The 1129131-nt window shown below is 39.4% G+C and overlaps 11 protein-coding genes and 2 long non-coding RNA genes across 24 annotated transcripts; 7 read left to right on the top strand and 6 right to left on the bottom strand.

Moving 5' to 3' along the window:
* Nucleotides 1–1121: 1121 nt before the first annotated feature.
* LOC130909953 (uncharacterized) lies at nt 1122–15863 on the bottom strand. Its single transcript, XR_009061811.1, has 3 exons — nt 15671–15863; nt 1750–1881; nt 1122–1689 (listed from the first exon to the last, which is right to left on the bottom strand). It is a non-coding gene; the product is annotated as an uncharacterized LOC130909953 (long non-coding RNA).
* LOC130909951 (uncharacterized) lies at nt 14171–44245 on the top strand. Of its 3 annotated transcripts, none has more exons than XM_057826911.1 (8): nt 14171–14234; nt 15785–15921; nt 23741–23792; nt 31936–32066; nt 33868–33987; nt 34070–34097; nt 34421–34474; nt 42124–44245. In XM_057826911.1, exons 2-8 carry the CDS (start codon nt 15886–15888, stop codon nt 42333–42335), a joined length of 633 nt encoding a protein of 210 aa, XP_057682894.1. In that variant the 5' UTR covers nt 14171–14234; nt 15785–15885; the 3' UTR covers nt 42336–44245. The 3 variants fall into 3 exon arrangements, with proteins under 3 accessions (XP_057682894.1, XP_057682893.1, XP_057682895.1); XM_057826910.1 differs by having other exon boundaries at nt 14179–14325; XM_057826912.1 differs by lacking the exons at nt 14171–14234; nt 15785–15921 and adding an exon at nt 21453–21939.
* Nucleotides 44246–205053: 160808 nt separating this feature from the next.
* mettl9 (methyltransferase 9, His-X-His N1-histidine) lies at nt 205054–212404 on the top strand. Of its 2 annotated transcripts, XM_057825304.1 has the most exons (6): nt 205054–205276; nt 205358–205519; nt 207373–207563; nt 207643–207852; nt 209143–209327; nt 211794–212404. In XM_057825304.1, exons 2-6 carry the CDS (start codon nt 205421–205423, stop codon nt 212021–212023), a joined length of 915 nt encoding a protein of 304 aa, XP_057681287.1. In that variant the 5' UTR covers nt 205054–205276; nt 205358–205420; the 3' UTR covers nt 212024–212404. The 2 variants fall into 2 exon arrangements, with proteins under 2 accessions (XP_057681287.1, XP_057681286.1); XM_057825303.1 differs by having other exon boundaries at nt 205054–205519.
* Nucleotides 212405–226192: 13788 nt separating this feature from the next.
* kdelr2b (KDEL endoplasmic reticulum protein retention receptor 2b) lies at nt 226193–233894 on the top strand. The gene is made up of 5 exons (XM_057825185.1): nt 226193–226482; nt 229410–229510; nt 229614–229772; nt 230741–230993; nt 232854–233894. The coding sequence occupies exons 1-5, from the start codon at nt 226392–226394 to the stop codon at nt 232886–232888; spliced, it is 639 nt and encodes a 212-aa protein (XP_057681168.1). The 5' UTR covers nt 226193–226391; the 3' UTR covers nt 232889–233894.
* A 1672-nt stretch (nt 233895–235566) lies between these two features.
* On the top strand, nt 235567–248110 carry LOC130909134 (zinc finger protein ZFP2-like). 3 transcript variants are annotated; one of them, XR_009061697.1, is made up of 6 exons: nt 235567–235970; nt 236058–236260; nt 239351–239461; nt 239524–239647; nt 243536–245988; nt 247710–248110. XR_009061697.1 is itself a non-coding variant. In XM_057825242.1 (5 exons), the coding sequence occupies exons 1-5, from the start codon at nt 235961–235963 to the stop codon at nt 245311–245313; spliced, it is 2226 nt and encodes a 741-aa protein (XP_057681225.1). In that variant the 5' UTR covers nt 235567–235960; the 3' UTR covers nt 245314–248110. The 3 variants fall into 3 exon arrangements, 2 of the variants coding, with proteins under 2 accessions (XP_057681225.1, XP_057681227.1); XM_057825242.1 differs by having other exon boundaries at nt 243536–248110; XM_057825244.1 differs by lacking the exon at nt 235567–235970 and having other exon boundaries at nt 236116–236260; nt 239355–239461; nt 243536–248110.
* A 1798-nt stretch (nt 248111–249908) lies between these two features.
* LOC130909104 (zinc finger protein 271-like) lies at nt 249909–262782 on the top strand. Its single transcript, XM_057825183.1, has 7 exons — nt 249909–250143; nt 250663–250865; nt 255920–256033; nt 258355–258450; nt 258669–258779; nt 260113–260236; nt 260482–262782. Exons 1-7 carry the CDS (start codon nt 250116–250118, stop codon nt 262482–262484), a joined length of 2679 nt encoding a protein of 892 aa, XP_057681166.1. The 5' UTR covers nt 249909–250115; the 3' UTR covers nt 262485–262782.
* Nucleotides 262783–264331: 1549 nt separating this feature from the next.
* Nucleotides 264332–279544, top strand: wdr45b (WD repeat domain 45B). The gene is made up of 10 exons (XM_057826894.1): nt 264332–264727; nt 265604–265678; nt 271552–271653; nt 271783–271870; nt 271946–272040; nt 272107–272297; nt 272385–272470; nt 275744–275845; nt 276762–276883; nt 277779–279544. The coding sequence occupies exons 1-10, from the start codon at nt 264661–264663 to the stop codon at nt 277883–277885; spliced, it is 1035 nt and encodes a 344-aa protein (XP_057682877.1). The 5' UTR covers nt 264332–264660; the 3' UTR covers nt 277886–279544.
* A 9151-nt stretch (nt 279545–288695) lies between these two features.
* foxk2a (forkhead box K2a) lies at nt 288696–310140 on the bottom strand. Its single transcript, XM_057827064.1, has 9 exons — nt 309673–310140; nt 305934–306128; nt 302365–302506; nt 301989–302135; nt 300226–300419; nt 299949–300151; nt 296460–296717; nt 296178–296372; nt 288696–291700 (listed from the first exon to the last, which is right to left on the bottom strand). Exons 1-9 carry the CDS (start codon nt 309966–309968, stop codon nt 291465–291467), a joined length of 1866 nt encoding a protein of 621 aa, XP_057683047.1. The 5' UTR covers nt 309969–310140; the 3' UTR covers nt 288696–291464.
* A 17294-nt stretch (nt 310141–327434) lies between these two features.
* On the bottom strand, nt 327435–343149 carry LOC130909854 (transmembrane protein 238-like). Its single transcript, XM_057826768.1, has 2 exons — nt 342512–343149; nt 327435–327691 (listed from the first exon to the last, which is right to left on the bottom strand). Exons 1-2 carry the CDS (start codon nt 343037–343039, stop codon nt 327677–327679), a joined length of 543 nt encoding a protein of 180 aa, XP_057682751.1. The 5' UTR covers nt 343040–343149; the 3' UTR covers nt 327435–327676.
* Nucleotides 343150–352215: 9066 nt separating this feature from the next.
* On the bottom strand, nt 352216–647406 carry LOC130909221 (uncharacterized). Its single transcript, XR_009061715.1, has 5 exons — nt 647294–647406; nt 538326–538487; nt 402573–402700; nt 394055–394184; nt 352216–352501 (listed from the first exon to the last, which is right to left on the bottom strand). It is a non-coding gene; the product is annotated as an uncharacterized LOC130909221 (long non-coding RNA).
* LOC130909220 (protein shisa-6) lies at nt 484840–640264 on the top strand. Of its 6 annotated transcripts, XM_057825425.1 has the most exons (10): nt 484840–484931; nt 485141–485982; nt 490749–490909; nt 523037–523135; nt 583635–583673; nt 611437–611499; nt 614507–614527; nt 627194–627346; nt 630850–630953; nt 635091–640264. In XM_057825425.1, exons 2-10 carry the CDS (start codon nt 485456–485458, stop codon nt 635943–635945), a joined length of 2022 nt encoding a protein of 673 aa, XP_057681408.1. In that variant the 5' UTR covers nt 484840–484931; nt 485141–485455; the 3' UTR covers nt 635946–640264. The 6 variants fall into 6 exon arrangements, with proteins under 6 accessions (XP_057681408.1, XP_057681410.1, XP_057681411.1 ...); XM_057825427.1 differs by lacking the exon at nt 614507–614527; XM_057825428.1 differs by lacking the exon at nt 583635–583673.
* A 13912-nt stretch (nt 647407–661318) lies between the features above and the next one.
* LOC130909395 (dynein axonemal heavy chain 9-like) lies at nt 661319–900032 on the bottom strand. Of its 2 annotated transcripts, XM_057825789.1 has the most exons (56): nt 899903–900032; nt 899606–899765; nt 896098–896253; nt 893789–893921; nt 893436–893713; nt 893005–893135; nt 890963–891089; nt 881500–881652; nt 879150–879275; nt 868530–868769; nt 867269–867429; nt 858167–858323; nt 853742–853846; nt 844009–844166; nt 841959–842097; nt 837213–837500; nt 832264–832474; nt 832042–832169; nt 831611–831719; nt 826973–827120; nt 824789–824963; nt 824253–824426; nt 822731–822938; nt 821983–822148; nt 819664–819766; nt 815898–816137; nt 808716–808877; nt 806034–806230; nt 803261–803423; nt 799959–800082; nt 797849–797991; nt 794919–795080; nt 794611–794844; nt 778423–778503; nt 774882–775061; nt 774178–774408; nt 771521–771715; nt 768308–768427; nt 758837–759072; nt 756143–756265; nt 754493–754697; nt 735541–735705; nt 733615–733755; nt 729330–729500; nt 729090–729212; nt 724704–724897; nt 719259–719407; nt 714609–714736; nt 697813–698040; nt 691690–691881; nt 689557–689748; nt 680390–680560; nt 675953–676135; nt 670149–670402; nt 669927–670062; nt 661319–661792 (listed from the first exon to the last, which is right to left on the bottom strand). In XM_057825789.1, the coding sequence occupies exons 1-56, from the start codon at nt 900019–900021 to the stop codon at nt 661565–661567; spliced, it is 9504 nt and encodes a 3167-aa protein (XP_057681772.1). In that variant the 5' UTR covers nt 900022–900032; the 3' UTR covers nt 661319–661564. The 2 variants fall into 2 exon arrangements, with proteins under 2 accessions (XP_057681772.1, XP_057681773.1); XM_057825790.1 differs by lacking the exons at nt 754493–754697; nt 756143–756265; nt 758837–759072; ... (36 more) ...; nt 899606–899765; nt 899903–900032 and adding an exon at nt 746099–746159.
* A 2201-nt stretch (nt 900033–902233) lies between these two features.
* dnah9 (dynein, axonemal, heavy chain 9) lies at nt 902234–940593 on the bottom strand. The gene is made up of 22 exons (XM_057825529.1): nt 940453–940593; nt 940315–940370; nt 933462–933658; nt 933233–933382; nt 930809–930939; nt 930400–930611; nt 928369–928602; nt 928096–928263; nt 927647–927763; nt 927435–927582; nt 924754–924868; nt 924360–924428; nt 917223–917349; nt 916999–917145; nt 916692–916800; nt 912194–912435; nt 911893–912028; nt 909435–909631; nt 907577–907827; nt 907332–907493; nt 902541–902763; nt 902234–902404 (listed from the first exon to the last, which is right to left on the bottom strand). The coding sequence occupies exons 3-22, from the start codon at nt 933557–933559 to the stop codon at nt 902234–902236; spliced, it is 3207 nt and encodes a 1068-aa protein (XP_057681512.1). The 5' UTR covers nt 933560–933658; nt 940315–940370; nt 940453–940593.
* Between the last annotated feature and the right edge of the window lie 188538 nt (nt 940594–1129131).

Consider the following 1129131-nt stretch of genomic DNA (forward strand, 5'->3'; position numbering starts at 1 on the left):
ATTATTATTATTCCGATTTTGATTTATAATTTATTTGTTTTGCTATGTGTAATTGCCATTTGTAATAGTACCAGCAGTATTTTTTAAGGATTTAGTGAAGGTTTTTGGGCTGTGGAACGAATTAATGGAATTATAATGTATTTCTATGGGAAAATCCTGCTCGACATACGACCATTTCGACTTACAAACAAGGTCCTGGAACGGATTAACTTCGTATGTAGAGGTACCACTGTACTACTATTATATATAGTATTTTTTTTAAAAGAATTGTTTTGAATAATGTTGGAAAGGCAAAGTCAGTGTTCTGAATGTTTTCTTTCCATTCTTTTGCACTAGTAAATGCTATCAGCATTTAACCTCATTGTTTATTTGTGATTAATTATTGTTATTTACATGATTATTTGTACTTTATTAAAGAGTTTAAGTGCCCCAAAATGATTTTGTGAATAAGCGTCAACAAAAATGTCATTGCTAAATTAGTAAAAAAAAATAAAATTTATTAGTCGACTAATCGTAAAACTAAGTCGGCTCACTAAACAGGAGCAAATTTGTCGTTTAGGATAGCCCTAGTGTACCGGAAGATATTTCCTCCCACCCTTCTCACCTTTTTAACCCCTCACCCAAGAAGAGGGCCCCTGGATATGTTCGCCTTAGTCCGCCACTGCTACCATGTATTAGGCTGAGGGTGCCAATACTTTTGTCCGGCCCATTTTTGAAGTTAGTGAGAGACTGCATTTGAACATTAGTTTTCTGATATGTAAGATGACATTTCATTAATGCAAGTATACCTTGAGGAACTACCTTTACAACAGAATTATATTCTTTAAGCTTTAAGATTTCTTTCATATGTATAAACATTACCCTTACTATCAAACATATGAGGTATAGATTATACCCCTATCTATCCAACCTTCATTGTAAAGTGTTTTGCACCAAATATTTCTATTGTTCCAAATGATTTCTTTATGCGGTGAAAAGTGACAAGCACTATTAGTATGTGTTTGGGTCGACATATAGTCACGTCAGCAGAGAGCGCCGAAACCCATAAAATCATTCGCACCCAAACGCCAGCAGAGGGCGACCAAACACATGCAAATAACAAGTGGACGTGACAACCAATGTTGCTATTATCCGATATGATTTTAAAATACTTTTATTGGACAACTATAATGAAAATAATTGTATTTTGGCCGGTACATTGGCTGCAATGCATATCAAAAATTATTCAGGAAAACGGTTTGGCCTTCAGACGACTTCACCTGTGTGATGCAAATGTGAAGTTTTACCTGAAATAGTAAAAAAAATAAATAAATAAAAATGCATTTGTTTGCTGATATGAGGTCAAAACCCGTATACTCTCTTGTTCTTGAACGGGCTCCATTTTGCAGTGGCTCGGCGGACTGCAATTGTACTTCAAAAGTTGTTTTGATACGATACATCAGGTGCGCATCCTTCCGCACTCGGAGAGTTTGACAGCTCACTTGACGACGCGATGTAGAGGACCCTTGTAGAAAGGGTTGCGACACACGTCGATCTCGCCGCGGTGTTGTCACGTCATTCAGAATATTTCCAAACACGCAGCGCTGTCATGTTCTTTAATTGATGTCCACATGTCTTACGCATTTGACACCAACTCTTGGCTCTCTCCTTGGACTCTGACTTCCGCTCTTCCACCATAGCTTTCAAAACCTAAACATACAAGGGAAGACATTTTAAAACTGAAGACATGGTGTATATTTTCATTCATACCTGTTTGGTAGGAAGAACATAGCTAGGGTTCAAAGCAGCAATGAGATCCCGGAACCCAATGTTCTCCACAACAGAGCAGGGCTGGGAACCCTTGATGACCATCTCAACCAAACCATCCTCTGCACCACTGAACTAATTGAAAAAAATATATATATTAAATGATGTTGGAAATACAAACCGTGGACCTCAACGGCCTATATATGTACCTAAATTCTTTGAATTAGGGCTGCAGCTATCGAATATTTTAGTAATCGAGTATTTAACTGAAAATTCCATCAATTAATCGGATTAAATATTTTTTTAGGTAATGAGCAACTATAATTTTACATGAAAAAATAAGACATTTCACCTAATGAACCATTTTTAAACGTAAATCTCATCTAAAAATGTCATTATGCTTACACACACATCACTTAAAAGCAGTGTTGGGCACGTTACTTTAAAAAAGTAATTAGTTATAGTTACTCACTACTTCTTCCAAAAAGTAACTGAGTTAGTAACTGAATTACTCTATACTGTTTCCGTTACTTTAAAAAGTTGTTGTATGTTAAAGAATTTGAAATTTTTTTAGCAGTATTTGAGTCAGTTGAATAGAGAAGAACAGACAGGTAGTTGTGTTATAGAACCTTGTAATATTTATTGCACCTCACCAGCAACAGATTTATCCTACACTTGAAGTGCAACAAAAATAAACAGATTTGAATTGCTTTACCACAGATGTTGACAAAAGCTTTGCCCCGGGACATAAATTACACTTTACATGCACGTTCTTTCCTTCAATTTCGACCAACTTGAAATAGTGTTTATATCTCCTAAGTAGGGCTGTCCCAAACAACTAATTGTCTCCCGATTAGTCAGCCGACTATTTTTACGATTAGTCGACTAATCTAATGATTTAAAATAATAATTTTTGGGGGGGTTTTGTTTACTAATTTAGCAATGAAATTTTTGTTGACGCTTATCAATTCACAAAAAACATATTGGAACACTTAAATTATTTATTAAAGTACAAATAAACACGTAAATAACAATAATAAATCCCAAATAAATTATTATCTAGTGTAGCATCCCGATTGAAAAGGTGGTCTCTTAAACTGATGGTTTACAACTTTTATTCCATCCTTGATGTAATCACACTGTAAAAGCTACGGTGCACACAAATAAAACAACACAATTAGAAATTAACAAAAACTTTTCACCTTTTTCCTTTTAAACCTTATTTATATATATCAATGAATTGCCTTTACCTTAATTTATTACCTTATCATTGACAATCTCTCCCTTGAGTGCAATCACTGTATATACTGTATATATTTATGACCTTTTAACCTTATATAATTTTCTATACCATAAAATAAACCATAACATGAAATAAACCTTTCAGTTAGCATTAAGGACAATACTAATTGCACTTATAGAGTCTACCCACGCACCACGTGTTCGCTGTAGGGTTCCGCCCACTTGTCCGTCATTTTGACTCTGTATTTGCATTGTTTTCAATTGATGGCGCAATTTAAAATGCATTTCATGGAAGACCCGGTGCTTTCTGATGCCGCAAACTCACTGGATCTGTTGCATAAAAGGCGTTATGAGGAAAAGCTTCGTTCTATACAGTCGCCAGATCCATATTTGATGCCCAAATCGATGTTTTTCGACCCACTGTCTTCGCCCTGTCTGCCTGACATCTGCTACGCTGATATTTAAAATGATCTTGTCCACACAAAATCAGCCTATTCTCACGAAAAACTTCAAGAGCTTGGACGCTTATAAATACTTCGTTGCTGGTTGGGTGAAACAGGTCCTCGTTTGGCAGGAGTCTATCTTGTGCTTGGAAAGGTGAGTTACGAAATTTTCAATTCGAATTATTTTGTTATTGCTAACATCCACTGTCAAGTCTAATGTATTTCGTTTGTCAATGGAGTTAAGGCTTTTAATGTTTATATGGTTTAGCGATAGCACGCACTACATACATACGTGTATGTTGTCGGCGATTAGCCTAGCAATGATCTTAATTGTGGTTATTTGTCAGCCCCGTAGACGAGGCCAGTTTCCCTCACTTGGTACCAGCTATATTATTCAAAAAATAACGATGGCGGAAGATAGGGAAGTCACAAACATCTTGAATTTGAAACTATGTCGTACTACGTCGTATGTTGTCGGCGATTAGCCTAGCAATGATCTTAATTGTGGTTATTTGTCAGCCCCGTAGACGAGGCCAGTTTCTTTTACTTGGTACCAGCTAAATATTATTCAAAAAATAACGATGGTGGAAGATAGGGAAGTCACAAACATCTTGAATTTGAAACTATGTCGTACTACGTCGTATGTTGTCGGCGATTAGCCTAGCAATGATCTTAATTGTGGTTGTCAGGCCAAAACCCTCTAAATCAGCGGTCTCAAACCGACTCCACAAAGGGCCGCAGTGGGTCCTGGTTTTTGTTCCAACAGATCCAGCACAAACAGTTCAACCAATGAGGTTTCTACTAACATAAGCAGCACCTGATTGCAATCAACTGATTACACTTGTAAGAAACCAGATTGGTGAAAAGGTATTTGTCTCGTTTGGTTGGAATGAAATCCAGTACCCCCTGCGGCCCTTTGAGGACCGGTTTGAGACCTGTGCTCTAAATATATATTAAATGCATCTTACCGGATATAAAATGACTACTACATAGTCTGTGGTGATTTTTTGGTGTCCAATTTTCACGTCGAATTGCAGCCGTCCATTTCGCTCTTCTATTTGGATCCCTCGGAATACGGTAAAATTTCAAGTCTCTCCTTCCATCTTCTCTGTTAGTGCAACCAACAGCCACACACGCCTTCACCATTTTGATTATTAATGTTAAGGAGCAGAAAAACACGCCGTAAATAGGAGAAATGTACGTAGCCGTAATAGGTTAACACTATGTTTTGACGGACAAGTGGGCGGAACCCTACAGCGAACACGTGGTGCGTGGGTAGACTCTATAGGCCCATTGTCAATGAAACATTATTATTCAGTAAGGCGACAGCACCCTCTGGTGTACAAAAAATGAAAAAAAAAAAAAAAAATTACAAACTGGGTGACGGCATTTGAGGTGTTTATTCACGGCCGACGTGCAGCCAAGCTTGGCATTGAAGAGACAGGACAGAAGAGTGTACCCTCCGTTGTTTCTTTGAAATAAGTCAATGTTTTGGACACTCTGGTGCGCTTTTTTTGGCTTTGTGCCGCTTTCCCCGCTTGCATACAGAGCATCCGACATTCTGAACTTTCCACGCATATATTTTTTTTAACCCTTCATTAACCGTCGACGGGATGTTGTGCTCGTCGACGGATTTACTTCATCGATGACGTCGACTATGTCGACTAGTCGGGACAGCTCTACTCCTAAGGCTGGGCGATATGGCCTTAAGTACGTATCACGATAAATTGAGCAGATTTACCTCGATATCGATAAATGACGATAAATTCGCCCAAGCGGACTGTTATATAATTTGAAAATTTGAATCAATGCATGGACTACAAATTAACCGTTTCTCGTTAACTTTTGATCTAAAATACTCCTAAATCGGCAAAATCTTGACTTGAATCTATCTTCAAAACAGTTTTATAACTTTCACCTGTCGAAAGTAGACAGACGGGAAATTATGGAATAACGGGAGCAATTTTAACAACTTTAAACAGTTGATTCGCAAAATTAAATGAATTTAATGCCATTTAAAGCTGCTGATACAGAATGGGGACTTGAGTATTTTATTTACTGTTTTAAAATGTTAACTTGATACTGAAATAGTAGTTGATTTAAACCTGAGAGGCTTTTTATACAATTTTTGTAACTAATGCACGAAACATTAAAAGCATCTAATAGCTTGGGGGGTTTGTGGGATTTTCCACTGAGGTTGCTTCTGTGTTTTGCTTTTTTAAAATGCCTCTTAGCTCTTTGGCTAGTGTAGTGACTGACTACTGAAATTCACACACAGTAGTAAAAAAAGTTACTTGGCAAAGTAACTGGTGTTACCTTTCATGTTTTTTTTTCATAAAAAAACAAAACAAAAACATAGTAACCTTTGCTATGTTTGGAGGTCATTTAATGTTGTGAATCAACCGTTAATAAGTTCATAAAATTGCTCCCGTTTTTGCATTAGATTCCTTCTATCTACTTTCGACATGTGAAAATTTTAAAACTGTTTCATCCTTTAAAGATACTCAAGTCAAGATTTTGCCGATTTAGGAGTATTTTAGATAAAAAGTTACTTAGGTTAGCTAGGAAGGTTCACTACAAAAGAGCCTTTCTGAGAAGTTTACTGCTCTAAAATGGCGGCTGTTTACTAACGCTTCCGAGTCTGTCATTTCGCATGTAGTTCTATATGCATGAGATATCTAGGCGTAGATTGTTGGCTGTCGGCTACAGTCAGGAAATATTGAAGCGGCCTAGCATCGCGTTTGCTACACCGTCACAACACTCTTCCCTCTCTGTGTCTCTGACTTTTCTCGCGTCATTCAACCAACGTATTAACGCACATTGTGTCGTTGCCGAAACGGTAACAAAATCCGAACAGAGGAAAAAAAACGTAATGCACGAAAAACGTACAGGTTTTGAACGTAACGTATGGTGTTCACATTCAAAAATCAGTGCTCACTTGTACAAATTACGCCGAGATCGTAAGACTTGACAGGTATGAATTATAGTGGACCGTTACAGTTAGGTAGTAGCACTCTGTAGCACGGGACGTTCAGTGGTCAGGGCGAAGCTATGTGCTTTAGCGAAATCATCTTCGATGGCTTTGCGTGCCGTTTCATAAATGTCACTGATTACGTTGTTGGAGAAATATGTCCGCGAGGGAACAATGTAACGAGGGTCAAGCCTTGCAAATAAGTTAACGAAGCCCGCCGTGTGTTTTCACTGGTGTCATTTTTGGGGTAGTCCTGCTCTGAGAAAGTGATATCTGTGGGTGATGCCGGCTGAGGTGCCGGAGTCATGTTATAAGTGTTGCCATTAGCATAGGGAACAAGCGCTGAGCAATGCTTGCATATTTTTTTTTTCTTCAATATTTTCTCTCCTTCCACATTGTAGTCCACGGGGAAACCGAAATGGTGCCACACCGCCGATTTGAAAGAAGCTGGTGCTTCTCCAAAATTCGGTCTCTCCACTCCTCCGCTCGCCATAGCTTTTTGTTTTCTTTCTTGTTTAACTTTCACTTCGCTCGTAAGCTAGAGAGGGTGTTACTCGGCTTCTATTACACAGGTACTTGACAGCGATCGGACATTTACTTGCGGGGCGGGAATTTCTCCACAGCTGTGCTTCACGTCACACACAGCTCGACCAATTCATTCCACAAGCGTTCGGAATAAATTAATTGCAAAACCAAAAAGGCGTGGTTCATAAAGGCGTATTCATCCGTACAGGGCGAACTGTACGGTTCGTTTTTGAACCGCAAACCGTTGCACCCCTATTTTAATTACAGGGGTTTCAGCTCATTTCAATTTATTTTATTTAAATGGGCTATTATTTATTTAACTATGTGTTTATATTTTACAAATGTGATGTAGTCTTCATTAATATTGTATATTTTATGTTGTACAACTTTAGTTCCTACTTGTTTTGTTGTGGTAGGAGGGTTTTGTATTGAACACGGGGCCGTGTTGGTTATTATTATAGCAGAGAAGACAGCAGTAAATCAACAAAGACAAGTCAACTGTGCCCCGATCTACCACTCAAGAGATCTGATGGACTCAAAATTGGGTTACTATTGCATATTAGTTTGAAAATCGACCGGATCGACCATATTTTTACACGAGTGCCTTCCGGTCTGCCCAATCCTAGCTTGTAGTATTGACGCAGGAGGGCCGCGTCTTGCGTCAAACAATAAACTCTGCCGTTCTTTTCGCGTGCGGCGTGTTGAGCCGCTTCTGGGATGTGTCTAGCACGTGGCCGCACTGCGACTGGTGTGCATTGGCTGATTGACTTTAACGCCATGTTGTCGCGCTGTTGACGTTTCTGGGTTATACCGTCCTACCATGTTGGTCCTCATTATAATAGAGAAGACAGAGTAAATATAATCTACACAAAGAAACTGTAACCCGATCAACTCACAGCCTCGAAAAGTAAGGGTTACATTTAGTGCTGCAACGATTAATCGATTAAGTCGAGTATTCGATTAGAAAAAAAGATTCAAATTAGATTTTGCTGATTGGAGTATTCGTTTGATTATTGTAATGGTTTATTTTGAAAGTGTTTGCATTCAGTTTTATTGATTTGAGTGGATACGCTGCCCTCAAGTCTGCTTCATTTTACATGGGTGAATCCAGCTGCTCCATGTTAAGACCAACATAAGCTAAGTTTTTGTTTGAGCTAATGTTTTTTAATGCTTTCATAATTTAGCTTCTGAGTACATTTAGCCGTTTTTTGTGGGAACATGTGTCTGAACCATTTAAGACCATTGGTAAAAAAAAAAAAAGTTAGCATTTTATAGCATTTAAGCTAGCGGACTTTTGCCATGTAAGTTAGCCAAATGTTCTTTTGTTAAACATAGATCCTTATTTAATTATTTTTTATACCGTTTAAGGCTCAGCTCAGGTATTTTTCATGTTCCTTATCCGATTACTCGATTATTCGACAAACTAGTTTATCGATTAATCGACTACTAAAATAATCGATAGCTGCACCCCTCGTTACATTACGTCAGAAACTCGTTCGGTACGCCTCCGTTCCAAACTGAGCACCCCGTACCGAAACGGTTCAATACAAATACATGTACCATTACACCCATAATAATAAGTCATTTTTACTTTTTAGAGTAATAATTTGGAAGTGTTCCGTAATAGGTGTGTGACAATGTATTATAAGGGTGATATATCACGAGAGTTTGTAGCCCAAAAAGTTATCTATATGCTCCCACCAAGAACTGATATATGGTTTTAAAAAGGTTGCAGTTTAAAGGTTGCTACTAGGGGCTGCGGCTATAGACCCCACTCACATGACGTCACAACCACGCCTCCGCGCCATATTGTCCGTCAGCTCGTCGTTTTTACGCATTACCACTACGTGAATTCCTCCTATTATGGTGTGTTTTTCTGCTTGCTAACATTAATAATCAAAATGGTGAAGGCGTGTGTGGCGGTTGGTTGCAGTAACAGGGAAGATAGAGACTTGAAGTTCTATCGTATTCCGAGAGACCCGGAGAGGAGAGAGAGATGGACTGCTGCAATTCGACGAGAAAACTAGGCACCAAACGATCACCACAGATTATGTAGTAGTCATTTTATATCTGGTAAGATGCATTTAATATATATTTAGAGGGTTTTGGGCTGACAACCACAATTAAGATCCTTGCGAGGCTAATCGCCGACAACATAGTTTCAAATTCAAGATGCTTATTTCTTCCACAATCATTATTTTTCGAATAATATTTAGCTGGTAACAAGTGAAAGAAGCTGGCCTCGTCTACGGATCATCAGTTAAACAGGGATGTCCAAACTTTTTGCAAAGGGGGCCAGATTTGGTGTGGTAAAAATGTGGGGGGCTACCTTGGCTGATTTACCTAGAACAATATATATAAACAAATTTTAGCAAGCCCTTCTTTGTGTCACATTTGCTTTATTATTATAATTTTTTAAATTCATAATTTCAACAATCTCGCCTTTGTGGCGTTCTCTTTTGACACACGGGCTCTTGCGAAATACTGCTGCTGTGAAATTAAACTAGCATCAAGTTGCTTTAATTTCTCGCTGCGTATCTTCCCGGTAATGTTGTCGTACATGTTAGCATGTCTTGTTTGGTAATATCGCGTCACATCGAACTCTTTGAAAACAAAGACTGTCTCTTTGCAAATGAGGCAGTCACAGTTGTTGCGTATTTTATTGAAGAAATAGTCCAATATCCACCTATCCTTGAAGCGTCTGCCATCGCAGTCAACTTTTTTTTTTTTTATTGATTGTCGCCATTTTAGAACATTGGAAGTAAAGGGTCACATGGGGTAATGTTGCTTAGAGTGCTGCTCTTACAGTTTTTCAAAGTTTCGTGAGATTAGGCCGAGTTTCTGTGGACAAGATAAGCCTGAGTTATACTCCCGCGGTGCAGTGACGGCGCAGCGACTACGGCGTCATTCGACATTCGATAGTTCTGCGGTGAGGGAACGCGTTGCTCTGTAATTCACCGCCAAGCCACTAGAGGGATGTGGCGTTATGTTTGTACGGTTTTGGGGCATGCTTGTTGACTTCCGCTAGTCGGAGAAAAAATAAACAATGCAAGATGGAACTAGAGATGTCCCGATTGATCGGAAGGATCTCGTCATTTTCAAAGTATCGGAATCGGCAAAAAAATATCGGCCAAGCCTTTTTTAAATATATATATATTTTAATTAAATCGTTTTCTAATTGTATTTAACGTTACAGACATAATATGTTACCACTCATCCAGAGTCTTTAGGTTAGGCTTAACATAGGGTTATCAAAAATATCCCGGTGACGGCGGCAATTACTTAATTGAATAATGTGTCACCTTAAAATATTACGGCGTAGGGTCGTAACTCGGTTCTTCCTTGACAGCGTAGGTCTGACGCGGAAATATAACTCTGCCTATAGTTGTAGATATCAGGGTAGCAGATGTCAGGCAGTGAGGGCAAAGACAGCGGGTCGAAAAATATCGATTTAGGCATCAAATATGGATCTGGCGAATGGATAGACTGAAGCTTTTCCACATAACGCCTTTTATGCAACGCATCAAATGAGTTTACAGGGTCTGAAAGCACCAGGGCTTCCATGAATTGCACTATAAATTGCACGCCAAATTGAAACCATTGAGAATACGGATAAACAATGACTGACAATATGGCGGCCGGATACAGTGACACATCATTGTGTGACGTTGGTGAGTGGGGTCTATAGTCTGGGGCCCAGCCCATTAACGGCCTCTTGAGCAAGTACAAAATCAATCGACAAATCAGATTCGTTTATTTGCGTGACGTGTTCTTGACGAGCAACGTCACTCTTCCGCGTCGGAAGTCGTCTCCACAACAACACAGATGGCGAACAGGAGAGCCGAAAATATGTTCCAATCCACGGTAAAATCAGTTTTTAAATGACCAAAAACCCATCGACACATGTCATTGACAACAGTCTGTCTCGCGCTAGCCATGTTGAATAAACTCCGCTCTCCTCGTATGGAGGCAGACGGACATCCGGGCATTTAAACGTCACCAGCCACAACAAAGCGTCGCCATATTGACAATGGAGTAAAAGACCAGTCACTTATAATCGAAACGCATTGAACTTTCGTCTTATTTGCCGTCTTTTTTCCGTCGGAATGGCTAAAAGTTGCTGTGTTGCGGGTTGTTACACAAGGAAGAGTTCGGAGCCGCATTTGAAGTTCTTCATTCTTCCACGTGAGAAAAAAAGGAGTAACAAATGGCTGAGCGCAATTAATCGAGGAACAGTAAAAGAAGACGGTTCCGTGGACTATTATCGCCTGTGGCTGTGGGAGCCTAAATCCGAGCACATTTATGTTGGCAGCCGACATTTTATTACTGGTGAGTTTAATCGATTATATTTTGCCCTAATTACCTGCTACGATTCAATAGACTAGGCAGTGGTTATTTTTACCTTAACCGGCAACTCGCAAAGCGTTTTTTTCTCTTTTGCCGTGAACTGCTCTGATTAGTCAATCGGTATATTATTGGCCTGGTGGGAATTGTTTTTTTTTTTTTTTTTTTTTTGCCGTGATGTGTTGACGGCTAAATAAAGCTTGGAGGCGAATTTCCGGTTACAGCAGAAATAATCACTTCGTATATACTACCAATTTTCTCAGTTCCACACAGTACATATTCCACGTAAATGATAAAGGTCAACTTACTGGGTGACTTTATGAGGTAGTTGTAGATGTTTCCGAACTCCACTGCAGGCCATTCCTTTGTTTATCCAGCTATCAGCTGCGGCTTTGTACCCTAATAAACGCTAATTTTATTGCATCGCCTCCTCGCGTCTGTCGGCAGTGACTCGTGATAATAGTAAGCCACGTTTAAGACGTTTTTAGGAAAAAAGACACAAAACACATCTGAAATATATGAATTTCAGACGTCTGTCTATGGAATGTTAGGGGGGGATGCATAGCGATGCCAGGGGTGGTGCGTGTGACCTCGGGGAACATGTTTTTTTTTTTTTTTTGCCGTACTAGAATAAAGTGTACTTGCACATCCACTCAGTTGGTGGCAGTGGCGCTCTCATTTTCAAAGTGCGCACAGTATTTTTGAAGTAAGCAAGAGCACACGGAAGAGATCATGAAGAGCTGGAGAGCTGTGCGCCGTTTTCAAAAGCCGTTTTCCTGCCGGTGTACAGGTGTAGGTGCACTATCCTATTCCCCTCGCTATCCACTCGCTCTCGCTATATGATTGGCCGAAGAGTCGAAATGGCTCTCCCGTGAAATGCCTGTTTAAAAATGTTCCCTTTGTTACTTCTTGCGTTCGCTTAAAAGTGCCCATTTAAAAAAAGGAAAAGGGACGGATGATACTACACACAGAGCGTATCATCAACAATGTTAAAGTTGTATAATCATATAGCGAGAATAAGGAACTTCACTGACAAGCGCAGGGCCCCGCGAGTGGATAGTGAGGGGAATGGGATAGTGCACCTACACCTGACTCACGCAGCGACCCACTGTCTTCTCCGGTTCTCACGTGACTGCCCGAGAAGTGCCATTTTCGGCTTGGGATCGTCACGACGACCGCCCTCACCTACGGTTCTCCCTCGGCCGCCGAGAATGCGCTTTTTTTCGGGCCGTTTGCCTTTTGGCTTTGACATTTAATACAGTGGTAGACGAGGAAAGACCACTGTTTACTGTATCTAAAAATGATTATAGCGGACAGGCCACTTAAAGACATTAGACCCCAATCTCATTGATAAGCCACTTGGTTGTTTTTCAGCGAAAACGTGCCGAATATTGCCAACAATCGTCCCGCTTTGTCAGTGTTATATCAGTAAACCAGTGAGCACTGTTAGCATGCTCGGTGCAATATAACCCCACATCATTGCAAACTGGAGGTGACACTGGGAGCAGCGAAAATAAAAACTGTCCTTCTGTCCAATTACACTTTTTTTCCTTCTTCTTTTTCTATTCAGTTTTGTTTTTTCGGTCAATTTTTTTGGGCATATTGTCCTCAAGAGTTATTGTTTCTAATCAATTTGAATTTGTTATTATTTACCGATTTTATTTTTCAGTATCAAATGGTCAAAAATGTACCTTGAGTGTATTTTTACAGTTTGGATGTGACTTTAAAAAAATTTTTTTTTTTAAAATTCAGGCAAATTGATGCGCGTTGTCTTTTCTGTTACAAACAAATGTTAATAAACAGGGGTGCACATAAGTGGTCCGCATGCGCGCATGCGGACTGGACGTAGACAAATGCGCTCGCCCTCAACGTCTTCCATACGCTTTTGCGTACCGATGGCTGACCACTGTATTTGCAGCGGACACGAGAAAATCACTTCTCAAAATGTCAAAGAGGCAGGCCCCACTGAGTACCGGTAATTATTTCCATGTTCCCCCACCCCCGTCAAAAGACAGACAGACGACAGAGACGTCACCGGAGCTACCGAAAAAAAGGACTTTTGCTGAAAAGTGGCTGCAGGAGGTACCATGGCTAGAAGCAAATGATGCTCGCACGGAAATGTGGTACAAAATTTGCCGTGAGAATTCCAATGTCGCTAATAAGAGCAGCGCGTTTTATGTAGTAGGGTCAAAGAATTTCAGCCATCCAAACTTTGAAAAGCACGAAAAAAACAGAGCATGTGGCACTTAAGCAAACTATCGATGTCAGACAGCACCCCATTCGCCCTGCACAGCGCCATGCACTGACACACGTGTTTTTGCTCGCATTTCACAAAGCTTAACATGCATGTTCAATGAGATCTTATGAGGAGGAGGGCATCCCACTTTTACAAAGGCTTGGAGTTAATGTGGGAGCCGCATAATGCCCTTTATTTTGAATTAGTGCTTATATGTTTATTTCTTTACATTTCACTTCGAAGTAATGGCAATTTTGTTGTGCCAGTTGATGTTAATCGAGCATTAATTGTTAATATTATTATTTAAAGGTAATTGGCTCTTAGTAAAGCTTGTCATAATTTTATCGCATCAGGCGGGTCGGCTCTCAAGCTCAACGAGGACCAAGTCACATCTCCAGGTCCTCCTCCTGAGAACCTGGGCAAAAAAATTATGTGCACCCCTGTTAATAAAGTTATACTTTATCAGTTGATCTGTTATTTTCCCTAATAGAAAAAAAGGATACAATGTGAGGCAGAGGCCTATTTATAATAGTAATATTATAGACAAATGATACTATTTACAGTGACGGCAGAGTTTGGGGCGGTGCGAAACATTTATGTCTTCCTAGGGGGGGCGTAACAGAAAATAATTGAGAAGCACTGGCGTATACCCTTCACAAAATGGCGACACGTTGCTAGGAGGGCCGCTGTCTGTGTTGGGTTGGAAAAGGAAGTAACCTTCTCAAATGTAAGGAGCCCCTCAGCCTGCACTGCATTCCGGCAACTACATACTTCAACACGCGACTCTCACTTGTGAATAATCTTCAGAAGAAACGCCTGTATGTAACACCTTTTGTAATTTGTATCATATTTTATTGTGCATTTTCACGTGTGGTTAGACACTTGGGACAAGTTTGTGTTTTCTCAACGACGTGCGAAAGCTAACGGACATATACTCAATCGTTTCTGTGCATTGTTATCGCTGTATTAGCTGCTAATTATAAACGCAGATTTGTTTTGCCGTTATTGAAGATGACGCTGATTTCATTTGCCATTTATTTTAGTTCATTCAACTGTTCATGACATCGCCACAAGCAGAGTCCGTAAAACAAATCGCACGTCCAGTGAGGTCAAATCCGAAGCCCAACTAGCTTCATGTCGTGTCGTAATTATGGTAAATAAATACTTGTCCAGTCGAAAATTGCACGTGAACGCTTTCCCGAAAGTCGTGTTTTCTAAAGGCGACCTGGGATTTTATTATAATACCAGAGTTTCTAAAATGAATGGAATATTTAAACTGGCGGTGACACGTTTTTCTTTTTTCTTAAAGACTTACCGTTAATTGTATTCATTTTTTAGGCCAGCATAAAAAGGTAGTGTACACATTTAAAAAAAAAAAAAAATTCAAACGAATACTTTTTAAACAGAATTTAATGACAAAGAATGGAAGCGCAGCCGCAACAAGCAAACGCACATATCACGGTCCCATTGCTAATTTCAAATCCTTCAACATAAACACATTGAGACAATCTTGCCACCTATACATCAGATATGCATCACGATCCTATGATGTTAAAGAAACGTCGAATCAACAGGTTAAAACACAGCGACGGCACACGAACTGATGCAATGTTGCTAACTGCCTGAAAAAACATGCTTATGATGCGGACTCGTATTTGCGTTGTTACATCTTTGTATTTGTGTTTTTGTTGTTGTAGATGAATAAGTCAAAAGCAGTTTTAACCCACTCAATCAACCAAAATAAAGTCAGTGTCTGTCATGTTTTGAACGATGTTTTGATCATAGAAAATCCCCCATTGGACGCAGCGGCGCTATCTTTTGGGGTAATAAAAGGAGCGTCTCTTGCGATTGCAATGTCGCAGTTGGCTTTCTAACTTTACATGTAGAGATTTATATGTGCCGTGACGATACGTTGTTGCTTTGAGTACTCCACAAAAAGACGCAGGATTTAAAAATGTTCCATTTTCCGGAATATTACTTGGGGAACATTTCGGCTGGGTATGTTCATCTCTATAATGGCGAGTTTGTCTGCGTGGCTGTCAGAAGCACCAGCGCCGCCCTGCAGCCATCTTGAGTTCACAAGAGTCGCACCACAAAACACCCAGGCAGAATAACCGGCCCCAAAGCCAAAAAAAAAATACGAGCGGCGAACCCTTCACTTACTTTTTGTCATTCACTTGGATGTAGTGATGTTCCAATTATAATGCACGATGTGAGACTTTTCGACGTTTCTAGAAAGCAGATTGTACTGTATACTCTCCTTCCTGCGTCCCGCAGTCCACAGTGACGTCTCCGCCCAGCTTCTTTGCTTCCAACGACCAATCAGAACAAGTCCCCAGACCCGTTCGCACTCCACTCAACGGTTCCTTCTGTGGTGAATGCGGAGAGACGTGACCAGGGGCGGATTTATGGAGGTAGATTTGTGTCTTTATTATTCAATCAAAAAAAAGTTGCTTCAATCAAATAAAAAGTTGCTTCAATCAAAATATATATTTTCAATCGAAGAAAAAGTCACTTCAATCAAAAAAAAAAAGTGTTTGAATGCAAAAATAAATTTAAAACTCCAAAAAATATATTTGAAAACTATTTTTCTTTGATTGAATTTTTTTTTTCATTTAAGTCAAGTTTTTTTTAGTGATGCACGATAATGCATTTTTCAGCCGATACCGATAACCGATAATTTCCTCCTCGTTCCAACCGATAGCCGATAATGTCAAGCCGATAATTTTATTAAAAGATTTATGTAAAATTTTAAAGTATACACAAGAGAAAATATTACTGTGCAAAAATATTACTGCGCTTTTTTTCCCAACATCAAATGTGAACAAGTAGTAAATTGCAACATCTAAATACAGACCGATTGTCTGACATTGTGTAATGGTAAACTTTTGGCAACAATTACTTCAGAGTAAATACATAAGTTTCACAAAAATGGCTTTAAAAGTAAGCCGTTCCTAACGTATAACATTACTACACAGCAAAAACACAACTCCATAAAACTAGTTAGATTCCCTTGTTTTCAGTTGAAATCTATTGGAAATGAGTGAAATTAACTGCCAGCACTTCAAGTATATTTCACTCAGATTTCTTGAAGAAAAATAGCCAGCTGAAAATAAGCTTAACAGCCTTATTTTAAGCAATAAATTATTATACATAATCCTAAAAAAAAAAAAAAACTTGTCAGAAATGTTCTTTATTCAAGAATATGTATGGTTCAAAACATTATTTGAAAGCAGTTTTTTCTTGATTTAGGTGAAAAATGATATTTTTTAGATGTTTGGGCTTAAGAACAAATGACAATATTTAGTTCAAGTAAGTGGAATAATCTGGCGCATTCATCTCTTAACTAGTCTTCAACACTCAAACAAGCTGGGGAAAATTATTTGACTAGATTTAAGAAGAATGATCTGATTAAGACATCATAAATTTAAAGTGTACTGAATGCATTACTGACTGGATGACTTCTTTGTGTGGTTTGGTGCATATTACAATTATCAACTAACCACTGTGCCGTCATGAAAAACATGCTTTTTTGACATCACTTGTGTAAATGTCCGTGGTAAAACTGATGTGATCGGCATGTCTTTCACGAAGAATCGTGGTCGTATAAACTGCATTATTTTTTCATCCAGGGGTTTGGCTATCGGGTCATTTCGGGAATTTCCTCCCGCCTGTGCCCTTCAGTCCGCCCGGCTGCCAAATTAGCACCCGCGCCAGGCCTCTGTCTTGAACCGGATTGGCGGCGGCAGCTAAGTTCGTACCGGATATCCGCCCGTCCCGGCCGGCTCGTGCTTGGCTCTGCTCTGCCCGCCGAGGGCAAGGCGGCGGCCTGCGTGACCGGACCGGCGGGCTCCGTCGGAAGACAGCTACTTGTCGACTATCGGTCTCATGAGGTGTTTAGCCATAGATGGGAGTTTACCACCCGCTTTGGGCTGCATTCCCAAACAACCAGACTCCGGGAGGACCGCAGTGTCTCTGTATCATCACAAGCCCCGTAGCTTCCTTTTATAGTTTATTTGTTTTTACAATAGCTTTAGTATAAGCTCCTCGGTGGCAAGGCTCCGGGGGTAGATGAGATCCGCCCGGAGTTCCTGAAGGCTCTGGATGTTGTTGGGGTGTCGTGGCTGACACGTCTCTACAACATCGCGTGGACATCGGGGACAGTGCCTCTGGATTGGCAGACCGGGGTGGTGGTCCCCCTTTTTAAGAAGGGGGACCGGAGGGTGTGTTCCAATTATAGAGGGATCACACTCCTCAGCCTCCCTGGTAAAGTCTATTCAGGGGTGCTGGAGAGGAGAGTACGCCGAGAAGTCGAATCTCGAATTCAGGAGGAGCAGTGTGGTTTTCGTCCCGGCCGTGGAACAGTGGACCAGCTCTACACCCTCGGCAGGGTCCTCGAGGGTGCATGGGAGTTCGCCCGATCAGTCTACATGTGTTTTGTGGATCTGGAGAAGGCGTTCGACCGTGTGCCTCGGGGAGTCCTGTGGGGGGGTGCTCCGGGAGTACGGGGTACCGAGCCCCTTGGTAAGGGCTGTTCGGTCCCTGTACGACCGGTGTCAGAGTTTGGTCCGCATTGCCGGCAGTAAGTCGAATTCGTTCCCAGTGAGGGTTGGACTCCGCCCTTTGTCACCGATTTTGTTCATACTTTTTATGGACAGAATTTCTAGGCGCAGCCGAAGCGTTGAGGGGGTCCGGTTTGGTGACCTCAGCATTGAATCTCTGCTTTTTGCAGATGATTTAGTGCTGTTGGCTTCATCAAGCCGTGACCTCCAACTCTCACTGGAGCGGTTCGCAGCTGAGTGTGAAGCGGTTGGGATGAAGATCAGCACCTCCAAATCCGAGACCATGGTCCTTAGTCGGAAAAGGGTGGAGTGCCCTCCCCGGGTCGGGGATGAGATCCTGCCCCAAGTGGAGGAGTTCAAGTATCTTGGGGTCTCGTTCACGAGTGACGGTAGGAGGGAGCGTGAAATCGACAGGCGAATCGGTGCGGCGTCTGCAGTAATGCGGACTCTGCACCGGTCCGTAGTGGTGAAGAAGGAGCTGAGCCGAAAGGCAAAGCTCTCGATTTACCAGTCGATCTACGTTCCTACCCTAACCTATGGTCACGAGCTTTGGGTCGTGACCGAAAGAACAAGATCCCGGATACAAGCGGCCGAAATGAGTTTCCTCCGCAGGGTGTCCGGGCTCTCCCTTAGAGATAGGGTGAGAAGCTCGGTCATCTGGGAGGGACTCGGCGTCGAGCCGCTACTCCTCCGCGTAGAGAGGAGCCAGCTGAGGTGGCTCGGGCATCTGGTTCGGATGCCTCCCGGACGCCTCCCTGGAGAGGTGTTCCGGGCATGTCCCACCGGCGGGAGGCCCGGGGACGACCCAGGACACGCTGGAGAGACTATGTCTCTCGGCTGGCCTGGGAACGCCTTGGGATCCCGCCGGAGGAGCTGGTTGAAGTGGCTGGGGAGAGGGAAGTCTGGGCTTCCCTGTTAAAGCTGCTGCCCCCGTGACCCAACCCCGGAACGAGCGGAAGATAATGGATGGATGGATGGATGGATAGTATTCGCGCTAGCAGCAGCCTCGTATTCGTTTAAAAAATCATTGCGATGCAGTTTTAAATGGCTGCTGGGTTAGTGCTAGTGGTGTTCAATGAGGACGCTTTCTTTACGCCTCGTGGAACTGTTTTGTAGATGGCGAGAGCGTCGTTTATTTCATTTCACACACGGAAAAGGAACGCACGCTAGTGAGAGCGCCTCAACACTGATTTGTAACACTGCCTCCTCTATGACGCCGTACTCCTCAACCCCTCCTCCCACAGGGGCTTCAGAGAGGGGAGGGGAGGGGTTGAGCAGGCGGCGGTGGAGAAAACGCACATTTGGAGGCTAAATCAAGTACAGTGGTACCTCTACATACGAATTTAATTCGTTCCAGGACCTTGTTTGTAAGTCGAAATGGTCGTATGTCGAGCAGGATTTTCCCATAGGAATACATTATAATTCCATTAATTCGTTCCAAAGCCTAAAAACATATACTAAATTCTTAATAAATACTGCTGGCACTGTTACAAATGGCAATTAAACATAGAAAAACAAATAAGTTATAAATAAATAATTCAGAATAATATAATAATAAGAAGAATAATTAATAATTATTCCTATAAATAATGTAACGAATCGGATTCTAATATGGCGGACACTTTTTACTGTCCCTGAACGCACCGCGAAGTGAGATAGGTCGGTGCGGTAGAGATAATACTTTCGTTTTCTTGAGAGCCGTCAACTGCTTAAAGAGCATACGACACCAGAAAAAAAGTCTTAAATGGCATTATTATGTGAATTAGAATCATATTTTGAGACGATTCGACCATATACAACAATTTAGCAAAGCGCAGATGACGAGAAATTAGTCTTTTAATCTGCCGGTTAGCCACGCCTACAATTATAGGGCTTTAGCGTCCCCAACAGGTGGATGACGTCAGCGGTAGACTAGGCTCATCGGTTTTACTATTCAGCCCATTGAGGGGGAATTGTTCAGAACGAGGAAAACGAGACGAAGAGAGCTGCAAAATGTCATTGTTTCAGTCTCTCTACTCCCAATATTTTTACAGGATATTCTTTTTATCCAAGTATTTTCCCCAATAGCTATATAAATGGCTTGAGAAGGACCAGTCAGCGAGGGGGAACTATTCACAATGAGGAAAACGCGATGAAGAGAGCGGCAAAATGTCATTGTTTCTGTCTCTTTACTTCAATATTTTTACAGGATATTCTTTTTATCCAAGTATTTTTCCCCAATAGCTATATAAATGGCTTGAGAAGGACCAGTCAGCCCGTCGAGGGGGAACTATTCACAATGAGGAAAACGCGACGAAGAGAGCGGCAAAATGTCATTGTTTCTGTCTCTTTACTTCAATATTTTTACAGGATATTCTTTTTACCCAAGTACTTTCCCCAATTGCTAAATAAATGGCATGGTCATGACAAATAACAATCTTGTGCTAAATGGAATATCAAATAATAAAAATCCATTTATTCAAGACGACATGGCAAAATTACTCCATAATGGTCAAAACAGTCGACTTTACCTTTACTGTCACACCTGCCGAACGATATTTTATGACACCTAAATCGGACATATGCCATTTCCCTTCCCCGGCTTCGGAGAATGTAAACAGACCAGAAGGCGTGACAGCTAGCCGACATGCTAACCCGAACCGAGGGATGTTTCAAAGTCTTCGAAGTGGAAAATCACACATAACTAGCCTGGATTATTTGACATGACGACCCGGTTGTCGAGTTTCTTTGCGGATCGGCAAACCGCCCGGCGGAGAGCAATTTACAGTTCGTTCCCTGGAGGAGGGTGGCTGGAATTGTTGTGTAGCTAACGTGCTAACTGCTAATGAGCGTGAGGATAGCTTTTTACATGCCTATCAATGATCAAACGTAAGTAGTCCTTTATTTAAAGGAATTTTATAGTGTTTACTTTGTAATCACTGTATTCGTATTTGACATAATACAAAACAAGATGTTTACTCACTTCCTTGTAAGTCCAATGGTCCCACAGTAAATATCCACGGTGAATGGGAACCTTTTGAAACTCCAAAAAGGCGCATACGCCTCTCCCGCATACAGAATGATTTTTCTGCAGCCGTTTGGCTGGCGTGATGCAAAAAATAAAAGTATTAATCCGCAAAATCAGCTGAATCCTTCGTCCTCATACACAACAGTACACTGTAGCGTGAAGAGGACGTCTTCTACCGTACACGTCACAGCGCCCTCCTCCTCAATGCGAGACCGAAGCCGGAAATCACTCATTTTCCTGGCGCGGGATTCAAAAAACTAAATAAATATAGCGATCGCTTCCACACACATCCAAGCGGTCCATATCATTCAGGAGCGTAAAATACCGCGTGTATTATGAAATAAACATGCTTTTTCGTGTCACAAGCACTTTAAGACAATGGGCGTTTTGTGTTGGATAAGTTCTTAAATTAATGATAAAAACGTGACGAAGCTGGCGATTTCCTTGGCAATGTTACCACAATGATAATTTTCACCTTAACGTATAAATAGTGGCGAACGGTGGTCGGAAGAGGACCACGGAGCTGTATTGTTGAGCCAGTTTCAGGCTTTTTACTGTCCCTGAACGCACCGCGAAGTGAGATAGGTCGGTGCGGTAGAGATAATACTTTCGTTTTCTTGAGAGCAGTCAACTGCTTAAGACAATGGGCGTTTTGTGTTGGATAAGTTCTTAAATAAATGATAAAAACGTGACGAAGCTGGCGATTTCCTTGGCAATGTTACCACAATGATAATTTTCACCTTAACTTATAAATAGTGGCGAACGGTGGTCGGAAGAGGACCACGGAGCTGTATTGTTGAGCCAGTTCAGGGACACGCACCCCAAGCTCATATTTTTCTATAACTTGCATCTTCATTTCAAAGGTAAGCATCACTTTTTTCCTTGTTTCTCCAACTGTATCAACTTTTTTTGAAAACTGTGTTGATTTCTCACACAAGAAAATCCACCGTGCGTTCGTTTGCAGTGCTGTCATGTCGTCGTATTTCGAGCAACTCGTCGGATGTAGAAACAAATGGCGGCTCAAATTTTACGTCGGATGTCGAAAAGATCGTGTGTCGAAGTGATCGTATGTAGAGGTACCACTGTATATAATTATCGGATTGCATTATCGGTTGATTTTTTTTTTTTTTTATCTGTGTGACGTCATAATTGCCATTATCGGCTGATAATTATCGGTAATCGTTATTATCGTGTATCTTTAATTGAAACATTTTTGATTGAAGTCATGTAATTTTGCGTTTGGACCACATTTTGGCTAGGACATTTGTGTCTTTATTATGCAATCAAAAAATAAGTTGCTTCAAACAAAAAAAAATATATTTTCAAAAGAAAAATCACTTCAATCAAATTTTTTAAAAAATTCAATCGTAGAAAAAAAGGTTTGAATGTGAAAAAATATGAGACTCAGAAATTTGCATTTGAACACTTTATTTTTTATTCAAACTGTTTTCTTTGATTGAAGCAATCCTTTTTGTGTTTGAGCCATATTAGGGGTAGGACATTTTTGTCTAAATCATTCAATCGCAATAAAAGTTGCTTTAATCCAAAAACTATTTTTAATCAAAGAAAAAAAAATCATTTGAAAAAATATTTGTTTGAAAATATTTTTTAAATTTGTAATATAAATATATATATATATATATATATATATATATATATATATATATTTTTTTTTTAAATTGAAGTGTCAATTTTTTTGAAAAGCAAAAAGTTTTAAACTTTTTTTTTTTTAATTTTTTTTTTTTTAGTCCTTCCAAAAAGATTTGCATATTGTGATAAAGTTCATTATTTTCTGTAATGTACTGATAAACATTAGACTTTCATGTAGACTTTAATTTTTTGACATCGCTTCGAATGGGCGGACATATTTTTTTCCAGGCTCAGGGAGCTTGGTGGGGTCACAGTGCATCATTCTCTGTTGCCCGGTAAAACTGCACTGCCCCCTAGGGCTTGGCATGAATACTACATCATTTTCATGCGGAATTGCGACATTGTTCAAATGGAGACCCAAATGCAAATGCAAATTTGGAATTGTTCGTATTCTCAGAGTCACCATGTAAACGGCCCCTCAGTTTGACTTGAAGGTAGTTCGTTAGCGTGCCCTATTAGAAATGAAAAAGCTAAATTGATAAAATTAACTTACCGATGCAATCTTTAAGTCAGGGAACATTTTTTTTGCTAATTCTCAGAAGTGATCAGCAATAGTTGCAAGCTAATTGTGTTTGGCAACAAATTGGCAGTATAAAATCTCCGCTTTTGTCACTTTTCATTCTGCAGACTTCATCTTCACGACCAGTGTTGTTAATCTTACTTTGGTAATTAATTAATTACTTTTTTAATCACTTCTCCCAGAAAGTAATTGAGTTAGTAACTCATTTACCTGAATGTAAGAGTAATTAATTACTTGGCATCAATATCATTATCACTTTAATTTCATTAAACCCATTCACATTGTTATACACTAGGTAGCGAAATTAGAATAGATACAAATACATACATACGACATAACCGCGCCTCTTACCCAGAAATAATACCAAAAAAAAAAAATGACGAACCATTCCTTCCTTTTATCCGGCTCAATTTTTTCCATTTTATGATTTCGGAAATGCTTGTACTATGGAATAAATAATATACTTTGTACTATAATTTGTAATATATTTTCAGTTTAACATGGTCCAAGGACAAGAGATGGCACTTATGATGACCATTCTATGCGGTGAGTGATTTTCCAATTCAATCTCCGCCAAGGCAGCTTCATTCTTTGCATGCCCTTTCACTTGCTATGTGTGTCATAAAAAAAAAACAAAAACATAATAATAATAATAATAATGTTTTGTGGGCTTTGACTTGCATTGTACTAATCACACTCGTTTTCGACTTACCTTTCCTCTGCTTTCTCCTCGGTCACCAGGCACCCCACATGGTGCCTCACAGGCAAGTATAACAATTGCTAGCATCACTATGTTCTTAGGTAGCATTGACGTTTAATAATGTATTTTTTGTAGGTCTGTCAAACGATTAAAATTTTTAATCGAGTTAATTACAGCTTTAAAATTAATTAATCGTAATTAATCGCAATTCAAACCATCTATAAAATATGCCATACTTTTCTGTAAATTATTGTTGGAATGAAAAGATAAGACAGACGGATATATACATTCAACATACGGTACATACAGTGCCTTGCAAAAGTATTCGGCCCCCTTGAATCTTGCAACCTTTCGCCACATTTCAGGCTTCAAACATAAAGATATGAAATGTAATTTTTTTGTCAAGAATCAACAACAAGTGGGACACAATCGTGAAGTGGAACAACATTTATTGGATAATTTAAACTTTTTTAACAAATAAAAAACTGAAAAGTGAGGCGTGCAATATTATTCGGCCCCTTTACTTTCAGTACAGCAAACTCACTCCAGAAGTTCAGTGAGGATCTCTGAATGATCCAATGTTGTCCTAAATGACCGATGATGATAAATATAATCCACCTGTGTGTAATCAAGTCTCCGTATAAATGCACCTGCTCTGTGATAGTCTCAGGGTTCTGTTTAAAGTGCAGAGAGCATTATGAAAATCAAGGAACACACCAGGCAGGTCTGAGATACTGTTGTGGAGAAGTTTAAAGCCGGATTTGGATACAAAAAGATTTCCCAAGCTTGAAACATCTCAAGGAGCACTGTGCAAGCCATCATATTGAAATGGAAGGAGCATCAGAGCACTGCAAATCTACCAAGACCCGGCCGTCCTTCTAAACTTTCTTCTCAAACAAGGAGAAAACTGATCAGAGATGCAGCCAAGAGGCCCATGATCACTCTGGATGAACTGCAGAGATCTACAGCTGAGGTGGGAGAGTCTGTCCATAGGACAACAATCAGTCCGTACACTGCACAAATCTGGCCTTTATGGAAGAGTGGCAAGAAGAAAGCCATTTCTCAAAAATATCCATAAAAAGTCTCGTTTAAAGTTTGCCACAAGCCCCCTGGGAGACACACCAAACATGTGGAAGAAGGTGCTCTGGTCAGATGAAACCAAAATTGAACTTTTTGGCCACAATGCAAAACGATATGTTTGGCGTAAAAGCAACACAGCTCATCACCCTGAACACACCATCCCCACTGTCAAACATGGTGGTGGCAGCATCATGGTTTGGGCCTGCTTTTCTTCAGCAGGGACAGGGAAGATGGTTAAAATTGACAGGAAGATGGATGCAGCCAAATACAGGAACATTCTGGAAGAAAACCTGTTGGTATCTGCACAAGACCTGAGACTGGGACGGAGATTTATCTTCCAACAGGACAATGATCCAAAACATAAAGCCAAATCTACAATGGAATGGTTGAAAAATAAACGTATCCAGGTGTTAGAATGGCCAAGTCAAAGTCCAGACCTGAATCCAATGGAGAATCTGTGGAAAGAGCTGAAGACTGCTGTTCACAAACACTCTCCATCCAACCTCACTGAGCTCGAGCTGTTTTGCAAGGAAGAATGGGCAAGAATGTCAGTCTGTCGATGTGCAAAACTGATAGAAACATACCCCAAGCGACTTGCAGCTGTAATTGGAGCAAAAGGTGGCGCTACAAAGTATTAACGCAAGGGGGCCGAATAATATTGCATGCCCCACTTTTCAGTTTTTTATTTGTTAAAAAAGTTTAAATTATCCAATAAATTTTGTTCCACTTCACGATTGTGTCCCACTTGTTGTTGATTCTTGACAAAAAATTAAAATTTTATATCTTTATGTTTGAAGCCTGAAATGTGGCGAAAGGTTGCAGGGTTCAAGGGGGCCGAATACTTTTGCAAGGCACTGTAAGTACTGTATTTGTTTCTTATAACAATAAATCAACAAGATGGCATTAACATTATTGTCACACTTAGACAAGATGAGCGGACTCAGATGCAGAATTCAGTCTTTTAATAACTTAAAATGGTCAAAGGCAAGTACAAACTGAGGGCGCTCCAGTAGGAGGAAATAACGGGCTATGAAACAAAAATAATAAAAACGAGAAACAAGAGAGCCAGGCAAAATGCACTGGAGTAGAATATTATAACAAAGGACTTGGCACTAGGCATAAAAGAACACAACTGTAGAATACTATGAATTAACTCACAATGTAGAATATCTTGGACTATGAATGCAGGCTGTAGTGACGACGAAGGACGAAGACACTTTGGCACAAGACTAGGGAGTGACAAACAATTTAAGCACATGAGGAATGGGGCACAGGTGGGAACAATAGCTAATCATAATCAGAGACAGGTGAGACAGCAGGAAGGGTGAGTGGTGGAAACAGGAGGTTGAGCCTTCAAAATAAAGCAGGAAGAGAAAACAATACCAAGACATGACAACCCACACCCAGGTGTGACAGAACCCCCCCCTCTAGGACCGGATCCCAGACGGACCAGGCATCTCAGGATGGTCCCTGTGAAAGTCTGCGATGAGGCTCGGGTCAAGGATGAAGCGGGAGGGCACCCATTGTCTCTCTTCAGGGCCGTATCCCACCCAATCAACGAGATACTGGCGACCCCGGCCCCTGGACCGGACCGCCAACAGCCGCTTGACCTTGTAAGCAGGACCACCGTCAATCTCCATCGGGGGTGGCGGGGGCGGAGTTGGCAGCACGGCACTCTCCACCACGGGTTTCACCTGGCTCACGTGGAACGTGGGGTGGATCCGAAGGGTGCGAGGAAGGCGCAGTCGGACGGCCGCTGGTCCCACCACCTTGGAGATGGGGAACGGTCCAACAAAGCGGGGTGCTAATTTCTTTGATGAGGCTCGAAGAGGGAGGTCCCGGGCGTTGAGCCAGACCCGCTGCCCTGGCTGGTAGGCAGGCGCCGGGCGACGTCGACGGTCCGCCATTCTTTTCATCCTGTCCCCCTGTCTGGCAAGGACCAGACGGGCAGCCTCCCAGATGCGCCTGCAGCGGCGGACCAAGGCGTGGGCGGAGGGAACGGAGACCTCAGGCTCCAGGGTGGTGAAAACTGGAGGGTCATAGCCAAACACGCATTTGAACGGCGACATACCCGTAGCTGAGGTGGGCAGCGTATTATGGGCGAACTCGACCCAGACCAGGTGGTTGCTCCATGTCGATTGGTTCTGGGACACCAGGCACCGGAGGCCGGTTTCCAACTGCTGGTTCAGGCGCTCGGTCTGGCCATTGGATTCCGGATGATACCCAGAGGTGAGGCTGGGTTTGGCTCCGATCAGTTTGCAGAAAGCCCCCCAGAACCGGGACACGAACTGGGGCCCCCGGTCTGAAACAATGTCTTTGGGGAATCCGTGGACCCGAAACACTTGCCGCATCATGATCTCAGCAGTATCTTTGGCGGAGGGCAGGGCAGGCAGAGCGATAAAGCGGGCCATCTTCGAGAATCTGTCGATGACTGTGAGAATGGTGTTGTTGCCTTGTGAGACCGGCAGTCCTGTGACGAAGTCCATGGAAATTTCTGCCCAAGGCCTGGAGGGGATAGGCAGAGGCTGTAGCAGACCCATGCGTGGGCGGTTTGAGTTCTTGTTCTGGGCGCAGACCGAGCACGCCTTAATGTACTCCCGGACCTCCGGCTCCATGCCCGGCCACCAGAACCTCCGGCAGATGGCGTGCATTGTCCGCCGAACTCCCGGATGGCAGGAAAGCTGCGAGGAGTGAGCCCATTGAAACACCCGGGGGCGTAAGTCGATCGGGACAAACAAACGGTTTTCTGGACACCCCCGTGGTGAAGGGCCCCCCCCATTAGCTAGCTTAACCTCCTTTTCTATTGGCCAAGTCACCGCCCCTACCACACAGTTCAGAGGTAGGATGCGTTCAGGCTCCTTGGCCACAGGCTCAGGGTCGTAGAGGCGAGAGAGGGCATCAGCCTTCTTGTTTTGGGACCCCGGCCTGTAAGAGATGGAAAATGAAAAGCGGTTAAAGAAGAGCGCCCACCTGGCCTGACGAGCATTTAGTCTCTTCGCAGTCTTGAGGTATTCCAAGTTCCTGTGGTCTGTCCAGACCAGAAAAGGGTGCTCCGCCCCCTCCAACCAGTGACGCCACTCCTCTAAAGCGGTCTTCACTGCCAGTAACTCTCGGTCTCCCACGTCATAGTTCCGCTCAGCTTTGGAGAGTTTCCTCGAAAGAAAGGCGCAGGGATGAATCTTTCCGTCCTGTTCAGAGCGCTGTGAGAGGATGGCCCCAACGCCTTCATTGGAAGCGTCAACCTCCACCACAAACTGGCGGCGTGGATCAGGCATGTTTAGTATTGGTGCTGTGGTGAAACGGGTCTTTAGGCTCTGGAAGGCGGCCTCTGTCTCAGGGGCCCACGAGAACCGCACCTGTGGAGAAGTGAGAGCATGGAGGGGAGCCGCTATTGCGCTGAAGCCTCGAATAAACCGCCTGTAGAAGTTAGCAAATCCCAGGAATTGCTGGACCTTCTTGCGGCTATTGGGTGTTGGCCAGTTAACAACAGCGCTGACTTTAGCCGGATCCATCTGAACCTTACCAGGGGCTACGATAAAACCCAGGAAGGAGATGGTGTCGGCGTGGAATTGGCTTTTCTCTGCCTTAACATACAGTTGGTTGTCTAAGAGTCTTTCTAGTACTGTGGCTACATGCTGCTGGTGAGTGGCTAGGTCAGGTGAATAGATCAAAATATCATCTAAATAAACAAATACAAAGCAGTCTAAAAATTCACGTAGGACGTCATTAATCAATGCCTGAAAGAAAGCAGGGGCGTTGGTAAGACCAAACGGCATCACGAGGTATTCATAATGGCCATCTGGAGTGTTAAATGCCGTCTTCCACTCGTCCCCCTCCCGTATCCTAACTAGGTGGTAAGCATTCCTTAAGTCAAGCTTTGTGAACACCTTAGCTTGTTGCAACTGATCGAAAACTGATGACATTAATGGGAGTGGATAACGGTTCTTAATAGTTATATCGTTTAGCTGGCGATAATCAATACATGGACGCAGGCCTCCATCCTTCTTCCCCACGAAGAAAAACCCTGCCCCAGCAGCAGAGGACGAAGGGCGGATTAACCCTGACTTTAACGAGGACTGGATGTAGGCCTTCATGGCTTGTCTCTCGGGACCAGAGATCGAGTAGAGCCGTCCCCTGGGGATAGTGGACCCGGGGACGAGGTTGATGGCGCAATCATAAGGTCTGTGAGGAGGTAATGACATGGCACTGGTCTTGCAGAAGACCTGGCTTAGGTGGTGGTAACAAGCGGGGACTGCGCTCAGGTCGATCTCCGGTCCTGAGGAGGTAGAAAGAGACATGTTATTAACAGCAACCTTCTTAGCCCCCGAACTACACCGCCCCCCACAGTTCCTTGCACAGTCACTACCCCAACCCACAATTGTCCCTGTTTTCCATTCTATTTGCGGGCCATGTTTACACAACCAGGAGAACCCTAGCACCACAGTCTGAGTTGATGTTGAGAAAAGGTGGAAGCTCATAGTCTCGGTGTGTCCTTGTACCCCAACCTCCACTGGTTCAGTAGTATGAGTTATTGTAAATAGCCTGGTGCCATCAAGGGACCTGGCCACCAGAGGTCGCTCAAGACGAAGAGCCTGCAGTCCCAAGAGTTTACACACACCCCAAGGCATCAGGCTTTCATCCGCTCCTGAGTCTATGAGGGCCCGGAATGTGTGGGTCCTGGCCCTGTGCGTTACTTGGATCTCAGTGGTCGAGCGGGGTGTATTCTCTGGAATACGTCGTGGTTCACCTGGTTGGTTGGGGCGACAGGGACAGGCAGCTACAAGGTGTCCTGAGGCCCCACAGTAGAAGCACCTTCTCTCCAGTTGGCGACACTTGCGCTCCTCTTTGGAAAGACCGGTTGGCCCTAGCTGTATGGGCTCGACGTCTACAAGTCTTGGTACGGCATGATGCAGAGAAGGGTGACGCTTCTCTTGATGCTCGGATGTCCTGGGGGGGGGCTTCTCGGATGGGTTTGGTCGGACCCTCTGGAGCTCCTGCAGCCGATGGTCTGTCCGAATGGCTAAAGCAATGAGGGAGTCGAGGTCGCCCGGTAGGTCCAGGGGAATGAGTTGCTCCCGGATAGGAACGGAAAGCCCCTTCAGAAAGGTGTCATAGAGCGCCATGTGTCCCCAGCCGCTTCCTGCGGCCAGGGTGCGGAACTGGATGGCATAGTCATTGACGGAGTGGGTGCCTTGCAGCAAGTTTCCCAGTTCCCGCGCTCGAGCCCGTTCGGTGCAGACAGGGTCGAACGTCCTGATTAGGGCTTCTCTGAAAGCAGTGAGTGAGTAACAAATTGGAGAGTCGCGCTCCCACTCAGCCATCGCCCATGCCCTAGCTCGGCCAGTCATATGAGTGATCATATACGCGATTCTCGCTCGGTCAGAGCTGAACTCGCCCGGACAACAGTCAAAATGTAGTGTACAATCAGTAATGAATATTTTACTGGTACCAGCTTCTCCAGAGAAACACTCCGGTGGCGCCAACCGAGGCCCTCCCCCAGAGTGAGTGGAAAATGCTTGTGAGGGGACAGCAGTTGCCGCAGGAGGTGAAGTGACGGGCTGAAGCCTACCCGCCAGGTCGGTCAGTTGAGCTGTGAGCTGGATCAACTGGGTGGCCATGGCCGTCTGGAACTGCTCCTGACGGTCGAGTCTGTTGTCGTGGCCCTGGAGCGAAGCGCAAAGCCTGGCGAATTCCGCTGAGTCCATTATGGCCAAAGTGTACTGTCACACTTAGACAAGATGAGCGGACTCAGATGCAGAATTCAGTCTTTTAATAACTTAAAATGGTCAAAGGCAAGTACAAACTGAGGGCGCTCCAGTAGGAGGAAATAACGGGCTATGAAACAAAAATAATAAAAACGAGAAACAAGAGAGCCAGGCAAAATGCACTGGAGTAGAATATTATAACAAAGGACTTGGCACTAGGCATAAAAGAACACAACTGTAGAATACTATGAATTAACTCACAATGTAGAATATCTTGGACTATGAATGCAGGCTGTAGTGACGACGAAGGACGAAGACACTTTGGCACAAGACTAGGGAGTGACAAACAATTTAAGCACATGAGGAATGGGGCACAGGTGGGAACAATAGCTAATCATAATCAGAGACAGGTGAGACAGCAGGAAGGGTGAGTGGTGGAAACAGGAGGTTGAGCCTTCAAAATAAAGCAGGAAGAGAAAACAATACCAAGACATGACAACCCACACCCAGGTGTGACAATTATTAACATTCTCTTAAAGCGATCCATGGATAGAAAAACTTCTAGTTCTTAAAAGATAAATGTTAGTACAAGTTATAGAAATTTTATATTAAAACCCCACTTAATGTTTTCGTTTTATTAAAATTTGTAAAATTTTCAATTCAAAAATAAACTAGTAGCTCGCCATTGTTGATGTTAATACACCATGCTCACTCCCCAAATCCATAAAATCATTTTGACCCAAGCACTAGCAGTGGGCGCCAAACAACAAAAAACAAGTAAGAAGCGTACATTATACTGCTGTCATTTTAATCTGAGCGGGGCATGTGCGTTAATTGCGTCAAATATTTTAACGGGATTAATTAATAAAAATTAATTACCGCCCGTTAACGTGATAATTTTGACAGCCCTAATTTTTTGTTGTTTGTTCCTCTTCTGTCTGCTTCCTTTCTCTCTGCCCCCCCCCCCCCCCGATACCATTCCTTTTCGCTGCTTTCCCCTAAAAAATAAAACATCATGAACAACTACAATGGGAGTAAATCAAACTCTCATGTGGCACATTAAAACTGTTCAGACCATAAGAACATTCCAATTTTCTGTGTCTAAGCAGCTGAACAGGACACGTTAAGAAAAAAACTATGTGTTGAAAAAAATAAAATATATGTTTCTTCTCAAGTCTAATGACCACATTGTCGTTCCTGCTAGCGCTTTTTGCACCATTACACTCTGTGGAGAATCCTTCCTGTACCGTCACACAGCATCATGACAAGACCGTGTGCGAAATTGTCGGGGACACCAATCCACAGAGTGCTTCATACAGTTGGTGTGACAGCAAGGTAGGATACGCGAAAAATGTACTGTTTTGCTTGTTAAGGTAATTCTTTCTTTTACAGATATATTATAGCTTTACATTACGTACAGTGGGGCAAATAAGTATTTAGTCAACTACTAATTGTGCAACTTCTCCCTCTTGAAAATATTAGAGAGGCCTGTAATTGTCAACATGGCTAAACCTCAACCATGAGAGACAGAATGTGGAGAAAAAAAACAGAAAATCACATTGTTTGATTTTTAAATAACTTATTTGCAAATCACGGTGAAAAATAAGTATTTGGTCAATACCAAAATTTCATCTCAATACTTTGTTATGTACCCTTTGTTGGCAATAACAGAGGCCAAACGTTTTCTGTAACTCTTCACAAGCTTTTCACTCTGTTGCTGGTATTTTGGCCCATTCCTCCATGCAGATCTCCTCTAGAGCAGTGATGTTTTGGTGCTGTCGTTGGGCAACATGGACTTTCAACTTCCTCCGCAGATTTTCTATGGGGTTGAGATCTGGAGAGTGGCTAGGCCACTCCAGGACCTTGAAATGCTTCTTACGAAGCCACTCCTTTGTTGCCCTGGCTGTGTGTTTGGGATCATTGTCATGCTGAAAGACCCAGCCACGTCTCATCTTCAATGCCTTTGCTGATGGAAGGAGATTTTCACTCAAAATCTCTCGATACATGGCCCCATTCATTCTTTCCTTTACACGGATCAGTCGTCCTGGTCCCTTTGCAGAAAAACAGCCCCAAAGCATGATGTTTCCACCCTCATGCTTCACAGTGGGTTTGGTGTTCTTCCGATGCAATTCAGTATTCTTTCTCCTCCAAACACGAGAACCTGTCTTTCTACCAAAAAGTTCTATTTTGGTTTCATCTGACCATAACACATTCTCCAAGTCCTCTTCTGGATCATCCAAATGCTCTCTAGCAAAGCGCAGACGGGCCTGGACGTGTACTTTCTTCAGCAGGGGGACATGTCTGGCTGTGCAGGATTTGAGAACCTGGCGGCGCACTGTTACTGATAGTAGCCTTTGTTACTGTGGTCCCAGCTCTCTGTAAGTCATTCACTATGTCCCCTTCGTGTGGTTCTGGGATTTTTGCTCAACGTTCTTGTTATCATTTTGACGCCAGGGGGTGAGATCTTACATGGAGCCCCAGATCGAGGGAGATTATCAGTGGTCTTGTATGTCTTCCATTTTCTAATGATTGCTCCCACAGTTGATTTCTTTACACCAAGCGTTTTACCTATTGCAGATTCAGTCATCCCAGCCTGGTGCAGGTCTACAATTTTGTCTCTGGTGTCCTTCGACAGCTCTTTGGTCTTGGCCATAGTGGAGTTTGGAGTGTGACTGACTGAGGTTGTGGACAGGTGTCTTTTATACCGATAATGAGTTAAAACAGGTGCCTTTAGTACAGGTAACGAGTGGAGCCTCGTTAGAAGAAGTTAGACCTCTTTGACAGCCAGAAATCTTGCTTGTTTGTAGGTGACCAAATACTTATTTTCCACTCTAATTTGGAAATAAATTCTTTAAAAATCAAACAATGTGATCCCCCCCCCCACATTCTGTCTCTCGTGGTTGAGGTTTACTCATGTTGACAAATACAGGCCTCATCTTTTCAAGTAGGAGAACTTGCACAATTGGTGGTTGACTAAATACTTATTTGCCCCACTGTATGGCCACCTAAGTCATGTTTCCATTGGCAAAAATAAGACATCCAAATGGTTTGGACGGAAACCATTGAGTTACAGGAGAAGTGATGGTCCAAGTAGAAAAAGACAAATAGCTAACGATTGGTTTCCTGTGCTCGTTAGAACAATGTCTTAGCGGATCACAAACAGAGCAACGAGTTGGTCCTGCAGTCCAACGGGACTCATCTTGTCATGAGAAGTTGTGTGGAAGGGATCTATCGTTGGATAGATTGCTATAAACAGGTGAGAAACGCCATGTCTACTTCAGTGGTGCTGTGCCACACTGTTGCCTGATATCTAAAATGCTCTTTTTAATTGTCTTCAGGAAAAGGAATGCATTGTCCATTGTAACAGTAAGTCTCATTTTGTTATTGTTGTTTAATTCCCCTACTTGCACAAAACACTATCTAGGATGATTTTTTAACTAATGTGCAATTGGATGACATTATAATGAGGGTTAGTACAAAGGGTGTACTGTAACTTTGACCAATGTGATTATTTTTGACTGCTATTACAAAATTCTACCACATTGTCGATGGCCGCTTTGTATTATTGAGTGGGTAACAACCCACTCGTCCCTCCAGAAATTGCGCCTAAGCTTACGAGTGTCTTTCAGAAATATGGCATTAGAATGCTTGATCATGGGCCGAGCTCATGTTCTTTTATCCTCCCACAGTTAACTGCACTGAAAGTCCTGTAGATCCTGTGACTGAAGTTCATCCGTCCGGAGGTAAGAGCCAACCAATTGCATTGACGACACAATTAACTCTTTACTCATTCACTCCCAGCCAATGTTCCCTCTAAGCTGCGCGCGTGCGCAATTGCGCACTGCTGGCATCTACTCTGCGCACAAGAAATTCAATGCTGCGCACCAAAAAAAAAAAAAAAAAAAAAAAAAATCAACAGAAACGTATGTTGTAACTCGTTGAGTGACAGGTGTCCAGCAAATGATACGATAAGGTTCACTTACGCTATGCAGCCAATCATAGCAGTGACATTGCTTGTGTATTGGCCAGCCTACACGCGCAGTGTAGGTTAGCAAGCTGACAACAGTGCGTGAGTGCGGCGGAGTTGAGAGACGTAAAGCCCAACCCCTTATAATGGCGAAACGAACGGGCAGCGACACATCCACTCACCAAGCCAAAGTAAAAAAGAAATGTGGTTCACATAAGAAGGAGTGGCTGTCGGAGCATGCGCAAATAGACGAACAAGCGGTGAAACTGAAGCCAAAGTACCAAGTGAGTTTTCAGAGGGAAAAATTTGGACTGAATGGAAGTTGGACTACCTCAAGCGTCATATTCAGCAGAAAAGTCATTTGAAAGCTGTTGAAAATTACAAAGACTCAAGATGCGACAGGGGATTAGTACATTATTGCGGGAGAATGCAAAAGACCGACAGAAGAGAAACGAGCTGTCCCACAAAACAAAATCTGACCCAGAGCAAGTTGAAGTTCTCATTGACAATATTTTACTTGCCATCGAAATGAATGCGTCAATGGTGTCAGTTCAACAAATCCGCAATCACATGGCAAAAGTATGTGAGTATACCAGAAAGCTGGCGAAGTAAAAACTATGCCTTTGAATTTGTAAACTCAATCAATGATATAGTGGAGAACGAGACTATGTGCAGTGTTAAAAATGCACCCTGGCATACACTGATAGTAGATGAGAGCACTGACATATCAGTTACACCAAATGAAAGTCCTATATATTAAGACGTGAAAAATAAGGTACAATTTAAGTCAGATTGGTGTGTATTCCAGTGACATTTATTAAGATATTTTAATTATGGATATTAATCATTAAATGCTCTTACTAATAAATAATTTACGGGCAGTAGAAATGCTAATAGGCGTGATACTTAGAGCTGGGAATCTTTGGGCACCTAACGATTCGATTACGATTCAGTGGCTCCGATTCGATTATAAAACGATAATTGATGCAACCCCCTCATTTTATTTATTTATTTATTTATTTAAAAATGTTATGTACATTAGTTCCAAAATTGTTCAAAAATACTCTCAGGCTAAACCAAACTACTATTTCAGTATCAAGTTAACATATAGCAGTAAACAAATATACAAAAATAACAGTAAATGAAAAACTCCAGTCCCCATTCTGTATCAGCAGCTTTAAACTACATTCAATTAATTTAATGTTGTGAATCAACCGTTAAAGTTGTTAAAATTGCTCCGGTTATTCCATAATTTTCCTTTTGCCTACTTTCGACATGTGAAAGTTTTAAAACTATTTTAAAGATAGATTCAAGTCAATATTTTACCGATTTAGGAGTATTTTAGATAAAAAGTTAATTAGGTTTGCTTGGAAGGTTCGCTACAACAGCCTTGCAGGGAAGTGTACTGCTTTAAGATGGCGGCCGTTAATAACGCATGCATCTAGCTTTTTGTAGGTGTGCTGCTCACGCTACCGAATCTATATTGTATCTAGTCCTATATAAATGATATCTACCGTAACATGTGGATGTGCTTTTCGGCAGCCGTCAGGTATGTTGTTGTGGTTTTTTTTAATCTCGAGGCATGAGTTGAGCTCGAGCCGTGAGTTGAGCATTGGCATTACCCGAGGGGCCGGGTAATGAGAAGCATGATGTTTAAATACTCTCGTTCCGTTCCTCATTGACCGCGCGGCGCGCTGAGTGTGTTGTACTTCCGCTTTACTTGGCATATTTTAATAATCGGAATTTGGATGTTTGTGAATCGTTCTCGAATCTTCCACGGCCGAATCGCGAATAATCTAAGAATCGGAAATTTTGCACACCTCTAGTGATACTGGTGTGTGGCCGCTATGTACCGTATTTTTCGGACTATAAATCGCAGTTTTTTTCTTAGTTTGGCAGAGGTTGCGTCTTATTTTCTGGAGCGACTTATATGTGAACTTATTCACTCATTATTATATCATTGTTGCCAGTTAGCATGTTCTTTATGCGATAGTTATCTGAATAACTCTAAATAGCTATGTTACATTGACATACCAGGCATGTTCTCAGTTCGTTGTTTATGAGTCATGTAATGTTATCATACCGTACACTTATTCAGCCTGTTGTTCTCTATTGTATTTTTATTCTAAATTGCCTTTCAAAATGACATGTCTGTTCTTGGTGGTGGATTATACCAAATAAATTTCCCCCCAAAATGCAACTTGTACGCCGGTGCGACATATGTTTTTACATTTTCATTGCGCATTTTTTGGCTGGTGTGACTTATAGTCCAAAAAATACGGTGCACATCTGATGTTGCTCACCGTGGGCCGCAGTGTGCTCAGGGAGATTGTGTGTTTGCTCAGACACATGAAAAATTAGAGGGAACATTGCTCCCAGCCATTTTCACCGGTGTAACCCCCTTTGCTCCTGGTCGCTTTACTGGATTTTGACTGATTTTGCAAGGCCCACAGAAAATTCTGTTCTGTTGCTATGTAAACATTGAACCCACCAAAAGAAAGATTAGACTCTCTTCTTTCAGCAAAAAAAAAAAAGTTGGTTCATATCTTTTTTCATTCTTTAGAAATCAGCATTAGAAAATAGCTTAATTTGAGCAATTTTCCAATTTCTGATGAAAGCTTACATTTCAAACAGAACTTTGACTTTAGCACAGCTATTTTTTGCTTTAGTTACATCCCAAACATCTGAATAATGTTTTCCTTTTACAAAATGAGATAAACAACAAGACAGATAGAGCTTTTGATAGCAAAGTAACAATTTATTTACACATAACTAACTGAAAGATGACGCTGTTCTGGCCGCGACAGCCCGTTAAATTTTTCCCTCATTACCGCCTGTCTCATAAAGATGAATTTTTTTGAGTCTCTGCGGGCTATGCTCGCGAGCGGCACGGACTCAAAGGCATCGTCCGCTGCACTAGTGGTCCCGGTGTTCTGCTGAAATCTGCTACATCGGTGAAACGTCCTACATTAGTCGAATTTGACACCCAAAGTACTACAGTGCGCTCTAAACTTGTTTTGTTTAGATGCATACAGGAATAACGTACTAAAAAAATGCCTGCCGAAAATACTTAAATGTAGTTATATCAAATAAGGACAGTTTAAATACGCTACGTGACTAATGTGGTCAACTGCTTCAAAACTAACACAAAAAACACAACGGTTAAAAGTATGAAAGGGTAATTCATGCAAAAAGTATGTTTGAGGCAGTGAAAAGGTTCTAAATAACTAAATAAAAACCAAAACAGTGAGTACCTGCCGCTTCTAACCGATGTGTGGATGCTTGCAAGCGCGCTGAGCATTGTGTAGGACGTTGCGCCGCGTAGTAAGGAATGGCCGAACACCGGTCGTCCAGCGCCTGGCATCCCGGGCGTCCTACCGGTTGCTCTGCTCGGTTGTCCGCCGCCTGGCATCCATTCGGTCGTCTTCTGCTGGCACCTCGGCCGTGCGGCTTGGCCGTTCGTAGCTGTTGAATCGGGTTGCGGGTCTTACCAAATGCGCTACTGCCCCCCAGTGGCCAGTTTTAGTTTCTTTAAAATGGATTTTCAGCTTTTTGCTTTGGAGCTAAATTGAATCAGAACCCACAGATGTCTCTTTTGAAAAAAAAATGTAAAAGACGTATAAACACGTCTTTGGGACACTGAAACAATTAAAAATAGAACGTATTTACACGTTTTTGGGAGCAAATGAGTTAATAAGAGCTGTCATTGTCGATTTTTTTTTTTTTTTTTTAAATGGCTCATTCTATCAATTGATAAAATTATAATTAAAATGATAAAATCCTGATTAATTATTTTTAATAAAGTCTAACACAACTTAAAATGGCTATAAAAGTCAGATTTTACACTACATGCACAAAAATCACCAAATGTAAAGATAACCAACTATATTTTTAGGCTCAATAGCAATATTTAACATATACGTTTTTGACCAAAAGAGCAACTTATTATTATTTATTTAATTTACTGTAACTTTTCAACAGCTAATAAATCACTCAATTTAACATCAGAGACTTAATACTTGAGGAAAACACGCAGAATCAATTATAGATAATATGTAAATAGATTATTAATGAATTATTGATACAATCACAACTTATCATAGAATAGAATAGCCCTTTATAATCATTATACACGATATACTGTTAGCGAATGTGGCTAGCAGCCGCCTGGCGTGAACTGAGCTTTTCTGGCGAAAATTCTTGTGAATAAATGCTTAAATCCTTGAATTCTTCACAGATATGGACGTAAAACAGTCTCGATTACAGGTTAAAAGCAAAGAAACCGTGTAGTTAGCGTTTATTTGACGTAAATATGTCGAAGTACAACGCTACTCTGTTAGCAAATGAGACAAGCGGCCGCCTGACGTAAACAGAGCTTTTCTGGTGAAAATTCTTGTGAATTAATGCTTCAATCGCCAAATTCGTCATGGATATGGACGTAAAACGGTCTCGATTCTTGGTTAAAAGCAAAAAAAAAAAAAAACGTGCAGTTGAGTTTATTTTAAATAAATATGGCGAACCATGATGCCAATGCAGTAGTAGCTGATTTCTCCCATTGATTTTTTTAAAAGATGCGATCGGGTCCGATTACGTCATTTTCAAAGTATCGGAATCGGGGGGAAAAAATATCGGACCTGCCCTTTTTTAATATATATATACATTTTTTAAATTAAATCGTTTTCTAATTGTATTTAACGTTACAGACAAAGTGTCTTACACTCATCCAGAGTAGTTTTGGCTTAAAGTAGGGCTACCAAATTTATTGCGTTAATGGTAATTTATTTTTTTTAATTAATCGCGTTAAATAATATTAGCGTGCGCTGCACGACCCACTCACGCATTGTCGCATTCAAGCTATTAAAGCGCCGTTTTACCTATATATATATAGAGCAAAAAGGAAGCGTATGATGGTTAGAGAGAATTTTGACAGTCTGTGGAGCCTATTTATATTTGGCCAAAGCCTAACAATCCCCCTCTCAGCACTTAGAAATGAAGTGGGAGGCAATGTAGGGAAGAAGGGTTGTAGTCGATCATTTTCTCAACACCCTGTATTGTTTCCCAAAGCAGAGAAGATATATCCAATGGTGCCACTACGCTGAGTCATGGTTGCACTTCCCATGATGCATTTGGGCAGATGTAAATGGCTACAGTATCATTTACTGAAAGCGCAACAAATACACTAGATGGCAATATTTAGTCACAATATACAAAGTCACATTTATCCTTAAAGAATTACAAGTCTTTCTATCCGTAGATCCCTCTCACAGAAAGAATGTTAATAATGTAAATGCCATCTTGAGGATTTATTGTCATAATAAACAAACACAGTACTTATGTATGTTGAATGTATATATTCGTCCGAGTTTTATTCATTTTTTTCTTAATGCATTGCCAAAATGTATATGATCGGGAAAAATTATCGGGAATGATTGGAATTGAATCGGGAGCAAAAAAAAAAGCAATCGGATCGGGAAATATCGGGATCGGCAGATACTCAAACTAAAACGATCGGGATCGGATCGGGAGCAAAAAAACATGATCGGAACAACCCTAATTTTTTTCACAATGTTTAAAAATGCATGCATGGTACGAAAAATTCAATAATTACCTTGAATCCTCGAACAAATGACTCTGAGACAATTCTTCCTGCTTGTATGCGGTACAGCTTTCGTACTTTTTCAAAAACCCAAGCATAATCCGGCTTGGACATGAGCGTGTGCTGTCTTCGAATGACTATTACTAAATGAAGCTCAGCCCCCTATGGTAAGGCGTAGGGATGGGAATCGAAATACGATTTGAATTCCGAACCGGTTCCTTGTGTTTCGAGGCCTCGACATCACAATGAAAAAGCCTGAACGATCCCTTTAACGATTCCTAAAGACGCATATTGCTATTATTGCATATTATGCTGTTATTCAACCACCACTTGAAGAGTGAAACTAAAAATAGAAATGAAACAAATCAATTTCGTCCCCAATAAGAAACAAGTTTGCATCAACGTAAATCAGAGATGATTAGCTGCTAATACAGTGATAACAAAACGGTTAGCATGCGTTCGCTAGCATTAGCACATCGTTCAAACCACTACACAACTGGAATTAAGTGTCCGATCGCGAGTGGAAACGCACAACAACAACACAAAAGATGATACATACAGGTGTTGCCTCTGTAGATATTTTACAAACATTAAAAAAGAACGTAGGCTCGTAGCAGTGTTTCCCCTCTCTCACTAACTCGCTCACTCGCTTGGATGCGGCATTTCTTCTTCGGGTGTAAGCGCGCTCTTCTTCACGTGAGAGCGTTCTTCTTCGCGTGAGGAAGCGCAAGGGCGCCCCCACTTGAGCATGAAAGCGCCATAAAAACTAAAAGGCACGCATTTCAATATACTGGTAAATAATACACTTTAAAAGGGGTCCCCAAACTACGGCCCGCAGGCGGATACGGCCTGCCCCCACATTTGGTCCGGCCCCTGAACAATACCAGAGAGCATTTTAATATATTTTTTTTTCTCAATAGTGTTATTTATTTTCTGGCCTTTTTCTGTGAAGAACTCAGAAAGGGTTATTTGGTTATTTTCTATTTGATTAATAGTGTTATTATTATTTATTATTATCATATTATATTATTTTTATTGTATTTACTTTTGTTCCGTGAAGAATCCAGAAAGGGTTATTTCATTGCGGCTTTCTGAAAAACAACATTTTTTTTACATTTCGGCACTCCTGCAATCGTCACACTTTTTCTGTGTTCTGTTCAAACTGACCCTGGCCCCTCACCAGTTAAAAGTTATGTGGCCCTCACAGGAAAAAGTCTGGGGACCCCTGCTTTAACACATTATGCCAACGGCAGAACAACGACCTATATGCCAATATATACCAATATTTTTTATTTCTATTTGTAAAATGTTACACATTCTTGTGCATTTGCCACTTATTGCCGCAGTTAATATTGAGGCTTTGGGCATCTTTTGACCTCGTGTGTTTGTAAGGTTGTGACTTCTGATTAAACAAACTCGATGCCAATCAAAACATTTGTTCTTCTTTTCCCCCAAATTAGAATCAATAAGAGAATCGATAAAGAATCGAATCGTTAAGCAATATCGATAATGGAATCGTAAAAATCCTATCAATTCCCATCCCTAGTAAGGTGTGACGCAAAAAATGACAATCTGTCAGTTCAATAGAGTTTTGAAGTCTATGACCCGACTTAGCCATGTCCTCCCTTTAACTGTGTCTGCTCCTTGGAAACACTCAGATTATACTAATTTGTAAATGGACGATTTGGAGTGTCGTGAAAAGCTACTGTGTTATTAAAACAACAAAACAAAAAGAAAAATGGGAACATATTCCCCAAAGTGAAATGCAGTTTGCTGTACAATCTTGTTTCTGAAAGAAATTAATTCTCAATCTGATGTTTTCTTGACAGGAGAAATTGCTGGGATTGTCATCGGAGTCCTGTTGGGTTTGGGGGTTCTTGCTGGTCTGCTGGTCCTTGTTCACCACTTCTGCAACTCCCGTTCTAAAAAGTGCACCAGAAACGGACGTGCCTCAAGTGTCCGTGAGGAAAAGTTAAATTTGAAAGACTTAAATGTGATTGAATCAGGCCGGGACATAGAACAACAGAAAGCGTGTGGGTAAAAGGAGGGAAGGTCAGGCTCTGAACTGGGTCAGGTCTGTACAGTACGAGTGTTTTGCTCACGTATAAACAAAAATATAATTTGGTGCGAGAAGTCCAAGCACGGATTTTACCAATTTTGTATTTTAATCCTATAAAATATAGCAGTCTTAAATAGTTGAATATAAGGGGGGGTCAGCAACCTTTTTGGTGTGGAGTGCCACTTTCAAATTTTCTTGTCAATCAGTGTGCCACACCAAGATTAATGACGCACATCCGAACTTTTATATCCAACAGAGCTGTAATCTTACTCCAGACAAAACATGGACATACATTGAAATCAAATAACTACCATTCTTATTACTTGAGTGTAACAGTAATAACAGCTTTACAGCAGCATCTTTTGTAAACATATTACACCCCCCCCCCACACACACACACACACAACACACACCAGCAGGAAAAGAAACAAGTGTGATTCTCATGGCAGGTCTCCTACACAGTACAGAGAGGGCTGTTTTAACTAGGGCTGTCCCAAACGACTAATTTTCTCCCGATTAGTCAGCCGACTATTTTTACGATGAGTCGACTAATCTAATAATTAATTTTTTTATTTTTAATTTAGCAATGAAATTTTTGTTGACGCTTATCAATTCACAAAAAAACATATTGGAACACTTAAATTATTTATTAAAATACAAATAAACACGTAAATAACAATAATAAATCACAAATAAACAATGATTTCAAATGCTGATAGAATTAACTAGTGTAGCATCCCGATTGAAAAGATGGTCTCTTAAACTGATGGCTTACAACTTTTATTCCATCCTTGATGTAATCACACTGTAAGAGCTACGGTGCACACAAATAAAACAACACAATTAGAAATGAACAAAAACTTTTCACCTTTTTCCTTTTAAACCTTATTTATATATCAATGAATTGCCTATATGACTTGCCTTTAGCTTAATTTATTACCTTATCATTGACGATCTCTCCCTTGAGTGCAATCACTGTATATACTGTATATATTTATGACCTTTTAACCTTATATAATTTTCTATACCATAAAATAAACCATAACATGAAATAAACCTTTCAGTTAGCATTAAGAACAATACTAATAGCACTTATAGGCCCATTGTCAATGAAACATCATTATTTAGTAAGGCGACAGTACCCTCTGGTGTACAAAAAATGAAAAAACAAGTTTACAACGGGGTGACGGCGCTTGAGGTGTTTATTCACGGCCGACGTGCAGTCAAGCTTGGCATTGAAGAGACAGGACAGAAGAGTGTACCCTCCTTTGTTTCTTTGAAATAAGTCAATGTTCTGGACACTTTGGTGTGCTTTTTTTTGGCTTTTTGCCGCTTTCCCCGCTTGCATACAGAGCATCCGACATTCTGAACTTTCCACGCATATATTTTTTTAACCCTACATTAACGTCGACGGGTTGTTGTGCTCGTCGACGGATTTACGTCATCGATGACGTCGACTAGTCGGGACAGCTCTAGTTTTAACCTTCAAAGTCAGAACAGGCAACTCTTACATTTTTTCCTATTCACAAGCAACTTAAAATAGTGAATTCTATGCACGATTTTAGATTTTATATTACAAATATGAAATATGCCTACCTTAATGTGATTCCTGGCCCTGTTTTCCATGAATGTTCATGTGTTGTCTCGTAGTGGCGGTTGACACTAGTTGTGACACACACAATGCACAGACAGAGCTAGCGGAAGTAACCAGCCAACCCGTTGTTACCGGCATCCCCAAGGCGCCGCTGTCCCCCACAATATGACCGGGTTACTAGTTAAGCGTAGAAAAAGTGGGCATCGGTGTTGAGAGAGTTGCGCGGAGAGAGCCGTGAAAGTGGCTGTGTCCCCGGCTGGTTTTTGTTTTGTTAATAAAAGTCTCCAGCAAAAAGCCATCCAATGCATCACTGTGTTTTATACGCATCGCCGCCTCTCCGAAGTAAGGACCGGACGAATGGACGACGAGCCACGTTAATCGCCGGTCCACTCCACACTACGGTGAGGAGTTGAAAGCACCACAATTACCAAAAAAGTGCAGATTGGTAACACAGTGTACTTCCGCCAGCTCTCTGATTGGTTGGCTTCAATTCAATTGTATTTGTATAGCCCTATATCACAACAAGATTTGTCTCAAAGGGCTTTGCAGAGGCAATATGATACACAGTCAAATACAGTAGATGAATTAAATAAAGTTCTTGTCCAAGTCCTTGGCATCCCTCATCCTTAGACACTCCAAGTCGGCAAGGCAAAACTCCAAAAACCCTTTGGGTGAGAATGAGAAACCTTGGGGAGAACCACAGTCAGGAGAGATCCACTCCCAGGACGGATGGACAAGATGCACCAGGACTGCTAATAGGAATTAGCAGACGGAGTTACAGTTTATAGAAATGCAATGGGGAGGGGGGTGGGCAATGAGGACGTCCATCCAGCCAGGGGTCCGGATAGTCAGGAGGCTGCGGCTGAAAAATAGCCCCTCCCCTAGTTAAACAACTCTGTCAGCACCTACAGGACAATAGTTTATTTGAACATTTCCAGTCTGGCTTTCGAGCTCATCATAGCACCGAAACTGCATTAGTCAAAGTAACAAACGACATATTACTAGCCGCTGACGATGGATTAGTCTCGATCCTGATTCTGTTGGACCTGAGTACAGCCTTTGACACAGTCGACCATAATATCTTATTGCAGAGGCTAGAATGGGACATCGGCATTAGAGGAGCAGCCCTCTGCTGGTTTAAATCCTATTTATCTAATAGGTACCAGTTTGTCAATGTAAACCAGCAATCACCGTATTCCAGAGTCAGTTATGGTGTGCCGCAAGGGTCAGTCCTTGGGCCCATCTTGTTTACGGTGTATATGCTTCCTTTAGGCAAGGCAAGGCAAGGCAAATTTATTTATATAGCACAATTCAACACAAGGGAATTCAAAGTGCTTTAAATCACATGAAGATCATAAAAATCACATTTAAATCAATACAACGTAAAAACCAGAATCAAAATAGGAAATAAAATTATACATAAATATCGCATTTAATCACAAATAGAATAGAAATAAATAAATAAAAATAAAACAACTAAATAATAAGGGCAATATCATCAGAAAACATAGCATTAACTTTCATTGTTACGCTGACGACACACAACTGTATTTATCGATTAAACCTGAGCAGATCAGGCAAGTGGAGAAAGTAAGCATCTGCGTCCGAGATATAAATACCTGGATGAGCACTAATTATCTTCTACTTAACCCTGAAAAGATAGAAGTCCTTATAATAGGCCCAAAAAGTGTGAGAGACTCTTTAACTTCCCAGATAGTCACTCTGGACAATGTAAGTGTAGCCTCCAGCACCACAGTTAAAAACCTCGGAGTTCTATTTGACCCAGACTTGTCATTTAAAGCTCATATTAAACAAACCTGCAGAGCAGCCTTTTTTCACCTACGCAACATAGCCAAAATTAGAAACATTTTGTCTAAAAACGATGCAGAAAAATTAATTCATGCGTTCGTTACATCTAGATTGGATTACTGTAACTCCCTACTTGCAGCTTGTCCTAAAAGTTCTCTTAAAGGTCTTCAGCTAGCTTTTTTTTTGGTTGAGCAATAAAGACACAAATCTACCTCCATATGGGAGGGGCGCTCCCGTAAAGCCCCTAAGTAACAGGGTGCGCAACTGTATATGTCTTAATTTCAGGTAAAATGGCGTTTTTTTGTTTTTTTTGCCATGCGCTCGCTTGTCACTGGTTAACCCTTCGCGTGCCAGTGCTGACACACATGTCATAGGTTGCCGACCGCTGGTATAGACCCCAATCACCGTCACACAATCACGTGATTGCTGTATTGTGCTGCCATATTGTCCGTCATTGTGTGTCCGTATTGTCGATGAGCGTAGTTTCTAAAGGTAGATTCACTTGCAAATTATGGAAGCCCCAGTGCTTTCAGACGCTGTAAACTCATTGGATGAGTTGTATAAAAGCCGTTATTTGGAAAAGCTTCAGTCGATCCAGTCGCCAGATCCATATTTGAAGCCCAAACCGATGTTTCCTCCAGTCCGGTCCGGTCCCCTGCGTCAGAGCTCGTCCTGAGACCACAAAATTTCCAATCATACTCCAGTTTGTCACGATGAGGAGTCGGGTACCCAAAATCGGCACCGGCCCGAATATTAACCGACATTTGGTCAGCTGAGCGTCACCGTTGTCACGATTGTAAAATGAAACTGGATCGACAACGGGCCAGTGCATGCCGAAAAATAGCTGCCCCGCGTGAAATGTCCCCCCTGACGGGAGCGCTTATTTATAACGCTTTATTGACGTGAAAACCAGAGGTTGTGCCAGACTTTTTCGTTGTCTGTCATTTTGACTGACAGGGTGATAGAAATCTGGTCATAATCTATTTTTACCCGTCACTTAAATTTTTTAAATGATAATAATGACGTATTGAATAGTATTTAGTTTTCATTCATTTTTAATTAATATTCTGTCCGAACAAGCTTAACAGAGAATCCACACCGTGCCATCACACATCAAGCTGGTGAATATGTCACTTTTTCTCCGCAGTGACAAAAACAGCTGACTGTGGCCCCAGTAGGTAGGCTACATATGGAACAATGAAATTAACAGTTCCCCTGCTTTGGCCTGAACGCAGTCTCACACCTTCCTCCTGGTGCGTGCATCCTCGGACAAATCCATTACTCATATTCGCTTTTTAACATATGTCGCAAAACATTTTTCTATCCTCCCTCCTCAGCCAGGAGAACTCCTGCTCTCGCTGAACTCTGTACCCCCTCCTGACCTCCTTGCTGCAGCTTGCTCGCTCAGTAGTTGCCGAGGGCTGATTGCTTGTTTGTCCTTCATCCTCCACTGCATCAGTCCCTCTTTTATCAACACCATCGTCGTTTTGGGGCTTTTTGAAGAAACTTCGGACACTTAGTTGCCTTGACATTTTTCCAAGTAAGGCCAACGACGTCATGCATCAAGAGAGACAATAGCTAATTAATATGCTCACTCGCCACGCTGTGGTCTGGGGTGTGAATTGCAACCTGTCAAAATGACAGATGGACTTCAGTTTTTTCCGTCACTGCTTTAAAAAAAACGGTCAACGACCGAAAATATTCGGTTAACGCGACCCCTGGTGAAAACATCAAATGTTTTCATAATTGATTTACAACTGTAAGATCAGTTTTAAATAATTAAATTACACAATATATTAGTACTGTATTTTCGTAACAAATCGTAAACTGGGCCACATAACCATCTTTGAACAGAAATGTATTAGGCAACAGGTTTCCACGACCATATCCCAATGACAATAACACAGGTATGACATTTATTAGTTCAAGCAGAGTAAAATAATACATATTCACGGTTAGAGGTGTGCAAAATTTCCAATTCTTAGATTATTCGCGATTCGGCCGTGGAAGATTCGAGAACGATTCACAAACATCCAAATTCCGATTATTAAAATATGCGAAGTAAAGCGGAAGTACACAACACTCAGCGCGCCGCGCGGTCTTCGGGACGAAACGGAGCGAGAGTAGCTAAACATCATGCTTCCCATTACCCGGCCCCTCGGGTAATGCCAATGCTCAACTCACGGCTCTAGATCAACTCATGCAACAAGATAAAAAAACACAACAACATACCTGACTGCTGCCGAAAAGCTGCTTCAAAGTACATCCATATAATGTTACGGTGGATATCATTTATATAGGACTAGATGCAACTAGATTTGGTAGTGTTAGCAGCACATCTACAAAAAGCTAGATGCGAGCGTTATAAACGGCCGCCATCTTAAAGCAGTACACTTCCCTGCAAGGCTGTTGTAGCGAACCTTCCAAGCAAACCTAATTAACTTTTTATCTAAAATACTCCTAAATCTTTAAAATAGTTTTAAAACTTTCACATGTCGAAAGTAGACAAAAGGGAAATTATGGAATAACGGGAGCAATTTTAACAAATTTAACGGTTGATTCACAACATTAAATTAATTGAATGTAGTTTAAAGCTGCTGATACAGAATGGGGAGTGGAGTTTTTTATTTACTGTTATTTTTGTATATTTGTTTACTGCTATATGTTAACTTGATACTGAAATAGTAGTGTGGTTTAGCCTGAGAGTATTTTTGAACAATTTTGGAACTAATGTACAAAACATTAAAAAAAAAAAAAAAAAGGAGGGGGGTGCATCAATAATCGTTTTATAATCGAATCGGACCCTCTGAATCGTAATCGAATCGTTAGGTGCCCAAAGATTCCCAGCTCTATTCAAGGTACAAGAAAGTTGTTTCCGTGTGGGCGCTCCCGTCAGGGGGTACATTTTACGCAGGGCGGCTATTTTTCGGCACAACACCTGTTGTTGCGCTCACCCTCTTGCTGCGCGACCGTGGCGACGAGCTTCGTAGTCTCCTGATGATGTCTGCGATCGTGTTGGCATTGTATTGATGTTTTCGCCGCTGTCTAACGGCTGTCGACACAAATGCATCATGGACAGAGATAAACAAACCGTGCTGCTTTAGAGATTTGCCCTTTTAACAATGGGCACACAGCAACTACTAAAATGACCGTTTATCTTGTCTGTTACTGCAACCAACCGCCACACATGCCTTCACCATTTTGATTAATCAATGTTAACGATTGTCAGGAAGGTTTTTGGGTTCGTTTACGAGGCGGTGATTCCTTAGGCAAGCAGAAAAACACGCAGTAATAGGAGGAACGTACGTAGCGGTAAAATGTAAACACGATGAGCTGACGGACAATATGGCGGCACCAGTCGGGGGGGCGGAGTTGTGACGTCACGTGATTGGAGTCTATAGGGTTTATGCGGGTCATGAAAAAGCATCAAAAGTCATTAAATGGTGTCAAGTAGTTGTTTCTCCAACATATGCTTCTCATATGTTGATATATAATTTAATTTTATTAGTCGTCAGAATGGTCCTAAAAATGTGATTGTGTTGAGCCTTACCAAATTTTGTTTGTTTTATACGCTGCTTGTCACGCTTTTGGGAGCACTGCAGTTGGTGCCTTTTAAAAGTGTGTCGCTAGGAAACCCAGTGTTGTTTACTGTAGTTCACTTTTTAAATAGAGTGCCTTGCAAAAGTATTCGACCCCCTTGAATCTTGCAACCTTTCGCCACATTTCAGGCTTCAAACATAAAGATATGAAATTTAATTTTTTTGTCAAGAATCAACAACAAGTGGGACACAATCGTGAAGTGGAACAACATTTATTGGATAATTTCAACTTTTTTAACAAATAAAAAACTGAAAAGTGGGGCGTGCAATATTATTCGGCCCCTTTACTTTCAGTGCAGCAAACTCACTCCAGAAGTTCAGTGAGGATCTCTGAATGATCCAATGTTGTCCTAAATAACCGATGTCCGATGATGATAAATAGAATCCACCTGTGTGTAATCAAGTCTCCGTATAAATGCACCTGCTCTGTGATAGTCTCAGGGTTCTGTTTAAAGTGCAGAGAGCATTATGAAAACCAAGGAACACACCAGGCAGGTCCGAGATACTGTTGTGGAGAAGTTTAAAGCCGGATTTGGATACAAAAAGATTTCCCAAGCTTTAAACATCTCAAGGAGAATTGTGCAAGCCATAATATTGAAATGGAAGGAGCATCAGACCACTGCAAATCTACCAAGACCCGGCTGTCCTTCCAAACTTTCTTCTCAAACAAGGAGAAAACTGATCAGAGATGCAGCCAAGAGGCCCATGATCACTCTGGATGAACTGCAGAGATCTACAGCTGAGGTGGGAGAGTCTGTCCATAGGACAACAATCAGTCGTACACTGTACAAATCTGGCCTTTATGGAAGAGTGGCAAGAAGAAAGCCATTTCTCAAAGATATCCATAAAAAGTCTCCTTTAAAGTTTGCCACAAGCCACCTGGGAGACACACCAAACATGTGGAAGAAGGTGCTCTGGTCAGATGAAACCAAAATTGAACTTTTTGGCCACAATGCAAAACGATATGTTTGGCGTAAAAGCAACACAGCTCATCACCCTGAACACACCATCCCCACTGTCAAACATGGTGGTGGCAGCATCATGGTTTGGGTCTGCTTTTCATCAGCAGGGACAGGGAAGATGGTTAAAATTGACGGGAAGATGGATGCAGCCAAATACAGGAACATTCTGGGAGAAAACCTGTTGGTATCTGCACAAGACCTGAGACTGGGACGGAGATTTATCTTCCAACAGGACAATGATCCAAAACATAAAGTCAAATCTACAATGGAATGGTTCAAAAATAAATGTATCCAAGTGTTAGAATGGCCAAGTCAAAGTCCAGACCTGAATCCAATGGAGAATCTGTGGAAAGAGCTGAAGACTGCTGTTCACAAACACTCTCCATCCAACCTCACTGAGCTGGAGCTGTTTTGCAAGGAAGAATGGGCAAGAATGTCAGTCTCTCGATGTGCAAAAACTGATAGAAACATACCCCAAGCGACTTGCAGCTGTAATTTGAGCAAAACGTGGCGCTACAAAGTATTACCGCAAGGGGGCCGAATAATATTGCACGCCCCACTTTTCAGTTTTTTATTTGTTAAAAAAGTTTCAATTATCCAATAAATTTTGTTCCACTTCACGATTGTGTCCCACTTGTTGTTGATTCTTGACAAAAATTAAAATTTTATATCTTTGTTTGAAGCCTGAAATGTGGCGAAAGGTTGCAAGGTTCAAGGGGGCCGAATACTTTTGCAAGGCACTGTATGTTATTTTATTATTATTTTTAACCTGTGCTGTTGTGTTTTGGATGTGTTGTGAATAAACTCCCAACTATCTACTGTATATCACTCAAGCTTTATTATTGGAACAGTGTTATCGAAAATGTATAAGTTACGCAGCTGTCTATCTACACCCCGACTCTCAAGGGCGAAGCTGTCCTTCGGAAGGTACGATGTATTTAATTTAACTGGTAAAGCGCTGCCTGGCCGCCCACCTACGCTTCGTGAAATGATGTGTTTTTTTTAATGATCATATGACCGTTGTTTTTACCAGTTAAAGTTTATACAGTACGGCAAGTCTCATAAGCTCTGCCACATCAGCGCATCATTACACTGTACTGTTTAAGAAAAGCTATCTTGTATTCTTGGTTCATTATTCATGTGTGGTTTTATGATTCGGGGCGGTGGAACTTACAGTGCTGGCCCAAAGTATTGGCAGAAAAGGGCACCTGACAAGCCAGAAGATGAGCCTACAACCTCGATGACCCACGAACTGCGAAGGAGTGGATTCGTGACCAGTTTGTGAATAAACCGAGTGATTCGAGCATGTCTGTGCAACAGGAGGATCAGCTTGTAGAGATTGCAAATGATGGCGACCTTAAAGGGGATGTAGTGCCCTGGGAAAATTTTAATATTCCATCATTTATCCATAAACGCATGCCTTTTGTATTCATATCATGCCACTTCGTGTAATTACAAGAAAATGAGAGAAATTTGGCTCGATTGTCAAGCTAAAACGACCAGCGCCCGAGATCTGGCAGATTGTGTACGTGACGTCACGACAAGTGAAGAGAGTCCCACCGGCCACTAGGGGGGCAGCGCCTGTCTGCATCAATAGAATTCCTTCTAGTGAGGGGAGAATTAGGGGTGTTTTGAGCTGTTTATGCTCATGATGCATTGTGTTCGTCCTGCACATATTCCAGGTTCCCTCATGAAGAAACACCCCTCGTTGTCAATAAGAGAATTCAGAATTGACAGTGAGGGGTGTTTCTTCAAGAAAAAGGCTCAGTGCTTTAATACTGAATGGCGGCAATGATGGCAGACAATTTCGTTTGTAGTTTCAGCGACGAATCCGACGTAGAAGGATGTAACGAATGTTCAACTAATGGTGACGAGGAGGGTTACGAAGCTTTAATCGGCGTTTTAGGTTACCAATTTGAGCCCAAACCAACGCCAATGCAGCGTAATGAAACGGTCATTGAGGGGAGCAATGACACTGATGAAACATCGGCAGCAGATCGTGTGGGAAACACCAATGATTTTTTTTGCATTTCTTTTTGTGAAGCTGATACACCGTGACTGCAAAATAAAGGAATGTATAGAATAATTATCATTTATTGCGCTATCATAGCTTTTCGCTCTGCCAACAGACACAAATATGAATGGGATCAGAGGATTTGTTCTATATATTTTACGAACGATAATGTATACATGTGTCCAGTCCTGTATCCAATGCGTGACATTTTTTTAATTATAAAAGAGTACTCACTCTGGCCATTTCGAGCTTGGCTGCTCCTCTCCTTTCCTTAGCCTTAGCCTCCTTTGCTAGTCATCATCCTCTTTCTTGATATCTCGGGGCATTTAGGTCGCTGCGCGTGTATGGTCGGCACCGCATCTCCTTTGAGCAGCAATCTTTTAGCAAAATCCGATTTCACTTGTCCATAGTTCTAAAAGCTTTCAGGTGGAAAATGCGCACCACAGAAAAGCGTGCCGGAGGCTGTGACTAGAAAATTAGCCCTCTTTGCACGGACGAACTTTACCCATCGTCTGCGTAGTCCAGCTTTTTTTTTCGCGTTCGGGAACTCATGGATATTATAATCCGATAAATAACTATTTGTACACCACATAGCACAGCAGTTTTGAACCATTTTTGAGATGTTTTCGTCAAACAAACCCCAACGCTACTCTCTCGTCGTTAAAAAACAATGGCACCTGGCTCCGCCTCGACTGTCAATCACTTGTCGTCACGTCTCCGCCCCATTCGGCTGTTTCCGGAACACTTTCGGGAATGTTCGTCATTTTCGATCTATTTTCGATAATTGCTCATTAATGTGATTGATTTTTTTGTTAACTTTATCAATATTTGTTATCTTGGCAAATAACGGTTCTATTGATGTCTCACACCCCCTTTGCCGCTACATCCCCTTTAAACGTACATTTGAGACAACTCTACCGAGGTTCTGGATTAAAGTCATTCCGGAATATCCTGGCATCGCTATCAGAGCATTGAAAACCTTGCTACAATTTCCAACATCATATCTTGGTGAAGCGGGCTTCTTAATTAATGCATAACGATAAGCCGAAGTCGTTAATGGTGAGAGAGCGGTGTGCAGTTGTTGTATGCAGCTAACATGGCAGGATGTATCTGAGGAGAACTTTTCTACATGTCCTTCCATGATCAAACCTAAGTCAATATTTCTTTCTTTAAAGAAAGTTTGTAGTGTTTACTTTGGAATCGCTGCATTTGCGGCCATGTTTAACGGTACACGCATGCGCAGAACCGCATCAGTGCAATTTTTGATGTGTTGCAAAATTTGTCAGAACACTGGTCCGTGAAAAAATAAAAGACCGAAATAACACCGGTCCATGGTGCAAAAAAGGTTGGGGACCCCTGTCTTAAATCATTCACAGAGGTATTTAAGAAATGTATTTTAATAGTTTGTGTATATGCATTAATGATGCCTTCTGCCTGATTTAATTGGATATTGATTTGGCTGGTGTCACTGTTTTTTCCTTTCTTAATTAGTATTTTAAGAGTTTATAGTTTTTATTTACGAAGTTAATGGGATTGTGCAATTCATAGGGTTTGTGAGGCTGGCGTTTGCTGTGATGTTAACCAAAGTGACTTTTAGTGTTGCAGTGTTCTTTTAAGCAGGCCACTGATTATTAAAATGGTTTGTTTTTAAATTACATATGGCTGTGCCGGCTACGTCACAGTCACGTGATAGAGACAGGAAGTAACAGGGAAAGGGTGATATGAGCGGACCGGTGTTCTGCCAAAATATCCTACATCGGCGAAACGTTCTACATTAGTCGAATTTGACACCTAAAGTACTACCGTGCGCTCTAAACTTGTTTTGTTTAGATGCATACAGGAATAAGGTACTATAACAATGCCTGCAGAAAATACTTAAATGTAGTTATATCAAATAAGGACGGTTTAAACACGCTACGTGACTAATGTGGTCAACAGCTTCAAAGCTAACACAAAAAAACACAATGGTTAAAAGTATGAGAGGGTAATACATGCAAAAAGTATCTTTGAGACTGTGAAAAGGTTCTAAATAACTAAATAAAAACAAAAATAGTGAGTAATCGCCGCCTCTAACCGATGTGCGCATGCGTGTGAATGCATGCGCAAGCGCCCTGAGCATTGTGTAGACGTTTCGCCGCGTAGTAAGGAATGGCCGAACACCGGTCTCCCTCCGACCGTACTTCATTATTAGGCTCGAGCGTATGACGTGGCACTCGCGAGGTTTCCGCCGCTATCGCCATTGTGGAAGATAAACTGAGGCATTTCAACACAGGTCGCTCTTTAAAAATGGTTGGAAATAATTGTGCGGTAAAGAATTGCAACAACCGATCGAATAGAAAGGAGAATGTACAGCTCGACGGAACACCATTGAGTTTCTTCCGGATCCCTACATGGAGAAAAGGCGAGGAAAAGCTCATATCTGAACTTACCAAACGTCGAAGAATGGCATGGGTGGCCTCGATCAGAAGGAAGGGCATAACGTTTGATTTTCCAGTTACACACTGAGTTTGCTCTATGCACTTCCACTCCGGTAAGTTAATTTCGTTTGTTTACGCAAATTTCAGTAACTTTACGCCCTAAGTCGGCCTGTTGTTAGCTATTGCTACAGCTAAACAACTAGCATGCATACATGTGCATTGTCTTCATAAGACATAATTCATGTCGTTGCTAAATGAAAAAGCTGTAATATTTTGACGTGAGAGAGTGGCAAAGAATTTGTACACAGGCTACATTTTATGCAGCAAAATATTTGTACATCCGTGGTCACAGACTAATGTACAGGCATGCAAACTTGCCACCTTTCGGCGAAATTTCGCCGTTTTGAAATCAAAATGGGTCATTCTTCTGAATCACGTAGATCCGAGGAGAAAAAAAATACAGGGGGGGGGGGGGGTTGTCTGTCAACGAGCGAGTGAAACCGTTAACTTCAAAACCGTAGTCCATGCTCAAAACTACACTCTTGTCCGGGGTCCCCATCTGCCGGGCCGCGTACCGGTTCCGGTGCACATTTACCACCGGGCCGCACAAAAATAATAATTTAAAAACGACCGCATTCTGGCCGAATCAACCCAGTGCCCCTGCTTAACACACCAATTTCCCTGTCTACTCTAGATATAATACTACGGGATAGATTAGAATGTCGTCATAGAAATCCATTGATTGGACTGCTTGCAGTACATCTTGTTTGTGTATATAATATATCTATGTGCGCTTGTCCACGATAATAACGTATTACTAGGCCGCGGGCGGGCACAGCACATTTGTTCCTGGAAATAATTAGCCCCTACACGAGCGAAGATGACTGGAAAACAGAAGTCTTTGGAGATATTTTTACGGCAAAAAGGGCACCTGACGAGCCTACAACCTCGAAGACCCACGAACGGCGAAGGAGTGGATTCGTGACCCGTTTGTGAATAAACCAAGTGATTCGAGCATGTCTGTGCAACAGGAGGATCAACTTGTAGATATCGCAAATGACGGCGACCTTATTAAACGTACATTTGAGACAACAACTTTACCGAGGTTCTGGATTAAAGTCATTCCGGAATATCATGACATCGCTACGAGAGCATTGAAAACATTGCTGCAATTTCCAACATCGTATCTTTGTGAAGCGGGCTTCTTAATTTATGCTTAACGACAAGGCGAAGTCGTTAATGGTGAGAGCGGTGTGCAGTTTTTGTGTGCAGCTAACATGGCAGAATGTATCTGTGGAGAACTTTTCTATAAGTCCTTCCATGATCAAACGTAAGTTAATATTCCTTTCTTCCAAGAAAGTTTGTGTAGTGTTTACTTCGCTGCATTTGCGCATTTTGCGGCTATGGTTAACGTTAATCGCATGCGCAGAACCACATCGTTGCAATTTTTGATGGGTTGCAAAATTTGTCAGCACACCGGTCCATGGAAAAAAAGACCCAAATAACACCGGTCCGTGGTGCAAAAAAGGTTGGGGACCCCTGCTCTAGTCCGATGACCTAGACCTATCACCGCCACTCTCTTCTCGTGACAACAAACGACTGACAATAGTGAGAGACGGGAGTACAGCTGTTCTCTGCTTAATGCAAATGGGACATACAGTATATTTTATAATTTAGATTTGGTTTAATTTGTTACTTAATGTGTCTTATATGTTCTGATTTCAGGATGAGAGATTTAGACTTGTATATGTTAAATTATTATGTATTGTGTTTAATTCGAGATGTCTCTGGTTGCACTATGAAATGCACTTTTCCGCGCATGCCGTGTGTCCATGTTACTTTGTCACCTTTTTCACCCCTAACCAGTTTGCATGCCTGAATGTAAACACACATTGCCTACCTTTGCTAGAAAGATGGTGTTGCCGTTTGCTATGGTCATAAAGTGAAGATCCTGCACCCATCCGCAGCAAAACTGTTCATAGCTTTGTAGCGATTTGTAGTTTCGGAATTGCTGATGAGTGTAGTAACATATACCAAACACTAAATACAGCATGATGTCCATTTCGCGTAGTGGTGGAAGCTTGTCGACATCTTTATTCCATTTGTGTTCGGCTTGCTCGTGAGGGTCAACATTGTTCACATCCTTAAAATTGCTCACATATCTGTCCTTCGCCGTGGTAACAAGTTTGTCTCTGTATCGAACTGGCAAGTATTCCTTACTTTTTTCCATCTTTGTTTTTTTTTTTTTTTTTTTTTTAACACAATTATACAAATTTACAAACAAAAACGGGCTCACATATGTGCAACATTCCAACAAAGAACCATAAACAACACTCTCCATAATGATACACCACTTCCTAAACCATGTCAGTATTCATACACACACACACCCACACACACCCACACATTTAATCACAGGGCTTTACAAAGAAATATTAACTTCCTCAAACAAAGATATTAAATTGACAGCTTTTTGCTGATTGATCAACTTAAGAGATCTATACCATAAAAGAAACTCATTCATCCAATGATTAAAACAAGGTTTTGTTTTAAAGTACCTGCATTTGTGAATGAAAAATTTACCAAGAAGTACAATCACATTAATAACAGAAACCAAATCTTTATTTTTGCCAGACAGACCAAATTTAATAGACTCCACTGTCCACGTTGATAGATCTTTCCATCTTTGGTTGCCGCTAAGTTTAAATGTCACGTGATGCTTCCGCGGTGGTTGCGTTGTCGCAAATCTCGCATGATCCCGTGCTGCTGTGACGTAAACGCTCATACTCTGCAGCGTGATTAACACCACCGGTGAATGGGAAGAAATTTTAAGGTATATTTTATGATAAATCTTCAATTCTTTCGTTATTTCGACGCCTGAGTAATAGGTTGTATTGAGACTGCAAAAAGTGTTTAGAAAAAGAATTTTGATTCTCTCAAGTAGAGCTACATGAATTCTGCTTTAAAATATATACACGGTTTCCAGTCATTGTTTTAATAATTAGCATTTTTGTGGCCGAATTTTTTTTTTTTACTGTTGCATAGTGATATTATTTCTCTCTTTTCTCTGTGGGTGAACTTGTAAAATCACAAGGGGAGCAAATACTTCTGTTTCTCACTGTAAATATGTAACGGGTACATGACTGACCGCAGTCCAGGACTCGTTTTAACGAGTGGAGGGTGGCTTGACCGCAGTCCATGTGGAGCGTGGAAACCTCCCTGCCGATTCCTTCATGTAAGGACGCTATCGGCTGTGCCTTTAGCTCGAGCTTATTGGTGCAGTGGTTACCGATCTCTAATCTTGGCAACGCCGTTACCGTTACTGAGGATTTAAAGGCAGAAAGCAATGCCAAAAAGAGGCAAAGGATGACGACATTTGTGACGTCATTGCAAACGCGATATAGCTTTTTACCACCTCCCAATAATACTTCACATGACCATTCCACATTTCACCGCTAGGGGGCTGGATTTTTAAGACAAGATAATGTTGAAAGTAGATAAAGTTGTTGATAAGACTTGTTACAAGAGGGCTGCACAGCACGTTGATTAAACGTTTAAAGTGCGTATGACACCAAAACGCATGTTTATTTCATATTTCATGCGGAGTTTCATGCTCCTGAATGATATGGACCGCTTGGATGTGTGTGGAAGGGATCGTTTTATATATTCAATTTTTGAATCCCGTGCCATGAAAATGAGTGACTTACAGCTTCAGTCTCAGGTTTAGGACAAATGCGAATGTGACGTCACCCAGTTCAGCGTCTCACAATTAGGGCTGCAGCTATCGAATATTTTAGTAATCGAGTAATCAACTGAAAATTCTATCGATTAATTGAGTAATCGGATTAAACAAATATATTTTTAGGTGAAGAGCAATTGTAAATATACATGAGAAAACAAGACATTTCATCTAATCTTGAACCATTTTCAGTCAATCAATGTCTTTATTTTCGATGTATATTTTTGAAAACAGCCAACAATTGCATCTCAGATGTAACTAGAACAAAAAAAAAGACTAATTCACTGCTTTCACTCAAAAAAACTTTCGATATTAAAAAAAAAAGAATATATATATATATATATATATATATATATATATATATATATATATATATATATATACAGTCAGGGGCGGACTGGGACTAAAAAGCAGCCCTGGACTTTGACTCAGCCCAGCCCACAAGAATCGCTGTACAAAGAACCTCTAGGGGGGTCCGGGGGCATACCCCCCCGGGAGATTTTTAAAAAATATTTTATTGTAAAATGCATCAATTTTGTTCACTTTGAGAGAAAAATGAAGAAAATGTGTCTAGACTGTGACTGTCTGACTTGGGGCGCTCAAAGTACTGCAAGGTTGAACTGGAGTTGGATTCATCTTTCTGCCCTAGCTCTATAATCAACCTGAACAAACAAAATAATTTATTTTTGAAAGCACGTTTTATGTATTCAATTGATTACAATAACACCTATCCCCTGTGTCTATAAAATGACTTCATTGTTTATGCCATAATTAATCTTGCGACACAAATACTAAATTGAAAATACAATTGCCAATATACCTAGCAATTAACCCTCTTCATTCCATCTCAGCCCGGTGGCAACTAGAAAGTCCGCCAAAGGCAAGGCAAGGCAAATTTATTTATATAGCACAATTCAACACAAGGCAATTCAAAGTGCCAAAACTCTTATCGCTCTAACCTGCCCTTTCGTGGGCCTCAACAAGTCTTTCAGCCAGGCGCATTGCTGCCATCTGTCGGATTGGATGCGAACTGTAGATAATCACAGAATATAGACCCTACCCACGTGACGTCACAACTCCGCCGTCCTGACTGGTGCCGCCCAATTGTCCGTCAACACATCGTGTTTACCTGTTACGGCTACGTACATTCCTCCTATTTACGGCGTGTTTTTCTGCTCGTTAACATTAATAATCAAAATGGTGAAGGCGTGTTTGGCGGTCGGTTGCAATAACAGAGAAGATAGACGGAGAGACTTGAAGTTCTACCGGATTCCGAGAGACCCGGAGAGGAGAGAGCGAGATGGGCTGCTGCAATTCGACGAGAAAACTGGGCTCCAAACGATTACCACAGATTATGTAGTAGTCATTTTATATCTGGTAAGATGCATTTAATATATATTTAGAGGGTTTTGGGCTGACAACCACAACTAGAAACTGCAATTTCGGGAGAAATTACACACCTTGGTCTTTCCTCTGTGGAGATACAGATCTTAGCCCCACTCAGGTCTATCAATAGAATGGATCATAATGCCAGTCATTGGCAAAAAACAAAGTAAAAGCCGTTAGAAATGAATGGGAGAATTGGATGTCCATGGACGTCAATGGCGGCACCTTTCATAATTGTTAATGGAATCGGGGAAGTTTGGGGGACACGTCCTAATGATATCTAGTCATTTTCTGTTGATTTGGGAAAAAAAAAAAAATTCCCATTGAAAATGAATGGGAAAAATTTTGGACGTCCATGGACGTCAATGGTATCAACTTACATAAGCGTCAATGGAATCCGAGTACATTGGCATCAATAAAATGAACAAACATGAAGAAATGCCATTGGAAATGAATGGGAAGTTTGGACGTCCATGGACGTCAATGGCATCACCCTCCATAAGGGGCAATGCAATCGGGGACATTTGGGGGACACGTCCTAATGATATCTAGTCATTTTCTGTTGATTTGGGGAAAAAAAAAAAATTCCCATTGAAAATGAATGGGAAAAATTTTGGACGTCCATGGACGTCAATGGTATCACCTTACATAAGCGTCAATGGAATCCAAGTACATTGGCATCAATAGAATGAACAAACATGAAGAAATGCCATTGGAAATTAATGGGAAGTTTGGACGTCCGTGGACGTCAATGGCATCACCCTCCATAAGCAGCAATGCAATCGGGCACATTTGGGGGAAACATCCTATTGATATCTAGTCATTTTCTGTTGATTTGGGGGGGAAAAAAAATTCCCATTGAAAATGAATGGGAAAAATTTTGGACGTCCATGGACGTCAATGGTATCAACTTACATAAGCGTCAATGGAATCCAAGTACATTGGCATCAATAAAATGAACAAACATGAAGAAATGCCATTGGAAATGAATGGGAAGTTTGGACGTCCATGAACGTCAATGGCATCACCCTCCATAAGCGGCAATGCAATCGGGGACATTTGGGGGACACGTCCTAATGATATCTAGTCATTTTCTGTTGAATTGGGGAAAAAAAAAAATTCCCATTGAAAATGAATGGGAAAAATTTTGGACGTCCATGGACGTCAATGGTATCAACTTACATAAGCGTCAATGGAATCCAAGTACATTGGCATCAATAGAATGAACGAACATGAAGAAATGCCTTTGGAAATGAATGGGAAGTTTGGACGTCCATGGACGTCAATGGCATCACCCCCCATAAGCGGCAATACAATCGGGGACATTTGGGGGACACGTCCTAATGATATCTAGTCATTTTCTGTTGATTTGGGGAAAAAAAAAAATTCCCATTGAAAATGAATGGGAAAAATTTTGGACGTCCATGGACGTCAATGGTATCAACTTACATAAGCGTCAATGGAATCCAAGTACATTGGCATCAATAGAATGAACAAACATGAAGAAATGCCATTGGAAATGAATGGGAAGTTTGGACGTCCATGGACGTCAATGGCATCACCCCCCATAAGCGGCAATGCAATCGGGGACATTTGGGGGACACGTCCTAATGATATCTAGTCATTTTCTGTTGATTTGGGGAAAAAAAAAATTTCCCATTGAAAATGAATGGGAAAAATTTTGGACGTCCATGGACGTCAATGGTATCAACTTACATAAGCGTCAATGGAATCCAAGTACATTGGCATCAATAGAATGAACAAACATGAAGAAATGCCATTGGAAATGAATGGGAAGTTTAGACGTCCCTGGACGTCAATGGCATCACCCTCCATAAGCAGCAATGCAATCGGGGACATTTGGGGGACAGGTCCTATTGATATCTAGTCATTTTCTGTTGATTTGGGGGAAAAAAAAAATTTCCCATTGAAAATGAATGGGTAAAATTTTGGACGTCCATGGACGTCAATGGCAGCACCCCCCATAAGCGTCAATGGAATTGGGGACGTTTGGGATATACGTCCTATTGATATCTGGTCATTTTCTGTTGATTTGGAGAAATTTAGTTTTTTCCCCATTGAAAATGAATGGGAAAAATTTTGGACGTCCATGTAAGTCAATGGCGGCACCCTTCATAAGCGTCAATGGAATTGGGGAAGTTTGGGGGACACGTCCTATTGATATCTGGTCATTTTCTGTTGATTTGGGGAAATTTTGTTTTTTCCCCATTGAAAATGAATGGGAAAAATTTTGGACGTCCATGGCCGTCAATGGCATCGACATTCATATAGTCAATTGAATCCAAGTACATTGGCATCAGTAGATTCGACATGCATGGCCGTCAATGGCATCAATGCAATGTAAATTCCATTGGAAATCCCATTGGAAGTGAATGGGACTTTTCCCATTCGAAATGAATGGGATAGTTTTTGGCAAATTTCCGAGGAAGCGTAATTTTTTTCCAAATTCTGTATACAACTTTTATGCCCCTCACCGTCCCGGAATTTTTGATGCCCAAATTATGTGATTTGGTCAAAAATTGTAGGACTAGATACATTTTGAAACTTTTTTTTTTTTCACGGAAAATTGCCGTTTACGGACGAACGGAAAAATTTTCGGGGCCATTTGTAAAGTTTCCTGTGTCACGCGAAAATTCCGGTCGTGCCGATACTTGAACGGTGCCGATCGGTCTAACGGTTCGGGCTGTGAAGCGCGCGTTTTTTTTCCATTCAAAATGAATAGGAAAGTTTTTGGCAAATTTCCGGGGAACCGTAAATTTTTGCCAAATTCTGTATACAACTTTTATGCCCCTCACCGTCCCGGAATTTTTGATGCCCAAATTATGTGATTTGGTCAAAAATTGTAGGACTAGATACATTTTGAAACTTTTTTTATTTTTCGGAAAATTGCCGTTTACGGGCGAACGGAAAATTTTTCGTGGCGGTTTGAAAAATTCCCATCGTCACACGAAAAATCCGGTCGTGCCGATACTTGAACGGTGCCGATCGGTGCTACGGTTTGGGCTGTGCGTTGGCTCAAAAAAACGCGGAGAATAAGATGAATAATAATAATAACTAGAAACTGCAATTTCGGGAGAAATTACACACCTTGGTCTTTCCTCTGTGGAGGTACAAATCTTAGCCCCACTCAGGTCTATCAATAGAATGGACCATAATGCCAGTCATTGGCACTAAACAAAGTTAAAGCCATTAGAAAAGATTGGGAGAATTGGACGTCCATGGCCGTCAATGGCATCACCCTCCATAAGCGGCAATCCAATCAGGGACATTTGGGGGACACGTCCTAATGATATTTAGTCATTTTCTGTTGATTTGGGAAAAAAAAAAAAAAAATCCCATTGAAAATGAATGGGAAAAATTTTGGACGTCCATGGACGTCAATGGTATCAACTTACATAAGCGTCAATGGAATCCAAGTACATTGGCATCAATAGAATGAACAAACATGAAGAAATGCCATTGGAATTAATGGGAAGTTTGGACGTCCATGAACGTCAATGGCATCACCCTCCATAAGCGGCAATGCAATCGGGGACATTTGGGGGACACGTCCTAATGATATCTAGTCATTTTCAGTTGATTTGGGGAAAAAAAAAAAATTCCCATTGAATATGAATGGGAAAAATTTTGGACGTCCATGGACGTCAATGGTATCAACTGACATAAGCGTCAATGGAATCCAAGTACATTGGCATCAATAAAATGAACAAACATGAAGAAATGCCATTGGAAATGAATGGGAAGTTTGGACGTCCATGAACGTCAATGGCATCACCCTCCATAAGCGGCAATGCAATCGGGGACATTTGGGGGACACGTCCTAATGATATCTAGTCATTTTCTGTTGATTTGGGAAAAAAAAAAAAAATCCCATTGAAAATGAATGGGAAAAATTTTTGACGTCCATGGACGTCAATGGTATCAACTTACATAAGCGTCAATGGAATCCAAGTACATTGGCATCAATAGAATGAACAAACATGAAGAAATGCCTTTGGAAATGAATGGGAAGTTTGGACGTCCATGGACGTCAATGGCATCACCCCCCATAAGCGGCAATGCAATCGGGGACATTTGGGGGACACGTCCTAATGATATCTAGTCATTTTCTGTTGATTTGGGGAAAAAAAAAATTTCCCATTGAAAATGAATGGGAAAAATTTTGGACGTCCATGGACGTCAATGGTATCAACTTACATAAGCGTCAATGGAATCCAAGTACATTGGCATCAATAGAATGAACAAACATGAAGAAATGCCATTGGAAATTAATGGGAAGTTTGGACGTCCGTGGACGTCAATGGCATCACCCTCCATAAGCAGCAATGCAATCGGGCACATTTTGGGGGAAACGTCCTATTGATATCTAGTCATTTTCTGTTGATTTGGGGGAAAAAAAAAATTTCCCATTGAAAATGAATGGGAAAAATTTTGGACGTCCATGGACGTCAATGGTGTCAACTTACTTAAGCGTCAATGGAATCCAAGTACATTGGCATCAAAAGAATGAACAAACATGAAGAAATGCCATTGGAAATGAATGGGAAGTTTGGACGTCCCTGGACGTCAATGGCATCACCCTCCATAAGCAGCAATGCAATCGGGGACATTTGGGGGACACGTCCTATTGATATCTAGTCATTTTCTGTTGATATGGGGAAAAAAAAAATTTCCCATTGAAAATGAATGGGAAAAATTTTGGACGTCCATGGACGTCAATGGCAGCACCCTCCATAAGCGTCAATGGAGTTGGGGACGTTTGGGATATACGTCCTATTGATATCTGGTCATTTTCTGTTGATTTGGAGAAATTTAGTTTTTTCCCCATTGAAAATGAATGGGAAAATTTTTGGACGTCCATGGAAGTCAATGGTGGCACCCTTCATAAGCGTCAATGGAATTGGGGAAGTTTGGGGGACACGTCCTATTGATATCTGGTCATTTTCTGTTGATTTGGGGAAATTTTGTTTTTTCCCCATTGAAAATGAATGGGAAAAATTTTGGACGTCCATGGCCGTCAATGGCATCGACATCCATATAGTCAATTGAATCCAAGTACATTGGCATCAGTAGATTCGACATGCATGGCCGTCAATGGCATCAATGCAATGTAAATTCCATTGGAAATCCCATTGGAAGTGAATGGGAACTTTTCCCATTCGAAATGAATGGGATAGTTTTTGGCAAATTTCCGAGGAAGCGTAATTTTTTTCCAAATTCTGTATACAACTTTTATGCCCCTCACCGTCCCGGAATTTTTGATGCCCAAATTATGTGATTTGGTCAAAAATTGTAGGACTAGATACATTTTGAAACTTTTTTTTTTTTCACGGAAAATTGCCGTTTACGGACGAACGGAAAATTTTTCGGGGCCATTTGTAAAGTTTCCTGTGTCACGCGAAAATTCCGGTCGTGCCGATACTTGAACGGTGCCGATCGGTCTAACGGTTCGGGCTGTGAAGCGCGCGTTTTTTTTCCATTCAAAATGAATAGGAAAGTTTTTGGCAAATTTCCGGGGAACCGTAAATTTTTGCCAAATTCTGTATACAACTTTTATGCCCCTCACCGTCCCGGAATTTTTGATGCCCAAATTATGTGATTTGGTCAAAAATTGTAGGACTAGATACATTTTGAAACTTTTTTTATTTTTCGGAAAATTGCCGTTTACGGGCGAACGGAAAATTTTTCGTGGCGGTTTGAAAAATTCCCATCGTCACGCGAAAATTCCGGTCGTGCCGATACTTGAACTGTGCCGATCGGTGCTACGGTTTGGGCTGTGCGTTGGCTCAAAAAAACGCGGAGAATAAGATGAATAAATAATAAGTACAACTAGAAACTGCAATTTCGGGAGAAATTACACACCTTGGTCTTTCCTCTGTGGAGATACAGATCTTAGCCCCACTCAGGTCTATCAATAGAATGGATCATAATGCCAGTCATTGGCAAAAAAACAAAGTAAAAGCCGTTAGAAATGAATGGGAGAATTGGACGTCCATGGACGTCAATGGCGGCACCTTTCATAATTGTTAATGGAATCGGGGAAGTTTGGGGGACACGTCCTAATGATATCTAGTCATTTTCTATTGATTTGGGAAAAAAAAAAAAATTCCCATTGAAAATGAATGGGAAAAATTTTGGACGTCCATGGACGTCAATGGTATCAACTTACATAAGCGTCAATGGAATCCAAGTACATTGGCATCAATATAATGAACAAACATGAAGAAATGCCTTTGGAAATGATTGGGAAGTTTGGACGTCCATGGACGTCAATGGCATCACCCCCCATAAGCGGCAATGCAATCGGGGACATTTGGGGGACACGTCCTAATGATATCTAGTCATTTTCTGTTGATTTGGGAAAAAAAAAAAATTTCCCATTGAAAATGAATGGGAAAAATTTTGGACGTCCATGGACGTCAATGGTATCAACTTACATAAGCGTCAATGGAATCCAAGTACATTGGCATCAATAAAATGAACAAACATGAAGAAATGCCATTGGAAATTAATGGGAAGTTTGGACGTCCCTGGACGTCAATGGCATCACCCTCCATAAGCGGCAATGCAATCGGGCACATTTGGGGGAAACGTCCTATTGATATCTAGTCATTTTCTGTTGATTTGGGGAAAAAAAAAAAATTCCCATTGAAAATGAATGGGAAAAATTTTGGACGTCCATGGACGTCAATGGTATCAACTTACATAAGCGTCAATGGAATCCAAGTACATTGGCATCAATAGAATGAACAAACATGAAGAAATGCCATTGGAATAAATGGGAAGTTTGGACGTCCCTGGACGTCAATGGCATCACCCTCCATAAGCAGCAATGCAATCGGGGATATTTGTGGGACACGTCCTATTGATATCTAGTCATTTTCTGTTGATTTGGGGAAAAAAAAAAAAATTCCCATTGAAAATGAATGGGTAAAATTTTGGACGTCCATGGACGTCAATGGTATCAACTTACATAAGCGTCAATGGAATCCAAGTACATTGGCATCAATAGAATGAACAAACATGAAGAAATGCCATTGGAATAAATGGGAAGTTTGGACGTCCCTGGACGTCAATGGCATCACCCTCCATAAGCAGCAATGCAATCAGGGATATTTGGGGGACACGTCCTATTGATATCTAGTCATTTTCTGTTGATTTGGGGGAAAAAAAAAATTCCCATTGAAAATGAATGGGTAAAATTTTGGACGTCCATGGACGTCAATGGCAGCACCCCCCATAAGCGTCAATGGAGTTTGGGACGTTTGGGGTATACGTCCTATTGATATCTGGTCATTTTCTGTTGATTTGGAGAAATTTAGTTTTTTCCCCATTGAAAATGAATGGGAAAAATTTTGGACGTCCATGTAAGTCAATGGCGGCACCCTTCATAAGCGTCAATGGAATTGGGGAAGTTTGGGGGACACGTCCTATTGATATCTGGCCATTTTCTGTTGATTTGGGGTAATTTTGTTTTTTCCCCATTGAAAATGAATGGGAAAAATTTTGGACGTCCATGGCAGTCAATGGCATCGACATCCATATAATCAATTGAATCCAAGTACATTGGCATCAGTAGATTCGACATGCATGGCCGTCAATGGCATCAATGCAATGTAAATTCCATTGGAAATCCCATTGGAAGTGAATGGGACTTTTCCCATTCGAAATGAATGGGATAGTTTTTGGCAAATTTCCGAGGAAGCGTAATTTTTTTCCAAATTCTGTATACAACTTTTATGCCCCTCACCGTCCCGGAATTTTTGATGCCCAAATTATGTGATTTGGTCAAAAATTGTAGGACTAGATACATTTTGAAACTTTTTTTTTTTTCACGGAAAATTGCCGTTTACGGACGAACGGAAAATTTTTCGGGGCCATTTGTAAAGTTTCCTGTGTCACGCGAAAATTCCGGTCGTGCCGATACTTGAACGGTGCCGATCGGTCTAACGGTTCGGGCTGTGAAGCGCGCGTTTTTTTTCCATTCAAAATGAATAGGAAAGTTTTTGGCAAATTTCCGGGGAACCGTAAATTTTTGCCAAATTCTGTATACAACTTTTATGCCCCTCACCGTCCCGGAATTTTTGATGCCCAAATTATGTGATTTGGTCAAAAATTGTAGGACTAGATACATTTTGAAACTTTTTTTATTTTTCGGAAAATTGCCGTTTACGGGCGAACGGAAAATTTTTCGTGGCGGTTTGAAAAATTCCCATCGTCACGCGAAAATTCCGGTCGTGCCGATACTTGAACTGTGCCGATCGGTGCTACGGTTTGGGCTGTGCGTTGGCTCAAAAAAACGCGGAGAATAAGATGAATAAATAATAAGTACAATAAAGTTGCACAATAACAATACCTTGTTCTTTCTTTCAGAAAGACCAAGGTAATAAAGTTGCACAATAACAATACCTTGTTCTTTCTTTCAGAAAGACCAAGGTAACTAGAAACTGCAATTTCGGGAGAAATTACACCTTGGTCTTTCCTCTGTGGAGATACAAATCTTAGCCCCACTCAGGTCTATCAATAGAATGGACCATAATGCCAGTCAATGGCACTAAACAAAGTAAAAGCCATTAGAAAAGATTGGGAGAATTGGACGTCCATGTCCGTTAATGGCAGCACCCTCCATAAGCGTCAATGTAATTGGGGAAGTTTGGGGGACACGTCCTATTGATATGTAGTCATTTTCTTTTGATTTTGGGAAAAAAAAAAAAATCCCATTGAAAATGAATGGGAAAAAATTTGGACGTCCATAGACGTCAATGGCAGCACCCCCCATAAGCGTCAATGGAAGCAGGGAAGTTTGGGGGACATGTCCTATTGATATCTGGTCATTTTCTGTTGATTTGGTGAAATTTTGTTTTTTCCCCATTGAAAATGAATGGGAAAATTTTTGGACGTCCATGGCCGTCAATGGCATCGACATCCATATAGTCAATAGGATCCAAGTACATTGGCATCAGTAGATTCGACATGCATGGCCGTCAATGGCATCAATGCAATGTAAATTCCATTGAAAGTGAATGGGAACTTTTCCCATTAGAAATGAATGGGAGAGTTTTTGGCAAATTTCTGGGGAACCGTAAGTTTTTTCCAAATTCTGTATACAACTTTTATGCCCCTCACCGTCCCGGAATTTTTGATACCCAAATTATGTGATTTGGTCAAAAATTGTAGGACTAGATACATTTTTAAACTTTTTTTTTTTTTCGGAAAATTGCCGTTTACGGGCGAACGGAAAATTTTTCGTGGCGTTTTGAAAAATTCCCATCGTCACGCGAAAATTCCGGTCATGCCGATACTTGAACGGTGCCGATCGGGGCTACGGTTTAGGCTGTGCGTTGGCTCAAAAAAACGCGGAGAATAAGATGAATAAATAATAATAATAACTAGAAACTGCAATTTCGGGAGAAATTACACACCTTGGTCTTTCCTCTGTGGAGATACAGATCTTAGCCCCACTCAGGTCTATCAATAGAATGGATCATAATGCCAGTCATTGGCACTAAACATAGTTAAAGCCATTAGAAAAGATTGGGAGAATTGGACGTCCATGTCCGTCAATGGCAGCACCCTCCATAATTGTTAATGGAATCGGGGAAGTTTGGGGGACACGTCCTATTGATATCTAGTCATTTTCTGTTGATTTGGGAAAAAAAAAAAATTCCCATTGAAAATGAATGGGAAAAATTTTGGACGTCCATGGACGTCAATGGTATCAACTTACATAAGCGTCAATGGAATCCAAGTACATTGGCATCAATAAAATGAACAAACATGAAGAAATGCCATTGGAAATGAATGGGAAGTTTGGACGTCCATGAACGTCAATGGCATCACCCTCCATAAGCGGCAATGCAATCGGGGACATTTGGGGGACACGTCCTAATGATATCTAGTCATTTTCTGTTGATTTGGGGAAAAAAAAAAAAATCCCATTGAAAATGAATGGGAAAAATTTTGGACGTCCATGGACGTCAATGGTATAAACTTACATAAGCGTCAATGGAATCCAAGTACATTGGCATCAAAAGAATGAACAAACATGAAGAAATGCCATTGGAAATGAATGGGAAGTTTGGACGTCCCTGGACGTCAATGGCATCACCCTCCATAAGCAGCAATGCAATCGGGGACATTTGGGGGACAGGTCCTATTGATATCTAGTAATTTTCTGTTGATTTTGGGAAAAAAAAAAATTTCCCATTGAAAATGAATGGGTAAAATTTTGGACGTCCATGGACGTCAATGGCAGCACCCCCCATAAGCGTCAATGGAATTGGGGACGTTTGGGATATACGTCCTATTGATATCTGGTCATTTTCTGTTGATTTGGAGAAATTTAGTTTTTTCCCCATTGAAAATGAATGGGAAAAATTTTTGACGTCCATGTAAGTCAATGGCGGCACCCTTCATAAGCGTCAATGGAATTGGGGAAGTTTGGGGGACACGTCCTATTGATATCTGGTCATTTTCTGTTGATTTGGGGTAATTTTGTTTTTTCCCCATTGAAAATGAATGGGAAAAATTTTGGACGTCCATGGCAGACAATGGCATCGACATCCATATAGTCAATTGAATCCAAGTACATTGGCATCAGTAGATTCGACATGCATGGCTTTCAATGGCATCAATGCAATGTAAATTCCATTGGAAATCCCATTGGAAGTGAATGGGACTTTTCCCATTCGAAATGAATGGGATAGTTTTTGGCAAATTTCCAAGGAAGCGTAATTTTTTTCCAAATTCTGTATACAACTTTTATGCCCCTCACCGTCCCGGAATTTTTGATGCCCAAATTATGTGATTTGGTCAAAAATTGTAGGACTAGATACATTTTGAAACTTTTTTTTTTTTCACGGAAAATTGCCGTTTACGGACGAACGGAAAAATTTTCGGGGCCATTTGTAAAGTTTCCTGTGTCACGCGAAAATTCCGGTCGTGCCGATACTTGAACGGTGCCGATCGGTCTAACGGTTCGGGCTGTGAAGCGCGCGTTTTTTTTCCATTCAAAATGAATAGGAAAGTTTTTGGCAAATTTCCGGGGAACCGTAAATTTTTGCCAAATTCTGTATACAACTTTTATGCCCCTCACCGTCCCGGAATTTTTGATGCCCAAATTATGTGATTTGGTCAAAAATTGTAGGACTAGATACATTTTGAAACTTTTTTTATTTTTCGGAAAATTGCCGTTTACGGGCGAACGGAAAATTTTTCGTGGCGGTTTGAAAAATTCCCATCGTCACGCGAAAAATCCGGTCGTGCCGATACTTCAACGGTGCCGATCGGTGCTACGGTTTGGGCTGTGCGTTGGCTCAAAAAAACGCGGAGAATTATTGAATAATAATAATAACTAGAAACTGCAATTTCGGGAGAAATTACACACCTTGGTCTTTCCTCTGTGGAGATACAAATCTTAGCCCCACTCAGGTCTATCAATTGAATGGACCATAATGCCAGTCATTGGCACTAAACAAAGTTAAAGCCATTAGAAAAGATTGAGAGAATTGGACGTCCATGTCCGTCAATGGCAGCACCCTCCATAATTGTTAATGGAATCGGGGAAGTTTGGGGGACACGTCCTATTGATATCTAGTCATTTTCTGTTGATTTGGGAAAAAAAAAAATTTCCCATTGAAAATGAATGGGAAAAATTTTGGACGTCCATGGACGTCAATGGTATCACCTTACATAAGCGTCAATGGAATCCAAGTACATTGGCATCAATAAAATGAACAAACATGAAGAAATGCCATTGGAAATGAATGGGAAGTTTGGACGTCCATGAACGTCAATGGCATCACCCTCCATAAGCGGCAATGCAATTGGGGACATTTGGGGGACACGTCCTAATGATATCTAGTCATTTTCTGTTGATTTGGGGAAAAAAAAAAATTTCCCATTGAATATGAATGGGAAAAATTTTGGACGTCCAGGGACGTCAATGGTATCAACTTACATAAGCGTCAATGGAATCCAAGTACATTGGCATCAATAGAATGAACAAACATGAAGAAATGCCATTGGAAATGAATGGGAAGTTTGGATGTCCGTGGACGTCAATGGCATCACCCTCCATAAGCAGCAATACAATCGGGGACATTTGGGGTACACGTCCTATTGATATCTGGTCATTTTTTGTTGATTTGGGGAAAAAAAAAAAATTCCCATTGAAAATGAATGGGAAAAATTTTGGACGTCCATGGACGTCAATGGTATCAACTTACATAAGCGTCAATGGATACCAAGTACATTGGCATCAATAGAATGAACAAACATGAAGAAATGCCATTAGAAATTAATGGGAAGTTTGGACGTCCATGGACGTCAATGGCATCACCCTCCATAAGCAGCAATACAATCGGGGACATTTGGGGGACACGTCCTATTGATATCTAGTCATTTTCTGTTGATTTGGGGAAAAAAAAAAATTTCCCATTGAAAATGAATGGGTAAAATTTTGGACGTCCATGGACGTCAATGGCAGCACCCCCCATAAGCGTCAATGGAGTTGGGGACGTTTGGGGTATACGTCCTATTGATATCTGGTCATTTTCTGTTGATTTGGAGAAATGTAGTTTTTTCCCCATTGAAAATGAATGGGAAAAATTTTGGACGTCCATGTAAGTCAATGGCGGCACTCTTCATAAGCGTCAATGGAATTGGGGAAGTTTGGGGGACACGTCCTATTGATATCTGGTCATTTTCTGTTGATTTGGGGTAATTTTGTTTTTTCCCCATTGAAAATGAATGGGAAAAATTTTGGACGTCCATGGACGTCAATGGTATCAACTTACATAAGCGTCAATGGAATCCAAGTACATTAGCATCAAAAGAATGAACAAACATGAAGAAATGCCATTGGTAATGAATGGGAAGTTTGGACGTCCCTGGACGTCAATGGCATCACCCTCCATAAGCAGCAATGCAATCGGGGACATTTGGGGGACAGGTCCTATTGATATCTAGTCATTTTCTGTTGATTTGGGGAAAAAAAAAAAATTCCCATTGAAAATGAATGGGTAAAATTTTGGACGTCCATGGACGTCAATGGCAGCACCCCCCATAAGCGTCAATATAATTGGGGACGTTTGGGATATACGTCCTATTGATATCTGGTCATTTTCTGTTGATTTGGAGAAATTTAGTTTTTTCCCCATTGAAAATGAATGGGAAAAATTTTGGACGTCCATGGAAGTCAATGGCGGCACCCTTCATAAGCGTCAATGGAATTGGGGAAGTTTGGGGGACACGTCCTATTGATATCTGGTCATTTTCTGTTGATTTGGGGTAATTTTGTTTTTTCCCCATTGAAAATGAATGGGAAAAATTTTGGACGTCCATGGCAGTCAATGGCATCGACATCTATATAGTCAATTGAATCCAAGTACATTGGCATCAGTAGATTCGACATGCATGGCCGTCAATGGCATCAATGCAATGTAAATTCCATTGGAAATCCCATTGGAAGTGAATGGGACTTTTCCCATTCGAAATGAATGGGATAGTTTTTGGCAAATTTCCGAGGAAGCGTAATTTTTTTCAAAATTCTGTATACAACTTTTATGCCCCTCACCGTCCCGGAATTTTTGATGCCCAAATTATGTGATTTGGTCAAAAATTGTAGGACTAGATACATTTTGAAACTTTTTTTTTTTTCACGGAAAATTGCCGTTTACGGACGAACGGAAAATTTTTCGGGGCCATTTGTAAAGTTTCCTGTGTCACGCGAAAATTCCGGTCGTGCCGATACTTGAACGGTGCCGATCGGTCTAACGGTTCGGGCTGTGAAGCGCGCGTTTTTTTTCCATTCAAAATGAATAGGAAAGTTTTTGGCAAATTTCCGGGGAACCGTAAATTTTTGCCAAATTCTGTATACAACTTTTATGCCCCTCACCGTCCCGGAATTTTTGATGCCCAAATTATGTGATTTGGTCAAAAATTGTAGGACTAGATACATTTTGAAACTTTTTTTATTTTTCGGAAAATTGCCGTTTACGGGCGAACGGAAAATTTTTCGTGGCGGTTTGAAAAATTCCCATCGTCACGCGAAAATTCCGGTCGTGCCGATACTTGAACTGTGCCGATCGGTGCTACGGTTTGGGCTGTGCGTTGGCTCAAAAAAACGCGGAGAATAAGATGAATAAATAATAAGTACAATAAAGTTGCACAATAACAATACCTTGTTCTTTCTTTCAGAAAGACCAAGGTAATAATAACTAGAAACTGCAATTTCGGGAGAAATTACACACCTTGGTCTTTCCTCTGTGGAGATACAGATCTTAGCCCCACTCAGGTCTATCAATAGAATGGATCATAATGCCAGTCATTGGCACTAAACATAGTTAAAGCCATTAGAAAAGATTGGGAGAATTGGACGTCCATGTCCGTCAATGGCAGCACCCTCCATAATTGTTAATGGAATTGGGGAAGTTTGGGGGACACGTCCTATTGATATCTAGTCATTTTCTGTTGATTTGGGAAAAAAAAAAAATTCCCATTGAAAATGAATGGGAAAAATTTTGGAAATCCATGGACGTCAATGGTATCAACTTACATAAGCGTCAATGGAATCCAAGTACATTGGCATCAATAAAATGAACAAACATGAAGAAATGCCATTGGAAATGAATGGGAAGTTTGGACGTCCATGAACGTCAATGGCATCACCCTCCATAAGCGGCAATGCAATCGGGGACATTTGGGGGACACGTCCTAATGATATCTAGTCATTTTCTGTTGATTTGGGGAAAAAAAAAAAAATCCCATTGAAAATGAATGGGAAAAATTTTGGACGTCCATGGACGTCAATGGTATCAACTTACATAAGCGTGAATGGAATCCAAGTACATTGGCATCAATAGAATGAACAAACATGAAGAAATGCCTTTGGAAATGAATGGGAAGTTTGGACGTCCATGGACGTCAATGGCATCACCCCCCATAAGCGGCAATGCAATCGGGGACATTTGGGGGACACGTCCTAATGATATCTAGTCATTTTCTGTTGATTTGGGGAAAAAAAAAAAAATTCCCATTGAAAATGAATGGGAAAAATTTTGGACGTCCATGGACGTCAATGGTATCAACTTACATAAGCGTCAATGGAATCCAAGTACATTGGCATCAATAGAATGAACAAACATGAAGAAATGCCATTGGAAATTAATGGGAAGTTTGGACGTCCGTGGACGTCAATGGCATCACCCTCCATAAGCAGCAATGCAATCGGGCACATTTGGGGGAAACGTCCTATTGATATCTAGTCATTTTCTGTTGATTTGGGGAAAAAAAAAAAATTCCCATTGAAAATGAATGGGAAAAATTTTGGACGTCCATGGACGTCAATGGTATAAACTTACATAAGCGTCAATGGAATCCAAGTACATTGGCATCAAAAGAATGAACAAACATGAAGAAATGCCATTGGTATTTAATGGGAAGTTTGGACGTCCATGGACGTCAATGGCATCACCCCCCATAAGCGGCAATGCAATCGGGGACATTTGGGGGACACGTCCTAATGATATCTAGTCATTTTCTGTTGATTTGGGGAAAAAAAAAAAATTCCCATTGAAAATGAATGGGAAAAATTTTGGACGTCCATGGACGTCAATGGTATCAACTTACATAAGCGTCAATGGAATCCAAGTACATTGGCATCAATAGAATGAACAAACATGAAGAAATGCCATTGGAAATGAATGGGAAGTTTGGACGTCCGTGGACGTCAATGGCATCACCCTCCATAAGCAGCAATGCAATCGGGCACATTTGGGGGAAACGTCCTATTGATATCTAGTCATTTTCTGTTGATTTGGGGAAAAAAAAAAAATTCCCATTGAAAATGAATGGGAAAAATTTTGGACGTCCATGGACGTCAATGGTATAAACTTACATAAGCGTCAATGGAATCCAAGTACATTGGCATCAAAAGAATGAACAAACATGAAGAAATGCCATTGGAAATGAATGGGAAGTTTGGACGTCCCTGGACGTCAATGGCATCACCCTCCATAAGCAGCAATTCAATCGGGGACATTTGGGGGACAGGTCCTATTGATATGTAGTCATTTTCTGTTGATTTGGGGAAAAAAAAAAAATTCCCATTGAAAATGAATGGGTAAAATTTTGGACGTCCATGGACGTCAATGGCAGCACCCCCCATAAGCGTCAATGGAATTGGGGACGTTTGGGATATACGTCCTATTGATATCTGGTCATTTTCTGTTGATTTGGAGAAATTTAGTTTTTTCCCCATTGAAAATGAATGGGAAAAATTTTGGACGTCCATGTAAGTCAATGGCGGCACCCTTCATAAGCGTCAATGGAATTGGGGAAGTTTGGGGGACACGTCCTATTGATATCTGGTCATTTTCTGTTGATTTGGGGTAATTTTGTTTTTTCCCCATTGAAAATGAATGGGAAAAATTTTGGACGTCCATGGCAGTCAATGGCATCGACATCCATATAATCAATTGAATCCAAGTACATTGGCATCAGTAGATTCGACATGCATGGCCGTCAATGGCATCAATGCAATGTAAATTCCATTGGAAATCCCACTGGAAGTGAATGGGACTTTTCCCATTCGAAATGAATGGGATAGTTTTTGGCAAATTTCCGAGGAAGCGTAATTTTTTTCCAAATTCTGTATACAACTTTTATGCCCCTCACCGTCCCGGAATTTTTGATGCCCAAATTATGTGATTTGGTCAAAAATTGTAGGACTAGATACATTTTGAAACTTTTTTTTTTTTCACGGAAAATTGCCGTTTACGGACGAACGGAAAATTTTTCGGGGCCATTTGTAAAGTTTCCTGTGTCACGCGAAAATTCCGGTCGTGCCGATACTTGAACGGTGCCGATCGGTCTAACGGTTCGGGCTGTGAAGCGCGCGTTTTTTTTCCATTCAAAATGAATAGGAAAGTTTTTGGCAAATTTCCGGGGAACCGTAAATTTTTGCCAAATTCTGTATACAACTTTTATGCCCCTCACCGTCCCGGAATTTTTGATGCCCAAATTATGTGATTTGGTCAAAAATTGTAGGACTAGATACATTTTGAAACTTTTTTTATTTTTCGGAAAATTGCCGTTTACGGGCGAACGGAAAATTTTTCGTGGCGGTTTGAAAAATTCCCATCGTCACGCGAAAATTCCGGTCGTGCCGATACTTGAACTGTGCCGATCGGTGCTACGGTTTGGGCTGTGCGTTGGCTCAAAAAAACGCGGAGAATAAGATGAATAAACTAGAAACTGCAATTTCGGGAGAAATTACACCTTGGTCTTTCCTCTGTGGAGATACAAATCTTAGCCCCACTCAGGTCTATCAATAGAATGGACCATAATGCCAGTCAATGGCACTAAACAAAGTAAAAGCCATTAGAAAAGATTGGGAGAATTGGACGTCCATGGCCGTCAATGGCATCACCCTCCATAAGCGGCAATCCAATCAGGGACATTTGGGGGACACGTCCTAATGATATCTAGTCATTTTCTGTTGATTTGGGGAAAAAAAAAAAATTCCCATTGAAAATGAATGGGAAAAATTTTGGACGTCCATGGACGTCAATGGTATCAATTTACATAAGCGTCAATGGAATCCAAGTACATTGGCATCAATAGAATGAACAAACATGAAGAAATGCCATTGGAAATGAATGGGAAGTTTGGACGTCCGTGGCCGTCAATGGCATCACCCTCCATAAGAGGCAATGCAATCGGGGACATTTGGGGGACACGTCCTATTGATATCTAGTCATTTTCTGTTGATTTGGGGAAAAAAAAAAAATTCCCATTGAAAATGAATGGGAAAAATTTTGGACGTCCATGGACGTCAATGGTATCAACTTAGATAAGCGTCAATGGAATCCAAGTACATTGGCATCAATAGAATGAACAAACATGAAGAAATGCCATTGGGATTTAATGGGAAGTTTGGACGTCCATGAACGTCAATGGCATCACCCTCCATAAGCGGCAATGCAATCGGGGACATTTGGGGGACACGTCCTAATGATATCTAGTCATTTTCTGTTGATTTGGGGAAAAAAAAAAAATTTCCCATTGAAAATGAATGGGAAAAATTTTGGACGTCTATGGACGTCAATGGTATCAACTTACATAAGCGTCAATGGAATCTAAGTACATTGGCATCAATAGAATGAACAAACATGAAAAAATGCCATTGGAATAAATGGGAAGTTTGGACGTCCCTGGACGTCAATGGCATCACCCTCCATAAGCAGCAATGCAATTGGGGACATTTGGGGGACACGTCCTATTGATATCTAGTCATTTTCTGTTGATTTGGGGAAAAAAAAAAATTTCCCATTGAAAATGAATGGGTAAAATTTTGGACGTCCATGGACGTCAATGGCAGCACCCCCCATAAGCGTCAATGGAGTTGGGGACGTTTGGGGTATACGTCCTATTGATATCTGGTCATTTTCTGTTGATTTAGAAAATGTAGTTTTTTCCCCATTGAAAATGAATGGGAAAAATTTTGGACGTCCATGTAAGTCAATGGCGGCACCCTTCATAAGCGTCAATGGAATTGGGGAAGTTTGGGGGACACGTCCTATTGATATCTGGTCATTTTCTGTTGATTTGGGGTAATTTTGTTTTTTCCCCATTGAAAATGAATGGGAAAAATTTTGGACGTCCATGGCCGTCAATGGCATCGACATCCATACAGTCAATTGAATCCAAGTACATTGGCATCAGTAGATTCGACATGCATGGCCGTCAATGGCATCAATGCAATGTAAATTCCATTGGAAATCCCATTGGAAGTGAATGGGACTTTTCCCATTTGAAATGAATGGGATAGTTTTTGGCAAATTTCCAAGGAAGCGTAATTTTTTTCCAAATTCTGTATACAACTTTTATGCCCCTCACCGTCCCGGAATTTTTGATGCCCAAATTATGTGATTTGGTCAAAAATTGTAGGACTAGATACATTTTGAAACTTTTTTTTTTTTTCACGGAAAATTGCCGTTTACGGACGAACGGAAAAATTTTCGGGGCCATTTGTAAAGTTTCCTGTGTCACGCGAAAATTCCGGTCGTGCCGATACTTGAACGGTGCCGATCGGTCTAACGGTTCGGGCTGTGAAGCGCGCGTTTTTTTTCCATTCAAAATGAATAGGAAAGTTTTTGGCAAATTTCCAGGGAACCGTAAATTTTTGCCAAATTCTGTATACAACTTTTATGCCCCTCACCGTCCCGGAATTTTTGATGCCCAAATTATGTGATTTGGTCAAAAATTGTAGGACTAGATACATTTTGAAACTTTTTTTATTTTTCGGAAAATTGCCGTTTACGGGCGAACGGAAAATTTTTCGTGGCGGTTTGAAAAATTCCCATCGTCACGCGAGAATTCCGGTCGTGCCGATACTTCAACGGTGCCGATCGGTGCTACGGTTTGGGCTGTGCGTTGGCTCAAAAAAACGCGGAGAATAAGATGAATAATAACTAGAAACTGCAATTTCGGGAGAAATTACACACCTTGGTCTTTCCTCTGTGGAGATACAAATCTTAGCCCCACTCAGGTCTATCAATAGAATGGACCATAATGCCAGTCATTGGCACTAAACAAAGTTAAAGGCATTAGAAAAGATTGGGAGAATTGGACGTCCATGTCCGTCAATGGCAGCACCCTCCATAATTGTTAATGGAATCGGGGAAGTTTGGGGGACACGTCCTATTGATATCTAGTCATTTTCTGTTGATTTGGGGAAAAAAAAAATTTCCCATTGAAAATGAATGGGAAAAATTTTGGACGTCCATGGACGTCAATGGTATCAACTTACATAAGCGTCAATGGAATCCAAGTACATTGGCATCAATAAAATGAACAAACATGAAGAAATGCCATTGGAAATGAATGGGAAGTTTGGACGTCCATGAACGTCAATGGCATCACCCCCCATAAGCGGCAATGCAATCGGGGACATTTGGGGGACACGTCCTAATGATATCTAGTCATTTTCTGTTGATTTGGGGAAAAAAAAAAAATTCCCATTGAAAATGAATGGGAAAAATTTTGGACGTCCATGGACGTCAATGGTATCAACTTACATAAGCGTCAATGGAATCCAAGTACATAGGCATCAATAGAATGAACAAACATGAAGAAATGCCTTTGGAAATTAATGGGAAGTTTGGACGTCCGTGGACGTCAATGGCATCACCCTCCATAAGCAGCAATGCAATCGGGCACATTTGGGGGAAACGTCCTATTGATATCTAGTCATTTTCTGTTGATTTGGGGGAAAAAAAAAAAATTCCCATTGAAAATGAATGGGAAAAATTTTGGACGTCCATGGACGTCAATGGTATCAACTTACATAAGCGTCAATGGAATCCAAGTACATTGGCATCAAAAGAATGAACAAACATGAAGAAATGCCATTGGAAATTAATGGGAAGTTTGGACGTCCCTGGACGTCAATGGCATCACCCTCCATAAGCAGCAATGCAATCGGGGACATTTGGGGGACAGGTCCTATTGATATCTAGTCATTTTCTGTTGATTTGGGGAAAAAAAAAAATTTCCCATTGAAAATGAATGGGTAAAATTTTGGACGTCCATGGACGTCAATGGCAGCACCCCCCATAAGCGTTAATGGAATTGGGGACGTTTGGGATATACGTCCTATTGATATCTGGTCATTTTCTGTTGATTTGGAGAAATGTAGTTTTTTCCCCATTGAAAATGAATGGGAAAAATTTTGGACGTCCATGTAAGTCAATGGCGGCACCCTTCATAAGCGTCAATGGAATTGGGGAAGTTTGGGGGACACGTCCTATTGATATCTGGTCATTTTCTGTTGATTTGGGGAAATTTTGTTTTTTTCCCATTGAAAATGAACGGGAAAATTTTTGGACGTCCATGGACGTCAATGGCATCGACATCCATATAGTCAATTGAATCCAAGTACATTGGCATCAGTAGATTCGACATGCATGGCCGTCAATGGCATCAATGCAATGTAAATTCCATTGGAAATCCCATTGGAAGTGAATGGGAACTTTTCCCATTCGAAATGAATGGGATAGTTTTTGGCAAATTTCCGAGGAAGCGTAATTTTTTTCCAAATTCTGTATACAACTTTTATGCCCCTCACCGTCCCGGAATTTTTGATGCCCAAATTATGTGATTTGGTCAAAAATTGTAGGACTAGATACATTTTGAAACTTTTTTTTTTTTCACGGAAAATTGCCGTTTACGGACGAACGGAAAAATTTTCGGGGCCATTTGTAAAGTTTCCTGTGTCACGCGAAAATTCCGGTCGTGCCGATACTTGAACGGTGCCGATCGGTCTAACGGTTCGGGCTGTGAAGCGCGCGTTTTTTTTCCATTCAAAATGAATAGGAAAGTTTTTGGCAAATTTCCGGGGAACCGTAAATTTTTGCCAAATTCTGTATACAACTTTTATGCCCCTCACCGTCCCGGAATTTTTGATGCCCAAATTATGTGATTTGGTCAAAAATTGTAGGACTAGATACATTTTGAAACTTTTTTTATTTTTCGGAAAATTGCCGTTTACGGGCGAACGGAAAATTTTTCGTGGCGGTTTGAAAAATTCCCATCGTCACGCGAAAATTCCGGTCGTGCCGATACTTGAACTGTGCCGATCGGTGCTACGGTTTGGGCTGTGCGTTGGCTCAAAAAAACGCGGAGAATAAGATGAATAAATAATAAGTACAACTAGAAACTGCAATTTCGGGAGAAATTACACACCTTGGTCTTTCCTCTGTGGAGATACAAATCTTAGCCCCACTCAGGTCTATCAATAGAATGGACCATAATGCCAGTCATTGGCACTAAACAAAGTTAAAGCCATTAGAAAAGATTGGGAGAATTGGACGTCCATGTCCGTCAATGGCAGCACCCTCCATAATTGTTAATGGAATCGGGGAAGTTTGGGGGACACGTCCTATTGATATGTAGTCATTTTCTGTTGATTTGGGAAAAAAAAAAAAATTCCCATTGAAAATGAATGGGAAAAATTTTGGACGTCCATGGACGTCAATGGTATCAACTTACATAAGCGTCAATGGAATCCAAGTACATTGGCATCAATAAAATGAACAAACATGAAGAAATGCCATTGGAAATGAATGGGAAGTTTGGACGTCCATGAACGTCAATGGCATCACCCTCCATAAGCGGCAATGCAATCGGGGACATTTGGGGGACACGTCCTAATGATATCTAGTCATTTTCTGTTGATTTGGGAAAAAAAAAAAAATCCCATTGAAAATGAATGGGAAAAATTTTGGACGTCCATGGACGTCAATGGTATCAACTTACATAAGCGTCAATGGAATCCAAGTACATTGGCATCAATAGAATGAACAAACATGAAGAAATGCCTTTGGAAATGAATGGGAAGTTTGGACGTCCATGGACGTCAATGGCATCACACCCCATAAGCGGCAATGCAATCGGGGACATTTGGGGGACACGTCCTAATGATATCTAGTCATTTTCTGTTGATTTGGGGAAAAAAAAAAAATTCCCATTGAAAATGAATGGGAAAAATTTTGGACGTCCATGGACGTCAATGGTATCAACTTACATAACCGTCAATGGAATCCAAGTACATTGGCATCAAAAGAATGAACAAACATGAAGAAATGCCATTGGAAATGAATGGGAAGTTTGGACGTCCCTGGACGTCAATGGCATCACCCCCCATAAGCGGCAATGCAATCGGGGACATTTGGGGGACACGTCCTAATGATATCTAGTCATTTTCTGTTGATTTGAGGAAAAAAAAAAATTTCCCATTGAAAATGAATGGGAAAAATTTTGGACGTCCATGGACGTCAATGGTATCAACTTACATAAGCGTCAATGGAATCCAAGTACATTGGCATCAATAGAATGAACAAACATGAAGAAATGCCTTTGGAAATGAATGGGAAGTTTGGACGTCCATGGACGTCAATGGCATCACCCCCCATAAGCGGCAATGCAATCGGGGACATTTGGGGGACACGTCCTAATGATATCTAGTCATTTTCTGTTGATTTGAGGAAAAAAAAAAATTTCCCATTGAAAATGAATGGGAAAAATTTTGGACGTCCATGGACGTCAATGGTATCAACTTACATAAGCGTCAATGGAATCCAAGTACATTGGCATCAATAGAATGAACAAACATGAAGAAATGCCATTGGGATTTAATGGGAAGTTTGGACGTCCATGAAAGTCAATGGCATCACCCTCCATAAGCGGCAATGCAATCGGGGACATTTGGGGGACACGTCCTAATGATATCTAGTCATTTTCTGTTGATTTGGGAAAAAAAAAAAAAATTCCCATTGAAAATGAATGGGAAAAATTTTGGACGTCCATGGACGTCAATGGTATCAACTTACATAACCGTCAATGGAATCCAAGTACATTGGCATCAATAGAATGAACAAACATGAAGAAATGCCATTGGAAAAGAATGGGAAGTTTGGACGTCCATGGACGTCAATGGCATCACCCTCCATAAGCGGTAATGCAATCGGGGACATTTGGGGGACAGGTCCTAATGATATCTAGTCATTTTCTGTTGATTTGGGGAAAAAAAAAAATTTCCCATTGAAAATAAATGGGTAAAATTTTGGACGTCCATGGACGTCAATGGCAGCACCCCCCATAAGCGTCAATGGAATTGGGGACGTTTGGGATATACGTCCTATTGATATCTGGTCATTTTCTGTTGATTTGGAGAAATTTAGTTTTTTCCCCATTGAAAATGAATGGGAAAAATTTTGGACGTCCATGTAAGTCAATGGCGGCACCCTTCATAAGCGTCAATGGAATTGGGGAAGTTTGGGGGACACGTCCTATTGATATCTGGTCATTTTCTGTTGATTTGGGGTAATTTTGTTTTTTCCCCATTGAAAATGAATGGGAAAAATTTTGGACGTCCATGGCAGTCAATGGCATCGACATCTATATAGTCAATTGAATCCAAGTACATTGGCATCAGTAGATTCGACATGCATGGCTGTCAATGGCATCAATGCAATGTAAATTCCGTTGGAAATCCCATTGGAAGTGAATGGGAACTTTTCCCATTCGAAATGAATGGGATAGTTTTTGGCAAATTTCCGAGGAAGCGTAATTTTTTTTCCAAATTCTGTATACAACTTTTATGCCCCTCACCGTCCCGGAATTTTTGATGCCCAAATTATTTGATTTGGTCAAAAATTGTAGGACTAGATACATTTTGAAACTTTTTTTTTTTTCACGGAAAATTGCCGTTTACGGACGAACGGAAAAATTTTCGGGGCCATTTGTAAAGTTTCCTGTGTCACGCGAAAATTCCGGTCGTGCCGATACTTGAACGGTGCCGATCGGTCTAACGGTTCGGGCTGTGAAGCGCGCGTTTTTTTTCCATTCAAAATGAATAGGAAAGTTTTTGGCAAATTTCCGGGGAACCGTAAATTTTTGCCAAATTCTGTATACAACTTTTATGCCCCTCACCGTCCCGGAATTTTTGATGCCCAAATTATGTGATTTGGTCAAAAATTGTAGGACTAGATACATTTTGAAACTTTTTTTATTTTTCGGAAAATTGCCGTTTACGGGCGAACGGAAAATTTTTCGTGGCGGTTTGAAAAATTCCCATCGTCACGCGAAAATTCCGGTCGTGCCGATACTTGAACTGTGCCGATCGGTGCTACGGTTTGGGCTGTGCGTTGGCTCAAAAAAACGCGGAGAATAAGATGAATAAATAATAAGTACAATAAAGTTGCACAACTAGAAACTGCAATTTCGGGAGAAATTACACACCTTGGTCTTTCCTCTGTGGAGATACAAATCTTAGCCCCACTCAGGTCTATCAATAGAATGGACCATAATGCCAGTCAATGGCACTAAACAAAGTAAAAGCCATTAGAAAAGATTGGGAGAATTGGACGTCCATGGCCGTCAATGGCATCACCCTCCATAAGCGGCAATCCAATCAGGGACATTTGGGGGACACGTCCTAATGATATTTAGTCATTTTCTGTTGATTTGGGAAAAAAAAAAAAAATTCCCATTGAAAATGAATGGGAAAAATTTTGGACGTCCATGGACGTCAATGGTATCAACTTACATAAGCGTCAATGGAATCCAAGTACATTGGCATCAATAGAATGAACAAACATGAAGAAATGCCATTGGAATTAATGGGAAGTTTGGACGTCCATGAACGTCAATGGCATCACCCTCCATAAGCGGCAATGCAATCGGGGACATTTGGGGGACACGTCCTAATGATATCTAGTCATTTTCTGTTGATTTGGGGAAAAAAAAAAAATTCCCATTGAATATGAATGGGAAAAATTTTGGACGTCCATGGACGTCAATGGTATCAACTGACATAAGCGTCAATGGAATCCAAGTACATTGGCATCAATAAAATGAACAAACATGAAGAAATGCCATTGGAAATGAATGGGAAGTTTGGACGTCCATGAACGTCAATGGCATCACCCTCCATAAGCGGCAATGCAATCGGGGACATTTGGGGGACACGTCCTAATGATATCTAGTCATTTTCTGTTGATTTGGGAAAAAAAAAAAAAATCCCATTGAAAATGAATGGGAAAAATTTTTGACGTCCATGGACGTCAATGGTATCAACTTACATAAGCGTCAATGGAATCCAAGTACATTGGCATCAATAGAATGAACAAACATGAAGAAATGCCTTTGGAAATGAATGGGAAGTTTGGACGTCCATGGACGTCAATGGCATCACCCCCCATAAGCGGCAATGCAATCGGGGACATTTGGGGGACACGTCCTAATGATATCTAGTCATTTTCTGTTGATTTGGGGAAAAAAAAAATTTCCCATTGAAAATGAATGGGAAAAATTTTGGACGTCCATGGACGTCAATGGTATCAACTTACATAAGCGTCAATGGAATCCAAGTACATTGGCATCAATAGAATGAACAAACATGAAGAAATGCCATTGGAAATTAATGGGAAGTTTGGACGTCCGTGGACGTCAATGGCATCACCCTCCATAAGCAGCAATGCAATCGGGCACATTTTGGGGGAAACGTCCTATTGATATCTAGTCATTTTCTGTTGATTTGGGGGAAAAAAAAAATTTCCCATTGAAAATGAATGGGAAAAATTTTGGACGTCCATGGACGTCAATGGTGTCAACTTACTTAAGCGTCAATGGAATCCAAGTACATTGGCATCAAAAGAATGAACAAACATGAAGAAATGCCATTGGAAATGAATGGGAAGTTTGGACGTCCCTGGACGTCAATGGCATCACCCTCCATAAGCAGCAATGCAATCGGGGACATTTGGGGGACACGTCCTATTGATATCTAGTCATTTTCTGTTGATATGGGGAAAAAAAAAAATTTCCCATTGAAAATGAATGGGAAAAATTTTGGACGTCCATGGACGTCAATGGCAGCACCCTCCATAAGCGTCAATGGAGTTGGGGACGTTTGGGATATACGTCCTATTGATATCTGGTCATTTTCTGTTGATTTGGAGAAATTTAGTTTTTTCCCCATTGAAAATGAATGGGAAAATTTTTGGACGTCCATGGAAGTCAATGGTGGCACCCTTCATAAGCGTCAATGGAATTGGGGAAGTTTGGGGGACACGTCCTATTGATATCTGGTCATTTTCTGTTGATTTGGGGAAATTTTGTTTTTTCCCCATTGAAAATGAATGGGAAAAATTTTGGACGTCCATGGCCGTCAATGGCATCGACATCCATATAGTCAATTGAATCCAAGTACATTGGCATCAGTAGATTCGACATGCATGGCCGTCAATGGCATCAATGCAATGTAAATTCCATTGGAAATCCCATTGGAAGTGAATGGGAACTTTTCCCATTCGAAATGAATGGGATAGTTTTTGGCAAATTTCCGAGGAAGCGTAATTTTTTTCCAAATTCTGTATACAACTTTTATGCCCCTCACCGTCCCGGAATTTTTGATGGCCAAATTATGTGATTTGGTCAAAAATTGTAGGACTAGATACATTTTGAAAGTTTTTTTTTTTTCACGGAAAATTGCCGTTTACGGACGAACGGAAAAATTTTCGGGGCCATTTGTAAAGTTTCCTGTGTCACGCTAAAATTCCGGTCGTGCCGATACTTGAACGGTGCCGATCGGTCTAACGGTTCGGGCTGTGAAGCGCGCGTTTTTTTTCCATTCAAAATGAATAGGAAAGTTTTTGGCAAATTTCCGGGGAACCGTAAATTTTTGCCAAATTCTGTATACAACTTTTATGCCCCTCACCGTCCCGGAATTTTTGATGCCCAAATTATGTGATTTGGTCAAAAATTGTAGGACTAGATACATTTTGAAACTTTTTTTGTTTTTCGGAAAATTGCCGTTTACGGGCGAACGGAAAATTTTTCGTGGCGGTTTGAAAAATTCCCATCGTCACGCGAAAATTCCGGTCGTGCCGATACTTGAACTGTGCCGATCGGTGCTACGGTTTGGGCTGTGCGTTGGCTCAAAAAAACGCGGAGAATAAGATGAATAAATAATAAGTACAACTAGAAACTGCAATTTCGGGAGAAATTACACACCTTGGTCTTTCCTCTGTGGAGATACAAATCTTAGCCCCACTCAGGTCTATTAATAGAATGGACCATAATGCAAGTACATTGGCATCAATAAAATGAACAAACATGAAGAAATGCCATTGGAAATGAATGGGAAGTTTGGACGTCCATGAACGTCAATGGCATCACCCTCCATAAGCGGCAATGCAATCGGGGACATTTGGGGGACACGTCCTAATGATATCTAGTCATTTTCTGTTGATTTGGGGGAAAAAAAAAAAATCCCATTGAAAATGAATGGGAAAAATTTTGGACGTCCATGGACGTCAATGGTATCAACTTACATAAGCGTCAATGGAATCCAAGTACATTGGCATCAATAGAATGAACAAACATGAAGAAATGGCTTTGGAAATGATTGGGAAGTTTGGACGTCCATGGACGTCAATGGCATCACCCCCCATAAGCGGTAATGCAATCGGGGACATTTGGGGGACACGTCCTAATGATATCTAGTCATTTTCTGTTGATTTGGGGGGAAAAAAAAATTTCCCATTGAAAATGAATGGGAAAAATTTTGGACGTCCATGGACGTCAATGGTATCAACTTACATAAGGGTCAATGGAATCCAAGTACATTGGCATCAATAGAATGAACAAACATGAAGAAATGCCTTTGGAAATGAATGGGAAGTTTGGACGTCCATGGACGTCAATGGCATCACCCCCCATAAGCGGCAATGCAATCGGGGACACGTCCTAATGATATCTAGTAATTTTCTGTTGATTTGGGGGAAAAAAAAAATTTCCCATTGAAAATGAATGGGAAAAATTTTGGACGTCCATGGACGTCAATGGTATCAACTTACATAAGCGTCAATGGAATCCAAGTACATTGGCATCAATAGAATGAACAAACATGAAGAAATGCCATTGGAAATTAATGGGAAGTTTGGACGTCCATGGACGTCAATGGCATCACCCCCCATAAGCGGCAATGCAATCGGGGACATTTGGGGGACACGTCCTAATGATATCTAGTCATTTTCTGTTGATTTGGGGAAAAAAAAAAATTTCCCATTGAAAATGAATGGGAAAAATTTTGGACGTCCATGGACGTCAATGGTATCAACTTACATAAGCGTCAATGGAATCCAAGTACATTGGCATCAATAGAATGAACAAACATGAAGAAATGCCATTGGAAATTAATGTGAAGTTTGGACGTCCGTGGACGTCAATGGCATCACCCTCCATAAGCAGCAATGCAATCGGGGACATTTGGGGGACACGTCCTAATGATATCTAGTCATTTTCTGTTGATTTGGGGAAAAAAAAAAATTTCCCATTGAAAATGAATGGGAAAAATTTTGGACGTCCATGGACGTCAATGGTATCAACTTACATAACCGTCAATGGAATCCAAGTACATTGGCATCAAAAGAATGAACAAACATGAAGAAATGCCATTGGAAATGAATGGGAAGTTTGGACGTCCCTGGACGTCAATGGCATCACCCTCCATAAGCAGCAATGCAATCGGGGACATTTGGGGGACAGGTCCTATTGATATCTAGTCATTTTCTGTTGATTTGGGGAAAAAAAAAAAATTCCCATTGAAAATGAATGGGTAAAATTTTGGACGTCCATGGACGTCAATGGCAGCACCCCCCATAAGCGTGAATGGAATTGGGGACGTTTGGGATATACGTCCTATTGATATCTGGTCATTTTCTGTTGATTTGGAGAAATTTAGTTTTTTCCCCATTGAAAATGAATGGGAAAAATTTTGGACGTCCATGTAAGTCAATGGCGGCACCCTTCATAAGCGTCAATGGAATTGGGGAAGTTTGGGGGACACGTCCTATTGATATCTGGTCATTTTCTGTTGATTTGGGGTAATTTTGTTTTTTCCCCATTGAAAATGAATGGGAAAAATTTTGGACGTCCATGGCAGTCAATGGCATCGACATCTATATAGTCAATTGAATCCAAGTACATTGGCATCAGTAGATTCGACATGCATGGCCGTCATTGGCATCAATGCAATGTAAATTCCATTGGAAATCCCATTGGAAGTGAATGGGACTTTTCCCATTCGAAATGAATGGGATAGTTTTTGGCAAATTTCCGAGGAAGCGTAATTTTTTTCCAAATTCTGTATACAACTTTTATGCCCCTCACTGTCCCGGAATTTTTGATGCCCAAATTATGTGATTTGGTCAAAAATTGTAGGACTAGATACATTTTGAAACTTTTTTTTTTTTCACGGAAAATTGCCGTTTACGGACGAACGGGAAAATTTTCGGGGCCATTTGTAAAGTTTCCTGTGTCACGCGAAAATTCCGGTCGTGCCGATACTTGAACGGTGCCGATCGGTCTAACGGTTCGGGCTGTGAAGCGCGCGTTTTTTTTCCATTCAAAATGAATAGGAAAGTTTTTGGCAAATTTCCGGGGAACCGTAAATTTTTGCCAAATTCTGTATACAACTTTTATGCCCCTCACCGTCCCGGAATTTTTGATGCCCAAATTATGTGATTTGGTCAAAAATTGTAGGACTAGATACATTTTGAAACTTTTTTTATTTTTCGGAAAATTGCCGTTTACGGGCGAACGGAAAATTTTTCGTGGCGGTTTGAAAAATTCCCATCGTCACGCGAAAAATCCGGTCGTGCCGATACTTCAACGGTGCCGATCGGTGCTACGGTTTGGGCTGTGCGTTGGCTCAAAAAAACGCGGAGAATTATTGAATAATAATAATAACTAGAAACTGCAATTTCGGGAGAAATTACACACCTTGGTCTTTCCTCTGTGGAGATACAGATCTTAGCCCCACTCAGGTCTATCAATAGAATGGATCATAATGCCAGTCATTGGCACTAAACATAGTTAAAGCCATTAGAAAAGATTGGGAGAATTGGACGTCCATGTCCGTCAATGGCAGCACCCTCCATAATTGTTAATGGAATCGGGGAAGTTTGGGGGACACGTCCTATTGATATCTAGTCATTTTCTGTTGATTTGGGAAAAAAAAAAAAATTCCCATTGAAAATGAATGGGAAAAATTTTGGACGTCCATGGACGTCAATGGTATCAACTTACATAAGCGTCAATGGAATCCAAGTACATTGGCATCAATAAAATGAGCAAACATGAAGAAATGCCATTGGAAATGAATGGGAAGTTTGGACGTCCATGAACGTCAATGGCATCACCCTCCATAAGCGGCAATGCAATCGGGGACATTTGGGGGACACGTCCTAATGATATCTAGTCATTTTCTGTTGATTTGGGGAAAAAAAAAAAAATCCCATTGAAAATGAATGGGAAAAATTTTGGACGTCCATGGACGTCAATGGTATCAACTTACATAAGCGTGAATGGAATCCAAGTACATTGGCATCAATAGAATGAACAAACATGAAGAAATGCCTTTGGAAATGAATGGGAAGTTTGGACGTCCATGGACGTCAATGGCATCACCCCCCATAAGCGGCAATGCAATCGGGGACATTTGGGGGACACGTCCTAATGATATCTAGTCATTTTCTGTTGATTTGGGGAAAAAAAAAAAATTTCCCATTGAAAATGAATGGGAAAAATTTTGGACGTCCATGGACGTCAATGGTATCAACTTACATAAGCGTCAATGGAATCCAAGTACATTGGCATCAATAGAATGAACAAACATGAAGAAATGCCATTGGAAATGAATGGGAAGTTTGGACGTCCGTGGACGTCAATGGCATCACCCTCCATAAGCAGCAATGCAATCGGGCACATTTTGGGGAAACGTCCTATTGATATCTAGTCATTTTCTGTTGATTTGGGGAAAAAAAAAAATTCCCATTGAAAATGAATGGGAAAAATTTTGGACGTCCATGGACGTCAATGGTATAAACTTACATAAGCGTCAATGGAATCCAAGTACATTGGCATCAAAAGAATGAACAAACATGAAGAAATGCCATTGGTATTTAATGGGAAGTTTGGACGTCCATGGACGTCAATGGCATCACCCTCCATAAGCAGCAATGCAATCGGGCACATTTGGGGGACACGTCCTAATGATATCTAGTCATTTTCTGTTGATTTGGGGAAAAAAAAAAAAATTCCCATTGAAAATGAATGGGAAAAATTTTGGACGTCCATGGACGTCAATGGTATCAACTTACATAAGCGTCAATGGAATCCAAGTACATTGGCATCAATAGAATGAACAAACATGAAGAAATGCCATTGGAAATGAATGGGAAGTTTGGACGTCCGTGGACGTCAATGGCATCACCCTCCATAAGCAGCAATGCAATCGGGCACATTTGGGGGAAACGTCCTATTGATATCTAGTCATTTTCTGTTGATTTGGGGAAAAAAAAAAAATTCCCATTGAAAATGAATGGGAAAAATTTTGGACGTCCATGGACGTCAATGGTATAAACTTACATAAGCGTCAATGGAATCCAAGTACATTGGCATCAAAAGAATGAACAAACATGAAGAAATGCCATTGGAAATGAATGGGAAGTTTGGACGTCCCTGGACGTCAATGGCATCACCCTCCATAAGCAGCAATGCAATCGGGGACATTTGGGGGACAGGTCCTATTGATATCTAGTCATTTTCTGTTGATTTGGGGAAAAAAAAAAAATTCCCATTGAAAATGAATGGGTAAAATTTTGGACGTCCATGGACGTCAATGGCAGCACCCCCCATAAGCGTCAATGGAATTGGGGACGTTTGGGATATACGTCCTATTGATATCTGGTCATTTTCTGTTGATTTGGAGAAATTTAGTTTTTTCCCCATTGAAAATGAATGGGAAAAATTTTGGACGTCCATGTAAGTCAATGGCGGCACCCTTCATAAGCGTCAATGGAATTGGGGAAGTTTGGGGGACACGTCCTATTGATATCTGGTCATTTTCTGTTGATTTGGGGTAATTTTGTTTTTTCCCCATTGAAAATGAATGGGAAAAATTTTGGACGTCCATGGCAGACAATGGCATCGACATCCATATAGTCAATTGAATCCAAGTACATTGGCATCAGTAGATTCGACATGCATGGCCGTCAATGGCATCAATGCAATGTAAATTCCATTGGAAATCCCATTGGAAGTGAATGGGACTTTTCCCATTCGAAATGAATGGGATAGTTTTTGGCAAATTTCAGAGGAAGCGTAATTTTTTTCCAAATTCTGTATACAACTTTTATGCCCCTCACCGTCCCGGAATTTTTGATGCCCAAATTATGTGATTTGGTCAAAAATTGTAGGACTAGATACATTTTGAAACTTTTTTTTTTTTCACGGAAAATTGCCGTTTACGGACGAACGGAAAAATTTTCGGGGCCATTTGTAAAGTTTCCTGTGTCACGCGAAAATTCCGGTCGTGCCGATACTTGAACGGTGCCGATCGGTCTAACGGTTCGGGCTGTGAAGCGCGCGTTTTTTTTCCATTCAAAATGAATAGGAAAGTTTTTGGCAAATTTCCGGGGAACCGTAAATTTTTGCCAAATTCTGTATACAACTTTTATGCCCCTCACCGTCCCGGAATTTTTGATGCCCAAATTACGTGATTTGGTCAAAAATTGTAGGACTAGATACATTTTGAAACTTTTTTTATTTTTCGGAAAATTGCCGTTTACGGGCGAACGGAAAATTTTTCGTGGCGGTTTGAAAAATTCCCATCGTCACGCGAAAAATCCGGTCGTGCCGATACTTCAACGGTGCCGATCGGTGCTACGGTTTGGGCTGTGCGTTGGCTCAAAAAAACGCGGAGAATTATTGAATAATAATAATAAAAAACAAGCAAACGTCAAAAGTGCACAATGCGCCGTCCGACGTCCAACGAGCGGATGGTGATGACGTCCAACAAGCAAACGGCGCCGACGTCCAACGTGCGAATGGCGCCGACGTCAAAAGAGTGGACAACGCCGACGTCCAACGAGCGGACGTCACCGACGTCCAAAGTTTTGACGCTGCCGACGTCCAACGTGCAGACGGCGCCGACGTCCAATGAGCGGACGGCGCCAACATCATAAGAGCGGACTGCGTCGACGTCCCACATGCGGACGGCACCGACGTCGCCGACGTCAAAAGAGCGGATGAAGCCCACGTCCAACGATCAGACGACGCTGACGTCCAACGAGCGGATGGTGACGACGTCCAACTAGCAAATGTCGCCGACGTCCAACGTGCGAACGGCGCCGACGTCAAAAGTTTCCGTTGACGTCCATCGAGCAGACGGGGCCGACTTCATCATCAATCAATCAATCAAAAAATGTGGACATTCATGGACGTCAATGGTATCAACCTACATTGGCGTCAATGGAATCCAAGTACATTGGCATCAAAAGAATGACATAACATGATAAAACGCCATTAAAAAAGAATGGGAAATTTGGACGTCCATGGCCATCAATGGCATCACCCTCCATAAGCGTAAATGGAATTCGGGAAGTTTGGGGTTTACGTCCTATTGATATCTGGTCATTTTCTGTTGATTAGGGGAAATTGTATTTTTTCCCCATTGAAAATGAATGGGTAAAATTTTGGACGTCCATGGACGTCAATGGCAGCACCCCCCATAAGCGTCAATGGAGTTGGGGACGTCTGGGGTATACGTCCTATTGATATCTGGTCATTTTCTGTTGATTTGGAGAAATTTAGTTTTTTCCCATTGAAAATGAATGGGAAAAATTTTGGACGTCCATGTAAGTCAATGGCGGCACCCTTCATAAGCGTCAATGGAATTGGGGAAGTTTGGGGGACACGTCCTATTGATATCTGGTCATTTTCTGTTGATTTGGGGTAATTTTGTTTTTTCCCCATTGAAAATGAATGGGAAAAATTTTGGACGTCCATGGCAGTCAATGGCATTGACATCAATATAGTCAATTGAATCCAAGTACATTGGCATCAGTAGATTCGACATGCATGTCCGTCAATGGCATCAATGCAATGTAAATTCCATGGGAAATCCCATTGGAAGTGAATGGGACTTTTCCCATTAAGTGAATGGGAACTTTTCCCATTCGAAATGAATGGGATAGTTTTTGGCAAATTTCCGAGGAAGCGTAATTTTTTTCCAAATTCTGTATACAACTTTTATGCCCCTCACCGTCCCGGAATTTTTGATGCCCAAATTATGTGATTTGGTCAAAAATTGTAGGACTAGATACATTTTGAAACTTTTTTTTTTTTCACGGAAAATTGCCGTTTACGGACGAACGGAAAATTTTTCGGGGCCATTTGTAAAGTTTCCTGTGTCACGCGAAAATTCCGGTCGTGCCGATACTTGAACGGTGCCGATCGGTCTAACGGTTCGGGCTGTGAAGCGCGCGTTTTTTTTCCATTCAAAATGAATAGGAAAGTTTTTGGCAAATTTCCGGGGAACCGTAAATTTTTGCCAAATTCTGTATACAACTTTTATGCCCCTCACCGTCCCGGAATTTTTGATGCCCAAATTATGTGATTTGGTCAAAAATTGTAGGACTAGATACATTTTGAAACTTTTTTTATTTTTCGGAAAATTGCCGTTTACGGGCGAACGGAAAATTTTTCGTGGCGGTTTGAAAAATTCCCATCGTCACGCGAAAATTCCGGTCGTGCCGATACTTGAACTGTGCCGATCGGTGCTACGGTTTGGGCTGTGCGTTGGCTCAAAAAAACGCGGAGAATAAGATGAATAAAAACTAGAAACTGCAATTTCGGGAGAAATTACACACCTTGGTCTTTCCTCTGTGGAGACACAGATCTTAGCCCCACTCAGGTCTATCAATAGAATGGATCATAATGCCAGTCATTGGCAAAAAACAAAGTAAAAGCCGTTAGAAATGAATGGGAGAATTGGACGTCCATGGACGTCAATGGCGGCACCTTTCATAATTGTTAATGGAATCGGGGAAGTTTGGGGGACACGTCCTAATGATATCTAGTCATTTTCTGTTGATTTGGGGAAAAAAAAAAAATTCCCATTGAAAATGAATGGGAAAAATTTTGGACGTCCATGGACGTCAATGGTATCAACTTACATAAGCGTCAATGGAATCCAAGTACATTGGCATCAATAAAATGAACAAACATGAAGAAATGCCATTGGAAATGAATGGGAAGTTTAGACGTCCATGAACGTCAATGGCATCACCCTCCATAAGCGGCAATGCAATCGGGGACATTTGGGGGAAACGTCCTAATGATATCTAGTCATTTTCTGTTGATTTGGGAAAAAAAAAAAAAATCCCATTGAAAATGAATGGGAAAAATTTTGGACGTCCATGGACGTCAATGGTATCAACTTACATAAGCGTCAATGGAATCCAAGTACATTGGCATCAATAAAATGAACAAACATGAAGAAATGGCTTTGGAAATGATTGGGAAGTTTGGACGTCCATGGACGTCAATGGCATCACCCCCTATAAGCGGTAATGCAATCGGGGACATTTGGGGGACACGTCCTAATGATATCTAGTCATTTTCTGTTGATTTGGGGAAAAAAAAAAATTCCCATTGAAAATGAATGGGAAAAATTTTGGACGTCCATGGACGTCAATGGTATCAACTTACATAACCGTCAATGGAATCCAAGTACATTGGCATCAAAAGAATGAACAAACATGAAGAAATGCCATTGGAAATGAATGGGAAGTTTGGACGTCCCTGGACGTCAATGGCATCACCCTCCATAAGTAGCAATGCAATCGGGGACATTTGGGGGACAGGTCCTATTGATATCTAGTCATTTTCTGTTGATTTGGGGAAAAAAAAAAATTTCCCATTGAAAATGAATGGGAAAAATTTTGGACGTCCATGGACGTCAATGGTATCAACTTACATAAGCGTCAATGGAATCCAAGTACATTGGCATCAATAAAATGAACAAACATGAAGAAATGCCATTGGAAATGAATGGGAAGTTTAGACGTCCATGAACGTCAATGGCATCACCCTCCATAAGCGGCAATGCAATCGGGGACATTTGGGGGAAACGTCCTAATGATATCTAGTCATTTTCTGTTGATTTGGGAAAAAAAAAAAAAAATCCCATTGAAAATGAATGGGAAAAATTTTGGACGTCCATGGACGTCAATGGTATCAACTTACATAAGCGTCAATGGAATCCAAGTACATTGGCATCAATAAAATGAACAAACATGAAGAAATGGCTTTGGAAATGATTGGGAAGTTTGGACGTCCATGGACGTCAATGGCATCACCCCCCATAAGCGGTAATGCAATCGGGGACATTTGGGGGACACGTCCTATTGATATCTAGTCATTTTCTGTTGATTTGGGGAAAAAAAAAAAATCCCATTGAAAATGAATGGGAAAAATTTTGGACGTCCATGGACGTCAATGGTATCAACTTACATAACCGTCAATGGAATCCAAGTACATTGGCATCAAAAGAATGAACAAACATGAAGAAATGCCATTGGAAATGAATGGGAAGTTTGGACGTCCCTGGACGTCAATGGCATCACCCTCCATAAGTAGCAATGCAATCGGGGACATTTGGGGGACAGGTCCTATTGATATCTAGTCATTTTCTGTTGATTTGGGGAAAAAAAAAATTTCCCATTGAAAATGAATGGGTAAAATTTTGGACGTCCATGGACGTCAATGGCAGCACCCCCCATAAGCGTCAATGGAATTGGGGACGTTTGGGATATACGTCCTATTGATATCTGGTCATTTTCTGTTGATTTGGAGAAATGTAGTTTTTTCCCCATTGAAAATGAATGGGAAAAATTTTGGACGTCCATGTAAGTCAATGGCGGCACCCTTCATAAGCGTCAATGGAATTGGGGAAGTTTGGGGGACACGTCCTATTGATATCTGGTCATTTTCTGTTGATTTGGGGTAATTTTGTTTTTTCCCCATTGAAAATGAATGGGAAAAATTTTGGACGTCCATGGCAGTCAATGGCATCGACATCTATATAATCAGTTGAATCCAAGTACATTGGCATCAGTAGATTTGACATGCATGGCCGTCAATGGCATCAATGCAATGTAAATTCCATTGGAAATCCCATTGGAAGTGAATGGGAACTTTTCCCATTCGAAATGAATGGGATAGTTTTTGGCAAATTTCTGAGGAAGCGTAATTTTTTTCCAAATTCTGTATACAACTTTTATGCCCCTCACCGTCCCGGAATTTTTGATGCCCAAATTATGTGATTTGGTCAAAAATTGTAGGACTAGATACATTTTGAAACTTTTTTTTTTTTCACGGAAAATTGCCGTTTACGGACGAACGGAAAATTTTTCGGGGCCATTTGTAAAGTTTCCTGTGTCACGCGAAAATTCCGGTCGTGCCGATACTTGAACGGTGCCGATCGGTCTAACGGTTCGGGCTGTGAAGCGCGCGTTTTTTTTCCATTCAAAATGAATAGGAAAGTTTTTGGCAAATTTCCGGGGAACCGTAAATTTTTGCCAAATTCTGTATACAACTTTTATGCCCCTCACCGTCCCGGAATTTTTGATGCCCAAATTATGTGATTTGGTCAAAAATTGTAGGACTAGATACATTTTGAAACTTTTTTTATTTTTCGGAAAATTGCCGTTTACGGGCGAACGGAAAATTTTTCGTGGCGGTTTGAAAAATTCCCATCGTCACGCGAAAATTCCGGTCGTGCCGATACTTGAACTGTGCCGATCGGTGCTACGGTTTGGGCTGTGCGTTGGCTCAAAAAAACGCGGAGAATAAGATGAATAAATAATAAGTACAACTAGAAACTGCAATTTCGGGAGAAATTACAAACCTTGGTCTTTCCTCTGTGGAGATACAAATCTAAGCCCCACTCAGGTCTATCAATAGAATGGACCATAATGCCAGTCATTGGCACTAAACAAAGTTAAAGCCATTAGAAAAGATTGGGAGAATTGGACGTCCATGTCCGTCAATGGCAGCACCCTCCATAATTGTTAATGGAATCGGGGAAGTTTGGGGGACATGTCCTATTGATATCTAGTCATTTTCTGTTGATTTGGGAAAAAAAAAAAATTCCCATTGAAAATGAATGGGAAAAATTTTGGACGTCCATGGACGTCAATGGTATCAACTTACATAAGCGTCAATGGAATCCAAGTACATTGGCATCAATAAAATGAACAAACATGAAGAAATGCCATTGGAAATGAATGGGAAGTTTGGACGTCCATGAACGTCAATGGCATCACCCTCCATAAGCGGTAATGCAATCGGGGACATTTGGGGGACACGTCTTAATGATATCTAGTCATTTTCTGTTGATTTGGGAAAAAAAAAAAAAATCCCATTGAATATCAATGGGAAAAATTTTGGACGTCCATGGACGTCAATGGTATCAACTTACATAAGCGTCAATGGAATCCAAGTACATTGGCATCAATAGAATGAACAAACATGAAGAAATGCCTTTGGAAATGAATGGGAAGTTTGGACGTCCATGGACGTCAATGGCATCACCCCCCATAAGCGGCAATGCAATCGGGGACATTTGGGGGACACGTCCTAATGATATCTAGTCATTTTCTGTTGATTTGGGGGAGAAAAAAAAAATTCCCATTGAAAATGAATGGGAAAAATTTTGGACGTCCATGGACGTCAATGGTATCAACTTACATAAGCGTCAATGGAATCCAAGTACATTGGCATCAATAGAATGAACAAACATGAAGAAATGCCATTGGAAATTAATGGGAAGTTTGGACGTCCGTGGACGTCAATGGCATCACCCTCCATAAGCAGCAATGCAATCGGGCACATTTGGGGGAAACGTCCTATTGATATCTAGTCATTTTCTGTTGATTTGGGGGGAAAAAAAAAAATTCCCATTGAAAATGAATGGGAAAAATTTTGGACGTCCATGGACGTCAATGGTATCAACTTACATAAGCGTCAATGGAATCCAAGTACATTGGCATCAAAAGAATGAACAAACATGAAGAAATGCCATTGGAAATGAATGGGAAGTTTGGACGTCCCTGGACGTCAATGGCATCACCCTCCATAAGCAGCAATGCAATCGGGGACATTTGGGGGACAGGTCCTATTGATATCTAGTCATTTTCTGTTGATTTGGGGAAAAAAAAAAATTTCCCATTGAAAATGAATGGGTAAAATTTTGGACGTCCATGGACGTCAATGGCAGCACCCCCCATAAGCGTCAATCGAATTGGGGACGTTTGGGATATACGTCCTATTGATATCTGGTCATTTTCTGTTGATTTGGAGAAATTTAGTTTTTTCCCCATTGAAAATGAATGGGAAAAATTTTGGACGTCCATGTAAGTCAATGGCGGCACCCTTCATAAGCGTCAATGGAATTGGGGAAGTTTGGGGGACACGTCCTATTGATATCTGGTCATTTTCTGTTGATTTGGGGTAATTTTGTTTTTTCCCCATTGAAAATGAATGGGAAAAATTTTGGACGTCCATGGCAGTCAATGGCATCGACATCTATATAGTCAGTTGAATCCAAGTACATTGGCATCAGTAGATTCGACATGCATGGCCGTCAATGGCATCAATGCAATGTAAATTCCATTGGAAATCCCATTGGAAGTGAATGGGACTTTTCCCATTCGAAATGAATGGGATAGTTTTTGGCAAATTTCCGAGGAAGCGTAATTTTTTTCCAAATTCTGTATACAACTTTTATGCCCCTCACCGTCCCGGAATTTTTGATGCCCAAATTATTTGATTTGGTCAAAAATTGTAGGACTAGATACATTTTGAAAGTATTTTTTTTTTCACGGAAAATTGCCGTTTACGGACGAACGGAAAAATTTTCGGGGCCATTTGTAAAGTTTCCTGTGTCACGCGAAAATTCCGGTCGTGCCGATACTTGAACGGTGCCGATCGGTCTAACGGTTCGGGCTGTGAAGCGCGCGTTTTTTTTCCATTCAAAATGAATAGGAAAGTTTTTGGCAAATTTCCGGGGAACCGTAAATTTTTGCCAAATTCTGTATACAACTTTTATGCCCCTCACCGTCCCGGAATTTTTGATGCCCAAATTATGTGATTTGGTCAAAAATTGTAGGACTAGATACATTTTGAAACTTTTTTTGTTTTTCGGAAAATTGCCGTTTACGGGCGAACGGAAAATTTTTCGTGGCGGTTTGAAAAATTCCCATCGTCACGCGAAAATTCCGGTCGTGCCGATACTTGAACTGTGCCGATCGGTGCTACGGTTTGGGCTGTGCGTTGGCTCAAAAAAACGCGGAGAATAAGATGAATAAATAATAAGTACAATAAAGTTGCACAACAACATAACCTTGTTCTTTCCTTCAGAAAGACCAAGGTAATAAAGTTGCACAATAACAATACCTTGTTCTTTCTTTCAGAAAGACCAAGGTAATAACAATACCTTGTTCTTTCTTTCAGAAAGACCAAGGTAATAAAGTTGCACAATAACAATACCTTGTTCTTTCTTTCAGAAAGACCAAGGTAATAAGTACAATAAAGTTGTAGAATATCATTACCTTGTTCTTTCCTTTGGAAAGACCAAGGTAATAATAAGTACAATAAAGTTGCACAATAACAATACCTTGTTCTTTCTTTCAGAAAGACCAAGGTAATAATAATAAGTACAATAAAGTTGTAGAATATCATTACCTTGTTCTTTCCTTTGGAAAGACCAAGGTAACTAGAAACTGCAATTTCGGGAGAAATTACACCTTGGTCTTTCCTCTGTGGAGATACAAATCTTAGCCCCACTCAGGTCTATCAATAGAATGGACCATAATGCCAGTCAATGGCACTAAACAAAGTAAAAGCCATTAGAAAAGATTGGGAGAATTGGACGTCCATGTCCGTTAATGGCAGCACCCTCCATAAGCGTCAATGTAATTGGGGAAGTTTGGGGGACACGTCCTATTGATATGTAGTCATTTTCTTTTGATTTTGGGAAAAAAAAAAAAATCCCATTGAAAATGAATGGGAAAAAATTTGGACGTCCATAGACGTCAATGGCAGCACCCCCCATAAGCGTCAATGGAAGCAGGGAAGTTTGGGGGACATGTCCTATTGATATCTGGTCATTTTCTGTTGATTTGGTGAAATTTTGTTTTTTCCCCATTGAAAATGAATGGGAAAATTTTTGGACGTCCATGGCCGTCAATGGCATCGACATCCATATAGTCAATAGGATCCAAGTACATTGGCATCAGTAGATTCGACATGCATGGCCGTCAATGGCATCAATGCAATGTAAATTCCATTGAAAGTGAATGGGAACTTTTCCCATTAGAAATGAATGGGAGAGTTTTTGGCAAATTTCTGGGGAACCGTAAGTTTTTTCCAAATTCTGTATACAACTTTTATGCCCCTCACCGTCCCGGAATTTTTGATACCCAAATTATGTGATTTGGTCAAAAATTGTAGGACTAGATACATTTTTAAACTTTTTTTTTTTTTCGGAAAATTGCCGTTTACGGGCGAACGGAAAATTTTTCGTGGCGTTTTGAAAAATTCCCATCGTCACGCGAAAATTCCGGTCATGCCGATACTTGAACGGTGCCGATCGGGGCTACGGTTTAGGCTGTGCGTTGGCTCAAAAAAACGCGGAGAATAAGATGAATAAATAATAATAATAATAATAATAAGTACAATAAAGTTGTAGAATATCATTACCTTGTTCTTTCCTTTGGAAAGACCAAGGTAACTAGAAACTGCAATTTCGGGAGAAATTACACCTTGGTCTTTCCTCTGTGGAGATACAAATCTTAGCCCCACTCAGGTCTATCAATAGAATGGACCATAATGCCAGTCAATGGCACTAAACAAAGTAAAAGCTATTAGAAAAGATTGGGAGAGTTGGACGTCCATGGCCGTCAATGGCAGCACCCTCCATAAGCATCATTGTAATTGGGGACATTTGGGGTACACGTCCTATTGATATCTGGTCATTTTTTGTTGATTTGGGCAAAAAAAAAAAATTCCCATTGAAAATGAATGGGAAAAATTTTGGACGTCCATGGACGTCAATGGTATCAACTTACATAAGCGTCAATGGATACCAAGTACATTGGCATCAATAGAATGAACAAACATGAAGAAATGCCATTAGAAATTAATGGGAAGTTTGGACGTCCATGGACGTCAATGGCATCACCCTCCATAAGCAGCAATACAATCGGGGACATTTGGGGGACACGTCCTATTGATATCTGGTCATTTTTTGTTGATTTGGGGAAAAAAAAAAAATTCCCATTGAAAATGAATGGGTAAAATTTTGGACGTCCATGGACGTCAATGGCAGCACCCCCCATAAGCGTGAATGGAATTGGGGACGTTTGGGATATACGTCCTATTGATATCTGGTCATTTTCTGTTGATTTGGAGAAATTTAGTTTTTTCCCCATTGAAAATGAATGGGAAAAATTTTGGACGTCCATGTAAGTCAATGGCGGCACCCTTCATAAGCGTCAATGGAATTGGGGAAGTTTGGGGGACACGTCCTATTGATATCTGGTCATTTTCTGTTGATTTGGGGTAATTTTGTTTTTTCCCCATTGAAAATGAATGGGAAAAATTTTGGACGTCCATGGCAGTCAATGGCATCGACATCTATATAGTCAATTGAATCCAAGTACATTGGCATCAGTAGATTCGACATGCATGGCCGTCATTGGCATCAATGCAATGTAAATTCCATTGGAAATCCCATTGGAAGTGAATGGGACTTTTCCCATTCGAAATGAATGGGATAGTTTTTGGCAAATTTCCGAGGAAGCGTAATTTTTTTCCAAATTCTGTATACAACTTTTATGCCCCTCACTGTCCCGGAATTTTTGATGCCCAAATTATGTGATTTGGTCAAAAATTGTAGGACTAGATACATTTTGAAACTTTTTTTTTTTTCACGGAAAATTGCCGTTTACGGACGAACGGGAAAATTTTCGGGGCCATTTGTAAAGTTTCCTGTGTCACGCGAAAATTCCGGTCGTGCCGATACTTGAACGGTGCCGATCGGTCTAACGGTTCGGGCTGTGAAGCGCGCGTTTTTTTTCCATTCAAAATGAATAGGAAAGTTTTTGGCAAATTTCCGGGGAACCGTAAATTTTTGCCAAATTCTGTATACAACTTTTATGCCCCTCACCGTCCCGGAATTTTTGATGCCCAAATTATGTGATTTGGTCAAAAATTGTAGGACTAGATACATTTTGAAACTTTTTTTATTTTTCGGAAAATTGCCGTTTACGGGCGAACGGAAAATTTTTCGTGGCGGTTTGAAAAATTCCCATCGTCACGCGAAAAATCCGGTCGTGCCGATACTTCAACGGTGCCGATCGGTGCTACGGTTTGGGCTGTGCGTTGGCTCAAAAAAACGCGGAGAATTATTGAATAATAATAATAACTAGAAACTGCAATTTCGGGAGAAATTACACACCTTGGTCTTTCCTCTGTGGAGATACAGATCTTAGCCCCACTCAGGTCTATCAATAGAATGGATCATAATGCCAGTCATTGGCACTAAACATAGTTAAAGCCATTAGAAAAGATTGGGAGAATTGGACGTCCATGTCCGTCAATGGCAGCACCCTCCATAATTGTTAATGGAATCGGGGAAGTTTGGGGGACACGTCCTATTGATATCTAGTCATTTTCTGTTGATTTGGGAAAAAAAAAAAAATTCCCATTGAAAATGAATGGGAAAAATTTTGGACGTCCATGGACGTCAATGGTATCAACTTACATAAGCGTCAATGGAATCCAAGTACATTGGCATCAATAAAATGAGCAAACATGAAGAAATGCCATTGGAAATGAATGGGAAGTTTGGACGTCCATGAACGTCAATGGCATCACCCTCCATAAGCGGCAATGCAATCGGGGACATTTGGGGGACACGTCCTAATGATATCTAGTCATTTTCTGTTGATTTGGGGAAAAAAAAAAAAATCCCATTGAAAATGAATGGGAAAAATTTTGGACGTCCATGGACGTCAATGGTATCAACTTACATAAGCGTGAATGGAATCCAAGTACATTGGCATCAATAGAATGAACAAACATGAAGAAATGCCTTTGGAAATGAATGGGAAGTTTGGACGTCCATGGACGTCAATGGCATCACCCCCCATAAGCGGCAATGCAATCGGGGACATTTGGGGGACACGTCCTAATGATATCTAGTCATTTTCTGTTGATTTGGGGAAAAAAAAAAAATTTCCCATTGAAAATGAATGGGAAAAATTTTGGACGTCCATGGACGTCAATGGTATCAACTTACATAAGCGTCAATGGAATCCAAGTACATTGGCATCAATAGAATGAACAAACATGAAGAAATGCCATTGGAAATGAATGGGAAGTTTGGACGTCCGTGGACGTCAATGGCATCACCCTCCATAAGCAGCAATGCAATCGGGCACATTTTGGGGAAACGTCCTATTGATATCTAGTCATTTTCTGTTGATTTGGGGAAAAAAAAAAATTCCCATTGAAAATGAATGGGAAAAATTTTGGACGTCCATGGACGTCAATGGTATAAACTTACATAAGCGTCAATGGAATCCAAGTACATTGGCATCAAAAGAATGAACAAACATGAAGAAATGCCATTGGTATTTAATGGGAAGTTTGGACGTCCATGGACGTCAATGGCATCACCCTCCATAAGCAGCAATGCAATCGGGCACATTTGGGGGACACGTCCTAATGATATCTAGTCATTTTCTGTTGATTTGGGGAAAAAAAAAAAAATTCCCATTGAAAATGAATGGGAAAAATTTTGGACGTCCATGGACGTCAATGGTATCAACTTACATAAGCGTCAATGGAATCCAAGTACATTGGCATCAATAGAATGAACAAACATGAAGAAATGCCATTGGAAATGAATGGGAAGTTTGGACGTCCGTGGACGTCAATGGCATCACCCTCCATAAGCAGCAATGCAATCGGGCACATTTGGGGGAAACGTCCTATTGATATCTAGTCATTTTCTGTTGATTTGGGGAAAAAAAAAAAATTCCCATTGAAAATGAATGGGAAAAATTTTGGACGTCCATGGACGTCAATGGTATAAACTTACATAAGCGTCAATGGAATCCAAGTACATTGGCATCAAAAGAATGAACAAACATGAAGAAATGCCATTGGAAATGAATGGGAAGTTTGGACGTCCCTGGACGTCAATGGCATCACCCTCCATAAGCAGCAATGCAATCGGGGACATTTGGGGGACAGGTCCTATTGATATCTAGTCATTTTCTGTTGATTTGGGGAAAAAAAAAAAATTCCCATTGAAAATGAATGGGTAAAATTTTGGACGTCCATGGACGTCAATGGCAGCACCCCCCATAAGCGTCAATGGAATTGGGGACGTTTGGGATATACGTCCTATTGATATCTGGTCATTTTCTGTTGATTTGGAGAAATTTAGTTTTTTCCCCATTGAAAATGAATGGGAAAAATTTTGGACGTCCATGTAAGTCAATGGCGGCACCCTTCATAAGCGTCAATGGAATTGGGGAAGTTTGGGGGACACGTCCTATTGATATCTGGTCATTTTCTGTTGATTTGGGGTAATTTTGTTTTTTCCCCATTGAAAATGAATGGGAAAAATTTTGGACGTCCATGGCAGACAATGGCATCGACATCCATATAGTCAATTGAATCCAAGTACATTGGCATCAGTAGATTCGACATGCATGGCCGTCAATGGCATCAATGCAATGTAAATTCCATTGGAAATCCCATTGGAAGTGAATGGGACTTTTCCCATTCGAAATGAATGGGATAGTTTTTGGCAAATTTCAGAGGAAGCGTAATTTTTTTCCAAATTCTGTATACAACTTTTATGCCCCTCACCGTCCCGGAATTTTTGATGCCCAAATTATGTGATTTGGTCAAAAATTGTAGGACTAGATACATTTTGAAACTTTTTTTTTTTTTCACGGAAAATTGCCGTTTACGGACGAACGGAAAAATTTTCGGGGCCATTTGTAAAGTTTCCTGTGTCACGCGAAAATTCCGGTCGTGCCGATACTTGAACGGTGCCGATCGGTCTAACGGTTCGGGCTGTGAAGCGCGCGTTTTTTTTCCATTCAAAATGAATAGGAAAGTTTTTGGCAAATTTCCGGGGAACCGTAAATTTTTGCCAAATTCTGTATACAACTTTTATGCCCCTCACCGTCCCGGAATTTTTGATGCCCAAATTACGTGATTTGGTCAAAAATTGTAGGACTAGATACATTTTGAAACTTTTTTTATTTTTCGGAAAATTGCCGTTTACGGGCGAACGGAAAATTTTTCGTGGCGGTTTGAAAAATTCCCATCGTCACGCGAAAAATCCGGTCGTGCCGATACTTCAACGGTGCCGATCGGTGCTACGGTTTGGGCTGTGCGTTGGCTCAAAAAAACGCGGAGAATTATTGAATAATAATAATAAAAAACAAGCAAACGTCAAAAGTGCACAATGCGCCGTCCGACGTCCAACGAGCGGATGGTGATGACGTCCAACAAGCAAACGGCGCCGACGTCCAACGTGCGAATGGCGCCGACGTCAAAAGAGTGGACAACGCCGACGTCCAACGAGCGGACGTCACCGACGTCCAAAGTTTTGACGCTGCCGACGTCCAACGTGCAGACGGCGCCGACGTCCAATGAGCGGACGGCGCCAACATCATAAGAGCGGACTGCGTCGACGTCCCACATGCGGACGGCACCGACGTCGCCGACGTCAAAAGAGCGGATGAAGCCCACGTCCAACGATCAGACGACGCTGACGTCCAACGAGCGGATGGTGACGACGTCCAACTAGCAAATGTCGCCGACGTCCAACGTGCGAACGGCGCCGACGTCAAAAGTTTCCGTTGACGTCCATCGAGCAGACGGGGCCGACTTCATCATCAATCAATCAATCAAAAAATGTGGACATTCATGGACGTCAATGGTATCAACCTACATTGGCGTCAATGGAATCCAAGTACATTGGCATCAAAAGAATGACATAACATGATAAAACGCCATTAAAAAAGAATGGGAAATTTGGACGTCCATGGCCATCAATGGCATCACCCTCCATAAGCGTAAATGGAATTCGGGAAGTTTGGGGTTTACGTCCTATTGATATCTGGTCATTTTCTGTTGATTAGGGGAAATTGTATTTTTTCCCCATTGAAAATGAATGGGTAAAATTTTGGACGTCCATGGACGTCAATGGCAGCACCCCCCATAAGCGTCAATGGAGTTGGGGACGTCTGGGGTATACGTCCTATTGATATCTGGTCATTTTCTGTTGATTTGGAGAAATTTAGTTTTTTCCCATTGAAAATGAATGGGAAAAATTTTGGACGTCCATGTAAGTCAATGGCGGCACCCTTCATAAGCGTCAATGGAATTGGGGAAGTTTGGGGGACACGTCCTATTGATATCTGGTCATTTTCTGTTGATTTGGGGTAATTTTGTTTTTTCCCCATTGAAAATGAATGGGAAAAATTTTGGACGTCCATGGCAGTCAATGGCATTGACATCAATATAGTCAATTGAATCCAAGTACATTGGCATCAGTAGATTCGACATGCATGTCCGTCAATGGCATCAATGCAATGTAAATTCCATGGGAAATCCCATTGGAAGTGAATGGGACTTTTCCCATTAAGTGAATGGGAACTTTTCCCATTCGAAATGAATGGGATAGTTTTTGGCAAATTTCCGAGGAAGCGTAATTTTTTTCCAAATTCTGTATACAACTTTTATGCCCCTCACCGTCCCGGAATTTTTGATGCCCAAATTATGTGATTTGGTCAAAAATTGTAGGACTAGATACATTTTGAAACTTTTTTTTTTTTCACGGAAAATTGCCGTTTACGGACGAACGGAAAATTTTTCGGGGCCATTTGTAAAGTTTCCTGTGTCACGCGAAAATTCCGGTCGTGCCGATACTTGAACGGTGCCGATCGGTCTAACGGTTCGGGCTGTGAAGCGCGCGTTTTTTTTCCATTCAAAATGAATAGGAAAGTTTTTGGCAAATTTCCGGGGAACCGTAAATTTTTGCCAAATTCTGTATACAACTTTTATGCCCCTCACCGTCCCGGAATTTTTGATGCCCAAATTATGTGATTTGGTCAAAAATTGTAGGACTAGATACATTTTGAAACTTTTTTTATTTTTCGGAAAATTGCCGTTTACGGGCGAACGGAAAATTTTTCGTGGCGGTTTGAAAAATTCCCATCGTCACGCGAAAATTCCGGTCGTGCCGATACTTGAACTGTGCCGATCGGTGCTACGGTTTGGGCTGTGCGTTGGCTCAAAAAAACGCGGAGAATAAGATGAATAAAAACTAGAAACTGCAATTTCGGGAGAAATTACACACCTTGGTCTTTCCTCTGTGGAGACACAGATCTTAGCCCCACTCAGGTCTATCAATAGAATGGATCATAATGCCAGTCATTGGCAAAAAACAAAGTAAAAGCCGTTAGAAATGAATGGGAGAATTGGACGTCCATGGACGTCAATGGCGGCACCTTTCATAATTGTTAATGGAATCGGGGAAGTTTGGGGGACACGTCCTAATGATATCTAGTCATTTTCTGTTGATTTGGGGAAAAAAAAAAAATTCCCATTGAAAATGAATGGGAAAAATTTTGGACGTCCATGGACGTCAATGGTATCAACTTACATAAGCGTCAATGGAATCCAAGTACATTGGCATCAATAAAATGAACAAACATGAAGAAATGCCATTGGAAATGAATGGGAAGTTTAGACGTCCATGAACGTCAATGGCATCACCCTCCATAAGCGGCAATGCAATCGGGGACATTTGGGGGAAACGTCCTAATGATATCTAGTCATTTTCTGTTGATTTGGGAAAAAAAAAAAAAATCCCATTGAAAATGAATGGGAAAAATTTTGGACGTCCATGGACGTCAATGGTATCAACTTACATAAGCGTCAATGGAATCCAAGTACATTGGCATCAATAAAATGAACAAACATGAAGAAATGGCTTTGGAAATGATTGGGAAGTTTGGACGTCCATGGACGTCAATGGCATCACCCCCTATAAGCGGTAATGCAATCGGGGACATTTGGGGGACACGTCCTAATGATATCTAGTCATTTTCTGTTGATTTGGGGAAAAAAAAAAATTCCCATTGAAAATGAATGGGAAAAATTTTGGACGTCCATGGACGTCAATGGTATCAACTTACATAACCGTCAATGGAATCCAAGTACATTGGCATCAAAAGAATGAACAAACATGAAGAAATGCCATTGGAAATGAATGGGAAGTTTGGACGTCCCTGGACGTCAATGGCATCACCCTCCATAAGTAGCAATGCAATCGGGGACATTTGGGGGACAGGTCCTATTGATATCTAGTCATTTTCTGTTGATTTGGGGAAAAAAAAAAATTTCCCATTGAAAATGAATGGGAAAAATTTTGGACGTCCATGGACGTCAATGGTATCAACTTACATAAGCGTCAATGGAATCCAAGTACATTGGCATCAATAAAATGAACAAACATGAAGAAATGCCATTGGAAATGAATGGGAAGTTTAGACGTCCATGAACGTCAATGGCATCACCCTCCATAAGCGGCAATGCAATCGGGGACATTTGGGGGAAACGTCCTAATGATATCTAGTCATTTTCTGTTGATTTGGGAAAAAAAAAAAAAAATCCCATTGAAAATGAATGGGAAAAATTTTGGACGTCCATGGACGTCAATGGTATCAACTTACATAAGCGTCAATGGAATCCAAGTACATTGGCATCAATAAAATGAACAAACATGAAGAAATGGCTTTGGAAATGATTGGGAAGTTTGGACGTCCATGGACGTCAATGGCATCACCCCCCATAAGCGGTAATGCAATCGGGGACATTTGGGGGACACGTCCTATTGATATCTAGTCATTTTCTGTTGATTTGGGGAAAAAAAAAAAATCCCATTGAAAATGAATGGGAAAAATTTTGGACGTCCATGGACGTCAATGGTATCAACTTACATAACCGTCAATGGAATCCAAGTACATTGGCATCAAAAGAATGAACAAACATGAAGAAATGCCATTGGAAATGAATGGGAAGTTTGGACGTCCCTGGACGTCAATGGCATCACCCTCCATAAGTAGCAATGCAATCGGGGACATTTGGGGGACAGGTCCTATTGATATCTAGTCATTTTCTGTTGATTTGGGGAAAAAAAAAATTTCCCATTGAAAATGAATGGGTAAAATTTTGGACGTCCATGGACGTCAATGGCAGCACCCCCCATAAGCGTCAATGGAATTGGGGACGTTTGGGATATACGTCCTATTGATATCTGGTCATTTTCTGTTGATTTGGAGAAATGTAGTTTTTTCCCCATTGAAAATGAATGGGAAAAATTTTGGACGTCCATGTAAGTCAATGGCGGCACCCTTCATAAGCGTCAATGGAATTGGGGAAGTTTGGGGGACACGTCCTATTGATATCTGGTCATTTTCTGTTGATTTGGGGTAATTTTGTTTTTTCCCCATTGAAAATGAATGGGAAAAATTTTGGACGTCCATGGCAGTCAATGGCATCGACATCTATATAATCAGTTGAATCCAAGTACATTGGCATCAGTAGATTTGACATGCATGGCCGTCAATGGCATCAATGCAATGTAAATTCCATTGGAAATCCCATTGGAAGTGAATGGGAACTTTTCCCATTCGAAATGAATGGGATAGTTTTTGGCAAATTTCTGAGGAAGCGTAATTTTTTTCCAAATTCTGTATACAACTTTTATGCCCCTCACCGTCCCGGAATTTTTGATGCCCAAATTATGTGATTTGGTCAAAAATTGTAGGACTAGATACATTTTGAAACTTTTTTTTTTTTCACGGAAAATTGCCGTTTACGGACGAACGGAAAATTTTTCGGGGCCATTTGTAAAGTTTCCTGTGTCACGCGAAAATTCCGGTCGTGCCGATACTTGAACGGTGCCGATCGGTCTAACGGTTCGGGCTGTGAAGCGCGCGTTTTTTTTCCATTCAAAATGAATAGGAAAGTTTTTGGCAAATTTCCGGGGAACCGTAAATTTTTGCCAAATTCTGTATACAACTTTTATGCCCCTCACCGTCCCGGAATTTTTGATGCCCAAATTATGTGATTTGGTCAAAAATTGTAGGACTAGATACATTTTGAAACTTTTTTTATTTTTCGGAAAATTGCCGTTTACGGGCGAACGGAAAATTTTTCGTGGCGGTTTGAAAAATTCCCATCGTCACGCGAAAATTCCGGTCGTGCCGATACTTGAACTGTGCCGATCGGTGCTACGGTTTGGGCTGTGCGTTGGCTCAAAAAAACGCGGAGAATAAGATGAATAAATAATAAGTACAACTAGAAACTGCAATTTCGGGAGAAATTACAAACCTTGGTCTTTCCTCTGTGGAGATACAAATCTAAGCCCCACTCAGGTCTATCAATAGAATGGACCATAATGCCAGTCATTGGCACTAAACAAAGTTAAAGCCATTAGAAAAGATTGGGAGAATTGGACGTCCATGTCCGTCAATGGCAGCACCCTCCATAATTGTTAATGGAATCGGGGAAGTTTGGGGGACATGTCCTATTGATATCTAGTCATTTTCTGTTGATTTGGGAAAAAAAAAAAATTCCCATTGAAAATGAATGGGAAAAATTTTGGACGTCCATGGACGTCAATGGTATCAACTTACATAAGCGTCAATGGAATCCAAGTACATTGGCATCAATAAAATGAACAAACATGAAGAAATGCCATTGGAAATGAATGGGAAGTTTGGACGTCCATGAACGTCAATGGCATCACCCTCCATAAGCGGTAATGCAATCGGGGACATTTGGGGGACACGTCTTAATGATATCTAGTCATTTTCTGTTGATTTGGGAAAAAAAAAAAAAATCCCATTGAATATCAATGGGAAAAATTTTGGACGTCCATGGACGTCAATGGTATCAACTTACATAAGCGTCAATGGAATCCAAGTACATTGGCATCAATAGAATGAACAAACATGAAGAAATGCCTTTGGAAATGAATGGGAAGTTTGGACGTCCATGGACGTCAATGGCATCACCCCCCATAAGCGGCAATGCAATCGGGGACATTTGGGGGACACGTCCTAATGATATCTAGTCATTTTCTGTTGATTTGGGGGAGAAAAAAAAAATTCCCATTGAAAATGAATGGGAAAAATTTTGGACGTCCATGGACGTCAATGGTATCAACTTACATAAGCGTCAATGGAATCCAAGTACATTGGCATCAATAGAATGAACAAACATGAAGAAATGCCATTGGAAATTAATGGGAAGTTTGGACGTCCGTGGACGTCAATGGCATCACCCTCCATAAGCAGCAATGCAATCGGGCACATTTGGGGGAAACGTCCTATTGATATCTAGTCATTTTCTGTTGATTTGGGGGGAAAAAAAAAAATTCCCATTGAAAATGAATGGGAAAAATTTTGGACGTCCATGGACGTCAATGGTATCAACTTACATAAGCGTCAATGGAATCCAAGTACATTGGCATCAAAAGAATGAACAAACATGAAGAAATGCCATTGGAAATGAATGGGAAGTTTGGACGTCCCTGGACGTCAATGGCATCACCCTCCATAAGCAGCAATGCAATCGGGGACATTTGGGGGACAGGTCCTATTGATATCTAGTCATTTTCTGTTGATTTGGGGAAAAAAAAAAATTTCCCATTGAAAATGAATGGGTAAAATTTTGGACGTCCATGGACGTCAATGGCAGCACCCCCCATAAGCGTCAATCGAATTGGGGACGTTTGGGATATACGTCCTATTGATATCTGGTCATTTTCTGTTGATTTGGAGAAATTTAGTTTTTTCCCCATTGAAAATGAATGGGAAAAATTTTGGACGTCCATGTAAGTCAATGGCGGCACCCTTCATAAGCGTCAATGGAATTGGGGAAGTTTGGGGGACACGTCCTATTGATATCTGGTCATTTTCTGTTGATTTGGGGTAATTTTGTTTTTTCCCCATTGAAAATGAATGGGAAAAATTTTGGACGTCCATGGCAGTCAATGGCATCGACATCTATATAGTCAGTTGAATCCAAGTACATTGGCATCAGTAGATTCGACATGCATGGCCGTCAATGGCATCAATGCAATGTAAATTCCATTGGAAATCCCATTGGAAGTGAATGGGACTTTTCCCATTCGAAATGAATGGGATAGTTTTTGGCAAATTTCCGAGGAAGCGTAATTTTTTTCCAAATTCTGTATACAACTTTTATGCCCCTCACCGTCCCGGAATTTTTGATGCCCAAATTATTTGATTTGGTCAAAAATTGTAGGACTAGATACATTTTGAAAGTATTTTTTTTTTCACGGAAAATTGCCGTTTACGGACGAACGGAAAAATTTTCGGGGCCATTTGTAAAGTTTCCTGTGTCACGCGAAAATTCCGGTCGTGCCGATACTTGAACGGTGCCGATCGGTCTAACGGTTCGGGCTGTGAAGCGCGCGTTTTTTTTCCATTCAAAATGAATAGGAAAGTTTTTGGCAAATTTCCGGGGAACCGTAAATTTTTGCCAAATTCTGTATACAACTTTTATGCCCCTCACCGTCCCGGAATTTTTGATGCCCAAATTATGTGATTTGGTCAAAAATTGTAGGACTAGATACATTTTGAAACTTTTTTTGTTTTTCGGAAAATTGCCGTTTACGGGCGAACGGAAAATTTTTCGTGGCGGTTTGAAAAATTCCCATCGTCACGCGAAAATTCCGGTCGTGCCGATACTTGAACTGTGCCGATCGGTGCTACGGTTTGGGCTGTGCGTTGGCTCAAAAAAACGCGGAGAATAAGATGAATAAATAATAAGTACAATAAAGTTGCACAACAACATAACCTTGTTCTTTCCTTCAGAAAGACCAAGGTAATAAAGTTGCACAATAACAATACCTTGTTCTTTCTTTCAGAAAGACCAAGGTAATAAAGTTGCACAATAACAATACCTTGTTCTTTCTTTCAGAAAGACCAAGGTAATAAGTACAATAAAGTTGTAGAATATCATTACCTTGTTCTTTCCTTTGGAAAGACCAAGGTAATAATAAGTACAATAAAGTTGCACAATAACAATACCTTGTTCTTTCTTTCAGAAAGACCAAGGTAATAATAATAAGTACAATAAAGTTGTAGAATATCATTACCTTGTTCTTTCCTTTGGAAAGACCAAGGTAACTAGAAACTGCAATTTCGGGAGAAATTACACCTTGGTCTTTCCTCTGTGGAGATACAAATCTTAGCCCCACTCAGGTCTATCAATAGAATGGACCATAATGCCAGTCAATGGCACTAAACAAAGTAAAAGCCATTAGAAAAGATTGGGAGAATTGGACGTCCATGTCCGTTAATGGCAGCACCCTCCATAAGCGTCAATGTAATTGGGGAAGTTTGGGGGACACGTCCTATTGATATGTAGTCATTTTCTTTTGATTTTGGGAAAAAAAAAAAAATCCCATTGAAAATGAATGGGAAAAAATTTGGACGTCCATAGACGTCAATGGCAGCACCCCCCATAAGCGTCAATGGAAGCAGGGAAGTTTGGGGGACATGTCCTATTGATATCTGGTCATTTTCTGTTGATTTGGTGAAATTTTGTTTTTTCCCCATTGAAAATGAATGGGAAAATTTTTGGACGTCCATGGCCGTCAATGGCATCGACATCCATATAGTCAATAGGATCCAAGTACATTGGCATCAGTAGATTCGACATGCATGGCCGTCAATGGCATCAATGCAATGTAAATTCCATTGAAAGTGAATGGGAACTTTTCCCATTAGAAATGAATGGGAGAGTTTTTGGCAAATTTCTGGGGAACCGTAAGTTTTTTCCAAATTCTGTATACAACTTTTATGCCCCTCACCGTCCCGGAATTTTTGATACCCAAATTATGTGATTTGGTCAAAAATTGTAGGACTAGATACATTTTTAAACTTTTTTTTTTTTTCGGAAAATTGCCGTTTACGGGCGAACGGAAAATTTTTCGTGGCGTTTTGAAAAATTCCCATCGTCACGCGAAAATTCCGGTCATGCCGATACTTGAACGGTGCCGATCGGGGCTACGGTTTAGGCTGTGCGTTGGCTCAAAAAAACGCGGAGAATAAGATGAATAAATAATAATAATAATAATAATAAGTACAATAAAGTTGTAGAATATCATTACCTTGTTCTTTCCTTTGGAAAGACCAAGGTAACTAGAAACTGCAATTTCGGGAGAAATTACACCTTGGTCTTTCCTCTGTGGAGATACAAATCTTAGCCCCACTCAGGTCTATCAATAGAATGGACCATAATGCCAGTCAATGGCACTAAACAAAGTAAAAGCTATTAGAAAAGATTGGGAGAGTTGGACGTCCATGGCCGTCAATGGCAGCACCCTCCATAAGCATCATTGTAATTGGGGACATTTGGGGTACACGTCCTATTGATATCTGGTCATTTTTTGTTGATTTGGGCAAAAAAAAAAAATTCCCATTGAAAATGAATGGGAAAAATTTTGGACGTCCATGGACGTCAATGGTATCAACTTACATAAGCGTCAATGGATACCAAGTACATTGGCATCAATAGAATGAACAAACATGAAGAAATGCCATTAGAAATTAATGGGAAGTTTGGACGTCCATGGACGTCAATGGCATCACCCTCCATAAGCAGCAATACAATCGGGGACATTTGGGGGACACGTCCTATTGATATCTGGTCATTTTTTGTTGATTTGGGGAAAAAAAAAAAATTCCCATTGAAAATGAATGGGAAAAATTTTGGACGTCCATGGACGTCAATTGTATCAACTTACATAAGCGTCAATGGATACCAAGTACATTGGCATCAATAGAATGAACAAACATGAAGAAATGCCATTAGAAATTAATGGGAAGTTTGGACGTCCATAGACGTCAATGGCATCACCCTCCATAAGCAGCAATACAATCGGGGACATTTGGGGTACACGTCCTATTGATATATGGTCATTTTTTGTTGATTTGGGCAAAAAAAAAAAATTCCCATTGAAAATGAATGGGAAAAATTTTGGACGTCCATGGACGTCAATGGTATCAACTTACATAAGCGTCAATGGATACCAAGTACATTGGCATCAATAGAATGAACAAACATGAAGAAATGCCATTAGAAAAGATTGGGAGAGTTGGACGTCCATGGCCGTCAATGGCAGCACCCTCCATAAGCATCATTGTAATTGGGGACATTTGGGGTACATGTCCTATTGATATCTGGTCATTTTTTGTTGATTTGGGCAAAAAAAAAAAATTCCCATTGAAAATGAATGGGAAAAATTTTGGACGTCCATGGACGTCAATGGTATCAACTTACATAAGCGTCAATGGATACCAAGTACATTGGCATCAATAGAATGAACAAACATGAAGAAATGCCATTAGAAATTAATGGGAAGTTTGGACGTCCATGGACGTCAATGGCATCACCCTCCATAAGCAGCAATACAATCGGGGACATTTGGGGGACACGTCCTATTGATATCTGGTCATTTTTTGTTGATTTGGGGAAAAAAAAAAAATTCCCATTGAAAATGAATGGGAAAAATTTTGGACGTCCATGGACGTCAATTGTATCAACTTACATAAGCGTCAATGGATACCAAGTACATTGGCATCAATAGAATGAACAAACATGAAGAAATGCCATTAGAAATTAATGGGAAGTTTGGACGTCCATAGACCTCAATGGCATCACCCTCCATAAGCAGCAATACAATCGGGGACATTTGGGGTACACGTCCTATTGATATATGGTCATTTTTTGTTGATTTGGGCAAAAAAAAAAAATTCCCATTGAAAATGAATGGGAAAAATTTTGGACGTCCATGGACGTCAATGGTATCAACTTACATAAGCGTCAATGGATACCAAGTACATTGGCATCAATAGAATGAACAAACATGAAGAAATGCCATTAGAAATTAATGGGAAGTTTGGACGTCCATGGACGTCAATGGCATCACCCTCCATAAGCAGCAATACAATCGGGGACATTTGGGGTACACGTCCTATTGATATCTGGTCATTTTTTGTTGATTTGGGGAAAAAAAAAAAATTCCCATTGAAAATGAATGGGAAAAATTTTGGACGTCCATGGACGTCAATGGTATCAACTTACATAAGCGTCAATGGATACCAAGTACATTGGCATCAATAGAATGAACAAACATGAAGAAATGCCATTAGAAATTAATGGGAAGTTTGGACGTCCATGGACGTCAATGGCATCACCCTCCATAAGCAGCAATACAATCGGGGACATTTGGGGGACACGTCCTATTGATATCTAGTCATTTTCTGTTGATTTGGGGAAAAAAAAAAAATTCCCATTGAAAATGAATGGGAAAAATTTTGGACGTCCATGGACGTCAATGGTATCAACTTACATAAGCGTCAATGGATACCAAGTACATTGGCATCAATAGAATGAACAAACATGAAGAAATGCCATTAGAAATTAATGGGAAGTTTGGACGTCCATGGACGTCAATGGCATCACCCTCCATAAGCAGCAATACAATCGGGGACATTTGGGGGACACGTCCTATTGATATTTAGTCATTTTCTTTTGATTTGGGAGAAGAAAAAAAATTTCCCATTGAAAATGAATGGGAAAAATTTTGGACGTCCATGGACGTCAATGGTGTCAACTTACATAAGCGTCAATGGAATCCAAGTACATTGGCATCAATAGAATGAACAAACATGAAGAAATGCCATTGGAAATGTATGGGAAGTTTGGACGTCCCTGGACGTCAATGGCATCACCCTCCATAAGCAGCAATGCAATCGGGGACATTTGGGGGACACGTCCTATTGATATCTAGTCATTTTCTGTTGATTTGGGGGAGAAAAAAAAAATTTCCCATTGAAAATGAATGGGAAAATTTTTGGACGTCCATGGATGTCAATGGCAGCACCCCCCATAAGCGTCAATGGAGTTGGGGACGTTTGGGGTATACGTCCTATTGATATCTGGTCATTTTCTGTCGATTTGGAGAAATTTAGTTTTTTCCCCATTGAAAATGAATGGGAAAAATTTTGGACGTCCATGGATGTCAATGGCAGCACCCCCCATAAGCGTCAATGGAGTTGGGGACGTTTGGGGTATACGTCCTATTGATATCTGGTCATTTTCTGTCGATTTGGAGAAATTTAGTTTTTTCCCCATTGAAAATGAATGGGGAAAATTTTGGACGTCCATGGAAGTCAATGGCAGCACCCCCCATAAGCGTCAATGGAATTGGGGAAGTTTGGGGGACACGTCCTATTGATATCTGGCCATTTTCTGTTTATTTGGGGAAATTTTGTTTTTTCCCCATTGAAAATGAATGGGAAAAATTTTGGACGTCCGTGGCAGTCAATGGCATCGACATCCATATAGTCAATTGAATCCAAGTACATTGGCATCAGTAGATTCGACATGCATGGCCGTCAATGGCATCAATGCAATGTAAATTCTATGGAAATCCCATTGGAAGTGAATGGGACTTTTCCCATTCGAAATGAATGGGATAGTTTTTGGCAAATTTCCGAGGAAGCGTAATTTTTTTCCAAATTCTGTATACAACTTTTATGCCCCTCACCGTCCCGGAATTTTTGATGCCCAAATTATGTGATTTGGTCAAAAATTGTAGGACTAGATACATTTTGAAACTTTTTTTTTTTTCATGGAAAATTGCCGTTTACGGACGAACGGAAAAATTTTCGGGGCCATTTGTAAAGTTTCCTGTGTCACGCGAAAATTCCGGTCGTGCCGATACTTGAACGGTGCCGATCGGTCTAACGGTTCGGGCTGTGAAGCGCGCGTTTTTTTTCCATTCAAAATGAATAGGAAAGTTTTTGGCAAATTTCCGGGGAACCGTAAATTTTTGCCAAATTCTGTATACAACTTTTATGCCCCTCAACGTCCCGGAATTTTTGATGCCCAAATTATGTGATTTGGTCAAAAATTGTAGGACTAGATACATTTTGAAACTTTTTTTATTTTTCGGAAAATTGCCGTTTACGGGCGAACGGAAAATTTTTCGTGGCGGTTTGAAAAATTCCCATCGTCACGCGAAAAATCCGGTCGTGCCGATACTTCAACGGTGCCGATCGGTGCTACGGTTTGGGCTGTGCGTTGGCTCAAAAAAACGCGGAGAATTATTGAATAATAATAATAATAACTAGAAACTGCAATTTCGGGAGAAATTACACACCTTGGTCTTTCCTCTGTGGAGATACAGATCTTAGCCCCACTCAGGTCTATCAATAGAATGGACCATAATGCCAGTCAATGGCACTAAACAAAGTAAAAGCCATTAGAAAAGATTGGGAGAATTGGACGTCCATGGCCGTCAATGGCATCACCCTCCATAAGCGGCAATCCAATCGGGGACATTTGGGGGACACGTCCTATTGATATCTAGTCATTTTCTGTTGATTTGGGGAAAAAAAAAAAATTCCCATTGAAAATGAATGGGAAAAATTTTGGACGTCCATGGACGTCAATGGTATCAACTTACATAAGCGTCAATGGAATCCAAGTACATTGGCATCAATAGAATGAACAAACATGAAGAAATGCCATTGGAAATGAATGGGAAGTTTGGACGTCCGTGGCCGTCAATGGCATCACCCTCCATAAGAGGCAATGCAATCGGGGACATTTGGGGGACACGTCCTATTGATATCTAGTCATTTTCTGTTGATTTGGGGAAAAAAAAAAAATTCCCATTGAAAATGAATGGGAAAAATTTTGGACGTCCATGGACGTCAATGGTATCAACTTACATAAGCGTCAATGGAATCCAAGTACATTGGCATCAATAGAATGAACAAACATGAAGAAATGCCATTGGGATTTAATGGGAAGTTTGGACGTCCATGAACGTCAATGGCATCACCCTCCATAAGCGGCAATGCAATCGGGGACATTTGGGGGACACGTCCTAATGATATCTAGTCATTTTCTGTTGATTTGGGGAAAAAAAAAAATTTCCCATTGAAAATGAATGGGAAAAATTTTGGACGTCTATGGACGTCAATGGTATCAACTTACATAAGCGTCAATGGAATCTAAGTACATTGGCATCAATAGAATGAACAAACATGAAGAAATGCCATTGGAATAAATGGGAAGTTTGGACGTCCCTGGACGTCAATGGCATCACCCTCCATAAGCAGTAATGCAATTGGGGACATTTGGGGGACACGTCCTATTGATATCTAGTCATTTTCTGTTGATTTGGGGAAAAAAAAAAATTCCCATTGAAAATGAATGGGTAAAATTTTGGACGTCCATGGACGTCAATGGCATTACCCTCCATAAGCGGCAATGCAATCGGGGACATTTGGGGGACACGTCCTAATGATATCTAGTCATTTTCTGTTGATTTGGGGAAAAAAAAAAAATTCCCATTGAAAATGAATGGGTAAAATTTTGGACGTCCATGGACGTCATTGGCATCACCCTCCATAAGCGTAAATGGAATTGGGGAAGTTTGGGGGACACGTCCTATTGATATCTGGTCATTTTCTGTTGATTTGGGGAAATGTAGTTTTTTCCCCATTGAAAATGAATGGGAAAAATTTTGGACGTCCATGGCCGTCAATGGCATCGACATCCATATAGCCAATTGAATCCAAGTACATTGGCATCAATAGATTCGACATGCATGGCCGTCAATGGCATCAATGCAATGTAAATTCCATTGAAATCCCATTGAAGTGAATGGGAACTTTTCCCATTAGAAATGAATGGGAGAGTTTTTGGCAAATTTCCGGGGAACCGTAAATTTTTTCCAAATTCTGTATACAACTTTTATGCCCCTCACCGTCCCGGAATTTTTGATACCCAAATTATGTGATTTGGTCAAAAATTGTAGGACTAGATACATTTTTAAACTTTTTTTTTTTTTCGGAAAATTGCCGTTTACGGGCGAACGGAAAATTTTTCGTGGCGTTTTGAAAAATTCCCATCGTCACGCGATAATTCCGGTCATGCCGATACTTGAACGGTGCCGATCGGGGCTACGGTTTGGGCTGTGCGTTGGCTCAAAAAAACGCGGAGAATAAGATGAATAAATAATAATAATAACTAGAAACTGCAATTTCGGGAGAAATTACACACCTTGGTCTTTCCTCTGTGGAGATACAGATCTTAGCCCCACTCAGGTCTATCAATAGAATGGACCATAATGCCAGTCAATGGCACTAAACAAAGTAAAAGCCATTAGAAAAGATTGGGAGAATTGGACGTCCATGTCCGTTAATGGCAGCACCCTCCATAAGCGTCAATGTAATTGGGGAAGTTTGGGGGACACGTCCTATTGATATGTAGTCATTTTCTTTTGATTTTGGGAAAAAAAAAAAAATCCCATTGAAAATGAATGGGAAAAAATTTGGACGTCCATAGACGTCAATGGCAGCACCCCCCATAAGCGTCAATGGAAGCAGGGAAGTTTGGGGGACATGTCCTATTGATATCTGGTCATTTTCTGTTGATTTGGTGAAATTTTGTTTTTTCCCCATTGAAAATGAATGGGAAAATTTTTGGACGTCCATGGCCGTCAATGGCATCGACATCCATATAGTCAATAGGATCCAAGTACATTGGCATCAGTAGATTCGACATGCATGGCCGTCAATGGCATCAATGCAATGTAAATTCCATTGAAAGTGAATGGGAACTTTTCCCATTAGAAATGAATGGGAGAGTTTTTGGCAAATTTCTGGGGAACCGTAAGTTTTTTCCAAATTCTGTATACAACTTTTATGCCCCTCACCGTCCCGGAATTTTTGATACCCAAATTATGTGATTTGGTCAAAAATTGTAGGACTAGATACATTTTTAAACTTTTTTTTTTTTTCGGAAAATTGCCGTTTACGGGCGAACGGAAAATTTTTCGTGGCGTTTTGAAAAATTCCCATCGTCACGCGAAAATTCCGGTCATGCCGATACTTGAACGGTGCCGATCGGGGCTACGGTTTAGGCTGTGCGTTGGCTCAAAAAAACGCGGAGAATAAGATGAATAAATAATAATAATAATAATAATAAGTACAATAAAGTTGTAGAATATCATTACCTTGTTCTTTCCTTTGGAAAGACCAAGGTAACTAGAAACTGCAATTTCGGGAGAAATTACACCTTGGTCTTTCCTCTGTGGAGATACAAATCTTAGCCCCACTCAGGTCTATCAATAGAATGGACCATAATGCCAGTCAATGGCACTAAACAAAGTAAAAGCTATTAGAAAAGATTGGGAGAGTTGGACGTCCATGGCCGTCAATGGCAGCACCCTCCATAAGCATCATTGTAATTGGGGACATTTGGGGTACACGTCCTATTGATATCTGGTCATTTTTTGTTGATTTGGGCAAAAAAAAAAAATTCCCATTGAAAATGAATGGGAAAAATTTTGGACGTCCATGGACGTCAATGGTATCAACTTACATAAGCGTCAATGGATACCAAGTACATTGGCATCAATAGAATGAACAAACATGAAGAAATGCCATTAGAAATTAATGGGAAGTTTGGACGTCCATGGACGTCAATGGCATCACCCTCCATAAGCAGCAATACAATCGGGGACATTTGGGGGACACGTCCTATTGATATCTGGTCATTTTTTGTTGATTTGGGGAAAAAAAAAAAATTCCCATTGAAAATGAATGGGAAAAATTTTGGACGTCCATGGACGTCAATTGTATCAACTTACATAAGCGTCAATGGATACCAAGTACATTGGCATCAATAGAATGAACAAACATGAAGAAATGCCATTAGAAATTAATGGGAAGTTTGGACGTCCATAGACGTCAATGGCATCACCCTCCATAAGCAGCAATACAATCGGGGACATTTGGGGTACACGTCCTATTGATATATGGTCATTTTTTGTTGATTTGGGCAAAAAAAAAAAATTCCCATTGAAAATGAATGGGAAAAATTTTGGACGTCCATGGACGTCAATGGTATCAACTTACATAAGCGTCAATGGATACCAAGTACATTGGCATCAATAGAATGAACAAACATGAAGAAATGCCATTAGAAAAGATTGGGAGAGTTGGACGTCCATGGCCGTCAATGGCAGCACCCTCCATAAGCATCATTGTAATTGGGGACATTTGGGGTACATGTCCTATTGATATCTGGTCATTTTTTGTTGATTTGGGCAAAAAAAAAAAATTCCCATTGAAAATGAATGGGAAAAATTTTGGACGTCCATGGACGTCAATGGTATCAACTTACATAAGCGTCAATGGATACCAAGTACATTGGCATCAATAGAATGAACAAACATGAAGAAATGCCATTAGAAATTAATGGGAAGTTTGGACGTCCATGGACGTCAATGGCATCACCCTCCATAAGCAGCAATACAATCGGGGACATTTGGGGGACACGTCCTATTGATATCTGGTCATTTTTTGTTGATTTGGGGAAAAAAAAAAAATTCCCATTGAAAATGAATGGGAAAAATTTTGGACGTCCATGGACGTCAATTGTATCAACTTACATAAGCGTCAATGGATACCAAGTACATTGGCATCAATAGAATGAACAAACATGAAGAAATGCCATTAGAAATTAATGGGAAGTTTGGACGTCCATAGACCTCAATGGCATCACCCTCCATAAGCAGCAATACAATCGGGGACATTTGGGGTACACGTCCTATTGATATATGGTCATTTTTTGTTGATTTGGGCAAAAAAAAAAAATTCCCATTGAAAATGAATGGGAAAAATTTTGGACGTCCATGGACGTCAATGGTATCAACTTACATAAGCGTCAATGGATACCAAGTACATTGGCATCAATAGAATGAACAAACATGAAGAAATGCCATTAGAAATTAATGGGAAGTTTGGACGTCCATGGACGTCAATGGCATCACCCTCCATAAGCAGCAATACAATCGGGGACATTTGGGGTACACGTCCTATTGATATCTGGTCATTTTTTGTTGATTTGGGGAAAAAAAAAAAATTCCCATTGAAAATGAATGGGAAAAATTTTGGACGTCCATGGACGTCAATGGTATCAACTTACATAAGCGTCAATGGATACCAAGTACATTGGCATCAATAGAATGAACAAACATGAAGAAATGCCATTAGAAATTAATGGGAAGTTTGGACGTCCATGGACGTCAATGGCATCACCCTCCATAAGCAGCAATACAATCGGGGACATTTGGGGGACACGTCCTATTGATATCTAGTCATTTTCTGTTGATTTGGGGAAAAAAAAAAAATTCCCATTGAAAATGAATGGGAAAAATTTTGGACGTCCATGGACGTCAATGGTATCAACTTACATAAGCGTCAATGGATACCAAGTACATTGGCATCAATAGAATGAACAAACATGAAGAAATGCCATTAGAAATTAATGGGAAGTTTGGACGTCCATGGACGTCAATGGCATCACCCTCCATAAGCAGCAATACAATCGGGGACATTTGGGGGACACGTCCTATTGATATTTAGTCATTTTCTTTTGATTTGGGAGAAGAAAAAAAATTTCCCATTGAAAATGAATGGGAAAAATTTTGGACGTCCATGGACGTCAATGGTGTCAACTTACATAAGCGTCAATGGAATCCAAGTACATTGGCATCAATAGAATGAACAAACATGAAGAAATGCCATTGGAAATGTATGGGAAGTTTGGACGTCCCTGGACGTCAATGGCATCACCCTCCATAAGCAGCAATGCAATCGGGGACATTTGGGGGACACGTCCTATTGATATCTAGTCATTTTCTGTTGATTTGGGGGAGAAAAAAAAAATTTCCCATTGAAAATGAATGGGAAAATTTTTGGACGTCCATGGATGTCAATGGCAGCACCCCCCATAAGCGTCAATGGAGTTGGGGACGTTTGGGGTATACGTCCTATTGATATCTGGTCATTTTCTGTCGATTTGGAGAAATTTAGTTTTTTCCCCATTGAAAATGAATGGGAAAAATTTTGGACGTCCATGGATGTCAATGGCAGCACCCCCCATAAGCGTCAATGGAGTTGGGGACGTTTGGGGTATACGTCCTATTGATATCTGGTCATTTTCTGTCGATTTGGAGAAATTTAGTTTTTTCCCCATTGAAAATGAATGGGGAAAATTTTGGACGTCCATGGAAGTCAATGGCAGCACCCCCCATAAGCGTCAATGGAATTGGGGAAGTTTGGGGGACACGTCCTATTGATATCTGGCCATTTTCTGTTTATTTGGGGAAATTTTGTTTTTTCCCCATTGAAAATGAATGGGAAAAATTTTGGACGTCCGTGGCAGTCAATGGCATCGACATCCATATAGTCAATTGAATCCAAGTACATTGGCATCAGTAGATTCGACATGCATGGCCGTCAATGGCATCAATGCAATGTAAATTCTATGGAAATCCCATTGGAAGTGAATGGGACTTTTCCCATTCGAAATGAATGGGATAGTTTTTGGCAAATTTCCGAGGAAGCGTAATTTTTTTCCAAATTCTGTATACAACTTTTATGCCCCTCACCGTCCCGGAATTTTTGATGCCCAAATTATGTGATTTGGTCAAAAATTGTAGGACTAGATACATTTTGAAACTTTTTTTTTTTTCATGGAAAATTGCCGTTTACGGACGAACGGAAAAATTTTCGGGGCCATTTGTAAAGTTTCCTGTGTCACGCGAAAATTCCGGTCGTGCCGATACTTGAACGGTGCCGATCGGTCTAACGGTTCGGGCTGTGAAGCGCGCGTTTTTTTTCCATTCAAAATGAATAGGAAAGTTTTTGGCAAATTTCCGGGGAACCGTAAATTTTTGCCAAATTCTGTATACAACTTTTATGCCCCTCAACGTCCCGGAATTTTTGATGCCCAAATTATGTGATTTGGTCAAAAATTGTAGGACTAGATACATTTTGAAACTTTTTTTATTTTTCGGAAAATTGCCGTTTACGGGCGAACGGAAAATTTTTCGTGGCGGTTTGAAAAATTCCCATCGTCACGCGAAAAATCCGGTCGTGCCGATACTTCAACGGTGCCGATCGGTGCTACGGTTTGGGCTGTGCGTTGGCTCAAAAAAACGCGGAGAATTATTGAATAATAATAATAATAACTAGAAACTGCAATTTCGGGAGAAATTACACACCTTGGTCTTTCCTCTGTGGAGATACAGATCTTAGCCCCACTCAGGTCTATCAATAGAATGGACCATAATGCCAGTCAATGGCACTAAACAAAGTAAAAGCCATTAGAAAAGATTGGGAGAATTGGACGTCCATGGCCGTCAATGGCATCACCCTCCATAAGCGGCAATCCAATCGGGGACATTTGGGGGACACGTCCTATTGATATCTAGTCATTTTCTGTTGATTTGGGGAAAGAAAAAAAAATTCCCATTGAAAATGAATGGGAAAAATTTTGGACGTCCATGGACGTCAATGGTATCAACTTACATAAGCGTCAATGGAATCCAAGTACATTGGCATCAATAGAATGAACAAACATGAAGAAATGCCATTGGAAATGAATGGGAAGTTTGGACGTCCGTGGCCGTCAATGGCATCACCCTCCATAAGAGGCAATGCAATCGGGGACATTTGGGGGACACGTCCTATTGATATCTAGTCATTTTCTGTTGATTTGGGGAAAAAAAAAAAATTCCCATTGAAAATGAATGGGAAAAATTTTGGACGTCCATGGACGTCAATGGTATCAACTTACATAAGCGTCAATGGAATCCAAGTACATTGGCATCAATAGAATGAACAAACATGAAGAAATGCCATTGGGATTTAATGGGAAGTTTGGACGTCCATGAACGTCAATGGCATCACCCTCCATAAGCGGCAATGCAATCGGGGACATTTGGGGGACACGTCCTAATGATATCTAGTCATTTTCTGTTGATTTGGGGAAAAAAAAAAATTTCCCATTGAAAATGAATGGGAAAAATTTTGGACGTCTATGGACGTCAATGGTATCAACTTACATAAGCGTCAATGGAATCTAAGTACATTGGCATCAATAGAATGAACAAACATGAAGAAATGCCATTGGAATAAATGGGAAGTTTGGACGTCCCTGGACGTCAATGGCATCACCCTCCATAAGCAGTAATGCAATTGGGGACATTTGGGGGACACGTCCTATTGATATCTAGTCATTTTCTGTTGATTTGGGGAAAAAAAAAAATTCCCATTGAAAATGAATGGGTAAAATTTTGGACGTCCATGGACGTCAATGGCATTACCCTCCATAAGCGGCAATGCAATCGGGGACATTTGGGGGACACGTCCTAATGATATCTAGTCATTTTCTGTTGATTTGGGGAAAAAAAAAAAATTCCCATTGAAAATGAATGGGTAAAATTTTGGACGTCCATGGACGTCATTGGCATCACCCTCCATAAGCGTAAATGGAATTGGGGAAGTTTGGGGGACACGTCCTATTGATATCTGGTCATTTTCTGTTGATTTGGGGAAATGTAGTTTTTTCCCCATTGAAAATGAATGGGAAAAATTTTGGACGTCCATGGCCGTCAATGGCATCGACATCCATATAGCCAATTGAATCCAAGTACATTGGCATCAATAGATTCGACATGCATGGCCGTCAATGGCATCAATGCAATGTAAATTCCATTGAAATCCCATTGAAGTGAATGGGAACTTTTCCCATTAGAAATGAATGGGAGAGTTTTTGGCAAATTTCCGGGGAACCGTAAATTTTTTCCAAATTCTGTATACAACTTTTATGCCCCTCACCGTCCCGGAATTTTTGATACCCAAATTATGTGATTTGGTCAAAAATTGTAGGACTAGATACATTTTTAAACTTTTTTTTTTTTTCGGAAAATTGCCGTTTACGGGCGAACGGAAAATTTTTCGTGGCGTTTTGAAAAATTCCCATCGTCACGCGATAATTCCGGTCATGCCGATACTTGAACGGTGCCGATCGGGGCTACGGTTTGGGCTGTGCGTTGGCTCAAAAAAACGCGGAGAATAAGATGAATAAATAATAATAATAACTAGAAACTGCAATTTCGGGAGAAATTACACACCTTGGTCTTTCCTCTGTGGAGACACAGATCTTAGCCCCACTCAGGTCTATCAATAGAATGGATCATAATGCCAGTCATTGGCAAAAAACAAAGTAAAAGCCGTTAGAAATGAATGGGAGAATTGGACGTCCATGGACGTCAATGGCGGCACCTTTCATAATTGTTAATGGAATCGGGGAAGTTTGGGGGACACGTCCTAATGATATCTAGTCATTTTCTGTTGATTTGGGGGAAAAAAAAAAATTCCCATTGAAAATGAATGGGAAAAATTTTGGACGTCCATGGAAGTCAATGGTATCAACTTACATAAGCGTCAATGGAATCCAAGTACATTGGCATCAATAAAATGAACAAACATGAAGAAATGCCATTGGAAATGAATGGGAAGTTTAGACGTCCATGAACGTCAATGGCATCACCCTACATAAGCGGCAATGCAATCGGGGACATTTGGGGGAAACGTCCTAATGATATCTAGTCATTTTCTGTTGATTTGGGAAAAAAAAAAAAAAATCCCATTGAAAATGAATGGGAAAAATTTTGGACGTCCATGGACGTCAATGGTATCAACTTACATAAGCGTCAATGGAATCCAAGTACATTGGCATCAATAAAATGAACAAACATGAAGAAATGGCTTTGGAAATGATTGGGAAGTTTGGACGTCCATGGACGTCAATGGCATCACCCCCCATAAGCGGTAATGCAATCGGGGACATTTGGGGGACACGTCCTAATGATATCTAGTCATTTTCTGTTGATTTGGGAAAAAAAAAAAAAAATCCCATTGAAAATGAATGGGAAAAATTTTGGACGTCCATGGACGTCAATGGTATCAACTTACATAAGCGTCAATGGAATCCAAGTACATTGGCATCAATAAAATGAACAAACATGAAGAAATGGCTTTGGAAATGATTGGGAAGTTTGGACGTCCATGGACGTCAATGGCATCACCCCCCATAAGCGGTAATGCAATCGGGGACATTTGGGGGACACGTCCTAATGATATCTAGTCATTTTCTGTTGATTTGGGGAAAAAAAAAAAATTCCCATTGAAAATGAATGGGAAAAATTTTGGACGTCCATGGACGTCAATGGTATCAACTTACATAACCGTCAATGGAATCCAAGTACATTGGCATCAAAAGAATGAACAAACATGAAGAAATGCCATTGGAAATGAATGGGAAGTTTGGACGTCCCTGGACGTCAATGGCATCACCCTCCATAAGTAGCAATGCAATCGGGGACATTTGGGGGACAGGTCCTATTGATATCTAGTCATTTTCTGTTGATTTGGGGAAAAAAAAAAATTTCCCATTGAAAATGAATGGGAAAAATTTTGGACGTCCATGGACGTCAATGGTATCAACTTACATAAGCGTCAATGGAATCCAAGTACATTGGCATCAATAAAATGAACAAACATGAAGAAATGCCATTGGAAATGAATGGGAAGTTTAGACGTCCATGAACGTCAATGGCATCACCCTCCATAAGCGGCAATGCAATCGGGGACATTTGGGGGAAACGTCCTAATGATATCTAGTCATTTTCTGTTGATTTGGGAAAAAAAAAAAAAAATCCCATTGAAAATGAATGGGAAAAATTTTGGACGTCCATGGACGTCAATGGTATCAACTTACATAAGCGTCAATGGAATCCAAGTACATTGGCATCAATAAAATGAACAAACATGAAGAAATGGCTTTGGAAATGATTGGGAAGTTTGGACGTCCATGGACGTCAATGGCATCACCCCCCATAAGCGGTAATGCAATCGGGGACATTTGGGGGACACGTCCTAATGATATCTAGTCATTTTCTGTTGATTTGGGGAAAAAAAAAAAATTCCCATTGAAAATGAATGGGAAAAATTTTGGACGTCCATGGACGTCAATGGTATCAACTTACATAACCGTCAATGGAATCCAAGTACATTGGCATCAAAAGAATGAACAAACATGAAGAAATGCCATTGGAAATAAATGGGAAGTTTGGACGTCCCTGGACGTCAATGGCATCACCCTCCATAAGTAGCAATGCAATCGGGGACATTTGGGGGACAGGTCCTATTGATATCTAGTCATTTTCTGTTGATTTGGGGAAAAAAAAAAATTTCCCATTGAAAATGAATGGGTAAAATTTTGGACGTCCATGGACGTCAATGGCAGCACCCCCCATAAGCGTCAATGGAATTGGGGACGTTTGGGATATACGTCCTATTGATATCTGGTCATTTTCTGTTGATTTGGAGAAATTTAGTTTTTTCCCCATTGAAAATGAATGGGAAAAATTTTGGACGTCCATGTAAGTCAATGGCGGCACCCTTCATAAGCGTCAATGGAATTGGGGAAGTTTGGGGGACACGTCCTATTGATATCTGGTCATTTTCTGTTGATTTGGGGTAATTTTGTTTTTTCCCCATTGAAAATGAATGGGAAAAATTTTGGACGTCCATGGCAGTCAATGGCATCGACATCTATATAGTCAGTTGAATCCAAGTACATTGGCATCAGTAGATTCGACATGCATGGCCGTCAATGGCATCAATGCAATGTAAATTCCATTGGAAATCCCATTGGAAGTGAATGGGACTTTTCCCATTCGAAATGAATGGGATAGTTTTTGGCAAATTTCCGAGGAAGCGTAATTTTTTTCCAAATTCTGTATACAACTTTTATGCCCCTCACCGTCCCGGAATTTTTGATGCCCAAATTATGTGATTTGGTCAAAAATTGTAGGACTAGATACATTTTGAAACTTTTTTTTTTTTCACGGAAAATTGCCGTTTACGGACGAACGGAAAAATTTTCGGGGCCATTTGTAAAGTTTCCTGTGTCACGCGAAAATTCCGGTCGTGCCGATACTTGAACGGTGCCGATCGGTCTAACGGTTCGGGCTGTGAAGCGCGCGTTTTTTTTCCATTCAAAATGAATAGGAAAGTTTTTGGCAAATTTCCGGGGAACCGTAAATTTTTGCCAAATTCTGTATACAACTTTTATGCCCCTCACCGTCCCGGAATTTTTGATGCCCAAATTATGTGATTTGGTCAAAAATTGTAGGACTAGATACATTTTTAAACTTTTTTTATTTTTCGGAAAATTGCCGTTTACGGGCGAACGGAAAATTTTTCGTGGCGGTTTGAAAAATTCCCATCGTCACGCGAAAATTCCGGTCGTGCCGATACTTGAACTGTGCCGATCGGTGCTACGGTTTGGGCTGTGCGTTGGCTCAAAAAAACGCGGAGAATAAGATGAATAAATAATAAGTACAATAAAGTTGCACAATAACAATACCTTGTTCTTTCTTTCAGAAAGACCAAGGTAACTAGAAACTGCAATTTCGGGAGAAATTACACACCTTGGTCTTTCCTCTGTGGAGATACAGATCTTAGCCCCACTCAGGTCTATCAATAGAATGGATCATAATGCCAGTCATTGGCAAAAAACAAAGTAAAAGCCGTTAGAAATGAATGGGAGAATTGGACGTCCATGGACGTCAATGGCGGCACCTTTCATAATTGTTAATGGAATTGGGGAAGTTTGGGGGACACGTCCTAATGATATCTAGTCATTTTCTGTTGATTTGGGGAAAAAAAAAAATTTCCCATTGAAAATGAATGGGAAAAATTTTGGACGTCCATGGACGTCAATGGTATCAACTTACATAAGCGTCAATGGAATCCAAGTACATTGGCATCAATAGAATGAACAAACATGAAGAAATGGCTTTGGAAATGATTGGGAAGTTTGGACGTCCATGGACGTCAATGGCATCACCCCCCATAAGCGGTAATGCAATCGGGGACATTTGGGGGAAACGTCGTATTGATATCTAGTCATTTTCTGTTGATTTGGGGAAAAAAAAAAAATTCCCATTGAAAATGAATGGGAAAAATTTTGGACGTCCATGGACGTCAATGGTATCAACTTACATAAGCGTCAATGGAATCCAAGTACATTGGCATCAAAAGAATGAACAAACGTGAAGAAATGCCATTGGAAATGAATGGGAAGTTTGGACGTCCCTGGACGTCAATGGCATCACCCTCCATAAGCAGCAATGCAATCGGGGACATTTGGGGGACAGGTCCTATTGATATCTAGTCATTTTCTGTTGATTTGGGGAAAAAAAAAAAAATTCCCATTGAAAATGAATGGGTAAAATTTTGGACGTCCATGGACGTCAATGGCAGCACCCCCCATAAGCGTCAATGGAATTAGGGACGTTTGGGATATACGTCCTATTGATATCTGGTCATTTTCTGTTGATTTGGAGAAATTTAGTTTTTTCCTCATTGAAAATGAATGGGAAAAATTTTGGACGTCCATGTAAGTCAATGGCGGCACCCCTCATAAGCGTCAATGGAATTGGGGAAGTTTGGGGGACACGTCCTATTGATATCTGGTCATTTTCTGTTGATTTGGGGTAATTTTGTTTTTTCCCCATTGAAAATGAATGGGAAAAATTTTGGACGTCCATGGCAGTCAATGGCATCGACATCTATATAGTCAATTGAATCCAAGTACATTGGCATCAGTAGATTCGACATGCATGGCCGTCAATGGCATCAATGCAATGTAAATTCCATTGGAAATCCCATTGGAAGTGAATGGGACTTTTCCCATTCGAAATGAATGGGATAGTTTTTGGCAAATTTCCGAGGAAGCGTAATTTTTTTCCAAATTCTGTATACAACTTTTATGCCCCTCACCGTCCCGGAATTTTTGATGCCCAAATTATTTGATTTGGTCAAAAATTGTAGGACTAGATACATTTTGAAACTTTTTTTTTTTCACGGAAAATTGCCGTTTACGGACGAACGGAAAAATTTTCGGGGCCATTTGTAAAGTTTCCTGTGTCACGCGAAAATTCCGGTCGTGCCGATACTTGAACGGTGCCGATCGGTCTAACGGTTCGGGCTGTGAAGCGCGCGTTTTTTTTCCATTCAAAATGAATAGGAAAGTTTTTGGCAAATTTCCGGGGAACCGTAAATTTTTGCCAAATTCTGTATACAACTTTTATGCCCCTCACCGTCCCGGAATTTTTGATGCCCAAATTATGTGATTTGGTCAAAAATTGTAGGACTAGATACATTTTGAAACTTTTTTTATTTTTCGGAAAATTGCCGTTTACGGGCGAACGGAAAATTTTTCGTGGCGGTTTGAAAAATTCCCATCGTCACGCGAAAAATCCGGTCGTGCCGATACTTCAACGGTGCCGATCGGTGCTACGGTTTGGGCTGTGCGTTGGCTCAAAAAAACGCGGAGAATTATTGAATAATAATAATAACTAGAAACTGCAATTTCGGGAGAAATTACACACCTTGGTCTTTCCTCTGTGGAGATACAAATCTTAGCCCCACTCAGGTCTATCAATAGAATGGACCATAATGCCAGTCAATGGCACTAAACAAAGTAAAAGCCATTAGAAAAGATTGGGAGAATTGGACGTCCATGGCCGTCAATGGCATCACCCTCCATAAGCGGCAATCCAATCAGGGACATTTGGGGGACACGTCCTAATGATATTTAGTCATTTTCTGTTGATTTGGGAAAAAAAAAAAAAATTCCCATTGAAAATGAATGGGAAAAATTTTGGACGTCCATGGACGTCAATGGTATCAACTTACATAAGCGTCAATGGAATCCAAGTACATTGGCATCAATAGAATGAACAAACATGAAGAAATGCCATTGGAATTAATGGGAAGTTTGGACGTCCATGAACGTCAATGGCATCACCCTCCATAAGCGGCAATGCAATCGGGGACATTTGGGGGACACGTCCTAATGATATCTAGTCATTTTCTGTTGATTTGGGGAAAAAAAAAAAATTCCCATTGAATATGAATGGGAAAAATTTTGGACGTCCATGGACGTCAATGGTATCAACTGACATAAGCGTCAATGGAATCCAAGTACATTGGCATCAATAAAATGAACAAACATGAAGAAATGCCATTGGAAATGAATGGGAAGTTTGGACGTCCATGAACGTCAATGGCATCACCCTCCATAAGCGGCAATGCAATCGGGGACATTTGGGGGACACGTCCTAATGATATCTAGTCATTTTCTGTTGATTTGGGAAAAAAAAAAAAAATCCCATTGAAAATGAATGGGAAAAATTTTTGACGTCCATGGACGTCAATGGTATCAACTTACATAAGCGTCAATGGAATCCAAGTACATTGGCATCAATAGAATGAACAAACATGAAGAAATGCCTTTGGAAATGAATGGGAAGTTTGGACGTCCATGGACGTCAATGGCATCACCCCCCATAAGCGGCAATGCAATCGGGGACATTTGGGGGACACGTCCTAATGATATCTAGTCATTTTCTGTTGATTTGGGGAAAAAAAAAATTTCCCATTGAAAATGAATGGGAAAAATTTTGGACGTCCATGGACGTCAATGGTATCAACTTACATAAGCGTCAATGGAATCCAAGTACATTGGCATCAATAGAATGAACAAACATGAAGAAATGCCATTGGAAATTAATGGGAAGTTTGGACGTCCGTGGACGTCAATGGCATCACCCTCCATAAGCAGCAATGCAATCGGGCACATTTTGGGGGAAACGTCCTATTGATATCTAGTCATTTTCTGTTGATTTGGGGGAAAAAAAAAATTTCCCATTGAAAATGAATGGGAAAAATTTTGGACGTCCATGGACGTCAATGGTGTCAACTTACTTAAGCGTCAATGGAATCCAAGTACATTGGCATCAAAAGAATGAACAAACATGAAGAAATGCCATTGGAAATGAATGGGAAGTTTGGACGTCCCTGGACGTCAATGGCATCACCCTCCATAAGCAGCAATGCAATCGGGGACATTTGGGGGACACGTCCTATTGATATCTAGTCATTTTCTGTTGATATGGGGAAAAAAAAAAATTTCCCATTGAAAATGAATGGGAAAAATTTTGGACGTCCATGGACGTCAATGGCAGCACCCTCCATAAGCGTCAATGGAGTTGGGGACGTTTGGGATATACGTCCTATTGATATCTGGTCATTTTCTGTTGATTTGGAGAAATTTAGTTTTTTCCCCATTGAAAATGAATGGGAAAATTTTTGGACGTCCATGGAAGTCAATGGTGGCACCCTTCATAAGCGTCAATGGAATTGGGGAAGTTTGGGGGACACGTCCTATTGATATCTGGTCATTTTCTGTTGATTTGGGGAAATTTTGTTTTTTCCCCATTGAAAATGAATGGGAAAAATTTTGGACGTCCATGGCCGTCAATGGCATCGACATCCATATAGTCAATTGAATCCAAGTACATTGGCATCAGTAGATTCGACATGCATGGCCGTCAATGGCATCAATGCAATGTAAATTCCATTGGAAATCCCATTGGAAGTGAATGGGAACTTTTCCCATTCGAAATGAATGGGATAGTTTTTGGCAAATTTCCGAGGAAGCGTAATTTTTTTCCAAATTCTGTATACAACTTTTATGCCCCTCACCGTCCCGGAATTTTTGATGGCCAAATTATGTGATTTGGTCAAAAATTGTAGGACTAGATACATTTTGAAAGTTTTTTTTTTTTCACGGAAAATTGCCGTTTACGGACGAACGGAAAAATTTTCGGGGCCATTTGTAAAGTTTCCTGTGTCACGCTAAAATTCCGGTCGTGCCGATACTTGAACGGTGCCGATCGGTCTAACGGTTCGGGCTGTGAAGCGCGCGTTTTTTTTCCATTCAAAATGAATAGGAAAGTTTTTGGCAAATTTCCGGGGAACCGTAAATTTTTGCCAAATTCTGTATACAACTTTTATGCCCCTCACCGTCCCGGAATTTTTGATGCCCAAATTATGTGATTTGGTCAAAAATTGTAGGACTAGATACATTTTGAAACTTTTTTTGTTTTTCGGAAAATTGCCGTTTACGGGCGAACGGAAAATTTTTCGTGGCGGTTTGAAAAATTCCCATCGTCACGCGAAAATTCCGGTCGTGCCGATACTTGAACTGTGCCGATCGGTGCTACGGTTTGGGCTGTGCGTTGGCTCAAAAAAACGCGGAGAATAAGATGAATAAATAATAAGTACAACTAGAAACTGCAATTTCGGGAGAAATTACACACCTTGGTCTTTCCTCTGTGGAGATACAGATCTTAGCCCCACTCAGGTCTATCAATAGAATGGACCATAATGCCAGTCAATGGCACTAAACAAAGTAAAAGCCATGAGAAAAGATTGGGAGAATTGGACGTCCATGTCCGTCAATGGCAGCACCCTCCATAATTGTTAATGGAATCGGGGAAGTTTGGGGGACACGTTCTATTGATATCTAGTCATTTTCTGTTGATTTGGGAAAAAAAAAAAAATTTCCCATTGAAAATGAATGGGAAAAATTTTGGACGTCCATGGACGTCAATGGTATCAACTTACATAAGCGTCAATGGAATCCAAGTACATTGGCATCAATAAAATGAACAAACATGAAGAAATGCCATTGGAAATGAATGGGAAGTTTGGACGTCCATGAACGTCAATGGCATCACCCTCCATAAGCGGCAATGCAATCGGGGACATTTGGGGGACACGTCCTAATGATATCTAGTCATTTTCTGTTGATTTGGGAAAAAAAAAAAAATCCCATTGAAAATGAATGGGAAAAATTTTGGACGTCCATGGACGTCAATGGTATCAACTTACATAAGCGTCAATGGAATCCAAGTACATTGGCATCAATAGAATGAACAAACATGAAGAAATGCCTTTGGAAATGAATGGGAAGTTTGGACGTCCATGGACGTCAATGGCATCACCCCCCATAAGCGGCAATGCAATCGGGGACATTTGGGGGACACGTCCTAATGATATCTAGTCATTTTCTGTTGATTTGGGGAAAAAAAAAAATTTCCCATTGAAAATGAATGGGAAAAATTTTGGACGTCCATGGACGTCAATGGTATCAACTTACATAAGCGTCAATGGAATCCAAGTACATTGGCATCAATAGAATGAACAAACATGAAGAAATGCCATTGGAAATGAATGGGAAGTTTGGACGTCCCTGGACGTCAATGGCATCACCCTCCATAAGCAGCAATGCAATCGGGGACATTTGGGGGACAGGTCCTATTGATATCTAGTCATTTTCTGTTGATTTGGGGAAAAAAAAAAATTTCCCATTGAAAATGAATGGGTAAAATTTTGGACGTCCATGGACGTCAATGGCAGCACCCCCCATAAGCGTCAATGGAATTGGGGACGTTTGGGATATACGTCCTATTGATATCTGGTCATTTTCTGTTGATTTGGAGAAATGTAGTTTTTTCCCCATTGAAAATGAATGGGAAAAATTTTGGACGTCCATGTAAGTCAATGGCGGCACCCTTCATAAGCGTCAATGGAATTGGGGAAGTTTGGGGGACACGTCCTATTGATATCTGGTCATTTTCTGTTGATTTGGGGAAATTTTGTTTTTTCCCCATTGAAAATGAATGGGAAAAATTTTGGACGTCCATGGCCGTCAATGGCATCGACATTCATATAGTCAATTGAATCCAAGTACATTGGCATCAGTAGATTCGACATGCATGGCCGTCAATGGCATCAATGCAATGTAAATTCCATTGGAAATCCCATTGGAAGTGAATGGGACTTTTCCCATTCGAAATGAATGGGATAGTTTTTGGCAAATTTCCGAGGAAGCGTAATTTTTTTCCAAATTCTGTATACAACTTTTATGCCCCTCACCGTCCCGGAATTTTTGATGCCCAAATTATGTGATTTGGTCAAAAATTGTAGGACTAGATACATTTTGAAACTTTTTTTTTTTTCACGGAAAATTGCCGTTTACGGACGAACGGAAAAATTTTCGGGGCCATTTGTAAAGTTTCCTGTGTCACGCGAAAATTCCGGTCGTGCCGATACTTGAACGGTGCCGATCGGTCTAACGGTTCGGGCTGTGAAGCGCGCGTTTTTTTTCCATTCAAAATGAATAGGAAAGTTTTTGGCAAATTTCCGGGGAACCGTAAATTTTTGCCAAATTCTGTATACAACTTTTATGCCCCTCACCGTCCCGGAATTTTTGATGCCCAAATTATGTGATTTGGTCAAAAATTGTAGGACTAGATACATTTTGAAACTTTTTTTGTTTTTCGGAAAATTGCCGTTTACGGGCGAACGGAAAATTTTTCGTGGCGGTTTGAAAAATTCCCATCGTCACGCGAAAATTCCGGTCGTGCCGATACTTGAACTGTGCCGATCGGTGCTACGGTTTGGGCTGTGCGTTGGCTCAAAAAAACGCGGAGAATAAGATGAATAAATAATAAGTACAACTAGAAACTGCAATTTCGGGAGAAATTACACACCTTGGTCTTTCCTCTGTGGAGACACAGATCTTAGCCCCACTCAGGTCTATCAATAGAATGGATCATAATGCCAGTCATTGGCAAAAAACAAAGTAAAAGCCGTTAGAAATGAATGGGAGAATTGGACGTCCATGGACGTCAATGGCGGCACCTTTCATAATTGTTAATGGAATCGGGGAAGTTTGGGGGACACGTCCTAATGATATCTAGTCATTTTCTGTTGATTTGGGGAAAAAAAAAAATTCCCATTGAAAATGAATGGGAAAAATTTTGGACGTCCATGGACGTCAATGGTATCAACTTACATAAGCGTCAATGGAATCCAAGTACATTGGCATCAATAAAATGAACAAACATGAAGAAATGCCATTGGAAATGAATGGGAAGTTTAGACGTCCATGAACGTCAATGGCATCACCCTCCATAAGCGGCAATGCAATCGGGGACATTTGGGGGAAACGTCCTAATGATATCTAGTCATTTTCTGTTAATTTGGGAAAAAAAAAAAAAAATCCCATTGAAAATGAATGGGAAAAATTTTGGACGTCCATGGACGTCAATGGTATCAACTTACATAAGCGTCAATGGAATCCAAGTACATTGGCATCAATAAAATGAACAAACATGAAGAAATGGCTTTGGAAATGATTGGGAAGTTTGGACGTCCATGGACGTCAATGGCATCACCCCCCATAAGCGGTAATGCAATCGGGGACATTTGGGGGACACGTCCTAATGATATCTAGTCATTTTCTGTTGATTTGGGAAAAAAAAAAAAAATCCCATTGAAAATGAATGGGAAAAATTTTGGACGTCCATGGACGTCAATGGTATCAACTTACATAAGCGTCAATGGAATCCAAGTACATTGGCATCAATAAAATGAACAAACATGAAGAAATGCCATTGGAAATGAATGGGAAGTTTAGACGTCCATGAACGTCAATGGCATCACCCTCCATAAGCGGCAATGCAATCGGGGACATTTGGGGGAAACGTCCTAATGATATCTAGTCATTTTCTGTTGATTTGGGGAAAAAAAAAAAATTCCCATTGAAAATGAATGGGAAAAATTTTGGACGTCCATGGACGTCAATGGTATCAACTTACATAACCGTCAATGGAATCCAAGTACATTGGCATCAAAAGAATGAACAAACATGAAGAAATGCCATTGGAAATGAATGGGAAGTTTGGACGTCCCTGGACGTCAATGGCATCACCCTCCATAAGTAGCAATGCAATCGGGGACATTTGGGGGACAGGTCCTATTGATATCTAGTCATTTTCTGTTGATTTGGGGAAAAAAAAAAATTTCCCATTGAAAATGAATGGGTAAAATTTTGGACGTCCATGGACGTCAATGGCAGCACCCCCCATAAGCGTCAATGGAATTGGGGACGTTTGGGATATACGTCCTATTGATATCTGGTCATTTTCTGTTGATTTGGAGAAATGTAGTTTTTTCGCCATTGAAAATGAATGGGAAAAATTTTGGACGTCCATGTAAGTCAATGGCGGCACCCTTCATAAGCGTCAATGGAATTGGGGAAGTTTGGGGGACACGTCCTATTGATATCTGGTCATTTTCTGTTGATTTGGGGTAATTTTGTTTTTTCCCCATTGAAAATGAATGGGAAAAATTTTGGACGTCCATGGCAGTCAATGGCATCGACATCTATATAGTCAGTTGAATCCAAGTACATTGGCATCAGTAGATTCGACATGCATGGCCGTCAATGGCATCAATGCAATGTAAATTCCATTGGAAATCCCATTGGAAGTGAATGGGACTTTTCCCATTCGAAATGAATGGGATAGTTTTTGGCAAATTTCCGAGGAAGCGTAATTTTTTTCCAAATTCTGTATACAACTTTTATGCCCCTCACCGTCCCGGAATTTTTGATGCCCAAATTATGTGATTTGGTCAAAAATTGTAGGACTAGATACATTTTGAAACTTTTTTTTTTTTCACGGAAAATTGCCGTTTACGGACGAACGGAAAAATTTTCGGGGCCATTTGTAAAGTTTCCTGTGTCACGCGAAAATTCCGGTCGTGCCGATACTTGAACGGTGCCGATCGGTCTAACGGTTCGGGCTGTGAAGCGCGCGTTTTTTTTCCATTCAAAATGAATAGGAAAGTTTTTGGCAAATTTCCGGGGAACCGTAAATTTTTGCCAAATTCTGTATACAACTTTTATGCCCCTCACCGTCCCGGAATTTTTGATGCCCAAATTATGTGATTTGGTCAAAAATTGTAGGACTAGATACATTTTGAAACTTTTTTTATTTTTCGGAAAATTGCCGTTTACGGGCGAACGGAAAATTTTTCGTGGCGGTTTGAAAAATTCCCATCGTCACGCGAAAATTCCGGTCGTGCCGATACTTGAACTGTGCCGATCGGTGCTACGGTTTGGGCTGTGCGTTGGCTCAAAAAAACGCGGAGAATAAGATGAATAAATAATAAGTACAATAAAGTTGCACAACTAGAAACTGCAATTTCGGGAGAAATTACACACCTTGGTCTTTCCTCTGTGGAGATACAGATCTTAGCCCCACTCAGGTCTATCAATAGAATGGATGATAATGCCAGTCATTGGCACAAAACAAAAAGCCATTAGAAATGAACTGGAGAATTGGACGTCCATGGACGTCAATGGCGGCACCCTTCATAATTGTTAATGCAATCGGAGACATTTGGGGGACACGTCCTATTGATATCTAGTCATTTTCTGTTGATTTGTGGAAAAAAAAAAAATTCCCATTGAAAATGAATGGGAAAAATTTTGGACGTCCATGGACGTCAATGGTATCAACTTACATAAGCGTCAATGGAATCCAAGTGCATTGGCATCAATAGAATGAACAAACATGAAGAAATGCCATTGGAAATTAATGGGAAGTTTGGACGTCCATGGACGTCAATGGCATCACCCTCCATAAGCGGCAATGCAATCGGGGACATTTGGGGGACATGTCCTATTGATATCTAGTCATTTTCTGTTGATTTGGGGAAAAAAAAAAAATTCCCATTGAAAATGAATGGGAAAAATTTTGGACGTCCATGGACGTCAATGGTATCAACTTACATAAGCGTCAATGGAATCCAAGTACATTGGCATCAATAGAATGAACAAACATGAAGAAATGCCATTGGAAATGAATGGGAAGTTTGGACGTCCGTGGACGTCAATGGCATCACCCTCCATAAGCAGCAATGCAATCGGGCACATTTGGGGGAAACGTCCTATTGATATCTAGTCATTTTCTGTTGATTTGGGAAAAAAAAAAAAAATTCCCATTGAAAAGGAATGGGAAAAATTTTGGACGTCCATGGACGTCAATGGTATCAACTTACATAAGCGTCAATGGAATCCAAGTACATTGGCATCAATAGAATGAACAAACATGAAGAAATGCCATTGGGATTTAATGGGAAGTTTGGACGTCCCTGGACGTCAATGGCATCACCCTCCATAAGCAGCAATGCAATTGGGGACATTTGGGGGACACGTCCTATTGATATCTAGTCATTTTCTGTTGATTTGGGGAAAAAAAAAAATTTCCCATTGAAAATGAATGGGTAAAATTTTGGACGTCCATGGACGTCAATGGCAGCACCCCCCATAAGCGTCAATGGAGTTGGGGACGTTTGGGGTATACGTCCTATTGATATCTGGTCATTTTCTGTTGATTTGGAGAAATGTAGTTTTTTCCCCATTGAAAATGAATGGGAAAAATTTTGGACGTCCATGTAAGTCAATGGCGGCACTCTTCATAAGCGTCAATGGAATTGGGGAAGTTTGGGGGACACGTCCTATTGATATCTGGTCATTTTCTGTTGATTTGGGGTAATTTTGTTTTTTCCCCATTGAAAATGAATGGGAAAAATTTTGGACGTCCATGGCAGTCAATGGCATCGACATCCATATAATCAATTGAATCCAAGTACATTGGCATCAGTAGATTTGACATGCATGGCCGTCAATGGCATCAATGCAATGTAAATTCCATTGGAAATCCCATTGGAAGTGAATGGGACTTTTCCCATTCGAAATGAATGGGATAGTTTTTGGCAAATTTCCGAGGAAGCGTAATTTTTTTCCAAATTCTGTATACAACTTTTATGCCCCTCACCGTCCCGGAATTTTTGATGCCCAAATTATGTGATTTGGTCAAAAATTGGAGGACTAGATACATTTTGAAACTTTTTTTTTTTTCACGGAAAATTGCCGTTTACGGACGAACGGAAAATTTTTCGGGGCCATTTGTAAAGTTTCCTGTGTCACGCGAAAATTCCGGTCGTGCCGATACTTGAACGGTGCCGATCGGTCTAACGGTTCGGGCTGTGAAGCGCGCGTTTTTTTTCCATTCAAAATGAATAGGAAAGTTTTTGGCAAATTTCCGGGGAACCGTAAATTTTTGCCAAATTCTGTATACAACTTTTATGCCCCTCACCGTCCCGGAATTTTTGATGCCCAAATTATGTGATTTGGTCAAAAATTGTAGGACTAGATACATTTTGAAACTTTTTTTATTTTTCGGAAAATTGCCGTTTACGGGCGAACGGAAAATTTTTCGTGGCGGTTTGAAAAATTCCCATCGTCACGCGAAAATTCCGGTCGTGCCGATACTTGAACTGTGCCGATCGGTGCTACGGTTTGGGCTGTGCGTTGGCTCAAAAAAACGCGGAGAATAAGATGAATAAATAATAAGTACAATAAAGTTGCACAATAACAATACCTTGTTCTTTCTTTCAGAAAGACCAAGGTAATTACACACCTTGGTCTTTCCTCTGTGGAGATACAAATCTTAGCCCCACTCAGGTCTATCAATAGAATGGACCATAATGCCAGTCATTGGCACTAAACAAAGTTAAAGGCATTAGAAAAGATTGGGAGAATTGGACGTCCATGTCCGTCAATGGCAGCACCCTCCATAATTGTTAATGGAATCGGGGAAGTTTGGGGGACACGTCCTATTGATATCTAGTCATTTTCTGTTGATTTGGGGAAAAAAAAAAAATTTCCCATTGAAAATGAATGGGAAAAATTTTGGACGTCCATGGACGTCAATGGTATCAACTTACATAAGCGTCAATGGAATCCAAGTACATTGGCATCAAAAGAATGAACAAACATGAAGAAATGCCATTGGAAATGAATGGGAAGTTTGGACGTCCATGGACGTCAATGGCATCACCCCCCATAAGCGGCAATGCAATCGGGGACATTTGGGGGACACGTCCTAATGATATCTAGTCATTTTCTGTTGATTTGGGGAAAAAAAAAAAATTCCCATTGAAAATGAATGGGAAAAATTTTGGACGTCCATGGACGTCAATGGTATCAACTTACATAAGCGTCAATGGAATCCAAGTACATTGGCATCAATAGAATGAACAAACATGAAGAAATGCCATTGGAAATTAATGGGAAGTTTGGACGTCCGTGGACGTCAATGGCATCACCCTCCATAAGCAGCAATGCAATCGGGGACATTTGGGGGACACGTCCTAATGATATCTAGTCATTTTCTGTTGATTTGGGGAAAAAAAAAAATTTCCCATTGAAAATGAATGGGAAAAATTTTGGACGTCCATGGACGTCAATGGTATCAACTTACATAACCGTCAATGGAATCCAAGTACATTGGCATCAAAAGAATGAACAAACATGAAGAAATGCCATTGGAAATGAATGGGAAGTTTGGACGTCCCTGGACGTCAATGGCATCACCCTCCATAAGCAGCAATGCAATCGGGGACATTTGGGGGACAGGTCCTATTGATATCTAGTCATTTTCTGTTGATTTGGGGAAAAAAAAAAATTCCCATTGAAAATGAATGGGTAAAATTTTGGACGTCCATGGACGTCAATGGCAGCACCCCCCATAAGCGTCAATGGAATTGGGGACGTTTGGGATATACGTCCTATTGATATCTGGTCATTTTCTGTTGATTTGGAGAAATTTTGTTTTTTCCCCATTGAAAATGAATGGGAAAAATTTTGGACGTCCATGTAAGTCAATGGCGGCACCCTTCATAAGCGTCAATGGAATTGGGGAAGTTTGGGGGACACGTCCTATTGATATCTGGTCATTTTCTGTTGATTTGGGGTAATTTTGTTTTTTCCCCATTGAAAATGAATGGGAAAATTTTTGGACGTCCATGGCAGTCAATGGCATCGACATCTATATAGTCAGTTGAATCCAAGTACATTGGCATCAGTAGATTCGACATGCATGGCCGTCAATGGCATCAATGCAATGTAAATTCCATTGGAAATCCCATTGGAAGTGAATGGGACTTTTCCCATTCGAAATGAATGGGATAGTTTTTGGCAAATTTCCGAGGAAGCGTAATTTTTTTCCAAATTCTGTATACAACTTTTATGCCCCTCACCGTCCCGGAATTTTTGATGCCCAAATTATTTGATTTGGTCAAAAATTGTAGGACTAGATACATTTTGAAACTTTTTTTTTTTTCACGGAAAATTGCCGTTTACGGACGAACGGAAAAATTTTCGGGGCCATTTGTAAAGTTTCCTGTGTCACGCGAAAATTCCGGTCGTGCCGATACTTGAACGGTGCCGATCGGTCTAACGGTTCAGGCTGTGAAGCGCGCGTTTTTTTTCCATTCAAAATGAATAGGAAAGTTTTTGGCAAATTTCCGGGGAACCGTAAATTTTTGCCAAATTCTGTATACAACTTTTATGCCCCTCACCGTCCCGGAATTTTTGATGCCCAAATTATGTGATTTGGTCAAAAATTGTAGGACTAGATACATTTTGAAACTTTTTTAATTTTTCGGAAAATTGCCGTTTACGGGCGAACGGAAAATTTTTCGTGGCGGTTTGAAAAATTCCCATCGTCACGCGAAAATTCCGGTCGTGCCGATACTTGAACTGTGCCGATCGGTGCTACGGTTTGGGCTGTGCGTTGGCTCAAAAAAACGCGGAGAATAAGATGAATAAATAATAAGTACAATAAAGTTGCACAATAACAATACCTTGTTCTTTCTTTCAGAAAGACCAAGGTAATAACAATACCTTGTTCTTTCTTTCAGAAAGACCAAGGTAATAAAGTTGCACAATAACAATACCTTGTTCTTTCTTTCAGAAAGACCAAGGTAATAAAGTTGCACAACAACATAACCTTGTTCTTTCCTTCAGAAAGACCAAGGTAATAAAAAATAAAGTTGCAGAATAACAATACCTTGTTCTTTCTTTCAGAAAGACCAAGGTAATAAGTATAATAAAGTTGCACAACAGCATTACCTTGTTCTTTCCCTTGGAAAGACCAAGGTAATAATAAAAAGTACAATAAAGTTGTACAACAACATAACCTTGTTCTTTCCCTTGGAAAGACCAAGGTAATGAATGGGACATTTGGACGTCCATGGACATCAATGGCATCACCCTCCATAAGCGGCAATGCAATCGGGGACATTTGGGGGACACGGCCTAATGATATCTAGTCATTTTCTGTTGATTTGGGGAAAAAAAAAAAATTCCCATTGAAAATGAATGGGAAAAATTTTGGACGTCCATGGACGTCAATGGTATCAACTTATAGAGGCGTCAATGGAATCCAAGTACATTGGCATCAAGAGAATGAAAAAACATAATTTATAGCCATTAGAAATGAATGGGACATTTGGACGTCCATGGCCGTCAATGGCGGTACCCGCCATAAGCTTCAATGGAATTGGGGAAGTTTGGGGGACACGTCCTATTGATATCTGGTCATATTTTATTGATTTGGGGAAAAAAAAAAAATTCCCATTGAAAATGAATGGGAAAAATTTTGGACGTCCATGGACGTCAATGGTATCAACTTACATAAGCGTCAATAGAATCCAAGTACATTGGCATCAATAGAATGAACAAACATGAAGAAATGCCATTGGAAAAATGAATGGGAAGTTTGGACGTCCATGGACGTCAATGGCATCACCCTCCATAAGCGGCAATGCAATCGGGGACATTTGGGGGACACGTCCTAATGATATCTAGTCATTTTCTGTTGATTTGGGGAAAAAAAAAAATTCCCATTGAAAATGAATGGGAAAAATTTTGGACGTCCATGGACGTCAATGGTATCAACTTACATAAGCGTCAATTGAATCCAAGTACATTGGCATCAATAGAATGAACAAACATGAAGAAATGCCATTGGAAATGAATGGGAAGTTTGGACGTCCATGAACGTCAATGGCATCACCCTCCATAAGCGTAAATGGAATTGGGGAAGTTTGGGGGACACGTCCTATTGACATCTAGTCATTTTCTGTTGATTTGGGGAAATTTAGTTTTTTCCCCATTGAAAATGAATGGGAAAAATTTTGGACGTCCATGGACGTCAATGGCAGCACCCCCCATAAGCGTCAATGGAGTTGGGGACGTTTGGGGTATACGTCCTATTAATATCTGGTCATTTTCTGTTGATTTGGGGAAATTTAGTTTTTTCCCCATTGAAAATGAATGGGAAAAATTTTGGACGTCCATGGCCGTCAATGGCAGAACCCCCTATAAGCGTCAATGGAGTTGGGGACGTTTGGGGGACACGTCCTATTGATATCTGGTCATTTTCTGTTGATTTGGGGAAATGTAGTTTTTTCCCCATTGAAAATGAATGGGAAAAATTTTGGACGTCCATGGCCGTCATTGGCATCGACATCCATATAGTCAATTGAATCCAAGTACATTGGCATCAATAGATTCGACATTTATGGCCGTCAATGGCATCAATGATGTAAATTCCAATGGAAATCCCATTGGAAGTGAATGGGAAATTTTCCCATTAGAAATGAATGGGATAGTTTTTGGCAAATATCCGGGGAACCGTAATTTTTTTCCAAATTCTGTATACAATCTTTATGCCCCCCACCGTCCCGGAATTTTTGATGTCCAATTTATGTGATTTGGTCAAAAATTGTAGGACAAGTAGCGTTTTGAAACTTTTGTTTTTTTTACGGAAAATTGCCGTTTACGGGCAAACGGAAAATTTTTCGGGGCCGTTTGAAAAAGACCCTGCGTCGCACGAAAATTCCGGTCATGCCAAAACTTGAACGATGGCGATCGGTGCTATGGTTCGGGCTGTGAAGCGCACGTTTTTTTTCCATTCAAAATGAATAGGAAAGTTTTTGGCAAATTTCCGGGGAACCGTAAATTTTTGTCAAATTCTGTATACAACTTTTATGCCCCTCACCGTCCCGGAATTTTTGATACCCAAATTATGTGATTTGGTCAAAAATTGTAGGACAAGTAGCGTTTTGAAACTTTTTTTTTTTTTCGGAAATTTGCCGTTTACGGGCGAACGGAAAATTTTTCGGGGCCGTTTGAAAAATTCCCATCGTCGCGCGAAAATTCCGGTCGTGCCGATACTTGAACGGTGCCGATCGGTGCTACGGTTCGGGCTGCGCGGCGCGCCGAAAAAAACGTCAACAATTATTGAATAATAATAATAACTAGAAACTGCAATTTCGGGAGAAATTACACACCTTGGTCTTTCCTCTGTGGAGACACAGATCTTAGCCCCACTCAGGTCTATCAATAGAATGGATCATAATGCCAGTCATTGGCAAAAAACAAAGTAAAAGCCGTTAGAAATGAATGGGAGAATTGGACGTCCATGGACGTCAATGGCGGCACCTTTCATAATTGTTAATGGAATCGGGGAAGTTTGGGGGACACGTCCTAATGATATCTAGTCATTTTCTGTTGATTTGGGGAAAAAAAAAAAATTCCCATTGAAAATGAATGGGAAAAATTTTGGACGTCCATGGACGTCAATGGTATCAACTTACATAAGCGTCAATGGAATCCAAGTACATTGGCATCAATAAAATGAACAAACATGAAGAAATGCCATTGGAAATGAATGGGAAGTTTAGACGTCCATGAACGTCAATGGCATCACCCTCCATAAGCGGCAATGCAATCGGGGACATTTGGGGGAAACGTCCTAATGATATCTAGTCATTTTCTGTTGATTTGGGAAAAAAAAAAAAAAATCCCATTGAAAATGAATGGGAAAAATTTTGGACGTCCATGGACGTCAATGGTATCAACTTACATAAGCGTCAATGGAATCCAAGTACATTGGCATCAATAAAATGAACAAACATGAAGAAATGGCTTTGGAAATGATTGGGAAGTTTGGACGTCCATGGACGTCAATGGCATCACCCCCCATAAGCGGTAATGCAATCGGGGACATTTGGGGGACACGTCCTAATGATATCTAGTCATTTTCTGTTGATTTGGGGAAAAAAAAAAATTCCCATTGAAAATGAATGGGAAAAATTTTGGACGTCCATGGACGTCAATGGTATCAACTTACATAAGCGTCAATGGAATCCAAGTACATTGGCATCAATAAAATGAACAAACATGAAGAAATGGCTTTGGAAATGATTGGGAAGTTTGGACGTCCATGGACGTCAATGGCATCACCCCCCATAAGCGGTAATGCAATCGGGGACATTTGGGGGACACGTCCTAATGATATCTAGTCATTTTCTGTTGATTTGGGGAAAAAAAAAAATTCCCATTGAAAATGAATGGGAAAAATTTTGGACGTCCATGGACGTCAATGGTATCAACTTACATAATCGTCAATGGAATCCAAGTACATTGGCATCAAAAGAATGAACAAACATGAAGAAATGCCATTGGAAATGAATGGGAAGTTTGGACGTCCCTGGACGTCAATGGCATCACCCTCCATAAGTAGCAATGCAATCGGGGACATTTGGGGGACAGGTCCTATTGATATCTAGTCATTTTCTGTTGATTTGGGGAAAAAAAAAAATTTCCCATTGAAAATGAATGGGAAAAATTTTGGACGTCCATGGACGTCAATGGTATCAACTTACATAAGCGTCAATGGAATCCAAGTACATTGGCATCAATAAAATTAACAAACATGAAGAAATGCCATTGGAAATGAATGGGAAGTTTAGACGTCCATGAACGTCAATGGCATCACCCTCCATAAGCGGCAATGCAATCGGGGACATTTGGGGGAAACGTCCTAATGATATCTAGTCATTTTCTGTTGATTTGGGAAAAAAAAAAAAAATCCCATTGAAAATGAATGGGAAAAATTTTGGACGTCCATGGACGTCAATGGTATCAACTTACATAAGCGTCAATGGAATCCAAGTACATTGGCATCAATAAAATGAACAAACATGAAGAAATGGCTTTGGAAATGATTGGGAAGTTTGGACGTCCATGGACGTCAATGGCATCACCCCCCATAAGCGGTAATGCAATTGGGGACATTTGGGGGACACGTCCTAATGATATCTAGTCATTTTCTGTTGATTTGGGGAAAAAAAAAAAATTCCCATTGAAAATGAATGGGAAAAATTTTGGACGTCCATGGACGTCAATGGTATCAACTTACATAAGCGTCAATGGAATCCAAGTACATTGGCATCAATAGAATGAACAAACATGAAGAAATGCCATTGGAAATGAATGGGAAGTTTAGACGTCCCTGGACGTCAATGGCATCACCCTCCATAAGCAGCAATGCAATCGGGGACATTTGGGGGACAGGTCCTATTGATATCTAGTCATTTTCTGTTGATTTGGGGAAAAAAAAAAATTTCCCATTGAAAATGAATGGGTAAAATTTTGGACGTCCATGGACGTCAATGGCAGCACCCCCCATAAGCGTCAATGGAATTGGGGACGTTTGGGATATACGTCCTATTGATATCTGGTCATTTTCTGTTGATTTGGAGAAATTTAGTTTTTTCCCCATTGAAAATGAATGGGAAAAATTTTGGACGTCCATGTAAGTCAATGGCGGCACCCTTCATAAGCGTCAATGGAATTGGGGAAGTTTGGGGGACACGTCCTATTGATATCTGGTCATTTTCTGTTGATTTGGGGAAATTTTGTTTTTTCCCCATTGAAAATGAATGGGAAAAATTTTGGACGTCCATGGCCGTCAATGGCATCGACATTCATATAGTCAATTGAATCCAAGTACATTGGCATCAGTAGATTCGACATGCATGGCCGTCAATGGCATCAATGCAATGTAAATTCCATTGGAAATCCCATTGGAAGTGAATGGGACTTTTCCCATTCGAAATGAATGGGATAGTTTTTGGCAAATTTCCGAGGAAGCGTAATTTTTTTCCAAATTCTGTATACAACTTTTATGCCCCTCACCGTCCCGGAATTTTTGATGCCCAAATTATGTGATTTGGTCAAAAATTGTAGGACTAGATACATTTTGAAACTTTTTTTTTTTTCACGGAAAATTGCCGTTTACGGACGAACGGAAAAATTTTCGGGGCCATTTGTAAAGTTTCCTGTGTCACGCGAAAATTCCGGTCGTGCCGATACTTGAACGGTGCCGATCGGTCTAACGGTTCGGGCTGTGAAGCGCGCGTTTTTTTTCCATTCAAAATGAATAGGAAAGTTTTTGGCAAATTTCCGGGGAACCGTAAATTTTTGCCAAATTCTGTATACAACTTTTATGCCCCTCACCGTCCCGGAATTTTTGATGCCCAAATTATGTGATTTGGTCAAAAATTGTAGGACTAGATACATTTTTAAACTTTTTTTATTTTTCGGAAAATTGCCGTTTACGGGCGAACGGAAAATTTTTCGTGGCGGTTTGAAAAATTCCCATCGTCACACGAAAAATCCGGTCGTGCCGATACTTGAACGGTGCCGATCGGTGCTACGGTTTGGGCTGTGCGTTGGCTCAAAAAAACGCGGAGAATAAGATGAATAAATAATAAGTACAACTAGAAACTGCAATTTCGGGAGAAATTACACACCTTGGTCTTTCCTCTGTGGAGATACAGATCTTAGCCCCACTCAGGTCTATCAATAGAATGGACCATAATGCCAGTCAATGGCACTAAACAAAGTAAAAGCCATTAGAAAAGATTGGGAGAATTGGACGTCCATGGCCGTCAATGGCATCACCCTCCATAAGCGGCAATCCAATCAGGGACATTTGGGGGACACGTCCTAATGATATCTAGTCATTTTCTGTTGATTTGGTGAAAAAAAAAAAAATTCCCATTGAAAATGAATGGGAAAAATTTTGGACGTCCATGGACGTCAATGGTATCAATTTACATAAGCGTCAATGGAATCCAAGTACATTGGCATCAATAGAGTGAACAAACATGAAGAAATGCCATTGGAAATGAATGGGAAGTTTGGACGTCCGTGGCCGTCAATGGCATCACCCTCCATAAGAGGCAATGCAATCGGGGACATTTGGGGGACACGTCCTATTGATATCTAGTCATTTTCTGTTGATTTGGGGGAAAAAAAAAAATTCCCATTGAAAATGAATGGGAAAATTTTTGGACGTCCATGGACGTCAATGGTATCAACTTACATAAGCGTCAATGGAATCCAAGTACATTGGCATCAATAGAATGAACAAACATGAAGAAATGCCATTGGGATTTAATGGGAAGTTTGGACGTCCATGAACGTCAATGGCATCACCCTCCATAAGCAGCAATGCAATCGGGGACATTTGGGGGACACGTCCTAATGATATCTAGTAATTTTCTGTTGATTTGGGGAAAAAAAAAAATTTCCCATTGAAAATGAATGGGAAAAATTTTGGACGTCTATGGACGTCAATGGTATCAACTTACATAAGCGTCAATGGAATCCAAGTACATTGGCATCAATAGAATGAACAAACATGAAGAAATGCCATTGGGATTTAATGGGAAGTTTGGACGTCCATGAACGTCAATGGCATCACCCTCCATAAGCGGCAATGCAATCGGGGACATTTGGGGGACACGTCCTAATGATATCTAGTCATTTTCTGTTGATTTGGGGAAAAAAAAAATTTCCCATTGAAAATGAATGGGAAAATTTTTGGACGTCCATGGACGTCAATGGCAGCACCCCCCATAATTGCAATGGAGTTGGGGACGTTTGGGGGACACGTCCTATTGATATCTGGTCATTTTCTGTTGATTTGGGGAAATTTAGTTTTTTCCCCATTGAAAATGAATGGGTAAAATTTTGGACGTCCATGGACGTCAATGGCAGCACCCCCCATAAGCGTCAATGGAGTTGGGGACGTCTGGGGTATACGTCCTATTGATATCTGGTCATTTTCTGTTGATTTGGAGAAATTTAGTTTTTTCCCATTGAAAATGAATGGGAAAAATTTTGGACGTCCATGTAAGTCAATGGCGGCACCCTTCATAAGCGTCAATGGAATTGGGGAAGTTTGGGGGACACGTCCTATTGATATCTGGTCATTTTCTGTTGATTTGGGGTAATTTTGTTTTTTCCCCATTGAAAATGAATGGGAAAAATTTTGGACGTCCATGGCAGTCAATGGCATTGACATCAATATAGTCAATTGAATCCAAGTACATTGGCATCAGTAGATTCGACATGCATGTCCGTCAATGGCATCAATGCAATGTAAATTCCATGGGAAATCCCATTGGAAGTGAATGGGACTTTTCCCATTAAGTGAATGGGAACTTTTCCCATTCGAAATGAATGGGATAGTTTTTGGCAAATTTCCGAGGAAGCGTAATTTTTTTCCAAATTCTGTATACAACTTTTATGCCCCTCACCGTCCCGGAATTTTTGATGCCCAAATTATGTGATTTGGTCAAAAATTGTAGGACTAGATACATTTTGAAACTTTTTTTTTTTTCACGGAAAATTGCCGTTTACGGACGAACGGAAAATTTTTCGGGGCCATTTGTAAAGTTTCCTGTGTCACGCGAAAATTCCGGTCGTGCCGATACTTGAACGGTGCCGATCGGTCTAACGGTTCGGGCTGTGAAGCGCGCGTTTTTTTTCCATTCAAAATGAATAGGAAAGTTTTTGGCAAATTTCCGGGGAACCGTAAATTTTTGCCAAATTCTGTATACAACTTTTATGCCCCTCACCGTCCCGGAATTTTTGATGCCCAAATTATGTGATTTGGTCAAAAATTGTAGGACTAGATACATTTTGAAACTTTTTTTATTTTTCGGAAAATTGCCGTTTACGGGCGAACGGAAAATTTTTCGTGGCGGTTTGAAAAATTCCCATCGTCACGCGAAAATTCCGGTCGTGCCGATACTTGAACTGTGCCGATCGGTGCTACGGTTTGGGCTGTGCGTTGGCTCAAAAAAACGCGGAGAATAAGATGAATAAATAATAAGTACAACTAGAAACTGCAATTTCGGGAGAAATTACACACCTTGGTCTTTCCTCTGTGGAGATACAGATCTTAGCCCCACTCAGGTCTATCAATAGAATGGATCATAATGCCAGTCATTGGCACTAAACATAGTTAAAGCCATTAGAAAAGATTGGGAGAATTGGACGTCCATGTCCGTCAATGGCAGCACCCTCCATAATTGTTAATGGAATCGGGGAAGTTTGGGGGACACGTCCTATTGATATCTAGTCATTTTCTGTTGATTTGGGAAAAAAAAAAAATTCCCATTGAAAATGAATGGGAAAAATTTTGGACGTCCATGGACGTCAATGGTATCAACTTACATAAGCGTCAATGGAATCCAAGTACATTGGCATCAATAAAATGAACAAACATGAAGAAATGCCATTGGAAATGAATGGGAAGTTTGGACGTCCATGAACGTCAATGGCATCACCCTCCATAAGCGGCAATGCAATCGGGGACATTTGGGGGACACGTCCTAATGATATCTAGTCATTTTCTGTTGATTTGGGGAAAAAAAAAAAAATCCCATTGAAAATGAATGGGAAAAATTTTGGACGTCCATGGACGTCAATGGTATAAACTTACATAAGCGTCAATGGAATCCAAGTACATTGGCATCAAAAGAATGAACAAACATGAAGAAATGCCATTGGAAATGAATGGGAAGTTTGGACGTCCCTGGACGTCAATGGCATCACCCTCCATAAGCAGCAATGCAATCGGGGACATTTGGGGGACAGGTCCTATTGATATCTAGTAATTTTCTGTTGATTTTGGGAAAAAAAAAAATTTCCCATTGAAAATGAATGGGTAAAATTTTGGACGTCCATGGACGTCAATGGCAGCACCCCCCATAAGCGTCAATGGAATTGGGGACGTTTGGGATATACGTCCTATTGATATCTGGTCATTTTCTGTTGATTTGGAGAAATTTAGTTTTTTCCCCATTGAAAATGAATGGGAAAAATTTTTGACGTCCATGTAAGTCAATGGCGGCACCCTTCATAAGCGTCAATGGAATTGGGGAAGTTTGGGGGACACGTCCTATTGATATCTGGTCATTTTCTGTTGATTTGGGGTAATTTTGTTTTTTCCCCATTGAAAATGAATGGGAAAAATTTTGGACGTCCATGGCAGACAATGGCATCGACATCCATATAGTCAATTGAATCCAAGTACATTGGCATCAGTAGATTCGACATGCATGGCTTTCAATGGCATCAATGCAATGTAAATTCCATTGGAAATCCCATTGGAAGTGAATGGGACTTTTCCCATTCGAAATGAATGGGATAGTTTTTGGCAAATTTCCAAGGAAGCGTAATTTTTTTCCAAATTCTGTATACAACTTTTATGCCCCTCACCGTCCCGGAATTTTTGATGCCCAAATTATGTGATTTGGTCAAAAATTGTAGGACTAGATACATTTTGAAACTTTTTTTTTTTTCACGGAAAATTGCCGTTTACGGACGAACGGAAAAATTTTCGGGGCCATTTGTAAAGTTTCCTGTGTCACGCGAAAATTCCGGTCGTGCCGATACTTGAACGGTGCCGATCGGTCTAACGGTTCGGGCTGTGAAGCGCGCGTTTTTTTTCCATTCAAAATGAATAGGAAAGTTTTTGGCAAATTTCCGGGGAACCGTAAATTTTTGCCAAATTCTGTATACAACTTTTATGCCCCTCACCGTCCCGGAATTTTTGATGCCCAAATTATGTGATTTGGTCAAAAATTGTAGGACTAGATACATTTTGAAACTTTTTTTATTTTTCGGAAAATTGCCGTTTACGGGCGAACGGAAAATTTTTCGTGGCGGTTTGAAAAATTCCCATCGTCACGCGAAAAATCCGGTCGTGCCGATACTTCAACGGTGCCGATCGGTGCTACGGTTTGGGCTGTGCGTTGGCTCAAAAAAACGCGGAGAATTATTGAATAATAATAATAATAATAATAATAACTAGAAACTGCAATTTCGGGAGAAATTACACACCTTGGTCTTTCCTCTGTGGAGACACAGATCTTAGCCCCACTCAGGTCTATCAATAGAATGGATCATAATGCCAGTCATTGGCAAAAAACAAAGTAAAAGCCGTTAGAAATGAATGGGAGAATTGGACGTCCATGGACGTCAATGGCGGCACCTTTCATAATTGTTAATGGAATCGGGGAAGTTTGGGGGACACGTCCTAATGATATCTAGTCATTTTCTGTTGATTTGGGGGAAAAAAAAAAATTCCCATTGAAAATGAATGGGAAAAATTTTGGACGTCCATGGAAGTCAATGGTATCAACTTACATAAGCGTCAATGGAATCCAAGTACATTGGCATCAATAAAATGAACAAACATGAAGAAATGCCATTGGAAATGAATGGGAAGTTTAGACGTCCATGAACGTCAATGGCATCACCCTCCATAAGCGGCAATGCAATCGGGGACATTTGGGGGAAACGTCCTAATGATATCTAGTCATTTTCTGTTGATTTGGGAAAAAAAAAAAAAAAATCCCATTGAAAATGAATGGGAAAAATTTTGGACGTCCATGGACGTCAATGGTATCAACTTACATAAGCGTCAATGGAATCCAAGTACATTGGCATCAATAAAATGAACAAACATGAAGAAATGCCATTGGAAATGAATGGGAAGTTTGGACGTCCATGAACGTCAATGGCATCACCCTCCATTAGCGGCAATCCAAGTACATTGGCATCAATAGAATGAACAAACATGAAGAAATGCCATTGGAAATGAATGGGAAGTTTAGACGTCCCTGGACGTCAATGGCATCACCCTCCATGAGCAGCAATGCAATCGGGGACATTTGGGGGACAGGTCCTATTGATATCTAGTCATTTTCTGTTGATTTGGGGGAAAAAAAAAAATTTCCCATTGAAAATGAATGGGTAAAATTTTGGACGTCCATGGACGTCAATGGTATCAATTTACATAAGCGTCAATGGAATCCAAGTACATTGGCATCAAAAGAATGAACAAACATGAAGAAATGCCATTGGAAATGAATGGGAAGTTTGGACGTCCCTGGACGTCAATGGCATCACCCTCCATAAGCAGCAATGCAATCGGGGACATTTGGGGGACAGGTCCTATTGATATCTAGTTATTTTATGTTGATTTGGGGAAAAAAAAAAATTTCCCATTGAAAATGAATGGGTAAAATTTTGGACGTCCATGGACGTCAATGGCAGCACCCCCCATAAGCGTCAATGGAGTTGGGGACGTTTGGGGTATACGTCCTATTGATATCTGGTCATTTTCTGTTGATTTGGAGAAATGTAGTTTTTTCCCCATTGAAAATGAATGGGAAAAATTTTGGACGTCCATGTAAGTCAATGGCGGCACTCTTCATAAGCGTCAATGGAATTGGGGAAGTTTGGGGGACACGTCCTATTGATATCTGGTCATTTTCTGTTGATTTGGGGTAATTTTGTTTTTTCCCCATTGAAAATGAATGGGAAAAATTTTGGACGTCCATGGCAGTCAATGGCATCGACATCCATATAATCAATTGAATCCAAGTACATTGGCATCAGTAGATTTGACATGCATGGCCGTCAATGGCATCAATGCAATGTAAATTCCATTGGAAATCCCATTGGAAGTGAATGGGACTTTTCCCATTCGAAATGAATGGGATAGTTTTTGGCAAATTTCCGAGGAAGCGTAATTTTTTTCCAAATTCTGTATACAACTTTTATGCCCCTCACCGTCCCGGAATTTTTGATGCCCAAATTATGTGATTTGGTCAAAAATTGTAGGACTAGATACATTTTGAAACTTTTTTTTTTTTCACGGAAAATTGCCGTTTACGGACGAACGGAAAATTTTTCGGGGCCATTTGTAAAGTTTCCTGTGTCACGCGAAAATTCCGGTCGTGCCGATACTTGAACGGTGCCGATCGGTCTAACGGTTCGGGCTGTGAAGCGCGCGTTTTTTTTCCATTCAAAATGAATAGGAAAGTTTTTGGCAAATTTCCGGGGAACCGTAAATTTTTGCCAAATTCTGTATACAACTTTTATGCCCCTCACCGTCCCGGAATTTTTGATGCCCAAATTATGTGATTTGGTCAAAAATTGTAGGACTAGATACATTTTGAAACTTTTTTTATTTTTCGGAAAATTGCCGTTTACGGGCGAACGGAAAATTTTTCGTGGCGGTTTGAAAAATTCCCATCGTCACGCGAAAATTCCGGTCGTGCCGATACTTGAACTGTGCCGATCGGTGCTACGGTTTGGGCTGTGCGTTGGCTCAAAAAAACGCGGAGAATAAGATGAATAAATAATAAGTACAACTAGAAACTGCAATTTCGGGAGAAATTACACACCTTGGTCTTTCCTCTGTGGAGATACAAATCTTAGCCCCACTCAGGTCTATCAATAGAATGGACCATAATGCCAGTCATTAGCACTGAACAAAGTTAAAGGCATTAGAAAAGATTGGGAGAATTGGACGTCCATGTCCGTCAATGGCAGCACCCTCCATAATTGTTAATGGAATCGGGGAAGTTTGGGGGACACGTCCTATTGATATCTAGTCATTTTCTGTTGATTTGGGAAAAAAAAAAAAATTCCCATTGAAAATGAATGGGAAAAATTTTGGACGTCCATGGACGTCAATGGTATCAACTTACATAAGCGTCAATGGAATCCAAGTACATTGGCATCAATAAAATGAACAAACATGAAGAAATGCCATTGGAAATGAATGGGAAGTTTGGACGTCCATGAACGTCAATGGCATCACCCTCCATAAGCGGCAATGCAATCGGGGACATTTGGGGGACACGTCCTAATGATATCTAGTCATTTTCTGTTGATTTGGGAAAAAAAAAAAAAATCCCATTGAAAATGAATGGGAAAAATTTTGGACGTCCATGGACGTCAATGGTATCAACTTACATAAGCGTCAATGGAATCCAAGTACATTGGCATCAATAGAATGAACAAACATGAAGAAATGCCTTTGGAAATGAATGGGAAGTTTGGACGTCCATGGACGTCAATGGCATCACCCCCCATAAGCGGCAATGCAATCGGGGACATTTGGGGGACACGTCCTAATGATATCTAGTCATTTTCTGTTGATTTGGGGAAAAAAAAAAATTTCCCATTGAAAATGAATGGGAAAAATTTTGGACGTCCATGGACGTCAATGGCATCACCCTCCATGAGCAGCAATACAATCGGGGACATTTGTGGGACACGTCCTATTGATATTTAGTCATTTTCTGTTGATTTGGGAGAAGAAAAAAAATTTCCCATTGAAAATGAATGGGAAAAATTTTCGACGTCCATAGACGTCAATGGTTTCAACTTACATAAGCGTCAATGGAATCCAAGTACATTGGCATCAATAGAATGAACAAACATGAAGAAATGCCATTGGAATTAATGGGAAGTTTGGACGTCCGTGGACGTCAATGGCATCACCCTCCATAAGCAGCAATGCAATCGGGGACATTTGGGGGACACGTCCTATTGATATCTAGTCATTTTCTGTTGATTTGGGGAAAAAAAAAAAATTCCCATTGAAAATGAATGGGAAAAATTTTGGACGTCCATGGACGTCAATGGTATCAACTTACATAAGCGTCAATGGAATCCAAGTACATTGGCATCAATAGAATGAACAAACATGAAGAAATGCCATTGGAAATGAATGGGAAGTTTGGACGTCCCTGGACGTCAATGGCATGACCCTCCATAAGCAGCAATGCAATCGGGGACATTTGGGGGACACGTCCTATTGATATCTAGTCATTTTCTGTTGATTTGGGGAAAAAAAAAAAAATCCCATTGAAAATGAATGGGAAAAATTTTGGACGTCCATGGACGTCAATGGCAGCACCCTCCATAAGCGTCAATGGAGTTGGGGACGTTTGGGGTATACGTCCTATTGATATCTGGTCATTTTCTGTTGATTTGGAGAAATTTAGTTTTTTCCCCATTGAAAATGAATGGGGAAAATTTTGGACGTCCATGGAAGTCAATGGCGGCACCCTTCATAAGCGTCAATGGAATTGGGGAAGTTTGGGGGACACGTCCTATTGATATCTGGTCATTTTCTGTTGATTTGGGGAAATTTTGTTTTTTCCCCATTGAAAATGAATGGGAAAAATTTTGGACGTCCATGGCCGTCAATGGCATCGACATCCATATAGTCAATAGAATCCAAGTACATTGGCATCAGTAGATTCGACATGCATGGCCGTCAATGGCATCAATGCAATGTAAATTCCATTGAAATCCCATTGAAATGAATGGGAAATTTTCCCATTAGAAATGAATGGGATAGTTTTTGGCAAATTACCGGGGAACCGTAAATTTTTACCAAATTCTGTATACAACTTTTATGCCCCTCACCGTCCCGGAATTTTTGATACCCAAATTATGTGATTTGGTCAAAAATTGTAGGACTAGATACATTTTGAAAAAAAAAAAAAAATCTGGAAAATTGCCGTTTGCGGGAAAACGGAAAATTTTTCGGGGCCCTTTTTAAAAAAGCCATCGTCGCGCAAAAATTCCGGACGTTTCGATATCCGAACGGTGCCGATCGGTGCAGCGGTTCGGGCTGTGCGGCGCGCCGAAAAAACGCGGAGAATAAGATGAATAATAACTAGAAACTGCAATTTCGGGAGAAATTACACACCTTGGTCTTTCCTCTGTGGAGACACAGATCTTAGCCCCACTCAGGTCTATCAATAGAATGGATCATAATGCCAGTCATTGGCAAAAAACAAAGTAAAAGCCGTTAGAAATGAATGGGAGAATTGGACGTCCATGGACGTCAATGGCGGCACCTTTCATAATTGTTAATGGAATCGGGGAAGTTTGGGGGACACGTCCTAATGATATCTAGTCATTTTCTGTTGATTTGGGGGAAAAAAAAAAATTCCCATTGAAAATGAATGGGAAAAATTTTGGACGTCCATGGAAGTCAATGGTATCAACTTACATAAGCGTCAATGGAATCCAAGTACATTGGCATCAATAAAATGAACAAACATGAAGAAATGCCATTGGAAATGAATGGGAAGTTTAGACGTCCATGAACGTCAATGGCATCACCCTACATAAGCGGCAATGCAATCGGGGACATTTGGGGGAAACGTCCTAATGATATCTAGTCATTTTCTGTTGATTTGGGAAAAAAAAAAAAAAATCCCATTGAAAATGAATGGGAAAAATTTTGGACGTCCATGGACGTCAATGGTATCAACTTACATAAGCGTCAATGGAATCCAAGTACATTGGCATCAATAAAATGAACAAACATGAAGAAATGGCTTTGGAAATGATTGGGAAGTTTGGACGTCCATGGACGTCAATGGCATCACCCCCCATAAGCGGTAATGCAATCGGGGACATTTGGGGGACACGTCCTAATGATATCTAGTCATTTTCTGTTGATTTGGGAAAAAAAAAAAAAAATCCCATTGAAAATGAATGGGAAAAATTTTGGACGTCCATGGACGTCAATGGTATCAACTTACATAAGCGTCAATGGAATCCAAGTACATTGGCATCAATAAAATGAACAAACATGAAGAAATGGCTTTGGAAATGATTGGGAAGTTTGGACGTCCATGGACGTCAATGGCATCACCCCCCATAAGCGGTAATGCAATCGGGGACATTTGGGGGACACGTCCTAATGATATCTAGTCATTTTCTGTTGATTTGGGGAAAAAAAAAAAATTCCCATTGAAAATGAATGGGAAAAATTTTGGACGTCCATGGACGTCAATGGTATCAACTTACATAACCGTCAATGGAATCCAAGTACATTGGCATCAAAAGAATGAACAAACATGAAGAAATGCCATTGGAAATGAATGGGAAGTTTGGACGTCCCTGGACGTCAATGGCATCACCCTCCATAAGTAGCAATGCAATCGGGGACATTTGGGGGACAGGTCCTATTGATATCTAGTCATTTTCTGTTGATTTGGGGAAAAAAAAAAATTTCCCATTGAAAATGAATGGGAAAAATTTTGGACGTCCATGGACGTCAATGGTATCAACTTACATAAGCGTCAATGGAATCCAAGTACATTGGCATCAATAAAATGAACAAACATGAAGAAATGCCATTGGAAATGAATGGGAAGTTTAGACGTCCATGAACGTCAATGGCATCACCCTCCATAAGCGGCAATGCAATCGGGGACATTTGGGGGAAACGTCCTAATGATATCTAGTCATTTTCTGTTGATTTGGGAAAAAAAAAAAAAAATCCCATTGAAAATGAATGGGAAAAATTTTGGACGTCCATGGACGTCAATGGTATCAACTTACATAAGCGTCAATGGAATCCAAGTACATTGGCATCAATAAAATGAACAAACATGAAGAAATGGCTTTGGAAATGATTGGGAAGTTTGGACGTCCATGGACGTCAATGGCATCACCCCCCATAAGCGGTAATGCAATCGGGGACATTTGGGGGACACGTCCTAATGATATCTAGTCATTTTCTGTTGATTTGGGGAAAAAAAAAAAATTCCCATTGAAAATGAATGGGAAAAATTTTGGACGTCCATGGACGTCAATGGTATCAACTTACATAACCGTCAATGGAATCCAAGTACATTGGCATCAAAAGAATGAACAAACATGAAGAAATGCCATTGGAAATAAATGGGAAGTTTGGACGTCCCTGGACGTCAATGGCATCACCCTCCATAAGTAGCAATGCAATCGGGGACATTTGGGGGACAGGTCCTATTGATATCTAGTCATTTTCTGTTGATTTGGGGAAAAAAAAAAATTTCCCATTGAAAATGAATGGGTAAAATTTTGGACGTCCATGGACGTCAATGGCAGCACCCCCCATAAGCGTCAATGGAATTGGGGACGTTTGGGATATACGTCCTATTGATATCTGGTCATTTTCTGTTGATTTGGAGAAATTTAGTTTTTTCCCCATTGAAAATGAATGGGAAAAATTTTGGACGTCCATGTAAGTCAATGGCGGCACCCTTCATAAGCGTCAATGGAATTGGGGAAGTTTGGGGGACACGTCCTATTGATATCTGGTCATTTTCTGTTGATTTGGGGTAATTTTGTTTTTTCCCCATTGAAAATGAATGGGAAAAATTTTGGACGTCCATGGCAGTCAATGGCATCGACATCTATATAGTCAGTTGAATCCAAGTACATTGGCATCAGTAGATTCGACATGCATGGCCGTCAATGGCATCAATGCAATGTAAATTCCATTGGAAATCCCATTGGAAGTGAATGGGACTTTTCCCATTCGAAATGAATGGGATAGTTTTTGGCAAATTTCCGAGGAAGCGTAATTTTTTTCCAAATTCTGTATACAACTTTTATGCCCCTCACCGTCCCGGAATTTTTGATGCCCAAATTATGTGATTTGGTCAAAAATTGTAGGACTAGATACATTTTGAAACTTTTTTTTTTTTCACGGAAAATTGCCGTTTACGGACGAACGGAAAAATTTTCGGGGCCATTTGTAAAGTTTCCTGTGTCACGCGAAAATTCCGGTCGTGCCGATACTTGAACGGTGCCGATCGGTCTAACGGTTCGGGCTGTGAAGCGCGCGTTTTTTTTCCATTCAAAATGAATAGGAAAGTTTTTGGCAAATTTCCGGGGAACCGTAAATTTTTGCCAAATTCTGTATACAACTTTTATGCCCCTCACCGTCCCGGAATTTTTGATGCCCAAATTATGTGATTTGGTCAAAAATTGTAGGACTAGATACATTTTTAAACTTTTTTTATTTTTCGGAAAATTGCCGTTTACGGGCGAACGGAAAATTTTTCGTGGCGGTTTGAAAAATTCCCATCGTCACGCGAAAATTCCGGTCGTGCCGATACTTGAACTGTGCCGATCGGTGCTACGGTTTGGGCTGTGCGTTGGCTCAAAAAAACGCGGAGAATAAGATGAATAAATAATAAGTACAATAAAGTTGCACAATAACAATACCTTGTTCTTTCTTTCAGAAAGACCAAGGTAATAATAATAAAAACTAGAAACTGCAATTTCGGGAGAAATTACACACCTTGGTCTTTCCTCTGTGGAGATACAAATCTTAGCCCCACTCAGGTCTATCAATAGAATGGACCATAATGCCAGTCATTGGCACTAAACAAAGTTAAAGGCATTAGAAAAGATTGGGAGAATTGGACGTCCATGTCCGTCAATGGCAGCACCCTCCATAATTGTTAATGGAATCGGGGAAGTTTGGGGGACACGTCCTATTGATATCTAGTCATTTTCTGTTGATTTGGGGAAAAAAAAAAAAATTCCCATTGAAAATGAATGGGAAAAATTTTGGACGTCCATGGACGTCAATGGTATCAACTTACATAAGCGTCAATGGAATCCAAGTACATTGGCATCAATAAAATGAACAAACATGAAGAAATGCCATTGGAAATGAATGGGAAGTTTGGACGTCCATGAACGTCAATGGCATCACCCTCCATAAGCGGCAATGCAATCGGGGACATTTGGGGGACACGTCCTAATGATATCTAGTCATTTTCTGTTGATTTGGGAAAAAAAAAAAAATCCCATTGAAAATGAATGGGAAAAATTTTGGACGTCCATGGACGTCAATGGTATCAACTTACATAAGCGTCAATGGAATCCAAGTACATTGGCATCAATAGAATGAACAAACATGAAGAAATGCCTTTGGAAATGAATGGGAAGTTTGGACGTCCATGGACGTCAATGGCATCACCCCCCATAAGCGGCAATGCAATCGGGGACATTTGGGGGACACGTCCTAATGATATCTAGTCATTTTCTGTTGATTTGGGGAAAAAAAAAAAATTCCCATTGAAAATGAATGGGAAAAATTTTGGACGTCCATGGACGTCAATGGTATCAACTTACATAAGCGTCAATGGAATCCAAGTACATTGGCATCAAAAGAATGAACAAACATGAAGAAATGCCATTGGAAATGAATGGGAAGTTTGGACGTCCCTGGACGTCAATGGCATCACCCTCCATAAGCAGCAATGCAATCGGGGACATTTGGGGGACAGGTCCTATTGATATCTAGTCATTTTCTGTTGATTTGGGGAAAAAAAAAAATTCCCATTGAAAATGAATGGGTAAAATTTTGGACGTCCATGGACGTCAATGGCAGCACCCCCCATAAGCGTCAATGGAATTGGGGACGTTTGGGATATACGTCCTATTGATATCTGGTCATTTTCTGTTGATTTGGAGAAATTTTGTTTTTTCCCCATTGAAAATGAATGGGAAAAATTTTGGACGTCCATGTAAGTCAATGGCGGCACCCTTCATAAGCGTCAATGGAATTGGGGAAGTTTGGGGGACACGTCCTATTGATATCTGGTCATTTTCTGTTGATTTGGGGTAATTTTGTTTTTTCCCCATTGAAAATGAATGGGAAAATTTTTGGACGTCCATGGCAGTCAATGGCATCGACATCTATATAGTCAGTTGAATCCAAGTACATTGGCATCAGTAGATTCGACATGCATGGCCGTCAATGGCATCAATGCAATGTAAATTCCATTGGAAATCCCATTGGAAGTGAATGGGACTTTTCCCATTCGAAATGAATGGGATAGTTTTTGGCAAATTTCCGAGGAAGCGTAATTTTTTTCCAAATTCTGTATACAACTTTTATGCCCCTCACCGTCCCGGAATTTTTGATGCCCAAATTATTTGATTTGGTCAAAAATTGTAGGACTAGATACATTTTGAAACTTTTTTTTTTTTCACGGAAAATTGCCGTTTACGGACGAACGGAAAAATTTTCGGGGCCATTTGTAAAGTTTCCTGTGTCACGCGAAAATTCCGGTCGTGCCGATACTTGAACGGTGCCGATCGGTCTAACGGTTCAGGCTGTGAAGCGCGCGTTTTTTTTCCATTCAAAATGAATAGGAAAGTTTTTGGCAAATTTCCGGGGAACCGTAAATTTTTGCCAAATTCTGTATACAACTTTTATGCCCCTCACCGTCCCGGAATTTTTGATGCCCAAATTATGTGATTTGGTCAAAAATTGTAGGACTAGATACATTTTGAAACTTTTTTAATTTTTCGGAAAATTGCCGTTTACGGGCGAACGGAAAATTTTTCGTGGCGGTTTGAAAAATTCCCATCGTCACACGAAAAATCCGGTCGTGCCGATACTTGAACGGTGCCGATCGGTGCTACGGTTTGGGCTGTGCGTTGGCTCAAAAAAACGCGGAGAATAAGATGAATAATAATAATAACTAGAAACTGCAATTTCGGGAGAAATTACACACCTTGGTCTTTCCTCTGTGGTGATACAGATCTTAGCCCCACTCAGGTCTATCAATAGAATGGATCATAATGCCAGTCATTGGCACAAAACAAAGTAAAAGCCATTAGAAATGAATGGGAGAATTGGACGTCCATGGACGTCAATGGCGGCACCTTTCATAATTGTTAATGGAATCGGGGAAGTTTGGGGGACACGTCCTAATGATATCTAGTCATTTTCTGTTGATTTGGGGAAAAAAAAAAATTACCATTGAAAATGAATGGGAAAAATTTTGGACGTCCATGGACGTCAATGGTATCAACTTACATAAGCGTCAATGGAATCCAAGTACATTGGCATCAATAGAATGAACAAACATGAAGAAATGCCTTTGGAAATGAATGGGAAGTTTGGACGTCCATGGACGTCAATGGCATCACCCCCCATAAGCGGCAATGCAATCGGGGACATTTGGGGGACACGTCCTAATGATATCTAGTCATTTTCTGTTGATTTGGGGAAAAAAAAAAATTTCCCATTGAAAATGAATGGGAAAAATTTTGGACGTCCATGGACGTCAATGGTATCAACTTACATAACCGTCAATGGAATCCAAGTACATTGGCATCAAAAGAATGAACAAACATGAAGAAATGCCATTGGAAATGAATGGGAAGTTTGGACGTCCCTGGACGTCAATGGCATCACCCTCCATAAGCAGCAATGCAATCGGGGACATTTGGGGGACAGGTCCTATTGATATCTAGTCATTTTCTGTTGATTTGGGAAAAAAAAAAAATTTCCCATTGAAAATGAATGGGAAAAATTTTGGACGTCCATGGACGTCAATGGTATCAACTTACATAAGCGTCAATGGAATCCAAGTACATTGGCATCAATAAAATGAACAAACATGAAGAAATGCCATTGGAAATTAATGGGAAGTTTGGACGTCCGTGGACGTCAATGGCATCACCCTCCATAAGCGGCAATGCAATCGGGCACATTTGGGGGAAACGTCCTATTGATATCTAGTCATTTTCTGTTGATTTGGGGAAAAAAAAAAAATTCCCATTGAAAATGAATGGGAAAAATTTTGGACGTCCATGGACGTCAATGGTATCAACTTACATAAGCGTCAATGGAATGCAAGTACATTGGCATCAATAGAATGAACAAACATGAAGAAATGCCATTGGAATAAATGGGAAGTTTGGACGTCCCTGGACGTCAATGGCATCACCCTCCATAAGCAGCAATGCAATCGGGGATATTTGTGGGACACGTCCTATTGATATCTAGTCATTTTCTGTTGATTTTGGGAAAAAAAAAAAAATTCCCATTGAAAATGAATGGGTAAAATTTTGGACGTCCATGGACGTCAATGGTATCAACTTACATAAGCGTCAATGGAATCCAAGTACATTGGCATCAATAGAATGAACAAACATGAAGAAATGCCATTGGAATAAATGGGAAGTTTGGACGTCCCTGGACGTCAATGGCATCACCCTCCATAAGCAGCAATGCAATCGGGGATATTTGGGGGACACGTCCTATTGATATCTAGTCATTTTCTGTTGATTTGGGGAAAAAAAAAAAATTCCCATTGAAAATGAATGGGTAAAATTTTGGACGTCCATGGACGTCAATGGCAGCACCCCCCATAAGCGTCAATGGAGTTGGGGACGTTTGGGGTATACGTCCTATTGATATCTGGTCATTTTCTGTTGATTTGGAGAAATTTATTTTTTTCCCCATTGAAAATGAATGGGAAAAATTTTGGACGTCCATGTAAGTCAATGGCGGCACCCTTCATAAGCGTCAATGGAATTGGGGAAGTTTGGGGGACACGTCCTATTGATATCTGGCCATTTTCTGTTGATTTGGGGTAATTTTGTTTTTTCCCCATTGAAAATGAATGGGAAAAATTTTGGACGTCCATGGCAGTCAATGGCATCGACATCCATATAATCAATTGAATCCAAGTACATTGGCATCAGTAGATTCGACATGCATGGCCGTCAATGGCATCAATGCAATGTAAATTCCATTGGAAATCCCATTGGAAGTGAATGGGAACTTTTCCCATTCGAAATGAATGGGATAGTTTTTGGCAAATTTCCGAGGAAGCGTAATTTTTTTCCAAATTCTGTATACAACTTTTATGCCCCTCACCGTCCCGGAATTTTTGATGCCCAAATTATGTGATTTGGTCAAAAATTGTAGGACTAGATACATTTTGAAACTTTTTTTTTTTTCACGGAAAATTGCCGTTTACGGACGAACGGAAAATTTTTCGGGGCCATTTGTAAAGTTTCCTGTGTCACGCGAAAATTCCGGTCGTGCCGATACTTGAACGGTGCCGATCGGTCTAACGGTTCGGGCTGTGAAGCGCGCGTTTTTTTTCCATTCAAAATGAATAGGAAAGTTTTTGGCAAATTTCCGGGAAACCGTAAATTTTTGCCAAATTCTGTATACAACTTTTATGCCCCTCACCGTCCCGGAATTTTTGATGCCCAAATTATGTGATTTGGTCAAAAATTGTAGGACTAGATACATTTTGAAACTTTTTTTATTTTTCGGAAAATTGCCGTTTACGGGCGAACGGAAAATTTTTCGTGGCGGTTTGAAAAATTCCCATCGTCACGCGAAAATTCCGGTCGTGCCGATACTTGAACTGTGCCGATCGGTGCTACGGTTTGGGCTGTGCGTTGGCTCAAAAAAACGCGGAGAATAAGATGAATAAATAATAAGTACAATAAAGTTGCACAATAACAATACCTTGTTCTTTCTTTCAGAAAGACCAAGGTAACTAGAAACTGCAATTTCGGGAGAAACTAGAAACTGCAATTTCGGGAGAAATTACACCTTGGTCTTTCCTCTGTGGAGATACAAATCTTAGCCCCACTCAGGTCTATCAATAGAATGGACCATAATGCCAGTCAATGGCACTAAACAAAGTAAAAGCTATTAGAAAAGATTGGGAGAGTTGGACGTCCATGGCCGTCAATGGCAGCACCCTCCATAAGCATCATTGTAATTGGGGACATTTGGGGTACACGTCCTATTGATATCTGGTCATTTTTTGTTGATTTGGGCAAAAAAAAAAAATTCCCATTGAAAATGAATGGGAAAAATTTTGGACGTCCATGGACGTCAATGGTATCAACTTACATAAGCGTCAATGGATACCAAGTACATTGGCATCAATAGAATGAACAAACATGAAGAAATGCCATTAGAAATTAATGGGAAGTTTGGACGTCCATGGACGTCAATGGCATCACCCTCCATAAGCAGCAATACAATCGGGGACATTTGGGGGACACGTCCTATTGATATCTGGTCATTTTTTGTTGATTTGGGGAAAAAAAAAAAATTCCCATTGAAAATGAATGGGAAAAATTTTGGACGTCCATGGACGTCAATTGTATCAACTTACATAAGCGTCAATGGATACCAAGTACATTGGCATCAATAGAATGAACAAACATGAAGAAATGCCATTAGAAATTAATGGGAAGTTTGGACGTCCATAGACGTCAATGGCATCACCCTCCATAAGCAGCAATACAATCGGGGACATTTGGGGTACACGTCCTATTGATATATGGTCATTTTTTGTTGATTTGGGCAAAAAAAAAAAATTCCCATTGAAAATGAATGGGAAAAATTTTGGACGTCCATGGACGTCAATGGTATCAACTTACATAAGCGTCAATGGATACCAAGTACATTGGCATCAATAGAATGAACAAACATGAAGAAATGCCATTAGAAAAGATTGGGAGAGTTGGACGTCCATGGCCGTCAATGGCAGCACCCTCCATAAGCATCATTGTAATTGGGGACATTTGGGGTACATGTCCTATTGATATCTGGTCATTTTTTGTTGATTTGGGCAAAAAAAAAAAATTCCCATTGAAAATGAATGGGAAAAATTTTGGACGTCCATGGACGTCAATGGTATCAACTTACATAAGCGTCAATGGATACCAAGTACATTGGCATCAATAGAATGAACAAACATGAAGAAATGCCATTAGAAATTAATGGGAAGTTTGGACGTCCATGGACGTCAATGGCATCACCCTCCATAAGCAGCAATACAATCGGGGACATTTGGGGGACACGTCCTATTGATATCTGGTCATTTTTTGTTGATTTGGGGAAAAAAAAAAAATTCCCATTGAAAATGAATGGGAAAAATTTTGGACGTCCATGGACGTCAATTGTATCAACTTACATAAGCGTCAATGGATACCAAGTACATTGGCATCAATAGAATGAACAAACATGAAGAAATGCCATTAGAAATTAATGGGAAGTTTGGACGTCCATAGACCTCAATGGCATCACCCTCCATAAGCAGCAATACAATCGGGGACATTTGGGGTACACGTCCTATTGATATATGGTCATTTTTTGTTGATTTGGGCAAAAAAAAAAAATTCCCATTGAAAATGAATGGGAAAAATTTTGGACGTCCATGGACGTCAATGGTATCAACTTACATAAGCGTCAATGGATACCAAGTACATTGGCATCAATAGAATGAACAAACATGAAGAAATGCCATTAGAAATTAATGGGAAGTTTGGACGTCCATGGACGTCAATGGCATCACCCTCCATAAGCAGCAATACAATCGGGGACATTTGGGGTACACGTCCTATTGATATCTGGTCATTTTTTGTTGATTTGGGGAAAAAAAAAAAATTCCCATTGAAAATGAATGGGAAAAATTTTGGACGTCCATGGACGTCAATGGTATCAACTTACATAAGCGTCAATGGATACCAAGTACATTGGCATCAATAGAATGAACAAACATGAAGAAATGCCATTAGAAATTAATGGGAAGTTTGGACGTCCATGGACGTCAATGGCATCACCCTCCATAAGCAGCAATACAATCGGGGACATTTGGGGGACACGTCCTATTGATATTTAGTCATTTTCTTTTGATTTGGGAGAAGAAAAAAAATTTCCCATTGAAAATGAATGGGAAAAATTTTGGACGTCCATGGACGTCAATGGTGTCAACTTACATAAGCGTCAATGGAATCCAAGTACATTGGCATCAATAGAATGAACAAACATGAAGAAATGCCATTGGAAATGTATGGGAAGTTTGGACGTCCCTGGACGTCAATGGCATCACCCTCCATAAGCAGCAATGCAATCGGGGACATTTGGGGGACACGTCCTATTGATATCTAGTCATTTTCTGTTGATTTGGGGGAAAAAAAAAAATTTCCCATTGAAAATGAATGGGAAAATTTTTGGACGTCCATGGATGTCAATGGCAGCACCCCCCATAAGCGTCAATGGAGTTGGGGACGTTTGGGGTATACGTCCTATTGATATCTGGTCATTTTCTGTCGATTTGGAGAAATTTAGTTTTTTCCCCATTGAAAATGAATGGGAAAAATTTTGGACGTCCATGGATGTCAATGGCAGCACCCCCCATAAGCGTCAATGGAGTTGGGGACGTTTGGGGTATACGTCCTATTGATATCTGGTCATTTTCTGTCGATTTGGAGAAATTTAGTTTTTTCCCCATTGAAAATGAATGGGGAAAATTTTGGACGTCCATGGAAGTCAATGGCAGCACCCCCCATAAGCGTCAATGGAATTGGGGAAGTTTGGGGGACACGTCCTATTGATATCTGGCCATTTTCTGTTTATTTGGGGAAATTTTGTTTTTTCCCCATTGAAAATGAATGGGAAAAATTTTGGACGTCCGTGGCAGTCAATGGCATCGACATCCATATAGTCAATTGAATCCAAGTACATTGGCATCAGTAGATTCGACATGCATGGCCGTCAATGGCATCAATGCAATGTAAATTCTATGGAAATCCCATTGGAAGTGAATGGGACTTTTCCCATTCGAAATGAATGGGATAGTTTTTGGCAAATTTCCGAGGAAGCGTAATTTTTTTCCAAATTCTGTATACAACTTTTATGCCCCTCACCGTCCCGGAATTTTTGATGCCCAAATTATGTGATTTGGTCAAAAATTGTAGGACTAGATACATTTTGAAACTTTTTTTTTTTTCATGGAAAATTGCCGTTTACGGACGAACGGAAAAATTTTCGGGGCCATTTGTAAAGTTTCCTGTGTCACGCGAAAATTCCGGTCGTGCCGATACTTGAACGGTGCCGATCGGTCTAACGGTTCGGGCTGTGAAGCGCGCGTTTTTTTTCCATTCAAAATGAATAGGAAAGTTTTTGGCAAATTTCGGGGGAACCGTAAATTTTTGCCAAATTCTGTATACAACTTTTATGCCCCTCAACGTCCCGGAATTTTTGATGCCCAAATTATGTGATTTGGTCAAAAATTGTAGGACTAGATACATTTTGAAACTTTTTTTATTTTTCGGAAAATTGCCGTTTACGGGCGAACGGAAAATTTTTCGTGGCGGTTTGAAAAATTCCCATCGTCACGCGAAAAATCCGGTCGTGCCGATACTTCAACGGTGCCGATCGGTGCTACGGTTTGGGCTGTGCGTTGGCTCAAAAAAACGCGGAGAATTATTGAATAATAATAATAATAATAACTAGAAACTGCAATTTCGGGAGAAATTACACACCTTGGTCTTTCCTCTGTGGAGATACAGATCTTAGCCCCACTCAGGTCTATCAATAGAATGGATGATAATGCCAGTCATTGGCACAAAACAAAAAGCCATTAGAAATGAACTGGAGAATTGGACGTCCATGGACGTCAATGGCGGCACCCTTCATAATTGTTAATGCAATCGGAGACATTTGGGGGACACGTCCTATTGATATCTAGTCATTTTCTGTTGATTTGTGGAAAAAAAAAAAATTCCCATTGAAAATGAATGGGAAAAATTTTGGACGTCCATGGACGTCAATGGTATCAACTTACATAAGCGTCAATGGAATCCAAGTGCATTGGCATCAATAGAATGAACAAACATGAAGAAATGCCATTGGAAATTAATGGGAAGTTTGGACGTCCATGGACGTCAATGGCATCACCCTCCATAAGCGGCAATGCAATCGGGGACATTTGGGGGACATGTCCTATTGATATCTAGTCATTTTCTGTTGATTTGGGGAAAAAAAAAAAATTCCCATTGAAAATGAATGGGAAAAATTTTGGACGTCCATGGACGTCAATGGTATCAACTTACATAAGCGTCAATGGAATCCAAGTACATTGGCATCAATAGAATGAACAAACATGAAGAAATGCCATTGGAAATGAATGGGAAGTTTGGACGTCCGTGGACGTCAATGGCATCACCCTCCATAAGCAGCAATGCAATCGGGCACATTTGGGGGAAACGTCCTATTGATATCTAGTCATTTTCTGTTGATTTGGGAAAAAAAAAAAAAATTCCCATTGAAAAGGAATGGGAAAAATTTTGGACGTCCATGGACGTCAATGGTATCAACTTACATAAGCGTCAATGGAATCCAAGTACATTGGCATCAATAGAATGAACAAACATGAAGAAATGCCATTGGGATTTAATGGGAAGTTTGGACGTCCCTGGACGTCAATGGCATCACCCTCCATAAGCAGCAATGCAATTGGGGACATTTGGGGGACACGTCCTATTGATATCTAGTCATTTTCTGTTGATTTGGGGAAAAAAAAAAATTTCCCATTGAAAATGAATGGGTAAAATTTTGGACGTCCATGGACGTCAATGGCAGCACCCCCCATAAGCGTCAATGGAGTTGGGGACGTTTGGGGTATACGTCCTATTGATATCTGGTCATTTTCTGTTGATTTGGAGAAATGTAGTTTTTTCCCCATTGAAAATGAATGGGAAAAATTTTGGACGTCCATGTAAGTCAATGGCGGCACTCTTCATAAGCGTCAATGGAATTGGGGAAGTTTGGGGGACACGTCCTATTGATATCTGGTCATTTTCTGTTGATTTGGGGTAATTTTGTTTTTTCCCCATTGAAAATGAATGGGAAAAATTTTGGACGTCCATGGCAGTCAATGGCATCGACATCCATATAATCAATTGAATCCAAGTACATTGGCATCAGTAGATTTGACATGCATGGCCGTCAATGGCATCAATGCAATGTAAATTCCATTGGAAATCCCATTGGAAGTGAATGGGACTTTTCCCATTCGAAATGAATGGGATAGTTTTTGGCAAATTTCCGAGGAAGCGTAATTTTTTTCCAAATTCTGTATACAACTTTTATGCCCCTCACCGTCCCGGAATTTTTGATGCCCAAATTATGTGATTTGGTCAAAAATTGGAGGACTAGATACATTTTGAAACTTTTTTTTTTTTCACGGAAAATTGCCGTTTACGGACGAACGGAAAATTTTTCGGGGCCATTTGTAAAGTTTCCTGTGTCACGCGAAAATTCCGGTCGTGCCGATACTTGAACGGTGCCGATCGGTCTAACGGTTCGGGCTGTGAAGCGCGCGTTTTTTTTCCATTCAAAATGAATAGGAAAGTTTTTGGCAAATTTCCGGGGAACCGTAAATTTTTGCCAAATTCTGTATACAACTTTTATGCCCCTCACCGTCCCGGAATTTTTGATGCCCAAATTATGTGATTTGGTCAAAAATTGTAGGACTAGATACATTTTGAAACTTTTTTTATTTTTCGGAAAATTGCCGTTTACGGGCGAACGGAAAATTTTTCGTGGCGGTTTGAAAAATTCCCATCGTCACGCGAAAATTCCGGTCGTGCCGATACTTGAACTGTGCCGATCGGTGCTACGGTTTGGGCTGTGCGTTGGCTCAAAAAAACGCGGAGAATAAGATGAATAAATAATAAGTACAATAAAGTTGCACAATAACAATACCTTGTTCTTTCTTTCAGAAAGACCAAGGTAATTACACACCTTGGTCTTTCCTCTGTGGAGATACAAATCTTAGCCCCACTCAGGTCTATCAATAGAATGGACCATAATGCCAGTCATTGGCACTAAACAAAGTTAAAGGCATTAGAAAAGATTGGGAGAATTGGACGTCCATGTCCGTCAATGGCAGCACCCTCCATAATTGTTAATGGAATCGGGGAAGTTTGGGGGACACGTCCTATTGATATCTAGTCATTTTCTGTTGATTTGGGGAAAAAAAAAAAATTTCCCATTGAAAATGAATGGGAAAAATTTTGGACGTCCATGGACGTCAATGGTATCAACTTACATAAGCGTCAATGGAATCCAAGTACATTGGCATCAAAAGAATGAACAAACATGAAGAAATGCCATTGGAAATGAATGGGAAGTTTGGACGTCCATGGACGTCAATGGCATCACCCCCCATAAGCGGCAATGCAATCGGGGACATTTGGGGGACACGTCCTAATGATATCTAGTCATTTTCTGTTGATTTGGGGAAAAAAAAAAAATTCCCATTGAAAATGAATGGGAAAAATTTTGGACGTCCATGGACGTCAATGGTATCAACTTACATAAGCGTCAATGGAATCCAAGTACATTGGCATCAATAGAATGAACAAACATGAAGAAATGCCATTGGAAATTAATGGGAAGTTTGGACGTCCGTGGACGTCAATGGCATCACCCTCCATAAGCAGCAATGCAATCGGGGACATTTGGGGGACACGTCCTAATGATATCTAGTCATTTTCTGTTGATTTGGGGAAAAAAAAAAATTTCCCATTGAAAATGAATGGGAAAAATTTTGGACGTCCATGGACGTCAATGGTATCAACTTACATAACCGTCAATGGAATCCAAGTACATTGGCATCAAAAGAATGAACAAACATGAAGAAATGCCATTGGAAATGAATGGGAAGTTTGGACGTCCCTGGACGTCAATGGCATCACCCTCCATAAGCAGCAATGCAATCGGGGACATTTGGGGGACAGGTCCTATTGATATCTAGTCATTTTCTGTTGATTTGGGGAAAAAAAAAAATTCCCATTGAAAATGAATGGGTAAAATTTTGGACGTCCATGGACGTCAATGGCAGCACCCCCCATAAGCGTCAATGGAATTGGGGACGTTTGGGATATACGTCCTATTGATATCTGGTCATTTTCTGTTGATTTGGAGAAATTTTGTTTTTTCCCCATTGAAAATGAATGGGAAAAATTTTGGACGTCCATGTAAGTCAATGGCGGCACCCTTCATAAGCGTCAATGGAATTGGGGAAGTTTGGGGGACACGTCCTATTGATATCTGGTCATTTTCTGTTGATTTGGGGTAATTTTGTTTTTTCCCCATTGAAAATGAATGGGAAAATTTTTGGACGTCCATGGCAGTCAATGGCATCGACATCTATATAGTCAGTTGAATCCAAGTACATTGGCATCAGTAGATTCGACATGCATGGCCGTCAATGGCATCAATGCAATGTAAATTCCATTGGAAATCCCATTGGAAGTGAATGGGACTTTTCCCATTCGAAATGAATGGGATAGTTTTTGGCAAATTTCCGAGGAAGCGTAATTTTTTTCCAAATTCTGTATACAACTTTTATGCCCCTCACCGTCCCGGAATTTTTGATGCCCAAATTATTTGATTTGGTCAAAAATTGTAGGACTAGATACATTTTGAAACTTTTTTTTTTTTCACGGAAAATTGCCGTTTACGGACGAACGGAAAAATTTTCGGGGCCATTTGTAAAGTTTCCTGTGTCACGCGAAAATTCCGGTCGTGCCGATACTTGAACGGTGCCGATCGGTCTAACGGTTCAGGCTGTGAAGCGCGCGTTTTTTTTCCATTCAAAATGAATAGGAAAGTTTTTGGCAAATTTCCGGGGAACCGTAAATTTTTGCCAAATTCTGTATACAACTTTTATGCCCCTCACCGTCCCGGAATTTTTGATGCCCAAATTATGTGATTTGGTCAAAAATTGTAGGACTAGATACATTTTGAAACTTTTTTAATTTTTCGGAAAATTGCCGTTTACGGGCGAACGGAAAATTTTTCGTGGCGGTTTGAAAAATTCCCATCGTCACGCGAAAATTCCGGTCGTGCCGATACTTGAACTGTGCCGATCGGTGCTACGGTTTGGGCTGTGCGTTGGCTCAAAAAAACGCGGAGAATAAGATGAATAAATAATAAGTACAATAAAGTTGCACAATAACAATACCTTGTTCTTTCTTTCAGAAAGACCAAGGTAATAAAGTTGCACAATAACAATACCTTGTTCTTTCTTTCAGAAAGACCAAGGTAACTAGAAACTGCAATTTCGGGAGAAATTACACACCTTGGTCTTTCCTCTGTGGAGATACAGATCTTAGCCCCACTCAGGTCTATCAATAGAATGGATCATAATAACAGTCATTGGCACAAAACAAAGTAAAAGCCATTAGAAATGAATGGGAGAATTGGACGTCCATGGACGTCAATGGCATCACCCTCCATAAGCGGCAATGCAATCGGGGACATTTGGGGGACACTTCCTAATGATATCTAGTCATTTTCTGTTGATTTGGGGAAAAAAAAAAAATTCCCATTGAAAATGAATGGGAAAAATTTTGGACGTCCATGGACGTCAATGGTATCAACTTAAATAAGCGTCAATGGAATCCAAGTACATTGGCATCAATAGAATGAACAAACATGAAGAAATGCCTTTGGAAATGAATGGGAAGTTTGGACGTCCATGGACGTCAATGGCATCACCCCCCATAAGCGGCAATGCAATCGGGGACATTTGGGGGACACGTCCTAATGATATCTAGTCATTTTCTGTTGATTTGGGGAAAAAAAAAAAATTCCCATTGAAAATGAATGGGAAAAATTTTGGACGTCCATGGACGTCAATGGTATCAACTTACATAAGCGTCAATGGAATCCAATTACATTGGCATCAATAGAATGAACAAACATGAAGAAATGCCATTGGGATTTAATGGGAAGTTTGGACGTCCATGGACGTCAATGGCATCACCCTCCATAAGCGGCAATGCAATCGGGGACATTTGGGGACACGTCCTAATGATATCTAGTCATTTTCTGTTGATTTGGGGAAAAAAAAAAAATTTCCCATTGAAAATGAATGGGAAAAATTTTGGACGTCTATGGACGTCAATGGTATCAACTTACATAAGCGTCAATGGAATCCAAGTACATTGGCATCAATAGAATGAACAAACATGAAGAAATGCCATTGGAAATGAATGGGAAGTTTGGACGTCCCTGGACGTCAATGGCATCACCCTCCATAAGCAGCAATGCAATCGGGGACATTTGGGGGCCACGTCCTAGTGATATCTAGTCATTTTCTGTTGATTTGGGGAAAAAAAAAAATTTCCCATTGAAAATGAATGGGAAAAATTTTGGACGTCCATGGACGTCAATGGCAGCACCCCCCATAAGCGTCAATGGAGTTGGAGACGTTTGGGGTATACGTCCTATTGATATCTGGTCATTTTCTGTTGATTTGGAGAAATTTAGTTTTTTCCCCATTGAAAATGATTGGGAAAAATTTTGGACGTCCATGGAAGTCAATGGCGGCACCCCCCATAAGCGTCAATGGAGTTGGAGACGTTTGGGGGACACGTCCTATTGATATCTGGTCATTTTCTGTTGATTTGGGGAAATTTTGTTTTTTCCCCATTGAAAATGAATGGGAAAAATTTTGGACGTCCATGGCCGTCAATGGCATCGACATCCATATAGTCAATAGAATCCAAGTACATTGGCATCAATAGATTTGACATGCATGGCCGTCAATGGCATCAATGATGTAAATTCCATTGAAATCCCATTGTAAGTGAATGGGAACTTTTCCCATTAGAAATGAATGGGAGAGTTTTTGGCCAATTTCCGGGGAACCGTAAAGTTTTGCCAAATTCTGTATACAACTTTTATGCCCCTCACCGTCCCGGAATTTTTGATACCCAAATTATGTGATTTGGTCAAAAATTGTAGGACTAGATACATTTTGAAACTTTTTTTTTTTTCCGGAAAATTGCCGTTTACGGGCGAAGGGAAAATTTTTCGGGTCCGTTTGAAAAATTCCCATCGTTGCGCGAAAATTCCGGTCGTGCCGATATTTGAACGGTGCCGATCGGTCAAACGGTTCGGGCTGTGCAGCGTGCGTTTTTTTTTCATTCAAAATGAATAGGAAAGTTTTTGGCAAATTTCCGGGGAACCGTAAATTTTTGCCAAATTCTGTATACAACTTTTATGCCCCTCACCGTCCCGGAATTTTTGATACCCAAATTACGTGATTTGGTCAAAAATTGTAGGACTAGATACATTTTTAAAGTTTTTTTTTTTTTCGGAAAATTGCCGTTTACGGGCGAACGGAAAATTTTTCGGGGCCGTTTGAAAAATTCCCATCGTCGCGCGAAAATTCCGGTCGTGCCGATACTTGAACGGTACCGATCGGAGGTACGGTTCGGGCTGTGCGACGCGCCGAAAAAAACGTCAACAATTATTGAATAATAAATAATAACTAGAAACTGCAATTTCGGGAGAAATTACACCTTGGTCTTTCCTCTGTGGAGATACAAATCTTAGCCCCACTCAGGTCTATCAATAGAATGGACCATAATGCCAGTCAATGGCACTAAACAAAGTAAAAGCCATTAGAAAAGATTGGGAGAATTGGACGTCCATGTCCGTTAATGGCAGCACCCTCCATAAGCGTCAATGTAATTGGGGAAGTTTGGGGGACACGTCCTATTGATATGTAGTCATTTTCTTTTGATTTTGGGAAAAAAAAAAAAATCCCATTGAAAATGAATGGGAAAAAATTTGGACGTCCATAGACGTCAATGGCAGCACCCCCCATAAGCGTCAATGGAAGCAGGGAAGTTTGGGGGACATGTCCTATTGATATCTGGTCATTTTCTGTTGATTTGGTGAAATTTTGTTTTTTCCCCATTGAAAATGAATGGGAAAATTTTTGGACGTCCATGGCCGTCAATGGCATCGACATCCATATAGTCAATAGGATCCAAGTACATTGGCATCAGTAGATTCGACATGCATGGCCGTCAATGGCATCAATGCAATGTAAATTCCATTGAAAGTGAATGGGAACTTTTCCCATTAGAAATGAATGGGAGAGTTTTTGGCAAATTTCTGGGGAACCGTAAGTTTTTTCCAAATTCTGTATACAACTTTTATGCCCCTCACCGTCCCGGAATTTTTGATACCCAAATTATGTGATTTGGTCAAAAATTGTAGGACTAGATACATTTTTAAACTTTTTTTTTTTTTCGGAAAATTGCCGTTTACGGGCGAACGGAAAATTTTTCGTGGCGTTTTGAAAAATTCCCATCGTCACGCGAAAATTCCGGTCATGCCGATACTTGAACGGTGCCGATCGGGGCTACGGTTTAGGCTGTGCGTTGGCTCAAAAAAACGCGGAGAATAAGATGAATAAATAATAATAATAATAACTAGAAACTGCAATTTCGGGAGAAATTACACCTTGGTCTTTCCTCTGTGGAGATACAAATCTTAGCCCCACTCAGGTCTATCAATAGAATGGACCATAATGCCAGTCAATGGCACTAAACAAAGTAAAAGCCATTAGAAAAGATTGGGAGAATTGGACGTCCATGGCCGTCAATGGCGGCACCCTTCATAAGCGTCAATGGAATTGGAGAAGTTTGGGGGACACGTCCTATTGATATCTGGTCATTTTTTGTTGATTTGGGGAAAAAAAAAAATTCCCATTGAAAATGAATGGGAAAAATTTTGGACGTCCATGGACGTCAATGGTATCAACTTACATAAGCGTCAATGGAATCCAAGTACATTGGCATCAATAGAATGAACAAACATGAAGAAATGCCATTGGAAATGAATGGGAAGTTTGGACGTCCATGGACGTCAATGGCATCACCCTCCATAAGCGCCAATCCAATCGGGGACATTTGGGGGACACGTCCTATTGATATCTGGTCATTTTTTGTTGATTTGGGGAAAAAAAAAAAATTCCCATTGAAAATGAATGGGAAAAATTTTGGACGTCCATGGACGTCAATGGTATCAACTTACATAAGCGTCAATGGAATCCAAGTACATTGGCATCAATAGAATGAACAAACATGAAGAAATGCCATTGGAAATGAATGGGAAGTTTGGACGTCCATGAACGTTAATGGCATCACCCTCCATAAGCAGCAATGCAATCGGGGACATTTGGGGGACACGTCCTAATGATGTCTAGTCATTTTCTGTTGATTTGGTGGAAAAAAAAATTCCCATTGAAAATGAATGGAAAAATTTTGGACGTCCATGGACGTCAATGGTATCAACTTACATAAGCGTCAATGGAATCCAAGTACATTGGCATCAATAGAATGAACAAACATGAAGAAATGCCATTGGAAATTAATGGGAAGTTTGGACGTCCGTGGACGTCAATGGCATCACCCTCCATAAGCAGCTATGCAATCGGGGACATTTGCGGGACACGTCCTAATGATATCTAGTCATTTTCTGTTGATTTGGGGAAAAAAAAAAAATTCCCATTGAAAATGAATGGGAAAAATTTTGGACGTCCATGGAAGTCAATGGCAGCACCCCCCATAAGCGTCAATAGGGTTGGGGACGTTTGGGGTATACGTCCTATTAATATCTGGTCATTTTCTGTTGATTTGGGGAAATTTAGTTTTTTCCCCATTGAAAATGAATGGGAAAAATTTTGGACGTCTATGGACGTCAATGGCGGCACCCTTCATAAGCGTCAATGGAATTGGGGAAGTTTGGGGGACACATCCTATTGATATCTGGTCATTTTCTGTTGATTTGGGGAAATTTAGTTTTTTCCCCATTGAAAATGAATGGGAAAAATTTTGGACGTCCATGGCCGTCAATGGCATCGACATCCATATAGTCAATAGAATCCAAGTACATTGGCATCAGTATATTCGACATGCATGGCCGTCAATGGCATCAGTGCAATGTAAATTCCATTGAAATCCCATTGAAAGTGAATGGGGATTTTTCCCATTAGAAATGAATGGGATAGTTTTTGGCAAATATCCGGGGAACCGTAAATTTTTTCCAAATTCTGTATACAATCTTTATGCCCCTCACCGTCCCGGAATTTTTGATGTCCAAATTATGTGATTTGGTCAAAAATTGTAGGACAAGTAGCGTTTTGAAAAAGTTGTAAAAAATCGGAAAATCGCCGTTTACGGGCGAACGAAAAATTTTTCGGGGTCGTTTGAAAAATTCCCATCGTCGCGCGAAAATTCCGGTCGTGTCGATACTTGAACGGTGCCGATCGGTGGTACGGTTCGGGCTGCGCGGCGCGCCGAAAAAACGCGGAGAAACCATTGCATAATAATAATAATAAAGTTGTAGAATAACATAACCTTGTTCTTTCCTTCAGAAAGACCAAGGTAACTAGAAACTGCAATTTCGGGAGAAATTACACCTTGGTCTTTCCACTGTGGAGATACAAATCTTAGCCCCACTCAGGTCTATCAATAGAATGGACCATAATGCCAGTCAATGGCACTAAACAAAGTAAAAGCCATTAGAAAAGATTGGGAGAATTGGACGTCCATGTCCGTTAATGGCAGCACCCTCCATAAGCGTCAATGTAATTGGGGAAGTTTGGGGGACACGTCCTATTGATATGTAGTCATTTTCTTTTGATTTTGGGAAAAAAAAAAAAATCCCATTGAAAATGAATGGGAAAAAATTTGGACGTCCATAGACGTCAATGGCAGCACCCCCCATAAGCGTCAATGGAAGCAGGGAAGTTTGGGGGACATGTCCTATTGATATCTGGTCATTTTCTGTTGATTTGGTGAAATTTTGTTTTTTCCCCATTGAAAATGAATGGGAAAATTTTTGGACGTCCATGGCCGTCAATGGCATCGACATCCATATAGTCAATAGGATCCAAGTACACTGGCATCAGTAGATTCGACATGCATGGCCGTCAATGGCATCAATGCAATGTAAATTCCATTGAAAGTGAATGGGAACTTTTCCCATTAGAAATGAATGGGAGAGTTTTTGGCAAATTTCTGGGGAACCGTAAGTTTTTTCCAAATTCTGTATACAACTTTTATGCCCCTCACCGTCCCGGAATTTTTGATACCCAAATTATGTGATTTGGTCAAAAATTGTAGGACTAGATACATTTTTAAACTTTTTTTTTTTTTCGGAAAATTGCCGTTTACGGGCGAACGGAAAATTTTTCGTGGCGTTTTGAAAAATTCCCATCGTCACGCGAAAATTCCGGTCATGCCGATACTTGAACGGTGCCGATCGGGGCTACGGTTTAGGCTGTGCGTTGGCTCAAAAAAACGCGGAGAATAAGATGAATAAATAACTAGAAACTGCAATTTCGGGAGAAATTACACACCTTGGTCTTTCCTCTGTGGAGATACAGATCTTAGCCCCACTCAGGTGTATCAATAGAATGGATGATAATGCCAGTCATTGGCAAAAAACAAAGTAAAAGCCGTTAGAAATGAATGGGAGAATTGGACGCCCATGGACGTCAATGGCGGCACCTTTCATAATTGTTAATGGAATCGGGGAAGTTTGGGGGACACGTCCTATTGATATCATGTCATTTTCTGTTGATTTGGGGAAAAAAAAATTCCCATTGAAAATGAATAGGAAAAAATTTGGACGTCCATGGACGTCAATGGTATCAAATTACATAGGCGTCAATGGAATCCAAGTACATTGGCATCAATAGAATGAACAAACATGAAGAAATGCCTTTGGAAATGAATGGGAAGTTTGGACGTCCATGGACGTCAATGGCATCACCCCCCATAAGCGGCAATGCAATCGGGGACATTTGGGGGACACGTCCTAATGATATCTAGTCATTTTCTGTTGATTTGGGGAAAAAAAAAAAATTCCCATTGAAAATGAATGGGAAAAATTTTGGACGTCCATGGACGTCAATGGTATCAACTTACATAAGCGTCAATGGAATCCAAGTACATTGGCATCAATAGAATGAACAAACATGAAGAAATGCCATTGGAAATTAATGGGAAGTTTGGACGTCCGTGGACGTCAATGGCATCACCCTCCATAAGCAGCAATGCAATCGGGCACATTTGGGGGAAACGTCCTATTGATATCTAGTCATTTTCTGTTGATTTGGGGAAAAAAAAAAAAATTCCCATTGAAAATGAATGGGAAAAATTTTGGACGTCCATGGACGTCAATGGTATCAATTTACATAAGCGTCAATGGAATCCAAGTACATTGGCATCAATAGAATGAACAAACATGAAGAAATGCCATTGGAAATTAATGGGAAGTTTGGACGTCCGTGGACGTCAATGGCATCACCCTCCATAAGCAGCAATGCAATCGGGGACATTTGGGGGACAGGTCCTATTGATATCTAGTCATTTTCTGTTGATTTGAGGAAAAAAAAAAAATTCCCATTGAAAATGAATGGGTAAAATTTTGGACGTCCATGGATGTCAATGGCAGCACCCCCCATAAGCGTCAATGGAATTGGGGACGTTTGGGATATACGTCCTATTGATATCTGGTCATTTTCTGTTGATTTGGAGAAATTTAGTTTTTTCCCCATTGAAAATGAATGGGAAAAATTTTGGACGTCCATGTAAGTCAATGGCGGCACCCTTCATAAGCGTCAATGGAATTGGGGAAGTTTGGGGGACACGTCCTATTGATATCTGGTCATTTTCTGTTGATTTGGGGTAATTTTGTTTTTTCCCCCATTGAAAATGAATGGGAAAAATTTTGGACGTCCATGGCAGTCAATGGCATCGACATCCATATAGTCAATTGAATCCAAGTACATTGGCATCAGTAGATTCGACATGCATGGCCGTCAATGGCATCAATGCAATGTAAATTCCATTGGAAATCCCATTGGAAGTGAATGGGACTTTTCCCATTCGAAATGAATGGGATAGTTTTTGGCAAATTTCCGAGGAAGCGTAATTTTTTTCCAAATTCTGTATACAACTTTTATGCCCCTCACCGTCCCGGAATTTTTGATGCCCAAATTGTGTGATTTGGTCAAAAATTGTAGGACTAGATACATTTTGAAACTTTTTTTTTTTCCCGGAAAATTGCCGTTTACGGGCGAAGGGAAACATTTTCGGGTCCGTTTGAAAAATTCCCATTGTTGCGCGAAAATTCCGGTCGTGCCGATATTTGAACGGTGCCGATCGGTCAAACGGTTCGGGCTGTGCAGCGTGCGTTTTTTTTTCATTCAAAATGAATAGGAAAGTTTTTGGCAAATTTCCGGGGAACCGTAAATTTTTGCCAAATTCTGTATACAACTTTTATGCCCCTCATCGTCCCGGAATTTTTGATACCCAAATTATGTGATTTGGTCAAAAATTGTAGGACTAGATACATTTTTTAACTTTTTATTTTTTTCGGAAAATTGCCATTTACGGGCGAACGGAAAATTTTTCGGGGGATTTTGAAAAAGTCCCTGCGTCGCGCGAAAAATCCGGTCGTGTCAATACTTGAATGGTGCCGATTGGTGGTACGGTTCGGGCTGCGCGGCGCGCCGAAAAAACGCGGAGAATAATTTGATGATATAATAATAATAACTAGAAACTGCAATTTCGGGAGAAATTACACACCTTGGTCTTTCCTCTGTGGAGATACAAATCTTAGCCCCACTCAGGTCTATCAATAGAATGGACCATAATGCCAGTCATTGGCACTAAACAAAGTTAAAGCCATTAGAAAAGATTGGGAGAATTGGACGTCCATGTCCGTCAATGGCAGCACCCTCCATAATTGTTAATGGAATCGGGGAAGTTTGGGGGACACGTCCTATTGATATCTAGTCATTTTCTGTTGATTTGGGGAAAAAAAAAATTTTCCCATTGAAAATGAATGGGAAAAATTTTGGACGTCCATGGACGTCAATGGTATCAACTTACATAAGCGTCAATGGAATCCAAGTACATTGGCATCAATAAAATGAACAAACATGAAGAAATGCCATTGGAAATGAATGGGAAGTTTGGACGTCCATGAACGTCAATGGCATCACCCTCCATAAGCGGCAATGCAATCGGGGACATTTGGGGGACACGTCCTAATGATATCTAGTCATTTTCTGTTGATTTGGGGAAAAAAAAAAAAATCCCATTGAAAATGAATGGGAAAAATTTTGGACGTCCATGGACGTCAATGGTATCAACTTACATAAGCGTCAATGGAATCCAAGTACATTGGCATCAATAGAATGAACAAACATGAAGAAATGCCTTTGGAAATGAATGGGAAGTTTGGACGTCCATGGACGTCAATGGCATCACCCCCCATAAGCGGCAATGCAATCGGGGACATTTGGGGGACACGTCCTAATGATATCTAGTCATTTTCTGTTGATTTGGGGAAAAAAAAAAATTTCCCATTGAAAATGAATGGGAAAAATTTTGGACGTCCATGGACGTCAATGGTATCAACTTACATAAGCGTCAATGGAATCCAAGTACATTGGCATCAAAAGAATGAACAAACATGAAGAAATGCCATTGAAAATGAATGGGAAGTTTGGACGTCCCTGGACGTCAATGGCATCACCCTCCATAAGCAGCAATGCAATCGGGGACATTTGGGGGACAGGTCCTATTGATATCTAGTCATTTTTTGTTGATTTGGGGAAAAAAAAAAAATTCCCATTGAAAATGAATGGGAAAATTTTTGGACGTCCATGGACGTCAATGGCAGCACCCCCCATAAGCGTCAATGGAGTTGGGGACGTTTGAGGTATACGTCCTATTGATATCTGGTCATTTTCTGTTGATTTGGAGAAATTTAGTTTTTTCCCCATTGAAAATGAATGGGAAAAATTTTGGACGTCCATGGAAGTCAATGGCAGCACCCCCCATAAGCGTCAATGGAGTTGGGGACGTTTGGGGGACACGTCCTATTGATATCTGGCCATTTTCTGTTGATTTGGGGAAATTTTGTTTTTTCCCCTTTGAAAATGAATGGGAAAAATTTTGGACGTCCATGGCCGTCAATGGCATCGACATCCATATAGTCAATTGAATCCAAGTACATTGGCATCAGTAGATTCGACATGCATGGCCGTCAATGGCATCAATGCAATGTAAATTCCATTGGAAATCCCATTGGAAGTGAATGGGAACTTTTCCCATTCGAAATGAATGGGATAGTTTTTGGCAAATTTCCGAGGAAGCGTAATTTTTTTCCAAATTCTGTATACAACTTTTATGCCCCTCACCGTCCCGGAATTTTTGATGGCCAAATTATGTGATTTGGTCAAAAATTGTAGGACTAGATACATTTTGAAACTTTTTTTTTTTTCACGGAAAATTGCCGTTTACGGACGAACGGAAAAATTTTCGGGGCCATTTGTAAAGTTTCCTGTGTCACGCGAAAATTCCGGTCGTGCCGATACTTGAACGGTGCCGATCGGTCTCACGGTTCGGGCTGTGAAGCGCGCGTTTTTTTTCCATTCAAAATGAATAGGAAAGTTTTTGGCAAATTTCCGGGGAACCGTAAATTTTTGCCAAATTCTGTATACAACTTTTATGCCCCTCAATGTCCCGGAATTTTTGATGACCAAATTATGCGATTTGGTCAAAAATTGTAGGACTAGATACATTTTGAAACTTTTTTTTTTTTCCGGAAAATTGCCGTTTACGGGCGAACGGAAAATTTTTCGGGGCCGTTTGAAAAATTCCCATCGTCGCGCGAAAATTCCGGTCGTGCCGATACTTGAACGGTACCGATCGGAGGTACGGTTCGGGCTGCACGGCGCGCCGAAAAAAACGTCAACAATTATTGAATAATAATAATAAAGAAATAAAAAATAAAGAAGTACAATAAAGTTGTACAACAACATAACCTTGTTCTTTCCCTTGGAAAGACCAAGGTAATAATAATAATTATTATAATAATAAAGTTGCACAATAACAATACCTTGTTCTTTCCCTTGGAAAGACCAAGGTAATAATAAGAACAACTAGAAACTGCAATTTCGGGAGAAATTACACCTTGGTCTTTCCTCTGTGGAGATACAAATCTTAGCCCCACTCAGGTCTATCAATAGAATGGACCATAATGCCAGTCAATGGCACTAAACAAAGTAAAAGCCGTTAGAAATGAATGGGAGAATTGGACGTCCATGGACGTCAATGGCGGCACCTTTCATAATTGTTAATGGAATCGGGGAAGTTTGGGGGACACGTCCTAATGATATCTAGTCATTTTCTGTTGATTTGGGGAAAAAAAAAAAATTCCCATTGAAAATGAATGGGAAAAATTTTGGACGTCCATGGACGTCAATGGTATCAACTTACATAAGCGTCAATGGAATCCAAGTACATTGGCATCAATAAAATGAACAAACATGAAGAAATGCCATTGGAAATGAATGGGAAGTTTAGACGTCCATGAACGTCAATGGCATCACCCTCCATAAGCGGCAATGCAATCGGGGACATTTGGGGGAAACGTCCTAATGATATCTAGTCATTTTCTGTTGATTTGGGAAAAAAAAAAAAAAATCCCATTGAAAATGAATGGGAAAAATTTTGGACGTCCATGGACGTCAATGGTATCAACTTACATAAGCGTCAATGGAATCCAAGTACATTGGCATCAATAAAATGAACAAACATGAAGAAATGGCTTTGGAAATGATTGGGAAGTTTGGACGTCCATGGACGTCAATGGCATCACCCCCCATAAGCGGTAATGCAATTGGGGACATTTGGGGGACACGTCCTAATGATATCTAGTCATTTTCTGTTGATTTGGGGAAAAAAAAAAAATTCCCATTGAAAATGAATGGGAAAAATTTTGGACGTCCATGGACGTCAATGGTATCAACTTACATAACCGTCAATGGAATCCAAGTACATTGGCATCAAAAGAATGAACAAACATGAAGAAATGCCATTGGAAATGAATGGGAAGTTTGGACGTCCCTGGACGTCAATGGCATCACCCTCCATAAGTAGCAAAGCAATCGGGGACATTTGGGGGACAGGTCCTATTGATATCTAGTCATTTTCTGTTGATTTGGGGAAAAAAAAAATTTTCCCATTGAAAATGAATGGGTAAAATTTTGGACGTCCATGGACGTCAATGGCAGCACCCCCCATAAGCGTCAATGGAATTGGGGACGTTTGGGATATACGTCCTATTGATATCTGGTCATTTTCTGTTGATTTGGAGAAATTTAGTTTTTTCCCCATTGAAAATGAATGGGAAAAATTTTGGACGTCCATGTAAGTCAATGGCGGCACCCTTCATAAGCGTCAATGGAATTGGGGAAGTTTGGGGGACACGTCCTATTGATATCTGGTCATTTTCTGTTGATTTGGGGTAATTTTGTTTTTTCCCCATTGAAAATGAATGGGAAAAATTTTGGACGTCCATGGCAGTCAATGGCATCGACATCTATATAGTCAGTTGAATCCAAGTACATTGGCATCAGTAGATTCGACATGCATGGCCGTCAATGGCATCAATGCAATGTAAATTCCATTGGAAATCCCATTGGAAGTGAATGGGACTTTTCCCATTCGAAATGAATGGGATAGTTTTTGGCAAATTTCTGAGGAAGCGTAATTTTTTTCCAAATTCTGTATACAACTTTTATGCCCCTCACCGTCCCGGAATTTTTGATGCCCAAATTATTTGATTTGATCAAAAATTGTAGGACTAGATACATTTTGAAACTTTTTTTTTTTTCACGGAAAATTGCCGTTTACGGACGAACGGAAAAATTTTCGGGGCCATTTGTAAAGTTTCCTGTGTCACGCAAAAATTCCGGTCGTGCCGATACTTGAACGGTGCCGATCGGTCTAACGGTTCGGGCTGTGAAGCGCGCGATTTTTTTCCATTCAAAATGAATAGGAAAGTTTTTGGCAAATTTCCGGGGAACCGTATATTTTTGCCAAATTCTGTATACAACTTTTATGCCCCTCACCGTCCCGGAATTTTTGATGCCCAAATTATGTGATTTGGTCAAAAATTGTAGGACTAGATACATTTTGAAACTTTTTTTATTTTTCGGAAAATTGCCGTTTACGGGCGAACGGAAAATTTTTCGTGGCGGTTTGAAAAATTCCCATCGTCACGCGAAAATTCCGGTCGTGCCGATACTTGAACTGTGCCGATCGGTGCTACGGTTTGGGCTGTGCGTTGGCTCAAAAAAACGCGGAGAATAAGATGAATAAATAATAAGTACAATAAAGTTGCACAATAACAATACCTTGTTCTTTCTTTCAGAAAGACCAAGGTAATAAAGTTGCACAATAACAATACCTTGTTCTTTCCCTTGGAAAGACCAAGGTAATTAAGATCATTGCTAGGCTAATCGCCGACAACATACACGTATGTATGTTGTGAGAGTGCTATCGCTAAACCATATAAACATTAAAAGCCCTAGCTCCATTGACAAATGACATGAAATACATTAGACTTGACAGTGGATGTTAGCAAGAACAAAAGATTTTGAATTGAAAATTTCGTAACTCACCTTTCCAAGCACAAGATAGATTCCTGCCGAATTTTCGTGGACGAGGACCTGTTTCACCCAACCAGCAACAAAGTATTTATAAGCCTCCAAGCTCTTGAAGTTTTTCAAATTTTCGTGAGAATAGGCTGATTTTGTGTGGACAAGATAGTTGTACATACAGTGCCTTGCAAATGTATTCGGCCCCCTTGAACCTTGCAACCTTTCGCCACATTTCAGGCTTCAAACATAAAGATATAAAATTTTGATTTTTTTGTCAAGAATCAACAACAAGTGGGACACAATCGTGAAGTGGAACAAAATTTATTGGATAATTTAAGCTTTTTTTACAAATAAAAAACTGAAAAGTGGGGCGTGCAATATTATTCGGCCCCCTTGCGTTAATACTTTGTAGCGCCACCTTTTGCTTCAATTACAGCTGCAAGTCGCTTGGGGTATGTTTCTATCAGTTTTGCACATCGAGAGACTGACATTCTTGCCCATTCTTCCTTGCAAAACAGCTCGAGCTCAATGAGGTTGGATGGAGAGTGTTTGTGAACAGTAGTCTTCAGCTCTTTCCACAGATTCTCGATTGGATTCAGGTCTGGACTTTGACTTGGCCATTCCAACACCTGGATACGTTTATTTTTGAACCATTCCATTGTAGATTTGGCTTTATGTTTTGGATCATTGTCCTGTTGGAAGATATATCTCCGTCCCAGTCTCAGGTCTTGTGCAGATACCAACAGGTTTTCTTCCAGAATGTTCCTGTATTTGGCTGGATCCATCTTCCCGTCAATTTTAACCATCTTCCCTGTCCCTGCTGAAGAAAAGCAGGCCCAATCCATGATGCAGCCACCACCATGTTTGACAGTGGGGATGGTGTGTTCAGGGTGATGAGCTGTGATGCTTTTACGCCAAACATATCGTTTTGCATTGTGGCCAAAAAGTTCAATTTTGGTTTCATCTGACCAGAGCACCTTCTTCCGCATGTTTGGTGTGTCTCCCAGGTGGCTTGTGGCAAACTTTAAACGAGACTTTTTATGGATATCTTTGAGAAATAGCTTTCTTCTTGCCACTCTTCCATAAAGGCCAGATTTGTGCAGTGTATGACTGATTGTTGTCCAATGGACAGACTCTCCCACCTCAGCTGTAGATCTCTGCAGTTCATCCAGAGTGATCATGGGCCTCTTGGCTGCATCTCTGATCAGTTTTCTCCTTGTTTGAGAAGAAAGTTTGGAAGGACGGCCGGGTCTTGGTAGATTTGCAGTGGTCTGATGCTCCTTCCATTTCAATATGATGGCTTGCACAGTGCTCCTTGAGATGTTTAAAGTTTGGGAAATCTTTTTGTATCCAAATCCGGCTTTAAACTTCTCCACAACAGTATCTCGGACCTGCCTGGTGTGTTCCTTGGTTTTCATAATGCTCTCTGCACTTTAAACAGAACCCTGAGACTATCACAGAGCAGGTGCATTTATACGGAGACTTGATTACACACAGGTGGATTCTATTTATCATCATCGGTCATTTAGGACAACATTGGATCATTCAGAGATCCTCACTGAACTTCTGGAGTGAGTTTGCTGCACTGAAAGTAAAGGGGCCGAATAATATTGCACGCCCCACTTTTCAGTGTTTTATTTGTTAAAAAAGTTTAAATTATCCAATAAATGTTGTTCCACTTCACGATTGTGTCCCACTTGTTGTTGATTCTTGACAAAAAAAAATAAATTTCATATCTTTATGTTTGAAGCCTGAAATGTGGCGAAAGGTTGCAAGATTCAAGGGGGCCGAATAAGTAATCGATAGCTGCAGCCCTATTTCGAATGAACGAACCAGTTTAAATGGATTGGGCGTCGAGGATATTTTAAACACTGACACCTTTATAAAACGATATCTCGATTCTTGGCAGGAGCATATCGATAATCTTTTGGGATACAAATTATCATGATATATCACCATTTCGATATTTTGTCCCACCCCTATCGAAAATCGTACCAAACCGTGGCTTAACTGTATCATTGCATCCCTAATACATAGTATATCTGAACAGTAGACAGCTCGACTGCATCTAAGTAGTTGAAAGCAAGCTGTAATAAGCTTAATAAATCGACTTAACTGTTTTTTACTATTAGGCCAAAGTGGTATGCATGTTTTTGTTTGTATTTTACATTTGTGTGTATTTTCATTTATTCCATTGTACATCATTTCATTGTGTCACCAGTTCTACAGTGTGTCTGTGGTTCAAAAGTAAAACTACAGTAAACATCAGTGCGACAACAACTCGTCTCCATTTGTGAACAAGCCGGCATACGAGTAACGATCAACGACTAAAGATGCCGCTGATGATGATTATGTTGATGATTCTTAGCAGTGAGTGATGTTCCAATACCGTCCCCGCCGAGGCAGCTTCATTCATTGCGATGCTCTCGCTTCCACTTGCTACGTGTCCAATAAAAACATATGTTGAATAGGCTTTGACTTTATGTCTCTGTACGTTATACTAATCACACTTCTTTTCAACTTGTCTCAACTTTCTTTTTGTCCACCCTGAAAACCTTCCTGTTCGCTGCTTTCTCCCAATAAATAAAACATCATGAACTACCACAGTGGGAGTATATCAAACTCTCATGTGGCACATTAAAACTGTTCAGACCATAGGGACAAATCAGATTCCCATTTTCTGTGTCGAAGCAGCTGAACAGGACCGGTTAAGAAAAAAACTTGTATGTTAAAAAACATTTCATTACGATCACTAAATACAGTGGGGGAAATAAGTATTTTGTCAACCACTAATTGTGCAAGTTCTCCCACTTGAAAATATTAGGCCTGTGATTGTCAACATGGGTAAACCTCAACCATGAGAGACAGAATGTGGAAAAAAAAAAAAAAACAGAAAATCACATTGTTTGATATTTAAATAATTTATTTGCAAATCACGGTGGAAAATAGGTATTTGGTCAGTACCAAATGTTCATCTCAATACTTTGTTATGTACTACAGATGTCCGATCGATCGGGTCCGATCACGTCATTTTCAAAGTATCGGAATCGGCAAAAAAATATCGGACATGCCTTTTTTTTAATATATATATATATTTTTTTAATTGAATCATTTTCTAATTGTATTTAACGTGAGACATAATGTGTTACACTCATCCAGAGTACTTTTGGCTTGAAGTAGCGCTATCAAATTTATTGCGTTAATGGCAGTATTTTTTTTTTAAATTAATCACGTTAAATAATTAACGCATGCGCTGCATGACCCACTCACGCATTGTCGCGTTCAGTCTATAAAGACGCCGTTTTACCTATAGATAGCACTAAAAGGCAGCGTATAATGAGTAGAGAGAATTTTGACAGCCTTTGGAGCCATTTTTTATGTGGCTAAGGCCTTACAATACCTCTCTCAGCAATTAAAATTAACGTGGGAGGTAATGTGGGGAAGAAAGGTAGTAGTTGATCATTTTCTTAACACCCTATGTTATTTCCTAACGCAGAGAAGATATATCAATTGGTGCCCCTACGCACAGTCATGGTTGCACTTCCCATCATGCAATTTGGGCAGAAGTTAAATGGCTACAGTATCATTTACTGAAAGCTCAACAAATACACTAGATGGCAATATTTAGTCACAATATACAGAGTCACATTTATCCTTTAAGAATTACTTTCTATCTGTGGATCCCTCTCACAGAAAGAATGTTAATAATGTAAATGCCATCTTGAGGATTTATTGTGAAGAGTTCCAGAAAACGTTTGGCCTCCATTATTGCCAACAAAGGGTACATAACAAAGTATTGAGATGAACTTTTGGTATTGACCAAATACTTATTTTCCACCATGATTTGCAAATAAATTATTTAATAATCAAACAATGTGATTTTTCTGCCCCCCCCCCCCCCCCCCCCGCCACACACACACAAATTTTTTAGGTTTACCCATGTTGACAATTACAGGCCTCTGTAATATTTTCAAGTGGGAGAACTTGCACAATTAGTGGTTGACTACTTATTTGCCCCACTGTACATGTGTTCTCAAGTCTAATTACCACATTGTCGTTCCTGCCAGTGCTTTTCGCACCAGTCCGCCTAGAGGAGAATCTTTCCTGCATCGTCACACAACATCATGACAAGACAGTGTGCGAAATTGTCGGTGACACCAAACCACTTAGCGCTCCATACGATTGGGCCGATGGCACGGTAAGATACGTCAAAAATGTACTCATTTTCTTATTAAGGTCATTCTTTATCTTACAGATGAATTATAGTTTTATATTACGTATGACCATTTAAGTCATTTGTTTCCATTGCCAACGATAAGACATCCAAATGGTTTGGACGCCTATGAAAACCAATGAGTTTCAGGAGAAGTGGTGGTCCAAGTAGAAAAGGACAAATTGCTAATGATTGGTTTTCTGTGCTCGTTAGGACACGGTCCTCGCGAATCACCAACAGAGCAACGAGTTGGTCCTGCAGTCCAACGGAACTCATCTTGTAATGAAAAATTGCGTGGAAGGGATCTACCGCAGGATAGATTGCTATAAACAGGTGAGAAACGCCACGTCTACTTCAGTGATGCTGTGCCACACTGTTGCCTGATGTCTAAAATGCTCTTTTTCATTGTCTTCAGGAAAAGGACTGCGTTGTCCATTGTAACGGTAAGTCTCATTTTTTCATTCTTGTTTAATTCCCCCACTTGCACAAAACACTATCTGTGATATTTCAACTAATGTGCAATTGAATGACTTTATGATAGGGGTTACTACAAAGGGCGTACTGTAACCTTGACCAATGTGACTATTTTTGGCTACTGTATTACGGAAATCTACCACATTGTCGTGTTTATAATACCTAATAATAATAATAATTTGACATAGTTACAGTGCTGGCCAAAAGTATTGTCACCCCTGCAATTCTGTCAGCAAATGCTCAATTTCTCCCAGAAATTGATTGCAATTACAAATGCTTTGTTAGTAATATCTTCATTTATTTTGCTTGCAATGAAAAAGCACAAAAGAGAATGGAATAAAATTTAAATCATTATCATTTTACACAAAACTCCAAAAATGGGCCCGACTTAATTATTAGCACCATTTGAAAAATCGTGTGATGCTTCTCTAATTTGTGTAATTAACACCACCTATTACCTACCTGTGGCGCATAACAGGTGGTCGCAATAACTAAATCACACTTGCAGCCAGTTAAAATGGATTAAAGTTGACTCAACCTTTGTCGTGTCCTTGTGTGTACCACATTGAGCATGGCGAAAAGAAAGAAGACCAAAGAACTGTTTGGGGACTTGAGAAGCAAAATTGTGAGGAAGCATGGGCAATCTCAAGGCTACAAGTCCATCTCCAAAGACCTGAATGTTCCTGCGTCCACCCTGCACAGTGTCATCAATAAGTGTAAAGCCCATGGCACTGTGGCTAACTTCCCTAGATGTAGGCGGAAAAGAAAAATTGACGAGAGATTTCAACAAAAGATTGTGCGAATGGTGGATTAAGAACCTCGACTAACATCCAAACAAGTTCATGCTGTCCTGCAGTCTGAGGGTACAACAGTGTCAACCTGTACTGTCCGTCGGCGTCTGAATGAAAAAAGACTCTATGGTAGGATACCCAGGAAGACCCCACTTCTGACCCAGAGACATAAAAAAGCCAGGCTGGAGTTTGCCAAAACTTACCTGAGAAAGCCAAAAACGTTTTGGAAGAATGTTCTCTGGTTAGATGAGACAAAAGTAGACCTTTTTGGGAAAGGCATAAACATAGGGTTTACAAGGAAAAAAGGCCTTCAAAGAAAAGAACACGGTCCCCACAGTCAAACATGGTGGAGGTTCCTTGATATTTTGGGGTTGCTTTGCGGCCTCTGGCACTGGACTGCTTGACCGTGTGCATGGCATTATGTAGTCTGAAGAGTACCAACACATTTTTCAGCATAATGTAGGGCCCAGTGTGAGAAAGCTGGGTCTCCCTCAGAGGTCATGCACTTCAACACTTCAAAAAGTACTGGAAAATGCTATGAGAGAAAGCACTGGAGACTTCAAAACTGGCCAGCAATGAGTCCAGACCTGAATCCCATATAACACCTGTGGAGAGTTCTGAAAAGGGTAGTTTGGAGAAGGCACCCTTCAAATCTCAGAGACCTGAAGCAGTGGGCCAAAGAAGAATGGTCTAAAATTCCAGCAGAGCATTGTAAGAAACTCACTGATGGATACCCGAAGCGGTTGTTCGCGATTATTTTGTGTCAAGGTTGTGCTACCAAGTATTAGGCAGAGGGTGCCAATACTTTTGTCCGGCCCATTTTTGGAGTTTTGTGTTAAATGATAATGATTTAATTTTTTTTCATTCTCTTTTGTTGTTTTTTCCATTGCAAGCAAAATAAATTACGATATTACTACCAAAGCATTTGGAATTGCAATCATTCTCTGGGAGAAATTGAGCATTATCTGACAGAATTGCAGGGGTGCCAATACTTTTGGCTAGAATGCTCAAGTCATTTTCAAAGTATCGGAATCGGCAAAAAAATATCGGCCATGCCTTTTTTCTAATATATATTTTTTTTATTAAATCGTTTTCTAATTGCATTTAACGTTAAATACATAATATGTTACACTTATCCAGAGTCTTTAGTATAGGTTTGAGGTAGGGTTATCAAATTTATCCCAATAACGGCGGTAATTACTTTTTTAAAAAATGTATCACATTTAAATATTTAACGCAATTAATGCATGCGCTGCACGACCCACTCGCGCATTGTCACGCTTCAACTATAATGGCGCCGTGTGCCTATAAAAGAGCTAAAAGGCAGAGTAAATTGAGTAGAGTGAATTTTGGCAGCCTTAGGAACCTTACTTTAATTAGCGAAAGTCTTACAATCCCTCTCCCAACGAATCAGATATATCATGGGAAGAAATGTGGGGAAGCAAAGTAGCAATTGATCTTTTTCTTCACACCTTAAATTATATCCCATCGCAGATAAGATATATGAATTGGTAGCACTACGCACAGTCGTGGTTTCACTTCTCATGGTTCCACTTCCCATCATGCATTGGGCATGGCCTTCAGTATCATTTACTGAAAGCTCAACAAATACACTAGATGGCAATATTTAGTCACAATAGACAAAGTCACAAGTCTTTCTATCCGTGGATCCCTCTCACAGAAAGAATGTTAATAATGTAAATGCCATCTTGAGGATTTATTGTCATAATAAACAAATAGAGTACTTATGTACTGTATGTTGAATGTATATATTCGTCCGAGTTTCATTCATTTTTTTTCTTAATGCATTGCCAAAATGTATATGATCGGGAAAAATTATCGGGAATGATTGGAATTGAATCGGGAGCAAAAAAAGCAATCGGATCGGGAAATATCGGGATCGGCAGATACTCAAACTAAAACAATCGGGATCGGATCGGGAGCAAAAAAACATGATCGGAACAACCCTACTTTTGGTCAGCAGTGTATGTGGTGGCTAGTTTGGATTATTGAGTGGGTTGCAACCCACTCGTCCCTCCAGAAATTGCGCCTAAGGTTACAACTGTCTTTCAGAAATATGGCGTTAGAATGCTTGATCATGGGCCGAGCTCATGTTCTGACCTTTGTTTTTTATCTTCCCACAGTCAACTGCACTATAATTCCTTCAGGTCCTGTGACTGTAGTTCCTCTATCCGGAGGTAAGAACCAGCCAATTGCATTGACGACACAATTAACTCTTAACTCATTCACTCCCAGCCCATTTCACCGGAGCAAGGCCCTTCGCTCCCGGCCGTTTTACTGGATTTTGACTGATTTTGCAAGGCTCACAGAAAATTCTGTTCTATTGCTATATAAACATGGAACCCACCAAAAGAAAGATTAGACTCTTTCAGCAGGAAAAAAAAGTTAGTTCATATATTTCTCCATTCTTTAGAAATCAGCATTAGAAAATAGCTTAGTTGGAGCAAATATCCAATTTCAGATGAAAAAACGGAGAAATTGAGCTTTTTGTAAACGCATACATTTTAAACATAACTTTAACACAGCTATTTTTTGCTTTAGTTACATCCCAAACATCTGAATAATGTTTTCGTTTTACAAAATAACATAAACAACAAGACAAACACAGCTTTTGATCGCAAAGTAACAATTTATTTACACATAACTAACTGAGAGATGACGCTGTTGTGGCTGCGACAGCCGGGGTAAACTTTTCCCTCATCGCCGCCTGTCTCATAAAGATAGATTTTTTTGAGTCTCTCCGGGCTCTGCTTCTGAAGGTGATACATTTTCAATTTTATGTTTTCCTGACAGGGCAAATTACTGGGATTGTCATCGGAGTCGTACTGGTGTTGGTGGTTATGCTGCTGGGCCTTGTTTGCCGTTTCTTCAACCCCTGTTCTAAAAGTGCACAAGAAACGGAAGTGCTTTCAGTGTCAGTGAAGGAAGAGTTGAAAAATTTGAATGTGATAGAATCAGGCCCAGACATCAAACAGACAGCGTGTGGGTAAAAGTGCGTTCAAAATCGCCTCAGCAGTACCATTTTTGCAAATCTTCACTCCATACATTGAAGAAAATAATTATTTGAACACGCTGCTATTTTGCAAGTTCTCCCACTTAGAAATCATGGAGGGGTCTGAAATTTTCATTATAGGTGTATGTCCACTGTGAGAGAGATAATGTAAAAAGAAAAATCCAGAAATCACAATGGATGAGTTTTAACATTAACACAACAGGTATTTGAACACACCTGAGAAAACGAATGTTAATATTCGTTACAGTATCCTTTGTTTGTAATTACAGAGGTCAAACGATTCCTGTAGTTTTTCACCAGGTTTGCACAGAGTGCAGGAGGGATCTTGGCCACAAATCAGTCAGGTTTCAGGGCTGTCGCTGAGAAACACTGAGTTGGAGCTCCCTTTCAAGGTTTTCTATTGGGTTTAGGTCTGGAGACCGGCTAGGCCATGCTCGAACCCTGTAATGCTTCTTACAGAGCCACTCCTTGGATTTCCTGGCTGTGTGCTTCGGGTGATTGTCATGTTGGAAGACTCGGGCACAACCCATCTTTAATGCTCTAACTGAAGGAAGGAGGTCCATCTCGCATTGCTGCACACAGACTGTTAATTTCTTATCCGCTCTAAAATGCGAATTCATATTTAATTAATAAACAAATACAATATTTTTTGGACAAAACATTTAACTTCTGCATTTTACACACTACTAGCATTCACTCGCTGTCCGCTCGCCATTACGAACACATCTGTAGTCATAATCTTACTTAACGATTAACATATTTCTGAACTATATTAACACACATTACACATCACAATCATCCAAAAATAAAGCAATCCGCTAATCTACAGTCAAATCATATTCTTTTTCTCACCTGAAACAAGAAGAAAATACTAGTTTCAACAACCGTCTCGCATTGCTGCAAAGACTGCTCATTTCTTTTTCGCTCTAAAATGCGAACATTTCTTGCCCATGCATGCCAAGAAGCGAACGCTGTCCCCTGCTGGTTTAAAACCGTAAGTACAACAGTCTTATCAGGCTGAAACTTGTTGAAATAAGACGAAACATTTTAAACATTGGGTGAATCAATCTGTGGACACAATAACTATTTTAATATTATTTAATTATTATTTATTATTTAATTGAATTAAGTTATTGTTATTTATATAAGTAATTTAAAAGAATTCTGAGACTTTTTGTTCTTTAAAAGTGTTGAAATTACATAAAATGCACATTACTTGTATTCTTAGTTTTAAACATATTGTATGGCTCTCACAGAATTGCATTTAAAAATATGTTGTGTTCATGGCTCTCAATCAAAAAGGTTCCCGACCCCTAGCCTAGCCGGTCTCCAGACCTAAACCCAATAGAAAACCTTTAAATGGAGCTCCAACTCCGTGTTTCTCAGTGACAGCCCTGAAACCTGACTGATCGGTGGGCCAAGATCCCCCCTGCACTCTGTGCAGGAAACGTTTGACCTCTGAAATTACAAACAAAGGCTACTGTAACGAATATTAACATTCGTTTTCTCAGGTGTTCAAATACTTATTTGCAGCTTTATCACACAAATTGTTTTAAAAAATCATACATTGTGATTTCTGGATTTTTTTTCTTTTTAGATTATTTCTCTCATAGTGGATATGCACCTACGATGAAAATTTCAGACCCCTCCATGATTTTTAAGTAAGAGAACTTGCAAAATTAAAAGGGACAGTACCTCGACCAAAGAGATAAGTGGCATTTTTTATTGTAATTGTTCCGTCAACTCTTTGATCAAAACGTAGTAGAGGCAGGGGAAAGCCTTTCCCCACATATTCTTGGAAAGCACCATACCAGTATTCCTTCATTCTAAGAATAGGACGCTATTTTCGAGTGTATTTTTGTTTATTATAAAAGAAATGAACCACTATATGGTCACAATATAGAAAGTTGGTCGTCGTGGATTTGTTCTCAAGATGGTTCTGTCGCCCACGGGACTTTGCCTTTTTCTTTTCCGCCTTGCTGCAAATGCATAGAAATGGTCAACAATAAAAAATCTGTCAACACAAGCCACCAAGTCTCCTCGGTTCCTTCGAGAAGGCATCCCAGAAAACAGTGTTACAATGGTGCCGTGACCCGGATCGGCAGCGAAGGTTTCACGCAGGTCCGTTGTGGAGCGTGGAAACCTCCCTGCCGATTCCTTCATGTAAGGACGCTAACGGCTGCGCCGTCGGCTCGAGCTTTATTGGCGCAGTGGTTACCGTCCTTGCCTGCCGAGTGGAAGCGTCGTGGCGCGCGGGTTTGCGTCCCGGCCTGGTCAGAGGTGGGAGCGGAATGCGGGGCGGCGCTGACACACCGGTTACACATGTCTCTTCAGAGCTTAATACAGGATGCGCACTTTTGTTTCTGAATACGTGACGGTTCTGTTTTTCAAGGGATGGGATTGTTTGGCAACTCTTGACATGGATGTTGAATTAGTTTAAAGTGGCATTAAAAATCATTAAATGAGATTTGCTGATACCTGTAGAAACAATGCAGTAAATTAGGCTCTATTATTATGAACCAACAACGTTAAGCTATTCAATTGGAAAAAATCCAGTGTGAACATGCACTTTGCACGTGATCACTTCCCAGTCTTATTTCTGTCATTGGCCTTTGAAATAGAATTGGCTAGATTGTGGCTTCATTTATAAACGCTTATTGAGCTGATGCGTACTGCGCAGACATGATGATAACATCCAAGTCTGAGCTGAAAACAAATGTATGTATGTTGCAATTTGTCGCAACAGCACTTTTTCTTGTTTGTTACTGTGAACCAAACAAAAATGTGCACTTAGAAGTAGAACAAAATAAAAATCGATTTGTTTTCTTGGTCAATTATTCTTCATGTGTGGTTTAATGATTTGGAACTTACTACGGTAGTTTTGTTGTTTTGTTTCATGTCATGTCATATCCATTTGATGGACTTCAAAATGATACACTTGACTTGAAGTTTGTCACTGCAAAATGTAGTTCACAGAATGAACTTGAACAAATTCTTTAAGCTGATATTTGTGACACCAAAAACTGAATTTCTATCCATCCATCCATTATATACTACTTAATCCAGGGTCAGGTCACGGGGGCAGCAGCGTTTGCAGGGAAGCCCAGACTCACCCTAGGCACTTCATCCAGCAGCTCCTCCGGCAATATCTCAAGGCGTTCCCAAGCCAGCCGAAAGACATGGTCTATCAAGCGTCCCCAGGGCCTCCCGCCGGCGGGACCTTCCCTGATAACCCTTCAGAGAAGCATCCAGGAGGCATCTGGACCACCTCACCTGGCTCCTCTCAACGAGGAGGAGTAGTGCCTCGACCCTTAGTCCCTCCCGGATGACCAAGCTTCTCACCTTATCTCTAAGTGAGAGCCTGGACACCCTGCGGGATCTTGTTCTTTCGGTCACAGCTCGTTACCATAGGCGATGGTAGGAACGTAGATCGTAAATCGAAAACTTCGCCTTTTGGCTCAGCTCTTTCACCACCACAACGGACAGGTACAGAGTTTTCATCACTGCAGTCGCTGCACCGATCCTGCTTTTGACCTCTCGTTCCCTCCCACTCTCACTCATGAACAAGACCCCAAGATACTTAAACTCCTCCACTTGGGGCAGGATCTCATTCCTGACCTGGACAGGGAACACCACCCTTTTCCGACTTAGGACCATGGTCTCTGATTTGGAGGTGCTGATCTTCATCCCGACCGCTTCACACTCTGCTGTGAACTGCTCTAGTGAGACTTGGAGATCACAGCTTGATTAAGCCAACAGCACCACATCATCTGCAAAAACCAGAGATGCAATGCTGAGGCTAGCAAACCAGACCCTCTCACTGCTTCGGCGGCGCCTAGAAATTCCGTCCATAAAAGTTATGAACAGAATCGGTGACAAAGGGCAACCTTGGCTAAGTCCAACCCTCACTGGGAACGAATTTGACTTACTGCCGGCAATGCGGACTGAACTCTGGCACTGGTCGTACAGGGACCGAACAGCCCTAAGCAGGGGGCTCGGTACCTCGTACTCCCGAAGCACCCCGCGGGACTTCCTGAGGGACACGGTCAAACGCCTTCTTCAAATCCACAAAACACATGGAGACCGGTTGGGCGAACTCCCATTCACCCTCGAGGACCCTGCCGAGGGTGTAGTAGAGCTGGTCCACAGTTCCACGGCCGAGACGAAATCAACACTGCTCCTCCTGAATCAGAGATTCGACTTCCTGACAGACCCTCCTCTCTAGCACCCCTAAATAGACTTTACCAGGGAGCCTGAAGAGTTCGGTCCCTCTAAACTCACCATCCGGCCCCCCTTCTTAAAAAGGGACCACCACCCTGGTCTGCCAATCCAGAGGCACTGTCCTCGATGTCCATGTTGTAGAGGCGTGTCACAGAAACTGAACTTCTCAACAATATGAAATGCTAAACTTGAAATACTTGAATAGCTTACATATAAAACTATCTGAATAACATATCGGAATCACTGTTTTGGAGAACAACACATAGTCAACTAGAAACTGCAATCAATAATGCAATAAGAAATGCAGGCGATCAATGTTTCTCAAATATAATAAAATCGGAAAAGTAACACTTGAATAGTTTACGGTAGAAAATGTGCTTAACTCAAATTTTTACAGACCACATTTTAATGTCATAGACTTTTGCTAATTGCTACCGCTTCAGGGGGAAGGGAGACACTATAAGATGTAACATTTTATTCACCTGAGTGTCTGCCTTTACCTGAGGAATCATTGGACAGTTTTGTCGTGGCTGATACTGAAGTTTCCTCTTCTGTGAGGCCCGCTACATGTGTTATGGACCCAATTTCAACCATCCATCTTGTTTCAAGGGACTTCTACGGTGGGATGTATTGTACATACGGTAAGTGATTTTTACCACTAAAATACTCTTGACTCGCTGAAGTCTTGACAGGTTTACAAACACTTTTTAACAAACAGTATTCACGTGACTACCCAGATAGCAGACCGATGTTGAAAAGATGTTGGATCAACATTACACTGTCGATCTTATATCGTTGAATCAACGTCACTTTTCCACCCTCAATTAAATTAATGTTTTTTCAACGTTGAAATCCTTACAAAATCTAAAAGTCATTTCGATTGTTACTAATATTGGAACAACGTTAAATCAATCCTATGTTTTCGACCAAAATGCCCACTCATCCATAATTCAATGACTTTTCAATCATATTTCCCGGTCAATCCTAAATCAACTATTTGTCAACATTAGTTCATCAACTATCAAAAAAACAATGTTAACCAACCATGGCCTAACATACCATAGAACGACGTTGTTTCAACGTCAATTGACGTCGAAAATTTCGATGTTAACCATACTGATGATTTTGATGTAAAATCAACGTTTATTCAATGTCAGTCGGCTATCTGGCTATGGATCATGCTGGAGGTTGGGAAATAAAGTTAGAATTATATTTCACACAATTAATGTATTCCATCGCTGACATTTATTAAAAACACTCTGTTTGAAAATTGGTTGATAACTGAGCAATTTATAGCCATTTCAAATTCAATGCTCCATTAACTAATGTTATATTTGGCGAAAGGCTCTGACGCAAAATGGCCGACAGGTGACGGCGCTCGTCATTTGCTTATGCCAGGCGAAATGCATCTTATGCAAAAACGAAGTATTTTTAATTTATACATATATATATTTTTTTAACAATGAAAGTCTAACTTAATTAGGAAAAATGTTTTAGTGTTGAAGACTGGTGTTTAATACAATGACTGTAAAACGTTTATCGAAGTTTTATGTTAGCTTTCGTGACCCGGACACGGTTAGCAGTTACACCGGAAGTCTAAAGGCGCGGAAATTTTTGTGTTTTCTTTGTGGGTAGGGAACTCTCACAATGGGTTAAAATGTTGGCTAATAGTCTGCATTTTGTGTGTGTTTTAAATCCACCCCACCCTTCTCGTTTGTTTGCCTTGGAAACGTGTTGATTCACAATTGGTTACTGCTTTTTAATCCGTTTTTTCCCCCCCTCACAATTTTAACAGCGTCTCGCTGCTCTCCGGTCGAGTGAGTTCGCGTCTTCCAGGCGGTGTCAATGGTCAAGTGTCACGGTGCTCACGGTTATTGTCCATTATGTGTCATCTACAGCTGAGGACATTGATTTTTGTGGCCTGGGTGCTGGGCTACGTCGTCTTTCTGCACTCCATAAGGATGATATGGAGTGCTAAGTACGCGCGAGGTCCTCTGGCACGCTCACTTTTGGGAAATCTGGTGAGCGAAGGTGAAGAAACAGTAATGGAAACGCAAGAGGTATGAAGGCACGAGCATAAAATATGGTATGGAACTGGAGAGACTAGAGTACAAGCGGCTAAATATTGAAAGTTAGGTTAATTTTTTAAAAGTATTAAAGCATTGGATGCCATTGACGGCCGTAGACGTCAAATCCATTTTGACTGGGAGGCTAGCAGTGAAACGTGGTTACTCAATCGAATAGAATAGAAACCTTTTATTGTCATTAAACAGAGTACAATAAGGCTAATATAAAACACAGGTTACAGGATACACAGATTGGGAATAATGTAAATTAGTGTCTAGCAGGAAGTGGCGAGGTAGTACTATAATTTCTGGACTATAAAGCGCACCTGATTATAAACCGCACTGGCCAAATCTCACAAAATTTTAGAAATCCACATATATGGCGTACCCGACTATAAGCTGCAAGTGACCATATTTTAGCATTGGATATTATAGATGTTACACAGAAATATTTGATTGCTCAAAAACATATTTACTAACCAGATAAACACGCATCAACATGACCAACTCGTGTTGTCTGAATGCTTAAAAACAAAACTAACTTTATAAAATCGCTGTAGTTCAACAAATTGTTAGTTTCGGGGCTCCAGATTGGCTAAGCTCGCGCCTGTCAATGGTGGTTGAAATCAACTCCATCGACTACTTAAACCCCAGCTAACTCGAAAATTAAACCTTATGTGAGTAATTCTGATCTTCTCCTTTAAATGAAATCATCGGAAAGTCAATTACATGCGATGACATTCTTCTGTTGTCATTCTTATGTTGAAGCAGCAAAGGGAGAAAAATTTGTAAAAAGGAACCGATACATTTCTTTTACAGAAACTTGGTTACTTTGATAATAAAGTAATCAGTAAAGTAACTAGATTACTTTTTTTTTTAGGTGTAATCAGTAATTAAATTACTTTTTCAAGTAATCTGTGACAACACTGAATGTAACAGTGCAAATATTGCAAATGCAGTACCCAGATTGAGACGCTATCTCGCTAACCCTAGTAGCTCACAGCCAACATGTCCGCGGTTTGGAAAATGCTTCCAAACCGCGGACATGTTGTGTGAGCCACTACTGTTATCGAGATAGCGTCAGCAAGCGTGTTGCTTCCCGCCGTGTTTTAATTACGTCATCCCAATAGGACTAAGGTTCTTTACACTATTCGGCAGAAAACTTTCGGTGTTCAAAACCGAAACCCGATAATACATTTTTAGCTATTTTAGGTCAAATTCTCGGTCAAATTTCTACTGAGAACATAATACTTTGCGAGTTGCATGTGACAATGTTATGGCATTAGCAATGCGATGACATTGACATTGTCCGTGGTGTGCAGTGTTTAATCTTTTCAGTGCAAACTTAGTCTGTTTGCTTTGGGTGGTATGCCCCATTTCCAACCTTCCTAGGTGAAATGGATTGGATGTCTGTCAATGTCAATGGGAATGAATGAGTTAATGGCTACAACCAGAAATTCATCCAGAGATATAAGGATATTTCAATATGTATGTATTCACACTACTAAAACGAACTTTGCAGTCAAGAAAATCAAAATCAACATAGCTCAATTTATCACACAGGATTATTTGTTCTAGAAGTTTATTTATGTAAAACAAAATACAGTACTGAAATTCTGGTTTCCTACATTGATTTCAACATGTCTGCTTTTGGCCCCTTTATAGTTTATCCAGAGGCATTGTTTAAGTGACTGGCTCCATCTAGTGTTAAAGATGAGAAGTGCAACAGTATGTAGGCTGTATTTGTGCGGGCCCCTTTTCATTGATATTATTTACATAATTTGCCGCGGGATAATAAAAGTTTGTATACCACTGTCTTCCTTGTTTTTCCTACCTTACCTTCCCAGTGGTACAAGTGCTGCCCTGACCTGCTCGGAGAGTCTCTGCGACCTCTGTTCATTCAGAGTCATCTCGATTCAGGCACCAAAGCCTTCCTCAAGCAAAGCGTTGAGAAGTCCACCTGGTTGTTTACACAACTCTATCATTCTTTTGTATCAAGTGTCCTCACACCTCTTGTTTCACGCACCTCCATCAATGGGTGAGTGCGGTTTTACAAACATTGCAATAACTATTTTCACGTGAGGCACACTTTTCTAACTGAGTACCCTTATGCTTAGGTTTTTGGGACGCGGATCTATGTTTGTGTTTTCCGCGGAGCAATTCCAGAAACTTCTCAAAGTCGGACCTGATTGGAAAGCAGAGAAACTTCTGGACCTCGGAGCCGGTGATGGTGCTGTAACAGAAATTATGAGAGGCCATTTCAGAGAGATATTTGCCACTGAAGTCTCACCACCCATGAAATGGCATCTCCAAAGGAGAAATTTCAAGTAAGGATTGCAATGTTCCTATGATATTCCCGACTTGCTTTTCTGTGAACACTCACTGGGCTGTATTTTCACTGCCTTCTGAAATGCACTAAAATGCTAAAAGCTAATGGCACAGTCCTGTTTAATAGCCGTACATCTATGCATATTCAACACTGATAATCTCATAATTTTTGTTGAGACCATGAATGTAATTTGTCTCGATAAATGAGTTTAACGCGTTAATGTAGAAATATGAGCCAATGTTGCCAATGGTCAACAATGAAAGTAGAGATGTCCCGATCCCGATCGATCGGGTCCGATCACGTGATTTTCGAAGTATCGGAATCGGCAAAAAAAATATCGGACATGCCTTTTTTTAATGTATATATATTATTTAATTAAATCGTTTTTCAATTGTATTTAACTTTACAGACATAATATGTTACACTCATCCAGAGTCTTTAGTTTAGGCTTAAGGTAGGGTTATCAAATTTATCCCGTTAACGGCGGTAATTAATTTTTTTTTTTTTTTTAATTATCACGTTAAAATATTTAACGCAATTAACGCATGCGCTGCACGACCCACTCACGCATTGTTGCGTTCAAACTGTAATGGCGCCGTTTTACCTATATATAGAGCTAAAAGGCAGCGTTAAATGAGTAGAGTGAATTTTAGCAGCCTTTGGAGCCTTTTTTTAATTGGCTAAAGCCTTACACTCCCTCTCCCTATGATTAGAAATGTCATGGGAAGTAATGTCGAGAAGAAAGGTATTAATCTTTTACTTAACACTCTGTGTTATTTCCCAACGCAGAGAAAATATATCAATTGGTACCACTACGCACAGTCATGGTTGCACTTCCCATCATGCATTTGGGCAGTTAAATGGCTACAGTATCATTTACTGAAAGCTCAACAAATACACTAGATGGCAATATTTAGTCACAATATACAAAGTCACATTTATCCTTTAGGAATTACAAGTCTTTCTCCCCGTGGATCCCTCTCACACAATGTTAATAATGTAAATGCCATCTTGAGGATTTATTGTCATAATAAACAAATACAGTACTTATGTACTGTATGTTGAATGTATATATTCGTCAGAGTTTTATTCATTTTTTTCTTAATGCATTGCCAAAATGTATATGATTGGGAAAAATTATCGGAATTGAATCGGGAGCAAAAAAAAGCAATCGGATCGGGAAATATCGGGATCGGCAGATACTCAAACTAAAATGATCGGGAGCAAAAAAACATGATCGGAACAACCCTAAATATAAGGGTAACCCCTACGTCTCTTTGACTTTAAGATTGATGGGGATCGACGAGTGGCAGCGGAGCGGCCTCCAATATGATGTCATAAGTTGTCTTAACCTACTGGACCGCTGCGAAGATCCTCTCCTCCTCCTCGGAGACATCAAGCGATCGCTTGTTCCCCACACTGGGCGCCTCATTCTGGCTGCTGTTCTTCCTTTCCAGCCCTACGTAGAAGTCGGTCAGTTTCCAGTTTATTATTATCCTAACTAGAAATGGACTCTTCCAAAAATATACTTGGTTTATATGTTGATTTCTAAAAAACTATTTCATATAGGGTTGAAGGCAGCTATCGATTATTTAAGTACTAGATTAATCTATTGAGTCATTAGTTCAATTAATCAAAAAAGTAATAAAATAACAAACATTTAATATGTTGCAGAATAAAAACTCATGCAGCCACAGTTTATTAGTTATTTTAATTCAGCAAATGACAATTTTTTTGGAGTTCTTTATATGACTTCACTTTTTTCCACATTTCGAATTTTTTGTAAAGCTGTACAAACACATGAGCAAAATGACACTTTTGCCAATAAAACATTTAACAAAACCATTTTAGTTTAAATGTATAATTTGTCGATATAGGTCTTTTTGATCTACTAAATTTACATGACTTGCATACCAAAAGTTTTCTAGCTTAAATGTTACTAAGTGCTAACTTAAGTATTTATTTACAAACCTCTTAACAAATTGTTCAGTCACATATCTTCACACACACACAAAAAAAAAAACACAAAACAATAGGCGTTTAAATGTCTAATTTGTCAAAATGTGTAAATTTGGTTGATCAAATTAACCTAACTTGCATAGCAAAAGTTCACTAGCTTAAAGGCTATTAAATGCTAACTTATGTGTTTATTTACAATCCTCTTAATAAATCGCTCGGACACATATTTCCACACACACACAAAAAAAACACTTAACACAAAACAATTGGCGTTTAAATGTCTAATTTGTCGAAATATGTAAATTTAGTAGCTCGAATTAACTAACTTGCATAGCAAAAGTTCGCTAGCTTAAACGCTATTAAATGCTAACTTATTTATATGTTTACAATATTGTTCACAAATTGTTCAGGCACACATATCCACAAAAGAAAAACACTTAACACAAAACTATTTCAGTTTAAATGTCTAATTCGTCGAAATACGTAAATTTTGTAGATGCAAATTAACCTAGTTTGCATAGCAAATGTCCACTAGCTTAAATGCTATTAAATGATAACTTATGTATTTATTTAAAATATTCTTAACAAATTGTTCAGTCACATAGTTTCACAAAAAAAAAGTTAACACAAAACAATTGGCGTTTAAATGTCTAATTTCTCAAAATTTTTAAACTTAGTCGATCGAGCTAACCTAACTTGACTAGCAAAAGTTAGCTAGCTTGAATGCTATTAAATGCTAACTTATGTGTTTATTTACAATCCTCTTAATAAATCGCTTGGACACATATTTCCACACACACAAAAAAAAAACACTTAACACAAAACAATTGGCGTTTAAATGTCTAATTTGTCGAAATATGTAAATTTAGTAGCTCGAATTAACCTAACTTGCATAGCAAAAGTTCGCTAGCTTAAACGCTATTAAATGCTAACTTATTTATATGTTTACAATATTGTTCACAAATTGTTCAGGCACACATATCCACAAAAGAAAAACACTTAACACAAAACTATTTCAGTTTAAATTTCTAATTCGTCGAAATACGTAAATTTTGTAGATCAAATTAACCTAGCTTGCATAGCAAATGTCCACTAGCCTAAATGCTATTAAATGATAACTTATGTATTTATTTAAAATATTCTTAACAAATTATTCAGTCACATAGTTTCACAAAAAAAAAACTTAACACAAAACAATTGGCGTTTAAATGTCTAATTTCTCAAAATTTTTAAACTTAGTCGATCGAGCTAACCTAACTTGACTAGCAAAAGTTAGCTAGCTTGAATGCTATTAAATGCAAACTTATGTATTTATTTACAATCCTCTTAACAAATCGTTCAGACACATATTTCCACACACACACAAAAAAAAAACACAAAACAATTGGCTTTTGAATGTCTAATTTTTCCAAATTTGTAAATTTAGTCAATCGAACTAACCTAACTTGCATAGCAAAGTTCACTAGCTTAAATGCTATTAAATGCTAACTTATTTATATGTTTACAATATGCTTCACAAATTGTTCAGATGCATATTTCCGCCAAAAAAAAAAAAAACACAAAACAAATGGAGTTTGAATGTCTACTTTGTCGAAACGTGTAAATTAACCTAACTTGCATAGCAAAAGCCCTCTAGCTTAAGTGCTATTAAATGCTAACGTTTATTTATTATTTACAATCCTCTTAACAAATTGTTCAGACACATATTTCCACCAAAAACTGCTAAATGCACCTCTATACTAAATTACGAATGCATATTTGCTCAAACAAAAACATTGTATTGGCATTAATATGGAACATCTTTACAGCCATGTTTGACGTGTTATTCACTACTGCCACCAGAGGGGAGTGTATCTCCCCCAAATCAATGAACCAAAATTCAACACTTTGAAAACAAAGTATTACAACGCATTTAACACAATATGCCTAAAAACAATTATTACAAAAATTTTGACCGTTTTTGTGTTACTTCTTGATTAGGTGGGAGATGGCAGCGTCCGCAAGAACACCTAAAAGTACAAGGCAAAACATGGGAGGAGCAAGTAACTCACCTGTCACAAGATGTCTTTCAAAAGTCAGGATTCGAGGTAGAATTGTTGACCCGCTTGCCATATCTCTGTGAAGGGGACATGTACAAAGATTACTACGTTCTCGACGATGCAGTTTTTGTTCTGAAGGCCTCAAATATAACTCAAGAGTTCAGACAATGAAGAACACCGCGTGGTGTTGGAGTGCACCAGTTTTGCCAAAATGAACTTTGAAAGGGTCGGGAAGTCAATAAAAGGACGGACATGTTTTTTTATCATCAAAAAAAGGTGCAAAGCTCAGGTTTTATGTCTAACAAATATTTTTTTAACAGTGATACCTCTTCATTTTCCAAAAGGTCACTTTATTTACAGCGAAGAAAATATCGCAATACTGTATTAGACGTGTTATTGTACAAGAAGTATTACGTAAATGATTTCTCTTTCCATGCCAATTTGAAAAATCATGTTCTAAATGCATATTTATCTACATAATTCCAATGATTTTGCATTGAGTGATAGTTTAAGGGTCTCACAAGTGAAAACGTCGATTTTTTTTTTTTTTTTTAATCAAAGATGATTTTTTTAAAGCCACACTATATGCTGTCTAGTGGAAATAAATGACTGTATGGTTTTAAAGATGAATCAAAATTGGAATTAAACTTACAAATGTGCCATAATTGCGTCTTTCAGTCCAAAATGAATCCACAAAATGAGAAACCCTGTGATTTGATCAACTGTTGTAAAAGGGGAACTACCCTCAAGATGTATCGAGCTTGAAATGTTTATAGACTCATGCTTCATCATCAACTTATATCATAAACTCTGTCCATCTTTGGGTCTTTTCAACATTTTACAGTGCTCTCCATAATGATTGGCACCCTTGAAAAAGATGTATTTTTTAGCTTCTAATATTAGATTGCCTCCCCGGTAAAGTCTATTCAGGGGTGCTGGAGAGGAGGGTCCGTCGGGAAGTCGAATCTCGGATTCAGGAGGAGCAGTGTGGTTTTCGTCCCGGCCGTGGAACAGTGGACCAGCTCTACACCCTCGGCAGGGTGCTTGATGGTGCATGGGAGTTCGCCCAACCAGTCTACATGTGTTTTGTGAATCTGGAGAAAGCGTTCCCCGTGTGCCTCAGGGTGTCCTGTAAGGATGCAACAATACTTACATTGAACCGTTCGATACACCCTCTTCAATTCAATACGCAAAAACATTCGATTCAAATGAAAAACTCCCAAAATGTATTTTCCGAATTTATTTTTGCCGTCTCTCTCGCTAAAATGTCTGGCGCAGCTTTGCCTTGAAAAAAAAAAAACTGCCGCAAGCAGCCTTGCATGGGAGTTCGCCCAACCAGTCTACATGTGTTTTGTGGATTTGGTGAAGGCGTTCGACCGTGTGCCTAGGGGAGTCCTGTGGAGGGTTCTCCGGGAGTACGGGGTACCGAGCCCCTTGCTAAGGGCTGTTCGCTCCCTGTACGACCGGTGTCAGAGTCTGGTCCGCATTGCCGGCAATAAGTCGAATTTAAAACATCATTATTTATTTTGTTTCAGTGCTCCTTAAGGCAGGTTGTTCTTTTGTGTGTTCTGATGTGAGTCATTAAAATAATGTTATTTAAAAGTATTTGAGTTTATTTTTGAATATGCTGCTGTTCCTCTCCTTGTCAGAGAGGCGCGTATAGTGAGCACAAAATCCCACACAGAAATATATTTAATAAACCTTTCCAGCGTTATTTCGTTGTGTAAATGCATTTTTAATTATAATAAAAATATGTAGAGTATTTAAACATTAAGAAAACTTGTGTTTTTTTTCTGCCAACTCGAAGAAATTGAAATGTCTATTGCATTTTGCCGTGGAAATGACGCATGAACTATCCACCTGATAGAACAGACACACAAATATAAACGATATAAAGGTTTATTGAATATGCATCTTACAGTCTTGTTTATCTGGGAGAATTTGTTACAAAAGACAGGTTTTAATATATCATTATGCACATAGGCATCGTCCCAGTTGTGATCACAAGAAACGCAACCACGCATTGCATCCCCGCATTTGCTCCTCCTGCTGAGTCCTCACAAATAAAACGGGCTCGGGCCTACAAATGAAACGTACATTTTCCGGGGGGGGGGGGGGGGGGGGGGGTTCGGGTTCGAGCCTACAAATAAAACGTAAAATTTCGGACTCTCGGCCTTTAATAGACCCTACCCACCGACGTCACAAAATCACGTGCTCGCTGTATGGTTCCGCCCCCTTGTCCGTCATTTTGTGTCTGTATTATCAATGGTCTCAATTGATCGAGCAATTTATAATGCATTTCATGGAAGACCCGGTGCTTTCGGATGCCGTAAACTCACTTGATGCGTTGCATAAAAGGCGTTATGTGGAAAAGCGTCAGTTTATCCATTCGCCAGATCCATATTTGATGCCTAAATCGATGTTTTTCGACCCGCGGTCTCCGCCGTATTTGCCTGACATCTGCTAGCTACCCTGAACTGTACAACTATCTTGTCCACACAAAATCAGCCTATTCTCACGAAAGTTTGAAAAACTTTAAGAGCTTGGAGGCTTATAAATACTTCGTTGCTGGTTGGGTGAAACAGGTCCTCGTCCACGAAAATTCGGCAGGAATCTATCTTGTGCTTGGAAAGGTGAGTTACGAAATTTTCAATTCAAAATCTTTTGTTATTGCTAACATCCACTGTCAAGTCTAATGTAGTTCATGTCGTTTGTCAATGGAGTTAGGGCTTTTAATGTTTATATGGTTTAGCGATAGCACTCTCACTACATACATACGTGTATGTTGTCGGTGATTAGCCTAGCAATGATCTTAATTGTGGTTGTCAGCCCAAAACCCTCTAAATATATATTAAATGCATCTTACCAGATATAAAATGACTACTACATAATCTGTGGTAATCATTTGGAGCCCAGTTTTCTCGTCGAATTGCAGCAGCCCATCTCGCTCTCTTCTCTCCGGGTCTCTTGGAATCCGGTAGAACTTCAAGTCTCTCCGTCTTCTCCGTCTATCTTCTCTGTTATTGCAACTGACCGCCACACACGCCTTCACCATTTTGATTATTAATGTTAACGAGCAGAAAAACACGTCGTAAATAGGAGGAATGTACGTAGCCGTAACAGGGAAACATGATGTGTTGACGGACAATTGGGCGGCACCAGTCAGGAGGAAGGAGTTGTGACGTCACGTGGGTAGGGTCTATACACGGGGGCCGGGTCGGGTCGGGCTGGATTTTTTAAACCCGAACTAAGCTCTAATCGAGAGAGCAGAGATAGGACAAACATAACAATGGCCGAAGCGGGGAAAGTGGGAGCGATAAAGATTATTGATGCACCTAACACATTGAAAGCAGACATCTGGAGACATTTTGGCTTCTACGAGGTTGGTGGGAAACTTGACCAGAGTTATGCGGTGTGTAAAAAATGAAACATGAGAATAATAATACAAATGGGGAAACCAAATCCGTTGCATCACCGGAATTGCGCAGGGAAGATTTTTGAACGTACTTATTATTTTAAAATGCGCTGAATCGATTCGGCTTGTTGCCCGCATCGAATCGAATTGTCAGTGCCTCGCATCGGGATTGCATCGCCGCATCGATTATTCTTGACACCCTTAGTGTCTATAATGTGCGTCACAATGCGACGTCACGGTCTAAAAATTGCATTCGTACGGTACGCTATTCGTTCATGACCCACATTGACTATGCAAAGGTTATCATGGCTATGATCCCACAAGGAGGACTCTTTGAAACATGATGAACAAAAAAATAGCCAGCAGGTTACGGAAGACAATTAGACAAAGGATACTGTTAACTGGAACCATGTTCTATTGTCTGATGAGACAATAATGTTTTGTCTGACTTTGTTTACTTCGATTTGTGGGATTGCATGGGAAGACAGCAATGAGAGAGGATGTATCCGCATGTCGATGGAAATTAAATCGGTTGTTGTCACCTACGTCATCACCACCACCTGACCCGCCATCTTTCGTGTATCCCAGTGACCAGGACTACATCCCCCGAAGTCGCGTTTGTTTTGTTGACATTTTTGCGAGTAAGCAGTCACGCGAATGTCACATTAAAATGGAAAAAAAGAACAAGACTCCCTATGTGGAGAAGTTTGAGAAAGTAGCAAGAGATCGGTATTTGTCAGTTATGACGCCAGTTATGGTGCCACTGCCGTGGTCTGGAGACCAAAGATGACATGGTTGCGTGTGATGAGAACTGCTCCATTATGTGGTACCATTTGACCTGTGTTGGTATACAGCATGACACAGCTAAAGACGTGTTGGTTCTGCTGTGCTCATCTTAAATTATTGGTAATTGGTAGTTTGTGATGTTTTAACTGACAATTTGGCAACATTAAAAGACGGAGCTGGAAAAAACTTGCCCTTACAACAGAACTAATCTGTTTTTCAAAGTTGAACCTGCAATCGAATATCACTCCGAAATTTTTAACATGTGTTTTAAAAAAGGGAGCCAGAGTGCCTGGGTTGGGCTCAAGGGCATTTAACATAGAAGGTGTGCCAAAATTAATATATTCAGTTTTGCTTTCGTTAAGATGTAAAAAGTTTTGCGCTAGCCACTGCTTCACATCAGATATGCACTCCATCAATTTAGTGACAGCAGTTTGTTCATTGGGTCTCAGGGGCAAATACAGCTGCAGGTCATCAGCATAAAAATGAAAAGATATTATGTTTTTTTATAACTGATCCTAAAGGTAAAAGATAAAGTGCAAAGAGAACAGGCCCTAAAATAGAGACTTGTGGCACCCCACAAGACAGAGAAGTTTGTGAGGAGGAAAATTCCCCAATCATTACCGAGAAGGTCCTATGTTCCAGGTACGATTTAAACCACTGTAGAGCATTACCACGGATACCTATAAAGTGTTCTAAACGAGATACAAGGACTGTGTGGTCGACTGTATCAAATGATCACTGAATCAAATGTGTTGAAATGGTTCAGTGTTATGAAGCATTTGCCACAAATCAGTGTGGTGAGTCACGACACTGCTTCACCACTTTCTGTATCACTAAAGCAAATGTGTTGAAATGGTTCAGTGCTACGAGGCGTTTGACACAATTCAGTTTGATGACATCTGTTGGACAAAAATATATTGAACTTTCATATAACCAAGTGTCATCTGAGCAACTATATATGTGGGTCGTATGGTGGTTACATCAGACCTGTTAAGTTTCACGATTTGGTCGGGAGACTCCCGATTTTGACCCCAATGCTCACGCCTCACGATTAGAAAGCCAAATCTCCCGATTTTCCCAAAATGTCAATTTTTTTTTTTTTTAACGTTTTTGTTTGTCACTGTTTTGTAATGATACCATTCGGCCCGATTCGGAAAGTGACCAACAATGAATAGCCTGGCCGTCTCCGACTTCCCTGCCCTCCCTCCCCTTCAGAGATGGAAGAGCACAACCAAACATCTGACAGGGAGGGAAGAGGCGAAGCACCACCGACTTCCCAAGATGCTGGCACTAATAAACCCGCTTTTAGACTGGTTCAAGTCTTTATTTTGGAAGGAAGAGATGGAGCTGACCCCGGTCGGCCTCCAGTATTCGGGAAAAACGACGTTCGTCAACGTAATTGCCGTAAGTCTTACCTGCCAGCGATAGCTAACTAGCCTAATGCTAATAGCATTAGAGCTAATGATGGGAGAACGATGATGAGGAAGAAGTCGCTGCTTTACTCTGTGTTTTCGTGGATCAAACATCATGGAATATTAAACCACTGCGGTCCTACCCCCACAATATATGAATTTAAGTGAGAAAGCGTATCGTTACTTACTTGAAGTTTAATCATTTAGATTCGCTATTATGCTAAAGCTAAAGTGTATACTATACACTTTATTACATTATATCATTATTACTGTGCTGAAACAAAAAATATAAAGTTTCAATTCTAGGTTACAATTCAATTAAAAAACTGCCATGACAAAGATACTTTTAAAAACAAATATGATTAATTTTCTAAATGATGTAATTAATGTTGCTGATTTAGTCTGACGAAACCCTAATTGGAGTGATGGTTGATGAGATGAAGCGGCTGCTGAGGAAGCTGATGTCCAAATTTGTGCAAATGGATGTGATCAGGAAAGCTGAGGATATCCTAGATGTTGATTACAGGAACTAGGAGAACTGGCATGACACAGGCAACATAGCAGTATCACATGATGCCAGACAATACATGGAGCAAGTTGAAGACTATCTCTGATGCCACCAAAAAGAGGTTCTTTGACAGTGTAGTTAATTTTTACACAAGTGTTGTGACCAAAATGAACTTGAAAAAAAATGGTTGCATTTTGTCTCAGCGATTGTCGCGCGCATGCGCGTCATCGGGGTTGGCAAACAGAAATCTCCCTCTTTGCAATTTCTACAACTTAACAGGTATGTTACATACTTTGCCTAGTGTGCAAGCAGTAGTGGGTTCGACCCCTAGCATGAAATTTATTCTTTATTCTTCCCCAGATTAATTGAAAATAATAATAACAAAAACAAAAAAAGCTGTTTTGTTACTTTTAAATGAAAAACGGAAATGCTTGTGGAATAGGGAACTCTTGATGGTAGGTGTATAGAATGCTAGTGACACTGGGATGGGCATTTGGGTGTTTCACACATTTTTATTTAAAAACAAAATCATCTCAGCATCATTTGGTTTCAGCCGGTTCCTCTTTTTGCTAATGACCTCTCCAGCTTTTGAGAATATTCTCAGATGGCACGAACAAATATACAAACTGGCAGATAGACAAACACAAAAACTGACAGACACAAAAACAGACTGACAGACACAAAAAGTAACTTGTGTGCGTGCGTGTGTGTCCGTATTATATAAATCAGTGTATAGTGTGTCAATGAATGCCTATACTACGTGCATTTGCAAATTAATCTAATGTGTAATCTGATCTAATTTCACTTTACTCTCCCTCGTTCTCCATATGACGTAATGCGCGCAAAAGCTCTCCTCACAACCAACAACATTTTAAGGGATATATCCCTTTTTTTTTTATAAGCATTGGGAGTTTGACTGAACCAAATTGACTGACTCGACCCCTCGCTACCTGAGTGACATGTCCACGGTCACGGCCGACACGCGTGTGACATCACAACGCTTTGCTTCCGCGGCCAGGTGTTTCTCCACTGAATGTAGCGAGACATCAGTACAACCTATCGGAATACTTGTTGCCGCGAGCGCTCGACACTTGTCGGGCGTCTGCTTCGAGCGTGACGTCACGAGCTGTTCCACCGGTTCCAGCGAGACATCGGGACGACTGATTCGTGATACTTCTGCCACGAGCGCTCGACACTTGTCTCGAGCGTAACATCACTAATATCTACCATAACATGCGGGTGTAGTTTGAAGGCTATCGGCTACAACATGTATAATTGGAGCTACCTAGCATCGCGTTTGCTCGGCTTCGCAACTTTATTGCCTCCTCCCCTCTCCTGCTCTGCTCTTTCGGTTGGGTGAGTCCGTCTCCCTCAGACTTTTCGACCAATATAATAACGCATAGTAACGCATGCCTTTCCGTCCTCAGTAACGGTAACGGCGTTGCCAAGATGAGAAAAGTAATTAATTAGATTACCCACTACTGCAAAAAATAACGCCGTTATATTGTAACGCCGTTATTAACAACACTGGCTGCGAGGAACCGGTGTTCGGCCATTCCATACTACGCAGCGAAACGTCTACACAATGCTCAGCGCGCTTGCCCATGCATTCACACGCATGCGCACATCGGTTGGAAGCGGCGAGTACTCACTATTTTTGTTTTTATTTAGTTATTTAGAACCTTATCACAGCCTCAAAGATACTTTTTGCATGTATTACCCTCTCATACTTTTAACCATTGTGTTTTTTTGTGTTAGCTTTGAAGCAGTTGACCACATTAGTCACGTAGCGTGTTTAAACCGTCCTTATTTGATATAACTACATTTAAGTATTTTCTGCAGGCATTTTTTTAGTACCTTATTCCTGTATGCATCTAAACAAAACAAGTTTAGAGCGCACGGTAGTACTTTAGGTGTCAAATTCGACGAATGTAGGACGTTTCGCCGATGTAGAATATTTTGGCAGAACACCGGGGCGGAAGTGCCGCCATCTTTGGCGGGTACCTCGGGCCGCAGGGCTCTCGAGGCGGGCACCCTGGGCGCCTTTGAAGTCGATTTGTACGACGGTTCATAAAGTCTGAGAAGGTGCGCCTTGAGCCCCGTGTACTTGCCCACCTTCGGCGGATAGAACACGAAGCGCTGAGCTCTAACCGCCGTCGAGTACCCAAGTGCGGCCACCACGTGGTAGAAGCGCATGTTGTCGTCGGAAACACCACGGAGGACGAACTGCTCCTCCGCGTTAGCGAACCACGCGGCCGCAGAAGACTCGGTAAACATCGGTAGCTCGAGAAAGCTAATAGCCGCCATTGCAAAAAGTGTTCAAAAATGCCTCTGAGACTTCAGCAAGGCTCGTCGGGGTCACCAGTGAAGCGGTCTGCAATGTTTATAGAGTCGTTCGCTCAATGGCGTACCGCAAGCAACACGTCACTTCCGCTCATTAATATTCATGGAATTAGCTACGGTTGCTATGCAAGGACAAGCTACCGTTTGTCCCTAATAGGAAATGAATGGAAATCGTGTACGAAGGAGACGTTTACAGCGCTAACCCTACAAATTCTCTCCGAAAATGATGTGCCTGGTGCCAAATTGACTGGCATAGATGTGGAAGAACATAAAAATATTCAGTTAAAGAGATGGCTTTCGTGTCGAAGGCTGAAAAAGACGAAAAAAACGAGCCGACCTAAGCGTAGCTTTAGCTTTTTTTTATCGACGCGACTGACAATGACATTCTCCGGTTTCAACAAGCTATCCTTTACCATCAGCCCTGTCTTTCTTATATATCCTCTGGTTGTCCTACGTCTCTTACCATTCTTGGGGGTAATTTAGTTAGCTTTGTGTAGTGGTCGCAAATGCTACTCAGTGACAGCCAACGAACACTTTTAATTTTTTCATACTTCTCCCTTACTTAAGTTGTTTTTTTATATATATAACAGAAACGGTAACAGTGGCAGTCAAATACCATTGTAATTCTTTTCAGGTCATTCGTTGTCAGACAGAAGCAGTACGGCACAACGTTACGCAAAAAAAATAAGTTAAAAATATAAAAATGGCTTACCTCTTTGTCCTCTGAAAGACCATGCCAACCCAACATAATGTTTTCTGCATATGAAACGTGAATGGATTCGCCGAGCTGGTGTTAAAGTCCGCGCAAGTTGATATGGTCTTCACATTTTTTCCTCCCTAGTTTTTGGTTCCGGAAACGTATGAAGAAAACATCCTTCATGTGTCGTGATGTCTAGAGTCGTTTCTACAAGTTCCAAAAAAGCAATGCGTGATCGGCATGTTCGTTTTTGAAAGAGTACCGGAGAAAAAAAGCACTTTTTACGTTGGGTCTATGCGAGGGTGGGTCTATAATGTCCCACTTCGGCTTTACTTCCGCTTTACGATGCGACGTCACGGTCTAAAAATAGCTTGCGTGTGGTACGCCATTGCGTGCCCACTTGTGCATAATCAAATGTCTCAAGTGGGATTGCTGCAGAGGCTGTCCTTCATCCTCCACTGCATCAGTCCCTCTTTTTTCACCTCTTTTATCAATACCATCGTCGTTTTGGGGCTTTTTTAAGGAACTTCGGACACTCAGTTGCCTTGACATTTTTCCGAGTAAGGCCAACGACGTCATGCATCAAGAGAGACAATAGCTAATTAAATTGCTCACTCGCCGCCCTGTGGTCTGGGGTGTGAATTGCAACCTGTCAAAATGACAGATGGACTTCAGTTTTTTCCGTCACCGTTTTAAAAAACCAGTCAACGATGGAAAATATTCAGTTAACGCGACCCCTGGTGTGTGTACCTATCTGAACCAAACATCAACAGAATGAACAATCCATTAGTGTACTGGGAGGCACAAAAGAACACCTACCCACATTTATATAAACTGGCACTCACATCTATCTGCACCCCAGCTTTATCTGTGCCTTATGAAAGAATATTTTCTAAAGCTGGTGAAATATTGTCCAAAAAAAAGAAACCGTTTAAAGCCAGCCACTGTGGGAAAGCTATTATTCAGGCATGCAAACTTGCCACCTTTCGGCGAAATTTTGCCGTTTTGAAATCAAAATGGGTCATTTTTCTGAATTAAGTAGATCCGAGGAGAAAAAAATGGGGCGATGGGGGGGGGGGGGTCTGTCAACGAGCGAGTGAAACCGTTAACTTCAAAACCGTAGTCCATGCTCAAAACTACACTCTAGTCCAAGGGTCCCCATCTGCCGGGCCGCGGACCGGTTCCGGTGCGCATTTGCCACCAGGCCGCACAGAAATAATAATCTAATAACGACCGCATTCTGGCCGAACTAACTCTGTGCCCCTGCTTAACACACCAATATCCCTGTCTACTCTAGATATAATACTACGGAATAGATTAAAATGTCACAGAAATCCATTGATTGGACAGCAGGCAGTACATCTTGTTTGTGTATATAATATATCTATGTGCGCTTGTCCTCGATAATAACGTATTACTAGGCCGCGGGCGCAGCACATTTGTTCCCGGAAATAATTAGCCCCCACACGAGCGAAGATAACTGGAAAACGGACGTCTTTGGAGATATTTTTACGACGAAAAGGATATTTTTACGGCGAAAAGGACACCTGACGAGCCTACAGCCTCGAAGACCCACGAACTGCGAAGAAGTGGATTCGTGACCCGTTTGTGAATAAACAGAGAGATCGCAAATGACGGCGACCTTATTAAACGTACATTTGAGACAACAACTCTACCGAGGTTCTGGATTAAAGTCATTCTGGAATATCCTGACATCGCGACAAGAGCTTTGAAAACCTTGCTACAATGTCCAACATCGTATCTTTGTGAAGCGGGCTTCTTAATCAATGTTTAATGACAAGGCGAAGTTGTTAATGGTGAGCGCGGTGTGCAGCTGTTGTGTGCAGCTTACATGGCAGGATGAATCTGAGGAGAACTTTTCTACAAGTCCTTCCATGATCAAACGTAAGTTAGTATTCCTTTCTTTCAAGAAAGTTTGTAGTGTTTACTTTGGAATCGCTGCATTTGCGCATTTTACAGGTATGTTTAACGTTACGCGCATGCGCATAACCACGTCGTTGCAATTTTTGATGGGGTTCAAAATTTGTCAGAACACCGGTCCGTGAAAAAAAGACCCAAATAACACCGGTCCGTGGTGCAAAAAAGGTTGGGGACCCCTGCTCTTGTCCGATGACCCAGACCTATCACCGCCACTCTCTTCTGGTGACAACAAATGACTGACAAAAGTGAGAGACGGGAATACAGTTGTTCTCTGCTTAATGCAAATGGGACATACTGTATATTTTATAATTTAGATTTTGTATAATTTGCTACTTAATGTGTCTTATATGTTCTGATTTCAGGCTGAGAGATTTAGACTTGTATATGTTAAATTATTATGTACTGTGTTTAATTCGAGATGTCTCTGATTGCACTATGAAATGCACTTTTCCGCTCATGCCGTGTGTCCATGTTACTTTGTCACCTTTTTCACCCCTAACCAGTTTGCATGCCTGATTATTTCTCAACAAAAATAAATAACAAATTATCCTTACCACTTGTTGTATTTTGTTCACATACTAAATTACTAACATAAACTCATTCATATCTTTGTCATAATCAAATAACCATTGAATTCTTAACAATGTTGACCTCTTGGGCTTCTAGACCACTTGATGGCGCCATAGAGTAAATGAAGCACCATGAAGCTTTGCTACATGTGCAAACCAATTGGCTGCAAAGCTTCATTGCTTCATGAGGCTTCATTTGGCCATCACTACGTATCCACTCCTTTTTGCATTCGTTTCTATAATGGGACCTAGAATGGCAGTCTTTCACACAACACGAGTGTACCATTTTCAATGATTACCACGCAGAATGGATGTCTAGCAAAGGATCACGTCGCGGGCTTGTTGTTGTTGTGCAATACACGAAAACCCACAATGCATTGCGCTAGAAACGTCACGGGACAAGAACCGATACGCCGAGTTTTGGCTGAAAGACAACTTATTCTCCGTCAATTACTCCTTCGAATGCAACCTTATGCTGCAACCACCTCAACAGAGATGGATATCTTGCATATAGACCCTACTCACGTGACGTCACAGCCACGCCCCCGCGCCATGTTGTCTTTATACTCGTCATGTTAATGCATTAGCGCGTCGTAAATCAAATCAAATCAAATTTATTTATATAGTCCTCCAATTATGGCGTGTTTTTCTGCTCGTTAACATTAATAATCAAAATGGTGAAGTCGTGGGTGGCGGTCGGTTGCAAAAACAGAGAAGATAGATGGAGAGACTTGAAGTTTTACCGTATTCCGAGAGACCCGGAGAGGAGAGCGAGATTGACTGCTGCAATTCGACGAGAAAACTGGGCTCCAAATGACTACCACAGATTATGTAGTAGTCATTTTATATCTGGTAAGATGCATTTAATATATATTTAGAGGGTTTTGGGCTGACAACCACAATTAAGATCATTGCTAGGCTAATCGCCAACAACATACACTCAGACGTTGTGAGTGAACTACCTGAAAATATATAATTATAAGGGGACAATAAGACAGTTGTCATACAATTAGTTTACAATTTTACTATTGAGGTCAAAAGCCAAAAAATAAATTCAACTAGGGACAATCTGGAGGAGTGCTATCGCACTTCATATTTATTACATATTATATATGTATGTAGTGAGGCTGATTTTGTGTGGACAAGATAGTTGTAAATATCAGGGTAGCAGATGTCAGGCAAAGACGGCGAAGACAGCGGGTGGAAAAACATCGGTCTATAGACCCTACTCACCTACGTCACAAAATGACGTGTCGCTGTATCCGGCCGCCATATTGTCCGTATTTTTTAGACCTATTCTCATTGTTTTCAATTAGTCGTGCAAGTTATAGAGCAATTTATGGAAGCCCCGGTGTTATCTGACGCTGTAAACTCATTGGATGCGTTGCATAAATGGCATTATGTGGAAAAGCTTCAGTTTATCCATTCGCCAGATCCATATTTGATGCCTAAATCGATGTTTTTCCACCCGCTGTCTTCGCCGTCTTTGCCTGACATCTGCTAGCTACCCTGATATTTACAACTATCATGTCCACACAAAATCAGCCTATTCTCACGAAAGTTTGAAAAACTTTAAGAGCTTGAAGGCTTATAAATACTTCGTTGCTGGTTGGGTGAAACAGGTCCTCGTCCACGAAAATTCGGCAGGAATCTATCTTGTGCTCGGGAAGGTGAGTTACGAAATTTTCAATTCAAAATCTTTTGTTCTTGCTAACATCCACTGTCGAGTCTAATTTATTTCATGTCATTTGTCAATGGAGCTAGGGCTTTTAATGTTTATATGGTTTAGAGATAGCACTCTCACTACATACATATATAATATGTAATAAATATGAAGTGCGATAGCACTACTCCATATTGTCCCGAGTTGAATTTATTTTTTGGCTTTTGACCTCAATAGTGAAATTGTAAATTAATTGTATGACAACTGTCTTATTATCCCCTTATAATTATATATTTTCAGGTAGTTCATTCACAACGTCTGAGTGTATGTTGTCGGCGATTAGCCTAGCAATGATCTTAATTGCGGTTGTCAGCCCAAAACCCTCTAAATATATATTAAATGCATCTTACCAGATATAAAATGACTATTACACAATCTGTGGTAGTCGTTTGGAGCCCAGTTTTCTCGTCGAATTGCAGCAGTCAATCTCGCTCTCCTCTCCGGGTCTCTCGGAATACGGTAAAACTTCGTCTCTCCGTCTATCGTCTCAGTTTTTGCAACCGACCGCCACCCACGACTTCACCATTTTGATTATTAATGTTAACGAGCAGAAAAACACGCCATAATAGGAGAAAATTACGAAGCGCTAATGCATTAACATGACGAGTATACGGACAACATGGCGCGGGGGCGTGGCTGTGACGTCACGTGAGTAGGGTCTATAGTCAAGCATGGATTTATTTGAGGAAGCTGTCCAACGAAGTAATCATGAACACTGAATGCAAACATGTTGTGTGAGATGGAGACGACGATTTCGAAAAAATGGGGACACAGAATATATTCGTTTTTTGCTTTATTTTCACTTAGCGTGTGCTTAGCTGCTTACACCGCGAAATTCCGAGTTTATTTGCACACAAACGCAACGCTGCTCGTCATAAAATATGTTAATTACGAATGCTGCGCTTCTGATTGGCTACGCTCGGAAGCGGATACGTTGTTCTATTGGCTGTTGTAGTCTCGCTCACTTCCCCGAGCCACGTCGCGCAATACTCGCCATTTTCCTCGATTTTTAGCGAGCAAGAATCCAATAATCGTCGTTGTTTTTAACCAAAAACGACTAGATCACTTATTTTTCGTCATCATAGCCGCATTTAGATATTCTCAGGGTCTCGATTCTCGCCAAGTCTGCTGGAGCTGTCTGAAACATGAATATTTTCAGGCTAACCGGCGACCTGTCCCACCTAGCAGCTATCATCATCCTGCTGCTAAAAATATGGAAAACCCGCTCCTGTGCCGGTGAGTCGTCGCATACTTTAATTCAGTAGTCTTTAGCATCTAAAATTGTGCCGCTAGCAATGTCATTTGGACTTACGCTATGCGACTACGTATAGTTTTAGAACATCACACATGTAGCTTTCCAGCTAGTTTTAGCTAGCCTGCTAATGTCGCTTGTCACAGGTGTGTCGTGTAAAGTAAATAATTGAAACATGTTTTAACAGCGGAAATGATACTCTATTACCCGCAGTTTAAATATGTTATACGATGCTTAACTTTTGGCTGTTTATTAACTATCCCTGTTTGAAGTCTTGATTGATTAGTCGGATACTACACAAGGCACTATTTCATGTATTCGCTTCCGTTTCAGCAAGACAAGCAGACAAACATGTCAGTCTGTACTCTGTCATACTGAATACTATACAAATAAAGTCTACAATATTTAGTATTCTATCATAATACGCCCAACACACGATTTGTATCACAAAATATTTAGTAGTTTGACTTGTCGTTCTTTGTAGCGCTGTAATCATACACTGGTCCAGTAGCGGAACAAATATGAACAAGGCCCAGGTGCGATGGTAATAACGTCCCCCCACCCCCACCCGTGGATCAGACGCAAATTTCTATAAGAATGATGTAAATAGTTCGTGCTACGTTTGTGTATATTTTTGCTACTATCATTTTTGAGAGATTAATTTCGAGTGATGGCATCACGCATCCCCCATTTATTGCAAAATGCACCCGAAATGGTGCCATTCGTTTATGCTACGTTTGTGCTGCTGTTGTTTTATAGATATTGAGACATTAATTTCGAGTGATGATGTCAATCACAGCCCCTCCGTCACAGCTGACTGAGCGTCCAAACTCTCTAAATAATAGGGGTGTCCCAACAACTAGCGCAAACCCAGCACAAACAAGGGGCACCCCTTCTGGTCCCATTTTGCAGTAAATGGGGGGCCTTGAGATATTAATTTCGAGTGATCACGTGCCCCCCCCCTCCATTTACTGGAAAATGTACCCCAATGCGTGCCACTTGTTTGTGCTACATACAGTGGGGAAGAACAAGTATTGGATACACTGCCAATAGGAAAACCCATTAGCAGTGTATCCAATACTTGTTCTCCCCACTGTATGTGCTAGTTGCTGGGACACCCCTCTGTTATTGAGAGAGTTGGTACGCTTCGTCAGTCGCTACATAGGTGCCGCAATTGACGTCATCATTCGAAATTAAAATCTCCATATCTATAAAAGGATAGCAGCAGAAATGAAAATTTTTACTGCACAAACATAGACTTCATAATGTACTGACTGGACATTGCATGTGGGGCCGACAAATAGGGGGCCTGCATTGTTTGCGAGGTCGTCAAAGATGACCAAGTGGAATCGCAGACAAATAGCTTTTTTCGTTGAAAATTCTCGTGAATAAATGCTTAAATCCCTGAATTCTTTATAAATGTGGACGTAAAAAAGTCTCGATTCTTGGTTAAAAGCAAAAAGAAACGTGCAGTTAGCATTTATTTTACGTAAATATGTCAAAGTACAATGCTAGTCTGTTAGTGAATGTAGCTAGCGGCCGCCTTATGTAAACAGAGGGTTTCCGGTGAAAATTCTTGTGAATAAATGCTTAAATCCCCGAATTCTTTATAGATGTGGACGTAAAAAAGTCTCGATTCTTGGTTAAAAGCAAAAAGAAACGTGCAGTTAGCATTTATTTTACGTAAATATGTCAAAGTACAATGCTAGTCTGTTAGTGAATGTAGTTAGCGGCCGCCTTATGTAAACAGAGGTTTTCCGGTGAAAATTCTTGTGAATAAATGCTTAAATCCCCGAATTCTTTATAGATGTGGACTTAAAAAAGTCTCGATTCTTGGTTAAAAGCAAAAAGAAACGTGCAGTTAGCATTTATTTTATGTAAATATGTCAAAGTACAATGCTAGTCTGTTTGTGAGTGTAGCTAGCGGCAATCTTATGTCAACTGAGCTTTTCCGGTAAAAATTCTTGTGAATAAATGCTTAAATCCCTGAATTCTTGATAGATGTGGATGCAAAACAGTCTCGATTCTTGGTTAAAAGCAAAAAAAAAAAAAAACATGGTAAATATTGCGCACTATGATGCCTATGCACTAGCGGCTAATTTCTCCCATTGATTTTTTTTTTTTCCACAATGTTTCAAAATGCATGCATGGTACGAAAAATAATTATAAATTTGAATCCTCGAACAAATGACTCCTGCGACAATCCTTCCTGTTTGTATGCGGTACAGCTTTCGTACTTTTTCAACAGAAATCCGCCGTTAGATTGCTGCGTGCGTGTTTTTGAATAGCTCCTCTTGATGTGGGCGGCCCCCTACCTGAAGGCGAGGCGCAGTGCATTACCGATCTGACCCGTCAGTACCATTTTGAAGTCTATTGCACAAACCAGTACAAGCAATCGACACCATTTTTAATAAAAATGGGGGCTGGTTGACATCATATTGACCAATAAAAGAATTGTTAATATCTAAAAAATGATAGCAACACAAATGAATTTTTTTTCAGCACAAACGAAAGACATAATTTTAATATATATTTGTGTTTGACGTGGGGCCAGCTTCACAGGTTTCCCTCGCCCATCCACGCCCACTTTACGCCCATAAACCGGGTCCCTTAAAGGCCCAGATGCAGTCGCCCCCCCCCCCCCCTAAGTTCCAGCCTTGCTTTAGTCGTTTTAGCTGCCAAAGGAGTTGACGCGTTACTGTGAACTTTAACTGAGAAAATAAGTCCATTTTGAGTGTGATCCCCCCAAAAAAATCAAGATAATTTATACAGAATCTAAATTGGCTAATTTGTTACTTGTTGCTGATCACAGAAATCAAAGGTTTTATGACATCACTTGTTGATGCAAAAGAGTTGCAAAAAACAAACGTGCCATGTTTTTGAATGGAACTCGTTTGGCGTCTCCTCTCAGGAATCTCCGGAAAGAGTCAGGTCCTGTTTGCGTTGGTTTTCACCACTCGCTACTTGGACCTGCTTACATCCTTCATCTCCCTGTACAACACAACCATGAAGGTGAGACTAGTCGCTCACTTTCATGTAATATTTGTCTTCTCTAGCAGTTTTTCTTTCCAACAGAGAATTGACTAGATAAGTATGTTTCCCCATTTCCTTTCAGATCATTTACATCGGATGCGCATATGCCACTGTGTACCTCATCTACCTGAAGTTTAAAGCGACTTACGACGGAAACCACGATACGTTCCGGGTGGAGTTTCTCGTCATCCCCGTCGGTGGACTCGCGTTTTTGGTCAATCACGACTTCTCGCCCTTGGAGGTCAGACATTTTGTTTGCATGTTTGACCTTTACTATCAACTAGGGGTGCACGATATCCATTTTTTGAAACCGATATCGATAACTTCCTGCTCCTCAAAGCCGATACCGATATCGATAACCGATAATAAATATATATTTTTTTAAATGTACAACCTGAGTTTTTGAACACTTGGAGGTTTAAAAAAAAAAAAAAAAAAAAAAAAACGTGGTGAAGTCAACATAGATTTGCCTTTGATCTCATTAGATTTTTCATAATGACATGAACAAAACAGTGCGTTTGACTTCTGCACTGCCTGACAGCCAGCTAAAAATGAATGCACTTCCATAAACCACATGGCTTGGTCTTTTCTTGCTTTTATGGGAAGACACTCATCTTAATAATGTGAAAGTACAACAGAATAATACACATATTCAATACTCAATTACAAAAAACTGCAAAATACACTTATATACACAACTATTATATGTATAACATAGCACACTAGCTTGAGCTACTAAAGCATTGGCTGGCTTCTATAACACAACAACTTATTAAGCTCTGTACATATGACCCTTCACCACAGAAGTAAACATATGGTGCACATCCATATGTTATGGTAAACATAAAATACTTACATACTTCTGAGCCGGAAACGTAACAGAAAGCATTCACGATTGTCAATGCGACCGCTAGACACTGCAATGTATATGTGAATGAGCTTGTAATGTGAACAAAACTGTGACAAAAAAGATGCAATGAATTATTCTGACCAGCAGGTGGGAGCAATGCCCCGCAAATGGTCAACTGCTTTCCTATACTAGTGTCTAAACTCACTGTAAACTGTAAAGCCAGCACAATACATATTATCGGTCCTGTTAATAATGTTATTGGATTTATCGGGATGATGTCATAATTCCTATTATCGGACCAATAATTATCGTGCACCAGTACTATCAACATGGGTTCCTTTTTTTTCGTCCTGTACCAGATCCTGTGGACGTTCTCTATTTACTTGGAGTCGGTGGCCATCCTGCCACAGCTCTTCATGATCAGCAAGACTGGCGAGGCGGAGACCATCACCACGCACTACTTGTTCTTCTTGGGGCTCTACAGAGCATTGTACCTTATCAACTGGATATGGAGGTTCTACTTTGAAGGGTTCTTCGACATGATTGCCATTGTCGCAGGGGTGGTGCAAACCATCCTCTACTGCGATTTCTTCTACTTGTATGTAACAAAAGGTGAGTCCTGGTGGTTTTTTTTTCCTTTCTTGTACAACTGTAAAAAGTTTAAGGACCACTATTGGGTTACACGTAATGGTTTTCCAATGCAATTTTTTGGCATGTGACTGCTCCATAGACTTCCAAACTAGGGGTGTGACAAAATATCGTAATGGTGATCTATCGTGAAAATAAAAATAGGGGTGCACGATACCCATTTTTTGAAACCGATACTGATATCCCATATTCAGTACACAATATACAACAAACAAACAAACAAAGCATTGGCTGGCTTCTATAACACAACTTATGAAGTTCTGTAGAGATGACCCTTCACCACAGAAGTAAACATATATTGCACATCCATATGTTATAGTAAACATAAAATACTTACATATATTTCCGAGGTGGAAACGTAACAGAAAGCATTCACGACTGTCAATGCTCCCGCTAGACACCGCAATGTGTAAGTGATTGAACCAAACTACTGTAACAAAAAATAGATGCAGTGAATCATTCTGACCAGCAGGTGGGAGAGTTGGCCCGCAAATGGTCAACTGATTTCCCAAACTAGAAACTGTAAAGCCAGAACGGTACATATTATCGGTCCTATTATAAATGTTAGTGGATTTATCAGGATGACGTCATAATTCCTATTATCGGACCAATAATTATCGTGCACCAGTAGTATATCAACTAAAATTGTGAATGCATTGCAATAATCAATGTCAAAGTAAAGAGCTATTTCAAGAAACTGCACAAAAATCAATCAAAAATAATTATTTATTGCAACACTAGGGAACTTTTCGACTTTTATGAAATATTTTAATAACAGTTGTCATATGTCGACTGACAACTAGTTGGATAACACCTCTGTTATGGCCTGAGGGGAGGGGGCCTGTAACCGGCACTATTAACTTTGAGGAGGGTGGCAGGAACACTGCCACACACAAAAAAAAAATACAAATGTGCGGACTGCCTTATGGCATAACATCACTTCCCCCTTTCCCCTATATGTTATAAAGACGCTTTTGCGCGAAATCTGTAAAGATGGCAGAGCAACAAAAGAAATAGTTTTGTCTGAGCAGTCAAAAAAAGGAAAAAGGGAGGCTACCACGATAAAAGGACACTCAAGAATAAACACTGGCCTGGCTTTCTCTCGCTAGCGGGTAAAAATGGTGAAAAGTCACCCTGAAACTCGCACGGAGGTCGTGGAGGTGTTTGACAAGGATAAAGTGCTCCTTTTTCGGGTAAGAAAAGATTGTAAAAAAGGTGAAAATTCCGACGGAGGTTCTGGAGGTTTGTAACGGGCTCTGGGTAATCTTAACGTGGGTAAGAATGGTGAAAAGTACCAATGAAAATGTTCCGATAGGTCCTCTTTTTGAAATATCCCCCGTGAGACTGAAGATATAAAAAAGGGTAAGAGGCTGGTTGGGGCTGCCAATAAGCTCGTGGGATAAGGTCACTCTTATTGGTGGACTTGTCCGTCGATCATAATTGGGAAGGTTGCAATGGTACACAGCCAATTAGCTAACAGAATAAAGCGACTGTTATTGGCGTTCTCGTTTGTTGAAGCTACAATGGTGCTCATTGGTGCTCTGATGTGTCAATCTCGCAGCAGGAACCAATCACACGCCTTGTGCGAGTGCCCGTTGGTATGTACAAAGCACTCTTGTTTGCCTTGCTGTGAAATGATCTCTTGCGCTTCAAAATGAAACAAGTATTTTTTCATTTTTATTTTTTGATGAACGCTTTTTAAAACCCCACGACACACTAAATACGTGAAACGTGAAGTCGCGAGGGATCACTAATCGTGGTTTAGAACATTGCACATTCATACATAACATGAGTTTTCACATGACTTTTTCTGTTTCGTTGTAGTTCTCAAAGGAAAGAAGCTGAGTTTGCCTGCTTAAGTGCCAAAGAGGAGCATTTTAGCAGACTCAAAGTAAGGGACTGGCCGGGACGAGGAGTCGCACGGACACCTTTCACCTACCCTCGTCCCCTCCACCATCACTCCCCAACTTCCTCCCGCCAGAGTAAGATGCTTGAGACAGAAAGCAAGTAGGAGTGGCTGTGCATCGTTTTCTGACCAGCATCTGAACATCCGCAGAAGCTAGTCCCTTCTTATTGGGTATCTGTTTGACGCATCTTACATTTTTTTAAATTACTTTGTATAAAGGAAGGAAAAAAATGTGGGAAATATTTTCTACATAAAGTTTTCTGAAGAAATATGAGAATTTGTTGCATTGAAAACCGTGGTTGTGGAATATTTTGAGATGTACATTCTAAATAAATACACATTACTTTCAGTTTTATTTTGGAAAGATTATCATGCATTGTATGAATTTAGTGGCGGGGGGGAGTTTTAATGGTAAATAGTTTTTGTATTTTGAAGATGATGGGATCTTTACTTTTACAGTAATGAAAATTACTGTTAACGCATGATTGGACTATAGGAAAATATTAATGAGCTTTCAGAGTTGATTTTATTACAATGTAATACAAGATTATTAAGTCACATTTGTAATTTTTACATTATTATGGGCATTATGCATATTATGCCACAATGGTGACTAGATTTCTGAACAGACGTGCAACAAAGTCAAACACGCAAATGAACATTTTGAAGGCTAAGTTGCGTCCACAACACTAATAATTTGTAAGACACTCCATCATACAAGTCTTTTAAGATTTCTGGTGGTTGGAGATGATTTTGTTCATCTTGTTTCTAATGAACAAGAGTCATAATCGTTCAACTGTTTTGTACAATTGTAACTTTCTGTGCATTCTGCTTTGCTGAATCCTCTGTAGTTATCTTTTTTTTTTTTTAATCTTCATGCAGGCAATTCAAAACTGAAAATTTCAGAGCTTTTTCTACATGTTGCCAATGCCACCACAAATAAAGACTAAAATGGCTGATTGCGTGATGGTTAATATTACAAAGTGAACTGCTCAATAGCTACATTTACAAGCAGCAAGAATATACATTGCGCGTAGTTTATTTTTTAGTTAATACGTTTATAGACAAATTCAATAAGTCGATTCAATGAATTGTATTTTTCCCACTCATACCAAGAGTGGTTTTGGAATTTAGAAGGAAACTGGAGTAACCGGAGTGAAAGCCCACGCAAGCGCAGGAGAACATGCAAACGCCACATGTGAAGGTCAGAGCCTGGGTTTGAACTGTGAGGTGGACGTGCTAACGTGAGGCAATTTTCATGGTTGACTGAAGACTGGTCAGAAAAATTGAAATGAGTCAAACACATTGAAAATGGCTTCAGGCTAGCCTAGGTTAAAGAAGGAAAAAAAAAAACAATACAATAATACATTATAAATTTTATTTGAAGGCACCTTTCTGGCACTGAAGGTCACTGCACAATCAAAAACATTTAAGCAGATGTAAGGTTTTAAAAAAATGATGGAAAATAAAAGTATAGAACCTTCAGGACAAAAATTAAAATGCTAAACAGATGTGAAAAAAAAAATAGCGCAAAACAGAAATACAAAGATTATTGTGGCTAGGCAAGTCTGAATAAGAGTTTTGAGTATGGACTGTAAAAGAGATATAAATACCCTGGGCAAGATCTAGAACTGCTGTAAATAAGTGAAATGTTTATAAAAAATATATACTGTATATATATATAAGGGCTGTCAAAATTATCGCGTTAACGGGCGGTATTTTTTAAAAAAATTAATCACGGTAAAATATTTGACGCAATTAACGCACATGCCCCGCTCACATTAAAATGACAGCAGTTTAATGTCCGCTTGTTACTTGTTTTTTTGTTGTTTGGCGCCCTCTGCTGGGGCTTGGGTCCAAATGATTTTATGGGTTTGGGGAGTGAGCATGGTGTAATGACATCAATGATGAGCTACTAGTTTATTTTTTGATTGAAAATTTTACAAATTTTAATAAAACGAAAAAAATTAAGAGGGGTTTTAATATAAAATTTCTATAACTTGTACTAACATTTATCTTTTAAGAACTACAAGTTTTGCTATCCATGGATCGCTTCAAGAGAATGTTAATAATGTTAATGCCATCTTGTTGATTTATTGTTATAGTAAACAAATACAGTACTTATGTACCGTATGTTGAATGTATATATCCGTCTTGTGTCTTATCTTTTCATTCCAACAATAATTTACAGAGAAATATGGCATATTTTATAGATGGTTTGAATTGCGATACAATATGATTAATTTTTAAGCTGTAATTAACTCCATTAAAAATTTGAATCGTTTGACAGCCCTTATATATATATATATATATATATATATATATATATATATATATATATATATATATATATATATATATGCAATTTAATAAAAATGTTTGGCTAATGGCACTGACACAAAATGGCCGATAAGTGATAACGGCCACCCCAATTCACTGACTGCACTATTACGCATCTGGTTCTCCTAATATGTGGTATCGTTGGAATCTTGTTTAAAAGTGCCTGACTGGAGTGAATGGAGTGGGCTCGACTTTTATAGTCAATGTGCTTGCTCAAAAGAGCAAATGTAATGCCTTTAAGTTTTATTTTATTCTTGTCTTGCAAATAATGAATTTTACAGCGCTGTAATTTTAATTTTTCATGACCTACGAATCCAGGCCTTTCCGCTCACAGGACGTTTGAAAGTTGTAGTCTGAAAGTTTTTGAATATGAATGAACGAATCATTTCGTAAAACGTGCCCGTACAGCGTGACCTGCAACTAGGGCGTTACGTCATCAGTATGCGCTGAACAACGGAAGGACCCACGAGCGATAACTTTCTTGACTGTAAACAAAATCATTTTGAGTATCGTCGGAAAATCACCGCTCAATTAGCGAACGCTAACATGTTTTAAAATAAGTGAACGATATTTGAACTGATGTAGACTGACGTAGTTTTAAACTCCAACGACGTGTGAAAAGACAAGTTGATTTCTCAAAAAGTGGCTACATTCGATTTACCCACTGGATTTGAAAGGCAATCAAATGAATACAGGTACATGCATTCCAAATATATAGGAACAACGAGAGTATTGTTATTTGATGCTGAATGAACCTACTTTATTATTACTTTTTTATTTAGGTGTCCAACTTCCTCTTTCGTCCCTGCGCCTGCTGGTATCACCAGTTCAGCTTGTCTCTGCGGCAATCTGGCAGACAATTGAGCAACGAGTTGAGGCTGATTATGGGATGGTCGAGGAGTTTGTTTCTGTGGTTACAGACACCGTGCCAGAGCTGCTTACCAACTCTCAGCGAACCCAACTCCTCCTGGGCCTTAGAACGCGGGTGAGGTGATCACCCAAAACCTAACCCTAACTCATTATGTTGTTTTTAAGCCGTTATTTTTAATAAATAATTTCTGCTATTGCAAAATAACTGCTATTGGTTCTAATCAGGCTCCTTTAGAATGAAAAACGAATCTCTTTGCATTCGGATTCGACTATTGTTGACAAGCTGACATCACATTGAATTGACAATTAATGCAATTTTCAGCCTTTAAGCCGCTACTTTTTTCACTCATTTTGAATCCTGCGGCTTATTCGTTGATTTATTTGGGTTGATAGGTAACACATTATTTGACAGCGGCGTCATTAAACTGCCATGAGACCGTCATAATGACATGACAGTATCATGAGCGTGAATGAATATGACCGATGTCAATACGTGTCATCCTGCAAATGATGTCACTAACTCCATTTATGTTCAGCTTGACTCTTTTACATCCATTCAAAAGTGAGATAATTTGCTGGATGACACAAAATGATATGTCATAAGCATTTATTAATGCTCATGGCAGTATCATGTCATAATTATAATGGTCTAATGACAGTCTTATTGCGCCACTGTCAACTAAATTGTTACCAAATACAGTGACTAGCAATTGATGAAACAACTGGAACAGTAACTGAAGAAATGATTAGCACAGAACATGAATTTTGATTGTTATTTGCATTTGTAGCGCTGCAATGCATGCTAGGAGGCATGTTGGATGACAACAGTGTTGACAGCAAGTGGCAGCAAATGTTGACTGTCTCCTCCAAGGCAACATTGATGGCCAAATGAAGCTTCTTGAAGCGATGGAGTTTTTCAGGCAGTTGGTTGAAAGCTTCATGGTGCTTCATTTGGTCTTATGACAGTATGTGTCGGCCGGCAAATTATGTCACTAACTCCATTTATGTCCAGCTCGGATCTTTTACATCCATTCAAAAGTGAGATAATTTGCTGGATGACACAACTTGATATGTCATAAGTAGGGTTGTTCCGATCATATTTTTTTGCTCCCGATCCGATCCCGATCATTCTAGTTTGAGTATCCGCCGATCCCGATATTTCCCGATCCGATTGCTTTCGACATACAGTACATAAGTACTGTATTTGTTTATTTTGACAATAAATCCTCAAGATGACATTTACATTATTAACCTTCTTTCTGTGAGAGGGATCCACGGATAGAAAGACTTGTGACTTTGTATATTGTGACTAAATATTGCCATCTAGTGTATTTGTTGAGCTTTCAGTAAATGATACTGCAGCCATGCCCCAATGCATGATTGGAAGTGGAACCATGATGGGAAGTGGAACCATGACTGTGCGTAGTGCTAGCAATTCATATATCTTCTCTGCGTTGGGAAATAAAACAAGGTGTTAAGAAAAAGATCAAATGCGACCTTGCTTCCCCACATTGCCTCCCTTGATATTTTTAATTGTAGGGAGAGGAATTGTAAGGCTTTAGCCAATTAAAATAAGCCTCCAAAGGCTGCCAAAATTCACTCTACTTATTTTACGCTGCCTTTTCTCTCTCTATATAGGTAAAATGGCTCCATTACAGATTGAGCGTGATAATGCGTGAGTGGGTAGTGCAACGCATGCATTAATTGCGTTAAAGTTTTTAACGTGATACATTTAAAATAACTTATTACCGCCGTAATAGGGATAAATTTGGTAACTCTACCTTAAGCCTAAACTAAAGACTCTGGATGAGTGTAACATATTATGTCTGTAACGTTAAATACAATTAGAAAACGATTAATTAAAAAATATTCTGTATATATATTAAAAAAAGGCATGGCCGATATTTTTTTGCTGATTCTGATACTTTGAAAATGACAGGATCGGACATCTCTAGTCATAAGCATTTATTAATGCTCATGGCAGTGTCATGTCATAATTATGATGGTCTAATGACAGTCTTATTGCGCCACTGTCAAGTAAATTGTTACCAAATACTATAACTAGCAAGTGATGAAACAACTGGAACAGTAACTGAAGAAATAATTAGCACAGAACATGAATTTTGATTATTTACTTTTGGAGCGCTGCAATGCATGCTAGGACATGTTGGTCGACAAGAGTGTTGATAGCAGGTGGCAGCAGAGATTGACTGTCTCCCTGAAGGAAGCAGTGATGGCCAAATGAAGCTTCTTGAAGCAATGAAGGTTTTTAGCCAATTGGTTGAAAGCTTCATGGTGGTTCATTTGGTCTTATGACTGTCAAATAAAGTGTTGCCGGTTAATATCTTTTGGTGTAAATATCCCATAATACAGTGAGAACTAGGGGTGCAAGATATCCATTTTTTGAAACCGATATCGATAAATTCCTGTTCCTCAAAGCCGATACAGATACAATAAGCGATAATTATATATATACTTTTTAAATGAATATTCATCTGAATTTTTGAACACCTGTAGGTCAAAAATACGAGTGGTGGATTTGAATATTGTGCTTTGTCAGCAGATAAAACATTCGGTGCAACAGGAAAAGGAGACTTTTGTGGTCTTGGTCCATGAAACAACTTTCTTAACCTGGCAGTTATAGGACAGCAAAACTATCAATAACCACGAGGCCTCTCAAGAACTTGTAAACATAACACTAGAAAATGCAAACATTTGCTAATTGCCATAGTAATGTATATCACTTAGTGATGGAAAAATACGGCCTCTACAACAGTAACAAAACTTTGCATACTGGCAAAACAGGAGTGGAAACAAACGCACACATCCCAATCCACCGACACCGTGCCAAAATTAATATTAATAGGCCCGATAATATATATTGTTATTGGATTTATTGGGATGACGTTATAATTCCTAATAGCGGACCGATAATTATCGTGCACCTCGAGTGAGAACAGCTGCAGCTTATATTTCAGTTCGGCTTATCTATAAACAAATGCCGTTTTTGTGTCAAATTTGGTGGGTGGCGGCTTATTGTCAGGTGTGCCTTAGAGTCTGAAAATTACGATAAATACAAAAATCTGGGTTATTTTTCCAAGTGGTTCTCTTTTTTTCTTGCAAGTCTAGACGTGTGAAAAAAAAAATTCTATTGCATTTTAAAATAGCTCTTAGAAACTGAACATGCTGTAATCGGTGTCTCCAGAAAGGTTGTCCCAATGAGTCCCGCCCGTCATACAACGAGGCTCTCAAGTCCCTCATGGAGATATTGCTGTCCAGACTGGAGGGATTTCTTCCTGGGCAAACCTTCAAACAGGTACATACGAGAAAACGTTTCAATCTTTCAAATAAATTGCTCACAAAACTGTTTTCATTTAGGTCGCCTCCACTTGTGATGAGGTGTCCTCTGCTCTGGGAGAATGCTTGAAGTCCATGCACGGCTATGATGAGCTCAAAACCGTGCTTCATTATCATAAGAACCAAAGCCAACATAAACACATAAGTAAGTTTTTTCCGGCTACTTTAGAGTGTAAAAATAATAACTGCAATTAATCCACTGCATTTTTTCTCCTATTATAAATTTTCAATTTCTTTTGCCAATTGATTGGCAGCAGTGTTGTTTTTGGCAGCCCTTTTAATTTTATTGTTAATGTAAATAATTAAAGGTTTCCAACAATTTCAAATAAACATAGACAGATGAGCACATACAGTGCTAGCCAAAAGTATTGGCACCCCGACAATTCTTGTCAGATAATGCTCAATTTCTCCCAGAAAATGATTGCAATTACAAATGCTTTGGTAGTAATATCTTCATTTATTTTGTTGGCAATGGATAAAAAAAAAAAAAAACACAAAAGAGAATGAAAAAAAAATGTAATCATTATCATTTTACACAAAACTCCAAAAATGGACCGGACAAAAGTATTGGCACCCTCAGTCTAGTAGACAAAATAACTGCGAACAACCGCTTCTGGTATTCATCAATGAGTTTCTGACAATGCTCTGCTGGAATTTTAGACCATTCCTCTTTGGCCATCTGCTTCAGGTCTCTGAGATTTGAAGGATGCCTTCTCCAAACTGCCATTTTCATATCTCTACAAGTATTCTATGGGATTCAGGTCTGGACTCATTGCTGGCCACTTTAGATATCTCCAGTGCTTTCTCTCAAACAATTTTCTAGTGCTTTTTGAAGAGTGTTGTGGGTCATTGTCCTGCTGGAAGACCCTTGACTTCTGAGTGAGACCCAGCTTTCTCACACTGGACCCTAAATTATACTGCAAAAGTTGTTGGTAGTCTTCAGACCTCATAATGCCACGCACACGCTCAAGCAGTCCAGTGCCAGAGGCAGCAAAGCAACCCCAAAACATCAGGGAACCTCCACCATGATTGACTGTGGGCAACGTGTTCTTTTCTCTGAAGCCCATGTTTTTTCCCCCCTGTAAAATCTATGTTGACGCCTTTTCCCAAAAAGCTCTACTTTTGTCTCAACTGACCAGAGAACATTCTTCCGAAATGTTTTTGGCTTTCTCTCTTTTTTATGTCTCCGGGTCAGAAGTAGGGTCTCCCTGGATATCCTACCATAGAGTCCCTTTTGATTTTGACGACGACGGATAGTATGGGTTTACACTGTTGTACACTCGGACTGCGGGACGGCTTGAACTTGTTTGGATGTAAGTCGAGGTTCTTTATCCGCCATCTGTACAATCTTTCGTTGAAATCGCTCTTCAATTTTTCTTTTCTGTCCACATCTAGAGAGGTTAGCCACAGGGCCATAGGCTTGATGACATTGCGCACGGCATTTCTAATTGCAGTCATTCTCTGGGAGAAATTGAGCATTATCTGACAGAATTGCAGGGGTGCCAATACTTTTAGCCAGCAGTGTACAGTGGGACAAATAAGTATTTAGTCAGCCACTAATTGCACAAGTTCTCCTAATTGAAAAGATTAAGAGGCCTGTAATTGTCAACATGGGTTAACCTCAACCATGAGTGACAGAATGGGGAAAACAAACCAGAAAATCACATTGTTGATTTTTAAAGAATTTATTTCCAAATTAGAGTTGAAAATAAGTATTTGGTCACCTACAAACAAGCAAGATTTCTGGATGTCAAAGAGGTCTAACTTCTTCTAACGAGGCGCCACTCGTTACCTGTATTAATGGCACCTGTTTTAACTCATTATCGGTAAAAAAGACACCTGTCCACAACCTCAGTCAGTCACACTCCAAACTCCACTATGGCCAAGACCAAAATGCTGTTTAAGGACACCAGAGACAAAATTGTAGACCTGCACCAGGCTGGGAAGACTGAATCTGCAATAGGTAAAACACTTGGTGTAAAGAAATCAACAGTGGGAGCAATAATTAGAAAATGGAAGACATACAAGACCACTGATAATCTCCCTCGATCTGGGGCTCCATGCAAGATCTCACCTCGTGGCGTCAAAATGATAACAAGAACGGTGAGCAAAAATCCCAGAACCACACGGGGGGATGTAGTGAATGACCTACAGAGAGCTGGGACCACAGTAACAAAGGGTAAGTAACACAATGCGCCCCCAGGTACTCAAATCCTGCACTGCCAGACGTGTCCCCCTGGTAAAGAAAGTACACGTCCAGGTCCGTCTGTGATTTGCTATAGAGCATTTGGATGATCCAGAAGAGGACTAGGAGAATGTGTTATGGTCAGATGAAACCAAAATAAAACTTTTTGGTAGAAACACAGGTTCTCATGTTTGGAGGAGAATTGCATCGGAAGAACACCATACCCACTGTGAAACATGGGGGTGGAAACATCATGCTTTGGGGCTGTTTTTCTGTAAAGGGACCAGGACGACTGATCTGTGTAAAGCAGACATTCCCAAAGTGCGGCCCGGGGGCCAAATGCGGCCCCTGGTCAAATTTCATCCGGCCCCCAGCCTCTGTCATGAGATCAATAATGTCTGGCTCGCACACAGATTTATTAAATTGGTCAGCAGTACTGCTTACACATTAAATGCTTCTCCTCATTTACCCACTAAACGGCAGCAGCCCTCTAAGCAACATTACCCCGTGTGACCCTTGACTTCCAATTTTCTAAAATGGCAACAACAAAAAACAAAGTTGACTGCGACGGCCGACGCTTCAAGGATAGGTGGATATTGGACTATTTCTTCACTAAAATACGCAACAACTGTGTCTGCCTCATTTGCAAAGAGACAGTCGCTGTTTTCAAAGAGTTCAATGTGAGGCGAGACACGCTGACATGTACGACAAGATTACAGGGAAGATACGCAGCGAGAAATTGAAGCAACTTGAAGCTAGTTTAATTCCACAGCAGCAGTATTTCGCAAGATCCCGAGAGTCGAAAGAGAACGTCACAAAGGCTAGTTGCGAGATTGTTAAAATTATGAATAAAAATAAATAAATAAATAAAGCAAATGTGACACACAGAATGGCCTGCTAAAACTTGCTTAAATATATTGTTCTACGTAAAGGACGTCAGCCAAGGTCGGCCCCCCACATTTTTACCACACCAAATCTGGCCCCCTTTGCAAAAAGTTTGGACACCCCTGGTGTAAAGGAAAGAATGAATGGGGCCATGTATGGAGAGATTTTGAGTGAAAATCTCCTTCCATCAGCAAGGGCATTGAGGATGACACGTGGCTGGGTCTTTCAGCATGACAATGATGATCCCAAACACAGAGCCAGGGCAACAAAGGAGTGGCTTCGTAAGAAGCATTTCAAGGTCCTGGAGTGGCCTAGCCAGTCTCCAGATCTCAACCCCAAAGAAAATCTGTGGAGGGAGTTGAAAGTCTGTGTTGCCCAACGACAGCCCCAAAACATCGCTGCTCTAGAGGAGATCTGCATGGAGGAATGGGCAAAAATACCAGCAACATTTTGTGAAAAGCTTGTGAAGAGTTACAGAAAACGTTTGGCCTCCGTTATTGCCAACAAAGGGTACATAACAAAGTATTGAGATGAAATTTTGGTATTGACCAAATACTTATTTTCCACCATGATTTGCAAATAAATTCTTTAAAAATCAAACAATGTGATTTTCAGTTTTTTTTCCCCACATTCTGTCTCTCATGGTTGAGGTTTACCCATGTTGACAATTACAGGCCTCTCTAATATTTCAAAGTGGGAGAACTTGCACAATTAGTGGTTGACTAAATACTTATTTGCCCCACTGTATGTCTGGATTTGAAGCCTGATTGAAACTTGTCAAAGATGGCGTTAGCCCCTAAGAAGATTTGTAACTGAATAAAAACAATTTATTCCAAGACTTTGGAAAGAAAAGGCAAGTGGAAGACTGGTCTAAAATTGGACTATTTCAAGATTAGGTTCTACTTATTTAACTCTGAGCCACATGTTTTTGTAAAATGTTGTATTTTTTTTTTTGCTTCACAGATATTCCTTCAGATGATATCTCTGCTCCCGAGCGTGCCGCAGTTAAAGATCATTGCTTTCAGGAGACCACGACATTCACAGCTTCTCCAAATGAAGAATCTATATCAGACACTGCAGATCAGCTCGGGAGAGAGAGTGACGAATCTTACGAAACTGACGAATGGGATTCAGAAGAAACCACGGACAAGGAAGACAACACTGACGTCCCTGGTCCTAAAATGGATAGCTGCGCTCAAGGAAAAACACTTGACGGATGCTCACCATCTCGACCTGTTCGTTCAAACCGAGGTCTTAAAATGAAAATGATTTTGATGGAAGAAAAAAAAGGACTTAACGGTGAAGAAAATCGCCCAGTGGAAAAAAACCCTCCCAGTCAAATACAAGCGCCGATAACGAGTACTCCCGATTCTTCAGATAACAAAGACGACGGAGGCGAATGCTCGTCTTGGTCTTTCTACACGGATGATGACTCTCTGAGTCTCAGTTCATGGTCAAGGAACTCTACCCTCTCGGATGACGACGTACCCGAAGTCACACGTGACAGCTCATCTCCGATCTCCTTACACGAGGACACTTCTGACATAGAAACATATAAAGCTATCCCCATAAAGAAGGTCCCTCGCCGAAGCGGTCCTTCCAAAAAACCCCGTAAAACCAAATGCTTCATCTGTAACGAGCAAGTGAGCACCAACTTAGACCACCATATTAAAACAATCCACTTCCCAAACGGTGACTACACCTGCCACAAATGCAACACCAGGTATAAAAGTCTCGCATCTCTCAGGACGCATTTAGTCAAAACATGCTACGACCAAGCTCAGCAGCAGTTAGCGCTTTACAAGTGCGACCTCTGCGAAAAGGGCTTCAGGTACAAGGTATCGCTAGACGCCCACAAACAGACTCACAACGAACTCTACTGCAGCGTATGCCGGAAGGTCTTAAAAGATGCGGCAACTCTTGAAAGACACAAAGCTTCCCACACCCAAACCGGCTTTCACTGCACCCGTTGCGAGGAAACCTTCCCTGGTTTTAAACCCTTGCGCAGCCATTACAACCACTTCCACAATCTTAGCAAACCCTTTCAGTGCAAATGTTGCTCCAACACGTACTCCAAACTGGAGTATTTAATCCGACACGAATGGAGGAGCAGCGGTCATTTACCGTTCCAATGCAATATTTGCAGTATGAGATTTAAAAACGACAGCACTCTGGTTTCGCACCAAAGGGTTCACACGAAGGAGAAACCCTACCTCTGCGGAGATTGCGGCAAAACCTTCTCCCAAAGAACCAATTTTCTACGCCACTACCGTTTCCTCCACGGCGATTCTAAAAACGAAAAGAAATACTTCTGCACGGTTTGTCAGTCGTCCTTTAAAGCGAAAGGAGCGCTTACGAAGCACCATAAAAAGAAACACCTCAAGGAACTCGTCCGCCATCTCTGTCCGTATTGCGGGAAGACGTTTTCCGCCTCAGCTATCGCTAGGCATAAATTGTTACACACCGGAGAAAGGCCTTTGAAATGCAGCGTTCCCGGTTGTGACAAATCTTTCTTGTCAGCTCCCGAGAAGAAAAGACATGTTCTCATGCACCACTCCACCGAACGACCCTTCAAATGCGATACCTGCGGAAAGGGCTTCATCACCGTCGGTTTTCGGAATGCGCATAGTAAAGTACATTTGGGCAAGAGGCCGTTTCAGTGCTACATCTGCTTCAAGGCTTTCCCAAAGCTCTACAATTTGATTAGGCACAAACAGCTCGTACATGCAATTTCAAACTAGAAAATTAGCCAGACTTTTGGAGGCGGCACGGTGGCTGAGTGGTTAGTACGTCTGCCTCACAGTTCTGAGATGAAGGGTTCAATCCCAGGCTTCGGCCTTCCTGTGTGGAGTGTTTTCTCCGGGAACTCTGTTTTTCCTCCCACATCCCAAAAACACGCATAGTAGGCTAATTCATCCTTCTGCTGTGAATTGGAATGAGTTTATCCCTTGTAGGCAGGGCCGGCCCAGCCTATAGACCCTACTCACCTACGTCACAAAATGGGCGTGTCGCTGTTTCCGGCCGCCATATTGTACCTCTTTTTCAGACCTATTCTCATTGTTTTCAATTAGTCGAGCAAGTTATAGAGCAATTCATGGAAGCCCCGGTGTTATCTGACGCTGTAAACTCATTGGATCCGTTGCATAAAAGGCGTTACGTGGAAAAGCTTCAGTTTATCCATTCGCCAGATCCGTATTTGATGCCTAAATCGATGTTTTTCGACCCGCTGGCTTCGCCGTCTTTGCCTGACATCTGCTATCCTGATATTTACAACTATCTTGTCCACACAAAATCAGCCTATTCTCACGAAACTTTGAAAAACTTTAAGAGCTTGGAGGCTTATAAATGCTACGTTGCTGGTTGGGTGAAACAGGTCCTCGTACACGAAAATTCGGCTGGAATCTTGTGCTCGGAAGGTGAGTTACGAAATTTTCAATTCAAAATCTTTTGTTCTTGCTAACATCCACTGTCAAGTCTAATGTATTTCATGTCATTTGTCAATGGAGCTAGGGCTTTTAATGTTTATATGGTTTAGCGATAGCACTCTCACTACATACATACGTGTATGTTGTCGGCGATTAGCCTAGCAGTGATCTTAATTGTGGTTGTCAGCCCAAAACCCTCTAAATATATATTAAATGCATCTTACCAGATATAAAATGACTACTACATAATCTGTGGTAGTCGTTTGGAGCCCAGTTTTCTCGTCGAATTGCAGCAGTCAATCTCGGTCTCCTCTTCGGCTCTCTCGGAATACGGTAAAAATTCAAGTCTCTCCGTCTATCTTCTCTGTTTTTGCAACCGACCGCCACACACGACTTCACCATTTTGATTATTAATGTTAACGAGCAGAAAAACACGCCATAATAGGAGGAATTTACGAAGCGCTAATGCATTAACATGACTAGTATCCGGACAACATGGCGCGGGGGCGTGGCTGTGACGTCACGTGAGTAGGGTCTATAGACCCTACCCACCGACGTCACAAAATCACGTGCTCGCTGTATGGTTCTGCCCCCTTGTCCGTCATTTTGTGTCTGTATTATCAATGGTCTCAATTGATCGAGCAATTTATAATGCATTTCATGGAAGACCCGGTGCTTTCGGATGCCGTAAACTCAATTAATGCGTTGCATAAAAGGCGTTATGTGGAAAAGCTTCAGTTTACCCATTCGCCAGATCCATATTTGATGCCTAAATCGATGTTTTTCGACCTGCTGTCTCCGCCGTATTTGCCTGACATCTGCTAGCTACCCTGATATGTACAACTATCTTGTCCACACAAAATCAGCCTATTACACGAAAGTTTGAAATACTTTAAGAGCTTGGAGGCTTATAAATACTTCGTTGTTGGTTGGGTAAACAGGTCCTCGTCCACGAAAATTCGGCAGGAATCTATCTTGTGCTTGGAAAGGTGAGTTACGAAATTTTCAATTCAAAATCTTTTGTTATTGCTAACATCCACTGTCAAGTCTAATGTATTTCATGTCGTTTGTCAATGGAGTTAGGGCTTTTAATGTTTATATGGTTTAGCGATAGCACTCTCACTACATACATACGTGTATGTTGTCTGCGATTAGCCTAGCAATGATCTTAATTGTGGTTGTCAGCCCAAAACCCTCTAAATATATATTAAATGCATCTTACCAGATATAAAATGACTACTACATAATCTGTGGTAATCGTTTGGAGCCCAGTTTTCTCGTCGAATTGCAGCAGCCCATCTCGCTCTCTTCTCTCCGGGTCTCTCGGAATCCGGTAGAACTTCAAGTCTCTCCGTCTATCCTCTCTGTTATTGCAACCGACCGCCACACACGCCTTCACCATTTTGATTATTAATGTTAACGAGCAGAAAAACACGTCGTAAATAGGAGGAATGTACGTAGCCGTAACAGGTAAACTTGATGTGTTGACGGACAATTGGGCGGCACCAGTCAGGAGGAAGGAGTTGTGACGTCACGTGGGTAGGGTCTATACAAGCTTAACACCATCTACCACGTTAATTATCACCTTTACAATACATTGTAACACCCCTACCTTGTATAATTTAGCTAAATATGAGTATACTGTTGGTATGGACATGCTGTAGTCTATCTCTGGGCTACACTAACGAAGTTGTAAAATTCTCCTTTCTTAGCAGTTAAATGCCACACCGCCGGACAAACCATTTGTCTCTTACATCATGACTGTGGACCCACTGTACTTTTGACGTCATGTGGCAATAAAGCTTTCTATTCAACTCAAGCAACGCCTGTTGTCTGCTTTAATAAGTCCATTACTTTACACCAGGGGTCCCCAAACTTTTTCATGTGAGGGCCACATAACTTTTCCCTTCTCTGATAAGGGTCCGGGGTCAGTTTGTAACAGAAAACAATTGCAGGAGTGCCTAAATATACAAATTTATTGTTTTTCAGAAAGCCACAATCAAAAAACCCTTTCTGGATTCTTCACGGAACAAAAGTAAATAAAATAATATAATGATAAAACTATTAATTAAATAGATAATAACCCAACAACCCTCTCTGGGTTATTCACAGAAAAAGCCAGGAAATAACACAAGTAAAAAAGAAAATTGTTCTGGGGGCCGGAACAAATGTGGAGGCGGGCCGTATCCGGCCCGCAGGGTGTAGTTTGGGGACCCCTGCTTTACACTATCGGAAGTCACTGAAAAATATACAGTATTTTTGGCATAGTTATTTCTAATGGAAAACAAAACAAAATCAACTGGAAGAAGTGACACAAAATCGGCAGAAGATATTCATTATAGTATATTGCCAGCCATGTACAACAATAGACGTCCCAATCGATTTAAATTAGGAGGACTTGTTGTGAATGTTCATATTTCAGTGCCATTGACGGCGCTAGATGTCCATTCCATTTTGACTGTTCATCTGCCTTCTCCCAGTCAAAGTGGATTGGACATCTGGCGCCGTTCGTGGCACTGAAACACGAGTTAATGAAGTGACCCAAATCCTCCCTGATTAATAGGAAGTGACCCAGAAATGCCCTAAAATTAACTGGAAGTCACCCATAATTTACAGGATGTGTCCCGTAATGACCCTAAAATCATGAAGTGACCCAAAGTTAACTCATTGCCAGCCACGTACAACAATAGACATCCAATTAACTTAAACTGGGAGGACTGTCAGGGAATGTTCATGTTTCAGAGCCATTTTGACCGGATTTGCCCTCTCCCAATCGAAGTGGATTGGACGTCCATCGCCGTCAATGGCACTGAAACATGAGTCAACAGTGAAGTGACCCAAAAACCACATCCAGATTAATAGGAAGTGACCTGTGGAGCACAGCACTCACTTTTTACGGAAATTTCATTTACTAGTTATTTGATGATAATAAATGCAATTATTATATTACAGTGATCTCTCGCTACTTCGCGCTTCAAACTTCACGCCCTTAGTCCATCACTGATTTTTTCCAATTTAAAAAAAAAAAAAAGTAGTTTATTTAAAAATGATCATATACTGTATATGCATACATGTACAAATCATTGTTTTTTTTATATATATATTTCTCACTTGTGTTATAATTGTTACATTTGCAGTGTTTAAAAACCATTTATCAAAAGATACATAAATGTTTTTTTTTTTTTTTAAATATACTTTGGGGGAAAACATATCTTATATGTATCGCTTTTAAATGCTTTTGAATCTGAATAAATACATTGAACATTCAAACAAACAAAAAAAGTAAATAAGTTCCGCCTCTACTTCACGGATTTTTGATTTTCGCGGTGGCGGGCGGTCCCCATTAACCGCGAAAAACGAGGGGTCACTATTATTTATAAACTACAGTGGGGAGAACAAGTATTTGATACACTGCCAATGGGAAAACCTATTGGCAGTGTATCAAATACTTGTTCTCCCCACTGTATATATTATATTATATTATATTATATTATATTATTTATTATATTATATATAAAGATATAATGCTGCCTTCAAATGTTCTGGGAAAGATGACCCTTACCACTTTCTAATTGGTAGTTACAAGTGCGTCGTGTTCATGTGCTTTAGTTGACGTAGCAAAAACAAAAACAAACAAAAAAACATTCTAGACACGGATTTCCTTTGGGTTTTTTGCGTGGTCAAACAGTTTCAGAAAAAAACGGTATTCCAGTACAAAATACGCCTTTCGAATCGATAAGTGGTATTTACTATAATCGCGACATCACTTGAAGGCAGCATAAAGCCGTATTTCCTTGTATATCGGGCGTTTGTGTATATAAAGCAAGTAAATGAATATTTTATGTAAATACGCTCTGTGTGACATTGCTCAACATATGTTTTATTTAATCTGTATCAATATTTGACAACACAGTTTGAACAGGATGTGGAACTGTTAGTTCAAACTAATTTGCAGTCGGACTGTTATTCCAGGTGGAACGCTAAAATAGACGCTGACGCACTAGGCTCGATTTCCTTCGGTCTTTTAAATGTCCGCGACCGAAAAGTTATCGTGGCGATAAAATTTCGGCGCACACATGCACATTCCTTCGACAATGGTGTAATGTGAATAAATAAGGATGGATGAAAGTTCCTCCGAGCAACCCGGTGAGTTGAAAACTGGCAAGATTAGTTTAGCTAGGCCGCAACACATCGGCGGGCGGGAATAGCATTGCTAATTCACATTAGTTAGCACTTAACTGCTAAAAAAGCTTTATTTGCCGCACGGAAACAGTCTAAATCACTTTTCATACATGACATGCGGCTAACTTTAAGGGTCGTTTGTTTCAAATTACATAGTTATCCTTTTAATTTAGACGTAATCTTCCGCTATGTTAGCACGAAGTTGCTAAAATTAGCATCAGATTTAGATCGCTTCCAAGTAGCGTGTTTACGTCGTTCAAATTTTAGAATGGAGGATTATTAGCTACCGCTAAATGAGCATTTACGCAACAATAGTTCGGCATACTTGTTTAATTGAATCGGTATTGACTTGTGGTGTTTCCTAAGTGATGAATAGGTCGAATTAAGTACATTTGAGTAGGTTTTTGCGCTAGCGACATGAACACACTTCCTCTCAAATGTGTCAGAATTGTTGTGACAATGTTTAATTCTTGCTACGCTCAGGTCCATCACTCCCCTTCCCCACTCTGCGGTTCCTGGTTCCGCCGATTCGTCTGGTGTCTGCGGCCATCTGGCAGACGATAGACCACAAACAAGTATCGGATTATGGGATGCTTGAGGAGTTTGTGTTTTCGGTCACTGAAGTTGTGCCTCAACTCCTTTCAACTAGGCAACGGGCAGAACTCATTTTAGGTTTAAGAGCACGGGTAAGAAAAATCTCTGGTCTTCACGTTGTAATGCTTCGTCATCTATTGAAAAGTGTGTGTTACATAAGAAGTGTGGGTTATGCTGTACTAGGGCTGCAGCTAGAGCTGGGAATCTTTGGGCACCTAACGATTCGATTATGATTATGATTCAGAGGCTCCGATTCGATCACAAAACGATTATTGATGCACCCCCCTCCTTTTATTTTTATTTTATTATTTTTTTTAATTAAATGTTTTATACATTAGTTCCAAAATTGTTCAAAAATACTCTCAGGCTAAACCAAACTACTATTTCAGTATCAAGTTAACATATAGCAGTAAACAAATATACAAAAATAACAGTAAATAAAAAAACTCCAGTCCCCATTCTGTATCAGCAGCTTTAAACTGCATTAAATTAATTTAATGTTGTGAATCAACCGGTAAAATTGCTCCCGTTATTCCATAATTTCCCTTTTGTCTACTTTCGACATGTGAAAGTTTTAAAACTATTTTAAAGATAGATTCAAGTCGATAGTTTACCGATTTAGGAGTATTTTAGATAAAAAGTTAATTAGGTTCGCTTGGAAGGTTTGCTACAACAGCCTTGCAGGGAAGTGTACTGCTTTAAGATGGCGGCCGTTTACTAACGCCTGCACCTAGCTTTTTGTAGATGTGCTGCTAACGCTACCGAATCTAGAATGCATCTAGTCCTATATAAATGATATCTACCGTAACATTATGTGGATGTACTTTGTAGCAGCTTTTCGGCAGCAGTCAGGTATGTTGTTGTGTTTTTTAAAAATTTTTTTATCTCGTGGCATGAGTTGAGCTACAGCCGTGAGTTGAGCATTAGCATTACCCGAGGGGCCAGGTAATGAGAAGCATGATGTTTAGCTAGTCTCGCTTCGTTCCTCATTGCGTCCCGAAGACCGCGCGGCACGCTGAGTGTGTTGTACTTCCGCTTTACTTGGCATATTTCAATAATCAGAATTTGGATGTTTGTGAATCCTTCTCGAATCTTCCACGGCTGAATCGCGATTAATCTAAGAATCGGAAATTTTGCACACCTCTAGCTGCAGCTATCGAATATTTTAGCAATCGAGTAATCGACTGAAAATTCTATCGATTAATCGAGTAATTGGATAAAACATATTTTTTTTAGGTAAAGAGCAATTATAAATATAACTGAGAAAAGAAGACATTTAATGTAATATTGAACCATTTTCAGTCAATCAATGTCTTTATTTTCAATGTGCATTGTTGAAAACAGCCAACAATTGCATGTCAAATGTGACTAAAAAAAAGACTAGTTCACTGCTTTCACTCCAAAAACATTTAGATCTTATAAAAAATATATATACATTTTAGGGCTGTCCCAAACGACTAATTTTCTCCCGATTAGTCAGCCGACTAATTTTACGATTAGTCGACTAATCTAATAATTTTTTTTTTTTTAACTAATTTAGCAATGAAATTTTTGTTGACGCTTATCAATTCACAAAAAACGTATTGGAACACTCAAATTATTTATTAAAGTACAAATAAACACGTAAATAACAATAATAAATCACAAATAAACTGAGTTCAAATGCTGATAGAATTAACTAGTGTAGCCTCCCGATTGAAAAGATGGTCTCTTAAACTGATGGTTTACAACTTTTATTCCATCCTTGATGTAAACACACTGTAAGAGCTACGGTGCACACAAATAAAGCAACATAATTAGAAATTAACAAAAACTTTTCACCTTTTTCCTTTTAAACCTTATTTATATATCAAGTTTGGACACCCCTTGGTCTAAACTGTAAGTCTTTATAGGATTTTGAGTTTTTGCAGTGTTCAAAATAAATGCTGTGCTGTATTGGAGCACAATAGGCACCTGTGCTACTTGGTGTTTTATCCAGCAATGACTACTGAGCTAAAATTGACAGTTAGCATTATTATGTTTTTATTTTACACCCTAATCACTCTACAGCGCTGTTTTCACAGATTAAATAAAGCCTGTACGTAAGACACGTTAGCCACGCATTGACAGTGGTCTTAATAGAAACCTAGCCCGCCACAGGGCTAACATTACGTGAGCGAGTGACAGTAACGTTAATCTTATTTATGAGCGCTCAGAAGTGTACTGCTTTAAGATGGCGGCTGTTTCATTAACGCCGCCGACTCGGTCATTTCGCATCTAGTTCTACGTACATGTGATATCTATGACACGGATCAGACGCTACCTGCTAGGCTGCTACCACCGTGGCAATATGCAGCTGTAGTTTTTAAGCAACGTCGGCGCAGTTTGTAACGGCTGCCGGCTGCAGTAAGGTATTTTTTTATTGCTTCTTCCTCTACGCACGTGACGTCAGCGCGTTGTCCCGCATTAAAAGTAGTCCGGGCAAAACGTGATGCTTAGAGCTGGCAAAATGAAACGATTCCTCGGGGAGAATAAAATTACTCGGATCAGTTTTTAAACTCGAGTTACTCGAGTTGCTCGAGTATTCGTTTCAGCTCTATGCTGTACTGTAGTTGTTTTTTAAGTAGTAGTAGTATTAAAAAAAAAGTGATTTCAACTGTGTTTTAGAGCTGCACGGTTTTGCTAAATACAATTTTTCTAACAAATTTTGCTCTTCAATTAGCTGTTGCTACATGTTGTACAGTGCTACCTCTACATACAACGTCAATTCGTTCCAGGACCTTGTTTGTAAGTCGAAATGGTCATATGTCAAGCAGGATTTTCCCATAAGAATACATTATAATTTCATTGGTATGTTCAAGGTATCCAGCCTTGTGCACTATTATTATTGCCTTTTAATGAAGTACCACAAGTGATTGTAAATTGTTGGGATATGTATTGCCCGAAACCTTCACACAGTAGCTGAGGTATGGCATTACTAATGAAGAGAAAAATATGGCGTGCTTTTATAATTTAAAAAAGGTTTAGTATTGTTCAGTAGTCCAACAATTTTTGCCAGTTTTATTTTTACATTCCTCCAGTTTTACACCTAAAAATTTAGTCTGTCATTCGTTCAATTTCGCTATTATCTATGTTTGGAATTGATTATTTCGACAAATATGACATTATTTACTACTTTTCACCGTATTAATCAACACAAGCACAACCTTTTGTATTATCAAAGTTGCCATTATGTCACTCAAAGTAAATGAAAGCCACAATTTGCAAATAAAGACTTCGCAGCAGACATTTTGTCAATGCCAGTGTTCTGCCAAAATGTGCTACACCGGCGAAACGTGCTACAAGCGGCGAATTTGACACCCAAAGTACTACCATGCACTTTCAGCTTTTTTTGTTTAGATGCATATAGGAAAAATGTTATAATATCAAACACGCTACGTGACTAATATCAACACTCTCATTTAAGGCTAATAAAAGAAAACAATACTTAACAGTATGAGAGGGAAACACATGCAAAAAGTATTTTGAGGCAATGAAAAAGTAATAAAAGACTTACTAATAAAAATAGTAAGTGCTCGCCGCTTTTAACTGGCGTTGTGTAGACATTTCGCTGCGTAGCACCGGTGCTAGTTTAGCTAATCAAATGTGTCTGAAATTTCCTGCCCTTTCTCGTTGCCATTAATAATAGAGGTCGACCGATATGGGATTTTCAAATGCTGATACCGATCTCTAAAAAAAAAAAAAAATTGTGGATTGCCGATACCCAAAGCCGATTTTGTAAGCCAACCTTTGAGGCCGATTTACTTTTTCTTTTAAAGCACGTAGATTATGAAAGGCAGTTTTAAAAAAATTGCATCAACAGTAGGGTTGCAGCTATCGATTATTTTAGAAGTCGATTAACCTATCAGTTCGAATAATTGAGCAATCGGGTGAGGAACATTTTATGCGTGGCAGAATCAAATTTTAGAAGATGTAAAACAAAGGTTTGCTAAGATTGCACTTTCAGAAGAGCATTAAATGCAAATGCAGAATAAAATTCCCCGAGTGTTTCTTCAAACTATGCTTAATTGCACATAAAAATAAATAAATGAAGATAAAAGCACAACAAAAGAACAATTGGCTAACTTGCGTCGCAAACGTCTTCTAGCTTAAATGCTATAAAATGCGATTTAAAAAATTTTTTTTTACAATGCTCTTAACAAATTGGGCAAACACATATTACTACAAAAAATGGCTAAATATACCTATAAACTAAATTACAAATGCATTAAAGAAACATAACTCAAACAAAAACATACATTATGTTGGTCTTAACAGGGCGCAGCTGGATTCAGCCGTGAGATATGTCATATTCACTGTTGCCACTAGAGGGCAGTGTATCCACCCAAATCAATAAAACTAAATTCAAACCAAACCGTGAACACCAATCTAATTAAACGAATACTTGAAGCAGCAAAATTGAATTTAAGTTTTTTTCTAATTGAATTACTCAAGAACACCAAAAAAAAAAAACGTGCAGTTAGCATTTATTTGACTTAAATATTGCGAACTATTTTTCTAGTCTGTGGGCAAATTAGCGTCCGCCATATGTAAACAAAGACCTTTTTCCGTTGAAAATTCTTGTGAATAAACGCTTAAATCGCTGAATTCTTTATAGATATGGACGTAAAACAGTCTCAATTCTTTGTTAAAAGCAAAAAACCGGGCAGTTAGCAGGTATTTTGCTTAAATATTGCGAAGAACAATGCTAATGCTGTAGCGGCTAATTTCTCCCATTGGTTTTAAAATGCATGCATGCATGGTGAGAAAAATATAATATTTACCTTGAATCCTTGACCAAATCACTCCTGAGACAATCTTTCCTGTTTGTATGCAGTACAGCTTTCGTACTTTTTCAACCTAAATCCGGCGTTATATTGCTGCATGTGACTGACTGCTAATAAATGAAGCAGGGTGTGGGATGGCCCTCATCGGGAAGGCGTGACGCACTGAATGGCGAATGTGTCACGTCAAAATTTTATTAAGTCTGTGGCTGGATGATACAATATATATACAGTATATTTTTTTTGTGTGTACGTAAAGACTTTATTTTATTAACTGTATTTTACATGAATGCTCTTAATACTAAACCTTGTCTTTGAATATTGTTTTCTTGTCCTGACTGCAGCTCATTCTGGAGCTTTTCCGCTCTGAGGAGACAGCCAACATAGAGACCATTCAGCCGCACCTTGACCGTATGCAAAATCTTCAAGCACTGTGGAAAATAGAGCAAAGTGATGTGGTAAACATATTTGAAACTTTCCTTGCTTTATCACTAGGGGTGTGACAATACAGTACCTGACAAAAGTCTTGTCGCTCGTATACACATGGACCTGAAGTGTCCCTTTAATATATTTTTAATCAATATTTTCTTACAAGGAATTTTAAACCCAACAGGTTTTGGAATAACATTTCAGTGCCAAACAAAACTGTTGAAAAGTGTTTTGATGTTTATAGCTTGGTAAAGCCCTTTGAGTCAATTTTTGCAAAGACATAAGTCTTGTTGTCTTGTCAAATGATGCACACAATCCCAGATTAGAGCTTCACCTGTTACCAATAATGGATCAATTCACTCTCAGGTGTCTATTAAAAGAACCCCAGTGCACTAGACTGCCACATCCACTGCAACCTGACCTCTGAAAAGATGCCTAAGATTCCTCCTGAGACCAAAGTGTTAATTATCAAGAGCCTGAAACCAGATCCCCTGCAGATGTGGCAGACAGCTTCAATGTGTTTTGGTGTCAGGTACAGAGGATAAAAAAATTATATGAATAGACTGGAGACGTTTTTGACAAGCCCAGGTCAGGCAGACCCCGCAAGACAACTGCTTGGGAGGACTGGTTGTTGGCTAGAAAATCCAAAGCCAGACCTTTTTCCACTGCAGTAGAGCTCCACGAGACCTGGTCACCTGAAGTCCCTGTGTCAACCAGAGCAGTCTGTCGAATTCTGTCTAGAAATGGCCTCCATGGTCGAATCAGTGCCCAGAAACCAGCATTGAACAAAAGACAATAAAAAAAAAACGTGTGGCATTTGCCAAGGCCCACAGCCTGTCAAAAGGATGGACGCTGGAAAAGTACCAAAAGGTGGATTTTTCAGATGAATCTTCCATTGAATTACACCACAGTCGCCACAAATATTGCAGGAGACCTACTGGAGCCCGCATGGATCTGAGATTCACTCAGAAAACAGTGAAGTTTGGTGGTGGCAAAATCACGGTCTGGGGTTACATCCAGTATGGGGGTGTGCGAGAGATCTGCAGGGTGGAAGGCAACATAAATAGTCTGAAATATCAACAAATCTTAGCTGCCTCTTACATTCCTAACCATAAAAAGAGATAAAATCTGCTGCAGGATGGTGCTCCATCGCATACTTCAATCTCTATCTCAAAGTTCCTCAAGGCAAAGAAGACAAAGATCCTCCAGGACTGGCCAGCCCAGTCACCAGACATAAACATCATTGAGCATGTCTGGGGTAGGATAAAAGAGGAAGCATGAAAGACGAAACCCAAGAATGTTGATAAACTCTGGGAGGCATGCAAGACTGCTTTCTTTGATGTTCCTGATGACTTCATCAATAAATTGTATGAATCCTTGCCGAACCGCATGGATGCAGTTCTTCAAGCCCATGGGAGTCATACAAAATATTACAAATTGATCTCACAGCAACACTACTTAATTCGCTTATGTTATGTAAGATATTTTTGTATTTGAAGTTCATTTTTTGTTCAATTTTCAGGCGTTTCTTTCTTCAGTGAAACAAATATATTTTTGTACATTCAACATCATTTGGGAGGATCTTAGCTTTCATAGGAGCCATTTCTGAAACCAACTGAATAATTAAAAGTCAGGTTATTTGCAATTGTTTCTACAAAATGGATAAGCAACAAGACTTTAGTCAGGGACTGTATATTGGAAAGGTGGTATATCGCGATGCTTTGTAGCCTGTAAGTTGTCAATGTACTCCACCAAGAGTTGATATATCGTCTTAAAAAGATGTCAATGGTTAAAAAAAGAAAACAAAACAAGTTACTACCAAAATCTTCCACTAGACTAGTGTCAGTTAACTCATTGGCTGCCATTGACGCCCAGTCCATTTAGACTGGGAGGGCCGAATGAACTTTTGAGTTTGAGTCACTGCTATTCATTCCCATATGTGCCCCAAAAATCTTACTGTATGTGACCCTGAAATTCCCCAAAATCAATAGAGAGTGACTGAAAATCAACAGCAAATGAGCTGAAATGCTCCAAAATGAACTCATTGGCTGCCACTGACAGACATAGACCTCCAATCTGTTTGACGGATTGGGCGTCTACTAGTGATAAACTCACAGCAGAAGGATGAAAATAGCTTGTTTTTCTGTTTATTACTCGTAGAATGTTTTTCTGACCCGTGTATCGACAATATCGACATATCGTGAGATCATCGTTATCGTCCCATCCCTAGTTTTATCATCCACTAGCCCTTTAAAGAGAGACATGTTATGCTTGTGTACCCACCCCACCAATTGATTTTGTCAATTCAACCACTGAAGCTTTGTCTATTTTGACCCCTTTTGTCTTGTAGACTGGGAATGCAGAAGCAGACATTTCAGAGTCTCATTTTATGATCCTTGTACGAAATCTGTTGAGAAATTCAGAGGAGAGAAAAACCTTTTTTCAAGTAAGTTAGTTTTCTTTATTTTAAATAAAAATATGCTGTTGGTGATGACTGCTAGTTCAACGTCTTTGGCTTTAAATAAATAAACAATGGAAGTTTGTTGGTACTCAACAGCAATAAGATATTTTAAATTAAGCATATTTCGCTTATTTTACTATTTCATTAGATTGTTTGCCTTTCTTGGCCATCTCAGAAGTTAATTGTGAATTTTCTTTGTGCAGGATGTTTTTCCGGGAGACTTTGGTCCCACATATGACAAAGCAATCAAGACATTGATGTGGCTGTTTCTGTCCAGGCTCGAAAAGCTTTTTCCAAGTCAGTCTCTCCAACAGGTAGGTCACACACTAGGTTCAACGTTTTTTGCTCTGAACAAATCGTTCAAACACGTATTCTCACAAAAGAACAGCTAAAATACCTATAAACTAAACTTCAAATGCACATAAAACCAAAACATATTGGCTCACACAAAAACTGACCTTATGTTGGTCTTAACAGGTAGCAGCTGGATTTAGCCATGTTCAGTAGGTTAATTCATATTCACCATTGCCACTAGAGGGCAGTCTATCCACTCAAATTAATAAAACTAAATGCAGCACTTTCAAAACAAACCATTGCAACTAGGCTTGTTCAGATAATTTTTTTTGCTCCCGATCCAATCCCGATCGTTTTAGTTTGAGTATCTGCCGATCCCGATATTTCCCGATCCGATTGCTTTTTTTTTTTTTTTTGCTCCCGATTCAATTCCAATCATTCCCGATAATTTTTCCCGATCATATACATTTTGGCAATGCATTAAGAAAAAAATAAATAAAACTCGGCCGAATATATACATTCAACAAACAGTACATAAGTACTGTATTTGTTAATTATGACAATAAATCCTCAAGATGGCATTTACATTATTAATTCTTTCGTGAGAGGGATCCACGGATAGAAAGACTTGTGACTTTGTATATTGTGACTAAATAATGCCATCTAGTGTATTTGTTGAGCTTTCAGTAAATGATACTGCAGCCATTCCCCAATGCATGATGGGAAGTGGAACCATGATGGGAAGTGGAACCATGACTGTGCGTAGTACTAGCAATTCATATATCTTCTCTGAGTTGTGAAATAAAATATCAGTATCATTTTCCTGAAAGCTCAACAAATACACTAGATGGCAATATTTAGTCACAATATACAAAGTCACAAGTCTTTCTATCCGTGGATCCCTCTCACACAAAGAATGTTAATAATGTAAATGCCATCTTGAGGATTTATTGTCATAATAAACAAATACAGTACTTATGTACTGTATGTTGAATGTATATATTCGTCCGAGTTTTATTCATTTTTTTCTTAATTCATTGCCAAAATATATATGGTCGGGAACAATTATCGGGAATGATTGGATTTGAACCGGGAGCAAAAAAAAAAGCAATCGGATCGGGAAATATCGGGATAGGCAGATACTCAAACGAAAACGATTGGGATCGGATCGGGAGCAAAAAACCATGATTGGAACAACCCTAATCATTACAGCAGATAGCCATCATTGGCCTTTAACACATTGGCTGCCATTGACGTAACTAACTATTCAATCCATTTGAACTGGAAGCACTGTTAATTGCAATCAATGATTTGATTTCGAAACACAAACGACCATTTTTCTTTCCTCTACAGATCGCCTCATTGCTAAGTGATTCCTCTACAGTTCTCAAAGATTGTATGGAGTCTTTCACCCAATCTGAGGGACTCAAAACTGCATTGGACACTCACAAAGACCTCGGCCAACTGGAGGATGTTGGTAAGCATATAAGAAAAATCAGGCATGAAAATCTCTCACCTTTCGGCGAAATTCGCCTTTTAAAAGTCAAAAAGGGTGATCTACGTGAATTGTGTAGATCCGAGGAGAAAATTTTCAAGGGGGGGTTGGTGGTTCCCTCATTTTCGATTTCGGTCCAGAATTTTCATTCTGTTGCATCCTTACTAATTATACCTCTAGTATTCCCTTGTCCCTGAATTTTAATTTTACCTTCTTCCTTTTTCCAGAACCTTGTGAGGTCGATAGCGCCATTTTGTCTGCACTTTGCCTCCCTCCCGGGGAACAAGAAGTCGTCGTCAATGAGCAAGCTGGAACGAATACAGAGAATGTCGTGGTTTATACAGACTGCACAGAGATGGAAGTCGAGTCTGGCAACAAAATGCCATTGTCCGAGACAAACGAGGAAAAACCGTGGTCGGGACCTGGTGAAGAAGAAAAGCCAGATGATGGTAATGCTCCGGAAAGCACGGCTGTGGATAATTGTGAAGTAGAACACCATGACAGCCTATCCGAAACTCTAATCATTGGGGAGGACGGAAAAGTGACGGTGCTCGACAGCTTGGTAAAGACACCGACCAGACGCGGGAGGAAAAAGAAGCGTCTTGACGACGAAGATTTTCAAATGCCGGCAAGCGCCGAGGATCCAGACTTCGAGTTGCTGAAAAGACCGGTGCGAAAGAATCGCGGCCTCAAAATGAAGCGACTCCTTTCGCAATGGAGAAAATCTGGACGGTCACCGTCCACCGGCAGTGCTAACAATAGTGAAAAACCATTTCCGGGCTCCCTCGACTTGGAAAAAAGCGACGACTTAGACGATAGAACGTGCAACGTGTGCGGCAAGGTGGTGAGCCACGTCAAATTCATGGAGCGCCACATGAGTCAACATACGGAAGAACTGACTTACTCTTGCACAGTGTGTCAAAGAAGTTTCAAGAATTTACACTTCTTACAGAAACATAAGTGCCAAAGCGAGACGGAAACCCCGAAGGACGACGCGGAAACAGCCGGAGACGAGGACGATAAGTCATCCATTCTAATCCCGGAGCCGGGCAACGAAGTCGTGTCGCAAGACAGTACCGCGGACGACCCCGATTACTCGCCCGCGGGAGAGAAGAAGTCCTCCAAAGAATCAGGACAGAAAAGCCCAGAGGACAGTAAAAATATCTTGGACGGACCGTTCTATTGTCCCCACTGCAGCGTGGAGTTCAAGTGCAAGCAGACGTTTCGCTTTCATTTAAGAAACATCTGTTACAACGAGCAACAGGTGGATCCGGATCAACCCGAAGACATCAGGCATTGCTTCCGGTGCAACGAATGCGACAAGGCTTTCAAGTATAAATCCACCTTGGATTCCCACAAACAAACGCACAACCCGCTCTACTGCGAGGTCTGTATGAAATTGGTGCGCGACTCCGACGCGTTGGCCATGCATAAAGAATCGCACACGCCGTTCCAGTGCAACCAGTGCGACGACAACTTCCCCGTCTTCAAGGCGCTGCACAAGCACTACATCGACGTCCACAATCCCGCCGAGCCGTTCACCTGCACCTACTGCCAGACGACGTTTGCCAGTCTGAAGCGCTTCATCCGACACGAGTGGAAACACACCGGCTACCAACCGTTTCAGTGTCCCCACTGCAAGAAGAGATTCCGATCGTATTCCGACCTGGTGGAACACCAGAAGAAACACACCAAGGCGTATCCGTTCCTCTGCTGGGAGTGCGGGAAGAAATTCCGACACGGAATCACTCTGACGAGGCACGTCGAACGCGTGCATCAGTCCGGCGACCCTCAGAGCGAAAAAGCTTTGCCGTCGTTTAACTGCGGCCAGTGCGGGAAGAACTTCTCGTCGAGACGCTGTCTCCTGAAACACGATAACTTCCATCACAAAGGCATGCGCTTCCCTTGCGAGCATTGCGGAAAGGGTTTCTTCGGGAAAGACGCGCTGGTTAGGCATACGTTGATCCATACGGGCGAAAGGCCGTTCAAATGCGACGACTGCGACAAGTCTTTCCGATCTTCGGCCGAACTGAAAATCCATCGCAGATACCACACGGGGGAAAGGCCGTTTAAATGCGGCATCTGCGAAAAGGGTTTCGTCCAGTCCTGTTTTCTCACGCTACACATGCGAACCCATACTGGGGAGAGACCGTATGTTTGCGCTGTCTGTAACAAAGCGTTTTCCAGTTTACACGGCCTGAAAAGGCATCGCAGGCTCGTCCACGCATAATCCACTCGGATGTGGATTCTACTTTATTAAAAAGAAAACAGTGGTAATGTAAGACTTTGTGGCTTGAAATACGTTGCTTATGAATATTTGAGAAACTACGACAAACGTGGGGTTGAGGTTAGGAAAGAATAATAATGAGCTGTTCTGTGGTTTTCTCAGCATCAACTATAAAAGTGTAAATTGCCCCAATATTGTGACTGTATTTTTTACAGAAATGTTTGCTGTAGTTCTACATAAGGTTAGTATGTACAAATGAGATAACAAGAACTTGTCTGGGAATAAATTCATTTTTCTTCAACTATTTGGCATTTCAGTTGGTTTTTGACTTGGAAATGGATGAATTTTGACACTAAGATGCAAGTATTTGATTAGCATTTATAAATAAATGTTTCTTAGCGCAGTGGTCCCCAACCTTTTTTGCACCACGGACTGGCAATGTGTGGTAGAAAATGACAGTAAATATAAAATAAGACGTCGAGGCTGGAAACGAAATTTAAAGTGCTTGGATAATGTCCCTCGTCATACACTGGATCAACATTTTTTTAACAGCGGCCTCTCCTAAGACTTGTCGGCAAATATCCGTGGTCGCAAGCATAATGAGTTCTCCAATCGTGAAAATATGGTTCGCCATGAGGTATAATGCTCTCGGTGCATTCGCTTTTTTTCCTTGTTTACTAGCTTTTATCCACATATAATGCAGAATGGAATTGGTTGTAGGGTCCTCTTCTGGCTCAGCAGGTGGCCTTTTCCCTGTAAAAAAGCTGTCCAAAGACGTCGCCACCCGCAACACACGGCCAACAGCAGCTAAAGTTACTGTTTACATTGACTGGCGCTGGGCTGCTATAGGTTTGCAAACACCCTAGTACCGTATTGGCCCGAATATAAGACTGCTCTGATCATAAGACGACCCCCCCTTTCTTTAAGACTCAAGTTTGAAAAAAGACTTCTATTCGGGCCAATACAGCAATTGCCGCCAACCACTAGATGGCGAGCTATACAAATCTTTACTCGGATTGTTCTATTCCATTCTAGAGAAGACAGGGATATTGATGTGTTAAGAGCCAAAGGCCAGATTGAAGTCAATTATTTCTCTGCGACCCAGTAGCGAATGCGACATGGACCGTTACCGATCCGCGGCCCGGTGGTTGGGGACCACTGTTAGAGTGCTATGAAGATTTTACATGGCGCAGCAAAACGACAGGTTTGACATTAAAAGAAAATATTTACATATGTACAGTATAATATTTTAATCTTTTTTTTCATCGTATCAATTAGCTGCAATTTCAGTCTGATAATTTTTCACAATGGGGGGGATAAACGCAAAATACTACAGTATTTTCTTTTTTAAACTTGGAGTGAAAGCTTGTTTTCACCGGCACAGACCAGGATGTAGTCAAGTTCCCGGATGCGGATATGCTGCCTTCAAATGCTCTGGGAAAGATGAAACATTACCACTTGCTATTTACAAGCGTTTCACTTTCATGTGCTCTTGTTGTCGTAGCAAAAAATATAAAAACCACGGACTTAATTATGGTTTGTTGCGTAAGCAAAACTTTTAGACCTCTACTACGAGAAGACTGCATCACCATTCAAACGGCAGTTTTTGTAACATTTTAGCAAACACTTGGTTAAGAATTTTCTTTTATTCATGTGTACACGTTATTGTGCTGGCGTAAAAAACGTGAAAATTGACGATAAATGTTTTTGAAGTTATAGTTTAACATTTAAAACTTATTTAACACGATAAAATCTGTTCTCGAGTAGAAAATACGACTTGAGGGGGCGTTCACGTGCAATTTTCCACTCGATAGTTGTTATTTACCACATTTACGACACCGCATGAAGGCAGCATTAGCATTTCACCTACTAAAACATTTTGTCGTTGAATCGCATAGCTTTATTTGTTCGTTAACTGAAACCAACTTATAAACGTCATTGAATTTGTTTTTGCAACAATATTTTCTACATTTATCATAACATAAAAACAAAATTCACCTTCGAGTACTGACATGTCTCGGTTCACAGGAACCAGCGTCTTTTGACGGATCCATCCTTCCTTTCTTTTCCAGCCAACTCTGAAGGAATGATGACGTTAGCCAAAACTAGCCGAGCAGCATTTGTGTGATCATTTTCATTGATAACACAATTTGGAATTCGGTATTTCGCTCGGAAAAAAATGAACACACTGCTGTCTAAACCTCAAGGGAACGGACTCCTTTACGCTGGATTCAACCAGGACCATGGTAAGTAGTGACACTGGCTTGTTGTTTTCCCTTCCTCTCCTCAATATAAACACGGGCACAGCCATGAATGCTAAGCTAACAGTGCTAACGCACCGTCTACGGGGAAAAATGGCAATTACTTGATACGAAAGAGAGAAAATCATTTTTTCTAACGTAGAATAAAAACATCTTGACAGTTGTCACTTGCGAAAACCTTTACGTGTAGCAACTGTTTTATCGTAGTTAGCCACTGCTAGCTTCTGTTAGCCACCACTTACGTTGTTACTGAACATTTTTTCGACGTCCTTACATCAACATTTTGAGTTCATATGTGTTGACGTACTTGACTGAGGTCTTTAAATAACCGTGCCAGTCACAAATATTAGTCCAATGAAGCTGCATCACAGTTGGATGACTTCCAACGAACATTCTGTTAAAACTATGTTGTGAAACATGCACGACATTATAATACAACAATCCAATATTATGGACGGTACAAGTCTAAACAGTACTTTTTTCAGAAAGCTATATGGAGGGTGCAATACGACAGGAAATATTTCTAGCCATATACACTTCATTTCACATATCATAGCCTGTATGTGTTTGTCAATTATTTACAACATTTTGTAGCTGTACTATTATTTTGTTGAAGCCTTTGTCTTTTTTTTTTTTTTTTTAAATAAATAAATGTGTTGATCCTCAAATTTTGTCTTAAAAAAAAAACATTGGTTAATAGTTTTACGTGACCACTGTCGGTTTTTCTTTCATCAATAAGAGTGAAACAACATACTTGCTCGTTTGTGTATATCAGTGCAGTTTGCTGTGGTAGTCTGAAAAGTTTGCTTTGAAAAAAATCTTTGACTCTTTGACCCCTTTGTTAAATGTGTGTCACTGCAGGGTGCTTTGCCTGTGGAATGGAGAACGGATTTCGGGTTTACAACACCGATCCGCTTAAAGAGAAGGAGAAACAAGGTAAAAATACATACAAAGTAGCATAGTTAAAGTTTTGTATAGAGCTGCAGCTATCGATTATTTAAGTGATCGATTAATCAACTACTGTAATATTCGGACTAGGGCTGTCAAACGATTAAAATTTTTCATCGAGTTAATTACAGCTTAAAAATGAATTATTCGTAATTAATCACAATTCAAACCATCTATAAAATATGCCATATTTTTCTGTAAATTATTGTTGGAATGGAAAGATAAGACACAAGATGGACATATACATTCAACATACGGTACATAAGTACTTTATTTGTTTATTATAACAATAAATCAACACGATGGCAATAACATTAACATTCTGTTAAGTGATCCATGGTTAGAAAGACTTGTAGATCTTAAAAGATAAATGTTAGTACAAGTTATAGGAATTTTATATTAAAATTCCTCTTAATGTTTTCGTTTTAGTAAAATTTGTAAAATTTTCAATCAAAAAATAAACTAGTAGCCCGTCATTGTTGATGTCAATAATTACACAATGCTCATGGGTGCTGAAGCACATAAAATCAGTCGCACCCAAGCGCCAGCAGAGGGCGACAAAACTCCAAAAAACACAAGTAACAGGTGGACATTGCACTATACTGTCATTTTAATCTGCTTGAGCGGGGCATGTGCGCCGATTGCGTCAAATATTTTAACGTGATTAATTTAAAAAATTAATTACCGCCCGTTAACGCGATAATTTTGACAGCCCTAATTCGGAATATAAGCCGTTACTTTTTCCCCCCTCATTTTGAATCCTGCGGCTTATTTGTTGATTTATTTGGGTAATTGGTAACACTATCTTTGACAGCGGATGGGCATTAATGACATTATGAATTATTAGGGTTGCACGATATCCATTTTTTAAAATCCGATATCCATAACTTCCTGCTCCTCAAGGCCGATACCGATACGATAACCGATAATATATATATAATATTTCAATGTATATTCACCTCAGTTTTTGAACACCTGTAGGTCAAGTACTTGTGGTGGATTCAGCATAGATTTGCCTTTGACCTAACCAGAATTTTCATGATGACATGAACATTATGATAATGAACAAAACAAAGACAAGAACAGTTTTGACTTCAAATAAAGTGCCCATATTAATTTTTTTAACTAAATATAATTTGAGTCAATTACAATCAATCTTTCAGTATCATTGACGATATGTTCCCCTGAACAATGAGTACTGATCTAAAACAAACATAAACCCAACAGGTATTGTGCTTGTCAGCAGATAAAACATTTGGTGCAACAGGAGAGGAGACTTTGGTCATCTTGGTCCATTAAACAACTTTCGTAACCTGGAAATTATAGAACAGCAAGCCTATCAATAACCAAAAGGCCTCTCAACAACTTGTCAACATACACTGTAAAATGCAAACAATTGCCATAGTAGGGTTTATAACTGTGAAGGAAAATTACGGCCTCTAGAACAGTAACAAAACTTTGCATACTGGCAAAACAGGAGTGGAAACAAACGCACACATCCCAATCAGACACCGTAATAGGCCCGATGACATATTGTTATCCGATTTATTGGGATGACGTCACAATTCCTATTGAACCGATAATTATCGGACCGATAATTATGTCACTTAATCCATTTTTTTCTGGCGCGGATCTTTACATCCATTCAAAAGTGAGATAATTTGCCTGATGACACAAAATGATATCTGTCATAAGCATTCATTAATGCTCATGGCAGTCTCATGTCATAATTATGATGGTCTTATGACAGTCGTATGGTCCCACTGTCAAATAAAGTGTTAGCAAATACCATAACTAGCAATTAATGAAACAACTGGAACAGTAACTGAAGAAATAATTAGCACAGAACATAAATTTTGATTGTTATTTACATCTGTAGCGCTGCAATGCATGCTAGGAGGCATGTTGGATGACAACAGTGTTGACAGCAGGTGGTAGCAGAGGTTGACCGTCTCCCCCAAAGGAGCAATGTTCGCCTAATGAAGCTTCTTGAAGCAATGAAGATTTGCAGCCAATTGGTTCAAAGCTTCATGGGGGTTCATTTAGTCTTATGACAGTCTTAAGATGCTGTCAAATAAAGTGTTACCCGTTAATATATTTGGTTTAAAAATCCCATAACACGGTGACGACAGCTGCAGCTTATAGAGCGGTGCCGCATATCTATGAACAAATGGCCTTTACATGTCAAATTTGGTGGGTCGCGGCTTATAGTCAGGTGCGCCTTATAGTACAAAAATTACATTAGTTAGTTCGAATAATCGGATTAGGAACTTTTAATGGGTTGCAGAATACATTTTAGGTGATGTAAAACAAAGGCTTGTTAAGATTACAATTTCAAAAGAGCATTAAATTAATGCGAAAACAAAGTAAAATTTCAGAGTGTTTCTTTAAACGATGCAAGATTGCGCTTTTATTTAAAAATAAAATATCAGAGCTTAGCCTCAAACGCTATTTAAAAAAAACAACAACAAAAAAACAAATGAGGATCAAGTACGACAGAAGAACAATTTGCGAACTTCCATAGCAAAAGTCCGCGAGATCAAATGCTATAAAATAGAACGTTAAATAGGACGTTTTTTTTTTTTTTAACACAGTGTTTTGAACAAATCGTTTAAATACATATTCCCACAAATAGCTGCTAAATATATCCATAAATTTCGAATACATAAAACAAAAGCATATTAGTTCAAATCAAAACATACCTTATGTTGGTCTTAACACGGAGCAGCAGGATTCAGCCTTGAGATGAGTTACGTCATATTCACTGTTGCCACTAGAGGGCAATGTATCCTCCCAAATCAATAAAACTAAATGCAACACTTTCAAAACAAACCATTACAACACGTCTAATTCAACGAATCCTTGATGCAGAAAAATTAGATCAGAAGCTTTTTTCTAATGGAATTACTCAAGATAACCGATTAATCGTTGCAGCACTAGTTTTGTAGAATTAAGTACATCTTATTTATCAAAAAAAAAAAAAAGAAGTGAGTTGAAATAAAGTTACGAGATCGTCTCTTTGTAATAGACAAAAAGCTGTAATATAAAGTTGACATAATTGTTTTAAAATTCTATTCCTAACATCTCTGATTATATTTTGTAATTGTGAGATATGAGAAAAAGAAGCCTTCCATTTTGGATTTTGGTTTTAAATTCATATTTTTCTGTGAAATTATCTTTATCATTAAAAAAAAATCCCATTTGCCCCTGTGTGGCAATCAAAAATGATTGATACGATGCATAATTAACAAAAAAAAAAAAAAAAAATTAGGGCTGTCAAAATTATCGCGTTAACGGGCGGTAATAAATCTTTTTAATTAATCACGTTAAAATATTTGACGCAATTAACGCACATGCCCCGCTCAAACAAATTAAAATGATAGCACAGTGAAATGTGTACTTGTTGTGTTTTTCGGAGTTTTGTCGCCCTCTGCTGGCGCTTGGGTGCGACTGATTTTATAGGCTTCAGCACCCATGAGCATTGTGTAATTATTGACATCAATAATGGTGGGCTACTAGTTTATTTTTTGATTGAAAATTTTACAAATATTATTAAAACGAAAACATTAAGAGGGGTTTTAATATAAAATTTCTATAACTTGTGCTAACTTTTACCTTTTAAGAACTACAAGTCTTTCTATCAATGGATTGCTTTAACAGAATTTTAATAATGGTAATGCCATCTTGTTGTTTTATTATTATAATAAACAAATACAGTACTTATCTTGTGTCTTATCTTTCCATTCCAACATTAATTTACAGAAAAATATGGCATATTTTATAGATGGTTTGAATTGCGATTAATTACGATTAATTAATTTTTAAGCTGTAATTAACTCGATTAAAAATTTTAATCGTTTGACACCCCCAATATATATATATACATATAATATATGATATATATATATATATATATATATATAGTAGGGCTGTCAAAATTATCGCGTTAACGGGCGGTAATTAATTATTTTCATTAATTACGTTCAAATATTTGACGCAATTAACGCACATGCCCCGCTCAAACAGATTAAAATGACAGCAGAGTGTCATGTCCACCTGTTACTTGTGTTTTTTTGTCTCACTCTGCTGGCGCTTGGGTGCGACTGATTTTATGCACCATGAGCATTGTGTAATTATTGACATCAACAATGGCGAGCTACATTTTTTAATTTTTTTTTTGATTGAAAATTTTACAAATTTTATTAAAACGAAAACATTAAGAGGGGTTTTAATATAAAATTTCTATAACTTGTACTAACATTTATCTTTTAAGAACTAAAAGTCTTTCTATCCATGGATCGCTTTAACAGAATGTTAATGTTAATGCCATCTTGTTGATTTATTGTTATAATAAACAAATACAGTACTTATGTACAGTCTGTTGAATGTATATATATCTGTCTTGTGTCTTATCTTTCCATTCCAACAATAATTTACAGAAAATATGGCATATTTTATAGATGGTTTGAATTGCAATTAATTATGATTAATTAATTTTTAAGCTGTGATTAACTCAATTGAAAATTATAATCGTTTGACAGCCATAGACAGACATATATATATATATATATATATATATATATATATATATATATATATATATATATATATATATATATATATAGGAACTTTTTTGAGTGATTAAGTGAATCCAATCAATCCATCGATGTTGGAGAGGGAAGACAGGAATGAATTTTAAAAAATGATTAATTCACAGATTATCACATGTTTATTTATTTTAATAGAAATTTTTGCAGTAAAATGTTGGTCCATGTTAAAGTGCTGATGCTCAGCTTCATGGAAATCCTTTCGGATGCATTTTGAATTGGTTTGCACATATGCAGGGAAAGAGGAACTGTCCCCTCAAGTAGGGCTAAATATTACTCAGCAGCTTGACCCTTTCCAGAGTTACTCATAAATGTCAATTTGGCTGTAGGCGAGAAGCTTTTTCATGCTGACAACAGAGGTCTGTGTCTCTGTGTGTGGGGAAGGCATATTATTAACATTATTTCTATTCCCTATATATCAGAGGTCCGGAACATGTGTCTTGTGAACCATATCTGGCTCTTTTGATGAGTGCATCTGGCTCTCTGTCAACCCGTAATTTTAAATGTAGAACTGGCCGGCTCGCTTGTCATGAACCATGTCGTGGTCCATTCACACACGTTTCAGGGACCTTCAAACGTACGTGTCAAAAACATGCGTTAATTCAGTGCCCGTTGGTGGTCTTCCCGTTGAGATGGGCCTTAGTACAGAGCTCGTCTCATGCGTTAAGTCTCTGCTCAGCCAACTCAATGCCGAGCGAACTGAAGTATATCAAAAATGCGTAGGGGGAAATTACACCACGAAAGTGAACTGCATGGTTTTCAAGTCACAGAGGCGTGCAATCAGTTTCACTTTCATGACTTTATCGCCTGTTAAAATTGTCGCCAATTCCAGGTAAGCGAGACTCACGAAATGGCTGCCCTAAGAGGCTCCGCCCGTTTCAGCCACTGTTAATAACAAGTTCCCTGGTTGCGATTTCCACTTCCAGGAAATATACACAGCGCCACACCATGTTCCTATTTCTTATTTTCCAAGTGGTGATTGTGCAACTGAGCAACGATTGTAACATCCAAAGTAACAATGTCAGGCTTACGTTGTTGTTTGTTGAAGATTTATTTCAAGTACAACTCGGCGGCTGCTTGTAAAAGCCGAGTGTTCCCTCACTCTCGTTCCCACATGATACGTTCAAATGCGCTGACCCAAATTTTTTAAAAATATCTTCATCATTCGTTTTCCTTGGAAAGAATTTTGCTAATTCTACCCTAGTGTTGAAAGTCTTGAGGTTGATATTGCCACACATTTCTTGACACTGTCAGAGTTCTTGGAGGGCGGTGTCGGCCACGTGGAGATGCTCTTTAGGTGTAACTACTTGGCTCTCGTGGGGGGAGGAAAGAAACCCAAGTATCCAACTAATAAAGGTATGCTTTTGAAACATCGCAGGACCTTCTAAAATGAGATGTGTCTTGCGTTCTAGATTCATGGTTTGTTAAAAGGTGAACGTTTTATCAAATTTAAAGCGTTTTTCCTTTGGTTGGTTTTGGCTCTAGTAATGATCTGGGATGACCTGAAGAAGAAGACGGTCATTGAGATCGAGTTCTCCACAGAGGTCAAAGCAGTGAAACTTCGGCGTGACAGGTATTACCTCATCGCCCCCCCCAAAAAAACCAATCAATGTGCAGACGCTTTCATTGTTTTCCCCTTTCTGGTCAGAATTGTGGTGGTCCTGGACTCCATGATCAAAGTGTTCACCTTTACCCATAACCCCCATCAGCTGCATGTGTTCGAAACCTGCTACAACCCCAAAGGTTGGTCTCCGCTCTTTCAATGAATGAACCCACAGAACATTGATTCTCTTATTTCTCTTTCTTCAGGTTTGTGTGTACTGTGTCCCAATAGCAACAACTCCCTTCTGGCCTTCCCTGGGACTCACTCAGGCCATGTCCAGATTGTGGATCTCGCAAATACAGAAAAGCCCCCAGTGGATATCCCTGCCCACGAGGGGGCGCTGTGCTGCATCGCTTTGAACCTTCAAGGGACCAGGATAGCAACTGCATCAGAGAAAGTAGGCCAACATTCCATATGACCAAAAGTTATTTCAGGACTATTTCACTGCTGGAAACGTAACCTACCGTGTTTTGTACGTACACAGGGGACACTTATCCGAATTTTCGACACATCGGCAGGTCAGCTTATACAGGAGCTGAGACGAGGATCTCAGACGGCCAACATTTACTGGTGAGATTTTCAGTGATATCACATCAACATTATAGTAGTGCTAACTTGTTTGAAAGTACTTTATCTCTGCAAAAATCAGTATGAGAGCAGAAATTCAGCTTTCTCTGACTTCAGAAACCATTGATTTTAAAGTGATTGTTGAGCTATCTGGAAAAACAGCACTTGTTTCAAACACTAGCCAACAAAAAAATGGGAGTAATTGACATTACGTCATACCATTGTCCGGGCTTGCAGATAGGAGTGTATCCCTCTGTGAAACTCCATTGAGTTTATATGGACCACCAGAAAAAAAACATTCCATTTCGAAAGGTATAATGAAGATTAATATTCTTAAGACAAGGGAATCTGTTGTCTTGCTTAATGTATACGTATTTTGAACTATAATGAAAAAGAATGTCCCGATTTGATCAATCGTAAATTGGGCTGATCGCGCCATTTTTCAGCAGATCTGAATCAGGTGAAAAGGATCGGATTTTTAATTTTAAAAAAATACCGTAATTTTCAGACTATTTGCCGCACCTGACTATAAGCTGGCGCCCACCAAATTTGAAACGAAAATGGGCATTCGTTCATAGATAAGCCGAAGTGGACTAAAAGCCGTAGCTGTCCTCACTGTATTGTGCGATATTTACACCAAAAGATATTAACCGGTAACGCTACATTGACAGCGGCATCATAACCCTGTCATAAGACCAAATGAACCTCTATGATGCTTTGAACCAATTGGCTACAAAGGTTTGAACTAGGGCTGTCAAAATTGTCGCGTTAACGGGCGGTAATTATTTTTTTAAATTAATCACGTTAAAATATTTGACGCAATTAAAGCACATGCCCCGCTCAAACAGATTAAAATGACAGCAAAGTGCAATGTCCACTTGTTACTTGCGTTTTTTGGAGTTTTGTCCCCCTCTGTTGGCACTTGGGTGTGACTGGTTTTATGGGCTTAAGCACCCATGAGCATTGTGTAATTATTGACATCAACAATGGCGGGCTACTAGTTTATTTTTTGATTGAAAATTTTACAAATTTTATTAAAACAAAAACATTAAGAGGGGTTTTAATATAAAATTTCTATAACTTGTACTAACATTTATCTTTTAAGAACTACAAGTCTTTCTATCCATGGATCGCTTTAACAGAATGTTAATAATTTTAATGCCATTTTGTTGATTTATTGTTTAGGGCTGCAACTATCGAATATTTTAGTAGTTGGTTAATTGATGGACTAGTTAGTTCGAATAATCGAGTAATCGGATAAGGAACATGAAAAATTAAAATACCTGAACTGAGCCTCAAACAGTATAAATTAAAAAAAATGAGGATCCGTGTGAAACAAAAGAACAATCTTCTGACTGACATAGAAAAAGTCCACGAGCTTAAATGCTATAAAATGCTAACCCTTTTTACAATGCTCTAAAAAATGGTTCAGACACATATTCCCACAAAAAAAACTGCTAATTACACCTATAAACTAAATTATGAATGCATGAAAAAACATTAGCTCAAACAAAAACTTAGCTTACGTTGGTCTAAACAGGGAGCAGTTGGATTCAGCCATGTGAAAAGAGGCAGACTAGAGGGCAGTGTATCCACCATAATCAATAAAACTAAGTGAAAACACTTTCAAAATAAACCATTACGACGCCACTTTAATTAAACGAATACTTGAGGCAACAAAATTTAATTTGAATATTTTTTTCTAATCGAATACTCGAGTTAATCGATTAATCGTTGCAGCACTATTAATGTTATAATGAACAAATACAGTACTTATGTACCGTATGTTGAATGTATATATCGATCTTGTGTCTTATCTTTCCATTCTAACAATAATTTACAGAAAAATATGTCATATTTTATAGATGGTTGAAATTGCGATGAATTACGATTAATTAATTTTCAAGCTGTAATTAACTCGATTAAAAATTTTAATCGTTTGACAGCCCTAGTTTGAACCAATTGGCTGCAAAGCTTCATTGCTTCAAGAAGCTTCATTTGGCCATCACTGCTCCCTTAGGTTGACTGTCTAATCAACCTCTGCTGCCACCTGCTGTCAATACTGTTGTCGTCCAATATGCCTCCTAGCATGCATTGCAGCGCTACAGATGTAAATAACGATCAAAATTCATAATCTGTGCTAATTATTTCTTCAGTTACTATTCCAGTTATTTCATTAATTAACCCAAATAAATCAACAAATAAGCTGCACTGGACTATAAGCCACAGGATTCAAAATGAGGCATATCGGTTTATAGTCCAAAAATTATGGCTTTTTTTTTTTTTTTTTTTTAGCAAATCTGTCAATCATGGTTAAACTTGCACAAGTGTGCTGTGGCAACTCACTAAGTGAGGGGCTGTTCTCTGCACCGTGAGTGGACTCACTTAATGAAGCATTTAATAAAGATAAGCATTTTTCTATGTTATTGTGATTCAAAAATAATTTACATTATGATGGTGGGACAGTAACATGACTCGGACTCAGGTGCAAAAACATGCAATCCAGACATCCCTAATAATGAACATTTCTAGATCAGTTGGAAATGAAAGCTAAGTGAAGCTAATAATGCTAACAACCTACCTGTGTGTAAAGCCTAACTTTGTTATGTATTTCCTTTTAACATCAGTAAACCTCATCACGAGGCTCACATGAGTCTGTGACTCAAATAATAGGTCTAATATATAAAAGGTTCAAAGCCAGTGACAGTAATGTATACAGTATAACGTGTACACACACATTTAAGCTAAAATGATAACACAAAAAATACTTTGTTACTGTTATTTTGGATGATTCTATCACTATTCTGTTATTCTCCTATTCTATCATTGTTCTAAAATAATAACAAAAATAAGGCAGACAGCAACATCACTAGCATTGATTTATAGGATAAATTCCCAGGTGAATTTTAAGATCATTTCCGAATGGTAAATGGCCTTTTATTAATTTCTAATTTAAATGACTTTTGTTGGATTATAGAGCAGCGCACACAATCACCATTGAAGAAATGCTGAAAATACACTGCTATAGCTAACTTTTAGAGTTAACTATACAGTATGTTTTAGTGGTTATTTGTCCAGGAGGTTGGTGTGTCATTTTCAGACAAAGTTGGCATTCAGCAAGGTCAGTTACTCTTTGGTGGAAAAAAACATCAACTGCAAAGTATACATTTTAATCCCCTCTAAATGACATGTTTACTATATTCACCTGGCAAGAAATTTTCCCCTTCTTTTTATTAGACTTCCAACCTTTCTCCTTTTTTTCAAATCCTTTTCTAGCATCAATTTCAACCAAGACGCATCCCTCATATGCGTTTCAAGTGACCATGGCACAGTACACATCTTTGCGGCCGAAGACGCGAAGAGGAATAGGCAATCGAGGTTTGTTAATTCTAAATGTTCTTTTGGTTCAGTCTGTTTTAGGGCAGTGATCGATTAATTGATGGATAAATCTATTGATTTAGTTAGAGTAATTGGATTAGGAACATTTAATGCCTTGCCGAATAAATTTTAGGCGATTAAAACGAAAGAAACAAGTGTTTATGCTTGTAATAATATTTATTTTAGCTTGCTAAGATTGCCCTTTCAAAAGTGCATTAAATGCGAATACAAAAAAAACCTGAGTGTTTCTTCAAACTATGCACTTTCATTTCACGAGAGCAATTTAAAACTAAACGAAAATTCCTGATCTTGTCCTCAAACGGTATAAAAAATACCACAAAAGAACATTTGGCTAACTTGCATAGCAAAAGTCCACTAGCTTAAATGCTATAAAATGCTAACTTTTTTTTTTTTTCTTTCAACAAATCGTTCAAACACATATTCCCACAAAAAAAGTTATAAATATACTTCTAAACTAAATAACGAATGCATAAAGAAATATATTAGCTTAAACAAAAACGTCCAACCTTATGCTGCCCTTTACAGAGGAGCAGTTGGATTCAGCCGTTAGATGAGTTGTCGTATTCACCGTTGCCGCTAGAGGGCAGTGTATCCACCCAAATAAAAAAACTAAACGCGACATTACATTGCCACTTCAATTCAACAAATCCTCGAAGCGGCAAAATTTGATTCAAAGCTTTTTTTCTGATTGGTTAATCATTGCAGTACTAGTCGGTTTTACTAACAAAAAAAGTCAGACCTATTGTCATTTGTTTTTGACAACGTGATCGACTGATATTTGTAACACACTTGAAGTTCTCACTCAGTGGCAGTGAATGTAAGATTGTCTCTGTATAGAAATGGCTTGATAGTCATTCTGTGACATTTTTCACAGTGTGTGCCTTTCTCTTTACAGTTTGGCCTCCGCCAGCTTTCTTCCCAAATACTTCAGCTCCATGTGGAGCTTTTCCAAGTTCCAGTTGCCCTCGAGCTCCCCGTGTTTGTGTGCCTTCGGAACGGAGCCCAACGCTGTCATAGGTGAGAGCAATTGAACACAGTTTCTAATTATTAATTTCGTGATTATACTTCCCAGACATGTTATAATTGGATTGGGCCGATAGCAAGGGTTTCCCCTAGGATTTTTTGAAGTTGTGGTGAGCTGCATCAGAGTCGGACATACAGTGTATCACAAAAGTTAGTACACCCCTCACATTTCTGCAGATATTTAAGTATATCTTTTCATTTGACAACACTGACAAAATGACACGTTGACACAATGAAAAGTAGTCTGTCTGTGTGCAGCTTACATAATAGAGTTCATTTATTTTCCCCTCAAAATAACTCAAAATATAGCAATTGATATCTAAACCCCTGGCAACAAAAGTGAGTACAGCCCTTAGAAACTACGTGCATCCCTACATGTCCAAATTGAGTATTGCTTGTCATTTTCCCTTCAAAATGTCATAATCGTTACATGAGTGTTGTCAGCATTTCTGCAGAGATTGAAGAGGTGGGGGGTCAGCCTGTTAGTGCTCAGACCATACGCTGCACTCTACATCACATTGGTGTGCATGGCTGTCACCCCAGGAGGAAGCCTCTTCTGAAGACGGTATACTAGAAAGCCCACAAACAGTTTGCTGAAGACATGTTAACAAATCACATGGATTACTGGAACCATGTCCTATGGTCTGATGAGACGGGTGGGCTTTCTTATGTACTGTCTTCAGAAGAGGCTTCCTCCTGGGGTGACAGCCATGCACACCAATTTTCAAAATAAAGCGTATAAAGGAACAATTTGTATTTGACGTGCTATTTCATACGATTTCTGGCAAATAGATTGACCTATAACCTACTATAGCAGCACAAACGAATGACATATTTTTCGATAGATTGGCCAACTTCAGAGGTTTCTTTGTCTTGTTTCTGTTTGTAGCTATTTGCGCTGATGGCAGCTACTACAAGTTCCTGTACAACCAGAAAGGGGAGTGTTCCAGAGATGTCTACGCCCAGTTCCTGGAGATGACAGATGACAAAATATGACCCTTGAAGGCACCATTACCCAGCCCAGTTTAATTTTTATAACATTTTTTTTCATATCTTTCATTTTTGTCATTATACAGAAGGGACAAGCCGTCCCTCTGCTGCACTTCTCTTGAAAGACTGAAAAGCTGAAAGAGCATCCTAGTTGTCTCTCGGTTGTCAAGGCGACATGGACGCCAGACATGATGGAAGAGGTATTTTGGGCATCAGGTCCTTTTAAAGATGTCTTCCGATGACTTTCCAACGAATGGCTATTTTTTAAAGCGCATACATGATGGTGATTTTTGTCAATTGACACCTAATACTAGGGAGTGCCTCCGAGTGACTCGTCGTGCCACGTGACATGACTGCAAATGTATCACCACGCGTGTTTGTGTGTGTTTGCTCGCTAAGCAGGGTCACAAAGAGCTTACTGCTGGGCTGTTCATCATTTAAAATTGCATCCCCACTCTGTGGACACAAGACTGAATATGAGCGTAATCATGTTTGCCTCGAGCTTTTTTTGTTTTTGGTTTTGTTTTATAAATTGTGCAATATTTTTTCCATTTTGGAGGTAATACAAGTTTTGCTATAGCCATAGCGCAGTCATTAATGCAAAAAAGCAGCAGCAGGGCTGAGAACGAAAAGTGGTATATGGTATGCGGCATTATTTTTTGCCATGTGGCTTTTTTTTTTTTTACGTGTAGCATTTTTTTTTTGGTATGTGGCCAATGGGATCTTGGTTTTTTTGGGGTATATGGCATTTTTGCAGGCCATGCATGTCCATGCCATTGCCGGGTATGCACGTCCAAATTTTGTCAAATGGCAAAATCAATTTTGCAACATGGCAAAAAAAAGCCAGATGGGAAAATCCATTTTGCAACATGGCAAAAAAATTTCACATGGCAAAATCCATTTTGCTACATGGCAAAAAAAAATGCCACATGCAAAATCTATTTTGTCACATGGCAAAAAAAAATGCCAAATGGCAAAATTATTTTGCAACATGGCACAAAAATGCCAGATGGCAAAATCCATTTTGCAACATGGCAAAAAAAATACCAAATGGGAAAATCCATTTTGCAACATGGCAAATAAAAAATGCCAGATGGCAAAATCCATTTTGCCGCATGGCAAAAAGTGCCACATGGCAAAATCCATTTTTCCACATGGCAAATACCACTTTTGGTTCTCGCCCTCTCTCAAAAATAAGCGTAAAGTTCCCCTGAAAGCTCTTCCTTCTATTTCAATTTTACATTTATATGAGTAAATTGTATTTTGTCAGAAGTCAAGGCAAAAACTGTTACAGGAAATGTTTACTCATAATCTGCTTGTTTGCCCTCTGTAATGTCCATGCATACGTTTTTCTAACGCATATTTAAGAGTTGTTTTTGATGACACTTGTTACGTGTCAGTACTTCCACCGGCCTAATTTGCAGAAATCTGCTTGAAGAGTTGTTTCGTTTGTATTGTATAGCTTTCCACGAGGTCCTTGACAGCAATTTCACCAAAACATTTCACTTGTGTTTCTTCACCAGATTGTATACTTGCACTGGGTTCCACCTCTCTATCACTGAACATTGAAGGGACGCTTTGCTTACAGTATGAAATTCAGTTCGATTGTAAAAAAAAAAGACGAAATCTGCATTTACATTTGGTTATTAAACAGAACAGCTTTTACACTTGAGTCTCATGTTCTTTGTTTTTGCCATGTGGTATATAGGCCATCTTCACTTGAGTTGACTGGTTGTGTGACTCATCACGTACACCTATATATTTTTGCGTAAAAAACGAGATGTATAGAAAGGCTTCGTGTAAAAAAACGACCATATAAACAAAGGGTTTTGTTGCATAAAGATTGACGATGTAAAGTGTGGCTTTTTTGCGTAAAAACGATGATGTATAGTAAGTCTTTGTGTAAAAAAAAAACTACCATATTTACAAAAGGCTTTTTTTCCCGTAAAAAAACGACCATGTAAAGTAAGGCGTTTTTGTGTAAACATTGATGATGTAAAGTAAGGCTTTTTGCGTAAAAAATGAAGATGTAAAGTAAGGCTTTGTGTAAAAAAACGACAATATAAAGTTTTGCGTAAAAATTTACGCTGTTAAATCTGGCTTTTTTGCGCTGAAATTGACAATGTAAAGTAAGGCGTTTTTGTGTAAACATTGACGCTTTCTTGCGTAAAAAATGAAGATGTATAGTCAGGCTTTGTGTAAAAAAAAAAAAAAAGTAAAGTAAGGCTTTTTTTTGCCTGAAAATTGACGATGTAAAGGCGTTTTTGTGTAAAAAAAACAACTAAGATGTATAGAAAGGCTGTGTAAAAAACAACCATATAAAGTGTCTTTTGCGTATAAATTGACCATGTAAATTGACAATGTAGTGGAAGACTTTTTCGCGTAAAAACGAAGATGCATCGTAAGGATTGTGTAAAAAACAACCATGTATAATCAGGCTTTTTTGCATAAAAATTAACAAAGTATGGCTTTTTTAGCGTAAAAACCGAAGATGTAAAGGGTAAAGCTTTGTGTAAAAAAGCGACCATATAAACAATTTTTTTTTTTTTTTTAAATTGAAAATTTGACGTCTGGCTTTTTGCGTAAAAATCGGTAATGTAAAGTAAGGGTTTGTATGTAAAAAATTACCATGTAAAGTAAGGCTTTTTTGCGTAAAAAATGAGATGTATAGAAAGGCTTTGTGTAAAAAAACGACCATATAAGCAAAGGGTTTTTTACATAAAGATTGACGATGTAAAGTCTGGCTTTTTTTGCGTAAAAAATGAAGGCTTTTTTTTTGCGTGAAAATTGACAGTCTGGCTTTTTTGCGTAAAAAACAATGTATGGTAAGGCTTTGTGTAAAAAAAACTACCATATGTACAAAAGGCTTTTTTCCATAAAAAATGAACATGTAAAGTAAGGCGTTTTTTGTGTAAACATTGACGATGTAATTTTTTTTGCGTAAAAATGAAGATGTATAGTAAGGCTTTGTGTAAAAAACGACCATATAAACAAAGGGTTTTTGCGTAAAGGTTGACGATGTAAGGCTTTTTTTCGCGTAAAAAACAAAGATGTAAAGTAAGGCTTTGTGTAAATAAAACACTACCATATATACAAAAGGCTTTTTTCCATAAAAAACGACCATGTAAAGTAAGGCGTTTTTTGTGTAAACATTGACGATGTAAATTATTATTTTTTTTGCGTAAAAATGAAGATGTATTGTAAGGCTTTGTGTAAAAAACGACCATATAAACAAAGGGTTTTTGCGTAAAAATTGACGATGTAAAGTCTGGCTATTTTGCGTATAAAAAGTTTTTTTCTTGCGTAAAAATTGCCAATGTAAAGTAAGGTTTTTTTTCGCGTTAAAAACAAATATGTAAAATAAGGCTTTGTGTAAAAAACAAGAGTGTAAAGTTTTTTTGCGTAAAAATTGACGATGTTCAATCTGGCTTTTTTGCGCTGAAATTGACGATGTAAAGTAAGGCGTTTTTGTGTAAACATTGGCGATGTAAAGTAAGGCTTTCTTGCGTAAAAAATGAAGATGTATAGTCAGGCTTTGTGAAAAAAAAAACATGTTTTTTTGCGTAAAAATTGACGATGTAAAGGCCTTTTTGTGTAAAAAACAACAACTAAGATGTATAGAAAGGCTGTGTGAAAAACGACCATATAAAGTGTTTTTTGCGTATAAATTGACAATGTAGTGTCAGTCTTTTTTCGCGTAAAAACGAAGATGCAGCGTAAGGATTGTGTAAAAAATGCCGATAGAAAGGCTTTTTTCCGTAAAAAACAACCAAGTATAATAAGGCTTTTTTGCATAAAAATTGACAAAGAATGGCTTTTTTAGCGTTAAAAACAAAGACGTATATAGTAAAGCTTTGTGTAAAAAAACGACCATATAAACAAAGTATTTTTTGCGTAAAAATTGAAAATGTGAAATCTGGCTTTTTTTGGGTAGAAAATGATGTAAAGCCTGTCTTTTTGCGTATAAATTGATGTTGTAAAGTAAGGCGTTTTTATGTAAAAAAAATACAATGTAAAGTAAGGCTTTTTGCGTAAAAAATGAGATGTATAGAAAGGCTTTGTGTATAAAAACGACCATATAAGCAAAGGGTTTTTTACATAAAGATTGACGATGTAAAGTCTGGCTTTTTTTGCGTGAAAATTGACAAAGTCTGGCTTTTTTGCGTAAAAAACGATGATGTATAGTAAGGCTTTGTGTAAAAAAAACACTACCATATGTACAAAAGGCTTTTTTCCATTAAAAATGACCATGTAAAGTAAGGCGTTTTTTGTGTAAACATTGACGATGTAAAGTAAGTTTTTTTTTTGCGTAAAAAAAACAGCGTAAAGTTTTCGCGTAAACATTGACGATGTAAAGTAAGGCTTTCTTGCGTAAAAAATGATGTATAGTCAGGCTTTGTGTAAAAAAAAAAAACTTGTAAAGTAAGGCTTTTTTTGCGTGAAAATTGACAATGTAAAGGCCTTTTTGTGTAAAAAAAAAACCCAACTAAGATGTATAGAAAGGCTGTGTAAAAAACGACCATATAAAGTGTCTTTTGCGTATAAATTGACCATGTAAATTCACAATGTAGTGGAAGGCTTTTTCGCGTAAAAACGAAGATGCATCGAAAGGATTGTGTAAAAAATGGCTATAGAAAGGCTTTTTTTCCGTTAAAAAAAACCATGTATAATCAGGCTTTTTTGCATAAAAATTGACAAAGTATGGCTTTTTTAGCGTAAAAAACGAAGACGTATATAGTAAAGCTTTGTGTAAAAAAGCGACCATATAAACATTTTCTTTTTTTGCGTAAAAATTGAAAATGTGACGTCTAGCTTTTTTTGGGTAGAAAATGATGTAAAGCCTGGCTTTTTGCGTAAAAATCGGCAATGTAAAGTAAGGGTTTTTTATGTAAAAAATTACAATGTAAAGTAAGGCCTTTTTTGCGTAAAAAATGAGATGTATAGAAAGGCTTTGTGTAAAAAAACGACCATATAAGCAAAGGGTTTTTTACATAAAGATTGATGATGTAAAGTCTGGGTTTTTTGCGTAAAAAAAGAAGGCTTTTTTTTTTGCGTGAAAATTGACAAAGTCTGCCTTTTTTGCGTAAAAAACGATGACGTATAGTAAGGCTTTGTGTAAAAAAACACTACCATACGTACAAAAGGCTTTTTTCCATAAAAAACAAACATGTAAAGTAAGGCGTTTTTTGTGTAAACATTGACGATGTAAAGTAAGTTTTTTTTGCGTAAAAATGAAGATGTATAGTAAGGCTTTGTGTAAAAAACGACCATATAAACAAAGGGTTTTTGCGTAAAGGTCGACGATGTAAAGTAAGGCTTTTTTTCGCGTAAAAAAACTAAGATGTAAAGTAAGGCTTTGTGTAAATAAAACACTACCATATATACAAAAGGCTTTTTTCCATAAAAAACGACCATGTAAAGTAAGGCGTTTTTTGTGTAAACATTGACGATGTAAAGTAAGGCTTTCTTGCGTAAAAATGAAGATGTATAGTCAGGCTTTGTGTAAAAAAACGACCATATAAACAGTTTTTTTTTGCATATAAATTGACCATGTAAATTGACAATGTAGTGTAAGGCTTTTTCGCGTAAAACGAAGATGCAGCGTAAGGATTTGTGTAAAAAATGACTATAGAAAGGCTTTTTCCCCGTAAAAAACAACCATGTATAATAAGGATTTTTTTGCATAAAGATTGACGAAAAAAAATATGTATAGTAAGGCTTTGTGTAAAAAACACCATATGTACAGAAGGCTTTTTTCCGTAAAAAACGACCATGTAAAGTAAGGCGTTTTTTGCGTAAAGATTGACGATGTAAAGCAAGGCTTTTTTAGCGTAAAAAACAAAGATGTAAAGTAAGGCTTTGTGTAAAAAAAACGAAAGTTTTTTTGCGTAAAAAATTGACGATGTTACATCTGGCTTTTTTGTGTGCAGAAATTGACGATGTAGTGTAAGACTTTTTTGCGTAAAAACGAAGATTCAGTGTAAGGATTTGTGTAAAACATAACTATAGAAAGGCTTTTTTTTCCATAAAAAAACATGTATAGTCAGGCTTTTTGGTGTAAAAATTGATGATGTAAAGTAAGGCTTTTTTTTCGTAAAAAATGAAGATGAATAGTAAGGCTTTTTGTAAAAAACGACCATATAAACAAAGGTTTTTTGCATATAGATTGACGATGTAAAGCCTGCCTTTTTGTGTAAAAAATGATGTTAAGTAAGACTTTTCTGGTGTGAAAATTGACAATGTAAAGTAAAAAGAAAAACTACCATATGTATAAAAGGCTTTTTTTCCTGTAAAAAAAAGACCATGTAAAGTAAGGCTTTTTTGCGTAAAAACAAAGATGTATAGTAAGGCTTTGTGTAAAAAAACAACCATGCAAAGTACGATTTTTTGCGTAAAAATCGACGTTGTAAAGTAAGGCTTTTTTCGTAAAAAATGATGTATGGTAAGGCTTTGTGTAAAAAACGACCATATAAACAAAGGTTTTTTGCATATAGATTGACAATGTAAAGCCTGCCTTTTTGCGTAAAAAATGATGTTATGTAAGACTTTTCTGGTGTGAAAATTGACAATGTAAAGTAAAAAGAAAAACTACCATATGTATAAAAGGCTTTTTTTCCCTGTAAAAAAAACGACCATGTAAAGTAAGGCTTTTTTTGCGTAAAAACAAAGATGTATAGTAAGGCTTTGTGCAAAAAAACAACCACGCAAAGTACGATTTTTTGCGTAAAAAACAAAGATGTATAGTAAGGCTTTTTGGTGTAAAAATTGACGATGTAAAGTAAGGCTTTTTTTTTTCGTAAAAAATGATGTATAGTAAGGCTTTGTGTAAAAAACGACCATATAAACAAAGGGTTTTTGCGTAAAGATTGACGATGTAAAGCCTGCCTTTTTGCGTAAAAAATGATGTTAAGTAAGATTTTTTTGGTGTGAAAATTGACAATGCAAAAAGTCTGAAAAAAACTATAAAAGGCTTAAAAAAACGACCATGTAAAGTAATTTTTTTTTTGCGTAAAAACAAAGATGTATAGTAAGGCTTTTTTGTAAAAAAAAAAAAAAAAACCAACAACCATGTAAAGTACGACTTTTTTGCGTAGAAATTGATGTTGTAAAGTCTTTTTGCATAAAAAACAAAGATGTATAGTAAGACTTTTTGGTGTAAAAATTTACGATATAAAGTAAGGCTTTTTTTCGTAAAAAATGATGTATAGTAAGGTTTTGTTAAAAAAACGACCATATAAACAAAGGTTTTTTGCGTAAAGATTGACGATGTAAAGCCTGTCTTTTTGCGTAAAAAATGATGTTAAGTAAGACTTTTTGGGTGTGAAAAGTCACAATGTAAAGTCTAAAAAAAACTACCATATGTATAAAAGGCTTTTTTTCCTGTAAAAAAAAAACGACCATGTAAAGTAAGTTTTTTTTGCGATGTATACTAAGGCTTTGTGTAAAAAAACAACAACAACCATGTAAAGTACGACTTTTTTTGCGTAAAAATTGACGATGTAAAGTAAGGCTTTTTAATGTAATAAATGACATTGTAAAAGAAAATGACAGTGTAAAGGAAGGCTTGTATTTAAAAATTGATTATGTAAAGTAAGGCTTTTTTGCTTAAAAGCGATGTATAGAAAGGCTTTGTGTAAAAAACGACCATATAAACAAAGCGTTTTTTGTGTAGAAAATTATGCAAAGCCTGGCTTTTTGCGTAAAAATTGACGATATAAAAGACTTTGTTCAAATTGTTGTTGTTTGAATTGTTTAAACATTGATGTTGTAAAGGACGGTTTTTGTGTACAAATTGACGATGTAAAGTGAGGCTTTTTTGCGTAAAAAAACCCAAAGATGTAAAGTAAGGCTTTGTGTAAAAAAACGACAATATAAAATTTTTGTGTAAAAATTGACAATGTTAAATCTGGCTTTTTTGCGCAAAAATTGACAATGTAAAGTAAGGTGTTTTGTGTAAACATTGTCGATGTAAAGTAAGGCTTTTTTGCGTAAAAACAAAGATGTATAGTAAGGCTTTGTGTAAAAAAAAAAAAAAAAAAATGTAAAGAAAGACTTTTTTGTGTAAAAATTGACAATGTAAAATCTGGCTTTTTTTGCGTAAAAAAACGAAGATGTCTAATAAGGCTTTGTGTAAAAAAAAAAAAATAGAAAAAAAAACCGACCATAGAAACAAAGGTTTTTTTTGTGTGTGTAAAAATTGACCATGTAAACCATGTGACGATGTTGTGTAAGGCTTCTTTTTGCGTAAAAATAAAAAAAAACACCATATAAACAAAGGATTTTTGCATAAAGATTGACAATGTAAAGTCTGGCTTTTTTGCGTAAAAAATGAAGTTAGGTTTTTTTGCGTAAAAATGGACAATGGTAAGGCTTTTTTTCGTGTAAAAAACAAAGATGTAAAGCAAGGCTTTTTTGCGTAAAAATCTAAGATGTAAAGTAAGGCTTGTGTAAAAAACAATATAAAGTTTTTTTGCTTAAAAATTGACAACGTAAAGGCTGTCTTTTTTTGCGTAAAATTTGACAATTTAAAGTAAGGCTTTTTTGTGTGAAAATTGTCAATGTAAAGCAAGGTTTTTTTTGCGTAAAAAACAAAGATGTATAGTAAGGCTTTGTGTAAAAAAAAAAAAAAATCGACCCATAAAATACTTTTTCCGTAATAAACAACCATGTAAAGTAAGTTTTTTTTTGCGTAAAAAGCAAAGATGTAAAGTAAGGGTTGTCTAAAAAACGACAATATTAGTATTATATTATAGTTTTTCTGCGTAAAAATGTATAATGGTAAATCTGGCTTCTTTGCGTGAAAATTGATATTGTAAAGTAAGGCGTAATTGTGTAAAAAGTGATGACGTAAAGTAAGGCTTTTTGCGTAAAAAACAAAGATGTATAGTAAGGCTTTGTTTAATAAAAATGACCAAATAAGCAAAGGTTTTTTTTTGCATAAAAATTAAAGATGTAAAGTCTGGATTTTTTTGTTGTTGAAATTGACAATTAAAGTCTGGCTTTTTTGGTTTAAAAATTGATGATGTAAAACAAGGCTTTTTGCGCAAAAAACGAAGATCTATATATAGTAAGGCTTTCTGTTAATATAGTGGTAGTATTCTGTTATAGTAAGTTTTTTGCGTATTTGCGTAAAATTGACGATGTAAAGGTTTATTTTGCGTTAATTTACGATGTAAAGTAGGCTTCTTTGCGTAAAATTTGACGATTTAAAGTAAGGCATTTTCTGTGTGAAAAGTGAAGCAAGGCTTTTTTGGCGTAAAAAACAGATGTATAGTAAAGCTTCATGTAAAAAAAAAAAAATCGACCATGTATATATATATTTATAAAAAAAAGTTTTTTTGCTTAAAAATTTACTAAGTTAAATCTGGCTTCTTTGCGTGAAAATTGATGATGTAAAGTAAGGCTTTTTTGGCGTAAAAATAGACAATGTAAAGTAAGGCTTTTTTGCGTCAAAAACGAAGATGTATAGTAAGGCTTTTTCAGTAAAAATGATAACGTAGAGTAAGGCTTTTCTTCTGTAAAAAAACGACCATGTAAAGTAAGGCTTTTTTTCCCGCAACAAAAGCGACCAAGTATAGTAAGGCGCTTTACGTGTAAAAAACGATGTATATAGTAAGGCTTTTTTTCTGTGAAAAAGGACCATGTATAGTAAAAATTTACGACATAAAAAAAGGCTTTTTTGGCGTAGAATAAACAAAGGCTTTGTGTAAAAAAACGACCATATATAGACAGGATTTTGTCTCACTAAAAAACGACCAGCAAAGCAAGCCTTTTTTTTCACGAGAAAAACGACCAGTCAGGCTTTTTATGCATAAAAAACAATGTATAGTAAGACTTTTTTTCCGTCAAAAAAGACCATGTGTAGTAAGGCTTTTCTTCCGCAACAAAAATGACCAAGTATAATGCGGCTTTTTATGCGTAATAAATGATGATGTATGGTGAGGCTTTTTTGCGTATAAAACAATCATGTAAAGCAAGGCTTTTTTTTTTCCACGATAAAAACTACCAGTTAGGCATGCATAAAAAACAATGTATAGTAAGGCTTTTTTTCCGTAAAAAAAAGACCATGTATAGTAAGGCTTTTCTTCCGCAACAAAAATGACCAAGTATAATGCGGCTTTTTATGCATAATAAATGACGATGTATGGTAAGGCTTTTTTGCGTAAAAATTGACAATGTAAAGTAAGGCTTTTTGGCGTAAAAATAGACAATGTAAAGTATGGCTTTTTTGCATCAAAAACGAAGATGTATAATAAGGCTTTTTTTGGGCGTAAAAAACAGACTGAAAGTAAGGCTTTTTTTGCAACAACAACAAAAAAAAAGATCAAATATAGAAAGGCTTTTTTCCATTAAAAACGACAATCAACATCAGCGACAACGTAGGGCTTTGTGTAAAAAACATTAAAAAATTAATTTAAATAAAAAAATTAAAAAAAAGGAAACGTGTAAGGATTTTTCCCCCGTATACCATATAAAGTAAAGCTTTTTTTTTCGTAAAAACATGGCCATGTAAAGTCTGGCTTTTTCACCGCGACAAAATTGAGCATGTAAAGTAAGGCTTTTTTTCCCATAAAAATGAGCATCAGCCTTCGCGTTGTGACCCAGGAATTAAACGGCTGATTCCACACACACCGCGTCCCGGATAAGTTATATACTAGGACGTGGCTTGGTTAATGTCAGTGTCCTTTCCATGTCAGTCGACCCGGGAAATTGCTTTCAGACACCAGGTCTACCTGGGATTTAACCAGAGTTATCCATATGTCTGAAAGGGGCTTAAATTGAATGTTTAATCCCACTTCAAACATCTACACCAGTCAATGAAAACCAAGGAGTTGAATTTTGGCGCATTTCACACCATTTGCTGCTGATTTTCAGTCACTTCCTGTTGATTTGGAGGCATTTCTGGGTCACAGAACAGGAAGTGACCCGGGAAAGAGTAGGCAGCGACTCAAATTTAATCGGAAGTGACCTGCAAATGCCCTAAAATAAACAGGAAAAATGATATAGGAGAATATAAACAACCTTTTGGAATACAAAGTACTGTATTGGCCCGAATATAAGACAGCCCTGATTATAAGACGACCCCCCCTTTTTCAAGAATCAAGTTTGAAAAAAAAGACTTTTTGAACACCAAATTATTTTTATACAGAAAATACAGTACATCTGAAACAAACATTGCAATAAAATAATGCCAACTGGTTAAACTTGAGAGAAGCTGAGATCTGTCATTACTAGGGGTGTCAAACGATTAAAATTTTTTAATCGAGTTAATTACAGCTTAAAAATTAATTAATCGCAATTCAAACTATCTATAAAATATGCCATATTTTTCTGTAAATTATTGTTGGAATGGAAAGACAAGGCGGATATATACATACAACATACTGTACATAAGTACTGTATTTGTTTATTGTAACAATAAATCCACAAATGGCATTAACATTCTTTCTGTTAAAGTGACCCAAGGATAGAAAGACTTGTAGTTCTTAAAACGATAAATGTTATAGTTACAAGTTGTAGTAATTTTATATTAAAACCCCTCTTCATGTTTTCGTTTTAATAAAATTTGTAAAATTTTCAATCAAAAGTAGAGTTAATGTAATAAGAATAAAAATAACAATAATAAGAACAGAGTGACCAAAGTCTGAGTAAGTTTTACGTGCATTTTGCATAGCTATTTTGATATGGAATGCCAGTTCATTTTGCATTGTTGTTTAACTGTGAGAATAGGGTCTCATTACTATAGACTGAAGTGCTTTTCTTTTTGTGAACATTATTTTTTTTGAGAGGGATAGGAATATTATTTTTGTTGTGCTTTCACTAAACGATACTTATGTTTGTTGTGAAGGAGAAGCTTATGCCAATAAACGGCGCGGTCCAAAGAACGCCTGTGTCCACTCGCCTTTATAATATATATATCTCTGTACATATCTTACCCAAAATACAACAAGAGAGACATAATTGCCACTAAAAGAAAGAAAACGTACCGAAATATGTGGGGAGCACAAATAGCAATTTGCATTGCATTGTGCATACAGCATAAACATCTCACAACTACTAATTCTCCCACATTTAGAAGAAATAACATTAGTATGGAACGGCGCTGCCCCCAAGCGGCCGGTGGCATTCTCTTCACTCTTAATGTCCATAAACGGCCTCATTGTAATCTGTTGAAGGCAATGTGCGAGCTGGTCATTCAGTGCATGCGTTAATTGCGTCAAATATTTTAACATGATTAATTAAAAAATAATTAACGTCCGTTAACACGATAATTTTGACAGCCCTAGTCATTACAGAACATTACTCCTCAAGTTCAGCATTCGCTTAATTGATATCTGGCGCCATCTAGCGTCAGGAATGGGCATAATGTCTAGACCCCGAATATAAGACGACTCCCACTTTTTCAGTCTTATTTCAATGCAAAAAACACCATCTTATATTCGGGCCAATACGTTATATCACAGTTTCGATAGTTTGTCACAACTCTAATTGTGAATGAAGTTTTTTTTTTTTTTTTAACTCAAAGAAATAAACGCAGGAGACAGTGTTTTAAATAAATTCTTATATATATATATATATATATATTTATATATAAAAAGCATTTACCCACTGAAGCAAAACAAAACACCTATCACTTCTTTCCTCGTGTAACAGAGAATACAAAATGATTCGACACGTTTAGTTAACAGAACAGCATTAGGAAAACAAAGGAGACTTGCCACAACCTCAACACAAAAAAGATTAAAAAAAACAAAACAAAAAAAACGATCAATCGAACGCAAGAGAAATACACAACTAAAAATAGGGGTAAGTGCAGCACTGCGGAATCGATAAGCATAGATTCAGTCTAAACGTTCTTCAGTTCCATATTCAGATAATCAGTACAATATATCTCTAGATCTGTTAACATGCAATATGGTCAAATACGCACGGGAATATCATTATTTTAATCATCTCATTGGACATTTGTAAAATATGAAAAAAGGTCTGTCCATGTACAGTGGTGGAAAAACAAAATTCATTTCCATGAATGAGCAGTAGAGAATCCACTCTATTAGTGTTTTCTTTAAAAACAAACAAAAAAGACTACATTCATTTCACTGAACAAAGTTCACATACAAAAACAAACAAAAATCAAAATATCAGTTGATATATTAAATGTTCATGAAGACCCCGTTTATAGTTTTTCAATCTGAATTCATCCTTGGAGAAATGACGAGCTCCAAAGACACATTTGCACAATGGAATACTGCATATAGATCTACTCACAACTGGGTCGAGGGAAGCTAGCTGCCGAAGATGGGAACGTCCACACGTACGCGCGCTTCCCTTGGTGGGCGATATTTGATGGCGCCACACACGTAAGTGCTGAGAATGATGACTGGAGGTTATTGGTTTCGTCCCTAATGAGTCTGGAATTTGAGTTCCGCAATGAAACAATGCTGGGATTTTTAATTCCGCGACATTGGAACATTCTCTTTTTTGTAATCTTTTTTTTTTGGCACTTTGCCGAACCAGTAAAGGTGAAGAGGTCAAAGTGTGGACGGCGTGAGGCTCAAGGATGCATATGGTTGGGAAGGAGGGGCTACTGGTTGCTCACCGCTTCTCTAACCTCCGCTTCTCCGGCGCTATCGGCACTGGCGGAACCGTTGCTGTTGCTGCCGTTCGCAGCCACAGCCGCCGCCTCGTCGTCGTCGCCATCCTGCGTCTTTCCCCGCTTGGACGCGGGGGCCTCCTGAAGATCCCCGTTCTGTCTTTTAGTGGGCAGGGACGCAGAGGCTGAAGCGTGGGTGGCCAGAAGGTGGAGAGGGTTTGCTACTGCTGTAGAAGAGAAAAAAAAATATAGCCATTAATTTGGAATGGTAAACCATTTAAAGTAGGGCTGTTCCGATCATGTTTTTTTGCTCCCGATCGTTTTAGTTTGAGTATCTGCCGATCCCGATATTTCCCGATCCGACTGCTTTTTTTTTGTGCTCCCGATTCAATTCCAATCATTCCCGATAATTTTTCCCGATCATATACATTTTGGCAATGCATTAAGAAAAAAACGAATAAACTCGGACGAATATGTACATTCAACTAGAGGTGTGCGAAATTTCCGATTCTTAGATTATTCGCGATTCGGCCGTGGAAGATTCGAGAACGATTCACAAACATCCAAATTCCGATTATTGAAATATGTCAAGTAAAGCGGAAGTAAAACACACTCAGCGTGCAGCGCGGTCTTCGGGAAGCAATTACCCGGCCCCTCGGGTAATGCCAATGCTCAACTCACGGCTCTAGCTCAACTCATGCCGTGAGATAAAAAAATAAAATAAAATAAACAACATACCTGACTGCTGCCGAAAGCTGCTACAAAGTACGTCCACAATACATAATGTTATGGTAGATATCATATTTATATAAGACTAGATGTAGAATAGACTCGATGGCGATAGCAGCAAATGTTGAGAAAGCCAGATGCGGTGTTAGTAAATGGCCGCCATCTTAGAGCAGCAGACTTCCCTGCAAGGCTGTTGTAGCGAACCTTCCAAGCGAACCTAATTAACTTTTTATCTAAAATACTCCTAAATCGGTAAAATATTGACTAGAATCTATCTTTAAAATAGTTTTAAAACTTTCACATGTCGAAAGTAGACAAAAAGGAAACTATGGAATAACAGGAGCAATTTTAACAACTTTAACGGTTGATTCACAACATTAAATTAATTGAATGTAGTGTAAAGCTGCTGATACAGAATGGGCATTTGAGTATATTATTTATGTTTTTAACTGTTAACTTGATACTGAAATAGTTGTTTATTTAAGCCCGTGAGGCTTTTTTTTGTTTGTTTGTTTTTTTACAGTTTTTGTAACTAATGTACAAAACATTAGCAGCTAATGGGGGGGGGGTGTCATCAATAATCGATTTATAATTGAACCGTAGCCTCTGAATCGTAATCGTATCGTTAGGTGACCAAAGATTCCCACCTCTACATTCAACATACAGTACATAAGTACTGTATTTGTTTATTATGACAATAAATCCTCAAGATGGCATTTACATTATTAACATTCTTTCTGTGAGAGGGATCCACAGATAGAAAGACTTGTAATTCTTAAAGGAGAAAAGTGACTTTGTATATTGTGACTAAATATTGCCATCTAGTGTATTTGTTGAGCTTTCAGTAAATGATACTGTAGCCATTTAACTTCTGCCCAAATGCATGGTGGGAAGTGCAACCATGACTGTGCGTAGTGGTACCAATTGATATATCTTCTCTGCGTTGGGAAATAACATAGGGTGTGAAGAAAAACATCAATAACTACCTTTCTTCCCAATATTGCTTCCCACGATATTTCTAATTTTAGGGAGAGGGTTTGTAAGGCTTTAGCCAATTAAAAAAAGGCTCCAAAGGCTACCAAAATTCACTCTACTCATTTTACGCTGCCTTTTAGCTCCATATAAAGGTAAAACAGCGCCCTTACAGATTGAACGCGACAATGCGTGAATAGGTCGTGCAGCGCATGCGTTAATTGCGATAAATATTTTAACGTGATTAATTTTTTAAAAAACTAACGGGATAAATTTGATAACCCTACCTTAAGCCTAAACTAAGACTCTGGATGAGTGTAACATATTATGTCAGTAACGTTAAATACAATTAGAAAACGATTTGATTAAAAAATATTTATATATATTTAAAAAAGGCATGTCCGATATTTTTTAGCCGATTCCGATACTTTGAAAATGACGTGATCGGACCCCTAATTTAAAGGGATCCTCTATTTTTAAGACAAGTAAATCTTAAAAGATAAATGTTACTATGAGTTATAATAATTTGATATCAAAACCCCTCTTAATGTTTTTGTTTTAATAAAGTTTGTAAAATTATTTTAAGTGATAGGTCGCCATTCTTGTTACGTCGCAGTGCGTGACGTCACCGGGCCCGTTGCCGAAATTCCAGCGTGTTACTCGTAAGCTTTCCCAACATGTCGTCAGTTCTACCCTTCCTATTTGAACCAGATCTGAAAAAGTGAAGAGCAGGACAGCACTGTCAGTCGTTCACAAGACTAGCTTCAGGGAAAAATGTGTGCAGCAAATACCTGATAAGACAAAAGTTGGGCAAAAGTCTCAATGACAACAGAGCGAGAGAGTGTATGCGGTTGGGAACTCCGGTTGGGAGCGAGAGTGTATGCTGTTGAGAACTCCGGTTTTATTAGCAGATATTCAAGGTAAGCATATTGCTTTTTCAAACTTATCCCAATATAATTATGTAGATTGTTAGCATCCAGAGCTGTCGTGTGCTTTACAAACAGTACAGGCAAAAGAGCACACCTTTTGTAATCCATGTCTTGTACATTGTAACGCATGGTACGTAGGATACGTGTATAAAAGTACCAAAAAGGGGAGAAGCTTACACTTAAGCACATTTATTCACAAAAAATAAGTCCACCTTGACCACTCTTCACTCGGGAGCTCAGCAATACGCAAACACGCGTTCCCTGACGAACTCCAACACTGCTGTAAGGTCCACGTCAGAGTCACTGTCGTCACTGTAGCGTGCCATAGTGCTTTAATTATTTAGTATGATTTGTGGAAAACTCCCACGAAGAATAGTCAACAAAAAAGATAGCAATAGTAATCCAAATCCGTGTTTTTTACTCACTCGAAGATCCAGGAATTAGACCGATCCCATGGCAATGTTGCAGCCGCGATCAGGCAGTCGATTCCATAAAATAGACTGATCCGAAAAGCCGCTGTGGGACCGACGAATCAAAAAAATGGACAGATCCGAAACCAATATTGCAGACGTGGTGGGACCGTGGGATCCAGAAAATAGACGGATCCCTTACTTGACTGAGGATCCAGGGAAAATGTTCGGGCGCCAGTTGTAACGCATGGTGGGTAGGATACATGCATACTGGGACCAAAAAGGGGGAGAAGCTTCCACTTATGCACATTCATTCACTAAAAATAATAATTCCACCTTGACCACTCACTTCACTTCCCCTGTTTCCATTTGACCGGAAATTGCATCCAAAAGAAGCACATTGTGGCATTTTACTTCGCGAGTTTAGACAGCAATAAGCAATTGTTGAACACGCTACACATTTGGAAAGCTCCCAATGACGTCATCACTGCGAGCCCGCAAACCATGGCGCCAACTAACGGTCAAAATATGTAGTAAATATTATAAAATATTGCCATTGATTTAACATTTTATGTGTTTCTAACAATATGTTTTAGTACCAGAGAACAATTGTGGTTTATTAGAGCCTACATGTATTTAAGTTAGAGGATCACTTTAAGATAGCTTTGTCATTAGTTTTGTTTTTGGCAGCCCTTTTAATTTTTGTCTTACTCTTTTGGACGATAATACTTGTTAATAGGGATGTAACGGTACACAAAAATCTCGGTTCGGTACGTACCTCGGTTTTGAGGTCACGTTTCGGTTCATTTTCGGTACAGTAAGAAAAAATGCAAAATATAAATGTGCTAGTTGTTTATTACACAGTTTTGTGCTTTCAACAATAGGAACAGTAGCCTATACAAAGCTAGAATTCTGCTCAAAAAGTAGCAGCTATTTAAAGTAGGGCTGTCAAACGATTAAAATTTTTCATTGAGTTAATTACAGGTTAAAAATTAATTAATCGTAATTCAAACTATCTATAAAATATGCCATATTTTTCTGTAAATTATTGTTGGAATGGAAAGTTAAGACACAAGATGGATATATACATTCAACATACGGTACATAAGTACTGTATTCGTTTATTATAACAATAAATCAACAAGATGGCATTAACATAATTAACATTCTGTTAAAGCGATCCATGGATAGAAAGACTTCTTAAAAGATAAATGTTAGTACAAGTTATAGAAATTTTACATTAAAACCCCTCCTAATGTTTTCGTTTAAATAAAATTTGTAAAATTTTAAATAAAAAAATAAACTAGTAGCTCGCCATTGTTGATGTCAATAATTACACAATGCTCATGTGGTGCTGAAACCCATAAAATTATTCGCACCCAAGCGCCAGCAGAGGGCGACAAAACACAAAAAAAACAAGTAACACGTGGACATTACACTGTGCAGTCATTTTAATCTGTTTGAGCGGGGCATGTGCGTTAAATGTGTCAAATATTTTAACGTGATTAAGAAAAAAAATTAATTACCGCCCGTTAACGCGATAATTTTGACAGCCTTAGTTTTAATGTTTTTTAATGACCTACATTAACCCTGTAACCAAGTTTGAAAAAAATACTGTTCACGTATACACAAAGAATTGTCGCACTTCGGGTTGGGGAGCGTACCTGTTCCAGTAGAACTAATGGGGACCAAGTGAGTCCCATTCTGTGTGATAGCCTTAATGGGAAGCTGGTGCTGACCGAGCGGAGCCTGTTGCATGATGGTTACAGTAGTCAGCGGAGCGGCCTGAGAGCTCTGGATGATGCGACCGACTCCCCCTATAGACGAGCTCGTGATGGATGGGAGCGGCTCTACTTTAACTATTCACAAGAGAGATACGACATCATCATGCTAATCATAGATAAATATATAGCCTTTACATCAAACAGGACCGAGTCTAGGCAGACCTTTGATCTCTTGATGCTCTCCCCCTCCATTCTCCTGAGAGTCCGGCTTGAGCGTAGCAGCGGGCTGCGTGCCGACGGTCGTCATGGTGACGGCGGAAATCTGGTGGACGACCTGCACCGCCTGCATGACGGGCGCCGGGCTAACTGTTGTCGTCACTATGGCCGGCGTGGCCACGGTGTAGGTCACAGGCTTGACGGTCGTCTGAGGCACCTGGCGTTGCACCGCAATCAATACGGGCTGGTTGCCGAGTGGAGAACCTGTTGGCCATTTCGTTAAATGAGCAATATTGTTCACCGTAGTCAGTAAAGGAAATTGTGAGCCGTTTCAGTCAGTGTTGTTTTCGTCGGTGATGACGATAACGAAAATATTTAGTTTATGAACAATTTTTTTTGTGACGATGACTAGCTAAAAACGAGTCTTGGAAACTGAAAAGATAAAGTAATGGATCCCAGGTTTCGTCTGACAAGACAAGAACGAGATGAAAATTCACCATAGTTTCAGTCATAAGTTCACTATGTGTGACATTTTCTTATCATATGTGTAGTTAGCACACATCGCAGCAGTGTTTGGTCGTATCACGCATGTGACATGCTGCGCTGCCCTCCTCCACCCCAAACACACTCTTAGGTGGCTCCTTTTGTGAAACACATGTGTCAGGTGCAGCTTGGTAAGTTTTGTTTTCTTATCTTATCTTGGCTAGATAAGCAGGGTTTCCCCTACAGATAAAAGATGGTGGCGCACTGCCACACCAAAATAAAAGCCGCCACGCCTTGCAAAAAGAGATGTTTTTTTGTTTTTTTTAAGGCCATTTCAAACTAGCAGCAGCCTAGTGTGAAGGGTTCATTGGGTCCTATTCATTGTGTACTGTAATGTCTAACTAAGCGCGGCCCCCTTAAGAGACGATCGGACTGGGGAGCTGTGACGTAGAAGGAAGCGAGAAGGAGAACAGGCGAGATAGCATGAGATAGCAGTCTCATGTCGCGTTGTTATTTTGTTATTGTTTTTCTTTATTATTGTTGCCACAGTAAAGTGGGTAAGCCAATACCTACTCCTCTCCTTCTTACCCCCATTCAGGGCATTACAATATTTTGGATCGGACTTTTCGGCGAAAGTGAGCGATGGACGGCTGTCTTGTTTGAATGAAATTGCGCCGAGAGGCAGGGCCCAAAATAGAGCCTTGCTCTACTTTCAGAGCGCCGCCGCGCTAGCACCAACAATGTATTCAATAGCAGAGAGGCAGGCGTACTTAAATATGTGCTATCAGGCTGTTTCGGAAGACGGAAAGAAGCAATCACGGCTGACGAAACCTTGATAAATGCTTTTTTCCCCAAGTTTCGCGAGCTCTGGGACACTTGAAAAATGACTCTCTAAGCTAACTGGTCCCTCGATGTGCGTATGTGTGGAAATGTAGTTCACGGACCACAACAAAAAAAAAACTATTCACCTTCTCATCCAAACTAGTAAAACTCATTACGTGGCAATTAGAATTTCCCCCGACTCCTTGAAATGGGTCCATTACAAGGGCGTGGGTTTGGTCTCAATATTGGTAGGGACGATATAACAGCATAACTTGCATGTACACTTTTTGCTGGGGACGGGACATTAATAAGACCAAACAGATTGGGTGAACGGGGGTCACCAATATAAACCTAACCTAAAAGGCCTCCTGACTGTCCGGACCCCTGGCTGGATGGACATCCTCGTTGCTACCCCCGTCTCATCTGGCTACATGGACCTCTTCTTGTTCCTTTTCTCCACTGCATCTTTACGGACTGAAACTTCGCCTGTTAATTCCCATTAGCAGTCCTGGGACTTCCTGTCTATCCGTCCTGGCAGTGGATCTCTCCTGACTGTGGTACTCCCCAAGGTTTCTCATTTTCTCCCGAAGACTCTGGAGTTTTTGGAGTTTTTCCTTGCCGACATGGAGGGTCTAAAGATGGGGGATACCCAGGACTTGAACTTTATTTATTTATCTTTGTTACTTCATTTGCCGTTTCTGATTATGTATCATATTGCCTCTGCAAGGCCCTTTGAGACAACCTTGTTGTGATCCAGGGCTATACAAATAAATTGAATTAATTGATAGGCTAAATTATCAAGGCATAAATAAATCTGTATCGACTTGTACTAACTTTCACCCTGCAAATTTATAACGTCATAATATGATAATTTTTCTTGAATCTAGTCAAATAATTTTCTCCATATTGTTTTGAATAATAAAGACTAGTTAACAGAATAATGGGTCAGATTATTTAGTTTAGGTAAATATTACCATTTATTCTTATTTTAAGGCCATACATCTAATGGTAGGGCATTTTTCACCAAAATCAAGGGAAAAAATGCTTTCAAATAATGTTTTGAACAATATCAATTCTTGAATTAAGAACATTTGTGACAATTTTTCTTCTAAAGATTAAATATACTCACTTTTTGCTTAAAATAAGTGTGTTAAGAAAAATAGCTATATGAAAATAATCTTATTTCAAGAAATCTAAGCGAGTAAAATTGACTTGAAGCACTGGCAGATAATTTCACTTATTTCTAGTAGATTTACACTGAAAACAAGGAAATTAACTACTCATTAGCATATTTTATAGATGGTTTGAATTGCGATTAATTACGATTAATTAATTTTTAAGCTGTAATTAACTCGATTAAAAATTTTAATCGTTTGACAGCCCTAAAATAAATAAATAACATTTCTTGCTCAGTGGCGACCTTCACGTCGGGGAGTTCCGGCAAGAAATTCTAGCCACTTTGACCCCTGAGTATGATGCAAATAAGGTTGCTTAAAAGTTGGTGGGGACATTTTGAGCATCCTGAAAAGTTGCGAGTCTTATGTCCCTAATGTCCCTATGAAAACCTACGCCATTGTTTCATTAACAGAAGGACTATAATGGTTATGGTAATGTAGTACGTATTAGGGCCAATTAAAAGGAAAAAGAAGGACTACGAGATGTAAGTCGTACTATTGCTACGAGAAAAAAAGTCTGATTATTATGTAGGGTAATGTAGCTGTAATCGGCTACACATTTTACGTACATGTAACTGAGAGCTACGAGTCTATGACTGGCTAATGAAATATTTCAAATAGATCTTTGATATGGTTCTTCTTGGGGGGAAAAAAAAAAAGAAAAAAAAAATCTCATGTGTGTATGATGCAATTTCGCTGTGGCACAACATGGTGAGGCTGTTCAACTCAGATACAGCCCACTACCACAGCTTCAAAAATCCTAGGGGAAACCCTGATAAGCTATATTGCTTTAGCCTTTAAAAGGTCTGTGCTAAGTTATCATCACACACTAAATGTAACTTGTAGCATTAGCATAGCATAGCTTCCAGGTTAGCATTAGCATTTAACGTTGGATTTCAAATATGTTTACAGTTTTGGAAATGTCATTGAAAGCCCAGTTGAAAATAAAAACAAGGTACGTATCAGTTTTCAATGGAATGGCTCACATTTTTCTATGATTGTGTGTTTGAAATACCAGAGGAGTTCTGTGCAAAGCGAGCCTCTTGAATGACAGCAAGTTTGGACTGGACGGTGGCAGTTGGGGTCGGGGCTGGTGGCGGGGTTTGCTCGTGTTCCATGGGCACTGGGGACCCCTCTCTTGAGAGGCTATCTGGGGTCTGTACGCCACTAGAATGAGCCGACAGTGCCCCTGTGTGATTGGGAGAAGCGGGAGCACTCCTGGAAAAGACAAGATAGTAAACCATTTCGATTGATCAATGTGTTCAACCACAAGGTTAAGATCGGTAGCGTACCTCGAAGACAGTGGTCCTACTGGGGTCCTGAAACAAGGCACCCCCCTAGGCCTGCGTTTCCTAAAGGCTTGTTCGATGAGTTTGCCTTCGGAAGCCGGGTCGATCCTCCAGAACGATCCTTTCCCGGGTTCCTCCTGAGAGCGCGCTACCTTGATGAAGTACCGGTTCAGGGACAGGTTGTGGCGGATGGAGTTCTAGAAGCATGCGGTCACACACAAATTAAAAACAGGTTCATCAATATAATGATGTGGGATATAGGGTGTGCTCACAATAGGTGATACAAGGCTCACGATAACGATTATCTCACGATATGGCGATATTGTCGATACATGCGTCAGGAAATTATCCTATGATATTTTAGAGTACAACTACCGTAATTTCCCGAATTTAAGGCGCACCCGTATATACTGCGCACCCCAAATTTACTTGTAAAATCTATGGAAAACTATTGTACCCGTTTATAACGCGTACCCTAATTTTAGCACCAATAAATAGAAGAATAGAAGAAAACAGAGCTTGTGTACAGATACAGAAATGTCATTTTGCTGACTGGTGAAACACAGCACAAGCATAGCACATTGGTAGTTCAAAACATTACCATAAACTGACAATATTTACGGTAATAATATGATTTGACAGCTTCTCCAACTTACCAGAATCTAGGAGAAAAAAAAACAGAAGTGACTTTTCTTTTAAAGGCTGCTGTATAACTGTATAACTAGCTCTTTTCATCATGATGAATAAATGTTTCTTCCATGGATTGACACGGTAAAATGAAAGTGAGAACGTAAGTCGGAAATCCGAGAGAGCTCATCGCTGCCGACACGACAGTAACAATAGGAACTATTGTTATTTGGGTTTGAGTTTCCCGACGGACAGATATAGTTGACGGACACAGGAAGTCTGTGTTGTTACGTTTGTTATGGTCCGAGTTGCGGAGCTGCAATCAACGTTGACTCAAATGAGTTCAAGAAACTAAATTCTGTGCTTTATGAAGAGGGAAAAAAGCAGAATTTAACACAGACGAAATCATTCGCCGATCAGAGTGAAGTATTACTGAAACAAAATGGTGATGTCACGTACCGTAATGGTCGGCAACGGATCGCCGCATACGTTTCTTCAACACAACGTGGTCGTGTCAATTAAAAAAAATTGGCTTATATATATATGTGTGTCTCCATCCATGTACACATTTTACAAGCTGATTTTGGGGGAAAAAAAGTGTGCGTATTATATATTCGTGCGTATATATAAATATTCGGGAAATTACGGTAATAAACAGAAAAACAAGCTCCTTCTGCTGTGAATTGGAATGAGTTTAACACGAGTAGACGTCCAATCCATTTGAAGTGGACGACTTTCCCTTTGTTTCACATCACCTGAACTTTATTCTGCAAACCAATAAATGTTCCTAATCCAATTACTCAATTTTTCGAACTAACTAGTTGCTAGATTAATCGACTACTAAAATAATCGATAGCTGCAGTCCTAATCAAGTATAAAATTGAATACTTTGGAGAATTTGCTTTCTTATAAAGTCATGCTATACTCCTTTATGCATCAATTTCTTTTATTGTAAACAAAGAATTCGCAAATGATTTACTCGAAAAAAAAAAAAATTACAAAATGCCTTCTTTTCATAGTTGGTAGCTCTTTTTCAAAATCGGTCACTAGCTGATAAAGTGTATTCAACCCTGTAATCATTTAATTTGTGAGCTGAATGAGAAACAAAACACTGCAAATAAAGTGAGCATGGCACTGACCTGCCAGCCTTTATCAGCTGTTCTGTAGTAAGGGTAATTCTTTGTGATGTGGGTGTATATTCCATTCAGTGTCAGTTGTTTATCTGGGGCCATGGTGATGGCTTGGACAATCAGTTGTGCGTACGAGTACGGAGGTTTGGAATCATCCTGTAGAGAATAACAGTGACAAGTGTTGTTGAGACCATTTTACAAGCTAAAAAAAATGTTTGTACACACACGATACACATTCAAAAGTTCACTCGAGGTCTGTATTCCAAAGTCTACTCATACAAGTGTTGGGCAATTTTTACACTTCAATGAGTAACCATGGATGTTTTGAGGACAGGAAAATGTTCCTCAAAGTTTACAGTAAAAAAAAAAACAAAAAACAACTCACCTTTGGGCTGTCTTCACCTGATGCTTCCTTGTCATTTTCTGAGTGAGAGTTATCCGCTATAAGGTCCGAGGCCAGAACCCGGCCACTTCTATAACTGGACAGTCCTGCCCCTCTTGGACTGGATGGGCAGGAGTTTGCAGCACTATAAAAATTAGAGACAGACCGATTATCAGCCAGGCTGATTATCTGCACCGATATTTGGAAATTTAACATATATTGGTAACTGCCTTTTTTTAAAAATCCAACCGGCCGGAAAAAAAAAAAAAAAAAAAATCCTTATAAAACTGGGTTATTTCGGCTAGAATTCAGCCGCGCCTCTCTCTCCTGCACTAGTATTCAGCCAGTTCTCTGACTGGTTTAAATGGTAAATAGAGTTACACTTGTATTGCGCTTTTCCAACTTTTTAAGGCCCTCAAAGGGCTTCACACTCTATCCTCATCTACCTACTGGTGACCCAGCACCAGGAGCAACGTGAGGTTTAGTATCTTGCTGAAGGATACTCAGACGAGGTCATCAGGGCGGAGAATCGGACCAACAACCTCTGGGTTGAGGAAGGACTACTCTAACATTGAATTACACCACCCCTTTTATTGGTTATTTTTTTCAATTTGTGTCATTCAATAAACATGCTTTAGGCATTTAAACGGAGTTCAGTGTTTACATTATTCTTTTTTTTTTAACGTCAATTTTTACACTTTTACTGCAAATGAATATCGGCTCCAAAAATCGATTAGAGGCCCTTCTAACTACTAATAATCAGTATCGGTCTTGGAAAACCAATTTCGGTTGGTCGCTAATAAAAATGGAAAAAAATGTTAGTCCATGTTTTTTTCTGCAAGGGCATCTGACTGAGTGCCGGCCCTCAGCATAGGCGATTTAGGCGGTTGCGTAGGGCGCCATCTAGTGGAGGGTGCGCCAAGTTGCTTTAGAGGGAAAAAATATACTCATCCTACGCTTCCTGAACATTTTCTAACATATTAAGTATACACTTCAAGATGCTAAATATTCATTCATTCATCTTCCGAGCCGGGTATATAAAAATTATATCATTTTCAAAATTACTGTAATTTCCGGACTATAAGCCGCTACTTTTTTCTTCATTCTGAATCCTGCCGCTTATAGTCCATTACGGCTTATTTGTTGATTTATTTGGGTTAATAGGTAACACTTTATTTAAGAGCAGGGTCATAAGACTGCCATAAGACCGTCATAACTATGACATGACACTATCATGGGCATTACTGAATGCTTATTACAGATGTCATTAAGTGTTATCTGGCAAATTATGTCACTAACTCCATCTATGTCCAGCTTGGATCTTTTACATCCATTCAAAAGTGAGATAATTTGCCGGATAACACTAAATGACATGTGTTATAAGCATTTATTAATACTCATGACCGTGTCATGTCATAATTATGATTGTTTAATGGCAGTCTTATGGGGCCACTGTCTAATTAAGTGTTACCAAATACAATAACTAGCAATTAAAGAAACAACTTGAACAGTAACTGAAGAAATATTTAGCACAGAACATGAATTTTGATTGTTATTCACATCTGTGGCGCTGCACTGCATGCTAGGAGGCATGTTGGACAACAACAGCGTAGACAGCAGGAACAGCAGAGGTTGACTGTCTCCCCAAAGGGAGCAGTGATGGCCAAATGACGCTTCTTGAAGCAATGAAGCTTTGCAGCCATTTGGTTTAAAACTTCATGGTGGTTCATTTGGTCTTACGACAGTCGTATGATGCCGCTGTCAAATAGTGTTACCAGTTAATATCTTTTGGTGTAAATATCCCATAATATAGTGAGGACAGCAGCGGCTTAGTCCAGTGCGGCTTATCTATGAACAAATGCCGTTTTCGTGCCAAATTTCGTGGGTCGCACCTTATAGTGCGAAAATTACGGTACTTCTGCATTGAATCAGTGACCGTGAGTCAGATCATGACCTGGCGCCCTAAAACTCTTATTTTGTTCCTCTTGTGCGCTTGTTCACAGTCAAAGGTGTGGGGAGGGGTTGAGCATCGTTTAACTGTGTTAGCAGCTACCGCTATTGATAAATGACTGTCTCACTTCAGTTACCGTCAATACATTTAAGACTTTTAGTATGAAAATGTCCAAGCCCTCAGGTGCTGCTTTAAGAAAATGACGAAAGGTGTTGGAGGAAAAATGGAAAATTTATTGTCATAAATAAAAGCGAAACATGAAAATAGCGCTCGCTAGCTTTGCAGATAGCTTTAACAGACTCACCCACTACTACATCAATGCAAGTTAAGTGCAGTGTTTATCCCCCTCACTTCCACCTAAAGCACTTATGTAAGTGTGGGTTTTCCCACACAGGCTCTGGCTATTATTAAAAATAAACACCATACGGCGGGAATATTAGGCAAAGCGCACTTTAAATTGGACTTTCATGTAGTGAGCGGAACCTTTAATTTCTCATTTCAGGTGAACCAGAAACAGTAAACCACAAAGAGGTACACCCTTGCTGTGAAAATACATGTTTGAAAAAAAAATATTGTTATTTTTGGGGAGGCTCCTACCTACACTTTGGCCAAGAACTCCTAGTCACCCAGGGCCGGCCCTGGACTGACTAAAGCAGTGCTTCTCAATTATTTTCTGTCACAACCTCCCCCCAGAAAGACGTAAAAGTTTCGCGCCCCCCACACAACTCTCTGCCGCCACTGTAAATTGTATCAGTTGCCTATAAATTATTAATATAAGTATACCTCTGCATAATATTGTGTCCTTTTTAATATTAAAGAAAAAATATATACAGTAGCTCAACTTACAATATAGAAAAGACTTAAAGTGCAAAACTTTGCATTAAATAAAAAAAAAAAAAAAAAAAAAGTCACATCCAATCTGTAAAAATACATTCACGGTACCATTTAATAGTGAACAATAAATTTTAATAACATCAATCAATAAATAATAATACATTCAAATAACCATTTAACCGTAAAAACAAATTAATCGAACAAAAAAAAAAAAAAAACAGTATCATTGGACAGTGGGACAGTTTTTATTTTTGCTGTTTTGCACTGAGTACCTTGGTATGCCACCTTATATGATGCTAACAGTGCTCGCTGGTTTACTGATGTAACACTGCGAAACAAAGCGGGACGATTGTTGGAAATATTCGGCACGTCTTAGCTGAAAAAAAAATCAAGTGGCTCATCAATGTGAGTGGGTTCTAATGTTTATAAGTGACATCTTATTTGATATGGCTTCCTGCTGTCCATTACAAACATTTTTAGACACAGACTGGTCTTTTCTCGTCTCCCACTGTATTAAAACTCAAAGCCAAATGCTACATACGCTTAGTCATATTTCCTAGTCTTAGTTGGTCACATCTCCAGTGCTCTTTGCTGTGTGCTCTTGTTGTGTTCCAAAATACTGCACACACAAAATGATACATTATTCTAGTACTGCAAAAGTAAGTTCCCCGAGGTCACATGCGCCACCCCTGACAATGCTCCGCGCCCCCCTAGGGGGGCCCGCCCCACTATTTGAGAAGTACTGGACTAAGGCAATGACATCATCAACACTATGACTTTGACTCACCTTATGGTGCCTGTAGGTGAAGGCAGTGGGCTCATAAGGTGGGCAATATTGTCCGGAATGTTGATGGTAAGAGGGGAAATTTGGGGTTGTACGGACTTTATCGGCATTTCGGGCGCGTTCCTCTGCTCCTTTTTGTCGTTTAAAAGTGCAGTGAATGTGATTTTTATGCTTGTGCTGGGGAATCGGAAGCAACATCTGAAAAGAAATGCAAAAATGTATTCAATCACAAGCTTTCCATTGTTACGAGAACCGACACTTTGGTACAAAGTCAATACCAAGATTCTGAAACTGTGACGGTACTGCTTTTTCTGCAATACCCATATCGTCGTTCTAAAATGTCGGTACTAAAATGCACAATAATACAACGGGCTGCTGCCCACAACCCACACCAGCTCTCAGCTCCCGCTTCCGTATACGTTACTTCACATGCCCCGAGCCCCTCTTAAAGGAGACGCGAATATTTACAGACATTACAATAGGCTATCGTTCATTGTCATTCTGTAAAAAAATATTTTGAAGGCCGTATATGCACACTTTTGCACAGTTCGTTATTGTTTTTTTAAAGCCTACGTGCACTTTGTTTTATTTTATTGTGTAAGACTTGAATGTTACATGCCACTAGTTAAGCACAGTATTTTTTTTTACACTTGACAGCATCATGCTGCAACTGGTCTGTAAAAACAGTATTTTTTTTTACACTTGAATGCTGCATGACTGATGCACAATATTTTGTTGTATTGTTTAATACACAAAAGCAACCCTACAGTACATGCAGAGTTTTGTATATTCTATTGTTAGATACTTTAAAGCAACATTAGGTAACTTTTCAGTTTTGGTCGATTTTAGCGACGCCGGTGGATAAAAGCGGTAGTGTTTTGCCTTAAGGAAGATTGCATTTCCCATGAGGACCAACACGCACCAGCAAAGTGTCATGAAATCATGATCTCCCTGTCGCCTGTAGATGGATTAAATGATATTTCCGTTTCCAGCGGTTGTGTGAAGGATGAATAGTTATAAGTAAATGAATCCAGTTGTGAGTATACAATAGCATATGACAGTTAGCAACCGTGTGGCTTAGTGTGGCTATCCACCCCCACCCCACCCGACTTGTCAGCGCTGACGAGTTCGGTTGGGGGGGGGGGGGGGGCGTCACGCCAGCAAGTGACAACCAGAACAATGTTGATTCTTCAGTACCTTTTTATCCTGGTAGCCTTGTTTTTCCTCCTCGGACAAAACTTTTTGTATCTTTTATTGCTCTGCCATCTTTGCAGAATTAGAGCAAAAGCGTTCGCATTGACTTGCCTTCCGTCTTAATAATGAATAGGGAAAGGAGGAAGTGACTTATTCCGTAAAGCAGTCAGCACATTAGTAGTTTTTTTTTGTGTGTGGTAGGGTTCTTGCCACCAGGGCTGTCAAAAGGAAAAAATATATACTTGAAATATTTAATATGTTAAATTTTTTATGTATATATCAAGTAGAACAGAAAATTTAGACAATGATTTGAATAAAAAAGAAATACAGTGGTACCTCTACATACGAATTTAATTCGTTCCAGGACCTTGTTTGTAAGTCGAAAAGGTCGTATGTCGAGCAGGATTTTCCCATAGGAATACATTATAATTCCATTAATTCGTTCCAAAGCCTAAAAACACACTAAATTCTTAATAAATACTGCTGGCACTGTTACAAATGGCAATTAAACATAGAAAAACAAATAAGTTATAAATAAATAATTCAGAGTAATATAATAATAAGAAGAATAATTAATAATTATTCCTGTAAATAATGTAACGAATCGGATTCTAATATGGCGGACACTTTTTACTGTCCCTGAACGCACCGCGAAGCTGACGTCTCAGTGAGATAGGTCGGTGCGGTAGAGATAATACTTTCGTTTTCTTGAGAGCAGTCAACTGCTTAAGACAATGGGCGTTTTGTGTTGGATAAGTTCTTAAATAAATGATAAAAACGTGACGAAGCTGGCGATTTCCTTGGCAATGTTACCACAATGATAATTGTCACCTTAACTTATAAATAGTGGCGAACGGTGGTCGGAAGAGGACCACGGAGCTGTATTGTTGAGCCAGTTCAGGGACGCGCACCCCAAGCTCATATTTTTCTATAACTTGCATCTTCATTTCAAAGGTAAGCATCACTTTTTTCCTTGTTTCTCCAACTGTATCAACTTTTTTTGAAAACTGTGTTGATTTCTCACACAAGAAAATCCACCGTGCGTTCGTTTGCAGTGCTGTCATGTCGTCGTATTTCGAGCAACTCGTCGGATGTAGAAACAAATGGCGGCTCAAATTTTACGTCGGATGTCGAAAAGATCGTGTGTCGAAGTGATCGTATGTAGAGGTACCACTGTATGTCAATGTAAAGTAAAATAAATTAAGGGTCATTCAGGGGCCCCCATGGTCCTGAGGCCCGGGACAACATACCCAGTTGCCCCCCAAACCCCCTCCCCCCTGTCGATGGGCTTGCTTGCCACCCTCCTCAAAGTTAATTAGTCCCAGTGAAAGCGATACAGACCCCCTCAAGATATAAAAGAGGTGTCATTCAACTAGTTGTCAGTCGACGCATCACAAATGTTATGAAAATATTTTATAACGGTTGAAAACTTACCTAGTGTTGCTTTAATGCACATTATTCTAATACTTTAAAGCTGGATGCCATTTTCTCTATAAAAGCAAACAGTATAGTTTACTTGGATTTATAGTTTTTTTTTTACACTTTGGTATCGAGAATCATTGAATTTCAATGGTTTCGGCATCGACTACTGAATTGCTGGTATCGTGACATACCTAATCAATACTACATAAAATGACTGACATGTTCCATATTTATTATTATTCATCTTTTACTTGAGGTCTGAGAGTGTTGTTGCCATAGAATTCAGTAAACAAAACAATAATAGGGAAGTTTGCACAGATTGTTTTGGGCTAAACCAAAGGCGCGGAACACACAGGGAAAACAAGAGACGTTTATTTAATCTGACGGTCAAATCATAAACAGTTTAATTACGAATTTTAATTAATTTATGAAAGACTGATCTAGCCTACAAAATGTGTAAAAATGGTTAACGTAAAATATGACAAACTCAAATCGCCATTTTGTCAGGTTACACGCGGTGGCAACTTGAATACACGATTGTTTTGGCAACACGTGAATGTAGCTTACTAGCTTCGTGTGCTAGCATGTAGACTACGTCATCCCGTAGAAAATTCCCTCACTTTTACTCAAATTCCAAATTAATCTCTATCTAATGACAATTTCATTAGAATTCGAATACAAGCGAATTGCAAAACACCCCGCTTTCAATTCGGCGTACACAAAAACAGTGAATTTCACGAAAATAAATCACATTTACGTCAAATTGTGCCATAAACAATGAAATTAAGGTAAATTATCACTCAAGTGTGCAAATTCCTGGGAGAAATGTGTCAATCTGCTTGCTTTTGGGGTGAAAATACACACGCCGAATTGTACAAAACTGAAAAACGCCTTAAATAATGAAATAAATGACGCTTTTCGTGCGTTATTGGATTGTTTACACATGCAAACATAAATTCCATTAGCATATCCTCATGGAGGTTTGGTGTGACGTTACCGCAATACAAACCCCGAGCGTTCCTTGACACAACACGTGCAACACCGCTGCCGGACAACAAAACAACAACACAGGAGAACGTAACGCGGAATGTATAAAGGTTAAAACACGGAAATTCAATATTCTTACATTCGTGGAAGCTGCAGAGGTGGAGCCCCCCTTCTCTGGAACACCCCATCCACAAACACCCCATTTTTTCCCAGGCATCGGAGATAGAATTCCCCCGTGCCTGTACCATCTTCGCTCGCTGTAAAAATCTCGAGGTGCCTCCTGGAAATGAAGCTGGAATGTCCCATGCTGACGTCCACGGAGCCCTGCGAGGAGTTCCGGCCAATGGTCACCGACCTTTTCTTCATCAAATACTCGAATTCTCGGCCCTCCAGCCGGGCTATAGCCGACCCCGACATCCCGCTTACCACCGCCATCTTTTGAGTTATCTGGTGGGTATTTTGATTTAATGTTAAAGGGGAAAATGTTCAAGGATATGCAGGAAGGTGAGGAGGTTACTTGACTTCGGGGGGTAAAGAATGGGCCCAATTTTACAATGTTCAGATAGCAAGGAACGTGCCAGACCGTGGTTACGGCGGCTCCGACCCACCGCCGCGAAGAAGAGGGAGGGGGGAAGAAGCTCGTGGTCCAATCAAAATCGGACAAACGGACGGAAGTGATGTGACAGACGTATTGATTAACCAATGACACGCGACGTTGGGGCGGCGTAGTTGTAGTGTTTACCAATTGCAACCACAATAAAAATAGCCATAGCAATACGCGGTTGGTTGCGCCGGAGACTGACACGCAGATGAATGGAAGGGTGGAAGACTCGGCACTGTAGTATAATGGAAGGGATTGTATATTGCTATATCCTTTGTGTTGTCTCGAGATTGCGTGCTTTACAGTAAAACCATAACCGTTCCTAACCGGTAAATCCATTCCAAAGTATTATTTAGAAAAAAAAAAAAAAAAAGATTAACGTCATTCATTTGGCCAGAGTATAGATCAGTGGTTTAAAGCAACCCACGGATAGAAAGCATTGTACCGTAATTTTCGGACTATAAGCCGCTACTTGACAATTCATCAGCATTAACAACTGCACGTCCCCTGCTGTTTCCGGACAACAAGGTGTCCCCCAGGGTTCAGTTCTTGGCCCCTCCTCTTCATTCTTCACATCCACCCCCTTGGTCAGATCATCCGTAAATTTGGACTGCAATTTCACTACTACGCCGATGACATCCAAATATATTTCTCCACAAAAACCATTTCACACAGCACCAAATCTACACTTCACAACTGGCTCAGCGATTAAATCCTGGATGCAAGTAAACTATCTTCAACTCAACAGTAACAAATCGGACATAATCATCATCAACCGTGCAGCTCACATTAAAGACAGTCAATTTTCCTGTACCATCGGCAACTGCAACCTCCCTCTCTCAACACACTTCCGCAACCTAGGTATCATTTTCGACAATAAACTAAGATTCGACCAGCACGTCAACCACATTACCAGAACTGCCTTCTTCCACCTCAAGAACATAGCCCACCTTTGCCCCTCCCTCACCTACTCTGCTGCAGAAACCCTCATACATGCATTCGTCACCTCCAGACTCGATTTTTGCATTACTGCAGTTGTCTACAAATGGAGAGGGTTTGGCACGGTTGCTTCTCTCCCAATGATTGGGCGTCCACCGAAAATGACGCCAAGAGTTCAATGCAGAATACTCAGAGGTAAAAAAAGAACCCAAGAGCGTCTGCTAAAAACTTACAGAAATCACTGGTACAGTCCACTGTGCACACATCAACAATATATAAAACTATGGCCAAGAATGGTGTTCATGGGAGGACTAAAAAAACATTGCTGCTCATTTAATGTTCCCAAAAAGGCACTTGGACACCCCACAGAAGTTTCGGCAAAAATCAACACCTCATTCCCACCGCGAAGCATGGTGGAGGGAGCATTATAATTTGGGGCTGTTTTGCTACCTCAGGGCCTGGATAACATGCAATCATTAATGGAAGAATGAATTCAACAGTTTATCAGGATGTTTTGCAGGAAAACCTGTCAGACAGTTAAAGCTAAAAAGAGGATGGATGCTGCAAAAAGACAATGAGCCAAACTTGAACCCCATTGTGATGCTGTGGCATGACCTAAAGAAAGCGATTCATGCCACACATCCCAGGAATCTGACTGAACTAAAGCAGTTTTGTGGAGAATGGGCCAAGATTAGTCCTGATCGATTTGCCAGACTGATCTGCAGCTACAGGAAGCGTCTGGTCGAAGTTATTGCTGCCAAAGGGGCAAATATTAAATGTGATGGTTCACTAACTTATTTTTCCCCCTTCTGTCATTGTTTGCATACTATCCTCATTAAAATATGAAAACCAATAAATGTTTGGGTGGTTTTAGTTAAAGCAGAAACTGTTTTATCATCTGTGTGATTTTGACAAAGATCAGATCATATTTGATGGTGATTTTATGCAGAAATGTGAGAAATTCCAAAAGGCTAAGATACTTTTTCATAACACTGTATGTAGTATCAGCAGAGTGACCTCAAACATAAATATTTAAAATACATTCCAATTTTCTTTCATTGTTTCAAGGAAACACTAAAATGTCAAGAACATTGCTCATAATCTTTCTCTGTCCTTTACTCTGATTCGAGCTACACTATGCAAGTCTTCGCTCACCACATCCACAAATATCCTCTTTGGTCTTCCTCTTTGCCTCCTACCAAGCAGCTCCATTTTCAACATCCTTTTATTGCTGTATATAGTGTCTCTTCTTTGCACATGTCTACATTATCTCAATTCCTGTTAACAGTATTTCCTAAAACAGTATTTTTCTCCCTAATCGACCTTCCCCTTCAAGTGAATGAGTCACTCTGTGCCTTTGCTCAAGAGCACTTCATCCCAGTGTTGGAATGTATCGAAGTAAAAGTAATTTATTCCTGTACTTAAGTACATTTTTGTGTATCTGTACTTTACTTGAGTACAAATAAAAAGAGGTACTTTTTACTTTTACTGCACTACATTTTACAGAAGGTATGTGTACTTTTTATTCCACTACTTTTCAAATTGTTGCCTGTGTGTTACACGTTACTTTTGTTTGTTTTCTTTTTTATTCCCATTGTAAATTGATAGTTTTGTTTGCATGCTTCCGGCGTAATCGATAAGCCCCGTGCAACTATACTGTAACTGAGCACAAGATGCAGCAACACGAGTATAAGGCGGAAAACACTCAGGTGACTTGAAGTTCCGCTCCAAGTCCTCCAATTTGGCCAAATTTCAAAATTGTCCTATATGCATGCGTGATACATCATTGGAAGACTTAAAATCTCAATTTTTTGTGGGAACAAAAATTTTGAACAGGAGGGCATTAAAAAAAAAAAAATTAAACCGCGAAACCATAATTAAAGACATTGGCGGAGTTTGACTGTTGGGGCAAGGGGGCACAACATGTTGATGACCTCAAAATGCAGTGTCAGCAATAAAATTAACTTACAAGAATATTTATAATGATAAGTTGACAATGAGCGTTGTTTCCCATCATTCTTGAGGGGAATTCTAAATCAGGCTGCTTAGGCCATACTTTTCACCAAGATCGTCATCCATTGAATTTGGTACGCGCGCCAGTGTCGTGCCAATGTAGTTACCCCAGTCAAAAATGGTATCCCCCGGTCGGAGCCATATGGGGGTAAATTTGTGTCTTTATTATTCAATCAAAAAAAGTTGCTTCAATTTAAAAAAAAAAAATTGCTTCAATTAAAATATTTTCAACCCAAAAAGTCACTTCAATTAAAAAAAAAACTCAAAAACGCAAAAAAAAAAATGCACGTGAAAGCTATTTTTCTTTGATTAATTTAAAATTTTTTTTTTTTGATGATTGAAGTCGTTTTTTTTTTTTGTTTGAAGCAACTTTTTGATTGAAATAATGTTGTGTTTGGGTCACATTTTGGCTTGGACATTTTTCTCTATTATTCAATCAAAAAATAAGTTGTTTCAAAAAAATATAGATTTTCAAGAAGAAAAGTCACTTCAATCAAAAAAACGAAAAATTTCAGTCATAGAAAAAAGTTTTTGAATGCGAAAAAATATTTGGGATTGAAAAATTTGCATTTGAACACTTAATTTTTCATTGAAAAAGTTTTCTTTGATTGAAGCAATCCTTTTTGTGTTTGGGCCATATTATGATTAGGACATTTGTGTCTAAATCATTAGAACCCATAAAATCAGTCGCACCCAAGCGCCAGCAGAATGCGACAATACACCAAAAAACACAAGTAACAAGAGGGTATGACACTGTGCTGTCATTTTAATCTGTTTGAGCGGGGCATGTGCGTTAATTGCATCAAATATTTTAACGTGATTAATTAAAAAAGTTCCCGCCCGTTAACGCGATAATTTTGACAGCCTTAATATATATATATATATATATATATATACCCTCTTGTTACTTGTGTTTTTTGGTGTATTGTCGCATTCTGCTGGTGCTTGGGTGCGATTGATATTATGGGTTCTAATGATTTAGACACAAATGTCCTAATCATAATATATATATATATATATATATATATATTAGGGCTGTCAAACGATTAAAATTTTTAATCGAGTTAATTACAGCTTAAAAATTAATTAATCGTAATTAATCGCAATTAATCGCAATTCAAACCATCTATAAAATATGCCATATTTTTCTGTAAATTATATATTTTCTGTAAAATAAATTGTTGGAATGGAAAGATAAGACACAAGATGGATATATACAATACATTCAACATACGGTACATAAGGACTGTAGTGGGCATTTCACTCGACTGTCATTTAAATCTGTCTATGCTGTCCTCACTCCGAAGCGTCTACTTTTTCCAAAGCTAGACAGCTAGTGAACGACGCCTTAATAATCAGACTTCTTCCTTTTTCATCTGATTTATTAATAAAATAGCCTCAAACCATTGTCCTCTTTAGACCGTCATAAAACTACCAAAAAAAAGTACACAAGCATTGCATTAGCAACAACGTTAGCTTAGCACGCTATACAGGTTCACTAAACATAAACGAAAAGCGTCTCATACAAAAAATAGAGCATTTCACTTACTAACATAATACGTACATTCTTTACAACAACCATACTTACGGACAAATCTTGTCCAAGGATCATATAAGCACAACATTATCAGCCCGAGACGTCGTGCAGCCATATGAACTGGCAAGAAAAAAAATAAACCATGTCGCAAAGCGACCACAAGAGTTCGCTGTTGTGCTGCAGCACAAAAAGCCTTGCTGTAAAACTTACCAAAAGGCAGAATACTGTCTGAGCGGGACATGTGCGTTAATTGCGTCAAATATTTTAACGTGATTAATTAAAAAAAATAATTACCGCGCGTTAACGCGACAATTTTGACAGCCCTTATATATATATATATATATATATATATATATATATATATATATATATATATATATATATAAGAAAGTCAATTACATGCAATGACACTTTTCGGTCACCGGAGGGGGGGCCTGGCCCCCCCTTAAAATCCGCGTATGATTTAAGAAACCATGATTTTAACGAGATATTATCGCATACTTACCTTGTTTCGATCCAAAAACTCCATGTAGCATTTATAATCGGGTGTCGAGACACAGCTGTGAATGGACACAGCCGGATTTTTGCGGGATTTTTTGGTTGAAACAGGTTAATATAACAAGGGTCGCAATGCAGAAATCGCAGACATCAAGGAGTGGTCGAGATTTTCTTTTTCATATATTTACCCATTTAAATGTTTAAAAAAAAATTTTTTTTCTTTGTTTGGATCGATTATTTATCATCTAAAGTATCGGGGAAAATGCGACAGTAACAAAAAAAAAAAAAAAAACAACAATTAAGCCATAGTTACGAGGTAGATATACATTACTTATTTACAGGCACCATTTTTTCCCTTGTGACGTAATTTGTTTAAAAGTTTAAAATATGCGAGTGAATAACTTTTTAGAGTCATTTAAAAAAAATTTTTCATTGTAAAATAAATACAATTAAGCGATTGTTATGAGGAGGATATCCGTGACCTATTTACAAACACTGTTTTGTTTTTTTTCGTATATGACGTAATTTGTTTAAAATATGCGAGTGATTTTTTTTTTTTAAACTACATATTGGACGTCAATTAATGGTTTTAAGCTAAAAACAACATACATTTCGAATAAAAAATATAATTACTTAGCTTCTTTTTATGACTGGGTTGAAACAAGCGGTTGCGCGATGTCTGTAAACGCGGGTTGTCAGGGTAAAACGGACAAATTAAAAATAGTTTGGGGGCTTAATGCGCCATGAAACTGCTGTGGCAGCATATAAACATATTGGTCTATCAAACACAACAGTTATTTTGGCTTTAAATACAGTAGTTTATTTAAAGAGGGGTGCAAAAGCAGAAACTGCTTTTTCAGTTTTGTTGTCACGGAAACGTGGGCAGGCAGGTGGTGTGGACCCAAATGCAGGGAAACAAAAACACAGCAAGGCAGGTGGCGGTGAACTCAAAAAACATTTTAATAATAACTAACAAAAAACACAAAGTACAACCAAAAGGACTGGGGATCAAAAAGGCAATGCTCAAACAAAACTTACTTAAACGGAGGGACTGGCACACAAGGGATGGACAGGACTTGACATCGACATTGACAATGATGCAAAAAGGAGTGAAAAGAAACTGGAGCTTCTTTGCACACGCAGACAAGGGGTAACGAGAAAACGAGGAACAAGTGGGTGACACAGGAGGATGCAGGTTGGAGGTTACACTAGGAGCAGATACAACAGGTGAAATCAATGGGCAATCACAGGGACACACTAGGAGGGAACCAAAACGAAACCTAACATTTGTGTTTTCCACCAAAAGCAAGCTCAGGCAGGTGAACAAGACATTGACCAATAAAAACCAGCACACTCTTGTACAGTAGGGGGCAGTATGCACCTGATAGTTGCTTGCAATCCGCCATTAAGCTACGTTTTGGGAGTTTTTGACCTTGTTAAGCTTCTATTTACAGTGCAGTCAATTTGTGCAGTTTTTTTCCATTCTGAATAGTTTTAAATAAAACTCAGCAGTCAATTAATTTTCCGGTTCTTTCTTTGAATATTGACTCAGATCTCTGCATGTATATGTACGTATGTTACATTTTTGCTACAGGAGACATTACTGTCAATGTTTACTTGTAAAGTAAATTTCAAAGCAAGTTACTTTTGTACTTTTACTTGAGCATTTTTTCTTAGATACCTGTACTTTTCCTTAAGTATTTTTTTGCACGGTCTGTATTTGTACTTTTACTTAAAAAAAACAAAAAAAAAAAAAAAACAGGTACTTTCTCCACCACTGCTTCATCCCAAATCAGCAAAGGAAAGAGCTGACAGCTCTTCTAATGTAAACTACCCCTAAAGGCGAATTATTTTGTTTAGAAGAAATTAATTTCTCTTTAAATATCAGATCATAGATGCTACATACAGGGCGATTAAAAAAGAATGTCCTAAAATCATCATTTGATATGTCAAAAAGGAAAATACCGGTATTAAAATTAGTAATTGTATTGGACGTATTACAGCAAGAAACAATTTGAATCAAATAAGATATATCTACATTAGTTTTAGGAAGCTTATATAATCACAATCATCAAATGGGGCATGCTTAGACATTTTAATATTTGTAATAATATACAAGAACATATTTTGCGGGATTAATCCTACAGTATTATATTAGTATGTGGGTATTGAACCATCACTATGGCAGGAGTGAAATATTATGGCAGCGCTGCCCCCTGCTGTTTTTATTTGGTCGTGCAATAACAATGTTTGTGATAGTCACTTGACCGCAGTTTTTTGTGTGCCTTTTTATTAGACTATCTTTATGCCATTGCCTAATTTTAAGAAAAATGCCCCAATAACAAAGAGGAAATATACATACAGTACATTACAGTTTATTTTTAATGCACTTGTATCCAAAATAATTTGTTTTTGAAATACTCTTGGAATTAGTTAAGACAATACCACTGCTCTGGTTCATGAACAATATACTGCATATACATAGGGACATCAATAAAAAGTAAAAAGTTGAGTCAAGTGAGGGATGCAGGGTGCTGGAGACTATTCTAGCTGACGAAAAGCAGGACGCAGGGTACACCCAGTGAAGTGTTTACCAGCCAATCAAAGGGCAAACAAGCATACACATTTACATCAACAGGCAATTTAGAGCATTCAATTAATCTACCATGTATATTTCTTGGATTTGGGAGGAAACCGAAGTACTTAGACAAAACCAAGCAGGCACGACGAGAACATCCAAACTCCACATAGGAAGTTCCGGAGCCTGGTTTTGAACCCTTGATCTCAGATGTGTGAGGCGACTTATAACCAGCAATGGATGGATACAGTGGATTGTCGATAATTTACTTCCAAAGTTGCTATACTGAACATTAGGAGTGGCAATCTGAGAGTACCTCACGATACGATTTGCGATCTAACGATATGGCGAGAAAACAATTATCGATAGATGGATCAGGAAATCATTCTAGGATATTCTACAAAATGAATACAACAAAAAGCAAGCTCTTTTCATCCTTTTGCTGTGAATAGGAATGAGTTTATCACAAGTAGACATCCAATCTGTTTGAAATTGGAGGGTGGCAACGAATGAATATCTGTTCACTCACTGCCATCCCTCCCACTTCAACTGGAGTGGACGTCTATGGCTGTCCATGGCAGCCAATGCAAGGCAATGAGTTATTTCTTGGGGCATTTCATGTAATTTCCTGTTGATTTTCAGTCACACCAAAATCTTCCAATAGAATTGTGTCTACGTTAGCTCACTGGCTGCCATTGACGGCGCTTGACATCCAATTTATTTTGACTGGATTGGACGTCTATCGCCGTCAATGGCACTGAAACCTTTTTGACATATTGTCACACTCTGACTTAAAATGTACTCATTTAAACTGAAGCTAGGTTCAGACCATAGGCGGATTTTAAGGGGGGGCCAGGCCTCCCCTGGTGGCCTAAAAGTGTCATTACATGTAATTGCCTTTCCTATATGTACAGATATATAAATGCTGTAAAGCAATAAAACTGCAACAAAAATGAATTAAATGAACAAAAACACATTTTTATAACGAGTCGAAATTATTTTTCGAGCACCTTAGTCATTTGCTTTGCATATAATAATAATAATAATAATTCAAAAAAAAAAAAATATATATATATATATGTATATATTAGAGAAAAAAAATTTTAAATGTTTTTTTTCTTTGATTAGAATTTTTTTTTTGATTGAACTTTTTTGGGGTTTGAATGATTTAGACACAAATGTCCTAATCACATAATATTATATCAAATATTTTTTCGCATTCAAAAACCTTTTTCTATGATTGAAATTTTTGTTTTGATTGAAGAGATTTTTCTTTTGAAAATCTATATATTTTTGAAGCAACTTATTTTTTGATTGAATAATAGAGAAAAATGTCCTAGCCAAAATGTGGCCCAAACACAAATCAACATTACTTCAATCGAAAAGTTGCTTCAAAAAAAAAAAAAAAAAAAAAAAAAAAAAGAATCAAGGAAAAATAGCTTTCAAATGCATTTTTTGGGAGTTTCAAATTTATTTTTGGATTCAAACACATTTTTTTTGATTGAAGAGACTTTTTTTGGTTGAAAATATATATTTTGATTGAAGCAACTATTTTTTTTTAATTGAAACAACTTTTTTGATTGAATAATAAAGACACAAATCTACCTCCATATGGCTCCGCCAAGGGAATAAAATTTATGACTGGGGTAACTACATTGGCACGACACCGGCGGCCGAACCAAATTCAATGGATGACGATCTTGGCTAAAAGTATTGCTTAAGCAGCCTGATTTAGAATTCCCCTCAAGAACGATGGGAAACAAAAAAAACGCTCATTGTCAACTTATTATTTAAAGTATTCTTGTAAATTAATTTTATTGCTGACACTGCGTTTTGGGGTCATCAACATGTTGTGCCCCCCCTACCCCAAAAGTCAAACTCTTGCGAGCGGGCTTACACTCATAAGGGACTCGCACGATTACTGATTTCTAGATCACAGAGCTGATTTGTGTACAATCCACCCATCCCAATCACTTAGCTTATAGACTCCCCCACACCCCTTCCCTTCTTTCCCTGGTCAACAGGCCTCCCACATTGTGTTAACCGGAAATAAATCTAGCTGACGATAGCACCAACATATTCATAGTTAGTGTAGGCGTTCACTGTATTTCTTGTTGTTTGCGTTTCTTTACTTTCTTGTGTTTTTCTTTTCTTCTGTTCTCCCATAACCCCTTCCTGTTCGCTGCTTTGTCATTATAAATGAGATATGTTGAATGATCACAATGGGAGTATGTCATACTCTCAATGTGAAACATTAAAACTATTCAGACCAACCAGACACTTAGACTTCCATTCGCCGTATCAAACAGCTAAAAAGGACATGTTTGAATTAAAAAAAAAAAAAAAAAAAAAAGCAACGGACAGTGCGTTCATGCTTGAAGCATTACATATAAACTTTAAATTAGGGCTGTCAAACGATTAAGATTAAAATTATAGTTTAATTAAATTTAAAAATTAATTAATCATTATTAATCGCAATTCAAACCATCTATAAAATATGCCATATTTTTCTGTAAATTATTGTTGGAACTTGGAAAAAAAAAAAAAAAAAAAGCAACGGACAGTGCGTTCATGCTTGAAGCATTACATATAAACTTTAAATTAGGGCTGTCAAACGATTAAGATTAAAATGATAGCTTAATTAAATTTAAAAATTAATTAATCATAATTAATCGCAATTCAAACCATCTATAAAATATGCCATATTTTTCTGTAAATTATTGTTGGAACTTGGAATGGAAAGATAAGACACAAGACGGATATATACATTCAACATACGGTACATAAGTACTATATTTGTTTATTATAACAATAAATCAACAAGATGGCATTAACATTATTAACATTCTCTTAAATCGATCCATGGATAGAGAGACTTGTAGTTCTTAAAAGATAAATGTTAGTACAAGTTATAGAAAGTTTATATTAAAACCCCTCTTAATGTTTTCGTTTTATTAAAATTTGTCAAATTTTCAAATCAAAAAATAAACTAGTAGCTCGCCATTGTTGATGTCAATAATTACACCATGCTCACTCATGGTACTAACCCATAAAATCAGTTGGACCCAAACACCAGCAGAGGGCGCCAAACACCAAAAAACAAGTAACAAGCGGACATTACACTGTACTGTCATTTTAGTCTGTTTGAGCGGGGAATGTGCGTTAATTGCGTCAAATATTTTAACGTAATTAAAAACAATTAATTACCGCCTGTTAATGCGATAATTTTTACAGCCCTACTTTAAATATAAGACTAAATGGGGATTATTTATGTCTGTTAGTTGTGTCCTCTTTCGGAAAATCAAAATATGATCACTGTAGAATGACATGCAGCCAGCATGTGGTCATTTGTTTTGATGCTTCCGCGCATGGGTAATGCTTGGACGGGCTCGATAGGCAAAGGCAGTCTGAATGGGCACGCCAAAAAAACATGACAAAAAAATCGGAATTGTGCATTAAGACCTGCGGTCTGATTCTGAACCAAGTCTAATAGAACTGAAAACATCACAGCATTAATGGAGAATTCTTCAGTTCTACTGACCTTTTACTTCACTGTTACAGTGTGGTGAATTTTGTCACAAAAATGTCAAACAATTCAGAGGGGGGGGGGGGGGGGGGGTGTTACTGTACTAACATGCCATCTCGAATTCAATCATTGTCTCCATTGTCACTATGGTGTCAAGTCAAACAGTATCATGTTCAGTTGACCCAGATGGGTGTGTTTGCGTGTGTGTGGACAGTAGGCTGGAATGACAACATGAGGTGTGAGGCGGAAATTTAAACCCATGGAGAGCGCACGGCAATGAGTTTCTGACACCTCTGACACCCATGTCTATTTATTCACCCTTGTGATGTTGAGTTCTATGAATTAATAATGTACATTTGACATGATTCCAAATGGCATGAGGCATTATGAACTATCATATTAGTTTACGTAGCCCCCTGCCAAAATTGTGTTGAAGTTGTCCGATATTATCAAGTGGCCGATAAAAGCATTTTAAAATTATATCGGATAATATCGACATCGGCTTTTCATTATTGGTTTTGGCCAAATAATGTAGAAGCCTTCTGCCTTTGTACATGGGCTGGTCACAGCTTAGCATAGCAGTTATGCTTATTGACCTGTAGATGTCTCCAAACGAAGGTGCTTGGGATTTGTTATGTGAGAAGACATGGTGCAAAAATTAAATGAACAATAAATGATTGAAAAATAATGAATATGTTAAGTCCATGACCGCATATTGCTTTGAGATCAGTCGAATATATGTTTAAAAGTCGTTATTGGACAACTCTAGTTGTAGCTGTTTGCTACAGTAGTATGAAAAAGTATCTGAACTTTTTGGAATTTCTCACATTTCTGCAAAAAAATCACCACCAAATGTGATCTGATCTTTGCCAAAATCACACAGACATAAACACAGTGTCTGCTTTAACGAAAACCACCCAAACTTTTATAGGTTTTCATATTTTAAAGAGGATAGCATGCAAACAATGACAGAAGGGGGAAAATAAGTAAGAGAACCCTCTGCCTAAGGAGACTTGGGCCATGTCCACACGTAGCAGGCTTTTTTTTTTTTTTTTAAACGAGGATTCTGCCCTAATACGTCGGGGGAAAATAATTGCGTCCACACGTGCACGTTTGTGTAGAAAAAAAAAAAAAAAAAAAAACTTCCACAGCCAACCGCTTTCATTCATTTTTAAGTACATTCAAAACAATAAAATAATTGTCCAAAATACCAATTATTCAATAAGAAGCACAGCAAGACTTTGTAAAAAAAAAAAAAATGGAAGCAAAAAAGCGCCTATTTAATATACTCCAAATGTAAAAATTGGTCTCGTGTGACGTGAGGACAAAATTTGCCTCAGCCAGTGACGTAAATCTTCGGTTATCAGTGTCCACATGATGGAGCCACAAACGCAGAATTCGCAAATCTTCACCTTCTCCGTCGTTTTTAAGAACCGTGGTTTAAATCTGCGTGCACGTGTGGATGATAGGTCAAACCGTAGAAAAATACCTTCTTTTTGCCAAATACCCTGCTACGTGTGGACATGGCCTTAAATAGCAATTGAAACCAATTTTTACCAAACATTTCAAGTCAAGAGTGTGCCCAATGACTGATGAGTGGTTTAAAGCTTCCCTGCCCACTATAAAAAACACACCTGTTAAGAATTGTCTTGATGAGAAGCATTGTCTAATGTGCTTCACGGCTCGGTCAAAACAGCTGTCTGAAGACCTGCGATCAAGGATTGTTGATTTGTATAAAGCAGGGAAAGAATACAAAACCATCATTAAAAGTCTGCATGTTCATCAATCAACAGTCAGAGAAATTGTCGACAAATTTAGAGTTTGGCAATGTTGCTTTTCTCCCAAGGAGTGGCCGTCCACCAAAGATGACGCCAAGAGTTCAGCGCAGAATACTCAGAGATGTAAAAAAGAACCCTAGTGTGTCTGCTAAACTGGCACAGTTCAATATCTCTGTGCACACGTCAATTATATGTAAAACTATCGCAAAGAAGGGTGTTCATGGGAAGACTCCACGTAGGAAGCCATTGCTGTCTAAAAAAATGTTGTTGCTCGTTTAATGTTCGCAAAAAGGCAATTGGACACTCCACAGAAGTTTTGACAAAATATATTGTGGATTGATGACACCAAAGTTGAATTGTTTGGAAGTAACACACAACGTCATATGTGGAGGAAAAATGGAACAGCTCATCAACGTCAACACCTCATCCCCACCGTGAAACATGGTGGAGGGAACATCATGATTTGGGGCTGTTTTGCTACCTCAGGGCCTGGACAACTTGCAATCATTAATGGAAGAATTAATTCAAAGGTTTATAAGGATTATTTGCAGGAAAACCTGAGGTTGTCTGTCAGACAGGTGAAGCTAAAAAGAGGATGGATGGTGCAACACGACAATTTTCTAAAATGAAGAAGTAAATCAACTTCAGAAGATGTTTCAGAAGAACAAAATACATGTTCTGGTGTGGCCAAGTCAAAGTCCAGACTGGAACCCCATTGAGATGCTGTGGCATGACCTAAAGACAGTGATTCATGCCAGACATCACATGATTGTGACTGAACTACAGCAGTTTTATAGAGAATAATGGGCCAGGATTAGCCCTGATCAATGTGCCATACTGATCTGCACCTACATGAAGCATCTGCTTGAAGATATTGCTGGCAAAGGGGGGGCCACAAAATATTAAATGTGATGGTTCACATACTTACCCCCCCCTTCTGTCATTGTTTGCATACTATCCTCATTGAAATTTGAAAACCTATAAATGTTCGGGTGGTTTCAGTTAAAGCAGACTGTTTTTTTTTCCATCTGTGTGATTTTGACAAAGATTAGATCACATTTGATGGTGATTTTATGCAGAAATGTGAGAAATTCCAAAAGGTTCAGATACTTTTTCATATCACTGTATCTAGTGAAAGCTCCTATATTGGGTGGTATTGTTACTGTTAATCTAAAAGATTACATCAGTTTAAATATAAACCATACTGTCAACAGGGCGTGTGCACTTGGAAACCAGCTGTCCCACATATTTCTTGGAAAAACTGTACTTGAGTAAGGTGCTCCACAAACTATTAATAGAAAAAAATAGTCTTAAACCTTGGACTTTGTATTTTATGTCTTTATGATTACCGATAGCGTTCATCCCCTTCCAGACATCAATTCAGACTAGCATTCCCCGCCCGAGTAACAAATAAACCCTGTTGAACTGGTTTCTAATGAATGGGTTAAGCGACCACTGCTCAGATTTCACAACATAAAAACAAATCTAGCTTGAAATCAATAGAAACAGACTAAACTGCTTTAACTGAAGATTGAATGAGATTCGGCAAAAAAAGATGGCACATAAATGAGAGTCATTCGCATTATCATGACAAGGCAGTTTGAACTGTTATGTCGAAGGTTGTTTTTATTTGAAGACCGCTTTGGTTTCACTTTCAAGCCACATATGAGAAGACGGCTAGCAGGAAAAATGGCAGGTCGCTGCCAAAATAAGGGTGTAATTCAGTCAAGTGGACTATGTTTTGTACATAAACAAAGTTGACACTTTTCCAGTTGACCTTTACTACTCCTGGATATAGTGCCAAGTGAAAACCGAAGAAAGTATTTGCCTTTCTCTGAGTGCTACTCACTAAACTCAATTGACAGTTATGGCTGAATGCATTTTATTAATTTTTTGTGCTTGCTTTAATGATGGTGCTCTTTTTAAAACATTTTTTTGTCCTTTCTCAAATCAATTAGCCCTTAAAGGCCGACGATCACGCCGGCGTGATCTGAAGACGCAGCTTCTTTATTAAAGAAGAAAAAAAAAAAAAAAGCAAAAATTGGCTCAAAGCTTTAAGGGTTAATATTAGGGCTGTCAAACGATTAAAATTTGTAATCGAGTTAATTACAGCTTAAAAATTAATTAATCTTAATTAATCGCAATTCAAACCATCTATAAAATATGCCATATTTTTCTGTACATTATATATATATTCTGTAAAATAATTTGTTGGAATGGAAAGATAAGACACAAGATGGATATATACATTCAACATACGGTACATAAGGACTGTAGTGGGCATTTCACTCTACTGTCATTTAAATCTGTCTATGCTGTCCTCACTCCGAAGCGTCTACTTTTTCCAAAGCTAGACAGCTAGTGAACGACGCTTTAATAATAAGACTTCTTCCTTTTTCATCTGATTTATTCATAAAATGGCCTCAAACCACTGTCCTCTTTAGACTGTAGTGAAACTACAAAAAACAGTACACAAGCATTGCATTAGCAACAACGTTAGCTTAGCGCGCGATACAGGTTCACTAAACATAAACAAAAAGCGTCTCATACAAAAAATATAACATTTCGCTTACTAACATAATATGTACATTCTTTACAACAATCATACTTACGGACAAATCTTGTCCAAGGATCATATAAGCACAACATTACAACGTAGGTGTCAGCCCGAGACGTCGTGCAGCCATATTGAACTGGCAAGAAAGCAATAAACCATGTCGCGAAGCGACCACAAGAGTTCGCTGTTAGACAGCACAAAAAAACCTTGCTGTAAAACTTACCAAAAGGCAGAATACTGTCTGAGCGGGACATGTGCGTTAATTGCGTCAAATATTTTAACGTGATTAATTTAAAAAATTAATTACCGCGCGTTAACGCGATAATTTTGACAGCCCTAGTTAATATGGTAGTTTTTTTTGTCACATATACTCCCACTACTATTCATTTAAAACAGTGGTGTCCAAACTTTTTGCAAAGGGGGCCAGATTTGGTGTCGTAAAAATGTGGGGGGCCGACCTTGGCTAACGTTTTTTACGTAGAACAATTAGGGCTGTCAAAATTATTGCGTCAACGGGAGTTAATTACATTTTTTAAAATTAATCACATTAAAATATTTGACGCATTTAACGCATATGCCCCGCTCAAACAGTAACACACTTGTTACTTGTGTTATTTTGGTGTTTTTCCGCCCTCTGCTGGCGCTTGGGTGCGACTGATTTTATGGGTTTCAGGCTTCAGCACCATAATTATTATCGACATCAACAATGGCGAGCTACTAGTTTATTTTTTGATTGAAAATTTTACAAACTTTATTAAAACGAAAACATTAAGAGGGGTTTTAAAATAAAATTTCTATAACTTGTACTAACATTTATCTTTTAAGAACTACAAGTCTTTCTATCCATGGATCGCTTTAGGAGAATGTTAATAATGTTAATGCCATCTTGTTGATTTGTTAAAATGAACAAATACAGGACTTATGTAGAGTATGTTGAATATATATATCCGTCTTGTGTCTTATCTTTCCATTCCAACAATAATTTACAGAAAAATATGGCATATTTTAGAGATGGTTTGAATTGCGATTAATTACGATTAATTAAATTTTAAGCTGTGATTAACTAGATTAAAAATTTTAATCGTTTGACAGCCCTAAGAACAATATATTTAAGCAAATTTTAGCAAGCCATTCTGTGTGTCACATTTGCTTTTTTTTTTTTTTTTTTTAAATCAATAATTTCAACAATCTCACAACTTGCCTTTGTGGCGTTCTCTTTCGACTCTCGGGCTCTTGCGAAATACTACTGTGAAATAAACTAGCTTCAAGTTGCTTAAATTTCTCACAACGTACTGTATCTTCCCTGTAATCTTGTCGCACATGTCAGCGTGTGTTGTTTGGTAATATCGCCTCACATTGAACTCTTTAAAAACAGTGACTGTCTCTTTGCAAATGAGGCGGACACAGTTGTTGCGTATTTTAGTGAAGAAATAGTCCAATTTCCACCTATCCTTGAAGCGTCGGCCGTCACAGTCAACTTTATTTTCTTGTTGAATGTCGTCATTTTAGAAAATTGGGAGTAAAGGGTCACATGGGGTAAATTTTGCTTAGAGTGCTGCTGCCTTTTAGTGGGTAAATGATGAGTAGCATTTAGTGTGTAAGCTACTTCATATGCTGGTAGCAGTACTGCTGACCAATTTATTAAGTCTGTGTGCGGGCCAGACGTTATTGATTTTAGGACAGATGCTGGGGGCCGGATGAAATTTGACCACGGGCCGCATTTGGCCCCCGGGCCGGACTTTGGACATTTAAAACATTTACCACAAAAATATTTTAAAAAATCATTTTGTGTTCGACAAACTAGATAAGAACACTGTTTCTTCAAAAATGCATTCGTCATCTAACACAAATTTGCAAACACAACAACGAGTATGTACAACTGGTACCAGCTTTATTCCTTGAAAAATATTTTTTTCTCTCCATAAATCATCACATAAAAAATATGAATTTGCTATTTACATATTAAAAGATGTTCTCCTGTGTGCAGTCTTCCTTCCTTGAAGGCTTGTCCCTGATTGAGAAAGCTTAAAAAAATAAATAAAAGTCACACTAGTTTTTTTTACTTCAAGGTTTTCAATCTTTTGACGGCTTTTGAAAAGCAGCACCTATTCATCCTTCAAGGAAATCCGACCTGTGAAGAAAGAAAAGCAGTATCGTCAGTGGCTACCATACAGCTAAAAATTATCACAACAAAAAGACAAAGACGTCATACCCAAACACCAACAATTGTGAAGCTTTTGAAGAATTTTTATGATTACATCATTGAGTGAATCATCACCGAAAACATTTTTTCACCTTCTAAGATCAGCATTTATTTGCTGAAGTGTAAAATAAGATGTTTGCTTGGCAAGCTGGTGCCACCACATTGCAATGGTTTAATGTATCCTTCAACTGTCTCTCCACATACTGCATTACCAGTAAAGCAATGTAGGTGGCGATTATTTCAATGATTGATTAGTCTATTTTTTTTTTTATCAATGCTGGTGCAGAAAATGCACGTAAAAATACATTTCAATTATTACATCTCAGAAAATTTGCAAAAATGTGTATGATTTTCCAGATTTGAAACAGATGTGTGTAAACTAGGGCTGTCAAACGATTAAAATTTTTAATCGAGTTAATTACAGCTTAAAAATTAATTAATCGTAATTAATCGCAATTAATCGCAATTCAAACCATCTATAAAATATGCCATATTTTTCTGTAAATTATATATATATTCTGTAAAATAAATTGTTGGAATGGAAAGATAAGACACAAGATGGATATATACATTCAACATACGGTACATAAGGACTGTAGTGGGCATTTCACTCTACTGTCATTTAAATCTGTCTATGCTGTCCTCACTCCGAAGCGTCTACTTTTTCCAAAGCTAGACAGCTAGTGAACGACGCCTTAATAATCAGACTTCTTCCTTTTTCATCTGATTTATTAATAAAATAGCCTCAAACCATTGTCCTCTTTAGACTGTCATAAAACTACAAAAAAAAAAAAAAAAAGTACACAAGCATTGCATTGGTAACAACGTTAGCTTAGCACGCTATACAGGTTCACTAAACATAAACAAAAAGCGTCTCATACAAAAAATAGACTTACTAACATAATATGTACATTCTATACAACAACCATACTTACGGACAAATCTTGTCCAAGGATCATATAAGCACAACATTACAACGTAGGCGTCAGCCCGAGACGTCGTGCTGCCATATTGAACTGGCAAGAAAAAAATAAACCATGTCGCAAAGCGACCACAAGAGTTCGCTGTTAGACAGCGCAAAAAGCCTTGCTGTAAAACTTACCAAAAGGCAGAATACTGTCTGAGCGGGACATGTGCGTTAATTACGTCAAATATTTTAACGTGATTAATTTAAAAAATTAATTACCGCGCGTTAACGCGATAATTTTGACAGCCCTAGTGTAAACGTCTAATTTTTACAAAAAGCAAATGCAGTAGTTCATGTTTTCATTTCATGTTTGTCAATGTCCAATTTTGAAAAAAAAAAACAAAGCAAATCTGAGAGCTTTCGAGAGTTAAACAATTTTATATAAGGCTCTTTAAAATAAACTGCTGTATTTTAAGCCAAAATAACTGTTGTGTTTGATAGAGCAATATGTCTATATGCTGCCATAGCAGATTCATGGTGCACTAAGCCTCAGAAATATTTTTAGTTTGTCCGTTTTACCCTGAAAGCCCCCGTTTACAGACATTGCGCAACCGCTTTTGTTTCAACCGGGCCATAAAAAGAAGGTAAGTAATTATATTTATTATTCATAACGCCTACAATTTTTAGCTTAGAATCATTAATTGATGTCTAAATTTTAGTTTAAAAAAAAAAACGACTTAAAAAAATTATTCATTCGCATTTTTTGAACTTTAAAACGAATCACATTACAATGAAAAATTTGGCGTCTGTAAAAAGAGTCACGGATATCTACCTCATAACTATCGCTTAATTGTATTTTTTTGTTACTGTCGCTTTTCCCCCTATATGTTAGATGATAAAAGGGTAACTATATGAAAAAGAAAATCTCAACCACTCCTTGGTGTCTGTGATTTCTGCATCGCGACCCTTGTTATATGACCATGTTTCACCCATAAAGTTAATAAAAAATCCGGTTGTGGCCATTCACAGCTGTCTTGACACTCGGTGATACATGCTACATGAAGTTTTTGGATCGAAACAAGGTAAGTACGCGATAATACTGCGTTAAAATCGTGGCGTCTTTAATTCTGCTCTCGTGTGCTCTCGCCTCCAATTAGGGTTTTGCAGTTTAAAAAAATTTTTTTTTTAAATGCCTTCTTGTTCAAAATTTTTGTACCCCCAGAAAATTGAGATTTTAAGCTTTCCAATGATTTATCACACATGCATTTCGGACAATTTTTAAAGTTGGCCAAAATTGAGGGCCTCGCAGCGGAACTTCAAGTCGCCTGAGTGTTTTCCGCCATAAACATTGTCTTGTTCTCGAGTATACTTTTAATAACGAGACATATACACACTAAGGGTGTGACAAAATATCAAAATGGTGTAATGACATGATTAGACATGTGCCCATTACTGGTTTACCGTATGTAAAGGTCAAGGTTTCAAAACCGCAAAAAAATTTCCGTCACAAGAGTCCCCAAGGTATTAGCTATTTTTTGTGTCGCAAAAATGCATGGAGAAATCCCTCGCTTGCAGCTGCAAGGCTCAACACTCCCCCACCGGTTGTTGCTCAGTGTCAGTGAGTCAGCTGTGCTACACGATTGCTGGAGGTGGTGAAACTCCTGTACTTTTTCCCCCCATTAAAGAAAACGAAATCGCTGGTATGGGAATACTTCGGTTACAGAAAAGTTACAGACGGCCGCGGCTTAGATGAGGAGGGCCAACAAACATGTTTGCAGAGGGTGGCTGCCGAGGAGGCAATACCTCCAATATGATTTTGCATTTGTACAAAATTAAAGGTTAGTAAACACTCGGCATGTGCTGGTTACCGGTTTCAAGGTTTACCGTGGTATGAAAACATCACGGTTTCAAAAACACAAAAAAAATCTGTCATACCTTAGTACGGTATTAGCTATTTTTTATATCCAAAAAATACAGCAAGAAATCCGTGGCTTGGAGCAGCAACGCTCACCCCTCCCACTGCGGTTGTTGCTCTGTCCTGTGTCTTTCGGTGACACTACTCGGTTGCTGTGCTTACAGTGGACACAATGGCTGAAGGTGGTGAAACTACACCTGAGCTTTCCCCCCCTCAAAAAAGACAAAGCCGCTAGTAAGGGAGTACTTCAGCTAGCAAAGACACAGACATCCGCGACTTAGAGGAGAAAGGACAGCAGGACCTCCAACATGATTTTGCATTTACATGACCATCATCCGTCACTTAAAACAAAATTTAAGGTAAGTAAACGCTGTTGTGAACGTTTCCCACCAGCTACGAGAGTTCACTCCAGCGTGTTTAGTGTGTTTAATGATGGTAAAACAAATACTTTAACGTAAGCTTGTTAACGAGGCAGATAACGCGGCTAGTTAGCACGCCAAGACGGCTAACTAGTTTCCTCTCTACCATTAGCCTACTTTTGTAAAGACCTTATGTGTTGAGAGAGGGTGTGTGTGTATGTGTGTGTATATATTGTGTAAATAATGATACAAGTCATACACACACGCTTTGTCTTTCACTTATTTTCTATGTAGAACTGCGCTTTCATTTTGCTCGCATCGTTATCTTCGGTTTTATGTTTCCGGGCGGGTCTATAGTTGGCTCTTACAGGCAGTGCAGAAGTGAATATGTGTACGTGAATGCATTGAATGTGAGCATATCTGATCGGAGCCCGTCTGGTGGTCAACATATTCGAGTCAACCGGTCAATAGTAGAATTCTTCTACAACGAAAATAGCTTAGTTGTCGATTAATTAATGCCTACATAATGTAATTAACAGGCCGAGGGGTAACAGAATAAGTGACAAGTATACAGTATCTTTCAGTTCAATTCAGGTTAGGTTTCACCAGCTGCATGTCATCTCGGGCTCGACTTCTGCAGTAGTGTAATGTTAAAAAAAACTTGATAATCTATTGTCACAGCTATATTTGGTTAAGGCCTCCTGCAGGTTAAATCTTGTGGACAAAGCGAGATTGTGGCCCAAAGCAAGCTAATCAAGCTTGCTTACTCTGTGTGACGGACGACTAGGGCAGCTCTTTTGGCACTAAAGGATGTACAGTTTATGCAGAGTGACACTCACGGGCTTACACCTTAATCCTCTAAAGTCACAGATACTGACAATGAACTTCATGGTGAAGTAGGAGACCTTGTGTTCGGCAATTAGAATGTGGAAAGCGACAAAGACGAGCATATCAAGTACTGAAAATGATTAAAATTGATATAGTGGCAGAAGGAGATGACACGTATGTGATTTTATTAGGTGTGTGATAGGGTTGTTCCGATCATGTTTTTTTTGCAAACGATCTGATCCCGATCATTTTAGTTTGAGTATCTCCCAATCCCGAGATTTCCTGATCCGATTGCTTTTTTTTGCTCCCGATTCAATTCCAATCATTCCCGATAATTTTTCCCGATCATATACATTTTGGCAATGCATTAAGAAAAAAACCCAAAAAAACTGACGAATATATACATTCAACATACTGTATTTGTTTATCATGACAATAAATCCTCAAGATGGCATTTACATTATTAACATTCTTTCTGTGAGAGGTATCCACGGATAGAAAGACTTGTGACTTTGTATATTGTGACTAAATTTTGCCATCGAGTGTATTTGTTGAGCTTTCAGTAAATGATACTGTAGTCATGCCCAAATGCTTGATGGGAAGTGGAACCATGACTGTGCGTAGTGCTACCAATTGATATATCTTCTCTGCGTTGGGAAACAACATAAGGTGTTAAGAAAGATCAATTGCTACCTTGCTTCCCCACATTGCTTCCCATTATATTTCTAATCGTAGGGAGAGGGATTGTAAGGCTTTAGCCAATTAAAAAAAGCCTCCAAAGGCTGCCAAAATTCACTCTACTCATATTAAGCTGCCATTTATCTCTCTATATAAGTAAAATGGCGCCATTACAGATTGAGCGCGACAATGCGTGAGTGGGTCGTGCAGCGCATGCATCAATTGCGTTAAATATTTTAACGTGAAAAATTTTTAAAAAAGAAAAAAAAATACCGCCTTTATCGGGATAAATTTGATTACCCTACCTTAAGCCTAAACTAAAGACTGGATGAGTGTAACATATTATGTCTGTAACGTTAAATCAAATTAGATTAAAAAAAAAAAAAATATATATATATATATATATATATTTAAAAAAGGCATGGCAGATATTTTTTTGCCGATTCCGATACTTTGAAAATGACATGATCGGACTCGATCTCTAGTGTGTGACAATATATCGAAAAGGTGATATATCGCCAAACCTAACCCTAACCTTCGCCATACTAACCCAAAAAGTTATTGATATGCTCCCACCAAGATTCAATATATTGTTTTAAAAAAGGTGTCACTGTTGTGTGACTCAGCAATTCAGCACTAAATTGTTCCTCGTTTTTGCTTCGTCATGTTTTCAGCATTTATCTTCAAATATTTTCCATGTATTTGAAAAGAAAACACCCTCTCCACATCCGCCTACTTACGATGTTGCATCAGGGGCAAGTCAGGGTTCATTATCTTCATAGTTTGCATAGTCACAACGGCTCAAGATCAACCCTTCTAACTCGAGTTGTCCGATAATGGACTTTTTAACAGATATCTCGATTGTGTCCAACTCAAAGTGCACAAGTGCAATAAATGCATTTAAAACTGAATTAAAGCACCTGAGCTTAGCCTCAAACGGTATAAAAAAAAAAATAAGCAAATGAGGATCCAAGTACAACAAAACAACCATTGGCGAACTTGCATAGCAAAAGTCTGCTAGCTTAAATGCTATAATATACTAACATCAATCGTCAAATCTTTCAAACACATATTCCCACAAGAACTGCTAAATATACTTTAAATAATGAATGCATAAATAAACACATTAGCTCAAACTAAAACATACCTTATGTTGGTCATAACAGGGAGTTGCTGGATTCAACCGTTAGATGAGTTATGGGATATGAGTTGAGAAAGAATGTTGATGATATGAGTCATACACACATGCTTTTTGTGGAAAATAATTCAATTATTTTTGTTCTGATGTTAATAATGTTGAGCTGTAGCTGTGGGTTTCAGCTCACCTAAAGGACTGTATTTATTTTGATTTTATTTAGAATTAGGGCTGTCAAAATTATCGCGTTAACGGGCTGTAATTATTTTTTTCTAATTAATCACGTTAAAATATTTGACGCAATTAACGCATATGCCCCGCTCAGACAGATTTAAATGACAGTACAGTGAAATGCCCACTTGTTAATTGTGTTTTATGGAGTTTTGCCGTCCTCTGCTGGCGCTTGGGTGTGACTGATTTTATCGGCTTCAGCACCCATGACCATTGTGTAAGAAATTATTGACATCAACGATGGCGGGCTACTAGTTTTTTTTTGTTGTTGTTGAAAATTTTACAAATTTTATTAAAACGAAAACATTAAGAGGGGTTTTAATATAAAATTTCTATAACTTGTACTAACATTTATCTTTTAAGAACTACAAGTCTTTCTATCCATGGATCGGTTTAACAGAATGTTAATAATGTTAATGCCATCTTGTTATAATAAACAAATACAGTCCTTATGTGCCGTATGTTTAATGTACATATCCATCTTGTCTTATCTTTCCTAACATCCTAACATTTCCATTCCAACAATAATTTACAGAAAAATATGGCATATTTTATAGATGGTTTGAATTGCGATTAATTGAGATTAATTACGATTAATTAATTTTTAAGCTGTAATTAACTCGATTAAAAATTTTAATCGTTTGACAGCCCTATTTAGAATATTATGGTATTTCTTTATTTTAACTTTACATCATACTTACAGTGGGGCAAATAAGTATTTAGTCAACCACCAATTGTGCAAGTTCTCCTACTTGAAAAGATTAGAGAGGCCTGTAATTGTCAACATGAGTAAACCTCAACCATGAGAGACAGAATGTGAAAAAAAAAAAACAACAGAAAATCACATTGTTTGATTTTTAAAGAATTGATTTCCAAATTAGAGTGGAAAATAAGTATTTGGTCACCTACAAACAGGCAAGATTTCTGGCTGTCAAAGAGGTCTAACTTCTTCTAACGAGGTCTAACGAGGCTCCACTCGTCACCTGTATTAATGCCACCTGTTTTAACTCATTATCGGTATAAAAGACACCTGTCCAAAACCTGTCACACTCCAAACTCCACTATGGCCAAGACCAAAGAGCTGTCGAAGGACACCAGAGACAAAATTCTAGACCTGCACCAGGCTGGGAAGACTGAATCTGCAATAGCTAAAACGCTTAGTGTAAAGAAATCAACTGTGGGAGCAATTATTAGAAAATGGAAGACATACAAGACCACTGATAATATCCCTCGATCTGGTGCTCCATGCAAGATCTCACCGCGTGGCGTCAAAATGATAACAAGAACAGTGAGCAAAAATCCAGGAACCACACGGGGGGACCTAGTGAATGACCTACAGAGAGCTGGGACCACAGTAACAAAGGCTACTATCAGTAACACAATCCGCCGCCAGGGACTCAAATCCTGCACTGCCAGACGTGTCCCCGAAGTCAGTCCACGTCTGCGATTCGCTAGAGAGCATTTGGATGATCCAGAAGAGGAATGTGAGAATGTGTTATGGTCAGATGAAACCATAATAGAACTTTTTGGTAGAAACACAGGTTCTCGTTTTTGGAGGAGAAAGAATACTGAATTGCATCCGAAGAACACCATACCCACTGTGAAGCATGGGGGTGGAAACATCATGCTTTGGGGCTGTTTTTCTGCAATGGAACCAGGACGACTGATCTGTGTAAAGGAAAGAATGAATGGGGCCATGCATCGAGAGATTTTGAGTGAAAATCTCCTTCCCTCAGCAAGGGCATTGAAGATGAGACGTGGCTGGGTCTTTTAGCATGACAATGATCCCAAACACACAGCCAGGGCAACAAAGGAGTGGCTTCGTAAGAAGCATTTCAAGGTCCTGGAGTGGCCTAGCCAGTCCCAAGATCTCAACCCTAAAGAAAATCTATGGAGGGAGTTAAAAGTCCGCGTTACCCAACGACAGCCCCAAAACATCACTGCTCTAGAGGAGATTTGCATGGAGGAATGGGCCAAAATACCAGCAACAGTGTGTGAAAAGCTTGTGAAGAGTTACAGAAAACGTTTGGCCTCCGTTATTGCCAACATAGGGTACATAACAAAGTATTGAGATGAACTTTAGGTATTGAGCAAATACTTATTTTCCTCCATGATTTGCAAATAAATTCTTTAAAAATCAAACAATTTGATTTTCTGGGTTTTTTCCACATTCTGTCTCGAATGGTTGAGGTTTACCCATATTGACAATTACAGTCCTCTCTAATATTTCAAGTGGGAGAACTTGCACAATTAGTGGTTGACTAAATACTTATTTGCCCCACTGTATGTTCCAATTTGTTGATATGTTTCGAAAAATAAAAATCCTGTTTGAAAGTGTTTTTTTAAAATCCAGATATCTCAAAGTAACACATTTTAGAGCTGTAATTGCAACACCATGAAACCGTGATATTTTGGCTAAAGGTTATCATACTATTAGAATCTCATACTGGTACATGCCTGGTCTGATGGGGGGCCAACTTCACCTGTCTTGTGGAAAACCTTTCACGACGGCCACTCTGTCCTGTAAATGAGGCAATCTTTGTGCGGAGAGATTTTATATGATAATAGGTAATGCCTCAAACCTCCTCGTCTGTTTAGAAATGGCTTTAGCAAGATTTCAGGGTGCAGTGTTTGTTACTCTCACTGCACCGTTTCCCACAGTACATATCTCACCATCATAAGAACTTGGCTAAGGCACATTTAAATTTACTAACTGGAACTAGTGTGTGGTGTGAATGTGCGTCAGGCATACTTATGAGAAAGGAGACCTTATGTATCTTCTTTCCTGTCCCCTTTACCATCCATTCCCATTCAGTGGATCAATAAAAAAAACACTGAGCTCCATTAAAATGTAATTGTGCCTTTTGGGCCGAAGCCTTTCAGGCTTTCCACCTGATTACAAGTTGGCTGAAATAAAACAAAACAGTGACGATGAGCAGAATCTGTGCGGTTCATTTGTTGCTATACTTTGAAAGTGGCTTTCCGGGATCTTTTCATATGTGCAGATGCGAGAAAATACTGTGTAATATGGCAGTTAGCAAGAGGTATATTGGGCATCTACCAACCTCTAAAAGGTTAGAAGTAGGGCTGGTGATAAAAGCATTCAGAAAAATGATTTTTTGGACAATATCAACATTGGTTTTCATCATCGGTTTTGGTACAATATGTTTATTGAACTGCTGTCATTCCCACGTAGTGCCTGCCTGTGTTTCTGGTGTTTTGATGCTCTGTGTTGGCGCTTAGGTTTAATAGTTTAAAAAATGTCCAGCTCGGTCTGCAATGATAAATCGATTAAGTCAAGTAATTCGATTAGAAAAAAAGCTTCGAATCAAATTTTGCTGCTTTGAGGATTCGTTTAATTGGTGACGTACTGTTTTGTTTTGAAAGTGTTGCATTTAGTTTTATTGCTTTGGATGGATACACTGCCCTCTATTGGCTACAGTGAATATGTCATAACTCATCTAACGGTTGAATCCAGCAGCTCCCTGTTAAGACCAACATAAGGTATGTTTTTGTTTGAGCTAATGTGTTTATGTATGCATTCGTTATTTAGTTTAGAAGTATATTTAGCAGTTTTTTCGTGGGAATGTGTTTGAATGATTTGTGAAGAGCTTTGTAAAAAAAAAAAAAAAAAAAAAAAAAAAAAAAAAGATTAATCAATTTACTCGAGTAATTCGATAAGTAAAAAAGCTTCGGATCAAATTTTTGTGCTTCGAGGATTTGTTTAATTAGTGGCGTAATGGTTTGTTTTGAAAGTGTTGCACTTAGTTTTATTGATTTGGATAGATACAGTGCCATCTATTGGCTACAGTGAATATGCCATAACTCATCTAACGGTTGAATCCAGCAGCTCTCTGTTAAGACAAACATGAGGTATGTTTTTGTTTGAGCTAATTTTTTTATGCATTCATTATTTAGTTTAAAGTATATTTAGCAGTTTTTTGTGGGAATATGTGTTTGAACGATTTGACGATTGACATTAACATATTACAGCATTTAAGCTAGCAGACTTTTGCTCTGCAAGTTAGCCAGTGGTTCTTTTGTTGTACTTGGATCCTCATTTGTCTATTTCTTTATACCGTTTGAAGCTAAGCTCAGGTAATTCAGTTTTAAAAGCACTTATTCCACTTATGCACTTTGAGTTGGACAATATCGCGATATCTGTTAAAAAGTCATTATCAGACAACTCGAGTTAGAAGGGTTGATCTTGAGCCGTTGTGACTATGCAGACTATGAAGATAATCAACCCTGACTTGCCCCTGATGCAACATCGTAAGTAGGCGGACGTGGAGAGGGTGTTTTCTTTTCAAATACATGGAAAATTCACAATTCTTAATCAAAATAGGGGGGCTGGTTGACCTCAGATTGACCTATATAAGAATTTTAAATATCTTAAACGATAACAGCACAAACGTAGCACAAATGATTGACATAATTTTTCTATAAATTTGCGTCTGATGGGGGGCTAACATCAAGAAGGTGACAGGTGAACAAAAACAGAACCTTACTGTTTACCACCCCGAGGGGACACCCCCACCCCATAGGGCTTTTTTATCAAAATTGTGATTGTATCCTTCAAAGAACACCTTCACTTCCAAGGAAAAAAACTTAATGAATGGACTTCAAGTAAACAGTTTTTAAATTTTAGGGGTCATATGAAGTGAACAGTATGAAAGCAGTACCTTTGAAGGTACTAATTTGTGCCAGCCTAGAATGGTATAATCATGACATAATTATTCATGATATTATTGTAACACACCAATGACAGTGAATTTTATGGCTAAGGGTAAAATGACGACTGTTTTCCAGAGGCCATGGACTGCATTGCAAGTGTCATTTAATGGCTGACAATAAAGTGAGTTGTTTCATGATTATGAGTAGTCAGAAGCAGATTAAATTGGTGGCAGTCAACAACTAACTGCACGGAAATCAGGCCAATATTTAGAATACGTGACTCATAATTAAAATGGTTTTCAGTCTTCAACAGGTCTACATTTTAAGTAGGTCAGACATGTTTTTATAGGTACAGTGGTATGAAAAAGTATCAGAACATTTTGGAATTTCTCAAATTTCTGATCTTTGTAAAAAATCGCACAGATGAAAAAACAGTCTCCTTTAACTAAAACATATATAGGTTTTCATATTATATTAAGGATAGTATGCAAACAATGACTGAAGGGGGAAAATAAGTAAGTGAACCATCACATTTATTATTTTGTGCCCCCCCTTGGCAGCAATAACTTCAACCAGACGCTTCATGTAGCTGCAAATCAATCTGGCATATCGATCAGGACTAATCTTGGCCCATTCTTCTCGACAAAACTGCTGTAGTTCAGTCAGATTCCTGGGATGTCTGGCATGAATCGATCTTTAGGTCATGCCATATCATCTCAATGGGGTTCAAGTCTGGACTTTGACTTGGCCACCCCAGAACATGTATTTTGTTCTGAAACCATTCTGAAGTTGATTTACTTCTGTGTTTTGGATCATTTTCTTGCTGCAGCATCCATCCTCTTTTTAGCTTCAACGGTCTGACGGATGGCTTCAGGTTTTCCTGCAAAAAATCCTGATTAACTTTTAAATTCATTCTCCCATTAATGATTGCAAGTTGTCCAGGCCCTGAGGAAGCAAAACAGTCCCAAATCACGATCCCTCCCTCCACCATGCTTCACAGTGGGGATGAGGTTGGTGAGCTGTTCCATTTTTCCTCCACACATGACGTTGTGTGTTACTCCCAAACAATTCAACTTTGGTTTCATCAGCCCACAAAATATTTTGCCAAAACTTGTGTGGAGTGTCCAAGTGCCTTTTTGCGAACATTAAACTCGCAATGTTTTTTGTGGACAGCAGTGGTTTCCTACGTGGAGTCTTACCATGAACACCATTCTTGGCCATAGTTTTACATGTAATTGATGTGTGCACAGAGATATTGGACTGTGCCAGTGATTTCTGTAAATCTTTAGCAGAAACACTAGGCTTTTTTACATCTCTGAGTATTCTGCGCTGAACTTTTGGCCTCATCTTTGGTGGACGGCTACTCCTTGGGAGAGAAGCAACAGTGTCAAACTCTCTCCATTTGTAGACAACTTCTCTGACTGTCGATTGATGAACATCCAGACCTTTAGGGATGGTTTTGTATCCTTTCCCAGCTTTATACAAATGAACTATTCTTGAAAGCAGGTCTTCAGACAGCTCTTTTGATCGAGCCATGATCCACATCAAACAATGCTTCTCATCAAGACAATTCTTACCAGGTGTTGTTTTATAGTTGGCAGGGCAGCTTTAAACCACTCATCAGTGATTGGGCACACACCTGACTTAAATTGTTTGGTAAAAATAAGTTTCAATTGCTCTTTAAGTCTACTTAGGCAGAGGGTTGACTTACTTATTTTTCCCCCTTCTGTCATTCTTTGCATGCTATCCTCATTAAAATATGAAAACCGATAAATGTTTGGTTGGTTTTAGTTAAAGCAGACACTGTTTTGATATCTGTGTGATTTTGACAAAGATCAGATCACATTTGATGGTGATTTATGCAGAAATATGAGAAATTCCAACAGGTTCTGATACTTTTTCATACCACTGTATGTCTGAACTTTTTGGAAAAAATGTCAATGGATGAAGTTTCACTAATGACTCTAAACAAAAGAATGTTTAGGGATGCAAAAGAAGAGGTGGTTAGTTGAACACCTTAGCCACCATTGGATTTATATTGCGTCAACTTTCAGGCTTGTTAGGTTACGAGACATTACTGGCTAGATACATAACATTTTATTCCATTTTTGCAGGATTGGTTTGCACTGGTGAATAGGGTTGGAAACCTCTGGGTAGTTTACGATACGATTTGTCATACAAGCCTCACGATAAGGATCTCACGATATGGCGATATAACAGTTATCGATACATGGGTCAGGAAATCATTTTACAAAACAACTAAGAAACAGAAAACAGGTGACCTGTAAATGCCCACAACACATGCTTTGGTTTCATTGCCATTGCCATACACGAGCACCTTAGAGAGTCATTTGCTTTGCATATAATTTTTATATTATATATATTAGAGAAAAAAATATTTAAAAAAAATTTTTTTTTTTCTTTGAGTGAAAATATATATTTTTTTGATTGAAGCAACTTTTTGGGGGATTGAATGATTTAGACACAAATGTCCTTATCATAATATAGCCCAAACACAAAGAGGATTGCTTCAATCAAAATAAAAAATTTGGTGTTCAAATGCAAATTTTTCAATCTCAAATATTTTTTCACATTCAAAAACTTTTTTCTATGATTGAATTTTTTTTTTTTTTTTTTTGATTGAAGTGAAATTTGAAATTTTCTTTTTGAAAATCTATATATTTTTTAAAACAACTTATTTTTTTGGATTGAGTAATAAAGAGAAAAATGTCTTAGTCAAAATGTGGCCCAAACACAAATCAATCAAAAAAAAAAAATAAAATAAAAAACTTGACTTCAACCCCCCCCCCCCCCCCAAAAAAAAAAAAAAAAAAAAAAAAAAAAAAAATCATAATAATTGAAGCGACTTTTTTTTTGGTTGAAAATATATATTTTGATTGAAGCAACTTTTTTTGATTGAATAATACAGACACAAATCTACCTCCATATGGTTCCACCCAGGGGATATAATTTTTGACTGGGGTAACTACATTGGCACGACACCGGCAGGTTTACCAAATTCAATGGATGATTTAGAATTCCCCTCAAGAATGATGGGAAACAAAAAACATTCATTGTCAACTTATTATTTTAAATATTCTTGTAAGTTAATTTTATTGCTGACACTGCGTTTTGGGGGTCATCAACATGTTGTGCCCCCCCCCCCGCCCCAAAAATCAAACTCCGCCTTGTAGTACTTGTACTTGTAATGTTTGACTTATAATTAGGGCTGTCAAAATTATCGCGTTAATGAGCGGTAATTAATTTTTAAAAATTAATCCCGTTAAAATATTTGACGCAATTAACGCACAAATGCCCCGTTCAAACAGATTAAAATGAGAGCACAGTGAAAGGTGTACTTGTTGTGTTTTTCGGAGTTTTGCCGCCCTCTGCTGGCGCTTGGGTGTGACTGATTTTATAGGCTTCAGCACCCATGAGCATTGTGTAAGTAATTATTGACATCAACAAAAGTGGGCTACTAGTTTATTTTTTGATTGAAAATTTTACAAATTTTATTAAAACGAAAACATGAAGAGGGGTTTTTAATATAAAATTTCTATAACTTGTACTAACATTTATCTTTTAAGAACTACAAGTCTTTCTATCCATGGATCGCTTTAACAGAATGTTAATAATGGTAATGCCATCTTGTTGATTTATTGTTATAATAAAGAAATACAGTACTTATTTACCGTATGTTGAATGTATATATCCATCGTGTCTTATCTTTCCATTCCAACAATAATTTACAGAAAAATATGGCATATATTATAGATGGTTTGAATTGCGATTAATTAATTCTTAAGCTGTAATTAACTCGATTAAAAATTTTAATCGTTTGACACCCCTACTTATAATACTAAACTGCTTTTTAACCTAGTTGGGGAAGAGAGACTGGATGAGAGCAGTCGTTGACAGCAGCTTCTGCGTGTTTAATGGATGTATGTATTTGATAAACGGCATTACAGTAACTATACTGCTGGAGGAGGAAAAAAAAATACATAATAAACTTTATACATACCTTCTCCAAGTAGAGCGACTTCTCGGATTTGTTCTCTGCAACGTGCAGATTCAGATCTGAGCTCTTCACTTCCCCCAACTCCACGTTTTTCCCATTTTGGTTGCACTCAGCCCATCCATCAAAACCCTTGTTGTCGTGACCTGCTGTCAAATCCCAAGTAATCCGAGTGGGGACATCACGAGGCGCGGTTCCGTTCATCTCTTTGGCTAAATTCTTCTTCTCCAGAGACTTCATGGCGCTTCTGGAGAACCTTTCAGACAACTTTCTCGCCCATTGCGTCAAACTGATGTCCAGAGAGTTTCTCCTGTGATCATATAGTCGGACGTTTCCAGAATACCACAAAGCCCACCACACCAAACTTAGGAAAATGACAATGGAACCCGTGTAGATAAGAAAATCTCCGTAGAAGCGACCGTCCACTTTGAGATTGCCAAAAATCCCCACCAGAAGTACAACTAGACCAGCGACATCAAAAAGAATGGCGAGGAAGAACACAACGGCGCATTTGCCAACACGGCTGGCAGCCATGACGGCAGAGGGCCAGATGCGAGGCCTGCCGACTGTTTCACTTGTTCTTCTGGAGACACATGTGGGCGACTTTTCACCTGCTCCGTGTTCGGCTCACCTGTGAGCAAGCCCCACCTTTTTACGTCACTATAAGCAGTGGGCTCGTTGACCCTTTGGCTGTGTTGCGTTCAGGGACATTGCGTGAGCAACACAAATGGTCAAGTACTTAAAACGGTACTGCTCTTTTACCGTGTAGGATTGCAACGTGCAATTTGACAACTCCCAGTGTTATATATTTCTATTTCTCTCTTTGAAATTGCAACAACAAAAAACTGATAATAAACTTATATGATTTTACAGTGTCACAGAGCAATGTGTATACAGTGATCCCTCGTTTTTCGAGGTTAATGGGGGCCCGGTGTTGTGCCGAAAAATAGCGCCCCGCGTGAAATGTCCCCCCCGACGGAAGCGCCCACACGTCACTCGTACAAACAGCTTTTTCTTACCAATCGATGGACACGGAAACGACTTTCTTTTACCGCGAATATGTATTATTTTACTCTGCTTGAACTAAGAAATATTGTATTGTGAATATGTATTGTTTTACTCTGCTTGAACTAATGAATCTTGTACTGTGATATGGTCGTGAAAACCTGTAGACTGATACATTTCTGTTCAAAGATGGTTATGTGGCCCAGTCCACGATTTTTTACCAAAATACATTACTAGTATTTTGTGTAATTTATTTATTTAAAACGGATTTTACAGTCGTAAATCCATTACTGTAATGCGTCCATTAAAACATTTGACGTTTTCACCTCAATAAAGCCTCATAAATAAGCTCTTCCGACAGGGGGTCATTTCACGCGGGGCGGGGGGGGGGGGGCGCATTTTTCGGCACAACACCGGAAAGTGTCACGATCAGTGAAAAACCGCGAAGCAGAGCGCCACCCCCTGCCAAAAAACATTTTGTGTGTGTGTGTCTTTGTTCAATGTATTTATTCAGCTTTAGCATTGGATAAGACATGTTTTTTTTACTTTTACCCCAAAGTCTATATATATATATATATATATATATATATATATATATATATATATATATATATATATATATATATTAATAATGTTTATGTATATGGCAGAAAACACAGACAAGCAGCAGAAAGCAGTTTCTGCTCTTGCAGCCCTCTTTAAAATAAACTGCCGTATTTTAAGCCAAAAGAACTGTTGTGTTTGATAGAACCATATGTCTATCTGCTGCCATATCAGTTTCATGGCATATCATGCCCTGGACTATTTTTAGTTTGTCCGTTTTACCCTAGAAAACCCCGTTTACAGACGTCGCGTAACCGCTTGTGTTTCAACCTATCCATAAAAAGAAGGTAAGTAAATACATTTATTATTCGAAATGTCTATCATTTTTAGCTTAAAACCATTAATTGATGTCCAATATGTAGTTTTTAAAAAAATACTTAAAAAAAAAAAAATCACTCGCATATTTTAAACAAATTACATCATAACGAAAAAAAAAAAAAAAAAAACAGTGTCTGTGAATAACATTAAAATATTTACCGCATGCGCTGCACTACCCACTCACGCATTGTCATGTTCAATCTATAATGGCACCGTTTTATGTATACATAGAGTTAAAAGGCAGTGTAAAATGAGTAGAATGAATTTTGGCAGCCTTGGAAGCCTTTTTTTAATTGGCTAAAGCCTTACAATCCCTCTCTCAACAATTAGAAATATCGTGGGAAGCAATGTGTGGAAGAAAGATAGAAGTTGATCTTTTTCTTAACACCCTATGTTATTTCCCAACGCAGAGAAGATATATCAATTGTTACCACTACGCACAGTCATGGTTGCACTTCCCATCATGCATTTGGGCAGAAGTTAAATGGCTGCAGTATCATTTACTGAAAGCTCAACAAATACACTAGATGGCAATATTCAGTCACAATATACAAAGTCACAAGTCTTTGCTGTGGATCCCTCACAGAAAGAATTTAATAATGTAAATGCCATCTTGAGGATTTATTGTTATAATAAACAAATACAGTACTTATGTACTGTATGTTGAATGTATATATATTCGTCCGAGTTTTATTCATTTTTTTCTTAATGCACTGCCAAAATGTATATGATCGGGAAAAATTATCGGGAATGATTGGAATTGAATCGGGAGCAAAAAAAAGCAATCGGATCTGGAAAGATCGGGATCGGCAGATACTCAAACTAAAACGATCGGGATCGGATAGGGAGCAAAAAACATGATTGATCGGAACAACCCTAGTAATAGTTGTAAAGTAAAGTAAAAAAAAAAAAAAACAAAGAATGAAATGAACAAGAATCCTTCAAAGTATTTCATACTGCGTTCCGGACAAACTCCGCCTATGTTTCGGGGAAGGGGATTGATTTTTTTTGCATGAAGAGGGTCTGGGTGGGCAAGTGTAGGGTGGAAAAATAAAGAATACATTTTCTACGAGCACCCCCTACCCCGTCGAAGTCTGGGGTTTGTGAAAGTGTGGATCGTCAAGGCCCCCGTGAAAGTGGAATAGCCCCCCCCCCCCCCCCCCATCAGACGATTATCTTGAAGGGTCAGTGAAACTGTGGATTGTCTCGAGGGGCCCGGGGAAAATTTTCCACTAGCACCCCACGTCGGAAGGTCCACTCCAGGGGGTCGTCAATACTCATGACACCCAGGCCATGTTCATATTTGTTCCGCCACTGGGTTAGGGTTTGGAGAGGACCCACATAGGCATTATCGGTAAACTGAGCCAATTTACAACTTAAAAAAAGAGAATAAATAAGATTTTTAACGACACTGTTTTTAAAATAAAATAAAACTTTTTTGTGCAATGTGTAACCAAACATTGAAGTCAATTCAAATGTCATTCTTGACTGTCTAGCACGTATAGCAAATCGGGATTTTGCGTGCGAGTCTGAACTCTACTCCTAGCCAACCTTTTACAAAAGGAAAGGAGTTATTTCCTACTGATAAATAACGATACTTGACGGCAGGAATAAGAAACTCAAGAATAAAAATAACAATAATGTTGCTTAAGAAAAGACCAGTCAAATTCATTTTGAAAAATGCTAGTGCTGTCTTTTTTTACTATTCCAAAGAAGCCTTTCCATGACCTGATGACATTTTCCACAAAGGTTTGGGAAGCTACTAAAAGGTTATGAGATTCAACTCTCGGAAGAGGCCTTATGTCTTCCAGTTGAAATGGGAACGCCTCATTATCACGCAGAAAGTGCTGGACCAAAGGACTAGAGAGAGGAAAGTGCCTCCGCGACCTGGTTTCTAGGCAGTGTTGTTATTAACGGCGTTAGAGTATAACGGCATTACTAACGGTGTGATTTTTTTCTGTGGTGAGTAATCTAATTAATTTCTTTTCTCATCCTAGCAATGCCGAGATGGAGACAAGAGAGCCCAACGGGAGTGGGGAGGAGGGAAGGGAAACACGATGCTAGGTGGCTCCAATAATACTAATACTTTTAGCCAAGAATCGAGACCCTTTAAGTCCATATCTATCAAGAATTCAGGGATCTAAGCATTTATTCACAAGAATTTTCAACGGAAAAAGCTTTTTACATATGGCAGCCGCTAATTTCCTTACTGACTAGCCTCATAGTTCGCAATATTTACGTAAAATCAATGCTAACGGAACTGTTTTTTTTTTGCTTTTAACCAAGAATCGAGACTCCTTCATGTCCATATCAATCACGATTTCAGGGATTTAAGCATTTATTCATAAGAATTTTCACCGGAAAAGCTCTGTTTACATTTGGTGGCCGGCACGTTGACTGACAGACTAGCGTCGTACTTTGACATATTTACGTAAAATAAATGCTAACTGCACTTTTTTGTTGTTGTTGCTTTCAACCAAGAATTGAGACTGGTTTACGTCCATACCTATAAAGAATTCAGGGATTTAAGCATTAATTCATAAGAATTTTCACCAGAAAAGCTGTTTACATATGGCGGCTGGCACATTGACTGACAGACTAGCATCGTACTTCGACATATTTACGTAAAATAAATGCTGACTGTACGTTTTTTTTCTTTGCTTTTAACCAAGGAATCGAGACTGTTTCAGGTCCATATCTGTAAAGAATTCAGGGATTTAAGCATTTATTCACAAGAATTTTCAACAAAAAAAGCTCTTTGTCTGTGATTCCACTCGGTCAGCTTTGACGGCCATGCCAACAATGCAGGCCCCCTTACAATCGGCCCCGCACCCCGTGTCCCTTCAATATCATTATGAAGTATATGGTTTTAAGTAGAGATGTCCCGATCGATCGATCGATCGGGTCCGATCACGTCATTTTCAAAGTATCGGAATCGGCAAAAAATATCGGCCATGCCTTTTTTAAATATATATACTGTATATTTTTTAATTAAATCGTTTTTTAATTGTATTTAACGTTACAAACATAATATGTTACACTCATCCAGTCTTTAGTTTAGGCTTAAGGTAGGGTTATCAAATTTATCCCGATAATGGCGGTAATTAATTTTTAAAAAAATGTATCACGTTAAAATATTTAACGCAATTAACACATCCACTGCACGACCCACTCACGCATTGTCGCACTCAATCTGTAATGGCTGTTTTACCTATATAGAGAGATAAAAGGCAGTGTATAATGAGTAGAGTGAATTTTGGCAGCCTTTGGAGCCTTTTTTTAATTGCCTAAAGCCTTACAATCCCTCTCCCTACGATTAGAAATATCATGGGAAGCAATTTGGGGAAGCAAGGTATCAATTGAGCTTTTTCTTAACACCTTATGTTATTTCCCAACGCAGAGAAGATATATCAATTGGTAGCACTACGCACAGTCATGGTTCCACTTCCCATCATGCACTTGAGCATGGCTACAGTATCATTTACTGAAAGCTCAACAAATACACTAGATGGCAATATTTAGTCACAATATACAAAGTCACAAGTCTTTCTATCCGTGGATCCCTCTCACAGAAAGAATGTTAATAATGTAAATGCCATCTTGAGGATTTATTGTTATAATAAACAAATACAGTACTTATGTACTGTATGTTGAATGTATATATTCATCCGAGTTGTATTCATTTTTGCATTGCCAAAATGTATATGATCGGGAAAAATTATCGGGAATGTTTGGAATTGAATCAGGAGCAAAAAAAAAAAAAAAAAAACCAATCGGATCGGGAAATATCTGGATCGGCAGATACTCAAACTAAAACGATCGGGATCGGATCGGGAGCAAAAAAAGATGATCGGAACAACCCTAGTTTTAAGTATTAAGTATTGGGCCAAAAAAGGAAAGGTCAAAGATAAGCAGCCAACTTAGCACAATGTCACTTACAGCTACAAATCAAGTCAGAAACCTTGGCGTAATTATTGACTCAGACCTAAAATTTGATAGCCATCTAAAGTCCGTCACTAAATCCGCTTATTACCACCTAAAAAATATAACCAGAATTAAGGGGCTTCTGACTCAACAAGACATGGAAAAACTTATGCATGCATTCATTTTCAGCAGATTAGACTACTGCAACGGTATATTTACAGGTCTTGATAAAAAATCAATCAGGAAGCTGCAGCTAGTACAGAATGCTGCAGCCAGAGTCCTCACAAATACAAGGAAGCTGGACCACATTACACCGGTTTTGAAATCGCTACACTGGCTTCCAGTGAGTCAAAGGATAGACTATAAAATACTACTGCTCGTCTACAAAACACTTAATGGCCTTGGACCAAAATACATGCTTGACTTGTTAGATTCCTATGAGACATCTAGACCCCTAAGGTCGTCTGGAACGAGTCTTCTGCATGTTCCAAGAACAAGAACCAAGCAGGGTGAGGCAGCATTTAGTTATTATGCTCCTCACCTCTGGAACAAGTTACCCGAACGTCTGAAGTATGCTCAAACTGTTAGCTCCTTTAAATCAGGGCTAAAAACGCTTTTGTTTAGTACTGCATATCCATAACTGTCTAAATATTTCAATCTACAGGCCTTATATTCCTCTTGTGCTTATCTCCATTGCTGATTTCACTGATTATTAGTAGTAGTAGTTTTTGCTTTATTCTTATTTTTGTTTTATTTTTATTTATTTATTTTTATTCTGTGATTAAAATGCGATCTTTTGTCTTGGTTTTTACGTTGTGTTGATTTAAATGTGATTTTTATGGTCTTCATGTGATGTAAAGCACTTTGAATTGCCTTGTGTTGAACTGTGCTATATAAATAAATTTGCCTTGCCTATTAAAATATAGCCCCCCCACCCTTTGGTCGGTTGTCTGAAGCACCCCCTCCACACACACAGCCTGTCGAACAATCCACTCGGAGGTTCCGTTTATGCTCATCGAACTTGGGCCCTGTTTACATTTGTTCCATCCCTGGTTGTGGCTGTATGTTTTTGCATTACTGTATTACTAAGTAAAGTTCTCTTAAACTCAAAAAGCCATTCAGACCTCAATAAGTCAGAAAATATAACAGCAAGTGAGTCATCTTCATGCTGATAATTCAAGTCCAATTTATGAACCATAAATGGCCTTGTGAATTGCTCTCCATAAATATCTCTAAGTGGCCTTTTGCTTGTGCACTTCTTTGTTATTCAGCGTCTGGAAACCCACCCCAATGTTACTCTCAAGTATCTGGTGTCCAGAAACTGGGATGTGTGAACCGAGACAGAAAACAATGCCGCGATTGACCAGCTTTTTCAAGAAAAATTGAAGCTAATGATACTGAGAGTAGTATAACCGCCGACAAACAATGTCGCCCTTTTGGTGCTAATGGAGTTCGCTCCTATTTGTGTAAAATAACAAATTAGTATAGTGACAAATGACAAATGTTAATTAGGATGTGACAAAACCTTGCAGAGGTACTGTAATTAACATCTGAGCAAAAATGTCTCAGTTCTCCACAAAAGTCACAGGATTATCCTTTTCTCGCTCAGTTGATTTAAAAAAATTTTTTTTTAGATTGTAATATATACAGTGGTATGAAAAAGTATCTGAACCCTTTGGAATTTCTCTCATTTCTGCATTAAATAACCATCAAATGTGATCTGAGCTTTGTTAAAATCACACAGATGAAAAAACAGTGTCTCCTTTCACTGAAACCATCCAAACATTTATAGGTTTTCATATTTTAATGAGGATAGTATGCAAACAATGACAGAAAGGGGAAAAATAAGTACAGTAAGTGAACCATCACATTTAATATTTTGTGGCCCCCGTTTGGCAGCAATACCTTCAACCAGACACTCCCTGTAGCTGCAGATCAGTTTGGCACATCGATCAGGACTAATCTTGGCCCATTCTTTACAAAACTGCTGTATTTCAGGGATGTCTGGCATGAATCGCTGTTTTTAGGTCATGCCACAGCATCGCAAAGGGGTTCACGTCTGGACTTTGACTTGGCCACTCCAGAACGTGTATTTTGTCCTTCTGAAACCATTCTGAAGTTGATTTACTTGTTTTTTTTGGATGATTGTCTTGTTGCAGCATCCATCCTCTTTTTAGCTTCAACTGTCTGACAGACGGCCTCAGGTTTTCCTGCAAAACATCCTGGTAAACTTTTCAATTCATTCTTCCATTAATGATTGCAAGTTGTCCAAGCCCTGAGGCAGCAAAACAGCCCCAAATCATGATGCTCCCTCCACCATGCTTCACGGTGGGGATGAGGTGTTGATGTTGGTGAGCTGCTCCATTTTTTCCTCCACACATGACGTTGTTACTCCCAAACAATTCAACTTTGGTTTCATCAGTCCACAAAATATTTTGCCAAAACTTCTGTGGAGTGTCCAAGTGCCTTTTTGCGAACATTAAACAAGCAACAATGATTTTTTTTTTTTTTTTTTTTTTAGACAGCAGTGGCTTACTCCATGGAGTCCTGCCATGGTCACTATTCTTGGCCATAATTTTACTTATAGTTGACGTGTGCACAGAGATATTGGACTGCTAATTATTTCTGTCAGTCTTCAGCTGACACTCTAGGGTTCATTTTTTACCTCTTTGAGTATTCTGCGCTGAACTCTTTGGGTCACCTTTAGTGGACCGCCACTCCTTGGGAGAAAAGCAACAGTGCCAAACTCTCTCCATTTGTAGACAACTTCTCTGACTGTCGAACATCGATAAACATCAAGAAGTTTAGAGATGGTTTTGTATCCTTTCCCAGCTTTATACAAATCAACAATCCTTGATCACAGGTCTTCAGACAGCTCTTTTGACCGAGCATCAGACAATGCTTCTCATCAAGACAATTCTTACCAGGTGTGTGTTTTATAGTGGACAGGGCAGCTTTAAACCACTCATCAGTGATTGAGCACACACTTGAATTGGTTTCAATTGCTCTTTAAGTCCCTTCTGTCTTTGTTTGCATGCTATCCTCATTAAAATATGAATAGCTATAAATGTTTGGGTGGTTTTAGTTAAAGGAGATATTGTTTTTTCATCTGTGTGATTTTGATTAAGCTCAGATCACATTTGATGGTGATTTTGTGCAGAAATGTGAAAAATTTCAAAAGGTTACCACTGTACAATGTAGATTCTACATGAAGACTCATCAACCTTCCAGTTACTCTCAGGCTTGAGTTCTAACTCCTTCCCAACTGTAGCAAAGTTGGCATGCCTCTTCCACTTATTTGGAAAGAACAATTATTTTATTTAATCTAGTAATCTAATCCTACACCGTACAGTTTCATGCCTTATAAAGCTCTGCAATTAAGTGCCATTTCAACCCGTGCACAGTGATTTTCTTCAGCGATGTCCTTGATGGCTGAAATGGATTTTTGTGCAAACTGAAGAGAATTCAGATCTCAAAAAATAAACAAAAGCCCTACTTTAACTAAATGGTGTTATACTTGAACCCAATCGTTGCTCAGTCTCTGCAACAAAGGAATGAATCACACATGATTTGAATAAAAAATACCAGTGCACAGTACATATAATTTTGACGTACTTCTCATTTCATTGCTAGAGGGCGCTAGTTCTCTTTGAAACACCAGATAGGGGTTGTGTTCATGAAACTGGACTATAAAACCACCTTTAGATGTTTGGATTCCTTATTAGAATTACAATCAACTCAAGACAAATAAAAGAAGAAAAATGTTTTATTTAGACAGCCACTACAACATACACACAACTATGGAAAAAAGTAAATCTAGTGCAAAAAAAGGGCCATTCAGGGTTTAGCTTGCAACAACAAACCATTTGATGATGGATTGCAGTGGATAATGTTGTAATTCTGCAATAATAAGCTGCAGCGCACAGATTTTTATCTGAATGACCTTCTACAGACAGATGCGGTGCAGTGTAAAAAATATGATCTGCTACTTGCTATAAAGTACGCATAAGTTGAAAGAAACTTCACGCTGTTTGTACATGCAGAAACTTCATGAGGCTGATTTATTAAAATCCTAAAGGGTAAGCCGTTGTCTGTCTGCGGGTGTCAGCCGGGGTGCATACAGTGACGGGTGTCCCCTTGCCACTCCTGCAGGCACACAATAAAACATTGGGTTTCACTCACGTTCGTTCATTAAATAAACAATAAACAACAATCAAATCAGGACTGCTTTCAAAAACAACAACAAAAAATTAGGGCTGTCAAAATTATCGCGTTAACGTGCGGTAATGAATTTTTTAAATTAATCACATTAAATTATGTGATGCAATTAACGCACATGCCCCGCTCAAACAGATTAAAATGACAGCACAGTGCAATGTTACTTGTTACTTGTGTTTTTTGGGGTTTTGGCGTCCTCTGCTGGCGCTTGGGTGCGACTGATTTTATGGGTTTAAGCACCCATGAGCATTGTGTAATTATTGACATCAACAATGGCGGGCTACTAGTTTATTTTTAACAAATTTTATTAAAATGAAAACATTAAAAGGGGTTTAAATATAACATTTCTATAACTTGTACTAACATTTATCTTTTAAGAACTACAAGTCTTTCTATCCATGGATCGCTTTAACAGAATGTTAATAATGTTAATGCCATCTTGTTGATTTATTGTTATAATAAACAAATACAGTACTTATGTACCGTATGTTGAATGTATATATCCATCTTGTGTCTTATCTTTCCATTCCAACAATAATTTACAGAAAAATATAGCATATTTTATAGATGGTTTGAATTGCGATTATTTATGATGATTACGATTAATTACGATTCATCAATTTTTAATTAACTCGATTAAAAATTTTAATCGTTTGACAGCCCTACAAAAAATCCAACAATTGCGTTCGTAAATCAGTTACCTGAATGTAAGAGTAATTAGTTACTTGGCAAAGTAACTGGTAACTTTTCATGTTTTTTTTTTTTTTTTTTTTTAAAAATAAAAAAAAAAACAAAAAAACAACATAGGTCATACTATCTGTCATCCAAAGGGTTTTCGGGACAATTGGCCCTAGCCCAATACTTTACCCTAAACCATAGACTTCATAACACGAACCCAAGCAATGCCAGGCCATATTTCTAGTTCGATATAAAGCAGCAGCGTGGTCCTGAAGGTGCAGCGCTACTTTTGAGAGACCTGGTCACTATTGCATTGTGGGATCACAAGGAACATGCTTGTCTCCAGGGATTTTACAGCAGCGCAGAATCAATCAAAAAAGGTATGGTGCATGGCTCACCAACACTTAATCTTTGCCAGAAAGCAGCACAATTGGCGAGTTGAGCTATCTTGAACAGCTTCTGCAAGCATAGGAGCTAGAACTGTGTAAAATAATTGAGAGCTGCGAGGTAATTGAGGACATAGATCAATAATATCTAGGGGGTTGTTCTCATTATCGAGATACCCAGACACTTCCGAAAGTTATTGCTCAATGATGATAAATCTGAAGAGAAACGCGGCGAGAGAAGCGAGGAGAGAAAGGGAGTAATGAGATCTAAAAATTCGACAAACGAGACCCCCTGTCTATCTCATCACAAACTCATATCAAACCTCTCAGTGTGGCAGGTGGTTTAGCCGCTTCGCATTTCAAAAATGTCAGATCTCTACGCTTAGAAATGGGGATCTTTCCGGGGGAGCCTGACGGCTTCCCGTACCCTGATTTCCCCGAGGATTGGCATTCTCGACACGCATGGGTGTCTATGAGTGTTTAAACAGTCAACCCCCGCCCGAATCGCCCATCCGGCTTCACAAACTGCACCCATCTCCCTATTACGGCCTCTTCAATCCGCCCACGCTTCATTTCAGTTCCCATTGCCTGTTAGTGATGTATAAAGGGACCCGCGGAACTTCTAAAAGTGTTTAAAGAACTTGTTGGATAAGTCATTTCATTAAATGTTTACCCTGTCTTATCCACAAGTAGGCGGGCGGAGGGGGGTGATGAATGCCGAGTTTCAATTCTGAAATGCCACCTGGGGCAAAAACAGAAGCGCTGCAGTTCCTCTGATTGAGTATATTTTAAAGGAACACCTTTTCCGATCCTTGAGGGTCCGTGCACGGAGAAACGCAACTGCAGCAAAGCCGCACTCTCTCACACATTTATTTTCCAAGTTGTTTTTGGACCATCAGTTATCTAAAAACTTGCCTCAACTCAAATTCTAGCCAGTGTAAGAAAAATATGTTTATTACAGGGTATCCCAGGAGTTTCCATTACTATAAAAGAAGATATGGTTTTTCATGCGAAACCATTGTCATTTGAAAATGTGCTGTTCCGGTACATTGTTTTGAAAAACAAACAACAAAATATTGCAATTCATGCATTTCCTAAAAAGAGAAGTTGACTAGCAAATCCTACGTTAATGGTTACGTTTCCGTTTCCCTTCGTAATTCACAAAATCGAAATTTTGCAATGCAATAGAAACGGGTGAATACAAAACCAAAAACCAAAAAAACTAAAGAGTAAAACAAAAGACAACCCCCCACAAAAACCAACAAAAAACAAAAACCAGAAACCACCCAAAAACCAAAACAAAACCAAAACCAAAAACAAAAAAAACAAAACCCAAAAACAAAAAACTACAACATCAAAATACAAAAAAGAAAACGAACCAAGAAACAAAAACAAAAACAAAAAATAAAAAACAAACAACTAAAAACTAAAACCACAGACAACCCTCCCCAGAAAAAAACCACCAAAAAACCAAAAACCAACCAAAAACGAAACCAAAACCAAAAACCAAAACAAAAACCGAAAACAAAACAAAAAACCCAAAAACAAAACAAAAACGAAAACCAAACCAAAACAAAACAAACCAAAAAAAAAAAAACCAAACAAAATAAACCAAAAATGAAAACCAAACCAAAACACAAAACAAAACAAACCAAAAAAAAAGGAAAAAAAAAACCCTAAAACAAACCAAAAACGAAAACCAAACCAAGAAACAAAACAAAACAAACCAAAAAAACATAAACCAAAACCAAAACAAAACAAAAGAAAAAAATAGAAAACGAACCAAGAAACAAAACCAAAAAATAAAAAAACCAAACTACTAAAAACTAAAACCAAAGACAACCCTCCCCAAAAAAACCCAAAACCAGAAACCAACCCAAAACAAAAACAAAAAAAAAAAAAAAAAAAAAAACAAAAACGAAAACCAAACCAAAAAAAATAAAGAAAACCCCCCCAAAACAAATCATAAACGAAAACCAAACCAAGTAACAAAACATACCAAAAAAACAACCCCTCCCAAAAAAGGTACAAAAACGAAAACCAAACCAAACAACAACACAAAACAAAAACAAAAACCCAACAACAAAACAAACAAACAAAAAACAAACCAAAATAAAACGATACAAAAAAACCCAAAAGCAAACCAACCAAAAATCAAAATCATACAATGTAACGAAACAAAAACCGAAAAAAAAAAATCCTAAAAACCAAAAATGAAAACCAAACTAAAAACCAAACCAAAAAAAACAAAAACCCAAAAATAAAAAAATACCAAAAACAAAGAAACAAAAACACAACTCCCTCCCCCCAAAACAAAACCCCCAAAACCAAAACGTCACCAAAACATCATATCAAATAACATAACCAAAATAAAACACACACTCATATAGGTCTTTCACGTTTTGATATTAAAAGCACTATGCTATGCCACAACAAGCGAGTTTAAAATAATATTAGACCAAATTTTGGACACGAATCCATCCAAAAAAAGTGACACAAAAAGCTTAACAATTAAATCATTACAATAATTAGTCTTCCTTTCTAAGCCTCCTTGCCCCGCCAACACACAAAAAAAAATATCCAAACAGATGATGATGCCAGACCCAGAATGAGCAGCAGATTTTTGCAGTATGCTAGCATGCTATCGATAACCTTTCCTCTTCTCTTTTTGCCATGTGACCATATTGTCAACATATACGAGGTAGCACCATACTAGAAAGCTAGCATGATCGTCAATTCTGGTTGTGATGTCACTAGAACATTAGAACATAAATGAACATGTTAAAGAAAAGAAGTGCATTGAACGCCAATTAAACTTCAACAGATGACTCGGCTATCTTGTTCACCTTGTGTCAGAAATCCTTCCAAAATAAGAATAGGAAATGACTCTTGTACTGTATAATTAATATATTATATTTTTAGGACAGTGAAATAGGAGAAGAAACTGTCAGTGGTTAAAAGTGGTGTTGAATAAATTAGTCTTTGGAGCGTGTTTGAAAGTGACGATGGCGGAGCTCATTAAAGATAGGGAGGGTCCCGCTTATGGAGGTCTTTGGAGGTCACGATGATCATTTTCAAGTCAATTCACTGAGGGAAAAGGCAGTCGTGGAGGACTGGGGTAATGTCATCACAAGTCGGGACGGCTGAGTAAACACAGAAGAAGAACTCATTACTTTTTTTCTGCATGTGAAAATCTGGATAAAATAAATCAAAAATCTATTGCCAGTTTTTTTTTTTTTTTTTTTACACTTGCATCAAGGTTTTAATCATTAAATGCAACTCATTACTTATGGGGAAAACAGACAATTTGGTGCAGTGCTTTTCAAAATAAGGGACGTTCAGTGCTTTTCAAAATAAGGGACGTTCTCGCCAATAAAGGCAGGGGCGGATCTAGAAAAATATTGCTGGGGAAAAAAAAAAAAAGGAATTTCATTTTTTTAACAATCATTTTTGGGTTGTCAAACGAGAGTGTCCACGTCACATGAGACTTCCTGTCGTTTTGGTGGATGAATGGGCATAGACTTCAAAATGATATTGCCGGGATCAGAATCGACCTTCACTGCGCCACGCTTTCAAGTAGAGGGCCATCCCAAAATCCGCTTCAGTTATTCGCAATTGGTTGCAGTGACAGATGCAGCGATCCAACGCCGGGTTTATGTTGAAAAAGTACGAAAGCTGTACCGCATCCAAGCAGGAAGGATTGTCTCAGGAGTGATTTGTTAAGGGATTCAAGGTAATTATTATATTTTTCGTTTTTTCACAACAATTTTCAACGTAAAAAGCTCTTTGTTGTAAGGCTGTCGCCACATTGTCTAACAGACTAGCATCATTCTTTTAAAATATTTACGCAAAATAAATCCTAACTGCTAAATGCTAATTTTTTTTTTTTTTTTGCCTTTGACCAAAATCGAGACTGTTTTACGTCCATATCTATAAAGAATTCAGGGATTTAAGCATTTATTCACAGGAATTTTCACCGGAAAAGCTCTGTTTACATTTGGTGGCCGCCACATTGACTGAGAGACTAGCATCGTACTTCGACATATTTACGTAAAATAAATGCTAACTGCCTGTTTTTTTTGTTTAAAAATTTTTTTTTATAATAACCAAGAATCGAGACTGTTTTATGTACATTTCTACGAAGAATTCAGGGATTTAAGCATTTATTCACAAGAATTTTCACCTGAAAAGCTGTTTATATAAGACGGCCACCACATTGATTCAAAAGCATCGTACTTCGACATATTTGCGTAAAATAAATGCTAACTGCATGTTTTTTTTGCTTTTAATCAAGAATCGAGACTGTTTTACGTCCATATCTATAAAGAATTCAGGGATTTAAGCATTTTCTCACAAGAAATTTCACCGGAAAAGCTGTTTACATTTGGTGGCTGCCACACTGACTGAGAGACTAGCGTCGTACTTCGATATATTTACGTAATATAAATGCTAACTGCACATTTTTTTTCGCTTTTAACCAAGAATCGAGACTGTTTCACATCCATATCGATAAAGAATTCAGGGATTTAAGCATTTTCTCACAAGAAATTTCACCGGAAAAGCTGTTTACATTTGGTGGCTGCCACACTGACTGAGAGACTAGCGTCGTACTTCGATATATTTACGTAATATAAATGCTAACTGCACATTTGTTTTCGCTTTTAATCAAGAATCGAGACTGTTTCACATCCATATCTATAAAGAATTCAGGGATTTAAGCATTTTCTCACAAGAAATTTCACCGGAAAAGCTGTTTACATATGGAGGCCGCCACATTGGCTAACAGACTAGCATCGTACTTCGACATATTTACGTAAAATAAATAATAACAGTAAGTTTTTTTTGTTGTTGTTGTGCTTTTAACCAATAATCGAGACTGTTTTACGTCCATATCTATAAAGAATTCAGGGATTTAAGCATTTATTCACAAGAATTTTCACCGAAAAAGCTCTGTTTACATATGGAGGCTGCCACATTGGCTAACAGACTTGCATCGTACTTCGACATATATACGTTAAATAAATGCTAACTGCACATTTTTTTTTTGGGGCTTTTAACCAAGAATCTAGACTGTTTTATGTCCATATCTATAAAGCATTCAGGGATTTAAGCATTTACTCACAAGAATTTTCAACGGAAAAACTCTTTACATGTGGCCGCCACCACATTGACTAACAGACTAGCATCGTACGTCGACATATTTACGTAAAATGAATAATAACAGCGCGTTTTTTTTTTTTTTTTTTTGCTTTTAACCAATAATCGAGACTGTTTTACATCCATATCTATAAAGAATTCTGGGATTTAAGTATTTATTCACAAGAATTTTCAACGAAAAAGCTCTTTGTGATTCCACTAGGTCAGTTTTGTTGGCCATGCAAACAATGCAGGCCGTCTGTTAATCGACCCACGCCCCGTGTCCTGTCAATATCATTATGAAGTCTATGGAATGGGGAACATGGGAGAAACCGTTTTGGCTGGGCGGCGCGCCGAAGAAGCTATTGTAAAACAAAAGAAAGAAATATTATACATGGTAGCTTTTGCATTACATGCATAGCTCCCATCAATTATTATAAGGGTTCTCGCTGACACCACTACTTAATTGATGGCAGTAAAAGAGCTTTTGCTTTTTCATTGTTGGCAAGCCTGTTTTTAAGGGTGGCAGTTGCCACCCTGGAGGAGCCGCCCCTGAATATAGGCGTTTACGTATGAATGAAAATGTGTAATTATACCTACAGAAGTCAAGTTAAATATTAGGGAGGCCAAAATTACCTGAAACTTTAAAAAGTTGAGTTTATATGGTCACTTTGCAGGGACTCCATTTCCAACAGTGCAGAACCATCACATTTAATAGCAAAATGGAACCCAAATCACCTCGTACCTTCATTACAAAGGCTACTGGTTTTCTTGGAGCAAGAATCTGGGCTTTGTATTAAAGTGCAAGGTCTGCTCCAACGTTCACGCTCACCAGAGGCAATACACTAACTTTGACAGCTCAGACGGCTGGCTGGGTATGTTCTTTCAAATTATGTCTACATACTTCTCCTATAGGATTTGTGGCTTCACTGGATCAAGTGAAAAGTTTATAAAGCAACGTTCTTTGGCCTCAACAAAAGTTGATCGTCTGATCTCAGATTATGTGAGGACAGGATTAAAAGCATTTAAGTGTTCTCAATAGTGAAGTCCCAAAATCAATTGGCAGACTATTAATAATACTGTTTATAATCTGGAGTGTTTCCCAACTTTAATACTAGTACTGTAGTATCAAATTCTATGAAACTCGCAACAGCCATTTTAAAATAATTTCATCAAAATTTATTTGACAGTTGGTTCATAAGACAGCGATAATTATTACATGACACTGTCATGAGCATTAATGAATGCTTATGACAGATGTCATAAAGTGTCATCCGGAAAATTCAGTCACTGTTGGTGTCATTGTCGTGACAACTTTTTATATGAATTATATCACTTTTGATGCAAATATGACAATGTTTCCATCAAGGTAACGTGATAAACAAATGATATCACTTTTGATGCTAAGTTGACATAGTTTGAGATATCTTTGTCATGACCAGAGGTCGGTAGAGTAACCAAAAATTTGACTCAATTAAGAGTAGCATTAGCATACTTCAAAATAATATTACTTAAGTAAAAGTAGTCAGACAAAAAAATGTACTCAAGTACAAGTAAAAAAAAGTATTTGGTGAAAAGAATAGCCAAGGAATGAGTAACACTGTGAGTAACTGATTATGATGTTTGATTTTTTTTTCTAAGTACAAAGTTATCTCTATAAACTGTTATTATTATACTGTGCTATAACATATTACATGAAGACATGAAGCCCAAAAAATACTAAGGAGCCCCTGAACGACACTGACAGAAATTAAATAAATTTAAGCAATCTGGTGCGCACCAGAAACTATCTGGTAAACATTAGCATTATATAGCATTTAAGCTAGCGGACTTTTGCTATGCAAGTTAGCCAATTGTTGTAAATATTAGCAATATAGGCCTAAAGGATTTAAGCTAGCAGACTTTTGCTATGCAAGTTAGCCAATTTTTGTAAACATTAGCATTATATAGCATTTAAGCTGGCGGACTTTTGCTAGGCAAGTTAGCCAATTGCAACAATTGGCTAACTTAAATAGCAAAAGCAAAAACTAAAAATGTTTTTGTCTGTAAAATTAAAAAAAAAAAAAAAAAAAATCTACTCCCAAAATAAATGAAAGTTTCAAACTATTATGAATTAAGATTGACAGACCAGCACATATTGTAGCGTCTACATAGCCTGCAATGCCAATTAGGTGATAATACACACTAAGTAGGAAAAACGTACATTATTTTCAATTAATTATACCCGCCTAGATGCCACAAACTGTAAGTAAAAAAGTTGTTCGAGAGTTTAAAAGGACACTCGTCGTTAGCATTAGCCTAATGCTAATGCTACGAGTTACATTTAGTGTGTGATAATCGCTCAGCACAGACCTTTAAAGGCTAAAGCAAAATTGCATATTCTTTCTGGCCAAGAAAACAAATCTTACTGTGTGTGCAAGCCTGCATGGCGACTGGAGAAGACACACTGTTGAGTCGGGAAGGGGGGGCTCGTTATAATCTCGACATCGTCATGAAAAAAGTGACGAAATATTTTCGTTGTCGTCATCGTTGACGAAACACTGGTTTCTACAGTACTGTATGCCGTCGATGGAATTACTCTTCACATTCCACATGTCCAGCATAGCTAGTAATGTTGTTAACAAATCTACCATCGAAGTTCAATATTAACACAACATCCTCCAAACATGACATTGGATTTTTATTGTTTTAATTGTGTTCACAATATAGCAGCTTGCCAAGTTGCAAGCAAAAACGAATCGTGCCCAAATTCAACCTTGGTGAAGGTCCGTTGTTTCCCCGAGTACTATATTTTAGCTTTGATTCTTCGCATGAGGGCTTCTCTCTTGTCCTGAGAGATCTGCTCTCCAATTACAGTTTTGGCTCTTATAGCTGTAGTACGTGCTCCACTTGAACACAGCTGAAGAATCAGACTGGGAGTGTATAGTGAATGCCTATGAAAGCGCTCCCCTTCAAATGCCATTTTCCTTTCTGAGTGGATATTGTCTTCACTCTGGTCATTAAAATCAGACAGTGTGTGAAGGGGAGGGATTAAATGAGGAATGGATGGATGGATGGATGGAGGCACATGGGAGATGGCTGGAAAGAGACTTGTGTCTTATGGCCAAACTGTCCTCTGCAAGGTCGTCACAGTGATTGACTTGTTTGTGAGGCGAACAGGATTGTAGGAAATGGGAATGAACGCTATCCAGGCTACGTTTCTGTTGCCATTTGGTCCATAACAAATGTACCCATACCAAAGGGACAGTGAATTGAACATCCCCAGAATCCTATGATTGAGTAGGCGAGTTCTATTGTTTTTATTAAGGCTGCCAAAATTATCGCGTTAACGGGCGGTAATTAATTTTTTGAATTAATCACGTTAAAATATTTGACGCATTTAACGCACATGCCCCGATCAAACAGATTAAAATGACAGCGCAGTGTCATGTCCACCTGTTACTTGTGTTTTTTGGTGTTTTGTCGCCCTCTGCTGGCGCTTGGGTGCGACTAATTTTATGGGATTCAGCACCATGAGCATCGTGTAATTATTGACATCAACAATGGCGAGCTACTAGTTTATTTTTTGATTGAAAATTTTACAAATTTTATTAAAACGAAAACATTAAGAGGGGCTTGAATATAAAATTTCTACAACTTGCACTAACATTTATCTTTGAAGGGAAAAGGTACCGTTCTCGCACACACCATATAATTGTTTGCATTAGTATAACACATTCATTTAACTATAGTTTAGGCAGACTTCACTCAGTGGCCTTAAACACAGTAAAGTGAATCACCTTATCGGCGCTCAAAAATGGTACCGTTTCTCGTAGGCACCGTTTGCATTACTCGAACACACATAATATAATCAATCAGGGAATAGTATCATTTCTCATATTCACTGTAGGACGGCACTACTGTAACACACCTAATGTAAAATAAATAGCACACCATCGTTTAAAGAAACAGAATAGATACACAATGCCATCTTATCACAGAACCCAGCGTGTGCGTCACGAGCAAGATTGTCGCACCAACTCTGGCAATCAGTTCTCCCGACAAACGAACAAAGACCAGCGCGCTTTGTCCTAAAACAAGTAGTGCCAGCCCGGATAACAAAGTTGATAGCTGGTGCTTGTGACGCCAAGACCAGCGTCGGTCGCTGTGGCAACCACATACCATTCACGCACGAACCTAAACAGTCCGAAACCGGCCAGAGAGGGAAGATCCCAAAGCAACGCCTGGACACACCTTCGGCCAGCCCACGGACTTAAAAAACACTGGACAGAGATAAGACAGATTTTTGGAAACATGTAGCCTTGTTTTGGATCCAGAATTGTCCCTCCGTCGTCTGTTTTTGCCTTGTTTTTGACCATTGTCGACGAATAAATTGTCAACCTGCTTTCGGCGAGTCTTTTTCAAACTTTTGGAACATGGAGTCAGTACAAAGGGTTAATATCAGAGATGAACGTGCAAAGTTCTGCCTTCCCGGTTGGCGCACGCGAGGCAGCATCGGCCGAGCGGCACTTGTTTTGGCTGTCGCTGTTTCCGTGCGGCTTGACTGGGGAGGCGAATTTCAACATCTTTTAAGAACTACAAGTCTTTCTATCCATGGATCGCTTTAACAAAATGTTAATAATGATAATGGCATCTTGTGGATTTATTGTTATAATAAACAAGTACAGTATGTTGAATGTTTATGTCCGTCTTGTTCTTATCTTTCCATTCCTACAATAATTTACAGAAAAATATGGCATAATTTATATATGGTTTGAATTGAGATTAATTTTTAAACTGTGATTAACTCGATTAAAAATTTTAATAGTTTGACAGCCCTATTTTTTATGTTTCATTTCCTTTAAGGTGTGCAACGTAGGATTTGCACTTAAATTGGTCATGAAATGATCATAACATTTCAATAGACATTAAAGAAACGTGTTTTTTGGAAATATTTCCAAAGCAGCTATCAGAGGTTAAGCAGAGATTTTCACATTTTAAAAGGTGATTTGCCCATCGTAAATTTCTTTCTGTTGGATGCCCAAGATTTGGACTCTACAGTGGTATGATAAAGTATCTGAACCTTTCGGAATTTCTCACATATCTGCATTGAATCACCATCAAATGTGATCTGATCTTTGTAAAAATCACACAGATGAAAAAGCAGTGTCTGCTTTAACTAAAACCACCCAAACATTTTTAGGTTGTAATATTTTAATGAGGATAGTATGCAAATAATGACAGAAGGGGGAAAAAAAATAAATAAGTGAACAATCACATTTAATATTTTGTGGCCCCCCCTTTGGCAGCAATATCTTTAACCAGATGCTTCCTGTAGCTGCAGATCAGTCTGGCACATCGATCAGGACTAATTCCTCTCTACAAAACTGGTGTAGTTCAGTCAGATTGCGGGGATGTCTGGCATGAATCACTGTCTTTAGGTCATGCCATAGAATCTCAATGGGGTTCAAGTCTGGTCTTTGACTTGGCCACTCCAGAATGTGTATTTTGTTTTAATGAAACCATTCTGAAGTTGATTTACTTCTGTGTTTTGGATCGTTGTCTTGTTGCAGCATCGATTCGCTTTTTAGCTTCAACTGTCTGACAGACGGCCTCAGGTTTTCCTGCAAAACACCCTGACAAACTTTTTGATACTTCCATTAGTGATTCCAAGTTGTCCAAGCCCTCAGGTAGCAAAACAACCCAAATCATGATACTTCCTCCACCACGCTTCACGGTGGGGATGAGGTGTTGATGTTGGTGAGCTGTTCCATTTTTCCTCCACACATGACATTGGTAGTGTGTTAGTCCCAAACAATTCAACTCTGGAACCGGTCTTCTGCATGTTCCAAGAACAAGAACCAAGCAGGGTGAGGCAGCATTTAGTTATTATGCTCCTCACCTCTGGAACAAGTTACCTGAACGTCTGAAGTATGCTCAAACTGTTAGCTCTTTTAAATCAGGGCTAAAAACGCTTTTGTTTAGCACTGCATATCTATAACTGTCTATATATTTCAATCTACCTGCTTTCTATTCCTCTTGTTTTTATCTCCATTGCTGGTTTCAATTATTATTATTTGTAGTAGTTTTTGTTTTATTTTTATTTTATTTATTTATTTTTATTCTGTGATTAAATGCGATCTTTTGTCTTCGTTTCTACGTTGTGTTGATTTAAATGTGATTTTTATGATCTTCATGTGATGTAAAGCACTTTGAATTGCCTTGTGTTGAATTGTGCTATATAAATAAATTTGCCTTGCCTTGCCTTGCCTTTTGTTTCATCGGTCCACAAAATATTTTGCCAAAACCTCTGTGGACAGTCCAAGTGCCTTTTTGCGAATATTAAACGGGCAACAATGTTTTTTTTTCCAGACAGCAGTGGCTTCCTCCGTGGAGTCCTCCCACGAACACCATTCTTGGCCATAGTTTTTCATATAGTTGATGTGTGCACAGAGATATTGGGCTGTGCTAATGATTTCTGTCAGTCTTTAGCAGACACTCCATGGTTCTTTTTTTATCTCTCTGAGTATTCTGTGCTGAACTCTTTGCGTCACCTTTAGTGGACCACCACTCTTTGGGAGAGAAGCAACAGTGCCAAACTCTCTCCATTTGTAGACAACTTCTCTGTTAATTGATGAACATCCACGCTTTTAGAGATGGTTTTGTATCCTTTCCCAGCTTTATACAAATCAACAATCCTTGATCGCAAGACTTCAGACAGCTCTTTTGACCGAGCCATGATGCACATCAGACAATGCTTCTCATCAAGACATTTCTTACTAGGTGTGTGTTTTATAGTGGGCAGGGCAGCTTTAAACCACTCATCAGTGATTAGGCACACACCTCACTTAACTTAAATACTTGCAACATGAAGCAATGATCACAGAATCCCATAATTTGAAAAATAAGGTCCTAATGAAACCTTTTTTTCAAATTTGTAAAAAAAAAAAGTCAAAATGAATAAGCGTAATAAGCACTCTGATATCTATAACCCTTGCTCAATCCTGTTTGGTTTTCTCATGGAACCTGCAGATGCATGTGTTGACTTGCATTCATCATTTTTTTTGTCAAAAAGAATTGTCAAAATTCTGAATTGGTCTCAAAATCATGAAATTTTAAAGGTATCAATGTGATACGTTTGGGAATAGAGGGTTAAATTGTTTGGTAAAAAACGTGTTTCAATTGCTCTTTAAGTCTCCTTAAGCTGAGGGTTTACTTACTTATTTCCCCTCTTCCAGGAGTGGACTGGTAATCTGTAGCTTCTGGAGGATCACAGAACGGCCGGTGCTCTGGACGGCCGGCGGCCGCTATACATACATCACTGTTTTTATCCCCGCTATCCTCTATGATTCTGTAGAGTTCACATTCAATCCGACAGGTGGCAGCAATGCGCCTGGCTTTTAACTGAAAGTTCCCCAGACAAGCGCAGGGCAAGTAAGTAGGGATGAAGAGAGCTACTTGCTCGGTATATTGGCAATTGTTATCCACCAGGTATCTACATTTGAAATGAAATAAATGGCAATTAAAGGGTTAGTGCCAGCTAATCCATGTCCCCATTTGCAATCGTGTCAAGTGACAGTATGCTAGTCTTACTGTCCCTCTCCTAAGAAAAAATATTTTAGCTGTAAAACAACGTATGCACACGCAGCAGCAATATTAATTCAGAAGAAATATAGTCTCCTGCCTTTTCTGGTTCTACATAGAGATCCTGAGAGTGTTCTGTTCATTTCTCAGCGAGTATTCAACTTAAAATGTATAATTACAGCCTCTTTTAATTGTGATTTATCATAAATCATACAATTTCTTTGTGCTTCAGGCAGTCTCCTGCCTTCTTTGGTTCTACATTAAGACCTGGACTGTGCTGTTAATTTCTCAGAGTATTCAAGTTAAAATAATGCAAATAAATTAAAAAAAAAAAAAAAAAAAAAAAAAAAATGTAATGTGTAGTTCTTCATAGCCGCTTCAAAGTGCACGAAATTGATGCATTTTACAATAAAATGCAATAAAAAAAAAAGTCCGCCCCTGCCCTCTTCTGTCATTATTTACATGCTATCCTCATTAAAATATGAAAACCTATAAATGTTTAGGTTGTTTTAGTTCAAGCAGGCACTGTTTTTTCATCTGTGTGATTTTGACAAAGATCAGATCACATTTGATGATGATTTTATGCAGAAATGTGAGAGATTCCAAAAGGTTCAGATCCTTTTTCACACCACTGTATTTCTCACGGTATTAATGTGCAGCCATTGAGGTATGTTTTTGATAGCCAATATCTCCATTGATTTACTTTATAGCATTATTGTACGCTCTTCGTCATGATCGTATTTTCGGGAGGGATCACTGTATTTTGATTTAGTTGCATTTCCCTTTTAGGCCATCAATTTGTTATATATTTTTTTCGCCGCCAAAGTTTTTGTCGCCATTGTAGGCTAGGAACACCACTGCGAGTTCTGCAGTCTGCACAACATTTGCAATACACATGACTGACACCTTTACGACTGGGGTGTAACTATATTGCCTATCATGTCATCATTTGCCATTAAAATCGGGCGAAACACGTTCTCATCACTTACATTGCCAATTTTTCTTCATCCAATGTGCTAACTGATGTTTCGGCTGCGTAACAGAGACTGGTCAATGGAGAATAATTGATATCCCGTAATTAATGAGACATGACCATCTGACAATTTTTCCCCCCAAGTGACATGCTCCGACGTTTCCTGTAGGGCACTCATTTGGAAAATGAAATGGATCTTTACATATGGGACAATGACCTGATTTATCGCGCACATTTTAGCAACACATTGTGCTTACTGCATCAGAATGGAAATCCAAGTCGCCACTATTCATTTGTGTTTCCCATTAGTAATCCAACTGGGGACGCTCGCTCCTTCCATTGACGTAGATGATCATTTCTTAATCACATTAAACCTTTCAACGCAAGCTATTGTTTGTTAGAAATTGTCCAGAAACATGGTCTTGGAGGACAAAGGAATGACACTATGAGTCAAATCTGATGAAGGGGGATTCAACAGTTAACTGGGTTATGTCCATCTTAAGCATCCAAATGTTACAGGCATTTTCATCAATCATGGGCTGTTACTTCATACAGAGAATGGGCAGTAACTGAGGGGCCATTTACATGGTGGCTCTCCGAGAAGACGAAAAATTTCATGTTTGCATTTATATGGGCCCGTCTCCATTCGAACAATGTTGCAATTCCGCATGAAAACGAGGTAGTATTCATGCCAGGCCCTAGAGGGCAGTGCAGATTTACAATGCGACAGCGAATGATGAACTTTGACCCCACCAAAGTTCCTCAGCCTGGAAAAAAATATGCCCGCCCACTCGAAGCGATGGTATTTTTCTATTGTTCAAAAAGGCACAAAAATGGAAACATTTAACATACTTAATTTAAAAATATTATTAAAACTAGAGATGTCCCGATCATCGATCGGGTCCGATCACGTCATTTTTAAAGTATCGGAATTGGCAAAAAAATATCGGACATGCCTTTTTCAACATATATATATATATATATATATATATATATATATATATATGTTTTTTTTTTTTTTTTTTAAATTAAATCGTTTTCTAATTGTATTTAACCTTACAGACAAAATGTCTTGCACTCATCCAGAGTCTTTAGTTTTGGCTTAAAGTGGGGCTGTCAAATTTATCGCGTTAACGGCGGTAATAACATTAAAATATTTAACGCAATTTACGCACGCGCTGCACTACCCACTCACGCATTGTCGCGTTCAATCTATATTGGCACAGTATTACGAATACATAGAACTAAAAGGCAACATAAAATGAGTAGAGAGAATTTTGGCAGCCTTTGAAGCCTTTTTAATTTGGCCAAAGCCTTACAATCCCTCTCTCAACGATCAGAAATATCGTGGGAAGCAATGTGGTGAAGAAAGGTAGGAGTTGATCTTTTTCTTTACTATTTCATCTCCCAACGCTGAGAAGATATATCAATTGGTACCATTACGCACAGTCATGGTTGCACTTCCCATCATGCATTTGGGCAGACGTTAAATGGCTGAATTATCATTTACTGAAAGCTCATAAAAATCCACTAAATGGCAATATTTAGTCACAATATACAAAGTCACATTTGTCCTTTAAGAATTACAAGTCTTTCTATCCGTGGATCCCTCTCACAGAAAGAATGTTAATAATATAAATGCCATCTTGAGGGTTTATTGTCATAATAAACAAATACAGTACTTAGGTACTGTATGTTGAATGTATATATTCGTCCGAGTTTTATTCATTTTTTTCTTAATGCATTGCCAAAATGTATAAAATCGGGAAAAATTATCGAGAATGATTGGAATTAAATCGGGAGCAAAAAAAAAAAAGCAATCGGATCGGGTAATATCGGGATCGGCAGATACTCAAACTAAAACGATCGGATCAGGAGCAAAACAACATGATCGAAACAACCCTAATTAAAACAGTAAATTAAAGCCGACATTCCGCCATATTTGCTGTTTTTAATGTTTAGTAGCACCGCTGCGCACGCCCAATGTGACTTGTACAAGTGCTGACGTTATCGGCGCGGTGTCGCGCCACGGGAGCTTTTAATATACATGCGGAGATAGCACCCCTTTATCCCCCGCAATCGAATTCTTCCACTTTGGAGGCAGGATTCAGAATTTTTTGTCTTCGCTGACACCATATGTACGCGAGGCAACTCAACAGTCATTGTGTCTTCATGTCGCAGAGTCGCCATGTAAACTGCCCCTGAGCATGCATAGTACGGAATCACTTTGGGATGAGAAAAGGCCTTAAACCTAGTAGAGGATTGAGATTTGGATTGTCCAGGTCTTTAAGTCAATCTATTTGGACATCCCTGTTTCTGCACTGAGCTAACTTTCCCAAAGAGTTGACATGTAGACAAACAGATAACCAGAGTGAACCTCTCCAGCTATTAAACATCTGTGAAGTAACTTCACAGATGTTTATCTCCTTCACTGAAGTGGGAACTGCATCTTAAGATACGGAGGGTTCTCATTTCCTACCCCATTCACAAAGCTGCCTGAAGATTCTATTTCGTCATCTATTCTTGTATTAGTTGTTATTATTTTGTTTCTTTTTCTATAGCAGACTGAGAGAGCGGGTTTCCACTAATCCATCATACCCAGTGCTTAATTTGTAAATCATAAGGTGCCGGAATGCAAAGTACATATGACAGCGTAGGGATGACGAGACGGGCACAGGTCCTGGAACATACGCAGAAAATGGTACTGAAAACAACACGCAAATGTCCACTTGCCATGCTATGGGACTTACAAGCCTCAATTTCAGATAATATCCATGGTATAAATGTTATGACATCAATTTACATATATTTAGGCTATACTCTGCACAGCATGGGCAATTGCCCACATAACCACAGGTGGGACTCTCGCGCTCCATTAATATTCAACTAATTAATATTAATAGTAGTAGTCGTATATATTGGATCGGGATCGCAATATTTGGTCTTGGTATTACTTGGTATCGGATCGAATCCAAAATCACTGGTATCGCCCATCACTACTGTCCATGTTCATTCGAAATAGTTGGAAACCTTTTTTTGTTTTTGGAGTAAAATTTTTAAATTTTACAGATGAAAACATTTTTAGAAAAGGTCGACTAAAACTAGACGAAATTATATTCAATTATATATTAAAATAAGACACTTTCAGATGTTCCACAGCCTGTATGTAATTGTGAACCATGATTGTCTTGTATGTACTCTACACTATATACCAGTATTGTTGAAAAGTGAGCCTGTTCTGAATTGACCTCTGAATAAATAATGGCAAAATGAAAAAGGCGAAATGAACTGAAAAAAATCCTCATATCTACTGTAAATTGAATTAGTCATGTTTGTTTAAAAAAATTGCCACACTGCAGTCAAAACATGTACGGATAAAAAAATATTAAATTATTGTTCATATTTATAAACACAATATTTATCATGTGAATGAAATGGATTAAAGAAAATTCTCGCTGGGTTGGACGAGCCACATATATAACATTTTTTCCCCCTCTTCATTCTACAGACCGATGAGACCATTTTTATGTCCTTATATTACATTCATTTATTCTCTTTACTGCTTATATTCATGAGGGTCACGGGTTCCTATATTACACAATTGTTGAATTATAGCATCCCATTTTCAACTTTATTCTACTTATACCTTCACAAAGCGTCGCAATAAATGATACCTTGCCTTCACAGCAGCAGAAAACAAACTGCAGTACTAACTAATCATATACAATCATGTGAAAAAAAATTAGGACACCCCATTTAATATTCAGTTCTTCATTAAGAAATGTTAACAATTGAATGTCTGATCTTGTTTTTCTTTATCACTGGAAAAGAAAGTGATTTAATTGCAGGTAAACAACAAAAATTAACATTTTTTTACTCATTAACACTAAAAGTCCCAGAGAATTCTGGTACTCCTAATAGTCCCAAGCAATGCCCGATATGGCTTACCCCCTGGGAAAATCCAGAGGTGGCCAAAATGACCCAAATGCTTTTGAATTGGCAAGTCGTTGTCCGACAGACAAAAAAAAAAAAAAACGTTCATATGGAAATGCATCTACTAGAAATACATTGTGCTGGTATGCGGCCCAAACGGAAGGGAACACACCACGGTTGAATTATTCATGTGATAGTTTGCGTCAGTTCAAGTCAGGCTACATATTTATTCATTTACATGTATTTATGGAGTTTGACACTTTTTACAGTTTTTAACTCACTTCTCCTACACTACACAAAAAAACAGAAAAAAAATGCCCCAGATATATACATTGTTTTGAAATATAGCGTTTTAGAACTGCAATTTGAGTGAAAAGCAGGAATTGTGTTTATAGTTTAGAAGGGCTGAATCAGGGGCATGGAGCATGAATTGCGGTCATTGTGTCTGAAGTTAGTCCAAGAAAAATGTGTGAAAACTTTGAGGAAAACAGTAACAGGCTGAGTTTATGTTGTGGGAAGGGGAATATATTAGGAGAATATTAGGAGTATTTGTCTTGGGAAATGCCAAGTTGGCCTCTGCTGGGTTTTCTAGTGTTAAACCAAATATATCGACAAAAATGCACATTCTAACTGAGGAAAAAGTTAGGACACCCTTCTACCTAACAGCTAGTGTTACCCCCTTAACTTCAGTGAGACGCTTTTGTAGCCATCTACCAGTCTTTGACATCAATATGAAGAAAATTTGCCCCACTCCTCAACGCAGAATACCTTCAACAGTGACTGACTGTTGAAGCGAGAGAGAACACAGTGGTGAGATCAAAGGAGCTGTCTGAGGCCTTCAGAAAGAGGATTGTAGACGCTTATGAGTCTGGTAAGGGATTTCAAAAGATCTTAAAAGAATATACAATCAGCCATTCCACTGTGCGGAAAATAGTCTACCTGTGGAGGACATTCAAAACAACTGGCAACATGCCCAGGTCTGGCCGTCCAAGCAAGTTCACCTCGAGAGCAGACCGCAAGATGCTAAAAGAAGTCTCTAAAAACCCTAAAATGTCATCACAGGACCTACAGCAGGTCCTTGCTACTGTTGATGTGAAAGTGCATGCCTGTACAATCAGAAACAGACTTAAAAGGTTTAACCTTTATAGGAGGTGTGCAAGGCAGAAGCCTTTGCTCTCCAAGAAGAACATGAGAGCCAGACTAAAGTTTGCCATAGTGAATGGAGACAAAGACCAGGACTTCTGGAATAATGTCCTTTGGACAAATGAATCTAAAATTGAAATTTTTGGACACCAGAACAGAGGACATGTTTGGCGTAAACCCAATACAGCATTCCAGGAAAAGAACCTCATACTAACTGTGAAGCACAGAGGTAGAAGTGTCATGGTTTGGGGATGCTTTGCTACAGCAGGACCTGTTCAGCTCACTATCATAGAATCCACCATGAATTATATCGTGTATCAGAGAGTGCTTAAGGAACATGTGAGATCATCTGGGAAAAAAATTAAAGCTGAAGCGAAACTGGACCCTGCAACATGACAATGACCCAAAAAATACCAGTAAATCCACCAAAGACTGGCTGAAAAGAAATGGAGAGTCTTGGAATGGCCGAGTCAAAGCCCAGATCTTAACCCAACTGAGATGCTGCGGGGTGACTTGAGAGGGGCTGTAAATGCAAGAAAGCCTTCAAACATCTAACAGCTGAAAGTATTCTGCGTTGAGGAGTAGGGCAAACTTTCTTCAGACCGATGTCAAAGACTGGTAGATGGCTACAAAAAGCATCTCACTGGTTATTTCAGCCAAAGGGGGTAAGACTAGCTATTAGGTAGTAGGGTGTCCTAACTTTTTCCTCAGAATATGCATTTTTGTTGATATATTTAATTTAATGAGTAAAACTATTAATTTTTGTTGTTTACCAGCTATTAAATCACTTTTTTTTCCAGAGATAAAGAAAAACAAGCTCAGACATTGATATGTATAACATTTCTCAATAAAGAACTGACTATTTAATGGGGGTGTCCTAATTTTTTCCCATGACTGTACATGAACTAAAATGGCAATATACACAGTTCAGGCGATAAAAATTCAGATTTGTTTGGCCCTTAAGTGGTACAATTTGAAGGAACAAGGAAAAAACAAAACAAAACAGCCACTCTGAGTCACCTCTGTCTGGCCGGCTCTGACATTTTATTGGGTAGTCATCTTTTCCTCATTCCGACTCGAGAAGGAACTGTGACACTCCAAATGCTTACTTCCTCTTATTTCATCATTGTTTTACTCACCTGGAAGATTAAGGTCTTTCAAGTGTCTGGCAGTGTTTAAGAATCACACAGTTGCCTCAGACTCTGAAGAAAGGTTTGTGAAGTGCTTCCCATTCGGATGAAACAGCTCAAATCTCATGAGACTTTGGACTTTACAGTTTATAATTATTTAAATTCGTGTCTTACATTAACTGCATGAATGAGACTGGCTCACCAAAGGTGGTTACTACAACACTTCTCAGTAGTATGGTTCAACATTAAAGAGCTTTTTAGTAGAAAAGCTACTTTTGTGATCACAAAGCGATAGCGCGGTAGCGTTGACAGAAGCTACATTTCCCCAGACAGTTCTAAACCTTAAACGCATCTCTTCCGTCTGACGTAACATGCGCTAACAGTCTGCTGATGACTGCCCTAGACGGTTCTCATTGAAAGAAAGGGAGAGGAAGAGCCATTTCTGCAATCCGCGAGGGTCGTATCTTAAATTGATGCTACATGCCGAATTCACAAAGAACATCTATTCTTCATCGTGTTTGTTTACTGTGTGATTCCAAAAAGAAGCTCCAAGACTCTAAGCACAAATTTAAAGACACATTCCTTTATACCGCTTGTCCTCTTAACAGTTGCGGGGTTGCTGGAGCCTATTTGTTTTTATTTTGAGGTTTCGAAAAACAACAAAATGGAACGTGCATAACATGCCCCTTATCTGGGCATGTCTTTGATTTTCTTTATTATCTCGGTTTTGTTTTTGAAGTCTGCAAATAGGTGTTCTGATTAGGGCTGTCAAACGATTAAAATTTTTAATCGAGTTAATTACAGCTTAAAAATTAATTAATCGTAATTAATCGCAATTAAAACCATCTATAAAATATGCCATATTTTTCTGTATATTATTGTTGGAATGGAAAGATAAGACACAAGATGGATATATACATTCAACATACGGTACATAAGGACTGTATTTGTTTACAATAAATCAACAAGATGGCAATAACATTATTAACATTCTGTTAAAGTGATCCATGGATAGAAAGACTCGAGTTCTTAAAGATGAATATTAGTACAAGTTATAGGAATTTTATATTAAAACCCCTCTTAATGTTTTCGTTTTAATAAAATTTGTAAAATTGTCAATCAAAAAATAAACCAGTAGCCCGCCATTGTTGATGTCAATAACTACTTACACAATGGTAATGGATGGATGCTGAAGCCTATAAAAGCAGTCGCACACAAGCGCCAGCAGAGGGCGGAAAAACTCCATAAAACACAATGAACAAGTTGGCCTTTCACTATACTGACATTTAAATCTGTCTGAGCGGGGCTAGTGCGTTAATTGCGTCAAATATTTTAACATGATTAATTTAAAAAATTAATTACCGCCCGTTAACGCGATAATTTTGACAGCCCTAGTTCTGATATGTTGGTGAATTTCTCCATGTACTCACTATCTGTATACGGTAGGGATGTTCCGATCATGTTTTTTTGCTCCCGATCCAATCCCGATCGTTTTAGTTTGAGTATCTGCCGATCCCGATATTTCCTGATCCGATTGCTTTTTTTTTTTGTGCTCCCGATTCAATTCCAATCATTCCCGATAATTTTTCCCGATCATATACATTTTGGCAATGCAATACGAAAAAAATGAATAAAACTCGGACGAATATATACATTCAACATACAGTACATAGGTACTGTATTTGTTTATTATGACAATAAATCCTCAAGATGGCATTTACATTATTAACATTCTTTTTGTGAGAGGGATCCACGGATAGAAAGACTTGAGACTTTGTATATTGTGACTAAATATTGCCATCTAGTGTATTTGTTGAGCTTTCAGTAAATGATACTGTAGCCATGCCCAAATGCATGATGGGAAGTGGGACCATGACTGTGCGTAGTGTTACCAATTGATATATCTTCTCTGCGTTGGGAAATAATTTACGGTGTTAAGAAAAAGATCAAATGCTACCATGCTTCCCCACATTGCTTCCCATGATATTTCTAATCGCAGGGAGAGGGATTGTAAGGCTTTAGCCAATTAAAAAAAGGCTCCAAAGGCTGCCAAAATTCACTCTACTCATTTTACGCTGCCTTTTATCTCTCTATATAAGTAAGACGGCGCCATTACAGATTGGGCGCGACAATGCGTGAGTGGGTCGTGCAACGCATGCAGTAATTGTGTTAAATATATTAACGTGATACATTTTTTTAAAAATTACTCACCGCCGTTATCGGGATAAATTTGATAACCCTACCTTAAGCCTAAACTAAAGACTCTGGATGAGTGTAACATATTATGTCTGTAACGTTAAATTCAATTAGAAAAAAAAATAAATAAATAAAATAAAAAAAGGCATGGCCGATATTTTTTTGCCGATTCCGATACTTTGAAAATGACGTGATCGGGATGCGGATCGATCGGGACATCTCTAGTGTACGGTTTTCCACGATTTGTTATCTCCCAGGTTGCAACAAAACATGCAGCAGTAGTGGAGTTTGGCAATGCAATCCACTTCTTAAATCTATTTTTATGCTCCTCTAAGTCCTTCAGAAGTAATGGAATCGCACTTTTTCTCTCACTCCCAACTCGGTACTCGGCTGACGGTTTGTTTACAATAGCCACCTGCTTGGCATTCCGCCCTGCTGAAAGAAACGTGTGTCGTAGGCTATAACGCAAATCTTCGTTGACAAAAATGTTGAGATTTAATATTTATTCTACACATTTTTACAGAATAGGAAAACGTTAAGAATGTTTGTGTCATTTTTGTCGTCCTACAGAAACCATATCAAAACAAAAAATATATTTCCATCAACCATTTTCCATTTTCAAACATTTGTGAAAATGCTCCCTGGAGCCACTAGGGGGCGCTAAAGATGCGACTCTCAAAACACGAGTTGCCGACCCCCGCCCTAAACTATAGTACAGTATCATACTACCACTATCAAACTTGAAAGTCGTTTTCATATTTTTTGGAGCCAAGAAATGACCTCAAAATTATGAATTTAGTATGATATCAAGTCAATGCAAATATTTTTTCCGCTAAGAGGGGTCGCCATCATATTGGAAATCAACCAGTCCCCATGCATTGTGTTGAACGAAACCATTTATTGAAAAAAAATGAATTCATATTTTCAGAAGCAGTCCAGAAAGAAATGGGACAAAAATATTTTATTGAGATGTAACTGATATTATTTACCACATGTACATGTATACCATTCACATAATCCTTACTCCCTACATTATAATTTGCTCAACACCGATCAAAGGTATTCCCAAACCAAATGAGTTACTGACAACTGTGTTGTCTTTTTACGGCCAAGAGATGCGGCACTCTGTGTTTTTTCTCTACTTTTCCATGCCCACAGGCACTAATAAACCCAAGACATGTTTTCTTGGCTCAAACCCCTACCTTCTCAGTCCCTTCTCTCGTACACACGCCATATCATTATCTTCACAAGCCACAAAAATGCAATCTTGCCTCCTGCCTTCTGTCAGTCTGTTACATCAGACATTACTACTTCAACTGAATGCATAATAGCATGAAAACCTCTTCACTCTTGATTGTGTTGCAAAGTCTTCCTTTGCCTGACAAATGAAATTGGGGTTGAATGAGGTTTACATAAATATTAGGGAGGAAAAAAAAACGTTATGGTAATGTGTGGTATTAGTATCAAATCGTATAGTATAGTATAGTATAGTATAGTATAGTATAGTATAGTATAGTATAGTATAGTATAGTATAGTATAGTATAGTATAGTATAACACAGCATAGTATAGGACAGTATAGTATTGTATAACAGTATAATATAAGATAGTACTGTATAGTATAACATAGCAAAGTATAACATTGTATAACTTATACAGTGGGGCAAGTAAGTATTTAGTCAACCACTAATTGTGCAAGTTCTCCCACTTGAAAAGATTAGAGAGGGCTGTAATTGTCAACATGGGTAAACCTCAACCATGAGAGACAGAATGTGAAAAAAAAACAACAAAATCACATCGTTTGATTTTTGAAGAATTTATTTGCAAATCATGGTGGAAATTAAGTATTTGGTCAATACCAAAAGTTCATCTCAATACCTTGTTATGTTCCCTTTGTTGGCAATAACGGAGGCCAAACGTTTTCTATAACTCTTCACAAGCTTTTCACACACTGTTGCTAGTATTTTGGCCCATTCCTCCATGCGGATCTCCTCTAGAGCAGTGATGTTTTGGGGCAACACGGACTTTCAACTCCCTCCACAGATTTTCTATGGGGTTGAGATCTGGAGACTGGCTAGGCCACTCCAGGACCTTGAAATGCTTCTTACGAAGCCACTGCTTTGTTGCCCTGGCTGTGTGTTTGGGATCATTGTCATGCCGAAAGACCCAGCCACGTCTCATCTTCAATGCCCTTGCTGATGGAAGGAGATTTTCACTAAAAATCTCTTGATACATGGCCCCATTCATTCTTTCCTTTACACTGATCAGTCGTCCTGGTCCCTTTGCAGAAAAACAGCCCCAAAGCATGATGTTTCCACCCCCATGCTTCACAGTGGGTATGGTGTTCTTTGGATGCAATTCAGTATTCTTTCTCCTCCAAACACGAGAACCTGTGTTTCTACCAAAAAGTTTTATTTTGGTTCCATAACACATTCTCCCAGTCCTCTTCTGGATCATCCAAATGCTCTCTAGCGAACCGCAGATGGGCCTGGACATGTACTTTCTTCAGTAGGGGGACACGTCTGGCAGTGCAGGATTTGAGTCCCTGGCGGCGCACTGTGTTACTGAAAGTAGCCTTTGTTACTGTGGGCCCAGCTCTCTGTAGGTCATTCACTAGGTCCCCCCGTGTGGTTCTGGGATTTTTGCTCACCGTTCTTGTTATCATTTTGACGCCACCGGGTGAGATCTTGCATGGAGCCCCAGATCGAGGGAGATTATAAGTGGTCTTGTCTTCCATTTTCTAATAATCGCTCCCACAGTTGATTTCTTTCTCAAGCGTTTTACCTCTTGCAGATTCAGTCTTCCCAGCCTGGTGCAGGTCTACAATTTTGTCTCTGGTGTCCTTCGAAAGCTCTTTGGTCTTGGCCATAGTGGAGTTTGGAGTGTGACTGACTGAGTTGTGGACAGGTGTCTTTTATACCGATAGAGTTAAAACAAGTGCCATTAATACAAGTAACGAGTGGAGCCTCGTTAGACCTTGTTAGAAGAAGTTAGACCTCTTTGACAGCCAGAAATCTTGCTTGTTTGTAGGTGACCAAATACTTATTTTCCACTCTAATTTGGAAATAATTTCTTTAAAAATCAAACAAGGTGATTTTCTGTGTATTTTAACACATTCTGTCTCTCAGGATTGAGGTTTACCCATGTTGACAATTACAGGCCTCTCTAATCTTTTCAAGTGGGAGAACTTGCACAATTGGTGGTTGACTAAATACTTATTTGCCCCACTGTACATGCAGGTTATGCTGTTATATGGTCCCTACCAATGTTGAGACCAAACCTACGCCTTTGGTATATTGTAAATTATACAGTATAGTATAGCATAGTATAGCATTGTATAACACAGTTTAACATCATGTCGTATGGTATCTTATACATACATTAACAGTAAACCATTCTGAACTAGTGAAAGGATTTCCAGGTTTGTTTTCTGGCTTCACCCCAAGAAAACTATTGATTTTAGATGCCTTTGTCTACTGCTGAGATTTTTGCGGCGCTTGTGTGCATCTGCTTTGCTCTCTTGGGATCAGGTAAGACAAGATAGAGAAAAGCTTCACACATGGTGGTCTGGGTGATAGTGCTCAGACGTTGAAGACTTTGGCATTTTTCATCTCAGTTTAAAACACTTCTGAGTTGCTCACCTGCTCACTTGGACCGCAAACAACACTAGATGGCGGTGTTTACTTCTTATAAGAAGCGTCTCATAGATATAAAGCTCTATAATTCAGATATTGATGTTTCCAAGCAATAAAACATCCACACCCCATTAAATAAAAGCAAACATTCTTCTTTGAAATTCCGGTAACATTTGAGTCTGAAGGCATATTGCATTTCATATAGATTGTTTGTTTCCCCTCCATTTGACACACGCTGCCAAGCCGTTTTGTTATTTTCTAGGAAAGTAAATATACCTGTCATGTTATTCCAATGACAAAACCAATGCTTTGTCATTGTTTACAACAATGTTGCTAGTGCTAGTTTTGAAATCATGTTCAAAACTGCAGTCATCAGATGCATCTGAAATTATTGATCGTGATTTGTGAAAGGAACGTTATCTAATAGCTTATAGATTCATTACACAGAGTGAAATACTTATATTTCTTGTCATTTTGATGATAACGGCTGCCAAATACTAATGAAAATCTAAAATCCAGGATCTCAGATAATTAGAATATCAAATCAGACCAATTAAAAAAGGATGTTTTGAGCACCCTTGACATGTGTCTGAAGAGTATGGTCATTTATATGCACTCAGTATTTTGTTAGGGGTCCTTTTGCATTAATTACTGCATCAGTGCATTGTGGCATGGAAGAGATCAACCTGTGGTACCGCGTGGGTGTCATTGAAGCCCAGGTTGCATTATTAGCTGCCTCCAGGTCATCTAATCAGAATTGTTGTGTTTAGTGTCTCTCATCCTCCTAAAATAGCTCACAGATTTTCTATGGGGTTCAGGTCAGAGGAGTTTACTAGCCAATGGAGCACAGCAACCACAAAACTGGCCACCAAGGTCAGCCGGCTTTTGCCAAGCACTGATGGAAAATAAAATTGGCATCTCCCTGCAGCTTTTGAGCAGTGGGAAGCATAGAGTGCTCGAGAAATCATAGTACTGTAGATGACTGCACTGAATGTAACGTTCAGAAAACACAGTGGAGCAAAACTAACAGATGATATATCACCCATCATCACTGACTGTAGAAACGTGGCAAAGTGGATTTTTATTTACACTGCTGGCCAAAAGTATTGGCACCCCTGCAATTCTGTCAGATAATGTTCAATTTCTTCCAGAAAATAATTGCATTTACAAATACCTTGGTAGTAATATCGTCATTGATTTTGCTTCCAGAAAATGATTGCAATTACAAATGCTTTGGTAGTACTATCTTCATTCATTTTGCTTGCAATGAAAAAACACAAAAGAGAATGAAAAAAACACATTATCATTTTACACAAAACTCCAAAAATGGGCTGGACAAAAGTATTGGCAGCCTCAGCCTAATACTTGGTAGCACAAACTTTAGACAAAATAACTGCGAATAAACGCTTCAGTTATCCATCACTGAGTTTCTTACAATACTCTGCTGGAATTTTAGACCATTCTTCTTTGGCCAACTGCTCCAGGTCTTTGAGATTTGAAAGGTGCCGTCTCCAAACTACCATTTTCAGATCTCTCCACATGTGTTCTTTGGAATTCAAGTCTGGACTCATTGCTGGCCACTTTAGAAGTCTTACTAGTGCTTTTTGAAGTGTGCTCTGGGTCATTGTCCGTCTGGAAGACCCATGACCTTTGAGGGAGATCCAGCTTTCTCACACTAGGCCCTACATTAAGCTGGAAAATTTGTTGGTAGTCGTCCGACTTCATAATGCCATGCACACGGTCAAGTAGTCCAGTGCCAGAGGTAGCAAAGCAACCCCAAAACATCAGGGAACCTCTGCCATGTTTGACCGTGGGGACCGTGTTCTTTTCCTTGAAGGCCTTGTTATTTTTCTTGTAAACTCGATGTTGATGCCTTTTCCCAAAAAGCTCTACTTTTGTTTCATCTGACCAGAGAACATTCTTCCAAAACGTTTTTGGCTTCCTAAATTAGGTAAGTTTTGGCAAACCCCAGCCTGGCTTTTTTATGTCTCTGGGGTCAGAATTGGGGTCTTCTTGGGTATCCTACCATAGAGTCCCTTTTAATTCAGACGCCAACAGATAGTACGGGTTGACACTGTTGTACCCTTGGACTGCGGGGCATCTTGAACTTGTTTGGATGTTAGTTGAGGTTCTTCATCCACCATCCGCACAATCTTTCGTTGAAATTCCTCACCAGTTTTTCTTTTCCGTACACATCTAGGGAGGTAAGCCACAGTGCCATGGGCTTTACACTTATTGGTGAGACTGCGCACGGTCGACACAGGAACATTCAGGTCTTTGGATATGGACTTGTAGCTTTCAGACTGCCCATGTTTCCTCACAATTTTGCTTCTCAAGTCCTCAGACAGTTGTTTGGCCTTCATTCATTTCTCCATGCTCAATGTGGTACACACAAGGACAGAGGACAGAGGTTGAGTCAACTTTAATCCATTTTAACTGGCTGCAAGTGTGATTTAGTTACTGCCACCACATGTTATGTGCCACAGGTGCTGTTGATTACACAAAATTAGAGAAGCATCACATGATTTTTGAAAGGGTGCCAATACTTTTGTCCAGTCCATTTTTGGAGTTTTGTGTAATTTTTTTTCATTCTCTTTTGTGGTTTTTCATTGCAAACAAAATAAATGAAGATATTACTACCAAAGCATTTCTAATTGTAATCATTTTCTGGGAGAATTTGAGCATTATCTGTCAGAACTGCAGGGGTGCCAATACTTTTGGCCAACACTGTATGTAAAAAGTTTTCCATGAGTTTAAGACGACACTCACCACGCTAAATGCTAATGCTAACGCGAACATTATGCTAATGCTACGCTAACGCTACAAGTTAAGTAGTGTGTGGCACAGCACAGACCTTTTAAAGACTAAATGAACATGACATATCTAGCCGAGATAAGAACACAAAACTTAACAAGTAGCACCTGATACATGTGTTTCATATTAGGAGCCTGGAGTGAGCACAACCTTACTCACCGGCCGGTGATCAAGCGTGTGTGTGGGTTGGAGGCATGGCGCAGCACGTCACATGAGTGACACGACCAAACACTGCTATGATGCATGCTAATTATACATATGGTAAGAAAATGTCACACATTGTGAACTTATGACTGAAACTATGGCGAATTTTCATCTCGTTCTCATCTAATCAGATGACAACTGGCATCCATCTCATTATGTTTTAGTCTCCCAAGACATGTTTTTTGCTTGTCATCGTCATATCAGTTATGAAAAAAAAAATTGTTCGTTGATGAAAACAACACTGCTTACAACCCAGGTCCTGGAACGAATTAAAATTGTATGTACAGTTACCAATGTGTTGTATAAACTACGTGAAGGCTGCACCACTGAGTCCAGTTCTGTTTCTCCTTAGGCTACGTAAAGTGCTCTGTGCCCAATTCTCACCGACAAATATCCCCTTTAAGCATGCGGACATGCCTTTAGAAATGTTTAGAATGCTAGATTTTACTTTTCAACTACATTTGAAAGATTGACTATCCTATTAGTAAATGTCTGCCCCTATTGACTTCAATTAAAGTCAATGGAATAAGTTGAATGAGATGCAATGGGCACGATGAATGTGGTTCTGATGTGTGTGTGTTTGTGTATGACAGGTGGGTTGACATGAGTCCTGGGGAGACCTCATTACACTCTACCTCTCTCCCCGTTTGAGACATGGACCCTCGCCTTTTTGCAATGTCCTTGACACCCCTGTCACTGCTGTCACTGAACACACATACAGACTCTTTGAGAGAGTGTATAATAAATTAATCGATAGCACAGGGTGGAAAAAAAAAGACATATGTCACAATGTCCTCCTCTGGGCCTGGTTGGAAATTTTAACATTTTGTTGCTTCAAATGAATGATTTCTGTTCTTTTCTTTTGACTGTAACAGCACTGAGTTACTGTATTTTCACACGGCACCAGGGTTTAACCCTTTATTGCCAAACGTATCACATTTGATACACTTAGAATTTCATGATTTTGAGACTAATTCAGAATTTTGCAATATCTTTCCTCAAAAAAAAAATAAAATAAAAAAAATAATGGATGCAAGTCAACTCATGCACCTGCAGGTTTAATGAGAAAAAAAAAAACAGGATTTAGCAAGGGTTATAGATATTAGAGCGCTTATTACACATATTATTTTCTTTTTCTTTTTTACAAATTTGAAAAAAGGTCTCATTAAGACCTTATTTTTCAAATTTTGTGATTCTCTGACAATTGCTTCATATTGCAGGCATTAAAGGGTTCATTTGTGTCGGATCTTGCCGGAACAAGATCCGGCACCTCTTGATTTTGGCCACTCTTTGTTCCGGGACTCATTTGGGCAGATCTGGCACCTCTCATGTATAGAAAATAATAATAATATAAAAACGTTTTTAAAAAATGTTTTGTAATAGCCCAAAATGGGGGAAAAGAAGGAGAGGAGTCGTTGATGGCTTCTCCACTTTATAGTGGCAAAAATAAGAAAACAATAAACAAAATAACAGCGGATTGCCGCCACATTAATGCCGCTAACTTTTGCTTCTCGCCCGTCTCCCCCTTGCTTCCTACTACCTCACAGCTCTCCAGTCCAAGCGTCTCTTTAAGGGACCGTGCATAGTTACGGACATTACAGTATTAAATAAAATAATAATACGCATACATTAATTTACGGAAGAAAGCCCAAGAATTGCATGTTGTTTATAAAAATTTTACGTCGTTTGATTGTTGATGCACTGAAAAGCTGGCCCAACAAATCACACCTCTGACATAAAAAAACCAAAACCAAAAAAAAAAAACAGTTGCATTTACTGTCTTTTTTCAAAAAGAAGGAAGATGGTTCAAAACGAGTCAAAAAAGCAACAAACGCGATGAGGGCAGCTGCAGCGATCATGCTAACGTGTGGAACACCGGGTGCATCAGGAGGCTAGCGCAACAGCAGCTAGCCAGGTTCACGGACAGCCAGCCAAGCCGGGGAAGGAGGCTGCTACGGTGGCAGCACCATGTCAGGTTCAGCGCCACCCGGCGTGGGGGCCAGCCACAGCGCCAGCAGTCAGCCAGGTGGACCACCAACAGCTGGAGCAACAGGCCAGTACCCTTATGGGAAATTTGGGTTTGGGCTGCACAATTTGTAAGGTGGTGGGAACTTTGGGGACAGAGAAGGGTTGAAACTCACAAACGAATGGGTTTATGATATTCAGTGTAATCTCTGATTTTTTAATATTATTATTTATTTTAATGTTTTACAAGTTAGACTGTACATTACTGTAAGTCCCACCTGTGGTTATGTGGGCAATTGCCTGTGCTGCGCAGAGTATAGTCTAAATAATTGTAAATTGTTGTCGTATCATTTATACCATGGATATTATCTGAAATTGAGGCTTGTAAGTCCCACAGCATGGCAAGTGGTCATTTACGTGGGGTTTTCAGCACCATTTTCTGCGTATGTTCCGGGACCTGTGCCCGTGATGGAGGAATTATTATGTGATGCCTTAACATTAGCACATTGTGCCTTTGTGATGTATGACTGCTTCTGTGAACTAGATTGTAACAACTTCTATTGTTTTTCACCTTGGATCCCATAGTTAGGAGGGAATCTCACGAGATAACTTGTTTTGTACCATAGTACGCGCTTGAGTCCCATAGTTAGGAGGGAATCTCACGAGATAACTTGTTTTGCACCGTAGTACGCGCTTGAGTTCCATAGTTAGGAGGGAATCTCACGAGGTAACTTAAATAAACATTGTACTTTAACAGCTGAGAGCCTCAGCTGGGGGGGAATCTCATACCCTTCCGGGGGGGGGGGGGGGGGGGGGGTCTCACGAGTTCGGGTGGTGCGTTTTCTTAGGGGCAGGGAGTGGCCACCCGTGTCCCAGCGTCAGACGTGCCTATAAGAGTCGGGAGATTTCACCAACTCCCCGGAAGTCTGCCAGAGGATTACGTACGGGTCGCTTGGCTTTGTTCATTCTCTGCTTTGCCGGAGCATTTGGCTCCCCGCTCATTTGTCAACGGTAAGCGATTTTCATTGTTAAGGAACAGTTTGTTGTGCTGTAAGGGTAACGCGGGGATTCTGGGATTGACAAACTAGATCTAACGTCATCGTTACCACTTGTTCTTGTTTTGATACTTGTTGCTTGCTCTTGTGGGATTGTAATCGATAAATCTAATTTATTCTGCATTTTCTAATCAATAAACATCGTCTATTTAGCAAAAGTGTGCTAATTGCTGACTCACCGCAAACCCGGAAATTTCGGAAAACAGCCCGTCTCGTCATCCCTGCGCTGTCATGTGTACTTTGCGTTCTGGCACCCAATGATTTACAAATTAAGCACTGCACGGCACACATTAAATTCCGATGTAAGGCATATGGTGACATTCACTGGTGGAAATTGACAATACCGCAATATGATTGTACTCTCTAAAGAGAATGGTAACTAGATCATACACGTTGCAAGCAAATAAGGAGAGACGTACAATTAAATAGGTGAGCAAATAGAGCTGCAGCACTTAGGCTAGGGAGTGTTTAGAGCGTTCATTCAGCCTAGCATGCAGGCTTTTAGGATGTAGGATGAAATCTGAATACCCGTAGAAAACCCACGCAGGGATGGAGAGACATGCAAACTCCACACAGGAAGGCCGAAGCCTGGGATTGAACGCTTGATCTCAGAACTATGAGGCAAATATGCAAACCACTCTTCCACCCCGCCTGTTCTCAGTGGAATATGTGCCCCTCGAATCCAATCCCCCTCAGACCCTCTGGATGAGTTATCCTTCCGCCAAAAAATGCTCAAATTGTTTCACAAACAACAAGACTAGACAGTGATGAATGTGGCTGTTATTTATAATTTTATTTGCCTGCCAAACAAAGTGATGAGGACATTGGTTTGTTTACAACAGCAAGAGAACAGACTTTTTGGGGGGAAAGTAAAATCAAGGTACTGCGACACTTTATATAATTATATATTCTGGTAAATTCTCATCCTGTAGTCACTACTAGCTCGTACCGTGAATCTGCTTCTATGTGTTCATCATCCAGCATGCATGTTTGTTTTGTTGGACACGCTTGTCGGCTGTAACTGATATGTACTTCATGCTACAAAATAGCTGAATCTGTCTTGACAACTCCACTGCTGGTTGTCAGGGCAGGCCCTGGACATAGGCAAGCTAGGCAGTTGCTTAGGGCGCCATCTAATGGAGGGGGCGCCAAATTGCTGTGGAGGAAACAAATCCTCCTATTACGTTTTCTGAACGTTTTCTAACATATCAAGCAAGTATATTTCAATATGCTAAATAGGAGGTCGTCCCTGGGTTACAACAGACCAGACTTATCTGATTTTGACCTTTTAAAATTTATTTTATTTTTTTAATATTGATTTTGTTTTCTGATGCATGCTTTTATTTTTGCGCAGGAAGCAAGCGCATGTGCAGACCAACACACGCACACACAGAACAGCCGAGTGACAGAGGTGACAGCCTGCGCGCACATTTGTTGCTTGTGAAGCATCCAGGGGCGATGGCTGTATATAACACTTTTTGTACTGTTTACTGTGCGTTTTCAATTGTGGTCGAATACTTGGGGCAAGTTTAAGTGATTCTTTTTGATGTCGTGGGGACGCTAAATGATACATGCTAATCGTTTCATATTGCTGTATCAGCAGCTACTTGTAAATGCAAATTTGAACTACTGTTATTGAAGGTGAGACTGTTTTAATTATATTTTATTTTAGTTTCATTCTGCAAGTGTCGATGTCATGAGTAGCTGAAGAAAGTCAGCAAACCGCACGGACGTCTGACACCGTCATTTCAGAGCTTAGCTAACTGTCTAGCTAGGACTTAGCGCCAACGTCTTGGCGGGGACAGTAAAATGACGTATAATACATGTTTTTGGACAAATATTTCTTTATTAAGAGGGTGTTTTGAGGTATTTAAAGAATTAATTCCGCGGAAATCTGGGCATAGACTTCATAATGACATTGACGGGAAACAGGGCGCGGGGCCGATTAATAGGGGGCCTGCATTATTGGCGTGGACGTCAAAGCTGACAGAGTAGAAACACAGACAAAGCTTTTTCGTTGAAAATTCTTGTGAATAAATGCTTAAATCCCTGAACTCTTTATAGATATGGTCGTAAAACAGTCTCGATTAAAAAAAAAACCCAAAACATGCAGGTCGCATTTATTTTACGTAAATATTGCAAAGTATAATGCCAATGTTGTAGCAGCTAATTTCTGCCATTGATTTTTTTTCACAACGTTTCAAAAGGCATGCATGGTTTGAAAAATAAAATAATTCACTTGAATCCTCGAACAAATCACTTCTGAGACAATCCTTCCTGTTTGTATGCGGTACAGCTTTTGTACTTTTTCAACATAAATCCGCCGTTGATTCGCTGCATGTGTTGCTGCGTCCGACTGCTAATAACTGAAGCGGGTTGTGGGATGGCCCCCTACTTGAAGGCGTGGCACACTGAAGGTCGAATCTGACCCGTCAATATCATTATAAAGTCTAGGATCTGGGTTACATCGACAGCGCAGGAATGGAACTCGTTCGTAATCCGGGGACGAACTGTATATTTAGATGTACTTACAGGGCAGAGAAGAACAGTTCAGATAAACTTTACAAATTAAGACAAATAATGGCAAGTGATAAACCAATGGCCATTCAAATGCACAGTTTCAGATCATAACCACAATGATCACATAACAACAAACTAAATAGTATAACTAGCAATTAATGAAACAAGTAGCAAGTAACAAGTAGCAGTAATCGAAGAAATAGAACAGAACCTGAACTCAATGTCATTTACAGCGCCGCATTGTATGCTAGGAGGCATGAGACGCAAGTGGCAATATTTTATATGACAACAGTGTTGACAGCAGGTGACAGAGAGGAGGTTGTCTGTCTCTGTGAGAGATTAGTTGAGCAGTGATTGCCAAATAAAGCTTTTTGATGCAATGAAGCTTTGCAGCCAATTTATTCAAGGCTTCATGGTGGTTCATTTGCTCTCAAATGGTCTTTAAAGGAATAGTATCTTTTCTCGTATTCACTGTTTGACTGTTTGTATTACTGTAACATACCCATTATGAAATAAATAGCATTTACCCTAGTTTAAGGAAAACAAGCAGAATATATTTGACATAGGGCATAAGAGATACATGACCACAAAAGCCCAACGCGTGCATCATGGAGCTGACTGAGCAAGATTGACGCTGACTACCAGGTGATAGGCAAGAGATCTACAAGCCCACGTCTGCAACACCAAATTCCGCAATCAGCTCTTCAGGACAGCCCAAAACAAATGGCGGGACGTCCTGTACTACCACAACACCCGATAACAAAAAGAACTCTAAATTTGATAGCTCAGCGCCTCTCAGACGGTGAGGCGCGCCAAATCGCCCACCTCAGTTGCTCCATTAACCATGACCCAGCAACAGTGACACACAAACGTGACCACCCAAATCTGCAACAGAAGAAGACCCAAACACACTCCTCTTCCTGCCTGTGGCCCGCCCCGCGAGAGCCTTCAAAAAGACAATGTTTAACTAATCGTTGTCATTTTTCACGGGAATCTTTTGTCGACTTGTGATATGGTGACCCTGGAATCAGTCTACTTTCTCGCTTGGGTCTGTTACCGTTTTGCCTTGCCGTTTGATCTCCGTCGACCTGAATCAATTGTCGACTTGTGTTTCGAAGCCTTTTTCCAGCTTTCAAAATGGAGTTAGTACAATTGGTTAAGACTAAGGTGAACGCATGGAGTTTGGCCTTTTGGCCGTGTTGTCTGAGTTTTGCCGGTCCAGGTCATTGGAGCTGATTCCTTCATCTTGAAGCCCAACAGGTGAACATTGTTGAAAAGTATTGGCTGTAGTCAATATTGTACTCATTCCACCTAAATTCCTGTGACAATATTGGACAATCAATCTTACATATCATAAAAAGTTAACAATTACAATATTCTCTTTATCTAAAAATGATCGTACCAATACTTTAGACAAGTAAAAGTGGACATTGGATAAGGATTGGCATGAAAAGTCTACACCAGGTGAGATTAAGATCCACTTTTACAAGTGATATATTGCAAGTCTTAAAATTCTAATGGCGTTGTTGAAATTGAGAGGTGGCCGTGATAAAAATAAAACTGGCGTTGTAAGGTATATGGGACAGAGAAGGAACCCCACTCGCAGAAAAAGGCAGGTCGTTATCATGACAACAGTGATGTGACCACACATTTCACCTTTGCCGTGTGTGCTCGGCTGACTGACGTGGGTGTGGCATTTCATTCGGCTACGTCTGACCTCGCATCAGCTCTGCTTATACGGGTGTCACCTCATTCAGAAATGAGACGCCTCTCCCATGCCCTCTCCGCATGGCTGCAGGGGCTAATCGTTTACCGGTAGCAGAGGTATACGTATGGGTAATACATTCTAAAGAGGCAATGCGGCTGAAGAGGCAGTGGAAGAAGGAATTTAAGCTTAGTTGTATTATCTATGTGAATCTAAACGGCTGTTCATTTATGTACAAAGCCACAGGGGAAAAATTAACCGACCTGTAAACTCTGATCTGAGGTTAGCTTTCTCTGACTGGCTGAGTTCAGAGGTGGCTAATGTGAACAAAACTTGAACGACCAATTTCGGAATCTCTGGCTAAAATAAAGTAAAATCGAATATTTAATTAGCGTAACGACTCTAGTGTAGCCCAAAGTAGCGAAGTAAGAGTACCGTTTCTTCTTTACAAATCTAGGCAAAGTATGGAGTGGGAAAACTACTCTCAGAAGGACATTTTTCTCACAAAGTTACTCAAGTAAATTTAAAGGAGTAAATGTAACGTGTTACTACCAGTGTTGTCAAAACGCATTATTATAATCTGATTATTCTTTCAGTAACGAGCAATCTAAAGCGTTCATTTTTCCAAACCAGTAATCTGTTTAAAGTTTGTTTCCTTAGTGTCTGTGTGTTAGTTACTATTTTTTTATAGCCTCATAAAGTATGTAGAATGAAGAATATCGTAGTCATGTACAAAGAGCATTTTGAATAGAAAATGTTACAAAGGTTCCCATTACGCGTTCGTTTCCATGGTAACCGCTCATAGTTAGTTCCTGTTTTGGTCTTGACTCACACGTGCTAAGTGTTTTGGGACTGAGAAAGGCATTGAAATGTGTGAGGCAATGCTGATCTTTGTGCGTCCATGAATGAATGTGAGTATTTTTCCTTCATTCTGGAGGGTTCCAGCGATAGGTTGGAGCCGCTACATGCGTGGCTGTTTTGTAGCTTGGCTTTTGCAACAGTGGCTAGTCAGTGAGCATTGTTTACATCAAATTCATGTTGTACATTCATGCTTTGAGGTGACACGTTCGTTTAGCACCTTTGGGAAGTGTTGTAAGTCTGATTAAGAGGCAGTTTACATGGCAACTCTGCGACACAAAGACAAATTGACTGAGTAGCGGACTCGCCTCGCGTGCATATGGTGTCGGCGAAGACGAAAAATTCTGAATCCTGCCTCCAAAGTGGAAGAATCCAATTGCGGGGGGGTTGAGGGGGGCTTCCTCGGCATTCATATCAAAGGCTCCTGCGGCGCCAGACAGCGGCATTAACGTCAGCACTCGTACACGTCACATTGGGCCAGAGGTTGCGCTAGACATTTTCGTTGTCTGTCATTTTGACTGACAGGGTCATAAAAATCCAGTCATAGTCTATTTTTACCTGTCACTTAAATTTTTTAAATGGTAATGATGACATATTCAATAGTATTTAGTTTTCATTCATTTTTAATTAATATTGTAACACTTGCTTGGCGGCGAAAAATTAGACACGGAAGTCGTGGTATTTTTCTCCCTTTTTACTCTGCTTACCAACAACTCCGCCCCCAAAGAAAAAGAGGCATCGATATAGACCCCAATCACCAACGTCACACAACGATCTTAATTGTGGTTGTCAGCCCAAAATCTTCTAAATATATATTAAATGCATCTTACCAGATATAAAAAGACTACTACATAGTCTGTGGTGATCGTTTGGTGCTCAGATTTCTTGTCGAATTACAGCAGTCCATCTCGCTCTCATCTCGGGTCTCTCAGAATACGGTAGAACTTCAAGTCTCTCCGTCTATCTTCTCTGTTACAGCAACCAACCGCCACACACGCCTTCACCATTTTGATTATTAATATTAACGAGCAGAAAAACACGCCGTAATAGGAGGCATGTACGTAGCGGTAATGTGTAAATATGACGAGCTGACACACAATATGGCGGCTCCGGTCAGGGGGCGGAGTTGTGACGTCATGTGATTGGGTGATTGGATGACGCGCTGGCACACCGGGTGCACCAATAAGAACCTCGCGTTGATGTGTCAATCACGGTGCCGCCGCCAGACCCCGGTGACGCTACAATATTCTGACAGAAGAGCCAACGACGTCATGCATTAAGAGAGACAATAGCTAATATGCTAACTCGCCACCCTGTGGTCTGGGGTGTGAATTGCAACCTGTCAAAATGATGGACGGATTTCAGTTTTTTCCGTCACCATTTTAAAAAACCGGTCAACGACGGAAAATATCCGGTTAACGCGACCCCTGCATTGGGCGTGCGCAGCGGTGCTACTAAACATTAAAAACAGCAAATATGGCGGAATGTCGGCTTTAATTTACTGTTTTAATAATATTTCTAAATTGAATATGTTGGACGTTTCAATTTTTGTACCTTTTGGAACAAAAGTAAAAATGACATTGCTTCGAGTGGGCGGGCATATTTTTTTCCGGGCTGAGGGAGCTTGGTGGGGTCAAAGTGCATCATTCTCTGTCGCCCTGTAAATCTGCACTGCCCCCTAGGGCCTGGCATGAATACTACATCGTTTTCATGCGGAACTGTGACATTGTTCAAATGGAGACGCAAATGTAAATGCAAATTTGAAATTGTTCGTATTCTCGGAGAGTCACCATGTAAACGGCCCTTGAGTGTAAAGTGCTTAGTTCCAGCCACGTTTTGTGGCTAAATTGACCGTGTGTGTGTACGACATACTTCCCCTACCTTGGTGTCTATTGCACTCTGCAATTCATTTGTGTGTTGTTGATTATTGTGCAGTCAATTTGCATTGTTTTACATTGGTACGGATATGCTGTTAACCTAAGGCCTAACCCGAAGTTCAGAATTTTAGACATTAGGGCTAATCTTTCAGTTAGCGGGGGTTTAATTAGTCAGTGGAGTTGATTTAAACACATTTCATGCAGTTTGTCAGTTATTTGTTAGTTTCAGGGCCCCTGAGTGGCTTAGCTAGCACGAGTCAATGGTGGTAGAAATAAACTCCGTCGACTAATTAAACCCCCATTAACTCGAAGATAATGCCTTATGTAAAAAAATCAGATCCTCCCCTTTAAATTCAATAATCAGAAAGTCAATTACATATGATGACGTTTTTCTGTTGTTTTTCTTATGTTGAGGCAGCAAATTGGTAAAAATAAACCGATAAATTACTTTTGAAGTCACTTAGTTACTTTGATGATAAAGTAATCAGTAATTAGATTACTTTTCTAGGTGTAATCAGTAATTAAATTACTTTTTCAAGTAATCTGTGACAACACTGTTTACTACCCACCTCTGCTTAAAGGGTCAATTCCATACGCCAAGATTAAGGGGGGTCCTGGGGCCCCCCTGATGGCCGAAAATGTCATTGCATGTAATTGACTTTCCAGTACAGTGTATATGAATTTAAAATTAAGACTTCGCAGGTAAAATGTTGTCTACAAAAGTTGAAAAGCGATAAAACCAACAACAAAAATGAATGAAATGAACAAAAAAATATTTTTTAAAATTAATTATTTTTAAATAATAATTTTTTTAATGATTCATTTGCTTTGCTTAGCCAAAAACACCTGAGGACAGAAGAAACAAGATGGATATACGTTTTTTTTTTTTTTCAAACGTAAGCTTTCAAAAGCGACAACAACTTCTTAGTGAGAACCAAGGATTCACGATGTGGACCATGAAATGCCAGAGAGCACTGCCAAAATGGCGAGTGGAGTTTCAGTTTGTCCCACTAAAGACGCTAATTGTACAACAGAGCCACAACCGTACGTACCATATTCAATGGACGCCGTCCTTGTCCTAAGTAGCCTGATTTTCAATTCCCCCAAAAATGATGGGAAACAAAAAAACGCTCATTTTAAATGTATGATTATAAATATTCCTGGCTGGAATATTCAGTCAAAAAGAATGCCGTCTCCTGTTTTGCCTGCCGCCATTTTCAAACTCACCACAGTAAGGATTCGTTTCGCAAGGGTGTGAGTGTCTGGAAAAACTTAAATTGAATTGGATATCTCAGCGGAACACAAATATCAGCATCTACTTGCACAGAAAAACGAGCGCGCTCACACACGTGCGCACATCCACATACACATAGCTGGGATGCCTGTATTTACAAGCATGGGCTAAGCTACTAACCGAGCATATATCTTGTAAGTTAATTTCATTGCTGACAAACCGTTTCGGTGTCATCAAAATGTTGTGCCCGTCCTGTCACAAAAGTCAAACTCAGCCTATGGTTAATTCCGATTTACGCAAAAAATTCGTGTGACGTTGCCAGCGTAGGAACTCGTTCGTAGCCCCCAGACTACCTGTATTTCCAATCTTTTCATTAATGGCAAGACAAACCGCAAATTGGGAGTGTGTCACCAAAGTTCCAGCAAAAGGAAGAGCAAACAGCATGAAAGAGGGAGGGGAAACAAGCCAATTACAGACCCTGATTTACTTCCAGACGGCTTTATAGGCAGCTTAGCTTGCTGGTCAGGTTCCAGGTAATGCAGGGGATTGCATCCATTGCCATGTACTCCAGTTATCACAGCAATCCCATCTCAGCCTCCATGAAAGCCTGCAGTGAGACACGAATATTAATAAGCAGCCACAATGTTCAAAGTCAGAGACTGTACGACCGAACATGATCCACAGTCTCAACCGGGCCACTTCCCCATTTCACGTTTTCATATTCTGCCAAAGTCTGCAGCGATTTCAATACAAAGACGCCTGTTCCTTTTTATATCCTTGGTCTCAGATGTTTCAGGATGAAATGCTTTCAGACATTGCTACATACAGTAGCACACTTCAGCTCAGTGCACTTTTGATTAATGTGCCATACAATTTAATCACCCATGTGAGGGACCGTTTTTTGTTGGCGGTGTCTAATTGTTGAGAGACTTCTCTGTGTCATCGTCGCTTGTCGTGTTTTGGAAACAGCACAGGTCTTATTTCCCCTCTCTTTCAAGATATGGAGGTTAAAACAAGAGGTGTGCTGTTGGGACAGTCCAGTCAGACGCAGCTTTGGCACATTAAAAGACTATTTCTGTTGTTCCATCTTGATCTTTTTCACTCCGCTGCACATTTCTCTTCAAGCACAAGAGTTTGGCTGGCAGCAGGATGAAGCTATTTTGTGATGTAGTAGCGTGGCGAAAAGAGGATGGCTAATTCAATCAAACCCATTATTCAGGAGGCCACGTTGCGTTATCAGCAGCACTGCAAAGGCATTTTGATGCATTGCCTTCACATTTAGTCTCACCTCCTCCACACATGAACAAAATAGCAAGTTGTCACGGTCTCGGGTTATTGTGAGTCACTCAGTAAAATGAGCCGATTCACTTGATTATACATCTTTTTATTCAGACAGAGCCAGAAAATAACAAAGTCTAAACAGATTGTATTTCCCCTCATTGCATCGCCACAAAGTGAATGAATAAAATAAAGTGATGAAGGGTGATGTTGCCTGTCTCTTGTTTTCCACCTCAGATAAAGGCACACCTGAGAAGGGGACGCAAAGTACTTTGGTGCTAATGTTGTTTTCAGCATTATCATTTCAAAAACGGCTCAAAGGCATTGAAATGTTTTATTTTATATATCCAGCTAAGGCAATCGATCACCACTTCTCATTTGCAAGGACAAACTGGCTGCAGACAGCAGAGAAAAACACAAAGGAAATAAGCACAAGGGCTCGCGATCGGACACTTAAATCCAGCTGTGTAGTGGTTTGAACGATGTGCTAATGCTAGCGAACGCATGCTAACCATTTGTGTAATCATCGTTGATTTACGTTGATGCAAACCTATTTGTTATTGGGGACGAAATTGATTTGTTTCATTTCTATTTTTAGTTTCACTCTTCAAGTGATGGTGTCATAACGATGGCTGAATAAAGTCAGCATATTATACCATTGTCATTTGGGAGTTTAGCCCGCCGTATAGCCAGGACTGAGACTTAGCGTCTCGGTGAGGACAGTACAGTCGTATTCCCTCCCGACGCAGTTATCTCCACCTTGCAATGACTGCAAGTCGCTTTGTTGTAATTTTTCCTCGTGAAGTGAAGACACACTTTCGAGTGTTTGAACCTACGTGCTGTCATTGTTATGTTTACGGCTGCAATGCTCGTGCTAAACCATCGTTTATTTTCACTCTCTTTCCTGGTGAAGTGTAGCCAAACTTTGGAGAGGGTGGTTCTTGGCGCCATGCTAGTTTGATGCGTCTGGACAACAAGACACGTCACGACCAGTGTTGTCACGGATTACTTAAAAAAGTAATTTAATTACTGATTACTGATTACACCTCAAAAAAGTAATCCAGTTACTTTACTGATTACTTTATTATCAAAGTAACTAAGTTACTTTAAAAGTAACTTATCAGTTACTTTTTACCATTTTTTCTCCTTTTGCTGCCTCAACATAAAAATAACAGAAAAATTTCATCACGTGTAATTGTGTTTTTCACATAAGACTTAATCTTTGAGTTAGCGGGGGTTTAATTAGTCGATGGAGCTGATTTCAACCACCATTGACTCGGCCTAGCTTAGCCATCCCGGAGCCTTAAAACTAACAAATAACTGACAAACTGCACGAAATTTGTTTAAATAAAGTCCAACGACTAATTAAATCCCCGCTAACTCCAAGATGAAGCCCAATGTAAAAAATTCTGAACTTCCCCTTTGAAATAAAGACCTCGCCATTAAAATGTTATCTATAAAAGTTGTAAAGCTATAAAACAACAAAAAATTATGAAATTAACAAAAATCCTACAACGTACAGTTTTCATAATGGGTCAAAATCATTTTTCGAACAGATCATGTGACTAGCACCTTGAGACTATCCCTTGCTTTGCTTAGCCAAAACTACACCAGAGGAGGCAAGATGGATATTTAGAATTTCTTTAAACCTAAGCTTTCAAACGCTACCAACAACAACTTCAACAGCTGATTGAACTCGAACAGTATCATAATGTGTGTGTGTGTTTGTATATATATATGTACTGTACAGTATTGGCCAAAAGTTTGGAGACACCTCAAAGGTGGATACTTTGAAGAATGTAGAATACAAAACCTGTTTTCAGTTATTTCACTTTTTTTGCCATTCCACATTTTCATTCATAGTTTTGATGTCTTCAGTGAGAATTTACAATAGCAGTGAAAATATATAAAACGCAAAAATTATGAAGTGTGTCCAAACTTTTGACTTTCGTTTCAGTCTTCAACATGCTTCTCCCCCCAGTCCCACAAATGTAAATGTAAAACTCCGCCTACGATTACAAACTCTAACTATAAAATGTACATAATTACACATATTATAAAGGCTAGTTGCTGGCTGTCTCGTTACCTGTCGTCAGTGTTGTTAATCTTACTGATGAAAAGTAATTAATTATAGTTACAAATAACTTCTCCCAAAAGTAATTGCGTTAGTAACTCAATTACCTGAATGTAAGAGTAATTAGTTACTTGGCAAAGTAATTGGTGATAATTACTTTTTTTTTTTTTTTCCCTCCAAAAAAAAAAAAAAACATTGGCCACACTATGTGAAGTTTTTTGTGAAGGTTTTTGGTACAATTGACCGGAGCCCAATTCTTTACCCTAATTTACTCTTTACCCTGAATCAACTGTTAAAAGTTGTTAGAATTGCTCCCATGATTGCATTAGTTCCCTTCTCTCTACTTTCGACATATGAAAAATTTAAAACTTTTTCATCATTTAAAGATAGATTCAAGTCAAGATTTTGCCGATTTAGAAGTATTTTATATAAAAGTTACTTAGGTTCGCTAGGAAGGTTCTCTACAACAGAGCCGTCCTAAAAAGTCTACTGCTTCAAGATGGCGGCTGTCTACTAACGCATTTAGTGCCATGTCTGTCATTTTGCATCTAGTTATATCTATATACAGTACATGTGATATCTACCATGTCTACCATAACATGTGGGCGTAGTTTGAAGGCTATCGGCTACAACATGTATTATTGGAGCTACCTAGCATCGCGTTTGTTCGGCGTCACAACTTTCTTGCCTCCTCCACACTCCTGCTCTGCTCTGTCGTCTCGGTGAGTCCGTCTCCCTCAGACTTTTCGACCAATATAGTAACGCATAGTAACGCATGCCTTTCCGTCCTCAGTAACGGTAACGGCGTTGCCAAGATGAGAAAAGTAATTAATTAGATTACCCACTACTGAAAAAAATAACGCCGTTTGTAACGCCGTTATATTGTAACGCCGTTATTAACAACACTGCCTGTCGTCTTGTTTTGAGTTTTTTTCGCGACGCGTTGTGCTGTAATTCCAAGTGCTTCCTTGTTTAATTGGATGTCGAGTATATAGACCCTACTCACGTGACGTCACAGCCACGCCCCCGCGCCATGTTGTCCGGATACTAGTCATGTTAATGCATTAGCGCTTCGTAAATTCCTCCTATTATGGCGTGTTTTTCTGCTCGTTAACATTAATAATCAAAATGGTGAAGTCGTGTGTGGCGGTCGGTTGCAAAAACAGAGAAGATAGACGGAGAGACTTGAATTTTTACCGTATTCCGAGAGAGCCGAAGAGGAGACCGAGATTGACTGCTGCAATTCGACGAGAAAACTGGGCTCCAAACGACTACCACAGATTATGTAGTAGTCATTTTATATCTGGTAAGATGCATTTAATATATATTTAGAGGGTTTTGGGCTGAGAACCACAATTAAGATCATTGCTAGGCTAATCGCCGACAACATACACTCAGACGTTGTGAATGAACTACCTGAAAATATATAATTATAAGGGGATAATCAGACAGTTGTCATACAATTAATTTACAATTTCACTATTGAGGTCAAAAGCCAAAAAATAAATTCAACTAGGGACAATCTGGAGTAGTGCTATCGCACTTCATATTTATTACGTATTATATATGTATACAGTGAGAGTGCTATCGCTGAACCATATAAACATTAAAAGCCCTAGCTCCATTGACAAATGATATGAAATACATTAGACTTGACAGTGGATGTTAGCAAGAACAAAAGATTTTGAATTGAAAATTTCGTAACTCACCTTCCGAGCACAAGATTCCTGCCGAATTTTCGTGTACGAGGACCTGTTTCACCCAACCAGCAACGTAGCATTTATAAGCCTCCAAGCTCTTAAAGTTTTTCAAACTTTCGTGAGAATAGGCTGATTTTGTGTGGACAAGATAGTTGTAAATATCAGGATATCAGATGTCAGGCGAAGCCAGCGGGTGGAAAAACATCGATTTAGGCATCAAATACGGATCTGGCGAATGGATAAACTGAAGCTTTTCCACGTAACGCCTTTTATGCAACGGATCCAATGAGTTTACAGCGTCAGATAACACCGGGGCTTCCATGAATTGCTCTATAACTTGCTCGACTAATTGAAAACAATGAGAATAGGTCTGAAAAAGAGGTACAATATGGCGGCCGGAAACAGCGACACGCCCATTTTGTGACGTAGGTGAGTAGGGTCTATAGCGGTCGACAGTCCATCTGAGCCAGCGCAGAGTTTGCAACGCACGGAGATATTTTTGTCATCTTTACTGGACGGATATGTGAAGTAATGGCTGTATCTCCAGTGAGCAAATGCAGGCGTTTGTTGTATCTCTCCGGCTCCTTTACTGTTAGCATCCTGATAGCAAGGCTATGTGGCAGACGGCGCGCATACAGCATGGTACTGCACGTGATCCGTTTTATTCCGATGAGAAAACGTGAGATGTGATGTCACTCCCAAACTCAAATGCGTTATTTTCTATTCAAATGCTCTTCGGACATGACTACAGTATTCTTCATTCTACATACAGTATGAGGCTAAAACAAAATAGTAACGCACAGTTACTGAGGAAACTAACTTTAATCAGATTACTGGCTTGGAAAAACTAATGCGTTAGATTGCTCGTTACTGAAAGAAAGTAATCAGATTACAGTAATGCGTTACTTAGTAACGCGTTACTGACAACACTGGTCACGACGCAATATGAGTCTTTAGGAATCGTTAAAGGGATCATTAAGGCTTTTTCATTTTGATGTCGAGGCCTCGAAACACTAGGAACCGGTTCGGAGTTGGAATCGGATTTCGATTCCCATCCCTAGACGCGGGTCTGCTAATTTTATTCATGCACAAAGATGAGGGTTTGCTACTTTTATTCATGCACAAAGCACAAAGTTAAATTACCGGTGATAGTGCAAACTAGCGTCTTCCTCGACATATATTCCACATGTTTCACTCTTACATTTTATGCTCCAGCGCCCCTGGTGGCAGTTAGAAAAATTGATATTTTGGCCACATCATTACACACACCGCAAGATTCAAAATGAGGGGAAAAAAGTAGCGGCTTGTAGTCCGGAAATTACGGTACTTTGAGCTTCCCCTCAATGAAAGACCAGCATCCACCACTGGTGTGCACACATTGATATTGTAATCCGTAGAAGGATTCTTTTTATGAATTAGATCGCAGCGACTCCGTGTAAACAAAGCCTCAGACAGAAATATGTAATCAATATTAGCCGCATGTTGAGTGACAGTTCATTTACCCAACCATTTGTTTTATTTCATTCATTAACTACACTTATTCAAGTAAATATGGGACCCAGTATTGCCATACAGCATTTTTTGCCACCAAAATAAAACAGGTTCCTAGGAGAAGTTCTCTTGGCCCATTGATTTTTGCATTAGCACAGAAGCAAAATTATGTAAATCAGGTGCACTTGGGCTGCATTTCAGACGGAGCAAATAAAAAGCAGATGTGCATATTCCCCCCTCCTTTGTATTCCCCTATGGTATCCATAAGTGGAGTTTAAGGGGGGGCCAGCCCTCCACCCGGGAGACCGAAAAATGTCATTGCATATAACTGACTTTCCTATAGTATATATAAAAGCTGTAAAGCAAGAAAACAAACAACAAAAATGAATGAAATAAACAAAAAAAAAAAAAGATATTTTTCTAATCGGTCAAAATGATTTTTCGAACACATCATGTGACTAGCACCTTAGACGGTCATTTGCTTTGCATATCATTTTCAAAAAAAAAAATGGGGAGGGCAATTTTATTTTTTATAAACGGATTTTTTTCTTTGATTGAAAATATTTTTTTATGATTGAAGCAACTTTTTGGGGATTAAATGATTTAGACACAAATGCGCAATCTATAATATGGCCCAAACACAAAAAGGAAACCAAAGAAAACTTTTTTAACGACAAATTTAAGTGCTCAAATGCAAATTTTTGAGCCTCAAATATTTTTGGGAAAAAAAAACAAACTTTTTTTCTATGATTAAAATGTTGTTTTTTAATTGGAGTAATTTTTCTTTTGAAAATATATATATTTTTTGTATGAAGCAACTTATTTTTTTGTTTTTGATTGATAATAATGACAAATGTCCTAGCCAAAATGTGGCCCAAACACAAAACCACATTACTTCAATCAAAAAAGTTGCTTCAATCAAAAAGATTGACTTCAATTAAAAAAAAAAAAAAAAAAAAAATTCAAATAAAAATAGCTTTCAAATGCTTTTTTTGAATTTCAAATTATTTTTGCATTCAAACACATATTTTTTTAATTGAAGTGACTTTTTTAAAAATTGAAAATATGTATTTTGATTGTTGCAACTTTTTTTTTTTTTGGATCAAATAATAAAGACACAATTCTACCTGCATATGGCTCCGCCCAGGGGATACAATTTTTGACTGAGGTAACTACATTGGCACGACACCGGCGGGCGTACCATATTCAATGGATGATGATCTTGGTGAAAAGTATAGCTGTCCTGCCAGCAGCCTGATTTAGAATTCCCCTCAAGAATGTTGGGAAACAAAAAAATGCTATTTTTCAACGTATTATTATAAAGATGTCCCGATCGATCGGGATGCCGATGGATCGGGTCCGATCACGTCATTTTCAAAGTATCGGAATCGGCAAAAAAATATTGGACATGCCTTTTTTTAAATATACTGTATATATATATATTTTATTTAAATCGTTTTCCAATTGTATTTAACGTTACAAACATAATATGTTACACTCATCCAGAGTCTTTAGTTTTGGCTTAAAGTAGGGCTATCAAATTTATCGCGCTAACGCCGGTAATTAATTTAAAAAAAATTAATCACGTTAAAAAATTTAATGCAATTAACGCATGCGCTGCACGACCCACTCACGCATTGTCGCGTAAAATCTATAATGGCACCGATTTACCTATCTATAGAGCTAAAAGGCAGCGTAAAATGAGTTGAGTGATGTTTGGCGGTCTTTGGAGCCTTTTTTTAATGCCTAAAGCCTTAAAATCCCTCTCTCAACAATTAGAAATATCATGGGAAAGCAATGTGGGGAAGAAAGGCAGTAGTTGAACTTTTTCTTTACACCCTACGTTATTTCCAACGCAGAGAAGATATATCAACTGGTGCCAATACGCATAGTCATGGTTGCACTTCCCATCATGCATTTGGGCAGAACAGTTAAATGGCTACAGTATCGTTTCCTGAAAGCTCAACAAATACACTAGATGGCAATATCTAGTCACAATATACAATTACAATAATTCTATCCGTGGATCCCTCTCACAGAAAGAATGTTAATAATGTAAATGCCATCTTGAGGATTTATTGTCATAATAAACAAATACAGTACTTATGTACTGTATGTTGAATGTATATATTCGTCCGAGTTTTATTCATTTTTTTTTTCTTAATGCATTGCCAAAATGTATATGATCGGGAAAAATTATCGGGAATGATTGGAATTGAATCGGGAGCAAAAAAAAAAAAGCAATCGGATCGGGAAATATCGGGATTGGCAGATACTCAAACTAAAACGATCGGATCGGGAGCAAAAAACATGATCGGAACAACCCTATTATAAATATTCTTGTAAGTTAATTTTATTGCTGACACTGCGTTTCGGGGTCATCAACATGTTGTGCCCCCCCTCCCCCAAAAGTCAAACTCCACCGATGATTGGTATCCCTTAAAAAACCTACCTTATTTCATGTTCGTATCCGATGTCACTTCCCTCCGTTAAACCTCTCCCTCAGCAAGGCCAGGTGTCTCTCAGCACTGAGCACAGTGCTCATGCAGTAATTCGGGGATGACGACTTTCAACATGACCCTAGGGAAAAGCAGGACAAAAAAAGCTGAAAATGGGCATTCTGCAGCTTTTTCTGATCCAAACACTCCAGAAAAAAAACATTCCAAATCAAAGCAATGAGATGGCACCTACTCCAGGGGCTGCATTCTAAAGACCTGAGGGGAAAGGCATAAACAAGACGTGCACACGCCCACTACCTTAGGAGTTCAAAGCAGAAAATCAGTCTTCCACACCTTCATTATTCTCAGTTTCACCACGTTATGCCGCTTTGTGCATAAGGGCTGCAATTGACAACCTTTCTTTGAGAAATTCTTCTCATCTTCACATCCCGCCATTGACATTTTCAGGGTGCCATCCATCGACGCATGCATAATGCATTGAAAAAATATTTCCAATATAGTACATTCTACACGCTGTGAGAAATATTTTAGAAATTGAAACTGCCTTACACATTCGGTTTCATTTATAATTTAGATATTTTCTATATTTTGAGAGCCGTTTCTATATTTATACATTGTGTACACCAGCATGTTTCAAGTAAAAATGTTTGCAGACAAATATGACCATTTACTGCTTTCCTGTCAGGCGGTATTGTTTGACAGTCTGCTCTAAAAAAGCCGTTTTTTTGGGCTCCATTAGTGTGTTTTGTATCCCACTGTGGAGCATATAAACCAATATGCATGGACAGAAGTAACAAACGTATAACCTACTACTCAGTACACCCCCTGGCATGCACAACGGGGGGTCGGAATAGGAAGGTCAGAGAAAAAATGCGCATCCTCATCGAGTCCTTTTAGTCACTGTGGCTGTAAGTTTGACCTCGCTACCATTGAAAGCGCAGCTTTGTTAGAGATAACCCTGACAGTAAATACAATGGGGCAAATAAGTATTTAGTCAACCACTAATTGTGCAAGTTCTCCCACTTGAAAATATTAGAGAGGCCTGAAACTGTCAACATGGGTAAACCTCAACCATGAGAGACAGAATGTGGAAAACCCCCCCCCAGAAAATCACATTGTTTGATTTTTAAAGAATTTATTTGCAAATCATGGTGGGAAATAAGTATTTGGTCAATACCAAAAGTTCATCTCAATACTTGTTATGTACCCTTTGTTGGCAATAACGGAGGCCAAATGTTTTCTGTAACTCTTCACAAGCGTTTCACACACTGTTGCTGGTATTTTGGCCCATTCTTCCATGCAGATCTCCTCTAGAGCAGTGATGTTTTGGGGCTGTCGTTAGGCAACACGGACATTCAACTCCCTCCACAGATTTTCTATGGGGTTGAGATCTGGAGACTGGCTAGGCCACTCCAGGACCTTGAAATGTTTCTTACGAAGCCACTCCTTTGTTGCCCTGGCTGTGTGTTTGGGATCATTGTCGTGCTGAAAGACCCAGCCACGTCTCATCTTCAATGCTCTTGCTGATGGAAGGAGATTTTCACTCAAAATCTCTCGATACATGGCCCCATTCATTCTTTCCTTTACACAGATCAGTCGTCCTGGTCCCTTTTGCAGAAAAACAGCCCCAAAGCATGATGTTTCCACCCCCATGCTTCACAGTGGGTATGGTGTTCTTCGGATGCAATTCAGTATTCTTTCTCCTCAAAACACGAGAACCTGTGTTTCTACCAAAAAGTTCTTTTTTGGTTTCATCTGACCATAACACATTCTCCCAGTCCTCTTCTGGATCATCCAAATGCTCTCTGGTGAACGGCAGACGGGCCTGGACGTGTACTTTCTTCAGCAGGGGGAGACGTCTGGCAGTGCAGGATTTGAATCCCTGGCGGCGCATTGTGTTACTGATAGTACTCTTTGTTACTGTGGTCCAATCTCTCTGTAGGTCATTCACTTGCCCCCCCCCCGTGTGGTTCTGGGATTTTTGCTCCCCGTTCTTGTTATCATTTTGACGCCACGGTGTGAGATCTTGCATGGAGCCCCAGACTGAGGGAGATTAGTGGTCTTGTATGTCTTCCATTTTCTAATAATTGCTCCCACAGTTAATTTCTTTACACCAAGCATTTTGCCTATTGCAGATTCAGTCTTCCCAGCCTGGTGCAGGTCTACAATTTTGTCTCTGGTGTCCTTCGACAGCTCTTTGGTGTTGGCCATAGTGGAGTTTGGAGTGTGACTGACTGAGGTTGTGGACAGGTGTCTTTTGTACCGATAATGAGCTAAAACAGATGCCATTAATACAGGTAACGAGTGGAGCCTCGTTAGACCTCGTTAGAAGAAGTTAGACCTCTTTGACAGCCAGAAATCTTGCTTGTTTATAGATGACCAAATACTTATTTTCCACTCTAATTTGGAAGTAAATTATTTAAAAACCAAACAATGTGATTTTCTGTTTTTTTTCCCACATTCTGACTCTCATGGTTGAGATTTACCTATGTTGACAATTACAGGCCTCGATAATCTTTTCTAGTAGGAGAACTTGCACAATTGGTGGTTCACTAAATACTTATTTGCCCCACTGTATGGCATTACTAATGAAGAGGACAAAATATGGCGTGTTCTATAATTTAAAAAGAGTTTCGTTTTATTCAGTAGTCCAACATTCTTTGCCGGGATCTTCTTTGATCGGGATGCCGATCGATCGGGACATCTTTAATTTTAACGTGATTAATTTAAAAAATTAATTACCGCCCGTTAACGCGATAATTTTGACAGCCCTACTCTAAACCTGTATCGTTCCATTTTCACAAGTAATATATCATGGTTAATTGTATCAAATGCCTGCTTTAGATCCACAAAAACACCAACTGATAATATACTGAGCAGTTGAACCGGAGACTAATAACCATCCTAGCAACACTTGCTTTGTCAGAAAAATAGTGAAAAATCAAGCTTCTATTTCTGGTGTTTTTTTTGTGGGGGGGGGGTGTTTTTTTTTTTTTTTTAAACTTATAGCTGCTTGTATATGGAGACTTGACTTCTGGTACTCTAGTTTCTTTACTTAACGAGCAGCGCAAGCCCCTCCACCGTCACAAAGCACTTACAGACTGGCACACTTTGAGCTTTCCCTTTATTGAAAGACCAGTATTCGCCACTGCAAGTGATATACTGTACTGTCAGTACATACATTTATCTGAAATGACAGTCTGCCTGCTGAACAAAATAACAATGGGCAGCTGAAATTCTTCCCGTGTCTTGATCTTGTGTATACGATTTCACACATGATATATTCAACGTCACAATTCTGCTGAAACAGCGATCCTGCTGGTAACAATTTGGATTGTGAGTCAGGAAATGGTTTACAGAAAAATGTCACGTATGCATACATGCATTGTTCATCGCTCTTTGTTCGTGTGTGGTGTGATGCGTGACGCTTCTCTCACTGATAGAAACTACATCAATAAATAATCTGGATAAAATGATGACATCTTTACCAAAGCCTTATGCTTTCCCTCCCATTGATAACTAAAGCAGGTTAAATACTTTACTACGGAGCCCCCCAGGTGCCAGGGTAGGAAAAAAAACAAAAAATCATAGCTAATCTGTACCCACAGTTTAGTGATCTGTGGATACAGTTTACTAATCTGTACCCACAGGTTTACCAAACTGTGGGTAGAGTTTAGTAATATGTACCCACAGATTACTAATCTGTACCCACAGTTTACTAAACTGTACCCACAGTTTACTAATCTGTACTCACAGTTTACTAATCTGTACCCACAGATTACTAAACTGTACCCACAGATTACTAATCTGTACCCACAGTTTAGCAATGACCCAGAAACAGTCACCAATGTTTGGCGGGGAATCCAAACGCCGAGGGACCGACCGAGCAAGCACCTGCACGTTTTGCCCTCGGCGAACAAAGGGGTTTTCAAAGGTAACTATAGCACGTTTTCTTTGGTAGCCGTCTATAATTTCACTTTCAAGTGTCATCAATCACAATTTCAGTTTAACAATCTGAAGTTTTAGACGGCTACCAAAGAAAACGTGCAGTAGTTACCTTTTAAAACCCCTTTGTTCGCCAAGGGCAACTCCTCCTTGGTCGTTGTGGAATAGCACGTTGGTGCTCAACCATGCCAATGCTTTCATTTTGCGGATTACACTTTTGTTTAGGAATTTTTTTTTTTTTTTTTGTACATACTGTGGGGACAGTTTAGTAATCTGTGGGTACAGATTGCTAAACTGTGGGTACAGATTACTAAACTGTGGGTACAGTTTAGTAAACTGTGGGTACAGATTAGTAATCTGTGGGTACAGATTAGTAAACTGTACCCACAGATTAGTAAACTGTGGGTACAGATTAGCTATGATTTTTTTTCCTACCCTGGCACCCGGGGGGCTCCGTACCTTCCTCCCTTCCAATCAATGTTAGTTTTAAATTGTTCAAACATGCACAATATGTAAGTTCGCAAATTCAATGGTGTTTGTTTTGGTGACAAAACAAAATGATTGCCAGAAAGAAAGTTACATGAAGCTGAATAAATGTCTCCAAAGTCATTCATATAATGTAACGTATTTTTTGGACTAGAAGTCTCATTTGTTTTTTTTGTTGTTGTTTTTTTTTAAGTAAAATACTTTGGATAAAATTTAAGCAATCTGGTGCGCACACGATTGTTTTTCGTGCGCACCAGATTGCTTTAAATTTCATTTCTGTCGATGTCTCTTTCGGGGCTCCGTACCAATGAGAGCAATATGGCAGCCATGTTTGTGTTAATATCTTGTATTATAATTAGGGCTGTCAAAATTATCGCGTTAACGGACGTTAATTAAGTTTTTAAATTAATCACGTTAAAATATTTGACGCAATTAACGCAGCTGCCCCGCTCAGACACATTTAAATGACAGTATAGTGAAATGCCCACTTGTTAATTGTGTTTTGTGGAGTTTTGCTGCCCTCTGCTGGTGCTTGGGTGCGACTGATTTTATAGGCTTCAGCACCCATGAGCATTGTGTAAGTAATTATTGACATCAACAATGGCGGGCTACTAGTTTATTTTTTGATTGAAAATTTTACAAATTTCATTAAAAAGAAAACATTAAGAGGGGTTTTAATATAAAATTTCTATAAATTGTACTAACATTTTTCTTTTAAGAACTACAAGTCTTTCTATCCATGGATCGCTTTAACAGAATGTTAATAATGTTAATGCCATCTTGTTGATTTATTGTTATAATAAACAAATACAGTCCTTATGTACCGTATGTTGAATGTATATATCCATCTTGTGTCTTATCTTTCCATTCCAACAATAATTTACAGAAAAATATGGCATATTTTATAGATGGTTTGAATTGCGATTAATTGCAATTACGATTAATTAATTTTTAAAAAATTTAATTGTTTGTCAGCCCTAATTATAATGGAACACAACTTTATCTGAAAATAGCAGTTAATGGTCACCAAAGTGTATATCTGCCAACTTCAACCTCTGAAAATATCAGTAATGGCGCAAATTTGGAGGATTTTATGTACGTAAGCATTGTCCTACCTACCATTGTCCTATCAACATAGCAAATAAGCTTGTGATCTTATGTGTGAAAACAACAATCAATCATCACAAAAATGTATGTGGATGTTAGTGGTGTTTTTTTTCTCCGGTCCAATGTAGCCTCAGGGCTTGTTCTGTTTTTTCCTTTTACACCAGGTAGTAATTCTTCTCAAGATGGCTTTTGACATTGTCTGAGAACAAAAGTATATTTCTTGGGGACCACTATTACATGTGATGCACTTTTCTGGAAGCTTTGCTTCAGGTTACAATGACTCAAAAACAATGACACCAGCCCTAGAGACGCACTTAAATCGACGAGAGGCTGTTTGTTTTTTTGTTTTGCTTTTTCACTCTGATAAAGCTGTTAAAGGCCTTTGTGCGAGTCATCCCAACACTTGTATATCTAGTAGCACAGTTGCAAAAAGTCATCCCTACAAAGCATAGCAAGGTGTTTTGACTTTGTTCACAGTCTGTAACGTAGCAAATTGTTTCAAATCTTAAGATGTGCTTGCAGCGTTAATGACAGAACCATGATTAAGTTGTATCATTAAAGTATACAACAATCAGGCAATGTTATTGGGTAATGTACCCACAGACTCAGTATATTTAACACCGTTTGACCCTCCCCTTGCCAAGCCACACCCTCTTTACGCTCACAAACAAGGCCTCATAGAGACCTAGTTCCTGGTGCACTCACAGCACCCCCCTAAGCTCCGCCCCTGGTTCAAGCGTATCGATCCAAAGTTTTGTTTTGGAACAAATACTTGAAATGAGTCAGGGTTTGTGTGAACACACCAGCTGTTGCACAGTTTGGTTTTCAATAGGGTACCTTTTGGTACCTCACGATAAAATACAATTTACGATACAAAGCTCATGATAACGATCCCACGATATGGCAATACAACGATTATAGATACATTAAAGAGGAAATTATTCTATGATAGTCTACAAAACAACTGATAAACGATGATCTTAATCCATCTGCTGTAGGTTTATCACTAGCAGACGTCCAATACATTTCAACTGGGAGGGTGGCAGCCAATAAACCCCACCTTCTTCAAACGGGTCCCTTCCACTTCTATGGCCTTCAGTGGCAGCCAATGCCAGGAAACAGGGTCATTTTGGGCCATTTCAGGTCATTACCTCTTGATTTTAGGGCATTTTATGGGCCATTTCGTGTCGATAACAGGTTACAGAACAGGAAGTGACTCGGGAATGAATAAGCAGTGACTCGAACTCAACAGGAAGTCACCTGTAAATGCCCTAAAATATACAGAAAGTGACCTGTAAATGCCCCGAAATCAGAAAATGTGACAGCGAATTCTCTGATTTCAATGAATTAATGTTTGTCCGCCCTTCCAGTATAGGGCGTAGGTTTGGTCCACCAATGGTAGGGATGATATTACTGTAATGCACTAAATGCAAACAATGATCCAAATAAGGGACGACTAGCTTGACTATGCTGTTCCTTGTGAAGGCTGGCCTGACCGCAGTAGTTTTGCAGGTTAGCAAGTTTAATGTTATGCTAACTCTGATTAGCGGTGCAACGGTTCAATAGGCCTTTATGAACCGCGCCTTTTCGGTTTTGCAATTAATGTATTCCGAACGCATGTGGAATGAATTGATCAAGCTCTGTGTGCCTGTGTGTGACGTGAAGCACCGCTGTGGAGAAATTCCCGCCCCACAAGTAAATGTCGGATCGCTATAGAAGCCGAGTAACGCCCTCTCTCGCTTACGAGCAAAGTTAAAGTGAAACAAGAAAGAAATCGCTATGGCGAGTGGTGGAGAGACCGAATTTTGAGGAAGCACCGGCTTCTTTCAAATCTGCGGCGTGGCAACATTTTAGTTTCCCCGTGGACTACAATGCGGATGGAGAGAAAATATTGAAAAAAATAAAAATTGCAAGCATTGCTCAGCGCTTGTTCCGTATGCTAATGGCAACAATTTTATAACATGACTCCGGCACCTCAGCCGGCATCACCCACAGATATCACTTTCTCAGGCTAGGACAACCCCGAAAATGACACCAGTGAAAACACACGGCGGGCTTCGTTAATTTATTTGCAACACTTGACCCGCGTTACATTGTTCCCTCGCGGACATATTTTTCCAACAACACTAATCCCCGACATTTATGAAATGGCACGCAAAGCCATCGAAGATGATTTCGCTAAAGCGCATAGCTTCGCCCAGACCACTGATAGTTGGACATCCTGTGCTACAGAGTGCTACTTCCTAACTGTGACGGTCCACTATAATTCATACCTGTCAAATTGTACGGTCTTGTCGTAATTTGTACAAGTGAGCACTCATTTTTAAATGTGTACGCCGTACGTTACGTTTAAAATCTGCACGTTTTTCATGCATTACGTTTTTTTTTTTTTTTTCATCCGTTCGGATTTGGTCACTGTTTCTGCAACGAGACAATGCGTTGGTTGAATGACGCGAGAAAAGTCAGAGACTCGGAGAGGAAAGAGTGTTTGTTGAGACTCTGTAGCAAACGCGGTGCTAGGCTAGGTGGCGCCAATATTATCTGACTTAGCCGACAACATACAATCTACGCCTAGATATCTCATGCATATAGAACTACATGCGAAATGACAGACTCGGTAGCGTTAGTAAACAGCTGCCATTTTAGAGCAGTAAACTTCTGAGAAAGGCTCTGTTGTAGTAAACCTTACGAGCGAACCTAAGCAACTTTTTATCTAAAATACTCCTAAAACGGCAAAATCTTGACTTGAGTCTATCTTTGAGGATGAAACAGTTTTAAAATTTTCACATGTCGAAAGTAGACAGAAGGGAACTAATGCAAAAACGGGAGCAATTTTATCAACTTTAACGGTTGATTCACAACATTAAATGACCTCCAAACATAGCAAAGGTTACTATGTTTTTGGGTTTGTTTGTTTTTTTTTTAATGGAAAAAAAAAACAAAAAACATGAAAGGTATTACCAGTTACTTTGCCAAGTAACTTTTTTACTACTGTGTGTATTTCAGTAGTCAGTCACTACACTAGCCAAAGAGCTAAGAGGCATTTTAACAGTCGAAAATGTTTACATTTTAAGTGTATTTCATTTTTTGAAAAGCAAAATAAGGGCAGTTTAAAAAAAAAAAAAAAAAAGCAAAACGCAAACCGAAACTGAACCGGACCCGTGATCCCAAAACCGAGGTTCAAACCGAACCGTGGGCTAACTGAACCGTTGCACCCCTAACTCTGATGCAGGTTGGACTTTCAGTAGCAAAATTTGGGGTGTTTCCCCCACCTCTACAACACTGACATGTTTTTACATGACTTACTGTGGCTGCTGCTGGCCAAAGAAAACAAACTAATATCCTTAATATCCGAAGGGGGCGGAGATATGAATCTGTTGGGGATGTATGAGTATGTGTGTGTGTCTTTGTGGCTGGACGGGGGGCTTCAAGTCATCAGCCAACCAAACGTTCATTTGGGGGGGGAATGGACCGGCACATTCAGCAAGTGAAAAGGGATAAATTTAAGTCTGAATATAATGAAAATAATTCACTTAATAATAGTAGCGTCTATTCTATTATTACAACATCATGGGAAGACAATCTAAATTATCTATATAACTAAAATCTTTATATAATGCAAATTGGTAGCTTAAGAGTTGGTGGGGACAATTTCAGCATCCTGAAAAGTTGGTAGTGTTATGTCCCTACTGTCCCAAAGCAAACCTACGCCCTTGCTTGCAGTTTTAATTGATTGGGCGTCAAGTGCCGTCAATGGCAGCCCTAGTGTTGAGACACTATTATAGTGGAAGATTTTGGTAGCAACTTGTTGGTTCCTTCTTTTCTTGACACCTTTTCAAACCGATATCTCGATTCTTGGCATGAGTGTATCGATAACCTTTTAGGATGCAAGGTATCACGATACATCACAATTTTGATATTTTGTCACACTTCTAGTATCCAAATTTGGGTGACTGCATACGATAGGAGAATGCAGCAGCTTGAAGAGTTGATGATGGTCATTTGAGTGATAGAGAATTTCAATCGGCTTAAGATATTTCAATAAAAATATCCAATGCAAGGACACCTGCAATATTGTCCATTGTGGCCTATATATGCTCTAATATTGTGTTCTTTTAAAATCTGTGATTGCCATTTATATTGCCAAAAATGTCAAAACCGGTCAATCGTCAAAACAATCATAATGTATTTCTACCCTATTCCCTCTAGCCCTGTCCAGCTCTAACACGTCAATCCCAGGATTACACCAATCCTTGTTACTCACTGGTGACTGTAGCAAGAAGTGAACATGTTTGTGTGGCTAGTATTTAACTGGAATCCCCAGCAAGAGGATCAGAGATTCATGAAAATAGATTCAAGGGATTTATCCAGTTATCAAGCTACTGCAGACAATCTCGGTTAAATGATAGTGGAGACCATTGCAAATGGACCACCCGGCCTGATCAACTGAGAGACTCTTCTGCGCTGGGGGCTCAACAACTCTAACTATAGATTCAATTAAACTGGGGAAGGGATTACTGGTGAATTTCTTCAGTTTAGCCGTGTTGATGTTTCCACGCCGACTCTGTTTTCACTTTGAGCTTTCAATGATTTCATTATGGTACTGCGATTCTCTGTCAGCGCAGTAGTATTTCTGCTTGATGGAACTTGAGCAGTGACCCAGTCATTTGACCTTGTGGTCCCTGTGAGGCAAAGGAACCGCATAACACGAGACCGTTGTCCTCTACATATTATTACTTGAGCTTTCATGTAAGCATGTTATACAGTAGGTCACATTTCAGGAATTATTTCATCATGCAAACTGAAAATTACATTACATTACATTAGATTTTAAAGGGGCCACTTTAACTGCCACTGTAGGGAAGTTTGTCTCAGGGCAACAGTAGCGCAAACTGCCTTCTTTCACTGATGTCCTTTTTCTATGCAGCGTGTAGTGATCACTAGATTCTCTATACATAATTCACCCACGGAACTGATGTGGGCTATGTTAGGTTCCGAGGGGAACGCTTTGACGCGCTGTTTCCGGGTCAGAGAGACAAAAGACACAGGCTTAACTCGCCACCACCGACTCACAGACAGTCTCCGGGAGTAAGGATGGTAAAGATAGACGGCAGAATGAATGCTGCAAAATACACTGAAATCCTGGGAGATAGTCTGAAAGAGAACCATGACGTAGGAGATTTATTTTCTAGCAAGACAATGATCGAAAGCATAATGCAAAAACCAGACAATTGGACTCGAGTTGCAAATTTGATGACTGGCAACTCAACTCGGACTTGACTCGAATACAGTAAGATTTCCTTCAAAGATAAACCTGAATGCTTTGTTGGGTGGGCTGGGGAACAATGGTGAAGGCCTCCACTCGCCACGAGCTGGAGACTCATTACAAGCTCGAGACTCGCCACGACCCCGAGATTCGACACGACCGCAAGACTCGATTTGACATGACCCCAAGACTTGACAGGCCATGACCTCCAGAGTCGACAGGCCATGACCTCGAGACTCGCCATGACCTCGAGACTCGACTCGCCATGACCTGGAGACTCGTTTCGCCATGACCACGAGACTCGCCATGACCTGGAGACTTGTCTTGGCATAATCTCGAGACTCGACAGGCCATGACCTCGAGACTCGCCATGACCTCGAGACTTGTCTCAGCATAACCTCGAGACTCGACAGACCATGACCTCGAGACTCGCCATAACCTCGAGACCCGACAACCTCGAGATCCGACAACCTCGAGACTCGACTCGCCATGACCTCCAGACACGACTCGCCATGACCTCCAGACCCGTCTCGCCATAACCTCGAGACTCGTCTCGCCATAACCTCGAGACTCGACATAACCTTGAGACTCGACATAACCTCAAGAATTGCCATGACCTCGAGACCAGACTCTCCATGACCCCGAGACTCGACTCCCATAACCTCGAGACTCAACAGGCCATGACCTCGAGACTCGACATAACCTCAAGACTCGACAACCTCGAGACTCGACATAACCTCGAGACCCGACATAACCTCTCGACTCGACATGACCTCGAGACTTGACATAACCTCGAGACTCGCCATGACCTCGAGACCCGACAACCTCGAGACCCGACTCGCCATGACCTCCAGACTCGCCATGACCTCCAGACTCGCCATGACCTCGAGACTCGACATAACCTCGAGACTCGACATAACCTCGAGACTCGACATAACCTCGAGACTCGACATAACCTCGAGACTCGCCATGACCGAGACCCGACAACCTCAAGACCTGACTTTCCATGACCCCGAGACTCGACTCCCATAACCTCGAGACTCGACTCGCCATGACCTCGAGACTCGACTCGCCATGACCTCGAGACTCGACTCGCCATGACCTCGAGACTCGACTCGCCATGACCTCGAGACTCGACTCGCCAAGACCTCGAGACTCGACTCGCCAAGACCTCGAGACTCGTCTCGCCATAACCTCAAGACTTGTCTCGCCATAACCTCGAGACTCGACTCACCATAACCTTGAGACTCGACTCACCAGAACCTCGAGACTCAACTCGCCATAAACTCGAGACTCAACTCGCCATAAACTCGAGACTCAACTCGCCATAAACTCGTGGCTTGACTGGCCATAACCTCATGACTCAACTCGACTTGCCTAAAGTGGGAAGACTTATGCACAAGACTCACTGCAGCCAAAGGTACATCTACGAAATACCGACTTGAAGGAGGTGAATAATTATGTGAACAATTATTTTAAATATATTTATTTCATTTACATTACGCCGTATAAATCTGTTTTCACTTTGACATTAAACATTTTTTCCCCAGTATTTTTTTTGTGTTAAAAATGCCAAATTGTCTTGACCATAATTGATTTATGAATGGAAAAAAAAACAAAAACAAAAACAAAAAAAAAAGAGAAAAGCATCCAAAGGGGTGAATACTTATGATTGGCACTCTATACTATCAGCATTAAGAGCTTGAAATTGGTCACTCAAATATCTCTGCGATCATTGTGCAGCCAATCACTGGAATACTTTGCCTGAACGCATTATCTGCTTACAGTATATAACGCTCTCTATATCTTGAGCTTGGATCAGATCCCAGAGCAAAGTGATTGAAAGAATCAGGTACGGGGTAATTGAGTTGGACCTGTAACGTGATAGAAGCACCTGGCACGGTGGTCCCTGGAGATGGAATTCTTTATTGACGGAAATAATGATAGAGGAAGAACATGAAAATGATTTAAGATGATGGAATGAGCTATTTGTAGAATGACAGTAACCACAATACATCTTTCAAAACTAATCCATCCCTCATATAGTGACTTCAACAGATATATACAGTACTTATTTCATAAAACATAGTCCTTGTCTAATATTTCACTCTGCTCCATAGCAAACTACCTCTTGTGAATGTAATGTAGAGCTGTATAATAACCTGTGCCTGTAACAGTGGTAGTAATAACACCAATCCAATGGACTGAGACAAGTAGACATTTTATAATGAGCGATAGAATCACTCAGCTATATAGCACTGCTCTTCCTGTTAGGATCCTTAAATTACAGAAGCAAACCATGCGTGCAGCATATTCTCACCCCTATATATCCAAGGTTTTCTCTTAGTCGAATCTAGTCAACTCTGATCTGCTCCACTGAATCTCCCCGGTTCATGGAAAAGGGAAAATGACTTGTTTCGAACTGTATCAATGACTCATTTCCAATAGAGAAGCAGCGAGTGTACCATGTATTCCATTATGATCAACCCTGTGGCGCGAAAGCTTGGCGAGTTTGCGTTGAGTGTAAAAACTCAATTTGAAATGTCACCACACACTGTCAAATTCAATATTGTGACCACCTCTAAAGTGCTGATGGTTGCTGTCATAATTGACTTGCCTAGCCACACAATGGAAAAGTAATATTGTAGAAACTTTAAAAGGACACGTGAAAAAACATTCTCATGGCTTGCAGTAGTGGTTGAGGCAGATGGATACAAAATGTTAAGGTTCTGGCAGTCTTGGGAGACCGCAGGTTTGGAGCCGCTTTTGGACAGCAAAAATATAAGAACTGTTTTTCAAAAGCTAAATGATCTCACGTTAGTTCTAGGTAGGAAATGAACCCTTTAACACCGAACGTGTCGGCAGCGACGCGTTTACGCATGTCGTCTTTGAAGCTTCGTCTCGCTGTAATTACGTCACCCACGTACCGCTGGTTGTTCTCATTTGAAAGTGCGGAAGTTGATGTCCACACCAGTTTTTATTTGAAGTCAATCAACCAAGAAAAACGGCAGATAATGTCATTTGTGTTTTATAGTTTTAATGCACTCATAAATATGCATTAAAACGCTGCATGGACCATGTATCTATCTCCATATTTCCATCATTTCTTGTCCTTTTTCAAAACCGAAAGCAGCACAAAAGACTATATATCCCAATCCCCAAGAGCCATTGTGATGTCAAGAAGGACGAACCGAATGTGGACATTTTTAATAAATTTCCGAGCGAGGCGCCAACTAAGGAAAAGGAGGCATGCGAAGCAAGCAACGGTCGGTGCTGTGCCGAAACACCTGTTGGATTGAGCGAGCGACTTTGAAACGTGCAGAATGAATCTAAAACTAAATTTAGCGCAAGCTAACGCATTATTTCACTAACTCAAGGAAGAAGAGCCGTATTTGTTGTTTTCCTGGGATGAGTCGGCGTCTCGGCGAGTAGAAGTGACAGCAACGCTCAAACGGCGAAAGAGTAGGCTGTGTGACGTTGTGTGTGACGCAGCTCCGTGACCTGTTCATGCAGAAGCTTTATTGAGTGCGCAAAAAAACCAAAACTTTATTGGGTCGTATGCCAGAAAAATTTGAATTGAACTGAACTACTTGTCAATATTTTTGAAAATACTTTTTTTCAATGTTATATATATTTTTTCTTCACTATAATCTTTTCAATTTTTATAAAGATGAGTGATCGAGAAGCTTGATTGCATGTACGTACAGTGGGGAGAAGAAGTATTTGATACACTGCCGATTGTGCAGGTTTTCCCACTTGCAAAGCATGTAGAGGTCTGTAATTTGTATCATAAGTTCTCTTCAACTGTCAGGGACGGAATCTAATACAAAAAAACAGAAAATCACGTTGTATGATTTTTAAATAATAAATTTGCATTTCATTGCATGAAATAAGTATTTGATACATCACAAAAACGAACTTGATATTTGGTACAGAAACCTTTGTTTGCTATTACAGATAGCAAATGTTTACTGTAGTCCTTGACAAGGTTTGCACACACTGCAGCAGGGATTTTGGCCCACTCCTCCATGCAGATCTTCTCCAGAGCCTTCAGGTTTCGGGGCTGCTGCCGGGCAACACAGACTATCAGCTCCCTCCTTAGATTTTCTATCGGGTTCAGATCTGGTGACTGGCTAGGCCACTCCAGGACCATAAGATGCTTCTCACGGAGCCACTCTTTAGTTGCCTTGGCTGTGTGCTTTGGGTCATTGTCATGCTGGAAGACCCAGCCACGACCCATCTTCAGGGCTCTCACTGAAGGAAGGTTGTTGTCAGCCAAGATCTGGCGATACATAGCCCCATCCATCCTCCCCTCAATACGGTGCAGTCGTCCTGTACCCTTGGCAGAGAAGCAGCCACCAAAAGTGAGGTTTCCTCCTCCATGTTTCACGGTTGGGATGGTGTTCTTGGGGTTGTACTCATCCTTCTCTTTCCTCCAAACACGACGTGCTGAGTTTAGACCAAAGAGTTCAATTGTGGTCTCATCCGTCCACATGACCTTCTCCCATTGCTCCTCTGGATCATCCAGATGGTCAGTGGCAAACTTCAGACGTGTCTGGACATGCACTGGCTTCAGCAGTGGGACCTTGCGTGCGCTGTAGGATTTTAATCCATGACGGTGTAATGTGTTTCCCATGGTTTTCTTCGAGACTGTGGTTCCAGCTCTCTTCAGGTCATTGACCAGGTCCTGCCGTGTAGTTCTGGGCTGATCCCTCACTTTCCTCATGATCAGTGATACACCAAGAGGTGAGATCTTGCATGGAGCCCCAGAATGAGGCAGATTGACCGTCAACTTAAATTTATTCCATTTTCTAATAATCGCTCCAACAGTTGTTACCTTCTCACCAAGCTGCTCACTTATTTTCCTGTAGCCCATCCCAGCCTTGTGCTGGTCTATTATTTTATCCCTTATGTCCTTACGCAGCTCTTTGGTCTTGGCCATTGTGGAGAGGTTGGAGTTTGTTTGTTTGAGCATGTGAACAGGTGTCTTTTATACAGGTAACAAGTTCAAACAGGTGCAGTTACTTCCGGTAATGAGTGGAGAACAGGAGGGGTTCTTAAAAAAGAACTAAGAGCCGAAATATTTACTAGTTGGTAATGTATCAAATACTTATTTCATGCAGTTAAATACAAATTTATTATGTAAAAATTATACAATGTGATTTTCTGGGTTTTTGTATTAGACTCCGTCCCTCACAGTTGAAGAGAACTTATGATACAAATTACAGACTTCTATATGGCTTGCAAGTGGGAAAACCAGCAAAATCGGCATTGTATCAAATACTTGTTCTCCCCACTGTATATACTTTAGATAAGGTTACGGGTATAATACCTAACTTCACAAAGAGATATCCTCCAAATCCTTTTTGTGTTAGATGATATATATTATTTTTTTCCTCACTATTTTGCACTGTATATAACCTGTTTTGACCATAGTATGTGTAAAGGCCAAAAACGCCTATGACCATACTTGCTGTTTGTGTTGAATTGTCAAACATAAAACTATTCAATCTTATTTTTTTCTATTGAATGTTTATCCTAACAAGTTGAATAAATATTATCAAGCTTCAAAATGGTTGGTCGAGAATGTTTGGTTGTCAATGGGACATCAACATTACAAATTTTGAAAAAATATTTTGGGATTTTTTTGTCTTTTTGGGTCCAAAATGTGGATTATAATTGGTCAGTGAAGAAAACAACAGTTTGGACATGAAGTTCAAGGTGTCCTTAAAAAGGGACCCAACTTGGGCATTGTGAACAATTTTTTCTTTGAAATATAAAGGCAACATCAAATGCATGCAAATTCGGCCAAAATAGGCTTAGGTGTTAAAGGGTTAAAGTGGCACAAAAATAGATTTTGAGTGGCAATAAGACATAATTTTATACAAGTCTCACAATAGATTCATGAACATTGCAAGATTTGTTGACTTTAAGTATTTTGTGCTTTTTCTACACTGTTTTGTATTTAATTATTTGCATCGCATTGTCCTGTAATTCCAAGTACTTCCTTGTTGAATTGGATGTAGAGTTTTTAGCGGCCGACAGTCTTTTTCAGCCAGCGTAAAGTTTGCAACACACAGAGATATTTTTGTCATCTTTACTGGACATAAATGTGAAGTAATGGCTGTATTTCCAGTGAGCAAAGGCATTCTTTTGCGGTATATATCCTGCCTTTCACTGTTAGCCTCGCTGCCTCATCAGAATGCTATGTTGTTGACCGCCGTGGCAGACAGCCTCAAACAGCATCGTAATACACGTGACCCGTTTTTTTTTTCCCGATGAGAAATGCTCTTTGTACATGACTACAGTATTCTTCATTCTACATACATTATGAGGCAAAAAACAAAACAAAATAGTAACGCAAAGGCACGAGGGAAACTAACTTTAATCGGATTACTGGCTTGGAAAAATGAACGCGTTAGATCACTCGTTACTGAAGAAAGTAATGAGATTACAGTAACGTGTTACTAAGTAACTAAGTTACTAAGTAACGCGTTACTGACAACACTGTTCTTGGCGAGAAGAGCACATTCAAACTATAGTTCCTGCTAGAGCTTCTAACAGTGGCGGATGCTGTTTTTTCAATGAGGGAAAGATCAAGTTGCAGGGAACGCAACAAGAGTGCCAGAAGTCAATTCTCCAAACAAAAGCAGTAACACTAAAACAAACCCCACCAGAATTAGATGCTCAATTTTTTGCTAGTTGTTGTTAAAACAGGGTAAGTGTCACTAGGATGATTATGAAAGTCTTCGGTTCAACTCAATGAACAAGGGAATCAAAATTGAAAAATGCCTCCCATGGATATTAATACGATGAGACCACTGATTTGCTAAATTTGCTGTCAATCAAAAGAGATTAAGCGTCAGACAGATCATCCAATCATCATACAGAGAAGCCGGCCAAGCCCTGGCCAGCCGAGCCCCGCCCACTGAATAAACCCAGCCTTTAGCCAATGACTCGTCTCGCTCAAGTGGAACAATGCACGTTCGACTCTCTGCGTCCACAATGTTTAAAGGACTATGAAGCCGCGCTAGTGAATACAAAGCAAGCAGTGTCGTAAACAGTGATAAGAAGCTGATTCTGAACAAAAGATGAGTGCGTTGTAGCGCATATTTAGTAAATGACATGTACACACAAAAGTATACATTTGATAACATTTTTTTGACATTTTGGGGGAAGCTAAGATTCCCTTGCAGTCTTAGAGCAATCACCACTGACACACTAATGTGAGGCAGCAAGCGACAAACAGTCATTCAAATATCTCCGGCTTATCGTAACAGCAAAATGCACTTTTCAAAGTTTGATCTAGATCACGCACTGTCACAATCCATTGACACACCCGGCACAACGCTATATTGGGGAAAAGCATCTTGCATATCTTTCCGCAGCACAAACAGTCGCTGCTGAGTGGGAAAAATCTCCATGCAGGTGAACTAATGGAAAATCTCTCAGTCATGCACCATAAACTTTGCATGCTCAAACTGGGGAAAATGAGTGTGGAAAGAAGATAAATTAGGTATAAAGACACATTGGATGAATGGAGGGATTTGGTGTCAGCATAAACATGAGTTATTCATCATTAAATGTGAAGTTTATTTAGTTGTAGGATGTACTCCAACAGCTCAGCTCTGTACCTGACAACTTTGACTCCTCCGTGATTAAACCAGGAGTAAGAACTGCCAGCAGGAGCTCATAAATTGGCTGCCATGTGGACATATGGATTATAGGGAATTTGCATCTGTTAATGATGCTTGTTGGAAATTATATAAATAACAATTGGCAATTGGTGAGGCTGAAACTAATTACCCACATTCTTTATTAAGCGCCGCTTCGTAATCCCTCTAAGGATTCTCCATAGGGCATCTTTCCAACACTCGCCCCTGCAGTTGCTTCGGGATGTGTACTTCAACAACTCAGCATAGTTCTATAGGTAACTTGTATTAATTTTATGAGATATTGCCAACACATATGCAGATAAGATATAGTAATTCCCTTTTGAAATTGTCAACTGGGAAAGGTAGATTTCATGTGAGCGGGTCAAGAAATTCTAACGTGTTTAAAAACAACAAAAAAACTTGTTTTTGCTGACTATAGTGAAGGGAAATTGAATTTTTGCTAACGTGCTAATCGATAATCATTAACATGCCTGCGTCTATTGTTAGAGTACATAATAGAATAAAGATATTACAACCAGAGGTTGGCAGTAACACGTTACATGTACTCTGTTACCATAGGCGGAGTTTGACTTTTGGGCCAGGGGGGGCACATCATGTTGTTGACCCCAAAACTCAGTGTCAGCAATAAAATTAATTTACAAGAATATTTAATAATAAGTTAAAAAAATGAGCGTTTTTGTTTCCCATCATTCTTGAGGGGAATTCCAAATCAGGCTGCTTACGCTATACTTTTCGCCCAGGTCGTCATCCATTGAATATGTTACGCCCGCCGGTGTCGTGCCAGTGTAGTTACCCCAATCAAAAATTGTATCCACTGGGCGGAGCCATATGAAGGTAGATTTGTGTCTTCATTATTCGATCAAAAGAAATGTGTTTGAATGCAAAAATAAATTTGAAACTCAAAAAATTGCATTTGAAAGCGATTTTTCTTTGAATTTTTTTTTTTTTTTATTGAAGTCATTTTTTTTTCTTTTTTTGATTGAAGCAACCTTTTGGATTAAAGTAATGTTTTGTTTTTGGGCCACATTTTGGCTAGGACATCTTTATTATCCAATCAAAAAATCAGTTTCTTCAAACAAACAAAAAAAAAAATTTTCAAACAAAAAAATCACTTCAATCAACAAAAAAAAAAAAAAAAAAAAAAAAAAGAAATTTCATAGAAAAAAAGTTTTTGAATGTGAAAAAATATTTAAGACTCAAATATTTGCATTTGAACACTTTTTAATTGAAAAAGTTTTCTTTGATTTTAGCATTCCTTTTATATGGCAGAGATTAAGAAAAAAAATCTTTTGAATAATAAAATTGCCCTCCCATATATATATATATATATATATATATATATATATATATATATATATATTTTATAATATGCAAAGCAAATGATCGTCTAAGGTGCTAGTCACATGATCTGTTCGAAAAATAATTTAAACACATTATAAAAATATCATTTTTTTTTGTTCATTTCATTCATTTTTGCTGTTTGCTTTTTTTCTTTACAACTTTTATATAGGAAAGTCAATTACATGCAATGACACTTTTCAGCCACCGGGGGGGGGGGGGGGGGGCTTGGCCTCCCCTTATATTCCGCTTATGTCTGTTACATTTACTTGAGTAACTTTTTGAGAAAAATGTACTTCTATGAGTAGTTCTACTATGCCTTTTTACTTTTTTCTTGAGTAGATTTGTGAAGAAAAAAACGCTACTCTTACTCTGCTACTTTGGGCTAAACATAAGTCGCTACATTTTTCCTCTTTATTCCACACATTAGTTTTTTTTGCCAACGATGCCAAGAGTAGCTCCACCAATTTCACCAATGAGACGTCACAACAATAATCACATGACTCCATTATGCCAATCAGACGCAAGCTTGCCGTTCTATGATCATGCCAGCCTGTTCAATTACGTAGCGTATTTAAAGCGCCAGTAAAAAATGAAGTATTTGACATAAAGCGCTGGCCTCAACATGATTCGAAAGTGGGGATTTAAACCTCCCAGTTTTTATTTGGTGCTGATTGACCACGTAAAAACGGAGATATGATCTTTAAATTTTATAATAGTAACTACGTAGGAAGGACCAATTCACGATTCAAAATGTTTGACATAGAGCGCTGCCCTCAACATGATTCGAAAGCACTGATTTGAACCTCTCTACCAGTTTTTATTTGGCGCCGATTGACCACGTAAAAACGGAGATATGATCCTTTTAATTTTATAATAGTAACTATGCAGGAAGTCTTAACTATTCAAACTATTTGACATAGAGCGCCGCCCTCAATATGATTCGAACGCGCAGATTTAAACATCTCCCAGTTTTTATTTGGCGGAGATATTATCCTTTTAATTTCACAATAGTAACTATGAAGAAAAGAAAAAGTAAAAACTCTACCGCACTTCTCTCAGTCTGTCATCAGTCAAACAGTACGTTGAGGAGCAGCATGCAAAACAAAACCGCCACATTAGAACCCAATCCGTTTCATTATTATTATCCCGATTTGTATTTATAATTTCTTTGTTTTGCTATGGGTAATTAGCTATTTGAAATTATTCCAGCAGTATTTAGGGTTAGGATTTAGCGTAGGTTTTTGGCCTGTGGAATGAATTAATTGAATTATAATGTATTCTTACGGGAAAATCCCACTCGACATACGACCATTTCGACTTACAAACCAGGTCTTGAGACAGATTAAAATTTGCATGTAGAGGTACCACTGTATCTCAAAAACGATGGCAGCACAACAAAATTTTTTTCAGCACAAACGAACACAAACCTAGCACAAACGACACAATTTTCTATAAATTTGCGTCTGATGGGGGGCAAACTTCATGGAGGTTCCAAGTCAAACCCTCGCCATATGATAATGGACGGATAAAAAGTTCTAAGCTGATGTCTTCCACCGAGACGCTGACAGAAGATAATCAACGTCGCCCCGACAATAGTAGCCACACTTTTGCCTAGTTTAAGACTGACGGCACCTCTGAACATCACCCCAACAGCCCCCCCAATCTGCCTTCCCGCCACCTTCTGAAAGACTGAACATTTCCGTCCAGTTTTTTCCTCTGTTTGCCTGACAGTTCTTATTGTTGTTCTTGTTATTTATCACTGTTCTCTACTTGGATTAAGCCGTCTATTCTGTGGAAAGTCGTAAGAGTTTTTCTTTGGACTATCAAATTCAAAAAAATGAAATTTTCATTTTATTGCAATATAGTTGCACAACGCCAAGAAATTAATCGAGGAGACCTTGTTGAATACTGTTGATTGATGTAAGCACTTTTCCATGCTGCTGAACTTAAGTCGGAGTTCAAGATGAATCAGTCATTAAAGCATGAAAAGAAAATCTGCCTCCAGCAGACAGTGCATAAAAACCCACTGAGTGCGCTAGAAGGAGACAGAAGTCAGGAGGGAAACCAAGAGGAACGCAGAAGGGTTGGTCAGTTCTGCACTTTTAACCCTGCTATATCTGGACACTTGCTTTGGAACAGTGTATAATGCGTCACCAGCAGGTCAAGGTCTTTCATTCAATTAAATCCAAATAAAAGTTAGCAGGATTCTAAAAATGTTCATTGTAAGACTGTATGACAACCCTTTTATATGATGGGTGTGTCAAAGAAGACAATTTTACGATTGACATCATGTGGATTCCAGGGTATATTGTTACGTCCTATAGTACAGGTATAGAAAAAGCATAGTTTAAGTGTCCCTGAAACACTTTGACAGTACATTAGAAAAACAACACAATCAATCAAACTGACAGTGCTAAGAAAAACACATGTGGTTGTGTTGCACATAAAGGTAGAGCACAACTACAATTGCACATTCGGATGGCCGCAAGAGTTGTAGTCATAAGCTTAAGGGGGTGCCAGTGGGCCAGGCCCGCCTTGGTGGCCGAAAAGTGTCATTACAAGTAATTGACTTTCCTATATACAGTGGGGCAAATAAGTATTTAGTCAACCAAGTTCTCCTACTTGATAAGATTAGAGAGGCCTGTAATTGTCAACATGGGTAAACCTCAACCATGAGAGACAGAATGTAGAAAAAAAATGAAAATCACATTGTTTGATTTTTAAAGAATTTATTTGCAAATCATGGTGGAAAATAAGTATTTGGTCACCCACAAACAAGCAAGATTTCTGGCTGTCAAAGAGGTCTAACTTCTTCTAACGAGGTCTAACGAGGGTCCACTCCTTACCTGTATTAATGGCACCTGTTTTAACTCATTATCGGTACAAAAGACACCTGTCCACAAACTCCGTCAGTCACACTCCAAACTCCACTATAGCCAAGACCAAAGAGCTGTCGAAGGACACCAGAGACAAAATTGTAGACCTGCACCAGGCTGGGAAGACTGAATCTGCAATAGGTAAAATGCTTGGTGTAAAGAAATCAACTGTGGGAGTAATTATTAGAAAATGGAAGACATCCAAGACCACTGATAATCTCCCTCGATCTGGGGCTCCATGCAAGATCTCAAATCCTGCACTGCCAGATGTGTCCCCCTGCTGAAGAAAGTACACGTCCAGGCCCGTCTGCGGTTCGCTCGAGCATTTGGATGATTCAGAAGAAGACTGGGAGAATGTATTATGGTCAGATGAAATCAAAATAGAACTTTTTGGTAGAAACACAGTTTCTTGTGTTTGGAGGAGAAAGAATACTGAATTGCATCCGAAGAACACCATACCCACTGTGAAGCATGGGGGTGGAAACATCATGCTTTGGGGTTGTTTTTCTGCAAAGGGACCAGGGCGACTGATCTGTGTAAAAGAAAGAATGAATGGGGCCATGTATCGAGAGATTTTGAGTGAAAATCTCCTTCTATCAGCAAGGGCATTGAAGATGAGATGTGGCTGGGTCTTTCAGCATGACAACGATCCTAAACACACAGCCAGGACAACAAAGGAGTGGCTTCGTAAGAAGCATTTCAAGGTCCTGGAGTGGCCTAGCCAGTCTCCAGATCTCAACCCCATAGGAAATCTGTGGAGGGAGTTGAAAGTCCGTGTTGCCCAATGACAGCCCCAAAATATCACTGCTCTAGAGGAGATCTGCATGGAGGAATGGGCCAAAATACCAGCAACAGTGCGTGAAAAGCTTGTGAAGAGTTACAGAAAACGTTTGGCCTCCATTATTGCCAACAAAGGGTACATAACAAAGTATTGAAATGAACTTTTGGTATTGACCAAATACTTATTTTGCACCATGATTTGCAAATAAAATCTTTAAAAATCAAACTATGTGATTTTCTGTTTTTTTCCCCCACATTCTGTCTGTCATGGTTGAGGTTTACCCATGTTGACAATTACAGGCCTCTCTAATATTTTCAAGTGGGAAAACTTGCACAATTAGTGGTTGACTAAATACTTATTTGCCCCACTGTATATAAAAGTTGTAAAGCAAGAAAACAAACAACAAAAATGAATGAAATGAACAAAAAAAAGATATTTTCATAATGGGTCAAGATTATTTTTTGAACAGATCATGTGACTAGCACCTCATCTTTGCATATTATTTAAAAAAAAAAAAAAAAAATTAGGGGAGGGTAATTTTATTTTTCAAATGATTTTTTTCTTATTCTCTGCCATAATATTGCCCAAACACAAAAAGGATTGCTAAAATCAAAGAAAACTTTTTATTAATGAAAAATTAAGTGTTCAAATGCAAATTTTTGAGCCTCAAATATTTTTTCGCATTCAAAAACTTTTTTTATGATTGAAATTTTTTGTTGTTTTTTTTTGATTGAAGTGATTTTTCTTTTGAAAATATTTTTTTTTATTGTATGAAGCAACTTAATTTTTTGATTGAATAATAAAGAGACACAAATGTCCTAGCCAAAATGTGGCCCAAACACAAAAAAACATTACTACAATCAAAAAAAAAAAAAAAGACTTAAATAAAAATAAATAAAAAAATAAAATAAAATAAAATAAAAATAGCTTATTAATGCATTTCTTTGGGTTTCAAATTTATTTTTGGATTCAAACATATATATATATATTTTTTTTTTGATTGAAGTGACTTTTTTTTATTGGAAATATATATTTTGATTGAGGCAACTTTTTGTTTTGATTGAAGCATTTTTTTTTTTTTGGATTGAATAATGAAGACACAAATCTACCTCCATATGGCTCCGCCCAGGGAATACAATTTGTGATTGAGGTAACTACATTGGCACAACACCGGCGGGGCGAACCATATTCAATGGATGATGATCTTGGTGAAAAGTATAGCTGTCCTGCCAGCAGCCTGATTTAGAATTCCCCTCAAGAATAATAGGAGACAAAAAAAGAAAACTTATTATTATAAATATTCTTGTAAGTTAATTTTATTGCTGACACTGCGTTTCGGGGTCATCAACATGTTATGCCCCCCCGCCCTAAAAGTCAAACTCCGCCTATGGTTGTAGTTTAAGGATAGTATTGCACTGTGTATGGTCAACTCAGATAATGACCACGGTAAAAATAGCTTTCCCAAAATCACAGACGAGATGAACATTGACTTGTAATTGAAAACTGACAATGTATGGCAATATTTGCAAATGCAGTATGTCTAAATTTATTGCATTTGACGATACAGGGTTGCTCACAATTGCTCTTGTGCTTAGCATTATTTTGCCTTTTTTCTTTGCCTGTGACTCGGCACACGTCAACTCGATAGTCAAGTTTTTGCCAAACATAGTAGCTGGCACATAGTTGGCTCATCTGAATCATCGTACTTCGCCAAGTCTTTTCTTTTTAACTGGCAAATTAAATTGGCGGTAGTTGTGTTGAAGCTTTTTGATGTACTTTTGTGCCATGTATTTTCTCATGACATGTGTTGCAGGCTAGAAATTCGACAACCCTCTGGCAAAGCTTGTAGAAGTTCTACATAGAAACCATGTTTGTTTGGTTCATTAGCTATGATACTACAATGTAAGAGGAAGGCAAGGACATAGTAACCTTGAACGCAGGCTTGCAGGTTCACAAGCTGCCATTTGCGAAGATGTAGCATTCCCGAAACAGAAACTTACAGGCTTGCCAAGAATGCACCAGTTACTGATGGTGTTTAACTCATTCACTCCCAGCCATTTTCACCGGTGCAACCCCCTTCGCTCCCGGTCGTTTTACTGGATTTTGACTGATTTTGCAAGGCCCACAGAAAATTCTATTCTATTGCTATATAAACATGGAACCCACTAAAAGAAAGATTCGACTCTTCTTTCAGCAAGAAAAAAAGTTAGTTCATATTTTTTTCCATTCCACATTAGAAAATAGCTTAGTTTGAGCAATTTTCCAATTTCTGATAAAAAAACAGAGAAATTGAGCTTTTTGTAAAAGCATATAGTTCAAACATAACTTTGACTTTAACACATAGGCGGAGTTTGACTTTTGGGGCAGGGAGGGCACAACATGTTGATGACCCCAAAATGCAGTGTCAGCAATAAAATTAACTTACAAGAATTTTTTAAATAATAAGTTGACAATGAGCGTTTTTTGTTTCCCATCATTCTAGAGGGGAATTCTAAATCAGGCTGCTTAGGCAATACTTTTTGCCAAGATCGTCAACCATTGAATATGGTACGCCCGTCGGTGTCGTGCCAATGTAGTTACCCCAGTCAAAAATTGTATCCCCTGGGCGGAGCCATATGGAGGTAGATTTGTGTCTTTATTATTCAATTAAAAAAAGTTGCTTCAATGAAAAAAAGAAAAATCCTCAAAAAAAAAAAAAAAGTTGCTTCAATTAAAATATATATTTCAATAAAAAAAGTCGCTTCAATCAAAAAAAAAAAAAAATGTGAATGCAAAAATAAATTTGAAAGTAAAAAAAATCTATTTTTCTTTGAATTTTTGGGGGGGATTGAAGCAACTTTTTTGATTGAAGTAATGTTGATTTGTGTTTGAGCCACATTTTGGCTAGGAGGTTTTTGTCTTTATTATTCAATCAAAAAAGAAGTTGCTTCAAAAAAAAAAAAAGAAAATATCAAAAAGAAAAATCACTTCAATCACAAAAAGAACAATTTCAATCATTGAAAATGTCTTTGAATGCGATAAAATATATGAGATTTGAGAGAAAAATGTGCATTTGAACACTTAATTTTTCATTGAAAAAGTTTAATTTGATTAAAGCAATTCTTTTTGTGTTTGGCCCATATTGTGGGTAGGGCATTTGTGTTTAAATCATTCAATCCCCAAAAAGTTGCTTCAATCACAAAAAAAAAAAAAAAAAAAAATTGTTTGAAAAATAAAATAATTGCCCTCCCTTAATTTTTTTGTTGTTGAAAATTATATGCAAAGTAAATGACAGTCTAAGTTGCTAGTCACATGATCTGTTCGAAAAATAATTTTGACCCATTATAAAAATATATTTTTTTGTTCATTTCATTCATTTTTGTTGCAGTTTTATTGCTTTACAACTTTTATATACCGGTATATAGGAAAGTCAATTTCATGCAATGACACTTTTCGGCCACCGGGGTGGGGGGGGGGGGGGCTCGCGCCCCTGCCCCCCCTTAAAATCCGCTTATGCTTTAACACAGCTGTTTTTGGGATTTTGTGACATCCCAAACATCTGAATAATGTTTTCATTCTACAAAATAAAATAAACAAGACAAATAGAGCTTTTGATAGCAAAGTAACAATTTATTTACACATAACTAAACTATTGAACTGAGAGATGACGCTGTTGTGGCCGCGACAGCCGGGGTAAACTTTTCCCTCATCGCCACCTATCTCATCAAGATGGATTTTTTTTTAGTCTTCGTGGCGGAGTTCGCCTGGGGAACTTGTGTTCCTGGGGGAACTGGTTTGGCCGTGTGCGTTTCCGGCTGAGTCGCGGTACACTGGAGGGTGCGGGGGACACAAGCAGCCGAGCACAGCAGCGCAAGCTCTGCTCGGCGAGCAGCACGGACTCAACGGCATCGTCCGCTGCACTGGTGGTCCCGGTCGTTCTGCTCAGTCGTCCAGCGCCTGGCATCCCGGGCATCCTTCCGGTTGTTCTGCTCGGTCGTCCGCCGCCTGGCATCCTGGACGTCCATTCGGTCGTCTTCTGCCGGCGCCCCGGCCGTGCGGCCCGGCTGTTTGTTCAGTTAAATCGGGTTGCAGGTCTTACCAAATGCACTACTGCGCTCCAGTGGCCAGTTTTATTGCTTTAAAATGGATATTCAGCATTGTGCTTTGGAGCTAAAATGCATCAGAACCTAGAGATGTCTCTTGTGTGTGTTTTTGGGAGCAAATGAGTTAATGTACTACTTGTCCGGATATTTTATTACACGGGCTAAATAGCCATCTAGTTTGTTAAAAGCTGCATACCCTCTCTAGTGTATCCGCCGGCAACCCATGCAAAATCTGAGCCAACGGAAATGATGTCATGGGGCCTGCTGTCGCCATTTTTTGTGTATTTTTTGTTCATTACGGCATTGTAAACAATGGAGGCCAATGGTACAGACGCGGCTTTCCTGCTCTTCTTTTCACAACTGAAAGAGCTTGTAAATTTTATGCTTGAATATGTGCGCAGGAGCGCGGCATTTATAAACGTACCTTAAATGTAGTGCAGACAGGTATAAAACATTTTCAGAATCACAAGGCAAAAAAAAAAAAAAAATCCTTCGTAGTGTAGACATAGCCTTAAGCTTGTTTCTTCGTTTATCTGGAGTTCAATCCAAATTCCTGAAACCATAGTGTAAGCGGTTTTGCTGAGCTGGGGAATACACTTTAAAAACTTTATTGGAACTTCTGCTGAGTTCAATTGTCTGGAAAAATGTTAGAGACATTTTGTACTGAAGTCAGTATGCATCTCGACTAATGCAATCATGCCCATAAATGGAGTTGTTTTTGACAGAAAACCGCTGACAGTTAGTGGCAGTTTATATGGCGACTCTGCGACACGAAGAAGCAATGACTGTGTTGCGGAGTGGCCTCGCGTGCATATGATGTCGGCGAAGACAAAAAATTCTGAATCCTGCCTCCAAAGTGGAAGAATTCGATTGCGGGGGATTGAGGGGGGCTTCCTCCGCATGCATATCAAAGGCTCCCGCGGCGCGAGACCGTGCCGATAACGTCAGCACTCGTACATGTCACACTGGGCGTGCGCAGCGGAGCTACTAAACATTAAAACAGCAAATATGGCGAAATGTTGGCTTTAATTTACTGTTTTAATAATATTTTTAAATTAAATATGTTGAATGTTTCCATTTTGTGCCTTTTTGAACAAAAGAAAAATGCCATTGCTTCGAGTGAGTTTTTCCGGGCTGAGGAACTTTGGTGGGGTCAAAGTGAAATTCACTGTCGCCTTGTAAATCTGCACTGCCCCTTAGGGCCTGGCATAAATACTACATCGTTTTGATGCGGAATTGCGACATTGTTCGAATGGAGACGGGCCCATATAAATGTTAATTTGAAATTTTTCGTATTCTCGGAGAGTCACCATGTAAATGGCCCCTTAGTTTTGCCTCAGATAATAATGGACTTTAACTACCAACAATAATCATCATTTTAACTGCCAACCAGCAAGGCTCATGACCTATTTTGCAAGATGAGTTAATCACCAAACAGGCACACCTTCTTATCTGTACAGCATATAAGCAACGCCGAGCTCTCTGTTCAGTGGGCATTTCTCTACACAGCTTTTGTTCTGTCATTAAATGCACCCAGAAATTTCTGAAATTCAAACTGCGCAGTAATGATCTCTTGCCTCCAGGCTTCTATTTAGCGATCCAGTCTAGCCGTCTCACCTGAATTGAAAACGAACATGCGGAGGACCTGAAAGACTGCCTCCAACAATACTCAGAGGTTGACAAATCAGCTCGCTTAAGCCTGTTTCGTCGATTATTTGGAGTTTGTCAAAGAATATTGTTTTCCGAAATTTCCAGGTTCACGGTGAATCAGTAACAGGCACACTTTTGCTCAATAGACGATGTTTATTGATTAGAAAATGCAGAATAAATGTGATCTATTGATTACAATCCTACAAGCGCAAGCAACAAGTATCAAAGACAAGCAAAAAACAATGGCAACGTGACGCTAGATTTGAGTTTGTCAATCCCAGAATCCCCGCGTTATCGTTACAGCTCAACTAGTTGTCCCTTAGCAATAAAAATCGCTTACCGTGACAAAATGAGTGGGAAGCCAACAACACTCCAGTAAAGCGGCAAAAGGACAAAGCTGGGCGATCCGTACGCTTAATCCACCAGCGGACTTCACGGGTCGCCCGGAAACGTCCGCTTTTGTAAGGACGCACCCCTCGGAGGCGGAGAGGCCAACTTCCCGTCCAATGACAAAAATTAAAGCTAATTTTGGTTCAGCCCCCTTGAAAAAGGACTTTTCACATGGAACAAATGAGCTGTGCTGCAACAGATGCAACAAATGGTAAATATTATCGGTGCAAAACAAGTTATCTCGTGAGATTCCCTCCTAGCTATGGAACTCATGTGCGTACTACGGTGCAAAGCAAGTTATCTCGTGAGATTCCCTACTCTAGCGTGTTTCCTAACTATGGGAGCAAGGTGAAAAACAATAGAAGTTGATACAATCTATGTCACAGAAGCAATCATACATCACAAAGGCATAATGTAATATTTTCCCCCATCAAATATATTTGCACGTAAACTGAAACTCCTTGCGACTGTCCTTAGACGTAACGGTATAGGTATCGTTTCACAGTAAGCATCCAGTTTTGAGAAACAACACCAAACAAGGCACTTCCTAAACTGTTGCTATTCTGAACTAACCAATCACTGCACGCCATGTACCCACTTTCTGCATTTTGATGTGTTCCTATGTATTATCATGTGATTTTGCCAAATAAAAAGGGCGTGCACGCCGAAAAGAGTTGGCGATCGTCCCCGTGCACGTAAACAAACTCGAGTGACTCCTGATTTGGATGTGAGCTTTCCCGTTTCCTTGCGACTGTCCTTAGAATAGAATACTGGTTGGGTTTTATTTCCTCTGACAGAGTTCAATCCAAATTTCTGAAACCATAGTGTAAACGGTTTTGCTGAGCTGGGGAATACACATTAGAGACTTCATTGGAACTTCTGCTGAGACAGGAATCTATTTAACATAAGGGATCCTTCGTACTAGCCCAAGAAAGCAGGCATAATTTAGGGTAATTTAATGCAAAGCCATTCCGTGGTTGTCGAGCTAGCAAGATGGTGCAACTGGGTCTCTGAGGGCAATCAACAATCTGAGCTAACAACCCACCCCAGGCAACCAGCGGCGTAAATAAACACGGGCAGATCAAATGAAAACAGACAACATTTCATGCAAGGATGTTGCTCGCATGTCATTGGCACCAACCCCACCCCCACACACAGGCACATACTATTTGAACACACAGTAAATGTGTTTGTAAGATGGCATGCATGCAATTATTTAAATCAACATCATATTCTCCGGTGCTGGGGCGTGGCTTTCAACACTCCATTTTTGCACGGCACCCAAAGGTGTCCGTGTTCCATCTTGCGCAAGAACAGTTTCTTCAAAGACATTCACAGTTTAATCCCCTCAGAAGTACCATGTTGGTAGCTGGCTAACAAGAAGGCCTAACCTCTTCAAAAGAAGCTTGATTTGCTGTGATTTAGGTCTGCAGTCAATTTGTGTGCATTCTGTCAGATGTGTGAAATATTTCAGCTAGCTGCATTCAAAAATCCGGCAAAACAATACAAAGAGAGCCGAGCCAGAATCTTCACACATGACTGAAGTACTGAGCAATCTTTGGGAGAATGTCCCTATGCGTGAGTCATCGTGACTTTTATATCCATGAATGTGCAATTTGCATAACTACAGTTGTAACCACCAGGGAAATTCGGGTTTCTCTCAACTAAGTTCTGTTCTGTCTTTTATTTTTTTTCGTGTCATTCCAATCGGCGTCGAGGGAAATAATAATCTCAAAGCTCGAAACAAGGTTCAGATAGAAAGATATTTTATCTAAGCGGCAGGCGGTGAAATGAAAGATATAGGATTTATCTTGCTTGGGGTTGATTGATTCTATAGAACTGTGATAGTACAGCTTGTGTTTCACTATTTTGCATTTGTCACACCTTGCACATTCAATGACATTTATCAGCAGTCTGTTTCCTGTCTTGTTTGTATCAGAACATCTCAAAAGACATAAAGCAACGCTGAAACAGCACATATTTAGAGGTTTCAAGGACGATAAGTGCAAGCGCAACTCATAACAGGGTAAGAAAGCGTTGCCAAAACCAGTCTAAATAGACTTGCGATTCTCAAAATTACTTGTTCAATCCTCACAACATCACATCAAAAAAAGCATTTTCTCATTCCTTTGAGCAGGATTTAGATGTTTTTGTGCACCCATGCAAATGATTTGGAATTTTTTGCCGTTTCCTACATTATCAGTTGCATCTGCCATGATGGTCAAAATGGATGATCATGGGTCTCTAATGAATAGTCTTGCCGCCCACAACGTTTAGTAATTACTTCATTGCTTAAGTCTTTATATGCAAAATGTGTGAACATGTTGTCAGAATATGTCAACATGTGTGTGCTTACAGTGGTATGAAAAAGTATCTGAACTAGGGCTGTCAAAATTATCGCGTTAGCGGGCGGTAATTCATTTTTAAAATTAATCACGTTAAAATATTTGACGCAATTAACGCACATGCTCTGCTCAAACAGATTAAAATGACAGTACAGTGTCATGTGCACTTGTTACTTGTGTTTTTGGCGTTTTGTCGCCCTCTGCTGGCGCTTGGGTGTGACTGATTTTATGGATTTCAGCACCATGAGAATTGGTGGTGCTGAACAATGGCGAGCTACTAGTATATTTTTTTGGTGAAAATTTTACAAATTTTAATAAAAGGAAAACATTGAGGGGTTTTAATATAAAATTTCTATAACTTGTACAAACATTTATCTTTTAAGACCTACAAGTCTTTCTATCCATGAATCGCTTTAACAGAATGTTAATAATGTTAATGCCATCTTGATTTATTGTTATAATAAACAAATGCAGTACTTATGTACAGTATGTTGAATGTATATATCCGTCTTATCTTTCCATTCCAACAATAATTTACAGAAAAATATGGCATATTTTATAGATGGTCTGAATTGCGATTAATTACCATTAATTTTTAAGCTGCGATTAACTCGATTAAAAATTTTAATCGTTTGACAGCCGTAATCTGAACCTTTTGGAATTTCTCACATTTTTGCATAAAATCACCATCACATGTGATCTGATCTTTGTCAAAATCACACAGATGAAAAAACTGGCTGCTTTAACTAAAACCACTCAAAAATTTATAGGTTTTCGTATTTTAATGAGGATAGTATGCAAACAATGACAGAAGGGAGAAAAAAATAAGCGAACCACCACCTTTCATATTTTGTGGCCCCCCATTTGGGAGCAATAACTTCCACCAGACGCTTCCTGTAACAGCAAATGATCCAAAAATTCAACTCATTGCCTGCCATTGACAGTGATAGACGTCCAATTCACTTGTACCAGAAGGAGTGGCTGTGAATGCTTATCTTGAAGTGCCAGAGATTTAACATATCTGGCTAAAAATAAACTAGTCCGGCCCACACGAGATCTAATTGCCATAAATGTGGCTCGCGAACAATAATGAGTTTGGCACCCCTTAAGCTTTGATTTTTTTTTTTCTCCAATTGAAAGCACAGTCGAATATCTTAAATTCTATTTATGATGTGGAAAATTACAGCCAAACAGACTCTAGTATTCAATTCAGGGGCTTCGTTAAAGTCGGTCCTTGTTAATTTGTAGTTATGGCGGTATGTTATGGGCTAGATGCAGATAAAATGTAGCCTTTCTTTTACTGCTTGCACTACAAAATAATATGCTTTAATCAGCTAATGGTCAACTTTATAACAAACCCCAATGCTTTCTGCAAGACTGTGTTAAGGTCACCATTAACCCGATATTGGTAGTCAAGGGGCATGCGTGTCGATGTTTCCCAGTTACGTCTTGTAGTGCGTTTTCTAATCCCGTAATTGATAGAGGGTGAGAAAAGGGAAGGGCAGATGGAGATAAAGATTGTAAGAAGAGCACAGTGAGAGAATTCCCTTTCTGGTCTCTCCCCAATTAGAAGTATTAGACAAAGAGCCCTTAGAGAGAATAGATTGCATCCCATCTCGAGTGCGAGATTACTCATGGCGGAGTGGTCCACTGAGGAAACACAATGTTGTGCAATGTGGCAGAATGGAATTTAATGGAAATGAAGTCTTCAACCCAGCACAACTATTAACTACTTTAGGACAAACAAACAGCAAAAATACTTTCCTGACATCAATGCCATTACAGATGTCAAAAAATGAGTTATTCTTGATTTTTTTCCGATAGCTATTGGCTGTACTGAATGACTTTGAAATGGATTGGAATAGTCACATTTATGTTGAAAAGCCCTACGACAACATGTAGAGTTGTCCGATAAAGACTCAAGTTTGAAAAAAGACAAATTAATGTTTATAAAGAAAATAATTACAATACATCTGAAACAAATGATAATATATTTGAGAGAAAAAGCATGTTATTCTGCCTCATTCAAATAATATCTGAACATTTAAATATGTAAACTCAAGTGCAATCACATTCGTAAGTGAATGGCTTCAGGTTTTTGAGATGTAAATAAACCAATCTATTGTGATAAATCAACAAAATTGCAATAACTGCATTAACCATCAAAGTGAAGTCTAACTGTAGTCTTGAAACAAATCTGAATAAGGAAGAACATTGCAATAAAATAATGCAAACTGGTTAAACTTGAGAGTAGCTGAGATCTGTCATGACAGAACATCGCTTCACTGATATCTAGCGCCATCTTGCGTCGTGAATGGGTATAATGTCTAGACCGCGAATATAAGACGACCCCCACTTTTTCAGTCTTATTTCAATGCAAAAAACACCGTCTTATATTCGGACCAATACGGTACGTCAAAATATCAACAGTAAGTGCCCCCCCAAATGCCCCCAAATCAACACGAAGTGACGAGATATCAACAGGAAGTGAACTGAAATTGGCAGGGCGTGACCCCAAGGAGTTATGCGAAAGTGAAGTTACCATCGCAATTTTTTCCAGAAATTGCATTGTCAAGTAAAAAATACAGTAATGTTAATCATCATATAGGCCAGGACTTCTTATATAGTGGGGCGGGCCCCCCCAGGGGTCGCAGAGCGATGCTGGGGGTGGCACATGTGACCTTGGGGAACATACTTTTTTGCCATACCAAAAATAAAGTGTAATTGCAAATCCACATGGTGGGTGGCAGTGCCGCTCTCATTTTCAGCGTGTGTGCAGTATTTTTGAACCAAACAAGAGTACACAGCAAAGAGCACCGGAGATATGAAAAGCTAAGACAAGGAAATACTGTATGACGTAGTGTATGTAGCGTCTGGCTTTGACTTTTAGTACAGTGGTAGACGAGGAAAGACCAGTCTGTTTAATTTGTTGAAAATGTTCGCAGCGGACAGCAGGAATTTTTTTTTTCAAAGAAAAAGTGCCGAATATTGCCAACAAACCTCCCGCTTAGTGTTACATAAGTAAACCAGCGAGCACTGTCAGCATCATATAAGGAGGCGTACCAAGCAAAGGAGCTGATACTGCCTGCAGCAAAAATAAAAACTGTCCCTCCGTCTAATGGCACTGTCGTTTTTGTTCTTAATTTTTGTTGTTTTGGTCTAATTGTTTGTCATATTCTCCTAATGAGTTAATGTTGCTAATCAATTTGAATTTATTATTATTTACACTTTTTTCATTTAATGTTAAAAAGAACACAATGTTATGCAGAGGTGTACTTATAATCATATGAATTTGATATACAAATGATACTACAGTATATTTACAGTGGCGGGGGGTGCATAACAGAAAATAATTGAGAAGCACTGATATAAGCTAAGAAAAAAGGTGACAAAATACAGTGTATATGAATAAAACAGTGTATACAATGCAGTATATAGTGGAAATGGATGTATACTGTGTATGGCATGGACATCCATCCATCAACAGGAAAACCTAAAAAAAATCTGGAATGGATCATAAAAATAACACGGCAACTGACTAATTTGCTATTGGATATCTTTTCTTTTGCTCAAATAACAGTCCAAGCAACAAAGAGAACTAATAGTCTCATCGAAAAATCTGTCGGAAAGCGTCGATTGAATGAGTACAAGTAACGACTTATTTTTGACATTTAAAAGAACATTTTCCACAATAATACAATTAGTAAAGTTCACACTGAGCTATAACAGGAGAGGCTTGAGTATTCTGCAAATCTTTTGAAGATGACTAAAACGTCAATACAATCTGGAAGTACCTTAGACGACTGGCATCATTCCTTTAATCATGGGAATTACTACACACTTAGGTTTAAAAAAAAAGCTTGTTACTAGTAAATAATGTTAATCAGTCTCTGCGATCTCCAAGTCTGTGGGCCCTTATTAAAATATCGTCTTTTTAACACGCTGTCAGTGGACACCATTAGTGAACCAATTAGCAGGATTAAGTCTTCCACTTAAATATTAGACCTCCTTGCCTTGTATATTAGACACCATTCCAAGCAAGCACAACCATAGCTTCACCGTTTTACAAGTATCATTAACGCAGAACTCAGCTCAGCTCCAGCTTTTAAAATACTACTCATCAATGTAATATTCTGTGTTAAAATGCTAAAAAAGTGCCATATGATACACTGTTTAGTAGCAGTAGTGGTGCAGTGCTTTAGAATGTTTTACTTTCAAGACGTTTTTTTTTTAATGTTGGGTGACAGTTGCATCCCTTCTGTTTTGAATTGGATCTCAGCAAAGCATAGGAAATACAGCGGTACTTCTACATATGAAATTAAAATGCGTACGGCAGGATAAAAAAAAGTCTTAAATAGGATTATTATGTGAATTAGAATCATATTTTGAGACGATTCGACTATATACAACAATTTAGCAAAGCGCAGAGGGCGAGAAATTAGTCTTATAATCCGCCGTTTAGCCACGCCTACCATTATAGGGCTCTAGCGTCCCCAACAGGAGGATGACGTCAGCAGGGTCATGGTTTCATCTGATTTAGAATTCGGCCCATTGGGGGGGGGAATTATTCAGAACGAGGAAAATGCGACGAAGAGAGCAGCAAATTGTAAGTGTTTCAGTTTCTCTACTCCAATATTTTTACAGGATGGCATGACACATAACAGTCTTGTGCTAAATGGAATTTGAAATAATAAAAATTAGGGTTGTTCTGATCATGTTTTTTTGCTCCCGATTAGTTTGAGTATCTGCCGACCTCGAGATTTCCCGATCTGATTGCTTTTTTTCCCTCCCGATTCAATTCCAATCGTTCCCGATAATTTTTCCCGATCATATACATTTTGGCAATGCATTTAGAAAAAAATGAATAAAACTTGGACGAATATATACCTTCAACATACAGTACATAAGTACTGTATTTGTTTATTATGACAATAAATCCTCAAGATGGCATTTACATTATTAACATTCTTTCTGTGAGAGGGATCCACGGATAGAAAGACATGACAGACAGAATGTGGAAAAAAAACAACAGAAAATCACATTGTTTGATTTTTAAAGAATTTATTTCCAAATTAGAGTGGAAAATTAGTATTTTGTCCCCTACAAACAACCAAGATTTCTGGCTGTCAAAGAGATCGAACTTCGTCTAACGAGGTCTAACGAGGCTCTACTCGTTACCTGTATTAATGGCACCTGTTTTAACTCATTATCTTTATAAAAGAAACCTGTCCACAAGCTCAGTCAGTCACACTCCAAACTCCACAATGGCCAAGACCTAAGAGCTGTTAAAGGACACCAGAGACAAAATTGTAGACCTGCACCAGGCTGGGAAGACTGAATCTGCAATCGGTAAAACGTTTGGTGTAAAGAAATCAACTGTGGGAGCAATTATTAGAAAATGGAAGACATACAAGACCACTGATAATCTCCCTCAATCTGGGGCTCCATGCAAGACCTCACCCCGTGGCGTCAAAATGATAACAAGAACGGTGAGCAAAAATCCCGGAACCACCAGGGGGGACCTAGTAAATAATCTACAAAGAGCTGGGAAGTGTAAGTAATTGTTGACATCAACAATGGCGGGCTACTAGTTTATTTTTTGATTGAAAATTTTACAAATTTTATTAAAACGAAAACATGAAGAGGGGTTTTAATATAAAATTTCTATAACTTGTACTAAAATTTATCTTTTAAGAACTACAAGTCTTTCTATCCATGGATCGCTTTAACAGAATGTTAATAATGGTAATGCCATCTTGTTGATTTATTGTTATAATAAAGAAATACAGTACTTATGTACCGTATGTTGAATGTATATATCAATCTTGTGTCTTATCTTTCCATTCCAACAATAATTTACAGAAAAATATGGCATATTTTATAGATGGTTTGAATTGCGATTAATTGCGATTAATTACGATTAATTAATTTTTAAGCTGTAATTAACTCGATTAAAAATTTTAATCGTTTGACACCCCTAGATCAAACACAAGTTCTTTTGGCTTAAAATACAGTAGTTTATTTTAAAGAAGGGATGCAATAGCATAAACTGCTTTTTCAGGCTTGTCTATGTTTTCCACCATATACATAAATAGCTATGGGTTCATCACATTCGTGTGCAAACGATTTACTCTCTCGGCATCACCTAAATGGAGATGTCTCATTTGCTGCTTGCTCTTTATATTTTTTCTTTGCTTCTGCATGCCTGCCTACTGGTCTCTTTGAAAACAAGGTCAGTGGTTGGGTTAATACTGTGTAAGTAAACCAAGCCGGCAGCTTAAGGCTCTTGAATCAGTATCTATCATTGCCTGTGTTTGAGTCCAACTTAGACCATATAAAACATGTCATGGATCTGCTACAAAACAGTAAAATGCATTATTCTGACTTTTTGTTTTAGATAAACGCTTATAATATCAATATTCAGATGACCCACATCTCCCTGTTTATTTATCTGTATAACAACCTAGGATGGGTGCCATAAAGCTTTTCACAAAAGCTGTGCTTTTCAGGCGAGCCTCAGGCAAATTTCATTTACCACAGCAGTGAGATACAAGCCAGAGATGAGAAAAGCAGTCGCTGAGGCAGAGTTACTCTGTGCCTATGGCCCTGCACATATGGACGATGCAGAAATTGAGAGCCTGGAGTACTCATTAGTACCCTACAAACCAGAACACAGAGCATTTTCAGCTTTGGGCATTAACTACGGTTTGTTTTCCTTTTGTCCACAATGTTGCTAAATTCATGTGATGGATTTTTCTGTGGCGAGTGCAGAACGTGTCTCTGGAGAGGCACACGGTTTTAAGGAACTCCGGGTAATGAGCCGGAAAGCTAATACTGAACTAGTGTTGACCAACATGCCTTGAACCATTGTGACGCTTGATAAATAGAACGCGAGGAACAATTTTCATCTTGTGGATTCTCCACATGCTGACATTCATGCTTCTGATCCGCGCTGACATTGTTTGATTAATTTAGAACAGTGTTCTCCAACCTTTAAAATCTCACGTCGCGGGTCACAAACAGAATAACAAATAAGGATCGCTTCTTAATTTACTCACAAACTCACTGAATTATGTGTGCTTGTTTGGTTCAAGACAAAGACACTGAACTAACACAAAGACGTTACATTTCTTTGGATGAATGGAAACAGGTCGATGCAAGAGTTTGTTGCCATTTTTTTGTTATTGTCAAACTCAAATACTAGGTTATAAGCAGTGTTATCAGTAATCTGTTGACTGTAATCTAATTACTTTCTTCAGTAACGAGTAATCTAACGCGTTCATTTTTCCAAGGCAGTAATCCGATTAAAGTTAGTTTCCCTAGTGCCTGTGAGTTACTATTTTGTTTTTGCCTCATAATGTATGTAGAATGAAGAATACTGTAGTCATGTACGAAGAGCATTTCTCATCGGGGGGGGGGGGGGGGGGGGGTCACGTGTGTTACGATGCTGTTTGAGGCTGTCTGCCACGGCGGTCAACAACATAGCATTCTGACGAGGCAGCGAGGCTAACACTGTTAGCTTAACAGTGAAAGGCAGGACATATACCGCAAATGGATGCCTTTGCTCGCTGGAAATACAGCCATTACCTCACATTTCTGTCCAGTAAAGATGACAAAAATATCTCCGTGCGTTGCAAACTTTGCGCTGGCTGTAAAAGACTATCGGCCGCTAAAAACTAAAAACATTCAATTCAACAAGGAAGCACTTGGAATTACAGGACAACGCGGAATTACAGGACAACGCGACAAAACTCGAAACAAAGTTTGTAACCAGCCTTTATGCACATTTTATTGTCAGTGTTTGTAACCATAGGCGGAGTTTTACTTTTGTAGGGCTGGGGGCAAAGCATGTTGATGACTGAAACAAAAGTCATAAGTTTGGACACACCTAAACATTTTTACGTTTTATATATTTTCACTACTATTTTAAATCCTCTCTGAATACGTCAAAACTATGAACGAACATGTGGAATGGCAAAAAAAAGTGAAATAAGTGAAAACGGGTTTTATATTGTACATTCTTCAAAGTATCCACCTTTGAGGTGTCGCCAAACGTTTGGCCAATACTGTATATATACATATATATAAAACTGTTCAAGCTCAGTTGTTGTTGGTTGCGTTTGAAAGCTTAGGTTTACAGATATTCTAAATACCCATCTTGCCTCCAACAGGTGCAGTTTTGGCTTAGCAAAGCAAAAGCTGGTGTCTTAGGTGCTAGTCACATGATCTGCTCGAAAAATGATTTTGACCCACGAAATATACGTTGTAGGATTCTTGTTCGTTTCATGAATTTTTGTTGTTTGTTTTATTGCTTTACAACTTTTATAGACAATATTTTAACAGCTAGGTCTTTATTTTAAAGGGGAAGTTCAGAATTTTTGACATTAGGCTTTTTTCTTGGAGTTAGCGGGGGTTTATTTAGTCGTTGGAGTTGATTTGAACAAATTCCGTGCAGTTTGTCAGTTATTTGTTAGTTTCAGGGCTCCGAGGTGGCTAGGCTAGCGCGAGTCAATGGTGGTTGAAATCACCTCCATCGACTAATTAACCTCGCTTACTCAAAGATGAAGCCTTATGTGAAAAATTCAATTACATGCGATGACATTTTTTTGTTGTCATTTTTATGTTGAGGCAGCAAAAGGAGAAAAATTGGTAAAAAAGTAACTGACAAGTTACTTTTAAAGTAACTTAGTTACTTTGATAATAAAGTAATCGGTGAAGTAACTAGATTACTTTTTTGCGGTGTAATCAGTAATCAGTAATTAAATTACTTTTTGAAGTAATCTGTGACAACACTGGTTATATGTATCACATTTTCAAAGTATCGGAATCGGCATAAAAATATCGGACATGCCTTTTTTAATATATATATAAATTGTTTTCCAATTTTATTTAACGTTACAGACGAAATGTCTTACACTCATCCAGAGTCTTTAATTTTGGCTTAAAGTAGGGCTGTCAAATTTATCGCGTCAACGGCGGTAATAACATTAAAATATTTAATGCAATTAACGCATGCGCTGCACTACCCACTCACGCATTGTCGCGTTCAATCTATACTGGCGCCGTATTACGTAAAATGAGTAGAGAATTTTAGCAGCCTTTGAAGCCATTTTTTAATTGGCTAAAGCCTTACAATCCCTCTCTCAACGATTAGAAATATCGTGGGAAGCAATGTGGGGAAGAAAGGTAGTAGTTGATCTTTTACTTAACTCCCAATGTTATTTCCCAATGCAGAGAACATATATCAATTGGTAGCATTACGCACAGTCATGGTTGCACTTCCCATCATGCATTTGGGCAGAAGTTAAATGGCTGCAGTGTCATTTACTGAAAGCTCATAAAAATCCACTAGATGGCAATATTTAGTCACAATATACAAAGTCACATTATCCTTTAAGAATTATAAGTCTTTCCATCCGCGGATCCCTCTCACAGAAAGAATGTTAATAATGTAAATGCCAACTTGAGGATTTATTGTCATAATAAACAAATACAGTACTTATATACTGTATGTTGAATGTATATATTCGTCCGAGTTTTATTCATTTTTTTCTTAATGCATTGCCAAAATGTATATGATTGGGAAAAATTATCGGGAATGATTGGAATTGAATCAGGAGCAAAAAAAAAAAGCAATCGGATCGGGAAATATTGGGATCGGCAGATACTCAAACTAATACGATCGGGATCGGATCGGGAGCAAAAAAACATGATCGGAACAACCCTAGTTGTACAGTGCCTTGCAAAAGTATTCGGCCCCCTTGAATCTTGCAACCTTTCGCCACATTTCAGGCTTCAAACATAAAGATATGAAATTTAATTTTTTTGTCAAGAATCAACAACAAGTGGGACACAATTGTGAAGTGGAACAACATTTATTGGATAATTTAAACTTTTTTTAACAAATAAAAAACTGAAAAGTGGGGCGTGCAATATTATTCGGCCCCTTTACTTTCAGTGCAGCAAACTCACTCCAGAAGTTCAGTGAGGATCTCTGAATGATCCACTGTTGTCCTAAATGACCGATGATGATAAATAGAATCCACCTGTGTGTAATCAAGTCTCCGTATAAATGCACCTGCTCTGTGATAGTCTCAGGGTTCTGTTTAAAGTGCAGAGAGCATTATGAAAACCAAGGAACACACCAGGCAGGTCCGAGATACTGTTGTGGAGAAGTTTAAAGCCGGATTTGCATACAAAAATATTTCCCAAGCTTTAAACATCTCAAGGAGCACTGTGCAAGCCATCATATTGAAATGGAAGGAGCATCAGACCACTGCAAATCTACCAAGACCCGGCCGTCCTTCCAAACTTTCTTCTCAAACAAGGAGAAAACTGATCAGAGATGCAGCCAAGAGGCCCATGATCACTCTGGATGAACTGCAGAGAGCTACAGCTCAGGTGGGAGAGTCTGTCCATAGGACAACAATCAGTCGTACACTGCACAAATCTGGCCTTTATGGAAGAGTGGCAAGAAGAAAGCCATTTCTCAAAGATATCCATAAAAAGTCTCGTTTAAAGTTTGCCACAAGCCACCTGGGAGACACACCAAACATGTGGAAGAAGGTGCTCTGGTCAGATGAAACCAAAATTGAACTTCTTGGCCACAAAGCAAAACGATATGTTTGGCATAAAAGCAACACAGCTCATCACCCTGAACACACCATCCCCACTGTCAAACACGGTGGTGGCAGCATCATGGTTTGGGCCTGCTTTTCTTCAGCAGGGACAGGGAAGATGGTTAAAATTGACGGGAAGATGGATGCAGCCAAATACAGGAACATTCTGGAAGAAAACCTGTTGGTATCTGCACAAGACCTGAGACTGGGACGGAGATTTATCTTCCAACAGGACAATGATCCAAAACATAAAGCCAAATCTACAATGGAATGGTTCAAAAATAAACGTATCCAGGTGTTAGAATGGCCAAGTCAAAGTCCAGACCTGAATCCAATCGAGAATCTGTGGAAAGAGCTGAAGACTGCTGTTCACAAACACTCTCCATCCAACCTCACTGAGCTCGAGTTGTTTTGCAAGGAAGAATGGGCAAGAATGTCAGTCTCTCGATGTGCAAAACTGATAGAAACATACCCCAAGCGACTTGCAGCTGTAATTGGAGCAAAAGGTGGCGCTACAAAGTATTAACGCAAGGGGGCCGAATAATATTGCACGCCCCACTTTTCAGTTTTTTATTTGTTAAAAAAGTTGAAATTATCCAATAAATTTTGTTCCACTTCACGATTGTGTCCCACTTGTTGTTGATTCTTGACAAAAAATTAAAATTTTATATCTTTATGTTTGAAGCCTAAAATGTGGCGAAAGGTTGCAAGGTTCAAGGGGGCCGAATACTTTTGCAAGGCACTGTAAGTATCCTAGTGAGAAATGATGACTGATTTAAGAAACACGTACATCAAAAGTTACTCACCAATTACTCGGAGATTGATCATTTAAAAAAAATGTTTAACTGACTACTTAAACCGACTAACTTAAGCACCGTGTTTTCTGCACTATAAGGCGCACTTAAAAGCCTTCATTTTTAAGATGACAGTGTGCCTTATAATCTGATGCAATTCATACAGTGGTACCTCTTGTTTTCCGAAATTTCCGGGTTCGCAGTGAGTCAGCAACGGGCACACTTTTGCTCCCCTTTGGCACCCGTCCCAGGCCAGGCCTGTAAATGAAAACTCACCCTTTTGATAACTTTAGATCTCATATGTCTTATGAACAGTCTCACCAATTTGAGTAGGATCCAGCTAACTTCCTAGGTGCCGATGTCTCAGATATACACCCTGTAACTCGATATAAATTTCACATTCAATCCATAATTCCCGATTTCCTGGTTTGGAATATGGGTGCAAGAGACTTTTTGGAGCAGTTTTGCACAAGGTATCGACGCCCCAAATTTCATAGTTCTACGTTGAAAAAACCTAATAGAAGAGGCCTTTTTGAAAAATCCAAGGGGGCACCAATAGGTTATTTTATTAAGTTTTTCACAAGGTTGCAAAATTATCAAAATTTACGCCATTTTGGTGAGTTTTCGAGCATGTTAAGGCCTCCAAATTGGTCACTTTCATTTGCCCACAAAAAATAATAATAATCCTTTGCATTTGAATAGGACTCTCGCACACTTAGTGCTTGGGCCCTAATAATTGTCTCCTTAACTAATAAAGACTGGCGAAGGGAGTATAAGTCACATTTTTGGAGGAAATGTTATTTCATTAGAGGCCAAGAACAGACATGATATATTTTAGTAATAAAAATCAATAGGCTAAATAGTCATCTGTTCAAGTAAGATTTTTACACTTATTCAGAAACCTATAGCCTATACAACATACAGTACTCACATCTGTTAAACAGGCAAGTGGTGTACAGGCATCCACCCATTCAGCTTTATCGCCTCTGGCATCGCCTCAGCAAAACAGTCCATTTGCATGATAAATTTGGCACACAAGTTTTTACGCCAGATGCCCTTCCTGACAAAACTAACAAGAAGAAATCGAAGCCACGCCTCCACAATGACAGCAGGAGTGCTCAGGCCACTGAGCTACCACCCCTGTGTGATTTACCAACAAATATCTCGTTCTGTTGCACCTCTCCTGACAACATTCTCCCATAAGCCTTTTGGCTTGTCAGTATGCATTTTGGCAAATTCCAGTTTCATCAGTTTTTAATTATCTCAGTGACGGAAGAGTGAACAATGGATGAGGCTTGGTTATGTTCGAAGGCTTTGTTACATGCAGCTCAGGGAATTGTGAATCTCTGCAGGGTACAGAAAAATTCTCTGAACTATACCGGCATAAATGATGCCCGATGTTAGAAACATTGTTCTCAACTGCAGGTTGAGACACATACAGTGGGGCAAATAAGTAATTCGTCAACCACGAATTGTGCAAGTTCTCCTACTTGAAAAGATTAGAGAGGCCTGTAATCGTCAACATGGGTAAACCTAAACCATGAGAGACAGAATATGGAAAAAAAACAGAAAATCACATTGTTTGATTTTTAAAGAATGTATTTCCAAATTAGAGTGGAAAAAAGTATTTGGTCACCTACAAACAAGCAAGATTTCTGGCTTTCAAAGAGGTCTAAATTCTTCTAACAAGGTCTAACGAGGCTCCACTCGTTACGTGCATTAATGGCACCTGTTTTAACTCATTATCGGTATAAAAGACACCTGTCCACAATCTCAGTCAGTCACACTCCAAACTCCACTATGACCAAGACCAAAGAGCTGTCGAAGGACACCAGAGACAAAATTATAGACCTGCACCAGGCTGGGAAGACTGGATCTGCAATAGGTAAAACGCTTGGTGTAAAGAAATCAACCGTGGGAGCAATTATTAGAAAATGGAAGACATACAAGACCACTGATAATCTCCCTGGATCTGGGGCTCCATGCAAGATCTCACCCTGTGGCATAAAAATGATAAGAATGGTGATCAAAAATCCCAGAACCACACGGGGGGACCTAGTGAATGACCTACAGAGAGCTGTGACCACAGTAACAAAGGCTACTATCAGTAACATAATGCGCCGCCAGGGACTCAAATCCTGCACTGCCAGACGTGTCCCCGTGCTGAAGCCAGTACACGTCCAGGCCCGCTGCGGTTCGCTAGAGAGCATTTGGATGATCCAGAAGAGGACTGGGAGAATGTGTTATGGTCAGATGAAACCAAAATAGAACTTTTTGGTAGAAACACAGGTTACCGTGTTTGGAGGAGAAAGAATACTGAAATTATTTCGAAGAACACCATACCCGCTGTGAAGCATGGTGGTAGAAACATCATGCTTTGGGGCTGTTTTTCTGCAAAGGGACCAGGACGACTGATCTGTGTAAAGGAAAGAATGAATGGGGCCATGTATCAAGAGATTTTGAGTGAAAATCTCCTTCCATCAGCAAGGGCATTGAAGATGAGACGTGGCTGGGTCTTTTAGTATGACAGTGATGCCAAACACACAGGCAGGGCAACACAGGAGTGGCCTATTTCAAGGTCCTGGAGTCAGGTCCTAGCCAGTCTCCAGATCTCAACCCCATAGAAAATCTGTGGAGGGAGTTGAAAGTCCGTGTTGCCCAACGACAGCCCCAAAACATCACTGCTCTAGAGGAGATCTGCATGGAGGAATGGGCCAAAATACCAGCAACAGTGTGTGAAAAGCTTGTGAAGAGTTACAGAAAACGTTTTACCTCCGTGATTGCCAACAAAGGGTACATAACAAAGTATTGAAATGAACTTTTGGTATTGACCAAATACTTATTTTCCACCATGATTTGCAAATAAATTATTTAAAAATCAAACAAAGTAATTTTCTGTATCTCTTTTCATTTAATTTATTTTTGTTGTTTGTTTTAGTGTTTTGCAACTTTTATAGAAAGTATTTTACAGGAAAACAATATAGGAAAGTCAACTACATGCTATGACCCTTTTTGGCCACCGGGGGGGGGGGGGGGGCTGGCCCCCCTAGGCCCCTCTTTAACTCTGCCTATGGTGCCTACGTCATCGGCGCGAGAGCGTTCAATTCATTTGGTTGCGGCGTAATCCCCGCAATCGAATCCTCCAGCTTTGGAGCCCAGAATCAAAACTTTGCGTCCTCTTCAGTTTTCGCTGTCAACATTTAAAGGCGGGGCCATTCCACAACAGAGTTGTTGCGTTTTGGTGCCTCAGCGTCACCATGTAATTGGCACATAAATTTCCCAGAAGTAGACATGAGGATTACAACTCCCACCCCGTTGATGCCGCGTAACCACATATTCCACAACACGATCACGTCACATTCCCACATGTGCAGAGCTTGAAAATGTAAGTTACAGAAATTTGCTCACAAATGTACACTTTGGTATATATTGTTTTGTGACTATCTCTATAGTGGCAGCAGCAGAGTGGGAGTTGTAGTCCTCATGTCTACTTCCGAGTCATCCTTTTGCGTTCATTGCGAGCCATTTACATTCGTGTTGCAGGCAATCAGGGTTTGTGTTGCGGGCAATCGGGGTTCGTGTTCTGTGCAGTTGGGGTTCGTGTTCCGGGCAATCGGGGTTAGTGTTGCGGGCAATCGGTGTTCTTGTTGCAAGCCATTTATGGTTCGTGTTGCGGGCAATTGGTGTTTGTGTTGCGAGCCATTGGGGTTCGTGTTGCGAGCCATTGGGGTTTGTGTTGCGACACTTTGGGGTTCGTGTTGCGGGCAGTTGGGGTTCATGTTGCGACACTTTGGGGTTCGTGTTGCGACCCTTTGGGGTTCGTGTTGGGGCAATTGGGGTTCGTGTTGGGAGCCATTGGGGTTCGTGTTGGGAGCCATTGGGGTTCGTGTTGGGAGCTATTGGGTTCGTTCCTTTGGGGTTTGTGTTGCGGGCATTTGGGGTTCGTGTTGGGAGTCATTGGGGTTTGTGTTTCGGGCAATTGGGGTTCGTGTTGCAAGCCATTTATAGTTCGTGTTGCGGGCAATTGGTGTTCGTGTTGCGAGCCATTGGGGTTCGTGTTGCGACACTTTGGGGCTCGTGTTGCGGGCCATTGGGGTTCGTGTTGCGGGCCATTGGGGTTCATGTTGCGGGCAATTGGGGTTCGTGTTACGGGCAATTGGGGTTTGTGTTGCGACACTTTGGGGTTCGTGTTGCGACCCTTTGGAGTTTGTGTTGCGGGCAATTGGGGTTCGTGTTGCGACCCTTTGGAGTTTGTGTTGCGGGCAATTGGGGTTCGTGTTGGGAGCCATTTGGTTCGTGTTGCGAGCCTTTGGGGTTTGTGTTGCGGGCAATTGGGGTTCGTGTTGCGAGCCATTGGGGTTTGTGTTTCGGGCAATTGGGGTTCGTGTTGCGGGCAATTGGGATTCGTGTTGCAGGCAATTAGGGTTCGCGTTGTTGCAATTGGGATTCACGTTGTGGATATTTGCATTAGTGCTTCTGGCCATTTGCAATCGTGCTTTGGCCAATTGGCATTTATGCTTTTTTCCTTTGCAGAGCGTTTGGAATTGGTGTTCGTGTTGTGGCAATTTGCATTTGTGCTTTTTTCTTTTTGCTCAGCGATTGGACTCTCTCTCTTTTGGGGTCTGTGTTGCCGGCAATTGGGGTTCGTGTTGCGAGCCTTTGGGGTTTGTGTTGGGAGCCTTTGGGGTTTGTGTTGCGACACTTTGGGGTTCGTGCTGCGACCCTTTGGGGTTCGTGTTGGGGGAAATTGTGGTTTGTCTTGCAGGCAATTGGGATTCGTGCTGCGAGCCATTGGGGTTGGTGTTGCGAGCCTTTGGGTTTCATGTTGCGAGCCATTGGGGTTTATGTTGCGGGCAATTGGGGTTCACGTTGTGGCTATTTGCATTAGTGCTTCTGGCCATTTGCAATCGTGCTTCTGGCTATTTGCAAATGTGCCTTGGCCAATTGGCATTTATGTTTTATTCTTTTGCAAAGCGTCTGGAATTGGTGTTCGTGTTGTGGCAGTTTGCATTCATGCTTTTTCTTTTTGCAAAGCGATTGGACTTTGCAGTTCACCAGACACTTCTCGGCCACCGTATATACATGATCAGCTCCGTCGATTTAAATCCGAATGAACATCTGTGAGTTTGAATTGTCGCTTGTTCATATAAGCCCTGTGATTGAGTGACAAACATTAACATACACGTGCGTACACATTGTCCTTGCCCCAGATGAAAAGTAAATGGATGGATAAAAATGCATTTGTATAAGGAAAGGCCTCATCACTAATATAACCCTCCATTGAACTTTTGTATGTGTGTGTTTTCGGTGTGCCTTTGCTCAAAACAAGCAAAAGAAACTCGCAAGAATTATCCAGGGCCCGACCTTCGAGGCCAGAATTGAAAATGCAAGTCTCTGAAATGGATTTTCACCCACAACAAAGATAAGGTCAGCTTCAGAAACAAGCTTTCCTCATCTTTGCGAGACAGAAAAGATATCACGGAGAAATGAAATGCTAGTTGTAAGTCTTATAAAAGTGGAAAAGGAGGAAGGGAATGGACGCATATCGCTGTGACAGCCTATTTGGAAAATTTACGTTGCAACGTTTTCTCCATGTTATTCTCCATCTCATGGCTGAGAACATACGCTTTTGAGAGGAGGTTGAAGTTCGATGCAGTTGACTAGTTTCTCCTCTGTCTCGAAATCTATTGTATTGTGAAAATGGTCTATTGGCAGCTGCGACCTACTTTTACACATTCATACTTCAGATACTACATGATATACGTGCACATATGTCCATACACCCACTACGTGCTAAAACCTCAGTGAAGAGGAAAAACAGTGGCATCTGGAAAGTCGTCCTCTGGGAAGCATTGACATGATTTGCGGGGGCTTACTACATTCCCCCTAGCTTTGATAGTGCACCACTTTACAATGCGACTGCCGTGTGGTAACTGATGGTTGCACTTGGTGAATTGCATAAACATACCTGTTTAAGAACTCAAAAATGTGCTTTGCTTTAATGTAAGGAGACACGTGAGCAATTTATAAATGAGTGCACATTAATGTTTAACTATGGTTTAAGTGTTTTCCTCAGGACGATGAGGGAGCATTAATTTCCCTGAAGCTCAGACGAGGTTGAACTGGCAAACGTCATCTCGTGTTGACTGTATTTTGCATCCGCTACTCGGCGTACCAGACTAAAGGACTGCCCCCACCTCCTTTTTAAAAGATTTATTTACAGTGGGGCAAATAAGTATTTAGCCAACCACTAATTGTGCAAGTTCTCCCTCTTGAAAATATTAGAGAGGCGTGTAACTGTCAACATGGGTAAACCTCAACCATGAGACACAGAATGTGGAAAAAAACCCCCCAGAAAATCACATTTTTTGATTTTTAAATAATTTATTTGCAAATCATGGTGGAAAATAAGTATTTGGTCAATACCAAAAGTTCATCTCAATACTTTGTTATGTACTCTTTGTTGGCAATAACGGAGGCCAAATGTTTTCTGTAACTCTTCACAAGATTTTCACACACTGTTGCTGGTATTTTGGCCCATTCCTCCATGCAGATCTCCTCTAGAGCAGTGATGTTTTGGGGCTGTCGTTGGGCAACACGGACTTTCAACTCCCTCCACAGATTTTCTATGGGGTTGAGATCTGGAGACTGGCTAGGCCACTCCAGGACCACTCCTTTGTTGCCCTGGCTGTGTGTTTGGGATCATTGTCATGCTGAAGACCCAGCCACGTCACATCTTCAATGCTCTTGCTGATGGAAGGAGATTTTCACTCAAAACCTCTCGATATATGGCCCCATTCATTCTTTCCTTTACACAGATCAGTCGCCCTGGTCCCTTTGCAGAAAAACAGCCCCAAAGCATGACGTTTCCACCCCCATGCTTCACAGTGGGTATGGTGTTCTTCGGATGCAATCCAGTATTCTTTCTCCTCCAAACACAAGAACTTGTGTTTCTACCAAAAAGTTCTATTTTGGTTTCATCTGACCATAACGCATTCTCCCAATCCTCTTCTTGATCATCCAAATGCTCTCTAGCGAACCGCAGACCGGCCTGGACGTGTACTGGCTTCAGCAGGGGGACACGTCTGGCGGTGCAGGATTTGAGTCCCTGGCAGCGCATTGTGTTACTGAGAGTAGCCTTTGTTACTGTGGTCCCAGCTCTCTGTAGGTCATTCACTAGTCCCCCCCGTGTGGTTCTGGGATTTTTGCTCACCGTTCTTGTTATCATTTTGACGCCACGGGGTGAGATCTTGCATGGAGCCCTAGATCGAGGGAGATTATCAGTGGTCTTGTATGTCTTCCATTTTCTAATAATTGCTCCCACAGTTGATTTCTTTACACCAAGTGTTTTACCTATTGCAGATTCAGTCTTCCCAGCCTCTGGTGTCTTTCAACTGCTCTTTGGTCTAGGCCATAGTGGAGTTTGGAGTGTGACTGACTAAGATTGTGGACAGGTGTCTTTTATACCGATAATGAGGTAAAACAGGTGCCATTAATACAGGTAACGAGTGGAGCCTCGTTAGAAGAAGTTAGACTTCTGATAGCCAAAAATCTTGCTTGTTTGTAGATGACCAAATACTTATTTTCCACTCTAATTTGGAAATAATTTTTTTAAAAATCAAACAATGTGATTTTCTTTTTTCCACATTCTGTCTCTCATGGTTGAGGTTTACCCATGCTTACAATTACAGGCCTTTCTAATCTTTTTCAAATAGGAGAACTTGCAGAATTGGTGGTTGACTAAATACTTATTTGCCCACTGTATTTTCCAAATAATGACAATAGCTACTGATGTGATATGAGTAACAACCTTGTGTAATTTAGTCTCTAATGTAAAAGAACCATCAGCGGACCCATAAACCAATCCAATTAAATACTTTGCAATTAAAAATGAAGACGAAAGCGTACCAAAAGCTGATAAATTCATCAAGGACAACCATTGTCTGGTGATTGAGACTGAACCACGTAGCCTGTATTCTAGTCAATTGAACAGTTGTTCAATTACGTTTACAACGGAGACAAAATGAGCTAATCAGGTTAAGTAGTAGCTGTTGTTTGACGAAACACAGGACTTTGCTCTCGGTTAAAAAACGTTCAACTCCAGTGTAGTCGTTGTGGAATAAGAATTAAAGTGTTCCAAAAGAAGGATAAAAAAGGGGCAGTATCGATATGGAACAAACCCACGGTGCATTGATTAATACAGGTAGTCCCAGGGTTACGACGTACTCGACTTACACGATTTCGACTTAATGACGCCAAAGTGTTGTCCATCATTTTGTCTCCAGGTTTTCAGTCGCATAAACAGTACCTAATTGTACCCCACGGTACACTGCTGGCCAAAAGTATTGGCACCCCTACAATTCAGTCAGGTAATGCTCAATTTCTCCCAGAAAATGATTGCAATTACAAATGCTTTGGTATTAATATCGTAATTTATTTTGCTTGCAATAAAAAAGCACAAAAGAGAATGATTTAAAAAAAAAAAAAAAAAAAAAAATTCAGAATCCTGCCTTCAAAGTGGAAGATTTGATTGCGGGGGATTGAGGGGGGCTTGCTCGGCATGCATATCAAAGGCTCCCGCGGCGCGAGACCGCGCCGATAACGTCAGCACTCGTACACGTCACATTGGCCGTGCGCAGCGGTGCTACTAAACATTAAAAACAGAAAATATAGCGGAATGTCGGCTTTGATTTACTGTTTTAATAATATTTTTAAATTAGATATGTTGAATGTTTCCATTTTTGTGCCTTTTTGAACAAAAGAAAAATGCCATTGCTTCGAGTGGGCGGGCATATTTTTTTCCGGGCTGAGGAGCTTGGTGGGGTCAAAGCGCATCATTCGCTGTTGCCTTGTAAATCTGCAATGCCCCCTAGGGCTTGGCATGAATACTATATCGTTTTCATCCGGAATTGTGACATCGTTCGAATGAAGACGGGCCCATATAAATGCAAATTTGAAATTTTTCGTCTTCTCGTAGAGTCACCATGTAAACAGCCCCTTAGACCATTCTTTGGCCAACTGCTCCAGGTCTCTGAGATTTGCAGGGTGCCTTCTCCAAACTGCCATTTTCAGTTCTCTGTTCTATGGGATTCAGGTCTGGACTCATTGCTGGCCACTTTAGAACTCTCCAGTGCTTTCTCTCAAACCATTTTCTTGTGCTTTTTGAAGTGTGTTTTGGGTCATTATCCTGCTGGAAGACCCATGACCTCTGAGGGAGACCCAGCTTTCAAACACTTGGGCCGTACATTATGCTGCAAAATTTGTTGGTAGTCTTCAGACTTCATAATGACATGCACACGGTCAAGAGGTCCAGTGCCAGTGGTAGCAAAGCAACCCCAAAACATCAGGGAACCTACGCCATGTTTGACTGTGGGGACTTTGTTCTTTTCTTTGAAGGCCTCGTTTTTTCCCTGTAAACTGTATGTTGATGCCTTTTCCTAAAAAGCTCTACTTGTGTCTCACCTGACCAGAGAACATTCTTCCAAAACGTTTTTGGCTTTCTCAGGTAAGTTTTGGCAAACTCCAGCCTGGCTTTTTTATGTCTCTGGGTCAGAAGTGGGGTCTTCCTGGGTATCCTACAGTAGAGTCACTTTTCATTCAGACGCCGACGATAGTACGGGTTGACACTGGTGTACCCTCGGACTGCAGGACAGCTTGAACTTGTTTGGATGTTAGTCGAGGTTCTTTATCCACCATCCGCACAATCTTTCGTTAAAATCTCTCGTTAATTTTTTTCCATCCACATCTAGGGAGGTTAGCCACAGTGCCATGGGCTTTACACTTATTGATGACACTGCGCACGGTAGACATGGATACTACCTGTATTACAGTATTTACCGTCATATTTTCAGTTGTTGCTGGTCTGTGTGAAACCTTTCTAAAGCAAACTATAGTTTTGTCATTGAAATCTATTAGAACAGATAATTTCAGTTAATTTCATTTAAATAAAGCCACATTCTCATCATGGTGTTGGTTTTTATAGTACGATATCATCAAAACATTGAAAATAATAATCATGTTTGCTTGTTACAATACATGAAATATGGAGTCACAGCAACCTTAGCTGTGGGCGTTGTAATTCCCTCCAGAATGCCATGATGTCCATTTCTGCTGCTATCAAATCTGTTCCGTAAATCTCTACTGCTGCTATCCAAGTTCTGTGGGGATTGAAAAGTGCCCGGGGCTGGCCTAAAACTCGTTATGAGAACCTTTATGGCATCCATCCTAACTCACAATACTCTATGCTTGGTCATGATGGTGACCGTTTCCTCCTATGCCACACATGATGATATAAAGTACCACTTCTTGAACAAAATTTAACTTATTTTGCAGGAAAAGTCGATCATTTGGCCAGACTGTGCACCTGACAGTCAAATCTCAAGTGTGAGGTTTGCTTGTGCTCCATCATTCCCAAAGCATGCATCTTAATAGAACACTTTAAAGACCAAATGTGATTTAAGGTTGGCCAACCATGTTTTTGAATAATATCAATGGCTAAACAATTATAAGCATATTTTCGTTATTATTTATTTATTTTTTTTAACGCAACCCTTCTAAATTCTTTGTTTAACCCATAGCAACGCCCTAGACAACGAAAATGCTTTTCTTCGACAAGCTTCGGAAATTACGTCACACAGAAAACTGCGAGGGAAGTCCGCCATAGAACAGTATTGTTGCATTGCTTCTCGTTAAGATGCCACAGCGGTGTGTGGCGATGTATTGTTCTCAATCTAAAGAAAAGTTTTATGAGTGGTCAAAGGATAGCAGGGCACGTAAATGGACATCTTTCGTTCGCACGAAGGGAATGAATTTCACGCCATCATCGAGTCGTGTTCTCTGCTACAAACACTTCAAAATGCGTGCTTCCTCAACCGGTCTGCTTATGATCAAGGATTTGCAAAAAAGTAAGTGTTATTTTTGGATAGATGACTGATTAGTTTGTCAAAGCAGAGCTGCCAACAGTTGTGGAATGAACAATAGAAGGTAGCGACGTTAGCTGAAAGGTAACTTGAGGCAAAACCCCGATCGTGTTGTTGAATGAACAGTAGAAGCTAGCGACGTTAGCCGAAAGCTAACTCGTGGCAATCCCCGATGATAGTTGCATTGAGTTCATTTTGCCTACACTTATAAATTCGTCAAAACTTTGGTGGTGTATTTACCTAACATGCTTCAAATCATAAAAATAGTCTGACTTGGACTCTGACGAAGGCGGAAGTGTTCACCGAAACACGTCAGGTAAATAAAAGCTAACGTCGTTAGCTTCTACTGTTCATTACACAACATGATCGGGGATTCGTCAAAACTTTTCTTTTATCCCAGGCAATAGTAGGTGGTTTATTTACCTAACATGCTTCAAATCATAAAAATAATACCAGCCTATATTTGACCAATCTTGTAATCTCGATGGGTCTTGTCTCCATACCATGTCAGGTAGTCTGACACATTGTTTGCATCCTGATTAGCGTCTGGCTAATACATGTCGGTCCAACATAAAATTCCAACCTCCTCCTCTTCCTCCAACTCTTCAAAAACTTGGATTTCCTCACTTGCGCTCGATCTATCGCTTATATCGCTGTTTGAATTATTGTTGGAAGGGCTTTGCATGGCAGCCGTATGGAGCGCTGCCATCGCTGTTCTCGGTGTGACGTATCACTTCCAGGTTCGTCCCCTTTCCGGTTCGAACTTCGGAAACGCGATTATTTTGTCAAACATACAACATATAAATTATGTTTTTCATGCTTTATTTGTTGGACAATGTTTAATCACATTAATCGTGACCCTATTTGGCATTTTATGAAATTACTTCACATTTGGTCTTTAAATGCCCTCAAACAGAAATCCTCAGACTATTGTCTTCATGCTGTACCTAAAATAGTAGATGGACTGACAAAATAATGATATTCTATCATTTTTAAGTAAATACATTGCTTCTAGGGCTGCAACTAATGATTGTTTTTTAATCAATTAATCGGACAAATGTCACTTTTTTCAATTACCTTCACAATGTAACGAAGTTGTTTCAGGCATGTTGTAAGCAACAATGAAGACAAAATGGATGATTATTTCCTTCAAAAATAATATTTTATTACAGCTTCCTGACTTATTTGTAGTCGGCAACTGTACTGTTTTAAGTACATAAAACTTTATCAGGTTTTTAATAAAGATTCTGAGTATAAAACAAAAAATTCTCGGTACGCATCAGACAAAAGTCCTGCTCATTCAAATGAAAAAAAAAAAAGTGCTGCGGATTCACATTTTTCATTTTGTGAGCAAATCGCTGATAAAATTTCTTTTCTTTCCACAAACTAAACAACAAAATCAAATAAGGAGGAGGCAGACTATAATGAATAAGTTTTCCTTATCAAACAGTTGTTCATAAATACAATCCAAATCCAATTTCAAAGCACACTTTCTTGCATGACAATTTGCAGTTTGAATGGCAGTTTGTGCTGAAAGGAGACTAAACTGTTATATGAATGTGTTTATGTATGTTGTTTATTTATGAAAAGAATTGAGCGACTTTACTATCAAACAATAACTCAAGTGCTAATATGCCCCTCTAAAACACAATAAAAACAGACAGTTAAGACACTGATTAGCATAATCGGTAACTAGCTTAGCGCTCCGTGCTAAGTAGTAACATCTCATTAATAAAGATTACAAACAATTAGATTTACAACAACAAAAGATTTAGCACCATTTTCTGCGTATGTTCCGGGACCTGTGCCCGTCTCGTCATCCCTGCGCTGTCATATGTACTTGCATTTGCTCTAATCACTGGCGCACGCATAGCCTCAAATTACACACAAAAAAGGACCCAAACATGACTGCTCATCGCGGCCAGCAAAAATTGATTATCAAATTTGTCGGCAGCTAATTTATTAATCAGTTTTTATTAGGGCTGTCAAACGATTAAAATTTTTAATCGAGTTAATTACAGCTCAAAAAATAATTAATCGTAATTAATCGCAAGTCAAACCATCTATAAAATATGCCATATTTTTCTGTAAATTATAGTTTGAATGGAAAGACACAGGTGGATGTATACATTCAACATACGGTACATAAGAACTGTATTTGTTTATTATAATAATAAATCAACAAGATGGCATTAACATTATTAACATTCAGTTAAAGCGATCCATGGATAGAAAGACTTGTAGTTCTTAAAAGATAAATGTTAGTAAAAGTTATCGAAATGTTATATTAAAACCCCTCTTAATGTTTTCGTTTTAATAAAATTTGTAAAATTTTCAATTAAAAAAAATAAACTAGTAGCTCGCCATTGTTGATGTCAATAATTACACAATGCTCATGGGTGCTGAAGCCCATAAAATCAGTCGCACCCAAGCGGCAGCAGAGGGCGACAAAACTCCAAAAAACACAAGTAACAAGTTGGCATTGCACTGTGCTGTCATTTTAATCTGTTTGAGCGGGGCATGTGCATTAATTGCGTCAAATATTTTAACGTGATTAATTTAAAAAATTAATTACCGCCCGTTAACGCGATAATTTTGACAGCCCTAGTTTTTATCGATTTAATCGATTAGTAGTTGCAGCTTTAATTACTTCGAATTTTAGAAATAACTTTTACAGCAATGCTAAATTATTTCTTTTTATTGAGGCGCACTGTTAAGTTTGACAAAATAATATGCCAAGGTTGCATTCTCAAATGTATATTCTTGCATCATGGTATTATTTGAATTAATTCAAGGTACAGTATTGTTAATGTCACTCTTTCTGTCACATACCAGGAAGGATGAATACATGCTTTTGTTCCGATGAAACCCATTTTTTGGCCAATTTGTTCATTAGCATACCACTGCATGGCCATTGCTAATTTTGATGCCAGGTTCCCGCCAAAAACCTCTGAATGATGTTCACGCATCAGGCATGTTAAATCAACTATTCATACGGAATAAAATTTAGGAAGTGTATCTCTTCAGAGTGATTAGAATTCAAAAAGATGATCATTATCTGTCGATGATTGCACGGCATTGCGAGGAACCTTTCAATCTCAATAAGTGCGTAACATCCAGCCGACTCTTACACATCAACAGCAAATGTTTCTACTCTACAAAGCGACTGCGCACTACAGTAAGAATCATTCATAACCTCAGCCATGCAGTACTCAGAATATATAACCTGATCAAAAGGCAACCGGTACGTTCAAACAGACTCACACAGTTTTAAGTCTGGCTGTATATTACATTGACATGTACGTATCTCGATGCAGGTTCCAGACATAGTGTTGGAATGGGGACTGGCTTTGAAAAAACACAAGGCAGTTATGGAAAGTGACGACATGTGTCAAATGTGAACGTTAAAATATTTGAGGCAATTAACGCATGCATGGAATGACCCGTTCATGCGTTGCGGAGCAGGAGACAATCTTTTCCTAACACGCTTAATTGAACACAATGCAGAACATACTGTATACCATTTGCAGCCACCACTGAAAGTCATGGTTGCCCAACTTCCCATCATGCATTTGGGCGAAGCAGGAGACAATCTTTTACTAATTAATGGAATAGTTACCTTTCTTGCACACACCATATAACTGTTTGCATTACTCTAACACACGTAACATCATTAATCAGGGAATAGTATCGTTTCTCATATTTACTGTAGGACTGTACTACAATAACACACCTAATATAAAATAAATAGCACACCACTGTTTAATGAAAAGAAGCGGAATAGATACACAACGCCATCTTATCACAGAAGCCCAATGTGTGCATCACGAGCAAGATTGAACGCTTACAATCAGTTCTCCTGACCACTCCAAGGACAAAGAGCAGGGCGCTCTGTCCTAAGACAAGTAGCATCTAAGTAGAACCGCTGGGAGCCTCACCTGGGGGGGAATCTCATACCCTTGGGGGGGGGGGGTCTCACGAGTTCGGGTGGTGTGTTTTCGTGGGGGCAGGGAGTGGCCACCCGTGTCCCCGCGTCAGACGTACCTATAAGAGTTTGGAGATTCCCTCAACTCCCCGGAAGTCTGCCAGAGGATTACGTACGGGTCGCTTGGCTTTGTTCCTTTGCCGCTTTGCCGGAGCGTTGGCTCCCCGCTCATTTGTCAACGGTAAGCGATTTTCATTGATAAGGAACATTTTGTTGCGCTGTAATGGTAACGCGGGGATTCTGGGATTGACAAACTAGAGCTAACGTCATTGTTACCACTTGTTATGCTTGTTCTTGATACTTGTTGCTTGCTCTTGTGGGATTGTATTCAACAAATCTAATTTATTCTGCATTTTCTAATCAATAAACATCGTCTATTAGGGATGTCCCGATCCAGGTTTTTGCACTTCCGATCCAATACCGATATTGTTTTGCACTTCCGATCCCATACCTATACTGGCCGATACCGACCTATCTGAGCATGTGTTAAAGTTTAAAGTTATTTAGCCTCCTTACTTAGTTGTCAGACTCATGTTGAAAAAGGTTTTAGTACTCTTGATAACAACTAGCCAGCTGAATTAGGTGAGTTTGAATAACACACAACGGTTGGTAACAAGAAACTGACTTGTTTATTCAGTGACAAACACAAAACATTATAAATAACAAACAGAAATGGCATAGTCAGTCAGTAAAACGTGCAAATAATATCGTAAACTGTCTTAAAAAAGCAAAACACACCAACAACCTCAGTGGAAAATCCCACAAGCTATTAGATGCTTTTAATGTTTCGTGCATTAGTTACAAAAATTGTATAAAAAGCCTCTCAGGTTTAAATAAACGACTATTTCAGTATCAAGATAACATTTTAAAACAGTAAATAAAATACTCAAGTCCCCATTCTGTATCAGCAGCTTTAAATTCATTTAATTTTGCGAATCAACTGTTAAAGTTGTTAAAATTGCTCCCTTTATTCCATAATTTCCCTTCTGTCTACTTTCGACATGTGAAAGTTTTAAAACTGTTTTGAAGATAGATTCAAGTCAAGATTTTGCCGATTTAGGAGTATTTTAGATAAAAAGTTAATTAGGTCCGCTTGGAAGGTTCACAACAGCCTACTAGGGAAGTCTTCTGCTTTAAGATGGTGGCTGTTTACTAATGCATCTGGTTTTCAATGCTTCAATGTTGCTAACGCAGTCGAGTCTGTCGTGTAGCATCTGGTTCTATATAAATATGATATCTATTATCTCCAGTAAAATGACGTTGACGTAGGTTGTAGCGGCTTTCAGTAGCAGTCAGGTATTCTTGTGTTTTTTATCACTTCGGTTATTTTTACTGCCGTGAACTGAGCTGCGTTTTGTTTTTTATCCAGCGGCATGAGTTGAGCTAAAGCCGTGAGTTGAGCATTGGCATTACCCGGGTCTAAGACAAGTTATGTTTACTTTCGGGACGCAACGCGGTCACATTCTCATTGCGTCCCGAAGACCGAGCTGTGTATTAGCTCCGCTTTACTTGACATATTTCAATAATCGGAATTTGGATGTTTGTAATTCATTCTCGAATCTTCCGCGGCCGAATCGCGTGTTGGATGGTGCGTCTTTACTCACGTGAGATAATGGCTCGTCATCCAGAATGAATTCTTCGGCAATGACTCTTGTTATTCCCTGGGCTTTGGGACTGTCGAGTGCCAGTTTGTCACGCATAGCAAAAGTTTCTGCCAGTGTTAGTTGCGTAGGACCTTTCTTTTTGTCTTCGGTTTTCTTAACATACTCCTCATATTGTTTGTGGTGGTATTTCGCTAAATGCTTGATTAGGTTGGTTGTATTAAAACTTCTTACAGCTTTACCACTACGCTTGACTTTATTGTGGCATATGTTGCTCACTGCCTCTTCGTCTTTGTCGTCCTTTAAGGTGAAATGATCCCACACAGCTGACATTTTTACAGATAAAGTCTCTCGGTAAATTGGGAGACGGTAATGTAAATGTAGTGTGTTGAAGGTGTGCCGTAAAATGCGGACCGGATTTTAGGGAATCCGAAGCAGTAAATCGGTGCGCTGGAAAACCCGGACCAGACTTTAAAAAAAAAAAACTGGATCAAAAGTCTGGATCGGAATTTTTCTCGTGTTCCGATCCGATACCGATGCGCATTTTTTTGCCCATATCGGCGTCCGATCCGATCCAAATATCGGATCGGGACATCTCGTCTATCGAGCAAAAGTGTGCTTGTTGCTGACTCACTGCGAACCCGGAAATTTCGGAAAACAACAGGTTTAAAAAACCACAAAAAAAAAGGATAGGGCTGGCAACCAGTAAAAAGCTAAAATATCTGGTAGAAACGTCAAAAAAAAAAAAAAAAAAAAAAAAAAGCCAAGTGGAGCACTCAGCTGCATTTGACACGAGAACACCACAGAGAAAAGAGAGGCTGTTAAGAAGCAAGACTTCATCGTGTCCCCTATTCCGTGTTAGGAAAAGCTCTGTGTGTTTTCTTTCACAGCCTGCTTGCTCATAGCCATCGGCTCCAACTTGTAGCCTTATGGGCAAAAAAAAACACACACAAAAAAAAAAAACGGCATTATCAGAAATTCTTGACAACGCACTTTATGGAGAACACTCAGCAGCACGCATAGTTAACTCAAGGGGGCAGTTTCTGTGAAAAAGCTCTTACACCGGTCAGGGCTCTTTTTTTGCAATTTGGGAAGCACAGTTTTCAAAAGAAATTGGGTCATGTTAATGGCAGAACATGGCATGTATAAAGGATTGGCCTCTGGAGAGAGCGAGCAAAATGAGTCAAGAACAATGGTGGCCTTCTCAGACGGGGCCTACTTCATTTGCTTTGTCAGTGCTGTTACAGCAAAGTGTTTTTTCTCCCTCATGTCCCCTCTCATTCAGGTAATATGTATCCTCTCAGGGTAGCATTTGGGCACATAACTAATATAAACCCATTTCATTTGCAAACTGCTCTCTCGAGGCCACGTAACTTCACCAAAATGCTGAGAAAATGAAGCGTTTTTAGGATTCTGCCCATATATGCATAATAACAAGGTTGACGTTTCTTGGAAACTCTAATGATGACGAGCTCCAATGCTTTTTTAGGTGGCCATATGGAAATAGAAAAGCACTGAAAATGTCTCCGCAGCCTTTATTCTGCATGACTTGTTATGATTGCTTGCTTAAAATTACTAAGAGGCAAAAAAGTTCTGAGGCACTCCAAATTTTGTTAAAAGCCTTTATTCTGCTCAACTGGTCACCATGAAGTTGCACTAATGGCCCCGCAAACACGCGCACTGAAACTTTTTTCCTGTGCTTTGAATGTAGCCCCTTAATGATAAATCTTTGTAATGTGTGACTACAACATGTGGCACACCACAGACAATAATTACCTCATCCATCCAGCCAATTTGCTAACAGTAAACAAATAGTTAACGATAATGTATAACACTGCGGTACAACAAAAAATAAAAACACCAGTAGGGATTAAGCAGGACAGCTGCTAAGCACTATAAAGTCACACAAGACACACAACTGTGTTGTTCTTGCTAAGCAGCTCATAATTAAAAATAATGGATGGATTCGGAATGAAAAAATGGTCTTACACGATTAGCATAATGCACAAACCTAGTTGCAGCTGTCACACACAGGTTTTTCAACAGCAGCTCTATCTGATGGTCTACTTGACCTAAATGAAAGTGACCAGTATTGGCAAACGTGAGAGTTTAAAATATTTGCTGGCTCTATATAATAATGAAATGTACATTAAGTCCCGGGTTATGACGTAGACGAATTATGTGATTTCGACTTTACGACGCCGGAGTCTCGTGCGCCATTTTCTCGTTTTCAAGGGTGTAAGTTTGCGGGACGGTAGAGACATCACACTACCAACTTTTTAGGATGTTGAAATTGTCCTTACCAACTTTTAAGCAACCTTATTTGCATTATACCAGACATGTCCAAAGTCCGGCCCGGGGTCCAAATGCGGCCCGTGGTCAAATTTCATCCGGCCCCCAGCCTCTGTCATAAAATCAATAACGTCTGGCCCGCACACAGACTTAATAAATTGGTCAGCAGTACTGCTGCCAGCATATGAAGTAGCTTACACACTAAATGCTGCTCCTCATTTACCCACTAAAAGGTAGCAGCACTCTGAGCAAAATTACCCTGTGTGACCCTTTACTCCCAATTTTCTAAAATGGCGACAGCAACAAAAAAAAAAAAAGTTGACTGCGACGGCCGAAACTTCAAGGATAGGTGGAAATTGGACTTTTTCTTTACTAAAATACGCAACAACTGGGTCAGTCTCATTTGCAAAGAGACAGTCGCTGTTTTTAAAGAGTTCAATGTGAGGCGACATTACCATACAAGGCACACTGACATGTACGACAAGATTACAGGGAAGATACGTAGCGAGAAATTGAAGCAATTTGAAGCTAGTTTAATTTTACAGCATTAGTATTTCGCAATAGGCCGAGAGTCGAAAGAGAACAGCACAAAGGCTAGTTGCGAGATTGTTTAAATTATTAATTAAAAAAAATAGAGCAAATGTGACACACAGAATGGCTGGCTAAAATTTGCTTAAATATATTGTTCTACGTAAAGGACGTCAGCCAAGGTTGGCCCCCCACATTTTTACCACACCAAATCTGGCCCCCTTTGCAAAAAGTTTGGACACCCCTGCATTATACTGTATAATGAGTATTTTCCCATGTGTTGTAAGGATAGAATTGACCCTACCCCTTTCACTTGCTGAATGTGCCAGTCGCACATTTGATTGGCTGATGATGACTACTTCGACATATTTTCGTAAAATGAACGCTAACTGCACGGTTTCTTTTTGCTTTTCACCAAGAATCAAGACCGTCTTGCGTCCATATCTATAAAGAATTCAGGGATTTAAGCATTTACTCAAAAGAATTTTCACCGGAAAAGATGTTTACATATGGCGGCCGCCACATTGACTGACAAACTAGCATCATACTTCTAGATATTTACGTAAAATAAATGCTAACTGCACCATTGTTTTTTTTTGCTTTTAACCAAGAATCAAGACTGTTTTACATACATATCTATAAAGAATTCAGGGATTTAAGCATTTATTCACAAGAATTTCCACCGGAAAAGCTCTGTTTACACAAGGCAGCCGCTAGCTACATTTACTAACAGACTAGCATTTTACTTCGACATATTTACATTAAAAAAATGATAACTGCAAGCTTTTTTTGTTTTGCTTTTAACCAAGAATCGAGACTGTTTTATGTCCATACCTATAAAGAATTCAGGGATTTAAGCATTTACTCAAAAGAAGTTTCACCGCAAAAGCTCTGTTATATATGGCAGCTGCCACATTGACTGACAGACTAGCATCGTAGTTCTAGATATTTACATAAAATAAATGCTAACTGCACCATTGTTTTTTTTTTGTTTTAACCAAGAATCAAGACTGTTTTACATCCATATCTATAAAGAATTCAGGGATTTAAGCATTTATTCACAAGAATTTCCATCGGAAAAGCTCTGTTTACATAAGGCAGCCGCTAGCTACATTTACTAACAGACTAGCATTTTACTTCGACATATTTACATTAAAAAAATGATAACTGCAAGCTTTTTTTGTTTTTTGTTTTGCTTTTAACCAAGAATCGAGACTGTTTTATGTCCATACCTATAAAGAATTCAGGGATTTAAGCATTTACTCAAAAGAAGTTTCACCGCAAAAGCTCTGTTATATATGGCAGCTGCCACATTGACTGACAGACTAGCATCATACTTCTAGATATTTACGTAAAATAAATGCGAACTGCACCATTGTTTTTTTGCTTTTAACCAAGAATGAAGACTGTTTTACATCCATATCTATTAAGAATTCAGGGATTTAAGCATTTATTCACAAGAATTTTCACCGGAAAATCTGTTTACATATGGCAGCCGCCACATTGACTGACAGACTAGCATCGGACTTCGACATATTTACGTAAAATAACTAACTGCACTTTTTTGTGTGTGTGTGTGCTTTTAACCAAGAATTGAGACTGTTTTACGTCTATAACCATAAAGAATTCAGGGATTTAAGCATTTATTCAAACGAATTTTCACCGAAAAAGCTGTTTACATATGGCAGCCGCTACACTGACTGACACACTAGCATCGTACTTCGACATATTTACGTAAAATAAATGCTAACTGTACGTTATTCTTTTTTTTTTTTTTTTTTGCTTTTAACCTAGAATTAAGACTGTTTTCCGTCCATATCTATAAAGAATTCAGGGATTTAAGCATTTATTCAAAAGAATTCTCACCGGAAAAGCCCTGTTTACATATGGCGGCCACCACATTGACTGACAGACTAGCATCGTACTTCGACATATTTACGTCAAATAAATGCTAACTGCACTGGGTTTTTTTTGCTTTTAACCAAGAATCGAGACTGTCTTACGTCCATATCAACAAAGAATTCAGGGATTTAAGCATTTATTCAAAAGAATTTTCACCGGAAAAACTGTTTACATGTGGCGGCCGCCACATTGACTGACACACTAGCATCGTACTTCGACATATTTAATAAAATAAATGCTAACTGTACGTTATTCTTTTTTTTTTTTTTTTTTTTTTTGCTTTTAACCAAGAATTAAGACTGTTTTCCGTCCATATCTATAAAGAATTCAGGGATTTAAGCATTTATTCAAAAAAATTCTCACCGGAAAAGCCCTGTTTACATATGGCGGCCACCACATTGACTGACAGACTAGCATCGTACTTCAACATATTTACGTCAAATAAATGCTAACTGCACTGGGTTTTTTTGCTTTTAACCATGAATCGAGACTGTCTTACGTCCATATCAACAAAGAATTCAGGGATTTAAGCATTTATTCAAAAGAATTTTCACCGGAAAAGCTGTTTACATGTGGCGGCCGCCACATTGACTGACACACTAGCATCGTACTTCGACATATTTAAGTAAAATAAATGCTAACTGCACTTTTTTTTTTTTTTTTGCTTTAAACCAAGAATCGAGACTGTCTTATGTCCATATCTATAAAGAATTCAGGGTTTAAGCATTTATTCACAAGAATTTTTAGCGAAAAAAGCTCGTCCGTGATTCCACTCTGTCAGCTTTGACGGCCACGCCAACAATGCAGGCCCCCTATTAATCGGCCCTGTGTCCCGTCAATATCATTATGAAGTCTATGAACCGACTTAGACATTTTGATAGGCTAATAAAGATACATACAACATGTGTTGCCTTCATTATAATGCTTCTATAAGGCTTTTCATTTTTTGCGGCTCCAGACATATTTGTTTTTTGTTATTTTGGCCGAATATGGCTATTTCACCATTTTGGGTTGCCGACCCCTGAGCTTGGATTTAGCTCCAACATCTTGGTGAAGACAATAAAACGTAGGGATGTCCCGATCCGATCATGCGATCGGAAATTGGGCCAATTTTCACGTTTCATTTGCACTTTGCACGCAGTTTTCCCCACACATAATGTGGAATTAAAATAATGACAAAACACCACTTTTGCGTGATTGTGTAAGATCGTTGTCAACAAGGGCGTAGGTTTGCATAGGGACGGTGGGGACATAAAACTACCAACTTTTCAGGATGCTGAAATTATCCCCACCAAGTTTTAAACAACCTTATTTGCATTATGACTTCAGTTATATAGGTCATTTAGATTGTCTTCCTATATGTTGTGAAGATAGAATTGATCCTGCCATTATTAAGTGAATTACAGTACTTTCATAACCCTAACCCTGCTTACATTGACCCCCTTTCACTTGCTGAATGTGCCAGTTCATTTTTTTCCCCTCACACGCACGTTCGATTGGCTCATGACTTTACCCCCCCCCCACACACAGGCATTCACAGCCGGCAGAAGTACAACACGCTGTCGCCCCCGCCCCCTTCGAAGACGAGAGATATTAGAAGTTTTTTCCCGCCAGCAGCAGCCACTGTAAGTAATGTAAAAAGACGTCAATGTTGTGCAGGTGAGGAACACACCACTAATTTTGCATCTGCTACAGTGCTTCAAGTCAATTTTACTCAGATTTCTTGACATAATAAAAATAGCGAGCTGACAATAAGATTAACAGACGTATTTTAAGCAAAAAGTTTGTATATTTAATCTTAAAAGAAAAAGTTGTTTGTCAGAAATGTTCTTAATGCAAGAATTGTTCAAAACACTATTTGAAAGCAATTTTTTTCTTGATTTAGGTGAAAAATGACCAACTTTTAGATGTATGGGCTCAATATGAACAAATAGTAATATTTACTTAAAGAAAGTAATAATCATAATAATGCATTTTATTTCTAGAGTGCTTTTCAAAACACACAAAGACGCTTTACAAGAGAAATGGAATCACAGTACGATAAAAAGGTATTAAAAGGATAAAAAATTAAAAGCACAATAAAAAGAATTAAAACTACAACAGAGCTAGGGGTTATGGTGGGTAAGAAAGAGTGAACAGGTGTGTTTTCAGTCTAGATTTGGAAAGTGATAGGGTAGATATGCTGCGAAGATCAGGGGGTAGGGAGTTCCAGAGCTGGGGGGCGCAATGACTAAAAGCTCTGGAACCAAAGGTGGAGAGGCGGACACGGGGGACGGAGAGGGGAGGAATAGTCGTAGAGCGAAGTGAACGGGTTGGATTGTTTAGACGGAGAAGATGGCAAAGGTAGGGATTCTTTGTTGTAAGTGGAAGAATCTGACACATTAATCTGTTAACCCTTTAACACCTAAGCTTATTTTGGCCGAATTTGCATGCCTTTGATGTTGCCTTTATATTTCAAAGAAAAAACTGTTCACAATGGCCAAGTTGGGTCCCTTTTTTCAGGATACCTTGAACTTCATGTCCAAACTGTTGTTTTCTTCACTGACCAACTTTAATCCACATTTTAGACCCAAAAAGACAAAAAAAAAAAAATCCCAAAATCTTTTTTCAAAATTTGTAATGTTGAAGTCCCACTGACAACCAAACATGCTCGACCAACCGTTTTGAAGCGTGATAATATTTATTCAACTTGCTAGGATAAACATTCAATAGAAAAAATAAGATTGAATAGTTTTATGTTTGACAATTCAACACAAACAGCAGCTATGGTCATAGGCGTTTTGGGCCTTCACACATACTATGGTCAAAACAGGTTATATACAGTGCAAAATAGTGTGAAAAAAAATTATATATATTATCCAACACAAAAAGGGTTTGGAGGATATCTCTTTGTGAAGTTAGGTATTGTACCCATCACTTTATCAAAGGTATATATGTACATGCAATCAAGCTTCTCAAACAAACATCAATATAAAAATTGAAAAGACTCATCGTGAAGAAAAAATAACAAACATTGAAAAAAAAAGTATTTTCAAAAATATTGACAAGTAGTTCAGTTCAATTCAAATTTTTTTTAGGCATGCGACCCAATAAAGTTTTTTTTTTTTTTTTTGCGCATTCAATAAAGTTTGTTTTTGAACATGTCACTAAGCTGCGTCACATACAACGTCACACAGCCTACTCATCCGCCGTTTGCGCGCTGCTGTCACTTCTACTCGCCGAGACGCCGACTGATCCGAGGAAAACAATGACAAATACAGCTCATCCTATTCCTTCAGTTAATGAAATAATGCATTAGCTTGCGCTAAATTTAGTTTTCGATTCATTCTGCCCGTTTCAAAGTCGCTAGCTCACTCCAACCGGCCGTTGCTTGCTACGCGTGTCTCCTTTCCCTTAATTGGCGCCTTGCTCGTCAATTTGTTAAAAATGTTCACATTAGGTTCGTCCTTCTTGACATCACAACGGCTCTTGGGATATGTAGTCTTTTGTGCTGCTTTCGGTTTTGAAAAAAGGACAAGAAATGATGGAAATATGAAGATAGACACATGGTCCATGCAGCATTTTAATGCATATTTATGAGTGCAATAAAACTATAAAACTCAAATGACATTATCTCCCGTTTTACTTGGTCGATTGACTTCAAATAAAAACTGGTGTGGACGTCAACTTCCGTACTTTCAAACGAGAGCAACCAGGGGGCACGTGGGTGACGTAATTACAGCGTTACGAGGCTTCAAAGATGATATGCGTAAACGTGTGGCATCCGACACGTTCGGTGTTAAAGGGTTAACTAGCCTTTGACACTCAAAACAAGATGGGAGAAAATGATTTGAGTAGATTTAACAAAAAAATATCAGATTAAGACGTTATAAATTTGCAGTGTGAAAGTTAGTATAGGTCAATACAGATTTATTTTGCATTAATCATTTAGCCTATCAATTAATTCGGTTCATATTGGTGAGAAGTGTAGCCCTGACCCCCGTTCACCAAATATATTTGGTCTAATTAATGTCCTGTCCCCAGCAAAAAGTGTACATGCAGGTTATACTGTTATATCGTCCCTACCAATATTGAGACCAAACCTACGCCATTGGTTGTCAAGTAAACGTAGCCTAAAAACAGGTCTAAAACGTCCCTTTAAAGTAGACAGTGTACAAAATAGGATCCAGTGAAGCCCATTTTCAATAATGTGACACATTATTCAACATAATATTGGCAGCAACGATGGTGCACACATGAAATAGGGAGGAAAAAACATCCAGTATGCATCAATGTGTAATTTTGATTCAACAGACAGACTTGCATCTCAAACATTTATTGCACATCATCCCAGTAGGTTTCAGGCTGAACTCTGATGTGGACAATTCTGGCGAAAGAAAAAAAAATCCATCTGCCTCACCATTTTAAGTGGACGTTTGAGTACTTTTTTCTTGTAGATCCAGTAACTTCCTCATAAATTGTTGAGAAGCAGTCACATCCGTTACAGTGTATTTATATATATTTTTCAGCCGTATGTGTGCTGTAGTTTGATGTTTTTTTTTTCCCTCCAGCCCTGATCCAGATGTCCCCAAGCAAATACAGTATACATATATCATGGAGGAACTCCGAAGAATAGTTCTGTCATGAGTTTAAATTTTTTATTACGAGTATGGAGAGCACCGTAAAACATGGTTACCAAGCAACTGCTTCTGAGCTTCCCAATCAGCATCGTTGTTGGTATGAGACTCAGACACAAATATCATTACGCTCTTTTTAGCTGCTCAGCATGTTACTCAGCATGTAAAACCTGTATTAAGCAAATGGATTTTTGGATGTTCTGTTTTTTTCTCAAGGTGTTAAAAAAAACAAAAAACAAAAACAAAAAAACCCCATCTGAAATCAAAAAGTATTTTTGATATTCTCTCCTGATGGTCAAATCCCTTTTCAAAATTAGTCTATCATCCTCAAGGTGTTCAGTATTAGGCATTCAGTCAAGTTTAATATGAGAATATTTGACTTTGAACTAGGACCAAAATACCCAAAATGGCTGCAATCATCCTGCGGGTGGGAAAAGAAAAAAAAAAAAAAAGATGCTTATGCAAACTATTTTTGCTCGACTGTTCCTGTCAGGGAGATTTCGAAATCCCTTTTATAATGAGAACTGACTATCCTCCTTACAATAGTATTTGCTCTGCAGGGGGACGCCAGGGTGACATCAACAATGTACCAGAGCCTTAAATGTTAGATGGGTTTGAGATTTGACTGTCAAACAAAGTCAAATGATTGCGTAACAGCAGCCATGTAGCCTCCATGAGCAGGAGGGGAAAATGTGCTGTAAAAGTATCATTAGCCCATTTCATAGTTCACAGTGAAAAATTGTACTGGTAGTTTTTCCCTGACATTAGCCCAGACAACACATACTGTATGTCATTTACCAGAGGCAAGAAGAGCACACATGACATTTTTTTTATTTTTGGGTAAAAAAATGATATCGCCACAAACAGTATTTACAGACGTTGACATTTTACAACATCCACTATCGTCCTCAATTGACTAAAAAACTTATTAGTAAAGATGACGATCACGTCATTTTCAAAGTACCTACCTACCGGCTACCTTGGAATCTATAGGCAATAATACTTTTGACATGTTTTCAAACATCCACTATAGTTATCAACGCCCTAAAAGACACATTAGTCGTGTGAATGTGTTCGACAGAAACCAGAATTTCCCACATTGGCGAACAATTTTGCAGATGACTAGAGTCAAACAAGCTCAGAATGGACTATGACCGTCCGGTTCCCTATAGTTGCTACCTTGGAATCTACAGGCAACAACAATTCTGACATCGACTTTAGTTATCAATTCACTAGGGGACACATTAGCCGTGTGAATATCTTCGGCAGAAACCAGAATTTCCCACTTTGGCAACCAATTTTGCAGATTACTAGAGTCAAACAAGCTCAAAATTGACTTCAACCGCACGATTTCCTATAGTGGCTACCTTGGAATCTACAGGCAACAATAATTCTGACGTGATTTTTCTAAACATCCACTATAGTTATTAATTCACTAGAGGACGCATTAGCCGTGTGAATATGTTTGACTAATTCCAGAATTTCCCACTTTGGCCAGCAAATTTAGCAGATTATGAGAGTCAAGTTCAAAATGGAGTAGGACCGTCCGGCTTCCTATAGTGGCTACAGTAATTCTGCAATTCATTCATTCATTTTCCATGCCGCTTTTCCTCACGAGGGTCGCGGAGGTGCTGGAGCCTATCCCAGCCAACTACGGGCAGTAGGCAGGGGACACCCTGAACCGGTTGCCAGCCAATCGCAGGGCACAAGGAGACATACAACCATTCACGCACCCACTCACACCTACGGACAATTTAGAGTGTTCAATCAGCCTACGTGGGAGGAAACCGGAGTTCCCGGAGGAAACCCACGCAGGCACGGGGAGAACATGCAAACTCCACACAGGAAGGCCGAAACCCGGGATTGAACCCTTGATCTCAGAACTGTGAGGCAGATGTGCTAACCACTAAGCCACCGTGCCGCCTTAATTCTGCAATTAATTAATGTAATTAATCAACCCTTTGACAAAAAAATAGAAATAGGTGTTCGAGACATACCAACAATATACAGTGCCCCCCTTGAATCTTGCAACCTTTCGCCACATTTCAGGCTTCAAACATAAAGATATGAAATTTAATTTTTTTGTCAAGAATCAACAACAAGTGGGACACAATCGTGAGGTGGAACAACATTTATTGGATAATTTAAACTTTTTTAACAAATAAAAAACTGAAAAGTGGGGCGTGCAATATTATCCAGCCCCTTTACTTTCAGTGCAACAAACTCACTCCAGAAGTTCAGTGAGGATCTCTGAATGATCCAATGTTGTCCTAAATGACCGATGATGATAAATAGAATCCACCTGTGTGTAATCAAGTCTACGTATAAATGCACCTGCTCTGTGATAGTCTCAGGGTTCTGTTTAAAGTGCAGAGAGCATTATGAAAACCAAGGAACATACCAGGCAGGTCCGAGATACTGTTGTGGAGAAGTTTAAAGCCGGATTTGGATACAAAAAGATTTCCCAAGCTTTAAACATCTCAAGGAGCACTGTGCAAGCCATCATATTGAAATTGAAGGAGCATCAGACCACTGCAAATCTACCAAGATCCGGCCGTCCTTCCAAATGTTCTTCTCAAACAAGGAGAAAACTGATCAGAGATGCAGCCAAGAGGCCCATGATCACTCTGGATGAACAGCAGAGATCTACAGCTGAGGTGGGAGAGTCTGTCCATAGGACAACAATCAGTCGTACACTGCACAAATCTGGCCTTTATGGAAGAGTGGCAAGAAGAAAGCCGTTTCTCAAAGATATCCATAAAAAGACTCGTTTGAAGTTTGCCACAAGCCACCTGGGAGACACACCAAACGTGGAAGAAGGTGCTCTGGTCAGATGAAACCATAATTGAACTTTTTGGCCACAATGCAAAACGATATGTTTGGCGTAAAAGCAACACAGCTCATCACCCTGAACACACCATCCCCACTGTCAAACATGGTGGTGGCAGCATCATGGTTTGGGCCTGCTTTTCTTCAGCAAGGACAGGGAAGATGGTTAAAATTGACGGGAAGATGGATGCAGCCAAATACAGGATCATTCTGGAAGAAAACCTGTTGGTATCTGCACAAGACCTGAGACTGGGACGGAGATTTATCTTCCAACAGGACAATGATCCAAAACATAAAGCCAAATCTACAATGGAATGGTTCAAAAATAAACGTATCCAGGTGTTAGAATGGCCAAGTCAAAGTCCAGACCTGAATCCAATCGAGAATCTGTGGAAAGAGCTGAAGACTGCTGTTCACAAACACTCTCCATCCACCCTCACTGAGCTCGAGCTGTTTTGCAAGGAAGAATGGGTAAGAATGTCAGTCTCTCGATGTGCAAAACTGATAGAAACATACCCCAAGCGACTTGCAGCTGTAATTGGAGCAAAAGGTGGCGCTACAAAGTATTAACGCAAGGGGGCCGAATAATATTGCACGCCCCACTTTTCAGTTTTTTATTTGTTAAAAAAGTTTAAATTATCCAATAAATTTTGTTCCACTTCACAATTGTGTCCCACATGTTGTTGATTCTTAACAAAAAATTAAAATTTTATATCTTTATGTTTGAAGCCTGAAATGTGGCGAAAGGTTGCAAGGTTCAAGGGGGCCGAATACTTTTGCAAGGCACTGTACCTACCACTAAGTTTTATTCGTGACCCACCTATGAATAACAGAGGAGTAGTGAGGACTACAGATATCACATACGTGTATATAAAGCTAGATGTCGAAAGGCGGAATCGGCAGCGTAAGTAACTGGCGGGTATCTTGCGCCGAGGGACTTCTCTGACGTCTTCTAGTGAAGGGGACATAAGGTGAGTGATTTTCTCCACTAAAATGCTTTTACCTTGCTTGAATTCTTGACGGATTTACAAACTGTTTGGTTTATGACAAACTGCATTCACACCGATATGACTCAGGCTGGATATTGGATATAATACAAAAATGAGTGTGTAAAAAACAATGCCATTTTGTTTGAGCTCGACAAGGAAAGTCCGTGGCATATAAAAGCCTTAGGAAGATGATCTATCCAACCATCCACAATCCACAACCACTATTTTGACACATTTCAAAAATATTGCAGATTTTGTACTGATACATATTTCCTCGATAACAGACACAACGACCGCAATTACCTTTAGGCAAAAATGACTCAACGGTGAGTCTAGACTATGCACACAGTGATTATGTAATGTTTTAAAGTGGTCAAACTGCTCCGAGCAGGAAAACATATTTGTGGTTCAGTAAAGATGCTCTTGTCATATCTTTCTAAAATCCTGTTGATAATCACTTGATAGAGCATACAACAGCAAAAAATGGCTTCTTAAGAGAAGCCCTGTTTAGACAGTATCAGAAAAATGTTTAGAAATAAAGGGCAATCAAATTGATTCTTTGTTAATACAGTTTGAACCAATTAGGTCAACATGGCGAGTAAACAACATTGCATTACCGTAATTTCCCGAATATAACGCACACTTTTTTTCCCCAAAATCAACTTGTAAACTCATGGTGCGCATTATAAACGGGTACATGGATGGAGACAGAAATATATATGTATTACATATATATATATATAAACCGATTTTTTTTCATTGACACGGCCACGTTGTGTTGAAGAAACGTATGCGGCGACCCGTTGCCGACCATTACGGTACGTGACGTCACCATTTTGTTTCGGTAATACTTCACACTAATCGGCCGAATGATTTCGTCTGTGTTAAATTCTGCTTTTTTCACTCTTCATAAAGCACAGAATTTAGTTTCTTGAACTCATTTGAGTCGACGTTTATTGCAGCTCCACAATTGGGAGCATAACAAATGTAAGGACACACACTTCCTGTGTCCGTCAACTATATCGGTCCCTCGGGAAACTCAAACCCAAATAACAATAGTTCAGTAGTTTTACCGTATCAATCCATGGAAGAAACATTTATTCATCATGAGGAAACGAGCAAGTTATACAGCAGCCTTTAAAAGAAAAGTCACATCCGTTTTGTTTTCTCCTAGATTCTGGTAAGTTGGAGAAGTTGTCAAATCATATTATTACCGTAAATATTGTCAGTTTACGGTAATGTTTTGAACTACCAATGTGCTATGCTTGTGCTGTGTTTCACCAGTCAGTAAAATGACATCTCTGTATCTGTACACGAGCTCTGTTTTCTTGTATTCTTCTATTTATTGGTGCTAAAATTAGGGTGCGCGTTATAAACGGGTACAATAATTTTCCCCAAATTTTACAAGTAAATTTGGGGTGCGCATTATACACGGGTGCGCCTTATATTCGGGAAATTACGGTAGTTAGCCAAACAAGCAGTGAGAAAATAGCTCCATTATTATTATCTATATTGCTCTTATTTGCTTTCCCTTCAATGAAGAAATGTTAGTTAGGCCTGAACGATATTGGAAAAATCTATCGTGTTTTTTGGGGGGGTTGCGATACCGTAATTTCCCGAATATAAGGCGCACTCGTGTATAATGGGCACCCCAAATTTACTTGTAAAATTTGGGGAAAATTATTGTACCCGTTTATAACGCGCACCCTAATTTTAGCACCAATAAATATAAGGCTTGCTACATTTACGAATAGACTAGCATTGTACTTCGACATATTTACGTAAAATCAGCTTTGACGGCCTCACCAACATAGGTTTCATTTCAGGCTGCAGGATTTCGATGCAGTTTCTGTTAGGGTTGTTCCGATCATGTTTTTTTGCTCCCAATCCGATCCCGATCGTTTTAGTTTGAGTATCTGCCGATCCCGATATTTCCCGATCCGATTACTTTTTTTCCCTCCCGATTCAATTCCAATCATTTGCGATAATTTTTCCCGATCATATACATTTTGGCAATGCATTAAGAAAAAAATGAACAAAACTCAGACGAATATATACATTTAACATACAGTACATAAGTACTGTATTTGTTTATTGTGACAATAAATCCTCAAGATGGCATTTACATTATTAACATTCTTTCTGTGAGAGGGATCCACGGATAGAAAGACTTGTGACTTTGTATATTGTGACTAAATATTGCCATCTTGCGTATTTGTTGAGCTTTCAGATACTGCAGCCATTCAACCCAAATGCATGATGGGAAGTGGAACCATGACTGTGTGTAGTGCTACCAATTGATATATCTTCTCTGCGTTGGGAAATAACATAAGGTGTTAAGAAAAAGATCAATTGCTACCTTACTTCCCCACATTGCTTCTCATGATATTTCTAATCGCAGGGAGAGGAATTGTAAGGCTTTAGCCAATTAAAAAAGGTTCCAAAGGCTGCCAAAATTCACTCTAAACATTTTACGCTGTCTTTTATCTCGCTATATAGGAAAAACGGCGCCATTACAGATTGAGCGCGACAATGCGTGAGTGGGTCATGCAGCGCATGCATAAATTGCATTAAATATTTTAACGTGATACAGTTTTTAAAAAATTAATTACCGCCATTATCGGGATAAATTTGATAACCCTACCTTAAGCCTAAAATAAAGACTCTGGATGAGTGTAACATATTATGTCTGTAACAAATACAATTAGAAAACGATTTAATTAAATTTTTTAAAATTATTTTATTTATTTTATTATTATTTTTTGCCGATTCCGATACTTTGAAAATGATGTGATCGGACCCGATCGATCGGGACATCTCTACTTTTTGTCATACTTTTTAAATAACACATTCATCGCTGCCCTTGTCAATAATCTAGCTAAAACATTTGATAGCATTGACCATAAAAATCATCATAAATTTATAGGGATTTGAAATGACATGAAACGGATTTACTCATTTGCCCCTATTGACATCCAATTGTAGTATCAATGTTGACCGCATGTATTTTGCGATGGGCAATTAAAAAACAAATTGAAATAAAATTATTTTTTTCAAAATAGATCTTTCAGTAATTCAATTATTTAAGCATTTAAAAAAAAACATTTGTTTCACTCTGACCCTTCTCTCTAATACTTGCCTAGAATCATAGCTTGTATGACTACCACACCCTGCCTGCCAGAGCTATTGCAAATAAAAAAATATTGTTATTCCTATCACGTTGCATGTTTTCTGTAACAAGGTGGAGAAGCGCAATTGAAGATACCACTCTGACCCTGTATCTTCCACACCTTTCAGGTACTAGCTGCTGACAGCAAGACACCCTTAGTGTGATGCTGTCTCAACGTGTTGATTACAAGTAGGGTGCACTATACTCCTCTACTCGTGTTGCAGTCCCTTGCAGAAGCTTAATTATTTCATCTGCCATGAAATGATGTGGCCTTTTCTATTTGTTGGGTTGTTTGTTTGTCAGGGGCACATTTTGCTTTTTACGCTCTCTTACGCACAAAACAAAACAGCGCAGATGTCACTTGTTCTATATGGACTACTTGGCTTCTGACAGTGGCGGTTTTAGGGGTGGGACCACAGGGGCCCCTGAAGTGCCCCTGTTGCTGTTTTTAGCACATAGCATGGCAATTGGCGAATCCTTCGTTTCTGAAGTGAGAGAAAATGAGATGTTGAGAGGATGTTAAATATTAATGCTGCTTTTCGTTTTTAAAATGGCTTTTCCAAAAAGTGATTAAAATTATTGTTCCGTGTATTTTATCCTTACAGTGGTATGAAAAAGTATCTAAACCTTTTGGAATTTGTCACAGTTCTGCATAAAATCACCATCAAATGTGATCTGATCTATGTCAAAATCACACAGATGAAAAAACAGTCTCTGCTTTAACTAAAACCACACAAACATTTATAGGTTTTTATACAGTGGGGCAAATAAGTATTTATAACCTCAACCATGAGAGACAGAATGTGGGAAAAAACAGAAAATCACATAGTTTGAATTTTAAAGAATTTATTTCCAAATTAGAGTGGAAAATAAGTATTTGGTCACCTACAAACAAGCAAGATTTCTGGCTATCAAAGAGGTCTAACTTCTTGTAACGAGGTCTAACGAGGCTCCACTCGTTACCTGTATTAATGGCACCTGTTTTAACTCATTATCGGTATAAAAGACACCTGTCCACAACTTCAGTCAGTCACACTCCAAACTCCACTATGGCCAAGACCAAAGAGCTGTCGAAGGACACCAGAGACAAAATTGTAGACCTGCACCAGGCTGGGAAGACTGAATCTGCAATAGGTAAAACGGTTGGTGTAAAGAAATCAACTGTGGGAGCAATTATTAGAAAATGGAAGACATACAAGACCACCGATAATCTCCCTCGATCTGGGGCTCCATGCAAGATCTCACCCCGTGGCGTCAAAATGATAACAACAAGGGTGAGCAAAAATCCCAGAACCACACGGGGGGACATAGTGAATGACCTACAGCAGACATGTCCAAAGTCCGGCCCGGGGGCCAAATGAGGCCCTTGGTCAAATTTCATCCGGCCCCCAGCCTCTGTCATAAAATCAATAACGTCTGGCCCGCACACAGACTTAATAAATTGGTCAGCTGTACTGCTACCAGCATATGAAGTAGCTTACACACCAAATGCTGCTCCTCATTTACCCCCTAAAAGGCAGCAGCACTCTAAGCAACATTACCCTATGTGACCCTGTGCTCCCAATTTTCTAAAATGGTAACAATCAACAAAAAAAAGAAAGTTGACTGCGACGGCCGACGCTTCAAGGATAGGTGGAAATTGAACTATTTCTTCACTCAAATACGCAACAACTGTGTCTGCCTAATTTGCAAAAAGACAGTCGCTGTTTTTAAACAGTTCAATATGAGGCGATATTACCAAACCAGACACGCTGACATGTACGACAAGATTACAGGGAAGATACGTAGCGAGAAATTGAAGAAACTTGAAGCTAGTTTAATTTTACAGCTGCAGTATTTCACAAGAGCCTGAAAGTCAAAAGAGTACGCTACAAAGGCTAGTTGCGAGATTGTTGAAATTATTAAAAAAATAATAAAGCAAATGTGACACACGGAATGGCTTACTAAAATGTGCTTAAATATTTTGCTCTACGTACAGGACGTCAGCCAAGGTCGGCCCCCCACAATTTTACCACACCAAATCTGGCCCCCTTTGCAAAAAGTTTGGACACCCCTGACCTACAGAGAGCTGGGACCGCAGTAACAAAGGCTACTATCAGTAACACAATGCGTCGCCAGGGACTCAAATCCTGCACTGCCAGACGTGTCCCCCTGCTAAAGCCAGTACACGTCCAGGCCTGTCTTCGGTTCGCTAGAGAGCATTTGGATGATCCAGAAGAAGACTGGGAGAACGTGTTACGGTCAGATGAAACCAAAATAGAACTTTCTGGTAGAAACACAGGTTCTCATGTTTGGAGGAGAAAGAATGCTGAATTGCATCCGAAGAACACCATACCCACTGTGAAGCATGTAGGTGGAAACATCATGCTTTGGGGCTGTTTTTCTGCAAAGGGACCAGGACGACTGATCTGGACGTGTACTTTCTTCAGCAGGGGGACACTTCTGGCAGTGCAGGATTTGAGTCCCTGGCGGCGCGTTGTGTTACTGATAATAGCCTTTGTTACTGTGGTCCCAGCTCTCTGTAGGTCATTCACTAGGTCCCCCCTTGTGGTTGTGGGATTTTTCCTCACCGTTCTTGTTATCATTTTGACGCCACGGGGTGAGATTTTGCATGGAGCCCCAGATCGAGGGAGATTATCAGTGGTCTTGTATGTCTTCCATTTTCTAATAATTGCTCCCACAGTTGATTTCTTTACACCAAGCATTTTACCTATTGCAGAGTCAGTCTTCCCAGCCTGGTGCAGGCCTACAATTTTGTTTCTGGTGTCTTTCGATAGCTCTTTGGTCTTGGCCATAGTGGAGTTTGGAGTGTGACTGACTGAGCTTGTGGACAGGTGTCTTTTATACAGAGTTAAAACAGGTGCCATTAATACAGGTAACGAGTGGAGCCTCGTTAGACCTCGTTAGAAGAAGTTAGACACCTTTGACAGCCAGAAATCTTGCTTGTTTGTAGATGACCAAATACTTATTTTCCACTCTAATTTGGAAATAAATTCTTTAAAAATCAAACAATGTGATTTTATGTTTTTTTTTCCACATTCTGTCTCTCAGGGTTGAGGTTTACTAATGTTGACAATTACAGGCCTCTCTAATCTTTTCAAGTAGGAGAACCTGCAGAATTGGTGTTAACTAAATACTTATTTGCCCCACTGTATGTGCACACATCTCCCATATGTTGACATTAGGAATGTAACAATCGAAAATAGTCGTGGGTTTTCGTCAACAAAAATTAGGCGAAGACAAACATTTTGTGATGACTCAAATATGACTAAAACTAATACATATGTATTATCGTCCAAAAAAGGCTAAGAAGAAAAAGGGCTGCCAAAAACAACACTGCCATCATTAAATATTTGCTACCGTCCAAAACTTATTGCCCCCCCCTCTCGCCACCCCATCAATATTTCCCTAAATCCGCCCCTGCAAGCTTACGATACACAATAGAAAACCGTATTGCTGTGGCTCTTCTGTGTATGTTGTCACTAAAGATGAACGCAGCGTTTTCAATGCAGCACTACTGAAATTCACCTCAGTATTGCCCCATCATTTCAACATAATACCACGGTTGCTGTGACTTGGCTGCAGACCAGACATAAAGAGCATAGTCAATTATAGATTCCTCCCGCAAATGATGCATGTATAGAGGCATGGGGCAGAGTGACAATGGTGTCTGCCATCCTAAAAAAAAAGGTAGCGAAAATAGCCACGCGTGTTGTTCCATGCAAAGTAGGCTTGCAATGGACAGTCAGCCACCGTGTCCAATACCCATTTAATTTTAAAGCGTCAATGTAAATGAGACGGCTCACAAGAATGGACGGCGGTGCATTACTGCAGAATGGTGGGGTTGTGGGTGGCTGTCATAGGTGGAGTTTGACTTTTGGGGCAGGGGGAGCACAACATGTTGATGACCCCGAAACGCGGTATCAGCAATAAAATTAACTTACAAGAACATTTATAATAATAAGTTGACAATGAGTGTTTTTTGTTTCCCATCATTCTTGGGGAATTCTAAATCAGGCTGCTTAGGCAATAATTTTCGCCAATTTTCATCATCCATTGAATATGGTACGCCCGCCGGTGTCGTGCCATTGTAGTTACCCCAGTCAAAAATTGTATCCCCTGGGTGGAGCCATATGGAGATAGATTTGTGTCTATTGTTCAATCAAAAAAAAAAAAAAATTTGCTTCAATAAAAAAAAAGTTGCTTCAATCAAAGTATATATTTTCAACCCCCAAAAAATAAAACTCGCTTCAATCAAAAAAAAAAAAACCAAACAAAAAAAAAAAAAAAACAATGTGTTTAGATGCAAAAATAAATTTGAAACAAAAAAAAAAAATGCATGTAAAAGCTATTTTTCTTTTTTTTTTTGTTTGATTGAAGCAACTTTTTTGATTGAAGTAGAGTTGATTTGTGTTTCGGCCACATTTTGGCTAGGACATTTTTGTCTTTATTCTTCAATCAAAAAATAAGTTGCTTCAGAAAGTATATATTTTCAAAAAGAAATATCACTTTAATTTAAAAAAAAAATTCAATCATGGACAAAGTTTTTGAATACGACAAAATATTTGAGATTGAAAAATTTGCATTTGAACACTTAATTTTTCATCGAAAAAGTTTTCTTTGATTGAAGCAATCCTTTTTGTGTTTGGGCCATATTATGGGTAGGACATTTGTGTCTAAATCATTATTCCTCAAAAAAAAAAAAAAAATTCAATCAAAGAAAAAAATCATTTGAAAAATAAAATTGACTTCCCTAATTTTTTTTGTTGAAAATTATATGCAAAGCAAATGACCATCTAAGTTGGTAGTCACTTGATCTGTTCGAAAAATAATTTTGACCCATTATATAAATATAATTTTTGTTCATTTCATTCATTTTTGTTGCAGTTTTATTCCTTCACAACTTTTATATATGGCGGAAAACGCTCAGGTGACTACAAGTTCCGCTCTGAGATCCCCAATTTGGCCAAATTTTAAAATTGTCCGATATGCATGTGTGATACATCCTTGGAAAGCTTAAAATCTCAATTTTCTGGGGGAAGAAAAATTTAGAACAGGAGGGCATTGAAAAAAATAATAAAATTTTTAAACAGCAAAACCCTATCTGGAGGCGAGAGCATGCGAGAGCAGAATTACAGACGCCACGACTTTAACAAGATATTATCGCATACTTACCTTGTTTCGCTCAAAAACTCCATGTAGCATGTATCCCGCAGTGTGAAGACACAGCTGTGAATGGCCACAGCCAGATTTTGGGGGGATTTTATGGGTGAAACATGGTAATATAACACGAGTCGCAATGCAGAAATCGCAGACAACAAGGAGTGGTCGAGCTGTTCTTTTTCATATATTTACCCTTTTAAATGTTATTTTTCAATTTTTCTTTGTTTGGATCAAATATTTATCATCTAAAATATTGGGGAAAATACAACGCAAATGAAAAAAAAATACAATCAAGTGATAATTATGAGGTAGAGATCCGTGACTTTTTTACAGACGCCAATTTTTTCATTGTGACGTAATTTGTTTAAAAGTATAAAATATGCGAGTGAATAATTTTTTAAAGTTGTGTGTGTTTTTTTTTAAACTAAATATTAGACATCAATTAATGATTCTAAGCTAAAAATGACAGACATTTCGAATAATAAATACGATTACTTACCTTCTTTTTATGGCTAGGTTGAAACAAAAGCGGTTGCGCGACGTCTGTAAACGGGGGTTTCCAGGGTAAAACGGACAAATTAAAAATAGTTCGGGGGCTTAATGCGCCATGAATCTGCTATGGCAGCATACAGCCATATTGTTCTATCAATACAACAGTGATTTGGCTTGATTACTGCAGTTTTTTTTAAAGAGGGGTGCAAGGGCAGAAACTGCTTTTTCAGTCATGCCTGTGTTTTCCGCCATATATATAGGAAAGTCAATTACATGCTATGACACTTTTCAACCACCCTGGGCCCCCCTTAAAACCCGCTTATGGTGGCTGCATGCAATTTGCCGATACTTGACTGAGTTCTGACGCCAGCACAGTGATGTAAGAGAGTATTGTAGGGAGGACAAGAGAGAGAGAGAGAAGAGGCAGTCTTTTCCACAGCTCTGCTGGTCCGCTGTATTTTAACGGACCCATACAGTGAGAGGACTCCCAGCGGGTCTTTTTAGCAGAGGTAGGCTGATTTTCCACACCCACCGTTCATATGTAGTAAAAAAATAAAAAAATAAATGATTTAACTAAATTAACATAAATGATTGAGAATATACAATGCGATTGACTGGAAGAGAGCTTAGAGTTAGTCGGATGCTTAATATTTTAATTATTGCATGACGTTCCGCTGACGTAGTGATCATACCAAATGAGCTCTACTTATGTTTCCAGTCTAACATTGACTTGAGCAGAACGGACCTGAGCATCAGTCGTCAGCACCCTGGACAGCGAACGTGAAGCTCCGTCTTCCAGAAGCGTGACTCCCGCTCTGGATATGCGCCCTCGCATCATGGGGCGCTGCGGGCTTTAGTTCGGTTCTCGAGCAATGACAGCTGCGATGTGCCCTTAATGGCAAAATATCCAGAGTTACATTCAGCATGAAGGCTGCGCACGGGACTGAGCGAATAGAAGACTCAAAGGCAAAACTTCCATAGGACCGACGCTTGTTCAGAGTTGCAAAATTCTAAGACTTTTACGCCGCGCACCATGGGGATAAGACACCTCCTGTTACTTCTGATTTATCTGGATCCGTTGAGCGTGCTGAGTGCAGCCACGGGGGGTAAAAAACCCAAGCAGACGACCAGGAAGGCTCCCAAAGCCACAGCCGCGCCGACGGTCGTAACGCTGCCGAAGACGCCGCAGCCAGCGCCGGCCAGCAACCACGACACCTGCCTGGGTTATTACGACGTCAGCGGGCAATATGACAAAATGTTCGAATGTAACAACACGGCTCACCGCTATTGTTGCGGGACGTGCTACTTGCGCTTTTGCTGCGAGTATAAGAAAGACAGACTGGATCAAAAAGCGTGCAAGAACTACCAATCCCCGCAGTGGGTGGAGACGGCTGCCCCGTCCCCGGTACCGACGGGGGTGACTTTTGACGGTATGGACCAGACCAATACGGCGGTCTATATCACCTGTGGGATCATAGCCTTCATCATAGTAATGGGAGTGTCGGCCAAAGTTGCTTATGATAAAGCCACAGAACCACCACAAGAGATGAATATACACAGGTAAGGGATACTAAAGTGTCACATGAAACAGTATGATCCTTTGCACAATATTAATGAAGCTACAAATTTAATATTCACGTTTAGTTGTCTGCAGTAGTGTATAACTGCATTCCATCACACCGTTAACAATATTGAAAGCTTTAACTATTTAGGATCACCAAAACAAATAAAATCACAATTCTTCATAATTTATTCATTAACACAAACTCTATCAATTTACATATAATGCAGGTGGTCACACACATTTTCACCACTAGGTTAAGTTTGAACGGGGGTATTTAACCCTTTATAGGCATATGTATCACATTTGATATGCTTAGAATTTAATGATTTTGAAATTTCTTCCGCAAAATAATTGATGGATGGAAGTCAACACATGCATCTGCAGGTTTAATGAGAAAGGAAATATTAGGATTTTGCAAAGGTTATAGATATTAGCGCGCTTATTTATTATTATTATTATTATTTATTTTTACAAATTTGAAAAAAAAAAATCCGTCAAGACCTCCTTTTTCAAATTTTGGGACAATTACTCCATGTTGCAGGCATATAAGGGTCAAATGATTTTTTTTTTTTTTTTTTTTTAAATTTAAAAATTTTTGGGGGATTGTTTTTCAGTTAATTTTAACATAAATTTCTTAGCAACAGAATCAAACTTGCAAGGGAACAGTACCCCAGAAAATACAAAAAAAACAAAAAACAAAAACATACTTACAAAGCAAAAAAAACACACATATACACACACAGCACCTCATTAGTCATAAAAATATACTATATAATAGGGCAATGTCTCTGTAGTTCAGCAGCACCAAAAAGCCTTAAATAAAATAAATAAATAAATAAAATAAAAATCATCCAGTTATTGCACGCTCTTAACCCCTTAATGCCTGCAATATGAAGCAATTGTCAGAGAATCGCCAAATTTGAAAAATAAAGTCTTAATGAAACCTTCAAATTTGTAAAAAAATATATTTAAAAAAAAAAACTGATCCTGCAGAAGCATGAGTTGACTTGCATCCATTATTATTATTTTTTTTTTTTTTGAGGAAAGATATTTCAAAATTCTGAATTAGTCTATATCATGAAATTCTAAGTGTATCAAATGTGATAAATTTGGCAAGAAGGGGTTAAGATGCATTTCTGTACTTTTCCCAAGTTAAAATGGTACATATTAGCTCCCATTTTACAACCCCCCCCCCAAAATGAACAAACTAAGTTGTACAGACACAATACTGCTGCAGACGTACAACAACGCACTAAATATTGAAAGACTCATGTTGAGAAAAGCTCCCCCCAAATAATTTGGAGTGCCGTAATATGACGAAAATCCAATCTCGAAATGGATGTAAAATGATTAACTGATTGATTTCCAGCCAAGTGACACGGACCTTTCATATCTGATTCTATTAGCAGATGTTCCCTCCTAAAAGATGTGTGTCAGAATGGAAGACTGAAATAATTACAGAGTCAAAAGGAGCTCATTACTCAGACAGTTTTCTCTGAATGCGTGTACGCGCATGTGTGTGCATAGGACTTTGGTAGTTTGCACTGCAGTCAAAAAACCGTGCTGCATTCCCACCAACGGGCCACATTTTGACTCAAACAGGAAACCAGCCGTCAATCGTCACCCCATTTTACCCTTTGATAGTTGTCCGATTGTATTTCGTGGTGTGTTCAAATGTTCAATTGACAAGAATGCTTAACAGTGCTAGGATATATGGGGTCTGACCACATTTGATCCCCTCAGCTGGCTCCTGTTTCCTCCTGCGGCTTTTCCATGTGTGAGTTATCATACATGAGTGGGCTGCAGACTGCGCCCACATCTGGAAACAAATGCTGACACACATTATTTCCTCAAGATTGAATGGTTTTATGCATTATTCAACACTTGAGCAATCTTAAGACTGTGAATAATGGATAGTGTTAATGTTGGGGTTGTACCAAGGTCGTGTGACATACATGCACCAATGCACATTGAATCAAAAACAGGAAGATAAGGGGAGCGGAAATATTCTTTTAAAAGCAAAAGGAGATATATTTGATATACAAGAGCTTTGAGCCGGTGCAGCCGTGCAAAAGTAGTTTGATTTCCCTATAAAAAGCTATGCCAGAAACACCAAACAAACACTTTTTGAACTTTCTTTCATCGTGGTTGCCTCTGCTTCCCTTCCTCGCTCCCTCTTGAGGGTTCCGTGTGCACCTGGTGCGATCTAAAAAAACATTCCAATTCAACCTAATTAGATGGGATGCTCACACATGAAATGTTGTTTTTCATTCATCATTTTGAGATGGAAAAAAATACATAACAGAGAAAAATAATAGTGCAACACTGCCTTAACAGTTTGCCAATAATTGTGCATGAACTAGATGCCTTATGGTCTCAATTTAAAATTTTTGCATGCTGAGATGGATTGAATCAGGGGCGGAACTTAGGGAGGGTGGTGAAGGTGAGACTGCACCCGGACCCGGGCCTCTATGGCTAGGTTCATACTGTCTTAACAGCAGGGCCGAGAATGAAAAGTGGTATTTGGTATGTGGCAAAATGGATTTTGGCATGTGGCATTTTTTTGGTATGTGGCAAAATTGATTTTGCCACGTGGCTTTTTTTTGCCATATGCAAAATTGATTTTGCCATGTAACAGTTTTTTGGCATGTGGCATTTTTTTCTTTTTTTTGGTATGTGGCAAAATTAATTTTGCCCCGTGGATTTTTTTTTTGTCATGTGGCAAAATTGATTTTGATATGTAACATTTTCTTTGGCATGTGGCAAAATTGATTTTGGCCTGTGGCATTTTTTTGCCATGTGGCAAAATCAATTTTGCCATGTAGCATTTTTTTGGCATGTGCCAAAATTGATTTTGGCATGTGGCAAAATTGATTTTGCCATGTGGCAAAATGGATTTTTGGCATGTGGCAAAAAATTTTGTTGTATGTGGCAAAATTTATTTTGTCATGTAACATTTTTTTGGGGTATGTGGCAAAATGGATGTTGGCCTGTGGCATTTTTTTGCCGTGTGGCAAAATGGATTTTTGTGTGTAGCCTTTTTTTGTCATGTGGCAAAATTGATTTTGTCATGTGGCATTTTTTGGGGCATGTGGCAAAATGGATGTTGCCACGTGGAATTTTTTGGGTGTGTGGAAAAATGGATTTTGGCATGTGGCATTTTTTTGGCATGTGGCAAAATTGATTTTGGCATGTAGCATTTTTTTGCCAAGTGGCATTTTTTTGCCATGTGGCAAAATGGACTTTATCATGTGGCATTTTTTGCCACGTGGCAAAATTGATTTTGCCATGTGGCATTTTTTTGGTATGTGGCATTTCTTTTTGGTATGAGGCGAAACTGATTTTGCCATGTGGCTTTTTTTTTTTTTTGCCAAGTGGCATGTGTTTTTGCCATGTGGCAAAATGAATTTTGGCATATGGCATTTTTTTGGTATGTGGCAAAATTTATTTTGCCATGTGGCATTTTTTTGCCATGTGGCAAAATGAATTTTGGCATGTGGCATTTTTTTGGTATGTGGCAAAATTTATTTTGCCATGTGGCACTTTTTTTTGCCATGTAGCAAAATGTATTTGCCATGTGGTATTTTTTTTTGTTATGTGGGAAAATGGATTTTGCCACATACCAAATACCACTTTTCGTTCTCGCCATCTCTCAGTCTTAATGCACGAATCTGATTTTTTTCATGTTTTTCCGACTCGAATGAGGCATTCTCTTGATGGTCTGAACTGGAAAAGTCACATAAAAGTAGACCATTTCAAATCCGATGTAGGTCACTTTCGTACATGGTTCAAATCGGATCTGGGCCACATTTTCCCAGAATGTGACTGTGGTCTGAACTGTCTAGTCCCCCAAATTCGAATGCATGCAGAAATTACGTCAGCAAAGAGCGAGAGCGACAGAGCGCTACGGTAGCGATAGAGCTGTACATTAGCGTTAGCGCCTAGCTTGAACTCGGCTTTTAGGGAAGAGACAGGCTTGACAACATTCATAAAAAAAGAATAATAAAATGGCAGGGGGGTTGAAATAAGCCTGAGAATGCTCTGTTTTCTTTCTGTGCTCCATAAGGTGCAAAAATATCAAGATTGCTTACATGGACAATAGTCGGGGCAAACTGTCTGTATGTGCGTGCATGCTATCAAACCATATAAACTTCGAATATAAGACTAAATGGAGATTACTTATGTCCGTTATTTGTACCCTCTTTTTGGAAAACAAAATATGATCACCCTAGAATGACGTTGAGCCAGCATTTGTTGTTTTTTTGATGGTCCTGTGCATGCGGGTCAGTTTGCTCAGCGTATCTCGGACTGCGAATTCGTACGCATGCGTGATACTGTACTTGAACGTGCTCAATGGACAAAGGCAGTCTGAACGGGCACGCCACAAAAAAAAAAAAAAAAAAAAAAAGACATAGGACAAAAAAACTTAAAAATTGTGCATTAAGACCTGCAGTAATAACCTAGCCTATGAGGTGTAAAGTGGGCATGGTTGGGTCAGGGGAGGGTCAAAAGGAAAGGTAAGATGATTTCCTAGCTAAGCGGCCCGCGAATAATTGTCCACTAGCACCCCTATTAGACGGTCCACTCCAGTTGTCCCATTTATGCTTTTTGAGGGGCACACGAATAATTGTCCACTAGCACCACCCTCAGTCGGACTGTCCACTCCGGCGGTCCCATTCATGCTCATCGCAACCGGGCCCTGTTCACATTTGTTTCACCACTGGCTTGAGTACCGCATTAGATCTTGATTTTTATTTCCCAGGGCTCTTGCTGACATCCTAAGGCAACAGGGGCCCATTCCCATTTCTCAATATGACTGCGAAAACTTTGCAGCGATGAACGGCTCGTCCAAAGATAACACACCAGTCAGAACCTCATCCAAGAACCACTACACTCCTGTTCACAGCTCCAAATCCAACCACGGTAAGAGCTCTCCATCAGGGGCGGAACTAGAAACATATTTATGGGGTGGTGAGAGGGTGGCTGGAACATCATCGATTCTTTGGAAAGTGATATGATATTCTGCAACAATTTGATTCAAGGGCCTTCGATTGATTTAATACAAATTTTTGAAGACTTAACTAAACCTGTCACAATATGCAAGAAGTCAATTTATCGTACGGTAAATAAAAATGAGGGCGGTAATTTTCCCAGCTGCGATTTATCGCCGCGTGCATACAGTTGTGCGTGTGTTTGCGTGCAGTCGGCACACGTGCGTGTTGACTGCATGTAAGACTCCAGTTCCTTTCACAGATGTTTGTCATCAACTCACCGTGCAATTACAAGTTCAGAGATAAAAAAAAATAAGGAAACTCATCTATATTAAACATGGCAAAATGTTAGCATTGCTACATTGAGGCTAATAGAAAAAAATGTACTAACCACATTAGCCTGCTATAAAACATTGGCAGTCTTCTCCAAAATGCATAATTGTGGTTAAAAGTTGACATTTCAAACATGAAAACTCACTGGTTAGAAGCATTTGCAAATGCGAAAAAAAAAAGAAAAAAGAGAATTTACTGAAATCACATGCGTGACGAAAAGACACTTTTTGTTGTTGTTTTTGGAGTGTAAAGCTTACAGTTTAGCGAACCTACTTCCGGTGAATTAACATTTCAAAATAAAGGGTCGTCATGTTCAGCATGTAAATAAAGATTTCTGGAGTGAATCTCACATACTTCAGATTCTACACTAAGAATACCTTTAAAATGACAGGCATTATGAAAAATCTGATTGGCAATGAATCATTTGGCCTCAAATTTAACCACATGTGCACTTTGCAGGAAAAGATGACAGTCATTTTGGGTCAAATAAACAATTTTTATATGCTGTAATTGGCAGAGAACAAAAATGGCATTGGGTTTGTCACCTATTTTATATTCTGCACTTAGGTAGCTTTCAAATGTCTCGTCTCGCATTGTTTAAAAAAAATTTTTTTTAATCATTTTTAATACGTTTGCGTTTACTTAAGAATACAAATTTACAGTGATCCGTCGCTACTTTGCGCCCTCAGTCAATGGAAGATTTTTTTTTTTACGAATTAAAAAAATAAATCTATAAATGTAGTGTTTTATGGCAGTGCACTGGAGTTGCTGATTAAAGTTAACGATGATTGACAGACGTCAAGGTTTGATCTTGCCAGCATGCGTCAATCATCGTTTAACTTGTTAAAGAGTTGCTGTGGCAACAATTTGTGTAAGTCAGCACCTTGAGCGGATTTCAGTGGACTCACTCAATGAAGCATTTAAAAAGACAAGCATTTTTCTACTTTATTGTTGTTGTTTAAATATAGTGAGGCAAATAAGTATTTAGTCAACCACTAATTGTGCAAGTTCTCCCACTTGAAAATATTAGAGAGGCCTGTAATTGTCAACATGGATAAACCTCAACCATGACAGACAGAATGTGGGAAAAAAAACAGAAAATCACATTGTTTGATTTTTAAAGAATTTATTTGCAAATCATGGTGGAAAATAAGTATTTGGTCAATACCAAAACTTCATCTCAATACTTTGTTATGTACCCTTTGTTGGCAATAACGGAGGCCAAACGTTTTCTGTAACTCTTCACAAGCTTTTCACACACTGTTGCTGGTATTTTGGCCCATTCCTCCATGCAGATCTCCTCTAGAGCAGTGATGTTTTGGGGCTGTCGTTGGGCAACACGGACTTTCGACTCCCTCCACAGATTTTCTATGGGGATGAGATCTGGAGACTGGCTAGGCCACTCCAGGACCTTTAAATGCTTCGTACGAAGCCACTCCTTTGTTGCCCTGGCTGTGTGTTTGGGATCATTGTCATGCTGAGAGACCCAGCCATGTCTCATCTTCAATGCCCTTGCTGACGGAAGGAGATTTTCACTCAAAATCTCTCGATACCTGGCCCCATTCAATCTTTCCTTTACACAGATCAGTCGTCCTGGTCCCTTTACAGAAAAACAGCCCCAAAGCATGATGTTTCCACCCCCATGCTTCACAGTGGGTATGGTGTTCTTTGGATGCAATTCAGTATTCTTTCTCCTCCAAACACGAGAACCTGTATTTCTACCAAAAAGTTCTATTTTGGTTCCATCTGACCATAACACATTCTCCCAGTCCTCTTCTGGATCATCCAAATGCTCTCTAGAGAACCGCAGACGGGCCTGGACGTGTACTGGCTTCAGCAGGGGGACATGTCTGGCAGTGCAGGATTTGAGTCCCTGGCGGGGCATTGTGCTACTGATAGTAGCCTTTGTTACTCTGGTCCCAGCTCTCTGTAGGTCATTCACTAGGTCCCCTCGTGTGGTTCTGGGATTTTTGCTCGCAGTTCTTATCATTTTGACGCCACGGGGTGAGATCTTGCATGGAGCCCCAGATCGAGGGACATTATCAGTGGTCTTGTATGTCTTCCATTTTCTAATAATTGCTCCCACAGTTGATTTCTTTACACCAAGCGTTTTACCTATTGCAGATTCAGTCTTCCCAGCCTGGTGCAGGTCTACAATTTTGTCTCTGGTGTCCTTCAACAGCTCTTTGGTCTTGGCCATAGTGGAGTTTGGAGTGTGACTGACTGAAGTTGTGGACAGGTGTCTAAAAAGTTAAACAGGTGCTATTAATACAGGTATTAATACAGGTAACGAGTGGTGCCTCGTTAGACCTCGTTAGAAGAAGTTAGACCTCTTTGACAGCCAGAAATCTTGCTTGCTTGTAGGTGACCAAATACTTATTTTCCACTCTAATTTGGAAATAAATTCTTTAAAAATCAAACAATGTGATTTTCTGTTTTTTTTACCACATTCTGTCTCTCTTGGTTGAGGTTTACCCATGTTGACAATTATAGGCCTCTCTAATCTTTTCAAGTAGGAGAACTTGCACAATTGGTGGTTGACGTATTACTTATTTGCCTCACTGTACATATATACAGTGGTACCTCGACATACGATCGCTTCGGCACACGATCTTTTCGACATCCGACGTAAAATTTGACTCGCCATTTATTTCTACATCCGACATGCTTGAAATACGAAGATTTTTGACAGCGCCGCAGTTTCTTTGTTTTGCCGGAAAACGGACGCATAGCTGATTTTCTTGTGAGAGAAATCAACACTGGATCCATAAACGTTAGTGAAGGTGGAGAAAACAATAGAAAAGGTGACGCTTACCATTGAAATGAAGATGTAAATGATAGCAAAATATAAACATGGTGTGTGCATCCACTAACTGGGTCGAAAATAGGGCCGTTTAGAATGTCGATCTCGACAGGCGGTCCTCCTCCGTTCGCCAGTCTTGATAAGTTTATAAGGTGACAATTCTTACAATTCTCTTGCTGACGCCAGGATCGAAACAGACAGTAAAATAGCACTCGCATGCTCAGCGTCACGTCAGCCCCGCAAAAAAGTCAGCCACATTAGAACCCGATTTGTTACATTATTACAGGTATTATTGTTATTTTTGCTATTATTATTGTTATTCTGATTTTTATTCATGATTTATTTGTTTTGCTCTTTGTAATTGCTATTTGCAATAATAACAGCAGTATTTATTAAGGATTTGTTATAGGATTTTGGACTGTGGGACAAATTAATGGAATTATGTATTCTTATGGGAAAATCCTGCTCGACATACGACCATTTCAACTTACAAACAAGGTCCTGGAACGAAAGAGGTACCACTGTATAATTATTATTATTAACATCCTCACTGACAGCACTACTTAATTGATGGATGTAATTGACAGGAGCTTTTCATTTTTCATCGGACCCGACTCGGGTGGCAAGCCTATTTCTTAGGGTAGCAGTTGCCACTCCATGCCACCCTGGTGGATCCGCCCCTGCTCTCCCTTCTACCTACTCCAATGCACTAAAACTCATGTGCAAATTAATTTGTACTGCATGGTTGTTGAGCATATTTAGTTGGGATGCACATTAGAGCAGCCAAAGTCTCACCGATCATTGTGCTATTTTCCTTTTCTAGCACTCTGTTGAGCTTTTCCTCCCATAGCGCTCCCACAATGCTCAACCTTTCAGCTGCATAGTCTCCAATGTTAACATACTGTAATCATCACATTTGCGCAAGAGGGTGTGAGGGTGAGCGCAACAGAGGGAAAGGGAGTCGGCAACAGCAGATAATTACAGGCTGGCAAGGTAACGCAGCTCTGCAGTGTCAGACAGGGTGGAACTGAAGACCTTACAGGCACACAATAGGTGAAGGAGTCACGAGAACTGTGTGATTTTATGCCAGGCTGGTGAATAAGTCAATTTGGTGAAAATAGTCATTAAAACAGCAAGTGAAAATGTTCTTAGTTTGGCAAAATCTGTCATTTGTACTATAGCATAGTCAGCTTTCAGGAGCGAGAAGTGTGGACTCATTAATTGTTTCACACCCTAAGACTGGTGTTTACATGTCAGCATATACGTGATAAGTGAAAAGTCCGTGGCATATACAGTGGGGCAAATAAGTATTTAGTCAACTACTAATTGTGCAAGTTCTCCCACTTGAAAATATTAGAAAGGCCTGTAATTTTCAACACGGGTAAACCTCAAACATGAGACAGAATGTGGGGGAAAAAAAACAAAAAATCCCATTGTTTGATTTTTAAAGAATTTATTTGCAAATCATGGTGGAAAATAAGTATTTGGTCAATACCAAAAGTTCATCTCAATACTTTCTTATGTACCCTTTGTTGGCAATAATGGAGGCCAAACATTTTCTGTAACTCTTCACAAGCTTTTCACGCACTATTGCTGGTATTTTGGCCCATTCCTCCATGCAGATCTCCTCGAGAGCAATGATGTTTTGGGGTTGTCGTTGGGCAACACGGACTTTCGACTCCCTCCACAGATTTTCTATGGGGTTGAGATCTGGAGACTGGCTAGGCCACGCCAGGACCTTGAAATGCTTATTACGAAGCCACTCCTTTGTTGCCCTGGCGGTGTGTTTGGGATCATTGTCATGCTGAAAAACCCAGCCATGTCTCATCTTCAATGCCCTTGCTGATGGAAGGAGATTTTCACTCAAAATCTCTCGATACATGGCCCCATTCATTCTTCCCTTTACACAGATCAGTCGTCCTGTCCCTTTGCAGAAAAACAGCCCCAAAACATTACGTTTTCACCCCCATGCTTCACAGTGGGTATGGTGTTCTTCGGATGCAATTCAGTATTCTTTCTCCTCCATACCGAGAACCTATGTTTCTACCAAAAAGTTCTAGTTTGGTTTCATCCGACCATAACATATTCTCCCAGTCCTCTTCAGCATCATCCAAATGCTCTCTCGCGAACCGCAGACGGGCCTGCCTTCAGCAGGGGGACACGTCTGGCAGTGCAGGATTTGAGTTCCTGGCAGTGCATTGTGTTACTGATAGTAGCCTTTGTTACTGTGGTCCCAGCTCTCTATAGTCATTCACTAGGTCCCTCCGTGTGGTTCTGGAATTTTTGCTCACCGTTCTTGTTAGCATTTTGACGCCACGGGATGAGATCTTGCATGGAGCCCCAGATCGAGGGAGACTATCAGTAGTCTTGTTTGTCTTCCATTTTCTAAAGCTCCAACAGTTGATTTCTTTACACCAAGCGTTTTACCTATTGCAGATTCAGTCTTCCCAGCCTGGTGCAGGTCTACAATTTTTTCTCTGGTGTCCTTTGACAGCTCTTTGGTCTTGGCCATAGTGGAGTTTGGAGTGTGACTGACTGAGAGATTGTGGACAAGTGTCTTTTATACTGATAATAAGTTAAAACAGGTGCCATTAATACAGATAACGAGTGGAGTCTCGTTAAACCTCGTTAGAAGAAGTAAGACCTCTTTGACAGCCAGAAATCTTGCTTGCTTGTAGGTGACCAAATACTTATTTTCCACTCTAATTTTGAAATAAATTCTTTAAAAATCAAACAATTTGACTTCTGTTTTTTTTCCCACATTCTGTCTCTCATGGTTGAGGTTTACCCATGTTGACAATTACAGGCCTCTCTAATCTTTTCAAGTAGGAGAACTTACACAATTGGTGGTTGACTGAATGCTTATTTGCCCCACTGTATATGTATCACAAAATTACACGCAAATGTGTGCATGTGAGGAAGGCATGGGGCTCAATTTTATTTTTTGTACAAGTGGAAATATCTCGATTTGCATGCAAACACAAGCCTTTCTGTGTTTTTATTAGAATTGGATACTGTTTTGTGCCAGGGTGGGCGTTTTGACATAGCGGGGTGTGTCCTTGAAGATACATCCGGCGGAATGACAATTTGGTGGTTAGCAGAAAGTCAGTCTGGAGGATAAGCCTACTCAGTCTTCGTCTAAGACGATTTTGGCGCGTTTGATCAGGACGTGGGCAGACACATGGTTTGATGTTAGACATACTTCATTCATCATTGTGACGGCAGGGTGCATCAGACTCTCTGAATCGTAGAAAATGATTCATGAACCCGTTATTATTATCATAACCATTCAGTGTCCCAAAAATGCAGGGAAAAATCCCTAGAAAACAAAATAGCTGGGATGTGAATACTTCAGCTACAGAAAAGTTACAGACGGCCGCAGCTTCGAGGAGGAGGGCAAACCAATATTTAAACATGTTTGTTTCCCACCTATCGGGGATGAAACCATTTGCAGTCGGGAATCACTCGAGTAAGCTTCAAAGTTTAACGTGCACACGGGGTCGGCAGCTGCGAGGCTCCACACGGATGTGTAGCATCGTGAGTCGTCTCCCAACTGCCGAGGTCCCGTGTTGCCTCTTTATTTAATAGCAATAGTCAAAACATGTCATAACAGTGGGTGTGTGGTGCGCAATGATTGGTTAGTTCAGAATAGCAACAGTTTGGGAAGTGAGTCAGCTTTAACTGCTTCTCCTTATTTGTTGTTGTATCTCAAAACTGGATGCTTACTGTGAAACAGAAGTGAAACCTATTACAACCCAACGTGGGGATTTTCCACAGAAAAACATCCTGAGTTATGACCTTGGAAACTAGCTCTGGCTGGTAGTCATATCTTGATAAGTCATTGTGGAAGTTCAAAGGAACATATGAAGCACACATATTTGGAATGCGAGAACATGAATACAGTCTCACATGCAAGCATAAAGTTTCACAGCAGTTAATAATTGTGGTTGATATGCATGAATAAAATATTCTTGCACAGCTGCCGAGGAGGCAATACCTCCAATATGATTTCGCATTTATACAAAATTAAAGGTTAGTAAACACTGTGATGAACGTTTCCCACCAGCTACGAGAGTTAACTCCAGCATGTTTAGTGTGTCTAGCGGACTGTTTGTGTTTAGAAAGGTTGTGCGTATAATGTGAACACGATACGAGTCATACACACATTCTTTTTACGGAAAATAGTTCAAATATTTTTGTTCTGATGGTAATAATGTTGAGCTGTGGCTGTGGGTTTAGGCTCACCTAAAGGAATGTATTTATTTTATTTATAATATTTCAGTTATTTAAAAAAAAAAAAAATTTAACTTAACTTTATGCTTATGTTCAAATTTGCTAATATGTTTTAAACAATTAAAAATTGGAGGCGTGCGAAATTTCTGATTCTTAGATTATTCGCGATTCGGCCGTGGAAGATTCGAGAACGATTCACAAACATCCAAATTCCGATTATTGAATCATACCAGGTAAAACGGATGTAAAACACAGTCAGCGCGGTCTTTGGGATGCAATGAGGAACGGACCGGGAGTAACTATTATGTTTAACTCATGCCGCTAGATAAAAAAAAACAATCATACCTCACTGCGGCCGACAGCCGCTACAAACAACGGCCAGTTGCTAGTTGCTACAAACATATGGCTACAGTAGATATCATATATATGTAGAACTAGATGCAAAATGACAGACGACGGCGGTGTTAGAACATGTATTATTGAACCGAGATGCGAAATGATAGACTTTCCGGCGTTAGTAAACAGCCGCCATCTTAAAGCAGTATTAAAGCAGTGACTTCTCTACAAGGCTCTGTTGTAGCGAACTAATTAACTTTTTATCTAAAATACTCCTAAATCGGCAGAATCTTGTCTTGAATCTATCTTTAAATGATGAAATAGTTTTAAAACTTTGACAAAAGTAGACAGAAGGGAAATTATGGAATAACAGGAGCAATTTTAACAACTGTAACAGTTGATTCACAACATTAAATTAATTGAATGTAGTTTAAAGCTGCTGATACAGAATGGGGACTGGAGTATTTTATTTACTGTTATTTGTGTATATTTGTTTACTGTTATATGCTAACTTGATACTGAAATAGTAGTTTGGTTTAGCCTGAGAGGATTTTTGAACAATTTTGGAACTAATGTACAAAACATAAAAAAAATAAATAAATTAAAAAAAAAACAAGGGAGGCGCATCAATAATCGTTTTATAATCGAATCGGAGCCTCTGAATCGTAATCATAATCGAATCATTAGGTGCCCAAAGATTCCCAGCTCTATTAAAAAGCTGTTCAACGGAAAAAAGTTCTTTTTTTGAAACCCAGATATCTTAAAGTAACACATCTCAGAGCTGAAATTGCAATACCACGATACCATGAAACCGGGATATTTTGGCTCAAGGTTATCATACCGTCAGAATCTCATACTGGCACATGCCTAGAACTTAGTACATCAAACTCCCATGTGGCACACTGAAACTTTTCAACCTATACAGACACTCAGATGCCAGTTTTTTTGTGTCTTACCAGCTGAACAGGACAGGTTGAAAAAAAAAAGTCCCCTCAAAACATAAAACTCCATTGCATTGAAGCCACATGGATAGGACAGCGCGTACTCTTATTACTTTCAAGATACTATCTTGTAGTGGACATCATGCAAATTTGGCCTCTTTCTGCCACATTGCTGTCTGTCAGACATCTGCCTCTAGCATTTCCTTGCTTGCTCGGAATTCAGATTAAATCCCTTATTTTGGGATATACTTCTCTTATTTGCTGCCTCAGTCCAGTTTTTTTGGTTAGTTAAAGACACACAAGGTAACTTTTCAACCTTTATAAAATATTTTCATAACATTTGTGATTTGTCGACTGACTAGTTGAATTTTTATATCTTGAGGTTGTCTGTTTTGCTTTCACCAGCACTAATCAACTTTGAGGAGGGTGGCAGGAACCCTGCGACACAAAAAAACTACAAATGTGCTAACAGCTTTACGGCATATGTCACTTCCCCCTTTCCCAATTCATTAGTATGACGGAAGTCGATGCGAACGCTTTCGCGCAAAAAAGGGCAGAAAACACACAGAAAAACAGCCCCAAAGCATGATGTTTCCACCCCCATGCTTCACAGTGGCTATGTTGTTCTTCGGGTGCAATTCAGTATTCTTTCTCCTCCAAACACGAGAACCTGTGTTTCTACCAGAAAGTTCTATTTGGTTTCATCTGACTGTAACACATTCTCCCAGTCCTTTTCTGGATCATCCAAATGCTCTCTAGCGAACTGCAGACGGCCCTGGACGTGTACTGGCTTCAGCAGGGGGACACGTCTGGCAGTGCAGGATTTGAGTCCCTGGCGGCGCGTTGTGTTACTGATAGTAGCCTTTGTTACTGTGGTCCCAGCTCTCTGTAGTCATTCACTAGGTCCCCCCGTGTGGTTCTGGGATTTTTGTTCACCGTTCTTGTTATCATTTTGACACCACGGGGTGAGATCTTGCATGGAGCACCAGATCGAGGGAGATTATCAGTGGTCTTTTATGTCTTCCATTTTCTAATAATATCGCCAACAGTTGATTTCTTTACACCAAGTATTTTACCTATTGCAGATTCAGTCTTCCCAGCCTGGTGCAGGTCTACAATTTTGCCTCTGGTGTCCTTCAACAGCTCTTTGGTCTTGGCCATAGTGGAGTTTGGAGTGTGACTGACTGAGGTTGTGGACAGGTGTCTTTTATACCGATAATGAGTTAAAACAGGTGCCATTAATACAGGTAACGAGTGGAGCCTCGTTAGAAGAAGTTAGACCTCTTTGACAGCCAGAAATCTTGTTTGTAGGTGACCAAATACTTATTTTCCACTCTAATTTGGAAATAAATTCTTTAAAAATCAAACAATGTGATTTTCAGTTTTTTTCTGTCTCTCATGGTTGAGGTTTACCCATGTTGACAATTACAGGCCTCTCTAATCTTTTCAAGTAGGAGAACTTGCACAACTGGTGGTTGACTAAATACTCTTTTGCCCCACTGTATATAAATCAATTGCTTCCAAACTTATCCAAGCAGTCCATTTCATTTAGGAGCATAAAATACCGCGTGAAATATAAAATAAACATGCTTTTTGCTGTCATAGGCACTTAAAGGGAAAACACTACCGCTTTTGTCCACCGGCGTCGCTAAAATGACCAAAACTGAAAAGTTACCATGTTGCATTAAAATAATTATCGATTCTTGGTGGGAGCACATCGATAAACTTTTGGGCTACAAAGCATCGCGATATATCACCTTTACGATATGTTGTCACACCACTAGTCCATATATGCTTCAGATCTTTATCTAAATAGCGCATCAGTGATAGGAAATGGTCATTTCAAAGGAATGGTTTCGGAATTACTATTTGAAAAGGATAAAACTTGCTTAGATTTATAAAAATAAACAGGTGCATGTTCGTATTAATCAGTACTCAATGGTAGCTCTGTTTCCGGAATGTTAATGACACTCAGTTTAGAGTCATAAAAGGTCTTTTGCCATCAATTTGTTGCTATGCATGGCTCAAACATAAATGTTTTCTACTAATCCCAAAAGGCAGTGTACGTTACAATATACCAGGGGTTTTCAACCCAGTCCTCAAGGCACACTGTGGGTCCTGGTTTTTGTTCCAGCCGATCCAGCAGAGACAGTTGAACCAATGAGGCTTCTGCTAAAACAAGCCACACCTGACTGCAATCAACTGATTGCACTTGTAAAACACCAGATTGGGGAAAAAGTGTTGTCATCTTGTTTGGTAAGAATGAAATCCTGCACCCACAGTGTGCCTTAGTGGAATAGGTTGGGAACCCCTGCAATATACAACACATACAAATTGCGAGCTCCACTTCGGGCAATTTGACTTGCCTTCAAAGAAAATACACATTTACAGTATATGCACCTAAAGTGGAATTGGGAACATGAGGATGATGATGATCCTTGAGCAAATACGCTCATTAATGATGCTTCAGGCTCCTTTTGTGACACAGTTGAGAGTAAAAACGCATAAAAAAAATTGTAGCTACCCTAAGTACCTCCTAACTTTGTGAAGTGCGCCAGCTTTATACAATCCTAAAATCATCAATAAGTAATGATACATAGCTGCTGTGCTCTTCCAAAACCCAGAGCCATGTTTCATTCTAGTAACATTTGCTGACTTATTTTCATATCACAGTCCTGTGAAGACATCGTACCCTAGGTGCCCTGAAAAATTCCGTGTTTTTGGGACGCATAACGTTTTAAAAATACTCTGCCAAAAGCAAAAACTGTTCAGACAGCGTGATATGATACTATCACTGGGGGTGCTTATTAAATATAAGTTGTCAGGGCTTTGTCATAGCCACTCCAAGACATTGACTTTGTTGTGCTCAAGCCACTTTTTAACTACAGTGGTATGAAAAAGTATCTGAACCTTTTGGAATTTCTCACATTTCTGCATTAAATCACCATCAAATGTGATCTGATCCTTGTCAAAAATCACACAGATGAAAATACAGTGTCTGCATTAACCAAAACCATCCAAACATTTATAGATTTTCATATCTTAATGAGGATCACATGCAAACAATGACAGAAGGCTTAAAAATAAGTAAGTAAACCCTCTGCCAAAGGAGACTTAATGAAACCAATTTTTCTAAAGACTACGAGTGGTTTAAAGCTTCCCTGCCCACGATAAAACACACACCTGGTAAGAAATTTCTTGGTGAGAAGCAGTGTCTGATGTGCATCATGGCTCGGTCAAAAGAGCTGTCTGAAGACCTGTGATCAAGGATTGTTGATTTGTATAAAGCTGGGAAAGGATACAAAACCATCTTTAAAAGTCTGGATGTTCATTAATCGACAGTCAGAGAAGTTGTCTATTGGTGAGAAGCAGTGTCTGATGTGCATCATGGCTCGGTCAAAAGAGCTGTCTGAAGACCTGTGATCAAGGATTGTTGATTTGTATAAAGCTGGGAAAGGATACAAAACCATCTTTAAAAGTCTGGATGTTCATTAATCGACAGTCAGAGAAGTTGTCTACAAATGGAGAGAGTTTGGCACTGTTGCTTCTTTCCCAAGGAGTGGCCGTCCACCGAAGATAACGCCTAGAGTTCAGGGCCGAACTCAGACAGGTAAAAAAGAACCCTAGAGTGTCAGCTAAAGACTTACAGAAATCACTGGAACAGTTCAATATCTATGTGCACACATAAAGTATATGTAGAACCATGGCTATGAATTGTTTGGGACTAACAAACAACGTCATGTGTGGAGGAAAAATGGAACAGCTCACCAACATCAACAGCTCATCCCCATCGTGGGAGCATCGTGACTGTTTTGCTACTTCCGGGCCTGGACAACCTGCAATCATTAATGGAAGAATGAATCCAAAAGTTTATCAGGATGTTTTGCAGGAAAACCTGAGGCCGTATGTCAGACAGTTGAGACTAAAAAGTCGATGGATGCTCCAACAAGACAATGATTTGAAACACAGAAGTAAACCAGAATGGTTTCAGAAGAACAAAATACACATTCTGGAGAGGCCAAGTCAAAGTCCAGACTTGAACACCATTGAGATGCTGTGGCACGACCTAAAGACAGCGATTCATGCCAGACATCCCAGGAAGCTGACTGAACGACAGCAGTTTAGTAGAGAAGAATGGACCAGACTGATCTGCAGCTACAGGAAGCATCTGGTTGAAGTTATTGCTGCCAAAAGGGTGGGGGGGGGATCACAAAATATTAAACGTGATGGTTCACTTATTTTTCCCACTTCTGTCATTGTTTGCTTACTATCCTCATTAAAATATGAAAACCAAAAATGTTTGGGTGGTTTTAGTTAAAGCAGACACTGCTTTTTAATCTGTGTGATTTTTACAAAGATCAGATCACGTTTGATGATGATTTTATGTAGAAATCTGAGAAATTCCAAAATGTTCATATACTTTTTCATACACTGTGGCTGCGTGCTTAGGGCCATTGTTCATTTGGAAGATCCATTTGCACCCAGGTTTTAGCTTTCTATCATTAATGTTTACACATAGACCTCAATAATATTGACGGGACACCTTCCCTAGACACTGCGCCAAGCCTTCAAGTAGGGGGCCGTCCCACACTCCGCTTCAGTCGGTCGCAGTTATTCTCAAACACATGCAGCGAGCCAACGCCGGATTTAGACTGAAAAATATGAAAGCTCTACCGCATACAATAAGGAAGGATTGTCTCAATTTTTCGAGGATTCAAGGTAATCTTTTTATTTTTCGTACTATGCATGCATTTTGAAACGTTGTGGAAAAAAAAGCAATATGAGAAATTAACCGCTACGGCATTGGCATCATAATTCGCAATATTTACGTAAAATAAATGCTAACTACCCGTTTGTTTGTTTTTTTTTTTTTTTTGCTTTTAACCAAGAATCGAGACTGTTTTACATCCATATCTATAAAGAATTCAGAATTTTAAGCATTTATTCACAAGAATTTTCAACAGAAAAAGCTCTTTGTGGTGTTGAGGCGGCGCCACAGTGGCTTAAAGACTAGCAGCACATTTGACAAATTTACTTAAAATAACTGCTAACTGCCCGTTTTTTTTTTGCTTTTAACCATGAATCGTGACAGTTTTACGTCCATATCTACAGACCCCACTCGCCAACGTCACAAAATGACGTGTCGCTGTATCCGGCCACCATATTGTCCGTCATTGTTTATCCGTATTCTCAATGGTTTCAATTTGTCGTGCAATTTATAGTGCAGTTCATGGAAGCCCCGGTGCTTTCATACGCTGTAAACTCATTGGATGCGTTGCATAAAAGGCCTTATGTGGAAAAGCTTCAGTCTATCCATTCGCCAGATCCATATTCAATGCCTAAATCGATATTTTTCGACCCGCTGTCTCTGCCGTCTCTGCCTGACATCTGCTACCCTGATATCTACAACTATCTTGTCCACAGAAACTCAGCCTATTCTCACGAAACTTTGAAAAACATTAGGGGCAGCACTCGAAGCAACATAACCCCGTGTGACCCTTTACTTGCAATTTTCTAAAATGACGACAATCGATCCAAAAAAAAGTTGACTGCGATGGCTGACGCTTCAAGGATCGGTGGATATTGGACTATTTCTTCAATAAAATATTCAACAACTGTGTCTGCCTCATTTGCAAAGAGACAGTCGCTGTTTTCAAAGAGTTCGATGTGACGCGATATTACCAAACAAGACACGCTGACATGTAGGACAACATTACAGGGAAGATACGCAGCGAGAAATTATAGCAACTTGAAGCTAGTTTCATTTCACAGCAGCAGTATTTCGCAAGAGCCCGAGTGTCGAAAGAGAACGCCACAAAGGCGAGATTGTTGAAATTATGAATTTAAAAAAATAATAAAGCAAATGTGACACACAGAAGGGCTTGCTAAAATTTGTTTAAATATATTGTTCTACGTAAATCAGCCAAGGTAGCCCCCCCACATTTTTACCACACCAAATCTGGCCCCCTTTGCAAAAAGTTTGGACACCCCTGTTTAACTGATGATCCGTAGACGAGGCCAGCTTCTTTCAATTGTTACCAGCTAAATATTATTCAAAAAATAATGATGGCGGAAGAAATAAACGTCTTGAATTTGAAACTGTATGTTGTCGGCGATTAGCCACGCAATGATCTTAATTGTGGTTGTCAGCCCAAAACCCTCTAAATATATATTAAATGCATCTTACCAGATATAAAATGACTACTACATAATCTGTGGTGATCGTTTGGTGCCCAGTTTTCTCGTCGAATTGCAGCAGTCCATCTCGCTCTCCTCTCCGGGTCTCTCGGAATACGGTAGAACTTCAAGTCTCTCCGTCTATCTTCTCTGTTATTGCAACCAACCGCCGCACATGCCTTCACCATTTTGATTATTAATGTTAACGAGCAGAAAAACACGCCATAATAGGAGGAATTTACGTAGCGGTAATGCGTAAAAACGACGAGCTGACGGACAATATGGCGCGGAGGCGTGGTTGTGACGTCATGTGAGTGGGGTCTATAAAGAATTCATGGATTTAAGCATTTATTCACAAGAATTTTAAACTTAAAAATGTCTTTGTGTTTCCACTGGGTAAGCTTTGACTGAGGTAGGCCCCCTATTAATTGGCCCCGCACCCCGTCAATATATAACAAAGTCTATGTGTTTTCACATAATGTTCTTTCTTCATGATCTATTTCATGCAGAATGTTAGTTCCAATTATAGCTAAACAGCCCCACTACACGATGCTACCACCTCTGTGCTTCACAGTTGATATGGTGTCCTCCCATCTATTAGCTTCTCTTTTTATCCTCCAAATGTAACATTGGCATTATAGCCTAACAGCTCCACTTTAGTCTCATCAGACCACAGGACATTTCTACAGAAGTTTAGATCTTCGGCTTGGTAATCTGTCATTTTTTTTCACCTTGAAAATAAGGATACCTTTACCTTCAGTTAAAATAAACAATAATCACTTCTCTGAGTAATGCAGTTTGGCCGGCAGCACTCTGAACTGAAGTTGATTTATTTAGCGCAGTCCAGAGGCAATGATTTATCATTTTTCCCCTTCTCCCCTTGAATCCCTCATTGCTTTACTTGCTTGTATGCAATGAGATGAAATGTACCATTTGCTGAAACTAAAAGTATTAAGTTTCGTCTATCATTTTACCTAAAGCGACACTAGGTAATTTTTCAACCTTTGTAAAATATTTTCTAGGGCTGTCAAACGATTAAAATTTTTAATCGAGTTAATTACAGCTTAAAAATTAATTAATCGTAATTAATCGCAATTAATCGCAATTCAAACCATCTATAAAATATGCCATATTTTTCTGTAAATTATTGTTGGAATGGAAAGATAAGGCAAGATGGATATATACATTCAACAACGGTACATAAGGATTGTATTTGTTTATTATAACAATAAATCAACAAGATGGCATTAACATTATTAACATTCTGTTAAAGCGATCCATGTATAGAAAGACCTGTAGTTCTTAAAAGAAAAATGTTAGTACAAGTTAGAGAAATTTTATATTAAAACTAGGGCTGTCAAACGATTAAAATTTTTTATCGAGTTAATTACAGCTTAAAAATTAATTAATCGTAATTAATCGCAATTAATCGCAATTCAAACCACCTATAAAATATGCCATATTTTTCTGTAAATTATATATATATTCTGTAAATTAAATTGTTGGAATGGAAAGATAAGACACAAGATGGATATATACATTCAACATACGGTACAAAAGGACTGTAGTGGGCATTTCACTCTACTGTCATTTAAATCTGTCTATGCTGTCCTCACTCCGAAGCGTCTACTTTTTCCAAAGCTAGACAGCTAGTGAACGACGCCTTAATAATTAGACTTCTTCCTTTTTCATCTGATTTATTAATAAAATGGCCTCAAACCATTGTCCTCTTTAGACCGTCGTAAAGCACAAAAAAAAAGTACACAAGAATTGCATTAGCAACAACGTTAGCTTAGCACGCTATACAGGTTCACTAAACATAAACAAAAAGCGTGTCATACAAAAAATATAACATTTCGCTTACTAACATAATATGTACATTCTTTACAACAACCATACTTACGGACAAATCTTGTCCAAGGATCATATAAGCACAACATTATCAGCCCGAGACGTCGTGCAGCCATAATGAACTGGAAAGAAAACAATAAACCATGTCGCAAAGCGACCACAAGAGTTCGCTGTTGGACAGCACAAAAAGTCTTGCTGTCTAACTTACCAAAAGGCAGAATACTTTCTGAGCGGGACATGTGCGTTAATTGCGTCAAATATTTTAACGTGATTAATTTAAAAAATTAATTACCGCGCGTTAACGCGATAATTTTGACAGCCCTAATTAAAACCCCTCTTAATGTTTTCGTTTTAATAAAATTTGTAAAAATTTCAATCAAAAAATAAACTAGCAGCCCGCCATTGTTAATGTCAATAATTACTTACACAATGCTCATGGGTGCTGAAACCTATAAAATCAGTCGCACCCAAGCGCCAGCAGAGGGTGTCAAAACTCCATAATACACAACAAGTGAGCGTTTCACTGTACTGTCATTTAAATCTGTCTGAGCGGGGCATTAATTGCGTCAAATATTTTAACGTGATTAATTTAAAAAATTAATTTTGACAGCCCTAATATTTTCATAACATTTGTGATAATATGTCGACTGACAACTAATTGAATGACACCACTTTTATATCTTGAGGGGGTTTATCGCTTTCACCGGCACTAATTAACTTTGAGAAGGGTGGCAGGAAACCTTCCACACACACACAAAAAAAAACTACAAATGTGCTGACTGCTTTATGGCATACGTCACTTCCCCCTTTCAGCATTTATTATAAAGACGGAAGTTGAGGCGACCGCTTTCAATGATGATGAAGATGGCAGAGCAACAAAATGGGTCAAAAAGTTTTGCCTGAGGAGGAAAAAAAGGGAGGCAAAATACTGTGACTCGCTTTTACTCACTGGCGTGACACTCTCCCTCACCCCCATCCGAACTTGAGTTCCGATGAGGTGGGGGGTTAGCCACACGGTTACTAACAGTCATATGCTATTGCTTAGCCACAAATGGATTCATTACCTTATACCTATTCATCCTTCACACAGCTGCTGGAAACTGAAATGTGGTTTAATCCATCTGCAGGCGACCGGGAGATTGATTTTTGATTGATTGATATATTAAAAAAAAAAAAAAAATCTTAAATAGCATTGTTATATAAATTATCATATTTTGGGATGATTTGACTATATACAACAACTTGGCGAAGCGCAGATGACGAGAAATTTGTCTTTTAATCTGCCGTTTAGCACTTGCCTGTCATTTTAGTGCTCTAGCGTCCCCAGCTGGGGGATGAAGTTGGCAGGGTCACAATTTCATCTGATTTAGAATTCAGCCCACTGAGGGGGAATTATTCAGAACGAGAAAAATGCGACAAAGAGGGCAGCAAAATGTCATGCTTCAATCTCTCTACTTCAATATTTTTACAGGATATTCTTTTTATCTAAGTATTTTTGCCCAATTGCTAAATGGTATGGTCATGACAAATAACAGTCTTGCGCTAAATGAAATACGAAATAATATAAATGCATTTATTCAGTACAACATGGTTAAAATTACTCCATAATGGTCAAAACTGTTGACTTCTTGCACCTTCCGAAGAATATTTTATGCCACCGGAGTTAGTCCGGCTTTTGTCATTTTGTCAGCGGGGTTGTCGATCGTCTTCGCCAATCGGCAACCCCCCCGGCGGCGAGCAAGTGAAAGCTCGTCGTTCCTCTGCTGCGGGAAGGAAAGCTCGTTTGCCGGGGAAGCAGCTGCAGAATGACCGCCGGACAAAATGGCCGATGTCAGAGGAGCGCGTAGCTGCCTGATCCCGACCCGAGGATAGTGGTCTATTGCAGGTGTTCTGCCAAATTTTTCACCCTTATAATATTTTGCTCCCAAAGCTGTTGTGGCTGTGAATCAGCCCTCTTTTACATTCATTTGGTCTCTCAATGATATCCACAGGTGCGAAATCAACAAGTAACATCGTAAGCATACATGTTCAACACGAATATGGCGTAAATTAATGATTAACTACATGGCGAAGACAAACGGTGAGAGAGAGGTGTGCAGTTGTTGTGTGCAGCTAACATGGCAGGATGTGTCGGAGGAGAACTTTTCTACATGTCCGTTTTTAAAGTTTGTAGTGTTTACTTTGTAATCGCTGTATTCACAGCCATTTTTAACACAAAGTTGCAATTTCTGAATGAGTGCAAAATTTGACAGAACACACGGAGAGGGCAATAAGCCGAGTATAGCGCTCTCCCGGCGGGCAAGCGATCGATGCCGGGTGTTCGACAAGCCGCCAGTCGTTGGCCGAGTGGCATTCTCGGTTGACAAGGAGCATTGTCAGCCACAAAATCACAGTATTTGATATTATACCAAACATGATGTTTACTCACTTCTTCGTGAGTCCAACGGTCCTACAGTTGTCGGACTTGTTTTGGCCAGTCTCAGGATGAACGGGAACCTTTTGAAACCCAAAAAGTCTCACACGCCTCTCCCTGGTGCAGCAACAAAACCCTGCAGCACATTTGGCTGGCATGAAGTGAAAAATAAATTAATCCGCAAAATCAGCCGAATCAGAAGTCCATCTGCATGCTATAAAGCAACGCTGTAGTGTGAGATGCTGACCAGGGTGACGTCACATTCGCATTCCTCCTCAAAACAGGAAGTTACTAGTTTTCATGGCGCGGGATTAAAAAAACTGAATAAATAAAACAATCGCTTCCACACACATCCAAGCGGTCCGTTTCATTCAGGAGCATTAAATACCGCGTGAAATATGAAATAAACATGCTTTTTGATGTCATTGGCACTTTAAGGAAAAACACTACCGCTTTTGTCCACCGATGTCGCTAAAATCATCCAAAACTGAAGTGGTTTTTTAAAAAAAGCAATAAAGTAAAAACACTTCTCCCATATCGCATCTTTGTGAAACTACTACAGATACCTTTATTTATTTTTTTCAAGGTCCTGCCCCCCCCTAAAAAATTAAAAATAGAATTAGAGCCAGCTCAGAAAAAGGAAAACTCTCACATGAATGTGTTTCGTAATCAATTTAAAAAAGCACAGTCGTTTTAGTGCAATGAGCTGATTGTTGCTCTCTAGTTCTTGACTGATAGACCGATCAATATCCAATGACCCAGTATCCAAATTGAGGTTAATTCAAGTCAGTGCCTGGCCTGCACTTATGCTTACATGACAATAAAAACGGGCCACTTGAACAGTTCAGATGTGCACCCAGTCTATTAGTTTTATTTTTTTTTTACTACATTTAATGGATCTGCCCTTCAGTTTATAATTAGCAGTCCCTCGGCCTATGTTCTACCCCCTTTGCAAAGTTTCGTGACAATCGTGCTGAGAGGGACAAAACAACAGATGTGGGTGAGACTAAAACCTCCTCAGCCAGAGGTAATTATCAGAACACACTCTTAAACTCCCACACCCGTGGCCAGCCTGCAATTAATACTGTGTGCGGGCTTACCATTGTGACATTACCAACTCCCACTTGCCAATAAAATGATCACTCATGTTAAAAAACATGTTTTCTAAAGCATTATAACTTTAAATAAAACCAGGGATGTGTTATTTGTGGGTGTTGACGCATGGGAGGTAGGGTGGAGGTTCACTAGTGTGGTACTGTAGTGCTACAGAAATATGTTAGAACAGTACAGTATTTTTCTGACTATAAGTCAGGCAGATTTTTCATAGTTTAGCCAGGTGCTTTCCGAAATTTCCGGGTTCGCGGTTTATTTACATTTCAAAAACCAGAAGCCATTCATTTACGAATGTGAGTGCAGTTTAGTTTACATATTTAAATCTTCAGATATTAAGATTTGAATGAGGCAAAACAACATGCTTTTTCTCTCAAATATATTGTTATACTCATTTGTTTCGGATGTACTGTAATTATTTTCTGTATAAAAATTAATTTGGTGTTCAAAAAGTCTTTTTTCTAACTTGAGTCTTGAAAAAGAGGGGGTTGTCTTATAATCAGGGCCGTCTTATATTCGGGCCAATACAGTACATGTAAAGTGCTTAAAAACCATTTATTAAAATAAATTAGGGCTGTCAAAATTATCGCGTTAACGGGCGGTAATTTTTTAAATTAATCACGTTATAGTCACGTATTTGACGCAATTAACTCACATGCCCCGCTCAGACAGATTTAAATGACAGTACAGGGAAATGCCCACATGTTAATTGTGTTTTGTGGAGTTTTGCCGCCCTCTGCTGGCGCTTGGGTGCGACTGCTTTCATAGGCTTCAGCACCCATGAGCATTGTGTAAGTAATTATTGACATCAACAATGGCGGGCTAATGGTTTATTTTTTGATTGAAAATTTTACAGATTTTATTAAAACCAAAACATTATGAGGGGTTTTAATACAACATTTCTATAACTTGTACTAACATTTATCTTTAAAGAACTACAAGTCTTTCTATCCATGGATCGCTTTAACAGAATGTTAATAATGTTAATGCCATCTTGTTTTTTTTTGTTATAATAAACAAATACAGTCCTTATGTAGCGTATGTTGAATGTATATATCCATCTTGTGTCTTATCTTTCCATTCCAACAATAATTTACAGAAAAATATGGCATATTTTATAGATGGTTTGAATTGCGATTAATTGCGATTAGTTTTTAAGCTGTTATTAACTCTTAAAAATTTTAATCGTTTGACAGCCCTAAAATAAATACAGTATATATATATACTGTACAAAAGTTTTTTTTTTTAAATTACACTTTGGGGAAAAAAAGTGAAAAATCATGTCATATCTCTTTGCAATGCTAAATCTGAATAAATACATTGAAGACACACAAAAAAAAAAAAAATTTTTTTTTTGCTACTTGGTCTTTCCACTTATCGCTGCGGTTTCTGGTCCCCATTAGCCGTGAAAAACGAGGGATCACTATTTACAAAACAGGCAAGCTTGACGCTTCCTATTTCAGCCTGCTTTCAAACTGCTGCGGGGTCCTTCCGGGGTCTTACCATAAGTCAGCGGCGGCCATTGTTGCCCACACAAATGCCAGATCCGAATCCTTTTTCATCGGCTTATTTTCTTTGTTCATCTGCCAATGTTGAAAAACAAGTCCATACATCGGCGGGCAGATATATCAGTCGACCTCTATTCTTTATGCTATAGTTATCTAAATAACTCTTAATAGCTCTGCTACGTTAACAAACTGGGCACGTTCTCAATTCGCTGTTTATGCGTTATGTAACGTGAGCATAGCATACACTTATTCAGCCTGTTGTTCTCGAGTCTGGTTTCATTTTACATTGTCTTTCAAGATAACATGTCTGTTCTACGTGTTGGATATCAAATAAATTTCCCCCCAAAATACGACTTATACTCCTGTCCGACTTTTTTGGCTGGTGCGACTTATACTCTGATAAACACAGCACATCTCAGTGATCTGAGCACCCTTGCTGCCACAGTGGTGATCCGGGTTTAATTCCCCCTTGAGAGTTGTGTCAGTAAGGGCACCCTGCGTAAAACCTTGTGTGCCAAATCTACCATGTGAAGCGGTCCGTTTCGTTGCGGTGACCCCTAAGGCGAAAAAGCCGAAAGGGATCTCTCTCCCATTTGGTGGCATTTGGTATCAGTAGTGATGGATAGGCTGACAGATGAGGTAAGACTTGAATCCACATGAGTCACCATTTTTTTGCAGATGACATTGATCTGCAGTGAAAGCTGAAAGAAAGTGACAGAATAGTGGAAAATTGGTCGATAGCCACCATGTTTGAATCATGCTACATGAAGTCAAGGAAGCGGCATAGTCTTATTTTGGGCCAGAGTCAGGGTGACGGAGCTAATTTGGTGCTTTACGGCTTCCCGTAAGTGTGCAACAATGAAAAATCAATTAATTTGTGGGACGGAAGTGCTCGGGTTGCTGTTCCTGCTTCTTAGATGCGGTTACTTTAGTACGACGGGGGCTCTGTCGTCTTGCCGCGGGGCTTTTTTTTTTTACACGTGAATGTGAAAAGGTCTTTAGAACACTGGCATGACGCATGTTGAATACACTTGTGTTGGCAGCGTGCATGCAACAAATATTGACAGACAGGACGTTGAGCACTTGCATCTGCATCCAGTTTGTAGCTAGCTCGCTACTGTATAGTATTGATCATTTTTCAGGTGTCATATAAAACAATTGTTTTTAATGTTTTTTTTTTCATTCGTGTAACAGATCACCATTCATTATTTCATCTTTCACCTCTAAAATATTTTGTCCATTGCAGTGATAAACATTCATTATTTGCAACCTAAACTTAATTAACAGGCGCTATATCAAAGATGTTTTTGATTGATATATAGTGGGGCAAATAAGTATTTAGTCAACCACCAATTGTGCAAGTTCTCCTACTTGAAAAGATTAGAGGCCTGTAATCGTCAACATGGGTAAATCTCAACCATGAGAGACAGAATGTGGAGAAAAAATATAAACCAGAATATCACATTGTTTGATTTTTAAAAATTTTATTTCCAAATTAGAGTGGAAAATAAGTATTTGGTCACCTACACACAAGCAAGATTTCTGGCAGTCAAAGAGCTCCAACTTCTTCTAACGAGGTCTAACAAGGCTCCACTCTGTATTAAAGGGCATCTTTTTTACCTCATTTTTGGTACAAAAGACACCTGTCCACAATCTCAGTCAGTCACACTCCACACCACTGTGGCCAAGACATAAGAGCTGTCGAAGAACACCAGAGACAGAATTGTAGACCTGCACCAGTCTGGGAAGACTGAATCTGCAATAGGTAAAACACTTGGTGTCAAGAAATCAACTGTGGGAGCAATTATTAGAAAATGGAAGACATACAAGACCACTGATAATGTCCCTTGATCTGGGGCTCCATGCAAGATCTCACCCCGTGGCGTCAAAATGATAACAAGAACGGTGAGCAAAAATCCCGGAACCACACGGAGGGACCTAGTGAATGACCTACAGAGAGCTGGGACCACAGTAACAAAGGCTACTATCAGTAACACAATGCCCTGCCAGGGACTCAAATCCTGCACTGCCAGACGTGTCCCCCTGCTGAAGAAAGTACACGTCCAGGGCCGTCTGCGGTTCGCTAGAGAGCATTTGGATGATCCAGAAGAGGACTGGGAGAATGTGTTCTGGTCAGATGAAACCAAAACGTTTTGGTAGAAACACAGGTTCTCGTGTTTGAAGGAGAATTGCGTGGGAAGAACACCATACCCACTGTGAAGCATGGGAGTGGAAACATCATGCTTTGGGGCTGTTTTTCTCCAAAGGGACCAGGACGACTGATCTGTGTAAAGGAAAGAATAAATGGGGTCATGTATCGAGAGATTTTGAGTGAAAATCTCCTTCCATCAGCAAGGGCATTGAAGTGGCTGGGTCTTTCAGCATGACAATGATCCCAAACACACAGCCAGGGCAACAAAGGAGTGGCTTCGTAAGAAGCATTTCAAGGTCCTGGAGTGGCCTAGCCAGTCCCAAGATCTCAACCCTAAAGAAAATCTATGGAGGGAGTTAAAAGTCCGTGTAACCCAACGACAGCCCCAAAACATCACTGCTCTAGAGGAGATCTGCATGGAGGAATGGGCCAAAACACCAGCAACAGTGTGTGAAAAGCTTGTGAAGAGTTACAGAAAACGTTTGGCATCCGTTATTGCCAACAAAGGGTACATAACAAAGTATTGAGATGAACTTTTGGTATTGACCAAATACTTATTTTGCACCATGATATGCAAATAAATTCTTTAAAAATCAAACGATGTGATTTTCTGTTTTTTTCCCCCCACATTCTGTCTCTCATGGTTGAGGTTTACCCATGTTGACAATGACAGGCCTCTGTCATATTTTCAAGTGGGAGAACTTGCACAATTCGTGGTTGACTAAATACTTATTTGGCCCACTGTAGTTTTTATTTCAGTAATTATGACCACTGACTGCTGAAAATGCAACAAACATATGTATTTACTGTATGTTAGCCAAATGATTTTCAAAAACAATGGTAGCATATCACTAACCCACCGCTGCATCAGGTTAGCTCACCATGCTATTGCTAATATATTTGTGTATGCTAGATGCCAAAATGCAATGAGTGACCAATATGTAAACACGTCGAGTGAATATGGATGCGTTCATTTGCCAGCTTCATAACAATAATAAAAAGAACAATACATACAAATCGCACAAAAGTGTATTTTGAATTAGATATAGCGAGATCACCTCTCAGGTTGCTTAGGTCCATTAGTTTGTTTGCCTTTTCCACCTTGCCAGCTGAACTGCACCAAAAGGGGAAACGAACTAGAGTTTGCACCCTTAGAGGCTTTAACTAATTTGTTTCTCCTTCTATATCTCATTAGTGGCCCTTGGCTCGCCGAGTGTGCATGTGCAGAATGTACTGCATTAGTTTTATTGGAAGACACGAGAAGTGTAGGCATTCCCGTGGCACGATGGCAGCATGTAATACAAAACTTTGCCAACATCATGTTCCTAGCATTTTGTTCCTATCCCGGTTTGTCTGCTTTAAAGATCGGTAATCCATGCATTTTATAACCTCCTCACTGCATTGAAGCTTAAATCGACCTTGGAGTTTGTTACACCTCCCTGTTGATCAGGGGAGGACTGGTGTTGGAAGCCATTCAGACGGCAACACAAGTACCCTACCCGTACATTGATGAAAAAAAAACAGCATTTGATGTTGTTTTGCACAAAAATCACATCGTAAACAATAACCCCAGACCTTAATTAGACGAGAGTAAAATAATTACAACTGTGTAGTGATTTAAATGCAAACAGGTCGTTGATATAATAAACTATAACAAGTGTAAAAAATTAGAGAACTGTAACCTGATCAAAGTACACAGGTAGGACCTCTAATTCAAAATTTCTAAATATTGGTCCAGTAAAATAAATAATTTTAAGGTTTGGGAGTGGTCAGAGTGATCCACTACTAAAATTCACCAATCTTGGCCAGAACTTATTCAAAATTGGGAATTTACAGTACCACAAAAATGAGAACTGTAACCAGATCAAAGTTCACATGTAGGACTTTTCATTCATTTTTCTTAACATTGGTCCAGTAAAAATGCAGTTTTGAGTATGTGAGCAGTCAGCAAAGTCCAATACTAAAATTCACTAACCTTGCCCAGAACATATTCAAAATTGTGGATTTACAGTACCATAAAAATGGGAACTGTAACCTGATAAAAGCATACATATTGGACTTGTAATTCATTTGTCTGAATATTGGTTCAGTAAAAATGCAGTTTTGAGTATGTGAGCAGTCAGCAAAGTCCACTACTAAAATTCACCAAACTTTGGCCATAACTCTGACAAAATTGTGGATTTACAGTACCACAAAAATGAGAACTGTAACCTTATCAAAGTACTTTCACTAAATATTGATAAAGCAAAAATGAATAGTTTTTAGTATTAGCGTAGTTAAACAGGTCTGCTACTAATATTCACCAACCTTGGCCAGAATGTATTCAGAATTATGAATTTGCAGTACCGATCGATCAGCATCCCGATGGATCGAGTCCGATCACGTCATTTTCAAAGTATCGGAATCGGCAAAAAAATATCGGACATGTTTTTAATATGTATACTATATTTTGTAATTAAATCGTTTTCTAATTGTATTTAACGTTACAGACAAAATGTCTTACTCTCATCCAGAGTCTTTAGTTCTGACTTAAAGTAGGGCTATCAAATTTATCGTGTTAACGGCGGTAATTAATTTTTTAAAAATTAATCACGTTTAAATATTTAATGCAATTAACGCATGCGCTGCACGACCCACTATAATGGCGTTGTTTTACCTATATATAGATCTTAAAGGCAGCGTAAAATGAGTAGAGTGAATTTTGGCAGTCTTTGGAGCCTTTTTTTTAAATTGCTAAAGCCTTACAATCCCTCTCTCAACAATTAGAAATATCGTGGGAAGCAATGTGGGGAAGAAAGGTAGTAGTTGATCTTTTTCTTAACACCCTATGTTATTTCCCAACGCAGAGAAGATATATCAATTGGTGCCACTACGCACAGTCATGGTTGCACTTCCCATCATTCATTTGGGCAGAACAGTTAAATGGCTCCAGTATCATTTACTGAAAGCTCAACAAATACACTAGATGGCAATATTTAGTCACAATATACAAAGTCACATTTATCCTTTAAGAATGACAAGTCTTTCTATCCGTGGATCCCTCTCACAGAAAGAATGTTAATAATGTAAATGCCATCTTTAGGATTTATTGTCATAATAAAAAAATACAGTACTTATGTACTGTATGTTGAATGTATATATTCGTCCGAGTTTTATTCATTTTTTTCTTAATGCATTGCCAAAACGTATATGATAGGGAAAAATTATCGGGAATGATTGGAATTGAATCGGGGGCAAAAAAAAAAAGCAATCGGATAGGGAAATATCGGGATCGGCAGATACTCAAACTAAAACGATCGGGATTGGATCGGGAGGAAAAAAACATGATCTGAAGAACCCTAGTCTTGTCTTATCTTTCCATTCCAACAATAATTTTCAGAAAAATATGGCATATTTTAAAGATGGTTTGAATTTCAATTAATTACGATGAATTAATTTTTAAGCTGTGATTAACACGATATAAAATGTTAATCGTTTGACAGCCCTAATATAAAATATTACTCACATTTTTACCGTCTGGAAGGTATTACAGCTGTGGATGTCCTGTGTGGAATTCAGATTAAAGTATTACTATATGAAGCCACAGTGCACCCACTTCATGCACTGCATGCTCAATTTCATGGCATTGTTGAGCTGAAAATCGTGATTTCCTTTGTGGCAAGGACATTGAATTCATAGTGCATAGCCCCTTCTGCCGCAGGCACACCACGCCGCCTCACCTTAATAAGATGAGAACACGAATAGAGGGATGAGGGGCATTCCTTTTGAAGAGTCTTTCAGATTCAAGGGCTGCCGTAGTGGGCCGTGGCGTAGACTACCAATGACTCAGGTGACAAACGCCGCTGACAAAGAGCATCACACAGGACTCGACAAAGAGCATCACACAGGACTCACTTTAAAGCCTTAATTTAAAACTATGGTGGGAAGTTTGGAGTTCACCATGCAGTTGGCGTACGTGGGTGGCTGAAACTAATTGCTCGAAAGCTCTGCTTGGAAAAAATATACATACTGTCGTGTAGTTCATTTTTTGTTTGTTTGTTGATACTGTTGGAGGATTTCTGTCATTTTTATTGAGGACTGTCGTGGGTGGTAGGCTTGTGCTAAAGTGCATACTTTTGCAAGGTGTTTTGCATTAAAAAAAAAGTTAAGCACAGTTAGGCATGAATCAACTCAAGCAAAGACATTTCGGTAACACTTTATAATAACTATCCGTTTTACTAGTTAATAGATCATTAGTAAACTGTTGATAAATGATTTATTGTTGATTTGTGAAGTATTTGTTAACAGTTTGTTAAGCATTTACAGGGTGTTCTTAACCTGAAACACATTTTGTGTAGAAACGTTTCAAGTTTTTGTGTGTAACGTCTGGCATTTCTATCTTTTCAGGTTAAGAAATGCCATTCACTTCAAAAGAAAAGGCATTTTGATCAGGCATTTTGCAGGCAGCGCTCATGTTGCACATTTATGAAAATCTGCCATAGAACCAACAAATATTTGTACTTTTCTTTGTATATTTAACCAATAAAACTTATGACCTTCAATATAAAGTGTACAGTGCCTTGCAAAAGTATTCGGCCCCCTTGAACCTTGCAAACTTTCGCCACATTTCAGGCTTCAAACATAAAGATATAAAATTTTAATTTTTTGTCAAGAATCAACAACAAGTGGGACACAATCGTGAAGTGGAACAAAATTTATTGGATAATTTAAACTCTTAAATAAAAAACTGAAAAGTGGGGCGTGCAATATTATTCGGCCCCCTTGCGTTAATACTTTGTAGCGCCACCTTTTGCTCCAATTAAAGCTGCAAGTCGCTTGGGGTATGTTTCTATCAGTTTTGCACATCGAGAGACTGGCATTCTTGCCCATTCTTCCTTGCAAAACAGCTCGAGCTCAGTGAGGTTGGATGGAGAGTGTTTGTGAACAGCAGTCTTCAGCTCTTTCCACAGATTCTCGATTGGATTCATGTCTGGACTTTGACTTGGCCATTCTAACACCTGGATACGTTTATTTTTGAACCATTCCATTGTAGATTTGGCTTTATGTTTTGGATCATTGTCCTGTTGGAAGATAAATCTCCATCCCAGTCTCAGGTCTTGTGCAGAGACCAACAGGTTTTCTTCCAGAATGTTCCTGTATTTGGCTGCATCCATCTTCCCGTCAATTTTAACCATCTTCCCTGTCCCTGCTGAAGAAAAGCAGGCCCAAACCATGATGCTGCCACCACCATGTTTGACAGTGGGGATGGTGTGTTCAGGGTGATGAGCTGTGTTGCTTTTACGCCAAACATATCGTTTTGCATTGTGGCCAAAAAGTTCAATTTTGGTTTCATCTGACCAGAGCACCTTCTTCCACATGTTTGGTGTGTCTCCCAGGTGGCTTGTGGCAAACTTTAAAAGAGACTTTTTATGGACATCTTTGAGAAATGGCTTTTCTTCTTGCCACTCTTCCATAAAGGCCAGATTTGTGCAGTGTACGACTGATTGTAGACCTATGGACAGACTCTCCCACCTCAGCTGTAGATCTCTGCAGTTCATCCAGAGTGATCATGGGCCTCTTGGCTGCATCTCTGATCAGTTTTCTCCTTGTTTGAGAAGAAAGTTTGGAAGGACGGCCAGGTCTTGGTAGATTTGCAGTGGTCTGATTCTTCTTCCATTTCAATATGATGGCTTGCACAGTGCTCCTTGAGATGTTTAAAGCTTGGGAAATCTTTTTGTATCCAAATCCGGCTTTAAACTTCTCCACAACTGTATCTCGGACCTGCCTGGTGTGTTCCTTGGTTTTCGTAATGCTCTCTGCACTTTAAACAGAACCCTGAGACTATCACAGAGCAGGTGCATTTATACGTAGACTTGATTACACACAGGTGGATTCTATTTATCATCATCGGTCATTTAGGACAACATTGGATCATTCAGAGATCCTCACTGAACTTCTGGAGTGAGTTTGCCGGACTGAAAGTAAAGGGGCCGAATAATATTGCACGCCCCACTTTTCAGTTTTTTATTTGTTAAAAAAGTTTAAATTTTCCAATAAATGTTGTTCCACTTCACGATTGTGTCCCACTTGTTGTTGATTCTTGACAAAAAAATTTAATTTCATATGTTTATGTTTGAAGCCTGAAATGTTGCGAAAGGTTGCAAGATTCAAGGGGGCCGAATACTTTTGCAAGGCACGGTACGTCACAAATCAACAATAAATCATTTAACAACAGTTTACTAATGATCTATTAACTAGTAAAACGGATAGTTATTATAAAGTGTTACCAAAATTTCATATTCCACATTGACACTCATTGGTCACAACATGCGACAACCGTAATTTCCTGAATATAAGGCGCACCCGTGTATAATGCGCACCCCAAATTTACTTGTAAAATCTAGGGGAAATTATAGTACCCGTTTATAACGCGCGCCCTAATTTTAGCACCAATAAATAGAAGAATACATGAAAACATAGCTCGTGTACGGATACAGAAATGTCATTTTACTGACTGGTGAAACACAGCAGTTTAAGCTAAAAAGAGGATGGATGCTGCAACAAGACAATGATCCAAAACACATGATTAAATCAACTTCAGAATGGTTTAAGAAGAACAAAATACGCGTTCTGGAGTGGCCAAGTCAAAGTCCAGACTTGAACCCCATTGAGATGCTGTGGCATGACCTAAAGAAAGCGATTCATGCCAGTCCTGATCGATGTGCCAGACTACAAGAAGCGTCTGTTTGAAGTTATTGCTGCCAAAGGGGGGATGGCACAAAGTATCATATGTGATGGTTCACTTACTTAGATTTCCCTATTCTGTCATTGTTTGCATACTATTCTCATTAAAATATGAAAACCTATAAATGTTTGGGTGTTTTTGTAAGCAGACACTTTCTTCATCTATGTGATTTTGAAAAGGATCAGATCACACTTGATGGTGATTAAATGCAGAAATGTGAGAAATTCCAAAAGGTTAAGATACTTTTGAATACTACTGTATGTGTATAATGGAAAAATATGAGTCATACACATGTGCTTTTTATGGATTTTTTCTTTTTTAAACCCAGCTATCTCAAAGTAACAAATTTTAAGAGGTGTAATTTCAATACCGTGAAACCGTGATATTTTTGCTTAAGGTTATCATTCAGTCAGAATATCATCTGTATACTATAAAGTGTACAAATAATCACAATGTCTTTTGTATTGTAATTAGGGCTGTCAAAATTATCGCGTTAACGCGTGGTAATTAATTTTTTTAATTAATCACATTAAAATATTTGACGCAATTAACGCACATGTCCCGCTCAGACAGTATTCTGCCTTTTGGTAAGTTTTACAGCAAGGCTTTTAGTGCTGTCTAACAGCGAACTCTTGTGGTCGCTTTGCGACATGGTTAATTTTTTTCTTGCCAGTTCAATATGGCTGCACGACGTCTCGGGCTGACGCCTATGTTGTAATGTTGTGCTTATATGATCCTTGGACAAAATTTGTCCGTAAGTATGGTTGTTGTAAAGAATGTACATATTATGTTAGTAAGCGAAATGTTCTATTTTTTGTATGAGACGCTTTTTGTTTATGTTTAGTGAACCTGTATAGCGTGCTAAGCTAACGTTGTTGCTAATGCAATGCTTGTGTACTTTTTTTTTGTAGTTTTACGACGGTCTAAAGAGGACAATGGTTTGAGGCTATTTTATTAATAAATCAGATGAAAAAGGAAGAAGTCTGATTATTAAGGCGTCGTTCACTAGCTGTCTAGCTTTGGAAAAAGTAGACGCTTCGGAGTGAGGACAGCATAGACAGATTTAAATCACAGTAGAGTGAAATGCCCACTACAGTCCTTATGTACCGTATGTTGAATGTACAGTGGGGAGAACAAGTATTTGATACACTGCCATTGGGAAAACCCATTGGCAGTGTTTCAAATACTTGTTCTCCCCACTGAATATATCCATCTTGTGTCTTATCTTTCCATTCCAACAATTTATTTTACAGAATATATATATAATTTACAGAAAAATATGGCATATTTTATAGATGGTTTGAATTGCGATTAATTACGATTAATTAATTTTTAAGCTGTAATTAACTCGATTAAAAATTTTAATCGTTTGACAGCCCTAATTGTCATACCTCTGGAAAATAACAAATGACCAGCACTAAAATGAGTGTTTACGGTGTGTATGCACAGTAAATGGTTCTACATCTGTGTACAAATAGGTCACTATGGGAAGGAGAGTGCGCGGAGCAGCGGGGGTGCGGACCTACACAACTTCATCTCTTCTGGCTTTGTGACGTTGGGGCGAGGTCCTCAGAAAGGTAACATACTTGTTCATTCTTTACAAAAGCGGACAAAGAATACACGTAGCTTCTAAATGGCGAAGAGCCCTGTGTGGCTCTCCGCTTTGTGACATAGGCAATCTACGGTGAGACAATAATGGAGGTGAAATGTTTCCCGATTCAATTTCCCTTCACGGCAATTCCCGTGAACTCCTGCCTTTGTGTTTTGCAATTAAATACAACGCTAACACACAACTGATGAGAGAGAGAAGGTGATGTGAAGTGCTGGACAGCACACATGCACATATACACACGCACACACATCCATTAGTGAGGAGCCAAAGTTATCCCTTGGGTAATACATTGATTAGTATGCAGCCATGTTGGCCAAGCTGTGATTTATTCCCATCCATTTTGGCTCCACAAATCAGACACCCTGTGTGTCACCAAATGGGGAATTGCAAGGCAACATCTACTGGCTTGGTCCTGTTTTCCAAGGTTTATTTCGAAATGTTAGTGCCACTGCAGGTAATGTTTCATTGTGGCTGACCGCTGTAGTATACAAGAAAGAAGAAATAAGGTATAGCCTGGACATAATTCAATTTCTTTCTTCCAACAAAGCAAGGTGGTATTTTTTAATCTTCCTCCAAACTATCAAACGTGCATGATCTGCCTTTGCTGTCATGATCTGCTGTAATTTATCTTTAGCCAATTTACCGTAGCCATTCTTCGACTAAAGGCCTTTTCACACTAGCGTCAGCCCAGTGTAGAGCTGAAACCAACTCGATTTTAAAAATTCATCGAGGAATTTTCTCCGCCTCGAGGAATCGTTTAATTTTGCCGGCTCTAAGCATGATATTTTGCCCGGACTGCTTTTAACGCGGCACAACGCGCTGGCGTCACGAGCGTACAAGAAAAAGACAGAGGCGGCGGATATATTTGATTTCAACCATGTATGAACATAGAGGTAACGACTAGGGTTGTTCCGATCATGTTTTTTTGCTCCCGATCGTTTTAGTTTGAGTATCTGCCGATCCCGATATTTCCCGATCCGATTGCTTTTTTTTTTTTTGCTCCCGATTCAATTCCAATCATTCCCGATAATTTTTCCCCGATCATATACATTTTGGCAATGCATTAAGAAAAAAATGTATAAAACTCGGACGAATATATACATTCAACATACAGTGAATAAGTACTGTATTTGTTTATTATGACAATAAATCCTCAGGATGGCATTTACATTATTAACATTCTTTCTGTGAGAGGGATCCACAGATAGAAAGACTTGTAATTCTTAAAGGATAAATGTGACTTTGTATATTGTGACTAAATATTGCCATCTAGTGTATTTGTTGAGCTTTCAGTAAATGATACTGTAGCCATTTAACTGTTCTGCCCAAATGCATGATGGGAAGTGCAACCATGACTGTGCATAGTGGCACCAATTAATATATCTTCTCTGCCCTGGGAAGTATCATAGGGTGTTAAGGAAAAGATCAACCACTACCGTTCTTCCCCACATTGCTTCCCACGATATTTCTAATTGTTGAGAGAGGGATTTTAAGGCTTTAGCAAATTAAAAAAAAGGCTCCAAAGACTGCCAAAAATTCACTTTACTCATTTTACGCTGCCTTTAAGCCCTATGTATAGGTAAAACATTATAGATTGAACGCGACAATGCGTGAGTGGGTCGTGCAGCACATGCGTTAATTGCATAAAATATTTTAACGTGATTAATTTAAAAAATATTAATTACCGCCGTTCACGCGATAAATTTGATAGCCCTACTTTAAGCCAAAACTAAAGACTCTGGATGAATGTAAGACATTTTGTCTGTAACGTTAAATACAATTAGAAAACGATTTAATAAAAAAATATATATATTAGAAAAAGGCATGTCTGATATTTTTTTTGCCGATTCCGATACTTTGAAAATGACGTGATCGGACCCGATCGATGTCGATCGATCGGGACATCTTTAGTAACGACGAAGAAGCCGACGAAAGCGAAGCGAAAGGCACCAAGAAAATGCAGCAAATGTCAAAAGTGTGGAAGCATTTCAAGCTGACTTTCAAACCCACCGTTCCACCCAATACAGACACTCACTTTCGCTGAGAAGTCCCCTCCCACATACATGATGAATGGGTTGTCGCTAAACCCTTCACACCCGGCTGCCGCTAGTTTGAAACGGCCTTAACACTGGATCTGATTCCACTTATGGGTGTTGGGGGGGGCATTTGAGTCTTCACTATAATTGTTACTGCAATACAGTAATCCTAAATCGAATTCATCATGTTTTTTAAAGAAACAACAATTTAAGTAATGGCATTACTGAAAAAAATTTGCAGACATTGTGAGCAGTTAAATTACGCATTACTTGTAGTTCTCCACCAAGACCGATGCAAATCTGCAGATGATCTTGATACCCTCTTGTCTTCAGGGGTTAACCCTAAGGTGGGAAGTGAAAACTATGCCCACTTGCTTAGTGCCTCTCACCGAGGGCAACTCCAGAGTGGAATAAAGTATAACCCATCTCAGTGGGTAAAGTGCCAGATCCCAAGCTCTGTGTCGAGGCTAGCTTAGCTATGGCTTGTCAGAATTTCCCATATTTCAAACACCAATTCATATTTTCCCAGATCAGGCAAACACATAGCTACTACATGGAACCCAGTATTATTGTCCATTTCTAACCCTTGCCAGCATAGTATCCAGGAAGTCCACATCTTCCCCAGTTGTACATGTTGGCTGGGTTGCAAGAGGTTTGACATTCCATGCTCCAGGAGCCCGCCTTTGTAGTCAGGATGGGACCCCCAAGCTCTCTGCTTTTATTCGCCACCCAACTCTCTAAACAGGCGCTTACAATTGAGCCCCCCTCGAGGCCTGGCTCCACAAATAGCAGAGGGAAAACATCAAATGAGGTAGGATGGTCAAAATGACATTTTCAATGATGAAATAGGCAATTGCCTTCTTCATAATACACAATACTACCAGTCCGTTGCCACAAACGATACTAATTCACCTAATAAAAGAAACATTTTAGCACATTTTAAACCCTATTCCCATATGAAATAAGTTGCTTCTCATACTGTACTGTTATTTCCCGGTGTCTATTTTATAATGATATGCCTATGCAGGCAATAACAGGAGAAGAAAAACATTCCGCTGTGTTTTTTAACACTCAACCCCCACTACCAGAAATGAATAATAACACAAATGATAAAGCTGTAAGAATCCTCTTTGGTACAAACACATTCTTCCCTCTGTAAACATAACATAAACACAGATCTCTGTGCACTTGTCAGCATAGGGCGCTTATTAGCATTTAGCTCATGCTCAGTTAAATCTGATGCCTTTGATTCTACTTCACAAATACAAAAGAAAAATACGTAGTGTCTTTTGATGCGGCAAAGGATGTAAAGCAGGAGTGAAAGACTTCAGCTCTTTAAACGCTTCTTTGTAACATCTTGTGCCTCAAGGCAGGTATGACTGTGGATTGAATACTAAATCAATGCAACAATGGTCTTGTGTTTGTATCTGTTTCACTTGCAAACTACCACTTTACGATGGTTGAGGGAAACATTTTAACTTCTCTTCTTCCTTTCCAGTTTGCTTTTTATTTTTATGTCAACATACGCTCATACCTGACTATCAAATTGCAGTTTTTATTTCCTGGGTATTGTCAGACAATTGCATGAGTCACTATGATCCGAGTCACAAGTAAGTCCCGAGTCTTGACCGTTTTGGGCAAGTCAAAGCGAGTCGAGTCATGAGGTTAGGAGAGCCAAGTCATAAGTTTGTCAAGCTGAGTCATGTCAGGTCAAAGGTTGTAAAGACGAGTCATGTCAAGTCGAAAGGTTGTCAAGTCACAGGTTAGTCAAGGCCAGAAAATTGCACGAATCACAATAAAAACACAAGTAAACACAAGTAAGTCCCGACTCTCACCTGCTGTGGGCAATCCAAGGCGAGTCGAGTCAGGAGGTTATGTTGAGTAGAGTCATGAGCTTATGTCGAGTCACGAGGTCATGTCAAGTAGGGCTAAATCAAAGGTTGTAAATACGAGTCATGTCAAGTCGAAAGGTTCTCGAGTCGAGTCGAGTCAAGTCACAGGTTAGTCAAGGCCAGACAATAGCACGAGTCGCTATGATCCAAGTCAAAAGAAAATCCTGAGTCTTACCTGTAGTGGGCAAGTCAAAGCAAGTCTAGTCAAGTCGATTCGAGTCATAAGGTTATGTCGAGTCGAGTAATAAGGTTATGTCGAGTGTCGAAGTCATGTCGAGTGGAGTTGAGTCGAGTCACAAGGTTGTAAAGAAGTGTCGTGTCAAGTCAAAGGTTGTCAAGGCGAGTCGTGTCAAGTTGAAAGGTTTTTGAGTCGAGTCGAGTCACAGGTTAGTCAAGGCCAGGTAATTGCACGAGTCACTATGATCCAAGTCACAAGCAAATCCTGAGTCTTACCTGTAGTGGGCAAGTCAAGGCGAGTCGTGTCAAGTCGATTCGAGTCATAAGGTTATGTCGAGTCGAGTCAGGTGTCAAGGTCATGTTGAGTCGAGCCAAGTCACAAGGTTGTAAAGACGTGTCGTGTCAAGTCGAAAGGTTTTCGAGTCAAGTCGAGTCACAAGTTAGTCAAGCCAGACAATTACACAAGTCCCTATAAACAAACACAAGTAAACACAAGTAAGTCCTGACTCTCACCTGATGTGGGAAATCCAAGGCGAGTCGAGTCACGAGGTTATGTTGAGTCGAATCATGAGCTTATGTCGGGTCGAGTCACGAGGTTATGTCGAGTCGAGCCGAGTCACAAGGTTGTAAAGACGTGTCATGTCAAGTCAAAGGTTGTAAATACTAGTCGTGTCAAGTCAAAAGGTTTTCCAGTTGAGTCACAGGTTACTCAAGGCCAGACAATTGCACAAGTCACTATGATCCAAGTCAGAAGTAAATCCTGAGTCTTACCTGTAGTAGGCAAGTCTAGGTGAGTCCTGTCAAGTCGATTCGAGTCATAAGGTCATGTCGAGTCTCGAGCTCATGTCGAGTCGAGCCGAGTCACAAGGTTGTAAAGACGTGTCATGTCAAGTCAAAGGTTGTAAATACTAGTCGTGTCAAGTCAAAAGGTTTTCCAGTTGAGTCACAGGTTACTCAAGGCCAGACAATTGCACAAGTCACTATGATCCAAGTCACAAGTAAATCCTGAGTCTTACCTCTAGTAGGCAAGTCTAGGTGGGTCCTGTCAAGTTGTTTCGAGTCATAAGGTTATGTCAAGTCTCGAGGTCATGTCGAGTCGAGCCGAGCCACAAGGTTGTAAAGACGTGTCGTGTCATTTCAAAGGTTGTAAAGACTAGTCGTGTCAAGTCAAAAGGTTTTCGAGGCGAGTCAAGTTGAGTCACAGGTTACTCAAGGCCAGACAATTGCACAAGTCACTATGATCCAAGTCACAAGTAAATCCCGAGTCTTACCTGTAGTAGGCAAGTCTAGGTGGTCCTGTCAAGTCGTTTCGAGTCATAAGGTTATGTCAAGTCTCAAGGTCATGTCGAGTCGAACCAAGTCACAAGGTTGTAAAGACATGTCATGTCGAGTCGTGTCAAGTCAAAAGGTTTTTGAGTCGAGTCTCAGGTTAGTCAAGGCCAGACAGACAATTGCACGAGTCACAGTAAGGTTATGTTGAGTCAGGTCTCAAGGTCATGTCAAGTCAGGCCGAGTCACAAGGTTGTAAAGATGTGTCGTATCAAGTCAAAGGTTGTCAAGACGAGTCGTGTCAAGTCCAAAGGTTTTCGAGTCAAGTCGAGTCACAAGTTCGTCAAGGCCCGACAATTGCACGAGTCCATATGATCCAAGTCACAAGTAAATCCCGAGTCTTACCTGATGTGGGCAAGTCGAGTCCAGTCATGAGGTGATGTCAAGTCGAGTCGAGTCATAAGGTTATGTCGAGTCAAGTTGAGTCATAAGGTTATATCGACTCAGGTCTCATGGTAATGTCGAGTAGAGTCACAAGGTTGTAAAGACGCGTCGTATCAAGTCAAAGGTTGTCAAGACGAGTTGTGTCAAGTCATTGTAAAAGAAAAAAAAATGCAGTGCAGTCTGCACAAAGTAACTTTAGCAATTAGCTAACATACAGGTTTCACTTACTTGGCCTTGTGTGGACAAAGTTCGACGTTGTGCCTTCATCGCCGCGAACATTGGCGTCGCCACGGATGCTGCTTTTTGTTGTTTTCCATCTAAATGGAAATTTGTGTCAGCAAAATGAATCACCTTGGGAACTGGCACTGCTGAACTTGCCATAATGCGTCTACTGTCCTGGTCTGCACTCAATTGATTGCCATGATGTTCCGTGAGGGCGTGCCGAGAGCGGCTAGGCGACCAATCGAATCACTGAAGGTTGGAACCAATCTACAATCCAAGTTTTTTGAGTCAGCTCGTCGAGACTTGAGTCATTGTCTCACGAGACAAGTCGAGTCGAGTCTCAAGTTAATGTCTCGCAATTCGAGTTGAGTCTCAGGCCCTTCCAGCTCAAGCGAGTCAAGTCCGAGTCTGCGTTTTTTTTCCTCAAGTCCGAGTCGAGTTGGGAGTCATCAAATTTTCTGGGTATTATGATTAAGAAATGGTCTGTAAATAATTTCATCTGCTGCTCGGCTCATCCTTTTACTCATCAGGAACCCGTGCATCCGTCCTGTCAGTTTGGCCTGATGTGAGCAGTCAGTAAGAGATGCAGTCAGAATGAGGTAAACACTAAGTAAGCAGTCAGGTTGAATATAACTCATAGTGGAGCTTCATTATTTTTTGAAGAGGTTTGCACAGCTTGTTTTTCTGGGGCTGAGGGTAACAACACTGGAAAGGAGGAAAAAAGCCAATACATATTCAACGGCCACAACATCAGAATCTTTTTTGCTTGGTCTGCTTTGTTTTGCTGGTTTTTTCACCCCTTCTCTCTTTTTAAAGCACGTTATACAGTATTTTTTCCCAACACACTGACATAGACACTGTTTTGTAGTTAGGTTGTCGTCTTCTGGCTTGTTCTAGTACAGACTGTTAAATTATACAGTCTGATAGAGATTGTGTTTAGTGTTTGCGTGTGAGGTTATATAAGCCTTGGGGAGGACAGGTGAGGTCACTGGGCGTGACGGAAGCATCCCAACAGCTGGATGCTTAACATCTGCTTGCTGATATATAGACTTGGACTGGAAAACGAGAAAAAAAATAGATTGAAGTGGTGAAGAGAAAATGGATTTGAATTTAAAATTCAGAGAGCTTACTCAAGTCGGCCAAGCATACCATTTTGCTTCAACTTCAAATATTGTTTTTTTTCTCAGTTTATTAGGGCGCTGACTTGGAATCAAACCCGTGGCATACATACTGTAGGCTTACTCTGCAAATGGCTACCCATGCTTACAAACTGAAAAATGTTTCTTCCCTGGATGCTACCATAGAACAGCTTGGTATTGTTATCTAAATTCCCTGTTGTTAAATTTGTCTTATACTGTCAGCTGCAATATGTTGACATTGTTGGTTAATAACCAGCACGAAGCATGTGCTCACATAAGTTTGAATTACGTGTGTTGCCGTGTTTAATGAAGGCTTAACTCTCCCTGAAGCGTATCTGTTATGGGGAATCGCACATTAACACAACACATGCTAATACATTTCAGACAATCCCACAGCTGCCGCTTCAGAACCTTAGCAGCCCACGCTTTTTTATCGAATTTTACTGTCTTTTTAAATACTTGTGTCAAGTTTATGAGACATTTTTAATATGCACGAAGACAGGGGTTAAGGCAAGGGCGTAGGTTTGGTCTCAACGTTGGTAGGGGCGATATAGGTAACAGCATAACCTGCATGTACAATTTTTGCAATTTGATTTGATTTATATTATTGTTATTTATATCTTTTTTTTCCGAGAAAAATAAACCGGTTGTGAAAGGGTTAAACCTAACACCGCTGACTTGAAGAAATAAAAAAAAATAAATAAAAGATTTAGGGCTACAGCTATCGAATATTTTAGGAGTCGATTATTCGAACCAACTAGTTCATAGATTAATCGAGTAATCGGATTACAATTGAACGAATAGTCGAAGTAGCAAAATTTAATTCGAAGCTTTTTTCTAACCGAATTACTCGAGTTAATCGATTAATTGCTGCAACACTGAAAATATTTATATGTGATGAACATTTTATTACATATTTTCGTTCATGGAAACCAGTTTGATTTGTGGCAGCATGAACTGAACACGTTGCTGAAATTAGCTGCTACAAATTGGAAATGACGACTAGCATACAACTCACTTGCATTTAAATTCAACTAAGATATTTGTCTTATGTCTGCCGTCCTAAACTCCAGGAGAGCTGTTAGCTGCATGATGCCTTTCAGAGCTAGGGTAATGTGAAATGTTTTCCGGGCCTTTTGACTAGTTCGGCATGTTTGTGTTTTTCCCAAGTGACACTTTTAGGTGTGTTTGATTTTATTTTACATTTACAGCTGCATACTTTCCCAGCAATGTGTCACTTCTTGTCTCGAGGTTACTGCCAAAAGTGTGCCCCCCCCCCCAACCCCCATCCCTCCAAACATCACCCAAAACCCCAGAGATAAGGGAAAAACCCTTTTCAGTCAAGATAACTTTGGACTATATCAGTTTTTTTTCCATGGAAGAACATCACAATCACTTTTCATTGTGGCATTTTGCCAACAGCAAATTTCACTCCATCAAACAGAAAGAATAAGAAGGGTTTCTTAATACTAAAAATATACCAACTGGCCTAGAAAGGGCGGATCTCACTCCTCGTGATTTACCCATCAAAGGATTAGACCACAGTATTGGGCTCCCTCCCAGATTAATTTTGGTCATTTGAGTTTTTTTTTCTTTTAAAAATGATACTTGAAACGACTGCGCTTCCCTATTGATTTACCCGTTGAGAAAATAGACGTGCGCAGAAAAATTCAAGCAAATACTGGCCTAAATATCTACCAAGATGACAGTATCTTGTGACCTACCTTTGCATAGACATTTTCTGCAAACAGAAACGGACATTTAGTAGAGTGTGACCTCACCCAAGGCAACGTCCTAAATTTGTTTCCCTATCCCTGATTCCACTCCTGTTAATTGTGTTTAAAGGGTCTATACTCGAGTTTTAGAGTTCATTTAAAATACTTTTCTATTCCATGCATGCCCAACCAATGCCCTGATGACTACACTTGAACTTAGACTGCCCCAAAAAGCCCTTTTTCATACCTTCAATACCTCCGCTTGGCCACACCGTCTTCTACCCCTGCCTTGTCGTTGTGATGCAATATTTCCAACATAATTGTGATCAAAATTGATTATTCCAGCAAGGAGAGGATATAAAACTTTGAGGATGCAAGATGGCGGTCACTGATGCGAACTTCGACTAGATTTTTTTCAGTCACCTCGGGAAAACTCATTCAGTCACGCGACAATGCTGACATCTGGTATTGAATGAAAGAGCTACTATTTATCTATATACTACCAAAATATGACGTCTTTATGACGAGTATAAAATTCGCTATGGCCCATAAAAAATCAAGGGGATGCCGGCATCCCCAATTGTACAGCGCGAAGTGTACAGGGTTAAGTAAAAGTACAAATACAGGTGCAAAAAATTACTTAAAGTACAAGTAGCCAAGAAAAAAAAACTTACAAGAATCTAAGAAAACAATTACCGTATTTTTCGGACTATAAGTCGCGTTTTTTTTTTTTCATATTTTGGCTGGGGGTGCGACTTATACTCAGGAGCGACTTATGTGTGGAATTAATAACACATTATGATATAATTTCACATGTTATTTTGGTGTTTTGCAGTGACACTGATGGTTTTGTAAAGTTGTTAGCATGTTCTTATGCTATAGTTATCTGAATAACTCTTTATAGCTATGGCCACGTTCGCGTTCTGCCTTTGGCAGTGTATGTTCAATTGTATTATTGACTTTTTTATCTTGAAATGGATGCATTTAGTTTATGACGCTTTCACGCCCACGTGAGGGCGCACTCGCACTTTTTTACGTGAAGAAGATGCTCACACGCCAGAAGAAGACTGACAGCTACGCAGCTCTGAGTGAGTGAGTGGGCGAGTTAGCGAGAGGGAATAGACGGCTGCGAACCTACTTTCATTGTTTATGCTTTTAAATCATCTCTACAGAGGCAACGCCTGCGTGTATCATCTTTTCTGTTGTTGTTGTGTGTTTTCCACCCGCGATCGGACACTTAGAGCCAGTTGTGTGGTTGTTTGAACGATGTGCTAATGATAGCGAACGTATGCTAACCTGTTACTTATTACTAATAGTACCTAATTATCATTTATTTACGTTGATGCAAACCTGTTTTCTATCGAGGACCAAATTGATTCAGCAAATTATACGGACGTCCAGCATTGTCTTTTGGGAGTTCGCTGTATAGCCAGGACCGAGCTGTAGCGTAGGACAGTATATTCACATTTCGTTGTTCATGCACTTTACACTGTACATTTATTTAGCATGTTGTTCTCTATTGTATTTTTATATTAAATTGCCTTTCAAGATGACATGTCTGTTCTATGTGTTGGATTTTATCAAGTAAATTTCCCCCCAAAATTCGACTTATACTCCGGTGCCACTTGTATATGTTTTTTTTTCTCTTCGTTGGGCATTTTATGGCTGGATCGACTTATACTCAGGAGCGACTTGTAGTCCGAAAAATACGGTACTACATTTGAGTCAATATTGAAAGGAAGAACCAGAAAATTCATTGACTGCTCAGTTTTATTTAAAACTGTGCAGAACGGGAAAAAACAAAATTGACTGCACTATAAACAGAAGCTTAACAAGCTCAAAAAAACTCCAAAATTTAGGTTAATGGCAGATTGCAGGCAAGTATCAGGTGCATTTCGCCACCTACCGTACAAGAGTGTGTGGCACCAATCTGAAGGCGCGCTGCTACACTGTTGGTTTTTATTGGTCAATATCTTGTTCACCTGCCTAATCTTGCATGTCTTAATTTTTTTTTTTTTTTTTTTTTGATTGAAACAACATTTTTGACTGAAGTCATGTAATTTTGAGTTTGGACCACATTTTGGCTAGGACATTTGTGTCTTTATTATTCAATCAAAAAACAAGTTGCTTCAAACAAAAAAATATATATTTCAAAAGAAAAATCACTTCAATCAAAAATTTTTAAAAAATTCAAACGTAGAAAAAAAGGTTTGAATGTGAAAAAATATTTGAGACTCAGAAATTTGCATTTGAACACTTTATTTTTCATTCAAACTGTTTTCTTTGAAGCAACCCTTTTTGTGTTTGAGCCATATTAGGGGTAGGGCAAAAATAAAAAATTCAATCAAAGAAAAATAGTTTTCAAATATATTTTTTTGAGTTTCATTTTTGCATTCAAACACTTTTTTTTTTGATTGAAGTAACTTTTTCTTCAATTGAAAATATATATTTTGATTGAAAAAACTTTTTATTTGATTGAAGCAACTTTTTTTTTTGGATTGAATAATAAAGACAAATCTACCTCCATAATTCTCGTATTGAATGTACTTTCCTTGAGTAAATGAATAGGCAGTAAAAACAACACTAAAAGTATATATACTATACAGTGGTACCTCTACATACGATCGCTTCGACACACGAACTTTTCGACATCCGACGTAAAATTTGACTCGCCATTTGTTTCTACATCCGACGACATGCTCGAAATACGACGACAATGGCAGCACCGCAGACGAACGCACGGCGGATTTTCTTGTGTGACAAATCAACACAGGTTTCAGAAAAGGTTGGTACAGGTGGTGAAACAAGGAAAAAGTTGACGCTTACCTTCTAAATGAAGATGCAAATGACAGAAAAATATGAGCGTAGGGTGGGCATCCGTGAAATGGCTCAACAATACATCTCCACGGTCCTCCTCCGACCATCGTTCGCCAGTCTTTATAAGTTAAGCTGACAATTCTTATTGTGGTAACATCTCCAGAGAAATCGCCAGCTTCGCCACGTTTTCACCATTTCTTTCACAACTTATTTAACACAAAACGCCTGCTGTCTGCCGCAATTGACGATGTTCTCAAGAAAGCATCGAAAGCGAAAGTAAACTTTCACCCGCTCCCCTCCCTCTTTGTCACGTCAGCGCCGCGGTGCCTTCAGGTACAGAAAAAAACGTCCGCCTTATTAGAACCCGTTTCGTTACACTACTACAGGAATTATTAATATTATTACATTATTAATCCGATTTTTATTTATTATTTATTTGTTTTGCTATATGTAATTGCCATTTGTAATAGTACCAGCAGTATTTTTTAAGGATTTAGTGCAGGTTTTTGGGCTGTGGAACGAATTAATGGAATTATAATGTATTCCTATGGGAAAATCCTGCTCGACATACGACCATTTCGACTTACAAACAAGCTCCTGGAACGGATTAACTTCGTATGTAGAGGTACCACTGTATTTGTTATTCTTTGAATGTACTAATACCACCTCTCAGTTCTCAGATTGAGGGTACAAATTTGGGGGCCTGGCCTACCTGTGTGGAGCTTGTTCTTCCCATTTTTGTGTGAGTACGGTAGGTTGACCCACCACTATAAATCATGACTGTGAGGTTTAATGATTGTTCATCTATTTATGTCCTGCACTTGACTGGTAACCAGTTCAGAAACTATACAAAGGCTCCAGCACCCTTGCGACCCTCGTGAGAATTAGTGGTGCAGATAAAAGATTAATCTCAGTGCTGGTAAGACAAAAATTGAAAAACATCCCAGGCTTATGGAAAAAATCATAATAAATGTTAAACTTTTGAGTTATCTTCCTTGTTTTTCTGCAGTGCATCTTTATGATTACTGCATGCATATGCAAACTCAAGCCCAACAGTAGGATTAAATTAATTGTTATAGTCACTGAGGAAGTGTGGTGCACTTTTTGCATTGACTCACTGTCACAAAGCGAAACTCAACACTGTAAATCACTGTCACATTTGCACACATATTTCTCTGCCCTGCAGAGTGTTTAAAGAGAGCAAAGCTGTGTGTGCAGATGGATGGAGAGAGAATTCTTATGACGGATGTTGTTAGTTTCCAACTCTCGTGCCCTCATTGATCAAATGTTTCTACCTTGGACACGCAGTTGGGAGTGGGTTGACAGCCAGCATGCAAATGCGTGTTTAAATATTCCACTTGCCAGCTGCTATTGGTTGAATGTTTCCATTTTAATTATTTTTCCATGTGTCAGTCTTGTTGATAGGGAAACAATGCCAAGTCTTAGCACACCAAGAAGTGATTACTTCAGATGTATTGTCCTCTCGGGCTGCCACAAGCGGTTATTTTAGCAGTATTTTTTGAGTTGACTAATCGGATCAAATATTATTATTGTCTTCCAGTATGTTGTAAGGATAGAATTCACCCTAACCTTATTAAATTGTTTATTTTCATGATGTTTTTCCCCCTTAAACGCACGTTTTATTGGCTGATGACTTGCACCCCCCACTCACACACTCACCCCCGACAGAAATACAACATGTAGACAACATGCCGCCTCCTCAGCCCATTTCGAAGGGAGGGATATTTGAAGTTTTTTATCGGCCAGCAGCAGCCACTGTAAGAAATGTAAAAAGTAGGGCTGTCAAAGGATTCAAATTTTTAATCGAGTTAATAACAGCTTAAAAATGAATGAATCAAAATTAATCGCAATTCAAACCATCTATAAAATATGCCATATTTTTCTGTAAATTATTTTTGGAATGGAAAGATAAGACACAAGACGGATATATATATATATATATTCAACATACTCTACATAAGTACTGTATTTGTTTATTGTAACAATAAATCAACAAGATGGCATTAACATTATTAACATTCTGTTAAAGCGATCCATGGATAGAAAGACTTGTAGTTCTTAAAAGATAAATGTTAGTACAAGTTATAGAAATGTTATAAAAACCCCTCTTAATGTTTTCGTTTTAATAAAATTTGTAAAATTTTCAAACAAAAAATAAACTAGTAGCTCGCTATTGTTGATGTCAATAATTACGCGATGCTCATGTTGCTGAAACCCATAAAATCAGTCGCACCCATGCGCCAGCAGAGGACGACAAAACACCCAAAAACACAAGTAACAAGTGGTCATGACACTGTGCTGTCATTTTAATCTGTTTGAGCGGGGCATGTGCGTTGAATGCGTCAAATATTTTAACGTAATTAATTTAAATAAATAATTACCGCCCGTTAACGCGATAATTTTGACAGCCCTAGTAAAAAGACGTCAATGTGGTGGAGGTGGGGAACACACCACTCATTTTGCTAATGAACTTTCGACCTGTACCAGAGTTAGCATAACATAACCTGCAAAACTGGAGTAGGAAGCTGCTTAGAGAGAAGTGTCCTTCTGTATGTTTTCTACTTTTAATGTTAATTAAACTGGAGAAATGTAGAAAACCGAAGTTTCCCTCCTTCTCCTAATTTTCATTTTTATTTTATTTATGTGGTCTTAAAGCAGCCCAAAGGAGCTTTCATTTATTGTAGCTTTTGGTTGTGCTTGTGGACAAAAGCAGTAGTGTTTTACCTGAAGGAAAGCTCCGTTTTTATTTTTATTATTCCATGACTAAGAAGTTTTTCAGTTATATTTAACTTCTTTATTTAGACAGACGATGTCAAGTGTGCTTAAGACAAATGTTTACTTTTTACATTCCTAGGCAGTTAAGAGATTTAAAAAGTTTGTATTTATTGTGTATATTAATTATGAATTCTGTTCAAATATTGCAATTTAAAATTGCTAATAAAATCCAGACATTTAAGTTTTCAAAATGTTTCTTTAGTAGTTTTTCCAAAACAAAGGTTTTAATCGAAAGGTGTATCATCAGAACCAATACATATGAAAGTTTGTATAAGTCAATACAAATTTATTTTGCATTGATCATTTAGCCTATCAATTCATTACCAATATACCAATGTGCTAACTGCTTTACGTCACTTCCCCTTTCCCCATTCATTACAAAGACGGAAGTCGATGCTAATGCTTTTGCGCTATTTCTGCAAAGGTGGCAGAGCAACAGAGACAAAAAGTGTTGTCTGAGTACGAAAAAGAAAAGGTGTCTACCAGCATATACAGAATAAACATTGGCTCGGCTTTCACTCACTGGTGTGACACTCACTGGTGTGACGCACGGCCACCCCCAAACGAACTCGCCAGCGCTGACGAGTTTTTAGCCACACGGTTGCTAACAGTCATATGCTATTGTATAGCCACAACTGGATTCCTTACCTTATTACTTTTCATCCTTCACATAGCCGCTGGAAACAGAAATGTCGTTTAATCCATCTGCAGGCGACCATCATGATTTTAAGACACTATGCGGGTGTGCGTTGGTTCTCATGGGAAACGCAGCACTGGTCCTCATGAAAAACGCTGTCTTCCTTAAAGTGCCTGTGAAACAAAAAAGCATGTTTACTTCATATGACACGCAGTATTTTATGCTCCTGAATGAAAGCACAGAAGCAATCGATATATTTATTCAATTTTTTGAATCCCGCACCACTAGGGTTGCCATCCGTCCCTTGAAATAAGGAACAACCCGTAATTGGGAATTAAATGTTGCGTTCCCTATTGAACCAATACGGAATATATATGAATAGATACATTTCTATGCATTTTAGGAGTTTTGGGGATGTCCCTTTTTTCTTCTGCCTGTACAGCTTTGGGCGCGAGGGGTGCGTCCCGAATTTCTATTTCTGAAAGGTGGCAACCCTACGCACCACGAACATGAGAGACTTCCGGCCAGTCTCGGATTGAGGAAGAAGGCGAATGTGACATCAGCGGACTAATCATTTTCACAATAGAGTCAGAAGGACTGCGGATTCAGCTGATTTTGTGGATTAATTCGTTTATTTTTTGCGTCACGTCAGCCCAATGTGCTGCAGGCTTTTGTTGCTACACCAGGGAGAGTGGTGTGAGGCTTTTTGGACTTCCAAAAGATCCTGCTGACCGCATATAATGTACAAAACAAGTCCGACAATCAAGAGACCATTGGACGGATGACTAAGTGAGTAAGCTACATGTAATACTAAGATCGTGGCAAACGTTTTAATAAGGAGGTGGCATGCATTTTGTGGGTGACAATGCTCACTGTCGACAGAGAAGGCCACTTGGCTGGCGAACGGCGGCTTGTCGCACACCATGGTCGCCAGCCAATGAAGAGGTGCCCGCCTATAGAGCACTATCTTCGGTTCTCATCTCTGGTTCTCGATTGTGTAGAGACTTCTCTCTTCACATGCCCGCCTATAGAGTGCTATATTTGGCTTCGGCTCAGGTAGCCACGCACGCCAACGTCGGCCGGTTTGTCCACCGAGAACGCGTCCCTTGCATCCCCGGCGACAGGCACTTCGAAGACAACTAGCCGCAACTTGCTTGCTGCCGTGGGCTGGCTGATCGGTGAAGACAATTGGTTCGGGTTAGCATGTCGCCTAGTTGTCACGTCCCCTGTTTTGTTTACGCTCTTTCCTTAGTCTCTGAAGCCGGGGCAGGAAAATGACAAAAGCTAAATTAACTCCGGTGGCATAAGATACCGTTCAGGAGGTTTAAGAAGTCGGCAGTTTTGACCATTATGCTGTAATTTAGCCCTGTCGTATTAAATAAATGCAATACCAAGTTAAAGCGCCACAGAGAAATTAATAAATTTAATTGTGTAAGCAGGATCTGTGTATTATTCTTATTATTTCATTACAGGTGTTTTAGCTCATTTCAATTTATCTTATTTAAATGGGCTATTATTTATTTTATTATGTGTTTATATTTTACAAATGTGATGTAGTATTCATTTATATTGTATATTTTATGTTGTATAACTTTAGTTCCTATGTGAATATTAGTTCCTACTTGTTTTGTTGTGGTACGAGGGTTTTGTATTGAACACGGGGCCATGTTGGTTATTATATAGCAGAGAAGACAGCAGTAAATTAACAAAGACAAGTCAACTGTGCCCCGATCTACCACTCAAGAGATCTGATGGACTCAAAAAGTGGGTTACGATTGCATATTAGTTTGAAAATCGACCGGATCCACCGTATTTTTACACGAGTGACTTCCGGTCTGCCCGACGCAAGTACTGACGCAAGAGGACCGCGTCTCGCGTCAAATAATAAACTCTGCCGTTCTTTTCGCGTGCGTCACTGATGTGGGGAAAATATTAAATTATGCTTTTGTGATGTATGATTGCTTCTGTGACATAGATTGTAACAACTTCTATTGTTTTTCACCTTGTTCCCATAGTTTGACGCGCTTGAGAATCTCACGAGATAACTTGTTTTGCACCATAGTATTGTTTTACTACACGCCTGGGTCCCATAGAGATAACTTGTTTTGCACCCATAATATTTACCATTTGTTGGCATCTGCTGCAGCACAGCTCATTTGTCCCATGTGAAAAGCCCTTTTTCAAGGGGGCTGAACCAAAAGTAGCTTAAATGTTTGTGATTGGACGGGGCCGCGCCGTTCGGGGGCGGAAGTTGGCCTCTCCGCCTCCGAGGGGTGCGTCCTTACAAAACCGGACATTTCTGGGCAACCCGTGAGGCCCACCAGCGGGTCACGTACGGATCGCCAGGCTTTTGTCCTTTTGACGCTTTACTGGAGTGCTGTTGGCTTCCCACTCGTTTGTCACGGTAAGCGATTTTCATTTCTAAGGGACAACTAATTGTGCTGTAATGTAACGCGGGGATTCTGAGATTGACAAACTCAAATCTAGCATCACTTTACCATTTGTTTGCTTGTATTTGATATCTGTTTGCTTGCTTTTGTGGGATTATAATCAATAAATCTCATTTATTCTGCATTTTCTAATCAATAAACATCGTCTATTGAGCAAAAGTGTGCCTGTTACTGATTCACCGCGAAGCTGGAAATTTTGGAAAACAGTCGTGTTGAACCACTTCTGAGACGCGTCTAACACGCAGCCGCACTGCGACTGGTGTGCATTGGATGATTGACTTCAACGCCCGTGTTTCATTGCGTTCTCGGGGCGGCCACGTTGTCGCGCCGTTGACGTTTCTGGGTTATACTGTCCAACCGTGTTGGTCCTCATTATAGTAGAGAAGACAGAGTAAACCATCTACACAAAGAAACTAACCCGATCGACACACAGCTCAGTAAGTCAAACTCGTTCGGTACACCTCCGTTCCGAACCGAGCACCACGTACTGAAACGGTTCAATACAAATACATGTACCGTTACACCCTTACTAATTACCATCATGAGGTTAGAGTACCATACTTAGAAAAACTCAAACTTCTTCAAACCGTTTGAAAACTAGGTCTTCCAATTGGGAGTCGTTGGAACGCTGAAACCTGTTTACAGCACCGAAAACAAAGGCAGTCTGCTCACTTGGCCCTATGGCTGTTTTTGATTGGCAGCACGCAGCAGTCGGGCACACTGTACCTGCTTATACAAATTGATGGCCAGGTTTAGAGGAAGTCGCGCAGGTGAGCCGCTAGCTCAGCATTATGTGGAATACCCAATAAGGAACTGCTAACAAGGTCCTAGTGAGAGCAAACCAGGGCCGCGGCAGTCATTAGCCGAGACAAAAGATCAAGGCAGGTTTTGCGGAAGATAAATTTGAGGAAAAGACAAGATTGTCTCGTCCTTGCTCCGTCTCTGAGGCTCCAGCTACTGAATATGCAAGGCAGATCAACAATTAGAACGAAGGTTAAAAGGATGAGAGCAGCAGTTTTTACTTGGTAAGCATGCTGTCTATTCACTGGCGAGTGGAAAATATCAAGTAGGTTTATATGGACTAAGAGGGCCTTCGTAATCACCCAACAGACGCGCTTGCTGTTTCGTTTCACCCTTATTCACACAGCTCATTAAAGAATCCTTGGTGTCCTATAGCTGAGAACTGAGTTTGACAAATTCCCTGCCTTGCAAAATTAACACAAGCCTCGCAGCATTCTCTATAAAAGCTAACAGAGCACAAACGTGGAGGTCAGTGAATGACAAGTCACCCCACAATTCCTGACAAGCCTCTTGAGTATCCTGGGGAACAATGGCACTTCCAGACACACTCCAGTCAATTACAGTGATGTCAGATGTGTGGGAAGACGGAGGAAATGACAGCACTCTTATCATTGTCCTTCTGCAGCGGCCACTTTGAAATTAGCAGTTATTTGTCGGGAAAGCATGCCGGAAGGGGAGACAAAACGGACCTTCCTAAAGGGATGAGATGGCAAAGTGTCCGAGAATATCTTAATGATGGAAAGTAAGTAAGCTGCAGGTTGAATGTCAGCGGTCATCTGGGATGTTTGACCTCAGATTTGTGAATCTCTCTCCTCCCATTGGAAATAATTGTAGTTAAATGTACTAGTATATCGAGATGTCCCGATCGATCGGGTCCGATCACGTAATTTTCAAAATATCGGAATCGGCAAAAAAATATCGGCCATGCCTTTTTTAATTTTTTTTTTTTTTTTTTTTAATTAAATCGTTTTCTAATTATATTTAATGTTACAGACATAATATGTTACACTCATCCAGAGTCTTTAGTTTAGGCTTAAGGTAGGGTTATCAAATTTATCCCAATAACAGCGGTAATTTTTTAAAAAATGTATCACGTTTAAATATTTAATGCAGTTAATGGATGTGCTGCACAACCCACTCACGCATTGTCGCGCTCAATCTGTAATGGCGCCGTTTTACCTATATAGAGATAAAAGGCAGCGTAATATAAGTAGAGTGAATTTAGGTAGCCTTTGGAGCCTTTTTTTAATTGGCTAAAGCCTTACAATCCCTCTCCCTACGATTAGAAATATCATGGAAAGCAATGTGGGAAGCAAGGTAGCAATGGATCTTTTTCTTAACACCTTATGTTATTTCCCAAAGCAGAGAAGATATATCACCGTAATTTCCCGAATACAAGGCGCACCCGTGTATAACGCGCACCCCCAATTTACCTGCAAAATCGAGGGAAAATTCTTGTACCCGTGTATAACGCGCACCCTAATTTTAGCACCAATAAATACGGTAGAATACAAGAAAACAGCTCGTGTAGGAATACAGAAATGTCATTTTAATTTAACAAATTATAAACAGACATAACACAGCACAAGCATAGCACAGTGATAATTACTGTAATTACAAAACATTACTGTAACAACCTTTAACAACTTCTCCAACTTAAGAGAACCGTGAGAAAACAAAACAGCCATATCTGTATTATACATGAACATCTAAAGCATTCTTATAAGTGCTTTTCTGCCCCTACCAATTGCTTTTGCTGATGACTTTGCTTGTTCCAGCTGCTTCTTCATTCGTTTCCAATACCGCACACTCGATTCTCCGACGTCATACAGTCTTGCCGCTTCACGAATTCCAGCTTCCTCAGATACGGAAATTACTTTCCTTTAGAAGGCTGCCGTGTAGCTTGCTCGTTTCATCATCATGAAATACCGCAAATATATCTTCCTTGGAATTATACTGTAAAGTAAAAGTGACGACTGAAATGGGAAAACGAAAGGAGCTCATAACAGTGCAGACGAAACGAACTCACGGAAGTCATTCGACCAATCAGAGTGAAGTACAGTGATACCTCAGCTCACGAACGCTTAAACTCACGAACTTTTCGCCTCAAGAACATTAAATTCGCGAGCATATAGTCTCTGCTGACGAACTAGTTTTCGGCGGACGAACCAATTCACGTGGTCGAAAAGCGCCACAAGAAGCTGACGCACGCTCACGGCGTCCCAGTGCGTCCCCTCACTTTCGTTGAGTGCGGACGTGGTTTGTGTTTGATAGACATTTTGGCAAGGCAAGGCAAGGCAAGGCAAATTTATTTATATAGCACAATTCAACACAAGGCAATTCAAAGTGCTTTACATCACATGAAGATCATAAAAATCACATTTAAATCAACACAACGTAGAAATGAAGACAAAAGATCGCTTACCATATTGAGTGTACTTTTGCTATTATGGGACCGAAAAAGAGTTACCTACAGTCCTTATGGAAGGTGACTCGTGTTACCAATTCGCCCTCGACTGTTAATTGGCGGTGCTTTCAGCTTCCCACCGTAGTGAGAAGTGGACCGGCAAGTCACGTTGGCTCGTTGTCGTCGGTTGTCTTCGGTTCGCCCGATTTCCTCTCCAGAAAGGTGGCGGCGTGCATACAAACACCCAGAGGCGTCGGATGGCTTTTTGTGGGCACTTTTATTAACAACCAAAAGCATGTGGGGGGCACAGCAGTGGAGTCTACGCTAACTGCGCACTTTGCCGGTAACACTCTCCTTCCAAACAGTAACTCCCTCCCTCCTCCTCCTCCCACTCCATTCCATCAAGCCATCAACTACATCACAAAGGTAAATAAAACGACTTTATTATACAGTACAGTTTATTTCTTTAATTATAATACAATAGCACATTTATTATACATAAAATAAGGTATATTTTTGTGTAGTTTTAAGGCTTATTTAGTAGAAAATTATGTTTTATGGGGACCTGGGAACGGATTATTCTCATTTTAATGGTTTCTTATGGGAAATAAATGTTCGGAAGACGAACTTTTCGCCTTACACACACTTTCTGGGAACCAATTATGTTCGTGAGCTGAGGTATCACTGTATTACCAAAACAAACGGTGACGTAATATACCGTAATGGCGGCAACAGATCACCGTATGCGTTTTCTTCAACACAACATGGCCGTGTCAATAAAGAAAAAGTCTTAAAATATACATATTTATATGTATTTATTTCTGTCTCCATCCATATACCCGTGTATAATGCGCACCCTCGATTTTACAAGTGGATTTGGGGAAAAAAGGGCGCCTTATTTTCGGGAAATTATGGCAATTGGTAGCACTACGCACAGTCATGGCTCCACTTCCCATCATGCATTTGGGCATGACTACAGTATCATTTACTGAAAGCTCAACAAATACACTAGATGACAATATTTAGTCACAATGTACACAGTCACAAGTCTTTCTATCCGTGGATCCCTCTCACAGAAAGAATGTTAATAATGTAAATGCCATCTTGAGGATTTATTGTCATAGTAAACAAATACAGTACTTATGTACTGTATTTTGAATGTATATATTCGTCCGAGTTTTATTCATTTTTTTCTTAATGCATTGCCAAAATGTATATGATCGGGAAAAGTTATCGGGAATGATTGGAATTGAATCGGGAGCAAAAAAAAAAGCAATCGGATCGGGAAAAATCGGGATCAGCAGATACTCAAACTAAAATGATCTGGATCGGATCGGGAACAAAAAAACGATCGGAACAACCCTACTAGTATATATACAGCATATACTCGTCCTTCTCAAAAAAAAATAAAATAAAATAGCATATTGTGATTAAGTTAATTATTTTCTGTAATGTACTGATAAACACTAGACTTTCATATATTTTAGATTCATTACACACAACTGACGTAGTTCCAGCCTTTTATTGTTTTAAGATAGATGTTTTTGGGAAAAAAGTCAAGAAAAACCCCAAATCCCTATCCCATAAAATGAACATATTTCATCCGACCAATGCAACTACTACTTTTGACACGTTGGAAGTTTTAAAACCGTTTCATCATTTAAAGATAGATTCAAGTGCAGATTTTGCCGATTTAGGAGTATTTTAGATAAAAAGTTACTTAGGTTCGCTAGGAAGGTTCTCTACAACAGAGCCTTCCTAAGAAGTCTACTGCTTCATCTAGTTCTTTATACATGTTGCTAATGCCGCTGTGTCTGTCATTTGCATCTAGTTCTATATTATGTGATATCTACCGTAGCATAATGTGGGCGTAGTTTGTAGGCTATCGGCTACAGTCAGGTATTATTGGAGCCACCTAGCATCGTGTTTGCAACGCCGTCACAACTCCCTTGCCTCCTCCCCACTCCTGCTCAGCTCTCTCGTCTCCGTGAGTCAGTCTCTCTCTGACTGTTCTCGCGTCATTCAACCAATATAGTAACGCTTAGTAACGGACACCTCAGTAACGGTAACGGCGTTGCCAAGATGAGAAAAGTAATTTGATTACCCACTACTGAAGAAAAATAACGCCGTTAGTAACACCGTAATATTCTAATGCCATTATTAACAACACTGCCCATTACATACTGTATATCCCTAAAATCTCCAAAGACATAGCTTAGGTTAGCTTCATGAGCAGTACCGTATTTTTCGGACTATAAATCACATCCGAGTATAAGTCGCACCAGCCAAAAAATGCGCAATGAAGAAGAAAAAAACATATCGTCGTAACGGAGTATAATTCGCATAAAATCCAACACCAGGAACAGACATGCCATATTGAAAGGCAATTTAAAATGGAAATAGAATCGAGAAAAACAGGCTGAATAAGTGTTCAGTATGCTAACGTTATGTGCGGCCCAACTATAGGAAAAAAAACGGCTTATAGAAAATACGGTCTACCCAGGCGGGTTACACCCTGAATTGGTTGCTAGTCAATCGCAGGCCACATTTTACATCACATTTATTATATGTCAACACAGCGAGTATCTAACTAGCAGGAAATAGTATGTCCTCAAATCTCTTATCTGCTGTGAGCCATCATGTTTACTTTCACTGATATATGGGCCCACCTGTCAACATCGCACCAAGCAAGGTAAAGTCACAGAACAGCCCAGTGCTGCCTAACTTCCAGGCATTCTACTTAAGACGTCCAAATGTAGTGTATAAAAGCGAGAGAAGCTAGTCCTCCTTGCATGCATGACACAGGGGACAATACTTTAAAAGGCTGCTGTGGCATTTGGGGCCTGTGTAAAGCTTCTAATGTGGAGCATCAATCACATTTCTTGCCGCTGCACAGCATGGGAACTTTTATCGTCGCTCATTAAAGTAAGTGCATCTATTTTATGCATCGGCTGTGATGCAGGGACTTTTTCCATGCTAATTTCCCACATTTAGATTTGTTATTAATCATCTTTGATCAGTAGGGTTCTGTACACTAATAATTTGGAATGGAGGCCACATGCCTGATGATTCGTGGACTCATTCCACGTTGAAGCATCACCAAACTTATGCAAAGTATCTGCTGTTTAATGGAAATGTATTGTATGTCAAACCTTACAACAGCTTTTCAACTTTAGGGTTTAATGAAGCAGAGGATAAAGAAAATGTGCCATTTTTTAAAATGCTGAATAAATAGAAACAAGACAGTGCAGACCTCAAACTTGTTCTTTTTTCCAAAATGAGATAGGCTACTTACTCTATTTTTCGGACTATACTCTAGTTTCATACAGCACACCTTAATGAGAGACTTGACAGTTCAGACCACAGCCACATTCTGGAAAAATGTGGCCCAGATCGAATTTTAACCACGTACAAAAGTGACCGAGATTGGATTTGAAATGGTCTTACTTTTATGCGACCTGTCCCGTTCAGATCCTCAAGTTAATGCCTCACTCGAGTCGGAAAAACACGAAAAAAAAAAAGAGATTTGTGCATTAAGACCTGCGGCATGAATCAAGCCAAAGTCGCAGTTTTTTTCCCCATCGTTTCGCCAGGGGTGGGACTTACCTCTGTGAAGTTCGCCCGCCATCGGACGCAAATTTATAGAAAAAATATAGTATATCACAAAAGTGAGTACACCCCTCGCATTTCTGCAGATATTTAAGTATATCTTTTCATGGGACAACACTGACAAAATGACACTTTGACACAATGAAAAGTAGTCCGTGTGCAGCTTATATAATAGTGTTACATTTTTTTTTAGGGTTGTTCCGATCATGTTTTTTTTTTCTCCCGATCCGATCCCGATCGTTTTAGTTTGAGTATCTGCCAATCCCGATATTTCCCGATCCGATTGCTTTTTCCCCCTCCCGATTCAATTCCAATCATTCCCGATAATTTTTCCCGATCATATACATTTTGGCAATGCATTAAGAAAAAAATGAATAAAACTCGGACGAATATATACGTTCAACATACAGTACATAAGTACTGTATTTGTTTATTATGACAATAAATCCTCAAGATGGCATTTACATTATTAACATTCTTTCTGTGAGAGGGATCCACGGATAGAAAGGCTTGTAATTCTTAAAGGATAAATGTGACTTTGTAAATTGTGACTAAATATTGCCATCTAGTGTATTTGTTGAGCTTCAGTAAATGATACCGTAGCCATTTACCTTCTGCCCGAATGCATGATGGGAAGTGCAACCATGACTGTGCGTCGTGGTACCAATTGATATATCTTCTCTGTGTTGGGAAATACCATAGGGTGTTAAGAAAAAGATCAACTACTACCTTTTTTCCCAACATTGCTTCCCACGATTATTCTAATCGTTGGGAGAGAGATTGTAAGGCTTTAGCCATTTCAAAAAAGGCTCCAAAGGCTGCCAAAATTCACTCTACTCATTTTACGCTGCCTTTAAGCTCTATATACTGTATGGGTAAAACGGCGCCATTATAGATTGAACGCAACAATGCGTGAATAGGTCGTGCAGCGCATGCGTTAATTGCGTTAAATATTGTAATTAGAAAATGATTTCATTTAAAAAATATATATATATTAAAAAAAAGGCATGTCCGATATGTTTTTGCCGATTCCGATACTTTGAAAATGACGTGATCGGACCCGATCAATCGGCATCATCTCTAATTATTTTCCCCTCAAAACAACCCAAAATATAGCCATTAATGTTTAAACCCTTGGGAACAAAAGTGAGTACACCCCTTGAAAAAACGTACATCCCTAAATGTCCAAATTGAGTACCGCTTGTCATTTTCCCTCCAAAATGTCATGTGACTCGTTACAGGAGTGCTGCTGACAGCACTCCAAAATTCCAAATGTCCCTCAATTTTAGCTTAGAATCATTAATTGATGTCTAATATTTAGTTTAAAAAAAAAAAAAACTTTAAAAATTAATTCACTCGCATATTTTAAACTTTTACACAAGTTACGTCACAATGAAAAATTTGGCATCTGTAAATAAGTCACGGATATCTACCACATAACTATCAGTTAATTCTATTTTTTTGTTAATGTCGCATTTTCCCCGATATGTTAGATGATAAATAATCGATCCAAACAAAGAAAAATTGAAAAATAACGTTTAAAAGGGTAAATATAAGAAGAAGAAAATCTCGACCACTCCTTGTCTGCGATTTCTACATTGCGACCCTTGTTATATCACCATGTTTCACCCATAAAATCCTCCAAAAATCCGGCTGTGGCCATTCACAGCTGTGTCTTGACATTCTGTGATACATGCTACATGGAGTTTTTTTGGATCAAAACAATGTAAGTACGCGATGATATCTCATTAAAATCGTGGCGTCTTTAATTCTGCTCTCGCATGCTCTCGTCTCCAGTTAGGGTTTTGCTGTTTTTTTTTTTTTTTTAAATGCTGTCCTGTTAAAATTTTCCTTCCCTCAGATAATTTCCAGTCATGTATCACACATGCATAAACGACAATTTTGAAATTTGGCCAAATTGGGGGTCTAAGAGCGGAACTTCAAGTCACCTTAGTGTTTTCCGCCATATATTAAACAGTCGTGCCCTTGTTTGAACAATACATCATTTGTTAAAAATAGTCCTGCTGAAGGAATTCTGGGAATGTCTTTTTAAGTATTTTAGATGGACCGCTAACAGACTGATCTCGGTTCTGCCGTATTGACCTCAAGCAGCTTTCTATCCACCTTCCCTGCAAGGCAAAGTCCTACTCTCATCTCTAATCTATAATTCATAACGAAGAGGCTGAGACGCAGACTGGCAAAGGCAGATAACTTGGTCACTTTTGCGCCTTTCTCCTCGAGCCCTGCATGACTATTATCCAGGGGCCATTGTGCGGGAAAACAAATGGGAAAATTGCCTCTCTCTCAGAAGGGTATTCGGAATTGTGTATTCTGTGCAGGATTTGAATGTGGACTTGCCATTCAGAGCGCAAGGTTTTCGACCGCCTATTGCACTGTGCAAATAATGAGGAATGAAACCCAAATTAATCATCTGTAGATTGGGCTTTATCTTCAAATCTAAATCTAGTATTAAAAATTAAAAGGGTTTTAGACATTTATTCCTTTCCTATTCGGTGTAATTTAGAGTGCGCGGGGTAAGTCTTTAAAGGGAAGATAGGTGTTTAATATTAGTTCCATCTCCAGTCAAGATGATTTTACGGGGTAGTCGGTGATAAATGACTCCTGCTGTGGTGGTAATCTGTAATCGTTACCAATTTACAATGGGCAGTTGTTTACTAAGCACCCATTTATTTGCTAATTCCGCATTTACAGATGATAAACTATGACGAGAAACCTTTCATTTGTTGTTCTCGGCGAACGCGTGTTGCTATAATCCAATTCAGCCCGCTAAACCTTCAAATGTCTTTATATTAAAACCGTAATATATTTAACGACATCCGGAGTCTGTCACCGAAGTGGGTGGCTGCTTCCCTAGGCTTCCGTTTCACACTGTTGTTCCCACGGCACACAGGCTTGCGGAATGAGAAAGAGATCAACACCTTGTCAGGCATACCATTAGGGTCCAATTTGAAAAATCTCGTGGGATGTGAAAGACTTTACTGGGATGCCGAAGCTCCTCCGTGAGCGAGAGAGCTCTGCTATGTTAACACCTCTTCGCTGTCACTTACTCCATCACTATTGCCCACTGCACCTCTGTCTCGATTATGAATTGTGCTGCAAATTGCCCTTATATCGTTACTAGACCATGGGTTAACTTATAATTGAAAGCTGCCATCCAGAGTGATAAATAGTGACGTTTTCAAAGGGGTGGGGAATGAATGCATGTTGGGTGGTGGACTGTATTCTTTATATACAGCAATAGAGCCAGTCTATCATTACAGTGAGAGGCCTGGAGTCAGTATATTATGGATGTACTAGGGGCGTAACGGAACACAAAAATCTCGGTTCGGTACGTACCTCGGTTTTGAGGTCACGGTTCGGTTCTGTTAGGTTTTGTGTTGATTCCCTCCTAGTGTGTCCTTTTAATTGCCATTGATTTCACCTGATGTACCGCTCCTTGTGTATCCTCCAATCTGCGTCCACCTGTGTCACCCGTCTGTTCCTCATTGTCTCGTTACCCTTTGTCTGTGTGTGTATATAAGCTCCCAGTTTCTTTTCAGTACTTGTTGCGTCATCGTCAATGTCTATATCTATGCCAGCGTCAATTTCAAGTCCTGTCCACGCCCTCGTGTACCAGTCCCTCTGTAAGTAAGTTTTGGTTTGAACATTGCCTTTTTGATCCCCAGTCCTTTTGGTTGTACTTTGTGCTTATGGTTAGTTGTTATTAAAACTAGGGTTGTCAAACGATTAAAATTTTTAATTGAGTTAATTACAGCTTAAAAAATAATTAATCGTAATTAATCGCAATTCAAACCATCTCTAAAATATGCCATATTTTTATGTAAATTATTGTTGGAATGGAAAGATAAGACACATGACGGATATATACATACAACATACTGTACATCAGTACTGTATTTGTTTATTGTAACAATAAATCCACAAATGGCATTATTAACATTCTGTTAAAGTGATCCACGGATAGAAAGACTTGTAGTTCTTAAACGATAAATGTTATAGTTACAAGTTATAGTAATTTTATATTAAAACCCCCTTCATGTTTTCTTTTTAATAAAATTTGTAAAATTTTCAATCAAAAGTAGAGTTAATATAATGATAATAAAAATAACAATAATAAAAATAGAGTGAAAAGTTTTACGTGTATTTTGCATAGCTAAATTGATATGGAATGCCAGTTTATTTAGCATTGTTGTTTAACTGTGTGTCAGAATAGGGCCTCATTACTATAGACTGAAGTGCTTTTCTTTTTGAGAACATTATTTTTTTTTTTGGAGAGATAGGAATATTATTTTTGTTGTGCTTTCACTAAACGATACTTATGTTTGTTGTGAAGGAGAAGCTTATGCCAATAAACGGCGCGCCTGTGTCCACTCGCCTTTACTGTATAACATATACAGTGGGGAAAACAAGTATTTGATACACTGCCAAAACCCATTGGCAGTGTATCAAATACTTGTTCTCCCCACCTGTACATATCTTACCGAAAATAAAACAAGAGACACATAATTGCCACTAAAAGAAAGAAAACTTACCGAAATATGTGTGGAGCACAAATAGCAATTTGCATTGCATTGTGAATACAGCATAAACGTCTCACAACTACTAATTCTCCCACGTTTAGAAGACATAACATGAGTATGGAACGGCGCTGCCCCCAAGCGGCCGGTGGCATTCTCTTCACTCTTAATGTCCATAAACGGCCTCATTGTAATGTTTGAGGCAATATGCCAGCGGGTGCGTTAATTGCATCAAATATTTTAACGTGATTAATTTAAAAAATTAATTAACGCCCATTAACGCGATAATTTTGACAGCCCTAATTAAAACGTTTTTTTGAGTTCACCACCACCTGCTTTGCTGCTTTTGTTTCCCTGCAATTGGGTCCACACCACCTGCTTCCCGCGTTTCCCTGACAGGTTAATTTTTGGTACAGTAAGAAAACAAAATGCAAAATATAAATGTGCTAGTTGTTTATTACACACCTTTCAACAATAGGAACATTAGCCTATACAAAGCTAGAATTCTGCTCAAAAACTCGCGGGTATTTAAAGATAATCCATCAACAAGTTGCCTTTCAGAAAATTTAGACCCCTTGTATTGTTCAACTTTAGTTCCTATGTGAATATTAGTTCCTACTTGTTTTGTTGTGGTAGGAGGGTTTTGTATTTAACACGGGGCCGTGTTGGTTATTATTATAGCAGAGAAGACAGCAGTAAATATACAAAGTTAAGTAAAGTGTGCCCTGATCTACCACTCAAGAGATCTGATGGACTCAAAAAGTGGGTTACGATTGCATATTAGTTTGAAAATCGACCGGATCCACCGTATTTTACCGAAACGGTTCAATACAAATACATGTACCATTACACCCTTACTAATAACCTGACTTTTAATTACTCAATTCGTTTTAGAAACGGCTCATATGAAAGCTAAGACCCTTCCCTATATTTGTTTCACTGAAAAAAGATTTATCATATAATGAAGACAAAGGTCAAATTTTGGCAAGACAAAACTTTTGTTGCCTTCAGAAAGTACTGTGAAAATTGAACAAAAAATTTACTTCAAATACAAAAATATGTTACTTAATGAAAGCGAATTAAGTAGTGGTGCTGTGAGATCCAAATGTAATATTTTGTATGACTTCTATGGGCTTGAAGGACTGCATCCATGCGGTTCGGCAAGGATTCATACAATTTATCGATGAAGTCATCAGGAACATCAAAGAAAGCAGTCTTGCATGCCTCCCAGAGTTCATCAACATTCTTGGGTTTCATCTTCCATGCTTCCTCTTTCATCCTGTTCATGTCTGGTGACTGGGCTGGCCAGTCCTGGAGGATCTTGATCTTCTTTGCCTTGAGGAACTTTGAGATAGAAATAGAAGTATGCAATGGAGCACCATCCTGCTGCAGAATTCGACCCTTTTATGGTTAGGAATGTAAGAGGCAGCTAAGATTTGTTGATATTTCAGACTATTTATGTTGCCGTCCACCTGGCAGATCTCTCGCACACCCCAATACTGGATGTAATCCCAGCCCGTGATTTTGCCACCATCAAACTTCACTGTTTTCTGAGTGAATCTCGGATCCATGCGGGCTCCAATAGGTCTCCTGCAATATTTTCAGCGACTGTGGTGTAATTCAATGGAAGATTCAACTGAAAAATTCGCCTTTTGCCACTTTTCCAGTGTCCATCCTTTTGACAGGCTTTGGGCCTTGGCAAATGCCACACGGGTTTTTAATTGTCTGCACCCTGAGAGATCTGCAGGGTGGAAGGCAACAGAAACAGTCCGAAATATCAACATATCTTAGCTGCCTCTTACATTCCTAACCATAAAAAGGGACAAATTCTGTAGCAGGATGGTGCTCTATCGCATACTTCAATCTCTACCTCACAGTTCCTCAAGGCAAAGAAGATCAAGATCCTCCAGGACTGGCCAGCCTGGTCACCAGACATGAACATCCTTGAGCATGTCTGGGGTAGGATGAAAGAGGAAGCATGGAAGACGAAAACCAAGAATGTTGATGAACCCCGGGAGGCATGCAAGACTGCCTTCTTTGATGTCTCTGATGACTTCGTCAATAAATTGTATGAATCCTTACCGAAGCCCATGGAAGTCATACAAAATATTAAATTTGGATCTCACAGCACCACTACTTAATTCGCTTATGTTATGTAACATATTTGTGGATTTGGAAGTACATTTTTTTGTTCAATTGTCACACTAATTTCTGTAGGCGACAAAACTTTTGTCTTGCCAAAATATGACCTTTATGTCTTCATTAAATGATAAATCTTTTTTCAGTGAAACAAATATATTTTTGTCCATTCATCATTTAGGAGGGTCTTAGCTTTCATATTAGCCATTTCTGAAACCAATTGAACAATTAAAAGTCAGGTTATTTGCAATTGTTTCTACAAAATGGATAAGTGACAAGACTTTTGTCAGGGACTGTATATATTTACTTTATTGCCACTACCTGCTTGAAATGTGAAAAGGAAACAAACATTCTATTTTTATTCAACTGACCAACATAATTAAATATGTGTATAATCCAGATGTCCCTTTAAGTCAGGGGTCCTCAAACTACGGCCCGGCCCGCGGCCACATTTGGTCCAGCCCCCTGAACCAAAAAATAAATAAATAAAATAATATATATATATGTATATATATTTAATTTTTTTTTTTTTTTTTTTTGTAAATTTTTTTAAAATAGTGTATTTATTTCCTGGCTTTTTTTCTGTGAAGAACCCAGAGAGGGTTATTTGGTTATTATATTATATTATATTATATTTAGGGCTGTCAAACAATTATAATTTTTGATCAAGTTAATTACAGCTTAAAAATTAATTAATCGTAATTAATCGCAATTCAAACCATATATAAAATATGCCATATTTTTCTGTAAATTATTGTTGGAATGGAAAGATAAGACAGAAGAGGGATATATACATTCAACATACGATACATAAGTACTGTATTAGTTTATTATAACAATAAATCAACAAGATGGCATTAACGTTCTGTTAAAGCGATCCATGCATAGAAAGACTTGTAGTTCTTAAAAGATAAATGTCAGTACAAGTTATAGAAATTTTATATTAAAACTAGGGGTGTCAAACGATTAAAATTTTTAATTGAGTTAATTACAGCTTAAAAATTAATTAATCGTAATTAATCGCAATTCAAACCGTCTATAAAATATGCCATATTTTTCTGTAAATTAATGTTGGAATGGAAAGACACAAGATGGATATATACATTCAACATACGGTACATAAGTACTGTATTTCTTTATTATAACAAATCAACAAGATGGCATTACCATTATTAACATTCTGATCTGAACGATCCATGGATAGAAAGACTTGTAGTTCTTAAAAGATAAATGTTAGTACAAGTTATAGACATTTTATTTTAAAAGCCCTCTTAATGTTTTTGTTTTAATAAAATTTGTAAAATTTTCAATTAAAAAATAAACTAGTAGCCCGCTATTGTTGATGTCTAATTACTTACACAATGCTCATGGGTGCTGAAGCCTATAAAATCAGTTGCACCCAAGCGCCAGCAGAGGGCGACAAAACTCCGAAAAACACAAGTTTTCATTTCACTGTGCCGTCATTTTAATCTGTTTGAGCGGGGCATTTGTGCGTTAATTGTGTCAAATATTTTAACGTGATTAATTAAAATATTGATTACCGCCCATTAACGCGATATTTTTGACAGCCCTAATTAAAACCCGTCTTGATGTTTTCGTTTTATTAAAATTTATAAAAATTTTCAATCAAAAATAAACTAATAGCTCGCCATTGTTGATGTCAATAATTACACCATGCTCACTCATTATGTTCAAAGCCATAAAATCAGTTGGACCCAAGCGCCAGCAGAGGGCGCCAAACAACAAAAAATAAGTAACAAGCGGACATTACACTCTGTGTCAGGAAATGTGTAGGCAGGCAGGTTGTGTGGACCCAAATGCAGGGAATCAATAATGGAAGGCAGGTGGCAGAGAACTCAAAAAGGTTTTAATTATAACTACCAAAAAGCACAACCAAAAGGACTGGGGATCAAAAAGGCAAGGTTCAAACAAAACTTACTTTACTGGAGGGTTTAGAACACGAGGGCTTGGACAGGATCTTGACTTTGACACAGACATAGACAATGACGCAACAAGGAGTGAAAAGAAACTGGTAGCTTATATACACACACACACAGACAAGGGGTAACGAGGAACAGGTGAGCACAGGAGGATGCAGTTGGAGGATACACTAGGAGGCACAACAGGTGAAATCATTGGGCAATCACAGGAACAAATGTCACACGAGGAGAAAACCAACACAAAACCTAACACTCTGCTGTCATTTTAATCTGTTTGAGCGGGGCATGTGCGTTAATTGCGTCAAATATTTTAAAGTGATTAATTTAAAAATTATCGCCCATTAACGCGATAATTTTGACAGCCCTAATTATATATTATATTATATTATATTATAATTTTTATTTTATTTACTTTTGTTCTGTGAAGAATCCAGTAAGGGTTATTTGATTGTGGCTTTCTGAAAAACAATGCATTTTTACATTTAGGCACTCCTGCAATCGTCACACCTTTTCTGTTACAAACTGACCCTGGCCCCTCATCAGAGAAGGGAAAGGTTATGTGGCCCTCACAGGAAAAAGTTTGGGGAACCCTGCTTTAAGTCATCTTGTATAATTTAAGCTCATGTCAAGTTAGAGCTTTCAATCAAGGCTACATTTACAAACTTTGAAAGGCTTTGCAGTAGCTTCAGTTTTAGGACAAGATTGTAGAAAATGATTTTCATTAAACTTTTTCTTTTCCCCAAAGTTTTGCAAGTCATTAGTACTGGATATGCACAAAGTAATTGTTACATATTTATAAAAGAACTTCCAAATCAGGCCAAATTGGCTGCATGCTGCCACCGCTGACAGACAGGAGCTTTTTATTGTTCTTCCTAGCTGAGTGGAGCAGTTTCCATGTCTTAATTACCTCACTTTTGGCACAGTGCAGTACTGCAGAGCGAGCAGCCACCATAGGGGAGATAAGAGGGTGGGCTCAGCTGAGACGGACAGGGGTTGGTGACAGAAGCCAGGGGAGAACACAATGGTGAGAAAGCCCCCAGCTAGCATGCCGAGAATGGCAGATGTGACAGTGGAGGGGGCCTTGAGATCCCCAAGGACAAGCAGAAGAAAGAGCAAAAAATATCGGCGATGTCCCGTATGCCTGTATAGCAGGATTGAAATATCTTCATACCTTAAATAAAATTCAAATTCACTCTCTGGCTCTATTTAGAGTCTTGTTTACTGTCTGATCTACTTTGTTGCAAGCACATGCTTTCCCCCAGGAATGCTGCTTTAGGATGTTTCTGTAGATATACTCTAATGCAGTACGTTACTCCCAGTGTTTTCTGTAGATATGGTACTATAGACTATATGTGGAATGGAAAAGTCACACATGAATATATTACAAACATGTCCTACTTTCCTGACAGGCATTCTGACAATGTTAGATTGACAACTTTAGCATGAGATTCTTCAACTTATTTTAGTACAACAGCAAGTACACCAAACGGATTCACAGATAAAGTGTTAGTTCTTATTTGGCTTTGGTGTTAATTATAACACGCGGCACATTTCCCTATGTGCAGTCCAAGAAATTAGGACTACTCCATTGGCTTGGCAAATTATTTATACAGAAGCATCACTATTTAATGGAATGTATGAAACACATTTTATGCACTGACTGTAATTGTATTCACATAGCAGCAGAACAGGGTTGTTTTCGTCAATGCTGACGATTACCATGACGATCATGACGATGATGAGACATTAATGAGCTAAAAACGTGTTTTGGGAGATTAAAACATAACGAGCCGAATGCCAGTTTTCATCTGACGAGAAGAAAATGCTCAATAGTTTCCGTCGCGTGTTCACAATATGTGACATTTTATGCGTAGTCAGCCTGCATTATCGTAGCAATGTCTGGTTGTGTCATTCATGTGACATACTTCGCCCCCCCGCCTCCCACTCACCTGTGCAGTGTCCTCTCCACTATCGTGGCTTGCACAAACGCTACACGGTAAGATTTACTTTCTTTTTTTGGCCAGAGAGAATATGCAAAATTTATTTACCCTTTAAAGGGATCCTCTATTTTTAAGACAAGTAATCCTTAAAAGATAAATGTTAGTATGAGTTATAATAATTTGATATTAAAACCCCACTTAATGTTTTTGTTTTGATAAAGTTTGTAAAATTATTTCAAGTGATAGGTCGCCATTCTTGTTACATCGCAGTGCCGGGCCCGTTGCCGAAATTCCAGCGTGTCACTCATTAGCTTTCCCGACATGTCTTCAGTTCTACCCGTTCTATTTGAACCAGATCTGAAAATTGAGGAGCAGGACAGCACTGTCGGTCGTTCACAAGACGAGCTTCAGGGAAAAATGCGTGCAGCAAATACCTGATAAGACAAAAGTTGGGCAAAAGTCTCAATGACAACAGAGCGAGAGAGCGTATGCTGTTGGGAACTCCGGTTGTGAGTGAGAGTGTATGCTGTTGGGAACTCCGGTTTTATTAGCAGATATTCAAGGTAAGCATATTGCGTTTTCAAACTTATCCCAAGATAATTATGTAGATTGTTAGCACCCAGAGCTGTCGTGTGCTTTACATACAGTACAGGCCAAAGAGCACACCTTGTGTAATCCATGTCGTGTACATTGTAACGCGTGGTAGGTAGGATACGTGTATGAAAGTACCAAAAAGGGGAGAAGCTTCCACGTGTACAAATTTTATTCACAAAAAATAATATTTCCACCTTGATCACTCTTCCCAAAAAAAAAAATTACTCCAGTAAATGTAACCCAGTAAATGTAACGCAGTCTCAGCTGCGATTCCAATGCCTTGTCCCTCTTGACAATGCTTCATTACCGACTACATCGGTCTTGCATATTATAACAAAACCTTTATGCTACAGCAGACACATGACATTAAAGTGAATTGATCTGACACCGGAAACACAATTGCCAAACACAATGCCTTTAAATGCTTTCTCGATGCTGCATATCCCCTATAATCATAGACATTCACACTTTATATCATAGCCTTCTATACCCCGCTTTTGTCATTTTCAAGCACACAATGTGAATGTGAATCATTCAGTTCAGACTCTTTATTCTTTAGATGTGGCATTGATCTGTCTGCTTGGGGCAAAGTCTCTGGCAGCCTGACCAGAGTCATCAATATTGCATCAGGTTCAGTCTAAACAGTGCGGAACTCTTAAGCAGTCTATCAAGGGAAGCGTAATAAAACGCAGGCCTGTCTTTACTTCCTCAACAGGGAAACCCATGTACAGTTAATATACAGTAGCTCTGTACTGAATAGAGCAAGTGAATTCAGATGGCCTTGACTTATTATAAAGTACTACATACAATACTATGCCTTAACTTGCAATTGTAGTGTGAAAGAATATTTCATTCATGCTTATAAAAACAAACATTAACTCCTTTGAAACTATATGCGTTTTTTTATGCGTTCATGTGAGACTGTATCCATCTATGTTCTTGCACTGCACATGTATTTCTTTAAACATAATACAATTGGTATCCGTGGACTGCATTATCGGATTTGACTCCCTCTTGTACCAGCCACAGCTAGTTTCCAAGGTCATAACTCAGGATGTTTTTCTGTGGAAAATCACCAGAGTGGGGCTGTAATAAGGTTCACTTTCGTTTTCGTAGAAGGTATCATTTCATAGTAAGCAACGCCCTTTCAACAAGCTTATAGACCCTTGACTTGTGTATTTTCGTTGTACTCCTGTGTGGTCACAGCTCCTGGCTAGATCACACCATTTGTACCCTTGATATACACTCACCAGCCACTTTATTACGTACACCATGCTAGTAATGGTTTGGACCCCCTTTTGCCATCAGAACTGCCTCAATTCTTCGTGGCATAGATTCAACAAGGTGCTGGAAACATTCCTCAGAGAGTTTGGTCCATATTGACATGATGGCATCACACAGTTGGTGCAGATTTGTCCGCTGCACATCCATGATGCGAATCTCCCGTTCCATCACATCCCAAAGATGCTCTATTGGATTGAGATCTGGTGACTCTGGAGGCCATTTGAGTACAGTGAACTCATTGTCATGTTCAAGAAACCAGTCAGAGATGATTCCAGCTTTATGACATGGCGCATTATCCTGCTGAAAGTAGCCATCAGAAGTTGGGTACATTGTGGTCATAAAGGGATGGACATGGTCAGCAACAATACTCAGGTAGGCTGTGGCGTTCCAATGATGCTCAAATGGTACCAAGGGGCCCCAAAGAGTGCCAAGAAAATATTCCCCACGCCATTACACCACCACCACCAGCCTGAACCGTTGATACAAGGCAGGATGGATCCATGCTTTCATGTTGTTGACGCCAAATTCTGACCCATCCGTCCGAATGTCGCACCAGAAATCGAGACTGATCAGACCACGCAACGTTTTTCCAATCGTCTATTGTCCAATTTCGATGAGCTTGTGCACATTGTAGCCTCAGTTTCCTGTTCTTAGCTGAAAGGAGTGGCACCTGGCGTGGTCTTCTGCTGCTGTAGCCCATCTGCCTCAAAGTTCGACGTACTGTGCGTTCAGAGATGCTCTTCTGCCTACCTTGGTTGTAACGGGTGGTTATTTGAGTCACTGTTGCCTTTCTATCAGCTCGAACCAGTCTGGCCATTCTCCTCTGACCTCTGGCATCAACAAGGCATTTCCGCCCACTGGATATTTTTTCTTTTTCGGACCATTCTCTGTAAACCCTAGAGATGGTTGTGTGTGAAAATCCCAGTAGATCAGCAGTTTCTGAAATACTCAGACCAGCCCTTCTGGCACCGACAACCATGCCACGTTCAAAGTCACTCAAATCACCTTTCTTCCCCATACTGATGCTCGTTTTGAAGTGCAGGGGATTGTCTTAAACCATGTCTACATGCCTAAATGCACTGAGTTGCCACCATGTGATTGGCTGATTAGAAATTAAGTGTTAATTGTTGCTGAGAGGACTACTGTACATCTCTGGTTTTATATGTCATTGTATAGCAGAGGACACAACTGCAACCAATCTTCTAAAGGTCATGCGGTCCGTTTCATAACACTAATTCAATGTTCATTTTGAAACAAAGACTCCCATGAAGGAAGGTTCAGGGTAAAAGTGTTTCCTTTTTCATTTACAATGCATACAGTGTTAAGTATTTTAAGAAGACATTTTTTTTTTCACATTGTAAAACCCACCCTCATTGTGGTCTCTGACATTTATCTGTCAAAATACATAAAGGACAAAGAAGGTAATTACAATTCATATCCAGCTATTACACCGTGTTTCAAATCACTTGAGAGCAACGGGGGCAGCTGGTTATTTCTTTCTAATGTAAATGTGGAGGATGGCATTTGTCACAACACATTTTTCCTTGCTGATATACAGTATTTTAACTAAATACAGTGGTACCTCTAAATACGAAGTAAATTCGTTCCAGGACCTTGTTTGTAAGTCGATATGGTCGTATGTCGATCAAGATTTTCCCCATAAGAATAAATTTACATTAATTTGTTCCACAGCCTGAAAACGGACACTAAATCCTTAATAAATACTGCTTGTGCCATCACAAATGCCGATTACACATAGCAAAACAAATAAATTATAAATAAATCTTGGAATAATATATTAATTCATGTAATAATGTAACAAATCGGGTTCTAATGTGGAGGACATTTTTTCCTGTACCTGAACGCACCGCGTAGCTGACGTGACGTGAGATTGAGAGTGCGATTCCATTTTCCTTTCTCTTTTAATGTTTTGTTGCTGGCGTCAACTGCAGCGGACAGTTGGCGTGTTGTGTTGCACAAGTTGATGAAATAAATGATTATGGCTGCAGCTATCGAATATTATAGTAATTGAGTAATCGACTGAAAATCCTATCAATTAATCGAGTAATCGGATAAAACATTTTTTAGTTCAAGAGCAATTATAAATCTACATGACAAAACAAGACATTTAATCTAATATTGAACCATTTTCAGTCAATCAATGTCTTTATTGTCGATGTACATTGTTGAAAACAGCCAACAATTGCCTCTCAGATGTGACTAGAATAAAAAAAAGACCAATTCACTGCTTTCACTCCAAAAACCTTTAGATCTTATAAAAATATATTTCTTACCTAAAAATGCCTTTACGCTTGATAACACACATCACTTAAAAGTGATTCATTCTTTTTTGTTGTTTGTTTTCCTGCTTTACAACTTATATATATATATATATATATATACAGTGGGTAGAACGAGTATTTGATACACTACCAATGGGTTTTCCCATTGGCAGTGTATCAAATACATATTATATATATATATATATATATATATATATATATATATATATATATATATAAAGAAAAGTCAATTACATGCAATGACACTTTTTGGCCACCAAGGGGGGCTTGGCCCCCCCTTAAACTCCGCTTATGATGTAAAGTATCATGAGAATCACCATTTTTCACCAGTTTTGTCGCACCCCTATTTGTGCCGGTGGAAGGGGTTGAGCGGCACCTGATGCTCGGTAGGGAAAGTAACGAGAATGCCAGAAATCAGTCTCCAAACACAAGCAGCTAGAAAAGCAAAAAACACCAGAAATAAGCTTGATTTTTTTGGCTAGTCCTTTTAACAAAGAATGTGTCTGTAAGATGATTAGGAAAGTCTCCAATTCATCACAGAACAATGGAATAAAAAAAAAACTGAAAAATTCTCCAGTGGCTGTTAAACAACAAGATTCGCTCATATCGCTGGCTATAAAAAAAGGGATTCAGCCTCAGACAGATCATCCAGAGAAGCAGAGCGCCTGGGCCAGCCTAACCCCGCCCAGTTCCCATAGACCTCAAGAGACGCACAGCGTCCAATGGGCGGGGCAAACCCAGCGTTTAGCCAATAACTCGTTTCGTTTCGCAGTAGTGGAACAATGAATGCGCTTAACTATGGCGATGCAAACTGTTTAAAGGACTGTGAAGCGGCGGGAATGGACAAAAAATAAGCCGCGTCGCAACCAATGATAAAGACGCTGATTCTGAGCAAAAGTTGAGCGCGTTACAGCGCATATTTTGTCAATGACATGTAGTGCTGCAACAATTAATCGATTAACTCGAGTATTCGATTACAAAAAAAGATTTGAATTCAATTTTGCTGCTTCGAGTATTCGTGTAATTAAAGTGGCGTTGTAATGTTTTTTTTTCACATGGCTGAATCCAGCTGCTCCATGTTAAGACCAACATAAGCAGAGTTTTTGTTTGAGCTAATGTTTTTTTAATGCATTCATAATTTAGTTTACTGATAGTACTGTGCAAAAGTTTTAGGCAGGTGTGAAAAAATGATGTAAACTAAGAATGCTTTCAAAAATATAAACAATGATTGCTTATTTTGATCCATTTACAAAATGCAAAGTGAGTGAACAAAAGAAAAATCTAAATCAAATCAATATTTGGAGTTACTGCCCTTTGCCTTCAAACCAGCATCAATTCTTATAGGTACACTTGCACAGAGTCAGGGATTTTGTAGCATTATAGTCAGGTGTATGATCAACCAATTATACCAAACAGGTGCTAATGACCATCAATGTCACATGTAGGTTGAAACACAGTCATTAACTGAAACAGAAACAGCTGTGTAGGAGGCTTAAAACTGGGTGAGGAACAGCCAAACTCTGCTACCAAGGTGAGGTTGTGGAAGACAGTATCATGTCACAGTTCGTACACCATGGCAAGACTGAGCACAGCAACAAGACACAAGGTAGTTATACTGCATCAGCAAGGTCTCTCTCAGACAAAGATTTCAAAGCAGACTGGGATTTCAAGATGTGCTGTTCAAGCTCTTTTGAAGAAGCACAAAGAAACGGGCAACGTTGAGGATCGTAGACGCAGTGGTCGGCCAAGGAAACTGCAGCAGATGAAAAACACCTCAAGCTTATTTCCCTTCGAAATCGGAAGTTGAACAGCAGAGCCATCAGCTCAGAACAGGCAGAAACCAGTGGGACCCAGGTACACCCATCTACTGTCCGGAGATGTCTGGCCAGAAGTGGTCTTCATGGAAGAGTTGCAGCCAAAAAGCCATACCTCCGACATGGAAACAAGGCCAAGCGACTTGACTATGCACGAAAACATAGGAACTGGGGTGCAGAAAAATGGCAGCAGGTGCTCTGGACTGATGAGTCAAAATTTTAAATAGTAGCAGAAGGCAGTTTGTTCGCCGAAGGGCTGGAGAGCGGTACAATAATGAGTGTCTGCAGGCAACAGAGAAGCATGGTGGAGGTTCCTTGCAAGTTTGGGGCTGCATTTCTGCAAATGGAGTTGTAGATTTGGTCATGATTAATGGTGTCCTCAATGCTGAGAAATACAGGCAGATACTTATCCATCATGCAATAACATCGGCCCCAAATTTATTCTGGAGCATGACAACGACCCCAAACATACAGCCAATGTCATTAAGAACTATCTTCAGCGTAAAGAAGAACAAGAAGTCCTGGAAGTGATGGTATGGCCCCCACAGAGCCCTGATCTCAACATCATCGAGTCTGTCTGGGATTTCATGAAGAGACAGAAGGATTTGAGGAAGCCTACATCCACAGAAGATCTGTGGTTAGTTCTCCAAGATGTTTGGAACAACCTACCAGCAGAGTTCCTTCAAAAACTGTGTGCAAGTGTACCTAGAAGAATTGATGCTGTTTTGAAGGCAAAGGGTGGTCACACCAAATATTGATTTGATTTAGATTTCTCTTCTGTTCATTCACTGCATTTTGTTAATTGATGAATATAAACTATTAACACTTCCATTTTTGAAAGCATTCTTAGTTTACAGCATTTTTTCACACCTGCCTAAAACTTTTGCACAGTACTGTATATTTTTTGTGGGAATATGTGTCTGAACCATTTGTTTGAGCATTGTGCGTTAGCGTGAGCGTTAGCATTTTATAGCATTTAAGCTAGCAGACTTTTGCTATGTAAGTTCACCATTGTTCTTTTGTTGTCCATAGATTATTATTTCATATTTTTTTATATCGATTGAGGCGCAGCTCAGGTATTTTAATTTTTCATATTCCTTATCCGATTACTCGATGATTCGAACTTGTTCATCGATTAATCGACTACTAAAATAATCGATAGCTGCAGCCCTAATGACATGTACACACAACCCGCAAGCATTTGATCAGTTATTTTTTTAAATTAATTTTAAGCTGCACTTCTCTTGCAGTCTTAGAGCAATCGCCTCTGGCTGACATTTCACTCGTAATTTTTCTTTTAAACTTTCATTACTTATTAAAGTGTATGACCCTCAAAATCTGTGTTCGTACTGTACTGTAGCAAATACCCCGCTCTGATTTTGTAAACAGAATAGGGATTAAATCAGTACTTGATTAGATGTTTTAAAGGTCTTTAAGGCATCAGTAAACAGTTGTTACATTACACTACAAGCACTTTTGTGTGAATTGGTGAGTGCCGAGGCCCGGAAAAGCAATTCAGTTCCTATCCCGAATGAGTCACACATGTTGTCCTTAGAGTGAAATTGAATATGTTGAGTGCTCTAAAATGAGCGTACCAAGTTTTTATTTATTTATTTTTTAATTGGCTTGATAACATCAACGTGAACGCTAGTCTTTAAGCAATAACAATTATCATTCTGTGCTCATATTTTGGTCCTTTCATCACCCCAGATTAGCCGTTAAGAGAAAATAAATGTTCAACGGAGCTAATGAGCGAATATTTACTGACTGTAACTTGATTTGGACCATTTTAAGAATAATCTCCAAGGAGAAGTAAACAAGATTTTGATCCAAACTCAATCAGACTTCATTGTTCCCTTGTAACGCTCGCTTCACCACAGTTGATTGTGTGGCAGACACAGCAAATAAGAGGATATTAAATGAAACAAGAAGGAATTAGCTTTGCAGTTTCAGGAATGCCTCCTAGGAAATATACTAGTAAATAGAACATGTTTCAAGAGGGGTATATCTGCAGTGCTGGCAACTCGTTGCTTTCAGTCAGGCCTTTTAGCTCATTCATTAAACTGGCATGGAAGTTGTTTGCATACAGTAATTGCATACGTGGCGGTTTTTGGGCTTGGTGTTCGATTTTCGGTTAGAAGAACATTGGGAGACTGATTAATTTACAATTCAAACTTAACAAATGATGTTAATTTAATTTTTAGAAATAAAAGTGTGTAGTTTGATGTAATTTAAGAAGGTTTCCAGTGTTTTTGCAAGGCAATTTTTGTGCTTAGGCCAGAGGTGGGCAATTAATCTTTCAAAGAAGCCATACAGTGGGGCAAATAAGTATTTAGTCAACCAGTAATTGCGCAAGTTCTTCCACTTGAAAATATTAGAGAGGCCTGTAATTGTCAACATGGGTAAACCTCAACCATGAGAGACAGAATGTGGGGAAAAAAAAACAGAAAATCACATTGTTTGATTCTTAAAGAATTTGTTTCCAAATTAGAGTGGAAAAGAAGTATTTGGTCACCTACAAACAAGCTAGATTTCTGTCTGTCAGGTCTAACTTCTTCTAACGAGGTCTAACGAGGCTACACTCGTTACCTGTATTAATGGCACCTGTTTTAACTCATTATCGGTATGAAAGACACCTGTCCACAATCTCAGTCAGTCACACTCCAAACTCCACTATGGCCAAGACCAAAGAGCTGTCGAAGGACACCAGAGACAAAATTGTAGACCTGCACCAGGCTGGGAAGACTGAATCTGCAATAGGTAAAACGCTTGGTGTAAAGAAATAAACTGTGGGAGCAATTATTAGAAAATGGAAGACATACAAGACCACTAATAATCTCCCTCGATCTGGGGCTCCATCCAAGATCTCACCCCGTGGCGTTAAAATGATAACAAAAACGGTGAGCAAAGATCCTAGAACCACACGGGGGACCTAGTGAATGACCTACAGAGAGCTGGGACCACAGTAACAAACAATCAAATGATTATTTCATCAGCAACCTCTCCAGAAGCCTGATAATGATCCTGATTATTTTGATTCAGGTGTGTTGGAGGAGGGAGACATGGAAAACATGACAGGAAAAGTGGCACCGAGGTCCGGATTTAGTGAACCCTGCCATAGAGTTTACAGGGAAAAAACGAGGCCTTCAAAGAATAGAACACGGTCCCAACAGTCAAACATGGCGGAGGTTCTCTAATGTTTTGGGGTTGCTTTGCTGCCTCTGGCACTGGACTGCTTGACTGGGTGCATAGCATTATGAAGTCTGAAGACTACTAAAAAAATTTGCAACATAATGTAGTGCCCAGTGTGAGAAAGCTGGGTCTCCCTCTGAGGTCATGGGTCTTCCAGCAGTACAATGACCCAAAACACTTCAAAAAGCACTAGAAAATGATTTGAGAGAAAGCACTGGAGACTTCAAAAGTGGCCAGCAATGAGTCCAGACCTGAATCCCATAGAACACCTGTGGAGAGATCTGAAAATGGCAGTTTGGAGAAAGCACCCTTCAAATCTCAGAGACCTGGAGCAGTTGGCCAAAGAAGAATTGTCTAAAATTCCAGCAGAGCATTGTAAGAAACTCACTGATAGATACCCGAAGCTGTTGTTCACAGTTATTTTATCTAAAGGTTGTGCTACCAAGTATTAGGCTGAGGGTTCCAATACTTTTGTCCGGCCCATTTTTGGAGTTTTGTGTAAAATGATAATGATTTACTAGGGGTGTAACGGTACACAATAATCTCGGTTCGGTACGTACCTCGGTTTTGAGGTAACGGTTCGGTTCATTTTCGGTACAGTAAGAAAGCAAAATGCAAAATAGAAATGTGCTAGTTGTTTATTACACACTTTTGTGCTTGCAACAATAGGAACATTAGCCTATACAAAGTTAGAATTCTGCTCAAAAAGTAGCGGGTATTTAAAGATAATCTAACAACAATTTGCCTTTCAGACCCCGCGTATTGGTCAGCTTTCTTTCTGAAAGAAAGAAGAAAAAAGAAGTCCTGTGCTAAAGAGAAAAGCAATCCCAATGACAAAGATTTTAACATGTATTTTACAAATGAAATGCCTCAATGAAATATTTGTTTTTCTTATGAACGGTTTTCAAAAGCTTTATTGGTGGATTTTCTCAAGTTAAAGCGCCACACAGAAATTAATAAATTTGTGTTCGCAGGATGTGTGTATTATTCTTATTATTTAATTACACGTGTTTGAGCTAATTTCAATGTATTTTATTTAAATGGGCTATTATCTATTTTATTATGTGTTTATATTTTACAAATGTGATGTAGTATTCATTTATATTGTATATTTTATGTTGTATAACTTTAGTTCCTATGTGAATTCCTGATTGAGTTCCTACTTGTTTGGTTGTGGTAGGAGGGTTTTGTATTGAACACGGGGCCGTGTTGGTTATTATTATAGCAGAGAGGACAGCAGTAAATCAACAAAGACAAGTCAACTGTGCCCCGATCTACCACAAGAGATCTGATGGACTCAAAAAGTAGGTTACGATTGCATATTAGTTTTAAAATCGACCGGATTCACCATATTTTTACACGAGTGACTTCCAGCCCGATCTCGCGTCAAATAATAAACTCTGCCGTTCTTTTCGCGTGCGTCGCATTGAGCCGCTTCTGGGACGTGTCTAACACGCGGCCACACTGCAACTAGTGTGCATTGGCTGACTGACTAACGCCCGTGTTTCACTGTGTTCTCGTGGCGGCCACTTTGTCGCGCCGTTGACGTTTCTGGGTTATACTGTCCTACCGTGTTGGTCCTCATTATAGTAGAGAAGACGGAGTAAATATAATCTACACAAAGAAACTGTAACCCGATCGACTCACAGCCTCGAAAAGGGTTATATTTAGGGCTGTCAAAATTATCGAGTTAGCGAGCGGTAATTAATTTTTTAAATTAATCCCGTTAAAATATTTGACGCAATTAACGCACAAATGCCCCGCTCAAACAGATTAAAATGAGAGCACAGTGAAAGGTGTACTTGTTGTGTTTTTCGGAGTTTTGCCGCCCTCTGCTGGCGCTTGGGTGCGACTGATTTTAGCACCCATGAGCATTGTGTAAGTAATTATTGACATCAACAATGGCGGGCTACTAGTTTATTATTTGATTGAAAATTTTAACAAATTTTATTAAAACGAAAACATGAAGAGGGGTTTTGATATAAAATTTCTATAACTTGTCTTTTAATAACTACAAGTCTTTCTATCCATGGATCGCTTTAACAGAATGTTAATAATGGTAATGCCATCTTGTTGATTTATTATTATAATAAAGAAATACAGTACTTATGTACCATATGTTGAATGTATATATCCATCTTGTGTCTTTGCATTCCAACAATAATTTACAGAAAAATATGGCATATTTTATAGATGGTTTGAATTGCGATTAATTATGATTAATACATTTTTAAGCTGTAATTAACTCGATTAAAAATTTTAATCGTTTGACAGCCCTAGTTATATTACGTCAGAAACTCGTTCGGTACACATCCGTTCCAAACCGAGCACCACGTACCGAAACTGTTCAATACTATTACATGTACCGTACACCCTTATGATTTACACATTGCAATTTTATTTGTTTCAACAGTGTTCTAGTGAGCGTACGTTTCACAGTTGACATCAACCTCACCGCGCTAATACAATTAAGACCTGTAGCGTTCAACCTCTCCAAAAAAATCTCGACCAGCACTATTCGTCCACAACTCCTCTCAAAGTCAGTGCATACATCCCCTGAAATACCCTTGAAATTTTCCGGCGACACGAGGAGACGAGATTTGAGCGACATTTGTCATAGTCCCCTGCCCTTTGTCAAACAGTAAATAGCACAGCTGCCGTCTGTCCTTCAAGGCCGTACGTCGCTCGTAGGCTGATTGATAGGAATGCGCATAATCCATTATTTTGGCTCAATGATTGAGCCAAGCAATGAAAGATCAGCGGTGTGCCTGGTTTCCAGATCCTCCGTAGAAATGGCTGCGTCACACAGGCGCAAGCAGAGGTGTCAGCCACTGGCCTACTAATCACCCTATGCTATGAGTAATGGCAACGAAAGCAATCGCCGGGGAAATGCATCATCTCTATCCACCTTCGATCTATCAACCTTACTCGCTTTCATTTGACTGAAATGCGTGCCGATTTGAAATATGACACTTTGTAAAAGTCAGTCGGACCGTGTTGGCTGTGCAGCCTCAGAATGTCATAATTAAAACACATACAAACATCGACGGTATTGCATTTCATCTATCGACTTTTACGTGTTGTGCGTCTCAAGTTGTTTCCCCGGGAAAACATTTGAAGCATGGCTCTGGTGCATAATTACAAAAAAAGCACGCTTCACTGGTTTAGACAGAGTTACAATATACTACAGCGGTTATTTTCCACTTGACTCATCTTTCAATTTGTTACCCTACATGATATGAATCTGTGCCTCACTTACACAGTCGCAGAAAACCGGTTGGAGACGGTTGGATTTGTCACTTCTGCAAGGAAGACAGTGAGTAGGTGTTCATGGGTAACTAATCTTTTCAGAAATTGAAGTGGGAGGGATTCCCTCATATTCTTTAGAAATCCAGAGTATTTGTGTTGTGACATTTACAGTCGCATTGATATAATTGCAACCAAAGATGCTTTTTAAAATGTGACGCTACCCTGCAATCTGACATCCTCCTACAGACTTCTCAGACATGTTTCTGCTTTATACAGCATGCTGTTAATTCCAATTCTTCATTGTGTCGTGTTGCAGACTATGTTTACATGATTGTGGGATGAGTGTCAGTTTGTATAGGAAGCACGAAATATGATATATTTTTTTTAAAAACCTCTACAGGGCACTCATGTAACGACCATATTTTTCACAATATTAGGCACACTGTCAAACAAACAGTTTATTTTCATACATACAGTGGAGAAAATCAGTATTTGAACACCCTGCTATTTTGCAAGTTCCTCCACTTAAGAAATCATGGAGGAGTCTGAAATTGTGAACACCCGTCGATCAGCTAGAATTCTGACCCTGAAAGACCTGTTAGTCCGCCTATTAAAAGTCCACCTCCACTGCATGTATGATCCTGAATTAGTAGCACTTGCTTGAGGTCGAAAGCAGCATAAAGACACCTGTCCACCCCATTCAATCAGTAAGACTCAAACTTCTAACAAGGTCAAGACCAAAAAGTTTTCCAAAGACACGAGAGACAAAATTGTTCACCTCCACAATGCCGGAAACGGCTACGGAGCAATTGCGAGACCATTGTGACGAGACTGCCATCTCTGGATGTGCACTTACTTGGACTGTCCAAAATTATTTTTCTCCTGACTTACAGTGGGGCAAATAAGTATTTAGTCAACCACCAATTGTGCAAGTTCTCCTACTTGAAAAGATTAGAGTGGCCTGTAATTGTCAACATGGGTAAACCTCAACCATTAGAGACAGAATGTGGAAAAACAGAAAATCATATTGTTTGATTTTTAAAGAATTTCCAAATTAGAGTGGAAAATAAGTATTTCGTCATCAACAAACAAACAAGATTTCTGGCCGTCAAAGAGGTCTAATTTCTTCTAACGAGGTCTTATGAGGCTCCACTTGTTACCTGTATTAATGGCACCTTTTTTAACTCATTATCGGTATAAAAGACACCTGTCCACAACTTCAGTCAGTCACACTCCAAACTCCCCTATGGCCAAGAGCAAAGAGCTGTCGAAGAACACCAGAGACAAATCTGCAATAGGTAAAACACTTGGTGTAAAGAAATCAACTGTGGGAGCAATTATTAGAAAATGGAAGACAAGCAAGACCACTGATAATCTCCCTCGATCTGGGGCACCATGCAAGATCTCACCCCGTGGCGACAAAATGATAAGAACGGTGAGAAAAAATCCCAGAACCACACGGGTGGACCTGGTGAATGACCTACAGAGAGCTGGGACCACAATAACAAAGGTTACTATCAGTAACACAATGCGCCGCCAGGGACTCAAATCCTGCACTGCCAGACGTGTCCCCCTGCTGAAGCCAGTACATGTCCAGGCCCGTCTGCGGTTTGCTAGACAGCATTTAGATGATCCAGAAGAGGACTGGGAGAATGTGTTATGTGAAACCAAAATAGAACTTTTTGGTAGAAACACAGGTTGTCGTGTTTGGAGAAAAAAAGAATACTGAATTGCACCATACCCACTGTGAAGCATGGGGGTGGAAACATCATGCTTTGGGGCTGTTTTTCTGCAAAGAGACCAGGACAACTGATCTGTGTAAATGAAAGAATGAATGGGGCCATGAATCGAGAGATTTTGAGTAAAAATCTCCTTCCATAAGCAAGGGCATTGAAGATGAGACGTGGCTGGGTCTTTCAGCATGACAATGATCCCAAACACACAGCCAGGGCAACGTGGCTTCATACGAAGCATTTCAAGGTCCTGGAGTGGCATAGCCAGTCTCCAGATCTCAACCCCATAGAAAATCTGTGGAGGGAGTTGAATGTCCGTGTTGCCTAACGGCAGCCCCAAAACATCACTGCTCTAGAGGAGATCTGCATGGAGGAATGGGCCAAAATACCAGCAATAGTGTGTGAAAAGCTTTTGAAGAGTTACAGAAAATGTTTGGCTTCCGTTATTGCCAGATGATCTTTTGGTATTGGCCAAATACTTATTTTCCACCATGATTTGCAGATAAATTCTTTAAAAATCAAACAATATGATTTTCTGGGTTTTTGTTGCACATTCTGTCTATCTTGTTTGAGGTTTACCCATGTTGACAATTACAGGCCTCTCTAATATTCTGAAGTGGGAGAACTTGCACAATTAGTGGTTGACTAAATACTTATTTGTTAATCTTTACGATTAGTCGATTAGGCTTAACGATGAATATTTTTTAATAATCTAGAGATTATGTTTTGGGTTTGCTATTATTATTTCTTAAAAGATTTCTGAACACTTATTTAAATTGAGAGTTTAGGAGGCCGCTCGCCATATTAAGGCCAATGCTAACGTGAATGCTACGCTAATGCTAGGAGTTAACTTTAAAATGCGAGGATCACTCAGTCAACACCTTGAAAGGCTAAAGCAACATTGTATATTCTCTCATGCAAGATAAAACAATCTTACAATAATTACGAAACAAGCAAGCCTAAAGCTTACCTGTAGTAGCCTGCTTTCACCCTGCTGTGGGGTCCTTCTGTGGTCCTAAAGTTGGTAAGCTGCGGCTGCAGTTGCCCACATGAATGCCTGATCAAAATCCTTTTTCATCGTGGCCGATTTTGGGGTAAAAACTCCGTATATCAACCCGGTATATCGGCTGGCCTCTAATTAAGGCATTCTATTTTATTCTATAAGTGTTACGTGTCAACTTTTGAATAGCTGTCCACTGTAGTGAAGACTGTCCCTGAAAATGTTAATATAGTAATCATATTGGTGATATTCATGTAGCTTGATGCCATATTAAAAAAAAAAAAAAAAAAAAAAAAAAAAAAAAAAAACCTGCATTGTAGTCCATATTCTGTCAACTGAAGTGGAATACAGCTTTTAATGGATAAGTGCTCTCCATAAAATATGGATAATGTCTAGAACATGGAAAATACATATTTGCATATGCAAAATATTCATCGTAAGCCATATTGTTGCCAAATTAAAACAACCTTCACGTAACTGAAGTGAAACATTTTATCCAATGATGGTATGCAAAATTCCTGCACATACTAGCCACATTTTCAAAACGCAGACTCTTTCATTTCAGCGAGCTTTCGGCATTTCACCGCTTTGAAACGGCCAATATCAAAGTGGATTAACCTTTCGTGCCCAAATCTGAGCCGGCTCGCTGGGTTTTTCAAAAAACGACTTGCATCAGCAATAATCAAACCTCATCAAAATCGCACAAACCAATATTAAAACGCGTTACCCTCCAGCGATATGGTATAGATATTTAAAAGTACTAATGCCTACATATGGTGTGATGAAGGTTCATCACGTTCACACAGCCCGAAGCTGCCTCCAACCTGATCTGGCAGGCCGCAAAATTAATCATCACTGGCGCTGAGGGGAACCAGTGGCGCTTTTGTGAAATGTTAATAAAGCTATAGTGAATAAGTATAAGCAGCCAGAGGCTGCTCACTAAATCTCAACGACTTCATTAGCTCATCACCGTGAGTCATGGCACAGAGTGCCAAAAGCAATTAAAACGCAACAGAAAATGAAGTCCACGGGCTTCTGTTTCGCCGGTGACACTAATACGCTCTGCTAGTTTCCACATAATAACTGACATATCAATAGGTGCAGGAGTTTGTTAAATCAATATGCAGATTTGTCTCAAACATATAGGAAATTGCGCGTACCTCGTCAAGCCTTGTAAGCTTTTGTGTCTATGTAGACGCTCCCTTTCATGGTGATGTAGAGAAGGATATAATGGCCGTGAAGAAATAATTACCTGCCACCGAGATTTTTTTTTTCATTAATGCTAACATAACCCTTATTTCATGTGTTTGCACCTGGAAATACTAGATGGAAAATTAAAGCAAAAGTGGACAAAATAGAAATATGACAGGTGACAAGAAAGGACTGCTTGATAACCAAAAATGTACAGTGGGGCAAATAAGTATTTAGTCAACCACCAATTGTGCAAGTTCTCCTACTTGAAAAGATTAGAGAGCCGTCTTTGTCAACATGGGTAAACCTCAACCATGAGAGACAGAATGTGGAAAAAAAACCCAGAAAATCCCGTTGTTTGATTTTTAAAGACTTTATTTCCAAATTACAGTGGAAAATAAGTATTTGGTCACCTACAAACAAGCAAGATTTCTGGCTGTCAAAGAGGTCTAACTTCTTATAACGAGGCTCCACTCGCTACCTGCATTAATGGCACCTGTTTTAACTCATTATCGGTATAAAAGACACCTGTCCACAACCTCAGTCAGTCACACTCCAAACTCCACTATGGCCAAGATCAAAGAGCTGTCGAAGGACACCAGAGACAAAATTGTAGACCTGCACCAGGCAGGGAAGACTGAATCTGCAATAGGTAAAATGCTTGGTGTAAAGAAATCAACTGTGGGAACAATGATTAGAAAATGGAAGACACACAAGACCACTGATAATCTCACTTGATCTGGGGCTCCAAGCAAGATTGGCGTCAAAATGACAAGAACGGTGAGAAAAAATCCCAGAACCACACGGGAATGAACCACCTAGTGAATGACCTACAAAGAGCTGGGGCCACAGTAACAAAGGCTACTATCAGTAACATAATGCACCGCCAGGGACTCAAATCCTGCACTGCCAGACGTGTCCCCCTGCTGAAGAAAGTACACGGCCAGGCCCGTCTGCTGTTCGCTAGAGAGTATTTGGAGGATCTAGAAGAGTACTGGGAGAATGTGTTATGGTCAGATGAAACCAAAATAGATCTTTTTGGCAGAAAAACAGGTTCGCGCATTTGGAGGAGAAAGAATACTGAATTGCATCCGAAGAACACCATACCTACTGTGAAGCATGGGGGTGGAAACATCATACTTTGGGCTGTTTTTCTGCAAAGGGACCAGGACGACTGATCTTTGTAAAGGAAAGAATGAATGGGGCCAAGTATCGAGAGATTTTGAGTGAAAATCTCCTTCCATCAGCAAGGGCATTGAATATGAGACGTGGCTGGGTCTTTCAGCATGACAATGATCCCAAACACACAACCAGGGCACCAAAGGAGTGGCTCCGTAAGAAGCATTTCAAGGTCCTGGAGTTGCCTAGCCAGTGTCCAGATCTCAACCCCATAGAAAATCTGTGGAGGGAGTTGAAAGTCCGTGTTGCCCACTGGCAGCCCCAAAACATCACTGCTCTGAATCGTAATCGAATCGTTAGGTGCCCAAAGATTCCCACCTCTAATAATCATACATTTTGTTGTACTGCACCAATCGTATGAAGCACATCCACTTAAACTTTTGTCAGGAAAAACCTTAAGACGTTCATAATGCTTTGTATTAGCATATACTGAATATTGTCTGCAGGTGTGGCTGCTGAAAGTTGGCAATCTCAATAGCATATCTTTTGTGTAAAAAAATTGGGTGAATTTTTGTGTCTGTGTATGCATGAAAGCACATTTGTGGGCAAAAAAACATTCAAATTTATCCATTTAGTGTACTTTGTGGATTTTGACGAATGAATAAAACATAAAACAAAAAGTTTAGAGTGAGGCGGAAACTCATTAGTGTAGTAAAACACTTGCAAATGAAGTCTTTTATTAGCGAGATTTACAAAAAGCTACAAGCAAGGTTCATTAGCATGCAAATATGACGTTACGATATTCTGTGTGACATCTGTATCTGCACATGAATTGCACAGGAATATCCCTTTTTATTTACAGATCTTTATGTTGATGCAATGTTGACCTTCAAGTTAATATCATCTGCATATGAATGTGGCCATTGATATCTGAAGGTAACTTTCATCCATTTTACAATAAGATCCTTGATTTTTTTTCAACAAAAATCTAACACCGTGTTAATATTTACCAATTGCATGCTATTTTTAACTTCATCCAACTAAATCTTTAAAAAATGATATACCGGAGCGTAATGAAAGCAGTACCTGTTGTTGCTATGGCAACCATAGATAGCAATCTACTATTGTTTATTGTCTATCGATTCATTCGTTTTTTTTTTTTTTTTTTGTGCATTTCAGTTAGCGCCTTTCCTAGTCCTTATTATTTAATTCTTTCCCAATTTACAAAATATTTCTGGACCTGCTTCCTCAGATAATGTCTTTTTTAATTAACAAATGTATGTTTACCCCAGTCAATTTGTATTTACCATAGTAGCTTAAAAGTAAATTACACCTTCAAACTGTGAAGTCAACGAGCCTAAAAATAAAAAGAACAATGGTTCCTTACTGCCACTTTAATTTCTTTATTTGCAATTAAATTAATTCTATCAGACTCAGCAGGGGCTTCACTTGAAGACTTTCCGCAGCCAGTTAATTCAAAACTCATTAATAATGGAGCCATAACAATAAGGAGAATGTGTGGGTGGACTGCCTTCATGCCGTAATAGGACGAAGAAATACAGGTTTTCAATCAACTGTCACTCATTTGCAAAGATAAAGGTTTCTTTAAATGCACAGAAAGGGAAGAAACACACTTTGAATTAAATTACTATTTCACCAGAGTTAAACAAAGAAAACATAAGTATGCCGTGTCATATACGTCCATGAATTGAACTTTCTTTCAAAATAAGACGTTCTATGCGAAGGCATTCGTTGGGCATTGGGCCTAGGCCTAGTGGGCCCTGGGGGTACCACAGTGTGCTGTGTCGGTTGGAGGGTTCAGGCGATAACTAAATCACACTTGCAGCTAGTTAAAATGAATTAAAGTTGACTCAACCTATGTCCTGTGTCCTTGTGTGGACCAAATTGAGCATAGAGAAAAGAAAGAAGACCAAAGAACTGCCTGAGGACTTGAGAAGCAAAATTGTGAGGAAGTATGGGCAATCTCAAGGCTAAAAGTCCATCTCAAAAGACCTGAATGTTCCTGTGTTTACCGTGCGCAGTGTCATCAATAAGTGTAAAGCCCATGGGACTGTGGCTAACCTTCCAAGATGTGGACGGAAAAGAAAAATTGACAAGAGATTTCAACAAAAGATTGTTCGGATGGTGAGTAAAGAACCTCGACTAACATCCGAACAAGTTCAAGCTGTCACGCAGTCCGAGGTTACAACAGTGTCAACCCGTACTATCCGTCAGCGTCTGAATGAAAAGGGATTCTATGGTAGGATACTCAGCATGGTGCCATTTTTATCTTTACATGTTTTTACTATCCTGGGGAAATATTGGCTCCCTAGTGTAATTTTTCCAATGCTTTGTCTTTGATGAAAAAAAAAAAAAAAAAAAAAAACTGCCAGAATATAGACAAATACACCAACGGGATTAAAAATGCCCTCCTGTTCAAAATTTTTCTTCCCCCAGAAAATTGAGATTTTAAGCTTTCCAATGATGTATCACACAGGCGTATCGGGCAATTTTGAAATTTGGCCAATTTGGGGGTCTCAGAGCAAAACTTCAAGTCACCTGAGTGTTTTCCGCCATATACAGTGGGGCAAATAAGTATTTAGTCAACCACTAATTGTGCAAGTTCTCCCACTTCAAAATATTAGAGAGGCCTGTAATTGTCAACATGGGTAAACCTCAACCATGAGAGAATATGGAAAAAAAACCAGAAAATTACATTGTTTGATTTTTAAAGAATTTATTTGCAAAGCATGGTGGAAAATAAGTATTTGGTCAACACCAAAAGTTCATCTCAATACTTTGTTATGTACCCTTTGTTGGCAATAACGGAGGCCAAACGTTTTCTGTAACTCTTCACAAGCTATTCACACACTGTTGCTGGTATTTTGGCCCATTCCTCCTTGCAGATCTCCTCTAGAGCAGTGATGTTTTAGGGGTGTCGTTGGGCAACACGGATTTTCAACTCCCTCCACAGATTTTCTATGGGGTGAGATCTGGAGACTGGCTAGGCCACTCCAGGACCTTGAAATGCTTCTTACGAAGCCACTCCTTTGTTGCCCTGGCTGTGTGTTTGGGATCATTGTCATGCTGAAAGACCCAGCCACATCTAATTTTCAATGCCCTTACTCAAAATCTCTCGATACTTGGCCCCATTCATTCTTTCCTTTACACAGATGAGTCATCCTGGTCCCCTTGCAGGAAAAAAAAGGCCCCAAAGCATGAGGTTTCCACCCCCATGCTTCACAGTGGGTATCTTGTTCTTCGGATGCAATTCAATATTCTTTCTCCTCCAAACACGAGAACCTGTGTTCCTACCACAAAGTTCTATTTTGCTTTCATCTGACTATAACACATTCTCCCAGCCCTCTTCTGGATCATCAAAATGCTCTCTAGCGAACCGCAGACGGGCCTGGACATGTACTTTCTTCAGCAGGGGGACACGTCTGGCAGTGCAGGATTTGAGTCCCTGGCGGTGCATTATGTTACTGATAGTAGCCTTTGTTACTGTGGTCCCAGCTCTCTGTAGGTCATTCACTAGGTCCCCCTGTGTGATTCTGGGATTTTTGCTCACTGTTCTTGCTATCATTTTGACACCACGGAGAGAGATCTTGGATGAAGCCCCAGATCGAGGGAGATTATCAGTGGTCTTGTATGTCTTCCATTTTCTAATAATTTCTCCCACAGTTGATTTCTTTACACCAAGCGTTTTACCTATCGCAGATTCAGTCTTCCCAGCCTGGTGCAGGTCTACAATTTTGTCTCTGGTGTCCTTCGACAGCTCTTTGGTCTTGGCCATAGTGGAGTTTGGAGTATGACTGACTGATGTTCTGGACAGGTGTCTTTTATACCGACAATGAGTTAAAACAGGTGCCATTAACACAGGTAACGAGTGGAGCCTCGTTAGAAGAAGTTAGACCTTCGTGACAGACAGAAATCTTGCTTGTTTGTAGGTGACCAAATACTTATTTTCCACTCTAATTTGGAAAGAAACTCTTTAAAAATCAAATGATGTGATTTCTGTTTTTTTTCCCACATTCTGTCTCTCATGGTTGAGGTTTACCCATGTTGACAATTACAGGCCTCTCCAATCTTTTCAAGTTTGAGAACTTGCACAATTGGTTGTTGACTAAATACTTATTTGCACCACTGTATACTATGCCACGAATTGACAGTTGCAAAACATTGCTTTGAATTTTGCATCCGCTGTTTTCTACATTGTAGTTTGATTCCAGTTCTTCCACATCTTCTGCTTCCCTTCTGTCCTACAGCACAATTCACTATAACAAGCTTTTGCACCGGAGATGAGATATGATTCTTGGAATTAAAGCAGCATTTGCCCCTTTGATCATGTGGTACTATGGGAACGCCGAAATAGGACTCACCCATCTTATCGAATCTTTGCACTTGGTCTTATAATCTTCCGCCTATGCATGCTACTCTAACTACGCTTGGAGGATGGCTCGTCGCGATGAAGAGTTAATGAAGAAAGCTTTTCTTCTGCATGAATTAAAAATAAAGAAGTCAACTTTGTACTCTGGTTTTGTAATTTGCGTCACAAATGGCTATCATGCCCAACAATGCCAACTGCTGAACCAGATAAGCATAAATATATAACAAATATGCAATGTAGAACTACAATTCAGTGAAAATCTTCAGTTTATCAAGTTTTTGCGATCACCTATTTAGTTTATTTTCCAGGTATTTTACCGGAAAAAATACCCTCATTGACTCGATCCCACAAACTCATGAGTGTCTTCGCCCTCATAAACTGCATATGAGAAGTACCATTGTCACAAATCCATGTTATCATCTAATATAGAGGGCGACGTGGGATGGTGCTGCTGGCAGCGCGGTTATGTAAGCCTCTTTCTCAGGGACTGATAGCAATCCAATACACCCAGCAGGGGAGCAATGGTGTGTGTGTCAGTGTTGGGGATGTGAAACAAATCACACATTTTAACACCCAGTATTTTACCACAGGTACAGAATGACTCACTCTGTTGTGCCAGTTGATTTGTTAATATGCTAATGTCACTGTGATTAGTGAAGCATACAACGCCGGCGAATCTTTGCTCAGTGAGGTGTTGATTATATGAAATCAAAAAGCTGGGCGAGGAAGGAAATGTCTACAAGGGAAGATAAACTTTTCATCATGGTTCTGAAAAATAAACAAAACAAAGTGACACACTGTGTAATTTGAATGCAGTTGAGTAGCGTGTTTGTTTGTTATGTGAGAATTTGGAATTCGGGTGTGTTATTACCAGCTATTCACGTTCTTTAAACAGTCTCGGTAGGTTGGCGGCCGGGACAGTTTTGATCAATTTTGGAAGCCCGCCACCCCATCTCTCCTCATTCCAAGTGTACCACAGTAGTGGTGGAACAAAAGTGAACAGGGCCGGGTACGATGAGCATAAATGGGTCCCCCCTGAGTTGACCGATGGGTGGGGGGGTGCTCGTCAGTGTTGTTAATAACGGCGTTGGAGTCTAACAGCGTCATTTTTTTCAGTAAGAAGCAAAAGTTTGACTTTTGTGGCGGGAGGCAAAACATGTTGATGCCCCCCCTTGGCTAAACAAAGCAAATGATCATCTAAGGTGCTAGCCACATGATCTGTTCTAAAAATAATTTTGACCCAATTATAAAAATATGTATTTAATTGTCAATTTCATTTTATTTGTTGTTTTATTGCTTAACAAATTGTATAGACAACATTTTACCGGCAAAGTCTTAATTTTATATTCATATACATGGATCCCTCGCTACTTCGCGCTCTAAACTTCAGTCCATCGCAGATTTTTTTTTTCAATAAAAACAAAAATAAAAAATACAGATGAGCCATCCCGAGCCAATCACAGTCTCAGTCTACCCTTCTCCCTCTCCCTGCTCTTTGTTGTTCATGCTCCGCACTGGAGTTGCTTATTAAAGTTAACGATGACTGATAGATGTCTTCTGTTTGATCTTGCCACAGATGCCTGGAAAACTAAGCACCAAATGTGTCAATCATCGTTTAATTTGTTAAACAGTTGCTGTGGCAACTCATTGTGTGTAAGTGAGCAGCTTGAGAGGACTCACTCAATGAAGCAATTAATAAAAGACAAGCATTTTTATACTTTATTCTTGTTTGAAAATACTTTGGTGGGATAGCAACATGTTTAAAACTTATAATTACATTTCAAATGCTTCAAAAACATTGATTAAAATTAAGCATACTTTTTTTTTTTTAATTATACTTGGGGGGGTGGGGGTGAAAAAAACATGTCTTATATGTATCTCATTCCAATGCTAAATCTGAATAAATACGTTGTACATACACACCAAAAAAAAAAAAAAAAAAAAAATGGTGGGGGGGGCACGCTACTTTGCGGTTTTATAGTTATTATGAATCGCACCACCTAAATCTCCACAGATGGTCGTAACTAATCTAATTAATTACTTTTCCCATCTTTGCAATGCCGTTACCATTACTGAGGATGTAAAGGGGTGGGTTACTACAATTTGGTTGAATGAAGCACTTGTTTAATTTTGTCACAGCTAGCTGGGAGACAGCAGAGTGGGAGGGGGGAGGAGGAAGGAAGGGGGTAGTGCAACGGTTTGCGGTTCAAAGCCGAACCGTACGGTTCGCCCTGTACGGTTCAATACACCTTTATGAACCGCGCCTTTTCGGTTTTGCAACTAATTTATTCCAAATGCTTCTGGAATTAATTGGTCAAGCAACTGTTTTTTACTACTGTGTGTCTATTTCAGTAGTTAGTCACTACACTAGCCAAAGAGCTAAGAGGCATTTTAACAGTCGGAAATGTTTACATTTTAAGTGTTTATTTCACTTTCTTAAAAGCAAAATAAAGGCAGTTTTTTAAATAAAAAAAAAAAACAAAAAAATGCAAAACGCAAATCGAAAGCGAACCGAAACCGTGATCCCAAAACCGAGGTTCAAATCGAACCGTGGCCTAACTGAACCGTTGCACCCCTAGTCGTGACGCTGTTTGTGTTTCCACCCGGTCAGCTTTGACGGCGATAGGCCCCCTATGAATCGGCCCCGCACCGTCTATGATCAAGTATTAAACAATCATCAATTTATTAATTTTATATATTCTCACGAGGTTTACAAAGGTGTGGATAATATTCCTGAATATTTCTGCTGAAATACTTGACACCTGTGTGACTTTTGTATTTTTTATTATTAGGGATGTCCCGATCGCATATTTTTGCATTCGAGTCCTAGTCACCTGATTTTGAGACTCTGCCGATGCAGAGTCCTGATCCGATAACCCCCCAAACATAAAAAACATATATCTTATCTTTGTTTGTTTTTTTGGCAATGCCTTTGTGTTTCTGGATTATTTCGTTTTTTTTTGTTTTTTTTTTTATTTAAGGGCTACAAAGTATCCATTTTTTTAAAAAACAAATTAAAACCCCGATTCTTTTCACCAGATTCCTTTCCTCTAAAGAAATGGCCTGATCAGCCCGATATCTGATCACTTGTTCGGATCGGGGACATCCCTATTTGTAATATTATTTTGAGGGTGTTACTTTTGTTTCTTTATTGTATTTTTATTATTTTATGGTTTATTGTATTTAAATTCAGTGGACCCCTGCTTTTGGCTGGGAATATGGACCAAGCCCAACATTGAAAATTGACAAATATTTGTCACCCTTTGAAAATACATTGAGGCAAAAATGTATATACTCTTTATATATTTAAAAGGTTTCCTTTGTTTAGCGTTCCTTCCCAAAATATAATGAATATATATTACTTCAGTATCAATTTCATTTAAATTTACCTGCAGGGCGTGTCAGAAAAAAATATAATTTATATAGGTAAATCTGCAGGTCCACAACAGCAAATATGCAGGGGTCCGCTGTAGCCTACACCATTCTGCAGTTTTGCATTATTCTTCTCCTCAAGCCCTTGTTGTTCTGAAAAACTCGCTGTTAAATGCTTTGTTATGATTGTCATGTTCTGCTTTGCTGTCAAAAACAGAATAATCTAATAGATAACTGCTTGGTTGTGTTTTCTAGGAGAAAAACATTGGCCGGTCCGCTCCCAGAGTCACCATGGTAGGGATGGCTGTTTTTTGTCAAAGGGTAAAAGTTGCCTCTAATCTCTTAATACAATCTTCCAAAATGTATCTTATAAATAATTAAAATTAAAAATTCTTAACTAATTTGGAATTTTCTGAGTGTTTGGAGGCATCTTATACCTGCAGTGTAAATAGCAGTGCGCTCCTGCTGATCTACGTTATTCCCAACTATTAATGTAGTACTCTTGTCTGTGTTACGAAGATGAAAATGTGTATAAGTCGATTTCTGTGGTCTTGTTCAAGGGGTGTAACCATACATATACTATAAAATCCATTTTATGCTAATAAGCATATGATGGAAAACTCATTAAAAAAAAAAAAAATTCCAGGACACTTTGCTAATTACGGTTATTGGATAATTGAAAAAAAGATGTCATCCATATTAGTTCAAAATGCCTTCAGAGTTTATATTGTCAGTTTACTGTTCAAATAAAATTAGTAATAAAAAAAGAAGAAAAACCCAGGTGAATTTCTTTGCAGATGTGCCTCGTGTTACTTCAGTGTAAAAGAGTTAATATTACATACTTACAATCATGCATTGTACATTGAAGATTTTGAATATAGACACTGTATGTACTGTTACACCCCTAAGGTTATGTTTCACTCAGTGGTCTACGGATGTGGGCTTGTCTTTTTAGAGGGAAAACAAAACATGATGGTAGAGTTGTCCGATGATGACTTTTTGACCGATAACCGATATCCCGACATTGTCCATCGCCAAAAATCCCAATACTGATATCAAACTTATACCTAAATATGGAGTCTAGGCATGTGTCGATATGGGATTCTGACAGTATAACTTTATGCAAAAATATCCCGGGTTATTGCGATTACACTTTTAAAATGTGTTACTTTGAGATATCTGGGTTAAAAACATGAAAAAAAAAAATCCATTGAACAGGATTTTTATTTTTCAAAATATATTAACATATTGGAACATAAGTATATTGTTAAGTTAATATACATTTATAACAAAAAATAACAAATATTCTAAATAAAATTAAAATAAATGCAGTCCTTTAGGTGAGCCTAAACATTATTCTCATCAGAACAAAAATTATGGAATTATTTCCCATAACAAGCACGTGTGTATGACTCGTATCACATTTACATTTTACACACACAATAGACTTCACTATCAGTTGACGAGACATCTCCGACAGACATTGCACCACACCTTCCCGTCGGGGGCAGACCCAGAGCATTGAGGTGGATTTCATTGTGAAAAACTCAAACACACGTTGCGTTCTAATGCCGGATTTAGGTGGAAACTGAATTAAAGTTTTACTGCAAGGTCCAGGAAAATATTATATAAACTAGCATTATGCATGCACTTTGAAACCTTGCCAAAAACATGAATGGAAAATTTTTTAGCCTGAAATATTTACGTAAAATGAATGATAACTGCCCAGTTTTTTGCTTTTAACCAAGAATCTAGACAAGTGGTTTTTAACCTTGCTTAAGGTACCGAACCCCACAAGTTTTACATGTGGATTTACCGAACCCTTCGGAATTAGATAATCAAGCCATTTATTTCAAATTCTAAACCAAAATATCTAAGCTAGCTTGTTAATAATTTAGCAAGTTCCCGTTTGAAAGTCTTCTCATTTTGACAGCATGTTTTATAAACAGGTTAAAAATTTGAGACCACGCTGCCCATTGGTCTGTTGTATTCCCTCATACCAAGTGCGAGTCAACCTTCCACTGAGCAAACCAGTTCCTCCTCCCCTCAGATCGAGGACTTGCAGTCAAAAGAAATGGATTAAGCCTGTAAATTGGAAGCAAAACCTGGTCTAAAAGGCCATTTTGCCTAGATTTAACCAGCGTACGAAAATAGGGCTCTGTGTTTCTTTACCTTCGCCGAAGCACTTAGACTTACTCATCGAACCCCTGGGGTTCGATCGATCCAGGTTAAGAACCACTGATCTAGACCGTTTTCCAGTCATATCTACAGAAATTCCGGGATTTCCGTTTTTATTTACAAGAATTTTCAACTTGAAAAGCTCTTTGTGACGGCCGCCTTGTTGGATTACACAATAGCGCAACTTTTATTTTATAAATATTTACGTAAAATGAACGATAGCTGCTCGTTTTCTGCTTTTAACCTAGAATATAGACTGTTTTGCCTTTATATCTATAGAAATTCCAGGATTTACGCATGTATTTACAAGAATTTTCAACTTAAAAAACTACTTGGTGACGGCCACCATGTTGGATTTTGTATCACTACACAATAGCGTAACTAGCGGGCAAACTGCCTGTTTTTTGGGCAAAAAAAGTTAGACATTTCTGCATTAAATATTGCTATTGATCCTAAAAATATAGGTGATTATCTCTGCATTTGGTGATTTTTGTGCATTTAGCGTAAAATCTGAGAATTTTATACCCATTTTAAGTTTAGTTATATAAATAAAAATAATTCATCAGGATTAGGGAACTACATTAAATATTTTGATACCACTGCTCATGAAGACTCATATGCCTGATGGAGGTGCCCGTTTTGATTTTAGGTCGATATCGGCTTTGGCTTTGAAAATATTTCAATTTCAAGTGTTTTAAAATAGGACCTGAGCCCAGTGTCCTATCAACTGATAATGAAGTCCATGCACACACTCTCTTTCTCAACACAGACAGTTGCTAGAGAAAAAAAACATGTTTTACCACAGCTAGACACACTAAACAAGCTGGAGTTAATTCTTGTAGCTGGTGGGAAATGTTCATGACAGTGTTTACTCACCTTTAATTTTGTATACCGTATTTTTCGGACTACAAGTCGCACCAGTATATAAATCGCACCTGCCATAAAATGCCCAATGAAGAGAAAAAAAAAACATAAGTCGCACCGGAGTATAAGTCGCATTTTTGGGGGAAATTTACTTGATAAAATCCAACACATAGATATGTCATCTTGAAAGGTAATTTAATATAAAAATACAATAGAGAACAACATGCTGAATAAGTGTACAATGTACAGTGCATGAACAACGAAATGCGAATATACTGTCCTCACCAGGACGCTACGGCTAGCATTACTAGCACACTAGCATTAGCACATCGTTCAAATAACCGCACAACTGGCTCTAAGTGTCCGATCGGGTTGGAAAACACACAACAACAACGGAAAAGATGATACACATAGGCGTTGCCTCTGTAGAGATATTTTAAAAGCATAAACAATGAACGTAGGTCCGCAGCCTTGTTTCTCGCTAACTCGCCCACTCACGCAGAGCTGCGTAGCTGTCAGTCTTCTTCTGACGTGTGAGCGCTCTTATTCATGTAAATAAGTGCGTGTGCGCCCCCACGTGGGCGTGAAAGCGCCAGACTAAAAGCATGCATTTCAATATAAAAAAGTCAATAATACAATTGAACACACATTGCCAAAGGCAGAACACGAATGTGGCCATAGCTATTAAGAGCTATTCAGATACAGTGCCCTCCATAATTATTGGCACCCCTGAAAAAAAATGTGTTTTTTAGCTTCTAATAATTTTTTTTTTTATTCAAATAATATGGGACCTTAATGGAAAAAAATACATGTGCATTCATTCAGTGGGGAAAAAATCCCACGTAAAGAAAAAAAATATTTGACATCAAATAATGTGTGTCACAATTATTAGCACCCCTGGTGTTAATACTTTGTACAACCCCCTTTTGCCAACAAAACAAGGTCTGGGGACTGAGATGGCCATGGGAGGAGCTTGATTTTGTGTCTGATGAACCATTTCTGTGTAGATTTGGCCATATGTTTAGGGTATAATTCAATAATCGGAATTTGGATGTTTGTGAATCGTTCTCGAATCTCCCACGACCGAATCGCGAATAATCTAAGAATTGGAAATTTTGCACGCCTCTAGTGACGACCCATCTTCAGCTTTCGGGCAGAGGGCAATAGATTTTGATTTAAAATGTCCTGGTATTTCAAAGCATTCATGATGCCATGCACCCTAACAAGGTTCCCAGGGCCTTTGGAAGCGAAACAGCCCCACAGCATCACTGACCCACCCCCATACTTCACAGTGGGTATGAGGTGCTTTTCAGCATGCGCATCTTTCGTGGCACGCCAGACCCACTTCGAGTGTTTGTTGCCAAAAAGCTCAATCTTGGTCTCATCTGACCAAAGCACACACAGTTGAAGCCTGGGACCGTGTGTATTTTTGTGTGAGACCAAGATTATTACACATTATTTGATGTCAAATAATTTTTTCTTTATGTGGAATTTTTTCCCCTACTGAATGAATGCACTTGTATTGAAGGTTGGATTTTTCTCTTTTTTTCCATTAAGGTCCCATATTATTTAAATTAAAAAAAATATTAGAAGCTAAAAAAAAACATCTTTTTCAGGGGTGCCAATAATTATGGAGGGCACTGTAACTATAGCATAAAGAACATGTTTACATGAACAAGTTTACCAAACCATCAGTGTCACTCCAAAACACCAAAATAGCATGTGAAATGATATAATAATGTGTTAATAATTTCAAACTTAAGTCGCTCCTGAGTATAAGTCGCACCCCCAGCCAAACTATTAAAAAAAACTGCTACTTATAGTCCGAAAAATACGGTAAATGCGGAATCATATTGGCGGTATTGCGCTCCTCCTCTAAGCCATGTACGTCTAACTTTTCTATAGTTGAAGTATTCCCATACCAGCGATTTCATTTTCTTCGATGGGGGGAAAAATTTGAGTTTCAGCCATCGTGCAGCACAGCTGACCCACTGACACTGAGCAACAACCGGTGGGTGAGATTTGAGGCTTGAAGCTGCATTTGAGGGATTTCTCCCTGCACTTTTGGGACATAAATAGCTTATACGTAGGGACAGTATGACAGAATTTTTTGCGGTTTTGAAACCATGAGATTTCATACCACGGTATACCATGAAACTGGTAATCGGCACATGTCTAATGAAGTCACATTTATTGTTCCTTTAGTTTTTGCACCATGAATGCAAATGGTCTGCTCAAATAAATCACAAGTATCTTAGTTTGGAGACATCTAATAGTTAATAAGCACATCGTTTCAAACGCTTTTAACTGCTGATATTATCGGATCGGACAATTCTACATGTTATATTTGTTTTTGATTAAAATTGCCTTTATGTGAGAGCTTTTGGGGCACAGTTAAGAATATTCTCACTAAAATCAGCAGCCATACAAAATGCAAATACTATATTTGTCATATATGTCATGTTCTTTTGCAGCTGATCAACATTGTAATCTTTTCACCATGTTGTGTTTTAGAAGCTCTGTTACAGTCTTATTTACAATCATGTTTTTAGAACTGCGTAACTGGAGTATTTTCTGTATAGTCAACACGAAATGAACACCCAAACTGCAATGGCGCGTGCGCTCGACTGCGCGTCTCAGTGGAGAGGAGGTCTGGTCGATGAAGGCATGGATAAAGGCAGTTTTGATGATGTTACTTCTTTTATTTTAAGAAGACATCAGATAAATCTGTGCTTATCCTTGCTCACGATATACGGACTCTCCTCTAACTCTCCTTCGCCTCCGCTCAAAGGAAGTCTGCTTCTCACCAGTCCGCAAATGGAGTCAGTTGGTATGTCAATCAACTGTTGGAAGAAATCATTTGTTTTCTCAATATATCTGTAAGAGCGCCGATCCTATAATGGCACATCAGATGTCAATATCACAGTGTCACATTGTTTGATTTCCAGAAAAGATTATTACGTGTCCAAAATGTGAGTCGCCGGGAACACGGCAAAGCGTGCCGGCTCTGAAGGAACATCATAAAGCTCAGCTTCAATAAAATGGATCTCTTATTGCCTTGTAACGCAAAGGGTCACACTAGACCACATGGGTTCATCCAGAATCGCATTTCAAAATGAACTGATATGAGGTGCAACTCAACCCCCTGCCCTTAACCATCCCTGCTGAGACGATCAGAGTGCATTTGTCAAGATGGAGAGGCATGGCCATGTCAAGTAACCACTTGGCCTGTGGCGTCTTGGGAGTGATTGTGAGTTATGAGTTAAAGGGTAATACTTACTGGAAATGGGGACAGAAACAGGCTAGAGTAGGATTGTATTGCACTTGGAAGACATTGCGATCTGCAGAGGTGGGTAGTAACGCGTTATGTTTACTCAGTTACTGTACATTACTTGAGTTTTTCAGAAAAATGTACTTTTCAAGAGTAGTTTACTACGCCATACTTCTTTTTTTTTTTTTTACTTGAGTAGATTTGTGAAGCTTCCGTTTAGTGCTGCAACGATTAATCGATTAACTCGAGTATTCGATTAGAAAAAAAGATTCGAATTAAATTTGCTGCTTCGAGTATTCGTTTAATTATAGTGGCGTTGTAATGGTTTGTTTTAAAAGTGTTTGCATTTAGTTGTATCGATTTGGGTGGATACACTGCCCTCTAGTGTGCCTCATGGCTGAATCCAGCTGCTCTCTGTTTAGACCAACATCAGCTAAGTTTTTGTTTGAGCTAATGTTATTTTTTTAAATGCATTTCTAATTCAGTTTATAGGTATATTTAACTTTTTTGTGGGCATACAGTATGTGTTTGAACCATTTGTTAAGGGCATGGTAAAAGCGTTAGCATTTTAGCTAACAGACTTTTGCTATTTAAGTTAGTCAAGTCCTGATAGGATTTTGAGTTTTTGCAGTGTTCAAAATAGGGCTGCAGCTATCGATTATTTTAGTAGTTGATTAATCAATGAACTACTTAGTTCGAATAATCAAGTAATCGGATAAGGAACATAAAAAATGAAAATAGCTGTGCCTCAAATGGTATAAAAAAAAGATCTATGTACAACAAAAGAACAATTGGCTAACTTGCATTTCGCAAAAGTCCGCTAGCGTAAATGCTATAAAATGCAAACTTTTTTTTGTGCAATGCTTTTAACAAATCATTCAAACTCATATACCCACAAAAAAACAGCTAAATATACCTACAAACTAAATTACAAATGCATAAAACAAACAAAAGAACAAAAAAACAAAAACTTTCCTTATGTTGGTCTTAACAGGGAGCAGCTGGATTCAGCCATGTTTAATGAGTTATGTCATATTCACTGTTGCCACTGGAGGGCTGTGTATCCACCCAAATCAATAAAAATAAATGCAAACACTTTCAAAAGCAAACCATTACAACTAGAGATGATGCCTATCGATCGGGTCCGATCACGTCATTTTCAAAGTATCGGAATCGGCAAAAAAATATCGGCCATGCCTTTTTTAAATAAATATATATATAAATATATATATATATTTTTAAAATTAATTAATTTATTTATTTATTTATTAAATCGTTTTCTAAATGTATTTAACATTACAGACATAATATGTTACACTCTTCCAGAGTCTTTAGTTTAGGCTTAAGGTACCAATAACGGCGGTAATTACTTTTTAAAATATTTAACGTGATACATTTTTAACGCAATTAATGCATGCGTTGCACGACCCACTCACACATTGTCACACTCCATCTGTAATGGCGCTGTTTTACCCATTTAAAGAGATAAAAGGCAGCGTTAAATGAGTAGAATGAATCTTGGCAGCCTTTGGAGCCATTTTTTAATAGGCTAAAGCCTTACGATCCCTCTCTATACGATTAGAAATATCATGGGAAGCAATGTGGGGAAGCAAGGTTGCAAATGAGCTTTATCTTAACCCCTTATGTTGTTTCCAAACGCAGAGAAGATATATCTATTGGTAGCACTACGCACAGTCATGGGTCCACTTCCCATCATGCATTTGGGTTGAATGGCTGCTTTATCATTTACTGAAAGCTCAAAAATACACTAGATGGCAATATTTAGTCACAATATACAAAGTCACAAGTCTTTCAATCCGTGGATCCCTCTCACAGAAAGAATGTTAATAATGTAAATGCCATCTTGAGGATTTATTGTCATAATAAACAAATACAGTACTTATGTACTGTATGTTGAATGTATATATTCGTCTGAGTTTTATTCATTTTTTTCTTAATGCATTGCCAAAATGTATATGATCGGGAAAAATTATCGGGAATGATTGGAATTGAATCGGGAGCAAAAAAAAAAAAACAATCGGATCGGGAAATATCGGGATCGGCAGATACTCAAACTATAACGATCGGGATCGGATCGGGAGCAAAAAAACATGATCGGAACAACCCTAATTACAACGCTAATCTAATTAAATGCCCGAAGCAGCAAAATTTGATTCGAAGCTTTTCTCTAATCGAGTTAATCGATTAATCTTTACAGCACTACACATGACTTAATTATACCAATCAGACATAACATAACAGTCACATGGCCACACAAGTTTGCGCTTGGAAGTCCTATGATCACACCGGCGTGTTCAAACATGTGGTGTCTTTCAAAAAAAAGAAATTTAAAAAAAAAAATATTTTAATAAATGTTTTTTAAGCACTTCAAATGTAATAATTATGATAAGTTTTAAACATGTTCTGTCCCACCAAATTATTTTTGAACAAGAATAAAGTAGAAAAATGCTTGTCTTTATAAAATGCTTCATTGAGTGAGTTCACTCAAATCAGCTCAAGCTGCTCACTTACACACAATAGCTGCCACAGCAACTGTTTAACAAGCTAAACGATGACTGACGCATGCGGTGCTTTCAAGTTTCGACTTCAAAGCATCTCTGGCAAGATCAAACCTTAACATCTGTCAATCATTGTTAACTCATTCACTCCCAGCCATTTTCACCGGAGCAACCCTCTTCGCTTCCAGCTGTTTTACAGGATTTTGACTGATTTTGCAAGGGCCACAGAAAATTGTGTTCTATTGCTATATAAACATGGAACCCACGGAAAGAAAGTTTAGACTCTCTTCTTTCAGCAGGAAAAAATAGTACATATATTTTTTCATTCTTTAGAAATCAGCATTAGAAATAGCTTAGTTGGAGCAATTTTCCAATTTCTGATGAAAAAATAGAGAAATTGAGCTTTTTGTAAAAGCATACATTTCAAACTTTGACTTTAACACAGCTATTTTTTTGCTTGTGTGACATCCCAAATATCTGAAAAATAACAAACAACAAGACACATAGAGCTTTTGATTAGGGCTGTCAAAATTATCATGTTAACGGGCGGTAATTAATTTTTTAAATTAATCACGTTAAAAACAAACATTAAAACGACAGTACAGTGTAATGTCCGCTTGTTACTTGTTTTTTGGTGTTTGGCGCCCTCTGGTGGCGCTTGGGTCCAACTGATTTTATGGGTTAGTACCATGAGTGAGCATGGTGTAATTATTGACATCAACAATGGCGAGCTACTAGTTTATATTTTGATTGAAAATTTTACAAATTTTAATAAAACGAAAACATTAAGAGGGGTTTTAATACTAACATTTATCTTTTAAGAACTACAAGTCTTTCTATCCATGGATTGCTTTAAGAGAATGTTAATAATCTTGATTTATTGTTGTAATAAACAAATACAGTACTTATGTACCGTATGTTGAATGTATATATCAGTCTTGTTTCTTATCTTTCCATTCCAGTAATAATTTACAGAAAAATATGGCATATTTTATAGATGGTTTGAATTGCGATTAATTACGATTAATTAATTTTTAAGCTGTGATTAACTCGATTAAAAAATTTAATCGTTTGACAGCCCTACTTTTGATAGCAAAGTAACAATTGATTCACACATAACTAAACTATTGAACTGAGAGATGACGCTGTTGTGGCCGCGGCTGTATCGGCAAACGGGGTAAATTTTTCCCTCATCGCCGCCTGTCCTGTCTCATCATGATAGATATTTTTGAATCTTTCTTTTGTAGTGACCACTACCTCATACCAGAATTCACATAGGGAACTAGTATGGGGCATGTGCCTTTTGTTTTCCATCGTTTTCCACATTTTTCTCACGCTTATTCTTCCAACGTCCGTTTCCTGACTATTTCTCTTCATTCATTTCCTTTCATGGTCCGATATGAGTTCTTACCAAATGCGCTACTGCCCTCCAGTGGCCAGTTTGATTGTTTTAAAATGGATTTTGAGCGTTGTGCTTTGGAGCGAAGTTGCACAAGAACCTATAGATTGTGAAAAAAAAAATGAAAAAGACTAGGGCTGTCAAAATTATCGCGTTAACGAGCGGTAATTAATTTTTTAAATTAATCCCGTTAAAATATTTGACGCAATTAACGCACAAATGTCCCGCTCAAACATTAAAATGACAGCACAGTGAAAGGTGTACTTGTTGTGTTTTTCGGAGTTTTGCCGCCATCTGCTGGCGCTTGGGTGCGACTGATTTTATAGGCTTCAGCACCCATGAGCATTGTGTAAGTAATTATTGACATCAACAATGGCGGGCTACTAGTTTATTTTTTGATTGAAAATTTTACAAATTTTATTAAAAGGAAAACACGAAGAGGGGTTTAATATAAAATTTCTATAACTTCTACTAAAAATTTATCTTTTAAGAACTACAAGTCTTTCTATCCATGGATCGCTTTAATAGAATGTTAATAATGGTAATGCCATCTTGTTGATTTATTGTTATCATAAAGAAATACAGTACTTATGTACCGTATGTTGAATGTATATATCCATCTTGTGTCTTATCTTTCCAGTCCAACAATTATTTACAGAAAAATATGGCATATTTTATAGATGGTTTGAATTGCGATTAATTAATTTTTAAGCTGTAATTAACTCGATCAAAAATTTTAATCGTTTGAAACCCCTAAAAAAAGACGTATAAATACGTTTTTGGGACACTGAAACAATTAAATATAGAACGTATTTATTTTGTATGTATTGTATTGTATTTTACGTATGTAATTACATTTTTGGGAGCAAATAATTGTAAACTTTAATAAGCAACTCCAGTGCACTGCCAGACCAGGAAAAGCAGTAGAAGGGAGAGGAAGACTACGTGATAGGGTTGGGACAGTTCATTTGTATTTATTTATTTTTTAATTGGGGGGGGGGAAATCCATGATGTACTGAGGGCGCGAAATTTGAAGCACAAAGTAGCGAGGAATCACTGTAATGCTACTTTTCCTTGTGTAAATTTTTTGGCTACTCAACCCACCTCTGGCGATCTGTAGCTCATTTGACGATCATTACAGAGTGCACTTATGAACACTTAATGATGTCGGAGTAAAGTCGCTGTTGGGCTGATTTACAATGTCTGTTCATTGCTTTTTTTTTCATTAGTAGATATGAGATTTAGATAAACCTAGAAGCAGAACCATCTGGAAATAGTTTGTATCTCCAAATGATCAATGCGCTCAGCTTGGGCTATCATTCAGAGACGCAAGCTTCAACCCAGGGGCGCAAGGCTTTGTCCCTCTCCAAACTGAGGCAATTATGGTAGTTAACATTCTGCGGAAAAATCCGAACACTCTTTGTTAGTTGCTAAATGTCAAGCCCTTAGTGGTTTCATTTCCTTTGCAAGAGGAGGCCATGGGCACGCTGTTGTCACCCGGCTGTCAAGAGAACCAGTGGGACACAGACAACCGCTTCCCTACTTTAAACACACGCACATATACACACTTTAAAAGCCCAGTAAAAGCTTCACCTACTTTGAGCCGTTCAGAAATCCAACAGCTCCACTTGGCAGCGCTAATGGGATGGCAGGGTTGTGCGTTTTTGGACAGCAATGTTGTGAAGGGAGTGCCTCGGAGAGCTGGGTATTACTTTGATAGATCCGTGATGTGCTCTGAGAAAACAAGGACTGGGAGGTTGCTCTGTGGTCACCGGTTTTATCTAAGTGCTCCACCATTTTCTGCTTGCACAAAAACTCCACAAATATAGAACTTTACAACTTTTTTTCCGGAGCAGGTGAACTTAGGAAGAAGTCTGTCTAATTGTTATAGCGTAATTCTTCCACTGAATTTTCCCACTCACAAATCTCCATTGTCGTTATCACCGAAGCAGCGAGCCTTTCAATGTTTCATTGCATTGTACTTTTTGTCACAGTGTTGTCAATTGTATACGGCCTACATTTGAACTTCATGCATATTCAAAACTTTAAATCTTGTGTACAGGACTTCAATATTTAAAATCATACCTTAAGGTGTAAATCACTACATGGCACGATACATCGAGATACATTATTTATATGGAAGATTCTCGGTGTTTTAAGTGGGTCAAGTAAGCTAAAGCTTTAGTGCTAATCACCAAGTGAGCTGCAATGGAAAACTTTTTTTTTTTTTTTGTTAAATACGTCTGGCATTTTACGAAATTTACAGTATAATGTTGCTGCGTTGTCGTGTAAACAGCTCGTCATGGGGTTTACAAGGACCTGATGGATGGGAAACTAGAAGAGGTTGGGAGTCACAACTGGTTTCAAAAGTAAACATATCACATTTCAACTTAAGATATTCATGGCCTTGAGCAGAAGGATGTGTATTCAGTAGGGGTGTAACGGTACACAAAAATCTCGGTTCGGTACGTACCTCAGTTCAGTTCATTTTCGGTACAGTCAGAAAACAAAATGCAAATGTGCTAGCTGTTTATTACACACCTTTGTGCTTTCAACAATAGGAACATTAGCCTATACAAAGCTAGAATTCTACTCAAAAAGTAGCGGGTATTTAAAGATAATTCAACAACAATTTGCCTTTCAGACCCTGCGTATTGGTCAGCCTTCTTTCTGAAAGAAAAAAAAAAAGTCCTGTGCTAAAGAGAAAAGCAATCCCAATGCTAAAGATTTTAACATGTATTTTACAAATGAAATGCCTCAATGAATCATTTCCCCCCCTTATGAACGGTTTTCAAAAGCTTTATTAGTGGATTTTCTCAAGTTAAAGCGCCACACAGAAATTAATAAATTTAATTGTGTAATTATGATCTGTGTATTATTCTTATTATTCAATTACAGGTGTTTTAGCTCATTTCAATTTTATTTAAATGGGCTATTATTTATTTTATTATGTGTTTATATTTTACAAATGTGATGTAGTATTCATTTATATTGTATACCGTAATTTCCCGAATATAAGGCGCACCCGTGTATAATGCGCACCCCAAATTTACTTGTAAAATCTAGGGGAAATTATTGTACCTGTTTATAACGCGCACTCTAATTTTAGCACCAATAAATAGAAGAATACAAGAAAACAAAGCTCGTGTACAGATACAGAAATGTCATTTTACTGACTGGTGAAACACAGCACAAGCATAGCACATTGGTAGCTCAAAACATTACCATAAACTGACAATATTTACGGTAATAATATGATTTGACAACTTCTCCAACTTAGCAGAATCTAGGAGAAAACAAAACAGATGTGACTTTTCTTTTAAAGGCTGCTGTATAACTTGCTCGTTTCATCATGATGAATAAATGTTTCTTTCATGGATTGATACGGTAAAATGAAAGTGAGAACGTAAGTCGGAAATCCGTGAGAGCTCATCGCTGTCAACATGAAAGTAAAAATAGGAACTATTGTTATTTGGGTTTGAGTTTCCCGAGGGGCAGATATAGTTGATGGACACAGAAAGTCTGTGAGCTTACGTTTGTTATGGTCCGAGTTGCGGAGCTGCAATAAACGTAGACTCAAATGAGTTCAAGAAATTAAATTCTGCACTTTATGAAGAGTGACAAAAGCTGAATTTAACACAAATCATTCAGCCGATTAGAGTGAAGTATTACCGAAACAAAATGGGGACATCACGTATCGCAATGGTCAGCAACGGGTCGCCGCATACATTTCTTCAACACAACGTGGCCGTGTCAATTAAAAAAAAAAAAAAAAATCTGTTTATATATATTTATATTTCTGTCTCCATCCAAGTACCCGTTTATAATGCGCACCATGATTTTACAAGTTGATTTTGGGGAAAAAAAGTGCGCGTTATATTCGGGAAATTAAGGTAACTTTAGTTTCTATGTGAATATTATTTCCTACTTGTTTTGTTGTGGTAGGAGGGTTTTGTATTGAATACGGGGCCGTGTTGGTTATTATTATAGCAGAGAAGACAGCAGTAAATCAACAAAGACAAGTCAACTGTGCCCCGATGTACCGCTCAAGAGATCTGATGGACTCAAAAAGTGGGTTACAATTGCATATTAGTTTGAAAATCGACCGGGTCCACCGTATTTTTACACGAGTGACTTCCGGTCTGCCCGATCCTAGCTACCGGTAGTAGTATTGACGCGTCAAATAATAAACTCTGCCGTTCATTTCGCGTGCGTCGTGTTGAGCCGCTTCTAGGACGCGTCTAACACACGGCCGCACTGCGACTGGTGTGCATTGGCTGATTGACTTTACCGCCCGTGTTTCACTGCGTTCTCGCGTAGGCTACGTTGTCGCACCGTTGACGTTTCTGGGTTATACTGTCCTACCGTGTTGTTTCTCATTATAGTAGAGAAGACTGAGTAAATATAATCTACACAAAGAAACTGTAACCCGATCGACTCACAGCCTCGAAAAGTAAGGGTTACATTACGTCAAAAACTTGTTCGGTACGCCTCCGTTCCGAACCGAGCAACACGCACCAAAACGGTTCAATACAAATACATCTACTGTTACACCCTTAAAATTTACAGTATAATGTTGCTGCGTTGTCGTGTAAACAGCTCGTCATCAGGTTTACAAGGACCTGATGGATGGGAAACGAAGAGGTTGGGAGTCACAACTGGTTTCAAAAGTAAACGTATCACATTTCAACTTAAGATATTCATGGCCTTGAGCAGAAGGATGTGTTTTCAGTAGTGCTCCAACGATTAATTGATTAACTCGAGTATTCGATTAGAAAAACATATTCGAATTAAATTTTGCAGCTTCGAGTATTAAAGTGGCGTTGTAATGGTTTATTTTGAAAGTGTTTGCCTTTAGTTTTGATTTGGGTGGATACTCTGCCTTGTAGTCTGCCTCATTTCACATGGCTGAATCCAGGTGCTCCCTGTAAAGACTACCATAAGCTAAATTTTGTTTGAGCTAATCTTTTTTTTTTGATTGCATTTGTAATTTAGTTTATAGGTATATTTAGCCCATTTTTATAGGAATATGTGTCTGAACCATTTGTTAAGAGCACTGTTAAAAAGTTAGCATTTTATAGCATTTGAACTAGCAGACTTTTGCTATGTAAATAAGCCAATTGTTCTTCTGTTGTACATGGATCCTCCTTTATTTATTTTTCATATCATTTGAGGCTCAGCTCAGGTAATTTAATTTTTCATGTTCCTTATCTGATTACTCGATTATTCGAACTAATGCTTCATCAATTAATTGACTAAAATAATCGATAGCTGCAGACCTGGTATTGAGTATACAACAATGAAGTATAATGGAGAACCATTTCAATAGCCTTCACATTAGGTTTTCACTTGGAATACACTGCAAGCCAAAAGTATTGGCACCCCTGCAATTCTGTCAGGTCAGGTACTTGCAATGAAAAAACATAAAAGTGAATAAAAAAAAAAATTAGGTCATTAGCATTTTACACAAAACTCCAAAAATGGGCCGGACAAAAGTATAGCACCCTCAGCCTAATACTTAGTAGCACGACTTTTAGACTAAATAAATGCAAACAACCGCTTCCAGTATCCATCAATGAGTTTCTTACAATGCTCTGCTGGAATTTTAGACCATTCTTCTTTGGCCAACTGCTCCAAGTCTCTGAGAATTAAAGGGTGCCTTCTCCAAACTGCCATTTTCAGGTCCCTCCACAGGTGTTCTATGGGATTGAGGTCTCCACTCATTGCTGGTCGCTTTAGAAGTCTCCAGTGCTTTCTCTCAAACAATTTGGTATTGCTTTTTAAAGTGTGTTTTGGGTCATTGTCCTGCTGGACGACCCATGACCTCTGAGGGAGACCCAGCTTTGTCACAATGGGCCCTGGGCTGCAAAATTTGTTAGTAGTCTTCAGAGTTGAGAATGGTCACAGTCAAGCAGTCCAGTGCCAGAGGCAGCAAAACAACCCCAAAACATCAGGGAACATCTGCCATGTTTAACTGTGAGGACCGTGTTCTTTTTTTTTGAAGGCCTCGTTTTTTTCTGTAAACTCTACGTTGATGCCTTTTCCCAAAAAACGTTACTTTTGTCTCATCTGACCAGAGAACTTTTTTACAAAACATTTTTGGCTTTCTCAGGTAAGTTTTGGCAAACTCAAACCTGGCTTTTTTATGTCTCTGGGTCAGAAGGTCTTCCTGGGTATCCTACCATAGAGTCCTTTTCAATCAGATGCCGACGGATAGTACGGGTTGACACTGTTGTACCCTCGAGCTGCAGGACAGCTTGAACTTGTTTGGATGTTAGTCGAGGTTCTTTATCTTTCATCCGCACAATTTTTCATTGAAATCTCTCGTCAATCTTTTCCGTCCACATCTAGGGAGGTTAGCCACAGTGCCATGGGCTTTACACTTATGACACTGCGCACGGTAGACACAGGAACATTCAGGTCTTTGGAGATGGACTTGTAGCCTTGAGATTGCTCATACTTCCTCACAATTTTGCTTCTCAAGTCCTCAGACAGTTTTTTTGGTCTTCTTTATTTTCTCCATGCTCAATGTGGTACACACAAGGACACAGGACAGAGGTTGAGTCAACTTTAATCCATTTTAACTGGCTGCAAGTGTGATTTAGTAATCGCCACCACCTGTTATGTGCCACAGGTAAGTAACAGGTGCTGTTAATTACACAAATTAGAGAAGCCAATACTTTTGTCCGGCCCATTTTGGGAGTTTTGTGTAAAATGATAATGATTTATTTTTTCCCCCCATTCTCTTTTGCGTTTTTTTCATTGCAAGTAAAATAAAGATATTACTACCAAAGCATTTGTAATTGCAATCATTCTCTGAGAGAAATTGAGCATTATCTGATAGAATTGCAGGGGTGCCAATACTTCTGGCCAGCACTGTAATTTTACGTTATTTTCACACTAAACCGCAAGAAAGCGTGCAAAGCCTTGTTTCAACATTGGCGGTAACTTATAAAAACAACTGAAATGGGCTGGTCAAATTGGCACCGAAAATAAAAGATTCCGCGGATTACAAACCGTAAGTAGTGAAATATACAACCGAAAATTGTAATCAAGCAGAAGAAAGTTTGCAGTTTGTTGTTTATGCTCCATGTAACGTTTAGCGTACTGTGTTCTCGGTCTTGGATTTTATCAAAAAAATTCCTCCCAAAAATGAGACTTAGTTTAGTCTCTTTAATTTAAGTTTAGTCTGAAACATACGGTCCTCCATTATTGTCTCCAAAAGAACATTCCACCCACACATGAAAATCTTTTACACAAAGCCTTCTGGATATAAAGGCATTGCCGTTTGTTTGAATGCAAATTCCCAGATCAATGTTTTTCTGGTTGCCGCAGCACCTTAAAGCACGTCGTTGCGATCAATTCTGCAAATGCTTAGTTAACCTTGGCACAAGGCTATAGTTGTTTAGCTCAGTGTGCCCCCACTGGCCCCCCAAGTGCTGTATCTGGACGCATTGTGAAACAAACTAGCGCATAAAATGTCAGCTTACTGAGTCACTTGAGTGCCATCTGGATGCCATTATGCAAACTCGCTCGTAAGAGAAGTGGTCATATGTAAAAGAAGTCTGTGTGAGTAATCATTGGGCTACCTATGCAGCCCCAGCATTACTGTTAATTCCTCTGCATTTTTAACCGACACCATCTGAGAACTCACAGCTGCGACCTAAACCAAGTGAGAGAAAACATCCATTTAGCAATTTAAATGGGGACCGTGTTTAACCTGACAATCTGAAAAGCACGTCAATCACGATTAATCAGCTATATGATTTAACCACAATAGCTTGATCCATAATGATGACGGTAATAAGTACAGGCGTCAAGGGACAGCAGCCTTCACCGTTAGTTCCTTTTCGTTACCTTCACGGTCGTTGACAGGATGAGCGTGAAGGTTATTTTAAAGTGTCATCTCAAGGAGTCAGCAGTGATGTATCGGGATGTGAAGCAACCTTTTGGCTTATAGAGTTCAGAGGTTTTGCCGGGACTCTTCGTGAATATATCTAATTAGACCCTGACTGCATGAGGGAGGGCTGAACATGGTATCCAGGCTCTTAATGAGCCATGTTTTTATATTATATATTTTTGCCCTGCTAAGCCCTTCACTGGATAGAACATACATATACATTTGGCCTGAACCATCCTGGAAAAAACTATCATTGCAATTTGTGTGTGTGTGTGTGGGGGGGGGGTTGCGATATTAAATCTGGAAGAAGTTTCACCAGATAACTTGAAGCTCTGTTTGGGATGTGCCTGATCGAAATTAGAACAAATTAATATTGCAATACACACTCACCGGCCTCTTTATTAGGTACACCATGCTAGTAACGGGTTGGACCCCCTTTTGCCTTCAGAACTGCCTCAATTCTTCGTGGCATAGATTCAACAAGGTGCTGGAAGCATTCCTCAGAGAGTTTGGTCCATATTGACATGATGGCATCACACAGCTGGCGCAGATCGGCTGCACATCCATGATGTGAATCTCCTGTTCCACCACATCCCAAAGATGCTCTACTAGATTGAGATCTGGTGACTGTGGAGGCCATTTGAGTACAGTGAACTCATTGTCATGTTCAAGAAACCAGTCAGAGATGATTCCAGCTTTATGACATGGCGCATTATCCTGCTGAAAGTAGCCATCAGAAGTTGGGTTCATTGTGGTCATAAAGGGATGGACATGGTCAGCAACAATACTCAGGTAGACTGTGGCGTTCCAATGATGCTCAAATGGTACCAAGGGGCCCAAAGAGTGCCAAGAAAATATTCCACACCATTACACCACCACCACCAGCCTGAATAGTTGATACAAGGCAGGATGGATCCATGCTTTCATGTTGTTGACGCCAAATTCTGACCCTACCATCCGAATGTCGCAGCAGAAATCGAGACTCATCAGACCAGGCAACGTTTTTCCAATCTTCTATTGTCCAATTTTGATGAGCTTGTGCAAATTGTAGCCTCAGTTTCCTGTTCTTAGCTGAAAGGAGTGGCACCCGGCTTGGTCTTCTGCTGCTGTAGCCCATCTGCCTCAAAGTTCGACGTACTGTGCGTTCAGAGATGCTCTTCTGCCTACCTTGGTTGTAACGGGTGGTTATTTGAGTCACTGTTGCCTTTCTATCAGCTCGAACCAGTCTGGCCATTCTCCTCTGACATCAACAAGGCATTTCCGCACACAGAACTGCCGATCACTGGATATTTTTTCATTTTCGGAACATTCTCTGTAAACCCTAGAGATGGTTGTGCGTGAAAATCCCAGAAGATCAGCAGTTTCTGAAATACTCAGACCAGCCCTTCTGGCACCAACAACCATGGCACGTTCAAAGTCATTCAAATCGCCTTTCTTCCCCATGCTGGTGCTCGGTTTGAACTGCAGGAGTTTGTCATAAACCATGTCTACATGCCTAAATGCACTGAGTTGCCGCCATGTGATTGGCTGATTAGAACTGAAGTGTTAACGAGCAGCTGGACAGGTGTACCTAATAAAGTGGCTGGTGAGTTTATATTTACATACAGTGAGAAAGAGAAATATTTCCACCACTTGTGATTTTGCCCACTTAGAAAATAGGTGGAGGTCTGAAATTTCAATTGTAGATGCAGTTCCACTCATAGAGACAATCTAAAAAACAACCCAGAACTCACATTGAAGGATTTTTCAATAATTTATTTGGAATTTACTGGGGTTAATAAGTATTTGTACCCCCAGAGAAAATCGGTGCTAATACTTAGTGCAGAGCCCCAGTCTGAGGTAGATTTTCAGTCATATTTAGCGTTGATTTGTTCTCACCAAGCTGCTTTCTAATTTTCCCATAGCCTTTTCCAGCTTTGTGGAGCTCTTTTTGGGTCTGGTCTTACCCATTGTAGCAGTTGGATTATGACTGACTGTGGGGTGCATGGGGGACAATAACGAGCTCAAACGGGTGGTGGCTGGGTGGTTAATCACTTTTGGTAAGGTAGACCGACAACCCTTTGAGTGTCATATTTATTGTGGATTCCCTGGGGTACAAATACTTATGAACCCTAGTAAATTAAAAATACATTTAAAAAAAAAAAAATCATACTATGTGATTTTCGTGATTTTTTTATATTATGTCTCTGAGTGGAAATGCATCTTTGATTGCAATTTCAGACCTCTACCTATTTTGTAAGTGGGAGAACTTGCAAAAATCACAAGGGGTGCAAATACTACTACTCTTACATACACACAAATATACATATAGACAACTTTCTGCAATTTGTGACTTTACATATTAATGAATAAATTTTGACCGTTTCTACATTTTAAATGGATAATAGAATTGCTTCTTTTCAAAAAGTGATCACACGCACTGAATAAATGTTAAGTTAAAAACGCGCATATTACTTATATTGCAAAGTGCAGAGTGTTATGTGTGTTTGAATGCGATTGTGTGTATAGATCAGGGGTCCCCAAACTACATTTGGTCCGGCCCCTTGAACAAAAAAAAAAATTTGTAAAAAAAAAAAAAAAATTTTTTTTTTCCCCCCCTCAATAGTGTTATTTATTTCCTGGCTTTTTTCTGTGAAGAACCCAGAGAGGGTTATTTGGTTATTATCTATTTAAGTAATAGTGTTATTATTTTATATTATATTTAGGGCTGTCAAAGTTATCGCGTTAACGGGCGGTCATTTTTTTTTCATTAATCACGTTAAAATATTTGACGCAATTACCGCACATGCCCCGCTCAAACAGATTAAAATGACAGCAGAGTGTCATGTCCACTTGTTACTTGTGTTTTTGTCTCCCTCTGCTGGCGCTTGGGTGCGACTGAGTTTATGCACCATGAGCATTGTGTAATTATTGACAACAATGGCCAGCTACTAGTTTATTTTTTTGATTGAAAATTTTACAAATTTTATTAAAACGAAAACATTAAGAGCGGTCTTAATATAAAACAAATATAACGTACTCAAATTTATCTTTTAAGAACTACAAGTCTTTATATCTGTGGATCCCTTTAACAGAAAGAATGTCAATAATGTTAATGCCATCTTGTGGATCTATTGTTATAATAAATACAGTACTTATGTACAGTATGTTGAATGTAGTATATATCCTTCTTGTGTCTTATCTTTCCATTCTAACAATAATTTACAGAAAAATAAGGCATATTTTAGAGATGTTTGAATTGCGATTATGATTAATTTTTAAGCTGTGATTAACTCAATTAAAAAATTTAATCTTTTGACAGCCCTAATTAATAAATTATACTATATTATATTATTTTTATTTTATTTACTTTGGTTCTGTGAAGAATCCAGAAAGGGTTATTTGATTGTGGCTTTCTGAAAAACAATACATTTTTACATTTAGGCACTCCTGCAATCGTCACACTTTTGCTGTTACAAACTGACCCCGGCCCCTCATCAGAGAAGGGAAGGGTTATGTGGCCCTCACAGGAAAAAGTTTGGGGACCCCTGGTATAGATGAACAGATGCATTTATTAAAAATGGCAGGAATAGTTAAATATTTCAGTATACTGATAGGCATGACTAATGATAGTACATTTTGCACTAATGACAGGAGTATATTTCGTGTTTAGAACATATGTAAATATACTGTATAATGAACGCAATTAACTGTTGTAATTGAGTAACTTGAAGTAAGCCTATGTCTATTATGCTGCGTAGCTTTACTTTTGCCTCCATGTGATGTATTTGTAAAATGTCATCGTCCTTTCTGTTCCTTTAACATTCTCTCAAACTCAAGTTTGCTTGTTATCTTTTTTTTTTTTTTTTTTTTTTTTTTTTTAAAGTTATGCCTCTCTACCCTACAAATAGTAACCAAAAAACCTGACAATATTTTAATTTGCATCTTCTGAAAGCACCCAACTCGAATGATCTCTTCTATATAAGTTTCAAAAGGGGAGAAAAAGCAGTAAAGGACCATTATGAATAGGCATGCCATCTATCTCCATACAGGGCGCAAATATTGAAACACATGATATGAGCGCGCCAGGCCTCCCCTGTCTTCTGTCACTTGTGTGACAGATGTAAATGGATGTTTCAGCAGTTGGCTCTAATGTATTTTTAAACAGGCACAGCAGCAGATAGCAAATGAAGTGTCGCCGGCGCAACTCGTCGACAGGGTCCTCCATCTATCTGTTCTTCCTCCAGCTCCGATATACAAACCTACAATGACAAGCTTGCACGCATTCCTACACACCGCTGAGAATAACTGTCATTCATCAACTTTCTTAGAGCAATGGGCTCGCTAAAGGTCTCATCTTTCATTCTAAAGCACCTTCACTAGGCAGTGTCCAGCCTGCACATTGCCTGTCGACTGCAAACGCTCCCACGTAGTCCGACGATGGATGATTTAGGGAAACTGTTGTTTACTCTCTAAGTGCAAATTAAAGCCAGCGTGCTCCCCACCTAGACTGTTGAAACTGATTAGACCGTTTCCACTACTTATACAGCGCATCGCAGGGTAGGAGGCAATGTGCTCGGACGTAAATCATAAGAGGAACAATATTTGTCTTATTTTTACATAATGGTTCCTTTATAAGTTTTTTTTATTTGATAACTTGCGATGCTTTCACATACCATGCATATCTGTAGTACTAGTCATTTTTAGGCCGCTTTAAAGATGCCACGTGTTTAAACACGCCGGTGTGATCATAGGACTTCCAAGTGAAAGCTTGTTGGTGGCCATGTGACTGTATTGTTACGTCTGATATAATGGAATCATGTGTTGTGCTGTAAAGATTAATGGATAAACTCAAGCAATTCGATTTTTAAAAAGATTGGAATTCGTTTAATTAAAGTGGCGTTGTAATGTTTTGTTTTGAAAGTGTTTGCATTTAGTTTTGTTGATTTGGGTGGATACACTGCACTCTAGTGGGAACAGTGAATATGTCATAACTCATTTCACATGGCTGAATCCAACTGCTCCCTGTTAAGACCAACATAAGTTTTTGTTTGAGCTAAAGTATTTTTTTATGTACCGTAATTTTCGGACTATAAGCCGCTACCTTTTTCCTTCATTTTGAATCCTGCGGTTTATATTCCAGTGTGGCTTATTTGTTGATTTATTTGGGTTAATAGGTAACACTTTATTTGACAGTAACGTCATAAAACCTTCATAATTATGACATGACACTATAATGGGCATTACTGAATGCTTATGACAAATGTCATTAAGTGTCATCCGGCAAGTCACTAACTCCATTTATGTCCAGCTTGGATCTTTAACATCAATTCAAAAGCGAGGTAATTTGCCGGATAAGACCAAATGGCATCCGTTATAAGTAGGGTTGTTCCGATCATGTTTTTTTGCTCTCGAGCCGATCCCGATCGTTTTAGTATCTGCCGATCCCGATATTTCCCGATCCGATTGCTTTTTTTTGGCTCCCGATTCAATTCCAAACATTCCCGATAATTTTTCCCGATCATATACATTTTGGCAATGCATTAAGAAAAAAATGAATAAAACTCGGACGAATATATACATTCAACATACAGTACATAAGTAATGTACACTGCCAATGGGAAAACCCATTGGCAGTGTATCAAATACTTGTTCTCCCCACTGTATTTGTTTATTATGACAATAAATCCTCAAGATGGCATTTACATTATTAACATTCTTTCTGTGAGAGGGATCCACGGATAGAAAGACTTGTAATTCTTAAAGGATAAATGTGACTTTGTATATTGTGACTAAATATTGCTATCTAGTGTATTTGTTGAGCTTTCAGTGAATGATACTGTAGCCATTTAACTGTTCTCCCCAAATGCATGATGGGAAGTGCAACCATGACTGTGCGTAGTGGCACCAATGGATATATCTTCTCTGCGTTGGGAAGTAACATAGGGTGTTAACAAAAAGATCAACTACTACCTTTCTTCGCCACATTGCTTCCCACGATATTTCTAATTGTGGAGGAAGGGATTGTAAGGTTTTAGCCAATTAAAAAAAGGCTCCAAGGACTGCGAAAATTCACTCTACTCATTTTATGCTTCCTTTTAGCTATATATAGGTAAAACGACGCCATTATAGATACAACGCGACGATACGTGAGTGGGCATGCAGCGCATGAGTTACTTGCGTTAAATATTTTAACGTGATTAATTTAAAAAAATTCATTACCGCCGTTAACGCGATAAATATGATAGCCCTACTTTAAGACAAAACTAAAGACTCTGGATGAGTGTAAGACATTTTGTCTGTAACGTTAAATACAAATAGAAAACTATATAATTAAAATATATGTATATATAATTAAAAAAGGCATGTCCGATATTTTTTTGCCGATTCCGATACTTTGAAAATGACGTGATCGGACCCGACCGATCGGGACGCCGACCGATCGGGACATCTTTAGTTATAAGCATTCATAAATGCTCATGACTGTCACGTAATAATTATGATTGTCTAATGACAGTTTTATGACATCACTTTAAAAGAACTTGTGACTAAATAACTAGCAATTAATTAAACAACTGGAACAGTAACTGAAGAAATAATTAGCACAGAACATGAATTTTGATTGTTATTTACATCTGTAGCGCTGCAATGCATGCTAGGAGGCATGCTGGACAACAACAGTGTTGACAGCAGGTGGCAGTAAAGGTTGACAGTCTCCCCCAAGCGTGCAGTGATGGCCTAATGAGGCTTCTTGAAGCAATGAAGCTTTGCAGCCAATTGGTTCAAAGCTTCATGGTGGTTCATTTGGTCTTATGACAGTCATATGACGCCGTTGTCAAATAAAGTGTTACCATTTAATGTATTTTGGTGTAAATATCCCATAATACAGTAAGGACAGCTGCGGCTTATAGTACATTGCAGTTTATCTATAAACAAATGTCGTTTATGTGCCAAACTTGATGGGTGGTGGCTTATAGTCAGGTGCGCCTTATAGTGCGAAAATTACGGTATTCATAATTTAGTTTATAGGTATATTTAGCTGTTTTTGTGGGAATATGTGTTTGAACCATTTGTTAGGAATGTTGTTTTAAAAAAAACAAAAAAACAACATCATTTTACAGCATTTAAGCTAGCGGATTTTTGTTATGTAAGTTAGCTGAGTGTTCTTTTGTTGTAGTTACATCCTCATTCATCTATTTTTACACCGTTTGAGGCTCAGCTCAGGTATTTTAATTTATGTTCCTTATGCAATTACTCGATTTTTCGAACTAACTAGTTCACTGATTAATCGACTACTAAAATATTCAATACTATTATTCTGTTTTAGAATATTATTTGAGAATATCTCTGATATATCACGATTATTTTAGCGTCCATTTGTTTCTCTTTCAAACCTTATTCTTTGTTCTCATTTTAAATGTATTGTGCAATAATTTAATTTTAACATGTATTTGCTAAATGTTTAAATCTATTATTACGCCTTATAAAACATTTATGTCTGAATTTTGGGAGGGTTTGGAACAGATTAGGGCATTTACATGGAAAATGCTTCTACTTACGGAATTTTCAGTTTAAGGAACTACTTCTAGAACCATTTAATTTCGTAAGCAGAGGTAGCACTGTATTTTTTTTTTTTTTTAATGTTTGTTTATAAGTTGGTTCTTTGCCGAATCGGATGTTTTATAGGTTGTGCATCACATGACATGAGGCCTGAGGTAGCCTCGAAATGAAAAGTCAGATTTTCGTCAATTGCTATTATATCCTTGCTTCAACTTTTTGTATGTCATTAAAAATAATGGACAGAAAATTGGTGTCAAAAAAAAAAAAAAAAGCACACAAATAGAATCAATATCCTTCTCTAATGCTGCCAGGTCCCTGTTAGCTGGTATCCCCTGTTTTTATATTTGCTGTGTTTCAATGGCTTTGCCTTGCTCAATGACATTAGATATTCATTGAGCAGTCTTATTTTGACATGAAATGCATCGATTTTGAATCGCTTTTTGCTTCCTTTGTGTTATTCATTTATTTTTTTTTACATCTGCGATGTTTCCTGACAAGATGAGACTAATCTTGTTTGCAATTCCCATCTTTTTGTATCTTTCTTTCACTTGGGATGATTTCACCATTGCCTTGTAACCTTGTTTTCGCAGGATAATTTCATGTGAATACAGTTTTCGCAGGTCTACACATGCAATTTATTCATTTCATCTTTCTTTTGTCTCACAATTTTTTAAAGGGAACCATGGACGGAAAGACTTGTTCTTAAAAGATAAATGTTAGTATGAGTTATAATAATTTGATATTCAAACACCTATGTTTTCATTTTTTAGAAAATTTGAAAAATGAGGTTAGGTCGCCATTGTTGTTGACGTGGCAATGCACTCTTGGCGGTGACATCACTGGGCAAAAAATAAATTAAAAAACTGGGAAAACCACGGTGAGAGGCAGCCAAAAAAAACAAAAAAAAACAAGGCAAATGATGCAACTAGCAAAGAAGGGGTAAACAAACTGTCAAATGGCAGCAAGTCAATATCTCGACAAGCCGCCTCGGATCGGTTTAAAGACACTGCTGATGAGCTGGAATGGGATGCAGGTCGGACGTCGAGAGCTCTGTAACAAAATGATCTGACCAGCAGCAAAATGTGACAAAATCATGCCAGTCCTGATACTAGCTTTTAACTTTTTTCCAATGAACAGTATTTTTATTTTTTAAAACATTATGCCATGTGGCAAATGGATTTTGCCATGTAGCATTTTTTTGCCATGTGGCAAATGGATTTTGCCATGTGGCATTTTTTTGCCATGTGGCAAAATGGATTTTGTCATGTGGCTTTTTTTTTTGCCATGTGGCAAAATGGATTTTGCCATGTGGCAATTTTTTGCCATCTGACTTTTTTTTGCCAGGTGGCCATTTTTATTTTTATTTGCTATGTGGTATTTTTTTGCCATGTGGCAATTTTTGTTTTTGCCATGTAGCATTTTTTTGTCATGTGGCAAATTGTTTTTGCCAAGTGGCATTTTTTTTTTTTTTTTGCCAAGTGGTGTTTTTTTCCATGTGGCAAAATGGATTTTGCCATGTGGCATTTTTTTGCCATGTGACATTTTATTTTTTTTGCCATGTGGCAAAATGGATTTTGCCATTTGGCTTTTTTTTTTTTTTTGCTATGTGGCATTTTTTTGCCATGTGGCAAAATGGATTTTGCCATGTGGCATTTTTTTTTTTGTTTGCTATGTGGCATTTTTTTGCAATTTGGCAAAAGGGATTTTGCCATGTGGCATTTTTTGACAGGTAGCCTTTTTTTTTTTTTTTTTTGCTATGTGACATTTTTTTTCCATGTGGCAAAATGGATTTTGCCATGTGGCAATTTTTTTGCCATGTAGCTTTTTATGCCATATGGTAAAATTGGTGTTACCACATGCCACATGGCAAAAAACTGCCAAATGTAAAAATCCATTTTGCCACACGGCAAAAAAAAATGCCACATGTCAAAATGGATTTCGCCACATAGCAAATACCACTTTGGTTCTCGCTGTCTGTCCACTCCAGGTCATCCGCATCATCACCTCCAGCGTGCATTGCGTGCGTAAACCATGGTGCACTCCGTAGGTCAAAAACATGTACTAAATATATTTTTAAATCACTGGCAAAAATATGTGTTTCTGAAACCATTTTAGTAAAAGAAAACAATTGTGGCTTATTAGAACCTACAAGTCTTTCAATCCAAGGTTCCCTTTAAGTGATATTTCACACTCATCATGATAAACTGTGATGAGAAATGACTGATCATCCTTTGTAAAATTCACATCAATTCACCAAACCAATGTTGACACTTTTGCTGTGAACTATCACTTTAATTGCCACCCTCATGCTTCTCTCTGCATTAGATTGGATACAGAGCATTTTTCATGAACACTCAACAGCTGTGTCATTGCTTTTGTCATTGCAGGTACCCATCAGCACAACTATAACCATGTGGCTCTAGGTAGCCCCATTCGCACACCTAAGAATGGTAAGAAACTAGAGGGGGATGGGAACATTCAAGTGAATTGACAGCTCACCGTCTAACATAAAAACTTGCGCCTGGCCATTAACCTGATTACAGTGCTTTGACATGGTTGTATGAAAAAGTGTTCAACACCCCGTCAAACTGCGCGGTATATCATTCTTTGATTGAAATTAAGGTCTTATACTGTCTGGCTGGTGGAATTGTTGAAGCTTTCCATCCCGGTTATGAGTAGGAAGCAGCCACTGACCATCTCGGGGAAAATAATTGGCTAGAGGTCATCCCATCCCCTGGCTGACAAGGCGTATGAAACCTCCAACGTTCCCCGCTGTTATCTGAGAACAAAAGTTATCGCTGTAACCTCCTGCACCGCTGTGACGGAGCATGGAGCTAAATTGTTTTCTATTACAGCTGTCACTCAGCTGTTTGTCCTAATGGGTGCCCTGTGGTCACTAATTGGCTCTGTTGCATAAGGATACACAGTGGAAAGACTAAAGCTGGGGTAAACCTCGGAGTAAGGCGATGTCATTTCTTTAAATATGTGCATGAAGTGATTGACAGTAACTTCCTTTGTATTAGAAGTAAAATATATTTTACTTGTGCAAATGCCAAATATAAAAATTCCATTCCATCAACTCAACAAATACTTTGATAGATCAGATAAAGTGCCCTGCTAAAATCACACAGATGAAAAAACTCTGCTTTAACTAAAACCACCCAAAGATTTATAGGTTTTCATATTTTAATGAGGATAGTATGCAAACAATGACAGAAGAGGGAAAAATAAGTAAGTGAACCATCACATTTAATATTTGGTGGCAATAACCTAAATCAGGCACTTCCTGTAGCTGCAGATAAGTCTGGCACATCGATCAGGACTAATCTTTGCCCATTCTTCTCTACAAAACTGCTGTAGTTCAGTCAGATTCCTGGGATGTCTGGCATGAATCGCTGTCTTAGGGCCATGCCACAGCATCTCAATGGGGTTCAAGTCTGGACTTTGACTTAGCCACTCCAGAACGTGTATTTTGTTCTTCTGAAAGTTGATTTACTTTAGTGTTATGGATCATTGTCTTGTTACAGCATCCATCATCTTTTTTTAGCTTCAATTGTCTGTCAGACGGCCTCGGGTTTCCTTGCAAAACATCCTGATAAACTTGAATTGAATTCATTCTTCCATTAATGTTTGCAAGTTGTCCAGGCCCTGAGGCAGCAAAACAGCCCCAAATCATGATGCTCCCTCCACCGTGCCTCACGGTGGGGATGAGTTGTTGATGTTGGTGAGCTGTTCCATTTTTCCTCCGCACATGATGTTGTGTGTTACTCCCAAAGAATCCAACTTTGGTTTCATCAGTCCACGAAATATTTTGCCAAAACTTCTGTGGGCTGTCCAAGTGCCTTTTTGCGAACATTAAACGAGCAACAATGTTGGGTATTTTTTTTAGACAGCAGCGGCTTCCTCCGTGGAGTCCTCCCATGAACACCATTCTTGGCCATAGTTTTACATATAGTTGATGTGTGCACAGAGATACTGGACTGTGCCAGTGATTTCTGTAAGTCTTTAGCAGACACTCTAGGGTTCTTTTTTGACCTCTCTGAGTATTCTGCGCTGAAACTTTGGCGTCATCTCTGGTGGATGGCCACTCCTTGGGAGACAAGCAACAGTGCCAAATTCTCTCCATTTGTAGACAACTTCTCTGACTGTCGGTTGATGAACATGCAGACAAATCAACAATCCTTGATCGCAGGTCTTCAGACAGCTCTTTTGACAAAGCCATGATGCACATCAGACAATGCTTCCATCAAGACAATTCTTACTAGGTGTGTGTTTTATCGTGGGCAGGGCAGCTTTAAATCATTCATCAGTGATTGGGCACACACCTGAGTGAAATTGTTTGGTAAAAATTGGTTTCAATTGTTCTCCTTAGACAGAGGGTTCTCTTACTTATTTTTCCCCCTTCTGTCATTGTTTGCATGCTATCCTCGATAAATATGAAAACCTATAAATGTTTGGGTGTTTTTAGTTAAAGCAGACACTTTTTCATCTGTGTGATTTTGACAAAGATCAGATCACATTTAATGGTGAATTAATGCAGAAATGTGAGAAATTCCAAAGGGTTCAGATACTTTTTCATACCACTGTACAGGGAATGTCCGGGTTACGACGTATATGACTTAACTTGATTTCGACTTTACGACGCCGGAGTCTCGCCCACCATTTTATGTCCAGTCGTTTTTTTTTTAGTCGCGTAAACAGTACCTTTGTACATTTTGAAATGACTAAAAATAAGCCTAACACAAGCTATTTTCGTTTTAAAGACAGACGAACATTAAAAGGCATGCCAAAACAACACCGGTGTGATAAAATGCATGCACTTGGCTCAGTTTTGTGTCCGCAGTCACATTCGTTCATTAAAAATCAACCCGGTCAAAATAGCGTTCTCAATAGCAGCCAATGAGTTAACAAAAAAAAAAAAAAAAAATGCCACAAAATCAACACAAAGTAACCTGAAAATGCCCCAAAAACAACAGGACGCAGCCAGAAAATGCACCAAAAATATTCAGTAATAAAGGATCTCAATTTTTTTTTTTTTTTTAAAGGAACCGTAAACTACCCTTACATCCCAAAGAATTGACGCTAAATTACCCATTGCCTCCTATTGATAACGATAGATGTTAAATTCGCATAATACGGGAAAACGGACTGTGGATGCTCAACTTTAATGCCATTGATGACGTTAGACATCCAATCCATGTTGACTCGGAGGGGCGAATGAACGAATGTATGGAACATCTAGCGCTGTCAATGGAAAGCAGTGAGTTAACTTAGATCGAATTGTCATGAGTGTGGCCCGCAAACCAAAATGAGTTTGATATCCCTGGTTTAAATCCTTTTTTTCAGAGGGGGAACTTCATTTGCAAGCCGTGCTGAATATGAATTAGTTTCGATGTTTGTGTAATCGTCAACATGTCACTGAACTTTTTTTTTTTTTTTTCTACTTGGTTTTGGTAGCCCACCGATCATTGAGGCGTGGTAAGTTCAACTGAAACGGCATTTGTGTCCCTCATACACCACATGTGTTCTTTCACTAAATAAAAATGTGCTGTTTGGTATGGATGCAACGTGTCTGTTTCTGACCCAGGGAACCAGATGAATAATGTAGGCTGTAGTACACAAGCCAAAAAGCTCTAGGATGAGGCAAGTGCAATCTCCAGGTTGTTATTTTTGTTGTCACATCCCATGAAAACACGCTTACGTTATGTAGAACTCGGGACGCACACGGTATTTTTATACAATGTTATACCTACTTGAATGATGCCATCCATTTGGGATTCTTTGAAGAGGTGTATTAATTCGGTAATGGTTTCGGTAACACTTTACTTGACAGTGGGTGCATAAGACCGTCATAACAAAGCGTCATGACAGATGTCATTAAGTGTGATTATGTAATTATGTCATTAACTCCATTGAAGTCCACTCCGCATCTTTTACATTCATTCAAAAGTGACATCATTTAGCGGATGACAATTAGGGCTGCTATGGATTATTTTAGCAGTCAATTAATCTATGAACTAGTTAGTTCGAATAATCGAGTAATTAGATTAAGAACATTTAATGTGTTGCAGAATAAATTTAAGGAGATGTAAAACAAAGGCTTGTTAAAATTGCACTTTCAAAAAAGCAGGAAATGCAAATACAAATTAAAATTCCTGAGTTTCTTCACACAATGCAAAAATGCACTTTCATTTAAAAATAAAATACCTGATCTTGGCCTCGCTCAAACGGGATAAAAATATGAATGAGGATCCAAGTACAACCATAGACTTCGTAATGATATTGATAGGACACGGGGCGTGGGGCCGATTAATAGGGGGCCTGCATTGTTGGCGTGGCCGTCAAAGCTGTCCGAGTGGAATCACAGAGAAAGAGGTTTTTTCGTTGAAAATTCTTGTGAATAAATGCTTAAATCCCTGAATTCTTTACAGACATGGACATAAAACAGTCTCGATTCTTGGTTAAAAGCAAAAAATAAAATAAAACGTGCGGTTAGCATTTATTTTACAGTATGTCGAAGTACAATGCTTGTCTGTTAGTAAATGTAGCTAGCGGCCGCCTTAAGTAAACAGAGCTTTTCCGGTGAAAATTTTTGTGAGTAAATGCTTAAATCCCTGAATTCTATATAGATATGGATGTAAGACAGTCTCGATTATTGGTTAAAAGCAAAAAAAAAAAAAAAAAAAGAAGTGCAATCAGCATTTATTTTACGTAAATATGTTGAAGTGTAGTACTAGTCTGTCAATCAATGTGGCAGCTGCCATATATAACAGAGCTTTTCCGGTGAAAATTCTTGTGAATAAATGCTTAAGACCCTGAATTCTTTATCGATATGGACGTAAAACAGTCACAATTCTTGGTTAAAAGCAAAACAAAAACAAAAAAACGACAAAAACAAAAAAACGTGCAGTTTGCATTTATTTTACGTAAATATGTCGAAGTATGTTTCTAGTCTGTCAGTCAATGTGGCAGCCGCCACATGTAAACAGCTTTTCTGGTGAAAATTCTTGTGAATAAATGCTTAAGACCCTGAATTCTTTATAGATATGGACGTAAAACAGTCACGATTCTTGGTTAAAAGCAAAACCAAAACAAAAAAACATACAGTTTGCATTTATTTTACGTAAATATTTTGAAGTACGATGCTAGTCTGTCAGTCAATGTGGCGGCCGCCATATGTAAACAGCTTTTCTGGTGAAAATTTTTGTAAATAAATACTTCAATCCCAGAATTTTTTTTTTTATAGATATGGACGTATAAAAAAAGTCTCGATTCTTGATTAAAAGCAACAACAACAACAACAAAAAACCATGCAGTTAGCATTTATTTGACGTAAATATGTCAAAGTTCGATGCTAGTCTGTCAGTCAATGTGGCGGCCGCCATATGTAAACAGAGCTTTTCCGGTGAAAATTCTTGTGAATAAATGCTTAAATCCCTGAATTCTTTATAGATATGGACGTAAAATAATCTCGTTTCTTGGCTGAAAGCAAAAAAACCCCAAAAAACGTGCAGTTAGCATTTATTTTACTCAAATATGTCGAAGTACGATGCTAGTCTGTCAGTCAATGTGGCGCCCGCCATATGTAAACAGTTTTTCCAGTGAATATTTTTGGGAAAAGTCTTAAATCCCTGAATTCTTTATAGATATGGACGTAAGACATTCTCAATTTTTGGTAAAAGGCAAAAGAAAAAAATGTGCAGTTAGCATTTATTTTACATAAATATGTCGAAGAATGATGGTAGTCTGTTAGACAATGTGGAGGCAGCCTTACAGCAAAGAGCTTTTTATGTTGAAAATTCTTGTGATAAAAACAAAAATATAATAATTACTAGAGGCGTGCGAAATTTCCGATTCATAGAATATTCGCGATGCGGCCGTGGAAGATTCGAGAATGATTCACAAACATCCAGATTCCGATTATTGAAGTATACCAGGTAAAGCGGAACTAATACAGAGTCAGCGCGGTCTTCGGGACTCATTGAGGAACAGACCGATAGTAAATAACATGTTCAACTCATGCCGCTAGATAAAAAAACAAAACAATAATACCTGAGTGCAGCTGACAGCGGCTACAAACAACGCCCAGTTGCTCGTTGCTCCAAACATACAGTAGGGCCACACACAGCTACGGTAGATATCACATATATGTAGAACTAGATGACGACGGCGGCGCTAGAACATGTATAAAGAACTAGATGCGAAATGACAGACTTGCCGGCGTTAGTAAACAGCCGCCATGTTAAAGCAGCAGACTTCTCTAGAAGCCTCTGTTGTAGCAAAACTAATTAACGTTTTATCTAAAATACTCCTAAATCGGCAAAATCTTGACTTGAATCTATGTATCTTTAAATGAAGAAACAGTTTTAAAACTTTGACATGTCGAAAGTAGACAGAAGGGAAATTATGGAATAACGGGACTTTAACTGTTGATTCACAACATGAAATTAATTGAATATAGTTTAAAACTGCTGATATAGAATGGGGACTTGAGTATTTTGTTTACTGTTTTTAACTGTTAACTTGATACTGAAATAGTAGTTGGGTTTAGTCAGAGGATTTTGGAACAATTTTGGAACTAATGCACAAAACATTCAAAGCAGGGTTGCATCGATAATCGATTTATAAACGAATCAGAGCCTCTGAATTGTAAATGAATCGCTAGGTGCCCCAGGATTCCCACCTCGAATAGATACCATGGATCCTCGAATAGATCACTCTTGAGACAATCCTTCCTCTTTGTATGCGGTGCAGCTTTCGTACTTTTTCAACATAAAGCCGGCATTGGATCGCTGCATGTGTCGCTGCGACCGACTGAATAACTAAAGCGGATTGTGGGATGGCCCCATACTTGAAGGCGTGGCACGGTGAAGGTCGAATCTGACCCGTCAATATCATAATGAAGTCTATGGTACCACCAAAGAACAATTGGCTATTGCATAGCAAACGTCCGCTGGCTTAAATGCTATAAAATGCTAACTTTTTTTTTTTTTACAATGCTATTAACAACTCGTTGAAATAGATATTCCCACAAAAAAACCAGCTAAATATAGCTATGAATTAAATTGCAAAAACGTACCTTATGTTGGTCTTAACATGGAGCAGCTTAGTTATTACATTTATCATTACTAAAGCATTCAATGAGGCATCACTTTAAATTTAGTAATATTAAGTCCACAACCAGGTATATCGGTGTCGTATTTTTTGATTTGACAACATCAGGGGATCGGTGTAAACCGCTCATGATAGTTCCCCCCCCCCCCCCCCAAGATGGTACTTTCAAGCCTCGTTTCATCTCCGAATTTTGGGTCACAGTTGTTTCTGCCTCTTCATGTTATCCAGACTGCTTGAATGATGTAGGGGTCAGAGCTCTGCGGGGTTCATACCATCTGTTTCGGAATTCATTGTTCTTGTCTTTGAACAAGCCTTTTTACAGATCTGCCTGTGAGTCTGGCTGGTTTTCACCTACACTCAGTTAATATAGGATAAGACATTTGGCCTATATTATTACACCATGGAATAGACTAGTGTAAGGCTGCGCCAAATCAAGCGGCACTGTAAACTGTAGTCTCTAGGCACCGCGCAATCAGCGATACAAGGTGCACGAGAACGATCTCACGATATAGTGGTACAACAATTATCGATACGTAGGTCAGGAAATCATTTAGATATATTCTACATTACAACTAATAAAAAGAAAAGCAAGATGTTTTCGTCCTTTTGCTGTGAATTGGAATTCGTTTATCACTACAACCAGGGCCGGCCCAGCCTCTACGCAGACTGTGCAGCTGCTTAGGGCCCCTGACCACTAGGGGGCCCCCAATCTGGCAATTGTTTAATTTATATTCTATTTTGTTTACTACAGTTTGCTTTATTTGACTTTTGATACTTGATTACAAGCTTAAAAAAAATAAAAGTTCTTCCTTAACTTCTTTCCTCTTTTAGAAAAAGGTTTGGCGCTATCTACTGTAAGTACTGACAATCATTTGGGGTGAGAAGTTTGAAGTATGCAGTGCAACAAAATCTGATTAATATACAAAATATGGACGTATGGGTTGGGATGGATAGTATGGTTTTGACAGTACACTGTGACGAAATGGTGAGCCAAAAATACGGGCCCCTTTGCATTATTTTGCTTAGGGCCCCCAAATGGCCTGGCAAAAAGTATGAAATCACCAGTCTCGGACGAGCACTGACTCAGACATTTTATCATGTAGAACAAACTCGGATAAAAAGCTTGAAAAAATCATGAATTAGTTCAAAAGTGCAACTCTTTAGCGTTCAGAAAAATTGTGGTGGTCAGTAAATGTTACTTTTATACAGCAAGTGCAGGGAAATATATATGGAATCACTCCATTCTGAGGGGAAAAAAATATGGAATCATTAGAAACAAACAAAGAAATAACAATCAAAACACATCTCTAGCTCTATTTAGTAGCACCACCTATGGCTTTTATGACAGCCTGCAGTCTCTGAGGCATGGACTTGAGTATTCTTCATCAGTTTGGTGCCAACTCTCTTTGATTGCTGTTGCCAGATCACCCTTGCAGGTCAAAGCCTTGCTGTGGACCATTTCCCCCCCCAATTTCCACCATACGTTTTCAATAGGGTTGAGATCTGTGCTATTTGCAGGCCATGGCATTGACTGGTCTTTCTCCAAGGAATGCTTTAACAGTTTTAGCTCTGTGGCATGATGCATTGTCATCTTGGAAAATGACATTTTTGATTGAAGGGATAAAAAAGCTGTCTAAAATTTCAATGTAAGCTTGTGCATTTATTGAAGATATAACCACAGCCATCTCCCAAGTGACTTTGCCTGACATGCAGCCCCATATCATTTAAAACTGTGGGAATTCTGATGTTTTCTTCAAGCGGTCATCTTTGTAAATCTCACTGGAACAGCACCATACAAAAGTTCCAGCATCATCACCTTGTCAAAAGTCAAGAAGCTGCATTGGACAAGGTTTCAAGAGTCGAGAATCTGCACTGGAAGCTTTTTATCTAACTTTGTTTTACATGATGAAATGTCTGAGTGAGAGCTCGTCCGAGACTGGTGATTCCATTATTTTTGCAAGGGGTTGTAGTAGATGTCCAATCTGTTTGCTCGTGTTAACTCTCGGTCCGTTCCTCATTGCGTCCCGAAGACCGCGCTGACTGTGTTTTAGTTCCGCTTTACTTGGCATATTTCAATAATCGAATTGGGATGTTTGTGAATCGTTCTCGAATCTTCCACGGCCGAATCGCGAATAATCTAAGAATAGGAAATTTCGCACACCTCTAGCAAACATGTTTTACATGTCGATTGGCCTTCCTCCTCTTAAAGCCGGCCGTCTAACTTTTCTGTGGCCGAAGTATTCTTATACCAGTGATTTCGTTTTCTTCGATGGGGGGAAAAAGTTCAGGAGTTTCACCTCCTCCAGCCATCGTGTAGCACAGCTGACTCCGTAACACTGAGCAACAACTGGTGGGGGAGGGTCAAGCCTTAGTGAGGGGTTTCTCCATGCATTTTTGGGACATAAAAAATAGTTAATTCCTTGGATATTTTTATGACTGAAAATTTCTGCGGTTTTCATATCACGGTATACCTTGAAACCAGTAATTAGTAGGGTTGTTCCAATCATGTTTTTTTGCTCCCGATCCGATCCCGATCGTTTTAGTTTGAGTATCTGCCGATCCCGATATTTCCCGATCCGATTGCTTTTTTTTTTTACTCCCGATTCAATTCCAATCATTCCCGATAATTTTTCCCGATCATACACATTTTGGCAATGCATTAAGAAAAAAATGAATAAAACTCGGACGAATATATACAGTCAGCATACAGTACATAAGTATTGTATTTGTTTATTATGACAATAACTCCTCAAGATGGCATTTATATTATTAACATTCTTTCTGTGAGAGGGATCCACAGATAGAAAGACTTGTGACTGTGTATTGTGACTAAATATTGCCATCTAGTGTATTTGTTGAGCTTTCAGTAAAGGATACTGCAGCCATTCAACCCAAATGCATGATGGGAAGTGGAACCATGTGTGCGTAGTGCTACCGATTGATATATCTTCTCTGCATTGGGAAATAATATAAGGTGTTAAGAGAAAAATCGATTGCTACCTTGCTTCCCCATATTGCTTCCCATGATATTTCTATTCGTTGGGAGAGGGATTGTAAGGCTTTAGCCAATTAAAAAAAGGCTTCAAAGGCTGCCAAAATTCACTCTACTCATGTTACGCTGCCTTTTATCTCTCTATATAGGTAAAACGGCGCCATTACAGATTGGGCGCGACAATGCGTGGGTGGGTCGTGCAGCGCATGCATTATATGCGTTAAATATTTTAACGTGATACATTTAAAAAAAATAATAAATTACCACCGTTAACGGGATAAATTTGATAACCCTACCTTAAGCTTAAACAAAAGACTCTGGATGAGTGTAACATATTATGTTTGTAACGTTAAATACAATTAGAAAACGATTTAATAAAAAAAAAAAAAAAACATACTGTATATTAAAAAAAGGCATGGCCGATATTTTTTTGCCGATTACGATACTTTGAAAATGACGTGATCGGACATGATCGATCGGCATCACATCTCTAGTAATTAGCACATGTCTACACACAAACAAGGACCCAAATGGGACTGCTAATAGCTGCCGGAAAAAAAGCGATTATCAAATATGTTGGCAACTAATTTATTAATCGATATTAATCAATTTAAATCGATTAGTTGTTGCAGCCTCATTAGGAAGCTAGTTTAGATAGTAAGATGTCTGAAAATGGTTGTTTGCCACAATAAAAGATTTTTTTCATGTTCTACTTTGACTTAACAAAAATATAAGAAATCGGATAATATTCACAACTTAGTTATACAGTATATACGTACGTTATCTTTTTTTTTGTTTTGTTTTAAATGAGTTTAACATGAGGAAGGTCCTAAACGGTTAATTGGTTATCAAAATAGTTGTCGATTCATTTGCTAATTGACTAGTTGTCGATTAATCGATTAATTGTTGCATCTCTAAAGTGAAACCATTTGATCCAATCCCTTCATCCTTTGTCTGCTATGACTGCTTTAGTTTTGAAACAGAGAGCACAATAGTGCAGCCTGTGTCAAATCACCCCTTATTGATGCAGTCCACACACATCCTTCACGGCCATTCCGGCTCCCGGGACCCCCCGTTGTTACCCCCCCGCCATCCACGCTCTAGCGTTCTTGCTCATTTCACTCTATTTTTTCCCCCTAGTCATCATTTTGCTGCCCCTTTATCCCTTTTTTAAGCTTTGCTTATCTCCAATGTCTTCCTCTCTACCTCCTCTCCCTTCATGCAGCAGTTACCAAAGCTTGTATTTTTATCTGTTCATTGGAGGCTGGTCTGCGAGCCGCACCCATGACTGCAGCTCTGCACTGCTCCACAGAATTTCTGGCTCACATGGGAGAACCAGATAGAGAAAACCAGAGTAGGGCCTTGTAAACGGACAAGAAAGAATTAAGGAGCAAAAGTGGGTGGCGGCATGGTCGGATAGATAAAATTGACAGAGCGTGCAAGACTGCAGTGGATGGGGAGACACGAGGAGGATCGCAAATACGTGCATTTGTGGGGAAGCGCGATAAAGGATAAAATGAGAGTGGGTGTAACCGCTCCCTGTTCGTCTCACTGGCATCATATCACGACACATTCAGACAGAGCTCTCTGACACGGTTCCTCATGACATCTCACAAGCAGGGTCGCTCTCCAGGCACACATCTGTTGTTTGTGTTGTTGTCTGTTCCTTTTCCCCAAACCGGTTGGCCCCTGCTTTTCCCATCAAAACCTGTCACTTGTCATGTCAGTCCCCGTTGAAACACCAACAGAGTCCTTAATATGTGTACAATAGGACTACTAACTTTGTCGTCAATAAGCTAGTTTGGAGTTTATAAACCTTCAGCCACTCCCCAGAGTCAGATTCACTTAAATATATTGGTTAAGCTGAAGCCCAGGCAAAGAAACAGCTTCCTTGAATAAGTGGAGGGAGAAGACAGGTGTTCAGCCAAGATAACCTGGCGCTCCACAAATGCTGTCGTTCCAGTCTCATCAAATATTAGGGCTCCTTTTGCTCTTTTTAAATATGATTTTTAAATGTTCTAATTAAAGAGCATACGACACGAGGAAAAAAAAAAGTCTTAAATGGCATTATTATGTGAATTAGAATCATATTTTGAGACGATTCGACTAAATACAACAATTTAGCAAAGCGCAGATGACGAGAAATTAGTTTTTTAATCTGCCGGTTAGCCACGCCTACTATTATAGGGCTTAGCGTCCCCAACAGGTGGATGATGTCAGCGGTAGACTGGGCTCATCGGTTTTACTATTCAGCCCATTGAGGGGGAATTATTCAGAACAAGGAAAACGCGACGAAGAGAGCCGCAAAATGTCATTGTTTCAGTCTCTCTACTGCAATATTTTTACAGGATATTCTTTTTATCCAAGTATTTTACCCCAAAAGCTAAATAAATGGCTTGAGAAGGACCAGTCAGTCCGTTGAGGGGGAATTATTCAGAACGAGGAAAACGCGACGAAGAGAGCCGCAAAATGTCATTGTTTCTGTCTCTTTACTTCAAATATTTTTACAGGATATTCCTTTAATCCAAGCATTTTCCCCAATTGCTAAATAAATGGCATGGTCATGACAAATAACACTCTTGTGCTAAATGGAATATGAAATAATAAAAACGCACCTCTTCAGGACGACATGGCAAAATTACTCTATAATGGTCAAATCTGTCGACTTCACCTTTACTGTCGCACCTCCCGAACGATATTTTATGACACCTAAATCGGGCTTATGTCATTTTCCTTCCCCGGCTTGCGAGAATGTAAACAAGCCACGAGGTGTGACAGCTAGCCGACATGCTAACCCGAACCCAGTGATGTTTCAAAGTCTTTGAAGCGGAAAATCACACATAACTAGCCCGGATGTTTTGACATGACGACTGGGTTGTGGATTGTCTTCGCCGGAGAGCAATTTACAGATCGTATTGCCAACAAAGGGTACATAACAAAGTATTAAGATGAACTTTTGGTATTGACCAAATACTTAAATTTCCACCATGATTTGCAAATAAATTCTTAAAAAAAAATCAAACAGTGATTTCCTGCTTTTTTTTTTTTCCAAATTCTGTCTCTAATGGTTGAGGTTTACCCATGTTGACAATTACAGGCCTCTCTAATATTTTCAAGTGGGAGAACTTGCACAATTAGTGGTTGACTAAATAATTATTTGCCCCACTGTCCAGGTGTTGCCTCTGTAGATATTTTACAATTTTACATTTTTTCAAAAACCACAGCTGTGTTTTCCTCTCTCACTAGCTCGCTCACTCACTCGGAAGCTATCTACAGAGACAACGCAGTATGCATTTGCAGATAGCTTTGCTACAATAATGCTTCCATAGAGAATAACCTGATTGTTTGCTGAAAAATCACAGCAGCAATTGTCATTCCCTTTAAAAGATGGTACAGGGAGATCGCTGAAAAAGTTAGCAGGAGGTAGCAGCATATGTTGATGCTTTAGAGATGCTAGATTTTGAATTTTGTGCTAACTACTATGTGGATGGTCCATTTCCTCTGTGTTGGACCACAGCACACTCTTCCTCTTTGTGTCAGCCCAGTCTCAGACAAGAGAGAAGCCGGGAGTGTTCTAGGCGTTGTTGACATGTCTTTTGTGTTGAACGTTAGTTTGAGCGATAGGCAAAAAGAACCTGTTGCTGTCACCTCTGAATTTTGCAGTATTGCTCTCCCTAACCTCCCATTTTATGCAGTGGTCGGTTTTCCATCCTTAATCTCTTCTCCAGGAAAATGTATCTTCTTAGGCTTGCCTGCAGCCACATGACAAAGCACAGGAGACCCTCAGTCTCCTCCATTGTTGTTGTTTGTGTTGTCCATTAAGAAGCATTCAATGCGGTGTGGATTTCATTCCGGCAGTACTACTTTAAAGCGGTGAACACAAATCTTTTGCAGCTGCAACTGAGCTCATTCTTTACCGTGTAATGGAAAGTGGAAGCGTATTTAGGCGGATGAAGAGAAACCTTATATTTGGGAATCTGGAGAGAGGTTTTTTAACGGGTCTGTATTTTTGGCTTTTTTGTCAAATTGCCACACTTTTATTGGTTTGAATGACAATCCCGTCATGCAGCAAATTGTGTCATTAAGTGTTCATTAAAGTCTTTATGAAAAGGGAATTACGGAACCTAATAGCAAATCGTATTTACTTTGCCGGAGGTAACAGGTTTAGAAGGAAGCAATCCAGTTGATTTGGTTAAATTTTACCATAACATTAAGACACTTATGGGCCTTTTACATGGCGACGCTGTGACACCAAGATGCAACAGTTGTGTAGCGGAATGACCTCACCTTTACATAGTGACGCCAAAAACGTAAGGCCAAGACACAAACTTTTGATTCCGGCCGGGGGACGCCGGTGTGTTGTCTTCCAGGCTGAGGAGGTTGTTGTCAAGGAAGTTTATCACTGAATGTCGCTTTGTAAAACTGTACTGCCCTCTAGGGCCTGGCATGAATCCTACATCGTTTCATGCGGAATGTTGATAGCTTGTGCAAAAATGCTCCGAAACGTGTCTTGCACCCATATTCCAAACTCAACATGAAATTGGGTATTTTGGATTGAATGTGTTAGTTGGATCCTCCTCAAAAATTGTGAGACTGTTCACGAGACTTATGAGATCTTAAGTTATCAAAATGGTGAGTTTTCATTTACGGGCCTGACCTGGGCAGGGTGACAAATTCGGCTATTTTTTGGCAACACGCCAAATTCAGTATAAGACTAGTAACTCCTTGACACAAGGTTCAGTCTTTTTCATATTTAGCACATATGTGAGGTATCCCAGACTGAACATGACTGCAATGAAATAATACCCATTAGGTTTGGTGCCCCTGCTGGCAACAGGAAACGCCCATTTTTACTAGACGGGCTCCTCCTCCAAGGGAAAAAAAATCAGCTGACCTTAAACCTGCATAAGTGGGGCCTTTATGTGTTCAGGTGCCTGAGGAAAAATATTGATGTTTCGTTGAAGTACAGAGGTCCAAACAACAAAGTAAAAATGACCGTCGCCATTTTGTCTCCCCATAAATTTTGAACAGGAATAACTTGGCAGTCCTACCCTGATGGGTCCTGTAGGGGTCATTTGCATCAACCCTGCAGCGCCATCTTATGGCAACAGAAAGTCACTCATTTTACCTATACATGTCCAGTTCTTTTCAGGTTGGTCATTGTAGTTACAACACCTTTTTCAAGACTACATATTAAGGCCCATGTCCACATGTCTCTGTCTGTAGCCATGACGACCCTTTGTTTGCCATTAAAAGGAAGCGTTCTTCAGGGACTTAGGCAGGTTAAAGAGCCACGAAATTTGGCACACTTGGTCGAAATGGCCCATTTAGAAGATTCATTTTGGTTTTGAATAAGGGCACAGCTCAGTAGCGCCTCATTTTTTATAGGACCCTCTTCAATAGGGGTTTTTCCTCCTAGGTTTGTGAATGTATTTCTAATCCCAAAAAAAAAGAGGCGAGTTTCGAGCATGTTACGTTCTCATAAGATGATGAGAGGGGGACGATCTGCTACTACCCTGCCCTGCGTGCCGTCTGCGTTGCGCCAAACTGCGAGGGCCCGTTCAGTCCTGCTTGCAGGCCTAGTTATGACTGTTATTCTATAGTTTTATATTGAACGTTTGTCTGTGAAGTCCTTTCAGTGATTTAGGGCATTATATATATCTCGAGTTGATTTGCGCAACAACAACGAAAGATTCCTAGATGATAATTGTTTGCGCACACTTGAAAATTCCCATTTTTACATTAAAAAGAAAATGTACTGCCAAAATAAATGCATGATAAACCAGTTGCACATCCACTGCTCAGTGACTTCTGCATAAAATCCAACCTATGCCTTGAGGAAATATTTGTAGGACTAAGAACTCCATCTTAATCTTTGCTTTTACGTCTCAGCGGGTGGTCTTCCATGGTGGTTGCCTTAGGTCTAATCATGCTTTTACGCTTTTTAAAAGAGAAAAAAGGGTGGAAAGGAGAAGCCAATGCTGCCCATCTTTTTTCCTCCCTCCTATGTGTCTGTATATGTATGTACGTGTCTCTAGAAAACAATCGGATAAGTGGCATCCTGACCTCGCAGACGGAGCCCTACGACCTGTCTTTTTCACGCTCCTTCCAGAGTCTGTCCCACCTGCCGCCCTCCTACGAGGCGGCCATCAAAGCCGACCTCAACCGCTTCTCGTCCCTGAAGAAACTGAGTAGGTCCAAGTTCACAGCACTAATGCAAGTTTAGGATCCCCCGTTGTCATGCATGAGTTTTGTACCTTCGTTGACGAGACTTTGAGCAACTTTGTGAAGGTTATTATATGGAAGTCTCATCGTCAGATACCTCTGGTGACTGCAAAGTTACTAGCTAAACCTTTCAACTCTAAGAAGCTTTGCTGCATATAATCATTACGATAACAACAAACATAATGGTTCAAATTATGTTTTTTTTCCGGGTGACAAAAACATCAGTCGTTCGACTTTAGATGATGCACTGTAATTTTATCCTTATCTGTATCGATACCCAAAAATTGTCTCATTCTTTTCTTTCTCTGCTCCACTATTCTGTTCGCTAATCGTACGTTTTTAACTTCGCCCAGCTTAATATTGATTAAGTGGCGCTTTGGCAGATTTCTGGAGCACAATGTGGTTTCATCTCATGACATTCTCAAAGTGGAACACAAATATTCCTTAAGGCTTCTGTAATTTCATCATTCCTGCCCCACTTCACTGCTGGCTCCCAGTCAAAGAGAGGGGTGCCATCTACAAAGCCTTCCATCAGGTTTCACTCTATACGACTCACTTGTTTAGCTGCCGGGCACGGGTCAAGCAAAATGACAACACACTTCCCTTTTCCCCTCATTTTGAGGATAAACACTTTTGATGTGTTGGACCAATAATACAAATATCTTAAACCATATGCATATCGTTTAAAGAAGGTTGTCTTAACTTTTGCATCATGTTCCAGAGCAAAACAGGCTAAAATGTTCTCCAGGTGCTTCTATATCCTTGTCCAGTCTGGCAACCAAAATCAGATATTTTAGCCCATCCAGATTGAAACTGGATAGCTCCTTCAAAGTCTGAACAGTCTCAAAACACAGAATTCTGATAACTGTGAGACGGATTTAAACCACATACGTGAGGTATTTTCAAATCAGATATGGACAAGAAGCTTTGCAATCTGAACAGCACAGATGGGTTTTGACCATCTGTGACGTCACTCATTGCCACAGGAACCTGTCAGGTGTGTCAGTATTGTGGCCCAGTCTGAAGAGGCCCACATCTGATTTGGACACTTGCTAAAAAATAGTGCGAACAGTCAGCCCTGAAAATCAGATATGAGGAATTCAATTGCCTGCAGTCAAAACGCAGCCTATGTCACACAATAATGTCACCATGCTAAAAGATAGTACTGGATTGTGGAAAGATCACGGTGTTTCCATTGTTGGGAAAGAATAAAATACAAGAATGCAAATTGGCATTACAATAGAAGACTTTTTTTTTTTTTTTACTGTGCTTAGATCTATACCTGTACATTATAAGGTATTAGAGTATGGTAATATGCTTAATGAGTGTGCATGATGTGGATTATATTCAGGAAAAAACCCCAACTTGAAATATGAATGGTCGTGACTGGCCTCTGGAGGCAATTTTGGTGGTGAGTTGCCGCAACGTGGCATAAACAGCACCTCAGGCCTCCATGAAATTGGTCCCCCATCAGACATTCTGAATAATAATGGCTAAAAATGGTGTCAATCGTTTGTGCCGTCAAATTTTTTGTTTGTGCTGCAACGGTTTTGTAGATATTATGCTTTCAATTTGTAGTGACAATGTCACGCAGCCCCCCATTTACTGCAAAATGGACCTGAAGAGGTACCATTCGTTTGTACTACGTTTGTGCTGTAAAAATTCTTGTTTGTCCTGCTATCGTTTTATAGATATTGAGATATTAATTTCAAGGTATGGCGTCACTCGCAGGAGAGACCGCGAGACCGAAAAGTCGTATTTGGTATGTGACAAAATTGATTTTGCCATGTGGCATTTTTTTGCCATGTGGCAAAATTTGTCAATGGCATGGACGTGAATGGCCTGCAAAAATGCCATACTCCCCCTCCCCCCAAAAAAGCCACATAACAAAACTCCTTTTGCCACATACCAAAAAATACCACATACCAAAATCCTTTTTGTCACGTGCCAAAAAAAAAAAAAAAAAAAATGCCACATGCCTAAATCATTTTAGCCACATACCAAAATCCATTTTGCCACATACCGCCCACAAAAAAATGCCACATGCCAAAAGACATTTTGCCACATGGCAAAAAAAATGCCACACGGCAAAACCAATTTTGCCACATACTATAAAAATGCCACATGGCAAAAAAAAATTCCACATGCCAAAATCCATTTTGCCAGATGGCAAAAAAATGCCACATGCCAAAATCCATTTTCCCACAAACCGAACAAAATGCCACATGACAAAAAAATGCCACCTGCCAAAACACATTTTTCCACATATCAAAAAAAAAAAAATGCTACATGCCAAATTACATTTTGCCACATTCCCAAAAAATGCCACATGGCTAAAAAATTCCACATGCCGAAATCCAATTGCCACATGGCAAAAAAAATGCCACATGCGAAATTACATTTTTCCGCATGGCAAAAAAAATGCCACATGGAAAAATACATTTTACCACATGGCAAAAAAATGCCACATGACAAAATACATTTTGCCACATGCCAAAAAAATGCCACGTACCAAAATCAATTTTGCCACATACCAAATACCACTTTTGGTTCTCAGCCCTGCTGCAGCCCTTCCGTATCCTTACTCCTGTCCCGTGGCTGACAGAGTGTACCAACTCTCCCAATAACAGAGGGGTATCCCAACAACTAGCACAAAACGAAGCACAAACGATTGACACCATTTTTAATCAAAATGGGGAGCTGGTTTACCTCAGATTGATCTATAAAAGATTTGTAAATATCTCAAAAAGTATAGCAGTTCAAACCAAACTTTTTACATCGCAAACAAGCACAAATGATTAAAATCATTTTTATATACATAAATCTACACGGAGGTCACATACAGCATAGATCGGACTCAACGGTTCTGTATCAATTCTGAATAAAGCTAATGTTTGCCGTTTAAATTCCACCCCATTGTTGCTTATGATCAAATATTTGTGTCGGCGCTTGGAAAGAACAAAAAAATAATAAATGAATAATAATGTCAAACATTTTGCATTTGTTCGCATGGTTTTGTGTGGCATGTTGTCAGTGCTACAGTGCTTTATGACCCTCTTGAAAACAGTGTTCTGAATGCATGTCATGTACGGTACATCCATTAGGGGAATATTTATATTCAAGTTTACAGACGTCATTGTGCAGTTACTCTATGCTGTTTAGCATGTATTGGATGCTATGTGTCTATGTTGTATGACAATGTTCCACTCTCCTTTTGTGTGACCTTTAAGAAATGTTCCCTCACAGCCATGGGCTTCTCTTCCCAATATGAATATGTGGATATTCTGTGCTTGGCATGTCATATAATCTGACTGCTACAAACTTGTCTGTTCTTTCACTTGTGTGTAAAGTTTGCAGTCTGAAATCTATCAGAAATGCATCACTCTCGATCTTGCGTTCCAATAAGACATTATTTCGAGATATCCGTACCAACATTTTGCATTTGTTTTATGCTTCATGCCCTCTGCAGCGGATAAAGAAGTTGAGGACTACTACACTCGCAAGCGCCACCTGCCTGACCTGGCAGCTCGAGGCACTCTACCCTTGCATGTTCTCAAAATCAATCAAGACCAGGTGGGTAAACACTAAGCAGGTGCTCATGTTATTTTTATGTCATCTGGAAGCCAAATGATGATACTTACTGTATTTAAGTTATGAAAATCAGTCTGGTTTAAACTTGGTTTTCCTCCCTTCTCAGTCATGACACTGCATTGCAGTAATGGTCTGTGTAAAACAACAGCTGGCTTTCCAAAATGTGCAGAATAACAGTGTTTTCGTCATTCACTTGCTGGGGCAATAAGCACGGAGGTACATCGACATACGATTGCTTCGACACCCGGCGTAAAATTTGACTGGTCATTTCTCTCAACAACAACAGAACATGAAAAGAGGAAGTAAAAGCTTCCCACTCTAACGAACATCTCTCGTCAGTCACGGTGCGTTCGGGAACAGCATGCAAAACGCAACCGCCACATTAGAGCCCGGTTCGTTAAATTATTATCGTTATATTATTATTACTAAGGGTGTAACGGTACATGTATTTGTATTGAACCGTTTTGATACGTGGTGCTCGGTTCGGAACGGAGGCGTACCGAACGAGTTTCTGACGTAATGTAACCCTTACTTTTCGAGGCTGTGAGTCGATCGGGTTACAGTTTCTTTGTGTATATTATATTTACTCCGTCTTCTCTACTATAATGAGGACCAACATGGTACGACAGTATAACCCAACGGCGCGACAACGTGGCCGCCGCGAGAACGCAGTGAAACGCGGGCGTTAAAGTCAATCGGCTAATGCACACCAGTTACAGTGCGGCCGCGTGTTAGATTAGTCCCAGAAGCGGCTCAACGCGACGCACGCGAAAAGAACGGCAGCGATGCGGCCCTCCTGCGACAATACTACTAGCTAGGATCGGGCAGACCGAAAGTCACTCGTGTAAAAATACGGTCGAACCGGTCAATTTTCAAACTAATATCCAATCGTACCCCACTTTTTGAGTGTATCAGATCTCTTGAGTGGTAGATCGGGGCACAGTTGACTTGTCTTTGTTGATTTACTGCTGTCTTCTCTGCTATAATAATAACCAACACGGCCCCGTGTTCTATACAAAACCCTCCTACCGCAACAAGTAGGAACTAATATTCACATAGGAACTAAAGTTATACAACATAAAATATACAATGTAAATGAATACTAAATCACATTTGTAAAATATAAGCCCATAATAAAATAAATAAAAAACTGAAATGAGCTAAAACACCTGTAATTAAATAATAAGAATAATACACAGATCCTGCTTACACAATTAAATTTATTAATTTCTGTGTTGCGCTTTAACTTGAGAAAATCGACCAATAAAACTTTTGAAAACCGTTCATAAGGAAAAAAAAAAGATTAATTGAGGCATTTCATTTGTAAAATATATGTTAAAATCTTTGTCATTGGGATTGCTTTTCTCTTTAGCACAGGAATTCTTTTTTCCTCTTTCTTTCAGAAAGAAAGCTGACCAATACACGGAGTCTGAAAGGCAAATTGTTGTTGGATTATCTTTAAATACCCGCTACTTTTTGAGCAGAATTCTAGCTTTGTATAGGCTAATGTTCCTATTGTTGAAAGCACAAAGGTGTGCAATAAACAACTAGCACATTTCTATTTTGCATTTTGTTTTCTTACTGTACCGAAAATGAACCGAACCGTGACCTCAAAATCGAGGTACGTACCGAACCGAGATTTTTGTGTATCGTTACACCCCTAATTATTACGATTTGTATTTAGAATTTGTTTTGTTTTGTGTAATTGCGACTTGTTATTGTACCTGCATTATTTATGAAATATTTGGCGTCGATTTTTGGGCTGTGGAACGATTTAATTATAATAATGTATTGTTATAGGAAATTTCCACTCGACATTGGACCATTTTGACTTACAAACCGGAACAAATTAAATTCGTATGAAGAGGTACCACTGTACGATTACCTAAAAGGTCGTACACTGTTTATTCACTGGCTGCAAGAGGTTTGCCATTTCCATTTTATTATGCTAATAAATTTATCTCACTTATCTTTCTCATCTATAGGCAAGTGTGGCAATGTTTGGTTGGTAAAAACTAACATCAGGACATCTTTGGGTTTGTCATACACCCAAGAACCAAAGATGATCATCTTCTAAGCATTTGTGGACACACTGCAGCATCCATTACTGAAAACAGCTGGAAAGTCATGCAACATTAGTAAAGATGAAAGATGTATTCTTAGCATTTTTGGCTGTCATATTTTTAAAGAGGAACTCAATAGAAGAAAACGAAAACTCTTAGAGGTCGACCGATACAGGATTTTCAAATGCCGATGCTGATCCAAAAAAAAAATTCTGCCAATTGCCAATATCCAAAGATGATTAGGGCTGCAGCTATCGATTATTTTAGTAGTCGATTAATCGATAGTTCGAATAATCGAGTAATCAGATAAAGAAGATGAAAAATTAAAATACCTGAGCTGAGCCTCAAACGGTATAAAAAAGTAATAATAAATGAGGATCTATGTACATGAAAAGAACAATTGGCTAATTTACATAGCAAAAGTCCGCTAGCTTAAATGCTATTTTTATTTATTTATTTATTTTTTTTACAATGCTCTTAACAAATGGTTCAAATACATACCAAAAAACAAAAACAAACGGCTGAATATACCTATAAACTAAACTATAAACTACCTCAAACAAAAAACTTAGCTTATTTTGGTCTTAACAGGGAGCAGCAGGATTCAGCCATGTGAAATGAGGTACACTAGAGGGCAATGTATCCACCCAAATCAATAAAACTAATGCAAACACTTTCAAAATAAACCATTACAATGCCCCTTTAATTAAACGAATACTCGAAGCAGCAAAATATTTGAGTTAATCAAGTAATCGTTGCAGCACTAAAGCCGATATTTGAGGACATTATTTATAGTATATATATACATATATATATAAGGCATTTTTCAAAAACTGCTTCAACAGCTTCAAATTTACAATGATGACCTGAGACTTAAAGGAAATAATTTGGTACCAAACCAACGAACGCAGCACTTCTTTTTATGCTTGTACACACTCAAGAACAGCACATTATTTTCAAATAATAAAACCCACCAGGCCATCACGATGCGATGTAAACAGGTGAGAGTTTAAGAGGAAGCTTGCCATGCTAAAGCTAATGTTAACGCAAATGCTACGCTAAGGCTATGAGTTACATTTAGAGTTTAAGGATCAATCAGTAAACAGCTTTAAAGGCTAAAGCAACACTGCATATCCTGTCATTCAAGATTAAAAAAAAAACTAAAACAGGCAAGCCTGAAGCTTCCTTGAGCAGCCTGCCTTCAAGCTGCTGCAGGGTCCTTCCGGGGGCCTACTGTCAGTCAGCGGTGCCTACAGTTGCCCACACAGATGCCAGATTAAAATCCATTTTTTATTGGATTATTTTCTTTGTTACTGGGCCAGTGGCCGATGATGGGGAAAAAAAAGTCCCTTTATCGGCCCGATATATCGGCTGGCCAATATACTAGGGATGTCGCTATCTGAACACGTGATCGGAAACCGGGCCGATCACATCATTTTTAGAAGATCGGGTATTACAACGCAACAAAATGTACAATCGTCAAAGGAAACAAAAAAAATTTCAACGTAACGTAAATGATAGCAATCGCGTGACAGATGGGTTTTAAATTATTTTGGGGAGCTACAAAGCAACAGAATAATCAAGCTGTTGTCAAAAGCAGCAAAAAATATTTTTGTTTTTGGAATAAATTCATTCATTCGATTTCCAAGCCGATTATCCTCGCGGGGTAATTGACAAATTTCAGAGGAATTGGATCGGTACTTAGTACCGACAGATCCTCAAAATCTGATGACACTCACTCAAACTCGGGACCAAAAATATGTGAACGGGACAATCCAAGTGTGTAATACACCTATTATTTAAGTATTTCAAACAAACAAAGCCGATGATGAATAGGTTGCTTTTCCTGTTATGTACTTCCTCAAACTAAGTACATCTACGGCCGAGACTTGAGTGAAACAAAACTTCTTTATTCAGTGTGTTTCTCATCACATGTGCGCACGATTCATCACAGAAGTTCCTTTTTACCGTAATACCACACCCACAGGGATCGCACAACTACTGCAACAGCAGTGTGACATAAATATGTTACGTTTTCCTTCTTGTCTCTACGCAGCATCGGGAAAAACAACAGCTTCAGAGTCAGGTTCCGCAGTCGTCCATCTTACAAGCGACTCCCCAGTCACAGTCCTCTCAACAGCAGTCCCAGCAAAGACAGAGACCCCGTCGTGTCCAGAGAGCCATGTCCCAGGACCGGGTCCTTTCCCCGCATAGAGCCCCGCAACAGGATTACAACACATCCTCAAACGGTATGTCCCCATACGGAGGCCGAATTCTCTCCGACGAACAGTTGCTGTCCGCCGAACGGCTTCGATCCCAGGAGAGACTCCTTCCCCAGGACCGCCATACTTCCCAAGATCGCCTGTACACCAAAGACCGCATGCACTCAAAGGACCGACTTCTCTCGCAAGATCTCTTCTACTCTAAAGACCGCCACTACTCTCAAGAACGACTCTACTCACAAGATCGCCTGTACTCACAAGACCGCCTTCTATCCCAAGATCCTCTGCTCTCGCCGGACAAGCTGATGATGTCGCTGAAGCGCGGCATGGTCAGCAGCATCTCCGGTGGGTTTTACGGAAGCGACAAGTCTATGTCGCGCGCCATCTCCCACACAGACGTCTTCATACCCACTACGCCTCTTATGGATCGCTACAAGATGACCAAAATGCACTCCCATCCCAGTGCCTCTAACAACAGCGGTGGCGGAGGCAGCGCCGCCACTCAAGGAGCGGCGGCTGCCCAGCACTCAAACACGTTAGCAATGAACCAGACTGTATCCAAGCGGCAGGCATTTGCTGCCAGACGGACTCACACTGTGGAGCAGCTCCACTATGCCCCGCAGCATCACCAGCAGCAACAACATCCACAGCACTACCGCACAGGAAGCAAGACTGAGGTGACTGTGTAATGGCGACTAAGGAGTGCCTGAACTGCACAGACAAAAAAAACAAACGACTGTCATTTGCTTAGGTGTACTCACTGCTCTATCACAGCAGAGCAGTAGTGATTTCACTTTACTTTGACCCATGTTCCAGGACCAAGAACATCCACTTTGCTTAATGTGAGAGACCGGTAAAACTAGCTACACTGTACACGACATTCAGATTTTATAAATTTGGGAGATTCATTCGCTGAATATCGCTTCATCTCATTCACGCGCAGGGCCTGGGCTCATTCACCGTCCTTCAAAGCCTTGATTGACCCCCTTTCTCCAGCCAATGAACTTATCTGGCAAATCTTAAAGGGCTTTACACAGTGAAACCCAAATTCTTCCTCGATTTCTGATGTGCGACACAGATGACGAGCTTGGATGAACCTGTATTAACATTATAAATATATAAATAAAGTGATCAAATGTGTGCACCCTGTCCTACTCATAACTATAAAGCAGGGGTCCCCAACCTTTTTTGCACCACGGACAGGTGTTATTTGGGTCTTTTTTTTTTTTTTTCACCGACCAGTGTTCTGACAAATTTTGCAACCCATCAAAAATTGTAACTATGCGTTCCCGCACATGAGCGTAACGTTAAAAATGGCCGCGAATTCAGCAATTCCAAAGTAAACACGACAAACTTTCTTTCAAGAAAGAAGTATTAACTTATGTTTGATCATGGACAGACAAGTAGAAAAGTTCTTCTCAGACACATCCTGCCATGTTAGCTGCACACAACTGCACACCGCTCTCTCACCGTTAACAACTTCGCTGTGTCATTAACCCTTTAACACCTAAGCCTATTTTGGCCGAATTTGCATGCATTTGATGTTGCCTTTATATTTCAAAGAAAAAATTGTTTACAATGGCCAAGTTGGGTCCCTTTTTTAAGGACACCTTGAACTTCATGTCCAAACTGTTGTTTTCTTCACTGACCAATTATAATCCACGTTTTGGACCCAAAAAGACAAAAAAATCCCAAAATATTTTTTCAAAATTTGTAATGTTGATGTCCCATTGACAACCAAACATGCTCGACCAAATGTTTTGAAGTTTGATAATATTTATTCTACTTGTTAGGATAAACATTCAATAGAAAAAAATTAGATTGAATAGTTTTATGTTTGACAATTCAACACAAACAGCAAGTATGGTCATAGGCGTTTTTGGCCTTTACACATACTATGGTCAAAACGGGTCATATACAGTGCAAAATGGTGAGAATATATATATATATATCATCCAACACAAAAAGAGTTTGGAGGATATCTCTTTGTGAAGTAAGGTATTATACCCATCACCTTATCGAAAGTATATACGTACATGCAATCAAGCTTCTCGAAAACTCATCTTTATAAACGTTGAAAAGATTATAGTGAAGAAAAAAATATATATAACATTGAAAAAAAAGTATTTTAAAAAATATTGACAAGTAGTTCAGTTCAATTCAAAATTTTCTGGCATCTGACCCAATAAAGTTTTTTTTTTTTTTTTTGCAAACTCAATAAAGCTTCTGCATGAACAAGTCACGGAGCTGCGTAATACACAACGTCACACAGCCTACTCTTTCGCCGTTTGCGCGCTGCTGTCAGCCTGTCACTTCTACTCACCGAGACGCCAACTCATCCCAGGAAAACAACGACAAATACGGCTCATCTTCTTCCTTGAGTTAATGAAATAATGCATTAGCTTGCGCTAAATTTAGTTTTAGATTCATTCTGAACGTTTCAAAGTCGCTCGCGCAAACCAACCGGCCGTTGCTTGCTTCGCATGCCTCCTTTTTCTTAGTTGGCGCCTCGCTCGGAAATTTATTAAAAATGTCCACATTCGGTTCGTCCTTCTTGACATCACAACGGCTCTTGGGATATGTAGACTTTTGAGCTGCTTTCGGTTTTGAAAAAGGACAAGAAATGATGGAAATATGGAGATAGATACATGGTCCATGCAGCGTTTTAATACATATTTATGAGTGCAATAAAACTATAAAACTCAAACGACATTATCTCCCGTTTTTCTTGGTCGATGGACTTCAAATAAAAACTGGTGTGGACATCAACTTCCGTACTTTCAAATGAGAACAACCAGCGGCACGTGGGATATGTAGTCTTTTGTGCTGCTTTCGGTTTTGAAAAAGGACAAGAAATGATGGAAATATGGAGATAGATACATGGTCCATGCAGCGTTTTAATACATATTTATGAGTGCAATAAAACTATAAAACTCAAACGACATTATCTCCCGTTTTTCTTGGTCGATGGACTTCAAATAAAAACTGGTGTGGACATCAACTTCCGTACTTTCAAATGAGACCAACCAGCGGCACGTGGGTGACGTAATTACAGTGTGACGAAGCTTCAAAGACGACATGCGTAAACGCGTCGCTGCCGACACGTTTGGTGTTAAAGGGGTAAGCATTAATTAGGAAGCCCGCTTCACAAAGATACGATGTCGGAAATTGTAGCAAGGTTTTCAGTGCTCTTGTAGCGATGTCTGGATATTCCGGAATGACTTTAATCCAGAACCTCGGTAGAGTTGTTGTCTCAAATGTACGTTTAAGGTCGCTGTCATTTGCAATCTCTACAAGCTGATCCTCCTGTTGCACAGACATGCTCGAATCACTCGGTTTATTCACAAACGGGTCACAAATCCATTCCTTCGCAGTTCGTGGGTCTTTGAGGTTGTGGGCTCATCTTCTGGCTCGTCGGGTGCCCTTTTCGCCGTAAAAAAATCTCTCCAAAGACGTCTGTTTTCCAGTCATCTTCGCTAATTATTTCCGGGAACAAATGTGCTGCGCCCGTAGCCTAGTCATACCTTATTATCGAGGACAAGCGCACATAGATATATATAAAAAACAAGATTACTGCTAGCAGTCCAATCAATGGATTTCTATGACGGCATTCTAATCTATCCTGTAGTATTATATCCAGAGTAGACAGGGATATCGGTGTGTTAAGCAGGGGCACAGGGTTAATTCGGCCAGAATGCGGTCGTTAATTATTATTTCTGTGTGGCCCGGTGGATGGGGACCCCTGCTATAAGGCATCTCAAAGAGAGAAGCTGAAATGGATGTTATTTGCACTCTCAGGTGCCTCTAACAGATGTTCCATTTTGAGAAATGAAGAGGTTATGTGGGTTACAAAGCACAATCATTGAGTTTTTAGTGATGGCTAGCGTTTTTTTTTATAGCAAGCAAACCATGACGACGATATATTTTGGGGTTTTTGCCGCTTTGAGTAGATGATTGTAAATAAGCTTTGATAGAGACATTATCCTTGACAGATCTGCAATTGAATGGACTTCATGTTAGACTGTCTGTTTTAAATAGATTCTTTAAAAGAACTAAAAATGATCACTGTTTTGTGAGTTCAGATTAGAAACCCACTTAACCAAGTATTTTGACAGGAAAAACTAATATACTGTGTGTGTCTTTGCAAAGCTGTTTGTAGGGAGAGAGGAATGACTGTGTGATGATTACAAAATATATATATATATACTGTATACACCACTGTTCATACTTGGATGTGTACTGTGTTCCATTGACATGGCTGAAGTTGAACATCATGGACATGGATTATAATGCCTGTAGGGACAAATAAACATCCATATTTTTCTAAACATTTAATATTGTTACTTCAGGACAATCTGTTTCGTGTGTCTGTTGTCTTTATTTGCACCACGTTAGTGCAGAATGACACATATGCAAAGATTTCTGGGTTCTAAATTTATATTCATGATCTTCACCTGTTTTTATTCAATGAGAACAAGTTATTTTAAATCCATTCACTTCAACTGGAGTCACATCTTATGACCTTATAGTGTGTCTATGGACACACTAAGGCACAAGCTACAATGAGCTTCTGCATTTTGTGGACTATAGACAAGTTTCCTGAGTGAAACTTGGGCGGCGCCATCTTGGAAAATTTCTGCTTCGAACTTCCGGTTTAGAAAAAAAACTCATGAATTGCGGTTGAAGTTAGCAGTGTGTTGACGAAGTCAAAAATCAAAGAAACCCACTGATTCTCCAAAAATGGATGGTATAAAAGGGTCCGGAACTTACTGTGCTGTGCGTGGCTGTGCGAACTCCTGGAAGCGCCGAAAGAAATGGTTTGAAGTAGGGTTGTTCCGATCATGTTTTTTTGCTCCCGATCCGATCCTGATCGTTTTAGTTTGAGTATCTGCCGATCCCGATATTTCCCGATCCGATTGCTTTTTTTTTTTTTGCTCCCAGTTGAATTCCAATCATTCCCGATAATTTTTCCCGATCATATACATTTTGGCAATGCATTAAGAAAAAAATGAATAAAACTCGGACGAATATATACATTCAACATACAGTACATAAGTACTGTATTTGTTTATTATGACAAATCCTCAAGATGGCATTTACATTATAAACATTCTTTCTGTGAGGGGGATCCAGATATAAAGACTTGTAATTCTTAAAGGACAAATGTGACTTTGTATATTGTGACTAAATATTGCCATCGAGTGGATTTTTATGAGCTTTTAGTAAATGATAATTCAGCCATTTAACTTCTGCCCAAATGCATGATGGGAAGTGCAACCATGACTGTACGTAATGGTACCAATTGATATATCTTCTCAGCATTGGGAAATAATATAGGATGTTAAGAAAAGGATCAACTACTACCTTTCTTCCCCACATTGCTTCCCACGATATTGCTGATCATTGAGAAAGGGATTGTAAGGCTTTGGCCTTTTGAAAAAAGGATTCAAAGGCTGCCAAAATTCTCTCTCCTCATTTTACATTGCCTTTTAGTTCTATGTATACGTAATACGGTGCCATTATAGATTGAACGCGACAATGCGTGAGTGGGTAGTGCAGCGCATGCGTAAATTGCATTAAATATTTTAATGTTATTACTGCCATTGACGCGATAAATTTGTCAGCCCCACTTTAAGCCAAAACTAAAGACTCTGGATGAGTGTAAGACATTTTGTCTGTAACGTTAAATACAATTAGAAAACAATTAAAAAATATATATATACTGTATATATTTAAAAAGGCATGTCCGATATTTTTTTGCCGATTCCGATACTTTGAAAATGACGTGATCGGACCCGATCGACATCTCTAACAGCAACAGCAGTAGTTGTCGTAAAAATGATTAAACTTCATAATTACAATCATCAGTGTAATATCAATAGCAAAGGCAACAAGTCATTTCATGCCCCAGATTTTAGATTTCGCATTTTTGGAGAACATACCTTCCATAGCACAGCGGCAGCATGACTACACGAATGCCCAGAACCTGTGATACATGTACAGCCTGCAGTTTCGACGTCTCCCTCCTTTGTTACAAGCACCCATGCTTTGTGGAACTGAGCATCGAGGCACTGACTGACTGACAGCCGCCTTCATGAAGTCAAAATTCCAGTGTTCGTGTATGAGGACACATCCAACTTTGTGGCTGTGCAGGTACTGGAATGCCTCGGAGCTTTTCAGGTTCCTGATGGCGTTTCCATCCACTGCCGTAGAGTCAATAAAATACGATAATATTTTACTTGTGGTCACCCTCGGCCATTTCTTAATGTTGTCTTCTCGTGTCGAGAGGTCAGAAGGTAGTGGTATTTTCAAATGGTGGTTTTTCAGGGTTTTTAGTAAGTGATGCCACTCCAGCGCCATTGAAGTCAATGGTAAAAAACTTGAAAACCGAAGTCGCTCGCAGAAATGCGGAAGTTCTTCGGAAACTTGTCTATTCGTCGCACTAGCAAAAAATGCACAATGAAGAGAGGAAAAAACATTGTAAGTCGCACTGGAGTGCATATGGAATTTTGGGGAGGTCATTTTATTTAATCAGAGACCAAGCACAAACATTCTACATTATTGTAGTAATATAATGGCGAACAAAGCGCAGTTATTCAGATAAAGATAAACCAAACTCTCGATCTCACTCCAAATCACTACCAAATACAGTCAAGTCATCATCTTCAGTATAAATTGTGAACAACTGCACCAACTTAAAGCGGAGAGCATGGCTCAAGTATCAATATATAAGTTGCACCCCCGTATAAGTCGCACCTAAACCGCAGGCCCAGCCAAACTATCAAGAAAAGTGCGAACCATGACAATTATTCATATAAAGCATAAGGTCCAAAAAAATCGTTTGACTTATTTGGATGTGGGACAGGCTGAATTTATATACTAACAAATACCTAAGATTTAAAGCTATTTATACAGCATTAACAATATTTCGTCTAAAAGCCGCAATTGAAACTTCCTGCTTTTGACCTTTCCTAGTAGCATGAAAATGTCATGCTTCTACATCCGACTGGGACTTATGCCCCCTATTTTTTTCCCTTCTGTAGCTTTGGAGGAGCTTATTAAATTGTTATAGCTGTAACGAGGAGCATAGACAGAAGCCATATGGTGGTAGCCTATATTTCAACTGAACTTTAACATCAAACTGTGTGCGTAACAAAGACCACGACTAATTACACCGTATATGCAGTGTACAGCTCTGCATCAAATTTGGCCTATAGGCTGAATTTATCAACTTATTATAGAATAGAGTAACCCTTTATAATCATTATACACTGTATACTGTGAGCGAACGAGGCTAGCGGCCGCCTGGCGTAAACAAAGCTTTTCTGGCAAAAATTCTTGTGAATTAATGCTTAAATCCCCCAATTCTTCATAGATATGGATGTAAAACAATCTATTCTTGGTTAAAAGCAAAGAAACCGTGCAGTTATCCTTTATTTTTTACATATATTGTCGCAGTACAATGCTACTCTGTTAGCGAATGAGGCTAGCACCGCCTGGCGTAAACAGAGATTTCGTGGCAAAAATTCTTGTGAATAAAGGCTTAAATCCCCGAATTCTTTAAAGATATGGACGTAAAACAATCTTGGTTCTTGGTTAAAAGTAAACTATGAGGCTAGTCAGTTACAAAAATTAGCCACCTCCATGTGTAAACAAAGAAGAAAATTCCTGCGAATAAATGGTTCAATCACGCATGCATGGTATAAAAAATATAATATTTACCTTGAATCCTCAAACAAATCACTCCTGAGACAATCAATCCTTGGGTTTGTATGCGGTACAGCTTTCGTAGTTAAATTCAATCATAAGTAAATCCAAGCTTAAATCCGACATGAGCGTGTGCCATATTCGGGTATTACTAAATGAAGCTCGGCCCCCTCTGATAAGGCGTTACGCAAAGAACGACGAAGTGACACGTCAATAGTAAAAAAGTCTATGTGCTGTGAACAATATAGATATTAGGGGTGTGACAAAATATCGAAATGGTGATATATCGTGATACTTTGTATCCCAAAAGGTTATCGATATGCTCCTACCAAGAATCGAGATAATGTTTTAAAAAGGTGTCAGTATTTAAAAAAAAAAAAAAAAAAAAAAAAAAAGGACCAACAAGTTGCTACCAAAATCTTCCACCATAATAAGTGTCTCAGGTCACTCTAAGGCTGCCATTGATGGTGCTCGACGCCCAATCCATTTAGACTGGGAACGTTCGTTCATTCGAAATAGGGCTGCAGCTATCGATTATTTTAGTAGTCGATTAATCGATGAACTATTTAGTTCGAATAATCGAGTCATCGGATAAGGAACATAAAAAATTAAAATACCTGAGTTGAGCCTCAAACGGTATAAAAAAATAAGGATCTATGTACAACTAAAGAAGAGTTGGCTAACTTACATAGCAAAAGTCCGCTAGCTTAAATGCTATAAAATGCTCATGCTTTTTTTTTTTTTTTTTTTTTACAATTCACCTAACAAATGGCTCAGAAAACATTCCCACAAAAAATGGCTAAATATACCTTTAAAATAAATTACGAATGCGTTCAAAAAAATCCTTAGCTCAAACAAAAACTAAGCTTGTGTTGGTCTTAACAGGGAGCAGATGGATTCAGCCATGTGAAATGAGATAGACTAGAGGGCCGTGTATCCACCCAAATCAATTAAAAAACAAATGCAAACAATTTCAAAACAAACCATTACAACGCCACTTAATTAAACGAATACTCAAAGCAGCAAAATTTAATTTGAATCTTTTTTTCTAATCGAATACTCGAGTTAATCGATTAATTGTTGCAGCACTAATTCGAAACCGGAGCATTTGCAGTCATTTTGTCCAATTTTCGGGGAAGTAACTGAAAATCAACAGGTAAATGACCTTAAATGCCCCAAAATGACCTCGCTGCCTGGCATTGGCTGCCAATGACGGCCATAGACGTTCAATCTGTTTGAAGTGGGAGGGATGGCAGCGAATGAACGAACGTTCATTCGCTGCCACCCTCCCAGTTCAAATGGATTGGACGTCTACTAGTGATAAACCCATTCCAATTCACGGCAGAAGCTTGTTTTTCTGTTTATTAGTTGTAGAATATCCTAGAATGATTTCCTGACCAATGTATCAATAATCGTTGTATCGCCATATCGTCAGATCATCGTTATCGTGAGCTTTGTATCGCAACTCGTATCGTATTGTGAGGTAACAAAAGGTTCCCACTCCCAATAGATATACCACAAAAACAGAATTGTTTTAAATCCCGTTTGAAAAGAAGTCACAGTTTTCTGAATCTGTTTACATTCCTTTCTTTTGCACGAGTTAATGCCATCAGCATTTGATCGCATTGTATATTTGTGATTTATTATTGTTATTTATGTGTTTATTTGTACTTTAGTGAAAAATTTAACTGTTCCAAAATGTTCTTGTGAATTAATTAAAAATAAAAATTTAAAAAATTAGACTAGTCGACTGAGAAAAAGAATCGTTTGGTACAGCCCTAATTGAGTGTCAAGTTTCTGACCAACTATGAAAAGTTTCCCTTTTTCCACTTCGGCCATTGTAACCACGAAGGTTCAGTTGGCTTCTTATTAATTAGTCTGCAAGCAGTTTCGTGCAATTAGTCTCAACCCAGTTAGTTTTAGACAATCGTGATCCCGAAGACGTCACCAAAACATTGGATTTAGCGAATGTGTGCACACAAATGTCTTCTTTTGCAAGCATAATGTATCTGTGTGCATAGGCGGAGCTACTATTCAGGCGAAGTAGACGATCGCCTTAGGCCCCCAACCAGTAGGGGGCCCCCAACCAGCTGCCCTTGCCCCAACGAGCAACGGCTTGGGCCACCGGAGTCAGCAGCACCCCGAACTATTCGTCATGTATAATTATGTCAGCATACCAAACAAACAAATAACAAAACAAAAAAGAAAGCCATTTGAATGCTGCATTTATATGATCTCTCCCCCACACACACGCACTACAATGGACTGTTCCAAGACGACGGACTGAGTATCAGTCGCTTAGCTTGATTTAGCGCCGTTTAGCATCGCTTAGCTCCGCTTAGCTCCGCTTAGCTGTTCGTTAGCTTCACTTAGCTCTCCTGCGGTTTTCACACCACTAAGCTAATTTTTACAGCTCACTTGCTACTTTGCTCGTCGGCTATCGTTTATTTCGAACACATGAGCGAACGTGCTCTCCATGAGAGCCAAAGTGCAGTGAGGGAGAAGTTGAGGACAGGCCTCTAATGCCTCTTTTTAACTTTCTTCTTCTTCTCCACACCAAACATTAAATACACGACAGCACACCCTGTGGCGAAACAATGTAGTACAGTTCCAATCAATAACACTCAACAGCAAAAGCACGTCATGTTCGCCATATAATTAATTATTTCTGGAGTTAATCCCACATACTTCAGAATTAATATTATAATATGTTGCGTAAATACATAATATAGATTCTACACTAAGAATAGCTTTCAAATGACACTCATGACAAATATGATTGGCAATGAATAATTGTTATACTACTATTATATATATATAGTAGTATACTATAATAATATTGCTTTTTTTTTTTTTAAAGAATTGTTTTGAATAATGTTGGAAAGGCAAAGTCAGTGTTCTGAATCTCTACTTTCCATTCTTTTGTACTATCAGCATTTAACCTCATTGTTTATTTGTGATTAATTATTGTTATTTACATGATTATTTGTACTTTTTAAGTGTTCCAAAATAGTTTTGAAAATTAATAAGCGTCAACAAAAATTTCATTGCTAAATTTAGGGTGACCAAACGTCCTCTTTTGCCCGGACAAGTCCTACTTTCACGTAGTATCCTAGTCGTCCGGGCGGGTTTTATAAATTCATAAAAATGTCCGGTTTTTATGATTTTTCACGGGACCAATTTGAAGAGAATTTCTCCGGCCGCTGGGTGGCAGCAGTTGACATGGCTCCTACTAGAAGGGAGGGAAGGAGTAGTTCTTCTTGTTTTTGTTGGCAGTTTACACCTATCATGAGGCATTACCGCCATCTACTGGGTTGACGATTTGGCCACAACTCCTGCCCAGTTGTTAAGTTTTTAATGATAAATACGTATATAATGGCGACTGTTGACTTCTGTCGGAGCTTTGACTGTAAAAATCCCGTTTGGTGTCACATCGTTGCGCTGCCGATGATTGTAAACTTTTATAGCGAAGTTTGATTTTTGCCTCAGCTAGCTATCAGTAAGCTAAACCACGCTAGGCATTATGGGAAATGTAGTTTTGAACTGCTACGTTTGGAAACATGCTGGTTGAATAGTTTGTCGGTTTACTTTGGTTATTGTTTTTGTGCAATCTAGAACATTGAATGAGAATATCAATTGAATGGGAATAACAATTTGTCAAGGACAATTGTCGTGATAGTAATTTATAAAGATGTTTAGTTGGCACATAGCCTACTGTGTGTATGTGTATTGACTGGACTACATTTCCATGGGTCTGCATTATATATAATATATACAGTACATTTTAGTCATTATTTATTTATTTATTTTTCCAAACTGCATTTTTCCATCCAGAGTGCGTGGGCACACTTTAAATATTTTAAAGTGATATAGACATCTTTGAGTGAACTTAAAGTAAAATTCAAATATCTTGAGGCCAGGCTGAGTGTCCTCTTTTTTGTAAGTCAAAATATGGTCACCCTAGCTAAATTAGTAAAAAAAAAAAAAAAAAGAAAATTATTAGATTAGTCAATTAATCGTAAAACTAGTCGGCTGACTAATCAGGAGAAAATTTGTCGTTTAGGACAGCCCTAGTGTACCAGGACATATTTCCCCCACACCCTTCTCACCTTTTAACCCCTGACCCATGAAGAGGGCCCCTGGATATGTTTGCCTTAGCCCCCAAAATTGCCAAGTCCGCAACTGTCTGTGTGTTGACTGCATCTGTATGTGTTGATTTTTTGTCAACTGTTTTGTGAAAATGTTTTTGTATGCATGTAAATTCGAGAGAGAAAAAATGTGTGTGCACAAATTAAGATGGCCGTTCATATTAGCGCTGATCAACACATACCCCAATCGATCGTTGGTCGGCTTTGATGACTGGTGCTTCTGTGGGATGATGCTGGTCCTCCGCTGGTCTCGTAACAAGCTCCGATAAAGCTCCAATTAGCAATCGCGACTCCAAACATTTGCCAGGCCACATCCGTTGCTCCCACATCAGCACGTAAATCCACAATGCTGCGTTCAGGTTAAGGTCATTTTAATGAATTATAATCCATACCAAAACAGTTTCGGACCTAAATTGTCAAGTACTGGTTGCTTGGTGGAAGTTTTGATGTGCAGGGAGTCGAGTTCCCCCAATTAAGTTTATTTTTAATGACTTTCAGGTGGAGATTAATAACTTTAACTCACAGTGATTATCAGTACAAGAAACTGAAAGGCGCACAAATCATATACACACTGGTAGATTGCTCATTGTTACATTCACAAGAGCACATTTAAAACATTTTTTGCCTCCTCACTCACAACACCTGGACACTTGTGTCTTGATTGGCAGTCCTTAAAAAAAAGCTAATGGCGCTAACTCCAGGTCAGGGGAAACAGACAATTTACTGCCTCTAGTGGCATGGGGTAAAATTACAGAGAATATCACAAATCATATCTCAGGAAAAATGTTATGACAGGGCGGAGTATGTCTGCCATTGGCATGTGCCGGTATGAGATTCTGACGGTATGATAACCTTAAACTAAAATATCACGTTATCACGGTATTGCAGTTACTGGTCTAAAATGTGTTACTTCTAAGATAACTGGGTAAAAAAAAAACTTGTTTCCATTGAACACTGAATGATTTTTATTTTCAAAACATATCATCACATTGGAAACTAAGTATATTGTTACGTTAAAATATTTTTTTTAAAAAATAGAAAAATTACTGAAGTATTCTAAATAATATACAATACATGCAGACCTTTAGGTGAGCGTAAACCCACAGCCACAGCTCAACATTACCATCAGAACAAAAATGATTTTCCATGAAAATCATGTATGTATGACTCGTATCATGTTTACATTATACACACACTCTCTTTCAAAAAGGAAAAACAACACGTTTAACCACTGCTAGACACACTAAACACACTGGAGTTAACTCTCGTAGCTGGTGCGAAACATTCATGATCGTGTTTCTGTCACCGGTGTGGCATGGATCTGCGGCGCACAACACGATCCATCCCCCTCGTCCAGGTCAGGACTCGTACCCACGCGCACGACCTGTCCAGCACGGCAGGCAAGTGCTAGCAGCCTTAGCTGCCAGCGCACCCACAAAGGTATAGGGAGGGAGGTTTCCACTCACCGCACACAACGGACCCGTGTGTACCACTTACATTTACTAACCTTTAATTTTGTATCATTTCGAACTCATATTGGAGGTATTGCCTTCTTGGCAGTCATCCTCCGCAAACATGTTTTACATGTCGGTTGGCCCTCCTCCTCTAAGCCGCGGCCATCTAACTTTTCTGTAGCCGAAGTATTCCCATACCAGCGATTTCATTTTCTTCGATGGGGGGAAACGTTCAGGAGTTTCACCTCCTCCAGCCTATGTGTAGCAAAGATGACTCACTAACACTGAGCAACAACCGCTGTGGGAGGTTTTAGCCTTGCAGCTTAAGCGAGGGATTTCTCCCTGCATTTTTGGGGACATAAAAAAATAGCTAATACAGTAGGGACGGTACGACGGAAAATTTCTGCGGTTTTGAAACCGTGACATTTTCATACTACAGTATACCATGATAACGGTAATCGGTAGAGATGTCCCGATTGATCAGGATGCTGATCGATCGGATCCGATCACATCATTTTCAAAGTATCGGAATCGGCAAAAAATATCAGCCATGCCTTTTTTTAAAATATGTATATATATTTTTTTAATGAAATTGTTTTCTAATTGTATTTAACGTTACAGACATAATATGTTACACTCATCCAGAGTCTTTAGTTTAGGCTTAAGGTAGGGTTATCAAATTGATCCCGCTAGCCATTAAAGCATGCGCTGCACAACCCACTCACGCATTATCGCGCTCAATCTGTAATGGCGCCGTTTTACCTATATAGAGAGATAAAAGGCAGTGTAAAATGAGTAGAGTGAATTTTGGCAGCCTTTGGAGCCTTTTTTAATTAGGCTAAAGCCTTACAATCCCTCTCCCTATGATTAGAAATATTATGGGAAAAAATGTGGGGAGCAAGATGAAAATTGATCTTTTTTTTAACACCTTATGTTATTTCCCAATGCAGAGAAAATATATCAATTGGTAGCACTACGCAGTCATGGTTCCACTTCCCATCATGCATTTGGACATGGCTACTGTATAATTTACTGAAAGCTCAACAAATACACTAGATGGCAATATTTAGTCACAATATACAAAGTCACAAGTCTTTCTATCTGTGGATCCCTCTCACAGAAAGAATGTTAATAATGTAAATGCCATCTTGAGGATTTATTGTCATAATAAACAAATACAGTACTTATGTACTGTATGTTGAATGTATATATTCGTCTGAGTTTTATTCATTATTTTCTTAATGCATTGCCAAAATGTATATGATCGGGAAAAATTATCGGGAATGAATGGAACTGGGAGAAAAAAAAAAAGCAATCGGATCGGGAAATATCAGGATCGGCAGATACTCAAACTAAAACGATCGGGATCGGATCGGGAGCAAAAAAAATGATCGGAACAACCCTAGTAATCGGCACATGTCTAATCTGCAAGCAGTACTAATATGTAATACCCTACACCAACAGCTATAACCCAATATTTATCTTGTGATGCTTTTACGTAAGTGTACACATCCTTACAGGTATGTTAGTCATGCTGTGAACATGCAGGAATGTATGTCATATTCTGGCACTAAAACTGCTTGATAACGTATTAAGTAACAGTACATTCTAAAAGTGACAACATAATATAGAAAAACTATTTAAACTGTAAACATTTTCCATTTAATGGTATTAGATGACTGAACTACACATGAGCATAATAATATCCAGTTAAATATTAATTTCTAACTGCGAGTGAGTTCAGTAGAATGAGCGTTCCCTTATTTAGCTGCAGCTAACACTTCGCCATATTTAGTTTCTAGCCAGCGGGCAGGAACAGACTCGCCCTGGAACATCCTCCAAATTGTCAAGTTAACTTGCAGCACTGCAGCTGTCGTATCCAGAGTTGACGTTTCACGAGCGTACATAAACCAAGAGGACAGTTCAGAGCACAGCCTTTTGGTCAATAACTCAAACCAACATCTGCTGTCGTATATTCTGAATCAAATCAGTACTGCATCTTTTTTTTTTCCAGGTCAATTGAGACAACCTGCAAAAAATACAAATAAAACAAATAATAATTTCTTTAAAACTAACTTTGGATATTTAAAAAAAATCCAATGTTTTTGTGGGAATATGTGTTTCAACGAATTATTAGAGTATTGTAAAACAACAACAAAAAACGTCAGCATTTTATAGCATTTAAGCTAGCGGACTTTTGCTATGCAAGTTAGCCAATTGTTCTTTGTTTTGTTGAACTTATATCCTTATTTATTTCTTTATTTTTATCACTGTTTGAGGCTAAGGTTAGGTATTTGAATCTATTTTCAAATGAAAGTGCACCTCTGCATAGTTTGAAGAAACACTTGGAAATTTTGTGTGCGCATTTCATGCTCTTTTGAAAGTGCAATCTTAGCAAGCCTTTTACATCTCCTAAAATTTATTCTGCAACATATTAAATGTTTCTCAGCCGATTACTCGATTATTCCAACTAACTAGTTAATAGATTCATCGACTACTAAAATAATCGATAGCTGCAGCCCTAAAATGTTGCTGAGTGATCATCACACACTAATTGTAAATAACTCGTAGCGTTAGCATAGCGTTCGCGTTAGCATTAGCCTAACGCTAACGACGAGAGTCCCCTGAAACTCCAGGACAACCTTTTTTACATACAATTCGTGGCATCCAGGTGGGTATAATTCATTGAAAATAACATACTGTTTTCCTGCTGAGTGTGTATAATCGCCAAGTTGGCGTTGTCCTTGTAGATGCTACAATATGTGCTCGTCTGTCAATGTTCATTCGAAATAGCTGGAAACCTTTATTTATTTATTTATTTTAGGAGTAATTTTTTTCCAATTTTACAGACAAAAACAATTTCAGTAAACATTGATTAAATCTTAAAGAAGACAAACACATTTTGAGATGACTAAAAAATGACTAAAACCCCTTTCACACATACCTGAACACCGTTAAAATCCCAGGATTTAAACTGGTAGCCCTTGTGTGTGAAAGCAATAAATGACGTGGACATTTACAGAGTCGCGTCTTAGTATCATGTCCGGGACTTATATACTTAAATGGCGGGCCGATCGTCATTTCCTCTTTTTTCGCAGTATGACGAAAAGACATAAACAAACATCCATTATCAACATAGCAAACTGGAAAGAGCTAAATTAAATTGAAAACAAAATGAAATTCAATTGCTACTGGATCGCAAAGCCGAGGAAGAGAGTCCATCGTCCATCTTTGGAATTGTGTGGTTTATTTTGTTGCCGATGCCGACCAAAAATGACGTTATGTCCAGGTTATAAAATGGCGGCAGGCACCCTTCCCGCACAGAGAGCGCTGAGTCGGCAACACGGGACAAGTCTGTGAAAGTGTCCAACCCGCGTTATTCCCAGGATATCTCTCCATGTGTGAAACAATGACGAGGGTAAATCCCGCGTCACCTTACACGGAAATTTACTGGGTTATAAGTCTGAAAGAGGCTGAAGACTAATAAGTATTATCATCCAAAAGGGCTGTCAAATACAACACTGCATCAAAATAATGATGAAACCAACAGTTACTAGTACCAATAATGCTATTAAAAATAGTACCATTACTACCAGTAATTAGCAGTAATGGTACCCTTACTACCAGTAGTGGTAAGGGTACCATTACTACCAGTAATGGTACAATTGACTCGTTATTTTAGTACCAGTAATGGTACTAAATATAGTACTATTACTGGACGGGATAGGATTCAGATAGTTTTACAGTCCTTATAAACTCTGACTCTTAGCATTTCATAGCGAGGGTTTTTATCGTACAGTTTCAACTTGATATCGGGCTGAAGGAATCTGCCCTTTCAGCCGGAACCACGCTAGTGCAATTCCAACGACTCGGGCCGGTGGAACACTGAAAACCTGGCCAAAAGGCCAAAGTCTGTGCTTTAACCTTAGTCTTAATCCCTTGTACTGACTATTTCAAAAGCTGGAAAAAGGCTTCGAAACACACAAGTTGACAATTTATTCCAAGTCCGCAGCAATCGTACAGCACAGAGAGAGACCCAGGCAAGGTGGCAAACTAGATACAGGGTCACAAAATCACAAGTCAACAAAAGATTAGTTAAACATTCAGTTTTTTAAGGCTCTGGTGAGGTGGGCTGTGGCCCGGAAGAAGGGTGTGTTTGGGGGTTGTTTAGGATTATTGTCTGTTGGACAGGAAAATTCAGGCGTTAATGTTGTCAGGGCAATGAGAGTTAAGGATTTTGCCATCCTAAGCGCCATGTGAGTGCTGAGTGTTCACCTCAGATGTCCCTTGTGGCAAGACAAGATGTCCCACCATTTGTTCTGGACTGTCCAGAAGAGCTGGTTGCGGGATTTGGTGGTGCAGACGTGGGCTTGTAGATGTCTTGTCTATCACCTGCTTGTCAGCATATATTTTGCTCAGTCAGCTGCATGATGAGCGCGTTTGGCTTTCGTAGTCAGAAGGTGTCCTGTATCTGTTCTGCCCTTATCTGCCCGTTGTCTTGGCGCTGCAAATTCTAATCATTTGAAGTCCAACTGTTCATGATATCAAATATATTCTGTTAGTTTTTCTTCAACTGTGATATAAATGCTATTTATTTTATATTGGGTGTGTTAGAGTAATTCAAGCAGTAAATATGAGAAAAGATACTCTTCCTTGATTGATTATACTGTGTTAGAGTCATACAAACAGTCAAACAGCAAATATGAGAAAGATACTATTTCCTTTAGGGCCCATATGTTTTAACCAAACCATCACGACAAAACGATCATATAATCTGAATTAAAACTGGGGCTTTAATGCTGGTCAGCGCAATTCTCAACCTCGTTTAAATTCATGGAAATCTGTGTGTGCGAACAACAGCAAACACTGGCTAAATGGAATAAGCTTGCTTCTCCAATACGCACCGATTCTTGAACCCATCAGCATTTAAATGAAAAGTAGGAATTTGCAATCAAAGAGAATCTATCGGCGGGGATAGGCTATCACGGGAAGAAGAGGTTGACGAGCCTTTGACACCTTGACAAGTATTCAAAAACTTTCCAAATGTTTATTATTCCACATAGCATTTGATCCTATGACAATGTTATTATGTAGTTGTGTAAGTTACACTATTCTAAATTAGTATTTGAGTTCAGTAATTATTCTTATTTTAATCATCTATATGTAAAAAAATAATTTAAAGTTAATGATGAAACAGTTTTTCTCATTCATGATCTCACACTGCTTTACATTTACATAATTTCATCAATCACCGGCGAGTGTATTGCTTTGGCGTAAACAAAACAAATCTTGTATACACCAGTATCATCATTCTTTGACACACTACAGGCGCTGTGCAACTATTTAACGCGTGGTAATTTATTCATAGCTGTCCTTCTTTGCAGATAAACTAACTGTGCATGTCCTCGTCGGGAGGCAGAATGCTGAAGAATAGATCTGCTGGAGAATCAGCACGGCTATGACACGCCAACGTTAATATTGCAAGAACACCATCATCTTTTCCAGTGACTGTTATTGATTTAATATAATCACCACTCCAAGTGCAGATACTTAGACATATTGAGACAGAATTAGTGAAATGGCAATGGCTTTTTATATATGTAATCGATGTAGTAGCATTTAATATATCTGCTAAGGATGACTGAAACAGCCATTATTATGTTGTATGTTGCTCATTGGGGAAACCTGCTGTTAACCTTTACTTGCTGGCATCCTTTTCATGAAGGCGTTCATGCACCACATCTAGCTCGTGGTTGTGGTCTTGAGCATTGACAGCCCGACCCTATGCCTCCAATAAAATGGGAATTACAAATGACTGCATCAGGTCTGTGAGTTTCTTTTATTGAATCATACACTCCACCATCAATTGACTCGACAGCTCCCACAGACATTGCGCCACGTCTTCCCGTAGGGGGCCCCACCCAGGTATAAGTTGAGTTGGCTTTCACTGCGATAAACTCAAACATAGAACGCCGGATTTAAGTGGAAATAGGACAAAGGTTTTAATGCATACAAGAAGGCAGGAGTGTCTCAAGAGTGATTTGGTCGAGGATTCAAGGTAATTATGATATGAAATAGCACCATGCATGCACTATGAAACATTGTGAAAAAAATGAATGGAAAAAATTAGCCGAATTTGCTTGCTAGCTTGAAATATTTATGTAAAATGAATGATAACCGCCAGTTTTTTTTTTTTTTTTTTGCTTTTAACCAAGAGTCTAGAGTGTTTTACGTTCATATCTTTAGAAATTCCGCGATTTAAGCATTTATTTACAAAAGCTTTCAACTTAAAAACTTTTTTTTCGTCATGGCTGCTATGTTACATTACACAATAACGTAACTTTCGCTTGAAATATTTATGTAAAATGAATGATAACTGACAGTTTTTTGCTTTTTAATCAAGAATCTAGACGGTTTTACGTTCATATCTGTAGAAATTCCGCGATGTAAGCATTTATTTACAAGAACTTTCAACTTAAAAAGCTCTTTTTTTCATCGCGGCTGCTATGTTAGAGTACACAAAAACCTTAACTTTTGCTTAAAATTTTTACGTAAAATGAACGATAACTGCCCGTTTTTTGCTTTTTAACCAAGAATCTAGAAGGTTTTACGTTCATATCTGTAGAAATTCCGCGATCAACTTAAAAAGCTCTTTGTTTTTAGACAGCCGCCTTGTTGGATTACAAAATACCTTAACTTTTGCTTGACATATTTACATAAAATGGACGATAACTGCCCGTTTTTTTTTTTTTTTTTTAACTTTTAACCAAGAGTCTAGACTTTTTTACGTTCATAGTTATAGGAATTTCGGAAGAATTTTCAACTTTTCAATTTTTTGAGCTCGCTGCTCATGGAGACTCATATATGCCTAAGGGAGGTGCATGTTTCGGTTTTAGGTCGCTAGCTGGATCCAGCCTTCTTCTTCGTCTGGGTCTGTTTGATTGCTGTCGACTTGGAATAAATTGTGTTTCCAAGCCTTTTTCCAGCTTTTAAAATGGAGTCAGTACAATAGGTTAAAACTAAAGTGAAAGCGCGGCGTTTGGCCTTGTGGCCGGGTTGTTGGGTTTGCGCCGGCCCTGGTCGTTGGAATTGTGCTAGCGCGGTTCCAACAGTTAGGCTGGCAGGATTCCAGCAGTCTGAGTCACTGCGTTATCATTTGGGGAGATTCGCAGGTCACCACCTGTTTTGGTACCCAAAAACGATTGGAAGTTACCCAGAAATGCCCCATAAACAGTGTTGTTAATAACGGCGTTACAATATAACGGCGTTACTAACGGCGTTATTTTTTTCAGTAGTGGGTAATCTAAGAAATTACTTTTCTCATCTTGGCAACGCCGTTACCGTTACTGAGGACGGAAAGGCATGCGTTACTATGCATTACTATATTGGTCGAAAAGTCGGAGGGAGACGGACTCACCGAGACGACAGAGTAGAGCTGGAGTGGAGGCAAGAAAGTTGTGACGCCGAGCAAACACGATGCTAGGTAGCTCCAATAATACATGTCGTAGCCGATAGCCTACAAACTACGCCCGCATGTTATGGTAGATATGGTAGACATGTTAGATAACACATGTACTGTATATAGATATAACTAGATGCAAAATGACAGACATGGCACTAAATGCGTTACTAGACAGCCGCCATCTTAAAGCAGTAGACTTTTTAGGACGGCTCTGTTGTAGAGAACCTTCCTAGCGAACCTAAGTAACTTTTTATCTAAAATACTTCTAAATCGGCAAAATCTTGACTTGAATCCATCTTTAAATGACGAAACAGTTTTAAAACTTTCATATGTCGAAAGTAGAGAGAAGGGAACTAATGCAATAATGAGAGCAATTTTAACAACTTTTAACAGTTGATTCAGGGTAAAGGGTAAATTAGGGTAAAGAATTGGGCTCGGGCCAATTGTACCAAAAACCTTCACAAAAAACTTCACATAGTGTGGCCAATGGTTTTTTTTTTTTTTTTTTTTTTTGATGAAAAAAAAAAAGTAATTATCACCAATTACTTTGCCAAGTAACTGATTACTCTTACATTCATGTAATTGAGTTACTAACGCAATTACATTTTGGGAGAAGTAATTTGTAACTATAATTAATAACTTTTTTTCAGTAAGATTAACAACACTGCCCATAAACAACAGGAAGGGACTGAAAATCAACAACAGAATCAACAGCAGAAGTGGGAGGGATGCCACCCTCCCAGTTAAAATGAATTGGACGTCTACTAGTGATGAACTGAGGATGAAAACAGCTTGTTTTTTCTGTTAATTACATGTATAGTAAGACACTGTAGAATTATGATCATTCTTATATCACTATGTTATGAGATCGTCGTTATTGTGAGCCTTGTATCGCAAATCGTATTTTATCGTGAGCAACCCATAGGTTTCCACCCCTATTCAACATGTAAATGTCAGTCAGAAACACCGTCAGAATGAGCCTGGTTTCAAGCGCAAACTTAACTATCGTTCTTGCACGTTCATTGAATTCAAATGACATCTTCATAACATTTAAATGCACGGATTAAAATAATAACTGCAAAGGCCAAACATAAAACTTCCAGTGAGTGTTATCTTGAATGTGCTTCAAAGATAATCAGTGTCATTACGAGGCGCAAAAACGACCAACATGCACGTAAGTCTACTAGTTTATGTCCGCGTGACTAAAAAGTACTTAGAATCCACCGTTGTCTTGCAGTTTATCTCCCCATGTGCAGAACCTAAACCCAGCTATTTGTGATAATCCACTGATTGTAGGCGGCTAACAGACATTTGTTTTACGACAGATGCCAGATTCGGATAAACATTTAATTAGCAACTCATCAGCTCTGTCAGAGCTAATTGTCTCCGGCACCAGTCGCAGGCAAACGTGACTCCTTGCGCTGCTGGTCTGCACAGCAGCAGCGGGGGCAACACTGGCGGAACTCCAGGCTGCGTATATTGTCCCAATATTGTGGCCTAATCCAGCCGTTCTGTCACCGTCAACTCTTGTCTGTGCTAACCGCGAGGCAAATAAATTAGCGTTACAAGTTACGGCAAAATTTGGCCATTTATTAAAATTGCTTGGGGTGAATTAAAGGGACGGAAAACACCATCATGTCCATCTCAGAGGAAAGAATCTTGTTTAGTATCGTAATTTTCGGACTATAAGGCACATCTGATCTGACTATAAGCCGCCACCCACCAAATTTGACACCAAAACGGCATTTGTTCATAGATAAGCCGCACTGGACTATAAGCCGCAGTTGTCCTCAATGTATTATGGGATATTTAAACCAAAACAAATTAATAACACTTTATTTGACAGTGGCTTCCTCCGACTGTCGTATCACCAAACGAGCCACCCCGAAGCTTTGAACCAATTGGCTGCAAAGCTTCATTGCCTCAAGAAGCTTCATTTGGCCATCACTGCTCCCTTGGGGGAGACAGTCAACCTCTGCTGCCACCTGCTGTCAACACTTTTGTCATCTATCATGCCTCCTAGCATGCATTGCAGCACTACTGATTTAAGTTAGGGCTGTCAAACAATTAAAATTTTTTAATCGAGTTAATCACAGCTTAAAAATTAATTGATCGTAATTAATCGCAATTCAAACCATCTATAAAATATGCCATACTTTTCTGTAAATTATTGTTGGAATGGGAAAAGACAAAACGGATATATACATTCAACATACTGTACATAAGTACTGTATTTATTTATTATAATAATAAATCATCAAGATGGCATTAACATTATTAACATTCTGTTAAAGCGACCCATGGATAGAAAGACTTGTAGTACTTAAAAGATAAATGTTAGTACAAGTTATAGAAATTTTATATTAAAAGCCCTCTTAATGTTTTTGTTTTATTAAAATTTGTAAAATTTTCAATCAAAAAATAAACTAGCAGCTCGCCATTGTTGATGTCAATAATTACACCATGCTCACTCATTGGTGATTTTTGTTTATCTAGTGTAAAATCTGAGAATTTTATAGCCATTTTAAGTTCTGTTATCCTTATATAAAAAATAATCAGGATTTTATAAGTGAATGACTTTGAATTTTTATATGCCGCTGCTCATGGAGACTCATATATGGCCAAGGTAGGTGCCTAATTTGGCTTTAGGTCGGTAACAGCTTTGGTTTTGAAAATATTTCAACTTGAAGTTTTTGAAAATAGGCCCCCGACGGATTGGCCCTGCGCCCAGTGTCATGTCAATAAATTATGAAGTCTTTGTGCTAGTTATGGTATTTAGTAACACTTTATTTGACATTGGTGCCATAAGACTGTCGTAAGACAGTCATAATTATGATATGACAATACCATGAGCATTAATGAATGCTTATGACAGATTATTATGTGTCATCTGGCAAATTATCTCACTTTTGAATGGATGTAAAAGATCCGAGCTGGACATAAATGGAGTTAGTGACATAATTTTCCGAATGAAAATTAATGACATCGGTCATAAGCATTAATTTATGCCCATGATAGTGTAATGTCATAATTATGACGGTATTATAGCAGTGTTATAGCGTTACTGTCAAGTGTTCCTAAAAAAAACATAACTAGCAATTAATGAAACAACTGGAACAGTAACTGAAGAAATAAATAGCACAGAACATGAATTTTTATTATTTACATCTGTAGCGCTGCATTGCATGCTAGGAGGCATGTTGGACGATAACAGTGTTGACAGCAGAGGTTGACTGTCTCCCCCAAGGGAGCAATGATGGTCAAATAAAGCTTGTTGAAGCAATGAAGCTTTGCAGTCAATTTATTCAAAGCTTTATGGCTTCATGACAGTCTTATAACAATGTTATGACGCTGCTGGCCAAAAATGTTTTGCATATTAACCCAAATAAATCACCAAATAAGCTTATAATAAGGATTCAAAATGAGGGGAAAAGTAGTGCCTCATAGTCTGAAAATTACGGTAAATTGAAAAAAATTAATGATTTCATGATTCTGATGTGTAATTATAAGCGGAGTTTGACTTTTGAGGCGGGGGGGGGGCACAACATGTTGATGACCCGGAAACGCATTGTCAGCAATAAAATTAACCTCCAAGAATGTTTATCATAATAAGTTGACAATGAGCGTTTTTTTGTTTCCTATCATTCATGAGGGGAATTCTAAATCAGGCTGCTTAAGCAATACTTTTCGCCAAGATCGAATATGGTACGCCCGCTGGTGTCATGCCAATGTAGTTACCCCAGTCAAAAATTGTGTCCTCTGGGCGGAGCCATATGGAGGTAGATTAGTGTCTTTACCATTCAATCCCCCCAAAAGTTGCTTCAATCAAAATATATATTTTCAAAAAAAAAAAAAAAAAAAGTCGCGTCAATCAAAAAAAAAAAAAATTGTGTTTGAATGCAAAAATAAATTTGAATCTCAAAAAAAGCTATTTTTCCTTCAATTTTTTATTATTTTTTGATTGGAGTCGTGTTTGTTTGGATTGAAGCAACTTTTTTGTTGATTGAAGTAATGTTGATATGTGTTTGGGCCACATTTTGGCTAGGACATTTTTGTCTTTATTATTCAATCCTAAAATAAGTTGCTTCAAAACAAATATATTTTCAAAAAGAAAAATCACTTCAATCAAAAAAAGAACAATTTCAGTCATAGAAAACATTTTTGAAAGCGAAAAAAAATATTTGAAATTGAAAATTTTGCATTTGAACACTTAATTTTTTATTGAAAAAGTTTTCTTTGATTGAAGCAATCCTTTTTGTGTTTGGGCCATATTATGATTAGGACATTTGTGTCTAAATTAGGGCTGTCAAAATTATTGCGTTAACGGGCGTTAATTAATTTTTTAAATTAATCATGTTAAAATATTTGACGCAATTAACGCAGATGTCCCGCTCAGACAGATTTAAATGACAGTACAGTGAAACACTCACTTGTGTTTCATGGAGTTTTGCTGCCCTCTGCTGGCGCTTGGGTGCGACTGATTTTATAGGCTTCAGCATCCATTACATTGTGTAAGTAATTATTGACATCAACAGTGGTGGGGTACTAGTTGTTTTTTTTGATTGAAAATTTTACAAGTTTTATTGGAACGAAAACATTAAGAGGGGTTTTAATATAAAATTTCTATAACTTGTACTAACATTTTTCTTTTACGAACTACAAGTCCCTCTATCCATGGATCGCTTTAACAGAATTTTAATAATGTTAATGCCACCTTGTTGATTTATTGTTATAATAAACAAATACAGTCCATATGTACCGTATCGAATGTATATATCCACCCAGTGTCTTATCTTTCCATTCCAACAATAATTTACAGAAAAATATGGCATATCGTAGCGATGGTTTGAATTGCGATTAATTGTGATTAATTACGATTAATTAATTTTTAAGCTGTAATTAACTCGATTAAAATTTTTAATCGTTTGACAGCCCTAGTCTAAATCATCATTTAATCCACCAAAAACTTGATTCAATCAAAAAAATAAAAAATAAAAAATAAAAAATAAATTTGAAAAATAAAATTGCCCTCCCCCTATTTTTTGTTTGTTTTTTGTTTGTTTTTGTTTTTTGGGACAATTAAATGCAAAGCAAATGACAGTCTAATGTGCTAGTCACATGACCTGTTCAAAAAATAATTTTGACCCATTATAAAAATACATTTTTTTGTTCATTTCATTCATTTTTGTTGCAGTTTTATTGATTTACAACTTTTATATATATATATAAGAAAATCAATTTCATGCAATGACAGTTTTCGGCCACCGGGGGGACCTGGCACCCCCTTAAAATCCGCTTATGTGTGTAATATTCAAAGGTGGGTAGACTCGCCAAAAATTGTACTCAAGTAAGAGTAGTGTTACTTCAAAATAATATTACTCCAGTAAAAGTAATCATCCAAGAAATGTACTCAAGTACAAGTAAAAAAAAGTATTTGGTGAAAAGAATACTCCAGTAATGAGTAACATAGTGAGTAACTGCTTACGATGTATGATTTTTTTTCAAGCACAAAGTTATCTAAAACTCCTGAAATTTAATTAGATCTGCAAAAGCAAAGCAACTCCAGCCAAGGTCCACTTGGATGGCTTTTCTTTGGTTTTCAGGTTAAAGGTCCACACATACGTGGGTCCCCTTTGGGGGGTCTTGTAAACCGGACACTGGTACATGTTCCTGCTCTCCCGCTTGTCCACGGGAATGGCTCTGATGAAGATGACTGGCATGATGGGAGTGAGCTCTTTCAGGCGGGCGTCCACAATCAAGCCGGTCTGACAGGAAAGAATGGAAAGGGATGACAATCCGGTGAACCACAGATAGACACACGTCAACGAACAAGAAGAAGTAATTAATTTAAATGTAAAGTGCAGCGAAAGCTTGTTAATCGGGTCATTTTTCCCGCTACTGAGTCTGCATTTAAATGCCGGACTAATCCGGGTTGACACATACCATGTGGGACACTCATGGTGATAACTCTTGAAGAGTGTTTGAAAGTCAGCGGTGTTTGAGACAAAGTCAAAATGCCCTGCCTCAAAAACAACCACTAAACACACTGAAACAGGGAGGTCTGTCTGGCTAATTAATCCTCCTACATTTAGTGCCTGACAAACTGAAGTTTCACCATGCATGCACAGAGGATTTCAGAGCTGTGTGTAAATCCCGATGACTTTGGTTAATTCAGAGGACAAAAGCCTTTAATTGAATCTGGAAATGATATAAAACTTTTAAGGAAGTGTTTAACACCAGTAAATCCATGTGAGGCAAATAACAAATGATAGAAATCTCCAACCAGGGCTTGATCTCACTGAAATACTAAAACAAAGTGGAATTACATCTCCCTCAGATTGTATCATTTTCCAATTTCTAATGAAAAGTAGTGCTGCAATGATTAATCAATTGATCCGATTAATACGATTAGAAAAAAGCTTCAAATTCAGTTTTGCTGCTTCGATGATTTGTGGCATTGTAATACAGAGATCCCTCGTTTTTCACGGTTAATGGGGTCCAGAACCCGGCGTGATAAGTAAAAAAACACGAAAGTAGCGCGTGTTCAATGTACAGTGGGACAAATAAGTATTTAGTCAACCACTAATTGTGCAAGTTCTCCCACTTGAAAATATTAGAGAGGCCTGTAAATGTCAACATGGGTAAACCTCAACCATGAGAGACAGAATGTGGAAAAAAAAAATAGAAAATCACATTGTTTGATTTTTAAAGAATTTATTTGCAAATCATGGTGGGAAATAAGTATTTGGACAATACCAAAAGTTCATCTCAATACTTTGTTATGTACCCTTTGTTGGCAATAACAAAGGCCAAATGTTTTCTGTAACTCTTCACAAGCTTTTCACACACTGTTGCTGGTATTTTGGCCCATTCCTCCATGCAGATCTCCTCTAGAACAGTGATGTTTTGTGGTTGTCGTTGGGCAACACGGACTTTCAACTCCCTCCACAGATTTCCTATGGGGTTGGGATCTGGAGACTGGCTAGGCCACTCCAGGACCTTGAGATGCTTCTTACGAAGCCACTCCTTTGTTGCCCTGGCTGTGTGTTTGGGATCATTGTCATGCTAAAAGACCCAGCCACGTCTCATCTTCAATGCCCTTGCTGATGGAAGGAGATTTTCACTCAAAATCTCTCGATACATGGCCCCATTCATTCTTTCCTTTACACAGATCAGTCGTCCTGGTCCCTTTGCAGAAAAACAGCCCCACAGCATGATGTTTCTAACCCATGCTTCACAGTGGGTATGGTGTTTTCTGGATGCAATTCAGTTTTCTTTGTCCTCCAAACACGAGAACCTGTGTTTCTACCAAAAAACTCTAATTTGGTTTCAGCTGACCATAACATATTCTCCCAGTCCTCTTCTGGACCATCCAAATGCTCTCTAGCGAACCGCAGACGGGCCTGGACGTGTACTTTCTTCACCAGGGGGACACGTCTGGCAGTGCAGCATTTGAGTCCCTGGTGGCGCATTGTGTTACTGATAGTAACCTTTGTTATTGTGGTCCCAGCTCTCTATAGGTCATTCACTAGGTCGATCCGTGTGGTTCTGAGATTTTTGCTCACCGTTCTTGTTATCATTTTGACGCCATGAGGTGAGATCTTGCATGGAGCCCCAGATCGAGGGAGATTATCAGTGGTCTTGTATGTCTTCCATTTTCTAATAATTGCTCCCACAGTTGATTTCTTTACACCAAGCGTCTTACCTATTGCAGACCCAGTCTTCCCAGCCTGGTGAAGGTCTACAATTTTGTCTCTGGTGTCCTTCGACAGCTCTTTGGTCTTGGCCATAGTGGAGTTTGGCGTGTGACTGACTGAGTTTGTGGACAGGTGTCTTTTATATCGATAATGAGTTAAAACAGGTGCCATTAATACAGGTAACGAGTGGAGCCTCGTTAGAAGAAGTTAGACCTCTTTGACAGCCAATTTGGAAATAAATTATTTAAAAATCAAACAATGTGATTTTCTGTTTTTTTTTCCACATTCTGTCTCTAATGGTTGAGGTTTACCCATGTTGACAATTACAGGCCTCTCTAATCTTTTCAAGACGGAGAACTTGCACAATTGGTGGTTGACTAAATACTTATTTGCCCCACTGTAGTTTCTGTCATATGTTCACAATGTGTGACATTTTCTTATTGTACGTGGAGTACATCAGCTTACATCGTAGGTGTTGGTGTTTGAACGGTGTCGGTGGGTCGAACGATTTTGGCTGGGCGGCGCACCTAAGAAACGCCATTGAAAAAAACTAAGCTACCATCATTGTATCACAGATGGCGTCTCAAATGTATCCTATTGTTGCCTCAGTGATGTCCTGTTATGTTATAAAATAAGGTTATCTTAAATTTTGGAAATGTCTTTATAATGACATTGAATCAATGACACAACTGGAAAGCTAATCTTTCTGGACTATGCTCAGATCAAGTACCGTAATTTCTGGACTATAAGGCGCACCTGACAATAAGCCGCCAGCCACCAAATTTGACATGAAAACGGCATTTGTTCATAGATAAGCCGCACTGGACTATAAGCCGCAGTTGTCGTCATTGTAATATGGGATATTTACACCAAAAGATATTAACTGGTAACACTTTATTTGACAAAAGCATTATAAGACTGTAATGAAACCAAATGAACCACCATGAAGCTTTGAACCAATTGGCTGCAAAGTCTTATTGTTTCAAAAATCTTCATTTGGCCATCACTGCTCCCTTGGGGGAGGCTGTCAACACTGTTGTCATCCAACATTCCTCCTAGGATGCACTGCGGCACCACAGATGTAAATAACAATCAAAATTCATCTTCTGTGCTAATTATTTTTCAGTTACTGTTCCAGTTGTTTCATTAATTCCTAGCTATTATACTTGGTAACATTTTCTTGGATAGTGGTGCCATAATACTGTCATAATTATTACATGACACTGTCATAAGCATTATTGAATGCGTATAATAGATGTCGGTTAGTGTCATCTAGCAAATTATCTCACTTTTGAATGGACGTAAAAGATCTGAGCTGAACATATATGGAGTTAGTAACATATTATGCCACATGACAGATATTGACATCTGTCATAGGCATTCAGTAATGCCCATAATAGTGTCATGTCATAATTATGACGTTCTTATGACAGTCTTATGATGCCGCTGTCAAATAAAGTGTTACCTATTAACCCAAATAAATCATCAAATAAGCCGCACTGGACTATAAGCCGCAGGATTCAAAATGAGGGAAAAAAGTAGTAGTCCGAAAATTAGGGTATACACAATTTTGAACATTAGCCAAATAAGAGTTGCAAAAAAACACAGAACTCCCATGTGTACTGGCAGAATCCTTATCTCAGTCAGCACCTGATATCCAGTATCTAACTTTCTTTTATGTGTGATGCTCCTCTGAATAAGAGTTGAACTTCATAAATATCGATGAGTGGGCTTATCGTAAATCTTTGACATTTATTGCTACACATCTGTTTCTTGTAGCAGCTCTACTTACACTCCTATTCACACAGTTTTCCGACACTGTCAGACTGGCCTTTGGAGCTGTTAGAAGGGCAAGGAGTGGATGAGGAGTGACAAAGTTAGCTAGGAGAAGTTACCCGAGCCATCCAACTGAGAGTCTATTTGCCTGTGCCTCTAACTTTAATGAAGAAAAAAGGAACCACTCAACTAAGGGGAGATCTAAGTGTTCAAGTGCGCACTCTGCACATTTCCCAATTAACAAGTCTACAGGGATGCAGCTTGAAAGCTGGGCAACATATTCGCTGTATAGAGGTAGCATGCTTCGAGACAGCGAAAAAAAGCACAGTAATGTGCTGCAGCTGAATGCAAGTGGTATGCAAAGTTAAAAAAAAAAAATGGAAAGAAGATTCCCTTAAGGGAAGAAATATCCACATTAGTTTACTTGAGTAAATTTAAGGTGCGTGTTAAAGGGGAATGCCTAGCTAGTCAGCCTTACATCCTTTTTACTAGTATGGGAAGAAATACACTGTGCCTCAGAATCTGCCATTTAACCAATTGAAGATTAATCATCTTAAATCTATGCTTCGAATTATATGGAAACCAAAGTTTACCATTACACAATGTCAGACAATCTGTAATTATTTAGATGTTGGAATTGAATACTTGTTCATATTTTATGTTGAAAAAGAGAGCAAGAAATTATATTTTTGCACAGTAATATTTTCTTTTATGTATACAATTTTACATAAATCTTTTAATAGAATTATCGGCTTGACATTATCGGTTACCCGTTGGAATGAGGAGGAAATTATCGGTTATCGGTATCGGTTGAAAAATGTATTAGCGTGCATCACTAATAAAAGTTGTAAAGCAATAAAACAACATAAATTAATGAAATGAACAAAAATCTTAGAACGTACAGTTTTCATAATGGGTCAAAATCATTTTTCGAACAGATCATGTTTGTCAGTCATCTTTGCTTTGCTTAGCCAAAACTACACCAGAGGAGGCAAAATGGATATTTAGAATTTTTTTAAACCTAAGCTTTCAAACGCTACCAACAACAACTTGAACAGTTGATTGAACTCGAACAGTATCAAGATGTGTATATATAAATATATATATATTGGCCAAAAGTTTGGAGACACCTCAAAGGTGGATACTTTAAAGAATGTAGAATACAAAACCTGTTTTCAGTTATTTCACTCTTTTTTGCCATTCCACATGTTCGTTCATAGTTTTGATGTCTTCAGTGAGAATTTACAATAGCAGTGAAAATACAGTTGTGGTCAAAAGTTTACATACACTTGTGAAGAACATAATGTCATTGCTCTCTTGAGTTTCCAGTTATTTCTACAACTCTGATTTTTCTCCGATAGAGTGACTGGAACAGATACTTCTTTGTCACAAAAAACATTCATGAAGCTTGGTCCTTTTATGACTTTATTATGGGTTAACAGAAAAAGTGATCAAATCTGCTGGGTCAAAAATATACATACAGCAACACGATTTAGCAATTTCTTGTGAGTGATTATTGACTTGAACAATCATTGACTTGAACAAGTCAGGAAAGTCACTTGGAGCCATTTCAAAGCAGCTGCAGGTCCCAAGAGCAACAGTGCAAACAATTGTTTGTAAGTATAAAGTGCATGGCACTGCTTTGTCACTGCCACGATCAGGAAGAAAACGCAAGCTATCACCTGCTGCTGAGAGAAAATTGGTCAGGAGGGTGAAGATTCAACCGAGAATCACCAAAAAGCAGATCTGCCAAGAATTAGAAGCTGCTGGAACACAGGTGTCAGTGTCCACAGTCAAGCGTGTTTTGCATCTCCATGGACTGAGAGGCTGCCGTGCAAGAAGGAAGCCCTTGCTCCAAAAGCGGCACCTTAAGGCTCGACTGAAGTTTGCTGCTGATCACACGGACAAAGATAAGACCTTCTGGAGGAAAGTTCTGTGGTCAGACGAAACAAAAATCGAGCTGTTTGGCCACAATGCCCAGCAATATGTTTGGAGGAGAAAAGGTGAGGCCTTTAACCCCAAGTACACCATGCCCACCGTCAAGCACGGTGGTGGTAGTATTATGCTGTGGGGCTGTTTTCCTGCCAATGGAGCTGGTGCTTTACAGAGAGTAAATGGGATAATGAAGAAGGAGGATAACCTTCAAATTCTTCAAGAAAACCTAACGTCATCAGCTCGAAGATTGGGTCTTGGCCGCAGTTGGGTGTTCCAACAGGACAATGACCCCAAACACACATCAAAAGTGGTAATGGAATGGCTAAATCAGGCTAGAATTAAGGTTTTCGAATGGCCTTCCCAAAGTCCTGACTTAAACCCCATTGAGAACTTGTGGACAATGCTGAAGAAACAAGTCCATGTCAGAAAGCCATCAAATTTAACTGAACTGCACCAATTCTGTCAAGAAGAGTGGTCAAAGATTCAACCAGAAGCTTGCCAGAAGCTTGTGGATGGCTACCAAAAGCGCCTAATTGAAGTGACAGTTACCAAATATTAGCGCTGCTGTTTGTATATTTTTGACCCAGCAGATTTGATCACTTTTTTCTGTTCACCCGTAATAAAGTCATAAAAGAACCAAACTTCATGAATGTTTTTTGTGACAAAGAAGTATCTGTTCCAATCACTCTATCAGAGAAAAATCAGAGTTGTAGAAATAACTGGAAACTCAAGAGAGCCATGACATTATGTTCTTCACAAGTGTATGTAAACTTTTGACCACAACTGTATATAAAACGCAAAAATTATGAAGTGTGTCCAAACTTTTGACTTTCGTTTCAGTCTTCAACATGCTTCTCCTCCCAGTCCCCCAAATGTAAAACTCTGCCTACGATTACAAACTCTCACTATAAAATGTACATAATTACACATATTATAAAGGCTGGTTGCAAACTGTAAAAGTGCTGGCTGTCTTGTCACTTGTCGGCTTTGTTTCGAATTTTTTCGCGTTGTTCTGTAATTCCAAGTGCTTCCTTGTTGAATTGGATGTCGAGTTTTTAGCGGTCGACAGTCTTTCTGAGCCAGCGCAGAGTTTGCAACGCATGGAGATATTTTTGTCATCTTTACTGGACGGATATGTGAAGTAATGGCTCTATCTCCAGTGAGCAAATGCAGCCGTTTGTTGTATCTCTCCGGCTCCTTTACTGTTAGCATCCTGATAGGTAGCCAGGCTAAGTGGCAGACGGCGCGCATACAGCATGGTAATACATGTGACCCGTTTTTTTTCCGATGAGAAAACGTGAGATGTGATGTCACTCCCAAACTCAAGAGCAGTATTTTCTATTCAAATGCTCTTCGTACGTGACTACAGTATTCTTCATTCAACATACAATATGAGGCAACAACAAAATAGTAATGCACAGGCACTGAGGAAACTAACTTTAATCAGATTACTGGCTTGGAAAAATGAACGCGTTAGATTGCTCGTTACTGAAAGAAAGTAATCAGATCACAGTAACGCGTTACTGACAACACTGCTCCCGACACAGGCTTGTTTGATGCCTTGGTCAGTTTTGGAAAAAAAGGGCTAATACAACCCGCGTAATTGTTGGGAATCAATGAAAATGGGTATTCCAATAAGAATTTATAAATGAAGCCACAATTTAGCCCAGTCTATGTCGAAGGCCAGAACTGGAAAGTGATCATGGGTAAAGTGCATGTACACACTGGATTTTTTCCCCACTGAATAGCTTAATAATAGAGCCTACTTAGGAGAAATTAGAAACTAAAACCCAGCAGAGGAATGTAACTGCACAACAAACGTAAAATACAAAAACATGACAAAACAGGATTCAAAAATGACAAAAATACTAATAAAATTAGAAATGGCAATTTCTGGAGAAATTACGATAGGGTTTTGCTGTGGTAGATACAGATCTAACAGGTCACTTCCTGTTGATTTTGGGGACACTTCCTGTTGCTATCAGGTCACAAAGTGTGCCACAAGTCTGTGCTTTCCTGCCATTGAAAATGAATGGGAAATTAGGATGTAAATGGCCGTCAATGGTATCCCATTAAAAATGAATGGGACAGTTTTTGGCAAATTTTTGGGAACCGTACATTTTTGCCAAATTCGGTATACAAACTTTATGCCCCCTACCATCCTGAAATTTTTGATGAATAAGTTAATGCCAATTGGTCAAAAATCGTAGGACAAGTAGCGTTTTGAAAAATGTTTTTGTCAAAAAAAATCCACATTAACGGGCGAACGGAAAACTTTTGGGGGCCGTTTGAAAAATTTCTTTGCGTTGCGCCGAAATTCTGGTCATCTGGATATTTGAACGGTGACGGTCGGTCAAACAGTTTGGGCCCCCTTTCAATAAATAATAGCCTCCTATTCTCTCACGCATTACCACCCACCAGCACCCCCTGCAGATGGATTTACGTCACTACGACAGTATAAACCGTTAAAAACAAAAAACTCATGCCTTACCTGTGTATCCCAGCGGGCACCTTCCATGTATAGCCCGTGAATATAAGCCCCTTCTCGAGGTGGAGACGTTAAGTCCTCACGGTTCTTCTTGGTGACATCACATTGCAGACTCATGCTATCCAAAGGCCACTCATTCCTATCATCCAATCATGGCATCATTTTCTCACAATATGAAATTGAACAATTCAAGTGGCTATGCTAAGAAGCCCTACAGTAGAGTACCTGCGAGCCATGGCTTGCATTATAGCGGTGAGGAAGGACTGAGGGTTGAAGAAGCCAGTAAGCCACACTGCGCATGGCAAGACAAAGTCAGTCGTCCAGATTTCAAGCTCTCTGATCCGTGCCAGCAGGTCAGTAAACCACAGAGTCAGGCCAGACATGGAGGGGTAAGCACGCTTGGTCCAAGTCTCTGGTACCATGTCCAGGAAAATAGCATTCTGGAGGTTCTCCATGTCATATGTCATGGTTAGTTCCCCCTTCAGGATCAACAAAAGACATGAATCAACAACTTTCAAGGTCATTTCAATTCGATTTTTTCCCTACAGATGAATCTGCATTTACTTGGAGTTGCCTGAAGAATAAATTCCCGCCACGTTGGCTACCAAGCCTAGCACGTACCAACAATTTAAGCTATGTACAGTCTGCATCAATAGGCTTTTCCCAAGAATTATGAAGATTTTTGTCCATGCCAGCAAGATTAGTTGGCATCCATAATTCAATAGCACTTACACAGTTAGCCCATGGATGCCCTCTCCATACAATTTTAAACCTGGGATCCTGATATGAAAACAGTTTTTAAAGGGGATGTAGCGCCCTGGGAAAATTTTGATATTCCATCATTTATCCATAAACGCATGCCTTTTGTATTCATATCATGCCACTTCGTGTAATTACACACAAGAAAATGAGAGAAATTTGGCTCGATTGTCAAGCTAAAACGACCGGCGCCCGAGATCTGGCAGATTGTGTGCGTGACGTCACGTCAAGTGAAGAGAGTGCCACCGGCCACTAGGGGGGCAGCGCCTGTCTGCATCAATATAATTCCTTCTAGTGTGGGGAGAATTAGGGGTGTTTTGAGCTGTTTATGCTGATGCATTGTGTTCGTCCTGCACATATTCCAGGTTCCCTCATGAAGAAACACCGCTCGTTGTCAATAAAAGAGAATTCAGAGTTGGCAGTGAGGGCTGTTTCTTCAACAAGAAAAAGGCTCAGTGCTTTAATACTGAATGGCGGCGATGATGGCAGTCAATTTCGTTTCTAGTTTCAGCGACAAATCCGACGTAGAAGGACGTAACGAATGTTCATCTAATGGTGACGAGGAGAGTTGCAAAGCTTTAATCGGTGTTATAGGTGACCAATTTGAGCCCAAACGAACGCCAATGCAGCGTAATGAAACGGTCATTGAGGGGAGCAATGACACTGATGAAACATCGGCAGCAGATCGTGTGGGAAACACCAATGATTTGTTTAGCATTTCTTTTTGTGAAGCTGATACACCGTGACTGCAAAATAAAGGAATGCATAGAATAATTATAATTTATTGCGCTATCATAGCTTTTCGCTCTGCCAACAGACACAAATATGAACGGGATCAGAGGATTTGTTCTATATATTTTACGAACGATCATTTATACATGTGTCGAGTCCTGTATCCAAAGGCGTGACATTTTTTTTTATTAATTATAAAAGAGTACTCACTCTGGCCATTTCAAGCTTGGCTGCTCCCTTCTTTGCGTAGCTTTAGCCTCCTTTAGCAGTCATCGTCTCTCTCTTGATATCTCGGGACATTTAGGTGGCTGTGCATCTATGATCGGCACCGCATCTCCTTTGAGCAGCAATCTTTTAGCAAAACCCGATTTCTCTTGTCCATAGTTCGAGAAGCTTTCAGTTGGAAAATGCGCACCACAGAAAAGCGTGCCGGAGGCTGTGTCTAGAAAATTAGCCCTCTTTGCACGGACGAACTTTACCCATTTTCTGTGTAGTCCAGCTTTTTTTTTCGTGTTCAGGAACTCATGGATACTATATTCCGATAAACAACTATTTGTACACCACATAGCACAGCAGTTTTGAACCATTGTTGTGATGTTTTGGTCAAACAAACCCCAACGCTACTCTCTCGTCGTTAAAAAACAATGCCACCTAGCTCCGCCTCGACTTTCAATCACTTGTCGTGACGTCGCCGCCCCATTCGGCTGTTTCCGGAACACTTTCGGTAGTGTTCGTCATTTTCGATGTATTTTCGATAATTGCTCATTAATGTGATTGATTTTTTTGTTAACTTTATCAATATTTGTTATCTTGGCGCATAACGGTTCTATTGATGTCTCACACCCCCTTTGCCGAAACATCCCCTTTAAATAGGCCATTCATTGAAGGTGCGCCTTATATTCCGATGTGCCTTATAGTGTGGAAAATACGGTAGTTAAAAAAATCTAAAAAAAATCCACCAGATATTTTGAACTTTTGAAATAAAAAAAATCTGAAATCAAACCAACAGTTTTGACTCACATTTTATGTGTTCACTAACTTTGCTGCTTCCGTTTTTACTCTATGGCCATAGTACATGTACTTCTATAGCTGTATAACTGCATTTAATGTACTACAATACACAAACTGTAATCACTGAATTCATTAACCAATTTTCTGAGGGCATTCAGTTCTTTTTTCTTGCATATACATCACAATTGTCAGTATCGGGGGCGGACCTTAGGGGGGGTGCAGTCGCACCCGGGCCCAGGTTTGCGGGAATGAAAGGGGTGTGGTTGGGCGAGGGGAGTGTCAAATAGAAAGGGAATATAAAGTGCGGAGCTGTAATATAGAGTTGTACGGCGCTCTTAAAGGGACATCGACAGAAATAAACTAAATCTAGGCAATCTGGTGCGCACCAGATTGTTTCTAGTGTGCACCAGAAACTATCCGGTAAACATTATATAGCATTTAAGCTAGCCAATTGTTGCATTGTTGAAATTGGCTAACTTGCATAGCAAAAGTCAGCTAGCTTAAATGCTACATAATGCCAATATTTACAACAATTGGCTAACTTGCTTAACAAAAGTCCGCTAGCTTAAATGCTATATAATGCTAATGTTTACAACAATTGGCTAACTTGCACAGCAAAAGTCCGCTAGCTTAAATGCTATATAATGCTAATGTTAACAATAATTGGCTAACTTGCATAGCAAAAGTCCGCTATGTTAACCAGAAAGTTTCTAGTGCAGCATTTAAGCTAGCGGACTTTTGCTATGCCAGTTGACCAATTGCAACAATGCAACAATTGGCTAGCTTAAATGCTATACAATGCTTATGTTTACCAGATAGTTTCTGGTGCGCACTAGAAACAATCAGGTGCGCACTAGATTGTTTCTCGTGCGCAGCAGATTGCTTAAATTTCTTTGATTTATGTCGATTATTTCTGTTGTTGCAATGTTGTAATTGGCTAACTTGCATAGCAAAAGTCTGCTAGCTTAAATGTTCTATAATGCTAATATTTACAACAATTGGCTAACTTCCAAAGCAAACGTCCGCTAGCTTAACTACTATATAATGCTAATGTTAACCAGATAGTGTCTGGTGCAGCATTTAAGCTAGAGGACTTTTGCTAAGTAAGTTAGCCAGTTGTTGTAAACATAAGTATTATGTAGCATTTAGGCTAGCGGACCTTTGCTTTGCCAGTTAGCCAATTGCAACAATGCATTAATTGGAGTGCTTAAATGCTATATAATGCTAATGTTTACCAGATAGTTTCTGGTGCGCACTAGAAACAATCTGGTGCGCACCAGATTGTTTTTCGTGCGCAGCAGATTGCTTAAATTTCTTTTATTTCTGTCAATTATTTCTGTTGTTGCATTGTTGCAATTGGCTAACTTGCATAGCAAAATTCCACTAGCTCAAATGCTATATAATACTAATATTAACCAGATAGTTTCTAGTGCAGCATTTAAGTTCGCAGACTTTTGCTATGCTAGTTAGCCAATTGCAACAATGCAACAATTGAATAGCTTAAAAGCTAGATAATGCTAATGTTTACCAGATAGTTTCTGGGGCGCGCTAGAAACAATCTGGTGCGCACTAGATTGTTTCTGGTGCGCAGTAGATTGCTTAAATTTCTTTTATTTCTGTCGATTATTTCTGTTGTTGCATTGTTGCAACTGGCTAACTTGCATAGCAAAAGTCTGCTAGCTTAAATGCTCTATAATGCTAATATTTAAAACAATTGGCTAACTTTCAAAGCAAAAGTCCGCTAGCTTAAATACTATATAATGCTAATGTTTACAACAATTGGCTAACTTGCGCAGCAAACGTCTGCTAGCTTAAATGCTGTATAATGGTAATGTTAACCAGATAGTTTCTGGTGCAGCATTTAAGCTAAAGGACTTTTACTATGTAAGTTAGCCAATTGTTGTAAACATAAGTATTATGTAGCATTTAAGCTAGCAAAGTCTGCTAGCTTACATGCTCTATAATGCTAACATTTGCAAAAATTGGCTAACTTGCACTGCAAAATTCCACTAGCTTAAATCCTATATAATATTAATGTTAACCAGATAGTTTCTAGTGCAGCATTTAAGTTAGCAGACCTATGCTATGCAAGTTAGCCAATTGCAACAATGCAACAATTGGCTAGCTTCAATGCTATATAATGCTAATATTTACCAGATAGTTTCTGGTGCGCACCAGATTGCTTATATTAATTGTATTTCTGTCGATTATTTCTGTTGTTGCATTGTTGCGCTAGGCTAACTTGCATAGCAAAAGTCCTTTTTAATCATCGCACCCGGGCCGTGTTCACCTTTGTTCTGCCAGTGGTCAGTCTCTATTATTGCTTATAACAACATTTTGATCAAAAACAATAACTGTTCCAGCCTAATAAGTTATCCAGCGAATGATTTCAAAGGTAATGGTCAAGTCCAGAGGTTCTAGTTTATTCCCCTTTCTCTGGAAGTCTTATCTTCTACTGTAGGAGAGAGAGACATAAGTAATCCTAATCTTTTAACTATAAGTAATATGTACATATACTGTAAAACGCAAGAATGTCAGGGCAGATAAGAAATTATGTAGTATTAGTAAACAATGTCACCAAGGAATAATGAGCATGTTTGCAGTGTGTGGCAACAAAGGCGTGTGCTTCACCCATTGATGCCAGAGCTGATGTATTGCTGATCCCCACATATGACAGACACACAAGGGTTTATGAGGATGATAAGGTTCAGGATATGTATCTACAAGCATCAGAGTAGAACCATCAACCTTTCATTAGAATAATCTTGATAAGACAATTCACCCACAGCACACACCGTAGGAACACTACAGACTGGTACAGCATGCCTAACATTCTTCCAGTCTATGATTATTTCACTATAAAGGCAAAATATGATTCTATTTGCTGGTACAGTACAACTCCCCGGCTTTCAAATCACTGAGCCGATTTATTGGCGCTAGTAATTTTGACAGATCCTCATAACTCCAGACAAACGATTTCACAGTTTTTCCCCCTCCTTTTCTCTTTTAATTCAGTTGATTCATACATGACTCAATAGGATTTGACACACAGGTCCTACATCTGCTTTTGGCAGGTCTACTTTCCCAGTGCAGTTATTCAGATATTCTTAACAATGTAGAAAAGGCTAAGCAGGAATTGTAGGTGTTGATGATCATTATTAAGAGTTTTGTAGGAAACCCGAGCAGACAGATCACTTCTATATTAATAGAGAAACTATGGTTTTACATTTATATGATGGTCAGTCTTGAGCAGTGTGTGCAAATGGGCAAATTGTTCTTCAAAGCTTTCTTGCTTCCACAAAAAGATACACTTCCCTTAATTGCATTCAGTATTTGCTTATCACTAAGCCAAGTCAGTTGAACTGTTTTTAACATAAAATCTTGTTAGTGTAGGAAATAGTTCACTTTCAAGCCATGAGATGCATAACAGTGCTCCTCACCGTTAGTCAATGCAGCATCCGGAATTGAAGAGCTTATTTATTGTGAATTTCAATAATTAATGTACGTCTGGGTTTTCATGAACTCACCTTGAGACCCAAACTGAGTTCATTGAGGGAACGTCTGATTTCTTGGGTGAGAAGATTCATGCGCTCACACTCTTGCAACGCCACCACTTGGTACGGAGTCCTCTCCTCGGCCTTCCCGAGCAGTTCCGCCATGTTGAACTCCTCCGGGAGCTTCTCAATGATCTCCTCCAGCACTGTACGCACCTCAAAACATACGCCACATATATAAACACATTTAATCCTCGAGAAATGATCATTTTTAATTAAATTACATGGACTAACTCCAAGTTTAATGATGGAGGATACACACTCATGCTATATGAACTCAACATTGCCTGAGAAGTGGTTTTGTTTTAAGTAAACATGACTAAATATTCATGAGCGTTTTTTGCAAGAACAGCTTCTTGCCTTCAATGACAGACTAATCCCTTAAGAAAAATCAATGAGCGAGCGATATTTTCTTGAGTAAGTGATGAAACCTCATGTCTGTGTCAACATTTTTCCAAGGCAACCGCCGTTAGTAATCAGTTGGTGGATTAGGTTCGCAACACAGGATATGAAGTCATAATATCTATGGATTTTTCCAGTTCAAATATCTGATCACAATTCGGTCGCGACTTAGCTGGCTGAATACAAAGAGGTCCTTGCCATTGTTCAGGTAAGCATGAGACTTTCCAAGCACCTACTTTTGGAAATTAAAGGTACTATCCGGTTAAAGGACCTCCGTGAAGTTGGCCGCCCATCACAGGCAAATTTATATAAAAATTATCTCAATCGTTTGCGCTTTTTTTGTGCTGTAAATGGTTTCGTTTCATAGATATTGAGATATTAGTTTTGAGTGATTACGTCACTCGCAGCTGAAGGGAATAATAATAGCATTTATTTCATAGTTTAAGAAAAACAAGGAGAATGTATTTGGTATGAACAGTTGGACTTGGAATGAATAGAACTTGCAGCACCAAGACAACGGGCAGATAAGGACAGAAAGATACATGACACCTTCTGACCATGGAAGCCCAACACGCGCGTCATGCAGCTGACTGAGCAAGATTAACACTGACAACCATGTGACAGGCAAGATATCTACAAGCCCACGTCTGCACCACCAAATCCCGCAATCAGTTCTTCCAGACAGTCCAGAACAAATGGCGGGACATATTGTCTTGCCACAAGGAACATCTGATACGGAGGAACCAGTGACCAAGAAGTGAACACAAAGCACTCAAGTGGCGCTGAGGTTGCAAAATCCTCAACTATCGTTGCCTTGACACAGTAATGGCCGAATCTTCCTGTCCAATCAAAAAACAGACAATAATCCTTAACAATACCCAAATACGCCCTTCTTCCGGACCACAGCCTGCCTCACCAGAGCCTTTAAAAGACCGAATGTTTAACTAATCGTAGTCATTTTTCTCGGGAATCTTTTGTTGACTTGTGATATGGTGACCCTGGATCCTCGCCTGGGTCTCTCTGTGCTGTATTATTGCTGCCGACTCGGAATAAATTGTCAACTTGTGTGTTTCGAAGCCTATTTCCAGCTTTTAAAATAGAGTCCGTACAAGGGGTTAAGACTAAGGCGAACATGCGGAGATTGGCCTTTTGGCCAGGTTGTCGGAAATGTTGTTGTTGAAATTGAGCTAATGCAGTTCCGGCGGTTCGGCTGGTGTTATTCCGTCAATCTGGCTAAAACATCAGATTCCTTCACAGCATATCCTAACTCCCGCGGCTGACGGAGCATACCAATTTTTAAAAAACGGATGTCTCAACAACTAGTACAAACGTGTGGCACGACTTCAGGTTCATTTTGTAGTAAATGGGAGGCTTGTGATATTAATTTCGAGTGATGACATTACTTGCAGCCTTTCCATACCCGAACTTCCACGGTTGACGGAGCATACCAATCCTCAAAAACAGAGGGGTGTCTCAACATCAAGCACAAATGTCTGGCAGCACTTCAGATCCATTTTGCAGTAAATTGGAGGCCTGCGATATTAATTTCGAGTGATGATGTCACTGGCAGCCTTTCCGTATCCTCACTCCAGCTGCTGACGGAGCGTACCAATTCTCAAATACAGAGGGGTGTCTCAACAACTAGCACACATATCTGGCACCACTTCAGGTCCGTTTTGCAGTAAATGGAACCTTGAGATATTAATTTCGAGTGATGACGTCACTTGCAGCCTTTCCGTATCCTAACTCCCGCTGCTGACGGAGCGTACCAATTCTCAAAAACAGAGGTGTGTCTCAACAACTAGCACAAATGTCTGGCACCACTTCAGGTCTATTTTGCGGTAAACGGGAGGCTTGAGATATTAATTTCGAGTGATGGCGTCACTCGCAGCCTTTCCATATCCTAATTCCCGGGTCTTGCGGAGCGTACCAATTCTCAAAAGCAGAGGGGTGTCATCACTCGCAGCCCCACATTTACTGCAAAGTGGGCTTAAAGTGGTGCAATTCATTTGTGTAATGTTGGTGCTCGTTGTTGTGACACATTGTGTCTCATCGGCAGAGTTGGTATGCTCCGTCAGCAGCGAAAGAGCGAGAATTGATATCACAATATCTATAAAACAAAAGAAGTATGAACGAAAATGTTAACAGCACAAACGTAGTACAAATAAAGGAGACCACTACAGGTCAATTTTGCAGGAAACGGGGGGATGCGTGACATCATTACTACAAATTAAAAGCATAATATCTACAAAATCGTTGCAGCACAAACAAAGCACCAACAGTTGATACCAGTTTTAGCCGTTTTTACTCAAAATAATTAGCCCCAGATTAGTGCTGCAACGATTAATCGATTCACTCGAGTAATTCGACAAGAAAAAAATATTCAAATTACGTTTTGCTCCTTCAAGTATTCGTTTAATTAAAGTGGCGTTGTAATGGTTTGTTTTGAAAGTGTTTGCATTCAGTTTTTTAAATTTGGGTGGATACACTGCCCTCTAGTGGCATCAGTGAATATAAGTCATTTCACATGGCTGAATCCAGATACTCCCTGTGAAGAACAACATAAGTTTTTGTTTGAGCTAATGTTTTTTTTTTTTTTTAATGCATTCGTAATTTAGTTTATAGGTACATTTTGCCATTTTTTGGGGGGGGGGAATATGTGTTTGAACCATTTGTACCATTGCAAAAAAAAAAAAAGAAAAGAAAACATGAGCATTTTATAGCAGTGAAACTAGCAGACTTTTGCTAAGTAAGTTAGCCAATTGTTCTTTTGTTGTATTTAGATCCTCATTTATTGACTTTTTTAAAACTGTTTAAGACTCAGCTCAAGTATTTTAATTCTTTATGTTCCTTATCTGATTACTCGATTATTCGAACTAACTATTTCATCAATTAATCGACAACTAAAATAATCGATAGCTGCAGTCCTACCTCAGATTGACCGATAAAAGAATTGTAAATATTTAAAAAATGATAGCATCACAAACTAAACTTTTTACAGCACAAACAATTGACATAATTTTTATATAAATATGTGTCTGATGGGGGGCAACTTCACAGAGGTGGTTTAAGGTATTGTTTTTAGTGTTAATTTAAAATACTTTCCTACTCCATGCATGCTCCACAAATTCACAAATGTTAACACAGAGCCCTGATATTTTAACAGACTGGCAAACACACTTTTCCAACCCACTTTAGACTTGCTACGAAACAATCACGTTTGCTGTTTTAATGTTTTTGGTGCTGATTTCACGGGGCCAAACACTCGTTGCTGTATGTTAATGCTTGAACAATGACGAGCCCCATGCATAAGCTGAACACAGGCTGCATTTACGCTTGTGGGAGTTGCCAGTTGAAAAGTGACAAACTCCACAGAGCACCTTTAATATTATAATTTTGCATTGTTACGAATATGAACAGTGTTCTTAAAAACTAAACCCCACTGTATTTGAACAGGTAGTACAAAATACTGCATACTCCATTGCTTTTTAGGACAAATAAACTTTTACTCAAAGCAGCACTGGACCGAAAAGGAGAGCAGAAAATGTCAATCACGCTATGGGTAAAGTCGGCCATTGCAGCACTTTCACTGCATTTTATTTCCCTTTAGAGTGCAATTGCTACAGAAAATGTCACCTGGTGTCATCCTACATTAAAGACCAGGTGCAACTTCCCACAGTCTAGCATGAAATTCACATTTGTGGAGAACCATGCTTTATATATGAGCTTTAGTGTGACAGCTTGACTCTTCAAATCAGAATCAATAGTTGTGTTTACATGCTATCCTTTTCTTGCCCTTAAGACATGCACACCAGAGGGGTGGACTAGGTGAGTCAAGTCAAGAAGGTGTTTTTAAAAAAAAAAAAAAAAAAAAAAAAAAAAATATATATATATATATATATATATATACACAAACAATATAATGTGACATCTGCTAATGAGACTATTCAGCAGTAAAATCATCAATCATCTCCTTTACAAGAATTATAACAAAGGAATCAAATTTACCTTTTCCTCTCGTGTCATCCCTCCCCCCTCGGTGACTTCTCCATCCCTGGGCTGCATCTCCAGTATAGTGCGGAAAAGCTTTTCAGAGGTTTGTGTGAGAAAGCCAATCTCAGCATTGGGATGAAGGCCATACAGATAGGGCGACTCGGCAGGTAGCGTGTCATCAATATACTGAAGGACAATAAATCCATGTCAAAGCTTCCCAATATACTACAATGTAGATTATACAAGAACCTTAAAGGGCAACTGAAGACCTTTCCGGATTTTGGTGTAATTTTATGAATATAAACTTTGAACGAGTTTGTCAAAACAACCATGACATGATCAACACGTAATTGTAAGGATAATTTGCGTTTTTTTTTTTTTTTTAGTTTTTTTGCACTCCGTTAATGGTCCCTTCGCAAACCCGGAAGTGTGACGTAGATTCCCCGACGCAACAGAGAAGACTATCCACAGCTAGCATAACAGCAACAACGATGTCAGTGATATTTCCACCAAAGGTAACCATTCAGGATCGCTCTTTCGTGACGCTACCGATGGCAAAGGCTCCCAGGAAAGATGAACTACAATTAATCCCTACATGTTTGAACCTGAGGCGTCAGATGACGGCGATTTACCTGACACAGCAGATGGCGTCATGACGCCATTTGACAGCTCGACACTTCACGACCGGGAGAGTGAGTGGTAAGCCTAAATCCAGCATCGTGATATTTTTTTATTAGAGAGAATGCGATCACATGGTTGTATATTTTTCCAAGCTCTCCACATAGCTAAAACTGGATATTAGGTAATGGGACAGCTCCTACCGATCTAAATATGGTAAAGCTAGCCCAAATGTGGCTAAATGAATGATATGTTATTGATTTTTCAAAATATATGACAAAACGATTTTATTTTCCAGGTGATGCTGTAAACCGTCAAGTAATTACCCTTCCAACATTATGCCTGTGTCGTCAGGAGATCCCAGACGTGAGAGCCAAACTTGAGGAGGCTGAAGCACTGACAGGGGCATGAATTACATTAAAAAAATAAAACCATAAATTGTAAACAACATTGACACATTTTGTTGGCTGTTGAATGTATTCTATTGGTATATAATATATTGTAATTATATTACATTCTGAAAAAATATTCAATAGGCCACAATAATAAATGATACCAGATTTATGTTGAATCAGCATCAGCTTTCGCTGTCAGATTGTGACACAACATATGAGCTAAGTTATACCAAGCACACAATGGCACACATCAAAGAACATAAATCTAGTAAGCAAAACAAAGTTAGGATAGCAATGGACTAGCGCAACAATCAAAAATGATAATGGCAGTAGGAAATATGTACAGTGCCTTGCAAAAGTATTCGGCCCCCTTGAATCTTGCAACCTTTCGCCACATTTCAGGCTTCAAACATAAAGATATGAAATTTAATTTTTTTGTCACGAATCAACAACAAGTGGGACACAACCGTGAAGTGGAACAACATTTATTGGATAATTTAAACTTTTTTAACAAATAAAAAAACTGAAAAGTGGGGCGTGCAATATTATTCGGCCCCTTTACTTTCAGTGCAGCAAACTCACTCCAGAAGTTCAGTGAGGATCTCTGAATGATCCAATGTTGTCCTAAATGACCGATGATGATAAATAGAATCCACCTGTGTGTAATCAAGTCTCCGTATAAATGCACCTGCTCTGTGATAGTCTCAGGGTTCTGTTTAAAGTGCAGAGAGCATTATGAAAACCAAGGAACACACCAGGCAGGTCCGAGATACTGTTGTGGAGAAGTTTAAAGCCGGATTTGGATACAAAAAGATTTCCCGAGCTTTAAACATCTCAAGGAGCACTGTGCAAGCCATCATATTGAAATAGAAGGAGCATCAGACCACTGCAAATCTACCAAGACCCGGCCGTCCTTCCAAACTTTCTTCTCAAACAAGGAGAAAACTGATCAGAGATGCAGCCAAGAGGCCGATGATCACTCTGGATGAACTGCAGAGATCTACAGCTGAGGTGGGAGAGTCTGTCCATAGGACAACAATCAGTCGTACACTGCACAAATCTGGCCTTTATGGAAGAGTGGCAAGAAACAAGCCATTTCTCAAAGATATCCATAAAAAGTCTCATTTAAAGTTTGCCACAAGCCACCTGGGAGACACACCAAATATGTGGAAGAAGGTGCTCTGGTCAGATGAAACCAAAATTGAACTTTTTGGCCACAATGCAAAACGATATGTTTGGCGTAAAAGCAACACAGCTCATCTCCCTGAACACACCATCCCCACTGTGAAACATGGTGGTGGCAGCATCATGGTTTGGGCCTGCTTTTCTTTAGCAGGGATAGGGAAGATGGTTAAAATTGACGGGAAGATGGATCCAGCCAAATACAGGAACATTCTGGAAGAAAACCTGTTGGTATCTGCACAAGACCTGAGACTGGGACGGAGATTTATCTTCCAACAGGACAATGATCCAAAACATAAAGCCAAATCTACAATGGAATGGTTCAAAAATAAACGTATCCAGGTGTTAGAATGGCCAAGTCAAAGTCCAGACATGAATCCAATCGAGAATCTGTGGAAAGAGCTGAAGACTGCTGTTCACAAACACTCTCCATCCAACTTCACTGAGCTCGAGCTGAGAATGTCAGTCTCTCGATGTGCAAAACTGATAGAAACATACCCCAAGCGACTTGCAGCTGTAATTGGAGCAAAAGGTGGCGCTACAAAGTATTAACGCAAGGGGGCCGAATAATATTGCACGCCCCACTTTTCAGTTTTTTATTTGTTAAAAAAGTTTAAATTATCCAATAAATTTTGATTCACTTCACGATTGTGTCCCACTTGTTGTTGATTCTTGACAAAAAATTAAAATTCTATATTTTTATGTTTGAAGCCTGAAATGTGGCGAAAGGTTGCAAGGTTCAAGGGGGCCGAATACTTTTGCAAGGCACTGTATTTATATGATAAATATGTATTATATATGAAGGTAACTAGATTTTTCTTTTAAAAAATGTGTACTGTATATATGACGAGTTTATGATTTCATATCATCAAAATTTGCTACATTTATTTCTCCTAAGTCATCGTCGCAGGCCTCATAGGATCTCTTCAGTCGTCATCGCTGGACACCGAATCACTTGGGTCATCATATGACTCGACCCACTCTCTCTTGATTTTGGGAAACTGGGTGGCGACTGACTTGCAACGTTTTTTTCATCGTGTTGAGGGTTTCCGCCACTTAATTTTTTATGTTTGGCTTCCTGGAGAAAAAAAAAATCACAGCAGCATGAAAATATTGGATAATTTTAATTTAATAATAATTTCTTGGTGATCAAATAATAATGCCCCAGTCAAAGCAGCATCTATTTGATGCTATTGTTCCCTCTTCAAATAGGCAGACTTTGATGTTGAAGTATAACAAGTTATTGTTTTATTGAGATGTATGTGATACATTAGGGCCTGACAGGTGGATTGTTTTGTTATTATAGGCTTTATATCTACCATGTGACAGGCCAAAAACAACGAGCCAAGGACCTATTTGGTGCTGGGGACATTTGAATTTACATAATACCTATTGATATAGTAATAAAATCACATGAGTAGACGACATGTCAGCCAACCTATCTACTTATGAAAGGCCAACAGCAACAACAAAAAAATGTCGCACTTCAACAAAAAAGCAGTAGGAGTCCCCTCGTTTATCAAAAAAAGCCATTAATGTTCTACTTACGTCTTTGTAAAACCAAGGTTGCATTGTTGTAGGTTTTCAAAGCTGTCGTGGCTGAAATGATGAAAACAATGAGCCGATTGGGGACCTGTATGCATGCTAACAAAAACGGTCCAAACCTTTGCAGGAGAAGTTTTTTTTGGACCACTCCTAGAGTCTCGAGTCTTCCTGTGAGTAATTGATCGCTACACATCGAGATGGCATGACGAATCCCGCGAGTAAAACCCAGAAAATGTTTGCAATATATGGCGAGGATAGCGTGGTGCTATATTTCCGTGTTCAGAGTGGTGGCGAGGCTTCCTGGAAGTTACGTCATGAGATAGCGGTCGGCAGGACGGCGCGTCCCTCGTTGCTATGGTTTTGCTATGGCCATTTTTTTAATGTGACTTTTTGAGAGAGCGAATGATGCATTTAATACTATTCAACTGAGTAAAACTAAGAGCGAAATCTGAAAAGCTCTTCAGTTGCCCTTTAATAATTTTCACTGTTAGAACTAACACCCTTACGTTCATTACGTTGCATATCGAAAGTACTTTTTGTTAAGTGTCGAACACAGTATTATGTGAATCACTTGTAAGTGTTGATATATTGACATCCTGTTCTATGCTGCCTGATCACTAATCCTGGCACCCATACTTTCTCTATTCGAGTGTGTCTAATTACACCTAGTCATGTGTGAATCCATTTAAGCTTTGCAGCTAATTGCGTCGCGGTGGTTCATTTGGTCCTATGACAATCTTATGACGCCGCTGTCAAATGAAGTGTTATCGGTTAATATCTTTTTGTGTAAACATCCCATGATACAGTGAGGACAGCTGTGAAATATAGTCCAGTTTGGCTTATCTATGAACAACTGCAGATTTTGTGTCAAATTTGGTGGGTGGTGGCTTAAATTAGGATGCGCCTTATCGTCCGAAAATTATGGTAAATAGTTTTTTTCAAAAGTAACTTGAACAACACTGATAATTTTACTACTAAGTCAGCATTCAGAGCAAGAAATTATTGAAGTTTTTTCGCCTTAAACACTATCTTAATTATATTGATGCGCTGATGTTTTATCCTAACTATTGCTGACAGAGGGCAGGAAAAGAAACACGTCTGAAAATTCAGATGCTTTACCGGCTGCTAATGAGGCAAGGAAAAAAGGCATTTTCCATCTGCTAGATCAATATGTTTTTTGTTGGACAAGACATGAAACAAAAAGGCGCTAAACTCTTGAGTTGACTGTTTTTAATCATATTCTATTGAATTAGAGGTCTTTAACTCACAAACACTTTGTTGTTAGGTTGTTTGATCAACTTTGTATTTTTTTATGCTCATTTCATGTACCTGAACATTGTTGAAATGAGAGTAAAAATGCTGACTCGCGACTTTCCTGTCCTGGCTCCATTTCAAATACACGGACCAAGAAGTTACTGTATGATGGCTGTGTGGCTGTGGATGGCCTGTCAGATGTACTATAAATAAATTGTATTTTATAGTCTTTCTTTTGTGTGCGGCAACAGCTGACACAATGACCTGACTCTATTTCTGACTTTACCCTGTCATTTAGCGTTTATGCGCAGAGATGTATAACAGCATACAGCAGGCAAGGTGAGGTGAGGCTTTAACGTTATGAAGCCTTCAACTGTCACGATGCCTTTTTGAATTCGCCTGAAATAAGATTTGACCTAATGACAGTGTGTCAGTTAAAATACAGAATGGCCTGAATGTTATTTGAATGCCATATTTACTTGTACAATTTGTGCTCGATTGAAATAACATACAGAACAATACAGGTAAGATGAAACTGAAATTTAAAACTGAAATGATCAATAATTGCAAAGAGTGGAATGAATAGGGTGTGTAGCTAGGAAGGCATAAAACACTGCATGAGTCAGTGGATTGGAACACTAATCATCGGAAAACGTAATGATCTTTAACACAGGGAACTCGTTTACAACTTGCAATAAGCCCAAGCCTGGATTTCTGCCACGGCAGTATAAGAAGGAAATAAAAAAGAATGGAAACGGATAATCCTCAGATTCAAATCAGGTGTCTATCATATGTGGATAAAAACTAGGGATGTCCCCGATCAGATCACGTGATCGGAAATCTGGCCCGATCACGTCATTTTCAAAGTATCGGAATCGGCAAAAAAATATCGGACATGCCTTTTTTAAATATATATTAGGGCTGTCAAAATTATCGCGTTAACGGGCGGTAATTATTTTTTAAAATTAATCACGTTAAAATATTTGACGCAATTAACGCACATGGCCCGCTCAGATTAAAATGACAGCAGTGTAATGTCCGCTTGTTACTTGATTTTTTTGTGTTTGGCGCTCTCTGCTGGCGCTTGGGTCTCACTGATTTTATAGCTTTCAGCACCATGAGTAAGAAGTGAAATTATTGACATCAACAATGGTGAGCTATTAGTTTACTTTTTTCATTAAAGATTTTTCAAATTTTAATGAAACGAAAACATTAAGAGGGGTTTTAATATAAAATTTCTATAACACGTACTTACATTTATCTTTCAAGAACTACAAGTCTTTCTATCCATGGATCGCTTTAAGAGAATGTTAATAATGGTAATGCCATCTTGTTGATTTATTGTTATAATTAATACAGTACTTATGTACTGTATGTTGAATGTATATATCCATCTTGTGTCTTATCTTTCCATTCCAACAATAATTTACAGAAAAATATGGCATATTTTAGAGATGGTTTGAATTGCGATTAATTTTTAAGCTGTAATTAACTCGATTAAAAATTTTAATCATTTGACAGCCCTAAAATATATATATATATATATATATATATATATATATATATATATATATATATATATATATATATATAATTTTTAATTAAATCGTTTTCTAACTGTATGTAACATGACAGACAAAATGTACTCATACAGAGTCTTTAGTTTTGGCTTAAAGATGGGCTATCAAATTTATCGCATTAACGGAGGTAACTAATTTTTAAAAAATTAATCATGTTCAAATATTTAAGGCAATTAACGCATGCGCTGCACTACCCACTCACACATTGTCGCGTTCAATTTATATTGGCGCCGTTTTTCCTACATATAGAGCTAATAGGCAGCGTAAAATGAGTAGAGTGAATATTGGCAGTCTTTGGCAATTTTTTAATTGACTAAAGCCTTACAATCCCTCCCTCAACAAATAGAAATATCGTGGGAAGCAATGTGGGGAAGTAAGGTAGTCGTTGATCTTTTTCTTCACACCCTATGTGATTTCCCAACGCAGAGAAGATATATCAATTGGTGCCACTACGCACAGCCATGGTTGCACTTCCCATCATGCATTCGGACGGAACAGTTAAATGGCTACAGTATCATTTACTGAAAGCTCAACAAATACACAAGATGGCAATATTTAGTCACGATATACAAAGTCACATTTATCCTTTAAGAATTACAAGTCTTTCTATCCGTGGATCCCTCTCACAGAAAGAATGTTAATAATGTAAATGCCATTTTGAGGATTTATTGTCATAATAAACAAATACAGTACTTATGTACTGTATGTTGAATGTATATATTCGTCCCAGTTTTATTCAATTTTTTCTTAATGCATTGCCAAAATGTATATGATCGGGAAAAATTATCGGGAATGATTGGAATTGAATCGGGAGAAAAAAAAGAAAAAGCAATTGGATCGGGAAATATCGGGATCGGCAGATACTCAAACTAAAACGATCGGGAGCAAAAAAAAACAAAACATGATTGGAACAACCCTAGTTTTAACTCATTTGCTGTGATATACGGTGAAGAAAATAAGTATTCGAACACCCTGCCATTTAGCAAGTTCTCCCACTTAGAAATCATGGAGCGGTCTGAAATTTTCATTGTAGATGCATGTTCACTGTGAGAAAGATAATCTAAAAATTAAAATCCATACAGCTGCAAATAAGTATTTGAACACCTGAGAAAACAAATGTTAATATTTAGTACTGTAGCCTTTGTTGGCAATTACAGAGGTCAAACGTTTCATGTAGTTTTTCACCAGGTTTGCACACATTGCAGGAAGGATCTTGGCCCTCTCCTCCACAAAGATCTTCTCTAGATCAGTCAGGTTTCTGGGCTGTCGCAGAGAAACACAGTTTGAGCTCCCTCCAGGTTTTCTATTGGGTTTAGGTCTGGAGACTGGCTACCGTAGTTAGTTGCCTTGTTATGCTTCTTACGGAGCCACTCCTTGGTTTGTATGCAAAGCTCATTGTCAGCGAGATGCTCGGCCCTGATGCGTTTAAAGACATTGCTAAAGTCCCACTGTATGATAATTCTGAGCTTTTCAAGCCTAACTGCTATAAAAAAATAAAAACAAAATGTGGCTGAGAGCTGTTGAAGAAGAGCTTCGTGTGTGTCTTCGTGTCTTTCTTCAATTCCTGCCAGGATATTTGGCTTTGTGTTCATCTAAACAGGCTTAAGTTTCACAATGAGTAAGTATACATTTTGCGAAATAATTTTATGAATAAATATACTGTACAGAAAGTAATTTTTGGAACATTTTTGGTTTGTGGTGTACCGTGAGATTTTTTTCCCAATGTACAAACGTGCCGTGACCCAAAAAAGGTTGAAAAACACTGAGATAGACCCTGTAAAATGGATGTCATTGAAATGCACTGAACAATGATCTATCCACATTATTGTGCTGAAGTTGAAAAATTCAATGCTATGAATGCAGTTATCTTGTATTTCACATGTTAAAGAACTGCAAGAGACATAAAGAAGAAGAAACCAGCCGCTCTCCTAAACACAAAAACGTTTTGAGTGCCATCGCTAAGCAAGCAGCAGTTCAGAACTGCACTGCCTCGTTGAGTGCTTTTCATTTATATGAAATGGCAACAACTTTTGTGGACTGACATTCAATTTAAAAAAGTCTTTTGACACATCATTAATGTCATACTATTGATTGGTACAGCTTCTCTGGGCAAATGTCTGCTCTGTAGTTTACCGCATTGCTGTTACTTGCGTGGATTTTACAAGGAATTAATCAGATCAAATACATTACTACTAAATGAGAATTAATGGATAAAATGGTGAATTGAAAACGATGCCTAAGTCTGGCATGAGAGCATAGACACCGTATATGAGTATTATTTGTACTGCGCACCTTAATTTGTAGGTCATGTGTGTATTAAAATGTAAAGTTTGTTAGTTTCTTTTCACCGACAAAAAAAATCTACTTCTGAGGAACATTTTGAAAACTACAATCTTTTCTGGGACCCATCTGGGAGTTTTATGGCTATTGATTTAGCACTCTCATTTGGAAAAGGAACTGATTAACAGTTCAATTCGAGCAATTCTCAGCCATCGTTAATGTGTTGGAAGATGCACTTGGCCATATATCTACTGAGAAAAATCTAAACAGTCACGTTTGGTTGAATTCCAAAAAAACATCTTGATAACAGTCACTGTGTATGCTTTACCTGGTGATAGCCGTTGTAGTCCATATTTCCAGGCATAGGGAAACCCGGTGCTAGACAAAGATCTCCTTCCATCATTTCAGGTTTAATGAACTCCTCTAGGTAAGTCCCGCAAAGATGGCGATCCCAGTTATCAGTGATGTGACCCCCATACATGATTTCACCAAAAAGGTAGCGTAGATCATCGTAGGGCACCTAGGAATCAGGATAACGTAATCATTTATAATGCCTTCCCACAGTGTTGTTTTCGTCAACAATGACGATAACAAAAATATTTTGTCAACGAAAAATTTTTTCATAACGATGACGTCACGATGACGAGCTAAAAACGTGGTTTCGGAGACTAGAACATAACGAGAAACATGCTAGTTTTCGTCTGACGAGATGACAACGAAATGGAACTGTGACATAGTATAGTCATATTGTACGTCAGTTTGAATCGTAGCAGTGTTTGAGTCGTGCCACTAATGTGAGATGTGCTGCGACTCTCCGTCAATTTTCTCACCGGAGTGAGTAAGATTTGTTTTCTTATCGTGGCAAGCAAGCCTGTTGGCGGGGGGGGGGGGGGGGGGGGGGTTGCAACCGGGTATGTTGTCCCGGGCTTCAGGACCATAGGGGCCTTTTTATTTAAACAATTTAGGGCTGTCAAACTATTAAAAATTTTAATCGAGTTAATTACAGCTTAAAAATCTATCGTAATTAATAGCAATTCAAACCATCTATAAAATATGCCATATTTTTCTGTAAATTATTGTTGGAATGGAAAGATAAGACACAAGACGGATACATACATCCAACATACGGTACATAAGTACTGTATTTGTTTATTATAACAATAAATCAACAAGATGGCATTAATATTATTAACATTCTCTTAAAGCGATCCATGGATAGAAAGACTTGTAGTTCTTAAAAGATAAATGTTAGTACAAGTTATAGAAATTTTATATTAAAACCCCTCTAAATGTTTTTGTTTTATTAAAATTTGTAAAATTTTCAATCAAAAAATAAACTAGCAGCTCGCCATTGTTGATGTCAATAATTACACCATGCTCACTCATGGTACCAACCCATAAAATCAGTTGGACCCAAACGCCAGCAGAGGGTGCCAAACACCAAAAAACAAGTAACAAGCACACTGTACTGTCATTTTAGTCTGTTTGAGCGGGGCATGTGCATTAATTGCGTCAAATATTTTAAGGTGAATAATTTTTAAAAATTAATTACCGCCCGTTAACGCGATAATTTTTACAGCCCTAAAATAATTGTCTGATTAAATATTATGTTCTACTCGATACATACTTGAAAACATATTAAATATTTCAAATGTATATTTTTTCCCCAGGGATGTGGATGGGGCAGGCACAGGATGTTTAGTTATACTGTTTTGTTGCTCTACAGGAAGGCATAGCACTCTCAGTTGTATTGTATGGTAGCCTACATGGGACAATAGATGGAAATTGTTTGTTTATATTGTGTCACATAACATCACATTACGGTCTGTTAAATTTATCTGTCATCTCAAATTGAATATATTGAAAATTTACACTGTCATTGCTTGCAAAGCGTTAAAACTACTGCGTATGTTGTCATGGCATGCCAGTGGCAGGGATGGGGTGGGGGGGGGCCCTATAATGGTGTCTTGTCCCCGGGCCCCTGCAAGTCTATTGACAGCCCTGGTGGCAAAAAAGAATATGCAATGCTGCTTTAGCCTTTAAAGGTCTGTGCTGAGTGATCATCAGACGCTAAATGTAACTCATTAGCATTAGCTTCAGTATGGCAAGCGTCCTCTTAAAACACTGGCCAATCTAAAGCAGAGCCACTTGGGTTCTCTGGTCGGTAAGAACATCATTTCAGATGTTTTGTTTGGTAAAAAATTAAATACTCGCAAATGCCTAGAATTGAAGAATAGCAAAAAAAATCCCTAGTGACGAAATTTGGATGAGATATTGTCGTCTTAAAACTAGACGAAGACAAACACATTTTGACTAAAATACAACTAAGACTAATAAGTGTTTTTGTCCAAAAGACTAAGACAAAAATTAAAAGGGCCGCCAAAATAAACACTATCTTTTCCAAAAAAAAAAAAATAAATAAAATAAATAAATCAAATGTTTCACTGCAAATAAAGCATACCTTGGGATTAGCCTCCAGGTAATTGAAGAGGACATTGATTGAAATAGTGAGATCTCCAGTATTAAAAGGGTATGATCTGTTCCATCCTTGAGGACCAAACTTCCTCCTCTCTGCAACAACAGCATGGAAGTAGCAGAGCGCAAAGAGGATGCTCTTAAACTCATTCTCTCGTGAGCACATTTCCAGCGTGTCCTATTGAAAAAAAATGAATGTTAAAAAAAAAAAAAAACAAGGTATATCGTCATTTAGTTGAAACCTACCAAAACCTAACCTCTGGTTACGACGTACCCGATTTACATTAGGAGTGCAACGGTTTGCGGTTCAAAGCCGAACCGTACGGTTCGACCTGTACGGTTCAATACGCCTTTATGAACCGTGCCTTTTCGGTTTTGCAATTAATTTATTCCGAACACTTGTGGAATGAATTGGTCGAGCTCTGTATGCGACATGAAGCACAGCTGTGGAGAAATTCCCACCCCGCCGCAAGTAAATGTCCGATCGCTGTCAAGCACCTGTGTAATAGAAGCCGAGTAACGCCCTCTCTCGCTTACGAGTGAAGTGAAAATGAAACAAGAAAGAAAACAAAAAGCTACGGCGAGCGGAGGAGTGGAGAGACCGAATTTTGAGGAAGCACTGGCTTCTTTCAAATCTGTGGTGTGGCAACATTTCGGTTTCCCTGTGGACTACAATGCGGTGGGAGAGAAAATAGGAGGGAGAGAAAATATTGGAAAAAAAAAAAACAATTCGCAAGCACTGCTCAGCGCTTGTTCCCTATGCTAATGGCAACACTTATAACATGACTCCGGCACCTCAGCCGGCATCACCCACAGATATCACTTTCTCAGAGCAGGACAACCCCGGATGACACCAGTGAAAACACACGGCGGGCTAAGTTAATTTATTTGCAACGCTTGACCTGCGTTACATTGTTCCCTTGCGGACATATTTCTCCAACAACGTATTCCCCAACATTTATGAAATGGCACGCAAAGCCATCGAAGATGACTTCGCTAAAGCACATAGTTTCGCCGTGACCACTGATAGTTGGACGTCCCGTGCTACAGAGTGCTACTACCTAACTGTGACGGTCCACTATAATTCATACCTATCAAGTTGTACGGTCTCGGCGTAATTTGTACAAGTGAGCACTGATTTTTAAATGTGTACGCCGTACGTTACGTTCAAATTCTGTACGTTTTTCGTGCATTACGTTTTTTTTCCTGCGTTCGTTAATACGTTGGTTGAATGACGCGAGAAAAGTCAGAGGCACGGAGAGGGAAGAGTGTTTGTTGTGACGCTGTAGCAAACGCGATGCTAGGCTATGTGGCTCCAATATTTCCTGACTGTAGCCGACAGCCTACGTCGAGATATCTCATGCATATAGAACTACACACGAAATGACGGACTTGGTAGCGTTGGTAAACAGCCGCCATTTTAGAGCAGTAAACTTCTCAGAAAGGCTCTGTTGTAGTGAACCTTCCTAGTGAACCTAAGTAACTTTTTATCTAAAATACTCCTAAATCGGCAAAATCTTGACTTGAGTCCATCTTTAAATGATGAAACAGTTTTAAAATTTTCACATGTCAAAAGTAGACAGAAGGGAACTAATGCAAAAACGGGAGCAATTTTATCAACTTTAACGGTTGATTCAGAACATTAAATGACCTCCAAACATAGAAAAGGTTACTACGTTTTTTTTTGGGTTTTTTTTAGAAAAAAATGAAAAAAAAAAACATGAAAGGTAACACCACTTACTTTGCCAAGTAACTTTTTTACTACTGTGTGTGTATTTCAGTAGTCAGTCACTAAACTAGCCAAAGAGCTAAGAGGCATTTTAACAGTCGAACATGTTTACATTTTAGGTGTTTATTTCATCTTCTTAAAAGCAAAATAAAGGCAGTTTTAAAAAAAAATTAAAAATGCAAAAAGCAAACCAAAACGGAACCGAAGCAGTGATCCCAAATCCGAGGTTCAAACCGAACCGTGGGCTAACTGAACCGTTGCACCCCTAATTTACATGATTTCGACTTTACGGAGTCTCGTCCTCCGTTTTGTCTCCAGACGTTTTTTTTTTAGTCGTGTAACAGTGTCTTGTCCGCAATCTCTCAGCATTGATGTTAAGTGCAGTATAATATTTCTCATTTAATTTTGTTATTTATTTGGTCTAATTAATCAAAATGCGGGAGTGAACGCCAGTTAACATTTCAAGAAGGCAGAGAAACTGTAAACAGCGCAGGCTTGGCGATGCCCTGCTCTCCTGTTAGCTCGCTATTAGCCTGCTAGCTTATTGGGCAGCGTTCGTTTTCACCACTGGACCGGTGCTACTAATAGCTGCCGTTTTCTTTGTTGAATTGCCCAAGATTTGGACCTTATTTCCCTCGGTATTATTGTGCAGCCATTGAAGTAATGTGATCCATCCATCCATCTACAGTATCTATGTTAATTTTTACTTTTTTTATTTTATTTTATTAATATGGCGTATAATATATGTTTTTGGACAATTATTTTGAGATTTAGGGGGTATTTAGGTGTACTTAAAGCAGCGCTTCTCAATTATTTTCTGTTACACCCCCTCCAGGAAGACGTAAATGATCTGCGCCCCCCCCCAACTCTCTGCTGCTACTGTAAATATACTGTAGTATCATCTGTATATAAAATTCTTATTATTATAAGTACACCTCTGCATAACATTGTCTTTTTTAATATTAAAGAAGAAAAAAAAAAACACTGAAAAAAAAAACAAAATAAAATCAATAAATAATCATGAATTCAAATTGACTAGCAACATTAACTTGAGAGGACAATATGCCAAACAATTAGACTGAAAAAATAAGTTATATTATAATAATTATAGAACAAAAACAACAGTGTCGTTGGACGGGGAGACAGTTTTTATTTTTGCTGCGTGCAGTATCAGCTCCTTTGCTGTGGTGTTTGGTTATTTTGCATTGAGCAAATTGGTATGCCTCCTTATGTGATGCTGACATTGCTCGCTGGTTTACTGATGTAACACTGACAAAGTGGGACAATTGTTGGCAATATTTGGCACGTGGGTACACCTGTGGGTACAGATTAACTATGATTTTTTTTTTTCCTACCCTGGCACCCGGAGGGCTCCGTAGTGTTGTTTTTGTCAACAATGACGATAACGAAAAATATTTCGTCGACGAACACATTTTTTTCCAATGCCGATGACGTGACGATGACGAGCTAAAAACCTGTCTTGGGAGATTAAAACATAACGAGACGAATATGCCATGTTTCTTTAGGCTTTAAAAGTCTGTGCTGAGTGATCATCACACATTAAATGTAACTTGTAGCGTTAGCATAACGTTCGCGTTAGCATTTAGCGTCGTGAGTGTCGTCTTAAACTTTTGAAAAACTTTCCATACAGTTCATGGCGTCCAGGTGAGTTTAATTAATTGAAAACAATGGGTTGTTTTCCTGCTAAGTGTTTATTATCATCACTAGCTGGCGATGTCCTTGAAGACGCTGCACTTATCGGCTGCCACTGACAGCCATAGATGTCCAATCCATTTGAAGTAGGATTGGTGGCAGCAAATAAATGTTCTTACTTCAAATGGATTGGACGTCTACTAGTGATAAACTCATCCCAATTCACAACAGAAAGATGAAAATACCACATTTTTCTGTTTATTTGTTGTTTTTTTGTACAATATCCTAGAATGATTTCCTGACCCAATGCATCAATCATTGTTGAAAGTGCAAACCTCTAACAGTTAAAGTGACGTGTAGATGACAAAATGCATAACAATGGGATCGCCTTTCAATTGTCACAACTTGTCAAGCCGCCATCTGTCTCCTGGGATCACTATTCTAGACCGGCTAATAAAAATACATGAACGGCAATGTAATCACTGGTGGGAAGAGACTGTTGAATAAGCATGCCAATAAAGAAAGACCCAAAGGTCCTGGATTATATTCATTCCAGAAGAATGTCATGGAAAGTGTGGCGGTAAGGGCCACTGCGGCAGTGCCCTGGGGAGCTGACTCCCACCATGCATATGCTTGCCCACAACAGCAGCGCATACTGACGACAATCACTACTGCATACACATTCCTTCTGGTGCTTTAATTAACATTCTGCACAGTACTCCCTTTGCTCAACGCCGCCGAATGAGATGCAAAGCCTCCCTTTTCATGACCTGTGTACTCAAGAAAAATAACATGTGGTGAGATAATCAAGGCAGACAGACCCTTCACGACATACTGGCGCAAATGTACATGCGCTGAAAAAAAAGACACCTTTATGCAATGGCATTAAAGTGCCTGTGACACAAAAAAGCATGTTTATTTCATATTACACATGGCATTTTATGCTCGTGAATGAAATGGACCACATGGATGTGCGCAGAAGAGATCGATATATTTATCCAATTTTTTGAATCCCGCGCTACGAAAATGAGAGGTCGACAGTTTCGGATTGAGGAAGAAGGCAAATGTGACGTTAATGAGTGACATCATCTTCACTATTCAGCCGTACTGTTGTATGAAAAAAAACTGCGGATTCATCCGATTTTGGGGATTAATACGTTTATTTTTCGCATCATGCAAGCCCATTGTGCTGCAGGCTTTTGTTGCTACACCAGGGAGAGGTATGAGCTTTTTTGGGTTTCAAAAAGATCCTAGTCACCACGATGAATGGGCAAAACAAGTATGACAATGGAATGACCATTGGACATACGAGGAAATGAGTAAGCTACTTGTCTTATTATGTCAAATACTGGGATCATGGCAAACGTTTTAATAAGTAGGTGACTTGCATTTTGTGGGTGGCAATGCTCCCTGTCCACCAAAAAGGCGGGAGTTGCCGCCTCCCTTGCCGACGACTGGTGGCTTGTCGCACACCATGGAGGACGGCCAATGAAGGCTTGGGCGCCAGTACTAGGGCAGCTACGCGCTCTCGTATCCAGTTCTCGATTGTGTCGAGACTTCCACCCCCTAGGCCCTCTTTGTGTGCCCACCGAGAGAGCGCTATCTTCGGCTTGGGCCCGAGGAGCCCCCTGCTTTCGTGTGCTGTTCTTGATTGTGTAGAGACTTCCACTCCTCTCGGCCCTCTTCGCTAGCCCGCCGCGAGAGCGCTATCCTCGGCTTGGGACCGTGGATCCGTCTGCGGTTCTCGATTCTGTAGAGACTTCTACTCCTCTCTGCCCTCTTCGTGTGCCCACCGAGAGAGTGCTATCCTTGGCCTGGGCTCGGGCAGCCAGGCGCTCCTACGTCACCCGGTTTGTGCACCGAGAATGCGCCATTTTCGGCGATCTTACAACGACTAGCCGAAACTTTGGTAAAGACTATCACTCCCGGGGCCGTGTGTGACATGAGTCGGGGTAGTTTTGTGTGATTTTTCGCTTTAGAAAGGCGAGGAAGAGACTTGGAAGAGCCGCTCGTTTCGGGTTAGCATGTAGCCTAGCTCTCACACTCCTCTTTTATTTACACTCTTTCCTCCATCTCCGAGTCCCCGAGCCAAACTAACTCCGGTGGTATAAAATACCTGGAAGTATTCAGTAAGTAGCGGTTCGGGTTAGCATGTAGCCTAGCTCACACTCCTCTTTTGTTTACACTCTTTCCTCTGTCTGCGAATCTCCAAGCCGGACTAACTTCAGTGGCATAAAATACCGTTCTGGAGGTTGAAGAAGTTGGCAGTTTTGACCATTATGCAGTAATTTAGCTGAATAAATGCATTTTTAATATTTGGTATTCCTTTTAGCACATGACAGTTATTTGTCATGACCATACAATTAATTTAGCAATCGGGGAAAAATACTTAGATTCAAAGAATATCCTGTAAAAATATTGGAGTAGAGAAAAACAATGATGACATTTTACAGTAAGCTCTAGTCATCAGCCTCGTGTTTGTTGTCCCTGTTGTCTTTTAGTTGCTCCTAGCTAGTTGGTCTCAAATGCATTGTAAAAGCTCTTGCTGTTTATAGAGTTAAGTGTCCACTCTTTTTACCACTATCTTTGGGGTGAATTCACCACACTGGTTGTTGAAAACTAGTCTAAAGTGTAAGTGAGCAGCTCAACATTTAGTAGTTTGTCATCTGTGATGATTTTAATCTTTTACAGTAATGAAAAAAAAAACAAAGAAAATTGTGACTTTACCTGGTTGAAGTTGTCCAGAGCCTTGTGCAAGTTGGCATGCATACCCGTTGGTGGCTCATTTGTTATCTTGATAGAGTTCTCCAGGATCCCTTGTGGAATGATGTGCCCCTCAAGGGTAGAGGAAGGCTCAGCACTGAAAAAAACCCGGAAGTCCTCATGGCGTTCCTCCGTTTGCTGCTCCAGAATTTTTTCCAAAGTGCACAGCCAGCGAGCTACCAAGTGGATATTCTACAGCAAAAGACAATAGTTTAAAGGGTGATACAGTGGTAAAAAGTATCTGAACCTTTTGGAATTTCTCACATTTCAGCATAAAATCCCCATCAAATGTGATCTGATCTTTGTCAAAACCACACAGATGTAAAAACAGTGTCTGCTTTAACTAAAACTACCCAAACATTTATAGGTTTTCATATTTGAATGAGGATTGCATGCAAACGATAACAGAAGGGGGAAAAATAAGTAGGTGAACTCTCTGCCAAAGGAGACTTAAAGAGCAATTGAAACCAATTTTTACCCAACAATTTAAGTCAGGTGTGTGCCCAATCACTGATGAGCAGTGTTGTTAATCTTACTTTAAAAAAGTAATTAATGACAGTTACAAATGACTTCTCCCATAAAATAATTGCGTTAGTAACTCAGTTACCCGAATGTAAGAGTAATTAGTTACTTGGCAAAGTAACTGGTGATAATTTTCATGTTATTTTTTCTCAAAAAACAGGTCACACAATGTGAAGTTTAAAGGGTTTTTGGGACGATTGGCCCCAGCCCAATTCTTTCCCCTAAACTTAACTAGCCACAGGGATATTGCGGATATTGCGATAACTAGATAGTAACCTTTGCTATGTGTGGAAGTCATTTAATGTTGTGAATAACCGTTAAAGTTGTTAAAATTGCTCCCGTTATTACATTAGTTCCCTTCTGTCTATTTTCAGCATGTGTAAGTTTTAAAACTGTTTCATCATTTAAAGATAGATTTAAGTTAAGTTTTGCCTATTTAGGAGCATTTTAGATAAAAAGTTCCTTAGGTTTGTGAGGAAGGTTGTCTACAACAAAGCCTTCCTGAGAAGTCTACTGCTTTAAGATGGCGGCTGTTTACCAACCACTCTAGATCGTTATTATACATGTTGCTCATGCCGCCATGTCTGTCATTTGCATCTAGTTCTGTATATATGTGATATCTACAGAAGCATCGTGTGGCCAAAGTTTGTAGGCTATCGGCTACAGTCAGGTATTATTGGAGCCACCTAGCATAGTAGCATTGCGTTTGCATAGGTATCACACTCCCTTGCCTCCTCCCCACTCCTGCTCATCTCCGTGAGTCCGTCTTTTTCAGACTTTTCTCGCGTCACTCAACCAACATCGTAACGCATAGGAACGCACGCCTTTCCCGCCTCAGTAACGGTAACAGCGTTGCCAAGATGAGAAAATTAATTAGATTACTCTCTACTGAAGAAAATAACGCCGTTAGTAACACCATTATATTATTTGATGTGCATCATGGCTCGGTCAAAAGAGCTGTCTGAAGACCTGTGATCAAGTATTGTTGATTTGTATAAAGATGGGAAAGGATACAAAACCATCTTTAAAAGTCTGGATGTTCATCAATCGACAGTCAGAGACGTTGTCTAGAAATGGCAAGAGTTTGACACTGGCCATCCACCAAAGATGACACCAAGAGTTCAGCGCAGAATACTCAGAAAGGTAATAAAGAACCCTAGAGTGTCTGCAAAAGACTTACAGAAATCACTGCCACAGTCCAATATCTCTTTGCACACATCAACTGCGTGTAAAACTCTGGCCAGGAATGGTGTTCATGGGAGGACTCCACAGAAGAAGACACTGCTGCTTGGAGGAAAAATGGAACAGCTCACCAACATCCCCACCGTGAAGCAAGGTGGAGGGAGCATCATGATTTGGGGCTGTTTTGCTACCTCAGGGCCTGGACAACTTTCAATCATTAATGGAAGAATGAATTCAAAGGTTTATCAAGATGTTTTGCAGAAGAACCTGAGGCTGTCTGCCAGACAGTTGAAGCTAAAAACAGGATGGATGCTGCAACAAGACAATCCAAAACACAGAAGAAAATCAACTTCAGAATGGTTTCAGAAGAACAAAATACACGTTCTGGAGTGGCCAAGTGAAAGTCCAGACTTGAACCCCGTTGAGATGCTGTGGCATGACCGAAAGACAGCGATTCTTGTCGGACATTCCAGGAATTTGATTGAACTACAGCGGTTTTGTACAGAAGAATGGACCAAGAGTAGTCCTGATCGATGTGCCAGACTTACAGTGCCCTCCATAATTATTGGCACCCCTGAAAAAAAACCTTGCCAAAAAGCTCAATCTTGGTCTCACACAAAAATACACATGGTCCCAGGCTTCAACTGGGACGGTGTGCTTTGGTCAGATGAGACCAAGATTGAGCTTTTTGGCAACAAACATCCTAAGTGGGTCTGGCGTGCCACGAAAGATGCGCATGCTGAAAAGCATCTCATACCCACTGCGAAGTATGAGGGTGGGTCATTGATGCTGTGGGGCTGTTTCGCTTCCAAAGGCCCTGGGAACCTTGTTAGGGTGCATGGCATCATGAATGCTTTGAAATACCAGGACATTTTAAATCAAAATCTGTTGCCCTCTGCCCGAAAGCTAAAGATGGGTCGTCACTGGGTCTTTCAGCAAGACAATGACCCTAAACATATGGCCAAATCTACACAGAAATGGTTCACCAGACACAAAATCAAGCTCCTCCCATGGCCATCTCAGTCCCCAGACCTTGTTTTGTTGGCAAAAGGGGGTTGTACAAAGTATTAACACCAGTGGTGCTAATAATTGTGACACACATTATTTGATTTCAAATATTTTTCTCTTTATGTGAATTTTTCCCCCACTGAATGAATGCACTTGTATTGAAGGTTGGATTTTTCTCTTTTTTTCCATTAAGGTCCCATATTATTTGAATTTAAAAAAAAATATTTGAAGCTAAAAAACACATCTTAACCAGGGGTGCCAATAATTATGGAGGGCACTGTATCTGCAGCTAAAGGAAGCGTCTGGTTGAAGTTATTGCTGCCAAGGGGGTGGGGGCACAAAATATTAAATGTGATGGTTCACTTACTTATTTTCCCCCTTCTGTCATTGTTTAAATACTATCCTCATTAAAATACGAAAACCTGTAAATGTTTGGTTGGTTTTAGTTAAAGAAGACACTGTTTTTTCATCTGTGTGATTTTGACAAAAATCAGATAACGTTTGATAGTGATTTTATGCAGAAATGTGAGAAATTCTAAAAGGCTAAGATACTTTTCCAGATCACTATTTCAACATGACAAGCTTCTACCTTGTTCTCGAATCCTGAAACTGCTCACTTCAGATATATTCGTAATGACAACCAGCAAAACGGATCAATCTAATGCGGTATACTCCCCTTATCAGACTGACTTTGAAGTGGCACTAAATTAAATGGTACACAGCACTTGAAAGCAATTTTCAAGATGCTGACATTAAGCAAGCATTCTCAGTTGATACTTCAGCCAGACTTTTCTGCAAATACATTGGCGAGCTGAGGCCAGGCAGTGGAGCTGACTTGTACGATCACACAAGCTTGGATGAGCTCAATTTTCCATCTCAACTGTCTTGACACTTACAGGACATCCTGTGAATGATAAGCAGTCAGCCATGCCCCCATTCCCACCTCCCCACACATTTAACCATGCAGCACTGCCCATTCCCTAAATCTAATTACAGCACTAATAACTCCAGTCATTAATTCATAAGTCTCTTTACTTTCTCATTTCCATTTGTGCTTCATATTTAATCTTCCTTATGATGGCTGAAGTTAGCCCTTTTTCCAAGCGAGGGGACACGACGGAAAGGAATGTCAGTCTGTCAGAGGTTTGAGAGACATGGAACAAAAAGGGTGGTCGAATAGTGTTAATGTATATCAAGAAAGGGGTTCAGGGACAATACTGTAGCTGAAGGAGACAAAGTGATAAGTACATTTTTCACATGGTGCCTTAGACAATAATGAATGGGTATACAGATTGGAAACCTAAATTCAAGCACTTTTTCATCAAGGCTTGAGTACAACCTCTTGGCATGTAAATAGTCAAGCAATAAAGACGTTGACAGAAGGAGGGAGGGAGAGGGTTTCACAATTTGTAACAGTAATGAAACCATTCATCCTCTGGCAAAAGAGTAGAAAGACAGATGCACTAGCGGGCTAACTAACTAACAAACAACCAAAAAGAGAAGCATCTATTTTGTAGCTTTTAAATGAAGTGAAGTTTGGCTGAAGTATTTTTGTTCTCACCTTCTCTTAATACGACATCAAACAGTAATTTACAGTGGGGCAAATAAGTATTTAGTCAACCACCAATTGTGCAAGTTCTCCTACTTGAAAAGATTAGAAAGGCCTGGAATTGTCAACATGGTTAAACCTCAACCATGAGAGACATAATGTGGAAAAAGAAACAGAAAATATTTTTAAAGAATTTATTTCCAAATTAGAGTGGAAAATAAGTATTTGGTCAACTACAAACAAGTAAGATTTCTGGCTGTCAAAGAGGTCTAACTTCTTCTAACGAGGTCTAACAAGGCTCCACTCGTTACCCGTATAAATGGCACCTGTTTTAACTCATTATCGGTATAAAAGACACCTGTCCACAACCTCAGTCAGTCACACTCCAAACTCCACTGTGGCCAAAACCAAAGAGTTGTCGAAGGACACCAGAGACACAATTGTAGACCTGCACAAGGCTGGGAAGACTGAATCTGCAATAGGTAAAACGCTTGGTGTAAATAAATCAACTGTGGGAGCAATTATTAGAAAATGTAAGACATACAAGACCACTGATAATCTCCCTCGATCTGGGGTTCCATGCAAGATCTCACCCCATGGCGTCAAAATGATAAGAACGGTGAGCAAAAATCCCAGAACCACACGGAGGGACCTAGTGAATGACCTACAGAGAGCTGGGACCACAGTAACAAAGGCTACTATCAGTAACACAATGCCCCGCCAGGGACTAAAATCCTGCACTGCCAGATGTGTCCCCCTGCTGAAGCCAGTACACGTCCAGGCCCGTCTGCATTTCGCTACCGAGCATTTGGATGATCTAGAAGAGGACTGGGAGAATGTGTTATGGTCAGATGAAACCACAATAGAACTTTTTGGTAGAAACACAGGTTCTCGTGTTTGGAGGAGAAAGAATACTGAATTGCATCCGAAGAACACCATACCCACTGTGAAGCATGGGGGTGGAAACATCATGCTTTGGGGCCGTTTTTCCTGCAAAGGGACCAGGACGACTGATTTGTGTAAAGCAAAGAATGAATGGGGCCATGTATCTAGAGATTTTGAGTGAAAATCTCCATCCATCAGCAAGGGTATTGAAGATGAGACGTGGCTGGGTCTTTCAGCATGACAATGATCCCAAACACACAGCCAGGGCAACAAAGGAGTGGCTTCGTAAGAAGCAACAGAGAGACATAGTCTCTCCAGCATGTCCTGGGTCGTCCCCGGGGTCTCCCGCCAGTGGGACATGCTTGGAACATCTCTCGTGGGAGGCGTACCAAAGCCACCTCGAATAGCTCCTCTCAACGCAGAGGAGTAATGGCTTGACATAGAGTCATTCCCGGATGACCCAGCTTTCCACTCTATCTCTAAGGGAGAGCCCAGCTACCCTGTGGAGGAACCTCATTTCGGCCACGTGTATCCTGGATCTTGTTCTTTGGGTCACAACCCACAGTTCGTGACCATAGGTTAGGGTAGGGTAGTAACGTAGATCGACTGGTAAATCAAGAGCTGCTTCATCACCACTACGGACCGCATCACTGCAGACGCTGCAACGATCCGCCTGTCAATCTCCTGATCCCTCCTACCCTCACTCGTGAACAAGACCCCAAGATACTTGAACTCCTTGAGTTGGGGCAGGATCAAATCCCCGACTTGAAAAGGGCAAGCCACCATTTTGCGACTGAAGACCAAGGCCTCGGATTTGGAGGTGCTGATGTTCTTTTCAACCGCTTCACACTCCGCTGTGAACCGTTCCAGTGAGAGTTGGAGGTCACAGAAAAATTATGAACAGAATCAGTGACAAAGGGCAACCTTGGCAGAGTCCAACCCTCACTGGGAACGAATGTGACTTACTGCCGGCTATTCAGATCAAACTCCAACACCAGTCGTACAGGGATCGAATAGCCCTTACCAAGGGGCCAAGGGCCTTGGTACCCCGTAATCCCGAAGCACACCCCACAGGTCTCCCCAAGGGACATGGTAGAACGCCTTCTCTAAATCCACAAAACACATGTAGACCGGTTGGACAAACTCCCATGCACCCTCAAGGACTCTGCCGAGGGGCGAGAGCTGGTCCACTCTTCCACGGCCGGGACGAAAACCACACTGCTCCTCCTGAATCCGAGATTCGAACCAATTAGCTGCAAAGCTTTGTTGCTTCAGGAAGCTTGATTTGGCCATCCCTGCTCCCTTGGGGGAGACAATCAACCTCTGCTGCCACCTGCTGTCAACACTGTTGTCGTCCAACATGCCTCCTAGCATGCATTGCAGCACTACAGATATAAATAATAACATTCATGTTTGTGCTAATTATAATTTCATTAATTGCTAGTTATGGTATTTGGTAAAACTTTATTTGACAGTGGCGTCATAATACTGTCATAAGACCATCATAAATATGACATGACAGTGTCATGAGCATTCATGAATGCTTATAACAGATGTCATTTCGAGTCATCCGACAAATTATTTTACTTTTGAATGGATGTAAAAAAATTAAGAGTTCGTGACATAATTTGCCCTATGACACCTAATGACATCTGTCATAAGCATTTAGTAATGACCACGATAGTGTCATGTCAGACGAGCCGCACTGGACTATAAGCCGCAGGATTCAAAATGAGGGAAAAGAGTAGTGGCTTATATTCCAAAAATTACGGTAGATTAGATGAACCTTAAAATCCCATCAACAGCCACAGCTGGCAAGTATTTGATACATTGCTATCTAATTCAACCCGGGGAATACAAAATGGCGGTTCCAATTGCTCATCATACATGCTAGGAGCGAACAGGCAAAACTAAATGTATGCAAGTGAGATATTTGCCAAGAAGCAAAGCTGTGGAAAACTGCCCAGCTGAGCTCAAGCCCTAAGCAAACAACCCTGCAGGGTCATAGTGATTAGATACTGTATATTGGACTAACACACAAACCCAGTGTGGGTGCTGGAAAGGACAAAGTGGATCATGGAACCAGAGCAAGAGCTGTCAGAATGACCTGCAGCTTTGTTTTAATTCCATTATGATAACACGTTTGGAAAAGACAGTCCGTCATGGTAAAAAAAAATACGATTTCAGACTGTAATTACTTGAAAAACAGAGCAGTAAAGCTTCACAGTCAAAAGATATGCGCTCCACAATCAGCTATGACTTTACTGACCCTGTTGAAAGAAGACAGTTATTGAGTCCAGGGAATCAGAATTTTAGTGCTAAGGCCATCCCAGAAGACCAAAAAATTTAAAAGCATTGCTTGAGGCAGCATCCATTACAAAATATTGAGTGCAGATTTATTCATGGGGCAAATGTAGCATTCACGATGCCAAACAGAAATACAAACACAATCAGTAGTAATGTCCATCTATTGTGACCTCACTACAAGTGTTGTGCTCAAGACCATGACCTAACCAAGACTTCATTCAGTCATAATCAAGACTTTTTGGAGTGAAGACCTAGGCTGTTTCTCTCAAAGTTCGAACTTGTGAAGATCGTAACCCAGGACTTGCCAAATTCAGTTGAAAGAACAAACTCCTGAGGACAAAAGGACAGGAAGGCGATGGACGTTTCACAATACCATAAGACAGTGATCCCCAATCATCGGGCCAGGGACCGGTACCAGTCCGTGGCGCATTTGCCACGGGGCTGCAGAGAAAAAAATAAATCATTTGTTAACGACCACAACCAGGCCTGTGCCTCTTGACACATCACTATGCCTTTCTACTCTATAGAACAATCAGAGTAGAGATTTGTGTATGTCGCCATCTAGTGCTTGGCCGCCATTACTGAGGTGTTTGCACACCTATAGCAGCCCAGTGTCAGTCAATGTAAGCAGTAACGGTAGCCACTGTTGACTATGTGCTGCGGGCGGCAACGTCATTGGACATCTTTTTTGCAGGGAATAGGCCACCTGCTGAGCCAGAAGAGGAGCCTACAACCAAGTCCAATCTGCATAATATATGGCTAAAAGCTAGCAAACGAGGCGACAAAAGCAAATGCACTGAGAGCATCATACCTCGTGGCAAATTGTATTGCTCAAGCCAAGAAACCTTTCACGATTGGAGAACTCATTCTGCCTGCGACCAAGGATATTTGCCGTCAAGTTTTAGGAGAGGCCGCCTTTCAAAAAGATTGATTCAGCGTATGGTGAGTTACATTTTCCTTGCACCTAACTCATATGCTCCCAAAAACGTATAAATACGTCCTATTTTTAATTGTTTCAGTGTCCCAAAGACGTATTTATACGTCTTTCACGTTTTTTGTGTGTGTTTTTTTTCACAAAAGACATCTCTGGGTTCTGATTCAACTTAGCTCCAAAGCGCAAAGCTGAAAATCCATTTTAAAGCAATAAAACTGGCCACTGGAGGGCAGTAGCACATTTGGTAAGACCCGCAACCCGATTCAACGGCAACGAACGGCCCGGCCGCACAGCCGGTGCGTCGGCAGAAGACGACCGAATGGACGTCCAGGATGCCAGGCGGCGGACGACCGAGCAGAACAACCGGGACCACCAGTGCAGCGGACAATGCCGTTGAGTCCGTGCTGCTCGCCGAGCAGAGCCCGCAGAGAATCAAGAAAATCCATCTTTATAAGACAGGTGGCGATGAGGGAAAAAAGGGTTGCAATTGCTGGGAGTGAATGAGTTAATGTTCGTTTTTAGCGCCGTTGTGTTATTTTATATTTACTGTAATTTTTTAGCACACAGACGGAGGAAAGAGCGATAAAAAAAAGGGTGAGGGTCTACATGCTAACCGGAACCGAGCTGCTCTTCCAAGTCTCTTCCTCGTATTTCGAACACGAAAAATCACACAAAACTACCCCGACTCATGTAACACACGGCGGTGGGGGTGATTTGCCTTCACCGATTGGCCAGCCCCTGGCGGCGAGCAAGTTTCGGCTCATTGTTCCCTTCCTCCGGCCGATGTCGGAGCGCATAGCTCCCCCAGCACTAGCCGAGTAAAGTGCTCTCTAGGTGGGCGTGCGAAGAGGGCCGAGGGAGGTGAAAGTCTCGACACAATCGAAAGCCGGAGATGAGAGCGCGTGGCTGCACAAGCACCCGCGCTCCCACTTTCATCAGCCACCGACTAGGGTGTGCGACAAGCTGCCGGTCGTCGGCCGAGGGAGGCGGGCACTCTCGACTTCTCGGTGTACAAACCGGTGGCTTGTCACACACCGTAGTCGGTGGCTGATGAGGATTGGCACTCCCGCCTTCACTGGTCGACAAGGAGCATTGTAACCCACAAAATGCAAGCCACCTCCTTATTAAAACGTGTGCCATGATCCTAGTATTTGGCATAATACAACATGTAGCTTACTCACTTCCTCGTCCGTCCAATGGTCCCTCGATTGTCGGACTTGTTTTGCCCATTTGTCGCGATTGACAGGATCTTTTAAAAAACCCAAAAGGCTCACACCACTCTCCTTGGTGTAGCAACAAAAGCCTGAAGCACATTGGGCTAGCATGACACGAAAAATAAACGAGTCAATCCGCAAACCCGGCCGAAACCGAAGTCCTTCGGCATAGATTAGAATTGCTGGATAGTGAAGATGAGCTCATTTTCCGACATCACATCCGCCTTCTTCCTCAACCCACTCAAGCCGGAAGTCACTCATTTTCATAGCGGCGGATTAAAAAAGTTGACGAAATATATCGATCGCTTCCACACACATCCAAGCAGTCAATTTCATTCAGGAGCATAAAATACCGCGTGTAATAGAGCTGGGAATCTTTGGGCACCTAACGATTCAATTACGATTCAGAGGCTCCGATTCGATTATAAAACGATTATTTATGCACTCCCCTCCTTTTTTTAAATTTTATTTTATCTATTTATTTTTTATTTTTTTAATGTTTTGTACATTAGTTCCAAAATTGTTCAAAAATCCTCTCAGGCTAAACCAAACTACTATTTCAGTATCAAGTTAACATATAACAGTAAACAAATATAAAAAAAAAAAATAACAGTAAATAAAAAACTCCGGTCCCCATTCTGTATCAGCAGCTTTAAACTACATTCAGTTAATTTAATGTTCTGAATCAACTGTTACAGTTGTTAAAATTGCTCCCGTTATTCCATAATTTCCCTTCTGTTTACTTTTGTCAAAGTTTTAAAACAATTTCATCATTTAAAGATAGATTAAAGACAAGCGTCTGCCGATTTAGGAGTATTTTAGATAAAACGTTAATTAGGTTCGCTACAACAGAGCCTTCTAGAGAGGTCTACTGCTTTAAGATGGCGGCTGTTTACTTACGCTGGAAAGTCTGTCATTTCGCCTCTCTGTTCAATAATACATGTTCGAACACAGACGTCTGTCAATTTGCATCTAGTTCTACATATCTATGATATCTACTGTAGCCGTATGTTTGTAGCAACTAGCAACTGGGCGTTGTTTGTAGCGGTTGTCAGCAGCAGTCAGGTATGATTGGTTTTTTATCTAGCGGCATGAGTTGAACATGATATTTACTCTCGGTCCGTTCCTCATTGCGTCCCAAAGACCGCGCTGACTGTGTTTTACTTCCGCTTTACCTGGTATAATTCAATAATCAGAATTTGGATATTTGTGAATCGTTCTCGAATCTTCCAAGGCCGAATCGCGAATAATCTAAGAATCGGAAATTTCGCACGCCTCTAGCGCGTAATATGAAATAAACATGTTTTCTTGTGTCATTTGCACTTTAAGAGCATGACAATTCGCAAAGACAAAATCACTATAAATTACATGAACATTGCCTTCCAATGTCCTGTTAAAAACACAGAAGGAGTCCTTTTGTGAGAATATGATATACAGTACCTGTCTTATCTTGGCATCTTTCAGCTACTGCCTGTTTATGTGTTGGATTTAACGATGAATGTGGGGGGAAAAATGGCCAGTTATGGTCACTTGATTCCTATTGGCTTGTCCGTGTAGGATATTCAGCTCCAATCTCATGGACTGATTGCCTTCCTTTCAACACCCCCACCCTCATGGGGTTTGCTTTCAAGGCTTCTGCATCTCTATCTCTCCAGTCCACCTCAGCAGGGCTTGGCATTGTTACCCAAATGTTGAAGGGTCAGCCAATGACTGAGCACTACCCTGATGGACCCTTTTGCTTGGCCAAGTGAGAAAAGGTGAAATCAGTTGTAAGTGGGGTGTACTTGGTAAGACAGATGGCTAGTAAGGAATTTATGTATGTATAATGGATGTGAGTCTAATATCAGGAGATAAAACTTGTAAAATAACTGAGATAATGACACCCCCGATGTTTTTCTCTCTGCCGGCCAGTGCTATAGATCTAACTCTCGGCAGGCAGACAGATACTTGATGATAAAGTGAGTGGGTGGTTTGTTGCCAAGGGGACAATCCCTTTTCAACCCTATTGATCTCGATTCTTATGCAAAGGTAATTAAACGACTGCTTCTCCGTGCTATACTCATAGAGCGGAGAGTGTGGTTTTCCTATTTTCTCCTAATCTACTATTGGTGAGGAGAAATATATACAGTATTTAAAGAAAAAGAAGGTAGAGGATCACCATGTGTTTTTTTTTTCTCCCCTACCCGTCAATATTTCCCATTATAATTCCTCTAAGGTTTCCACTTAATATGCAAACAGGAGCCTTGCCCTCCTGATAAGAAGGGAAAAGATACCATGACTACAGATATAGGGACGGGCATTCAATAGTAATACTGAAAGCCAGTTCCAGTAAGAGAATTCCCATGGAGAATTCAGTTCACTATACATGCAGATTACCTGTGACAAAGGCGAATGGCATCATGTATGCTTGGCAAAGGAATGAGATAATACAATTAATTAAGAGTGAATTCATGTGACTGGAATTCCCTTACTCTTTGTATAAATGCAGTACAGTGGGGCAAATAAGTATTTAGTCAACCACCAATTCTGCAAGTTCTCCTACTTGAAAAGATTAGAGAGGCCTGTAATTGTCAACATGGGTAAACCTTAACCATGAGAGACAGAATGTGAAAAAAAAAAAAATCACATTTTTTGATTTTTAAATAATTTATTTCCAAATTAGAGTAGAAAATAAGTATTTGGTCACCTACACACAAGCAAGATTTCTGGCTGTCAAAGAGGTCTAACTTCTTCTAACAAGGTCTAACGAGGTTTAACGAGGCTCCACTCGTTACCTGTATTAATGGCACCTGTTTTAACGCATTATCAGTATAAAAGACACCTGTCCACAATCTCAGTCAGTCACACTCCAAACTCCTCTATGGCCAAGACCAAAGAGCTGTCAACGGACACCAGAGACAAAATTGTAGACCTGCACCCAGGCTGGGAAGACTGAATCTGCAATAGGTAAAACGCTTGGTGTAGAGAAATCAAATGTGGGAGCAATTATTAGAAAATGGAAAACATACAAGACCAAGGATAATCTCCCTCGATCTGGGGCTCCATGCAAGATCTTACCCGTGGCGTCAAAATGATAACAAGAACGGTGAGCAAAAATCCCAGAACCACACAAGGGGACCTAGTGAATGACCTACAGAGAGCTAGGACCACAGTAATCAAGGCTACTAACAGTAACACAATGCGCCGCCAGGGACTCAAATCCTGCACTGCCAGACGTGTCCCCCTGCTGAACAAAGTACACATCCAGGCCCGTCTGCGGTTCGCTAGAGAGCATTTGGATGATCCAGAAGAGGACTGGGAGAATGTGTTATGGTCAGATGAAACCAAAATAGAACTTTTTGGTAGAAACACAAGTTCTCGTGTTTGGAAGAGAAAGAATTTTAAATTGCATCCGATGAACACCATACCCACTGTTGAGGGTGGAAACATCATGCTTTGGGGCCACTTTTCTGCAAAGGGACCAGGACGACTGATCTGTGTAAAGGAAAGAATCAATGGGGCCATGTATCCAGAGATTTTGAGTGAAAATCTCCTTCTATCAGCAAGGGCATTGAAGATGAGATGTGGCTGGGTCTTTCAGCATGACAATGATCCCTAACACACAGCCAGGGCAACAAACGAGTGGCTTCGTAAGAAGCATTTCAAGGTCCTGGGGTGGCCAAGCCAGTCTCCAGATCTCAACCCCATAGAAAATCTGTGGAGGGAGTTGAAAGTCCGTGTTGCCCAATGACAGCCCCAAAACATCACTGCTCTAGAGGAGATCTGCATGGAGGAATGGGCCAAAATACCAGCAACAGTGTGTGAAAAGCTTGTGAAGAGTTACAGAAAACGGTATTTGGTATTGACGAAATACTTATTTACCACCATGATTTTACAGCATACGTACAGCACTTTACTGTTGCTCACATGAACCCATAGATGCACACATTTATTGTTCCTATGTGTGATGTTTCAATCATAGCAACTGGAAGCAATTGAAGATTCACTGTCTTGCCCAGGGACAGCCGGAGTGGAACCACTGACCCTTCAGTCACTGAATGAGCCACTCCCCCTACTATGTCAGCCAAAAGTAGAGAAACTGCTTGTGTGATACTAATATATTTCATGTTGAACTTCAGCTTGCCCACTTTAGCCAAGTAGTAGTAATGCTTTACATCACTTTATTGATCCCTGCAAAAAGTAAATAGTTGTATTACAATGGACATATCGCAAAGCCCCGCCCACTTGTAAAACTTGGACAACACAAAACTCGGTCAAATTCTCTTTAGTGACAGTGACTGAGTGAACGAAAGATTTATGGATGATGGGCTCATCACCTGTGAGAAGGGCTAAAGGGGTCGCATTTGTAGGGAGTTGGGCGGCAGGCAAACGCTGGGGCCTTGGCGGTCCGACCCCCAAATACAGAAGTTAACTCTTGGGACATTCAGACATCCTCAGTACCACTGACACGCCTTCTTTTGAGGATACAGAGTCTGGGGACTCCGAGGTGGGCTCTCCTATCTTTGGGGTCGAAGTCACTGAGGTGGTTGGAAAGCTCCTGGGTGGCAAAGCCCCGGGGGTCGATGACATCCACCCGGAGTTCCAAAAGGCTCTGAATGTTGTGGGGCTGTCATGGCTGACACGCCTCTACAACATCGCATGGACATTGGGGATAGTGCCTCTGGATTGGTAGACCGGGCTGGTGGTCCCCCTTTTTAAGAAGGAGGACCGGAGGGTGTGTTCCAATTATAGAGGGATCACACTCGTCAGCATCCCCTGGTAAAGTCTATTCAGGGGTGCTGGAAAGGAGGGTCCGTCGGGAAGTTGAATCTTGGATTCAGGAGGAGCAGTGTGGTTTTCGTCCTGGCCGTGGAACAGTGGATCAGCTCTACACCCTTGGGAGGGTCTTCGAGGGTGCATGGGAGTTCGCCAAACCCGTCTACATGTTTTGTGTGGATCTGGAGAAGGCGTTTGAATATGTGCCTCGGGAAGTCCTGTGTGGGGTGCCTCGGGAGTACAGGGTACCGAGCCCCTTGGTAAGGACTGTTCGGTCCCTGTAAGACCGGTGTCAGAGTTTGGTCCGCATTGCCGGCAGTAAGTTAAATTCGTTACCAGTGAGGGTTGGACTCCGCCGAAGCTGCTCTTTGTCACCGATTCTTTTCATAATTATTATGGACAGAATTTCTAAGCGCAGTCGAAGCGTTGAGGGAGCTCGGTTTGGTGGCCTCATTATTGCAAATCTGCTTTTTGCAGACGTTGTGGTGTGGTGTTGGCTTCTTCAAGCCATGACCTTCAACCCTCATTGGAGCGGTTCGCAGCCGAATGTGAAGCAGTTGGGATGAAGATCAGCACCACCAAATCCGAGACCATTGTCCTCAGTCGGAAAAGGGTGACGTGCCCTCTCCGGGTCGGGGATGAGATCCTGCCCCAAGTTGAGGAGTTCAAGTATCTTGGGGTCTTGTTCATGAGTGAGAGTAGGAGGGAGTGGGAGATTGATAGGTGGATCGGTGCAGAGTCTGCAGTGATGAGGACTCTGCATCGGTCCATTGTGGTGAAGAAAGAGCTGAGCCAAAAGGCGAAGCTCTCGATTTACCAGTCCTACCCTCACCTATGGTCACGAGCTGAGGGTCGTGAACAAAAGTACAAGATCTCGGATACAAGCAGCCGAAATGAGTTTCCTCAGCAGGATGTCGGGGCTCTACCTTAGAGATAGGGTGAGAAGCTCGGTCATCCGGTAGGGACTCTGTGTCGAGCCGCTACTCCACCACGTTGAGAGGAGCAGGTTGAGGTGGCTCGGGCATCGGGTTCGGATGCCTCCTCGACACCTCCCTGGAGAGGTGTTTCCGGGCATGTCCCACCGGCTGGAGCCCCCGGGGACAACCCAGGACACGCTGGAGAGACTATGTGCTCGGTCCAACCCTCTTCACCATTTACATACTACCCCTTGGTCGTGTTGTCAGCAGGCATGGAATACAATTCCATTACTATGCTGACGACACACAACTATATTTCAAGGTCACTCCGTCCTCCACCCCCTCCTCCTCTGTTTCTCAACTTGACTCTTGCCTGGAGGAGATAAAGGCTTGGATGAGTGAAAACTTCCTGCAGCTGAACAGTTCCAAAACAGAAGCCATTCACATTGGTACCCCTCACCAGCTCCGTTCCGCCCCCATTTCCTCAGTCTCCTTTTTCGGCCACAAATCTTCCCTCTCCCCTTCTGTGACTAATTTGGGAGTCAGGTTTGACCCCCATCTTAGCTTTAACAATCACATCAATTACATTTGCAAAACCTCCTTCTTTCACCTCCGCAATATTGCCAAACTCCGGCCATCTCTCTCCCGTCCTGCTGCAGAGAGACTCGTACATGCCTTTATCTCCTCCAGGTTGGACTATTGCAATGCACTCCTCATCGGAATCCCTGGCAAGAGCCTACAGAGGCTTCAGTATGTCCAAAACAGCGCTGCCAGGGTCCTGATGAGGGTGCGTAAACATGAGCACATCACCCCCATCCTCCGCACCCTACACTGGCTCCCTGTTCACCTCCGTATTGAATTCAAAATCCTCCTTCACACCCATCACTGTCTACACGGTGTAGCCCCCACCTACCTCACCGAACTCCTCACATCACATACTTCAGACAGAACCCGGTCAGGCCAACAGCACCGTCTACTCCCGCCCAGGACTCGGCTCAAGACTATGGGCGACAGGGCCTTTACAGCCGCTGCTCCCCGTCTGTGGAACGCCCTCCTAGACCATCTCAGATTGGTATCTGATTTTATCTGTGCTTGTGTCTGTTTTGCTTTTACTGTTTTATTCTTAGTCTTTTGCATTTTATTTATTATTTTCTTTTTTTGCCAATGTGCACTTTGAGATTTGTTTTTCAAATGTAAAGTGCGTTACAAAAAAAATGCATTATTATTATTATTACTATGTCTTTCGGCTGGCCTGGGAACGCCTTGGGGATGCCACCGGAGGAGCTAGTTGGAGTGGCTGGGGAGAGGGAAGTCTGGGCTTCCCTTCTAAAGCTGCTGCCCCCGCAACCCGACCCCGGATTAAGTGGTAGATGACGGACAGACGGACGGACGGACGGACGGACCGATGGATGGATGAATGACAATAGATGTGGTCATTTAAAACAAGGAAGATGTTAAATAATGAATAAAAACATAGGCTACTTTACCTGCAATATGACCCAATGGCCACGCTTAGCTGCCAAGTCGAGAACTTGTTCAGCCATGACCTCCTGTCCTTGACCCAGAGACAAACTGTGGAAGTTCTTGTTGTCAAATGTGAACCCAAGCTTCTTCCCTGAAATAAATACATTCAAACATACAATAGATGGATGTAATTCCACTCATTAAGCCACTTCCTGCTATCAGTCTAGCAAACACAGTTACAACAACGTAATTTAAAGCAGTAGCAAAGTAATAAATAAAAACCTAAAATCATCACAATGTTTACCTCTTTTGGAAGTTACAAGCACCTTGCTGACAATAGCCACGCCAACATACTGTTGCAGTGCAATTGAGCTTTTAATCTAACCTCCCAGTAAGACATTAAAACTTTAATTTGGGCAGAAAGTAAATGCCTTTCTTACCTGTGCCATAGAGATTGAACAAGGCAATTAGTTTTGTCACACTACAATGTCGACCTAACTGCAGACAGATAGTGAGGTTCCTGTTTTAGCAATAGAAGCTCCCGACTCAGGCCAAAATCATGTCACCAATTGCTTTCGTAACAAGATGTTATTGTGGTGCACAGTTCAGTTAGTGTTAGGCTAAAATCACTGTGCTCTTTCTATTGCAATGATATGATAACTTTCAGCTTTGATCCACACAGCGTGAGGCTGCTGGTATTCAATTAGCAGACAAGTTCCAGAAGCAATCTGTCCTGTTATCATATTAGGAAAGGATTTCATAAAGGTTCAAGGTCTGTTTGCTTCATCTCGAGCTGATTCAATCTGATATGGATTTGTTTGTAAAACCGTGGCTTTAAGGCCATTACAAACCAAGAAAGTCAGATCCAATTGGTCTTAGCACAGAGCGCTGTGAAATCACTTCCCGTTGGAGATTTTACTGATTGCTCGGGTTTTGGTTGGTGTTAAACTCAATGAACTCATCAGATATGATCACTTTGGCTTACGAAGGAAATTTAAATGGAATAAAGGAAAAAAAAATACTGCTTTTAATAAACACTGATCTTTATCGTGCTTTAACCCTTTAACACCGAACGTGTCGGCAGCGAAGCGTTTAAGCATATCGTCTTTGAAGCTTCGTCACGCTGTAATTACATCACCCACGTGCTGCTGGTTGGTCTCGTTTGAAAGTGCGGAAGTTGATGACCACACCAGTTTTATTTGAAGTCAATCAGCCAAGAAAAACGGGAGATAATGTCATTTGAGTTTTATAGTTTTATTGCACTCATAAAAATGCATTAAAACGCTGCATGAACCATGTATCCATCTCCATATTTCCATCATTTCTTGTCCTTTTTCAAAACCGAAAGCAGCACAAGAGACTACTTATCCCAAGTGTCGTTGTGATGTCAGGAAGGACGCACCGAATGTGATCATTTTAAATAAATTTCCGAGCGAGGCGCCAACTATTGAAAGGGAGGCATGCGAAGCAAGCAACGGCCGGTGTTGTGCCGAAAAATGCACAACACCGGTTTGTTTGAGCGAGCAACTTTGAAACGTGCAGAATGAATCTAAAACTACATTTAGCACAAGCTAATGCATTATTTCAGTAACTCAAGGAAGAAGATGACTCGTATTTGTCGTTGTTTTCCTCTGATGAATCGGCGTCTCGGCGAGTAGAAGTGACAGTATAGCGCAAACGGCGAAAAGAGTAGGCTGTGTGACGCAGCTCCCTCCGTGACCTCTTCAAGAAGCTTTATTGAGTGCGCAAAAAAAAAAAAAAAAAAACTTTATTGAGTCGCATGCCTGAAAAATTTGAATTCAACTACTTGTAAATATTTTTTTAAAATACTTTTTTTCAATGTTATATATATTTTTTCTTCACTATAATCTTTTCAATTTTTATGTAGATGTGTGTTCGAGAAGCTTGATTGCATGTACGTATATACTTTTGATAAGGTAATGGGTACAACACCTAACTTCACAAAGAGATATCTTACAAACCCTTTTTGTGTTAGATGATATATATATAAATTTTTTCTCACTATTTTGCACACTATATAACCTGTTTTGACCATAGTATGTGTAAAGGCCAAAAACGCCTATGACCATACCTGCTGTTTGTGTTGAATTGTCAAACATAAAACTATTCAATCTTATTTTTTTCTATTGAATGTTTATCCTAACAAGTTGAATAAATATTATCAAGCTTCAAAACGGTTGGTCGAGCATGTTTGGTTGTCAATGGGACGTCAACATTACAAATTTTGAAAAAAAAAATTGGGATTTTTTTGTCTTTTTGGGTCCAAAATGTGGATTATAATTGGTCAGTGAAGAAAACAACAGTTTAGACATGAAGTTCAAGGTGTCCTGAAAAAAGGGACCCAATTTGGCCATTGTAAACAATTTTTTCTTTGAAATATAAAGGCAACATCAAATGCATGCAAATTCGGCCAAAATAGGCTTAGGTGTTAAAGGGTTAAAGACCAGATCAAGAGAGCTTTTTCACTTCCGATGTCCGTCAGCCCTTAAACCAATACACTGTTTATTTATTTATTTTTTTAAATGAATGAATTCAATTACTAAACAATTGTAGATATATCGGATTCAAATATCAAGAAATATTCTTGGTAACATTTTGACGTGCCGATTACCAGTGTTGGACACGCTACTTTGAAAAAGTAATTAGTTATAGTTACTCACTACTTCTTCCAAAAAGTGAGTTAGTAACTGAATTACTCTAAAGTAGGGCTGTCAAAATTATCGCGTTAACGGGCGGTAATTAATTTTTTAATTAATCACGTTAAAATATTTGACGCAATTAACGCACATGCCCCGCTCAGATTAAAATGGCAGCAGTGTAATGTCCGCTTGTTACCTGTTTTTTGTTGTTTGGCGCCCTCTGCTTGGGTCCAAATGATTTTATGGGTTTGGGGAGTGAGCATGGTGTAATGACATCAACAATGGCGAGCTACTAGTTTATTTTTTGATTGAAAATTTTACAAATTTTAATAAAATGAAAACATTAAGAGGGGTTTTTATATAACATTTCTATAACTTGTATTAACATTTATCTTTTAAGAACTACAAGTCTTTCTATCCATGGATCGCTTTAACAGAATGTTAATAATAAAGGCATCTTGTTGATTTATTGTTATAATAAACAAATACAGTACTTATGTACCGTATGTTGAATGTATATATCTGTCTTGTGTCTTATCTTTTCATTCCAACAATAATTTACAGAAAAATATGGCATATTTTATAGACGGTTTGAATTGCGATTAATTACGATTAATTAATTTTTAAGCTGTAATTAACTCGATTAAAAATTTTAATCGTTTGACAGCCCTACTCTAAAGTAAAAGTAACTAGTTACCAGGGAAAGCAACTATTTCCGTTACTTTAAAAAGAAGTTGTTGTATGTCAAATAATTTGAATTTTTCTGAGCAGTATTCGAGTCAGTTGAATAGAGAAGAACAGACAGGTAGTTGTGTTATAGAACCTTGTAATATTTATTTCACCTCACCAACAACAGATTTATCCTACACTTGAAGTGCAACAAAAATAAAAAGTAAACAATATAATAAAATAACAATGCACATTACATGTACGTTCTTTCCTTTAAGTTCGACCAACTTGAAATAGTGTTTATATCTCCACCTCATAAAGGACAAATTTTCCTCTGAATGCTCTGCCATCATATCCCTCTGCATCTGTTTTGCGTGTGTGTGTTTGCCGCACGCGCTGTTCCGGTTTGTGTGTGAAAACACCGGCTCTGATTGGCTTACCATGACACATGACTCTAACCCTCAGCCAATCACAATCACTTCCATCGAATCTATCCAGGGGGTGCATTCAGGTAGCCTCGTCCCCTACTCCCCCGTCATCCTCAAAGCGTCTGCCGTCCTCAAGATGGAGGCAGCATTCTTGCTGGTTGACATTGGGGGATGGCAACGAGGCTAGCATTCAGGTGTAGCAAACACAGAAACGTTAGCAAGCTTTGGAAAGCATTGTCTAATTGAATGAGCAGTAACCAAGAGCCTGGAGTCATAAGAAGTACGTGCGCTATTCTCGAACCTCAACGCACCCCAAGTCTTGGATGACAAATAAACAGAGCAGAGTAGACTCGCTATTATTCCCAACACTGCCGATTACCAATTTCAAGGTACACCATGGTATGAAAGCATCACGGTTTCAAAACCGCATAAATTTTCTGTCGTACCCTCCCTACGGTATTACCTATTACAATATTTTCCGCCACTTGGTAGCCAAAAAAGGCCATCAACAATATCTAAATTATTCTGAAGTGTAAAGTAACTCTGAAGCCAATGGCATTTACTTTCTGCCAGCCCTATTTCATAAATATGTCATCTCATAAATATGTGACCTTTAGTATAATCCCTTCAATCTAGCCAGATTTCTGGCAGTGATGGTTTATGCTAAATAAAAGCACAAGACAGATGTGATAGAGCAACCGCTGTTCTCCCTGATAATCTTATGAAATTGCAATCGGAGTAGCAAGGAACTATGCCTGCACTTCACTTCAATAGACTGCTTCACAAAAATCTCACGTTCTTTGACAATATGAAGAAATGACAGCTGTGTTCACAGTATGTATGCTCTGATAAAGCCCCCGCATGCTGTGAGGAGGAATTTTATGGCTTATTAAAGATAAAACAGTCAGAGTATTACCGTGTTTCTCCACATCCTTCAAAGGATCAACTCCAGGAGAGAGGATGAAGAACATAGGCGTCGTCGGACCTGTCTCTTCAAAGGACACTGCGAAGTCCAGAGATCTGCCAATCACGTACTTGCTCCCTAGTTTCTCCTCAACAAAGTCTCTGTAGGGAGAATGGAACTACATGACGGCACTTTTTGGTATCTTTGACAGACGAGCTCAACAAAGTCTCTAAATCTCTTTAAGAGAAAAATACTGGACATTTTATCAATCAAACCAAATATTTAAATGACCCAAACTTACTCAGTACTAGACAATTGCACGAGTCACTATGATCCGAGTCATAAGTGTAGTCGAGTCGAGTCACGAGATTATGTTGAGTCGAGTTATAAAGTTATGTTGATTTAAGTCGGATCGAGTCTCCGAGTCACGAGATTATGCCAAATCGAGTCATGAGATTATGTTGAGTCAAGTTGAATCTTGAGATTATGTCAAATCTCGAGATTATTTCGCGTCGAGTCACGAGGTTATGTCGTGTCGAGTCGCGAGGTTATGTCGATTCGAGTCTCGAGGTTATGTCTCGTCTCGTCTCGAGGGTTATGTCGAGTCGAGTCACGATGTTATGTTGAATCAATTTGAGTCACGGGGTTATGTCGAGTAAAGTTATTCGAGTCACCAGGTTAGGTCGAGTAAAGTCGATTCGAGTGGCAAGGTTATGTCGAGTAAAGTCGAGTCATGAGATTATGTCGAGTCAAGTCGAATCTCGAGATTATGTCGAGTCAAGTCTCGAGATTATTTCGAGTCGAGTCATGAGGTTATGTCGAGTCGAGTCTCGAGGTTATGTCGAGTCGAGTCTCGAAGGTTATGTCGAGTAGTCTCGAGGGTTATGTCGAGTCGAGTCACGAGGTTATGTCGAATCGATTCGAGTCACGGGGTTATGTCGAGTAAAGTGATTCGAGTCACAAGTTTATGTTGAGTAAAGTCGATTCAAGTCACGAGGTTACAGTATGTCGAGTAAAGTCGAGTTATAAGGTTATGACAACTCGAGTCGGATCGAGTCTCCGAGTCACAAGATTATGTCAAATCGAGTCACGAGATTATGTTAAATCAAGTCGAATCTCGAGATTATGTGGAGTCTTGAGATCATTTCGAGTCGAGTCTCTAGGCTACAGTATGTCGAGTCTCAAAGTGATGTCGACTTGATTCGAGTCTCGAGGTGACGTAGAGTCGAGGCTCGAGGTTATGTCGATTCGAGTCTCGAGGTTAAGTCGATTCGAGTCTCGAGGGTTATGTCGAGTCGAGTCACGAGGTTATGTCGATTCGAGTCTCGAGGGTTATGTCGAGTCGAGTCACGAGGTTATGTCGAGTCGAGTCACGAGGTTATGTCGAGTACAGTCGATACGAGTCGCGGAGTTATGTCGAGTAAAGTCGAGTCGAGTCACGAAGTTATGTCGAGTAAAGTCGAGTCGAGTCACGAGGTTATATCGAGTCGAGTCATGAAAATATATCAAGTAAAATCGAGACGAGTCACGAGGCTATGTCGAATAAAATCGAGTCGAGTCACAAGGTTATGTTGAGTAAAGTCAAGTCTCCGAGTCACGAGGTTATGTCCAGTAAAGTTGAGTCTCAGAGTCACAAGGTTATGTCAAAACGAGTCGAGTCACGAGATTATGCCGAGTTAAATTATAAGGTTATATCAAGCCAAGTCGAGTCTCAAGGTTATGTCGAGTAGAGTCTCTGAATCACGAGGTTATGTTGAATCTCCGAGGCACAAGGTTATGTTGGGTTGAGTCACAAGATAATATCGAGTCAAGTCCAACTGAGTTATAAATTTATGTCGACTCATGAGATTATGTCGAGTCGAGTTATAAGGTCATGTCGAGTCAAGTCGGGTCGAGTCACGAGGTTATGTCGAGGAGAGTCTCGAGGTTATGGTGAGTCGAGTCGAGTCATGAGGTTATGTCGAGTCGAGTCACAAGGCTGTAAAGACGAGTTGTGTCAGGTCAAAAGTTATAAAAATGAGTCTTGTTAAGTCAAAAGGTTGTCGAGTCGAGTCAATTCGAGTCACAGGTTAGTCAGCCTTCACAAGTCGAGTCAAGTCACGAGTCTTGGACCCTCCCAACTCAAGCGAGTGAAGTCCGAGTGCGTTTTTTTTCCATGAAGTTCGAGTTGAGTTACCAGTCATCAATTTGCGAGTCTGAGTCCTTCTGACTCGAGTCCAATTGTCTGCTCAGTACAAACTCTAACAGCAAAATAGATTAGCAGTGAATAAGATTGGTGAAACATACTGTACGTGTACAAATGGCCTTCAAGCACTTCTCGACATTTGACCACATTGTTGCCATGGGATCATTTTGTCAAATCACTCGTTGTTCACTCCTTCAGACCTGCATTAATTTTTATGAAGCTGCGATATTAATGGTGGCACAGTCATAAAGTAAAATCCAACATCCAAGAGATTCTCAATAAGGTTGGCTCTGGACTCTGCGGTGTTAATTCATGTGTGAAAATTATGTCTCATGCCTCCTGAACCACTCTTTCCCAATTTGAGTTTAATGAATCATGGTATTGCCATCTTGGAATGTGTCCATATCAATGAGGAGGAAAAAGACCATTGATTTTAAAAATGGCTATTAACTGAAATACTTTTCGCCGTAATATTGAATCCGCTATGAAAAATTTAGACGAGAACAATTAAGAAAACAAAGTTACCAGAAAAAAACAGGCTATTTCAATTGTTTATGAATGTTGTCCCCAAGCATGAAACACAACAAACCGAAGCAACTTCAAATAGAAAAAGGGGGAAAAAAATGATTGTGGTTTGTCAATGGGATGATTGTAATTCATTCTAGTAATTACTTTAGAACATGTTATTTGCTTGGTTGAATAGTTATTATTCATCACATCGCAGATTAGGGTCAACAAGGCCAAAGCTATTTAATGAGTGGTCATAATCAAAAATTTTCAAACACATTTCATATTACATTAACAATCTAATTCGCAATACAAGTAGATTGGTTCATTCAGACAAACGTTGATGGGGGAGAATATTACGTTATGCTTTTGTGACGTATGATTGCTTCTGTGACATAGATTGTAACAACTTCTATTGTTTTTCACCTTGTTCCCATAGTTAGGAGACGCGCTTGAGAATGTTTGTCATTGGGCAGGGCCGCACCGCTCGGAGACGGAGGTTGGCCTCTACGCCTCCGTGGGGCGCGTCCCTACAAAAACCGAACATTTCCGGGCGACCCGTGAAGTCCGCCAGCGGGTCACGTACGGATCGCCTGGCTTTGTTCCTTTGCCGCTTTCCTGGAGTGTTGCTGGCTTCCCACTCACTTGTCACGGTAAGCGATTTTCATTGCTAAAGGGACATTTTGTTTTGCTGTAACGGGAACGCGGGGATTCTGGGGTTGACAAACTCAAATCTAGCGTCATCGTTGACATTTGTTATACTTGTTTTTGATACTTGTTTACTTGCTCTTGTGGAATTGTCTCATTTATTCTGCATTTTCTAATCAATAAACATCGTCTATTGAGCAAAAGTGTGCCTGTAACTGATTCACCGCGAACCTGGAAATTTCGGAAAACAAACGTTGATTAACCTTTTGTAATGTAATTTATTTTGTGCAACCCTACGACTAAGTCAGTGTTAGAAAGGCATAATAGGAAACAAATGACATGAAAGGTGATTGCTGCTTATTATGATAACATAACAACTGGAAGTTCATGGTCAGGGGACACACTAACTAATCCTTTTCCTTTGCAGTACGTCTTTCACATTGTAGAAGTCCTAATAGGCAATCTTGGTAATTGTTAGCCTTTCACAAAAAATGATTTACCATTATTGAGATGCTAATGTTCATAGAAATTGTACAGTAATCTAGGTTTTAAAAGATACAGTAGTACCTCTACTTACGAACGACTCTACATACAGATTTTTCATGTTAAGACACGTCTCAACGGGAAAATATTGCCACTTTATAGTAAAGAAATTTCAGGATACGAAAGGCAAAAATACAGTATGGCTGGTACTCTCAGCTACCTGAGTTTACTGAACGTAACAATTTAATAGCTGCTCTGCCATTGGCTATTACTGAGCATTCCTGGCATCCAATAGGATAAGAGGGACCTATACTGTATGTGTATGTGTGTATCTAAGAGTCCTCTTCATTCGCCCCTCGCGTTCCGATAGCTTCACTTAAGTGTATTAACGTTTATTCTTTATTCTTGGTTTTTTTACATTATGCACAAGTCTGATTTTATGTTTACTGCGCAATAATCTAATTGTAACATGTATTTGTTACATGTTTTGCTGCATTTTTATTAGGGCTGTCAAAATCATCGCGTTAACGAGCGGTAATTAATTTTTTAAAATGAATCCCGTTAAAATATTTGACACAATTAACGCACAAATGCCCCGCTCAAACAGATTAAAATGACAGCACAGTCAAAGGTGTACTTGTTGTGCTTTTCTGAGTTTTGCCGCCCTCTGCTGGCGCTTGGGTGCGACTGATTTTATAGGCTTCAGCACCCATGAGCATTGTGTAAGTAATTATTGAGAACAATGGCGGGCTACTAGTTTATTTTTTGATTGAAAATTTTACAAATTGTATTAAAACGAAAACATAAAGAGGGGCAGAGAATATATATCAATTGGTAGCACTGCGCACAGTCATGGTTCCACTTCCCATCATGCATTGGGGCATGGCTACATTATCATTTACTGAAAGTCATTAAATACACTAGATGGCAATATTTAGTCTCAATATACAAAGTCACAAGTCTTTCTATCCGTGGATCCCTCTCACAGAAAGAATGTTAATATTGTAAATGCCATCTTGAGGATTTATTGTCATAATAATCAAATACAGTACTTATGTACTGTATGTTGAATGTATATATTCATCCGAGTTTTATTCATTTTTTTCTTAATGCATTGCCACAATGTATATGATCGGGAAAAATTATCAGGAATGATTGGACTTGAATCTGGAGCAAAAAAAAAAAGCAATCGGATCGGGAAATATCGGGATCGGCAGATACTCAAACTAAAATGATCAGGATCGGATCGGGAGCAAAAAAAAACATGATCGGAACAACCCTACTAATAAGTGTCTTTGTCCAAAAGACTAAGATGAAAATTAAAAGGGCTGCCGAAAACAACACTGTTACGAAACTACTTCCAGAACCAATTAATTTTGTAAGTAGAGGTACCACTGTAATTATGTAACACTGCATTTGCGGTAAGACAATGTTGACACAATTTATACAAATATATTGAGTAGACTAATAAAGTTCATGAATTAAGATTTCAAGATGTGCTGCACAAGCTATTATTTTGCAACGGACAAATAGGTTGGCAAACTTTGAGGCAAGGTTCAAGCTGTTAAACCAAATCATGCAGGTCATTAAAAAGCATCAGAGAGCAAAGGCCGAGTGATCATTGCACCTCTCACCTGACAGCATATGTCATGCGGTCGGGCCTCAGAGCTCTCATTATACACAACCTCTGGAGAGAGGTTTTGTTCTTCCACTCTTGTGGGAATTTCTCCTTTTCTGGAGACTCCGACTCCACGAACTTCTTCCAGCGTTTGGCCGAGCCTTCGATGTCTCGATCGAGGTTCCTGAACTCATCCATTGAGGAAAGTGACTAGAAATTGATCAAGCAAATTAACAAGAAAAACACAAATAAAACACATTTGAAATAAATGTCATACCACTACATAAGATTTTGTGTTTTTGATGTCGTTGGATTAGATTGTGATTGTCATTCTGACATACCTGACATGTATATTGACACAGAAATTTAATTTTGAGTGAAATATGTAGAATTTTGCACAAAAAAATGGCTTTTGCAGGCGTGCAACGTTTTTTGAGAAATGCACAAACTGGTTTGAGAATTTAAATTCTGATCTGAGAAACGTACTAAAGCAATTGAGAAAAACTAATAAAGGGACATGCACATGGAGGAAACTGCCATGCATTACCGGAATGCACATAATGCAAACAATGATCCAAATGAGGGATGGCTAGCTTGATTTCGTTGTCTCTTGTGGAGGCTGGCCTGACCGCAGTAGTTTTGCAGGTTAGTAACTTCACACAGTTCAATGTTATGCTAACTCTGATGCAGGTCGGACAAAATTAGTGGTGTTTCCTCCACTACCACAAAACTGACGTCTTTTTACTATACTTAAAGTGGCCGCTGCTGGCCGAAAAAAAAAAAAAAAAAAACTTCTAATACCCCTTCACTTAGAAGGGGGCAGAGGAGGCGGCATGTTGATGACATAAATCTGTCGGGCTTAGTGGGTATGTGTCTGTGTTTCGGGGGGGGGGGCGTCAAGTCATCAGCCAATTAAACATGCATTTGAGGGGGAAAAACACGGACCGACAAATTCAGCAAGTGAAAAGGGATAAATGTAAATCTGAACATAATGAATAAACAAATAATAATTATTAATCTAATAATGGTAGGGTCTATTCTAGGGCTGCAGTAATCGATTATTCAAGTAATCAAATAATCTATTCATTGGTTAGTTCGAATAATCGAGTAATCGGATTACGCACATTTTAATGCGTTGTTATATCAGAAAATAAATGAAGATCTAAGTACAACAAATGAACATTTGGCTAACTTGCATCGCAAAAGTGTCCGCTAGCTTAAATGCCACAAAATGCTAACTTTTTTTTTATTTACAACGCTCTGAACAAATCGTTCAGACATTTATTCCCACAAAAAAGTGCTAAACATACTTCTAGACAACGAATGCATAAACAAACAAAAATATACCTTATGTTGGTCTTAACAGGGAGCAGCTGGATTCAGCCATGTTAGACGAGTTAAGGCATATTCACTGTTGCAGTGTATCCACCCAAATCAATACATACTAAAAGCAGCACTTTCAAAACAAACTATTGCAACGTCACTCTAATTAAACGAATCCTCGAAGCAGCGAAATTTGAGTCGAAGCTTTTTTCTAATCCAGTCACTTGAGTTAATGGATTAATCGTTGCAGCACTATTCTATCCTGACAACATATGGGAAGACATACTAAAATCCCTTTTAAATGAACTCATTATATAATGCAAATAAGGTTGCTTAAAAGTTGGTGGGGACAATTTGAGCATCCTAAAAATTGGTAGTGTTATGTCCTAACCAATTAATTTCGTAAGTAGAAGTAGCACTGTACTGTAGTCAACATCAATACCAATACCTCTCAATACTGCAGATTGAGGAACCACATGATTCAATTCAAGGAGCTTTACCCCACTAAACAAGTTGACAAGCAACCTTTAGGTAAGAATACTGTATAAAGATGAAACAGCCCTACGTTAATACAATTGCATAATATTGATGCACATAAGCCAAGGCAGTTGTAAGCACAGCTTTGAAGGTCCCCAAGGGTTTCCTTGCCTGCTAATATCATCAAGAGCACTAAACAATCAAAGGATCAGGTTCAAGAGAGAATTCCATCAGTAAGTCCTTGGGCATCTACATTAGTCTGAGTGCTGTTGAGGAAAGATGTCTCCAAACCCCGTAAGTGGAGTTTAACTTAAGATACAATCCATGGAGTCGAGATTGAAAAATTCATTAGCGTAAAAGGCTAAAGACACATGCCGCCATTACATTTAGTTTGCTGCTAAACCGATGTGACAAGATGGACAACATCTGCTTATAAAGGCTAAATTAGCAAACATATGTTCTTTAACAGATTTAGGTGATGTATTTTATTCTACGGTGTCCGTCAATGTAAAATGATCATACGGGATGACACAGGGCCACAAATTTGAGACCAGGTGATTCACAGGCTGTCAGAAGAGAGGTCAAGATGATATGGATAAAACAGACTCCAATTATGTCCCATATTTCTACAAAATTGATAGGAAAGTCAGCTGTGACACATTTCCCCTACTTGGAAGCAACTCTGCCTTGTACGAATGTAACTCAATAGGAAATTCTAGATTGAAAACAGAAGCATGCATCTGTCGATGGTGGGACCTCAAAATCTCAACTGTTATTTCAGCCTTTAAAATCTTTTTTTTTTTGGTCTTTACAATATATATACATATACAGTTCACTCTGAAACGAAGCAGAGTGTCGCAATAAGAACAGATAGGGAATGGTAATAACTTTCGACTAAAAGGAAATGAGATTCAGAACCCAGGAGACATGACCAACAACTTGGATGGTAATATAGTGCTTTTATAATTTAAATAACAGATTTTCCCATCATTGTTTTTCACAATTTCTGAATAAATCTATATCAACTCCACACAACACACTAATGAACATATATCTATATAATCATTGTTGTTCATAACGGCGTTAGAGTATAACAGCGTTTCTAACGGCGTAAATTTTTATCAACAGAGCCGAGAACGAAAAGTGGTATGTTATATGGCAAAATGGCTTTTGGCATGTGGCAGTTTTTGTTTTTTGTTTTTTTTTAATATCTGGCGAAATGCCTTTTGGTATAAGAGTGTTTTTTCACATATGGCAGTTTTTTTATACATGGCAAAATGCCTTTTGGCATACTGTATTTTTTTGGCATATGGCAAAATGGGTTTTGGCAGTTTTTTTTTTTTTTGGTATATGGCAAAATGGCTTTTGGCAGTTTTTTTTTGGCATATGGCAAAATGGCTTTTGGCATATGGACGTTTTTTTGTGTATTGCAAAGTGGGTTTTGGCACATGCCATTTTTTTGTATATGGCTTTTTTTGGCATATGGCAAAATGGTTTTTGGCATATGCCATTTTTTGACATATGGCAAAATGGCTTTTGGCATATGGCATTTTTTGGGACATTTTGCAAAATGACTTTTGGCATATGGCATTTTTTTTTTTGTATATGGCAAAATGGCTTTTGGCATAACAAAGTTTTTTTTTTTTTTTTTTTTTTAAATATATGGCCAGATGGCTTTTGGCATATGGCAGTTTTTTCATATATGGCAAAATGGCTTTGGCATATAGCAATTTTTTGTGTATGGCTTTTTTTTGTATACGGCAAAACGGCTTTTGGCATATGGCAATTATTTTTTGGTATACAGCAAAATGGCTTTTGGCATATGGCATTTTTTTGGCATATGGTAAAATGGCTTTTGGCATATGGCAGTTCTTTTTATATATGGCTAAATGGCTTTTGGCATATGGCATTTTTTGGCATATGGCCAAATGGCTTTTGGCTTATGGCAGTTATTTTTTTGATATATGGCCAAATGGCTTTTGGCATATGGCAGTTTTTTTTATATATATGGCAAAATGGCTTTTGGCATATGGCAAAAAAAAAAAAAATTTTTGGGGGGGGGGGGGGGTATATGGCAAAATGGCTTTTGGCATACAGCAGTTTTTTTTTTTTTTTTTTTTTTTTGAGGATTTCAAAGGTAGCGTTTTTACCCAAGTTTACGTTTTTGGTTATTAGTTTTTGTACCGGAATTATTTTCAATATTAAATATTGTTAATGTATGGAATATTTCTGCTTATTGTGTAGTAGGCCTAACATACAGTTTCAGATCAGAGATTAGCACTGGTTAATGGTCAGAGGTGTGTTTGTGTTTTCTCATCAGACTGTAATATATTTGAGCCAAATAAATCTTAAATGTTCTAAAATATGGTATACAGTATTTTTATTCTTAGTTAATGTAAACATCTTTTATGTGAAATAATGGATAATAATGTGTAGAACATGAAAAGTAATATCAGTTACTTTGCTGAGTAACTAATTACTCTTAAAATGAAGTAACAGTTACTAACTCAATTACTTTTCGGGAGAAATAATTTGTAATTGTGACTAATTATTTTTTCAAAAGTAAGACTACCAACAATGTATGTAATGCATTTTCCGGTACCTTAATCCCTCCCCAAGAGTGATTAGACAGAAACTCCACTGGTGATATTTCAGCAGGTTGGACAGGGTACCTCAGAAGGAAATCCAACTCAGCAGGGTTTATTTCTTTGTTCATTAAAAGAATCTGCAGAAACAACAAATAAAAGAAGAAATGTTGTACGGCATTTTGAAGCACACACTGTCAGTTGATGAGGGTCTAAGGAGCATTCAAGCAGGATAGATGAAACCAGCCTTTTCCTACCTGGAAGGCAAGCAGAGCTATGTATGTGAGTTTGTCACACTCAAACAGGCCTCTGGTGGTGTACTGGAAGACTGAAGAAGTGATGTTGTCAATTAAGTTGGACACCCGCTGCTTCAGATCATCGTTGGGTTCAGCCTTCACAACTGCCTTCTGGAAGACCACACTAAAAGCCTGCGGAGGAGGAGGAGGTGGCAGCACGGTCAACACTGATGCAATTTTGAAGACAATGCTGATTGATCAAGTTACTTTCTTCAAACTTCTTAATATAATTCATAAATGTATTACCAATCTATTAAAATGAGACATTCACTTCAGATTGAGATACAGTTGGCTCAAATATGAATATTATCCAAGGTATACAATCGGGATGTCCCCGAGCCGACAATATAATCGGAAATCAGGCCCGATCACATTTTTAGAAGATCGGAATTGGGTGAAAAAGTTCGGGTTTTTAAAAATGTTTTTTTATTTTAGTATTTCAAGTTTTAACTTATTGGCTGCAATAGACGTCAAATTCATTTTGACTTTAAGGGCTGGCAGAGATCATTCGGCTAGTTAAATTGGATTGGACATAAGTGGCAGTGAAAAAATGGTCACTTAATGCCAGCCTTCCCAGTATAAATTTTGCGTGTATTGCTGTCAATGGCGGTGAAAACAGTGAAAACAGTGGTATGAAAAAGTATCTGAAACCTTTGGAATTGTTCACATTTCTGCATAAAATCACCATCAAATGTGATCTGATCTTCGTCAAAATCACAAAAATGAAAAAACAGTGTCTGCTTTAACTACAGTGCCCTCCATAATTATTGGCACCCCTGAAAAAGATGTGTTTTTTAGCTTCTAATAATTTTTTTAAAATTCAAATAATATCTGACCTTAATGGAAAAAAAGAGAAAAATCCAACCTTCAATACAAGTGCATTCATTCAGTGGGGAAAAAAATCCCACATAAAGAAAAAAATATTTGACATCAAATAATGTGTGTCACAAATATTAGCACCCCTGGTGTTAATTCTTTGTACAAGGTCTGGGGACTGAGATGGCCATGGGAGGAGCTTGATTTTGTGTCTGGGGAACCATTTCTGTGTAGATTTGGCCATATGTTTAGGGTCATTGTCTTGCTGAAAGACCCAGTGACGACCCATCTTCAGCTTTCGGGCAGAGGGCAACAGATTTTGATTTAAAATGTCCTGGTATTTCAAAGCATTCATGATGCCATGCACCCTAACAAGGTTCCCAGGGCCTCAATCTTGGTCTCATCTGACAGAAGCACACGGTCCCAGTTGAAGCCTGGGACCGAGTGTATTTTTGTGTGAGACCAAGATTGAGCTTTTTGGCAAGAAACACTCTAAGTGGGTCTGGCGTGCCACGAAAGATGCGCATGCTGAAAAGCATCTCATACCCACTGCGAAGTATGGGGGTGGGTCAGTGATGCTGTGGGGCTGTTTCGCTTCCAAAGGCCCTGGGAACCTTGTTAGGGTGCATGGCATCATGAATGCTTTGAAATACCAGGACATTTTAAATCAAAATCTGTTGCCCTCTGCCCGAAAGCTGAAGATGGGTCGTCACAGGGTCTTTCAGCAAGACAATGACCCTAAACATATGGCCAAATCTACACAGAAATGGTTCATCAGACACAAAATCAAGCTCCTCCCGTAGCCATCTCAGTCCCCAGACCTTGTTTTGTTGGCAAAACGGGGTTGTACAAAGTATTAACACCAGTGGTGCTAATAATTGTGACACACATTATTTGATGTCAAATATTTTTTTCTTTATGTGGGATTTTTTTCCCGACTGAATGAATGCACTTGTATTGAAGGTTGGATTTTTCTCTTTTTTCCCATTAAGGTCCCATATTATTTGAATTAAAAAAAAAAAATTAGAAGCTAAAAAACATTTTAGGGGTTTTCAGGGGTGCCAATAATTATGGAGGGCACTGTAAAACCACCTAAACATTTATAGGTTTTCATATTTTAATGATAGTATGCAAACAATGACAGAAGGGGGAAAATAAATAAGTGAACCATCACATTTAATATTTTGTGCCCCCCCCTTTTGGCAGCAATAACTTCAACCAGACACTTCCGGTAGCTGCAGATCAGTCCGGCACGTCAATCAGTAATGTCATGTGACTCGTTACAGGAGTGCTGTCTGCATTGTTGCAGAGATTGAAGAGGTGGGGGAAAAGGCCACAAACATTTTGCTGATGACATGTCAACAAAGCACATGAATTACTGGAACCATGTCCTATGGTCTGATGAGACGGGCGGGCTTTCTTGTGTACCGTCTTCAAACTAGGCTTCCTCCTGGGGTGACAGCCATGCACATCAATTTGATGTAGAGTGCGGCGTATGGTCTGAGCACTAATAGGTAGTGTTGTTCCGATCATGTTTTTTAGCTCCCGATCCGATCCCGATCGTTTTAGTTTGAGTATCTGCCGATCCCGATATTTCCCGATCTGATTGCTTTTTTTTTGCTCCCGATTCAATTCCACTCATTCCCGATAATTTTTCCCGATCATATACATTTTGGCAATGCATTAAGAAAAAAATGAATAAAACTCGGACGAATATATACATTCAACATACAGTAAATAAGTACTGTATTTGTTTATTATGACAATAAATCCTCAAGATGGCATTTACATTATTAACATTCTTTCTGTGAGAGGGATCCACGGATAGAAAGACTTGTGACTTTGTATATTGTGACTAAATATTGTCATCTAGTGTATTTGTTGAGCTTTCAGTAAATGATACTGAAGGCCATGCCCAAATGCATGATGGGAAGTGGAACCATGACTGTGCGTAGTGCTACCAATTGATATATCTTCTCTGCGTTGGGAAATAACATAAGGTGTTAAGTAAAAGATCAATTGCTACCTTGCTTCCCCACATTGCTTCCCATGATATTTCTAATCGAAGGGATTGTAAGGCTTTAGCCAATTAAAATAAGGCTCCAACGGCTGCCAAAATTCACTCTACTCATTTTACGCTGCCTTTTAGCTCTCTATATAGGCAAAACGGCGCCATTACAGATAGAGTGCGACAATGCGTGAGTGGGTCGTGCAGCGCATGCATTAATTGCGGTAAATATTTTAACGTGATACTTTTTTTTTTTAATTAATTACCGCCGTAAATGGGATAAATTTGATAACCCTACCTTAAGCCTAAACTAAAGACTCTGGATAAGTGTAACATATTATGTCTGTAACGTTCAATACAATTAGAAAACAATTTAATTAAAAAATATATATTATAAAAAGGCATGGCCGATATTTTTTTGCCGATTCCGATACTTTGAAAATTACGTGATCGGACCCGATCTCATCTCTACTAATAGGCTGACCACCCACCTCTTCAATCTCTGCAGCAACGCCGACAGCACTCCTGTAACGAGTCACGTGACATTTTGGAGGGAAAATGACAAGCAGTACTCAATTTGGACATTTAGGGATGTACGTAGTTTCTTAGGGGTGTACTCGCTTTTGTTGCCAGGGGTTTAGATCTTAATGGCTATATTTTGAGTTATTTAAGGGGAAAATAAATGAACTCTATTATATAAGCTGCACACAGACTACTTTTCATAGTGTCAAAGTGTCATTTTGTCAGTGTTGTCCCATGAAAAGATATACTTAAATATCTGCAGAAATGCGAGGGGTGTACTCACTTTTGTGATACACTGGTGCAATATATCTACGTACAGGAGGCATTATGATGGATATTTTTTTGTGTGACTGCACTTCAAATGTCCAGTTTGGGTTTTATTTGAACTCTGAATTATGATTAAAAGTGAACATTCCACTGGCCTCTAACTGCTTGACATTATTGTGAAATCAGCTCTTTGCACAACTTCTGCTTTCTGTACCTTCGAATAAATTCCCCCAATTTGACAATGATAGAAATCGCCCTAACATGGTGTGATGAACTTACATCATAAAGTGTTTCCTCCCGTACAAGTACGGACTCAGAGTGTGTTTTCATTTGATTATGTTTGAAAATAAACGGCGCAGGGTTGGCAACTGTACTGGTGAGAGTTGAGTGTGATTGCAAACCATATCTCAGACCGCCTCTTTTTAGCGCTTGCTGGCTGACAATATGAAAGACGTTAAGCTCTACATAACCACATTAGGGAGCCACAAACACAATAAAACAGGGCAAAGAGCATAAAACACTGGGAGCAAATGGAAGGGGGGAGAGTAGGACACGAGGAGTGAGTGTTAAGAAGGATCTCACAGAACGGCCCTTGAGGGGTGTGGGAACATGGTCGGTCAATAGATTGGCTACCTTGAGAGAGAACTGGTACATGGGATGGATTTTATTGAGGTCGTTCATTATGAAGTATAATAACGAAGCCCGTGCTGCTGCAGGTCTGTAGTGCTCCCGAGCCTCATTGATTTTGCCTTCTGTCACTTTAGATTCTTTTACCTACAGTAAAACAAAATCATAACCGTAAGAGAAAGCATTAATCAACACACATACAGTGGGGAAAATAAGTATTTAGTCAACCACTAATTGTGCAAGTTCTCCCACTTGAAAATATTAGAGAGGCCTGTAATTGTCAACATGGGTAAACCTCAACTATGAGAGACAATGTGGAAAAAAAAAACAGAAAATCACGTTGTTTGATTTTTAAAGAATTTATTTGCAAATCATGGTGGAAAATAAGTAATTCGTCAATACCAATAGTTCATCTCAATACTTTGTTATGCACCCTTTGTTGGCAATAACGGAGGCCAAACATTTTCTGTAACTCTTCACAAGCTTTTCACACACTAGTGCTGGTATTCTGGCCCATTCCTCCATGCAGATCTCCTCTAGAGCAGTGATGTTTTGGGGCTGTCGTTGGGCAACACAGATTTTCAACTCCCTCCGCAAATTTTCTATGGGGTTGATGTCTGGAGACTGGCTAGGCCACTCCAGGACCTTGAAATGCTTCTTACGAAGCCACTCCTTTGTTGCCCTGGCTGTGTGTTTGGGATCATTGTCATGCTGAAAGACCTAGCCACGTCTCATCTTCAATGCCCTTGCTGATGGAAGGAGATTTTCATTCAAAATCTATCGATACATGGCCCCATTCATTCTTTCCTTTACACAGATCAGTTGTCCTGGTCCCTTTGCAGAAAAACAGCCCCAAAGCATGATGTTTACACCCCCATGCTTCACAGTGGGTATGGTGCAATTCAGTATTCTTTTTCCTCCAAACAAGAGAACCTGTATTTCTACCAAAAAGTTCTGCTTTGGTTTCATCTGACCATAACACATTCTCCCAGTCCTCTTCTGGATCATCCAAATGCTCTCTAGCGAACCGCAGACGGGCCTGGACGTGTACTTTCTTCAGCAGGGGAACACGTCTGGCAGTGCAGGATTTGAGTCCCTGGCGGCGCATTGTGTTACTGATAGTAGCCTTTGTTACTGTGGTCCCAGCTCTCTGTAGGTCATTCACTAGGTCCCCCCGTGTGTTTCTGGGATTTTTGCTCCCCGTTCTTGTTATCATTTTGACGCCACGGGGTGAGGTGGGAGTTGAAAGTCCGTGTTGCCCAACGACAGCCCCAAAAGATCACTGCTCTAGAGGAGATCTGCATGGAGGAATGGGCCAAAATACCAGCAACAATGTGTGAAAAGCTTGCAACAAAGAGTTACAGAAAACGTTTGGCCTCCGTTATTGCCAACAAAGGGTACATAACAAAGTATTGAGATGAACCTTTGGTATAGACCCAATACTTATTTTCCACCATGATTTGCAAATAAATTATTTAAAAATCAAATAATGTGATTTTCTGGGTTTTCTTCCACATTCCCTGACCCTGACATGATTCCCTGACATGCCCCTAAACATATGGCCAAATCTACAGAGAAATGGTTCACCAGACATAAAATCAAGCTCCTCCCACGGTCATCTCAGTCCCCAGACCTAGTTTCGTTGGCAAAAGGGGGTTGTACAAAGTATTAACACCAGGGGTGCTAATAATTGTGACACACGTTATTTGATGTCAAATAATTTTTTCTTTATGTGGGATTTTTTTCCCCCACTGAATGAATGTATATATTGAAGATTGGATTTTTCTCTTTTTTTTTTTTCATTAAGGTCCCATATTATTTGAATTAAAAAAAATTATTAGAAGCTAAAAAACACATCTTTTTCAGGGGTGCCAATAATTATGGAGGGCACTGTATACTAGGAAAAATACAGTAATTGTTTTTAAAGCCTACTTTTTCCAAAATGTCGGCAGCAGTGCGTTTAGTCGTCTCCAGGTTTTCCACAAGCACAGTGTCACCCAGGAAGTTCCCCGAAGCTGCGGACAAGCGTGTTAGGAGGTCGTCCTCCAGCGTCTTCAGGGTGATTTTGAAACCGTTTTGCTGTTTTGTCAGGTCGGACTAAAAGAAACAGAAATGTACAATACATTTAATGTCATGTTTTTATGTAGCAAAGCAATACATGTATTGTGAGACTGATATTTTTTAATGTCCAATATTATTGGTCATGTGCTTGCAGATATTGAAGGTTCATGTCAGTACATGACATGAATACTGAAGGGCATGTCAAAGGCAGAACTAATCAATATCCGATTCATTGCTGGCCAGATGCAAAAGGGAATTGCTCTGGGCCTGATTAGCCATCTTCACGTTGGACGCTGATATCAAACATCTGCCAACCACTGCAGCCTCAACCTCGGTGTGTCAATTCCAGCAAGAAAGTAAGGAGCTTAAGTTGGGAATCAAACACACACACATGTGCTTCCCGTAAATTGGCCACAGTGAGACATTATGGATTTTTAATTAATATGCATGAAACACACAGATTGGGCAGTAATGGTTTTACTCCATATTATATGTTCACTTTTGAATAAAGCTCTATCACAAACTTTCCTTCTGCATTTTAAGTGAGAACTACTTCAACTTTTCAAAGTCAGGTGTTTTGTGCTGAGAACAAAGTCAATAGAAATGGTAACTGACTTCATCCTTCCTTGCCCTTCATCATGGTCGGTTGCAGCTTCTGCTTCATTATGGCTGTTATAGAAGTTTTCCCTCATAAAGGTCTTTACAAACTTAAGACAATAGTATTGACAGATTGATGGGCTCCATTTTTTTTTTTTTTTTTTTTTAAATTCCACTGGCACGTCTGACTCATTTGGACACTGCAGTTATGATTGAGAATATACTAGTATATAATTATGAAAGGTGTGTTATAATAACAAAGGATAAATATCTCTGGTTGTGTTTTTGTTTTTAAAAAATCCAATTCGCACTTAGTGCTGTGCGATATGGGAAAAAAATGTAAAAATCTATGACGATAATGGACGTTTTAGAACACAATTGTGATATGCCACAATACACAGTGATCCCTCGGTACTTCGTGCTTCAAACTTTGCGGTATCAGTCCATCACGGATTTTTTTTTCAATTAAAAAAAAAAAAAAATGAAGATGAGCCACCCCAAGCCGATCACGTAGTTTCACTCTCCTTCCTGCTGCTCTTCGTTGGTCAGGCAGTCCCCAGGTATTTGTAGCTGTCCTGCACATCTGTTATGTCGCCTTCAGGTAGTTCAGCCCCTTCAGTTAAGAGTTCCTTCCCACTTCTGGATATCATTTGTCTACACTTATCGAGTCCGAACGATATCCCAATGTCATTACTCTACGTATATTCTCGTGAGGTGAATCAGGGAGTCGACGTCACGCTCGTTCTTGGCATACAGCTTGTTATTATCCATGTAGAGGAGGTGACTGATGGTTGTTCCACTTCGGAACTGGTACCTGAAACCACTCTTGGTGATGATCTGGCTGAGGGGGTTTAGGCATATGCAGAACAGCAGGTGTGACAGAGCATCTCCTTGGTAGATACTGCATTTGATGCTCACATGTGCAACTTAGGCTAGGTTCATACTACAGGTCTTAATGCACAAATCCGATTTTTTGCCATACCTGTTTTTTTGGCGTGCCAGATAAGACTGCCTTTGTCCATTGAGACCGTTCAAGCATCACGCACTAATTCGCAGTCCGAGATGCGCTCAGCAAACACACCCGCATGCGCAGAAGCATCAAAACAACATACGTCCGACACATGCTGGCTGTCATCCGTCATTCCAGGGTGATCATATTTTGATTTCCAAAAAAAGGACACAAATAACAGACATTAATAATCCCCGTTTAGTCTTATATTCAAAGTTTATATGGACTGATAGAACGCATACACGCACTCACATGAGCCTTGACGTGTGTGCGTGAAATGACGCGGGTACGTCATTTTGCCCCGACTCGGCTATGTGTGCAATAATTAAATATTGCTCATTCGGCGCACAGAATGAAAATCGAAAATTGTAAGGCTTGTTCTTTTCTTCATTTTATTTTTTTATGACTGTGGTCAAGCCCGCTTCGTGCTTAAAAGCAGAGTTCAAGCTAGGCGCTAATAACTACATGGCTGCTGTCCTCCGTGCCTCTTGCTCTTTGCTGATGTAATTGCTGCATGAATTCCGATTTGAGAGTCTAGACAGTTCAGACCGCCAGTCACATTCTGAAAAAATGTAGCCCAGATCAGATTTGAACCACATACGAAAGTGACTCAGATCGGTTATCACTTATATGCAACTTGTCCCGTTCTGAACGTCAAGTTAATGCCTGACCCGAGTCGGAAAACCACGAAAAAATCGGATTCGTGCATTAAGACCTGTAGTATGAACCTAGCCTAAGTGTTGCTTTCGTACAATCGTCCTATGTGTGTGGTGATTGCTAGTTGAAATTTTTGTTGCAGTCCCTTCAGACAACCGGCTGACCAAGTGGGTAGAGGGCTTGCCCTCTCTCTTTGACCCAATTACATTGACAAAATGGCATCACAGCGACAACACATGGGCAGAAGAGGTGTAGAAACCAGTAGAAGAGCATCCGGTTCTTAGTAGGCGAGCAGTGAATTATGCCAAGTCTGAAGATGAGTCCCCAGAATGAGACGAGACATGGATTCGGAGGGGAGAGATTTTAAATTTTTATGATCAGTTGTCAAAACCTTACTGAGATTTATTGTTTATCAGTAATCAAGCAATGTGTGTGATTTTCCGTATTTGGCATTTGCAATTCTTCAACTTTAGCTGGTTATGACACTTTTAAAAATGTAAATATTTCTGAAAAAAGTTCAATACATAATCCTTTGATGATTTAGGAATAAAAAAAATATGCAACAAGGCATGTTTGAACATTTTTATTTAGTTTATAAATACTATAAATAGAAAAATCAACCCCTAAATTGACAAAAAATGCTCGGAGTGGAAAGGGTTGACTTAATTATTGATATATTTAACTAATGACGTATAATAAAAAATCTTGAAAATGATCAGGGATGCCCAAAAACTATACATTGGTGAAAAGAAATAAAAATTGTGCCATCACAGAGTTTGATTGTCTTTATTCTTCTCATGAACAAAGGGTCCGAGGTTGCGCTAGGGTTTCGTTGTCTGTCATTTTGACTGACAGGGTCATAAAAATCCGGTCATAATCTATTTTTACCCGTCACTTAAATTTTTAAAATGATAACGATGACATATTCAACAGTATTTAGTTTTCATTCATTTTTAATTAATATTGTAACGCTTGCTTGGCGGCGAAAAATTAGACACGGAAGTCGTGGTATTTTTCTCCCTCTTTTTACTCTGCTTACCGCCAACAACACCAACAAAACTACAACTCCACCCCCAAAGAAAAAGCGGCAACTATATAGAGCTCAATCACCAACGTCACACAATGATCTTAATTGTGGTTGTCAGCCCAAAATCTTCTAAATATATATTTCATGCATCTTACCAGATATAAAATGACTACTACATAGTCTGTGGTGATCGTTTGGTGCCCAGATTTCTTGTCGAATTACAGCAGTCCATCTCGCTCTCCTCTTCGGGTCTCTCAGAATACGGTAGAACTTCAAGTCTCTCCGTCTATCTACTCTGTTACTGCAACCAACCGCCACACACGCCTTCACCATTTTGATTATTAATGTTAACGAGCAGAAAAACACGCCGTAATAGGAGGCATGTACGTAGCGGTAATGTGTAAACACGACGAGCTGACGGACAATATGGCGGCTCCAGTCAGGGGGGCGGAGTTGTGACGTCATGTGATTGGGGTCTATACACAGGCGGCAATCTAATCCACCAATTGGATGACACGCTGGCACACCGCGTGCACCAATAGGAAACCTCGCGTTGATGTGTCAATCACGGTGCCGCCGCCAGACCTCGGTGACGCTACAATATTCTGACAGAATAGCCAACGACGTCATGCATTAAGAGAGACAATAGCTAATTAATATGCTCACTCGCCACCCTGTGGTCTGGGGTGTGAATTGCAACCTGTCAAAATAACGGAGGGACTTCAGTTTTTTCCGTCAACGTTTTAAAAAACCGGTCAACGACGGAAAATATTCGGTTAACGCGACCCCTGCAAGGGGTCTTTGTTTTTTTAACAATTATGTGACAGTTACGATAGATAAGTCTTCGATGTGACCCACTTTCACCTCACTCCTAGGTAATTTCAGAGCTGCTTGACAAAAACATTCATTACCTATCTTAAATCACAGCAGGACATCAGTGAGTTTTGCAAATCACGTCGGTTAATTGTTCCCTTTATGACAGCGTTTCCTACCGTGGTGATTAAAGTTATTTTGCAGCATTGTTAAAACTAATTTAGCTTCCGCATTAAACGAGCTGATCTGAATTGATCATCACTCACTCCGTAGATGAAAAGTTAGCCTTTGAAAGAAGTGCACGTGATAAGTGGCCTTTTAAGAATGGACCTGAATGTGCTGCACAAAATTGGGTTTGAATGGCAGACATTTAACCAGAGGATATTGGCCTGTGTGAGTCAACAGTGACCTTCTACTTGCCCACTCATGTGTTCCTCGGGAGAAACGGCAACCCACTCCCAAAATATTCCCCAAAAGATCCAATTACGAGACTGCGTAGAGCGATTAGCTTTCCTCTGGCAATTGCAATTACCCCCTGCTTGGCAAAAAATAAACAATTAACCAGTCAGCAGAACACCCTAATTAGGATTTAAATATTTTGTAGGCAATCTATCATCTTTCAGACAAATAAGTGCCACGGAGCAACCCTGCTAAGGTTATTTGGGAAATAGACCGTTGTAACTCTCATTAGTGAACAAGGTCTTGTGTAAGAAATTTGTAGAATACAAACATATAGTCACACTCATGTGCAGAAGGGAAGACCAGAGAGTGTAATTGTGGCAAAAGGTTGTAGATTGATCCCCCCGAGCACCCTCCATAAAGCCAACTTGACATTTTAAGCTCCTTAGCCCATATTTGGTGGGGTTAAATGAGAGCTCTTATGGCTCAGTAGCAACACAAACCCCATTAAAAGGTATAATGGTGCAAAGTCGCACAAATGGATACAAATAGGTACAGCCAATTTGTATTTCACTATGACGATTTTTCTTTATTTTATACACACACACAACAGCATTTTATTCTGTGGTCTGTGGTTTCATAAAGGTTATTCCCTGCTGCCACCCTTCTCAACTTTCAGTGTTAATTAAAATGATGAGTGAGTTTCAGACCTTGTTTTTCCCCCCGTTTGCCTTCCCTTTCCAGTTAAATGCTAATTAAGCTTCATTAAACAACTCACATCTCCACTTAATTTTTTGCTTAGGCTATCCAGACTTTGAGCACGCTGACATATAGTGTGTATTTATTAAAAATGCTGATTCATCCATGGATGAAAGCCGTGAAGTCAGTGTTGTTTTCGTCCAGGATGAGGATAGCGAAAATACTTCGTCACAGACAGTGTTGCTTTCGTCAACGATGACTAGGGATGGGAATCGAGAACCGGCTCCTATAGAGAACCGGTTCCGTGTGATTCAATTCCATGGAATCGTTTGGCAGTTTACCTAACGGTTCTCTTATCGATTCCAACCAGGATGATTTACGTCACGTAATTTATGCATGTTACGCATATTCGAATTGGCGAGCAAGACTACATGATTACTCAGAGAGGGACCACTCACCAAGTATAATCTGGAGAGTCGTCGCCGAGAGCTCTGGCAAAGGGCGGTGGGACGGGCAGCTGGACTAAATTTCGATGCTGCGGTCCCACTGCCCCAAGCCAAGAGCTCCGATTTTAATGCATACATTGCACTACCCTCCCCTCACAATCCCATCACGGTGCTGGGTTAGGGCTGCCAGCCGGGAACCTGGCAGCCACAGTAATAGGGTGGTAGGTGGGTCCCACACTTTTTTTCTATGGCATGGCTCCCGAGGTCGGGGCTCCGGTCTCGCGTTGCCCCACGGCGGCTCCTCGGCATTCTCCTGCTTCCGCCTCCCTCTCTCTTCTCTAACTGGGTATCCGCCTTGTGCTCCGCCGCGGATCGCTGGCTGGGCGGCGTATCGGCTGGATGTTGCCTGCTACGCCGGGGGACCATGCCCTGCCCTGGGCTTGGTGGGCCGCTGGGGGCCCCCTGGTGTGCGGTGCGGCGGCTGTTCGTGGCCCGGGTGGGCAGACGGGGTTGGGGACAGGCGTGAGATTGGTGGTGCGTCCCCTCTTGCCATCCCCGAGGGCTGGTAGATGGGCGTGCGGGTGGCCACGGGGACCACCCTGGATTCCGGGGGGGGGGCTCCTTTGCTGGGCTGCGGGAGAAGGGATGGGCTGCGCTGACCCCCCCCCCCCCCCAGGGCCCGTCTTCCCTTCCCGGGCTGGCTGGGTGGGGGCCGTGGACCTGTGTCGGCTCGTCTGCGTGGCTGCTGTGTGCCCGGCGGGGCCCGTGTGCGGCTGGATGTTGTTGGGTGCACTCGGGCGGGGGGGTCCCGGTGCCGGGATTGGTGGCGGGGTGGCGTAGGGTCGGTCGCCAACGGGCTTACACGGGATTCACACGATTAATGGGTTCTAAATCACAGAGATGATTTGTGTACACTCTACCCCTTTCTATCACTTAGCTTATAGACTCCCCCACCTTCTTCCCCCTTTTTCCCTGGTCAACAGGCCCCCCACAAGGTGTCAACCGGAAATACATTTAGCTGACGATAGCACCAACATATTAGTAGTTAGTGTAGTTAGGCGTTTAATGTATTTATTGTTGTTTGTGTTTCTTCTCTTTCTTCTGTTGTGTTTTGTTTTCTTCTGTTCCCCCATAACCCCTTCCTGTTCGCTGTTTTGTCATAATAAATGAGGTATGCTGAATGATCACAAAGGGAGTATGTCAGACTCTCAATGTGAAACATTAAAACTGTTCAGACTATCCGGGCACTTACTTCCATTCTCCGTGTCAAACAGTTGAGCAGGACAGGTTAAAAAAAAAATGATGGAGAGTCGTTTCCGAGTGATTTTGCATTGAGTTTCACAGGCCGTGTCATTATTAATGAGACTATTTTTCCAAAAAAAGTCTATTATTGGGTCTATCGTATTCCTTGTCTAATACTCTATAAGAAAAATATATATGCAGTGCTTAATTTGCTAATCATAAGGTGCCCGAACGCTAAGTACATATGACAGCGCAGGGATGACAAGACGGGCACAGGTCCCGGAACATACAAAAATGGTGCTGGAAACAACACGCAAATGCCCACTTGCCATGCCACAATTTCAGATAATATCCATTTATTTACAATTATTTAGGCTATACTCTGCACAGCACGTGCAATTACATAACCACAGGTGGGACTTACAGTACACAGTCAGCAATTAGTTTCAATAAATAACACAAACCCATTCTTTTACAAGTTTCACCCCCCCACCCCCCCACCCCCAATTGTGCAGCCAAACCCAAATTTTCCATAAGGGTACTGGCCTGTTGCTCCGGCTTTTGGCGGTCCACCCCACTTCTTCTCACCACCCCACCGGACTGGAAACTCCAAGTCGACCTGGGGAGACAGCTCAAGGTCCCAGAGAACATCCTGGCCACTTTACTCTGGCTAGACATGGTGCTAACATCAGAGTTGACAAAGCAAGTGGTCCTGGTTGAGCTTACTGCCCCCTGGGAAGACAGACTGGTGGAGGCTAATGAATGTAAGAGGGCCAAATATGAAGAGTTGGTAACAGAGTGCCGGAGCAATGGCTGAAAAGCCCATTGCCAACCAGTTGAGGTGGGGAGTCGGGGTTTTGCTGGCCAGTCATTATCGCGAACGCTTAAACTCCTTGAAGTATAAGGGCAGCTGTGCCGATTAGCCATCAAATCAATCTCTGAGGCTGCGGAAAAGGCCTCAAGATGGCTATGGGGATCCTTGGAGTAGCAGGTCACTTGGACACAAGTCGGGGGCTGATCACCCCTGGCTGGGTCGCCAGAGCGAGGGTGTCTGATGATCAAAGACCTGAAACACCCTTAGACCTCTGGTTTATTAATAATGATGTGTACAAGTAGCACCTAGAGGTGTACTTAAGAACAGACTAAGACGAAAACTTAAAACTTAAATTCTCTTAAATAAACAGAAGATGACGACAAGCAATTTATAGAAAAAAACAAAACAAACTAAAGTTGTGGAATCAAACTGTGGAGAAATATAAAGTGTAAACAATACATTCCTATGTCCCCCCCTTATCATATCTCTAAAATGTCTGAAGCCTGAAGATAGTAACAGAACAGCAATGAATATGTGTAATTATGTTTGTATGTAATTATTGTTGTAATTATTATGTGTAATTATACAGTGGGGCAAATAAGTATTTAGTCAACCACCAATTGTGCAAGTTCTCCGACTTGAAAAGATTAGAGAGGCCTGGAATTGTCAACATGGGTAAACCTCAACCATGAGAGACAGAATGTGGGGGGAAAAAAACTGAAAATCACATTGTTTGATTTTTAAAGAATTTATTTCCAAATTAGAGTGGAAAATAAGTATTTGGTCACCTACAAACAAGCAAGATTTCTGGCTGTCAAAGAGGTCTAACTTCTTCTAACGAGGTCAACGAGGCTCCACTCCTTACCTGTATTAATGGCACCTGTTTTAACTCATTATCGGTATAAAAGACACCTGTCCACAACCTCAGTCAGTCACACTCCAAACTCCACTATGGCAAAGACCAAAGGGAAGGACACCAGAGACAAAATTGTAGACCTGCACCAGGCTGGGAAGACTGAATCTACAATAGGTAAAATGCTTGGTGTAAAGAAATCCACTGTGGGAGAAATTAGAAAACGGAAGACATACAAGACAACTGATAATCTCCCTCGATCTGGGGCTCCATGCAAGCTCTAACCCCTTGGCGTCAAAATGATAACAAGAACGGTGAGCAAAAATCACAGAACCACACGAGGGGACCTAGTGAATGACCTACAGAGAGCTGGGACCACAGTAACAAAGGCTACTATCAGTAACACAATACACCGCCAGGGACTCAAATCCTGCACTGCCAGACGTGTCCCCCTGCTGAAAGAAGTACACATCCAGGCCCGTCTGCGGTTTGCTAGAGAGCATTTGGATGATCCAGAAGAGGACTGGGAGAATGTGTTATGGTCAGATGTAATCAAAATAGAACTTAAAACACAGGTTCTTGTGTTTGGAGGAGAAAGAATACTCAATTGCACCATACCCACTGTGAAGCATGATGGTGGAAACATCATGCTTTGGGGCTGGTTTTTTTTGCAAAGGGACCAAGACGACTGATCTGTGTAAAGGAAAGAATGAATGGGGCCATGTATCGAGAGATTTTGAGTGAAAATCTCCTTCCATCAGCAAGGGCATTGAAGATGAGACGTGGTTGGGTCTTTAAGCATGGCAATGATCCCAAACACACAGCCAGGGCAACAAAGGAGTTGCTTTGTGAGAAGTATTTCAAGGTCCTGGAGTGGCCTAGCTGGTCTCCAGATCTCAACCCCATAGAAAATCTGTGGAAGGAGTTGAAAGTCTGTGTGGCCCAACGACAGCCCCAAAACATCACTGCTCTACAGGAGATCTGCATGGACGAATGGGCCAAAATACCAGAAACAGTGTGTGAAAAGCTTGTGAAGAGTTACCGAAAACGTTTGGCCTCTGTTATTGCCAACAAAGGGTACATAACAAAGTATTGAGATGAACTTTTGGTATTGACCAAATACTTATTTTCCACTCTAATTTGCAAATAAATTCTTTAAAAATCAAACAATGTGATTTTCAGGTTTTTTTCCACATTCTGTCTCTCATGGTTGAGGTTTACCCTTGTTGACAATTACAGGCCTCTCTAATATTTACAAGTGGGAGAACTTGCACAATTAGTGGTTGACTTAATATTTATTTGCCCCACTGTATATGTGAATAAATGGGAAACTACAGTACCAACAACAGCCCGCAAGTTTGTCCAATCCATTATTCTAGTTACATTAACTTCTGTTCCCTTCAACATTTCAGCCGCAAATATTATAAGCGAAGACAAGAGTTGTCGCACTTGTCAGTGGAACCGCGGAAGTGTATCAGTGATTTGTCTAATTGCCGTGGTACTGTATCTCCACCAGCCAATCCCTTTCAGACACACTGACATGAAAAGAGCCGATTTGTTGATGAGGCGGGTGTGAGGCATCATTAGGTGCTGGGGCTTTGATCCACTGAATTCTCACTTAATCACTTGCATTTACATTCAATCCATGGACTTACGCCATAGACATCATGACTACGTGCTGCTTATTAATCTTCAAAAGTACACCAGCAGTGACATCTTAAAGGTACAGCTGGCAATCAACTGAGTGGAACCACAAGGTTTTTGTGTTAAAAGGGTATATAATGTGGATAGTCACTTCCAGGAAGATATATACACCTTCAATTATCGCAACGTATAACCAGTTTGACGACAGAACATTTCAAGTGAAACTTACACGAGAATTCGGAATGCGATGATTAGTTTCATTTGAAGATGACATAGTAAAGCCTGTAAGATTGTACCATTTCTTTGATGAAATAATAGAACACATCAGTAAACTATGCGGTTAGATTGAGTAACACTGCTGTGGTGTCAATACCGCTGCAACACTGCATTCTTCTGGTCACCAGTATATTTTGCTTGTTTGTTATTCAACGCAATTTTTGAACTGTCGTCTACTTTTGATTAAGCTGCTTCCTCTTGCAAACCTGTCATCCAGTTTCTTTACAACCTATCCTCATTTTGAATGTAAGGTTAATCGAAAAATGTAAATGGGGAATGTCGGTGTAAATGCCATCTGCCCGTATGCCTTAGTCCAGTGATTGACAAATGATCTGTCTGGGGTGCAGCCTTTCAAATGCCTAGAGGCAGCCAGGATATTCCCCGGGGGTCATGATCATGAACTCTATGCTGTACATAGTACACGAGGTATAGGTGAATTTTTCAACACCGGTCCTGTTTCGAGCATTTGTTCCAAAACAAACGAAACAGGCATATGTGAACGCAGCAGCTGTGTTTGGATGCGGAACTACCGCAAAACCGCGCAACCCAAATGACAAAAGTCGGTCACCTAGCCGCATTGTTGCATAGGAATACTACACTCACCGGCCACTTTATTAGGTACACCTGTCAAACTGCTCGTTAACACTTCATTTTTAATCAGCCAATCACATGGCGGCAACTCAGTGCATTTAGGCATGTAGACATGGTTTAAGACAATCTCCTGCAGTTCAAACCGAGCATCAGTAATGGGAAGAAAGGTGATTTGAGTGACTTTGAACTTGGCATGGTTGTTGGTCCCAGAAGGGCTGGTCTGAGTATTTCAGAAACTGCTGATGTACTGGGATTTTCACGCACAACCATCTCTAGGGTTTACAAAGAATGATCCGAAAAAGAAAAATATCCAGTGAGCGGCAGTTCTGTGGGCGGAAATGCCTTGTTGATGCCAGAGGTCAGAGGAGAATGGCCAGACTGGTTCGAGCTGATAGAAAGGCAACAGTGACTCATATCACCACCCGTTACAACCAAGGTAGGCAGAAGAGCATCTCTGAATGCACAGTACGTCGAACTTTGAGGCAGATGGGCTACAGCAGCAGAAGGCCACGCCAGGTGCCACTCCTTTCACTATAGCTAGATACTCGGCCTGTGTGGTTTCTCATTTTTAACTCGCGAGTGGTAGCATTTTGCCTCGATTATAAAATTGGTCTGCTCACTGTAAAGTTTAATACCATGGTCATACTGCATACTGCTACCTCTCTGTATGCTTCTAAATGAAAAAAAAACAAAAAACAAAGAACTAGAGATGTTCCGATCCGATATTTGGATCGGATCGGACACCAATATGGGCATAAAAAATGCGCATCGGTATCGGATCAGGCGACACAGAAAAAATCCGATCCAGTTTTTTTGAATATCCGGTCCGCGTTTTCCAGCGCACCGATTTACATAAACCATTCCAGTTTTTGTTCGGTTTCCCTAAAATCTGCTCCGCATTTTACGGCACACCTTCAACACACTACATTACCATCTCCCAATTTACCGAGAGACTTTATCGGTAAAAATGTCAGCTGTGTGGGATCATTTCACCTTAAAGGACGACAAAGACGAGGAGGCAGAGTGCAACATATGCCACAATAAAGTCAAGCGTGGTGGTAAAGCTGTAAGAAGTTTTAATACAACCAACCTAATCAATCATTTAGCGAAATACCACCACAAACAATATGAGGAGTATGTTAAGAAAACTGAAGACAAAAAGAAAGGTCCTACGCAACTAACACTGGCAGAAACTTTTGCTATGCGTGACAAACTGGCACTCGACAGTCCCAAAGCCCAGGGAATAACAAGAGTCATTGCCGAAGAATTCATTCTGGATGACGAGCCATTATCTCTCGTGGGTAAAGACGCACCATCCAACACTTAGAACCACGGTACAACATGCCCAGCTGTCATTACATCCTTGAGCGATTCGGCCGTGGAAGATTCGAGAACGATTCACAAACATCCAAATTCCGATTATTGAAATATGTCAAGCAAAGCGGAGGTAAAACACACTCAGTGCGCCGTGTGGTCTTCGGGACGCAATGAGGAACGGAGCGAGAGTAGCTAAACATCAAGCCTGTCATTACCCGGCCCCTCGGGTAATGCCAATGCTCAACTCACGGCTGTAGCTCAACTCATGCCGCGAGATAAAAAAAGAACATACATGACTGCTGCCGACAGCTGCTACAAAGTACGTCCACATAATGATACAGTAAAGCGGAACTAATACACAGCGCGGTCTTCGGGACGCAATGAGAAACGGACCGCATTCCGTCCCGTGAGTAAACATCATGCTTGTCATAGACCCGGGTAATGCCAATGCTCGACTCACGGCTTTAGCTCAACTCATGCCGCTGGATAAAAAACGCAAGAATACCTGAGTGCTGCTGACAGCCGCTACAAACTACGTCAACATCGTTTTACTGTAGATTAAAGATATCATATGTATCTAGAACTAGATGCAAAATGACAGACTCGTCGGCGTTAGCAACATTGACGTATGGAAAACTAGATGCGTTAGTAAACAACCGCCATCTTAAAGCAGGAGACTTCCCTAGTAGGCTGTTGTGAACCTTCCAAGCGAACCTAATTAACTTTTTATCTATAATACTCCTAAATCGGCAAAATCTTGACTTGAATCTATCTTCAAAACAGTTTTAAAACTTTCACATGTCGAAATCAGACAGAGGGGAAATTATGGAATAACGGGAGCAATTTTAACAACTTTAACAGTTGATTCGGAAAATTAAATGAATTGAATGTAGTTTAAAGCTGCTGATACAGAATGGGGACTTGAGTATTTTATTTACCGTTTTAAAATGTTAATTTGATCCTGAAATAGTCATTTATCTAAACCTGAGAGGCGTTTTATACAATTTTTGTAACTAATGCACGAAACATTAACGGCATCTAATAGCTTGGGGGGGGGGGGGGGGGGGTTGTGGGAGTTTCCACTGAGGTTGTTTGTGTGTTTTGCTTTTTTAAGACAGTTTACAATATTATTTGCACGTTTTACTGACTGACTATGCCATTTCTGTTTGTTAATTACAATGTTTTGTGTTTGTCACTGAATAAACAGGTCAGTTTTTTGTTACCAATCGTTGTGTGTTATTCAAACTCACCTAATTCAGCTGGCTAGTTGTTATCAAGAGTACTAAAAAACCCCTTTCAACATGAGTCTGACAACTAAGTAAGGAGGCTAAATAACTTTAAACCTTAACACATGCTCAGATAAGCCGGTATTGGCCAGTATCGGTATCGGATCGGAAGTGCAAAACAATATCGGTATCGGATCGGAAGTGCAAAAACCTGGATCGGGACATCCCTACAAAGAACATTTCATTTTTTAAAAAACAGGTCTATTGCCAGCAATGGTAGTGCAAATTCAGAAATGTGGACTCCCGCCATCATCCATTAATCGTTCGTTTACTCAATCACTGTCACCGAGAGAATTTGACAGAGCCTTGGGTTGACCGAGTTTTACAAGGAGGCGGGGCTTTGCGATAGGTCCATTGAGCCGAGAGCAGGTGGTAATGACTTATTTCAATTCACACACTGCAGCAGTTCGTTTATAGCGAGAACAGCACCGATGCAGCAACTGACATGACTCACTCATAACTGTGGCTCAAAATCCAAAAGAGAGGGTTAAAAAAATAGCAGTAACCAAACAAAGCCTATTTTAAGCACCATTGGTAGTGTCCTATGAGTGGCATGTTGTGACGTGCAGATTACATGCACATCAGATTGCATGTATTCTTTTTTACCAGTTGGATATTATTTTCTCAGCACAGTTTAAATTGGTGATAGAATTGTATGTTTTCCTGACTTTGACACGTGATGTATACCAGTGTTTTTCCAACCTTTTCTCAGTCACGGCACGTTTTTACATTGGAAAAAATCTCATGGCGCACCACAAACCAAAAATGTTCCAAAATTACTTTCTGTACAGTATATTTAATTTAAAAAAAATATATAATAATAATTTAGTTATTATTAGTACAGTGCCGTGCAAAAGTATTGGCACCCCTGCAATTCTGTCAGATAATGCTCAATTTCTTCAAGAAAATGATTGCAATTACAAATTCTTTGGTAGTAATATCTTCATTTATTTTGCTTGCCATGAAAAAACACAAAAGAGAATGAAAAAAAAAAATTAAATCATTATCATTTTACACAAAAATCCAAAAATGGGCCGGAGAAAAGTATTGGCACCCTCAGCCTAATACTTGGTAGCACAACCTTAAGACAAAATAACTGCGAACAACCGCTTCCGGTATCCATCACTAAATTTCTTACAATGCTCTGCTTGAATTTTAAGCCATTCTTATTTGGCCAACTGCTCCAGGTCTCTGAGATTTGAAGGGGGCCTTCTCCAAACTGCCATTTTCAGGTGTTCTATCGGATTCAGGTCTGGACTCATTGCTGGCCCCTTTAGAAGTCTCCAGGGCTTTCTCTCAAACCATTTTCTAGTGCTTTTTGAAGTGCGTTTTGGGTCATTGACCTGCTGGAAGACCCATGACCTCTGAAGGAGACCCAGCTTTCTCACACTGGGCCCTAAATTATGCAGCAAAATTTGTTGGTAGTCTTCAGACTTCATAATGCCATGCACACAGTCAAGCAGTCCAGTGCCAGAGGCAGCAAAGCAACCCAAATACATCAGGGAACCTCCGCCATGTTTGACTGTGGGGACCATGTTCTTATCTTTAAAGGCCTTGTTTTTTTCCCCTATAAACTATGTTGATGCCTTTCCCAAAAATCTCTACTTTTGTCTGATCTGACCAGAGAACATTCTTCCAAAACTTTTTTGGTTTTCTCAGGTAAGTTTTGGCAAAATCCAGCCTGGCTTTTTTATGTCTCTGGGTCAAAAGTGGGCTCTTCCCGGGTATACTACAATAAAGTCACTTTCCATTCGGACGCCGACAGATAGTACGGGTTGACGCTGTTGTACCCTCGGACTGCATGACAGCTTGAACTTGTTTGAATGTTGGTCAAGGTTTTTTATCCACCATCCGCACAATCTTTTGTTGAAATCTATTCTCATTTTTTCTTTTCCGCCCACATCTAGGGAGGTTAGCCACATTGCCGGACAGAGGTTGAGTCAACTTTAATCCATTTTAATTGGGTGCAAGTGTGATTTAGTTATTGCCAGCACCCGTGATGTCCCACAGGTAAGTAACAGGTGCTGTTAATTACACAAATTAGAGGACCATCAGATGATTTTTCAAAGGGTGCCAATGCTTTTGGCCGGCCCATATTTGGAGTTTTGTGTAAAATGATAATGATTTCATTTTTTTCCCATTCTCTTTTGTGTTTTTTCATTGCATGCAAAATAAATGAAGATATTACTACCAAAGCATTTGTAATTGCAATCATTTTCTGGGAGAAATTGAGCGTTTTCTGACAGAATTGCAAGGGTGCCAACACTTTTGGCCAGCAGTGTAAGGGCTACCCATTTAAATCCCTGGATTTAGTCATAGTTCAGCGTTTGTCTGAAAGGGGCTTAATTACCACAGCTCAAAATTTCACCATGTCTATCACGTTTAAAGTGCATGTGACACGAAAAAGCATATTTATGTCATAATACACGCGGTATTTTACGCTCCTGAATGATGTGGACCGCTTGGATGTGTGTGGAAGCAATCGCTATATTTATTTAGTTTTTTGAATGCCGCGCCATGAAAATGAGTGACTTCCGGCTTGGGTCTTGCATTGAAGAGGAGGGCGCTGTGACGTGTACAGGAGAAGGACTCCTCTTCACCATACAGCCTACTGTTGTGTATGAGGACTAAGGATTCAGCTGATTTTTCGGATTAATACGTTTATTTTTCGCATCACGCCAGCCAAACGGCTGCAGAAAAATCTTGCTGTATGAGGGAGAGGCTTGTGCGCCTTTTTGGAGTTTCAAAAGGTTCCCATTCACCGTGGATATTGGCCAAAACAAGCCCTACTACTGTGGGACCATTAGACTTACGAGGAAGTGAGTAAACATATTGTTTTGTATTATGTCAAATACGAATACAGCGATTACAAAGTAAACACTACAAACTTTCTTTGAATAAAGGACTACTTACGTTTGATCATTGATAGGCATGTAAAACGCTCTCCTCATGCACATTAGCTGCACAACAACTGCAGCCGCCCTCCTCCGGGGAACGAGCTGTAAATTGCTCTCCGCCGGGCGGTTTGCCGATCCGTGAAGACAATCGACAACCCAGTCGTCATGTCAAATAATCCGGGCTAGTTATGTGTGATTTTCCACTTCGAAGACTTTGAAACATCAGTCGGTTCGGGTTAGCATGTTGGCTAGCTGTCACGCCTCTTGGTTTGTTTACATTCTCCGAAGCCGGGGAAGGGAAATGACATATGTCTGATTTAGGTGTCATAAAATATCGTTCGGGAGGTGCGACAGTAAAGGTGAAGTCGACAGTTTTGACAAAAGATGTCCCCATCGATCGGCATCGATTGGGTCCGATCATGTCATTTTCAAAGTATCGGAATCGGCAAAAAAATATCGAACCTGCCTGCCGAATATGCCTTTTTTTAATATATATATATTTTTTATTTAAAAACGTTTTCTAATTGTATTTAACGTTACAGACAAAATATCTTACACTCATCCAGAGTAGTTTTGGCTTAAAGTAGGGCTATCAAATTTATTGCGTTAATGGCGGCAATTAATTTTTTAAAAAAATTAATCACGTTAAGCTGCACGACCCACTTACGCATTGTCGCGTTCAATCTATAAAGACGCCGATTTACCTATAGATAGCGCTAAAAGGCAGCTTATAATGAGTAGAGAGGATTTTGACAGTCTTTGGAGCCATTTTTTATGAGGCTAAAGCCTTACAATACCTCTCTCAGCAATTAAAAATAACGTGGGAGGCAATGTGGGGAAGAAAGGTAGTAGTTGATCATTTTATTAACACCCTATGTTCTTTCCCAACGCAGAAAAGATATATCAATTGGTGCCCCTACACACAGTCATGGTTGCACTTCCCATCATGCATTTGGGCAGAAGTTAAATGGCTGCAGTATCATTTACTGAAAGCTCAACAAATACACTAGATGGCAATATTTAGTCACAATATACAAAGTCACATTTATCCTTTAAGAATTACAAGTTTTCTATCCGTGGATCCCTCTCACAGAAAGAATGTTAATAATGTAAATGCCATCTTGAGGATTTATTGTCATAATAAACAAATACAGTAATTATGTACTGTACGTTGAATGTATATATTCGTCCGAGTTTTATTCGTTTTTTTCTTAATGCATTGGCAAAATGTATATGAACGGGAAAAATTATCGGGAATGATTGGAATTGAATCGGGAGCAAAAAAAAAAAAAAAAAGCAATCGGATCGGGAAATATCGGGATCGGCAGATACTCAAACTAAAACGATCGGGATCGGATCGGGAGCAAAAAAACAAAATGGCATAAAACACATTGGTTCAAATATGGGTCATTTGTGACCCACTTATGGAAGAGTGTTGGGTCCAGTAACTTGTGCATCTAAGGGTTAAATCCCTGGATTTAGTCGTAGTTCAGCGTATGTCTGAAAGGGGCTTAATTACCACAGCTCAAAATTTCACCATATCTGTCACATTTAAGGAATTGGTAACTCGCAATATATTGTGAATAACTCTTGAGATTGTCATCCCTACTGTGTAGTACACATTTTCAACCCATAATGGTACCAAAGTTTTACTCATTCCAAAAACTGTAGGCTAGCTGATGAATTCCTTCCCTCTCATAAGATCCAAACTTTGTTTTAAAAGTCATGCAGCATTAATTTTATCAGCTATGCTCACATTTAATCCATCATATAAAAACACAATCGACCAGCATCAAGTAAAACAGCAGCAGTCTCCCTAAGCAACACACTTACATGCCGATAATTATCACACGCCAACTTTGTGAGGCGTTAAATCAAAGGCACCATCTGAAAGTTGAACATTCAAAGAGACCGGACCTGTAACCTCCCGATGTTTATGTGATGTGCTGTTTCTTTGTTGATGAATTGGTTTAAACATGACTAATGATGAACACGAGTGCTATGTCTGGTTTGACGCCCGTGTAGCCCCTCAGCAAATTTTCTTTTCATCGCCGCGTCGCAGACAGTACTGCGGAAGAGGAGCTCAAGACTGTCACCGTTAAATGTTTTTAGTTCTGTGATAGCTCCTTGTGACAGGTACCACTTTCATGTCTGAACACTCTTTCTGACTGTGACATTTCACGTATTAGTGCTCTGTCAAGCACTTCACTTTGCAGTAGGATGGTTAGATCAGACGGCGTTTTACAGTGCCCTCACCTTTAGCTCCTCCAGATCAGGTCTCTCCATGCTAACCACAGCTGCCAGCAATTGGTCCTCCAGCCCATCTCTTGTCACCGTGAAATTTATCAAAGTGCACTGAGCTTGCAGCTCCGGCTGGTAATGAGGACTGGCGAGTTTGGTGTGCAGAATGAGGCGGAAGCCTGGGTTGTATTCGCACTCCTTGTCGCCAATCTTTATATACCTGTTTAAATAGGTGAGGTCTGTTAAGATTCTCAACGGCTCGAATGAAATGTGACGTTTATTAGCCTTTTTGCAAGATAGTCCTTGACATTTAAACAATAGGGCCGGTAACATTTTGTGTTTTACGGCCTATTATATGGAGGGGTAATCAAAAAAAAAATCTTACCAATAAATTAAAAAAAACACAAAAACTTTTACATTACTTTAACATTACTATTGGGGCGCCATTTGTAAAGCAGCACATTCTGAAAATTGTGAGAACATTTTCTCACATTTAGCGCCACACAGTGTTGAAAACCTGGTGTGAAATTTTTAGAGTTACTTTTTTTGCACGTTTACATGATTTAACTACCTAAATATTCATTTTTAAATAAGACGTTTTGGACCTGAATGTTTAAATCCAGAACTAAATATTTAATTTAAATCTTAAATTTATATCCTAAATGCTAAATCTGGAAACGGTTGGAACTAAATATTTAGCTTAAAATGCAAATTCACATGACTGGAGACCGGAAGTAACAAAATAAAAGCTGGAGCATACAAAATATTCTTCAAATCAGGGGTCCCCAAACTACGGCCCACGGGCCGGACACGGCCCACAGCTGCATTTGGTCTGGCCACCTAAACAAAAAATTTTGGTAAATTAAAAAAGAAAAAAAAAAAAATTCTCCAATAGTGTTATTTATTTCCTGTTTTTTTCTGTGAAGAACCCAGAGACGGTTATTTGGTTATTATCTATTTAATTAATAGTGTTATTATTATATTATTTTTATTTTATTTACTTTTGTTCCGTGAAGAATCCAGAAAGGGTTTTTTGATTGTGGCTTTCTGAAAAACAATACATTTTTACATTTAGGCACTCCTTCAATCGTCACACTTTCTGTTACAAACTGACCCCGGCCCCTCATCAGTGAAGGGAAGGGTTATGTGGCCCTCACAGGAAAAAGTTTGGGGACCCCTGCTTTAAATAGTTTCTCCTAAATATGTATTTCACCTAAATATTGTTTTTATCACAATGACTCATGTCCAAGAGCAGACTGCCACTGTTGAGTAGGTTTTATTCATTTTCAAGCAACGTAAACAGACAGTATGACTTGCTCCACCAGCTTTTATTTTGTTACTTCCGGTCTCCAGTCATGTGAATTTGCATATTAAGCAAAATATTTAGTTCCAAATGTTTCCTGATTTAACATTTATGATATAGAATATAAATTTAAGATTTAAATTAAATATTTAGTTCTGGATTTAAACAATTAGGTCCAAAACGTATTTAAAAATAAATATTTAAGTTGCTAAATAATGTTGTAAATGTGAAAAAAAGTGACTAAAAATTTCACACCATTTTAAACAGAGTGTGGCGCTAAATGTGAGAAAATGTTGTCGTAATTTTTAGCATGTGCTGCTTTACAAACGGCGCCCCATACATTAAAGTGCATTTTTCTTTACCTGCCCTTCTTAATAGTCTCTCTTCCCAGTAGAGGTCCAAGAACAGGATCTAAGTTTTCTTCTAAATTCTCGATCAGAACCACGTCACCCTGTGCCAGTGCTCTTTCAATGACATCCAGGTACCTTTAATATGAATACATAGCAAGTCAGAGAATACATAGCAAGTCAGAGTGTAATGGTATTTGTATTCGTTCCGTCCCGTCACGGTATGGGCATCACGGTTCGGTGCACGCAGTCCGAAATAAAAAATTTAAAAAACTGTCGGAAAATGTCAGCGTTAGTCCTCCTTTACACCAGGGGGCGGTAGAGGTACTATGCCTAAACCAAAAATCGACATTATGGGAAAAAGAAGACAAACCACGGGGGGTCCTGTACGGAATACCGAGCCCCCTGGTAAGGGCTGTTCAGTCCATGTACGACCGGTGCCAGAGTTTGGTCCGCATTGCCGACAGTAAGTCGGATTCATTCCCAGTGAGGGTTGGATTCCGTCAAGGTTATTCTTTGTCACAGATTCTGTTCATAACCTTTATGGACAGAATTTGTAGGTGCAGCCGAAGCTTTGAAGGGGTCTAAGCATTGCATCTCTGCTTGTTGCAGATGATGTGGTGGTCTTAGTTTCATCAAGCTGTGATCTCTAATTCTCACTATAGAGGTTAGCTGCCTAGTGTGAAGGGGTTGGGATGAAGATCAGGACCTCCAAATCCTAGACCACGGTCCTCAGTCGATAAAGGTGGCGTGCCCTCTCCGGGTCGGGGATGAGATCCTGCTCTTACTGGAGGAGTTCAAGTATCTAGGGGTCTTATTCACAAGTGAGAGTAGGAGAGAGCGGGAGACCAATAGGCGGATCGGTGCAGTGTCTGCAGTGATGAGGACTCTGCATCAGTCCGTTGTGGTGAAGCTCTCGATTTACCTTCGTTGCTACCCTCATCTAAGGTCACGAGCTGTGGGTTGTGACCGAAAGAACAAGATTCTGGATACAAGCGACCGAAATGTGTTTCCTCCACAGGGTGTCCGGGCTGTCCCTTAGAGATAGTGCGAGACGGTCGGTCATCTGGGAGTGACTCAGGGTCAAGCCGCTACTCCTTCACATTGAAATGAGCCAGCTAAGGTGGCTCGGGCATCTAGTTCTGATGCCTCCTGGACGCCTCCAGGAGGACGTTCCGGGGAGACGACCCAGGACACGCTGGAGAGACAATGTGTCTCGGCTGGCTTGGGAACGCCTTGGGATCCCACCAGAGCAGCTAGTTGAAGTGGCTGGGGAGAGGGAAGTCTGGGCTTCCCTGCTAAAGCTGTGGCCCCCGCGACCCGACCCTGGAGCAAGTGGAAGATGATGATTGGATGGATGGATTTTGTCATCATAATCATTGAACATAATTAGAGCTGTCAAAATTATTGCGTTAACGGGCGGTAATTACTTTTTTAAATTAATCACGTTAAAATATTTGACGCAATTAACGCACATGCCCAGCTCAAACAGATTAAAATGACAGCACAGTGCAATGCCAACTTGCTACTTGTGTTTTTTGGAGTTTTGGCGCCCTCTGCTGGCGCTTGGGTGTGACTGATTTTATGGGCTTACGCACCCATGAGCTTTGTGTAATTATTGACATCAACAATGGTGGCCTACTAGTTTATTTTTTGATAGAAAATTTTACAAATTTGATTAAAACGAATACAGTAAGAGGGGTATTAAATATAAAATTTCTGTAACTTGTACTAACATTTATCTTTTAAGAACTACAAGTCTTTCTATCCATGGATCGCTTTAACAGAATGTTAATAATGTTAATGCCATCTTGTTGATTTATTGTTATAATAAACAAATACAGTACTTATGTACCGTATGTTGAATGTATATATCCATCTTGTGTCTTATCTTTCCATTCCAACAATAATTTACAGAAAAACATGGCATATTTTATAGATGGTTTGAACTGCGATTAATTACGATTAATTAATTTTTAAGCTGTAATTAACTCGATTAAAATTTTTAATCGTTTGACAGCCCTAAACATAATTGTTAAAGAATGGCGTGAGGAACATTCTAATGAAATTGAGCATCTCGTTTGGCCAGAACAATCCCCAGACCTCAACATTATTGAGCATTTATGGTCAGTTTTAGAAATTCGATTAAGACGTCAATTTCCACCGCCATCTTCTCGAAAAGAGTTAGAGGGTATTCGAACTCAAGAATGGCTCAAAATTCAATACCTTGGAGAATTGAGGCTGTAATTGCCGCAAAAAGTGGACCAACTCCATATTAAATTAAGTTTAATTGAATTTTTAAGGTGTTTCCATTATTTTGTCCAACCCCTGTAGGTTGCCAGCTGGCGAGTGCTACCGGACTTTAACGGTTACCTCAGTCGATCCATATAAAAAAAGGTGTGTTGTCTGGTTTTGCACATAAACCGTGAATTTAAAAAAATGTTAGAATAATAAAAACACAAATTGACAAGTTTGATGTTCGTTCTTTTTATTGTGCACTTTAATAAGAGCTGCATTTTAGTTTTAACTTTCAAATGCTGTGATGAAAAAAAGCCTTTTTGTTTTCCGTTGTACTGAACCTGTACCGAACCGTGACCCCCACGTACCGAGGTATGTACTGAACCATGACTTTTGTGTACCATTACACCACTAATAGCAAGGTAAAACATGTGAAGTGGCACGTCTTCATTTTTGTAGACAGCTACTTACCCTCTCTGTCCAATGCGAATGACATGCAGATGTTCACCGTATTTGGTCTTAATCCACTTGATGCCTTGTAGCTGAGGGTCCACCATGAGGGGCCAGCGCTGACAGTTGGTAAGAATTGTGGCATTCTCAGTGGACATCCTGTCAGCGGGTAGTCCCTCATTCTGCCAGGCGGCAATGTCAGCATCATCAGTAAGCATGGTTAAAGGGTCCAAGCCAGATGTGACTGGGATGGGAACCTTCAGGAAAATATCATAGAAAGATAAGGAGGGCATAGGAAGAGCATATTAATCAAAATACTGAAGTAAAACCCAAAGTAAAACATAGATATACTTTTATATATATTATATAAAATACAATACACGAATAAAATATATAAATATAAATGTTATTTTCAAATATGCATAAATTATATGAATCTTTTTTTTCATTTATTTAACAGCACTATTATCATCGAACCGTTATGTTTTTAAAAATATAATTTTTGTTTCAAATCGCAACCTGTGCGATATATATCTGGGTAAAGATTTTGAAAGATAAGGGAAATGCAAGTGGCTCAGCCCCCTCATTCATATATTTTTTACAGATTACAGATTACATCTGAAATCTCAGATGTCATCAGAGGCGGGGTTAGCGTACACGCAAGCCAGGCAGTTGCTTGGGGCCCCGGCCAACAAAGGGGCTTAAGTTATTTATTTTTTTTTCCATTAAAAGATTTATATGCCTCTTCACCCAACTTTTCTTTTGGTGTGGCCTTATACATTGTTTACTTACAGTATTATGTATGGATTTATGTGTGCAAAAAACAACAACACATTTTTGCAGTGTGCACGGGTGGGGTGGGATTTCTTGCCCAGAGCCCCAAGAGACTAGCAACGCCACTGGGTGTCATGAAGTATTTGTGTCGCCATGCATTTCAAAATAAAAGTTTGAACCAGGTTTTTAACAGGTTCGTTTTGATGGTGCAGTTTACAGAGCCCCTAAAATGATATCAACAGAAATAAGATCAGTTTCTCGTGCACACCAGTAACTATCTGGTAAACAATAGCATTATATAGCATTTAAGCTAGCTGACTTTTGCTGTGCTAATTAGCCAATTGTTGTAAACATTAGCATTATATAGCATTTAAGCAAGCAGAGTTCTGCGATGCAAGTTAGCCAATTGTTGTATACATTAGCATTTATAGCATTTAGGCTAGTGGATTTTTGCTATGCAAGTTAGCCAATTGTTGTAAATATTAGCATTGTATAGCATTGGCTAGCGGATATTTGCTATTGGCAATATATAGCATTTAAGCTAGCGGACTTTTGCTATGCAAATTAGCCAATAGTTGTAAACATTAGCATTGTATAGCATTTAAGCTAGCGGTCTTTTGCTACGCAAGTTAGCCAATTGCAACAATGCAACCATAGCGTACCACATGGATGCTATTTTTAGACCGTGACGTCGCATCGTAAAGCGGAAGTGGGACATTATAGACACACCTTCGCATACAAACCATTATATTTCTGCTAGTTTTTTCCGGTAAGCTTTCAAAAACGAACATGCCGATCAAACATTGCTGCTATGGAACTTGCAGAAACGACTCTAGACATTACGACCGTCCATATATGAAAAATGTTTTCTTCATAAGTTTCCTGAAACCAAAGACTCAAAGGTAAAAAATTTGAACAATGGATTAGCCGAAAGACCAGTTTAACACCAGCAAGGTGAAGTCCTTCACCTTCATTTGCGGTAAACATTTTGTTCGGGGTCACGGTCCAACAAATGAAAATCCCGACCCATTGCCTGGCACTGTGTCCCCCGATAAGGTAAGCCATTTTGATATTTTTACTTATTTTTTTAGCGTGGCGTTTTGCTGTGCTGCTTCTGTCTGACAATGAATGACCTGAAAAAAATCAAAATGGTATCTGACTGCCACTGTTACTTTTGCTGTTGTAAAAAACAACTTTTGTAAGGGGGAAGTGTAAATAAATTATAAAATTAAGATTTGTTATTAATGAAAGAATTTAGAGTGTTCGTTGGCTGTCACTGAGTAACATTTGCGATCGCTACACAAAAATAGCAATGTAAATTGCCCCCAAAAACGGTTAGAAACGAAAGACAACCAGAGGATATAATATACGTATTAGAAAGACGGGGCATATTGTGATAAAGGATAGATTGTCAAAACAGGAGAATGTCATTGTCAGTGGCGTAAGAAAAAGGTGTCGATAAAAAAGTTACCGCTAGATAAGCTCAGCTCTGTTTCCCTTTTTTAGCCATCGACAGTCAAGCCAACTTTTTAACTGAACATTTGTTTTTCCACATCTTTACCAGTTAATTTGGCACAAGGGACATTTTGGGACAGAATTGGTAGGCTTAGCTCTCTAAACATCTCCTTCGTACCCTATTTCCATTCATTAACTATAGGGGACAAACGGGAGCTTGCACCCCCCCCCCCCCCCCTTAGCAACAGTAGCTAACGTCATGAATATTAATGACATGTAGCGTACTGCAGTTAGCCAATGGCGTACCGCAAGCAACACGTCACTTCCGCTCATTAATATTCATGGCATTAGCTACTGTTGCTAAGCTGGGACAAAGCTAGGACAAGCCACCGTTTGTGCCTAATAGGAAATGAATGGAAATTATGTACGAAGGAGATGTTTACAGCGCTAAACCTACCAATTCTCTCCGAAAATGATGTGCCTGGTGCCAAATTGACTGGCATAAATGTGGAAGAACATAAAAATGTTCAGTTAAAGAGATGGCTTTAGTGTCGAAGGCTGAAAAAGACGAAAAAAACGAGCCGACCTAAGCGTAGCTTTAGCTTTTTTTTTTATCGCCGCGACTGACAATGACATTCTCCGGTTTCAACAAGCTATCCTTTACCATCAGCCCTGTCTTTCTTATATATCATCTGGTTGTCCTACGTCTCTTACCGTTCTTGGGGGTAATTTAGTTAGCTTTGTGTAGCGATCGCAAATGCTACTCAGTGACGAACACTTTTAATTTTTTCATTGATAACACATCTTAATCCTATAATTTATTTACACTTCCCCCTTACTAAAGTTGTTTTTTTATATATATATACACACAGTGTTGTTAATAACTGCGTTACAATATAACGGCGTTATTTTTTCAGTAGTGAGTAACCTAATTAATGACTTTTCTCAGCTTGGCAACGCCGTTACCGTTACTGAGGCGGGAAAGGTGTGCGTTACTATGCGTTACTAAGTTGGTTGAATAAAAAAAGTCAGAGAGACGGACTCACGGAGACGAGAGAGCAGAGCAGGAGTGGGGAAGACGCCGTTGCAAACGCGATGCTAGGTGGCTCCAATAACACCTGACTATAGCCTACAAACTACGCCCATTTTATACGGTAGATATCACATATTATAGAACTAGATGCAAATGATAGACACGGCTGCATTGGCAACATGTTTTAAGGACTACATGCGTTAGTAAACAGCCGCCATCTTAAAGCAGTAGACCTCTCAGGAAGGCTCTGTTGTAGAGATCCTTCCTAGCGAACCTACTTTTTTTTTTAAAATCTAAAATGGTCCTAAATCGGCAAAATCTTGACTTAAATCTATCTTTAAATGATGAAACAGTTTTAAAACTTACACATGTTGAAAGTAGACCGAAGGGAACTAATGCAATAGCGGGAGCAATTTTAACAACTTTAACGGTTGATTCACAACTTTAAATGACTTCCACACATAGCAAAGGTTACTATCTAGTTATCGCAATACCCTTGTGTCTAGTTAAGTTGAGGGTAAAGAATTGGGCTAGGGTCAATTGTCCCAAAAAACCTTTAAACTTCACATTGTGTGACCTTTTTTTTTTTTTTTTTTGAGAAAAAAAAAATACATGAAAATTATCACTAGTTACTTTGCTAAGTAACTAATTACTCTTAAATTCAGGTAACTGAGTTACTAACGCAATTACTTTTTGGAAGAACTAATTTGTAACTGTAATTAATTACTTCTTTAAAAGTAAAATTAACAACACTAGATATATAACAGAAACGGTAACAGTGGCAGTCAGATAACATTGTAATTTTTTTCAGGTCATTCATTGTCAGACAGAAGCAGTACGGCACAACGTTACGTTAAAAAAATAAAGTAAAAACATAAAAATGGCTTACCTCTTTGTCCTCTGAAAGACCATGCCAACCCAACATAATGTTTACTGCATATGAAACGTGAATGGATTCGCCGAGCTGGTGTTAAAGTCCGCGCAAGTTGATTTGGTTTTCACATTTTTTCCTCTCGAGTTTTTGGTTTCCGGGAACGTATGAAGAAAACATCCTTCATGGTCTTAATGTCTAGAGTCGTTTCTACAAGTTCCAAAAAAGCAATGCGTGATCGGCATGTTCGTTTTTGAAAGATTACCGGCGAAAAGTAGCACTTTTTACGTTGGGTCTATGCGAGGGCGGGTCTATATTGTCCCACTTCGGCTTTATGATCCGACGTCACGGTCTAAAAATAGCCTGCGTGCGATACGCCATTGTTGTAAACATTAGCATTATATAGCATTCAAGCTAGTGGACTTTTGCTATGCAAGTTAGCCAATAGTTGCATTGTTGCAGTTGGATTGATAGTTTCTGGTACGGACCAGATTGTTTAAATTTTATTTTATTTCTGTCGATGTCCCGTGAGGGGCTCCATAGCATTTTAAAAAGCAGTTTCAACTTGAACTGCTGTTTTGAACCCATTGAACAATGTCCGATAATGCAGGCATTTCAAACGGTTCCAGGACTTCATTTTGTAAGACGAGTAGTTGGACCTCGGGCAAAGAATGGAAATCAAAATGTGTTCTTCCTTACCCTCGAGGGTTAAAATGTAATCGAAGTGCATGGATATTGACAGTAACTACTCAAAGACGTTACCCACCGTAAGCTGACTAAAATAAGGCCTCCAGCTTTCAGCCATCAATTGTAACCTATAGCTTTTGGGGAAGTACCCTAGGTACGAGATGAAAGCAGTGATAAGGAGAACATCTCCACACAGCGTCCTTTGCTGTTGTCTGAAACTTTCAATAGCGTCCGCCCAGCGTACATTCTCTGACGCAAGACCTCCCACCTGAAACAGAAGACACAATGTGCTAATACTCCCAAAAGGGTTTCCAGTAAATTCTAATAGAAATTAATCTGTAGGCCCGATCATGTGAGAAAGAAAAAAAAATATCCTCACAAACAAGTTTGCCACCTTCGGGTCCACTTTTAATAGGCTGTTATATCCTTTACTGCCTCTCTGCTCATGTAACAACACCTTTACTCTTTATTGCAGCAGTGATGCCATTCTCCTCCAGGGATCAACAATATTCAACATAATATCCTAGCTTTTCCAAACTTAAGTGACGCTGCCCTTGGGCACTGAGTGTAACTTCTCTAGCATACATCACAGGAACACTGCACACATCAGCATGTTGGCAACATTTGCATTGATATCCGTGACTGACTGGAAGACAACTGGGCGGGAAAAAAAACATCCTTTTATTATTGCAGCTGTCAGGCATTCTGCTGGCAAATAATAATTTAGATTAACAGCATCAACAGTCCTCTTGTTTGTTTTGTTCCAGTCAGCAGAATTACATAATTGCATACGTGAGTGAGAGAGATACTAAACATATGGATTTGCATTTGACAAAAAGACAGGATTTATAAGTATGAATACATGTTTGGGATGGAATGGCATGCGAAATTGTGCCTTTCAATTATCATTTCTTCCTAAAGGAATGATAAGGAAACAGGAAGAATGAATAAAAAAGTTCTATTGCCAGTAATACTACAGTGGCTCCTCCTATTTCATACGTATTTATCCAATGTGAATTGTGTATGCCGCAAAACAACAATACTGGGAGTTCTCGAGTTTGAAATTTACATCAAAATACTTTGTATAAACAACGTAAATACATTGAAACTAGAAACTGCAATTTCTGGAGAAATTTATTATGGGGCTTTGCTGTGGTAGGTACAGAACTAAGCCCCGCCCAGGTTGATTTGGGGACATTTCAGGGACACTTCCAGTCAATTTGAGGACATTTGGGGAACACGTTCTGTTGATATCAGGTCAATTCCTCCAGATTTGGAAACATTTGGGGGACAATTCCTTTTGAAATCCTGTAGATTTGGGGACATTTTGGGGACATTTCCTGTAGATATCAGGTCACTTCTTGTTGATTTGGGGACATTTGGGGGACGTGTTTTATTGATATCAGGTCACTGTCTGCTGATTTGAGGACATTTAGGGGACACGTCCTATAAATATCAGGTCACTTCCTCCTGATTTGGGGCCATTTGGGGGACATGTGCTGTTGATATCAGGTCACTTCTTGTTGATTTGGGGACATTTGGGGGACACGTTCTGTTGATATCAGGTTCACTGCCTGTTGATTTGAGGAGATTTGGGGGACACGACCTGTCGATATGAAGTCAATTCATGTTGATTTGGGCACATTTCGGGGACATCTCCTGTGGATAAATCACTGTCTATTCATTTGGGGACATTTTGGGGACCTTTGCTGTTGATAACAGGTCACTCCCTGTTGATTTGAGGACATTTGATATGAAGTCAGTTCATGTTGAATTGGGGACATTTCGGGGACACGTCCTGTTGACATCAGGTGACTGCCTATTGATTTGGAGACATTCTGGGGACACCTATAAATATCAGGTCACTTCCTCCTGATTTGGGGACATTTGGGGGACAATTCCTTTCAAATCACGTCACTTCCTGTTGATTTGGAGACATTCTGGGGACACCTCCTGTGGATAAGTCACTGCCTGTTGATATCAGGTCACTTCTTGTTGATTTGGGGACATTTGGGGGACGTGTTTTATTGATATCAGGTCACTGTCTGCTGATTTGAGGACATTTAGGGGACACGTCCTATAAATATCAGGTCACTTCCTCCTGATTTGGGGACATTTGGGGGACAATTCCTTTCAAATCACGTCACTTCCTGTTGATTTGGGGACATTTGGGGGACATGTCCTGTTGATATCAGGTCACTTCTTGTTGATTTGGGGACATTTGGGGGACACGTTCTGTTGATATCAGGTTCACTGCCTGTTGATTTGAGGAGATTTGGGGGACACGTCCTGTCGATATGAAGTCAATTCATGTTGATTTGGGCACATTTCGGGGACATCTCCTGTGGATAAGTCACTGTCTATTCATTTGGGGACATTTTGGGGACCTTTGCTGTTGATAACAGGTCACTCCCTGTTGATTTGAGGACATTTGATATGAAGTCAGTTCATGTTGAATTGGGGACATTTCGGGGACACGTCCTGTTGACATCAGGTGACTCCCTGTTGATTTGGAGACATTCGGGGGACACCTCCTGTGGATAAGTCACTGCCTGTTGATATCAGGTCACTTCCTCTTGATTTGGGAACATTTGGGGGACACGTCCGATAGATATTAGGTCACTTTCTGTTGATTTGGGGACATTTGGAGGACACGTCCAATTGATATCAAGTCACTCATTGTTGATTGGGGCACAGAGGTATCTTTGTTGCGATTTAAAATGAATGGGGAATTTGGATGTACATTGCCACCAATGGAATAGAAGTACATTGGCATCTATAGAATCGACATACATGGCCATCAATAGCATGGACGTGCACAGCCCTCACTGGCATCTGTTTAATGCAATGCAAGGCAAAGGCCCATAGAGGAAAAAAAAAAAATGTCCATTTTGCAGTAAATAGGGGGCTGCGAGTTACATCATCACTTGAAATTAATATCTCAAGCCCCTCAATTTACTGCAAAATGAACCCAAAGGGGTGCCATTCGTTTGTGCAACGTTTGTGCTAGTTGCTCGGACACTCCTTTATTAGGCGTGGCTCAGTGGTAGAGTAGTTGTCCCCCAACCCAGAGGTTGTGGGTTCAAGTCTCCGCCCTGATGAACTCGTCTAGGTGTCCTTGAGCAAGACACATTGCTCTTGGTGCTGCGTCACCAGTAGGTGGATGGCGAGATAGTGTAAAGCGCTTTGAGCGCCTTGAAAGGTGGAAAAGCGCTATAAAGGATAACGCCATTTATCAGTGTAGTTAATAACAGCGTAATTTCTTTCAGTACTGAGTAGAGCCTAGTTCGGGCCTAAAAAATCCAGCCCGACCCGACACGGCCCGCTGGTATTGAGGCCCGACCCGGCCCGGCCCGAGCTCGATCACTTAACTAGATTTGCAGGCCCGAGCCCGAAAAACCCGATTTTTTTTTTTTTTTTTTTTTTTTTTGAGTGACGCGGAAAAAAACGCAGCAGCAGCAATTTATTTTCATTTCTTCGAGTTGGCAGAAAAAAACGCAAGTTTTCTTAATGTTTAAATAATCTACATATTTTTTTGAGAATTATCAAAGCATTCACACAACGAAATAACGCTGGGAAAGTTTGTTAAACATATTTCTGAGTGTGTGGGATATTGTTCTCACATGGACGCGCCTCTCTGACAAGGAAATGAAAATGAGGGCGGCGCCTCGGCCGTGCGCAAACAGTAGAGCGGGAGGACAAGAATAAAAAGCGGCCGGCGCCACGGCGTTCGTGCACACGCACAAGCAGAAGCGCAATACAGAGAGCCTGCTCTCCATTTTTATTTTTTTTTTATTTTTTATTTTTTTTAAATAATTTATTAGTCCGGCATGGCGGCCCGACCCGAACTGACCCGAACGTGAATGCTTAAAATGTGGGTCGGGTTCGGGTTCGGGCACAAAATCTAACCTCTAGTACTGAGTAATCTAATTATTTACTTTTCCCATATTTGTAATGCCGTTACTGTGACCGAGGATGTCAAGGGGGGCGTTACTACATTTGGTTGAATGAAACGTGTGTTGTCTGATTTTGTTACACCTTCCTGGAAGTGGGGGGAGGAGGGAAGGGTGTGGTGACGCCATTACAACACAATGGTGACTGGCTGTGTGATTCGGAGCGTTAGCATAGCATTCGTGTTCTTGTTAGCACCTTTTTTTTTTTTTTTTTAACATGCAGTTTGTGGCTTCCAGGTGGGTACAATTTATTGAAAATAATGTGCTATTTTCCTGTTGAGTGTCCACGATCATAACCAAGTTGGGGTAGTCCTTGTAGATGCTACAATATAATAATATATATGCCAATCGCAGGGGACAAGGAGTATATTTTAACGTGATTAATTTAAAAAAATTATTAGCGCCAGTTAACGCAATAATTTTGACAGCCCTAAATTAAACAAAGAGTCAACACCATAGTCAACAACAAAGTCTAATTATTGATAAAACAATTACTGTATTCTAAATTTCCTGTGGAACAATAAATGTTAACCTTCAGAAATGATGACTGCTCTAGAAAAAAAACCAAACTATTCTGCTTAGTAGAAATTGGGCTGTAGTAAACTGGCCTTTTGCTTTCCCCTAATCTGCAGTGACTGACTGACTGATTGTATCAATTTGCATCCTTTTTGTGCAGAGCAGTGCTGGACTAAAGCATTGAGCAAAACGGATATGCTCACCAGGCGGTTTGCCAGGGAAATGGTGTGTGCAGTCGATTCTGCTTCCTGTTGGCACTTCAGTTTGTCCGCGGTGGCTTTCTCAAACTTTGCTGTAAGCTTGGCCAGGTTCTCATTAAGGTGCTGGTATGCCATCAAACACACACAGATACACACACACATTGGCATTTGTTAAAAGTACAGCATAGACGTACAGAGACAAAGATCGTCTGTAAGTGACAAAAAGTTGGGCACAAGTGAAAAGTTGGATAAAATTCATCATTCTGTCCACAATGGATTTATTTGTCACATGGAGGCAATTAGCACAAGGACAAACAGGATTATTCGGTGTAGGCACACTGGTTCAGGAGATTAGTTTGAGGATTGCTTATTCCCTCCGTACTCACTTTTTAGCCCAAATGATCTGACAGGGGGGATGAGAAATGACAAACAGAAGTCACGCTGGATCTTATTAACAGTCGTCACTGTAAACTCTGCAGGATTTGACGCAAGCGGCAGACATCGCCGCAGCATCTCAGGCCGCCCAGAGCTTCACGCTCTGCTGGGGCTCTCCGGCTCTCCGAGGTGGTGAATGTCAAGCGCCACTGAGAAACAATTATTTACAGCTGCTTTTATCAATAGGGGGTTTTAGGCTGATGGATTGAGTTTTGATTAATGAACAGTAAAAGCCTAAATAGCGCTCGCACCAGCTTTGTATTGATGAAATGCTGGGAAGTATATAATTACTGGCTGTGCTCATGTGTCAACTGTCACTCAAAACTTGATGAAATAATTTATCTCCTGAATTGTTTCTTCAGTTTATTGCCTCTGGTTGTTTTTTGTTACGTTTCTGCCGAGTCAAATTCTTATTGCTTTTTATATCTACATCCGTATTCCGATCAAGAATATTTATGAATACGTTTCACAAATCATTTTTTCAAGCGTTTTGTTGAAATGTCCACATGTGACTTATGAAGAACAGAACGACTAGGCTTTTTCTAAAGACGGTCTTGCCTATTCACAGTTTGCTATTCACCTATTTACATTTTTATTTGAACCAATCCTCAGTTACGTAGTGAAAAACTCATCTATTTGCATTTGTGTGCCCTTTCCGTAATTGCCTCCATGCCAGAAAAGGCCACCAAAAGCAAAGCTGAATAGGAACAAAGTATTTTCCGCACTATGAGGCGCATCTGAGTCAGGGCCGGCCCAGGCCATTTGGGGGCCCTAAGCAAAATAATGCAAAGGGGCACATATTTTTGGCTTGCACTGCACTTGTACTGCAGGGCCGGCCCACCCTATACGCAGACTACGCAGCTGCTTAGGGCCCCTGACCACTCGGGGGGCCCCAATCTGGCAGTTGTTTAATTTATATTCTATTTTGTTTACTACAGTTTGCTTTATTTGACTTTTGTGAGTTTTGATACTTGATTACAAGCTTAAAAAAATAAAAGTTCTCCCTTAACTTTTTTCTTTCCTCTTTTAGAAAAATGTTTGGTGCTATCTACTGTAAGTACTGACAATCATTTGGGGTGAGAAGTTTGAAGTTTGCAGTGCAACAAAATCTACAATATATCTATATGTAATATACAAAATATGGACGTATGGGTTGGATTGCATGTATGGGTTTCACAGTACACCAGGGCCGACCCAGGCCATTTGGGGGCCCTAAGCAAAATAATGCAAAGGGGCCCATATTTTTGGCCTACCATTTCATCATATTGTGAATCGTTCTTGAATCTTCCACGGCCGAATTGCGAATAATCTAAGAATCGGAAATTTCGCACGCTTTGTAGTTCGCATGCTTGTATGATAACATCAAGCAACGAGGGTTTGGCCCATTAAATCAGTCTCAAACATTAAAAAAAAAACGGCAAACATGATTGTTTACGGTAAGTATTCTTAAAGTGGGTTGGAAAAGTGTTTTTGCCAAGCAAAGACCAGGACTGTGTGTACTCATCAGTGTACTCAAATAACACGCTCCATTGACTACTGTCATGCTATGTTAGTCGAATAGCAGAACGCCATACTCAATAGAGGTGGGAATCTTTGGGCACCTAACGATTCAATTACGATTACGATTCAGAGGCTACGATTCGATTATAAATCGATTATTATTGACCCCCATCCCCCCACTATCAGCTGCTTTTAATGTTTCGTACATTAGTTACAAAAAAGCCTTGCAGGCTTAAATAAACGACTTTTTTTTATTTCTGTATCAAGTTAACAGTTAAAAACAATAAATAATACACTCAAATCCCTATTCTGTATCAGCAGCTTTAAACTACATTCAATTAATTTAATGTTGTGAATCAACCGTTAAAGTTGTTGCTCCCGTTATTCCATAATTTCCCTTTTGTCTACTTTCGACATGTGAAAGTTTTAAAACTATTTTAAAGATAGATTCAAGTCAATATTTTACCGATTTAGGAGTATTTTAGATAAAAAGTTAATTAGGTTCGCTTAGAAGGTTCGCTACAACAGCCTTGCAGGGAAGTCTACTTCTTTAAGATGGCGGCTGTTTACTAGCGCCCACATCTAGCTTTCTGCACATGTGTTGCTAACGCCATCGAGTCTATTTTGCATCTAGTCCTATATAAATATGATATCTACCGTACCATTATGTGGACGTACTTTGTAGCAGCTGTCGGCAGCATGTTGTTGTTTTTTTATCTCGCGGCATGAGTTGAGCTAGAGCCGTGAGTTGAGCATTGGCATTATCCGAGGGGCCGGGTAATGACAAGCATGATGTTTGGCTACTCTCGCTTCGTTCCTCATTGCGTCCCAAAGACCGCGCGGTGCACTGAGTGTGTTTTATATCCGCTTTACTTGACATATATCAGTAATCGGAATTTGGATGTTTGTGAATCGTTCTCTAATCTTCCACGTTCGAATCGCGAATAATATAAGAATCGGAAATTTCGCACACCTCTAATACTCAAGTAGAGCATACTTTGTCAGAGTAGCATATGCATGTTTTAATGCGGTAGTTTTCAAAAAGCATAATTAGGGAACACCTGAGAATGTCACCAAAGCAAAACACACTATACAAACACAAACTCTGACTGCTGCACTGGAATATAAACCACAAGGTTCAAAGTATATTGAAAAAAGTAGCAGCTCAGAGTCCGAAAATTGCGCCACTTTGTTACTTTTTTTGTTGTTTAGTGCCCGCCAATCTTCATTTGTCCTCGTCCTCTACCAAAAATAACACAATTCTCTTATTTCATGACTTACATTGATCTTGTTTTTGATGGTGGCAAGCTTCCCTTGAGCAGAAGCCAGCTCTGCGTTGGCTTTATTCAAAGCCTGGCGTTTGGGCTCTACCTCGCAGTATACTCTGTAGAACTTGACTATGTTCAAAACCCAGGAGCAAAGGCCCGCTGCCGCGCTCGACTTTGAGGCAACGAGTTCAGGCTGGAACTCTGGATCCTGGATGGGTTCAAGAAATACACTTATTGCATTAAAATGGCGAGTAAAATATGTCAGAACTGCTTTATCACTAGATAGTTGAGTGTTCAGTGCACGTACATCACCTAAGTTAAAAACATGGTGCTTTATTTGCCCAGTAAATGGTCTGAGGAACAGGCTTTATACTATAAATATGACAGTAAATTGCTCCCCCAGCAGTTTGACGAATTACACAATTGGAGTTTGATAATAGCGGCGACGTTTTCCTCTAAACAGCTCAAACAACTGGCTAAACCATCTAGATTGGATATTAGTGTGTCATTAATTATTTATTTGCCTAGTTCCAAACTCAATTAAATATCCAATATCCAATTAACTTCAAGGAAATTGAAGCGACAAATACATGGGCAAAGTTAAATAAACCAGTTAATTCCAACGCCTAAAATTAGTAACAGTCTGTCTCAAATTATCTGACCAGTTTGATATATTAATGACATAGTAATATTAGGGTCTACGCTAGTAGTACCTAGGGGTAATAATCCCTGGGTACCTCGCAACAAAGATCAGATCACATTTGATGATGATTTTATGCAGAAATGTGAGAAATTCCAAAAGGTTCAGATACTTTTTCATACCACTGTAGATATAATACGGTTAGACAAATAAATGTCAATTATATAAATGACTGTACCAAGTGACAACTGTAACCAAAGAAGCAAGTAATCTTAGTAGCGACTACTTGCTTCATTCGTTTTAATGCCAGAGAATTATAAACTAATTAAGTGAGCCACCTCACAGTATTACGAAAACCGTTTATACAAATTAGTAGGGTTGTTCCAATCATGTTTTTTTGCTCCCGATCCGATCCCGATCGTTTTAGTTTGAGTATCTGCCGATCCCGATATTTCTCGATCCGATTGCTTTTTTTTTTGCTCCCTATTCAGTTCCAATCATTCCCGATAATTTTTCCCGATCATATACATTTTGGCAATGCATTAAGAAAAAAATGAATAAAACTCGGACGAATATATACATTCAACATACAGTACATAAGTACTGTATTTGTTTATTACGACAATAAATCCTCAAGATGGCATTTACATTATTAACATTCTTTCTGTGAGAGGGATCCACGGATAGAAAGACTTGTAATTCTTAAAGGATAAATGTGACTTTGTATATTGTGAGTAAATATTGCAATCTAGTGTATTTGTTAAGCTATCAGTAAATGATACTGCAGCCATTCAACCCAAATGCATGATGGGAAGTGCAACCATGACTGTGCGTAGGGGCACCAATTGATATATCTTCTCTGCGTTGGGAAAGAACATAGGGTGTTAAGAAAATGATCAACTACCTCCTTTCTTCCCCACATTGCCTCCCACGTTATTTTTAATTGCTGTGAGGTATTGTAAGGCTTTAGCCACATAAAAAAATGGCTCCAAAGGCTGTCAAAATTCTCTCTACTCATTACACGCTGCCTTTTAGCGCTATCTATAGGTAAAACGATGTATTTATAGATTGAACGCGACAATGCGTGAGTGGCTCGTCCAGCGCATGCGTTAATTATTTAACGTTATTAATTAAAAAAATTTAATTACCGCCGTTAACGCAATAAATTTGATAGCCCTACTTTAAGCCAAAACTACTCTGGATGAGTGTAAGACATTTTGTCTGTAACATTAAATCCAAATGGAAAACGATTTAAATTAAAAAAATATATAGATATTGGACTGTCAAAATTATCGCGTTAACAAGCGGTAATTAATTTTTTCAATTAATCCCGTTAAAATGTTTGACGCAATTAACGCACAAATGCCCCGCTCAAAAAGATTAAAATGACAGCAGAGTGAAAGGTGTACTTGTTGTGTTTTGCCGCCCTCTGCTGGCGCTTAGGTGCGACTGATTTTATAGGCTTCAGCAACCATGAGCATCGTGTAAGTAATTATTGACATCAACATTGGCGGGCTACTAGTTTATTTTTTGATTGAAAATTTTACAAATTTTATTAAAACGAAAACATGAAGAGGGGTTTTAATGTAAAATTTCTATAACTTGTACTAACATTTATCTTTTAAAAACTACAAGTCTTTCTATCCATGGATCGTTTTAACAGAATGTTAATAATGGTAATGCCATCTTGTTGATTTATTGCTATAATAAAGAAATACAGTACTTAAGTACCGTATGTTGAATGTATATATCCATCTTGTGTCTTATCTTTCCATTCCAAGAATAATTTACAGAAAATATAGGAATATTTTATAGAAGGTTTGAATTGCGATTAATTGCGATTAATTACGATTAATCAATTTTTAATCTGTAATTAACTCGATTAAAAATTCTAATAGTTTGACACCCCTAATATATATTAAAAAAAGGCATGTCCGATATTTTTTTGCCGATCCCGATACTTTGAAAATGACGTGATTAGACCCGATCTAGCTATGCCTAAAGACAAAAACGAGCAAATATTTACTCACCTGCAAGTAAGGCTGAATAGCTTTTAGACAAGCTTCTGGAATGTTTTCCTTTTTGAAACGAATAAGGGAATCCAGGAACGCGTCCACTTTCGCCATCATCACCTTTGCGGCTTTCCAACTACGATCCTTTGGGACTTTGCCGCCGGGCGACATTAAGACCATGACGGCCGCTGTGACATTGGTAACCGCTGCCACTGGAGAGCCAAATGACTTTAACTCTGTCAGGTTGTTCTAAAACGGGGAGAAAATAAAGGGAATCGTCGTATAATTAAAGAGGAATGAATAGTTGAAATGGTTTGCTCAGGGAAAAAAAATAAAGGACGTGAAAAGCCAAGGTTTGAGAAAAGGAAGATTAACCTGGACTGACTTTGAGAAGGCAACAGAGAATTCAAATTAGGACATTTTAGAGAGCTTCGGAGAGCAGTGATTGAACTGTCTGTTCTGGTTGTTTGAATAGAGAGAACCTTTTAAATGTAAGGGGTGTTTTTAAAAATCCCACAGGCGGCACATAAACCTATATGGGTTTCAGGGGATGAACTAAAATGCCAGCGGAGCATAAAGAATACATTATTTTAGCTGAGATAAAATTGACTAGTATTTAATCTCAAACTAAAACCCTGAATGGGATAAACCAAAAGCAAAAAATGAAAAATCACACTCAAGCAAAGAGAAAAAACCCGGTGAATTATACGAGAGTGACATACTTTATTGAGAGTGTTAAGAGCGTCCTGTGCGGCGATAAGAGCAGGTTCAGCCTCGGCCAAGTCCTCTTCACATTCTTTTTGCTTGCCGCGGACCACAACGGCCATGGCTGCCACTTTTGTCTCTTCATCGTCAGCCACCGCTTTCTCCTTGGACACTTTCTCAGTTTCGACTCCAACCACCTGAGGGCCGACACGTTTTATTTTCACTCAGTTAGCATGGCATTTCACGTGTTTTGAATGTTTCAGACCTCAAATAAAACATTACAGTGAGAGACCACAACGCACGATGCTCATCCAATTTAATCGCCCTCATTGAACTAGGTTGCACAATACTGTATACAGTCCCTGACAAAAGTCTTGTTGCTTATCCATTTTGTAGAAACAATTGCTAATAACTAGGGCTGTCATACAATTAAAATTTTTAATCGAGTTAATTACAGCTTAAAAATTAATTAATCATAATTAATCGCATTTCAAGCCATCTATAAAACATGCCATATTTTTCTGTAAATTATTGTTGGAATGGAAAGATAAGACAAGACGGATATATACATTAAACATACGGTACATAAGGACAGTATTTGTTTATTATAACAATAAATCAACGAGATGGCATTAACATTATTAACATTCTCTTAAAGCGATCCATGGATAGAAAGACTTAGTTCTTAAAAGATAAATGTTAGTACAAGTTATAGAAATTTCATATTAAAACCCCTCTTAATGTTTTCGTTTTATTAAAATTTGTAAAATTTTCAATCAAAAAATAAACTAGTAGCTCGCCATTGTTGATGTCAATAATTACACAATGCTCACACATGGTACTAACCCATAAAATCAGTTGGACCCAAACGCCAGCGGAGGGCGCCAAACACCAAAAAACAAGTAACAAGCAGACATTACACTGTAGTCATTTTAGTCTGTTTGAGCATGGCATGTGCGTTAATTGTGTCAAATATTTTAATGTCATTAATTTTAAAAAAATGATTACCGCCCGTTAACGCGATAATTTTGACAGCCCTAGTTATTAGCAATTGTTTCTACAAAATGGATAAGCACAATACTTTTGTCAGGGACTGTAGACAAAGTTCCATTTATGTACTGTATAAGTATAGACATAATATTTTCAAGGCCGGCTCTTGGCATAGTTAAACTAGGCAGTTGCCTAGGGCGCCGTCTCGTGATGGCAGTGTGAAATTGAAGTTGATTTGTTTTTTTTTTTCCAACCTAGGTAAAAGGCCAATTATGGACTAATCCCGGCAAAACGACCCCATCCGCCATTGCTGATGTGTGCCACCGCAGCAGCTAACGTTACTGATGACGGAATTCCTCATCATCGCATTTTGGACAATGAAGGAAATACTCTTGACTGCCTATGAAACAACGCATACAGTGTTTGGTTACAATTAGCTAGCTAACGTAACTAGGCACAGTTTTCCATGTTGTTTGGTCATTAAAATAGCATGCTCTTATTTCCATAACCAAACTAATAACTAATATCACAGATAAGATACGTCGAACATCATCAATCCAACTTTAAATGTTGCATTATTTGGAAACGCACATGAAATCAAGCCTGTGCATTGACTGACGCTGGGCTGCTACTGAGGTGTGTAAACAACCCAGTAATGGCAGCCACCACTAGAGGGTGACATATACAAATCCCTACCTGGATTAGTCAATACTCAAGAGCGATTCTCCATGTTTTGCAATCAAATTGAATTACTCAGACACTCATTGGAAGTGACACTGGCGCTTCTGAACTTACATCGATGAAATTTAAGTTCTTTCAAGGATTACAATACAAAAACGACTTCACAGATACACCAACTGCAGCTGTAGGAATGGTGTAGTTTAGTTGAAATTAAAGGTGAATTCTACAGTCACTTGTTGAAACTATTGCGCATAAAACACTTGGTAACCACAAACTGAGCTACAGACCGGGGCTACATCTTAGTTTTATTTTGTAATATCTTGCATGTTTAAATTGTACATAGTTTGTACAATGTCAGTTTGTACAGAGCAATTGCACTGCATCCTATATATCGATTTACAATTTAGGTTTTTTGGTTGATCATATTTATGGAGCTATTTGTCATGGATTATTGGGTTCCAATTAAAATTTTCGCCCGGAGCACCAGATCACCTAGTATATGGCGGAAAACAAAGACAAGACTGAAAAAGCAGTTTCTGCTTTTGCACCCCTCTTTAAAATAAACTGCTGTATTTTAAGCCAAAAGAACTGTTGTGTTTGATAGAACAATTTGTCCATATGCTGCCATAGCAGATTTAGGGCGCACTAAGCCTCCGAACAATTTTTAATTTAACCGTTTTACCCTGAAAACCCCCGTTTACAGACGTCGCGCAACCTCTTTTGTTTCAACCTAGCCATAAAAAGAAGTAATTATATTTATCATTCAAAATGTCTGTCATTTTTAGCTTAGAATCATTAATTGAGGTCTAATATTTAGTTAAAAAAAAAAAAAAACTTAAAAAATATTCACTCGCATATTTTAAACTTTTAAACAAATTACGTCACAATGAAAAATTTGGTGTCTGTAAAAAAGTCACGGATATATAGGCGACCTCATAACTATCGCTTTATTTTTTTTGTGTTTTTTTTTTTTTTTGTTACTGTCGCATTTTCACCGATATGTTAGATGATAAATAATCGATCCAAACAAAAAAAAATTGAAAGATAAAGATTAAAAGGGTAACTATATGAAAAAGAAAATCTCAACCACTCCTTGTTGTCTGCGATTTCTGCATCACGACCCTTGTTATAACACTATGTTTCACCCATAAAATAATTTTTAAAAAATCCGGCCGTGGCCATTCACAGCCGTGTCTTGACACTCGGTGATACATGCTACATGGAGTTTTTGGATTGAAACATGGTATGTACGCGATAATATCTCGTGAAAATCGTGGTGTCTTTAATTCTGCTCTCGCGTCCTCTCGCCTCCTGTTAGGGTTTTACTGTTTGAAAAAAAAATGTTTTTTTTCTAAAAAAAAATGCCCTCCTGTTCAAACTATTTCTACCCCCAGAAAATTGAGATTTTAAGCTTTCCAATGATGTATCACATGTGCATGGACAATTTCAAAATTTGGCCAAATTGGGGCTCTCAGAGCGGAACTTCAAGTCACATGAATGTTTTCCGCCATATATCTATTGAACAAGAAGGATCACTGACAAATTAATCACACTTTCTATATAGTTCACGAGTTACTAAAATGTAAACGGAGAAGTTTCTGGACATCTCGGAGTCAATCGAGCATAAAAACCATAATAGGATGAATGGGCAGATCTTTTTAACATTGCTTCCAAAAAGCTATGCAGCTAAACATTGGAGGTAGCAACACAGTGTCCTTTATGTCTTTTAAATCAAACAGGCAAAATGGCATTTACCCTCTTGGTATTGGGGTGAGTGCAGAATATCTCAGGACAAATATGACCAGATAGATAGTAAAAATAGGTTCTGCAAATGGGAAAATATCAACATTTGATGTGCGCTAAAGTAGAGCGAACAAATGTTCTTGCCTGGATCAGCTTGTCAGCGTCCTCGTTCTTCTGCTTTAGCTCTACTTCTTGAGCCGCGAGCTTGGCCTTGAGGTCATCAACCTGTCAAGACGATGAAACATGGAAAAGAGGAGGTCAGGAAGTTCAGATCAGCTGATACTCGAAGTAAAACTGCTATGCTATGGGTGAGCAAATAGTATCATATCATATCTGGATCTTAAGATAGCCACTGAATAGCTTGCCCAAGATAAATTGTACTAGTCCCATTTTTCATGAAGAATGATGGAAAGCACAAATCCATGCAAAAAATGTCGGCAGTTTCTGAATAATAATTTAAGGACAGAACTTTTTCAAGGCCACAAAGTGAGTTCTTAATCTACCAAACCTAAGAGAAAGATAGTAGAGACCGAATAAAAAAAAAAATCCAGGAAATCCCTTTGTATGATTTTCAAACAGTTTATTTGTGAAAATGGGTGGCTGTTAAGTATCGGGTAATCAGCTAAGTTACTTTTAGTAATGTAGCCTTGGTTAGCAATGACTGCGGTCAAACGGTTCCTGTAGTTCTTGAACAGGTCTACACACACTTCAGTTGGTGTTTTAGCAAACTCCTTTGCACAGGTTTTCAATTTGTTTGTGTCAGGGAAGCTCAAATTTGAACTCCAAGACAAGTGTTACCTCGATAGCTTGATTAGAGAAATGAATACGACCCCAACCATGGATTGCTTTGCTTCGAAGGCTTTATGAACAAGAGCTCTCGGGTACAAAGTGATGTGACTCAGCCAAGAGCTGTGATCACCCAGAAATTGCGAAGAAGTACAAAAAAGGCTGGAAATTTATACTGTTGAAAGGGCGGTGCCGAAGCCCACCGTGAAACGAAACTCATCATCTAACAAACCTGGGTATTTTTCCATACAAAAACATCTTTGAGCTGAGAACTTGAGCACTGGTCCCGGCTAGAACGAAGATAAGCTCAGTCTGCTAAGCCACAGACGCCCATTGTGTTCATTCAGGGCACACAGGAATATAAAAGTCCATATTTGGACAGATTGTGATACAGTCTACGAAGGCATAACAAAAGCATACAAAATACAGTGGGGCAAATAAGTATTTAGTCAACCACTAATTGTGCAAGTTAGCCCACTTGAAAATATTAGAGAGGCCTGTAATTGTCATCATGGTTAAACCTCAACCATGAGAGACAGAATGTGGAAAAAAAAACAGAAAATCACATTGTTTGATTTTTAAATACATTATTTGCAAATCATGGTGGAAAATAAGTATTTGATCAATACCAAAAGTTCATCTCAATACTTTGTTATATACCCTTTGTTGGCAATAACGGAGGCCAAAAATTTTCTGGAACTCGTCACTAGCTTTTCACACACTGTTGCTTGTATTTTGGCCCATTCCTCCATGCAGATCTCCTCTAGAGCAGTGATGTTTTGGGGCTGTCGTTGGGCAACACGGACTTTCAACTCCCTCCACAGATTTTCTATGGGGTTGAGATCTGGAGACTGGCTAGGCCACTCCAGGACCTTGAAATGCTTCTTACATAGCCACTCCTTTGTTGCCCTGGCTGTGTGTTTGGGATCATTGTCATGCTGAAAGACCCAGCCATGTCTCATCTTCAATGCCTTTGCTGATGGAAGGAGATTTTCACTCAAAATCTCTCGATACATGGTCCCATTCATTCTTTCCTTTACACAGATCAGTCGTCCTGGTCCCTTTGCAGAAAACTGGCCCAAAGCATGACGTTTCCACCCCCCCCCCCCCCCCCCCATGCTTCACAGTGGATATGGTGCAATTCAGTATTCTTTTTCCTCCAAACAAGAGAACCTGTGTTTCTACCAAAAAGTTCTATTTTGGTTTCATCCGACCATAACACATTCTCCCAGTCCTCTTCTGGATCATCCAAAAGCTCTCTAGCGAATCATAGACGGGCCTGGACGTGTACTTTCTTCAGCAGGGGGACACGTCTGGCAGTGCAGGATTTGAGTCCCTGGCGGCGCATTGTGTTACTGATGGTAGCCTTTGTTACTGTGGTCCCAGTTCTCTGTAGGTCATTCACTAGGTCCCCCCCGTGTGGTTCTGGGATTTTTGCTCCCCGTTCTTGTTATCATTTTGACGCCACGGGGTGAGGAGGGAGTTAAAAGTCCGTGTTGCCCTACGACAGCCCCAAAACATCACTGTTCTATAGGAGATCTGCATGGAGGAATGGGCCAAAACACAAGCAACAGTGTGTGAAAAGCTTGTGAAGAGTTACAGAAAACGTTTGGCCTCCATTATTGCCAACAAAGGGTACATAACAAAGCATTGAGATGAACTTTTGGTATAGACCAAATACTTATTTTCCACCATGATTTGCAAATAAATTCTTTAAAAATCAATGTGATTTTCTGTTTTTTTTTTTCACATTCTGTCTCTCATGGTTGAGGTTTAGCCATGTTGACAATTACAGGCCTCTCTAATATTTTCAAATGGGAGAACTTGCACAATTAGTGGTTGACTAAATACTTATTTGCCCCACTGTATAAAGGTTGTGTTTTAAGCATGAATAAAATTCTCTCACAGTTTGAGGGTAGGCATGTGCTGGTTACCGGTTTCAAAGTTTCCTGTTTCAAAAACCACTAAAATTTTCCGTCATACTGTAGTACGGTATTAGCTATTTTTTTATGTCCCAAAAATGCAGCGAGAAATGGCTTGGAGCAGCAGCTAAAATATGAAAACCTATAAAATTTGGGTGGTTTTAGTTAAACCAGACACTATTTTTACATCTGTGTGATTTTGTCAAAGATCATATCACATTTAATGGTGGTTTTATGCAGATATGTGAGAAATTCCAAAAGGTTCAGATGCTTTTTCATTCCACTGTATAGTCCGAAATTTATGTGTGTACTTTGTATTAATTGATGGCTATCATGAAATTGAATGAACAGTCAGCAGAGTGGTCCTTGTCTTTTTGTTTGTATCATTTCTGTATCCAAAGTTCCATGTTCAGGAATTGAATGAGCTATTGTAGATGTTAGAAACCTCAATATCTTGTCAAATGCAACAAAGATGATTTGACATTTTAGGGAACCTAGACAAATGAGCGTCACAAAGGGGCCTAACCCTTTGCGGATAACATTTTGTGCCCTGCAGATTTTGGCCCGGCACCATGCAGGTGACCTTTAAGCTTATACCAGGACAAATCCTACTCTGTCTAAGAAGATAAAGGGAGCGGTCGGAATGAATGGTATGCATATCTAGAATAAAATGGAAAGATTTGCGATAAGAGCTGCTATCGGTACACACAAAAACACAGCAACAATCACACACACGTGCTCAAACCAAGGACAGCCGTAAAGAGAAATTAAGGCTGTTACAGAATCCTCGTAACTCCTCGACAAATTGGGCTTGCATTACCATGTGACTCCATCAAAATGCTGCACCGGGGAAATAAAAACACACTGTTTTTCATGCTTGTCTTTCAGCTAATTAAAAAATAGAAAATCAGGCCTAGGGCAAGACAGCCTTTTCAGATAGTGACAGTACCATGCAATGGATTCAGTCAAACATTAGAAGAGCCAAGTGAGCCATCAACATGATGAATAGGCAGGGAGAAAGAGCGAGAGGAGGTAGAGATCGCGTAAGGAAGCAGTTCCAACTAATTGGTGCATTGAATGGGTGATATTCAATACATGTGAGCGGGCTCTGTTTTTATTTATTTATTTATTTTAATAGGGGCCTATTATAGAATTTAAGCCCCCCACCCAGTTTTAACAAGCGGTGTCAACCAACTCTAATTTCCCTGAAAACGACACTAAATGGGCGCTTAGTCAGCTGCACCTGCACCTTCTAATCAGACCAGATTCTGGATGTCATCACACTGTGCAGTGTTTGTTATAACAATTTGAGCCGTTATTAGCAAGTAGCTAGCTAACAATCTACAGTGGGGCAAATAAGTATTTCGTCAACCACCAATTGTGCAAGTTCTCCTACTTGAAAAGATTCAAGAGGCCTGTAATTGCCAACATGGGCAAACCCCATCCATGAGAGACAGAATGTGAAGAAAAAAAACAGAAAATCGAATTGTTTGATTTTTGAAAGAATTTATTTCCAAATTAGAGTGGAAAATACGTATTTGATCACCTACAAACAAGCAAGATTTCTGGATGTCAAAGAGGTCTAACTTCTTCTCCACTCGTTATCTGTATTAATGGCACCTGTTTTAACTCATTATCGGTATAAAAGACACCTGTCCACAACCTCAGTCAGTTACATTCCAAACTCCACTATGGCCAAGACCAAAGAGCTGTCAAAGGACACCAGAGACAAAATTGTAGACCTGCACCAGGCTGGGAAGACTGAATCTGCAATAGATAAAACGCTTGGTGTAAGGATATCAACTGTGAGAGCAAATATTAGAAAATGGAAGACATTCAAGAGCACTGATAATCCCCCTCGATCTGGGGCTCCATGCAAGATCTCACCCCGTGGCGTCAAAATGATAACAAGAACGGTGAGCAAAAATTCCAGAACCACACGGGGGGACCTAGTAAATGACCTACAGAGAGCTGGGACCACAGCAACAAATCACACACAATGAGCCGCCAGGGACTCAAATCCTGCACTGCCAGACGTGTCCCCCTGCTGAAGCCAGTACACGCCCAGGCCTGTCTGCGGTTCGCTAGAGAGCATTTGGATGATCCAGAAGAGGACATGGGGGTGGAAACATCATGCTTTGGGGCTGTCTTTCTGCAAAGGGACCAGGACGACTGATCTGTGTAAAGGAAAGAATGAATGGGGCCATGTATCGAGAGATTTTGAGTGAAAATCTCCTTCCATCAGCAAGGGCATTGAAGATGAGACGTGGCTGGGTCTTTCAGCATGACAAAGATCCCAAACACACAGCCAGGGCAACAAAGGAGTGGCTTCGTAAGAAACATTTCAAGGTCCTGGAGTGGCCTAGCCAGTCTCCAGATCTCAGCCCCATAGAAAATCTGTGGAGGGACTTGAAAGTCTGTGTTGCCCAACGACAGCCCCAAAACATCAGTGCTCTAGAGGAGATCTGCATGGAGGAATGGGCCAAAAAAACAGAAACAGTGTGTGAAAAGCTTGGGAAGAGTTACAGAAAACGTTTGGCCTCCGTTATTGCCAACAAAGGGTACATAACAAAGTATTGAGATGAACTTTTGGTATTGACCAAATACGGACCTTTTTTCACCATGATTTGCAAATAAATTCTTTAAAAATCAAACAATGTGATTTTCTGTTTTTTTTCCCTCCACATTCTGTCTCTCATGGTTGAGGTTTACCCATGTTTACAATTACAGGCCTCTCTAATATTTTCAAGTGGGAGAACTTGCACATTTAGTGGTTGACTAAATACTTATTTGCCCCACTGTAAAACATTTAACGATAGAGGCACTTCACTGCAATATGTTGTCTCATCACCAGTGTTGTTTTCGTCAACGATGACTGTAACAAAAATATTTTTTCATGGCGATGACGAGCTAAAAAGGTGTCTTGGAAGACAGACTTCATACATAGGCGGAATTTGACTTTTGGGGAATGTGGGGCACAATATGTTGATGACCCCGAAACACAGTGTCAGCAATAAAATGAACTTGCAAGAATATTTATAATAATAAGTTGACAATGAGCATTTTTTGTTTCCCGTCATTCTTGAGGGGAATTCTAAATCAGGCTGCTTAGGCAATACTTTTCGCCAAGATCGTCATCCATTGAATATGGTACGCCCGCCGGTGTTGTGCCAATGTAGTTACCCCAGTCAAAAATTGTATCCCCTAGGCAGAGCTATATAGGGGTAGATTTGTGTCTTTATTAACTCAGAAAAATGCATGTGAAAGCCATTTTTCTTGGATTTTTTTTTTTTTTTGATTGGAGTCAAGTTTTTTTTTTTTTTTGATTGAAGCAACTTTTTTGATTGAAGTAATGTTGATTTGTGTTTGGGCCACATTTTGGCTAAGACATTTTTGTCTTTATTATTCAATCAAAAAACAAGTTGCTTCAAATATATAATATGAATATATAAATAAATATAAATATATAATTTCAAAAAGACAAAACCACTTCAATAAAAAAAAGACAAATTTAAATCATAGAAAACGTTTTTGGATGCGAAAAAATATTTGAGAAAAATTTGCATTTGAACACTTAATTTCTAATTAAAAACGTTTTCTTTGATTGAAGCAATCCTTTTTGTGTTCGGGCCATATTAGGACATTTGTTTCTAAATCATTCAATCCCAAAAAATGTTGCTTCAATCTAAAAAAAAAAAAGGTTTTTAATCTACGGAGCCCCAGGGTGCCAGGGTAGAAAAAAAATTAAAAATCATAGCTAATCTGTACCCACAGTTTAGTAATCTGTGGGTACAGATGAGTAAACTGTGGGTACAGATTAGCTATGATTTATTTTTCTACCCTGGCACCTGGGGGGCTCCGTAGTAATCAAAGAAAAAAAATCATTTGAAAAATAAAATTGCCCTCCCCTATTTTTTTTTTTTTTTTTTTAAATTAGACGACCAATGACGAAAATTAAAAGGGCTGCCAAAAACAAGACTGCTTGTCACACATCTGAAATGAAACATGCTCTAAGCTGACTGGGTGTGTGATGTCCATTTATCTAGCTAACTTGTGCTTCTTTTTTTATCTTATCTACCTGATTACCTTGTTTGCCTCAAATACCATTTGCAGTGATTTGAATAGTAGGTATAGGCAGGAGCAATCTAGTAAAAACATCTTGCATCTTTGCAACGTTTCACCTACAGACGACATTGTTGTCAAAACAATTCTTCACAGAGTTGAGAATACTGTAATATGCATGCCACGTTAGTACTATCCTCTCCACCAAAGTCAATGGCAGCTGCTCCATTATTGGTCAACAAAAGATTTTTTTCTTTTGTTTATTGTTAAAGTCTAAATCTTGTTTGAAGTGATTCTAAGAGACCTGAGAGAAGGAGGATAGATGTGATGAATGAAGACATGAAAGTAGTTGGTGCAAGAGAGGAGGATGCAGAAGACGTGGAAAAGGAAGACACGTTAACGGGACAATCCAAAGACAAAGAAAAAGGGTGACCTACGACATACTCATCACTGTAATTTGTTTTTTTTAAATGTATTTGAACATTTCCTTTGTACTTTTTAAAATCACCAATTTTAGGTAATTGCAGGGGCGGAGCTTAAGGGGGTTCTGTGAGTGTATGTGGGCATAAAAGGGGGCGTGGCTAGGTGAGGGGATAGTAAAAAACAAAGGTTAGATGATACGTAGGTCAAAAATACAGGTGTACCTCAAAATACGATCGCATCGACATGTGATCATTTCGACATCCGATGTAAAATTTGACACGTCATTTGTCCCGACATATACTCTTACTCTTGTACAGTAGGTGGCGGTATGCAACTGATAGTTGCCTGCAATCCGCCATCAAGCTAAATTTTGGAGTTTGTTAAGCTTCTGTTTACAGTGCAGTCAATTTTATTGCTTGTTTTTTCTATTCTGCAGAGTTTTAAATATAACTGAACAGTCAATGAATTTTCTGGTTCTTTTTTTGAATATTGACTACAGATGTCATTAAATGTTATCCAGCAAATTATGTCAGATCAACATTTACAGTGCAGTAGAGTATTTGCACCCCTGCAATTCTGTTCGATAATGCTCAATTTCTCCCAGAAAATGATTTCAATTACAAATGTTTTGGTAGTAATATCTTCATTTATTTTGCTTGCAATTAAACACAAAAAAAGAATTAAAAAAAAAAAAAAAAAAAAAAAAAGTAAATCACGGTCATTTTACACAAAACTCCAAAAGTGGGCCGGACAAAAGTATTGGCACCCTCAGCCTAATACTTGGTAGCACAAATGGCCATTAGACAAAATCACTGCGAACAACCGCTTCCAGTATCCATCAATGAGATTCTTACGATGCTCTGCTGGAACTTTAGACCATTCGTCTTTGGCCAACTGCTCCAGGTCTCTGAGATTTAAAGGGTGCCTTCTCAAAACTGCCATTTTCAGATCTCTCCACAGGTGTTCTATGGGAATCAGATCTGGACTGATTGCTGGCCACTTTAGAAATCTCCAGTGCTTTCTCTCAAACCATTTTCTAGTGCTTTTTGAAGTGTGTTTTGGGTCATTGTCCTGCTGGAAGACCCATGACCGCTGAGGGAGACCCAGCTTTCTGGCTCTGGACCCTACATTATGCTGCAAAATTTGTTGGTAGTCTTCAGACTTCATAATGCCATGCACACGGTCATGCAGTCCAGTGCCAGAGGCAGCAAAGCAACCCCAAAACATCAGGGAACCTCCACCATGTTTGACTGTGGGGATCGTCCTCTAGTCTTTGAAGGCCTCAGTTTTTTCCCCCCTGTAAACTCTATGTTGATGCCTTTTACCAAAAAGCTCTACTTTTGTCTCATCTGACCAGAGATCCTTCTTCCAAAACATTTTTGGCTTTCTCAGGTAGGTTTTGGCAAACTCCAGCCTGGCTTTTTTATGTCTCTGGGTCAGAAGTGGGGTCTTCCTGGGTATCCTACCATAGAGTCCCATTTTATTCAGATGCCAACGGATAGTACGAGTTGACACTGTTGTACCCTCGTACTGCAGGACAGCTTGAACTTGTTTGAATGTTAGTCAAGGTTCTTTAACCACCATTCGCACAATCTTTCATTGAAATCCCTGGTTAATTGTTCTTTTCCGTCCACATCTAGGGAGGTTAGCCACAGTGCCATGGCCTTTACACTTATTGATGACATTGCGCATGGTAGACGCAGGAACATTCAGGTCTTTGGAGATGGACTTGTAGCCTTGAGATTGCCCATGCTTCCTCACAATTTTGCTTTTCAAGTCCTCAGACAGTTCTTTGGTCTGCTTTCTTTTCTCCATGCTCAAAGTGGCACACACAAGGACACAGGGCATAGGTTGAGTCAACTTTAATCCATTTTAACTGGTTGCACGATTGATTTAGTTATTGCCACCACCTGTTATGTGCCACAGGTACGTAACAGGTGCTGGTCATTACAAAAACTAGAGAAGTATTACATGCTTTCAAAGGGTGCCAATACTTTTGTCCAGCCCATTTTTGGAGTTTTGTGTGAAATGATAACGATTTTTCTTTCCACATTCTCTTTTGTGTTTTTTCATTGCAAGCAAAATAAATGAAGATATTACAACCAAAACATTTGTACTTGCAATCATTTTCTAGGTGAAATCGAGCTTATCTGACAGAATTGCAGGGGTGCTAATACTTTTGGCCAGCAGTGTAACTGAGCAGTAAATGAATTTTCAGTTTTTTTCTATGAATATTGACTCAGATCTGTGTATTAGGCCTGAACGATATATCGTTTAAACATCGCCATCGCGATGTGCGCATGCGCAATAGTCCCATCGCAAGGACGTGCGATAGTTTTTTCATTTCATTTTTTTAAATCCACAAACGTTTGTTTTGAGCAAGGAGCGAGAGAGTGCAGTCTCTCATTCTCTCCAGCTCGCAGTCATCGGCTCCTCCCCCTCCCCTGCTAGAGCGGAGTGGAGGGAGGAGGGGCCGAACAGCAGAGCGGAGGGAGGAGGGGCCGTTTTCAAAGTGAAAGCAAGCAATCAAGCAGCACGTTGAATAGGGAAGACTGTCTCCAAAAGGAGTTTTGGAAGTATTTTGGCTATCGACAAGAATATAAGGAACAAAAAACAGCCCTGTTGACAGTGCCTCGCCATGGTTGCCTCAACAAGAAGTAATCCGTCGAACATGTGGGACCATTTAAAACGCAGGTATCTATGCATTCCTGCTACGAGCTTCCCATCAGAGGCTTTTTAGTACAGGTGGGAACATTGTTACGTGCCAACGTTGTTGTCTCAAGCCTGCAATGGTGGATAAACTAGTAGTCTTGGCCAAAAACCTATGAGACCCAGTTGAGAATTGCTGAGCAAGGAAGGTGGACGATATGCAGACAAATACATAAATTTGGGAGTTAAAATGGTTCTGTTATTCATCAGTTATTTGCTGTTATTCAGTTCAATTATTTACAAGTTCAATTGAGTTTCTGTTTCTTTTATATTTAAATTAACTGTAAATCGTATTTTTCAAATAACTATAGTACAGCTGCACATAAAGTTTTGATACTTAATATTTTTTAAATATTTTTACAACTTTGTTGCAGTTTTGCAGTTCTATATTGTTATATTTTGTGTAAACAACTCAGGGGACTAATGCACTTGCACTTTTATTTGACAGATTTAATATTTAAGTTCAAATATGTTGACAACTTTATTGTTTTACTGAGGTTCTTATTTATTGTTATAGTTTGTGAACAACTCTTATTTGTCATATTTAATATTTTTGTTCAAATATGTTTACAACTTTGTTGTTATTTTACCGAAGTTGTTATTTATTGTTATATTTTGTCAAAAACTCAGGGGACGAATGCACCTGCTCTTTTATTTGTCATTTAATGTATTTGCTGCTGTTGAAGTGTCAAATATTGTGTTCAAGAAATTATCTATTTTGTGCAGACATGGCTTCCTGGATCCCTTCATAATAATACAGCAATCTTAATCATTCACAAATGAAACCGTATTATATGAATACACTGTGGTCACGGTGTGTCATGCAAAGTATTTCCAAACAGCTATTCAAGTCATCTAGTGAATATTTCTTTAAAATTATTTATTATTATTATTTTTTTTTACTATCGCAATATAATATCGCAATATATTGCACACCTAAAAAAAATCGCAACAATAGTTTTTTCCAATATCGTTCAGGCCTACTGTGTATATATATATATATATATGTATGTACATATATATACCGTAATTTTCGGACTATAAGCCACTACTGTTTTCCCCTCATTTTGAATCCTGTGGTTTATAGTCCAGTGCGGCTTATTTGTTGAATTATTTGGGTTAATAAGTAACACTTTATTTGACAGTGGTGTCATAAGACATGGTCATAGTTTTATGCTTATGACTGATCAGATTTGTCATCCGGCAAATTATGTCGCTAACATCATTTATGTCCAGCTCGGATCTTTTACATCCATTCCAAAGTGAGATAATTTGCCGGATCACACTATATGACATCTGTTAAAAGCTTTCATTAATGCTCATTATGGTGTTATGTTATAATTATGATTGTCTTATGACTGTCTTATGGCACCACTGTCAAATAAAGTGGTACCAAATACCATATCTAGCAATTAATGAAACAACTGGAACAGCAATTGAAGAAATAATTAGCACAGAACATGAATTCTTATTGTTATTTACATCTGTAGCGCTGCAATGCATGTTAGGAGGCATGTTGGACAACAACAGTGTTGACAGCAGAGGTTGACTGTCTACCTCAAGGGAACAGTGATGGCCAAATGAAGCTTCTTGAAGCAATGAAGCTTTGCAGCTAATTGCTTCAAGGTGGTTCATTTGGTCTTCTGACAGCCTTTTATATTGCTGCTGGCAAAAAATTGTTACCAGTTAACATATTTTGGTGTAAATATCCCATAATACAGTGAAGACAGCTGCGACTTATAGTCCAGTGCGGCTTATCTATGAACAAATGTCGTTTTCGTGTTAAATTTGGTGGGTGGCGGCTTATAGTCAGGTGCGCCTTATAGTCCGAAAATTACCGTATATTACCGTAATTTTATCATTGTCATGAGCATTTATGAATAATTATATCAGATGTCATTTAGTGTTATGTGGCAAATTATCCCACTTTTGAATGGATGCAAAAGATCCTAGCTGGACATAAATGGAGTTAGTGACATAATTTGCCGGATGACACTTAATGACATAAGCATTCAGTAACGCCCATGATAGTGTCATGTCATAATTATGACGCCCCCCCCCCCAAAAATGAACAAATAAGCCGCACTTGACTATAAGCCGCAGGATTCAAAATGAAGGAAAAAAGTAGCGGCTTATAGTCTGAAAATTACGGTATATATACGTATATTACAATTTTGCATCAGGAGAAAACACCATTTCTTGTAAAGTAAATTTTAAAGCAATTACTTTTGCACTTTTCCTTGAGTCATTTTTTTCTGAGATACTTGTACTTTTATTTAAATATTTTTTCGCCCCTGTATTTGTACTTTTACTTAAGTAAAAAAACAAAAGTGAGTGCTTCATCCACCACTTCACATTACAACGGTCCGCAGTGCAAAAAAGGCGGCTGGCGGCTACATACATACATTTCATACATACTGTGTTAATTTATTAAAAATAGGTATAACCATAGCAATTAAAACTTCCACAATTAGCAGTAACATTCGTCCTACTGGAGGGAATGAACACAACAATCACAAAACACAACAGTTGAAGAAACTAAAACACAACCTTCAAACAAATGCAGAGGAAAACACAAAAATGTCCTCTAGAGAGTGGATGAATCATACACTCACAGCATGTCCTACAGTCTTTTAGTGTTGTTTTTAACCCTCGTGGCCCTTATTTATCATGACCACAGCAGCCCCTGGTGAGCTGCACAACCTCCTGCACTGAATGTTAAATAACAGCGCTTATGGTAGTATGGATGCATCAAAAGGCACAGTGTGCATTAATGGCGGTTGCTACTGCACAGAGTCTGCTCTCTAATTAGAAGCAGTCTACATTAACAAATGCTTGTGTGAGTGTGTGTGGGGGGGAGACTGCTGGGCATATAGACAGAGAAACACAAGTTTGTAGTGTATGTGCACTACATATTTTTGAATTAGTATTATTTAGTGCAGATTGACTGATTTTTGTACAAAAATTGATGTAAGGCTTAGCTGTGTACTTTTATTTGTATTGCACGATTGAATATACAAGACCACTATATTAAAAATTGGAATGGAAAATCATCACTACAAAGTTTTTTTATATATTTTTTTTTAAAGTAAATATGTATTTTATGCCCATTTTATGATGTTTTCATGTTAGTGGATACATGTGCATGCATGTGCGTTTGTGTCGTATGGGTCAACAGCTTTCTGCTGAGGAAACTTTTTTGTTTGAGTGTTTTATTTTTCCACAAAGATTGTCCTTTTTTATCCCCAAGAGATCTCATAACATTTTATGCAACAACATTACTACATACATTGTAAAAAAAATTGTTATGACTGAAAACCTGCCTCTTAGCTCCTTATCAGTGTTGTTTTTGGCAGCCATTTTAATTTTCGTCTTAGTTTTCGTCTGAAGGGGGGAAAATATTACATTATGCTTTTGTGATGTATGATTGCTTCCGTGACATAGATTGTAACAACTTCTATTGTTTTTATGTCTGTGAAAAACTTCTATTGTTTTTCACCCTTTTCCCATAGTTAGGAGACGCGCTTGAGTAGGGAATCTCACGAGATAACTTGTTTTGCACCATAGTACACGCCTGGATCCCATAGCTAGAAGGGAATCTCATGAGATAACTTGTTTTGCACCCATAATATTTACCATTTTGTAGCACAGCTCATGTGTCCCATGTGAAAAGCCCTTTTTCAAGGGGGCTGAACCAAAAGTAGCTTTAATGTTTGTCATTGGGCAGGGCCGCGCCGCTCGGGGATGGAGGTTGGCCTCTCCGCCTCTGTGGGGCGCGTCCCTACAAAAACCGGAAATTTCCGGGCGACCCGTGAAGTCCGCCAGCAGGTCACGTACGGATCGCCTGGCTTTGTTCCTTTGCCGCTCTGCCGGAGTGTTTTGGCTCCCCGCTCATTTGTCACGGTAAGCAATTTTCATTGCTAAGGGACATTTCGTTTTGCTGTAACGGTAACGCGGGGATTCTGGGGTTGACAAACTCAAATCTAGCATCATCGTTGACATTTGTTGACACTTGTTTGCTTGCTCTTGTGGGATTATATTCAATAAATCTCATTTATTCTGCATTTTCTAATCAATAAACATTGTCTATTGAGCAAAAGTGTGCCTCTTTTGGACGAGAATACTTATTAGTCTTACCCTAATTTTCTAGACTATAAGGCGCACCTGACTATAAGCCGCCACCCACCAAATTTGACATGAAAACGGCATCTGTTCATAGATAAGCTGCATTGGACTATAAGACGCAGCTGTCCTCACTGTTTTAGGGGATATTTACACCAAAAGATGTTAACCGATAACACTTTATTTGGCAGTTGCATCATAAGACTGTTATAAGACCAAATGAACCACCATGAAGTTTTGAAGCCAATTGGTGCAAAGCTTCATTGCTTCAAGAAGCTTCATTTGGCCATCACTGCTCCCTCGGGGGAGACAGTCAACCTCTTCTGCCACCTGCTGTCAACACTGTGGTTGTCCAACATGCCTCCTAGCATACTTTGCAGCGCTACAGATGTAAATGACAATCAAAATTCATGTTCTGTGCCAATTATTTCTTCAGTTATTGTTCCAGTTGTTTTATTCATTGTGAAGTACAATGGATGGACAAGTAAACCGGAGAACTGCGGAGTCAGTCGAGGGACAAAACACACTCATTGACTTGATTTCTAAGTCATTTAAAACTCGCTATTGACACCTTGAGGTGTATTTCAATCACTACCTTACGTAGTTAAAGACACCATGGAAGAACGGCAGGGAGCCCATGTGACGTCACTGCTCGACAACATCAATAATGGTGAGCTATTAGTTTATTTTTTGATTGAAAATTTTACAAATTGTATTAAAACGAAAACATTAAGAAGGGTTTTAATATTTCTATATCTTTTACTAACATTTATCTTTTAACAACTACAAATCTTTCTATCCGTGGATCCCTTCAACAGAAAGAATGTTAATAATGTTCATGCCATCTTGTGGATTTATTGTTATACTAGTATTAAACAAATACAGTACTTATTAGTACCTATACTTCAGAATGTTGAATGTATATATCTGTCTTGTCTTATCTTTCCATTCCAACAATAATTTACAGAAAAAATATGGCATATTTTATAGATGGTTTTATTTGCAATTAGTTACGATTAATTAATTTTTAAGCTGTGATTAACTCGATTAAAAAATTTAATCGTTTGACAGCCCTGCTATTAGCCCAAATAAATTAACAAATAAGCCGTACTGAACTATAAGCCGCAGGATTAAAAAATGAAGGAAAAAAGTAGCGGCTCATAGTCCGAAAATTACGGTAGTCATATTTTAGTCATTTAAAAATGGGTTTGTCTTCGTCTAGTTTTTGTTGACGAAAACTCAGACTAATTTCATCGAGTTTTAGTCACTCACACAAAAATACACACGGTCCCAGGCTTCAACTGGGACCATGTGCTTTGGTCAGATAAGACCAAGATTGAGCTTTTTGGCAACAAACACTCTAAGTGGGTCTGGCGTGCCACGAAAGATGCGCATGCTGAAAAGCACCTCATACCCACTGTGAAGTATAGGGGTGGGTCAGTGATGCTGTGGGGCTGTTTTGCTTCCAGAGGCCTTGGGAACCTTGTTAGGGTGCATGGCATCATGAATGCTTTGAAATACCAGGACATTTTAAATCAAAATCTCTTGCCCACTGCCCGAAAGCCGAAGATGGGTCGTCACTGGGTCTTTCAGCTAGACAATGACCCTAAACATATGGCCAAATCTACACAGAAATGGTTCACCAGACACAAAATCAAGCTCCTCCTATGGCCATCTCAGTCCCCAGACCTTGTTTTGTTGGCAAAAAGGGGTTGTACAAAGTATTAACACCAGGGGTGCTAATAATTGTGACACACATTATTTGATGTCAAATAATTTTGTCTTTATGTGGGATTTTTTTCCCCACTGAATGAATGCACTTGTATTGAAGGTTGGATTTTTCTCTTTTTTCCCAATAAGGTCCCATATTATTTGAATTAAAAAAAAATATTAAAAGCTAAAAAACACATCTTTTTCAGGGGTGCCAATAATTATGGAGGGCACTGCACTTGTGGCCAGTACCGTATAAGCAACAAAATAATCCAGCGGTATAACGATTAGGCATGTCCCTGATCCAATCACGTGATCGGAAATTGGGCCTGAGCACGTCATTTTAAGAAGATCGGAATAGGGTGGGAAAAGATCGTATTTTGCAGATTTATTATTACTAGGCTATAAAGCAACTAAATAATTAGGATTGACAAGTATATTGTGGAAAACATACAAAAAAATATGTTTTGTAAAAATTGCTAAGGTATCGGATCGGTACTCGTTATCGGCAGAGCCTATCAACAGGTGTCTCAGACTTGTTAGCAAAGAGATGTGATTTGGACAACTCTAGTAATAACTCGGTACGTATAAACAATACCTGCGCAGTGGTGCTGTTTAGCCTCTGTAGTCCATTTTCCAGCCGCTCCATTTTGCTGCTTAAGTCTTTACTCATCTGGCCCAGCAGGCATCGATACAGTTTGATCTGCTCCAGGAAAGACTTTGGTGTTGTGTAGTTGTAGCGCCGCTCATTGGCCATGTACTCCCTGGAGGTCTGATTGACACTAATGTGGACGTACGCCATGAATTTACTGACAGACTCCTTCACTTGTGGCTGCAGATATGAGGAAAAAACACATGTATAGTCCCTTACAAATACAGCAAAACCTATTCATGAGCAGGTCTTACTTCAATGTTGTCCACTTCTTGCAGGAACCTGAGGCTGACCGATTCCAGTGCCGCCTGCGGCCATTCATGGAACCAGTCGATAGACGTGCAGTTGACCACAGCAGGGAACTTCCTGCTACGAACTCTCAGTTTACTGCCTACTGGTGAAAAACACAAAGCCACCTAGCAATCACACAACCGCACAAACACACACGCACACACACACTGCGTATGAGGTTGGATCCTTCAATGATTAGTACTCCCTACAATCAACATGAAAAATGGGAAACAGAGCAAATTATTTGGAGCTACATCATTAAGCAAATAAACCCTCTGGCAGGCTTGTGAATTAAAAGATTGTGGTGAGCTCTGGGCTATGCAGGACTGATTGGAGACTAACAGCTGGCTTGATTTGAGGCCCAACCAGATGCTCCATCATGCTCAAGAAACAAACATACAGAAGGCAAACTCCAAGGACTCTCTGATCATCATCATCAACTCTGATAACGGCAAATAAATCTGCCATGATGAAACTTTTGTTGAATGTAGTAAAGGAAGAGTTGACTGTTGACTGTAGCACATCTAACTGCCCATGGTGTTCAAAAATATTCAATTAATGAAAAAACAGTTTTGTTTTGTTCTGAACTTCTATACTTATGTTTTATTTTTATTTCTTAATTGATTGTTATTGCCTTGTTTCTGCTGATGTTAATGTTAACGTGATGTACAGCACATTGAATATTTTGTGCCTTTTTTCAAGGAAGATAAAACTTATTAATATCAACTTTTTGCAGTTTCATTCTCGGCTAAAAGCTGCCCATCCCTCATATAAAAAGGCACTCAACCCCAAAATATGACCAGTTGTGGAAGAGTAGAATAGAAAATAAGGTAACACTTTATTTGACAGTGGTGTCATAAGACTGTCGTAAGACCATCATAGTTATGACATGACACTGTCATGAACATTTATGAATGAATATGACAGCTGTTATTAAGTGTCATCCGGCAAATTGTGTCACAAACCCCTTTTATGTCCAGTCCGCATCTTTTACATCCATTGAAAAGTGAGATAAGTTGCCGGACGACACTAAATAACATCTGTTATAAACATTTATTAATGCTCATTAGGATGTCATATTTATGATTGTCTTCTGACAGTCTTATGGTGCCACTGTCAGATAAAGTATTACCAAATACCAAAACTAGCAATTATTGAAACAACTGGAACAGTAACTGAAGAAACAATTAGCACGGAACATGAATTTTGATTGTTATTTACATCTGTAGCGTTGCAATGCATGCTAAGAGGCATGTTGGATGACAAGGGTGTTGACAGCAGGTGCCAGATGACCCTTAATGACATCTGTCATAAGCATTCGTTAATGCTCATGACGGTGTCATTTCATAATCATCATTGTCGTATGACAACACTGTCAAATAAAGTGTAACCAAATACCATTACTAGCAATCAATGAAACAACTGGAATAGTAACTGAAGAAACAATTAGCACAGAACATGAATTTTGATCTCCCCCAAGGGAGCAGTGATGGCCAAGTGAAGATTCTTGAAGCAATGAAGCTTTGCAGCTAATTGGTTCTAAGCTTCATGGTGGTTCATTTGGTCTGTAGCACTGCAATGCATGCTAGGAGGCATGTTGAACGATAACAATGTTGACAGCAGGTGGCAGCAGAGTCTTCAACAAGGGAGCAGTGATGGCCAAATGAAGATTTTTGAAACAATGAAGCTTTGCAGCTAATTGGTTTAAAGCTTCACGGTGGTTAATTTGGTCTGTAGCACTGCAATGCATGCTAGGAGGCATGTTAGACGACAACACTGTTGACAGCAGGTTCCAGATAACACTTAATGACATCTATGATAAGCATTCATTATTGCTCATGACAGCGTCATGACATAGTTATAACGGTCTTATGACAGTCTTATGGCACCACTGTCAAATAAAGTGTTACCAAATGCCATAACTAGCAATTAATGGAACAACTGGAGTAGTAATTGAAGAAATAGTTAGCATCGAACATGAATTTTGATGATCATTTACATCTGTAGGGAAGCAATGCATGCTGGACAACAACAGTGTTGACAGCAGGTGCCAGATAACACTTAATGACATATGTCATGAGCATTAATGAATGCTCATGACAGCGTCATGTCATAATTATGACGGTTTTATGACAGTCTTATGACGCCACTGTCAAATAAAGTGTTACTGAAAGTAGTTAGTTCCTTATCAATAACGCCTTCTCTTAAGGCACGTCTTAGATTTTGTTTTCTTTCTCACACTAAACTAGACTTTCTCTTATATTCAGACATATCATTTCACATCATTACATGTCCAGTCTGTACCGGCTTGCCGCCTGACAATTGGGGATTGCCTTCCTCATTTATTCACTCCCCTAGCTCAGAGTGTAGAGCTCGGAGCGAGACACTGAGGTGGATATGGTTAGTGATGGGGCTGCACGGTAATACTGACAGGATAAGCAACCCCACTAGAATTCTCAGTCCCCAAGGGAGAACAAAATGTTTAAGCGTTTATGATATGATCACCAGCAAAACAGCAGCTTTTCCCGCTCATAGCTGTGATTTATGACAAAGACCGCCTCCATTGAAAGTATTCCTAAAGATCATTAAGGGGAAATTGTCTGGGGAGAGGTTCATCTTCAAGCCAGCAATTTACCTATCTATGAAAATGTTTTTGTGCTGCTATCATAAATTAGGTGTGAGGTGAGAAGCAGCGTGCTGAAACTATATTAGGAGGCGATGGAGATCAAACAGAGGTACAGATTCTGAGACAAATTAACGGCAAACTTTCCCCCCGCTTTCCCTGAGGAGAGTCACTAAGAACAACTTTCTCTGGATCATTAGTTGTGAAATGCACAGTAACCGAACACACAGCTCTTTGTACTGTATGTGTCTGAGTATCTGATTAGTTCACCTTGAGCTGTCTGCGAACCCGGTCGATGAAGAACTTCCAGCAGTTTTCTCTTGTATCCATCAATCCTGAGCTGCGTACCTCTGGTCTCACACTGCTGATGATGTTCTCCACCTCATCGTCGGGGATCAGGTCGGGAATCTCTCCTTGAATAAAAACGGGATGCATATTACCGTATTGTATATAAGACGGTGTTTTTTGCATTGAAATAAGAATGAAAAAGTGGGGGGCGTCTTATATTCGCGGCCTAGACGTGATACCCATTCACGACACTAGATGGCACCAGATATCATTGAAGCGATGTTCGGTCATGACAGGTCTCAGCTACTCTCAAGTTTAACCAGTTTGTGTTATTTTATTGCAATGTTTTTCCTTATTCAGATTTGTTTCAAGACTACAGTTAGTTATACCTCACTTTGATAGTTAATGCAGTTATTTCAATTTTGTTGTTTTATCACAATAGATTGGTTTATTTATATTTCAAAAACCTGATGCCATTCATTTACAAATGTGATTGCACTACAGTTTACATATTTAAATGATCAGATATTAAGATTTGAATGAGGCAAAATAACATGTTTTTTCTCTCACATATATTGTCATAATCATTTGTTTCAGATGTACTATAATTGTATTCTGTATAAAAATTAATTTGGTGTTCAAAAAATCTTTTTTTCAAATTTGAGTCTTGAAAAAGAGGGGGTCGTCTTATAATCAGGGCCGTCTTATATTTGGGCCGATACGGTATTATCATTACTGTGAGTGTAAATACAGGTAGTCCCGGGTTACGAACGAGTTCCGTTGCTAGGCCAGCTATCTAACGTGTATTTTGAGATAATTCGGTATTAACCCTTTAAGTACCACTAAATCTTAAAATAACTATCCAAAAACATGTATTATACATCATTGTACTGTCCTTGCGAAGTAGTTAAGTCCTAGCATTTGTAATTTTGTTTGTATGTGTATTTACCCATTTTCTGTGGGGATATGTGTTTGAACCATTTTTTAAGAGCTCTGTAAAAAAAAATTTTTTAAGCATTTTATAGCATTTAAGCTAGCGGACATTAGCTATGTAAGTTTGCCAATTAATCTTTTGTTGTACTTAAATGCTCATTTGTATATTGTTTTTATACCGTTTGAGGCTCAGCTAAGGTATTTCAATTTTTTGTGTTCCTTATCCGATTACTCGATTATTCGAACTAGTTCTTCGATTAATCGACTACTAAAATTTTTCGACAGCGGCAGCCCTAATTTATTTTAGATATCGGAAACTTGCTATGATTACATTGCTGAACAATTTGAAAAAAAAAAAAAATACTGAAAAAAATTTAGATATGATGCTAATTAACAGTGATGACAAACAGTATAGACAATGCTATGAGCAGTCCCGTTAGGGTCCTTGTTTGTGTGTAATGTGAGGCTGCGCACGTGCCATTGATTAAAGCAGGAGAAAAGAGAGAGCGAGTTCACTGCTACACTCGCGTTTAGTTGCTGAATCAATAATATTTACACGAGACTTGGATTGTCTTGAGTTGTGTGTGTTGTTAAATCCAGCGTGCCTTCGTCAGACGTGACTCTTAGCACGGAGCGCTAAGCTAGTTAGCCATTATGCTAATAGGTGTCTTAAGTGTCCGTTTATATTGTGTTTTGGAGAAGTATATTCGCACTTGAATTATTGTTAGATAATAAAGTTGTCTCCTTTCTTTTTATAAAGGTTACAACACAAACTCCAAACAGTAAATTTTCATACAAAAGAGTGTGCTTTGAAATTTGATGTGAAATGAATAGACTTAATACGTCACCTCTTTACTAAATTCAATCAGAACCTCCGAGTACAGAGAAATTCTTTTTTAATGATGCCAAAATATTGCAAAATTTAAAAGGATCTTTTAAGCTCATTTTTCACCAACATGGAATTAATTATTTTTTCACCCGCCAATAAAAACATAACCCTTATATGCTTTGTCCATTTGAAATTTGTCACCCAGTAACATGTTGAGAGGCGTGCTGGAGAAATGGCACCACCATTATGTTGGCTGTGACATACTGTAGCTAAAGCCTTTCTCTCTCTTGCAAAACATGACAGACAGTAATTAGTGAAGCCTGCCGTTACCCGATGCCAACAGATCGTTGACCAGAACGAGAAACCTCTCGTCTGCCACTTGGGCATCAGTCATTAAGAGCACTGTGCCAATATTCTTCACGCCAGCTTTGATGTAGAGCGAAGCCAGGTCACTCTGGGTGAGAGAAACACAAGAGTGGGTGAGTGACGCATAACCAAATTCTGCAGCAGGAGGATACAAGACTTTTACGATGGGGATGCCATGTAAATTTCGAGCAGTGTTTGGATAGTGGAGGGATTATGTTGATAAATCCAGCAGCAGTTTTAAATGTAAACAAGTCAAATATGAATAGAGAGCATGGAAGATGGACGTTAAACTGAAATATGCCAGATTTTGTTTTGTTCAAAAAGAAAAAAAAAAAGGTCATTTCCACCTAAACCACTACTGGAGATGCCACAATGTAAGCCGTTTATCTTTAATACAGTGGTACCTCTACATATGAAGTTAATTCGTTCCTGGACCTTGTTTATAAATTGAAATGGTCGCATGTCGAGCAGGATTTTCCCATAAGAATACATTATAATTCCATTAATTCGTTCCACAGCCCCAAAACCTACACTAAATCCTTAATAAATACTGCTGGTACTATTACAAATGGCAATTCCACATAACAAAACGAATAAATTCTAAATAAAAATCGGAATATTCATACATGAAACTAATAATAACAAATTGGGTTCTAATTAGGGGTGTTCCGATCATGTTTTTTTGCTCCCGATCCGATCGTTTTTGAGTATCTGCCGATCCCGATATTTCCCAATCAGATTGCTTTTTTTTGCTCCCGATTCAATTCCAATCATTCCCGATAATTTTTCCCGATCATATACATTTTGGCAATGCATTAAGAAAAAAATGAATAAAACTCGGACGAATATATACATTCAACATACAGGACATAAGTACTGTATTTGTTTATTATGACAGTAAATCCCCAAGATGGCATTTACATTATTAACATTCTTTCTGTGAGGGGGATCCATGGATAGAAAAACTAATTCTTAAAGGATAAATGTGACTTTGTATATTGTGACTAAATATTGCCATCTAGTGTATTTGTTGAGCTTTCAGTAAATGATACTGTAGCCATTTAACTGTTCTGCCCAAATGCATGATGAGAAGTGCAACCATGACTGTGCGTCGTGGTACCAATTCATATATCTTCTCTGCGTTGGCAAATAACACATGGTGTTAAGAAAAAGATCAAGTTCTACCTTGCTTCCCCACATTGCTTCGCGTGATATTTCTTATCGTAGGGAGAGGGATTGTAAGGCTTTAGCCAAATAAAAAAAGGCTCCAAAGGCTGCCAAATTTCACTCTACTCATTTTGCGCTTTCAGTAAATGATACTGTAGCCATTAGAGGTGTGCAAAATTTCCGATTCTTAGATTATTCGCGATTCGGCCGTGGAAGATTTGAGAACGATTCACAAACATCCAAATTCCGATTATTGAAATATGCGAAGTAAAGCGGAAGTACAACACACTCAGCGTGCCGCGCGGTCTTCGGGACGCAATGAGGAACGAAGCGAGAGTAGCTAAACATCATGCTTCTCATTACCCGGCCCCTCGGGTAATGCCAATGCTCAACTCACGGCTCTAGCTCAACTCATGCCACGAGATAGAAAAACACAACAACATACCTGACTGCTGCCGAAAAGCTGCTACAAAGTACATCCACATAATGTTACGGTAGATATCATTTATATAGGACTAGATGCAATATAGATACGGTAGCGTTAGCAGCACAGCTACAAAAAGCTAGATGCGGGCGTAGTAAACGGCCGCCATCTTAAAGCAGTACACTTCCCTGCAAGGCTGTTGTAGCGAACCTTCCAAGCAAACCTAATTAACTTTTTATCTAAAATACTCCTAAATCGGTAAAATATTGATTTGAATCTATCTTTAAAATAGTTTCAAAACTTTCACATGTCGAAAGTAGACAAAAGGGAAATTATGAAACGACGGGAGCAATTTTAACAACTTTAACGGTTGATTCACAACATTAAAATAATTGAATGTAGTTTAAAGCTGCTGATATAGAATGGGGACTAGAGTTTTTTATTTACTGTTATTTTTGTATTTTTTTTTTTTACTGCTATATGTTAACTTGATACTGAAATAGTAGTTTGGTTTAGCCTGAGAGTATTTTTGAACAATTTTGGAACTAATGTACAAAACATTTAAAACAAAAAACAAAACAAAAAAAGGAGGGGGGTGCATCAATAATCGTTTTATAATCGAATCGGAGCCTCTGAATCGTAATCGTAATCGAATCGTTAGGTGCCCAAAGATTCCCAGCTCTAGTAGCCATGGCCAAATGCATGATGGGAAGTGGAACCATGACTGTGCGTAGTGCTACCAATTCATATATCTTCTCTGCGTTGGCAAATAACACACGGTATTAAGAAAAAGATCAAGTGCTACCTTGCTTCCCCACATTGCTTCCTGTGATATTTCTTATCGTAGGGAGAGGGATTGTAAGGCTTTAGCCAATTAAAAAAAGGCTCCAAAGGCTGCCAAATTTCACTCTACTCATTTTGCGCTGCCTTTTATCTCTCTATATAGGTAAAACGGCGCAATTACAGATTGAGTGTGACAATGCGTGAGTGGGTCGTGCAGCGCATGCATTAATTGCGTTAAATATTTAAACGTGATACATTAAAAAAAAAAAAAAAATCACTGCCGTTATTGGGATAAATTTGATAACCCTACCTTAAGCCTAAACTAAAGACTAGGTGAGTGTAACATATTATGTCTGTAACGTTAAATACAATTAGAAAACGATTTAATTAAAAAATATATATGTATATATATATATATGTATTTAAAAAAAGGCATGGCTGATATTCTTTTGCCGATTCCGATACTTTGAAAATGACATGATCGGACCCAATCGATCGGCATCCCGATTTATCGGGACATCTCTAGCTCTAATGTGGCGGATTTGTTTTGTGTGCTGAACCTCAACGATGTGACAGAGTGAGAAAGGTGCGGTCGAGATCTTACTTTTTCTTTTAATGTTGTGTTCTTGTTGGCGTCAACTGCAGGAAAACAAACTGTGGCGCTGTCATTAATCGTCGTATTATGAGCAAGTTATCAGATGTAGAAACAAATGGCGAGTCAAATTTTACGTCGGATGTCAAAAAGATCGTGTGTCGAAGTGATCGTATGTCACGGTACCACTGTGCTTTGTATTACTGTGCATCTCTGTTCTATTGTTGTATTGCATAGTTGGAGCCTAGCTGGCAACAAAACTTACATTCGCCAACTTTCGTTGTGCAATTTTGCACTTACTTTGAGGTCTGTGATACCGTAACCCTTTTTCAAGGTGATTTGGAAAACCTCCAGATTAGAGATGAAAGCAGCCAGTCGGGTCAGACTCTGCTTGCCACTCCCGCCTACTCCGACCAGCAGTGCGTTACCCCGTGGAGACTCAAGGATTCGATTTATACGGCAGCTGTGTGTGGAGGTACAAACAGGCAGATGAATGTAAGGGCAGAAGTGGATGATAAAATGTATAGAAGATGTTTGCTGTAAAAGCAACCTGATTCATGAAAGAAACAGAAAAAATGCAACGCAATGAGATTTATTTAGTGTATTTTACCACGTTCTCACAGTCTGTAACATTTACATATACTATTATTACTACTACTACTATTACAATACAAGACGCTCCTAATGATTGGCTGGATGGGCTTTCTGAGCTCTTCTCACATATAATATGGTAAAGCTTCTCCCACAACATCTCAATGGGGTTGAGATCTGGTGAATGTGCTGGCCATTTTATTACAAATGGAATACCAGCTGGATGCTTCTTCCCTAAATAGATCTTGCATAAATTGTAGGTGTGCTTTGGGTCATTGTCCTACTGTAGAATGAAATTTGTTCCAATTAAGCGCTGTCTACAAGGTTGCGTTGCAAAATAGAGGGCTAGCCTTCTTTATTCAAAAACCCTTCGACCCTGTTCAAGTCCTCCATTACCAAATCAACCCAAAACCATCACATTACGGCCGCCGTGCTTGACAGATGGCGTCTGGCACTCTTCAGGGTGCTCTTCAAGGCTGCCAACTATAATTTGCTCTTTTCTCGCACAATGTTTTTGGTCTTTTTGGGAAGTATTTCTTGATAAACAGTTCTAAACAAATCGCATACTAAGTTAACATATTTACTAGAGTTATTCGATAATAATGTTTTAACCGATAACCGATTTCCTGATACTTTCCACTCCAAAAATCCGATACTGATATATTCGGTCGTGGACTTAACGTTTTATGGCTAATAATATTGTGATACCCAGCTCAAATGGTCTGCTCACATAACAAATCCCTAGCATCTTAGTTTGGAGACATCTAATGGTCAATAAGCATAAGTGCTATGCTAAGCTGTGACCAGCCCTTGTGCCAAGGCAGAAGGCTTCTACATTCAGTTTTAAGGCAACATGCATAGTGGCCCAAACCTAGTGTTTTTTTCCTCAACGATGAAGACAACGAAAACGTTTCGTCAAAAAAACAATTTTTTTCATGACGATGACGTTACGATGACGACTTAAAAAGTTAAAACATGACGAGATGGATGCCAGCTGTCGTCTGACGAGATTAGATGGAAATTCGCAATAGTTTCCGTTATAACTTCACAATGTGTGATATTTTCTTATCTTATGTGTAGTTAGCAGGCATCTCAGCAGTGTTTGGTCGTGTCACTCATGTGATGTGCTGCGCCTCCCCCCGATCCTCTCCCCCCCCCCCCCCCCCCACACACACACAAACACGCGTGTGTGCCCAATCCAGGCTCCTTTTGTAAAAATGTCAGGTGCTGCTGGTTATGTTTTGTTTACTTATCCTGGCTATGCCATGTTGCTTTAGCCATTAAAGGTCTGTGCTGAGTGATCATCACACACTAAACTTTAGCGTTAGCATAGCGTTCGCGTTAGCATTAGCATTTAGCACTGTGAATCTCTTGGAAAACTTTTTACATACATTTCGTGACGTGCAGGTAAGTTTAAGTACAAGTAATGTGTGAGTGTGTATTATTATCATGAAGATGTTGATGTCCTTGTAATCTCTAATTATGAGCCCATCAAAGTATTTATTCATGGACTAAAACTTTTGAAATTTGCATACAAAAACATTTTGAACATTGTCGACTAAAACTTGACGAAATTTGTCTGACTTTTTGTTGACTAAAACTACACGAAGACGAACACATTTTGAAATGACTAAAATATGACCAAGACTAATAAGTATTTTCGTCCAAAAGACTAAGACGAAAATTAAAATGGCTGCCAAAAACAACACTTCAAATAACAGACATAAATAATTCCCGTTTAGTCTCATATTCAAAGTTGAAAGATGTAATTGCTGCATGAATTCTGATTTGGGAAACTTGACAGTTCAGACCTCAGCCACATTCTGGAAAAATCTGGCCCATATTGGATTTTAACCACATACGAAAGTGACCTAGATCGGATTTGAAATGGTCTTCTTTTATGCGACCAGTTCCATTCAGATTGTCACGTTAATACCTCACTCGAGTCGGAAAAACACAAAAAAAATCTGATTTGTGCATTAAGACCTGCAATATGAACTCATCCTAATGGTCAAGGAGCACAACTGCAGTGCTAAGCTAAACTGTGACCAGCCCTTGTTCAAAGGCATATTGGCCCAAAACCGATGTCAATATTATCCGATATCGTTTTAAAAATGTTTTTATCTCTCTAAAAATCTCTCTAACCCTAAAATTTACTTCAGTGAATAATACTGAGCGAACCTGACAACCCGAGAGCTGATGTGAGAACTTGGCACCGATTCGAAGTCGCGACTGTCGCTACTGAATGACATTCTAGTTTGTGCCGACTTTTTTTTGTAAGCAATTGCAAATAACTTCTGACAGTCCCACATCTCTGCTTTTGACAGTCTATAAAACAAAATAGACCTATTCATCTTAAAAAACCTGCAAAACCAGTCTATCTCTTTGACAGACAATTGCCGAAATGACAGAAGCACTTCATCTCGATACTTTTTTTGGAGTCTCCCCCTATTGTCCCTCGGGTTTGTAATCTTCCACTCACATGTGAGCCATGGCATCCTCAAACAGCACCAGGTTGAGTGTGGTGTTGACCTCGTTGTAGCTGTCCAGTACCTCCAGCAGGTTTTTACTGAGGCTGCTCCAGGATTCCACAGCCATGTACCTGGCCTCCCCAAGGCCGTGGGCAAAATGGCAGTACAGGTTCATCTTCTGGGTCTTTTCCAGACTCCCTGCCATGTCCTTAGGGAGGAAGTCACACATGGGCATGCACATACACACACGACCCTTGTCAGCATAACATTAGTGTTATGCTTAAACAGTTTAGACAGGGGCACAGCTGAATATCGCAGTGTCGCAGAGGTTGACCTAGTTCATTTTCAATTCAGCAACTATTCCGAATATTTCACTGGAGAGATACGGTATTATTTTCCCCGCCAACCTCCCGCGCTATTTCCAATTCACAGCTATATTGTGCTCTATTGCAAAGTGCATTTACATAATACTAAAATGACTTACACGCTGTCCAGACTGTCTCTAAAGAGTTGCTTGTTTGTTTACGGTTTAAAAAAGAACTTGAATAAAGGATGCAAATTGCACTATGACTCTCATTAGTTGACAGACATTGTCTCTGTTTCTAGAAGTATGTACAGTGGAGCAAATAAGTATTTAGTCAACCAGAAATTGTGCAAGTTCTCCTACTTGAAAAGATTTGAGAGGCCTGTAATTGTCAACATGGGTAAACCTCAACCATGAGAGACAGAATGTGGAGAAAAAAAAACAGAAAATCACATTGTTTGATTTTTTAAAGAATCTATTTCCAAATTAGAGTGGAAAATACGTATTTGGTCACTTACAAATAAGCAAGATTTCTGCCTGTAAAAGAGGTCTAACTTCTACTAACGAGGTCTAACAAGGCTCTACTCGTTACCTGTATTAATGGCACCTGTTTTAACTCATTATCGGTATAACAGACACCTGTCCACAACCTCAGTCAGTCACACTCCAAACTCCACAAAAGCTGTCGAAGGACACCAGAGACAAAATTGCAGACCTGCACTAGGCTGGGAAAACACTTGGTGTAAAGAAATCAACTGTGGGAGCAATTATTAGAAAATGGAGGACATACAAGACCACTGATAATCTCCCTCGATCTGGGGCTCCATGCAAGATCTCACCCCGTGGCGTCAAAATGGTAACAAGAACGGTGAGCAAAAATCCCACAACCACACGGGGGGACCTAGTGAATGACCTACAGAGAGCTAGGACCCCAGTAACAAAGGCTACAATCAGTAACACAATGCGCCGCCAGGGACTCAAATCCTGCAATGCCAGACGTGTCCCCCTGCTGAAGCCAGTACACGTCCAGGCCCGTCTGCGGTTCGCTAGAGAGCATTTGGATGATCCAGAAGTGGAGTTTGAGAATGCGTTATGGTCAGATGAAACCAAAATAGAACTTTTTGGTAGAAAAACAGGTTCTCTTGTTTGGAGGAGAAAGAATACTGAATTGCATCCGAAGAAGACCATACCTACTGTGAAGCATGGGGGTGGAAACATGCTTTGGGGCTGTTTTTCTGCAAAGGGAACAGGACGACAGATCTGTGTAAAGGAAAGAATGAATGGGGCCATGTATGGAGAGATTTTGAGTGAAAATCTCCTTCCATCAGCAAGGGCGTTGAAGATGAGACGTGGCTGGGTCTTTCAGCATGACAATGATCCCAAACACACAGCCAGGGCAACAAAGGAGTGGCTTCGTAAGAAGCATTTCAAGGTCCTGGAGTGGCCTAGCCAGTCTCCAGATCTCAACCCCAACAGAAAATCTGTGGAGGGAGTTGAAAGTCTGTGTTGCCCGACAGCCCCAAAACATCACTGCTCTAGAGGAGATCTGCATGGAGGAATGGGCCAAAATACCAGCAACAGTGTGTGAAAAGCTTGTGAAGAGTTACAGAAAACGTTTGGCCTCCGTTATTGCCAACAAAGGATACATCATAAAGTATTAAGATGAACTTTTGGTATTGACCAAATACTTATTTTCCACCATGATTTGCAAATAAATTCTTTAAAAATTAAACAATGTGATTTTCTGTTTTCTTTCCCACATTCTGTCTCTCATGGTTGAGGTTTACCCATGTTGACAATTACAGGCCTCTCTAATATTTTCAAGTGGGAGAACTTGCACAATTAGTGGTTGACTACATACCTATTTGCCCCACTGTATATTGTGCTCTAATGCAAAGTGCATTTACATAATACTAAAATGACTTACACGCTGTCCAGACTGTCTCTAAAGTGTTGCTTGTTTGTTTACGGTATAAAAAGAACTTGAATAAAGGATGCAAATTGCACTCTGACTCTTTCATTAGTTGACAGACATTGTCTCTGTTTCTGCAAGTATGTACATAGTGCCAAGTTCTTTATTGCTGTATGAATCGCGTGCATGCAATGGACCCAGGGAGGATTGCGAGCCAAGCAGAAGACAGAAAACCATTAAAATGTTTTCCAATTTGCTAGGCTTGACAGCACAGACCCTGACAGGCAGACCCCCATACCACCCTGATTAATATTCTCTACAATGCTCTCTTCTCTCAACACCCACCCACCCGTTCCACGAGTATTATTTTCACCCATCTCTCCCCTGCTCACCGATGTCAAGGTCCGAGCCGCAGAGCAGGTAGCCTAATGACCTCCCCTCCCTTGTCTTCCTTTTCAAAACTTTGGAAAAACTTACCTCAAAGAACTTTTTCACTGCGTCCGCCTGCAGCTTATCAAAGACCTGGAAGTCCTTCTCCTCAATAAGCTTGTCTCTGTAGACACGATTGGACTCGTGCAGGTAGATTTTCAACAAGTCCAGAGGGGTTTTCAGACACTCACCAGTACTGAAGAGAATGCCCTGGGCAGGAAGGTAGAAAGGGAGCTTAGTGTTTTTTTTTTCATTCCAATTCTGACTACACAACGTTGGGAAATGTTTTGAAGGTTAGGCATGTCAGTGAAGTGGCATAAATAATGCCTGCTCGATGCTTTATTGGGAATGAAGAAAACCGCTTTTGTGCTTTTTGTACTGTTGTCTAAAATATTATGAAGTACTTTCTACCTTGGTGTCTGCAACAACAGTGGTGCTGCAAAGGCAATTACTGCTCAAGTACAGAAGAGAGCCACGAGGGTGCCAACCTCTTATCTGTCCAGAGGCAGTAAAGCCAGAGGAGAATAAAGTACATCACTGTGCATTTACATTTTTATAATCAGAGATGTTTTAAGAAAGAATGCATGGGTATTTACTTCCTAGAATTGTACAGGTACATTCTATCTTTTTGTTCCTAATGATATGAGTCCAGCTATTGAGTCTGGCCACCATTCAGCGGATACAATTTCCAGGGCGGAGCAAGCCACAGCAAACAGACAGCGAAGTGGACCAATCAATGCGGCGGGCGGGACGAGGGACTTGCGTGCGGAAGTAAACATACGAGGAGAGTGGAGTTTATTCAACATGGCTAGCGCGAGACAGACTGTTGTCAATGATTCGTGTCGATGTGTTTTTGGTAATTTAAAACAGATTTTACCGTGGATTGGAACATATTCTCGGCTCTCCTGTTCACCATCTGTGTTGTTGTGGAGACGACTTCCGATGCACAAGAGTGACGTTGCTCGTTAAGAAGACGTCACGCAAATAAATGAATCTGATTTGTCGATTGATTTTGTACCTGCTCGAGAGGCCGTTAATGGGCTGGTTCCCAGACTTTTTTCTCAGTGTTTGAAAAATACAGGGAGAACAGTCTGGCAGTGCCAGGCAAGATGCCCGAGCCACCTCAGCTGGCTCCTCTCCATGCGGAGGAGTAGCGGCTCGACCCGGAATAACTCTGGGATGATCAAGCTTCTCACCCTATCTCTAAAGGAAAGCCTGGACACCCTGCAGAGGAAACTCATTTCAGGCAGTTGTATCCGGAATCTTGTTCTTTCAGTCATGACCCACAGTTCGTGACCATAGGTGAGGGTAGGAACGTAGATGTCGACTGGTAAATCTAGAGCTTCACCTTTTGCTCAGCTCCATCACAACGGACCGGTGCAGAGTCCGCATCACTGCAGACACATCCGAACCAGGTGCCCGAGCCACTTCAGTTGGCTCCTCTCAATGCAGAGGAGTAACGGATCGACCCTGAGTCCCTCTTGGATGACCGAGCTTCTCATCCTATCTCTAAGGGAGAGCCCAGACAACTCATTTCGCCCACTTGTATTCGGGATCTTGTTCTTTCGGTCATGACCCATAGCTCGTGACCATAGTTGAAGGTAGGAACGTAGATCGACTGGTGAATTGAGAGCTTCGCATTTTGGTTCAGCTCCTTCTTCACCTCAACGGACTGGTTGTGATGCAGAGACTGCATCACCGCAGACACTGCACCGGTCCGCTTTTTGCTGCCTTCACTCCTGAATAAGACCTAAAGATACTTCAACTCCTCCACTTGGGACAGGATCTCATCCCTGACCCGGAGGGGGCACCCCACTCTTTTCTGACTGAGGACCATGGTCTCTAAATTGGAGGTGCTGATCTTTATTCCGACCGCTTCACGCAGTTGCGAACTGCTCCATTCAGAGTTGGAGATTTTGGCTTAATGAAACCAACAGAACCACACCATCCGCAAAAAGTAGAGCCGTAATGCTGATTCCACCAAACCGGACTCCCTCAAAGCTTCGGCTGCGCCTAGAAATTCTGTCCATAAATGTAATGAACAGAATGAGTGACAAAAGTCAACCTTGGCAGAGTCCAACCCTCACTGGTAACAAATCGACTTACTGCCGGCAATGCGGACCAAACTCTGAGACTGGTCATACAGAGACCAAACAGCCCTTACTAAGGGGCTCGGTACCCCGTACTCCCGAAGCACCCCCAACAGGACTCCCCGAGGGACACGGTCGAACCTGACCCATGTTCAACACATGGAACCCTTCTCCACTTCCGCCTTCAAAGCTCTCGTTTGAATATTTGCTAATACCACCAAGATCTGCACCCGCGGCGGCTCCACCCAGGCCCGCGCCCGAGGCTTCCGTGCGCACCGCGGCGGCCTTCCTACTCGGCGGGGCCGAATGCCTTCAAAAAAGCCACAAGACACATGTAGACCGGTTGGGCGAACTCCAATGCACCCTCGAGGACCCTGCAGAGGGTGTAGAGCTGGTCCACTGCTCCGCTGCCGGGGTGAAAACTACACTGCTCCTCCTGAATCCGATATACGACTTCCAAACAGACCCTCCTCTCCAGCACCCCTCAATAGACTTTACCGGGGAGGCTGAGGAGTGTGATCCCTCTATAGTTGAAACACACCTTCCGGTCCTCCTTCTTAAAAAGGGTCCACAGTGACTTTCATAAAACCCTGTGTCACAGAAAAACTTTCATAGTACTTCGGCGGGTTTCATTTCTTACTGTACTTGTGCAGAGAGGGGAATATGTCGGACTCGGTGTTATTCAGTTGTCCATTTGCATAGTGCAGAGCTATTACATCACTTGCACAACTCTGTGATCTAACTTTTTGTGGGGTTAATAGGGCTTGAGCTTTGGGATGTTAATTATGTCAAATCTCAAAGTTCAGCCTCATTAACTTTAAAACATTTGAACTCATTATCAGACTTAACTTTACCATATCATTTGAAAATATAAGACAATATTGCAAATATTTAAATTTTGTGCCTAACGGCACAAATGTACCGAGAGCAATTGTATCAGTTTCTAAACTTCTGACCAATGATCGCAAGTATTTGTCAACAAATAAGAAATAATGTTCAGATACTCCTAGATATCAAGATTATGATGATAAAGATTCATGACAAAACCAAAATTCCAATGAAATTGTGTACAATGTAAATAAAGAGAACAAGCCAAACCTTTTCAACCATTGACAATTGTTCAAAGACTGCAAGGGAAGCTCAGCTTTCCCCCAAAATGTCGAAAAATAAGTGATCAAATGTATACTGTTGTGTGTACTGTATATGTCATTGACTAAATATGTGCTACAACACGCTCAATTTTTTTTAGCTTTTTATCACTGGTTACGATGCGGCTTGCTTTTCATTGATTCGTGCAGCTTCACAGTCCTTTAAACAGTGTGGACGCTGGTGCGTCTCCAGAGTTAAGTGCATTATTCCATTACAGCGAAACAAGACGATTCATTGGCTAAAAGCTGGGTTTATCCCGCCCATCGGATGCTGAGCGTCTCTGTGGGTCTATGGGAAGTGGGCGGGGCTGGCCTGGATGCTGCCTTCTCTGCATGATGATCTAACTGAGGCGATATCCCTTTTGATTCACAGCTAGCTGGTGTTTTTTAAAAGGGAACCACGGACAGAAATTCTTGAAGTTCTTAAAATATAAATGTTAGTACGTGTAATAATCATTTGATATTCAGACCCCCTCTTAATATTTTCGTTTTTATAAAATTTGAAAAATTAGTTTAACTAGTAGGTCGCCATTGTTGTTGGCGACGCAACACACTCTGGGCGGTGACGTACTCCCACATTGTCACTCGTTAGCTACATACAGTAAACATGTTGTCGGTTCTGCCCTTCCAATTTGAACCCAAGCGGAAAAGTGATGAGAATAGAATAGCATAGAATAGAATAGAACGCCTTTATTGTCATTACACAAAGTGTTATGAGATTTAAAGCTGCCCCATAGAGTGCAGGACAGCACTGCCGATATTTCACAAAACGAGCAAAAAAAAGTTGGGCTGTCAAAATTATCGTGTTAACGGGCGGTAATTAATTTTTTAAATTAATCACGTTAAAATATTTGACGCAATTAACGCACATGCCCTGCTCAAACAGATTAAAATGACAGCAGAGTGGAATGTCCGCTTGTTACTTGTTTTTTGGTGTTTGTCGCCTTCTGCTGGTGCTTGGGTGCGACTGATTTTATGGGTTTCAGCACCATGAGCATTGTGTAATTATTGACATCAACAATGGCGAGCTACTAGTCTTATTTTTTGTTTGAAAAGTTTACAAATTTTATTAAAACGAAAACATTAAGAGGGGTTTTAATATAACATTTCTATAACTTGTTCTAACATTTATCTTTTAAGAACTACAATTCTTTCTATCCATGGATCGCTTTAAGAGAATGTTAATAATATTAATGCCATCTTGTTGATTTATTGTTATAATAAACTAATACAGTACTTATGTACCGTATGTTGAATGTATATATCCGTCTTCTGTCTTATCTTTCCATTCTAACAATAATTTACAGAAAGATATGACATGTTTTATAGATGGTTTGAATTGCAATAAATTACGATTAATTCATTTTTAAGCTGTAATTAACGCGATTAAACATTTTAATCGTTTGACAGCCCTAAAAAAAGCAATTAAATGAAGGTCTCCATATTCGAACCCGCATTTCACGTGTGACAGACGAGCGCGTGGAGCAAAGGACTATACTTCCGCGTGACGTTATAGTCATGATTTTCCTTATAAAGCAATCGCAACCTACATGCGTTGTCTGTCTGTGCGGCTGGCTTGACCACGGAATTAGAAAATGCGGCTCACTTCAGACAGCAAGCAGACAACAATAACATAAGGATTGTAGGTCGGGATCAATTAAAACTAACTCGAGGAAAACAGCGGTTCGAGGCAGACAAACGGAAAAAAAACAAGCCAATGTTGCAACTAGCAATGAAGGGATATACAAACTGTCAAATGGCAGCAAGTCAATATCTTGGCTAGCCGCTTAGGATCGGTTTAAAGACACTGCTGATGAGCTGGAATTGGATGCAGGTACGATGTTAGGAACTCATCCCACATGTTTGTTACAAAACAATCTGACCAGCAGCAGAATGTGAAAAAAATTATGCCAGTCGTCATACTAGCTTTGCTTGCTAGCTAGCACATCTATTATCCCAGTCCAACCCTATAGGGTCATCACCCCTAACGTGCATTGCGCGCGTAAAACATGGCGCCCTCCGTAGGTCAAAAGATGTAGTAAATATTATAGATTTTTAAATCAATGGCAACAGTACAACCCCTAGCAAAAAGTATGGAATCACCAGTCTTGGATGAGCACTCACTCAGACATTTTATCATGTCAAGAGTCAATAATTTGCATTGAACAAGGTGTCAAGAGTCAAGAATCTGGATTGGACAAGGTGATGATGCTGGAACTTTTGTTTGGTGCCGTTCCAGTGAGATTTACAAAGATGACTGCCTGAAGAAAACATCAAAATTCCCTCAGTCTTTGATGATATGGGGCTGCATGTCAGGCAAAGGCACTTGGCAGATGGCTGTGGTTAAATCTTTAATAAATGCACAAGTTTACATTGAAATTTTAGACAGCTTTCTTATCCCTTCAATTGAAAATATGTTTGTCATTTTCCAAGATGACAATGCATCATGCCACAGAGCTTAAACTGTTCAAGCATTCCTTGGAGAAAGACTCAGTCAATGTCATAGCCCGCAAATAGCCCAGATCTCAACCCTATTGATAACCTGTGGTGGAAATTGAAAAAAATGGTCCACAGCAAGGCTCCGACCTGCAAGGATGATCTGGCAACTGCAATCCAAGAGAGTTGGCACCAAACTGATGAAGAATACTTATCAAGTCCATGCCTCAGAGATTGCAAGCTGTCATAAAAGCCAGAGGTGGTGCTACTAAATACTAGAGATGTGTTTTGATGGTTATTTCTTTGTTTGTTTCTCATGATTCCATATTTTTTTCCTCGGAATAGAGTGATCCCATATATATTTCCCTGCACTTGCTCTATAAAATTAACATTTACCGACCACCACAATGTTTTTTATTCATTTCTTTAAGTGTTTCTGAATGCTAAAGAGTTGCACTTTTGAACTAATTTGTTATCTTTTCAAGCATTTAATCTGAGTTTGTTCTACAAGATAAAATGTCAGAGTGAGTGCTTATCCAAGACTGGTGAGTTCATACTTTTTTCTAGGGGTTGTATATGTTTCTGATAACATATTTTAGTAAACGAGAAAAAATTATGGCCTTTTAGAGCCCACAAGTCAGAGGTTTCTTTTGAAAATTTTTTTTTTATTGTAGTTGCTTGTGTTAGGAGACTAGACTTCTGGCACTCTAGTTTCTCTCCCTACTGAGTAGCGGATGCCGCCGAGACCGTCCATTGTCAAAAAGCACTCACAGGCAGACACACTGTTTTGAACCTATATTCAACTGAATCTACTTTCAATGTTAAACACCGCTACGTGTTTAAACGTATGCTATTGTAATATTTTGCAAACATTTCTCAATTTAAATTTCACGCCTGCAATATGTATAATTGCTTTAATATCCCCCATTAATTGCAGTATAGCGTCAGCTATTACATCACTGAATTTTAATTGGGATTTTAAAGTGATGATTATAGTATAGTGCACCTATATATTATATTATCATAATAAGGCTTCAGTGCTATCTTAGCAAATTCCCAGGTGGATTTATGAAAATTGAAGTTTCCCCAACCGAAGGGGTTTGAGGCATTAATTATACAATGGGGTGTGTTAAATCAAGAAGCCTGCCCTCCATGAAGCTGTGGAATATTTTGACTTAAGTATTGCCCTGAGAGCACCTCCCTTGTTGAGCTTTCGTGCCCTGATATTATATTTCTTAAATACATTAAGTCATCAGTAATACCCGTGCGAGTGCAATCCCATTATACATTTCAGACTTTTCTTTTCCTGGCTTTCAGGGCGAAGCTATTAAATCAATAATCATTTAAATGAAAAATTAGTGACAGTAGCTCGGTTCTTTCCACGTGGGGAGTGGACTCATAAAAAGAGAGGGTGGAATAACTATACAGTAGTGAGTGATTTTTAAGGTGACCTCTGACATTATATGGTGATTAGATTAACCTGAGGTTGTTCCTCCAAAGGAATTCTCACATGGTTAATTCCCTTTCCAATAAAGTACTTGCAGTATCCGTTATACCTGGAAGATATTGGAAAGGTCTCGCAGATTGAAGATGTAGTGGAACTTGACTGCAGTGGGAAGTAAGGTAGAGGCAACCCGCAGATGGAGATCCAGCGATAACTGGACGAGTGTGGGACAGCTATTCCGTACGGCGGCAGTGAAAGCATCATTCTGCAAGTGCTGCGACAAAATTGAACTGTATATAGTTGTGAGGGCGTCGTCTCCAGGGAATGACAGGGCTAAGACAGAGAAGTGTCGCTGTGGAGAAAAAATGCATTTGAACAATAAACAAGTTGCAACTGTTAGGGTTTGTTTCCTACTAGTGAGGCGTGTCCCCCTGATTCCCCATTTCATTGTGTTGACCAATCCCATGCCTCTTGTGTCACCCACCTATTTGTCTCGTTACCCCATGTCCGTATTTAAGTTCCCCATGGCTAGGTTTATACTGCAGGTCTTAATGAACAATTCCGATTTTTTGTCATATCTGTTTTTTTGGCGTGCCCATTCAGACTGCCTTTGTCTATTGAGCCCGTTCTAGTATTATTATGTAGTAGTACTATTATTAGTAGTATTATGCATGCGCACTAATTCGCAGTCAGACACGAGCCGAGCAAACTGGCCCGCATGCGAAGAAGCATCAAAACAAATGACTACCCATGCTGGCCGTACGTCATTCCAGTGTGGTCATGTTTTGATTTCCAAAAAGAGGAGAGAAATAACACAAATTAATAATGAGAGACAGCGAGAACCAAAAGTGGTATTTGCCATGTAGCAAAATGGGATTTTGCCACGTGGCATTTTTTTTGGCCATGTGGCAAAATGGATTTTGACATGTGGCATTTTTTCCTGCCATGTGGAAAAATGGATTTTGACATGTGGCATTTTTTCCTGCCATGTGGCATTTTTTTTTAGCCATGTCTCAAAATGGATTTGGACACGTGGCATTTTTTTTTTGCCGTGTGGCATTTTTTTGCCATGTGGCAAAATGGATTTTGCCAGATGGCTTTCTTTTTGCCATATGGCAAAATGAATTTTGCCATGTGGCATTTTTTTTGCAATGTGGCAAAATGGATTTTGCAATGTGACATTTTGTGATTTGCCTTGTGGCATTTTTTTGCCATGTCTCAAAATGGATTTTGACACGAGGCAATTTTTTTTGCCATGTGGCATTTTTTTGCCATGTTGCAAAATGGATTTTATCATGGGGAATTTTGTTTGCCATGTGGCAAAATGGATTTGATATGAGGCATTCTTTTTGCCATATGGCAAAATGGATTTTGACACGCGGCAATTTTTTTGCCATGTGGCATTTTTTTGCCATGTCTCAAAATGGATTTTGACATGCGGAAATTTTTTTTGCCATGTGGCATTTTTTTTAGCCATGTCTCAAAATGGATTTGGACACAAGGCTTTTTTTTTTTTTTTTGCCGTGTGGCATTTTTTTGCTATGTCGCAAAATGGATTTTGCCAGATGGCATTGTTTTTGCCATCTGGCAAAATGAATTTTGCCATGTGGCGGTTTTTTTTTTTGTAATGTGGCAAAATGGATTTTGCAATGTGACATTTTGTGTTTTGCCTTGTGGCATTTTTTTTTGCCATGTCTCAAAATGGATTTTGACATGAGGCAATTTTTTTTGCCATGTGGCATTTTTTTGCCATGTTGCAAAATGGATTTTATCATGGGGAATTTTGTTTGCCACGTGGCAAAATGGATTTTGCCATTTGGCATTTTGTTTGCCATGTGGCAAAATGGATTTGTCATGTGGCATTCTTTTTGCCATATGGCAAAATGAATTTTGACACGCTGCAATTTTTTTGCCATGTGGCATTTTTTTGCCATGTCTCAAAATGGATTTTGACATGCGGAAATTTTTTTTGCCATGTGGCAAAATGGATTTTGCCATGTGGCATTTTTTCTTTGCCTTGTGGCATTTTTTTTGCCATGTCTCAAAATGGATTTTGACATGTGGAATTTTTTTTTGCCATGTTGCATTTTTTTTTGCCATATGGCAAAATGTATTCTGACATGTGGCATTTTTTGGGGCTATATGGCATTTTTTGCAGGCCATGCACGTCCATGCCATTGACGGCTATGCACGTCCAAATTTTCCATTCATTTTAAATGCCAGAAAAACGTGTGGCTGTGATTATTGACCATACGCTGTACATTAGACCGCACTGACATTCAACTGGCAACCAAGTGATGATTTGCCATTGACAGCTGTGAATGTCCAAATTTTCATTTAATTTGACCAATAATGGTTTATTATGTTCTCCCATCGAATGGGTCCACCTCGTCCACCCATCCTGACAACAACAGTCACCTAATCTTAGGGCGTTAATCAGGCAGGAAATGGCGGCAATAGACATAAAATATTTCTTGACTAGTTTGCATATAATCATGCGAGTCTGTTGTGCTGCTTGTTGGAAACATCACCGAATTATACAGCAATTTTACATATTTTAATAATCACCCGCAAGCTTCTTGAGTTTTGTTTTCTGCATCTGTATCCAGTGGATTTCGGTTCACAAAAGAAGCGGTGAATCAAATCATACGTTGGACTTGACATCATCAAACAGTTTTCCAAAAGAATGGGTTGAGAAAAATTAAGTCCTCTCTTTGGTTTTTCATGTGTTTTTTTTTTTTTTTTTTTTTTAAATAACTTTTATTGATGGAATCACAATAAGACAGTTTTTATTTTTTTTTTTTTACCTGTCCTGTTCGGCTGCTTATCCACAGAGAATGGGAATCTGATTGTCCTTATGGTCTGAACAGTTTTAATGTATCCCGCGGGAGTTTGACATACTCCCATTGTGGTTGTTCATTCTGTTTTATTTATTAGGTGACCAGAGCAAGAGAGAGAGAGTTCACTGCAACACTGAGATCTGCTGAATCAATAATACTGTATTATGAAGTGTCAAGAGTTGAGCCAGTGTGCCTCCGTCAGAGGTGAGTAAATGAAGCCAATTTGATTGTTTGTATTCTTTGTTGATGAGACGTTACCACTTATGCGCTAAGCTAGTTAGCGATGATGCAAATCAGTGTCTTAAGTGTCTGTTTGAATTGTGTTGGAGAAACTAGCACTTGAGTTATTTTTAGATAGTAAAGTTGTCACATTTTTTTCATAAAGAAACCACACACATAGACCCATTCATATAACAGATTTATGCTCCTGCGTAGCAGTGACGGCAGACCTATGCCATCCTCGACAGCACGCTCTCCTTCCAGTCACATATCAACGGAATCACCAGATCAGCCTACTTCTACCTTGGAAATATTTCTGGTCTCCTCCCTTCTCTCGCCCGCCATACTGCTTCCATTCTGGTCTGTGGTCTAATAAACTCCCGGCTCGATTACTGTCACTCACTGCTCTTTGGTCTCCCAAACAGGTCCCTCCAAAAACTGAAGCTCTCCAAGGCTTGGCCCCTCCCTACCTTTGCAATCTACTCTGTTTAAACAATCCACCCCGTCCACTTCGCTCTTCCACTATCCTCCACCTTTCCGTCCCCTGTGTCTATCTCTCCACCTTTGGTTCCAGAGCTTTTAGTCACTGTGCCCCCCAGCTCTGGAACTCCCTACCCCCCATCTCCACAATACAGGTATGTCTACAGTACCCTTTCACTTTTCAAATCCAGACTCAAAACACACCTGTTCACTCTTTCTTACCCACCATGATCCCTTGCTCTGTTCTATTTTTACACGTCTCTATCATGCTTTTAATCTTATTTATTATTGTTACTAACTGATAATCTAAAAAAGGGATTTTAATGTATGTAAAAATACCTGCAGCCTTGGATTGATGGTAAAGCTTCCAGCTGTGGGGTTCATACAGGATACATATTGAACATGTTGAATTTCCTTCAGAAGTAGCTTATTGCGGTCATACCTTTAATGAGGCAGAACATACAAACTTACAAATGGACATGTCAAAATTTAGCCAATTACACCCCCCCAACACACACTAATTCATATTACTATATTATACTATTAACAACATAGGTCTATTATCGTAATGATTTACTGAGCCGTGAAAAGTCAACAAATGTGTCTTGTTCTATAAGGTTTACATTTGCTGAGCAGTGATATTTTTGGAGATGTGGAAATTTCCGCCCAAAGGCAGAGACATGCTATTACACAGAGTCACATGTAGCTTTAATAGAGTACCTATGTGCAATACAAGTCATTCTCAGCTGGTGTCTGATTCTGCAAAACCATGCTCAGAATGGCCAGAAAAATCCAGAAAAAGGGAAATTATTTAACCCTGTGTCGTCACATTACAAATGGGGGACCGTTCTGAATCACAAAAAGGAATATGCTTTCACACCAACGGCAGTTCCTCTGAATTACTTGGTATTACACCCATCAGCCGCTGATAAAATCCCCCTTTCTGGGTTACTCTATGGGAAAACTTCCATCTAGCCAATGTGATACTTAATGAACATTTCCCAGAAAATTGAATGAGGTAAAGTAAAATGAAGCTTTTCAGTGATATGAAAAAGTATCTGAACCTTTTGGAATTTCTCAAATTTCTGTATAAAATCACCATCAAATGTGATCTGAGCTTTGTCAAAATCACACAGATGAAATTACAGTCTGTCTTAACTAAAACCACCCAAACATTTATAGGTTTTCATATTTTAATGAGGATAGCATGCAAACAATGACAGTTGTGGGGAAAAATAAGTAAGTGAATCCTCTGCCAAATGAGACTTAAAGAGCATTGAAACCAATTTTTACCAAACAATTTAACTCAGGTGTGTGCCCAATCACTGATGAGTGGTTTAAAGCTGCCCTGCCCACTATAAAATGCACACCTGGTAAGAAATGTCTATATGAGAAGCATTGTCTAATGTGCATCATGGCTCAGTCAAAAGAGGTGTTTGAAGACCTGCGATCAAGGATTGTTGATTTTTAAATTAGGAAAGGATACAAAACCATCTCTAAAAGTCTGGATGTTCATCAATTGGCAGTCAGAGAAGTTGTCTCCAAATGGAGAGAGTTGCTTCTCCCCCAAGGAGTGGCGGTCCACTAAAGATGACGCCAAGAGTTCAGCGCAGAATACTAAGAGAGGTGAAAAAGAACCCTAGAGTGTCTGCTAAAGACTTACAGAAATGACTGGCACAGTCCAATATCCCTGCGCACACATCAACTATATGTAAAACTATGGCCAAGAATGGTGTTCATGGGAGGACTCCACGGAGGAAGCTACTGCTGTCTAAAAAAAACATTGTTGCTTGTTTAATGTTCTCAAAAAGGCACTTGGACACGCCACATAAGTTTTGGCAAAATATTTTGTGGACTAATGAAACCAAAGTTGAATTGTTTGGGAGTAACACACAACGTCATAAAGTGGAGAAAAAATGGAATAGCGGACCAACATCAACACCTCAACCCCTCCGTGAAGCATGGTGGAGATAGAATCATGATTTGAGGCTATTTTGCTCCGTCAGGGCCTGGACAACTTAATTCAAAAGTTTATCAAGATGTTTTGCAGGAAAACCTGAGGCCGTCTGTCAGACAGTTGAATCTAAAAAAAGGATGGATGCTGCAACAAGACAATGATCTAAAACACATAAGTAAATCAACTTCAGAATGGTTTCAGAAGAACAAAATACACGTTCTGGAGTAGCCAACTCAAAGTCCAGACTTGAACCCCATTGAGATGCTTTGGCATGACCTAAAGACAGCGATTCATGCCAGACATCCCAGGAATCTGACTGAACTACAGCAGTTTTGCAGAGAAGAATGGGCCAAAATTAGTCTTGATCCATGTGCCAGACTGATCTGCAGCTAAAGGAAGTGTCTGGTTGAAGTTATTGCTGCCAAACAGGGTCCACAAAATATTTAATGTGATGGTTCACATACTTATTTTCCACTTATCCATATTAAAATATGAAAACCTACAAAAGTTTGGGTGGTTTTAGTTAACGGACACTGTTTTTTCATCTGTGTGATTTTGACAAAGATCAGATCACATTTAATGGTGATTTTATGCAGAAATGTGATAAATTCCGAACAGTCCAGATACTTTTTCATACAACTGTACTTGTTACAGTACATAATATTGCAGCATACATTTGCACTAAAGTAAAAGAGCTGTACCAGTGGTTGTAGTCCATATGTTGACGTATTAGTGTGTGAGGTTGAACTGTGCCATATGCATCCACCTCAGGCATATTCAAGTCATCTATGAAGTAAATCAGCCTTTTCTTGCCAGGGGGACCGTAGTTGCGTCCTGCCTTTTTCTCAAGAGGCTTTTCCAACACAGCTATGAAGAAGACAAATGTTAGAAGAGCGGAATGAATGTCAAACTTGACATTTTTATTCAATAAATCCATTCAATATTCAGAAGTAGTAGAAGAAAAATCCTAGAACCGCCACTGTGTTTATAGATTATGCATAGATTACACAAATTAACTGGTTTAGTGAAAGTCCATACCCTACAATGCACAGCTTGTCACTGCCATACATATAAAAATGGGAAGAAAGAATGAGAACAATGTAGCTGTACAAATATTAAATAGGAATACAGTGAAGCAAAAAATGAATTCAACTTAGAACATAGACAACATAATAATAGATGATAGAGAAACAACAATAGCCTATGACAACACCTTCAAATTATTGTTTTGGTGAAGCAACATTAGAATTGATTCTGAGCTTTCTGGATATGAACCCGCAAATGTAAATCCAATATTTACTCTACTTGCCCGTAACATTGCCTTTGCGCTTGACAAACTATTTGACAGTTGGTTAATAACAGCAACTTTTAAGCATCTCTGTCTTGCAGATGAAAACTGAAACAACCAGAGAAACAACCTTCCTAACACAGCAAATTGAAGGTTTGTACCTTGCAACATCGCAGATGTGGTGTAGTAGTTGAAAGGAACATTTGCAACCACATATTTGTCTGGGTCTAGCAATGCAAGTTTATCCCCGATCAAGACGGACTTCCCAGTGCCAGCATTCCCAACGAGCATGAGGGGCCGACGGTGTTCCAGCAGGCAGTCCATGAAGAAACGGACACGGATGGTCTCTGTTGTGTGAACTAGACAGGCCTGAGTAGAAGAGTCATTAACTGTGGGTAGAATGAGTAGATTTATGAAGACGATATGCTACTCTTACGCCACTAGTTTGGGATACACTACACTATAAAAAACGATTTTTGTCAGTAGTAATTGTGATCCTTATAAATTGTATTAAATTACAACCCCTAGCAAAAAGTATGGAATCACCTTGTCAAGAGTCAAGAATCTGCATTGGACAAGGTGATGATGCTGGAACTTTTGTTTGGTGCTGTTCCAGTGAGATTTACAAAGATGACTTTCTGAAGAAGACATCAAAATTCCCTCAGTCCTTGACGATATGGGGCTGCATTTCAGGCAAACGCACTTGGGAGATTGCTGTGGTTAAATCTTCAATAAATACTAGGGCTGTCAAATTTATCGCGTTAACGGGCGGTAATTAATTTTTTAAAAATTGATCACTTTAAAATATTTGATGCAATTAACGCACATGTCCCGCTCAAACAGATTAAAATGACAGCAGAGTGCAATGTCCACTTGTTACTTGTGTTTTTGGGAGTTTTGTCGCCCTCTGCTGGCACTTGGGTGCGACTGATTTTATGGACTTAAGCACCCATGAGCATTTTGTAATTATTGACATCAACAATGGTGGGCTACTAGTTATTTTTTGATTGAAAATTTTACAAATTTGATTAAAACGAAAACATTAAGAGGGGTTTTAATATAAAATTTATATAACTTGTACTAACATTTATCTTTTAAGAACTACAAGTCTTTCTATCCGTGGATCCCTTTAACAGAAAGAATGTTAGTGCCATCTTATGGATTTATTGTTATAATAAACAAATACAGTACTTATGTACCGTATGTTGAATGTATATATTCATCTTGTGTCTTATCTTCCCATTCCAGCAATAATTTACAGAAAAATATGGCTTATTTTACAGATGTTACAATGTTACTCATTACTTGAGTATTCTTTTCAGCAAATACTTTTTTACTTGTAATTGAGTATATTTTTGGGATGACTACTTTTTCTTGAGTCATATTATTTTGATTGAACGCTACTCTTACTTGAGTAAAAATTTGGGCTACTCTACCCACCTCTGATTATGTCATATTTTGTTAAAGAGTAGAAATCAGAACCAAAGGTCATGAATTCTACAAGTGCTAACATTTTTCCGATAATATACAAAAATAACGGTAATGTATTTCAGCTAAATACATTACCGTTATTTTACTAAATTATTTTATTAAACATACGTATATTGCATGATTATTTTTAGGAAAGTTACCCGCTTTCTTATCCAACATAAACAGATCTTAGGCTGTTTTGTCATATCGTACCTGAATCGGGGTGTTTGCATCCATTTGAAACACGGGCACCATTTTGGACCAGGGTTCAAACTTTTTGCTCTCCGCGTCAACGTAGTAATCAAACACCGTGTCTTGGGATGGGAACTTGATGGTTTTGAACTCTGCCACCCACCATTTGCTGAACTCCACTCTGTAGTCAACCATCTTCATACACACAGAGACATGGATTATCAGTCAATATCCTAAAATGGCCTACAAGTCCTCCTGAATGGCAGTTCTTTGCCTTCCATTTTTCCTGTTAAACTACTCGTGCTGTGGTTCAGTATCCCCTTCAAAGTCTGCAGTCAATAAACCACTTAGTATTTAAATGCATCTACGATAGTGAAATAAAGAAGAGCGCCGTTTGAAGAGAGCAGTTTTCTAACTTATCTCTCTTATTCTTATCTTTTTCTGCAAATCTAAAACTACTTTAACTAGAGCTCTGTAAAGCCAAAAGGGTTTGATTAATGATTCCATTGTTCGACCACTTAGGATATTATGAATATACCGAGATAAACGAGCAGTACCTGGTCCTGGAACAAGGCTCCCCCGAAGGCCCAGACAGCCGCAAAAACAAAATAAAGCTCATAAAGTTCCTTCGCAGAGTCAAGTGGTACATTTTCTGGTGTCAGCAGACATTCGAGCAAATAGCAAAGCGTCTGCACCATGCTCTGCTCAGGTATAGGGATGAGCTTTTTGAACCTGAAAAAGAAATAAAATTGAAAGACAATGTAATGCCAAAGTCACAGTCACATTTTAGCATGAGCATTTTCAGATAATTAATCAGAGAGGTATTTTTTGCTAAAGAAAAACCACATAATTTTGCTGTTTTTGTGCTGTGACACCATCTTCTGGCATTTCCGAAGTGTTCCGAAGATCTAAGTTAAAATTTGTTGAGCAACTTTATGTAGTGCTTCGTGGATTTCTTTAATGTTGACTTTATAGGCAATTATAAATATATTTGGGGAGCATTAATCAGTGGTGGATGAAGGACTCACTTTTTTTGCTTAAGTACAGATACATGTGCAAAAAAGGACTAAAGTACATGTATCTAAGAAAAAAAATACTCAAGTACAAAAGTACCTGCTTTAAAATTTACAAGTGTTTTCTCCCAATGCAAAAATGTGATATACGTGTAAATTGTAGATATATTTGCATACATAAACACACCTTAATTTTCTGACTATAAGCTGCCATCCACCAAATTTGACACGAAAACGGCATTTGTTCATAGATAAATTAACTGTTACAGTGATCTTTGTGTGCGCCAATTGTTGCCACCATGTACACCTTTAAAGAGACCTAAAAGAAAAGCATTTTGAGTCGCTACTCACACCAGCTGTGATGACACATAATCACTTTTGCCACACACATAGCCACAACAAAATGTTCCCACAGCAAATAGATACTAGATTGTCAGGGACATGACAAAGCCATAACCTTGTACGCCCTGAACTTCAAACCACAAATCTTGTGCAAGAGACTGCTGTGTCAACAACCGCAATCGAGCTGCTTGACTGGACGCTGAGTTATTGTAAACCCAGATTGTTGATAGTGTTATTGTACAGTTGGCGCTATATGATATATGTAACTGTGCCATGTCTGATTGTGCGTCTTTAGGTGTATGGGGGGACGGGAAACTGATAAGCATATGCTTCCTCCCTTCTGCCTTTGTCTTCTTCTTCGGTTCCTTCCTTCGGGCACTTTTGAATGGATGTAAAAGATCCGAGCTGGACACAAATGGATTTAGTGACATAATTTGCCGGATGACACTTAATGACATCAGTCATAAGCATTCATTAATGCCCATGATAGTTATCTCATAATTATGTCTGTCTTATAGCAGTCTGATGAGTTGCTGTCAAATGAAGTGTTACCTATCAACCCCCCAAAAAAATCAACAAATAGGCCGCACTGAACTATAAACCGCAAAAATGAGGCAAAAAAGTAGCAGCTTACAGTCAGAAAATTATGGAACATATATCCAGAGATCTGAGTCAATATTCAAAGAAAGAACCAGAAAATTGATTGAATGCTCAGTTTTATTTAAAACTGTGCAGAATGGAAGAAGCGATCAATAAAATTGACTGCACTGTAAACAGAAGCTTAACATGCTCAACTCTCCAAAACTTAGCTTAATGGCGGATTGCAAGCAACTATCAGGTGCATATCGCCACCTACTGTACAAGATTGTGGTGTTTTTTATTGGTCAATATCTTGTTCACCTGCCTAATCTTGCTTGTACTCGTGTTGCTGCCTCTAGTGCTCAGTTACGGTATAGTTGCATGGGGCTTATCGATTGCGCCGGAGGCTAGAAAACGAAACTATCAATTCACAATGAAAAAAAAAAAAAAAAGACAAACAAAAGTAGCGTGTAACGCAGGCAACAATTAGAAAAGTAGTGGAGTAAAAAGTACAGATACATACTGTAAAATGGAGTGAAGTAAAAAGTACCACTTCACATTTGCACTCAAGTAAAGTTCAGATACGCAAAAACGGATTTGAGTACAGTACATTTACTTCGTTACATTCCACCACTGGCATTAATCACTCACAAGTCTATTCACAATCTACAATATCTGTGGTCGCATAATGTATAAGAAGTATGGATTATACCAACTCAGGCACACAACGTACTGCCATATGCTGACATCTTGGAAAGCAGGCCTGTCATTTCATACTGATAGAAAGCTATTATAAAAATCTCTCACCTCAATCTCAGGGCATCCAAGCAGGAAGGGAGGTACTTGTCAAAGAGAATAGTCAGGTTGGCTTTCTCGGATTGCACCTCTCTCCTGTCAGTCCAGCTGGACACCCAAGAGTTCCAGCCTAGGTCTGTTGGGTTTATGTACAGGATTCCTGAGACAGATTGAGTTTTGCACGACTAGAAATTTATTGCACACCGGTGAAATCCATGATCAAAGTGTGGTTTGAGTAGTCAGTCAGTAGACACACCTACAGCTTCTGAGACCTGACACACTAGCTTAGTTATTCACGATTCTGAAACCTAATTACAAAGTATTTATCAATGCTTGTATTAGTTAAAATTGTTGGGCATGTTAACAGCAGTCTTTGGTTTAGTGTCACATTGTTTATTAATGCTCACTTCCATTTTACAGGACCTTTAAGCAGTCAGTCAATAAAATACATCTCGTTCGTGCATCAACAGCTCTGCCATTACATTGCTGTTTAAACGTCTTTCATGTCATCAAAGCGAATTTGCCAAATTTGCCTTATAGAAACATGTTTACTACACTTCAAATTTATAACGTCGTTTTTCTTAAACCTAGTCAAATAATTGTCTTCATCTTGTTTTGAGTGTTAAAGACTAGTTAACAAATTAATGCGTCAGATTATTCCACTAAAATTAAGTATTACTCTTTGTTCTTATTAGGCCCATCCATCTAAAAGTGAGAAGAGTGAATTTTGGCAGCCTTGTGCAATGTGGGGAAGCAAGGTGGCAATTGATCTTTTTCTTAACACCTTAAGTTATTTCCCAACACAGAGAAGATATATAAATTGGTTGCACTACGCACAGTCATGGTTCCACATCCCACCATGCATTGGGGCATGGCTACAGTATCATTTACTGAAAGCTCAACAAATACACTCGATGGCAATATTTAGTCACAATATACAAAGTCACAAAGTTTTTCTATCCGTGGATCCCTCTCACAGAAAGAATGTTAATAATGTAAATGCGATCTTGAGGATTTATTGTCATAATAAACAAATACAGTACTTACGTACTGTATTTAATAAAGTATTTAATAAAGTGTTAGTAAATACAGTACTTATGTACTGTATGTTGAATGTATATATTCGTCCGAGTTTTATTCATTTTTTTCTTAATGCAATGCCAAAATTTATATGATCGGGAAAAATTATCGGGAATGATTGGAATTGATTTAATTCCAATCATTCCCGATATTTCCCGGTCCGATTGCTTTTTTTTGCTCCCGATTCAGGAGCAAAAAAAAGCAATCGGATCGGGAAATATCGGGATCGGCAGATACTCAAACCAAAACGATCGGGATTGGATCGGGAGCAAAAAAAACATGATCGGAACAACCCTAATACTAATTTATTGCTTAAGATAAGTCTGTTAAGCTTATTTTGAGCCAGTTATTTTTCTTATTGCAAGAAATCTGAAAGAAAGACATCTCAAAGAAAAAAAAAGTCTCACTTGAAGCACTGGCAGATAATTTCACTTATTACTAGCAGATTTACACCTAAAACAAAGGTATTTAACTAGTTATAAGGGGATGTGTTTTTGCAATGTATACTGTGTAGTTAACAAAGATGACGCTTGTCACAGTCAACTAAAATTAATTTATGGGCTAAAATGTAAAAAAACCCAACCCAGGTACTACTGAACTAAACAGAAAAAAATGGGTAAGAGCAGATGCTATAATGCGCTAGTGTACTGTCAGGACAATGACCATTTACCATTTTCACCCAATTTAATTTTTCATTTTTTTGGACAATGACATGTTCCTTTCCTTTTTTATCTCCCGAAATGTAACATTTGATTCCATTCAAAAGTAACTTGACTCAGTCAACATAAATACAGGGTTCCTACAGGTTTCCTCAAGTTAAATTTAAGACTTCTTAAGACCTAATTAAGACCATTTTAAAAATCTTTATACCTATTTCACAGCCATATCGACCAAGAAAAACAAAATCCGTGAATTTGTGTTCATTTTAGGAGTGGGAACCTCTTGGTACCTCACGATACGATACGATTTGCGATACAAAGCTCACGATAACGATCTGACGATATGGCGATACAAAGGTTATCGATACATTGGTCAGGAAATCATTCTAGGATATTCTACATACAACAAATAAACAGAAAAACAAGCTTCTGCTGTGAATTGGAATGAATTTAACACTAGTAGATGTCCAATCCATTTGAACTGGGAGGGTGGCAGCGAATGAACATTTGTTCATTCGCTGCCATCCCTCCCACTTCAAACGGATTGAACGTCTATGGCCGTCAGTGGCTGCCAATGCCAGGCAATGAGGTCATTTTGGGCCATTTAAGGTCATTTACCCATTGATTTTCAGTTACTTCCTGTTGATTTTGGGGTATTTTATGGGTCACTTCCTGTATATTTTGCATTACAGAACAGGAAGTGACCTGGGAATCACCCAGATGAATAGGCAGGGACTCAAATTCAAAAGGAAATGACCTGCAAATGCCCTAAAATGAACAGCAAGTGACCTGTAAATGCCCTGATTATGGTGGAAGATTTTGGTAGCAACTTGTTGGTTCATTTTTACTTTTTTTTTTTATATTTACACCTTTTTAAAACAATATTTCGATTCTTGGCAGGAGCATATCGATTAACTATTAGTTAGTATCACGATATATCACCATTTCGATATATTGTCACACCCCTAGTTCATTTATTTCTCGAAAGTGGAAATGTGGAATGTGTGCAGGATATAAGAATGCAGCGTATTGAATAGGCTACTCTCGCGACACCACCACAGCGCAGACAGAGACCAAAGACAAAAGGCTAAGTAGAGGCGTTCTCGTAAGCATTAGCATTTAGCGTGGCGAGCGTCATCTTAAACTCTTGGGTAACCACAACACCTCTGCTTTCATGATTGCTGTGGACCCAAACGATGTGCGTAGATCTACATTAGCAATCATAGCTAGGCTGGGATGTGGGGGGGGGGGGGGGGGGCTGCAGCACTAGCAGCTAGCTGGCTAGTGTTAGCTGCTGTCGCTTCGCTTACATTAGCAGCTTGCTGGCTGGCTTTAACTTTTGTCTCTTCAGGCTCGTGAGCAGGTAGCTGGCTAAAACAGGCAGATTGAAAAACGCCGCAAAGGAGGGAGTTTGTTTCTGTCCTCGCATGGAGGTTATGTGCTTGGACGATTTAGCATGGGAGTCTAGCGCTTCCATGCCCATTGTACCCAGCTGATTTTTTTTTGCATATGATGCAAAAAGCCTCGAACACACAGCTATCCACTGGTTTGAGCCAAAGGCGAAAGGATTGTTTACTCAACCACACTTTGTTGAAATTACATTTTCCCATCCCTCCAAGATGAAATCTGTGGCTTGGTGTACAAACAAAAAAATCTGTGTAGTGTAGAGCATGACATTTTGTCAGGACCGTCGTGACACGGGAAACCTGCGCAGTGGGATTTTGACCCGGAAATGAAAATTCTATACTTTTTCAAGACTTTTTATAGGTCCCAATTTCCCAATTCATAAATTCAATGCTTTTAAGACTTTTTAAGACCCCGTGGGAACCCTGTAAATAGCGGCTTGGAATTTAGGGTACGAGTCTGTTGTCTAGGCGTATTCACATACACTACCCTTCAAAAGTTTGGGGTCTAAGCGACCCCAAACTTTTGAACCGTAGTGTACATAATGAAAAATTCCATTTGATACACTACGGTTCAAAAGTTTGGGGTCGCTTAGACCCAGAGGCGTAGCAAGGGTCCCCGGGGGCCCCAGGCAACAAGCAACATGGGGCCCTTCGAGCATGTGCAAGTGAGGGGGACAGTTGGACTTATAGCATATTTAATAAAAGCATAATAACGCCTCGGTCTCAAAGAGCGCACTCAAAGTGCCCGGTTTCTACTACATTAGGACATAAAACTACAGTTACATAGTACACTCACCGCTGTCTTGCTTCCTTTTCTCCTCTTCTGCTTTTTTTTCCTTTCTTTTGTCGCTTCCAGAAGGATAACTTCTCTTCATTTTGGATATTCGCCAATTAAAAAAAAGCCAAATTGCCGCTCACTCTCACTCTGAGTCACGTGAGGTAAATGGTAAATGGACAGTTCTTATTTAGCGCATTTATCTGCATGGTTACCATGCCCAAAGCCCTTTACATTCGCACACATTTACTCCTTCACGCACACATTCACACACCAATGGGGCTACTGCCATGCAAGGCGCTGTCAACTCATTGGAGGCAAATCAGGGTTCAGTGCCTTGCCGAAGGGCACTTCGACAGTGGGCAGTCGTAGCCGGGAATCGAACCACTGACCATTCGGTCCAAGGACAACTCTAGGTACCAACTGCCCCACGGCCGCTCACATTTTACTCTCACTCTGAGTCACGTGGGGGGTGTAGAGCGAGTGAAGGGGCCCCTTCAGGGAACTCAGACACAAAGCTTTCACTGGCACTGTCGCACATGTCGCTGCGACAGTGCAATAAATCTGCGTGTGCTAAATCTGTTGGCCCTCTGGGGGCCCTAGGCAATTGCCTAGTTTGCCTAATGGGACGCGACACCTCTGCTTAGACCCCAAACCTTTGAACGGTAGTGTATATGTCACATATACACATATAAACAAATTAATTTTACTCTTCAGATCCCATACCTACCTGCTCTAGACACCGTCGCAGGTGTAGCGGTCTGAAGATGGCTGATCTCAAATAATAGTCTCATTGTTGAGTTCAGGGGGATTCGTTCATTACTGGCCAGGGTCAGAACCTAACACAAGAAAAGATACTGAATTTACACACAGTACAGTACAATATATACTGTACATATACATTGTGCTTACGGTTTGTGTACAAATTCTAGTGTTATGATATGCCTTACTCTCACGTGCTGGTTAAGATAAGTTACTTTTGCAATGAATACGGCTATTAATACCCTCAACCTGTAACTGCTTTATCTCAATTGAATGTTAAAGTCAATGCCTCTCGGCCAAAACTCCCATTTTCGTTTTATCTCAGCAGGACACTTTCTGGTTAAATAAATAAATAAATAAAATACTACTACTAGTGCCTTCAGCAGTTTAACATCACACCTTGTTGTCATCCATGACTGTGTTGAGTGACTCAATCCACATTGGGTCAATGTCTCCATCCAGTACTATCCATTTAGGCCCACTGTGACTAATGTTGGACAAATCGCGCATTATACAAGAGAACAGACCTGTGAGATACAAAAGACATACATTTTGGTCAAATAAGATCCTGAAAAACCTCAGATTTGGCAAACATTTCTACGAAAGAAAATCCCTGGTCACCATCTTTCCACTCCCTTGTTGATGGATTGATGATGCCAAAGAGCTCATCGTTAGTTACAGCTTTTGGGTTAAGATCCATCCACACAGGTCGACGTTTTGTGTTCTGGTAGGTTTTTTGGAGCGATCTCAGCACCTGGCTCTTTCCAGTACCAGCATTTCCAATCACAAACACTGAGTGACGCACAGCCAAAAGCTCTTCTAACTGTACCACCTAGCACAACAGACAGAATGAAATCCACTGCAGTGCATTTATCAAGTACACTTCAGTGGTATTTAACTACATATGATTCACGTGGAATGTTTTAGAACTGCTTATTTTCATTTCTTTAGAGCAATTAAGTGCAATGGCAAGGCAAGGCAAGGCAAATTTATTTATATAGCACAATTCAACACAAGGCAATTCAAAGTGCTTTGTGATCATAAAAATCACATTTAAATCAATACAACGTAAAAACCAAGACAAAAGATCGCATTTAATTACAAACAGAATAAAGATAAAATTACTACTACTAATAATAATTGAAATCAGCAATGGAGATAAGCACAAGAGGAATAGCAAGCAAGTAGATTGAAATATATAGACAGTTATGGATATGCAGTGCTAAACAAAAGCGTTTTTAGCCCTGATTTAAAAGAGCTAACAGTTTGAGCATACTTCAGACGTTCAGGTAACTTGTTCCAGAGGTGAGGAGCATGCTGCCTCACCCTGCTTGGTTCTTGTTCTTGGAACATGCAGAAGACCGGTTCCAGACGACCTTAGGGGTCTAGAGGTCTCATAGGAATCTAACAAGTCAAGCATGTATTTTGGTCCAAGGCCATTAAGTGTTTTGTAGACGAGCAGTAGTATTTTATAGTCTATCCTTTGACTCACTGGAAGCCAGTGTAGCGATTTCAAAACTGGTGTGATGTGGTCCAGCTTCCTTGTATTTGTGAGGACTCTGGCTGCAGCATTCTGTACTAGCTGCAGCTTCCTGACTGATTTTTTATATGTTATTAAACTTAATTTTTAAAGCAACACTTGGTAACTTTTCAACCTTTATAAAATATATCCATAACATTTGTGATGTCGACTGACAACTAGTTGAATGACACCTCTTTTATATCTTGAGGGGTCTGTATCGCTTTCACCGGCACTAATTAACTTTGAGGAGGGTGGTAGGAACCCTGCCACACACACAAAAAATACAAATGCTGACTGCTTTACAGCATACGTCACTTCCTCCTTTTCCCATTCATTAAAAAGATGGAAGTTGATGGGAATCCTGCAAAGATGGCAGAGCAACAAGAGACAAAAGTTTTGTCTGAGGAGGGACAAAAAGAGGCTACCAGGATATACAGAATAAACACCTGGCTTTCACTCGCTGGCGTGACGCCTCCCTAACCCTTATTAGCCAGACTAAGCAACATGATTGCTAACCATCATACGCAATTGTTTAACCACAACTGGAGTCATGACCTTATTACAATTCATCCTTCACACAGCTGCTGGAAACGGAAATGTTGTTGTTTAATCCATCTGCAGGCGACCAGGAGATTGATTTTCAATTGACTGATTATTTTACGACACTGTGTGGGTGTGCGCTGGTCTTCATGGGAAAGGTAGTCTTCTTACCAAGTGTTACTTTAAGTCTTTTCTGTGAAGGGAATAATATCTTTTCTCGTATTTACTGTTTGACTGTATTACTCGAACAAACCCAATATAAAATCAAAAGCACTTATATCATAGTTTAAGAAAAACAAGCAGAATATATTTGATATTATGAACAGTTGGACTTGAAATGATTAGAATTTGCAGCACCAAGACAATGGGCAGATAAGGCAGGACACATACAGGACGCCTTCTGATCATGGAACCCCAACGTGCGCGTCATGCAGCTGACTGAGCAAGATTTATGCTGACAAGCAGGTGATAGGCAAGACATCTACCAGCCCATGTCTGCACCACCAAATCCTACAACCAGCTCTTCTGAACAGTCCAGAACAAATCGCGGGACATCTTGTCTTGCCAGAAGGAACATTTGACACGGAGGAATCCGCGCCTGAGAAGTGAACCCTCAGCACTAACGTGGCACTGAGGATGGCAAAATCCTTAACTCTCGTTGCTCTGACAACAGTAACCCCCAAATTCTCCTGTCCAAATGCACAACAGACAATAATCCTTAACAACGCCCAAACACACCCTTCTTCCGGACCACAGCCCGTCTCACAAGAGCCTTTAAAAGACTGAATGTTTAACTAATCGTGGTCATTTTTCTAGGGAATCTTTTGTTGACTTGTGTTATGGTGACCCTGGATTCAGTTTGCCTCCTCGCCTGTGTCTGTGCTGTATGATTGCTGCCGACTTGGAATAAATTGTCAACTTGTGTTTCGAAGCCTTTTCCCCACTTTTTAAATAGTCAGTACAAGGGGTTAAGACTGAGGTGAACGCACGGAGTTTGGCCTTTTGGCCGGGTTGATGGAAGTGGTTGGTTCCGGCAATCTGGCTGAAAGGTCAGATTCCTTAATTTGTGACATATAAAACAATGTTAATTAGAGATGTCCCGATCGATCGGGATGGGTCTGATCACGTCATTTTCAAAGTATCGGAATCGGCAAAAAAATATCGGACATGCCTTTTTTTAATATATATATATTTTAATTAAATCATTCTCTAATTGTATTTAACGTTACAGACATAATATGTTACACTCATCCAGAGTCTTTAATTTAGGCTTAGGGTATGGTTATTAAAAATATCCTGATAACGGCAGCAATTATATTATTAATAATTGTGTCACGTTTAAATATTTAACACTATTAATATATGCGCTGCACGACCCTCTCACTCATTGTCGCGCTCAATCTGTAATAGCGCCGTTTTACCTATATAGAGACAAAAGGCAGCGCATAATGAGTAGAGTGAATTTTGGCAGCTTTTGACACCGTTCCTCAATGGGCTAAAACCTTGCATTCCCTCTCCCTATGATTAGAAATATAATGGGAAGCAATGTAGAAAAGCAAAGTAAGTGGCAATTGATCTTTGTCTTAACACCTTAAGTCATATCCCAAAGCAGAGAAGATATATCAATTGGTAGCACGACGCACAGTCATGGTTTTTCTTCCCATCATAGTTCCACTTCCCATCGTGCATTGGAGCATGGCCACAGTATCATTTACTGAAAGCTCAACAAATACAGAAGATGGCAATATTTAGTCACATTATACAAAGTCACATTTATCCTTTAAGAATTACAAGTCTTTCTATCCGTGGATCCCTCTCACAGAAAGAATGTTAATAATGTAAATGCCATCTTGAGGATTTATTGTCATAATAAACAAATACAGTACTTATGTACTGTATGTTGAAGGTATATATTCGTCCGAGTTTTATTAATTTTTTTCTTAATGCATTGCCAAAATGTATATGATCGGGAAAAATTATCGGGAATGATTGGAATTGAATCAGGAGCAAAAAAAAAAAAAAGCAATCGGATCGGGAAGTATTGGGATCAGCAGATACTCAAACTAAAACGATCGGGATCGGATAGGGAGCAAAAAAACATGATCGGAACAACCCTAATGTTAATTAAGTTATACTTTATTGTAAGTTGATCTATATTACTTTTTCTTCTGTAATATTGAAAAGGACACAATGTTATGCAGAGGTGTACTTATAATAATTTTAGAGACAAATGATACTATTTACAATGGTGGCGTTGAGGGTAACAAGAAATACTTGAAAAGCCCTGCTCTACGCAAATGTTTTTGGCATTTGGAATGGAGAAGAAAAAAAACATTGTAAATTCTACACAGGTGAAAGCATATTAGGACTCTTGGATCAGTAATTTTGATGAAATAAAGCGCCTATTTACTTGCATATCTGCGTAGATATAAATATCGATGCAAAAATGACGTTTTTTTGTCATTGTTACACTGGACAGAATGTAGTGGTTTAAAAAATTTCCAAAGTTCGGATCATATCGAATAACATTTCTCTGCTGATTGTGAGTTCAGACGTGACACAGCATGTGCAACAGAGAGAGAATAAAAAGGGGATTTCCCCCCCCCCTCCATTTCCACTCAAACATACAGATGGTGAGCTCAATCAATGCCATCGACATTACTCCTCGGAGCACCTCATCCCCTTCCATTCAGCAAGAGCCCAGGTGGCTTTACACTCTCAAAGTCCCCGACTGATTACTACTTTGATGTGAGAAGGACTAATGCTAGCACAGGCTAAGGCTAAAGGCATGGAATCGCTCTCACCTCGATGCTTTCCCCCGTATTGCCTGAATTCAAAAGGTTGGCTGCACAAACAAAGACAGGAAAAGTTCAAGCTCTGGGGGTGGATGGTTGTTATTGATCGCGCTGCCATTCTCTTTCTCGCTCACTCTCGTTTTGTTTCTTTTTTTCTGTGGTTGTCTAGCACAATGCCAGGGTTAAGTTGTACGGTGCAGCCTCAGCCTCCATTGATGTCGTGTTATTATGTGCTATCCGTGTCTATTTGACCCGAGGCAAATTGCACTTATTTCCCGTGGTCCCGTGTTCATCCGTCTCTGACATAAGGTGCTTTCTTTAGGTGTGTGTTGTATCAGTATGTAATATAACGAAAGGAATCGGATAGGCAGCCGAGGCCTTATCACAGCCAATCATTGGCGTCGGCAATATTTGCGCAATTCATCCAGAACCTCAGACACGTTAGACACTAATGGTCCTTTCCCATCGGAGGATTAGGATGAGGAGTAAACAGCTTTTGGTGAGAACTAAGATAAATCTGAATGAAAGTGCCACAACTGTAATATCTCTCTAAATTGTTAAAGATGAAATCCCATTAAGGGACTTTGTTGCGGCTTCTCAGACAACTTGTGATTGCATTTTCCTATGTCCTTGTAGTCTTGTACGTTTTGAATTAGTTGTAAACAAAATCTAATCCAATGCAGGAGGCGGTGAAGAAATTGGGTTAACTGTACCTTGAGCACAAAATTGTCCTCGGCTTGCAACTTCAAGTCAAGAATGGATTCCTTCACACGCTTCTCGAAGTCCATGTCTCTTTTCCTGGGCGCATTCAGAGCAGGGAAGAGGTCGCTTATCAGCCCCATGAACACTGGCATGTCGTCGGTCACAATTTTGGGGATGTTGAAATCTCTCAGGGCTCTCATTAATACTTGGTCCTCAGCTTGGCTGGTATCACCTCTCTTTAGAGCGCCAGCAACCACTAGTACAGACTTGATGGCACGGAGGCCCCAGTCGTAGTGGTCCTTCAGAAAAAAGTAGGAATAGACGGTTATGTTTAGATTAGGGCTGTCAAACGATTAAAATTTTTAATCGAGTTAATTACAGCTTAAAAATTAATTAATCGTAATTAATCGCAATTCAAACCATCGATAAAATATGCCATATTTTTCTGTAAATTATTGTTGGAATGGAAAGATAAGACACAAGACGGATATATATATTCAACATATGGTACTAAAGATGTCCCGATCGATCGGGTCCGATCACGTCATTTTCGGAAACGGCAAAAAAATATTGGATATTTTATATATTAGGGCTGTCAAACGATTACAATTTTTAATCGAGTTAATTACAGCTTAAAAATTAATTAATCGTAATTAATCGCAATTAATCGCAATTCAAACCATCGATATAATATGCCATATTTTTCTGTAAATTATTATTGGAATGGAAAGAAAAGACACAAGATGGATATATACATTCAACATACGGTACATAATGACTGTATTTGTTTATTATAACAATAAATCAACAGGATGGCATTAACATTATTAACATTCTGTTAAAGCAATCCTAGATAGAAATTGTAGTTCTTAAAAGAAAAATGTTAGTACAATTTATAGAAATTTTATATTAAAACCCCTCTTAATGTTTTCGTTTTAATAAAATTTGTAGAATTTTCAGTCAAAAAATAAACTAGTAGCCCGCCATTGTTGATGTCAATAATTACTTACACAATGCTCATGGGTGCTGAAGCCTATAAAATCAGTTGCACCCAAGCGCCAGCAGAGGGCGGCAAAACTCCATAAAACACAACAAGTGAGCATTTCACTGTACTGTCATTTAAATCTATCTGAGCGGGGCATCTGCGTTAATTGCGTCAAATATTTTAACGTGATTAATTTAAAAAACTAATTAATGCCTGTTAACGCGATAATTTTGACAGCCCTAATATATATATATATATATATATATATATATATATATATATATATATATATATATATATATATATATATATATATATATATACATATATATTCTTTTCATTAAATCGTTTTCTAATTGTATTTAACGTTACAGACAAAATGTCTTACACTCATCCGGAGTCTTTAGTTTTGGCTTAAAGTAGGGCTATGAAATTTTATCGCGTTAACGGCGGTAATTAATTTCTTTTAAATTACCCACGTTAAAATATTTAACGCAATTAACGCATGCGCTGCACGGCACACTCACGCATTGTCGCGTTCAATCTATAATGGCGCCGTTTTACCTATATATAGAGCTAAAAGGCAGCGTTAAAATGAGTAGAGTGAATTTTGGCAGCCTTTGGAGCCTTTTTTTAATTGGCTAAAGCCTTACAATCACTCTCTCAACAATTAGAAATATCGTGGGAAGCAATGTGGGGGAGAAAGGTAGTAGTTGATCATTTTCTTAACACCCTATGTTATTTCCCAACGCAGAGAAGATATATCAATTGGTACCACTACGCACAGTCATGGTTGCACTTCCCATCATGCATTTGGGCAAAACAGTTAAATGGCTACAGTATCATTTACTGAAAGCTCAACAAATACACTAAATGGCAATATTTAGTCACAATATACAAAGTCACATTTATAATTTAAGAATTACAAGTCTTTCTATCCGTGGATCCCTCTCACAGAAAGAATCTTAATAATGTAAATGCCATCTTGGGGATTTATTGTCATAATAAACAAATACAGTACTTATGTCCTGTATGTTGAATGTATATATTCGTCCGAGTTTTATTCATTTTTTTCTTAATGCATTGCCAAAATGTATATGATCGGGAAAAATTATCGGGAATGATAGGAATTGAATCGGGAGAAAAAAAAGCAATCGGATCGGGAAATATCGGGATCGGCAGATACTCAAACTAAAACGATCGGATTGGGAGCAAAAAAAACATGATTGGAACAACCCTAGTAATAATACAGTTGTCTTCCACTACATTTTCTTTCGCCAGAGTGTCTTATTGGAGTTGTCGAGTGCCGTTGCCAATGTCCTACAGAATCTAGATAGTTGAACCCAAAATGTATACAATTTCAATCCAGTCACACGAGGAGCACAAAGGGTTACATGTTGTTAGCCTGCATCGTAGCAGTGTCTGGTTGTGTCACTCATGTGACGTGCTGCGCCGAGCCAACTCACCAGGGTCCTCTCCAGGCATGCTTGTTTTGAACTACACATGGTAAGATTTGTTTTATCTTGGCAAAAGACAATATAAAATGTTGCTTTGGCCTTTAAAGGACTGCGCTGAGTGATCCTCACACACTAAATGTAACTCGCAACATTAGCAATAATGCTGCAACAGTTAATCGAGAAATTTGATAAGAAAAAAGCTTCAAATCAAATTTTGCTCCTTCGAGTATTCGTTTAATTAGTGCGGCGTTGAAATGGTTCGTTTTGAAAGTGTTTGCATTTAGTTTTATTGATTTGGGTGGATGCACTGCCCTCTAGTGGCAACAGTGAATAAGACCTAACTCATTTAACCTGGTTGAAACCAGCTGCTCTCTGTTAAGACCAACATAAGGTAAGTTTTTGTTTGAGCTAATATGCTTTTTTATGCATGCGTAGTTTATAGGTATAATTAGCCATTTTTGTCAGAATATGTGTTTTGTTAAGATCATTGTAAAAAAAAAAAAAAAAAAAAAGTTAGCATTTTATAGCATTTAAGCTAGCCAATGTTTCTTCTGTTGTACTTAGATCCTCATTCATTTATTTTTTCAAATTTCATTTATACTTTTATATAGGCCAAGCTGAGGTATTTCATTTTTTTTTTTTTTTTTTAAATTGAAGAACAATTCTGCATCGTTTGAAGAAACACTATAGCTTGTATTTTGTATTCGTTCCAGTAGGAAGGAAGGAGTAGGTAGAAGGTCCTTGGTCACGTGCAGATGAGTGAGGTTTTTCTCGTGTTGCGTTCAAGGATCGCTTGGATTTCTTGGCATCAGCCACCTTGCTGTCCACGACAATGTAGACCCCGGCACGCAACAATGTGGACCCTTTCACGTCAACTGTACATCATTTGATTTGACTTGTCAAGTGTCGATATACATGAAAGTGTCTTATCCATTTTATCATATGTGACGACCGTCAATGTTTCATTCCAAAACATTATTGTGGACAGCAAGGTGGCTGATGGCTAGAAATCCAAGCAGTTCTTGAATGCGACACGAGCAATTCCTTGCTGACCTGCACGAACCAAGAACCAATTCCTTGTGATGCACACAGAGGTCGTGAATCCAGAAAGTCCCACACTGTGGCAGAGACATTAATACTACCTGCCCGCTAAGCAAGATGTGTTGCATGTGTTCATCTAAGCAGGCTCAAGTTTCACACTAAGTATAAATATTGAGATTTTATAATTAAATCTACTGTACAGAAAGTCATTATGGAACATTTTTTGTTTGTGGTGTGCCGCAAGATATTTTCCAATGTAAAAATGTGCCGTGACTCAGAAAGGGTTGAAAAACACTGTCTTCGTAAGCCTTTGTTTTACGTCTCCTAAAATTTATTCTGCAATCCAGTAAATGTTCTTAGTGCTGTTACTCGATTATTCCAAGTAACAAGTTGATATATTAATCGATAGCTGCAGCCCAAGTTAGCATAGCAATCACATTCACGTTAGCATTAGGCTAACGAAAACATTTTGAGTAAACATCGACTAAAACTAGAGTTTTCGTCGACAAAAACTAGACGAAGACACATTTTGAAATGACTAAAATGTGATTCTAAGACTAAGATTAAAGGTTGCCAAATACAACACTGGTTGTTACAATAAACTATATATACCATACACTGTTGATGCATGATCACTATGCAGAAAATTGACTGGGAAAAGCTGTTGATGTATGGCTAAATTTAACCACAGTATTAAACATTGATGTAGTATAAGCAATTATGCAAATCTGGTGTAGCTACGCAATTTAAAAACCAGAAGCTCCACAACTTATAGATTAATATAGCCCAATAGTTCATAATGAATCACTAAATGTGTAGAAAATACTGAATTAAGATTTAGTAAAGTCCTTTTACAGACCACAGCTTTTTTTGTCACTGCATGTTAAAAGTTCCGAGCAACAAAATGCTGAGTTCCGACACACCCAGTCATGAGAGACTGAGAAAAATGTGATTTAAGGTACACTTAACAGCTACTTACAGGTCAAAAATGGTCTTAAAATAGGCCTGTATGTGCCTCATAAAAATATTTTCCTGTGTTGATTTCCATTGAGAGCATATGTATCAGCAGCAGTGGAGAGTTTTACAACTTTAACTCATTACAGAGCTGTAATTAGCATGACAAACAGTCCCTTGGTTGTAAAGGTATAAACAAAAACATCCTACACTAGTTTTTTTTTCCTTTTCATTCAAACATGACAAACTGTTTCCTAATTTTAAACGGTAATAACAAATCTTTCAGTTCTCATGTCAATGTCATTGTGCATCATTACTACCTGTTTTGAAAGAAGTTCTTTGCATAATGTGTAGAGCGTGATAAATTTCTTCGCAAGGGCCCGGGCATCAATGAATCCCTCAGCCACCAACATAATTTCACAAATCAGCTCAAAATCAGGCACCACCATGGCACACGGTCTGTGAAAAAGTGGAAAGAACACACTGGAATATAACATCGCTTCGACTGTAAGCTTGTGTCAAAGGATTGAACGTTGTCTATAGTGAGGTGCATTTTTAGGCTTATCAATTGCATTTCAACATCACTTGTTGTTTTAAACATTAACTGGACGTTTCTATTACTGTCTATATTCAGCATAGTTCAAGTGATGTTGGTTTGGCCCTGCAGATTACATTACAGTGCTGGCCAAAAGTATTAGCACCCCTGCAATTCTCTTAGATAATGCTCAATTTCTCTCAGAAAATGCTTTGGTAGGATTATCTTCATTGATTTTGCTTGCACTGAAAAAACACACGAGAGAATGGAAAAAAAAAATCATTACCATTTTACACAAAACTCCAAAAATGGGCCGGACAAAAGTATTGGCACCCTTTGAAAAATCATGTGATGCTTCTCTAATTTGTGTAATTAACAGCACCTGTTACTTACCTGTGGCACATAACAGGTGGTGGCAACAACTAAATCACACTTGCAGCCAGTTAAAATGGATTAAAGTTACCTCAACCTCTGTTCTGTGTCCTTGTGATGTACTACATTGAGCATGGAGATAAGAAAGAAGACCAAAGAACTGTCTGAGGACTTGAGAAGCAGAATTGTGAGGAAGCATGGGCAATCTCAAGGCAACAAGTCCATCTCCAAAGACTTGAATGTTCCTGTGTCTACCGTACGCAGTGTCATCAATAAGTGTAAAAGCCCATGGCACTGTGGCTAACCTTCCTAGATTTGGACAAAAAAAGAGAAAATGACTAAAGATTTCAACAAAATATTTTGCGGATGGTGGATAAAGAACCTTAACTAACATCCAAACAAGTTCAAGCTGTCTTGTAGTCCGAGGGTACAACAGTGTCAACCCGTAATATACGTCGGCGTCTGAATGAAAAGGGACTCTATGGTAGGATACCCAGGAAGACCCCCTTCTTACCCTGAGACATAAAAAGGCCAGGCTGGAGTTTGCCAAAACTTACCTGAAAAAGCCAAAGAATTCTGGTCAGATCAGACAAAAGTAGAGCTTTTTGGGAAAAGGCATCAACATAGAGTTTACAGGAAAAAACTAGGCCTTCAAAGAAAAGAACACGGTCCCTGTGTCAAACATGGTGGAGGTTCCCTGATGTTTTGGGGTTGCTTTGCCGCTTCTGGCAATGGACTGCTTGACCGTGTGCATGGCATTAAAAAGTATGAAGACTACTAACAAATTTTGCAGCATAATGTAGGGCCCATTGTGAGAAAGCTGGGTCTCCCTCAGAGGTCATGGGTCTTCCAGCAGGACAATGACCCAAAACACACTTCAAAAAGCACTAGAAAACAGTTTGAGAGAAAGCACCGGAGACTACTAAAGTGGCCAGCAATTAGTCCAGACCTGAATCCCATAGAATACCTGTGGAGAGATCTGAAAATGGTAGTTTGGATTAGGCACCCTTCAAATCTCAGAGACCTGGAGCAGTTGGTCTAAAATTCTAGCAGAGCATGGTAAGAAACTCATTGATGGATACTGGAAGTGGGTGTTCGCAGTTATTTTGTCTATAGGTTGTCCTACCAAGTATTAGGCTGAGGGCGCCAGTACTTTTTTCCAGCCCATTTTTGGAATTTTGTGTAAAATGATAATGATATAATTTTTTTTTCATTCTCTTTTGTGTTTTTTCATTGCAAGCAAAATAAATGAAGATATTACTACCAAAGCATTCGTAATTGCAATTATTTTCTGGGTGAAATTGAGCATTAACTGACAGAATTGCAGAGGTGCCAATACTTTTCGCCAGCACTGTAAGTGTAGAAAAAAAAAACGAGGAGGATCATCCACAGAGATGTGTGTAGGATGAGATGTCGAGAAAATTGCTGCCTTCAGGAATGCTGCCCGCAGCCATTTGACTGACCTGAAAAGAGCCTTTAGGTTCTCAGGAAGCTCAGTCCTCCCAGCATAGCCTGGATTCATCGTGATGAAGATGCCCACAGTAGGGGAAAGGTTTATGTCTTCGCCCATGAAATTAAACCTCAGCTTTTTATCTCGGATGGCATCTTGAATACTTTTGACCTGCGCGGCAGTACAAATCAGACAAATACAGCCAAAGAGGATGTTCATGACTAACTTATGTAGTGAGTATATTTGACAAATTCCGAAACATTTGGGAAAATGTAATTTTGAGTAAACTAATTAGTAATTAATGTTGGCATAATACAGGTAAGCAAGTCCACAATAAATTAATCAGCCCTGAGAGCAAAAAATACAACGTGGACTCTGAGTATCATTGTCAGAGATGACGAGGCGGAGTCAGCTGCAGAGTTCGGGAAAAAAAATATTCACAAAAAACAAGATGACTGTGAAGACTAAGGGCCCAAGTACACCAGATGCATGATCGTTGCGGTTCCGGTCCGATTCAGTGTTGACTGCGTGCCACGCAGTACGTCAAAAACAGGCTAATCATACCGGCTGCGCACGGCTGCGGTCCGCCAACTCCGTTCCCTCGTGAGCGCTCGCGTGATCGCGAGCTATAATGTGCCATTTAAAACAACGAAAAACACACGGAGTCTGTACTCATCAGAGAAGCAGAGATAGAACACATTTTTTCTTTGCATACTGATATTTTAGTTATGTCTGTCTCTTAATTCCAGATTGACTGCATCATGTTGAGATCAGGGCTCCGTGTGTGGGGGTTAGGGGGGCGGGGCCCTATCATGCCCTTGGTTGTGTTGGTGGGTTTATATCTTTGTGCACATTTAAAATTTGTGGCACATAACATCTCATAGAACTGTTCTAAAAAATGTTAAATCATCTGCAATATTTATAAAATGGATAGCGAATTATATACTACACGAACTAAAAAACAGCGTACTTGGAATTGGTGTCTCAATACTGCAGATTCCTTAGCCCAGCGCAAACTGTTGGTTTTTCAATGAAAAGTCAAGTAAAATGTAGGAAAGAAAGAAACGTCTTGAATAGACCGCCAGGTCGAAACTTGTGGGTGTCTCTTTATTCTCTTTCGTACTGTACTTTTCCCCCTCGACTCTGTATACAAACCGATATTGTGTGTGCGCCGGGCACGAGAATTTCTGCAGTGGAACCACTTCTAGATACGCTGCTTTTTTTTTTCTCGCTCAGCACGTCGTGTGTTTGATATCATTGTCAGAAAAACACACATAATAGGACACCTTGCAGCTTCACTTTTAATGCTGTCCTTATAATAACGATCTGCTGCATCGTATATCACTTTGTGACTTTCCACCTCCATGATGAAACGTTCTTCGCACATGTTCGCTGGTGTTTAAACCGTGAATTAGCAACTGGGCTGTTACGTCCAGGCCCAGCTCCGCCCATTTTGTCCGATGCGTGTCCTGCAAAAATAGAAAATAGCCTATACTGGAGATAGTCCGCAGGCAATCCGGAGCACTGACGCGGCCGGTATACGTTGAACAATAGGATATAATGGGAACGGATTGGCTCCGGCGCTATTTTTTTACCAGAGTCGGACTGGAACCGCAACAATCATGCATCTGGCGTACTTGGGCCCAAAGAAACAAACACTTCAGCACAAGACAAGTGGGATGCAGACTATTTATACACAAGAGGTGATGGAGAACAGGTGGAAACAATAGGTGATTAGGTGACAAGAAGAAAGGCAAGTGTACAGACACAAAGAGGGTGATGGCTCTAAGCCTGTCGCAATATGCAATAATTCCATTTATTGCACATAAATAAAAATAAAGGCGGTAATTTTTCCGCTGCGATTTATCGCCTCGCGTGCACGTGCGTGCGGCAGAAATGCTGATAAAAGTTCGGATTCCTTGTTACCAACTGCGCAAAATGCATCTTCGTTCCAGGTCTGCCAAAAAATAGCGCCAGAGCCAATTGTTCCCACTATATCCTATTGTTCAACGTATACCGGCCGCGTCAGTGCTCCGGATTGACTGCAGACCATCTCCGGCGTGCCGGTGTTGTTGACGTGTGGGCGCGTCCCATCAGGGGTGACATTTCACGCGGGGCGGCTATTTTTCGGCACAACACTGGATATTTGTGTGGCAAATTAAGAGCGCTGTGCTTCAAACTCATCCTGTTTATGAAAGTCGATTGTCATATGCTGGTGTTGTGCAGTAATGAGCAGACGTTTGCTAACTTTTTTAATGCGCGCACACACTAGATATCATGAAATAGCAAACTAGATGTGCTACGTCCCATGCCATTGGTTACATGAGCCCAGAGTGATTATGGTACACATAGTCTATATACTACAACGATGAATTATAAACCGCCATGACTGAATGGAAGTTAAGAAGGCCAGATCAATCCATACCAGTGACTATAGAAAATGCTGCAAATATTGGTATTTCAGTACGTGACACAGATGGATTGTGACCACAAATAGGATGTCTTGCTCATGTAGTAAACCTAGCTGCTGAGAGAGCTGTAGCAATCAAGTGTGCCCCGCCTCACTTTACAAACAGGAAAGATTGTTCTCAGCACTTTTATACTTAATTTCTTCAGATCAGTAAGAAGTAAGCACATAGATATTATGGACTAAAATGCATGTTTATATGATGGCAATTTAATTTTTGCTCGTTCGCAAAAAAAAAAACAAAAAAAAAAACAAAAAAAAAAAAACAATAAAATAAAAGAAACAAAAAATACAGTTATTTTTTTCCCCAGGTCATTAAATGTATTGAATCACATCGAAAATCTAGCCCCCCGTATCAAAAATCGTACCGAACTGTGACTTAACTGTATCGTTGCATCCCTATGGAACACCATTGCAGAAGCTATGAGGGGAAAAGTTTTCATTTGCCTAAGTGCTTAAGTTATTAACTGCAATTGTAGTTTTTTTTTTCTTGAAAAACACATTTATTCTGTGTTTCTGTGCAGTATTAATATTGTTGTCTTTTACTTAAGAGGCATGGTCTATTGTTTTTGTGATTTCTTATCGCGTTTAAATGGGTGTACTTGATCTATTATTATATACTGTATTCTCACTGTTATTGTAAATTGGTTTTTAAAAAAAAAAATAGGGGGGTGCAATAATATCGCATATCGCAATAATTTATTAGATAAATTATCGCACTAAAAATGGTTATCGCGACAGGCCTAGGTGAATAAGTATATTTTATAAGTATATTTAGCCGTCTTTTTGCGGGAATTTGTGTTTGAACTAGGGCTATCAAACGATTAAAATTTTTAATCGAGTTAATTACAGCTTAAAAATTAATTAATCGTAATTAATCGCAATTAATCGCAATTCAAACCATCTATAAAATATGCCATATTTTTCTGTAAATTATTGTTGGAATGGAAAAACAAGACAAGATGGATATATACATTCAACATACGGTACATAAGGACTGTATTTGTTTATTATAACAATAAATCAACAAGATGGCATTAACATTATTAACATTCTGTCAAAGCGATCCATGGATAGAAAGACTTGTAGTTCTTAAAAGAAAAATGTTAGTTACAAGAAATTTTATATTAAAACCCCTCTTAATGTTTTCGTTTTAATAAAATTTGTAAAATTTTCAATCAAAAAAGAAACTAGTAGCCCGCCATTCTTGATGTCAATAATTACTTACACAATGCTCATGGGTGCTGAAGCCTATAAAATCAGTCGAACCCAAGCGCCAGCAGAGAGCGGCAAAACTCCATAAAACACAATTAACAAGTGAGCGTTTCACTGTACCGTCATTTAAATCTGTCTGAGCGGGACATCTGCGTTAATTGCGTCAAATATTTTAACGTGATTAATTTAAAAAAATTAATTAATGCCCGTTAACGCGATAATTTTGACAGCCCTAGTTTGAACCATTTGTTAAGAGCATTGTAAAACAAAAAGTAAACATTTTACAGCATTTAAGATGGCTAACTTTTGCTATCCAAGTAAGCCAATTGTTCTTTTGTTGTACTTAGAACCTCATTTATTTTTTTATACTGTTTGAGGCTCAGCTATATTCTATGTTCCTTATCCAATTAATCGATTATTCGAACTAACTAGTTATTTGAATACTCGACTACTAAAATAATTGATACCTCTAGCCCAGGAGTGTCCAAACTTTTTGCAAAGGGGGCCAGATTTGGTGTGGTAAAAATGTGGGGGGCCGACCTTGGCTGACGTCCTTTACGTAGAACAATACATTTAAGCAAATTTTAGCAAGCCATTCTGTGTGTCGCATTTGCTTTATTATTTTTTTAAATTACAACTAGCCTTTGTGGCGTTCTCTTTCGACTCTCGGGCTCGGGAAATACTGCTGTTGTGAAATTAAACTAACTTCAAGTTGCTTCTTTTCTCACTGCGGATGTTTCATGTAATCTTGTCGTACATGTCAGCGTGTCTTGTTTGGTAATATCGCCTCACATTTAACTCTTTAAAAACAGCGACTGTCTCTTTGCAAATGAGACACAGTTGTTGCGCATTTTGGTGAAGAAATAGTCCAATTTCCACCTGTCCTTGAAGCGTCGGCCGTCGCAGTCAACTTTCTTCTTTTTTTTTTTTTTGTTGATTGTCGCCATTTTAGAATATGGAAGTAATGGGTCACACAGGGTAATGTTGCTTAGAGTGCTGCTGCCTTTTAGTGGGTAAATGAGGAGGAGCATTTAGTGTGTAAGATAGTTCATATGCTAGTAGCAGTACTACTGACCAATTTATTAAGTCTATGTGCGGGCCAAATGTTATTGATTTTATGACAGAGGCTGGGGGCCGGATGAAATTTGACCACGGGCCGCATTTGGCCCCCGGGCCGGACTTTGGACATGGCTGCTCTAGCCCTAAATTGCAAACATCTCGTGGAGCAATTACACACATAACAAAAAAAACAAAAACAAATGAAAACTGCTCATAATTCTGAATAAAAAAAACTATTTTGTATAAATGTGCATTGTAATTGCGGCATGGCTTTCGAATATTGACATTACATGCCTGTAAAGGCTCAAACTTACATAGTCCAAATTCCATCAATTCATGTTCATCATATGACATCTGGTGGCCGTCTGTTTGGATCTGCTTTCTTAATATGGGACTCGCCCCACCACCTGCGTCATAGCAGAACCAACCGGTAATAGAGGATGTCACTCTGTGATGGTAGCTGTTCCCACTTTAGAAGGATGGATTAGTTGTGCTGGCCCACGCTTGCTATGGTGAGCGTTTGCTCTGTGTAGCAGCCGCCACTGATGCAGGCCAAGCAAGTGAAACAGGCTGCTGACTGTCACAGTACAGGTTTGATGCTCCTCTCTCAAGGTCTACTTCTCCACATATAAGGCACCATGATTTATTATTCATTAAACCTTGCAACACCTAGTCATTTCTGTGGCTCTTTAAAATTCTCCACACTCACATGCAGGGTCTTGAAGAGAAGACTGCTTGACTTTCATTGCAGCTATAACAGAAAGGCAAGGGCATAGCACTGACTGCTTTATAGAGCAGTGACTAATGAGCCGGGGAACACTATCACCATTATCAACATGATCCTAATCAGCGTCTTTATCAGTTGTATATGCTATTCCATGACAGTGTTTCACTTGCATGGAGGAAAAAAAAAAAATGTCAAAATGGGCAAAGGCAGGACATGAATGCTCATGAGACCGCAACCGCACAGAAAGGCTTCCTTTGATGTTAGATAGCAGAATGTGCTATGACAGAACAGTGAGCATCAGCTGAAACACAGAAACGGCCTGACTTCTAACGTGCTAGCTAGGTCAGATGTGTTTAGACTTCTGGTTCTATGTATGAAGTGGAGGATGGTGAGAACTGGAGCTGACTGGATCGTTGTGACAGAGAGCATGAAACATTAAAAACTCTTTCTGGAGACTTTCCACAGTAGCTGGTACTGATAATACGCTAGGAGGAAGTGTGTTGTCACTTGTAATGAGCCATAACCATGTCCAATGAGAAAATGGAGACAAATTATTATTACCATTATTTTAAAATAATATACGGATGTTTCAGAATTCTTTTCCTTTTGTAAGTAGAACCTGTAGGATCTGTAGGATAACATCTTGTTGATGTAGAAACCACAAGCTAAAAGAAAGCAATTGCACTACAGATTTGGTAGTGCAATGTTGCCTCAATTTCTTCAAATGACGGTTAAAAGTTAATCCTAGGGCTGTCATCGATTAAAATTTTTAATCGAGTTAATCACATCTTAAAATTTAATAAATTGTAATTAATCGCTATTCAAACCATCTCTAAAATCAGAGGCAGAGTTTGACTTTTGGGGCAGGGGGAGCACGACATGTTGATGACTCCATAATCGCAGTGTCAGCAATAAAATTAACTTACATGAATATTTATAATAATAAGTTGACAATGAGCGATTTTCGTTTCCCATCATTCTTGAGGGCAATTCTAAATCAGGCTGCTTAGGCAATATTTTTCGCCAAGATCGTCATACAATGAATATGGTAAGCCCGCCGATGCCGTGCCAATGTAGTTACCCCAGTCAAAAATTGTATCCCCTGGCCGGAGCCATATGGAGGTAAATTTGTTTCTTTATTAATCAATCCAAAAAAAGTTGTTTCAATTAAAAAAAACAAAAAAAACAACAACAAAAAACTTGCGTCAATCAAAAAATATATATTTTCAATCCAAAAAAAGTCGCTTCAAAAAAAGTGTTTGAAAGCAAAAAAAAATTTGAAACTCTGAACTGAAAAATGCATGTGAAAGCTATTTTGCTTTTGAAGTTTTTTTTTTTTTTTTTTTTTTTTTTTTTTGATTGAAGCAGCTTTTTTTTATTTAAGTAAAGTTGATTTGAGTTTGGGCCACATTTTGGCTAAGACTTTGTCTTTATTATTCAGTCAAAAAATAAGTTGCTTCAAAAAATATATATTTTCAAAAAGAAAAATCAAAATTTAATAAAAAATTTCAATCATAGAAAACGTTTTTGAATGCGAAAAAAATATTTGAGATTGAAAAATTTGCATTTGAACACTTAATTTTTCACTGAAAAAGTTTTTTTTTTCTCGTTTTTCTTTCTTTGATTGAAGCAATCCTTTTTCTGTTTGGGCCATATGATGGGTAGGGCATTTGTGTCTAAACCATTCAATCCCCAAAAAAGTTGCTCAATCAAAAAAAATATTTTCAATCAAAGAAAAAAATCATTTGAAAAATAAAATTGCCCTCCCTTATTATTTTTTTAATTATCTGCAAAGCAAATGACCGTCAAAGGTGCTAGTTACATGATCTGTTCGAAGAATAATTTTGACCCATTATAAAGATTTTTTGGTTAATTTCATTCATTTTTGTTGCTGTTTTATTGCGTTACAACTTTCATATATATGTAGGAAAGTCAATTTCATGCAATGACACTTTTCGGCCACCAGGGGGACCTGACCTCCCTGGCCCACCTTAAAATCCGCTTTTGTCTAAAATATGCCATATTTTTCTGTAAATTATTGTTGGAATGGAAAGATAAGACGGATGTATACATTCAACACACTGTACATAAGTACTGTATTTGTTTATTATAACAATTGATCCACAAGATGGCATTAACATTGTAAACATTCTTTCTGTGAAAGTGATCCACAGATAGAAAGACTTCTAATTCTTATAAGATAAATGTGAGTACGAGTTACAGTAATTTTGATAGTGTGTCTATTGTGACTAAATATTGCCATCTAGTCTAGAGCTAAACGAAATTTTTGTTTGACCAAAGTCTTGAGTATTATTTTGCATAGGTATTTTGATTGGGAATGCCAATTCTCTTTGCATTGAACGCTTTTCTTTTTATGAACATTATTATTTTTTTTTTTCTTGAGAGAGAGATAGGGATATTATTTTTGTTGTGCTTTCACTAAATTATACTGTAGCGACTTAACTGTTCTTAACTGCCCAAATGCATGAAGGGAAGTTGGGCAACCATGACTGTCAGTGGTGGCTGCAAATGGTATATCTTCTCTGTGTTTTGTACACTACAGGGTCTTAAGAAAAAGATCACTGCCTGTCATTCTTCCCCACGTTGTTCACGACCATACTAGTTATAACTGCTGCGGAATAGATGCCAAAGCTTATACCAATAAATAGCGCGGCTTCAATGAATGTCTATGTCCACTCCTCTCGCTTGTCTCTGCCTCTTAGCTCTCAATATACTTAAAACGGCGCCATTATAGTCTGATCGCGGCAATGCGTGAGTGGGTCATTCTGCACATGCGTTAAATGCTTTATAAATTTTAACGTGATTGATTTAAAAAATTAATTACCACCCACTAAGGCGATAATTTTGACAGCCCTAGTTAATCCTCTTACTTCCATATGCTGTGGTATGAAAAAGTATCTGAAGCTTTTGGAATTTCTCACATTTCTGCATAAAACCACCATCAAATGTGATCTGATCTTTGTCAAAACCACACAGATGAAAAAACAGTGTCTGCTTTAACTAAAACCGCTCAAACATTTATAGTAGGGCTGTCAAAATTATCGCGTTAACGCGCGGTAATTAATTTTTTTAAATTAATCACGTTAAAATATTTGACGCAATTAACGCATAAAACACCATTTACCATTTACATGTCCCGCTCAGAAAGTATTCTGCCTTTTGGTAAGTTTTACAGCAAGGCTTTTTGTGCTGTCCAACAGCGAACTCTTGTGGTTGCTTTGCGACATGGTTTATTGTTTTCTTGCCAGTTCATTATAGCTGCACGACGTCTCGGGCTGATAATGTTGTGCTTATATGATCCTTGGACAAGATTTGTCCATAAGAATGGTTGTTGTAAATAATGTACATATTATGTTAGTAAGCGAAATGTTATATTTTTTGTATGAGACGCTTTTTGTTTATGTTTAGTGAACCTGAATAGCGTGCTAAGCTAACGTTGTTGCTAATGCAATGCTTGTGTACTTTTATTTTGTAGTTTTACGACGATCTAAAGAGGACAATGGTTTGAGGCCATTTTATTAATAAATCAGATGAAAAAGGAAGAAGTCTAATTATTAAGGCGTCGTTCACTAGCTGTCTAGCTTTGGAAAAAGTAGACGCTTCGGAGTGAGGACAGCATAGACAGATTTAAATGACAGTAGAGTGAAATGCCCACTACAGTCCTTATGTACCGTATGTTGAATGTATATATCCATCTTGTGTCTTATCTTTCCATTCCAACAATTTATTTTACAGAATATATATATAATTTACAGAAAAATATGGCATATTTTATAGATGGTTTGAATAGCGATTAATTGCGATTAATTACGATTAATTTTTAAGCTATAATTAACTCGATTAAAAATTTTAATCGTTTGACAGCCCTAATTTATAGGTTTTCATATTTTAATCAAGATAGTATGCAAATAATGACAGAAGGGGGAAAACCATCACGTTTACTATTTTATCCTCGAGCCTTGATTTTGACACAAATGGAGCATTATATGGATGGAAATAGTGAAATGACCAGGTTGGCCCAAAAATATATTGACATGAAATGACAATTTCCCCAAATTATTCCTTTCATTATATAATTTAGGAATATTTTTGAGTGATCAATCAATACTGCTAATTAGCAAAAGCCTATTTTGCATAGACAATGACACAAATAAGATTGAGATAAAATAAACATAGGAGTGAAAGGATTTGCAGCGTTCACAGGCTAGCGTAGGAATTTGAGGACATTTCACCAGGAAAAACAGGACATTTTCTTACCTGTACAGCCACCACAGACAGCACCTCTACTGAGATTCTGTTAAATTCGTCAAAGCAGCCCCATGTGCCTGTCTGAGCCAGACCTTTGTAGATGTTTCCACAGGACTGATGGACAGAACAAAAAGAGAAGCAAGGAGAAAAATATTTAAATGGACAGTCAGGTTTAGATAGTAACTACGAAGTTAGACTACAGAATGTGGCGGGGGGCGAGCAGATATGAAGGCCATTAAAATGCTTTCCAGCGATGTATATATCAAAATATTGGAATCGTTTGCATTTAAATCGAGTCAGGCTGCGATTTATGCACCCACGCTGTTAACCGAAGCGTGGTATAAATTTCAAACTGTAGATGTGCTAAGTAATACTGACTAATCAGAAGCGGCTTGACAGTGTCAACCTAGCCACAAAGGATGTTTTATTTACACCAGGAAGACCTAAATGAATCAGCAGTTGCACGGAATCTTAACTACGGTTGTTCCGATCATATTTTTTTTGCTCCCGATCCGATCCCGATCGTTTTAGTTTGAGTTTCTGCCGATACCGATATTTCCCTATCCGATTGCTTTTTTTTTTTTTTTTTTTTTTTTTGCTCCCGATTCAATTCCAATCATTCCCGATAATTTTTCCCGATCATATACATTTTGGCAATGCATTGAGAAAAAAATGAATAAAACTCGGACGAATATATACATTCAACATACAGTACATAAGGACTGGATTTGTTTATTATGACAATAAATCCTCAAGATGGCATTTACATTATTAACATTCTTTCTGTGAGAGGGATCCACCGATAGAAAGACTTAATGGAATTCTTAATGGATAAATGTGACTTTGTATATTGTATATATTGTGACAAAATATTGCCATCTAGTTTGGCCCAAATGCATGATGGGAAGTGCAACCATGACTGTGCATAGTGGTACCAATTGATATATCTTCTCTGTGTTGGGAAATAACATAGGGGGTTAAGAAAAAGATCAATTACTACCTTTCTTCCCCACATTGCTTCCCGTGATATTTCTAATCGAAGGGAGAGGGATTGTGAGGCTTTAGCCAATTAAAGCAAGGCTCCAAAGGCTGCCAAAATTCACTCTACTCATTTTACGCTGCCTTTTAGCTCTACATATAGGTAAAACTGCGCCATTACAGATTGAGCAGGACAATGCGTGAGAGGGTCGTGCAGCGCATGCATTAATTGCGTTAAATATTTTAACGTGATACATTTTTTAAAAAAAATTAATGACCGCCATTATCGGGATAAATTTGATAACCCTACCTTAAGCCAAAACTAAGGAGTTTGGATGAGTGTAACATATTATGTCTGTAACGTTAAATACAATTAGAAAACGATTTAATTAAAAAATATATATATATTAAAAAAAGGCATGTCCAATATTTTTTTGCAGATTCCGATACTTTGAAAATGACGTGATCAGGACATCTCTAATAATGACGATAAAATATTCAATCACCGACTTGACGACGAGCTAAAAATGTGTCTTGTGAGATGAAAACATAACGAGATGAATGCCTGTTTTCATGTGACAAGACGAAAATGGGACAGAATGAGGCCATAAATTCACAATGGCTTGCATTTTTTATTGTACTGTATGTGTTGTCTACATCGTATCAGTGTTTGGTTGTGTCACTCATGTGATGTGCTGCCCCCCCACACAAACCAGTGTCCTCTCCAGGTTCCAGGCTTGGTTATTTTGAAACACACAGTAATTGTTGCGTTAGCCTTTAAAGCAGTTTTGCTTTCGTCAACAATGACGATAACGAAAATATTTCGTCGACGAACAAATTTTTCATGACGATGACGAGGTAAAAACGTGGCTTACGGAGAAGTGAGTAAACATCATGTTTTTGTCAGGAAAACGCGGGCTGGCCGGTGGTGTGGACCCAAATGCAGGGAAACAATAATGCAGCAAGGCAGGTGGCAAAAAAACTCAAAAAATGTTTTAATAATAACTAACAAAAGCACAAAGTAAAACCAAAAGGACTGGGGGTCAAAAAGGCAATGTTCTAACCAAAACTTACTTAATCGGAGGGACTGGGACACAAGGGCTTGGACAGAACTTGAAATTGACATTGACAATGATGCAATAAGGAGTGAAAAGAAACCAGGAGCTTATATACACACACAGACAAGGAGTAACGACACAACGAGCAACAGGTGAGCACAGGAGGATGCAGGTGGAGGATACACTAGGAGCAGGCACAGCAGGTGAAATCAATGGGCAATCACAGGGACAAGTCACACTAGGAGAACCAACACAAAACCTAACAGTTTTGTATTATGTCAAATACTGGGATTATTTTAATATATAGGTGGCTTGCATTTTGTGGCTGACATGGTCCTTGTCCCCTCGGTCGGTAGCTTGTCGCACATTCCCCCGCCGGGAGAGCACTATACTCGGCTTATTGCCTTCTTCATGTGCCCGGTGTTCTGTCAAATTTTCCCACCGATCAGAAATTGCAACTCTTGTGTTAAAAATAGCCGCGAATACGGTGATTACAAAGTAAACACTTCTAACGTGCTTTAAATTAAGGACTACTTATGTTTGATCATGGATGGGCTGTAAATAGCTCTCCTCATACACATTAGCTGCACATGTTAGCTGCACAACAACTGCATCCGCCCTCCTATGAGTCTCTCGCTGTTTACGACTTTGCCGAGTAGTAAAGCATTATTTTGCCATATTTGTGTGAACCATTTGACAGCTACAAGCTCCTCTGACGTCAGCCGGTGTGTCCGGCGGTCATTGTCAAGCTGCTTGCCCGCAAACGAGCCCTCTGCCCTCAGCAGGGGAACGACGAGCTCTAACTTGTACGCCGCCGGGCGGGTTGCCGATCGGCGAAGACAATCGACAACCCAGTCGTCATATGAAATGATCCGGGCTAGTTATGTGTGATTTTCCGCTTCGAAGACTTTGAAACATCACTCGGTTCGGGTTAGCATGTCGGCTAGCTGTCACGCCTCTTGGTTTGTTTACATTCTCCGAAGCCGGGAAAGGGAAATGACATAAGCCCGACTTAAGTGGCATAAAATATCATTCGGGAGGTGCGACAGTCAAGGTGAAGTGGACAGTTTTGACCATTATGGAGTAATTTAGCCATGTCGTCCTGAATAAATGCATTTTTATTTTTCATATTCCATTTAGCACAAGACTGTTATTTGTCATGACCATGCCATTTATTTAGCGATTGGGGAAAAACACTTGGATAAAAAGAATATCCTGTAAAAATATTGGAGTAGAGGGACTGAAACAATGATATATTGCGGCTCTCTTCGTCGCGTTTTCCACATTCTGACTAATTCCCCCTCAATGGGCTGAATAGTAAAACCGATGAGCCCATTCTCCCGCTGACGTCATCCACCTGTTGGGGACGCTAAAGCCCTAGCATGGTAGGCGTGGCTAATCGGCAGATTAAAAGACTAATTTCTCGTCATCTGCCCTTTGCTAAATTTTTGTATATAGTCGAATCATCTCAAAATATGATTCCAATTCACATAATAATGCTATTTAAGACTTTTTTCGCCTGTCGTACACACTTTAATGGCTCACTCAAGTCGGAAAAACACCAGAAAATCGGATTTGTTTGAACCTAGCCTAAGACTATTTTTGTCCAAAAAAACAACAACACTGCTCTTGTAAAATGTGACACTGACAGCAAAATAAGTGGTCAAAATGTTTCCCACCCACGCTTTAACTTATCCTAGCATCAACCTCTGACAAGCGAATCGTCCTCTAAGGACTAGACCGAGATGAAGGAGGCAACCGAATTCTCTCCAATTACAGGCCAAAGGAATCCTTCCCTGACACAAAAGCAGAACTGACTGGCGGATTGATTCAAATTGTGAGCGTACGAGATTGTGTATGCAAGTGCCTAAGTGAATATGATCAACAGTGTGGAGCGCTGATGCCAGTTTGTATGGGCCTGTGTTCCTCCCGGAGTATATTAGCAGTTCTTTTTGACACATTGCTGGGATGTGTATAGCCAGGGGTGCTGTATGCCTGGATACTGTAATGATGCACCTGTCTGGGGAAGCGGGAGGTAGCAGGATCGCAAGATTATGTTTATGCCTCTTTTGACCACTCTATATGCAGAAGGTGTGCAAGAGTATACATGAGTGAATAATAAATCAGGTTGCAGCCAGGGTGCACTGAGGGCATTTTGACAAGGCTCAGTGAAGAAATAACTGTCAGGTTGGAGCAAATCAGTTCTTCTTCCAAAGGCGGGGAGGAAAAAAGAAGATGAAATGAGGGAAGATGAAAAGGGAAGGCTGGAAAAGATGGTTGACACCTTGAATGACAAATGCAAACCATACTGCTGACAGAGACATATTTGGTAAGATATATACAGTAGCATGGGCTAGAGTGAACATACCAGTTCAAATGTGAGCACTTGTTGACTTACCTTGTAGTCCATCTGCTCAGAGCAGTTAAATACATAGACCATGATGCCGAGTGCTCGCCCCAAGTCTTTGGTTGTCTCCGTTTTACCCGTCCCTGCGGGCCCTGCCGGCGCGCCACTCATGGTCAGGTGCAGGGACTGAGTTAGGGTGATGTAACATCTAAATGGACACACATACAGTATTACCACGTAAGCCTGGGTTAGTCGGCCACAGTGAGATTTAAAAATATAATGTTGTTTGTTTTTTGCTGATTACATGACCAACACTCCTGGAGGTTGCTGTCGACAGTCTTCTTGTAGTCTGACAGGGTGTGAAGGGAGTAATATCTATTCTCGTATATACTGTTTGTATTACTCTAATAAACCCAATATAAAATAAATAGCATTTATATCATAGTTTAAGAAAAACAAGCAGAATATATTTGATATCATGAACAGTTGGACTTGAAATGATTAGAATTTGCAGAGCCAAGACAATCGGGCAGATAAGGGCAGAACAGATACAGGACGCCTGCTGACCACGGAAGCCCAACGCACGCGTCATGTACTGTGGGGAGAACAAGTATTTGATACACTGCCGATTTTGCTGGTTTTCCCACTTGCAAATCATGTAGAGGTCTGTAATTTGTATCATAAGTTCTCTTCAACTGTGAAGGACGGAATCTAATACAAAAAAACAGAAAATCACATTGCATGATTTTTAATAATAAATTTGCATTTAATTGCATGAAATAAGTATTTGATACATCACAAAAATCGAACTTAATATTTGGTACAGAAACCTTTGTTTGCTATTACAGATACCAAACGTTTCCTGTAGTCCTTGACAAGGTTTGCACACACTTCAGCAGGGATTCTGGCCCACTCCTCCATGCAGATCTTCTCCAGAGCCTTCAGGTTTGCTGCCGGGTAACACGGACTTTCAGCTCCCTCCATAGATTTTCTATCGGGTTCAGATCTGGTGACTGGCTAGGCCACTCCAGGACCTTAAGATACTTCTTACGGAGCCACTCTTTCGTTGCCTTGGCTGTGTGCTTTGGGTCATTGTCATGCTGGAGGACCCAGCCACGACCCATCTTCAGGGCTCTCACTGAAGGAAGGAGGTTGTCAGCCAAGATCTGGCGATACATAGCCCCATCCATGCTCCCCTCAATACGGTCCAGTCGTCCTGTACCCTTGGCATAGAAGCAGCCCCAAAAAAATGATGTTTCCTCCTCCATGTTTCACGGTTGGGATGGTGTTCTTGGGTTTGTACTCATCCTTCTTTTTCCTCCAAACACGATGAGCTGAGTTTCGACCAAAAAAGTTCAATTTTGGTCTCATGGATCATCCAGATGGTCAGTGGCAAACTTCAGCCTTCAGCCTTGTGCAGGTCTATTATTTTATCCCTGATGTCCTTACACAGCTCTTTGGTCTTGGCCATTGTGGAGAGGTTGGAGTTTGTTTGTTTGAGCACTTGAACAGGTGTCTTTTATACAGGTAACAAGTTCAAACAGGTGCAGTTACTTCCGGTAAGTAGTGGAGAACAGGAGGTGTTCTTAAAAAAGAACTAAGAGCCGAAATATTTACTAGTTGGTAATTTCATGCAGTTAAATACAAATTTATTATTTAAAAATCATACAATGTGATTTTCTGGATTTTTGTATTAGATTCCGTCCCTCACAGTTGAAGAGAACTTATGATACAAATTACAGACCTCTACATGGCTTGCAAGTGGGAAAACCAGCAAAATCGGAAGTGTATCAAATACTTGTTCTCCCCACTGTAGCTGACTGAGCAAGATTGATGCTGAAGTGATAGGCAAGACATCTACAAGCCCACATCTGCACCACCAAATCTTGCAGTCAACTCTTCTGGACAATCCAGAACAAATGGCAGGACATCTTGTCTTGCCACAAGGAACATCTGATACGGAGGAACCCGCGGCCGAAGAGTGAACACTCAGCAATCACGTGGCGCTGAAGATGGCAAAATCCTTAATTTTTGTTGCCCTGACAACAGTAACACCCGAATTCTCCTGTCCAATCCACAACAACAAACACACCCTTCTTCCGGACCACAGCCCGCCTCACCAGAGCCTTAAAAAGACTGAATTTTTAACTAATCAAAGTCATTTTTCTCAGGAATCTTTTAACTTGTGATATGGTGACCCTGGATCCAGCTTGCCTCCTCGCCTGGGTCTCTCACTGCTGTATGATTGCTGCCAAATTGTAATAAATTGTCAACTTGTGTTTCGAAGCCTTTTCCCAGATTGAAAATGGAGTCAGTACAAGGGGTTAAGACTAAGATGAAGGCGTGGGGTTTGGCCTTTTGGCTGGGTTGTCGGAGTTCCACCGGTACAGGTCACTAGAACTGCGCTAGTAGGGTTCCGGCGGTTCAGCTTGCATGATTACAGCAATCTGGCTAAAAGGTCAGATTCCTTCAGGGGCAGTATTGGATTTTGCCCCGCCAGCTATATAAATGCTGCCGTCTTGAGCTCGCAAAGGATTTTGAGCTATCATGGCGGAATGCGAAACGTGTGGATGACTCAATAACAAGCAATAAGAAAACAAAACAATATCCTGAGCATTCTTTTGATTGTGGAAAATTTCCGTTCTGGCGTATGATTCAATTGCAACTGGTAACTGTGAGGGATGCCCAACAACTTAACAAACATAAGACAAGACACAAATATTATAATTAGAGATGTGACCGAAAATTCGGTGTTGAAAATGGCTAAAATTGCATTTTCCGTTTTCGGTTAAAGGCCGAAAGTTTACCACCGAAAAGTGTGAAGAACTGAAGGTTTGTGCTACGTTTGTACTTTAAAAATTTGACATTTGTGCCGCTATCGTTTTTGACACATAAAGATCGGAATTTATAGTGATGACGTCATCCAGCCCCATGTATTGCCCGGGTGGAGTGGCACCCCCAGCACCACCCTTAGTTCCGCCCCTGTATAGTACAGTAATTTATTTGGTGTAAATTGATTCTGTTAAAAAACTTGACTTGCCTGAATTTAGTTTTTAATTAAGACAAACCAACTCATTATGAAATTAATTTGGAATTGAATGACAAATTCAATGGCGGGCACCAAAAATCAACCAAAACAGCATCATAATACGAAAGGAAAATTCCACTTCTACTCTAGCCATGCCAATTTAAATGGCAAATTCTTGCCATTTGTATTCTTATGAGCAGTAGGCTACAATTTCTCTGTCTTTGCTGAGCAGTCATTGTGCATAACCTCATTATATGATAATAGAATCAGCTCCTGTGCTTTGATTAGCATTGAGGCTGATTAGCAATACCAGTGATTTCTTCTCTAACACGACCTGTCAGGACTAACTGTCAACTAATTTAATATCAATGAAGCCAGCAGCATGGATATGAACTGATGGAGACAATCAAGACTTCATCGATCAGGTTGATAACTACACCGGTTTGCCTTCAATACCAGTGTAGTGGCAATTTTAAAGAGTTGCTGGTTAATAAATGATGTTTTGGAAGACAGGGAAGAGTGAAAACCATCAAAAAAGAGACAGAAAATGGGAGAAGACAAATTATCCCATCTGTACATAGTGTATAAACTAAATATAAATGCCAGGAGGCTTTGCGGTAGTCCCTTGAAATATGGGCAGAAATCTCACATTCTGTCATTTCCGAAGCTGATTTTAAAGGGCATTATAAAATAAATTTAAATATATCAGCCTGTCTCCGGGAATCATCATTCTATTCCTGCATTTCTGTGCATCTGCTTTGTGTATGTCAGTAAAAATATTCCTGACATAATGCAGCACCATTTTAACTCATGTAGTAAATATTCATGCACCAACCAATGAACAAACCAACCATGGTTTTCAGCTTTTTTCCACAGGGGTCGCCACAGCAAAACAGTCGATTTACACCACAGGTGTCAAACCGATTCCAGAAAGGGCCAAATGGGTGCTGGATTTTGTTCCAACCGACACCGTGCAGAGAGTTTAACCAATGAACTTCCTAATGAAACAAGCAGCACCTGACAAAATTTAACTGATTACACATGTAAAAGATCTGATTGGTAAAAAGGTGTCCTCTTCATTGGTTGGAAAGCAAACCTGCACCCACTTGGCCCTTTCTGGAATCGGTTTGACACCTGTGATTTACACGCAGGTTTTAAGCCTTTCCTGATGCAACTCGTACCAAAATAAAAGTCAGTGTTGCCCTACGACAGCCCCAATACATAAGTCTGAAAGGGGCTTATCTGTTGCTGTGTGCTGGATTAATGTACAGTGGGGCAAATAAGTATTTAGTCAACCACCAATTGTGCAAGTTCTCCTACTTGAAAAGATTAGAGAGGCCTGTAATTGTCAACATGGGTAAACTTCAACCATGAGAGACAGAATCTGGAAAAAAAAAAAAAAAAGAAAATCACATTGTTTGATCTTTTTAACAATTTATTTCCAAATTAGAGTGGAAAATAAGAATTTGGTCACTTACAAACAAGCAAGATTTCTGGCTGTCAAAGATGTCTAACTTCTTCTAACGAGGTCTAACGAGGCTCCACTCGATACCTGCATTAATGGCACCTGTTTGAACTCATTATCGGTATAAAAGACACCTGTCCACAACCTCAGTCAGTCACACTCCAAACTCCACTATGGCCAAGACCAAAGAGTTGTCGAAAGACACCAGAGACAAAATTGTAGACCTGCACCAGGCTGGGAAGACTGAATCTGCAATAGGTAAAACGCTTGGTGTAAAGAAATCAACTGTGGGAGCAATTGTTAGAAAATGGAAGACATACAAGACCACTGATAATCTCCCTCGATCTGGGGCTCCATGCAAGATCTCACCCCGTGGCGTCAAAATGATAACAAGAACGGTGAGCAAAAATCCTAGAACCACACGGGGGGACCGAGTGAATGACCTACAGAGAGCTGAGACCACAGTAACAAAGGCTACTTACTATCAGTAACAAAATGCGCCGCCAGGGACTCAAATCCTGCACTGCCAGACGTGTCCCCCTGTTGAAGCCAGTACACGTCCAGGCCCATCTGCGGTTTGCTAGAGAGCATTTGGATGATCCAGAAGAGGACTGCGAGAATGTGTTATGGTCAAATGAAACCAAAATAGAACTTTTTGGTAGAAACACAGGTTCTCGTGTTTGGAGGAGAAAGAATACTGAATTGCATCCGAAGAACACCATACCCTCTGTGAAGCATCGGGGTGGAAACATCTTGCTTTGGGGCTGTTTTTCTGCAAAAGGACCAGGACGACTGATCTGTGTAAAGCAAAGAATGAATGGGGCCTTGTATCGAGCAATTTTGAGTAAAAATCTCCTTCCATCAGCAAGGGCATTGAAGATGAGACGTGGCTGGGTCTTTCAGCATGACAATGATCCCAAACACACAGCCAGGGCAACAAAGGAGGGGCTTCGTAAGAAGCATTTCAAGGTCCTGGAGTGGCCTAGCCAGTCTCCAGATCTCAACCCCATAGAAAATCTGTGGAGGGAGTTGAAAGTCCGTGTTGCCCAACGACATCCCCAAAACATCACTGCTCTAGAGGAGATCTGCATGGAGGAATGGGTCAAAATACCAGCAACAGTGTGTAAAAGCTTGTGAAGAGTTACAAAAAACATTTGGCCTCCGTTATTGCCAACAAAGGGTACATATCAAAGTATTGAGATGAACTTTTGGTATTGATCAAATACTTATTTTCCACCATGATTTGCAAATAAATTCTTTAAAAATCAAACAATGTGATTTTCTTGTTTTTTTTTTCCACATTCTGTCTCTTATGGTTGAGGTTTACCCATGTTGACAATTACAATTACTCTCTATTATTTTCAAGTGGGAGAACTTGCACAATTAGTGGTTGACTAAATACTTATTTCCCCCACTAAGTCTGAAAGGGGCTTGTCTGTTTAATGTGCTGGATTAATGTATGCATTACACTTTCCAAATATTATAGGTTTCCCGAAGGATGTTGATTTTGCAGATGCCTGAAAACTCGAGACAAAATGCCCCTTAATCCTAGCACCACTATCAAAAAAATGAACACTGTGGCTTCCAGCAAGGGCACGCAGCATATGGTGAATTCTTGCTACAATGTCCGCTGATCTGGCCATCAAAGCCCATTGTTTCTGCTTTGTTCTGGCTTCAAATGGAATACCGGTCAATCTGGCTGATCTGGAGATGCATAATCACACGCTGTTGTTTGCCAAATGGCTCTGCGAGGCAGGTATTCATCTCTGTGTTGTTAAAACTTTATCGGGAATTCTGTGGAAACACGTGCTTGGGAACAAACAAAAATGTTGATCTCGTTCCCCTGTTGGGTCAACCTGAAAGCTTTTGCTTTGCGTGTTCCAAAAGAAGATTACTGGAACATTTGTTTGTCATCATGTATCTAGCAAACATGTTGATGTATCTAATGCTGCAGCTATCGATTCTTTTAGTAGTCGATTAATCAATCAACTAGTTAGTTCGAATAATCGAGTGATCGGATTAGAAACATTTTATGCATTGCAGAATCAATTTAAGGAGATTTAAAACAAAGATTGCCAAGATTACACGTTCAAAAGAGCATTAAACTGAGGGTAGTTAGGGGCGGGGATTGGCTGGGGCCCTGGTGCTTCTCTCGCCCTGCTGCCAGAGGTTCTGGCGGACGGGGACCCGCCTGCAGTAGTCTGCCTCTTAACTCATGCACTCTCCACTTTGTATTGTAAATATGTTTCACCTTGGAATCTATATACTCATTCATACCTCTGAGGAGAGTCGGAAGGGGGCCCTACAGTCCCGGGACGGCTCCCCCTTGATTTAAATGCATCACACAACAAGGGTGTGGGACGGCTCGGACCTGTTGGATTGGGTGACATAACAGTTGCCTCCTCACGGCAGGCCCTGCCATTCCCGCAACTCTTTTAATGCACCACATAGATCATACTCCACAGGGGACCTTCGGCGAGGGGCGGTGGGACGGGCGGCTGGGGAGAACTTCCATGCGGCATCTCCAATTTAATGCATACACTACCCTCCCTTCACAATCACATCACGGTGCTGGCTGCCAGTTGGGGACCTGGCAGCCACAGTGGGTGGTAGGTGGGTCCCAAACTTTTTCTGTATGGCGTGGCTGCTAGCCATGGGGGGGGGGGGATCCTGTCCTGCCCTGGGCTTAGCGGGCTGTGCGTGTGGGTCCCGCAGTGTGCAGTGTCGGTTGGGGGGGCTGCTGCAGTGGTTCGTGGGCGGTCGAGACTTTAGGGCTTGGCGTGGTGGGTGGTGGCGCTTCTTTTCATCCCATCCCTGAAAGCAGGTTGATGGGGCTGTGGATGGCCCGGGGCACCACCCTGTATCCCGGGGGTATGACGGCAACCCTCTTGCTGGCGCTGCGGGAGGAGGGATGGGTTGCGTTGGTTGGCCACCCGATTGGCTGGGGAAGGGCCCTGGGGCGGCTCCCGCCCGGCATTTCCACCTGTCTGCAGGACTACCACATCTCTGATGGGATTCACGCATGACTATGTGCAATTAGACACACTCAGGTAGAAAAACTGTTATGATTAGCGATCAGGCAGCATAGAATAGGATGCCAACATTTTCCCACTCACAAAGGTTTCACACAAATACTGGGTTCTACACCTCACATGGCTGATTTGGGTACACTTCACTCCTCAAAATCACTAATCTTTCTGACTGCCGCCCCCCATTTTTCCTTGTTCATCAAGCCCCCCCACAATGTGTCCAGCGGAAATACAACTAGCTAACGATATCACCAACATATTCATAGTTAGTGTAGACTTTCAATATATTTGTTTTTGTTGTTTATGTTTCTTCTGTCTATTTCCCATTTTATTTTTTTCAGTGCCCCTATAACCCCGACCTGTTCGCTGCTTTCTCCTAATAAATAAGCAGTGTTGTTAATAACGGCGTTACAATATAACAGCGTTATTTTTTTCAGTAGTGAGTAATCTAATTAATTACTTTTCTCATCTTGGCAACGCCGTTACCGTTACTGAGGCGGGAAAGGCGTGCGTTACTATGCGTTACTAAGTTGGTTGAATAAAAAAAAGTCAGAGAGACGGACTAACGGAGACGAGAGAGCAGGGCAGGAGTGGAGAAGACGCTGTTGCAAACGCGATGCTAGGTGGCTCCAATAATACCTGACTGTAGCCTACAAACTACGCCCACATGATACGGTAGATATCACATATTATAGAACTAGATGCAAAAGATAGACACGGCTGGATTGGCAACATGTTTTAAGAACTACATGCGTTAGTAAACAGCCGCCATCTTAAAGCAGTAGACCTCTCAGGAAGGCTCTGTTGTAGAGATCCTTCCTAGCGAACCTACTTTTTTTTTTTTTTTTTTAAATCTAAAATGGTCCTAAATCGGCAAAATCTTGACTTAAATCTATCTTTAAATGATGAAACAGTTTTAAAACTTACACATGTTGAAAGTAGACCGAAGGGAACTAATGCAATAGCGGGAGCAATTTTAACAACTTTAACGGTTGATTCACAACTTTAAATGACTTCCACACATAGCAAAGGTTACTATCTAGTTATCGCAATACCCTTGTGTCTAGTTAAGTGGAGGGTAAAGAATTGGGCTAGGGCCAATTGTCCCAAAAACCCTTTAAACTTCACATTGTGTGACCTTTTTTTTTTCTAAGAGAAAAAAAAAAAAAAAAAAAAAACATGAAAATGATCACTAGTTACTTTGCCAAGTAACTAATTACTCTTAAATTCAGGTAACTGAGTTACTAACGCAATTACTTTTTGGGAGAAGTAATTTGTAACTGTAATTAATTACTTTTTTGAAGTAAAATTAACAACACTGTAAATAAGGCACGTTGAATGATCACAATGGGAGTATAGCATACTCCCATGTGATACATTAAAACTATTCAGACCAATCCGACACTCAGATTTCCATTCTCTGTGTCAAGCAGCTGAACAGGACAGGTTCAAAACAAAAAAAAATTCTGCAAAGCATTAAATGTTCCTAACCGGATTCTTCGAACTAACTAGTTGATAGATTAATCGACAGCTGCTGCCCTACAAGAAACTAGAAATAAATTTTTGCATTCATATTATAAAAATCACTAACAATTATTAGAGGCTATTGAAATATAATAACACAAACATACCTGTCTGTGAGAGGTGTGATGACGAGCCGTGGTGTGTTACCCAGATACTCATAGGAGTAGCAGAACTGTGCATCACAGATATTTGCAAAACAATGCCGCTCTTTCTCATCCCAACGGTGTCTCAGTTGTGAAAGCCACACAAATGCTTGGGAATTATCCACCTAAAAATGAATGAAAAGAAAGTGTCAAGATTAGCAACATAACTCAAAATAAGTTTATTATCCCTCACGCGAATTATGTTATGTTAACCACATATTGTACCTCACCAGGGGCAGAGCTTAGGGGGGGTGCTCGGGGTGCGGCGGCACCTGGGCGTAAAGGGGGTGTGGTTGGGCAAGGTGAGAATCAAACAGAAAGGTAAAATGATGCGTGGAGATGTAATATACTGTTTACTTGTTAAAATTCGGGCTACAGCTAGCGGATTAGGAACATTATAGCATTGCAGAATAAATTATAGGATACGTAAAACAAAAGTGTTTATGCTTGCAATAGTATTTATCTTGGCTTGCTCAGTTTACACTTTCAAAAGAACATTAAATGCGAAAATAAAATTCCTGAGTGTTTTTTCAAACTATGCAGGATTGCACTTTCATTTCACAAGAGAAACAAAATGAACAAATGTTCATTCATTCATATGCATTTAAAAATAAATTTAAATACCTGAGCTTAGATTCAAACAATAAAAAAAAAATAAATAAATGAGGATCTAAGTACTACAACAAAAGAATAGCAAAAGTCTGCTAGCTTAAATGCTATAAAATGCTCACAATTTTTTTTTACAATGCTCTTAAATCGTTCAAACATATAATTTTACACAAAAACTGCTAAATGTACTTCAAAACTAAATAACACATGCATAAACAAACATATTAGCTCAAACAAAAACATACCTTATGTTGGTCTTAACATAGAGCAGCTGGATTCAGAAACGTTAGACAAGTTGTGGCCTATTCACTATTGCCACTAGAAGACAGTCTATCCACCCAAATAAATAATACTAAATGCAAACACTTTCAAAACAAACCATGAAGACGTCACTCTAATTAAACGAATCCTCAAAGCAGGCAAAATCTGATTCGAAAGCCTTTTTCTAATCGAATTACTTGAGTTAAGTGTCGATTAATCATTGCGGCACTACTTAAAAAAACACAAGCCGCAGGTTTGTTTTGGACCCACAATCCTTCCAAACAAGATACGTTTGAAAGCTCCTTTAGATAGCGTTACAATATTTTCACTTCCCAATCTAAAGGGTCCACTTTACCTTCTGCGCAATCATCTTGGCAACAACATCTCTGGCATGGACATCGATCGTGCAGATGGTCATGACCTTCTGCCGATCTCCAGGTGAAAGCTGGCCAATCAGCATGGAAATGAGGGTGTTAAGCTGAGACACCTGTTTCTTATGGTAGTCCTTTAGAGCGCTATCATAGCCTTCTTCCAGACGGGCGAAAGCCATTCCCACATCAGATGTCCACCAGATCTGAGTGCAGGTAAGTGCCACCTGAAGTAGACATTAAAATAATTACCTTGATGCAACTCAGGATGGCTAAAAATAGTCATTTAATTTGCACATTTATAGACGTCCATATGCTTCATGCATAAAATTGTTTGTAATCATCCTTTTGGGAAATTACCCTAAGTAACTGCGACTGCAAGGTTTGTTTTGATCAAATACGGTCTTGATTTTAGTCTTCCTGATCATTCAAAGAGTTTAATTTTTAATAAATCGAATTTAATTAATGAATTTAATAAAGAGAAATTTGATCCATGTTAAACATGTACAGGTACGGAAATGTTTGTTCATTTGTAAATCACTAACAGTTTGGTTTAGCAACATCAATTTCATGTATGAAAAAACTAGGGCTGTCAAACGATTAAAATTTTTAATCGAGTTAATTACAGCTTAAAAATTAATTAATCGTAATTAATCGCAATTCAAACCATCTATTAAATATGCCATATTTTTCTGTAAATTATTGATGGAATGGAAAGATAAGACACAAGACGGATATGTACATTCAACATACTGTACATAAGTACTGCATTTGTTTATTATAACAATAAATTAACAAGATGGCATTAACATAATTAACATTCTGTTAAAGCGATCCATGGATAGAAAGACTTGTAGTTCTTAAAAGATAAATGTTAGTACAAGTTATAGAAATTTAATATTAAAACCCCTCTTAATGTGTTCGTTTTATTAAAATCAAATTCAATCAAAAAATAAACTAGTAGCTCGCCATTGTTGGTGTCAATAATTACACCATGCTCACTCATGGTACTAACCCATAAAATCAGTTGGACCCAAACAAAACAGGTAACAAGCGGACATTACACTGTTCTGTCATTTTAATCTGTTTGAGCGGGGCATGTGCCTTAATTGCGTCAAATATTTTAACGTGAAAAAATTAATTACCGCCCGTTAACGCGATATTTTGATAGCCCTAATATTTTCAAGCGAAGAAAAAGTCACTTCAATTAAAAAAAAATTGTTTTGAATGCAAAAATAAATTTGAAACTCAAAAAAATATATTTGAAAACTTTTTCTATTTTTTTTTTTTTTTTTAAGTCAAGTTTTTTTTTTTTTTTTTTTTGAAACAACTTTTTTGATTGAAGTAATGTAAATTTGCGTTTGGACCACATTTTGGCTAGGACTTTTGTGTCTTTATTATTCAATCAAAAAATAAGTTGCTTCAAACAAAAAAATATATATTTTCAAAAGAAAAATCACTTCAATCAAAAATTAAAAAAAAAATTCAATTGTAGAAAAAAAGGTTTGAATGTGAAAAAATATTTGAGACTCAGATATTCGCTTTAATCAAGTTGCTTTAATCAAACTATTTTTAATCAAAGAAAAAAATCATTTTCAAAAATTTTTTGGGGGGGGAAAATATTTTTAAGTAGATTTAGTAGATTTCACAGTAGATGTGCTAAGTAATACGGACTAATCAGAAGCGGCTTGCCAGTGTCAACCTAGCCACAAAGGATGTTTTATTTACACCAGGAAGACCTAAATGAATCAGCAGTTGCATGGAATCTTAACTAGGGTTGTTCCGATCATGTTTTTTTGCTCCCAATCCGATCCCGATCGTTTTAGTTTGAGTATCTGCCGATCCGATTGCTTTTTTTTGCTCCCGATTCAATTCCAATCATTCCCGATAATTTTTCCCGATCATATACATTTTGGCAATGCATTAAGAAAAAAATGAATAAAACTCGAATATATACATTCAACATACAGTACAAAAATACTGTATTTGTTTATTATGACAATAAATCCTCAAGATGGCATTTACATTATTAACATTCTTTCTGTGAGAGGGATCCACGGATAGAAAGACTTGCAATTCTTAAAGGATAAGTGTGACTTTGTATATTGTGACTAAATATTGTCATCTAGTGTATTTGTTGAGCTTTCAGTAAATGATACGTTGGCCATTTAACCGTTCTGCCCAAATGCATGATGGGAAGTGCAACCATGACTGTGCGTAGTGCGTACCAATTGATATATCATCTCTGTGTTGGGAAATAACATAGGGTGTTAAGAAAAAGATCAACTACTACCTTTCTTCCCCACATTGCTTCCCAAGATATTTGTAATTGTTGAGAGCGGTATTGTAAGGCTTTAGCCAATTAACAAAAGGCTCTAAAGGCTGCCAAAACTCACTCTACTCATTTTACGCTGCCTTTTAACTCTATATATAGGTAAAATGGTGCCATTACACATTGAACGCGACATTGCGAGAGTGGGTCGTGCAGCGCATGCGTTGATTGCGATAAATACTTTAACGTGATTAATTTAGAAAAAAATAATTACCGCCGTTAACGCGATTGATTTGATAACCCTACTTCAAGCCAAAACTAAAGACTCTGGATGAGTGTAAGACATTTTGTTAATACAATTAGAAAACGATTTAATTAAAAAAAAAATATATATATATATATTTAAAAAAGGCATGGCCGATATTTTTTTGCCGATTCCGATACTTTGAAAATGACGCGATCGGACCCGATCGATCGGCGTCCGATCGGTACATCTTTAAATGAGACTATTTGAAGTATCAGAATTCTCTGGAACTTCTAGTGTTAAGCTGTCAGTTTCCACTGTGAGAAACATAATAAGAAATGGAAGAACACAAACATGATTCTAATTAAGGCCAAACATAGCAAACCAAGAAAAATATCAGCGAGGGGCAAGAGTGAATGGTCAACGACAACCCAAAGATCGCCACAAACAACATTTTGCTGCAGATGGTGTCACTGTGCATCACTCAACCATTCAGCACACTTTCCACAAGTAGAAGCTGTATTTTTCTTCACAAATGCCACAAACAGACTCGCACATTTGTATAAGCCAACTTCATTATGGAACAAGGTACAGCGGACTGCTGAAACAAATATTTGGTGATAACAAGGTGTGTTATGCATGGTGATGAAAGTACACTGCATTCCAAGAAAAGCACTTGCTACCCACAGTAAAAATTTGCTGGCAGATTCATCTTAGTGTGGGGCTGTGTGGCCAGGGAAACCTGTTAAAAATGACTGTTGGATGATTTCCACTCAACGTCAACAGATTCTTGGAAATAATATTCAACAGTAAAGTTATGCCAGGGCTAGACATTTCCACTAAATGCTTAAAATCTACATTCAAAGGAACAAGCACAATGTTCTAGGAAGGCTATCCCAGTCCAAGTGTCTGAATATTGTCGAAAATATGTAGGATGATCTACAGTCCCTGACAAAAGTCTAGTCGCTTATCCATTTTGTAGAAACAATCGCTAATAACCTGACTTTTAATTATTCAGTTGGTTTCAGAAATGGCTCAAATGAAGAGCCAAGAGCCTCCCAAATGATGTTGAATGTACAAAAATATATTTGTTTCACTGAAAAACGATTTATCATTTAATGAAGACATACAGGTCAAATTTTGGCAAGACAAAGGTTTTGTCGCCTACAGCAAGTAGTGTGAAAATTGAACAAAAAATGTACCGCATTGGCCCGAATATAAGACGGCCCTGATTATAAAACAACTCTTTTTCAAGACTCAAGTTTGGGTTTCGTCTTCCATGCTTCCTCTTTCATCCTAGCCCAGACATGCTCAATGATGTTCATGTCTGGTGACTGGGCTGGCCAGTCCTGGAGGATCTTGATCTTCTTTGCCTTGAGGAACTTTGAGGTAGAGATTGAAGTATGCGATGGAGCACCATCCTGCTGCAGAATTTGTCCCTTTTTATGGTTGGGAATGTAAGAGGCAGCTAAGATTTGTTGATATTTCGGACTATTTATCTCTCAGGGTGCAGACAATTAAAAAAACGTGTGGCATTTGCTAAGGCCCACAGCCTGTCAAAAGGATATACGCTGGAAAAGTGGCGAAAGGTGGATTTTTCAGATGAATCTTCCATTGAATTACACCACAGTCGCCACAAATATTGCAGGAGACCTACTAGAGCCCGCATGGATCCGAGATTCACTCAGAAAACAATGAAGTTTGGTGGTTACTGTTAGGTTTTGTGTTGGTTCCCTCCTAGAGTGTTCCTGTGAGTGCCCACTGATTTCACCTGTTGTGCCTGCTCCTAGTTTATCCGCCAACCTGCATCCTTCTGTGTCACCCATCTGTTCCTCATTGTCTCGTTTCCCTTGTCTCTGTGTGTTTATAAACTCCAAGTTTCTGTCCACTCCTTGTTGCGTCATTGTCAATGTCAATTTCAAGTCCTGTCCAAGCCCTCGTCTACCAGTCCCTCCGATTAAGTAAGTTTTGTTTGAACATTGCCTTTTTGATCCCCAGTCCTTTTGGTTGTACTTTGTGTTTTTGTTAGTAATTATTAAAACGTTTTTTGAGTTCACTGCCACCTGCCTTGCCATTTTCACTTCAATTAAGCGCTTTTGGTAGCCATCCACAAGCTTCTGGCAAGCTTCTGGTTGAATCTTTGACCACTCCTCTTGACAGAATAGGTGCAGTTCAGTTAAATTTGATGGATTTCTGACATGGACTTGTTTCTTCAGCATTGTCCAGAAGTTCTCAATGGGGTTTAAGTCAGGACTTTGGGAAGGCCATTCGAAAACCTTAATTCTAGCCTGATTTAGCCATTCCATTACCACTTTTGATGTGTGTTTGGGGTCATTGTCCTGTTGGAACACCCAACTGCGCCCAAGACCCAATCTTTGGGCTGATGACGTTAGGTTATCTTGAAGAATTTGAAGGTAATCCTCCTTCTTCATTATCCCATTTACTCTCTGTAAAGCACCAGTTCCACTGGCAGCAAAACAGCCCCACAGCATAATACTACCACCACCGTGCTTGACGGTAGGCATGGTGTACTTGGGGTTAAAGGCCTCACCTTTTCTCCTCCAAACATATTGCTGGGCATTGTGGCCAAACAGCTCGATTTTTGTTTCGTCTGACCACAGAACTTTCCTCCAGAAGGTCTTATCTTTGTCCATGTGATCAGCAGCAAACTTCAGTCGAGCCTTAAGGTGCCGCTTTTGGAGCAAGGGCTTCCTTCTTGCGCGGCAGCCTCTCAGTCCATGGAGATGCAAAACACGCTTGACTGTGGACACTGACACCTGTGTTCCAGCAGCTTCTAATTCTTGGCAGATCTGCTTTTTGGTGATTCTCGGTTGAATCTTCACCCTCCTGACCAATTTTCTCTCAGCAGCAGGTGATAGCTTGCGTTTTCTTCCTGATCGTGGCAGTGACAAAACAGTGCCATGCACTTTATACTTACAAACAGTTGTTTGCACTGTTGCTCTTGGGACCTGCAGCTGCTTTGAAATGGCTTTCCTGACTTGTTCAAGTCAATGATTGTTCAAGTCAATAATCACTCACAAGAAATTGCTAATTCGTGTTGCTGTATGTATATTTTTGACCCAGCAGATTTGATCACTTTTTCTGTTAACCCATAATAAAGTCATAAAAGAACCAAACTTCATGAATGTTTTTTTGTGACAAAGAAGTATCTGTTCCAATCACTCTATCGGAGAAAAATCAGAGTTGTAGAAATAACTGGAAACTCAAGAGAGCCATGACATTATGTTCTTCACAAGTGTATGTAAACTTTTGACCACAACTGTAAATAGTCTGAAATATCAACAAATCTTAGCTGCCTCTTACATTCCTAACCATAAAAAGGGACAAATTCTGCAGCAGGATGGTGCTCCATTGCATACTTCTATTTGTACCTCAAAGTTCCTCAAGGCAAAGAAGATCAAGATCCTCCAGGACTGGCCAGCCCAGTCACCAGACATGAACATCATTGAGCATGTCTGGGGTAGGATGAAAGAGGAAGCATGGAAGACGAAACTCAAGAATGTTGATGAACTCTGGGAGGCATGCAAGACTGCTTTCTTTGATGTTCCTGATGACCTCATCAATAAATTGTATGAATCCTTGCCGAAGTCCATGGAAAATATTAAATTTGGATCTCACAGCACCACTACTTAATTCGCTTATGTTATGTAACATATTTTTGTATTTGAAGTATCGTATTGGCCCGAATATAAGACGGTGTTTTTTGCATTGAAATAAGACTGAAAAAGTAGGGGTCGTCTTATATTCGCGGTCTAGACGTTATAACCATTCACGACGCTAGATGGCGCCAGATATCATTGAAGCGATGTTCTGTCATGACAGCTCTCAGCTACTCTCAAGTTTAACCAGTTTGCATTGTTTTATTGCAATGTTTTTCCTTATTCAGATTTGTTTCAAGACTACAGTTACAGTTAGACTTTACTTTGATGATTAATGCAGTTATTGCAATTTTGTTGTTTTATCACAATCGATTGATATATTTACATTTGAAAAATCAGAGGCCATTCATTTACGAATGTGATTGCACTTTAGTTTACATATCTAAATGTTCAGATATTAAGATTTGAATGAGGCAAAATAACATGCTTTTTCTCTCAAATATATTGTTATAATCCCTTGTTTCGGATGCACTGTAATTATTTTCTGTATAAAAATTAAATTTGGTGTTCAAAAAGTCTTTTTTCAAACTTGAGTCTTGAAAAAGAGTCGTCTTATAATCAGGGCCGTCTTATATTCGGGCCAATACGGTACATTTTTTGTTCAATTTTCACACTACTTTCTATAGGCGACAAAACTTGTCTTGCCAAAATTTGACCTTTATGTTTTCATTAAATGATAAATCTTTTTTCAGTGAAAGAAATATGTTTTTGTACATTCAACATCATTTGGGAGGGTTTTAGCTTTCATATGAGCCATTTCTAAAACCAATTGAATAATTAAAAGTCAGGTTATTAGCAACTGTTTCTACAAAATGGATAAGCGACAAAACTTTTGTCAGGGACTGTATCCTAGAGCGTGCTGTCCATCCTCGGCAACCATCAAACTTAACTAGACTCCTTTTTTTTTTTTTTAAGGAGAAATGGTCAAAAATGGTTTCATACAGAATCCAGAAACTCATTGTAATTGTCTAGAAGCTATTATTTCAGCAAAAAGATCTCCTGAACACTGAGGTGCCCACATTTTTGCACCTGTATTATTTTCATTTAAAGCACATTCCGTAAATGATCAAACTTGGTTGAACTTTTTTTTCGATTTCCAGTTCTTATTAGCCCCATATCACCCAAACAAGCGAATAATGATGCATCTCAGGTGTAAAAAAAATGTCATTTATTCCTATTCTTCCAAAGCAAAATAAGTCATCTAATAAAAATTTGCATTCAGAAGACATGCTCTCATGAATTAAAAATGGGCTAAAGAAAAGGGCAGACGTGTTCTTGTTGGTAAGGATGCAAATTAATCACATCATAATATATTCGCTAACTCATTCTGTTTTATGGTGGGGTCATATAATTAACTCAGAAGTCATTTCTGTTTTGGGGAAGGCATTAAAATGTAAAGCATGACAGTGGTGGATAAAGTACTCGCTTTTTTTTTTTAACAAGTAAAAGTACAGATACAGGGGCAAAAAAAATAGTGAAAGTACATGTTCAAAAGAAAAGTAAAAATAGTCTACCGATGCAAAAATGTGATTTTATATATGGCGGAAAAGACAGACAAGACTGAAAAAGCAGTTTCTGCTCTTGCACTCCTCTTAAAAGAAGCTGCTGTATTTTAAGCCAAAATAACTGTGGTTTTTGATAGAAAAAAATGTCTATATGCTGCCATGGTAGATTCATGGTGCATTAAGCCCCCGAACAATTTTTAATTTGTCCGTTTTACCCTGAAAACCCCCGTTTACAGACGTCGCGCAACCGCTTTGGTTTCAACCCAGCCATAAAACGAAGGTAATTAACTATATTATTCAAAATGTCTGTCATTTTTAGCTTAGAATCATTAATTGATGTCTAATATTTTGTTTAAAAAAACGACTTAAAAAAAAAATTATTCACTCGCATATTTTAAACACACAATGAAAAAAAAATGGCGTCTGTAAAAAAGTCACGGATATCTACCTCATACCTATCGCTTGATTGTATATTTTTTTTGTTACTGTCGCATTTTCTCCGATATGCTAGATGATAAATAATCGATCCAAACAAAGAGAAATTGAAGAAAAAAGTTTAAAAGCGCAAAAAGAAAATCTCGACCACTCCTTGATGTCTGCGATTTTCTGCATCGCTACCCTTGTTATATGGCCATGTTTCCCCCATAAAATCCCCCCAAAAATCCAGCTGTGACCATTCATAGCTGTGTCTTGACACTCAGTGATACATGCTAAATGGAGTTTTTGGATCGAAACAAGGTAAGTACGCTATAATATCTCGTTAAAGTCATGGCGTCTGTAATTCTGCTCTCGCGTGCTCTCACCTCCAGATAGGATTTTGCTGTTTAAATATTTTTTTTTCGAAATGCCCTCCTGTTCAAAAGTTTTCTTCCCCCAGAAAATTGAGATTTTAAGCTTTCCAATGATGTATCACACATGCATATCAGACACTTATGAAAGTTGGCCAAATTGGGGGTCTCAGAGTGGAACTTCAACTCACCAGAGTGTTTTCCGCCATACATATATTCACGCATACCCAGTGCTTAATTTGTAAATCATAAGGTGCCGGAACGCAAAGTACATATGACAGCGCAGGGATGACGACACGAGCACAGGGCCTGGACCATACGCAGAAAATGCTGCTGAAAACAACACGTAAATGCCCACTTGCCATGCTGTGGGATTTACAAATCTCAATTTCAGATAATATCCATGGTATAAATTTTATGACAACAATTTACAATTATTTAGACTATACTCTGCACAATACAGGCAGTCTAACTTGTAAAACATAAATATATATATATATATATATATATATATATATATAGTGCCTTGCAAAAGTATTCGGCCCCCTTGAATCTTGCAACCATTCGCCACATTTCAGGCTTCAAACATAAAGATATAAAATTTTAATTTTTTGTCAAGAATCAACAACAAGTGGGACACAATCGTGAAGTGGAACAACATTTATTGGATAATTTAAACTTTTTTAACAAATAAAAAACTGAAAAGTGGGGCGTGCAATATTATTCGGCCCCCTTGCGTTAATACTTTGTAGCGCCACCTTTTGCTCCAATTACAGCTGCAAGTCGCTTGGGGTATGTTTCTATCAGTTTTGCACATCGAGAGACTGACATTCTTGCCCATTCTTCCTTGCAAAACAGCTCGAGCTCAGTGAGGTTGGATGGAGAGTGTTTGTGAACAGCAGTCTTCAGCTCTTTCCACAGATTCTCGATTGGATTCAGGTCTGGACTTTGACTTGGCCATTCTAACACCTGGATATGTTTATTTTTTAACCATTCCATTGTAGATTTGGCTTTATGTTTTGGATCATTGTCCTGTTGGAAGATAAATCTCCGTCCCAGTCTCAGGTCTTGTGCAGATACCAACAGGTTTTCTTCCAGAATGTTCCTGTATTTGGCTGCATCCATCTTCCCGTCAATTTTAACCATCTTCCCTGTCCCTGCTGAAGAAAAGCAGGCCCAAACCATGATGCTGCCACCACCATGTTTGACAGTGGGGATGGTGTGTTCAGGGTGATGAGCTGTGTTGCTTTTACACCAAACATATCGTTTTGCATTGGGGCCAAAAAGTTCAATTTTGGTTTCATCTGACCTTTAAACTTCTCCACAACAGTATCTCGGACCTGCTTGGTGTGATCCTTGGTTTTCATAATGCTTTCTGCACTTTAAACAGAACCCTGAGACTATCACAGAGTAGGTGCATTTATACGGAGACTTGATTACACACAGGTGGATTCTATTTATCATCATTGGTCATTTAGGACAACATTGGATCATTCAGAGATCCTCACTGAACTTCTGGAGTGAGTTTGCTGCACTGAAAGTAAAGGGGCCGAATAATATTGCACGCCCCACTTTTCAGTTTTTTATTTGTTAAAAAAGTTTAAATTATCCAATAAATGTTGTTCCACTTCACGATTGTGTCCCACTTGTTGTTGATTCTTGACAACAAAATTAAAATTTCATATCTTTATGTTTGAAGCCTGAAATGTGGCGAAAGGTTGCAAGATTCAAGGGGGCCGAATACTTTTGCAAGGCACTGTATATATAGAGAGAGAGAGAGAGAGGGAGAGAGAGAGAGAGAGACAGAGAGACAGAGAGAGAGATTACAATAAATAACACACACCCATTGTTTTGCAAGTTTCACCCCCCCTGTCTTCTCTGGCTCCAAATTTCCCACCGCCTTACAAATTGTGCAGCCCAAAGAAGATTAAATAAACTAATTTATTGTTTAAAAGAAGTCTGATGCTTATTTTCATCTAGCTATTGTTCATATTTCAAGACATGTAAGAGGGTAAAATTTACTTGAAACACTAATTTCACTTATTTCTAGCAGATTTACACTGAAAACAAGGGAATTTAACTCGTTTTAAGGAGGCGTATGCAGCCGTTCATTTTTACCTGAGCTGGATAATCAAGCAACCATTGCTCCCTGGGTTTATCTTCATAGGTGCTCACTGACTCGGTCATCTCATGACGAACAGTGGCACGCATGGTGTTCAGAACTTGGTTCAACCAGACTTCCACCTAATACAACACACATGCATACGAAATATGATGTAAATGACAGTTTAGCTCAATTTCTTTACATATGTTTGTATATTTTTCCATATTTCTAATGAACACAACATGTAAAAAATGCATAGTGGATGAAAAAAAAATATTAACCTTTGGATTTAATAACTGTTTCAGGTGCCTTTGTGAGAAAACAACAACCAAAAATGTTCTGTATTTGCATATCAGTCTTAGACCATCATGTCAAAGTACCTCAATCAGGTTGAGGTCAGGATTCTTGACTAGGCCACTTATTTCTGTCTGTTTGATCACACATTTTCGATTGAAAAACAGATGTCCAGCTAATTGCCTTGATAATATGAAAATTTTTTCCTGTTTATAATAACAAGCCCCTGCAGTACTGAAACAATGCCAAACACCTCCATCATCTCAATTATTATTATTTTTTTACTTCACACAAACTGTCGTGTGTTTATTTCAAACAGTTCAAATAGTAAGCCAGCAGCGGTATGGAAGACAAGACCATTAATAGATAACGTGACCATTCCTAGGACCACGCAGTTTTTGTTTTTTGTAGATTGTAGATTTTCCGAGGTATTTTTCTTGAATAAAAAAATTCCACATCATTGTCTGTTTTTGTTTAACAGGCAGGTCAGCTCGAACCAGCATTGTTAATCTCACTTAAAAAAAAAAAAAAAAAGTCATTATAGTTACAAATTATTTCTCCCCAAAAGTAATTGAGTTCGTAACTTAGTTACCACATTTTAATTAGTAATGAGTAATTAGTTACTCAGCAAAGTAACTGACATTACGTTTCATGTTCTACACAATATTACATTATACATTCAATAGCATATTGAGGGATAAAAGTAACAGCTTATAGTTTGAAAATTACGGTAGATTACCATAATTTTTGGACTATAAGGCGCACCTGACTATAAGCCGCACCCACCAAATTTGACACAAAAATGGCATTTGTTGTCAGATAAGCCGCACTGGACTATAAGCCGCAGCACTCATCACTGTATTATGGAATATTTACACCAAAAGATAGTAACCGGTAACACTTTATTTGACAGCGGCACCGTAAGACTGTCATAAGACCAAATGAACCACCATGAAGCTTTGAACCAATGAGCTGAAAAGCTTCATTGCTTTGAGAAGCTTCATTTGCCCATCACTGCTCCACCTGCTGTCAACAATGTTGTCGTCCAACATGCCTCCTAGCATGCATTGCAGCACTACAGATGTAAATAACAATCAAAATTCATGTTCTATGCAAATTATTTATTCAGTTACTGTTTCAGTTGTTCCATTTATTGCTAGATATGGTATTTGGTAACTCTTTATTTTAAGTGGCGCCATAAAATTGTCATTAGACGATCATAATTATGACATGACACTGTTCTGACAGATAATGAATGCTTATACCAGATGTCATTTAGTGTTATGCGGCAAATTATCTCAGTTTTGAATGGATGTAAAAGATCCGAGCTGAACATAAATGGAGATAGTGACATAGTTTGCCGGATGACACTTAATGACATCTGTCATAAGCGTTCAGTAATGCTTGATAGTGTCATGTCATAATTATGATGGTCATAAGATTTATAAGACATATATGGTAACATTTTATTTGACAGTCGTGCCATAAGACTATCATAATTATGACATGACACCGCCATGAGCATTAACGAATCCTTATGACAGATGTCATTTTGTGTCATCGGCAAAATATCTCACTTTTGAATAGATTTAAAAGAACCAAGCTGGAGATAAATGGAGTTAGTGACATAGTTTGCCGGATGACAATGACATCTGTCATAAGCATACATTAATGCCCTTGATAGTGTTATAATTATGACGGTCTTATCATGCCGCTCTCAAATAAAGTGTTACCTATTAACCCAAAAAAATCAACAAATAAGCCGTGCTGGATTATAAGCCGCTACTGAGTGAGGGAAAAAAAGTAGCGGCTTATAGTCCGGAATTTACGGTACTCACTAATGAGAAAAATAATGCCGTTATTAACAACACTGGCTTTAACCAACCCCTACTTTCTCATGACATTGATTGGCCATGTTGGCTGACACCTGACTCTGATTATCTCTTCGAGGACTAATTCGCCAAGAGGTTCATGTACATTTTGAGATTCTGCAGTGATTGCCAAATCAAACTTGAACTCATTCTAGCAGTAATTTATAAGACATGAACATAAATTGCAAGTTGATTTTACCTGTCCAGAGCAGTCACAAGACTGATTAAAAGGCACATACTCCTCTTCTTTGCTATACATGCCCATGCCGGTCTTAGAAAGTTTTCCATTTCCATCTGGTTGGAACTGCATTTTAGCCATGTTGTCAAACAGCTTGGAAAGATGCCTCTGGACCTGAGAAAATGCAGACAGTGTAAAGTAAGTCAATATCGCCAATGTTTGTTAGAGTTTTTCTTCTAACTTCAAACTAGAAAGGCATGTTATGCTTTTTTAATTCCTAAAACTATTTAATAGGAAATCGTATTTAACAGCAATTTAATTTCACCTGTGCATAATCGGGGAACACAATTGTCTTCACAATAGAGAATGTCAGCGGCAAAAGTATGAGCAATAACGCCTCGTTGTGGCATCTCTCGGTACTACAACAAATCTGAGCTCAAACCCAAAACTGCTGGGGTAAAAAGCTGAAAAGTGAAAAATACATCTCATAACGTTATTTGCATAAATGTAAACGTTTACAGTGGTACTGTAATATGTTTTTTAAAGTGTAAATACATGTTTGTTTTTTTCCTTTGAGGAGGAGTGCGTCATTAGTACATTATTTTCACTTGTATCCATATGTCAACTGTGACATCTGGTGTGTAAGCTTGTGTAATTAGAATAGATGGATTCGTTGGGTGGGTGATTATGTTCCATGTTGGTATGTAGGAAGTGTTAAACAGTCTATTTATGCGACCGTGATATTTTGTTGTTGTTAACATTTGTTAATTTTGATAATTAGTGCGGAGTGTGAAGCATACTATTGATGATGATACATCAGGGTGTAAGGATAAATTATAACTAGACCCTATTTAAGGGTTACGAATCATACTTTTCCATCTAGACATACAGATAGTCCCCAGGTTACAAACTAGTTTCTCCCACGCTGGCGACGCAACCCGAATTTCCGCAAAAATCGGAATTAACCCTTTAAAAATTTAAACTATCCAAAAAGTCCAAAAGTATTGTATTTTGATTAATGGTGGAGGATACACTGCCCCCCTTTTAAACTGTCCTGTTCAGCTGTTTGACACGGAGAATGGAAGTCTAAGTGTGCGGTTGGTCCGAACGGTTTTAATGTTTCACATTTGAAAAGAAACACAAGAAAAGGAAGAAAAGAAACACAACAACAAGAAATACATTGAACGCCTACACTAACTGTGAATACGGTGGTGCTATTGTCAGCTAGATGTATTTCCGGTTGACACCATGTGGGGGGCCTGTTCACCAGGGAAAGAAGGGGGGGGATGGATGAGATAAGTGATTGGGAGGGGTGGAGTGTACACAAATCAGCTCTGTGATCTAGAAACCAGTAATCTTGTGAATCCATTGTGAGTGTAAGCCCGTTGGCAACCGACCCTACGCTGCCCCATCGCCAATACCGGCACCGAGGCCACCCAATCACATCCAGCCGTGCGATAGGCACCACCACAGAGCCACGACCTCCACCCAGCCAGTCCAAGGAGGGAGGGCGGGCGGGGGTGTGGGTGGGGGGTGATGGCCAGCGCAGGCCATCCCTACTCCCGCAGCCCAGCAAAGAAGCCGTTGTCACCCCCCAGGTATCCAGGGTGGTCCCCCGGGCCACCCGCGCCCCCATCAACCGGCTTTCACGGATGGGAAGACGGGACGCACCACCAACCCCACGCCCTCCCCAACCCCTGCCTGTCCAGCCAGCCCACGAGCCACAGCCGGAGCCCCCACATACCCCCAACGGCCCACCAAGCCCAGGGCAGGACAGGGTCGCCCGCCGGAGCAGGCGACACCAAGCCGACACACCGGCGTCCAGCCAGCGAGCCGTGACGGAGCGCAGGGCGGATACCCAGGCAGAGAACAGAGGGGAAGGCGGAAGCAGAAGCCAAGAACCCACCTCGGGGCGACGCGAGATTGGAGCCCTGACCTCCCCCCACTCCCGCGGCCGGCAGCCCAGGCAGAGGGGAGGCCACGCCCCGGGAGCCACGCTATAGAGAACAAGTGTGGGACCCACCTAACCCTTGGATTTTTTTTAACTATGGTGGTGGGCTGCATCGGAATCGGACAGCCTCACCATGTCGTGCCTCGGCAAACTTGCTTCATATCATGATAAATGAGATTTTTTTTTTCCCCCTAGAAGAACCACAACAAAGATCAATTTGAAATATTTCATTAGCCAGGCTAATATCGTAGCTTTCAGCTACGGTACATGTACGTAAAAAGCATAGCTGATTACAGCTACATTACTCATTTTACGAATGTCCCAGAGCTTGTGAAACTTTAAAAAAAAGCACATTTGTCAAGGTTTCGTCAGTTGTGATTGCGTATATCCATCCACCGAAACAGCCTAATAGCGCAGATATAAGTATACCTGCCCTTCTGCTATTGATGCGTTATTGACGTTGGCGCGGTGGCGCTCTGAAAATAGAGAAAGGCTCTATTTTGGGCCCCTTCTCTCAGCGCAAAGTAATTCAAACTTGCCGTTCGGCCCAAGACGGCCGTCCACTGCTCACTTTCGCGTAAAGGTCCAATCCAAAATACACAATGAATGGGTTGCCGCTGAACCCTTCACATTAGGCTGCCGCAAGTTTGAAACGGCCTAAAAAAAAATAATAATAATAATAATTTGCAAGGCGTGACGTCTTTTATTTTGGTGTGGCGGTGCGCCACAATAATTTATGTCTAGGGCAAACCCAAAGCTGCCCTCTCGTTTGGCCAGTTTTATCAGCTAATATATGTTTGTGGGTGCATTTGTAGTTAACAGCTGCAGTTTGTGGAATAATATGTGAGCGATTTGCTATGAAAATTGTAAACACGTTAGCATTCGTAACATTTAAGCGAGCAGACTTCTGCTAGGCAAACTAAGCTAATTTAGTCTGGTAAATTTACTAGGCTAATTTAGTCCAGTAAATTTACATTTTGATGCGAGGAGATGGACGTTTGAACACCAATTGTTTTGTGCCAGGTGTCTTATTGTTAAAATGTGTCTTTTTAAACATGATTGCACATATGTGTGCTAAAGCTTTTTAAATTATCAAAAGTGAAGGAAGGAAAAAGCTTTCAAAATCACAATTGCACTGTTTGCTGTCTGTCCAGCTGAACAACTTCATATTTAGTGAGGACAGAACATGTCAAATTAATACTATGGTGGACGAGACTGTCTTTAAAGTAGAAATCGCGTGAGTCGAGTACGTCGTAACCTGGGGACTACCTGTATTTATAAATACCACTACTGTATTGTGCCAATTTATTTTCAAGTGTTCCCTGACCAAATCCAATTCCAGCATCCTTTGTCTGAAATACTCTATCCATCGAGTCAGTGTCCTTTCTCTACACATGGCCTAACAATCTCAATCTGGCCTCTGTGGCTTGGTCTCCTTAATCTTCAAGTCCCTCCTGTAACCACCGATGAGCTTTACTTGATCGTTTCCTGCCACGTAACTTCCAAAAAGAATCTCAGCATTTTCAACTCAGCCACCTCAAGTCATTGCGACAATCTCCAAGCCATATAACATGACTAGTCTCAGCAGACCACCTGGTTTTATAAATCCGTCCTTTCACTTGAGCTGTTGCTCTTCTGTCACAGATAACCCCAACACTTTTCCCCTTCCACTCTATCATGCTTGTACTCCTTTTCACCTTTATCCCACAGTCCCCATTGCGCTGAGGAGTTGACAAAACTCCTGCAACTCTACTTGTTGTAAGCTCAACCAATCAACGAGCCTCCCTTTCATGAACACACGTACATTGTTGCTGCAGCTGACCTTTACTCCCTGTCGATTCAGCCCTAACTCCATCTCTAAAGGTTCTCTTCCACCTGCTCCTTATTCTCACAATGTCACCTGCAAACTTCCTTGTCCACAGAGACGCCTGTCTGACCGAACGTCCAAACATAAAGAGATGATCAGTAATACAGTGGGACAAATAAGTCTTTAGTCAACCACTAATTGTGCAAGTTCTCCCAATTGAAAATATTAGAGAGGCCTGCAATTGTCAACACGGGTAAACCTCAACCATGAGATACAGAATATGGAGAAAAAAGAAAAAAATCACATTGTTTGATTTTTAAAGAATTTATTTGCAAATTATGGTGGAAAATAAGTATTTGGTCAACACCAAAAGTTCATCTCAATACTTTGTTATGTACCCTTTGTTGGCAATAATGGAGGCCAAACGTTTTCTGTAACTCTTCACAAGCTTTTCACACACTGTTGCTGGTATTTTGGCCCACTCCTCCATGCAGATCTCCTCTAGAGCAGTGATGTTTTGGGGCTGTCGTTGGGCAACATGGACTTTCAACTCCCTCCAGATTTTCTATGGGGTTGAGATCTGGAGACTGGCTAGGCCACTCCAGGACCTTGAAATGCTTCTTACGAAGCCACTCCTTTGTTGCCCTGGCTGTGTGTTTGGGATCATTGTCATGTTGAAAGACCCAGCCACGTCTCATCTTCAATGCCCTTGCTAATGGAAGGAGATTTTCACTCAAAATCTCTCGATACGTAGCCGCATTCATTCTTTCCTTTACACAGATATGTCGTCCTGGTCCCTTTGCAGAAAAACAGCCCCAAAGCATTATGTTTCCACCCCCATGCTTCACAGTGGGTATGGTGTTCTTCGGACGCAATTCGGTATTCTTTCTCCTCCAAACACGAGAACCTGTGTTTCTACCAAAAAGTTCTATTTTGGTTTAATCTGACCATAACACATTCTCCCAGTCCTCTTCTGGATCATCCAAATGCTCTTTAGCGAACTGCAGACGGGCCTGGACGTGTACTTTCTTCAGCAGGGGAACACGTCTGGCAGTGCAGGATTTGAGTCCCTGGCGGCGCATTGTGTTACTGATAGTAGCCTGTGTTACTGTGTTCCTAGCTCTCTGTAGGTCATTCACTAGGTCTCCCCGTGTGGTTCTGGGATTTTTGCTCACCGTTCTTGTTATCATTTTGACGCCACGGGGTGAGATCTTGCATGGAGCCCCAGATCGAGGGAGATTATCAGTGGTCTTGTATGTGTTCCATTAATAATTGCTCCCACAGTTTATTTCTTTACACCAAGCCTTTTACCTATTGCAGATTCAGTCTTCCCAGGCTGGTGCAGATCTACAATTTTCTCTCGGGTGTCCTGCGACAGCTCTTTGGTCTTGGCCATAATGGAGTTTGGAGTGTGACTGACTGAGATTGTGGACAGGTGTCTTTTATACCGATAATGAGTTAAAACAGGTGCCATTAATACAGGTAACGAGTGAAGCCTCGTTAGAAGTTAGACCTCTTTGACAGCCAGAAATCTTGCTTGTTTGTAGGTGACCAAATACTTATTTTCCACTCTAATTTGGAAATAAATTATTTAAAAATCAAACAAAATGATTTTCAGTTTTTTTTCTTCCCACATTCTGTCTCTCATGGTTGAGGTTTACCCATGTTGACAATTACAGGCCTCTCTAATCTTTTCAAGTAGGAGAACTTGGTTGACTAAATACTTATTTGCCCCACTGTATCTTTTGCACCATATTACATTTTATATTATATTCATTTTTGTTTGTATATATTCCAGTTTCTATTTTACTTGTATCTATTATTATCTATTATTATTATTATATTTAATTTTTTTAATACTCTGTTTTTGATACTGTATGTTTGCACGTGGGGAGAGGGGAAAGCAATTTCATCTGTGCTGTATATTCTACTGTTGGTTCTAAAACACCTTCTTCAATTTAGCTGTTGACCCAGAGCGATGTGACAATGGCAGGGCATAAGGAGGCAGGAGTCAGAGAGTAGACTTTTACCAAGCTGCAGTTTGGGGAAAGGTCTGAGATCGGGCAACATGACTAAGAGCGTCTCATCGAAGTCTCTCTCAGAGCTCCCCGCGCTGCTGACTTTTATTGAGGGCTTGTTGCTGGGCAGAATATAGTTACAAGACTGTTTTCCAACGTGGCATTTTCGATCTGGCAATTCCTTATTCTAGTCATTGATTAAATGAACAGTCACACTCATTGATTAAATTAACAGTCACACTCTTGAGCGAGCGAGATAACTTTGTTTTGAACACACATTTGCACTCGAAGTAGCTTGGTGGAAAAGTACTGAGACCTTGTGTGATCAGCAGAATGTGAGCAATTGCCGGTAATAAAAATGTAAGCACATGATTATGGGCTAAAATTGTATTCTTCATAATAGCTTGGGAGAGTGCGTATAATAGCTATGGGAGAGCAAACTTGTATAACCCGCAGAGTATAATGGTCATATAATCAAGCATATTTTACATCTACATACATGCATACTTGACAATAAAGCTGACTCTGAACTTTGATATGTAAAGGTCATGAAAAACAATTGCGATTGAGGAACTCCTACCTTAATTACTGAAACACATTGGTAAAGTATCGGAAAATACTGGGCTGTATCCACTTGATATCAGATTGATGGCAGAAATAACCACGAAAAACACCACTAATAAGTGGGCAGAACGGTGTCCAAAGTGAGGTTGTTAAAATGATGAATGGTGCAGGCTCCGTAACCTGGCAACGGCTGCTTGAATTCTATCCCAAGCCATGCCTCTATAACAGATGGTGGAATGTACACCATGATGAATAGAAGAGTTATATTGGCAGATAACATGGATGCATTCTGGCAGCCAAAAGTTCATTGTACATTGTTTAGATATATATATTATTTAATGGTAGTCAAAAATACATCCGTCTGAACTATGTTGAACTCAAGTAACAACACAGACATCAGTCGCCTGTACCCACATCTCAATCGGGCATAAGTCACTGTACTCCAGGTACTCCCACTGCATTCTTGATATGCCGACTTTATCCATTTTATTTGCCAAAGAACTCATGTTCCCGATGACAATAGCCAGAATGGAGGACTTTTTCTCCACTGTACTTTTACGCCGGCTTTGACTCTTCATCAATGTGTTATTCTCTGTCTGAGCTCCAGGGAAATCCCCGCTGCCGCTCTCCACGCAGTCAATGTGGAGGTGGCAAAGCTGGTCTTGCGTGTATGTGAGAATCTGAGTTGCTTTCCCCAGTGGTCGTGAAAACTTCCATTAAAAGAAATTCTTACAACTATTAAAAAGTTGAAATTAGGGCTGTCAAACAATTACAATTCTTCATCAAGTTAATCACAGCTTAAAAATTAATTAATCGTAATTCATCGCAATTCAAACCATTTCTAAAATGAGCCATATTTTTCTGTAAACACACACAAGACAAACATTCAACATACTGTACATAAGTACTGTGTTTGTTTATTATAACAATAAATCCACAAGACGGCATTAACATTATTAACATTCTTTCTGTTGAAGGGATCTACGGATAGAAAGACTTGTAGTTCTTAATAGATAAATTTGAGTACAAGTTATAGTAATATTATATCAAAACCCCTCTTAATGTTTCCGTTTTAATAAAATTTATAAAATTTTCAATCATAAAATAAACTAATAGCTTGCCATTGTTGACGTCGCCGAGCGGGACGTCACATGGGTTCCCTGCCGTTCTTCCAGTGTCTTTAATGACATAAGGTAGTGATTGAAATACACCACAAGGTGTCAATGGCGAGTTTTAAATTAATTAGAGATCTAGCAAAGGCAAAGTCTGAGTAAGTTTTATGTGTATTTTGCATAGCTATTTTGATTCGGAATGCAAGTTCTGTTTGCATTGACCGCTTTTCTTTTTGTGAACATTATTTTTTTGAGCGATAGGAATATTATTTTTGTTGTGTTTTCACTAAATGATAATGTAGCGATGTAACTGTTCCGCCCAAATGCATGATGGGAAGTTGGGCAACCATGGCTGTCAATGGTGGCTGCAAATGGTATACAGTATGTTCTGCGTTGTGTTCAATTAAGCGTGTAAACAAACAAAAAAATCATCTCCTGTGAGAGATAGATTATTATTTTTGTTGTGCTTTCACTAAGTTATACTGTAGCGACTTAACTGTCCGCCCCAATGCATGATGGGAAGTTGGGCAACCATGACTATCAGTGGTGGCTGCTAATGGTATACAGTATGTTCTGCATTGTGTTTAATTAAGTGTTCTAATTAAGAAATTGTCTCCTGTAAGAGATAGGAATCTTATTTTTGTTGCGCTTTCACTAAATGATACTGTAGCGACTTAACTGTTCCGCCCAAATGCATGATGGGAAGTTGGGCAACCAAGACTGTCAGTGGTGGCCTCAAATGGTATGCAGTATGTTCTCCATTGTGTTTAATTCAGCGTGTTAAGAAAAAAATCGTCTCCTGTGAGAGATAGGAATTTTTTGTTGCGGTTTCACTAAATGATACTGTAGCGACTTAACTGTTCCGCCCAAATGCATGATGGGAAGTTGGGCAACCATGACTGTCAATGGTGGCTGCAAATGGTATACAGTATGTTCTGCATTGTGTTCAATTAAGCGTGTTAACAAAAAAAAAAAACATCTCCTGTGAGAGATAGATTATTATTTTTGTTGTGCTTTCACCAAGTTATACTGTCGCGACTTAACTGTTCCGCCCAAATGCATGATGGGAAGTTGGGCAACCATGACTGTCAGTGGTGGCTGAAAATGGTATACAGTATGTTCTGCATTGTGTTTGATTAAGTGTTTTAATTTAAAATTGTCTCCTGTAAGATAAAGGAATCTTATTTTTGTTGCGCTTTCACTAAATGATACTGTAGCGACTTAACTGTTCCGCCCAAATGCATGATGGGAAGTTGGGCAACCATGACTCTCAGTGGTGGCTGCAAATGGTATACAGCATGTTCTGCGTTGTGTTTAATTAAGCGTGTTAAGAAAAAGATCGTTTACTGTCATTCTTCCCCACGTCGTTCACGACAATACTTATAATTGTTAAAAAGAGTTGCCAAAGCTTAAGCCAATAAAAGGCGCAGTCCAATGAACGCCTTTGTCCGCTCGCATTTCTCTGCCTTTTCGCTCTCAATGTGCTAAAACGGCGTCATTGTAAAATGTCTGAGGCAACGCATGAACGGGTCATTCAGTGCATGCATTAATTGCGTCAAATATTTTAATGTGAATAATTTAAAAAATTAATTACTGCCCATTAGCGCGATAAATTTGACAGCACTAGTTGAAATGTAATTGTGAAACAGAGTTGTGGCAACATGTGTCACAGTGCTATGTGAGGTAGAATTAATTTAAATACTAATTACTGCTACAGTAAACTTTAGAAGTGGTTCCTGAATGATTTATGCAGTATTTCATACAGATGGCCAGCATTCAAAGAAATAGATTTATAGTAACATTAACACATTTAATGTAACAGCTCTACTTTGTTCGTTGCAATTCCTGGCTAATAATGTCACTGAGCTCAATTTGAGGTCAGTCATAAAACTAATAGCTGTAGCCAATCAAATTTTGTTTCCCAAAGCTTGCGTCAACCGGCGATGTTTGCTAGTTTTTAATACTTGGAACGGACCAAACTGCATAAACAAATAATTGCTCTGCTTTTGAAAAAAATAATTAATGCAACCACCTGGTGTGGGTTGGTCCCGTTAGAAAGAATGTCTAAGAGATCAGCTGAAGAGATGAAGTAAAAGCGAGGGAAGGCCAGCCGCTTGATGTCCAGATACTCTGCCAAAGCCTTTTCACACAGGGATAGCCTGTAAAGGTAAGCACAATGCACACAGCAGCATGTCTTTGCATTAATGTGTCAATCATATCGGCCAATCAAAGCATTTTAAAATGATATCTGACAATATCGACATCGGTTTTTCATTATCTGTTTTGGGCTAATATGCATGTTGCCTTCAAAATGAATGTAGAGGCCTTCTGCCTTTGTACAAAGGCTGGTCATAGCTTAGCACAGCAGTTATGCTTATTGACCAATAGATGTCTCCAAACTAAGATGCATGGGATTTGTTATGTGAGCAGATAATTTGCACCTGTGGTGCAAAAATTAAAGGAACAATAAATGATCGAAAAATAATGAATTATAAACTCATTACATATAACGACTGCTTTACCAGACAGAAATAGTCACTAAGGAAAGTAATAAAATAGTAAAAAAATGTGCAAAAGCACAGCAAACTGTGTTTTAGGAAAAACTCATTGACAATACATTGATTGGACTAGTCCAGGGGTCGGCAAACCAAAATGTATTGGACCAAAAAATAAAATAAAATAAATGTCTGGAGCTACAAAAAAACCCTTACATAAGTGCTTTTCTTAATGCATTCATAATTTAATTTATAGGTATATTTAGCCGTTTTTTTGTGGGAATATGTGTTTGAACCATTTCTTAAGAGTATTGTAATAAAAAAAGTTGCATTTAAAAAAAAAAAACAAAAAAAAAACATTTTGCTATACTTTTGCTATGTAAGTTGGCCATTTGTTGTTTTGCTGTACTTAGATCCTCATGTATTAATTTTTTTTTTTTATACCGTCTGAGGCTCAGCTCAGGTACTTTTGCGCCAGTTTGAAATCAACAATAAATATAGTGGTAAAATATAAGCACTTTTTCCATAACTTCGGTTGAAATTGCACTCATTTTTCACAGAATGTTGATTTGGAAAGTTGTTACATTTATCATGATTAAAGCATCCAGTGGGCATCACGATACAATTAGCCGTAATATGTTCAGTCCACGACCGCATATACAGTGGTACCTTTACATATGAAGTTAATTCGTTCCAGGACCTTGTAAGTTGAAATGGTCGTATGTCGAGCAAGATTTTCCCATAAGAATACATTATAATTCCATTAATTCATTCCACAGCCCGTAAACCTACACTAAATCCTTGATAAATACTGCTGGTACTATTACAAATGGCAGTTACACATAGTAAAACACCTAAATTATTAAATATATAAATAAAAAAACAGAATAAAAATCCAGTATTATAATAATTTGTGTAAATTGGATCGGGTTCCAATGTGGCGGATGTGTTTTGTGTGCTGTACCTGAACGCACCGCGTGGCTGATATGACAGTGAGATAAGGTAGAGATTTTACTTTCTCTTTTAATGTTTTGTTGTTGGCGTCAACTGCGGCGGACAGTAGGCGCGTTGTGTAGCACAACTTTTGATAAAAATTATTAAAAACCTGACAAAGCTCGCGATTTTTTGGGCGATGTTCTACATTTCACGGCCGTATTGTCAAGCTAGTTCACGGACCCACACACCACACTCATATTTTTCTATCATTTCCATCTTCATTTCAATGGTAAGTGTCACCTTTTTCCTTTTTTTACACCACCTGCACCCACCTTCTTGGAACACATGTTGATTTCTCCCACAAAAAAAATCGCCATGCGTCCGTCTTGTGAGAAAACAAACTGCGGCTCTGTCGTATTTCGAGCATGTCGTCGGATGCAGAAACAAATGGCGAATTGAATTTTACGTTGGATGTCGATGTACCACTGTATCGTTAAAGGTTTATCTAAGTTGGACAATATCAGAATATCGGTTAAAAAGTCATTATCAGATAACTCCAGTCAATTTTATACAGACTGCACATCGGAACAAGTTAAAAAAAAAAAAAAAAAAGTGGAAAAGACTAATTCATCTGAACCCTCACCTGCACTGGATGTTCTCCAGTTTGTTGAACAGACCAGATTTATTGGTGGCCTCTATAACGTTGGGCGTTTGATGGAATGAGTTAGCCAACTCTTTGAAATCGGCATCAATACCTTCGAAGCACTTAGAGTCCTGCAGACAATTCCACAAGGGAGAACAGCCAGGGGATTTAGCTTCCCGCATGGGAGAAGGAGAATTAAAGGTATAATAATAAACATATGGGTAGAAGCTCAGCCCTGACATCATGGGAACAATTAAAAAGTCAAGTAACCACAGTTCTAACACTCACAGTGAGTGCCAACTATTATATTATTGGTTAAAAGCCACAACACTTTATCTGGGTATACATGTAAATACAAAAGTTCAAGTGATTTATACCTGAAACTAAGATTTTATGTTGAAAAACTTAGAGTACAGAGAGAGTCGAGTAACCTGAGGCAGCTGTGTGCGAATGTCCTGAGAGCCAATGAAGATGCTCTCCAGGTGGGTCCATGTCCGTTGCACCTCGAACCAGATGGAGATGACAGAATCGGCCACAGACAGCTTACTTTGCCAAGATGAGACTTCATCCAAGAAATGGGCGATATACTTCGAAGAAATAAGGTTCTGCAGCTGGACCTGGTTGTCTTCCAGCGTCTCGATAAGCTCCTCATCCAAACGGACCAGTGGGATTTGGGTACGATAGTGGGGCTCATACTGGAACTGCATACCTGCGATGCGTCATGTGACATGTCAGTAGAGGATAAACTTTAGAAAGCAGGACATCGTGGAAGTTTAGTTTGGACCTGTCCATGTAGAGTTGAGCTCCGAGAGAACTTTTTCCATTGCCATTTCCTTAACAGCCTTGTCTACAATCCCTCTCACCTCCTCTTCAAAACAGTGTAGGTTCAGTTTCAGCAGGTCAGCGAGAGCCGTTTCCTGTTTTGTTTGTTCCCAACAAAATCAAATAACCTTTAAAACTTGAGTCTGACGCAAGTTAAGAAAACAAATGGCAAGTATTTGTCCTTTAAACAACAAATTCCAATGAAGTTGAGGTGTTGTGCTGTAAAATAAATAAGTAAAACCAAAATACAATTACTTGCAAATCATTTTCAACCTACAAGATATTAAGTTGAATGTACTACAAAAGGTGAGATATGAATGTTTAAACTGCTAAATTTTATAGTTTGATTGGTTTGTTTTTTGATGGAAAGTTGAGCAATGCTCATAAAACAACTGTTTCAGGGGCGGAGCTTAGGGGGATGCAGCCAAACCTGTGCCTCTAGAGGGCGTGGTGGTCAAACAGAAAGATAGGATGATGTGCGGAGCTCTACAGTAATATAGTGTTTAAGTGTTAAAATATCTCTGCAATGCTTCTGCCAAAGTCAGGCAGATGGACCAGTACACCGTCAGTGACCTTGTCCTCAGCGTATCTATTTTAATATACCCATTTAATAGTTTTGACAAATATTGGTATTCTGTTTTTATTTACATTCTTTCTTGTACAGCATCCCAGTTTTTTCAATGGGAGTTGTAAAGCATTGATATTGTATGACAGCACAACAAAAAAGTTACAAATGACTTTCTTGGTCCCGTTGTGATTATTCATAGTGTTTTGTTTATTTGGAGAAAACAACGAGCAGGAAGGGGTTATGGCGGGACAGAAAGAAAAATAGAAGAGGAGAGACAGAAGAGGAGAAGAACAAACAAAAACTGGAAATAAATTGAATGCCTATACTACCAATGAATATAGTGGTGTTATCATTAGCGAATGTATTTCCCATGGACACCATGCAAGGGACCGGGGAGAGAGATGGGGGGCGTACACAAATTAGCAATGTGAAGTGTAGAACCCAATCATATGTGAATCACTTGAGCTTGTGGAAATGTTGACATCCTATGCTATGCTGCCTAATCGCTAATCCTGGCACCGACATTCTCTCTACTTATGTGTGTCTAATTGGAGCCAGTCATCCTTGAATCCCATTAGATGTGTGATAGTCCTGCAGGAAAGCGGTAATGCTGCGTGGAGGCTGCCGCAGGGCCACGGCCCCTCCCTAGCCACGGGGGGGATTGAGCCAGCGCAGCCCATCCCTCCTCCAGCAGCTCCAGCAAAGGGACCCAGGGACCATCCGCGCCCCCATTAGCAAGCCTTCAGGGAAGGGACAAGGGGACATGCCACCGAAACAACCACCGACGCCGCAACACCCCAACCGACACGGCACACCGTGGGACCCCAACAGCCCACTATGCCCGGGGCAGGACAGGCTCCTCACCCGGAGTGAGCAAAACCCCGACAAACCACCGGCACTCAGCCAGCAACCCGTGCCAGGGCCCAACGGCGATACCCGGGCAGAAAGAGAGGGGGAGACGGAAGTAGGAGAGCACAGAGAAGGGTGGCGCGGGACAAAAGCCCCGACCCCACAACCCAGGCGAAGAGGAGGTCATGCCCCGGGAGCCACACTATAGAGAAAAGTGTGGGACCCACCAACCGCCCTATTACTGTGGCTGCCTCGGCCACTCCCCAGCCATTGGGGGATTGAGCCAAAGCAGCCCATCCCTCCCGCCGCTCCAGCAAAGGGACCATCCACGCCCCCATTAGCCAGCCTTCAGGGAAGAGACAAGGGGACACACCACTGAACCAACCTCCGACGCAACCCCCACAACTGACACGGCACACCGCAGGACCCCAACGGCCCACTATGGGTAACACCCAGCCCACCCACCAGCACTCAGCCAGCAACCCATGCCAGGGCCCAACGATGATACCCGGGCAGAAAACAGAGGGGGAGAAGGAAGTCTGAGAGCGCAGAGAAGCTGCCGCGGGTAGGCTAGCTACCAGAACCACAACCTCCCAACCCAGGTGAAGATGAAGTCACGCCCCTGGAGCCACGCTATAGAGAAAAGTGTGGGACCCACCTACCGCCCTATTACTGCAGCTGCCAGGTCCCCGACTGGCAGGCATTACCCAGCACCGTGATGGGATTGTGTGTGGAGGGTAGTGCAATGTATGCATTAAAATAGGAGACTTTGTTACTCATAAATTACACGGATGAATGAATGTATAAAATAATCACTTCATTCTCATGGTAAAAAATAGAAAAGGATCACAAACCTGGTCCATGGTGAAATAAACGCCAGTAGCGGACATTAATTGATGCCAGTGTCTCACTCGTATGGCCGGATTCTGGAGCTCTGCCACTGCCCGCAGGGAAATGAGGAGATTCTTTACCTTGTTGTCCAAAAATGTGAAGGGCTCCCATGCTCTTATCTACAAATGTCCCAGAAAGCAACACTCAAAATCATCTTTTTTGGCCAAATATGTTCGAAACACAGAAAGATTATAATACACTAATTTAGTTTTGTGAGTGTGCATTGAAGAAACCTCGAAGGATTATTTGCTTTCAACTCCCATGGCATTATTCAGCTAATAATAACTTCATGAGTACCGTATTTTTCGGACTATAAGTCGCGTTTTTTTTCATATTTTGGCTGGGGGTGCGACTTATACTCAGGAGCGACTTATGTGTGGAATTATTAACACATTGTGATATAATTTCACATGTTATTTTGGTGTTTTGCAGTGACACTGATGGTTTTGTAAAGTTGTTGGCATGTTCTTATGCTATAGTTATCTGAATAACTCTTTATAGCTATATAGCCACGTTCGCGTTCTGCCTATGTTCAATTGTATTATTGACTTTTTTATCTTGAAATGGATGCATTTAGTTTGTGGCGCTTTAACGCCCACGTGAGGGCGCACTCGCACTTGTTTAAGTGAAGAAGAGTGCTCACACGCCAGAAGAAGACGGACAGCTACGTAGCTCTGAGTGAGTAAGTGAGTGAGTGGGCGAGTTAGCAAGAGAGAATAGACGGCTGCGAACCTACTTTCATTGTTTTTGCTTTTAAATCATCTCTACAGAGGCAACGCCTGCGTGTATCATCTTTTCTGTTGTTGTTGTGCGTTTTCCACCCGCGATCGGACACTTAGAGCCAGTTGTGTGGTTGTTTGAACGATGTGCTAATGATAGCGAACGCATGCTAACCTGTTACTTATTACTAATAGTACCTAATTATCATTTATTTACGTTGATGCGAACCTGTTTTCTATCGAGGACCAAATTGATTCAGCAAATTATACGGACGTCCAACATTGTCTTTTGGGAGTTCGCTGTATAGCCAGGACCAAGCCGTAACGTAGGACAGTATATTCACATTTCGTTGTTCATACACTGTACACTGTACATTTATTTAGCATGTTGTTCTCTATTGTATTTTTATATTAAATTGCCTTTCAAGATGACATGTCTGTTCTATGTGTTGGATTTTATCAAGTAAATTTCCCCCAAAAATTCGACTTATACTCCGGTGCGACTTGTATATGTTTTTTTTCTCTTCGTTGGGCATTTTATGGCTGGATCGACTTATGCTCAGGAGCGACTTGTAGTCCGAAAAATACGGTAACTAGAGGTCAATCACTGGGATCTATTGATTGTCTGTGTGAAGGGCAAGAAAACACCCCTGAACATTTAGGTTTGAGGTTGAGGTTTCGTTCCGCCTTAGATGGGGGGACTGCGTGATGTCATCACTACAAATTAAGAGCTTAATATTTACAAAATGGTAGCAGCAAAATTGACACAATTTTTGGCCATTTTTAATCAAAATGTGGGGCTAGTTGACCTCAGATTTAATGAAAAAGAATTGTACTGTGGTATGAAAACATCTGAACCTTTTGGAATTTCTCACATTTCTGCATAAAATCCCCATCAAATGTGATCTGATCTTTGTCAAAATGACACAGATGAGAAAACAGTGTGTGCTTTAACTAAAACCACCCAAACATTGATAGGCTTTCATATTTTAATGAGGATAGCATGCAAACAATGACAGAAGTGGGAAAAATACATGAACCATCACATTCCATATTTTGTGCCCCCCCCTTTGGCAGCAATAACTTCAACCAGACGCTTCCTGTAGCTGCAGATCAGTCTGGCACAACGATCAGGACTAATCTTGGCCTATTCTTCTCTACTAAACTGCTTTAGTTCAGTCAGATTCCTGGGATGTTTGGCATGAATCGCCCTCTTTAGGTCATGCCTCAGCATCTCAATGGGGTTGAAGTCTGGACTTTGACTTGGCCACTCCACAACGTGTATTTTGTTCTTATGAAACCCTTCTGAAGTTGATTTATTTCTGTGTTTTGGATCATTGTCCTGTTGCGGCATTCATCCTCTTCTTAGCTTAAACTGTCTGACAGACGGCCTCGGGTTGTCCAGCAAAACATCCTGATAAACTTTGGAATTCATTCTTCCATTAATGATTGCAAGTTGTCCAGGCCCTGAGGTAGCAAAACAGCACCAAATGTTCCCTCCACTATGCTTCACGGTGGGGATGAGGTGTTGATGTTGGGGAGCTGTTCCATTTTTCCTTCCCACATGACGTTGTGCTACTCAATTCAACTTTGGTTTCATCAGTCCACAAAATATTTTGCCAAAACTTCAGTGGAGTTCAAATCATAAGGCTCCCTCCACCATGCTTCACGGTGGGGATGAGGTGCTGATGTTGATGAGCGGTTCCATTTTTCCTCCACATATGACGTTGTGTGTTATTCCCAAACAATTCAACTTTGGTTTCAACATTCCACAAAATATTTTTGCCAAATTTCTGTGCAGTGTCCAAGTGCCTTTTTGCAAATATTAAACGAGCAACATTGTTTTTTTAGACAGCAGAGGCTTCCTCCGTGGAGTCCTCTCATTAACACCATTCTTGGCCATAGTTTTACATATAGTTGATGTGTGCACAGAGATATTGGACTGTGCCAGTGATTTCTGGAACTCATTAGCTGACACGCTAGCGTTCTTTTTTTACCTCTCTGAGTATTCTGCGCTGAACTCTTGGCGTCATCTTTGGTGGACGGCCACTCTTTGGGAGAGAAGCAACAGTGCCTTTTTCCATTTATATACAACTTCTCTGACTGTCTATTGATGAACATCCAAAATTTTAGAGATTTGTATTCTTTCCCAGCTATATAACAAATCAGCAATCCTTGATCGCAGGTCTTCAGACAGCTATTTTGACTGAGCTATGATGCATATCAGACAATGCTTCTCATAAGGACAATTCTTACCAGGTGTGTTATTTATAGTGGGCAGGGCAGCTTTAAACCACTCATCAGTGATTGAGCAAACACTTGACTTAAATTGTTTGGTAAAAACTGGTTTCAATTGCTGTTTAGGTCTCCTAAGGCAGAGGGTTCACTTACTTATTTTTCCCCCCTTCTGGCATTGTTTGCATGCTATCCTCTCTAAAATATGAAAACCCATACATGTTATAAAGGCTCAGATACTTTTTCATTCCGCTGTAAATAGCTCAAAAACAATAGCAACACAAACAAAACATTTTACAGCACAAACTATTGACATTATTTTTATATAAATTTGCGTCTGATGGTGAGCCAACTTCACGGAGGTGACATACCTCTCCATAGCTTCATGTTTTGTGGATATACATTAATACATTACATGGAAATACTGTAGAAGTCATTTCTGCTTGCCACCAATTTTCACACCTTTAGGTTACCTTACCCATCCGATTAGTTCCACAGTCTTATCTCCCCGCCTTACCTCCTTATCCAGCCCTCGAATATCTTTTGAGAAGCATTTGCACTCCAGCTCCATGTCCTCCACATGAATCTCCCTCCAGGGAGTCATTTTCCATGCTGCCATGCTGGATTCCACTACAGTGATCATGTCCCACAGCCCTTTCAGCAGGCCTACCTCACGCCTCAGGGATGAAGAACAGGAGATAAAGTGAATCCAACCATATTCAGAGTGTGAATATAAATCAGGGTCACCGATTTAATTGCTCATTAGTGCCACATTTGGCAAGCATTTCACTTTTATCAACCTTAGGGTCTTTACCTGCATTGACGGAGCTGTTTGTATTCAGGGACGTTCACCTCAAACAGGTTGGCAGACTCCACTAGGGAGGCCATCACTTCCTCTTGTTTTTGGATCTGCCAGTGGAAAGTGTCCAACATCTGGTGAGGAGTCTTGGCTTCAGATCTGGACAGATGCAAACAGGTCCACATTAACCCTGGTGGAGGTCTTGTTCCGGTAATACCGGTACGACTGCCACAACCCAGAATTGCGTGCAGCATACCAAGACCAGTTTCCTCATCACTGATTGCAAAGTACAATTAAAAAGGACTTCCAAGGCATGAATGGTTCGTAATCACCATGCTAGTAGGAGCCCAATTACAGACATAACTAATGTGACGATGAGATATTATGAATAAGCGCCTCGACCTACTAATTAATTATCATTATCCTAAGATTCAATTAGCCTTGTCAGATGTAAGATCCTCATGAAAACAATCCTTTATGACTGAAAACAAAGGGAAAGGTGACTGCTTTGCAGACACATACTAGCTAATATGTAATGAATATTGCCTTCATACAGTATTTTACGAAAGAATGCTATCATGCACTGCATATCCCTAATCTAGACCAGCACAAGTCTAGAACAAGCAAAGAGGTTTTTGATCAGATTTTAGTAATTTCGGGAATGTATTTTTAGAAAGAGATGCGATGCTTTTTGGCATGAGCACTGCGCATTAAGTATTTATAATCATGAAGTCCATGCAACTTGGAGATCTAGTGCAAAAGCATTTAACTTTTAAAGGGAACCACGGACAGAAAGAATTGTAGTTCTTTAAAAAAATAAAAGTTAGTGTGAGTTATAATTAGAGATCGGAATCGGCAAAAAAATATCGGACATGCCTTTTTTAAATATATATATATATTTTAAATAAATCGTTTTCTAATTGTATTTAACGTTACAGACATAATATGTTACACTCATCCAGAGTCTTTAATTAAGGCTTAAAGTAGGGTTATCAAATTTATCCCGTTAACGGTGGTAATAATTTTTTTTTTTTAACTTATCACGTTAAAATATTTAACGCAATTAATGCATGTGCTGCACGGCCCACTCATGCATTGTCGCGTTCAATCTGTAATGGCACCGTTTTACCTATATATAGCGCTAAAAGGCAGCGTGAAATGAGTAGAGCCAATTTTGGCAGCCTTTGGAGCCTTTTTTTAATTTTAATTTTAAAACGATCGGGATCGGCTCGGGAGCAAAAAAACATGATCAGAACAACCCTAGTTAACAGCATATCAGTGCCAATGTAAAACAATGCAAACTGACTGCACAAAATTGCAAAGGGGGTGGCGGGCGCGGATGGGCGTGCGCAACCCGGAAGTACTCCTCTCAACGCACACGCGGTCAGTTTGGCCACAAAATTTGGCGGCAACTAAGCACTTTAAACTCAATCAGACTTACAACACATCCCACAGATGCTAAACGAACACATCGCCTCACGGCATAAATGTGCAACACGCATATGATGTAAACACTGCTTGCCAACTTGGAGCGATGACTGCCCGTCGTTGCTACTGCAAAGCTACGAAACGGCCGCGCATGTAGGGGGTCCAACCTTTTTCTGATACCCTCCAGAATGAAGGAAAAATACTCACCTTCATTCATGGATATCCACCGATCAACATTCCCTCGCAACGTCTCAACACTCGGCTCAAATCTCCACCCGCCTAGCCCACGCATTCAGTCCCACGACACATGTGACGCGGGACCAAAACAGGAAATAGCTAAGAGGTTGTCATGGAAACACGTACCGGGAACATTTTATTTTAGCATTTTCTATTCAAAATGCTCTTCGTACATGACTACAATATTCTTCATTCTACATACGTTATGAGGCAATGAAAAAATAGTAACGCAGAGACACTAAGGAAACTAACTTTCATTAGATTACTGGCGTAGAAAAATGAACGCGTTACTCGTTACTGAAAAAAGTAATCAGATTACAGTAACGCGTTACTAACTAACGTGTTACTGACAACACTGGTCGTTTGACACTGGATTTGCCTGCGGATGGAAACTATTCCTTTCAAACATGCAAGAATTGCCGGTGTGTTATGGACTGCTTCCATTGCGTTTTTTTCTGTTCAGCTTTGTTTTCGCGGTTTGATTTTGCCAGAGGTGGGTGTGGCGAGTAAATAATCTGTCACTGGCGCAGACGACAAAGTCACAGCAGTTTGTATCTGGCGCAATACCCATGTGCAAACACGACTGCCTGGCGAAGGATTGCTCCTTTAACTACTGGAGAGGCCTATATTTATGGAAACTAAGTACTCCGGTTCCTCCAGTCCGAAAGCGGCTAGTCATCGTTACCTGAAGGGTCCATTGTTGCGAAAATGCTCCCTGAAGGTGTGTTGCTCCACTTCAAACGAAGCGCACTTTCTTCGCAAACTCGCCACTTCAATGGCCTGCAGAGGTGCCACCTGCTGTTTGACGAGCGTAGCCTTCTTTTTAATGTTGTTCCACTTTTCTGGCAACTCCTGGATAAAAAGACAGCAAAGATGGATGGGCACTGAGAATGTGTGAGGTTTTAAGACAAACAAGTTTTGCATTAAAAGTAAAACACAGCACCATATCATACCGTAAATCTGAGATGACGGAATAATGGGTGCTTACTTCGAACTGCTTGTGTACAGCATCAGGGAGTTCCTGTTCATACTCCTTTAGCAGGGCAATGCTTTGTTGTAGTGGTTCAAATATTAGATCTGTCGTGTGTTGTCTGTCCTTGACAGACAGCAGGTGGCCCATAACGTCTACCAGGGTTTCGTAGTCGCCTTCCTTTACTTGTTGGTCCAGGCCGGTCTCAGTGATGATGATGAAATTCTCAAGATCTGATAAACTGGAGAACAGATTTAAGTACAATAAGCATAAAATGGGGAATCTCCTGAAATCATAGATTAATGTACAAAACATAGATAACACTGTGGCATGACAACAAACCCGATTAAAATATCAGAGTATTGCACAGGTCACGAGGATCCGAGTCACAAGTATGTCTTACCTGTTGAGGGCAAGTTGAGACAAGTCACAAGGTTTTGTCAGGTCCAGTCGAGTCTCGAGGTCATGTCGAGTCGAGCCGAGTCAGGTCAAAGGTTGTAAAGACGAGTCGTGTTAGGTCAAAGGTTTGAAGGAATCTGTCCTTTTAGCTAGACTGCCGGAATTGCACAGGTCGGACGGCGGGATTCCGACATCCCGGCCAAAAGGCCAAACTCCACGCGTTCTCCTTAGTCTTAACTAGGCATGTGCCGGTATGATATTTTGACGGTACGATAACCGTGAGCAAAAATACCGCGGTTTCACGGTATCACGGTATTGCAATTATAGCTCCAAAAAATTTTGAGATGTATGGGTTAAAAAAAAAAAAAAAACTTTTTTCCATTGAACAGGATTTTTTTTTTCAGACCATAGTTGCAAATTGGAACATGAATATATGGTTAAAATAAATAATCAATTAAAAAATATTTTAAATAAAATTAAACTAAATATAACTTATAGACTATACTCACAGCCACAGCTCAAGTTGCTCAAGATTAGAGCAAGAACAAAATAATTTCTATAAAAAAGTAAAAACACTTCTGAATAAAATTTATTAGAAATTTATACAGCATGACTTTTTTTTGGAGGGTGGAAAGGCTCAAGTGAAGTTTCGCCATTTTCAGCCAATGTGTCAACTCTAGTCTACATGATGTCATGCCTTTTTGTTAAAAAGAACATAAGGAATTCATAAGTTACTTAAAAATGTATAAGTTAGTTAAAATGTCAATATTGTTGTGGAAAGGTTTCATCTAAAAAATAAAAAATAAAACATTGGGAGTGAGACCTCTTCTTGATCCAGCGAACGTGGATTTGTGCTTAGGGCAAGGTCATCTTTCGCAATTAGCGATCTTTGACGCTATCACTTTTTCCCCTTCATTCAAGCGACTCAAGCTTGTTTTCTCACTCTGCGGCTGTCACACTCAACGAAGTTGCTCTCCCAGGTAAGCCTAGGCTAACAATCATCTTTGTAAGCTTTTAGTTAGTTTTTATATTGAATTTGAAAGGAAAATGTGTGTTTTGTTTTTGGCGAACTTTTTCCATGGTGCTAATCTGTTGAAGCTACTCACATGGAAAAATCTAATTGTACAACATTTTAAATGTATTCATTTTGTATATTACACTTACCACGATTTGAGAGCTCAATAAATTGAAGAACAGTACGCCTTATATGTGGAGTATTTGTTTTTGGGTTAGCTGGCTGGCTAGCCAATAGCGTCACTTTCACACACAGCAACAAACAGGAGGGGGTGAGCGCTGCTGTGCCAAGCCGCTTCTGACTGCATTTTTGACACAAGAAAAATAGCGAATACCGTACTACGGTCTGACGGAAAATTTTTGTGGTTTTGAAACCGCGACGTTTTCACACCACGGTAAACCGTGAAACCGGTAACCGGCACATGCCTAGTCTTAACCCTTTCGGAGCACAATTTATTCAGGTCAACAGCGATCAAACGGCAAGGCGAAACAGAAACAGACTCAGGCGAGGAGGCAAGGTCACCCTATCACACGTCAATAAAAGGTTCCCGAGAAAAATGACAAACCTTAGTTAAACATTCAGTCTTTTGAAGGCTCTCGCTGGGCCGGCCGTGGGTGTGTTTGGGCGTTGTTTAAGATCATTGTCTATTTGTGGATTGGACAGGATGATTCGGGAGTTACTGTTGTCAGGGCAACGAGGGTTGTGGATTTTTCCACCTTAGCCTCGAAGAGGCTCTTGGAGTCTTGTCAGTCATATTATTAGTTGGATATCGGGCGTTCTCCAGTGTTCCTTGTGTTGGGACAGGGCGTCCCACCATTTGTTCTGGACTGTCCGGGAGAACTAATTGCAAGAGTTGGTGGTGCAGACGTGAGCTTGTCAGCGTCAATCTTGGGCAGTCAGTTGCATGACGCACACGTTAGGCTTCCGTGATAAGAAAGCGTCATGCATCTGTTGTGCCATATAGTCTGGTTGTTTTCTTTAAACGATGGTATAAGTGTTATTTATTTTATATTGGGTGTGTTAGAGCAGGGGTTTTCAACCCAGTCCTCAAGGCACACTGTGGGTCCTGGTTTTTGTTCCAGCCGATCCAGCAGAGACAGTTGAACCAATGAGGCTTCTGCTAAAACAAGCCACACCTGACTGCAATCAACTGATTGCACTTGTAAAACACCAGATTGGGGAAAAAGTGTTGTCATCTTGTTTGGTAAGAATGAAATCCTGCACCCACAGTGTGCCTTAGTGGAATAGGTTGGGAACCCCTGTGTTAGAGTAATACAAACAGTCAAACAGTAAATACGAGAAACGATACAATTCCCTGATTGATTATATTAGAGTAATTCAAGCAGTCGATCGGTAAATACGAGAAAAGGTACTCCTTCAGGTTGTGAAGATGAGTCAAGGCCTTCATCATTGTTCCCCAGTCCACCCATAAAGAACTCAGGTTTATCTATCAGGGAAACCTTATTGTCAATGTAAAGAAAAAATGAAACTTCGCAGTTTGACGTTGGGCCCTCATTGTCGCAAATATTGGCATTGCAGCTCTTGCATGTTGCGTTTCGACGTTTTCCATCGGAATGGAAGTTTTTGTGAACAAAATTAATTGCCTTAGGAACTGGCACAGCTGAACTTGCAATGATACGTCGGCTGTCTCAGTCCGCACTAAATTGATTGCCATGATGTTCCATGAGGGCGTGGTGGGAACGGCCAAGGCGACCAAGCGGATAACTGGTAGTTGAGAACCAATCTACAATCCAAGTGTTTTGAGTCAACTTGTTGAGTCTTGGTGCATTGCCTCATAAGTCGAGTCGAGTCACAAGTCTCAGACCCTTCCAGCTCAAGCGAGTCGAGTCCAAGTCTGCATTTTTTTAATTTCTTCAAGACCGAGTCAAGTTGCGAATCATCGAAATTGTAAGTCGATTCGATTCGAGTCCGAGTCCCTGTGATTCACGTCTACTGTAATTTTCGGACTATAAGCCGCCACCAGCCAAATTAGACACAAACACGACATTTGTTCATAGATAAGCCACACTGGACTATAAATCGCAGCTGTCCTCACTGTATTATGGGGTATTTACACCAAAAGATATTAACTGGTAACAATGTATTTGAAAGCGGCAACATAAGACTGTCACAAGACCAAATGGACCACCATGAAGCGTTGAACCAATTAGCTGCAAAGCTTCATTGCTTCAAGAAGCTTCATTTGGCCATCACTGCTCCCTTGTGGGAAACAGTCTAGCTCTTCAGCCACCTGCTGTCAACACTGATATCGTTAAACATGCTTCCTAGCATGCATTGCAGCGCTACACATATAAATAACATTCAAAATTCATGGTCTCTGCTAATTAATTCTTCAGTTACTGTTCCAGTTGTTTCATTAATTGTTAGTTATGGTATTTGGTAACACTTTACTTGACAGTGGCGCCATAAGACTTATTCTACAATCATAATTATGAAATGACTCTGTGTTGGGTCTAAACTTACTATTGTACTAAGAAAGTAATAAAGGACCTGAGGGAGGGCGGAGAGAGAATCAGAACGGAGACAGAGATAAGGTTTTACGCTGACGGCCGTCAGGAGGAAGGTTGATGCGGAGCGAGTGGCTCACAACAAGCTTCTCTAACTTTCCCCTGGGGAGCGCAGCCTTTTATTGACCAGTGGGAGAGCATTCATTTCACATGCGTAAGTTTTGTTTACCGAGAAATAGCTGTTATTGTATCATTTACTGAGAACAGAAACTAGAATGAAACATTATGGTGACGTTTACTGAAAACAGAAACTTTACTCTTTTCATTGCGTAAGCACTAAAGCACAAGCGAATAGACTGTTACATGAGAAAACAATCATAACACCTAGTTTTAAACACACATAATTGGTTTAATTATTGTAAATACTGTTATTGTGCAAAACCATTAAAGCACATCTTACACTCTGTCATGTAACAGATGTTATTTAGTGTCATCTGATAAATTATCTCACTTTTGAATGGATGTAAAAGATCCGAGCTGGAGATAAATGGAGTTAGTGACATAATTTGCCGGCTGACACGTCACGACATCTGTCATAAGCATTCAGTAATAACTATTATAGTCTCATGTCATAATTATAACGGTCTTATTACAGTCTTATGATGCAACTGTCAAATTAAGGGTTACCTATTAACCCAAATAAATCAACAAATAAGCCGCACAGGACTATAAACCCCAGGATTTAAAATGAGTGAAATAAGTAGTGGCTTATAGTCTGAAAATCTGGAAAATACTGACATGTAGACCACTTAATTACTCTTTCTGAACTGTGACTAAAAAGCCATGCAATATATGATGCAGTGGTAAATCATGCAGCAGTACTAGAATCAAATAGAAACAACAATTGTAAATAAATTCTTGTTGCACCTGTTAGTTACGTGGTCAATAAGGTGTTGCTTGAACATGAAACTCCATTTCTTGATGATATTGAGCAGGGCAATCTTCATGCTGCGGCCGTTTACAATCATCCAACGGTGGAATACATGCACTGGCTCTAGACTCTGCACCTCATCATAGAGCTTCTCATATCTGAATCACAGTGAAAACAAGATTAAATCCAGATTTGTTTTCACAATCACTTATTAAAACAAGCATAGAATAAAAGCACTGACCTATCCACTTGCTGTTTAAAATCATCCAGTGTTGGTGGCCTCTCTTCAGATTGAGTCGCCACCTCCTGGCTGGTCAAAACACTGCTATATCGTAGGAAATGGTGCAGGAATTCCTTTCTGTCGTCTACATAGAGATATCTATAGCATTCCAATGAATTGCGGAATACGCAGCAAGTCGTCATGACGCTTTTCACGCGTTCCATGATGAGAACACGCATATCTGCCAAGTCAGTCATGCCTTCCATTTCGGCCTGTGGGTCAGAGTGCAATGTCCTTAAATCGTTTTTAGTCATTTCACCGTCAGTGGCAGCCAATTAGTTCAGAATGCTCTTGAATGAATGAGAAGGCTCGGCAATATTCTACAACAATTAAAAAATCTGAATGATTAAAAGAAAGCATATACAGTTGTGGTCAAAAGTTTACATACACTTGTGAAGAACGTAATGTCATGGCTCTCTTGAGTTTCCAGGTATTTCTACAACTCTGATTTTTCTCCGATAGACTGATTGGAACAGATACTTCTTTGTCACAAAAAACATTCATGAAGTTTGGTTCTTTTATGACTTTATTATGGGTTAACAGAAAAAGTGATCAAATCTGCTGGGTCAAAAATATACATACATAGATCTGAAAAAGCAAATCATTGACTTGAACAAGTCAGGAAAGTCACTTGGAGCCATTTCAAAGCAGCTGCAGGTCCCAAGAGCAACAGTGCAAACAATTGTTTGTAAGTATAAAGTGCATGGCACTGTTTTGTCACTGCCACGATCAGGGAGAAAACGCAAGCTATCACCTGCTGCTGAGAGAAAATTGGTCAGGAGGGTGAAGATTCAACCGAGAATCACCAAAAAGCAGATCTGCCAAGAATTAGAAGCTGCTGGAACACAGGTGTCAGTGTCCACAGTCAAGCGTGTTTAGCATCTCCATGGACTGAGAGGCTGCCGTGCAAGAAGGAAGCCCTTGCTCCAAAAGCGGCGCCTTGAGGCTCCACTGAAGTTTGCTGCTGATCACATGGACAAAGATAAGACCTTCTGGAGGAAAGTTCTGTGGTCAGACGAAACAAAAATCGAGCTGTTTGGCCACAATGCCCAGCAATATGTTTGGAGGAGAAAAGGTGAGGCCTTTAACCCCAAGTACACCATGCCTACCGTCAAGCACGGTGGTGGTAGTATTATGCTGTGGGGCTGTTTTGCTGCCAATGGAGCTGGTGCTTTACAGAGAGTAAATGGGATAATGAAGAAGGAGGATTACCTTCAAATTCTTCAAGATAACCTAACGTCATCAGCCCTAAGATTGGGTCTTGGGCGCAGTTGGGTGTTCCAACAGGACAATGATCCCAAACACACATCAAAAGTGGTAATGAAATGGCTAAATCAGGCTAGAATTAAGGTTTTCGTATGGCCTTCCCAAAGTCCTGACTTAAACCCCATTGAGAACTTGTGGACAATGCTGAAGAAACAAGTCCATGTCAGAAAGCCATCAAATTTAACTGAACTGCACCAATTCTGTCAAGAGGAGTGGTCAAAGATTCAACCAGAAGCTTGTGGCTGGCTACCAAAAGCGCCTAATTGAAGTGAAAATGGCCAAGGGACATGTTACCAAATATTAGCGCTGCTGTATGTATATTTTTGCCCCAGCAGATTTGATCACTTTTTTCTGTTCACCCATAATAAAGTCATAAAAGAACCAAACTTCATGAATGTTTTTTGTGACAAAGAAGTATCTGTTCCAATCACTCTATCAGAGAAAAATCAGAGTTGTAGAAATAACTGGAAACTCAAGAGAGCCATGACATTATGTTCTTCACAAGTGTATGTAAACTTTTGACCACAACTGTACATACGTAAGACGCAAATACCTGGTAGTGAGGAAAGGAACTGTGCTGGGAGAGGCGTGGCACAAGTGAGGAGACTCTGAAAATGTCATTGATGAGACTCTCAAGGAGCTCAAACAAATTTTGCCTTTCTCCAACCTCCAACGATGGTACAAACACCAAATCAGGAACTTTGAGATACAATTGGGTCTCAAAGAGGGGTACTGTATCATCGTTATTTTCTGGGCCACAAACAGAAAACAATGCTTAGGTAAAAAAGGAATGATCAACTTTTCTTCTCTTTCTTTTTGACAATGTAGAAGATAATGGTAGCCGTAACTGATTATAACGTTTAAGTTAATGAAAATAAATGGCCAAAACGAAAGTTCTATTAAGCGTTTATTTAACTTGACTTCCAAACATAGCAAATATTACTTTTTTTGTTGTTTTCGTTTTTGAAAAAAAAACAAAAAAAAAACATGAAAGGTAAGACGAGTTACTTTACCAAGTAACTAAATACTCTTACAATTAGGTAACTGAGTTACTCACTCAATTACTTTTTGAGAGAAGTCATTTGTAACTAATTACTTTTTAAAAGTAAGATTAATAACACTGGTCATAAAGATGAAGTCTGCAGAATGAAAAGTGACAAAAGTGGAGATTTTATTCTGCCAATTTGTTGCCGAAAACAATTTGCCTGCAACTATTGCTGATCACTTCTCAGAATTAGCAAAAGAAATGTTCCCTGACTCAAAGATTGCATCGGTGAGTTAATTTTATCAATTGACCTTTTTTAATTTTATAATTGGACACACTAACGAACTACCTTCAAGTCAAACTGAATTGCGAGCTGAAGTGCCATGAAGTGCAGCCATCAAGACATGATAGAAATTGCCAAAAGTGTTCCATACAATTATAACAAAAGTCACTTTTAATTTTAGTAATCATGATGTAGCTGAAGATATTGATTGTTCTTTGATTGCTCCAGGTTATATGTTACAATATTACCATATAATAACAATATCATTATGAGCAATTCATATTATTTAAAAAATTGAGTTTTATTTTTGTTCTCATATTGCATGCGATATACAACGTTGTAAGATTAGTCACCAATTTGTAAGGGCATTCGTCACTATTTGTAAGATTGCCAACGGCCTCGGGTTGACAGTTATGATATATATATATATGTTAGGGCTGTCAAATGCTTAAAATTTTTAATCGGGTTAATTACAGCTTAAAAATTAATCGTAATTAATCGCAATTAATCGCAATTCAAACCATCTATAAAATATGCCATATTTTTCTCTAAATTATTTTCGGAATGGAAAGACAAGACAAGATGGATATATACATTCAACATACGGTACATAAGGACTGTATTTGTTTATTATAACAATAAATCAACAAGATGGCATTAACATTCTGTTAATGTGATCCATGGATAGAAAGACTTGTAGTTCTTAAAAGAAATATTTTAGTATAATTTAGAGAAATTTTATATTAAAACCCCTCTTAATGTTTTCGTTTTAATGAAATTTGTAAAATTTTCAACCAAAAAATAAACTAGAAGCCCACCATTGTTGATGTCAATAATTACTTACACAATGCTCATGAGTGGCTGAAGCCTATAAAATCAGTCGCACTCAAGCGCCAGCAGAGGGCGGCAAAACTCCATATAACACAATTAACAAGTGGTGTTTCGCTGTACCGTCATTTAAATCTGAGCGGGTAATCTGCGTTAATTGCATCAAATATTTTAACATGATTAATTTAAAAAATTAATTAACGGCCGTTAACGCGATAATTTTGACAGCCCTAATATATATATATATATATATATATATATATATATATATATATATATATATATATATATATATATATATATATATATATATATAATATACTAACTATACTATATTTATAAACATTTGACTCTGAAGGAAGTAATGAAAAATGGCCTGGAAAAAGACTTTCTCTAGGAATTACGAAACAGAAATCAGAGCAATAAAGGAACAAGCATTCTGCTGAATAGTAGAAGTCAAATGTCAAACCGTGGAAATTAAAAAAAAAAAAATTTTTTTAGATTATTACCATTATTGTAATCTAAAAATGGAATTACAATGTCATAATTATGACTGCAGCCAGATTTGAAGCTAGCTGACTCATTTAATAATTCTGGGCAGATGGCCAGTCTCATCAGACATTGTCAGTTATGAATTGGACACGGGGGAACCGGTTGGCAGCTCACGATCGGTCGTATGACTACGGATGAATGGCTGGTGTGTCAGAAATTTTGGTTGTCCTCTACAGTGATCTCTCACAATTGGAAAATAGTTACAGTATGTCTATATTTTGGAACAGTATGTACACATTGAATTGGATATTGTTACTAATATGGTCACATATTTCAAGCGTAGGGAGCGTAACCTGAAGTCTTGCGACCTGCTGTCGTCACGCAGCCAAAACTACAACAGTGTATTTCAGGACTTCAATTTACCTGTGTTGTCCAGGAAAAACTTGAGTGAACACTCTATGCAGTTATAGAATCCATCGATAACCATATCATCAATGTATTCCACATATGATTTCCACTCATCTGAAGATGGTTCTGACATAAAAAGCTCCAGATTCCTCTGAGAACAGAACATTATAAAATAAAAGTTACATCACATAGGTTTTGAATTAATTAGTTTGAAATATAGAATGTACTGGACCGATCAATTGACTGTTGGATTAATCATACAGTGTATATCTTTTCAGATGACCTTCGGGGGTACACTTTAAACTTGTTTAATTACCTTTACCAGGAAATGAATTTTCTCTCCTGATGATCTTATCATACAATAAAAACGTTCCAGCCTTTCGACCCGATCATCCAGACTCAGCAAAGTGTCTTTTTTCCTATCCTTCCTGTCATATAACGGGGTTTCCCAGGACTTGATACAGTTCTGAATCTCCTCCACATTGTCTTTGGTCCTTTGGAGTCGACTCTCCAGGTCACATACAGAATCCCGCAACTCTTGAATATACTGCCAAATACCTAAAAATGGGAATGAACTTTCTTAGACTTTGAGTTAATCACATTGTTAAATATACAGTGCCTTGCAAAAGTATTCGGCCCCCTTGAACCTTGCAACCTTTCGCCACATTTCAGGCTTCAAACATAAAGATATAAAATTTTAATTTTTTGTCAAGAATCAACAACAAGTGGGACACAATCGTGAAGTGGAACAAAATTTATTGGATAATTTAAACTTTTTTAACAAATAAAAAACTGAAAAGTGGGGCGTGCAATATTATTCGGCCCCCTTGCGTTAATACTTTGTAGCGCCACCTTTTGCTCCAATTACAGCTGCAAGTCGCTTGGGGTATGTTTCTATCAGTTTTGCACATCGAGAGACTGACATTCTTGCCCATTCTTCCTTGCAAAACAGCTCAAGCTCAGTGAGGTTGGATGGAGAGTGTTTGTGAACAGCAGTCTTCAGCTCTTTCCACAGATTCTCGATTGGATTCAGGTCTGGACTTTGACTTGGCCATTCTAACACCTGGATACGTTTATTTTTGAACCATTCCATTGTAGAGTTGGCTTTATGTTTTGGATCATTGTCCTGTTGGAAGATAAATCTCCGTCCCAGTCTCAGGTCTTGTGCAGATACCAACAGGTTTTCTTCCAGAATGTTCCTGTATTTGGCTGCATCCATCTTCCCGTCAATTTTAACCATCTTCCCTGTCCCTGCTGAAGAAAAGCAGGCCCAAACCATGATGCTGCCACCACCATGTTTGACAGTGGGGATGGTGTGTTCAGGGTGATGAGCTGTGTTGCTTTTACGCCAAACATATCGTTTTGCATTGTGGCCAAAAAGTTCAATTTTGGTTTCATCTGACCAGAGCACCTTCTTCCACATGTTTGGTGTGTCTCCCAGGTGGCTTGTGGCAAACTTTAAACGAGACTTTTTATGGATATCTTTGAGAAATGGCTTTCTTCTTGCCACTCTTCCATAAAGGCCAGATTTGTGCAGTGTACGACTGATTGTTGTCCTATGGACAGACTCTCCCACCTCAGCTGTAGATCTCTGCAGTTCATCCAGAGTGATCATGGGCCTCTTGGCTGCATCTCTGATCAGTTTTCTCCTTGTTTGAGAAGAAAGTTTGGAAGGACGGCCGGGTCTTGGTAGATTTGCAGTGGTCTGATGCTCCTTCCATTTCAATATGATGGCTTGCACAGTGCTCCTTGAGATGTTTAAAGCTTGGGAAATCTTTTTGTATCCAAATCCGGCTTTAAATTTCTCTACAACAGTATCTCGGACCTGCCTGGTGTGTTCCTTGGTTTTCATAATGCTCTCTGCACTTTAAACAGAACCCTGAGACTATCACAGAGCAGGTGCATTTATACGGAGACTTGATTACACACAGGTGGATTCTATTTATCATCATCGGTCATTTAGGACAACATTGGATCATTCAGAGATCCTCACTGAACTTCTGGAGTGAGTTTGCTGCACTGAAAGTAAAGGGGCCGAATAATATTGCACGCCCCACTTTTCAGTTTTTTATTTGTTAAAAAAGTTTAAATTATCCAATAAATGTTGTTCCACTTCAAGATTGTGTCCCACTTGTTGTTGATTCTTGACAAAAAAATTAAATTTCATATCTTTATGTTTGAAGCCTGAAATGTGGCGAAAGGTTGCAAGATTCAAGGGGGCCGAATACTTTTGCAAGGCACTGTAGTACCGTATTGGCCCGAATATAAGACAGCCCTGATTATAAGACGACCCCATCTTTTTCAAGACTCAAGTTTGAAAAAAGACTTCTTGAACACCAAATTATTTTTTATCCAGAAAATAATTACAGTGCATCCAAAACAAATGATTATAACAACATATTTGAGAGAAAAAGCATGTTATTTTGCCCCATTCAAATCTTAAAATCGGAACATTTAAATATGTAAACTAAAGTGAGATCACATTCGTAAATGAATGGCTTCTGGTTTTTGAAATGTAAATAAACCAATCTATTGTGATAAAACAACTATATATAACTGCATTAACCCTTTAAGGTCTGGGCCTATTTTGTCTGATTTTGCATGCCTTTGAAGTTGCCTTTATATTTCAAAGAAAGAATTGTTTACGATGGCCTGGTTTGGTCCCTTTTTTTGTGACACCTTGAACTTCATGTCCAAACTGTTGTTTCCGTCACTGACCAATTATAAATCATCATTTTGGGCCCAAAAAGACCAAAAATTCCACAATCGTTTTGTCAAAATTTTTAATTTTGATGTCCATTTGACAACCAAACATGCGTAACGAACCGTTTTGAAACTTTGTAATATTTATTCAACATGTTAGGATGAACATTCAACCAAAAAAAATTAGAATAAATAGTCTTATATTTGACAATTCAACATAAACAACAGGTATAGCATAGGCGTTTTTTGCCTTTATACATGCTCTAGTCAAAACAGGTTATATACAGCAGACCGAACAGTGAAAAAATATATACCATCTAAGACAAAAAGTGTTTAGAGGCCATCTCTTTATGAGTTTAGGTATTGCGGCCCATCACCTGATGAAAACTATGTACACACAATCAAGCTTCTTGAACACACATTTATATACACAAATTGAGAAGACTGATTGTGGGAAAAAATGTATATATATATAACATTGGGGGGAAAAAAAGTATTTTCAAAAATATTTACAATAAACAAGTTAAATTTTTTTCAGGCATGCCACTCCGAAAAGCAGTTTCGTCCTGGAATTCGAAACAGGGCGACATCACACAGCCCACACTTCCATGGGGTGTTGGTCCTCTTTCCACCCTTCCATTTTCATTTCACTTTACTTTCATTGTCACTATAAATGTACATGAAAAAAAGTCAGTATTTATGAAAATAATAAAGTATAAAATAAAAATATATACAGCATTAAATAATAATGGAAATCTATATGTATGACAATAGAAAGAATACAATAGCTGAATATGTGCTACATCCCTTCTCTTCATATAGAAAGAATATCACCACAATTATAAATTCCTGCCTTGGATACACACAGTTCACGTACGACTTTGATCTGATATGCACATTTTATTATTATATACACAAACACACACTTATATTGCAACAAAATTAACTTTGTCATGCAATATCAAAAGAAACTTTCAAAAGAAACTTTTTCCAGCCTAAAAAAAAAAAAGTGAGTTTGCTTACCTCTGCTCGTCGATGGCGTCACCCACGTGTTCAAATACGTCACTATCTTCACTCGAGGACTCTTCCGAAGAAGACGATGATGACGAATTTGGACCATCCTCTTCCTCAAGTTGATCAAATAGCACAATTGCTTGCGCTAAATTTAGTTTTCCGTTCATTCTCAAACTCACACAAAGTCGCTGCTTGATCCAAACGGCCGTCGGCTCGCCACCTCGCTGCTTCAGAACACTCCTCCCTCTCGTTCGGTGGAACCTCGCATAGCAGTTATATTTATTTAAAAAACGCATTTTGTGCTTCCACTGTGACTTCGAAAGGGTTCGTTTGATTTGTGGTTTTTTCATGGAGCTTCCGTTTTGAAAAAGGACAAGAAATGATGGAAATATAGACACAAACAAATGATCCATGCAGCGTTTTAATGTTTTTTTGAGAGGACAATAAAACTATAAAACTTAAATGACAATATCTCACGTTTTAATTGGTCGATTGACTTCAAATAATAACGAGAGTAAACCGCAACTTCCGCACTTTAAAACGAGACCAACCAAGGGCATGTGGGTGACGTATTTAAAACGTGAGGGCGCTTCAAAGACGACGTGCGCTGAGGACGCGCCGGCGCGTCCTTCGACTCTCAAGGGTTAACCATCAAAGTGAAGTCTAACTGTAACTGTAGTCTTAAAACAAATCTGTAAAAGGAAAAACATTGCAATAAAATAATGCAAACTGGTAAAACTAAAGAGTAGCTGAGATCTTTCATGACAGAACATCGCTTCAATGATATCTGGCGCCATCTAGCGTCGTGAATGGGTATAATGTCTAGGCCGCGAATATAAGACGATGCCCTCTTTTGTAGTGTTATTTCAATGCAAAAAAACCACCATCTTACATTCAGGCCAATACGGTAATTTACACAGTCATTTTGTAGGTTGAAAGCGCAAACAACATGTCAAGAGCCAATGTCTTGGAACAGTCCAATATGTGAAAATGGAGTCAAGAACAACTAAAAGTTTGTTGTTGTTTTTCATTTCGCAGCACTACAGTAAATATCCGGCAGTATGTTTTCTTAATTAGTTGTGACCAAGTGCTCCCACCTTGGCTGTTCCAGCTCAGGCTCTCTTCAGCTTTTTGTAGCTGGGTGTCAATATCCTCTAGCTGCCTCCCAACTAGCGGATTCTCCACATTGAGCACAGATTGAATCACCTAAAATTCATGGTAGAGGGTAGGACATAAAAATATTTTTAAAGAATGTGAATGCAAGATACTAAGAATAAAAGGTTCCATATGCATAAAGTGAACATATACAGTGGGGCAAATAAGTATTTAGTCAACCACCAATTGTGCAAGTTCTGCACAGAATCTGACAGAATCACTTTACGTTTAATCAAAATGGATATTGACCCTATTATATCGTCCTGTCATGACATCCAGACTTCCCACCAACTGCCACAACTGCCATCTGGTAGAATAAATCTGCATTGCAGTTTCAGGAATAACTTCCCTCTGACTGCCCTCAAGGTACTTGACTTCCCTCAGTACGGATGAGAGCTTAAAAAGAGAGGACAATTTGTAGGCCAACTGTTCTACCACACATGTACAATTTTTCATATAAAATGCAAAAAAACCTGTGTGCTGAAGTTGACAGAGATCAAACGCGTGGATTTATCTCTGAAGATTAAGGGCAGACTGAGGTTGTGTTGACAATTACTGTCAACAGTCCTTGTCCATGTCTCGTAGAGGGTGGCATAGTATCTGAAATATAAAACAGAAAAAAAAAAAAAAATAGTATAGGCATAAACAAATGTTATCATGAGCTAAATGTACCATAGGGGTTCTATTAAAGTAATCCCAAAAGTAAAAATGCTTTGCATGGACTTCATAAGACAGACGGACAGACAGGTCAGACGGGTCAGATCGGTCATGCACTGCGCCTCGCATTCAAGTAGGGGATCGCCCACATCAAGAGAAGCTGTTCACAAACACACGCATGCAGCGATCTAGCGCCGGATTTCTGTTGAAAAAGTACGAAAGCTGGAACGCATACAAACAAGAAGGAGTGTCTCAGGAGTGATTTGTTCGAGGATTCAAGGTAATTATTATATTTTTCGTACCATGCATGCATTTTGAACCGTTGTGAAAAAATTCAATAGGAGAAATAAGCCGCTACTGCATTGACATCATAATTCGCGATATTTACGTAAAATAAATGCTAACTGAACGTTTTTTTTTGCTTTTAACCAAGAATCGAGACGGTTTTACATCCATATTTAGAAAGAATTCAGGGATTTAAGCATTTATTCACAATAATTTTCATCGGAAAAGCTCTGTTTACATCAGGTGGCTGCTAGCTACATTCACTAATAGACTAGCATTGTACTTCGACATATTTACGTAAAATAAATGCTAACTGCACTTTTTTTTGTTGCTTTTAACCAAGAGTCGAGGCTGTTTTATGTCAATATCTATAAAGAATTCGGGGATTTAAACATTTAATAATAAGATTTTTTACCAGAAAAGCTCTGTTTACATCAGGCAGCCGTTAGCTACATTTACTAACAGACTAGCATTGTACTTTGACATATTTACGTAAAAGAAATGCTAAGTGCACGTTTTTTTTTTGCTTTTAACCAAGAATCAAAACTGTTGTACGTCAATATCTATAAAGAATTCGGGGATTTAAGCATTTATTCACAAGAATTTTCACCGGAAAAGCTCTGTTTACATCAGGCGGCCACTATTGCTACATTCACTAAGAGACTAGCATTGTACTTCGACATATTTACGTAAAATAAATGCTAAATGCACGGGTTTTTTTTGTGTTTTTGTTTGGGTTTTTTTGCTTTTAACCAAGAATCGAGACTGTTTTACGTCAATATCAATAAAGAATTTGGGGATTTAAGCATTTATTCACAATAATTTTCATGGCAAAAGCTCCGTTTATATCATGCGGCCGCTAGCTACATTCACTAACAGACTAGCATTGTACTTCGACATATTTACGTAAAATAAATGCTAACTGCGCGGTTTTTTTTGCTTTCAACCAGGAATTGAGACTGTTTTACCTCCATATCTATAAAGAATTTGGGGATTTAAGCATTTATTCACAAGAATTTTCACCGAAAAAGCTCTGTTTACATAAGGCGGCCGCTAGCTACATTCACTAACAGACTAGCATTGTACTTTGACATATTTACATAAAATAAATGCAAACTCCAGGTTTTTTTGTTTTTTGTTTTTGCTTTTAACCAAGAATCGAGACTGTTTTACGTCCAGATCTATAAAGAATTCGGGGATTTAAGCATTTAGTCACAACAATGTTCACTGGAAAAGCTCTGTTTACATCAGGCGGGCGCTAGCTAAATTTGCTGACAGACTAGCATTGTGCTTCGACATACTTACGTGAAATAAATGCTAACTGCTCTTTTTTTTTTTTGTTTTTTTTTTTGCTTTTACCAAGAATCGAGACTGTTTTACGTCCATATCTATAAAGAATTCAGGGATTTAAGCATTTATTCACAAGAAATTTCAACGATAAAAGCTCTTTGTCTGTGATTCCACTTGGTCAGCTTTCGCCAACAATGCAGAGGCCCATATCTATCGGCCCTGCGCCGCGTGTCCCGCCAATACATTATGAAGTTTATGTGGGTCGGAAGATGTAGCATAAAATGGAGGGGCAGCCTCGATTGGGCAGCTAGAGGTTGTTTGAGGATAAATACAGATTCATCTCTAAGACGGTCAGGACAGACAATATGTCAGGCCCGTGTATGGTTATATCAATCTGTAAATAGCAACTATTATGATGAGTACTTCAGTGCACACCGTGTGCTCCTTATTGGATTTCTGCCTTGAGCTTCATTTCCTGATAGTGGCACTGCAGACACAGAGGCAATCCAACGTCTTAGTAATGGTCATAAATCATGCAGCTTTTTGTCAGTGTGGGTAATGAGTGAGGAAGCTCATCCCGATCATGACTGGAATGTCTATAATGATGATAGCAATAATCTATGGCACCAATGATAATTGTTATAACGTAAAGGGAAATCTAATGCGGGTTTTATAAGATGCGTATGGATCATAAACCACAGTTTCCGTGAATGGAAAAATAAGCCTAATAATAATATATACAGTAATGTGAAAAAATTAGGACACCCCATTAAATATTTAGTTCTTTTATAAGAAATGTCCACATATTAATGTCTGATTTCATTTTTCTTTATTTCAGGAAACGAGTGATTTAATCACAGGTAAACAACAAAAATTAACATTGTTTTACTCATTTAACCAAATATATCAACAAAAATGCATATTCTAACTGAGGAAAAAGTTAAAACACCCTACCACCTAACAGCTAGTGTAACCCCCTTTGGCTGAAAGAACGTCATTGAGAAGTCATCTACCAGTTTTTGACATCATTCTGAAGAAAGTTTTCCCCACTCCTCAACGCAGAATACTTTCAGCTGTGAGATGTTTGAGGGGTTTCTTGCATGTACAGCCCGTTTCAAGTCACCCCACATCATCTCAATGGGATAAAGATCTGGGCTTTGACTCGGCCATTCCAGGAATCTCCATTTCCTCCTTTTCACCCAGTCCTTGGTGGATTTACTGGTATGTTTTGGGTCATTGTCATGTTGAAGGGTCTAGTTTCGCTTCAGCGTTAATTTTTTCACAGATGATCTCACATGTTCCTCAAGCACTCTCTGATACACGATAGAATTCATGTTGGATTCTATGATGGGGGGCTGGCCAGGTCCTGCTGCAGCAAAGCATCCCCAAACCATGACACTTCCACCTCCATGCTTCACAGTTGGTATGAGGTTATTTTCCTGGACTACTGTATTGGGTTTACTCCAAACATCTGCTCTGTTCTGGCGTCCAAATAATTCAATTTTAGATTCATGTGTCTAAAGAACATAATTCCAGAAGTCCTGGTCTTTGTCTTAAATTCACTCTGGCAAACTTCAGTCTGGCCTTCATGTTCTTCTTTGAGAGCAAAGGTTTTGTCCTTGCACCATGAAAGTTAAACTTGGGAAGTCTCTTTCTGATTGTAGAGGCATGCACAACAGTAGCAACAGCCTGCTGTAGGTCCCGTGATGAGACTTCTTTTAGCATCTTGCAGGGTGAACTTGCTGGGACGGCCAGACTCGGGAATGTTGGCAGTTGTTTTGAATGTTGCATCTTTTACGGACTGTAACTCCGCCTGCTAATTCCCATTAGCGGTCCTGGGGTTCCTGTCTATCCGTCCTGGGAGTGGATCTCTCCTGACTGTGGTACTCCCCAAGGTTTCTCATTTTTCTCCCGAGGATTGGAGTTTTTGGAGTTTTTCCTTGCCGACATGGAGGGTCTAAGGATGGGGGATACCCAGGTCTTGAATTTATTTATTCATCTTTGTTGCTTCATTTGCTGTTTCTGATTGTGTATCATATTGCCTCTGCAAAGCCCTTTGAGACAATCTTGTTGTGATCCAGGTCTATACAAATAAAATTGAATTGAATTGAATGTCCTCCACTTGTAGACTATTTTCCGGATCGTGGAATGACTGATTTTATATTCTTTTGAGGTCTTTTCAAATCCCTTACCAGACTCATAAGCGTCTACAATCTTCTTTCTGAGGGCCTCAGACAACTCTTTTGATCCGACCATTGTGTTTTCTCTCACTTCAACGGTCAGAGCCACACACTCTGGGCAGCGCTGCCGGGCTTCCGCAGTGTCGCTCTTTGGCAACATAAACATGTCATTGGTTGTGCCCTTCTAGTTTGAACCTGAGCGGAAAAGTGATGAGCAGTGTCAATATTTCACAAAACGAGCAGCAAAAGCAATTAAACGAAGGTATCCAGCGGGATTCCGTGTGACAAACTAGCGTGTACACTACAGGACTATACTTCCGCGTGATGTTGAAGTCATGATTTTACTTATAAAGATCTATTCGATCTAATAGCTAAAATCAATAACAAATCCTTAGACGAAAACCAACAAATCTGTTACGGTCCGCGAATGCAGAAGCAAGCAGACAACAATGAGAGAGATTGCGTAGAAGGTTTTAGGAAAACCGCGGTGAGAGTCAGATGAATAGAAAAATCAAAGCAAAGATGGAACAAAGGGGTCAAGAATACAAACTGTCAAACGGCGGCAAGCCGCCTAGGATTGGTTTAAAGACACTGTTGATGAGCTGAATTTGGATGCAGGTACGACGTTGGGAACTCATCCCACAGCTCTGTAACAAAACAATCAGACCAGCAGCAGAATGTGACAAAATCATGCCAGTCGTCATACTAGCTTTGCTTGCTAGCTAGCAGTTATTCTCCCAGTCCAGCTCAACTGTGTCATCGCCCCCAGCGTGCATTGCGCACGTAAAACATGGCGCCCTACGAATGTCAAAACATGCAATAAATATTGTAGCTGATTAAACCAATGGCAATAATATGTGTGTTTCTAATAACATATTTTAGTTACAGAGAACAATTGTGGCTTATTAGAGCCTACAAGTCTTTAAGTCCAAGGTTCCCTTGAAACCCTTACATATTATAATCAAAGGAGACAAGCATGTTCTGATACTATGTGTCAGATTTTGGGAATGTAGCAATTACTGGACAGTCAAATTGCTGACTCAAAGTCACTTCTTAGCAAATCCATAATGAATGTTAGTGTAATGGTTAAAACTTCAGACAAAACAAGCTCTAAATGACCGTTGTAAAGGTGAACTGTATGCAAGTAAGGGCAATAAAGGAACAGAGGACCTTTCTTTTCGTTATTGTCGTTTCACAATTCAAAGCAACAATGATCCCCCTCAATGAGATGATTTATCTTACAGGTTTTGATGTTAAATGTGGTCTAAAAGGCGATTTCTCACTTGGCATCAGTGAGTGGCGACAGGGCATGGGAGATTATGAGACTCCTGTGAGATCATCTCCAGAACAGTGCTACAGTAATGAGGACATCAATCATGCCTGGAGCTGCATGTCTGCATTGCATTCCATGTGGGCTGCTTCATAAACTAACTAAGTCACACGTATTTAGCAGATGGGGCTGTTATACCATCGGTGCTAAAAACCGGGAGTCAGCACAGCCCTGACTACACCGAGGGCCACCAAAACCAAGACTCATTAGCAACATGAAGCAATATGTGTACTGTATATGTTTGTACACAGATCTAGCACGGGTATATGAGTTATTCAATTGATATACAAGCTTTTCATCATTAACCCTTTACACTCTGTGCCGTACAATCGGGGACACCGGTGTCCACTTGATTTCTCGGGGCAATAACCTCTGTAGTAATCGTCATAGCGACGTCCTTTTTTGACCAGCATTAAGATGAAGAGTAGCAAGTGACAAGCCCACGTCTGCAACTCTCGCAATCCATTCTCCCGGACAGTCCAGAACAAATGGTGGGACGCCCTGTCCCAACACAAGAAACACTGGAGAACGCCCGATATTCAATGAATAACATGACTGATAAGACTCCAAGAGCCCGTTTGACGCTGAGGCGGCAAAATCCACAACCCTCGTTGCCCTGACAACAGTAACTCCCAAATCCTCCTGTCCAATCCACAAACAGACAATTATCCTAATACACCCTTCTTCCTGCGCACGGCTCGCCCTGCGAGAGCCTTCAAAAGACTGTTTAACCAAACATTGTCATTTTTTCTCGGGAACCTTTTGTTGACGTGTGATAGGGGGGCCTTGCCTCCCTGCCTGAGTGTTTCTGTTTCGCCTTGACCTTTTGATCGCTGTGGACCTGAATAAATTGTCAACTTGTTTTCGTTGAGACCTCTTTAAACCTTCCAAAATGGAGTCAGTGCAACGGGTTAAGACTAAGGTGAATGTGCGGAGTTTGGCCTTCTGGCCGGATTGTTGGTCTCGCCGGCCCGGGTGGTTGGAGCTAGCCATTCCGGCGGTCTGGCTAGAACGTCAGATTCCTTCATTGTAAACTTCAGTTCCACACAAACGTACATAGAGATCTGATTTAGCTTATTAATTGGAGGCATGAGACCCATTTTTCGAGTGTCTCAAACTGCCGTGAGTTGCAATCTGACAGAACACCTGGAACACACCCTCCCATCGGGTTTCAGAATCGGCACCTGTCAAACTAAGTGTCTCAAACCTCCGGTGTTTTAGAACCAATGCCAAGGCAAAGGATACTTTTCAGAAAATAATGGAAAAGAAAAAAATTAAATTATATACATGTGTATTTTTCGGCTTTTCTGTTTCGGCCAAGAATTTTGCTTTTGGTACATCTCTAATTATAAGAGCAGATATTTATCAAAGTCTCAGATTTACGAGTGATTTTCTTCCTGCCCTGGCGATGTGACTCGGATTTCAATGTAAGTCGGAAATACCCTTTAAGTACCTCTAAACACCCGCTTAATTAAAAAAAAATATATATATACAAAAACATGTATTTTACATCATATTAATAAATTAAATTAATCGATCACAACGGCAAGGCAGGGGTAGAAGAGGTATAGGGAAGAAAACAACAGTTTGTACATGAAGATGATTGTGTCCTGAAAAGAGGGACGCAACCAGCGGCACTGTTACTCGACTGAAAAAAGGGGGGAAAAAAAACGGCTCGAGACAAAATGATGGCCGAAACACCAGCGTCGTAAAATGGAAATCGCATAAGTTGGATCCATAGTCAACCGGGACTACGTGAACAATACTACTATTTTTTCAAGATGACCACTTGAAGAAAGTTGAACAAAATGTAGTTATATTTTAAGTGAAGACATATCATTCAATATAGAGGGGCAAGGTGCTCCAACCTGTCAGTCAGTTGCATCAGCTCTTCATACTTCTGGATGACCCAAACTCCGTGTGCAGAATCCAGGCACCTGGGATATAGAATAGTTTTTTTCCACCACAAAATTTGTCTTTAAATGTATCATAGATAGACTGGGAAAGACAAGTTATTATCCACAATTCTAGGGTGTGTTTTAAGGAATTTTTGTCCATTAATAAACATTGGGTGGGACCAGACAGTATAGCAATTTACATTTTCGTTCATCGCGGACAGTACAGTTTTGCACTCAATTATATGTATGCTAATGACTGAACAAGATTGATTAATTGAATAATTAATTGATTGGTGTTAGGTACAGTATGTACTGTATGTAGTATGGATATTTGTTGTTTGTGTAGAAAAAAGAAGGGACCCACGGGTAAGAAAGTTGTCTGAATTTGAAGAAGGGCGTCTGAATCCGCTGCTGCAGCTCTTGCGCCCATCTCAGCCCTCCAGCTACTGCTGGCATATTCCTATTTACTGGAGCAGAACCTGAGATGAAGTAGATTTCTATTACACATACGTTTACCGGTACCACAAATTCGGTGACTGAGCACAATTATTGTGGATTGTAAATTAAGGGATGCATTATTCTTCCAAATTAAGGCCAGAGAAGAGGTTAAAAGCATGCATTTTATTTGAATGTTCTCGTAAACTCCTTTGTGGTATGCTATATGCATATTGTGTATTATGTGAGAGAAAATGATTGTTGAGGAACCACTGGACGATTCATTAAGTCACCCATTCAAGAGTTTAATTAGCCAGCTTTCGAAACCTTTTTTCACTCTTTTCTTCCACTTTTATTTATTTTATTTTTCTTCAAAAGAAAAGGACCCTAATAAAATTGTCACATTATTTTTGAACTCATAAATCCTTTCAATTTGAGAAAATAAAATAATTTATTAGCATAGATATATTTAATATTGGCTGAAGAAAAAAAACAATGTAAAAGCAGCAGTTTAAGTTATACATGTACTACACTGACAACTTAATACCGTATTTTCTGGACTATAAGTCACACTTTTTTTTCATAGTTTGACTGGGTCCGCGACTTATTCTCAAGTGTGACATATATTTCAGGCCATCGTTATCAGAAAAATCTAATGTGTTACATTAGCATGCATGCCTTTATTAAAAGCTTAATTGACTGAGTCCACTCAAATCCGCTCAAGGTGCTCACTTACACACAATAAGGCCATGTCCACACGTAGCAGGATATTTGGCAAAAAGAAGATATTTTTCTACGGTTTGACCTATCATCCACACGCGCATGCAGATTTAAACCAGGGTTCTTAGGAACGACGGAGAAGGTGAAGATTTCTGCGTTTGTGGCTCCATCATGTGGACACTGATAACTGAAGATTTACGTCACTGGCTGCGATAAATATTGTCCTCACATCACACATGAGACCAATTTTTACATTTGGAGTATATTAAATAGGCGCTTTTTTGGTTCCATTTTTTTTTTTACAAACTCTTGCTGTGCTTCTTATTGAATAATGGGTATTTTGGACAATTATATTCTTGGAACTGCTATAAAAAATATATCGCGTATTTTTCGGACTATAAGTTGCAGTTTTTTTTCATAGTTTGGCTGGGGGTGCGACTTATACTCTGGAGCGACTTATGTGTGAAATTATTAACACATTATTATATCATTTTACATGTGATTTTGATGTTTTGGAATGACACTGATGGTTTGGTAAACTTGTTAGTATGTTCTTAATGCTATAGTTTAGGGCTGTCCCAAATGACTAATTTTCTCCCGATTAGTCAGCCGACTATTTTTACGATTAGTCGACTAATCTAATAATTAAAAAAAAAAATTTTTTTTTTAAATTTTTTTTTTTTTTTTTTTTAACTAATTTAGCAATGAAAATTTTTTTGACGCTTATCAATTCACAAAAACATATTGGAACACTCAAATTATTTATTAAAGTACAAATAAACAAGTAAATAACAATAATAAATCACAAATAAACAATGAGTTCAAATGCTGATAGAATTAACTAGTGTAGCGTCCCGATTGAAAAGATGGTCTCTTAAACTGATGGTTTACAACTTTTATTCCATCCTTGATGTAAACACACTGTAAGAGCTACGGTGCACACGAATAAAGCGACACAATTAGAAATTCACGAAAACTTTTCACCTTTTTCCTTTTAAACCTTATTTATATATCAATGAATTGCCTATATGAATTGCCTTTACCTTAATTTATTACCTTATCATTGACAATCTTTCCCTTGAGTGCAATCACTGTATATACTGTATATATTTATGACCTTTTAACCTTATATAATTTTCTATACCATAAAATATACCTTTCAATTAGCATTAAGAACAATACTAATAGCACTTATAGACCCATTGTCAATGAAACATTATTATTTAGTAAGGCGACAGCACCCTCTGGTGTACAAAAAATGAAAAAAAAAAATTTACAACGCTTTCCCCGCTTGCAAACAGCATCCGACATTCTAACTTTCCACGCATATATTTTTTTAACCCTTCATTAACCGTCGACGGGATGTTGTGCTCGTCGACGGATTTACGTCATCGATGACGTCGACTATGTCGACTAGTCGGGACAGCTCTACAATAGTTATCTGAATAACTTTTAATAGTTATGTTACGTTAACATACCGGCCACGTTTCGTTGTTCATGCATCATGTAACATTATCATACTGTATACTCATTCAGCATGTTGTTCTCTATTGTATTTTTATTTGAAATTGCCTTTCAAGATGACATATCTGTTCTATGTGTTGGATTTTATGAAGTAAATTTCCCCCAAAAATGCGACTTATACTCTGGTGCGACTTTTAGATGTTTTTTTTCCTCTTTGTTGGGCATTTTATGGCTGGTGCGACTTATACTCAGGTGTGACTTATAGTCCGGAAAATACGGTATCCACCCATTCATGTTTCTCATTATAGTCACAGATTAACTGGAGCCTATCCCATCTCTCTTGCTGTAAATTCCACTTACTTTAGGACACTAACGACTTTTTGAATGTCTGTACATTCATTCATTCATTGCTATCATAAAACTTACCCAGCTCATTTGCGATGATATGTTCATGGTAAAGCAGTTTGCAGCTGTCCAGATCCTTGTCAAACATGCTTACTAAGCGAGGGTATCTGTCTAAAACATCTTGTGATACTAAAGGACGCTCCAGCAAACCCCCAAACATATCCAGCACCTGCAGACAAGGAGAAGAGACGATCACGTGAATGTGCATTTGATGTTTTGCAAAATCCCAAAACCTTGAAGGCTTGCTCCAATCCCGAAGCATCGTCCAAGGCCTGACAGAGAATGGCTCCTAGTCGCCTTTCGGTGTCATCCACGATCAATTGGAAGTCCCACACATCTTTCTCAAACTCCTGCATAGGAGAAGGCCAAACGCCACAGCACCAATCATTAGTGGGGTTATACACTGAGCCTACATACAGGAGCATATTCCTTTTCACATCTCACTAACTCAAAGCCATCCAACAAGAATTGCCAACCAGTTATTACAAGCAGAGTAAATTGCTTTCCCCTCCGTTACTAAGGAACAACTTGGTTGAGCAACAAGATGACATTTGGGCCTGAGTAGTATGCTCTGAAGTAACACGCCTCGTGTGTGCTGTGAAGTGTTCAGGGTTGAAATTGCTTGCGGAGTTCAAACATGAAATGCTGAACTAAAACCAGAGAAAGCCAAAATACCACTCACTTTGTTGTTGAGGTCTAAGCAATCATAAGGCTTGTCTGTTAAAATCTTGAAATGATCGAAAAACACTTGGTGGAGTAGCTGGAGCTGTTGGCTTAGTGCTCGACCTCGAATACCTCCAATCTCCAGTTTCTCAAGCTTCAAGAAGTCCACTGCTGTCTGAAGTATGTCCTGAACAATAGAAAAAAGTGAATCGAAATAAACAATCCTACTAGAACAATATTCTTAAGGTCAGCATTTGTTTTAAAATGATTTACAGTATATAAACATAGTCACCTCAATGGACTTGACTCTGTTGACAAAACAATCAAGTCTAAAAAAGACCAAATTGGGGGGAAAATCCCAAGGCTTCACCAAGCTCCCATTGTGTTGGTACTGGCCCAGATTGGCCCGTCTTTCCTCAAAGATGCTCCTGAAGAGCTCCAAAATCTCTAAGCATGTTTTCACCTTCAGAAGACTTTCCGAAAGCTCTCCTTTGAGAAGTTCATCCGGTGCCAAATAACCCATAGCCTGTATTCGGTAGTGGAAAAAAACAATTTAGTTTATTCATCATTAGGGTACAATGTCACATCATTTACATTACCAAGTAATATACATATTATATCCCTGAGTATAATGCACTATAATTTCAAATTAATTTCAAACTACAACCACAAAAAGTTATCATATTACTCATGGGCGTCGCCAGACCAATTTCACTCGGGCACATACCCCATTACTAAGCCACGGTGCTCCAGTAAAAATTTCACCGGTAAAAAAAAAAAAAACATAAATAAAATACTTGAGGGATTTTTTAACTTGTCCTGTTCAGCTGCTTGACACAGAGAATGGAGATCTGAGCGTCCGGTTGGTCTGAACAGTTTTAATGCATCACTCAACGTACCTCGTTTATTGGGAGAAAGCAGTGAACAAGAAGGGGTTGGGGGGAACAGAAGACAAGAAGAGAGAGAGAGAGAGAGAGACAAAAGAAGCACAAAAAACAACAACAAATACATTGAACGCCTGAACTAACTATGAATATGTTGGTGCTATATTTAGCTAATTGAATTTCCGGTTGACACCATGTGGGGGCCTGATGACCAAGGAAGGGGTGGGGGGTATAGAGTCTGAAACATAAGTGATTGCGAGGGGTGGAGTGTATACAAATCAGCCATGTGGTCTAGATCCCAGAATTTGTGTGAATCCCTTGTGAGTGTAAGTTTGTTGGCATCCTACTCTATGCTGTCTCATCGCTAATCCTGACACCAAGGTTTTCTACTTGAGTGTCTAATTGCACCTAGTCATGCATGGATCCCATCAGGCACGTGATAGTCCCACAGATGACTGGAGATGCCGTGTGGGAGCCGCCCCAGGGCCATGGCCCTTCCCAGCCAATAAAGGGGGGTGAAGGGGGGGAGCCAGCACAGCCCATCCTTCCTCCTGCAGCCCAGCAAAGGGCCGTCGTCATCCCTCTGGGATCCAGGGTCATCAGCGCCCCCATCAACCGGCCTTCGGGGATGGGATAAGGGGGACGCCCCCCCCGCAGGCCCACCCGGCCCATGAGCCACCGCCGCGGCCCGCCAACCAGCACAGCACATTGTGGGACCCCCAACAGCCCACCAAGACAAGCGCAGCAGGCGATACCTAGCCAACCAACCGGCACCCAGCCAGTGTCCCGCGCCGAAGCGCAGGGTGGATACCCAGGCAGAAAAGAGGGGAAGGCGAAAGCAGGAGAATGCTAAGAAGCCGCCGCGGGGCGGCACGAGATCGGACCCAAGACCCCACCCCCGCAGCCCAGGGAGAGAGGAGGCCACGCCCCGGGAGCTATGCCATAGAGAAAGTCTGGTACCCACCTACCACCCTGTTACAGTGGCAAATTACAACTGAGCATTATTTTTGTGCATAACGTGTCCACTGTGTAAAGTCTCCAGCGCCTTTTTAAGCTAGCATGACCTCGCTAGCTGTCAGCTCCGGTGCCCTATTGCCTCACACGAGACATTCAAATGGTTGTCTATTAATATTTTCAGGGCCGACGTATAAACACAGATATTTCTTAAAGGAGTAAAGAACCACAACAAATCTTTTCAATTGCTTTAAAAGTAGTGTTAAAAAGAAATACTGCAAGAGAAATTTAATGAGGCTTTTATCGGAAGCAACTCAAGGGAGAAATACTCTCAACTTGTCTTTAATGGACAAATGTAGCAGTCCCTTTGCACTGGCTACCCATTTTCTGACAGGTGCTTATTTCAGAAACAGCTTTTGTGGCAGAAAAAAAAAAGTGTGTCTACTGAATGCCATAAAAATGTGGGGCAGAACCCTACAACTGACCTGCTGTATAAGAAGGTTGCAGATCTTTTGCAGTAGAACAATTAGTCGTGCTGGAGTGTTGTAGTGTCCAGAGTTGGCCCACACTAGACATACTGTGTGCATCATGGGGCCGAGCAGACTTTTGATATCGGAAAAATCTTTATTCTCTATGTCCTCAAACAAGTGCTGCAGTGGCGTCAAGAAGATGCAGATATCCGTTGCCTCCTCCAAAGCTGTCAAGAGTACATTTGTCATTTCACAAGTCCTTATTTGATCTAATTACAAGTGATAAAAACTTAAAACTATGCTGCAGTACGACTTGAATCATTTTGAACGCAACTGCATTTTACAACACTTAATCCAGATCAAAGTTAACTCTCTGAATTAGAGAGCCGACTTGACTATCTCCTTCTACACAATCTGTAATTACCTGCCGAGACTTCCCGTCGAATGTTTTGAAAAGCAGGGGAATAGCTACTCTCGACAGCATCGAGCAGTGTCTCCATTTTGTTCCCTTTGTGCGATGTTAACTGTGAGTAAATGCATTCCAAATCAGCATATCTTAAAGAGAGAAAGTAGATGGAGAACACAAAAGGTCACATTTGTCTGGCTTTAACAGCTTCTGAAAGTCTTGCAAATTACGAATGCCTAGAAAGGTCTTTCATGTGAAATTATTTGAATATGTAACAATGAAAGAATTTGAATTATCCGATTCAAATGTTTATTTGGTAACTAATCAAAGGAGCAATATAGGTAAAGCTTTATGCATGCCCCTATTTTTTTCCTAAAACGTGCATGGCATTTTTTGCAGAAAGTTAGAGCAAAATGTTCAATACCAGTAGACAAGGACATAAGTTTGGTCTCAACATTGGTAGGGACGATATAACAGCTTAACCTGCATATACACTTTTTGCTAGGGATGGGAAATTAATAAGACCAAACACATTATTGAAAGGTGGTCAGAGCTACATTTCCCACGAATATGAACTAGGGAGCTATCCAAGAATGGCTCCACTTCTGGGGGACACTGGAGCACCCCGAGACATATGAAAAAGCATCTGAACCTTTTGGAATTTCTCACACAAAAAATAAATGAAAGGGATAAATAAAAGGCAATACATTTAAAAAATAAATAAATATATAAATTAAATAAATAAATAAAATAAAGAAATAATGTAAGTAATATATCATAAATACTAATTATTTATAATTTGAATAATAATTTAAATAATAACAAATAATAATTAAATAATAATGTAAATAATAAATATAAATAATAATATGAATAATAATAATAATATAAATACAATAAATAAATAAATTAAAAGGAACAAAATATTAAATGTGATGGTTCACTTATTTGTCCCCCCTCTGTCATTGTTTGCATGCTATCCATATTAAAATATGCAAAACTATAAATGTTTGGGTGGTGTTAGTTAAAGCAGACACTGTATTTTCATCTGTGTGATTTTGACAAAGATCAGATCACATTTGATGGTGATTTTATGCAGACGTGAGAAATTCCAAAAAGGTTCATACTTTTTCATATCACTATAATTATAATTAAAAAAATAAATAAAAATAAAATAAAATAAAAAAAAACGGAAATATCCAAGGACCGATCTACATCTAAGGTATATTCGACAACCTCAAGACTCGAACCAAAGTACTCTCATGAAATTCTAATGTGTGATTTCATTTCACAATTTTTGTTTTTAAATGTAATTTCATGTTCATGTCAGCGTCCCCCAGAAGTGGACCCGTTCTTGGATAGCTCAACGTTTTTTTTGCAATCCCATTTGCACATATTGCAAACAACGATCCAAATGAGGGACGGCTAGCTTGATTTTGTTGTTTCTTGTGGAGGCTGCCCTGGCCGAAGTAGTTTTGCAGGTTAGCAAGCTTACACAGTTTAATGTTATGCTAACTCTGTAGCAGGTCCGACTTTCAGTAGCAAATTTAGTGGTGTTTCTCCCCATTTCCACAACATTGACGTCTTTTTACCTTACTTACAGTGGCTGCTGCTGGCCGAAAAAAAAAACTTGTCGGGTTTGTTCTTTTCTTACAACATATGGGAAGACGATCTAAATTACATAAATAACTGAACTCATTGAATAATGCAAATAAGGATGCTTAAAACGTGGTTGGGACAATTTGAGCACCCTGAAAATTTGGTAGTGTTATGTCCCTAGTGTCCCTATGCAAACCTACGCACTTGACTGCAGTCCTAATGATTTTATTAAACAAATCACATGGCTTGCTGCTGTGTGTGTGTAACAAAAGTGTTAAATTCAATAAAAGATGCCGATTTTTGTGTCAAATATATCCATAGCAATAAGACCTAATTATCTAATAAACATGTCATAAAAAAATAATACAGATCCACACTGTTCAGATATTAGCACAATGTAATATATATTCAAATATGTAACCTACATAAGTAGTCATTAAAATTCAGTTTGGATAAAAAAAAACAATTTGAGTAATAATTAATTTTGAGTTGGTTTGTAGATACATGTTTGTTTTTTCAGTAATCCAAACACTTCTTTGTGCAAATATTCAATAAACAAAAACTAATCTTCAAGACTCATATGTTGCAATCAGTGTGTATTTATTGATGTGGAATATCAATATCACAGCTAGTTTTTTTTTTCTGAAGAAAACAAAAGCAAAAGAAACACAACTCTCCAACTGGAATCAGACATGACACACATGACTGGGCAGGTGCTATGAAAAAATAAATATTGGGTAAAATGACAACACGTTATACAATCATTTAACTGCTGTGCGCTGTGACAAAGCATTTTAACGTTGCCGGTGGAAATTTAGTATCTGTCGTAAAAGATCTGCTGACCTGTTCTTCCAGAAGAGCAGCTCTGTGTGTGGTGTTGGGTTTTTGCCTTCAAACAAAGCCTCAGCAGAGTCTTTTATCAGCATTGCCCGTATCTGATGGCTCCACTCAATCACTGTTGACTCCAAGGAGTGAATGATGCTCTTTTCTCCCCTGACCATTTTCACAGGTTTTTGAATGTAAACAGTGTAAAAAGAAATCATTAACATACAGTCAAGTTTAGTTGCGTTACCTGTAGTCAGCTTCCAAGGCAGATTGCTCCATGCTCTCAAAACCAGCACAATAGGGCAGCAACGTCTTGCCTTGGACTTTTCCGGACATTACTAACATGTTGCTCTTAATGAAGTGGATGAGGTTTATGACATCTTGGGACACCACCTGAGGCCATTCAGTGTGGTTCTTGCTGTTGGAGAGCAGTGGTGCCACAACCTATATTAGGCAAAAAGAACAAATGATTTATCGAGTCAAAAGCTTCAAAAACCACAATAGCCTTGTATGCTCTCTGTCAAGTTGAATAACTTCGCCATTTAGCGAGGAAATAACACGTCATAACAATAGAGTAAGAAAAAAAATCTACTGAGAGGTACAATAATAAGGTACTGTTTACGCAAAAATAAAAAACAAAACAAAAAAAAAACACTGGAGACAAAATGGCCGACGAAACTTTGTCATCGATGAAGTTGAAATCACGTAATTCGGGTACATCGTAACCCGGGGATTACCTGTACATGTAAAAATACAGTCACATGACCAAACATAAACTTGCAGTTAGAAGTCCTAAGCTCACGCCAGTGTGTTCAAACGCGTCGAGACAAAATGGCCGATGAGACTTCGGCGTCGTTAAGTTGAAATCACGTAAGACAGGTACGTCGTAACCCGGTGACTACCTGTAGACGCAACAATACAGTCACATAATCATACATAAGCTTGCAGTTAGAAGTCCTAAATTCACGCCGACGTGTTCAAACGGGTGGAGACAAAACGGCCGACGAGGCTTCGGCGTTGTTAATCACGTCAGTTGAGGACATTGTAACCCCGGGGACTACCTATAAACGTAACAATACTAGTACAGTCACATGACCACACATAAGCTTGCAGTTAGAAGTCCTAAATTCACGCCGGCATGTTCAAACGCGTGGAGACAAAATGGCCGACGAGACCATGGCATTGTTAAGTTGAAATCACGTTAGTCAGGTACATCGTAGCACGGGGATTACCTATAGATATAACAATACAATCATATGACCACACATAAGCTTGCAGTTAGAAGTCCTAAATTTACGCCGGCGTATTCAAACGTGTCGCGAAAAAATGGCTGACAAGACTTCGGCGTCGTTAAGGTGAAATCACATAAATCTGGTACATTGTAACCCCGGGACTACCTGCAGACGTAATAATACAGTCACATGACCACACATAAGCTTGCAGTTAGAAGTCCTAAATTCACGCCGGCGTGTTCAAACGCATGGGGACAAAATGGCCGACGAGACTTCGGTGTTGTTAAGTTGAAATCGCGTAAGTCCGGTCCATCGTAACCCGGAGATTACCTGTAGATGTAACAATACAGTCACATGACCACACATAAGCTTGCAGTTGGAAGTCCTATATTCACACCGGCGTGTTTAAACGCTGGGCATCTTTAAAGCACCGAAAAAAATAAACTATTTTGCTCGACAGTGCAGATTTCAACCTCACCGCCCAGTATTTGGCACCGAGATTTGATTGTTTTAATTTAGTGGTAGGAAATATGCTTTCTCCACTAGAGGGCATTCATGTTCTCTGAACGGGTATGGAATAGGTTATAGCACAGAACAGTATAATAATAACAGTTCGTATTGCTGACGTTGTACTGAGAAAAAAAAATACCATAGCTTAAAAAAAAAAAAAAGAAAAAAAAAATGTTACTCATTGAGTATTTTTTTTCCTGAATATGTTTTTACTTGCAGTAGAACAGATTTTTTGGATGACTACTTTTACTTTTAGTGTAGGTATACTGTTTAGAAGTTATGCTATTCTTGAGTAAAGTTTTTGACTACCCACCTCAGAGTAGTGGTGTGTTCATCACTTCATAATTCATTTTTCATTAACTGTTTTTGTGTCCGCACCGTATGTCTGTGTTTTGTGATGATTTATCCCACCCCTGGCTTACCGATTTAACAACATTCGTGGCTATCCCGTGTCACTGATTTTGAAAGTGTCAGCACTTAAGTTTGGGTTAAGCTAACATTCAGTATATACCATTTTAAGGTGCACCTGACTATAAGCCACCACCCACAAAATTTGACACGGAAACGACATTTGTTCATAGATAAGCCGCACTGGACAATAAACCGCAGCTGTCCTCACTGTGTTATGGGATATTTCCACCAAAAGATATTAACCGATAATACTTTATTTGAGAGCGGCATAATAAAACTGTCACAAAACCAAATGAATCACCATGAAGCTTTGAACCAATTGGCTACAAAGCTTCATTGCTTTAAGAAGCTTCATTTATCCGTCACTGCTCCCTTGAGGGAGACAGTCAACCTCTGCTGCCACCTGCTGTCAACACTGTTGTCATCCAATATGCCTCCTAGTATGCATTGCAGTGCTGCTGATGTAAATAATAATTAAAATTCATGTTCTTTGCTAATTATTTCTTCAGTTACCGTTCCAGTTGTTTCAGTTAATGCAAGTTATGATATTTAGTTACACTTTATTTGACAGTAGCGACATAAGACTGTCATAAGACCATCATAATTATGAAATGACACTGCCATGAGCATTAATGAGTGCTTATGACAGATGTCATTATGAGTCATACGGCAAATTATGTCACTTTTGAATGGATCTAAAAGATCTGACCTGGACATAAATGGAGTTTGTGACATAATTTGCCAGATGACACTTAATGACATCTGTCATAAACATTCATTAATGCCCATGATTGGCAGTCTTATGACACTGCTGTCAAATAACATGTTACCCATTAACCCAAATAAATCAACAAATAAGCCGCACAGGACAATAAACCGCAGGATTCAAAATGAGGGGAAAAAGTAGCAGCTGATAGTCCGAACATTACAGTATATTTAGTTAAAAATTACAATAGACGGAATTAAAAAGGACCTTTTTGGTGATAAGATCAGGTCCGATCACGTCATTTTCAAAGTATCGGAATTGGCAAAAAAAATATCGGACATGCCTTTTTTTTAATATATATTTTTTAATTAAATCGTTTTCTAATTGTATTTAACATTACAGACAAAATGTCTTACACTCATCCAGAGTCTTTAATTTTGGCTTAAAGTAGGGCTATCAAATTCATTGCATTAACGACGGCAATTAATTTTTAAAAAATTAATCACGTTAAATCATTTAACGCAATTAACGCATGCGGTGCACGACCCACTCACGCACTGTAGCGTTTAATCTATAATGACGTCGTTTTACTTATATATAGAGCTAAAAGGCAGCGTAAAATGAGTAGAGTGAATTTTGGCAGTCTTTGGAGCCTTTTTTTAATTGGCTAAGGCCTTAAAATCCCTCTCTCAACAATTAGAAATATCATGGGAAGTAATGTGGGGAAGAAAGGTAGTAGTTGATCTTTTTCTTAACACCCTATGTTATTTCCCAACGCAGAGAAGATATATCACAGAGAAGAGAAGACCATGTATTTCTTGTTTTTGTTTGTGTTTCTTTTCTTTCTTCTCTTGTATTTTTCTTCTGTCCCCCCATAATCCCTTCCTGTTCGCTGCTTTGTCATAATAAAAAGGTATTTTGAAAGATCACAATGGGAGTATGTCAGATTCTCAATGTGAAACATTAAAACTGTTCAGACTATCCGGGCACTTAGACTTCCATTCTCTGTGTCAAACAGTTGAACAGGACAGGTTTTTTTTTTAAAAAAAAAAAAAAAAAAAAAAAAGAGAAGATATATCAATTGGTGCCACTATGCACAGTCATGGTTGCACTTCCCATCATGCATTTGGGCAGAACAGTTAAATGGCTACAGTATCATTTACTGAAAGCTCAACAAATACACTAGATGGCAATAATTAGTCACAATATACAAAGTCACATTTATCCTTTAAGAATTACAAGTCTTTCTATCCGTGGATCCCTCTCACAGAAAGAATGTTAATAATGTAAATGCCATCTTGAGGATTTATTGTCATAATAAACAAATACAGTACTTATGTACTGTATGTTGAATGCATATATTCATCTGAGTTTTATTCATACTGCAAAAACAAAAATTAAAACTGCCACTGAGTTAGATAGTTCAATTACACGTTTTATCCAATGGACATATTTAACACACTTTTTGACTATTGTCTTACCTCCTCAATCAGCAAAGAAAACTGATCAAGTGTCTTGTAGGACAAGTCCCCACAGACCAAGTTATCCTCCATGTGATCGGGACTCAATGTTGTTTTGCGTCGCTTTAAAAAGTACACCGCTTTGCTTTTAGAGTGAAATGTGAAGGTAGCACTTGGTTTCAGCAGTCCTGTCGGGGTCATGCACACCACCAACGTATCCTGCTGTGATTTGTCCAGGAAGTCCAGCAAAATCTGCAAGTTCTCTTCGCATGACAGACATTTTTGCCAGCGGTCAAGTTTGACATTGAGAGTCCTTAGCACGTATTCTTTTAGAAAATCTAGTCTTTGGTCCTCAGCAGGTGACTCGTCCATGTCTTTCACTGGGTCCGAACCGCATGAGCAGGAAGGAACTAATTGTGTGTTGCAACCTCCATAGCAACCCAGTGTTTGCATTAATGAGGCCGTTGCCGGGGGGGCTGACTCGGGACCTTCCATTCTCTCTGTTTGTCCTTGCACCTTGTGACTGCTATTGTTATCTTGAAGACTTTTGTTTGAACTTTATTAGAATAGGCATGTCACATACAGTATGTGTAATTGGTTAATGTTACATGACAATTTTAAAGTTTAACTAACTAAAGTACTCCATTTTTACAATGCAGAGGACTTCAAGACTCATAGCCTCTATTCAGTGCTTTAATTTGTAAATCATAAGGTGCCGGAATGCAAAGTACAAATGACAGCGCAGGGATGACGAGACGGGCACAGGTCCCGGAACATATGCAGAAAATGGTGCTGAAAACAACATGCAAATATCTACTTGCCATGCTGTGGGACTTACAAGCCTTAATTTAATAATTAACTTTATAAATGTTACGACAACAATTTACAATTATTTAGGCTACAGTGCTGGCCAAAAGTATTGGCACCCTTGCAATTCTTTCAGATAATGCTCAATTTCTCCCAGAAAATGATCGCAATTACAAATGCTTTGGTAGTAATATCTAAATTTATTTTGCTTGCAATGAAAAAAACACAAAAGAGAATGAAAAGAAAATTAAATCATGATCATTTTACACAAAACTCCAAAAATGGGCCAGACAAAAGTATTGGCACCCTCAGCCTAATACTTGGTAGCACAATCTTTAGACAAAATAACTGCGAACAACAGCTTCCGGTATCCATCAATGAGTTTCTTACAATGTTCTGCTGGAATTTTGGACTATTCTTCTTTAGCCAACTGATCCAGCTCTCAAGTCTTCTATTTTCAAATCCCTCCACAGGTGTTCTATGAGAAAATGAAGCTATTACTACCAAAGTATTTGTAATTGCAATCATTAACTGGGAGAAATTGAGCATTATCTGACAGAATTGCAAGGGGCCAATACTTTTAGCTAGCACTGTATTATTAATATTTTCTATACACGAGAGGTGCCAGATCTGCCCAAATAAGTCCCGGAACACAGAGAGGCCAAAATCGAGAGGTGCCGGATCTGGTTCCGGCAGGATCAGGAACAAATTAACCCCTGCCTCTAATAAGCCACAATTGTTTTCTTTTACTAAAATACGTTATTAAAAACACATATATTATTGCCATTGATTTAAAAACCTATTTAGTACGTTTTGACCTACGAAGGGCGCCATGTTTTACGTGCACAATGCACGCTGGGGGTGATGACGCAGTTGGACTGGGAGAATAGGTGTGCTAGCTAGCAATCAAAACTAGCATGATGCGTCACGACTGGCATGATTTTGTCACCTTCTGCTGCTGGTCAGATTGTTTCGTTATAGAGCTGTGGGATCAGTTCCCAACGTCGTACCTGTATCCAATTCCAGCTCATCAACAGTGTCTTTAAACCGATCCTAGGCGGCTTGCCAAGATATTGGCTTGCTGCCATTTGACAGTTTGTAAACCCCTTTGTTGCTAGTTGCATCATTACCTTGTATTTTTCCCCATTTTTCTGCCTCACCGTGGTTTTCCCTCGTTTTTTTTTTTTTTTCTTTACATGGATCCCGACCTACAGTCACCAACCCTTTTTGTGTCTCCCTTTTCGCAATCGCCTGTTTTTTTTGTGTGTTCAATAAACCCTATTATGCAATCCCAATATTATTGTTGTATGCTTCTCTCTGAAGTGAACCGTGTGTTCTAATCCCATGGTCAAATCAGCCGCACTTCAAATCCCGCTGGAGACCTTCATTTAATTGCTTTTGCTGCTCGTTTTTTGAAATATTCGCAGTGCTGTCTGGCTCATCACTCTTCCGCTAGGGTTCAAATTGGATGGGCAGAATCGACGACATGTCTATGTAGCTAATGAGCGACACTGTGGAAGTACGGCAGCGCTGCCCAGTGACGTCACCGCCCAGAGTGCATTGCGTCATCAACAACAATGGTGACCTACTAGTACAAATTTTATAAAAATGAAAACATTAGGAGGGGTTTGAATATCAAATTATTATATAAGTATAACACCATTTACTATTTATAACTCATACTGATATTTATCTTTTAAAAGTTTTTCTGTCTGTGGTTCCCTTTAAATTTAAAAGTTACACTTTATTAAACTTTATTATAATACACTTCTAGTCATTTACAAAGAATTTTGTATGCGATAAATGACATTTTCACATATACAAAAATGTTAATCATGTTTTCAAAAGCGTTTTTTCATGCAACACTGTATATTATATATTTTCCAAAACAAAAATGATTATTACATTTCTTTTCCCTTCAAATGAAAACTATATTTTATAACATCTCAAACAGATCTTAACAAAATATCTCACCGAATAGTCTTAATTGACGACACCTGGTCCTCTTCCTCTCACACAAGGCTTTTGGCCTACATGAATAAGGCGCGAGCAGTTACCCATGAATGCAAGTTTAGCATTAGCAAATTAGCGAATTGTGTTTCCACATCTTACCGAGTGGTTTCCGTTTAATATTTTCACCACGCGACCGTCTGAATTCGCTTTAAGCAACAGACGCCACACAGCAGTGGTTGATGCATTCGTCAATTTGCTTTTCTTTATCTTTTTTTTGTTTCTTACTGGGGCGAACAAAACTTTTTCCCCCTCAGAAAAGGCCTACGTTCCACAAGGAAGTGCGCATGCGCGTGACGTCACAGTCGCGAGTCTCTGACTTCTTTCAAATGTCGCTCATGCCCTCTAGTGTTGTTATTGGGAATAACGCTTCAATATTTTTCTCTGGGCTACAAATGCATGAGTAAAAATCAATGGAAAGCCAATCTGGGTTTTCTGCCTACCCAACAAGGGGAATAATGATGTATCTCAAATTAGTTAGTTCATTTTTTTTAGTCAAACAGATCCTATTGTTTGAATATTTTTCATCCAGAAGTTCAGTAACTGACAGGGGGCGCCGTTTGATCCAGGTAGTAAAATGAAGTAGGTATGTGACCGGTAGGGGTCCAACATTAATAGCAGGCACAAATAATTATTTGGAGTAGAGTTTCACTCTGGATGGCTTATTCAAAGCCGCTCCCTGTTGAGTTACATTACGAATGATATTATTTCTTCTTCGAATGAATGATTCTATTGATGTAAGACATGCTGGGGACGGAATAATTTTAAATCTACAGAATAACAGTGACTTTGTTCATCATGTGGAGAAAGAAGCAACTGCTAAGTTTGTGTTTTTTAATTAGTTAATCTATTTTTAAGTCTTTCAGGGACAGTGGTAACTACAGTGGACATCTCTTCAAAAGTTATCAATAGCCTAATTCATTCACTGCCAGGCAAGGTCACAAATATGTGCTGTGGTATAGTAAAAGAGGGGAATTGATTTTGAAATCACCTATTTAGACGGTAGGGGTGGGATCGAGGGATGTCCCGATTGCATATTTTTGCACCAGAGTCCGAGTCACCTGATTTTGAGGATCTGACGATAGAGAGTCTAGTTTTAAACATGTTACTATCCCACTGTGCCACCTTCATAATGGGATTTTTAAACAAGAATGACATAGAAAAATGCTTGCCTTTATCAAATGCTTCATTGAGTGAGTCCACTCAAATCCACTCACGCTGCTGAGAACAGCCTCTCACTTAAACAATGAGTTGCCACAGCACACTACCGCTACACGTGTCAACGATGTCACAATCACATCATATCATCAACATCATGTTGTCAGCTGTGCGCTTGATGGTAGAGCTACCAAGCTTCTCTGGCAAGCTCAAAGCAGCACCCCTGTCAACCATCATTAACTTTAAATAGCTAACTCAAGGGCACTGCTGACCAAGAAAACCAGCAGGATGGAGAGTTGGAGGCTGTACAAGCATGAAGCATAAAAACATTTTTTCAATTAAAAACCCGATCCTTTTCACTTGATTCCGATCCTCTGAAAAATGGCGCAACACTAGAAGGTTTTTGGTATTTACAGTCTTTTTAAGGTCATGCCACAGCATTTCAATTGAATTAAAGTCCAAAAGAAAGATGACACTTTGTTTGCGTTGGTCAGCAGTGTTTTTTTCTATTTTTTTTGGAACTGCCCTTGACGCCATTTCCCCCCTGGTCTCGTCATTGTTGTTGAGTCACGGACACTGACCATAAACAAGGCAAGGGAGGCCTGTACAGGTTGTCCTGAGTTCCTTTGTGACCTCCTGGATGAGTCGTCACTGCGCACTTGGTCATACATAGGCGGAGTTAAACTTTTGTGGGTACGGGGCAAAACATGTCGAATGCCCAAAAACGCACTGTCAGTAATAAAATTAGTAGGTTAGGGTCTCTAAGGTACTAGTCATATGATCTGTTCGAGAAATCATCTTGCCCCATTATGAAATAATTTGTAGGATTCTTGTTCATTTCATTCATTTTTTGTTGTTTTATTGCTTAACAACTTTTATAGACAACATTTTACTGGCTAGGTCTGTATTTTAATTATTTAAATAGGAACGTCAATTACATGTAATGATATTTTTCTGCCACTAGTGGAAGGCAGTGCCCCTCCCGCCTCCCTCAATCTCCGCATACGCACGTGGTCATAGGCGGATCTACTATTCAGGCGAAGTAGGCGATCGCCTTAGGCCCCGAACCAGTTGGGGGGCCCCCCAACCAGCTGCCCTTGCCCCAACGAGTGAGAGCTTGGGCCACCGGAGCCGGAGCCAGCAGCACCCCCAACTATTTGTCATGTATAATTATGCCAGCATACCAAACAAACAAAAAACAAAACTAAAAACCATTTGAATGCTGCATTTATATTACCCCCCCCCCCCCCCACACACACACACACACTACAATGGACTAGTCCATGACGACGGACTGAGTATCAGTTGCTTAGCTTCATTTAGCACCGTTTAGCTTCACTTAGCTCCGTTTAGCATGGCTTGGATCCGCTTAGCTGTTCGTTAGCTTCACTTAGCTCTCCCGCGTTTTTCACGCCACTAAGCTCGCCGTTTTTACAGCTCAATTGCTACTTTGCACGTCGGCTATCGTTTATTTCTAACACATGAGCGAACGTGCTCTCCATGAGAGCCAAAGTGCAGTGAGGGAGAAGTTAAGGACAGGCCTCTAATGCCTCTTTTAACTTTCTTCTTCTTCACACCGAGCATAAAATACACGACAGCACACCCTGTGGCGAAACAATGCGGTACAGTTCCAATCAGTCATACAATAACACTCAACAGCTGGTTAACAGCATTTGCTGACGAAAAAAAATTAAATCTATTCGTGACACCAAAAGCAATGACGAAGAATGTTTTTTTACGGAGTGTAAAGCTTTCGATTAGCGGTTTAGTGAACATACCTCCGGTAAACATTTCAAAATAAAAGCACGTCATGTTCGTCATATAAATAACGATTTCCGGAGTTAATCCCACATACTTCAGAATTAATATTATAATATGTTGAGTAAATGCTACAGGATACAGATTCTACACTAAGAATAGCTTTCAAATGACACTCTTTATGACAAATATGATTAGCAATGAATAATTATTATAATTATTATTAGGGTTGTTCCGATCAGGTTTTTTTGCTCCCGATCCGATCCCGATCGTTTTAGTTTGAGTATCTGCCGATCCCGATATTTCCCGATCCGATTGCTTTTTTTTTGCTCCCGATTCAATTCCAGTCATTCCCGATAATTTTTCCCGATCATATACATTTTGGCAATGCATTAAGAAAAAAATGAATAAAACTCGGACGAATATATACATTCAACATAAAGTACATAAGTACTGTATTTGCTTATCATGACAATAAATCCTCAAGATGGCATTTACATTATTAACATTCTTTCTGTGAGAGGGATCCACGGATAGAAAGACTTGTAATTCTTAAAGGATAAATGTGACTTTGTATATTGTGATTAAATATTGCCATCTAGTGTATTTGTTGAGCTTTCAGTCAATGATACTGTAGCCATTTAACTGTTCTGACCAAATGCATGATGGGAAGTGCAACCATGACTGTGCGTAGTGGTACCAAGTGATATATGATCTCTGCGTTGGGAAATAACATAGGGTGTTAAGAAAAAGATCAATTACTACTCTTCTTCCCCACATCGCTTCCCACGATATTTCTAATCGTAGGGAGAGGGTTTGTAAGGCTTTAGCCAATTAAATAAAGGCTCCAAAGGCTGCCAAAATTCACTCCACTCATTTACGCTGCCTTTTAGCTCTATATATAAGTAAAACGGCGCCATTACAGATTGAACGGGACAATGCGTGAGTGGGTCGTGCAGCGCATGCGTCAATTTTAACGTGCTTTTTTTTTTTTTTTTTTTTTTTTTTCGGGTTGGTTGTTCTGTTTTGTTTGTTATACAAAATAAAAATTACGGGGGATTTGATGAATGAATCATGGGCACATCTACTGCTGATTGCCTCCTTAATGTGGATTGCCCCACTTGCTTCTGATCCCCGTTGGAAAAAAATAAAAATAAAATAATTTTTACTTGACAAATTTTTTAAAAAATTAATTACCGCCGTTAACGGGATAAATTTGATAACCCTACCTTAAGCCTAAACTAAAGACTCTGGATGAGTGTAACATATTATGTCTGTAACGTTAAATACAATTAGAAAACGATTTAATTAAAAAATATCTTAAAAAAAGGCATGTCCGATATTTTTTTGCCGATTCCGATACTTTGAAAATGACGTGATCGGGACGCCAATCGATCGGGACATCTCTAATTATTATACTACTATTATATATAGTAGTATACTATAATAACAATGCTAGAATTTTTTTAAAGAATTGTTTTGAATTATGTTGGAAAGGCAAAGTCAGTGTTCTGAATGTTTACTTTCCATTCTTTTGCACTAGTAAATGCTATCAGCATTTAAACTCATTGTTTATTTGTAGTTATTGTTATTTACATGATTATTTGTACTTTAAGAAAGAATTTAAGTGTTCCAAAATGGTTTTGTGAATTAATAAGTGTAAAAAAAAATGTAATTGCTAAATTAGTAAAAAAAAAAAAAAAAAAAAAAAAAGAGTAGTCGGCTGACTAATCAAGAGAAAATTAGTCGTTTAGGACAGCCCTAGTGTACCGGAACATATTTCCTCCACACCCTTCTCACCTTTTTAACCCCTGACCCATGAAGAGTGCCCCTGGATATGTTCGCCTTAGCCCCCAAAATTGCCAAGTCCGCCACTGCACGTGGTGTAATTTTGTAACCACTGTACTAGTCTTCTAAAAACGTGTTTTGGTGTTTGGAGCAAACTCTTGGAGCAACAAGAGAAGAGTAAAATGTGTGTAGTCCTGTCAAGCATTCTGATGTGACATCTAACAACATGACATCAAATGTGTCTTTTGTCACAAAAAGAAGGGTAATGGATCATAGCATTGTGGAGCTGCAAGGGATAGAGTGTGAAAATGTGTGTGCATTGCGGTGCTGTGTGAGTTATTGCAATTGAGGAGATTATGTTCCTCGGAACGACTTTGAAGATTACGCTGACAGTCCAGCGAGGACAGTGGCTTCCAGACTTTCTTGTCTGACTCAAAAGGGACCACCTGGTTACCGATTTTCTCTATCTGACGAATGCACACTGGAACGCAGGAGAAACGTTTGATTCACTATGCATTTGAACTGCCTGAATCGGTAAAACGGATTAGCGTCAGACAGCCGCAGTGATGGCCAGTAATAAAACTTCATTTGGAAACCTAATTAATATATTGGTAGTAAGCCATTGTCTGAGTGAATTGTTCTCAGTCTTTGCAATTTGTAAGAAGTTTTCTTCAATGATGCTATACAAAGAGAAAAATTTAGCAAGGAGTTTTACATCAAACTAGAAACTGCAATTTCAGGAGAAATTCCACCTGGGTCTTTCCTCTGTGGAGATACAGATCTTAGCCCCTCTCAGGTCTATCAAAAGAATGTACAATAATGCCAGTCAATGGCATTAAACAAAGTAAACGCCATTAGAAATGATTGGGAGAATTGGACGTCCATGTCCGTCAATGGCAGCACCCTCAATAAGCGTCAATGCAATCGGGGACATTTGAGGTACACGTCCTATTGATATCTGGTCATTTCCTGTTGATTTGGGGATATTGTTTTTTTTGCCATTGAAAATGAATGGGAAAAAATTTGGACGTCCATGAACGTCAATGGTATCAACTTACATAGGCGTCAATGGAATTCAAGTACATTGGCATGAATAAAATGAAAAAACATGCTGAAATGCCATTGGAAATGAATGGGAAGTTTGGACGTCCATGGACGTCAATGGCATCACCCTTCATAAGCGTCAATGCAATCGGGGACATTTGGGCTACACGTCCTATTGATATCTGGTAATTTCCTGTTGATTTGAGGACATTGGTTTTTTTTGCCATTGAAAATGAATGGGAAAAAAATTGGTCAATGGTATCAATTTACATAGGTGTCAATGGTATCTAAGTACACTGGCATCAATGACATATAATGCCAGTCAATGGCATTAAACAAAGTAAACGCCATTAGAAATGATTGGGAGAATTGGACGTCCATGTCCGTCAATGGCAGCACCCTCAATAAGCGTCAATGCAATCGGGGACATTTGAGGTACACGTCCTATTGATATCTGGTCATTTCCTGTTGATTTGGGGATATTGTTTTTTTTGCCATTGAAAATGAATGGGAAAAAATTTGGACGTCCATGAACGTCAATGGTATCAACTTACATAGGCGTCAATGGAATTCAAGTACATTGGCATGAATAAAATGAAAAAACATGATGAAATGCCATTAAAAATGAATGCGAAGTTTGGACATCCATGGACATCAATGGCGGCACCCTTCATAAGCGTCAATGAAATTGGGGAAGTTTGGGGGACACGTCCTATTGATATCTAGTCATTTTCTGTTGATTTGGGGGGGAAATTCCCATTGAAAATGAATGGGAAAAAATTTTTCACGTCCATGGACGTCAATGGTATCAACCTACATAGGCGTCAATGGAATCCAAGTACATTGGCATCAACAGAATGAAAAAACCATTAAATGCCATTAGAAATGAATGGGAAATTTATCAAATTATTTAGGAGGAATTTTTTTTAGTTTAAACTAGAGCATGACAGCTACTGTTATCTTGAAAACTGGAAAATATATTTCTAGATTAAATATTTCATAAAGGTTTTACGGAACTATGGGCACTTTTAGGGATTATGCTTGCTATGCCATACTGCAGCAGTAAATGGCAAAGTAGTCATACTGTGACTGATTAAGATCTTTTTTTTTTCATCATTTCACATCATAAGACCATTTAGTCACCGCATGCAGCATAAATTGTATCATGTACTATACAACTACCTTGGTTTTCAGTTTTGCTTCATAAATGATGCATATTGTGATCAGAAGACTTGAAGTTACCTTTTGACGAAGCCACTCCTTGGTTATTATGGCTGTCTGCTTCAGGCCATTGTCATGTTGGAAGAGCCAGTCATGACCATTTTTCTCAGAATACAGGCCCTGGTCATCCTCTCCTTCATATAGTGCAGTCGTCCAGTCCCATGTTCAGCAAAGCACCCCTAAAGCATGATGCTAGCACCCCATGCTTCACAGTAAGGATGGTGTTCTTGGGATGGTTCTCATCATTCTTCTTCTCCCAGACACTATGAGTGGAATTAAGACCAAAAAGTTCCATTTGCATCTCATATGACCACATGGATTATGACACTGGATCATCCAAATGGTCATTGGCAAACTTCAAATGGGCATGGACATGTGGTGATTTAATAAGGGGAACCTTCCGTGCCATGCATGATTTTAAACCATGACGTCTTAGTGTATTACCAACATTAACCTTGGAAATGGTGGTCCCAGCTCCTTTCAGGTCATTGACCAGCTCATCCTGTGCAGTTTTTAGCTGATTCCTCACCATTCTTAGGATCATTGAGACCCTACTAGTTAGATCTTGCATGTCTTGATTGACAGTCATGTTTATCTTCTTCCATTTTCTTATAATTGCTCCAATGGTGGATCCTAAATCACTAAGCTGTTTAGCAATTGCCCTGTAGCCCTTTCCAGCCTTGTAGAGGTCTACAAATCTGTCTTTGGACAGCTCTTTGGTCTTGACCATGTTAGTAATTGGAGTCTTCCTGATTGTATGGGGTGGACGGGTGTTTATATGTAGCTAACCACCTCAGACAGGTCAAAAAGTCAGACTCAAAAAGTCCATCCCTACTCCTTTTACTTAGAAGAATAAGTGGAATGGGACTTTTTAAAGGCGACTAATAGGTCTTTGAGGCTCAAAATTCTAGCTAATCAACAGGTGTTCAAACACTTATATGCTGCATTTATTATATTTACTTATTTTCCTGACTGTATAAACTAGGGCTGCAGCTATCGAATATTTTAGTAATCGATTAATCGATGGACTAGTTAGTTCGAATAATCGAGTATTCGGATAAGGAACATGAAAATTAAAACCGTATAATTTTTTTTTTTTTTAATGAGGATCTATGTACAACAAAGGAACAGTTGGCTAATTTACATAGAAAAAGTCAGCTAGCTTAAATGCTATAAAATGCAAAAGTTTTAAAAACATTTTTTTTTACAATGCTCTTAATATATGGTTCAGACACGTATTCCCACAAAAACAGCTAAATATACCTATAAACTAAATTACAAATGCATTAAAAAACATTAGCTCAAACAAAAACAGTACTCTACGTTGGTCTCAACAGGGAGCAGTTGGATTCAGACACGTGAAAAGAAGCAGACCAGAGGGCAGTGTATCCACCCTAATCAATAAAACTAAATGCAAACACTTTCAAGTTAAACATGACAACGCCACTTTAATTAAACGAATACTCGAAGCAACAAAATTTAATTCGAATATTTTTTTTCAAATCGAATACTCGAGTTAATCGATTAATCGTTGCAGCACTAGTATAAACCCACTGTAATGGTCTATACGTCTGTTTGGTACTGAACAGGACTGCATATAAATGTCATTTTAATTTGTTTTTATTTTTGTGTTATGTTTTTACAATTTATTTCTTTATTTATTTTAATTTTTAATTGCCATCTTCAAAAAAGCTGACTCTAAGAAGTTAAATCTACATTGTGTAGAAAATCTTGCAGATAATGTATGCACTATTAATCAAGTATATTTGAATTCAAATTCCATGCAATAAGACTTAAGCATATACGCTATATAAAATACTATAATAAACGTTATGCTATTATGCAGCCGTTTCCCCCCCCTAAATATATTTATAGTGACTGGTTTCATTCATTCCAACTCCAAGCCGCAGCAAAAGCACTTCCACTCACCACATGAGGGGGCTCCAGTACAACAAATGTACAACTCAGTTATTTCCGTTTCATTCACTCATTCTCATGTTCCAACAGTGAGATGCCAAGGCAAACTAGCCCTTTCAATAATGCTTATTAAACTAACACAGAGCCAACTATTCAGTAAATAAGTGACTTCAGTGACCAGCCATCGATGAATGGAAAACACAACCACCACAGAGACCGCAATCGGACAGAGAATATGATTCATTTTGCATCCGGTTTCATCTCGCTTACATAGTTCCCCTCTGTCACAAGTTGTCTTTGAGTTGAAAACTATTATGCAACATGTGCCAAGTCATTCCTGGCAGAAGGGGCTAACCAACAAATGTCCTGCAAAGTCGGGGAGAGAGCACTTTGCCAAAATTCATAAAAGCGTTGGCTTTAGTCTAAATGTAGCTCCTGGGCTGTTGGCTATTGTTTCTTAAAATACACTTTTTGATTACTGAATAGCAAATGATGTGTCTGATCTGCGAAGGTCCAAGCCATTTGACACCTGAATAGCTGTTAATGCTGACACCCCAGTCTTCTTAAACGGATTGTTAATTTGAATGGAATTTGTCTTCTGCCAAAGATTGGTTTGGATTACCTTGACACAGTAAGTGAAAACACAAGGTGGAAAAAAACTTAATGAAAACTTTTGATCTCAATGTGTAGGATTGCTATGCTGCCTGCATGTGGTGTCGTAATTATGGTAAATACTACTTGTCGAACTGAAAAATTGCGTGTGAACGCACCTTCTAGTTGCGTTTTCTACTGGGAAAACTTGGATTTTAGGTAACACTTTTTTTTGACAGTGGGTTCATAAGACTGTCATAAGATCATCATACAGTGGGGCAAATAAGTATTTAGTCAACCACCAATTGTGCAAGTTCTCCTACTTGAAAAGATTAAAGAGGCCTGTAATTGTCAACATGGGTAAACCTCAACCACGAGAGACAGAATGGGTAAAAAAAAAAAAACTGAAAATCACATTGTTTTATTTTTAAAGAATTTATTTCCAAATTAGTGTGGAAAATAAGTATTTGGTCACCTGCAAACAAGCAAGATTTCTGGCTGTCAAAGAGGTCTTTCTTCTTCTAACGAGGCTCCACTCGTCACTTATATTAATGGCACCTGTTTTAACTCATTATCGGTATAAAAGACCCCTGTCCACAACCTCAGTCAGTCACACTCCAAACTGCACTGCGGCCAAGACCAAAGAGCTGTCGAAGGACACCAGAGACAAAATTGTAGACCTGACTGAAGACTGAATCTGCAATAGGTAAAACGCTTGGTGTAAAGAAATCAACTGTGGGAGCAATTATTAGAAAATGGAGGACATACAAGACCACTGATAATCTCCCTCGATCTGGGGCTCCATGCAAGATCTCACCACGTGGCGTCATAATGCTAACAAGAACGGTGAGCAAAAATCCCAGGACCACACGGGGGGACCAAGTGAATGACCTACAGAGAGCTGGGAACACAGTAACAAAGGCTACTATCAGTAACACAATGCGCCGCCGGGGACTCAAATCCTGCACTGCCAGACGTATCCCCCTGCTGTAAAAAGTACATGTCCAGGCCCGTCTGCGGTTCGCTAGAGAGCATTTGGTTGATCCAGAAGAGGACTGGGAGAATGTGTTATGGTCAGATGAAACCAAAATAGAACTTTTTTGGTAGAAACACAAGTTCTCGTGTTTGGATAAGAAAGAATACTTAATTGCATCCGAAGAACACCATACCCACTGTGAAGCATGGGGGTGGAAACATCATGCTTTGGGGCTGTTTTTCTGCAGAGGGACCAGGACGACTAATCTGTGTAAAGGAAAGAATGAATGGGGCCATGTATCGAAAAATTTCGAGTGAAAATCTCCTTCCATCAGCAAGGGCATTGAAGATGAGACGTGGCTGGGTCTTTCAGCATGACAATGATCCCAAACACACAGCCAGAGCAACAAAGGAGTGGCTTCGTAAGAAGCATTTCAAGGTCCTGGAGTGGCCTAGCCAGTCTCCAGATATCAACCCAATAGAAAATCTGTGGAGGGAGTTGAAAGTCCGTGTTTCCCAATGACAGCCACAAAACATCACTGCTCTAGAGGAGATCTTCATGGAGGGATGGGCCAGAACACACACACAGCAACAGTGTGTAAAAAGCTTGTGAAGTGTTACAGAAAACGTTTGGCCTCCGTTATTTCCAACAAAGGGTACATAACAAAGTATTGAGATGAACTTTTGGTATTGACCTAATACTTATTTTCCACCATGATTTGCAAATAAATTCTTTAAAAATCAAACAATGTGATTTTCTGTTTTTTTTCCCACATTCTGTCTCATGGTTGAGTGTTACCCATGTTGACAATTACAGGCCTCTCTAATATTTTCAAGTGGGAGAACTTGCACAATTAGTGGTTGACTAAATACTTATTTGCCCCACCGTACATCCAGTCGTTGCTTGTGAGTGTATGAGAAAGCTGATCAAAAAAAAAAAAAAAAAGTCCTATGGAAGCCAATGCTGTATTATCCAGCTTTTATAAGCAGCTATAATTGCCAAGTCTAATGATCTCAGAATTGTGCGGCCTTTAAAAAGGGTTCCAAATGCACTCCCCCCCCACTCACTCAAGTTCATCAGCAGGGTGAAGGGTGTAAAGGGTTTTTTTTATTTTGGGGGATTGTGGTTTGTGGCGGCGGTGGATGTGGAAATCATGTTCTGCCAGTCTGGTCTGGCCTCACAGCCGTGTGGAGTTTTGTTGAAGGAACACTGATGGGTTTTAAAGAAGTGGATATTACTTTGATGGGTAATTTTCATATTTCAGGAACTTGGTGCGGGGCCAAAAGAAATATGCTGTGGACCCGCGTTTTCTGAAACAGGATATTGGGTTAGAAATAGCTATTGGGACAGGCTGAATGACATGTACGTACTGTATGAGATGCTAATTGAATATGTTTTACTCAGAATGAAATTTTTTTAGATTGTATGAAAAAAAGTCTGAACCATAATTGTATGACTGTACATCACATAGCAGGGCTCCAGACTGCAACCAAATGGTTGCATTTTGCAACTAAAATTTGAGTCAATGCGAGTATTTTTTCATCCACGTGCACATGCCCGACCAGTCACATTGCATTTTTTATTTTTATTTTTTTGCTTACAGACTCCTTCATGGTTAAATCCACCAATTGGCGGCAGTGGCGGACTTGGCAATTTTGGGGCCTAAGGCGAACATAATCAGGGGCCCTCTTGATATGTTCCTTCATCACAAAAGAAGCAGGAAAGGCAGCCTCAAAGGCCCCTATCTACATACAACCTTTCACTAGATTAATACAAAATGAACAAGAGTGAGGAAATATAGCTTCATGTAGAATGTATATCCGAGAGAAAGAGACTGTGTGTATGTATTGAGGCTGAAGATGAACAACTACAATCAGGCATGAAAATGGGTCAGGGGATAAAAAGGAGAGAAGGGTGTGGAGGAGATATGTTCCGCCCTCCCTTCCCGGGCTGGCTGGGTGGGGGCCGTGGCCCTGTGTCGGCGCCCGCGTGGCGTCTCATCTCGTCTGCGTGGCTGCTGCGTGCCCGGTGGGGCCCGCGTGCGGCTGGATGTTATTGGGCGCGTTCGGGCGGGGTGTCCCGGTGGCGGGGCGGCGTAGGGTCGGTCGCCGACGGGCTTACACTCACTAGGGCAGGGGTTTTCAACCCAGTCCTCAAGGCACACTGTGGGTCCTGGTTTTTGTTCCAGCCGATCCAGCAGAGACAGTTGAACCAATGAGGCTTCTGCTAAAACAAGCCACACCTGACTGCAATCAACTGATTGCACTTGTAAAACACCAGATTGGGGAAAAAGTGTTGTCATCTTGTTTGGTAAGAATGAAATCCTGCACCCACAGTGTGCCTTAGTGGAATAGGTTGGGGACCCCTGCACTAGGGATTCACATGATTACTGGGTTCAAAATCACAGAGATGATTTGTTTACACTCTACCCCTTTCTATCACTTAGCTTATAGACTCCCCCACCTTCTTCCCCCTCTTTCCCTGGTCAACAGGCCCCGCAAATGGTGTCAACTGGAAATACATTTAACTGACGATAGCGCCAACATATTAGTAGTTAGTGTAGTTAGGCGTTCAATGTATTTCTTGTTGTTGTTTGTGTTTCTTCTCTTTCTTCGGTTGTGTTTCTTTTCTTCTGTTCCCCCATAACCCCTTCCTGTTCGCTGTTTTGTCATAATAAATGAGGTATGGTGAATGATCACAAAGGGAGTATGTCAGACTCTCAATGTGAAACATTAAAACTGTTCAGACTATCCGGGCACTTAGACTTCCATTCTCCGTGTCACAACAGCTGAGCAGGACAGGTTAAAAAAAAAAAAAAAAAAAAAAAAAGAGGAAAAAAAAAAAAAAAGAAATACATGTTGATTGTTGACAACATGCCAACTCCTCGGCCCTATTCGAAGAGAAGGGATATTAGAAGTATTTTTTTTCGGCCAGCAGCAGCCACCATAAGTAATGCAAAAATACGTCAATACGTGCTGGTGCTGCATAACCTAATATGCTGCTTACACAACATAATTAACTATGTACATTAAATGGTGCTGCATAACCTCATATGTTTCTCACACAACACAACACACACAGATAACAATCATAATTAACGATGTACATTTAAAAAAATATATTTAAGGTATTTAAGGATCATGATGCAACGCACCCCGCCCCCCCAAAAAAAATAAAAATAAATACATTTTCTTTGCGATCAACGTTATAAGCACTCCTGATTTAGCCTATCAAATAATTAAGTTCATATTCGTAAGAAATGTAGTCCTGGCCTCTGTTCACCCAATCTGTTCGGTCTTATTAATGTCCCATCCCCAGCAAATAGTGTACATGCAGGTTTTGCTCTTATATCATCCCTACCAATCTTGAGACCAAACCTACACCCTTGCACTGATGTAGGATGACTTTATATTGTTCTGCACTTGTGACGTACGATGACCATCAAGATCATTTCTTTTCAATTTCCCAATGGCGTACCGCAAGCATTACGTCACTTCCGCTCATTAATATTCCTGACATTAGTTACTGTTGCTAAGTAGGGACAAGCCACCGTTCGTCCCTAATAGGAAATGAATGGAAATCGTGTACGAAGGAGATGTTTACAGAGCTAAACCTACCAATTCTCTCCGAAAATGATGTGCCTGCTGCCAAACTGACTGGCAAAGATGTGGAAGAACATAAAAATGTTCAGTTAAAGAGATGGCTTAAGTGTCGAGGGCTGAAAAAGACGAAAAAAAAACGAGCCGACCTATGCATAGCCTTAGCTTTTTTATCGACGCGACTGACAATGACATTGTCCTGTTTCAACAAGCTATCCTTTACCATCAGCTCTGTCTTTCTTATATATCCTCTGGTTGTCCTACGTCTCTGACCGTTCTTGTGGGTAATTTAGTTAGCTTTGTGTAGCGATCGCAAATGCTACTCAGTGACAGCCAACGAACACTTTTAATTTTTTTCATTGATAACAAATCTTAACTCTATAACTTATTTATACTTCCCCCTTACTAAAGTTGTTTTTTTTTTACAACAGAAAATGTAACAGTGGCCGTCAGATACCATTTTAATTCTTTTCAGGTCATTCATTGTCAGACAGAAGCAGTATGGCACAACATGACACTAAAAAAATAAGTGGAAAATATAAAAATGGCTTACCTCTTTGTCCTCTGAAAGACCATGACAACCCAACAAAATGTTTACTCCATATGAAATGTGAATGGATTCACCGAGCTGGTGTTAAAAGTCCGCGCAAGTTGATTCGGTCTTCACATTTTTTCCTCCCGAGTTTTTGGTTTCCGGAAACGTATGAAGAAAACATCCTTCATGTGTCGTAATGTCTAGAGTCGTTTCTACAAGTTCCAAAAAAAGCAATGCGTGATCGGCATGTTCGTTTTTGAAAGATTACCGGCGAAAAGTAGCACAAATTACATTGTTTCTATAAGAGGGTGGGTCCATAATGTCCCACTTCCGCTTTATGATGCGATGTCACGGTCTAAAAATAGCATGCGTGCGGTACGCCATTGCAGGGTCTTTCGAAGGTTCGCGCCAGGGCCGGCTCAGGCCATTTGGGAGCCCTACGCAAAATAATGCAAAGGGGCTCATATTTTTGGCCCGCCATTTTGTCACAGTGTACTGTGAAACCCATACATGCAATCCAAGCCATACGTCCATATGTTGTTTATTAATCAGATTTTGTTGCACTGCATAATTCTCACCCCAAATGATTGTCAGTACTTACAGTAGATAGCGCCAAACCTTTTTCTAAAAGAGGAAAGAAAGAAGTTAAGGAAGAACTTGTATTTTTTTAGGCTTGTAATCAAGTATCAAAACTCACAAAAGTCGAATAAAGCAAACTGCAGTAAACAAAATAGAATATAAATTAAACAATTGCCAGATTGGGGCCCCCCCAAGTTGTCAGGGGCCCTAAGCAGCTGCATAGTCTGCGTATAGGCTGGGCCGGCCCTGGTTCACGCTATAAAGTAAAAAGAAGTGCTACCCTATTTTCTTCCTCTCGACAATAACACACAGGTTGTAAAACACAGTGGTCATGCAATATGTTCTGTTGAGCTTTTCTAATTACAGATGTAAATCAGACTGATAAGTTTTGAAGGTTTCAAAACAATTCGGATGCCTTGTTGTGTCACATAGCATTTACAAATCTTCATCGAGGCCACCAAGGAGTACAATCACGAGCTTTTCAGGGAAAGCGCCCACTGTTGACGAAAAGACAAGGCATGACATTAAAAGATGCCATTTCTGGCACAGCTGGTGAGTGTCCTTTACCCCACAGATTCCTGTGATACGACTAAAGTAAATTTGGGCCTTGTTGTATATGCCTTTCCGAAGTATACTGTTTATTTAACAACTCCAGTGTCCTGAGTTATGACTAGTAATGATTACTCAAATACCCAGTGTTTGGCCAATTGTACCAGCAGTGCCTCCAAACAGACACAGGGATGTTTATTTGAATTTTCCATTTTATATTGCCACGTGTCATTAGGCTGTTTACAGTTTACTTGGAGTGATAGATCATTTCCTTCACTTCTTTGCGAAAAAAATGCATGATGGGGCACGCTTGTTATGGCGCTCGGACAACGGTAAATGTCTCATTTCATTAGGCGCAAGACGCTAGCTTTTGTCTGAATATAAAAGGAACAACATAAGGTAAACTTTTTGTTCGCTGGACAGGTAGTTCAGGTAGTCCCGGGTTATAACGCACTTGACTTACAGTGGGGCAAATAAGTATTTAGTCAACCACTGATTGTGCAAGTTCCCCACTTGAAAATATTAGAGAGGCCTGTAATTGTCAACATGGGTAAACCTCAACCATGAGAGACAGAATGTGGAAGAAAAAATTACATTGTTTGATTTTTAAAGAATTTATTTGCAAATCATGGTGGAAAATAAGTATTTGACCAACCCAAAGTTCATCTCAATACTTTGTTATGTACCCTTTGTTGGCTATAACGGAGGCCAAACGTTTTCTGTAACTCTTCACAAGCTTTTCACACACTGTTGCTGGTATTTTGGCCCATTCCTCCATGCAGATCTCCTCTAGAGTAGTGATGTTTTGGGGCTGTCATTGGGCAATACGTTGTTTCAGCTCCCTCCACAGATTTTCTCTGGGGTTGAGATCTGGAGACTGGCTAGGCCACTCCAGCACCTTGAAATGCTTCTTACGAAGCCACTCCTTTGTTGCCCTGGCTGTGTGTTTGGGTATCATTGTCACACTAAAAGATCCAGCCACGTCTCATCTTCAATGCCCATGCTGATAGAAGGAGATTTTCACTCAAAATCTCTCGATACATGGCCCCATTCATTCTTTCCTTTACACAGATCAGTCGTCCTGGTCCCTTTGCAAAAAAACAGCCCTAAAACATGATTTTTACACCCCCATGCTTCACAGTGGGTATGGTGTTCTTTCTCCTCCAAACACGAGAACCTGTTTTTCTGCCAAAAAGTTCTATTTTGGTTTCATCTGACCATAACACATTCTCACAGTCCTCTTCTGGATCATCCAAATGCTCTCTTGCGAACCGCAGACGGGCCTGGACGTGTACTTTCTTCAGCAGTGGGACACGTCTGGGAGTGCAGGATTTTTGTCCCTGGCGGCGCATTGTGTTACTGATAGTAGCCTTTGTTACTGTGGTCCCAGCTCTCTGTAGGTCATTCAGTAGGTCCCCCCGTGTGGTTCTGGGATTTTTGCTCACCATTCTTGTATCATTTTGACGCCACGGGGTGAGATCTTGCATGGAGCCCCAGATCGACGGAGATTATCAGTGGTCTTGTATGTCTTCCATTTTCTAATAATTGCTCCCACGGCTGATTTCTTCACACCAAGCGTTTTACCTATTGCAGAGTCAGTCTTCCCAGCCTGGTGCAGGTCTACAATTTTGTCTCTGGTGTCCTTCGACAGCTCTTTGGTCTTGGCCATAGTAGAGTTTGGAGTGTGACTGACTGAGAGTGTGGACAGGTGTCTCTTATACCGATAACGAGTTAAAACAGTTGCCATTAATACAGGTAACAAATGGAGCCTCGTTAGACCTCATTAGAAGAAGTTAGACCTCTTTGACAGCCAGAAATCTTGTTAGTTTGTAGGTGACCAAATACTTATTTTCCACTCTAATTTGGAAATAAATTCTTTAAAAATCAATCAATGTGATTTTCTGTTTTTTTTTCTCTCCATATTCTGTCTCATTGTTGAAGTTTACCCAAGTTGACAACTACAGGCCTCTCCAATCTTTTCAAGTAGGAAAGCTTGCAAAATTGGTGGTTGACTAAATACTTATTTGCCCCACAGTATGTGATTGCAACTTTACGAACCGTGTGTCTGCCACCTCTCAGAATTGATTGTAAGTACAGTCTATTATTTGTCATTTAATCTGGTTACTGTATTTATTAGGTCTGATTAAATGGTTGATCGCTACAATAATTGCTATGCATATCTGGTGTTTCACTATACTGCAGTGCATGTATGATCTGCTTTCCTTTGTTGCACTCGGACATGTTTGACGTCACGCCAGCGCTTTTATTCTGTTAGTTTCAAATATTGCTATCACGTTAGGAAGCGAAAGTGAACGCCAGTTAACATTTCAATAAGGCAGAGAAACCGTAAATGGCAATGTTAACGGATATAATTTAAAAATTTTCCCTATATAACAGTGTAACAGTTAGGCATGTGCCGGTATGAGATTTTGGCGGTACGATAACCGTGAGCAAAAATACCGCGGTGTCACGGTATTGCAATTCTAGCTCCAAAATGTGTTATTTTGAGATGTATGCGTTAAAAAAAAATAATAACTTTTTTCCACTGAACAGGACTTTTTTTATTTTTCAGAACATATATAGCAATATACTTATATATCAATTGAACTGAATTTTCTGTGGGCTTTGCAAAATCAGTCAAAATCCAGTAAAACGGCCGGGAGCGAAGGGCCTTACTCTGGTGAAAATGGCTGGGAGTCAATGAGTTAATAGATAGTTAATAGAAACGCCGTTAGAGTATAACGGCGTTATTACCAACACTTACTGAATTACTGATCTCTACATACAAAACAAAATGCAATCGTATTTAATCAACAACAAAGAAATCATTTTGAATGTAGAATCTGTGCAGTCTTAACAGCTAAATCTATTTAGAAAAGTTTTTCGTCCAGTGTTCATCTCGAGGCATCTGGGTCATCTCCAAATGTTCTCAGTGTTTGAACTCACTATCCTGCTTTGAACTTTTTCCCCTTTGTTGAGTGGCAGATTTGCTACCAAAACACATTATTACAAACACTTTGTCATTAAGCAATGACAAATGTGTTATTTGTATGTATACTGTAAAATGTCCAGGTGGTAACAGGTCCATTAAACATGTATAAATATGACTAAGCTCTGTTAAGTTCACCATAATATTTTAATTAAGAGACGTTGTTCAAAGGTTTGAGAAATATCATTATACCTAACAACTTCAGATGCTTGCTTAAACATCTGGGGATTTGTAATGTTTCTCTTTAGAGTAAGTCAGATGAGAAAGGCATTATAATTTAGTTTTCCCTTCTGCAGTCTCTGCACCCTGGCTGGCTGTCCCAACACGTCCTTCTTGATTTAAAAGCAACCGTGTAGTATTTGTGTTGGCCGAGACACGATAAGCACCAAACTGATTTGATGTATTAAAGACACTCTTTGGAATTTTTTTTTGTTTCGTTTTGGATGGCGGCACTTTGAAAGCGAACTTGATTCAAGGTTTTTCCAAGTTGAAGGCTTTTGGACTCGCTGCATATCATTTGTCGTGGGAAATGTGTTTTAAATACATATTTAATTGGGATTTGACTTTACGTGAACTCTTATCTTTGTACTTGTGGTTGAACTCAAGTCAAAAAGCGTAGAATGTGACTGTTCTAAAATATATATATATATTAGGGCTGTCAAAATTATCGTGTTAACGGGCGGTTATTCATTTCTTAAATTAATCACGTTAAAATATTTGACGCATTTAACGCACATGCCCCTCTCAAACAGATTAAAATGACAGCACAGTGTAATGTCCACTTGTGTTTTTTGCCGTTTTGCCGCCCTCTGCTGGCGCTTGGGTGCGACTGATTTTATGAGTTTCAGCACGATGTATGAGCATTGTGTAATTATTGACATCAACAATGGCGAGCTACTATTTTATTCTGTGATTGAAAATTTTACAAATTTTATCAAAACGAAAACATTAAGAGGGGTTTCAATTTAAAATTTCTATAACTTGTACTAACATGTATCTTTTAAGAACTTCAAGTCTTTCATCCATGGATCGCTAGAACAGAATGTTAATAACGTTAATACCATCTTGTTGATTTATTGTTATAATAAACAAATATAGTACTTATGTACCGTATGTTGAATGTATATATCCGTCTTGTGTCTCTTTAATAATTTACAGAAAAATATGGGATATTTTATGGATGGTTTGAATTACGATTAATTAATTTTTAAGCTGTAATTAACTCGATTAAAAATTTTAATCGTTTGACAGCCCTTATATGTATATATACACACTCCCAAATGAAGGCAAGTCAATAATTTTGTTTTCTTCTCAAATATGATCAAATCTTACTTCTGTCTGCACATGAGGTATCCTGATGTTAACCTTCAAAGGCTTGCAACATGACGCAAAGACTCAGAGAATCCTAAAATTATATAAAATAAGGTCTTAATGGAACCTTTTTTTTGTTTTGTTTTTTAAATGGTAAAAAAAAATATCTATAAACCTTACTAAACCCTGATTTTTTCCCCCTCATGCAACCAGCCGATACATGTGTTGATTTGCATCCATCATCTATTTGGAGAAAGAAATTTCAAAAATCTGAATTGGAGTCTCAAAATCATGATCCAACAGTGTCTAAACAGTATGCGGCCTGTGATTTATTTATTTATTTTACCTGTCCTGTTTAGCTGCTACACCCAGAAAAAGGAATCCGAATGTCCTTATGGTCTTGAACAGTTTTTGTATCCCATGTGAGTTTGATATACTCCCAAAATGGTTGTTCATTGTGTTTTATATTTTTTAGGAGAAAGTAGCAAACAAGAATGGATTTAGGGAGGAGAGAAAGGGAAGAAGCAGACAGAAGAGGAGAAGAACAAACAATAAGAAATACAATATTACATGCCTACGCAACCTATGGACATAGTGGTGCTATCGTTAGCTAATCTACCCATATGATTAATAATAATGTGATTTATGAAGGCTTGTTTAGCTGTGCCAATAATGTTTTTTTTTGTTTTAAATTGAACCACGGACAGAAAGACTTATAGTTCTTAAAAGATAAATGTTTGTATGAGTTATAATAATTTGATATTAAAACCCCTCTTATTGTTTTCTTCTTTAGAAAATTTGAAAAATTAGTTTAAATAGTAGGTCGCCTTTTTTGTTGACAACGTAATGCATTCTGGGCGGTGACGTCACTGGGCGGTGCTGCGTACTTTCACAGTGTCACTCGTTAGCTACATAGACATGTCGTAGATTCTGCTTTTCCAATTTGAACCCGAGCAGAAAAGAAATGAGCAGGACAGCACTGTCGATATTTCACAAAACGAGCAGCAAAAGCAATTAAAAGAAGGTCTACAGCGGGATTCGAACCCGCATTTCTTGTGCGACTGACAAGTGCGTAGACCACAGGACTACACTATCGCGTGATGTTGGGATCATGATTTTCCTAATAAAGCAATCCCAACCCACATGCGTTGTCTGTGTGCGGTAAAACCTAAAAGGGAAACGCAACTGAAAAGAAAGTGCAGCTGCTTGACCACGGAATTGAAAAACGGTGGTCACTCCAGACATCTAGCAAACAACAATAACATAGGGATTGTGTCAAAAGGTTTATTGAACACACAAAATAATATGTGATCGTGAACAAAGAGACTGGGTCTGTGACCGGGATCAAAACCCCGAAACCAAGGCAAGAATGCAACCGCCAACTGTCAAATGGCAGCAAGTCAATATCTCGGCAAGCCGCCTAAGATCGGTTTAAAGACACTGCTGATGAGCTGGAATTGGATGCAGGTACGATGTTGGGAACTCATCCCACAGCTCTGTCACAAAACAATCTGACAAACAGCAGAATGTGACAAAATCATCCCAGTCGTCATATTAGCTTCGCTTACTAGCTAGCACAGCTATTCTCCCAGTCCAGGCCAACCGTGTCATCACCCCCAGGGTGCACTGCGCGTGTAAAACATGGTGCCCGCCGTAGGTCAAAACATGTACTAAATATGATAGATTTTTTAAATTAATGGCAATGATATACTTGTTTGTAATAACATATTTTAGTAAAAGAGAAAAATTGTGGCTTGGTTCCCTTGAAAAAAATTAATTTATTTAAAATGTAAGCACACTTAGAAAATTGCATAGCAGTACTCCATGCTAAACTCCTCTGTTCCATGCATGTCTCACATTATGACATGTATTGAAATCCACTTTGAATGCTCCTTGTTGGAATGAAATATTCATGTGATGTGTGGAATGCGTGAACACAGATCTTGCTCTTGTTCTAAAGTAAACACGTTAATTTGTGCGTCTCAAATTCCTCCCACAGGATCTCAAATAAAAGCTACAACTATACACATTACATCGTTTAGAGAAAGAAATTAGCATAAACATGATAACATTGTCAAAATTAACTGAGTTTCTGTCGAGTAAATATCAGAGTTGAACAGTTGAACCTCATTGATGTCAACAAATACTGATTACAACATTCATGTCTGATTTCATGCATAGGAAAAAAACATGTAAATATGCTTTTGTTATGCATACATCTGCTCCATGTTAGTCTAATATTTCCTCAATAAGTGACTGCATTATTAAATGCTACTTAATTGACATTCTACCCAAATTGCATTACAATTTTTCTGGACAAGAACAGCAACTAATCATTTAGAACATAACGACATGCAGTGAGTTTTGTTGTGGTAAAAAAATACTGTTCCCAGTGTGATTAAAAGACAGTTTAAAGGTATTAAAAAGCCTGTTTTGAGTGTTTCTGGCATCTGTTTTTGGTTATTCTGTTGGTTTTCACTTGACTTTGTGAGAGGCTATCTGCTTCGCTAAGTGCAAAGTCCGAGTAAGGCACAATTAAAAATGATTAGGGCTGTCAAACGATTAAAATTTTTAATCGAGTTAATCACAGTTTAAAAATGAATTAATCGTAATTAATCGCAATTCAAACCATCTATAAAATATGCCATATTTTTCTGTAAATTATTGTTGGAATGGAAAGATAAGACACAAGATGGATATATACGTTCAACATACTGTACATAAGTACTGTATTTGTTTATTATAACAATAAATCAACAAGAAGGCATTAACATTAACATTCTGTTAAAGCGATCCAAAGATAAATGTTAGTACAAGTTATAGAAATGTTATATTAAAACCCCTCTTAATGTTTTCGTTTTAATAAAATTTGTAAAATTTTCAATCAAGAAAATAAACTAGTAGATCACCATTGTTGATGTCAATAATTACACAATTCTCTTGGTCATAAAATCAGTCGCACCCAAGCGCCAGCAGAGGGCGACAAAATTAACAATTAACAAGTGCACATGAACCTGTGCTGTCATTTTAATCTGTTTGAGCGGGGCATGTGCGTTAATTGCGTCAAATATTTCAACGTGATTAATAAAAAAAATTAATTACCGCCCGTTAACGCGATAATTTTGACAGCCCTAAAAATTATTTTTTTTTAAAAATCATATTTATTACATATACCGTATTGGCCCGAATATAAGACGGCACTGGTTATAAGACGACCCCCTCTTTATCAAGACTCAAGTTTGGAAAAAAAGACTTTGAATACTAAATTAATTTTTATACAGAAAATAATTACAGTATATCTGAAACAAATCAATATATTTGAGAGAAAAAGCATGTTATTTTGCCTCATTCAAATCTTAATATCTGAACATTTAAATATGTAAACTAAAGTGCAATCACATTCGTAAATGAAATGTGAATCAGGACAAACATTGCATAAAATAATGCAAACTGGTTAAACTTGAGAGTTGCTGAGATCTGTCATGACAGAACATCGCTTCAATGATATCTGGCGCCATCTAGCGTCGCGAATGGGTACAATGTCTAGACTGCGAATATAAGGCGACCAGTGAGTAACGTGTTACTGTAATATGATTACTTTCTTTCAGTAACGAGTAATCTAACGCGTTCATTTTTCTACACCAGTAATCTGATTAAAGTTAGTTTCCCTAGTATCTCTGTATTACTATTTTTTCATTGCCTCATTACGTATGTAGAATGAAGAATATTGTAGTCATGTACAAAGAACATTTCTAATAGAAAATGCTAAAATAAAAGGTTCCCGGTATGTGTTACCATGACAATCTCTTAGCTATTCCCTTTTTTGGTCTCGCGTCACGTGCTGCGGGACTGAGGCGGGTGTGCATTTGCGCCGAGTGTTGAGATGTTGCGAGGGAATGTTGATCTGTGGATATCCATGAATAAAGGTGAGTATTTTTCCTTCATTTTATAGAGTATCAGCAAAAGGTTGGACCCCCTACATGTGCGGCCGTTTTGTAGCTTTGCCGTAGCAACGATGGACAGTCATCGCTCCAAGTTGGCAAGCTTTCTTTACATCATATGCGTGTTCAACATTTATGCCGTGAGGTGATGTGTTCGTTTAGCATCTGTGGGATGTGTTGTACGTCCGATTGAGGGTAAAGTGCTTAGTTGCCGCCACGTTTTGTGGCCAAATTGACCGCGTGTATGTTGAGAGGAGTACTTCCGGGTTGTTAATGTGCACGGCTGCACGCGCATCCGCGCCCGCCACCACCTTTATTGCACTGTACAATCCACTTGTGTGTTGTTGATTATTGTGCCGTCAGTTTGCATTGTTTTACATTGGCACAGATATGCTGTTAACCATAACCCGAAATTCACAAGTTTTGACATGAGGCTTGATCTTAGAGTTAGCGGGGTTTAGTTGGTCTGTGGAGCTGATTTCAACAAATTCCAAGCAGTTTGTCAGATATTTGTTAGTTTCAGGGCTCCAGAGTGGCTAAGGTAGCGCGAAATTCTGATATTCCCCTTTAAATTCAATCATCGGAAAGTCAATTACATGTGATGACATTTTTCTGTTGTCATTCTTATGTTGAGGCGGCAAAGGGAGAAAAATGGGTAAAAAGTAACAGATAGATTACTTTTAAAGTAACTTAGTTACTTTGATAATGAAGTAACCGGTAAAGTAACTGGATTATTTTTTTGAGACGTAATCAGTAATCGGTAATTAAATTACTATTTCAGTTTTATTTCAATGCAAAAGACACCTTTTTATATTCTGGCCAATACCGTACATTTCCCGCTGTTTATATAGTTCAGCCACTGGGACGAGACGATAACACAAATGAACAATAACCATTGCTGAAAACTGGCATTTTCTTTTAATCTCTCTCTCTCTTACTCATAGTATAGAAACAACACTGCCCTGACGTTCTCTTTTACATACTTCTGCTTGGTATTACTGTCATGACGTGTGTTTTGATTTGGTGCACCACTTCAGGGTTCGCATAAATCATCCATATATCCAAGGTTTGAGTCAGCAGGGAAGCCCATCTCCTCAGCTCTTCGTCGAGTTGCTCTAGGGTGATTCTGTGGTATTCCCAGGCCTGCTGAGAAAGTCTCTACAGCATGTCCTGGGTTGCCCTCTCACCAGGGAGGCCTCCTGAAAGCATCTTAATCAGGTGCTCGAACCACCTTATCTGGCTCCTCTCAATTCAGAGGAGCAGCAGCGGCTCTACTCCGATCCCTTTCCGCATGACAAAGCTTGCAAAGGCACCCTGTGGAGTAACGACATCTCAGACGCTTGTACTAGGAATCGTGTTATACTGGTAATGACTGACAGCTTGTGACCATAGGGAAGGGTAGGTACTGTATATACAGTATGTATCTACATTAATTCATTCATTTTCCATGGGCTCTTTTCCTCACGAGGGTCGCGGGAATGCTGAAGCCTATCACAGCTAACTCCTGGCAGTAAGCGGGGTACGCCCTGCATTGGTTGTTACCTACCTGTGGCACATAAAAGGTGGTGGCAATAACTACATCACACTTTGAGCCAGTTAAAATGGATTAAAGTTGACTCAACCTCTGTCCTGTGTCCTTGTGTGTACTACATTGAGCATGGAGAAAAGAAAGAAGACCAAAGAACTGTTTGAGGACTTGAGAAGCAAAAATTGTGAGGAAGCATAGGCAATCTCAAGGCTACAAGTCCATCTCTAAAGGCCTGAATGTTCCTGTGTCTACCGTGCTCAGTGTCATCAATAAGTGTAAAGTCCATGGTACTGTGGGTAACATCCCTAGATGCGGACGGAAAGAAAAATTGACGAGAGATTTCAACAAAAGATTGAGCGGCTGGTGGATAAAGAATCTTGACTTAACGTGGGGCAAATAAATATTGAGTCAACCACTAATTGTGCAAGTTCTCCCACTTGAAAATATTAGAGAGGCCTGTAATTGTCAACATGGGTAAACCTCAACCATGAGAGACAGAATGTGGAAGAAAAAAAAAATCACATTTTTTGATTTTTGAAGAATTCATTTGCAAATCATGGTGGAAAATAAGAATTTGGTCAATACCAAAAGTTCATCTCAATACTTTGTTATGTACCCTTTGTTGGGTATTATGGAGGCCAAACATTTTCTGGAACTCTTCACAAGCTTTTCACACACTGTTGCTGGTATTTTGGCCCATTCCTTCATGTAGATCTCCTCTAGAGCAGTGATGTTTTGGGGCTGTCGTTGGGCAACACGGACTTTCAACTCCCTCCACAGATTTTCTATGGGGTTGAGATCTGGAGACTGGCTAGGCCACTCCAGGAACTTGAAATGCTTCTTACGAAGCCACTCCTTTGTGTGTTTGGGATCATTGTCATGCTGAAAGACCCAGCCACGTCTCATCTTGAATGCCCTTGGTGATGGAAGGAGATTTTCACTCAAATTATCTCCATACATGGCCCCATTCATTCTTTCCTTTACATAGATCAGTCGTCCTGGTCCCTTTGCAGAAAAACAGCCCCAAAGCATGTTTCCACTCCCATGCTTCACAGTGGGTATGGTGTTCTTCGGATGCAATTCAGTGTTCTTTCTCCTCCAAACACGAGAACCTGTGTTTCTACCAAAAAGTTCTATTTTGGTTTCATCTGATCATGTCATGACATTCTCCCAGTCCTCTTCTGGATCATCAAAATGCTCTCAGACGGGCCTGGACATGTACTTTCTTCAGCAGGAGGACACGTTTGGCAGTGCAGGATTTGAGTCGCTGGCGGTGCATTGATTTACTATTAGTAGCCTTTGTTACTGTGGTCCCAGCTCTCTGTAGGTCATTCACTAGGTCCCCCCGTGTGGTTCTGGGATTTTTGCTTACCGTTCTTGTTATCATTTTGACGCCACGGGGTGAGATCTTAAATTGAGCCCCAGATCGAGGGAGATTATCAGTGGTCTTGTATGTCTTCCATTTTCTAATAATTGCTCCCACAGTTGATTTCTTAACACCAAGCGTTTTCCTTACTGCAGATTCAGTCTTCCCAGCCTGGGGCAGGTCTACAATTTTGTCTATGGTGTCCTTTGACAGCTCTATGGTCTTGGCCATCATGGAGTTTGGCGTGTGACTGACTGAGGTTGTGGACAGGTCTCTTTTATTGAGTTAAAACAGGTGCCATTAATACAGTTAATGAGTGGAGCCTCGTTAGACCCTGTTAGAAGAAGTTAGACCTCTTTGACAGCCAGAAATCTTGCTTGTTTGTAGGTGACCAAATACTTATTTTCCACTCTAATTTGGAAATAAATTCTTTAAAAATCAAACAATGTGATTTTGTTTTTTTTTTCCACATTCTGTCTTTCATGGTTGAAGTTTACCCATGTTGACAATTACAGGCCTCTCTAATCTTTTCAAGTAGGAGAACTAGCACAATTGGTGGTTGACTAAATACTTATTCGCCCCAGTGTGAGTACTTTTTATGTGTTTCAGTTTGCAGCAATGGGAAGAATATATCTGTGCGCGCACAACTGAGCTTGTTTAACCATTAGTTGAGGAACAGCTGCTCTGAATTCAACATGCTGAGAGTCTCTATTACGACTGAATGACATTGGCCTTCTTGCCCAGTCTTCAAGCACACACTTGCTCAAAGCAGCTGAGGTAATGCCCGAATCGCAGGCCAGAACTCCCTACACACAACAGGGATACAAATCAGCTCCAAATTTAGTGCATTATTAAGTGCACTCGGTAACAATTCCATCAATCAAATGGTCTGCCTTTTCCTTCTCAAGTTTTATAAATAAATATTTTCTGAATTTTATTGCCATTTCGAATGCATTACATCACATTGCGGTTCATATGCAGAGAGTCTACAGTGTCACTTTTCGCGTGCCACAATTCAGCGTCACGGTCGGCTTTTACAATCTTCAAATATCCAAATGTTGTTTTGGAGGGAGTCTTTGTAGTCCTTATGACCAATGACTGAACCCCTCACTGATAAGTAAGTGAGCCTTATCCTCGGAAGAGAGATGAGAAGCCGCTTCGTTGCTCATCCTCAGAATGTTATGATACTTTGTGTCTTGATCTAAAGTGAAGGATACAAGCTTCTGGTAAATACCATGCTGACTGTAAAATATTAGCCTCTTTCTTACGGGGTATACCATGAGCCTGCCTTGAGGCGTCACCTAAAGCTCTTAATGCCCTCCAACCTGCTTCAAAGCCATTTTTCCCATGAGCTGATCTGTCTGTCAAACTACTATCTCTCAAATACTGTCAGTAAACGATAATCAAAAATGATAGTTGAGAGCTGCAAGCAAACTAATTGAATCTGTTTCGTTTATTTTGTTTGACCCATTATTTCATGTTTGACCAGAGGTTGGTAGAGTAGCCAAAACATTTACTCAAATTAGAGTTCATAATAATATTACTCAAGAAAAAGTAGTCACCCAAAAAAAGCAACTCAAGCACAAATAGAAATAAATTTGGTGAAAAGTAGCGAGCAATGTAAGTAATGAGTAACCTTGTGAGTAACTACTTACAATGTCTGATACTAGGGTTGTTCCGATCATGTTTTTTTGCTCCCGATCGTTTTAGTTTAGTATCTGCCGATCCCGATATTTCCCGATCCGATTACTTTTTTTTGTTCCCGATTCAATTCCAATCATTCCCAATAATTTTTCCCGATCATATACATTTTGGCAATGCATTAAGAAAAAAAATGAATAAAACTCGGACGAATATATACATTCAACATACAGTACAGAAGTACTGTATTTGTTTATTATGACAATAAATCCTCAAGATGGCATTTACATTATTAACATTCTTTCTGTGAGAGGGATCCATGGATAGAATGACTTGTAATTCTTAAAGGATAAATGTGTCTTTGTATATTGTGACTAAATATTGCCATCTAGTGTATTTGTTAAGCTTTCAGTAAATGATACTGTAGCCATTTAACTGTTCTGCCCAAATGCATGATGGGAAGTGCAACCATGACTGCGTAGTGGTACCAATTGATATATCTTCTCTGTGTTGGGAAATAACATAGGGTGTTAAGAAAAAGATCTACTACTACAGTACCTTTGGACATGCTGCAATCTTCTCTGTCTGCTTCAACACGAAATAAGAACAAACAAACTAAAAACATTTCGCCATCATCCATAAATCGTTCCTTTACTCAATCACTGTCACTCAGAGAATTTCACAGAGCCTTGGGTTGACCAAATTTTACAAGGGGGTGGGGCTTTGCGATAGGTCAAATGAAAGTTATTTCAAAACACCTCAACTCAAAAATGCCAAAATTTGGGGGGCAAAATACGACCAAGGTTCATCAGGACTTGGTGACGACCACAGGATTACCTTGTTGCGTAGCCATATCTAACAACTAGGGCTGTCAAAATTATCACGTTAACGGGCATTAATAAATATTAAAAAATTTTTTTGATGCAATTAACGCAAATGCCCCGCTCAGACAGATTTAAATGACAGTAAAGTGAAACGCTCACTTGTTGTGTTTTATGGAGTTTTGCCGCCCTCTGCTGGCGCTTGGGTGCGACTGATTTTATAGGCTTCAGAACCCATGAGCATTGTGTAAGTAATTATTGACATCAACAATGGCGGGCAACTAGTTTATTTTTTGATTGAAAATTTTACAAATTTTATTAAAACGAAAACATTAAGAGGGGTTTTAATACAAAATTTCTATAACTTGTACTAACATTTATCTTTTAAGAACTACAAGTCTTTCTATCCATGAATCGCTTTAACAGAATGTTAATAATGTTAATGCCGTCTTGTTGATTTATTGTTATTATAAATAAATACAGTCCTTATGTACCGCATTTCGAACATACAGTGCCTTGCAAAAGTATTCGGCCCCCTTGAATCTTGCAACCTTTCACCTCATTTCAGGCTTCAAACATAAAGATATGAAATTTAATTTTTTTGTCAAGAATCAACAACAAGTGGGACACAATCGTGAAGTGGAACAACATTTATTGGATAATTTAAACTTTTTTAACAAATAAAAAACTGAAAAGTGGGGCGTGCAATATTATTCGGCCCCTTTACTTTCAGTGCAGCAAACTCACTCCAGAAGTTCAGTGAGGATCTCTGAATGATCCAATGTTGTCCTAAATGACCGATGATGATAAATAGAATCCACCTGTGTGTAATCAAGTCTCCGTATAAATGCACCTGCTCTGTGATAGTCTCAGGGTTCTGTTTAAAGTGCAGAGAGCATTATGAAAACCAAGGAACACACCAGGCAGGTCCGAGATACTGTTGTGGAGAAGTTTAAAGCCGGATTTGGATACAAAAAGATTTCCCAAGCTTTAAACATCTCAAGGAGCACTGTGCAAGCCATCATATTGAAATGGAAGGAGCATCAGACCACTGCAAATCTACCAAGACCCGGCCGTCCTTCCAAACTTTCTTCTCAAACAAGGAGACAACTGATCAGAGATGCAGCCAAGAGGCCCATGATCACTCTGGATGAACTGCAGAGATCTACAGCTGAGGTGGGAGAGTATGTCCATAGGACAACAATCAGTTGTACACTGCACAAATCTGGCCTTTATGGAAGAATGGCAAGAAGAAAGCCATTTCTCAAAGATATCCATAAAAAGTCTTGTTTAAAGTTTGCCACAAGCCACCTGGGAGACACACCAAACATGTGGAAGAAGGTGCTCTGGTCAGATGAAACCAAAATTGAACTTTTTGGCCACAATGCAAAACGATATGTTTGGCGTAAAAGCAACACAGCTCATCACCCTGAACACACCATCCCCACTGTCAAACATGGTGGTGGCAGCATCATGGTTTGGGCCTGCTTTTCTTCAGCAGGGACAGGGAAGATGGTTAAAATTGACGGGAAGATGGATGCAGCCATTCTGGAAGAAAACCTGTTGGTATCTGCACAAGACCTGAGACTGGGACGGAGATTTATCTTCCAACAGGACAATTATCCAAAACATAAAGCCAAATCTACAATGGAATGGTTGAAAAATAAACGTATCCAGGTGTTAGAATGGCCAAGTCAAAGTCCAGACCTGAATTCAATCGAGAATCTGTGGAAAGAGCTGAAGACTGCTGTTCACAAACACTCTCCATCCAACCTCACTGAGCTCGAGCTGTTTTGCAAGGAAGAATGGGCAAGAATGTCAGTCTCTCGATGTGCAAAACTCATAGAAACATACCCCAAGCGACTTGCAGCTGTAATTGGAGCAAAAGGTGGCGCTACAAAGTATTAACGCTAGGGGGCCGAATAATATTGCACGCCCCACTTTTCAGTTTTTTATTTGTTAAAAAAGTTTAAATTATCCAATAAATTTTGTTCCACTTCACGATTGTGTCCCACTTGTTGTTGATTCTTGACAAAAAATTAAAATTTTATATCTTTTTGTTTGAAGCCTGAAATGTGGCGAAAGGTTGCAAGGTTCAAGGGGGCCGAATACTTTTGCAAGGCACTGTATGTATATATATATATATATATATATAATTTATCTCCATCTTGTCTCTTATCTTTCCATTCCAACAATAATTTACACAAAAATATGGCATATTTTATAGATGGTTTGAATTGCGATTAATTATGATTAATTAATTTTTAAGCTGTAATTAACTCGTAATCGTTTAACAGCCCTACTAACAACACAACAACGAGTTTTGCCATTTATCTCTCCTCTCGAGAACAGCTGACAACAATATTGCAATACCATACATTTTTGGCAGCTTTTTAGGTCAAACTTGAGCTTCAGAAAGTGAAACAATCTGGGATAACAAAGAAAAAAACATAAATAACAATGAAATAATATTGTGTTCTGTCATTCATAAAAGATTGCAAAATTCACATGTCCTCTGCTTGACTGGTCTAATTTCAGTTCAAGTAGTTTTCGACTTCACTCCTTTGTGGTGATCAAAGTATGGTTGAAAAGGATAAAGATATTTCACTCAACTATGCATTGTGATACTGACTTCAAAGGCACTGAGTTTAAGATTCATAACTGTGGGCTTTGGAAGCTAACTTAAGAATATGATTAGAGATTGAACTGAAAATTTGGGGTAGTAATGCAAAGATTGACTTGTTTTTCTAATTCAAGGGCAAAGGTGTTAAAGAGTGTGTTTCAAATGAAAGATTTGGGAAAAGAGAGGTCGGACCTACTGGGAATGACATGTTACTGATGGCCCAACAGTCTGGAACCCGTTTTTAAAATTATGTTTAAAAAAAAAGATTTAGATAGGTATTGCTATAACTGTGTCCGTTGCAGTCTGATCGAAATATGGTGTCATTTCTACAAAGATTTGTCCCTCCTGCTGCCTCACTCCTCCGACAATATTCTCGCTCCTGTCGATGGATTATTTGTGGGAGGGGCTAGCATGTCAAGAGAGGAGCGTGGACTTAGGAATTTGCAATTATGGACATGAGATGAACTCTGTCGAAACGTCTGTGATGCTCTACGGTGCGGTTTCATAATAATTTTGAGCTGATGAATTTCATATACAGACTATAAACTTGGGCTCAGATTGCAGACTTACCGTGAGGAAAATTATTTTCAACAGCTAGAAGAATTAGCCAGAATTGTGAGGCTCAAAAGACCTGTTAGTCGCCTTTAACTCATTTGCTCCCAAAAACGTATAAATACGTTCTATTTTTAATTGTTTCAGTATCCCAAAAACATATTTATTTGTCTTTTACGTTTTTTTTTTTTCAAAAGAGACATTTCTAGGTTCTGATGCAACTTTGCTCCAAAGTACAATGCTGAAAATGTATTTATTTATTATCATCATCGGTATCATTGACAGTTACAAGATGTGATATGATTAACCCGAAGGAATCCATTTTAATTTATTTAATTTTATGGAATTGACATTGCATTGATGCCATTGACGGCCATGCATGTCGAATCTATTGATGCCAATGTACTTGGATTCCATTGACGCCTTAGTAAGTCGATGCCATTGAAGGCCATGGACGTCCAAATTTCCCATTCATTTCCAATGACATTTACTTTGTTTAATGCCATTGACAGGCATGTTTGTCCATTCTATTGATGCCAATGTATTTGGAGTTCATTGACGCCTACATAAGTCAATGCCATTGACGGCCATGGACGTCCATATTTTTTCCCTTCTCAAATGACCAGATATCAAACGGACACGCCCCCCAAATGACCTGATATGACCAGGACACCCCCCCCAAATGTCCCCAAATGACTTGATATGACCAGGACACGCCCCCCAGATGTCCCCAAGTGACCAGATATGACCAGGACACGCCCCCAAATTTACCCAAATGACCTGATTTGATCAGGACACGCCCTCAAATGTATCCAAATGACCTGTTATGACCAGGCCACGCCGCTCAAATGTCCCCAAATCAACAGGAACTGACCTGATATTGTCCCCAAAATTTCCCAAACCAACCTGGGCGGGGCTAAGATCTGTATCTTTACACAGCAAAAACCCAGAGTAATTTCCCCAGAAATTACAGTTTCTAGTTAAAATATGAAAACCTACAGTGGGGCAAATAAGTATTTAGTCAACCACCAATTGTGCAAGTTCTCCTACTTGAAAAGATTAGAGAGGCCTGTAACTGTCAACATGGGTAAACTTCAACCATGAGAGACAGAATGTGGGAAAAAAAAAAAAACAGAAAACCACATTGTTTGGTTTTTAAAGAATTTATTTCCAAATTAGAGTGGAAAATAAATATTTGGTCACCTACAAACAAGATTTCTGGCTGTCAAAGAGGTCTAAGTTCTTCTAACGAGGTCTAACGAGGCTCCACTCGTTACCTGTATTAATGGCACCTGTTTTAACTCATCATCGGTATAAAAGACACCTGTCCACAAATTCAGTCAGTCAAACTCCAAACTCCACTATGGCCAAGACCAAAGAGCTGTCGAAGGACACCAGATACAAAATTGTAGACCTGCACCAGGCTGGGAAGACTAAATCTGCAATAGGTAAAACGCTTGGTGTAAAGAAATCAACTGTGGGAGCAATTATTAGAAAATGGAAGACATACAAGACCGAGATAATCTCCCTTGATCTGAGGCTCCATGCAAGATCTCACCCTGTGGCTTCAAAATGATAACAAGAACGGCGCGCAAAAATCTCAGAACCACACGGGGGGACCTAGTGAATGACCTACAGAGAACTGGGACCACAGTAACAAAGGCTACCATCAGTAACACAATGCGCTGCCAGTGACTCAAATCCTGCACTGCCAGAAATGTGCCCCTGCTGAAGCCAGTACACATCCAGGCCCGTCTGCGGTTCGCTAGAGAGCATTTGGATGATCCAGAAGAGGACTGGGAGAATGTCTTATGGTCAGATGAAACCAAAATAGAACTTTTTGGTAGAAACACAGGTTCTCATGTTTGGAGTAGAAAGAAAACTGAATTGCATCCGAAGAACACAATACCCACTGTGAAGCATGGCGGTGGAAACATCATGCTTTGGGACTTTTTTTCTGCAAAGGGACCAGGACGACTGATCTGTGTAAAGGAAAGAATGAATGGGGCCATGTATCGAGAGATTTTGAGTAAAAATCTCCTTCCATCAGCAAGGGCATTGAAGATGTGACGTTGCTGGGTCTTTCAGCACGACGATGATCCCAAACACACAGCCAGGGCAACAAAGGAGTGGCTTCGTAAGAAGCATTTCAAGGTCCTAGAGTGGCCTAGCCAGTGTCCAGATCTCAACCCCATAGAAAATCTGTGGAGGGAGTTGAAAGTCCGTGTTGCCCAACGACAGCCCCAAAACATCACTGCTCTAGAGGAGATCTGAATGGAGGAATGGGCCAAAATACCAGCAACAGTGTGTGAAAAGCTTGTGAAGAGTTCCAGAAAACATTTGGCTTCCGTTATTGCCAACAAAGGGTACATAACAAAGTATTGAGATGAACTTTTGGTATTGACCAAATACTTATTTTCCACCATGATTTGCAAATAAATTCTTTAATAATCAAACAATGTGATTTTCTGTTTTTTTTTTTTTTTTCCACATTCTGTCTCTCATGGTTGAGGTTTACCCATGTTGACAATGACAGGCCTCTTTAATATTTTCAAGTGGGAAAACTTGCACAATTAGTGGTTGACTAAATACTTATTTGCCCCACTGTACAAATGTTTGGGTGGTTATAGTTGATGCAGTTTTTTATCAGTGTGATTTTGACAAAGATCAGATCACATTTGATGGTGATTCTATGCAGAAAATTGAGAAAATCCAGAAGGTTCAGATACTTTTTCATACCACTGTACTTTGTCCAACTGTTGGACGGTGACAGCGCACTTTTGACAGCCTTCACTTCACACAATAACCATTAGTAGACAGCGCAGGACTCGCAGCAATCAAAGTCAGGAGCCAAGGATTAATGCCCCAGTCAGTTCAACAAGGAGAGGACGTTTGGTGAAACAAGAGACGTTCAGGAGGTGCCTATCTTCCTGGGAGCTGCACCTAATTAGAAACAACTGGTTGGATCGTAACATCGGTGGCTACAAAGGCTTCTCTTTTTACGTCGCCAGCCTGGTGTAGCTTGAGGCTCGTCTCCATCTTTTCAAATCAACACGACATACAGTACGCGACATTTGAGGATTATATGGATGACTAAAATTATAATCATGACAAGCCCCACCAGGTAACTCTCAAGTTCCTTTCTGGTCTTCAAACAACACGCTACAATCACACTTGTCAGGTCAAATCTGTTTCCAATTGGCTCTGGAATTTCACGTGTTTAGACCCAGGCTTGATACTGTTGAGAGCGATTACATCATGTACCTGGTTTACTGTAGGTGGCTCATAGTACTTTAATCCCTCACCCTGCTCGTGTTTGGAGTTGAGTCAATTGTCATTAGTAGTGACATCACCGATGGATCACGTTTAAGAGCAATACATACATTTGTAGCATTGTCTAATTTGGATAGCCGTTTCCAACGCGATATGATTACTAGGGTTGTTCCGATCATGTTTTATTGCTTCCGATCCGATTCTGATCCTTTTAGTTTGAGTATCTGCCGATCCCGATTCGATTCCTTTTTTTCCCAATCATTCCTGATAATTTTTCCCGATCGTATCCATTTTGGCAATGCATTAAGAAAAAAAATGAATAAAACTCGGACAAATATATACATTCAACATACAGTACATATGTACCGCATTTGTTTATTATGACAATAAATCCTCAAGATGGCATTTACGTCATTAACATTCTTTCTGTGAGAGGGATCCACGGATAGAAAGACTTGTAATTCTTAAAGGATAAATGTGACTTTGTACATTGTGACTAAATATTGCCACCTAGTGTATTTGTTGAGCTTTCAGTAAATGATACTGTAGCCATTTAACTGTTCAGCCCAAATGCAATGATGGGAAGTACAACCATGACTGTGCGTAGTGGCACCAATTGATATATCTTCTCTGCGTTGGGAAGTAACATAGGGTGTTAAGGAAAAGATAAACCACTACCGTTCTTCCCCACATTGCTTCCCACGATATTTCTAATTGTTGAGAGGGGGGTTTTAAGGCTTGAGCCAATTAAAAAGTGGCTTAAAAGACAGCCAAAATTCTCTCTACTCATTTTACGCTGCCTGTTAGCTCTATATATGGGTAAAACGGCGCCATTATAGATTGACCGTGACCAGGGCTGGCCCAGGCCATTCGGGGCCCCTAAGCAAAAAAATGCAAAGGGGCCCATATTTTTGGCCCACCATTTCATCACAGTGTACTGTGGTCCAACCCATACATCCATATTTTGTATATTAATCAGATTTTGTTGCACTGCATACTTCAAATTTCTCACCCCAAATGATTGTCAGTACTTACAATAGATAGCGCCAAACCCTTTTCTAAAAGAGGAAAGAAAGTTAAGGAAGAACTTATTTTTTTAAGCTTGTAATCAAGTATCAAAACTCACAAAAGTCAAAGCAAACTGTAGTAAACAAAATAGAATATAAAACAATTGCCAGATTGGGGGCCCCCTAGTGGTCAGGGGCCCTAAGCAGCTGCATAGTCTGCGTATAGGCTAGGCCGGCCCTGAACGCGACAATGCGAGAGTGGGTCGTGCAGCGCATGCGTTAATTGCATTAAATATTTTAATGTGATTAATTTAAAAAAAATAATTACCGCCGTTTACGCGATAAATTTGACAACCCTACTTTAAGCCAAAACTAAAGACTCTGGATGAATGGAAGACACTTTGTCTGTAACGTTAAATACAATTAGAAAACGATTTAATAAAAAAAATAAATAATAAAAAATAAAATATATATATATATATATATATATATAAAAAGCCAATATTTTTTTGCCGATTCCGATACTTTGAAAATGACGTGATCGAACGCGATCTATGGGCATCCCGATCGATCAGGACATCTTTAATGATTACACATTTGGCAATATCAGCTTTTTGGCACATCACAGCCCAGACACTACTGCAAACTTTCAAGTCAATCTACAGATCTTATGATGTTGTTCCTCATTCGATTGGCATCTGAACCTTCACCTCCGTACAAACACTGTTTGGAAATTATACAGTACATACAGTATATGAACCTGGTGATGGGGTTTCATGTCAATATTTCTCTCAGCGTACAGACTAAATAATCATTCGTAAATATGTAGCTCTTTTTATAGGTGAACAGATTATTACTTGTAAAAATAATTAGGACAAAAAAATTCATAAAACGCCTTCAGATTCTTACCCGATTGATTCATTAATTATGTTTATAGAAATAAATTCAGCATGAGATTGACGTGAATTGAAATAGCGCAATGAAATTATTGGGAAGTAATTACATTATGTATACAGTTCAGGAGGCATATAAAGAGCGGGACTGTGATGACTGCATAGCCAGACTTTTGAGGGTTATTTGAGACAAGAGCCTCAGGAAAAAAATAATAAACCAATGCTATGAACTACTGAAAAGGCTTAATGATCATATAACTTGGACTTTTCCATTTTTTGGCTAGTCGTTTCGCTCTAAATCAGTGCTTCTCTATTATTTTCTGTTACGCCCCCCAACCCCCGCATCCGAAAACAAAAATGCCCCCCCCCCCTCAACTTTTTGCCGTCACTGTAAATAGTATAATTTGTCTAAAAATATTATTATTAGATAGGCCTGATAGTAAAATTCCTTGGTTATTTTTGAATGTTGTCAGGGTCACCATCACCGTTTGAATATCAAAATTATATATTATATCAAAATTATGGAATTTTCATGCGACACAAGGAATTTTTCGAATGACCCTCAAAAACTTTCAGTTCACCTGTAAACGCGGGTTTTCTGAAAAGCAAAAAAAAACAAAAAAACAATGTATCTAGTCCTACAATTTTTGACCAAAGCGCATAATTTACACATCCTAAATTACAGGGCGCTATGAGGTATAAAAGTTGTGAACAGAATTTTTCCAAAAAATTCCCCCCGAAAATCGCAAAAAAATACTTTCCCATGTGGGAAAATATTACTTTATGCTTTTGTGATGTATGATTGCTTCTGTGACATAGGTTGTAACAACTTTTATTGTTTTTCACCTTGTTCCCATATAGTGCTGGAACGATTAATCGATTAACTCGAGTATTCAATTAGAAAAAAATATTCGAATAAAATTTTGTTGCCTCGAGGATTCGTTTAATTAAAGTGGCGTTTTAATGTTTTATTTTGAAAGTGTTTACATTTAGTTTATTGTTTAGGGTGGATACATTGCCCTCTGGTCTGCCTCATTTCACATGGCTCAATCCAACTGCTCCCTGTTAAGACCAACGTAAGCTAAGCTTTTCTTTGGGCTAATGTTTTTAATGCATTTGTAATTTTGTTTATACATATATTTAGCTGTTTTTTGTGGGAATATGAGTCTGAAGCATTTGTTAAGAGCGTTGGTTAAAAAAGTAAGCATTTTATAGCATTTAAGCTAGTGGACCTTTGCCATGTAAGTTAGCCAATTGTTCTTTTGTTGTACATAGATCCTCATTTATTTATTTTTAATACCGTTTGAGGCTCAGCTCAGGTATTTTAATTTCTCATGTTCCTTTTCCGATTACTCGATTATTCGAACTAACTAGTTCATCGATTAATCGACTACTAAAATAATCGATAGCTGCAGCCCTATTCCCATAGTTAGGAGACGCGCTTGAGAATCTCGCGAGATAACTTGTTTTGGACCATAGTTTTGTTTTACTACACGCCTGGGTCCCATAGTTACACGCCTGGGTCCCATAGAGATACCTTGTTTTGCACCCATAATATTTACCATTTGTTGGCATCTGTTGCAGCACAGCTCATTTGTCCCATGTGAAAAGCCCTTTTTCAAGGGGGCTGAACCAAAAGTAGCTTAAATGTTTGCGATTGGACGGCGCCGCTCGGGGGCGAAAGTTGGCCTCCCTGCCTCCGAGGGGTGCGTCCTTACAAAACCGGACATTTCCGGGCGACCAGTGAGGTCCACCAGCGGGTCACGTACGGATCGCCTGGCTTTTGTCCTTTTGACGCTTTACCGGAGTGTTGTTGGCTTCCCACTCGTTTGTCACGGTATGCGATTTTCATTTCTAAGGGACAACTAGTTGTGCTGTAACGTAACGCGGGGATTCTGAGATTGACAAACTCAAATCTAGAATCACGTTACCATTTGTTTGCTTGTTTTTGATATCTGTTTGCTTGCTTTTGTGGGATTGTAATCAATAAATCTCATTTATTCTGCATTTTCTCATCAATAAACATCGTCTATTGAGCAAAGTGTGCCTGTTACTGATTCACCGCGAACCTGGAAATTTCGGAAAACAGACGCCATTGACAGCCATGTAAGTCCAAATTTCCCATTCATTTTCAGTGGCAGGAAAGCTTGTGTCCTTTCGATTTTTGACCATTTACTATGACAGCGCATTGACATTAAACTGGCACCCAAGTAAGTCAATGCCATTGAAAGCCATGCATATCTATCCCATTCATGGCCATGTAAGTCCAAATTTCCCATTCATTTTCAATAGCAGAAAAACCTGTGTGGTTTTGATTTTTGACCAAAAACTGCATGTGTTCAGAAGCCTGAAAACAATTGATGTTCGGTCCGACCAGCATACTTCATGAAAGTAGCATATTCATATGCTATAGTTTGTAAAACATTTATATCGACTTATTAGAAATTATGTGCTGGAATTTTCAGGCTGTAAGCCGCTACTTTTTTCCCCTCATTTTGAGTCATGCGGCTTATAGTGCAGTGCTGCTTATTTCTGGATTTATTTGGGTTGATAGGTAATATGATTGAAGGTTATAGGACCGTCATAATTATGACATAACTCCGGCAAATTATGTCACCAACTCCATTTGTGTCCAGCTCGGATCTTTTACATCACTTCAAAAGTGAGATAATTTGCCGGATAACACTCATTGACATCTGTTATAAGCATTCATTAATGCTCATGATGGTGTCATGTCATCATTATGATTGTCTTATGACAGTCTTATGTCGCCACTGTGAAATTAAGTGTTATCAAATCCTATAACTAGCAATCAATTAAACAACTGGAACAGTTACTTAAGAAAAATTAGGCACAGAATATGGATTTTGATTGTAATTTACATCTATAGGGCTGTAATGCATGCTAGGAGGCATGTTGGACATTAACACGGTTGACAGCAGGTGGCAGAAGAGGTTGACTGTCTCCTCCAAGGTAGCAGTGATGGCCAAATGAAGCTTCTTGAAGCAATGAAGCTTTTCAACTAACTGGTTCAAAGCTTCATTTGGTCTTCTGACATAAATGGAGTTAGTGACATAATTTGCCAAAAGACACTTAATGACATCTGTCATAAGCGTTCATTAATGCTCCTGAAATTGTCATGTCAAAATTATGACGGTCTTATGACAGTCTTATGGCGCCACTGTCAAATTAAGTATTACCAAATACCATAACTAGCAAATAATAAAAACACTGGAACAGTAACTGAAGAAATAATAAGCATGAACATGAATTTTGATTGTAATTTACATCTGTGGCGCTGCAATGTATCCTAGGAGGCATGTTGGACAACAACACTGTTGACAGCAGGTGGCAGAAGAGGTTGACTGTCTCCTCCAAGGGAGCAGTGATGGCCAAATGAAGCTTCTTGAAGCACTGAAGCTTTGCAGCCAATTGGTTCAAAGCTTCATGGCGGTTAATTTATTTTTTCAAAATATACAAAAATAACAGTAAATAAAAAACTCCAGTCCCCATTCTGTATCAGCAGCTTTAAACTACATTCAATTAATTTAATGTTGTGAATCAACCGTTAAAGTTGTTAAAATTGCCCCCGTTATTCCATAATTTCCCTTTTGTCTACTTTCGACATGTGAAAGTTTTAAAACTATTTTAAAGATAGATTCAAGATAGATTTTACCAATTTAGGAGTATTTTGGATAAAAAGTTAATTAGGTTTGCTTGGAAGGTTCGCTACAACAGCCTTGCAGGGAAGTGTACTGCTTTAAGATGGCGGCCGTTTACTAACGCCCGCATCTAGCTTTTTGTAGGTGTGCTGCTAACGCTACCGAATCTAATTTGCATCTAGTCCTATATAAATGATATCTACCGTAACATTATGTGGATGTACTTTGTAGCAGCTTTTCGGCAGCAGTCAGGTATGTTGTTGTGTTTTTTTTCCCGTGGCATGAGTTGAGCTAGAGCCGTGAGTTGAGCATTGGCATTACCCGAGGGGCCGTGTAATGAGAAGCATGATGTTTAGCTACTCTCGCTCCGTTCCTCATTGTCCCAAAGACCGCGCGGCGCGCTGAGTGTGTTGTACTTCCGCTTTACTTGGCATATTTCAATAATCGGAATTTGGATGTTTGTGAATCGTTCTCGAATCTTCCACGACCGAATCGCGAATAATCTAAGAATCGAAATTTTGCACACACACACACTTTATAGTGCGAAAATTACAGTAGTTGCCAGTTGGTTTGGGTAGCAGAGATAGAAACAGACAACTATTCAATCTCACATTTTAACTGAGTGGGAATTAAAACAAAATGTACTGTTGAAATGTCACATTTCATAGCTCTAAGTATTCTTAAGGACAAAAGAGAACAAGTCACAATGATTAATTATATCGTTATTGACCCTCATTGTAATCATGCAACACGTCAGTTTGTCAACCGTGAGCTCCTAGACAAATGTCATTAATTTCCTTCCAGCAATTACAGCCTTGAGTGGGGATGAGGGTATACTGCAGAAGCAAATATGGACCGCCTTCTTAAGTCAAGGACACAGCATCATAAGAAAATGCTTCTCCAAAACAATTTCTGACCAGAAGTTACATAGTTTTATACTGTGTTTTGCAAGAATGGATGGAAAAAGTTCCCTTCATTTTTCCAAGCTATCTCCGCCTCTTTAAAAGGGGGAGGGAAAAGAATGAAAAACAAATCATTGCATTCCCTTTCTTCTTCCTCCTCTCCGTTGCTAGCATGCACCCCCTCCCGCCTCCTCATCCCCTGGAGAGAGTGCACCAGTGGCTTCCAACAGAAACACCAAACAGAAATAGAGCTGCTATTTCAGTCCGAACGCACTGTTATTTTTAGAAGTGACTTGCTCTATGGTAAATTACAACATCATTAGGTCACTATATACACTCCTTACTCCATCTTTTCTGCAGTGCGGCCGATGACTCACAGAAAAGTATGTAGTGACGTTACCTCCGTCTTGTCCACCTTCATGTTCAGATCAAAAATTTGATACCTGGCTCTTTTACCTGATTTAATCAAATGGGGTTACACTCACCACCCCTCATCTGCTTCTTGTTTAGACAGATGCTCGGATATTAGAACACAGGTACAAACAGATCAGGCTTCATATTGATTCTTTTCATGTCTGCCCATCACGGACCAGTTCCGCGACGGCCGCCTGCCTTTGACAGCGGGTCATAAGATTAGTTTGTGGCACGAGAATGAAACACAATGCAAACATGTAACACAATATTATAGTTGTAGGTGTGCCAGCCTGAAATTTAATGAAACAAAAAAAAAAAAACACATGCTTTCAATTTCTTACCAATTTTACTTGTAGTAAGCAAGCCAATGAGGTAAATGAAAAGGTGGGTTAAATCTAAAACTTTTATAAGCAATCGCCATACATTGCAAATCAAAAACAGAACAATCCAAGAAACTTGACAACTACTTCATATTGTACAGAGATTAATGCACTGCACAAAGCAGCATAGGCGGAGTTTGACTTTTGTGGCGGGGGGGCACAACATGTTGATGACACCAAAACGCAGTGTCAGAAATAAAATTAAATTACAAGAATATTTATAATAATAAGTTGAAAATGAGCGTTTTTTTGTTTCCTATCATTCTTGAGGGGATTTCTAAATCAGGCTGCTTAGGATAGCTATACTTTTTGCCAAGATCGTCATCCATTGAATATGGTACGCGCGCCGGTGTTGTGCCAATGTAGTTAACCCAGTCAAAAATTGTATCACCTGGGCGGAGCCATATGGAGGTAGATTTGTGTCTTCATTATTCGATCCAAAATAAGTTGCTTCAATCATAAAAATAAATAAATAAATCTCTATCAAAATATATATTTTCAACACTTCAATCAAAAATAAAATGAATGCAAAAATAAATTTGAAACTCAAAAAAATGCGTTTGAATGCTATTTTTGGGGTGGATTTTTTTTTTGATTGAAGTGAATTTTTTTTTTTGGTTGAAGCAACTTTTTTGATCGAAGTAATGTTGTTTTGCGTTTGGGCCACATTTTGGCTAGGACATTTGTCTTTATTATTCAATCACAAAATAAGTTGCTTCAAACAAAAAATATATATTTTCAAAAGAAAAATCACTTCAATTAAAAAAAAAAAAAAAAAAGGATCTATGTACAGCAAAATAACAATTGGCTAAAAGTCCGCTAGCTTCAATGCTAAAAAAAATGCTAACGTATTTTCTTTTTTACAATGTCCTTAACAAGTGGTTCAGAGTCATATTCCCACAAAAAAAAAAAACGACTGAATATACCTATAAACTAAATTACAAATGCATTAAAAAACATTAGCCCAAACAAAAACTTACATCGGTCTTAACAGGGAGCAGTTGGATTTAGCCATGTGAAATGAGGCAGACGAGAGGGCAGTGTATCTACCCAAATCAATAAAACTAAATCTAAACACTTTCAAAATAAACCATTACAACGCCACTTTAATTAAACGAATACTCGAAGCAACAAAATTGAATTCGAATTTTTTTTTTTCTAACCGAATACTCGAGTTCATCGAATAATCGTTGCAGCACTAGAGTGTTCAGTCAGCCTTCGATGCATACTGTATTTTTGCGATGTGGGAGGAAACCAGAGTACCTGGAGAAAACCCACACAGGTAATGGGAGACCATGAGAACTTCACGCAGGAAGGCCGGGGCCCGGGATTGAACCCTTAATCACAGAACTGTAAGGCGGACATGCTAACCATTCACACACTAATTGCCTCCCAAAATGTCCCCCACGTCAATCTTAGACGGTTTAGCCTCTTGGACTATGCCACTTTAACAGAAATTGTGTCAAAATTAAAGCCCACAACATGCTGCCTTGACATCCTTCCTTCAAACTTTTTCAAAACTTTTTCATTGCATAGCACCAGACATACTGTACTTCAGATTATAAATACTTCTCTCCAAACAGAAGAGTTTCCACAGACTTTAAAAACTGCAGTAATAAAACCTCTCCTAAAAAAACCTAATCTGGATCCCTCAACCATTAGTAATTACAGGCCAATATCAAATCTGACATTCCTGGGGAAAATTATCGAAAGGGTTGTGTTCGAACAGATCCAGACTTTTATGATGCATAACAATCTTTTTAACTCATTTCAGTCTGGATTAAGGCCACAACACAGCACCGAGACCGTGCTTATCCAAGTCCTAAATGATATCCGTCAGAATACCGATGCAGTCAAATCATCTGTTCTGCAACTATTGGATCTCAGTGCCGCATTCGACACGGTTGATTGCAACATACTACTCAGCAGATTGGAACAGTGGGTAGGGCTTACTGACACTATTCTTCAGTGGTTCACATCCTATTTACATGATAGGGATTTCCTTGTGTCAATCGGAAACAGTCAGAACGAACCAAATTCACGTGTGGAGTCCCTCAAGGGTCAGTTCTTGGACCACTCTTGTTTAACATCTATATGCTTCCCTTAGCTCAGATTATAGAAGAGTATGACATCTCCTATCACACCTACGCAGATGACACACAACTGTAAATTTCTGTGTCCCCACATGATTATAGTCCCTTAGTCTCCCTGAGTAAATGCATTCATCAAATCAGTGAAGAGATGTGCCAGAGTTTTCTCCAGTTAAATGTGGAGAAGACAGAAGTGATCATTTTTGGGCCAAAAAAAGAAAGGTCAAAGATAAGCAGCCAACTTAGCACAATGTCACTTACAGCTACAAATCAAGTCAGAAACCTTGGCGTAATTATTGACTAAGACCTAAAATTTGATAGCCATCTAAAGTCTGTCACTAAATCTGCTTATTACCACCTAAATAATAGAGCCAGAATTAAGGGGCTTCTGACTCAACAAGACATGGAAAAACTTATGCATACATTCATTTTCAGCAGATTGGACTATTGCAACAGTATATTTACGGGTCTTGATAAAAAATCAGTCAGGAAGCTGCAGCTAGTACAGAATGCTGCAGCCAGAGTCCTCACAAATACAAAGAAGCTGGACCACATTACACCGGTTTTGAAATTGCTACACTGGCTTCCAGTTGAAGGGAAAAGGTACCGTTCTCGCACACACCATATTATTGTTTGCATTAGTCTAACACATTCATCTAACTATAGTTTAGGAAGACTTCACTCAGTGCCCTTGACACAGTAAAGTTAATCACCTTATCGGGGCTCCTGAGGGGGAAAAGGAAAAATGGTACCATTTCTCCTAGGCACCGTCTAACTGTTTGCATTACTCGAACATATGTAATATAATTACCCAGGGAATAGTATCATTTCTCATATTTACTGTAGGACTGCACCTAATATAAAATAAATAGCACACCTTAGTTTAATGAAAAGCAGCATAGACAACGACATTTTATCATAGAAGCCCAACATATGCGTCACGAGCAAGATTGACGCACCAAAACTTGCAAATCAGTTCTGCAAGGACAAAGTGCTCTTTGTCCTAAAACAAGTAGAGCCAGCCCGGATAACAAAGTTGATAGCGGGCGCTTGAGACGTCAAGACCAGCGTCGGTCGCGGTGGCAACCACATCGCATCCGCACACGGACCTAAGCCCCCCAAAACCGCCCACAGAGGGGAGGACCCAAAAGCAACGCCCGGACACACCTTCGGCTGGCCCACTACACCACGGACTTATAAAACACTGGACACTGAGATAAGACAGTTTTTTGCTGCTCGGAAACATGTAACCTTGTTTTTGATCCAGAATTGTCCCCCCGTCGTCTGTTTTTGCCTTGTTTTTGACCATTGTCGACGAATAAATTGTCAACCTGCTTTCGCCGAGTCTTTTTCAAACTTTTGGAACATGGAGTCAGTACAAAGAGTTAACATCAGAGATGAACGCGTGAAATTCCGCCTTCCCGGTTGGTGCGCGCGAGGCAGCATCGGCACAGCGGCACTTTGTTTGGCTGTCGCTGTTTCCGTGCGGCTTGACTGGGGAGGCGAATTTCAACACAGTGAGTCAAAGGATAGACTATAAAATACTACTGCTCGTCTACAAAACACTTAATGGCCTTGGACCAAAATACATGCTTGACTTAATAGATTCCTATGAGACATCTAGACCCATAAGGTCGTCTGGAACCGGTCTCCTGCATGTTCCAAGAACAAGAACCAAGCAGGGTGAGGCATTATGCTCCTCACCTCTGGAACAAGTTACCTGAACATCTGAAGTATGCTCAAACTGTTAGCTCCTTTAAATCAGGGCTAAAAACGCTTTTGTTTAGCACTGCATATCCATAACTATCTATATATTTCAATCTACTTGCTTTCTATTCCTCTTGTGCTTATCTCCATTGCTGATTTCAATTATTATTAGTAGTAGTAGATTTTTTTATTTATTTATTTTTTTTATTTATATATTTTTATTCTATTTGTGATTAAATGCGATCTTTTGTCTTGGTTTTTACGTTGTACTGATTTAAATGTGATTTTTATGATCTTCATGTGATGTAAAGCACTTTGAATTGCCTTGTGTTGAATTGTGCTATATAAATTTGCCTTGCCTTGCCACTGTGCCACAGAGACTACAACAGTGTGACAATCCAGTAGTTGTAAATGGAAAACAGCTAAGTAACAATGTTTCTAAGTGGAAATATAAGCAGTTGTTGAGTCGTTTGTACACAATGGCAAAGCCAGACACTTGCGAACATGATGCCATTTGTTGCGCTTGGTGGCAACATCATCCAGCTGGAGGGGCTGAGCATTCAACCCGTTTTTAGCCTGGGTTGATTCATGACGCTGCTCTCATAACAACAAGATAACTAGCCTCAATGGGTTTACTGAAAAATACGGTTAGTGTTTGCTTTCAGTCATGTACAAACCCTCTTATCCATGTATTTATTTACATGCACTGAATCAATTCATCTGTAATGCAGCCAGCAGTCATGTTCTGGATAAGCTTTCATTTCAAAACATTTGGATTTAATTATCATGGGGATATGATATCCAAACAATCTGGTTTCTTCTATTAATAACATGATTGTGGCATGGCAGCATGAGCTAAAGCTGCGGCCCTGTCATATGTTTTCATGGATTTGGAAGTTGTTTACTCACTATTATGGACGTGAAGCAAAACACAATTTCAAGTAATTATACAATTTATGTTCTGGGGTTTTAAAAGATCACTCAGAGGAAGTATCTGGCTCTACAGCAAGGGAAAAAAAACTTGTGACTTGCGTATAAGCTTCAGGATCTTTCAGGACCTCGCTGTCAACACAAGGAAGGAGAAACTAAGGTTTTGTGTCGCTGATAACTTGAAACTGAGGAAACTTACTGCCACGATTGTGCGTGCGGCTCGATAGATAAAACACTTGAGAGCATGAATTCCTATTAATAGGATTGAGTTTCAGTTTCTGTCAGTAGTGCAAAATACACTGTGGACAACTTTTTGTAAAAAGGTGATTCTTTTAGTGTTTTTCTGTTGCATTTTATGTATTACAAGTGAGAATCTTAAAGTTCCGTTCAGAATCAACAGAAATTTTACATTCTGATGAAAATGAATATTGTCAATTTGAAAGCAGTTTTTTTTTGGTACCCTATCCCTGCTAAATCACTTTTCCATGCCACCACTCTTTTTGTGACCTAAAATTTGTAAAATCATTTAAACTAGTAAGTCACCATTGTTGATGATGCCGCAATGCACTGTAGGCGGTGCCGTCAATGGTCAGCACTGCTGGGCTTTCAGAGTATGACTCTAGCGACATATGCATGTCATTTGTTCAGCCCTTTAAATTTGAACCCGAGAGGAACATTAATGAGCGGGACAGCACTGTCGATATTTCACTAAACGAGCAGCAAAAGGAAAATGAAGAGGAAAGACTGGATGAGACGAGACAAGAGTAGGACAAAACAGGTGTTCTGCCAAAATGTCGTACTCCGGCGGAACCTCCTACAAGAGGCGAATTTGACACCCAAAGTACTACCATGCGCTTTCAGCTTGTTTTGTTTAGATGCATACGGGGAGAATGTAATAAAAATGCTTTAAGAAAATACTTAAACGTAGTAATATCAAATAATGGTGGTTTAAATACACTACATGACTAATGTGGTCAACAGAGCAACAATCTGCAGTTAAGCTACCATAAGAAAACACAATGTTTAAAAGTATGAGAGGGAAACACAAGGACACCGGTAGCTTTCATGTGGCAAGTTCGTGTAGTGACAGTGACAGCTGTCGCTGCATGCAGGTAGCATTCAACATCACACTGTTTAGTAACATTAACTGAAACCACAAAGACGATTCGGGATGGGAATTGATACGATTTTTAAGATTCCGATTCCCTTATCGATATTGCATAAGGATTTGATTCTTTATCGATTCTCTTATCGATTCTAATTGTGGGAAAAAGAAGAACAATCGTTTTAATTGGCATCGAGTTTGTTTAATCAGAAGTCACAAACTTACAAACTCACAACGAGGTCAAAAGAGGCCCAAAGTCTCAATGTTAACAGTGGAAATAAGTGGCAAATACACAAGAATGTGTAACATTTTACTGAAACATCTTTCTAATAGAAACCAAAAAAAATTGGTATATATTGGCATATAGGTCATTGTTCTGCTTTTGGCCCTTGCGCTTCCTCACGCGAAGAAGAACGCGCTCACTCAAAGAAGAGCGCGCATACACGCGAAGAAGTGCAGCTACAAAGCATCCAAGCGAGTGAGCGAGTTAGTGAGGGAGGGAAACACTGCTGAGAGCCTACGTTCTTTGTTAATGTTTGTGAAATATCTACAAAGGCAACGCCTGCATGTATCATCTTTTGTGTTGTTGTTGTTGTGTGTTTCCACTCGCGATCGGACACTTAAATCCAGTTGTACAGTGGTTTGAACGATGTGCTAATGCTAGCGAACGCATGCTAACCGTTTGTGTTATTACTGTATTAGCAGCTAATCATTGCTGATTCATGTTGATGCGAACCTGTTTGTTATTGGGGACGAAATTGATTTGTTTCATTTCTATTTTTAGTTTCACTTCAAGTGATGATGTCATAACGACGGCTAAATAAAGGCAGCATATTATACCAATGTCTTCTGCATCGTCATTTGGGAGTTTAGCTCGCTGTATAGCCAGGAGTGAGCCTTAGCGTCTCGGTGAGGACAGTACAGTCGTATTCCCTCCCGACGCAGTTATCGCCACCTTGCAATGACTCCAAGTCGCTTTGTTGTAATTTTTTCTCTTGAAGTGAAGACACACTTTCGAGCGTTTGAACCTACGTGCTGTCATTGTCATGTTTAAGGCTACAATGCTCGTGTAGACCATCGTAACCTTTCATGTTCACCCTCTTTCCTGGTGAAGTGAAGCCAAACTTTGGAGCAAGTGGTTCTTGGCACCATGCTAGTTTGATGCGTCTGGACAACAAGACACGTCACGTCACGTGATGACCCAATACGCGTCTTTAGGAAACGTTAAAGGGATCGTTAAGGCTTTTTCATTGTGATGTCGAGGCCTCGAAACACTAGGAACCGGTTCGGAATTGGAATCGGATTTCGATTCCCATCCCTAAGGTCGATGTTAGTTTTTTCGACATTGATAGTATGTGTATTGTTTATCAATCTATTAGCTGCAATCACTAACAGTCACGGTCAGCGAATGCGGAAGCAAGCAGACAATAACAGAGGGATTGTGTAAAAGAGTTATTTGATCATACAAAAAACACCATCATGAAAAGGGAGACAAAAAAAATGGTCCGTGACAGTAGGTCATTTGCAAAAAAAAAAAAAAAAACGCGGTGGGGGGCAGACGAACGAAAAAAGGCATGGATGCAACTACAAACTGTCAAATGGCAGAAAGTCAATATCTCGACAACCCGCCCAGGATCGGTTCAAAGACACTGCTGATTAGTTGGAATTGGATGCAGGTACGACGTCGGGAACCCATCCCACAGCTCTGTAACAAAACAATCTGACCAGCAACAGTTTACTAGCCATACTAGTTTGTGTTTCTAATAACATATTTTAGTCAAAGAGGACAATTTTGGCTTATTAGAGACTACAAGTCTAAGTCCGTGGTTCCCTTTAAATCAATTCAAGGCCTCTGAATCAGATCGTCGCAGAATATCGAATTGTCCAAAGAATCAATGATGTATTATACCATCATGAAATATTTACCGACCTCATAAAGTTCCTGTCCCCCTCTTGCCACTCATTAAATATTTTTCTAGATCAGAACCCTGCCTACAATAAGCATCCTACACCTTGGCTTTGACACGTGTTCCAGACAGAATAGTCCATCCGTGACTTAAACATGACGTTGGGATGATTATTATGTAATTTCATGGGAACCCAATCCATTATTATGTTAAAGTATCAGAGAAATGTTGACTTGTTTTCTCACACATTTTCATACATCAGCAAACAACATGTATCTAAAAAAAATATATAAAATTTTACTACATGACAGTTCAAGCAGCTTAATTTGTTGAGCTTTTTTTCTTTCAGTTTTACTAGGGGTGAATCGTCAACATCTTGTCCAAATAACTTTGCTTAAGCAGAATTTTGCTTGAAATTAATTTATTACATGACAGTTCAAGCAGCTTAATAGCACACATGTTCTCGGTTTACCGTTCAATGTGCATTGATTTTTAGTTGATGAATTATTACTTGAACACGTCCCACCACATGTGTCCAATTAGAGTCCAAGTTAACTGTACTGGCACACAAATTCCACATTATTTGTGATGCTAAAATGCAGCAGGCTAATTTTCCTGTGAAGTCCAATTATATGGTAAAACATGAGTAATTGTAATAATAACTTTTGCGTTTCTGTTCTGTAGAAATCCCAGCAGATGTAAAACATCTGGTTTGGTACTGCTTGTTTGGATACTACTTATACCACTACATGTCAACTTTTAGTTGCCGCTTGTTTACGGGTCTTCAGATTAAACAAGGCAATGATCACAAAAGACTGTTCTATAACGTTTATTAGCATTTTGAGAGAGTTGCTTTCACAGTATGTTTTGGCTCACTATCCAATAACTATCCCATCAGTTTTGCAATAATGGGTTCAATAGATGTGACTGAAAATTCAGCACCTAAAACCTTTGGTCGTAAATAGCTAAAATTACATTTTCAGTTTTCGGTTAAAAGGCTACGGAGCCCCTAAAGGGACATAGACAGAAATAAAATAAATTTAAGCAATCTGGTGCGCACCAGAAACTGGTAAACATTGGCATTATATAGCATTTAAGCTAGCAGACTTTTGCAATAAGTTAGCCAATTGTTGTTAACATTAGCATTATATCGCATCAAAGCTAGCGGATGTTTGCTATGCAAGTAAGCCAATTGCTGTAAATGTTAGCATTATATAGCATTTAAGCTAGCGGACTTTTGCTATGCAAGGTAGCCAATTGCAACTATGCAACTTGCATAGCAAATTCCGCTATCTTAAATGCAATATAATGCTAATGTTTACCAGACAGTTTCCGGTGCGCACGAGAAATAATCTGGTGCGCACGAGAAACAATCTGGTGCAATTACGCGCCACACAGAGCAAAACTTTTTGGCCCATCGACACCGTTCAAATATCGAAATGACCGGAATTCTCGTGCGACCCAGGGAATCTTTCGAATCACCCCCCCCCCCCAAAAAAAAAAAATTTAAAAATTACAGTTCGTGCCAAAATGCGGGTTTTTTGGGGGGGGGGGGGGGGATCCAAAATGTATCCCTACAATTTTTATCCAGTTCACATAAATCAAAAATTCAGGAAGGTAAGGACATAATCGTTATAAAAGCAAAAAAGGTAAAATAAATACAGTATACCAAAATTGCCAAAAACCTACCGTTCCTCCAAAATTCGCCAAAAGTGTTCCCATTCGTTTCCAATGGCAGAAAAACGTGAGTGGTTGGGATTTTTTACCAAAAACTGACCATTACAGCCCATTGTCATTCAACTGGTGCCCAAGTAAGTCGATGCCATTAACAGCCATGCACGTCCATGCCATTGACAGCCATGTACATCCTTGCCAATGACGGCCATGTACGTCGATTCAATTGATGCCAATATACAGTACTTGAATTCCATTGAAGACCATGTACATCCATGCCATTGACACCAATGTACGTCTAGGCCGTTGACGGCCATACAGTATATGTTGATTCTACTGATGCCAGTGAACTTGGATTCCATTAACGCATATGTAAGTTGATGCGATTCAGAGTCATATATGTCAAAATTTCAACAGGAAATGACCTGATATCAACAGGAAGTGACCCTGAAAAGTCCCCAAATCAGTAGGAAGTGAATTGATATCAACAGGAAATGACTTGAAATCAGCAGAACGTGACCCCAAAGGGTTTACCTGCAAAAGCAAAGCTACCTTCGCAATTTCTCCAGAAATTCATTTGAAAAATCAGCAGCATACTCGGGTGTGACAATATATCGAAAATCTGATATATTGCGATACTTTGTAGCCCAAAAGGTTATTGATATGCTCCCACCAATAACTGATATATTGTTTTGAAAAGTTGTTACTGTTATACATATATATATATATATATATATACACACATATATTAGGGCTGTCAAAATTATCGCGTTAACGGGCGGTAATTAATTTTTTAAATTAATCATGTCAAAATATTTGACGCAATTAACGCACATGCCCCGCTCAAACAGATTAAAATGACAGCAATGTAATGTCCGCTTATTACTTGTTTTTTGGTGTTTGGCGTCCTCTGCTGGCGCTTGGGTCCAAATGATTTTATGGGTTTGGGGAGTGAGCATTGTGTAATAATTGACATCAACAATTGCGAGCTACTAGTTTATTTTTTGATCGAAAACTTTACAAATTTTAATAAAACGAAAACATTAAGAGGGTTTTTAATATAAAATTTCTATAACTTGTACTAACATTTAACTTTTAAGAATTACAAGTCTTTCTATCCGTGGATCGCTTTAAGAGAATGTTAATAATGATAATGCCATCTTGTTGATTTATTGTTATAATAAACAAATACAGTACTTATGTACCGTATGTTGAATGTATACATCCGTCTGGTGTCTTGTCTTTCCATTCCAACAATAATTTACAGAAAAATATGGCATATTTTATAGATGGTTTGAATTGCGAAGTATTACGATTAATTAATTTTTAAGCTGTAATTAACTCGATTTCTAATTTTAATCGTTTGACAGCCCTTATATATATATATATTTTTTTAAAGGAACCAACAGGTTGCTAGCAAAATATTCCATTAGAATCGTATCCATGCATGTACAGGTTGCTTCCTGTTCATTTTGAGTCATTTCCTATTCGTTTAGGAACATTCTCAGGTCACCACCTGTTCAATAACCCAAAATCAACAATAAGTGACCTGTAAATGCCCCAAAGGGAAAAGGAACTGACTGAAAATCAACAGGAAATGACGCGAAATGCCCCAAAATTAACTCGTTGCCTTACATTGGCTGCCAATGATGGCCATTGACGTACAACCGTTCATTCGCCGCCACCTCACACTTCAAATGGATTGGACATCTACTAGTGGTAAACTAATTCCAATTCACAACAGAATGATGCAAAGAGCTTGTTTTTCTGTTTATTAGTTGTTTTGTAGAATATCCTTGAATTATTTCCTGACCCATTGCTGCATCGCCATTTCGTGAGATCATCATGAGCCTTGTATCATAAATCGTATCGTATTCCGTTCCCACACCTACGCATACTGCATATCCCACAAAGGTATGACGTGGTATGAGGGCAACATTGAGCACTCAGATGAAGGTTGAAAGAATATCACTGAGCACTCAGATGAAGGTTGAAAGCATATAAAGCATCTGGATAAGGATTCCACATATTAACTCAATCGCTCTAAGCCTCGTCACAAACTCACAAAACTATTTGACAGATTTTGAAGTAAGATGTGGAATCTAGCTGCAATGATATCCCGTGTGTATGTCTGTAGAATAAAGTCATTAAAGTTTTCAAAGGCATTGCTTAAGCCAAAATCAAATTACAGGATTGTTGGTTTGACCGACATGAGTACAAATGTTCACTGTCGTTATTGAGGTTTATGAATTCTTGAAGTCGTTAAAGAGCATACGACAGGAGAAAAAAAAGTCTTAAATAGCATTATTATGTGAATTAGAATCATATTTTGACATGATTCGACTATATACAACAATTTAGCAAAGCGCAGATGACGAGAAATTAGTCTTTTAATCTGCCGGTTAGCCACGCCTACCGTTATAGGGCTCTAGCGTCCCCAACAGGTGGATGACGTCAGCGGGTGACTAGGCTCATCGGTTTTACTATTCAGTCAATTGAGGGGGAATTATTCAGAACGAGGAAAACGCGACGAAGAAAGCCGCAAAATGTCATTGTTTCAGTCTCTTTACTTCAATATTTTTACAGGATATTCTTTTTATCCAAGTATTTTCCCCAATTGCTAAATAAATGGCATGGTCATGACAGATAACAGTCTTGTGCTAAACGGAATATGAAATAATAAAAATACACTTATTCAGGATGACATGGCAAAATTACTCCATAATGGTCAAAACTGTCGACTTCACCTTTACTGTCGCACCTCCCGAACGATATTTTATGACACCTAAATCGCACATATGTCATTTCCCTTCCCCGGCTTCGGAGAATGTAAACAAACCAAGAGGCGTGACAGCTAGCCGACGTGCTGACCCGAACAGAGTGATGTTTCAAAGTCTTCGAAGCAGTAAATCACAAACTAGCCCGGATGTTTTGACATGACTGGGTTGTCGATTGTCTTCGCCGGAGAGCAATTTACAGTAGTGACGGGATCTGTCGTTCACTTGAGTAAACGAATCCATTCCGGTTCGTTCAGTAAAACGATTCGTTCAAACGAATCGTTCAACGAATCGTTCGCCCCCCTCATCTCCCTCCCCACCCAAATGAATCGTTCGGTTAGTGAACGGGAAGTGACGTTGCCGAACGAATCACCAAAGACCGCTTCGCAGTATAACTGAACGGGAAGTGACATTGCTTGGTCCCTCCCTCTCTTGCACATTGACCACTCGTCGTAGTTTCAGAAATGAGTGACAGGCGATATCATTCTCCTCTCAGAGACAGCCTCGTCTCCCTCCCGCTGCTGCAAAAGCGAGGGAGAACTTCCGCGTCGTCTGTCCTAGTTCTATGGGCTCAAAGTCATGGCTCGTGCTTGCATTTCGAATTAGGACACGATTAAACATTTTCCTTTTGAGGGGGAAGTCGGGGTTTGGGGTCGGGGGCGCACGGACTTTCTTTAGCATGATCTTGCTCACATATACAATGCTGCTGCTAACAGCCAACGCGGCATGCCTGCTGTCACGAAAATAAAAATAAATCGAAAGTTTAATTTCTAATTATGGAACGGCCAACACATCATATTAACCTCTCGCTCTGTTGTATTTTTGTTTTTTATTATTAAGATGATCGTTTTGAATTTTTGCACTGGTATTAATAAATAAAATAATCCGGTCAGCTCCCCTGTCGTCCCCGCATCTCAGATCGTCAAATGCTGACGAGAAATAATTGTTTGCTTTATGATTTCGCCTTTCTACTCTCATTAGTCTGTTAAGAAAAATGTAGACATATTGCGACATCTCCCGTGTCCGCGCGCTTTGTTTTTGGGGCGCTTGAGTAGCACATGATGGACGGATTGACATAATTTGTCAAACCAACCGACACCCTCTGACAGGAAAAAAAAAAAAAAAAAAACACTCGGAAAAAATTGACATGTATATACAGTTTCATTGCAAATCAGTATTATGGTGATCATACTAAATATTATTTTTTTTCTGTGCACATATGAGGTACATATCGCTGCCATGAAGCCTCCATATAGTGACAGTTCTCTGCCCGCTTCACTGCCGTCACGCGACCGCAGCTCAGGTTTTGCTTGCCTCGTAGCTACGCGTGTTTTAAATTACTGTAAATTTGATAGTATATCGTCATAGGCACAGTCCCGAGTCTGTTGAGAAAAGTAGAACACTAAACCATGCTCGCTAGATTTGTGTGGTGTTTTTGTCTTTTTGAGCAGCATTTGATAGGCTCCACGTTAACAAATATGTGACAAAGTCGTTTCCTTTCATTTTATGACTCGTTCACCGCATAGTCATTACTGGAAAGTCAAGTTAGCAGCAAGCTAGGTCAGGAACCGGAGGACCGAATCACTGAACGGGAAGTGACAAAACTCAGTCTTTCCCCCCTGCCTGCACGCTGGCTGCTTATTGGCCACACGTGGAAATGAGTGACATACGCCATGATTCTGTTTCCGCTCCCTCCCCTGCCCGCGATGAGGCTGGCGTCTGATTGGTCGTGTGCGATGTCAGAAGACGCTGCCGCTTGCTCAACGCCCTCCCACGCAGCGAACAAGCGCCACCAACTTCATGGAACGAATCAGTGCAGATGGTGATTAGTTCGGTCTCGTTCACCCAAACAATTCGTTCAAAAAGAACGAATCGTTCGCGACCGATACAACACTAATTTACAGCTCGTTCCCCGGAGGAGGGTGGCTGCAGTTGTTGTGCAGCTAATGTGTATGAGGAGAGCTTTTTACATGCCTTTTAATGATCAAACGTAAGAAGTCCTTAATTTAAAGAAAGTTTGTAGCGTTACTTTGTAATCGCTGTATTCGCAGCTATTTATAACTCAAAGTTGCAATTTCTGATCGGTCGGAAAATTTGACAGAACACCAGGCACATAAGCACAATAAGCCGAATATAGTGCTCTCCCAGCGGGTGGATTTGCGACAAGCCGCCGGTGTTGTGCCGAAAAATAGCCGCCTCCCTTAAATGTCAGCCACAAAATGCAAGCCACCTACATATTAAAATGATCCCAGTACTTGGCATAATACAAAACACGATGTTTAATCACTTCCTTGTAAATCCAATGGTCCCACAGTAGTAGGGCTTGTTTTGGCCAATATCCACCGGTGAATGGGAACCTTTTGAAACTCCAAAAAGGCGCACACGCCTCTCCCACATACAGCAAGATTTTTCTGCAGCCGTTTGGCTGGCGTGATGCGAAAAATAAACGTATTAATCCGCAAAATCAGCTGAATCCTTAGTCCTCATACACAACAGTACGGCTGTATAGTGAAGAGGACGCCTTCATCCGTACACGTCACAGTGCCCTCCTCCTCAATGCAAGACCGAAGCTGGAAGTCACTCATTTTCGTGGCGCGGGATTCAAAAAACTAAATAAATATAGCGATCGCTTCCACACACATCCAAGCGGTCCATATCATTCAGGAGCATAAAATACCGCGTGTATTATGAAATAAACATGCTTTTTCGTGTCACATGCACTTTAAGGACTATGACGTGTTAGACAAGGCAAGTGTGACATGTATTGTACTGTGTTCCTATGATTTTTTGCTAAATATTTGTCAGTTCATATAGGATTGTCCAGATTTGAGCAGTAGACTTATCCGTTTCAACAGTTGCTCAAATCTGGTTTTCTCAAATCCATCTCAATTGTCTCAGTAAAGTACTGTCTCTTTGACAGGCTGAAGGGCCTTTAATTTTGCCCCTCAGTCTTTTTCTTCTTGTGTACACTAACTTTGAAGTCCTACTCGTCTTTGATTCGTGAGCCGATCGTCTTGAAACTTGGTAGCTGTGTAATAAGGGTCAATATCTATTGATCCTTGGAGGCCAATTTTGTTCTTTTTTGTATGAGGCCTGATTAACTAATTGCAGACTTATTGTACTTGTAGGTTCCGAGTTATCCAGTAAAGTGTAATTCGGACTTGAAAATGTTTCCAATAGGTCAGTGTTCAACTTTTTTTTTTTGAGTCACAGCACGTTTTTACATTGAAAAATATCCGCACGCACACCAAAAACCAAAAATGTCCCAAAATTACTTGCTGTACTGTCTATTTAATTATAAAGTAGTTTCTCAGTATTTATACTTAGTGTGAAATATGAGCCTGTTTAGATGAACACAAAGCCAATATCCTGGCAGAATCTTCGTGAACAATTATCAGTCTCTCTCGGTTTTTATTTTTCATAGCAGTTAGGCTTAAAAAGCTCAGAGTTACCAGACTAGGGGACTTTGGCACTGGCTTTAACTGTATGAGGGCCGAGCATCTCGCTGACAATGGCTTTGCAGACAGGTAGTAATAATGTCCCTGCCAAAGTGTGGGACTTTTTGGATTTAGCAACAAGTTAAGCAACAAGCTAACGGGCTTTGAGGGCTTTCTCATTTACCTTTGTAATTTTTCTCAAAAAAGTTGCCTGTTTCTCTGTGTTTTTACGAAGACGAACAAATTAGTCGATCGACTTGTTTTGAAGCGACGGGTGTTTCGTTTTGAGATAACGTTTATGCTTGCTAAGCACAATGCCGCTGTTGGCTCGTGCCACGTTCAAGAACTGCTCGGATTTCTAACCACCTTGCTATCCTCGACAATGTGTTGGAATAAAACACGGGTAGGATTGTTGGTCGTCACAAACAGATAAAATGGAAAGGACACTTTCGTGTATATCGACACTTGACGAGTCTACTCAAATGATGTACACTAGATGTGCTGGGGTCCACATTGTCACGGACAGCAAGGTGGCTGATGGCTGGAAATCCGAGCATTTCTTGAACACGACACGAGCAATACCTCGCTCATCTGCACACGACCGATAACTTTCTACCTACTCTTTCCTTCCTACTGCAAATCCACAAAAAAAAAAAAAAGCCATATTGGATCATTTCTGAGAGACTGCGACAACGATAAGTGGTATTTGGTATGTGGCAAAATTGATTTCGCCATGTGGCATCATTTTTGCCACGTGGCAAAAAGTATTTTGGCATGTGGTATTTTTTTTGTCATGTGGCAAAATGTATTTTGGCATGTGGCATTTTTTGTCATGTAGCATTTTTTTGGTATGTGGCAAAATTGATTTTGGCATGTGGCATTTTTTGGTAGTGGCAAAATGGATTTTGGCATTTGGCATTTTTTTAGTATGTGGCATTTTTTTTTTTTGGTAGGTGGCAAAATTGATTTCGTCATTTGGCTTTTTTTTTGTATTTGGCATTAAAAAAAAAAAAAAAGTCAAAAACCAAAAAAAAGGCCACATGCCGAAATCCATTTTGCCACTACCAAAAAAGCAAATGCCACAAGCCAACATCAATTTTTCCACATGCCAAAAAATGCCACATTGCAAAATCAATTTTGCCACATACAAAAAAAAATGCCATATGGCAATAAAAATGCCACATGCCAAAATACACTTTGCCACATACCAAAAAATGCCACATAGCAAAATCAATTTTGCCACATTTTTGGGGGGGTAAGTGACAAAATGGATTTTGGTATTTGGCATTTTTTTCAGTATGTGGCAATATTTTTGGTAGGTGGCAAAATGGATTTTGGCAATTTTTGTTTGGTATTTGGCAATTTTTGCCCAAAAATTTGCCACATGCCAAAATCCATTTTGCCACATACCAAAAAAATGCCCCCCCCAAAAAACAGGCCATTTTTCCCCCCCAAAAAATGTTACATGGCAAAAAAAATGCCACATGCCAAAATCCCTTTTGCCACATAGCAAAAAAAAAAAAAAAAAAAAAAAAAAAAAGCCACATGGCAAAATACATTTTTTCACATACCAAATACCACTTTTCGTTCTTGGCCCTGCTGTAATTTCTCACGGCGCAACTGACGATCTCTCACGACGCACAAGTTGAAAAACACTGCTATATGTGACCAGTTAGCCAGTAGAGGGCAGCCTTTATCTTGCACACACATTTAAAATAAAATACATTTGATAATAAATAGAAAAAAACTCCTGCCACTCACCCCTGTTTTCTGAACTCGAAGAAGGCATTTCAAAATCTTCAAAACCGTAGCAAAAACGATCCCAATTTTAATACCGAGTCACCTTCACGCGGAATTCATGCAGAAATATATATTTTTTTAAATACTGCACTATAAAATCACTTCCGATGTTTGATGTTGAGAGGCCCTTTAAGCAAAGATGGGTTGTTGATGACCTTCCGTTATTTTGTTCCAAAATTGGCTTCTCTTTGTTTACTCTGCCTGATTAGACATTCATTAGTGTAACACAACCTGTGTTGGAGAATGTAATGATCTCACATATCGTGCAGATGTGTCCAGTCTTTCTTAATGTCACGTAAAATGCCTGTTTGTGTACCAATTACATTCATAATTCCACACTAATTTCCATTTAGAGTTCACACTCAAACATCTAGAAAGCTCTTCCAAATGTTTGATGCACGATTCATTTGGTCAGTGCAACAATCTATATACGCACAAACTCAGCCAATCACAAAACTGTACATATTAAAGGCCACACACACACACACATACAAAATATAAGCAGTATCCCACCCTAAACAACTTGCATTCCCCACCAATGACTTGTTCCAAGTAAACAATTATGTATCCGCTTTTCCAGCAAATCAACAGTTCGTTTGTAGTCATGGTGGCCCTATTTAAACAGTTATTGACTTTGTTTCTAGAAAGCAGGAATTTTGAAATGTGAAGAGGGTTTGTGGGCTCAGTTTAGATTAACATTGCTCTGCTAGCCAAATGGGTGGCGCTAAATTTTTGGCAATATAAATACAGGGCATATTCAGACTCGGAGGTGGGTTGTAACGTGTTACATTTACTTGAGTAAATTTTTGAGAAAAATGTATGTCTAAGAGTAGTATACTAAGCCATACTTTTTAATTTCACTGGAGTAGATTTGTGAAGAAGAAATGCTACTCTTACACCGCTATGTCAGGCTACATTAGTCGTTACATTTTTCCTCTTCATTTTACATATTAGAGTTTACTTTTTTTTGGCTTTTCAATGGCTGTACCACTTTCTCCAATGAGACGTCGACACAATAATCACATGACTCCATTATGCCAATCAGACTCAAGCTTGCCGTTCAATGACCACGCCGCCCTGTTCAATCACGTGGCGTCTTTCAAGCACTGTAAAACATTGATTGTTTAACATAAAGTGCTGCCATCCACATGACTCGAAAGCACAGATTTGAACCTTTCTTCCAGATTTTATTTGGTGCCGATTGACCACAGAAAACTGGAAATATGATCCTTTTAAATTCATAATAGGAATTCTGTTTTCTTTTTTTTTTTTTTAAACCTGTCCTGTTCAGCTGTTTGACACAGAGGATGGAAGTCTGATTGTCTGGTTGGTCTGAACAGTTTTAATGTTTCACATTGGAGTGTGACCTACCCCTTATTGTGATCATTCAACATATCTCATTTATTAAGACAAAGTAGCAAACAGGAAGGGGCTATGGGGGAACAGAAGAAAAGAAGGAGAGAGAGACAGAAGAAACACAAACAACAACAAGAAATACATTGAACTCCGACACTAACTATGAATATGCTGGTGCTATCGTCAGCTAGATGTATTTCCGGTTGACACCATGTGGTAGGCCTGTTAACCAGGAAAAGAGAGGGGGGAGGTAGGAGTCTAGAAGATAAGTGATTGGGAGGGGTGGAGTGTACACAAATCAGCTCTGTGATCAAGAACTCATTAATCGTGTGAATCCCTTGTGAGTGTGAGCCCGTTGGCAACCCATATGATGAGGACATATGTTTTCTCCACTAGGGGGCGCTCACGGTCTTTGGACAAATGATGCTTCATTTTTGTATTTTTTTCCCCTCACCGGAATTCAATGCTTTTTTGGGTTCCCCCCCCCTTTGGCTTACTGTCGTTATGAAATAGGTTACAGTACAGTATAATAATAACAGCAGTTCATATAATTTTTGTACTGAGAAAAAATATTCAACCCTCCTCAGCAGTTACATGTTGCTCATTACTTGTGTATTCTTTTCACCAAATACTTTTAAATTGTACTTGAGTACATTTTTGGATGACTACTTTTACTTCTACCTGATTAATATTTTGAATTAATGCTACTCTTGATTGAGTAAAATTTTTGACCACTCACCTACTGACTACTGACCTCTGTTCTAACTTGAATACAGCATTACGTGGAAGACCTCATCACACAGCATGAGCAGCTAAATTCAGTGACTATACCATTTTCTCTACGAGAATCCTGAAACATTCCCAGGTCTGCCAAGGGATAGTCTCTCCGGCATGCCCTAGGTCTTCTCAGTTCCCCCTACTGGTGGTATTGTGAAAAAACACTGCACCCGGGAGGGATCCCCGGATGCATTCTCTAATGATCCCCTGCCACCTCATCTGACTACTCTTAATGTAGAGGAGTACTATGAGACGCTCCTGATGACCGTACATTTTAACATATTTCTAAGGAAGGGCCCTGCAGACGAAACCGATTCTATATCTGATCTCGATTCATAGCTTCCAGCCATAGGTAAGCCACAGCTAGATAAGCAGATGGACAAATAAATCTGTAAAAGATCAATGCAGAGGCCGACTTTGGTTTTCCGCATTCGTTCTTCCCATACTTGTGAAAAAGATCATAAGAAATGCCCAATTAATTCAGATCCATCTAGTTGGTTGGCTACATTGGGGCTGCAATAGCTCACTTGTAAGGACTTGGGATCCAGAGCCAAGTATTTCAACGTAGTGCTGCACCGATTAATCGATTAACTCGAGTAATTCCATTAGAAAAAAAGCTTTGAATTAAATTTAGCTGCATATACGATTTGTTTAATTAGAGTGGCGTTATAATGGTTTGTTTATAAAGTGTGACATTTAGTTTTATTGATTTGCTTGGATACACTGTTCTCTAGTGGCAACAGTGAATATGAAATAACTCATCCAACATGGCTGGGTCCAGCCGCTCCCTGTTCAGACTAACATAAGGGTGTAAGTTTTTGTTTGAGCTAATATGTTTGTGTATTCGTAATTTATTTTAGAAGTACTGCACATGTGTTTGAATGATTTGTTAAGAGCATCATAAAAAAACTAAAAGTTAGCATTTAATAGCATTTAAGCTAGCGGGCTTTTGCTATGAAAGTTAGCCAATTGTTCTTTTATTGTGCTTTGATCCTCATTTAGTTATTTTTTTTAATACCGTTTCAGGCTAAACTCAGTATTTTAATTTATTTTTAAACACATTTATTGCTCTTGTGAAATGAAAGTTCATTTCTGCATACGTTAGTTTGATAAAACACTCTAAAAAAAGACTGTGAATGCTCTGGTTTCAGTGCCATTGACGGTGATAGATGTCCCATCCAGTCAAAAATTAATTGGACATATAGCTCCCGTTATCCAGACCAATTTTTATTATTTTATTTTTTTATTTATTTAAAAGGGACAGTGCACATTGATGAACATCTAAAAGATGTAAATATGCCAGATTGTAGCAAAAAAAAATGCTAATTAACATCCGCAGTCACTAGGCAGGTTATTTTTTTTTTTGTACGTATTTACGAGATTCCTGCAGAATTCTCAGTCAAGTAATGTAAAACCCTTAAACTGCTCCATGGCGGCATTCGTTGCAGATGCATTAATTATCTTATTGTCACCTAGGGAAAACAAATCTGTTCACTTCTGAGGAAGTAGTGATGTCAAGCTTCCAGGAATCATCCCAATAAACTAATGAGAAGCAGTGGCTCAACACAATACAATTTCGCAGTGAAAAGCCAGACCGGCTTTTTACAAATGTAGACATTATTCATGCTCTGCTAGTTCGCCAGTTGACCTCTGTGATGACGGCACACGTGGCTCCGAGGAGATTTGTGGCACAGTTGGTGTTTTTACAATTTTTCAATCCAGACGGCAAAGTGCAGTAAGAGTCTGTTGACTCACGATGCTTTCATTTGTGTATATTGTTCGTTTTTACGCATAAGCGCTCATAGTTTATCTCTAGTTACAAGGATTGCGAGGAATGAACCATGTAAAACATCATACTGTCATCTCCACCGTTTTGTATAAGTTTGAAGTGTCACTGGTTCAATGAAAGAGTCTTCTGGAACGTGTGTCTGGGGAATTGGAATTTTATTCATTTCACATCCTAAAAGGTACGATTCGAAAGGTTGTGCACCTTTTGAAATATTCTGGGCCAGTGGTGCAGTTTTGTTGTGTAATATTGGCGTTACATATAATATTTTTATCAGACCGGTCGTTTTTTGCTTTTTGTATTTACATGGCGTGAATTCAAAGAAGTAATATTTCTAATAAATATGAAAGTATACAGTATATATTTGAACTCGCGATGGGAACCTCTGGGTACTTTACGATACGCTACGGTTTGCGATACAAGGCTCACGATAACAATCTCGCGATACGGCGATACAACAATTATCAGGATTTACAGTCATGTGAAAAAATTAGGATACCCAATGAAATATTCAGTTCTAAACAACAAAAACTAACAGTGCTTTACTTATTATACCTAATATATCAACAAAAATGCTAATAGCTAGTGTTACCCCCTTTGGCTAAAATAACTTCAGTAAGACGCTTTTTGTAGCCATCTACCAGTCTTTGACATCGGTCTGAAGAAAGTTTGCCCCACTCTTCAACGCAGAATACTTTCAGATGTGAGATGTTTGAGGGGTTTCGTGCTTGTAAAGCCCGTTTCAAGTCACCCCACAGCATCTCAATGGGATTAAGATCTGGGCTTTCCATTCCAGGACTCTCCATTTCTTCTTTTTCAGCCAGTCCTTGGTGGATTTACTGGTATGTTTTGGGTCATTGTCATGTTGCAGGGTCGTTTCACTTCAGCTTGAATTTTTTCACAGATGATCTCACATGTTCCTCAAGCACCCTGTGATACACGATAGAATTCATGGTGTATTCTTTGATGGTGAGCTGGCCAGGTCCTGCGGCAGCAAAACATCCCCAAACCATGACACTTCCACCTCCGTGCTTCAGAGTTGGTATGAGGTTCTTTTCCTGGAATGCTGTATTGGGTTTACACCAAACATCCTCTTTTCTGGTGTCCAAATAAATTTTAGATTCATTTGTCCAAAGAAGATTATCCCAAAAGTCCTGGTCTTTGTCTACATTCACTCTGGCAAACTTCAGTCTGGCCTTCATGTTCATCTTGGAGAGCAAAGGTTTCACCTCCCATGAATGTTAAATTTTTGTAGTCTCTTTCTGGGAGTAGAGGCATGCATTTCCACATTTATAGTACCAACAGCCTGCTGTAGGTCCCGTGATGAGACTTCTTTTAGCATCTTGCAGTCTGCTTTCGGGGTGAACTTGCGTGAATGGCCAGACCTGGGAGTTTAAAGCATGGAGGTGGAAGTGTCATGGTTTGGGGATGCTTTGCTGCCGCAGGACCTGGCCAGCTCTCCATCATAGAATCCACCATGAATTCTATCGTGTATCACAGGGTGCTTGAGGAATATGTGAGATCATCTGTGAAAAAATTCAAGTTGACGTGAAACGACCCTGCAACATGGCAATGACCCATAACATACCAGTAAATCCAACAAGGACTGGCTGAAAAGGAAGAAATGGAAAGTCCTGGAATGGCCGAGTCAAAGCCCAGATCTTAACCCACTGAGATGCTGTGGGGTGACTTGAAATGGGCTGTACATACAAGAAACCCCTCAAACATCTCACAGCTGAAAGTATTCTGCGTTGAAGAGTGGGGCAAACTTTCTTCAGACCGATGTCAAAGACTGGTAGATGGCTACAAAAAGTGTCTTACTGAAGTTATTTCAGCCAAGGGGGTAACACTAGCTATTGTTGGGTGTCCTAATTTTTTTCACATAACTGTAGGTCAGGAAGTCCTTTTACGACATTCTACAATACAACAGACAAACAGAAAAACAAACGCTTATAATCCTTCTGCTCTGAATAGGAAGGAGTTTATCACTAGAAGACGTCCAATCCATTTGACCTGGGAGGGGTAAAATCCCTCCCACTTCAAACGGATTGGATGTCTATGGCCATCAATGGCAGCCAATGTGAGGCAAAGTACTTTTCATTCTATTCTTACATGATAGACAGCATTCCCTTGATCAAAATCAACTCCATTCATCTATATTGATTGAAACCTTCACGCAACATGTACAATTTCAAAGAAACGATCGGTTTCTGTGTTTGCAAAGTTGAGCACTTCCTACTCTGACTGACAACCTCTGACTCATTGATTTAGTGGCTACTGAACGCTGCTCTATCCCTCAGTGAGCTGACCTCCAGGATTAAAAGGCTGTTTTGGCAACACGTTAGCTCATGGGTAATTGGCTGAGGTGATATTTCCTGTTGAATGCTACCATGTTCTTTTGTGGTCACCTCCGTGGTTGGCTGGTTGTAGCGCAGCTAAGACTGGTAATTGAGCAGCACTTTGTCTTACGGGCTGTGAACCACGGTGGTGAACTTTTATACAGTATTCTGACCTTTTCCCTTCAACGATTCAGTGAATCAATTGATAAAAGATGTCGCCTTACAGAATATGGGTTTTAGGTTTGAACCTCAGTTATGAGTTTGTGAGTGTCCATAACTTTGTATGCTGGTTGTTTTTGACCTTTGAATTGGATGTAGGTGTGAAGAACTTATGCGAAAGCTAGTTGACGAGCCTCAAACATCACGAGTTGTATATTGCAACTATGTAACTGCACGTGTAACTTAAACTTTAATGAGGAATGATGTAATTCTCCTTTCAGTTGGGTCAAACGTGGGCCTCTCATCCATTATTTAACATTCCTACTCTGAAAGTTGTGTAAGTTGTAAGTTAAGTTAGTGCAACTACAGACGCAAATATATGAACAAACAACTTTTGTCACTATGTTACAGAGAAAAAAAAAAAAAAATTTTATTCATGGCTTATAATTAGGGTTGTTCCGATCATGTTTTTTTGCTCCCGATCCGATCCCGATCGTTTTAGTTTGAGTATCTGCCGATCCGATTGCTTTTTTTTTTTTTGCTCCTGATTCAATTCCAATCATTCCCGATAATTTTTCCCGATCATATACATTTTGGCAATGCATTAAGGAAAAAAATGAATAAAACTCGGATGAATATATACATTCAACGTACAGTACATGAGTACTGTATTTGTTTATTATGACAATAAATCCTCAAGATGGCATTTACATTATTAACATTCTGTGAGAGGGATCCATGGATAAAAAAGACTTGTAGTTCTTAAAAGATAAATGTTAGTACAAGTTATAGAGATTTTATATTAAAACCCCTCTTAATGTTTTCGTTTTAATAAAAATTGTAAAATTTTCAATCAAATAAACTAATAGCCCGCCATTGTTGATGTCAATAATTACTTACACAATACTCATGGGTTCTGAAGCCTTAAAGGATGAATGTGACTTTGTATATTGTGATTAAATATTGCCATCTAGTGTATTTGTTGAGCTTTCAGTAAATTATACTGTAGCCATTTAACTGTTCTGCCCAAATGCATGATGGGAAGTGCAACCATGACTGTGCTTAGTGGTACCAGTTGATATACAGTATCTTCTCTGCGTTGGGAAATAATATAGGGTGTTTAGAAAAAGATCAATTACTACCTCAGCTCAGTCTTGGTCTCATCTGACCAAAGCACATCTGTCCAAAGCACACGGGACCGTGTGTATTTTTGTGTGAGACCAAGATTGAGCTTTTTGGCAACAAACACTCTAAGTGGGTCTGGCGTGCCACGAAAGATGCGCATGCTGAAAAGCACCTCATACCCACTGTGAAGTATGGGGGTGGGTCAGTGATGCTGTGGGGCTGTTTCGCTTCCAAAGGCCCTGGGAACCTTGTTAGAGTGCATGGCATCATGAACGAGAGAGGGCGTTACTCGGCTTCTATTACACAGGTGCTTAACAGCGATCGGACATTTACTTGCGGGGTGGGAATTTCTCTAAAGCTGTGCTTCATGTCACACACAGGCACACAGAGCTCGACCAATTCATTCCACAAGCGTTCGGAATAAATTAATTGCAAAACTGAAAAGGTGCGGTTCATCAAGGCGGCTTTGAACCGCAAACCGTTGCACTGCTAGTAACTACCCAACTCTGTGTATGAGTATCTCAGATGTAAAAGGTAAACTCAACATAATCTGAGGACAAGAAAAACATGATATTGTGGCATTCCTCGGGCCGAGATACAGGAATTCCACATGCTTAAATAGCAGAAAAAGATCTCTAAGCTTTTGATGTTCCAGTACCCATCGTGCATGTATTGACAACGTAGTCACAAAAGGTCTTAAGTTCACCAGCTTTGAAATCTCTCAGTGTAGCAATCTATCCATTAGGCTGTGTGCATACATATAGTAGATCAACATAACAAGGCTGAAATAGACCAAAGTTAAAGTGTCTAGAAAGGGCATTGGTCTGGATGAATAGAGCTGGATGAGGCTGTGAATTCCTTCACTGAGTTACGGCCTCGCTGTTTGTTTCATGAAATGGCTCCTTCACCGAATCCATTAATCAAGGTGAAAAGGATGAGCTGCATCGTCTGAGCTTAGCGACACATTATTTCTGCTGTTTAAAATATTCAAAACTTGTAAAGACGAGAATACAAACGCAGGATGTTGCTGTTGGCAGTTCGGTCTGACGGAGTGGTTGATGTTGTCATATCCGAGAGAACTCGCATGACATCATTTCTGCATAATTTCAGCTTTGCAGTCCTCTTATCACATGGGAAAGAATGTTTACAGCAAGCGCAAAGGCTTTAATTGTGTTATTTCTGATTTGATATGTTCATAAAAATGTATTTTAATTGTTTTTCCTAGCAGAGACTGAAATCGCTCTTTGAGAATGTGTTTAATTCTGTTTCCGTGCGAAAGAATAACGTGCTCGTATCTTCTTTTAACTGTTCCTGTTCAGCTGCTTGCTCATTCAAAATATCTGCATGCCATTTTAATGCGTGATCAAACCCACACACACACAAAATCATAAACTTTAGCATTCAAACTAGGTGTGTGCTGGTTTCCAGTTTCAAGGTTTACCGTGGTATGAAAACGTCACGGTTTCAAAACCACTAAAATTTTCTGTCAGACCGTTGTACAGCTACAAGGTTCAACCCTCCCCCACCGGTTGTTGCTCAGTGTCAGTCAGCTGTGACACACGATGGCTGGAGGAGGTAAAACTCCTGAACTTTTTTTTTCCCCCTTTGAAGAAAACAAAATCGCTTGTATGGGAATACTTCTGCTACAGAAAAGTTACAGATGGCCGCGGCTTAAAGGAGGAGGGCCAACCGACAACCGAGGAGGCAATACCTCCAATATGATTTTGCATTCATACAAAATTAAAGGTTAGTAAACACTGACATGAACGTTTCCCACCAGCGACGAGAGTTAACTCCAGCGTGTTTAGTGTGTCTAGCAGTAGTAAAACGTGCTTTTTTTTCTCTCTGGCAACTGTCTGTGTTGAGAAAGAGTGTATATATCGTGTAAACATGATACGAGTCATACACACGTACTTATTATGGAAAATAATTCAATTATTTTTGTTCTGATGGTAATAATGTTGACCTGTGGTTGTGGGTCTCACCTAAAGGACTGCATCTATTTTATTTAGAATATTTCAGTTATTTTAAAAAAATATATTTTATTTTTTTATTTAAACGTAATGCTATATAATTGCTATTAATTGCTAATATGTTTTGAAATATGTTTTGAAAATAAAAATCTTGTTAAATGGAGTTTAAAAAAAAAAAAAAATTTAACCCAGATCTCTCAAAGAAACACATTTTAGAGCTGTAATTGCAATACCGTGAAATTTTGGCTCATGGTTATCAGAATCATATCCGCACATGCCTAGTGCATAATGTGTAAATAATGATACCAGTCATACACATGCACTCCGCTCTCCGTTAATATACAAATAACTAATGTTAACAGTAGTAGTGGGATATTAACCCAGAAAAGGTGAACATGCATTCCTGCATCAAAACTTGGACTGAGAGAGAAATATGTAGAAAATGAGTAGGTCTAAAAATGTTGAGATTAGGGCTGCAGTTATCGATTATTTTTGTAGTCGATTAATCGATGAACCATTAGTTCAAATAATCGAGTAATCGGATAAGGAACATGAAAAACTAAATTACCTGAGCTGAGCCTCAAACGGTATAATAGATAAATGAGGATCTATGTACAACAAAAGAACAATTGGCCAACTTACATAGCAAAAGTCCGCTTGAATAATGCTATAAACTTTTTTTTTACAGTGCTCTTAACAAATGGTTCAGACATATATTCCCACAAAAATAGGCTAAATACACCTATAAACTAAATTACAAATGCATAAAAATTAAAAAAAAACATTAACTCAAACAAAAACTTAGCATTTGTTGGTCTTAACAGGGAGCACCTGGATTCAGCCATGTGAAGTAAGGCAGACTAGAAGGCAGGGTAACCACGGAAATCAATAAAACTAAATGCAAACACTTTCAAAATAAACCATTACAACACCACTTAAATTTAACAAATACTTGAAGCAGCAAAATTTAATTTGAATCTTTTTTTCTAATCGAATACTCGAGTTAATTGATTAATCATTGCAGCACTAGTTGAGATGGAGCTTTAAAGTGAATGAAGTGCCTGATATATTTATATATTAGGGCTGTCAAACGATTATTTTGAATCAAGTTAATTACAGCTTAAAAATTAATTAATCGCAATTAATCACAATTCAAACCATCTATAAAAAATGCCATATTTTTCTGTAAATTATTGTTGGAATGGAAAGATAAGACAAGATGGACATATACATTCAACATACGGTACATAAGTACTGTATTTCTTTATCATAACAATAAATCAACAAGATGGCATTACCATTATTAACATTCTCTTAAAGTGATCCATGGATAGAAAGACTTGTAGTTCTTAAAAGATAAATGTTAGTACAAGTTATAGAAATTTTATATTAAAACCCCTCTTAAGGTTTTCGTTTTAATCAAATTTGGAAAAATTTCAATCAAAAAATAAACTAGTAGCCCGCCATTGTTGCTGTCAATAATTACTTACACAATGCTCATGGGTGCTGAAGCCTATAAAATCACTGAAACTGAAGAGGGCGGCAAAACTCCATAAAACACAATTAACATGTGGGCATTTCACTGTACTGTCATTTAAATCTGTCTGAGCGGGGCATGTGCGTTAATTGCGTCAAATATTTTAACGTGATTAATTAAAAACATTAATTACCGCCCGTTAACGCGATCATTTTGACAGCCCTACTATATATATAAAAAAAAAAAAATATATATATATATATATATATCTCAATATATATATATGTGTACATATATAAATGTATATATATATATATATATATATATATATGTACATATATTAAATTTTATTTTGAAATGTTTTTACTTTTATATGGAAAATCATTACTTTTGTTCGAATGTTTAGCAACTTCAGCTGTGGGTGTATTCTATAAGTTCTATTTATTTCAATTTTACTTAAATAAATAAATGAAATAAATAACTGAAATATTTGATCTTAACATGATATTCATGTTGATGCTCCAATTTGCATATATGTTATATGTTGTGAAAAATTAAAAGAGAAAAATAGTTTGAAAAGTATTTAACTCATACATCTCAAAATAACACATTTTAGAGCTATAATTGCGATAACGTGATACAGTAAAAGCGCGGTATTTTTGCTTAAGGTTATCATACCCTCAAAACCTCATACCGGCACATGCCTAATTCAAACTACACCAATATTTCTAGAAACAAACGTCATTGTTTCCACCCCGTAAACTCTCTCGATTGCTTCAACATGAAACATATCAATCTGCAGGAGCCGCTTTGTTTACATTAAGTCCTCAAAGCAATTTTGCAGGCCTTCGGAGTGTGCTAGCTGCTGACGCTGTGTCTAGTGTCTGCATGAGACCGAGTTTGTACTTGTGACATTTATTACAAAGCTGTCATAGAGTAGCTCGTGGTGTCTTTTTACTGTCATGCTCCTGGAGTGTAGGCGTATTTGCAAATCGCCTACATTGTCAAACGAGTGTCACATAAGCATCCCTCTGGTTTTTGTACTCTAGGTCATCTTGTTGGCTCCTGGTCGCATGTCTTGCAAATAAAAAAAGAACCGAAAAGTCTAGAGCTTAAACGATTACTCGAATAATTCTAGTAACTCGATTTAAAATATCAACCTAGGATTTTTTCTCCGCCTCAAGGAATTATTGCTAGCTCTAAGCATCTGAGCTCGCATACCACGATAGCACGTCGGCTATGAATGAACACTTGAAGCACCGTCACCAAAATGTAATTTTGGAAAACAACAAGAAACAACAAGCCCATACAACTTTCTAACGATTTTTTTTAAATTGAAGTTGCCTTTATGTGCGTCGTATCAACGTGCATTTTTATTTAATATAATAATTAATAAATTATATATACATATATATATATACATATATATATATATATATATATATATATATATATATATATATAAAAGGGCTGTCAAACAATTAAAATTTTTAATCGAATCAATTACAGCTTAAAAATTAATTAATCGTAATTAATCACAATTCAAACCATCTATAAAATATGCCATATTTTTCTGTAAATTATTGTTGGAATGGAAAGATAAGACAAGATGGATATATATATTCAACATGCGGTACATAAGGACTGTATTTGTTTATTATAACAATAAATCAACAAAACGGCATTAACATTATTAACATTCTGTTAAAGCGATCCATGGATAGAAAGACTTGTAGTTCTTAAAAGATAAATGTTAGTACAAGTTATAGAAATTTTATATTAAAACCCCTCTTAATGTTTTCGTTTTAATAAAAATTGTAAAATTTTCAATCAAAAAATAAACTAATAGCCCACCATTGTTGATGTCAATAATTACTTACACAATACTCATGGGTTCTGAAGCCTATAAAATCAGTCGCACCCAAGCGCCAGCAGAGGGCGGCAAAACTCCATAAAACACAACAAGTGAGCGTTTCACTGTACTGTCATTTAAATCTGTCTGAGCGGGGCATCTGCGTTAATAGCGTCAAATATTTTAACGTGATTAATAAAAAATTAACGCCCGTTAACGCAATAATTTTGACAGCCCTAATATGTATATATATTTTATTTAATTATCATTAAATTTATTAGGATCATGGAAGCTCCCACTTCTGGAAAAAAAAAATATATCCTGTATATACATAATATACATATATATATATATATATATATATATATATATATATATATATATATATATATATATATATATATGGAAGTATTCTGAAAATGATTGTTCGGGACATTGCAATTCATTTTAAATTTAGAACAATTTATACAATGACATACCAGAAAAAACTAAGAATTGTTTTGACTCCTGTTAAAAAGGTGAAGTCACAGTTGCCACATTTACATGGAGCCAAATATTCCAGTTACAATCGGAATATTTGTTCAAACCGAATAAATGTGTTCCATATAAACACCTCATTCGGAATGAACAGGCCCAAACCGAATGGAATTTCATTCCGATTCACAGGGGTGGAATATTCCTTTTCCCAAACCGATTAGAAGTAAAATTATATCATGTAAACAGGGAAGCGGAATGGTGTCTGGTTGCGCTCTTTCCGTACTGACGTGGTGACGTGACTTGGTGACGTAAGTAACGTCACTTGCAACATGGCTTCCAAGCACACGCACAGCGCACCCACACAACTTTTTAAATGAATGACGTATCATTCTGAAGTTTTGTTTCCACTCGAAAAGTTAAAACAGCAGCTGATCTGACGATCGATTTCCATGTTTTGCAACGTGACGCTTTGTTTTGATTAATCTGCGCATGTCAGACGGCAGTTGTCAAACATCCTTTCGGAATAAAGGCAGTCACATGTAAACGCTGGATCGGAATAGATGAATTGACATGTAAACAGCTGATGTGAAATTTCCATTCGGAATGATTTGAATCGGTATGAATTAAAGTCAGCATGTAAACGTGGCTACTGTTTCCGTTTACATTTTTTTTTTTGCACTAGTTAATGCCAGCAGCATTTGACCTCATTGTTTGTGATTTATTTTTGATATGTTATTTATTTATACATTAATAAAGAATTTAGGTATTCCAAAATGTTTTTTGTGAAAGGGTTTTTTGTGAAGCTTCAACAAAAATTTCATTTTTAAATTAGTACAAAAAACAAAAAAAAATATTAGTCGACTAATCGTAAAAATAGTCGGCTGACTAATCGGGAGGAAATTAGTTGTTTGGGACAGCCCTAGACTATAGACTAAGCCTGAACGATATATCGTTTAAACATCACCATCGCGATGTGCGCGATAGTCCCATCGCAAGCACGTGCGATAGTTTTTATTTTTTTTAATCCACATACGCCTTGCTGTCTGCTCTGCGCACAGCCTCACACCCTCCCTCTCCCAGCCCTTTGTTCCTCTCACTCACTGCGGCACTTGCTTACTAAAGTTAACGATGGCTTTGATCTGCCCAAAGAAGCCGGGCAGCAATCTGTCAATCATCGTTTAACTTGTTAAACAGTTTCTGCAAGGAAGCCACGCTGGAATGAATGTGTGTGTGTGTGTGGAGACGTTGGAGACATACAAATGCCAGAAGTGATCATGAGGAGTTTGAAATTTCTACATGTCACTCCAACTGTCACAGCTAAGGTAGATAAACAGAAGCATTTAATAAAGCCAAGCATTTATCTACTACGGTACTTTATTCTTGTTCAAAAATGATTTGGTTGGACAGTTATGTTTAAAACTGATCATAATTATGACATTTGAAGTGCTTAAAAACCATTTATTTATATACATTTTTATGTATGTCTTTCCAATGCCAAATCTGAATAAATACATTGAGCACAATAAACACACACACACACACACACACACACACACAAAAAATTGGTGTGGGGGTGGGGGGGAAGCGCTATTTCGGGGTTTTTCACTTATCGCAACGTCTTCTGGTCCCCATTAACCGCGAAAAACGAGGGATCACTGTACATGTGGTAATGGTGAGTCATCCAAAGTATTTCCAAACAGCTATTCAGGTCATCTAGTAAAAAATTCTTGAAAAAAAATATATATACATTTTTTTTAAATACTGCAATATAATATCGCAATATATCGCAAACCCCCAAAAATCGCAACAACAGTTTTTTCCAATATCGTTCAGGCCTACTTTAGACACTATTTGTGTATTTGTGTCAAAATCGGATGCGAGCCTGTTCAGACCTGTCCACATTATTGACCTATTTGACAGGTTACCGTGTCAACAAAGCATCAATCTGATAAAACTACAACGTCATCTTGCAGTAGTTGTTTTTTATTGCCTTAAAGTTGGTGGAAGAGTGCAGTGAAGACTAGTTCGTCCTATTTTATAGCCCCTGAGATCAATGATCCACTTCTAACCTACAGACCTTTAGTGTGCACCCTTAAATCCCTCAAAACTCCCCAGATGGCATTAAAGAGGAAGGTCTTTTCATCTCTGACCCTTCTGTTTTGACTGTATTGCTATTTTAAGGATTAGCACCGAAAAGGGAGTGTAGCATTATAATGAAATTGACCTTTTGATGCAATTTCTTCTTATTTGTCTTGTGCATCCCAGGACTGGTAAGGACTTTTATGTACGAGTTGCTGAAATGCTGCCCACCCACTGAGGCCTATCTTTTGGGTAAGACACACGTGTGTTGTCTTGTTCCTGGATCTCAGAGATCTCTCCCATGTAAACAAACGCCATGTGACGGGGGAGGCATCAAACTGAGTTACCCCTTCTGACAAAGCCATTCAAGAATACAGATAGCTTGTGCTCACGTTGCTTTATCACATCAGGGGAAAAAAAGATATTTTAAAAAAAAATCTACAGTGGAAAAAGGCTAATGTGGCCAAGTCGAAGTCTCTAAAATAGAATGCAGTCTGAGAATGAATTAAGTTAAGGTAAGCGGTGATGCTTGGCGTCCTCTTATTCAGCGAAATCTACACCTGAATCTTTTAAAGGGAAACACAGACTTAAAGACTTGTAGGCTCCAATAAGCCACAACTGTTCTCTTATTCTAAAATATGCTAGTAGAAACACATAAAATATTACCATTGATTTAAAAATCTTTAATATTTAGTGTATGTTTTTGACCTACGGACGGTGCCATGTTTTATGTGCGCAATGCAAGCTGGGGGTGATGATGCGGTTGGTCTGGACTGGGAGAATAGCTGTGCTAGCTAGCAAGCGAAGCTAGTATGACGACAGGCATGATTTTGTCATATTCTCCTGCTGGTCAGATTGTTTTCTGACACAGCTGTGGGATGATTTCCCAACATCGTACCTGCATCCAATTCCAGCTCATCAGCAATGTCTTTAAACCGATCCTAGGCGGCTTGCCAAGATATTGACTTGCTGGCATTTGACAGTTTGTGGTTGAATCTTTGCCTTGTTTTTTTTGTTTTGTCTGCCTCTCACCGCGGTTTCCCTCGTTTTTTTAAAAATTAAAAATAAAAAAATTTATTGATGCCGACGTACTGTCATGGACCCTTTTTGTGTCTCCCTTTTTGCGATCACGTATTATTTCTTGTGTTCAATAAACCCTTTCTTAGCAACCCCTATGTTTAGGGTTGTTCCCATTATGTTTTTTTGCTCCCGATCTGATCCCGATCATTTTAGTTTGAGTATCTGCCGATCCCGATATTTCCCGATCCGATTGCTTTTTTTTTTTTGCTCCCGATAATTTTTCCCGATCATATACATTTTGGCAATGCATTAAGAAAAAATGAACAAACTTGGACGAATATATTCATTCAACATACAGTAAATAAGTACTGTATTTGTTTATTATGACAATAAATCCTCAAGATGGCATTTACATTATTAACATTCTTTCTGTGAGAGGGATCCACGGATAGAAAGACTTGTAATTCTTAAAGGATAAATGTGACTTGTATATTGTGACTAAATATTGCCATCTAGTGTATTTGTTGAGCTTTCAGTAAATGATACTGTTGCCATTTAACTGTTCTGCCCAAATGCATGATGGGAAGTGCAACCATGACTGTGCATAGTGGCACCAATTGATATATCTTCTCTGCGTTGGGAAGTAACATAGGGCGTCAAGGAAAAGATCAATCCCTACTGTTCTTCGCCACATTGCTTCCGACAATATTTCTAATTGTTGAGAGAGGGATTTTAAGGCTTTAGCCAATTAAAAAGAGGCTCCAGAGACTGCCGAAATTCTCTCTACTCATTTTACGCTGCCTGTTAGCTCTATATATAGGTAAAACGGCGCCATTATAGATTGAACGCGACATGCGTGAGTGGGTCGTGCAGCGCATGCTTTAATTGCATTAGATATTTTTACGTGATTAATTTTCCAAAAAATTAATTACCGCCGATTACGCGATAAATTTGATTGCCCTACTTTAAGCCGAAACTAAAGACTCTGGATGAATGTAAGACATTTTGTCTGTAACGTTAAATATAATTAGAAAACGATTTGATTTAAAAAAAAAAAAAAAATCTATATATATATACATATACATATTAAAAAAAGGCATGTCCGATATTTTTTTGCCGATTCCGATACTTTGAAAATGATGTGATCGGACCCGATCGATCGGCATCTTTACCTATGTTATTGTTATCTGCTTGCTGTCTGAAATAAGCAGCGTTTTATAATTCCGTGGTCAAGAAGGTGCACTTTCTTTTCAGTTGCGTTTCCCTTTCAGGTTTTGCCGCACACACACAACGCATGTGGGCTGCGATTGCTTTATAAGGAAAATCATGACCCAACATCACACGGAACTATAGTCCTGTGGTCTACGTGCTCATCTGTCGCACAAGAAACGCGGGTTAGAATCCCGACTGACATGATTTTGTCACATTCTGCTGCTGGTCAGATTGTTTTCTGACACAGCTGTGGGATGAGTTCCCAACATCGTACATGCATCCAATTCCAGCTCATCAGCAGTGTCTTTAAACCGATCCTAGGCGGCTTGCCAAGATATTAACTTGCTGGTATTTGATAGTTTGTATTCTTGTCCCCTTCGTTGCGAGTTGCATCTTTGCCTTGGTTTTTTCATTCGTCTGCCTCTCACCGTGTTGGTTTGTCTTTGTACGGTTTGGCGGGACTCTTGTCAAATTCTTTTAGTTTTCCTCTGGTCATGGCAGCAATGGAACGCATGGATTTGCAGCTGCGCCCACGTGAAATTATTTTATTGCGATCGAGCGCTGGACCAACAGTGTTAATTTTTTTTCTGCATTAATTAGCTTTCATTGATGGATTCTCATCTCCTTATAGTACATAAATGCAATAAAGTCACTTTTTTAATGTGATGAACTTAATCCTCTGTGCACCATGTTTTGGACAAGTCAAGAAGGCCTTCAAAGCTACACGTGTCATAGCCGAGGTTACACAAACACACACTTAAGGCCAGTCTAGAGTAAAACATTTTAAAGCTAAATGAGCATATGTACTTGAGTGATGTACATAAGGGGAATTTGGGTATGGCTGTTTTAAGTGTTATGCTAGAATATCTACAGACATGGTTCCCATGATAGGGTCGCACCAGTGTGGTAGGCGGCTCCTGCCAGCCCTCTTTATTTTATTTTAGACCACAGACTCATGGGAAAGCTATTATAAGACCTTTCCTTGTTGAACTTTAAATATAAAAATGCATGCAGTTTGTTAACAGGTAGAATGTTGTGAGTTTTGATTGAGGACGTTTTTTAGGAAATTCCTAACATTTTCACTGCAACATTATTATACAGAAATGTAGACATCTATGTGACCAGAACAACACGTGACAGCGGCTTCCGGTCTTTGTTTTCCCACACAACCTGACATATGCATCATATAGCCACACCATCTTGATTTAAGAACTTACTAATTATTGCCAGTCGCACATAGTATTACAGAGCGCTGAATTCATTGTGTTACTGACGTAACATTTTACTTATATATCCATTTATCAATTTACAGCAGCTTATAAGGGTCAAAAGGAAGCGAAAGCCTAACATTAATCATAGGGCTAACCTCATTGAGGATTTCAGGGATATACACCGATTATTTATTAACGCTGAACATTTAAATCACACACTTTACATATATCCCAGAAATAAAAAATAAAGGAAAAATGCCATGCGCACCCAATTTAGAACAAGTCAATAAAGTTTTTATCTTTATAAAAGTGAACTTTTCCATGATGTTGTATTTAGGTAACACTTTACAATAGAGTTGTTCCGATCATGTTTTTTTGCTCTCGAGCCGATCCCGATCGTTTTAGTTTGAGTATCTGCCGACCTGATATTTCCCGATCCGATTGCTTTTTTTTTTTGTGCTCCCGATTCAATTCCAATCATTCCCAATAATTTTTTCCGATCGTATACATTTTGGCAATGCATTAAGGAAAAAAATGAATAAAACTCGGACGAATATGTACATTCAACATACAGTACATAAGTACTGTATTTGTTTATTGTGACAAATCCTCAAGATGGCATTTACATTATTAACATTCTTTCTGTGAGAGGGATCCACAGATAGAAAGACTTGTAATTCTTAAAGGATAAATGTGACTTTGTATATTGTGACTAAATATTGCCATCTAGTGTATTTGTTGAGCTTTCAGTAAATGATACTGTAGCCATTTAACTGTTCTGGCCAAATGCATGATGGGAGGTGCAACCATGACCGTGCGTAGTGGCACCAATTGATATATGTTCTCTGCGTTGGGAAGTAACATAGGGTGTTAAGGAAAAGATCAACCACTACGTTCTTCCCCACATTGCTTCCAACGATGTTTCTAATTGTTGAGAGAGGGATTTTAAGGCATTAGCCACTTAAAAAGAGGCTCCAAAGACTGCCAAAATTCTCTGTACTCATTTTACGCTGCCTGTTAGCTCTACATATAGGTAAAACGGCCCCATTATAGATTGAAAGCGACAATGCGTGAGTGGGTTGTGCAGCGCATGCGTTAATTGCATTAAATATTTTAACGTGATTAATTAAAAAAAAATGAATTACCGCCGTTTACGCGATATATTTGATAGCCCTACTTTAAGCCAAAACTAAAGACTGGATGAATGTAAGACATATTGTCTGTAAGGTTAAATACAATTAGAAAACGATTTAATTAAAAAATATATATGTATTAAAAAAAGGCATGTCCGATATTTTCTTGCCGATTCCGATACTTTGAAAATGACGTGATCGGATCCGATCGATCGGGATGTCTCTACTTTACAATAAAGGTCCCTGAACTAACATTACCGTAGTTAATGCATTTTCAGACAATGACAATGCTCTGTGAGTCATTGGGTGGTGCAAACCTAACTTTAAGTATGGTATTATTTAACTTTACTTACCTCATATTAATCTTAAAATACGCATACAGGTGCTTCATAAGTATTACTTACCCATAGTTAACTACTACTGAATACTGTTCGGACCGGAATTGTGAAGTGGACCACATGTGCGCCAACTGCTCGTTAACACTTGATTTCTAATCAGCCAATCACATGGCGGCAACTCAGTGCATTTAGGCATGTAGACATGGTTTAAGACAATCTCCTGCAGTTCAAACCGAGCATCAGTACGGGGGAAAAAAAGGTGATTTGAGTGACTTTGAACGTGGCATGGTTTTTGGTGCCAGAAGGGCTGGTCTGAGTATTTCAGAAACTGCTGATCTACCGGGATTTTCACGCACAACCATCTCTACGGTTTACAGAGAATGGTCCGAAAAAGAAAAAATATCCAGGGAGCGGTAGTTCTGTGGGCGGAAATGCCTTGTTGATGCCAGAGGTCAGAGGAGAATGGCTAAACTGGCAACAGTGACTCAAATAACCACCCGTTACAACCAAGGTAGGCAGAAGAGCATCTCTGAACGCACAGTACGTCGAACTTTGAGACCGATGGGCTACAGCAGCAGAAGACCACGCCGGGTGCCACTCCTTTCAGCTAAGAACAGGAAACTGAGGCTACAATTTGGACAAGCTCATCAAAATTGGACAATAGAAGATTGGAAAAACGTTGCCTGGTCTGATGAGTCTCGATTTCATCTGCGACATTCGGATGGTAGGGTCAGAATTTGGCGTCAACAACATGAAAGCATGGATCCATCCTGCCTTGTATCAAAGGCTCAGGCTGGTGGTGATGTAATGGTGTGAGGAATATTTTCTTGGCACTCTTTGGGCCCCTTGGTGCCAATTGAGCATCATTGGAATGCCACAGCCTACCTGATTATTATTGCTGACCATGTCCATCCCTTTATGACCACAATTTACCCAACTTCTGATGGCTACTTTCAGCAGGATAATACGCCATTCCATAAAGCTGGAATCATGTCAGACTGGTTTCTTTAACATGACAATGAGTTCACTGTACTCAAATGGCCTCCAGAGTCACCAGATCTCAATCCAATAGAGCATCTTTGGGATGTAATGGAACGGGAGATTCGCATCATGGATCTGCAGCCGAAAAATCTGCACCAACTGTGTGATGCCATCATGTCAATATGGACCAAACTCTCTGAGGAATGCTTCCAGCACCTTGTTGAATCTATGCCACGAAGAATTGAGGCAGTTCTGAAGGCAAAAGGGGGTCCAACCTGTTACTAGCATGGTGTACCTAAAAATGAAAGTGGCCGGTGAGTGTATATATATATATATATATATATATATATATATATATATATATATATATACTGTATGTATGTATGCTTCCATCTACCAAGTAACTTGCAATTGTAGCCATTTTTTTCCTATTTTTCCTGTATTAAAGAAATAGACTGAAACAACAACAATAATAACAATGAATAAATTATCAGTGTGAGCTGTTTGAGGAGTTTTGTGTTTGTATGCTACATTCACTTACATCCTGTGCATCCTCTGGGGGCTAAACTGTTCTTAAAACCTAGTGACGCTCCTGTTGAAAGCTGTCTGACTAAGAGATTGGTAACATACTGTATGTAACTATGACTTCTTGTTACAAACAACACATCAGCAATATTAGACTGGCATTTTGGGCATGCTTTTCCTCTAGTCCTGCCAGTGCAACATGGCATTTTGGCAAAATCTCATCCCCGAGTCCGTCATTCCCCAAGGACTTCCAGAGAACATGAGCTCATCATGATTCCCATCTACAAGTCTACAAACACTCAAAACAAAGAATTTTGAAAAGGGTTGCCAAAAAGGCCCGTCACATAACATACAAACAAGCAAGAGTAGTACAGCTGTAAGGCCATCAGAAGGACGGCGACCACTGTCCCACAATTTATAAGGGGCTTTCCCTGTGGTCTGGAAGGCTATTTCTATCCATTACACTCTACACCCCCACAGCAGCGACCCCATGGTGCCCCTTTACTAGCCAGCAACTTTTCAGCTAAAAAAAAAAAAAAAAAATTTTAAATGTCTGGCAATCACAGAATGAAAAAAACAATCTAAGGAACCCAAGACTTGAAGAGCCATGTAAACAGACAGTGTGAAAGTTCACATGGAGCCATTGAGCATCATGTTGGATTGAATCGGCTCATGCTGGCGGATGTGATTTGTGAGTCCCAAGTCTCTTGCCCTCTGTGACACGATCCACCATGTCTTATTGCTGTAAGCATGAATTTCCCATACGATCAACTAACTGGCTTTGTAAGAACCTCTATGATAATCGTAATGGCTGTTATCAAGTATTACGTGTCTCAGTTCTTTTTACAGATATTTCAGAAGTGTGTAATCTGTAAAAAAAGAATTCAGTGATATTACAGCAGAGGCGATTACTTCCAGACACCAAGAGAGTTGAACTCGAGACTTTCCTAATCATCCTAACGACGCGTTCGTAAAAACGACTTGTGAAAAATCAGCTTCTATTTCTGGTGTTTTTCCTCTTGTAGCTGCTTGGGTTTGGTGACTGTATTCTGTCACTAGACATGTGATTACCGGTTTCAAGGTATACCGTGGAATGACAATGTCAAAGTTTCAAAACCGCAACAATTATTACTTTATTAACTATTTTTTATGTTCCAAAAACGAATGGAGAAATCCCTCGTTTGCTGCTGCAAGGCTCAACCCTCCCTCACCGGCTGTTGCTCAATGTCCGTGAGTCAGCTGTGCTACACGATGGCTGGAGGAGGTGAAACTCCTGACCCCCACCCCCACCCCCATCAAAGAAAACGAAATCGCTGGCATGGGAATATTTCGGCTACAGAAAAAGTTACAGACAGCCACAGCTTAGAGGAGGAGGGCCAACCGACATGTCAAAAATATTTGTGGAGGGTGGCTGCCAAGGAGGCATTACCTCCAATATGATTTCGCATTTATACAAAATTAGAGGTTAGTAAATACTAAAGTTGCACCGATACCAGTATCGGCAGGGGGCGCCGATCCGGCCCGAATTGGTGGTATCGGTATCGACGAGTACCAACATTTAGGGTGCCGATACCATCTACTGGCATCACTTTAGCGCAAATGAACTGTCCTCCCCACGTGAGCCAAATTCCCAAATCCCGATGCATGACATCTGTATGTATTTGTCTCGAACTTACCAAACGAAAATAACACCTTCGTCTTCAATATTAAGGATGTTCACTCCAACGCATATCCGCGATGTTACGCTGCTTTTTTTAACATGGCATTCATTAACGATTAGCATGCTTAAGCTAACGCCTGCTGTAGTAGCGCCGATGGGATCAGAAAGTTTAAGACCTTGAGAGACTAAGCAAACTCATGGTTTCATGATGGACAATGAGTGGCAAATTAAGAGCGCCGTACTTCAAACTCATCCTGTTTATGAAAATCGATTGTCATATTACGCTGGTGTTGCGCAGTAATGAGCAGAAGTGACTTCTGTGGCCAGAAAACACTCAAGCCGCACAGCGCGCGCACTAGATATCATCAGATAGCAACCTAGATGTCCTATGTCCGATCCCATGCCAACTCTCGCGCGCACATACTAGATATCATCAAATAGCAACCTAGATGTAACACATTAGCTCCCATGCCATTAGCTGCGTGAGCCCAGAGCGATGCGTAGTCCACTACTACTACATTGATGAACGAGAAACCGCCATCACTGAATGGAAGTTAAGCAGGCCAAATCAATCCATACCAGTGACTATAGATAATGCGGCAAATACTGTTAATTCAGCACATGTTACAGATGGACTCGGACCACAAATAGGATGTTTTGGTAAATATAGCTGCTAAGAGAGCTGCAGCAATCAACAGTGTGCCCCACTTTACAAACAGTAAAGATTGTTCTCAGCATTTACAGTATATACAAAATTTCTTCAGATCAGTAAGAAGTAAGCACATAATTATTATGCACTAAAATGCTTGTTTATATGATGGCATTGTTATTTTTGCTTGTTAGCAAATAAAAAAAAAACTAATAATGATAATAATAATAATAACAGTTGTATTTTCTTTTTCAGAGCATTAAATGTATTGAATTGTATCGAAAATCGTACCGAACCGTGACTTAACTGTATGGTTGCATCCCTTATACGTATATATATATATATATATATATATATATATATATATATATATATATATATGTTTTTTTTTTTTTTTTTTACAAACAGAGTGGTATCGGAATGGTATCGGTATCGGCCGATACTGCACAGCCAGGTATCTGTATCGGTATCGGGCCCAAAAAATGTTATCGGTGCAACACTAGTAAATACTGTCGTGAATGTTTCCCACCAGCTACGAGAGTTAACTCTAACGTGTTTAGTGTGTCTAGCGGTGGTAAAACAAGCTTTTTATGAAAAATAATGTTGAGCTATTGTTGTGGGACTGCATTTATTTTAATTTTATTTGGAATATATTTTTTCTTTATTTTGTCTTAATATTATATTTATGTTACAATTTGCTCATATGTTTTGAAAAATAAAAATCCTGTTCAATGGAAAAAAGATATCTCAAAGTAACACATTTTAGAGCTGTGATACCGTGAAATTTGGGCTTAAGGTTATCATACCATCAGAAAACCATACCAGCACATGCCTATCTGTCACTCTAGTTTCTTTCCCTACCGAGCATCGAGTGTCGTTGAGGCCCTCCACAGTCAAACAGCACTAATGCCCCTTTCCCATCGAAACTAGTGGGTCAACGCGCGTTTTTTCCAAGCTGATGCAACCCACTAGCAGTTGGCATTTGGCACCTTTCCCATTGACAAAAAAAGCCGTGTCTTTTTTTGTTTTTTTTTCACCCGTCTAACCCCGCACCCCTCCTCAGCCGTGCATAAGATTTCGTGACGTCACCACGCTAAAATGCGCGTCGACAATTCATTCAGATCAAGGAAGTAAACAATGCAGAGCAACATGGAAGCTTCCTTTCCGTTTGTGTTCTCCGTTGTCATGCTTTTTACAGCCCTAAAAATGATCAAAATGCAGCAAAGTATCAACACTCTGCTTGTGCTGAGGCTACGTAGGCGACGTGAATTCTTCTTCTTCTACTAGCTTTGTTATGAGCATCGACGTAACTACGGTTGTGGGGCGTGTTAAATGGGAGGCGACTGGCACGTTGTTATGACGCATCACGTAAGAGCCTACGTCACCACGTAGATTAGGGTGTTGACTGTTGACCCGGGGTTTTGCTTTCACACTGCATGACGATCAGAGCCGAGGTGATTTTAACGCGGGTCGCTTGGCGGGTTGATTGACACGGTCGAGGCGGGTTGCTGCAACTTTCCCACTGCCACCAAAAGCCGATTGTTAGTGGGATGCACAGGTTTTTTGGCCAGTGGGAAACGGTTATAACAGACTTTGATTTTTCGCTCCTTGCAATACTTGCATCTGCCACTGTATTAGAGAAATACTTTAGCATTGAGTGTTACATTACGATAATTATGTTGTGCTTCAGTTGTTGTTGGGTTTACGTGTCCTATGTAACCAGAATATTACGTTATTCCAGACAACAATTTGATAGACAAACCTTGGTATTATATTAATAAAGGGCTACAGAATGTCCCTGGTTGTATTTGCCCCCCAGAATTACAGACCTATAGCTTTTTTTTTTTCTTTGAATGCGTATTTTTTTTATTTGGTCATGTGACTCTTTACATTACAAAAAATATCTCTGAGAAGTTGGCCCCCCATCAGGCGCAAACTCATATAAAAATGTCAATTCTTTGTGCTACGTTTGTGCTGAAAAAAACTTTTGTTTGTGCTGTTACCGTTTTTAAAATATTTACAATTCTTTTATAGGTCAATCTGAGGTCAACCAGCCCCCCCTATTTTGATTAAAAATGGTGTCAATCATTTGTGCTTTGTTTGTGCTGTAAAAAGTTTCGTTTGAGCTGCAATTGATTTTGAGATATTAATGATGAAACGGACTCGAAATGGTGCCATTCGTTATGCTACGTTTGTGCTAGTTTTGCAGTTGCTGCCCCTAGGTTGTGGAATAGCCTGCCCCCTGAAATCCGCAACATTACGAATCTAGGCCTTTTAACCCTTTAACACCGAACGTGTCGGCAGCGACGCGTTTACGCATGCCGTCTTCGAAGCTTCGTCACGCTGTAATTACGTCACCCACGTGCCGCTGGTTGGTCTCATTTGAACGTGCGGAAGTTGACGTCCACACCAGTTTTTATTTGAAGTCAATCGACCAAGAAAAACGGGAGATAATGTCATTTGAGTTTTATAGTTTTATTGCACTCATAAATATGCATTAAAACGCTGCATGGACCATGTATCTATCGCCATATTTCCATCATTCCTTGTCATTTTTCAAAACCGAAAGCAGCACAAAAAAACTACAGATCCCAAGACCGTTGTGATGTCAAGAAGGACGAACCGAAAGTGGACATTTTTAATAAATTTCCGAGTGAGGCGCCAACTAAGGAAAAGGAGGCATGCGAAGCAAGTAACGGCCGGTGTTGTGCACCGGTGTTCTGACAAATTTTGCAACCCATCAAAAATTGTTACCTTGCGGTTTTGCGCATGCGCGTAACGTTAAAAATGGCAGCGAATGCGGCGATTCCAAAGTATACACTACACACTTTCTTTAAAGGAATATTTACTTAGGTTTGATCATGTAAAGACATGTACAAAAGTCCTCAGACACATCCTACCATGTTAGCTGCACACAGCAACTGCAACCCGGGCTCTCACTGTTAACGACTTCGCCATGTCGTTAAGTATTAATTTACGCCATTTTCGTGTTGCACATGTATGTTTATGATGTAACTAGTTTATTTAGCACCTTTGGATAACATAGAGAGTCCAACTGAATGTAAAAGCGGGCTTTTTCACCGCCACAACAGCTTTGGGAGCAAAATTTTATAAGCGAGCAAATTTTGACAGAACACCGGTTCGATTGAGCGAGCGACTTTGAAACGTGCAGAATGAATCTAAAACTAAATTTAGCATTAGCTAATGCATTATTTCATTAACTCAAGGAAGAAGAAGTATTTGTCGTTGTTTTCCTGGGATGAGTCGGCGTCTCGGCAAGTAGAAGTGACAGCAGCGCGCTAAAGAGTAGGCTATGTGACGTTGTGTGTGACGCAGCTCCGTGACCTGTTCATGCAGAAGCTTTATTGAGTGAGCAAAAAAAAAAAAAAAAAAAAACTTTATTGGGTCGTATCCCAGAAAAATTTAAATTGAACTGAACTACTTGTCAATATTTTTGAAAATACTTTTTTCAATGTTATATAAATTTTTTCTTCACTATAATCTTTTCAATTTTTATAAAGATGAGTGTTCAAGAAGCTTGATTGCATGTACGTATATACTTTAGATAAGGTGATGGGTATAATACCTAACTTCACAAAGAGATATCCTCCAAACCCTTTTTTGTGTTAGATGATATATATTTTTTTCTCACTATTTTGTACTGTATATAACCTGTTTTGACCATAGTATGTGTAAAGGCCAAAAACGCCTATGACCATACTTGCTGTTTGTGTTGAACTGTCAAACATAAAACTATTCAATCTTATTTTTTTCTATTGAATGTTTATCCTAACAAGTTGAATAAATATTATCAAGCTTCAAAACGGTTGGTCGAGCATGTTTGGTTGTCAATGGGACATCAACATTGCAAATTTTGAAAAAATATTTTGGTATTTTTTTGTCTTTTTGGGTCCAAAATGTGGATTATAATTGGTCAGTGAAGAAAACAACAGTTTGGACATGAAGTTCAAGGTGTCCTTAAAAAAGGGACCCAACTTGCCCATTGTGAACAATTTTTTCTTTGAAATATAAAGGCAACATCAAATGCATGCAAATCCGGCCAAAATAGGCTTAGGTGTTAAAGGGTTAAAGACCCGCCTTGTCTCCAGACTAGGGTAGCTTGGTTTTATTTTTCTTAAGGGTTTTCGGATTGTATCAGTTTTATTGTTTTATTTGCTGTTTTGACTTTTATCACGATGCGTTGTTTTTGCTTTCGTTTTTTTCCCCTTAATGTCATTGCAGAATAATTTTGTGCCTTTTATTTATCATGACCCAGTTTAGGAAGTGGTACAAGCACATTGTTTTCACTGGGTATAGGGAAGAGGAAGGGGTTAAATTATAGGGGTTATTCACATATCTGTTATTGGCTAAGTCCTGTTTATTTTTGTTTATCTTGCATCTTATGTATATGGTTATTTAGTTTATTTCATTGTTAATATGAGGACTAGTTACATATGGCGGACAGATATACCGTAATTTCCCGAATATAACGCGCACTTTTTTCCCCGAAAATCAACTTGTAAAATCAGGGTGCGCATTATAAACGGGTACATGGATGGAGACAGAAATATATATATTACATGTATATATATATATATATAAACCGATTTTTTTATTGACACGGCCACGTTGTGTTGAAGAAACGTATGCGGCAACCCGTTGCCGACAATTACGGTACGTGACGTCACCATTTTGTTTCGGTAATACTTCACTCTAATCAGCCGAATGATTTCGTCTGTGTTAAATTCAGCTTTTTTCACTCTTCATAAAGCACAGAATTTAGTTTCTTGAACTCATTTGATTCAACGTTTATTGCAGCTCCGCAACTCTGACCATAACAAATGTAAGCACACAGACTTTCTGTGTCCGTCAACTATATCTGTCCCTCGGGAAACTCAAACCCAAATAACAATAGTTCCTATTGTTACTGTCGTGTTGACAGCGATGTGCTCTCACGGATTTCCGACTTACATTCTCACTTTCATTTTACTGTATCAATCCAAGGAAGAAACATTTATTCATCATGATGAAACGAGCAAGTTATACAGCAGCCTTTAAAAGAAAAGTCACATCTGTTGTTAATGTTATCATTTAATAGATATTCAGATAATTTGAGTGATGACGTCAATTGCAGCCCCTCCATCGCGGCTGATGGAGCGTACCAACTCTCTCAATAACAGAGGAGTGTCCCAACAACTAGCGCAAAGTTAGCACAAACTAATGGTACCCTTTCTGGTACATTTTGCAGTAAATGGGGTGCTTGGGATATTAATCCCCGCTGTTATTCAGAGACTTGGTATACTCCGTCAGCCACGGGCGTTGGATACAGAAAAGCTGCAAGGGACATCATTACTCGATATATCTCATCTATAAAACGATAGCGGCACAAACGTAGCATAAACGAATAGCACCATATCGGGTCCATTTTGAAATAAATGGGAGGTTGCTAGATGTCATTACTTGAATATCTCAAAAACGATAGCGGCAAAAACAAAACTTCTTACAGCACAAACGTAGCACAAATGACTGACACCATTTTTATTCGAATTTGCATCTGATGGGGGACTAACTTTATACATTACGTTATACATTACAGCAACATTACCTCTCTGAGACTACGTTCACACCTTGCACCGCTAAAATTTAGCAAAAGTTAGCAACAACTTTGCTCCCATTTAAAAAAACAAACCAAAAAAAAAGCTACTTTGAAACCTGGCATTGGTCTTTGTCAATCAGTGTCTGACCTCAGACTAAACCACAACTGGCTGTAAGGCAGAGGCCCAAGTCGGAAGTCAAAGAGTAAGTGAAAGAGGATGAAATTAGAGACCCAGACGAAGACATAAAATGATGCATGAGAAGATTCTTGTCAATAAAGTTAAGTGGAGGTATTTTGAGTATAGGGAAACAACATTATTAACCCCCCTCCAGTCTATCTTATACTCAAGAGGGTCTGGGGATGGGAGAGGAATATGGGATGTTAGATTTCCCAGGCTAGTATCCAGAGCAGGGAAACTTCCCTGCATTTCTTGGTGGTCCAGACCAAACAGAATGCCTGGCACTGACCCACCTTCATTCCTCCCATAGACCCTTGGATCTAGAGAAATGGCACAATTGCCAGAGTTCCTCGGATTTAAGGGTAATGACTTAAAATATCAATTAATAACATTGGATTTTTATGATATCAATACTTAAAAAAAAAAAAAAAAAAAAAAGAAAAAACTTAAGGGCTGGGAATAAAAACTGCAAATCTTGATCCATTGACTCAAGTTTCTAAATCTTGATGAAGACTATGTATTGTACGGCATTGTACATGAATGATATTTCACCATTTGTTTGAGATAATAACATTTGGTGGAGACCATAATTATATTTCAAGACGCTTAATTAATAAAGTATGCACGATTGGATCTGGATTAGGGGATAAATTGCAATTTAATTTGAAAAATATTTCGATGCATTGGACAACTGATATTGGCTCAATCAACTGTAGTGCCCCCCCCCCCCCGCACGTCGTTAATAATTGTGTTCTCGAAAGTTCATTGTGGGTGAGAAGGATATACTGTACTGTACCATCCAGAGGTCAAAAATGGCAGAATGTGTAGGAGTGCAAGAATGTGTCCAAAAAAACAAAACAAAGGATGGGTGGCTTCTCGGGTTCAAAGCTGGCTATTACAAGGGGGGAAAAAATACAAGATGTTCGGGGCATGCAGAAGGCTAACACAAGATAGGGCTAAAGGGAGAAAACTTGGTTGAGAATCTTTCAGGGCAAACGAGGGATTAAAGCAAAAGAAGCTCTGGAGCGTGTGCTTCATAATTGAATTTCACGCCTGCTGCCTCCTTCTGAAGTAGTGTAGCAAAGCAATCATTTGAAAAGAAAGCTGTTAGTCAAGCCCTTTGCGAAACTCGGGGCCGGCCCATAGGAAATCTGGGATTACCTAGGCAGCAGTCTGTGATTTACTTCATCATAACACAAATGTCATGTTTCGCCACAGGAACACAGGGACAGTAACAGTATATTACGACTTCCAAAGAGGGTAATAAGTAGCAATGGCTCTTTTCCCATTCGTTATTTGAAGGAATTAAGGAGGATAAAGCAATATAGGGGATATGGATAGATGGATAATTTGCACAAACTGGAAATGGCGAGGTTATTGAGTGCATGCATGTAAGGGTGTGACAATATATTGGGATGGTGATACAGTGAAGAAAATTAGTATTTGAACACCCTGCAATTTTGCAAGCTCTCCTACTTAGAAATGATGGGCGGGTTTGAAATTTTCATGGTAGGTGCTTGTCTACTGGGAGAGAAAATCTAAAAAACAAAATCCCGAAATCACAGTTAATGATTTTTAACACATAGATCGTCTCTAGATCAATCAGGTTTCTGGGCTATCACTGAGAAACACAGAGTTTGAGCTTCCTCCAAAGAATTTCTATTGGGTTTCGGTCTGGAGACTGGCTAGGCCCCTCCAGAACCTTTTTACGAAGCCACTCCTTGGTAATTCTGGATGGCTGCTTCAGGCCATTGTTATGTTGGAAGACTAAATCATGATCCATTTTCAATGCTCTAACTGAGGGAAGGAGGTTATTCCCCAAAATCTCACAATTCATTATCATCTTAATACAGTGCAGTCCTCTACTCACATGACCAGGAAAACTACCCCAAAGAATGATGCCACCACCTCCATGCTTCACAGTAGGGATGGTGTTCTTGGGATGTTACTCATCATTTTTCTTCCTCCAAACACTATGAATGGAATTAAGACCAAAAAAAAATAAATCAATCAATTTTAATCTCATATGACCACATGACTTTCTCCCATGACTCCTCTGGGTCATCGAAATGGTCATTGGCAAACTTGAACCTGGGTAGGACATGTGCTGGTTTAATCAGGAGAACTTTCCATTCCATGCATAATTTAAACCATGACGTCTTAGTGTATTACCAACAGTAACCTTGGAAATGGTGGTCCCAGCTCCTCTCAGGTCATTGACCAGCTCCTCCTGTGTAGTTTTTCGACTGACTCCTCACCATTCTTAGGATGAGTGAGACCCAAGGAGGTAGATCTTTCATGGAGCCCCAGTCCGAGGGAGACTGACAATCATGTTTGGCTTCTTCCATTTTCTAATAATTGTGCCAATGGTGGATCTAATATAACCAAGCTGCTTGGCAATTGCCCCTTAACGCTTTCCAGCCTTGTAGAGGTCTACAATTCTGTCTCCGGTGTCTTTGGACAGCACTTTGGTCTTGACTATGTTAGTAATTGGAGTCTTCCTGATTGTACAGGGTGGACAGGTATCTATATGCACCTCAAACAGGTCAAAAAGTCAGACTCAAAAACTCCACTTATTCATTGGACTTTTTAAAGGCGACTGACAGGTCTTTGAGGCTCACAATTCTAGCTAATAGACAGGTGTCCAAATACTTACAGTATTTGCAGTGGTATAATAGAAATAAATTGGTAAAAAAAATCATACACTGTGTTTCCTGGATTTTTTTTTCTTTCTTTAGATTGTCTCTCACAGTGGACAAGCACTTACCATGAAAATTTCAAACCTGCCCTTCATTTCTAAGTGGGAGAACTTAGCCTAAACCTAACCCAAAATCGCTTAGTGTTCAAATACTTATTTTCCTCACTGTATAGGCCTATCACAATACTTCTCATACCAATAGGCTATCGATACGTTTCTGCCAAGGACGAAGTATTTTAAAAAGGTTTCACTATTTGAGGAAAAAAAAAGAACCAACAGGTTGCTAGCAAAAATATTCTGCTAGAATACTGTCTATGTTAACTAATTGGCTTCCATTGATGGCGCTATGAGTCCAAATCATTTCGATATGAATTAATGTCAAAATGGATTGGATGTCTAGCACTGGCTTTGAAATTAGAGCATTCGCGGATAATCTTCCTGATGTTGGAGGCAATTACAGGTAACTTCTTGCTCATTTTAAGTCACTTCATATTCATTTTGTGACATTCCCAGGTCACTCCATAGACTCCACCATCAGTTGACAAGACAGCTCCAACAGACATTGCTGGTTTTACGGCATGAAAGCAGGCAGGAGTTCTTGCATGGAGACCCAGATCGAGGGAGATTATCAGTGGTCTTGTACGTCTTCCATTTTCTAATAATTGCTCCTGCAGTTGATTTCTTTACACCACGCGTTTTACCTATTGCAGATTCAGTCTTCCCAGCCTGGTGCAGGTCTACAATTTTGTCTCTGGTCTTTTGTCTCTTCGACAGCTCTTTGGTCTTGGCCATAGCGGAGTTTGGAGTGTGACTGACTGAGGTCGTGGAAAGGTGTCTTTTATACCGATAATGAGTTAAAACAGGTGCCATTAATAGAGTGGAGCCTCGTTAGAAGAAGTTAGACCTCTGACAGCCAGAAATCTTGTTTGTAGGTGACCGAATACTAATTTTCCACTCTAATTTGGAAATAAATTCTTTAAAAATTCTTTAAAAATCAAACAATGTGATTTTCTGTCGGTTGAGGTTTACCCATGTTGACAATTACAGGCCTCTCTAATCTTTTCAAGTAGGAGAACTTGCACAATTGGTGGTTGACTAAATACTTATTTGCCCCACTGTATAATTAAGACAGGGCATGTGGTGTTAAAGGATAGATTGTTGAAACAGGAGAATGTCCTTTTCAGTGTTGTGAGAAAAAGGTGTCAATAAAAAAAGCTAAGGCTAAGCTTAGGTCGGCTCGGCTTATTCTCGTCTTTTTCAGCCCCCTTTAACTCAGTACTTCTCAAATAGTGGGGCGCGCCCCCCTAGGGGGCGCAGAGCGATGCGATTTTTTTTTTTTTTTTGGGCAATACTAGAATAAAAAGTCTACTTGCACATCCACTCAGTGGGTGGCAGCGGCGCTCTCATTTTCAGAGTGCGCGCAGTATTTTCTAACTCCGCAAGAGCACACAGAAAAGAGATATGAAGAGCTGTGCGCCGTTTTTGAAAGCCGTTTTCCGGCCGGACTCACGCAGCGACCCACTGTCTTCTCTGTTTCTCACGTGTCCGCCCGAGAAGTGCCATTTTTGGCTCGGTCACGACGACCGCCCTCACCTACGGTTCTCCCTCGGCCGCCGAGAATGCGCTTTTTTCGGGCCGTTTGCCTTTTGGCTTTCACTTTTAATACAGTGGGAGATACTGTATTAAAATACTGTTTACTGTGTCTAAAAATGATTGTAGCGGACAGCCGGAAGCCAAATCAATTGAGACGCCACTTACACTTAGACCCCAGTCTCATTGAGAAGCCGCGTGATTGTTTTTCAGCGAAAATGTGCTGAATATTGCAAACAATCGTCCCGCTTTGTCAGTGTTATATCAGTAAAACAACACTGTTAGCATGCTCAGTGAAAAGTAACCCCACACCATTGCACAGGAGGTGATTCTGTGAGCAGAAAAAATAAAAACTGTCCTTATGTCCAAAGACAGTTTTTTTTTTTTTTGTTCTATTCAGTTTAGTTTTTTTCGGTCAATTTTTTGGCATATTGTCCTCATGAGTTAAAGTTTCTAATCTATTTGAATTTGTTATTATTTACTGATTTTATTACATTTTATTTTTCAGTATCAAATGGTCAAAAATGTACCTTGAGTGTATTTTTAGTTTGGATGTGACTTTTTGTTTTTTTTTTAATTCAGGCAAATTGATGCACGTTAAGTCTTTTCTGTTGCAAACAAAACAATGTTAATAAAGTTATACTTAATTATAAGTTGATCTATGTTAACTTTTTTTCTTTAATATAGAAAAAGGACACAATGTTAGGCAGAGGCGTACTTATAATAGTATTTTTATAGACAAATGGTACTATTTATAGTGGCGGCAGATAGTTTGGGGGGGGGGGGCGCGAAAAATTTACGTCTTCCATGGGGGGGGCGTAACAGAAAATAATTGAGAAGCACTGCTTTAACTGAACATTTGTATGTTCTTCCACATCTTAACCAGTAAATTTGGCACCAGGGAAATCATTTTCGGACAGAATTGGTAGGTTTAGCTCAGTAAACATCTTGTTCGTACACTATTTCCATTCATTTACTATTGGGGAAAAACGGGAGGTTGACCCGCCTAGCCACAATTGCTAACGTCATGAATATTAATGAGCTAAAGTGACAGCAGAAGGATGAAAATAGCTTGTTTTCCTGTTTATTTGTTGTTTTGTATAATATGCTATAATAATATAATATTGCTGTATCGCCATATCTTGAGACAATTGTGAGCCTTGTATTGCAAATCATACCCTACCAAGAGCTACCCAGAGGTTCCCACCCCTAGTTGAATGGCGGTCGTATGTTTTATTGTTGGTTATTTTAGACTGTGTGCATCTATTTCTCCCTCTTATTTGCTTTTAAGGACATGTAATAACCAGCGAAATCGTCTTTCGTACTCGCTACTCTTTCATAGGAATCCCAACCCTGAACCAGGGTTATACACAGCATTCCATCACACGGAGTTGCCCTTTAGAAATTTGGCTTCTAATTCCTTCCATCAGAGCCAGCTATGTTAAAGTTATAAAGTTGTTTAGACACGGTGTCCCCGAAGGGGGCTTTAAAATGTATCGAAGAGTAAACCTATTCTGTTGTATATCTGCGGTTTATTTCTGTGGTGTTGTACTGTATCTGATAAACAAAAAATAATTATCTCTTTACAACATCAGAAGACAACATTAAATCTTTTTTATATTTCATCACTGTCAAACTGGTTGGAGACTCTTGCCAGAATTCTGAGAATCACATAAAGTGTCAAGGCGTGTTTTAAAACTCACAGACACTGAATGTTTTGTACCAGGATGATGTCAAGGAGATGACTTTTAAATCTTAAACCGATTATGGACTTAATGACACATTTCAAATATTTGTTAATGCCATCCATGTGAATTAGCACATTCCTGAACATTAAACTACAGGCAAAGGTGGGTAGAGTAGCCAAAAATTTGACTCAGGTAAGAGTGACGTTACTTCAAACTAATATTACTCAAGTAAAAAAAAAAGTAGTCATCCAAAAAAATGTACTCAAGTGCAAGTAAAAAGTATTTGGTAAAAAAAAAAAAAAAAAAAAAAAAATACTCAGGTAATGAGTAACACTGTAACTGCTTACGATGTTCGATTATTATTATTATTTTTTAAAAAATTTTTTACAATGGTATTTTTGTTTCTCAGAACAAAGTTATCTATATATGAACTGTTACTATTATACTGTACTATAATCTATTAAATTGCCACATTAAGCCAAAGATATACCAAGAAAAAAAAATCATTGAATTCCAGCGAGAAAAAAAAAAATCTACAGAAATGTAGCATCATTCGTCCAAAGTGCATGAGTGCCCTCTAGTGGAGAAAACATTTATTTAATACCCAATTTTTTATAGTGCTTTAAACGGAACCTCGGACTTAAAGACTTGTAGGCTCTAATAAGCCACAATTGTTCTATTTTACTAAAATATGTAATTAGAAACACATTATTATTCCCATTTATTTAAAAATCTCTAATATTTAGTACATGTTTTTGCCTACAGAGGGCACTATTTTTATGCGCGCAATGCACGCTGGGGATGATGACGTGGTTAGGCTGGACTGGGAGAATAGCTGTGCTAGCTAGCAAGCAAAGCAAATATGACGACTGGCATGATTTTGTCACATTCTGCTGCTGGTCAAATTGTTTTGTTAGAGAGCTAGGGGATTAGTTCCTAACGTCGTACTTGCATCCAATTCCAGCTCATCATCAGTGACTTTAAACCGATCCTAGGCGGCTAGCCGAGATATTGTCTAGCTGCCATTTGACAGTTGGTAAAACCCGTTCATTGCTAGTTGCATCATTGCCTTGTTTTCTTCATTTGTCTGCCTCTCACTGCGCGTTTCCCTTGTTATTTTTTTTTTTTAATTGATCCCGACCTACTGTCACGGACTCCTTTTGCGTCTCCATTTTCACAATCACGTGTTTGTTTGGTTTTTTTTTGTGTTCGATAAACCGTTTTACGCAATCACTATGTTACTGTTTGCTTGCTGACTGACGTGAGCTGCGTTTTCTAATTCCATGGTCAAGCCAGACGCACTTTCCTTTCCATTTGCGTTTCCCTTTCAGGTTTTACCGCACAGACAGACAACGCATGTAGTTTGCGATTGCTTTATAAGGAAAATCATGACTCCAACGTCACGCGGTAGTCCTGTGGTCTACACGCTCGTCTGTCCCATGGGAAATGCTGGAGACCTTCATTTAATTGCTTTTGCTACTCGTTTGTGAAATATCGACAATGCTGTCCTGCTCATCACTTTTCCGCTCGAGTTCAAATTGGAAGGGCAGAACTCACAAAATGTTCGTGTAGCTAATGTAGCTATGTAGCGAATGAGTGTCACTGTGGAAGTACGGCAGGTTTGTTAAACTGTTAAACTAATTTTTCAAATTTTATAAAAACGAAACATTAAGAGGGGTTGGAATATTAAATTATTGTAACTAATACTAACATTTATCTTTAAAGAACTACAAGTCTTTCTGCGTGTGGTCCCCTTTAAAAAAGCCCCGTGATTGAACAGGCCGGGGTGATCATAGAACGGCAAGCTTGAGTCCGATTGGTATGATGGAGTCATGCCATTATCGTTGAGACATTTCATTGGTGAAACTGGGAGAGCCACTGTTGCCATCTCTGGCAAAAAAACAACTTAAATCAAAAATTTAACAATAAAAAGGAAAAATGTAACGACTTGTGTAGCCCAGAGTAGAGGAGTAGGAGCATTGTTTCTTCTCTACAAATCTAGTCAAGTAAAAGTATACCGTGGTAAAACTACTCTTAGAAGTACATTTTTCTCAAGAAGTTACTCAAGTAAATGTACCATATTACCACCCACCTCTGATGGCAGGTTGAGAAATAAAAATGTTCTGAAATACATTTGATTACGCAGATTGATAGCTTGTGTTTTAGATATACTGTATGTCGTTAGTTTCACAATGAGGACATTTGCATTAAAAAGGCGTAAATTGGATTTTTCAGGATTGGAATTTCTAATCCAGGCAAATATGACGACAGTAAATTTGCAGTTAATACCCCAATAGGTCTAGCATTAAAATGAGATTTAGTCAAAAAAACACTATGCATGCACTGTATACAGTGGGGAGAACAAGTATTTGATACACTGCCGATTTTGCTGGTTTTCCCACTTGCAAGCCATGTAGAGGTCTGTAATTTGTATCATAAATTCTCTTCAACTGTGAGGGGCGGAATCTAATACAAAAATCCAGAAAAACATTGTATAGTTTTTAAATAATAAATTTGTATTTAACTGCATGAAATAAGTATTTTTATACATTACAACTAGTAAATATTGCGGCTCTTAGTTCTTTTTTAAGAACCCCTGCTTTTCTCCACTCATTACCGGAAGTAACTGCACCTGTTTGACCTTGTTACCTGTATAAAAGACACCTGTTCACATGCTCAAACAAACAAACTCCAACCTCTCCACAATGGCCAAGACCAAAGAGCTGTTTAAGGACATCTGGGATAAAATAATAGACCTGCACAAGGCTGGGATGGGCTACAGGAAAATAAGCAAGCAGCTTGGTGAGAAGGTAACGATGATGAGAAAATGGAAGAAATTCAAGTTGACGGTCAATCTGCCTCGTTCTGGGGCTCCATGCAAGATCTCACCTCGTGGGGCATCACTGATCATGAGGAAGGTGAGGGATCAGCCCAGAACTACACGGCAGGACCTGGTCAATGACCTGAAGAGAACTGGAACCACAGTCTCGAAGAAACCCATCGGAAACACATTACGCCATCATGGATTAAAATCCTACAGCGCACGCAAGGTCCCGCTGCTGAAGCCAGTGCATGTCCAGACACATCTGAAGTTTGCCACTGACCATCTGGATTAGCCAGAGGAGCAATGGAAGAAGGTCATGCGGTCGGATGAGACCAAAATTCAACTTTTTGGTCTAAACTCGGCTCGTCGTGTTTGGAGGAAAAAGAAGGATGAGTACAACCCCAAGAACACCATCCCAACCGTGAAACATGGAGGAGCAAACATCATTTTTTGGGGCTGCTTCTCTGCCAAGGGTACAGGAAGACTGCACCGTATTGAGGGGAGGATGGATGGGGCTATGTATCGCCAGATCTTGGCTGACAACCTCCTTCCTTCAGTGAGAGCCCTGAAGATGGGTCGCGGCTGGGTCTTCCAGCATGACAACGAGCCAAAGCACACAGCCAAGGCTCCGTAAGAAGCATCTTAAGGTCCTGGAGTGGCCTAGCCAGTCACCAGATCTGAACCCGATAGAAAATCTATGGAGGGAGCTGAAAGTCCGTGTTGCCCGGCAGCAGCCCCGAAACCTGAAGGCTCTGGAGAAGATCTGCATGGAGGAGTGGGCCAAAATCCCTGCTGAAGTGTGTGCAAACCTTGTCAAGGACTACAGGAAACGTTTGGTATCTGTAATAGCAAACAAAGGTTTCTGTACCAAATATTAAGTTCGATATTTGTTATGTATCAAATACTTATTTCATGCAATTAAATGCAAATGTATTATTTAAACATCATACAACGTGATTTTCTGTTTTTTTTGTATTAGATTCCGTCCCTCACAGTTGAAGAGAACTTATGATACCCAATTACAGACCTCTACATGCTTTGCAAGTGGGAAAACCAGCAAAATCTGCAGTGTATCAAATACTTGTTCTCCCCACTGTATGTGTGTATTAAAGGCAGCGTTCAGACTGCAGGCAATACTCATTCCAATAGGATTCCTCCTCAAATCTTATTTTTAAGGCTGACTGTTCACACTATTTTTAGGAAGTGTCCAAACCATAAGCGGATTTTAAGGGGGGGGGGGGTGGCCAAGCCCCCCTGGTAGCCGAAAAGTGTCATTGCATGTAATTGACTTTCCTATACATATAAAAGTTGTAAAGCAATAAAACCAACATAAATGAATGAAATGAACAAAATGATATATCTTTATAATGGGTCAAAATTATTTTTCGAACACCTTAAATGGTCATTTGCTTTGCATATAATTTTCAAAAAAATATTAATATATACGTATTAGAAAAAAACTATTTTAAAAAATGAGTTTTATCTTAGATTGAAAATATTTTTTGATTGAAGCAACTTTTTTGGGGATTGAATGATTTAGATACACATGTCCCAATCATAATATAGCCCAAACACAAAAAGGATTGCTTCAATCAAAACTTTTTCAATGAAAAATTAAGTGTTCAAATGCAAATTTTTCAATCTCAAATATTGTTTCGCATTCAAAAACTTTTTCTATGATTTGAATTTTTCTTTTTTTGATTGAAGTGATTTTCTTTTTGAAAATCTTTTTTTTTTTAAGCAACTTACTTTTTGATTGAATAATAAAAACAAAAATGTCTTAGCCACAATGTGGGCACACAAATCAACATTACTTTACTCAAAAAATTTGCTTCATTAAAAAAAAACTTTCAAAGAAAATTCAAAGAAAAATAGCTTTCACATGCATTTTTTTGGCGTTTCAAGCGACATTTTGTTGGTTAAAAATATACATTTTGATTGAAGCAAAAACATTTTTTTGATTGAAGCAACTTTTTTTTAATAACAAAGACACAAATCTACCTCAACATGGCTCCGCCCAGGGGATACAACTTTTGACTGGGGTAACTACATTGGCACGACACCGGCAGGCGTACCATTTTCAATGGATGACGATCTCTGGCGAAAAGTATAGCTGTCCTAAGCAGACTGATTTAGAATTCCCCTCAAGAATGATGGGAAACAAAAAACGCTCATTGACAACTTATTATGATAAATATTCTTGTAAGTTAATTTTATTGCTGACACTGCGTTTAGGGGTCATCAACATGTTGTGCCCCCCCTGCCCCATAAGTCAAAATCCGCCTATGAATCTAGGCCACATTATTGACACACCTGGCAGGTTGCTATGGGACCAAAAGTGTCACCCAGCATAGAGTGATAGTCAAAACCCATCTGAGCTGTTCAAACTGAGAAGCATCTTGTCCCAATCTACTGCATGTGGTTTCAATCAGTCTCGCAAAAATCTGATTTCTGTGCTTTGTGACTGTTCAGACTGCAAAATAGCCATCCAGTTTCTACCTGGATGGGCTAAAAATCAGATTTCGACTGCCAGTCTGAAGAAGGCCGAAGTGTGCAGGTCAGCCTCATTAGCAAATTAGAAGCTAATTAGAAATGTCAGGGTTTAGCTTGACACCACAGTGTTTATTTCCTGCTAAGGACTGTGCAGCACTAAAATGATTGTGCTCGTTCCGTTGAGGATCACCACTCGTGAACCTGTAAACATAAGGGCTTTAAACGGGGAGAGGTTTTAGTACTATAGAGTCTGTAGTATTTGTATGGTGTTCATCTATAGTATAGATTTTTAAGTACAAATTACTATAAAATGAAGTTATTATTCAATTCTCTATATTTACCGGTAATCATAAATGCTTTATTTTTTAATTAGAATTGACTATCTATTGTTTCATTAATCCAATAAGAAAATGCATTCATATTCCTATTCTGTCTATTCTTCGTTTTAGAAGTGGCTCCATTATTTACCGATACTACCGTCTTTTCTTTATTGTTTGGTTTGGAATGAAGCGTCCTTGTAAATTTGAGAAACCGTCACATAGCTCCAATCAATTAAGCATGCACATATGTCATATCCTAAATATCATCTCCATTTCTCATCAGGTGCTTTACTCAGATAATAAGTCTCCTTTCATTTCAAAGTGTATTTATCTGATCTCCACTCTCTTGTCCTCCCTCCATTGTCTCAGTACATCTTTAAATCAGCTTCTCTGTCTTCCTCCCTAACCAATCCCAGGCTCAAGTCCATCCATTTTGATGTTCCGAGTGTTAACTGATTTGGGTGCTGCCTACCTTCCACCTAATCTGTTTTTGCTTGTTTTGGAAATGGCACCAATTTCAGAGTGAATAACAAATGAGACAAGATGCCGAATGGCAAGATGGCATCATAATTCGATGCAAGGAGATTTGATCAATTTAAAATGATATTATGTACACGTTTACCACAGTCAGTTACATTTCACTAAAAGTGATAACAAAATACAAGGCAATTTTGACAATTTTGTTGCTGGAATATTTCAGACCTTCAAATAGAAAGCATTATTCTGAGTAAAACATTCTATCTAAAAGATGATGTTTTTAGGGCTGTCCCAAACGACTAATTTTCTCCCGATTAGTCAGCCGACTATTTTTAGGATTAATGGACTAATCTATATTATATATATATATATATATATGTATACACAGTGCCTTGCAAAAGTATTCGGCCCCCTTGAACCTTGCAACCTTTCGCCACATTTCAGGCTTCAAACATAAAGATATAAAATTTTAATTTTTTGTCAAGAATCAACAACAAGTGGGACACAATCGTGAAGTGGAACAAAATTTATTGGATAATTTAAACTTTTTTAACAAATAAAAAACTGAAAAGTGGGGCGTGCAATATTATTCGGCCCCCTTGCGTTAATACTTTGTAGCGCCACTTTTTGCTCCAATTACAGCTGCAAGTCGCTTGGGGTATGTTTCTATCAGTTTTGCACATCGAGAGACTGACATTCTTGCCCATTCTTCCTTGCAAAACAGCTCGAGCTCAGTGAGGTTGGATGGAGAGTGTTTGTGAACAGCAGTCTTCAGCTCTTTCCACAGATTCTCGATTGGATTCAGGTCTGGACTTTGACTTGGCCATTCTAACACCTGGATACATTTATTTTTGAACCATTCCATTGCAGATTTGGCTTTATGTTTTGGATCATTGTCCTGTTGGAAGATAAATCTCCGTCCCAGTCTCAGGTCTTGTGCAGATACCAACAGGTTTTCTTCCAGAATGTTCCTGTATTTGGCTGCATCCATCTTCCCGTCAATTTTAACCATCTTCCCTGTCCCTGCTGAAGAAAAGCAGGCCCAAACCATGATGCTGCCACCACCATGTTTGACAGTGGGGATGGTGTGTTCAGGGTGATGAGCTGTGTTGCTTTTACGCCAAACATATCGTTTTGCATTCTGGCCAAAAAGTTCAATTTTGGTTTCATCTGACCAGAGCACCTTCTTCCACATGTTTGGTGTGTCTCCCAGGTGGCTTGTGGCAAACTTTAAACAAGACTTTTTATTGATATCTTTGAGAAATGGCTTTCTTCTTGCCACTCTTCCAAAAAGGCCAGATTTTTGCAGTGTACGACTGATTGTTGTCCTATGGACAGACTCTCCCACCTCAGCTGTAGATCTCTGCAGTTCATCCAGAGTGATCATGGGCCTCTTGACTGCATCTCTGATCAGTTTTCTCCTTGTTTGAGAAGAAAGTTTGGAAGGACAGCCGGGTCTTGGTAGATTTGCAGTGGTCTGATGCTCCTTCCATTTCAATATGATGGCTTGCACAGTGCTCCTTGAGATGTTTAAAGCTTGGGAAATCTTTTTGTATCCAAATCCGGCTTTATACTTCTCCACAACAGTATCTCGGACCTGCCTGGTGTGTTCCTTGGTTGTCATAATGCTCTCTGCACTTTAAACAGAACCCTGAGACTATCACAGAGCAGGTGCATTTATACGGAGACTTGATTACACACAGGTGGATTCTATTTATCATCATCGGTCATTTAGGACAACATTGGATCATTCAGAGATCCTCACTGAACTTCTGGAGTGAGTTTGCTGCACTGAAAGTAAAGGGGCCGAATAATATTGCACGCCCCACTTTTCAGTTTTTTATTTGTTAAAAAAGTTTAAATTATCCAATAAATGTTGTTCCACTTCACGATTGTGTCCCACTTGTTGTTGATTCTTGACAAAAAAATTAAATTTCATATCTTTAAGTTTGAAGCCTGAAATGTGGCGAAAGGTTGCAAGATTGAAGGGGGCCGAATACTTTTGCAAGGCACTGTATATTGTCTTTACTAATTTAGCAATGGATTTTTTGTTGGCACTTATTAAACGCAAAAAATATTTTGGAACAGTTAAATTCTTTATTAAAGTACAAATATACACATAAATAATAGCAAATGACAAATAAACAATGAGGTCAAATTCTTATAGCATTAACCAATGCAAAAGAATGGAATATAAACAGTGTAAACACAACATGATTAAATACAATTCTTAAAAAAAAATATCTGCCATTAATATCAGGTGTCTTTGAAACTATCCCGAGTGTGTGTAAACCTGTCCAATCTGCCACTGAACATGGATTTCCACTGCGCCAAATACTTTCATGCCACCGTTAGCAAAATGTGTGTTGCATTTCATCTACTCTGGCAAGTATTTTTTCCCAAAAGTATATTTAGTGCATTTAGTCTGTGTTTACAGCCCCTAAAACCACAAAACTTACCCATGCTATGTTTTAGATTCATTGTCAAAATGCACAGAGGTCAGCTATTTTAGAGAAACGTCATCTGAGAATAAATGTTTGTAGGTAAATTGGATTTACTTCTAGAGGAATTCTGCACTGTTTAAAAGCAGTGAGGTAATGGCTGCTCTGTTTGCGTTGCCAGCTCTCACATCAGAGTCAGGTCTTAACACAGAACGAGCGAAGCAGGCGGCAAATGTGTGCTTCTGCCACTCATAATTATCGTTACCCTACTTCTGCCATTTCTTTGGCTGCTTCAACATTTCCTCCACTAAATGAATTTCAAACGACGAACATTACATCAGCACTCCATGACCTGAACAGTTCGCACTTTTTTTTATGCCGCTAGAAAAGCTGACATCAGGGCGTCACAAAAAAATGTCCATTTTGTGTAATTTCATAAACACTAATGTGCATGTTGATATACTGTAAAAGCAAACTACGCTTGAGGTCTATATGAATCAAGATACTGTCATAATTCAGTGGAAGCAAATGTATGTGTAGTGTACACATGTGTTGTAACTCTAACTTAAAAAAAAAAAAACTTGTGTAAATTGTAAACTTTCACCTATGCTTGAATATCTGTGACTGTGACAGCCAATTACATCATTGTTTTCTTTTACCATCAAAGCTCTAGAGAGCATTAAGCAAAGTTTTGGCAAGACCCAGCACGATGTAAACATGAGATAGCTTCCTAGAAATTACATCACAAGGTAGGTTGATATAAGAAATATTTTTGATTTGTTGAAATAGCATCGAAACAATACTTTTTATATCAAAACCCAAATAAAACCCCTTGAAAAATTACCAAAGATCATCTAATTAGATATGGAGTCAAGCAACGGGTAACATTGTGGGTAAATTCTTACAATGTCTGATTTTAATAATGGTATATTTTTATGTCATCACAATTTCATCTATATGAACTGTTATTATGCTGTACTAAAACCTATTACATGACCATAATAGGCTAACACCATCAAATTAGGACCTGATCAACACTATGAAAAGTCACCCATTCAAAGAGCTTGAGTACCCTCTAGTGGAGAGAAAACATTTTTACTTCTAAATTGTACAATGGAGTCATGTGGTTATTGTTGCGACATCTCATTGGTGAAACTGAGACAGTCACTGTCAGCATCTCAGGCAAAAATAAAGTCAATATATAGAATAACGGTTGAGTTATGCTTCTGCGGCAGACCTACGCCATCAAGGCAGACCCGATTTACGACCCTCGGCCGTAGCCTGTCGTGCAGCTAAACAAAATTCTGACTACATGTCGCGTCAACTAGTGGCGTGACGCAAATGGACTGTAATTGGTCCGCTCAGACTGTTGTTTCCGCTTCAGCGTGAAATCACCGCCATTTACAAACATTCTTGCGCTAACGACCACCTCCGCAACCGTCTTCTGCGCCACCTGCGCCTCAACATTTGTATGATAAATATTTGTTGTTCAAAGTTGATGAGCTGAATATCAACATTTAAGCTTTCCATCTTCGTTGGCATTGTTGTGTAACCAGAAGAAAACTAAAGAGTCAACAAGAGTCCCCCAAAACCGTACAAACACAATGCCACACCCTCTAGTGGCTTGGTGGTGAATTACAGAGCAACGCGTTCCCTTGCCGCAGAACCATGGAATGCTCATTGACGTCGTAGTCACTACGCCGTCACCGCAATGCAGAAGCATGACTCAGGCTTAAAGAGGAAAAATATAACGACTTGAATGTAGCCCAAAGTAGCGGAGTAAGAGTACAGTTTCGTCTTCACAAATCTACTTAAGTAAAAAGTATTGCGTGGTAAAACTACTCTAAAAAGTACATTTTTCTCCAAAAGTTACTCAAGTAAATGTAACGGAGTAAATGTAACATGTTACTACCAACCTCTGCCCTTATGTATTAAGGCAATTTCCCGGATAGACTGACACGGAGAAGACACGGACATTAACCGTGTCGCTCCCAAGTACAATGTCCAGTACTTACCCAGGACGCGTCATGTCTGAAAGCAGCAGTTTAATTCCTCGAGCACAGCGCGAAGACTGATGATGTCAAAATCATGGCGGGCCGATCGTCATTTCCTCTTTCTTCGTAGTAAGATGAAAAGCTGTAAAAATGAAATAAAAAATGCTGCAATCATCAACATGGCAAACTGGAAAGATAGCAAAATTAAACTGGAAACATGACGAAATTTAAATTGCTTCTGGATCTTAGAACCGAGGAAGAGACAGTCCATCTTTGGAAATGTGTGGTTTATTTTGTTGCTGATGCCAACCAAAAATGACATAAAGTCTGGTTTATAAAATCCCACCCCCACTCTCCCCGCACAGATAGCAGTGAGCCACCAACATGGGACAAGTCGAAAGTGTCCAACCCGGGTAATCTCCCCATGTCTGAAAGCCATGACACGGGTTAATCCCGCGCCACATTAGACGGGAATTTAGCGAGATATAAATCTGAAAGGGGCATAGTCTCCCCAGTGTGTCCTGCGGCCTCCTTCCAGTGGGACGTGTCCGGAACACCTCACCAAGGAGGCATCCTAGAGGCATCCTAATCAGATGCCTTTGTAGTCACCCATGGCAAACAGGTCCTCGTTGAGAGACCATACAAAGAATGGCTCAAAAGACCTCCTATGATGCTAAAAACAAAAGCAATGAGCTCCGTTTTCCCTGGTGGCTAGGCCTGCTCCCATAGGGTCCGGCCGGGCACAGCTCAGAGAGAAAACATGAATTCTCCAAACAATAGGCTCACCTCCTGTGCGAGGGGCCAAGTAGGTTGGGTGCGTAGGCAGTTGGGTGGTAGCCAAAGGCGGGGTCCTTGGGGCTCTGATCCTCAACTGCATAAGCTGGCTCTTGGGACGTAGAATCAGGTGCTATGTTGTCTGCCAAAAAGCTTCTAGGTGAGGAACCAGACAAAGAACTTCTCAGTTGTTGCCCTATGATGACTCACATAAATGAACAAAATTTTCCCTCGCTTGGACACGGTTTACTGGGACGCCCCTCTGGAAGCAGGCCTGGCACAGTTCAGAGAGACTACATGGTTCCCCTTCCCATGGGCTCAACACCTGTGGGAGGGGCCAAGTAGGTTGGGTGCATAGACAGTTGGGTGGCAGCCAAAGGAGGGGTCCTTTGAGGTCTGATCCTGGACTGCATAAGCTGGATCTTGGGACGTAGACTCGGGTGCAATGTTGTTTGCCAAAAAGATTCTAGATGAGGGACCAAAGAACTTCTCAGGGATTGTCCTATGATTAATCACATAAATAATCAAAATCTTCCCTAGCTCAAACACGGGTTATTGGAACGCCCTTCTGGAACCACGCCTGGCCGTGGGGCACCATGGCAAGCACCTGGTGACCGGGCCTTCACCCATGGTGTCTGGCCGGGTACACCTCAAATAGGCAACTTAGTGACCCCATGGAAAGTGGGCCCTTGTGGGAGGGGCCGAGGTTGTTGGGTACAGAAAATGACTCTTGGACGTTGAATGTCAACTCAAGCATTTGTGTAAGGTTAAAAACTCTGACTAGACATAGTCAGGCTCGCCTTGAGCTCAGATACCACTCCTATGAGATGGGTGGGATACTCTTCCACTTTTGCGTTTCCTCCACAGCGTGAGATACCAAGCAGGTGTGGACATACTTATTCAGCCTCGTATCCTCAATAACAAGGAACAAGTGTGTCCTGCAATCATTTCTGAATATGTAGTCAAAGTAGAGACATATCTTCTTTCTTGAAACCTTTTTACTGAATGTTTATTGACCAGTTGGTGCAAGACTGGCAGCAAGTTTTCTTGACCAAAATATTGTTCAGTATCAGACAGATTCGAAAGCATGTCAGAAGAAAAGTGAAGTAAACGCACAGGAGTGCCTTGTGGCCTGACAAAGAATATTAATTGTCAACACAGGATTTTGGAGATGGAAATCTGAAAGAAGTTGGAGAATGCATGAATGGAAAGTGGCAGAGTGGATTCCAGGGAGGTCTGTGGCTGTTTTGAAGCTGATGGGTAAGGTGCGTTCAAACTTGTCACACAAAGCCCAGCAGAAGTACAGTCTCTATAAACTTTCTGGGACCTATCTAAACACAGGAAGTGCCAGCCTACCGGAGGAGAGACTGAGCAGGGGAATCGAGACAGTCCACACACAATTGTCCGCATCACTGCGAGATTATATGATTCCTTTGTATTTATATTACCTGGTTTCTTTGTATTCAGCAAGTTAAACACACAAGCTATTTCTCATAATGCCAGGAGGGACTCAACTCCCTATCAGAGATCGCTTGGCACAGCCTCAGTGATGTCATCGAGTTTGTTGCAAGACAGCTTTGTGATTGTTCCGACCAAAATTTATTTTGCTTGGGTTCTTTAATCGTCTCTTTGTCTCTGATCATGTACAGAAATGACAAGTGTTCATTTTTGAGTCCCAAAAGTCAGCGGACCACCGTGTAAGTTGGCTTGGGAATTGCAATAAAATATGAAACGTTGCAGAGTCGGCCTTTCTTGTTTAGTCAAAATCACAAATTATTCCTCACGCTTCTGCATAAAAATGGCACTCGGTGTTCCTGTGTGTTGGCTTCATTCACGCTCAGTTCAGAGGCCATGGTCACTTTTCTCTTGTATGTGTATCTTCCCTAAAATGTTCATCCAGCAATAAAATATTAAACGTCTCAACTAGGGGCAGAGTTTTGAGGGGTACTGGGGGTGCGCTGGCACTCAGGCCTCTAAGGGCTCCGGTTTGCAGCTGTTGAAGGGGCATGGTTGGGTGAAGGCAAGGGTAAAATGATGCTCAACGCTGGAATATAGTGTCTAAGTGTTAGAATATATCTAATACAATCCAACCGCCCTTGCTTGACTGGTTGTTGCCTGCAGAAAATTTCCATTACCCTGACCCTGTCCAACACATCCGATGGCATTCTTAAAGGACCTGCAAAAGTGTGGAGGGGCCAGCGAATAATCATCCCCTAGCACCCCCACCCACCGGACATTCACTTCGGGGGCCCCGATTACATTTACCACACCTGGGTTACTTGTTCGCATTTGTTCAGCCACTGGTCTCGATGCTGTATATCCCAGGGGTCGACAATATAAACGGCCCGGTGGCCCGGACATACTTTTGGAACCATGAGGGGCACCAGAGTGCTCCCACCACTAGACAGTAAAAATAATGCGTCGATTAAAAAAAAAAAAAAAAATCTTACATCACTTTAATTCTCAGTCGATCTGTGTCGTTATGACTAGGGTTTTTCTGATCATGTTTTTTTGCTCCCGATCCGATCCCGATCGTTTTAGTTTGAGTATCTGCCGATCCCGATATTTCCCGATCGGATTGTTTTTTTGTTCCCGATTCAATTCCAATCATTCCCGATAATTTTTCCTGATCATATACGTACATTTTGGCAATGCATTAAGAAAAAAATGAATAAAACTCGGACGAATATATACATTCAACATACAGTACATAAGGACTGTATTTGTTTATTATCACAAATCCTTAAGATGGCATTTACATTATTAACATTCTTTCTGTGAGAGGCATCCACGGATAGAAAGACTTGTAATTCTTAAAGGATAAATGTGACTTTGTATATTGTGACTAAATATTGCCATCTAGTGTATTTGTTGAGCTTTCAGTAAATGATACTGCAGCCATTCAACCCAAATGCATGATGGGAAGTGCAACCATGACTGTGCGTAGTGGCACCAATTTATACATCTTCTCTGCGTTGGGAAGTAACATAGGGTGTTAAGAAAAAGATCAACTACTACCTTTCTTCCCCACATTGCTTCCCACGATATTTCTCATTGTTGAGGGAGGGATTGTAAGGCTTTAGCCAATTAAAAAAAGGCTCCAAAGACTGCCAAAATTCACTCTACTTATTTTACGCTTCCTTTTAGCTCTATATATAGGTAAAACGGTGCCATTATAGATAGAACGTGACAATGCGTAAGTGGGCATGCAGCGCATGCGTTACTTGCGATAAATATTTTAACGTGATTAATTAAAAAAAAAAAAAAAAATTAATTACCGCCGTTTACACGATAAATTTGATAGCCCTACTTTAAGACAAAACTAAAGACTCTGGATGAGTGTAAGACATTTTGTCTGTAACGTTAAATACAATTAGAAAACGATTTAATTGAAAATATATATAATTAAAAAAGGCATGTCTGATATTTTTTTGCCGATTCCGATACTTTGAAAATGACGTGATCGGACCCGATTGATCTGGATGCCGATCGATCGGGACATCTTTAGTTATGACATTACGCTATCTCGATCAAAGACGACCTTTACGGTCTATGCAGCAGTAGTTGCTCTCCGTGGTGCCTAACACCTCGTTCACCCGCAATGTGTACGCGAGCAACCTGATTAATGCTGCTGATTGATTGTCAATATCTCAGTACCCATTTAACGTTATACTATAAGACAACATGTTTCTGAAACCCCCAGCACCTGGCCAAGCACTGGGGGAAAAAGACAGCTCAAAAAAATCAGCGGAGGAGTTGAGGGAGTTGAGGGAAAGCGAAATCCAATATAAAAAGAAAAGTAAGAGAAAGTTTCAGCCCCCGTGGTGAGTAGAGCTGGTAATCTTTGGGCACTTTTTTTTTAAAAATGTTTTGTACATTAGTTCCAAAATTGTTCAAAAATCCTCTCAGGCTAAACCAAACTACTATTTCAGTATCAAGTTAGCATATAACAGTAAACAAATATGCAAAAATAACAGTAAATAAAATACTCCAGTCTCCATTCTGTATCAGCAGCTTTAATCTACATTCAATTAATTTAATGTTGTGAATCAACTGTTATAGTTGTTAAAATTGCTCCCGTTATTCCATAATTTCCCTTTTGTCTACTTTTGTCAAAGTTTTAGAACTATTTCATCATGTAAAGATAGATTCAAGACAAGATTCTGCCGATTTAGGAGTATTTTGGATAAAAAAGTTAATTAGTTTCGCTACAACAGAGCCTTCTAGAGAAGTCTACTGCTTTAAGATGGCGGCTGTTTACTTACGCCGGAAAGTCTGTCATTTCGCATCTCTGTTCAATAATACATGTTCTAACACCAACGTCGTCTGTCATTTTTGCATCTAGTTCTACATATACTGTATATGATATCTACTGTAGCCGTATGTTTGTAGCAACTAGCAACTGGGCGTTGTTTGTAGCGGCTGTCGGCCGCAGTCAGGTATGATTGTTTTTTATCTAGCGGCATGAGTTGAACATGATATTTACTCTCGGTCCGTTCCTCATTGCGTCCCAAAGACTGCGCTGACTGTGTTTTACTTCCGTTTTACCTGGTATAATTCAATAATCGGAATTTGGATGTTTGTGAATCGTTCTCGAATCTCCCACGTCCGAATCGCGAATAATCTAAGAATCGGAAATTTCGCACGCCTCTAGTGGTGAGACCGCTGGAATTTGCTTGGCTGCGATGAGACAAAAAACGAGGTTTACTCTGAGGTGTGCAGATCAATGCCCACATATGCAGACAAGTAAATCTGAGAAAAGTTAACGAGTATGAAACCTTTGGTTTAAATATAATGTGACTTAACATAACTTTTTTGGGGTGTGTTTGTTTGAGTTACTAGTGTTCCGGGTTGGTGAACGACGTAAAGTTGAAAACGGGTAAATGCTGACGCCACAGTCCAGTTTGTTACACAAAAATAATAAAAATTATTTATTAATTAATGTATTTATTTTAGCACAAAAACTCCCTGGTCATGTGACCAATGGACTCCAAATCTGTGTGGAATGACAGCACTCCACTGCTACGACTTGTGTTTGTATGTTATACATTATATAAAACTATGGAATTGGCATAGGATTATCTGCACTAGAATCGTGTTATTGCACCGTTTTGATGCACTTTTCATTAAATCTACCGCAAAAAAAAATTAATGTTATTCAAGCAAATTGTTCTTTTTCGTGATTATTGGGATCAATTGACGCATTGATCTGGGCCAGTGGTTTTGATAGTGGGGCCAGGAAACTTCAAAAGCCACTGGCCCAGACCCCATACCCTTAAAAAAATATGTAAAAATATCACATGGGGTTTTGCGTAACGTCCCATTTATGTACAGGTAAGCCCCAGGTTACGAACGAGTTCTGTTCCTATGCTGGCGACGTAACCCGAACCTCTGTGTCAATCAGAATTACCCCTTTAAATACCCCTGAATCTCAAAATAACTGTCCAAAAAGTCAATGCCAATTTTGTTTAGTGATAGAGAATACACCGCCCTCTGCTGGCAGCGTTGGGTCTGGCTGGACTGTCGCCTTGTATGACTGGGGAGCAGACTCTCGTCTGACATGGATAAAGGCCCACGTAAAGCTAAGTTGTTTCAGCTAATAAATGTTTGTGTTTGTGTGTAATTAAGTTTAGAGCTACAGTTTGTGGAGTTGCGTGTGAGCGATATGCTGAGAATTGTAAATACGTTAGCATTCGTAGCATTTAAGCTAACGGACTTTTGTGAGGCAAAATAGGCTAATTTAATTTACTAAATTTACATATTGATCTGACTAGATGGCCGTTTGGACACCAATTGTTTTGTGTGAAGTGGTTTATTGCTAAAATGTACATGTACGTACAGTATGTGTTCCAGCTTTACAAATTGTCCAAAGTGAAGGAAGTCAAAAGCTTCAAAAAGCACAATTGCCTTGTTTGCTGTCTGCAAAGCTGCACAACTACACGTTTAGTGAGGACAGAACACGTCATATTAGTAAAGTGAATAATAAAATACTGTGAGAGATAATAAGGTACCGTTTATGCAACAACAACAAAAATGACCTGAGACACAATGGTGGACAAGACGCCACCATCGTAAAGTCAAAATCACGTAAGTCGAGTACGTCTTAACCCTGGGACTACCTGTATTTGTTAAAATGATCAAATAAGATCGCATTCCCCTACAGTTCAATTTGCCGTTGAAAGTCGAGGTTGAAGGCGGCAAAGATGAGGTCTTAACACAAACTCATCCACCACACTCCACTAACTTTGAATAGACAAGCATTGGAAGATGATGGGTTCATAACAAGTAGTTTATTATCATAACACTACGCTCACATCTGGTGAACTGTAAAATACGAGCGTGTCCTCGTCTCTGGAAGATCTTAATCTTTCTCGGCGTGTGCATTCAGACAAGACGCGACGCAATGGCCTGCTGCTTGCACGTAACACAATGTTTATGTTGAATGTGTGCATAAGTGGCCCGCAGACATAATCCACCATTTTCCCTGAGTATAGGGTTGATTAAATGGTTGTGGCTCAATTCCTTCTGTGATTGATGTGGACAAAAGCCATCAAACTAAACAGTCTGAGGGAGAATACTACAGTTTAGAGGCCCAGCTGTTTTGACGGGAACAGCTGAAAACTGCTTCACTCCCGCTCCCAACAGTTTGGAGAAAATTTTTTGTATTTTAGTATTAGGCAATCTGTGTCTTGATTGCAACTCTGCACATCAGTCAAGTGTCACCTTATATTCAATTCAAGTGCACTTTTTTTGAAAAGTTATTGTCATTGAAAATATATTCCTTCTCATATCAAATGCAGCTCATTAAGTTCAAGTACCATGTGAAAATTTCAGTTTAACCTTTCCAGAGACAATGGTCTTTACAGTGGACAGCTATTCAAAATTTGACACATAAGAACTTTCACTTTTATATGGCAAGTGACCATTTTTGGCCATTAAAAACAATTATTATTAGAAATAATTATATATGGCGGAAAACACTCAGGTGAACTCAAGTTCCGTTCTGAGACCCCCAATTTGGCCAAATTTCAAAACTGTCCGATATGCATGTGTGATACAATATTGGAAAGCTTAAAATCTCAATTTTCTGGGGGTAGAAAAATTTTGAACAAGAGGGCATTTAAATTTTTTTTTTTTTTTTTTTTTTTACACAGCAAAACCCTATCTGGAGGTGAGAGCACGCGAGAGCAGAATTACAGACGCCATGAATTTAACGAGATATCGCGTACTTACCTTGTTTCAATCCAAAAACTCCATGTCACATGTATAACTGAGTGTCAAGACAGCTGTGAATGGCCACAGTCAAACTTTTTGGTGATTTCAGACAACAAGGAGTGGTTGAGATTTTCTTTTTCATATATTTAAACTTTTAAACGTTATTTTTCAAATTTTCTTTGTTTGGATCGAATATTTACCATCTAAAATATTGGGGGAAATGCGACGGTAAAGAAAAAAATACAATTAAGCGGTAGTTATGAGGTGGATATCCGTGACTTTTTTACAGACGCCAATTATTTCATTGTGACGTAATTTGTTTAAAAGTTTAAAATATGTAAGTGAATAATTTTTTTAAGTCTTTTTTTTTTTAGCTAAATATTAGACATTAATGATTCTAAGCTAAAAATGACAGACATTTTGAATAATAAATATAATTAATTACCTTCGTCTTATGGCTGGGTTGAAACACGCGGTTGCGCGACGTCTGTAAATAGGGGTTTTCAGGGTAAAACGGACAAATTAAAAATAGTTCGGGGGCTTAATGTGCCATGAATCTGCTATGGCAGCATATAGACATATTGTTCTATCAAACACAACAGTTGTTTTTGCTTAAAATACAGAAGTTTCTTTTAAAGAGGAGTGCAAGAGCAGAAACGGATTTTTCCGTCTTGTCTGTGTTTTCCGTCATATATATAATTTTATTAATAAATAATTAGTGTATGTTTTTTTTTAAGTACATTTGTAAGCTAAATGAATGAAATTGAAGGAATAAACCCACAAATACTCTCTGGTTATATATTAAGTAGGTATTTTTTCCTAGGCTCATTGCGTGCCATTGATGACCATAGATGTCTATTTTATTTAAACTGGGAGGACTCATTTTTTTCCATTCAAAATGGATTGGTTGTCTAGCGCCTTCAATGGCAGCCAATGAATTATAAGAGAATGCCCTGTAAGAGTTAAAAAAAAAAAAAAAAAAAAAGGGATGTCCTGATCGCATATTTTTGCACCTGAGTCCGAGTCACCTGATTTGGAGAATCTGTCGATACAGATTCCTGATCCGATACCAAGTTTTTTTGTAAAAAAAAAAAAAATAATAATAATAATAATAATAAAGTTACAAACATGTTACTGTTCCACTGTACCGCCTTCATAATGTGATTTTTTTAACATGAATAACGTAGAAAAATGATTGTCTTTATAAATGCTTCATTGAGTCCGCTCAAATCCACTCATGCTTTGACACTCACGCTGCTGAGAACAGCCTTTCACTTACACAATGAGTTGCCACAGCACACTTAAGCAAGTTTAACGATGATTGACACATTTGTGCCTTTGATCATAGAGCTGCCAAGCTTCTCTGCCAAGATCAAAGCGACAAACCTGTCAATCACTGTTAACTTTAAGAACCAAACAAGCTGGCCAGTTTGGCTGCATTGCTTAGCAAGAGGGAGGGTGAGAGGCTGTGGCGCTATACAAGCATGAAGCAGTAAACAAATATATATGGTGGAAAACACTCAGGTTACTTGAAGTTCTGCTCTGAGACACCCAATTTGGCCAACTTTCAAAATTGTCCTATATGCATGTGTGATACATCATTGGAAAGCTAAAAAATTTCTGGGGGAAGAAAAAATTTTAACAGGAGGGAATTTATAAAAAAAAAAAAAAAGTTAAACCACTAAACCCTAACTCGAGGTGAGAGTATGAGAGAGCATAATTAAAGACACGATGATTTTAACGAGATAGTATTTTCGCGTCCTTACTTTGTTTCGATCCAAAAAACCACGTAGCATGTCTCACCGAGTGTCAAGACACAGCTGTGAATAACCACAACTGGACTTTTGGGGGATTTTATGGGTGAAACATGGTAATATAACAAGGGTCACGATTAGAGGTGGGAATCTTTGGGGACCTAACGATTCGATTACGATTATGATTCAGAGGCTACGATTCGATTATAAATAGATTATTGATGACCCCCAAGCTATTATTACCCGAGGGGCCGGGTAATGACAAGCATGATGTTTAGCTACTCTCGCTCCGTTCCTCATTGCGTCCCGAAGACCACGCGGCATGCTGAGTGTGTTTTATTTCCGCTTTACTTGACATATTTCAATAATCAGAATTTGGATGTTTGTGAATCGTTCTCGAATCTTCCACGGCCGAATCGCGAATAATCTAAGAATCGGAAATTTTGCGCACTTCTAGTCACGATGCAGAAATTGCAGACATCAATGAGTGGTCGCGATTCTTTTTCAAATACCCTTTTCAATGTTTTTTTTTCTTCTTCTTTGTTTGGATCGATCATTAGAAATCTAAAAAGTAGGGCTGTCAAAATTATCGCGTTAACGAGCGGTATTTTTTTAATTAATCACGTTAAAATATATGACACAATTAACGCACGTGCCTCGCTCAAACAGATTAAAATGACAGCTGTCAGTGTAATGTCCGCTTGTTACTCGTTTTTTGGTGTTTGGCGCCCTCTGCTGGCGTTTCAGCCTAAATGATTTTATAGGTTTCAGCACAATGAGTGAGCATGGTGTAATTATTGACATAAACAATGGCGAGCTACTAGTTTATTTTTTGATTGAAATTTTTTTTTTTTTTTTTTAATAAAACGAAAACATTAAGAGGGGTTTTAATATAAAATTTCTGTAATTTGTACTAACATTTATCTTTTAAGAACTGCAAGTCTTTCTATCCATGGATCGCTTTAAGAGGATGTTAATAATGTTAATGCCATCTTGTTGATTAATTGTTATAATAAACAAATACAGTACTTATGTACCGGATGTTGAGTGTATATATCCGTCTTGTGTCTTATCTTTCCATTCCAACAATAATTTAAAGAAAAATATGACATATTTTATAGATGGTTTGAATTGCGATTAATTACAATTTTTAAGCTGTAATCAACTCGATTTAAAATTTTTAATCGTTTGACAGCCCTACTAAAAAGCTAATAAAAGAATAGATAAATCATATATTCTGCATTTTTACACCGTCTCTCTCTCCCAATAGGTAGAAAAACACATTTACTGTAGCTCCATCTTGTTTATTTAAAACATCTGACCTGCTGACTTCCTTCAATTTTGTATCTTCCCTTAAGTTGCAGCAGCTCTGTGTATGCATCAACTGTCACTGGCTGCTTTTAGGGGCCTTCTAGACTAAACCACGTTGGTCATAAAATAGGTAGAAATAACCCCCAAAAAATGCTGGGCTTGTTTAATCTACTTTCAAATTAAGAACCATACTAATCATCTATTTTAGCTGAAACTCAATTATGTTTAGAAAACGAAAAGATAGACTATAAATGATCATTCTGCCTAAATCTTTGTTTCTCATTTGTACTGTATACCTTGCCACGGCTGTAAATATGTCAGCTAATTCCTAAAGTTGTACCTGGCGTTTCAAGCCACTATATCATGTTTATAAATGCAAGATCATGTTTATAAGGCCACTGTTTTTGGATACTTCTTCAAAAGCCGTGGTCTGTGTTTACAGGTTGAGAGAGGGGCTAGGCTGCGGGATATGGAGCCTGCACTCTTTTACAACGTTGTCTTGTCTGTCACTTGACAGTTGACTGCTGCTCCGCTATCCCCCTGCTCAGCAAACACCTCTGTTATATTTTCCATTCGAAATATCCCAGAGGTCACCGGCATGTCTGACTGTATTTGTTGAAGCCAGAAGGGGGGTTTCCTAGAAAACAAGTGTTCGTGCTGTATTTATATGGACTGTGGCACCTGACGCCATAACAGTAATGACAGCCTATTTTGCAGACAATTGGACTCGAGTCACAGAGAATCGACTCGAGTCCCAAATTTGAATCGACTCGGACTTGACTAGCTTGAGCACTATGTTTTAACACCTCTAGACACTATACTTGAGTGGTTCACATCCTATTTACATGATAGGGATTTCTTTGTGTCAATCGGAAACCATCAGTCAGAACGAACCAAATTCACGTGTGGAGTCCCTCAAGGGTCAATTCTTGGACCACTCTTATTTAACATCTATATGCTTCCCTTAGCTGAGATAATGGAACAGTATGACATCTCCTATCACGCCTATGCAGATGACACACACCTGTACATTTCTGTGTCCCCACGTGATTATAGTCCCTTAGTCTCCCTGAGTAAATGTATTCATCAAATTAATGAATGGATGTGCCAGAATTTTCTCCAGTTAAATGTGGAGAAGACAGAGGTGATCATTTTTGGGCCAAAAAAGGAAAGGTCAAAGATAAGCAGGCAACTTAGCTCAATGTCACTTACAGCTAGAAATCAAGTCAGAAACCTTGGCGTAATTATTGACTCAGACCTAAAATTTGATAGCATCTAAAGTCCGCCACTAAATCCGATTATTACCACCTGAAAAAATATAACCAGAATTAAGGGGCTTCTGACTCAACAAGACATGGAAAAACTTATGCATGCATTCATTTTCAGCAGATTGGACTATTGCAATGGTATACAGTATTTACGGGTCTTGATAAAAAAATCAGTCAGGAAGCTGCAGCTAGTACAGAATGCTGCAGCCAGAGTCCTCACAAATACAAGGAAGCTGGACCACATTACACCGGTTTTGAAATCGCTACACTGGCTTCCAGTGAGTCAAAGGATAGACTATAAAATACTACTGTTGGTCTACAAAACACTTAATGGCCTTGGACCAAAATACATGCTTGATTTGTTAGAATCCTATGAGACATCTAGACCCCTAAGGTCGTCTGGAACCGGTCTTCTGCATGTTCCAAGAACAAGAACCAAGCAGGGTGAGGCAGCATTTAGTTATTATGCTCCTCACCTCTGGAACAAGTTACCTGAACGTCTGAAGTATGCTTAAATTGTTAGCTCTTTTAAATCAGGCCAAAAAACGTTTAGCACTGCATATCCATAACTGTCTATATATTTCAATCTACTTGCTTTCTATTCCTCTTGTGCTTATCTCCATTGCTGATTTTAATTATTATTATTAGTAGTAGTTTTTGTTTTATTTATTTTTATTCTATTTGTTATTAAATGCGATTTTTATTTCTGATTTTGATTGTCTTGGTTTTTACCTTGTATTGATTTAAATGGGATTTTTATGATCTTCATGTGATGTAAAGCATTTTGAATTGCCTTGTGTTGAATTGTGCTATATAAATAAATTTGCTTTGCCTTGCCTTGCCTAAACATGCTGAAGTTACCTCTCACAGCTGGTGGGAAAGGTTCATGACAGTTGAAGGGAATCGTTTATTTTCTCGTATTTACTGTTTGACTGTTTGTATTACTCTAACACATCCAATATGAAATAAATAGCATTTACATCATAGTTTAAGAAAACCAAGCACAATATATTTGATATTATGAACAGTTGGACTTCAAATTATTAAAATTTGCAGCACCAAGACAACGGGCAGATAAGGGCAGAACAGATACAGGACGACTTCTGACCACGGAAGCCTAACGCGCACGTCATACAGCTGACTGAGCAAGACTGATGCTGACGAGCAGGTGATAGGCAAGACATCTAAAAGCCCACGTCTGCACCACCAAATTCCACTTCTGGACAGCCCAGAACAAATGGCGGGACATCTTGTCTTACCACAAGGAACATGTGATAACGATGAACCCGCGATTGAGAAGTTGACACTCAGCACTCAGGTGGCGCTGAGGTGGCGAGATCCTCAACTCCCGTTGCCTTGACAACAATAACGCCCAAAACCCTCCTGCCCAATCCACACAGAGAATAATTCTAAACAAGGCCCAAACACACCCTTCTTCCAGACCATAGCCCGTGTTTTCAGAAATTTCCAGGTTCGCGGTGAATCAGTAACAGGCACATTTTGCTCAATAGACGATGTTTATTGATTAGAAAATGCAGAATAAATGATTTATTGATCACAATCCCACAAAAGCAAGCATATAGATATCAAAAACAAGCAAACAAATGGTAACGTGATGCTAGATTTGAGTTTGTCAATCTCAGAATCCCCGCGTTACGTTACAACACAACTAGTGGTCCCTTGGAAATGAAAATCGCTTACCGTGACAAACGAATGGGAAGCCAACAACACTCCAGTAAAGCATCAAAAGGACAAAAGCCAGGCGATCGGTACGTAACCCGCTGGCGGACCTCACAGGTCGCCCGGAAATGTCCGGTTTTGTAAAGACACATCCCTCGGAGGCGGAGGCCAACTTCCGCCCCCGAGCGGCGCGGCCCCGTCCAATCACAAGCTACTTTTGGTTCAGCCCCCTGAAAAAGGGCTTTTCACATAAGACAAATGAGCTGTGCTGCAACAGATGCCAACAAATGGTAAATATTATGGGTGCAAAACAAGTCTCTATGGGACCCAGGCATGTGACTATGGGACCCAGGCGTGTAGTAAAACAATACTATGGTGCAAAACAAGTTATCTCGTGAGATTCTCAAGCGCATCAAACTATGGGAACAAGGTAAAAAGCAATAGACGTTACAATCTATGTCTCAGAAGCAATCACACATCACAAAAGCATAATGTAATATTTTCCCACATCAGCCCGTCCCCCCAGACCCTTTAGAACACTGAATGTCGGATTTCCGCCGGCCCAGGTCGTTAGAATTGCGCTAGCGCGAATCCGGTGGTTCAGCTGGCGTCATTCCAGCAATTTGGCTGAAAGGTTAGATTCCTTCATAGTGTTTACTAACCTTTAATTTTGTAAAAATGCGAAATCATATTGGAGGAATTGCCTCCTCGGCAGCCACCGTCCACAAACATGTTTTACATATCAGTTGGCCCTCCTCCTCTAAGCCGCGGCCGTCTGTAACTTTTCTGTAGCCGAATTATTCCCATACCAGCGATTTTGTTTTCTTCCAAGGGGGAATAAGTTCAGGAGTTACACCTCCTCCAGCCATTGTGTAGCACAGCTGACTCACTGACACTGAGCAACAGCCAGTGGGGGAGGGTTGAGCCTTCCAGCTGCAAGCGAGGGATTTCTCACTAAATTTTTGGACATAAAAAATAGCTAATAGCATAGGAGCGGTATGACAGAAAATTTTTGCAGTTTTGAAACCGTGATGTTTTGATTAGGGTTGTTCCGATCATGTTTTTTTTACTCCTGATCCGATCGTTTTCGTTTTCCGATATTTCCCGATCTGATTGCTTTTTTTTTTTTGCTCCCGATTCAATTCCAATCATTCCCGATAATTTTTCCCGATCATATACATTTTGGCAATGCATTAAGAAAAAAATGACTAAAACTCGGACGAATATATACATTCAACATACAGTACATAAGTACTGTATTTGTTTATTATGACAATAAATTCTCAAGATGGCATTTACATTATTAACATTCTTTCTGTGAGAGGGATCCATGGATAGAAAGACGTGTGACTAAATATTGCCATCTAGTGTATTTGTTGAGCTTTCAGTAAATGATACTGAAGGCCATGCCCAATGCATGATGGGAGGTGGAACCATGACAAGTGAAACCACGACTGTGCGTAGTGCTACCAATTCATATATCTTCTCTGCGATGGGATATAATTCAAGGTGTTCAAGACTTGTAATTCTTAAAGGATAAATGTGACTTTGTATATTGTGACTAAATATTGCCATCTAGTGTATTTGTTGAGCTTTCAGTAATGGATACTGTAGCCATTTAACTTCTGGCCAAATGCATGATGTGTGCGTAAACCATGACTGTGCGTAGTGGTACCAATTGATATATCTTCTCTGCGTTGGGAAAAATCATAGGTTGTTAAGAAAAAAAGCAATTACTACCTTTCTTTCCCACTTTGCTTCCCAACATTTCTAATTGTTGAGAGAGGGATTGTAAGGCTTTAGCCAATTAAAAAAGGCTTCAAAGGCTTCCTCTCTACTCATTTTACGTTGCCTTTAAGCTCCATGCATATGTAAAACGGTGTCATTATAGATTGAACGCGACAATGCGTGAGTGGGTAGTGCAGCGCATGCGTTAATTACGTTAAATATATTAATGTTATTACCGCCGTTAACGCGATAAATTTGATAGCCCTACTTTGAGCCAAAACTAAAGACTCTGGATGAGTGTAAGACATTTTGTCTGTAACGTTAAATACAATTAGAAAACGATTTAATTAAAAAATATATATATATATATATATATACATATATATATATATATATATGAAAAAAGGCATGTCCGAAACTTTTTTTGCCAATTCCGATACTTTGAAAATGACGTGATCGGACCCGATCGATCGGGACATCTTTAGTTTTCATACCATGTTATACCTTGAAACCGGTAATTGGCACATGTCTACTTGTGAATCGGGTCGACTCGACATGACCTTGAGACTCGACTCAACCACAACACGTGAAACTTGGGATTTACTTGTGCCTCGGATCATAGAGACTAGTGCAAGTGCTATCATCAACTATTTTGTAGTATATTTTTTCTGGGCAAATCTTCCAACTTAAGTGCGTAAAACAAATGTTGAATGACGCAGGGAATCCCACTTTATCAATCTCTATATTGAGTCACAACAGTAGAAATCTTCAACTGACACCACTACAAATATGTAAGGCTATTAAAAAAAAAATCTGCTAATCTGGTTTGACTTCTGCTCATCTCATGGTTTCCCATGAGTTTCAGATAAAGTGAGACGCTGGGAAGACACACAATGAAAGAGAGCTGGCCAGATGTGACCACTCACATTCATAATTAATGACTGAAAGATGACCAGAATTGATGTAGAGATGTTACCGGCTGCACCTTTGGGTGAATATACCAAAAATGAAGCAACTAAACTACATTGTTATTCACCGTAAAATATTGCAAGCTATCTTTAGGTCTGGGTGAAATAAAGATAATGAATATTTCCAGTAAAATTGCTCATGCTCATGAATATAAAAACAAACTATGTGCAAGGGTAGATTGTGCACAACTATAATAGGAAATATCAGTAAGCAGAGGACCACCTCTGGTGTTGTCCCGGCATTTCTTCTTCACTAATGTGACCGTCATATAAATTCACTGTGATAACCTTGAAATTTTAGAGGCCCATAAATATAATTTGTCTTCCTTTATTATGGATTTTTACAGCACATAAAATCACACAGAATTACCATGTGTAGCTACTGAGTGGAACACCTCACAACTTTGTGGCTCGTGTCGGTATTACTGGTTATTATTAGTGCTGTCAAATTTATCGCGGTAACGGGTGGTAATTAAATTTTTTTTATTAATCACGTTAAAATATTTGACCCAATTAACGCATGCACAGAATGACCTATTCATGCGTTGCCTCAAACAGTTTACAATGACGCCGTTTTTGCAAATTGAGAGCAAAAAGGCAGAGAAATGCGAGTGGACACAGGCGTTCATTGGACCGCGCCTTTTATTGGCTTAAGCTTTGGCTCCTCTTTATATAACAAATATAACAAATATAAGTATTGTGGCAAACGAGGTGGGGAAGAATGACAGGCGACGACCTTTATCTTAACATGCTTAATTGAAAACATTGCAGATCATACTGTATACCATTTGCAGCCACCACTGACAGTCACGGTTGCCCAACTTCCCATCATGCATTTGGGCAGAACAGTTAAGTTGCTTCTGTATCATTTAGTGAAAGCACAGCAAAAATTATATTCCTATCTCTCACATGAGACGATCTTTTTCTTAACAAGCTTAATTGAACACAACGCAGAACATGTATACCATTTGCAGCAACCACTCACAGTCATGGTTGCCCAACTTCCCATCATGCATTTGGGAGGAACAGTTAAGTCGCTACACTGCTACAGTATCATTTAGTGAAAGCACAACAAAAATAATATTCCCATCTCTCACAAGAGACGATCTTAACACGCTTAATTGAACAACGCAGAACATACTGTATCCGATTTGCAGCCACCACTGACAGTCATGGTTGCCCAACTTCCCATCATGCATTTGGGCAGAACAGTTAAGTTGCTACACTGCTACAGTATCATTTAGTGAAAGCACAACAAAAATAATATTCCCATCTCTCAAAAAAATAATGTTCACAAAAAGAAAAGCGCTCAATGCAAAAAGGACTGGCATTGCCAATCAAAATAGCTATGCAAAATCCACATAAAACTTACTCAGACTTTGCCTTGGCTAGATCTCGAATTAACTTAAAACTCGCCATTGACACCTTGTGGTGTATTTCAATCACTACCATACGTGGTTAAAGGGCATGAAAACGCAAAGGGGGTGTGAGACATCAATAGAACCGTTATGTGCCAAGATAACAAATATTGATAAAGTTAACCAAAAAAAATCAATCACATTAATGAGCAATTATCGAAAATAGATCGAAAATGACCAACATTTCCGAAAGTGTTCCGGAAACAGCCGAATGGGGCGGCGACGTCACTACAAGTGAATGACAGTCTAGGCGGAGCCAGGTGCCATTGTTTTTTATCGATGAGAGAGTAGCGTACAGGTTTGTTTGACCAAAACATCACTAAAATGGTTCAAAACTGCTGTGCTATGTGGTGTTCAAATAGCTATTTATCGGAATATAGTATCCATGAGTTCCCGAACGCGAAAAAAAAGAGCTGGACTACGCAGACAATGGTTAAAGTTCACCATTAGATGTACATTCGTTACGTCCTTCTACGTCGGATTCGTCGCTGAAACTAGAAACTAAATTGTCTGCCATCATCGCCGCCATTCAGTATTAAAGCACTGAGCCTTTTTCTTGTTGAGGAAACACCCCTCACTGTCAATTCTGAATTCTCTTTTATTGACAACGAGGGGTGTTTCTTCATGAGGGAACCTGGAATATGTGCAGAGCAAGACGAACACAACGCAACAGCATAAACAGCTCTAAACACCCCTAATGGCGTACCGCACGCAGGCTATTTTTAGACCGTGACGTCGCATCGTAAAGCGGAAGTAAAGCCGAAGTGGGACATTATAGACCCGCCCTTGCATAGACCCAACGTAAAAAGTGCTACTTTGTTCCGGTAATCTTTCAAAAACGAACATGCCGATCACGCATTGCTTTTTTGGAACTTGTAGAAACGACTCTAGACATTACGACACATGAAGGATGTTTTCTTCATACGTTTCCGGAAATCAAAAACTCGAGAGGAAAAAATGTGAAGACCGAATCAACTTGCGCGGACCTTAACACCAGCTCGGCGAATCCATTCACGTTTCATATGCAGTAAACATTATGTTGGGTTGGCATGGTCTTTCAGAGGACAAAAAGGTAAGCCATTTTTATATTTTTAACTTATTTTTTTAGCGTAACGTTGTTCCGTACTGTTTCTGTCTGACAATGAATGACCTGAAAAGAATTACAATGGTATCTGACTGCCACTGTTACCGTTTCTGTTATATATATATATAAAAAAAAAAAAAAAAACTTTAGTAAGGGGGAAGTGTAAATAAATTATAGGATTAAGATGTGTTATCAATGAAAAAATTTAAAAGTGTTCGTTGGCTGTCACTGAGTAGCATTTGCGATCGCTACACAAAGCTAACTAAATTACCCCCAAGAACGGTAAGAGATGTAGGACAACCAGAGGACATATAAGAAAGACAGGGCTGATGGTAAAGGATAGCTTGTTGAAACAGGAGAATGTCATTGTCAGTCGCGTCGATATAAAATGCTTAGGTCGGCTCGTTTTTTTTTTTTCTTTCGTCTTTTTCAGCCTTCGACACTAAAGCCATCTCTTTAACTGGACATTTTTATGTTCTTCCACATCTTTGCCAGTGAATTTGGCACCAGGCACATCATTTTCGGAGAAAATTGGTAGGTTTAACTCTGTAAGCATCGCCTTTGTACACGATTTCCATTCATTTCCTATTAGGGACAAACGGTGGCTTGTCTTTACTTAGCAACAGTAGCTAATGTCATGAATATTAATGAGCGAAAGTGACGTGTTTCTTGCGGTACCCCATTCTCCCCTCACTAGAAGGAATTATATTGATGCAGACAGGCGCTGCCCCCCTAGTGGCCGGTGGCACTCTCTTCACTTGTAATGACGTCACGCACACAATCTGCCAGATCTCGGGCGCCGGTCGTTTTAGCTTGACAATCGATCCAAATTTCTCTCATTTTCTTGTGTGTAATGACACAAAGTGGCATGATATGAATACAAAAGGGATGCGTTTATGGATAAATGATGGAATATTAACATTTCCCCAGGGGTTGACACCCTTTAAAGACACTGTGGAAGAACGGCAGGGAGCCCATGTGACGTCCCGCTCTGCGACGTCAACAATAGCGAGCTATTAGTTCACTTTTTTGATTGAAAATATTACCTATTAAAACAAAAACATTAATACTCACTGAATGTTGATTTGGGGAAAATACATTCATAGCTACTTACTAAGAGATCACATCGTCTTTTCTCTGATTATTTTATCTATTCTTGTGAAAAAATACTGACTACATCCAGTCCGTATCTTGACAGATTACATGTAGCGCATAGAAGCATTGGAATGGATTTGCAGATCATACCGCAAAATAAACACCGCTTGAGCTAAGCGGTAAACGTGCATTTACCTCAGAAACGAGGCAACAGCGTATATCAAAGTCTGTTAAAAGGTTGGAGGAGAACGAGACTCCTCCATGCAACATCAGGAGTAAATGCTTTAATGAAATCTTAACTGATGGGACCTGCTTAAAAGCCCACCCAGACACAGATAGGATCCTCTTTGACAATTTATACCAGGCTGTTGTCAACCCCCTTTGGATTAGGGGAAGATACCCCAAAGGGAAAGAAAGCAGAGCAGAAAATGACGCTTTTATAATTTACCGGCCTCCAATTGGAATATGCTTGACTTAATCTGATTGTTTGCGACAGTCCGATAGCTGACGGAAAGGGAGAATTAAATGAAAGCTTGAGAGCAGAATGTTTATAGAAGAAAAGTAAATGAAAACAAGGCGGTCTTCAAAGCAGCCAGGTTATAGTCTGATGCTATCTGGGGCCACAACAGAGAGAATGACGCGCCGTATCTGTGTCAACACAAAAAAAAGCCAAGGCACGTGACACTTGGAGCCGCATCAAGATGAGTAGATAGTAAGTCCCACTTAACAGTTGTCCTCTTATCAATTCCCTCATCCTTGGCGAGATGCAAGCGTACTATCTCCCCTTCGGTCTAATGACTCACAGATTAAGGAGTGAATAGACATTAAAACGAGCGACTCGAAGCTCGGTGTTTACGACTTCAGCCTATCTTCAACATAGTGGGATGTTTATCTTCATATCCACGAGTTCAAGTTACTGGTAACCAAATCTATTTGAATTATGTCACACTTGAAGTTGCCACACTGAAGATTGTTTTGGGATTCTTTGATAATGAAATGCAACTATGTGACATTCCTTTTGTTCTATTTTTTTTTTTTTTACGAGGGTCCAATGATGTTTTAAGGTTGCAAATGGCGTGTAATGAAGTGATTTGCACAGTGTCCGGACTACGTAATGCAGCATCAGGAGGCAAGCTCAGTTACTGCAATACAGTACAGTCAATATTATTAACTACAGTGGTATAAAAAAGTAAACATTTTGGAAGTTCTCACGTTTCTTCATAAAATCACCAACAAATGTGATCTGATCTTTGTCAAAATCACACAGATGTAAAAACAGCGTCTGCTTTAACTAAGGGGCTGTTTACATAGTGACTCGCCGAAAATACGAAAAATTTCAAATTTGCATTCTTACGGGCCCGTCTTCATTAGAACAATGTCGAAATTCCGCATGAAAACGATGTAATAATAATAATAATGCATTTTATTTATAACGCACTTTACATTTGAAAAACAAATCTCAAAGTGCACATTGCCAAAAAAGAAAAATGATAAAAAAATGAATGAAAAAACTAAGAATAAAAGGGTAAAAGCAAAACAGACACAAGCGCAGACAAAATCAGATACCAATCAGATAAAAGTAAGACAGTCAAATAAAATTAGCTAGAATAACCTTTTTTTAAAAGGTGAGTTTTTAGTCCTTTTTTAAATGCATCCACCGTCTGCGGGGCTCTGAGGGCGTTCCACAGACGGGGCGCAGCAGCTGCAAAGGCCCTGTCGCCCATAGTCTTGAGCCGAGTCCTGGGCGGGAGTAGACGGTGCTGTTGGCCTGACCGGGTTCTGGATGTAGTATTCATGCCAGGCCCTAGGGGGCAGTGCAGATTTACAAGGCAATAGCGAATGATGCATTTTGACCCCAACAAGCTCCTCTTGTCTTTCAATCCGTGGATCCCTCTCACAGAAAGAATGTTAATAATGTAAATGCCATCTTGAGGATTTATTGTCATAATAAACAAATACAGTACTTATGTACTGTATGTTGAATGTATATATTCGTCCGAGTTTTATTCATTTTTTTCTTAATGCATTGCCAAAATGTATATGATCAGGAAAAATTATCGGGAATGATTGGAATTGAATCGGGAGCAAAGAAAAGCAATCGGATCGGGAAATATCGGGATCGGCAGATACTCAAACTAAAACGATCGGAAGCAAAAAAAAACATGATCGGAACAACCCTAGTCTTTCCATCCTTTGTGGCTTCTGCTTAGTTTTCTCACCGACTAGGTTCGTGCCATTTATGTTTTGTATTTTGTCTCACGTGTTCTGGCGTGCTCCCTTAGTTCTCGTTTTACTTCCAATTCTGTGTTTGAATCCATATTTAACGGCTCGCCGTTTCATAACAAAAACACAGAAGTAAATCAACTTCAGAATGGTTTCAGAAGAACAAAATACACGTTCTGGAGTGGCCAAGTCAAAGTCCAGACTTGAACCCCATTGAGATGCTGTGGCATGACCTAAAGACAGCGATTCAAGCCAGACATCCCAAGAATCTGACTGAACTACAGCAGTTTTGTAGAGAAGAATGGGCCAAGATTAGTCCTGATCGATGTGCCAGACTGATCTGAGGCTACAGAAAGTGTCTGGTTGAAGTTAATGCTGCCAAAGGGGGGGCTACAAAATATTAAATGTGATGGTTCACTTATTTTTCCCCCTTCTGTCATTGTTTGCATACTATCCTCATTAAAATATGAAAACTAGGGCTGTCAAACGATGAAAATTTTTAATCGAGTTAATGACAGCTTAAAAATTAATTAATCGTAATTAATCGCAATCTATAAAATATGCCATATTTTTCTGTAAATTATTGTTGGAATGGAAAGAAGACACAAGACTGATATATACATTCAACATACGGTACATAAGGACTGTATTTGTTTATTATAACAATAAATCAACAAGATGGCATTAACATTAACATTCTGTTAAAGCGATCCATGGATAGAAAGACCTGTAGTTCTTAAAAGAAAAATGTAAGTACAATTTATTGAAATTTTATATTAAAACCCCTCTTAATGTTTTCGTTTTAATGAATGAATGATTGTTGATGTCAATAATGACTTACACAATGCTCATGGGTGCTGAAGTCTATAAAATCAGTCGCACCCAAGCGCCAGCAGAGGGCGGCAAAACTCCATAAAACAATTAACAAGTGAGCGTTTCACTGTACCGTCATTTAAATCAGTCTGAGCGGGGCATCTGCGTTAATTGCGTCAAATATTTTAACATGATTAATTAAAGAAAATAATTAACGCCCGTTAACGCGATAATTTTGACAGCCCTAATGAAAACCTATAAATTTTGGGGTGGTTTTAGTTAAAGCGGCCACTGTTTTTTCATCTGTGTGATTTTGACAAAAATCAGATCACATTTGATGATGATTTTTATGCAAAAATGTGGGAAATTCCAAAAGGTTCAGATACTTTTCTATACCACTGAAAAATTGATGTGGTCTGCTATTTTCTTTAATGTTTTTTTTTTTTTTTTTTTTTTTTACAGAAGTATGCAGTTTGTTTGTATATCTGATCTCAGCTTATGTAATTATTTAATAATAAATCTATATCACAGTCCGTATAATGCAACAGCAGTTTTTTTTTTTACCCCCATTGAAAAACATGTTTTTATAAACTGCCCTTAAATACTGTACATGTATATGGGTTATATTGCCCTGTTCTATTCTCCAAACAGAGCTTATTAAAGACAACAATGTTGTATGTTTTTGATGCCCTAAAGTGCAGGCCCCTGGAGAAGTCGTAGCAAATGGAGCAAAGGCGGCCTTCACAGAAAACATGTCTTGGTTTCACTTCGGGAGTTCATTTTTCATATAAACACTTCAGGGCTTTCTAAGCTACCGAATCCGTTTCTGAGTAGGAGACCGAAATCTCTGCCTTTGTATGGCGTGTAGAATAATCACATTTAAATGGTGGCTGATGGACGAATGGATGCACAAAATAATGACGTGTGGCAAATTTTCTGAGAACACATGCCAAATCTTGACACTATTTTTGTTTTTCCTCAAACAGTACATTGGGCTGTAATCCAGCTCCTGACGCTGCAAAGGATTTTTGAAATGCAAACACTCAAATGGATGTTTGCTATGTATTTTACACTAGTTTAAACTTAGTTCATGTCAGCTGGCAAACTGTTACAGCTGACTGAGTCATGCGCCTCACACTGTGATGTGAACACACTGTTCGCTATGACTTTTGGGAAGGGCAGTGAAGTGTGGGACCTGATTGCTTTTAAATGCTCTAAAGGGCCACTCCAACTGTCCAGAAGACAGGCAGAGTGTTGGACACCTGCAGAGGGCTGTACAGGGTCATGCAAACATTACACAGCTGACAGGGGCACCGAGCCAAGTAGACGAGAAGAAGCCGGCGTCAACCGAGGAGGCAATGCTTTTAATTCATTCTGTAACAAACGTGGCTGTGAAATCAGCTCATTGATGTGAATGTTAAAAAAAATAAAAGCAAATGATAATCAAGGACTGATGTTAAGTAGGGATGTGACGTTACGGGTAATCCCCGGATTACGACATTACTTGATTTACGTGATTTGGACGTTTTGTCTCCAGTCGTTTTTTTGTCACATAAACAGCACCTTAATTTACCACACATAGTTTTTTTTACTTTATTAATTTGACATGTTCAGTCCTCACTAAATGTGAAGTTGTTCATCTTGACAGACAGCAGACAAGGCAATTGTGGTTTTTAAAGCTTTTGACTTCCTTCAGTTTTGACAATTTGTAAAGCTGTGACACACATATGTACAGTTATGTTCAAAACCACACACATTTTTCACAATAAAACACTTGACACAAAACAATTAGTGTTCAAACGTCCATCTAATCTGCTCATTTTGTAAATTTAGTAGATTAATTTAGCCTAATTTGTCAAAGAAAACTCCGCTAGCTTAAATGCTACGAATGCTAACGTCTTTACAATAGCGTACCGCACGAATGCTATTTTTAGACGGTGACGTTGCCATCGTCACGTGGAAGTGGGTTGTTATAAATACGCCCTCGCATAAAATCCATGTTATTTCTGCTTATTTTCTCTGGTAATCTTTCAAAAAAGAACATGCCGATCAAACACTACTGCTATGGAACTTGTAGAAACGACTCTAGACATTACGACATGTGAACAATGGATCAACTTGTGCGGACGTTCAAAAGACCAGTTTAACGCCAGCAAGGTGAAGCCATTCGCCTTCATATGCAGAAAATATTTTTTTTTTCACAGAGGTAAGCCATTTTGAAATTTGTACTTATTTTTTTATGTGGCATTTTGTCATGCTGCTTCTTTGTGAATGGCCTAAAAAAAATTAAAATGGTATACGACTGTTAACTTTTCTGTGGTTAAAAAAAAAAAAAACTTTAGTGAGGAAGTATCAAGAAGTTATATAATTAAGATTTGTTATTCATGAGAAAATTAAAAGTGCTCGTTGGCTGTCACCGGGTAGCATTTGCGATTGCTACACAAAAATAGCAATGTAAATTACCCCCAAAAACGGTCAGAGACGTATGACAACCAGAGAATATAATATATAAGAAAGACAGGGTATATGGTGGTAGAAGCGATAGATTTTTGAAACAGGAGAATGTTATTGTCAGTGGCGTAAGGCAATGCACACAAGAAAAAGGTGTCAATAAAAATGCTAACTCTGGATCAGTTCGGCTATTTTTCCCCATCTTTTTTAGCCCTCGACACTCAAGAAATCTCTAACTGAACATTTGTATGTTCTTCCACATTTTTACCAGTGAATTTGGCATCAGGTACATCATTTTCGGACAGAATCGGTAGGGTTAGCTTAGTAAACATCTCGTTCGTACACTATTTCTACGCATTTACTGTTCGGGAAAACGGGAGGTTAATCCGTCTAGCAAGAATTGCTAACGTCATGAATATTTCTGAGCAAAAGTGACGTGTTGCTTGCGGTACGCCAATTCCACAGCAAATCACTCACACGCAACTTCACAAGCTGTAGCTCGAACTGTAATTACAAATCCATAAACAAACATATTAGCTGAAACAATTTACAGCCTTATGTGGGCCAAACCGAGCGCAGCTGTCCTTTATCCATGTCAGACGAGAGTCTGCTCCTCCGTCATAAGGCGACAGTCCAGCCAGACCCAACGCTGCCACCAGAGGGCAGTGTATCCTCCATCATTAAACAAAATACTTCTGCATTTTTTGGACCATTATTTTGAGATATAGGGGTATTTAATGGGTTAATTCCGATTTACGCGGAAATTTGGGTTAAGTTGCCATCATAGGAACAGAGAGGTTCGTAACCTGCGGAATATCTGTATATCGAAATGGTGATACTTTGTATCCCAAAAGGTTATCGATATGCTCCTGCCAAGAATTGATATATTGTTTTAAAGTCAGTGTTTGAGAGGAACCGACAAAACTTTCCAGCAGGATAGAGTTTCTGTTACCTCAACATATGCAATTGGTGGCGCTAGATGTCCAATCCATTTAGATTATTCAAAAGTCTTTTTGATTTTCAGGGCATTTACGGGTCACTTTCTGTTCATTTTAGGGCATTTACAGGTCACTTCCATTTGAGTTTGCCTCAGTGCCTATTCATTTTGGGGAGATTCCCAGGTCACTTCAGGTTCTGTAACTCAAAATCAACAAGCATCTGTGATTTTGCATATTATGCGTTGCTTTTGGTTTCATCAAGCCGGGACCTCCAACTCTCACTGGAATGGTTCCCGGCTGAGTATGAAGCAGCTGGGATGAAGATCAGCGCCTCCAAATCAGAGACAGAGGTCCTCAGTCGGAAAGGGTGGCGTGCCCTCTCGTGATCCAAAGAACAAAGATACAGGTTACAAGCGGCCGAAATGAATTTCCTCCACATGGTATCCAAGCTCTCCCTTAGAGATAGGGTGAGAAGCTCGGTCATCCGGGAGGGACTCAGGGTCGCGCCGATACTCCTCCAGCTGTGGTGGCTCGGGCATCTGGTTCAGATGCCTTCTGGATGCCTCCCTGGGGTGGTTTTCCAGGTATATCCCACCGGCGGGAGACCCCGGGGACTACCCAGGATAGGCTGGAGAAACTATGTCTCTCAGCTGTCAAGCCTTAGGATCTGGTTGAAGCGGCTGGGGAGAGGGAAGTCTGGGCTTAACGTGCTAAAGCCACTGCCTACGCGACCCGACCCCGGATTAAAGGGTAGGTAATCGAGGGATAGATGGAAAATCAACAGGAAAAGGCCCAGAAATGTTTGCCATTGATTGCCATAGACGTCCAATCCGCTTGAAGTGGGAGGGTGGCAGCGAATGAACATTGGACATCTGCTAGTGATAAACTCAGTTCAATTCACAGCACAAGGGTAAAAACAGCTTTTTCTGTTTATTGCATGCATAGTAAAATATTTTTGAAAAATTTCCTGACCTATCAACAACTGCTATCCCGCCATATTGTGAAATAATCGGTATTGTGAGCCTTGAATCACAAATCGTATCATGAGTTACCCAGAGTTTACCACCCCTAATGTCATGTAATTTTGGTGTCACGTCTTAAAAATGTGTCACTTTTTGATTAGGTTCTTAGATTTGGGCTTGAGAAAAAGGACAAAAATACCCAAGGTCAGGCAATTATTGGATTGTTTATCTCCAACGTGTTATTCTTGAAGGGGAACATCTGTGTTTTGGAAATTACGGTAATCCCCAGAAGAGTTTTAAAGTCATGCAGGGATGGAGATTGCCACTACAGACACAATTTCACCATCAAAATAAATCTGTTTAGGGTCGGTGTGGGGTGTGACAATGGCTCATTCACTTATTTAGGTGGTTATCCAGCCTCTTATTATTTCATCCTTGGAGCGTTGAATTCCTGTAATTGGCGGTGGATTGTAGGCTAGTGCACAGTGACGTAGTTATTAGCAGAAATGGCTCTTCTGCATATTTTCTCTTTGCAACATTGTTTTCTTTTGTCAGTGGAGTACATGCCTTCCTATAAAGGTCATGAGCTCCACTACGATAAAAGGGTGTTCCTTGAAATTGCGAAGTCAGTGAAGTTTGGCAGTAAATAACAGCATGACATCAGAAACAGCGTTTTGATTTTTCAAAATTTGGAACTTGGAGCCTTATTTTATATGGACGGATGGATTAAAGATGACTGAAGCTGCAAATTTCGGTAATAAATATTGTGCAACAGTTTATTCAGGGACGATGCCTCTGGATTGGCAGACCAGGGTGGTTGTAGCCTGGAACTCCAGACTCTCTGCTGTTCCAGCGATTGAGTCTGGCAACCTTCCCACGGATCAAATTCCCAGGGCAGAGCAAACCACAACAAACAGACAGCGGAGTGGACCAATCAGCGACGGGCAGACGTGACGTTGGTAAAGCGACAACTCTAGCGCGGCACGAGCGGATAACGGAGAAGTTTATTTAACATGGCTAGCGCGAGACAGACTTGTCAATGACTTGTGTCGATGTGTTTTGGGTCATTTCAAACTGATTTTACCGCGGATTCTCCGCATATTCTCGGCTCTCCCGTTCGCCTTCTGTGTTGTTGTGGAGACGACTTCCGACGCGCAAGAGTGACGTTGCTCGTTAAGAACACGTCAAATAATCGAATCTGATTGCACAAATGATTTCGTTCGGCTTGAGAGGCCATTAAGGAGGTGGGTCCCAGACTGTTCTCACAGTGTTTGAAAAATACAGTCTGGCCGTGCCAGGCAAGGGTGGTGGTCCGGTCCACCACCGCGGTCCCCCTTGGGGGGTGTTTCTATTTTAGAGGGATCACACGCCTTAGCCTCCCTGGTAAAGTCTATTCAGGGGTGCTAGACAGGAAGGTCTGCCGGAAAGTCGAATCTCGGATTCAAGAGGAGCAGTATGGTTTTCGTCCCACCCGTGGAACAGTGGACCAGCTCTAAACCCTCTGCAGGGTCCTCGAGGGTGCATGGGTGTTTGCCCAACTGCTCTACAGTGCATGAATTTGGGGTATTTGGAGAAGGCGTTCGACGTGTTCCTCGGGGAGTCTTGTGGGGGGTGCTTCGGGAGTACGAGGTACCGAGCCCCCTGGTAAGGGGTGTTCTGTTCCTGTACTACCAGTGCAAAGAGTTTGGTCTGCATGGCTGGCAGTAAGTCTGATTCAATCCCAGTGAGGGTTGGACTCCGCCAAGGTGCCCTTTGTCACCGATTCTGTTCATAACTTTTTTGGACACAATTTCTAGGCGCAGCTGAAGCATTGACAGAGTCCGGTTTGGTGGCCTCAACATTGCATCTCTGCTTTTTGCAGATAATGTGGTGCTGTTGGCTTCATCAAGATCTCCAAATCTCACTGGAGCAGTTCACAGCCGAGTATGAAGCAGTTGAGATGAAGATCAATTCAATTTTATTTGTATAGCCCTATATCACAACAAGGTTGTCTCGGAGAGCTTTACAGAGTCAATTTGATACACAGTCAAATACAGTAGATGAATGAGATGAGTTCATGTCCTGGGCATCCGCCATCCTTAGACCCTCTATGGCGGCAAGGAAAATCTCCAAAAACCCAGTGGGAAAAGAGAAACCTTGGGGAGTCACAGTCAGGAGAGATCCACTCCCAAGACGGACAGGCTATAGATGCACCAGGACTGATGACGGATATTAGCAGAAGGAGTTCTAGTTTGTAGAGATGCAATGAGGTGAGGGAACATGAGGCGGTCCATCTAACCAGATGAGACAGGGGGGGAAAAGAGGACGTCCATCCAGATAGGGGTCAGGATAGTCAGGCGGCTGCGGCTGAAAACGTAGCCTCTCCCCCAGAGGGGAGGGGGGAAAGGGGACACCGGGTGACTAGTGATGAAGAGACTAGTCAACTAGATATTAGACTCAGAAAAGAGAAATAAAGTAAAGGCAAGTGGTAGGTAGAGTGAAAAACAGGAGATAAGACTCAGTGGCTGGACTTCCCCTAGCATTGTAGCTCCTAGGACAGCTTAGACTGAACTGTGAGTCCAGTCAGTTTTTAATCAGCGAGATCAGCACCTCCACATCAGAGATCGTGGTCTTCAGTCGAAAAATTGATGCCTCTCCGGGTCGGGGATGAGAACATGCCCCAGGTGGAGGAGTTCAAGTATCTTGGGGTCTTATTCATGAGTGAGGGTAGGAAGGAGCGGGAGATCGACAGGCGGATCGGTGCAGCGTCTGCAGTGATGCGGACTCTGCACCGGTCCGTAGTGGTGAAGAAGGAGCTGAGCTTAAAGGTGAAGCTCTTGATTTACTTGTCAATCTACGTTCCTACCCTCAGCTATGGTCAGGAGCAGTGGGTCATGACCGAAAGAACAACATCCCGGATACAAGCGGCTGGAATGAGTTTCCAATGCAGGGTGTCTAAGGGCTTTCCATTAGAGATAGGCAAGAAGCTTCGTCACCAGGGCGGGACTCAGAAACCAGCCGCTACTCCTCCAGCTGAGGTGGCTCAGGCATCTGGTTCGGATGCCTCCTGAACACCTCGCTGGAGAGGTGTTCCGGGCATTTCCCACTGGCGGGAGGCCCCAGGGATGACCAGGACATGCTGAAGAGACAATGTGTCTTAGCTGGCTTGGGAACACCTTAATAAAACAAATGTGGTTCAACATCATAATGAAACCATCTGATGAGTAATGCATGCTCATGTATCCAGAGGAGGACTCACAGCCCCTTAACCTGTCAGGATTGTAACACTTGAGATCACAAAAAGAAGGTGACAGTTAGCTATAAGGTATCCGACAAATCTTGTGAGCTAAATCTTTTATTTTTAGACCGACGCATCCTCAGTGGAGTCTCGGAATAGTCAAAGCAACACAGCATTTCCCTCTGCACTGGTAGACTGTAAAGTTTTCCATGATGTCATTTGTGGTGCAGGAGTGAGCGTAATTGAATAGGCAGATGAACATGAACTGGAATCTCCTCAAATTCCGATGCTCGTTTAATCCCCTCATTCTTCAAATCAGGATCCAGACAGGAGCGACAAAACATCGCGGGAGCTGTGGCTCAGGCTCCTTCACTCGGAGCCAAATTCTTGACGACATACTCCAAACACGACTGAATAATGAGACCATTGCTGATATATAACGTTGCGTTATTTACAGTATAGGATACAAATTGAGGTTTCGAAAAACATGATAGTGATCGACGCACAAAAACACGCTGCTAAAAGGTTCTTTAACATTACAAATATCAAATATACAGCTAATAAAAGAGTACCAGAGTTGCTAGACACTCTTATATGAGTCCCATGTTATTCCTATGCTAATCATATTAAAGAGAAAATCAGCAGGAAATATTAATCATGCAAATTTGACCAGAATTCACATTTAATGGTAACTGAAGCATGGAATTTTACAGTGTGGTTTATCTTGAACATGTTGAGGTTAAAAGCATATCTCAATAAATTAAAACTAACACCATTAAAAATGTCGAAGTTATAATCTATTGGTTTCCTGAGATAGGCGCTAGCTCACATGCGATCATAACAACTACACGTGGTAACGCATTTATATTAATGTTTTTCATAACGGCAAAATTGATATCGACTATACAGCCATTGAAAATGAATTAGGTGGAGTAGTTATAATCTATTGTACGTATACAGTGGGGCAAATAATTATTTAGTCAACCACTAATTGTGCAAGTTCTCCCATTTGAAAATATTAGAGAGACCTGTAATTGTCAACATGGGTAAACCTCAACCATGAGAGACAGAATGTGGAAAAAAAAAAAAACAGAAAAATCACGTTGTTTGATTTTTAAACAATTTATTTGCAAATCATCTACCAAAAAGCTCTATTTTGGTTTCATCTGACCATAACACATTCTCCCAGTCCTTTTCTGAATCATCCAATTGCTCTCTAGCGAACCGCAGACGGGCCTGGACGTGTACTGGCTTCAGCAGGGGGACACGTCTAGCAGTGCAGACGAGCTAAAAACGTGTCTTGGGAGACTAATACATAACTTGTTGAATGGCAGTTTTCAACTGACGAGACGAAAATGAACAATAGTTTCCGTCACATGTTCACGATGTACAACATTTTTATGTGTAGTTAGCATGCATGGTAGCAGCGTCTGGTTGTGTCACTCATGTGACATGCTGCGCCTCACCACTGCCTGTTTTGAAGAACGAATGGTAAGATTTGTTTTCCAATCCTGGCAAGAGGGAATATGCAGTGTTGCTTTGGCCTGTCGGGTCTGTTCTGAGTGATTATCATTCGGGTTGTTCCGATCATGTTTTTCTGTGCCTGATCCGTTTTCGTTTTATAGTTTGAGTATCTGCCGATCCCGATATTTCCCGATCCGATTGCTTTTTTTTTTTTTTTTTGCTCCCGATTCAATTCCAATCATTCCCGATAATTTTTCCCGATCATATACATTTTGGCAATGCATTAAGAAAAAAATGAATAAAACTCGGACGAATATATCCATTCAACATACAGTACATAAGTACTGTGTTTGTTTATTATGACAATAAATCCTCAAGATGGCATTTACATTATTAACATTCTGTGAGAGGGATCCACGGATAGAAAGACTTGTAATTCTTAAAGGATAAATGTGAATTTTTATATTGTGACTAAATATCTAGTGTATTTGTTGAGCTTTCAGTAAATGATACTGTAGCCATTTAACTGTTCTGCCCAAATGCGTGATCGGAAGTGCAACCATGACTGTGCATAGTGGCACCAATTGATATATCTTCTCTGCGTTGGGAAATAACATAGGGTGTTAAGAAAAAGATCAACTACTACCTTTCTTCCCCACATTATTTCCCACGATATTTCTAATTGTTGAGAGAGGGATTGCAAGGCTTTAGCCATTTAAAAAAAGGCTCCAAAGACTGCCAAAATTCACTCTACTCATTTTACGCTGCCTTTTAGCTCTCTATATAGGTAAAATGGTGCCATTATAGATTAAACGCGACAATATTAAACGCGACAATGCGTGAGTGGGTCATGCAGCGCATGCGTTAATTTTTTTTTAATCAATCACGTTAAAATATTTAATTACCGCCGTTAACGCGATAAATTTGATAGCCCTACTTTAAGCCAAAACTAAAGACTCTGGATGAGTGTAAGACATTTTGTCTGTAACGTTAAATACAATTAGAAAACGATTTAATAAAAAAAAAATATATATGTATATATTAAAAAAAGGCATGTCCGATATTTTTTTTTTAAATGACGTGATCGGACCCGATCGATCGGGACATCTTTAATCATCACACACTAAATGTAACTTGTAGCATTAGCATTACATTCAGGTTCGCGTTATCATTAGGCTAATGCTAATGGCGAGCATCTTCTTTAACTCTTCGACAATTTTTTTTTTAACATACATTTAATGGCGTCCAGGTGGCTGTAATTTATTTAAACTAATGTGCTGTTTCCTGCTGAGTGTGTATTATTATCTTCATGATATTGGTGATAGATTTGTAGATGCTACAATATGTCATTCATTCAAAATAGTTGGAAACCTTTATTTTTGGAGTAAAACTTTTGAATTTTACAGACGAAAACATTGCGTAAACGTCGACTAAAACTAGGCAAAATTAGTCTTTTTTCATCAACAAAAACCAGATGAAGACAAAGACATTTTTAAATGACTAAAATATGACTAAGAGTATTAAGTAGGAGTAATAACTATAATAATCCAAAAGAAAAAGATGAAAATTAAGAGGGCTGCCAAAAACAACACTGCAAGACACTAGTGGTGACATCCTGCTCTCCTGTTTCACTTAACACAGGTTGCGAACAGACGCCTCCACCACGACGTCAATCGGGAGTCGAGCGTGCTGACCGCTGAGCTAAAAACCTGAACTAGACACCCTTTTGACACTAGTATTCTTGACAGCAATCACTGGCATCCGTTACGCACACATTACGCTTCTACTATACAGTACAAACGTGATGTGCGTCAGTAGATTGTGAGTAAGACGGAAGACATTTTTCCCAGCTTTGATTTATTCAAGCATCTGCCAAGTGCTGTCTACTTACGTGAAAGATACAGCTTACATAACAATACAACATGGCTGTGGTAGTGCAGAAAGATTGCAGGCCCGAGTAAGAATGCAAGCGACTCAGTCACAGAGTATGAGCGGGAAATGTTGTTGCATTGGCTTTTATTGTTGATAAAACTTCATGGGTGTTCTGCTCCTGTTTTTCGTCCTGCCAAGTTAATAATAAAATGATGTCATTATTGAGAACGCACCAACAGCGTCAGCGATGCTTAAAAATTTTTTTTTAGAGTCACTCAGAGTGCTTTCAAATGAATCTTGGGAAATCTGATATGTATTGGTAAAAATACTGGTATTGTGTATCAGAGGCGATTGCTCCAAGATACATTGATACATTGGTGCCGTGACCCGGATTGGTAGTGAAGGTTACGGGGGTTGAGTGTAACGGGGCCACACAGGTCCGTTGTGTGCGGTGCACAGAAACCTCCCTCCCGATGCCTTCAAGAGGGCGTGCTGGCAGCTAAAGCTGCTCGCCTGGGCTTTTGGCTTTAGGGGGACGGATCGGGCCGTGCGGCGTGGCTCCTTGCACACCGGTTATTGTTCATTCCGTTGTTTTGAGTTGAACCGGAGACTTACATAAGCATCCTAGTGACACTTGCTTTGTTGAAAACGACTAATCGAAAAAAAATCGAGCTTCTATTTCTGGTGTTTTTTCTATTATAGTTGCTTGTGTTTGGAGACTTGATTTCTGGCACTCTAGTTTCTTTCCCTACCAAGCAGCCCCTCGACAGTCACAAAGCACTCATAGGTGGACACACTTTGAGCTTCCCCTCATCCGCCGCGACTGCCGCATACAGTATGTTACTAACATTGCTTTATTATCTGTCCCGTTTCCTTCCTGGACAAGATTTGTCTGATCAATTCAGCCATTTTCTATAGCACTTATCCATACTAAGATCATTGATACCATCTGACCACTGTCTTTTTTCATTGAATTTAATTGAATTAGCGATCTCGATACAACCCTGCTTATATTCAAGAAGAATGCTTGTAGTTACCCCGCGATTGGCTGGCAACCAATTTAGGTTCTATCCTGCCTACTAGCAATGAATGCTTATAGTTAATTGACAGCCAATCCTTCAAGATTTTGGGAAGATTTGGGAAGTACAGTGGTAACTCGACATTCGATCCTTTCGACATTCAACATAAAATTTGACTCGTCATTTGTCTCGACATATGACGACAAGCTCGAAATACGCCGATTTATGACAGTGTTGCAATGTCATTGTTTTCCCGCTGGACGGACGCATGGAGTTTCATGTGAGAGAAATCAACATGGGTCTCAAGAAGGTTAGTGCAGGTGGTGAAAAAAGGAAAAGGTGACGCTTACCATTGAAATTCAGAAGGAAATTAGACAAAATATGAGTGTGGTGTGCGTGTCAGTGAACTAGCTCGACAATCTGGCTGGAATATGTCTACAATCTCGATTCTTGTTATTATTGTAACATCGGCAAAGAAGTTGCCAGCTTCGTCAGGTTTTTAATCATTTATTTTAGAACTTGTGCAACACAACACAGCTACTGTCCGCCGTATCCGACAGCAACAACAACTGAACATGAAAAAAATAATGTAAAAACTCTTTGCACCTCTATCAGGCTGGATTTTTGCTTCAGCATTGCGGTGATGGTTGAGCGACGTCGTAGACCCTACGTCATTATTGAGCATTCCAAGTTCTGCGTCAAGGGAACGTGTTGCTCTGTAATTCACCGCAAAGCCACTAGAGGGTTGTGGCTTTGTATGGAGGTCTAGGGGAGGAATTTAGGAGGGTGATGGGTGCGAACGGGCCCGGTTTGCAGGCGTAAAGTGGGCGTGGTTGGGCGAGAGGAGCGTCAAACAGAAAGGTAAGATGGTGAGCAGAGCTGCAATACAGTGTTTAAGTGTTCAAATATCTCTGCAAGCCGTTTGGAGGGCCACCCACCTAAAAAAACTCCCACTTGCACCCCAAACACGCACACACCAGACAATCGTCTTAAGGGGCCTGTGAACGTGTGGACCCGTTTATGCTCATCGCACCCGAGGCCCTGGTCACATTTGTTCAGCCACTGATCCTGTCAATACATTTTTCACCGAGTGTGCCATTATCAGGTTGGATTTAAAGCAACACTTGGCAGGATTCGGTTTTGATCAATTTTAGTGACGCCAGTGGACAAAAGCGGTAGTGTTTTGCCTTAAGGAAGACTGCGCTTCCCATTTGGACCAGTGTTTCCTATGAGGACCAGCGCAGCCCCGCACAGTGTCGTAAAATCATCAATCAGTCAAAAATCAATCTCCCGATTGCCTGCAGATGGATTAAACAACATTTCTGTTTCCAGCGGCTGTGTGAAGGATGAATAGTAATAAGGTAATAAATCCAGTTGTGGCTAAACCAGGGGTGCCCAAATCCGGTCCGGATCATTCTCAGGCTCCTGCAGCGCTTGATGTTGAGCTAATCATTTGATTCAGGTGTCTTAAAGGAGGGAGACATGGAAAACAAGCCAAATAGGGGCTCTCGAGGAACGGACTTGGGCACCACTGGGCTAAACAATAGCATATGCCGGTTAGCAACCTGTGGCTTAGTGTGGCTAACGCCCCTTCACCCCACCCGAACTCATCAGCGCTGACAAGTTCGGTTGTGGGGGTGTGGGAGGGTCATCAAGCCAAATAGTAAAAGCTGGGCCAATGTTAATTGTGTATATCCTGGTAGACCTTTTTTTTTCCTCCTCATAAAAAACTTTTTGGCTATTCTATTGCTCTGCCACCTTTGCAGAATGAAAGCGTACACATCGACTTCCGCCTTTATAATATATGGGTAAAGAGGGAAGTGACGTATGATGTAAAGCAGTCACCAAATATATATAGTTTTTTTTGTTTGTTTGTGTGGCAGGGTTCCTGCCAGCCTCCTCAAAGTTAATTTGTGCCAGTGAAAGCAATATAGACCCCCTCAAGATATAAAAGAGTTGTCATTCAACTAGTTGTCAGTTGATATATCATCACAAATGTTATGAAAATATTTTATAAAGGTTGAAAAGTTACGTATCGTTGCTTCAATTTAAACCAGTTGCGGTGACATATCTTACGAATCAGTTATCAATAAATAGAACTGCTACTTTCTAATTAATATTCTATATTCAACCTCATTTTCCATTTCAATGTATTTTGTTGAATCCTTATTTAGGCAGCAAAATACATTTCTGTGTTACGCCGTCTGACTCACCTTGGGGAGTATTATCTGTATGATTATGCTTATAAATGGGATTTTCAGATTTGTAGCTACCCAAGCTAATGTTTTTGGAAACAGGACTGGACGCAATTAAACTTTGTGTGATTATCATTAATATGCCCCGTTGAGCACGGACAAATGTAATATTGAGGGAATTATGGGCTCACTCCAGAAGCTCCGATTCAAAGAATTCATTATTTGGAAGGGTCTTCATGAGGACAATTAAAGGAAAGAGTGTCACCACAGATATCAGCCATGCTTATTAAAAGCCTCCGGGAATTCGTGTGGATACAGTAACACGCACAAACATGCGAGAGATCGGAAAGTCAAAGTTCATGCACAAAAAAAAAAAAAAGTATGTTCTAGGGGTGGGTACCTCTGGGTACTTCATTCATAAGATTTGCGATACAAGGCTCACGGTAACGATGATCTCACGGTATTGCGGTACATTTCTCAATACATGGGATATGAAATCATTCTATGATATTCTACAAAACCACTAATAAACAGAAAAACAAGCTGTTTTAATCCTTCTGCTGTGAATTAGTCATCATTAGTAATCACGCCTTCCCGCAGGCTGGGGGCTGACCCAGGCAGAACGTTGAGTTGGCTTTCACTCTGATAAACACACGCTGCGTTCAAACGCCGGATTTAGGTGGCAATAGGACAAAGGTTTTACTGCAAACAATCAGGCAGGAGTGTCTCAAGTGTGTTTTGGTTTAGGATTCAAGGTAAGTATTATATTAAATAGCACCATGCATGCACTTTGAAACGTGAGAAAAAATGGATAAAATTAGTGTAACTATGGCTTGAAATATTAACGTAAAATGAATGATAACTGCCTGTTTTTTGGTCTTTACCACGAATCTAGACTGTTTTACGCACATATCTATAGAAATTCCGGGATTTAAGCATATATCTAAAAGAATTTTCAACTTTAAAACCTCTGTTTCGTGACGGTAGCCATGCTGGATTAGAAAATACCGAAAATTTTGCTTGAAATGTTTACGTAAAATGAACGACAACTGCCCGTTTTTTTGCTTTTAAACAAGAATGAAATGAATATAAGAAATGTATGATAACTGCCTGTTTTTTTGCTTTTTAGCACGAATCTAGACTGTTTTACGTACATATGTATAGAAATTCCGTGAATTAAGCATTTATTTACAAGAATTTTCAACTTAAAAAGCTTTTTGTTTTGTGACGGCTACCATGTTGGATTTTGTATCTCTACACAATAGCGGAATTCAACCTGAATAAGTTGTGATTGTATGTAGAAAAATGCCTTAGGGAGGTGCCTGTTTTGGATTTAGGTCACTAGTGGCTTTGGTTTTGAAAATATTTGAATTTTAAGTTTTTGAAAATAGCCCTCATACAGATCAGCCCCGGGCCCCGTGGCCCGTCATGTGATAGTGAAGTCTGTTTTAACACTGCAAAAACTCAAAATCTTATCAGGACTTACAATTTACACTAACTTACAAGTTAGACATAAAGTGCCTGCGACATCATAAAAAAAATCTTAAATAGCATTATTATGTGAATTACAATCATATTTTAAGACGATTCGACTATATACAAAAATTTGGCAAAGCGCAGATGACGAGAAATTAGTCTTTTAATCTGCGGTTTAGCCCTGCCGGTCGTTATAGTGCTCTAGCGTCCCCAGCTGGAGGATGACGTCAGCAGGGTCACGATTTCATCTGATTTAGAATTTAGCCCTTTGAGGGGGAATCAGAATGAGGAAAATGCGACGAAGAGAGCTGCAAAACGTCATTGTTTCAATCTCTCTCCTCCAATATTTTTACGGGATATTCTTTTTAAGTATTTTTCCCCAATTGCGAAATAAATGGTATCGTCATGAACAAAACCAGTGTGGTGCTAAATGGAATATGAAATATTCAAATTTATTTATTCAGTACAACATGGAAAAATTACTCCATAATGGTCAAAACTATCGACTTCTTGCACCTCCCTCCCCAACCACATTTTTTGCCACCGGGGTAAGTCCGGCTTTTGTCATTTCCTTGCCCCGGCTTCGGAGAGCGTAAACAAACAAGGAGGCGTGAGAGCAAGCCAACATGCTAACCTGAACCGAGCCGTATTTCAAAGTCTTATTCTCGCCTTTCGAAGCAAAAATAAATAAATAAATAAATCACACAAAACTATCCCGGATCATCTCACACGCCGGCGGGATTGTCGATTGTCTTGACCGATTGGCGGCGAACAAGTTACAGCTCGTTGTTGCCCTGCTGCGGGCAGGAGAGCTCCGTTGCCGGGGAAGCAGTTGGAGAATGACCGCCGGACAAACCGGCTGACATCAAAGGAGCGCGTAGCTGCCCGAGCCAAACCCGAGGATAGCGGTCTATTGCCGGGCACACGAAGAGGGCACATGGGGCTGGAAGTCTGGACGATATGGAGAAGTGCATGAGCATAAGCCGAGCACAGTGCTCTCCCGGCGGGCACGCGAAGAGGACCGAGGGAGGTGTGCGACAAGCCGCGGTTGTCGACAGAGTGGCATTCTCTGAGCATTGTCAGCCACAAAATCCAAGCCACCTCTGTATTAAAATGTGTGCCATGATCCCAGTATTTAACATAATATAAAACACGATGTTTAATCACTTCCTCGTAAGTCCAATGGTCCCACAGTTGTCGGGCCAATCTCGGGGTGGGGGTTTTTGAAACCCAAAAAGGCTCACACGCCTCTTTCTGGTGCAGCTACAAAAGCCTGCAGCCGTTTGGCTGGCCTGATGTGAAAAATAAACTAATGAATCCGCAAAATCAGCTGAATCTGCAGTCCATCTGCATTCTATAAAGCAATGCTGTATTGTGAGATGCTGACCCGGGTGACTTCATACTTGCATTCCTCCTCAAAACAGGAAGTTATTCATTTTCATGGTGCAGGATTAAAATAAATAAATAAATAAATGAATAAATAAAACGATCGCTTCCACACACATCCAAGCGGTCCATTTCATTCAGTAGCGTGAAATACCGCGTGAAATATAAAAAACATGCTTTTTCTGTCATTGGCACTTTCAACTAAAAACTTAGCTAGAACTTTAAAAATTAGCTTTACACAAATGGAAATCCAATTGAAAAGTGGGGAAAAACACCAAACTTTTAAGTGATGTGTGTTCTCAGGCATAATGACATTTTTAGGTAAGATAAGATTTTCTTTTTACTTTTTATTTTTTATATAAAGTATATATATTTTTTTTTTTCAAGTTTTTTGACTGAAAGCAGTGAATTAGTTGTTTTTTTTTCTAGTCATATCTGAGATGCATGTTGGCTGTTTTCTACAATGGACATCTAAAATATAGACATTGTTTAAAAATGGTTCAATATGAGGGAAATCGTCTTGTTTTCCCATATATATCTATTAGGGCTGCAGCTATTGATTATTTTAGTAGTCGATTAATCGATGAACTAGTTTGTCGAATAATCTGGTAATCGGATAAGGAACATGAAAAAATACCTGAGCTGAGCCTCAAATGGTATAAAAAAATAAATAAAGATCTATGTACAACAAAAGAATAGGCTTTTATTAGTCAAGTAATCGATGAACTAGTTTGTCGAATAATCGAGTAATCGGATAAGGAACATGAAAAAATACCTGAGCTGAGCCTCAAACGGTATAAAAAAAAAATAATAATTAAGATCTATGTACAAAAAAAGAACAATAGGCTAACTTACATAGCAAAAGTCCCCTAGCTTAAATGCTATAAAACGGTGACTTAAATTTTTTTTATTTATTTATTATTTTTTTTTTTTTACAATACTCTTAACAAATGGTTCGGACAAACAGTATTACTTTGTACTCGGGCTGCAGCTATCGATTGTTTTAGTAGTCGATTAATCAATGAACTAGTCCGAATAATCAAGTAATTGGATAAGAACATGAAAAATTAAAATACCTGAGCTCAGCCTCAAACGGTATAAAAAAATAAATGGGGATCTATGTACAACAAAACAACAATTGGCTCACTTACATAGCAAAAGTCCGCTAGCTTAAACGCTATAAAATGCAAACTTTAAAAAAAAAAAAAAAATTTTTTTAATTGCAATGCTCTTAACAAATGGTTCAGACATATTCCCACAAAAAACAGCTAAATATACCTATAAACAAAATTACGAATGCATTAAAAAAAAAAAAAACGAGCTCAAACAAAAACTTAGCTTATGTTGGTCTTAACATGGAGCAGCTGGATTCAGCCATTTGAAATTTGGCAGACTAGAGGGCAGTGTATCCACTCACATCAATAAAACTGAATGCAAACACTTTCAAAATAAACCATTACAACGCCACAATAATTAAACGAATACTCGAAGCAGCAATTTTTTTTCTAATCGAATACTCGAGTTAATCGATTAATCGTTGCAGCACTAATATCTATAATTGTTCTTTACCTAAAAAATACATAGGAGTTATCCGATTACTCGATTAACCAATGGAATTTTCAGTAGAATACTCGATTACTAAAATATTCGATAGCTGCAATCCTAATTGTCACAGCCCAGGTACATTTTCCGAAGTATCAGCAATTAGTACGGTACGAAGTTTAGAACAAAGATCAATGAGAGCGAGTCTTGCCATTTCTTTATCAGCTCTTAGCCCCGAAAGATAAAAAACATCTCGGATTATCTCCGAAAAAGCTCCGGAAAAGATGAGGTCACCGAGCTATATTTAGAGAGCTTTAACGATGGCATATTAAACAAAACGCTTCTAAAATTCAATTAAGAAACCACTCGGCCACAATGACCTGAAAATAACCCAGAGTTATTCTAAAACAAAGGCTCTGCCGACCAGCCGCCGCGTCGCCTCACATGTGGTTTGGAAACAGGAGTGCTTAAAACCTTAGATTGTGAGGGGCTGCGGAGATTAATGAAGAGTTTCTTTTTCCAGGTGTTGTATTGTGGATACAAGAGCTTTGGGCCGTGAATTTTTACCAAGACGAGAAATCCTCACGGTAGAAATGAAAACAGTAACACAATATACAGCTCTGATCCGGCTCACGAGTCAAGATGCAAAAGTAGGGGAGCATTCCATGAAGAAAAGCGGGAGCAGACAAGAGTATCCTAAGGTATTGATCATGGGTTATGAACATCCTCTAAGTGAATGGCGGAACCAGAACTGTTTCATTATTTCAGTCAACTCACACCTCAAATGATTGTTCAAACTGGTGCAATCCTAAATAAGTGCTGTTATCCGATTTTGATGGTTTACTTGTATTTCAAAGTGGCTTATGTCACAGCGTAATTTACTGAATTAGGAAATGAAACACAATGAGCTGCAGCACATGAACAAATACAATTATATGCAAATTAGACATCTGCCGATTACCGGTTTCAAGGCACACATACCGAGGTATGAAATCGTCAATGTTTCAAAACCGCAAAAAATTTTCCCTCATACCGCCCCTACGGTATTAGCTAGAGATGGCCTGATCGATCGGCATCACGTCATTTTCCAAGTATCGGAATCGTCAAAAAAATATCGGCCATGCATTTTTATATATATATATATATATATATATATATATATATATATATATATATATATATATATATATATATATATATATATATATATATATATTAGGGCTGTCAAACGATTAAAATTTATAATCGAGTTAATTTCAGGTTAAAAATTAATTAATCGCAATTCATACCATCCATAAAATATGCCATATTTTTCTGTAAATTATATATATATGCTGTAAAATACATTTTTGGAATGGAAAGATAAGACACAAGATGGATATATACATTCAACATACGGTACATAAGGACTGTAGTGGGCATTTCACTCTACTGTCATTTAAATCTGTCTATGCTGTCCTCACTCCGAAGCGTCTACTTTTTCCAAAGCTAGACAGCTAGTGAACGACGCCTTAATAATCAGACTTCCTTTTTCATCTGATTTATTAATAAAATGGCCTCAAACCATTGTCCTCTGTAGACCGTTTACGTACAACTACAAAAAAAAAGTAAACAAGCATTGCATTAGCAACAATGTTAGCTTAGCACGCTATACAGGTTCACTAAACATAAACAAAAAGCGTCTCATACAAAAAATATAACATTTTGCTTACTAACATAATATGTACATTCTTTACAACAACCATACTTACGGACAAATCTTGCCCAAGGATCATATAAGCCCAACATTACAACATAGGCGTCAGCCTGAGACATCGTGCAGCCATATTGAACTGGCAAGAAAACAATAAACCATGTCGCAAAGCGACCACAAGAGTTCGCCGTTACACAACACAAAAAGCCTTGCTGTAAAACTTACCAAAAGGCAGAATACTGTCTGAGCGGGACGTGCGTTAATTGCGTCAAATATTTTAGCGTGATTAATTAAAAAAATTAATTACCACGCGTTAACGCGATAATTTTGACAGCCCTGATATATATATATACACAGTGCCTTGCAAAAGTATTCGGCCCCCTTGAATCTTGCAACCTTTCGCCACATTTCAGGCTTCAAACATAAAGATATGAAATTTAATTTTTTTGTCAAGAATCAACAACAAGTGGGACACAATCGTGAAGTGGAACAACATTTATTGGATAATTTAAACTTTTTTAACAAATAAAAAGCTGAAAAGTGGGGCGTGCAATATTATTCGGCCCCTTTATTTTCAGTGCAGCAAACTCACTCCAGAAGTTCAGTGAGGATCTCTGAATGATCCAATGTTGTCCTAAATGACCGATGATGATAAATAGAATCTAACTGTGTGTAATCAAGTCTCCGTATAAATGCACCTGCTCTGTGATAGTCTCAGGGTTCTGTTTAAAGTGCAGAGAGCATTATGAAAACCAAGGAACACACCAGGCAGGTCCGAGATACTGTTGTGGAGAAGTTTAAAGCCAGATTTGGATACAAAAAGATTTCCCAAGCTTTAAACATCTCAAGGAGCACTGTGCAAGCCATCATATTGAAATGGAAGGAGCATCAGACCACTGCAAATCTACCAAGACCCGGCCGTCCTTCCAAACTTTCTTCTCAAACAAGGAGAAAACTGATCAGAGATGCAGCCAAGAGGCCCATGATCACTCTGGATGAACTGCAGAGATCTACAGCTGAGGTGGGAGAGTCTGTCCATAGGACAACAATCAGTCGTACACTGCACAAATCTGGCCTTTATGGAAGAGTGGCAAGAAGAAAGCCATTTCTCAAAGATATCCATAAAAAGTCTCGTTTAAAGTTTGCCACAAGCCACCTGGGAGACACACCAAACATGTGGAAGAAGGTGCTCTGGTCAGATGAAACCAAATTTGAACTTTTTGGCCACAATGCAAAACGATATGTTTGGCGTAAAAGCAACACAGCTCATCACCCTGAACACACCATCCCCACTGTCAAACATGGTGGTGGCAGCATCATGGTTTGGGCCTGCTTTTCTTCAGCCGGGACAGGGAAGATGGTTAAAATTGACGGGAAGATGGATGCAGCCAAATACAGGAACATTCTGGAAGAAAACCTGTTGGTATCTGCAAAAGACCTGAGACTGGGACGGAGATTTATCTTCCAACAGGACAATGATCCAAAAGATAAAGCCAAATCTACAGTGGAATGGTTCAAAAATAAACGTATCCAGATGTTAGAATGGCCAAGTCAAAGTCCAGACCTGAATCCAATCGAGAATCTGTGGAAAGAGCTGAAGACTGCTGTCCACAAACACTCTCCATCCAACCTCACTGAGCTCGAGCTGTTTTGCAAGGAAGAATGGGCAAGAATGTCAGTCTCTCGATGTGCAAAACTGATAGAAACATACCCCAAGCGACTTGCAGCTGTAATTGGAGCAAAAGGTGGCGCTACAAAGCATTAACGCAAGGGGGCCAAATAATATTGCACGCCCCACTTTTCAGTTTTTCATTTGATAAAAAAGTTTAAATTATCCAATAAATTTTGTTCCACTTCACGATTGTGTCCCACTTGTTGTTGATTCTTGACAAAAAATTAAAATTTTATATCTTTATGTTTGAAGCCTGAAATGTGGCAAAAGGTTGCAAGGTTCAAGGGGGCCGAATACTTTTGCAAGGCACTGTATATATTAATTAAATCGTTTTCTAATTGTATTTAACGTTACAGACATAATGGTACACTCATCCAGAGTCTTTAGTTTAGGCTTAAAGTATGATTATCAAAAATATCCCGATAGCGCCGGCAATTAATTGATTAAAAAATGTGTCACGTTAAAATATTTAACGCAATTAATGCATGCGCTGCACGACCCTCTCACTCATTATCGCGCTCAATCTGTAAAAACGCCGTTTTACCTATATAGAGAGAGAAAAGGCAACACAAAATGAGTAGAGTGAATTTTGGCAACCTTTGGAGCCTTTTTTAATTGGCTAAAGCCTTGCAATCCCTCTCCCTATGAATAGAAATATCACGGGAAGCAACGTGGGGAAGCAATGTGGCAATTGATCTTTGTCTTAACACCTTAAGTTATTTCCCAACGGAGAGAAGATATATGAATTGATAGCACGACGCAGAGACATGGTTCCACTTCCCATCATGCATTTGGGATGGCCACAGTATCATTTACGGAAAGCTCAACAAATACACGAGATGGCAATATTTAGTCACAATATACAAAGTCACAAGTCTTTCTATCCGTGGATCCCTCTCGAAGAAAGAATGTTAATAATGTAAATGCCATCTTGAGGATTTATTGTCATAATAAACAAATACAGTACTTATGTACTGTATTTTGAATGTATATATTCTTCCGAGTTTTATTCATTTTTTTCTTAATGCATTGCCAAAATGTATATGATCGGGAAAAATTATCGGGAATGATTGGAATTGAATCGGGAGCAAAAAAAAAGCAATCGGATCGGGAAATATCAGGATCGGCAGATACTCAAATTAGTACGATCGGGATCGAATCGGGAGCAAAAAAACATGATCGGAACAACCCTAGTTTTGGAAAAGGTTATATGAAAAATATTTGACCAAGTCAGGTACCAATACCTGAAATTAAGTACAGTAACAAAGTGTCTTTTGTTGTTTCCCACCATTGCCAATGCAGGAAAGATTGGCCCCAGTCAGAGAAAAAGCTGCTCATTTGAATTATTCATCTCAGCCAATTGACTCTTAGATAGTCGACATATTTTGGGTGATGATCTCATCGGCTGAAAATCACTGATGTTATGCTATTGCTGGAAAATCAAATGTCCAGTCATTATCAATTCACCATTATAGGCCTCAGTTCATTCTGTTTGAATTACATCAATACAACAGCCTCTCTCTACTTCCACTAACAATTTTTGAGTCAAGCTTTATTCTGAGGCTTACAGTGAGTGAGTTAAAAAAACAAAACAAAACAAAAAACAACAACAACCCTGAATTCTCAGGTAAAATTATTTGTTGAACATTGTACTGGAATTTGACTTTTGACCTTGCCTTAGTCTATTACAACTGCCGAAATCCAAAAACACAGACTGCAATACTGCTTTTCTTTTCTTGTTTAACTGTAATCACAGATCATAAAAATATCATATTAAAGCCTTTCTGTTCTACTTTTATTGCATTTTTTGCAAAACGTAGACATTTGAAAGAAATGTTGATCAGCCAAGTCCAATACGTCCTGCTTCTAATAATCACGACCCCTGTACTAATATAAACAATGCAGCAAGAGAGCTTGCGTCTGCGGTGAAATCATTCTCAGCGCGTTCTCCCAGCCATTCCCCAATAATGAATAAAAATCATTCATTTTTACGGTATGACTAGTGTTCAAGCCAGGTATGCATTTGTCAAAAGTTGGAACCATATGGTAATCTGAATTTGAGACACCTGGCTTTGATTAGGGTTATGCTACAAACATTACACACGTATACACACATTAGGCATGGAACAATTTGTCTGTTTTTTTTTTTTTTATCTGAGTTGCAGACCTTGCATTTTGTTTTATTTATTTTCATGAATGCACCAAAAAGAATACCCTCAAATTCAATGTACTGTAGTCATCTGCTCAGTGGACACATTTATTCTGATGTAAAGCTTGATCAGGATAAAAACGCTTCGTGTGCATGTTACATTCGGAATATTCTAACTAGGGTTGTTCCGATCATGTTTTTTTGCTCCCGATCCGATCCCGATTGTTTTAGTTTGAGTATCTGCCGATCCCGATATTTCCCGATCAGACTGCTTTTTTTTGCTCCCGATTCAATTTCAATCATTCCCGATAATTTTTCCCGATCATATACATTTTGGCAATGCATTAAGAAAAAAATGAATAAAATTCGGACGAATATATACATTCAACATACAGGACATAAGTACTGTATTTGATTATTATGACAATAAATCCTCAAGATGGCATTTACATTATTAACATTCTTTCTGTGAGAGGGATCCACGGATAGAAAGACTTGTGACTTTGTGTATTGTTACTAAATATTGCCATTTGTTGAGCTTTCAGTAAATGATACTGTAGTCATGCCCAAATGCATGATGGGAAGTGGAATCATGACTGTGCGTAGTGCTACCAATTCATATATCTTCTCTGCGCTGGAAAATAATATAAGGTGTTAAGAAAAAGATCAATTGCTACCTTGCTTCCCCACATTGCTTCCCATGATATTTCTAATTGTAGGGAGAGGGATTGTAAGGCTTTAGCCAATTAAAAAAGGCTCCAAGGGCTGCCAAAATTCATTTTACGCTGCCTTTTATCTCTCTATATAGGTAAAACGGCGCCATTACAGATTGAGCGCGACAATGCGTGAGTGGGTCGTGCAGCGCATGCATTAATTGCGTTAAATATTCCAACGTGATACATTTTTTTAAAAATTTATAACCGCCGTTATCGGGATAAATTTGATAACTCTTCCTTAAGCCTAAACTAAAGACTCTGGATGAGTGTAACATTATGTCTGTAACGTTAAATACAATTAGAAAATTAATTTAAAAAATAAAAAAAAATAATAATTAGATTAAATAAAAAAATTAAAAAAAATTTAAAAAAGGCATGGCCGATATTTTTTTGCCGTTTCTGATACTTTGAAAATGACGCGATCGGGACATCTCTAGTGGTTACATCGCATTTTTATTTTTTTATTCATTTATAGAATTTATAACATTATTAGGGTGACCCGTGATCATTATTTTAAAGGACACTCAGTCTTGTTAACAGCACGCGGACATCATCGCGCAAAGTTTTAGTGATCGAGTTGGAGTCATTGTTGATGAAAACAACACTGCTCAATAAAAAAAAGCTGCAACAACGAAGGCGACTGACTAGATATCAACCGATACAGATACCTATTATTAGTAGTTAGAGGGGCCGATAACCAAATTTTGGATGGATGGATGGATGGATGGATGGATGGATGGATGGATGGATGGATGGATGGATGGATGGATGGATGGATGGATGGATGGATGGATGGATGGATGGATGGATGGATGGATGGATGGATGGATGGATGGATGGATGGATGGATGGATGGATGGATGGATGGATGGACATTTTAAGATCCCGCGGATACACTGTTGGTTGTTTTACCACTGGAATTCCCATGAATATGAGCTGCATACTACAATATCAACAATGTGGTAGAAACTATTTTGACCTGAAAAATACAAAATGTCTGTGTGCACCACTTTAATATTAGTGTTACAGCTAGTGTAAAAAGGGCTGTTTGATCAACCCCATTTTTGGCAGACTCCAGACATTACTGCTTCCTTTTTATTACCTACTACTAGGGAAACAAACATATCTAGAGTATGAATGCTAATATTTGCGCTACAGTTTCATGTGCAGTATTTTGTTGTTACATTTAACCATCAGATCCATGTTTATAGTCTCCTAATTTGACTGTCCAGACATCCAGCACCGGCAAAATCCGGATAACTTTTGCCCACCATGTGAAAATCCCCTTGCACTGATTTGATTGTGACCTCTGGATTCTTTGAGAGATGTTCCTCATTAAAAGAGTGGAACATTGAATCCACGAAATGTTGCCTCCAAATATCTTCTAAATGCTGTCCATCCCATAGGCCAAGTATAACATGGCAGAGAGGGTCATATTTTTAGAGTTTTTGCCTACATACCAGAAACTATGGGAATGAGCTTCAGCAAAAATAACACAATATCAACTTTTTTATACTGCGATCGCACTCGAGCCAATTGTATGTCGATGCTATCAGGGATAAATGGTGATGTTCTTCAATTAATGCTCAAGACAGCAATCTAGTCTGATCATTTTCTGTTTATGTATGTTGTCCTTAATTTTCAGTAGACCTTGGAAATTTCATTAAAACGAAGAAGAGCGAGAACAGGTATCTGGCTTTTTGATCCACTGTTTGCTTTGGTTTGACAGACGGCTGTCCGATGATACTCAGACACGCAGTGCTTGGCTTTACTATGAAATTATAAACTGCAAAGTCCTGAAGGAGGAATGTTTTGCATCTAAAAAAGAAAAAAAGAAGAGTAGGGTGGGATTCGTTTGTTTTATATGTAAAGATAATACGAAACCATTTTATTTACTTAATTAGTATTTATTTCAAGCTATCTCTAGACCCCTGAAATTCAAACTTATAATAAGATATCAGAAGTCAATATCCAACATTCACATGTAGTTTTTGTTTTTCTTTTCATCAAGTACGTATATTTTAATACTGTACCAAGAAGGTATTTCATACCAACATGTTCTGCTATTTGAAAAACATTACTAATTCATTCCAATACTGGATTCAAAAGGAATTGCATATCTACATGACAAATAATTTGTTTCTTAATTACCGTAATTTTCGGACTATAAGCCGCTACTTTTTTCCAACATTTTGAATCCTGCAGCTAATAATCCAGTGCGGCTTATCTGTTGACTTATTTGGGTTAATAGGTAACACTTTGACAATGGTGTCATAAGACTGCCATAAGACCATCATAATAATGACATGATTATGAAACTATCATGGCTGTTAATGAATGCTTATGACAGTCATTAAGTATCATCTGGCAAATTATGTCACCAACACTCCATACTGTATATGTCCAGCTCGGACCTTTTGCATCTATTCAAAAGTGGGATAATTTGCCGAATGACACAAAATGACATCTGTCATGATGTCATTAATGCTCATGGCAGTGTCATGTCATAATTATGATGGTCTTATGACAGTTTTATGGTACCATTTTCAAATAAAGTTTTACCAAATACCAGAGCTAGCAATTTATGAAACAACTGGAAGAGTAACTTAAGAAAAAATTGGCACATAACATGAATTTTGATTGTTATTTAATATTTGTAGGGCTACAATGCATGCTAGGAGGCACGTTGGACGACAACAGTGTTGACAGCAGAGGTTGACCGTCTCCCACAAGGGAGCAGTGATAGCCAAATGAAGCTTTTTGAAGCAATGAAGCTTTGCAGCCAATAGGTTCGAAGCTTTATGGTGGCTCATTTGGTCTTATAACAGTCTTATGATGCCGCTGTCAAATAAAGTGTTAATGATTAATATATTTTGGTGTAAATATCCCATAATACGGTGAGGACAGCTGCGGCTTATTGTCCAGTGCGGCTTATCTATGAACAAATGCTGTTTACGTGTCAAATTTAGTGGGTGGTGGCTTATAGTCAGGTGCGCCTTATAGTCCAGAAATTACGGTAGTTTTGATAGAATTTTTAACTCAATCCCAAATAAACAGTATGTGCATCTACTCAAATGTTGTCACTTGAACGTTTATAGATGGTGTGAGCAAACAAAGAGTGCAACGAATTAGCATTGGGTGTGGCTGGTGTTAGGAACTCTACATATAATTCCCGGATTTTGTTGGTTATGACATGGTTACCGGTTTCAAGGTTTACCGCTGTATGAAAACCACTAAAATTTTCCGTCTTACCGTAGTACGATGTTAAATATATTTTATGTCCCAAAAATGCAGCGAGAAATGGCTTAAGGCGGCAGTCTAGTCTTGTATGGGAGTATTTTGGCTACCAAAAATAGACAACTGCGGCTTAGAGGAGGAAAGACAGCCTACGTGCAGGCAACACCTCTAACATGATTTCACATTTACCTGACTATCATCCATCACTTTACACAAAATTTAAGGTAAGTAAACGTAGAGATGTCCCGATCGATCGGCATCATTTTCAAAGTATCGGGATCGGCAAAAAAATATCGGCCATGCCTTTTTTTTAATATATATATATATTAATTTTTTTTTTTTAATTAAATCATTTTCTAATTGTATTTGACGTTACAGACATAATATGTTACACTCATCCAGAGTCTTTAGTTTAGGCTTAAGGTAGGGTTATCAAATTTATCCCGATAACGGCGGTAATTAATTAAAAATTAAAAAATGTATCACGTTAAAATATTTAACGCAATTAATGCATGCACTGCACGACCCACTCACGCATTGTCGCGCTCAATCTGTAATGGCGCCGTTTTACCTATATAGAGAGATAAAAGGCAGCGTAAAAGGAGTAGAGTGAATTTTGGCAGCCTTTGGAGCTTTTTTTTAATTGGCTAAAGCCTTACAATCCCTCTCCCTACGAATAGAAATATCATGGGAAGCAATGTGCGGAAGCAAGGTAGCAATTGATCTTTTTCTTAACACCTTATGTTATTTCCCAATGCAGAGAAGATATATCATTTGGTAGCACTACGCTGGTTCCACTTCCCATCATGCATTTGGGCATGGCTACAGTATCATTTACTGAAAGCTCAACAAATACACTAGATGACAATATTTAGTCACAATATACAAAGTCACAAGTCTTTCTATCCGTGGATCCCTCTCACAGAAGGAATGTTAGTAATGTAAATGCCATCTTGAGGAGTTATTGTCATAATAAACAAATACAGTATTTATGTACTGTATGTCATTCGTCCGAGTTTTATTCATTTTTTTCTTAATGCATTGCCAAAATGTATATGATCGTGAAAAATTATCGGGAATGATTGGAATTGAATCGGGAGCAAAAAAAAAAAAAAAAAAAAAAAAGCAATCAGATTGGGAAATATCGGGATCGGTAGGTACTCAAACTAAAGCGATCGGATCGGGAGCAAAAAAACATGATCGGAACAACCCTAAGTAAACGCTGTCATGAATGTTTCCCACCAGCTACGAGAGTTCACTCCAGGTTGTTTCGTGTGTCTAGCGATGGTAAAACAAATACTATAACATAAACTTGTTAACGAGGCTGTTAACGTGGCTAGTTAGCATGCCAAGAGGGCTAACTGGTTTCCTCACTTATGTTCACGTACTTTTGTAGTCTTCTGCCATTGTAAACATCTGTTCGAAATAACATTTTCATAATACAGCCTGTGGTGTTTTTTCTCTATGGCTACGGTCTGTGTTGAAGGTGGGTTTGGGTGAATCGTGTGTAGATAATGATACGAGTCACACACACTCGTTCTATCTTTTGCTCTCACTCTCCATTTATATTCAACTAATATTAATAGTGGTATATTAACCGGGAAAAGGTGAAAGAGTAGAGTAGAGTAGAGTAGAGTAGAGTAGAGTAGAGTAGAGTAGAGTAGAGTAGAGTAGAGTAGAGTAGAGTAGAGTAGAGTAGAGTAGAGTAGAGTAGAGTAGAGTAGAGTAGAGTAGAGTGCTATATCATATATAAGATATTGGAAAAATGTGACATTTTGACTTTTGGGGGATTTGCGAAATATTGCTATAAATATTGTGATATTAAAACTAGAAGAATTTTCACCAGATGACTAAACAGTCATCTGGTGAAAATTCATCCGGTCATCTGGTGAAGGGGGACCGGAGGGTGTGTTCCAATTATAGAGGGATCACACTCCTCAGCCTCCCCGTTAAAGTCTATTCAGGGGTGCTGGAGAGGAGGGTTCGTCAGGAAGTCAAATCTCGGATTCAGGAGGAGCAGTGTGGTTTTCGTCCCGGCCGTGGAACAGTGGACCAGCTCTACACCCTTGGCAGGATCCTCGAGGGGGCATGGGTGTTCGCTCAACCAGTCTACATGTACATGTGGATTTGGAGAAGGCGTTCGACCGTGTCCCTAGGGGAGTCCTGTGGAGGGTGCTCCGGGAGTACGGGGTACAGAGCCCCTTGGTAAGGGATATTCGGTCCCTGTACGACCAGTGTCAGAGTCTGGTCCGCATTGCCAGCAGTAAATCGAGTTCTTTCCCAGTGAGGATTGGACTCCGCCAAGGCTGCCCTTTGTCACCGATTCTGTTCATTAATTTTTATGGACAGAATTTCTAGGCGAAGCGTTGAGGGTGTCCGGTTTGGTGACCTCAGCATTGCATCTCTGCTTTTTGCAGATGATGTGGTGCTGTTGGCTTCATCAAGCCGTGACCTCCAACTCTCACTGTGGCGGGTGTGAAGCGGTTGGGATGAAGATCAGCACCTCCAAATCCGAGACCATGGTCCTCAGCTGGAAAAGGGTGGCATGCCCTCTCCAGGTCGCGGATGAGATCCTGCCCCAAGTAGAGGAGTTCAAGTATCTTGGGGTCTTGCTCACGAGTGAGGGTAGGACGGAGCGGGAGATTGACAGGCGGATCGGTGCAGCGTCTGCAGTGATGCAGACTCTGCACCGGTCCGTTGTGGTGAAGAAGGAGCTGAGCCAAAAGGCGAAGTTCTCGATTTACCGGTCGATCTACGTTCCTACCCTCACCTATGGTCACGAGCTGTGGGTCGTGACCGAAAGAACAAGATCCCGGATACAAGCGGCTGAAATGAGTTTCCTCCGTAGGGTGTCCGGGCTCTCCCTTACAGATAGGGTGAGAAGCCCGGTCATCCGGGAGGGGTTTGGTGTCGAGCCGCTACTCCTCCACGTTGAGAGGAGCCAGTTAAGGTGGCCCGGGCATCTGGTTCGGATGCCTCCTGGACGCCTCCTTGGAGAGGTGTTCCGGGCATGTCCCACCGGCGGGAGGCCCCGAGGACGACCCAGGACACGCTGGAGAGACTGTCGCTCGGCTGGCCTGGGAAGGCCTTGGAATCCCGCCGGAGGAGCTGAATGAGGAGAGGGAAGTCTGGGCTTCCCTGCTAAAGCTGCTGGCCCCGCGACCCGACCCCGGACTAAGCGGAAGATAATGGATGGATGGATGGACTGTTTAGGAAGACTTTGGTTGACTCACCATGACCACATTGTATTCATATAATACCGTTTATTCCAGGCTAAGGGGGTTCAACTGTAAATGATGAAGATTGCTGTACAAAAGGGATCCAGGAGGCCATGCCACTGCTTGCTAAATGCTTTTATACAGGGGTTAATTTGGGCCAGATCCTGCCGGAACAAGATCCGGCACCTCTTGATTTTGGCCACCCTATGTTCCGGGACTTATTTGGGCAGATCCGGCACCTCTCAGGTATAGAAAATAATAATAATATAAAAACGTTTTTAAAAAATGTATAATATGCAAAAATTGATTTACGGAACAAATCCCAAGAATTGCATGTTGTTTATTAAAATTTAATGTCATTTGAAAGAGTCAGAGATTTGTTGATGCACTAAAAAGCTGTTTATTTGTAGTCTGATTTTTTTTTTTTTTTTTTATGTTTTACAAGTTAAACCTGTTGAGAAACTAATTGCCATTTATACCATGGATATTATCTGAAATTAAGGCTTTTAAGTCCCACAGCATGGCAAGTGGGCATTAGCGTGTTGTTTTCATCACCATTTTCTGCGTATGTTCCAGGACTGCGTATGTGCCAGTCTCGTCATCCCTGTGCTGTCATATGTACTTTGCATTCCGGCACCTTATGATTTACAAATCAAGCACTGCTTTTATACATACATTACTATTATACAAACAATTTTTGCAAACATTTTTTACAGCACAAACGAAGCATAAACGATTGACACCATTTTTAGCTATTTTTAATCAAAATGCGTTGCTGGTATACCTTAGATTGACCTATAAAAGAACTACATATCTAAAAAAACGATAGCAGCACAAACAAGCACAAACGATTAACATCATTTTTATATAAATTGGAGTCTGATGGGGGGCCAACTTCATGAAGGTGACGGGGATGCTGTGCGCTTCAACGATCATGGTTGCAATACCACTTTTGGCCACCAATCTTACATTAGGGCTCCTTTAAGGAATCAAGGTATTCAGTGTATGTTTTCAGTGATTAAATCAAGCAAATAAGGGGATCCTGGGAGCAAAAACAAAATGAGTTCAATCAAGCTGACAGTTTCTAAGAATATTGAAAAGGTCCCTTCCTTGATGTCTTGATGTATTTTGCTCACATCATTTGTCATTTTGTCCGTTTTTCAAATTTACAAAACTATGTGACACAGTGATTTGTCAGCAGAGAGAGTCATTTCTCAGTACTCAATCAGTCTTATCAGAAAAACAAAGTGCTTTTCCCACGATACGAGCTGCTCGTTCCTAAAGAAAAAGATGGGAATGATGGAATCATGGAGGCAAACAAATTAAAGTATTATTTAAAAAAAAAAGAGAAAGCAGAGGCCGTGGACATGACTCACAATGAAAAGCAACATAATTTTTTTTACAAGACCGGGACAAAGACGTGGGAAAGCGAGGACTGATTGGATTTTAGCATCCGTTTCTCCTCTGCCTCCACACTGGGCTTCAGAAGAAAGACATTTCATGACAAGGCAAACCAAAAGTGATAGAAAACAACCATTTTAGCCAGGATCTCCCCCTCTGTCCCCCTTTTAAATCTTTCTGCTTTCTTTATCTTGACTGTGGCTCGGTCACCTTCACTTGCACGGACCCATGGGCGAGTGAGGCGCACGTCTGCCGCCAATTCCAAATGGAATCCACAAACACTGCGAGAGCTCTGTGAGGGAGATAGGTTGTCTCCCATCATGTACATAAACACAGAGCTGGAAGATACTGTTTTATGTTTTTGGTTGTTTAGGTTTATGCAATTGACTTAGATCGAGTCTGCAGAGGCTGGCCAGGGGCCACAGGAGAGTGGGATTAAGGAGGAGCAGGGGTCCATGTCTGTGAGGCTTCAAGCTCAGAGACGAGCCTCCATCACCACAGCTTAACTCTTAACACCTGCCTATTACCGAGGGGCTATGTGTCGGCTTTGTGCGGCATTCCTGAATTTTCTCGATCAGAAATTTAATAACTTAAAAGTCTACTTTGTTGTCGGTAATGTGTGTACCCGTGACTAACCGGACGGGATGAAAGGTGCGTTTAGTCGAGCAATCATCTCTCATCTGATTTCTATTATCATATTATCACGCTTGACAAATTATGAAGGGAAACTAATTAAGGGAAAATTGGTGAAATTGAAATAGAACGTGTCAATATTAGTTGAAATAATACCGGGGCAAACCCTAAGGATAAAACCAGGCATGCTGTGTGCATCAGCCGTAACGCAGGATCTTTTAGTTTTTTTATTTTTAAATGTTTGAGGGGGGCATATTTGACATAAAATTTCTGTAAATGAATTATTAATGTTGTAAATTTTTATGAAAATTTGAAATAGTTCCCGGAAAGCTTCACATATCTATGACATGCTTTCTCAATTCGGATCCTCGCTAATCTAAGCTACAAAAGCCCAGTTAGGTAATAGCAGACAATCCACGAGTCACCATGATCCGAGTCATAAGTCCTGAGTCTTATCTATTGTGGGAGAGTTAAATCGAGCCGAGTCAACTCGAGCCGAGTCACGAGGTTATGTCAAGTCAACTCGAGCCGAGTCACGAGGTTATGTCAAGTCAACTCAAGCCATGTCACGAGGTTATTGCGAGTCAACTCGAGCCGAGTCACGATGTTATGTCAAGTCAAGCCGAGTCACGAGGTTATGTCGAGTCACGGGGTAATGTCGAGTAGTCGAGCCGAGTCACGAGGTTATGTCGAGTCGAGTCACGAGGTTATTCGAGTCGAGTTACGAGGATATGCCGAGTCAAACTGAGTCACGACGTTATATATGGTCGAGTCGAGCCGAGTCACAAGGTTACTACGAGTCGAGCCGAGCCACGAGGTTAAGACAAGTCGAGCCACGAGGTTAAGTCGAGTCGAGCCACGAGGTTAACTCGAGTCGAGCCACGAGGTTAAGACGAGTCGAGCCACGAGGTTAAGACGAGTCGAGTCGAGCCACAAGGTTACGACGAGTCGAGTCACGGGGCAATGTCAAGTAGTCGAGTCACGGGGTAATGTCGAGTAGTCGAGCCGAGTCACAAGGATATGTCGAGTCGTGTCACGGGGTAATGTCGAGTCGTGTCACGAGGTTATGTCGAGTCGTGTCACGAGGTTATGTCGAGTCGTGTCACGAGGTTATGTCGAGTCGAGCCACAAGGTTACTACGAATCGAGTCGAGCCACGAGGTTACGGCGAATCGAGTCGAGCCACGAGGTAACGACAAGTCGAGTCACAGGGTAATGTCGAGTCGTCGAGCAGAGTCACAAGGTTATGTTGAGTCGAGCAGAGTCACGAGGTTATGCCGAGTCGAGCAGAGTCACGAGATTATGTGGAGTCAAGCCGAGTCACAAGGTTACGACGAGTCGAGTCACGAGATGATGTCGAGTCGAGCCGAGTCACAAGGTTACTATGAGTCGAGTCACGAAGTTACGGCGAGTCGAGTCGAGTCACGGGGTAATGTCGAGTCGAGCAGAGTCGCGAGGTTATGTCGAGTCGAGCTGAGTCGCGAGGTTATGTCGAGTCGAGCTGAGTCGCGAGGTTATGTCGAGTCGAGCCGAGTCGCGAGGTTATGTCGAGTCGAGCCGAGCCACGAGGTTATGTCGAGTCAAACCGAGCAGAGTCACGGGGTTATGTCGAGTCGAGTCACGAGATGATATCGAGTCGAGCCGAGTCACAAGGTTACTATGAGTCGAGTCAAGCCACGAGGTTACGACGAGTCAAGTCACAGCGTAATGTCGACTCGTCGAGCAGAGTCACAAGGTTATGTTGATTCGAGCAGAGTCACGTGGTTACGCCGAGTCGAGCAGAGTCACGTGGTTACGCCGAGTCGAGCAGAGTCACGAGGTTACGACGAGTCGTCACAGGGTGATGTCGAGTCGTCGAGCAGAGTCACAAGTTTATGCCGAGTCGAGCAGAGTCACGAGGTTATGCCGAGTCGAGCAGAGTCACGAGGTTATGTCGAGTCAAGCTGAGTCACGAGATTATGTCGAGTCGAGCCGAGTCACAAGGTTACGACGAGTTGAGTCGTGCCACGAGGTTACGACAAGTCGAGTCGTGTCTCGAGGTCAAATTGAGTTGAGCCGAGTCGAGCCACATGGTTAAGACAAGCCAAGTCATGAGGTTATGTCGAGTCGAGCAGACTCACAAGGTTGAGTCGAGCAGAGTCACGAGGTTATGCCGAGTCGAGCAGAGTCACGAGTTTATGCCGAGTCAAGCTGAGTCACGAGGTTATGTGGAGTCGAGCCGAGTCACAAGGTTACGACGAGTTGAGTCGAGCCACGAGGTTACGACAAGTTGAGTCGTGTCTCGAGGTCAAATTGAGTTGAGCAGAGTCAAGCCACATGGTTAAGACAAGCAGAGTCACGAGGTTATGTCGAGTCGAGCCGAGTCACGAGGTTATGTTGAGTCATGAGATGATGTCGAGTTCGAGTTAGTTCTTTAATTTCATACTTAATGAACTCACACAGACTTCGGAGATCCAAATATTTGTATCCTTAAGTATGTTTTTCATATTTAGATATATGTGTGGTGTGGTTTGAATCGGAGTATCCCGATCTATAACAATTACGATGTTGCCAAGTATACAAGTATTTCCTCGTATACAAGTACACTATGCTTAGATAGTTTTCACTCCTGCCAGTTTAAACTGTACGACTTTTACAACCTCAAATTTGATTTAAAAAAATTCAACCTTTTCTGGGGGGCTGTGGGAGGTAGCCAAGCAGAAATCGCCCAACCCGGAAATGTCTTTGTGGAGTTGACAGTGCTAACCACTGATAAACAGTTCTGCCAATATAAAGATCCAACAGCGCAAATATGTTGTGTCGTTGACACGGACTGTCAGCCAGCACATATTTGCTCTCAATAGGGGTCAAACAGAGCCATGTTGGAATGCCCATACCCTGTCCTCCCCACAACCCAACAAACCCCTCCTACCCTTCCAGGATGTTTACATATGGAATGCTATACAAACAGTATCCCCATACTCTGATATCTGATCAGTCATGAGATTTTACATGTAAATTCTCAGCACGATTACACTGCAGCGTAATCTGATCTGGGTACAGTGTCAGAGGTGGTTGACAGATCGAGAACAGACCCGTAAGTTGCCAAAGGCTACACACTGATTCCTGAGTACAAGGTTGGTATCTGCGAGACTGGACTCCACTTGACCCTTCAATACCAAAGACTTATTTATAGGACCAAGTCTGTGTGTACGTGTGTTTCACTGCCTATGTGTGCACGTGTGTCGCATGTGTTTGCATGGTCACCCTGAGAGAAGCACTTCTTATCAGCACCGGCTTGCATTCATCAGAGTTGTTTTTTTTTTGTTTTGTTTTGTTTTTAGCCATTCCACATTCAAAGCAAACACATGGCTTCATGTGTTATCGTCATTCATTTTAACATCGAGAGGCCCGACTTATTCATGTGCCATGTTAGCAAGAAATCACAATTATTATGCTAATTATTTGTTTTTCTGTTTTACGTACTTTGGTCTTTGAAACCAATTTCTTCCTTACTCGATACTAGGGCTGCAGCTTTCGAATATTTTAGAACTCGATTAATCGATGGACTAGTTAGTTCGAATAATCGAGTAATCGGATAAAGAAAATGAAAAAATACCTGAGCTGAGCCTCAAAAAACATTAAAAAAAAAAGAAGAAAAAAAAAAAAAAAAGATCTATGTACAACAAAAGAACAATTGGCTAACTTACATAGAAAAAGTCCGCTAGCTTAAATGCCATAAAATGCATATCTGTCAACCCGAGGCCGGGCAGTGTATCCACCCTAATCAATAGAACAAAATGCAAACACTTTCAAAATAAACCATTACAACACCACTTTAATTAAACGAATACTCGAAGCAACAAAATTTGAATATTTTTTTGGCTAACTTACATAGAAAAATTTCGCTAGCTTAAATGTTATAAAATGCATAAGTTTTTTTCTTTTACAATGCTCTTAACAAATGGTTCGGACACATATTCAAACAAACAAAAAAAACAGCTAAATATACCTATAAACTAAATTATGAATGCATTAAAAAACATTAGCTCGAACAAAAACTTAGCTTACGTTGGTCTTAACAGGGAGCAGTTGGATTCAGCCATGTGAAAAGAGGCAGGCCAGAGGGCAGTGTATCCACCATAATCAATAAAACTAAACGCAAACACTTTCAAAATAAACCATTACAACGCCACTTTAAACGACTACTCGAAGCAACTGAATTTAATTCGCATATTTTTTTGGCTAACTTACATAGAAAAATTTCGCTACCTTAAATGTTATAAAATGCATAAGTTTTTTCTTTTACAATGCTCTTAACAAATGGTTCGGACACATATTCAAACAAACAAAAAAAACAGCTAAATATACCTATAAATTAAATTATGAATGCATTAAAAAACATTAGCTCGAACAAAAACTTAGCTTACGTTGGTCTTAACAGGGAGCAGTTGGATTCAGCCATGTGAAAAGAGGCAGGCCAGAGGGCAGTGTATCCACCCTAATCAATAAAACTAAATGCAAACACTTTCAAAATAAACCATTACAACGCCACTTTAAACGACTACTCGAAGCAACTGAATTTAATTCGCATATTTTTTTCAAATCGAATACTCAAGTTAATCGATTAATCGTTGCAGCACTACTCGATACCAGTGTTGTTTTTGGCGACCCTTTTAATTTTCGTTTTGGTCTTTTGGACGATAATGCTTATTAGCTTTAGTCAGGGGCGCCGTATAGGGGTGAAAAGTGATATTGAATCTAAGGGCCCAGACCCTGATTGGGGCCCACAAAGAAAATTAAGTAATTGTTTGCAAATTTAAATATTAATCATTATAATATTAATAGGAATAAAACGAAGGGTTTCTTTTTCTTGTTTTGTTTTTGGCAAAAAGTAAACACCCAGAGAGCATCTGAATTGCCAGCCACCCCCAATGCCGGTATTTTCATTAAATGGTTTGGTCCACCCTTCCTTCGATCAGACCGGGAGCAGCGGTGCACATTTACACCAGTCAACAACTCGAGTGCGCTTTACTGCAGAAATGTTTTCAAAACAAAAATCAGGTTATCAAAAGAGGAAAGAAGAGAAAGCAGAACAGGGGTGGAAAAGGCCAACAGGATTTGACAAAGTACTTCACAAATGAAGGTTGGTGTTTTGTATCAGTGTAGTGCTGAAAATTAACCCGTTATCTTAGCCCACTCCAGCCCCATCTGGAACCTCGCGATGTCTATTACAAAGCTCCGAAGCGAGGTCCCAGCTCACTCCGTAAGAAATACAGGATTTCTTACAAATGGGGAAACCAAATCCGTTGCATCACCGGAATTGTGCAGGGAAGATTTTTGAATGTACTTATATATTTTAAAAATGCACTGAATCGATTGGGCTTGTCGCCCGCATCGAATCGTCTATGCCCCGCATCGGGGTGCATCGATTATTGTTGACACCACTAACCTCTACCGGCGGGGGACGACCGAATGGAGGTCCAGGATGCCAGGCGTTGGATGACAGGGCAGAACGACCGGGACCACCAATGCAGCGGACGATGCCGGTGAGTCCGTACTACTCGCCAAGCAGACACAGGCGGCGATGAGGGAAAAGTTTACCCCGGCCGTCGTGGCCACAACAGCTTCATCTCTCAGTTATGTGTAAATAAATTGTTACTTTGCTATCAAAGGCTCTATTTGTCTTGTTGTTTATGTTATTTTGTCAAAGGAAAACATTATTCAGCTGTTTGGGATGTAATTAAAGCAAAAAATAGCTGTGTTAAAGTCAAAGTTATGTTTGACATGTATGCTTTCACAAAAGCTCATTTTTTCTGTTTTTTTTTTTTTTCATCAGAAATTAGAATAATTGCTCAAACTAAGCTACTTTCTAATGCATATTTCTAAACAATGGAAAAAGATATGAACTCACTTTTTTTCTGCTGAAAGAAGAGAGTCTAATCTTTCTTTTGGTGGGTTCTATGTTTATATAGCAACAGAACAGAATTTTATGTGGGCTTTGCAAAATCAGTCAAAATCCAGTAAAACGGCCGGGAGCGAAGGGCCTTACTCCGGTGAAAATGGCTGAGAGTGAATGAGTTAATTATTTTCAATTAATCTGACCCGTCTGGACTGAACTGAACTTTACGTAAAAAAAAATAGCACCATAAGCATTAACCTATTGCAACGCGAAGTTGTATGCTATGCTAACACTAGGAGTTACATTAAGTGTGTGATGATCACTCAGCACAGGACTGGACTGAACTGAACTGTATGTAAAAAAAAAAAAATTAGCACCATTAGCATTAACCTAATTCTAACCAAACCTGAACTCTATGCTAACGCTACGAGTTTCATTTAGTGTGTGATGATCACTCGGCACAGACCTTTAAAGGCTAAAGCAATATTGACTGATAAGAAAACATCTTATCGTGTGTGTTTGAAAACAAGCAAGCCTGAAGAGGACACTGGTGAGTTGGAGGGGCGCAGCACGTCACATGAGTGACACTGCTAAGATGCAGGGTAACTACACATAAAATGTCATAGATTGTGAAGACGTGGCGGAAACTATGGCGCATTTTCGTCTCGTCAGACGAAAACAAGCATTCGTCTTGTTATGTTTTAGTCACCCGAGACACGTTTTTATCTCGTTATCGTCATCTGAGAAAATTGTTTGTGGACAAAATCCTTTTGTTGTCACTCGTCAAACTAAATTTGGTGTCTTCTTTCATTAACAAGACATATCAGTCCATAAAATGACATACCAAGCTTCCTCACTCACTTGACTTGATGTGTCAACAACCTTTTCAGGATCCAGAAGTTATGTCCGACCTTCCTTTCTTTGCTAAGCAGACAGCTTTCCAACACATATTGCTCCTATACTCCCTGATTATTACCCTGTGTACGGTCACAGTGTCCACAATGTTTGGAACATCGTCGAAGGATTTGCTCCACTGAAATGACAGCGGTGCCATCACAAATTATTTTAAATGTCATGCAGATTAAAATCCTCTTTTGTTATTGGCTAAGCATTCCATAACGGACATGTTCTATTATGGAATAAAAGTGCTTACATTGCTCTGAAAGAGGGTCAATAGCGTGTCGTAGCACTTGTAATAAATACATTCTAATTGTTGAGGTCTGTCTGATTAGAATGCGTTTACTGCAGTTCAGATAATCTAATACCAGAGGTGTCACTTTCCACACACACTCAAATGATATAGGATGATGTCACTGGCTGCCCGAGTCGTGAAACAGCGCCACAATCGCAGGCCAAACAAATCATAGACTCCACACGGGCGAGGAGGACAAGGGGGAGACTAAGGGAGGGAAGGTTGGAGCGTAAGCGGCGCGGAAGGAAGGCTTATGACGACTCCACAGTGTCCTCGACCGCACAGAAATGTATGCAATGAGCAGACGTTTCCAGTTGTTCTGGTGAAGGCTTCAAATCATCCTATGACATCCACACTCATACCTAAATCACGAATACAAAAACAAACTTAAAAGTCACACTGTCATGTCAGAGGGTACTAAGGATGGGAATTGATAAGATTTTTACGATTCCATTATTGATATTGCTTAACAATTCGATTCTTTATCGATTCTAATTTGGACAAATGGACTGTATGATGTTCAAGGTTCAATATGTTTTATGGTTCATTCACTTTGGGGTGTCGGTTAGAACACAAGGTCTTTGGCACTTTTAATCCAATTTGGCAAACAGGCAATGACACTTGATATGAGAATCACTCAATGAGCAGATGAGAGCATGCGTGGAAAGATGTTGATGTATTTGTATGTGTGTGGAAGAAGACTGGAATGTGTGGGTATATGCGTGGTTCTGAAAGGAAAGAAAATTACATCACATTAGTGCTGATGCAATAAACAATGCAAATTGAATGTAAACGGTCAAGAACACGCATACATGACTCGGACAGTATAATGAACACAAAGGTGGGGGGCGCGAGTGCGCGCGCACAACCCAATAATGTAAACAACGCTCTCCTCGACGCAGCGAGGATGAGCAGGATCAATCAGCCGGTGTAACAGTAAAAACTCGAAACAGTCGCGCTAATAACGGCTAACTTATCATAAGAACTTTATGACATGAAGAGGAAATACATCCGTTCATCGACGCACACAGATTAACACTTCCTCGACACATCTTACTCTGCTCAAAATGCGCACTTTACGCCTATTCTTGGTCCCAGAACACACAGCGCGTGTGACGTAGGACAGTAACAGGAAGTAACTGACTGGTTGCTATGGAACCGAACGCATACCCAAGGAACCGTTCTAACAGGGGTATTAAAATTGCTAATAAAATCGTTTAGGATTATTATAGATGCATATATGTTGTATTTTTCTTATAGAGTATTCACCGAGGAATACGATAGACCCATTAAAAGACTTTTTGGAAGAAGAAAATCATAATTTCTTTAAATAGTCTCATGAATAATGACCTGGCCTGTGAAAATCAATGCAAACTTACTCGGCGATGACTCTTCAGATTATAATTTTGTGAGTGGTCCCTCTTTGAGTAATCATGTAGTCCTAATGTTGAATCGGATGTGTGTAATATGCATTTCATGACGTAAATCGTGCTGGTTGGAATCCATAAGAGAATCGTTCGACAAACTGCTAAACGATTCCATGGAATTGAAACACATGGAACCGGTTCGCTACAGGAACCGGTTCTCGATTCCCATCCCTAGAGGGTACCTTACTGAATTACATAGATTCACTGAGCCAAATCCTTTTGGTCGGAAAATAAACCAAGTTAGCCATTTTAATCCTAGTTTAAGATTCCACCATCATTGCGAGCCATTTATTGGAAGTGATGTCTCGTTGCAATATGATTCCACATGCATTACTGACGCATTATTTGAACATTTTGGTGATGCGGTTTTTAATAATTGCCACAGCTGCCTTGGGGCTGCTTGACCGAAGCGAGGCAGCCAATGTGACTCATTCTTGCAATACTTTTACACAGGAAAGTTGGGTGAAGTGCCTTGCCCAGGGACACAATGACAATTTTCAAAAATTTGCATTGGATTCAAACCCCTTATCCTTCGATCAAAAAAATTAATTTATACACTCCTTCGATACCTCCAAATTAGGCATGTGCCGGTTACCGATTTCAAGTTTTACCGTAACATAACGGTTTCAAAACCACAAAAATTTCCGTCATACGGTAGTACGGTATTAGCAATCTTTTATGTTCCAAAAATGCAGCGAGAAATTCGTGGCTAGGAGCGGCAGCGCTCACCCCTCCGGTTGTTGCTCTGTCCTGTGTCAGTCAGTGAGACTACACCTGAGCTTTTCCCCCTTTCAAAAAAGAAAGTCCGAAAAGAAACAGACGGCCGCAGCTTAGAGAAGGAAGGACGGCAGGACCTCCAACATGATTTCACATTTACGTGACCATCATCCGTCACTTTACACAAAATTTAAGGTAACTAAACGGTGTCATGAACATTTCCTGCCAGCTACGAGTTTATTCCAGCGTGTTTAGTGTGTCTAGAGATGGTAAAACAAATACTATAACATAAGGTTGTTAACGAGGCAGATGATATGGCTAGTTAGCATGCCAAGACGGCTAACTAGTTTCCTCTCTACCATTAGCCTACTTTTGTAAAGTCTTCCACCATTGTAAATACCTGTTCAAAATATCATAATACAGCCCGTGGTGTTTTTTCTCTGTGGTTACTTTCTGTGTTGGGACTCGGGAGAGGGTGGTTGTGTGTGTATAATGTGTAAATAATGACACGAGTCATACACACACGCTCTGTCCCTTACTCTCGCTCTCCATTTCACTCATTAATATTAATAGTAGTAGTGGTATGTGTTTTACATAAAATCAATTTGATCATATATGTTTTACAGTTCTATATTACTAAGGATTCTTGGTCTAATGTTGAGCAACTTGAGCTGTTGCTGTGGGTTTAGTCTATAAGTTCTATTTACATACCTGTCAACCCGAGGCCGTTGGCAATTTTACAAATAGTGACGTACGCCCTTACAAATTGAGGACAGTCAGGGAAAGTCAGGGAACTTTGCTAATTCTGAGAAGTGATCAGCAATAGTTGCAGGCAAATTGCGTTCGGCAACAAATTGGCTGAATAAAATCTCCGCTTTCGTCACTTTTCATTCTGCAAACTTTTTGACCAGTATTGTTAATCTTACTCTTAAAAAGCAATTAATTACAGTTACAAATTACTTTTCCCAAAAAGTAATTGAGTTAGTAGTTGTTGTTTTTTTTTTCATTAAAAAAAAAAAAAAAGAACCCAAACACAAAAAAAAAAAAAGTAACCTTTGCTATGCTTGGAAGTCATTTAATGTTGTGAATCAACTGTAAAAGTTGTTAAAATTGTTCCCATTTTTGCATTAGTTCCCTTCTATCTACTTTCGGCACGTGAAAGTTTTAAAACTGTTTCATCATTTAAAGATAGATAGATAAAAAGTTACTTAGTTACTAGGAAGATTCACTACAACGGAGCCTTTCTGAGAAGTCTACTGCTTTAAAATGGCGGCTGTTTACTAACGTACTTTACTTTCGCATGTAGTTCTATGTGCATGGGATATCTAGGTGTAGATTGTAGGCTGTCGGCTACAGTCAGGAAATATTGGAGCCACCTAGCCTTGCATTGCGTTTGCTACAGCGTCACAACAAACACTCTTCTCTCGCTGTGTCTCTGATTTTTCTCACGTCATTCAACCAACGTAGTAATGCATCGTAACGCACATTGTCTCACTGCCGAAACGGTGACGAACGGAGACATAAAAAAGTCATGCACGAAAAACGTACAGATTTTGAACGTACAGTGTACACATTTAAAAATCAGTGCTCACTTGTACAATTACGGCGAAACCGTACAACTTGACGGGTATGTATTTAGTTCAATTTTATCTAAAATATTTCAGTCATTTACTTTTTGTTTTATGATTTATTTATTTTAACATTATATTCATATTGATGTTCCATTTGACAAATGTTGTGAAAAAAGTTTTTTTAAATCCTGTTCAATAGCAAAAAGTTTAGTTTTTTTTTTTTTTTTAACTCATACATCTCAAAATAACACATTTTAGAGCTATAATTGCAATACTATGATGCCGTGAAACCGCAGTATTTTTACTTCAGGTTATCAACCGTCAAAATCTCATACCGGCACATGCCTACTCAAAATACATCCAAACCACGGACATGTTGGCAGTGAGCCAGTTGTGTTGTTTCTCGCCATGCTTTGATGATGTCATCACAGGACTATGGTTCTTCACACTATTCAGTGATAAACTTTTGGCCTTTAAACCAACAACTGCAATTTTAGCCATTTTCGGCCAAAGGCTTTCGGCGCCGAATTTTCGGGCATATCTCTTGTATTAAAGCAATGCAACCAAATATTTAGTTTAGAAAATATAAACAGTTTACCCATTTAAGTAGATTCCTGAAGGATTTTAAGGCAAATGAATATGTTGAGTTAAATATAAATATGTATAGCACTAGTGCTGCAACAATTAACTGATTAGGTCAAGTAACTCGATTAGAAAAAAGCTTCAAATAAAATTTAGCTGCTTCGAGTATTTGTTTAATTAGAGTGGCATTACAATGGTTTGTTTTGAAAGTGTTTGCATTTAGTTTTATTGATTTGGGTGTATACACAGCCTTCTAGTTGCAACAGTGAAAATGACATAACTCATTTAACATGGCTGAATCCATCTGCGCCCTGTTAAGGCCAACATGAGCTAATATGTTTTTTTGTGCATTCATAATTTATAGGTATATTTAGCTGTTTTTGATGGGAACATGTGTTTGAACGATTTGTAAATTGTATAAAAAAAATTAAAAAAAATTAAACATTTTATTGCATATAAGCTAGCGGACCTTTGCTATGCATGTTAGCCAGTTGTCCTCAGATCACTTATTCTTTTTAAAATACCGTTTGAGGCTAAGCTATTAATGAATTTAATTAATTTCAATTCATTTTTAAATTAAAGTGCAACAAACTGCATAGTTTGAACAAACACTCAAGAATTTTGTGTATGCATTTAATACTCTTTTGAAAATGCAATCTTAGTTTTACATCTCCTAAAATTTATTCCGCAACGCATTAAATGTTCCTAAGCCGATTACTCGATTATTCGAACTAACTAGTTGATAGATTAATCGACGACTAAAATAATCGATAGCTGCAGCCCTATATAGCACCAATACTTTGTTGTTATTCTTAGAAACAAAAACTATGATAAAATAGCAAAGTATACTGGTTAACAGAAAACAAGACCTAAAAATAGTTAAAGCATTTGTCTTTTTGGTTTCTTTACAATGGGTATTCATTTAGAGCTTCAGTTATAATATGAGTCACTGCAGTGACGCATGTGGGGAGACACCTCACATGCTGCACTTGCGGGAACTACACACTTTGCATACTTGACACAAGCCTGCAATCTCTCCTCACCCGTTGTTCCTTCGCATGACGGACAGCTTCAGAAATGACTGGCCTTCTCAACATGTCTGAGATCGCAATTTGTCAGATAAACAAGCCTCTCGACTCCAGATGTCTGGTGGATACTCCGATGGAGCGGGCTGAAGCCTAACACTCATTGCAACAGTCCTACATATAAATTATTGAGAGACATACATATATATATACAGAGTATGCTGTAAATATATATATCAGGGGTGTTAAACGATTAAAAATTTTAATCGAGTTAATTACAGCTTAAAAATTAATTAATCGTAATTAATCGCAATGCAAACCATCTATAAAATATGCCATATTTTTCTGTAAATTATTGTTGGAATGGAAAGATAAGACACAAGATGGATATAAACATTCAACATACGGTACATAAGTACTGTATTTCTTTATTATAACAATAAATCAACAAGATGGCATGACCATTATTAACATTCTGTTAAAGCGATCCATGGATAGAAAGACTTGTAGTTCTTAAAAGATAAATGTTAGTACAAGTTATAGAAATTTTATATCAAAACCCCTCTTCATGTTTTCGTTTTTAATAAAATTTGTAAAATTTTCAATCAAAAAATAAACTAGTAGCCCACCATTGTTGATGTCAATAATTACTTACACAATGCTCATGGGTGCTGAAGCCTATAACCCAAGCGCCAGCAGAGGGCGGCAAAACTGCGAAAAACACAACAAGTACACCATTCAGTGTGCTCTCATTTTAATCTGTTTGAGCGGGGCATTTGTGCGTTAACTGCGTCAAATATTTTAACGGGATTAATTTAAAAATTAATTACCGCTCGTTAACGCGATAATTTTGACATCCCTAAAAAAAATTTTTTTTTAAATGTATATGCACATATACACACACACGCACACATAGAGTTGAAGCCAGAAGTTTACATACAATATGAAAAAAACACACATTTCATTTTTTGTCTCACTGTCTGAAGTTACTGTAAATCAGAATAAAACTCAGGTCAGTCAGGATTATTGAAATTTAAAGTAGTCCGATAATGGCTTTTTAACTGATAACCGATATCCCGATATTGTCCAACTCCAAAAATCCAATACCGCTATCAAAGCAATTGATATTCGATATTTTCTGCGTCCTATATGGTATACTGGGAACGGGTTTCAATAAGCTTCGGCTTTTCCCGTCAGCCCTTTTCTTTTTGGGTTGAATTAATTGTAAACGCATATACAGTAAATGCTGTATGTTTGTTTGGATGTATCATGCCTGAAGGGAAAATTAAAATAAATAAATAAATAAAAAAAGGAATTCACTCGTTAACTTTTCAACCTTTCTATTTTCATGACATTTGTGATGATATGTTGACTGACAAGAAGATGAAAGACACCTATTTTATATCTTCAGGGGGTCTGTATCACGTTCACCAGTTTTTTGCACCATGGACCGGTGTGATTTGGGCCTTTTTTTTACGGACCGGTGTTTTGTCAAATTTTGCACCCTTATAAAATTTTGCTCCTGAAACTATTGTGGCAGTGAAAAAAGCCCTCTTATATTCAGTTGGACTCTCAAAGTTATCCAACGGTGCTAAAAAAATATTATCATAAACATACATGTGCAACACGAAAATGGCGTAAATTAATGCTTAACGACGCAGCGAAGTCATTAAGTGAGAGAGCTGAGTGCAGTTGTTGTGTGCAGCTAACATGGCAAACTTAAGTTAATATTCCTTTCTTTAAAGAAAGTTTGTAGTGTGTACTTTGATCGCTGCATTCGCGGTCATTTGTAACTTTACGCGCATGCCAAATTTGTCAGAACACCGGCAATGTGCGGCAGAAAAATACAGCAAACATAAAATAACATTTGTTTTTCGCCCCATCGTGGTAAATGCAGGGAAAATACAACTCACCCGCTGAATCAGTGGGAGGCCTGAGCTTGTTTCGTTGAGACGAGATGGTCCCGAGATGGGAGAGTGAGAGAAGCCCGCTTCACATAGATACGATGTTGGAAATTGTAGCAGTTTTCAGAGCTCTTCTAGCGATGTCAGGATATTCCGAAATGACTTTAATCCAGAACCTCGGTAGAGTTGTTGTCTCAAATGTACGTTTAAGGTCGCTGTCATTTGCGATCTCTACAAACTGATATTCCTGTTGCACAGACATGCTCGAATCACTCGGTTTATTCACATACGGGTCACGAATCCACTCCTTCGCAGTTCGTGGTTCTTTAGTGATTGGGAAGTAGCATAGATTTTGTTTTCTTTAGAGGTTGCAGGCTCATCTTCTGGCTCGTCAGGTGCCCTTTTCTGTTCAAAGACGTCTGTTTTTCAGTCATTCTAGTGTGGGGGGCTAATTATTTCCGGGAACAAACGTGATGGGCGACAACCTACGTCATACGTTATTATCGAAGCCAAGCGCACATAGATATACAAAACAAGATGTACTGCTAACAGTCCAATCAATGCATTTCTATGACATTCTCCTATCCTGTAGTTGTATATCTATAGTAGACAGGGATATTGGTGTGTTAAGCGGCACAGGCCAAAGTCAATTGGCCAGAATACAGTCGTTAATAAATTATTTATTATGTTTGCGTGGCCCGGTACCAAATGCGCCGCGGCCCAGTACTGGTCCGCTTCCCGGTGGTTGGGGACCCCTGGTCAAATCCATCTGCAAGCAACATGAAGATCATGTTTTCACGACGCATTGCGTGTGCGCTGGTCCTCATGGGAAACGCAGTATTCTTTAGGGCAAAACACTTCCACTTTTGTTCACCGGCGTCGCTAAAATTGACTGAAACATTACCTAGTTGCTTTAACATATTGCGGCTAATTGTATTGTGATGCCCCACTGAGCAAGGCTGTGACCAGCCCTTGTACAAAGGCTTCTACATTCACTTTGAAGGCAACATGCATACTGGCCCAAAACAGACAATGAAAAACCGATGTCGATATTGTCCAATATCATTTTAAAATGCTTTTATCGGCCAATATTATGGCTACCAGATAGTATCGGAGAACTTTATTAAATTATTTAATTTGGTTAAATGCAAAAAGAGGGGGAATTTCTGAGAGAATGTTGAATTATTTTCATCGAGATCAAAAGTTTACATTTACAAAAAATTACTATGTCTTTAAACTCCCACCATTAGCATATTTCCCACGCTAATTAAACGATGAATTCTTGTCAAAAGGTATTCAAGAGCTCATTCCTCAAATAATTCATTCATAAATCCCTGGTGAAAGGTGTGAAGTGGAAGCAGACAGGCAGGAAGAAGATCAACGGATAAAGGAGTTCTAAGCCTTCTAATTTCCTTTCATTCGATGTTACTGCCAAGTTAGCAGTGCCAACTATTGTGTCTCACATTGACTCCATTGAAAGTACATTTGAAAATACACCATTTCCTTCAGTCCCAGTGGAGAGACCGCTGGAATTGGCTCGGCTACAATGAGACTAATAACGAGGTTTTCTATAAATTGTGCAGATTAATGCCCACATATGCAGACAAGTAAGTTCGAGAGAAGTGTGATAATTCATCCATGTGACTAGGCCTGTCGCGATAACAAATTTCAGTAGGCAATATACAGTGGGGCAAATAAGTAGTCAACCACTAATTGTGCAAGTTCTCCCACTTGAAAATATTAGAGAGGCCTGTAATTGTAAACATGGGTAAACCTCAACCATGAGAGAATGTGGAAAAAAAACAGACAATCACATTGTTTGATTTTTAAAGAATTTATTTGCAAATCATGGTGGAAAATAAGTATTTGGTCAATACCAAAAGTTCATCTTAATACTTTGTTATGTACCCTTTGTTGGTAATAACGGAGGCCAAACGTTTTCTGTAACTATTCACAAGCTTTTCACACACTGTTGCTGGTATTTTGGCCCATTCCTCTATGCTGATCTCCTCTAGAGCAGTGATGTTTTGGGGCTGTTGTCGGGCAACACGGACTTTCAACTCCCTCCACACATTTTCTATGGGGTTGAGATCTGGAGACTGGCTAGGCCACTCCAGGACCTTGAAATGCTTCTTACGAAGCCACTCCTTTGTTGCCCTGGCTGTGTGTCTGGGATCATTGTCATGCTGAAAGACCCAGCCACGTCTCATCTTCAATGCCCTTGCTGATGGAAGGAGTTTTTTTACTCAAAATCTCCCGATACATGGCCCCATTCATTATTTCCTTTACACAGATCAGTCTTCCTGGTCCCTTTGCAGAAAAAAGCCCCAAAGCATGATGTTTCCACCCTCATGCTTCACAGTGGGTATGGTGTTCTTCGGATGCAATTCAGTATTCTTTCTCCTCCAACCACGACAACCTGTGTTTCGACCAAAAAGTTGTATTTTGGTTTCATCTGACCATAACACATTCTCCCTGTCCTCTTCTGGATCATCCAAATGCTCTCTAGCAAACCGCAGACGGGCCTGGACGTGTACTGGCTTCAGCAGGGGGACATGTCTGGCAGTGCAGGATTTGAGTCCCTGGCGGCGCATTATAGTACTGATAGTAGCCTTTGTTACTGTGGTCTCAGCTCTCTGTAGGTCATTCACTAGGTGCCCCCTTGTGGTTCTGGGATTTTTGCTCACCCTTGATGTTATCATTTTGACGCCATGGGGTGAGATCTTGCATCGAGCCCCAGATCGAGGGAGATTATCAGTGGTCTTGTACGTCTTCCATTTTCTAGTTATTGCTCCCACAGTTGATTTCTTCACCAAACATTTTACCTATGGCAGATTCAGTCTTCCCAGCCTGGTGCAGGTCTACAATTTTGTCTCTGGTGTCCTTCGACAGCTCTTTGGTCTTGGCCATAGTGGAGTTTGGAGTGTGACTGACTGAGGTTGTGGACAGGTGTCTTTTATACCGAGAATGAGTCAAACCAGGTGCCATTAATACAGGTAACGAGTGGAGCCTCATTAGAAGAAGTTAGACCTCTTTGACAGCCAGAAATCTTGCCTGTTTGGAGGTGACCAAATACTTATTTTCCACTCTAATTTGGAAATAAATTCTTTAAACACCAAACTATGTTTTCTGGGGGTTTTTTTCCCCCACATTCTGTCTCTCATGATTGAGGTTTACCCATGTTAACAATTACAGGCCTTTCTAATCTTTTCAAGTAGGAGACCTTGCACAATTGGTGGTTGACTTCATACTTATTTGTCCCACTGTCAATCCAATCGTAAGTAAATCCAAGCTTAAATCCAACATGAGCGTGTGCCGTCTTCGGCTATTACTAAATGAAGCTCGGCCACCTCTGATAAGGCGGGACACAAAGAATGACGAAGTGTCAGGTCAATAGATTTTTTAAGTCTATGATTCATGTTAGTCAAGCAAATTGTTATTTTTCGTGATTATTGGGATCAATTACTGATGCGTTCACCTGGGCCAGTGTTTTGATAGTGGGGCAAGTAAACTTCAAAATTTCCCTCTCCCTGTCGATATTGGAAAATAGTCCATATATCGGCATTGACATCTATTGGAGACTTGACTTCTGGCACTCTAGTTTATTCCCTCCCGAGCAGTGGGTGCTGCTGAGCCCCAACACCGTCGTAAAGCACTCACAGATGGAAACGCTTTGAGCCTTCCCTCATTGAAAAACCTACATCTGCCACTATTATCAGCATAGTCAAAACAAAAATATTTTAGGATTGAAACAACATGAAGATTCACAAACTCTGTTTGATAAGTGGCTGTAATTCTTGTGTTGAATTTGGATGTCATTTAAGCAATATTTCGTCCATTTTGGGTCGCGTCTGCGTTAAAACACCAGAATTCACAGAAAATACAAAATGTCATTCGTTGATCTAAATGTCTGCAGAGATTGCCAATAAACTTTACGGACTTTTATACACACAACCGATGCGAAGGCATGTGTCATGAGATTTGCGCTATGACGTCCCGCTGCACGCTTACTGTGTATGATATACAAAATGTGCGCTCAAATCAGTCTATTTGATATATATCAGCTCTTTTGTGTTGCAAGAGCACAAGTACTGGTTCAGACTGTTCAGATGAGACTTGTCACGTCTGTTGACATAGGGCCCAATTAAAGGGGAGGATTAAGCCAGGGCTGGGTGACCTCTTCAGGAATCTCTCTAAAACACTGTGTGTACACTGTCAAACCCTCTGACAGAACTTCCCTTAAAGCACTTTCACCTGCTAATTAAGGACGTCTCTTTAATGCGTAGTGTGTGTGCGCGGGCGTGTTTTCATTCACTGCAAAATTCTAGACAAAAGTGCCCGTCTGTGTCAGCAGCAGATTTGCAACCTTAGTAGCCTTTATGTAAATATTTGAATTTTGTAGCATTGTGCGACACCCTGGCGTACATTCCGACACACATCAGCACGCAGGGTCATCGCAAACAGATAGGGTTGTTATTTATCAGATGAAATGAGTATGATGTGTTTTGGTGCACACGTGTGTGTTGAAGCTCGTCGCCAGTAAAAGCCAAGCAGTGTTTATGCTGGAAAGAGATTAAAAATAGGTAATAAGAAAACAGTGGTGCTAGACAAATGCGCTATTAATCAGTTGTGTTGTTTCAAAGCGCGCTTTTACAGAATTTGTTGGTTTGTAGTAAGATTACTGTTGGAAGTTTAATATGTGCTTTTTTTGTCTATTATTATATGAAATTTGTTGTTAGGGCTGTTTTTTTTTTTTTTTTTTTCAAATACTTTAGTTTATATATATATATACATATATATATATATATATATATATATATAGTTTTGTTTTTTTTTTTAATTAGGGCTGTCATAATTATCGCGTTAACGGCCGGTAATTAATTTTTTAAATTAATCATGTTAAAATATTTGACTCTCAAACTGCTCAAACAGATTAAAATGACAGCACAGTGTCATGTCCACTTGTTACTTGTGTTTTTGGGTGTTTTGTCGTCCTCTGCTGGTGCTTGGGTGCAACTGATTTTATGGGTTTCAGCACCATGAGCATTGTGTAATTATTGACATCAACAATGGGGAGCTACTAGTTTATTTTTTGATTGAAAATTTTACAAATTTTATTAGAAAGAAAACATTAAGAGCCGTTTTAATATAAAATTTCTATAAATTGTACTAACATTTACCTTTTAAGAACTACAAGTCTTTCTATCCATGGATTACTTTAACAGAATGTTAATAATGTTAATGCCATCTTGTTGATTTATTGTTATAATAAACAAATACAGTCCTTATGTACCGCATGTTGAATATATATCCATCTTGTGTTTTATCTTTCCATTCCAACAATAATTTACAGAAAAATATGACATATTTTATAGATGGTTTGAATTGCGATTAATTGCGATTAATTACGATAAATTTATTTTTAAGCTGTAATTAACTCGATTAAAAATTTTAATCGTTTGACACCCCTAATATATATATTATATATATATATATATTAGTGCTGCAACGATTATTCGATTAACTCGAGTATTCGATAAGAAAAAAATCTTCGAATTAAATTTTGTTGCTTCGAGTATTCGATTAATTAAAGTGGTGTTGTAATGGTTTATTTTGAAAGTGTTTACATTTAGTTTTAATGATTCGGGTGGATACACTGCCCTCTGGTCTGCCTCATTTCACATGGCTGAATCCAACTGCTCCCTGATAAGACCAACGTAAGCCATGTTTTTGTTTGGGCGAATGTTTTTCAATACATTCGTAATTTAATTTATAGGTTTATTTAGCCCTTTTTTGTGGGTATATGAGTCTGAACCATGTGTTAAGAGCTTTGTAAAAAAAAAAAAAAAAAAAAAAAAAAAAAACTTATCATTTTATAGCATTCAAGCTAGCTGATGTTTGCTATGTAAGTTAGCCAATTGTTCTGTTGTACGTAGATCCTCATTTATTTATTTTTTATACCGTTTGAGGGTCGTCCCAGGTATTTTAATTTTTCATGGTCCTTATCCGATTACTCGATTATTTGAACGAACTAGTTCATCGATTAATCGATTACTAAAATAATCGATAGCTGCAGCCCTAATATATATTTATTTTTTAATTCTATTATTATTATTTTTTTAATTAGGGCTGTCATAATTATCGCGTTAACGGGCGGTAATTAATTTTTTTAATTAATCACGTTACAATATTTGACGCAATTAACGCACATGCCCCGCTCAGACAGATTTAAATGACAGTACAGTGAAATGCCTACTTGTTAAATGTGTTTTATGGAGTTTTGCCGCCTTCTGCTGGCGCTTGGGTGCGACTGATTTTATAGGCTTCAGCACCCATGAGCATTGTGTAAGTAATTATTGACATCAACAATGGCCGGCTACCTGTTTATTTTTTGATTGAAAATTTTACAAATTTTATTAAAACGAAAACATTAAGAGGGGTTTGAATATAAAATTTCTATAACTTGTACTAACATTTATCTTTTAAGAACTACAGGTCTTTCTATCCATGGATCGCTTTAACAGAATGTTCATAATGTTAATGCCATCTTGTTGATTTGTTATAATAAATACAGTCCTTATGTACCGTATGTTGAATGTATATATCCATCTTGTGTCTTATCTTTCCATTCCAACCATAATTTACAGAAAAATGGCATATTTTATAGATGATTTGAATTGCGATTACTTGTGATTAATTACGATTAATTAGCTTTTAAGCTGTAATTAACTTGATTAAAAATTTTAATCGTTTGACGTTTTTTTTTTTTTTTTTTTTTTTTTAATTAGGGCTGTCATAATTTTCGCGTTAACGGCCGGTAATTAATTTTTTAAATTAATCATGTTAAAATATTTGACACATTTAAAGCACATGCCCCGCTCAAACAGATTAAAATGACAAGCACAGTGTCATGTCCACTTGTTACTTGTGTTTTTTGGAGTTTTGTCACCCTCTGCTGGCACTTGGGTGCTACTGATTTTATGGGTATCAGCACCATGAGCATTGTGTAATTATTGACATCAACAATGGCGAGCTACTAGTTTATTTTTTTATTGAATATTTTATTTTAATAGAAAGAAAACATTGAGAGGTTTTAATATAACATTTCTATAACTTGTACTGACATTTATCTTTTAAGAACTACAAGTCTTTCTATCCATGGATTGCTTTAACAGAATGTTAATAATGTTAATGCCATCTTGTTGATTTATTGTTATAACAAATACAGTACTTATGTACAGTATGTTGAATGTATATATCTGTCTTGTGTCTTATCTTTCAATTTCAACAACAATTTTCAGAAAAATATGGCATATTTTATAGATGGTTTGAATTGTGATTACAATTAATTTTTAGAATGTGATTAACTCGATTAAAAATTTTAATCCTTTGACAGCCCTATTTTAAATATAGGTACACTGACTGTAGCGTCATAAGACGGTCATAATTATACAATAATGAACGCTTATAACATATGCCATTCAGTGTCATCCGGGAAATTATGTCACTTTTGAATGGATGTAAAAGATGCGGACTGGATATAAATGGCATTAATGACAAAATTTGCCAAATGACACTTTAATAAAAATCTGTTCTAAGCAGAGGTCGGCAGATATGGGATTTTCAAATTTGGATGCCAATACGATATCTAGATTGTTCAGCTGATTGCCAATATCCAAATTATTTTGTAAGCACGTAATGTAGATTATTAAGGAAAAAAAAAAAAAGCCTCAAATTACAATGATGATCTGAGACTTAAATGGTTAATTCATTCTATTGCTACCAAACCACAGAAAGCAGCACTTCTTTTTATGATACAAACTCAGAAAGGACAGTCAATTACTTCCAAATAATAAAAACCAGGACGTCATGACGAGATGTAAACAAGTGAGAGTTTAAGAGGATGCTCTCCATGCTAAAGCTAATGCTAATACGAGTTAGAGTGTAAGGCTCACTCAGTTAACACATTAAAAGGCGAAAGCATCCATGCATATTCTTTCATGGAAGATTTTTTTATTTTTTTAAATCTTAAAATATGTACAAAACAGGCAAGCCTGAAGCTTCCTATAGCAGTATGCCATCAAGTGGCTGCAGGGTCCTTCCGGGGTGCTACTGTCAGTCCGCGGCAGCCACAGTTGCCCACACAGATGCCTGATCAAAATCCTTTTTTAACAGCTTTTTTTTGTTTTGTTGTTAATCGGTCGATGGCCGATTTTGGAAGAAAAAAGTCCATGTATCGGCCCGATATATTGGCCGGTCGATATATCAGTCAACCTCTTGCCTTAAGCATTCATTAATGCTCATGACAGTGTCATGTCATAATTATGACCATCTTATGAGTTATGACGCCACTGTCAAATATCGTGTAACCAAAATATATACTGTATATATTGTTACATCACTGGTGTTTATACAAATTTGTATAACAAATGAAAAAAAGTCTATTCGATTGTCGTTTTTGTCCATTCCTTTTTAAGTGTCTCATCTGATGTTTTTTATGCTTGTTGCAATTTTTTGTGCATGTTATGATTGTGCCTTTAATGACTTCCCTTTTTAAATGAAAAAAAAAAAACTTGTACAATATCTGATATTTTCAATTAGGACTTTATCTTCCGATAAAAGCATTTTAAAATGATATCAGATAATATTGACATTGGTTTGTCATCAGCAGTTTTGGGCCAATATGCATGTTGCCTTCGAAGTGGACGTAGAAGCCTTTTGTCTTTGTACAAGGGTGGGTCACAGCTTAGCACAGCAGTTATGCTTATTGACCATTAGATGTCTCCGAATTAAGATGCTTGGGATTTGTTATGTGAGCATTATCATTATTAATACACAAAGGGGGGATCGCAATACAATTAGCCATAATATGTCCAGTCCACGACCACATATATCAGTATCAGCTTGATATCGGTATTGGATTTTTGTAGTTGGAGAATATCAGGATATCGGTTTAAAAAGTCATCATCGGACAACTGTAATTATAACACTATTATTATAGTCAAGGTTTGTTTTCACATTTAGAGTACATTTAAAAAGTAAAAAAATACAGAGCATAACCAGAAACATGGAAGATAGAAAACTGCAATGTTCTCATAGCTCTGCCATTTATCGTGACGAGGGTGTCAGGGGTGCTGGAGCCTATCTCTGCTAATTACAGGCAGGGTGCAAAGTACACTCTGAACTGGTTGCCAGCCAATTGCAGGGCATATTTAGATAAACAAGCAAACACTCATATCTCGGGAACTTTTCAAGTAGTCAATCGGAGAACATGCAAACTCCACACAGAAAGCCCGGAATCAAACCCTTGAGCTCTGAACTGTGAGGCAGACTTACTAAACACTCATACACCGTTCTGCCCCTTCTCAAGTCACTAGCTCGCATATTACATTGCATTCCAGCCTCAAATGACGCAAAGGGATAAACAACCACAGACAAGGCCTTGGCATGACCAACAGACATCCACTTGTTGACGGATGGTTTGGAGGAGAGCAGGCAAGCAGCTTAGTTCTGCTCTGACAAATGTCTGGCTGGTATGCATGAGCTGAGAGCGGCTTGTTAAATACAGAACGGAGCATCTGCATCAAAGTGCTGATAAGAATAATCTTACTTCTCAGCTGCTCGCCAATTGATTAAACGGCCACTTCTATTGTACAGTAGGTCATAACTGAACGTTTGCTGGCAGAAAGTGAGGTTTTTATAGCGCTAGTTTGTTCAGTTTCATAACATGGTGTTTCTGACACAGACGTTCTGGGCAAGGCTACTACAGAACACGTGTGCAGAACTGCAACAGAAGAGGTTTTAGGTTATATTTTGCAGTCACCGTGAGAAAAGATAGGTGGGTTCTTGTTGCTTACATGCTGGTACGAGGGTAATATAAAAATTTTCAAAGCTGGAAAGACAACCTGGCAGCCCTGTTTTTAGCAGTTTGAAGAGGGCAAGAATAAAGACGCTCTAAGGGACTGTTTACATGGTGACTCTCCGAGAATACGAAAAATTTCAAATTTCAATTTATATTGGCCCGTCTCCATTCCAACAATGTCAAAATTCCGCATGAAAACGATGGAGTATTCATTCCAAGCCCTAGGGGGCAGTGCAGATTTACAAGGAGACACCGAATAATGCACTTTGACCCCAACAAGCTCCTCAGCCCGGAAAAATATACAGTGCCTTGCAAAAGTATTCAGCCCCCTTGAATCTTGCAACCTTTCGCCACATTTCAGGCTTCAAACATAAAGATATGAAATTTAATTTTTTGTTCAAGAATCAACAACAAGTGGGACACAATCGTGAAGTGGAACAACATTTATTGGATAATTTAAACTTTTTTAACAAATAAAAAACTGAAAAGTGGGGCGTGCAATATTATTCGGCCCCTTTACTTTCAGTGCAGCAAACTCACTCCAGAAGTTCAGTGAGGATCTCTGAATGATCCAATGTTGTCCTAAATGACCGATGATGATAAATAGAATCCACCTGTGTGTAATCAAGTCTCCGTATAAATGCACCTGCTCTGTGATAGTCTCAGGGTTCTGTTTAAAGTGCAGAGAGCATTATGAAAACCAAGGAACACACCAGGCAGGTCCGAGATACTGTTGTGGAGAAGTTTAAAGCCGGATTTGGATACAAAAAGATTTCCCAAGCTTTAAACATCTCAAGGAGCACTGTGCAAGCCATCATATTGAAATGGAAGGAGCATCAGACCACTTTAAATCTACCAAGACCCGGCCGTCCTTCCAAACTTTCTTCTCAAACAAGGAGAAAACTGATCAGAGATGCAGCCAAGAGGCCCATGATCACTCTGGATGAATTGCAGAGATCTACAGCTGAGGTGGGAGAGTCTGTCCATAGGACAACAATCAGTCGTACACTGCACAAGTCTGGCCTTTGTGGAAGAGTGGCAAGAAGAAAGCCATTTCTCAAAGATATCCATAAAAAGTCTCGTTTAAAGTTTGCCACAAGCCACCTGGGAGACACACCAAACATGTGGAAGAAGGTGCTCTGGTCAGATGAAACCAAAATTGAACTTTTTGGCCAC

Source organism: Corythoichthys intestinalis, chromosome 21, assembly GCF_030265065.1.
Source record: "Corythoichthys intestinalis isolate RoL2023-P3 chromosome 21, ASM3026506v1, whole genome shotgun sequence".
Lineage (NCBI taxonomy): Eukaryota > Metazoa > Chordata > Actinopteri > Syngnathiformes > Syngnathidae > Corythoichthys > Corythoichthys intestinalis.

Bases quoted from the DNA above. Each gene is read 5' to 3' on its own strand.
- LOC130909951 (XM_057826911.1), top strand. From the start codon at position 15,886: ATGCGGAGAGACGTGACCAGGGGCGGATTTATGGAG. The intron at 15,922-23,740 runs GTAGATTTGTGT...ATATATTTTCAG, and splicing joins CCAGGGGCGGATTTATGGAG to TTTAACATGGTCCAAGGACA. The intron at 33,988-34,069 runs GTGAGAAACGCC...AATTGTCTTCAG, and splicing joins GGATAGATTGCTATAAACAG to GAAAAGGAATGCATTGTCCA.
- mettl9 (XM_057825303.1), top strand. From the start codon at position 205,343: ATGTGTCATCTACAGCTGAGGACATTGATTTTTGTGGCCTGGGTGCTG. The intron at 207,853-209,142 runs GTAAGGATTGCA...TTTGACTTTAAG, and splicing joins CTCCAAAGGAGAAATTTCAA to ATTGATGGGGATCGACGAGT. The intron at 209,328-211,793 runs GTCAGTTTCCAG...CTTCTTGATTAG, and splicing joins CCAGCCCTACGTAGAAGTCG to GTGGGAGATGGCAGCGTCCG.
- kdelr2b (XM_057825185.1), top strand. From the start codon at position 226,392: ATGAATATTTTCAGGCTAACCGGCGACCTGTCCCACCTAGCAGCTATC. The intron at 226,483-229,409 runs GTGAGTCGTCGC...GTCTCCTCTCAG, and splicing joins GAAAACCCGCTCCTGTGCCG to GAATCTCCGGAAAGAGTCAG. The intron at 229,773-230,740 runs GTCAGACATTTT...GTCCTGTACCAG, and splicing joins ACGACTTCTCGCCCTTGGAG to ATCCTGTGGACGTTCTCTAT.
- LOC130909134 (XM_057825242.1), top strand. The intron at 239,462-239,523 runs GTACATACGAGA...GTTTTCATTTAG, and splicing joins CTGGGCAAACCTTCAAACAG to GTCGCCTCCACTTGTGATGA. The intron at 239,648-243,535 runs GTAAGTTTTTTC...TTTGCTTCACAG, and splicing joins AAGCCAACATAAACACATAA to ATATTCCTTCAGATGATATC.
- LOC130909104 (XM_057825183.1), top strand. From the start codon at position 250,116: ATGGATGAAAGTTCCTCCGAGCAACCCG. The intron at 250,144-250,662 runs GTGAGTTGAAAA...TGCTACGCTCAG, and splicing joins AAGTTCCTCCGAGCAACCCG to GTCCATCACTCCCCTTCCCC. The intron at 260,237-260,481 runs GTAAGCATATAA...TCCTTTTTCCAG, and splicing joins CGGCCAACTGGAGGATGTTG to AACCTTGTGAGGTCGATAGC.
- wdr45b (XM_057826894.1), top strand. From the start codon at position 264,661: ATGAACACACTGCTGTCTAAACCTCAAGGGAACGGACTCCTTTACGCT. The intron at 271,871-271,945 runs GTATTACCTCAT...CTTTCTGGTCAG, and splicing joins GTGAAACTTCGGCGTGACAG to AATTGTGGTGGTCCTGGACT. The intron at 272,298-272,384 runs GTAGGCCAACAT...GTACGTACACAG, and splicing joins TAGCAACTGCATCAGAGAAA to GGGACACTTATCCGAATTTT.
- foxk2a (XM_057827064.1), bottom strand. From the start codon at position 309,968: ATGGCGGTGGTAAGCGGGATGTCGGGGTCGGCTATAGCCCGGCTGGAG. The intron at 306,129-309,672 runs GTAAGAATATTG...ATTTCTTTTCAG, and splicing joins CCTCTGCAGCTTCCACGAAT to ATGTTGCTTCCGATTCCCCA. The intron at 302,136-302,364 runs GTGAGTTGTTTT...TATTCTCTACAG, and splicing joins CAGGTGAAGACAGCCCAAAG to GATGATTCCAAACCTCCGTA.
- LOC130909854 (XM_057826768.1), bottom strand. From the start codon at position 343,039: ATGGCTGCCAGCCGTGTTGGCAAATGCGCCGTTGTGTTCTTCCTCGCC.
- LOC130909220 (XM_057825425.1), top strand. From the start codon at position 485,456: ATGGGGATAAGACACCTCCTGTTACTTCTGATTTATCTGGATCCGTTG. The intron at 490,910-523,036 runs GTAAGAGCTCTC...GTGTACAAATAG, and splicing joins CAGCTCCAAATCCAACCACG to GTCACTATGGGAAGGAGAGT. The intron at 523,136-583,634 runs GTAACATACTTG...TGTGTTTTCTAG, and splicing joins GGGGCGAGGTCCTCAGAAAG to GAGAAAAACATTGGCCGGTC.
- LOC130909395 (XM_057825789.1), bottom strand. From the start codon at position 900,021: ATGTTGGACACTTTCCACTGGCAGATCCAAAAACAAGAGGAAGTGATG. The intron at 842,098-844,008 runs GTCAGTCAAATG...ACTTTTTCACAG, and splicing joins AACCTAAAGGCTCTTTTCAG to ACCGTGTGCCATGGTGGTGC. The intron at 797,992-799,958 runs GTAACGGCAGGC...TTTTTATTCAAG, and splicing joins CAACGATCTGTTGGCATCGG to GAGAGATTCCCGACCTGATC.
- dnah9 (XM_057825529.1), bottom strand. From the start codon at position 933,559: ATGTTAGTAATGTCCGGAAAAGTCCAAGGCAAGACGTTGCTGCCCTAT. The intron at 928,264-928,368 runs GTGACTATGTTT...TCTATTGTTCAG, and splicing joins ACAGAGTCAAGTCCATTGAG to GACATACTTCAGACAGCAGT. The intron at 912,436-916,691 runs GTGGGAGCACTT...TCCCATTTTTAG, and splicing joins CCTGAGCTGGAACAGCCAAG to GTATTTGGCAGTATATTCAA.